The 1,039,848-nt window shown below is 38.8% G+C and overlaps 7 protein-coding genes, 4 long non-coding RNA genes and 6 pseudogenes across 32 annotated transcripts; 7 read left to right on the forward strand and 10 right to left on the reverse strand.

The window, feature by feature from the left end:
* Positions 1-891: 891 nt before the first annotated feature.
* On the reverse strand, positions 892-75,560 carry LOC143655868 (uncharacterized). Its single transcript, XR_013162320.1, has 6 exons — positions 75,419-75,560; positions 74,099-74,207; positions 12,965-13,161; positions 10,585-10,830; positions 1,959-2,132; positions 892-1,002 (listed from the first exon to the last, which is right to left on the reverse strand). It is a non-coding gene; the product is annotated as an uncharacterized LOC143655868 (long non-coding RNA).
* LOC143655866 (transmembrane and coiled-coil domain-containing protein 5B-like) lies at positions 8,708-18,730 on the forward strand. 5 transcript variants are annotated; one of them, XM_077127377.1, is made up of 12 exons: positions 8,708-8,757; positions 9,707-9,748; positions 10,401-10,550; positions 10,830-10,947; positions 11,257-11,307; positions 11,980-12,048; positions 13,136-13,192; positions 13,670-13,729; positions 14,359-14,423; positions 16,715-16,790; positions 17,083-17,126; positions 18,261-18,730. In XM_077127377.1, the coding sequence occupies exons 2-12, from the start codon at positions 9,717-9,719 to the stop codon at positions 18,457-18,459; spliced, it is 921 nt and encodes a 306-aa protein (XP_076983492.1). In that variant the 5' UTR covers positions 8,708-8,757; positions 9,707-9,716; the 3' UTR covers positions 18,460-18,730. The 5 variants fall into 5 exon arrangements, with proteins under 5 accessions (XP_076983492.1, XP_076983489.1, XP_076983493.1 ...); XM_077127374.1 differs by having other exon boundaries at positions 8,713-8,889; positions 18,261-18,727; XM_077127376.1 differs by having other exon boundaries at positions 8,714-8,834.
* Positions 51,168-53,259, reverse strand: LOC143656490 (eukaryotic translation initiation factor 3 subunit F pseudogene; annotated as a pseudogene).
* On the forward strand, positions 74,808-514,045 carry FMN1 (formin 1). 15 transcript variants are annotated; one of them, XM_077127364.1, is made up of 21 exons: positions 74,808-74,926; positions 105,070-107,073; positions 152,065-152,164; positions 166,185-166,255; positions 169,417-169,595; positions 186,253-186,370; positions 261,556-261,617; positions 310,403-311,193; positions 315,482-315,632; positions 338,968-339,055; positions 354,092-354,153; positions 356,032-356,120; positions 364,099-364,228; positions 365,314-365,460; positions 366,594-366,653; positions 371,915-372,035; positions 403,884-403,976; positions 478,901-478,952; positions 490,578-490,727; positions 511,271-511,355; positions 513,786-514,045. In XM_077127364.1, exons 2-21 carry the CDS (start codon positions 105,201-105,203, stop codon positions 513,828-513,830), a joined length of 4,467 nt encoding a protein of 1,488 aa, XP_076983479.1. In that variant the 5' UTR covers positions 74,808-74,926; positions 105,070-105,200; the 3' UTR covers positions 513,831-514,045. The 15 variants fall into 15 exon arrangements, 12 of the variants coding, with proteins under 12 accessions (XP_076983479.1, XP_076983478.1, XP_076983477.1 ...); XM_077127363.1 differs by lacking the exon at positions 74,808-74,926 and adding an exon at positions 75,677-75,790; XM_077127362.1 differs by lacking the exon at positions 74,808-74,926 and adding an exon at positions 75,677-75,785.
* LOC143655090 (PRELI domain containing protein 3B pseudogene) lies at positions 253,436-254,858 on the forward strand (annotated as a pseudogene).
* Positions 514,046-531,494: 17,449 nt separating the features above from the next.
* On the forward strand, positions 531,495-532,822 carry LOC143655091 (palmitoyltransferase ZDHHC6-like; annotated as a pseudogene).
* Positions 532,823-584,463: 51,641 nt separating this feature from the next.
* Positions 584,464-592,498, reverse strand: GREM1 (gremlin 1, DAN family BMP antagonist). The gene is made up of 2 exons (XM_077127379.1): positions 592,312-592,498; positions 584,464-585,710 (listed from the first exon to the last, which is right to left on the reverse strand). The coding sequence occupies exons 1-2, from the start codon at positions 592,476-592,478 to the stop codon at positions 585,155-585,157; spliced, it is 723 nt and encodes a 240-aa protein (XP_076983494.1). The 5' UTR covers positions 592,479-592,498; the 3' UTR covers positions 584,464-585,154.
* Positions 592,499-615,625: 23,127 nt separating this feature from the next.
* Positions 615,626-685,107, reverse strand: SCG5 (secretogranin V). 2 transcript variants are annotated; one of them, XM_077127384.1, is made up of 6 exons: positions 685,005-685,107; positions 683,174-683,406; positions 643,032-643,181; positions 639,048-639,157; positions 620,027-620,080; positions 615,626-616,201 (listed from the first exon to the last, which is right to left on the reverse strand). In XM_077127384.1, the coding sequence occupies exons 2-6, from the start codon at positions 683,397-683,399 to the stop codon at positions 616,106-616,108; spliced, it is 636 nt and encodes a 211-aa protein (XP_076983499.1). In that variant the 5' UTR covers positions 683,400-683,406; positions 685,005-685,107; the 3' UTR covers positions 615,626-616,105. The 2 variants fall into 2 exon arrangements, with proteins under 2 accessions (XP_076983499.1, XP_076983498.1); XM_077127383.1 differs by having other exon boundaries at positions 639,048-639,160.
* Positions 685,108-687,455: 2,348 nt separating this feature from the next.
* Positions 687,456-710,170, reverse strand: ARHGAP11A (Rho GTPase activating protein 11A). 3 transcript variants are annotated; one of them, XM_077127382.1, is made up of 12 exons: positions 710,064-710,170; positions 705,462-705,532; positions 703,289-703,385; positions 702,579-702,832; positions 701,646-701,809; positions 701,327-701,473; positions 698,233-698,307; positions 696,323-696,490; positions 692,831-692,960; positions 692,221-692,326; positions 690,325-690,460; positions 687,456-689,953 (listed from the first exon to the last, which is right to left on the reverse strand). In XM_077127382.1, the coding sequence occupies exons 1-12, from the start codon at positions 710,079-710,081 to the stop codon at positions 688,371-688,373; spliced, it is 2,949 nt and encodes a 982-aa protein (XP_076983497.1). In that variant the 5' UTR covers positions 710,082-710,170; the 3' UTR covers positions 687,456-688,370. The 3 variants fall into 3 exon arrangements, with proteins under 3 accessions (XP_076983497.1, XP_076983496.1, XP_076983495.1); XM_077127381.1 differs by lacking the exon at positions 710,064-710,170 and adding an exon at positions 708,973-709,851 and having other exon boundaries at positions 692,831-692,906; XM_077127380.1 differs by lacking the exon at positions 710,064-710,170 and adding an exon at positions 708,973-709,851.
* Positions 710,171-761,671: 51,501 nt separating this feature from the next.
* LOC143655093 (uncharacterized) lies at positions 761,672-836,501 on the reverse strand. The gene is made up of 3 exons (XR_013162040.1): positions 836,079-836,501; positions 763,228-763,411; positions 761,672-761,911 (listed from the first exon to the last, which is right to left on the reverse strand). It is a non-coding gene; the product is annotated as an uncharacterized LOC143655093 (long non-coding RNA).
* On the forward strand, positions 836,447-842,594 carry LOC143655092 (uncharacterized). Its single transcript, XR_013162039.1, has 4 exons — positions 836,447-836,674; positions 837,168-837,249; positions 839,678-839,829; positions 842,360-842,594. It is a non-coding gene; the product is annotated as an uncharacterized LOC143655092 (long non-coding RNA).
* Positions 842,595-892,140: 49,546 nt separating this feature from the next.
* On the forward strand, positions 892,141-893,339 carry LOC143655445 (peroxisome proliferator-activated receptor gamma pseudogene; annotated as a pseudogene).
* Positions 893,340-912,095: 18,756 nt separating this feature from the next.
* Positions 912,096-914,025, reverse strand: GJD2 (gap junction protein delta 2). Its single transcript, XM_077126629.1, has 2 exons — positions 913,955-914,025; positions 912,096-912,990 (listed from the first exon to the last, which is right to left on the reverse strand). Exons 1-2 carry the CDS (start codon positions 914,023-914,025, stop codon positions 912,096-912,098), a joined length of 966 nt encoding a protein of 321 aa, XP_076982744.1.
* A 13,600-nt stretch (positions 914,026-927,625) lies between these two features.
* Positions 927,626-944,947, reverse strand: LOC143655095 (uncharacterized). The gene is made up of 3 exons (XR_013162041.1): positions 944,877-944,947; positions 936,234-936,315; positions 927,626-928,003 (listed from the first exon to the last, which is right to left on the reverse strand). It is a non-coding gene; the product is annotated as an uncharacterized LOC143655095 (long non-coding RNA).
* A 4,335-nt stretch (positions 944,948-949,282) lies between these two features.
* On the reverse strand, positions 949,283-954,581 carry ACTC1 (actin alpha cardiac muscle 1). Its single transcript, XM_077127385.1, has 7 exons — positions 954,535-954,581; positions 953,734-953,884; positions 952,252-952,576; positions 951,385-951,546; positions 951,055-951,246; positions 950,163-950,344; positions 949,283-949,630 (listed from the first exon to the last, which is right to left on the reverse strand). Exons 2-7 carry the CDS (start codon positions 953,860-953,862, stop codon positions 949,487-949,489), a joined length of 1,134 nt encoding a protein of 377 aa, XP_076983500.1. The 5' UTR covers positions 953,863-953,884; positions 954,535-954,581; the 3' UTR covers positions 949,283-949,486.
* An 11,509-nt stretch (positions 954,582-966,090) lies between these two features.
* Positions 966,091-997,132, reverse strand: LOC143655446 (zinc finger CW-type PWWP domain protein 2 pseudogene; annotated as a pseudogene).
* Positions 997,133-1,026,969: 29,837 nt separating this feature from the next.
* On the forward strand, positions 1,026,970-1,027,987 carry LOC143655096 (large ribosomal subunit protein uL18 pseudogene; annotated as a pseudogene).
* The last annotated feature ends 11,861 nt before the right edge of the window (positions 1,027,988-1,039,848 follow it).

Consider the following 1,039,848-nt stretch of genomic DNA (forward strand, 5'->3'; position numbering starts at 1 on the left):
ACCTGACCAATTGATACCTTTTTTAACAATTTAGAGAATTTATTTGTAAAGTAGGAAACAGAAAGCATGGTTTTAACATTCATTGAGAATATGAACAAAACTAGAAAAAAAATGAACAACAGAAGAGAAGGCAGAGTACTGAAGTGGCCATATTATACACACAAGCAAAGACAATCCAAATGTATGACTAATTGATTTTTGACAAAAGTGCGGAGCAATTTAAAAGAAGAATGATAGTCTTTTTAATAAATGATGCTGGAGAAATTGGGCATTCATGGGTAAAAGGGAACCTCACATCTTAAGACAAAAATTAACACAAAATGGATCAGAGAATCAAATGTAAAATGTAAACTATAAAGCCTATAGAGGAAGATACAAGATAAAATCTTCCAGACCTAAGTGCTTGGTGAATTGTCATAGATATGACATCAAAAACATGATACATAAAAGGAAAAAAAAAACCTACAGATTGAACATAAATATCTAAAGATTTTATGCATGAAAACTCTTTAAGAAGGTGAAGAGACAAGCTACAGACTGAGAGAAAATATTTGCAAACCACATATCTGATGAAGGATTCGTATCTAGAATGTATAAAGAACCTCAAAATCAAAAATAGTAAAAGAACAAACAATTCAATTAGAAAATAGGCAATCAACATGAAGAGATGCTTCACGAAGAAGATAAATGGATGGCACATGAAAAAATGTTTAACATCATTAGACATTAAGGAAATGAAAATTAAAACCACTAGAAACTTACCATTATAGCTAAAATAAAAATCTTGGTGACTGTGCCAAAAACTGTCCAGGATGTGGGAAAGTTGCATCTTTCATATATTGCTGGTGGGATTTTAAGATGGTACAGCCCCTCTGGCAAATAGTCTGGTATTTTCCTAAGAATTAAACACATATTTATGATATGATACAGCAGTTGCACTCCTGGGCATTTATTCCAGAGACACGGAAATGTTCATAGCAGGTTCATTTGTAATAGACAAACCTGGAAACCATCAAAATGGCCCTCAATTGGTGAATGGTTAAACAAACTGTGGTACACCTAATACCATGGACTACTATTCAGTAACAAAGAGAAATAAACTATTGCAACAACTTGAATGGATCTCAATAATTAAAAAGTGGGAAAAACAGCTAATCTTAAAAAGTTGCATGCTGTATGATTCCCTTATATAACATTCTCAAAGGGACAAAATTATAGAGTAGAGTTTGCCAGGGGTTAGAGATGGTAGAGGTGAGTGAAGGGAGTGTGACTATAAAGGGGTGGCCTGAGGGAGATCTTTGTGGTGATCTGTGTCAGTTCTGTGTCTCGACTGTGGTTACACAAATCTACACATGTGACAAAATGGCAGATCTGCAGGCCTGTTTTGTCAATTTCCTGGTTTTAATTTGGTTTTGTAAGACGTTTGGGGGAAACTGGGCGAAGGATATATGGGCCCTCTTGGTTTCATTTTTGCAACTTACTGGTTGCAAAATAGATAAAAAATAGATTTTAGTGAATCTATAATTATTTCTAAGGAAAACAGTTAAAAGAAAAAAAGACTATGATCTTCAAGCAACCTGCCAGATGATGGTAAATAACGAAGAAATTTGAGAAACCCCAGTGTGTGGAAGGGGACCTTTGAGTGCAGCCTGCCATCTTTCCCCACTTTTCTCTATGACCCATAAATAAACCCCGTACTCAGGACTAGTTGGATTTGCCTGGCTCCTAGAATGGGATGGCAAATGTGAGATAACTTCCTTCTTGAGAATGTCTTGACCCAACCCAATTAAGTTGTCTGCACCTTAACTAAAAATAACAATTAAAAAAGGCTCTATTTATAATGGGTTCATGCTTATAGGAATGGAATTAAGATTAAGAACATGTTTTGTTTTCTGGGGTACATAATGCAGTCTGCTACGGTGAGTAAATGTTCCATCCAGTACCTGTGTGAGTCCTACCTTTGTTGGTGAACCATGGAGTGGGTGAGGATCCTCAGACTCCTGTTCCTGGTGGGGGGCATTGCTATACCTTCCCCTCCATGCAGTGAGACTCCTTCCTTGCAGGTGGCAGCAGGTGTCTCTCTGTTGACTGACAGCTGGGCATGGCGATCAGGGTGCCAACATAGACCCTTACTGGATCAAATTGAAAACCTCTGGTCAATGAACAATGGCACATATTTCAACCCACTCAGAATATATGAATTCGTTCTTCCCTATCCAGAGTGCAAATTTTCAACCCTTCATTAGCGGAACACACCTAAATCCCTGTTTATAGCAACAAAACTCTCCATCTATTCCCATTCACTCAACTGCTTAGTGAGTCTTTTTATTGGTATGTGTCCCATTCTGTAGAAAATAAATCAACTCAGAGTTCACTGTGTTGGCCACTGTAGTGATTCTTACATTTCCTTAATCACCGCAAAAGATTTGAAGCACCGGACAGCCCCAATGCCCTGTCTAAACAAGGGCAAGCTTGTAGCCTCAGGTGGTAAACTGAGCAGAGGACTGGAGGACAATGGTTTATGGATAGCAAAGAGGGGAACCAAGAAGACCCAAGGATGCTGTCCAGGAGAAAAGCCAGGATACCCATGGCCAACTAGGCTGTAGCATCAAAAAAGTGCAGCCAAGAGAACTGGACAGAGAAGAAAATACCAAAGAAAACGTGGCAAAGGAAGGAAACTGCAGCTGTTAGAAGAGTTTAAGGCTTAGACTGATTGGTGCAGACAGAGCCTGAAGGAATTTGCTGAGGTGATGGATGCAGAGAGAATAATTAATGATGCTGAGCCAGGTGAGGTGCTTGTAATAATGATAATAATCATAGTTACCATTAATATCTGTTTTGTGTCAGGCATTGTGATATTTTCTTTTTTTAATCTCAGTAATTTTATACGGAAATACGCATCATCCACATTTGATAAATTAGAAAATTGAAGCACAAAAGGCTTGAATAATTTCTCCAAGGTTTCACGGCTGAAAAATGGTGGCAGACATAAGTTTGGTTTGATTCCAAAGCCTATGTTCTTACTCTGAACTCTAATCCCCTATTCCCTTTCATACCTAGAGCTAGATCTAATGCAAAACAGTGGGAAAATAAATTAAAAATTGGGGACAGGTAAAATATATTAAATGAAACAGGGGAAATATGTTAAATGAAAGATACAGAGGTCATAATGCCCAGTACAGCCATAAAAATTTGGGACTTCAAATTAGGCTTTGGACTTCCTGGTGTCAAAGCAAAAAGGGAAACATGGTCAGTTTCAAAGTTCACATTGTCTGTCAGGGGCAATAAGCTAAGAATTGTTCATTTTGGAAGGTTTCACGGAGAGGATGATTTTATGTAGTGATCTGAATCAAAAGAATGATGCAGTTTGGTGGAGAGAATATGTTCTTCAGTGATTATCAACCAGAGGTGCCTATTGCACTGGGACAGCCAGAAGCATCTGTCAGAGGCTTTCAAATTATATCCCCTTGGTTTTGAATAAGCCTCTTGGAGGATTTATCCCTCTGTTGGGGATTCTTCCATAGCGCACTCTGTCGCTAATGAGTCTACTAATGAGAGGGTACTGGTGAGAGTCTCTCAGGTGTGTTGGAAGCAGAAAGGGTGGAGAATACCTGTTCTGTAAAAGGGCATAGAATGAGTCCTTTATTCAATCATTTATTCTAGAAACATTTGGCATATGTCAGGTTCTGACCTCATTCTGAGGCAATATGAGATGGTATTATACGTGTATTGTGTTTGGAAGAAAAGATGAGAATTCAGCACCACTGCATGCCAGGGATTGTGTTAGGAATTTTACATATATTACTTCATCTATTCTCCACAAGAACTTTGTGAAGTAGGTGTGAAGCCCGTCTCACAGGTCAAGAGCTCAGAGACATTAAGTAAAATTGCCCAAAGTAATCAATTACCAAGTGCCAAGATAGGCTAAAACTCAGGCCTTTTCTATATTTATCTCAGTCTACTCTCCATTTCCAAGGCCACCTCTTTTAAACAACTCCAGGGAGCACCATTCCCATTGCATTTTATGTGAATGCACCCCTGGAGCACAACTCGGGGGTGGAGGAGGGAACCATAATTAAAACGCATTTTCTCAAAGGGTGTATGTTTAGTTGTGGAATGAAGACCACTGTACACATATTCCTAAAAACAATATAAGTTTCCAGAGGAGGAGAACAGAGGTTGGAAAGGTTAGTTCTGCTGGGATTAGGAATTTGGTATCCGGGAAGGGGTAGAAGAGGCAGCATTTGAGCTGAGCTGAGTAGGATGGATAAGCTTATCACAGATACTACTGCACGGGAGAGACATTCCAGGGGCAGTGGTTTGTTCTACAATGTCTTTTCAAGGACTTCAGAGTAGTGTAATTTAGCAGGTTATGGTCAGACTTAGATTATAGATGAGTGAATTGAGTATAGGGGACATAAACAGACAGATTTACAAATCCAAGCACACACCTTTATTGACATCTCTCCAATTCTGAACTGTCTTATCTTATTAGTCAACAGAGAGGAATCCAAGGCTGCTTAATAAAGCACATTGACATGCAAAAATTCCATCTTAAATGTTCCATTAAAGACCTCTAAAACTGGGGGTGCAAGAGTAGTTCAATGGTAGAATTCTCACTTACCATGCAGAAGACCAGATTTCTATTCATGAACTCCCCCCAAACAAATAAGCAAAAACAAAACAAAAACCAAAGAAACAAAAAATTCAACAAGTAGTGCCCCAATAACAGGATACTCACATGGAAAAATATAATGAAATGTGACCCCATCATATAGCTTACAAAGAAAAAAAACTCTAAAAGTGAAGGAGGAATTCTGAAGGGCTGAGCAGGACTGGGTCTCTGGGCCTAACCCTCCTTTTTTCTTTCTCCTGCTCCACCTCCATATACCTCTTCCATCTTCAAAATATCAATACTATCTGATTGTAGGGACAATGAACAAAGCTGAGTGTGAATATGATTGAAAGAGGAAGGCTAGGGGCATGTTTGACACTGGAAGGAAAGAAAGAGGATAAAAACTGGGGCTCTGTAACTTAGCAAAACCTAGAATGGACCATGGTAATGATTAAATGTACAAATACGAGAAAGTTTTTACATGAGGGAGAACAAATGAATGTCACCATTACAAGGTATTGAAAATGGGATGGTAATTGGAAAAAATACAATCAGTGCAAACTAAGGTCAATAGTTAACAGTAACACTGCAATATTCTCTCATTAATTGTACAAAGGCAGTGTACTAAGGCTAAACGTCAATAAGAGGGGGATATAAAGGAATAGGATCCGTGTTGTTGTTTTACCTTTTTATTTATTTGTTCTTTTTTCTTTTTAAATTATTTATAATTTTTTTCTATTTTTAATTTTTTCCTCTTCTTTCTTTGCAGAAGAAATGGAAATGTAGATTGTGGTGGTGAATGCATTAACTGTGTGATTATACTGGGAGCCATTGATTGTTCACTTCTGATAGATTATACGGTGTATGAATAAAACCGTTTACAAAATAAAGATACAAGTGCTGGAGAAGATGTGGAAAGAGAGACAAAGCTCTTCACTTTTGGTAGGGAAGTAGAATGGTATAATCCCTCTGGAGGGCAGTGTGGTGGTTTCACAGGAGGTTACATATAGGGTTGCCATAAGATCCTGTAACCCCATTATTAAACATCTGTTTGGAAGAATTGAAAACAGGGACATGACTAGACATTTGCACACTGGAATTTATGGCAGCATTATTAAAGATTTGCAATGGATGGAGGTGGCCTAAGCATACATCAACTGATGAATGGAATGACAAACGATGTATACATACAATAGAATATTGAGTGGCTACAAGAAGGAATGAAGTTGTAAGGCATGCAACTAGGTGAATGGAACTTGAGGACAGGATGTTGAATGAAATAAGCCAGAAACAAAAGGACAAATATTGTAAGTCCTCACTAATATAAACTAACAATAATGAGCAAACACTGAGAATTGAATTCAAGAGCATAGATTATCAGGGTATAGAATGTGGGCAGAGATTGGGCAATAAATGACCACAGAATTCAAAATGTTCAATAAGGCTTATTGTAATCGTTCCTAGATTGCAAGCTCTTATAGTAGATACATCTATTCCTGAGTTTTAACTGTTATTTATCAATTCTGAGATACTATTCTCTTTATGCATTACCGTAGTTCCCTGGAACTGTGGGTATCTGTAGTACATCTGAGACACAGAATTAGAGTTCTACAGCTCTGAAAATCAGCATTACTTCATATAATAACTGTTAAAGAAGCTTAAAATGAAATCAGACTTAAATCAGAGTTATGAATAAAAGGGACTTGGTTAGGTTTGAGGTAAATCAGAATACAGGATAATGGATGACATTGACTGTAGTTTCAAACTTCAACTTCTGTGTAAGACCAAAGAAAGAGGTGTGTTTATTTGGTATGAAATTTGTATTTTCTGTAGTACACTATCTACTTTAACCTGTGTGGTGTTGGTTTGGAGTCTTTAAGGAATCCATGCAGGACAGCAAGTCAAAGCTTAACAGATTTATTTAAGGGAGAAAGCAGGCAGGAGCCAATGAGAAGAAAGAAAATGCTCTGGCCCTCTTTCTGAGAGCTGCATTTTTTAAAAGAAAACCATGCCAGGAGGGGGAGGGTACCCACTTGGTGGTGTTCTGTCCCTTGATTGGATAGGGGCTTGTTGACTTATTATCTGATTGGTTCCTGGGGCTCTGACACTCTGCTCTCCTTTGATGTGCAGCTGCATGCACCATCAAGGGTTATCAAGCAGAAACAGGCCTTGACTGCATGCCTGTGGTTGTTTATCTTATAGGCATATCTGGTCTTGCTTCATTTGCCTTCTGGTGGCTGAGCACCAGCATTATCTGGGGCGACTGTTTATCGTGCTGCCACATCTGGTTCTGCCAAAGAAACTGAGGGGCCCTTGGGTCAAAGAGGTTCCTTTTGTATATAAAGTTCTTTTTTTCTGAGACCTGACATATGTCAGTGTATCTTAACAACATAATTACATGGACCCTAGAAGAGGGAATGAGATCTTGTTATTCTGTACAGGTTAATGCAATACCCTAATACATCCCAGAGTTTTTTCATCAGAAAATTAAAAATTATTTGCAAAATCCCCTTGAGGGACTGGGTAAAATGTAGAAATATTAAACTTCCCTACCTGGGGAATTCCTGTTATTTCTCAAGCATTAGGGACTCCCAATTTAATAAGTCAAGCCCTTGATCTTGGGCCTGCCCTTATGAAACTTATTCTTGCAAAGAAAAAATTAAGCCTTCTCATAATTATGCCTAAGAGAACCTCTATTGTTGCTCAGATGTGGTATTTCTCTCTCTCTCTAAGCCAACTTTGCTGATAAAATCACTACTCCTAGGTGGGCCATGGTAGCTCAGCAGGCAAAGTTCTCGCCTGCCATGCTGGAGACCTGGGTTCAATTCCTGGTGCCTGCCCCTGTAAAAAAAAAATATCACTACCCTTCCCCCTCCCTTGAGACAAGACTCCCTGGCAACATGGGACCTGACTCTCAAGGGTAAGCCTGGACCTGGTATCACGCAATTAAGAATGATTTCTTGATCAAAAGGGGGAAAAGGAATGAACCAAAGTAAAGTTTCAGGGGCCAAGAGATTTCAAATAGAGCCAAGAGGTCATTCTAGAGGTTATTCTTATTCATTACATAGCTATTCTTTTTTAGTTTCTTGTGTGTTAGAATAGCTAGAAGGAGATATTTGAAACTGTTAACTGTAATCCAGTAACTGGATTTTTGATGATGATTGTATAACTATATAGCTTTTATCATGTGACTACATGATTGTGAAAACCTGGTGATGATACTCCCTTTATCCAGCGTATGGACTGATGAGTAGTAAAGACAAAGTGAATAATAAATAATATGGATGATAAGGGGAATGGAATGTTTTGCGTGTTCTTTCCTATTTTAATTTTTTTCCTCAGTGTAATGAAAGTTCTAAAATTGATTGTGGTGATGAATGAACAACTATGTGATGATACTGTGAGCCATTGATTTATACTTGGATGTATCATGTGGTGTGTGAATATATCGATAATAACAGAACAAATAATGCAATAAAATCACATTAAAAAAATAGCAGCAGGCGGGCCACAGTGTCTCAGCAGGTAGAATTTTTACCTGTCATGCCGGAGACCAGGGTTTGATTCCCAATGCCTGCCCAAGCAAAAAAAAATATATATATATATATATACACATATTTATTTATTAAATATATATTTATATATATATAGCAGTGTCAACTCTGAGAAGATAAAGGAATTTGTTTGCAGCTCTAAGACTCCAGCTTGGCAAGAATGATGGCTTACTTGGCTCATGGATAAAACATTCATCATGGCCTAGTCTCAAACATTCATACCAATACCTCTTAGAAAGATTCACGATTTGGATTTGAGTACGACAGCTTGCACACATGCCACACAGAGATCATAGAAGAGAAATTAAAGTGACTTCAACTACCATGAGGCCTGGAGTCTTGGAAAAATCAAGAAATATGCTCCATAGAGCCGACTGCTGTTTTAGAAGAGAATTAAATTGTCTTCAGAAATTTGCTCCACAGGTCTTATTTCTGATTAAAAAGTTATCTAGACTGGCCTTAAGTTCTGAACTCTGTTTACTGGAATGACAGTGAGTTGTTGCAGCCCCACCCACCCCTATCCACTGTGACATGCCACCACACCCAGACAGAGATGACAGATCTACCTGTCTAGGGAGGACTCAATCAGTAAGGAGATGACTTTTCTGCAAGTTCTGATGTTCAGTTGGAAATTGTGATTGGAAGTGGAACCAGAGAAGAAAAGGGTGAACTCAGAGGGCCTCAACCTAGCTAGGCTGGGGCGACTTGTGTGTAAAGAGAGTAGGTGGAAAGGGAAAACGGAAGAAGGAGGTGGGGGAAGGACTTGAGAAGGGAATAAAAAAAGTTTTGAAAGGATAAAGAAGAGGAGGTAAAATGTAAAGGAGGAGTTTGGGGATTCTGTTTTTCTTAGATTGGATTTGTTCCTAGAACTTTAATTTTACTTTTGGCCAAGTTGTTAGGAGAGGCCATTCTTGAGGAACACTTGTTGCTTCCTTCCAGGATTGTACCCCACTGTCCATGCTGCTTATTTCTGCTGCTACTTTAGCATTAATTCAGTCTGTAATATCTAGAGTATGTTAGGAAGTAGGATGGCAGCAGATGAATAGACATCAAGGAGCCAATATTTTGTGTGTGTCTTTTCGTTTTTTTTAAGTTCCCCTAGGGGTTTGGGCTAGTATTGAACTTTGAATATATGTGCCAATAGAAATACACTTGAGTACTCTTAGCACTTTACTGTAATCAGGCAAATGCAGGAAAGGAAGGGGGAAGGTAGTAACAGCATGAAAACATTTTGAAAATGAAAAAATTGGGGGAAAATAATTCCTATCAAAAAAGATTCCTTATTCTTCATAAAAGAGTTCAGTATTCCAGTGAGCTGCATTTAATTGCTTTTAAATTAAAATATGATTTGGCTTACTGAACTTTAGTTTATGCAAAATATTACAGTTGATCTTGAAAAGTGAGAAAGTATAGGAGTAGGAGGCTTGGGTTTTTCTTGGTTTTGCCTTGCCTTAACAGAAAGTCCAACTTTGCTTGCTCCTTCCTTGGCCATTAGGGGGTCTCATTTCCATTACAGATGTTTGTATTAACATTTTAGGAAATCCACAATGGAAGTTGAACCGGACCTGTTGGATGATGTGTAAGTAATGGGAATGTTAACAGAGTTCAGTAGAGGAACTACCATGGGAACACTCTATAGCCAGTCCAGTAAGGAAGAAGGTAGTAATTTTGTAGGACATCACAACCTTAAAGCCAAGAAGGATTCTTGGGGAGAAAAGTCGTTAGTTTCAGTTCTTTGTGCTTCATCAGACTAATGGTGGGGACTTCAGATGGCTAAAGTCTTAAACAGCAGAACAATCTTATCAAGGGAAAAAGCCCCACCTAACCGCCCCATGCATCTGCCTGGCTGTGTTAGAAGATATTAAAGCAGGTATCAAAGGGAAGCTGAAGAAGAAATTTTTCTCATACGTGTGGCTTGGATTAGCACACACGCCATATACAAATTTTTTTAAATGAGTAAATTAGAGTATAATTATTAACATGAAAAATATTTCTTTTGCTTCATAAAAGTTTCAGTGTTTTAGTGGTATCCTCTTATAATATTTTTAATTAAAATATGATTTGGGTCCAGAAATTTACTTTATGCAAAACACTGTTGAAATCACTGTGTCACAGAACATGAGAAAGTACAAGCTTGTTAGACGTAGAAGCCGCAGAAGATGGGAGCACGAATAGGATTGCAGTGGAAAATCTTCTTAGGTCTCCTATGTTTTGATCTGATTTTCCTCTAGGTATGATAGGAAGGAGATATCAAAATTAGAAGTCACTAAAAAAAACCTTGAGTGCTTGAACTCAGACCTTGAAAAGGACCTACAGAGACTTGATGAAGCAAACCAGGTTCTTCTTAGAAAAATTGAAGAGAAAGAAGGAACTATTCAAAGGTCAGACTTTGGAGTTGGTGAGGGAAGGGCTTACCATCACCTGAAGGTTCCTCGGGGTGGAGAGAAGGTGGAAGATGGTTCTCGTTGGTGCATCTTGGTGTATTACTTAAAGCCTGAAACATAGAACCGTAGTGCTCTTTATAGATGTTTGCATTAACTTTCCACACTAGGTCACTACTTTCTTGCCTTTCTCACTGAGACCTTGGTAGTAGCATCTCAAGCTAGGGCGCGGGTACTTCTTTACAGTTGATCCACACCTGGAGACTTTATATTTTTCAGCCTGGAAAGAGAGATCATCCTGTCACTAGGACTAGTGAAGGAGAAGGAGGAGTTGAACTACACCACATCTGAGAAGGAAGAAGCCCTGAAGGACTTGCAATTAGAGTCAGCAAGGCTCGTAAGGATGTGGCTAGAAAGGGACCATCTGATGCATTTTGCCCACATCCTGTCACTCTTTTTTCCCCAGGGACTTATCACATATTCATCGCTTTTGTGTCTGTAGAAATTACAGCTGTCTAAAAGAGTCCTCTGGGAATGAAGTGCTCGGCATGGGGGCCCCAAGGCCTGGGCTCTGTTCCCAGATCTGCTGTGAGGGGCTGGAATGTACTTTTCCCATTATACATTTATACCCAGACATAATTTCCATTGTCCACTGAGGGGAGGGTGTAAGATCCAAGCAGGTGTGTCCTCTTCCTTCTTTCTGCAGGAGAAAAATAATAAGATTCTAAGCAGGAATGTGATGGAGCTTCAGGAAAAGGTGAGATGGGCCTTGGGATTTTAAGGTTCTTAGGATCCCCAGAACATTGCTTTCACAAGAGAAGGGCTGGTGAGGTGGGCTGGGAGCATGAGAGAGAAACACTGGTCATATTCCGAATGAAGAAATATACATAACATTTACAGAAGGGCTGTTTTCCACACCACAAGGTCTATTTGTGAAACAAGGCTCATTTTCTAGGAACCTCAACAGACTCAGTGTCTTCTTGAGCTCTCCATTCAGAAAGACTGGAGAGGAAGCAATCAGCAACGTTTGCCTGCTTCTTCTACCCCTCTGCCTACAGAATCTCTTGGTACAGACTCTGTCTAATAACCACCATTTGTTCTCTGGGAACGACAGATTTGTGATGAGAGAGTTAAGGAACTATAGAAGGAGAATCAATTTGTCCCTCCCATTCCCAGCCACTCTGCCCTATTCTCTCTTCCCTTTTCTGTCATTCTTCTCTCCTCATTGAGCTGTGGCTTCTACAGGCTATGGGAACAAAAAGGTCTGTCCAGCTATCATGGAGTCAGGCAGTTTATATGGAGGAAGGACACACTTTTCTACCAAGCTTCCACCCAGGACCTGAGTAAAGTAGCCCCAATTCTGCCATTATCTTAGGTTTTCATGTCTATGCCTGTTACTAAATTCACGACTTTTGGAATGGAATTTCAGATTTCAAGGAGATTGAAGACTGTTGGCCTTGATAAAGGAACCCTAAAGCAGATGTTGGCAGAATCAAAGGTGAGTAGAAAAGAAGACCTAGAGATTTTTTGGGGAGAGGGTGTTTCAAGTTTAGGTTCTCCCCCAAGGAATATCTAGATATGTTTACATGCTTGCCAGAGGTAGGCTAATATCTTTTATTCCTTCCGCTTGATCCCTTGGACTGTGGGACATTCAAATTGTTACTAGTCTCACGTGTGACATCAAAGTGGCATCAAAGTAGAGGGGAACTGCTCTAAAAACTGATAATAATTCAGGCAATAAAGGATGTGTTCTGAGAGACCAAAGGAACTTGCCCTAAGAAGTTCATGATCTAAGTGAGAACATACAAATACAGATAAGCAAGCACAATATAAACTTCCGCAATTATATGAGGATATGTCCATAATTTTGTTTGACTTTTGACCCCATGGCTCACAGGTCAAAGAAATTTTCTTTTTATTTATTATCTTTATCTTCCACTAGAAGGTAAATCCAGTAAAGGCAGAATTTTTGTCAGTGTTGCTCATTGCTATTTCCCCAGTGCCTAGCACTTTGTAGATGCCCAATAAATATTTATTGGATTAGTTAATGGATCCCGAATCAGGGACCAACACCCTTTTGGAAAGTCCTCCGCAGATGTATGTGAATAATATGACAGTTTGGCTGAACCTGGCATGCAAGAGCCCCACCACCCTATTTCTTTGCTTTGGAAAAGAGGAACAAGGTTTTTCTTTTGCTCGCTATGGTCAAAAGGGCAGACCAATGGACCCTACGGAATATAAATGGAAGGGGCTGGTGAGCTTCAGTCAGTATGACTGGAGAAAGGAAGGTGGTTAGGCCCGGAGACTTGGGGGTCAGGTTTAATCTGAGCTCTGCCACGTTGTGATTTTAAGCAAATAACTTGTCCATGCCTTTACTTGCTCTTCTGTGAACTGGGGCTAATTATGATGCCCACCTGATAAGGTTGTTGTAAAGATAAAATTAGATTGCTATTTTCATAGTTCTCCATATATGACAGCCATCATTATCATGCTCCCTGCTGGTCTGAAGAGAGGGTGGCAACTGCCCATTTATCTTCCACAAAAGAATGCTACTAATTTGCCAGTTGTCATCACGTCTTCCATAGGTGAGGCTGCAAAAGGCGGCAGAATCCTGTGAAAAGCAAGAGGAAGAACTGGTCAAGGTAGAGGCAATGTTTCATCCACTGAAGATCTTCTTAGGGTATACATGGGAGGGGAAGGAGCAAGAATATGTGGCAAACAAATCTCTGATTTACGCGCAGGTGAAGGGAAAGAAAGCCTATCGTAAAAGTGCTGGCCTCATCATTTCATAAACACGCATGTCCCTCAAACACTATTGTTGAATCCCAAACCCAGGTGGCCTGAAACCTCCCCTGGTGTTTCACCTGAGAGCTATACAACAACCTGGCCAAACAATGTCCTTTACCTCACATTAGACATGCGTGGGAACACTCGAGCATGAGATGAGGGCTTTGTGATGTAGCTGCCTTCGCTTCAAGTTAGGAGTTGCTGGGTAACCAGCCAAATACCCCATGAGTCAGATGGGGACCCAAAGCGATCGGTCTAGACTTGGGTGGAGGCAAATATGTTCATGGTTCTGATTTAACTTGCAGGATTTGTTAACTTTCTATTCTTTCTAGATAGAGAGTGACTACCAATCTGTTTATCAGCTCTGTGAGGACCAGGCCCACTACATAAAGGTACAAAGTCAGAGTAGAGGGAGAATTTCTCCAAGGCCATGGATTGGGCAAGGGGTTCCATGGTTTCCACTTAAGCTGGAATCTGCTACTGGGATGGGGGGGGGAACATACCTTTTACACAACAGCAGTAACAATAGAATGGATGTCAGTTAAGGATTTACTTTGTTCCAGGCACTGTGCTAAGCACTTTACATATAGTATTTTTGCTCAGTCAATTTGCCCAATAACTCTATGAGGATGATACTATGATAATTATATAATTATAAGCCAATATCACTGGAAAATGAGCCTCCAAGAAGTTGGGTAACATGATATGGGGAAGGTAACGTGATGTGGGGAACAGAACTAGTAAGTGGCAAAGCTGGGATTTCAATACAGGCAGGGTCCAGAGTGACACTTTTTTTCCCATATAAATCCACTCTGGTTGCTAATATCTCCTAATTTTTAGTTGGAACACCTCCCTACCTGTGTGTGTACATTCACCCTTTTATACATGTACACATACATACCATTTGAAATATTAGTGGTTAGTTTAGAAAAGAAATTTGTTACACATTTTTATCAATGTCATTGTAATGAAACAGATGGACATTCCTGATTATGACTTTTTTTTTTAATTCCATGAGAAGAAATACCAGGAAATTCTGAGGCAGATGGAAAAGGAAAAGGAGACTCTGCTTCTTGAAAAAGAAGTGTAAGTTTTCAAAAAATGGGCTCCTTATTAGGCTGAAGCGACAGTCTTAAGATAGTCTATGAAGGGCAGAGTGCTTGTGGAAACAGTTTCGGTCACTGTGTAAATGGCTTCTGACCCTGTCAGCCTCCTCTCCATGGCAAGGCCTGAAAAATCAATGACATTCAGACCTCTCTCTTGCCTTTCTCAGCAGGCAGTGTTTAAAAGATGACTTTTTAGGGTCTTTTCTTGTGTCCTCAGCTGAGTATCATTCCGGAAAATTAACTTGGGTTATGTTCAGAGACATAACATCCTAGTAAAAAGAGGCCTAGGGGCCCAGAGACCCAGAGACCCCGAAAGATTTCTCCATATATGGGTGCTGACCCATTCCCAGGACGTGGTGGACCGTCCAGAGTGAATAGGAGCCCTGGGTACTCTTTCATGCTCTGTATCCATAGACTTGTGTGTCTCAGAACTTGATACACTTTTCCTTGTTTTTTATACTTTTTAAATGTATTATGAATTGTATTATGTGATATATAGAGAATGCAAGAATAATAAGGGTATAGCTTGATGAATTTTTATACATGTCAACACTAAGCAGATCGAGATATAGGACATTTTGAGCATCCCAGAAAGCTCCCTTATGCCCCTCTTCAGTTAATATCCCATACAAAGGTAACCATTATTCTGATATCTGTCATTTTTCATTAGTTTTGTTTATTCTCAAAATATTACATAAATAAAATTATCCAGTATAGTCTCTTTGTGTCTGGCTTCTTTTGCTGTGAGATTCATCCATGTTGCATGCAGCTATAGTTTGTTCTTTTTCATGGCCGTATAGTATTTGATTATGTGAATATGGCATAACATCTTCCCTACCATTGATGAATTTACAGTTCAGGGTTATGAAGAATAAATCCTCTATGAACATTCTCGTTTGTTTCTTTTGGTGGATATGTGTCTTGTGTCTCGGGAATACCTAGTTTTGGAGTTTCTGGACATACCTATCTTTACTTTACTAGATAGAGCTAGTTTTCCAAAGTGACTTTACCAGTGTTTCTCCCCATGAGCAATTTTTGAGAGTTCTAGTTACTCAATGTTCTCACCAACACTTGGTATTTTTAGTCTTTTTTAATTTTAGCCATTCTGGCAGGGATGTAGTGATATCTAATTTTGGCTTTAATAATGCATTTCACTGACTACTAATGATGCTATATCTTTTCAAATGCTTGTTTGGAATTTGGATGTATTCTTTTGTGACGTGTCTTTTGCTATATTTGAGAGGTTGCAGACTTCCTCATTAATTTGTGGGTGTTCCTTACATTTTCTTGATAGGGTCCTTTATCAGTTCTATGTTTTGCAATCTATTCTATGACTTGCCTTATTTACTCTCTTTATGGCATGTTTTAATAAACAATAGTTCTTAATTTTAAGGAAATACAATTCATCAAATGCATCAATCTTTTCCTTTTTTGTTAGTGGCTTCTTTAAGTTGCAAAACTATTCTCCTGTTTTCTTATGATTTCTTTAAAATTATTTTACTCTTTACACTTATGTAAAACATTCTCTTTATTTGATGATTACAAAATAAGATTTCAAGGAAAAGGCTGAAGAAGATTTTATTGCCTGACCCTCTGGCAGAAAACCAAAAGGAAACGTGGACAACAAAACAAAATAAATGAATAAACATCAATCAGAAGGCACTGGAGAGTGAATAAAAACAGGTAGATTATAGATGGGGAGGTCAAACCTGGAAGCAGGGAACAGCAAGGAGTGGTTAATTTCCCATTTTTATTACTTTTAGACTGAGGGCAGGCCAAACTTGTTACTGTGAGAATTGGCTAAGACACTGATAGAAACATCTGCAGTATTTCTGGGCTGAAAAACAAAGGAGTCTAGGTCAACCAAAGCTGCTAGAAAGAAGAGAGAGAGCCAGAGATGGAGATCCTAAATTCTGTATCTATACCCTGCCCGAGACTCTGAGCAAGCCCTGACCCTGGGACCACGCATGCTCAGGACATTCTGCAAGCAGCCCAGTTGAGGAAGTAAGCCAGGAACTGAGATTTGAACTACCACCAAGAGACAGACTATGCAATCTGAATCCTGGGTTGGTCTCCATTGAGTGTCTTTTCTCTTGAGTACGGGTCACATTTTCCTGGTTCTTTTTAATGTTGAACAATTCTGAATTTTGAATGTTGAGTGCTGTAGCTATAACCAAAATCTAGAAAATAAATCCATGACTTAGGAAAACACCTTTTATCAGCCCCTCCAATTATGTTACACAATTCTTGACTCTGACCTTTTTCATGCAGATCTAAAGCCCAGAATGACTCGTCCCAAAAAGTGAAGCCTGGGTCAATTCTGGCGGAGGCCATCCAGAGCAACATGGTAAGTCTCCCCTGTCCCAGTTAGGGTCTTTCTCTACGCCTCCCCTCCCCTGGGTTACCTCTCTCTGTCTCAGTCTCAGTGTCTCTCGCTCTCTCTGAATCCTTGTAGTAATCCACAAGGAGGGGAACAGTGAGGCTCAGTAACTTGCTCCATACTCCAGCAGCTAGGAAGTGGCAGAGCCAAGATTTAAACCCAGACACCAACTCTAGGGTCGATATTCTTAGCCACCCAGCTACACTGCCTCTCTGTGAGCACACAGGCAGTATATTGTGGCTTTTATTGCCTCCCGCAGGAGAAGACCATCATTAAGAAACAGAGGAGAATCTTTTGGTACAGGTAGGTGGTGTAACCTTGTTATTTACCTAGTCGAGTCCACGTCCTCTCTGTAGAAGCGGGGGCCTGATGTAGAAGGTCACAAGGAGTAATAATAATAAACATACCCACCAACCGGAAAACAGCAGGCAGGCCCAGATTTCCCTCGACCCTCCCTTCCTTTCTCAATACCAGTTACGCAGGACTTGGTGGCTGGAGGGAGGGGTGGCTATTTCTGAGAAGTTGTGGATGAAGGTTCTAGGTTGCATTTCACTTTTAATTCCCATTCTGAGGACTCTTTGGGGGTCTCTTTTCTATTTTTCAGAGTTGAAACCCAATAGCCTCTGCTCTGCCCTTTGTCTGGAGGAGAGTTCAGGGGTACATTGATTTTCTTAGTTCTTCTGCTACAGGCTCAGAAATTTTAGAAAAATCACTTGAACTCTCTGCACATTTTTGTTTTCAATTTTTGGAACAAGGCGATTAGCAATGACCCTGAAGTGCTCCATGTGGCACTTGAATGAGAAGCTTCAATTTACAGCATCTTTCATAAACTGAAGGCCTTAGGCTAGAAAAATGCCATGGGGGGATTTTTCTTGAATGCACACAAGGAAACACGCTGGAGCACCCCTCACCCACTCACCCGTACATACCTGCCCACCCCAAGCATCTTTCATCGCACGGGTTGGTCTCTTTCGCCCCTGATGTTTAGAAAAAGTCAATCCTAGTCATTTTCCTGGATCTTTATATTAGAGATGGTTCCATCTTGTTTCAAGTTCTATGACTGCTTGCTATGAAGGATCTAAAGACAACCACTGGTTGCAAGGCTCACAAATATGATGATCCTAGATATTTTCTAATAATCTTGCCAAGCCCTGAACAATATGTAGTACTCAGAAAGTACTCTCCTTTTGCATCGCCAAGCTTTTCTGTTTGGTGGCTGTTCTGTTGTATGACTTAAACAACCATAGAGCTATGCTCAAGTTCTGATCACTCCTTGTTTTCCTTCCTGTCCTCTCCCCTTACCCTCTGTGCCCCCAATCCCTGCTTCCCCATCAGTTTTGTCTGAAGAGAGCTGGAGACCACAACAATTCACCAGCCATCTATGAGTGTGACCCTGGGGTGCCTCTCAGCCCCATGCTAATGAGCGTCTCTTTGCAGGCATTTCCGGTGTCTTGTCTTCGTGGTCACGATGTTCGTTAGGCTGCTGGGTTATGTGCTTTTCCATTTGCAGTACATAAACCCGGACCTTCTCGTGGACGCCCTGCCCATGGTAATGAGCAGGGGCACCTTGAAGAGGCTGAGGGAATTCCTTTCCCCCTTCCTCACTCTGGAGGTAGAGGAAGTACTGCCACACTAGTTCGGGGTGACCTGGAGGTAGAGGAAGTACTGCCACACTAGTCCGGGGTGACCCGGGGATCTGCTCACCCTGCCCACGTTTGACTCAGAGCTGATCCTCTGGCGTCTGTCTTCTTCGTTTCATTCTTTTTCCTTGCTTTCACTCTGGAATAAAGAATACTTGACAGGAACACACTGTTTTGGTTTGAGAGTCCTGGGGACCCAGCCAAAGGGGCTCGGGGACTTAGCACTCAGGTGAGAAATCTACACTTAAGACAAGAGACTAAAAACTCCCTAGGATTTCCATCCTCGGCTCCATACTAAAATAATTCGTATTTTAGGGTGGTGCAATGGTGGCTAGGTGGCAGAATTCTTGCCTGCCATGCCACAGACCCAGGTTTGATTCTTGGTGCCTGCCCAGGCGAAAACATATATGTGTGTGTGTGTGTGTATTTTAATAATAAAAATGTATTCATTTGATGGATACTCCAGTGACTTTATGGGGCACAAAGAGCATTTAATTGAGGAATCACTAGGGTAGATATAAAGCTTGTTCGCTTCTACTAGTTTCATGACACATTATCCATCCTTCAGCTCTTTTCATTTACATTATGCTATGTTTCATAGGAGTGGGAAGTCCTGAAGGGCTGACATTTTTCATGTACCTAGGTGGTTACTCATTCTCCATGGTGAAAAAACTCAATTACCTTAAAATTAAGTGCTGTGGAAAAGGCAATGTATGAAATCTGAAACTGCATTAGATCCAGCCAAGCACAATTCCATATCCTACCCATCGTTCAAATCCCAAATCAAATATCATCTCTTCTGATCCCTCCTGAGTGGAAACAGCCTCTCTCACCTTCACCTACTACCCTCTCTGGGTTTCCTTTACTATCTGTCCATTTCTGCCTTGCAATGTCATCACTGCGTATTTTGATTAAGGGGCCTAGGACCCCCTTATTTCTGTCATCCATTTGGACCCCCAGCACAAGGTTTTTCCAAAATAGGTACTTAATAAAAGAGGGAATGATTCCTTAGATAGTTTGTATTTCCTTTCCAGAGTATTTAGAGGGTGACAAAGTGGCTTGAAGACAGAGCAATGACTCTTATTGCGAGATCCCACACTTTTGCAGGTACAGCCAAAGTAGACATTGATGGTACTGAAGAAAAGAGGGTACAGTGGTGCGACACGAAACACAAAGGTCATCTGGCCAGCAGGCAGCATCTCCAGACAGTTACCAGAGCTGGGTGGTGGCGGTCACTTTCTTTGGTGGCTTCTTCTTCCTACACTCTCCCCAGGCTCTTGCTTTCTGGTGGCATGTTCTCCCTGTTCTTGGTACTGGGTTTAGCTGAGTTTTACCCAGTCAACAATGTCGGGCGAAGAGACACACTGTATGTTTACCTTGGCCTCAGACACAGTTCTGCCCCACATTTTCTTTTTGGGGAGTTGGTGGGGAGGGAGTGAAAGGTTCAGAACATGGCTTTGAAAAAATGAAAAACTGATCAACACCACCCTCTTGTGGCCAAAGGAAAGCTTTTTTGTTTCAACCGGCGTCACCCAAAATGCAGAAGTTGGTCAGCAAACTTAAGCAGGGAGAACAGATCAGTTATCAATCCCATACAGTTTTCCTTGTGAGATTTAATAAGTCCAATTGGTCTTAACTCATTCAACAAATACGTACTGAGCACCTTCCCTGGGTCAGGCAGTGTTCTACCTGCTGGAATCACAGCAACGAATGAAACACAAAAAATCTCTGCCCATATCCTAGGGGGTTGAGGCAGACAATAAATAATCAAAATATACAAATATCAGATGATGCTACATGATATAAAATAAGGCAGGGTATAAGGAAGGGAATGCTGAGAAGTGTTACAAGGTTCACTGAGAAGTCACAATGAAGACCTGATGAGATGAAGGACCAAGGACGGAGAGCTGGGAGAGTAAGCCAAAGGTCTTGAGGTTGGCATGCGCCTGGTGTGTTTGAGTCTCCTTTGCTGATTTCTGGCTCACACCTCTATATCAACTGCTTCATCAGAGTCTCTTCATATAGGTCATCTGGGTTGAATTCTATTACCTGCCAAAACATGGGCCAGATACTTTTCTTAGGCTAAAGGGTTTTGGGATTGGGGTGCCTCTAAGATAGCAGGTGTATGTGAAGAAAATAGCTGCCATTGGCCAAGAAATGTAGACAGAATCTTTCTTGATCCATTCCCCAATCTCCTGTTACCGAATCCGACTTCTCAGTGAACCTTGTAACACTCACAACCCCGTGGACCTCCTAGGCTCTCCACCACCAGCAGCCCTGCCCATAGATACATCTATAGGCAAATGAGAACCATCCCAACATTCAAGCCTGGGTGAGAAACATCAGTTTGGTAAAGAAGGAACAGTTAGTCCCTCAAAAGTCAGGGATCCCGCGGGGAGGAAGAACCTTGAAGGTGTTTTGGAAATCAAGGTTGCAGAACCACAGTGGGCTTGGCTGCTACCTAGACAGCCTGTTTCTTACCCAGAAGGGCCTGGATCACATTCAAGACTTGGAGGCAAAGGAGGGATTGCTGCTGTTTTAAATGAGCAGTGCTGAGCTGCACATGTGACTTCCAGTAACTGGGAGCACACAATCCCCCCAAATTCTGTCAAATTTGGAAAGGTTTCAGTAAAGTAATGTAAAGTACCTGGCACAATAAGGAGCCCATGGTGGGCATCTGTATTAGCCAGGGTTCTCTAGGAACACCGAACAGACAGGAGATACATATGTATTGTGTAAATATTATGAGATCTTTTTAAGAATTATTTCATGCAACTGTGGGGGTTGGCAAGCCCAAATTCCACAGGGCAGGCCAGAAGCCAGGAATTCCAATGAAGGTTTTCAATGAATTCCTCGGTTGAAGGTAGCCGGCTGAAATAAAGATGGAAATTCTCTCATCTGACTATTGACATCATCAAGTCTCCTTTTAAAGCCTTCAAATGATTGGATTGGATTTCACTGTTGTTGCAGGCAATCTCTTCTGTTGAGTGTAGATGTAATCAGCGATAGAAGCTGTGCTGGTTTGAATCTGTTGTGTACCCCAGAAAAGTCAAGTTCTTTAATCTTCCTTCAGTATTGCTAGGTGGGATCTTTTTAATTGTTTTCATGGAGATGTGAGCCACCTAATTGTGGGTGGTAACTTTTGATTAGATAGTTTCCACGGAGATGTGACTCCACCCATTCAAGGTGAAATTGCTTACAGGAGCCCTTTAAGAGGGAACCATTTGGGAAAAAGTTTTAGACCCACCAGAACCAACAGAGCCCATGCAACCAGAGACCTTTGGAGGTGAAGGATGAAAATGCCCCCGGGGAGCTTCATGAAACAAGAAGTTGCTGTCATGTGCTTTCCCAGCTGCGAGTGAAACCCTGCACTTCATCTGCTTTTCTTGAGTGAAGGTAATCTCTTGTTGGTGCCTTTTTAATCTGGATATTTTCATAGCCTTACAACTGTAAACTTGCAACTTAATTCCCCTTTTTAAGAGCCACTCTGCTTCTGGAATATTGCATTCCAGCAGCTTGCAAACTAGAACAGATGCCATCAATGGACTGATGATTTAAATTCATAAAATGTCCTTACAGTAAAAATCAGGCCAGTGCTTGCTTGACCAAATGACTGGACATCATAATCTGGCCAAATTGACACATGAACTTAACTATCACAGTACTGAACCCATACTAGTTTCCTCATTCCTTCTTCTACTAATTAACCTTAGTTCTGTGTACTAAAGTGAAGCAGAAAAATGAATGCCTCTTTCATATTTTACTCAATAATATTGAACAGACTTCTATTCTCCAAGATGAGCACTCCCAAGTCCTTTACCAGCTCTCACATGACACGGATTCTAGATCTTGTGTTATCTTGGCTGCCCTTCCCTGGGCACCTACTGAGCTGAACACAACACTACAGATGAGGTCTGACTGGCAAAGTACAGTAGGTTTCTTTTATTCTAAACACTATGCCTTTATTAATGCTGCTAAGATTGCATTAGCAGTTTTGGCAGGCATACCACACAAATTACTTTACTTAGATTCAACCAAGATTCCCAATCCTTTAGAACATGAATTACTTTTAAGCTACATGTGCTCTTTTTTGCATTTATACAGATATTTTAAAATACTAAATGCAGAACTTTTCACTCTGTCAAATTTGTTTTTGTTGGTTTTCGTTTCTTCATTAGAGTCTGCTGCAATTTTTCAAAATCTGATTCTGTTAAGCAGCCTCCTCTGTGACCAGAGACACCCGGTAGAGTGGAAACTGCTGAGCATTGGATGCAGAGAGGCTTGGGCATGAAATCTCCTTTGAGGTAGTAATAATTCTGCCAGTTAACCATTCCTTTAACATGATTAATACTACTATCCCCTAGGGAGATTTTTACAACAGCTGTAGGTTCTTTCAGTATTCTGAAGTGGAACTCCCTTGAGTCTGCAGACTTAAATTCAATTAAATGGGTTAGTCACCTTCTATCATCTCACCTATTTTAAAACTTAATTACCTGCTAACTATTTTGGACTATCTTTTTTTATCCTGCTAAAGATCAGTTTCCTTGATAGAGAAGGCTGCTGTAAAATTGGACTTAGCTATTAACATTATGGTCTAAGGAGTAGCCTATCCCTTTCATTTCTCCTTGCTACCAACACAGAATTATAAGTGCTCTTTTTTTTTTTTTAACATTTTTTATTGTGAAATACAGCATATATACAAAAAAGCAATAAATTTCAAAGTACATTGTAACAAGTAGTTATAGAACAGATTTCAGAGTTTGGTATGGGTTACAGTTCCACAATTTTAGGTTTTTCCTTCTAGCTGCTCCAAGATACTGGAGACTGAAAGAAATATTCATAGAATGATTCAGCAGTCATACTCATTTGTTCAATCCTATCTTCTCTGTTATAACTCCTCCTTCTCCTTTGATCCTTCTCCCAATCTTTAGGGGTATTGGGCTATGCCTATTCTAACTTTTTCATGATGGAAAGGGCTCTCAATAATGGGATATGGAGATGAAACCAGTTGACGTTCTTGGAGAGGCTGGCCCCTCTGGGTTTCAGGACTTATCTGGCCTAGGAACCCAGCTAGAGGGTGTAGGATTCTGGAAAGGAATCTTAGTGTGTGAAACTTTTGTAAAATCTCAGATAGAGCCCTTGTATTCTTTAGGGTTGACAGGAATGGCTTTGTTTGGGGTTTGGCAAACCATGGTAATTAGCAGTATCTAGCTGAAGCTAGCCTAAGAATAGCCTCCAGAAAAGCCTCTTGATTCTGTTTTTACTCTCTAAGCCACTGATACAGTATTTTGTTACATTTCTTCCCCCCACCCCCCGCCCCCTTTGGTCAGTAAGGCGTTGTTGATTCCACCAGGCCAGAGACAGGTCCAGGCCTATCTTGTCCCACTTGGCAGGGAGACATTCTCCCTGGATGTCATGTCCTATGTAGCAGGGAGGGTAATGATTTTACTTGCAGGGTGGAGCTGAGTGAGAGGCCACATCTGAGAAACAGAAAAGGTTTTCTGGAAGTAACTCTTAGGCATAACAATAGGTGAGCTTTGCTTCTCTGCTACAGAAATAAGCTTAACAAGAGTAAGCCTCAAGATCAATGGCTTGGCCTACTGGCTTGGGATTTCCAAGTGCCTAATGTTTGAGACAGTATCAGGGATTTCCCCAGGGGTAAAGCTTAATAGTTCCATATTTATTTCTCCCGTCCCTCAAGGGACTTTGCAAATACTTTTTAATTATCTTGCTCAACATACTCTGGGTTGTAGCTGGGTATACATTAAGCTACACAGAATTACAACCCTCATTCCAATTCTGGGCTCCCTGTGTTTGGGTTGTTTAAATAAGCTATCCAGATAGGTTGAGTTAGATTATGTGTTATAGAAAATTGAGGTTTTGTACAAAATAAACCTTCCTTTCTTTGGTCTCATACAGTAGGTGAAGTTCTAAAATACAGATAATGTTCACTTTACCCGTGTGCCAGTTTGAAAGTATTATGTACCCCTAAAAGCCATGTTTTAATCCCAATTCAATCTTGCGGGGGGTAGCTGTTCCTTTAAATCCTAATTCAATATTGCAAAGTTGGAACTTTTGATTAGATTATTTCCACAGAGATATGACACACCTAATTGTGGGTATGACCTTTTGATTAGATGATATGATTCTGCCCATTCTAGATGGTCTTGATTAGTTTACTGGAGTCCTTTAAAAGAGGAAACATTTTGGAGAGAGCCCAGCACCGACAGAGAGAGAGCCAACAGAAACTTCAGAGCTAAGCTGAAACAGATATCAAAACTTAGAAAACAGAGACATGGATGTTTGGAGATACCTGTAGCTAGCAGACATTGCCATGAGATGTTAAGCAAGCCAGAACCTAGAAAGAACCAAGGGAACAAGGAATGAAAGCCATTCCTGGAGAAGTAAAGTAAGGAACAGAGGCTGAAAACAATGGAGTCCAGGAGTAACGGACCAGCAAATGCCCAGCTACTTGACTTCCCAGATGACAGAGGTGTTTCAGATACATTGGCATTCCTTGAATTCAGGTATCTTTTCTTGGATGCCTTAATTTGGACATTTTTATAGATTTAGAACTGTAAACTCACAACTTATTAAATCCCCCTTTAAAAAGCCATTCCATTGCTGGTATATTGCATTCTGGTAGCATTTAAGAAATGAATACACTCTTATTTTAGTCTGACCCAATCAGCTTTGTTCTTATCTCTGACTGAAGCTTGATCTCTATTTTCAATCTCTGTAATAGTTATTGTATGGAGCATGCTGCGTTTCAGAGCTGTAGAACTCCAACTCTGAGTCTTAGATGTCACAAAGGTACCTAAAGTTATGAGGTTTTTTAAAAATTGCATATACCGTTCTGCAAGTCCCAATGTTGTCTTGAAAAGAGCACTGAGATTGGGGTAGAAAACAGTGGCTTAGGAAGGCGTGGTATTTAGTTCATGCACTAGGGTAGCTAGTAAATAGCCAGGAACTGTCTGGAACAGCTGTTTGGGGGACTTCCATGGCCAGACACATATTACACCAGCCTGAAATGAGTGGAAGGGCCAAGATCACAGTGCAATACTGTAAGTAAATTCTTCCACATTGTGGAGACTGAATTTAGACCCCAATGGCATGGCAGGCTGACTTGGAGAGTCTCCCAGATGGGAAACAGAAACCCTTTCTACTAAGAGCAAGGGAAGGAGAGCTCAACCAAGCTCCAATTGCAGAACTGATTAACAAATTTGGATTGCTGAATACCAGTGCCAGGAAGAGATGTATCGGCAATGCAAACAAGAAAGAAACATGGAGATTATTATAGCAGCCCCACCCACAGTAGGGAGGAGGCAGGACTGATGAAGGAAAAATTTAACAGAGGTTTCTGATGTTCACTGAGCCCAGAATACTGGAAAAGGACTGTGCTTTGAGAAAAGGGGCACATAGAGCTGGGTACCTACTCTGGCTCTTGATTGGTGAACCCAGGGGGCTGGGGACCAGCTCTGAAGATTTCTTTTTCTTTACTCCCTTTTTTTTTTTTAGCAGCCCATTAAAGAAAGCAACAGGCATTCTCAGTTTTCAGCCCTGCCCCACAACAAGGGTGGAATTAAGGAATGACTGAAATACTAAGTAACCAATTAAGTGGAGGAGATAGTTCTTTAAAGAGCAAATGTCCCCCCAAGAAAAGGGGATTGGGTGGGGCCCAGCACAAGTGATGCCTCTCATTCAGTGAATTTAGACACCAGGGGCTAGGATATCAGCAGCAGTTTCAACCTACTCAAAGCAGAGCTCAGCCTGTCTCAAACATGTTCCTTGAAGGGGGAAAAGAGGGATGGTTGAGAGAACTGTAAAGTTTCTAGACTGCAGGGAACAGAGGGCTGAAGAGTTTTTCCTACCCCCACCCCCACCTCCCTGCAAGAAAGAGTCGGGGGCAAGGCCAAGCACAGGCAGTGACTGTTATTTAGAGAATTCAGACCCTAGGCTCTGGAAAAACAGAAATGGTTTAAGCCCACCTTCAGCCTCAGCCTCTGTCTCTACCACGATCATGGCAGAGGCAGGGACTGCTGAGAATTAATGGCATAGTACCACTTTACATCAGTGGGGACCAGAGGGCTGACAGGCACCATTTTCTGGGCAGAAAGGAAAAGCACAGAATAAAGAGGCATGACGGGAAAGATTGGCATCCTGCTGGGTTTCATCCCCAGGGAACCTTAATACTGATTACAACCCTTTCATGAGCCCTGGACCTGTCTTGTCTGGGAAAATCTGATGAGGGTTGATCCTACCTGGGGAAACGCTCCTCCAAGAGCCAGACCTCAAGGGTAAAGTTGCTAAGGTTAATGAAAGGAGTGTTTGAAAGCTGTTGAGGTGAAAAACCAAACCAAAACAAACAGAAGATCAGCATTCCCTGAGAAGGAAGATAGAAGAGTGACCTTTTGCCTGGGAATGAAACAACTGCACACACAAAAAAGGTTAATCTCAAAACTTCCATTTAGGAAGGGTAAGAATCAGAAAAATAAGAGCTGTATAGCTGTTATCAGTTAAACAGAAGCCATGCTGGAGGTCTAGAATAAGTTGAAATGAATGACAAAGAACAGTTAGAGAATAAGTCCCACCAACAAGAAAACCCTAGGCAAAAGAGGAAATAACAACCTCCAGAATAAGAATAAACTAATCAAGAAAATCAAATGCCTAGATACCAACAAAAAAACTTAAGCCATACCAGGAAGCATGAAGATATGGGCCAGCCAAAGGAAAAAAACTAACACTTCAAATGAGATACAGGTGTTGAAACAACTAATTAAAGATGTTCAAACAAATCTTCTGAATCAATTTTAATTGAAGGAAAATCTAGGAAAAGAGATGAAGAGTATAAAGAAGACACTGGGTTACAATGGAGACATATAACAGCAGATCTGCAGGGGCAGAAGAAAGGATTAGTGAAGTAGAGGACAGGGTATCTGAAATCCTACACACAAAGGAACAGACAGGAAAAAGAATGGAAAAATATATGAGTAGGGTCTCAGAGAGCTGAATGACAACATGAAGCATACAAATATACATGTTATGGGTGTCCCAGAAAGAGAGAAGGGAAAAGGGGCAGAAAGAATAATGGAGAAAATAATCACTGAAAATTTCCCAACTCTTATGAAAGAAATAAAATTACAGGTCTAAGAAGCATAGTATACCCCAAATAGACCTACAAGACACTTATTAATCAGATTGGCAAATGCAAAAATAGAAAGAATTCTGAAAGCAGCAAGAGAAAAGTGATCCATCACATAAAGGAAGGCTCAATAAGACTGTGTGGATTTCTCAGCAGAAACCATGGAAGTGAGAATGCAGTGGTATGATATATTTAAGATATGGAAAGAAAAAAACTGCCAACCAAGAATTCTCTATCTGGCAAACTGTTCTTCTGAAATGAGGGAGAGTTTAAGATATTTACAGATAAACAATCACTGAGAGAGTTCATGAACAAGTGACCTGCTCTACAAAAATACTAAAGGGAGTTCTACAGGCAGATAGGAAAAGACAGGAGAGAGAGATTTGGTAAAATTAAGATTATCAGTAAAATTAAATAAAAGGATAAAAAGAGAAAAATAAGACATAACTTATAAAATCCAAAGGACAAAAGGGTGGAAGAAAGTACTGCATTTACAGTAATAACATTAAATATTAAAGGATTAAACTCTGCAAACAAAAGATAGAGACTGGCAGAATGGATTAGAAGATGGGTTCCATCAAAATGCTATCTAAAAGAGACTATTTTAGACCCAAGAAAAAAGTAGGTTGAAAGTGAAAGATTGGAAAAAGATATTTCACACAAATATCAACAAGAAAAGAGTGGGGGTAGTTATACTAATAACAGACAAATTAGACTTTAAATGTAAAAGAGACAAATAAGGACACTATGTATTAATAAAAAGGACAATTATCATAAATAACAATCATAAATATTTACGCACCGAAACAGAGTGCCTCAAAATACATGAAACAAACACAACATTGAAGGGAGAAGTAGACACATCTACAGTAATAGTTGGAGACTTCAATACACCACTCTCATCAATGGATAGATCATCTAGATAGAGGATCAATAAGGAAACAAGGATCTTGAATAATATGATAAATGAACTAGACTTAATAGACATTTACAGAATATTGCACCCCACCACAGCAGGATATACATTTTTCTCAAGTGCTCATGGATCATTCTCCAAGGGAGACTACATGTTGGGTCACAAAGCAGGTCTCAATTAATTTTAAATACTGAAACTATACAAAATACTTTCTCAGATCATAATGGAATGAAGTTGGAAATCAATAACAGGTGGAAGGTTGGAAAATTCACAAATATGAATTATGGAGGCAAAACACACACTCTTAACCAATCATTGGGTCAAGGAAGAAATTATAAGAAAAATCAGTAAATATCTTGAGTCTAATTAAAATGAGAACACAACATGTCAAAACTTATGGGATGTAGTAAAAGCAGTACTGAGAGGAAAATTTATTGCCCTAAATGCCTATATTAAAAAAGAAAGAGCAAAAATCAAGGATATAACTGATAGCCTAGAGGAACTAGAGAAAGAACAGCAAACTAACAGAAGGAAAGAAATAACAAAGATTAGGGTAGAAATAAATGAAATTGAGAACATGAAAACAATATAGAGAATCAACAAAACCAGAAGTGGTTCTTTGAGAAAATCAATAAAATTGATAGCTAGGCTGATAAAGGAAAAAAGAGAGAGGATGCAAATAAATAAAATCAGAAATGGGATGGGAGACTGTGCAGGATTGAAAGTATTATGTACCCTAGAAGAGCCATGTTATAATCCTGTCCCAATCTTGTGGATCCCTATTCAGCACTATAGGGTGGAAACTTGATTAGATTATCTCCACAGAGAAGTGGCTTACCCAATTGTGGATATTAACTTTGATTAGATGGAGATGTGACTCCACCCATTTCATGTAAGTCTTAATTAGTTTACTGGAACCCTTTAAAAGAGGAAGCATTTTGGAAAAAACTTGAGAATGATGAGAGAGCCAGAGCCACAGAGCCCACACAGCAGAGACCTTTGGAGATGAAGAAGGAATGTGTCCCTGGGGGGTGCTTCAAAAAGCAAGAAGCCTGAAGACAAAACTAGCAGACATCGCCATGTTCACCATGTGCCTTTCCAGTTGAGAGAGAAGCCTTGAACTTCGTCAGTCTTGAGTAAAGGTAACCTCTTGTTGGTGTCTTAATTTGGATATTTTTATAGACTTGCTTTAATTGGGACATTCTCATGGCCTTAGAACTGTAAATTAGCAACTTAATAAATTCCCCCTTTTAAAAGCCGTTCCATTTCTGGTATATCACATTCCGGCAACTAGCAAACTAGAGCAGGGACATAACTACTGACCTTGCAAAAATAATAGTGAGAAGATACTATGAACAACTATAGGCTAATAAACTACACAACTTAGATGAAATGGACAACCCCCTAGAAAGGCATGAACAATGAACACTGACTTGAGAAGAAAAAAGAAGACCTCAACAAACCATCCACAATTAAAGAGACTGAATTAATCATCACAAAGCACCCAAAAAAGTAAAATCCAGAACCATATGACTTCACATGGGAATTCTATGAAGCATTCAAGAAAGAATTAATATCAATCTTGATCAAATTCTTCAAAAAAATTGAAGAGGATCAAAAGCTACTAAACTCACTCTGTGAAGCCAACAACACCCTAATACCAAAGACAGAGAAAGGTACTACAAGAAAAGAAAATTACAGACCAATCTATTTAATGAATGTAGATACAAAAATCCTCAACAAAGTACTTACAAATCAAATTTAGCAGCACATTAAAAGAATTATACATCGTGGCCAAGTGGGTTTTATTCCAGGTATGCAAGGGTGGCTCAACACAAGAAAATCAGCTCATGTAACATACCACATTAATAAATCAAAGGGAAAAAACCACATGATCATCATGACTGATGTTACAATTTGACAAATTTGGCATCTCTTCTTGATGAAAACACTTCAAAGGATAGGAATGGAAGGAAATTTCCTCAACGTGATAAAGGGAATATATGAAAAACCCACAGCTAACATCGTACTCAATGGGGGGAAACTGAAAGCTTTTCCCCTAAGATCAGAAAGAAGACAAGGATGCCCACTGTCACTATTGTTATTCAACATTGTGTTGGAGGTCCTATCTGGAGCAATTAGGCAAGAAAAAGAAAAGACATCCAAATTGGAAAGGAAGAAGTAAAATTTGCTTATTTGCATATGACATGATCCTATACTTAGAGAATCCAAAAAAATCTACAGCAAAGCTATATAAGCTAATAAATGAGTGTAGCAAAGTGGCAGGATACAAGATTAACATGCAAAAATCAATAGTGTTTCTATATACAAGTAATGAGCAATCTGAGGATGAAATCAAGAATAATATTCCATTTACAATAGCAACCAAAAGAATCAAATATTTATTAATAAATTTAACTAAGGACATAAAAGACCTATACACAGAACACTACAAAACCTTTCTTAAAGAAATCAAGGGAGACCTAAATAAATGGAAGGACATACTGTGTTCATAGTTTAGAAGAATAAATAAAGTTAAGATGTCAATTCTACCTAAATGGATGTATAGATTCAATGCAATACCAATTACAATCCTAATACTTACTTTGCAGAAATAGTAAAACCTATAATCAAATTTATTTGGAAAGGTAAGTTGCCCCAAATAGCCACAAATATCTTGAGAAAGAAAAATGAAGTGGGATGTCTTATACTACCGGACTTTAAAGCATATTACAAAACCATGTCAAAACAACATGGTTTTGGCATAAAGACATATATACTGACCAATGAAAGAGAAATAAGTGTTCAGAAATAGACCCTCTAATCTATGGACAATTGGGTTTTTTGTTTGTTTGTTTGTTTGTTTTTTGGCATCAGCAGGCTCCGGGAATTGAACCCAAGGATCCATCATGTCAGATGAGAATTCTACCACTGAGCTACCCTTGCACTGCCCTGGACAATTGATCTTTGATAAGACAGTCAAGTCTACTCAACTGGAGCAGAGCAGCCCATTTAACAAATGGTGCTTAGAGAACTGGATATCCATGTCCAAAAGAATGAAAGAGGGCCCCTATCTCACACCTTAAACAAAAATTAACTCATAATGGGTCAAAGACCTAAACATTAGCACTAAGACCATAAAACTTTTACAAGAAAATGTAGGGAAATATCTTAAAGATCTTGTGGTAGGAGGTGGTTTCCTAGATCTTATGAAAGCACAGCAATGAAAGAAGAAAGCACAGCAATGAAAGAAGAAATAGATACAAGGGGCCTTTTCAAACATGAATATTTTTGTGGTTCAAAGGACTGTTAGGAAAATAAAAAAGCTGCCTGCTCAATGGAAGACAATATTTAGAACCCACATATCCGATAAGGGTTTAATATCCAGAATATATAAAGAGATCCTACAACTCAACAACAAGAAGACAAATAATCCAATTATAAAAATGGGAAAAAGGCATGGATAGAAACTTTTCTAAAGAGGAAATACAGATGGCTCAAAAGCATATAAAAAGATGCTCAAATTCCCTAGCTATTAGGGAAATGCAAATCAAACCCACAATGAGATATCTCATACCTACTAGAATGGCCATTATATATATATGTATATATAAACAAAACAAAAAGCAGAAAACCACAAGTGCTGGAGAGGATGTGGAAAAATAGGTACACTTATTCACTGTTGTTGGGAATGTTGAATGGTGCAGCTGCTCTAGAAGGCAGTTTGGAGGTTCCTCAGGAAGCTAAGCATACAATTGTCATATGATCCTGCAATCTCATTAATAGATATATATTCAGAAGAAGTGAAGGCAGGAACATGAGCAGAATTAGCTTATCAATGTTTATAGCTGCTTTACTCATGATTGCCAATAGATGGAAACAGTTCAAATGTCCATCAACAGAGGAGTGGATAAACAAACTGTAGTATTTACATATAATAAAATATTACACACCTGTAAAATGGGATAAAGTCATGATGCATGCAACAACGTGGATGAAGCTTAAGGACATTATGTGGGGTGAAATAAACCAGAAATAAAAGGACAAATACTGAATGGTCTCACAGATATGAACTAACTATAACTCAGAGTTAAAGTTGTAAACTCTGAGAGTTAAAGTTGAGAATGTATCAGGAGATAGAAAGAGGGTAGAGAATGGGCATTTGATGCTGAAGGAGTATAGAATATTTAATAGGATTGGTTGTAAAGATTCAGAAATGAATAGCACAATACTGTGTGATGGTAGCACAATATTGTAAGCATAAAGCTGATTGAGTATGGTTGAAAAAGGAAGGCTAAGGGCGTGTATGACACCAGAAGGAAAGATAGAGGATAAAAAGTAGGACTGTTTAGCTTAGAGAACCCTAGAGTGAACAATGATGGTGATTAAATGTACAAATGTAATGAAGTTTTTACATGAGGGGGAACAATGAATATCACCATTGCAAGGTGTTAAAAATGGGATGGTATATGGAAAAAATATAATTAATGCAAACTAAGGTCTATAGTTAATAGCACATTGTAATATTCTTTCATTAATTGTAGCAAAGGCAATATACCAAAGCTAAATGTCTGTAGGAGGGGGAAATAAAGGAGGAGTATGGGATTTTTGTTGTAGTTGTTTCTCCTCTTTTGTTCTTTTTTCTCTCTTATTCTTTCTTTGGATTGTGGTGGTAAATGCATAACTATGTGATCATACCAGGAGCCACTAATTGTACACTTAGGATGGACTGTATGGTGTGTGTGAACAAAACTGTTTAAAAAATAAACAAAAAGATACAAGTGCTAGTGAGGATGTGGAGGAGATATGCCTCTTCATTTTTGGTAGTGAAGTAGAAAGGTGCGGCCCCTCTAGAGGGCAGTGTGGTGGTCCACAAGCAATAATATAGGGTTGCCATACGATCCTGCAACCTCATTATTAAGTATATACATGAAAGAACTGAACGCAAGGAATAAACATTGGAACAATGGTGTTTATGGCAGCATTATTCATGATTGCCAATAGATGGGGGTAGCCTAAGGGTATGTAGATTGATGAGTGAGAGGGCGAACTGTGAAGTATACATACAAAGGAATATTGAGTGGCTGCAGAGGGAATGAAATCTTGAGGCCTGAGTACTACTTTAATAATCTTTCATCAATTATAACAAGTGTAAGTACTGTTAATAAGAGTAGAATTACAAAACAAGTTTTATAATCAATTTTAACAAATTTCCACACCAATGCACAGTGTTGGTGGTGGGGTGGTATATGGAAATCCTGCATATTATGCATGATTGTTCTGTAAATCCACGAATAGGAGAAAATTTTAATTAAAAAAGAAGAGCACTGAACAAGGAGTCATAATCCTTGGATCATGGTCCCAGCTTTTTTGTTATTTATCTGATTTTATGCAAGCTACACACCCTTTCTGGGCCTGAGGTTGATTTCTGGGTGATTTCTAAGACTATTTGTGTTGTCATTCTTTGATTCTGTGAACCAGTCCATTCCGATTCTCCATGAGTGAAAGCAGCCCTCTTCCTAACATTCTCCCAGCCCACCAGGCTTCAGCCTTCCCAGAGATCTGAGCCTTGCCCTGACTTTCTTTTTTCCCCAGAGGATCACTCTGGGAGAACTGGAAGTGCTGCCACCGCTTCTTGTCGAAGGTCTCAACAGGCAATGCACCTATAGTTCTTCTCTCCTTGAGAAGACATAGCATTTGAACTGGTTAAGCAGATCAGTTTAAGAGCTTAGCTCTACAGACATTTAGTGAGTTTCTGCTATCTGCCAGGCACAGTATCATGAGTGTACAGGGGAAATACAGTTCAAGGAATAAGAAATTAGTCCTGCTTACAAGTACTTTCAATTTTGTGGTGGATTCCAGCTCTCAACTTTAAGGTTAGAGGCTTCTCTGAAGTATAAATAAATGCTGGCCTAATGGGGACTCAGAGCCATCAATAGCCGCATATGTACTGATCATGTACTGTATCCCAGACATTGTTTAGATACTTTCATATGTCATCTTTTTGGACCCCAGAACATTGGGTATTTCGGTCTCCATTTTATATTAAGGTGAACAGCCTGAGAATACCCAGCTAGTAAAGCCAGGCTTCACTGTCCCACCTCTGGACTCCCCAGGACACATGTTTCTGGAGTCATCTTCAAAGCCAATATCACTCTACAAGTTACTAGAAACAATTGACTTAGTAATTTTACTTAGTTAATTTACTATCACTTATTTCCCTCTCTATAATTTATGTTTAAAATGATTATGCATATCCAAAATCAGTCTATTCACTGTTTAAAATTTTCCTTTGGAGATTAAGTATTCCTCTAGTTTAATCATTTCCTTTAAAATAAAAAATGCCTTAGACAAATGCTTTATTAAGGCCTTAAGGGCATTTATACCTTAGAATGAATAAAAGGTATGACTGCTGAGTTTTATAGTGGGGACCTGAAGGATATTTTAAAGTCATTGTCACATGAAGGTCAGTGATGGATGTTGAAACCAAGGGTGATAAAGAAGGTGAAGTAATCATTAAAATAATGAAACCACCAAGAGCAGTTTTACTTGAGCTGGCCCTGGGGTGAGAGGAGAATGTTAATGCTTTAGTTTTCACATATAATAACCATGAAACTATCATGTACTAGGTTCTAATATAATAAAAAATAGAATTGGAGGGATCTCAACCCATTCCAGGGCTGATATTATCCCTTCCAGGTTGCTCCATTTCAAGGCCTGGCTGAAATATTCATGGTGGGTCTTTCTTTCACATTCCAAATATGCTTACCAATTAGGTTTTTATCAGCTCCTCTGAAATTCTTGCCTAGGTCATCATTCTTGTATTGGTACCAGGTTGAAAGAGCAACATGAGTTGCTCCCTTTGAGGGTTCAGTTTGAAACTTGAAGGGTTCTGTGGTCCTGCTAGCTCAAAAGTCACTAGCTCTGTGGCAGAGACCATGAACGGGCAGTCATTGCTTCCTCCATTTGCTTGGGCTTGTAGAAAGCTTCTGGGATGCCATCCTCATGGCTTCAGCTGGCAGAGCTGCTGCATGTGGGGTCATCTACCCTTTGCCAGCCAAAAAGGGATGATTTGCCAGAAGCCCGAGGAAGACTGACCCCCTACTTGGAGCTCAGGTTTGTCATCAGGAGGATTGTTGGCAAGTTGGTGTAGCCTGTATCCAACCTGAGGTTATTCAGATGCTTGATTTCTCATCCCCACTGAGATAAGTCACAGAAGAGTGAAGAAACTATGGGAGTGGCTTTCAGCAGTTCTTAGGAGAAAGTGCATGGAATGTGGTGGGGTGAGAGCTAGGGCTGCATAGGTGATGGGGAAGTCCAAGAGGGTCTAATGTGAAAGGGAACGGGTTCCCTGTGTATGCATCCTCCTTCGTCCTTTTGTTAGAACTTCCCTGCTGTAAATGTGGGTGGTTAAGAGATTCCCTAATTTCCAGAATACCTAAGTCTGGACCTCTATTTGCAGTCAATTTTAAATGAAACCACATGATACTTTAAGCCCTCTACAATCCATCTTCAGTTCTGCAGTCTGAAAGAAGAGAGAAATCTGAGATTAGATGCTGAGAGATCTGGTCTGAGTATCTCTGGTCTAGGAAATTGATGAGACAACAACAGGCTTTGTCTGCCATCAACTTCCTATGTAATGGGTAACCCATCCTTCCCCCAAGGTTTAGTTCTACTGAGAAGGTCACCATTGACTAGTCTTAGAGGGAAAAAAATGCCAGTTCAATGACATTTCATTTCTCACCTACTTGAAAATTACTGAGCTAGGAAAATGAGGGGCAAGAGAATTGTATATTTTATGATATAATTCCTACCTTGAAAGAAATTATAAACTACTAGCAAGTAACAAGGAAAATATAATAACTGTGATACAAAAAAAGGTGAGGGAATTACCATTAAGAGAATACAGAGTGCCAAGGAGGCTCAAAGGAAAAAAGATTACATCTAGGAAATATCTAACAGAGGAGGCATCATTTGATACGGGCATTGAAAGAGAGATAGGATTTCAACCAATGGAGATGGATGAGGAAGGGACTTCTAAGGGAAGGTTGAGGGTTGGAGATACAAATACTTCCCCAGGCTTTTAAATAAACTAAATTGCCTTGGGAGAGGTCAGAGCTAACATTAATCCTTTGGATATTGAAAAGAAATTCTCCCAGCAAAGGAAATTGGGAGAAACCCTTTTAACAGCTTACTTGATTAGTAAATGTTCAAAAGGCTTTATTAATTATTCACTTACATTTGGTATGCAAGAAAGATTTCAAATGGAATCAATAAACTTTTTCTCCAATGGATTAGGTATTGCCATGACTGACTGGAAAGAGAATGTACCAGATAACTCTGAGGGTCCTTCCAGGTTGAACTTTTTTCAAATTTTTAAACTTCCATGGCTAATGATTCCCAGAGATACTGAGACCAAAGGCATCCTTATTTGGTGAAGAAAAGAAATGAAAAGAGAAGGAAAGGAAAGGGGGAAAGAGCAGTCAGGAGCCATAACCTTCCTTATACCAGAGATTCTCAACACAACACTAGCCACACATTAGAATCACCCAAGGATATTTTAAGCCATTGGTGCCAGGTCCCCAAGCCCAGACATTTTTATTTCATTAGGGGAAATTGGTATTTTTAGGAAGCAACCGACTTCCATTGCTGGAAAGGGACCCTTCCATGGGTCCATTTCCAGTCTGTGGGGAGAGGTAGAAAACATGGTAAAGCAATGACTTACCCCTTTTCAGATGTGGTAGGCTGAATACTGGCCCCCAAAGGTTCTTGTCCTAATCCCTGGAACCTGTGAATATGTTACCTTACCTGGCAAAAGGGGCTTTGTAGATGGATTAAATAAAGGATTTTGAGAGGGGGAGATAATCCTGGGTTATTTGTGATGGCCCAATATAATCCCAATAGTCCTTACAGAGGAAAAAGGAAGGCAGAAGAGTCAGAGATGTGATCACAGATGCAGAGGTCAGAGTAAGGCAAGTGCGAACTTTGAAGATGGGAGGGGGCCACAAGCCAAGGAATGCAGGCAGCCTCTGGAAGATGGAAAAGGCAAGGAGATGGAGTCTACCTTAGAGCTTCCAGAAGGAATGCAACTCTCAGCAACTCATTTTAAGCTTCTGACTCCCAGAACTGAAGATAATAAGTTTGTCTTGTTTTAAGCTACTAAGTTGTGGTAATTTGTTACAGGAGAAGTAGAAAACTAACACACCAAAGGTTAGAGGTACTCTCTGAATGAATAAAAACATAGTGCTTTATTTTAATTTTTCTACTTAAAAAATTTCTCAGTGTTTGGAGCCCTTAAAGCTGTGCTGTCCAGTATAGCTATAAGCCACATGTGGCTAGTCCAAAATGAGATGGGTGAAAACACATCAAATTTTAAAGACTTAATGGGATAAGAATGTTAATTATCTCATTAATAATAATATTTATTACAGGCTGAGGTGGTATTTTGGATATATTGGATTAAAGTATATAATTGAAATTCATTTCTCCTATTTCTTTTTACTTTTTAATTTTTTTAAAACTTTTTATTTATTTATTTTTTTACATGGGCAGGCCCCGGGAATTGAACCCAGGTCTCCGGCATGGCAGGAGAGAAGTTTGCCTGCTGAGCCACCATGGCCTGCTCTCTCTTATTTCTTTTTACTTTTTAAGCATGGCTTCTAGAAAATTTATAATTATATATGTGGCTTTAATTATATTTCTGTTAGCACTACCTGAAAGCATGTAGCAATCTGACTATTGGGTAAAAAAGTATAATTCTGGAGTTATAAAACTACTTGTCCCTTTTTTTCAGAGGAAAAAAGAATGATTCTCTCAAAATCTACAGAATTCAGGGTGAGATATCTATGGGTGGGGGCATACAGTGGATGTAGGGATATTGTTGAAAGTAGAAGGGATCACCTGGCAAGATGTCCATTTAGGTATTCATTTTAGAATCGGTCACTTTGCACTTATTATGTTGCTTTGTTTATCTCCTATTCTGTTGCAGTGTCTACTGGAAAGCTTATTGCTTAAAAGCTTCCTATAAATTCCTTTGTAATGAATTGTTCTCAGAACTATTTACAATCATGCCATTTTAAAAGAGTCAGGAGCACAAACTCTCTGCCCCATTATCAGTAAATTCTGACAATTTAGAAAAACTTTGTTAATATATTTGGTAACAAATCACACATACAAGACAGTCCTATTGAGTTGTTGGATTCTTTATGCTATAATTTCAGGCTAGGAAACCATCATTATTTCACTGTAATATTTCTCCAGTGCCATCCTATCTACAGCCATTGGATAGGTAGACATTTTATAAGTTTACTTGGTTCTAGTGAAGCTTTGAGACAGAAAGCTGCTTAAATTTTTCAAAGAGTTAGTTTGAGACTGTCTGTTTCCTATGTTTGGCTCAGCTTTCTTTAAAAACAAATCATTACTAATATTATGATATATGCCAGTTTGAATCTGTTGTGGACCCCAGAAAAGCCAAGTTCTTTAATCCTTATTCATATTGATGGTTGGAACTCTTTGATTGTTTCCATGGAGATGTGACCCACCAATCATTGGTGGTGACTTTTGATTAGATGGTTTCCATGGAGATATGTTTCCACCCATTCAAGATGGGGTTGCTTACTGGAGCCTTTAAGAGGGAACAAGTTTGGAAAAAGCTTTAGAGCTACCAGAACTGACAGAGGCAACAGAACAGACAGAGTCCTCGGGAAGCCGTTGAAGATTGCTGCAGAGAAAGCTAGCAGATGTTGCTATGTGCCTTTCTAGCTGAGAGAAAAACCTTAAACATCATCAGCCTCCTTGAACCAAGATATCTTTCCATGGATGCCTTAATTTGAGCATTTTCATAGCCTTACCTTAATTTGGACATTTTCACAGCCTTAGAACTGTAAATTTGCAACTTAATAAATTCCCCTGTTTAAAAGCTGCTCTATTTCTTGTATATCACTTTCTGGCAGCTTGCAAACTAGAACACCATATTGAAGGTGAACATGAATCAAAGGGGTTGTATAGACTCACCTGTCCCACCAGTTAACACTACAAATATACGTAAGTTATTGTATGAACCTTGTACAAAGAGTGTATAATTGTGGGGTATAAGGAGAAAAATGCTATTGCATGCTATGGGCTATGTTTACCAGGAAAACATCAACAGTACTGCAGCAATACCAGGGGTACATAATGGAGGAATGGACAAGAGTTATGGGGAGGTTTGGATTTTATATTTGGTGAAGGTGTGTTTATTGGTTATCTTTTTCTTTGGAACAATGAGATTATCTAAAATTGAGAATGTTAATGGACTATTGACTTTGGACATTATACATGAGACCCAGCAGACAGAGGTGGCTGAAAGATGCACTGACTGAGAAGTAGATTGGCGAACAATGGTGTATACATATGACTGAACACTGTGCTGCTACAAAAAGGAACAAAGTTGTGTAGTGTGCAACAATGTGAATGAACCTATGGGATATTTGGTGAAGCAAAATAAGTCAGAAACAAAAGAGCAAATATTGTATAATCTTATTTAGAAAATATTTATAGGAAAACTGGGGCCTAGGTTGTAAGCTCTTAAAGCAGTCACGTTCAGCCTGGAGTGGTAATTGGTATTTCTGGATTTTGAGAGGCTATTTTATACATGTATAACCTGTAAGAATGAAGCTGACCTGGTCCGGATTAAGGTAATTCAGAATTCAGGGGTAAGGAAGACATTGTCTGTAGTTTAGAACTTCACCTACTCTTTGAGACCAAAGGAAGAAAGGCTCATTTTGTCCAGAACCTAAATTTTCTGTAGCACAAAATCTAACTTAACCTGTCTGGATAGATCATTTAAACAATCCAAACACAGGGAGCCCAGAATAAGAATGAGGGCCTTTAATTCTGTATAACTTTAATTCTAGAAACATCCTAGAATATATTAAGCAGATAATAAAAAAGTATTGGCAAAATCCCTTGAGGGATGGGAGAAAAAATGGAATGATTAAACTTTACCATCAGGGAATCCCCTGATACTGTGTCAAACATTATGGACACCCAAATCAATAGGTGAAACCTTGGATCTTGAGGCTTGCTCTTGTGAAGCTTATGTATGTAGTGGAGAAGCTTAGCCTACCTATAAGTATACCTAAGAGTTACTCCTGGAGGACCTCTTTTATTGCTCCCATGTTGCCTCTCTCTCTCTCTAAGCCCAACTCTGCAAGTGAAACCATTACTCCCCCTGCTACATGGGACATGACATCCAGGGGTGAAAGTCTCCCTTGTGGCGTTGGAGATGACTCCCAGGGATGAGCCTCACCTAGGCACCTTGGGATGAGTAATGTCATCCTGACCAAAAAGGGGAAAGACGTGTAACAAATAAGGTGTCAGTAGCTGAGAGAGTTCAAACAGAGTCGAGGGCCTACTCTGGAGGTCACTCTTACACAAGCTTTGGTTAGACATGGCTACCTACCATAACCTGCCAAACCCCAACCAAAACCATTCCTGCCAATCCTGAGGAACACTTAGGGCAATATATAAGATTCCACAAAGGTTCTATGCACTAGGGTAACTTTCCAGAAACCAACAACCTCCGGATGGGTTCCTGGACCAGATAAATCCTGAAATGCAGAGGGCCCAGCCTCTCCAGAATATAACTAGTTCCATTCCCCTATCCCTTATTATCAACAGACCTTTCCAACATGAAAATGTTAGAATGGGCATAGCCCTAATACCCCTAAAGAGTGGGAGAAGGATCAAAGATGATGGTGGAGTTATACAGAGAAAGTTGGGTTTAACAAATGTGTACGAATGCTGAATAATTATATTGATATTTCTTTTAGTCTGGTACCTTAGAGCACCTAGAAGTAAAAACCTAAAATTGTGGAATTATAACCCATACCAAACTCTGATATCTGCTCTACAACTAATAGTTGTGATATAACAATTAGTTTAAACAGGAGTCTTTAAAAGAAGTCAGAGAAATGTGCTGTGTTGCTCAAAGAAGAAGCAAACTACGACACTGTGAAGTGCCCAAGGGGGCCATGTGCCAGGAATTGTGGGCAATCTCAGCAGCTGAGAAGGGTCCATGCTGATATTTAGCTGGAAGACAGGGACCTTGGTTTTACAACTACAAGGAACTGGATTCTGCCAGCAACCTAAATGAACTTGGCAGAGACCCCCAAGCCTCAGATGAGAACTGTAGTGCTACACACACCTTGATTTCAGCCCTGAGATACTTTGAGCAGAGGACCCAGCTCACCTGCGTGCAGACTTCTGATGCACAGAAATGCTGAGATAATTTGTGTTGGTTTAAATCACTAAATATATGGTAATTTGTTACACAGCGAAAGAAAATTAATATACTAGATAGATTCTTATTATTCCAATCTCTTGTGAGAGTAAAAATTTCTTTATATTAAATTTTACTTTTCAAACCACTGTGTGGTTTCTCTCTTCTGTTTGGACTCACACTGATACTTTGCCCAGTCACTCCACATGGCATAGTGGAAAAAGCACCAGGCTCATCATTTGGCAACCACCACTGAAATATTGTTTCAGGCAAGAATCATCAGTAGATGCCAAAACTAGTGAATACAAGTTTGATGAGAAACAGAATATTATAGTCTCAAAATCATACTCACACATCATGCTCATTAATTACAAAGGAAAAAGTAATAAGTTCACATTAAGGAAACCTGAAAGAAAACACCTTAAAGTTAACATCAGCAGCAATGGGATGAATAGACGTTAAGTGCCTCCTGCTATGATGCACCGAGAAGGATACAGAATTGCTTCTGTGACATTCCTATCCAAAATTCATAACTTGAAGATAATTAAGAAGAAACATCAGACAAGTCCAAATTAAGGGATATTCTTCTACACAATAACTAGCCTGTAATCTTCAAAAGTTTCAAGGTTATGAAAGTCAGAAAGTCTGAGGAACTGCCCCAGATTAAGGGAGATTTAAGGACTAACAACTAAGTGCAACATGATCCTTTATTGGATCTGGACAAGAATTTCTTGTTTCCTTTTTCCTTTTGAAGTAAAGGTCATTAGTGGAAGAATTGATGGATTTTGAATAAGGGTTGTAGGTTACATAAAAATTTTACCATTTGTTAATACCCTGAAATATTTGGGAGCAAAATGGCTTCATGTCTGCAACTTATCCTCAGATGGTTAGAAAGAATTCATATATATATATATGAATGATAAAATTAATATAGTGAAATAGCATTTCAGGGATTTAGAGGAGGGATATTCAGTTTTTTTATTTTGGTACCTTTCTATGTCTGAAATTTTTAAATTTTTTATGAAAAATAACATATATACAAAAATCAATAAATTTCAAATCTTCCTTTTGGTTAACTCAAAGACAACTGATTAGTTACCTAATCATGGGAGTGATAGCCCATCATATTCAAAGGTTCCATCCAAATTCAAGGGAAGTCTTGAGGGCCACCTGAGAATCCTGCCTAACATAGCTAGTAAAAGGGGAATTCTAAAGTACAAATAATATGATAATAAGTATATAAAAAGACTTACCTAACTTTTTCTGTAAAGAACTAGATAGTAAATATGTTAGCCTTTGCAGACTAACATGCCACATACTCTGCCATTGTGGCAGATAACATGTAATGAATGAGCTAAGTAGTGTTTATGGGAGGTAAAAACAGGCAAGGGCTGGATTTGGCCCTTGGGCCACAGTTTGCTGATCTCTGCTATATAATATATAATAGCCAGTCCTTCTAGGACTCAGATGGTCTCCCAAGGAAAAGGCCCCTAGGGCTGAGATCCAGACCTTGTTGGAGAGAGCATGGCTGTGGCTCACCAGGTAGCAGAGAAGTGATGCAGTGCTAGTAGAATGTCCTGGATGACTGCCCTCTGGAATTTGCCAGAAAACTGCCCTCTAGGGTGCCAAGGGAGATTGTTCATGGGGAGGTGTCCGACTGGAGGCATTCTGAACTGCCTGAGGCAGGTTCTGGGGTGAGTTGCTGGCTGCTGGGTGCTATAGGAACCTGTCAAGCTAGGACACCTGACCAGAAAGCAAAACCTTTCTTTCTGCAATGTCCCCCCAGTGCCCTCTACTGACAAAGCTTAACACCATGCTAGCCTGAAAAAGAAAACTGTTTAAAGGGCCAAGATCCATTTTTCAGGTGGGCCACGGTGGCTTAGCAGGCAAGAATACTTGCCTGCTATGTCAGAGGACCCGGGTTTGATTCCTGGTGCCTGCCCATGTTAAAAAAAGACCCATTTTTCCCAGAGCAGGCAAAAAAGGTTGGATTTGGAGCTCAAAGGCAATAAATCTGTACCTGGCACAACAACTTACATGAATAGTGTGGGAAAAACCTGTACAAACTACAGAGTGACAGGCTGAGCCATTCTGTTCTCACAGAGCTTGTTGGGAGTGAAGGATAAAAGATCTAGTGACAGAATATTTGTGTGAAGGAATATATATATTTTTAAGGCCCTGTTTTAGTTTGCTAGCTGCCAGAATGCAATATACCAGAAACGGAATGGCTTTTAAAGAGGGGAATTTAATAAGTTGCTCATTTACAGTTCTAAGGCCAAGAAAATGTCCCAGTTACAACAAGCCTATAGAAATGCCCAATCAATAGCATCCAGGGAAAGATACCTTGGTTCAAGAAGGCCAGTGAAGTTCAGGGTTTCTCTCTCAAGTAAGAAGGCACATGGCAAACATAGTCAGGGCTTTTCCCTCAGCTGGAAGGGCACATAACAAACACGGCATCATCTGCTAGCTTTCTCTCCTGGCTTCCTGTTTTATGAAGCTCCCTGGGAGGCATTTTCCTTCTTCATCTCCAAAGGTCACTGACTGATGGACTCTCTGCTTCACGGTGATGCAGCATTCTCAGTTCTCTCTGAATCTCTTCTTTTCTTCAAAATGTTTCCTCTTTTTATAGGATTCCAATAAACTAATCAAGACCCATCCAAATGGGTGGAGACATGTCGTCACCCAATCCAGCTTGACAACCACTCTTGATTAAATCACATCTCCAGGGAGATGGTCCAATTATAGTTTCAAACATAGTACTGAACAGGGACTATTCTGCCTTTATGAAATGGGATTTAGATTAAAACATGGCTTTTCTAGGGGACATACATCCTTTCAAACCAGCACAGTCCCCAAAGATGACTTTGTGACCTGGAAGGAATAAACAGGAAAACCCTGGCTGCTGTAAGCAGAAGAGGGTTTAATAGTGTTTCATAAGGATCATAGAGCCCATTTCTCCTGCCCAATTGATGGGACCCTGTATGCTCTTTCAGCAAATTTGTAATGAGATTACTAAGTACAAGTACTATTCCAGTTACCCAGTGATGGTAGTAAACCAGGTAGGCGTGGTGCCTGGCCTCTGGGCCCTCAAAATAAACTAGATAATAAACATGAAATGAAACAACAAAATATGTACAGATTGTAGAAGGTGATATGCAGGATACAATCTGGAAGTAACCGAGGGGAAGGGGGCAACCAAATCAGACAGGGTTAACTAGAAAGGTTGCTCTGAGATGACATTTAAGTTGAGAACAAAAGGATGAGTGAGAGTTAGGCAAGTGAGGATTCAGGGGAAAAGTGCTCCAAGAAGAGGGACCAGCAAAGACCAAGGCCTTGATTCAGGGAAAAACTGGCTGGATGGAAGGAGCAGTGAGGGGACCTAAAGGAGTGGGAGGTGACGTTGAGAGGAGGGGGAGGCAGTTCTTGTCAAGAGGAGGAGTGTGTAAAGCCCAACTCACATCTCTGCAGTGGACAGGAGTGCCGAAAGAAAGAATAAAGAGCTCTGGGATCCCTTCAAGAGGAAGAGAAATAATCTCATTATAAGGTCTGTAAATTTCCTTGATATTTTTCAGGAGAGACCATGTGATAGTGTGTGTCTATTAGATTAGGCTAAACTACCACTCAGCTTCAGATGGCATGCTAATCTTGAATGCAGCTGGCTAAAATGGTTGATTAGCATCCAAATCAGGAGGCCCATGGTTTAAAGGCAAATACTCCATGCATTTCTCTTACCCATCATACAATCAATACTTTTGCTAATAAAATTAATTTTTTAAATGAGTTTTATCCATGAAACTAATGGCTAGTAATTGTACTTGAAATTTGACTCTTACTGATGAAAGTACAGGTACACAATTTTATGGATTGACCAAAACATTTTAAATTCGCTCCCCACTCATGCATGCACAGAGGGTATAAGAATCAATGAGGCATATAGCTCGTATGTTATGGATGGAATCCAAGGTTTGATTCCAAATTGGCCCTGTTTTCGGGAACCAAGGATTGCTCTTTTTCCAATGCTGGTCTTGAGGGTAATAGAACCCTGCTTCTGGAATATTGTCACTCAAGCTGTGGTCGAAGCACCTATAAAACCTAGACCTGGGACTTCATAAAATTTACAGAACAAGTTGTTTGAACTGATTTTTACTTGCTTGCAAATAAATGTTTGTGGCAGAATTCTGAGACTTGCTTTCTTTAAAATCTGGTAGCAAAGTAAGGGGAGATGTTAATCTATGGTCATCTCAAATGATTTAGTGGCTACCATTTTTTTTATTAAAAAGCACCTAAGAGAGTTTTCTTGACCAAACTGGCATATATGTGTTTGCAACACATTCCCAGATTGACAAAAATCTGGCAGCACGCATTTAAAAGGGAGATTTGGAGGAAAGTAAAATATGGTTGATGAGAACTCTAGATTTAAAATATGAACCGTGAGTAACTGCATCAGAGGATGTACGTTTTCTGCAATTGGCAATAAGGTCTTTAATATAAGGTAAAGCCCATCCCAAAACAGGAGGATTGTGGAACAAGAACGGTCAAGATCTAGATAGGAGAACTAATACCCTTTAGACAGGGTTTCCTACATGAGGCTAATTAACAATTGGAAGGGCTGGGCATTCCAGAAGTGTATACATGGGAAGGGGCTTCACCGTGCCTCCAGTGACTTGGAGCTGTGAGCAGAGACCAGGTCAGGCTCAGTTCTCAAGACATGCAGGTAAATATTATCATAATACTCTACTCGGGGTTAACCTACTAAATAATTGAGAATATATCTATAGCAGTTTCTGTGGCCTAACAGTTTCTTATAAGTTTTTCTACAAGATGCTTTCCAATTATGTATAATCATAATTTATTTTAAGATAGGCCAATGAGGAAGTCAACATTATGTGTGGAGAAAATTAACTCCAGAAAGATTAAGTGCAAATTACAGAATTCAAATCCAGAGGCTTCTTTTAGTTAATTACCTTTAGGAGAAGTAAAATAATTCAGTAAAATAATGGGACCTAGGAAAAGACTGAGATATTGAAAATCTTAGATATTCAAGATATTGAGAAGGGGTTCCTTTGTGACAGTATTGAGAATGCACCTGAGAGACCCTAATTAAGGGAACTTGATTGACTAAGGCTCCCGGTGCTCTGAATTTCATTGCCAAGTTTACTCCAAGGCCTTGCTCTACCCCCTCCTCCACTCACTGAATGCAGCAGGGATAATAAGCCAGGCCCATTCTTGGAGATGGAGCTATTCAATAGCCACCTTTAGCTCGAGGGCCCTGATGGCTCCCTGAACCTTCCTTGGATTGTCTGGCAATCTAGGGTGCTTTGACCCAATCTTCCATTTTTCTCTTCTTTGGTTGTCTTCAAACTGGCATTCCAATGTGACGGCTCTAGGCTGTCCCAACCTTTTCTGGCTCCCTCCCTGTACCAGTATGAGAGGATTATGTACCTAAAAAAGCCATGTTTTAATCCTAATCCATTTTGTGGAGGCAGCCCTTTCTTTTAATCCCTGTAGGTTGGAAACTTGATTAGATTATCTCCATAGAGATGTGACTCGCTCAGTTGTGGGTATTGACCTTTCATTAGAGGGAGATGTGATTCCATCCATTCAAGGTGGGTCTTGATTAGTTTACTGGAAACCTTTAAAAGAAGAACCATATTTTGGAAAAGCTTAAGAGCCATGAGAACCACGAGAGCCCACTTAGCCAAAGACCTTTGGGGATGAAGAAGGAAAATGCCCCTGGGGTTGCTTCATGAAACAAGAAGCTTGGAGAGAAAGCTAGCAGAAGTTGCCATGTTCACCATGTGTTTTTCCAGTTCAGAGAGAAACCTTGAACTTCACTGGCCTTCTTGAACCAAGGTATCTTTCCCTGGATGCCTTAGATTGTACATTCCCATAGCCTTCCCTTCATTTGGACATTTTTGGCCTTAAAACTAAACTGGCAACTTAATGAATTTCCTTTTTAAAAGTCATCCTGTTTCTTCTATATCACATTCTGGCAGCTAGCAAACTAGAATACCCCCTGTTTTCTATCATGGGCATTTCACCCAATTAAATCTTTGCACATTTACTCACATCCAGGCATTTGTTTCTTGAAGGACCTGGACACATAATTCTTTCTACCATTTTTACCAAATACTTCAAATGAGAAAATAGTCATGATTACTTTGTACTCAATCCCTTCTCTCTTAATCCTATGGATCACTAAAATCTTCAGATGAAAAATTAATTTTGAATATAGACATATAGTAGCTTTGGCAATTCTGAGCTGAAGTTATTAAAGCCTGTCATTAAGTGTCCCTCTTTAAGGGGACATTTAGGTCATAAGTTGTGATTCTTAGAAATGTTCTTGAAAATACATAGGGAGATTTTTAAATGCCTTTTTGCAGATACAGGACAGCCACGTCATTTTTTTAATAAAACAAATTCCCAGAGCAGTAACTCAGGTTTTAGATTATGCATTTGTACAAAATTAGATATAAATGAGAATTTAGAAATCTTTGTCCCAACCCCTCCCCCACTTTTTTTGACCGAAGGAGAAATTTAGGCTCAGATGGGTAAGAGAGCCTACCCTAGGCACACATGGCGTTGGCTTCAGAGATGTGGTATAACACCCATGTCCAAATGCTCAGTACTGCGTGGCAAGCACCGCTTCAAGCTGCTTCCAGCTGAAGAAGCTTCTGGGCTATGGAAAAGCATTTAAAGGAGGACTTGCTCATCATTTTGAACTGCCCTTTGCAAATTCAAAGGAAATAGAAAGAGCATCAGACTTTACATGCTATGGGAATCTGACCTATTGTCATGTCTCTCCTATTGTCTGTCTGGCCTTGGGCAATTCCAATGTGATCCCTGGACTTTAGCTTGGTCTGTTAAATTAGGTTAACATGAACGTCCTTTCCACTCTCACAGCTTTTATCTGTCCCAGGAATGTAAAGGGAGGGGGGGGCTGTCAAATAGTTAAATACAGAGTAGGGCAGAGCAAAGGGAAGTCACAAAGTCAAGAAGTATCTGACTTTTCCATTGTAAGATAAATATTTAAGTTTCTAAGACTATTAAACGGCAGTGACGAGTGTTACAATACAGGTTTAGAAAAAAATCTAACTGGGATTAGTTCAGCTTTGTACAGTTTATCTGGTCACTGAAGGGAGAACAAACGGAGTTGAAGATGCTGGCAAGAGAACTGACAATGGGGTCCAGACACCAATAAAGAAAAGTACGATCAGAAGAGTGTTAACAACTTCAGAAAAGTGGAAGATAAGGGTCTCATGGAGTTTTTCTTGAGGATTAAATTGATAATCAATGTATAAAACTTTGCCAGGAACTGTGCATGGTCTGTGATTTTACCCTACTTACAAGCTAACAAGTTGGCCCCCACAGGATGCCATAGAAGACACAAAACTCCTGGGTCAGAAAAAAAAAAAAGAATTTTATTACTCACAGCAAGTGTAGTAGCCTAGGATTTCATACTCATTTGTGAGGTTTCTCTGCGTCTGCCAAGACTCATACCGGCCTGAGTTAAATGATTGTATGCATGGTGGGTTACTGTATAGAAGAGGAACACTAAGCTTGGAGGGTCACCATTTTTAAGTAAATGGAAGCAAACCTGCTCTTTGTCCAGAATGAGACATTTCCTCATCCCTCAAGATGTCTTGTTGCAACCACAAACCTGAAAAATGGTTTGGGTAAAGATTGGTCAGGGCCTCACATTCTTGGCATATCCAACAAGAACATTCAGAGACTCTCAGAAAAATCATGACAGATTTTTTTCTTCCTAAGACTTAGCAGTGCCCAGCAGACAGTAGGCTTTCCATAAATATTAGCTACATTGATGGTTGTGCAGATATTAATGATTAAGTTGAATTCTAGCAAAAATTCAGAGGAAATCAAGATTTATAGTAAGAGGTATATATGTTACTAGTGATAAGAATCTTGATATTAAAACTCCAGCAATATGAAAATTCTGGGGTGTTAAACTTATTTGGAGATGAACTATAAAGAGAATAAGAACTAGAAGTCTTTGAACAAATTTGTAACAGAAAATTACCTTTGTAACTACTGTGTATGTAGGAAACAAGGAACCAGAACACATGATGAAATATCTACAGCAAGTCATAATGTAATCATATTTTTTTTGCAAACACAATAGAAAAATGAGAGGTGCATAAAAAGAAACACAACTGTGGCTGAGAAGGCTCATTTTACATCATACACCATTTAAAAGGGGAACATCTGGATATGCAAAACTGGAAAAGAAATTTCTCAGAATGATTCCCAAAGCAAGGGAATGAACTAAATTACCACCCCAGACTCCTAAGTAAGATCCATTATGATCTAATTTGAAGGTTATGTAAAAACACAAACCACACTATTGAACCCAACCTCCAGCCCCTTTCCTTTGGATTTTTTCTCCAGTGTCACAAAGATGATAGGGCTCCTCTATGCTTTCTCTTATGAGCTTGTCCAGTCTTTACTTCTTGTCCCTTACTCTCTAATCTCAAAATCTTTATGAGAATGAAAAGGCATTCCCAACTAGAGACGAGGAGTGTGGCTTATAATTGAATACTCAATAAAACTATTTTATTTTATGTGCTCTGATATTAATCTTAATTGAGAGGCTATTTTCTCAGGCTCTCTGGATGAGAACACTGGTTCCAAAGAGTACTAGGAAATGTTTCTATTAATGTCATAAGATTATTCCCCTCTCCTCCCAAACGAATATTCACTGCTCAAACCCTAGCGCAAGCTGTAATTACTGATCTGATCTTATTCAAGGTTTTTCTTTCTAGCTAAGATTGAAACACCATTATTTTTTTAAAAACAAAGCCAAGCACAAAACCAAAACAGAATTGAGCCTAACTGCACCCAGATGAATTGGATTGTGGCACAACTGTACTCTTAGATTCATCATCTGGTTTTTGTCCAAGTGACTTTATTTCAGATTAGCTAATTGGGGCCACCTTTAGAATCTTGTTTGTGTAGGATTTGGGACAACTGACTTAAATTTCAACTGGATTTGACAGCTCAGCTGTAGCACTGATTATTGGTGTGGTTAAATCTCCTAGATTTTAGGGCCCAGGTTGCAGTTTCACCAGGTTTATCTCCAGGCAGATCCCAGGTTCCTGAGAGCTCAAAGAGCAGATGCAGCATCTTCTCTTATACATTATTCAGAAGATGAAGGCAAAAGAAAAGGGTGTGCTACCAACTTTATAAAAATAAAATTGGCCTAGTGTAAAATTAAATGGTGGGACTTTTTTCTTTCAAATGTGTATTAGTGTAAAATTAAATGGTGGGACTTTTTTCTTTCAAATGTGTATTAATTTTTAAAAAAGGCTTATTTTTAAGAAGTCTCAGATAACCATTAACTTTATGTAGATGTAATTTGTTTGTTTTACAAAAAGTTGGCTATGTTTATTTATTCACAATCAGTTGACTGACTCAATGTGCTTCAAGACCACAAAGAAACCATTTCTCCTTTACTCCGTCACGAGTCCTAGGGCTGGACCCAGATTGCCAGGAGTGCTGCTTGGGGCCCATTCACAGGTCTACAAGTTTCCCATTGGGGGTAAGCTGTGACTGCGTGAGATTAGCCAGGCAGGTCACTGATGTTGCTGTTGAGCCTGGTCTTAAAGTCACCAGGAACTACTTTGGGTATTTGGTTAATGAGACTCATCCAGAAGCAGCCCACAGTATTGCAGGTGACACCTTTCCAGAGAGTCCATCCTCTGCATACATGCACCCTGGCTTAGGGCAGCCTGGATGCAAGCTGATGCTCCTCCTACTTGCTGTAAGTCCCTTGAGAGTCCAATGACTGAGGTGGGGCTCAAACAGGTCTTCACCATCAGGTCATCTCCAACGCGTTGGGTGCCATAATATGCACATATCACGGTCGGACGGGTGAACGTCACCCCCCGGTCCTCCCAGGAGCACCCGCTGAAGTGCTGGCATGGGCCTGGACACTTAGGCGGCGTCCTGGAGGCTCTGTCCGCAGTGAAGTCAATGGGGTCGGGGGCCTCCTGGCTGTAGTACTCTTGAATCAGCACGGGGTGTTCTGTGATGCCATGGCCTTTGGCCTACCAGCCCAGGTTGAGTTCTTTTGGAGCGATTTTCTTGGGCAATTCATACATGTTCTTCACAAACTCCATGCCAACAGCCACTTCATTTTCAGACTCTTGTGACACTGAAAGGCAATCGGTGACTTCCACTGAATGTTTTGTCGACAGTTCCCAGCAGGGTCCCCATAACTCGGGCCGCGCCCTCGTTGCTTCGCTCACAGCTGTTACTGTAGCGCGAAAACCAGGAACGAGGCCACAGGCCTCCAGGAATGTTTCCCGAAGTTAGAACAGGCTGAGACTAGGCTGAGACTAAGGATCCGTAGTAGTTTCGGGAAGCAGGTTTCATTTGCTATGGCCATAGGGCTCAGTGAGTAACCTCTGCAAGTCTGAGCCCCGAACAAAAGGCAACCTTAGCTTTTATAGACTCTTTGACATGTTAAAGACAAGGTACACAACTGGCTGATTTAAGTTGAGAATGGCCCAGAGCTGAACCGTTGAGAGACCCCCACCCCAGGAATGTCTTCTTTGGCCTGCATGCATCTTCACCAGTTCCTGAAGGCTGGGGGAGGGGGTTTCTATACCAGGAAATGTGCCTTATCTCGCTTGCCTGCAAGGAGAGGGGGTTTGGGGATTTTTCACAGAAAGCACAGCTAAACCAGAAAGACTGAAAGGCCTGCCTGCTACATTACGATGGAAGCCAAAATGACCGGGTGCAGCCTGACCACGTGGCGGCCAGGGAAAGGCTGCAGGAGAACGGACCAGGCAACCGCAGCGCAGCAGCGTGGGAATCTGTGCCGGGGCTTGCGTTGATGCCCGGGTCTGCCCCAAGCCGCTGTCGTAGCTGCTGCCGCCTCAGGGTCGGAAGATGAGGCCGGGACCCATGCTGGAGCCGGAGCCGGAGCCCGGGTTGGGGTTGGGGCTTGGGTGGTAGTGTAGCAGGCAGGCCTCCCCCTCTTTCTGATTTAGCTGTGCTCTCTGTGGAAAATCCCGAAACCCCCTCCCCTAGTCTTCAGGAACTGGTGAAAATGCACATAGGCAAGATAAGATATTCCTGGGGTGGGAGCCCCTCAACAGTCTATCGGCCCTGGGCCATTAAGCCCTGGGTCATTCTCAGCTTAAATCCGCCAATTGTTTACCTTGTCTTTAACATATTGTACAGTCTATAAAAGCTAAGGTCGACTTTTGTTCGGGGCTCAGACTTTCGAGGTGACTCGGCTGGGCCCCGTGCGCTCGAGCTAATAAATCACTTGCTTCCTGAAACTGCGGTCTCTTAGTCTCAGCCTGCTCTAGTTTCGCAGAACGTTCCTGGAGGCCTGCGGCCTCAATCCTGGTTTTCCCGCTACAGTAGCCGGTGCGGGAGCTGGAGTGGCGGGAGGCGAACGTGCTGGTGCCATCTCGTTGAGTGAGAAGCCGAGTGTTTGCTTGAGACATCAGCTCAACTTAGTCCTAGCTCTACTCCAGGTGTGAACCTACTTTTTTTTTTTAATCCTTTGAGAGTGATCCTTTGAGAGTTGATGATACACAATGAATTGCATTTTTGTTAATGATCACATTTAGTAAAACAGCTGGTCTTTTAATACTGCAAGAGCAAACACTCTTTTCACTGTCATAGAAAGCTATGCCACCTGCTGGCTTACAGGTAGCAGCACCCTGTAATGAGTATGGCTAGAAGAAAAGATCAGATCCCATTTAGGTGTGCCTTGCTCTTGCTCCTGTTTTCCCTTATCCTTGGGGCATCATAAATTCCAGCTCAGTAGTTAGCATTGTCTTCTTCCTGGCAAGGAACATCCTCATATCTCATATAACTCTAGGATACAGGCTTTAGACACTCCTGTGTTAAATGAGAAAAAAACAAAACTAAACAGCTTGTCCTGAAGAAGATACGCTGTGAAAGTCATCCAAAAATCCATTAACATATCTGTTGGTGAGTGAAACTAAATTATGAAAACAGTAAATGCAATCAAGAAGGGAGCGCCCTGGAAGGACTTTAATGAGGGTCAGTTGCCTTAAAAAGCAGAATTAGCACTGCAGAGAAAAATCTGAAAGATAGTGCATCCAACAGCCTTTTTTAAAAAGTAGTTTCACTGCGATAATAAACTCACACGCCATGCAATCTACCCAAGTGTACAATCAATGACGTTTAGTCTACTCACAGAGTTGTGTATTCATCACCAAATTCAATTTTAGAACATTTTCCTTACTCCAAAAAGAAAAACCACATACCTCTTGATGGTCATCTTTCCAAACTGAACAATCATTGGATTTTATTGTAATCACAGAGTTGAGCATTCATTCCTATGATTAATTTTAGAAAATTTTCATTACTCTGAAAAAAAAACCCATATCCTTTAACAAACACCTCTCAATTTCCCCCATCCCTACATAACCACTAATCTATTTCTATCTACATAGATTTATTTATGTTTATATTTTATTTTATACAAATGAAATCATACAATATGTGTACTTGGTGTCTGGTTTATTTCACTTAGCATAATGTTGTGTTTTTAAAAAATTATTATTATTATTATTATTGTTTTGGGGGTACATAGTCTGGGAATCGAACCCAGGTCTCCCGCATGGAAGGCCAGCATTCTGCCACTGAAAAAATATATATTTTTTAAATTGGAGAAGTTGTAGGTTTACAAAAAAATCATATAAAAACTTTAATGTTCCCATATACCCACCTATTGTTGATCCTTTGCATTAGTGTGGTACTTTTGTTATAATTGATGAAAGAATATTAAAATAGTATTATTAACCACAGTCCCTAGTTTACATTAGGTGCATTTTTCCCATATACCATGCTACTATTAACGCTTTGTATTAGTATTATATATTTGTTGTAATTCACGAAAGAACATTCTTAAACATGTACTATTAACACCAGTTCATCACACACAACAGAGTTCACTGTGATATACAATCTCGGGTTTAATATTCTAACTTTCATTTTCATAACATATACTGCCTAAACCTTTTCAACTATTTTCACAACCATAATTCAGCACTGTTAATTACTCACAATAAAGTACTACTGTCACCACCATCCATTCCAAACCTTTACAATCAACCTACATAGAAATTCTGTACAAATTAATCATCAGTTCCACATTCTCTACCCCAATATATTCCTTGGTAACTTATATTCTAGATGATATCCCTGTGATCTTTTTATTATAACTAGTTCATATCAGTGAGATCACACAATATTTGTCCTTTTGTGCCTGGCTTATTTCACTCAGCATAATGTCCTCAAGGTTCATCCATGTTGTTGCACGCCTCAGGGCTTCATTTTTAAGTTGAATAGTATTCCAGGGTGTGTGTGTCTGTGTGTGTGTGTGTTCTGTGTTTACCTAGTCATTGACTGATGGACACTTCGGTTGCTTCCATCTTTAGGCAATTATGAATAAAGCTGCTATGAACACCACTGTGAAAATACCTGTTTGAGTCCCTGCTTTAAATTATTCTAGACACATAACTACTAGCATGACTGCTGGGTCATATGGTGATTCTATATATAGTTTCCTGAGGCACTGCTAAACTGTCTTCCATAGCAGCTGCACCATTTTATATTCTCACCAGCAATGAATGAGTGTTCCTATTTTTCCACATCCTCTCCAACTCTAGTAACTACCTGTTTTTTTAATAGTAGCCATTCTAGTGCGTGTAAAAATGGTATCTCATAGTATTGATTTGCATTTCCCAAACAACAAGTGTTGTTGAGCATCCTTCCATGCACTTTTTAGCCATTTGCATGTCCTCTTTGGAGAAGAGTCTTTTACACATTTTAAAATTGAGTTATCTTTTTATTGTTGAACTGTAGAATCTCTATATATTCTGGATATTAAGCCCTTATTGAATATGTGGTTTCCTAATTTTTCTCCCAATTGAATAGGTTGTCTTTTCACTTCCATGACAAAGTCCTTTGAGCTGCAAAAGTTTTTCATTTTGAGGAAGTCCCATGTAACTACTTTTTCTTTTGTTGCTTGCGCTTTGGATTTAAAGTTTAAGGAACCACACCCTAACACAAGATCCTAAAGCAAATCCTGAAGATACTTCCCTACATTTTTTTTCTAGGACTTTTTTAATGCTGGCTTTTATATTTAGGTCTTTGACCCATTTTGAGTTAATTTTTGTATATGTTGTAAGATAAGGGTCCTCTTTCATATTTTGCATATGGATATCCAGCTCTCCTAGCACGATTTGAGACTATTCTTTCCCAATTGAGTGGATTTAACAGCCTTGCCAAAAAAGCAATTGGCCACGGATGTAAGGGTCTATTTTTTTTTTTTTTGTAGTTTGTCAAATATTTTTATTTCTAAAAGTAGTTTCATTAACCAAAAAACAAAGAAAGCAAAGTATGTGACAGTCAACCAAACTATAGTAAAGCCAAAGCCCTAACCCCAGGGACTTTAGCTCAAAAAGGCAGAACTAATTGTCCACACCTGAGCTCTAGAACTAAGAAAAGGGAAAAGGGTATGCCTTCTTAGTCCTGCATGCTCATGCAGCAGTGTAGAAAGAGCAAGGCTTTCTCCCAATTAAATACCACCAAGAAATAATCCCTTAAATGCCATGCTTTTGCCAAAAAAATAGCAGTAATTCACCGCTCTGGTCATCAAAAAATAATGCTAACATTTCTTGAGGAAATAACCAGTCCAACACAGCAGCCAAGCTGCAGCCCAAACAATCAAGACCCTTCTAAACCTCATTCCTGCACCCCTTAACTTGCCACATGCACAGCCTTACTCACCAGTTAAGCAGGAACAAACTGCCCAGCTAAAATCCACTCTTGGAACCGAAGGATGGTCATTTCCTTGAGGGTCTATTTTTGACTCAATTCAATTCCATTAGTTAATATAGTTAACCTTATGCCAGTACTATGCTGTTTTGACCACTGTAGCTTTGTAACATGCTTTAAAGTCAGGAAGTGTGAATCCTCCAATTTTGTTCTTTTTCAAGATGCTTTTGGCTATTGGTGGCCTCTTACCCTTCCAAGTAAATTTGATAATTGGTTTTCCATTTCTGCAAAACAGGCTGTTGGAATTTTGATTGGGACAGAGTTGAATGTGTAAATCATTCTGGGTAGAATTGACATCTTAATGATATTGAGTTTTCCAATCCATGAACACAGCATGTCCTTCCATTTGTATTAGTGTTTTAAAATTTCTTTTAGAATGTTTTGTAGTGTTCTGTGTTCAAGTTCTTTACATCCTTGGTTAAATTTATTCTTAGATATTTGATTCTTTTAGTTGCTATTGTAAATGGACATTTTTTCTTGATTTCCTCTTTTGCATGCTCATTACTAATGTATAGAAACACTATTGATTTTTTTGTAATCGTTTTGCTGAAATTATTAGCTCTAATAGGTTTGTTGTAGATTTGGGGGGACTTTCTATATATAGGATCATGCCATCTGCAAATTTTGAAAGTTTTACTTCTTCCTATCCAATCTGAATACCTTTTATTTCTTTTTCTTGCCTAAGGTTTTTCTCTGGTTAGAACTTCCATTACAATGTTGTGGAACACTGGTGACCATAGGAATCCTTTTCTTGTTCCAGATCTTAGAGGGGAAGCTTTCAGTCTTTCAGCATTGAGTATGATGTTGGCTGTGGACTTTTCATATATGCTTTCCCTCTTGTTGTGAAGTTTGCCTCTATTCCTATTTTTCTAAGTAATTTTATCAAGAAGGGATGCTGATTTTGTCAAATGCCTTTTCTGTGTCAATGGAGATGATCATGAGTTTTCCCCACTTTTTTGTTGATGTGATATATTACATTAATTGATTTTCTTATGTTGCCCTACCCTTGCATAACTGGGATAAAACCTACTTGCGTGGTGTATAATTCTTTTAATGTGCTGTTGGAATCAATTTGCAAGTATTTTGGATTTTTGCAACTATATTCATATGAGAAATTGGTCTGTAATTTTATTTTCCTTCAGTATCTGTATCAGGCTTTAGTGTTAGTTGGCCTCATAGAATGAATTAGGGAGTGTTCCCTCCTCTTCAGTTTTCTGGGAGAGTTTGAGCAGTATGGGTATTAATTATTCTTGGAGTGATTGGTAAATTCACCTGTGAAGTTATCTGGTCCTAGGCTTTTCTATGTTGGGAGGTTTTGATGACTGAGACAATATCTTTGCTTGTAATTGGTCTGTTGAGGTCTCCTATTTCTTGTAGATTCAGTGTAGGTTGTTCATGTGTTTCTAGGAATTTGTTAGTTTCATCTAGGCTGTCTAATTTTTTGCATATACCTTTCATAGTATCCCTCTTATGATCCTTTTTATTTCTGTGTGTTCGGCAGTGCAGTCCTCACCGTCATTTCTGATTTTATTTATTTGCAACTTCTCTTTTTTCTTTGTCTCTCTAGCTAAGGGTTTATTAATTTTATTGATCTTTTTGAAGAACCAACTTTTGCTTTTGTTAATTCTTTCTATTGTTCTTTTATTCTCAATTTTATATATTTCTTCTGTAATCTTAGTTCTTTCCTCCTGACTGCCATGGGATTAGTTTGCTGTTCCTTTACTAGTTCTTCCAGCTGTGCAGTTGGGTTTTTTATTTGAGCTTTTTCATCTTTTTCAATGTAAGCATTTAAATTTACCTCTCATGACTGCCTTTGCTGCATCCTGTAAGTGCTAATATGTTGTGTTCTTGTTTTCATTCATCTCATGATATTTACTGATATCCCTTAAAGTTTCTTCTTTGATCCACTGATTATTTATGTGTTATTTAACTTCCACATATTTGTGGATTTCCATCTGTTATTTTTTTCCAGCTACATTCCATCATTTTCAGTGAAGGTGCTTTGTATGATTTCAATCTATAATTTATTGGAACTTGTTTTGTGGCCCAACATATGGTCTATCCTGGAGAATGACCTATGTGTACTTCAGAAGAATGCATATTCTGCTGTTTTGGGGTGCAATGTTCTGTGTCTGCCTGTTAGGTCTACTTCATTTGTCTTATTATTCAAGTTCTCTGTTTCCTTATTGAACTTCTATCTAGATGGTCTATCTATTGATGAGAGTAACGTTTTGAAATCTCCACCCATTATTGCAGATGTGTGTATTTCTCCCTTCAGTTTTGCCAGTTTGCCTCATGTATTTTGGGGGCACTGGGGTTTAGTGAATATTTATTATTATTATTGTTGCTTCTTGATGAGTTGCCCCTTTTATTAATATATAGTATCCTTCCTTGTCTCTTATAACACCTTTTGACTTCAAGTCTGGATTGTCCAATATTGGTATAGCTACCCCAGCTCTTTCTTGGTTATTTTTTTGCATAGATATCTTTTTCCATCCTTTCACTTTTAATTATTTGTGTCTTTGAGTCCAATATATGTCTCTTCTAAACAACATATAGTTAGATCATGCTTTCTTATCCATTGTGCCAACCTGTGTCTTTTGATTGGGGAGTTTACTTCATTAATCTTCAGTGTTATTACTGTGAGGGCAGTATTTACTTTAGTCATTTTGTGCTTTGGTTTTTATATGACATATCATTTTTTGGCCTCTTTTTTCCTACTACAATCACCTGTTCTGTGTATTTGCTTTTTGTGCTATTTCTGACTGATCCCTTTCTTATTTATGTTTCTATACATATTTTAAAAATACTTTCTTTCTGGTTACCCTGGGGTTTAGATTACCCAATCTACATCTATAACCTAATAATTTGATGAGATACCAGTTTGACTTTAGTAGCATACATGTTCTCTGCTGCCGTATCCCTCTTTCCCCTCTTTATGTTTTTGACCCACTTTTATCACTTTATATTTTGCATGTCTGTTATCAGGAAATATGTTTTTTTCTTATCCAATTGTATCCTGATTCTTATATGAATTAAAGAGAAGAGTTGTATATTGAGGATACAGTACTATTGGGTTTTATTTTAATCCTTTTAGTTACCCTCACTGATAATCTTCATGTCTTCACACGACTCAAGGCCACTTTCTCATGTCTTTTCCTTTCAACCTGCAGAACTCCCTTTAGTAATTCTTGTAGGACATATCTCTTTCTGATAAACTCGCTCAGTTTCTCTTTATCTGTGAATGTTTTAAACTTTGCTTCATTTTTGAAGGACAATTTTGCATAACGAACTTTTGGCTGGAAGCTTTTCTCTCAATACCTTAAATATATCATGCCACTGTCTTCTCACTGCCATGGTTTTTGATGATTAATCAGCACTGAATTCTACTGAGGATCCCTTGTGTATAATGAATTGCTGCTTTCAAAATCCTCTTTATCATTGGCATTTGACATTCTGTTTAGAAGTTTTTCTGTTTCTTTGATTCAGTGTTTGTGGAGTCCTTCTCCAGTCTGTACCATCCTCCAGAGTTCAAAGAAGTGGGAATTTGTGCTTTTAGTCACTAAATCTCTAAGGAGGCTTTTTCAGGGAATGTCTTATATTCCCATGTCGATGACGTCACCCCACCCCCAACAGCCTTTTAGTACACTTTGGGGCATTTGTGGTGTGGTATGCTGGTCTTAGAAATGGCAGACCTCGGCTCTAGTCCAAGTTCTATGGCCCCATGTCAAATGTTCTCTCCTAGGTTTTAAGAGTTGTGGTAAGAAGTGTCAATGGCTGAGAGATTCCAAACAGAGTCAAGAGGTTATCCTGGAGTTTATTCTTATGCATCAAGTAGGTATCATCTTGTTATTCAAGATGTAATGGAGAGGCTGGAGGGAACTGCATGAAAATGTAGAGCTGTGTTCCAGTGGCTATGTTTCTTGAGGATGATTGAATAATGATATAGCTTTCACTAATGTGACTGTGTGATTGTGAAAACCTTGTGTCTGATGCTCCTTTTATCTACCTTGTCAACAAAGGAGTAGAGCATATGGAATAAAAATAAATAATAGGGGGAATAAATGCTAAAATAAATTTAGTTTGAAATGCTAGTGATAAATGAAAGCGAGGGGTAAGGGATATGGTAGGTGTAATCTTTTTTTTTTCTTTCTTTCTTTCCTGTGTTCATTTTATTTCTTTTTTCTATTGTCTTTTTATTTCTTTTTCTGAATTAATGCAAATGTTCTAAGAAATGATGAATATGCAACTAAGTGATGATATTGTGAATTACTGATTATGTATGTTGTTTTATTTTCTTTATTTTTTAATTAATAAATTTTAAAAAAAGAGTTGTTGTAAGATTAAATGATGTAATTAATGTTAAAATACTCATGATTTGTAGGGATGTGACCATGTCTGTAGATATTTTTCATTTTCACAATTGGAAGGTATGTGGGGGGGTGCTATATCTGGTGGATATAGATGTCAGAGATGTTGCTAAGCATACTACTATGCACAGATCAGCCACCCAAAACAAAGACTTATCTGGCCTCAAATGTCAATAGTTCCAAGGTTGAAAAAATGCCATCTAGGTTCCTTTCTGATTTTGCTTGATTCTGATAGGGACATGAGACATGAGAGCCTTTACTAAGAGGGAGTTTTCTGGGTAAGTAAGTAGGGGGTGGGAAGGGAGTTTAGGGAGTATGAGTCAAGTGATGATTTGGACCCTTCGTGATTATATATCAGTCTGATTGTCAGTTTTTACTGACTTCAGCTCCCAAGCTGATAGATGATTAGGATGGGATGGCATTTCTGTATAATATACTGTAGTTGGCACCTATTTCAAAAGGCTGTGTGAAGTGTCTGGGTTATTACCGTTAACTTTTAGTGGCATAATAAATTGGAATCATGTCTATTGAATTTACAGACTCTTCAAGGTCATTTAAATAAGGAAAAATCATATTTTAAAATTTTAAATTTAGCGCATTTGTCTTGTCTTAGTTCTGTAACTAAGATAATAACAACAACAAAAAACAACCAATTGCCTTGAACTCATCACCTACCATGACTCCAGACTCTCTTTTATGGATGTGCTTAGGTAAAATGAGGCTAGAAGCAGCATCCAGATGGAATTAATTCAGAGGATTCCCAGGGCCAGAATTGGAGAATTTAATATGACAAGGAAATCAGAAATGGAGAGACAGCAAATATTAACAGTGAATTGCGGGGTACCTCAAGGCTTAGAAAACTGTTTATAAGAGCTCTATGAGCAACTGTGTCACATAGCGCATTCTGAAAGATCTCTCTAGATTCCTGTTTCTGCCCTCCATCCAGGCACCTCTACCATCCACTCTCCTTGTGTTTCTTAATCATTTCTCCCTTTCCTCACATGACCTTTGGTTGATGTCCTTACTAGACTTTGGTTCAGATGCTTGATTTATTCCTGGATGTGTCCTTTGTCTGTGCTTTGCTTCTGTCACATACACACACCTATCAAGCTCAGACTCCAAAGAACTCAGATCTTAGCTGTATGGGTAGCTATGAAGATTGTTCATGGGATCAAGTTCAGAGTGACCAACCCCTGTGAGGAAAGGGATTAGGAAGGACCACAAATAGCAAAGCTATAGGGCGGTGCAACAGTGGCTCAGTGGCAGAATTCTCACCTGCCACGCCAGAGACCTAGGTTCAATTCCTGGAGCCTGCTCATGACAAAAAAATAAAAATAAAAATAAAACCTACAAGACTAAGAAAATTAAAGTTTTGCTAATCCATATAAGAACTCTTAGCAAGAAGTTATATTTCTAACATTATGGTCTCTTACGAACTTTTTTTGCAGCTTCTATAAACAAGGCAATAGAATTCAAAGAAAACATTCCTTGAATATAGGGACTGAATTTCATTTGCTCTAGTCTCCAGAGACTAGCACATTGCATGAAACATGGTAGTCCCACAATTCATGTTTACTGAATGAAATTCATTTCTAAGTTGTGGTTTTGTTCACTCAAAATTAAGGAAAGATCAGGCTTATGGAAGAATCTTTTTGGGTATAAAAAAGGAAAGGCTAACTACGTTTAACAACTATTCCTCACATTATTGAAATGAGGGAGAGATGAGTGAGCAATCAATGAATTTGAAGAATAAAATATTACTATCTGTACAAATCCCAAGAACACTTGGTTTTGAAGGGGAAGCAAGATACTATTGGTCATTCTTAGAACTTGAAGTGGAGAGGCAGATAGTTCGTTCTGAAACTGTAACCATCGAAGATATGATTCACCAAAATACTTTGTTCTGTTGGAGTGGTATACCCATAATACACGGAGCAACCTGGAGATTACGTGTGCACATGAAGTAGATTTCTAACACTGAGATTACAGAGGGTGTTTGGGGACCACACATATGCTGGCCCTTCACCTTCAGTAAATCTCTTCTTATCTTCCAGACACACACACCACACTCACTCACACTCATACACACTGAGTGATAAGGCACATGGGTTCCGAGGTAAGAGTGTGGGAACGAACTTAACGATGGGCTTGATGGCATATGTGTAAATGGCATTTCGAGATTTGAATCATTTAAAACATACTAGTATAGTGTAGCTCCTTAACTTATGTCAGTTCTTAGTTATTCTGATTCACAAATATTTTTGAGAATCTAATAAAGATATGGACTTTCTAGAGAAATGACATAAGGACACAGGCATAATATTTATATATCGTTTCAGAAAATTTATAGATACTTCTGAGAACCTTAATGATTCCATACTGAAAACCTTTGTCAACACACGATTGTGCAAACCTTGTGACTGACACTCCCTTTATATAGTGTATGGACAGAGGAGTGAGAAAATAAAGACAAAAATAAATAATGGAGGAGTATGGAGTATGGGTATTTTGTTTTGGGTGTTTCTTTTTATTTTTTATTTTCTGGAGTAATGAAAATGTTCTAAAATTGACTGCGGTGATGAATGCATGACTATACGATTATACTGTGAGCTGCTGATTGTATATTTTGGATGATTATATGGTGTGTGAATAAATTTCAATAAAATCGGATAAAAATATAGTATCTTAAAAATGTAAAATAAAAACAAAAACAAAAAACCTCTGTCATGGAAACTGTGGGGTGATTAACTTTATGAGGTGAGTAATCATTTCACAATCAATCCACTGACACATATATATTTATGACAGGGCTTGCAATTCAAATGTCTAGGAGGGTGTTCTAGTTTGAAAGCTGTCAGAATGCAATATACCAGAAACAGAATGGCTTTTAAAAGGTGGAATTTATTAAGTTGCAGACTTACAGTTTGAAGGCCATGAAAATGTTCAAATTAAGGCAAGGCTATGAAAATGTCCAAATTCAGGCACCTACAAGAAATGACCTTCACTCAAGAAAGGCCATTGAAGTTCAGGTTTCTCTCTCAGCTAGTAGGGCACATGGCAACATCTGCTAGCTTTCTCTCCCAGCCTCTTGTTTCATAAAGCTCCCCCAGGGGAATTTTCCTTCTTCATCTACAAAGGTCTCTAGCCCACATAGCCCACATAGCTAGAGACCTTTGTAGGTTCTGGTTGCTCTTTCCAAAATGGTTCCCTCTTAAAGCACTCCAGTAAGCAACCCCACCTTGAATGGGTGGAGACACATCTCCACAGAAACCATCTAATCAAAAGTTACCACCCACAATTAGGTGGGTCACATCTCCATGGGAGCAATCAAAATGCTCCTACCCAGCAATACTGAATGAACATTAAAGGACATGGTTTTTCTGGGGTACACAACAGATTCAAACTGGCACAGAGGGTCAGGCAGGAAACCTAACTTAGTGACTTAGGGAGGACATGGAAGTGTGAGGATTGTGGAGACCTGGTGAGCTCGCACTCCTCTCAAAGGCAGCTACTACTCAGGTCCAGCCACCTGCTGGCATGTGGGTTCAGTACTCTCAGAATTAGATTTTTATAGAAGACAAAATTTTGGATTTTATTAAATTTCCTGATTTTTGGCAAACTATACAAGCAAATAAAAAACAATTGACTACTCTTTTCCCCTCAACATTTTATTATAAAAATTATCAAGAATACAGAAAAGACAGAAGAATTATATAATGAATACCCAGATATTCACCACCTACATGCTACAGGAAACATTTTGCTATATTTGTTTTATCACATATATATCCATCTATTCATCCCTCTAGCCTTCCATCTATCTATTTTAGTTTTTATGTATTTCATACATTAGTGCTAAAATCAATACACTTCCTCTGAAACATTTCTAGCTGTCCATTTTTGGTCTCTATATTGATACCTATTTTTATTTAACTGTGTGTGTGAGCATGTATGTGTGTTTTAAGTGTGGCTTTTAGGTCCTAAGCTTACACACTTGGGGGGTTGAAATGGTTAACCAATAGTTGCCCTGCACTACTGCAGGTAGGACTGATGCTTGATGGTTTTACACTAGAATTTCCCTGAGACGGGTGAGGGTACAAATAATTTGGGATTTCAGAATCCATTTTTAACCCAGATTCAAATCAGAGAGCTATTCATTTTTTCTAAAGTCACAGAATAAAAACAAGCCCCTCTCCCTATGGCTACAAAGAAAACAAAGAAAGAAGGGAGGAATACAATGAGTACTTATTGCAAGAACTGAACAGCTGATGACCAGATAAAGCTGTGTAGGTCAAGGAAATGTAGCGCTTAGGTTCAGGTGTCAACTTGGCCAGGTGATTGTGCCTGCTTGTTCTGTTGCTGTGGACATAAATCATCAGCATGTGAAATTCATCTATGGCTGATCACATCTGTGGTTGGCTAAGGGGCATGCCTTCCACAATGTGTGAGGCTTAAAAGGAGAGATCAGAAGAAAGAAAACTAGCTCAGCACAACCAAGCAGATCAACAGAATGCAGTTCAGGGCTCAGAGGAGCTCAGGCTCAGACATTTGAAGATGCAGAAAGGAATCACATCACCCTGGCCGTTTGAACCCAGCAGCCTGGAGGGAAGGTCAGCATACGTCGACCTGTGTGGTGTGTCTTCCCAAATTAGTAAATTTGTAACTAAATAAATCCCCTTTATAAAATCCATTCCATTTCTGGTATTGCATTCTGGTAGCCTTAGCAAACTAAAACAGAGACAGGGAGATGGGGATCTAAAGGGCCACACAGATAATCAGACAAGCTTCTACCAAGGTTATCAGTGGCAAATATTTTTGCTGATCATGTTGGAAGAAGCAAAGTTTTCTTTAAATAGCAACATCAATAAACACAATAAAAATAAAATGTGTATACCATATTGATGGTATCTTTCATGTATGTACCATGAAAAGCACAATTTTAATAAGAAAGGAAAGAAAGGGAGGAAAAGAAAGGAGGGAAGGAAAGAAAGGAGGGTAAGGAAGGAAAGGAGGGAAGGAAGAAAGAAAGGAAAGGAAGAAAGAATATTCAGCTATGAGGTAGACACTGTTACCAATTATTTCACAGACAAGGAAACTAAGGTTTAGAGAAGTCTTTCTCACACAGATAGGAAGTGGTAGGAATAAGATGTGAACCTGGTCTGTCTTGTACCAAACTCATTATCTTTACCTTGCAATTAGCTGTGAATCCTCTCAAGCTTTTCAATGTTGGAAACAATTAGCTTTGGTAATAAGATACGACTTGAACCAGCTACATAATTTGTCAGGCCCAATGTGAAATGAAAATGTGTGACCCGTTATGTAAACATTATTAAGAACTTCTAGATGGTGACAGCAGAGCTTTAAACCAAGGTGGAGCCTTGTACATAGGGGCCTGGCATGACTGGACAGGTAACACTCATAAATTTGCCTTGAATATAACATTATAACATGGAACTGAGACCTACAGAAATCATCTACAGAGCATAAGCCAGATGCAAGAGGAGGAATCCAATTCAGACTAGAAGAGAGAACATATTAGCCCCTCCAGCCTCTTTAATGTGTCAAAACTGGAAATTTGTATAGGAAACACACCTCGTCATATTTGGAGTTTGCGACATTTAGGTTATATAGTCAAATGCATGTAGGATTCCATGTGTAGAGACCTCCCTCGGTGTTGCTGTAGGAAAGTCTCTGGACTGAGTTTCTCCTGGCCATTGCTGTCAAGATTCTGGTACTCTAGTGGGTGAAAATAGGTAAGCCCCCACCCCATTCTCATCTCTCCCCAATCCTCCCTACAGATTGAGGCTTTTGCCTGCCTTATTGCCTTTCTGTCCCAGGGGATGTCTGATATGCCAGACATGATTGACTCACAAGCCTCTGAAGCCCCCACATACCCTCCATCACACTCTTGATTTTTTGAGATCGGAATCTACTTGTGAGAAGGACTTAAGGATAGACAGGAGGCTGAAAGTCTTTCACGTGATGCATGCTTGATGCATGCAAAGGAACACAGGACTCCCTCGGCAGAATGGAGAAGCTGTCAAACTTGTGTACAAACCACTTCTCTCTGCTAACCCATCTTCCCATTAGCTATCCTTGCTCCTTGGTATAAATCCTTCTCATGGTGTTCCTAGTTGGGGTCCCCTTATTCCCTACCTCATTCAGATGGGCCCATTTACCACCCAGCCCAGAGCTGACCTTTTCTCTCTTCTTTGACGTTAGAATGGTAAATAGCTTTACTAATCATCTTGATTTGTTTTACCCAGGAAACTAAAAAGAAGAAACAGAGGACAACTGAGGCATGCTGACATGCCCAAGATCTCTTGTGGTGCTGATAGAAATCTCGAGTCCCTGCTAGAAAAGAGGGATGGTAATAAAACAAGTCAAACTAACTTGTTTCAAACAAGTCTGCTAATCTTCACCAGATAGACCCTTTTGCTAGTGTAGGTTGCTGATTAACGGACCATGACCCAAAGGCATCCTGCTCCAGACAACTCATGTCCCCCTCGCAGCTCACCCTTCCCTGGCAACTCACCTCTTCCTGGCCCCTCACCATTTCCCCCCACATCCTCGCTTTGTCCCAAACAGCCATATAAATTGACGCCCCAAAGCCAGCCCTTTTGAACAGCAATTTCCTTTTGAACAGCAATTTCCTTTTGGTGCTGCCCCAGCATGCATGCTACTTTAGGTCAAAAAAACTTCTTCTATACTTTAGCTTTCAGAGTCTGTTCATTGTGTTTTCAGCGTAACACTTCTCAACAAGACTTAGTGGTTTTTTTTTTTTTTTTTTTGTCCCTTAGGGCTATCCTATGTGATTGGCCAGGAGAAAATTAATCTCATGCATTAATTTGAGCTAAGATTAATGGCTAACACTAATTTGATGGATGGTTCTCAAATTTTAATGTCTTCACTCAAGGAGGGGTAATGAAGCAATATTAGGCACTTAAGCTGAGCCTTGCAAGATATAGCGCCAGCAGAGAGGCTAGTCCAGCTGCCTTTTAACTCACATTAACAATATAATACTTATTTCACTGAAAGTCCTGTTTCTGTGAAGTAAATGAAGAAACAGTGGGCAATAAATGTATGTTCACTGTTAAATAAATCTTAAATTATATATTTTGCTTATTAATTATTTAAGTTAAAAGATAATGCATTGTGGAGGAGTAAGAACGAGGCACCTTCACCTGGCCAAGTTGACACCTGAACCTAACTACCACACCTCCTCAGGAGCTTTCTCAGACTACCACCCTTCTCCCTCTCCTCATCCCCAAGTTTGGCTTGGTTCATTTGTATCCTACTTTCCTTTCCCTGTTCTACTTAGAGAACTGCATTCCTTTCCCTGTGCTACTTAGCCTACTGCGCTGGTTTGAAAGGATGTATGGACCCTAGAAAAGCCATGTTTTAATCAAAATCCCATTTCCTAATGGAAGAATAATCCCGATCAATGCTGTATGTTTGAATCTGTAATTAGATAATCTCCCTGGAGATGTGATTTAATCAAGAGTGGTTGTTAAACTGGATTAGGTGATGACATGTCTCCACCCATTTGGGTGGGTCTTGATTAGTTTCTGGAGTCCTATAAAAGAGGAAACTTTTAGGAGAAAGAAGGAGATTCAGAGAGAGCAAAGAATGCTGCAGCACCATGAAGCAGAGAGTCCATCAGCCAGAGCTTTGGAGATGAAGAAGGAAAATGCCTCCTGGGGAGCTTCATGAAACAGGAAGCCAGGAGAAAAAGCTAGCAGATGACACTGTGTTCGCCATGTGCCTTCTCACCTGAGAGAGAAACCCTGAACTTCACTGGCCTTCTTGAACCAAGGTATCTTTTCCTGGATGCCTTTGATTGGACATTTCTATAGACTTGCTTTAATTGGGACATTTTCTTGGCCTTAGAACTGTAAACTAGCAACTTATTAAATTCCCCTTTTTAAAAGCCATTCTGTTTCTAGTATATTGCATTCTGGCAGCTAGCAACTAGAACACCTACTTAGAAATGATATTACCCTTTGTGTGATTATAGTGTAACCGTGAAGTTAGGAATAAATGATTATGATTATTAAATCAGTATATAGATATATATATTTCCTTTTATTTTCTAAGTGTTTTAAAATAGACAGAGGAAAATACCTGAAATATCTGAACTGAAATCCAGTTATCTTGATCTCTGATGATTGTATAGCCTTTATCTTGTGTCCCTGTGATTGTAAAAACTTTGTGACTAACCTTCATTTGTACCCATTCATCCGGTTTTTCAACTTGAGGGTCTTATAATCACTAAAGACAGCCCCTAATGTTTATTAATGAAGGGTCTTGGGTCAGTCCGGAATGAACCCACCCTAAATTCAAAGTTATCTTGAAAACCTAGACTGGATCTGAACCAAAATGGTCTACCTGACATGCGCAGTAGTTTAGACTTTAACCTACAAATCATCTATATCTCATTATAATACTAAAAATCATGCCCATCATATTAAGACTGCCATTTTCTTAAATATGTTCTGTGACTAAGCATATAATCAATCTGTGCATGCTCAATAATTAGATCATCTATAATTACATCATCTGGGGCCATTGTGCTCATTATCCTAAAACCTGCCCATCTTTTGATTCTATAAAACCATTAGAATTACTGCAGTTCAGGGAGACAAATTTTGGGTTGCTAGGGTATCTGATCTGCTACACACCTAGCAATAAACTTTTTCTCTCTTTGAAACCCTGGTGTTTCAGGAATTGGTCATTTGGGCACAGAAAGAATCCACCATCTTTGTCCAGTAGCAATATTGCATCTGTCTCCCTGGGTGTACTGTAAGCTCCAGGAGAGCAGATATGTGTTCACCTCTGCATCTCCAGTACCTAGTAAAGGGCCTGGTGTTTAGAAGGGGTTTAAGAAATATTTGCTGAGTAAAATAAAGGACTAGCATGATTATATTAGAATTTTTATTTTCTCCTTTGTGTTTCTTTGTATTTTTCAAATTACAGTGATTATATAACTTTTCATAATCAGGAAAAAATCATTAAATAAGGTTTTCCTTTCCATCTGAGGCTGCAGCTGTTCTCTGCAGAGCCTGCTTGCCTTTGGCACCAATTCCTCTGCTACTGTCCTAGGCAACTTTTCGCCATAGAGTGTGATTATGCTGCATTGTCTGAAATTCTGCCCCAGTTGGGGATATTCTTCCCTGTCTATCACCTTTGGGTTTTGTTTGCCACAAACAGGTGCCTCAGAATCCTACTGTTATCTTCTGCCCTTAGGGATATAGTCAAATGGCTTTCATGACTCTGCAAATAACCTGTTGATAGCACACCATGGCTGTCTTGCCAGCTAGTGATGAGTTGGTGAGATTTCACTGAGTGGAAGTTGTCCTGCAGTGTCTTGAGGATATATCTGTTAGCATGAAACTCTCACACTTCACTCCCCTCCACTCCCTTACATCCAAGAGAACTATAATCACTGTGACTTTTTCTGTTGAGTCAAACTTAAGCTTTTTCAGAGAATTAAGGGAGTGGTTTCATGTTTCAATTTGAGGCTCAAGTTATGGCTTTCTTCTTACAAAATGACAGGATAAATGCTATTATGGTTGTAGCAAAGTAAGAGTAATTTCTCTATATGGTGCTTCAGGTGGCATTTAAAATATTTTTAATACCTCTGAAGGCAAGATAAAATACCTTGTTAGTCTGTAAACATTTTACCAGCCTCCACAATGTTCACCTACACATTGCGATGTTACAAGGATAGTTTGTTACTTCAAATCCTTTTCGGAACAAGTTGGGGAATAAATAAATATAGATGATGCATCAGATGACAGTGAGCCCTTTCAGTCAGAAGAGGTATCATTCTGTTGGTCTGAGTAAGTATTTTTAATTGTTAAATTCTGATTTTTCCATACCCTGATTTCTCTCATCTCAAGCTGCAAACCCACATTAAGTGAAAAAGCTGCAGCACATAGCCTTGTTTTCACGTCTTAGGTCTGTGTATACGTTGCAGGGGTTGACATTTTGATGCCGTTAAGTATTTTCATAGAATTTGGGGGTGACAACTAGCTGTTAATTGATAGAATAACACCTATATTAGAGCAAATAAGACAGACAGTAGGCAAGTCGCATTTATCTGGCATTGAGATGAAAAGCCGATTATGCAGCCAAGACAAATGAGATGAAAACAATTTGGAGATTAGGTTTGTGCCCAGTGTCCTACATTTCGGAAGGATGCAAACATTGGCTTCATGTTTAATATTTCCTATGAATGGCCTCCCTCACTCCCAAGATTATTTGTCTTAGGGTTGAGATAAATGCAAAATCTATCTCAGAGGAGGCTGCATGTATAGCTGGGAACAAAGAAGAACATGACATCAGTGGTCCTGTGCAGGGGTTCTGGGACAATTCTGACATCCCCAATAATGACAGATGAAGTGCAGAGAGGTTACGGTGATTTGGGCTGGGCCACATAAATGGTGGGATGAAACGATGTACCATTGCTGGAGTTATTTGTTATACTGTCATATCCTATTAAAGCTTGTCCCGTCTCTGTGGAGGGCAAAGTCCATTTCCCTGGGAGTGTTCACCAGGATGCCCATCCTTTCTGTGTTCCCTTTACACCTCCCAGCATGCACCTCAAGTGTCCAGTCCGTATTTTCATTTTAGCTGCTCTCCTTCTGGCTCTATCCACTGCTTATACAGATCCCCCTTCCTTGACTTCAGCTCTTGGATAAAAGGAACTCCTTGATCTTGACTAATCACCTAATAGGAAGGGGAACTCTGAGGCCAGAGATGACATCACCTGCCACTTTCCATCTCTAGTCCCTTCTCCTGTTTTGGATTCCTTTCAAATACAACCACCAAAATGCTTGTATTCTTGTATCTGTGTCCGGTTTCTCTGCTGGTTTTTAACCTCTTCCAACTTTCTGGGTCACACACAAAAGTAATCCATCTCAGGGAAGGGCAGAGATTCAATTCAAGAAAGTAGATCACTTATTATATGCAAGATATTACGGGGGATAAAAGGTAACCACAGACAATCTCTTCTTTCAAGTTCAAGTCATTTTGAATTCAGGAGACAATTAAACCCGCAGCCCTTTTGGGAGGTAAAATGTAATAACAACTGTGAGTAATGCTACAGAAGCACAGAACTGGAGAACTGACAGGAGAACTGAGGGAAGTCTTTAGAGAGGAAGTGCCATTTCAGCTGGAGCTTGAAGGTAGAAGGACCCATTTCTTTCTTTGGAAGGGAGTATGTAGTGATTGAATGATAACATCTGAGTTTTCACTGACTTTAGGAAAAAACTTCAGGCAAGAGAGTGGGGAGAATGCTAGAAGAAGGGAACAACTCCAGAGTTTCAGCTATTTTATAACTGAGTCCAAAGTCTGGCTTAAGTTTCTGTCTCTCCCCCGTACTTATAGGAAAGGGATGATATTTTGAGGGATGCAGAGGGTTAGTGATCTATGAGCTTGATGTTCCATACTGTTGGAGATAAGGGTAGAGCCAAAGTGAGTATTTGCATTGCAGATCTTTGTCCCCCCTCCTCACCCCTACCCCCTCTCTGCCTGGTCTGGGGTCAAGAATATGCTTATTTGAGTAGCAAGCTGCTGGTGTTATTAATTAAATTTCATACAGGCTAAACAGTGCTTCTCAAATTTTAGAGCACAGGAGTCACCCAGGGACCTTATTAAAATGCAGATGCTGATTCAATAGGTGAGCCTGAGATTCTGCATTTCTAACAAGGTTTCAGGTGAGAGCAATCCTTCTGCTCTTCTGACCACACATCTCAGAGTACATCACTATCCACTTTACTAGAAGAGAGCTAAGAGGCAAAGAGGACGATTTGGGAATGGATGGGGAATTGTATGAAATCCTTCTACCTACTTCTAGGGTGCTTAAAAAGAGAACATGCAAATAGTACATTAAGCCCCAGGTAGGCAGGAATTATCATTTATATTTTCTTGGTTCCATTAAGAGGTAAATAGCAGGGTACGTTTTTTTTTTAATTTTCTACTCAAAAACATTAATTGCTTTTTTTTAAATTTTTTACTCAAAAAACATTAATTGTCTGCATGTGGCCAAGGTCTGGAGTAAACATGAAAAATGAAACCAGCTTTATTTTGGGGTTTGGCTATTGTCATTATAATGCTATTGCACAATAAATAAAACACCTTGAAAAAAATTTATTAATTTTAAATTGTTGTCCAGGATATGCTGAATCATTATGTCCTGGGAAGAGGCAGACTGATGGAGTCATCACTATCAGGACGGATTAAGTCCTCTGCCTACACATCTTGGCCCCTTTCTCACCCATATAATATCTACCTTCAATGCTGCCCCTCTGGGCTGCCTACCCGGACTTCACCACTGGCTCAGCGTCATCTCCAGACCCCTCAGACTCTGGAATAGCAGGATACTTTGGTAAACAAATTGACCAAATTCAGTATTTAAAAATTCATAGGGACTGCATCATATATGTCAGGAGAGGGTAGATTTTTGAGGAGGTTATTAAGAGAGTTTCTTCCCTTAAGAAGGCAGTGTGGTATATTGTGAAAATGTGGCCCCAGGGTCAGAAGAATTTGTAATTATGACCTATTCCTAACTGTACAACTTCAGTGACACTTAGTCTCAGTTTCCTCATCTGTGAAATGGGGATAGTATCTATCCTGCTAGGTGGTAGGAAGGACTAGTAATTATGTTTACAAAGCCTCAAGTCTGATAGAGATTATGTATTCTCAACTAGGTTAGGCGTCATCAAGACAGGAAATGAGTTTTATTGAACTGTATTTTTCGAGTCTAGTACAGCAACTAACATATATTAAATCACTTCCTTACCCACTCCTGTCTCCCAAGTTGAGAGCAGGTACATATTTCTGGGTTTGTTTAAAATATCAGAATGGGACTTATGAATCCCTTCAAAAAGCTGCTAAAACAATGCTGCAATAAGACTGGGTTATCCCTCTTTTCCTTTCTAGGACTAAACTCTCATTGTCATATTATTTTCTGTTGGTTTACTTTAAAAGATTTCTATTTCAGTCAGAATCTAGTTAGATTCAAGCCCTGGAAAAAATCATTTTCTTTCTATCCACATCAAATCACAGCTCCCTTCTAAGAGCAAAGGTGACTTACAATCGCTCCCACACATTTCAGAGGTGATGCTTTGCTCTTGGAAGTACTTCTGTTGCTGCAGTTTCAAAAAGCCAGTAGTGTGGGATCTGGGTCCTTCTAAGACAGGTTTCTAGATTAAAAGACAAGAAAAAAAAAAAAAACCTTGAGAGAAATACGAGTTGTATTAATGCTTTTTGTTCTTCTTTTAATTTATGATGATGAGTTTTGGTCAGAAGTATGGACCTGGTGTTGACTCTCCTCCTAGCTAACTATGTGACCCTGGGGCAATTACTTGTCCTTACTGAACCTCAGGTTCTTTATCCCTATAAATGAAATTCACACGGGTATTTTGTGGGGATTGTAGGAGATAACTTATATACTTTGCCCATCAGTGTTTAGCCAACATTGTGAGAAAGGCTAAATTATAGTTTTCATAAACTTTTATATCCAGAAAAAAATTTTGAGGGTAAAAAAAAACACTTAAAAATACTTTCCCCAATTTTCACATTTATTTATTACTTGAAAACAGAATCTGTTCACGATGGAATTCTATTTTAACGTACCAGATGGATGATGAAATCTGCATTTACCAGGGAGTGGATTAAAGGCAAGGCCCTTTTTTGCCTCCTTACTTGAAACAGCTCTAAATACCACCCAAACCACAGACCCTATTACATCATTAAGGCCTCAAAAGCGTCTTATGAAAGGCTGAAGGGAGTTCATTTCAGTTATGGTTAAACACTGATTGGGGAGCATAATGGTTTACCTTGGCATCAAGTTCTATACTGATTGACTAGCAAGGAAACAGTGGAAACAAGATCTCGAATTCTGTGGTTTTCCATCAAGCAGGTAACCTCCTTGGAGAGGTCCCGGCCCCTTGATCTTGATGTCTTCCTTTCAGGATCACCAAGGCCCCTGCTCATTTCCCAATATGTGGCTTTTAATTCCCAGTAATCACAGTAATTTATCTGCCAGCAGCTCTGGTTCTACAGTTATTGGAAGCAGGGGTGTGGGGTGGGGAGACTAACATAAGGGTTTGGGTGAAGGTGTGGATTCTTTCTTGAGCTTTTCTCCCTTGCTCCATTTAGCACTTTGATAGGGAATGGCCACGCGGCAGGGGCAGGGGTTGTGACCAGAGGCCTGGAGCGGCGCAGCCCTGAAGGGTCTCCAGGGCGTGGGAACCTCGGGAACCATGGTAGTCTCGGACCGCTCTCTTCCCCCATCGCTGCGAACAGCCCAGTGCGTGAGCTCTAGGAGGCGCTCGGGAGCAGGCAAGCTGTCTCTAGACCGCGCAAGGAGCAGGGGACTTGCAATTGCCCTGGCTGGCCATCGTGGACCTACCTCAGCGGCCACCGACTAGCACCTGGGAGCCTGGACCTCGCGCCGCCCACTAACTGCTTCGAGCCAAGGCTAGGCCCAGCAGTTCGGCCGCTGACTGGACAACGCTGCCCTCCAGCCCCGCCTTCTCATCCGCCCGCCCCAGGCGCCGCCGCACGGTTCCATTGGTTATTAGCCCTGCCGCTCAGTACACTGCTCGCCTCCCCCAAACAGCCCGGCCGGCCAGCGCGTGCTAGGGAGGCGGGGCTTCGGGACGGGGGGCGTGGTGGGGGCGGGGCCGCCGTGGAAGCCGGAGCAGCGGCCGCTTCAGGCTCAGGGTCTGGACTGAAGCGCAGCATCTTCGCTGCAGCCGCTACGGCTGCTGCACCTGGTAAGGTAAAGAGAACCTCGTGTGTCCTACTGGCCGTCTACCTCACCTCTTATCCCTCCCAACCAAACGCTACCTGCGCCACCTCTCTGGGCGTTAGGACTCTTAGAATGGGGCATCCAATCTATCTTGCCCCGCTACCTTATTTTCCTCCCTTCCTGCGTCCATTCCTCCATCTCTTCGACCAAGCTGCTCCGAAGTGCGTCCGTTGGTAGGACCTCTCGGGTCACCACAACGCAACTCACGAAGGAACTGTCGTTAACTCTCGGGCCCCGCAGCCCATTGACCCGCCAGTGCAGTCTCATCCCTCTTTGGCAGAGGAAGGGTGGAAGGGCGGGCGGGGGAGGGGAATCCAGCGCTTTATTTTGAAGCTCGCTGTTTAGCTCAGAGGGGAAGCACCGCAGTGGGATTTGACTGGAAATGGAAGGTGCTTACTGATTATGATTGGTAATGACTAGAAAGCTGTCTGTTGTTGCTTTGTGCCTAAATGTATAGGTGACATTCACCATCACCATTTTCTTCTATTTCATCATCCTCATCATCATTACCAGGACCACCACCACCACCAGCATCTCTCTTCCTCCATCAGAGCTCTTCAATTTCTTTAAAGGCACACTCTGTTCAGGCATTTAAGTGCTGACCCCCCAAAGAACAAGCAGTGTCCTTGCCTCCTGAGGCTAGAATCAAGCGCTTATTTAACTCAAGGACAGGTAGCTGGGGGCAGGATTGGGGGAGGTAAGGGAGGTTCCTCATGCCCATTTGCAGTTGAGGTTGCCAAAGAAAACCCTTTGGTTTCATCATCCACACTGCTTCTTACTGACTCCAGCAGAGTTTGATGATGAGGCTCACACACTTCTGATGTCCTGAATGCACATTCCAGGTCATTCTTTTACAGTATATGTGCTTCTTTCATGGAGAGGTGAACAGACCAAGCCTTCGGAGGAGGTCAGGTAGCAGAGCATTTGGCTTTCTTCCACAGTGGCACCAGCTGTGCTCAGACATGTCCCATCTTTGCCTATGGGGTATGTGTCATCATGTGCTATGCCGCCTTGAGGGCTCTAAGTTCCTGGGAGGGAGAACTGTGCTGTGTAGCCTACAGCAGGTAGCACCTTGTGGGCACACTGTTGGGATTTAATAGCCAGCACTCAGCTCTTCCTATGACTTTCTGTTGTTTGGATCTCAGTCTTATTAACCCTTTTTTTGGGAGGTAAAACAGTAAAGCTGAGAGTTGCATATCAGATTAAATCAAATTATGGAAGATGTTGCTTTAGAAGAGTTATGAAAGTCCAGGTCTTCTTGATCAGAGATATTTAACTAGTAATCTCCTTTGTCTCAACTATATTTATAGTCCTGTAGTAGGTCCAATGAATAAAATGCCTTTAGATTTACTGTAGGAACTCAGAAACAGTGGCCTCAGTGGAAAGGAACAGTGGATAAGGGTCAAGAGGCAATATATCATAATGGTTAGGCTTATGAATCTGCCAGACATGGGTTTAAATTCTGGTACAGTCACTTATTGAGTGTTTTGCAAAGTCACTAACCATCTCAAACTTTAGTTTCTCATCTATAAAATGTTGATAATATTACCTACCTCACAGGGAATTTGGGACAATTAAATGAGTGATAGAGGTAAAATGCTTAATAGTTCCTGGCACATAGTGAGTGGTAAATGAATAGAAACTGCTGTTAATAATACCAGCCAATGAGAATAATAAAGCCCAGTGTTCTATCCTAAAACATGTTCATTCTTTACCCATTCACACTTAGGTCTTAGAGCTGATGCTAATGGGGGATGGCAGTCTTCAAGCTTTCTCATAGGACTACATCTTAAAGAGGTGGGACAGAGTGAAGTCACCTGTGTTTAGATAGACATTTATTTTTTTCCTCACCAGCCTGCACAAGTGCTTAGTAAGCTCTCAGTTATAATGCATTAAAGATGCAGCTTTGGAGAGGTTTCTGGGCTTCTGGGCCTGTCCTAGGCTGCTCCTTTCTCTCCGGATATTCAATCAACTGACTCGGTCTATTGTACTTTTTGCAGAATCACTAGTGAATGCATTGGCTTCTGCCCAAAAGAAGCCAAACTGCTTTTCTTCAAATGTGTCTGGGAATTGAAGAAGAAATTATCACTTGCCAGTATAGAAGAACTTATGTTGTGCAGAACTTTCCTTCTATAAGAAAAATATATTTCTCACTGTCCACATAGAAAACAGCGAGCAATTATTGCATATCTGCATGCTTCAGTCTTTCTCATATAGAAAGCAAACTTAACAGTCCTATCTGCTCTGTGGGGATACTTTTAAGATTCAGAGAATATTGTCAATTTTATTAGTTAGGATATTTTGTGTTATATGGATGAAAGCCCAACAGAAAGAATCTAAGGAAAAATGAACATTTTTGGCTTACATAATGGAGCCACAGATAGGTTCTAATGTCTTGGTGAAGAGTCTGGCCTGTGTCTAGCTGGGTCCTGTGATTCAGCTGCTTTTGAGGTTAACCTGTTTTCATCTATCTCTTCTGGTTCTATCTTTTGCTTCTGCTCCTCTTTCTCTGTGTTGGCCTTAATCTTTCCTTATCATAGACGCTGACTTCTTGGTGCCTTCATAAGCTCCAGATTCATATCCTCACAGCTCTGTAGACCACGGGTAGCTCCCTTCTCCTCCAGCTCCAAAGTGGAAAATTCCAGTGAAGAAGTGTAATTCATCAGGCCTCAGTCACAGGCTTCCCTTGCCTAGGCTAGATGCTATGGTAAAGGGTAGGATCCTCTGAGTGCTGTGATTTTCTGGGGGTGGCTCTTACATCTTGGCCTTCTTCCTGCTCCCCACATGAAATGGATAGACTTATCCTCAACGGAAGGAGAGTGGGAAAGGACTGGAGCCTGATGTAATGATGGCAGACATCCTTGATAGAGGATTCAGAAACACTTCTATCCTCCTCATACACGATGACTCAAAGTTTAGTTTTATGTTAAATCTTTGGATTTGTGTATATCCTGGTGTGCTTTTGAGTAACTAGCCTTTGGTAGTTTTCTTATTAAAATTTTATTTGTACAGTTGCGAAAATTCATCGGAGACGTTTAATAATATGTGGTGATTCCTCCTTTGATAGTCTGATCAAGTTTGGGGTGGGGGGTTACTGGCGATCTATTGTTGAGATCCAGGTTGAATAGGAACCATTATTTTTAGCTGCACATAGGCTCTGTCTTAAAAAGCAGCTTTATTCTTAGCAGGTCACAGCTGGTGTGTTGACAACGTTGCAGCCATTAATCCAATTTGCTTGATCTTGCAGAGATGCTAAACCATGGGACTGCATCCTCGTGGATCAGATCTGAGCTTGCACCAACAGGCTGTCCTTGTGAGGGAATTTAGACATCCCTCTGTTTAGCGTCTGTGCTAAAAAAGTGCTGACAAAGCAGTCATCTGTGTGCCCTGTAACATCATAATTACCAAGGGAAGTTAGAAAGAAGCTTACAAACCTCCTTACCTTGTCAACATAGAAAAACTGGAGTCTGGGCAATGGCCCATTCCTTCTCACTTAGGTTTCTCTGGCTAAAAGAAAAAAAAATGTGGTAGAGTAATTTAGATTTTTGTATTTCCTTAGGCTTTGGATATAAAATGTCATAGTATATGTAGGGGGATGACAGACCAGTAAGAGGGCTGGATCTTCCTTTTTGGCCTCCTTACTTCACCACTTTCCTGAAATGATCAAAACATCTATAATTCACTTCTGGAGGAAGCAGGTTACTAGCTAAGTTTATCATTATTATTTTTTAGCCATGCACCTATACCCTTATCTCAACAACCTGACCTGTTTTATGTTCCATCTTATCAGGGTTATGCCTTTTCTCTGCTTTCTAAAGTATTGTAGATCATTGTTAAAGACCAACACCTTTCAGCTAAAATTTCTTTTTTTTTTAAACTTGGCCTTATGAGTGACCGGCTGTTGGGAGAAGTATTTTGGAGGTAGGCAGGACTGTTTAACCTTCATGTTGGCCTTCAGGGTCTGGGTATTCATTGAGAAGTAGTAGATGCAGTCTGAAGGGAAAGCTAGACAAGACTGTAGAAGAAGGGCAGAAAGCACCATTATATTGTTCTTGTCAGGGTGCTAGTGCTTCAACCCTACTGTGGGTTTCTGTTACACTGTAGGAGGGCTCTAGTGAATTTTTTTTTTTTTTATGAAAGAAGTACAGAGAACATGATATCATCTGCAGAACAATTTTAAAAAATGTATCAGCCAGATCTCTTTTAGGCATGGTTGCCCCATTTTACCCTCCTGAGAATCTACCTTCATTTGCCCAAGCCCAGATACTTTCTCCAGTTCTTCCCTCTGTGAAACATGGAAGGGAAAATATGCATATTTCAAAGAGAAGGAGAATTTGTTTGCTTATTAGGAGAAGCCCACCTGGAAATTCATTCATGTGGTAATTTGGGGGAATTATAAATTTCTTTACCCAGATTATTCTCTAGGTAGGTGACAAGATGTTTTCCTAGTTGGGCAGCAGAATAAATGAAATTCAAATGAAGTTGATTGAATGAATAGCATCATCTGTTGGTGAAAACTTGTAGGTGGTCACCATACCTGCCTTGTGCCTCCTAAGAGCTCTTTTTATAGTTCTAGGTACTCTTTATAATATCTCAGTTGCTCTAAGTATTAAAGGAGCAGCTCATCTTCTCTTTGAGGATGTAAGGATTTCCATGGATAGGATGGAGAAACTATCTTGGAGTGAAAATTGCTGCCATAGTGTTTAATGATCTTTCTCCTCTGTGACAGTCATAGTTGAGCAAATATTCTTATACTAAATGCAGTCCCCAGGAGGCAGTAAATAAAGTCTCCATTTCTGAAGGCTGCCTTGCAACTTTGAATTTATCCCTGACTGAAAGCACATCCCCAGAAGAACCCAAGGTCTTGGTCCTGTGAGTACTAATAAAACTGGCTTCTCACTATTATACCACAGACTCTTTGTAACTTGAATGTTGATATTCCATTCTGAGCAAAATGTCCTCATCATCTGTTCCAAGGGCAGGCAGTGACCTTGAATTGTGTGTTCCCACTGCGTGCATTCCTGGGCCACCTAAACTCCTTCCTTGGTGACCTAACCAGCCTGTACCTCCGTGTGGTAGGTACCTGATCCTGCACCTCAGGACTCAGAAAGGTTACTGTGCTTGCTTAAGGGCATGGCTTTAAATGGAATCTAGGTAGTATTTACTCTACCTGCTGGGTTTACCCTCCACCTTCTCTCTGTGTCCTAGTAAGCCACAAAAGGACATATGTGGCTTTAAAAATTTTTAAACTTTCAAAGCTTGATAACCCATACATGTAGTGTAATATTTGGGTCTGGATCTAGTGAAAAACAAGAGTTGCTTTTTATAGGCATTAAAATGATTGTCCTTTCTCATCGAGGATGAAAACAGCCACTTTGGAAAATTTTCTAAGCCTAGCTCATATTTGGAAAGCCTTTCAAATAATATTTTAAAAGCTCACAGGTCTGCAGAAAACAGAATTCTTCTGCAGAATTGGCGTCATTACTGTCCCTATTTGCCAATGTACCTTTTTGTCTCTTTTTGATTGTAGCATCATCTACCTTCTACTTACAGTCTAGCTGGGCTTTTGAATCTCTTCCCTCTTGCCTATCCAACCCCCATATAAATATGAACAGAACATTTTGCTCGTAATATGAGGTATGGTCCATGTGCTGAGATCACTTTCTGATTTGTCTAAGCTGGTCCTGACTTCTTTTAGGCTCTGAAAACCAGACTGATTCTAATTTTCATGATTTTGTGAAAAGTTGAAACTCCATGAAACACCCCAAATTTATAAGGGAAATTGTGTCAGGTTGAAAAAAATAAGCTTATGTTTTTTCTAGCAGCTTGCTCTTATTTATGACCTTATAATCCCTGCACCCAGATTATTCTCTAGGTAGGTGACAAGATGTTTTCCTAGTTGAGCAGCAGAGAAAACCAAGATAGGTAGATAAAAAGTGACTTGTCCAAGGTTACTCAGGGTCAGTGGCACAGCCAAGAATAAATCCAGGTCACCCGACTCCCTGAGGCTTGTCCATTACATCATCCAACCTCTCTTCAGGAAACAGCAAACTCAAAGTGAGGAGGACAGTCAACTCTCAGACTCAGTTTTTGAGGCTTGGCATCTTTTTTTTTTTCATCTTTGATTAGAATGGATCAATAGCTGCCAAAATGTAGCACTGTCAGCTAAATCAAGGATCTTAACAAGCATAGATTTAGTTAATAAAAAACAAAATTCTGATATCATAGTCACAACTTGCACAAATGACAAAGCACAATAAGAGGTAGTTGAAGATTCCAGTGTGGTTGCTTAGAGAGCTTATGACCAAACCACATCTAAGAAGGAAAAAGGACAGAAGATGGGAGTAGATATATATAGTCTAAAACTAGATGAAAAGAAATATGACATATGACATGGACACAGGAGAAAAGGATCAGGGGAACTAAAGTCATGAATAAGAAGAGGATTAGAAAAATTATTAAAGCAGATTATAAAAATGGGGGCTTTTAACATTAAAATCAGTATGTGACCTTCAATCCTGCATCTTGCCAAAGATGGGGTCAACAGAGGGAGAGAAAGCAAAACTACTCAACTTTCGTTTGCTCCTGTCTTTTCCATTCAAATGTAGTAAATAAACATCTCCACCTACAAGTATCTCATTTTAAAATTTTTTACAAACTGTGTTCATTTATGTTTCAAGGCTATAAAACCTGAAAAACTTAGCCTCAGTCCTTCTCAGGGTCATATCACTCCCCAGGGTTGTCCAAGGTTCCAGGGCTGACTCAGTGTCACAACATTAGGAGAGGTGACCCTCTAGTAATTGAAGCATCTGTCCACACAGGTTAGTACTGTAGTGCCCAGAGTTTCTCACATGGCTCCCTCAGTTTCAGTCATTCTTGGTTGCCTCAGGTCTTGCTTGGTAAACACAAAGATTTCTTGGTGACTTTGCCTACGGTTCCCTCTGCCTAGATGTACTAAACACAGCAGTGGAGTCTTGTGATCTCTATGGAGGCACTTCCAGGAAGCAGGGCCTGGTTCCTATACTCCAGGGTCTGCAAACCATACTCCCTCCTCTCCCAACAATCTTAGATAAATCGCTTACCCCTCTTGTTTTTTCATAGCTCTTTATGTCCATAAATCATACTCCTTTTTATATCCATGTTCTTCTAAAAGTTTAAGATTTTGGAAAACAAAATCCAGAAATATCTACAGGCCATTTCTTTTTTTTTTCCTAGTCACACGTAACTCCTGATATGGTGAACACTGAATCTGATACCTACTTTATGGGAATCAAGCAAAAAGGGATAATACAAGATGACATAAGAAAAATAGATTAATATCTCTCATAATTACTTTCCTTCAGAAGTATAGTAATTTTGGATGTCTGTTTTGTTCACATCCATTTTCCTTTCTCTGGGGGTATCCCTCATACGTAGGCATGGGCTCCATATATAATTCCTCGCTCCTGGCCAGAGCTAGTTGAATGGTTGAAACAGGGCTAGAAATCAGATCTCAGCTGGGCCAATTGGATTCTCTTTCCTAAGTATTGGAGTTTTGGACTGAAGAAATGCAGTCACTAGGTGTTACTGGAGTTAAGTCAGAATAACAGAAGTGCTCCAGGAAGATGGTCAATGAGCCCAGCTGTGGAGGCCACTGGAAGTTTCTGCCTCACTCTCTTCCTGTTCTTGGCTTTTCAGCTCTTACTTTGATTTCATGAAATTTCTCCGAATCCTTCTAAAATAGTTCTCTTTTTGCATGAGGTAGCCAGGATAGTTTTAGTTGCTTGTAACCAAAAATAGTTTAAGAATGGCCTTCAAAATTGCAAAGGCAGAAAAAACATAGCTAAGATGAACTGAAACTCAAAATAGGTGAAGAGATAGCTATTTAAGATGTTTTCTTTTAATGATTTAGAGTGACCATTGCTATTTAAGATGTTTTTTAATGATTTAGAGTGACCATTGCAAGAATTGTATTTCTGATTCTGGAGCAATTTTTGGCATTTTTTGAGAAACTATATTTAACTGTGGTACTGTTTTGCAGTATGGCCCTTAACACACTAGAGAATGGTCAGATGATATGCAGGATTTGGGGGAGATGAATGCTGTTCTATTTGAGAGCTTGCTGAAGAGACCAGGATGAGAAGATGTCTTCGGAAGCAGGACTTGTTCTCTAGGTATTTTAAAGATTGTTGTATGGTAGAAGAGTTAGATTTATTCATTGCTGCTCTGAAAGTAAGAACCAGCATCAATAGGAAGAAATTAATGGAAGTAGATTTAGCCTCAGAATAATGGAAAATATTTTTAGAGCTGTCTGAAATGCCATGAGGTTTCCTTGTGCGGTAAAGAACTGTTTGTAATGGAAGAGTCCCATGAGACTGGGTGGCCATTCATAAACAAAAGAGCATAACCACTCCTGAGAAGGAGACAGGATTGAGTAGAGACTAAGTTTTCTTTAAATTTAAAATTCTATCTTTTCCCATAGAATAGAAATGCCAATCCATATTTTGATATAATGTAATAGGAAATTACAAATACAGTTTTATGAAACTTTTCCTCCTTCCTTTATTAAAAACCATGAGCTACATACTTTCATTGATGCAAGATATTTCAGATAGTTAAGTGAAGCAAAAATGTATTTTATTTTCTCAAAATTGGAATTAACAATGTATAAAGGTTTCACAATTATGTGGGTCACTGAAATGAAATGCATTCTCTGAGATTAATGGACTAATACAAGCCCCAGGAAAACCAAATTCTCTTTTCCCTGAATTTCCAGACCTGAAAATAAATGGATTCCTTGAGTTATTTTAAAGCTCTCTCAGTATCCCAATTTCTCTCCCACACCTTTCCCAAATAAATGAAAAGAAAATTCTTCTCACGGTCCCTTTTGCCAAAGCTAAACATATAGGTCAGATATTTCATCCACCACCCCCCAAAATGTCATGCATGAGGAGTCCCTTTAACACGATGTGGTCATTGTGTAGTTTACATTATTATTCTCAACCAGGGAGGAAAAACTGGATTACTCCAGTTTATCACTTACCACAACCAGCAGATGTTCTCATTCAATTGTCATATCTTAATCAAGGACAAGGAAAGATGCTTAGTTTGAAAAATCCTCATTTTAAAGATTCTCTTAAACATAGTCTGACGTTATGGAACTTTTCATAATCTCTTTCATAAACTCTTACTCTTCATGTAAAAACTTTAAGGAATATAAGCATGCATATTGCCGTTCATTAGCTCTGCTCTCTTTATTTAAGTGGATTGCGTTTATAAAGAGTATTCAAAAGAATCCAGTCTTTCTTGCTTTACAAATTAGATTCTCAACTAATTTTAAAGACACCGTTTACCACAAAAATCACAAACATGCTTTCTATCTTTTTTAGAGTCTAAATTAAAAGGAAAGAAGCGTAATCATGAATGTGGAGTATGATATAAAATCCTTTAAAAAATCATTGTTGAAAGTGTGAAAAATACCAAAAAGGTGCAAAGAAAACAGCAACAATGAGCTATCTTCCCACCAGTAAGAACTGACTACATCTTGGCACAATCATTCTCTCCCTCTATTTTTAGGAGACACATTTTAAAAATTACATATGTGGATTATCAAGAATTCAAATCAGGAAGAAAGTTACAGAGATAAGAATCTCAGATATTATTTATAATAAAAATAATAAATTATTTTTTATTTCAATCAATAAAAAGAAAACTAAAAGACGGTTAAACTTCAAATAGGTTTACCTCATCTCAAGTTATATTATTTCTCTAAGAATTTCCTTTGTGGTTAAAAATAGTATCACAAAAATCATTAAGAAGTTGGATTCATTATATTGCTCTTTTTTTATGAGCTGTCTTCTCAAGGCAGTATTAATTGACTCCAGTTTTTAAAATATTAATACTTTGAAACTTCCTCCCTTTATCCTTCTCCCTACCTCCTGATGATTGTTAGATATATTATTGTTTTTACATGCTCAGCTTATAACATTCCATTTTGTTTTGTAAATGTAATTTTGAGAGTTGTTTAGTAATAGGTTTATACTTAAACTGATTTAATGCATACAACCTCTAGGTGTGATAATTTTGTGCTTTACTTTCCGTTGTTTTACCTACTGTCTGATAAATGTCAACCCACTACGTTGACATAAACATGCATAATCCCCAATATTTAGGATCCCTAAAATTGTATAAAGCATTATCATTCATTTGTCAAAAAGTTGTCTTGGGTGTGAGGCGTTACTGAACTCTAGAAATTCGATGTTGAATAAGACACATTACTTGGACTCCAGAAGTGAGAACAACCCAACATATATTGAATCCCTCTCCATGAGAGTTATTTCATTATTTCTTTATACCCAGTACCCAATCATGGGGCCTGGTATCCTATCGGCCCTCAGCTAGTACTTGTCTAATTGAATGGGCCTTTATATGACAGAAACTGGTCAGTACATTCAAAGTGAACAAGCAATCGAAGTTACTCATTATTTTTACAAAGTACTCTGGATGCCCACAGGAGGGGATGATCCCCACCCCTACCTCTACCCCAGCTTTCCAGGGGAGGAGAGATTTCTGCTGGCAGCTCAGGAATTCGTCAGGTGATTGGGAAATGGAATCTTGACAAAAAGAGCAGCATGAAATATAAGCACTAGAGGTCCTGTTGAGCTATACAATATTTGTATTACCCCTTGTAACTCCTGAAAATTCCTTCCTTCACTTGCACGTGTTATGCCTCGAGAGTGTCCAAACAGGAGTAACTGCGTTTAAAGAGGCTGGCTTGCAAATGGACTACCTTATCTTACTAGACCATCTTCCCATTGAGAAGTCAGTGTTTGTACAGCTCCAAGGAAATGTGAGGTGACAGGGCGGTTTTGGGGCTGGATCCAAGAGGCCAGGGATCATGATAGGCCAGCTTAAGAGAAATGGATAGCCCTAAGAAGCTTACATCCTGTTAGATATTCTTAACATTTTTTTTCCTCATTGCCCCCTTTGCAGACAATTTTTCCCTAATTGCTTCCCTCTCATGAAGTTTTGATACTACAAACACACTTGGTTCATTCAAGAACCAAGTTGAATGAAACAGACTTCAGAGGGCTTTCTCAGGTAAGCTGCTGTTTTGGTGCTGACCTAAAACTCCAGCTGCTATGCTATAAAGAGCCACTTTTTATTATAATTTCAGTTTTATTTCTACAATGCTTCCTTCTAGAAAAATAATCTGAGCTACTGCACTAAACTTCCAGCTTATTTCTCTCTGCTTCCGCACCTGCCCTTCCACAGTCTATTTTCCATACAGGAACCCAAATGACCTTTTAGAAATGTAATTAGATCCCGTCTCTCCCCAGCTTAAACTCCTTGAATAGCTTCCTATTGGACTTAGAATTCAGTCTGGACTCCTTATCATGCCTTCCAAAGTTTTCTTGGTCTGGCTCCTGCCTACTGTCCCAATCTCATCTGAGAAGGGCCTGTGTGTGAATAAGGGTGATCACTGGACAGAAAAAAATGCCAACAGGCAGAAAGATCACAGGTGTTTGCAGTGAGTAGCTTTCAGTGTGCAGAGGTGCCTGCCGAGAGGATATGGGTGTACAGCGACAGCACTGCCGACAACACCGAAGGGGCAGAGAAGAGGGATTTGGGTGCTTGGAGAAGACAGAAAAGCCTTCTCTGGTAAAGTGAAGGAGCTATGATTCACAGTATGTTTAGAAGTTAATTATATGAAAGAGGGTTGGGAATCATTTTACATGCAGCAGGAGCAGAGCAGAGTCTGTAAGCCAGGAGAGAGTGGTGTATATGTGACACTGAAAGGTAACTGTAACTGGAAAGTGGTACAAAATGAAGCTGGAAAAAGAAATAGAGGCCAGACTACATAGGGCCTTTCAGGCTATGCTAAAGGCTGAAGGCTTTATCTTAAAAGCCACAAAGTCAGTGGAGGGTTTTGATTGTGTGTGATTAGCTGAGAAGGTGAGACGGTCACATTTTTGTTCTGAAGAGATTACTTTGGTTGCATGGTTAACAATAGGTGGGTGAGAGTAGACCAGTTTTGAGTCACTGCAGTGTAAGGTGACCAACTGGGTCTGGTTTTCTTGAGACTTTTCCAGTTTTAGCACCGAAAGCTCTGCATCCTGTGAAACCTGTCAATGCCCGGCAGATCAGGACAGCTGGTCACTCTATATAGTGGTTCAATTGAGAGGTTCTGATTGCCTTATGGAAGATCCACAGACTGCAGAGGGGTCAGGAAAAGGGTCAGCATTGTGATTTCCTATTTCTGAAAGCACCCTTGGAATTGGCCTCCCTATATACACAGGTAACACACACATGTAGACACACCCCTATTGTGCAAACTACTTCAGGTAAGTCTTGAATATTTTTTCTATACAGGCCTGGTGGTATTTTTTTTTGTATGCTGTATCGAGGGATCACATTTCACTATTTTTCCATGTGATTATCCCATTATTGCAGCACCATTTGTTGAATTTGTGTTTGTTTGTTTTGCTTGTTTGGTTTTTTTTTTTTTTTGGGAAGTACACGGACCAGGAATCGAACCCAGGTCTCCCACATGGCAGGCAAGAATTCTACCACTGAACTACCCATGCATCCTTGGCATTGTGTTTTTAACATCCCAAAGCCTGGAGCCTGCCCAGTCAAAGCCCTGTCTAGGTGAGAAGGTGGACTAAATCATTGCCACACCTTGTACTTGTTCTCATTATCAAGCTGTACTCTGGCCACTCTGCACTCACCCCTAGCTTTCTGGATCCAGTCTTGCTTCCCCTCCCATCTGCACCATGTGTCCCTGTGTTCCACTAAAGCTTGCTTTTTACCATACTATACTACAGAGCACTTTAGTAGCTCCCAACAGCTCAAAAGGAATTGAGGAAGAAATACCTCAGGGCTCACTATATGCCAAGCACTATTTTAAACACTTTACATATATTCTTATGAATACTATTTCTATTGATAAATGAGTCATTCATTTGATATATTTTTATTGAGCATTCACTGTTTTCTTGTTAAGCTCCCAAGCGCAGGACATAGCAGTAACCAAAGTTCCTTCTTTCATTCTGCTGTGTGTGTGTGTGTAGAAACAGAAAGTAACCAATAGATATATTATATGGCAGGTGGCAAGTAGAGACACAGGCATCAGAGTAAGGAATTAGGGAGTGATGGATTGTGACCACTATTTCATATCTGCTGACCAAGGAAGTATTTCTGATGGAGTGTCATTTGAAGAGACACCTGAAGGTAGCCAGAGATTGAGCTGTGAAGATTCTGGAGGGAAAGTAATTCAGGCAAAGGGAACAGTCAAAATATATTTTTCCATTTATTTTGGAATCCTGAAATCACATCTTTCATTTTTCTCTCAGGGATTGGTCAAAGTTCCATAAATCCTCTCCCCAACCCCCCACCCCAATTCAGTATCTGGAAGCATTTTTTTTAAAAAAAACTTCTCTTCTTCACTTTTCACATTTTCTGCCATGATTTTAATCTTATCTTTAATGGAAATTCTGGTTTCCATATAGTCCTTTATTCTCTAATGTGAGTTTTCATATTTTTCATGTTTCGTTCCTTGATATATGTTCTGATAATGATTTGTGTCTACTTTAATTGTTTGAAATTCTCGAGACTTCATTAATCATTAATGTTGGCTATAAAATAATAAATGCTTGAATTTGCAAGCAGAAATACATGTTGGATATATATTTTCAGATAATGACATTCAGTAACTATTTACTGAATAGCTACCACCTTTAAGACGTGCAGTATAGGGTATACAAAGATGTATTGTATACATCTCAAATATATCATGGGAGGTTAATAGGCAGTAGGAGACAGAGTATGTTGGGATCATATTCCTGTATAACAGGGTCTGGAGCAAATAGTAATAATAGCAATTACTTAGATAGCTCCTATTATGAACAAACACTGTGTTCTAAATGCCAGTGGATCTTTTGGGTGTCATTATTACTTATATTTTATGGATGAGAAATTGAGGCACAAAGAGGTTACATAGCTATCTAAGTTTACTATGATAAGAGAAAGAGGTAGGACTTGAACCCAGTTAGCATGGGTCCTAAAGCCATGCTAAAGGAGTAGGAGAAAAGGGGCTCTGACCCTCAAGGCTATAAGGCATGGAGCACAGAGACATCTGAAAGTTTGAGTTCAGAGGCACAATAAGGATTGAGCCAAACCTTCTGACCCAGAACAAGTGCTGGAGACATCATAAGCTGGTTTAGACTGGCAGATAAGAACCTCAGAAGTCTAGAGTTGAAGATTTTTGCATTTGTACATGGGTCAGGAGGAAGCTATTAAAGGCATCTCTTCAAATGGTACATGTTCAGTGCCAAATAAAAAGTCTGAACTAAATAAAGTGGGAAAAAAGTCATAGAAGCACCAAGGTAGAGAGATCATTGTGTCCTGGGTTTCTCTTAAGTTAACAAAGAATTATCTTGCACAGTAGAGGTGGAAATAATATACCTTAATTGATTCATTTATTTTTCAGCCATGTTAACTTTACATTCAGTGTTGTTATTAATTTCAACACTGTGCTTGCTTTTCTTCTAGTTCTTGTGCTACTGATGAAGCTTAAGCTATCCGCCCCTCCGCCCTACTTCTAAATCTCTTGTACTATTTCTTATACTTTTCCTGCTTTTACCATTTTGTCCTGTGGTGTCTTTTTTGGCCCCAGAAGACTGGGTTCTGATCCCATGTGTGCCCTGAATTTTCCATCTACCTAGAAAAAAAAATTTGGTCAGTGGGCTCCATTTCTCCATGGGGGATTATGAAATTGCACTGTAGACAGGGAGAATAGAAGACTATTATAACAGAAAGTGGCCTCATTAATGGACAATTCCAGCGCCCTCACTTTCCAGATGGGAACAATGAGATGCAGACAAGTTAAGTGACATGGAGAAGATGACTCTGTTAGTAATTGGCAGAGCTAGATTTCAGCCCATGCCTTCTATTCCAAATTCAGTGACTACTAACAAATATAGTCAAAAGCTAAATGATTTATGTCTAGTCTATTTGAGAGCAAATTTTTATAGGGACAGAAGAGAGAAAGTACTACAAGTAAGGGGAAGGGAGGTACAAAGAAGCTTGTTAAAGATACTAAAGACAAATTATCCATCTAGAATAGGGGTGAGAAAATGTCTAACATATAGTCAGTGCTCAAGGAATGATTTTTAAATGCAAAATATAGCATTTGCTTTGGTGGCCCTGCAACCAGGTATTCCTCTCAAATCTGGCTCAGCTAAGTTAGCTTATGTCTCACATTTTTACATGTTGATCTTGTCTTCTAAAATATTCAGATAAATCAGTTATTTAAATGAGATTATGCATGCGAGCTTCCTTTAAAAAGTATGAGGCATTGTGAAGTATTGAAATCTAAATGCAATTCTGACAATAATAAATTAATATTCCAGCTGGGGCAAAACCCTTCATTTGAGGGGAATAGTATATGGATGAGAATAACTTGGATGCCTTTGACATCCATATGCAAATGCTGCTAAATTAGGGAAGGGCGGTTGTATTAGCTAGGGTTTTCTAGAGAAAAAGAAAAAGCAGGAGATATCTGTAAACATAAAATTTGTTAAAGTATCCCTCATAACCATGGCAATGTAGAGTCCAAGGTCTGTAGGGCAGGCCACAAGCCAGCAGCTCCAATAAGGGTCCTCAACAAACTCTCAGGAGAGGCTGGCTGGCTGAAGCAGGAACAGTGATTATCTCTTCTGAGTCCTTCTTAAAAGCCTTACCGTGATTAGATAAAGCATCACTCATTGCAGAAGACACGCCTCTTAGCTGATTGCAAATGCAGTCAGCTGTGGATGCTTCCAACATGGTCATGATTTTAAGTCTATGAAACATCCTCTTAGCAACAGACAGGCCAGCGCTTGCCCAACCAGACAGCTGGGTACCACCGCTTAGCCAAGTTGATATATGAACCTGACCATGACAGTGGTCATGGGGGGAGTTTCAGGGTGTCTCTATTTTGATGTATATCAAATTTTGACTTACTGGGGTCATACTAGCTTTTGGTTCCCAGTTCCTAAGCCAACAGATATACAGCTAGCCCTGTGGGAAGTGTTTTAAGCTTTATGGACTCACTTCTTTATTTAAACACAAGGAAAGGGGAAGAGGTGTGGATATATGGAGGCTCCTACTGTCTTGAATTTCTTATAGAAGAAAGGTAGTGGAAGGAAAAAATGGACTTGGACGATTGAGAAAGTTTTATTCCTGAATGTCAATTCCCTTTTCAGAAATAACCTAGGTCTCATGACTGAGATACCACTCTTAAAGAATAGTTCCTTCCTTTGGAAGAAATTTAGTTTTACTCATTAAAGTGAATATTTAGTATGGAAAATTTTCTCTATATGAGAGGTTTCTGGAAGCCTCATTTAGCCCCATGGGGTCAGCACATGGATTTTTTTTTTTGCATGGGCAGGCACTGGGAATTGAACCTGGGTTGCTGGCATGGCAGGTGAGAACTCTGCCACTGCACCACCACTGCCCATCCAGCACATGGATTTTGAAACACAAATACTGACTTAAGCAAACTATTACACTTTGTTTTTGGAAACACGAGTGTGGGATGTGAAATGTTCTGCTTGCCCAAACTCACCTAGAAGTCCAAATAAAGGTTAGTCCTAATCATATGCAAGGAATATGAAAAACTCATTTAGAAGTATCCTATGCTTTCAAGGATCTAATGGGCTAAATATACTTGAATAATCCCTTAAACACTAGTAGATCAAATTCTGGGTGTTATGGGATGAACTGGTCTAACTAATCAACAATTTATTTATGGTCTAGTTAATCAACAATTAGTCAACAGCATGTTAATTATTATTGGAGGCTATTCTTTTATTTGAAATGAAAATTCTATGATGTAGAATATTATGGAACAGCATAAAAGAGCAAAGTTTCTTTGCTCTTCCAAGGATAGTACATACTAGCTTAGGAAGGAAGTAGATGACTTTGATTTTCTCCTCTTTGAGACTGGAGCCATATTACAACACTTCTAAAGTGTTGATTTTCTCTTTTGTATCATTTTGTTCTGTCACTTGCTTCTTCATCCTTCCGTGACCTTAATAACCCAGGCATCGCTTCTTCATGGGTCTTAGTGAATTTACATTAATATCACCCTATTTTGTGGAATTTTAGTCTCAAAACCCATCTCAATATTTCATATATGCTCAGCTGTCAGTCTAGTCATGCTCTCCTCTGACATCCTTCTTGTGGTACTTTGTCCCAGCCACTCCTGCTGGTGTACTCCACTAAAACAAAGCCCAACTGGTTACAGCAGGCTTCTATAATGGCCCTTTTGAGTTCTTAGTGTACGGAAGAATGTGCTGTATGAGAAAAACTGCTTCTTCTCCAATCCTGTCCATGCTTTCTCATCTGGGCCCTGGAGTAGCACTGCTCAATGTCATGGTCTCACAAAGTCTTTTATGAACACAAAGAAATTTCCTACCTTCTTTTCTCTGTCTGTGTCATACTGCCCCTTTTCCTCTATTATCTTCATCTCTTTCTCTTCTTACCCCTCCCCTACAATGTCCCCTCTCTCTCCAGATCCCTCTTACCAAATATCTCCTCTTTCCCCACCTTCTTGACCTTCCATTCCCCCAAACGTCATCCTGTATTTCTTCTCATATAATGAACTCATGAAGAATTCCTAGTCCACCAGTTTCACAGAGAGGTGGATATCCCAGGCTGGGGTCAGGTAGGTCACCCTTCTACATAGGAACTTCAGTTGCTCAATATCTTGTGGAATATATGATGCTGCTCTTTTATCAGAAAATCTCTAGGGAGATCATCCTCATACTTGGATTATTCCAGTGAAATGACTCTTCCTCCTTTTATTCCCTTCCTCCTCAGAGTCACATTCTTTAATTTTCCACCTTATATATTTTCTTCAATATTGTAGAAATCATGTGCTTTCTGTTTTCCTTTTTCCCATTTTCTCAACCTGCTGATAAGCTAGAGAATTGAGAGTCAGTCTGCAAGTCCTTTAGTGTACTGTACAGAAGGGACTATTGACTTTGGGGCTAGACTGTTTGGAAGCCCAACTCTGTCATTTCCTTTTTGTGATCTTCATTTTTGTGACATATAAAATGAAGATAATAACCTTGTAAGGTAGAAAATAATTGCTGAAGTTAAGTAAGGTCACAAGTTAGTTTCCAATTCAGCATCAAACCACATAACCAGTGTCATTCTCCTCCTCTTCTTTCCTTTTCTGTTCTGTCCCTTGGTGACCAAGTTGCACTTAGCATATGCCTGCCTGTGGCTTATCACTTCCTGCATGAAGTTGCACATAATACTCTCATGGAATGTGCTGTGCCTTTTCTCATCTTACCGTTCTTCTTCCAGGTAACTGAGTATAACAGTGTCCTCTACCTTGAGTTTATCATGGTACCTCAAGTTATTATGTGGTTGATCACTTAGTCATAAATCCACATATTCCACCTCTTTATACCTTATTAATAGTGCCAAGTTTTCATTAGTATTGTAAGATCTATGACTACCTCAAATGTAAAATGCATTTCTCTCATTTGAATTTAATGCTTTTTTTTTTTTTTTTTGCATGAGCAGGCACCAGGAAATGAACCTGTGAATCACTGTGTTTTAAATGCCATGCATGGTCATACATTATGATGGCAGCTAGTGATATTAATGCACAGTTGTATGAATGATCATATTTCTAACTGCATTTGTGAATAATGCATTCATTTTATACATTTTATTTAAAATATTAGACTTGACAAAGAGCTGACTATTGTCATATTTGTATTAGTGACATTTTGGATGTGGAAGACAATTGAGACTAAGGAGAAAGGATAGGAACATGTTGTATCCTGCCTCCCAACAATAGGATTTAAGAAAACCCCTATAGTTCATTTTCCTTTGACTAATAATTAAATTCTGATATCTATTGGTGAAATAAAATTCACAGGTCTGAGGTTACTGATATTGAAAGTGTTGGTGTTTATTGAAACATTTAATATTCCAAAATATGCATTTTGGAGTGACTTGAATTTGGTAAATTTATTTGATTCAAGTAGATTCCTAATAAAGCCAAATAGATGTTCATGCTGATGGCATCAGACTCTTTGAGAAAGATTTTCTTGGTAAATCTTGATCTTTTAATCTATGCAGATCTTCCCAACTGGAAAATTGATTTGTCATACAAGTAACATGCCCACTTTAGAGAACCCTATTAATTTAGAGAAACTTATCTTGATGACGAAAGAGAACTTAGTATTGTGTCCCTTAGTGGACTCATCTGATTCATAGATTTACTTTGCAATTTGCCAGACAGAAATTGGTGCAATTTTTTATAAAACCTGTACATGTTATTACTGTTATCTCCTTTTTTAAACCATCAGCCTTCCTTCTCTCTCTTTGCAACATAGTTTGGTATTTCACTGCTCAACTAAAATTATGCTTTAAAACTCTGTCCATAATCTTCTCTTCCAATTTTTTTCTTCTTCAACCTTTTTGCAGAATTTTATGTTGTTCCCAGCTCATCATTCTTGACTTCTTATCTGATCTCTTTCTAACTGGGCTTTTTTGATACTGCTACAAAGTTAATCTTGAAGTTTCGTGTTGATCATGTTATTTCCCTATCAAAACCTGTTAATGTCTTCCCATTTGCCTTTCGAAGCTAGTGTTGATTTCTCACCAACCTAGATTCGGAACTTTCTACAATGTGGTGTCACTCTATATTTCTTGACTTATCTCTCCTGGCATGTTCCTAAAAACTAGGCAGAGAGAATAATTTTCCCGTTTGTATACATTAGCTGATTTCCCATTATACATTTCTTTGTATAATGTTCCCTTTATACATTTCCTTGTATAATGTTCCCTCCTCTTGGAATTCCCGTTCCTTAATCTCTGCCTGTTAAGATCTTATCTTTCAGGAAAGGGTTGTTTCAGAGGGTTTCTTCTCTCTGAAGGATTTTCTGTTCCTATGAGGATGATGTGGTCACTTCTTTCTTTGAACTCCTACAATTTATTCTTTGATCTGTTTTATACAATGGATTTCTTTCTGTTTTATATTGCAGTAATTTTGTTATTATTCCTATAGTTTGTAGAGTCTTTCACGGCAAAGAACAATCCCTTTAAGGCAAGGAGAACCAGAAAAGTGACCTTTCTTTTCATATCTTCTGTTTGAAGAATAGTAACCCTGCTCTCCATCCCAGGGTGGAAGTGAGATAAGCAGGTACTAACTTGTCCAAATTCACACGTAAGAGGCAGAATTAAAAACTACATAAGCCTGAATGAGCAAGGGGGGCGAGTAGCAACTGTTATCCAGAGAAAATAGCTGTAGCTGAAGGAGGATGTACTGTAAGGCTCTTTAACTAGATAGGCAGGTGTGGTAAGGATGAGTGATGCCAGAGATGTATGAAAGAAAAGTTTATTAGTACTTATATGTCCTAAATAGAGAGGAGTGGCAGGCCTCACAGGGTTACATGGAGAACCATATCAGGAGTATAGGCTCAACCAACCAGCTGGAGAGCAAAGGGTTAGAGTGGTCCTGGGGACTATACCTTTATAATGTTATAGGGGTAGAGCTGAGGTAGTTAGTCAACCAAGGGAGAGGATTGGGAAGTTTATAATTTACTTTTATAGGGGGCATGAACCCAGGGAAGATGTGGAGAGGAGAAGGAGAAGCTGTTTATCTTGTAAAAGCGTGGCTGGATAGTCACTGAAGGACCTAATGATAGAGTCTATGACAATGCATAAAACCTCTTTTGTTACTACTAATCTTGGAGATGCTGAGGCAGTAGTCAAGTATGAAAATTTCATTCATACCTTCATAAAGTATGAAAATTCCCATTTTATTTTAACTCATTGAAGAGCGCTATCTAAGAGGAGCTATGTTCTTCATCAGAGGATGTGCCTACTGCAAAAGCATAGCCCAGGAGGGAGGGAGCCAGGGGAATACATATTCAGACCTCTTTTCTATCCTTCCCTTTTATGTTTCCCTATGGCTAAATCCAGTGGAAGCCAGAGTGGCAGGGAGTTCATTTATTAAGTCCGTAAAGATCAGTCTCCTGTGGCTTAGAATGGTGTGGAGAAGGGTGCAGTATGAATATGAACAGACACATGGAAAATTTCCACATCCGCAGTGAAAGCTACAGCTAATCTGTCTTAGCAGTACTGGGATCAGATGGAGTCACAAAGCTTGACTCTGCCAATGTCTGAGGAAAGAAGGCTTTATATTGATCTCTTAGTGCCAGAATCAACTGGAAAATCTACAGTCAGCGGACATAATGAGTGCGACTAATTCTTAGACCTCATTTTAGGCATTAGTGAAATATAAGTGTTGGATAGCATCTACTAAAAGGCAATAATTTCCCATTTTGATGAGGCACAATAAATAATTCCATTTTGGATAGAGTGAAATAATCTACTTGCTTGTTTGAAGAAAGAAGCAAAAAAAAAAAGAAATCACCACAGCAGTGTTGTCATGGAGAGACTGTCTGCCTGGAGCTTGCCAGAGGAAATGGAAGGCACGAAGACCCCGTGAGAAGCAAAGTCCTTTACATTGAACATAACCAGAGAAGGTCCCTTTGTAGACCAGATTTAAGATGTATAATTTAGTGTGAGTCTCCTGCAGAGCTGCCGAGTTTTAGTCAAAGTAGAGTGAGGTAATACTACTTGAAATAATCCTGTGAACTCAGCATGAAATTGGTGGGATATTTAATCCCAGTCCATATTGCTTTCCTTATTGTCTTCCCTTTTTTTCCTCCTAAGGCTTACAATTTTTTTTTTCCTCTGGTTTCTTGGATGGAAAACATGTGTAATGATTCAGCTCTGCCCTCTGACTTTCTAATGGATTGTCTTAAGAACATTTGCCCTGCTCTGAAGGCTTCATTTGACATGGTGTACAGCCAACAGGTTGAGGTTGAAGTTCATTTGCTTTGGGCAAACATTTTTCTACTTCAGTGTGGAGGACTTTTATAATTTCTTGGTCATCTAATAGATGTCACTGAATAATATTTGAGTAAGTAGATTGGAAACTTAGAGATTGGACTTTACTTCTCCCGGGGTCTTTTTGTTTCATTACACAAAGGACTTGAAACCCAAAGGAAGAAATTGTGTGTGGTACGTTTATCTGGATACAGACACTGGCAGAGATATTAGGGGTGCTAGACTGATGACTGAATCCTGACAGTCTTCTTTGGTTGAGAGAGTGGACTTGAGGGACAACTATGAACAGTTACTCCATGCTCCCAGAGGCTTCTCTATAAATACTCACTCACACAGTGGAGGATGTGAACGACTATTCAGATAATAACAGTTTCAGACGATGAAAGGGGAAAAAGAAGAGTGTTTGTAGAACGTTTTTGTTCCTTTGCAATAATCCATCTTAAGTTGTCTGGACTCTGTGTGTACAAAATTGTTAACAAAGCTAATTCTAAAGCCCCCAGAACCAGGAAACTTAAAATAGTCTTCTTATCCCATGAATTTCCTTTAAGAAATTGCTAAATTTAGGCAAGTTGGATATGTCAGTGTGCCACTGATGTACCAGTACATGTGCTCTTATGCATTCAGAGGAGAAACTTGTTTTTGTCCAGTAACTCAACCTTGTAATTAAAATAACTCATTCCCCTTCCTACTTCCTATCTTTCAGTGCAGATAAATGTCTTTTGTTTGAGAATATTTGTTAAATGATAAGACATAGAGAGAAAGAGATTGTATGTATTACTACACGCATCTTCCCTATTGGTTTACATGACCATTCAAAACTCAAAATTTGTGAGTTCATAGCATGAGGAAGCCCATTTGAAATTAGGTTAGGATCCCCAAAATTGATGAAAAGATATTTCATATTGAAGAACAGTGCAACTCTTGAAATGATTTCTTTCAATTTCAGAATTCTGAGAATAGGACATTTTTCTTTCACAATTCATGGGAACTCATTTTTCTTGCCACAAAATGACATGATTAGTATTGAGATCTACAAGCCAAAAGTCATTCATTTCATCTTTGACCATCTTATACCTAGTAGAAATGGCCCTTATTATCTGTAGGAATACCACCATTTCACTATTTTTTACATTATCCCCCTGCAAAAGAAAATATAGCAAAGGAAATCACAGGAGGAAGATTTAACAGCTTTCTAAAAAGGAGTTCTGGAAGAGGCTGAAGCTAAGAACTTAGGAATATACCTGGTTTTGTGACTCCTGTTACTGCCAGGGAGGGGAGGAAGAAAGGCTTGCTTGTTATGGAGGTTCTTTGTTTAATGGAATATTGGCTTTGGAGACATGACTAGATTCATTTTGGCTGCATGTTGGTTGAAAGATTTTGTGATTATGGTTTAGAGATTCATAATAAGAAATTCATAATAAGGAGCACTGAGCCTTAGTTTCCTTGGCTACAATAAATAGGAAATAATTATCTTCCTGCCCATTTCTTTCTCAGTCTCCTTTAAAGTCTTTTTCCTCCATCCATACCCTCTGTTCCCATGACTATATTCTACAAGTTTTCATTTTCTCATTCTGCATATTTTTGAGTAAATTTCATCCAAGTTGTTGACTTTAACTACATGCTGTATGCATCTTAACAATTACTGTCTTTATATTAGTGTTTTTAGACCATTTACATTTACATTTAATGTAATGATAGTATTATTGATATATTTGATTATTGGTATGTTTGGACTTAAGTTGACCATTTTAGTTTTTATTTCTCTTTGTTTCCTCTGATTTTTGTTTCTCAGTTTCTTCTTTCTTGTCTGGTTTTGGGTTATTACGACATTTTTATTATTATATTTGAATTTGTGTGTTGTTTTTTATAATATCTCTTTATATATGTATGTGTATGTTTGTGTACATATATACACATATATACATTTTAGTGGTTGCTATAGGAATTACAGTACTCTTCACCTCTTTATGGTATGCTTAAAATACTATTTTACCTAATTATCATATAAGTCCCTTTACCCATCTCTTTCCCTATGGTTGTTTTATGTATTACTTGCAATTTATGTAGAAACCTTACCAGATAATATTATGATTTTTGCTTTCAACTGTCAAACATAGTTCAAAGAACTCCAGAGGAAAAGAATAATCTATTCTATTTACCATATCTGTTGCTTTCCTTCATTCTTGATGTTACAGGTTTCTTTCAGTTTTAATTTCCTTTCTGTCTGAAAGAACTATCTTTTAGAGCAGGTCTTCTAGCAAATAATTTCCTTCATATGAGAATGTCTTTATTTCATCTTCATTCCTAAAGGATATTTTCACTGGATATAGAATTCTAGGTTAACAGGGCTTTTCTTTCAGCACCTTAAAATTCTTATTTCATTTTCTTCTTGCTTCTATATCTTCTGATGGGAAATTTGCATTTTGGAGTCATCCCCCCTATAGCTACTGCATTATTTTACCCTAGGTGCTGTCAAGATGCTTTCTTTTTCTTTAGTTTTCAGCAATTTGCTTAGGTTGTATCTAGACATAGATTTATTGGGTTTATTGATTGGATATATCTTATTTGGTGATCATTGAGCTTCTTGAATTATGGACTTCATTAATTTGTCTTTAACCAAATTTTGAAAGTTTTCAGACTTTATTTCTTCAAATATTTTTTTCAGCACTGGACTCCTTTCCTCTCCCTCTGAGACTCTGATGATACAAATTTATTCCTTTTGTTTTTGTTCCATAGTTCCTTTATGGTCTGTGTTTTTTTTTTTTCAATCTTTTTGCCTTTGTTGTTCAAATTGCATGACTATGTTTGTCAGTCTTCAATTTCACTGATATTTGTTTTCTTCTCCATCTCCATTCTGCTATTGAGCCAAATATTGAGTGTCTTGGTTTTTAAAAAATTTTCCTTCCTGTATTTTGAGGTCTAAAATTTCCATTTTCTGTTTCTTGTTGAGGCTTTCTACTTATTTACAGTGTTCATTCTACTTATTGAAGAATTTTTATTATAGATGCTTTCAGTTTTTTAAAATAATTCCAAAATTTGTGTCATTTCAAGTTTTCATCTGTTGATTTTCTCTTCCCAAGAGAGTTGTAAGTTTCATGATTCTTTATATTCTAAGAAATTTTGGTTTGTATCTTAGATTTGAATATTATACTATGAGACTCTGGGTTTAGTTTAAAATCCAGTGGAGGATGTTGATTTTAATTTTTATTAGGCAGTTGACCTGGTTTTGTTCAGGCTACAAGTTTTAGTGAGCCTTCTAATGGTTGTGGTCTAGATGTTAGTTTTGTCATGAAATCTAATGTCATAATTTCCTAAACTTTGATTTTAATTTTCAACTATGAATAATATACAGAGTACTAATCTTGACATTTTCTCAATTTATATAACTAAAAACTAAAGATACCTGGGGAAAAATGTGCTTAACCCTGTAATAGAACATCACAGATTTGGCATAATCATCTTTGACAAATGATATAGCCTTCACATGAATCCCCCCTTTTAATTTCTGAATTATGTTCTTTTTGGGGTTCCACTTAACAGTTATAGGCAATTTTCAATTTTGGATGCAGTGAAGTTCTGGTGCCCTTGCTTGAGGTTGCATTGTCTAAGTGACAACCTTATGGGGCTGCACTTTTTCTGATCAAATATGCTAAAACTATCTGATGAGTGGAAAATTAGCAAGATGTGAGGCATTGTTGAAAAAATTATGTAACACAAAATTAGCAAAATAAAGGCACCCTTCTCAAATTTCTTGAATGCCAATTCATCAGTAGAAGAGAGTAGGAGAAACATCTCTCAAGAAGCAGTGGAGTGAGACAGACCTGGGTGAAACGTGCTTCTTCTGAACCATCTGACCTTAGACAGGTTCCTTAAATTCTCTGAATTTTAATTTCCTCATCTGTAAAAGAAGATGTGCTTATTAAATGAAATAAAATGAAAGCACATGCACATATGTGCTCAATAAAAAAATAATTCCCTCTCAGAGAATTAGGCTTTTAGAATAAGCAATTGTGTTCCTGTTTGAAATCATGGCATGAACTTTGTGCTGCTACCTTCAACAGATTGTGAAAATTTTTGTCTTCCCTCCATCCACATCACATACTTCTAATCCAGGGAAACTAAGGAGGCAGGAGGAGCTAGAGGAGAATGACGCTTGAACACCGAAGTGGCATCTCCCATGTTCCCATACCTCAGAATAACACTTCTGCTGCTCCCCTTCAGCTTCGCCAAGCATTTCTATCAAACTCCTAAGGCCTAATGTCAGCGTAATGCAGAATGGATATTGGCAATCTGCAAATGCTTTCCTAACTGATTGTTATAAATCACGCAATAAAAGATCATCTCCCAAGTGAGATCTGTGCTGGCTTCCCATCTGTTCTTGTGTGCTCCTTCTCTTCATGCTTTTATAATTCTGACCATAGTTACTCTTGAGTTCTCCTGGCACTTTTGGGTTGACCAGATGTCTCTATTTTTACCTTCATTTTCTCACTCTGCTTCCTCTATTTCCGCACAGTGTCTACTACAAAAATCTCCCTTTTCTTTCTTCCTCCACTCAAAATTTACTTTTTGTGGCCTTTTCCTGTTTAAAACCAGTTAGAAAATATCTAAGGAAAATAATTCACTAATGATAACTATGGTTAATAAATAGTTATTGTGTTATCCTTCCCAGAGGAATTTATTTTAAGGAAGAATATACTGAAGACTATACTCTGTCTAAAAAATAAAGCTTTATATCATTATTAGACTAATTTCCTTGTTAATATTTATGCCAACCTTATCATCCTTTGTTTCAGAAAGGAAGTCTTCTCACTCATAAAGGAAACTGTGATAAAAGAATTGTTTTTAACATATTACATTTAAAAAGTGTTTAAGAAGTATTACAATAATTAAAAGACATTTTCTATCCTTCTGTTAGCTAAATTTACATGGGTAAAATGTTATTCATATTTAGAAATTATTTAAAATTCCTAACACCTTAACAGTGTCCTATCCTAATACTAATCTGTATAATGTTAAAAGATACAAACATAGAACAACCAAATTTATTTGCCAGTTATACCACTTTAAGTTTCTCTAAAAGTATAGGTGGTCAGCTATAAGTCAGAACTTCATCTTCAACAAAAAGAGCTTTAAAAGAGAAACAAGGCAAGTATACGAACTGTGTTCTACCTGTTAAATAATCTAACCCTTTAAAGTGTGTAAAGTAAAACAGAACAAAATTTCTGTGGTTATTTGTCAGATATTTTATTTCTAAAAGTAGCTTCATTAACCAAAAAACAAAAAGAGCAAAGTATGCAATAGTCAGCCAAGCTAAAGTAAAGCCAAAACCCTGCCTTCAGAGACTATAACTCAAAAAGCAGAAGTGATTGCCCTAACCTGAGCCCTAAAACAGAGGAAAAGAAAAAAGGCTAAATTTCTATACCAATACCAAAGAGGCTTTCCTTGTCCTGTGTAAAAAGAGTGAATCTTTTTCACAAAAGACAGAACCCTGATTAAACACTGCCAAAAAATAATCTCTTAGATGTGTTCGTACCAACAGAAAAGTGGTGGTAATTCATTGCCCTGGCCACCAAAGAAATAATATTAACATCTCTTGAGAAAATAACCGGGTCAACGAGGCAGTCAAAGCCTGATCAATTAGGCCCCATCTAAGCCTTATTCCTGGACCCTTAACTTGCCACATGCTCCTTTTATTCCCCCACTTAAGCAGGAATGAGCTGCTCAGCTAGAATTCACTCTTAGACCTAAAAGATGATCATTTCCTTCCCTCTTCCCCAGTCTCTCTTGGCTAATGCATCTCCTAGGCCTGCTCACTTCTGCCTACCTCTTGCTATTGATCGGCTCTTGCATTTTTCAACGTCTCACCAAGTTCATATCTTCCAGATCAGAAGCCTTTCACACCAAACCAATGCTGAAGCAAAATTTTTCAGCCATTCTTCTAACTTCCCCTCTGGACTCCTATGCTCTCAACTTAAATGAGATAGCCAGAAAGTTCTGTGCCCCATCCCTACACCCTATGACAAGCAGGAAACAGCTACAGAAAACAGACCCCTGTCCCTCAGCAACCCTTAAGATGAAAATTCAAGAAGTTTCTGAATGGCAGTGAAGCAGACTAGAACGGGGAGAGAGGGGAGAGGGAAAAAAAAACACTCTAAAAGAGCCCTTGAGCAAGGAGAGTTAATCAAGATCAGGAGGGCTTGTGTCCTGGACAACCTGCCAGGGGCTACCCCCACCTGAGTGAGTCATCTATGGAGAAGAGTGGAGACAACCAACCCACCCAAATGCACTGTCTACCTCCAAGTACTGCCCTGGAGAGAAGGGAGGGTGGAAGGAAGTAAATCTAATCTATAAAAGGCAAGGGCCCCACATTGCCTATTACCTCTCCCCTTTCATCTTTCTTTTCTTGAGAGAGTGCCTGCATGTCTTTTCACATGTGTAGTTCATAAATTTTCTGCCTGCTTAAAAAAGAAAGAGAGAATGTGTTGAAGACTAGGTAATATTTTAATTGAAAAAAAAAAAGTGGCATGCTATAGAATGCCAAGTCCCAAGCTTGGGTTGGGTGATGCTAATATTTAAGACCATGGAGATATTCTGTGGAGCATTCAAATTACACAACAGAGTAATCAGCTTTGCTCTTATTTGTCATTTCAGCCACTTCTGTGGTAAAATGATTGAAAATCCACACAGGGCCAACAGTGGCTTATAGATATTTGTTTTTCCTGTGCCATTGAATTTGGCACCACAGAAGCAAGAAGCAGGAAAAAACTTCAGTATAACTCCCAATGAGTGAATTATTTGGGCCTTTTAGTTTTAACTTTTAGCTCTTTGGGGAAAATATGAGTTGTGTTCAGAAGCAACACCACATTTTGTTTTTTCCATCACACTGAGCTGTAAGTTAAAGATACTCCTTTGGATGGAAGAAAGACTTGACTTACATTTGCATAATAATATTCCCCATGTGAGTTATTAAATGGCTAAAGATCTAAAAAGCCCCCCCCCTCAGGATTTATGGGAAGGTAGCTCTGTTTTATAGAAGAATATAAATAAGCTGAAACCTGGAGAAGATGAGAGACATGTTCTTGGCTTTACATGTGGGGAAGGGGAACTTTTATCCTGGGGTTAAAATTAGAGCATTCCCCCATCTCTCAGCTGTAGAAAAATTCTCCTGGTCAAGGGTGGGGTAGGAGTGTGGAATAGATTGAAATCAGCCTCTTGGGTGATTTCTTTAGTTGGTTGAAGTCAGCCAAAGAGGAAGGATAAGTCATGGTTTTGCTTTGATCTATTTGGGTGCATGATAAACGCACTCTGTTTGACAAGTTGCTTTCTTCCCCCCTTACTCTTAACAGGCAGATTCATTGCTGGAAAGGACTGTCAGCTGCTTTCCTTGCATTCCCACCATCACATGCCCCACCACCAGAGCCTGGGAAGCCTGACCACAGACCCACGTCTCCGAGGCATGAATAATTAGGTAGGCATAATGGAAGGCACTCACTGCACCCTCCAATTGCGTAAACCCATTACTGAACTCTGCTACATCAGCTTCTATCTTCCAAGAGGGGAAGTCAGAGGATTTTCATACAAGGGCACTGTAACTCTAGACAAATCCAATAAAGGTTTTCAAATCTGCTACCAAGTCAGGGAGGGTTCAGACATCATCAGCCTCAGCCAGCAGCCGAATGAGCATCCAGGAGACATATTTTTCAAGCAAACCCCCACAAAAGACATTCTAACTGAGCTGTACAAACTCACAGCAGAAAGGGAGAGACTGCTGGCCAATTTGCTGAGCTCAGACAACATCCTGGGGATTACGATGGGGAACCAGGAGGGGAACCTGCGGGAGCTGTCCATGAGCCTGGCTGTGGAGGGGGACTATTTCCAGAGTGCGGATGGCTGCCAGGCGAAGCCCCCGGTGGGCTCTCTCAATAAGAGGAGTGCCCACAGGAGCAGAAAGCCCCAGAGGTTTGGCAGGAGGAGGGGAAGCTGTGAGGCACTCCTGCAGAAGAGGACAAGAAGAAAAGAGCGTGGGGACCAGGAATCAGCTCTTCAGGTGGGGAAGGACCAGATCTCTTCCAGCAAGTCCCTTCCTCCTTCCCAAGCAAGGCCTAATCTTCGGTTCCTAGAGGAAAGAGGGAACTTGCCACCAAATGGGGCACTTAGGACATCTCTACAGAGGAGAGAGAGTTGCCCCCTAGAGATTCCTAGGAGCCTGGATGCAGACCCTGGCTTTGGGAGATTTGGGACGGCTTCTGAGGGTACTGGGCTGGGAAGAGGAGTGTTGCCTCCTGGTTGCAGCTCCACAGAGGCAGGAAATGATGGTGTGCAGGGGCCACAGAGGAGGGCTCAGAGGCTGGAGCATCAGCAGGCACATTTGTCTGGAAGTCACGTGGACCCTGAGAAGCAAACCTCCAAGAGGGGCCAGAGGGAGAAGCCCTTTGAGCAGACTTGCAGGAAGAAACCTGTTTCCAACGTGGTGGCCGAAGTCCAGGATCTGTCCACTCAGGTGCAAAGAGCAGTTAAAGCCCATCCTCAAGGTGAGGAAAGGATGGCCATTTGCCCAGAAGACCCAGCTGAATTTATTCCCAAAGCAGACTTGCCCACTATCCTGGGAGCCGAGGCGGAGGCTCAGTGTTCCAGCTGTCAGGACAAGGCCCAGCAGGGGGATAGGTCATTGCAATCATTGGCCAGAGAAAGAGCCTCTATTTCTAGTGTGCCTGCCAGTGCTGAGGGGGCTGTAAATAAGATCCTCCTGAAGGTGATAGAGAGCGAGAAGGTAGATGAAGCCACTGAAGGGAAAAGACTGGGCTTCCCCCTCAGCAGGAAAGCTCCCCACACTCTCCCAGAAAGGAGAAGCAGTAGGAAAGCTGGGTTGCCTCTGAGTGGCCACAAAACCTTGTTTCTGGATCTGCCCCACAGCGCAGGCCTCGACTCATCACAACCCAGAGGTGATGAAAAGAGGCTGTATCCCCCAGAGCTGGCAGCTGTTGACGTGATATTTAATAATTCATCCTCTCAGTCCGACTCATACAAACGGATGTCACCTGTACCCCCTCCTCTGTCTCTGCGGCTCCCCAGCCCTCAGCAGCATCACAGGATCCTCCGGGTCCCTCCACTGCCTGGTGAGAGGGAAGCTGCTCTTAATGACTGCCCTGGTAGAGAGAGTGGTACTTTTTCTGGGTCCCCCTCTGCTGACATATTGGAGCCACCATCCTCTGCAAAGGTCACGGAGACCAAAGGAACCGGTTCGGCCTCCCTCAGAGCAGGCCAACCTTGGCTTGTGCCTAGAGAAGCTTTGGAGAAGAGCCTGGGGGCAGAAAAGACCACAGCTTGGTCCCAGCACCAGTCACCTCCAGGTTAGTCCAGTTTTTTAATATGCTTTAAATCTGTTCTTGGGTGATTCAGACACTGTCAATCTGCATATGCTATTCAAAGCCCAGCTAATTAGCAATGAACCAAAATTCCTACGGCCGTTAGTTGACCTTGTAGCAAGAAAATCTGGACGTGGAAGAAAACTGGGAGTGTAGAGATGATGAAGATGGTGTTGAATTGGGAGATAAGAGTTGCAGTTGCTTCCAGAAGCAATACTTTGTAAATGTCTTTTATTTTTGCATACTTTAAAGCTGCATCCATGGTTGTTGAACATATCACTCCCCAGGAAAACAGGAACAGGCAGAAAGAAGTAGTAACTTGTTGCTGCCTTTGGTGTTGAGTATTTGGCCCATATTCTTCTGCTACTCACACTGCCGGCGCAGTTCTTGAGTTTGCTGGGATTCTCTGAGTAGAAGAGCAAAAACGTACTGTATCTTTGCTTGTCTGTCAGTGGTTGGAGGGTTTCTTTTTGTTTTGTGTTTTATTTTGTTTTAGACTTTATGTTTTAATAATCACTTTATAAGCTTCATTATCATATGACAAAACCTTTTTTCTTTAGCAGAATAGAGATGAATTCAGTCTTATTTGAAGAAGGTTGGTTCAAATTTTTTAACTCTTGTTTTTAATTCTCAAAATAAGCATGATGTTCCTGTTTATTCCTAAATTAAGTTTTATTTATGAGTTACTGCTTTACTGGTAAAACAGTTTCTTACTCAAAAGGTACTACCGAGCTAATCTGGATTGTGTGCTTAATGTGATTTAAAATTTTATATGAAAATAAGTTGGGGGGTTCAATAAGTAGCCTAAGGACCAAGAAGATAGCGTGTAAGATGCGTCACTGTATTTCATTATATTTTCCTGGCCAATGTGGCAAAAACGACAGTGTTTTGTATGCCATTGTGTAGGTAATCTGCTCTTTCCCAGTGATCCTTTAACAGCATGTGGTCAATGCATTGTTTTGGGAATAGCTCTTAATATGATATATGGTCTCTTAAAAGCTGAGAAAACATCATGAGAAGTTGTTAAGATAAAAATATCTATCTAAGAAAGACGAATTTTAAAAACTTGCTGTTAGTTTAGAGCTCTTGACATTTCATGCATTTCTTAAAATCATTGATCCAGGGGGTGATTCTTTAGAAATGTAGATGCTTTTAATCTTATTTTTGTTATAAGACTTGCTACTTTCAAAATTTGCTTTACCAGTGTAATTATAGATTTTATATCATGTATCATAAAACCTAGTGATGAAAAGTCTCTGTCCATATGGATGTTGGAACTTTGGAAATACTTGGAAAGTTAGCTCTCTGGAATTCGTGAGAGACTTCTAGCAGCATGGATGTGGACTGGGTGACCTTAACACCCAAGGGGTCTTTTTAGAAATCATCAAATTCTAGAATTTTATGCCCTTCATCCTGAAACTGTCTTAAATATATTGATCTTTGGTTAATATTTTTTCCCGATTTAAGAGTAAATTATTATTTTGTTCTCATGTTTCTGTACAAAAAATAATTACACACACTCCATCATATTTGGGTCAAGGCATCCACACAGAGGACATTCAGTTTCTCTTGGTGGCTGACCATAGGCCAGTTCAATGACTCATCACACTTTGCCTTGGCTTCTCCTTACTTTGTCCTCACCCTTTCATGGGGATCATCAGTAGCACTTTCATGGGAGGGTCATAAGAATCAAAGGGATTCCTTGCCGGGGAGACCTCCCGTGCTTCTAACCATGTGAAAGGGGGCTTGAGAAGGGGAAGCAGAGCAGGAGTGTAGGAGGGGGAGACACTTTTCTTTCTGGAGTGGTTAACTTCTCTTATGTGGAGACCCACCCCTAGGACAACCAAGAATGATTTCTTAGTGTCCTGAAAAGGCTTTAATGAAGGAGTTCTCCAAATATCTGTATCCTGTGTTTTCTTGCCCCCTTTTCCCCTTCTAATTCCCCTTTTCTGCAACCATGAGTCTCCTTCATTTTCTGGATCCTTCAGAGACTTCCTATAACTGGTGGGGCCCTACAGAGAGAATTTTCCTGCTTTCAACTGCCTTTGTCTTTGTTTCATTCCTCCTCATACCCAAACCCAGCAGAAATGCCAGCCAGGCTCAACAGCCCAGAGAGAGAGGGCTACAGTTCATTTACCAGCACCGCACACTGGCCCTTTATCTGGATACAATGTCTACCATCTCCCGTGTTAGCTATTAACCAGGTCGAGTTTATGGTCTGTGCATTTTTATTTCCTGTGGAAACAACATCTAGATATTTTATTGATGTGATATGATTAGGATTATCAAAAGCTCTCATTAACTGTTCAAGTAAGAGATTAAGTCTGGCAAAAATAATTAGATCCCTTTCCAGTTGGAAGACTCTTTAGTGTTACAGGCAAGTGGTAATACCTAGGAAAGCGTGAAATCCATTTCTCCTTCTCCTGGGACCAGGCAGTTAAAGCTGACATTACCATCCACACAGGAAATAGGATAAAGGTATCACAGAGGCCTTTGGTCTACTTACAGTTGGCTTTGTAATGTGCCTGATTCTTCTTTCAAAGGGTCGTGCACAGGAATGCCTTGTCTGCTGGTGATAGGATCAAACAGTATATACGAACAATGAATGACAGTTAAATTTGTTGTCTAAGGGGGTGATTTTTTCCCCCTAACCTTGGAATTGGTTTTATAGTATTTTACTATGGTGATGGGCCTGGTGTAGAATGTTCTCAAGCCGTTGTGGAGTGTGGTATTTTCTCAGACCTTAGAGTGACTGTAAGAGTTGTGCTAATCTGCATAGCGGTGGGTGTCCTTGCTGCTTGGTACTGGGATTACTTTCCGTTTTGCTGGCTTTCATTTACCTTTTATCTGAATAGACCTTTCTAATGCCAAAAGAATCACATGGATCTTGGCTCACTATATTCAGGAAAATGCTCAGTGCTTTTATGTGCTCCTGAGTAACCTCGTGATTTTTTCCCTTTGTCATCCACTGAGGGGATGACAGAAGCATTTGCCCCAGGCAGAGTTCATGATACTGTAAATCATTTGTTCAGTTCCTATTCCCATCAAAGGATGTAGTGAATGTCATCTGATGAAGGGATGAGAAAGCGTACTTGTAATAGATTTTATTATATCTAATGCTACTTTCAAAACATTGATTTCTCTCTGGGCACACATCAAGAGAGTAGAAATACATCCTTGGTTTGATGTAATTCCAATAAAAATTTTAAGAAGCTTCACAACATTAATGGATCTATATAGTCATTTAAAATTATTATAGAAAATAATCTGTAATTAACGTTAGGAGAGAAAATGGGATTCAAAAATTATATATATCATATTATACCCATATAAAACAGTTATAGTAATTACATTGACAAGATACACTTTGCTGTAAACTTTTTATCTTTTTTTAATTAGAAAAGTTGTAGGTGTACAGAAAAGTCATAAAGAAAATAGAGTTCCCGTATCCCCTTCCTCACACACACAGTTTTCCCTATTATTAACACTTTGCATTTGCAACAAACACGCTGTACTAATTGTGATGTGCTTTGAAATTTATTGCTTATATATATATATGTTATTTTTCAAAAAAAAGAAAGAAAAAGAACCAAAGGAAAAAAAAAGAAGAAGAAGAAGAAGAAAAATTGTGTTTTGTAGACTGTGGGCTTGAAGACTGATTTCAAGATCTTTTTTGGTAATTTAAATTTGTAAAGTGTGCAGGAGGTGTTTTTGTTAAGGAAAAATGGAGTAATTCTTCCCCTGAAGTAAAATAACTGCTGCAGAATGAGAATCAGGAAAGTGTAGGACAAAATGGATGGATATGGAAAGTTGTAGAAATCTTGTTGAAAGGGAATTTTATGGGTTGTGTTTAAGGTTGGCTAAGATTTTATAGTTTTATAGGATTTTTAGTAGCTTTCTTATTAGATATATCTTCATGCAAAACAAGAATTTGGTTTTCACTCTTTTAATATGACAAAGTTTTCTTGGATCATTTGTTTGCTCTCAGTGAGAAGCTACAAAAGGTTTTCAACCATCTGAGTACTCTGCCTAAATGACAAAGATTCTATGTCTTATCAGACCTATATACTTATTGATATTTTTTTTTTAAATTGCCCTTTTAACCACATTCAAATATATAATTTAGTGGTGTTGATTACTTTCATCATGTTGTGCTACCATCACTACCATTCATTACCATAACTTTTTAACCACCCCTAACAAATTATGTACCAGTTAGGCCTTAAGTCCCCATTTGCTGCCCCAACCACAGCCCATGGTAATCTGTATTCTAATTTCTTACTCTGTGATTGGCTTATTTTAATTAGTTCCTATCAGTAAGTTCATACAAATTTGTCCTTTTCAGTTTGCCGTATTTCACTTAATATGATGTCTTCAGGGTTCATCCATGTTGTTGTGTATATCAGAACATCATTCCTTTTTACAGCTGAGTAATATTCCATTGTATCCATACATGTACATCCACATTTTGTTTAATCATTCCTCTGTCCTTGGATAGTTGGATTGCTTGCATCTTTTGGCACTTGTGAATAATGCCACTATGAACATCAGTGTGCAAATATCTGTTTGCGCACTTCTTTCAGTTCTTTTGGTTATATGTCTATAAGTGGGGTTGCCAGCCATATGATAATTCTATACTTAATTTTCTGAGGAAATGCCAAAATATTTTCCAAAGTGGCTGCACTGTTTTACATTTTCACCAACAGTGAATGAGTATTCCTATTTCTCCACATCCTCTACAACACTTGTTATTTTCTGTTTTTTTTAATAGTAGCCATTCTAATGGGTGTGAAATTGTATCTCATTATGGTTTTGATTTGCATTTCCTTGAAGGCTAATGATGTTGAGCATCCTTTCATGTGCTTTTAGCCATTTGTATATCTTCTGCGGAGAAACGTCTATTCAAGACTTGTCCATTTTTAAATTGAGTTGTTTGTCTTTTTGTAATTGAGGTGTATATATATTTATAATATATATTTATATATTCTGGATATTTAACCCATATTGGATATGTGGGTTAAAAATTCCAAATATTTTCTTGGAATATTTTCTGTAGATTGCCATTTTACTTTCATGATGAAATCCTTTGATGCACAGAAGTTTTTAATTTTGATGAGGTCCCATTTATCTATTTTTCTTTTGTTGCTCATGCTTTTTGGTGTAGAATCTAAGAAACCATTATCTAGCACAACATTCTGAGGATGCTTCCCTAAGTTTTCTTCTAAGGGCATCGTAGCTTTGGTTCTTATACTTAAATTTTTGAACATTTTGAATTAATTTTTGTGCATGCTGTGAGTTGGGGGTCCATCTTTATTCTTTTGTATATAGATATCCTATTTTCCCAGCACCATTTGTTGAAGATATTGTTCTTTTCCAATTTATTGGAGTTGGCACCCTAGTCAAAAACTCAACTAACCATAGGAATGAGGATTTTTTTCTCAATGTTCAATTCAGTTCCATTGGTCTTTATGTCTGTACTTGTGCTTGTATATTGTTTTGATTACTGAGCTTTTAATACATTTTTAAATTGAGAAGTGTGAGTTATCCAACTTTGTCTTTTCAAGATGATTTTGGCTCTTTGGAGTCCTTATCCTCCCATATGAATTTGATGATTTACTTTTACATTTCTGCGAAGAAGATGTAGAATTTTTATAGGGGTTGTGTTTAATCTGTAAACTTCTTTGGCTAAGAATTGACATCCTAACAATATTTAGTCTTCTAATCCAAGAACATGGACTTTCCTTCAATTTATTAAGGTTTCCTTTGGTTTCTTTTAGCAACACTTTACAGTTTTACATGCATAAGCCTTTTGCATCCTTGGTTAATTTACTCCTTGGATTTGATTTTTCTAGTTGCCATTATAAATGGAATTCTTTCTTGACTTCCTTTTCAGCTTACTCATTTCTAGTATATAGAAACACTAGTAATTTAGGCTGATCTTGTACTCTGCCACTTTAAAGAATTTATTTGTTCCAGTAGATTGTTATGGATTTTTCAAGATTTTCTATATGTAAGATCATGCCATTTGAAATCTGGAAAGTTTTACTTCTTCCTTTGGACAGCCTTAGGTGTCTTTTATTTCTTTTTCTTGCCTAATTGCTCTAATTAGGACTTCCAGTACAATGTTAAATAACAGTGCTGATAGTACGCATCTTGGTCTTTTTCTTCATCATAAAGGTAAATCTTTCAGTTTTTCACCATTGACCAAGATGTGAACTATGAGTTTTTCATAAATGACCTTTATCATGTTGAAGAAGTTTCCTTCTATTCCTAGCTTTCTAAGTATTTTTATCAAGAAGGAACACTGGATTTTGTGAGATGCCTTTTCTTTGTCAATTGAGATTATCTTGTATATTTTTCTTCCTTTGTTCTATTAATGTGATATATTACTTTAGTTGATTTCCTTGTGTTAAACTCCCCTTGCATATATGGGATAAATCCCATTTGATCATGGTATATGATTCTTTATATGTGCTGCTGCATTCAATTTGCTTTTATTTTGTTTAGAATATTTTAATCTATATTCACAATGGATACTGGCCTGAAATTTTTTTTTCTTGTGTCACCTTTATCTGGCTTTGGTGTTAGAATGATTTTGGCCTCATAGAATACTTAAGGAGTGTTCCCTCCTCTTCAGTTTTTTTTGAAGAATCTGTGCAGGATTGGTGTTAATTCTTCTCATGATTTTTGGCAAAATTTGTCAGTGAAGCCATATAGTTCTGTGTTTTTCTTTGTTTCGAGGTTTTAAATTATTGATTCAATCTCTTTACTTGATATTGGTCTGCCAAGAACTTCCATTTCAACTTGACTCAGTGTAGATGGTTTGTGTATTTCTTCCATTTCATCTAGATTAACTAATTCGTTAGTGTGCAGTTGTTCCTAATACCCTCTTGTAATCCATTTTATTTTGTGGGGTTGGTAGCAATATGCCCCCCTTTCATTACCATTTTAGCTCTTTTTATCCTGTTTTTTTCTGTTTCAATCTAGCTAAAGGTTTGTAGATTTTATTCATCTTCTCAACGAAACTATTTTTTGGTATTTTTAAATTCTACTACTTTTTTTCTATTTTTAAATTTATCTCCATGCTAGTCACTGTTAGTTCCTTCCTTCTACTCACTTTGGGCCTGGTTTACTCTTTTTTTCAAGAGCTTCCAGTTGTGAGGTTGGATATCTGACTTGAGGTCTTTTCTCTTGTTTAATATTAGCACTTAGAGCTATACATTTCCCTCTAGTACTGCCTTTGTTGCGTTCTGTAAGTTTGGGTATGTTGTGTTTTCATTCTCATTTGCCTGAAGATATTTCCTAATTTCCCTTGTGATTTCTTCATTGAGCCATAGGTTGTCTAAGAGTGTGTTGTTTAATTTCCACATATTTGTGAATTTTCCATTTCTTGCATTATTGACTTCTAGCTTCATTCCATTGTGGTCAGAGGATGCATATTGTATGATTTCATTATTTTTTAATTTATTGAGAATTGTTTTATGTCTCAATATGTGGTCTATCCTGGAGTAGTGATCCATATATACTTGAGAAGAATGAGCATTCTTTTGCTGTTTGGTGAAGTGTACTTTCTACATATGTCTGTTAGGTCTAGTTGGTTTATAGTATTATTCAAGTCTTCTATTTTCTTAGGGATCTACTGTCTTGATGTAATTGCCATTATTTAAATGGTGTGTTGAAGTTGCCTACTACTAGTGTAGCACCATCTGTTCCTTCGTTCAAATCAGTCAATATTTGATTCATATATTTTGAGGCTCTGCCATTAGGTGCATATTTCCTTTTATAATTGTTATTTCTTCATATTGAATTGTCCCCTTTGTCATTATACAGTGACCTTCTTTGTCCCTCAATACAAGTTTGGACTAAAAGTCTACCTTATCTGATATTAGTATAGTGACCCCAACTCTCTTTTAGTTACTATTTCATGGTGTATTTTTTCCATCCTTTCACTTTCAACCTACTCATGTCTTTGAATGTATGGTAAATCTCTTATAAATAGCATATTGCCTAGTCATGCTTTTATATCCCTTCTTCCCATCCCTGCCTTTTAACTAGACAGTTTAATCTATTTATATTTAAAGTAACTACTGATTATGCAGGACTTTCTTCTACCATTTTGCTGTTTGATCTTTGTAAGTCTTATAACTATTTTGTCCTTCAATTCTTTCATTAATCTCTACTTTTGTATTTGTTTGATTTTTTTGTACTGTACCATTCCGAGTCCATTCTCAATTTTTTCTGAATTTATTTTTTAGATGTTTTGTTTGTGATTAACATAGGCCTTAATTTAATATCCTACATCTGTAACAGTCATGTTTGATTTGATACCAACTTAACTTTAATAGCACTTTTTCTGTACCCCTCTTTTCTGGTTTGCTAGCGGCTGGAATGCAATATACCATATGTGGAATGGCTTTTTTAAAAGCAGAATTTAATAAATTGCAAGTTTACAGTTTTAAAGCATGAAAGCATCCCAATTAAAGCAAGTCCATAGAAATATTCAATCTAAGGCATCCAGGGAAAGATACCTTGATTCAAGAAGGCTGATGAAGTTCAGGTTTTCTCTCTCAGTTGGAGAGGTACATGATGAACATGGTCAGGGTTTCTCTCTCATCTGGAAAGGTACATGGTGAACATGGTGTCATCTGCTAGCTTCCTCTCCAGCTCCCTGGGAGGTGTTTTCCTTCTTCATCTCCCAAAGTCACTGGCTGGTAGACTCTTTGCTTCCTGGTTCTGCAGCATTCTAAAGCTTTCTCCAAAATACTTCTTTTTTTATAGGATTCCAGTAAAGTAATCAAGACCCATGTAGAATGGGTGGAGACAAATCTCCATCTAATCAAGTTTAATACCCACAATTGATTGAGTCACATCTGTGTGGAGATAATCTAATCATGTTTCCACCTTAGCGCCAGATAGGGATTAGAAGAAATGGTTGCTCCCACAAGATTGATTAGGATTAAAATATGGTTTTGCTAGGGTACATAAATCCTTTCAAACTGGCACACCCTCCAAGTCCCCACCTTTTTGATGTTTTTGTTACAAAGTATATCTATACTATCTCCAGAACCATAGATTTATCATTAGATTTTATGCATCAAGAACTAAAAAGTTACATACCAAATAATATAATACAATAGTACTGACATTCATAATTACCCATGTGGTTACCTTTATTCAAGGTCTTTATTCTTTTGTGCTACTTTAATCTGCTACCTCTAGCTTTGTTTGTAGGGAAGATCTAGTGGTGACATACTACCTTAGCTTCTGTTGTCTTAATCTCTCACTCATTTCTGAAAGACAGTCTTTTTATATAAAAAGTTCTTTTTTTTTTTTTTTTTTTTTAAAGGAAAGACAGAGAGAAGGAAGGAAGGATAGAAGGAAGGAAGAGAGGAAGAAAGGGAAACATCTTTTAAACATTTTCTTGTTTTTATTGTATTTTGTTTCTCCGTTTTCGTTACATGGGCTGGGGCCGGGAATCGAACCGAGGTCCTCCGGCATAGCAGGCAAGCACCTTGCCCGCTGAGCCACCGCGGCCCGCCTATATAAAAAGTTCTTGGTTGACAGTTATTTTCTTTCAGAATGCTAAAAATTTCATTCCACTGTCTTGCTTCCATGGAATGTACTGAGAAATCAGAACCTATTCTTATTGGGACTCCCTTGCACATAACATGTTGCTTTTCTCTTGCAGCTTTAGAATGTTTTTCTTGTCCTTGGCATTCAATAGTTTGACTATTATGTGTCTGGATATGATTCTTTTCAAGCTTATCCTGTTTGGGTTTCACTGGGCATCTTGAGTGTGCATATTCATGTTTCATTAAGTTTGGGAAGTTTTCTGCCATTATTTCTTTCAATATTCTTTCTGCTCCTTCCTCTCTTTCTGTTCCTTCTGAGTCTCCTATAATGCATATATTGGTATTCTTGATGGTATCCCACAGGTCTCTTAGTCTCTGTTTGTTTTTTTTAATTCTTTTTTTCCCCCATTCCTCAGTGTGAATCATTTCAATTGTCTTATCTTTGAGTTCACTGATTCTTTCTTCTCCCAGTTCCGATCTGCTATTGAAACTCTCTAAGGAATTTTTCATTAGTTTTTGTGTCTTTACCAGGATTTCTGTTTGTTTCCTCTTTAATATTTCTATCTCTTTATTGAGATTCTCATATTATTCATACATTGTTTTCGTATCTTTTATTATTTTTCTTAGCTTCCATTTTTCTTCCTAAGCATATTGAGGATCCTTTTATTAAAAGTCCTTTTCTGGTATGTCCAAAGTTTGGTGTTCTTCATTTATGGTTTCTGAATTTTTATCTTGTTCCTTTGGATGGGCCATCATTTCCTGTTTCTTATTTATCTTGTATTATTTTGTTGCACACTACATTTTAATATTTTATAGTGTTAACACTTGGATCAGATCCTTAACTGTTTCTTAAGTTTGTATCCAGCTAGTGATATGACAGGTTTCCTTGAATGCTAGGAGTTAACAAAAACAAACAAGCCAAAGCAAAACACCTTTCAAAGCTTTTGCAAATTGACTTTGAATTTGCTGGTGCTCTCCTTCAGAAGTTAGCCCTCTTATCAGGAAAATCATCCCAAGATGAATGTGAAGAGGAAGGTCTACTATGTCTTTTCTGAGTCTATGTCTTATCCTGGACTGTGCTTCCCTGTTTACAGGAATTTGAATGTCCCCTTTTACTCCCTATGAAATAGACTTTATCTCCTTACTCCATGGTCTATTGTATGACTTAAAGCAGATAATACTATACCCCAGTCTTCTTTGACTTACTTGTTTCCTACAATGCTGCAGTGAACACTCTGATGCATATTTAGCTGTCTGCAAGTTGCTTCTGCCTACAGGGCAAGTTCTGGGAGGGTGAACCAGAGAGGTGTTTCCTGGTTCAGTCTTTGAGGCTGTCACATAATAGATTAGGCATCCCTAGGATGTGCATAGGAGTTACTCTGCTCCTTCCCAAACAGAACCAAGGACCCAAAATGGGAGCTCAGGCTGGCTCCTCACCATGCCAGGAGGGAATGGGGCAGAGGCCATTGAGGATGCCTTGAGCTTCTCCTAACCTTTCTAAAGTTGTGTTTTCTTAATTTGGTACTCACCTGGTTAAAACAACCGTTAATTGTTTTTTTGGCATTTTTAGGAAGATGGCTCTGTCAGTATTTGCTAGTTGTCCATAGATTCCTGGGGGAATGACACCCTGGAGTATCTTATGTTGCCACCTTGGTCAACAAGAAGCTGCTTATAGTTTTGAAAAAGTAATGAAATCATAAATGAAAATATACTTATCCTTGATCTACAATCTCTCTTTTAGGAATCTACTTTCTATAAATACATGCACCACATATGCCTCAAAGTATTTGCTGCAGGAGTGTAGTGGCAAAAACAGCTGGAAACAATTTGAGTGTTCCTCAATAGAGAAATGGTTACATAAACATATGTAAATTTATATTCTGTAATGTTATAAGGCTGTTCAAAGTATTGAACTAGATTTGCAAAGTAATATATAAAATGCTCTCAGATTTTGTAAAGACAAGTATTCCCCTTCCCTATATTTGTGTGTATGTAAATATATGTGTATGTGTTTCGAGTATGTTTGGTATGGGTTTGAATATTATGAGAATAGATATGGAAAAATACTAGCCAGACTGTTATCATTATTTATCCAGGGGCAAAGGGATGGGGAGTGAGGTGATGGCAAAGAACATCAAAGAATTTGGGAGGAGCATTAACTTTTTCCTTTATATATTTTTGCATTGTTTCACTGATTGTGGTGAATACATCAGTTATAATTTTTAAAGAATGATTTAACTACTTTTACTTTTTAAGTAAAAAATAAATGCACCACCTAGAGTATGGTGTGTGTATATGTATTATGATGACAGATGACAGCCAAACTGTACTTTTCTGTGTTGTATTTTCCCCATGTCCTTTAATAAAGCAAAGAAGCTCTGCACTGAGATTATAGCATTGCTACAGAAAGAAAGGTAGGTTGTTAGAGAGCTGTAAAAGAAATGGACAAGAAGAAGTAATAAGGGAGGTAGGATTAGATGAGGATAGAGCAGAATCCAGAAACCAAAGGAAGAAAGCAATGCTGAAGTCTTGAAATAGACAGAGTCCTGACTGGGAACGGAAATCTCTAGGCCTGAGAGAGCGAGGGGAGGAGGTGGAACCCAGAGAGGGTAGCTTGATGGACAGGATCCCTGGCAGGAGAGTAAGCTTCTGGTAGAAGCACGTAGCAGGGAGGAAGTCATGAACTCTTCTTGTATCTTCTGCCTGTGACCATGCCTGTGAACCAACCAGAAGGCAGTATGTAAGGGAGCAGGCGGGTGTGGTCCTCACACAGGTTCCCAGGGTCAAGAGCAGGGTGGAGAAGGGTGAAAAGTGGACCTCGACAGGCAAATGGGAGTATAAGAGGATGCACATAAATTGAAGGTCATGAAGGCTAAGAAAAGACTGTTGCTTTTATCCCTCTTTGAAGGAACTGTTTGTCAGAATGGTCAGTCTAGAAACAGATTATAAGAGTACATGATGAGGAAGTAGAAGTAGTAACTATAACTTTTTTCCAATTTATTGGTGAATGGATGTAAAGATAGAATGGTAGTTTATGTGGTGTGTCTTGTTCTAGAACAGTGATTATTTTGATAATAAATGATTACTTTGTTTTATTTCTTTGTATTCTGATCTTCCTACTTCTGTATTTAATGAGAATGTCCCTTTTACTGCTGAAATTTCAAACTATTTGTGAAATAAAAGCATGAAAAGATCTTATAATATAGTGTTAATTCCATGGATTCAGAAAATAAGATCTGGCTTTCTAAAACAGAGTTCTTATATTTAAGGATGATTGATATCACATTGTGTCTTGTGACTTTTTTTGGAAAACACAAAACAATTTAAACATACCTACACCTATTACCTCACATTAAGAAGAACTAATAGCATATGAAATGAGTTTTCTGCTAATAAATACTTTATATTTTGAGGTTGGTGTCCATATAAAATCAATGATTTGTGTGCACGGGTGGTTCAGTGGTAGAATGTTTGCCTTCCATGCAGGGGACCTGGGTTCAATTCCTGGACCATGCACCTAAAATAAATAATGGTTTTATATTTGTGAGTATTCTCAAACTCAAATTTTGGTTTTCAAAAAGGATGATGTTTCAATGACTAGGACTGTGGCCAAGATCTGATATTTTAATTTCCCCAGCCAGCTTCACAATGTGAATTTTCTCCCAGATTAATGTTGAATTGTGCTTTGAGGAGAACACCTTCTGTCTGTTTTTCACTTATCTCTTTTCTGTTCTTGGATTCAGCTGCACACGATTTGAAGCAAGGGTAGCTAGTTTGTGGTTCCAGGCCAAACAAGCCATCTAAAGTAATTCCAAAGAGATATAGAAATGGCAGAATTAACATTGCAATTAAAATAAATGGCATTGTAAAATCTAAAGTAGAGAACCATTTTTAAAATAAATGGATTACATTTTGAAGAAAGATCTACTGAATATATTTGCTCACATAACTTGGCCATTCTACCTCATAGCATTATTGGTTGGGGCATAAAAACCTTAAATTTTAAGGTGTCATTGGATCACATACGTGTTATCAAATTGATAAAGCAAAGTTGTGAATAATGAAGGTATGTGTCTTGGTAATTCCACACAGCTTCTTCTGGAGATGGGATGTTGGGGGGGTGGGTAGGAGGGATTTGTAGAGTTAGTAGACCCTACCCAGGGCTTGCCCTCTATTGATAGCTGCTATCAGGTAATGACTCTGCATTGCTCATCTCCCTTCATCCACTTTCGATCACTTATAAGGATAATAACTTCTGAGGGATGATTCTTAAACAGGGATTGAACCATATTTAATACACATTTGTGGCCCCTGGACTGTGGTTTTAGGCCATACCATCTCCCTAGCATCCTTTGTGCCCTGGCAGCTCAGCCTCCTGCCATAACATGCTCTGGAGGTTTATTGTTTTCATTTTCATAGAAGGTTCTAGGAGGTTTCTTCAGTCATAGATTGTTCTGGTGTGATCTGTTCTGCTACAGATGCTTTCCATGGATCTCAGAACCTTATTGAAAAGAAATTGGAACTAGGTCAGATTGGGATTCAAACTTGTATGGGATGCAGAGGGATTCTTGGGGGTCCTTGAAGGATATTGTACAGTAGGGGGAAATGATGAAGGAAAAGTACCATGAGAGAACAAGTCTGTGCCAAAATGTTTCTGCACAAACATCTCCCTATCTTCCTAGGAGTGCTCCTACTTTAGGGATAAGGGGCTTGGGCATGAAAGGAAAGAAGAACTTTATCGTTAGAAGCCCAGAATTTTGCAGTGTGGAAGCGTTGTTCAAAAGAAGCAAAAACTCTCCTGCTGGCTAGAGAGAGCGAAAAAGCCCAGCTTCAGTAGCCTGGAAGAGGTTGGTGGCAACCTGGGGGCAGCAAAGTGACAAGGACAACAGAGTAGGACAATGGCTAGAATAACAGACCCCCAAGCACAGAAACCCTGTGAGGAGCCCCCCACGTGCTCCTGGGCCCTCTGGGGCCCATAGTTGGGGAGGCAGATCCTGGGAAAAGACTGGAATCCTGCCACGCAAGTGAGCGAAGGCCTCCGACATTGAGACCCAGATTTTTGTAAATCATGTAATATAGTTTAACTCATAATAAAGCAGTTAAGTTGGATTTTTTTCTAAAATATTATTTAGGTTTATTTTTTTTTAAACCCAAGTTAAAGTTTTGGGGTTGAGTTTGGAGTTTGAAGGGAGAATCCAGAAACAATCATGTCAACGAATAAAACTGTTGGTTTCCAGATTATAGATGGGCAAGTTAGCCAGGGGGAGTTATGGAGGGAGTAAATAGTATGTACAACTTGAGCCCAAGCTCTGTTCTCCCTAGAATTCAGCCATGTCTAGGCATGTCTGGATAATTAGATGGTTGGGCCTGTCAGGAGTCTTTTACTTCAGAGCTCAGAGGATTACCACAGGAAAGAGCTCATCCTGAGGAAAGCAGGACTTGAGGCGCATTCGAGTCTGCAGCCTCAGAGGGGAGGGGCAGCTCTGAAAATAGCATTATGTGTGTACTCCAGATTTTTCCACTCATCCAGCCCCCACAGACTCATGCTTGGATCCTAGGGAGAGAGGATGCAATACAAAAGCAGAGTGAAAATTTGAAAAGTAATTTTACTAAAATTTCTTTAAGACATTGAAGGCAAGGTCCATATAACAAATTATAGCAAGCATGTGGATAGTGAGGCTCTCCCCTACTCCAGGTGCCCTTGAAGTTCAGTGTGACAGGGAATATCGTGGAATAAACCTGGAGGGACTGAACCGTATTTTGTATCATCCTAAGGAGAAGTGAGAGATGTGGGCACAAGCATTAAGAGGTACCTTCAGCAGCTAGAAAAAGAGAAGATAGTGGTGATGGCGGGAAGAATCTATTCTTTAAGAACACATGATCACTAAAATGGTTCAAAACAAATCGATATGTTGAGGGGAGAGACGGATCAAAATTGGTAAAGCCAGAGAAATACTGATTTTGTACCTTATTATTACTCTCTGACTACCATTGCTGAAGGGAATAATATCAAATGCAGAGGTTTCTTTAAGAATCACATGCAATAATGTAATGAAAATACTTCATAAAACACTAGAGAATATTAGTTTTATTACAATTACAGTTTACTATTATTCCACAGCTCCAGAAAGGATTCAATAATCCACTCTTTTTGGTGTTTTCCAGTGATGAAATGATGCTACAAATAATAGTTTACAACTGGTTATTCTGTGTGAATTTCTTGATTAAAGCTGCTATATTTGCTTACTTGTCTAACATCTTTATTGGTATCATTGTTTTGGTTAGATTAATTTTGTATTTTTTACCCAATTTTTTAAAACTTGAAAGCATATACTAGACCTTTGATGTACTCCAACAGAGTTTAGCTTAAAACTCAGTAGCTTTTGCATTTAATCAGGGTATTTTTATTCTAAAATTAATTAACAAAGAAATCACTATTTCATTTTGATTATAGATGTAATTCCAATATGAAATCAGATTGAAAGATGAAATAGCAAAATTTTAAAAACCTAACATCCATTTTTCCTCCCAAGTCTTTTTGAACCTCTTTAAGCCACATCTTCTCTTTATAAAACTTTCTCAATTTCTGCAACTAAAGGTAATCTTGTCCCTCCTGATTCCCATAGCATTTATTGTTAAGACAATAGGTTTTGAACCTCGATTGTCTGCATTTTATCATATACATCTGTATTTCTCTATATATATTTAAATAATTTCTCTCATTGTTTCATTTCTTAATTCTGATTACTCAACAAGCTTTTGAATGTAGGACCCTACACCTTATACTTTGGATGGACCACTTGCAGTTCCTTCCATAGTATATTACACAATGGTCAATATATGTTGATTTAATTAAATTATTATGGTTGTGACTTTAATTAAAAACAGCTTCAGCATGCACAGGTGGTTCAGTGGTAGAATACTTGCCTTCCATACCGAAGACCCGAGTTCAATTCTTAGATCATGAACCCAAAAAAGAAATAAACAAAACAAAACAATAAATCGAAACAGTCTCCTAATTTACAGAGACAAGGCAGTGACTGTGAGTGGCAGATTGCTTTAGGGTTAGTCAAAAGGATGCTTGGAAATTCCTTGAGCTGATGTGTCACAGCAGAATGAAGTGGATCTGTCCCTGCCATACTCTTGGTATCCCGTCTTCATTTGAAACCTGTTTCTGGTGGTGATAGAACACATCAGAATTGAAACTGGTTGATTAATTTATTTTCACTTTTGGAAAAAACAGCGTCAAAGCCATTATTCATCATTATATATCTAGATTCAGATTCAGTAATTGGAAAATGACATGTACTCAACAAAAGTTTTATTGAATGAATAGATGGATGGGTGAATGATGAGGAAACTTGGTCTGCAAATGGGCAGGAGTGGCAAATTTTTCCCATTTGTACTATGTTAAACAATATGAAACTGGGTTCATGCCATATTGTGTGATTACTATCGATATAGTTATTGTCAGTGCTAGATAATGCTTTATTTTTAATTAAATTAAAAACTTTTCATCTGTGCATGAGTTTAGGAATCTGAATGTACTCATAGGACTGGAATGAATTTAAATGAAACTTTGGTCCTCTAAGTTAAGAGTTTTTGTGAACAAAGAAACTGCTTTTTAATTGCGATAACTTTGCAATCTGACCACCTTTACCAGAACTCAACTTTTTTATCTTAAAATGAGACTTCACTTTAATATCAAAGCCAGTCACTGAGGGGTAGCCAAGTGATCAAAATTGAAATGGAAACCAGAGGCAGCTTACGGTTTCATGTATTTTGCTGGTCACAGATTAACCGTGTTGCATTATGCATGATCAAAGGCTCTCACAGCCTCCGAGGTACACTTTATGACCAATACATCTGTGGACTAGAGAGCTGGGATGGTACCTGTAATCCTTCCAGGATGTGATTCAGGGGTCCAGCAAGGCCTATCAGTTGGGTGCCTGATGCCCACCATAGAAGTTTGCCTTCCATATGAAAACACTGTTCCTGGAAAGCTTGTGTACGATGTAAATTTAAGTTGAGTCCATGAGATTGATTTCTAAAAGTTATGCATAAAACTCTTTCTATTAATTTATCCATCAAGTCCCTGTTATTACCTACCAGTGCAGGCTCCTTAGGGAATGGATTGTAGGGCAGACTTCCAAGAGTGGAAGTAGAAGTCAAGAAAAGGAAAGAAACCTGCAGACCTAGATAATGGCATGAGAATTTGAGGCCCTGAGATAGTGGAGCAATATGAGAATTCGTGGGACCTTAATTACATCTGCAAAATTCATTCACCTTCACCATATAATGTAACCTAATTAAGGAGTGATGTGTTACGTATTCACACATTCTACCAACACTCAAGGGGAAGGGATTGTATAGGGCATGTAAATATCAGAGGGAGGGAATCTTGGGGACCATCTACGAAATGTGTTTGCCTGTATGAGTCAGGGTTCTCCAGAGAAACAGAAACAATAGGATACACACACACACACACACACACACACACACAGGCAGGCAGGCAGGCTGGCAACTTGGACAGGATTTTTTCCTCCTCTCCAGGAAACCTGTCTCTGCTCTTAGAGCTTTCAATGGACTGGATGAGGCCTACCACATTAAAGAGGCTAATTTTTTTTTTACTAAGGTCCACCGTAGATGTTAACCACATCTACAAAATACCTTCACAGCCACACCTTGATAGTGCTTGATTAAATAACTGGGCACTATGCCCGAGCCAAGTTGACACATAATAGTGGCCATTACACCCCCACAGTGTCATAGCCTTCCATTATCTAGGGCTGCCCCTTCCTTTCCTGGTCTGCCTTCTGCTTCTGTGATCAGAACCCCATCCCCACAACTTTCCCTGGTGTAAATTAATCTGAATCCCCAAGAGTCTCTTCTCCATTTCTGGATCGTACAGATCATAGTGTACTGGTTAAGCGTGTGTGTGCTTTCTGGTGTCAAATGGAAGCTCTGCTACCTACCAGAAAATTGGCAACTGCCTCAATTTTCCCACCTATAAAGGGGAGTGACAGTAGTGTCAATGAAGTAGATATTATTGTAACTACTTTTGGGTTGTTGTAAGGATTGAGTGATCTAATACATTTAAGATGTTTGGCACAGTGCCTGGCACAGAAAACCCCCAAAAGTTTATATATTAATTTTACCATTCCATGTCTCAATAGTGTTATACATGTATCATCTGTCTTCATGGGATACCCTGATAAATTCCAACACATCCTTCATACCACCCTAACTGTGGTACTGCAAGATGTTAACATTAGGAAGAGGTGGGCGAAGTATATATGGAAACTTTCTGTGTTATTTTCCAACTTTTCTGTAAGTCTAAAATTATTTCAAAATTTAAAACAATTCTTAATATACCTTCTTTATAAAACCTTCTGATGTCCCTCACTGGAATGAATCACGTCTTCCTCCATACACTCATGAAACTTTATACATGATGTTTATTGCATTATTTTATTAATTAATTACTCATTTACCTGTCCGTCTAAAATATGAACTCCATGGAAGCAGGAACTAGCTGTATTCATCTTTTGTTTTTAGTATATAGCACCACATCTAATATAGCTTGCAGTATACATTACATAAATTCTGGCTTAATAGATAATTGTTGAATGAATTTTTGTTTATTTTGCAAAAGGGATTCATTATTGGCAAAATGGGATGTATTTGCAAGAAATCTAACCTGTGGGAGAGTCAGCATTGTGTAGAACTGTGCTTATCAAAGTGTGGTTCCTGATAAGCAGCATTAGCTTTACCAGGAAACGTGTGAGAAATGCAATTTCTTGGGCTCTACTCCCCAAACCTAGTGAATCAGAAATTCTGGAGGTGAGTCAAGCATCTTTATTTGACTGCATTAGTGGAAACCAAGATAAAAACATAAATTATTATATTGAAGGATAGCTATGTGAAATAAATTTGAAATCCTTTAAACACAGATATTTTTATTATAGGGACGTGATATAGAAATATCCTTGAGACATCACTTAATTCCCACTTAGCAATTTTTTAATGATTGAGAATAATTATTATAGACCTTATGCAATTGTAAACATAACTAAGTTTCTTAATTTTTCATTAGCCTACTGACAAGCCAATTCTTTTTCATTTCTTTGATATAGGAAGGTAGAATGCTGTTTTTGAATATTTCCCTCTCTGACATGTGTTGCTGTCTGTGATCACAACTTTTTTTACGGTAAATCATAATATTAACCATTCTGGCATCAATACAGATGTCCTCAAATAGCTACTGATGCCTGCCAACTGCCAGCTGCTGTCATGTGGTTTAAGATGCTGTTCCTCCACATTGTATTTAAGAATGCATTAGTCCTTCCATATATAGATTTTATAACTGGTTTCATGTTATCAGCAAATATTGGTTGGTTATAGGATTTCATCCAAAAAGTAATTAAGATATAACAATGGCACATTTGCAACTTTATTCTAAAGAACAGAGCTACTACTATTTTTATATGTTAACATTTTTTCTTTTTTTAATTTTATGATCCAGTTTTTTTAGCTGTGCATTTGTCATCACAATTGACTTTTTTTTTCTTCTTTGTGAAATATAACATATATACAAAAAAGCAATGACTGTCAAAGCATGTCACAATAATTAGTTGTAGAACAAATTTCAGAGTTTGGTATGGGTTACAATTTCACAATGTTAGGTTTTTACTAGCTGCTTTAAGATTCTGGAGACTAAAGGAGATATCCATATGATGATTCAGCAGTCATACCAATTTGTTAAAACCCTGCCTTCTCTGTATAACTCCACCATCACCTTTGATCTTTCCTCCCACTCTTTAGGGGTATCTGGGTGATGCCCATTCTAACTTTTTCATGTTGAAAGGGGTTGTCGATAGTGTGGGGGGTAGGGGAATGGAACTAGCTGATGTTCTGGAGAAGCTGGCCCCTCTGCATCTCAGGCCTTATCTGGTCCAGGGACCCACCTAGAGGGTGTAGGTTTCTGAAGAGTTATCCTGGCGATAGAACCTTTGTAAAATCTTATATAACACCCTAGGTGTTCTTAAGAATAGAGCTACTATTTTGTTTCCATCTTTCTAATTCCTCTAAGAGCAAATATCTTAGAAAATCATATGATAATGTATGACAAATGTCACAAAGAGCTCAAATCAAGAAACTTTTCTCCAGCCTCTTTGCTGCAGAAGCTCTTAAATCTTGGCTTCTGTGGCAATAAAGCAAAAATCATTTCCCTATGTCTGTTGGACAACATTTTTCTTCCAGAGATTTTCAAGCTGCCTTCTCAGAACTCACCTGCCTTTTGATGTTTTTTTTTTCCTTTTCATGATAAACAGACCATAATTCACACAACTGTTCAGTTGAGTGGGTCTGGGAGAGAAGCCCCTGCCTTGAAATCAGCAAACCCAAGTTCAAATGCTGCCTCTGTCAATTATTAATTATGTGATTTGAGCAAGACATGACCTCTCCAACTCTAAGCTTTCTCATGTGTAACCCAGAGTTAATGATATCACCCAGAGTTGTTGTGAGAATCAAATGAGAGTCAACATGAGAGTGCTTTACAAACATAAGAAATTATTTTCTTTACCTTTACAAATGGCAGCCACAAAAAGAGCAATCACCTTTCAAATATACTTAGAGAGTCCAGTAGCATCTATATTAAAGAAGCTCAGAGTTCTCTGCATACAACATCCTATGACATTGCCTCTATTTTCTCATCCTCCAGGGACATTATTTACTGCCATCTTTTCCAGTTAGGGAACCAGTAAAGGGTAATATACTTTTATAATTTTTGTATTCTAAGCCAAATAGTCCTGGCAATCATGAGAACATGATAAATTGACAGGGCTAATATTTTAAAAAAGGTTTCTTAATGGTCTTGATGTTAGAGGTAGTAAGGGATGGTTCCAAAACTTGGTGGACTTAAAACTAAATTGATTGGCTCTGCACTGAGGAGGAAGCAGAGTAAAGGATGACTCTAATGTTCCTTCCTTGAGTGTCTGGGAAGACAGTTGGTATATTAAAATATGACAGATCTGTAGCCTATTGAGCAGTCATACTTGGACTGTTGATTAGTGGACCTGTGTCAAAATGTAGAAAGGTACCACTTTCATGTCATAAGACCCATCACTGCCAGCTTGGTGTCCTATTCAGGTCTTTTCTTTTCAATATCTTGTTGGCATTTGTAATCGAATTAGGTAAAAATTGAAATGGAGAGGGGTATTAGGTGATAGACTCAAACCTTGTTAAATTCTTCCTAAGCTAAATGGAACAAGATTGAAGTCAAGAGGATAATGGAAACATGCTGCATTTAGATAAAAATATCCATTTACAAGTAAAGGATATAGGATGTCTCGGTTTCAGGTTTAGTTGACAACATATTGATTTTGAGCCAGTTGTGTAATGTGGCTGTTGAAAATAAATGGCCAGGCTATATTAGTAATAGAGATGCATGTAAGGGGGAAATGTACTAAGGTATTCTATATAGTCTGATGAATCTGGAGTTTTGGATTTAGTTATAGGTACATATTTGACAATTTGGATTACATGCAAAGCAGGGAACCAGGTTAGAGACATATCTGGAAATTATTTCCTAGGAAAAAGAGTTGAATAGAATAGTGAGCCAAAAGACTGGGAAGTTAATAAATGACAAAGGCATTATAGTGGATGCCATCCAGATGTGTGCCATCCAGACCCCCCCACCACCACCATTTAAGACCAAGGCATTCATTCCCGCTGCTGCTGACAGTACTGATGGCTGATGGTTCACAGCTGAGTCTTTCACCAGGAATTGCCCACTGCTGAAGGAAACTACCTTGCCCAAGTTTACAACCCATCCTCAGGAGCAGCTCTATCCAATGACTGGTCTATGTTTGAGGGAACAATGGCTCCGGTCCGTTTCCTGTACTAAGTGATCAGCTGAGGCCTCTGTGACAATTGCATCTCTCTTTGCCCTCACTCTCATAGTAGTTACTCCTAACAGCGTTCTGCAGTCTTCTTTCTGCATGGAAATCTCTTCCTCAGGGTCTGTTTCCTGGGGAATCCTACCTGGAACAGTTGACATTACAAATACTGAAAAAGGATAATGTTCAGTGAACAATGCTGGGACAGGTGGCTCTCAATATGGAAAAAGAAAATTGGATCCACCTTACATCATGCACAAAGCTCCATTTTGGGTGGATTTAGAACTGAAACGTAAAAAGCGTAACTTTATAGTTTTAGAAGAAAATATGGACTTATTATAGAAGCTTTTCTTAAAAATACAAAGCCATAAAGAAAAATATTGGTAAATCTGCCTATATTAAAATAAAATTAAAATCATTTGATCATGATAAATGATTTAAAATAATAAAAAGTCATAGATTGGGAGGAGATATTTGCCAGATTTATAACTGACAATGAGTTAGCATTCAAAATATATAAAGAATTCATATAAATTAATAAAGAAATGGCAAACTACCCATGAGAAAAATAAGCAAAGAAAATAGTTCACTTAAGAGAAAATCTAAATGATGAATGAGTATATTATTATAGAACACATGAAAATATGCTCAGCTTCAAGAACAATTAGGGCAGTTGAGCAAGTAGAGAAATTAAATGATGATCCTATTTCGAACACATTAGATTGAAAAACATTTGTATTTTGTAATGCCTCCCCCCCTTTTCCTTTCCTTCCTTCCTTCCTTTGCCTCTGTGCCTTTGCACATGCTTTTTCCGTGGTGGATGTCTACTCATCTTTAAAGACCTAGCATAAATACCATCTTTCCCATGAAGCTCTTCTAAATTCCCTGGTCATATACCATCAAGACATTTGAAAAAAATTCTGATTTCCTTTTTAAAAGTCAGTGGCAGTTCTACAAACTCCACATAGTAGTAAATGATTTAGTTGGGATTTGTTTCTTCTTATGGTGTTATAAAATATTAAAGCTGGGAAGATCCTTTGATCCAGTGCCTTCACATTACAGATAATGAAAATGAGGTTCCATCCAGAGTGTCCTAACTGCTTAGTTATAGAATAGTCCAGATTTTCCAACTCCAGTTTTGGTTCTTTTCTCCTTATTCTCTCCACACCAATTTGAAAATAATAGAAATTTATGTAGTGCTTTAGTAACTTTGATTTAAAGTTACAGTACCTAGGTAGGTATTTATTATGGAGCTCTTGTAACTCCCCAACAGGCAATTGCCTGGTGACCTTTGTACCCTTAGCAATGAACTTTCGCTAGCACCTAAACTTGAGGTGAAACTCTATCCAAAGCTCTATAATAATTTAGACTCATGGTCAATATTAAGTAAGTTATGAAGATTTTAAAAATAAATTAAGAACTTACTTATGCATTAATTAAGCAAGTAAAGATTCTGTTAAGTAATTGTTTATATAATAACTGAAATATGTTAGTTATATCCCTGGACTTCCATTTGCTCATTGGTAAAATGAGAAATTTAGAATAAATCTCTGGGGAAGAAAAATCTTTGAGAATCTTTTGGCTCTAAATATTCTGCATCTGTGATTCTAATAACAGAGCATCCACTTGGACTTTGCTTGTCTTGCAAAGTTAACCTGTGTCTGATGTATTGCTTAGCAAACAAAAAAAAGTTTTCTTTACTCTGTAATAGATGTTTTATCATTTTTTTAAAAAAAGAAATATGACTAAAATGTTGTCTTCTCTTTCTGAAAGGTTCCTATGAATCTCACCCACTAATCCCTCTCTATAGATAAATTTTATGTTCTTCATTCATCTGGTAAGACACTTGATTTATTAAAACTAAATAAATTATGTTTTTTCAAACCACGTGGTTCCTTTATACTTGGTTGGATGGATGTAAGGTTTTGAAGGGGGCATCAGTGAAGAATGTGGAGAGTTAAATCTGTATTTGAATCTAAACTCTGCTGCTATGATCTAATACAGGTTAGACAACCTCTCCTATTCTCAGTTTTCTCTTCTCTACAATGGGAATAACAAAATGCACCCCATAGGGTTGTTATGAAGAGTAAATAAGATAGTCCATTTAAAGTGTCGTTAGAGTATGCTAAATGAAACTGCAACTGCTAATAATGTTTCTTTTTTCAGCGCTGATACTGTATTTGTCCTATCGATCTTAGTGAACCTGTAAGTGCTTTGCTGCTCTTGTCCTAGGGTATGTGTTTTCAAAGGATGTAACTTGTGATTGTTCAAACTATCGGACACAAATTTGATGTACCATTGAAGACAGAAGCGTATGCTTCTGATTTCCATGACAAATGCCTCTGCTTTTTTCCCACCATTCTTCTCCATAGAAACTGCAGAGATAAAGGATTTCTGGGTTTCAGTACAAGTGTTCAGGTAAGACCTGTGGGCAGATTTTCTAGAAGCTGGAATGAGTAGCTTGTAAATTTCTTCAGTATAGGTTTCTATAGTATAGGAATAGTTGTTGCATTCCCAGCATCTAACTGGTATAAATAAATCAGGTGCTGGGCATTTGGTAAAGATATAGGAGGAACAAACCTCCTTCCAAATTCTGGTAACAAAGATTTAGTACTTAAAAGAAACTTGAATCAATTTCAAAGAAGAAACTGATACTTTTCTGTTCCTATTCATAATGTTTCTAATACAAAGGAACAACTAAAACCAGTGCAGACTGGCATGAGACCACAGCAAGGGATGGGCACAGTACTTGAGCAACGGATGAAGAAGTAGATTCCATACTGGATTTGGCTTCAACTTAAACTGTTCCTACAGACACGTTGGTGATGGATTTCAAAATGGTTTTTCATAAAGAGGATTTAGAACTTTCCATTCAAATCCATCATATATCATTTATATTTTGCTGCATATATTTATGCTGAGCTTAATTTGCCCTGAGTTATATGTAATTCTTAATCGTCAATTAATTTTCTTGTTTTCATCTTGTCATACCTTAAAGAATAGCTCCTGCCCTGCGTATTATTATAAATGATCTAGGGGTCTTACCTAATTATTGTAAACAACATTTGATGCTCAGAATGAGTGAAACCAGATGAGCAATAGCTCTTATTGCATTCTTTAAAGAATGATTCTTTTAAAAAGATTATTTCTAACCAAGTATGTTATGTATTACACCAGTGCCAAAGTGAGCAATGGATTTTAAAATGCTCTGATGACAAAATAATTTTTCTCCATTGGTATTGTTTGCTTACATACTGGTTCAACAAATATTACTTTGCATTGCTGAAGCATTTTATTACAGCCCATGAAAATTCGTATCTAAAATTAGGTTTTGATCAATGCCCCACTGCTGCTTAGAATTGACTATTACAAGTTATTTTTTTTAATGACTGCAAAGATTTCCCCCAGTGTACACAATATATATTGTTATCTCTGTCTCCATTTGCCAGTGTATTGCCTCATCCTTTCCTGTTCCTCCTTTTCACCAGGAGAAGAGATTAGAATAACCTACTCATCATTAATTAATTGACTGCCAGGTCCCAGAACTTCTTTTCTCCCTTCCTCAACATAGAATTGTAGAAAATCAACAATAAGATTCATAAAATAGAATGAATGAGACATAAAGAATAGACATTTATTACACTGTCCCCCTCTGTGTTAGGCTAATTAAATGGATTTCCTTTAGCCCTTAAAAGTCTGAGTTTCCTACTCTCTCATGCTGTCCTTGTGTGTGTGTGTGTGTGTGTGTGTGTGTGTGTGTGTGTGTGTGTGTGAGTGTAGGAAAAGAAATGAGAGCATCTGTAAGAAGATTCTTTTGCAATATAATTTTAGGCTGTTGCATTTTTATCCTTTGAAGTTTTTAAAAAAACACTCAATTAGGTAAATGTTCTTTTGTAACTGAGAAGATAATTTTGACATTATAAACCATTTTAAAAAACATCTCCTCTGAAAATGACTTAAAATGCCATCCGTGCTTTTTGGATTTTAGGAATTAGAATTTATTCTCAAGAAGAGTTCTACTTGCTGGTTCATTCTTGTCACTTGTATCCTCTAGGGACCATTTCATTCCCAAACAGCTTGTTCTGCCTCAGCTTGTTAGGTCCTGCCTGGACATCACCCGTCTACTCGGGGAATTGTGCTCATTGAGAGGCTGTCTCCTCCTATGCAGTGTGTGCTAGAGGATATTCCTGCTGGGTTCTGACTAGGTGAGAGATGGGTTTCAAAAAAGCAATAGCTGCAAATAGCAGCCTTGGTGGTTTAGAAACCAAATCATTTCCTTTTCAGATGGCATTTGCCTGGAAAGAAATTATTTCTCATTGTTCTCTTCAAGGCCAGATCTCTTCAGGGGCAGATCTGAGGTAAGAAGAAGGGATGATCCCTTGGTTAGATTTCATGGAATAAATGTTAACTTGCACATGGTTTTATTACACTTGGGTTGAATGTGTAAACTGAGCAGTGTGATCAAGAACACACGTGTGCTTTAGATGTGTGGCTTGCTGGAGGAATGTGGGAAATTGGTTGTTTCTTTGGGGGAGAAAAGGGATCCATAAAGATTCAAGTGAGGAAAGTGTGCATTAGTGTAAAAGGCACAAATCATTTGAAAACAGTTTTAAAATAGGTAGTGTTTTAAAAATGAACGTGTCAAACATTTCCCTTTTAGTCAAGATTTAAATTTTGATTTTGCCACACACAGCCCCGTCTATGGAGTCTTCTTGCTGAAAACACTGAATCTATATGTAATCAGGCATCTAGGACTAATTTCCAATTTACAGGAAACATGGAAAATAGAGGAATACATTAAGAAATGCCAGGAGCAGGCAAACAGATAAGTCTGTTATGTGGGACTTGTCTGTTTTCTTCAACAATTCATAAGCCTTTCAAAAAAGACACTGGGCGGATGAGGAGACAGATTGGTCTGCAAATATGTAAAAGAAACTTGGGGGGCAAAATGACCAGGTGTAATGTGTGGGCTGTGTTTGAAATATCCTGAAACAAGCCAAACCTACTGAATAAGGAACTCCAGGGGTGAGGCCCAGCAAGGGTGTGAAAGTCAACTGAGAGCAGAAAGTACCCATATTAAAGAGATGCATATGTATGTAGGGGTGAAATAATGTGAGTTCTGGGAATGGTTAAAAATACTGAGGTTAAAAATAAAGGAAAATGGGTGGTGCGACAGTGGCTCAGTGTCAGAATTCTTGCCTGCCATGTCGGAGGCCTGGGTTCATTTCCTGGTGCCTGCCCATGCAAAAAAGTAATAATAATATGAAGGAAAGGGTCTGATGAAACAAGTGCTGTAAAATCTTCACAATTGTGTTGTGTAACAGGTATGTGGGACGTCATTGTTGGCCCTATTTTTTTGTGTAGGTTTGAAACTATTCATTGGAAAAAAATTTTGAAAGCTTACTGTACCTAAGGGAAAAAAAGAGGAAGCATCTCCGGAAAAGACAAACAAACACTTGATTTTAAATTTTATAAATGTTTCCAGTTTCCCTCAGCTCTCTAAGACCTGGGTTTAGACATGGCTCTGTCACTAACCGGCTGGGTGATCATGATAAGACAGTTTCCCAGGAACTCATCACTCTTATCATTCTTATCAAATGAGGATGGTTCAATGAGCAATCTGTTGGGGAAGTCCTTTCAAGCCTGAACTGCTTTGATTCACTGAGCATTCAGGTGAGTGGTCAAGCACTTCTGCAACATTTCTCAGGTCTGGACCTGGATGTGTGTGTGAGCTCTGCCTGGCTTTGTTATCTGTTTCCCATCTCAGAGGATAAGCAGTACTTTCTTCAACAGCTGAAGCCCAACACATTCATTGTACTCTGACAGAGGAGATGTGGGATGAAATTTCCTGAACATCTCCAGGGACATGAACTATGAGGTGCCTTTCAGGGTAGGTCAGGGATGGCAAAGGCCCAGAGTGGACTTTGGAATAGGTTGCTCCCAGCATCTGTCCTGAGCCTTTTCTCTTGCCTTTACTACTGCTATAGCCACCATCTCCTCTTGCCTCTGCTACTGCCATGGCCACCATCTCCTCCCACAGGGAGGAACATGAGCTCACGATATAAACAGAAATCTGAGGGGTTTTTGAGCCCAAATTCATAGCTCTCACACTTAGAGAATCCTATTGATTTGAATAATCTCAAAGCGGTATGTCAAAGCTGTGTACACTATGAAATCAAGACAAACAGGGATGGTAGTGCTAAGAGGAGATAGCTTTGAAAACGTAGGATTGCGAAGCTATTTTAAGCTATTTAACCCCTCTGCTGAGGGGTTAGGGAAGAAGAAAGCAGTATCCCCCTGGAAAAGGCTTTGGGGAGGGAGCGCCAGGCTGTTCTTGAGGAGGGGACGACACAGGAAGAAATGATGGGAAAATAAGGTCACTCTCATAGGCTGTGCACTGTATTGGCAAGAGGAAAGAAAAATGAAGCAGGAGGAAGCGAGTAGGAATAAAGAACAACAGCTGCACAGTTCAGTGGCCAAGAGTTGGTGATACATCTTCAACCTACTCATCTTTAGGTTACCTGATCGAAATCTAATTCCCACAAGTGTAAGCAATCAATGATAATGTTCCTCCGGACAGCATTTCTTGGAGGTCTGTTCCCAGTGTTCTTTTCTCATCTCATATTCCTTTATTTTCCTCTACTGACTTTGGTCCTGCCAATGGCATAGCAAACAAGCTGTGCCTCCGGGCATTGTCTAACAACTAACAATAACAGCCACAAATCATTTTTTGAGTACCTATGATATACCAGGCACTGAACTGGACATCTCATTAATATTATTTTTTAATTCAAACCGTAATCTACCAATAGATATCATTATCTCCATTTTACAGATGAGCAAATGGAAGGTCAGAAAATTGCAGTAAATTGCCCAGGTCACTCCACTCATAAGTGTCAGAACCTGGAGTCAAACCCAGGTCTCACTGACTGCCAAGGCAGACTTCATCTCTCTACCTCATTACTGTGACTTAGTTCATTGGTGACAGGGAATGGAGTGAAACCCTGGAACTAGGACAGTAGGGCAGTCTCTTGAGCAAACCACATGGTAGAGGTTTCTTTAAGAGCTGTATGTAGTACCTCAGGTTCTCCTAGTTTCTCTATATAAAGAAATGTACAAACATTTCACATAGTAGGTTGAAAGGACACACATTGTCTGTTTTTGGTAGGAAGAGTAATATCTTGAAGGGGATTTGAACTGAAATCAGAATCCTCCCTTGGAAAGATATGTGGATGCCAGGACACTTCTTGGTGATGTCATTAAACATTGTAGCTCAGGCTCATTGATCGGGGGCTTTACAGATCTGTCATGTCATATCCATTCCTGGGAGACAACATTAGTTTGGAATCATGGAGGTTTCTTTTTTCTTCTTAGAAATGAGTCCCAGCCCTTCTCATTCAATGTAGGTAGAGGGAAAGAAGGTGGTATTCTAGAATGCTTCTAAAACTCCTGCCTCTACTATTTCTCTGCTCTTCTTCTAGAAGAGACAAATATGGAAGATACAGCTACCAGAGTGGTGACAGTCGCAAAGGGAAATGGGGGGCAGCTGTGGTGACATTGGCTGAAAGATAGCTGCGGATAAGAACCACCAACTATGATGGTATCTCTGTGTATGTAATGTTATTGCTTTCATAGAACTTTTACATTTATTATCATCAAATTCTTTAGAAAACAACCCTGTGAGATGGGTGGATAGACTTTTGTCTCCTTTATTATTTATTTTGCTTGTTTATGTCCTGCCTTGTCCCAGAAACCATTTAAGGGCCTTACATTCAATATATCAGATAAGATACATTTAAAATAGGTGACTAGAATGAGTGAGAAAATATTCTTTTAAGGTTATATTAACCAATGCAAAGTTATATTTGATTGATGATCTATTTTGGAGCCAAAAATTTACAGAACCTCTAATAACATTATCCTTACTTCTGATTTCAGGAGCAAATAACCATAACATTGTTCATCAAGGAAAGCACTTGCTTTGACGTTTCCATCTTGAAATCCCATGTTATAAAACTAGGAAGCACTACTTTAAGAACTATTGCACAGACATAGGAAGTGAGTACTTACTTCCTATTCCTATTTAAAGCTGTCTCTTGTGTATGTACTTAGGTTTCTGTCCCTGTATATCAGTATACAATATAGGGGCAAAAAATAAGTAATTTTCATTTTCTCCCCAAGGGATTTAAAATCTCTTCAAGAACAAGTCTTTCCTGGGCAATTCCTAATAGTTCTATCTCTGAAGCAGACAGATATTGTCATCCCAATTTGAATGAAAATGCAACTAAGAATCAGCCGGGGTAGCTTGTTAAGTCAATAGCAGAGGAAAAACTTTAACTTAGGGACTTTGATGTTAGAGGAACCTGTCCTCCCTTTTATACCACGCTACAAAAAGTCACCAGTGGTCATGAACAAACTTCTCTGCACCTCGTTGGTGAACACAGTTCTGCTATTATCATTATATGTGTTTGTGTCTGCGAGTCATTGAAGTCATTCATTCATTCAACAAATACTAATAAAATACCTATCAAGTATTAGTCACTGTTCTAGGTGCAGTGGGCATAGTAGACAAAAAAAATCAGCCTCTGACCTCATGGTGCTTACTTTCATTCGACAGGAGCAAATTTCAAAAAATAAAGTAATTCAGCAAGTTCTAAGGTGTTAGCGGAGCCTAAGTGTGGTGGGGAAAACCACACAGAACAGGAAATATCCAAATCTATTGCATGGTTTTGTGGTTCGTGAGTAGGAAGCTTAGCACTGGTGTATAATGCACAATGAAAATTCTATCCAGTTTTAAATAATCTATTTTAAAATCATTGTATAACCCTAGGGAGTAACCTAAATGATAGGTTACAATGGAGAGAATCACTTCTTGACCACAGGCCTTGCCAGCTAAGCTTTTGGTCTCTCATGCCTCAGTCACCCCTGCCAAGAGGCCTCCTTGTTCCCGAGGAACTGCTTTTCTCATATTTCAGAAGGACAGGGCATGCCTCTGTCAGGTGTGAAAGAGATCTTTCGCACTTGATGCCAATGAGAAGCGGCACTGGGAAAGGCAGACTGGCAGAGCAGGCATTCTCCTTTTTAACTGGGTTATGTTGTGCTATAGCTTAACTGATCTTTAGATCATCAAGGTTTGCAGTTTGTGCCAATATTTAAAATAAAATTTTTCATCCTTTCAGGAACACATCACTGTAAAAAAGAACTTAAGAGAGGGACCAGGATTCCAAAGCCTCTCAGATCTTTACACTGGCCTTTTTGGGAAAAACAAACAAACAAACAAAAACTATGTAGAGAAATTTCTGGGACACATCTTCGAATTGAACATTAAAAGTGCTTATTGATCTTGGTGTATGCAGGTCAAACAGTACTTAATATGATTTTTTCCCTTTGAACTTTTTATTTTGACATGATTTCAAACTTATAGGACTTCATTTGAATTTTAACACTTTTTAAATTCCATGTTGGAACAAAAGTATGGGGGAACTGGAAAAAATTGGATGAGGAAAACCTAGTAAACAAGATATTGCAAATGTATAGATCATCTTTATTTTAGCTGCAAGACATTGTGACTCAAAATGTATTTTCAAAATGTATTCCTTTAAATTCTTAAAGGAAGGGGAACTGAATGCCAGGGAGGTTAAAAGGGTCTTAGTTTTCTTTTTCCTTTGGGTTCAGTGCTCTTTCCACTTGACCTTGCTGTCCAACAATCATTTATGAAGCTATCCTAATCCATTGCTGTTTCCCCTTTTGACCACAGTGGCTTCAGAACTCCCGAATAGCAAAAACCTGGTGGAGGGTGGTATGGTGATGCAGCTAAAGAAATTGTCTTGAAACTGCATTTGCGTGGCAAGCATTCTTTTTGTTCAGGTTGTTTATTGGGTAGTTTGGAACTGTTAGCTCAGCACCCCTCACCCCCACTGCCTCCTTTCCATCCTTGGCCTCTGCTATTGGTCTGGCTCTTTTAAACTTTATGTCAATTCCTACGGACTTATTTAAGCCTAGTGATATTAATTCTCACATTTGGGGACTTTTTATTCCAATTATCACCATATAAAGCAGTGATTTCCTGGCTGTTTCATGGCCTACAAAGCTTTCTGGTTTGATGGTAATGCACTGAACTAAAAGTCTCATGCATGGCATAGGTTGAAAGTAAATCGGCTTACTTGTACTCATCTGAGCTCTGAGCAAATACTTTAAGTTATCTACTCTCATTTGTACTTATTACAGACAAGTAGAAAGGTCAATGCCTCCTACTTTGCTCCATAAGTGTATGAATTTGCCCCTGTAAAGAAATTCATATTCAATTATCATTAGTCATAATTATATTCAGTTATCATTAGTCATGATTATAGAATCTTAGGGATTGAGAAGGGATCATCTTTCTACCTAGACCATTGTCCGGCCGTATCACTCTTCCCAAGATGAGTTTCAGAAAGATGAAATGACTTTCCTAAGGTCATATAGCTAGTTGCTAACAGGGCCAGGATTAGAACACAGGTCTCCAGTATGCCTGTTAACACTCATTCTAATTTATATTTATTATTTATTTATATTTATATTCTAATTTATATTTGTATTTAGCCCACTCATTTACATAGACTCATAGACCTTGTGGGTTTATATTGTGAGAGGTCCCCTTAGAGATCATCTGTTCTCTTTTACTTCATGGATGATAAATGGAAGTCCAGAGAAGTTATGTGTTTTGCCCAGAGTCACACAGGTTGTAGATACTGGGATGGACACCTAGCTCAGTGCTCTTTCAAACACAATACCCAGCTTCTTTGCAGATGGCTGGAACTTGGACAGCATTTTAACTCATAACCTAAAGACTCCCATAAGTGCAGACACAGAGCCCTCTCTTCTTTCTGAGTTGAACTGTTGAAGATGTTCAACTATTGACAGTTCCATGTGATGGTGATGCTTAACATGGGAGGTCGAAAGATACATGTTCCCATCTCCAATTCTCTTTGTGATTCTGTTGATTCATTGCGCTTCTGTGGGCCTCAGTTTTCTCATCTACTCAGTGATGAGAGTGAATACTGTCGTCCTTTCCCAGATGTATACTTTCCTGTGTGCTTTGCCCAGTAGAGGGGGCTGTGCACTCACAGACTAACAGTACCTCTGGACTTCTCCAGGTTGGGTTAAGGTACAGAGACACGTGGAGGGTGTAGTTGAAGAGATACAAGTCCAGGCTGTGATACCATATGGGAGTTGCTGGAAACAGTGGTGGAAGAATTCAAGTGGCTGTGCTGATTGGAATTAGCAAAGCAAATTAGAGGTTTTCCTAGGAAACAGATCACCAGGGCTTCAGCAATTTCTTTTGGTTAATGCAATGGCAAGAAGAATGACAGGCTGGAGAAATGCAGGTTTGGATGCTGCTTTTGCAACTTTTTCTCTCTGCTCTTAAGTTTGATGAGTATCCTGGTATGGTTTATGCATAAAATATTAATATGGCAGATGACCTGGCATTTATCTGTGACTTACTAAGCTCTGCCACATACCATCATGCCTGTCCTTTTCCAAATGTCATAAGGTGACTACATTAGGAGGATATTCCTCCTTTGGGCACCTAGTTGCATACAGAGAATTTCTTCACATCTGAGCTCTGGAAGCTTTCACTTTCAACTAAGGTGATAAACCACAGTGGATCAAGACAAAGTCCCAGAAAGAAGGAAAAGAGAAGAGAAGGAAGGAAGAGAGGAAAAAAGAAAGAAACGAAAGGAAAAGGAAAAAAGAAGAGAAAGATCCAGTTCTGCTGCCCAGGGTATTAAAGAGAGCTGGAAGAAGGACTGTTATAGTCCTAGTGGGACAAGCCAAATCCTAGAATATTTCGGGAGATGTACTGTTTCACTGAAAATATTCAGTGCTCACATTTTGGTCTATCAGAGTTTCAAAATTAAAACAAGCATTTACTGCCAGGAAAAAGGGAATGGGTGTGGCAAAAGAAAAAGGGATAAGGAGGGAAGGAGTTTAAAAGTTAGAGAGTTAGTTATGGGGATAAAGAAGCAAGGATATAGAACAGAAAATGCTTGACTTTCTTCCTCTGGTCCAGCTGTGGAAAATATTATTTCACATCCTTTGCCTAACTGGTCTGAAAAATTGCCCTGGATCAGGGAGAAGGCACAGGTCATTTCAAGCCATGTCCTAGGACCCGGGAGTCCCTATCTCTGTTCTACCCTCCTTGTAGAAAGGATCAAAGCAGGCATGGAGAAATAATGATAATATGCTATATCTATCAGTATCTTTCCTCCAGGATCTTAGAGAAGCTTTTCTCGGATCTATTTATTTAAATTACATTTAATAGCACGTTAGAGATTCGTCTGTCCCTTGAGGCTGGACTACCTGCAGTGGGCACTTACCTAATTAATATTAATTACATCTTCCACACTTTTCCAGCACTGTGACCTGCCAGCCCCATAGCTTTCCTGATGTCTTGCCCTCATGGTAGGTCACTCTGAGGAAGTGGCCTACATGATGGAATCGTCTGTCTTTATAAAACTCACAGGGGCATGTTTCTGTCTGTGAAGGATATTTCCTGAGCTATGGACTTGGCATTTCACATTACATTCACAATCTAGGAGAAATCACATGGAATATTCAGGTGATATATGGAACCAAAATAGATCTAGATTTTTTCCATACAATAATAAGTTTTGAAAATTGTAACATCTTATTAATTTATGATAGAGCTAAAGTGGGTAATTTAGCTGTAAAAACTAGAAGAACTACAAGGGGTTCGAAAGCATGAGATAATATCCCGAGCCTTTTGGGAAAAAAAAATTTCCTTCATTTAAAAAAAGTATATTACATATGTATTGTAGAAAGCATTGGCAACACAAATTATTTTAAGAATTAGTAAATAAAAACTGCCCCAAACCCTACAAATATGAAATAATTACTTAGTAATCTGGAAAAATGCATTTCCATATTAACAAAATTATAATTGCTTTATATTGTATCACAGCACTTTCCTAAGTCATTAAAATTTCTTAAAACCAATTTTAATGTTTGCGTATATTCCCTTGTATAAATTCACGCTAATTTTTTAAACTGCTTCTTTCTTGCTACATTCTTAGGTTGTGCTAATCTTTGCTATCTTAACTTCAGTGCAGCCTACAGCTTTTCATCTAAATCTTTGCTTGCAATTCTGAATCCTTCATGCATCTGATTTCCTAGATTTAAGCATCTAAAAAGGTGTATATATGTTTAGTTTTTGAAGTATGTGTATTCATGTACATAAATGTGTGGCAGTATATGGGGTTCCAAAAAGTTTTCTAAACATAGAATTTTTTCTTAATGTTATAAATAGATAAAATAAGTTATGGAAATAGAAACAAAACCTAGTAGTGCGATTTTAGCTGACTGGCACAAAAGGAAGGTTTTCTGAAGTCAGGGGAATTTGAATTAAGAACACAAAGATAGGGCGGGCCGCGGTGGCTCAGCGGGCAAGAGTGCTTGCCTGCTATGCCGGAGGACCTCGGTTCGATTCCCGGCCCCAGCCCATGTAAAAAAAAAAAAAACAAACAAAATATAATAAAAACAAGAAAATGTTTAAAGATGTTTCCCTTTCTTCCTCCCTTCCTTCCTTCTCTGTCTTTCCTTCCCTTCCTCCCTCTCTAAAAAAAAAAAAAAAAAAAAACACAAAGATAGTTAGTACATGGAAATTAGAAGCACTTTTAAATGTCTAAGAGAAATCCCTTTAGATTCCAGCTCAAATTTTACTTCTTTAAAGTTTTCCCAGAGACTCTCGCTTGCATATTTACCAAATACTGGGTTATATGTTCTCCCACATGCCCCACAGCACCCTACACTTACCCTTTTGTAGCATGGACCACGCCATATTCTAATTGCCTGTTTGCTTCCAAGTGATTCGTACAAGATTGTCAGCTCTGGAGAAAAAGGAGCATGTCTTATTTACAGTAAAATTCCTAGCACTCAGCCTAGTGCATGGCACATCACAGGGACTCCACACATATTTTTGTTGTGAAACACTTGGCATGGATGAATAAGAAGATAATATTTACATTCCAGCATCCCAGCTTCTGGATGCTAGTCAACTCCTTTCTGGCCAGAGCTCTGAACCATGGAGGAGGTGTGGTATCGTCGAAAGTGAGCCAGACTTGGAGTCAGGACCCGGCTCTATGTCCTGGCTCTGCCATTTACAGCAGTGGGACCTTAACCACCCCTGCTTCAGTCTCATCTGTAAAATTGGGATGACGACACCGCAGTACACAGCTGTGAGACTCAATGAGCTCATGTGTATGGGGTGCCCAGCATAGCGCGTGCCATAAAGTAAACATCAGAAAATGCCAGTTTAACCTGTTAGTTGAAAGATATGTTAGAAATAAGTATTTCACTTTACTGATGAGGGAGAGGACAGGACTGACAAAGCTCTAAAAGAGACCCAGTTTTAAATAGCATTGTCTGTAATCTCTTCATGGTTATTTCTACATCCTGCTATTCCAGCATCAGATTTTTTACAGCTCAGCTAAGTTCGGTGGCTTTTCTCAACTGAAAACAAACAAACAAAAAGAATGATATGCCAAAGTATTTATATTAAAGCACTCATTTATAACCTATAGTTTCTAGGCTTCACTGAATGATTTCAATTTGTGCCCCCAAATTCTACTAGCTGACCCCATGGTGGTGCCTAATTGGCATTTCCACTAAGAGCTGAATTACTTTAAAATGCCCAAACATAAGAGACTGTGATGTCCATCCTCAGGATAATGACCACGATAACTTTCTTGATGCTTTCTATAATTGGACCTTACAATGTCATAGGAAAACAACTCCTTTTCGGAGGAGGAAAGAAAAATGTCAGGCAGTGGACGCATGGGTGGAAACTGGTGAATCTTTAGGATCCTTCAGTGATCAGTGTCACAGAATCAGAGCTCTCGGGGCTTCTGTGCTTGTCTAAGCAACAGCCGTGACCAAATTTTCAACTGAGCAGCTTCTCATGGTCCCTCTCTGAGACTGTTGGAAATTATGGGTTTTGGTTGTTCACAAAACTGTTTTTTTGCTTTCCTTTTCTAGAATAAGTTGCTTAGGTCTCCTGCTTCTCCATCCTTTTTTTTTCTTTTCTTTTCTTTCTTTTTCTGGGTGGGGTGGTGCATGGTCCGGGAATGGAACCTGGGTTTCCTGCATGAAAGGTGGGCATTCTAACCACTGAACTACCCATGCACCCCTTCATCCTTTTTTTGTTATGCTTCGTTCTTGGTCCTATTCCCATGTTCTCTCCTCTTCCTTCTACCTCTCCTTTATTCTTGGCTTCTGTTCCAACCTGCCTGCAGCCTACATCTCTCCTTTACTGCTCCTTCTTCCTGTTTCCTGACCTGCCTCTGAGTCTCCAAGTCTGGGCATACTGCCATGATTTCTCTCTCTCCCTCTTTCTCTCCTGCCCTGTTGCTGCCTCCCTCCTCCCCTTCTCTATCTGTATCCTCCCTTGGAAAGAACAAATGCGTGAGATCCCATGGAGGCACAGCCATGGTCTCTTCCTTATTACCCTCTCTTTTGACAACAGAGCTCTTCAGGGAGATCTAAGGATAGGATCTTGGTTGTGTTTTGTCTCATTCTCCACAGACACTGTGAGTGGATGTGGTATCAGTGTTCTCATAAGCATCATTACCATAAAACCTGCCTGTACTTATCTCCCAGGCTCAGCACTGCCTATAAGAGGGGGGAGTTTCAGAGTCCTAAGACGAGGCTAGATAAAATAAATGAGAAGAGAGCATAGGTTGGAGTGGAGCTGGGTTTGATTTGAAATACTTTTATTTCAAGTTTTATCCTGGCTAAATAGCTATAGGACACTTTCAGATTTGGTCTATATATATATATATATATATATATATATTCCCCCCCCCCCCCCCCATGGGCAGGCACCTAGAATTGAATCCAGGTGTCTGGCATGGCAGGTGAGAATTCTGCCACTGAGTCACTATTGCACCATCCAGCTTCTATTTTTAAATTTCACCATTGTTTAGAAAACCTCACTTCCGATTTCAGTTTAGTAAAGCAGTTGTGAAAAAAATAGTGATCTATTTTTACTGTCTTGTTTGCAATTAGTTCTGGGTTTACTTATCAACCGAATTTATTGACCTGGCCTGTTCCTTGAGAGAGATTAATAGGTGGTCAGTGTGTAGATAGAATTAAGTTGGTAATAGGACTTTAGGGTCCAGGTTGAACCCAGAGGGGCATTCACCAAGGCATTTCTTAAATTTGAGTGATGTTTTGTTCTGAAAAGTAATGGGAAAAGGTATCTATGGGTGGGTTAGGATGATCCAGTCAGCATCTGGTTCATTTTGACACCACTGTCCCAATAGGAAACAGGTCCAGGTTGACCTCCTCTCTGTTTGAAGGAATTTAAGATGCGAAATCTCTTTGCTCTTCATCAATAGGACCCTGCCTCCTCCATCTGGAAATGAGCAGAAGCTGAACATGTCATTTTGGCATGTTTTCCCACATGTAACCACGACGGCATCTTGTAAACCTCTCTGCAGCAGTAAGCCAGGCACAAGGTCAATTCTTTCTTCGTCGGGAGCCACCTTGCCTTTGATCAAGATTCATTTATCCCACTTTGCAGTTACAGGGCCACAATTATGTATGGGTATCAGTTTTCCTTTCCAGAGTTTCAGAGCCAGAGGACTAACTCAGAAGAGTTCAAGTTTACGGCCTTGCAAATGGACTATTAGAATGATTTGTCTTCCCCCTTATCCCTAATTTCTGTTCCAACTTTCCTGCAGCCTGCATCTCTCCTCTGCTGCCTTCTCTTCCTGTCTGCTCTGCCGCCTCCTTTCTGAGCATGCTGCAGGATTTGTAACTCTCTTTCCAGCCTCTTCCCTTTCTCTCTCTAGCCTACTGCAGAAGGAGGGGGAAGCGTAAGTAAGAATCCTCGGCTTTTCTGTGGAAACGTCACGAGTTTTGGAGGTTGATATATGATAATGTTGAATATTAGTAATATAAATACTCAGCAAATAAAAAAAGATGTAAATTGGCCTGTCTTGAAAAAATCTGAATATGATATAGGCTAGAGTTTCTTTTTCCTTTTTTTTTTTTTGTAATGGCTGTCCACCATCTGTACCCATCTTCCTTCTGAGCTGTATCTACTGCTCTGCTTCCCTCCGCAAACTCTGTGCCTCAAGACCCCGCAGTGTCTGTGAATACTCCTTGCTGCTCTGTGGGCTCACCTGCCCATGGTGCCCGCTGCTTCCTCTCCACTCAACTCCTGCCTGTCCATGAAGCCTTGCTTGACATCGTGCCCTGTACAGTGTGGTTCCGAAGTTAGTCCGCCCATTTCTTCCTCCTCTGAAGTCTGGGAGCACCCTCTGTATCTCTTTGCATGGTTTTTAATCACACACCATCTCTCTAATGGATGTAGCCTCCTCGTGACCATAAACTCCTTTTAGTCAACAGCAATTGTAACACAGCTGACAAATCGTAACACAGAGTCCATTCATGTATGTCATCTTATCAGATCTCCACAACTGTACTGTGAAGTTGGTTTTATTATCTTGTATATAGATTTTTTGAAGCCACAGTTCCAGCTTAGTGATTTATGTAAAGAAGAGCCTTTAACCATGAATTATTTAAAAACAGATTTTTTTTTAAAGAAAAAAATTTGCCATTTTTTTCAATGGACTATAAATAGCTGAATCAATTATATTTAGTATGTTAAACCTTTAGGGATGTAATTTTAATAAAATACTTCCTTGATAAACTCAAATGTTGATAAGAAGGCCTCAGTCACCAAAACTGTTGGGGCTTTCGCAAAATTTCACCATACAGAGTTAGCCATTTAATGAACTTTATTCTTAAGTTTTTTTTTTAAACTTTTTTTATTGTACGATATAACATATACAAAGCAAAGAAATAAAAAAGCAATAGTTTTCAAAGCACTCTTCAAAAAGTCATTACAGGATAAAGCCCAGAGTTTGTCATGTGATGCCATACAATCCTTTCATATTTTTCCTTCTAGCTGCCCCAGAATATAGGAGGCTAGAGGGCTTAAATACGTTTTTCCTTCTTTTTTTGTGAACAATAACATATATACAAAAAAGCTATAAATTTCAAAGCACAGCACCCCAATTACTTGTAGAACATATTTCAGACTTTGACATGGGTTACAATTTCACAATTTTAGATTTTTACTTCTAGTGTTTTAAAATACTGGAGACTAAAAGAGATACCAATTTAATGATTCAGCATTCATATTAATTTGTTAAATCCTATCCTCTCTGTATAATTCCACCATCACCTTTGACCTTTCTGTACTCTCTTTGGGGTTGTTTGGGCTATGGCAATTCTAAATTTTTAATGTTGGAAGGGTCTGTCACTAATATGGGGCAGGGAGATGGAACTATCTAATGTTCTGGAGAGGCTGGCTAGGTTTCAGGACTTTATCTGAACCAGGGAATTTTTTTTTTTAAAAAACATAATTTAGATATCCAAAATTGGAGAGGCTTTTGTTCAAACACCAATATGATTAATAATCATATTATTAATTTAATAATATGATATTTGCTTTCCTATTTAAAGGCACACTTGAACTTAGAGAATGCAACAGTATTTTAAGAACAGATAGAAATAAATGGAATCAGACTACAACAAGAAAAAATATTTATTCATATTTTTGGTGAAGGGAGGCCAATATTTTCAGATTCTTCATATGACTAAGAACATTGCATTTCCTTCTGGCAACAAGACAGTTTTGTTTGTTTGTTTCTCTGTAATAGAACACCAAACATTACTAATTTGTAAACCCCATTAGATATTTACATTTAGTAATTGTTCGCATGTACTGTGCTAGTGCCTTGGTACTTATAATCCAGGAAGAGTCCACATTTCTTCAATTAGAATTAACCTTCCAGACTGGATTTTAAAATCAAAAAGTATTTTCCCAATAACATTTATTGACAGCTTGCTATGTGTCTCATGCTCTCCATGCATTATTTCTAAGACTTACAACAATCTTTGAGAGAAATTATTTATTGCCTCCATTTTATATATGATAAAAATTAGGTACAGAGAGGTTAACCTGCTTTAAACTGAGTATCCATAGCTAGCAAGTGTTGGATCAGGGCTTAAATATGCATTAAAACATGTGCCATCCCTGGATATAATCTCATTGTAGGGCATCATGCTGTTTTAGAGAGAGGTATGAAAAGGAGATACACAGTCTCTTTAAATCATTATTTCAGAATTCCATGGTAGGGTAGGAGTAGGCTTGAAGAGAGGTTTGGTATATTCCAAGGATTTAACCTAATTAGATTGAAACCTATGAATTCAAAGGAGTCAGCGCCTCCGTAGATGATAGTGCACATCACACCTTTAAACTTTATCCTTGTGGCGAGCAAGAGATCACAATTTGCTCTCCGCCATGTTTCGGAGAGTGATACCTCAGTCTTCTGCTGGAAGAGTCGGGGCATGTCTTAGTGATTATGTTACTTACTACTTAGAGTACAATTCTGAAGCTGTGGTGACCATCCTGAAACCACAAGAGAAAAGCAGAATCAGGAGAAGCACAGAGATTCCCTTTTGATTTCATTTGAGCACCTGGATCCAGCCATGCCGATAACCCTAGAATTCTTTAGTATATAAGTTAATAAGTTGTTTCTTGCTTAAGCGAGATTAAATGGATTTCCGTCACTTGCAACATAAAGAGTTTAACTGAGTAGTTCCCTCCTCAGTGGGCCCAAAAGGCCAGATAGAGGGAACAGTGTGTTATATTGGGGTAAAGAGTCATAGAAGGGACATACTTCTCTTAGAAATCTAAATCTCTGACCAACAACCCTCAGTGTATCACCTGCCCCTGTATATCAGGTTTAATTTAATAATATGATATTTGCTTTCCTATTTAAAGGCACACTTGAACTTAGAGAATGCAACAGTATTTTAAGAACAGATAGAAATAAATGGAATCAGACTACAACAAGAAAAAATATTTATTCATATTTTTGGTGAAGGGAGGCCAATATTTTCAGATTCTTCATATGACTAAGAACATTGCATTTCCTTCTGGCAACAAGACAATTTTGTTTGTTTGTTTCTCTGTAATAGTTAGCTATAAAGTTCCCAGAAACCCTTTCCTGATTTCTTAAATGTATCCTTTGATCTTTTATTTGCCTGTTTCTTTATTGTACTAATTGGACTGTGAACTTCTTGAAAAAAATGGCAAGGGCTTATTCACACTGTCTGCTTGCAGTAACGTATTAGGTGAATAAATAAATTAATGGGAAAAACAATGATGAAGTCCTAGTTATCATTGTTCTTGTTGTGGCTGAATTACTTTCTTGTTCCCTCCAGTTCTTAAAATAGGAAAGTGATCCTTGTCATCTATGTACTTTATTGGGATAGTGAGATAATAGACACAGGGTTATCATGTGGAAATAAATGTGATACTAGAGGATATCTCACTCAAAATAAAGAAATACTTTCCTCTCTTTGGACTCCCAATTTATGAATAGCCCAGAGTGTCATAAGTGACATTGTCATTTTGAATATGACACCAACTCTCCCAATTGGTCCAGTCGCCTGATCTTTAACCTTGGAACTTGTGGTTGAAAATGAGAGAGCAGAGGTATAAAATAAGGATTCCTAAGCTACTTTTTGTCTAAAAGGTGGGACTCACCACCTTGATTATTGGAGAGGATTCAAAATTTTTGTTGAACTTATGCCTTTGGAGAAAGTGGGCTATAAATGTTAGATGGGCAGTTGCATTGTTCTTATATCATCTAGCCATCCTTCCATCTGTCCTATGTGGAATGTTCACATGTTTGGGTTATATAAAAGAAGACTGGGTAATATCCTTCAGATTAAGTCAAAACCTCTTCTGATTAATGATATGAAGAAGTGAGCTGGTTTTCCAACTAAGACTGTAGGCTTATCTGTAGTACTATAAGCAACTTGGTGTATAGGGCAATGCAAAGCAATAAGAGGCATGAGTCTTGAATCACTTAAAGAAAAATGAAAAGCAGATATAAAAGAAATACTTTAAAAACACATAAAGTTAAACATAGAACGTTTTTTGCAGTTCATAGGAGATATAATGTCTTGTAAAAGGAAATAAATTTCCATATATTCTCTCCCCCTTTGTATATATATATATATATATATATATATATATATATATCCATAAAATGGACATGTAATCACTTAAAAGATATATGTACTGAAAAAAGGCAATGTCCAAGGGATATTGGAAAATGAAAAGACAACCAAAACAAGCTGCAGAATAGCATGTCTGGTATCACTATGTTTATGTGTTCACATATTTCCACATAGAAGAGTGGTGACCTGTGGAGGTGCAACGTATGGTTCTTTCACTTTCACATTTTACAGTTGCATAATGTTTGAATGTTTCTCAGTGAACATGCACAGAATGTCTAACTTAGAAAAATCAGATTCAGAAGGCCTGACTCCTACCCTCGAGATGTGTGGAAAAAGGTACATTGGCTGACCACACTTTTCATAGATAATGTGAGCATGATCGGTGGCCTCTGGAAAGATCCATTGATGGAGATGATGGAGGTTGCCTCTGGAAAGCGATAAGAATGAAGTAGAGACTGGAAGGTAGCACACCTGCTATTGTTAGCATGTGTGCCATAATTTGCAAACAGAATAATTGTATTCGCTTTGTTTTTATATTATTTAAAGACTTGGAGTGAAAGAACAAACTCTGTCTGAGAAGTGAAGCATAATTCTCATTTCAACATGTGGCTCTTTATTGGTCAGTTGGGTATGCTCCTGGAAAGAGACCAGGGTCCTGAATCAAACTGTGCTTTCAGCTAGTATTGTGACCTTAAATTATGTCATTTGATAACTAATCTCTCGGTTTCCCCACCTGTTAAAATTACTAATAATCATCTATCATCTCATTCCTTAGTGGGGTGTTGTGAAGCTTAATAAAGTCATGTTTGCAAAATGCCTTGAGCTCTTTAGATAAAAGACGCAATATAAACACAAAGTCTTATTAAGATAATTATACAGCTATTTTTCACAGTTCAAGTTTACATCCAAGGCTAGCTAGTGATGGAGGTCATTTTATAAGGGCAGTGGAGGGGATTGACTTTCAAAATCCAAAAATAAAATCCCTAATACATTTTGAAGATGGGTACAGTAGAATGATTAGTTTTTAGAATAGCACTTGGTTTTGAGAGATGAATCAAAGAACAAAAAGTTAAGAAAAAAGTTATGTTTCTGTGTTTAAATGAAAACATCTTTTGTAAAGGAAAAAAGTTATTACTTCTATCCCCTAAAAAAGGAAAGAAAATAAAATGAAACTTTTCAATAATATTGTAGGCTTTTTAGAAAAGTTTTACCATTCATATGTTTGTAATGTGGTGAAACCTGTCTCACCCTGTGCGTACGGAAGGTTGACTCATTAATGTTTGGCAGACTTTTCCCAGGCGGCATTGTACCAGTCGCTCCTATGATGGAGCAGGGGAAATATGTCCATCCTCTAAACCTTATTCTCAGATAGTCCTGAGAATCCATCATGTTTGCTGCAGGTTCCCCACCCTTTGGCACCATGGGTGGATGCTACTACTATAATCCAAGACTTGGACGGTCAATTTCAGTTCCCAAGATTTGGAAGTGCCGACACAGGAGGTCAGTAACCCCAGAGGAAGGTAAGCTTGCAAACTGATCCCTTGCTCTTGGTTGCAGGTGAGGAAAGAATAATTTTTATTTAAAGCAGGGATAAATCTATTTAGATGATCAGAATTGAAATTCCTCTTTATTTAACAAGTATTGTTGATTTGCTAGCTCTTATAGACTGAACTATGAAAGAAGAATTCTTGGTGAAAGGTGATTGTTTGGCAAATGACAAGTTGGTTCAGGTATCTTTCAGCTGAAATTTGCAGAGTTCTGGTTCTCAGTCTTTAAAAAGAATGTCACCTGAATATTACTATATTCAATCCACTACGTGAAACCTCTGTGGCAATACTAAAGATTAATTTGTTTAATTGTTTTATGAAGGTAGACTTTGGAATGATTTTCTTCTAGAGAGGTTACTTCCATCATAAGAACTTTGGAATGTGAACGTAACTAGTTTTATTTTTGAAATGCACAGATTTTATATGGTTCTTTAAAGACAAGTTGGTGTTATAACATGTGGTATCAATATCAAGAAATATTTTATCTTGATTAATTAAAATATGTGAAACACTTTGTGTCTAATACTTAATATGGACATTGTTTAAATAATGTTTAATAATATTAGATATTATTAGATATCTAATATGGACATTACAAGGATGTAAAAAGAAGTGATGTTTCTGATTTATTCTTCCCTACAAGAGCTGTCCTTCCCTATCAAACAAGTTTTTATGGTATTGAAGTAGATATTTTCTAACTTCATACTGAAATTAGAGGAGTTATCTAGGAAAATAAATTGATTATGTAAAATAAATTAATTTCAGCCTTATGGAAGAAACTTACATTTTTTTACTCTTTTTTCTTCTTAGTTGTTGGTGCTTATTTGAAGCCATTACCTGTATTTTTCAGGTTTGTTCTCATCTATTAGAGTGACTTCTTAGTATGCTCATGAGAATCTTTGTGTTTGGAGAAGGGACCATAAACCGTTCCAAATGGAGTGGCTATTAAATTACAAAGAAAGTTATCAGTGAAGCCAATGAGAAATACCTTTAAGTTATAATTGCTTAGTGTGAGATAGTAATTAAAACAGAAAAAACTCAAGTTTCCCTTGGAGGATTTTAGGCAATGAGCCAAATAATTTTAAGTTTGCAAGCTACATTTGTGAGCTGTATGAATTTCTTAAAGAGGCATATACACATCTGCTCATATTCATGATTTCATTTCATGAAAAAATCAGAATTAGTTTTAGAAAAAAACTATCCAAATTCACAATATATTATATCATTATTTTGATTTGGGAAAACAAAGATATTCTTTTTAGGAATATGAAGGAGGCTATTATTCCTCTTTCCTACTATTACCCCATCACCAATAACCTGAAATAGACATAGACTAAGCATTTCATGCATGGTAAGTCGGGGTCTTATTCTGAGCTCAAATGTCATTTTGCTGTGTGACCCTGAGTAGGTTTTATAAACATTGTTTGCTTTAGTGGTTCTTTCTGTAAGGAGGTATTGATCTTTGTGTCCTCTCTATCTTATCAAGATGGTAAAAAAAATTGTTATTTGCAGGATGATGACTACCTCTGGTAGATGCGGATAGAGCACATACCAGGAATTAGTGTTGTTTACTTACTGGAATCACTGGAGAAATTTTATTATTAATTGTAATTTCTTATTGCATGGATCTATAACTTTTTATCTCTGAAGTAGACACAAGTTTTCTGAAGCTCAAGGAGAAAACATTTCTCAGTCCATGGGAAAGCATTCAGTTGAAATTTTTCCAAAAGAAATTGTCATGGTTAAATAATTTGTTTGGGAGGAAAGATGTTCAACAATGCATCCTGCTTAAGAATGTGCCAAGATATGAATGCCACCTTGTAAATCTCACAGCCCCTGTATTTCTCAGAATGGCAGTAATCGAGATGTAGCTATGGTTTCTATACCCTCCAGATTTCAAATTCCTGTTAAGTAGATGCAGGATTTGTGCATTGTCTTCTTTATGGCAGGAAATTACAAATGCTTTTGTTGTTATTGCCAAAATCTGAGGGCGGATAGCTCCCAGCAGTGGCACCTGCTTCTGTTTTCTTTCTCTTTTACCGTGGGGGTTGCGGAGCTTGAGAGCTAGTGGAGGGAAGTAACTTCTTTGCCAACACAGTATAGTTAAAACATTTTCCCAATATTAATCATCCGGAAACTATACAAGTAAAACCTGACCCTTTGACTACTGGAATAGACAGAAAACTAGATCTTTTATTTTCTCCTTACACTGTTTTTACCCTTGTCGATATAAAAGCGATGTCCTTGGTTCCGAGACTAACTTGGGTTTCAAATAGGATATTTCTAAGTCCCTCCAGGGTCATCCATTAGCTCCTCCTAACCTTGGGCCATCGATCTCAATGCCATAATTGCTGGTTGTGGTAGTAATAAAAATGGTGGTAGTTCCTGTAGTGGTAGTAATAGGCAAGGTCCTAACAGCAGAATAGAAATAACAACCACTTATTGAGTGCTTTATAGGACACTTTAAGTATTTCATCTTGGTTAATCCTGCAATACTCTTGGAGATCAGTATTTTCTCCATTTCCTAGATGAAGAAGCTATCCTAAATTAAATGCTTGGTAAAATTTCTGAACCCAAGGTCTATTCTTTTTATAATATTCTATATTTTTCATGAGAAAAAAAATTCATATATGTTATTTTTTTGTCTTTAAAGCTTATATTCATGTTTGGGCTTTACTATGAATTCCTCCTCTACAGCTGCTCTATTACAGTCTGAGTTAGTGCAGCAGACTCAATTCTAACGCTGAGTGCCTAATCGTGAGCAGAAGTGATTCCCTCCTGGGAGGATGAATACACACCTAGACTTTTCCAAGTTATGCCCTTTGGTGAAGCAGGAATTAGTGTGAGCCAAAAATACTTCAAAATAGCTAGAAAGTTTTCCCAACCAGATGTAAAGGAAAGTAGAGAATTAGGCTTTCTAGTCCATAGGTTAACTCCAGTAAGAAATGTAATCTGGGCCTTTACTTTTTTCCATTTATAAAATGGGGGTTCAAGTAATTACTAATAAGGTTAAAGAAAATCATAGCATTAACCAAACGTCAGGGACGTACCTAAAATTTCCCATAGACTTATGCTTAGAGCTCTAGTTTTCCTGTATGCCTTTATTGAGGTGAGAAACTATGGTCCCCATCCCACCTCAAGGGAACTTGTTAACTCTCGATATGGCTCAGAGCTCCCTTAGACACTTATTATTATTGTTGTTATTATTATTGCAAGCAGGTCTGTCTGAGAATTTTGCTGAATAGTGATTCAAAGGGGTCTGCTAGTAGAGGGCCACAGTTTAGGGTGGTGGGGAATGCCTGTAATCTGAAGTTGCTAAAGTCATAAAATCACCTGACCACAAAGAGTTAATAGTCAGATAGTAAGGCAAAAGAGAATTCCTAAGCAGTAACTAAAAACTTGGCCTGAAGCAGCAGTATGGGAACTGAAAATAAATTTAGGGATTTGAGAGTCAAGGAAGCGTGAGGAAGATCCACAGGTCTAGAAGAAACAGGTAAGCAATTCCACACAATTACCTGACGCAGGTGTTGTCCACAGCTGGATGTCAGGAGCTCAGTGGAGAAGTATCTGCATTTAAAAAGGGGGGAGAGGAACGAGGACTGGCAAGACATCAAGTCTCTCCCTAATCAAGATGTTTTTTATGACTTGAGGATGAAATCCCATTTCCTTTAGAAGGGCTGTACATGGGGGCCCTGACAACCTGGCTCTTGCCTGCCTCTTCTATAAGCACCCCAAGTTCCAAACTTATTCAAACCTATGCCATCAACTGAACTCGCACATTCATTTATGTGTACGTGTTTCTTCTAATTTGCCAAGTTAAACCTGATTGGTTCTGCAAGCATTACCTGTCCACTCCCCTCTAGTACTCTTAGGTAGCCTTCTTTGTACTTAACTTCCTTAGTACTCTCCTTGTAGCACATTGTAAGAATTTATTTACGTCTTCAGTTTCTCCGTGGGACTCTGGGCTCCTGAAGACAGGGACTTGTCTTACTTATCTTTGTATTGCATAATTCAGTGCCTGGCATAGTAGGTGGTTAATCCATATTTTGACTAAGTGGATAAATGAAGCTCTGATGACCATGTAAATATTGCTTGTCAAATTTATACATGGATTATACATCAATTTAATAGATGAGGATAGGTCACAGTTTATCTTCTAAGGTCTTATTCAGCAACCAGACCCCTAAAACTTTCAGTAGCTATGGAGACATTTACATTTTTTTTAGTCAAACCCAGATGTGCAAAATAAGGAACTAAAAAGATAATTTCTGAAAGTCAAAGGTCTTGTTATGTTTATCAGCTAATGTGGGATCATTGTCAATGTTCTAATGATAGTACTTTATGGGCATCGGCGTGGACATTCATAAGGTGAAGAGAAATACAGATTATAGCTCCTGTGAGACATTGCGGGCAGCCATTACTCTTTGTTTACTGACTCTCTCCAAGAAAGGAGCATTGCTGGCCATTAGGCAGAAGAAGGAAATCCTAAATGCTTTTGTCATGAGATGAGGAGAGACTCACATTTGCGTGGGGCTCTTGTGGTGCACGCAAACAAGCAGCTGGATGATTCAAATGATTACGCCAACAATGACTTGTTCCAGAAAAGGAACAGAGGTAACAGAGATAGGATCTGGGAATCTGGTAACCACACATTGCATGTTCAAGCCTCTCTTGGAAAATATTCACATTTTCATGACTTCTGTATATTTATGTTTAAGTCTAAATGTTCAGAAAGGGGTCACTTATTTCTTCTGTGTCTTTGTCCTGAAGCTAGCCTCTTAGGATGCTTTGCTTAGAGCCCTGGGTTACTCGAGTCTTCCTTGTTGGACACACAGGTGGCAGGAGGGAGCCCTTTTAGATCTGGACTGGGTAGAAGCAGCAGTGCCTCCTGTCCACAGTTGTAGAGCGTGGAGACGAAGGACAGGCACGGCAGTAGCCTCCCATCGGTCAGAGCAGGTTCAGAGTTGGTTCAGGTTGGCATTCTGAACAGAGCTGAGCAAAGAGAAGACATGAGGTAGGAAGCCATATGAGGAGACCATGGAGAGCTGAGAGGAGAGAAGGTTTGACTTGAAACTTAGAGAGCTGAGCCTGGGGCAATTCCTGAGCTAAGGAGGAGGTAGGTGGCTGTTTATCTGGTTTCCCACACTTGTGGGTAAAAGCATAATGAGAATAATTAAAGAGGCAGTGGAAGCAGTTCTTAGTCCAAGTTTTATTATTAAATAAGGCTCTGCTTTGAAGTATGGTGGTAACTCAGGGACCTGAACTATTAGGACATGTGCTGGGATGAATCAGGGCTGGAGGAACTGACCTGGCCTGGCCATGGTGCTGGCTTCCGAGGTGGAATGCTAAAAATCCAGTACCTAATGTGCACAGTGATGTGGTAAATACGGGTTTGACTGTGGCTGGGATTATTATCCAAGGGGGAGTAGTAATAATAGAAGGTAGGCAGTGGTATAATTTAAACTCGGTGTGGGGTAAGCTGTGGGGGAAGGTGCCTTAGTGTATTGATTCTGGGTGATTTATCTGTTTTCTGCAGGGACTCAGGTATTGGCTGAAGGTAGGGAAGCAGGATTCTGCTTCTTGGAGGAGCAAACTGTCACTGGAGAAAGAAGACCGCATAATTGTATATACCTTAATGTTCGCAGCTGTGTTACATAATGATATAATACAGGACCAACAACTAAAATTGTGCATTGAAAGAAAGACTGGGGTGAAATCCGCTGAAGTATTTTAAAAGTTATTCCTGAATATTGAGGGTATGGCCGACTTTTTTTTCTTCTACTCATACACATTTTCAAGTAATGAGGAAATTCTACTTTTATACTGAAGAATAAAATAATAAATTTTTAAAAGAGTAGATAGGAGCCTCTTAAAACCAATTTTACTGGCTTTATAGTTTTACCTCATTTTCATCAACTATACTAATTAATAGAATAAGAGGCCTGGTAGTTCAAAAACCATAGATAGTATGGTTTGGAATATGCCTAGTCATAGTCAAATACACGGAAAGTCTCACTGTCTTTAATCCCTACCTGAAGGGAATTCATGTCAAAGACCCAGTAGCCCTTTGGGGAAGAATATTTCAGGAAGTTTATAAACCATTAAAACAATGCAGAAGTCAAGGTTTGAGAGTGAGGCATTCAAGCAACAGCAGACGTTTGAAACGTAACATATATAGAAATAGATGACTTGACATGTTAAACCTGTTGATTGTACTTTACCTATAAATATTTGGTTCCCTCATACCCTCCACATTCTTTGAAGAAAATAGGGAAGATATGTGCTCTATTTCCACTGTGCCTAATAGCAAAGGTTCTTTTTCATCCCTCTGCCTTCAGCTCATGCCTTGCACCCCAGCATTGCTGAGGCCATCTGTGACCCAGCAGCTAAACCTTTCTGACAGTATAAACACAGTAGCTGTAGGTCTCATGATTTGCATGACTCTGCGCGTATGCCCTTCACTTCTTGCCCTCTCCACTCATCCCTCCACACATCACTCCGCAAACCATGTTTGCGGTAACTGTACACACAAACCTGATGCTATTACTTAATTGTGAGCTATTGGAGAACAGGGACAACATCTTAAACTTCTGTTAACTGAGCAGCAATGATTGTTACCAGACACTTGATAAATTCTGGTAAAAAATGACTAGATTTATAAGGAGAAGATGTGCCAGTCACTCAATGTGCTGGAGTTTTTGTAACTCCTTCATTGCCTCTAAAATCACCAGAGTGCTTTTTGTGATCGAGTTTAAGTTAAATGCTGATGGCTGAAATTCTTCCCCACATGAACCCAATGATCTTTCATTAGGCGTCTCCAAGGAACCTTTTAATTTTATTGGATTCCTGTGCTTACTGCTGGTTTAATGGCACAATAACAATTTAGATATTTTTTTAATTAAAGGGATTATATAAGAAAACTACTGCAGAAAACAAAAAGACAGCAATAAAAATCTTCCATAATCTGAATCTCCTCATGTCTTTTCGTAAACATATGTGTTGTCAAGTTGCTCAGGTTAGTCAATTTTATATTCTGTTTACTGCCCTAAAATTATTTCAGACTTTTTCTGTTTCTACACAAACTTCTTATAGTTTTAAAATGTTATAGGTAATAATATTTTATCATGCAGATAAACCTGTGTATGTAGATCAAGCTATTCTTTGGACATTTAAATTTTTTTCAAGTTGAGACTAATAGAAAATGCTCTTTATTCACATAGCTTTTTCTTTTTCCATTAAATCATTTCTTTAAAGTAAATTTTTAGAAATACAAGTGGCTAAAAAGATATGAATATCTTGTTAGAACCACAGTTTTATTCAAAATTTTACACTAATATGTAATACCACCAATTGGTATAATAAAGGAACTCATAGGGTCTTTTTTAAAAAAAACAGTTTTGTTGAGATATAATACATCTATCATGAAATTCACCCTTTTGATATTCAAAGAATTTTTCAGGATATTCAAAGAGTGTACAGCCTCACTACAATTGATTTTAGAGCCTTTTCATCACCTCCACAATAAACTCTGTAACCATTAGCAATGCTCCCCATTTTGACCCAGTACCCCACTGCCCTAGGTACCCTCTAATCTACTTTCGGTCTCTATAGACACGTCTGTCTTGGATATTTTATACAATGGAGTCATTCAATATGTAGCCTTCTGTGACTAGCTTTCTTTCATTTAACAAAATTTTTCTAAATTCCGTCCAAGTTGTGGCTCTGTTTTATTTCCAGATAATATATAGCACATTTTATTTATCCATTCATAAGTTGATGGACATTTGGGCTGTTTCCATTTTTTTGGGTATTGTGAATAATGCTGCTATGAACATTAGTGTGTAAAGTTTTTATGGACATTTGTTTTTATTTCTTACAAGTACCTACCTAGGTGCTGGGCGGTGTGTTAATTCTATGTTTAATCTTCCGAGGAACTACCAGATTGTATGTCACAGCACCTGAACCATTTACTGCCCCACCAGTAGTGTCTGTGGCTTCTGATTTTGCCACGTTGTTGGCGAGCATGGATTATCCTCCCCACTGTTGGTATTGTCTGCCTTGTTGTTTATAGCCATCCCAGTTGGTGTGAAGTGATATATCATTGTGATTTTGACCTTCACTTCAAAGGGCCCTTTACATTTTTTTTTTCATATTTTAAATGATCTGTGTAGGATTGAAAGCCTTTACAACATTATATTAAAAAACAAGGTCAATATAGTATGTAGAGGATATATGCAAAGCACTATGGGAAACAGAAAACATGAAACAGCTCGTAGACTGTGAGAGAAATGTGCCATCAGAAACAAACATCAAGTCAAAAATGTAGTGCCATAAAAAAGTAAAACTAGCATTTGAATAGCACTTTATAATTATACAGCACTTACTCAAAAGTATTACCTCATTTACTCAGAATAATTATCATTTTAGGTACCATACAAAAAGACAACTTTAAAATATATAAAGGTCTTGTTTCTAGACCTTCATTAAGGTCAATAAAAATATACTGCCTGCCACAGCATTAAAAAATATCTTAATGTAGGAAAGTATGTTACCGAAAATATCAACAAATTGTCCCTATTTTCACTAATAGCCCAGAGAAAATAGCCAAAAGAGTGGAAGGATTTTAATTGAGATTTAATAAATTTTGTTATTAAAGACGTGCTAATTTAGACTTGTTCATCATCAAAATGCCTTTTTGATGTGCACTTAAACAGAAAATTCCTACACCGAATTTAAGTTACCTTTTTACTATGCTTGAAAAAAAAACTACCTTTGTTTGATATATAAAGTTCTTTTGGCTTACCTTTTTTAAGCATTTTTTCATGATATCAAACTTTCCTGAATATTATTTTAATTATTGTGAACTATTCTGCACAGAGAATGGGCCATCATGTGCCATTGTTTACCTAATTTTTGACAATTGACTTGTTATAATTTTTCAGTGTTTTAATAATGTGGTAAACATCTTTGCACAGGATATTTGCATTTTTAGAGAATTTCTTCATGGTAGATTCCTTGGAGAACAATTGCATTGTCAAAAGTATGGCCATTATCTGGCTTTTAATATATATTATCATCTTGTTTCTCCAAAGTTTATTCAGTATATTCCTAGCAGTAGAGTGTTCATGCACTTATTATTTATTTATTCAAGAAATATTTAATGGAAACTTCCTATGTTCCAGGCACTGTGTGAAGTACTGGGACTAAGTTAATAAATGTTATGGACACTGTCCTTCTTTCAAAGAGCAGAGTGCCTATTTTACTGCTGTGTTACCAACATTGCATATTTTCATGGTTTTATTCTTTCTGATTTGATGGAGGAATCTTATATTTTATTGCTATTTTAGCTTGCATTTCTTTCAATATTAATGATACTGAACATTTCTCCACACTCATTGGTCACTTAAATCTTATTTACTCTATGACAATTTATCTGTTAAGGTCTTAGCAAAAATATAGAAACTATCATGGATTTGTACATGGTCCTTGCACAAGAACTTCATAAATCTTTTTTACATGTTAAAGACATTTGTTAATTTAATAAAGTATCAATATTATTTTCTACTAAGCTGAGTACTCATGTTCTCCTTGAATGGAGTCAATGTACACTCTAGATGGAGTTTGGATTATTCCCTCTTTGACTTTGAGGGGAAGAAACGAATTGTAAATGGTGAAGTTATGACAAGCTTGCTACATTGTTTGATTTCTTCTTTGGCTAATCATGGGTCTCAGGAAAATTTCAGTATTAGACTGAATGATTCTTTCTCTGTCCTAGAAACTGATTGACCATTTGAAGAATTCATATTGAGAGGCAGAGTGATCATCAATTTTGTAGGCTGAGGTCACTGACAGAGGCCAAAGACAATAATGTGTGAGATGTAGGATGGATTGCTTTTTGGATTTTGTCTGGATTTACTGAGACAGGGGGGTTGTTTGGGCAAATGCTGTCTCTGTGGGATCACTTTGAAGTGACCATCTAATGAATCAATGAAAGGGCAGTTAAATCCTTCTCGGTGAGAACATCAAAAGAGGAATGGGATATAGTTACATTTCAGGAGTCAAGGGCTATCAGTTGACCTTTCTTAAGAGTGTGGAGAGGACTTTAGCTGATTGGGAGGTTTTTGTTTTAAGGTGGCCATTTCAAAATCCTTTCACTTTTTTCCCTTTCTCTCTCTATCTTCAGTTTTTCTAGGCCTGTACTTGCCTAATAATTCAACAACAGATTTAGGGAATCAGAAAATAAAAGTAATGCCTTACCAAAGACAAAGACTCTTCAATCATCTTCTACATCTTATTCTCATAATCTCATAATTTAAACTTTTTGTTGAAGAATATTACAAACAGATTGTTAAATTTATTTTCTTCTCTCTTATATGCCATTATCTCCTCTCTCTCTGTCTGTCTTCATGGGGATAAGAAATATATAGATAATTCATACCCAAGGATTATTTCAGCATATCCTTTAGCCTTAAGTGTTTTTTTTCCTCTATGAAAACTTTTTAACAAAGCAATAATTATTTAGTCAGGTTGTTTGACTGAATGTCATATCTCTGGTTTTCTTGTTAAACCTACGAAGATAACAGTGAGTCAGAACTGCCAAAGAGTGAGCAGGCAAAAATTAAAGAGAGGGGCTTAGTCAAAGGGTAGCAGAATCAGGGCACACACACCATCTCTTTTCCTCCTTGTGCCCGAGAAGATATTGCTAAGAGACAAGACACTTTCCCACTGAACTTGAACATAGCCTCAGAATTCTTTTCAAGATTGTGTCCTAGTCATTCATAATCAATAGCATGGCATCCAAGATGAAACTTGTATTCTTTTCTTGGCAGAATATCTACAAACATACCTTTGGGGCATTAGGAGTTGACTATAACTGAAAAGTGGTCTACATGAAATAGCTGAAATATACTAGCATTTCCCTTTTCCTTCTCTTGAAAGATATTGTATGATCTATTTTCTATAATCTTGTTAGTTCTTCTTTAATATTTTTTGTTAATAAGCAAGTATATTGCTTATTGCCAAACATAGCAAAAATGTTTTATAGCTTAGACATTTGAAGTGTCAACATCGGATTTCCTTAGTTTTTTATTATCTGAGAATGAGCAAAGGCCCATTCTGTTTACTGTTACAGTGAACCCTATAACCTATGAAAATTGATCCTTTCCGATCTTTTGTGCACCAAAACTTACCTGGATCCACCTGCTCCTACCTTCCATCCGTTCTGAAGCATCATTTTTGCTACTTTAAATATATGCCCTTATTATTCGAATGTTAAAATATTCAGTGTAACTGTAGACAAAATGACTTTCCTGTTGAGTAATTTTTGAGTAATATTTGAGTAATTTAATCTTCATCTGTGTTCTTCACAGAAGAAGACCTGGAAGGAGATCAATGAGGAAAATAATAGAATTTACTATAATAGTAATAACAGTATTTATTTACATATTGTAAAAATGCTATTTCATTGAAAATGATGCCTATGAATAATTGCATTCATGGCTCTAGCCTCATCTTTAGAGAAGACGTGTCATAGAGTACCTATGAAGGACTCTGAGGAGTTGCCGTTTTCAGGGATGATCAGTCACTTCTTGGAGCTATTGCATCTGATGATGTGAAATCTATTTTTAGGGCTTGACAGATTTGGGATTTGCTGCATTGGAGAGCTATGGTGAATCCTTATGAACTTAAATATTTTTTGCTTTATCTTCTTTGACTAAAAACAATGCTTAATATGAATGAGTATGTGATGGTAATATGCCCTCATTGTATACAAGTTTCTTAAATAAGGGCTTGCTTTCATCCCCATCAATCCATACACCCCTAACCCAGGAAAAGTTTTCTGGAAGAAAACAGTTTTGAGCAGGGTTCAGTGTCAGGCATAGTCTTCATTTTTATTGACAAGAAAATAAAGACTCAAGGAGATTTGACAACTCCACCAAAGTTGAAAAATTGTTAATGCCACAGCCAGGACTTGAGTCCACTGACAACCCCCTATGCCCAGGCTCTGAACCATTCAACTCCCTGACCTCAATATTCTATGGATTAGCAATAATGTCCTATCTGAAATAGGTAAAAGCTTTCCCTAGAACCTTGGTTTTAGTTTTGCCTTTGTCACTAGCTGTGTATCTTGAAAAGATCACAATCTTCCAGAATTTCAGTTTTGTCAGCTATAAAACAAGCAGGTTGGTGGGGCATATGCAAAATCCCTTCCAACTCAAATTTTTCTTTTCTTTTATTTAAACTTGAACATAATTTTAGAAATTCCAACCATATTGCACTTGTTTGATGGATATGGATACTTTTGTCATAAGATTTCCAAACTGACATAGCTTACTCCTAAATCCTTCCTACTTCCTGATCCACTAACAGCCTTTCTCCATCTCTCCACACCTCCCATCTGTCTGTCCTTGCCTATGAGTTCTCTCCCCATATATTTCTAGAAGGGAAAGTTAGAGGACGTGGTGGATAGATGAGATATTTCCTCTGAATTGTACCTATAAAGCTGGTTTAGTGACACAGTATAATTGAGCATCACTGGTAATGGAAATGGGAGCAGTGGCATCAGCAAGTGTTGATCTTTAATTGACATTTAACAGTCATCAGACTATACTTTTGCAAAGCTCTGTCTTCCCAGATATAGACATGAATAATTATACATACAGGCACATATATCCTTTCTGCAAATACCGAACGGTGTCACCTTCCATTAGCTACACATCTAGATTGCTGTCTCCCTTGGTTGTAAGTACATGTTTGAATAACATAACTGAAGACAGCCTGTCTCCCTTAACATATCAGTTCTGATATTCACGGTTGAGAAAATTTCACCTCTTTGGATTTATTTTAAGTCAAACTTGATGGATGGCCTTGGGAACTACAGCATAGGAGCTAAAACTCTTGAGAATTTCAGGCTGAGGATTTTTTTTTTTCCTCCTTCTCTCATCTCTTTTTAAAGGCATAACCACTTCATCATTGCTGTCAAGTGAGCTTGGTATGATGAGAAAATTAGAGGAGAAGGGCTGAAAGGCACTGTAATTTTGTTCTTCAGGGACATTTGTCCAGATCTGATTATATAGTATATTTACAAATGTCTCCTTGGAAAAGGATTTTTTAGACACTATATATTCTATAAGATGATTAAAGGCAATGCCTGGCAAATAAGATTATTTTTAATAAAATATGTGTGGATTTTGGCATGAATAAGGAAAAGGGTATGCCATTAGTTCTTGATGATTTTTCGAAAGTTTCTACATTGAATAATTGTTTTCAATACAAATTACAGAAGGAAAATGCTGTGTTCTTTAAGCTCTCTCAGCTGAAGATATTTAAAGCATTTCATAGTTATAGTGCTTCTGCTGAGGGCAGATAATAGAGAGTATATTAGACTGTTACTGTGACAAATAAACCCAAAATCTCAATGGCTTACAACAAATATTTATTGTTCTCCTTCAATGATCTGTGGGTTGGCTGAGATTCACTTGATCTTATCTGGGTTCATCTCAGCTTGGCTCCAGGCTGCAGGATTGTGTTTGGGTCTGTTCCATGTGACTAATTCCAGGCAACCTAGGACATGCTTTTCTCATGGTGATTTGATGGCAGAAGCACAAACTGAGGGGTGAAAACACACAACACCTCTTAAACCTTGATTCAGCCGTGACACACTGTCACGTTGCCCACATTCAGTTGGTCAAGGCAAGCCACATGGCAGGGCCCAACATCCATGGGGCATGGGAAATAGACAAGTAGAAGGAGCTACAAAGGCAAATGGAAAGACTTTGGGTGCAAAATCATTATGCGAAAAAGTGAAGAAGTGTGAACAGTAATCCAGTGCACCAAAGGGACAGAGACAGATTCCATTTTGGAAAGCTGAGCTTTAGAGACAACCTCCAGTTTTAAATGGCATATTATCTTTCCTTTCTGTCTGCTTCCATTATTTTGATAATTGACAGCAAAACCCCAGTCTGATGTTATAGGTTAGCATCAGGAAGTACAGCGCATCAGTTGAATGGTTGGGAAAAGCACAGACTTTCAAAGTGGTCCCAAGGTAAGTCACCCTACCTCTCCTGTGACTGTGCTGTATGTTGCATTAACAAAGTCAGCTGCATAATTAACCTGTGTATGTATGTGGTCAAGCTGTTGAAATGTCTTTGAGAAACAAAGGAACCAATAAATAAAAAATGATTTTATTTTTAATCTGCACATGAAAGGGATAGACATGTGATTACCTTTATAATTTTTTAAGTTCTTCATAAAATTACTCAATGAAAATGTAACACACCCAAATCTGTCTGTATCACAAAATTAAATATCAGACTGTTTTGACAGAATATACTTATTACCTAATTTCAGCTAAGTGTGTTTTCTTCTCTATTAAATTTATTCAGCTGAAGAATACCTACAAATGCAGACACATGCTTTACATACGACAGTTCAAAAAATGTGTTCTTGTTTTATTAAAACTTTCAAAAATTTACTATGTATTTATTCTGTAAGCTTATGTTCTGTTCTTTCACATGGTGAATATATCCTATGTCCTATGTCCTACGTCCTAATCTGCTTTGTCAGACTTTTGAGGATAACAGCTTTATGTTACTTATTTCTGCCCTAGTTCCTTTCCTGTCATAATGAGTCTTGCCAAAATTATTATACGTCAAGATTTTACCTTGTGTGTTTCTATCACAGGTATATTGTCTGGTTAGACGTGAGGTCTTAAAAATTGGCTCTTCAAAATTAAAACCATTTCCAAAGTGAAGTTACTTTTCATTGTTTCTACTTAAAATTTACATGGACTTTCCTTGGGATAAAGAATGAATTGGATTATGTGGCGTGCCTCATTAATGCAGCATTAGATAGCCACTGCAGGGTGCATGAGTGGTGTACACGCACCCACATATGTACATGCAAATGCATACTTGTGTGTTTTTATATCTAAGGACCATACATACTTGTGGTGGGAATTTATTACTCTCTTATACCTAAATGATGGAGTTTTGCTCACCAGACAATGTGCCTTTGATGATTTGATGTTTTACATGAAGTATTTTGTTGTACATTGTGCTCTTTGTGATGTATTTATTATGTGCTAAATTGTTTTATTAGTCTGTGTAAATATAAATGAAAAGGGGACAGACTTAAACTGAGGGATCTGGTTATAAATTAATACATTTCTAAAGAGGAGATAGCATAATGAGAGTATTATATATATATATATGGGTTTATTTCTTCTTGTCAAATATGATCAGAAATATTCTAGGAGGGGGTGGGCGAGCCATATAAAAAAAAGTTAAAAGGTACAAACTTTAATTTCTTTATCTATTAAAGCTTGGTCCACACTACCTTCCTCTCATGGTCACCATGAGATAAAGTGGAGTTGTTTAGTAGAACCAATGGTTCTTTTAGGCATGAGCCCTCTTCTGTGTCTTCTGAGCAGGGGAGAAAATACTCAGCAGAACATGGAGCCCTAAACAAAAGCCCAGTAGGTGTTCGGTCTGGAGGTAGTAGGTAGCAAGGGGCATATGTCAACAGGGACTCAACTGAAATGGAAAGTCATTCTGATACATTTGGCCTCCAGGCCTTTACCTGGTTATAACCTCTTGGACACTGTATGTCTTCAGGGGCAAAAGTAGACAGATGTGGACATGGAACCTCATTTTCTCAGTGGCTGCACAGAGGTGTTTTTGGACAGCTTGCCAGAAGGCAACTAGAGAGACAATATGACTTGCATTGCCTTTCACTTCAAAGTGGGATTAGAAACCAACCAACCGAATAAGCAAACAAAAAGGAAAACCTTGGCTCTTTTCAAATTTTCTGTCTTCTAAAATGCTACACTAATATAAAGGAAAAGCATGTTGTCCCACTGTCCCTTTGTTAGCTGACTTATTTTCAGCTCAAGTTACTTGTAAGTCAGATATTCAGCATAGTGGAAATAGTTGGCCGACTCTGGGCCAACTCTGGGCCACTGCCAAAGAAATGCTATTACAGGGATTATGTGTAATAAACACCCTGTCATATATCCAACAGTGATCTCTATTGCAAACGCACACTGAGCCTAAACTCTTAACTTCTTCCTAGTTGCTTAATATTTTGCCAAGTTTGCTTACTAGGAATTAAAAGAGGACTAGGAATTTGAGAGCTATATGGAACTTTAGAGATGATGTAATCTAATGTTCTCCAAATTATGTTCCAGTGGAATATTTGTGACCTGCAGCATGTTAATAAGTGTCCCTTGAAAAGTGGCTTCTGTGGTCAAATAAGTTTGAAAAACACTATTATATGGAGGTAGGTTTCTTCACAAAAGGACGTCTCAAAGTCTTTAATAGTGACATGGATTGTGGTTCTTAACCATGCAGCTTTTCTCACACTTATTTGACCATGAAGTCCTTTAGTTGCCATCTCGAGGCATGCCAGCCTGTGTGATGTAGTCATGAAAAGCCTGGCCTCTGGGGCCTCCTGCCTAGGTCAGATCCCAGCTTCACTATTTATTGACTTTATGATCCCGAGCAAAATGCTTAACCTCTTTGCACTTCAGTTCCCCCATGTAAAATGGGACCGCTAATGATACCTACTCTGGGGGGTTATTTAAAAAATTGAAAACTAGAGCTAAGACAAGTGTTTGGCACAAAGTCAGTTATTATCATCCTAAGACTGTTTAGGTTAGAATGAGCTAGCTCTTTATCTTCAATCTGGAGATTAGAAAATTTTGTGTCCCAAATAGTTTACTCACAGTGCTCACTCATTCAGCTGACCAAGGGCCTAATGTCTTCTGTACACGAAGATTCTGTCCCCAGAAATCAAGATGCACAAAGCACAGGTCCTGCCCTTGAAGAATGCACACATTGGTGACTTGGCTGCCATGATCTCATTTGCTAGTAAAGCCAAAAACCCAGGCCTACTGACTTCCGACCCCAGCTCCTACCAGGAGTCTTAATGAGAATGGTCTGTGCAGCCTGGCTTGGTAAACCAGAATAGGAAGCATGGAGTATAGCTAATAGACCTGTCTGCTAAAACTGGGAATGAGGACATATGTTTTAATTCTTCACTAATGTGATCCAGAAAGAATGATTGAGAGAAGTACTTTGGGAGAAAAGCAAAGTCTAAAAATATAACTTAGAAAGGGAAGTAAGAGTTAGTATGAAGAGGTCCGTGTAGGGCCTTGGTATTTTTCCAGATATTGTGTCACTGATGGCCCTCTGTGTGTTTGTTTAGGCTTCTCGTCTGAGGGCTTTCCCCGGGACTGCCACAGTGAGCAAACAGCAACTAAAGACCTTCCCAGTAGGGATGGAGGTGTATGGGTCCTGGGCTATAGAGCAGGACCGTCCTGTCCATTTCTGCTCCACGAGGAGAGAGAGAAGCCAAACAGAAGTGAACTATTCCTGGATCTCCCTGTAAGTAGCAATCTTTGCTTTTTTGTTGTGATTCTTTGCAGTCAGCAGAGGCTCATTTAATGTAAATCTGTATATGTAAAGCTGCTAAAGCTGCATTTTGTGTGTGGGTCATTGTTTTAAAAAGGAATAATTTGCAGAAGACAGATGTTGCTTAATCGTTTGAAATTTGTGTACTAGAAAGTGATTTTGTTTGTATTTTATCTGGGTGTTTTCTGAGTACTCCACTCACATCAACTCTGCTGCCTAAACCTCATCGTCCGAGTTACCCATTGCTGCTCGTTACCTCTTCATATCATTTTAGTAAAAATTTGTGAAGATGTGTCAGCTGATTGATGTGCTTTGGATTCTCAAGTGAAATCTAAATAGCCTGTCTTCTTTACGCATTCAGAAGACTTTCTTTTTGGCTGCTTAAGTAACAAGTGAACATATCTGTAGGAAATCTGCTGAATTTAGGATGGCGTTTTAAAAACACAGCCTTCTTTCTCCTTCAGTAATGTGTTTACTGCCCCAGAAGCATTGACTACCCTACATAAAGATGGGTTTTAGCTACTTTCACATGTAGATGCCCTAATGGGATTAAGCAGACTCTCAATTTTCACCACTTGTCTTTATATTCACTTTTCTGTCAGAAATGGGGTGGGGGTGGGGGTGTGCGAATTGAGCATAAGAGTCCAAGAAGCACACATGTCCCTGATTTCTTTTAATGCCTTCCAATTAATTACTTTCCAGCCTATGTGTTTGGCAATGTGAGTTAGGTCTGTGATGTTCCTAGGGATGACAGTTTCCTCAAGTCACCCAAAGCAGGAGAACCTTAACTTTTCATAAGCACAAAAACATAGTCACTGTATATCATTTTTAGAGAAGTGTTTGATATCCTAGATATTATAAAAGGAAGCTTAGAACGAATCTGAACAATGGCAAATCTACAATCCTTCAGGGAAGAGATGATATGGATATTTGCAAAATTTTAGTTTTCATTCTCCTGACCTAAAAAAAAAAAAGTGCACCTTGAGAGATGTGCTCAAAGAAGTGTAACAGTGACATCTACTGGTCAAATTACTTTAATTTGAACTTGCTGCAAACAGGCCTAGAGAAGTGGAACTGCTGAAAAGGATTTTGAAAGACTTTCTTTTTCTTCTGTGTTTCGTGTTTTTTTATTCCCTGTTTCTGTGTTTCTGGACGTTGGACATATGCTAAACAATGTATTTCTGGTTTTCTTTCTCCCCTGTGAATAAACTTTTTCTTAATTTTTACTTTATTATAAAAATCATACATAATCACTATAGAAAATTTGGAATATATAGTTAAATTGAAAAAAAAAACAACCAATAAATCAGAGTCTCCAGCAGCCAAGGATAACTATTAACAGTTGGTAGATTTTTTTTCCACAGGTATGATTACTTTTCCTTGAGGGATTTTATTTAAACATAGGTAGTAAGCATGCTAGGTTTTATATCCTTTTATTTTTTTCTCTTCTTTTTTTCTTTGACTTTTACCAATTATTCTTACATTCTTTATCCATGCTCTTACAAATACTTTATAGATATATTTGAAGTGATTGTAAATATTCCATTAAATGATATGACAAAATTTATTTGGTCATTTCTATATCATAGGATGTTGAAGTCATGTCTAATTTATCACCATCTTAAATGGTGCTGCCACATATATATATATATATATGTATATATTTGGCATTGGCAGGCTCTGGGAATTGAACCTGGGTCTCTGGCATGGCAGGCAAGAATTCTGCCATTGAGCCACTGTTGCACTGCCCCATATATATAATTTTGTCTATACCCTTTTTTGTTGCAATATTTAGGATTATTTCCTCAATATGTCTAGAAGCAGGATTATCTATAAATAATTCTAGACTTTTAATACAAATCACCCACATTAAAGTCCTACTTCATGATTTGTGTACTAGAAATAACTTTTAATAGCTGGGTTAATATATGTGTTTATATACATGCATATATATAATTTATCTATACTTTTATGTTTCTTAATTTTCTATTTATGGTAATTTTTAAAAAAGTGGGATAATTTCTTTGGATTATTTTCTAGGTCAGCAAATTTTGGGCCCTAAGTCTCCTCATCATTTCTAAGCCCTTCTCCCCTCTTCAGACAGCAATGATTTTGCCCTTTTGTGTCTTATATATTGATGTTCTAAGTAAAATTTTGTTTGGAAAGAGTTCTGCTATTTTACAAAAAGTTTGCAATCTGATAATGGGCTCTGCACCCACTAGCAAGGACATCCTCTCTCTGGGGTCTTCAACCACTAAGGTCAGGGGAGGAGAATAATGCTGTGCAGTTTTTGATCAGCCTAAAATGTTGGACCAGGCCTGCTCTGTTTCCAGTTTTAATCCTACAATTTGCACTGTAATTGTCATGATGTCACTCTCCTGAGCCTTTTCCTGTGGGCACGTTGCCTCTCACTAGTGTGCAGGAGTGATATCTAAAAGCATTAATAATTGGTGGGAGTCGGACACCAATGAATCAGAATGGACATTGACATTAAAATCGGAACTGTAAATAAGGTACATTGTTTACCCAGGCATTCCTCTTTTAGTTGTTTAATTGTGAGAAGATCCAGGGGTTCTTTGGAGGAATGGCAGGGGGTGGGATGAGTATAGGGTAAATGCAAGGCAGTGCCTATTTACCAACCAGAATGCATTTCAATATTTAAGCATCTAAAATTGCTGTTTTGGTGCCATCTAGCTGAGTGTTGGCCAGACCGAGGGTATAGAGGTTGTGTCTGGTTAATTATCCTTTATCCCCCAAGCAGATTCTGGGAGATGCACTTAAGAGACTAAACCGAGTGCTCTGCCATCTCCACTTTTAGTACATGAGATTGTCAAATATTGCAAGGAATATACTTATACTAAAAAAATATTTAGGGTTTATCTGAAATTCAAAATTACCTGGGCATCCTGTATTTTATATATTTGCTAAATCTGGCAACCCTTCGTATCACTTTTGGAGCAACATCCAAATGCAGTAAATAGGTGAATTACCCTGGTAGTGTCTACATGTTATTAACCTGAGTCACCCCAGAGTTCCCATTTAGAGCATGAACATTAAGAAGCTGGCCTTAAAGTGCAGCTTCTTATGTTCCACCAAATTAGAAGCCACCATTGGCCATACTTCTCAGTTTTCAGTGCACTTTAAACCAGATTTCTCAAAGGCAGCTGAATAACATCAGAGAATAGAGAGCAATTGGCGCCCAATTCCTCATAACAAGTGCAGTTTCCATGGGATTCCACTTGAGGAAATTAAATACTGCTGGTCATAGAAGGTGGTATGTAGAATATCTGTAAAGAGGCATGGGTGGGAGACAAAAGACACTAAAAGAGATGTGGCCTGAGATTGAAAAAAGTTGTGGAAAAGCAGAAAAGGTAATTAGTCATTAGGATTATATTTTGGCTGGATGAATCTCTGGAAGTTAGATTTTTCATGCCAGCTTTTAAAACACAAAGTTTGGTCTTTTCTTGGTGATTCTGGTTTCCAAGGATAACACATATGAAGCCCTGAATGCTCCTTACTGAGGTGGCTTAATTAGCTGGGGTGGTCACAGTTTCAGGTTCCAGGTAATTGCATCTCATGAACAGAAGGCTGTAACTACCGAGTCCACACCCAACAATAAATGTCAAAACCAGTAACAAGAGCTTCCATATATTGATTGCTTCCTAGGTCCCAGCCACCATCCTTTGAGGCGTTATCATTCCTATTGCTTCAGCTTCCACTCAGTTACCCTGAGTCTTTAAAATTAATGATGAGGGGGTGCAAGGGTAGTTCACCTCTTACCTGCCATGCGGGAGACCTGGGTTTGATTCCCGGCCCATGCACTACCGGAAAACAAACAATCAAAGAAAGGAAGGAAACAAACAAAAAAAACTCAACAAATGGTGCTGCAATAACAGGATATTCAGATGGAAAATGGATGAAATGTGACCCCGGGGAGTTAGCATATTAAAAAAAAAAAAATTAATGATGAGGCATTGATGGGAACATGAACACATTTTAGTCCTTCTACCTTCCTTCACTCCTAAACAGCAAACTCCACAGAGTAAATTAGATTCAACACCAATGAGTGCACAGATTGTTCTCCGATAGAGCCACATCCTTGCCTTATTTTCATGGACGCCAAAGAGAACCTACTACTTAAAGCTAAAGCCCAAAGGATTGATTTATCCAAATCGTTAGAATATTCATGACAGTGGGGCTTGTACTTGAAGCAAATTCAGGAATATTAAGGTAGCATATTGCAAAGTAACTTCAAAAATTTGTGCTACCAACTACAATACAATTCTGACTCTTTACCTAGAGTTAGGCCTGACTCCACAGTTAAGGGCTATGAATTCAGTTTCCCCCTAATTCCTTAGGATCACGAGAATGACTCAGAACCCAGGAAAGGAAACTTATGATTAAAGTGCTATTATAGTACAAAAGGATACAAATCAGAAGAAAACAAAATAAGAGATAAAAAACAAGATCTGGGAAGGCCTCAAACACAAAGCTTCTGTGCTCTCTGCACATGGAGTCAGAGCACGTCACCCTCCTGGCACTTCATGACAGTGGGGCTTGTACTTGAAAATGAAGCAAATTCAGGAATATTAAGGTAGCATATTGCAAAGTAATTTCAAAAATTTGTGCTACCAACTACAATTCTGACTCTTTACCTAGAGTTAGGCCTGACTCCTATCGATCATGGAAGCTCTTTGGAGCATCAGTGCCCAAGAGTTTTTCTTAAGGTTTCATTATGCAGGCATGCCCATGTCGTTGAACTCAACCTCTTGTCCACCTTCCCTTCCCAAGGGTGGGCTGAGACTTGGCTCAAATCTCCACAATCACGTTTGGTCTTTCTTGCGTGGTCTGCCCCCCACCCCACCCTAAGACTCTGGTGTGGCTGGTGTGACTGGTCCTGTCATCTCATTAGCATAAGCTATTCAATGCTCGGCCCACCGTGGGTGAAAAAAAGATACTCCTTCCATGGGAAATTCCAAAGATTTGGAGGACATCTCCCAGGAACTCAGTACAACAAACAGCCAAGTTCTTCATTGTACACGTTTTCTAAAGGAGTGTGTTTATTTGTGGGTGTGTATGTGTGTGTGAGCATACTTTGAGGGAGACAGAAAAAGAGATAAATCACATGCCTTTTGGCTGTATGAGAAGTGGTCCAGAAATGAACAAGGTGAAAAGAACAATTAAAACTGAAGAATTATTGATTTAGAAACTCAACCTTCCCTTTTTTCCCCCCAAACTCCTCACTTTATATTGTGATAAAGCAGTTAAAAAAGAAGCCTGGGGTGGTGCAATGGTGGCTCAGTGGCAGAATTCTCACCTCCATGCTGAAGACCTGGGTTCGATTCCCAGAGCCTGCCCAAGCCAAAAAAAAAATCTGATTTTATTCCCATATTCTATGAAATTTGACTTGTTTCCCAGAAATTAGTTCCAGTTTTGGAATTGGTGTGAAAGGTCATCACATGTAAATATAAATACTCTTTTACACCATTCACAAAATTTAGTCCTGATGCCATTTCACACACTTACCTTGACATCCACTTGTCTTCCTTGCAAAATAATGACAAATTTCTCAGATTTCTTTATAAAACAAAAAGATTAATAATGTTGGCTTAACCACTGAACCACGTTATTAGAACTGTGAAATTCAATTTTTCTTCTTTTTCATAACACCCATTGTCTACTTCATCTTTGTATATTCTGACATGAAATATAGTAGGTGTTCATGTAACATTTGGAGTGTTGAGTATGTACTCATGTAATACTTTTAAAACTAGGGAGAACATAGTGTATAGAACTGAGTTTTATAAAATGGAGGAAAATTTGTCTAGGAATTTGTACATTAAAATATTGCAGCTGCAATATTTTATTCAAATTCTCTAAAATCCAAATGGTTGTTTTTTGACCCTTGGAATGAGTTCCATTTTTAAGCCTCCCTTTTCTATCTCAGACATTGCAGTTGTGTGTGCATTCACCAAGGAAGTGCTACAAACTTCTGCGGTCACTTTAAACCCTGGCCTCTTTCTAAGTGCATCCTTTGTGTTTCATGTATATATTTCAGAAAGGCATTTTCTTTCTTCTCTCTCCAGGATAAAAATGGAAATTTGTGGTTAAAATTACAATCCCATATGATCACTTAGAACTCAAAAGGCAGTAATTTTTGCATAGAGGATGTTTGAGAACACTTTTGTTTTATGGCCTAGTTATTTTTCTGTTGCCTTTTGATATTTGCAGACTTTTAATTAAGCAATCCTGATTTATTAGTGCCATTATTTCTAAATTGCATTAAGGACTGTTGTTACTACATAAATGCCCTATATATGAACATCATAAATTTCCCTCTCCAGCTATAGAAGGTAAGTGACCTCGATTCTAGGAACTGTTATAACATTTTAGAGTGTTTCAGGATGCTTTTTAAAGTATTGAAAATGATAATCATGTTACAGGTAATTGTTTTGTTAAAATCTCAAATTAATGTTGTACACCAAATGGAGGCAATAATGAATACATTTCAAAGCAGTGGAAATCTGATTCCTCCTCACCATCTGTCAATTCCTGCCACCATTCATGTTTCATAATAATGGGGGCCACCATTTATGAGTGTCTGCAGTGAATCAGTGAGCACTGGGTTGGAAATATTAGCATATTTAATTCTAAGAACAATCCTATGGGTTAAGTATATTATTTTTCCCATTTTTCACACATAGATAGTGCTACAACGAAGTTAGGGGACTTGTCTGAAGTGACACATTTAGTGTGTGACTAGTAAGTAATATCTTATAGTGAACCCCAAAACATCCCATTTCAAAGCCATAGCTTTGCACCATCCTTTACTTACTCTCTGCTCCCTCTTTGACTGTGTTCAAGAATAGGATCATAACTGAGGCAGCGGCTTACTTTTTCCTTTGTATAATATGAGAACATATTTGTTCTCATATTTTTCTCTCAAAAATACTAAATTTATCATGTGGGTGTTAAGTTCAAGGAATCATTGTTGAGCACACCAGAGCCCATAATATTTGTATCCTTTCTGCAAGTTTCTCCTAATTCAGTAGCCACTTAGTTCTGGTAACCAGGTGATCCATTTGGCTTTCCTCCCTCTGTTTCAATATGAAAGAGAACTATCATAAAATACTATAGCTCTTTGACTTATTGTAATAAAAAATAATACACACGCATTTAGAATCAGATTGCTCTGGGTTCAAATCCTGACTTTGCCACTCATTGGTTGTGTAATCTTGGAATTTATGTAATTTCTTTGAGCCTCTACAGCAGTGTCCAATACAGTAGCCACTGGCCACATATGACTATTTAAATTTAAGTTAATTAAAATTAAATAACTGAGGGTGAACAGGTAATTCAGTAGTAGAATGCTTACCTGCCTTGTGGGACACCTGGTTTGATTCACGATGCACTCCAAAAAAATACAAAAGTAATAAATTAAATAGCTGAGATGCTAAGGTGGCAGAAAAGCTAAACAGACAGAATTAAAAGTTTAGTTCCTCTGCCACATTAGCCACATTTTAGGTGCTCAGAGTTCACATGTGGCTAATATCTACTGATTGTATAGGAGGGACGTAGAGCATTTCCATTATTGCAGAAAGTTCCACTGCACAGCACTAATCTATAAAATGGGGTTAATGATACCTGCCACATAGAGTTATGGGGAAGGTTAAGGTGCCTATTTGGGACAACAGTGGCACGCTAAAAATTGCTAGCTCTCTTCCTCCTCTCCCTTCATGCATGCTCTTCTCCTCAACCTTCATTTTGTTTTAGATAAATCCTGCCTTTCCTACTGCCCTTTTAAATTTAAAAACGTTTGAAAATGATACCTGGATCTTTGGAGATTGAATTGTTACTTTCAAGATCACTCTTATGTCAGAGAACAACAAAAAAATGATACTACTTGGGAAGAGAATATAGTCAGGAAGGAGGCATATGGTTTATTAGATTCCTAACCTTCATCTAAAACTTTTATCAGGTTAACTTGAGCTACAATGGAATTCTTTCTCCATGGTCTCTGTGCCTTCTATGGTCATTATCTGTGTAGGACGTCACTACTGTTCTCTTCATTTTGGGAAAGCTCAAAACCCTTCAGAAAGGTATCCCAGGAAAATCTGTACCTTACAGACTTCCTCTTCCTTCCCTCTCACTTCAGCTTCCCAAGTTAAGTCACAGCCTCTCCTTTTCCCTTTTTCATTATTTTAATTTGTCATCTACATTGAATCCATTTCCAAGGAGCCTTTGATACTGCTTGGTGGAACCCAGTCTTAGAAATATTTGACAGTAGGACTATAACCAGTAAAGCAATAAACTATCTCAGCCTTGATTTTTGTATTTGTAAGAATAATGAAATAGCACCTTTGAAATCAGTGAAATAGCACCTTTGAAATCTAATATGTTGGTCTGAGAACAAAAGAAATGAAAAAGAAAGAGAAAATGGTTTTTGCTGTGTTAAGAACTTGGGCTTTTTTCCAGGCCCAGCAATGCCTAGGAACAGTCTTCCCCAAATGCTGAGGGATATGCTTGCAATATCCTACTACCAAGCTTCTGATAGACTCTTGAGAAAAGGATGGAAAGAAACCCAAAATTCATAGTTTTTGTTTTGTTTTTTTACTAAAATGATTGAGTAGGTTTAAAAATCATCTTGGATCCCAGAGAAAATAATAATGAACTAGGTTAACTTTGTCACCTTCTACAGTGGCCACTTGAGGAAACTTTAAGCTAATTACTCTTAGGTGACGCAGATGGAAAAAAACAACCAAGGAAGCCCTGAAAAACTAAAGGATCCCTTGAAGAGTTTTCTTTGGAGCTTAATTCACTCCTGGCATGGATATGGCTGAGGGAAGCATTATATTTAGTGGTCTCTCTATAACGAGAAATCCTGGAATTCAGAGCAGAATTCCCCTCTGCCCAAGAGTAGATGAGACAGGGAATTGGGAGGGGCCGACTCTCTGCTTGGGCATTCAGCTAGAGAGTATTTGTTTCATATTGACAAGATTTTAAAAAAGATGCTATTAGATGCTGACTGATGTTCCTAAGAAAGTTCTTTTCCTATGGAAATATATCCCAACAATATAGTTCTTACCATATACCAGGTAGTAGTTGATAATGTCAAACACGTATTAGTTTATTTAATCCTCATAACAACCTGTGAGGTCGGTAAGACTCCTGTTCTGGATTAAGTGGAGGCAGAGGAAGCTCCTATAACTTGCCCAATGTCAAGCTTCTAGTAGGGGCAGAGCTGACTGTGAGCTCAGGCCTCACAGGTGTGCCCCAGCCCCTCCTCTTCCCTTTTAGAATCTTCTAGTTTGTTACTGACATTCAACCCATTTCCATGGAAGTTTCCATATGGCTCTTTGGAACCAGCCTTAGAAATTATTTATGCTAAGACCGTTCAATAGAAAATAGCCTTAATCATGGGACCAGGCCTTGTGATGGGCAGGTGCAGCCTGTTTTCTCATCCTTTTTAACCAATTAGTGAAAACAGTTGGTGGCTCTATCCAGAGGGGATGTTATAAGTGTTGCCATTGTTGGTGGGGAGACATCACATCATGAAGGCAGGGAAAGTGCTAATTCCATTGGAGGAAGCCTAAGGAAGTTTCTGGCTTTTTCTTTCAATTGGCTTCATAATATCCCTGTGAGCTGGGTGGAAGCAAGGTGGTGTCTCCATTTTGAAGATGTGGGCGATGAATATAAGGAAGATGCTGACCAGGAGGAGGGTAAGATCACCAGCCATGGCAGGAGGTGATGTGATGTGGCGTGAGCAGGAGCTGAAGCGGCTCTTTTCCCATCTTAATGGTCCTTAAGCAGTGTGTCCCGAGAGCAGTTATTTAGCGACTCTAAAAAAAAATTCCTCATCTTTAAAACAAGATTAAACTAGATGACTTCTTATATTTCTAAGGTCACGTGGAGGCTCCAAACACCTTGATTTCTAATCACATTCTTTCGTAATTCTAAGGTCTTTTCATATATGATGCCTCACTCATTAAAAAATGTTTTTTGAGTACTTGTCATGTCATAATTTCCCCAGATAGCCTCTTCTGCAGCTGACTTCATCTGGTAAATTGAAGCATATTCTCTGGGCCTAAAAAGCCCATCTCTGCCCATTACCCATCCATATTATCCATAGTTTACTTACCGTTCATCTCTCTAAATGTTTTTTCTTCCACAGAAATGGTTTTCACACTCTAACTTTTACTAATTTTAACTCCAGTTTCTACTTGTCTTGAGCCAAGTTCACATGAACCTAATTGAACTACTTTGGAAAGCTGGAAGAAATCAGTCATTAAATTCAGGCCCAGAACTAGAAATAAATTGGATAAGGAGAAATATGAGAATTAAGTAGTCTAATAAAATGAAATTTAATCTCGGTTGATTTTCATTTTCCCTTGTCTTGGAGGACAAGGGGCATGTGAGAATATAGGAGGGAATTTATCTAATAAGGTAATAAGGGTGGCTTTATGAAGTCTCTATTTTTAAGCAGTGGCCAATTTCTGCAAACTTATTTAAAAAATAGGTTTTTTAATGCTGACATCGCTAAAATTGAATCAAGAAACTAGGCTGTGCTGCCCCCAGGAGGTGATGTTTTTTTGTTGCAGTGTCCCTTTTAGGTTTTTTATCTGCTTGTTGGACTCATGCTCTTATTACCATGAGGTACAATTGAGTCCAGCTTCAATCTAGAGGCAGTTGAGAAAATGAAAAAGTGGGAGAAACATGGAGAGTTGACGGGTAGTGAATTCTCAACACTAATACTATGTTCAGATTATTCTTAACAGTTAGAAAACTTGATGTGGGTCAAATGCTTCTTAATTATGTATCAGGTTTATTTTAACTTAGCTTTGAAGATAAATCATTTTATCTGGTCTTTTGCACAAGTGTGAATATTAAAGAGTTGTGTCTTGAAGTTAGAACAAAAGGGAATCAGCTGAAATTGTTTCAGGATATAAAGGATGAAAGTCTTGCTTGTCACTGGTTTGTGTAGTAGGTGCATTTCAAACTCAGTTGTGTATGGAGTCTTATTATGGCAGGAAATACATATGCTCTGGATTTTAGATGAGAAGTTAAAAGTGTGGATTTATGGAGCCTGGCTATATAGATTCAAATTCTTTGCCACCACTCACTGGCTCTGTGAACTGGGATAAGCTACTTAATTTTTCTGTGCCTCAGTTTCCTAATAGGAAAATGAAATTAATACTGGCCTCATAATTGTTATGAGGATCAAATCACTGAATATGGGTAAAGCACTTAGAGTAGTGCTTGACACATAATGAACAGCTAAATAAAAACGTTTGATTTTATTATTCCCCATTTACTAACTGTACAGCTTTGGTCAGTAACCTTCTTTCAGCCATGGTTGCTTAATTTTTTGACTTACTTAGAACTAGGGGGCTGCCACTAAATAATTTCCTGGAATCAAAAACTTGCCCCATATTCTATGTGTTGGTATCTGTGGGTCTGAGAGGAGGCCAGAGCCTTTATAAATGTATACATGTTAAAGTATAGAGGGGCCAAGAATCCCTTCTATCTCTGTCCCATTTTCTCCAAATCTGTTGTGGGTACCTAGAAACTTATTCTAGAAATTGGAAATTAGTTACACCTGAGAAAATGGAGGTTTCTCAGTTAAAAACAGAACAACATTAAGAGGTTGCCATGTCTTCCTCTTTCATTCCCATATTTAATTGTCTGTGTAAATCTTAAGACTGATCTTCTTTAGTTTGATGATTCCTTCTTTCCTCTGTCTTGAAAAAGCAGAAGTTGTCTGATTTCATCAATGGGCATTTCCTCTAGATGGGAAGCTTGTTCTGAAACTTAAATTATACCACTGAATCTTTTTTTTTTTTTCAGTATACTAGTAACCTTTTGATTAAGTATGCCTCAGTAAATAATCCCAAAATGTGCTAGGAATAGACATGAACAAGGAAGTATCCAATTAGATACAAGGTCAAATCAAGGATTAGAAAGTGCTCCTCCTGTTAACTTTCCCATAGAGGGTGGTGGGATATAATAATGTGCCCTGTTGATTTATGTGAAGGTTACTTTGGAACATCTTGCTAGAAATATGTAAGTGCCATCAGAGTTCGTGAGCATTAATATTTACAATACTTGTTTTTAGTGCTGGGGAACATAGTTCAAGTTATCAGTGTGTGACCCAGGGCCATTTTTCACTACAGATAAAGCAAGACTGTCATTTTGCTTGTATCTATAGCTTCTATTTTGCAGAATAAATTACTGTTTGTGCTTAACACTTGGCCATAATCTTCTTGACACTTTGCTTAAAGAGAGCTGGTGATAACTCTTAAACAAGTTCGATTCCCCTCCCAGCACAGTGCCTTGTCCATCCCAGGTGCTTACTAAATGCCTGATGACTGGATTGAGTTAAAAAAAAAAAAAGCAAAACAGGGACATCTTCAGGTGTGACAGGAAATTGTCCCAAGAGGCAGCTATGCAGCTAGGAAACAGCTGCAATTTTTTCCATGTTTTTAGTTGCTAGGTTCCCAGTATATGATCAGAGTGGTGGAAACTACACTGAGGTGATGTTTGGTTGTGGTTTTGTCTGTTCAGTTTTTTGATTTTAGCAAATTTGGTCTTTGATAGAGAACTGACTGATGGAGACATTTCAGATGTTTTCCCTTTGGGAGAATGTGGTTCCTTGGGGACCTTTGAATTGCTTTGCCTAACAAGGCAGATGGTGTGTTACTTGGGTCCTACCAGGTTTCTTTTAACTGGTTGGGATGCTGAAGAAAAAGTTACCCTTTTGCTGCCAGGATTTCTAAAGAACCCGGGAAGTTACAGCTTCTCAGCAGAGCCTGAGGTTGCCCAGGGAGTGTGGCGGGTAGTCATTGCAGCGGGGCTGAGGCTGTTTACTCTGCCACCCCTGTGGCTGGTGGACACTGGGCGTGGTGGGTCTGCTTTGCCTAAGTACCTGTTTGTGAACACTGAGACACCCAGGGCAGAGCTAAAACAGCAGTAATCTGAAACCAGTCATGTTGGTTTTCCGTCTCTGGCCCTGGCAGCTGAAATCTGCATTACAAATGAAACCTGCAGGGAAGGGGAAGAAAGCAGTTAAAAAAAAAAAAAAAGCTCCAAGGGCAGTAAATGAATGGCTTTGAGAGCTCTGGACCTTTTGAGATGATCTTTTTCTTTTTCCTTGCTTTGGGCTTCGTAAGTGGCCATTCATCTAGTGTATGCTGCTGGATTTTTGGACTGGACAGCTCCGGACCCTGATCAAATTCCAGAAGGGAAAGAAGGCCCATGAGGGTTTGAGTAATTTTCTGCTGATTCACTTTTGAATCTCTTGGGCTGCTGGTGGCGGAAGGGGAGAGACACGGGCCGTCAGGATCAGCTTGCCGGCTCAGCACTTTCGGGAGCCTCAACTTGCTCACCAATGAGGAAGTTGAAAGCAACCAGGAGAACGGCAGGCACTGGGGCGGAGCTTGTGGTGAAGTTCTCGGCTGGGATTACCAGGGGCAGGCTGACTTTCCCTATGACAAAAAGCCGTTTGTCCATGGGAATAAATACGGAAGTTCCAGGAGAGCAGCCTCCCCAATCTGTGTGTAGTAAGGTGCACAGCCTCGGTTACTTCTGACCATAAAACTCCCCAGACTTCTTGAAGTTGCCCCGGGCGCCCCATCACCAGGCCAACCGGAAGGAGGGGCGCTGATCTGGAAGAGAACCAGAGTATTCTCCGAGCAGCCGAGGAGTCTGGCTCCCGGGTCCTGTTGCTCTCCGTCCTGTAAGTTAAGAGCTGATGGAGTGGATAAACTGAAGCCAGCAGGGAAAGGTAACAGAAGTCAGAACTGCCATCACGGACTTTGCTGAGACATGGAGGACGCTGGTAATTCTTTGAATGGCAGCGATGTCCTGGAACCAGAAAAACCTGAAGCTGGAATTGAAATGGCTCAGTCCATCCTGAGCAAGTTCTCTATGAAATCCCTGTTTGGATTTACCAGTAAACTGGAATCTGTGAAGCCTGAAGAGGAAGATGCTGTGCTGAAAGCGTTCCGCAGTTTAGACCTGGATGCCACACCTCAGCAGGACAATCCCAGCGAGGCCTCGGATGTGCATGAGGTGGAGGCTCAGGTTCCACCTGACCTTGGAGATGATGAGAAGACTGCCAGGGTGGAGAAAGAGTCAGAGGGAAATCAGAGAGAACCAGAAGCAGGGGCTTCTGTCCCTCGGGAAGAGCTGCTTCCTCTTGCTACTTTGAGTGTGAGCAGAGACAATGTCATTTTGGTTCATGGGACCCTTGTCCACACCACAAGTGATTCTGACTCTGATGATGGTGGCCGGGAGCCAGAAGAGGGAAGTAATGCCAGTGTTCCAAAGCCCACCAGTGTTATTTCACCTGAGCCATCTCAAGAGCCCAAAGACAAGTCAGGAGATTCTAGAGAAACTATTACCACTGGGGAAATGAATGATGCTGAGTTCTGTGCAGGTCCTCAGAGCACTCCACCTGAGATCATTGGTAGCTCAGAACTTGGCGATGGAGGCCTTCAGACAGAGCACATCCCCATCAAGGACCTAGCTGGAGAAGAAGGGCCCCAAGTCCCTCCTGTGGCAGCAGAACCCAGCTCCATTGTTGATGTCACTGAGGGTGTTTCTTTCAAAAAAGAAGTCCCTGGAGAGAAGTCTTTCCAGCTCCCAGCTTTCTTTAGTGGTCTTCGTGTGCTGAAAAAGGGGGCTACATCTGAGGGAGGGGAGACGATTACTGAAATTAAATCAAAGGATGGGGACCTGGCTTTGCTCAAATTGACTCAGCCCGTCCAGAAGTCCCTAGCACAGACTGGGCCGCTTATTGTGAAAAATGGGGAGAAAACAAGTGATGCGAAGGCCACTCCCACGCTCCTGGAGCAACTCTCTCTACTGCTCAGCATTGACTTGCCCAAAACCGAACTGAAGACAGAAGACCCTGAGATGACCAGGGAAGAAGAGATGGGCTGCACTGCTGACCAGGAGAAGCAGAGTGGTCCCAGAGAAGCCCAAACCCAGGGTGGAGAAGTCAAGCCAAAGCCACCCGAGACTGCCCTGGAGGCCTTCAAAGCCTTGTTCATCCGTCCCCCTAAAAAGGGGACCACGGCCGACACCTCTGAGCTGGAAGCTCTCAAACGCAAGATGAGACACGAGAAGGAGTCACTCAGAGCTGTGTTTGAACGGTCCAAGTCCAGGCCAGCGGATGGCTCCTCTGATCCCAAAAGCGTATGTAGAATTGAGTTTTTGTGTTTTGTCGTAAAATGTCATGCTGCTGTATTTCTTTTCCGGTTTTCTATGAAAACCAATCCCACATACTACTGTTAGTGATTCTCTTTTAGATGAAAGATGGTTTTGATAAAATTAAGTTGTAATTGTAAGGAATATGGAGTTGGACAGAAAGGCCTTTTTTTTCCTTCGTATTTCTCTGCATTATAATAACGGGGTATATAAAAAGAAGTACAGGTGGGAAAGGGGAAATGTCCCTCTGGGCTTTTAACTTTGATAGTAAATGTTCTTATTAACACTGAGTAGCCTGCGGAAGCAAGGCGAAATGGAAGTGCAGCCGACTCTGAATGGAATTTCCTCACCACTTACTTATACCTTTGTGAAAGCTATTTTTCCTTTAAAAGTCTGCCACTTGACAAGATACATGTTTGTGATATTTCATAATGGGGATAAGGAATCTTGATGAGCACTGGATTTAGAATGGGACCTGCAATTTAATCCTAAATTTGTCATTTCCTGGCTGATGACCTCAACGAAATTCAGCAGTTGCAAAATGAGGAAAATGACAATTTACATGGTTGTTGCGAGGATTAAATGAAGTTAAAACATAGTAAGCGCCTAACAAGTGGAAACAGTTATTAATATCGTTCAAAGAAAATTGATTCAGGTAATTTATAAAGACTTGCAAGCATCTGTTCAATAGACTGTAAAAGATCATAAGAGCAGTGAATAGAATTTCTTACTTAATATCAACTCAGTATAAGATTGCCACTCTCTTTGGTATATTTAAGTTAATATTGAGTTAAATTGTTCAATTTTCCAAAGACTTTTTAATTTATCTTGGGCTGTAGTTTAAGCGAAATGTAATATAACACTCTCCCTGGTTTAAAAAGCAACTCCTATATAAAAAATAAGTTGAACATGAAGGTTTTTTCATTCATTCATTTTTTTTTTTTTCATATAGGAAAGAAAGAGAATTGAAATTAGTTTTGTGAAGTGCTTAGAAAAGTGTAGCTTGGCCTGTAGCTAATCTTTATGGAAAATGTAAAATTAGTCTTAAACTGAAAATCCTGGAATTTTGGGGCATACGTTTGTAACATTCCTATAAATGTATCAGAATGTAGTGTATTTGTATCTGTATCTTCAGTTCAAAGTGTGTATGTTAGGATATTTAATAGGATAAAATCATCTGTTAAGCATTGGGTAATACTTAGCCTTGAGTTAATTTTTGATTCTCACCTGCCACCGATCAGTTTGCATTTCTGGAAAACAATGGTTCTGTCCTAAGACATTGTCTCAATTACAGTGAATGAAAGTGATATGCACCTGAGCCCCGAACTTAATTTTTGAATTAAAGTTCTGTGTTTGTTTTCAGGAATTAATTGGTATCGGCACCTTTCGTTTCACTTCTTTCCTTTGCTCTCTTTTTTAACAGCCTGACCAGAGCCCCACTGAGCAGGATGATCGGACTCCTGGCAGACTCCAAGCTGTCTGGCCACCCCCAAAGACAAAAGACACAGAAGAAAAAGTGGGATTGAAGTACACCGAAGCAGGTAAAGTGAAAAGAAGCCAGGGACCCAGGAATGGCTCTCTTATCACCATGGCTTTTAGTTCTAGCTCATTAGAATCTCAGAATTTGGATTTGTGTTTCATTATAAAATGTGAGATTGAAGGCTTTTCTTTTTGGCTTTGCTGTTAAAGTGAGTCTCTGCTCTCTTATCGTTAACAAATCTCAGGGAAAGGAAAGGTGAATGCCCTGGAGTGAATGAAGGGGCCACATGTGTAAGGTAGGAGAACCTTTGGGGAGTTAAGGGAGAGGGTAGATTACAGATCCCTTAGGAAGCAGGTGGTTCACTGTCTCATATCTGGCAGTGCTTCTGGAAGAGGAAAAGTATTTTTCAGAGCTGTAATCTGACTGGTTGTTTGTCTCTGAGTAATGCTTTCGTGCTAAAGGAACCTTGTACAGAGTGAATGTACAGATACCGTATCAGTTACTGTTTCACTTTTGTTAGACAAAGCTTTATTTAATGCGTGGCCAATTTTAAAGCAATCTAACTCTCTGGAAACCTCCCAGGAACTTTACTCGAATCTATTTAAATGAAATGGTTCCCCAAATGAATGATTCACATGAAATTTAAAAAAAAAAAAAAAAAAAAAAAAAAGAACAAAAGAATGGGGTGTATCTTAATTGCACATGTGTATATATACACATCTCTTAAACCTCTTTGCTTTCTTCCTGGTCTTTGAAGATTATCGATACATGCCTTATAGTTTGTTGGTTATCTTAGGTATGTGTATATATGAAGCTCAATCTATCTGGTTTTAGAAAGATACTTTTTTCACTTTCTATTCTCTGTTAGACATAACTGGATCAAAATTTGGAAGATTCAGTAATATAATTTTCTGCAATATCATTATTTCAGTGATGGTGAACATGTTGGCACTTGAATCTTAAGGTCTAAAACCTAATCATTTTCAGAGTCCAATTATACTATTGGCAACTTATGACTTCCCCAAGACATGAACTGTTTCATAGCATTGTTTTTTCTTCAGTGCCTTAATTATGGAATGAAAACTATCATTAGAGGAAAGACATCTTGCTGCATGTCCTCTTTGTCCACTCTGAATTTTTTCTAAAATTGGAATGCTTGTGATTGCAATATGGAATTACTTCTGTCGAGTTATTCTCTTGATCTGGCATAGTTTGATTAAAAGTACTGCAGTTTGTTTTAATTAAAAAACTGAGTTCTTATATCCCTAGTATATATGTTGGTGATCTTAGTCTTGTCTCTACCATTATAGTGTAGCAATTTTCCTTGTATTGATGGACATTTGATGATTAGAGAAGGAAATACATGTCATCAAATGGTTGTTGAATCCATATTAAATAATATCAGGGAGTTTATATCTCTATTGATATTCCTTAGTCTTGGCTTCTGTCCTCTTCCATTTCCAGAGGCTCAGAGGAACACTGAAATTTATCTTGGGGCAGTGGCTTTTACTGTCTTTCTTTGAAAAAATATGTTAAATGTCTTCTCAGAGCTATTAAGATCTTAGATGAGAAAGGGCAGTAAAAAGTTCTTCTGGGTGGACTCTGACAGCACCTTTGCCAGGTGAGACAGAGAGGGCTGGCCATTGTCGGGACAGCATCCAGTTCCCCAGCCACACAGCACTCACAGTGGCCCTGGGTCTGGTGTCTAGCTCCTCAAAGGCTAGGTGACTTTACAGGAGACCTGAATAGCCAAAACAATCTTGAAAAAAGAAGAGCAGGGTTGGAGGGCTTGCACTTCCCAATTTCAAATTGTATTACAGAGCAACAGAAATCAAAACAGTGTAGTACTGGCATGAAGATAAACAAAGAGATCAGTGGAACATGATTGAAAGCCCAGAAATTGACCCATACATCTATTGTAAATGGATTTTTTTAAAACATTTTTTTATTGTAACATATGACATATATACAAAGTGTCCTAGTTTATGAGCTGCTAGAATGCAAAATACCAGAAATGAAATGGCTTTTTTTTTAGTTTTTATTTATTTATTTATTTCTAACTTTTTTTTATTGTATAGTATAACATATATACAAAGCAAAGAAATAAAAAAGCAGTAGTTTTCAAAGCATCCTTCAACAGGTGACTATAGGACAGATCCCAGAGTTTGTCATGGGCTGCCATACGATCCTCTCATATTTTTCCTTCTGGCTGCTCCAGAATATAGGAGGCTAGAGGGCTTAAATACATTTTTATCATCATGAAATGGCTTTTTAAAAGGAGAATTTATTAAGTTGCAAGTTTACAATTCTAAGGCTGTGAAATGTCAAAATTCAGGCAAGGCTATGACAGTGTCCAAATTAGGGCATCCAGGGAAAGACACCTTGATTCAAGAAGGCTGATGATGTTCATGGTTTCTCTCTCAGGTAGAAAATCATATGGCGACGTCTGCTAGCTTTCTTTCCAGGCTTCTTCAATGGCTTCCCTGGGACTCTGTCCCTTCTGTTGACTCTGTCGGTTCTGGTGACCCTAGTTGCTCTGTTGGCTCTGAGCTTTTTCCAAAATGGTTCCCACTTAAGGGCTCCAGCAAGCAACCCCAACTTGGATGGGTAGAGACCCACCTCCATGGAAACCATCTAATCAAAAGTTACCACTCACAGTTGGGTAAGTCACATCTCCATGGAAATAATCAAAAAGCTCCCACCCAGCAATATTGAATGAGGATTAAAGAATGTGGCTTTTCTGAAAGATTCAGCACATTCAGATTCAAACCAGCACACAGAGCAAAGAAAGAAAAAAGCAATAATTTTTAAAGCACACTTCAACAAGCAGTTACAAGACAGATCTCAGAGTTTATCATGGGCTGCCATTCCACCAACTCAAATTTCTTATTTTCTCTGTTATACATCCTCCTTTCTCTTTTAATCCTTCTCCCAATCGATGGGGATCTTTGGGCAATGCCTGTTCTGACTTTTTCATGTTGAGAAGGGGTGTCCACACTAAAGGATAGGGGGATGAAATTAATTGACAGAATTAATTGGAGAATCTGGTTCCTCTGAGTGTCAAGATTTATCTGACCTAGGAACCCTCTGGGAATTACAGGTTCCAGGGAGGCAAACCTAGTGCATGAAACCTTTATAGAGTCTCAGTTCAAGCCCTAGTTGTTTTTAAGAGTCAACAAGACTTCTTGACCAAAAGAGGGCAGAGGGATATGAGACAACATAGTGTCAATGGCTGAGAGATTTCAAACAGAGTTGAGAGGTTATCCTGGAGGATATTCTTATGTATTGTATAGATATCCCTTTTCAGTTTATGGTACATTGAAGTGGCTAGAGGGAAGTATCTGAAAGTGTTGAACTGTATTCTAGTAGCTTTGATTCTTGAAGACAACTGTATAAAAAAATATATATATATATATATATATATATATAGCTTTTTTGTGTGTGTGCTGTATGGTGGGTGTCACATTTCATTCTTTTTCCATGTGACTATCCTGTTTTTGTTGATTTTTTTTGCGGGGTGAGGGGGAAGTGCACACAACCAGGGATCGAACCTGGGTCTCCTGCATGGCAGGTGAGAATTTTACCACACTGAGCTAGCCTTGCACCCCCTAACTATATAGCTTTTACAGTATGACCATGTGATTGTGAAAACCTTGTGTCTGATGCTTTTTATCCAGGGTATGCACAGATGAGTAAAAAAACAAGGACAATAAATAAATAAATATTAGGGGTGCTACGGCTTAAAAAAATTGGGTAGATTTAGATACTAGTGGTCAGTGAGACAGAGGGGTAATGGGTATGGGATGTATGAGTTTTTTCTTTTAATTTCTTTTCTGGAGTGATGCAAATGTTCTAAAAATAATGATCATGGTGATGAATACGCAACTACTATGTGATGATATTGTGAACCATTGATTGTATACTATGGATGGACTGTGTGTGTGAAGAGTTCTCCATAAAAATATATTTAAAAAAAAAAAAGAGCCTTCCAGATGCTTGTTATTCTTCCAATATACTTTGTGGAGTGCCAATGGAGACTAGGACCCCCAGGCTTCCAGGTATTTTTGTTATTAATTTTTACCTGTTACTCAATAGCAACTCAATTGTTACCTTGTCATTTATTGCTAAATTTGAGAAAGCAAACATATTCCCTGTGATGTTCTTAAACTCAGTTGCTCAGAAAAATGGAGTCTAGAAGCATTTGGTTCATAATGTAACACATTGTAGTATTTCCATTGATTTCCCAGTGGTGTTTAGGGAAACACCTAAAATTTGCTATTTTGTAGGAAACAGAGTCAGAGAAATTAGAATTAAAAATTACCTCGTTTAAATTTTTGTGCTTTCATATTTATTTTTCCTTGCATGTGTTAGTCATTAAACTAATGTACTATTCATTAAACGAAGTGGGAAGTTAGGATTCGAGCAGTCATATGTCAGGTACATTGTTGGCTTGCTGTGTAGCTGACACCCAAGTCCAGGCCTTGGCAGTGCTGGGGAAAAGGTGGTGCTTTTCGCCATGAGCCTCACCATCCTGTTCTGTCCTCGGCCACGTTGGTCTGCTGCTATTCCAGTTTACCTCTATGGAAAAACTACCATTCACTACTCCTCCCTCCGCCCCCACCCCGTGAGTTTAAGAGATCATTTAATACTGTAAATTCACTTTTGTTCAAGTTCTTTTTTTTTTTTAAAGCTGATGTGTGGTATGCTGTCCCTTTCAGCTGTAGCTTCTGAAGTCCTCTTAACCATCTGAAGGGAGCTCACCCCTATGGTTGGTGCTTCCTTCCATTCCCAGAGCCATCAGCTTCACCTGCAGTTACTTATGCTGCAATCACAGCTCTTGGCAATTAAAAGCTTTGGGCGCCACTAGAGCCTCTGATACCATTCTGATGCCACTGTACCCACCATAAGGGAACGCCAACTGCCAATCTCTTGAGCTCTTGGAGCTTTAGTGCTACACTTGTTTGCAGACATCTGTACCCCCCAGAGCTGCCATATGTGCTGGCATTGACCTCTCCTGCTCAGGAGGTGATACCATGTTAAATCTCTGCTGTGCCTAAATTGCTTTGCTCAAATAAGAAAGAGGATTGCTTTTTGCATCTCCTGTGTTGTGTTTTTTCAATATTCTGTCTTTAGAGTGCCTCACAGCAATTTTTTGAGTGGAAAACTTGTGTTTACACTGGGAACAAGCTGAGTGAAAGTATCCGTGTTCTTCTCAGAATTGTCTCCCTGCCCCCCCAATACATGTCTTTATTTTTGAAACAAGCTTTTGTGATGGTCTTGCTTTTATAGGAGGGATTTTTTTTTTTTATTTTTAGTGGGATCCTAAGAACCTTAAATGGTTAAAATTTAAGGTGAGTCCATCCTTTGTTTCCTGTACAGTATACCAGACAAATCTCAATCCAGGAAATTTGGTTAGTAAGTGAAGCTTGGGATTAAAGCAGAACCCATCCACAAATAAAATGAAAAGGTATTTTCTGATAAAATACAGAGAATCTAAGAGAAGTCTTTACCTTTGGGGCAAAAGCGATTTGTCTCAAGATAGATAATTAGGATTTGTTCATGTTATGATTAGCAGTGTTCTCTTATATTTCTCTTCTAAATATACTCTTCTGTATGTGATGTACTTAGGCTAATAACTTGCCCAAATTAAAAAAAAAAAAAAAGGCTGGAAAGCATAACCATGTTCTGGGTGACTGAATCATAAAGTTAACATAGGGTAAACTGCCCCCCCCCCCCTGCCCAAACATAAATGGAAAAATCTTCCTATACTTTCTGTACTACATCAACTTTTTTTTATCTCCCTTTTCCTTTAATAAGTACGGTATATATAGCCTTATTTCTTCTCTCTTGGATAGTTACATGTGTTAAATCAGCCAGGGTCCTGCCAGGAATCAGGTGGCACACTTAAATTGGGTGACAGGAAAAGAGTTTTTTAGAGACTACGGACAGGCTTTAGAAATAGCAATAAGAGAAGAAGCAATATTCTGGAACTAATAACAGAGAGAGACGCTCTACCACCTCTAGACTTGAAGTTCCAGTGGGAGGAAGAATCCGGGAACCTCAGAACTTTAGAGGGAGGCTGGGCAGTGTGGAGAGGGCTGCCTGCCAGTGTGGAGGGAAGCAGCCAGTTCAAGGCTACACCCCGGGGATGGGGGAGCTTCAGGAATATATTACCCTGACTCTTCTCCTGCTGTCAGGTTTCCCGTCTGTGCTCCCATGGGCCAAACTCAAAGAGAAGCCGGAGAACTGGGGAGCCACTTGATGCTGTCCATTCAGGCCAGCGAGCCGGAGCGAGGGCAGGTCCAGAAGGGGGAGTGTGCATGGGGGGAGGCAGATGGAAGATGCCCAGCACAATTACACCACCAGGAGGGAGCAGCCGAGCAGAACTTTAGGCTAAAGAAGGTTCTGAAGCCCCTCAGCTTGCGTGGGCCGTTACCGTGTGTCTGCATGGAGAAGACACTGCACACACTTAGCCTTGTCATGCCTCGTGACACGGGATTCTAAGACAACAGCAGAGAGAAGAGCTCCCGTTTTTATCATCCTGTGGGATTTTATCATCCATCTCTACTGTCAGTTCATAAGCCTTGTTCTGTGGGTACTTACTTTACCCTAAAGTAGAAGATTTTTTTACTGACTCAGAAAATCTATAAGTTTTTAAATGTTTACCTCTGTTTCTAAAAAAAATAAAAGTTTGGAAATATCTAGAAAATCATAAAGCAAAATACATTTTCTATAATTCTGTTTCACGGAGAAACCATTATCAACATTTTGAAATATGAACTGCTTATGTGAGATTTAATATTTAAAAAATAGAGCGGTGCAATGGTGGCTCAGCAGGCAGAGTTCTTGCCTGCCATGCCAGGGACCTGGGTTCGATTCCCAGTGCCTGCCCATGCAAAAAAAGAAAAATTTGATCATGCTGCAAAGACTGCTTTTCTCACTTGAAAACTTCATCTTTATATGATTTTTACTATGTTTTAACAATGATATTTATGGAAATTTAGTTTTCCCCAGTTATTAGAAATAATATAAATAGTAATGCTGTAAATACACTAGTTCATAAATATATTTTATCTTTAATATTGTATTATGATAGATTCCTAGTGATAAAATTGCTGTATAAGAGCGTATGCCTTTTTAAGGCTTTTGGTGCCCACTACCAAATTGCCATGATGTGTTTTTTCTTTATGAATGTCTTTAGAAATAAGACTAATACTTCTGAAAATATTTCCCTTTTTTATCAACTCCTTTTTATTTTACTAACATTTTCTGTGTAGAAGTTTTAAGTATTTATGTAATCGAATCTATACTCCTTTTATTGAGTAATGCATTTTCCTTTTGGCTTACGGATGGCCTCTAGGGGTAGCTTTTTTCTATTTTACTTTGAGTATCAGTTTTTAATATTTTAAGTCCCCTTAAAGTCTAATAGAAAGCTATGGGAGAAAACACTGCAGATAATTTTGCATGTATTCCCAGCCCTCCTCTCTCACCCCATGTCCATCCGCGGATCCCCAGGTTCACATTATTAATGTTTGTTCCAGTTACTCAGCCCAGAGCATGAGCTTCCTTTTCCTGTTCACCTGCTATTTCATATTCTGAAGGACGGCCTTGAAGTTTCTGATTCTTTACTGAGAAATTTAATAGCACTCGAAATTGGCCTGGGAGTGGGTGTATACTGCGTGTAGATTGCCTGGTGAATTAAAAAAGACTTAGCACAAGGCACTTGAGTGAACAAACTGTCAATACATGTGGCATTTCCTGGGGCTTTTATCACCTATAAGTTTGAGTACTTCAAAAAATTCCCATTTAGAATATTTTGAGTTAAATGGAGAAATAACCCATCCGTTAATTTAGTAAAGATCTGCCTACTTTCTGGTTTGTTTCTAAACTGAGTTTCCTTCATTGTAAAGCGATAGAGCTGCTCATCACCTTTCCTGGTGAGTCAGACATCCTTGTTTCAAACAGACAAGGAGAGCTATAAACATCACTGAATGGTTTATTGATCTATTGTACTTTGAGTTTTAATTTCTCCATTCATAGCTAAGAGGCTGCAGTAGGCATGTATGGATTTTCTTTGGAAGTCACGCATCTAAACAAAGTATCCAAAGTGTCTTCTTTTGTAGTCTAGGAAATGAGTTTATTCATTGTCTATTTTAGGGGCCTTGGGAACCGACTACCTTCATTTGCATGGAAATGGTGATGATAGGTCAGGAATTGGAAGCTGTACTGGCTAAAAACCAGGGAAGCCCAGCTTTTTGTGGGTGCAGAGAGAAGTTGGAGGTAAAGTGAATGTGCTAAGCCTCAGCTTGCTAGCTAGCTGGGAGCGGTGGAGAGAAGTTGCTAAAACTTGATGAGGAATCCCAAAGTATGGTTTAGTGATCCAGAAATCTGGAGGCCACTCTATTGGATGTGCAGGGTTTCTCGACCAAGAACACGATGTGAGTGAGTCATCAGGACTTGCCGTTTATCACGTTTGTGTTCAAGGAAGTGTTGATAAAAGTCTGACTCAGGATGTTAGAAATAGATAAAAATACAGAATCAGAATTTTTAGAATCTTCATTTAGAGCCACAAGCATCCTAGCCATCATTTAGTTCAGCCTGATCATTTTACAGATCAATCCAAAGAAGTTCGGATATGCTGAAAGATGCATACATAATTAATAAATGAGCCGAAATTACAATTTGGAGAGAATGGCAGCCCCAAGTGGGTGGGGTGAGGATTGAGGAAGGGGTCAAATATGTTGCTTTTATTTCCTCATGAGTATACCAGGAGCATTTATGAATTACATTGGTTAAAAAAAAAATGGGGCCTGAGTGAGTCAATCTGAATAATAAAGAGCCTATAAGGTTCATAGCAGCTCACCAGACATAGCTGCTGAAATTGGCTTTGTATTTCATGCTGTTTTTTTTGACCCTTATAGGAAAAATTAAAGACAGGAGTTTTAATATTTCTAATGCTATGGAAGTTCACTTAAGGAATTTCAAAATGCAAGTAAAAACCCTGTTGTTCTGAAGATTCTTGCAAGGTTCAGATGGAACTCATTAACTGAAAGTTTGTTGCGCGACATCGTATGCTAAAATGCATGTTGTACATGCACCTGATTTTAGGAGGTACAGAAACAAACACTTTTATTTTAATAGTTGTATATTCTCAGTAGCTTTGTCCTATAGACAATTAGATCAGTCTACTTACAGTCCTGTTTTGGGGAGATGAGAATGAGATTTGATGTGCCATATCCTACTTTTAATATTTTTGTTCTTATTCAAAATTTGCTATCCAACTAGCCCTAATTTTCTTCTCTCTCCCAGATCTTCATCTCTTACCAGCTGCTGAACATTCCTTCTGTGGCTCTTCCCCTAGGCAGCTTCTCTAGCTTTCTAGATTCAGCATTACCCCCTACCCATTCTCTCCTACTATGGTGTTCATTTGCACACCAGTTTAATTATTCCTCTTTGATCCGTTTTGTGTGCTTCCCAGCCATCAACTATTTCAGCAAACCAAGGGCACTCCTTGGAATTCCCTCTCCTTAAAAGGCAGCAAGGAATTTGTAAATAACATTTTTTTCTTTTTCTATTTTTAAGAAATATCCCAGACCCCGAGTTTCAGTATTGTTCTAGTTTGCTAGCTGCCAGAATGCAATATACCAGAAACAGAATGGCTTTTAAAAGAGGGAATTTGATAAGTTGCTAGTTGACAGTTCTAAGGCTGAGAAAATGTCCCAATTAGAACAAGTCAATAATAGAAATGTCCAATCAAAGGTATTCATCCAGGGAAAGATACCTTGGTTCAAGAAGGCCAGTGAAGTTCAGGGTTTCTCTCTCAAGTGAGAAGACACATGGTGAGCAGAGTTAGGGCTTCTCTCTCGGCTGGGAAAGCACATGGTAAACACAGTGTCATCTGCTAGCTTTCTCTCCTGGCTTCCTGTTTCATGAAGCTCCCCGGGAGGTGTTTTCCTTCTTCATCTCCAAAGGTCACTGACTTGAGGGCTCTCTACTTCTCATGGCTATGTCGTTCTTCTCTGCTCTCTCTAAATCTCTCTAATTTTCCAAAGTGTTTCCTCTTTTATAGGACTCCAGAAACTTATCAAGACCCACCCAAATGGGTGGAGACATGTCATCACCTAATCCAGTTTAACAACCACTCTTGATTCTTGATTAAATCACATATCCAGGGAGATGATCTAATTACAGATTCAAACATACAGTATTGAATAGGGATTATTCTGCTTTTACAAAATGAAATTTTGATTACAACATGGCTTTTCTAGGGTCTGTACATCCTTTCAAACCAGTACAAGTATCTAAATTCTTGAGTATTTTCTTCTCAAGTTAGAGGGTGGTAGTGAACGAAGGAGTGAGAACATGAGGTGAGAAAGGTAGAAAACTATCTCAGAAGGAAAGGAAAAGAAAATAGCACCATGAAAATCCCTAGAACATGATTAAGTTTAGTATTACTTCTATGGTAGGTGTCATGGGCTAGAGACTTGAATTTGAAGCTTGGCTCATTGCTAAGTGTATACCTGGAAGAACTGAGTGGGGACACGAATAGACATTTGCACACTGGTGTTTATGATGGCAGTGTCTGTGATTTGCAATGAATGGAGGTGGTCTAAGGGTAACAACTGAGGAATGGAAGGGGGAACTGTGGTGTTCACATACAACAGACTGAGTAGCTGCAAGAAGGAATGAAGTTGTGAGGCATGCAACTAGGTGCACAAACCTTAAGGACAGTGTGCTGAATAACATGTCAGAAACTAAGAGACAAATATTATCATGCCTCACTCTTACGGATTAACTATAGTAAACAAACTCAGAGAATTGAAGTCGAGAGCATATCAGGTTGGGGCTTATTGTAAAGGTTCCTAGATTGTAAACTCTTACAGCAGTCACATATATTTAGGAGTTATAATTATATATTCTAAATTCTGAGATTCTGGGCTGTTTGTATATAACCTAATTGTTCCCTGAAACCTTGGGTATTTATGTGACACCTGAGACTCAGAGTTAGAGCGCTATAACTATGAAAGTCAGCATTACCCCATTCAGCAACTGTTTAAAAAGTGATTAGACTTCGTCTAGAGATATAAAAGAAGTTGATCTGGATAGGAATAAGGTAAATCAGAATACCATATCGTCTGAGTGAAGGATGATAAGGCCCAATTTTCTAACTTCAACCTCTGTGTGAAACCTAAGGGAGAGATGTTTATTTGGTACGAAATTTATATTTTGTGTAACGCATTACCTAATTTAACTTGTGTGGGCAGTTCAGTTGTACCCCATAAGTACATGGAATATTGAATAGGGCGTGAGAGCTTGTTGGTTTGTACAGGTTAGTGTGATGCTGTAATATATCCCAGAGCAATCTGGACAAAGAATAAAAAAGTATTTGAAAAAGAAGGGAGGAACTATTCAACTTTCCCATCTGGGGAATTGCTGATATTCTTTCCAACAGTGGGGACAACCACTTAAATTGGCTGAGCCCTCAATCTTGGGGTTCGCCCCTATGAAGCTTATTCCTACAAAACAAAAGCGAAGCCTAATGATAATTATGCCTAAGAATTACCCCCAGAGAACCTCTTTGTTGCTCAGATATGGCCACTCCCTCAAAGCCAACTCAGCAGATGAACTCACTGCCCTTCTTCTTACGTGGGACATGACTCCCAAGATTGAGCTAGGACCTGACAACATGGGATTGAGAAAGACTTGACCAAAAGGGATAAGAGAGAAATGAGACAAAAAGTCCCAGTGGCTGAGAAATTTAAAACAGATTGAGAGGTTATCCTAGAGTTAGTCTTATGCATTATATAGATATCCCTTTTTAGTTTATGGTGTATTGGAGTGGCTAGAGGAAAGTACCTGCAACTGTTGAACTGTGTTCAGTAGCCTTGATTCTTGAAGAAGGCGATTGTATAACTATATAGCTTTTACAATGTGAATGTGTGATTGTGAAAACCTTGTATCTGATGCTCCTTTTATCCAGAGTATGGAGAGATGAGTTAAAAAAAAAAAGAAAAGAAAACAAAAAAAATAAATAATAGAGGAAGACAAAGGGTAAAAATTGGGTAGATTGAAATACTGTGGGTCAATGAGAGGGAGGGATAAGGGGTATAGGATGTATGAGTTTTTAAATTACTTTTTTCTGGCATGATGCAAATGTTCTAAAAATGATCATGGTGAAGAATATACAACTGTATGATACTGTGAGCCTTGATTCTGTAATATGATTGGGCGTAATGCGTGTGGCTAATTCTCAATAAAAATACGTTTTAAAAAATACCTGCATATTCTACAGTTTTCTTGTTTGATTTTTTAATTATTCTGAGCATTTGGTTAAATAATGCTCCTTAAAGATTGTACAATGGCTGGCACATAGTGAAATCAAAATAATATACACTGCTATTAATAGTTTTGTTTTTCCCAAACTGATAACCAGTTATAGTGATACCAGTTAATAATTTGTTTATCCTTTTATTTTTTCCTTGATTAATGGTTTATTTTTAGCAAACTTTGGCTTAGGAAAATACCTATACATCAAAGCAGATAACCTTACATGTTTGTCAGAGATGTATTTCTTTTTTTTTAAATTAATTTATTTTTTATTTATGATACATAACCACATACAAACAAACATTCCTAACACATGATCATTCTGCTCTTGTTATATAATCAATAACTCACACTATGATCACATAGTTGTATATTCATCATTATGCTCATTTCTTAGAACATCTGCATCAATTTAGAAAAAGCAATAAAAACAAAAAAATTCATACATACCATACCCCTTTCCCCTCCCCTTCACCAATCACCAGCATTTCAGTCTACTAAATTTATTTTAACATTTGTTCCTCCTATTATTTATTTATTTTTAATCCATATGTTTTACTTGTCTGCCAATAAGGAAGACAAAAGGCGCATCAGACACAAGGCTCTCACAACCACACAGCCACGCTGCAACAGCCATATCATCATACGATTATCTTCCGGAAACATGGCCACCGGAGCACAGCTCCACATTTTCAAGCAGTTCCCTCCAGCCTCTCCATTACACCTTAATTAAACAGGTGATATCTATTTAATGGGTAAGAATAACTTCTAGGATAACCTCTCGACTCTGTTTGGAATCTCTCAGCCATTGATAACTTTATTTTGTCTCATTTCTCTCCTTCTCCCTTTTGGTTGAGAAGATTTTCTCAATCCCTTGATGCTGAGTCCCAGCTTTTTCTAGGATTTCCGTCCCACATTGCCAGGAAGGTCCATTGCCAGGAGAGAGAGAGAGAGAGAGAGAGAGAGAGACCACATCTGAGCCAAAAGAAGAGGTTCTCTTAGGGGTGACTTGTAGTCCTAATTTTAAGTAGGCTTAGCCTATCCTTTGCGGAATTAAGTTTCATATGAACAAACCCCAAGACTGGAGACTCGGGCTATTGCTTTGGCTGTCCCCACTGCCTGTGAGAATATTAAGAATTCTCCACTTGGGGAAGTTGAATTTTCCCCCTTTCTCACCATTCCCCCAGGGGACTCTGAAAATACTTCTCTATTCACTGTTCAAATTGCTCTGGGATCTATCTGGGCATCACTCCTGACAAACCTACAAAATCTCATGCCCTTTGCAAGGTTCCAAGTACTATGGTGTTCGATTGAGTTGCCCACATAAGTTATATTGGGAAATGCACTAGTCAAAATATAAATTTTGTACCAAATAAACATTTTTTGCTTGGAAAATTTTAAAATATTAATAACCACCTATTTTCAACACCCTGCATTATTAACATTCCTTTGTTCTTCCTCATGCAGAAACATTTTTAAATTTTCACATTTAGTCACTATCATTATATACTCTAGGCATTCCTAGATTATACCATCTCAGTCTTTATTGCCTGTCTTTCCTTCTGATTTCATTTGTGCCCCCAGGCCTCCTTCCTCTATGATTCACACATTCAGCCTCATTCAGTGTTCTAACATTATTGTATTACACTTAGGTAGTATTGTGCTATCCATTTCTGAATTTTTACAATCAGTCCTGTTGCACAATCTGTATCCCTTCAGCTCCAATTACCCAGTACCTACCCTATTTCTATCTCCTGATGGTCTCTGTTACCAACTGAAATTCTCCAAGTTCATTCGCTAATGTCAATTCATATCACTGAGACCATACAGTTTTTGTCCTTTTGTTTCTGGCTAATCTCACTCAGCATAATGTCCTTAAGGTCCATCCATGTTATATGCTTCATGACTTTATTTTGTTTTACAGCTGCATAATATTCCATTATATGTATATACCACAGCTTGCTTAGCCACTCTTCTGTTGATGGACATTTTGGCTGTTTCCATTTCTTGGCAATTGTAAATAATGCTATTGTAAACATTGGCGTGCAAATATCTATTTGTGTTCTTGCCCTCATGTCCTCTGAGTAGATATCTAGCAATAGTATTGCCGGATCATATGGCAATTCTATACTTAGCTTCCTGAGGAACCACCAAACTGCCTTCCACAGCAGTTGTACCATTTGACATTCCCACAAACAGTGGATAAGTGTGCCTCTTTCTCCACATCCTCTGCAGCACTTGTCGTTTTCTGTTTTATTGATAATGGTCATTAAGGTGGGTGTGAGATGATATCTCACTGTGGTTTTTATTTGCATTTCCCTAATAGCTAGGGAAGTTGATCATCTTTTCATGTGCGTTTTGGCCATTTGTGTTTTCTCTTCTGAGAAGTGTCTGTTCAGGTCTTTTGCCCATTTTGTAATTGGGTTTTCTGTCTTTTTGTTGTTGAGTTGAACAATCTCTTTATATATTCTGGATTCTAGACCTTTATCTGATATATGATTTTCAAATATTGTCTCCCATTGTGTAGGCTGTCCTTTTACTTTCTTGATGAATATCTTTGATGCATGAAAATGTTCAATTTTGAGGAGTTCCCATTTCTTTCTTTCTTCAGTGCTCATGCTTTGGGTGTAAGGTGTAGGAAACCGCCTCCTATTACAAGGTTGATAAGATATTTACCTGCATTTTCTTCTGAAAGTTTTATGGTCTCAGATCTAATGTTTAGGTTTTGATCCATTTTGAGTTTTTTTTGTATAGGGTGTGAAATGTGGATCCTCTTTCACTCTTTTGCATGTGGATATCCAGTTCTTTAGTCACCATTTATGGAAGAGACTGTTCTGTCCCAGGTGAGTTGGCTTGACTGCCTTAACAAAGATCAATTGTCCATAGATGAGAGGGTCTATATCTGAACACTCTATTCTATTCCATTGGTCAGTGTATCTATCTTTATGCCAGTTTCATGTGATTTTGACCACTGTAGCTTCATAATACACCTTAAAGTTGGGTAGCGTGAGGCCTCCAACTTCATTTTTTCTTTCTCAAGATATTTTTAGCTATTCAGGGCATCCTGCCTCTCCAGATAAATTTGGTTATTGGTTTTTCTATTTCTGAAAAATAAGTTTTTGGCATTTTAATTGATATTATATTGAATCTGTAAATTGATTTAGGTAGAACTGACATCTTGACTATATTTGGTCTTCCAATCCATGAACACGGTATGCCCTTCCATATATTAAGGTCTTCTGTGATCTCTTTTGACAGTTTCTTGTAGTTTTCTTTGTATAGGTCTTTTGTCTCTTTAGTTAAATTTATTCCTAAGTATTTTATTCTTTTGGTTGCACTTGTAAATGGAATTTTTTTCTGGATTTCCCCCTCAGATTGTGCATTACTAGTGTATAGAAACACTAAGATTTTTGAGTGTTGACTTTGTAACCTGCCACTTTGCTGTGCTCATTTGTTAGCTCTATTAATTTTGCTGTGAATTTTTCAGGGTTTTCAACATATAGTATCATATCATCTGCAAACAGTGAGAGTTTACTTCTTCCTTTCCAGTTTTGATGCCTTGTGTTTCTTTTTCTTCTCTAATTGCTCTGGCTAGAACTTCCAACACAATGTTGAATAACAATGATGATAGTGGACATCCTTGTCTTGTTCCTGATCTTAGGAGGAAAGTTTTCAGTTTTCCCCCATTGAAGATGATGTTCGCTGTGGGTTTTTCATATATTCCCTTTATTATGTTGAGGAAGTTCCCTTCTATTCTTACCCTTTGAAGTGTTTTCAACAAGAAAGGGTATTGAATTTTGTCAAATGCCTTTTCTGCATCAATGGAGATGGTCATGTGGTTTTTCTGCTTTGATTTATTGATATGGTGTGTTACATTAATTGATTTTCTTATGTTGAATTATCCTTGCATACCTGGGATGAATCCTACTTGGTCATGGTGTATACTTTTATTAATGTACTGCTGGATTCTATTTGCAAGAATTTTGTTGAGGATTTTTGCATTTATTATATTCATTAGAGAGATTGGTCTGTAGTTTTCTTTTCTTGTAATATCTTTGTCTGGCTTTGGTATGAGGATGATGTTGGCTTTGTAGAATGAGTTAGGTAGCTTTCCCTCCTCTTCAATTTTTTTTGAAGAGTTTGAGCAGGATTGGTACTAATTCTTTCATGAATGTTTGGTAGAATTCACATGTGAAGCCATCTGGTCCTGGACTTTTCTTTTTGGGGAGCTTCTTAATGACTGATCCAGTTTCTTTACTTGTGATTGGTTTATTGAGGTCGTCTGTTTCTTTTCAAGTCAATGTTGGCTGTTAATGCCTTTTAAGAAGTTGTCCATTTCATCTGCATTGTCTAGTTTATTAACATAAAGTTGTTCATAGTATCCTCTCATTACCTCCTTTATTTCTGTGAGGTCAGTGGTTATGCCACTTCTTCCATTTCTGATTTTATTTATTTGCATCCTCTCTCTTCTTCTTTTTGTCAACCTCACTAAGGGTCCATCAATCTTACTGATTTTCTCATAGAACCAGCTTCTGGTTTTGTTGATTTTCTCAATTGTTTTCATGTTCTCAATTTCATTTATTTCTGCTCTACTCTTCATTATTTCTTTCCTTTTGCTTGCTTTGGGGTTAATTTGCTGTTCTTTCTCTAGTTCTTCCAAGTGGACAGTTAATTCCTAGATTTTTACTCTTCTTTTTTTGATATAGGTATTTAGGACAATAAATTTCCCTCTTAGCACTGCCGTTGCTGCATCCCATAAATTTTGGTATGTTGTGTTTTCATTTTCATTTGCCTCGAGATGTTTACTGATTTCTCTTGTAATTTCTTCCTTAACTCACTGGTTGTTTAAGAGTGTGTTGTTGAGCCTACATATATTTGTGAATTTTCTGGCACTCTGCCTATTATTGATTTCCAGCTTCATTTCTTTATGATCTAGAAAGTGTTTTGTATGGTTTCAATCTTTTTAAATTTATTGAGACTTGCTTTGTGACCCGGCATATGGTCTATCCTTGAGAATGATCCATGAGCACTTGAGAAAAAGGTGTATTCTGCTGTTGTGTGGGTGTAATGTTCTATATATGTTTGTTAAGTCTAGCTCATTTATTGTATTATTCAAATTCTGTTTCTTTATTGATCCTCTGTCTAGATGTTCTGTCCATTGATGAGAGTGGGAAATTGAAGTCTCCAACTATTATGGTAGATGTGTCTATTTCTCTTTTCAGTGTTTGCCTAATGTATTTTGGAGCATTCTGGCTCAGTGCATAAATATGATTATGTCTTCTTGTTGAAATGTTCCTTTTATTAATACATAGTGTCCTTCTTTGTCCCTTTTAACTGTTTTACATTTGAAGTCTAATTTGTTGGATATTAGTATAGCTACTCCTGCTCTTTTCTGATTGTTATTTGCATGGAATATCTTTTACCAACCTTTCACTTTCAACCTATGTTTATCCTTGGGTTCTAAGATGCATTTCCTGTAGACAGAGTATAGATGGGTCCTGTTTTTAAATCCATTCTTCCAGTCTATGTCTTTTGATTGGGGAGTTTAATCCATTAACATTTAGTATTATTTCTGTAATGGCAGTACTTTTTTATACCATTTTGCCTTTTGGATTTTATAAGTCATATCTACTTTTTCTTCTTTTTACCTTTACTGATAGTCTTCAATTCTGTACTCTTCTCTACACCTCTCTCTCCTGTCTTTTCTTATCTGTCTCTAGTTCTCCCTTTAATATTTCTTGTAGAGCCAGTCTATTGGTCACAAATTCTCTCAGTGAATTTTTGTCTGCGAATGTTTTAATTTCCCTGCCATTTTCGAAGGATAGTTTTGCTGTATATAGAATTCTTGGTTGGCAGTTTTTCTCTTTTAGTATCTTAAATATCTCATCCCCCTGTCGTCTCACCTCCATGGTTTCTGCTGAGAAATCTACACATACAAAGGCTTCCCTTGTATATGATGGATTGTTTTTCTCTTGCTGCTTTCAAGATTCTCTCTTTCTCTTTGACATCTAACATTCTGATTAGTAAGTGTCTCGGAGTACATCTATTTGAATCTATTCTGTTTGGGGTACGCTGCACTTCTTGGTTCTGTAATTTTAAGTCTTTCGTAAGAGTTGGGAAATTTTCAGTGATAATTTCCTCCATTAATTTTTCTCCTCCTTTTCCCTCCTCTTCTCCTTCTGGGACACCCACAACATGTATATTCATGTGCTTCCTGTTGTCATTCAATTCCCTGAGTCCCTGCTCATATTTTTCCATTCTTTTCCCTATATTTTGTTTTGCTTGTCGGATTTCTGATGTCCTGTCCTCCAGTTCACTAATCCCATCTTCTGCCTCTTGAAATCTGACATTGTAGGTTTCCGTTGTTTTTTTCATCTCTTTTACTGTGCCTTTCATTACCGTAAATTCTGTAATTTGTTTTTTCAGACTTTCATCTCTTCTTTTTGTTCATTCCTTGCCTTCTTTATATCCTCCCTGAATTCATTGATTTGATTTTTGATGAGGATGAGGTGTTCCATATCTGGTCGAACACTCTGAATTAATTGCTTCAACTCCTGTATCTCATTTGAATTGTTGGTTTGTTCCTTTGACTGGGCCATTTCTTCAATTTTCCTAGTATGATTTGTTATTTTTTGCTAGCATCTAGGCATTTAATTACCTTAATTAGTTTATTCAGGAGATTGTTTTTACTTTTTTTTTTCCCTAGGATTTTCTTGCTGGATGACTTTGTTGTCTATCTGTTCTTTGACATTCAGTTCAGCTTATTGTATTCCCCTAGCTTAGGTTTTATTTAATAGATCAGAATTTTTCAGTTCTTGTTTTTTTTTCTTGCCCTGCCTGTATAGTGCCTTTCCCCCACCCTTTAGGAGGGTCTACTTAGGTTTTATAGACCCCAGTCAGATTTTCCCAGACCAAATTGGTCTCCCCTAGGGAAGAAAGAGTCACTTGCGTTAGTTTTCCCTCACGTGAGACCCAGCAGATTAAAAGGCTTTCCTGTGAAGTCTCTAGACTCTCTGTTTTTCCTATCCTGCCCAGTATGTGGCACTTGTCTGCATGCAGGCCCCACCAGCATAAGGTGATGTGGTACCTTTAACTTCAGCAGACTGTACCTGCTGGGGGCGTGGTGGAGACTGAGGAGAGGCTGTAGGCTGGTTGTAGGGTCTGGAAAATCGCTTCAATTTTCCAGACCCTAAATTCCTTGAGGGAGGGATTCCACCTGAGCTGGGCCCTACCTCCTCTCCTGGGGAAGGCATGGGTTCCAGACAAGCTCTCAAACAAGTTCAATTCTGCCTATGCATGGGGCAGTGGAGCCTGAGAAGCCTTGCAGCTGTATCCAAAGAGTAATCAATCCATAGAAACATAGCCAGGAAAGAGAAAAAGAAAAATCATTTTCAGAGCAGAAATTCATTCCTAGCGTTTGTCAATGAACAGCTTAAGTTGGTACATTGCTCTGTGTATCTCCAGGTCCTATGTGCCTCTTTCTTTCCTGCAGAGCCCAGACCTTTTCAGATCCAAAAAAACCTCTGTTTTTTAAAATTTTTTCCTTTTCTGTCAGTTCCGCTCCCTCTGTGCCCGGGCAAAAACCAGCCACCTTTACTTTTACTGGAGGTTCAGCTGAGCTGGGGACCTGTTTTTAGTGGTCAGAATTTTTTAATTAATTCCACAATTGGAGTTTGGTTGCATTCAGCTCCTGCTGCTGGTAAAGCCTCTTTCCTTTCCCCATTGGGAAGCAGCCTGTGGGGGAGGGGCACCGGGCGCCAAGGCTTGGGGGACTCACAGTTCAGGGGGGACTTGCAGCTGGTCCAGCTGGTCCAGACTAGGGTACACTGTGTGTCTGGTCATTGACATGTCCCCAGCAGTTGTTCTGTACTGTTCCTGGCTATTTACTAGCTGCTCTGGAGGATGAACTAAATCCCACACCTTGCTAAGCCACCATCTTGGCTCTCCCCAAAATGATTTGTTTATTCTTGCTGTGCAAGTATGGAGTGCCAACTCTTTCATATAAATTCCTTTCTATATGTTATTCTGTTTCTATGTCCTTTATTATTTTCTGTTGATATGTTTATCTAGAACTTGTGTCAAATCTATGTCTTTGCAATTAGTGTAGTTTTAAAGTTGTTTAAATATCTGGTGATTCAAATCCCCTCAATTATCTTGTCCTCTGAATTTTGTTTAAATGGCTGTGCTTATACACGTGTATATGTACTTTAAAGTCAACATAATTAGCCATTAGAGAAATACAGATGAAAACCACAATTAGATATCATCTCACACCCACTAGAATGGTTAATTTTTTTTAAATTAATTTTTAAATTTTTTTAAAAATACCAAAAAACACCAAACACAAACATTCTTAACTTTTGGTCATTCTGTTCTACATATATAATCAGTAATTCACAATATCATCACATAGTTGCATATGGAATGGTCACTTTAAAAAAAAACAGAAAATTGCAGATGTTGGAAAGGATGTGGAGAAATAGGGACACTTGTTCACTGTTGGTGGGAATGTAAAATGGTGCTGCAGCTGTTTTCTGCAGAAGGTTAACTACAGAATTGCCTTATGATCCGACAATCACACTCTTAAGTTATACCTCAAAGAATTGAAAACAGAGACTCAAATATTTTTGCACAGATATTCATAGTAACATTATTTACAATTACCAAAAGATGGAAGCAGCCCATGGTCCATTAACAGATATATAGATAAACAAAATGTGGTGTATTCATACAATGAAATATTGTCAGTGGAAAGGAATGAATTTCTGATAATGTGCTGAAACCATGAATGAATCTTGAAGACATCATGGGAATAAAGCTAGACATCAAAGCTTCATTTTATCTCACTGATAAATTGAATTATCTCACTGATACAAAATAATTAGAATAAGCAAATTCGTAGTCAGAAACTAGAACATAGATTACCAGGGGTGGAGAGGTGCTTAAATTGTACAGAGGTTCTATTTGGGTTGACAGAAAAGTTTTGGTAATGATTGATAATGGTGGAAGCACAACATTGTGAGCATAATTAATGCACTGAATTATATATTCAGATGTGGTTAAAAAGGGAAATGTTAGGTTGTATGTATGTTACTAGAATAAAAATGAAAAATAAAGGATTTTTGCAACACAGTGAATCCTAAGGTAAACCATGGACTATAGTTAATAGTACAATTATAAAAATGTGCTTTCATCAATTGTAACAAATGTTCCACACAGTGCAAGATGTTAATGATGGGGGGTAGGGTGGGGATCAGTATATGAGAATTCTGTATTTTTCTGCATGATTTTTTTGTAAACTTACAACTTCCTAATAAAAAAAAATCAGTTTCTTAAATATATAAAATAATCCCATTAAAGTTTTGATTGAATTATATTAGATTTATGGATTTTTGACATAATTTGATCTACAGGAAGAGAGATTTATTTGTCTCTCCATTTACTCAGCTTTTCTTTTATCTTCAGTAAAGTTATATAGTTTTCTTCTTAGTTTTTGCACATTTAAATTTATTTCTGGATATTTGATAGCTATTATAGATGGGGTTTTCCCTATTTTCTCTAATTTGTATATGAAGGCTTACGTTAATTTTCTCACTATTAATCTGACTTTATATTCTTATTCTTCTAGTTTTTCACTTAGGAGTTTTGAATTTTTTTTTTTTGTAGGTAGACAATTCATGACAGTTTGTGTTTTACTTTCTAATATTATTACCTAATTATTTCTAGACAATTTATGTTGGTTAAGACCTCTAAAACAGAGTTGAAGAATAGTAAATAGTAGACATCCTGGCTATATCTGATTTTATAGGCTTCCTTCTGTTGGTTTCCACTTGTGTTCTTTGTTGTAGATTTTTGTTCAGTAACCTGTATCAAGTTAAGGAAGATTGTTTATCACAAAACGTAGTTTGAGTTTAATGCTTTAGGGGTGTATTTACTGAAATTACCCTTATTATTCAATGTGATTATCTGGTGATATTTTAGATTTATTAATGTACAACCATCGCTACATTCTTGAGAAGCCCTATTTAGTCATGATGGTTTTTCTGGTTATTTTAAAGAAGGAAAAGTCTTAGCAAAAATAATCAACTTTGAATTCAAGATGAGGAAAATTAAAGGAAGTGATGATATATGTATATTTTTTGTTTAAATAGCAGAGGGTGCAAGATGCTTGGTAGGGAAGCAATAGATTTGTGAAAACAGAAATAACAACCAAATGGTTTTCAGATCACCCTCTTTAATATTCTGGTGTTATTTTTTCCCTTAATGTTAAGACTCCTTCAATGTACCATCATTCAAGATAAGCAGAAGTGAATTTTGATAAAAAGCTGCTATTGTGTGTTGTGCTGTAAGACACAGCTAGGATAATTCCTAGGGGACTTCCTGTGACTTAGTTACAATACAAATCCTATCTTGTATTGTAATCTTAGAAGTTACAGGTGACAAAAGCTGTGACTCCAGAATTATTGATGTTCCCAGATGGTATCTAACTCTTATTTAGTAACACCTAGCACAATATTAGTGTCTAATTCATTGATGCTGTTATTAATTCTGCTATTACAAATAATAATGTATTCATTTGTTCATTTAGAATATATTTACTGAGCATCTATTATGTTCAGTGTAAGTAGGATAGATGCTTAGAATACAAAGTAAGACAAGATACTTGTACTCAAGCAGTTCAGAGTTCAATTTTCTTTTGGGGGGGGTTAGGTGGCAGAAAAGTACAGTGGGGGGAGATGAAATGTATGCAGATAAGTGTAATAAAAAATTGCTCTTATAGAAGAATGCATAGTACATAGTGGTGCATAAAACAGGGTTGTCATCTGTATAGCCTGCAATGGTTAGGGTGGGTCTCCTGAGCAAACTTGGAAGACAGTAGTCTGGGTAAGTTGGGTACAGGCAAGGTAGAGCAAAGGATGTAGAGGGAGGAAAGAGCAGAGCTTGTTTGAAGGGCTGCAAGTCGTTTATTATGATTGACAGCTCAAGATAAATGGGTAGTTATGCCTGGAGACTTGGATGTAGCCAGGTCTTGGTGAAGGAGGAGAGTTGTTACATGCCATGTTGAGGACCATGAGCTGTCGATCATGGGGCTTATGGGGGATGAAAAGTTTTAGGCAGGGAAATAACTGGATCAAATGTAAGTTTTGTAAGATTGCTCTAGAGGTATTAAGTATAAATATAGGTCAAGGAGTCTGAGTGGCTGCGGTGGGGAAGTGGGAAGACCAGTGTGGAAACCCTTACAGCGGTTGAGAGGATAGATGACAAGGGGTGTTGTGACATCTGTTTTCTTGAAAACAGATTCATTCAAAATCTTTATTATTCATGATACTAGGTGATAGTAGAATCAGAAGTAATAGAAATCACTAGATATTCTTGGTTTCATTTTAGTCAATGGGGCATATCTCTCTTCTTGCTAAACCTGTTGCCAGGGCTAATAGAAGAAATACAATGAAATAGTTTGAATTTAAACTTTTACTTATTTGCCCAGCCTGGGATGAATGTGTGACTTAATAGTGATATATATCAGTTTTTCTTAGCTTCATGGGTTATCTAATTCTTGTTCAGCTCTTGGCTGATTTGCCTGAAACTCACTCTCATAAAACCAGTTGTTTAAAAGCACTTTACTTAAAACATTTCTTCAACCTACTTCTATTTTTTTTTTCTTCCTACCTTTATTCTTTATTTTTTTTAATTTTTTTTTTATTAACGGAAAAAAAGAAATTAACCCAACATTTAGAAATCATACCATTCTACATATGCAATCAGTAATTCTTAACATCATCACATAGATGCATGATCATCGTTTCTTAGTACATTTGCATCGGTTTAGAAGAACTAGCAACACAACAGAAAAAGATATAGAATGTTAATATAGAGAAAAAAATAAAAGTAATAATAATAGTAAAAAAAAAACTATAGCTCAAATGCAGCTTCATTCAGTGTTTTAACATGATTACTTTACAATTAGGTTTTATTGTGCTGTCCATTTTTGAGTTTTTGTATCTAGTCCTGTTGCACAGTCTGTATCCCTTCAGCTCCAATTACCCATTATCTTACCCTTTTCTAACTCCTGCTGGTCTCTGTTACCAATGACATATTCCAAGTTTATTCTTGAATGTTGGTTCACATCAGTGGGACCATACAGTATTTGTCCTTTAGTTTTTGGCTAGACTCACTCAGCATAATGTTCTCTAGGTCCATCCATGTTATTACATGCTTCATAAGTTTATCCTGTCTTAAAGCTGCATAATATTCCATCGTATGTATATACCACAGTTTGTTTAGCCACTCGTCTGTTGATGGACATTTTGGCTGTTTCCATCTCTTTGCAATTGTAAATAACGCTGCTATAAACATTGGTGTGCAAATGTCCGTTTGTGTCTTTGCCCTTAAGTCCTTTGAGTAGATACCTAGCAATGGTATTGCTGGGTCGTATGGCAATTCTATATTCAGCTTTTTGAGGAACCACCAAACTGCCTTCCACAGTGGTTGCACCATTTGACATTCCCACCAACAGTGGATAAGTGTGCCTCTTTCTCCGCATCCTCTCCAACACTTGTCATTTTCTGTTTTGTTGATAATGGCCATTCTGGTGGGTGTGAGATGATATCTCATTGTGGTTCTGATTTGCATTTCTCTAATGGCCAGGGACATTGAGCATCTCTTCATGTGCCTTTGGCTATTTGTATTTCCTCTTCTGATAGGTGTCTGTTCAAGTCTTTTTCCCATTTTGTAATTGGGTTGGCTGTCTTTTTGTTGTTGAGTTGAACAATCTCTTTATAAATTCTGGATACTAGACCTTTATCTGATATGTCGTTTCCAAATATTGTCTCCCATTGTGTAAGCTGTCTTTCTACTTTCTTGATGAAGTTCTTTGATGCACAAAAGTGTTTAATTTTGAGGACCTACTTCTATTTTTAACAGTAAGTATTTATCATACTTGTGATGCATAGGCTTTATTGCTTTCAGACAGAACAACCCACTCCCATTCCACCAAGTTCTTTCCATGATGATCCACACACCTTCAGAGGGCATCAGCTGTCCTATCGCAGCCAATAAAGTCAATCATATATTCATGTTTGGCAAACTGTTAGGCTCCACCTCTTTATTGCCGAACATTCTGCCCATCTTTTCTAGCAGTTTTTCTTTTATAAAATCCTTGACTATCCCCCAATACAGTGAGGGGAATAAAACAGTGTCAGAGGGGTCTGTTTCATCTAGGTATTTGGGATGGGACCCTTGCACTGCAGTTTTAACAAGATGCCGAGGCATTTTGGGTACAGTTGGTTCTAGATCAGCAGTCTTCAAACTGGGGGATACAGAAAGACCATCAAGGGGAACATTGGAGGCATAGATAATCTTGAGCAAATGAATTTTCAGATCCTCTGCTTCTTTTAGTAATCTTAATTAAAATGTGTCTTTCACCAAGTTTACAAAGGAAAAGTCTGTCTCACCTATCCCAAATATTGCTAGGATACCTTGCTCAGGTGTTTAAAAAAATAAAACAAAATAAAATAAAAACCCAGGCTGCCAAGGAAAGGACAGTTCCAAATAATGGCATCTAGGAAAACTTGTTTTAGGACACCAAAACCTGTCCTATCCATTCCTATAAAAGCAATATTTCCAATAAAATCTTAATTTTATCTAGTGACTATCAAATTTTAATGTGTTATTTTCATAGGTTAGGCACTAATAAAAATTTATAACTCAGTCCCGAAGTGAACTTTGTAAAACTTTTGTGATCATAGGATTTTTAGTCAAATTATTTTGATATTTGTACTGTGTAGAAATTAAAAGGGTGATTAATAAAAGACACTAAAACATAAGACTATATTACTTTAGGAAAAAGCTTTGAGAAAATGAAATAAAAATGTTTTAAGAGACAAAGTGCCCATGTAAGATTTCTGAATGTAAATAGAGTTTGTTTACATATGTTAAAATGGATGCTGCCTGGTGTCAGTTCAGTGTTGCTTGATCCCATTAGCTACATCTTCAGAGTGATGTAAAATTAAAAAATATCCATGTTAAAAAAATTTCCCTGAATTTTTCCTTTGCAACTATTTGAACTTTTTTTTCTTAAATATTTTTATTGATAAAACAACATATAAACGTTCTTAACATACACGCGTTCCATCCATGGTATACAATCTCTGACTCACAGTATGATCACATAGTTGCGTACTCATCACCATGATCATTTTCTTTGAACATTTTATTTGAACTTTTATAATGGAAAATTGTAGGTGTCGGTTTTAAAATGTATGAGGGTATTTTTTTTTTAAGAAAAATTGGTGTATGTGCAAAAGAGTTTCTAGTTCATCTTTGAGAAATACTACATCAGGATCACCTGTGAACAAGTTAGAACTGTAGATTACGGGGTCTCATCCAACAACAATAGTGTGTATGATACCTGACACTTTTGGAGCTATTTCTTTTGCCAAAGCAAATGGAAATGGCTGGTTTATTTCTACAAAAGTGTCAGTTCTGTCCGTACACATCCCCAGGGCATGGCAAAGCTCCTTTCACTCTGTGGCTTACGGTCTGGTTTTCATTGGTTATAACCAGCGCCTAAGGTTATAAAGGACAGCGCTGATGTCCTCAAGTATGAGCATGCTTAGAGGACTCACTCTGTCCCCCCCACCCCTGTGGAGTCAGCCCCAGCTTTTACTGGCTCTCAGAAGAAACTTCCGGATTGCCTCTCCCACCCTCATATCTCCTTTCCCGTCCTTGCCCAAGTTCAGAGTCATCTGAAGGGCGTTTGTAAGGATGAGGCTGTGCAAGAAAGCAGGAACGCGGATGCCTCTACCGGGCCGTTGTGCTACACCCGGACTGCCCTCCGGCTTCTGTGTCCCGGGTATGAGCTGATTTTCTAGAACTGTGAGGCTGATCGTTGGGAGGTCAGTGAGAAATGAATGTGGTTTCTGTCTTGTTTATTTTATTGGTAAATTTTCAGTAAGGACCAGAAATTAAAGAAAACAGCGAGTGCAGTTCAAGATCACTTTTAAAATCATGTGTTGATGATTACAATCCTGATAAAGATGTATAGGGCAGAGAAGAGAAAGAAATATAGCAAAATGTTAAATTTTCCTTTAGTTTCCTAAATTCTATAGAGCATGCTTATATTGCTTTCACAGCTTAAAAGTCTTTTCTAAATTAAGTTATCCTTTCTGGTAGAAGGGATGCTAGGCAATCAAATGATTAAAAAATCTGCTAGTTGAACTACAAGATGGTATTTCTGTATCTTTTTTATAACAATAGCAGCGATAATGAATATTGTATTTACATCTGCCAAGCCTATGAAAATGAGCTAAATGTGGTACAAGAATTAACTAGTTTAATTTTAATCCTCATTATAATACGGTGAGTTAGATAATTGTTCATACTTTACTAATGAGGATATTGAGACTTAGAAGTTGTATGATTTTTCTGGCCTGTAAAGCTAGTAGGTAGAGGAGCCAATGTTTGAACCCTGGTAGTTGCCTCCAAAGCTGTTTTTCACCTTTAACTAGACTTAGATTAACAGATGTGTCAGTTCACACCAGGGGCCATGCTACCAGCTTTCAAAGTAAAAATAGTGACATTTCTGAGAATTAAAAGAGAGATTCACTTTGGAATAAATTGGAAAGAGATAAGTTTTCAGTTAAATAGTGATGATAAATGGATAGAATCTCCTAACACTGTTTTCTTACGTGAAATGGTGGATGTGGAGGAAGCATTTGATTTAATAGTTAATAAATATGTGGAATATGTACCCTTATGTAAGAACTTATTGTCGAGTGCATCATATGTGACAGACTGCTCTAGAATTTGAACTACATGAATGGACCAAACAGAAAAAGTCCCTGACCTTGAGGAGATTGCTCTGGATGGTAGGGGTGGAGGTAAGAGTGGAGTGGGAGGGTATATACAGACAAGAACATAGTACATGCATTGTTTAGTATGTTAGGTGGTGATGAAAGCTATAGGAAAAAGAAATCAATCAGGACAAAGGAGGTTAGGGGTGGGGTGGTATGAGAGGCCTCATTAGTAGGTGATATTTGAGCCAACTGAAGAAATGAGGGAATTCAGGAAAGGGAACAGTTGGTGCAGTGGCCGTAGATACCCTATAGGTAGGTAACGGTGTGATCTGGGTGCCTACAGCAGTGAAACAGTAAGGGAGAAAGTTCTAAGAGATGAGATTCAAGAAGTAATCTGAGCTAGGGAGGTCTACAGACCTCCAAGGGGCCCGTGGACAGAATCAAGGCATCTGTTCATTTGGAAGGGGAGGATTCATTTTTATTTTTAATGGCTAACTGAAGTTTAACATTCTTTCACTTATGAAGGTAGGCAATGAACCTCATCAATGTAGCAGAACCTGTGACCCTGTCACCAGTAGGAATCGCAGATACATCACATTACAGTTGTTGTAGAAATCTTAAAATATCATTTATGTTCATCACCATTTCAAAATTACACAAGGCCATCCACTGACTGGATAAGGCTCATCTACATGTTCAAGGGTTATCTCCTTTAAGTCAACCACTAGGCCTGCCACTAGATCTTGTTATGAAATGTGCTAATAAAGAAGTACATATGAAGACAAAATGATGTGCGAAGCACAAGACAAGATGGATGAGCCTTGAGGACATAATGCTGAGTGACATAAGCCAGGCTCAAAAGGATAGATACTGTGTAATTCCACTTTTATGACCATCATAAAGATATAATCAGAGGCTTATAATACAGAATGTAAGGAACTTAGAGATGCATAGATGTTAGAAATGGGTGAATGGTTAGCTAATGAGGTAGAACTCCATTGCAAGGGAATAGATAGGAGTGAAGATGCTTCTCTGCTGGGTCTATATAATAGTACTTATTGAATATTCATATTGAAGATGAACAGATTGAAAGGGGTTGTATAGACATATGTGTCCCACTGATTAACACTAGAAATATAAATTAGTTCTTACAAGAATTACTTGAAAGATATGATTCTTGTACAAAGAGTGTTTCAGTACAGGGTACAAGGGGAAAACTGCTATTGCATGCTATGGGCTGTGTTCAAAAGGAAACCATCAGCACTACCACAGCAACAGCAAAAGTAAATAATGGGGGATGGGACAGGAGTTAAGAGAGGATTTAGATTTCCTGTTTGGTGAAGGTGTGTTTACTTGTTTTCTTTCTCTTGGGAATATTGAAATTATCTAAAATTGACTGCGTTGATGGACTGTGGACTTTGGGCATTATACGTGATGCCTGATGAAGGCAGGTGGCTGAAGGATGCACTGACTGAGTAGACTGGTGAACGATGGTGTATACTTATGAAGCTTGTGCTACTGCAAAAAGAAGCAAAACTGTGAGGGATACAACAATGCGAATGAATGTGTGGGACATTTGGTAAAGCAGAATGAGCCAGAAACAAAAGAACAACAATGGTATGGTCTTTAGAAAATGGTTATGAGAAAACAGTGGCCTAGATTGTAAGCTTTTATAGCAAACACATTAAGTCCAGAGTAATAATTATTTCTGGATTTCAAGAGGCTGTTTTATATAAAAGCTGATATTTAGAGATAAGAATGAAGCCGATAAGGTTGGGGTTAAAGTAATTGAAAACACAGGGGTAAGGAGGACAGCGTCTATATTTTAGAACCATGCATATTCTTTGAGACCAAAGGCAGAAAGGTTTATTTGGTCTGGGACTGAAATTTTCTATAGCACATAATCTAATTCAACCTATCTGTGCTTCTTTGAATAACTGAAACACAGGGAGCCCAGAATAAGAAAGAGGGCCTTTAATCCTTTATAGATTATTGTAATGACTGGATACATCCTAGAGTATATTAAGCAGATAATCAAAAAGTATTGGCAAAGTCCCCTTAGGGATGGGAGAAAGAATATGGAATTATTAAACCTTACCATCAGGGAGTCCCCTGATACTGTGTCAAACCTTAGAGACACCCACATCAATAGGCCATGCCCTCGATCATGAGGCTTACTCTTTTGGAGCTTATGTAGGTAGTAGAGAAGCTTAGACTACTTATAAGTATGCCTAAGAGTTACTTCTGGAGGACTTCTTGTTAGTCAGATGTGGCCTCACTCCCTCTAAGCTGAACTCAGAAGGTGAAATTATTTTCTACCCTCCAGGGGTGAACATCTCCTGGTGATGAGGGAGATGACTCCCAGGGATGAATCTGGCCCTAGCAGCATGGGATCAACACTTCCATCCTGGCCAAAAGGAGGGGAAAGAAAAGTAACCAATAAAGTATCAGTGGCAGACAGAGTTCAAATAGCATCGAGAGGCTATTCTGGGGATTGCTCTTACACAAGCTTCAGGTAGACCTTGCTACCTATCATGACCTGCCAGCCCCAAACCAGGATCATTCCAGCCAATCCTAAAGAACACCTAGGGCAAAATATAAGATTCCACAAGGGTTCCATGACCTAGAGTAACTTTTCAGAAACCTACAACCTCCAGATGGGCCCTGGACCAGATAAGTCTTGGAACCTAGGGACCCAGCCTCTAAATATCAGATAGTTCCATCTCTCTACCCCATATTAGTGGCAGGCCCTTCTAATATGAAAAAGTTAGAATGGCCATAGCCTAAACACCCCTAAAGAGAGGGATGGAAAGATTGAAAGTGATGGTGGAGTTATACAGAGAAGATAGAATTTAACAAATGAATATAAATGCTGAATCATTAAATTGATATCTCTTTTAGTCTCCAGTAATTTAGAGCAACTGGAAATAAAAACCTAAAATTGTGGAACTGTAACCCATGTCAAACTCTGAAGTATATTCTATGACTAATTGTGGTGCTGCACTTTAAAAATTTATTGCTTTTTTGTATATATCTCACTTTTTTACTAAAAAGGAAAAAAAAGGTTGATTGTAATGATGAAAAAATATTTAATCCTTCTAGCTTCCTGTATTCTGGAGCAGCTAGAAGGAGAAATCTGACAGGATCTTATGGTAGCCTATGACAAACTCTGGGATCTGTCTTGTAACTACTTGTTGGAGTGCTTTGAAAACTGTTGCTTTTTTATTTCTTTGCTTTGTATATAACAAATATACAGATAGAAAATTTTTTTTAAAAAAGTACATATACTACTAGATTGCAATTTAAAGATATTTGACAGCTGAATTTGTAAAATAATTTATTTTGTTCATAATTCATTGTATTTTTCTTTGCGACTTTAAAAACGTTATTCTGAAGAGGAGTTAGTAGACTTTGCTAGCTACCAAAGGGCTCCATGGCACCAGGAATAAGGAACCACTGTCATGGAGCTTTGTAAGCCAATTAGAATGTTGGCTTTTGTGCTGTGTGAGCTGGGGAGCAATTAGAGAATTTTGAGCGGATGTATGGTATGATCGTCCCTGTGTTTTTGAAAGGCCCACTCTGGCTACTGTGTTGAAATATAGACTAGAGGATGGACAGGTAGGCCCAGTGTTATCAGGGAAATCTGGTGTTAGATTATTGTGATTCAGGTAAGAGATACTCGCTTGAACCAATAGGGGCAGTAAAAAGTAACTGAATTGTGGATTTATTCTGGAGGTAGAGCCATTGGGATTTCCTGGCAGTTTTGATATGAGGAAGAAGAGTCAGGGATAACTGGAAGGTTTCTGACCTGAGCAGTGGAAGAAGGATGGAATTGTCATCAGCTGGAGAAGTCAACAGTGGGTGGGTGAATTTATAGGTCAAAGATCAGACATTGTTTCTAATATGTTAAACTTGAGATGTTAATTTGATATGCAAGAGGAAATATTCAGTGTGGAGTTTGGGAAGTGTGCTTCTGAATCATTTTACATGAGTTGGTATTTAAGTTTTGTGTTGGATGATATGATGAGTGTAGGTGGAGACTGGGAATAAGGAATGACCCTGGGGAGAAGGGATGGGGCATAAAGGAGGAATCTTCAAAGTAAACTGAGAGGGTCCAGTGTGGTAGGAGGAAAACCAAGATATTGTAAAGTCCTGGATTCCAAGTAAAGAAAGTGTATGCAGAAGAGATGGAGAGATAGAGCAAGTGCAGCAGGAACTGAGAATGGATGATTGAATTGAGAAGCATGGGGATATTGGTGATCTTCATACTGTAGAGTATTGGTGGAGTGGTGGAAGTAAAAGTCTGATTTGGAGTAATCTTGAGAGAGAATGAGAATGGGAAACTGTAATGGTTAGTCTTCTGTGTCAATTTGGCCAGGCTATGGTACACAGTTGTTTAATCAAACACTAATATAGGTGTTGCTATGAAGTATTTTGCATATGTGGTTAACATCTGCAGTCAACTTAAAATAAAGGAGATTATCTTCACTAAACTAACGTAGGTGGGCGTCATCCAATTGGTGGAAGGTCCTTACGAGCAAAAATTGAGGTTTCTCAGAAAAGGACCATTTCTGACTCAAGACTTTAGCATAAAATCCTGAGTTTTTCACCTGCTGCCCTGTCCTATGAGTTTTCTGATTTGCAAGCTGTGCCAGTTTGAGAGTATTTTTATGTACCCCAGAAAAGCCGTGTTTTAATCCTGATCCAATCTTGTGGGAGCAGCTGCTACTTTTAATCTCTATTTAACACTGTAGGTTGAAAACTTGATTAGATTATCTCCACAGAGATGCAATGTGCCCAATTGTGGGTCTGGCCTTTGATTAGATGGAGATGTAATTCCACCCATTCCAGGTAGGTCTTGATTTCTTTACTGAAATCCTTTAAAAGAGGAAATATTTTGAAGAGCATCACAGCGGACAGAGGGAGCAAATGTAGATGCTTGGAGAACAATTGCTTCAGAGAATAGACCACAGATGTCTGGAGATGCTTGGAGCCCAGCAGAAGTCACTATGAGATGTTGAGCAAGCCAGAACCAACAGGGTCCACATAGCCAGAGACCTTTGGAAATGAAGAAGGAAAACACCCCTCGGGGACCTTCATGAAACAAGCTGGGAGAGAAAGCTAGCAGATATCACCATGTGTCCTCCTAGCTGAGAGAGAAAAACCCCAAACTTCCTTGAATGAAGGTAACCTCTCGTTAGTGCCTTCATTTAGACCTTTTCACACCCTTAGAATTGTAGACTTGCAACTTACTAAATTCCCCTTTTTAAAAGCCTTTCCAGTTCGGGTATATTGCATTCTGGCTGCTTGCAAACTAACATGCTAGTCCTTACAACCATATGAGCCAATTCCTTAAAGTAAATCTCGTGTGTGTGTGTGTGTGTGTGTGTGTGTGCCTATGCATGTACATAAATTCGTACAATCACATGCATCCTATTGGTTTTGTTTCTTGGGGGACCCCTGACTGATGCAGAAATAGTATGTAACTGTTTCTAGGAGACCCTTTGCTATAAGAAGGAACAGAAAAATAAGATGCTTGATGGTGAGGTAAGTGGGGATCAAAAAGATTTTATTTTGCTATAATGAGATGGGAAAAATAACTGCATTTTTTTTTGTATGCCAGAGAACAATCCAGTAAAGAGTGGAAATTTGACAAATTAGGAAGAGGAAAGTCTTCCTGGAGTAAAACCTTTAAGAAGGTGAGAAGCTTCCAGCTCTTGTATGCTAGAAGAGAAGCTGGCTTTATAGCAGCCATAAATAATTCCAAGGGCAGAATATGTGGGTAGCACTGCTGCGTAGGTGGGAGTCTGGGGGAATTCTGCTGACTGCTTCAGTTTTGTCAGTGAAGTAGGAAGCAAAGGGTTCAGTTAAAAGTGAGAGTTAAACAGCAATAATAGTGAATAACAGCAGCTAATAATAATATGACAGTTATATTCCTCTGTGCCAGGAACTGCTGTAAACCTTATACAAATATGAACTCTTTAATTTTCATAACAACCTTGTAGGTATCATCATCATCTTCATTTGCAGAAGCAGAAACAGGCACAAAGGTGAAATCACTCAACTTAGATCTCCTGTTAGTAAGCAGCAGAGTTGAGATTTGAACCCAGCCTTTTCGGGTCTGGGGTCTGCTCAGTCATGATGCTACAGGACCTCAGCTCTGTGGCTCTGTCAACAGGGGCAATGACTTGTTCATCCAACGAAATCACTCGTAATTGGCCCCAGAGCTCCATTCATAAACCTGGAGCACTTTTTATAAGCTATTTCAATTATACAAATCCTGCAAGTATGTGATAGAAACATTAGAAAATATGTACATGCAAACAGAAAAATGGGAAACCATTTATCAACCATTTTAATGACTGCATCATATTATATTATCAATGAATGATATTGAAGTTCCTCATTTTTGAAACTTTAAGTGGTTAAGATTTATTTTTGCCATTATAACATTGTGATGGATACCCTTACACCTAAATCCGTGCATATAGCTTAGGGTTTTTTTCCTTGAGGGGGGGAAATTGTTAAAAAAAAAGAGGAATTGTTAAAAATCACCGCATTGCCTTTGATGCTCATTCCTAAATTGACTTCCCTAAAGGTAGTATCCATTCTTTTTCTTAATCAATGACCCTCAGTTTCCTACAAAATGAGATAGTCCTCTATGGGTTAGAGATAGTAAGTTAGGTAAAATGCTTAGCAGAATGCCTGGTTCATCAGAATACAGTTGACGGAGGTTAATAGTAGCAGTAGTTCTAGCAGCAGAAATTATTAGTTTTATTGTTGATGATGATGCTAATACTTCATGATAATATTTATTGCTTCCTAGACAACATGGGGTATCATGATATAAAAATGTTTTCCAGTGGGGAGACAAAAGTATCATACCGTGTTAGCTGCTATTTCTTTGGTTACCAGTGAGGTTGGACATTTGTTCATGTGTTTATTGGGCACTCATATTTCTTTTACACAGAAAATTATGGAAATGATGACTGTGACTTTGTATTTCTAGGACATCTGTTACCACAGTAACCAAGGCAATGAGCTGTAAAAGGAATGCATGAATTTCATCAGCCTGGCCTCCAGTTTACTGATTATGAGAGCTGAGGAGGATGGAGCAGCCTGAGGCTGTGTAATCTGATGGCTGGATGCATCTGGGTGCTTATTTAGCTGTGACTTTTCTATTATGGGCAGCTGTGAATGTGGCTTCAGGAGTAGCCTTCATGAAATGAAGCAGATGACAACTAGAAGAAGTGGCGGGGGGGGGGGGCAGTAAATACTGCTAGAAATGTAATGGATACATTAATGGCCAAGTGGAAAAAGCCTGTGGACATGTGGGGATGAGTTGGTTCTGACTAGATGGTGCCATGGACGCTGTGTTTCAGGAAACCACTAAAGGGGTGGAAAGGACCAAGTCTGAGTCATAGTTGTCCTGTGAAATGCAAGTCTGTTTCCTCGGGCTGCATTGGCAGTTGTTCTAGTTTGCTAGCTGCTGGAATGCAATATATCAGAAACGGAATGGCTTTTAAAAAAGGGGAATTTAATAAGTTGGTAGTTTACAGTTCTAAGGCTGAGAAAATATCCCAATTAGAGCAAGTCTATAGAAATGCCCAATCTAAGGCATCCAGGGAAAGATACCTTGGTTCAAGAAGGCTGATGAAATTCAGGGTTTCTCTTTCCAGTGAGAAGGCACATGGCGAACACAGGGTTCCTTCTCTCATCTGGAAAGGCACATGGTGAACACAGGGTTCCTCTCTCATGTGGAAGGGCACATGGTGGACACGGCATCATCTGCTAGGTTCTCCCCCTGGCTCCCGGTTTCATGAAGCTCCCCAGGAGGCATTTTCCTTCTTCATCTTTGAAGATCTCTGGCTCGTGGACTCTGCTTCATGGTGCTGCAGCATTCTCTGCTCTCTCCGAATCTCCTTCATTCTCCAAAATGTTTCCTCTTCTATAGGACTTCAGAAACTAATCAAGACCCACCCGAATGGGTGGAGACATGTCATCACATAATCCAGTTTAACAACCACTCTTGATTACAATGCTGAGTAGGGATTGGAAGAAACAGCTGCCTTTACAAAATGGGATTAGGATTAAAACATGGCTTTTCTAGGGTACATGCATCATTTCAAACCAGCACAGCAGTGGACATTCTCCACGACGTGGTAATGATGGTAGAAAGTTTTGGTTCATGTATCATGATATTTTTTTCTCCTCAATGAATATTTATTGAGCTGGGGTAGTATGGTATGAACACTGAAACCATAGGTTCTAGAGCTAGGCTTTCTGAGGGCAAATCTTGGCTCTCTCCCATATTACCTGTGTGAGCTTTGGCAAGTTACTTAGCCATTCTGCATCTCATCTTGGTTCTTTACTTATAATAGGGGGTTAATAGTCCTATCTCACACATAAGATTTTTATGAAGATTAAATGAGTTAATAAATATATATAATCTAAGGTAGGATACACATTTTGCACTTATCTGAAATTGTGTTTTACAGTTGATGATATTTTATAATTACAACTGGCAGCATTTCCTCTTTCTCAGTGGTACCTAAATACTGATATGTTTTGGAAACAGTGATGTCTTACATTTGAGGGATGATGGTGTTAGTAAATCATTAAAACATGGCTTGGCAATAGAGAGTGCTACATAAGTGTTGGCAATAATTTGTTTGCTTTTATCATCACAACCATATCATCTTGACTGTACCAAATAGAGAGGAATCTACTGGAAGCTCTTGATCCTTGTATTGTGAAAGGTCTGAAAAGCAAAACAAATACCCAATGAGTCAGAACATCCAGCCATAAGGAGTCACGTTATCTTTTTGCTCCTTCTCCGCCTCACGGATGCATTGTATAACTTTCAAGGTTACCTTTTTTGTTAACTCTTATCTCTTGACGTCCCAAATTCCAGATCACAATCTCTACTTGCTGTCAGTGACCACATGGATAAGCTACTCCAAAGCGCGGCCTCTCCTCACTGCCAGTAGTATTCCTTCCCATTTCAGTTGGCTAATACTATCTGAGCTTATACCCTGGAGCTTATATTTATTTACTCAAGGGCTCCATTTTGAAATGACAAACCACAACATTCCAGTTCTGCCCACCACCTTGCATCATTCCAGCTTCCCCCTCAGTTCTCCAGAATCACAGATCCCCTGTCCTCCTCAGAGGCTTGACTCCAACTTTCTCCGCGACTATCAGCCCCTCCTGGCTTCACTTCCTGCTCTGTGGCATTTAGATTCTATGCTGTATCTCTCTCTTCAGTCACATTCTTGGTAATGTCCTTGATTTCTTTACCCTGTTCCTTTCTGTAGCAGCCATCTGGCAGACCCCGGCCCTGGAGGGTTTTTCCCCCCTTTTCCTCACTTTATCTGTGAAAGTTCTGCCACTGGGAACGGACAGTCTCAGTTTATAAGTAGGTTTCAATGCCACCTGTCCACTCGAATTTGCATTCCTAGTCTGAGCTGAACTAGTATCTGCTAGTTCAGATATTTTCCAACCCTCCCCCCCTTAAAAATTCTCTCCTTTTCTCTCTACTCTGATAGAGGCTTCAAAGTATGGTAGAAAAGATTGGACGGGTAGTCAGGATACCTAGCCACTCACTACTGAACAACCGTGGTGCTTTTTCTTTTCCTGCATGGTCGTAAAATGTTTCCACCCACATATAGAGCTCAGCATCTCCATACTTTGAACAAATGAATCAGTTTATTCGGGTATCGTTTTCTTTATGTGTACTTTGAGAGAGTGCTGGCCTACCTGAGCTCTAAGATTCTGTAAGATTCTCTGATTTCTTTAAAGTTTTGTATGTTTCTTCAAACTAGCTTTCATTTGCAAATAGAGACTACTTCTGATGGTCTCATTAGGTAAAAAGATAATTTTCACTTATCTTGAAAAGGCAGTATTACCTTCTGTGATGGCACATATATCCTTTTTCTTTAGTTATGTTTTAACTAGTTAAAATGACTTCTTATGGTTTGGCTTCTAAAGGGAAGAAGAAAGCACTGATGAAACTTAAGGAATATCTTGTTTCTGTAATAAAGCTAATCAAGACTTGGCCTTGAACCCCAGACTGGGGGTTCTGGGAAAGAAGGATGTGTTTCCTGACCAGGTTGAAGTGTGAAGAGCAGATAAGGTTTGTAGGCCAGCAGCAGCTGGAGCTTGCTGGTCAGATTTAAGTAAGTGTTTCTGTGAAATGAGCCTCTGTCTTTTGCATGTTGCCCAGATGATGCATTTTCAAAAAGATAATCTGGCAGGTTAAATTGGAATTTGCCAGTAAAGTAGAATTGCCCACAAAAGTTTATTTACATTTTTCCATTTTTCCCTCTCTGTAGATGTTGCTAAATAATCCCAGCAATTGAGCATTATATTTGGGTGCTAGAATCTCAGCTGAACTGCATTTAAGAAAGAACCCAGTACTTTTATATTAGCTCTTGGCTCAATGCCAAGTTAGCTTTCATGGCTTCACCAGTTTGAAGAGAGGAGAGCTTAGAGATAGCAATGAATGGAGGATCACATTTCTTACCATGTAGATGTATGTGCCTCACTAGACATCTTTGTCTGAAAATGAAGACTAACCAATAACATTGGCTCTCAACCTTGGAAGCACATTGGAATCACCTGGAAACCTTAAACTCCTGTTGCCCAATGTGCATCTCATACCAATTAATCTCTGGAGCAGGTCCCAGTCATAAGTATTTTTTAAACTCCCCAGTTGATTCTAATATATAGCCAAGGTTGCAAATCACTGAAATAAAGGCTTTATATGAGGGAATTAAATTGTTGGATGGTGATGTTTTGGCACCCACAAAATAAATGGTCTTATCTCCAGTTTCATTCCTCATTTTGACTTTAGTGACAATGTAGCAGGATCAAAGGTGGTGAGATGTGCATACCTGATTTTCAGTTGTGCAACTTTGATTATTTTGCCTCTAATGAATTAGTGTGTGCTTCTCTTCATATGCTTTTGTCCATGGTATTCCTAACTGTCTCTACCAGAAGGGAATCAATGCAAGTTAAAATTTCACACACAACACAGAGGTAGGCAGTAAGAGCAATGGCAGGCACCATATGCTGTATTTTGGAGAACTTTTCCACTGTGTGGGAGACTCAAGTTTTCTGCCTCCCTCAGAAATCTGGGCAGGTGGCCTAACCTCCTGGGTACTTGTCTGGCCGGGTTTGTGGAGAAAATTCCACTCTCATTCAAGTTAAAGCTGGCTGACTTTCACCTGCCTCTCCAGAGACTGACCTTCACGTCTCTCTCCTGAGGTTCATTTTGTTGGCTTTAAATAAAGGGTTCTGTCAGTTGAGTCAAGACACAGGCTAAAGAGCAGGAAACTTGTAAAGTTTTCAGTGAAGTCATGCTTATACATGCCACATGAAGAATTTTGTTTTTTTTTTTTTTTTTTACTAGTATCTTGCATAGTCCTTCAGTTAGAGGTAGGACGTTTTTATCTCACTGACTATAAAGCTAAGTCCAGTCCCAAGTTTTTAAAAAAGTGTATATATGTAGGAAATGTGGGATATATCCACTGTTATTTATAAAAGAAAATCCTGAATAATTTCAAATTAATAGAAAAATAAAATGAGCACTTGTGTATTAATAATCTGTAAATATTTGCCCTATTTTCTTGGCATTATTAAGCCACTGTTGAGGCCTGTTTGTAATCTTCCTTACTCCAACTGCTCTGCCTCCCCATTCCCCGGATGTTTGTGTAGGAGCTGCCGTCATGCAGAACTCCAGGAAGCTCGACTCACTGTCAGCCTGTACATGTGTTCCCAGACAAGGCATAGCATGGCTTTCCTGAACTCTGCACAAATGCTCTTGCAGTATAAATTTTGGTAATGCAAATAATACCAGTTTTGTCTTTTCCAATTCTGAAATCTCATTTGTCTTCTTTTGCTGCATTGGCTAAAAACTTCTAGAATAATGTAGAAAGATAGGCGTGACAGTGGATGTTATTCTTGTCTTCCGATGTTTCACCATTAAGTTTGAAGTTTGTAGAAAGTTCTCGGTACCCTTAATCTGATTGAGGATGTTCCCTTCTATTCGAATTAGCTAAAATTTTTCCTTTCCTTATCAAAAGCAACAAGTGTTGAGCTTTATCAAGATATTTTTCTACGTCTATTGAAATAAGATGTTTTTTCTTCTTGAGTATATTAATGGGATAGCTTTCACTGTTTGATTTTCTCATAATTCTTGCATTCTCGGGATAAACCCTACATATTAAGTAGTTCATTTGTTTGTTTGTTTTCCGAGATTGCTGAATTAGATTTGCTGATTTTAGTTCTTTAGTTGTCTTTTGTTGTTTGTAGTCTACCCTTTAATTTTTATTTTTTAATTTATTTGCATTGTAGGAAGAGAACATAGTCTGTATGATAGTATTACTTTGAAATATTTTTGGAAATTTTCTGTCAGAATCAACAACTTTTGTCAATATATCATATTGCCCAGGAAGGATACATATTGTGAATTTGTTGGGTTCAGGGATATATATGTATGTATTCAAAGTTGTTAATTGTCTGTTACTGTATTTTATTTGCTTTTTTATCTATTTCTGACAGAGGTATTTTTCTATCATTTTATTAATTGTATATTATATTTCTGTCACTTTTTGGTTTATGTATTTTAAGGCACTGGAGTTCATAATTATGCCCAACACCTAATTTAAGAAATAAAACGTTACAAATACAGCCGAGGCCTTTTTTATGCCCTTCACCTTCCTCTTAGGTGAAATTGTTTATTAATCCCATGTAGTTTCTTATAATTATATCATTATATATAAAACTCCAAAACTTTATATAGTCTTGGAGTCCTTTTTTGTCTTAAGAATCTGTAAAACAGAATCACACTGTGTGTATTTTTTTCTGAAAGTTCTCTTCTCAGTTATACTTGTGAGATCCATCTAAGTTGGTATGTATAGCTCTACTTCATTCATTTTAATGTCTGTATGGTATGACTTTGAGTGAACATATCATAATTTATCTATTTTCCTACTTATGGAAAAGTAGGATTATTCCTGTTGTCCACTGTTGAACACTTATGGAAGCATTGTTTCTTTTTTTTCATATTTGTGTTACTGTGTAAAAGTTTCACTAGGGTTCAACTTCAGAGTAGAATTTCTGGCTTTATTTGTGTAGACCTTCAAACTTAATAGGTATTGTCAAAATGCTCTCTAGGGCAGTGCAAGGATAGCTCAGTGGTAGAATTCTCACCTACCATGTGGGAGACCTGGGTTCGATTCCTGGACATTCCAAAAAAGGAAAAAATAAAAAAAACTTTCTAAAAAAAATGGCATCTAAAGTGATTAACAGTTAACACTCCCATCAACAATGTGTCAGACACACACTCTTATTTATTCTCACCAGAAGTTATATTAGCAAGCTTTTTAATATTTCCAAATCTAATGGATATGAAATGGTATTCTACTGTAGTTTTAAATTCAACTGTCCTGAGGACAAGTGTAATCAGATGGTCATTTTGTATGTTTGTTAACCATTTGGAATTCCTCTTCTGTGAATCTGATGTTCCTATCTTTTGCCCATTTTTTTTATTGGGCTGTTTTTCTTATTTATTTCTAGGACTTTGTTTATGTATTTTGGGTGTTCATCTTTTATTCGTTATATGCTTTGCAAATGTCTTCTCCATTGTGTGTAATTTATCTTGTCACTTTCTAATGATATCTTTTAACATTCATAATTTTGGAAATTTTAATATAGCTGAATTTGTTTTCCTTTAGGTTTTTGTCTTAATTAAGAAACCTTTCCCTCACCCATTGTCATAAAGATACTCTTAATGTTCTTTTAAAAGTTTTACTGTTATTCTTCTCACATTTAAGTTTTTAAATCCACTGGAATTGATTTTTGGGTCTGATTTCAAGTATGAATATATTTCTTAAATTTGAATTAAAAAAAAAAGCCCATCCTTTCTCTACAAATTTCAGTGTAACCTCAGATCATACATTAACTTTCTATACATGCAGTAGTCTCTCTACAGTTTCTCTATTCTATTTCATTGGTTTATTAGGATTCATACTATGTTTTTGTTTTGTGCTGCATTTTTGTTAATTAGTCAGTATTATCTTTTGTTCATGATACATTTTTTTTGGGGGGGGGGCATGGGCAGGCACCAGGAATCAAACCCGGGTCTCTGGCATGGCAGGCGAAAATTCTGCTGCTGAGCCACTGTCACACCATCCTCACAATACATTTTTTACATTTCCAATATCAATATTTCTATTTTTCTATCTACTTATAATTTTCTTTTGTTATTTTTCCCGTAATGTATCTTTACTGTCACTGTTGTTTTAATGGTTATTTTCTTTTATTTATCTTTGTGAGGATTTTAAACATTACTGAAGTATTATAAATATGTTTAATATTTGTGCGGGTTTGAAAGGATATATGTACCCTAGAAAAGCCATGTTTTAATCCTAGTCCCATTTGTAAAGGCAGCCACTTCTTCTAATTCCTACTTAGTACTGTATATAGGAAACTTTAATTAGATCTTCTCCCAGGAGATGTAACTCAATCAAGAGTGATTGTTAAACTAAATTAGGTGGAGAGTGTCTCTGCCCATTCTAGGTGGGTCTTGATTAGTTTACTGGAATCCTATAAAAGAGGAAACATTTTGGAGAAAGTGGGAGATTCAGCGAGGGCAGAGAGAAGGACAAGAGAGAAAGCCACGAGATTCTGAGAGAGTAGAATGCCACAGAAACATGAGGCAGAGTCCTCCAACCAGTGACTTTTTTGGAGATGAAGAAGGAAAATGAGTCTCAGGGAGCTGGAGAGGAAACTAGCAGATGGCGCTGTGTTCACCACATGCCTTTCCAGATGCGAGAGAAACCCTGACTGTGTTCACTATGGGCCTTTGCACTTGAGAGAGGAACTCTGACTGGGTTTGCCACGTGCCCTTCCACTTGAGAGAGAAACCCTTACTGTCACTGACCTTCTTGAACCAAGGTATCTTTCCCTGGATGCCTTAGATTGGGCATTTCTGTAGACTTGCTTTAATTGGGACGTTTTCTAGGCCTTAGAACAGTAAACTAGCAACTTATTAAATTCCCCTTTTTAAAAGCCATTTCGTTTCTGGTATATTGTACTCCGGCTGCTAGCAAACTAGAACAATATTTTAAAATGTATTGGGTGATTTCATGTTTCAATTATTGATTTTTGCTACCTGTTTCCTCATTTCAGTTTTTTTCATGTTTTTTGGAAGTTGAGTTTGAAGGTTTATGATTTATATGATCATTTCCTTTCACCATCTCAGTCCCTTGTATTTTGTTTTTGTTCTTTGTTTTTCGCATGGGCAGGCACCAGGAATCGAACCCGGGTCTCCAGCGTGGCAGGCGAGAACTCTGCCACTGAGCCACCGTCGCACCACCCAGTCCCTTGTTTGAAGGAGCAAGCTTGGTCCTGGTTTCCTGTCCCGTGGGGACACTTTCAGCCCTTGTTGATCTGCAGTAATCTAACTCTGGGCCACCCTGCTTGCTTGCCCCTAAAACTAGGGCATAGCAGGCTCAGAGTTTGCTGCCCAAAGTGCCAGTTGGCTGTTTCGTTCTATTTCTGTTCCTCTGAGATGTTACTGTGTTTGGCACTTGCCTATGACTAGCTTTCTTGCTTTGTATTTTGCATTGCTGTGTGTATGAGAGTGGCCTAAGGAGGGTGAACCTATAGCAACTGAAAACCTATTGAGTCACTTTTAGCTTTTTTGGGAAATATTTCCCAGATAACATATCCTCACTAGTAAACCTTTCATATCAAAGGAAAGTCACAATTTCACAGCTTCAGCCCACCCTCATCACTCTCTACCCTCCCACTTCCTAACACACACTTCGGTTGCTGGATTGTCACTGAGTGTTTATTGAGTTTGGAATTTCCATGTGAAGTGTTGCGATTGCCACCTAGTGGCAGGAATCAGGTAGTTTCAGTAGTAGCTAAATTTTGCTTTCAAAAGTGTGTGCCTGTCCAGGAGACCCATTTTTTTGTTCCTTATTTAATTGTTGATGTTGATTATGACTTGTAAAATTACACACGTAGAAATTGCAACAGACAATTAGGTGTCCTGAGTTCCTGGAATCCTAAACTGGGACTAACTTCAGTTCTAACAAAACAGGAAGTAAGGGTAAAAGAAGAAGACAAAGTGAAAAAGTAAGTTAACTAAGCATGGGCAGCTATTACTTGTTTTAAAGACTGTTTTCTCCATGGTAATTCATTTATCAAATGGCCTCTGGCCCTGAATCCAAATACAAGTTCAAGAGACATAAGCCCTGAATTTCTTGAGCTTTCTAACCCATTTAACACTATCACTCCAGGACATAAAGACTCAGTTGTTGTCTTAAGCTCATTTTTTGAGCATCAGAGATATTAATATTTCATTTTTCCCTTTATCTGCTTCCTTTAGACTCCCTTCTCTCTATATTGCTCAATAAGATTTCATCCCAAATATGTAATGTCTTCAAAATGTTATGAGCTTCTAAATAGTAAATGTGGCTGGACACTTACTACAAGCATACATCAGCTATTACTGCAATGATGCTGTGCAGCAAACCATGCCAAAATTCAGTAGATTTCAATGGCAGGCGTTTATTTGCATAGGCCTTTAGGCCAACTGTGGGTCAAATGATCTAGGTTGGGCTCTTTGAGGCTGTAAATAAGCTGGGCTTGGCTGTCACCTGCAGGTAGGGTTTAGGTCTGTTGCACATGTCTCTCTCAGCCCAGGCTGAGAAAATAGTGGCTATCCAAGTTATATTCTTATGTCCAGTTGTCAGAGTGCAGGAGCACTGACAGACAGCAAGTAAACTTAAATCCTCTTCCTACATCTCATCTGCTCACATTCCACCAGCTGACATAAGTCTCATGGCCAAACCAAAAGTTATAGAAAGTTATTTTCCATACAAAGAGGAAAGGAGAGATGAAAGTAGTTAAATATTTGCTGAAATATGTTGTGGTCGTTCACACTTACAGGTAAAATGATTGGAAGAATCCAAATAGTCTTTGAAGAAAACAATGGCTTAATGAATTAATACTGAAGCATAAGTGTTGTAAAGTTTTTGGCCTTTCAAAGCTGTATACTCTGGGAAACTTTTGAAGGCTGGATTTGTGAGCTGTTCATTTGAAATACTTAATGTTTATCTCATGGCACATGAATGAAAGAGGCTACCAAGTGTAGTGACAAAGTAGCCAGCTTGGAGTTGAGAGTATAGATTTTTTTTGTCCCATCACTTAGTATTGGCATTTTTATATTTCTTCCTGAGAAAATTCTCGATGCTCTTGAATAAGAAGAAATGAGAGTTATAAGTGTCAAACACATGGTATGGGAATTAGTACTTTTTTTTCCAAACATATATAGAACAATGCAATAGGCAACCTCATTTAATTATTCACTCAATTTCTACATGTCCTCATCCTGTTTTTGTTGTGACCATCCTGAAGTAACGAGATTGACCCCCGATAAAATTTGATTGAGCTGTCAAGACTGATGATGCCACAGCTACACTAAGAGGGTATGAAAAGCCTCACATGATGATTCTGGGGTGAGACCTCCCAAGCTGATGCAAAAATGACCTTGAGAGTACAAGGTTAGGAATCTGGCTTAGAATTTCCAGGTGATGCTGACGCTGTGGTCCAAGGATCAAACTTGGATCGTCATTATCTTAAAGCAATAATATCCATGAAATCATGGATTTTACATGTTGAATTTTTGTTCTCCAAAACATGTTAGAATAAAGTCCAGGTGTCTGTCTCTAAAAAATGACCTCACACTCCCTCGCTGATATGTGTACTAAGCTTTGTAAGTGCTGATGAGTATTCTCCAAATCGAATTCAGAGCACCTATACTTTTTCTTTAAGCTGATGGTGGGCAGTTAAATATGTTTGTAACAATGTGAAATAATGTAAATAAAGCCTAAGGAAAGCACAGGAAATTCAGATCAGAATCCACAGGTGGGAATAAAGTCATGGTTCTCATTCAGTTAGGAAATCAAATTTTCTTTTAGTTTCCCAGCTGTGTGCATAATCCAGTTTTTTTCAGTATTATGGGAGTGCGTCCATATTAAGGGGTGGTGGTATCTGTGTGTAAGAGAGAATATCAGTGAAAATCTAATTTAACCGCAGGAACTGGTGACTGTAGACCTAAATGTCCATGTAGTGAGAACAGATGAATCATAATCATCAAACAGATGAATCATAAGAGTGATGGCATATCACTCTTAACTCTGGCTGACCAGACCTCCTTGTGATTAAAATTGGGCTTTCTGTAAAGATTTGCCTACAGGGAGACAATACAACGACTGTTGGATAAAACATCTCATCATCTTAATATTATATTTCTTTTCCTAAATTACTAACTTGGTGTTCTGTTTTGTTTTTCTACTTAAATGTACTTGACATATATAGAGCTTTAGAATAAAGAATCTTAGGTTTAGCTGCAATCTTGCACATCAGTTCATTCAATAATTACTCATACCTCAAAGTTAGGTGCCTTGCCAAACCCTCATGGCCTGGAATGTCTTGGCTTCATTATATGACATTATAGTCTTTTCTTTGTAGCTGACTTGCCTGACAAATTATGACAATACTAAATTACTGTAGCAAATAGACCCCAAAACAGTAGATTCAATCATGATAGAAGTTTACCTTTTTTTTTTGTGGATCAGTTTTCAGTGAGCAGGTTGCAGGGTGATAGTGTTATTGAATATTAAATTCCTCTGAAATTTAGGAAAGGTAAAGTCCTAAGAGGGCAATGGAAAAGATATGGTGCTCTCAAAAAGGAACATTTTTTTTATGTCTTTCCATGTAATGTATTATATTCTTGCATATTTTTTAGGCTTTTTTCTTGTGGGCTAAATTATTTGAGTTCATTATTTTCCGTTGAGGTTCATATGACATCAAAGGCTTATGCTCTTTACAAGTCCTGATTTTCAAAATCTATTCCTACTTTTCACATATATAAAGGGTTCCCAAACCATTAAATGCCAAGGACCAAACTGCTCTTTCAACGACACAAACATCATTCATCTTGAACTAATATCTCTTCCCTATTAGTTTTGAACCACTCTAAGGCCTTTGCAACCCTAAAAAAAGTGGAGAAGGGGATCTTCACAAAACACGTTTGGGAATCACTGAAGTAACTTTGATTCCTGGGCATTATTCTTTTAGGAATTCTCAAAGTGAGCACTCCATTTGTTGAGGGCATTCACTTCTTCCTTCTACATGCTATTTGGAGATTCTATTTTGTCATCCTTGTCAGGGATTGCCACGTGTTTTCCTGCTACCTGTCAATCATGGACTGATGGTCAAACTATTTGTTTAAGGAGGAGATGAATCATCCTTTTCTGGGTGTTAGTTTAGCAACAATTACAATCAGTTTGCTAATGAATTAGTCATAACTGTATCTTTCACATTCTTATCGGTATGGTTTACACAGAATCACTTAAAGATAGAGTCTATGTAATTTCTGCTAAGAATGTAGATGCTATTCTACATTAATTTAATGGAAAAGTTGGATTAGCTACCAAGAAGTCAAAGGATTAAGCCTTACTTTGACTACTTTGTAAAGGAATGGAATTGATTAAGGTTTAGATATTCATCATCACATGAGTTATGCCTCAGCATTTATGCAAGATTCAAACTTTCTAAATTGTTTTATGCTTTTGCTTTTATGAATCCAGATACACTCTTATGCCCATAATTTTCTTTATTTAAAATAGGAGAGAACTAATATAATCAGGGAAATCTTTTTTCTTATTTTATGATGTTGGTTATACAGAAAGAAAGCAGTATAAAACATACAGATTAGAGAATTTCGTTGAGCACCCATGCAATAATACCTTTTTAACCACAGCCATACCTTTTCTCCTGGAGGTCACCATTCTTCTTGACTTTTATTGTCATCATTTGCTTTCCTTTATAACTTTACTGTTTATGTACACACCGGATTAGAAATACTAGGTAGGGGTATGTGAGCTATCTTCAACTTTCTTGGGAAAATACCAAATGGTTTTCCACAATATTTGTATTAATGTACACTCTTACCATCAGTACATGATTTCTAATTGATCCATACCTTTACCAGCACTTCTTACTTTAGAATATTTCTAATTACTAAAGAAAATGAACACCATTGAATAGATGTAGCCATTATTTGTTTGTCCTACTTGTGGAGTGCCTTTGATATTATCTGTCCACTTTTCACTTGGGCTTTCTTTTCTTTTTTTTTTTTTTCTTTTACTCTTTTTTTTTATTAATCAAAAAAAAGAAAAGAAATTAACACAACATTTAGAAATCATTCCATTCTACACATGCACTCAGTAATTCTTAGTATCATCACATAGACGCATGATCATCACCTCTTAGTACATTTGCATCGATCTAGGAAAAGAACCAGCAAAACAGCAGAAAAAGATACAGAACGTTAACATAGAAAAGAGAATCAAAATAATAATACTAATAAAAAATATATATATATATAAAAAGGAAAAAGAAAAAAACAAAAGATACAAACAAACAAACAAACAAAAAACCATATTTCAGGTTGTGCTGGTTTGAAAGGATATATGCCCCCTAAGAAAAGCCATGTTTTAATATAAATCCCATTTCATAAAGGTAGAATAATCCCTATTCAATACTGTATATTTGAAACTGTAATGAGATCATCTCCCTGGTTGATGTGATTTAGTCAAGAATGGTTGTTTAACTGGATTAGGGGATGACATGTCTCCACCCATTTGAGTGGGTCTTGATTGGTTTATTGGAGTCCTATAAAAGAGGAAACATTTTAGAGAGAGAGTGACACTACGAAGCAGAGAGTCCTTCAGCCAGAGATCTTTGGAGATGAAGAAGGAAGATGCCTCCCGGGGAGCTTCATGAAACAGGAAGCCAGGAGAGAAATCTAGCAGATGATGCCGTGTTCGCCATGTGCCCTTCCAGCTGAGAGCGAAGCCCTGACTGTGTTCGCCATGTGCCTTCTCACTTGAGAGAGAAACTCTGAACTTCATCGGCCTTCTTGAACCAAGGTATCTTTCCCTGGATGGCTTTGATCGGACATTTCTTTAGACTTGTTTTAATCGGGACATTTTCTAGGCCTTAGAACTGTAAACTTGTAACTTATTAAATTCCCCTTGTTAAAAGCCATTCCGTTTCTGGTATATTGCATTCCAGCAGCTAGCAAACTAGAACACAGGTGCAGCTTCATTCAGTGCTCCAACATAGTCACATTACAGTTAGGTATTATTGTGCTGTCCATTCCCGAGTCCCTGCATCCAGTCCTGCTGCACAGCCTGCATCCCTTCAGCTCCAATTACCCATTATCTTACCCTGTTTCCAACTCCCGCTGGTCTCTGCCACCAATGATACATTCCAAGCTGATTCTCGAATGTCGGTTCACATCAGTGGGACCACACAGTATTTGTCCTTTAGTTTTTGGCTAGACTCACTCAGCATAATGTTCTCCAGGTCCATCCATGTTATTACATGCTTCATAAGCTTAGTCTGTCTTAAAGCTGCATAATATTCCATCGTAGGCATACGCCACAGTTTGTTTAGCCACTCGTCTGTTGATGGACATTTTGGCTGTCTCCATCTCTTTGCAACTGTAGAAAATGCTGCCATAAACACTGGTGTGCAAATGTCCATCTGTGTCCCTGCCCTTAAGTCCCTTGAGTAGATACCTAGCAGTGGTATTGCTGGGTCGTAATCCATTCTGCCATTCTATGTCTTTTGATTGGGAAATTCAGTCCATTAACTTTTAGTGTTATTACTGTTTGGATAATATTTTCCTCTACCATTTTGCCTTTTGTATTATATATATCATATCTGATTTTCCTTCTTTCTACACTTTACTCCATACCTCTCTCTTCTGTCTTTTCGTATCTGACTCTAGTGCTCCCTTTAGTATTTCTTGCAGAGCTGGTCTCTTCGTCACAAATTCTCTCAGTGACTTTTTGTCTATAAATGTTTTAATTTCTCCCTCATTTTTGAAGGACAATTTTGTTGGATATAGAAGTCTTGGTTGGCAGTTTTTCTCTTTTAGTAATTTAAATATATCATCCCACTGTCTTCTAGCTTCCATGGTTTCTGCTGAGAAATCTACACATAGTCTTATTGGGTTTCCCTTGTATGTGATGGATTGTTTTTCTCTTGCTGCTTTCAAGATCCTCTCTTTCTCTTTGACCTCTGACATTCTAACTAGTAAGTGTCTTGGAGAACGCCTATTTGGGTCTATTCTCTTTGGGGTGCGCTGTACTTCTTGAATCTGTAAATTTAGGTCTTTCATAAAAGTTGGGAAATTTTCAGTGATAATTTCTTCCATTAGTTTTTCTCCTCCTTTTCCCTTCTCTTCTCCTTCTGGGACACCCACAGCACGTATATTTGTGCGCTTCATATTGTCATTCAGTTCCCTGATCCCCTGCTCAAGTTTTTCCATTCTTTTCCCTATAGTTTCTGTTTCTTTTTGGAATTCAGATGTTCCATCCTCCAGTTCACTAATTGTAGCTTCTGTCTCTTTAGATCTACCATTGTAGGTATCCATTGTTTTTTCCATTTTTTCTTCTTTGTCCTTCACTCTGATAAGTTCTGTGATTTGTTTTTTCAGTTTTTCTATTTCTTCTTTTTGTTCAGCCCATGTCTTCTTCATGTCCTCCCTCAATTTATTGATTTAGTTTTTGAAGAGTTTTTCCATTTCTGTTCATATATTCAGCATTCGTTGTCTCAGCTCCTGTATCTCATTTGAACTATTGGTTTGTTCCTTTGACTGGGCCATATCTTCAATTTTCCGAGCGTCATCCATTATTTTCTGCTGGTGTCTGGGCATTTGATCAGATTTCCCTGGGTGTGGGACCCGGCTGGTTGAAAGGTTTTTTCTGTGAAATCTCTGGGCTCTGTTTTTCTTTCCCTGCCCAGGAGGTGGCGCTCGTGGCGCTCGTCTGTCTGCGGGTCCCACCAGTAAAAGATGCTGTGGCTCCTTTAACTTGCCAATCTGAATCTCGCAGTCAGCCCGGGAAACCGCGCATGGAGAGGGGGGCCGCTGGCCGCCATGGCTTGGGGGAGTGCCGGTCCAAATTACCCAGCTGGCCCGAGATGCCAAGCGTGGCGGGAGGGCCCTGCTATCCAACGTTCCCAGTCAGACCGGGGAGCCACGTGCGTGGAGGGGACCCCAGTCGCCAGCCGCCCCGGCCGGGAAAACGCACGCCCCTCGGGTATCTCACCGCAGCGGATTCTCCCTGCCCGTTCAGCCGTTCCAGAATGGGGTACGCTGTCTTTTTGGTCTCTGTTGTGGCTCCGGGAGCTGTTTCGTATTGTTTCTGTTTCTTTAGTTGCTTTTCTGGAGGAGGAACTAAGACCCGCGCGTCTTACTAAGCTGCCATCTTCTCCGGAAGTCCTTGGGCTTTATTTTCTATAGATTTGTAGAAATTTATTTGTATCTTTATATTTTTTCAATTAATTGTTTCAAGTATGTTTTAGTTTGAAGCTGCTCAAATGCGATATACCAGAAATGGAATGGCTTTTATAAAGGGAATTTAATGTTACAAGTTTACAATTCCAAGCCTATAAAATACCCAAACTAAGGCATCCAGGGAAAGATACCTTATATTTGGGGAAGGCCAATGGGTCAGGAGCACTTTTCTCAGCTGTGTAGTCACGTAGATGGCTCATCCCTTGCTCCTGGGCTCTGCTGCTTTCAGCCTCTGTTTCTGTGTGGGTTCCTCACTTTGCTTCTCCAAGGCTGACTTTCATCTCTTGGCTTCCCTTGGATCTCTCCAGGTTCCGGCTTGCTTAACATCTCCTGGCGATGTCTGCTGGGCTCTAAACACCTACAAACATACATGTCTCTTTCTCCAAGTGTCAGCATCTGTATTAGTTCTAGACTCTGAAGTGTCTTTCAGCTCTGCTCTCTGTCAGCTCGTCTTTTCTGAGGTTTTTCCAAAGTATTTCACCTTTTAAAGACTCTAGTAAACTCTCTACTAAACTAATCAAGACCTACTTGGAATGGGTGGTATCGTATATCCATCTAATCAAATGGTCATACCCACATCTCTGTGGAGATAAGCTAATCAAAAGTTTCTGCCTTACAGTATTGAATCAGCATTAAAAGAAATGGTTGTTCCCACAATATTTGGATCAGGATTAATACATGGCTTTTCTGGAGTATGGAATAGATTCAAATCGGCACAAAGTGTATTCTATTACTCTGTGACATCTTTTCCTTTTCTTGTATATTTTGAGGAAACGAATTTCTTAATTTTAGTGTAGCCAAATTTGTTAGTTTTTTCCTTATATATAGTGTTTTAGAAATCTTATTTAAGAAATCTTTTTCTATCTCTAGGTTACAAAAATATGCTATAGTATCTTTTAAAAATATTTTTACTATGAAACCTTAATAAACATATGAACATTCTATACACAGTGTACAATTGTGGCTTACATTGTCATTACATAGTTGTGTATTCATCATCATGATCATTTTTTGAACATTTGCATCACTCCAGAAAAAGAAAAAGAAAAAGAAAAAAAGGGAAAAACCCATACATCCCATACCCGTTACCCTTACCCCTCCCTCTCATTGACCACTAATATTTCAATCTACTCCATTTATTTTAACCTTTGTTATCCCTATTATTTGTTTCTTATCCATATTTTTTACTCTTCTGTCCATACCCTAGATAAAAGGAGCATTAGACGTAAGGTTTTCACAATCACCCAGTCACATTGTAAAAGCTATGTTGTTATACAGTCATCTTCAAGAAACATGGCTACTAGAACACAGCTCTACAGTTTCGGGTTCTTCCCTCTAGCCACTCAAATACACCATAAGCTAATAAGGGAGTATCTAAATAATGTGTAAGAATAACCTCCAAGATAACCTCTTGGCTCTGTTTGAAATCTCTCAGCCACTGACACTTTATTTTGCCTCACTTCTCTCTTCCCCCTTTTGGTCGAGAAGGTTTTCTCAGTCCCTTGATGCTAGGTCCTGGCTCATCCCAGGATTTCTGTCCCATGTTGCTAGGGAGGTTTTACACCCCTGGGAGTGAGGGAAGGGCAGTCAGTTCACTTGTTTTGTTGGCTTAGAGAGAGGCCACATGAGAGCAACAAAAAAGGTTCTCTTGGGGTGAGTCTTAGGCCTAATTTTAAGTAGGCTTAGCCTACCCTTTGCAGGGATAAGTTTCTTAGGGGAGAACCCCAAGATTGAGGGTTTGGCTTATTGATTTGGTTGTCCCTACTGCTTGTGAGAATATCAGAAATTCTCCAGATGGGGAAGTTGTATATTTCCCCCTTTCTCCCCATTCCCCCAAGGGAGCTTTGCAAATACTTCTTTTTTCACTGTCCAAATCACCCTGGGATTTCTTGGGGCATCACACTAACCTGGAAAAACCAACAGAATCTCATGCCCTGTTCAAGATTCCATGTACTTACGGTACTCAACTAACCTGACCATACAAGTTAAATTAGTAAATGTACTAGCCAAAATATAAATTTTGCATGAAATAAACATCTCTCCCTTTAGTCTCACACAGAAGTTGAAGTTTTAAAATATGGATATCATCCTTTACCCAGTCTTCTGATATACCTTGGTCCTATCCAGATCAGCTTCATTAACATCTCTACTCAAAGTCTAATCACTTTTTCAACCTTTTTAACCGGTTCCTATATGGGGTACTGCTGACTCTTATAGCTTCAGAGCACTAACTCTGAATCTTAGGTGTCACATAAATACCCAAAGTTTCTGGGAAAACCATGTTATATGCAAGCATCTCAGTATCTGAGAATTGAGAATTAACAGTTACACCCACTTAATATATATGACTGCTGTAAGAGCTTACAATCTAGGATCTTTTACAATATGCTCTAACCTGATATCATGCTCTCAACTTTAGTTCACCAAAATTTTACCTTTAGTCCATATGATTGAAGCATGATAATATTTGTCTTTTCATTCCTGACATTTCATTGAACATACAGCTCTTAAGATTCATTTGTCTAGTTGCATGCCTCATAACTTCCCTCCTTCTTGTTGCCACTCAGTAGTCCATTGTAAATACACCGTAGTTCCCCCTTCCAGTCCTCATTCATTGTACCCTTAGGCCACTTCCATCCATTATGAATCACAAACATTGTCACCAGAGACACCAGTGTGGAAATGTCCATTCGTGTCTCCATACTCAGCTCCTCCAGGTATATACTGGGCAGCAGGGTCTCAGGATCATATGACAACCCCACCCCTTACCTCCTGTGGAACCACCACACTGCCTTCCAAGGGGCTGCACCTCTCATTTCCCTGCCAATAGTGAATGGGTACATTTCTTTCTCCACATTTTCTCTAGCACTTGCTTCTCTCTGTTCATTTTTAATTGTTTTATTCACATATCATACAACCCATCCTAAGTATATAGACATGCCTTCACCACCGTACCGTATTTGAAGACATTTCCTACTCCTCCACAAAGAATCTATACCCCTCACCCATACTCCTGCTTGTTTACATTTAGTTTTAGCATAATACTTTCATTACATTCAGTGGAAGCATATTACATATTGACTATGGACTCTAGCTTGCATTGATATTACTTTTTCCCACATACCATCTATTTTCAACACCCTGCAATACTGACATTCCTTTGTTCTTCCTCATACAAAAACATTCTTTAATTTGTACATTTAATCATCGTACACTCTAGGCATTCCTAAATTATACCATCTCAGTCTTTATTGTGTATCTTTCCTTCTAGTTTCGTATGTGCCCCTCCCCTTCTTCCTCAATCATACTCACATTCAGCTTCGCTCAGTGTACTTACATTATTGTGCTACAATCAGCCAATATTGTGTTATCCATTTTTGAATCTTTACAGTCATTCCTGTTGTTCAGTCTATATTCATTCAGCATCAATAACCCACTCTCCACCTTTCTTAATTGAAATTCTCCAGGTTCACTTATTAATGTTAGCTCATATCAGTGAGACCATATGGTATTTGTCCTTTTGTTTCTGGCTAATTTCACTTAGCATAATGTCTTCAAGATCCATCCATGGTGTTACATGCTTCATGACTTTATTCTGTCTTATGCTGCATAATATTCCATTGTATGTATGTACCACAACTTGTTTAGCCACTCATCCCTTGATGGGCTGTTTCATCTCTTGGTAATTGTAATAATTCTGCTATAAATATTGTTGTGCAAATGTCTTTTGTGTAGTTGCCCTCATATCCTCTGAATAGATACTTAACAATGGGATTGCTGGATCATATGGCAATTCTAAACTTAACTTAGGAACTGCCAAACTGCTTTTCTCGGTGGTTGCACCATTTTACATTTCCACCAATGGTGGATAAGTGTGCCTCTTTTTCCACATCCTCTCTAGCACTGTTCATGTCTTTTGCCTGTTTTTTAAATTGGATTGTTTGTCTTTTTATTGTTGAGCTGAAGAATCTCTTTATATATTCTGGATCCTAAGCCCTTATCTGATATGTGGGTTCGAAATATTATCTCTCATTACTTAGGCTGCCTTTTTACTTTCTCGACAAAGTTCTTTAATGCACAAAAGTGTTTAATTTTGAGGAGTTCCCATTTATTTATTTCTTCAGTGCTCATGCTTTGGGTGTAAGATCTAGGAAACCATCTCCTATTACAAGTTTTATATATTTCCCTACATTTTATTCTAAAAGTTTTGTGGACTTAGCTCTAACGTTTAGGTCTTTAATCCATTTTGAGTTAATTTTTGTATGAAGTGTGAAATATGGATCCTCTTTCATTCTCATGCAAATGGATATCCAGTTCTCCAAACACCGTTTATTGAAGAGGCTGCTCTGATCAGTTGTCCATAGATCAGAGGGTCTATAGTGAACACACTATTCAATCCCATTGGTCAGTGTATCTATCTTTATGCCAGTGCCATGCTCTTTTGACCACTGTAGATTTGTAATATGCTTTAAAGTCAGGTAGCATGAGAACTCTGACTTCATTTTTCTTTCTCAAGATATTTTTAGCTATTCAGGTCACCCTGTCCTTCCAAATAAATTTGGTTATTGGGTTTTCTATTTCTGCAAAGTAAGTTTTTGGATTTTAATTTAGCATGCAGTTCCTTATAATATCCTCTCATTACCTCCTTTATTTTTGCAGGGTCAGTGGCTATGTCTCCTCTTCCATATCTGATTTTATTTATTTGTCTCCTCTCTCTTTTTCTTTTTGTCAACCTCGCTAAGGGTCCATTAATTTTATTGATTTTCCCAAAGAACCAATTTCGGGTTTTGTTGATTTTTCTTGATTGTTTTCATGCTCTCAATTTCATTATTTCTGCTCTAATCTTCAATATTTCTTTTCTTTTGCTTGCTTTGGGGTCAGTTTGCTGTTCTCTGTTTAGTTCTTCTAAATGAATAATTAATTCCTAGATTTTTGCCCTTCTTTTTTGATATAGGCATTTAGGATAATAAATTTCCCTCTTAGCACTGCCTTTGCTGCATCCCATAAATTTTGATATGTTGTGTTTGCATTTTCATTTGCCTCAAGATATTTACTGATTTCTCTTGTAATTTCTTCCCTGACCTACTGGTTGTTGAAAGTGTGTTGTTTAGCCTCCATATATTTGTGGATGTTCTGCCCCTCTGCCTGTTGATTGCCAACTTCATTCCTTTATGAGCCGAGAAAATGTTTTGTATTATTTCAATCTTTTTAAATTTATTGAAACCTGCCTTGGATTCAGCATATGATCTATCCTTGAAAATGATCCACGAGCACTTGAGGAAAAGGTGTATCCTGCTCTTGTGGAGTGTAAAGTTTTGTAAATGTCTGTTAAGTCTAGTTCATTTACTGTATTATTCAAATTCTCTGTTTCTTTACTGACCGTCTGTCTAGATGCTCTGTCCATCTATGAGAGCAGGGAATTGAAGTTCTCCAATTGTTATTATTACTATTATTATTATTTTGTATGCTTTATGGTGGAGATCACATTTCATTCTTTTTCCATGTGACTATCCCATTATTGCAGCACCATTTTTTGATTGTTATTTTTTCTTTTTGGGAAGTGCACAGCTGGGAATCAAACCCAGGTCTCCCAGATGGCAGGTGAACATTCAACCAGTGAACTACCTGTGTACCCCCTGAAGTCTCCAACTATTATGTTAAAGGTGTCTATTTCTCCCATCAGTGTTTGCCTCATATATTTTGGAGTACTCTGGCTCAGTGCATAAATATTTATGATTGTTATGTCTTCTTGTTGAATTGTTCCTTTTATTAATACATAGTGTCCTTCTTTGTCTCTTTTAATTGTTTTACATTCAAAGTCTAATTTGTCATATATTAGTATAGCTACTCCTGTTCTTTTCTTATTGTTGTTTGCATGAAATGTTTTTTCCCAACTTTTCACTTTCAACCTATTTTTGTCCTTGGGTCTAGAATGAGTCTCCTGTAGACAGAATATAAATGGGTCCTTTTTTTTAAAATCCATTCTGCCAGTCTGTCTTTTGTTTGGGGAGTTTAACCCATTAACATTTAGTGTTATTACTGTAATGGCAGTACTTTCTTCTACCATTTTGCCTTTTGGATTTTATAAGTCATATCTTTGGGTGTAAGATCTAGGAAACCATCTCCTATTACAAGTTTTATATGATATTTCCCTACATTTTATTCTAAAAGTTTTGTGGACTTAGCTCTAACGTTTAGGTCTTTAATCCATTTTGAGTTAATTTTTGTATGAGGTGTGAAATATGGATCTTTTTACCTTTACTGATAGTCTTCATTTCTACATTTTTCTTCACAATTCTCTCTCCTGCCTTTTCCTATCTGCCTGTAGTGCTCCCTTCAGCATTTCTTGCAGAGCTGGTCTCTTGGTCACAAATTCTCTTGGTGATTGTCTGAAAATGTTTTAATTTCCAAAGGACAATTTTGCTGGATTCTTGGTTGACAGTTTTTCTCTTTTAGAATCTTAAATATATCATACCACTGCCTTCTGGCCTCCATGGTTTCTGCTGAGAAATCTACACATTATCTTATCTTCATTCTATGTGATGGATTGCTTTTCTCTTGCTGTTTTCAAAATTTTCTCTTTCTCTTTGACATATGACCATCTGATTAATAAATGTCTTGGAGTGCATCTGTTTGGATCTATTCTATTTGGGGTATGCTGCACTTCTTGGATCTGTAATTTTAAGTCTTTCATAAGAGTTGGGAAATTTGGATCTATTCTGTTTCCAGTACAAGGTACTTCCTGGATCTGTAATTATATGTCTTTCATAAGAGATGGGAGATTTTCAGTGATAATTTCCTCCCTTAATCTTTTTCCTCCATTTCCCCTCTCTTCTCCTTCTGGGATGCCCACCACACATATATTCATGCACTTCATGTTGTCATTCAATTTCCTGAGTGAGACCCTTCTCATATTTTTTCCATTCTTTTCCCTATATTTTCTTTTGTGTGCCAGATTTTAGATGTCCAGTCCTCCAGTTCACTAATCCTTTCTTTTGCTTCTTCAAATAGATCATTGTACATTTCCATTGTTTTTTGTTTCCATCTCTTCTACTGTGCTTTTCATTCCCATAAATTCTGATTTGTTTTTTCAAACTTTCAATTTCTTCTTTTTGTTCCCCCAGTGCCTTCTTTATATCCTCCCTTAAGTGGATTTGATTTTTTATGAGATTTTCCATGTCTGTTTGCACATCCTGAATTAGTTGTTTCGCCTCCTATATCTCAATTGAGTTGTTGGTTTGTTCCTTTGACTGGGCCATAGCTTTGATTTTCCTAGTATAACTTGTTACTTTTTTGCTGGTGTCTAGGCATTTGACTTCCTTTTTTAGTTGATTCTGTTGGATGGCTTTGTTCTCTATCTGTTCTTTGACATTCAGTTCAGCTTATTCTAGATGTCTAGCATAGGTTCTGTTTAAGTGATCAGAATTTTTCAGTTCTCGTTTCTCTGTTTCTTGCCCTGCCTATGTGGAACTTTTTTTTTTTTTTTCTTTTGAGGAGGGTCTACTCAGATATTATAAAGAACAGTCAGATTTTCCCAGACTAAACTTGCCTTCTCTGAGGAGGAAAGAGTTGCCTTCATCAGTTTTCCCTGAGGGTGAGACCCAGCAGATTGACAGACTTTCCTATGAAGCCTCTAGACTCTGTGCTTTTCCTATCCTGCCCAGTACGTGGTGCATGTCTGCCTGTGGCTTCCCACCAGCATAAAGTGATGCCATGCCTTTGACTTTAGCAGACTCTCCCTGCTGAGGGAGTGGTTGACATGGAGGTGAGGTAAGCATTAATTATTTTAGTTTTCTGGGCACTTGGGACCTGAACTGCTTGATTCCATCTGAGCTGAACTCCACCCCTCTTCCTGGGGAAGGCACAGCCTCCTGGGAATTAACTCCATTCACCTGATGAGCTACTGTGTCTCAGACAAGCTTAATTCCACCTTTGCCTAGGGCAGTTGGAGCTTGAGAAGCCTTGAAGTTCTATCAAATGATCTGTTAAGTAATAGAAACACAGCAAAAAAAAAAAATCCTTTTTAGAGCAGGACCCCCATTCCTCAGGCTTGCTCTATGTATTTCCAGGCTCTGTGTGTCCCCTTTATGTAGCGTCCAGCCCTTTTTAAGTATTTTGTGCTGGTTGATTAAAAAAACCTCTGTGTCATCATCTGCCTTCCCCTCTCTCTGCAAGGGCAAGCACTCCTAGTACTTTTACTTCTTATTCCAAATTTATCTGAGCTGGGAGCCATTTTCAGTAGTCAGAATTTGTTGATTAATTCTGCACTTGGAGCTTGGTTGAACTAAGCTCTTGGTGCTAGTAAAGTCTGTTTCCTTTCCCCTTGGGGAACTCAGCTGTGTTGCCCATGGGGGAGGGGTGCTGGTCTGTGTGGCTTGGGGAAATTACAGTTCTGTGTAGGGTCTCAGTCGGTCCAGCTTGTCCAGCCTGGTGTACGATGTGTCTCACTGAAGTGGCCCTAGCAGTTGTTGTATACTGTTCCTGGCTATTTACTAGCTGCTCTGGAGGATGAATTAGATTCCATACCTCACTAAGCTGCCATCTTGCCCCTATATTATCTTCTAAAATACATAGTTTTTGTTTTTTAAAACTTAATTTATTCCAGATCAATTAAGAACTATTATATTGTATAAAGTTGGAATTTAATTTCATGTTTTTCCTTATGAATATCCAGTTTTTCCACTCATAGTCTCTGAAAAAACTTTGTTTAGATGTCTTAAGTGCTACTTCTATCATATCAGATGCTGATAAAATCATGGTATGCTTCTAGGCTCTGTGCTGTATCCTATTAGTCCTTTTTGCTATTCCTCTGTCAGTACCACCTGCTTCAATTATGTTGTAATAATTAAAATATAATTTTTGTAATATAGTAAGGTAAGTTGTCTTATGCTAATCTATAGTTTGAAGAATTTCTTGGCTCTTATTGGCTCTTTGCTCCTCCATGCTTCAATTTGTGAAGAATGGTCTTCTTAGATTAAAAATAAAAATCCTAAAGAAAATTTGAATAAGATTACATTGAATCCACAGGTCACAATGGAAAGAATTAAAATCTTTACAATACTGATCTTATAAATAAAAACCATGGCATGCTCTGAATAACCAAAATCATCTTGAAAAAGCAGAACAAACTTGGAGGACTCACACTTCCTGACTTTAAAGCATATTACAAAGCTACCTTGGTCAAAACAGCATGATTCTGATGTAAGGATAGATATATAGACCAATGGAATTAATTGAAAGTTCAAATATAGACCCTCAAATCTTTGGCCAATTTATTATTATTATTATTATTATTATTATTATTATTTTGTATGCTGTATGGTGGGGTCAGATTTCATTGATTTTCCATGTGTATATCCTGTTATTGCAGCGCCATCTTTTGACTTTTTTGTTTGTTTTTCTTGCTTTTTTTTTTTTTGGGTGGGGGGGCCAAGTTCATGACTAGGAATTGAACTCAGGTTTCCTGCATGGAAGGTGTGAATTCTACCCCTGAATGACCTTGCAGCCCCCTGTGGCCAACTGATTTTTGACAAGGTTCCTGAGTCCACTCAAATGGGACATGGATTATTGTTGAATTTTATGAAATGCTTCTTCTGTAACAATTGATAATGAACATGTGACTTTAGTCTACTATAATGGTGGATTCTGTTGATTGCTTTTGAATGTTGAACTGACCTACAATTCCTGGGAAAAATGCCATGTGACCATGCTAATGCTTCTTTGTATATGTTGCAATTTGTTTGAACTTGTTAATATTATTTAGAACTATTTTGCCTGTGTTTATGAGAGCTATTTACTTTTTGTCTGTTTTTGTCTTTGTTTATGTGGGCTATTTACTTTTTGCCTGGGCCTCATAAAATAAGTTGAAGTATTCCCTTTTCTTGTATTCTTTTCTGTAGGAGATTGTGTAGAATTGGCATTTTTTTTTTTTCTTGAAGTGTCTGATGGAATTCATCAATGCAACCATTTGGGCCTTGAGGTTTCTTTTTTGGGAGACTCTCTAACCATGAGTTCACTTCTTTACTAGATACAGGATACAGGACTACTTGGGTTATTTATTTCTTCTTCAGTGAGTTTTGGTAGTTTGAGCCTTTTAGAGGCTTGGTCCCTTTCACCTAAGTTGTTGAATTTGTGTCAAGAGTTGTTATAGTATTCCTTATGTTCTTCTTAATGTCTGTGAGGTGTTTGGCAATATTTCCTCCTCAGTTCCTGACACTGATGATTTATGTCCTTTTTCTTTTTGTCTTAACACTAGAAGTTTATCAATTGGATTAGTATTTCCAAAGAAATAAATTTGGTTTTATTGATTTTTTCTCTATTTCCTATTTTAAATTTTACTTATTTTTGCTCTTTATGTCTTTCTTCAGTTTGCTTTAAGTTTATTTTGCCGTTTCAAGTAGAATATAATAAGATCCTTTACTCTTCCACTTTATGTTGTGTGATGTTTTATCACCTTGGCCAGGTCATGGTGCCTGGTTATTTGGTCAAGCAAGCACTGGCCTAACAATTACTGTAAGGACATTTCATGGCTGTTTAATAAAACCATCAGTACATTGATTGCATCCATGGCACACCTGCCGCATTAACTTCTTTCCCAGCCCAAGAGCTATCACCTTTTGTGGAGATCCTTACAATCAGTTAACTGAGGAAGAGAAAATTCAGCCTGGTTCACAGATAGTTCTGCACCATATGCAGTGACCACCTGGAAGTGGACAGCTTCAGTGCTATACCACCATTCTGAGATGTCCTTAAAGGACAGTGGTGAGGGGAAATTCTCCCAGTGGGTGGAACTTCAATCAGTACACCTGCTTGTTCATTTTGCTTGGAAGGAGAACTGGCCAGAGGTGTATTTTGTATACTGACTCATGGGTTGTTGCTGATGGTTTGGCTGGATGGTCAAGGACATAGAAGGAAAATAGTTGGAAATTTGGTGACAAATAGATCTGGGGAAGAGGTATGTGGCTAGGCCTTTCTGAATGGGCAAAAATCATGAAGATATTTGTATCCCATGTGAATGTTCACTAGAGGGTGTCTTCAGCAGAGGAAGATTTTAATAATCACGTGGATAAGATGACCTGTTCTGTGGATACAGTCAGTCTCTTTCCCCAGCCACTCCTGTCATGGGCTTATGAACAAATTGATCATGGTGGTAAGGATGGAGGTTATGCATGGGTTCAGCAACATGGACTTCTACTCATCAAGCTGACCTGGCTACAACCACTCTGAGTGCCCAATCTGCCAGCAGCAGAGACCCACACTCAGTCCACAATATGGCACTGTTCCCTGAGGTGATCAGCCTGCTACCTGGTGGCAGGCTGATAACATTGGACCACTTCCATCACAGAAGGGGCAGTGATTTGTTCTAATTGGAATAGACACGTGGTCTGGATATGGATTTGCCTTCTCTGCATGCGGTGCTTCTGCCAAAACTACCATTCGTGAACTTATGGAATGCTTTATCCACTGTCATGGTATTCCACACAGCATTGCTTCTGATCAAGGAACCCACTTCACGGCAAATAAAGCGCAGGAATGGACATATGCTCGTGGAAGCAGTTGTGTTGATAGAATGGTAGAATGACCTTTTGAAGACCCAATTATGGTACCAGCCAAGTTGACAAGGGGTGGATTGTGATAATTGCGTTCATATGTCAACTTGGCCAGGTGATGGTATCCCCTTCTCTGGTCCATCAAACACTGGCCTAACCATTACTGCAAGGATATGTGGCTGCTTAATGAACCAGAAGTCTGTTTTTTTTAAATCATCAGTCAGTTGATTGCATCTGTGGCTGATTACATCCACCATCAGCTAAAGGATTGTTTTTCCCACAAGGAGGGAATCCAATCAGTTTAATTTACTATAATCACTTGAAGACTTTTAAGGGAGAAGACAGCACTTTCACTTCTTTTAGCCAGCCAGTCTCTCCTGGAGAGTTAACTGATGACCTTTGGAATTGCCAGCTAGTGGTCTGCCCTTTGGAATTTGTACTCGTGCATTCCCTCAGTTGCGTGAGACACTTTTATAAAATCACATATTTACGTATCTCTGCTGTTGGTTCCATTTCTCCAGAGAACTCTAATACATGTTGTAATTAAAATATGTATTATATTTACAGACATTGAAAATCCCACAAGACAGTGTTTGCTTTCAACTGCCATGCATATTTTAAATAACTTAAGAAAGAAAAATTAGTTTACTAGATTTATACAGCTATTCATGTTTTTTGTTACATTCCCTTCATTTCAAGTTTCTCTGACTCATTTGCTTTTTGACTGAAGATCTTTCTTTAGCATTTTTAAAGAGGTCTACTGATAATTTTCAACTGAGTACCTTTCCTTCATTCCTGAAGGATTTTTTTTTTTTGCCAAACGCAGAATATACTTTTTACCCTGCCCTCTCCCAGCTCTCTCAAAAACTATTTCCTTGCCTTTTGGTATAATATCTGATAAGAAGTTCACAGTAATTTGAATAATCATTCCCTTATATTTAAAATGTTTCTTTTGGGGGGGGCTACTTTCAAGATTTTTAATTTATCTTTGTTTTTCACATTTGATTATGATGAATATGGATTTCTTTTAGTTTATTTTATTATGGCTTTGCTGAACCTTTTGAATCTGGAAGTTTTTCTCTTCTACCAAATGTGGAAATTATTTTTTCTATATCACATTTTCTCCCCTCTTTCTTGGGCTTTAATGACATGAATATTGGTTAGACTTTTTGATCTCCCATAGGTTTCTGAAATTCTGTTAAATTTTTTTTTGACAATTTGATGACTCATCTTTCATCTTCAACTACCTCTTTCCTTTCTTCTCTCCACTGAGCCCATCCAGTGATTTTTATTTAACTTCAGTTATATTTTTCAGTTCTAAATTTTCCCTTTTATTCTTTTTGTATAGTGTTCAATCTTACTTCTTGGTTCATGGTTATAATAGCAGTTTTAAAGTTCTTTTCTGATAATTAGAATATCTGAGTCATCTTGGCATTGGTGTCTGTTGATTGTTTTTTCCTCTGAGAATTTGTTACACTTTGCTGATTTCTTATATGATGAATAATTCTGATGTGTTTCCTGAATATTTGAATATTATGTCATGAACCTCTAGGTTTTGTTTAACTCTTATGGAAAATGTTTTGTTATATCAGGCAACTGACACAATTTATTTCATTCCCCAAGTTCCAGTCCTCTTCATGTAGGCTATGGTTTTAGTGTCAACTTGAGTTTTAAAGACTTCGTAATGCTTTTCAGATCTGTCTCATGTGAACATCTAGGGACAAATTGGAGATGTTGCCAGTGGTCTACCCTATAGTTCCATTCTTAAAGCTTTGGTTCCATCCACATGTGTGTACCTCAGAGGGGCCCAGAATTTCATGAACAGTTCTGTGGGATCCTTTTTATAAAACCCCTTCCTCTTCCTTATCTCCACCACGTTCTGATGTCTGCCAGCTCTCTCCTTCCTGGTCTTCTGGTTAGAAAACTGGTACTTTTGTTTCCCTACTCGGCCACATACTTCCTGCAGTTGCATTACTCTTTGGGGGAAGCATGGAGATTCTTCCCATGCTTTTGAGACCATGATTCCTTAGGTCAAAGAGAAGGATTCCTTTTTCTCAGGATTTCAGGTTCCTGACCAATCTCTGCCAACACTGAGTTGCACTTTTGAAAAAGGACTTGCCTGGGGGCAGGTTTAGGAGAGAAAAGACCCAGGGATTTTTCTTACTTAATGCCACAGGATCTCTCTTCCTACTGTTGGGATCAGAAAGAGAGGGCTCCTTTAGGAATATTTTCTGTCTGTTTCCAGTTCAGAGTTCTGCTATTCACTCTGCCTTTAAATCTGTGCCAGAAAATACAGGAGGAAATGGCAATAAAACTAAGCAGTAAACCATTGATAGTTTGAACTTTGAGTTCTGGTTTCCTTCTCTGTCCCTACCTGCTGCCATTTTCTTTGCAGAGGTCTCAGGTAATTGCATCATGCATGCTGTCTAGGAATTCTAGTTGCATTCAGTGGGATGACATACTCCATCTTAACTGGAACTACAAGCCCTACAGATGTACTTTGAAATGATACCACACTTATTGGGACTTTTGTAGATTGTGAAGAACTCAGTACATACAACTCAAGGTGATATTTCCTCAGCAGAGACCAGCACTGCTGCAAATAAAGGCTGCCACTGTAATAAGCACATGTCTTTGGCATGTAAGGTATATCTGATCATTCAAAAACTAGAAATGGAGAACAAACCCTATTATCAAAGGCTGAGGGGTCTATACAGGGGTGTCCAGATGGTATTGTAAGTCTCATGGGCTGCACCGTGGATGGTAATGCAGCAGGAACCCAGTTGCTTCCCACCTCTAGTAGGAAAACTTGTGCAGGTTTTGTTTTTCTTTAGTAACTGAGATTTGACTGATTTTATTGAAGATCAACGCACAGAAACTAGGAAATATTTGCACATAATTCTTTACGTACATACCGAAAATCTAAAAAGCCATGTAGTTGTAATTCTTTACTAAAATTATTCCAGTCACCTTCCAACTTAAAATTTGGAGGCAAATTTCCCTTAAGAGGAATATCAAGTGTTGATATTCAAATTGCTGTTACATCATCAGTCCCGGTAATTCATAATTGATATCCTATCCACTGCATACTCAAATTTCCAGTCTTTCTGAGCACATAACAAAGTTATATAGGAAAATTGGACTACTATAACCAAAGATGTTACTGTATGTACTCAATTCTGACAGAAAAAGAATTGAGCCAAGATAAGGGAGTGGTTTTCTTTAAAAAACAATTCCAAGAAACAACGTAGGAACAGAAGTAACTTAAAATGTTTGACATATTAAGCTCGTAAAGTGTGACTCCAAATTGCCATTTAGTATGTCTTGTATTATGGCCACTAAATACTGTGCCCCCACCCAACACCCTATAGAATGTTAAATTGATTTCTAAGGCAGTCAAAGTCTCCTTAATTCAATATCCCACAATCTTCTGGTTGTACCAAAAATAACCAACTACCAAATGATTTCATTTCTTTTTAAGAAAAAAAAATTTCCTTTTTTTTTAAAAGAGTATGTGTGGTTCTAAAATACAGACATTGTCTTCCTTACCCTTGTATTCTGAATTACTTTAAGCCCAATCTGGTCAGCTTTGTTCTTATTTGTAAAGATCAGGATATCTTTATATATTTAAAACATCTTCTTGAAATCCAGAAATAATAATTACTACCCAGACTAAATGTGTCTGCTTTTAAAGCTTACAATTTAGGCCCCTGTTTTCTTGTAAGCATTTTCTAAAGGAGACCATATCATTGTTGTTCTTTTGTTCATGGCTTATTTTGCCTCACCAAACATCCCACACATTCATTCACATCGTTGCATGCCTCACAATGTCATTCCTTTTTTTTTTTTTTTTCTTACATGGGCAGACACCAGGAATCGAACCCGGGTCCTCTGGCATGGCAGGCAAGCATCCTTGCCTGCTGAGCCGCCGTGGCCCGCCCTGTCATTCCTTTCTTGTAGCAGTATAACATTCGTTCGTAAGGGGGTGGTTGTGGGGGGTGGGGGGTGGAGTAGGAGGCAGGTGCTGCCTCTTACCTCACTATCCCCTAGTGCCACCCAGGCACTGCTCATGTTACTGGCACCATGAAACTATGGACTTCAGGGCACGTCTTTGACCCCCCATGAGAAACTGTTAAAATGGCTGCAATGCAGAATACCCAAATTCTATGAACCCAAGTGTGGTTGGAGTTGATGTATAGGACAGACATTCAGGTCCCTCTGGAAAGTTGTGGGGAATCTCTTATTGGGGCAGCAAGAACCAAAACATGTGTAGGAACATTTGGTAGTTGGTCCCGCAGCGAGAACAACGGAACTTAAATCTATCAATATTTCATTTACAAATATGATTTCAGTCGATGAGAGAGAGACTTGTATACAAACCACATTCTTAAGGCCCAGAAAACTATTTTGATTCAAGAAACATTAATCACTGAGAAGGGAGTCAGCCTCACTAATCACATGGCAGGACTGATGGCAAGTACAATTTCTTCAAATGCTATGAGGGCCGAGAGGTGATGGAATGGGTAATACGTAAATTAAATTCAGAGACTGAAGAATTGACGGCTTCAGCAAGAGGAAGCATGAGGACAAAAGTGGCAGAGGCAGCATTTGTAGATATGATAATTAAAATTGGTGTGCAACATTGGATCCCCCAGGTCTTTTCAAGCTGGCAACATAGTTATTATTTAAAAAAAAAACAACAACTGTATTTTAGGTAGACCTTTTTTTGTAATAAGCTGTAGAAAGTGTATGTGACTTGATGAAAACAGAAAAGATGCAATAAAAGAGACCATCTGATATTTGTGTTATTTGGATGATCATCAAATTTTAAGGGTTCTAACGTTTGTGTAAAAACTTTACAATTTTTGAAAAAGTACTTTGAAATTGGTATTAGCATATTGATTCTCCTTAAGGTAGAATTTTAAAGCTTTTCGTGCATTGGACCAACCCCAGAACAAAGCAGAACTGCCTTTTGATATACACATGATTGCCCTACTGCATTAAACTTTAATAGCTTACTGAGGGAACTTATTTTTAAAAGGAGAAATAGTAATTTTTAAAAGCATGCTAATTTGTATGAACTTGCTCTGCTCTAAAGCACCATTAAAAATCGTAGTGTTTAGAATTGGTACTTAAATGATATTTTTGGAGTAAAAATTATTGCTAGAGCAATATGACTCCAACAAAAAGATTTTATTGTCTTAAAAGAGTACCGCATTGATTGTTTTGCCAAAGTTCTGTAACTTAGTAAAGGTATTACCTTCCTTGGATTTGTACTTCTGAAAGTCTTTATGATTTAGTATGCTGTACCATGGGCTGGTTATGTAAAACTGAAAAAATATTCATTACCTGAATTTTGCAGCAGTCTAAACTTACAGTGCAAAACAGCTGTTCACATCTTTTAGCATTTCACATTTACCTAAACTATAAATTGCCATGTGTTAACATCATGGTTCTGTAATTGCTAAAGCGTGATATGTCAGGTTATAGGAATATAATTATTTTTGAAGTAATTGTGACCACAAAACATCTGTTTTACATAAAGAGCTGTATATCATTGGAAATTACTCAAATGATGTCTTGATCTGAAGCATTAATCCCAGGTACTTAATGCTTTTAATAATATGGTGCCAATGCAGGTTATGGGGGATGGTGGGAAAGAAAAAAGAATGTATTGGCTTAAACTAATCACCAAGTTAATTACACTGGAGAGTTTGTTTATGGGAAATGCCAGGGGACAGCTGCAATTGAAAAATAATCTAGTAAATGTATTTTGTTTTTGTTTTTTTTTTTTTTTTTAAAGAAAGACAGAGAGAAGGAAGGACGGATAGAAGGAAGGAAGGGAGGAAGAAAGGGAAACATCTTTAAACATTTTCTTATTTTATTATATTTTGTTTGTTTGTTTGTTTTTTACATGGGCTGGGGCCGGGAATCGAACCGGGGTCCTCCGGCATGGCAGGCAAGCACTCTTGCCCGCTGAGCCACCGCGGCCCGCCCTGTATTTTGTTTTGTGTTTTGCAGCAGGTGATTATCAACCCCTAAATATCTTTCATACTTTGTTGCATATGAAGTATTTTTGTTAAAAGGTGATTAACTCTTGCCTTTATTGTATAGTGCTTTATGTACAAGTGATAAATATCCATTCAGGTTTCCTATAAAAGAGATCAGTTAGTGCATAAACTACATAAATAGTATATCAAATTATTTAAAAATTAGTCTTTTTTTCCTACTTAAAATATTTCTTATAATTGTGGATTTATTTGAACTTACCTACCGTATTTTTTGCTTTCTATTTGTCTTTTCTAAGTATCTTGATTAGCTCATATTTTGCCTTTTTAATTACTTTAGTTCCTTTATACTATTTCTGTTTTCTTTTCATCTGTTAAACACTATCTTCTCTGTTATACGCCTCTTTCTGTTTAACTAACATATATACATAAATACAGTAAATTTCAAAGTACATCGCAACACTTAGTTGTAGAAGAGATTTCAGAGTTTGGTTGGGTTACAATTCTGCAATTTTAGGTTTTTATTTCCAGCTGCTGTAAGGTACTGGAACTAAAAAGAAGTGTCAGTATAGTGACTGAGTACTCATACTCTATTTGTTAAACCTGACTTTCTCTGTATGATTCCATCATCACATTCTTTACGGGTATTTGGGCTATGCCCATCCTAGCTTTTTCATGTTGGAAGGGGCTGTCGATAATATGGGATAAGGAGATAGAATTAGTTTATATTCTGGGGAGGCTGGGCTAGGTTTCAGGACTTATCTGGTCCAGGGACCCATATGGAGGTTGTAGGTGTCTGGAAAGTTACCCTAGTACATGGAACCTTTGTAGACTCTTATATAATACCCTAGGTGTTCTTTAGGATTGGCAGAAATGGTTTTGGTTTTCATTTGGCAAGTTATGATAGGTAGCAATGTCAAACAGCAGCTTGCAAAAGAGTGACCTCCAGTATAGCCTCTCGACTCTATTTGAACTCTCTCAGCCTTATTTAATATACTTCTTTTCCCTCTCTTTGTCAGGATGACATTGTTGATCCCACGGTACCAGGGCCAGGCGGGAGTCATCTCCCATGCCACCAAGGAGACTTTCATCCCTTCAAATCATGTCCCATATTGGGGAGGGCAGTGGTTTCACTTGTAGAATTAGGCTTAGAGAGAGAGAGACGCCACATCTGAGCAACAAAAGAGGTCTTCTGGAGGTGATTCTTAGGCATACCTGTAAGTAGGCTTACCTTCTCTGCTACATATGCAAGAAAAAGCCTCAATATCAAGGGCTTGGCCTGCTGATTTAGGTATCCCTAATATTTGGCACAGTATCCAGGGTTTTCCCGATGGTAAAGTTTAATAGTTCCATGTTTTTTTCTCCTATCCCTCAAGGGACTTTACCGATATTTTTTATCTGCTTAATGTGCTCTGAAATGTATCCAGGCAGTACATGAAGCTATATTCAAGGCTCTTATTCTTATTCTGGGTTCCCTGTGTTTGGATTGTTTAAACTATCTCTCCATACAAGTTGAGTTAGATTATGTGCTACAGAAAACTTAGGCTCTGGAAATAAAACTTCCATTATTCTCAAAGAGTAAGTGAAGTCCCAAAATATAGTCAATGTCTTCCATACCCCTGTATTTTGAATTATCTTAATCCCAACCCAATCAGCTTCATTTTTATCTCTAAATACTGGGTTACACATATATAAAACAGTCCTTCAAAATTCAGAAATAACAATAACAACTCTGTACTAAGTGTGACTGCTCTAAGACCTTACAATCTAAGCCCCAGTTTTCTTCTAAGTATTTTTTAAATGAGACCATACAATATTTGCTCTTTTGTTTCTGGCTTATTTTGCCTCACCAAATGACCCATAGGCTCCTTCACATTATTGCATGTCTCACAACTTCATTCCTTTTTGTAGCAGCACCATGTTCGATCATATATTTACACCATCATTCGCCAATCTATGTTTCAATCAGTGTATCTTTCATCCACTTCTATCTACTGGACATGTATAATGTATAATGTCCAAAGTCAACAGTTCATCCACACTCTCAATTTTATATAATTTCATTGTTCCAAAGAGAAAGATAGCCAACAAACACACCTCACCAAACAGAAAGTCCAAACCTACCCCTAATTCTTGTCCCTCCCCTCATTATGTATCCCTGGTATTGCTGTGGTACTGTTGATGTTTGCCTGTTAAACATAGCCCAGAGAATGCAAAAACATTTTCCCCCCATACCCCGAAATTATACACAGTTTGTAGACCATTCATACCTTTTCAGTAGTTCATGTAAGAACTTATTTATAGGGCGGGCCACGGTGGCTCAGCAGGCAGAGTTCTTGCCTACCATGCCAGAGATCTGGGTTCGATTCCCAGTGCCTGCCCATGCAGAAAAAAAAAAAAGAACTTATTTATATTTGTAGTGTTAATCAGTGGGACACATAAATCTCTACAACCCTTTTCAATCATGTTCACCTTCAAATGGTAACATGACTTACAGACCCACTAGTGAACTGCCTTCACTTCTATCTCTTCCCTTACAATTATGTCCAACCTCATTACCAAACTCTTAACCCATATCAAACTTCTCACTCAGTTTTGAAGGACAGTGTGGCTGGGTACAGAATTCTTGGCTGGAAGTCTTTTTTTTTCTTCAGGATGTTAAATATACCATTCAACTGTCTTCTTGCCTCCATGATGCCAGTTGGGTAGTCTAAACTCAGTCTTTTATGGTTTCCCTTGTATGTAATAGATTGTTTTTCACTTTCAGAATTTTGTGCTGCTTTTCGACATTTGACAGACTGATTAATGTGTCTTGGGTTAGGCCCATTTTGATTTATTCTATTTGAAGTTCATTGGGATTCTTTGATTTGCATTATTTATGTCTTTTGTAAAGGTTGGGAAGTTTTCCCCCATTATATCCCCCACTAATCTTCCTAGGCCTTTGTTCTTTTCCATCTTTTTTGTACTTTGTTTTGTCTATCATTTCCCTTAGATCCAATTCACATTTTTCCATCTTTTTCATCATTTGCTCTTTTATATGTTCAAAATCAGTTGTTCTGCCCTCTAGTTCACATATTCTTTCTTCTGCCTCTTCGTATTTGCTGTTGTGTGTCTCTAATATATTTTTTATTTGGTCTATAGCATCTTTAATCTCTGTGATATCTGTAATTTTTGCATTTATTCTTTCAAATTCCTCTCTATGCTCTTCTAGTGTCTTCTTGATCTCCTTTATATCATTAGCCATCCCACTGATTTTATTTAGTAAAGTTTTAGGAACGTCTTTGATTAGTTGTTCCGAAGTCTCTGTCTCCTCCCATGTTTTAATTTGGTCATTAGACTGGGCTGTAATTGTCTATATCTTCATATGATTAGTGATCGTCTTTTTTCTTTGTAGCATGTAAATATTTCCTGTCCATGTTCTACTGACCGCTCCGGGCCTCTGTCTGGAAAGGAATTCCTAGGTTGTTTGCACTAGTTGAACGGTCTCCGGTTCTGTATGTCTCAGTTCTGCTTTTTCAACCAGGGCCTCCGTATGTGGTATATGAGACGCTCTCATGTCACTTACACCCTGAAATCACTCTCCTGGTCTTTTTTCTGTCCTTCTCTAGCTGTTCTTTGTAGCAGGGGTGAATTTGACCAATCCTGTTCCGCCATCTTCCTGGAAGTCCCCTATACGGTTTCTGTTTTAATTGGATAACATTTTATCCTCAATCCAGAAAATATAAGGATGTTAGAACACTTTAACTGTGTTGTCTCCTCATTTAGGTGCTAGTATTGTCACATGCATGAATTCAATTTCCATTTTTAAATGCCACAAAGTGTTGTTATTTGGTGACCCAGTAAATGTTTTTCTAGGTCACATATTTATTACTTACTTTGCTTTTTAATTTTTTTGATAATTAGGGCCTCCATCTGGGGTCTCTTTCCTTTTATCTCATTCCTTAAGAAATACCTTAAAGGAGGGTATTCAGCTTTTTAAAAAAAAATCCTCTGGGGGATGGGTGGAACAGGTTTATTTCTGATTCAGGCTTTCTTTGAAGGAATAGCCCCTTTGGGTCCCAGCAGTAGGATTAAAGACCTTTTTGTGGGCTCATAAGTTATGCAAGGATTGGACTTTGCCTCTTGCCCCTCTCATTCTGCAGATCCATAAAAACCAAAATTCATGTTCACAGCCACAGCACATGTCCTCATGGCAAAAGCAGCTTCAGTCTTCTAATTATTCTCTAGGGTCCCACTTATCCTTGGATTTTGGCTTCGTGATTCCCTAATATTTTATGAACCCATAGTTCTTTTAAGAAGATATTTTGAAATACATATTTTATCTAATTTTTAGTTATTTTCAGGGGACGTAATCCAACCTGCTATATTCATAGTAACAGACATCTCTGAGAAATCTTGAAGGAGACACAGGCCTTGTACAGATAAGTATATAATTCTTTACTCTTCCTCCTACTTCTACTCTCATTATGCATATTTTCCAGATCTGCAACTTATTTTGCCTCCTTGGTCAAATTACTTAATCTTTCTATGCATCAATTCTTAATGGAGATAATCATAGTAACTACATAATAGGAATATTGTGATGAAATGAGTTAATACATATGAAGTACTTAGGAGAATGCCTGGTATATAGTAATGCTGAACAAATATAATCCATTATCGTCTCTGATGATAGCAAAGACTTTGTAGAAAAGAACTTGATAAGTTCAAGGAATGGCAAGAAAGCCAGTGTGTGCAATGTAATAAGCAAGGGGAAAGAGTGGTATAAGGCAACAGAAGTGTACAAGGACCCAGGTCATGACAGGCCTTCTGGGAATTTTGGTTTCACTTTACATGCAGTGGAAAGTCAGAAATAAGACACGATCGAGGTCATGAGTTTAACAGATCACCCAGGCTTCTGAATAGATTATACTGGTGGTAAGAGGAAAAGCGAGCAACCACATAGGAGGTTACTGAAGTGGGCCAGGGGAAAGATGGTGGTGGCTGATGGTGAGCAGTGGTTTGATTCAAAGTCCTGTTTGGACATAGACACCACAGAACTTGCTGATGGATTCACAACTCTTGAAGCGTGTTCCCCACAGGAGTAGGTGTGAAAGCTAGTCATATTTAGCAACAGCAACACTCCCTTTTTTGTTGTGGCTTTACCAAAGATTTTCCTCATTTTCACTGTTGAATTGGAACCTAAACTTTCACGCCTGGTTTCTGAAATCCACTTGTAGAAATAGGCTGTCTTTTCACACATTTTTAAAAGTGGTCTAACAGCTTTCTTACTTATACTCACCACCCCGAACACATTTGTAAAAAAAAAATGGCTTATCCCACAAAACTTACTGATAGATGTTGCTTTGTGGTTCTCTGCAGCTTATATAGTTTTGACACCCCCCTCAATCCCCATGCTTAGCTGTCCTGCTGGAAATAAAGTTGTCTTGGCTGCTTCATGCTTGGCTAGCGGAATGGTAGTTTTAGTGGTTGGCCGAGTTCCTATGTACACTTGGGACTTATTGTTGGAATAAACATTGTTAGAGACAGGCTAAAATTGGACCATTAATTTATTTTTGTTGTCCGTTCAGCCTCAACTAATCCTAGAATCACATCAAAATGACAAATGGTCTTAACTTTCTGAGGTGATCCTCAAGATTAAAATCAGTTCTGGTGCTTGTTTAGCCTTGAATTCAAATGGAAATTTTTTTTTTTTGAAGTGAGTTAAAAATAGAGCTCTCTGATCTCCCATAGAAAGTTTTCTTTTATTTCCTGTGTGTGTCTTCTTGTAACACGTCTGTATTTGTTCTCTGCAGAGATCTCAGCTTCCATCTTCTCCTTGAAGACCTGACCTGGTCTTTTCTGGAACAGACTGTTTTTTTTTTTAAACACTATCCTATCTGCTTAATTTGGTACTTCTTATTATTCAGGATTTGCTAAAAGGAAGGAAAGCTCCCTTCTTTTCTATGCTACTTGTCATATCTTGCCCCAATTTACAACATCTCTTGTCATGTTAATGGCATTTATTTACTCAGTTTACTTGTAGGAGGGCCTTTGAAACCTGCAGAAGCTCACTTGAATTTTGTGCATAATTTTGTGCTTCTTTGTAATTGGCTTCTCTTATGATCTTACAGAATACCAAGCTGCTATTTTACACTTGAAGAGGGAACACAAAGAAGAAGTTGAGAACCTGCAGGTATATCTCTTTGCTTCTATTCGACTGGTTATGTAAGATTGACATTTTGTCTTCTCTTGTGCTGAAATAAATATTCCCCTTTTGTTGAAGTATTTGTCTAGACAGCGTCTGCAGCTTGCACCTGCCAGTGGGTCAGTAACTTGATTAAATGATTATTTTAGTTTCAAAGCAGGAATGAGATGAAAGAAATAGAGTAGTTAGACTTGACCATTTGTTTAAAGTATTTTTAAAGATACATTTCCTATGAACAGGGTCAACTATTTTGTTCAGCTTAACTCTTCATGCTGTATGTCTGTTAGCAAGCCCCTGCAATATGAGTACATGAGATTAAAGCCCTTAAAGAAGGGGCCCTGGTAAAAGAAGGAGTTGTGTTTAGCCATTCAGTATCCCCAGGGAGTACTCGGAAATTACCTACTTGACCCTCCTTTGTGAAACCTGGAAAGACTTGAGCTATCATTTCCCTCTTTCTGCCTTCCAAAGTGTCATTTCTTCGTGTTTGGTGTTTCCTTGCAGTGCCTGTGACAAGAACTTGAGTCTTGAATTCAAATATTGAAATAGGCATGAATTCTAGATTACTGATGGCAAGGTAAACCCATACCTCGGGAGTGAGCAACAGCAAAACTTATCATCAATTTAGCACCAGCTCATTACTTGCTAATTTAATGAAATTTATATCAAATATTTTACTTTTTGAGTAGTGACAATATGCTTTTATTTTTTTTTTCAAACTGAGACAGCATGTTTGATTATACATGAAGCCATTGCAAGTGGCGAAAGATTATTAGATAAGTGGTATTTTGTATGTTTTCAAGGCACAGCCATCCAGCTGGGGTTAAGTGCTTAGGAAGAGGGAATGAGTCCATCTCCAAAAGAAACAAAAAAGTGTTTTTGCTGTTGAATTTCCTAGGGAAAAAAGAGAGGGGGGAGACAGGCCCTTATCTCCTTTGTTCCAATGTTCCAAAATGCCCTACAGAGACCTCTCTTTCTTTGTTATGGTGTGCAAAGATGCTCAGTTGTCTCAGAGGAACTAAGATTAATGGGGAATAATTTAAGAAGCAGATGGGTAACGAGGGTGGTTATAGAAGTGATTCCGTAAGCAGAAGTTTTATGTAACACTAAATAGCTTTCCCCAAGTTGTAGACAAGCCCTGTGAAGACTTTGACAGCAAAATAATATTCACAGAAGCAGTAGCTACTAGCAAATTCTGAGTTCTTAGAACATACTTGTATTATTCTAGGCATATTACATATATTGTCTCGTGCCATCTCCACGAAAGCACTATGATCTTACATCTTGAACTGAGAAAGTGAAGACTGAATGAAAGGGAGAAAAAGTGTATTGTAATCATGGTATAAATTTAAAATACAGATTATACTAAGTTATTCTTGACAGTAGTAAAGGTTGAGAATATTTCTAATTATGTCTTAGATTTTTTTTTTTTAACTTTATCTCTAAAATAACTATCTGCTTTTTTGGTGCTGGCAGTAAACTTTAAAAATGTTTTTTGGTATCGTCCTATATTTATGACTTACTCCTAATTGCTGAAACCCTGTGACCATGGGACACAACTGCCACCTGGGGAGGTGGGAGTCATACCCAATGTGTTCAGTTAACTCTATGTTGGAACCATTCCAGAGGTCACAAGACTAATAATCCTTGATGGAAAACTGGCAACTCTTATCCCTGATTTGACCTAGAGAACTGTTTTGTTTGGCAACAGGATTTTAAAAATTTAATTACGAATAAATATTTTTAAATATGGAGATTTTTACATAAAAGTCTGAATTTCTAACTAATTAAAAAAATGAAAAATCTGCCATAGTGGGCATATTTTTCTGGATGACTCTGACCTGCTGGGATTGCAGGTGTCTATTTCAATCAGTTTGCCATTGTCCCCATTCTGGGCCATTTTACCATTTGGGCCCTTTTATACTTTAATTAAACGTCTGTTCTCCACGTGGTATTAAAACCAACAACTAGGGTAGAAACACCAACCAGTGAGAATACAGGCAGTTCATGAAATAAAACCCCCAGCACGGCTGTGCCCATCATTATTCTCTGAATGTGATCCGAGCCTGTTTTCTGCCATAAAGTAACAAAGTTGCGTTTATTATCACAGGATTAATGGAAGACAGTGGGCAGGAGAGCTGTTTTAATTCTCATTTGTTTGTATGTTATATCCATTGGCAGCTTTCATCACCTGTTAGATTTTCTTCTCCATCTGCAGGTTATAGAGAAGTCAGATGTGTTTGAGGATTTTTCAACATGCCTTTCTAGAATAAGGATTTCACTTTTGAAACAAACGCTCATGAAAAGTGACTTTCCATCACTAGATATAAGAATATGTATTGCATTTAGTCTTATTGAAATGATTTTGTAGAGTTTAAAGAAGCAACTTGATATAGTAAACAGAGAACCTAAAATCAACCTTCTAATTCTCTTTTTGACCATAGATTTTTAGGGAAGTCAATTAATTGTTCAGCTTTTCCATCTACAAAATAGAAAGGTTACCACCTAAAATAAATTTAGTAGGATATTGTCTTTTTAACCACAAGTCCCAAGTTTAATAAGTGGGAAAGCCTGGAGTTTTAAATCTTATGCATCTTCTACAGCCACATTTGTTGAGTACTGCTCTATGAAAAGGGCCTGGGGCTTAGCCTTGAAACTGGGTCTTCAAAATACGTTGCAACTTCCATACATTTTCCCTTTATAATGCAGAGCAAAGATTTATTGATGACTTGAATGAATCAATTCTTCATGCCTTATATTTATACACTGTATACACAACCTCAAAGCACTTGTCTGACTTTTCTATTTAACTCTCCATGAGGAAAGTGGTGACAGGTCAAACATTTTCCATGACTTCAGTATTTTATGTCATTTATAATGTAACTACAGCAAAATTCTTTCCATTAATTTTACCCAAGTGTGCCCTACATTTAGCAAACTCTGCCACATTTCTCTTGAGCCTTGTGATCAGTTCATGAAACCCAACATCATTTTGTTCATTTTTCAGCATTGGATAATTCTGTTACTAACTTCAGTTTTGAAAGGATAACACCTTAATTTTATGTTCTCACTTGTCTGAGGAATCTTTTGTGTGTGATAGCCATTGCACAGCAGGTTCATGACCGTTGGGTAGAAATGTACTTCAGACCTGCCATACAGAGCCATTTGGTAAGACTAATTCTTCCGTGGTGCGAAAAGTGCTTCTGCTTTGTTACTTAGGATCAAGGCTTTGAAAATCACTATTACACTGTTTTACAAAAACTTTTCTCTTTAATATGAGTTTTTCCTCGTTGTGGTTGGAGGTGGCAGCATGATGACAATGTGAAAAAAGTTTGGGATTTGGAGCTAGGGGTGAATTCAAATCCTTGAATCAGTGACCTTACACTGTAACCTTGGGAATTAATCAACTTCTCTGGGACTTAGTTTTTTTGTTTGTTTTCATTCAATGTAACAACATACAAACACAAACATTCTTGCCATATGATCATTCCATTCTTGATAACTTACAATATCATCACATAGTTGTATATTTATCATCATGATCATTTCTTAGAATATTTGCGTCAATTCAGAAAAAGAAATAAAAAGAAAACAGAAAAATATTCATACATACCATACCTCTTACTCCTCCCTTTCATTGATCACTAGCATTTCAATCTAATAAATTTAACATTTGTTCCCCCTATTATTTATTTTTTTTTATTTTATTTTATTTATTTTATTTTTTTTATTTGTACAATGTATTTATTCTTCAATATTTACAGTAAAATATTACAATCTAAACAAAAATGTGTGATTCCAACTTATACACCTACCCAACAATATAATTCACTTTGGGAATTGATGTATTCTAAATCATAATATCATAATTTATATTGTTGGTGTTGACAAAAAGGAATTAGATAAGATAATTTGCTATCCAAAATTACCATAAAAGTGATATCATTATTAAGCTTCAAAGTATATGTTGTAATATATCCAAAACTTTGCAAAATATTTTTACACATTAGACTCTGATTAATACGGTATTGAATAGACTATACGAGTAAAATATCTTATTAACAAAAAACATATACTTTTTTTAAAGCAAATATATCATCCCCCTTCCAGAAAAAAATAGTAATTAAAAATTATTTTCTGTGTGGACATATGTTTTATTCATCTGTCGATAAGGTAGATAAAAGGAGCATCAGACACAAGGTTTTCACAATCACACAGTCACATTGGAAAAGCTATATCATTATACAATTATCTTTGAGAAATGGCTACTGGAATACAGCTCTACATTTTCAGGCAGTTCCCTCCAGCCTCTTCATTACACCTTAACTAAAAAGGTGATATCTATATAATGCGTAAGCATAAACTCCAGGATATCAACTCTGTTTGGAATCTCTCGGCCAATGACACTTTATTTTGTCTCATTTCACTCTTCCTCCTTTTGTTCAAGAAGATTTTCTCAATCCCTTGATGCTGATTCCCAGCTCATTCTAGGATATCTGTCCCACATTGTCAGAAAGGTCCACACCCCTGGGAGTCATGTTCCATGGAGAGAAGGGGAGGGCAGTAAGTTTGCTTGTCTTGTTGGCTAAAAGAGAGAGGCCACATCTGAGCAACAAAAGAGATTCTTAAGAGATGACTTTTAAGCCTAATTTTAAGTAGGCTTCACCTATCCTTTGTGGGGTTAAGTTTCATATGAACAAACCCCAGATTAAGTGCTCTGCCTATTGCTTTGGTTGTCCCCACTGCTTGTGAGAATATCAAGAATTCTCCACTAGGGGAAGTTGAGTTTTCCCCCCTTTCTTGCCATTCCCCCAAGGGGGCTTTGTAAATACTTTTTTATTCACTGTTCAAATCACTCTGGGATTTATCGGGGCATCAGTCTGGACAAACCTACAAAATCTTATGCCCTATTCAAGGTTCCATGTACTCGTGATGTTCAATTAAGCTGTCCACTTTAGTTATATTAGGAAATGCATTAGTTAAAATATAAATTTTGTACCAAATAAACATTTTTTGCTTTAGTCTCACACATAAGTTAAAGTTTTAAAATATTAATTACCATCTATTTTCAATACCCTGCAGTATTGATATTCCTTTGTTCTTCCTCATGCAAAAACATTTTTAAGTTTGTACATTTAGTCACTATCATTATACACTCTAGGCATTCTCTAGGACTTAGTTTTGTCACTTGAAGTAACCATACAATAATAATGATCATGTTGATATCTCCTTTCAAGGGGTGGTGAATATGTTATATACCCATGTTATATACCCAATGGCATCAGTTATATTATACATGCTCAATAAATGTTTTTTCTTACTCCTTTTTTTTTTTTTCCCTGCATGAGTATCTCTTTATAATTAGGCAACTTGAGTTTAGAGTGGTCCTCAGATTTTTTTGGTTGAGGAATTTTTTTTTTTTTTTTTTGGACATTTGGCTTGTTATTTGAAAGTAATGATTCTGTTGATCTCCCAGCCGTTCTTTTGCCTCTCTGCTCTTTTATCAGAGTGCTCTTAAGCATTCCATTGAGCAGTGATCCTTTGAAATGCTCTTGGACGGAAAGCGCTCATGGTCAAATATGTTTGAGAAATATCTTGTAGTCCCCTCCTAGATATTTAAAGTATATAGAGAAGAGCTGTAATAGAGTGAACTTTACATTTTCTTCAATTTGTCCACCTATTTTTTATTCCTTAAGAAACCTGTTTTTTTTAATATGGTTTTCTTTATTGACTCATAATCTTATCTCAATATATAATCCAATTTCTGAGTTCAAGTTAAATTCTTGACTGGTTTCATTAGCCTTTTAAGTTACCAAGGTTATGCTTATTAATCTGCTTATTTACTCTATCAGTTTAAAGGTACCTTACAGAAAGAGATGGCTCTCTTGGGCTCCATGTCTTTAAGGTACCTAGCAAATTTCTTGGTACCTAAATTATTCCCAAATATTCTTTTGTGTAACAGCCTATGATTTAAAAATAAAAGTATATAACTTTTATCACATCCCTACTATATGCCATCCTCTGTTGTAAGTATTCAGCATTATGTTTATAAAAAGTAAATGTAACAACATAAGAAAAATAATTTTTCCCCCATTTTATATAATATAAAAAGTGAGGCTTTCAGAGACTAAGACTTGTCAGATGTCTAGACTAGTAAGTAAGGGAACCTGAATTTAAATCCACCTAGGTCCATCTGACTTCAAAGCCCATGCTTTTTCCATTAACAGTGCAGCATTCATGGAAAGAACATTAGATTTATGACCAGAAGGATTCAGGTCTCAAGTTTGGCATTATGCACTTGAGACAATGCTCTGGAGTCAGTTTCTTAATTTCTTAAATGAAGGACCAGACCATATAATCTCTAATGGCACCTCTCAAATTTATGACTGGCATCATCAACTACAAAAAAATTGATCTCCACATTGTGCTTTAAGCTTTAAGCTTATCAAACACAGAATTTCAAATTCCATATTATTCCTCCCTTCACACCCCTTTTCAACTTTTTATTTACTTCCGTAGCTTTTCCTTTCTAATCAGGGAGATACCATCTTGACTCTGCTTCCCTTTGTGGGATCATGTGTTCAGGTTCTCAGTTATACTCTGACTAAACCACTCTAACTCTCTAGTGCCCACTGCATGAAAGGATGCAGTTCTTAAAATGATAGATGGAGCTTGTGATGGTTAGGTTCTGGTGTCAACTTGGCCAATTGATTAAGCCCAGTTGTCTGGTCAGGCCAGCAGTAGACTGACCATTGCTGCAAGGATATTTTGTGGCTGGCTGATAAACTGTAAGGCTGGTGTATTAGGTCATCAGTCAGTTGATTTCATCTGTGGCTGATTACATCTGCAGTCAACTAAATCATGTCTCCCACAATGAGATGATCCAATCAGTTGAACGCTTTTAAGAGAGAAGAGAGATTATTTCACTCCTCTCTTGTGGAGTTCATCCAGACCTATCATTGGCTTCATGTAGCTTCACAACCTACAGATTTTGGACTCTTCTATTCTCATCATTGGAGCTGCCAGCTTCACAGCCTATAGATGTTAGACTCTTCTATTCTCACAGTGGCATAAGACACCTTTATAAATCTCGTATTTACAGATCTCTCCAGTTGCTTCTGTTTCTCTAGAGAATCATGACTAACAGAGTTTCTGTAGGAGAAAATCCATATAGACAGGAAGAAAGCCATCAGTGTGGGATCCATAGGACTTCTTTGGCTTTCTACCTCCTCTTCTGAAAGATACCACTTGTCTCCTTTTCTGGTTTGTGAGGAGCTGGCTAAGTTTAAAATATTTTTTAAGCCAGTACTTTGAGCAGTTTGGAAATAGGTGCCATGGAAATGGTAAATAGTTTTGTTTTTAACTAATGTTCTTTGGATTGTGAAATAGAGTAGAAGAAAACAGTCATTTCCTTTATAGGAACCATTTTTTACTTACCCTGTTTAGCACATGAACAGCCGTTAACTGAGTAGAAGTTTTACTGAATGTTGCCCTCTGGCAGGCCTCTGCTCATTGTGCAATTCAGTCATATTTCTAATACGGTAACTCCCACTGTGAAATGAGCCAGAAATGAATGCCAAACTGAAAATTAATTTGTTGTACCTTGTTATCCCCAAGAGAACAGCCTCTGTTAAGAGAAGCTTGTAGATTTCATTACTGTTCTATCTCCAGCTTACCCCACTTGGTCTGCTTCTAATAGATTATAAATTGCTGATTAAACAAAATTAAATGCAAGCTAGACTTGAACTGATACGGCTAAATTTATAAAGATACATTAATCCCAAGAGCTGGCCATTTGTTATGTTCTTTGTTATCAACAAAGTACATTTAAACCTATTAATTCCTGGAGAGTGCTGCAAGGGGTAATGGAGTAATTTGTGGACCAATAAACAAAACTTTCACAAAAATGAATTATGATTTCATAAAACCCCCATGGTATTCCCCTTAAGTGCTGATATTTGTTTAATTCATAACTAGGATGCCAAAAAGAAAAAAAAAGTTGAGAAATATTTTAACTCATTGTTTCATTGTGGATATATAATAAAGTATTATGAGTTCAGTAGATTTGCTGTTGTAGAATAAAGAATACATGTTCGCTACTTATTTGTATCATGGAGGCAGATGCTGATTTTATGTCTCGTTTATGCAACATCAGTTCCTAGCATCCTTGCTGAATTTTAATTCTGAACATATTAGCATATATGGGCAACAGGAGAGTTTTTATTCAATAGTTTCTGTCTTAGGCAACAGGTTGATATTGGAACAGGTGACCTTTTGTATGTTGTCCTTTGGTTCTTTGACTCTTTATGAAATAGGAAAAAAATTGGTAGAGCAGAATTACTTGTCCTGCCTTTCTCAGTAATTCTGTGCGTTTCGGGCAATCATGTCTCATAGCTAATTATGAGGTTCTTCACCTATGAAGTAAGAGTATAGGACTAGGTTGTCTAAGTAACTAGCCTTCAAGTTCTGTTTCTGACCTGGGGAGAAAGTGGGGCCGTGTGTCTGTTTCAGTTCAATCCAAAGTCTGGGGTTCCTCCGTCACTTGAAGCAGTGCTAGGTCACTAGTTGAAATATAATGAATAGTTGTTGATCAGTCTGACTGGATGTTGCTGAAAACTGTTTAATTACTCAGTATTTAGATAGATTGTTATTTTAGGGGTAGCATAAGGAGAGCCACAGAGTCCTTAAATTGGTGGCTACCAATTAAAGACAGCCTGAAAAAGTTAGTCTGGCCTGGAGAGCAAAATCTAAACAGTTGCCTCTGAATAGCTTAAATTGAGCAGGTATTATCTAGTTTGCTACAGTAGTTTTTATTGTCTTACAGCTGGGCTCCTTTATATTACTTGCCTGCCTCTGTAGCATGTGAGCTTATAACTTCTGGTGTAGAGTAGAGGTGCTCTCATGAGTACCAAGCAGAAGATCCATGGATTTTTAGAACATTATGGACTTTAAAAAAAAATTTATTTATTAATTAAAAAAATAAAGAAACAAAATAAAACAACATACAGATCAATGTGACTGTGTGATTGTGAAAACCTTGTGTCTGATGCTCCTTTTATCTACCTTGTCAACAAAGGAGTAGAACATATGGAATAAAAAATAAATAATAGGGGGAACAAATGCTAAAATAAATTTAGTTTTAAATGCTAGTGATCAATAAAAGCGAGGGGTAAAGGGTATGGTAGGTATAATCTTTTTTTTTTTCTTTCCTGTGTTTGTTTTATTTCTTTTTCTGTTGTCTTTTTATTTCTTTTTTCTGAATTAATGCAAATGTTCTAAGAAATGATGAATATGCAACTAAGTGATGATATTGTGAAGCATTATGGACTTTTGCATCATTCCTTTCCTTTTTTTCCCCCTTCTTTCCTTCTGGCCCTTCTCTGAAAGGGCTATTGATGGAATAGAGAGGGCAGCAGTGTTTGAAGAATGAATGAAAGATGATCTTAGTGGAAAAAATTGAGTGTGGTCTGTGTTCTCAGATGTACTTAAGAGTATTGAAAGGAATTTTGTTGATTTTAAAGTTTAAATACTGACTCCTTTTGGTTTCTGTCTTCATGGGAGATACTTACAATCATAGTTACTGAATATGAAAAAGCAATTCTGTGCCAGGCACTGTACTAGGTCCTTCATATAGATCATCTCTAATTAACTGAGACTCAAAGTTATGTGTGTTCCTGGCACTACACAGCTGGTGAGTGGAATGTCTAGATTTTCTAACCACCTGTGTCTCATTTCTAAATCTCCTTTTTCCATTGTCAACTCATTTGGTTCACCATTTTGGGTATATTGGTTTATAACTTTCACTCTCTCCCTCACCTTGTGGCACAAACCTCTGCAGACCATCCCCTACACAAGCTGTGCATACGGTTAAAAAAAAAAATGTTTGGTAACATTTTGGTTGTCTTAGGAAAGAGAGAAATAGTATCAGAGACCTTTCTGTTTCACTGATTTCAGAAATGACAAGATGCTCTTCTTACCTAGGTAAGGACAAAAGGTGCAGGCAGAAGATAGAAGAATAATGAACAGAGGGAGTGAGTAGTGTCTGAGCTTTCTCTCTTCAACTTTATTTCTCATAGCTTGTCTTAAGCATAGTTAGAAGAAGGTGTCTCTAGAACTTATCGTAATTTTGATATTTATCTGTATCATTTTGAGATTCATAATTTCAGATCATCTAATGTGCAAGACCATAAGTTGAATAAGAAAATATCGGGCACAACTTCTGTGTTCTTTGCCACTTACTTAGCTCTTCATTATAATGTCTGCTGTTTGAACGTAGAAGCTCCTAAGCTGTTCTCTAATCTTATCTTACCTAAGGTAGCTGTGAAGACCCAGCACTGCTGATTTCTTAACAAGATCGGGATGATGTTGCTTGTTCCCTATGTTGCCACCTGTTTGTAAGATATACTAACATGTGGTAAAGGCTACCTGTTGCCTCTTCTAACAAGTCTAACCTTACATGAGCTTTGAATCCATAGTATGAATTTGTGGGTATGTGTGTTTTCTGTGTGCTTTGACCATCTCATTGAAATTTATTCTAGCTTGTTCTGTGTCCTGTTGGAGGAATAACAGATACTGTTATTTGTGGAGCATTTACATAGTATCAGGTTTTATCTATGAGGATTAAATGAGTAATTATATCAACCTTACAAGCTAACACTCTTAACCTTTAAAATAAACTCCCTCTGAAAGGTTCTTAAACTTTGAAGGCCCTTGCTTTGGGAGTGTTCTAGATATAACCTTCTTTCTAGAGTGTTCCTTGCCTTTTAAGGACTAGTTTTCTATCTTTGGGTAAAATACCAGTCCTTAAAAGTGGTCCTTGGGAGTAGAATGTGCTGAAGAATGAACTCATAATAGGTCAACTCGCTATTCATTGGATGAAATGCAACGTGAACTGTAGGCAGGAGAGCTGAATGAAGGACAGATGTAGGATCTTCCCTGCGTTTGAATCCTGGTTCCATTACCTCCTAGATGTGTGTTCTTGAACTGATTATTTAAAACCTTTCTATGCTTCCATTTCTTTGTCTGAATATAGGGCATGATAATACTCTGGGTAGCTCACTTTGTTATATGAATTATAACTATTATTGGGGTGGTTAAATATGGGTCTGGAAGAACACTGGTGTGCAGTGAATAAGTGATAACTATCGTTCTGAAGAGCTAATTGGTTCACTATAATTAGTTTGCATTTGGTTTAGTGTAGGTGAGTGGCTGTCAAATTGCATTTTTATTGGTAAATTAATTTGGTATAAACCATATATGTATATTAAAGAAAGGTTTTTAATGTTACCTCTAATGCTCCAAAGAGCGTAGCTTTTGTTACTTTTGTGTGTTTTAGTTTTGGGAGGGTTTTTCTTTTACATGGTTAACTCAACACTGTTTAAACTACAGATTTTGCATTTTCTTATTTGGCTCCCTCTTAGAGCACATGAATTGGTGATTTTTTTAGAGCTGTTTTAAAACCAAGATACTATACAGTATATCCTCACTAGTTAGATGCAGCCAAATTCCCTAAGGACCCCATGCTGTCTGCGTGTTACCATGTGCTATTGAAATTCTGAAAGTAGTTATCCCTTCATGGTTTCTGCTTCAGTTATGCCTTCGAATGGACAAACAGACTTCACTAATTTTATCTCCCCAAGATTGTTCTATAGATACATGGGACACAAGAGTCATAAGACTCCAACAGTTCTGATTTGAAAAGAGAGCTGAAATTGAGTCCACGTCTCTCAATCCTGTGGACAATGCCTTCTATTTTCAGCTGCAGCTTCTCAACCACAGCTTATGGCCCCAGTGAACATCTCAGAGTATGGCCTATCCAAAGGAATACAATCTCATCACCCTTCCACCTCCTTGCCTGATGGTGTGAATTTATTAGATTGAGCCATATGAAATTGTCATTTTATAAGCCAAAATAGGTCAAATGCCAGCAGTTTCATATGGCTCAAATTATAAACTCCATACAAATTTAGAAAACCATTATTAAGATTTTTGAAACACCTGAATATGTAAATGTGCTTCAAAAGTTATAGCACAGATTTGGGGGGCCCTTTCAGTAGGATGTAACGTTTCAAAAATTGTTTTTGCTATAAAGACACATCCTAGAGTACCACTTCATATACATAACCCTGCTTCCTATAGTTCATCTATTTTACAACCAATAAACACTTATAGAACCCCAATCAAATAAAGGAGATATGCTGGAGATAAAAACTCAAATAATAATGATGGTGGTGACAATGATAAAAATACTAGCAGTTAATGATAAAAATTAGTAGCTAACATTTATTGAGTATTACTAAATACAGGTTACTGCACTTGCACTTAGCATATTCCATGGATTTTTAGTTTAACTCCTACATAGATTCTTCTCCCAGAGAATTTAATGTTTAGTTGAGAAAATGGTGTACACAATAGAAGACAAATAACAATAAGTGGCTTAAACTGCCTAATGTTACCAAGGGATGAATGAAGAGAGAGATTACATGAGTTTTTGGTGCCTTTAAATTCTCTACGTTTTATGGAGTTTGTTAATTTCAGATCGTAGATTTTCGCTGAGAGATTTATCAAGTCTCTGATGTTGCTATTGCATCGCTATATGTATCTTTGTGACAGGTAATCTGGGTATCTTACTTATTTTATAAGGCATTCCCCTCTCTCACCACTGGAGGTCAGCTTAATCTTTTTTTCTCTTAGAGCTACAAATTGACTTTCTTTGGATAGAAGCAGCATTCCAATTTTATGCTAAGAAAAGGGCTTTGTTTTAAAGACATGAAAAAAAACCACCCGGGAGTTTATTTCACAGAAGCACATACATGCATATTGCATATAGGTCTGTACTCATAGCCATAATGCTTTAATGTGCTTACAGAAGAAATACCTTATGCATAAAAAATACACATATACATATACGTGAACATTCTACATGACAAAATACAGTAGCACCAACAAATGTGCTTTATGAAATTGGTCATTCGTGTTTAATCCAAGAATGTTCTTACCAAAGGAAGTAAGAGGCTTTGCTATCATTCATTCATTCATCCATTCATTCATTCATTGTATATTAAGTGCCTACTAAGTACTAGTCGCTGTGCTAAATGGTCCCTACTCTCTTGGAGCTTATAGTGCAGTTCGAGAGACGGATATTAATAAAATAATCATTCAGTAAATTAAGGTGAATGACAAATAGAAGAAAGGCTGAGGGTGAAGCTCTGGGGTAATGTTTTCTAAGCTTTTTACCCTGACAGCCAGGGTAAGAAATACATTTTCCATTGAAACCCAAATTACATGTTGTGTGTATTTATGTGTGAGAAACAAGAGTTTTACTAAAACAGAACTTAGTATATGTGATATACACTATGTTTGGTTTTCTATTTAAAAAAAATACTGGCAATCAAGCATAAATTGATTTATTGTCTCATTAGTGGATCATGACCTAAAGCTTGAAAATGCTGTTGTGGAGGAGGGCAAGAGGCCAGATTCTGAAAGGCCTTAAAAGGCATTTTTTAAGTTTTCCCAATTTCATTCTAAGAACAATGAGAATCTACTAACTAGTTCTGAGCAGAGGAAGGTGTAACATGTACAGATTTGCAACTTCGAAAGACTCCTCTGGCTGCTGTTGTATAGAACGGATTGTAGTGGGGTGGGATGGAGTGTAGTGGTGAAGTAGGAAGGACAGCTGGAAGCTACTGCAGAGTCCAGGTAGGTGATGGCAGCTTGCACCGAGGTAGTTGTATACGAGAGAGGATTCACAGTCTAGGACACTGCCTGTCACACAGTAAGTACTCAGTAGGGAGGGACAAAGTGCTGGCAATATACTGCCCTCTTGAGCATGAAATGAGAAAGCTCTTTCTTGCTGCCTGCATACCTGTCTCTCATCTTAACTAAATATAGGCACAACACAGGACAATATTTCCTTCTACTAGGTGGTAGTTTCTTCTACCGTCTCTGAAAGCACCTGGAAGTGTCTGTGTAATACAGTCTTTTTTTATTTCATTTTAATACTATATGTGGTATGACCCCTATCTGTTGCAAATAAATATAATAAAAATAATTTATTTATTGAGAGAAAGTAAAATAATGGTTTTCTAAATTTGTATGGAGTTTATAATTTGAGCCATATGAAACTGCTGGCATTTGACCTATTTTGGCTTATACAATTTCATATGGCTCAATCTAATAAATTCGCACCATCAGGCAAGGAGGTGGAAGGGTGATGAGATTGTATTCCTCTGGATAGGCCATACTCTGAGATGTTCACTGGGGCCATAAGCTGTGGTTGAGAAGCTGCAGCTGAAAATAGAAGGCATTGTCCACAGGATTGAGAGACGTGGACTCAATTTCAGCTCTCTTTTCAAATCAGAACTGTTGGAGTCTTATGACTCTTGTGTTCCATGTATCTATAGAATAATCTTGGGGAGATAAAATTAGTGAAGTCTGTTTGTCCAACTTAAATTAGTATTGTCTAGTCTAGTAAACAGGCTAAATATATCATTCTTTCTGTGTTCAAGCTGATGTTTCACGCCATAAAAATGAATAATGAGCCCATTATTAACTGTTTTAGTGATACAAGTCTTCATAAAATTAACTGCATTATTGTTCCCTGATAGACTATTTATAGTGCAAATTTCATACAGGAATATGGTATTATAGTACAAATACATGCACAGAAAAAATTATTAGACTATTAGGAAAGGAACTAAATTAAATGCCTAAATTATATTTATTGTACTTTTTTTGGTAAATAAATCTCTTGTTGAATATTTCCTTTATTTTTCTGATAGATATCTTTTTTCGAAATGAAGTTTGAAAACTGAGATATGGTCTGACACTCATTAATAATGAATCTGGGAGTCTTTTGATTTTTAATTTCTATCAGTCCTACTGGAAATGTATAAACTCTGAACCTAGCCATCTTTTTTCCAACTTCATACTTATTATTATTCTTAGCCACATCACCTTCTAACAACCTTGAACAGTAAAAACTCATTAAAAAAAGTGGAAAGGGGATTTTCTTTCTGATATTTCAGCACATAAAATAACATTGATTCCAGTGTTGATGAATATAATACAGTATCATTAATTTTCTGTGGCATTCCAGCATTCTGTATGAGTGGCTTAATCTTGAAGATTGATTGTCAAAAAAAAAAAAAAAAGATTGAAACACTTTTCCTTCTGCTTTAGAACAATGGTGGATGGACCCAAAAATGAGGAGGGGAGAAAACAAGATTGCATTACAAATCTGGCAACATCAGCCACACTAGTAAAATCAAAACCAATGTTGTTTTATGGCCCTGAATTTATGTGAGTGCCTGAGATCAAAGGGCTGAAATCCCACTGGACTACAAAGTCCATAGTTCATGGCAAAAACTCATCAAAAAGGACATTTTAGCCATTTAAGCTTTTCATTTTAATCAGCCACAGTAATAAAAGGGCCTTTAGGTGTCCAAAAACATTTTGTGAGATCAAGAGGTTGTTCTCTCACTCCTAGAAGCAGCTTTCTTATTGGATCCATATAATGCTTGTGGCCTTAGAGTGTCAAAAGGCCATCGCCTCCACATTGCTTGCCCTTTTGGGATGGTTTCCTTTGGTTCTTCTGTGTATTATATAATAATAAATTATGGAGTCTGACGGAAGGACCATAAAATGTTCACACCATTTATCAAACTATTTCAGCCATTTCAAATTTGGTCTCCGACAGCCACCCAGATACTTTATAATGTTTAGACAGAAACTGTCTACTGCTTGTATAATGACAAGCATCTAGGGAAAGCTCTGCATAGTAGAGAGAACATGGGACTGGAGAGTCAGAAGAGATGATCTTAAGCCATTGCCCTGACACTTCCAAGGATTATGGTTTTGGGTAATCCATAAAATGAAGGGCCTGCCTTCACCTGGTGTTGTTCGGATTAAACAGAGTAATATGTGTGAAGACATTGTCCATAGGTAAGACTAGATATACACTCGACCCGAATGTTGGATAAAACCAGCCCGAGCAACCTGAAGTTTTCAACAGGAGACCTGAATAGGTAGAGGGTGACAGCCAGCTAGGAAGGAGTAAATGGATGAGAAAACATTTCTTGAGGATGTAGAAGAGGGTAAAATCAGATAACCAACCAGGAGATTAAATTAGCCCTGAGAAGAAAAAGGAGGTATTTCTTTTGAGACAAAAAGAAAATAAATAAGAATGGATACCTTTGTCTATGAACTATTAACATCTTCATTTTTTTCCCCTTAGTTTTTAGCTTTGGCTCCATTGCATAGGAAAAGAAAGTAAGACACTTCGTATTTTTCTATTTTGTTTCCTTGATATCATCCTCTACTACCTTTTCTGTGCTTTTTCTCATTCATTGTTCCCTTTTCTGGCAGATGCCTTTCTCCATTTCTAATAAAACTTCAGCTTCCATGAACTTCCATCCTTTTTCTCTGTCTTCTCTCTGGCAAAGTTCCCAAACATTAGTTACATGCATCTGATTTTTCTATTATTTGCCTTCTATTACCATCCTACAGAAACAGTTCACAAGACCATATATAAATGAATTTTCAAGTGGATTTTGTTGGCTTTGATTCTAGAGCTAGTGCCAGTGTTGAAATTTTCAGTTTCCTCCCTTGATATCTGGGGCACTGAATTTTCCTGTTTCTTTTACTAATCCTCCAAGTATGCATCTCCATCTTCCTTGCTGCCCCCCCTCAATCGTGCGTCCACAGCACCCCCAAGTGTTGGGGGCCCACCAAAAGGTAGCTTTTAGTCATCTGCCTTTGTTTCTGATATAAGATTTCATGTTCTCTTATATCTTTATTGTTACATAAAGGCTTTTTAGATCTATTTATTTGGATTCTAATGCTTTCCTAAGTTTCAGTTCCACATTTCTAAATTTTTGCTGGAAAACTACACTGGGGTGTGTTTTCAAGATCTCAAACTTAAAATGTACAAAGCCAAGTTCATCAGAAAAATCCTATAATCCCAGGATTGAAAGGACTTCGATTTTGTTGCCTTCATCTGACCCTCTCCCTACCCAACATAAACACAATATAAAACATGTCTTTTCTTATTTGCCCTGCATATTTAAGGTCCCACTGTTCTTCTAAAAGTCCAGGCCAAGTCCTCAAATGTATCTCTGACAACTCCTATACCCTTGGTTTTTGGACCTAGCTTATTGACAAATTACGTTAATTTTAACTCCATGATTCCTTGCGTGCATTTGTTCCTAGGCACCCTGCTGCCATCATCCTAATTTAATCTATAATTGTATTTTGTCTATATTGAAGCCATGTTACAAATTAGTTACAGATTATTGCTCTTCTCTCTTGAACTCCTTTAGCAATTCACCATTGCTTATCACATTAAGCCTGGTTATTATGACCCTCTAAAATCAGATTCCAAATTATCTTCCTAGTTTTCTTTTCCACTGTCCCCCCATACATTCCCATCGATGTGACTTTTTTTTTCCTTTCTTTCATTTGCATTGCTCACAATCTGCAATTCTACGGGTACCACTCCTTTGTGGCCCAGCTAGGATGCCACATCATCCATGAAACCATCCCTGATTTCCTACACTCTCTCCTCTGAAATCTCAGACTTCTTACGCCCACTTTAAGCACTCAGAAGACTCTTTCGCATGTTATAATCATGAGAGCATTGGTACCGTCCCCCTCTCTTCTACCCTCAGTGCTGAGTACCTGATGCACAACAACTTTCAGTTGCAAACAGTTGAATCTGTCATCACAGTAATACACATGTTAATGTATAAATTAACCACTGGTTGGTTTTCCTTTTTATTTTTTTCCCTTAATGGCAACGTTTAAACCAAGTGATTTTAAAGGTGCTAATATTTTTCAAATGCAGAAACGTAGGAGAACTTTCTTGGGAAATCCGTGTGCTTGGAAGATTTATAAAAAGATATTTTGGCTAGAACTAAAGGACAAATACTGTATGGTCCCACTGATGTGAACCGACATTAAACCAAGAATAAACTTGGAATATGTCATTGGTAACAGAGTCCAGCAGGAGTTAGAAACAGGGTAAGATAGTGGGTAATTGGAGCTGAAGGGATACAGACTGTGCAACAGGACTAGATACAAAAACTCAAAAATGGACAGCACAATAATACCTAATTGTAAAGGAATCATGTTAAAACACTGAATGAAGCTGCATCTGAGCTATAGTTTTTTTGTGTGTGTTTGTTTGTTTGTGTATTTTTTATTATTATTTTTATTTTTTTCTCTATATTAACATTCTATATCTTTTTCTGTTGTTTTGCTAGTTCTTTTCCTAAATCGATGCAAATGTACTAAGAAATGATGATCATACATCTATGTGATGATGTTAAGAATTACTGATTGCATATGTAGAATGGAATGATTTCTAAATGTTGTGTTAATTTCTTTTTTTTCTTTAATTAATAAAAAAAAGAAAAGATATTTTGACAGACTGTATTTGTTTTTTATTGTCTTAGATGCACGTTTATCAGATGTTGCATGCTCAGACAGCTTATGTTGATCATTTGTGATAGCTTAAGTGAAAGCAACATGAGCTCATAAGCATTTGAAATAATTTGTAAACGCTTTCATTTTATAGGTGAGGAGCTGAAGGCTGATAAGAGCTGGTCTTAGAATCTAGCTTAATGATTCTCCATTTTTTCTTTCTCAGTACACCTAAGAGAGGCACAGGCTCCTAATAGAAACTCCTCATTGTAGGCACGGATGATCGATTTGGGGGAAATGATGACCACTCTGGGTAGCTAGCAGACCACCCACTGAAAGTGACTTTCTGTTTACCCCTCTTTAGCAATAATAGAGCCCAAGACCTTGGGGCCAGCTGATGGATGTGCCAGGTCTTATCCCATTGCAGTGCCCCATCACTTACAGTATATGGAGATTGCCCTGCCAAAGATTGAGAAAGCGTTAACTCTGTGATTTCAGTCGTGGGCAGCAAAAATATCATGCAGTCCATAATGCTGGATAGTGCTGAGAATATGCTCTTTGGGGTTTAAAGTAGTATGTTTTTAATAAAAATCTTCAGTCAAGTGTACAAAATTAAACCTTTTTCTGTTATGCTTTTTTACAAACAATAGGGAGGAGAATGGAGGTTTCCTTTTCAAGTATTTAATTTAGTTTCAACTTTGTTGCTTCTTAAGGCAGAAGTTGTCTAAAACCTTATTCTTTTCTTTTCTTTACTCTCCGTTTCTTCAAGTTAAGAATTTCATCCAAGGTTTATAAGGAGGACCTTGGGAGATGATTTTATAGTTCTCAGACCAGATGCCTAGATTTGTGAGATACGCACTAGTGTGTAGATTGATTCTGTTCTGTTGTGACCCAGACTCAAACCTTGGACTCCAACAACATCACTCACCCCTTGCTCGTTAGCAAACTACCTTAAAAAGTTACAAAAGAAAGTAGAGGCTGCTAACTGCCAGGAATACCTCTTGGCACAATCTCACCTTTTCCCCCCCAATCCTGCAACCAAGCACCACACATAACAAAGGATTTTTTAAAACACTGCTACTGAGACGCCACAAATGGTACTAGAAGATTTTTGCTTAGCAAACCAGAAATGAGTTATTAAAACCAATTATACCCTGAGATGCTGAAAGACAAATATTTCTTCCTTTATGAACTCTAACTTTTAGTGCTGAACTGTTCAGTGTTTTCCTGACTGATACATCGTGTTTAAATTTAATTCCACCCTTTTATTCTGATCTGTATTATGTTAATATGAAAAATCTGAGAAACTCCAAAAGGAAAATAAGAAAAAGCGATTCAGAGGAAAGTAGGCATTTGCTTTTATGTTTGGAAATTGTAATTGAGAAAGGGAGGTGTGCTTGAACAAAACAAATTTGGACCAAGAAAAATCATCATGCCATTCTTTATAAATATCAAAATTTCTTTCTTTCAAACACCTTAACTAGTCTAATCAGTTTCACATGTTATGTTAATATTATGTCCAAGGACATGCAATTGGGAAGCCACCTACTGCTCTCATGCACAGGAGGGGAAAGGTGATGGTCCAGCACTGAGATTCTTAGTAATTCAACTATGTAGAGTGTAAGTAGTCAGTAATTATTTTGAATAGACGCCTGGGGATGAAGGATGCATGGCATAACACTGGCACATAATAATCTCCCATATCTGACAAACGCTTTCCATAAAGCAGCAGCATGCAGATGGTATGAAAACAAGCAGCTGTGTAGTTAGATATTGACATTATACTGCTGACCCTGGACTGTCATTAACTGATATATTTAGTTATTGCCATTGACTTTGAAAATCTTACGAAAGAAATCATGTATTAGTTTCCAGGAAGTACTGCCCCTCATTTTCACATTGTTAATATGTGTAGTGTTAATAGAAAAACTGCTGGAGAGAAAAAATTGTAGCCATCTACAGCCCTCTGCCACACTAAATTTGAAATAACATTTAGACTTTGCATAGAATATTTCAACACTTATTTTGAAAATATTTCAGCGATTATATTTCATATTTGGCCAGTTAGAAAATAAGAATACTGATTTAAATTCATATCTCCCAATTTTGAAAGAAACTGAAATCATTCCAGTAACAATTATCCTTTCAAAAAGCACAAATTACGGAGATGACTATCAATCAAAAGTAGTATGGTTTATTCTGAAGGGAGGGGATGTGGGAATAAAATAAGAATGTGGGTTATCTGTATTCTAAGAGAAAAGAATCAAGTCAAAATAAGATCTGATCCTTTCTGAAGTTATTATTTGTACATCATACTAGAATGTAATTTCACTCAACTTGATGTTCCACTATCATAACTTCTAATCAGAACAAATGTTCTGCCAGATTCCATTTATCTTAACTGTTTAAGGCATTGAGCACTGAAAACTTATAAATATATAATTAAAACTCCTATGAAAAAAACCTAGATGGAGGATTTACATTTTTCTTAATCCATGTTTACACTAAGAAGAGATGTTTTTAATATATTACATCATATTTTTGTGAGCTCAAATAAATCAATGTGATGGCTTTGCCAAATTTATTTCTAAAATTGATGGTATCAAGCGCAGTGGTCAGGGAACCCATTGTGAAGTTTAGAATTCTCCTGTTACTTTATGCCAATGTCCCGTCATTTTTCAAGGGATGGATTTAGGTGGTGTGGAACACTTTATCACTTGTACTCTGAGAGCCCAATGCAATACTCAAATGCAAGTATTCCAAAATACTCCCCAAAAAATTCCCTACTCTTCCTAGATGGATCCATATCTAGAGATGTTCAATAAACTTGGTTTCTTATGTACAGAAAATAAAAAGAACCAAGCCACCACAGAAACCTACATTATCATTGTTCAAGGCTCTTTTTGTTGTTCCCGCTATTGCCAGGATTCCTCTTTCAATCACTGTGGATCTATCCCAATGAGGGAGGTATGAACATTAACTCTTGGGTACACATGGAATAAAACACCTTCATGGGTCCCTTTATGATATCAAAACCGATATATAATTAGAAAACAAAAATGCTCACCAGGAACAACGTGGCCTGTATTCACAAATTTGACATGATTCATGTCTTTGGTGTAGGGTGTTCTAGTTTGCTAGCTACTGGAAAGCAACACACCAGAAGACAGATTGGCTTTCAATAAAATTTAATTTAGTGACATATAAGTTCTTCAGAGGAAAGGCAGTTAACTTTCAACTGAGGTTCTTTCTTACACGGGAAGGCGCAGGGTGATCTCTGCTGGCCTTCTCTCCAGGCCTCTGGGTTCCAACAACTTTCCCCGGGGTGATTCTTTTCTGCCTCTCCAAAGGTCTGAGCTGAGCTGCAACTGCTGAGATGAGATATGCTGAGCTGCTTGGGCTGTGCTACGTTGAGTTTCATTTAAGCACCAACCAATTAAATCAAACATCATTCATTGCAGCAGGCATGCCTCCTAGCCGACTGCAGATGTAATCAACAACAGATGAGGTTCACATGCCATTGACTCCGCAGCTATAGAACTAGGCACCTTCACCTAGCCAAGTTGACACCTGAATCTAACTACCACAGATGTGTATTTTTCACTCATTTGGGGTCAATCCATTTGTCAGCTCTCACCAAGCTCTTGTGTCTATTTGTAAGTTAACTCAGTCTGGAGGACCAATGAACAAAACAGTGGCAGCTGGTCAGAGCTCTGAACTTATGAGGGTTAGGATTTCATGAAATTGTGAAGAATGTGGTGTCACTCAGCTATGCACTCATCAGCTGTCACTACCCTGAGCCTGATTTTCCCCTCTATAAAGTAGGGATGATAGCAGTAATCATACGAGTCAGAGGGTTTTTATCATGTATGTGAGAGGCTTAATATGGCAGCTGCTCAATAATTTCTTTCCCCCATCTTCCTTTTCCTAACTGAATCCACAGGCAGAATAGCTTCTGAGACTTCTAAGAGGTCCGTGAGGGACCCTGGAAGATCCATTCACTCATTCACTTAATATCTGAGTGCCTGCTATAGACTGGGGACTGTGCATGATTCTAGGGGTATAGCAGTAGAAGAGACAAAAACGTGAGTCTTCAAAAAGTTGACACATTCATCAGATGGAAGGGCGAAGGGAAGGAAGATAACGTGGTAGGAAGAATCCTGGGAAAGGTAGAAAGAGAACAAGTGTGCACAGTCTTGAGAAGCCAAGAGCAGCCGTTTTAGGCTGAACTGCAGAGTTCCATAGGGGAATGAGGAGAAAGCCACTGAGCTGAGTAATTTAGGAACCCATCAGTGATTCTTGTGAACATTTTTCCTAGGATGATAGGGATCTAAATCAGGTTTTTGAGAAATTACACAGAGGAGATGATAAAGATGCAAAAATAATAGGTAATTGCAAATATTTTGGGACAATGTCTGTGAGCACAATGGTAAATATTACCCTGAGGAAGTGGCAAAATTAAGGTGATGTTCTGTTTTTTTGTGGACAGATATGAGATAAATGGAGGACCCGGGTATTTTTTAGGTAGGGTAGAAAAGCAAGAAAAGTACCTGTCAATAAATACGTGGAAAATTGCTTGAGAAGAATCTCAACATAGACATCGTTAGGTCTTGTATATATGTGATGCCCTAACTTCTTTCGTGATACAGTGATAGTTTATTTTAATGTGCATTCTCATGATATGTGGTTCTTAATGCAGTTTATTTAGAAGAAAGATTGAATTTTATGATGTGTTCAGTCCTCATGGCTAGCATCTAAGGATACACCTAAACCTATGCATAGGGCACATATGTGTTGTACTTGTAAATTCTGATCGACAAGGCATTGTGAACCCAAGTAGTTGCTGGTGGGTGATATTCAATATTACATAAACTTTTGTGTATTTCAGTCACTGTATTTTTTAATTTGTTCTGAAGATGTTATTTCAGAGTTTGTTTCATTTCTATGAAGAAATATACTAGAAAGAAAGACATATGAACCTAGGGAGAATTTTCAGTTTATGATACTAATGGGATAATACTCATTACCCATCCTGGATACCTATATACATTGTTACCTATAGCTTAGGCACTCAGATATTAAATGAATGAGTGAATGGGTCTTATTGCATGTTCTTACTGCACTGTGGAACTGACAGTTTTGATGGGTGGTATTCTTTGTAATTAAAAACAGCAACAACTATGAGCCTACTGCCTAAAAGAAAACCAAAACCCAAGGTAGTCCTTTAACCACCTACCCTGACCATTAAACACTAATAAAGAAAACTCTTTAAGTTGGCCTAGGAATAGAAGAAGACAAGAATGTTAGAATCTTTTTTGCGTTAAGCCTTTATTAATCAACTACTATAAGAAAGTCAGACTCATCAAAAGTAATGTGATGGAAAATCTCGAGAAAGTAGATTAACACATCATGGTGTTAAATGCAGTGTAACATTCTGACTAACACAGTGAGCTTTTTATAGTCATCACTCTTTCCCCTGACCATTTTTCCATGTAGCTGCAATGTCAAGTTAATGCTGAAATTGGCAGTACCATCTTAGATGATATGACTCACTCCATCCCAGCATTAATCTAGAAAGCAGGGGCTCTGGAACGCAGGGCAGAGACGTGAAAATGCTGTAATTAGTAAAAGGTAAATGTTTTAACTTGGAGAATTTAGGTATTTGTATCTAAGACATAGGTACTTTTCAACAGGGAAAGATTTTGTGGCAAGCAAAATCTTGCTTGGATGCCCAACGAGTAAGTGGTATTTTATTAGCATGAATTTATTTTAGTTTTAAATTTGTACCTATTATTATTATGACATGAGTCCACAAGCTTTTTAAAAGTGAGATATAATTTTGCATTGCATAAAGGTCACCCTTTTAATGTGCTATTCTACAAGTTCTAATAAATACATGTACCCAGTTACACAACCATAGTACAATCAAGACATAGAACAATTCCATCACCAAAAAACATTTCCCTGTGTCCCTTTGATGTTAACTCCTCCCCTGACCTCTGGCCAATGGCCATCAGTGATGTATTTTCTGTCCCTAAAATTTTGACTTTTCCGGAATGTCATATAAATACAGTCATGTGGTATGTAGCCTTTTGAGTCTGCCTGCTTACTTAGCATCATGCATTTGAGATTGATCTGAGCTGTTGTCTACCAGTACCTTTTTAGTTCTGAATAGAATTCTGCTTTGTGCATGCACCACAGTTTGTCTTTTCCTCAGTTGAAAAACGTTTGGTGTTTCAGTTTTGGATGTTTCTTAGTAAAACTGCTGTAAACTTTTGCATACAAGTTTTACTGTTGACATAATTTAACATAATGTTTAACATAATGTTAACATAATAATACCAAGAGTGGAATTGCTGGGTCATATAGAAAGTATATATTTAACTTCATGACAAGTGGCCAGATGGTTTCGCAAAGTTCCTATACTATTTTAGATTTCCATCAGCAATGTGTGAGAGTTGCGGTTGCTCCTTATCCTCTCAGCAGTTGATATTAAGTTGGCCAGTTAGTCTTTTTCTCCCTTTTCCCTTCCCTCGTCCTTCCTCTATTCTAATACTTGTGTAGTCAGTATTTCCCCAATGACTGAATGATGCTGAGCTTCTTTTTATACGCATATATACTATCCATTTATCTTCTTTGATGAATTACCTGTTCAAATATTTTACTTGTTTTGGAGGAGCTGTTTTCTTATCATTGTGACAATAGAACTCAAATTCTTACTGTAGACAAATTCTTTGTCACATCCATACTTTGCAAATATTTTCTCTGATCTGTTATTTGTCATTTCATTGTTTTAACAGTTTGTTGTAAAAAGTAGAAACATTTAATTGTAATAAGGCCCAATTTATCAATTTTCAAAATGAACCATGCTTGTGATGGTATATAAGAACTGTTTGCTTAGTTTAAAGTCACAAAGATATTCTCCTATATTTTTATAAAGATGGTTTTGATGGTCACAGATATGAAGTTAGAGGTTTTACCAGTTGGATTTCAAATTAATCAGAACATCTAATTCATTTCTATATTATATTTTAGTAACAGAAAATATCTAAATCACATTTTTAAAAAATAGGTAGTTACATTAAAAAAGCATAATATCCCTTCTAATCTCAGGGTTCTATTCAATTAAAATAATTCCTAAATTAGAAACATAAATTTCAGGAAATCTTCGCATTTCAATAAGTAAAAAATTAACAACTGCTTGTTTATTTAAAGTCATAAACATTACTCCAGCAAAAAGTACCCAGTATAAAATCAAACACTAAAATAATCGGCTACTCTACATATTGACTGAAAGGCAAACTCACCAAAGATGAGGCAAAGAAGCTCAGGCAAAGTTTTATTTCAGTGAGAAATGGAGCTGCCCAGGCAGTGTTTTAAGAGAGAGAAACGGCTGCCCAGAGGTGGTAGGTGATAGGGTTTTTATGGCTTGGGGGTAGGGGTTAGGCGGGTTTTCACTGGTGTGTTTTCAGGAGTTGGCAGCCTTCCATTGGTGAAGTTTAAAACTTAAACGCTGCCTTGGTTATGCAGGATTGTAACTCTCCAAGGTGGAGGTTGAGTAAGGGGAGAATATCTCAAGAGGGCAACTGCTGGAGGGTGAAGGAGATGTGGGCTGGGGTGGGTTGGAGTGAGAGAGGCTTCTTGAAATATTTGCCAGGGTTAGGTCACATCATGGAAGAAGGGGTCCTGTCTTCCAGGCCTAATATTGACATGTTTATTTTTTGTTGTGCAACTGACATTTTTGGCCATAATTGGGACAAGCACAGAGCAAATGAGCTTGAGCCTTAGGTGGCTGCTTCACTGACTCTCGTACACGTGTGTTGTAAGTAGAATACTCTTATATGGATACGCACAAGTCTGAAAGAAAGGAAGAAACAAAGGAAAATAGACCAGTGCAGAGTTAATGTTTTCCAAATAAGTGAAACAGCTTGTTTCAAGACATTCAAATAGATCCAGAGAGAGGGCAGGGGAATATGTTATTCCAGAAAAGCAAGTTACCCTAGGAGTAGACGTGCTCGTGGTATCCAAATGTGTAGAATTTTTGGTGTAGTGATTAAGAATTAATTTCTTAAATTCACAGTTTTTAGAGTTAAAATAAGTTAAAGTCGTATTTGGAGAACTGCTTAAGTACTTCCATGAATCTCTGGAGTCACTGCTCATAAAGCGACTGATCTTTTCCTGATATATTTGTTTTACAGATTAAAAAAAAAAATGAGACCAGAGATATGAAGCACATTCAAGGTCATACAGCCTCCTTAGGCTGAACTAAATTCCAGGCACTCTGACCATTATGTTAGTGTTTTTCATTACTTGACCTTACATTTCAAATTTTAGCAGAAGTGTTTCTCCTTTGCTTCATTATCTAGGGAATTAAGACTCAGTTTTGTGAGACTTTTTCTGTTCTCTGAATATATGTCTTGTACAATAAGTGTGCCTTTTGGCTGAGGTGAGCAATTTTTGGAAATTTAAGACTTCTCCCTACTTAGCTTACCCTAGAGGAGGTGTCCTAGGCCAGAGCCCAGATCTTAATGAAAAACATGTAAGCCCTCTTGTTTGTATCCCCTGTTGATTAGCCTACAATCTTAAACTCTTTCAATGGCAGATTTACCAAGTGACTTATCCCTGGGAAGTCTTGAAATGGCAAGGAAAGGGTGGTTGTTGCTTAGGCACACATCATTGGTCATTTGTTCATATAATGATGATAGCAAGCTGAATATCTCCTTGCTGATTCATGAAAACACACTCAGTGAGATTGGTTATTAGTGTTTGAATCTGGAGTGGCTTCTTACTAGTGTAAGGAAAGCAACTTGGTTGACCAGAAATGCTTTGCTGAACAAATCAACCTTTATGGTCTCTGGTTGTCTTCAGCTGTTACAGAAAAAATGATGTCTAAATGATAATTTTTAAAAATTAGCTAATAAAATAATAATAGACAGTAAAATCTATACTAGTTCAGCCATCCTGAAAAACAGCAATAACTCACAAATATATTGCTTTTCTCAGAACATGGGCTTCTCAGAAAAATGGATTGTTTCTTATTTCTCTGATATTTTTCAAAAGAGCTAGTATATTCTAGATGCTTAGTAAATGATTGTTTGAACATTAGAAGGTAGAGAGGCTATAGTCTCATCTTGCTTTGGTGTAACGAAGACTTCTTCACAGTTGACATGCTTTGTACAACACCTATGCAGCGTATGCCGATAAGTATGGAATTTATCACAAGCACTTCCCTGAGCCTCTCCTTCCTGCCCAGAGAGCTATATCATTTGTGAAAATAAAGAAACTTTTCTAGTCATTAATCCTAGAGTTTTATTGCATAAGTTTAATCTTAACTTTTTACCAGAAAGAGCTCAACAGCTGGTCCCTGCTCACTTGTTTGCTGTATAGATGATCTGTCATTTTTTTTTATTACCTACCCTTTTCCAATTAAAAAAAAAAAAGAGGAAGGAAAAAAAAACAGTTTTGGGAGATAAGTGGGACAGACATAATTGAGGAGTCCACATCATACTTTTCAAAATAATACGTTGGAGATTTGGGCATTGGCCATTGGATGATGGGCCTTCATAGACAAGTATGTGGGTAATTGTGCAAGAAATACTAAAATAATTGCTGTAAATACTAGGGGAATCCCAGTTTGTCACAACATTAAGGATCAAGGTTTAACATCTGTTGCTTCTAAACTCATACATACTCTGGAAAGGGTCCCAGCTTGTTGGACTAGTTGTTGTTTCAGTAGTGATAATAATAATACAACATAAAATTCCAAATTCTCTCTCCTATGAGAGAAGGAATTAATCTGTTGGCCCATCACCTTAACCTGTAGGTTTGCTTATGAGATTTAAAATTTCTTTTTGGAGAAATGAAGCCAGAAAATTATATCCATGGTCATTCCAAGGTATATTCCCTCTATATAGTCAGGTTATAATGATTACACTATATTTGGTGATATTGATAGCTTAGAAGTGCTACCGAGGTTCCCTGTGAGTTTGTTTTTTGTTTTTCTTTTATTTCACAAAATGAACCCTGGCCACCATCATCTAACTCCTAACTTGTTTCTTGTTTTATTTCCTAAGTAAGAACTTCAATACAGATTTCAAAGGTTTTTCTGTTTCACTTTTCCACAACTTCCTTGGGTGATTGTCCATAATTTTATTTGCTTGGCTATTTAAAATTTTTCATTAAAAAATATTTCTGAAAATTGAAATAATTACCACATTTTAGAAATGTACAGTTTTATCTGCCTTACATATTCAACTACTGGTATGTTTTCAGAGTACCTTATTAAGTCTGTCCGTGTGTGAACATTTCATTTATAATGATAGTTGGGACTCTTTCTTTATATGGCTTAGGTAATACTGGGCTTAGGAAACTTTCATGGGGAGGTTTTGAGAGAGCAAAATATGATAAAGACTTCAGAGCAGAAATCATTGTTGTTCTAGTTTGCTAGCTACCGGAATGCAATATACCAGAAACAGAATGGCTTTCAAAAAGGGGAATTTAATCAGATGCTAGTTTATAGTTCCAAAGCTGAGAAAATGTCCCAATTAAAACAAGGCTATAGAAATGTCCAATCAAGGCATCCAGGGAAAGATACCTTGGTTCAAGAAGGCCGATGAAGTTTAGGGTTTCTCTCTCAAGTGAGAAGGCACATGGCAAATACAGTCACGGTTTCTCCCTCGGCTGGAAGGGCACATGGCAAGCACAGTGTCATCTGCTAGCTTTCTCTCCTGGCATTCTGTTTCATGAAACTCCCCAGGATGCATTTTCCTTCTTCATCTCCAAAGGCCACTGACTGGTAGATTCTCTGCTTTTTGTGGCTATGACGTTATGCTCTCTCAGAATCTCTTATTCACCAAAATGTTTCCTATTTTGTAGAACTCCAGCAACTTATCAAGACCCACCCAAATGGGTGGATACATGTCGTCACCTAATCCAGTTTAACAACCACTCTTGATTAAATCACATCTCCAGGGAGATGATCTGATTACAGTTTCAAACATACAGTATTGAATAGGGATTATTATGCCTTTATGAAATGGGATTTAGATTAAAACATGGCTTTTCTGGGGGATATTCATCCTTTTAAACCAGCACAATTATCATTTTAGAACTAAAGGAAATCTTACTCGTTATCTATTTTAAACCTCTTGTTTTCAACCATAATAAAATGAGGCTCAGAGGAAGTTAGTAATTTAGGGCAAGTAAAACAGCACACGGCTAATGACTGGGATAACTGGAAATAGAATCCAAGCCTGAAGCTTTTCCCATAGATTACACGGGGACTAAAAACCTCCAGTTCTATTATTTACTGATTGACTCTATTCTTTTCCAGAGGGCAAGAGGGCACATTTTAAAGAAAGCATCTTTCAGAAAGTGTATTTTTTTTTTATTAATTAAAAAAATTAACTAACACAACAATAGAAATCAATCCATTCTACATATGCAATCAATAATTCTTAATATCATCACATAGGTGTATGGTCATCATTTCTCAGTACATATGCATCGATTTAGAGAAAGAAATAGCACTACAACAGAAAAAGAAATAAAGTGATAACACAGAGAGAAAACACAAATAAAAATAAAAAGTACAAAAATATATAAGAGAAAACAAACAAACAAAAAAAAAACTATAGATCAGATGCAGCTTCATTCAGCGTTCCAAGATAATTACATTACAATTAGGCAGTATTGTGCTGACCATTTTTTTTTTTTTTAGACGTCATACCATTCTACATATGCAATCAGTAATTCTTATCATCACATAGATGCATGATCATCGTTTCTTAGTACATTTGCATTGGTTTAGAAGAACTAGCATTATAACAGAAAAAGATAGAATGTTAATATAGAGAAAAAAAAATAAAAGTAATAATAATAAGAACAAAACAAACAAAACAAAACAAAACAAAAACCTATAGCTCGGATGCAGCTTCGTTCAGTATTTTAACATGATTACTTTACAATTAGGTATTATTGTACTGTCCATTTTTGAGTTTTTGTATCTAGTCCTATTGCACCGTCTGTATTCCATCAGCTCCGATTACCCATTATCTTACCCTGTTTCTAACTCCTGCTGAACTCTGTTACCAATGACATATTCCAAGTTTATTCTCGAGTGTCGATTCACATCATTGGGACCATACAGTATTTGTCTTTTAGCTTTTGGCTAGACTCACTCAGCATAATGTTTTCTAGGTCCATCCATGTTATTACATGCTTCATAAGTTTATCCTGTCTTAACGCTGCATAATATTCCATCGTACGTATATACCACAGTTTGTTTAGCCACTCGTCTGTTGATGGACATTTTGGCTGTTTCCATCTCTTTGCAATTGTAAATAACGCTGCTATAAACATTGGTGTGCAAATGTCTGTTTGAGTTTTTGCCCTTAATTCCTTTGAGTAGATTCCCAGCAATGGTATTGCTGGATCATATGGCAATTCTATATTCAGCTTTTTGAGGAACCGCCAAACTGCTTTCCACAGTGGTTGCACCATTTGACATTCCCACCAACAGTGGATAAGTGTGCCTCTTTCTCCGCATCCTCTCCAGCACTTGTCATTTTCTGTTTTGTTGATAATGGCCATTCTGATGGGTGTGAGATGATATCTCATTGTGGTTTTGATTTGCATTTCTCTAATGGCCAGGGACATTGAGCATCTCTTCATGTGTCTTTTGGCCATTTGTATTTCCTCCTCTGAGAGGTGTCTATTCAAGTCTTTTTCCCATTTTGTAATTGGGTTGGCTATCTTTTTGTTGTTGAGTTGAACAATCTCATTATAAATTCTGGATACTAGACCTTTATCTGATATGTCGTTTCCAAATATTGATTCCCATTGTGTAGGCTGTCTTTCTACTTTCTTGATGAAGTTCTTTGATACACAAAAGTGTTTAATTTTGAGGAGTTCCCATTTATTTATTTCCTTCTTCAGTGCTCTTGCTTTAGGTGTAAGGTCCATAAAACCGCCTCCAATTGTAAGATTCATAAGATATCTCCCTACATTTTCCTCTAACTGTTCTATGGTCTTAGAACTAATGTTTAGATCTTTGATCCATTTTGAGTTAACTTTTGTATAGGGTGTGAGATATGGATCTTCTTTCATTCTTTTGCATATGGATATCCAGTTCTCTAGGCACCATTTATTGAAGAGACTGTTCTGTCCCAGGTGAGTTGGCTTGACTGCCTTATCAAAGATCAAATGACCATAGATGAGAGGGTCTATATCTGAGCACTCTATTCGATTCCATTGGTCGATATATCTATCTTTATGCCAATACCATGCTGTTTTGACCACTGTGGCTTCATAATATGCCTTAAAGTCTGGCAGCGCAAGACCTCCAGCTTCGTTTTTTTTCCTCAAGAGGTTTTTAGCAATTCGGGGCACCCTGCCCTTCCAGATAAATTTGCTTATTGGTTTTTCTATTTCTGAAAAATAAGTTGTTGGGATTTTGATTGGTATTGCATTGAATCTGTAAATCAATTTAGGTAGGATTGACATCTTAACTATTTAGTCTTCCAATCCATGAACACGGTATGCCCTTCCATCTGTTTAGGTCTTCTGTGATTTCTTTTAGCAGTTTTTTGTAGTTTTCTTTGTATAGGTCTTTTGTCTCTTTAGTTAAATTTATTCCTAGGTATTTTATTCTTTTAGTTGCAATTGTAAATGGGATTCGTTTCTTGATTTCCCCCTCCGCTTGTTCATTGCTGGTGTATAGAAATGCTACAGATTTTTGAATGTTGATCTTGTAACCTGCTACTTTGCTGTACTCATTTATTAGCTCTAGTAGTTTTGTTGTGGATTTTTCCGGGTTTTCGACGTATAGTATCATATCGTCTGCAAACAGTGATAGTTTTACTTCTTCCTTTCCAATTTTGATGCCTTGTATTTCTTTTTCTTGTCTAATTGCTCTGGCTAGAACCTCCAACACAATGTTGAATAATAGTGGTGATAGTGGACATCCTTGTCTTTTCCTGATCTTAGGGGGAACGTTTTCAATTTTTCCCCATTAAGGATGATATTAGCTGTGGGTTTTTCATATATTCCCTCTATCATTTTAAGGAAGTTCCCTTGTATTCCTATCTTTTGAAGTGTTTTCAACAGGAAAGGATGTTGAATCTTGTCATATGCCTTCTCTGCATCAATTGAGATGATCATGTGATTTTTCTGCTTTAATTTGTTGATATGGTGTATTACATTAATTGATTTTCTTATGTTGAACCATCCTTGCATACCTGGGATGAATCCTACTTGGTCATGATGAATAATTCTTTTAATGTGTTGTTGGATACGATTTGCTAGAATTTTATTGAGGATTTTTGCATCAATATTCATTAGAGAGATCGGCCTGTAGTTTTCTTTTCTTGTAATATCTTTGCCTGGTTTTGGTATGAGGGTAATGTTGGCTTCATAGAATGAGTTAGGTAGTTTTCCCTCCACTTCGATTTTTTTGAAGAGTTTGAGGAGAGTTGGTACTAATTCTTTCTGGAATGTTTGATAGAATTCACATGTGAAGCCGTCTGGTCCTGGACTTTTCTTTTTAGGAAGCTTTTGAATGACTGCTTCGATTTCTTTACTTGTGATTGGTTTGTTGAGATCACCTATCTCTTCTTGAGTCAAAGTTGGTTGTTCATGTCTTTCCAGGAACCCGTCCATTTCCTCTAAATTGTTGTATTTATTAGCGTAAAGTTGTTCATAGTATCCTGTTATTACCTCCTTTATTTCTGTGAGGTCAGTAGTTATGTCTCCTCTTCCATTTCTGATCTTATTTATTTGCATCCTCTCTCTTCTTCTTTTTGTCAATCTTGCTAAGGGCCCATCAATCTTATTGATTTTCTCATAGAACCAACTTCTGGCCTTATTGATTTTCTCTATTGTTTTCATGTTTTCAATTTCATTTATTTGTGCTCTAATCTTTGTTATTTCTTTCCTTTTGCTTGCTTTGGGGTTAGCTTGCTGTTCTTTCTCCAGTTCTTCCAAATGGATAGTTAATTCCTGAATTTTTGCCTTTTCTTCTTTTCTGATATAGGCATTTAGAGCAATAAATTTCCCTCTTAGCACTGCCTTTGCTGCGTCCCATAAGTTTTGATATGTGTTTTCATTTTCATTCGCCTCGAGGTATTTGCTAATTTCTCTAGCAATTTCTTCTTTGACCCACTCGTTGTTTAGGAGTGTGTTGTTGAGCCTCCACATATTTGTGAATTTTCTGGCACTCTGCCTATTATTGATTCCTTTATGGTCCGAGAAAAATCCCAGCAAGGACATGGGCTGAACATAAAGAAGAAATAGAAAAACTGAAAAAACAAATCGCAGAACTTATGGAAGTGAAGGATAAAGTAGCAAACATAGAAAAAATAATGGATAGTTACAATGATAGATTTAAAGAGACAGAACATCATTCCTTTATGGTCCGAGAAAGTGTTGTGTAAGATTTCAATCTTTTTAAATTTGTTAAGACTTGCTTTGTGACCCAGCATATGGTCTATTTTTGAGAATGATCCATGAGCACTTGAGAAAAAGGTGTATCCTGCTGTTGTGGGATGTAATGTCCTATAAATGTCTATTAAGTCTAGTTCATTTATAGTAATATTCAGATTCTCTATTTCTTTGTTGATCTTCTGTCTAGATGTTCTGTCCCTTGATGAGAGTGGTGAGTTGAAGTCTCCAACTATTATAGTATATGAGTCTATTTCCCTTTTCAGTGTTTGCAGTGTATTCCTCACGTATTTTGGGGCATTCTGGTTGGGTGCGTAAATATTTATGATTGTTATGTCTTCTTGTTTAATTGTTCCTTTTATTAGTATATAGTGTCCTTCTTTGTCTCTTTTAACTGCTTTACATTTGAAGTCTAATTTGTTGGATATTAGTATAGCCACTCCTGCTCTTTTCTGGTTGTTATTTGCATGAAATATCTTTTCCCAACCTTTCACTTTCAACCTATGTTTATCTTTGGGTCTAAGATGTGTTTCCTGTAGACAGCATATAGAAGGATCCTGTTTTTTAATCCATTCTGCCAATCTATGTCTTTTGATTGGGGAATTCAGTCCATTGACATTTAGTGTTATTACTGTTTGGATAATATTTTCCTCTAACATTTTGCCTTTTGTATTATATATATCATATCTGATTTTCCTTCTTTCTACACTCTTTTTCATATCTCTCTCTTCTGTCTTTTTGTATCTGACTCTAATGCTCCCTTTAGTATTTCTTGCAGAGCTGGTCTCTTGGTCACGAATTCTTTCAGTGACTTTTTGTCTGAGAATGTTTTAATTTCTCCCTCATTTTTGAAGGATAATTTTGCTGGATATAGGAGTCTTGGTTGGCAGTTTTTCTCTTTTAGTATGTTAAATATATCATCCCACTGTCTTCTAGCTTCCATGGTTTCTGCTGAGAAATCTACACATAGTCTTATTGGGTTTCCCTTGTATGTGATGGATTGTTTTTCTCTTGCTGCTTTCAAGATCCTCTCTTTCTCATTGACCTCTGACATTCTAACTAGTAAGTGTCTTGGAGAACGCCTATTTGGGTCTAATCTCTTTGGGGTGCACTGCACTTCTTGGATCTGTAATTTTAGGTCTTTCATAAGAGTTGGGAAATTTTCAGTGAAAATTTCTTCCATTAGTTTTTCTCCTCCTTTTCCCTTCTCTTCTCCTTCTGGGACACCCACAACATGTATATTTGTGCGGTTCATATTGTCCTTGAGTTCCCTGATACCCTGTTCAAATTTTTCCATTCTTTTCCCTATAGTTTCTGTTTCTTTTTGGAATTCAGATGTTCCATCCTCCAAATCACTAATTCTATCTTCTGTCTCTTTAAATCTATCATTGTAACTATCCATTATTTTTCTATGTTTGCTACTTTATCCTTCACTTCCATAAGTTCTGCGATTTGTTTTTTCAGTTTTTCTATTTCTTCTTTGTTCAGCCCATGTCCTCTTCATGTCCTCCCTCAATTTATCGATTTCATTTTTGAAGAGGTTTTCCATTTCTGTTCGTATATTCAGGATTAGTTGTCTCAGCTCTTGTGTCTCATTTGAGCTATTGGTTTGTTCCTTTGACTGGGCCATATTCTCAATCTTTTGAGCGTGGACAGTTATCTTCTGCTGCTGGCGTCTGGGCATTTATTCAGATTTCTCTGGGTGTTGGACCCAGCAAGGTTGTAAGATTTTTCTGTGAAATCTCTGGGATCTGTTTTTCTTATCTTGCCCAGTACGTGGCGCACGTGGCACACGTTTGTCTCAAGTGTTTGGAATGGGTCTCCCCCAGTCACCGATCTCCGTGGCCTGGGGCGTTCGGATCCAAATCTCTCCGTTGGTTCAGGGGCCGCGCGTGGTGGGGGCGTCAGCTGCTGCAGCTTGAGGGGACCCTGTGGCTGGTTGCGGGCCGCAGCGGGCCTGGGGGATTCCCCACTGGACCAGGAAGCCTCCCGTGGGGGGGGGCTTCCGCGGCTTGGATAGCCCTCCTATCTGAGACTCGTATCCGCGGACTCGAAGCAGAGACTCGAAGCCGCCCGCAAAAGAGGGGTACCACCTGCCTCGGCTTGGGAAACTTGCTTCTCCAATATTCTCAGCCGGCCCGGAAAGGGGGGAGGGAGTAGCTCGGACCACCGCAGCTGCCGCTGATCGGGAGATCGCACGCCGCTCAGGGGTCTCACTGCAGCCGAGTCTCGCAGTCAGTCTAGCCAGCCCAGACTTTGGATAGCCCTCTGATCCGGGACTCGTAGCCGCGGACTTAAAGCCGAGACTCGAAGCCGCCCGCAAAAGAAGGGCGCCGCCTGCCTCGGCTTGGGGAACTTACTTCTCCGATACTCTCAGCCTGCCCGGGAAGAAGGGAGGGATTAGCTCGGACCGCCGCAGCTGCGGCCGCTCGGGGGTCTCGCCGCAGCCAAGTCTCGCAATCAGACTTGCCAGCCCAGACTTTGGATAGCCCTCTGATCCGAGACTTGTAGTCGCGGACTCGAAGCCGCCCGCAAAAGTGTGGCGCCGGCCGCCTTGGCTGGGAAGCTTGTCTCTCCGAGTCTCTCAGCCAGCCCCGGAAGGAGGGAGGGATTAGCTCGGACCGCCGCAGCTGCGGCCGCTCGGGGTTCTCGCCGCAGCCAAGACTCGGAATCAGACTTGCCAGCCCAGACTTTGTATAGCCCTCTGATCCGAGACTTGTAGTCGCGGACTCGAAGCCGCCCGCAAAAGTGTGGCGCCGGCCGCCTTGGCTGGGAAGCTTGTCTCTCCGAGTCTCTCAGCCAGCCCCGGAAGGAGGGAGGGATTAGCTCGGACCGCCGCAGCTGCGGCCGCTCGGGGGTCTCGCCGCAGCCAAGACTCGGAATCAGACTTGCCAGCCCAGACTTTGGATAGCCCTCTGATCCGAGACTTGTAGTCGTGGACTCGAAGCCGCCCGCAAAAGTGTGGCGCCGTCCGCCTTGGCTGGGAAGCTTGTCTCTCCGAGTCTCTCAGTCAGTCCCAGAAGGAGGGAGGGATTAGCTCGGACCCCTGCAGCTGCGGCTGCTCGGGAAATCGCCCGCCGCTCGGGGATCTCACTCACCGCAGCTGAGTTTCGCAGTCAGACTAGCCAGCCCAGACTTGGTTACGCTGTGTGTCCATTCCCTGCTGTAGCCCTGGGAGCTGTTCTGTACTGTTTCTGTTCACCTATTAGTTGATTTGGAGTCGGAGGAACTAAGACGCATGTACCTTACTAAGACGCCATCTTGGATCCAGAAAGTGTATTTATTTTTGAGTGATATTCTGATTTCCTAAAAAGTATAAAATGGGAAGATTATTAATTACTTTAATTACTGAGGATCTGTGACAAGGTGAATGAAAGAGCACTAGACTTGGAGTAAGGACGTCAAAATTTGATTCTTGGACTTCCGGAGAAGATGGCGGCTTAGTAAGACGCACGGGTTTTAGTTCCTCCTCCAGAAAAGCAACTAAAGAAACAGAAACAATATGAAACAGCTCCTGGAGTCACGACAGAGACAAAAAAGACAGCGTACCCCATTCTGGAACAGCTGAACAGGCAGGGAGAATCCGCTGCGGTGAGATACCCGAGGGGCGCGTGTTTTCCCTGCCGGGGCGGCTGGCGACTGGGGTCCCCTCCACGCACGTGGCTCCCCGGTCTGACTGGGAACGTTGGATAGTGGGACCCTCCCGTCACGCTTGGCGTCTCGGGCCAGCTGGGCAATTTGGACCGGCACTCCCCCAAGCCGCGGCGGCCGGCGACCCCCCCCTCCACGCGCGGTTTCCCGGGCCGACTGCACTGCAGACAGATGAGCGCCACGAGCACCACCTACTGGACAGGAAAAGAAAAACAGAGCCCAGAGATTTCACAGAAAAACCTTTCAACCAGCTGGGTCCCACACCCAGGGAAATCTGATCAAATGCCCAGACACCAGCAGAAAATAATGGATGACGCTCGGAAAATTGAAGATATGGCCCAGTCAAAGGAACAAACCAATAGTTCAAATGAGATACAGGAGCTGAGACAACTAATGCTGAATATACGAACAGAAATGGAAAAACTCTTCAAAAACCAAATCAATAAATTGAGGGAGGACATGAAGAAGACATGGGCTGAACAAAAAGAAGAAATAGAAAAACTGAAAAAACAAATCACAGAGGTTATGGAAGTGAAGGATAAAATAGAAAGGATGGAAAAAACAATAGATACCTACAATGATAGATTTAAAGAGACAGAAGATAGAATTAGTGATTTGGAGAATGGAATATCTGAATTCCAAAAAGAAACAGAAACTATCGGGAAAAGAATGGAAAAATTTGAACAGGGTATCGGAACTCAAGGACAATATGAACCACACAAATATACGTGTTGTGGGTGTCCCAGAAGGGAAAAGGAGGAGAAAAACTAATGGAAGAAATTATCACTGAAAATTTCCCAACTCTTATGAAAGACCTAAATTTACAGATCCAAGAAGTGCAGTGCACCCCAAAGAGAATAGACCCAAATAGGCGTTCTCCAAGACATTTACTAGTTAGAATGTCAGAGGTCAAAGAGAAAGAGAGGATCTTGAAAGCAGCAAGAGAAAAACAATCTGTCACATACAAGGGAAACCCAATAAGACTATGTGTAGATTTCTCAGCAGAAACCATGGAAGCTAGAAGACAGTGGGATGATATATTTAAATTACTAAAAGAGAAAAACTGCCAACCAAGACTCCTATATCCAGCAAAATTGTCCTTCAAAAATGAAGGAGAAATTAAAACATTTATAGACAAAAATCACTGAGAGAATTTGTGACGAAGAGACCAGCTCTGCAAGAAATACTAAAGGGAGCACTAGAGTCAGATACGAAAAGACAGAAGAGAGAGGTATGGAGTAAAGTGTAGAAAGTAGGAAAATCAGATATGATATATATAATACAAAAGGCAAAATGTTAGAGGAAAATATTATCCAAACAGTAATAACACTAAAAGTTAATGGACTGAATTTTCCCAATCAAAAGACATAGAATGGCAGAATGGATTACGACCCAGCAATACCACTGCTAGGTATCTACTCAAAGGACTAAAGGGCAAAGACACAGACGGACATTTGCACACCAATGTTTATAGCAGCATTATCTACAATTGCAAAGAGATGGAAACAGCCAAAATGTCCATCAACAGATGAGTGGCTAAACAAACTCTGGCGTATACCTACGATGGAATATTATGCAGCTATAAGACAGACTAAACCTTGAAGCATGTAATAACATGGATGGACCTAGAGAACATTATGCTGAGTGAGTCTAGCCCAACTGATGTGAACCGACATTCGAGAATCAGCTTGGAATATATCATTGGTAACAGAGACCAGCAGGAGTTAGAAACAGGGTAAGATAATGGGTAATTGGAGCTGAAGGGATACAGACTGTGCAACAGGACTAGATACAAAAACTCAAAAATGGACAGCACAATAATACCTAAGTGTAATCTAACTAGGTTGGAACACTGAATGAAGCTGCACCTGAAATATGGTTTTTTGTTTGTGTGTTTGTATCTTTTGTTTTTGTTTTTTTCTTTTTCCTTTTTATATATATATATATTTTTTATTAGTATTATTATTTTCTCTTCTCTGTATTAACATTCTATATCTTTTTCTGCTGTTTTGCTAGTTCTTTTCCTAAATCGATGCAAATGTACCAAGAAATGATGATCATACATCTATGTGATAATACTACGAATTACTGAGTGCATGTGTAGAATGGAATGATTTCTAAATGTTGTGTTAATTTCTTTTCTTTTTTTGATTAATAAAAAAAATTTAAAAAAAAATAAATAAATAATAGGGGGAACAAATGTTAAAATAGATTTAGTTTGAAATGTTAGTGATCAATGAAAGGGTCAGTAAGGGGTATGGCATGTAAAATTTTTTTTCTTTGTTTGTTATATTTTTCTGTTGTCTTTTTATTTCTTTTTCTGAATTCATGCTAATGTTCTAAGAAATGATCATGATGATGAATATGCAACTGTGTGATGATATTGTGAATTGCTGAGTGTATGTGTTGGGAATGTTTGTGTTTCTTGTAATTTTTTTAATTAATAAAAAATTTAAAATGATAAAAAAAATTTTTGATTCTTTCTGTTTCTTATAGGTAATTCTCTTAATTTCTTTGTAATTCTTACCTCATTAGGAAGACTGCTACAATACCAGAAATCTTACAGGTTGTTGTAATAATGATATGCATTGTGATGCAAATGCATTGCATGCATTAAGCAGCATACAATTTTATTAGTCATTAATTATTATAATTATGACTTAATAGGATTTGTTTAGCCACTATCAAGTTAGGGCGTCATTTGATATCAATTAAAAATGTTAAAGTGAAAAAAGGAGTAAATTTTAATATCAAAGCAACCAGGATTCCAATTCTCTTGTCATCATTTTCCAACTGTAGAATCTTTTAGTTGATCCCCCAGAATATCTACTTTACAGTGTTGCAAGGATTAAATGAAGGTACTTAGCACAGTGCCTGGTATACTCATTCCATGATGGATCCATTTCTTATCTTCGAGCATCAGCCTAGCAGATGATTACTGAAGAGAGCGCCATTTGTTATATGGTTGAAATTTTTTTTTTTTTTTTTTTTTTTTACATGGGCAGGCACCGGGAAGCAAACCCGGGTCCTCTGGCATGGCAGGCGAGCATTCTTGCCTGCTGAGCCACTCTGGCCCGCCCATAATTTTTTTTTTTTTTGACTCTAGCTTTTTTCATGCATTAGGTTTTGTTCCATCAGCAATTTATATGCTAATCTATCATTTTGATTGCTCTTTACCCCTTCTTTTCCTGCTGTGTTTTTCTATTTCTTTCTCCCTTATTGTAATGATGTTAAGTGTGCCTCATGTTTCTCAGTGTCCTTGAGATGACCTTTTAGTTGTAACATGATGTGCTTTTACTGCTGATAAGAGCAAAAAATATATTGGTAATAGTTAAAACTGGATATTGTTGATTTACGAAGTTTTCTTCAAGCCCGCTGTCATTCTTTTCATAGATATGGAGGGCTTTGTTTTGATTTTATAGTAGCAAATGTGAGCTAGTTAAATAGGGAGTCATTGAAAACTTTTGCACAGCCTTCAAAAATAAAACAGTAAAACCTAAGTGCCCACGTCCAAAGTCACAGAACTACCATATTCTTGCTTGAAGTAGACCCTCTGTGAGAGCTGAATTCTGTCCCTCCTAGGTGTTTTGGGTTCTCCAGCCCCATCTCCCTTTCCTTCTGGTCATATTGCCCTTTTCTGAAGTGGTGCTTCTGCATAGCCCTAAGAACTGTCTGGCTTTGCTGACCTATGGATGTAGAATTTGAAGGAGTCCTTGGAAAAGGTCAGCTTGCTTAAATTGTACAGCAGATAACCTGAATTTTTACTGGACTTGGCAGCACCACTGGAAGAGAATGTTCATAATGGCAAAATGCTAATGGCTAGTTTCCCCCCTGTGCTTGGCACCAACATAATGTCTTTCATCAGCAGACACTTTTCCACCTTCTTCTTGACAGACATGTTTGTGGGGCCAGACAAGCAAAAGTCTCTCTCTGTTGCTTGGGTTTCATTACATTGCGTTCCTTCGATGATATCTCTGAGCAGTGGTAATGTGGAAGATAGTTAAAAATAAAGAGGATTTGGTAGGGAAAGGGAGGAGTAACCCCAAGGAAGCTGGGGAGGCCTAAAGCCTTATTCTTAATCTGATTAGAAGCATAAATGTGGTTCCGTTCTACTGGATTGTTTATTGCATTTGTGGGAACAATTTTTGAGCTTTTTGTAGAGAGAGCACTTATCTACATTAAATATTTTGAATTGTTAAAAATCATACAGGATCAAAATAAACTTTTTTTAGAAATATTCAAATTGAAAAAAAAACCCTGCATATTTTATCTGAATTTTGTAGATAATCACAATTACGAAGCCCTCTAGTTTAGACAGTATATAGGAATATTAAAAATGAAGTAGAACACATTTCTTGTTTGCTTATTCATTTCCTTTGAAGCTTAAAGTAGAGTTGAGTGGGTAAAGATAAAAAGAAAATCAATTCAATTCAATAAGTGTTCTAGTTTGCTAGCTGTCGGAATGCAATATACCAGAAACAGAATGGCTTTTAAAAAGGGGAATTTAATGAGATCCTAGTTTACAGTTCTAAGACCGAGAAAATGTCCCAATTAAAGTAAGTCTATAGAAATGTCCCATCAAAGGCATCCAGGGAAAGATACCTTGGTTCAAGAAGACTGATGAACAGTACAGGATTTCTCTCCCAAGTGAGAAGGCACATTGTGAATACAGTCACAGTCTCTCTCTCATCTGGAAAGGCACATGGTGAACACGGTCAGGGTTCCTCTCTCATCTGGAAGGGCACATGACAGACACGACATCATCTGCTAGCTTCTTCTCCTGGCTTCCTGTTTCATGAAGCTCCCTAGGAGGCATTTTCCTTCTTCATCTCCAAAGGTCACTGGCTCATGGACTCTCTGCTTCATGGTGCTGCAGCGTTTTCTGGTCTCTCTGAATCACTCATTCTCCAAAATGTTTCCTCTTTTATACGACTCCAGAAACTTATCAAGACCCACCCAAATGGGTGGAGACATGTCACCTAATCCAGTTTAACAACCACTCTTGATTGGATCATGTCTCCAGGGAGATGATCTGATTATAGTTCCAAACATACAGTATAGAATAGGGATTATTCTGCTTTTATGAAATGGGATTCAGATTAAAACATGGCTTTTCTAGGGGACATACCTCCTTTCAAATGAGCACAATAAGCATTTGTGGATCACTGATTAGCCAAGCAGTGTGCAGTGTTCTGGAAGTTCAAATATGAATATGGCATGGTTCCCAACCTCCTAGAGCTTTGAGACTTGCAAAGAAAATAAACAATAAACATAAGAGAACTGGAAAGTTCTTGGTCGATAAAGACAAGGGAACTCTTTTAAGAGAAGTGTCAAAAAAAGTTTAAGTCAGAAGATAATGACTGTAAACTTGAGGGAATTTTCCTTCAAGGCTTTCACTAGGTGAAAATGGACAGAAAGGGTGTTGTAGTACAGGAAACAGCATGTACAAAAGTATAAAGATGTAGTAGTTGGTTATATGCTTAATGTCCATAGTGACATAGCAAATTCATTCAAAGAATTGAGGATTATCTTTTGTGTAGAATCATTGTTCTGAATATGAGTGATGAATGAGCACCCACCCACCCCCACTCCCCCATCTCATTTGGCCATGTAAGAATTGGGAAGGAACTTTTTCAAATATCACATGTTCCCTTGAAGGATCATTGTAAGAGTCATTGCCAAAAGAATACGCTGCTGTGTTGGAGCAGAATAAAGATTAAGAGTACTTGCTGTGGTTTTAGCTCTGGCTGCCCATTGGAATCCCTTATAAGGAGCTTTAAGGACCTCTGCAAGAGCACCATCTGAGACCTATTAAATCAGGATTTCTGGGTCTGGGCCTGAACCTCAGTATTTTTTTTTTTACAAAGTTCTCCAAATGATTCTGTTGGGAATCCTGGAGCCAGGATTAAGAACCATTACATTAGACAGATAAATGTAAAGCCAGTGAAGGTAAAGAATGTTTGAAATAGAATGAATTTAATTGGAATAACTCTCTTAAAGATCATGAGTTTGAACCTTGCTTTAAAGGAAACCAATACAGATTAACAGAGTATTGCAGGTGGGAAGAAGGAATGATTAAGAATGGATGTGAAAGAAGCAAACAAGTTAGGAGTGAAAGAAAGTAGGTAAAACCTTCCTAAGAGGGAAAGACTAGGAAAGATGTCAAAACCTTGGTATGTATCTCCTTTCAAGTGTGTTGAGGGTGAATGCAGGAAAGCAGCAAATTTCAGTGAGGAGGGAGGAGAGAGGGAAACTCTTTAGGCTCCATATCTCCTAAAGAACATTTGTCCAAAAAAAGGAACAAGGGTTTATACTTGTTTAATCTACCAGTTTATAAGAACCATGTTCAACGTGAAAGTAAAAAAGAGTGAAAAGTGTCAACAGGGTTGAAAACACGTTCCCCTGATCCAGCCTTGTTGCAGATTTTATTGCCAAGAATTGGGCTTGCCATTTCATAAAGACTTTCAGGACCCTGGGCAAAGATTTTCTGGGCATACGTGATTAACATACAGAAAGTTCCAGTTCTCTCTGTATGTGACTCAAGTCTTTCCAGTTATGGATTCAGATGAAGAAGGGAAAACGGTACAGGGTTTCCATTTTCAGAGTAGAAGGTGGCAGATAATAGGACAAAGAATGAAAAGTTGGGTTGAAAACTAGCTTTCCCAAAGGCTTACTTTATGCTGTGCATAGATTTGGGATGCTTCATTTGTTAACAGAGTCAGGCACAATTTGAAATAATTTATAGGATATAGACAGAAAATGAATGAGGTGCTTATTACCTTAATTACTTTGAGCTACTCTGTCATGCTGAGCTAATGAGCATAACTGAGACAAAATTGGAATGATCAAAAGGAATTGTGAAACAGGGAAGATCAAATTTAAGTTTTTATATTTGGGCTATTTAATTTTCAATGGTTAGAGGGTTTCTTACTATAATCTCAGCATATTGGTGTGGAGTGGACAGAAATTCGTTATTTTCCTTCTTACTTGGTAGTTGTCCCTAATAGTGAATCCAGTTTGTGAGGAAGCCATTAATGGAGTCTATGCTTGCTAATCTGTCCTCTTTCCTTGAGTCTTTGTAGCAAAGAAGGGTATTGAGAGAGAGCAACATTTGCAAAGGCCCAAATGCATGTAAGAACATGATTCCGGGGATGCCAGAAGTTATGTAAGAATGGAATCCAGGTTATATTGGGTGAAAAAGTAAGAGTCAAAAGGATTCAGAAAGTAGGGAGAAAACAGATCAAAAGAGGTTTCAATGTGTTTTTAAGGAATAAAAATCTACAGTACTTCTAAAAAGTTTCTGTGGAACCAGTGAGGCTAAGTTGGGGTCAGAGAAGTTAAGTGGTTCTTGCTGAGGTCCTGGAGAAGTCCTTTTCCTCGGCAGAAGGTTTAGACAGTGGGGATGGGAAGTAATGGATGGATCAGAGAGGTTTTTTGAACTCATTGACAAGTAATATGTTGACAAGGAGAGAGCATGTGAGGAATCCAGTATGTGACATCCAGATTTGTGGAAAGGGGATGATGCTGTTAAAACTTCAAGGAGAAATTTCAGAAATGGAGCAAATTGAGGTTTGCCAGCAATGATGAGTTCAGTTTCAAATGTGTTGAGTCTCAGGTGGCTATTAAACATGCAGGTGGATCAGTTCAGAAGAGGGTTGGAGTTTTAGTCTAAAGGAACCAATTTGGAAGTCACTAGCATATAGCAAATAGTCATATAGTCATATAGCAATCTATATGGGGTCACTCAAAGAGATTGTGTAGTTTGAGAAGGGAAAAAATGGAGAGGAAGATGCCTGGGAACGTTGGAGATAAGTGGGGGGAAAGCAGTCTACAGATTGACTGGAAAGAGCCAAGAGATAGGAGGAAAATGGGAGAAGTATTTCAGAACCTCATGGAGGCAGAGAAAATTTCAAGGCCTGGGCAATAGTCACCTTTATGCGTCTGAGAAGGCAATCACTGAAAAGTGCTTGTCAAATGTAACCATCAACTCCTGGAGTTTCAATAGGACAATGAAGGTGGAAGCCAATTACACGTGATTGGAAAGTTGTTGAGAAACTAGGTAAAGCTTTATCTAAAAGCTCTGCTGTGAAGGAAAAGAGGAAGGGTAATAGCGGTAAGGGGTTAAAGGAGGCTTTTGATATCTTTGTTTCGCTTTAAATGGATACAGCAGTGTGCCTAGAGCATGGTCCTGGAAAGCCTGCAGAGTTCAAAGTAAATCGATGTGGTCACTGACCTCTGTGATCTGTCAGGCTGCAAAGAGGCAATAATAATGGTAACAAAGTTATAGAACATTTCTTCCGTGTTGTTTTATTTATGTTAATGTCTCTGCTTCTTATGACAGCCCTGAGAAGGGGATTCCATATTCCCATCCGACTTAGGTGAAAACTGAGGTACAGAGAGATAAATAACCTTCCCATTTGTGCTCTCCCCACTACACTTAAATACACTAAATCAGAGCCACCAAAAGGATGCATGAGTATACGCTTCAGCTTCAACAGCCTAAGCAAATCGGTGGCGAGAGGTGGAAATGAGGCTAGGTGGAGACCAAGACCTTTATTGTAGATACAGGTCAGGTGTCTGAGAAAGAGAAAAGTTTCTCTGTGTACTATGTCTTTGCGAATTTTTCATATCATTTAGTGGTCAAAGAGGATTGGGAAAAATTATGAGCCTGTTAAAATTATTTGAATATTAACATTCTTGTAAGTTTTAGTTAGGAACAATAGCGGTTTGTTTCTTGTGGAAGAACTGAACTGATTATTAAAATGAATTAAAATTTTTTTTTTCAGATCCATGCACTTCCCAAAAAAACAAACAAGTAAAACAAACAAAAATTCAACACATAGTTCTGCAATAAAGGGATACTCACATGGAAAAATAATAAAATGCTATCCTGCCATACAGCGTACAAAAAAAAAAAGAATTTAAATTCTCTGCCAGTAATTTAGGGTGGAAATCAGGGGTAGGTTGATGGGGTAAAGGATGGAAGGGGGTTGGGGATAGGGGAAGCTAAAGAGGGAGAGGTCGCTAAAATAAAAATTACTTTGACTACATAATTAAGTTTGAAATTACTTTCAATTGGTATAGAATTATGAAAGGCTGGGTAAACTCTTGGGTTTATAGTACATGGATTATTTTGATTGCTTAACCTTTTCCTAGTCTTCTTACACCTATCACTTAACATAAGTGGTCTTACTTGAAAACTTATAATTAGAAATTTGTTGCTAATATCATTAATAACAGTAACAATAAGGTTTATTCAGAACTTACTATGTTCCAGGCATAATAGCTACTGTATTACATGAGGGATCTCATTGACCCTGTAAAAAAAACGCAGAGGAGGTTCACGATTATCCTCAGTTTACGTTTGAAAAAGCTCAGGCTTGGAGAGAACAAGTTTCCTGTCCAAAGTCATGAATCTTGCAAGTGACTAAGGCAGGTTGTGAACTGGGTATGTGAATCCAGAACCCAGGCACTTAACTCTGTGTACGACAGAAGAAACAGACAATTCCCTGAACTCTCCAGCTCTTTTCAGGGTTGACTTAGAGCTGCTAAGTCCCCATCTGATAAGCTCAGACTCAGGAAAGCCTTGTCTCCAAGTTCTCATGACCACAGGTGATTTGTGAGAATAAATATTGAGGGAAAGGCGAACCTAGATTTTAGGTTATATGTATATTTACTAGAATAAGAATTAAAAACAAAACAAAACGTAGGATTGTACAGCACAATGAATGCTGCTGTAAACCATGGACTATAGTTGATGACATAATCATAATAGCATTCTTTTATCAATTGAAACAAATGTACTGCACTAATAATGCAAGTTGTTAATAATGGGGGTGGGGGTAGGTATCTGGGAACTCCTGTATTTTCTGCATAATTCTTCTGCAAACCTGCAACTTCTCTAATAAAAAATAAAATTTACATGAATGGAGGTTTCCTATGAGAAGAAGTTTCCTATGTCTTTACCTTGCCTGACTAAGCTATCGAAAACGTTTCTTTACTTTTTCATTGCAGAAGGAGTCTGTACTTGTTTATACTTGTGTTCTAGGTACTTGTGAGCTTTAAGTGTACCAGAAGCAAGTCTTGGTTGGCCATAGAAAGGCTCTTAGGACAATGCCGATGTGAATGTAACTAGTGCAGTAGTTTTTATCCGGCCGTCTATTCAGTGCTACGTGCTTGCTATGTTAGCTGGTGGGCTAGAGCAGTGCAGTCCTATACTATTGTTTTCATGGAGAGTTAATAATCTGATATAGAAGGCAGAAATTGAATTCACAGAAACATAAGTTGAACTTTTGAAATTCTCATAAAATTTCAAATGTGATTCCCAGCTAACTGTGGGAATCTTTTGAAATTAAGTTAACTTTTGAAATTCTCATAAAATTTTAAATGTGATTCCCAGCTAACTGTGATAGACTAAATAGCTTTGACTTCTGGGAATTAGATAGTTAACTACTGTGGATGTTATTAGCTCGTGCTAATAAACGTAAAACCGTAGAATCAAGCCATTAAAATAAACAGGAAATAAGTGTCAAAAAGACTAGTTTGTCTTATAAAATACAGTTTAAAATGAGAGATGTGTAGAAGAGAGAAATAGCAGATTTTAAGGTCCCCATATTTTCTATGCGTTTACTTTGCTTATTACTATGTTATGAAAGATTATGAAAAGGCACAACTTCTGCTTATGGGGAGCTTTGTTACAGAAACTTTTTGTAAAATGCATGTGTATCGTCGTTTCTCCTCTGCAGCTTTGTTTCTGCTGTATTGGCCTGAAAACTCCATAAAGGCAACATTTCAAGGATGGCTATGGAAACAGCAGCATTAGGCCAGAAGAATCTCCAAACCTAATTTTTTTCTTATAGTTTTCTTTTTCCAAACTAAAGCCATATTTTTTATACTATATTATATATATATGTGTGTGTGTGTATATATATTCAAACATGGCCAAACCTTTATTAAAAGTTTTGTTCTGCATTTGATATTAAATCTGGGTAAAAGTTCTTAGGTGACAGTTTTATTTTAAACCTTAATCCGTGGTAATTATTCCTCATGAGCTCAGATTGGATGAAATTACACTTTTACTTCATTGTTTAAATCCCTGGAAAATTCATAAAGTGAAATTCACACCCGTTTGAATCCTCAAAAGAATGTCTCTGTGTATTTCTGCATTGAGGTGGGCACAGGACTGGTATTGCATTTTTTTTTAGTTCTGATGTTTGTTTGTTTTTTTAAATAGACTCTTAGTTTTCTTTCCCATTGGTTTCCTACAGGCCCACTTTGAACTTAAAGCCTTCCATATCCGGGGTGAGCATGCAGAAATAATAGCGCAATTAGAAGAGACCGTTGAAAATCTCAAACATGAGTTAGAACACCGCTGGCGAGGAGGATGTGAAGAGATGAGAGATGCATGCATCTCCACCGATGATGACCGCCCTCCAAAGACTTACCGAAATGTATGCATCCAGACAGACAGAGAGACCTTCCTTAAACCAGGTGAAGGTGAAAGCAAAACAATCAGAAGTAACCAAATGGTACCCAAAAAGCTGAATATTTCCTCTTTAAGCCAGCTTTCTCCCTTAAATGACAGCAAAGACATTCATGCATCACCTCAGTCTGTGGAAAGCATCTCATCTAACCAACAGAAGGCATCACCTCCCACTTTTCCCCCTCCTGCACCTCCCCTTCCAACTTCTATCCCTCCGCCTCCTCCCCTCCCTTCTGGACTTGGACCTTTGTCACCAGTGCCTCTGACACCATCTGCGAGTGCTGGGCCTCCACCACCACCACCACCTCCTCCTCCTCCTCCTCCTCCTCCTCTGCCTCCAAGTGCTGGACCGCCCCCGCCGCCTCCTCCACCACCACTTCCCAACTTCTCTGCCCTGCCCAACAGCGGTGGGCCACCTCCTGCTCCAACACCCCCAGGACTCGTGCCTCCCCCTCCACCAGGACCCTTCTTTGGAGGTGGCTTTTCTTCCAATCAGTGTCCTCGAAAGCCAGCCATTGAGCCCAGTTGTCCTATGAAGCCCTTGTACTGGACTAGAATACAAATAAGTGATAAAAGGTAAGCTAACTCTTTTGGCCCTTTCTCAGCTTGTGAATTCCCAGGATTTTTCCCAAGCAACATTTTGTTCTTCACCAGTTCAATATGTGTATAGCATAGCTCTCATTCTCAAATATGGTGTAGTAAATACTTGGATAAACAAAGAGGGGATGTTTACAGGAGAATGTCTGTCTCCATCAAATCTTCTTTGTATTTCCTGTGGATTGACAATGGGAAAAACCATGTGCTCAGTCTCAGAATTCTGTAAGGTAAATGTTCCATGTTACAGACTAGAGAAAAGTCCAAGTCTAAGCTAGGGTCTTCTCCAACATCCCTGAAGTGTGAATCATAGAGAAATCAACCCAGAATCTGTACTACAGGTTCACTCAGTCTTTTTAGAATGTCTTTTATGAATCATTGTCTTGTATGTTGACAGCATCATCAACCCTATGATCTGGATATTTAACAGATATGTGCAGTTTTCATTTTTTATTAAAAGAACTAGACACAGCTGAATCATTACTCTTCAGGTCAGAGGGAATATTAAAATATAAACTCTTTCTGCTTGAACTCTAGTTCCTTTAACTGCTAAATGTCCTCAAGTCTGTATCCTTTGTCTCTGTGTCCTGTATCTCTCCTCTTCAGAGAAACTGCCAGTGTGTGGCCAGCTAACAAGCATCTTCCATTCATAGTGATTGTCAAGCTTGGTCCGGAAGGCAGTAAAATGTGGTTGCTTGAAAACTTCCACCCAAACAGAATTCAATCTAATTTCTTCTGCCTCATTTCTGAACTTGTCCGTAAAACAATAAAGAGAGATATTCAATTGCTCCTTGACCACTCTCTAGTTTTGAGGTTCGTTTGCAATGAACAGCAAATACAGTACACATTTTCTAACTTAAATTTTTGAGCTTATTCCCTAAACCAAGGTGTGGTGATGAATTTTTCATTTCATATAGCATTTTGCTTGGGGAAGGGGAGCCATTATTGAACAAAATAACATGCAATTCATACTTACAAAGCCGCCGGAAATTATTATAGGAGTGGGGAATACTTTAAAACTAAGCACATGGTCGACTTAGTTAATTATGTGCTTCATATCATCCCCTTTCCTCTCACCAACAAAGAAGGGCCAAGAGTTTATGTGGGAAAAATCCTGATACTTTTCACTTTCCCAAATGAGCTGTTAGATAAACATGAGATGATCCTGAAATAGCTTCTACCATTAGCTAAAGTATTAGTATTTCCCTTTGCCTATTCAAAACTCAGATGACATTTCCTAAGAAAGAATTTCCCAGAATATTTATTTTGAGTCAATTTTCCCTTATTAGAGTTCTCAAATTAGTGTGCAATAATTCCATGGTGATGCATCCCACCTGTGAGCCCTGGCGTAGCCAACTCCTACACCTGCGTCTAGCTAGTCTGCCTCCGCTTCATTCCTGCAAGACTTTATGAGCAAGGAAGCCCACATTCCCTAGCAGCGCTGTAACAGTACCACTGGGAGGTAGTGGTCCCTTCTCACACCGTGTTGGATAGAGGCAAGCTGGAGATAATCGCTGTCTGCATTTTTTCCTTCTTCCGGTAGTTTGCCATTTGGAGAAGGAAAACGATTGAGTACTCAAGCTCTGAGTTTCACTGTGTATTTAGGACTTCGGTTTTAGCAAACTGAAAAGTAGATGAAAGTTCTTAAACTTTCCCAACCTGGGGCATCAGATTGGAACCTGCTTGTTGAACATGTCAGCTTTGAGCTTGAATCTGGGACCTAGGATAAGGAATTGGCTTCTGTGATGTGTGAGGACGTCAACATGGCTGCTTCCCGCTATCACTACACAGCTGGCTTCTGATGTATTATGGGGCCCTTACGTTTTATTTTATTATTATTTTTTTTTACCTTCAAGCACTTTATCTTTTAGCTTCAAGCCATATCTTTTAAGCTGAAATGGTATAAAAATTCTGTGTAGTATTACTTATGGACAAAAGTAAAGGTATTTTGAATATGTTCTTGTGAAGGAAGTGAAATGGCGTTCAATATTTCATGCAACCAAAGGGGTAAGCAGTTTGTATAAGGTACATATGGTGACGTCTGATCTTCTGGGGACCTGGAATAAAATATGAGTTCTTTCCATTCTTTATATTCTATATACACTGCCTCTCAACCACCTAGACAGCTTCTCAAAACAAGCATGAATTACTATTTTTCTTTTGCCATTTTGCTACCTTTGGTGTCTGTTATCTGGTTTTTACAATAGGAAAAAAATACATTGTCGAGGAAAAAGGTATCGTTGAACTACCATTTTGACTTTCTAATAAGTATTTTCCTCCTCTTCTTTTCTTTTGAGCTGGAATAGTATGTTCAGTGATCAGAAACAATTGACCAGAATGACAAATGGTTCACTGCAAGTGGGTCCCACCAAATGCCAACTGCCCCCAGCCCCCCGAGAGGTGATATTCCAAAGCATTGGAAATACCTCCCCCACAGAAAAATAAATGTTGTAAATGGTGATGAAGTGCTCAGCCTGACTCCCAAGACCAATTTACTCTAGAATATGAGTGAATTGTAACACTAGTCATACTGGCCTGAGTTCAGAGCCCATGGAGCTGGGGCCAGGCGGTTGAGGTGCAGGAGCCCAGGGTGGGTCTGAGCAGCTGCCTTACATATTGCAGCAGCCTGCCTTACATATTGCAGCAGCCTGCCTTGCGTATTGCAGCAGCCTGCCTTACGTATTGCAGCAGCCTGCCTTACGTATTGCAGCAGCCTGTCTTACGTATTACAGAGCCTGCCTTACTTATTGCAGCACCCTCTCCTTATTGGCCAAGGGCCTTTGTGAGGCCCAGATGAGCAGCCCTGAAATGCTGCATGCTCCAAAACTACCTGACTCTCTTTCCCAATCTTCCTTAGTGCAGCTGAGAAAAGCACTTAACACTTATAATGTAATGTGTTTAAAAATGAAGTTGAATGAGTGGGATTGTGATCTGGCTGAGGAAGAAGCATATAGATGTTCTTCATTGAAAACATTCTAGCCCTTGGGTTGGGTGATGGCTTCACAAATGTTCAGTGTGTTATATTTTATAACCTACAGATACACTTAAATGTTTCAAATATTGTATTAGAAAAATGATTTTTTTTTTTAAAGTGGAGGGGAGAATGAATGTGGCCAGAACCAAAATGTTATGTTTCATGGGCAAGAAAGATCTATAGCAAATGTGAACACACAGATCTGAAAGCCAGTGTTGCCAGCTGTTTTGATTGTGAAAATCACTGTTTTATATAAAAAAAAAAAACAACTTTGTGAGCTGCCCCATATAAGAAGTTGTCATTTTAGTTTTCATTGACTGAAAAAATGCATGTGAAACCAAAGCTGAATACATTTAGATGTTATAGATATTATCTTATACATGTTTGAAAAACAATATATACATGAGACATTCTTTTTTTCTTTGGCCACTAAAAATGTTTTTTTTTTAAAAGGTAAATTAAGAGATAAAAAAAAAACAGGTATTTGGAAGAAGATGCTTTCCAATAAAAGGGAGCCCGGGAAGCACCACATTTGAGCCTGCCCTGAGAGTCAGTTTTTTTGTACCTAATTTTCTACATCTCCCCTTTCTCCATTTCAAAACTAGGGTAACTCTGTTTCTGGAAGACAAAACAAAACACAGTCTCCCCATGTCTTCTTTAGTCGCAGTCCCTGTGGGGCTGGTGCTGTGGAGGAGTCTTTTGGTTCCTTTTGTTGTGTTGGTTTTGGAGGGTAGATAATTATAAATCAAGTATTTTTAAATGGGCATAACCTGGTCATATATTTAGGGTCCTGTGCTAAGTTTACCTGACATAATCCTGAAAACTGTATTTAGAACTAGGAGAAACAAATCCAGAGTGGGTCAGATCTTCACCTTAGCACTTCATCTTCAGTCTAATTAAGACTATCCCATCTGCATCTCAAAATTGGTTATCCTTTTGCTGTTCATATGATTCTCATCTTTGGCAAGCATGGAAATACTGCAGCACTGAGGGAGGAGCAGCTTGTACGGCCTCAATACTGTAAATCCCGGGAGGTCTTGTCCCACAGGTTTCTCTGGGTCTGTGTCTTTGACTGAATCATATATTAGGGAAACGTGTGCGCTTTCATGCTGTGCAGTATATTTTGAATTAACAAAAAATTGTGATATGAAATGAAACTTTTCTCCAAGCTTTATTAGGCTTTTATGTGTTTTTAATAATTAATTTGAAAAGAACGTGAGTTACAGAGAAAATTCTTTATGTTGTATTCTCTTCTCTTCTGGTTCTTAGATTTAATTTGTCATTTTCTCTTTTAAGCCAAAATGCTGCACCAACCTTATGGGACTCCCTAGAAGAACCCGATATTCAGGATACTAGTGAGTTTGAATATTTATTCTCCAAAGACTCAACTCAGCAGAAAAAAAAACCCCTGTCGGAGACCTATGAGAAAAAAAACAAGGTTAAAAAGGTATGCAGTGATTATAGTAATAGTTATAATTATGTATTTTTGTCATACATGGGAATTCATTATGTGCAAAAGGAGCCACTCAGTGCTTGCTCTTGTGGTCACAGCATTGTATTTTCAAACTATTTTCTTGATTAAAAAAAAGTTATTGTAGTAACATGTAACAAGTATCATTTTAACCATTTTCAGATTCTAATTTAATTGTAATCTGGCCTTTTTTCTAAGTATTAGTTCTGTTGAAAATTTTTGCAAATTTATATTTAGTAAAAGTAGTCCACAGGATATATGAAAAATAGATCTTCTTTGTTTATTTACCTGTTCATTGGTTTAACAATTATTTATCGGGGGGCTGTTTGTCACAGGCGTTGTTCTAACAGTGCACGCTATTCCATGTGATAACCACTAGCTGCATGTGACAATTTTAAGCTTAAGTACGATTTTTAATTGAAATTACATTAAATTTAAACTTCAGTCAATCAGTTGCACTAGCTAGATTTCAAAGTTTTATTTTTGTGGCTAGTGGCTACCATATTGGATAGCACAGATAAAAAAAATCACCATCACATAAAGTTCTGTTGGACTGCACTATCAAAGCATTTGAGGTATGCTCATTAAAAAGAACACACACACAACAAAAGAACAACCACCACCAGTAAGTATCGCTGCCCTGTGGAGCTTTCATTGACAATGAGCATTAAGAACAAAAGTCATCCATGTAGTGGAGAATGTTGGGGAGGACCGGCCTTGGTGAGGTGGGCATGAGGATATAGTCTGAAATTGAGTGTTCAGGGTAGGCCTCTGCAGAAAGTGACTTTTGAACAAAGACACATGATGACTTGAAATCCGAGAGCTGCCGGTTATCTGTCAGAGAAGGGATTCAAGGTTCTCCTGAAAGTAGCTTTGTCAGACGTGCCTTTGGAATCATACTGAGGATGAGTCATGACTCTGCCACCTCGATCACTTCCAAGTCAACTTCCTTGCTCTCTGTATGCTTCAGTCAACTAACCGTAACATGAGCTCATGTCTACTCATGTTTTTCTAAATGATTGTTAACTGAAGTAGTATATATATCATGCTTGGTATAGTGTCTGGTACACCGTAAGTCCTCAAGAAATGACAGCTGCTGTGTTGTTGTTTTTTGCTCTTTTTGCTGCCACTGCTGCTGTCTCTCTATGCTAGTGTTTTGGTAATGGCATAGATGGTGGTGTGGAATAAAATACTGGACTTGGTTCTGCTATTCACTTGTTAAGTGGACGTGGGCTTGTTGTCTTCATTTTTTGGCCACATTTTTCTCCTTTAATTAAACAGGATTAACAGTATCTAAATCTGTATAACCCATCAGCATGTTAAATAATTTAAACCTAGAAGGTTTTGAGGAAGTATTTTGAAAAATGTGTCCAATCTAATGAAATTATTCTCTTAAGTTAAACAGCAAGGTTCATATCTCAAGTAATGTTATGGTTATGAAAGCAGCTGTACCTGAAAGTTGGGGAAAAATGCAAAAATCTGAACATAATTTTCTGTTAAATCACCTCTTTCCACTGACTTGAATTATGATTGGGAATTATGAAAACCTTGACAAAGTTTTTTACCTTCTAGGTACATTGGAATCAGGTTTTCATGAACCCCTCATAATAATATTAGAGCAAGTCTTTGAAGATCACGTTTTGTGGAACGATTTGAATTTTTGTAAGAAAGCAATAATTCCCAATCAAGAAGTCAACTGGTATACTGTAAAATGTATTCCTCCTAGTTAGATTCATATGGGATGAAGAGAAGTGTGCCTTATAGCATATAGGCTGGCTCCTTAAATGCCAAATATAGAAAAGAAGACCATCGTTCCTCTATAGAAGGCAAAGAGAGAATGTCTGTATTCCAAAGACAACCTCACTTTGCCTCTTCCAGGAAGGTATCTCCAACTAATCAGAAATTACATTGAGTACTTTCTTATGCAGTATCGTATTTGACTTGCTTTGTTCTCTATTTCTCCTTAGATTGCTATTATTCCTTTTGTTTTTCTCTGGGCACTGGGTAACATGTTGTTTAATCATAAAACTAATTATTTCCATTTGGGAGAATGAGTTTTGTTTTAAAACATCAAAGAATTTGTTTTTAAAACATCAAGGCATTTGAACATTTATTCTTATTTCTTATCTTATAATTACCTATTCGAGAAAGAATTTTGATCACAGTCGTTAGTACTTGATGTGTTTATTTTGCGTCTGTGTCTGGGGGGGAAGAAATACCCTCCTTTAGTGCACCTTAATCTTTCTGAGTAGTGAGGTCTGTAGTAGCATCTTCCCATAGAATTATGCACACGTGCAGACCTCATTTTCTTTCTCTACTAGTGGAAACAAAAATACTGATCTGCTGAGCTTCATAGCCATGAGGTTGCTTGGAGATTCCAGTGAGCTTTGTGGCCTCGAGGTATTAAGTTTTAAAGAAAATGATGAGCCAGATAACTCAAAACCTGTCTCCTCTGAATCTTCCCTACAAACCTGTGGCCAGATTTCCAACATCAAGATGGATCCCTTGGTCAACTCCAAGAGTCAGATATTTGTTTTCTTTTCTCCTGAAATGAAAATGAGAGTGAATTTTAGAGGTTGTGAGCAACTGAGGAGTTTTAGCGTTAGAGGCTGATTCCTTCAGCTTAATCACAGAATGGTCCCCAAACTAGTTGTCCAGGAAAAGACTGGCCAAGTAAGGCTTTTTCATAATGGTTGAAGTGGAGAAAAAACTATGTATGCTGGAGATTTTAAAAATCCAGCCTTCTGAATCATGGATATAGGGACTCAGCCAGCATGGAGACAACATAGGCGAATGTCTCCTATATGGAGCTGATCTTCATCCCTCTGTACACCCCACACTCCTATCTCAGAAATATCTCATAGTTGTCACTGGTGGCCTCAGAGTTCGTCTGAAGTCAAACACTGATTTGAGCTCCTAGAATAGTATCTAAAGTGCTGATCACTGACACTGGTTTAGAGCAATTCTATATATCGAACAGGGCAGTGATCCTGTTCTAAAATATCATGTAATCGAAGAATTAGGAGGGACTTTACCAACCATCTGATCACTTGCCTCATTTTGCACACTGAGATCTGGAAAGATCAGGTGACTCACAGGGTTCACAAACTTTTAACGGGGAAGACATTGATAATAGCTGACATTTGAAAGGTTTGTACAAGAGGCTCAGCACACATGTGCATCTCTCCTTTATGAAAACAATAATTTCCCTACAGATGGTAGCACATTTTATTAGGCTGATTGATTAGAAGTTTATGAATGAGAATAGCCATTATTAAAGTTGTCAGTAAAATACTGTTACACTTGTGTGAATCCAAAATATTTTCCACATTGAAGAATTATTCAATGCTTTCTTCAGTGTCTTCTAAAAGGCAGGCAAATCTTTAAATAAAAAGATGCTTCAGGTATAACTCCAACCGAGAGTCATTTTTGGAACTATTATTTTCCTTTTTGACTCTATCAACTCTATTTTAAATATTAGCTATAATAAATTAAATACTAGTGATGATAATGTTATATTGCACATTTAGGCAGGTGCCATTTTCATATGTAAGTGATGCCAGACTGCTCTGATACAACAAACGTCACAGTTACCAAATTGAGAATTAGAATTCAGGATGTCCCCTCTCGGTGGTACCACCAAAACTTGGTACTGTGTCCAGTTTTTCGTCTTGTATAACCATCAGAGCAAGTCATTTAACCTCCCCATGCCAGTTTCTTTTCTGTAAGATCAGGAATTACAATTTCTTACAGGGGTGTTATTAAGATAAAAAAAATATGTATATGTATATATATGGTCATGAAAATAACTTTTATTTTTGTAACTTTGTAGTGATCTCCTAGTTCATGAGCTCATTTGAAAGCTTTGGGAATAATTTCGTGCACATCATTGATTCCTAAGGTTGCCAGGGTTCTTAAGACATGTTTGTCCACTCATGAAACTCTTCACAAATGGCGATCTCTAGACCATTCCAGTTTCTCACTATTTATAGGGGAAGAATGCCGCAGTTTCCCTTAATGACATAATTGGATATCTAATAGTTTATCTCACTTAAGTTTATATAATCTCCTTGCACTACAAAATCAAGGTTTCTACTGTCAAGATGCCCATATTTATGCAGTCACTAAGTTATTTATTCCTGGGAAAGGTAGGTCAGCATCTTGACAAGGAGCCAGAAATCTGCCTTCGTTGTCTGAGATTCTTTTTCCTGGTGCCTGTCAAGAAAGTAGCTACTCTGATAAACTTTCCAATTACATTGTAAACTTGCCCAACAATTTTCTGAAAATCAGCATGACCTGCCAATATTTGCCCTCTCTTGAGAGAACACGATCTCACTTTGAATTATAAATCATCTCTATGCTTGCTTCCTCCTCTTTAAAATATAGAAAAGAATTTCTCTCCCTCTGCCTTTTAAGTAGATATTTCTTAAGAATTAATGAGATAATGGCTATTCCCTGAGCACTTTAAAGGGAGGGGGTTTGTGATGGTTCAGCAGACACAAGTCTGCTGAAACTTCCTGGAGCCAAAAGCCTTCATCATTGATTGTAATTTGGCCACTTTGGCCAGGATCATAGCTGCAGTTCTCAAATCCCAGACTTCATGTCTCACTTTATTGGGGAGGGGAAAAGAGTGGAAGAAAACATTGTTTGGAAGCCTGGCCAAAAATTTATAGGGGTTTCATAACCTGTTGCCTTCCAAGTTTATATGATTTCAGCTTTTGTGTACAAAGATAATTCTTCTGGGATGTTTTGTTAAGGTATGTGCTTTGCATTGATTTTTTTCCCCCAGGGATGAGGATAAGTCTGTCAACGCTTTCCCACTTTCACGTGTTTGAAGATGAGAGGTGGGGTTAGGGGATAACGTCTATAGAAGTGAGGGAGACAGCTAGCCCATGTGTTGATTGCACCAATACATGACCTTGGGGCCGTTAGTGCTGTGCCCAGATTCCTTGAGTGACATCTGGAATGATAAGGGCTTACCTTTCTTCGGCTTTAAGACCTTTAACTGACTGAATTTATCAAAAAGAAACAGGAACTTTGATTTTGTAAACAGGCCCAGTTTACAAAAAAATCTACCTTGTAAACTTTATTTGGAAAAAAGACAGCCGAAGCAAGTTAAGTTGTACTTTCGCTTTATTTGCTTATTTTTAAGAAAAATGACGGTTAGAAATTGTCAAGTATGGAAATCAATGATTCTTTCAGAATGTTGAATTCTGAGTATTATTCTTGGAGTTTCAATTATGTTTCTCTTCTTGGCTGTTTAAACAGGAACTTAATCTGGATTTGTACCTTAAACCAGCTGCAATGCCATTAGGGTACTCATTACCTACCCCAAACCACAAGAGGGCGCCTTAGAATGCTAAGACACAGAGTAAATTCACTTGTGTCTTAGAGCACTGAGAAAGGGAACCTAGAAAAGAGAAACTGTCCCTCAGCACCCTCTTCAGTCTCATTTAAACCCTTTATGTGGCCAAAGTTCACAGCAAATTATCCATGTAGCATATTGGGAGCCAAGTAGATATCAGAAAGTTTTGGGACTAAGTATAAATAGAAATCATTTAGTAGACATAGTACCATTGCTTAGAATGAATGACTGCAGTGTAAAAATGTATGCAATATTAGATCTAGTCCCTTTGGGTCTGATTCTAGAATCCTCCCCTCCTCTAACACACATACACACATTTATTAAACTTTCCACATCTAAAGAGAGTGAAAACATATTTAAATATAGATTATAAGATATGCATGAGAATCATTCTAAATATTGTATTTAAAAAAAGGTTTTTATCCTTTCCCCTTACTTGGGGAAAGTTTTGAAGTCTTGCCTATATTTTCCTTAACAGCAGGCCCTTTGCTAGACGTGGGCTGGAGCTGTGACCACGGAAGGAGGAGGGGCTCTTATTACCAGCTGGTGGCAGTGACTCCTCTAGTTCTAATCCAGAAGTGTGTGGGGATATAACTAAAGCCAGCGTAGCATCTGATGCATGTGCTCATATAGCCAAAAGTTCCCTTCCACTCCACCAAACCCAGGCTACATGGGTGCTCTCGCATAAATGCTTTACAAAGTGCACATATCTACACTATATGGAAAAGTCAAATCACCCTTCACTTATGCATCTTGTACGTCTAACCATACCCTGTTTTCCAGTTAGGTAAAAAGCTAGCATGAATGTTTTTAGGATCCTTTCCAGACGTAAACCATCACCTTGAATCTGCATGTGGACACCTTGGCATGTGCATTGTAAAATTGAACGTGTGGAGGTGTGTGAATTTGAACCTTGCTTAGTCAGTGCTTCAGGTGGCATATCCTGCAAACCAGCCTTACCATGACAATGCCTTTTCCTTTGGAGAGCCAATATTTTCCTCCTTACAGGTATCCTCCCCTGAGAAAAATACATTTGGCAGCAGTAGTCATTGGTCAGACTGTCCCCACTGAGTTGATGTGACCCAGCACACCCTTCTCTCCATCCCTCTGTAGAGATTCCGGTGTCCAGGGGCCAAACGCAGAGTTCAGGTTGCACCAGACAGAGCTGTCCACTTGCTTCCTAGGCTGGTCTGGCTTGACCCCTCGACTATAGCCACACTTTCATTTTTGATAAGATACCTTTTGGCCCAGAGCTTGATTTCATGTGGGCCTGACCTGATTGCTCTCCAGCTGAGGCTAATTTGCATGGCTGTAAACACAGGCCTTACAAAGCTCACCAACTGTGATAAAAGCAAAGGAAAGTGGAGACCAGTGGAAACTAAAAAACCCATGTTCGGTGTCCAAGCCTGGCTCTGAGTCATGCCTCAGCCCAGGAATCTGCCAGCATGCAGAAGCTAAAGAAATATTATTCTGATTGATCTGATTAGGGCAGCAAGGTTAGGCATGGTCAATTTACAAAGACAGTATAAGAAGAAATCATGTGTGTAGCCATGTTATGGGTCACTGAGGCCCCTACCAAAAGTTATGAAAATCCAGAACTCTGCCAGGACCATTATCAGATCTCCTCAGTGGGATACAAATGGGATTGGAGGGTTAGGGGCCCCTCCAGTGGAATGAATGACAAAAGGGATTGTGCTGTGAAGAATTAGTGAATCATGCTTGCTTCCAGCTGGATTCCTGAGCTGCCAAGCCCCTTACATGTGAGTGGGAGAGCCTGGGAGTTCCCCCAACTAGGGTAAGGATTGCCCTTAGTTCCTTACTGGAATGGAAAGAAGAGGGTGAAAAGGCTAATTTGACTTGGGACTTTGAGGCTCTAGACTGACCCACAGAAGCAACCAGATGGAAACTTTTGGGCATTTTGATCCCTTCCTTCACCACAAAGTGGTCTAATTGAGTTCTGGCTCCAGGCCCTGGTTACTAAATAACCTGAATTTTAGTGTTTTCATTTTCATTAATTAACTTTTATGCCAGGTACCCTGTTAGGCACATTAGGCATTTTGCATGTATAAAATAACCTAGGAGGTGAGAAGAGGGTCTTTAAAGAGAGTGTAGAGCTGGAAGTGCCAGGGGGTTCATTCGTGGCCTAATTATCACATCATTTTTACCCTCCTTGTACAACTAATAGTTTAAAACAAGTACAAAAGCAAGCTTTTTATAAATTTTGCTTTCAAATGGTGATTGCATTCATATCTATTCTGAAGATTTTGGATCTTCCACTCTGGGTGTTGCTGTCATCCTCCCTGTCTAATTCATTACTTGCAATACTGGGAAAGGTATGTTAATTAATGAAGACGTATTTATTTAAAATGAGGTCAACTGAAAGTGCCATTGCTTGAGCTAGGGCTCATTATAAATAGATTACTCTGTACTGTAATCATTTTGCTAATGGTAAAAGTGAGACATATTGAGATGGTGGCTTAGAGAAGATGTGGTTCACAAAGGCAGCAGGACAATCCCTAATGCGTACTGTGCCTTAGAATGCTTTAGTAAGTCACTGGGGAAACTGGGCCACATGACTACTTGTAGCTGTTATGTACATGTGTACTCACTGGGTGTGGAGAGGTCATAAATAGGTATCTGAGAAATCCAGCCCTACAGGATATGGTCATTCAGTTGCCACCAAAGGAAGGAATGAGCCTATGAGGCTGAAGGTACACAGAGAGGGAGGAAGATAAGATTCATAGAACAGTTTAGGGTGTTCACACTTGGTGTTTACTTCAGAGCCACTCAGAAGCCAGTGACGAGGTATTGCCGAGTATTAAACGCCAGGTTTCCAATCAGCTGCCTCCTATTTTTATTTGGCTTCCACGGTAACCTGTGTTTGTCGTACAATGTTAAGTATGCCTACTGATTGTAGGAAATATATGGGTGTCTCCTTAAATTCTTTTACAACATGATTGGCTGTAAATAAATATAAACATGTATACAGTGGATTACTTAGGTGATGGTGAGGCTCTTAAAGTATATTAATTTAGGTTGGGTTCTATATTAATGATGAAATAGCCTAACCTATTATGCTTTTTTTTAGAAATTTTATTGATAGTAAAATTTGAATTTTAAAAGCCATGATGTATTAAACAATGTAGGGAACATTCTGAAAATCTCAACAAATTTCAAGGAATCTTTCATATAAACCACATACTCTGGGCAAAATGAAATTAAGTTAGAAATCATAGATCAATAGCAAAAAGATAACTTGTTTGCCAATAACAAAAACTTACATTTTAAAATTTAGTCACAGCTGTAAGTAAGTCATAGATCAAGGAAGAAATCATGATGAATTTTAGAAAACACATAGAATTCAAAAAATAATTAAGACTCAGGGTGTAGCTAAAAATGTATAGTCATGAATGCTTATACTCAAAAAGAAAGAGGTCAAAAGTAAGCTTGCAAAATGAATAGCTAGAATAATAAAAACAGAATAAACCAAACACATTAGAAGGAAATTTTGGATAGAACCATGAAAAAGCCATTTTTGCAGGCCAAATATGGTCACATGTTAGCAATTTCATATAGTTTAATCTCTGGTGCATTTAAAAAGATGAGAATATAAATTAATAATTTTTAAAAAATTTGGTTCAGTGGATCACAAAACTAAAAGTTTGCTCTTTAGAGACAGTAAAATTAAAAAACAAGCATAAATAGAGTTTACAGACACAAGTAAAAATATTTGGAAAGTAAAAGTCACCATAGTAGATGCACTAGAAATGCAAAAGTTAAAAGAATGCCATGAACAAACTTTTGTCAATAAATGAAAAACATTTATCTATAATAAATGAAAACATTTATTGACAATGAAATAAATAAATACCTAGAGAAATGTAAATTACTAAAAGAGATTCAAGAAGAAATAGCGTACCAGAATGGTCCTATAAACATTTAGGAAATTGAATCAGTAGTTTACAATCTTCACACAAAGAAGGTACCAGTCCCACGCGGTTTTATTACACCAAACATTCAAGGAACAGGTTATTCACAGTCTTATACAAAATAATTTCGAGAATAGAAAGTGGTGTTAAACTCAAAGCAATTATGTAATCTTGATAACACTACTGAACAAGGATAGAAAGTAAAAGAAAAATTACAGGCCCGGTTTCTCTCATAGATTTAGATGTGAAGATCCTAAACCAGATATTAGGAAACTGAATCCAGCAATATATGAAAATAATACAACAAATAAAATTTATCACAGATAGGCAAATTTTGTTCAGAATCAAGATCCATTAATAAATTAATAGACTGTAAATAGATTAAGAGAGGAAAACTATATGAATATCTCAAAGGATGATAGAAAAGCATTTGATTAAATCTGATAATGATTCATAATGAAATTTTATAACTAAGTGGGATATAAGGGAACATCTCTCAGCCCCATAGAGAATGTCAGCAGCAACAACAACAAAAAACATAGCAAAGGTCTTCTCTGGTGAAAAGATGAAAACTTTCTCTTGGAATTTGGGACCAGACAGGAAAATCCACTTCTACCTCTTCTATTTAATTTTTTTTAGACTTTTTTTTAATTGCATAATCTAACATATATACAAAACAAAGAAAGTAAAAAGGAATAGTTTTCACAGCTCTCTTCAGCAAAGGAGTTACAGGCCAGATCCCAGAGTTCTATTTAATTTTATGGTAGATTCCCAGCCAGTGTGATAAGGATTTTTCTGTTTCAGAATTACATTTTAATTTACAAAAGTTTGTTTTCCTTTTTTTTTTTTATTTTCTTTTGCTTCCTGATTTGCTTCTGTTTCTTCCAAGTTCCTTTTTTATGTTGGTTTTGATCTCTTAAATGTTAGAAGAGCTCCTTAAATATTTGGTGGTCCTTGGCTGCTATTTCACATATAAAATCGAGGTCCTATAAAGCCGGTTGGAAGCCCACGATGGGTCTCATCATGGGGGAAGTAGTTGTAGATCCCAAATGACAGGATCTGCTTGTCTTTGCTCTTAGATTTATCATTTTTCCCAGATGGGATTTCTCCAGTAATTTGAGTGGGAGCTGGAGAGTGGACTGTTCTCCATTCTAGCATTCTGAGAGAGAAGCCAAGAAAGAGTGCAAGTTTAATTAATTATCCCATTCCATTCCAAGACCTCAACCACAGCCTCTTCTGTGCTGATGTCCTGGAGTCCAGTGAATGTCTGGTTTAATTTCTCTGGAAACTATTCTTCCTGATCATATGATAGGTGGGATGATGCATCAAGTACCTAAAGGCTCCAGATATAAACTTTTAAATAGCCTCCTTATTTTTTAGCTCATTACCTCAACCTTGCCTTTTCCCCAGCACGTAATGCCTCCAATTCATGCATGTCCAAGTTCTGCCTTCCTCTGCAGACAATTAGGTTTCTCCTTCTACCACTCTGCCACGGAATTTACCACTCCTTTAGCTGCTATTGCCTTGGTACTTTCTGTCTTGAGACTAAAGGTGTCTCTTAGTTTCACTGAATTTTGTGTTTCTGATTCTCAGTCTTATCCTTTTGGGTTGATATTATAGGAGAAAAGAAAGTTGAAGGGGTTTTTTATTCTGCCATCCTAAAATGCATAGTATTTTTGATTTTCATAGTTTGGGGGCTATTTTGTTGTTGCAACATGACTAATAAGGAATGTAATTTCTTGCTGCCGTGAGATGCAGTTTAGGGGCAAGGACACAGGACTAGAAGTAAGTTATCCTGTGTGATTGTGGGCAAATCTCTCACCATGTATTTGTTGCACTTTTATCAGAAGGTGACTTGTTCATAAGAGAGAAGCTCAGGGAACATATTATTCATAATTCTAGACAGAATGAATGCAGGTGCTCCCACTCCATGGATGGTGGTAAGCGTTTTGGATCGTTATATAGTACTCCAATCACATGGAACTCTGAGAGTAGAGCATAATATGCTCACTTCTCATGTAGAAGTGCTATGAAACTAAGGAGGATGAAAAAGACTAATCATGAGTAAATGCACTGCAATGTACACCCTGGACATTGCCAGAATATATATATACCTCTGGTCTTTCTTTCCTTACTAACATATCCTGGAATCTTTGTGTTGATGGAAGGAGCTCAATGAGCCTACTAGAAGTGTGGGACTTAGTTCAACTGTTGTTATCCAGAAAGTCACAGGATGCAATGACCTGGGTTGTTAACACTATACAGTTTATAAGCCAAATAAGTCTTATATGGTAATAGCTGCATGTTAAGACTATGTGAGAAAGTATATCCATGAAAGGAGAATGTAAAGTAGACTTAGTTTTCTTTAAAGAAGGACGTGGTTCCCTCTGAGTTCTGTCACAAGGTTTTGTTGCCCAGCATCTCGAGACCCTGACGCCAGGTGTGCTTAACATTGCTTGCTAGCTCTTCACCTTCCAAGCAGGAATGGGAAAGAGTTAGGTCATTTGCATCATGGGTACACTCTAAATCAAAGGCCATCCATCATTTCTGATATCTTGAATGCAATGATTATCATATCAAAGACATACAATGACATTGAAGATAATAACTTTTCCGTTGCCCATTATCTCTAACCAGCTTGGAGTAATTATTAGCATGTGTTCTTCTCAAAAGCCTAACACACTCTAAATTTTGGAAAGAAAATCCCTGTTTGAACTGCCAAGGATATATTTGAACCTTCGTTCAAGGTCTTATATTAAATGAGAAATTATATAGACAAGACAGGAAGTGCAAAGGTCATGTAAACTTTGTTATTTATAGGTTTTTTTGGGGGGGGCAATTAGGCTATTTAGGTACTGGAGATTGGCCTAATAAGGGAAAGTTATCCTCTTTTACTGAGTGTGGTAGTTCTAGGCAAGGACTCCATGAAGGTCGATAGAGAAAGGATCACATACCCAGCCAGTTAGCATGAAAAGCTGTGAGAATCAGTGATTAAATAATATGTACATACCTATCTTTAGGTGCTGTGCTAAGTGCCAGTGATAGCAAAATAAATGCTCACTTGCTGTCGCCTTGCTACTCAAAGAGTTGTCCATGAACTGGCAGCATAAGCCTCCTGGGAGAATCTCTAGCCTGACTTCATACCTTCTGAATCAGAATCTGTATTTTTATTAAGGTCCCTACTAATTCACATACATGTAAAGCTTTCAAAGAATTTGCAACAAGTGCTTAATTGCCTTGTACTATGGACAAATTCCTAGTACTTCCACCAAGTTGCCTTAAGGGCTTTGCCTTCGGTATATATGGGTATGTAGGAGGGTATGTTGCCTATGCAAGTTGTGAATAATCGAGAAAGAGCTTTGTTTTTCCCCCATTGATAATCCAGTAGGATGAGAAGGGAGGAGAAGGAATATTACTTCTACTGGTCTTTGATAGCCATGGAACTTGGTGGTTGGAACAGAAATTTAAGGTGACTCTGTAGTATAGAAATTTAAAACAAAAAATTTACAGCATGGCTCAAAGATCATGTGACATCTTTTCCCAGGTATATCCTCAGTGGTAAGCAACCGTATTCTCATCCTAAAATGGAGAATAAATAAATCCTTCTACCTGCTGTTAATTAATGTATGTGAAAGAAGTTCCTGGACTGGGAGATTTTAGCTGTGGTGGTTGGAGGCTACCTGAAATTAAGGAACAAACTTTTCTAGGATATCCTGAACATCTGTCCCAAAGAAAGTCCCTGTTTCCTTTCACTTTCTGACTACCTTGGCTTAGCAATCACACCCTCATTTTAAAAGGCAGAGCCTTGGACAGTTGACCCATGATTTTTTTATTGGTTATTTTTGTTTTGTTTTGTTTTGTTTTTCCTGGAAGTTGGATCTTTTCATACCACATAAGTCTTATGTTCTCTTTTTCATGTTTTTCCTGCCAGATAGCCCTCTATCTACCTGGTTCTCAACAGGTGAGTTGTCAGTGGTTTAAGACCTTTTAGAATCATATCCTGTTCATTACAAGCAAGATGCTCTTCAAGGGGCTTTGAACTCTAAGAAATAATAGATTGAAGTTTATCATCTATACCTTTGTACCTTGGTCCTGTCTGAAGACAGTACAATGAGTGCACTGGTATCTGCTAGTCATTTCTGCCTCCAAAGACTTTTTGATCATATGGGAGAATGTGTGTGACTTCTGGGTTTGTTTTTTTTACATGACAGTAAATTCCCAAACCATGGATGTCTCCTATCCATCTTCCCCACCTTCCTACCCCTGAAACCCTTCCCCAATCCCAGCCACAGCCTTCACCTGCTGTGGCCTCCTCTACATTTGTTTTCTGAACTGAATTCATTAGCCTGAAAACCAATAAAAGAGTTTTCTGTGTCATCAGTAAAGGAACAGGATGCCAAGCATGTTCTCAGACTCAGGACAGGATGACAATTTGCCTTTTCACATTTCTTGGGAAAGGGCCTAAATCCTTAAAGTAAATTTCATCTGAGCAATTTTGTGTGTCCCCAAAAATAAGGCCATGGAAGAGATTCAGACCTAGCAGTATGACAGAACAGTGAAGCATAGTTTCCCTTGAAACATTTAATGGGGTAGATTATCAGGCTACATGTGGAAAGCTTATTTTAATGGCATTATCAGGCCAGTTGACAGAGAACTCTGCCCAGAAGTGTACCAGGCCATGCTGGCCATAAGCAGCGAGGGCTTGTTTGTACCAAATCGGGTGACATTGCATAATATGGCACCATGGAGCCATCCAACCAGCTCCTCTGGGTGTGATGCCAAAGAGTGACAGGGGGTGGAGCATCAGAGAAGCAGGGGATCAAGAAACCTGAGTTAGCATTTATTTTCCTGAGCACTCACCAAGAAATAGTTGCAGATTTCCAAGGGCAGCGTTCATTTACCCTGAGGAGAAAAAGCAAGATGGCTGCCAGCTCTGGCTCTGCTGTTTCCCTCCAGCTGGCACTTGCTCTTGGCATTGGCCAGGAGTAGTCATTGCTTACCTGTCCCATCTCCAGTCACTGCAACACTAGAAATGGCCCGGAGAGTACAAGAATAACCACAGCTATAAAGTGTGAATGGTGAATGTGTCAGTTGCTTCCTCCCATATATTTCTGTGGAAGGCCTGAGTCCATGGTTACCATTCCTCATTGCCTTGCATTGCCTGATATGACTTCTTGTAATTTCCATTGGAAAATTCACACTCTGTTCTCAAATTAGTTTTCTATTACTTATAAAATAAGGATTTTCAATGCGAGTTGGTAGGTCTGTGACAGTTAATTGAGAATAAAAATTAAATGTAAGGGTCCCCTGCTATTCCATAACCCATTCCCAGAAGATAGTGTTCTCTAATCCAGCCAACGTTTGGAACACAATGCTAACTCATATGTATGATTTGGAGGTGTCTAGAGTTAATTATCAGCTCATTCTCAGAGCTTGTAGCATTTTTGGATATGTGCATTAATTTCTACATTTCTAATGCAGAATTTGCCTGCTTTCCAGCACAGTCTATAAGTCACCTTAAACTTAAATGCAACAGTCAATTTGAAGGCACCTTGATCCCTTTGGAAGCCAGTGACTGAGAAATCTAAAGGGTTGCTTTTAATAAGAAAAGCTGACTTGTCATCAGTGGCATATATGCATTTACACCAACTTCTTAATGTCTGTAGTTTTGCCAGCTATCAGAATTCAGTGAGTGTTGATATAAAGCATGAGCAAAAGAATAACCTGTTTGAAAGTCACAAAAATCGAAGATGTGGTTTTTAGAATTTTGCTATGGAGAATCACATTGTATACCTTCTGAGTGTTTCCTAGAATTTGCTGAATCTCCCTGAGAGAGGCAAGCTATTTGTCCTGTAAACTTGCAAATGTACTGAACATGGATATTTGATATATATCATTCTCATTAAACTAAACTTCTACCCACAAGAGGCGTTCTTCATTTATGTGTTTGTTTTTGATGGAGAGTGGGTGATTTGGCCAGAAAAGGCTGCAATTTTCATATGCATTTATTTGCCCAAAGAGATCAGAATGTGTTTATTGGTGATAAGCAGTGTGGCTATGTTTAAATGAAAACGATACCTATTCTCCATGCTTTTATGATAAAACAGATTCCACTAAAGATGGAAATCCTATAACTGAAACAGAAATTTCAAATGCAAAGACTAAGCCAAAGAACAAAATAACCAGTTGATCTGATACAGGTTAGAATGCGTTTGGCTGCTAGGAAAGGTGTAGGTGTAGAAATTAATCATTCTCATTTTCAAACAGGGAAGTCTCTGCACGAAGTCGGCTTCTCCTATGTTTTTCTTAATTCCGTAGCTGTGTTGAACTCACTCAGCTATGTATGCGTCCAGGATTCATGGTCTATTCAGAGTCATTTTTATTTTTCCTTCTGGCCATTTCTGCCAAGCTCAGCCAGAAAGTCAAAGATATATATGGATTTTCTGTACATGTGAAAATCTCACTGGAGCTGGCAGGAATTATTTCCTCTGTCTGTCTGGCAAGACTTATAGCCAAGTGGCCAGGGTATTGGTTTTTCCAAGTGTAGCAAGTTTGTCTCACCATTTCTGTCTTAATTCCTCTTCAAAGAGGCAGGTTTTTTTTTTTTAATCCCCATATTTGAGAAATAATAATTTGAATTCACTGGCTCAAGGTACAGGTTTAGACATTGTAGGGTGTGAGCTTTCCCTTCCTTTCCCTGGAAGGGACTGCACACGTCCCTTAGGCGATGTAAGAGTACGCATGTGTGAGGTGCACTAATCCTGGCGTGGGGCGGGGGGTGGTGGGGTGGTGGTGGGGAGAGTCTGGAAAGGCTTTGCCTTAAACTAGGCATGTCTAATAGGGTTTAACACAACCTGTGAATTTGCTCCTGCACAAGGTCAGCTTGTAGGTCAGTGGAATGCTGTGCAAATTGCACTCTCCTCCAGCTTGTAATTATACCTAGGAGAAGTCCATGTGTTGCCAAGTTCAGCTGACTCCAGATAGGACTAAGATAATCTGAGAGCTTGCTAACATTGCTCAAAAACTGACTTTTTAAGGATTTTATGTAAAGCATCATTTTTTAAACAAATAATTGACTAGAGGTTTATGAAGGGGCTTTGTGTAGAGGATAGTGACCAGCTGCTAATCTGCCTTATTGAGAACAGAAAAGATTGTTTGAAATGGAAGCATGTGGAATTTGAGTCAGATATCAAGTAAAACATTTCAGTGCCAAAAACTACTTAATACTGGAGAATGGTTTTAAGGTTTATGATGATTCAGGTAATATGCATATGAGGACAAAGGAAAATGTAAAGTAGATATCAGGAGGGGTTGTAGACCAGGATTAGGGTGAAAAATTTAGTTTGTAATAAAATGAGATAGGACTATGTTTTATTTTTGTTTGATAGAGAATGGTTATAAATATGTGTGCATTATGTGAATGTAGCCCTAATAATTTCTCAGCAAGTATGAGCTTTCTTCTAAAGGTAAGGTCCATCTTTAAATATCTTGGCTTCTGGGTCAGTTCACAGGCTAGGGATAAATTAGGCAGCCTCTGCAGGTATCTTCAATGCCAAGAATTATAACGATCCCAAGTCTGATTCAACCAGAGTACACACCAGATTAGCAAAAATTTACAGTCATACTATCCAGTAAATGTTCTCTGAAATACCTTCCCTGAACGGCTTGGTGTAGGGATTGTTGTGTATCAACCCATGTAGAGTGAAGAGGGATTGGGAGCTTCAGGCGTACGTTATACCCACCGGTCCACAGAAACGTGGAAAATCATTAATTTGGCATTTGTATTATAAAATTGTAGACTAATAAAGTCAAGAATCCCACACATCTCCACAATAAGATATGGAGGATTAACCTCTGCTGTATGAAAACCCCAGCTGCTGGCTGGTCCGGATGTCTGTATGGACCTTCACCCTGGTGGCTGTGCAGAATGGAGAGTGTCCTTTCTGGATAGGGATTTCCAGAGCATGGGTTATAGTTGGTTTGGGATTCATGGTCTCTAGAGAGCTTTTTGATTGTGTGCTCTCCTAGCTCTCTGCCATGGAGAGGTTTAGTGAAGGTCACGCTGGATTTTTACTCTACGAAGAAGGCACTGATGAATATACCATTCTTTGGGTGATACTTGCAGGTTGCCAGAAGAAGACTGTACCAGGTACAGCCATGTCATTCAACGTGCTCACTTTCAGTAGGAGTCTTAGCATTTTCAGTGGTTATCTCTGAGGAACAATTGGAAACTCCTTATGTTGAGGATTCCTGTAAATAGCTCCTTTGTATCAGAGTCATTTATGTATGTTTTTCCTTTTAACTAGTCTTTGAATTTCCATTGAACAGGGACATGTCTTCATTTTTTTTTAGACCTTTACATTCCTCACTGTATGCTAATACAAGCATTGATGTGTCATAAGTGCTATTGCGTTAAATTGGCTGTGTTTCAGCATGGGTGCAATGATGAGTTAGGGGTAGGTTTAGAGATAGAGAGCTGAACTCCTGCTTTCCCCATTATGACTTGCCCACCAGAGCACAAAGTCGATCACTTTTCAAAGCCCAAGGGGCCGTGTCAGCTCAGGCTGCTAAAGTTAAAAGCTGGAGGGAAGGACTGTTATATTTATGGATATAGTTTCATGTGTACTTCTACTTTGACTATTATCTTAAGAACCTTTAGCTATCCACCATACTACTAAAAAAAATTGTTATAATAGCACAGCATAGAAACAATGAGAAGTCTTTAAGAATACCTTGGTATCGGTTAGTTGAATTTGAGTTACAAACTTTTTTAATGTTTTAGTAAAATTCTTTATTAAAAGCAGCATATTAAATTTTAGAAACTATCAGCGAACTCAGGATTCTAAAGATTTTCCCAGTAATCATTTATGTTTTCCAGGCCAGAATATTTAGTTTCTCAATATGCAAATATGAAAGGTGTAAGGGATTGAGTTTGGTTTCTTTCAAGCCCAAGATGTATTAAAGAAGCAAAGTGGATTCGGGAGAGTAAATACCTGATATTGTCTTCCTGACATACGCGGTGCTTTGTTTTCAGAGAGGAATTCTTTAAATTTGCCTTATTTATTTAGTAGTTACCTTACCAAGAATGCATATAATGCAATAAAAGAAAAACCAGTGGACTTTTCACTTAATTGAAAGATCTGTGTAAATTGGGTTCTGATTGTTTGAAACTTTACAGTAAGCCTAAAAAATATTTTTAAGATAACTAATTTAGCATCTTTAAAAATATTTTTGTCGCATTCCAAACCTTTGCTTTCTCTCCTTTCCCTTGTTCTCTCCATCAATTTCCTTCACTCTTGTTTTTTTCCCTCCCTAATGTTTGCTTCCTACCTACTCTGCTTAAAGATAAATGCCTCGGATAATAGGTATATATCTAGATAAGGTAGCTTTAATATTTGATCACTAAGATCAAAATTGAGAATGGAGTGAGCAGAATAAAGTGTTCTTGCAGTCTGTGCAGCAGGCCCGTCCCGTGGCCCCTTGCACTGATGCTCTAGCAGTGAGAGGGCCAACACTCCCTCACAGGGCTCTGGACAATGGGGCATTGTTCTCACCCTGGAAGTCCACAGGAGGCCACTAAAAGAATAAAAGTTTACAATATTGTGGTACTCACTGTCCCCAATTCACAGCTTTTCACTTGGATTGTCTGGTACGAAAAGGAGCATAATACCTTGTACTCAGTAGGAATGTAGTGAAAGAGGGTCCTCTTCCCCTCACTTCCCTTAAACTGCCTCTTATCCACTACAGTCTTTTTGTAAATCTTTCTCCTTCCTCTTCGCCTATGTCCTTATTTAAATCTCTTTGCACTGTGCCAGCCTAGTAGATTTAGAAGTGTAAAATGTTAAAAAAAAAAAAAAAAAAGATATATGGATATATTGGACATGTGAAGATGTGACCAATAAACTATACGTTAACCTTACTAATAAATAATTTACAAAGCAGAATAAAATAGTGAAAAAAATTTACCTATCACCACTGGCCAATATTTTTTTAATTGATAATATCCAGAGCGATGAACAGGAAAAACGATTCACTCTCAAATACTTGGCAGGAATGTAAATTGATACCACCCATTAGAAACAATTTAGCAATACAAGTATATAAGACTTTAAAATGGGCAGGACGTTTGACCCACTTCTAGAAATTGATCCTGTAGAAATACAAGCTCAGATGTATTTGCATGGATGTTCATTGCAGCAATGGTAATAATTGACAAAATTTATAGAAATCCTATTTAAATAAATTATGTGATGTGCTTAGAAGTGGCTCTGCTTGTACTGACATCTGTAATATTTTCCTGAATAAGAAAGATAAGTTACAGGAGAATAATGTTTAGCTTCTCATTTTTATAAAGAAAAGGCCCTGTGTACATATGCGCTTACACATGTGCTTAGGTCAGAAGGAGACAAACCCCATTTCTAGTGATGCTAACTGGGGAGTGGGATTGGGGGAGCAGGGAGTACTTTTACTTTTTACTCTTTTTGCATTCTATATAGTTTGAATTTTTATTACAATACCCGCTTATTGATTTCGTAATTTAAAATAAATTCACAAAGGAGAAAAGAAAAAATAGCAGAAATAATACTTCCATAAATTTGACAACTCTCCAGAGGTAGAATTTTATGTATCTTCATTCCCTAGGTCACTACCTGGCTAATGGGAGTCATTTGGCAAGTAAGTATGTGTTGGATGTTGCGCATTCCAATCTTGCCCCCATGGCCAGGTTGTGAATTGGGCAGAAGCTAATAAAATATGACCTGAGATACCATAGAGCATCTCTCTTCTTATTTCTCCCTCTCAGCCCTCAAATTTCCTTTTTTCCTTCTACTCCCCATCCTCTGTACTTCGTTTCTGCATGCTGCAGGGCCCAATCTCTGGCCAATTTCAGAAAGATCTGACTATATCAAGTGTTGAGTGAAAATCCCTTTTAGCAGATAGAACCCCTGATTACTTATTAGTCTGTATTGTTTTTCTCCATGTGTTTTCTTTTAGTCGTTTTGCATAGCTGGACTTGATTAGGGTGTTTTAAAGTAAATTATTTATTCCTTCTTTCTTTTTTATTCCCCATTCACTCCTAATTTTTTTTTCTCTTGTAATTTATTTGTTAATATCCTCCAGTTAGGAGAGAGAAGCCAGCTGTCTTGCAGGAGACTGACTCATCCCAGATTGGTCTCCTCTTGCTCTGGCGCCTCCTGTAGCCACACAAGCCAACGCACTGGGGACTGAGAGCATGTTAGGAGGGACCCAGAACCTTTTGGCCTCACTTTCCCTCTGATGACATAGCATCTGCCTCTCAGAACCTAAGAAGCGTTAGAACATAAATCCCTTCAGTGTCCACTGTGTTCTACCAATTTATCTGATTTAGGAAAACCTATTATTAGCCCATAATAAATGAGAGGGCACATGGATACATGGAAGGATATTTTTAAACATTGGATAGTATATTAATCTAGTGAGAGGGAGGCAGAGAATTTGGTGTAGATAAGGGAAGAGATCATGTGTTCTAATGTCTCCACTGCCTATCCCTTTCTTAGGAGGCAGTGCATTGTTTCAGAGAAAACTATTAAGTTTTTAGTTCAGCTCAAGGCACCACTCTTTCCAAACACTTCTGTGTCAAGTTCAAACAAAATTCGAGGGATGGCTGACTGCGGTAACATTCTTTCCAAACCATTAAAATAAGGAGGTATAGGCAAGTTAGCTTTGTTAGTCAACAGTTCATCCCAGCACAACACTGAAGTTTTGTTGTGCTTTGGGTGTGTTTTGTTTTGTTTTCACTCAAGGAGAGAAGAATCTCAGTCTCTCTCTCTCTGGTCTCTTGGAATTGCTCTCTCACTCATTCGCCTTCTTTTAATTAGCCGTGAGAACAACTTGCATTTGAGCGGTGTCTTTCCTGTAGGCAGAATATGTTACTTTGGACTTTCAGAGCCCTAACTGGATTGCTTTGGTACCTGTTCGCTTGAAAAACCTTGCGACCCTGTTGTGGTCTTGTGAATTTGACTTCTGTGCCCATCTCCTTGGCATCTATGTGTATGCAGGAGCCGAGCTCGTGTCAGTCACTATAAGGAACAGTAAGAATAAATCCAGAAAATTCCCAGTACCCTTTCTAATTCGCCTGTCAGATAATTCAGGTCATGATTTTATTTGCCTTTCTGACTTTTTACAGCATTTTTACCAAAGTGGTTCTTTAAATCACTAAGCCACAAATTTCTTGAGGGCAAGAGCTTGATCTGTCTTAATCACCTCTGTGTTCTCAGAGACTAGAAAGGTACCAGGCATGGAACAAATGCAAAGCAAATGTTTGAATGAATGAATACATGGGTGAAAATTTTTTTTGAAACTTATGTGGGTTTCCTTAATTTTGTGTTGGACCTTTTAAAATAATTTGTCTTTAAATTTGGTTTCTCTACTAAAAACTGAGAAACTGTATTTTTAAAGAAAATATTTGATTACACTTAATCTCTTTCTCCATTGCATTTGCTTTCTCCTAAAAACTAAAAAAAAAAAAAAAAAAAGGTTACCTAGCACCTTCTTTGTTTCTTTTTAAAACTACTATAATTCTGATTCTCAAAGAATATTTTTTAAGGCTAATGTTGAAATGTCTAAACACATTAGACTGAGAAATCAAATTTTCCTTTCATCTGGGTTAAAGTTAGTATTCACTATATTTTGTGTCTAACAGTTGTATGAAAGTATCCATTCTGAGCAAGGGAAGGTAAGATAAAGGATTGGTAGTAATCAATTCAGGACTGATAGATAGGTAATTAGACAATAGATAGGTAATTAGATATCGTGTTTGGAACAAATGCAAGTTATCCTTTTATTGTCTAACCAGCAAACCACTTAGATGGTCTGGTACTGGTACAAATATAGATGTTTATTGCTGTTTAGTTTTATCTTCCCTATATTTTGTTAAGTCTGAAAGTACCCAAATGGGAGGTGCTTAAACATGACTGTTAAATTCAGTTTGCACTTTATCCTGTGGAGTGCATTAAAAACGTAAAAATTGACAATATTTTGTATACAATCCTATTTATGTTTATAGCCCTGCCACACAAGAGAAAAATTTTTTTCTTTAGTTGACTTTTATATGACGCATTATTACAAGTTGATTCAGTTCAAAGAGAAACAAAGCTGTAAAGTTCTACATGGACTATGTATGAAGATTGAATTAATAGGCAATGAAGTTACTGAAATTTCTAAAAAAATTGTTAAAGATTTGGCACATATATATTTGTATTATAAAAGAACACATATGAACAATTTAAAACTAACCCTCTATGCACAAAAGATTTTAATTTTATATTAATAATAGCATAAATAGGAAGCAACCCTGTTCCCCAAACAGGGAAATTTTATTTAAATAAGTCTATGTCAGAAGCTGTAATAAGTGCTTTACATAGATGGTCTTTTAAATTCCTAGAATAAATATGTAAACTGAGGACAATTGGTTCTATTTTATGATGAAGAAGTTGATCTGCTAGAGGTTAGATCACTTTTCCAAGGCCATATGGCGGGTAAATGACGGAGTTAACATCATGACGGTCTTTCCATTCAGTGGAAGATTGGAGACCGTGAAATGACTCAAGGAGTAGCAGTATGGGGCAGGCGATGGTGGCACAGTGGCAGAGTTCTCACTTGCCATGCTGGAGACCCAAGTTCGATTCCCGGTGCCTGCCCATGTTTAAAAAAAAAAATAGCAGCATAAAAATCTGCTTATGATGTGAAAACATTGGCTATAAAAACTGAATATGTGTTGCAGTTAAAACTTAGTTAAGATGCATTTGATCAGAGAAATACATTATAAAGTTTCTAGTGCTTGTTTTAGGCATTTTGCTCTTTATTTTCCAAAATGTCTATATTGTGGATAAGTTACTTTCAAATTAAAGTATTATTTATAATAGACTGTAGCATCAGTTTAGCTCATCAATCAGGATATCTAAAAATCTTAATATTTTTAGTTTGCTTTCTGAAAATTTGGATGGCTATTTGAGTGAATATACTTTTTGTTTATTTCTAGATCATCAAGTTATTAGATGGCAAACGATCTCAGACCGTGGGAATTTTGATATCTAGTTTGCATTTAGAAATGAAGGATATCCAGCAAGGTAAGTTTGCTCCATCATTTCTTCCAATTTTTTAATGTTTTCACATTTTTAATGAAAAATTATGAACATATGCTAAATTAAGGAAATGTAATAAATCCCATATACCCAATACCCAGCCACAAAGCCATTAATTCTTGTTTCATCTAGAGCACCCACCACTCCATCAAATTATTATGAAGTGATTCCTAGTCATTTTATGGTTTAAAATCTGTTGAAAATATTAATCCTATATCTAAAAGATAAGGACATTTTTTCATATATAACTTAAATGCTGCCTACTCTCATATGTTTAACAACAATTTCTCAATGTCATCAAATAGATACTTCCAATTTCCCTGATTGTCTGTGCAATCATAATTCATCTCTTCATTTATAGTTAGTTTGAATGGGAACCCAAACAAATTTCACTAATAGCTTTTGATTGATGGATCTCTCAAGTTTCTTTTCACCTAGAGGTTTCCATCCTCCATCTATTTTTCTCTGTAATTTTTTTGCTGAAGAAACCACATCACTTTTTCTATAGAATTTCCCACATTTTGGATTTTGCTGATTACATCTTCATGCTGTTATTTCTGATGTTCCTGTCCTCTCCATTTTCTGTAAACTGTTAGTTTGGCCTAGACACTTAATCTGATTTCTGTTTTATTTCAGAAGCAAGATTACCTCATAGGTACTTTTGTATATTCTATCAGGAGACATATATTATCCAGTTGTCTCCTTTTGTGACTTTAGCGGATGATGTGATGCTCTTTGCCCAGATCTGTTATTTCATTAGAAGTTTGCAAAAGAGTGATGTACTAATCTTATCACCTCTTCTTCATTACCTGGACTACTTCTGTGGAGAGACACTTTTCCTTCATCAACCATTTGGTTGTTATTGTCTCTTAATCTATTTGTTTTTTCAAATGAGACTTTCCTTGGTTACAGTTGGCTTGATTTTTATAACCATTTAAAAAGAGGAAATTTTATTTGTGTATATTTTTCTCAGTTTCCAGAAAAAAAGGGACCATAAACTGTCTTCCCTTTTTGAAATTTCTGTCTTACATGAAAATATTTTCACCTTTCTCAGTAATCAATTAAATGTAAGTTTGTGTCTTTTTTTAACTGTCATTTGTATTATGTTCTGAGTTGTAATACAGTCTCTCTTAGATGGTTTCTGAGGAATTTAACATGGGTTTAACAGTGGTGAAACCCTGAAAGCACACTGCCCTTTAGGTTTCAGTCTGTGTTGCCTCCAAGTTATTTTACTGTGGTACGCAGCTGAAAACTCCCATAGGGCCAGAACTAAAAGACATTGAAGATACTTTAACACACTACTTTTCCTCACAGAGGATTTTGTGGGGGCTTAAAACTTGGCTGTATTACAACATTGCAAATTCCACACCAACTAAAAATATCCTAAATTAGATGGTAATTGCAAAGTATTCAAATAAACTGGTCTATTTTCATATTGAAGCTCAATAATAGAACTGAGTGTTCTTAGAAGTTGATCTGGTAGTTGATCTATGTTTGGTAAAAAGGTTGACCCAATTGAATCTTCCATTGTTAGACCTTCCATAGAAGAATTGAGTTTCTGGTAAATTCAAACTAGGTGAATGTGGTGCCAGGACAAATAAAAAATTCTAAAAAAAAGTCCATACTAAAAATAATCTAGGCAGTCTAGGCAGGGGAGGAGATAGCTTTCTTGATGCAATCATTGAAATTAGAAAAAGGATCCTTGGAGTATAGTGGCAGATTTTTGTCCTAAACTGTTTTCATCATCATGACATGTAACACCATGGATATGAGTTTTCATGATGGTAGCATCACTTTTAGAGCTTGTTCACTTCTATTTAGGCATGTCCTGCTATAATATGGTAGGTTGCCACGTGGAGAAGAGTAATCCCAGCTGTGTGATGTTACAGTCAACCAATCAGGACCGTACACCATATCCCCATGACATTCCAGCCTTGTTGGATTGAATGTTCTTTGTGAGTTGAATAAAAAATTAGTTCAGTCAGACCTTTTCCAGTATTCTTCTCTGGCCAAGACTGTGCTTGTATGTCAACATTGACAATGTTGATTTGTAGCATCATAAATTTCTAGGACTGTGGGCACCATTTTAGTTCTTTTTCTTGCCTCAGGCACCTCCGTTCTCCACCATAGAAAGTCTCCTAAGTTCTAAAAATCATCTCCATTCCATTTCTTCATTTAGTAATGCATTCCAGATGCATATGACAATGCAACCAGAGCTTAATCTTCCTCTGGAATCGTTTGACTGGCATTGGCATCTGAAGGTCACTTAGGAGCCCCGAGCTGTGTCAGTTATATTTCATCCTGAATCTGTGTCTGGTCGTGAATGGAATGCACTTGGCCTTGTGTTGCCATTGAGATGAAAGGACTCCCTGTGCTGACGTTGGCTTAAGACATTTACATTAATGTGAAGAAGTTCTGCAGAGAGACCCGACTGGGGGAGGCCAACAGGCAGCCCACGCCAGTTCTCTCACAGCATACCAACCCTGGTGAAATCACCAGAGTTCACAGGCTGTTCTTCAGCTTCCTGGTTATATGTCCATCTTTGTCAGTACACAAAGACAAAAGCACAAACTTATGCTTTCTAAACTCAAAAGACAAGCCAGTGTATAAGCCAGAAAGCTAGTACATTTATAGAGAAGAGTATTTCTTTCATGTGACTAAAATATTTATCAGATGTGTTTGTTTTTTTTTAATATCACTTATGTCTACTTGACATTATGTATCTATTTGTTTATCCCATTCTCTCCCACTAAAATGTCAGTTCCATCACTGTATCCCAGCAGTATGCTAGCTATGCAGTAGACACTCAATAAATATTTTTAAAGGAATGAATGAACAAATGAAGAGATGACATGCATGCAAAGAAACAGGCATAATGAGGATAGAAACAGAACACCCGATTCTTGGGAATCATACTAGTCAGTTGGTTAGAAGTGTCTGGTGCAGAAGCATCCTGGAGCACGTCCAGCATTCCAGTGTTCTAAATTACAGTGACATTTCAGTCCTGGCTTGCTGAGGTTATAGTTTGGTTTCCTGATAGCAGGTTTTGGGATTTCAGTCCACAGTTAGGTCCCACAAATATATAATCTTGCCTTTAGGGATTTAACTCTTAAATAGCAACCTCATTTTCGTCATATATAAGGTGGGCACTTCTCTATTGCCCCACTATATATACTGCTACAGTGTACATTCAGGAAGTAGAATTCTGGGGCTCTGTAACTCAAGGTTTCACAGATGAATGGCAGAGCCAGTATTGGTTCTTTTATGTCATGTATCATTTCTTTGCTATAGATTTTCTCTGCTATTGATAATTAAGCACTGTTTACAACTAATTGGGTTAATATGTCAGATTTAAAAGTCACTTAATAAATATTTGTTGAATGTAATTTGATTTAAAAGGAGGCCAAACTTTAGAAAGAATTAGAAAAGTCATGTATTCCATTCCAATACACTTGGGTAAAACTACCTTCGTTAATTTTATTCATTCAGTAAACGTGTAACAGTGCCCACTCTGTATCAGGCACCATGACCACGAAAACACATAAGATCCAGACTCTCATCTTCTCAAGAACTCACATGTTGGTGGGAGAGATGTCCAAGTAGCCCGAAATTACACCAGAGTTGGTTGTGGAGTCACAGAGTCTTGACTTTTCCTGTAGGTTCAGGGAAGAGAGGCAATAAAATGTAAGATAAGATCCATCTTTTAGAGGATGAGACAGTGGTCATCATACAGAGAAGGACCTTTTCCAATTAAGGGAGGAGAATGAAAGAAGGAACATGAAAAATGGGTACAGTTAGAGTATGTGGTTTGCATAAGAATGTGGGTGGTTTCAGGGGACAAAGCTAGAAATGAAAGCAGTATTCAGACCAGGAAAAGCCCTGGATATCATGGCAAAAAATTTGGACATTATCCTGTGAGTAACAGGGAGAAGACATGTGCTAGGGGAAGTGCTGTGATCTGATTCTGACTACAGAAATATCTCTCAGGTTCTAGTGTGGAGCACCAATTGGACCTCCATGATCTTGCGTGGTCTGTCCAGAGCCTGTATCTCCTGTTTCACTCTGCCCTACTTGCTTCCCCTCTCACTACACTCCAGCTTCAGCGGTCCTCTTTGAGTCCTTAAAAAGGCCAAGCTCTTTGCTTCTTCCATGTCTTTGGATGTTCTGTTTCCTCCTGTCTGAAATGCCTTTCTACCCTGCTCTTTAATAGCTAGCTCCTTTTCTTGCTCTAGGTTTCAACTCAAAGAGATCCTCCTCCTTAATTTATATTACCCTGAGTCAATTCTCATTTTTTTTTTCCATAGCATTTACTGTTTGTTCACCTACATTATTACCACTATCTCCAGAATATAAGTACTTGTACTTGTGCCTACCACATAGATGATACTCAACAAGTATTCGTGGAATGATAAATGAAAATAGGACTCAAGGAAGATGAATCTACCATAAAGCTATTGTAATAATTTACATAATGAATGATGAAGGCCAGAACTAAGGCCACATGTATAGAAACAGAGGAGGAGACCCATGCAAGGGATACTTGGAAAGAGAATTGCTTGAATTAGTCACATCAGTGTGACGAGGGATGGAGACATCTTGGCTGTACCTTGAGTTTGTGGCTGTAGAATGATGCCAAGAACTGAAACAGGCAGTACAGGCAGAGAAGCAGAGGTGAGAGTGGACAGATGAGGTCTGTTTTGGATGATTTGATTCCAACTCACTGGGCACATTTAAACTTGTGTTTAATAGACTGAAACTTTTAGCCTGGTGCTAAATGGATAAGGCTAGGCTTGAAATATTAGATCTCTGCAAAAGTAACTCCTTTTCCCTCTATCCAAGATGCTTTTAATATCTTGTGGGAGAGAGCTGAATCCCTACCTTGACAGGAGTTTAAAACGCTGCATGACTAAAGGGAAGATCTTGGTTGTAAAGGAAGAATGGTTTCAGGAGGCTGACCATAATATCCATAGCTCTTTCCTTTGGTTCAGGAGAGACTCTGAATAAGTAATTTACTTACTGCTGGTTTTCCATTTGCTAAAATGGGATGGCTTATTTTTAAAGGCCTCTTGACATCCTGCAGAACTGCTAACATGATTGCAAATTAAGGTTATCATTCCACGTTAGTGATTTCCTCTTATTCTTACCCCAGGAGAAGTAGAAAATCGCTGTTGACTATATTTGATAAAACTTCTATATGAATTGCAGCAGACTAGATGCCAAAAACTTCATGGCACTCATTTGGAATTTCCCACATACTCAGAATTCATATTTATATTATTTAACCTGAGATCAAAATGAAATATTTTTCAGTTTGGCTCCAACTGATTCAGAATCTGTTTGGGAATTTAGTTGCATCAAAGATTCCTTTCTACTGAAGAATCTTAATTCAAAATATGAGAAAGGGATGACAGTTAATTACATCCCTAGAGTCTTAAACCCAGTTTCCCAGATCTGAGACTGGCCTCTGGACCTTGTTACCTTTTGCCTTCCAGAAATCTCTGTCAAGGTTTATGCTAGTTGTCTAAAACATAATGAATTTGACCAGACATCTGAAATTCACCACAAATTGTCTAGGACTTTCCTGAGGAACAATCTCACTGTAACCTAAAAGAATCTTTACCCTCAAATTTTTTTGGTTGTGTACTTCTACCAGCAAAATAGTTTTAGAGCATGTATCTCAATGTGTATTTTCCAAAACATATGAATTATGTAAACGTACTACAGAACTTACATGTACATTATAAAACATGCAAAAAACAAAATTAGTGATAATTTTAAATGTCTTACTAGTTTTGATGGTTTGGGATTCTTATTTGCTAATATTTCAAGGCTTAATACACAGATAGCAAAAGGCTCATTCTTAACAATAATGGATGTATACCCACATTTCAAACAAGTCTTCTTGATAAATTCTATTATCTTTATGGGGGCCAACTTCTCGGAAAATCTGATTACACTAAATTTGTTTTACCTCATTCCATAACTGATGGAGAGCCTGGACGAGAAATGAAAGTGTTATGTGTGCCAATTTCTTATTTTTCACCTATTATCTTCAGCTGAGGTTCCTCTGCAAGAATCCTCTGAAGCCAATCTGTTTGATTTGTGAAGTTTAGTTAAAATCAGGTTTTAGAATCAGAAAAAAAATCACTTAACTAGGCAGAAAAAAAGAAAAAAAAAAAAACCCTGCAATACATTAAAAGCAAACAAATGAGGATGCCAAGTGTGAAGGAGCTTACCCACCAAAGGTGGCATGTGTTTCTGACCTGCTGGCATATGACTGAATGAAGGCCAGTGCCAATGTTAAGTTATTGTCAGAGCACAGCTCTTTTCGTTTTTAGATAAAATAAATATAAATAGCAATTTTACTACTTACCTTTCCTTTTCTGCCCTCCTTTCCTCCCACTGAGTCTAAAACACCTGAACAGCAGGAATCCTACCCATCTCTTTCTAAACCACCACGACACATTCCTTCACTCTCAGAGCTAAGTCCAGAAAGCAGAGGGTGGCTTTTCTTTGTATTTTACCTTCAGGCAACTGACTGAGACCATCCAATCTGCCTGGAATGTAATTTCGGCTTAAAAGAGCCAGAACTAATGGAAGAACAGAAGCAGCTTAGCCCAAACTGTTTCTCATTCCACTGCCCTATACAGAGACTAGAGGGGATGTAGGAGGGGCAGCTTTGTGAATTCTATGCTGTATGACCTTCTTTGAGGTTTGAACCATGGACAATTTTAATTGTACCTATAAAATGGTACCTTGGGTGCCTTCAGGCATAGTACATACCTGGACTTATGCAAGAGTTGGGGTTTTTGCTTTATGAGATTGATTTTGGGTTTTTGGAATAGATTTGACAAGTGTCCCTTTTGTGATTGTCAATTCTCCTGCCTCCCAGCCGGTGCCTGCTTAATGTGTCATTTACACTCGCTTCCTATTCCATCAGAGCCCAAATTAAGGTCTTTACTATAGATTTTCTTTTCTTTTTACTCAAGATAAAGCCTTTTCAACTTCCAGGTCCTTTTTTTAGAAATTCTTTTTGCTGTGACTTTAGCTGTAATACTCATTATTTTGGATAACTGCAAATGATTAGCAAAGAGTGACATTTGATTATTTTATTACATGCATTGGAATAACATACTAGAAATGAACTAAGCATTAGCAATAATTAGATAATGGAGTTATGGATGTGTACAATACTCAAGTTTTTTTTCAATTTATTTAGGTCTTTTTTTTATTGTATAGTATAACATAAATACAGAGTAAATAAATAAAAAAGCAATAGTTTTCAAAGTACTCTTCAACAAGTGGTTATAGGACAGATCCCGGAGTTTGTCATGGGCTGCCATATGATCCTCTCAGATTTTTCCTTCTAGCTGCTCTAGCATATAGGAGGCTAGAGGGCTTAAATATTTTTTTATCATCACAGTCAACTTTTTTTTTGTGAAAAATAGCATATATACAAAAAAGCTACAAGTTTCAAAGCACAGCACCACCATTAGTTGAAGAACATATTTCAGAATTTGACATGGGTACAATTTCACAATTTTAGGTTTTTACTTCTAGCTGCTCTGAAATGCTGGAGACTAAAAGAGATATCAGTTTAATGATTCAGCATTCATAGCCATTTTTAAATCCTATCTTCTCTGTATAGCTCCACCATCACCTTTGATCTTTCCATACCTCTCTTTAGGGGTGTTTGGGCATATGGCAATTCTAAATTTTTAATATTGGAAGGGTCTGTCACTAATATGGCATAGGGAGATGGAACTATCTGATGTTCTGGACAGGCTGGGCTAGGTTTCAGGACTTATCTGGATCAGGGACCCATCTGGAGGTTGTAGGTTTCTGGCAAGTTACTCTAATTCATGGAACCCTCATAGAGTCTTATGAGTTATATATGACTCCCATTCAGAAACTGCTGATTAATTGATTAAACCCTATTAAATTCTGCCTGCTGTCCTCACCCTATGAGGGAATGGTCAGAAATTTCTTTAAGCTACTTCAAAATTGGTACCCTTTAGCATTTCCTTCAGACACCTGCATAGAGCGATAGCCTGTGCATCTCTGTTTGTACATAGGTGTGCCCAGCGCTGACTGATGGTGGAGCATGGTACCCAGTAGAACATTAGTGAGGTACTGAGGAAGAATAATAGGTGAACTATGACCATTGTGAAAGGACTTGGATACAGAACTCTTCCTAGGGCCAGGTGAGGGGCAGGTTCCTTGCAGCCCCCTGACCTGGCCTCTGAGTGGCTCTTCTCTCAGCCTCCGCACTACTCCCTGCCTGCCCCTTTCTTTTCCCATCTCCCAGCTCAGATCTTAGACTTAATCTTCTCTCTAAGAGATGGCCTCATCGTTGGCAGGTGAAACTGTGGAAAGATATTCCGGCTCTCTCTTTCTTCAACTCTCAGCTTCTTTCACTACCTCCTCTCATCCCCCTTCACCCAGCACCCCAACCCCACATCCTTTCCTTTTCTTGATAAAGGTCAGATGATTGGTTGATGGGAGTTTCGTGGGGTTAGATTATTTGGGAGTTTTTTTTTTTTTTTTTAAACCAAGCAACTTCTATGTTGCTTTCTCTATTCCATTCTCTTTGTTCTAAATAGAGTTTTTAGCAAGTCTTAAAAAATATCAATAATTTGGTCAATGCATTGAATTAAAATATTTGGGTATTTGGAAATTAACATTATTTACAAAATTATTTCTACCAATGGAAAAATGATCTGTTAACCTTTACTTTCCTGAACTGGGAATAAATCCAATCAGTTGGAAAATAATCATTAGATCCCCACTTTGTGCGGAAGTGTCGTGTCAGCTATTTAAGGAAATTCAACAGGCTACGTGGGTGGGTGGTGGTGGGGATTATTCTTAAAAGCAACATTCATCAAAGCCTTGTGAGTCCCCCCAACTCGGTGACATTTTCCACACCTCATGTGACCAGTTTATTTTGACTACTCGAATAGGCTAGGGAGTGTGCCTTACCTAGCCCTATCTCCCATGCGTTTCTTACCCAAAGGTGCTCCCTCAATCAAAAAGAGCAGCTCTCTTAAATAATTCTTCATGTTTTATGCTAATGAGAAGTTCTTCAAACAGCAAACTCAGTCATTCTTTGTTTATTTGGATGTGAGGTAGTTGGGCATAGAAAATGTTAAGGGTTTAAAAAAGAAAAATGGCTGGAGGGCTGAGTAAATTCCTGCATATTATTTCTACTTACTCTGGTCTTATGCTGGAGAAGGAACTTACCTATTGTGTAAGACCCTGACCCTGGGCAAACAGACACATAGTTTTTATGTGCGCCTGTTATTTTGAATTTGTGATACTGATCTGCTTTTTGTCCCTGCTGACGGTTATTATATCTTAATGGGTGAAACACTGCTCTAATGTCCCTTGTTGTATAATTCTTGAAGTACAGAGCAGGCACCAGAGGACCACATAAAAATGTTTGCCTCAATTTCCCTGCAAAAAAGGAGCCCAGAAACCAGACTTGACCAAGTAACAGATTTTTAAAGGTAAGGGAACCCAATAAAATTACCAGCTTTTCACAGCGTGTGTCTACTTCCTTTAGACATATTGTGAGGTGTAGGTGAAATATTCTAACTGAACTGACAGTGTGAGCGGGGACAACTAAGGAGAGAGGGAGATAAAAGTAAAAACCACCAGCAATGATTGATATTGCAGTAGCAATGAGTTGTTGGGGTCTCCCCTTTGTGGATTTGACACTTCACCTTTCTGACACCATCTGCAGGAGTGTTCGTATAATGAGCCCTCTACAGATGGGAATGAAAGCTGGAATTACTTGAAATTACTGTATCAGGGCTTTTTTTTGAGGCTTGCTGTAGAATTGTGTAGGCCAGTTTTTGTTTATTCAACTTATAAAAGTGGTGTGTGTGTGTGTGTGTGTGCGTGTGTGTGTGTTTAAAAGCATAAAATGGATGTGGCTCTCTGATCTTAGGAAATACTAAAAATATTTTAAACAAGAACGATTTCTTTTTATATTGTGATCATTAGTTAATGAGGCGGATTTTTGATAGCTTATATGTTTACTACTGTCAAGAATGATTTAATTAGAGATCATTTATTGATTCTCTAATATCAGTATTTAGGAAATAAAAAGAATTATCAAATATGGTGCTCTAACTCCTTAGGAACTTAGCCTATGTTTGATGAATAGGAGGCAGAATTATGTACATGCAGCACAACTTTCCTAGGAGTCCTGGGACTTACGATTTTTTTTTACCTTTCAGAACTTTGATCCAAAACCAAACCTTCCTTGGCCACTCTGTAGAGTGGAAATAATAGAAATAATTTAATTTCCTTAAGTAGTTGTTGGGCTCAATCAGATGATCTCTTGATATTCACTTCTTCTGTCTCTGAATTTTATTTTACTTTTTTTGTTTTTAATATCCTTATATAGAAGAGGATAAATCTCAATGGAATACTTGGCATTGGCCCTAAATTAATTTTTTTGCTTTTTCCTTTACCACATTCCTTTACCCTATGCCTTGGGGGCCCTTAAGCCTCATTGCCTGTTTCTCTGATGGCACTACCTCTTTTCCCAGATCTAGGCTTGAAGCCTCACTGCAGTTTCCTCAGTCCCCATAGTTACTTAGTGATATCACTATATAATACTTTATAGCATCTTCTCCTCTGTCCTATTTTTTCAGTCCACCCTATTCAGGTTTCTGCTACTTGTTATCCATTGCAATAGGTTCCAAACCGGGTCTTTCCAAATTTTGTCTTTGCATATGTAAAATAACTCTTTTCTCTACTCAAAACTTCTTAATGGTTCTCTACCATAAGTCACATGCATTTTAAGTTCTTCATCATGGTATTCAAAATTCCGTTAGATCTTGCCCTAAACTATGTTTAGAGCCTTTTCTTCCTAATTCCCTCAATTTTCTCTTCAAGCCATATCTGAACTACCTTCCTTGCCTGAAGTTTCCATGAGCCTTTTGCATCAGCATCTTCATCCTGAAATGTCTCACATCCTCCCAGCCATTGCTCACTGGCACTCAGTGTAAACCAACAGATTGTCATTGCTTGAAATGAGTTTGTCATAATTAATGGAGATTAATAAATAGATATTTCAGGTATCTGCCTTTTACTCTTAACTTTTTTCTCCTAAGGTAATGCTGCTATTTTGAAGATAAGAATGTAGGGAAAGATAGTTTCCTTTTTCATTCCTTAAAACAAGAGAATTCATTTATTACACTTTATTTTTTGATGCAGACTACCTAGGCAAGCTGGGCTATATTGAGTGTGGGGGCGGAGGTGCAACTATTCAACGTTGCTGATGAAAACCTTGATAATTTTTTTCAACAAGGTAAAGCTAGGCGAGAGGGGAAATACATTAATTCAGATGTGCCCTCCCTAATGTGTTTTCATCTGTCAAAATACTACCCCCCCCCTTTAAAGTCCCCATATTCTCTTCTTCCAATGTCATGTTCTCGTTTTTAAAGAAACTTTTCCTGGAGGACTTGCTCTTCAGGACTCCTATGGCATCTGTCCTATCCACAAACGTTTACTTTATACCTATTTACATACCAGGTACTATACTAGGTGCTGGAGTTAGTCAAGCTGCATAAGAAACAGTCCCTGACTACAAGGCTGTCACAATCTAGTTGGGGAGAGGGATTGTTATGCAGCATACTATAATACAGGTTCTTAAAATATTCTATCCTCATCACATGCAAAATACGAGTGAGGTGCTGCGGCAGAGGAAAAGAGTGAGGACTTGGTGATCTCCAGGTCAAGGGGTGTCCTATAAGGAAACCTGTGACCTGGGTCTTGGAGGATGATATGCGGGAAGAGAGGAAGCCATGGCATTTTTCAAGAATGGGGAGTTGCCCACTGTGGCCCAAGCACAGTATGTGTCCGGGAAGTGGGAGGAGATGAGACTGGAATTGTAGTTTGGGACCAGAAGTGGGAGGAGATGAGACTGGAATTGTAGTTTGGGACCAGGCGAGGAATGGACTTAAAAACCAGGCCAAGGTTAAAAAAGGGCAAGTTTTGTTCTGTATATTTTGTTACCTTTTACAGAATAATAAAAGAATTACATATTTAAAAAAAACACGCTGAGCGATTTAGACCTCGTTAAGTCTTTAAAGGATAGATATCCAAGATGTTTTAAAAAGCAAAGTAAAACTTTGAGACCCACCTTCAAAGCAAAAATAACTTTGGTGGTACAATGAAAGATGAATTGGTGGGAAAGACTGAAATCAGATGTAAAAGTTAAGTTACTTTCTCAGTGGACCCAGAAATATGTTACATTTCCCTTAGGACATTTGATATATTCTTCCTTTCTAAGTAGAGTTATTTGTGTACATATCTTTCCTATCAATAATACTTCTTGAAGGTGGGCCTAGAGCAGGGGTCAAAGGATGAAAAGGATTCAGCACCACTGCTCCTATGTGAAACATTCAAGAATTCTATACAGTTTAATTGTTAGCACAAACTACTAAGTAGTTGTAGTGGTCTTTCTCTCTTTCCACATGTTAAAGGAGATAAGGCATTAACAAGCATTAAGTATATGAACGATGTGTTTTTAAATCATAGTAGTCATGGTGCATATGTACTCTTGAGTTCATGCCATATTCCACATGCTATGCTAAGCACTTTGTACTTATTGTCTCACTAAGTTCTTTGAGTAAGTGGTATTAGCCCCATTTTACAGATAGGTTGAGGCTTGGGCAGTTTAACCTGCCAGGATCAAATATCGAGTAAATACAGGATTTGGCATTCTGCTGAGGACTTCCTTACACTCCCTTCCTCTTTGCTCTCTCTGTAAGAGCCATCTTGGCCTTTTTCTTTGGCCTTTTCTTGACCTTGAACACACCAAGCTTATTCCTTCATCAGAAAAAGACCCTCTTGCAGTTACTTCTCTCTGCCTGGAATATTCTTCTCCTAGATATTCACCAAGCTGATCTTTTTATTTCTCCGCTTAAATATCACCCCTTCCAAGATCATTCTATCTGATGTTGTACAATTCTCTATTATATACTCTCCATAATGTGTGAAATGTATTTGTTTATTTTCTGTCTTCCAAGCCTGAATATAAATTCCTTGAGATCAAGTACTTTGACCATCTTCTATACTCCTGTATCCACAGTTTCTGGAACTTAGTACCCACTCAACAAACATCTATTCAAGGGCTGGATGTGTAACTGAATGAATAAATGTCTCCAAAACCCATACTTGTTCTCTAGTCCCATCCCCTCTGAGCATTTTCTTTTTGCTGCCTAGCACACTGAAAGGCAGAGGGCTGACCTGTCAGGCTATGTATCTGAGACCCAGGATAATTAGCTTTTTAAAGCCAAATATTTATTTAGTGGGAAACTAATTCAACTGATCATTCTCCTTTGCATTAGTTAAGATTACTTGATAATATCATAAGTTTGTGTAGTACCTAGGATGCGTGGTTAGTTCAAATGTGAATATTTCTGATAAATTAGTTTCAGAATTGTACTTTTTTTTATTGCATTCATGTTGGCTAATTTCTGTAGGAAAATATTGTTATTTTCATAAAGCAGAAATTGCTCCTGGCTATTTTGTTTTGATTTTGATTTTTAAAGAGCTAGAAGTTTAAAAATACATGGTCTATCTGATAAATTAGTGAGCTCATATTATCTACACACATAAAATAACAGTCCTGGGAGGGTAAATTCTTTCATTCTTTCTTTAAACTGTTTTGTAGTGTTTATGTAGTGGTTTCAGATTGGCCTTCTTGGAAGTATAGTTTTCCTTTAGTCTTGATGGAATCTGAGACAAGGTACTTTGTCATTAACATATTAACCTCTTCCTGTCTCAACAACCATGCATATAGAGGAATAGCTTGCTGACTAACTGTAATTAGAGAAAGTAGTCTGTGAAGGAATTTTAAGTACATTTCTCAGTGTGTGATCATGAAAAGCATGATCTTAACTCAGTTAATTAACTTGGTTAAAATTACGCGAAGGGGTTCATATGATCCTAAAATATAGAAGAAACAGAATGATTAAAAAACAACCTGCCTTAATCTGTACCTTCTCTAAAAACCGTGGCGTGATGCCAATGAACAGGGTAATGGTTGACGAGCAAAATTTTAAGGCGTTCTAAGTATCACTGGTTGATTTAATAAAATTAATTAGCCTGCCATGGAGAAAATTTACTAGCATGCTGGTTAATTTCACAATGTAAAGTCAGGGAAAGGGAGGGAGGGTTGAAGGAACAAACCTTATTAGTTTTGAATAATTATTTAAAGATGTGGAGCTTGCCCATTTCAAACATCTTTGATAGCCAAATCCATTAAGGCTTTAAAATCTCACTGTTTGTTCCCCAGTATAGATCAGAAGTAATCTTCCTCAATGAAATCATAAGCATATTAACTAACAGCTAAATGGCTTATTTAAGATGCAGAACAAGGGGATTCCTAATAAAACCATGGAATGAGCAGTTGCCTTAAGACTGGTTCATGGCAATTTCTATAATATTGATTTGCCATTGATGCAATTGCTTTTTCTTGTCTATTTAATCCAAACAAGATGTTTCTGCAGTGGCCATGGAAAGGTGCCTGAAATCACATGCCTGAATTCATTTAATTTGCTAACACTGTCTTTTTTCCCTCTCTCTCTCTTCTTGGTAATGGGCAAGAGTCAGTTCTGGTGCATTAGGCACTAAATCTCTTCAATTACCAGCCGGGAAGAAAGATTTAGAATTGTGTTTCAAACCCACAAACTGATTTAGTTTTAAAGCACAAGCACTTCGCCTGTGGAGCCTAAATTAAACTGCAGAAAGGACACAGAGTTTGAGGAATTAAACAAGGCAGGGCCGAGACTCAGGCCAGCCATAGGAACCATTTTGGTTCCATTTGGGCCCCCCCAGTGAGAAAAAGGAAGGCAAGCAGGGACATGCTGAAAGGCACAACTTGTGGAACAAAATGTGATATTATATTGCCTGGAAGCTCGACATACAGTAAGGGTTGGTGCAGATGGGGTTTAATCAAGTCCCTTATCCTTTTCTTTCTTTTTCTTTTCGGATGCTTGGCAGCCATTTTCAATGTAGATGACTCTGTGGTCGATCTGGAGACTCTGGCGGCCTTATATGAAAACGTGAGTGTCGGAGACATGCTGAGTAGAAGTTTCCACATTTTCATATCTTTACTTGCTAAATAATGTTAAGGTCTTAAAAATCACTGAGCCATTCATATTCTCTGGTGCTATGGGTTTTGACATTGGAAAGAAGAGATTCAGGCACAGAAACCCAAGCTTGAATGAGCAAGCATGAGGAAAGCACTAGGTTCCTAACTCCTGTGGTGGTATCTGGGTTGGTAAATCTTACTGCATTCCTGCAGGGGAGGGTAGTTCACTTTTATGCCATGGAAACCAATGAGCCCAATCCTGTCTCTTGCTATCAGAGTGAAGTTAAGCTACCTGCTTAATGTCAGTAAATACCAGTATCTTCCTGCCTCTGAGGAACAGGAGTGCTAAGTAGCTCAGATGATTGCTCTAAATCCAAACAAATTTCAATGGAGTTGAAGATGGGAAGCAATATGGGAGAGTGGGTGTGTGTTTGAGATTTAGAGGGAGATAGTCTTAGGTTTGAGGTCCAGAGCTACCACTGAATGACCTTGGGTCAGTTACTTAAACTCCCTAAACCTGTTTGATGATCGCTGCACTGGGAGTTATACGGGACTCTGCCTTATATATATATTTTTTTATTAAATGGGACTTAAATATATAAAGGAGTATCAGTAGAACTGTGTTTTGAAAAGTAAATGGCACTGCATGCAAATAAGGTCTTTTGATTTTGGTTGTGTGTAGAAATAACTAGCAGAATCAGCAGCTTCTCTTGAGAAGATGACACAGGAGAGTCAGAATTCCCACAATTGCTAGATGTTCTGGTGAACTGACTCTGTTAGGGTAGGAAAACATGGATTAAAAATGGATCCTCTTCTACTTAAGTAAGCTTATTAGCCAGGAATTGCCTGGTGGGTTATAATATGTTATGGTCACCAGGCTCAGAAAAGAATTCATTTCAATACTTATAGTCTCCTGGGACCTTAAATCTCTTTCTTATATAAAATTTCCATAATCTAAAAATCCAGAACTGGCATAATTGCTAATTCCCTAGTCTTTTTCACATCCTTTCTATATATCAGGAGCTATTTAGTTTGTCTAGATGGGAACTTCTCATGTTTCCATCAGTTAGATTTCTGTTATTGGATAAGAAGGCACGGAAATATCAGGTCATTGGGGGCTAATTGTATGTTTGTTGAGTACCTAAAGAACAGCATTGTGTGTGGTAGGAGAAAGGTATTTACTAATTATGTTGTCCAAGCCCCAGTGAACTTATCTCTAACATGGCAATGTGTCAATAGATGTAAAAGTTAAAGTACCATCTGGACATTTTTTGTCTTTACCGTGAGCTCAGCATCATGCACGTGATTAGTAGATGTTGGCTCACAGTGGAGGTAAGCTGTAAACCACTGAAGTAGTTGGAAAAATTGAGAAAGTGATTAAATGAAAAAGTAGTACAATGAATGATTGAGAAATCCAGAGAAGATGGTGACTAGAAATAAGAGTCAGAGGTCTACATAAGTGAGGAGGGTTGTTCTGAGGGTAAGGAAGCAAATGCTAAAAACAACTTGTTCCGTGTCTGAGAGCAGGGGTATTCGAAGATAGCATCCAGTCCCCTGGCTTCTGTGTCCAGCTCAGGTCACTTTTTGTGTGCATTTGCACTATACCAGTGATTCTCAAACTTTAGCAGGCATTGGGATCACCTGGAGAGCTTGCCACGCTCCACTCTTGAAGTTTCTTATGTCTGGAGAGGGGCCGGTAATTGGCGCTTCTAGTAAAGTATTGCTGAGGTTTTCATAACAAATGACAGGTGATGCTAGTGCTGCTAGTCCAGAGACCAGTTTGAAATCCATTGCTTTAGAAAGATTGTCATTGCTCTTTTTTTTTTTTTTTCTCTCTATCTCAACACAGAGAGCCCAAGAGGATGAATTGGTTAAAATAAGAAAGTATTATGAGACATCCAAAGAAGAAGAATTAAAGCTGCTGGATAAACCTGAACAGTAAGGATACTTAATCACCTTTAAAAAAAATTTTTTTTTTAAGAACAAAAGGAGAATTGCAGTCCCTGCCTCCCCGCTCTGAATAATGAAACTTAAATTGTTCAGTGAATTAAGGCACAACACCGCTATTGCAGTGACCTATTGCACACAGCCGAGTGACCCTGCTGCCGGGAAGAGCAGTCCTGAAATTTGTGCTGCTGGATATAGTATCTCATCCCCTTCCTCCAAGCCCTCATGACTCCTCTTTCTTGTTCTAACAACTTGTTAATTCCTCCTAGACTAAACATTTTGGCCAAAAGGGTAAAAATAAGGAAGGAAGAAGCATTGCTCTGTTAAAGGTTCTGCTGATGCAGTTAAAAAGATGACATCAGAGAAACAGAATTCAAACTGATTTTCCTAAATGTCATATCCAGTAAGTGTAGCCTGAAGTGCCAGCTTTCCCCCAAATTTTTCCACCTGCTTTGCTCCACTTAGCTGAGAATTTTTCACTCTTGCTTTCCTTTTCTTTCCATTCATTATCTAGTATTGTATTCTCTGTGGTTTGGGGTGTCATTGCATATCCTTCAGAAATCCAGAAATCCTTGTGCCTGAGTGATTCTTGTCCTTAGCTAGTCTTCCTGGGATCTTCAAGCCACAGATAAACTTCTGAAGTTCTGAAGCCCTGGGGCCCCACACAGCTTTTAGGGACCCAAGACTCTGTGAGAACATGGGATGGGTCTGGAGTAGACAGAAAGCTCTTTTGCCTATTGCTACCTTGTAAGCATCAGGTCTGATTCATGCTGCCTGTCTCTGCTTGGAGATAAGGCAAAGGGTTGAAAACAAAGAAGAAATTGAATGATCAGGTTCTGGGTAATGACTCAATTGTTTAGACAACTGAGGTTATATGGATTGTGCTGAAACCTTCATACCTTGTCCTAGGAGCCTCTAAAACTGACCTACTCCCAGTGGATAGCTGGGCATTCAGGCCCAGAAAAGCATCTCTAAGTTACTGGGGGAAGGGAGGGTCTGGGTGTATTCAATTATTCACAAACCTTCATGGTTTGAGAGCTTTAGATGCATTGTTCTAGCATGGAACATGGTCCAGGAGCCCCAAAGTTATTTCATGAAGCCTAGGAATATTGTGAATCAATACAGATGGGGTTCCATTGCCCTCTAGGTCAGTCCACTTGACTCTTCTTTCTTTACCAACTCTTACCCCTAACCAATCTCGTGTTCCATTCCCAAGTCATGTTTCCGAATATAATAAATTAATTCCTGCTAATGGTTATAAAGTGATGAATAATTGGATGCTTGGACTCTAACAATGCCCTGGGAAGAGGGTATTTGGGGAAATTAGAGCCTGTCATGCATTTGAGGTAGTGCTAGCCGGGTCCAGTTGATCAATGATACTCTAAGTCAGAAGTTGGCAAACTTTCCTATAGGGGGCCACATAGTATACATTCTAGGTTTTGCAGGCCTAGTTGCAAGTGCCTAACTTTGCTGTTGTAATACATAAGCAACCATAGACAATATATAAGCAAATGAGCCTGGCTATGTTCCAATAAAACATAACTTATGGACACTGAAATTTGAACTTCGTATCATTTTCATATGTCATGAAACATTATCCTCCTTTTGATATTTTTCAACCATTAAGAAATAAAAATACCATTCTTATTTCACAGGCCATACAGAAACAAACAGTAGGCTGGATTTGGCCCATAGGCTGTAGTTTGCCAGTCCCCTCTCTAATCCATGGGTGTGGTAAAATCGAGTGATATGAAGAGTGGAGGAGAGATGTGTTTCTGATATTGACAGCATTTCCCTTTTGTTTCCTTTCTAGCATTGTTTTTCAAGGTTAATTTCCAGGATGAAAATAGTGGTGGCAAGTAGTTAAGAGACAGCTCATTATTCCTGTTTTCTCTACTGAGGATCTCTCAGTGGCTGTTGGGATAGCTTCCTGAACACACAAAGCCACTGACAGATAGAAAACTCATGTGCTGATGAGGCCATGTGCTGGGGCTCAGTGGCTGGAGGTTAAGGCACAATGGGGAGGGTCTTCATTCACCTTTGCTCCTGACCCTCCGGCTCAGTGCTGCGCTTGTGCGATTTATGTCAGAGTCTGATTCCCTGCAAGCTTATTTGCCATTAACTCCAAGGGAGTGAACTATAAGCATGTTTTACGTACTGGAAAATATGAAATCATTTATAGTTTGAGCATTGCAATTTCCGAAGAATCCTGTGGTGCCCAGTCCTATAAATCATAGCTGGAGAGGCTGGCTTCCTCACTCACCTCATCAGCTCCTGTACACCCCAGTGCCAGATTTAGAAAACCATTTCCCACAATGGTTCATCTATTTGGGACCAGGATGTTTGAGAGCTATTCTGTCCTGCGATGGCCGTAGACTTTCTTTGCAGCATGCCTTGTGTTGGTGAGGAGGTGTTTGGTTAGGCCTGACATGTGCTTACTGTGGCCTGGAGTGAGGACATCTTATATAACCCATTGGGATGTTCCTTCAAGGCCCACAGCTGCCTTGGGCCTCCCAAAGACGACACTTTGACTTGCTAAAACAAAGGTCTATCAGTGTATTCCTCCATGGAAAGACTCAGGCTACAGCGTGAGGTTATGCTGCTTGCACAGTCTCCACTAAAAAGACACACTGGCGATAATACCATTCAGGGTTTTAGGGGATGATAAAACCTATGTCAGTCCGTTGAAAATGGTGGGTTACCTTGTATCATTCCCCTTGCCAGCCAAGTAAACTGCTGCAGATGTGTAACTCAGATAACATAAGGCACAGAACTTCTCTCATATATACAGTTGCAGTCTTTTATGGAGAAAATAGGCCTACATTGGAGAAAAGTAAAGATACCTGGTTTGCACCATCTTTGAGGATATTTGGTCATCTCTATCACTGACCCTAGAGTTAGACCAGCCCAAAAGGAAATCACTTATGAATATTTGTAAGTACCAGCTATCAATGTCCAAGGGCCTGTGCTTGGGAATACGTAAAAGAATTATTATACCCCGACCTTCAAGGTAGGTTTAAAATGCAGTTGAAGAAATAAGCTGTTTATCCAACACTTGCTTTATAGCCGTTGACGTAAACTATACTTCTAGTACTTTCCCCGGTGAATGGGGAAAGAGCTATTATTTCCTTCCCCAAGTCTTTGTGTGGCTATTTTTGGACAAAAGATGACATAAGCACATAGTTTTCCCTATTTACTCCTACCATATTTCATGTTTTCACATCCTACGAGCTGTCCAAGTCAGAAACCCACAAGCCCTTCTAGACGCTCCTCAGCAGCCCCTGTAATGGGTCAGTTACTCTGGGTCTTGCCGCCTTGTTAGCTTTCTCGTCCATTTGCTCCTCTCTGCTCATACTGCAGGCCCTTTTACCTTCCCTCTTGGACTATTGCAACAGCAAATAGGCTTCCAAACCTCAAAGCTGCTGCCAACTCCAATCGGCCAAGCCACTGCCATGGTGATCTTCTAAAATAAAAATCTAGAAGTATCACTTTTCTGTATAATATCCATCATTTGTTCATGAAAGCTTAAACTCCTTGTTTTAGAGCTCCAATCCCCTTTAGTATCTGATTTCTACGCACCTCTCCCATAAATATCATTCAACCTGCCTGGGCTCTACTGGTTAATTTCTCATACCTGTCATCCCTAAGGAAGCCTTGACTGACATCCTCCCAACAGAGCTCTGACTTCAGTGACCTTTATGTGGCTTCCATAGCTCCCATTATAGACTCCATCACTGAAGCCACTTATCATGCATCTCAGTAAACATATGTTTATTTCTTGGGTTATCAAGAGAGGATTGTCTGTCAGTTAAAATTCTGTCCCCAGGCCTTAGGGTGGCAATTGACACATAATTGTAAAGGATTGACTGAACTTTGGGGCTGATGCTCTAGCATTAGTTTTCAGTGGCACATTCTCTCCATACCTTCTCCAGGCAGGAGACATGAGATCTAAGATCCCCTGAGAGCCTTCCCAGTGCAGGCCCTAAATCTCAGTTACACTTTCATCTTAGAGAGCCTTGTAATTCTGTCTAATTTGACTTTTTCTGTGGTAATGTGGCTTGAAGAATAGGAATTCCTGGCTCATAGTTTTGAAGCTGGGAGAAGTTTAGAATCGAGACATCAGCAAGCCAATGTCTCCTCCTCAAGGGCTGTGGCCTTCTCGGACTGGCAGCTGGTCATCCTTGGTCCTTGGCTTTTCTCTCACATGACAGTACACACGGTAGTGTCATCTTCTTTCTCTTCTGGGTTCCACTGACGTCCAGTTTCTGGCTGCTCCTTGTGGCTTCTCTTTCTGTGTCCAATTTCTTTTTCTATAAGGACTTCAGCCCTATTGCATTAAGACCCCTCCACCCCCACATTTAGTTTTGGGTATACCTTAGCTAGTAACATCTTCAAAGGTGCTATTTACAAATAGCTGATACAGGGTCAGTATTTGGGACCTGTAAAAAGCCTTTTATGGGAGCTATGATTCAATCCCCAACACTCTACCATCTGAACCCCAAAAGATATGTTCTTCCTATATGCAGAATATATCCATTCTGTCACAATATCCCAAAAGCCTTAAGTCATTTCAGTAACCACGCTAACTACTGTCATCAGAATTGATTATGGGTGTAGTTCATCCTCTGCCTGATGGACTTATAAAACTTAGAAAACAAGTTCTCTGTTTACACTATACAATAGTGTGACAGGCATAGGATAAACGTTCCCAATCCAGAAAGGAAAAATTGAAAGGAAAATGGATCAGGGTCCTGAACAATTCTGAAACCCAACAGAGCAAACCCCATTAGATCTAAAGGTCTGAGAGCTATTTGTGGCTTGACTGTTTGTCTCTGGGCCTGACAGAGTGGCAGTACCATCCTTTCCAAGAACCTGCTTGCACAGTGGCCATACCCTTCCCAAACATTGGGATATAGGCCCTATCCTCTCTGAGCATTGGGGTGGCAGCACTCTCCCCAGAAAATTGCAGTGTAAGGCCCACCCCTCCTCCAGGCTCTGGGGCAGATGATCTGCCTCCTCCCACTGCAGGGGCAGACCTGCCCTTTCTGCACATGTGGTGGGCCTGCTCTCTGGGCCTAAGATTTCTTTGGTCCAGACCTCAGCATCTATGGTTCTGCCCTTGAAGTCATTCTTCCTTCAGTTTGCCCCTTTTCTATTCCCTCCAGGAATTGCTTCTGTTTATATAAATTTCATAAAAACCTTGTTGATTTCATGTGCAGTTCCAGGGGGTCCAAGCAATCAGACAATAGAACTTTTTGAAGATCCTTCCTGGATAACTACATTTCCAATCTCAACTTCTACTGAAGTGGCTGACTGGATCTATGTTCAGCCATACCTTCTTGAGCAAAGGATTGGTCAATCAAGACTTCGTGTGGAACTTGAAGCTAAGGAAGGTCCCTGATAGAGCCACTTCTAACCTGAGTCTCAAAATCATCAATTGCTAGTTCCTCTGTGCTTAAACATTTATTTCTCAACTGATCTCTTTCCTCTTGTGCTTTACTGTTTGCTGCAAGGAGAAACCAGGCTGCACCTTCTACGCTTGGCTTGGAAATTTCCTTAGCTAAATATCTGTGCTCATTGCTTTCAAGTTCTACTTTCTATCTGATATTTGAATACAACTTTGCCAAGTTCTCTGCCACTTTACAGCAAGGTTCAACTCTTTTCCAATTTCCAATAACACATTCCTCATTTCCTTCTAAGGCCTCATTGGAAGTACCTTTAAAATCTGTTTTTCTCCCAACAGTCTCTTCAAAGCAATCTAGGCATTTTCTATCAAGCACCTCACAAATCTTCCAGCCTCAACCTATTATCCAGTTCCAAAGCCATTTCCACATTTTTAGATATTTGTCGTAGTAGCACTTCACTTTCTGCTACCAAAAATTGGTTTCATTTCCCAACTGCTAAAATAAATACCACACAAAGGTATTAAGGCTTAAGTGATGAAAATTTATTGGCTTCATTGTTTTGTGGCTAGGAAAGGTCCAAAATTGAAGTGTCAACAAGGTGATGCTTTCTCCCTGAACACTGTGGCATTCTTGGTCTGGCTGCTGGCAATCCTTGGTCCTTGGCTTTTCTGTCAAATGGCAATGCACATGGTGGCATCTTGTTTCTCTTCTGGGTTCCATTGACTTCCAGCTTCTGGTTGCTCTCTGTGGTTTCTCTATGACCAGTTTCCTTTGCTTATAAAGGGTTAACTGTATTGGATTAAGGCCTACTCTCACTCGTCTTCAAAGGCCCTATTTACAAATGGGTTCACACCCATAGAATCAGGGCTTGGGACCTGAGCATGCCTCTTAAGGGGGACTTAATTCAACCTACAAATCACATATTGTAGAGCTTATGGTGTGTCTCCTCATCTTAGTCCTAAACCTCTCTTTTTGAGACTAGTTATGAGTAATCTTTCTTCCTTTTCACCTTTGTCCTTGTTGGTAAGCTGAAGGATTGATCTGTTTATTTGCTGACATGGTTTGCTTCACTCACCCTTTTCGTTTTAACTAGGAAGCAAGCATATACTTTGGGGATCTGGGTCCTCCTTGCTGAATGGTATCTCATGGTCACATTTAGATGAGGGAAAATGTAGGGTGCTACATTAGAGGTAGTCCTCAATAGCAGCTGAATAAATAAATCTTTCCAGGAGTCACTGTAGGACCAAATGCTACCAGCTCCATGAGCTTTGTATTTCTCAAAAATACGTGAAAACTGGTGATTAACCCTGATTTCAGTCAGTAAAAAGGAATCAGCTGATACTATTTTTGCAAGGAAAATACATAACTTTTTCATATTGTCCAAATCCCAAATTCCTTGGTTTCCACTTTTATATTCCACCACATGATCTTCATAATAATCCATTATAGAGCTTTAAGACAAAGATCTATGTCCTTACTTCATCCTCAATACTGAGTAAAATACTGGAGTGGTGGGGGGTGCCTTATGACCTTGGGATAGGTAGAAAACAGCTGATAATTAGGAATTAATTAAAATCTAAGTCTTCCTAAAAGTGAAAGAGACACAGAATCTGAGCCAAGGAAATTTCTATGGGTACAGAAAGGAGGCTTCCAACCTTGCTTCTCTATAAAAGCATTCTTGGTGAGATTGCACAATGTCAGGATAATGGTATTATGAGTTGACCAAGACTTTCAGAATACCAATCAGTCATTTCAAATCCAAAATAAAATTAATGGCTTGTTAGTGAATTCTCCTCTTTGCGGAATTCACATCCAACAATTTCCACCCATTTTAGTTTATACCTCTTTCTCTGATGGTTGGCGTCAAGAGTATGTAGCTAATCCAATTTATTCTGTAAAGGGCACCAGTGCCCAACTATTCAGACAGTAAGCCACTGTGTGCAGGTCAGTTCCTACCTTTAGCTTTTAAGATCTGTCCTGCCATAATTTTTTTTCTGCCGTAATTTTTTGATAAACTTTAGATTGTGTTCACTTACTGAGTGCCTGATTTGTTCCAAACACTGATCTAGAAATTGCATCTATATAGTTGAGTTGAAGTGGAGAAATGAGTAAATTATAGGCTTATATATAATTTATTGCACTATCATCATCATCATACTCCAGTAAAAGATTAATCATTTAGCTGTAGACACTTTGCCTTGAGTCTTTTCTTAGCCTATATATAAATATACCCTTCAAGAATGCAATGTTATTAAGATTTTGTGTAGTTTTCTATATGCAATTACTCTTTGGGTAGCAAGAAGTAACTTGACGTGGTTCAGTATGCACACGTTAACTTCCTGTTCCTAAGTTAATGTATAACACCATACGCTTATTCACTATCATGGAAATACTTGAAAAAGTGACTTTGTTGTCAACCGAAGAGCACATACTCTCAGTCTGCTTAATGACTTTTATAATTGTCATAAATAAGGAATGCTGCAGTAGTGTGGCTTTTTTCAGCTGTTCTTTTATCGTCCTTGTAAGTGTGCAGGAAACTAGCCGATTCATCCTTATTTTTACAGATTTCTACACGAGTTAGCCCAGATTCCCAATTTTGCTGAACGTACCCAGTGCATAATCTTCAGATCTGTTTTTTCTGAAGGTATCACCTCCTTGCACCGAAAGGTAGAGATCATCACACGTGCTTCTAAGGTATGTTGGTTGTCTAATTTAAAGGACAACCTTACCTTTACTGAAGGTAAAGGAGTAAGTTGGCAGGGGGGGGAAGCAGACTTGAGTCCCCTTGGAGAAAACCTTGTGGACCTAAGAGTGTGTGTTTTTAAGTGCAATTGTGATAGTTATCCAGTCTCAGTGTATAAGTGTGCATGTGTGAGTATGAGTGAGTGAGAGAGAGAGAGAGAGGAGACAGATTGAGAAAGAGAAAGAGAAGGAAAAAAAAGGAAAAATGAAAGCACAAATATTACCAACGTACAATAAACACTCTCTCATAACACCCAGAAAGGGAGGGACAGCAGTCTACCTAGAGCTGAATTTTGTTTTCTTTCTGTACCCTGGAATAGAGGAGAATAAAATAAACCAAGACCATAGCAAAGAGAGGGAGGGAGTTCTGGTTTGAAAATTTACACTTGGAACAAAAGAGAAAGAGAGAGAGGAAAAGCAAACGAGATGGGGAACTAAAGTAAGCCCTAAGCAGCTTGAAATTGTAAAAGTTAATAGACATATCAGCAAACACTTAATAAACATAGCCTGTGGCCTAAAATGTGTTATTGTAGTTCTCCTCTGAGGATTATGCCCATGAAGTAGGGAAGACATACCTGCTATTATACCTACCCTACATTTAATTGGACTGTTCATATACATAATCCCAAAACAGATTCTTAAATGACATCAAACTCATTTCTACTTTAGAAGTCATCAGAGCATAAGCCTAAGTATAACCATTCCCTTTTATCATTTTACAAATAGTTTAAGATGACTATTTGAAAAATAAAAGCAGGCTCAAATGGAACTATGATGAACAATATTTAATCCTCAATATTAAAGTATGTGTTGTTTATAATTAATTCATTGAATGGGAAGGAATGATAGCTGTTAATGTACTTTTTGAGATGCTCGTGGTTTAGGGAAGTGCATTTTTCATTTCACCAACCGTTGATCCTGTTGGTAACGAATCTGAACTGTGTAAAGGCCATTCAATAAGTATTTGTTGTTGAATGAACATAGGTACATTGTCATGTAGAGTTCAAGGCCATAATGATTAGTATTTACCATCACAGGGTTTGCTGCACATGAAGAGTGTGAAGGATATTTTAGCTCTCATTCTGGCTTTTGGAAATTATATGAATGGAGGCAATAGGACTCGAGGACAAGCAGATGGTTATAGCTTAGAAATCCTGCCCAAACTCAAGGACGTCAAAAGTCGGGTTAAGTATTTATTTATTTTTCACAATGAATGTTTATGATTTGTCTTATTTTCTGTCCATACTTTTAACCTAAAAAAATAAAGTCTTCCAAATTATTCCATTCATTTCTATCCCCTCCCAAACAGTCAAATATTGTTGTACACATCTTTTTCTTTGCTTGATTTTGGCTTCTGAATAAAGATAGGTTTTTCATTTTAGATCTTATTTTTGATGACAAAATCCCACTCTTTGTTTGCTCTAAAATACACAATAAGGTATTGAATAGCTATTGCAACGAGTGCATAAAACAGAGATAGCCTGCAATATTAGGCTTGGTTTAGAGCTTGAGTCTGTTTGAATTTAATGTTGACCCCTTGTAATTTACTCTTTCCTGAGTGGCAGAGCAATGCTGAATCACCAGTTGAGCTGAGCATTTGAGTTATTCTTTTGCCCACCACAACAATGGGCTGGGAGTCTACTGTCAAACTCTCTGAAGCTGATTATCATTTGGCTCCACACCCCTGCAGAGCTGCTTCTTTAGAAACAACCAGCCCATAGCTTGGCGTCCCATGGGGGGCAGGGAAGTGGAGGGAGGGGAAACACACTGGCAAATTAGAATTAGACCCTTGTGAACAAGACACAAAGGCTGCCTTGTGGGAGGGCCCGCTCCCCCTGGACTCGCAGGGTCATAAAGTGGCATGGCGTTCCTTTTAAGCTGCCCTGATTGTTTTTCACGCCATTAAGAACACACATTTCTTGAAAGGTGGGAAGGGAGGGATGGGTTTTCATTTCTAGTCCCTGGTTCACTTTAGCCCTCCCTGCCTTGGCTTTATGCCAGAAAATACTAGAAGACAATTTTTTATCACTGTTCATTTTAGGCATTACCTCAAAGGTCTTATGGATTATCTTGTTTGATTTTTTGTTTTGTTTTTGCACAAAAAAGTAGTGTAGTGTCTTTTCTTTGCATAGATGACATTAAAAAAAATGGATGGAACAAGAAGGAAGGAGGAAAATCTTGTCAGTCTAAAACAATATTAGGACCAGGTATCAGAAATTGAAAGTATTGGTATCATAAACTGAGATTTCAGCTCTCCATATACAACATGGAGCCTTCTCATGGGAATGATTTTCATTTGTTTCTCTTTTAAACCTAGGATAACGGGATTAATCTAGTGGACTATGTCGTGAAGTATTACCTGCGTTACTATGATCAGGTAAGAAATGGCATTTTGTGGAAAACTACACTCGTGGGAGTTCAGCTCTTACACGTTGTTGGTATTCAGAACTTGGATGATAGAGAGATGGATGGATGACTTTCAAGTCCAACGTAGAATATAAGAGTTTTCTAGCCTCCTGGGTTTACAAACGAGAACACTGAACCCAAGAGAATTTAGTAGATTCTAAAAGGGATAATGCTTTTAAAAGGGAAGCATTATTTGTTAGTACAAGTCTACTAACTATCGACACACTATATAGCACTGCTTTAGGGCAGCCCCACATTATCTCAGTGCCTTACGACCTAGTTGCAAGAGATTTTTGTGATGTTTAAATCCACTCAGTAATTGGTTAAAGTTGAAACTGGATTCTGGGATGCAGACCAAAATTTAGGAAATTAAGGTGCAATGATGCCCCATATTTTTATCAGTAATGTTCATCTGTGAACAAATTGAAGACATGGAATTTGAAATCCATCCTCTCTGTTTAGATTACATTTGCAATTAAAAATTACTGTGAAAATCCACCTAAGCAAAATCTTCCGTGTTTTAGTCCTTTTCATTAAATTGAGAACAAGGAATCTGCATTTGGTGAAGAAAAATGTAGTGTTGTAAATTGTTGAGAAATATAGCAATCGATATAAATGGAAAAAATCTCATATGAAAATTTTGTCAGGACTCCTTAAGTGGTCATGTCAACAGTTTTTCCCAGGTCCTGGGAGAAGAAAAGGGAAGATGTCATGGCCTCATTTGCAGAAGGCCTGCCTACAGTTTCATCGAGAAGACAAGCTAAGAGCTAAGCACTTATAAAAAATAATTTCTCCTACCCTCTTGGTGAGCATCTCTAACTACTCTCACTATGTCTGCAGACAGCCTCATCGTTCCTGTCCTCACCCCAACCTTCTCTTTTCTCTTAAAGATGACATAATTTTTGGTTAGTCAAAAGTGAATCCCCTTTGACTCCCCTCTGTCCTGCAGCTAAATTGTTTTTGATGTCCTTCCCTCTTTCTTTCATCCCTGCTGACCCCATGTTGTTCAAGCTTGAAGATAGCTCACTGGAGAGTTGTCTTCTGACCTCTAGTTCCTCTCCACTCTGGTCCCTCCCTCACCCTGTGTGCCCATTGCTCTTGTCATGTGTAGTCCTAATCATATCCCTTTTTTACTCAAAAGCAGGAATGAATACTCATTTCCACATGAACTAAGACTTTGCCCAATTTAATTACAATCTTGTACAACCTTGCTTGTATTACTTTCCTTCTGTATGTGGTCTATGATCCAAATCAAGACTTGATATTTTTTAAACAAACCCTGTAGTTTCATATGAATGTGTTTTTATTTCGGATGTTCTCCATACCGAGAACTATCCTTGTGTCTAGCCTTTTAATAAAACCTCTCTTATTAATCCTCCCAATAAATAATAAGTTAAAAGATATATAAGAGGAAGGCTCCCAGTGACATCAGCAATAAATACACTTATGTATTATAGACCTAATCAGAAAAGTGCAGACTGATATGGAGAGATAGGCATAATTTTACTGACAGGCAGTAAAAAAAAAAAAGCTATTAAATATCATATTCATACTTATAAAGAATCACTTACTCCTAAATAATATGTTTTAATACTACCCTATTCAAAATTCTGCAAGATTCTAAAAACCAATAAAATGATTCTAACTATTTTATGATAAACTTGATTAGGACTTGAAAAAATTATAATGAAGAGAAACTTGTGTTCATATATTTACGTGCGTTATAAGACTATAATAATTTTAAATGGCGGAATAACAGAAGAACAGAAAAAACAGCTCGAGGAAACTAAATGGAAATGTTAGAAATAGATCTAATTAAGTATGTGTGTGTGAAGTATGAGATAAAGGAGGAATTTCAAGTCATTGAGAAGAGGAAGGAATTAAATTAGCATCTCACTTCATACCAGAAAGCAGTATAAATTTCTGAAGGACAAAGAAGTTAAATGTAAAAACAAATAACCAGAAAATGAAATCATAAAGCGATGGAAGAAAATGAGGTAAATATTTTCCTTAAGGTAGCAGAGTCATTCCAGAGCATGTAAACTAAGACAGAAACTATAAAAGGCAAGATTGATAACTTTACATGAAAGTAAAAACAAAACAAAACTTTACTATTTGGTTCAATGTTTTTAAAAACTTCAGTATCTCAGAAATGACTTAAAATTACATACTGGGAAAATATTTGCTACATAGTCAAGAGCTGTTCAGAATCAACCAGAAAAGGACGACCTGAACCTTATCATGAAGATAAAAATGGCAATAGAGATCACAGGCAATTTTAAAAAGCCAAGGAGAAGCAATAAACCACTGATTAGATTACCTAGTGAGATCAAGCATGAAAATAAAATGAGATGCCATTTTCTTACTCATCAAATTGGAAAGTTTTATTGTTGTTTAATGATAAAACCCCTGTCCTGGCAAAGATATACAGAATTGGGAATGTAAATTGCTCAAAATTTTCTCAGGGCTGTCGTGCACAATTGATCAGGTTATTCTGTATTGAAGTCTCTAGATTAAGTATGCCTCATACCTGTCTCGTGCTTGATTTACCATACTGGGTATTCTGTAAAGGGTGCCTTTACAAAATTCATGCAGTGGTGCCATCTGCTTATCCAGCTGGAACTGTGCCTACTTACAGGGATCACCTTTTTCCTAATTCATATAAAGGGCACTATATGGGTTTGCACTAGAAGCTCGAGGAATTTTTAGCTTAGAGAAATAAGCAAGGCTTTATTTCACTACTTTATGATAGCAAAATATTGGAAATAAGCTAAATGTCCAAGTATAAAGGCTAAGAGCAAATAAATTGTGATGGACCATTACTTGGATAATATACTGCCATGAAAAGTGTGTAGGAGAAAAGTTAGTGGCACTAGAAAGTACTCTTCATCTGCTTTTAAATAACAAATGTGTGTTTCAAAAATATATATATAGTAAATCTCAAATGTATACTATTTATAAATATAACTATGTACAAATAGAAAAATCTGCAAAGAATATTAAAATGTTTGATTATTTTCAGGTAGTAGGATTCTAAGAGATTTTGTTTTCTTCTTTCTTCAGTTACTAAATATAATGTGTCACAATTACAAAAGGGAAAAAAATGCAAATAAAAAACAATTTAGCTAGACTTCAAGTCTAATCCCATATGGTGCAGTCTTTCCATGAGATCTTTGCTCATTTCCTTATCTTTGACTCATTTGAAATCTGGGTATACTTTATTTAGTCCTTTCTCATGATACGTCTTATTCTGCCTTGTGTATGGTTATTTATGAGTGGTTATCTATTATGCTGCCATTGCTGCTTGAGGTCCAGAACTCGTTATTTAGTGTCTATAGAACTCATTTTTTAAGTGTTTGTAATATACTGCAAATATTCACAAGTGTGTAATAAATGGTATCCATAAAAAACTAGGTAAGAGGAGGTAAGGGCTGTTTTCTGGTAGAGCAGGGGAAGGGTTGCTGAGCTTCAGGCATCAAGATGCTTAGGTCATTGTGTACACACCCTAAGTTCTAACAGGAGGTACCAGTGTGGCAGAAGAATTATCGTGAAAAATTTCAGGAGGTGAAGTTTCTAAACTTAGGTTTAGAAACTAAACCATAGGGACTGGTATGGCTGAAATTTTCCTGTAAAATATGACTGTCATTAAAGAAAGCTGAACCCAAAGAAATCTACTTCACAGAGGAAAATCTTACAATGAGAATATGCTCAAACATGGGGTGGCTCCATCTAGGAAAATAAAAATTCCACATTTCTGTGGTGCTCTCCTGGCTTTCACTGTGCAAAAATATATTTCACTCAACAAGAGTGTAGAATTATGTGATTTATTAAACCATCCCTTCCCTCTAGCAATATAAGTGATGATTTTTGTGGTTGGTGGTGATGAACAATTAACTGAAGAAAAATGATTCCTGCTCCAAGCTTCCTTCCACCCATGCCTGATATTTGCTCCAAGTCTAGCTCTGTAGCATTGCATGAAACCTGTCTGAGCCGTGCCTTTTGAACTCTAATTGAGCAGCTTTCACAAGAGCTGCTACCAGACTGATTTGCTCAGCCAAATTTTCTTTTTCTAACCCCCCCCCCAAAAAAAACTGAAACCAAGACTGAGTCTGATAAAAAGTTCTGGAAGATAGAAAGTGATATTGTGCCTGAATTCTTCCAGTATGGATTACTGTGGCACTTTGTGGTGAGGCTCTTAGATGTTTTTCCATTTTGGCATTCAGACTAGGGTACTACTTCCATTGTAATAAAATAACTATAGGAGGGGGGAAAAGTAGATTGCTCATGTAAAATGCTGTATTCTGATGGATGAAAAATACCACCTTCTTGCAGTGAAGTTGAAGAAGTTCACTACTTCTTGTAGTGAAGTGGTTTATAGGAAATGTGGACCACAAGGGGAAGCTGGTATTGCTTTCTCTGGAGAGAGAAAAGAGTAGCTGAGATGTCCAAGATGCAAAGCTTATTATTAAATAACTCAGGGAGAAAGCAAGCTAGGCTGAAAGAGATATTTGTGGCTTGGCTTATCTTTCACAGTCTTATCTTGAAGGATTGTCCCTCAAAATGTTTGTTGGCTAACATCCTCAATTAGATATAACTGTGGAGCTTGTCAAACTATATATATGCATATATAACTAACCTTGTCCTCAGTAAATATGTCCTATGATAACCTGAACAGCATTTAGAAAAGTTTTACAAATATGTGAAAAATTGGATCATACACATTCAATGAGAAAGCTTTAAGCTCTAGAGAAAGGTGGTGAAGACAGAAGGGAGAGTGATGGTTTCCTTCATTGCAGTGCCTTCTCACCTAGCGCTTTCCAATTCATGCCCACTGGCATACCCCAAAGATAACTTACCTAATGGCTAGCATGTGAAACTCAAACACGGACTTTAAATTTAAGTACTTTCTTGTGTTCCTTGTATGCCTTTTTCCAAGGAATAGAGTGTTCAAGATCAGGATATGTTTGACAATTATACCTTTGGTTCATGAGGCACACAGAGCCTAGTCCATGCCATCACCAACCTAAGTGCCGTTAAGATCAAAGTGATATTGGGAGAGAAATGAAAGCACTTCAAGGCAACCACTCCAAATTTAGGAGTAGCAGAGGAGTATTACTACAATTCTTATTTGAGCATCCAATGAAGATTTTCTTTTCTGAGTAATGCTTTTGAATTTCAACTGAAAGTGATGATTGGGTAGTATAACGTTCTTTTGTTTACCGTATCTTTTAGGAAGCTGGAACAGAGAAGAGTGTTTTTCCCCTGCCCGAACCTCAAGATTTCTTTCTGGCCTCCCAAGTCAAGTTTGAAGACCTCATAAAAGATTTGAGAAAACTGAGGAGGCAACTAGAAGGTAATAGGAACTGTTTTGTTATGATGATAGCAGATGATTTTTTCTTTGAAAAAAAATGGTTTGAGGATTATTTGCAGCTGGCTCATGGAATGGAATTGGTGCAGATTTCAGTCATGATGCTGTCCTGTCCTCAGGAAACTTTCTATCTCTATGGCCTGTTTGAGACACTGTTATATATCCCTCTCTTATTAGTACTGATCACTTACTAATTATGTTTAACTACATTTTCTCTCATCTGATGGTAATAATTATAATAATAATAGCAGTAACCATTTATTGAAAACTTATTGTGCTTCTGGCATTGTCCCATAATTCTTATAAGAACCCACTCTACAGTATATAGGAACCGTGTTAATCCCATCTAACAGACAATTGAGAAAAATGAGGCTTCCAAAGAAACAGGCAAGCTAGGAATTGAACCCATCTCTAATCAGGGCTATCTGATTAGAACGTCTGCATTGTCTTAGCTTTTTACTATGCTGCCTCGTATGTTTCAGAGACATACACACACACACACACCTGTATATTATGCTTATGCATCTAAGTCCAATGATGCTAAGACCACAATAAAGCATTCTTTTTTTGGTTCAATTTCTATTTCTAATTATTTAAAATACAAGACTGAAAGTCCCCTTTTGGCATTTGTAAAAGGTGAAAATATGTCCTGCTTGGGCAGGAATTTTCCCTTGGCATTTCTAGAGTCTTGTGTTTTCACTGTGGAGACATCTCCTTGTCCAAGAATATAAATACTTGCCTTGGAGCTTGTATAACTCCAATTGAAGAGCTCTACAGAGGATTTAGGGAGTGTGTTAATGTGGAAAGGGAGCCTGGAGTGCCAAAGCAGAGCTTGAGGAAATAAAGAGCTTCAACCAGGAATATTTTTACTCTAAGACATAAACATTTTAAAAATGTTTATTGGGAAAGAGTGCTCAGAAACCTGAGTCTTGGACCAGGAACAGCTTGGAAATGGAAGAGTGGGAGAACTCTGCCCCCAGTGGCAGGGAGAGCCAATTATATTTACTTCAGGTACAGAACTTGCTCAAATAAGGATGGTGCTTACAAGTGAATATTTTTGCCTTGTAAATTAATTTTAAACGGACATGTGTTTTGTTTTCTCCTATTGATGCGGTTGAGAGTGGATTCGACCAAATGGATGCTCTGTTTAGAAACATACCATGTGAACATGTGGCCATCCTTCCCCTCTCCTGAAGAACTGAGAGTTTTATCTTTGTTTAAGATGAAGCGTTCAACTCCTATTGTAATAAAGCAGAGTTAGCCAGCGCGTAGCAGTCTTTGTCTTCCCCTCCCCAATGGCAGAATTAGGGTCCAGGGTAGTTCTCAGGGCAGCTGTGGGGTCAGCAGTGGCAGAAGAAGACCAGTGCTTTGTTTAGTGTACCGGTCATCCCTGAATGTCCATTCCCTCTCATCTCTTGGCCCTTGTAGAACCCTTGGACTGTCCTCTTGCCTACTCTTTTCATCAGAAACTTGATATCTGTTTGATCTTTCCTCTTCTCCAGCCCTCCTTTCAGAGGATGCCTCTTTTAGGAACCCTGGCTTGGCTGCTTCCCCCTTGATATCCCTGTGAGTTTGATGATAAGTAGCAAGGGGATCAGAAGAGTGAACTGGGCAGAAAGTGGGGAGGCAGGGGTACCCTTGAATCTCCCCACTTTGGCATACCTGATTTTCTCCAGGGAGGCTTTTAGGTGTCATGTGGTGTTTCTCAGTACTCAATTGGCACTGTCCTCGGTCAATTTTAAGGAAACACTGACACTTAACTAAAGCTGGTTAAGCTGCCCTGACTTAGGAAGAAGGCTGAACATCGTCTCAGTTATTTTTCTTCTTTGTACCAGACTTCATCCAAAGATTTCAAGTACCACAAAAGTGAATGAACAAACTACAGCTCTCCTCCCACACACATTGAATATTTAAACAAAAATGCCCTGCTAATCTTTAGAGATGCCAATGTTTTTAGCACATGAAAGGTACCCAGTAAATATTTACAGAAAATACAGACCGTTGGTTCTCTAATGAATTTCTTTTTCTTCTAAATACCATCTGGCAAGATGGTCAGAGTGGTGGCGGCCTGTTTCATCTAACGTTCTCATTCAGGTTTATTCTCCTTTTCCATAAGGCCTTGGTTTGAGCTTAGATTGCATGTTTAATTGAAGAGGACATAATTTTCACACATACAGCAAAGATTTGATGAGGCTCTGAGGTTTATTGTAGCCATTAAAATGTCGTGGCTGCTGGCAAAACCGCAGAAAATGTCTAAAGCTAAACCAGATGTGATTAGCAAATGTCAAGAAGTATCGGGCCCCAGTTCTCCAAACAGGCATGACCCCTTAAAAGAATATTATTTTGAGTAGCATCACGTACAACTTATCAATAGGATGTAAATTAAACTACGATTTTGGCTGTACAGAGGTCACTGATATGAGTAGAGGTTGTCAAGAAGCATCTTTAAGTCAGACAAGGACTTTGAATAGTATTTTCAATGCAAGTAAACATAGCAAGAAGCTGATGATAAATAACATCAACTTCAACTTATTGGTTGATTACTATCTATTAGGGGCTTCACAAATGTCTTCTCCTTTAATACTTACAATGACCCTTCGAAGCAGGTATTATTGATCTTGCGCAAGATGAGGAAACTGAAGTTCATGGTGTTCAGATAATTTGCCAAGGTATTACTGTTAGTGACCTAGCCATGTTTCAAAACTAGACATGGCTGTAAAGTCAATGAGTCATAGGGCATGTCAGTACTATGACGCATCCTCCCTCTGGCCTACAAGTCCAATTGCAGATCTGATAGAACATCAGAATAGAAAGATATATATTCAGTGCATAAAGCCTCATGAATATATGTGACAGAAACAGAGTTCATGCACGCATGTGTATACACACACACATGCACACACATATACTTTTATGCCCTTACTCCCAGAACCACATATGAAAAACCTCAGAAGGAGACACAGGAAAGGATTTAACAATAGAGTAGGAAAAGGAGGACAGGGTAGATTGGCTTTCACAGTGAATAGACACAGTATGCATAGGGTTGAGAACTCAGGTTTTAGAAGCAGGTATGCCCTTTTTATTGATTTGATGAAAGTAAGATCTTAAACAAGTAACTTAACCATGAAACTACCCATTTTCTCATTTGTAAAATGTGGCAATATGATATTTACCTCATAGGACATAATGAATACACGATCCCTCAGTAAGAGAAGCTTCAATATGGCTGATTACGGGTATATACCTTTCACAGAAGAATGCACAATTTATAAAATCGGGCCCATGCTGTTGAGGGGAAAGCTGGCGGTATTTGTAGAGGAGCTAATTCCCAGAGCATTTGTGCTGCTTTTGTATTTTGTGAAGCCAGAACCAAGTTCTTGGTGCCTGGGAACATGTTTCATATTTTCTTCATTGTTCTCCATCTCTAAATAATACAATAATTTTGATTTCCCTGATACAGTGTTATTATAAGGAATAGTTGGGAATAGTTTCTTTCTTTCTTGCTCCTTGACCTTGCCATCTATGAAAGTGTCCTGTAGTCAACTTAACCTAGAAATGCTGTGTACTAAAACCATATCCTAGAGATTCATGTGCACATGAACTTGTTCTAGTCTCAGAGATATCCCGAAATAAAGATATCTGGTTAGCCCAGGTGAAAGCAAAGCAGCATTTCCTAACTGGAAAAATGGCTTTCCTTTTTTTTTTAATCCTTTCACAGAATACTTTGTAATTGGTCACAGAACATGCATTCAATGAAATATATGAAGAAGGGATTTTTTTTTTTAAAGAAGAAGGGATTTTTGATATTACTATCAAAATTTTAAAATAAGATTCTTTAAAGATCACAGTTGTTGGTTAAATGATCATTACTGGGTGACCCTGCTAGGAGGAGCTGAGATGCACAGTTAAAGCCTTTGACCCTTGATATTGCTCTTAATACTTCCTTGGCTTCACTGTCCTCTCTGGGTTTGTTATCCATGTAAACAAACCAAAGGGGTCCAATCCTCTCTGATGTCTTGATGCCTGAAAGCCAAAATAAACAACACTCATGTTATCCAAAATTTTTCTAGTGTCACCACCCCCATATTCACATTTGTTTGACATGATCCTGTGATACTATTTTCTCTTGAAAACCTCATTCTAGTTATGAAAGTAGGAAAGCTAAATGAATTTTTTTTATTGGGAAATAAGGCAGGAACTCTTTCGATCACATTGAGAAGTCAGCATACTCAGTAAAGTTTGTCCAAGAAGAAAAACAAATTGCCTTTATTAGTTAACAATAGTTGCTTAGAATTCCCTATCATTAAGATTAGACCATTTGTAGTCAACTGTTCACTACGTCTTGCCTTGGACATGATGTATTAGTTCTTTTTTACTTACATAAACCAGGAAAATGTACTTAGCGGTTAACCCCCAGAATGTTGGCTGAGATACATGATTATGAGTGTGTGTGTGATGGGTGGGTAATGGGGCCTTAAATTTCAGATGATTCCAATGAAGTCTTTTTCTCTAAAAATTTAAGATGATATATTTGAACGCATCCTTTCTTATGTAACATATAGAAATATTTGGGACTAAGTCAGTTTTGTGAAAGTAGAAGTATCTAATCTTTCTGTTACCTGTTGTTGCTTATATACTTTTTAATTCTTTTAAGTTGAGATGCAGTGTGAAATGAATACTCCGGGCACTCAAGAAAAATAAAGTTCTGCATTGTAAGTTTGAAGAGTAGCAATATCGCTAGACTACTTTCATGTTGAAGAACATCTGTCACTTATTTTGGACATTTTTGATCCCTCTGTCCTTGTTTTAAAGGAGTGACTGGATTAGCTCAGAAGCATCTGGATGAACCTCTATTCTGTACAAGTGTTCTATCTCAAGATATGCATAGCAAGAGAATATAAATTCATCCGCACACGGAGCTATATAGTTCGAGAAGTTTCTTTCTTGTAGATTTTATGGGTTATAGTTAACGTGTCCTTCATATGAAGACAGCAGATCGAATTCATTCATTTAACTCCATTCTGTCTCAAAGACCCACCAAAAAAAACAACAACAGCAACATGTGATTGAGAGTCATACAGACGATATAAATATGATCAACTAAAAGAGGGACAAGTTAGGGAAGGAGTAAGGGAGGACATGGGGCTCCTTTTTAAAAAAAAAAAAAGACATTAAAGAATATTAGACATTTTAAATTATATGTGTATATAAGCTTTGATAAAAATGTTAAAAACTGAAATAAACAAAATTCTTCTTACACATATAAAAACAGAAAACGAGAACGTTTTTAAATGGTAGTTTATCGTAGGCCTGGTGTAATAGAAATAGTTTATTTGAATATGCATATGAAATTTTGACAAAACAAGGTTGAAACACATAAATTACAGTCTACTCTCAATTATAAGACGGTAGATAAATGAGGTTGAGGATTAGCCATGGCTTTAAAGAAGTTAATGATACATTATTTTGCGCATTAATTACTACAAGTCTGCTAGACTCTATCTATTGGAAAACCTGTTTGAAACCGCATGGTAAGCAATAGACTCCCTATTGTTTCTCCTGCATGGTGGAAACAATTATCTCCTTTACTATTTAGCTCATTTACCTTAATGAACAAATTAAGTGTCTGGGCAAATAAGTTGGTGAGCTAATATTAGTGAAGTGCTCAAGGCTGAGGTGTGTGGGGCGGGGTTTGAGATTGAACGCTGATGACAAGAGGAAGCTGCCTGCAGAATTGGTCTCATCAGGGATAGTGAGGGCAGAGGGGCTGGTTAGCAGAAACAAGACCGCACATCATCTTGCCCTTTACTAATTTTTTTGTTTGAATTTTGATTTGGAGTTTTCTGTGGCATCCTAACTTCCCTGGTTAATCAGGGGTTGGCTGTGAAGGGTATGGAGGTGAGCAAATAACTGCTAAAACTAATCTACCAACTGATAATCAAATTTGTATCATTGGGGGAAGGAGACCATCACTGCTCCCCTGCCAGCCCTTTAATTAATGCAGGTTTGCCTCATCACTCTTCTCTGTGACTCTGGTTTCCTTACCTCGAGTCAGGAATCGAGGCTCCTCCCCGGTGGGAAGAAACTACCCAGTCTGTCATTCCTCTTCTGTGAAGAATCGATGTGTGTGTCCACTGCTGGAACGCAGCGTGGCCTTTGGCAGACTAAGTCAGTGAGGACTGCAGAGCCCAAGAGAAAATGTAAGAAAAGGCATTCCTAACTGTTGATAGTATCCTAGGAAGTAAAACAGACAAAAAGTTTCAAGAAGTTCTGTAATGAATGTACCTTTGAATTTACACTAGATACAGTCAGGGGCAGAGCGCTGCAAAGGAGCTGTCTGCCACCCCCACCCCCCCACCCCCACCTGTCAGGCAATGTTGGGGTGCCTTTAGGGTTGCCAGATTTAGCAAATAAAAATACAGGAGGCCCAGTTAAATTTAATTTTAAATAAGCAAGGATTTCTTTCTTTTTTTCTTTTAGTATAAGTATGTCTCAACTGTTATATGGTACAAACACTGAATAATTACTTTTCGCTTATCTCAAGTTCAAATTCAACTTCATGTTGGGTCTTTCATCTGGAGTATTGAAGAGAGTAATAAAGCCAACTAAAAAGTTCGTTTGCTTTTTATCATTATGCACTGGCAATTCTAAACTATGTCAGTGTTAAAATACTCTTCCCTGCCTGGGTGAGCGATGGACACCGGGTCTGCTGATATGTTCAGCTCTGTGTGTGCACATCCACTTCTACCCCTAATGACAACAGTTACCGTTTAATGAGTGCTTACAAAGGCACCAGCAAATTTGCTTACATTTTTTCTATTTTTTAAAACCACTTCAAAGTAGATATTCCCACCTACCTTTTAACGGGAAGGTCATTCAAGAGACTTTGCTACTAATGACAAGGTTGAGATTTGAACCAGATTTATCTGATCAGAAAGCTTGTTCTCTTTCTGGTGTGCCATACTTAAGCTTTTACTGTCTAAGGGAGCATTCCTCAAACACTAACAATATGATCTAGAATGATAAAGCTTAGTTCTCTAGTTCATCTTCTAAAGGGGCTACAGATAATGACTAGATGGAATTTAGGCTTTTTCTTGTCTCTACTTATAACCACTCAACCAATCTGCCTGTTGTGATGTCTGTCTTCCTACTTCCTGCTTGCCAATTTCTTTGTCTCTGCTTCTGTGACTCGTGTCTCTCTCCCTCTCCCTCTGACACTTACCTAGCCTATGTTTTATCCCTTCATTACCCAAAATATAAGTGAACAGATCTGCCATGATTACCCAGAGAAATAACAGAGTACTAAAGGGCCTAGACAACCTACCAGGTTTCAACACCTTCATTCTCTTTTCTATTTGTGGAAATTTTCTGTAATGGGTTCTGACACAGATGAGAAAGGTAAGGAGGCCGCTCAGGACTTATCAAGTCACACTGCTAAACAGGTCATCCCTTTGTGCTCAGGACCAGCTCTGACACTGTGCAGGGGATTCAAGAACATTTCCCAAAATTATGGATGAGTTGCCAATTTTAAAAGGCCCACAGAGAACCTCACACAATGGAGTATGAAACACATAAATATCATTTTTGTGGCATTTCAGAAGACTCAGGACATCCCAAAAATGTCTTGCGCACTTCTAGAAGAAGGTATGGGTATGTGGGAATAGGTCACACCGAGAATCATGAAGCAGGATGACTTCAGACTTGTCCATAGCAATACAGCAATCTGGAAATGATCAGTATTTCAGGATTCTGAAGGGAAATTATTCCAAATCCAGAATCCTATTTTCAAGCAAACTCTCAATCAAATATGCGAGTAGAATAAAAGTATTTTCAGTTCTAAAAAATTCTCTCTCACACAACCATCCTCAGGATACTACCAGAGAATGTGCTTTACCAAGAAAAAGGAAGACATGGGTTACAGACAATTTTAAGAAGCCATGGGGAGGGAATGTGAAGGGAATCTCTAGGATTGAGACACCAGTTTGACAGGCAGGTATGGAGAACAAACTTCCCAGATGTGATTAGGTCAAAAGAATCCTGGAGAAGATTTCTTAAGGATTATACAATTAATGCATCTGATATAGATGAATGTTTTGGCAAAAGGTTTACACAGCTAGCAATGAGTTTGGGGTTCATTTAGAGAAAAGTATAATGAAAACAAAAAATTAGAAAAAATAATTCTGGGGGGGTGGATGGCTGTGGAAGATTTGGAAAGTGATTGTGAAGGAAAGGAAAAGTAGTTAAACTAACCACATATAACAGCTGGAGACTGAGAGTTGTTTTTGTATAATCATAGCAATGTCAACCGTGAATACTGATTTCCTCAAGTCATAGTAGTGCTGTATCGGGAGAACGGGAAGGGTGCATATGTGTGGTGGGCTTGGGGGTGGGGTGGGAAGAGAGCTCTATCCTTTATAGTACATAAACAAACAAATAAAAGAAAGTGGATAGAAGTTTGTTAGAGACATGCAATGAAAGCTACAGAATAATCAAGTAAAAGTGGTTGACTCTCGGCACAAGGTATTGGAGGAAATGGGTAGAATGGAAATAGGAACTGCTGTTCTCATAAAGTGCATTTACTCTTTAAGCACGTGTAACTTTGACAAACATACAGATAAAAACAACCATAAACCAAAGCGTTTGTAAATAGTTACTTAAAGTTCATCAAAACTGGTATGTTCAAGTAGTGCTGAACTGAGATTCAGAAGATGCAGTGTTGTCTTTAGCTTAGTTCAGCCACTTACTAATCACCTATAAACCATGTAACTTTAATAGATTGCTTAACCTCTGCAATAAAATAATGATGATGATTTCTGGAATGTTGAAAGGAATATTTCAAGGGTTGACTGAGGTAATATATAAGGAAGTGCTTTGGAAGGTACTGGAGGTATTACTTACACTCATTCAGAAGCCGCACAGTCTGTAGTTTGCTGGATGCACATTGGACTATTTTAAAGAGGGAAATGAGGACTGATCCATTAAGATAGGTTTGGCTCATTTATCACCTTTTAGGAAGCTCCAGAAGACATGACTTGAATGATTATTGACCATGCCTAATTTATTAGCTCTTTTTTCCTTCACAGTCCATTTGTCCATGGCAGTAGTTCATGGAGTCTGAACTCTGTTGCGAGACTGGGTACATTAGCCAGAGTCCTGATCATGTTGCCATGGTGTTAAAAATATTTAGTTTTGCAAGCAAAGTTTTAAAAATAATAATGAAACTTTGATATGATTTATTTTTTGTAAAATTTTATTTCAATAAAACAGACCTGAGGAACTGGGTTAAATATTTCAGAAAGGCAGTGGGTTTAAAATAATGTTCAACATGGTGACTTTTGATCAGAGTATTCAATTAGGTGCAGCATCGTGGGTAAAGGTCACACAATTCCCAAATGGAATGCCTTCAAAGACGAATTGTAAAGAGAAGAGAGAAGTTACAGAAACTGGAGCCTGATTCATCTGCTTAATCAATTGGAGTAGTTTGTGTTTTCCTTTGAAGTCATGATTGTGACATCTCTAGGTGGGAAGGATGAGTTACGTTGTCCTGTCTTCCTCCTCTTGATATGCACACTCTCTTTCTACACTCTATTTATTAATCAGTCTAGTTAATAGAGTTTTGTGGGGGCTTTTCCCCCCTTTGACAAGAGACATAAAATATTGAAATAAAAGCTACTGTCATGAAATATACTGGCATATTTTTATGTCAGAAGTCCTGAATTCAAATTCTTGCTTCACAAGCAAGTCATTTGGTCTCTCCACATCTCAGTATCCTCAATACAAAAAGAAAAGTATTACTGCCTGCCTCACTGATTATTTGAGAGGATGCAGTAGGATCATATGAAGAAAAACCCTTTGTGGAATTTAAACCAAAGATGTAATGCTAATCCTTGGTTCCCTTTGTGCCTTCATACTCGACATCCAGTCCGTCAGCAAGTCCTGTAGTCTCTGCCTTCAAAACGTATTCCAAGTTAATCCATCACTCTCCATTCCCAGTCCAAACCACTGCCTTCTTTCACTGGGCCAGGACAATGGACTCCTAATAGGTTTCTCTGCTCCACACCTGCCCTACCTTCAACCCAGTCTCCACCCGTCAGACAGGACATGCCACTTTGTTGCTTCATATTCATTGCTTTTGGAATAAAATCCAAGTTCATAACTATGACCCTCAAGTTTCTACACGATTTGACCATGTCTACCTTTCTAGTACCATCCCATGCCACACATCCCTCTCTTCCTGCCCCCCACACTCCAGCTACTTAGGCCTTCTTTGTCTTCCAATGTGACAAGCTAGTTTCTGCTTTAGGGCCTTTGCAGAAGCTATTCCCTCTCCCAAGAATGCATACCTTTCAGTTATTCCCATGCCTTGGCTCTTCCCTGACTACCCAATCTACTGCAATCACCTAGTCTCTCTCTACTACAGTCCTCTATTTTGATAATGCTGTTCTGTTTATTTTTTTATATGCTTTTTTTCTCTTTCTACACCAGAATGTAAGCCTGGTTCAGGGGGCAGGGATCTAATATGTTTTTGTTTTACTAGTTTTTACATCTACTGTCTCAGCCAGCACCTATCAAAGAAGAGAGGGTTTAACCAATATTTGCTAAATGAATGAAAAGATGAATGAACAAATGAGTAAATGATAGAAAAGACTCAACTTCAAATAATTGCTGACATGGCTTTTAGAAATTAGATTGCTTCCTTGTGGCCAAAGATGTCAAATGAGTATCAGTGGGTAAAAGCTTTAGAGAGATGGGTTTTGTACCTGTCCAAAGGGAAAATTGATGGCCTTGGGTATTAGATTCTTCACCATTGATTTATTCAAGCTCCTGATGGGAAACTATATTATTGTTGATGAGTAGGGTAAATATCCAAGCCAGCATTTCTAAGATTATTACAACTGGGCTATTTTGGTGCATTCTGTAGTTCTACTTATTCAGTAAGTATATTGGGCTCTTCCACAGACTTAATTAGGACAAAATAAAGATCACTGGAATTTTAGACATTTACAGGACATAAAAGTTAACTGTAAAATTATGTCAGGCATGACTCTCAGGAGTTCTCTTTATTCAGTGACTCACAAGAATCTGCTCTTGGATTAACTATACCTCAAAAATTTTAGGATTGATAATACTTAAAAGTAATCTCTGTGGAGTAGAAGCTCTTATCCAGTGTTGTCAGTTGCTGGAAAAAAGTTAGCCGAAATCAGGAATAATAGAAAATTATATTTGCATCTTTTAGTCTTTTGCTTCAAAACAAGTTAAATTTAGCCTTATTTATCAATGTTTTGATGAAGGGCTGAGACCTTTTCTCAAATTATGGATCTGTTGAATGGAATTCTGAAGGTCTTCGTTACATACTCCACATCTATAATGGATCATCTCTGGCCTTTTGTTGTTTTTTTTAAAGTGGAGTGACAGCACTTGCAAAAATCACCAAGGCATCTTTTTATAAGTTATAATTGTTCTCAATCTTTAATAACTGTCTTGTCCAAACCTAACTTTTATATTATCATTTTATTTTGGAATAATTTTTAATTTAGAGAGAAGTTACAAATGCAGTTCAGAGAGTTCTCATATACCCTTTCCCCAATTTCCTCCCTTGTTAACATCTTACATTACCATGATATATTTGTCAAAACGGAGAAACTGACACTGACACATTACTACCAATTAAATAACGGATTCTGTTTGGATTTCACCAGTTTCTCCACCAGTGTCCTCTTTGTGTTGCAGGATCCAATCCTGGCTGCCAAACTGCATTTAGTTGCCCATGTCTTCTAGTCTCCACTGGTCTTCCACATCTGTTTTATTTATTTATTTATTTTGGCATGGGCAGGCACTGGAAATCAAACCCGGGTCTCCGGCATGGCAGGCAAGAATTCTGCCACTGAGCCATCATTGCACCACCCTCCACATCTGATTTTGACAACCATGTTTTAACTTCTTCCATGTAAATTTATAGGAACAGTGATTTTCACAATCATTCTCTGTAGTTTACCATCAATTAATTAAATCATGCAATTGCAATAAAAAGTACTGGCATAGACAGGTTTAGAAATAGCAGAATCACTCTTGATGAGAATTCTGCTTAATGGTGAGAAGAAGTGCTCAGGGAAAACTGAGAATAGCCATCCAGCTGCTAACTTTCAGTGTGCCTCAGCGTCAGGGGGAACAGAAGGTAGCCTTCATTTGGCAAGTCTATTAAAAGAAGTGTTTTTTAATATTTTCCATTCAAAAGTGTAAACTCTCTCATAAAGAAAAAGGTATCAGTGTGGTTATGACGGTGACATTTTACCTGTGGGTTATTGTGCTTCACCTTTTGAAGTGGATAGGGTAGGCATATATAGAGGAGAAAACTGAGTTTCTGAGGTAGGAAATACCTATAGGAAGGGGAGGAAGATAGGAAGCATCCAAGATAGGCTCACACCACCAGGTACAGTGCTCCTTGTGTTTTTTTTGATTGCCATGCGAGTGCTCAAGCTACATTACCATAAACTTGTGTCAGGCCAGAATGTTTTCTTCACAGAAATAGACTTGTGGGTGCTTTTGTGAATATGAAAAATATTTTTCTGCCCATGTAAATTGTGTATCTTGGACTCCATAGAAGATTCACAATCCGCAATCACAACTTTTCATGTCAGACAACCAAATAAGTGAGGTTAGAAGAAAAACCTCTTGAGCCCCAGAAAAGGGGGAGGATTAGAGTTTTTGCCAATGTCCTTATCTAATTCTCTCCGAGATTGTATTTAATGCTTCAGTCTGGTTGTTAGGTGAACTGTGACTTTTTTATTTTTTTTTTGAGTCCCATAGAAAGATCATTCCCACCTGGGAATCTGCAGCTCTTCCTTGGGTAAAACTTGTGCCATTTAATCACCCAACTTCCCATGGCCTTCTGTTTCCCCATTTTAAATGAAGGGGTCTAGAATGTGTCTTCTAGAGCCTCTTCCAATACTGGTACTCAGTGATATTTAGCTTATATTTACCTAGTCCCTTATAGTTTGCAATGCTCTTTCACAGATAATCCACATCTTTTCTAGAACTTTCTTGGAGATGGAAGGGTAGAAGACAGGCTAACACAAGGCAAGGGGTCTGACATGGGTTCAGACCCTGATGAGCCATTTACTCATCCTTACCTAAAAAATAAACCAGGCTTATATAGGGTTCTTGTGAGCAGCAAACCCATATAACACCTGTAAAGCAGACTGGGGTCTAAGATACTTATAGCCATAGAGGACCAATTATTTTTTTATCATACAGGTTAAGAACTTAAGAACATGGGAATAATTCAAGGAATTATTGGATACAGACATAAAACTCAATATGTGCAGACAAACATAAGGAGAAAAAGCCCAAAGGAAACATATTAACTCTAAATATACTGAGACTGCTAGTGTGACTGTATTTTTAAGCTAATTTTCGTCACCCTTTGATGCCCTTTAAACCTCCATCAAATCTCCAGCTATCCAAAACCAAAAATAAAAACTGCAAAATACGAGGAGGGGCCTTGTTTGACCTTTTCAATCAAGTCATTTGTTCAGCAAATATTTATTCAGAGCACCGAGTTAGATGCTAATTTTTAAATAAACTCACTGAAATTCAAGTCGTTTATAAACACATTTTAAGGGAAAGTGTTACCCCATTTTCTAGGGGAGAAATTTACTCATACTTACTCTTCTGATTTCCATTCTGCCGAAAACAAGAATCTGACTGTTCCTAAGAACAAGGATTAAACTTGCCCATCTGTCTGATAAAGGTGGGAAGGTGGAAAGGCTCACATTTTGCCTTTCAGCTGTTCTGCAGATTCACAAAAACATTTGTAAAGCCCTTTTCTGACTGTGATACTTCAAGGAGAATCAGGAAATATTTGGTACCTCCTGTTTCTGAGACAATATACCTTGGACTTATAAATATCTAATTTTTTTTCCTCCCAATCCAGGACACCCTCCCCTAAGCCCTCACCCCACCTCTAAACTGAGTGTTGTAAATTCAGACTGAGTTTTAAAACTTGATGTGTACGTGTAGCATATTTTATTTGTCTTCTTTAAAGCTATTATAAAATTAATTGTGAATAATAATCAGTGGATATTGAAGTCAATGAAATGGGGTAAAAATTAAAAGGTAGCTACTCTAATAAGCATGATTAAGCGATTGAGCAGTTTGCCAGTCATATCGCAAGTACATGGCTCATTTAAAGACTAAGGCTGGTTCCGGGGGCTCCTGGTCCAACAGGAGATAGCTTGGTTGGCCCTCCCTTACTTTCAAATGTTATTGCTTAAGCCCCTTAATGTCAAGACTGAGGATGTGGAGGGAGTTTGAGACATTTCAGAATCTGTTCAACTCAGCCCTTCCCAGGAGATACTTGTTGTCACCATTTGAGCTGTTTCATTCCTCAGAGTGAGCCCTGCCCAGCATTTCCCCTCCCCTCTAACAGTATTCCCCATCCTTCCTAACACACACTCACATCCCATGTCACCAAATGGCAGCCCCCTGTTGCAGACTTCACCTAGGTTCTGGAATGTTGGCTCCCAGGGGCTGCTGGACCAGGAACTTTCTCTGGGTCATAACTCAAGAGAGAGGTAGAATCATTGACAGGTTTACGGGAGAGCACGGCTTTAAATAGCTCAGGTCAGTGTCTGCAGGCTTCCCGGTAATACCACTAGCAGAGTCCAGCAAGCAAGACTATTGGCCACATTGTTAGGCTCTCTAAACTATTTCTGATTTTTACTTTTATTTTCAGACACGTCCTAAGAACTCCTGACTCCCAGCAAATTGACAAGGCAGTCCTCTTTATAAGAAGCCTTGTTTATAGAACACAGTTCTCCGGACAGATTTACAAGTGTCTGCGGAGTTTTTAAGATGATTGCCTAACAGGCATTAAGTGAGGCGCATAGAACTTTGTAAATATTTTAACTGGAATAGGGATTTTTTTTTTCTTAACTCCTGAGCCAAATATTGCATTAAATCTGAAGACAGTGGCAAACTGATTAGTAGTGGTTGCCAGCTCCACGCTTTGCCAGTGATTCCCATGGCCAAAACTAGATACCAGAATCCATCGACTCGTTTAGGTTATGTGTTTTAAAATAGCTTAGCATTCTTTTCATTGCCCTCTTTTCCTCCTGCCTTTCCATCTTTCCTCCTTTACTATTCTCGTGGTTCATTTAGACATAAACACTTTCCAAAGTAGAAATTACGGTTAATGTGACTAACTAGTAGGGCCGATATGGGAACATGGACCTGGGGCCAGAGAAGCGTTGGAAGGCTTGCAGCTGTCCTGGTTGAGCAATGTGGAAACAGGTTCCGTTTTTTGCTAATGGGCTTGTGTATCTTAATCTCTGGCTTCTGTAACCAGCTGTTGCATTGCTGGAAGGGAAATAGTCCTAAAGTCAGCGTTGCTGCCTCTTCCACTTGCTCATTTTCTTGAATCGTAAAGAGATAGGACCAGTGTTTTCAAGATTTGTATATGAGAACAAGTCCAGCATGTAATTCTAGTTAAAAAAAAAAAAAGGAAAAGAGAAAAGAACTGCAATGATACAATCATTTTGGTTCCAAAGAAAATATTTTTTATTTGAGCATTCCTATAGGAAAACCATTTTCCTGAGTTGAGCAATGAATGAGATGTATTGCTTTATCTTGAGTATAATTTATGTGGGAGTGGAACAGAGCTTTTGCTTTGTCTTTGCTTACTCTGTTCAGCAAACTTTTAATTTGTACCCACTGATTTTCACTCAAGCTATGCTTGTATTTTTTCTTTAAGTAGGACTAACTTGGTTATCCAAGAATGTAGGCCACTATCTTTTCAACACAAATGGCTGGAAGTCTAACCAGAGGTCTAGATGTTCTTAATCAGCAGGTCTGAGCATCTTAAAGTTGTGTGTGTTTGTAACTACATATGTATGTTTAAAAAAAAAACAATCTAAGTGTTTAAGTAAATTTGCCTATAGTCCTTCCCTCACCCCAAATTCAGATGGCTATGCTGATATCGTCAGTAATATAATTTACATTCAAATTAAATGTGATACTTTAGAGCTTTTAACAAAAGCTTCTTTCATGTACAAGCCTCAAACCTAGTCTTCTCTGATTAATCCCAATTTTTATATATCGTTATCTTCTCAGAGGAGTAAAACCTATCATTGCATAATGATCATCTCACAATTTTCTGTTCTAGGACATAAGAACGTCAAACTCAAGGGCCATACCCCTAGGTTACAGTGATAGGTATAGTTTTAGCTTGTATGGAGCCAACCACCACTGTATAGAAGTACAGAAGGCCACATGATTTCGTTTTCAAAACCTCTCCCATTTTGGTACAACCCAATAGAAAAGTAGTTTGGCCACTAAGCATGAAGAGCTCTAAAAATGTTTTTCTTTTACCCATTAATTTAATTTCTCACATCTATTCAAAAGAAATAACCTTAAATTCAGGTTAAGTTTGTATGTATATCAATGTGACTAAAAGCCTGATTCATTTTGGGACTAAGATAGTAAGAACTTTATAGTCCTCCCACAGCAGAAGTGTTCATTGAACTACTTGATGAAATTTTATATGGTTATTAAACACAGTACTTATAGGTTTTTTGAACTAATAAGGGAGAGTGCTTATGATATGTTTAACAGAAAGAATCAAGGTACAAAAGTATCTTTATCAAATTTAAGTAGATAAAAAAAAAGAATTAAAGACAACCCCTATAAAATTGTGGTGGGAGGAGAGGCAGTGATACCATGATGGAGTCATTGAAAGGAGATGTACCAAAGTATTAAATGGTAGCTATGTTCTGGTCATGGTGTCATGAATTATTTTTTCTAGTTTTTTATATATATATACATTTTAAAATTTCATTATGTATATATGCTAACATCATTTTCTTTTTAGAAGCTATTGGTGCTCTCCTCCCCAAGTTGAGTCCCTTCCCCTTCAGATGCCCAGTAGCTTCATGTATGGGGCTGCCTCCCTAAGGCCGTCTGTTGTGTGGTCCACCTGGAGAGCAGAACCTTGCTGAATGTGCCTTTCGCTTCCATTCTAACACAGCTGTCTTGTGTATGGCCTGAAATCCTTGACCTTTGCAAACCAGTCTGATGAAGAACTTTGTGTTAATGTGTTAACGAATTCTTCTTTAACCATGTTTCCCTTTTTACCTAACCTATATGCGTTTATTAAAGAAATCTTCCGGAGTTAACATCTTAGTTCAACGGAAAGCTTCTCATTGTGGCGATTTCCCTGGGATCAGTGGAAGGGATGTTTTTGAATAAATGGATGAACATTTTAACACCCTATAAATCAAATCATGCCCAATCCATCTATGTTTAGACCTAGTCATGGGTAGGTGATTAATGAATATTTCTCATGTTAATTTCTCACAGACCAAACTGCATCCATAACCGCATAATCATCACAGTGGAAATTCTGACTCAGCTGTGATGTTTGATAGGAGGAACTTGTGAATAGTGCTTTAGACAATTCCATGCAAACTGTAGTCGTGGCCCTGCTTCACAAGTCTTTCCAAAAGTCTTAAAGCATATTGGCATGTCCTCACTTGGCCCTGTCACTTCTGCTTAAATTTTTTCATGGAGACTACTCATGATCATGGGACATGAAGGTGATGTTGGTCTTGGGAAGCCTCCCTCTGTGGAGTGAATCAGCATCATGGGATTCTCCTGGGCTCAAGCTTCCTGGTGGGTTTATTTTTACACAATATTCCTCTGGGGAAAGGGGGAATCCACACTCTGAAGGACTGTTTGTCTTCTATACCTGATCGTAGAGTTAGCCTAGAGAACTTCTTGTAGAGGATGATTTTCATGAGATAAGGCCTTGATGAGTTTTCCTGAAGGATTAAAGGAAGAGTGTTTCTAAGGAGGCTTACTGCCATCAAAGGAAACTGCATTTAAAACCTCCCAAACAGATAGAACTGATCCTATATTAAAGACACTAAGAAAACAACTATTTCATGGCCTCCATTGACCTTTAGTTCTTGGCAGGGGAAACTGGAGCTAACTTTTAGGCCTACCTCCAACTCCTTCTCCATTCTGCTGCCCTTTCTCTAGAATAACTGCTTAAACAAGTAGTTATAATATCTGTCTCCAATGACCTCAGCCCTTGCCAATCAAGCATCTCTCCACTCACTCGCTCTCCCTTATGCTCCGCTGGAACTTTGCTGTCAAACCCTCCAGTGTCCTCCATGTTGTTAGATTTTGGTGGCCACTTTTCTGTCTTCACCTTACTTGACCTTAAAACAATACTGCACAGAGTTGACTGCTCTCTCTTTCTTGCAATACTGTTTTTCCTCTCAGGTAGTATGATAACACACTTCTGCTTTTCTGCTTATGTTTATCCTCCATACAGGACAAACAGGAGGTGAGGCAGCCAAAGTGCTTACAACCCCTTCTTTTCTCCAGCTGCCTTCTCTCTGTAGCAATCCATCTACTTCCATGGCTTTAAATAATAATTTCATGCCAATGACTTTCCAACATGTATTCCTATCCCCACCATGCATTCTGGACTGCAGGCTTTTATATATAATTTGAGTGGCTGATTGCGGTCTCAAACTTAACATGTCCCAAATAGCACTCTTGATTTTTCCCCTCAAACTTGCTCCTTCTCCAATCTTCCTTATCTTTTTAATAGTAACGCCATCCATCCAGTTACTCAAATTGAAGCCTGTGTAAAATCCTCCAGCGGATTTCTCCTGGTCTCAGAATTAAATCCAAATTCCCCACCCCGTCCTGCAAGACCCACAGTTGTTACCCTGCTTACCTATTTGCCCTATTCCAGTCTCCCCACCTCCTCCCCCTTGGCCTTGGGTCTGCTGCCACCCTGGGCTGCACCAACATTCTCTCTCACCTTTCCTCCCTCTTCTACCCTTGCCCCCATTCAGTTTCTTCCCAGTACTACAGCCAAGGTGATGTTGTTACAACAGGTTGTGTCTGTCTTCTGCTCAAAACAGCCTACAAGTGCCCATCTTATTCAGAGGAAGAGTAAAATTCCTAAAAAGGGCCAAAAACCCCTATCAGGTCTGGCCCCCTGCCTCCTCCTCTTAGCACCATCCCCCAGCACTTTCCTTGTGCTTTTCCACTTTATTCACATCGTCTCCTTGCTGGGTCTTGGAGCTCATGTGCTTTCTTTTCTCTCTGCCTAGGTCAGTCTTCCCCAGATGTCTGCGCAGCTCTCTCCCTTGTTCTGGCTAAGTCTGTAGTCAGCTTCACAGTCAGGCTTTTCTGGACAACTCAGTTTAAAATTGTACGCCCCCTACTTCTGTGGTACTTCCTAGCCTCCTCACCCTGCTTTATTTTTCTTCATAGCACTTCTTACCATCTGACATACTATATAACTGTATATTAGAGAGACGTGGAAAAATACCAGTGAAACTGAAGGCACCTGTGTTAAACTTTATGTCACTCCTGAATTTTCAGGAGTCTTTTTCTACCTTGTCTGTCCCAAGGTCTCAATATTTCTCCAGAACTCACCAACATGGTTGGAAGAAAAATGCTAATCAAGTACCTTCTTACTACTCCCCTCAGTCTGTAACCTGGGAGACATTTGGGGTTAGGTTTTTGCCCTTACGGAAGCCCTTTTTATCAAAATTTCGGCAATAAGATTCTGGAGACCTGGGAATGAGAAATGATCTGTGACTGAGCTCCAGACCTAAGTTACCCCAAATGGCCTATACATTTGCATAATGCTTTACTCTTGCTCATGATATTTCCTTTTCCTGAAACAGCTTTCCTCACTCTCCTTGGCTGACTGCCTCACTCCTCCTTGGCCTTGGTGATTCAGCTCATAAGTTTTCCCCTCTGGTGGGCTTTGGCTGGCCACCACCCAACCCCAATCTGAATTAAAAGCCCCTACCCAATGTCCCATGACCCCACGCTGTATTATAACTTGTTGAGTTCCTGTCTCACACTGTTTCTAGACTGTTTGAAAGGAGAGATAACCAGTAGATCTTGTTAAATTTTGTGACCCCAGCATTTAGAGCAGTAGCATTTAGCAGTACTGGGTAACTGTTTTGACTGTCTGAGGATCTGCACAACTTACACTCACACTCATAGTAGGACTAGTAACCACTCTGTCTCCTGTATTCTAAGAGAAATTTACTCCAGTATCCCACCTCTGTTTTAAAAAAAAAAGCCATCCTTAAGAGTTGAAAGAAGGGATTGGAGGAATGCAGAATGCACGGGCAGGGAGGGGGTGCCTCTTCTTCCTTGTAAGGTATATTTATTCTACACAAGGTACGAACCCAGCACAAAATTCATCCCTGCTTTAGTGTGCACAACCCACACTGACTCACAGTCAATTGTGAGAGCAGAACACTGTAGTGAATCTGTGGGGAGACGCAAGAGGTCAGCCTACTCCAATCTCTCCTGTTTCCCTTTCTTCCTACTGTTTTCTAGCTGTATCCATCTCTCCTTCTTAAAGAGATCCAAACTCTCTCTCTGTCATGAAAAACAGCACCTCCATTCCCCTGAAGCCGGGTTACTAGCCAACACTCATCCAGACCCATGTCTGAGGATTGAAGGGTGCACAATGCTAAGTATTTATCAAGATTTTTCCTTCCAATAATGGTGATTTCCTTCCTAAGAATTTTGAATCTAGCTGTCTGAGATGTTTTAAAAATATGTCTTATACCTCGAGTGAATGAATGTGAATGAAAATGGCATGATATTCAGTCTACTTGCATTTTCTTTATCCATCTACATGTGTTGTGCACATACACATAAAAAGACACATTTATGGATGTATATGTGTGCATGTGTGTACACCCACTTACATCTATACACAAGGACCAAATTAAGGCACTAATGTCTGTGCTGCATTTGTAAAAGTTTTAAACCTATTGGTCTAACAAATACCCACTGGGTATCCTAATGGGCTAGGCTTTGATGTAGTTGCTAGAGCTGTAACTCTGAGCAAAATATCCTTTTTCTATCTAATGGGGGAGACAAATAATTGTGAAAATACTTGAGAGTCACTGTCTTAGAGATGATTCCTGAGATGTTTGCCTTGATGAAATTGTCAACGGAGAGAATATAATGTGATAAGAGAAGAAACACTTAAGGTGTCAAGCCTTAAAGGACTCAAACATTTAACGGCCAAATAGATGAGGCTGCAATGGGACAGGGCTGTAAAGGAGAAGAAGCAGTCAGTGAGGCAGGAATGGGAAACACAGAAGTTGAAGGAGAAAGTATTCCAAGAAATGGGAAGTGGTCAGCAGAGTGGAATCCCGCAGTGAAGTCAAGTAAGATGACAGGAAAAAAAAAAGGAAAAGACAGCAAGAGGGGTTCATTACCTTAAAAAGCTTCCTTAGGGTTATAATGGAGGTATAGTAACTTTTACAGGGTCTGGGAGTGAGTGAGAAGTGAGAAATAGAGAAAGTGAATATGGGCAAGTTTTTCAAGATGATTTGGCTGTGAAAGGCATTAACCTGTTTCTAACAATGAGTTGTTCACTAAATACCTAAATATTAGGAGTATCAACAAATTCAAATAATTTGTGGAGTTATGGTTGTGATTACTTAGTTATTCTTAGAAACTAAAAGATAAACCTATCTGCAATATATTATCTAGCCAGGCTTAGCACAGTTTGTGTGTTTTTTAAAGGATAAAGAAAATTGTTGGAGGGCATTTGACTGTTCAGTATACAAAGTGGTTGTTTGTGTTTATTTCTTTTAATTTTCATGGGATTTTATATATCAAGAAACTAAAAATCAGCGTTCAAGTGTTATGGAAAGCTAAAAATAAATAAATACATCTTTAGATTGAAGAGATCAAGGAGGAAATTTTTCCTAATGTATTAATTGGTGATATGTATGTGTAAATATATATCTGCACATATAGTTACACTTATAAATACAGCTATATTCTGCAATTAAGAATATATCAAAGCTCTTGTTTTAATGTTTAAAAAGTTTTTGCAAATTATTCAATTTGATTGTCTTGCTTGTATTTTTTGTCAAGTCCAAGTATTTGTTTAATAGATCTTTTATTTTATAACATTTATTGATACCCTTTGAAGATACACTAATGTGTTTGATTTTTCAAGTATATGTGCATTTCAAACTCATTTTCCACTTCACCTCCATGGTTTAGTAATTATTATAAGTGTTGTAATAAAAGCGTAGTTTTACTAAGAGTTGAAAAATCACTTTATAAAAGGAGCACAAATGAGACATTCTTTATCTCCTCATAGATCCAGTGTAAGGTTTAGATTTTCTAATTAGCATTTTAAGAGCTCTACTGAGATATAGTTACATACCATATAATTTAAATGAAAATTTAAATTGCACATTTAAAGTGTACAATTCCGTGGCTTTTGGTATATTCACAGAGTTTTGCATACATGACCACCATCAATCTTAAAACATTTTTGTTACCTCAAGAGAAACCCTGCACCCCTTAGCTATCATCCCCAATCCTCCATCCCACCCTAACCCCCCAGATGTAGGCAATTACTAATCTACTTTCTGTCTCTATCCAGACATTTTATATTGAATGCAGTCTTATAAATATGTGGTCTTTTGTAACTGGCTTCTTTCACTTGCATAATGCAACAATTATCTTTTGACTCTGTGTTATTGTTTTTGACACTGTGTATGTTCAGACACACCATTGTAATTCACACACCATACCAAAGAGGCACTTGCGTGTGCCAATCCATCGAAAGCTCTTCATTATTCTGAGGTAACATTATTCTGAGGTAACCCAGGTCCTGCACTTCTAGGCCTGTGTTTTAACTCCTTATGACCAGTTGCCATTCAAGTTTTTCAACCACTGTAGGTAAAGATTCTTGCCTCTTGGATTAAGAGTCACTCACTAGGAGGAATAAACATGTTTTGAGATATTATTTCAGCTGAATCCCCAAGCAAGGTTAAAGAAATAAGACACCTATGACTACACATAGGTAACCCACACATGGATCATTAATGCACAGTTTTCTAATTTGAGCTGAGTAATTGGGGCTTTAAGGGGCTACGTAGCAGAAAACGGGTCTAGCAATCTCCTTCAAGATCTACTCTATATAAATCTCTCCCAGAGTGGATTTCATGTTTGCTTCCTTCTGCCCCCACCCCCACCCCTTTTCCTCTAATATTACTCACTTTATTCCTTCCCATGCCAAGCTTTAAAATGCTTCTGATATTTAGGACCAGAGCTCAGCAACATGAAACATGTGCATTTTGTTTGAAATTTCTGCCAGTTGTTTTTGACTTAAGTCAACTTTAAAACCTCCTTTATGTATTCTTTTCTAGCTGCCTTTTAAAAAATGAAGTATATGTAGAAAATAGCCACAGAATCCTAGCTTTGTTTGTACCAACCTTTTTTTTGGGGGGGGGGGGGAGGTGCATTATCTGGGGATTAAACCCGGGTCTCCCACGTGAAAGGCGAGCATTCCACCACTGAACCACCCGTGCTCCCTGTACCAACCTTTAATAAGAAAGTGAAAGAAACTCTAATATTTTACTATTTTGTAAATTATTTCCTTCCTCTGTAGAAGTTCCTGAATTGTTGTTGGCCATCATAAAATATTGCAGTTTTGATTTTATTCTTTTAATACATTGGATTTAATATAATTCTCTAGCCATTCAGTCCATAGCCAAATACCGTGAAAAAAGAATTGTGTACCTCTGTGTGCTAATAGTGAGATTGCGATTTCTGAGGGCTTTGTTGTTGTTGTTTTATTATTAAAATGTATTTGGGGATAGAAAGCTAAAAATATCTTTGTGGGTATGTATATCTGTCCCTCTCTCTCTGCCAAAAGCACTAGTGAAGATACTTTACTCTCCTGCTATTACTAAAAAAAGAGAGATTGAAAGAAAGTATGTGCAATAAAAGAAGAGAGTCACCATTGTCACCTGTATGCATGCAGTTCAAACTACTGGAAGCAACAATTACTACATGACCAGTTTTTTTAATGGCACCCCATTCACTATGGTATCTGAGCCATGAAGACAAGGATTTTAGTCTGTTTTTTTTTCCACTAGTGTAACTTCGTTGTCTAGCACAATGCTGGCACATGTAATAGGCACTTAAAAGATCTTTATTGAATTGATGAATTTATTGAATGGATTTCTTCAGGATGAACTCTTTTATCGAGCATTCTGGGTGCTATAATTTGACTCCTATTTGTATCTCTCACCTAAACCTACTGACAATCCTACAAAAACTGAGTTTAGTCAAATAGCTCTATGCGTTGCTGCAGCAGTCCTTAATGGTGGTCTGTGGGTTTGGGGAGCTCATTAGAAAGAGGTAGAACTGGCACTGACCATGAAAATGGAGGTTGGGATTTAGGTAAGCCTAGAGGAGAGAAGGAAGAATTCCAGATTAGAAAAGCAGAGAGCCAAGATAAATCTCTTCTTTCTCCTAAAAATGCCCATAGGTCCTTCAATTCACAGGGAAAGAGACCCCTCCATATTTTCCTAAAAATTGCCCATCTACATTTGATCTAGTAAAGCTATTAAATATGTATTCGATTTTGGTTAATCTGGCCCTTGCCTCTACAGTCTTCTAACTTCCCAACACTTTTTAAGCACCTCAATAAATTTTATTCTTGTGTTCTTAGTCATTCAGAAACAACCAACCACCTATGTTCTTAACTGTCTGATATCTGAGATCTTAGGTCAGTCAAAGCCATGTCTTTTGTGTTCACTAAAATGTTACCCAAATGCTTAACCTATAAATGAGTATGTTCCCAATTAAGTCCCTGACATTTCATTATGTGCTTGTTTTTAATACTTGATCTCTCTCTCTCTACATCTATTGCAATGATCACTCATTATTAGCTAATTTCAGGAATTTGTAAATATTTAATGCCATCAAAAAATGTGTAGAGAGAAAAGAAAACTTGTGGTTCAGCCTGTGTCTGAAGCAATCTTGAGGATCTAGCAATATTGTATTTGAGTCTACTGGTTGGTCAATAAACTACATTTATGGATTTATCTATGACCTCTTTCCTTTCTGTACCACCGGTCTCTGGCATCATCCTAAATTAGTCTTCAGTTCTCCCATTTGTCTGCTAGAAAGCATCTCAGGATCATTCTAGCTAATAAGTCAGAATAGGGTGAGCTGCCTGGCCACTGGAGCACGCAGCTATGATAAAGTAGCTGGAGTTGGCGCACTCTTTTGATTGCATGAAGTTTGATGCTAACAGGCCACATAAGAGTCCTGGTCTCAGAGAGGACCACCAAGCACAGAAGTGGAGCTTGCTCATATTTGTACTAGTTTTAGTTTCTAATTTTGGAACTGTGAGGCTCGCAGACCTGGGAGACTTACGTCACATTTTGGTTCACCTTTCAACAGGAGTTCCCCTACGTTCTTCAGTGAATTCTCTCATAGGGTGGTGAAACGTCAACAAGGGTATGAAACCATCATTTCTATGTTCTGAACAGATTTGTAGTGAGGCATATTTCCATAAACATCATGCACATCATCTATGGCAAATAATCCCCAGTTGTGGCTCTCTTGCCATTCTGGCTATGATGTGTTTTTCTCACCAAGTTATTAATCCATGAAAGTAACAAATTATATTTATGAACATGCTAGTTAGTGCCCAGGCATTCAGCAAAGCACTCACTGCACTCTCCTGTCATGCCTACAAGGCACCCACCAGCCACAGGCCAAGGTCACAACCACCTGAGAAGAAGCAGTCACAACCTGAGCCCAGGCACAAGCTCCTCGCCACCCCACTATATGGCCTTGTAAAATTGGAGGAGCTTTAATGAGCACCCCAAAGACTTGATCACCTCAGCCTGCTCTGATCCACCCTTTCTCTGATCTACCCTTTAAATTCAAGCCAAAGTGGAAGATTTGCTTTTGTTACTGGGAAAATAAACTCTGCCTTAGACTTGGCTTTGGCTAGGAAGAAGGAATCTGGGGGAATTTATTGTTCATGGTTTCAGTTATATCCCTGTTACCTAGGTGCACACATGCCTCACCTTATTTTATTTGTGTTCACAAAAAATAGTTCTTTATAAATGAAATTGTTGATGTTTGGATTTAGTTGAGATATAGTTAAAGAATATAAAGGATTCTCCCATCTTGTGAGAAATTCCAGCTTTTGTCTAACTATGGCTTACATATATTCTCAGTATCCTAGCTGTATATCATCAAATAAGTTTATGTGGCTATGAAATTTCATTAAGAATTACTGATTCTTCAACAAAGACATCTTCCAGAGTGTTTTTGACTGAACGCCTGCTTCCAGAATGACACAATCAGGATGATCATCCTTGCTGCATTGCTTATACCTCACAGGATGAAGTGGTGGACGTTTCCATGGATCCTCAATACATCAAGCCCTTTCAGATCAGCTTGGAACTAATCACAATATTTGCAGAGTGAAGAGGATGATCTTAGCACCTCTTAGCACCTCTCTGCAGGAAAGGGAGGAAAGAGAAGACGTGAGGAGTACATACTGTCCTTGGAAAGCCCACTCTGACTCTGGATTAGTGGTATTAATTTTATCTCCACATTTCGCACATTAGAATTTAGTTAAGATGAGGAAATTTGATACTTTGGCCAGATGCGTATCACTCTCTGGAGAAGTTTGGGGACAAGTAAACGAAATCTGATGATGACATCTCAGTCCACATACTGATTCCCTTGACTTTGCTTTCTCCTAAGATAAATTACCTCTTCATGATTGGCTAAGCACCATGTGTGTCATTTAACTATCATTGCCTGACCTTTTCTTTGCTACTAGGCAGAGTTCTCCACTCAGTGGTCCATTCAACTCCATGGCGGAAACAGAATCTCATAAAAATGATGCAGTGAAATTGTTGGTGAAGATGCAGTGTGTTTGAGGAATACTTAATTTTTAATTTAAATTGAATTGTATTGCCAGTAGAACGCATATATAATTTACACAAAGGATAGCTAAATGAACAAAATTCTGTTATGAAGAGCAGAGTTTAGGTGTATAATGCCTAAAGACTTGAAACTTGCAACCAGAAAGTAAAAATAGAAATATTAGGGCTGTGAAGCTGATCAGATTGGGATTAAGGTCCTCCAGAATACAGGGGTAAGGAAGACATTGTCTGTATTTTAGAACTTCACCTACTCCATGAGACCAAAGGAAGAAGGCTTTGTTTTGTGCAGAACCTAAATTTTCGGTAGCACATAATCTAATACAACTTGTCTCGTTAGATCATTTGAATAACCCAAAACACAGCGAACCCAGAATAAGAATGAGAGCCTTTAATCCCGTATAGCTTAATGTAATGCCTGGATACACCCCAAAGCATATTAAGCAGATAATCAAAAAGTATTGGCAAAATCCCTTGAAGGGTGGGAGAAAAGACAGCAAACTATTTAACTTTACCACTGGGGAAACTCCTGATACTGTGTCAGACATTAGGAACATCCAAATCAATAGGCGAAGCCATTGATTTTGAGACTTGCTCTTGTGAAGTTTAGGTAGGTAGCAGAGATACTTAACCTAACCTATAGTTATGCCTAAGAGTTACTTCTGGAGGATCTCTTTTGCTGCTCAAATATGGCCTCTCTCTCTCTAAGTCCAACTCTGCAAGTGAAATCATTACCCTCCTCCCTACATGGAACATGATATCCAGGGATGAATGTCTCCCTGGCAACATGGGATGCAACTCCCAGGGATGAGCCTGGCCCTGGCACCATGGGATTGACAATGCCATCCTGACCAAAAAGGGGAAAAGAAGTGTAAGAAACAAGGTATCAGTGGCTGAGAGAGTTCAAATAGAGTTGTGAGGCTACTCTGGAGGTCATTCTTTTACATGCTTTAGTTAGACATTGCTACCCATCATAGTTAGCTAAACCTGACCAAAGCCATTCCTGCCAACCTAAAGAACACTTAGGGCATTATATGAGAATCTACAAAGTTCTACGCACTAGGGTTACTTTCCAACTTGCCGATGGTCTATCTTAGACCAGATAAGACCTGAAATGCAGAGGCGTCAGCCTCTTGAGAACAGCAACTAGTTCCATCCCACATTCTATGTTATCAACAGCCCCTTCCAACATGCAAAGTTATAATGGCCATAGCCTAAATACCCCTAAAGAATGGGATAGAAAGATCAAAGGTGCTGGTGGAGTTACACAGAGAAAGTAAGTTTTAACTAATGAGTATGATTGCTGAATCAGGGATATTTCTTTTAGTCTGTAGTGTCTTAGAGCAGCTAGAAGTAAAAACCTAAGATTGTGAAATTTTAACCCATGTCAAACTCTGAAATCTGTTCTACAACTAATTGTGGTGCTATGCTTTGAAATTTATTGCTTTTTTGTACATATGTTATTTTTCACATGCAAAAAAAGTCGATTTTGATGATAAATGCACAGCTATACGATGACACTGTAAACCATAGGTTATACACTTTGGATGATTGCATGGTATATGAATATATAAATATATCAATAAAATTGCATTAAAATTGAAAAAATATGAGGGCTGGTAACAAAATTTAGTAACAAATACAAGATAACAATATAAAATAAATAGCTCTTCTTTTTACTAAAAATAGCCAGTTAGAAAATAGAAATAAAGGGAAAATGCAAATGGAAAAAATAGTTGACAAAATTATAAATTATCTAAGAGAAACTGCATAAGATAAAAACCTTTTTGATAAATCTATAAAATTGTATTGAAAAACATAAAACAAGGACTAGAAAAACCAAGACGTATGTCACATTCCTGGATGTAAATATTTAGTATTATTCAAATACCTGTCATTTTGAAATTTATAGACATGATGTAAGAAAAGGCAATCTATTTTTCCTAAAATACCTCTAAATTCTTTAATTTGTTTTAATAAGTAGATGTTAATTTTGTAATTAGAAGAAAAATTTTTAAATGTATCAGCCAGTGTGTTTTTTCATTTTATTGTGACAGTCATTGGTTACTAATGTCATTGAACACACATTTATTGGTTACCCATGTACATGATGTTGAAATAGAATCAGAGATTATTAAGACCCATTCCACACCCTTGAAGAATTTATGGTTTAGTAAAAATTTAATATGAATATGCAAATAAATGGAATTAAAGACAAAACACTATACGGAAGATACTAGAGAGAGGTTTGAAGGATGAAAAAAACTTGGGTTGGAGAAGGCTTTATGGTGACGATGAACCTCAGAGAAATTTTTCAGGATGAACAGGACTTATCAGATACAGTGGAAAATGTTTATGGGGTGAGAACAGAATGAGCAGAGAAACCACGTGAATAAAGATATAGAACTGTGAAAGCTGGTTGAGATAATTAGGAAACATTGAATGGCCAGGTTCGGTTGCTTAAATGTATATGGGAAATAAAGCTGAAAGGTAGCATGGTACCGAAGTGGAAAGGGCCTTAAATCCCAGACCTCTAGAGTTGAATTTAATTAAATTAGCAATAATGACCCATTAATGGATTTTTCTTCTTTTATATCCCCTCCCCTTCATTCTCAGTAGATGATCTTGCCTCATAATTCATAAAGAATAAAGTTAACATCACACAGGATTACTAGCACCTTTCTACCACAGCCCATCTTCTTTAAATATGGTCTTCTCTTGCATTTTCTGTCGCATATGGTGTGTATCGTCTTTTACTCAAGCTCTGAAACTCTTTATCTCAGTCCTGAGCTCAATTCAGCACTCAACATTACTCTTTTCTAAAGGGACCACATCCTCTTCCATGCCTTTATACACCACCTAGATAAAGATAACTCCCAAATATGTCTCTCCCACCCAATTCTCTCCTGAGCTCCTGACCCATGTGTCCAACCTAATCCCTCTCCGTGAGTTCCTCAAGACCATTTCAAACTTAACAGGCCTCAAAGTTAACTCTTGATCTCCTTCCCTTAAAACAAAAACAAAAAACAGAACAATTAAAAAAAAATACTTTCCCATTATTCATCATCTGAGTAAATGACACTTCAAGAACCCATTGCTCAACCTTTAATTTTCCCTCTCATGGAACCCTATGTGTGCTCTATCAGCAAACCTTGAGGGTTCGACCTTTAAAATATCTATCACCTCTATTTCTCTCTTCCTTCTTCTCGTCCTCTTCTCTCTCCTCTGCTACCTACCACTCTAATCTAAAACACCGCTATTTTGAAAAGTGCTTCCAATTTGACCACAGTTCTGTCTATAAGGGAAGAGGTGAAGGGAAGTCTGAAAATAGTAGGAAACTTATAAAGTCATTGTTGTAAAGAAGATAAATAAGCTTATGAAAGAAAGGTAAGCATTTGGATAAAGGAATATTTGGAAATGACTGTTTGACTAGTTTTGAGGATTTTTTTTTCCTATTTTTTCTAAAATGACATTTATATTTCTTCAGAAAGGAAGGTCAGTTAAACAAACAAACAAAAAACTGTCTTAACATCCCAATGTACAGGGGTCTCAGATAACACTGGAATGATTGTCAAGACAGCTAATAAAAGATATTCCAGAATATTCTGTATTTAAGATCTCTAGAAGGTAACAATGCCAAAAGAGAAAACCCGAATTTAGGTATCCTCTCCTATGATTTAACATCCCTGTCTCCTGAAAAAAAATCCCTATAGTTACCTCTGAAAGTATAGGTTATTCTGAACTTGACTCAGAAAACAGTAAAGAGTTCCCTCAAGTCATACGTTCATCTTCAGCACAGTTTTATAGTCTCTTAGAATTGTCTAGAATTTGAGCAATCTAGTTGGCAATTTTTCAAAAGAGAGATAGCAAGTGACTAATTTCGGCGGACTTTTGGGTGGCCTCTTGATTTGTCTATGCTTTGGGGTTGATATGTTTGCTGCTTTGTTTCTAGTAATCGTTCTGAGATGATACTTTTGAAAAGGCCAAATTATTGGATTGAAATTCCCCAAAATAAATAAAGTCCTTCTTTTTTAACCTTCTTCTTCCTAAATGCCTTCCTTGCCTTTTTGCTTCTGAATATTCCTCCAAGATCTGGAGTTTGTGATTCTCTCTTTTTTGAGGCAAGTTCATGATTTCTTTATGGGGAAATTGCAGTGCTTTAATATATTTTCTTGGACAAGGACATGTCAGTAATTTCTGGCCATGGTCAACAGACAAAAGTGACTGTTATTCAGCTCTAGCTCTAGAGAAATGAAACCTTTCTTTCCTGAGTGTATTTCATCACCTGGCACACACATTGAGAAACCTTGGTGAATATGCCTCTTACCTGGGTTAATTGTCCTTTGCAATGATGAATTATGGATAATTGTGTCTTCTATGTGGACAAATCAGGACTAATCAATTTGAGGTGGCTTGATTATTAAATGAGCAATTTTGTTATAAACTCTAGATATTCTGTCTCAAAGTGCATATAAAAAGATTTCAAGTGTGTTGATAGAATACAAATAGGAAGGGTAGGAGAACAGGAAGCATGAAGAGCAGATACAGTCCTCCCTCATTTGGCCTTAAGTTTCATGCTGGGCTATGTGTATGTGTGTCACTTGAGGAGCTGCCAGTTTGGCCATGCAAGACGATTTCTGCAGAAATTATTTCAAGCTTTACTTTTGGGGCATGAATCTGAAGGGGGTCAAGACATTTAATTCCCTGGGACTAGTCCTTAAGAAGTTTTGCCTCTCTTTATTTTGAGGAGATTACAAGCAGAATACTTTGTCCCAAGTTAGAGGCTTTCTCTGTCTCTTTAAAAGAAAAGTTGAATATAATTCATTTCCTTTCCCTGTTCCCGAAGAGAGATGTACAATAAACTCATTAATTTTGCTTGTTTATTTTAGGGTGTTGTTATTTCTATTTTTGCATTTTTCCCCCTAGAATGTAGATAAAAAGTGATTAATAAGAATTCTTGTTGATACCCAAGTGCTTAGCACAGTGCCTGGTGCATAGCAGGAGCTCAGCAGATACATGCTCTTGTCTAATTCTGAGCTTCTCTTCACAGCAAGTGAGAAGCAGATGATGGTGGTGTGCAAGGAGTCTCCAAGGGAGTATCTCCAGCCTTTCAAGGACAGACTAGAGGAGTTCTTCCAGAAAGGTAGGAAGCTTTGTCAACTGCAGATGCACAGTACCCTGAAATATCCTCCATTCCATGGATCTTTCTGTGAGGACTACTGCTCATACTCTGGGTAGATGGAGTTGTCTCATAACTTTTCTGTCACCTTTTAAATCCTTCTATGTCATGCCTGTTTTATTGTAAACATTTTTGAGGGAAGACTCAAGGAGACCCAAGACTTCATGGAGCTCCAGGGGTCCTCTGTACATGTTAACTGACAAATGGAGTACATGCAAGGCTTGTGCACTCATGCTTTTCAGATTTATGGGCAGCCTGGGACAGGTGGTCAGTGATTACCTTCCTGGCTTTATGAACATAGCAACTTGGAAACTTGTGCTGTATTTTCCATTCCTTTTCAAGAAGGAAAATTGGGACCAGGTGAATGTCACACATTCAATCACTTGGCACACATGGGTCCTCTCGAGTTAGGAGATGGAACTGATACACATGAGAGCCAATACATTATTTAGACATTTTACCAGGATTTTTTCCTTCCTCCATGATTTTGGCAGGAGTGAGGCACTTTTGTTAATCACTGTTACTGAAAATGGAAGTTTAATGCTTTGCAGTAATTCCTACTCTGATTTCTCAAGTTCAGCTTACGATGTAAAACAAAAATAAGTGCAGAATAGTTGGAGTGAGCATTTATCTTTGCTGGAGAGCCAGAGGAAATACATGTAAGAACATTTGGAGGTATATAAGCATGCTGTTTCTGTTATTGAATAAGGCTACAATGTACCACACCAACCACAGAAGACTGTTAATTAGGGTGAATCCATAAAATATGGGCAAGCCACCTTGAGATTTGACAAAGACATGATCAATCCATGAGTCATTCATGCCAGTTGCTCACCCCCCACCCACTCCCCACCCCCAGTGTGGACATAATTGTTCCCTCCCCAGTGATGAGGGGTTTTTAGTGTCAAAGCAGGACATCTCAAGAATTCTCTCTTGGCCGCTGCTGAGCCTAATATATGATCAAAGTAGTACTATCAGGCAAACTGCCATCTTGAGAACAAGCACTTAATTATTATGTAATGTAATAGGATTGGTTTTATATGTGTCTTATGAAAGTAAACTCATTGCTTTATAATTATATTGTATAAATGAAACTTAAATGGCCTGAATTAAAGTATAAAATATTTCTCTTTGTCCACTCCAATTAATAATTTCTGCTTTGCAAAAAAAATGTTTATTGGTACAAAATTTATCATTTGACTAGTGCATTTCCTAATATAACTTATATGGACAGTTTAACTGAATACCATAAGTACCTGAAACTTTGAGTAGGGCATGAGAGTTTGTAGGTTTGTCCAGAGTGATACCCCAGTAAATCTCAGAGTGATCCGAACAGTGAATAAAAAAGTATTTGCCAAGTCCCCTTGGGGGAATGGTGAGAAAGGGGGAAAATTCAACTTCCCCATGTGGAGAATTCCTGATATTCTCACAAGCAGTGGGGACAACCAAATCAATAAGCCGAGCCCTCAATCTTGGGGTTTGTTCATATGAAAATTATCCCCGCAAAAGATAGGCTAAACCTACTTGAAATTAGGCCTAAAAGTCGCCCCCAAAGAACCAATTTTTTTGCTCAGATGTGGACCCTCTCTCTCAGCCAACATGACAAGCAAACTCACTGCTCACCCCCTCTCTATATGAGACATGACTCCCGGGGGTATAAACCTTCCTGGCAACATGGGGCAGAAATCCTAGAATAAACTGGGATGCAGCATCAAAGGATTGAGAAAACCTTCTAGACCAAAAGGGGGAAGAGAGAAATGAGACAAAATAAAATTTTCGTGGCTGAGAGATTTCAAACAGAGTTGAGAGGTTATCCTGGAAGTTATGCTTATGTATTATATAGATATCACCTTTTTAGTTGGGATATATTGGAGAGGCTAGAGGGAGGTACCTGAAAATGTAGAGCTGTGTTCCAGTAGCCATGTTTCTTGAAGATGATTGTATAATGATATAGCTTTCGCAGCGTGACTGTGTGATTGTGAAAACCTTGTGTCTTATGCTCCTTTTGTCTACGGTATGGACAGATGAGTAAAACAGATTAAAAATAAATAAATAATAGGGGCACAAATATTAAAATAACTTTAGTAAATTGAAATGCTAGTGATCAATGAAAGGGAGTGATAAGGAGAATAGAAAAAAATAGGAGAAACAAAGGCTAAAATATATTGGGTAGATGGAAATACTAGCAGTCATTCAGAGGGAGGGGTAAGGGGTATGGTATGTATGAGTTTTTTTTCTTTTTTCTTTTAATTTCTTTTTCTCAATTGATGTATATGTTCTAAGAAATTATCATGGTGATGAATATACAACTATGTAATGATATTGTGAGTTATTGATGATATACCGAGAATGGAATGATCACATGGTAAGAATGTTCGTGCTTGTGTGTTGTTATATTTTAAAAAAATAGAAAAAAAGCACCATACCTCGTCCTCACTAGTTAATAAGTGACATATTTTGTATGAACATGTCAAATGAAGAAGCTGAGACCATGAAAATTGAGCAAGTAAATCAAGGATACTAAGTTAGCTAATCACATTGCCTTGATCTACTCCTTCTATGTTTAACTTTTATCATTGTATTAAAGCATACATGGAAACTTTTGTAGTGTTGTAGCATTGTTATAATTTTAATGGAAGAAATAAATTTTCAATCAATCATAGAATGTTTATAGACTGCAAGACACATATTAAATTTTATTTGAGATAAGGACCACCATATATTACTTTCCTTTTTTTTTGGGCATGAGCAGGCACCGGGAATCAAACCTGGGTCTCCAGCCTGACAGGTGAGAATTCTGCCACTTCACCACCACCATATACTACATTTTAATTTCAGTAGTAAGAGAATACAGATGTTCATGAAAGGTGACTAAGAATGCAGAACTGAAAAATACAATCAAATCATATTGACAAACGTCTACTAAATAAATAACACTAAAACACTATTGTCATTAGAAAATATTTTATTTGTGCTGCGTTTTTTAAATTAGATCACCAGTGATGTGACAGATTTTCCCAGTAATTTTCCAAAGTTTACAACTAATAGAGATACGGAGGACACATGAACTCATGTAATATAGTTGGGTAATGGATGTTGGCTATGACAGCACAATATTGTTAATGTAATTAATGCCATTGAATTGTACATTTGAAATGGATTAAATTGGCACATTTTGAATTGTATTTATGTTTTTACAGCAAAACTTTAAAAAAAATCTATTTTGGACTCTTAAGGTTGATGGTTAGCATGCATGGGATGATTTAGGAATCATCTGACTGAAAATGCTACCTGGCTGAAAATGCTACCTGACTGAAAATGCTTTTAGGAAAATGTCAGTAACACAGCCTTCAGCTATAGTTTTAAATTCTTTAAAAGCTATATATTCTGGGGACAGAATCATTTTTTTTCTGTCAGTATCTCAGGATTATCAAAATGGCAGTGAGCATTTTTCCAAAGCAAAAATATATTTTCTTAAAAGACTGTGTGTGAGATCCTCTGGAGTCATATGTAACATGGAAATATATATTCTTAAATTTAAACCGCTCCTGTGGGTGTGAGCCCATTGTGAATAGGACATTTTCATGAAATTACATTAGTTAGGTGTGGCCCGCCATACTCAGGTTGGGTTTTTATCCTATTACTGGAGTCCACTATAAGAGAAATGAAACTCGGACTGACAAAGAAAGCCAAAGAGGGAGCAGCCAGAATCTGAACATCAAAGGAACCTGGAAGAGAAGTGAGAACTGGAATGGCAATCTGCCTTGACATGTGACAAGCTAAGACAAGGATCGCTGGTAGCCAACTCCAGAATGTTAGTCTCTGGGGAGAAAGCATTGCCTTGCTGATGCCTGATTTGGAAATCCTTTTCCATTTAAAACCATAAGCTAATAAATTTGAATTGTTTAAGCTGAAAAAAAAAAATTCTGCTTCGGCCATCCATGAAATTAATTTGAAATGAAGCTCATGTGTAATTAATTCCATTTTTTAAAACTATTATTTTATAGGTAGGAAGTTCTGATATGTACATATCTGGGTCTTCTCTGACTGTGACTTTTACATTCTCTTTCAAATATTTTTAATATTTTAAGTCTTTTAACGTCACTCCTGTTTTATTGTAAACTTTTGGATAAGGCTCTTGCGGCCTTATCCTTTCTTTTCAAACCGGCTAGCATCTTAAAACATTCATGTTGATAATCTTATTCTTTTTATTGAAAAAAGAAAAAAAAAAGATAAATATGGATAGATTCAGAACCTTGAAAACCTCTGGTACCTTAAGAAAGGAATCAAATCTCAGGTTAGGGTCATGACTCGAGGACAAGTGACTTATCTGTCAGGAAGCAAGGGTCAGGTCACAGCAGGCTCCTCTAAGAAAGCCCTGGAGCAGTTGTTCTTAATCTGCTACAAGCTAGAAAAAGCAATAAATATAAAATATTAAAATTATTAAAAATAAATAATAAAAATAAGAAAGGAAAGGACATATTTGCAAAGCTATTAGGAGTTACAGAACTGAGTAACCTATGGGAAGCACAAAATAAAGGAAACAAAGGAAAGAAGGACCTCCCAGTTTTCTTGTTTAGAAAACTGGCTGGGTACTAATAAGACAGACCAAATTTGAGACGGAAGACAACGAAGTAAACTTTGGACGTGTTGACTTGGCTATTCATATTGGACATAAAGGCAGAGATGAGAAAGCTCATGAGAAAGGCCTGGGGGAGACTTTAGAGGCAACAGTTTAAGTAATAGGAATGAATGAGCCCTAGCCCAAAGGTGATGTGGAATGAGATTCTTGAAGTATCAGAGTATCTGAGCTCAGAGTGTGATAGAAAAACCATTATTAATAGAAGCTATTCCTGTCTTTTCATAGCACATCTTACACAGGATATTTGGCAGGAAAACTAGCTTTCTTATTAGGGGCCCTACAAACACTCACGAAGTCATAAGTGGTTGTATTTTTTTATGTCTGAGAAGTCACCTGCATTATGATTCAATTGACTCGTGGTCAGAGGCTTATTTTTTTACATAAGCCACAATTCAGTTTTTCTAACAGTCGTGGCACTCTAATTTTTCTTTTGTAAATCATATCCTCTATCCACATTCAAGTGATGATGATGTATTTTGTCCTTACATCTTTGTTCATCCTTCCTTTCTCAAAATTCCCTCAAATGGTGTTATTTGACAGAATTGTGGTCCTTATTCTTCACTAATTTCACTTCTTCAGCAGAATTAAAGGCAATTTTAATGGCAACACTTTTCAGAGTTGTAGCCTCCATGGTACCTAAGCTGTTTTCCTTTTCCACATTAGTCTCTTGTTGATTCCGATTTACAGCTCAATTCAGAGAAACTCTGTGCAGGCATTATTTGAGCCCATGTTTTCCCACCCTCACATCAAACATAGGCATAATGATATGGCCTTCAAAAATGTGATGCTCACATTAAAAGTCCCCATAAACATGGCAGGGCTCCTATAATTGAAAGAAGGCGCAGGGCGACTGATTAGATCCCAGGTATAGATCTTGTAGGTGGTCTTTTCATGCTGTTAAATTGGTCATTTGTATTTATAGCTTCGGCAGGGAAAGCTGGAACCTGAACTGGCTCTCATACCAGCACTCTCCCACACTTGGCTTTATCTCATTCTCCATTAATTTTATCTGGCATCCATGATTGGAAACAAATTCAAAATGAGTCTGAGTGTTCCATGCTAGTCCTAGTTTATCAAACCAACATCTAAAGGTCTTTGACCAGCTGAGCTTAGAGATATTCTTAATATCAAGAAGCACTTTTTTAGTCAAAAAATATACATTTTCCAAGCTGAAAAAAAAAAACTCTGATTTCCCATATTGAATGCTCAGAGAATCATATAAAACAGCTGAATATTCCATAACAGTAGGATGGTGTGCCATGCTGTATTCACTTTCTCATCCCAGCATAATAGAGGCTCAGCCTGGCCCATGATAGCTACTAATGATTATTTTTTGAATTAATAAGCAAACAGCCTGAATCTTGTAAAATACCTAAGGGCTCCCCCCTCCCCCACTGTGGGTTTTCTGTTCAAATCATTTCAGAATTGGTAAATTATGCCAGAGTTGGATGATAAGCATTTTTTTGTCTATCATGTACATCTTATGGTCAACCCTCTTGAATATCAAAGCATCTTTCTTTCTATTTTGGGCATATGCATATGATCCATTCTTTATAAATATTTAGGTCATGTTAGATTGAAAAGGACCACAAAAAGAGAGGGTTATTAGGCAATCTTTTCCACTCATCCTCCAGGAATACAGAAACAAAACTATTTGAGTCATTATATTCAACCACTAAGGTTATAGACATCAGACAAGGTCAATAATTTGGACAGTGTGACCTGCGAAAGGAAATCATTCTTAATTTTTTACGGAGAACGTGGAAGGAAAAACTAGAGTTGGAGGTGCATGTGTTCTGCAGGGGCCAAAATGAGTCTCTGTACATCACATTACTTTTCAAAGTAGTACTAGCAAGTGTATTCTAGACATCATCAAATGGCCAAGATTGAGATAATCTGTTGTGATCTCTGGATTACTGATGTTCCAGAGCAGTAATCCTGGGAAGGTAGAGAAAGTTAATTTATCAGCAATTTATTAGAGAGACTCTTTTCTGAAAGGGTTAGTTTGAATTTCTTTCAGAAATTTCTGCAAAAACTCACATTTTCCCCTTGAAATCAATTGATCTCTCTCTGGCTCTTTCTGATACACACTTACTTGTGTGCTTTCTCTCTCTCTCTCTCTCTCTCTCTCTCTCTCTCTAACACACACACATACACACACACACCCCTCTCCTTCTGCCTTCCCATCTCTTCCCTCTCATATCTTTCATTTCCTCAATTTTTCTTTCTTATCAGGCATCCAATAGGTTATTTCTTCAATTACTCTCCTTTTCTTTTTCCTTTCTCACTAATTAAAAAAATATATATGCAAGAAGAAAAATTTTTAAATTGGTTTTTATGTATGAAAGAATACTCATTTTTTAAACCTGAAAAAGATTGCAAAAAAGAATTACAAATCAATTTCTCTTTAAAGTTTTTAAATCATAAGTAAAATATAATACATTTCATGACCAAATGAGGCTTATACCCAGAATGTAAAGATGGCATTGATATTAGGAAATCTGTTGATATCTATTCACTATTAATAGCTCTAGGGAGAAAATTCAAATATTCTCTTTAGATGCTAAAGAGATGTTCTTAACAAAATTCAACATCAATTTTTCATTCACAAAGCTCAATAAAAGATTAAGTAATGTATGCTCCCTTAGTATAATAAAAGTAAACATCAAAGCTCCACACTTGCAACCCATATCACAGACAAAACACTAATCTACCTAATATGTAAGAACTCCTAGATATTTTAAGAAAATTACCAACAATCCAATAGAAAGTTGGGCAAGAATTTAGACTGTGACAGACAAGGAAGTACCAGTTGCTGTTAAGCATATGAAAAATACCTATCTTGCTGAAAATGGGAGAAATGCAAAATAGAATTATATTGAGATGCTAGTTTTGGTCTTTCAGATTGGCAAAACTACAAAAGTTTGATAAATTGTTTGGGCAATGCAGTGAGGAAAGGGTCTCTCTTCTATGTTTGCACGTGAAAGTGTAAATTGTTACAATCCCTATGGAAGACAATTTAACAGTATCTATTAATATTACAAATACATGTGCCTTTTCTAGTCTTCTACTCTTAGTCTAAGTTCTAAAGTTTTATTCATGATTTTGAACCATGTTCTCATAACTTAACACTCCTGTCAGGACCGCATGTACACTTTTTGGCTAAAAAATATTTTAAGTATTCTGCATATGGCAGTAACAGCTCTATGCTTGCAGTCAGAAGATCTAGCTTGGACCCCTAATTTCACTGCCTAGGGTCTCTATGTGACCTTGGGCAGGTTTTTAGATTTTTATGAGTCTTTGTTTCCTTGTCTATAAAACGGGAATAGTAATGCCTATTTTACAGTGTTGAAATGAACATTAAGTGAGATGACATGCATGTGAAAGCACCGTATAAACTAGAAAGCAATATTGCATAAAATGCTGTTATTATTAACCAACCACCATCCTCTCTGAGAAACGCTGGATTGTTCAAAACTTTGCTGTGAAATTTTCATTCAGATGTGGGGTGGGAGAGGCTTCTGGAATTGAGCAGTCGAAGCCCAGTGCTTTATTTCGTCTAGATACAATCCTCTGAGGCTGGCTTTGTCATTCCTAATTCCAGATAAGGAACGCGAGTCTGAGGATTTCAGTAACAATCTCAAGGTCCGTGGCTCTCAATGCAATATTGTTACTGTGCTAAAATTTCCTCTGTCCGACTAAGTGAGAAAAACACAAGAAGAGCATACTTGCCCACCATCACTTAACCTCAGGGACACTTAATCCTGCTAAGGGTCCCTCCTGTCTTCCCCACAAAAGCAGCCACAGCGGTTTCAATTTTACATTGTAAAGAATTTTGGTGGCAATTATGTTATGGAATCAGTATTGAACTCTACATTCTTGCATAATAGTTGTTTCTGTGATAAATTGCTTTATGTAATTTTTGGCCCAGCTACCACTTCCTCCTTGGATTCTTTACACTGTCGGTGACGTTTTAATCAGTGATTGATTGCTGTTGCTGTCACGTGACTTCTCTTTGACTTGCTCAGTTATTGTCTTCTTCCTGTTGGAAGAACGTAACACCTGTATTGCCTTCTGGGAGTTATTTTGCCAAATACATAGTTTTGCAGATAATGTACAATTCTGGAAAGACGTCTTCATTCTTTAAAACAATAGCCTGTGACTTCTGAGTTCATTTTGCTTTAGAGGAATCGTGACAACACTAGTAGGAACTCAGGACTAAATGAGGTAGTGGAGGTGGAACTCTTAGCACCGAGCTCGGCTCTGTATGTGTCAGCTGCTACCACTACATTCTCAGCCATTTTATCACAATTTTAACAGATGGTTCAGAGTGGGTTTTCAGAAAGCCAGTCACAAAAGTTTTATGTTTCCAATGGTACGAATAGTAGCAGTTCATGTTGAAATGGCAAATAATTATTAATTGCAAAGAAAGGTTGTAAATACTAGGAATGTTATGCTGACTTGCTCATCTCCTCTAAAAGCAAGTCAAAAACAATGAGTATCAGCCAGATTGCTCTGAGACATGAAGCTTCCTTTTGGTTATAATTACAATTTTTTAGATCACAGGCATGTAATAGAGTAAAAATCAGTTACGTTGAGTTAACCTAAGTTAAAAGGTACCAGAAATGCATGGAACTTTTTTACAGGACTGTATTCTTTTGCCATCACAATATTTTATTTTGAAATATAGTTGTAATTTCTACAGTTATATCTCAATGATATAAGGGAGTTAAAAAATTCATTCAAGATGGTATGTCCTTATTTTAAAACTTCAACTTCTGTGTCAGACTGAAGGGAGAGATGTTTATTTGGTGGAAAATTTATATTTTGGCTAGTACATTTCCTAATTTAACTTGTATGCTCAGTTTAGTTGAACACTGTAAGTACATGGAATCTTGTTTATTGGTTTGTGCAGGTTAATGTGATGCCCCAATAAATCCCAGATTGATTTGGACAGTCAGTAAAAAAGTATTTGCAAGGTACCCTTGGAGGATGGGGAGAAAGTGGTAAATAGTCAACTTCCCCATGTGAAGAATTTCTGATATTCCAGCAAGCAGTTGTGACAACCAAGTCAATAGGCAAAGCCCTCAAACTTGGGGTTTGCCTCTATGAAACTTATTCCTGCAAAGGATAGGCTATGCCTACTTAAAATTAGGCCTAAGATTCATCCCCAAAGAACCTCTTTTGTTGCTCAGATGTGGCCAATCTTTCTAAGCCAACACAGCAAGTGAGCTCATTGCCTACGAAGGACATGACTCCCTGGGGCATAAATCTCCCTAGCAACATGGGACAGAAATCCTGGGTTGAGATGGGACCCAGCCTCAAGGGATGGAGAAAACCTTCTTGACCAAAAGGGAGAAGAAAGAAATGAGACAAAATAAAGTGTCAGTGGCTGAGAGACAGAGGTTATCCTGGAGGTTGTTCTTACGCATTATAGAGATATCCCCTTTTTAGTTTATGGTATATTAGAGTGGCTAGAGAGAAGTATCTGAAACTGTAGAGTTTTTTTTGTTGTTGTTCCAGTAGCCTTGTTTCTTGAAGATGATTGTATAATGACATAGCTTTTACAATATGACTGTGTGATTGGGAAAACCTTGTGTCTGGTGCTCCTTTTATCTAGGATATGGATGAGTAAAAAGAATGAATAAAAAATAAACAAGTAATAGAAGGAACTAAGGTTAAAATAAATTGGGTAGATTGAAATACTAGTGTTCAATGGTGGGGGTAAGGGGTATGGTATAATGAGTTTTTTTCTTTTTTCTTTTTTATTTCTTTTGCTGGAGTGATGTAAATGTTCAAAAAATGATCATGGTGATGAACACACAACTTACCATGTGTGGCATGTTTGTATGTTGTTTTATCAATTAAAATAAAGAGCCATTGCCACCCCCACCCCCCCCCAAAAAAAACGATGGTATGTCTTTATGGCTCATAAGTCATGATTACCAAAACCAGCAGTGTACCATCTAGTGGCAACTAAGTTGAACTGCAAACACATGATCCTTGGGATCCACCGAATCTGAACCTTGTTCCAGTGGCCAAAAACGATGGGAAAATGACAGTAAACACCTCTAGAATAAATAACTTCAAATATCCTTGATAATTGTTAATTACCATAATACTTAGACTCTGCTTTCTATCGGATGGGAGAATGAGGCTTTTCCAGTTGTAAAAAACAGCTTGCGCTTTAAAGTCTGTAAGCTAGGCTAGCTAGAGAATGGGATCATTTAACTAGTTAATCATTCTGTTAATCTTTTAAATAGAGAAGTGTATCTACCTTTTTCTACCTGTTTTGAAAATACAGGTTTTGCTTTATGCATGCCATTTGTCTACTGAAAATTAAAACTGCGTACCTGAGTACGTAAGCTGTTTAAAACAGGGATAAACAGTGGTTTGTGATTTCCTCACTGTAGGAAATATGCAAAGTCATATAGTGTGCTTTCCTAAATTTAGCAAAGACTAAGTGCTTCGTTTCTTGAGTCCGTGGTCCTTGAGAGCATATCCCTATCCCATCTCATAGTCAGGCTCTAGGGCCTCTGTTATTTACCACTTCCTCTGTCCCCTAGCATCTACCAACTTGTTGACATTTAAATGATTCATTGAAATGAGCAAACCATCTGCCTAATGAGCTCATTGCACCATCTCAGTTCCTTGGTAAAATGAGAAATGAAATGTGGAATAATCAGAATATAATGATTCTAGGGGAGTGTTATGTATTCAAGTAGATAGAACACCTATGTGAAATTGCGATTCTTCCCAGGACAACACTGTTCTTCCCTTAATTTCTTCCTCTGGTTTAATGATTCTATGATTAGGCCTAATTGCTAACATAATATATGTGCGTGATCATCTGCTTTCTTAAACTTAAGCTTCCTCTGGCAATGGTTCCCAGGATGTAGTCATGGCTGTGGCATTATTTGTAATTGGTGTGCACTTCGTGTGGTGAAATGGATTCCAACATGTTGACAGCAATTAACGACGCTAGATCGTCCTGGTTAGGATTCAAAGGGTGGATTTTATATCTCTTTCACATTGTTTTCTCATTGTTTCTGCTGTCATCTCCTGGGAGATGATAGTGAAAAGAGGGCTGACTTGAGAAATACACAAACCTGGGTTCAAATCCCTTCCTTCGCTGTCTAATCTTGGGAAACCTACTTCATCAAGTGAGACTGAGTTCGCTTATCTCAAAGACAGAGACAATTCCAACGTCATAAGGTTATTGTGACAATGAAATCAGCTGATACATGTCAACTACCTAGAGTGATATGTAACTTAATCATATGAGTGAATATTTGTACTGACCTCTCTTTACTCTCTCCTTGGGTTCCCATGGGCTTTCCTGTGACTATTTCTTAAAGTCAGAACTTTATTAACACAGATACAGTTGTTCAAACTGTTCTTTAAGTATTCATTAATGTCTTCCTATCATTGAGGTACTATGCTACTTGCTAGTGATATAATGGTAAGCAAGAGGAGCATAATCTTTGCCTCTGCAATTTGTAGTTGCAAGTGGAGATGACAGCCTGGTAGCTATAGCTAACCATGTTTTAGAAATCCAGAGTGTATGTGCTGGTTATCTGTGACTGCATAACCAACAATCTCAAAACTCAAGGGCTTAAAACAGTGAGTTATCATGATCTCTCACAGTGCTGTGCGTTGACTTGATTCAAAGGGGTGGTTCTTTCTCCATGTCTCCCATAAGGTTGGCATCAGACACTGGCTGCAGTTGGAATCATCTGGTTCTTCATACACATCTGGATCCTGCACAGGGATGGAGGGGACAGGTGGGGTGGTAGCAGTGGCTGGACGTCTCTGAGTTTATGCAGTTTCTTCACCTGGCATGGGTTTCCTTACAGCATGGTAGTCTCAGCCTTACATAGTGGCTGGGTTTTTTAAATTTTGTTTTGTTTGTTTGTTTGTTTCCCAGAGCAAACATTCCAAAAGAATGAAAGCAGAAACTACCAGTCTTCTTAGAGGCTAGGGGTAGGGCATAGTCACTTTTGGTCAAAGAATCACAAACCCAGAGTGAAGGGAGTAGAGAAATAGACACCACCTGTCAGTGGGAGGACAACACATATAAGAAGGGAAGGAAAGAATCAATGGTGGTGGTCTTAGAAATAAACTACCGTAGTGTATTATTGATAGTGAACCATCAATAATTATTCCTCAGTTTCTTGTCTCTTCATATCTGAACTCTTAACTAGAAGGTTCTGGCTTTTACTTGACTTAGTCCATTCAGATTTACAGAGCTGCCACTAGTGTGCTCGCCCTAGGAAGAGGGATCAATGTTGTCTTTAGGGAATTAGATAAAGAGCGAAATGCAAATGTGTTTTGTTCTGATCCTTCTTCAAGACAGATGGTGTTTCCAGGGAATGAGATTTCATCATTTTCCTCAATCACTTTCTAAAAAAAACTTTTTTTAAAGACACGAAGCAAAATACGTTTATTACTTTTAGCATGTTTTTAAAAACAATGACATAAAAAACTATACAGGGTACACAGTGGTAGAATGCTTGCCTTCCATGCAGAAGACCCCGGTGTGATTCCTAGGCCGTGTACTCAAAAAAAAAAAACATACAGATTAAAAAATGTCATAGATGACATAAGAAAATAGTGTGTGTGTATGTGTGTGTGTATGTATATATATACTGCAGATATGTATATATAAATCTACAGTATTTGCCACTGTTACATTTTTTTGGAGCAGCTCAGGTGCTGTTATAAATTGTGCAGCTTCATGTATTATAAATCACAGAATCATAGTTTAGAAATTGGGCATTGGAGTTAATATCCGAGGCCACAGTTTGATATACTGATATTTCTAGGCTTCCACATGATCAAAACCAAGAGCCCAGTGAGCTTGGTCCCCGTGTTTGAGCTTCCTTGTAGTGTTTAGCCACTAATACACTGCATTTGTTTTGCCATTTAATAACATCATTACCAAGTTGATTAAAATTGCATAAGGGGGGAGAAGATGGCGGCTTAGTAAGACGCGCGGGTCTTAGTTCCTCCTCCAGAAAAGCAACTAAAGAAACAGAAACAATACAAAACCGCTCCCGGAGTCACGACAGAGACCAAAAAAGACAGCGTACCCCATTCTGGAACGGCTGAACGGGTAGGGAGAATCCACTGCTGTGAGATACCCGAGGGGTGCACGTTTTCCCGGCTGGGGTGGCTGGCGTCTGGGGTCCCCTCCACGCACGTGGCTCCCCGGTCTGACTGGGAACATTGGATAGCGGGGCCCTCCCCTCACGCTTGGCGTCTCGGGCCAGCTGGGCAATTTGGACCGGCACTCCCCCAAGCCACGGCCAGCGACCCCCGCCTCCACGCGCGGTTTCCCGGGCCGACTGCCCCGCAGACAAACGACCGCCACGAGCGCCACCTACTGGGCAGGAAAAGAAAAACAGAGCCCAGAGATTCCACAGAAAAACCTTTCAACCAGCTGGGTCCCACACCCAGGGAGATCTGATCAAATGCCCAGACACCAGCAGAAAATAATGGATGACGCTCGGAAAATTGAAGATATGGCCCAATCAAAGGAACAAACCAATAGTTCAAATGAGATACAGGAGCTGAGACAACTAATGCAGAATATACGAACAGAAATGGAAAAACTCTTCAAAAACCAAATCAATAAATTGAGGGAGGACATGAAGAAGATATGGGCTGAACAAAAAGAAGAAATAGAAAATCTGAAAAAACAAATCACAGAACTTGTGGGAGTGAAGGACAAAGAAGAAAAAATGGAAAAAACAGTGGATACCTACAATGGTAGATCTAAAGAGACAGAAGCTACAATTAGTGAACTGGAGGATGGAACAACTGAATTCCAAAAAGAAACAGAAACTATAGGGAAAAGAATGGAAAAACTTGAGCAGGGAATCAGGGAACTGAATGACAATATGAAGTGCACAAATATACGTGTTGTGGGTGTCCCAGAAGGAGAAGAGAAGGGAAAAGGAGGAGAAAAACTAATGGGAGAAATTATCACTGAAAATTTCCCAACTCTTATGAAAGACCTAAAATTACAGATCCAAGAAGTGCAGCGCACCCCAAAGAGAATAGACCCAAATAGGCGTTCTCCAAGACATTTACTAGTTAGAATGTCAGAGGTCAAAGAGAAAGAGAGGATCTTGAAAGCAGCAAGAGAAAAACAATCTGTCACATACAAGGGAAACCCAATAAGACTATGTGTAGATTTCTCAGCAGAAACCATGGAAGCTAGAAGACAGTGGGATGATATATTTAAATCACTAAAAGAGAAAAACTGCCAACCAAGACTCCTATATCCAGCAAAATTGTCCTTCAAAAATGAAGGAGAAATTAAAACATTTATAGACAAAAAGTCACTGAGAGAATTTGTGACCAAGAGACCAGCTCTGCAAGAAATACTAAAGGGAGCACTAGAGTCAGATACGAAAAGACAGAAGAGAGAGGTATGGAGTAAAGTGTAGAAAGAAGGAAAATCAGATATGATATATATAATACAAAAGCCAAAATGGTAGAGGAAAATATTATCCAAACAGTAATAACACTAAAAGTTAATGGACTGAATTTCCCAATCAAAAGACATAGAATGGCAGAATGGATTCAGCTTTAAGACAAGATAAACTTATGAACCATGTAATAACATGGATGGACCTAGAGAATATTATGCTGAGTGAATCCAGCCAAAAACTAAAGGACAAATACTGTATGGTCCCACTGATGTGAACGGACATTCGAGAATAAACTTGAAATATGTCGTTGGTAACGGAGTTCAGCAGGAGTTAGAAACAGGGTAAGACAATGGGTAATTGAAGCTGAAGGGATACAGACTGTGCAACAGGACTAGATACAAAAACTCAAAAATGGACAGCACAATAATACCTAATTGTAAAGTAATCATGTTAAAACACTGAATGAAGCTGCATCTGAGCTATAGGTTTTTGTTTTGTTTTGTTTTGTTTTGTTTTGATTTTACTATTATTACTTTTATTTTTTTCTCTATATTAACATTCTATATCTTTTTCGGTTATGTTGCTAGTTCTTCTAAACCAATGCAAATGTACTAAGAAATGATGATCATGCATCTATGTGATGATGTTAAGAATTAATGATTGCATGTGTAGAATGGTATGATCTCTAAATGTTGGGTTAATTTCTTTTTTTCCGTTAATTAAAAAAAAAAAAAAAAGAGAAGGGATAATTGGAGATGAAGGGATACAGACTGTACAACGGGACTGGATATAAAAACTCAGAAATGGACAGCACAATACTACCCAATTGTAATGCAATTATATTAAAACACTGAATGAAGCTGCATGTGAGGTATAGGTTTTTTGTTTCTGTTTTTTTTTGTTTTTTTTTCTTTCTATTATTGTTTTAATTCTTATTCTGTTGTCTTTTTATTTCTTTTTCTAAATTGATGCAAATGTACTAAGAAATGATGAATATGCAACTATGTGATGTTATTAAGAATTACTGATTGTACATGTAGATTGGAATGATTTCTAATTGTTTTGTTAATTCTTTTTTTAATTAATAAAAAAAAACAGTATGTATGCAAAAAAAAATTGCATAAGGGTCATTATATACATAAAATTATGTATTTTATATGTAAAAATATGTATCTCTGTGTTACTGTATGGGAGGAAATAAAAAGCTACATAAATAAGTGTCTTTGCTACCCTGACCCTACAGAATGATCTAATTTAGAATTTGAGAACCGTCACCATCAACCAGAATATATGTCCTAAAGCCTCATATAATGCCCCGTTTGCTTCAGTTTCCGCCTTCCTCTTTCTCTGATATTCTCTTTGGAATTGGAGCACTAACAAAGAATCCCCTTGGAATTCACCCTCTATGCACTTGACTAGATGAAAACTTTCTTCTCCCTGCTATACCCAGGAACAAATGGCCTTTTAACCTGCTCTCCTAAGTACTTTCCTACAAACATATGATCTTATTTTAAGTATGGTTCAGTGAATTAAAAGGCGGACACAAAATTAACTTTCCCATAGTAGGGAGAGAGAGAGAGAGAAAAGAGAAAGTTTAAGCTACCACACTGTTCTTGTTAATATAAATTCTCAATTTAAGGTCTGGATTTAACTATTTTTATACCTTTTAAAGAAATATATTATCAGAAAAATGAAAAGATGTTGGCCCAGATATTGCCTAAATGTGGAAAACAACATTGGGAACACAGATGTTTCCTTCCCTGTACTCTTGCCTTCAATAAAAGTGCCCATTCAAAAGCCAGCGATGAGTTCTACATTCCTTTCCGCTGGATCCTGATTTGCTCTCTGGCTCCAGAATGGCCATATTAATGGTGCCCACTCTGACAGCACCAATGCTCAATGGAGCTCCACTCCTGTAAAGGAGAATCTGCTGCTGGCATGTATTAATCTAATGTAAATCCACAGAACCGATTTTTTTATCTCCTAGAGGATATAGAGGGCTTAAAGACAGATTCACAAAGGCTCTTCTTAGCTTCAGCAGGCAATTATGGTCCTGTGGGATCAGAATATGTCCTGAGTTCTTCTGAACAGTCAGGGTTGTTAGAGATGACAGTCTTAACTGTGAACTAGAGAACAGAGAAAATAAGCCTACGAACTGCATTATGCATACACATGCTTAAAAAATGATTTCTGATTGAGATGTGGGCAATGGAGGGGTCCAAACCACATCGAAAAAAGTTTTTTAATTACTGATTTATTTCTGTTACTGTTAATGTAGATAAGAAACCGCAATCTGGGATCTATATTAAATATCATGAGTTTTGATAACACGTTCCAGGTGGATCCATTTGAAACTCCACCTGTCTTAATTTAAAATAATGAAATCATTCCCTTGGATTTATGTGACCCTTCAGGGACTCACTATATATAATCTGGGATTATAATACCATATATGTGTGATTATAATATATATATATATATTTATAACTCAAAAATATTAAATGGACAACGTCCAAGAGGCCTCTAAGCAAGAACAAGCTAGAAAAGTAGCCCATATTGTTTCCCACACTGAGATGATCCAAACCCAAGATCAATGAGCTGTCAGGAGAAAGGGGGTGGGAGGAGGAACCAGCATGCAAAAATATCTCAAGTAATAGCCAACAGGATAAAGAAAACCACGGCCGGATAAACTGTGATAAATGTTGGTGGTTTGTTTGTTTTTAAATTTTGTTCCTATGTGTAAGTCCCTCTTTGAGCAACAGTTTCTATCTAATATAAATCTTTTGTGCTGTGTGACGCTCCTGTCTGTGTGTATCTTCCAAAAACTGGAGAGGATGGGGGTGAGGAGAATCATCTTTTCTTCTTGAAGAGACTATTTCCCACACTGCTTACACTTAACCAGTTGTGTACACATAGTCTTTCCTGCTCTCCAGTTCTCCAGAATTACAGTCCACTTGTTGCTCTGTCCGAACGTGTATCCAGTGCTGCAGCTTTCTCTCTGGTCTTTGTACCGTTCTGTTACATCCCACCTCCCTCTTGGATAGCTGCCCCAGGTCTCCCAAGGATTGCTCTACTGCCCACACTGCCGCTTCTCCCCCACAAGCAGCCATCTTTTGCTCTGAAATCAAGGAAATACTATTTGGTGCTTAAGGAAATAACCAAGCCCCAGGAATCCCTGAGACTTGCCTGTGTGTGGCTTCCCACGTGCTTCAAATTGCCTTTTACACAGCTGCTGTACATTTGAAGCAAAGTCATTTTAGTCCTTTGTACCAATTATCTGCAAAGATTAGAGGCGGCAATTCATGTTAGCTCCTAGGCAGCATCTTTAAGGTGGTGATACGTCCCCGCACACCTCCCACACCACTTTCCAACCAGTGATGGGGGGGGTGGGGGGGTGAGGCTACTGTCAATTAGATGTTCAACCAGTACCGTGGTTCCTCCTGAGCATGTGATAATCCTGGAGGCGACCCAGTCCGCAGCCCCCTCCTGTAAGGAGATACCTCTTCTAGCTTTTTCCTGCCCTCTCACTGCCTTTGCTGCTCCAGTAGTGAAGACTGAGCAGCACAGATGTTCACCAAGAACTGACTCATCAGTGACCAGCAGGAGGCAGGCTTGAGTTGATTAGTGAGGGGTGCACTGTGGTCGGACTGCCAAGTTTTACCCACAGATCTCAGGCCATGACTCACTCCAGTCTGTTTTGGGTTCCAGAACAGTCCTCTTCCACAGAGGACTGGTCCCTTCTCAGAAACCCTCAGCATTCATTTATTAAGTTTCTATTATGTGATTCTCTAAACACTCAGAGAACAAACTCTGAAATTTGCTTTGACTTACCAATGTAGATCTTTCCTTTAAATATACAGTTTTCAGTGCACCCATAGTTAACTCTCGATAGAAACAAATTATCAAGTGCATTTTGCTGTTGTTGCTTCCTACTTCATGGCTGTATTTCTGCACATTTGCATAACATCTATGGGCTGGACATTACAGAGACAAATTTTATTTTTTTAAGCCCAGTTTCATTTTGAGGAGAAGTAGGTTCCTGAGAGAATCCTCTCTGTTCTATTTCCAGGGCTCTGATATGCACCAGCCATTATTTATTTCCATACTCTACTAAGGGCTTAACTGAAAATTCTTGATCTCTTGTCTTAAGAAGCCAACCTCCTAAAATGAGCAGCAACAACAACAAAAATACGTAAACTGAGTTAGGAGTTGTTAATCATCATTTCAGGCTAATGACTCATCACAGGTATAATGTCATGCTACATTAGGTGACTTTGTCTATTAGTAGCTTATAGTCTCGTTTAGGCAACAAAAAGAATAGTGAAATGGTACACAGTGTAAATGACATATGCCAAGAGTCCAGTGAAGGCTGAAATGGCTGAAAAATTCACTTGAATAAATCATCTTAGTTGCGGAAGTCTAGAAATGAGCTTGTGATAACACTCATCCCCTCCAGTTGCTTCTTGCCCTATGAGTATCTTGGTTCCCTGACATCAGGAAGTTGGGGAGTCCGGCTCTGTGCAGTTGGTGGTCGGGAGTGGGAAGAGAGAAAGCATGGCATGCAGAGAGTGGTGTACTTATAGAGAGCCAGCTGCTTGGACCAGTCTTTTCTCAGCTCCCTCGTCCCTTGCTTTGATCTGGAGGTGATTTTCCATGAAAGTTCATCCCGTTCTTCCTCTGTCACATAGATAGGCTGCCCCCATTTTGGTCCAATTTCAAAGGAAATGAGCTGTTTGTCCAGTCACCATCTCTGGGCTGTGTAAACAAGCAGATGGGCAATTAGTGCTCTGTCAGGGTCTTGGACAGCTGCTCTGCTTGCACAAATAAGAGTCATCACTCATCTTTTGGACTATTAGTCGTGCAAGCATGAGATAATGAGGACTGCTCGGCTTTCAAGATTTCTCCACGCGTTGAGGTTCAGTCTTTGTGTCAACATCCTATTGTTCAAACATTTTGGCAACAGCAACCACTGCTACTCGATTCATTTGGGGGAAAAAAATTAGATTCCGTTGCCTCGATTTGTCATTAAATCATTTTTTAACGAGCAGGAAGTAGGACTGAAACAGAACTGTAGGTAATATCTTTCCTTGATTAGCCAAGTGCTGGCAAGAGGTCATCCAGTTTTGAATGCAGTGTTTCCCCTTCCCCGCTAAGCCGCGTGCAGGCTGGAGGCCCGGAGAGGAGGGAGAGTCGTGACTAGAGCCTGCTGGGCTGCTCAGCCACCCGTGGCCTTTAGAACAGGCATTCGGGTCACTTATAGCCCCCGGGCTGCCGTCGTCCGTGTTTACTTGAGCTTTTCACCCTTGCCAGCATGTTTCTTCTTGGATTCAAAATGCCCAGAGGCTTTGTGGAATCCTCTCCCCCACTTTACCATTAGTCTTTTCTTATAGCGTACAGAAATCAGATCCCAGCCCCTCAGCCCCGGCCGTTCTCAGCAGAAGCTGAGTGGCATTCTGTTTTCTCTGCTCTTTCTCCAGACATCATCAGCGTCATCTCCTCAGGCTTTTTCTTTCTTTTCTTCTGCTTTTCATTCTTTCCCCCTCTTACCTCAGTTTTCTCCATCTTCTTTCATGGCTTTCTGTTTTCTCTCCAGCCCTTATGTTTTGGTTTCTTGTGACTTGTCTCCAGATTCTTTCTTACTCTGGAATGAGTAAGAAATTCTTTGCTAAGCATTATTCCAGACAGAATGGTTTGTTTTTCTTTTTCCTCATTGCTTTCCCTCTGTACTCCTTTCTCCCTCAGTCCTCTACTTCAACTTCCTAGCCCCTATGTGTTCCCTCAGACTGGGAATGTCTCTGGGACATCTGCATAGATGAGGGAAGAGTGGTTGATGATCCTTTCTCCAGAGCCATGGAAATGGTTATCTTTTTCCCATTTTGCCCCGGACAAAATGTTGATGGGCAAGGAAGCAATAGAGAGAACATTCTGTCCTCTGTGGCTGATGGCAGCTATTCTTTTTCAGTCTTTCAGCATTTAGAGATGATTTACTATGTGTGAGGCTCTGATATAAAAAGGCAAATCAGATACAAGTTCTAGCTGCAAGTACCCCATAGCTCTGACACAAAATCTTTCTCTTGGCTTTAGGCCATCACTCTCTTTTGTCTTCCCCTACCCGTGGCTGCTCTTTAGTCTCCAGTGTTGGTTCCTCCTTATGTTCCCAGTATCTAAATATCTAAATATATGAATCTAGGACTCAGTCCTTGGATTCCTTCTCTCTAGTTCTGCTCACTTACCAGGTGATCTAATTAATTAAGTCTTTAAATACCATCGTTATTCTGAGGGCTCCCATATTTGTGTCTGAATCCCATATCTCTACTCAGAACTCCAGATTTGTACATCCAACTGCCTATTCAGCATCTTCACATGAATGTCAAAAATGCATATGAAATATTGTGTCTAAAACTGATCTGTGATTTCCCCACTCCACCCCATTGACCTTATGCGGTCTGCTTTCCTCCAGTAAACGGAACTGTCATTATTCAGATGCTCAGACCAAAAGTCTTGGACTCTCATTCCGTCTCTTCTTTCTTATTCCAAAGCCAGTCCATCAGAAACTCCTGTCATCTCTTCCTTCTCAGTATATCCAGAATCTGATAGCTCCTCTCCAGTTCTCCTGCCACTGTCTTGGTCTAATGCACCATCATTTCTCACCTGAACTATCGTATTAGCTTCTAACTGGTCTTCCTGTTTCTTGCCTTACCCCTCAGATCCTTTTAAATTCTGATTGTCATACCTCGTCTTAAAACCCTCCAGAGGCTTCTCAATTCAGTCTTCTTACTAAGTTGTGAACTGATCCCCCACTCCCTCACTGTCCTCGATTTTCATCACTCCCTACATGGTTCTCTATGATCCACCACCCTTAGTCTTCCTGCCTTTCTTTATTCCTGCCCAGCATCCTTCTGCTGTAGGGCTGTATCCTGGCTCTTTCCTCTGACAAATAGGCACTTCCCTCACATATCCACATGGCTTTCTTCCTCACTCCGTTGGGCTCCCCTCAAAAATCCTCTTGTCAAAGAAATCACCCTCTATAATACAACGTCTCTTCTGCACCTGTTGTTCTGTCTCCTCCTTTCTCTGTTTTATGTAACTTCATATTACTTATCACTGTCTGAAATATAGTTTTGTTTGATTGTTTTCTCTCTGCCCCCACAAACTATGTGTTTCTTGAGGATAGCAAGTTTTTACTCATTGCTGACAGTACCTGGCACATAGAAAGAATGCCATAAATATTTTTTAACTAATTAAGGAATAAATGAGGTGCCTGCAAAGGAGTATATATAAGGTACCATGTAACTCAGAGATGAGGGAAGTCGAGAAAGGAGGAGGTTTATGGTCTAAGCATTGATGGAGGAAATGGGAAAACTATTACAGTGGGATTGACTGCATGAATCAAATAAAATGTGTGTGAATACATTCATTGCGGCTGGAGCATTATGTACCCAAAGTCCCAGTTGTCCAGGAGGGTACACCAAAAGGCCAGGCAATTTCAGTCGTGCTCCTAAACACTCTGATTTGGGTCCACTTGATTTGCATAGATCGAATTTCTGATTAGTTGATGCTAGATCCAGAGGACGAAAACAAGATGGGAAATCCCTCACAAAACCATGAACCAAGAACCAGGTTCTTGGCACAACCACCTGCAGAGTCCATTTGGTGTGTGAGAAAGAGAAAGTAAAAGTAAGGAGGCAGTGAAGAGTGAATTAATTGGTACAGATGGTTTGTAGCCATCTAGAGATACTTATAAAAACTGAAAATTTCAGAATGATATTCCACATGTGGATCAATTGGGAGCCTTCAGTCTACCTAAGTTCTACCCATCTTCAAATCCATCGCACCACCCCACCCCCAAGTGCTCCCTTCTACACTGGTATTTCTTTCCATCTAACCCTTTAGGCACTTTACTTCTCTGGGCCTCTTTTTCCTTATTTACAAAATGAAGGTATTGGGCATAGAGTTCCCGAAGGTTGTTCTAGCTTCAACATTCTTTATATCTCTATGAGGGGGAAGAAATAAAGCTGGAAAAATCTGGAAAGTAGTAGGAGATTAAAAAATGTGTCTAGTGTATGAAAAGCCTAGGACTCTAGGCTAGAAGATCTGGACTTTATTCTGTATGTAATATGAAGTGATTGAAGATCTGAGCAGGATGGTGACAGAAGAGTGATGGAATACAAAGATGATAGTGACCTCAGTGTATGCAGTCTACCGGAAGCAGGAGGCACATTGACTAGAACTGCGGCCATCACTTAAGAGGTCATAACAAAAATATAAGGGAAGTAGGATAAGGATCTGCACTGCAGTCCCTTTTATGGGAAAGAACACGAGCAGTTGAATGTGGGTGGCATTACAGAGGCCAGATCTCCAGGGTTCAGGCAGCTGATTGAATGTAAGCTCCACAAAGGCAGAGGCAATCTCAGTTTTGTCTGCTGTGACTCCTCAGTGCCTGGGACATAATGTGTGCATACAATTGATCTATTCAGCTAATAAATTAATTGAATATTAATCTATTCAACTAATAGGTTAATGAAATTTTAATCTGTTCGACTAATAAGTTAATTGAATATTAATCTATTCAGTATTTGTTGAATAGAGAAATAAGAGTGATTGAATGAGGGAGAGTGGGAGTTTAAGATGCCAATGAAACTTAGAGCCTGAGTGAGTGGACACATAAAGTACCATTAAAAATAAGTGAGCATGGGAAGATGGGTATTATGTGCAGAGTTTATGAAACGTACACAGCTTAAGTATAAAGACATGAAGGTTTGGGGGAGAGAAAATCTGGGCATTTTTAATGTTGAGGCCAAAGATGAGGGGGGGAAACGAGTTATTGAAGGGCAGCTAAGTTAGAAGAGAAATTATTGTTACTGTAAATTACAATAAAAGGACAAGTGAAATAGAAAAGTGAACCTCGTAAAAAGAGCACCTCGAAGACCTTTCTTTTTTCATTGCTTTGAGTCTACAAGCTTCACTTTCTTCCTGCTTTGCCCCAGACATTCAACACTGTAAAGCCTCCTTGTTTGTGTCCCAGAGGTATCTGAGCACTTGAGAAAGAAAGATTACACTTGAGAAAGAAATATTATCATTTCATGGGGATTGAAATAGAATTCCCGTGGAACTACCATAACATCTATTTGAAAACAATACCCTTGCAAGCCATCACATCATGGAGATGTCAGTTCATGATGAGAAAACTGCAGTGTTTTAAGATTACGACTGAGACCACACATGCAAAAAAAAAAGTGTCTACACTTCCAAATGCCTTTGGTTTGGAAATTACAATAATAGCGCATTTGCTCAGGCTTCCTTGCAGGCTATCCAGTGCTTTCCCTACTTCCGGTGGCAGAGAGAGACCTGGCTCATGGTGTGAGCCAGGAAGGAAAGTGATATTTCAGGTCTGGAACAGGAAAATGATTCCAAGTTTAAATGATTTAAGATATGTATATAATAACCTAAAAAAAGGGATGCTTTCTACTTTAAACCAGTCAGTATTCATTTTATCTGAATGATTTACTATCCCTTATGCATGAGTCTCTGTGATGACATGGTCGGGTACTGACCTGACATGCACACATTCATGCCACCCTCCCCTCCAGCCCTTCCTGGTGGGTTTTCTAGCAACTGTCTGCTTTTAGGAAGAAAAGGACTGGATTTCATGATGCCTCTCTGCATCCAAACATACCCTACCTAAGGCAAACCCACAAGTTGTCATGAAGACGATGTCTTTCCCCTGAAAGTGTCCAAAAGCCACATGACCGACTTTGTGGGAGTTTTGTTCATGGAAACACTTTGAAAGTTTTTGGTATCATGCTGTTAGCGTTTTGAAGAGTTTAAATAAATGAAAGCAGGGCCTGGTAAATAACTGTCGCAAAATTGACAAAGGTGATCAGTGGTGATTAGGGTCTCTTGTGAACAGTTATTCTATTTTCAGAATCAGGAGAAATAAGAAAAAGATGGAGTATTTTTTTCAGAGAAAAGCATTTCCTAGGTTACCTTTATTTGCTCACTTCTGCCTTTACATGGAGGGAAAAAAAAGGCTACAAATAGTAATGGTAAAGTGGGAGTGGGAAAAGACCAGGAGGTGTGTGACTTTCAGCCACATTTTGGGAACAGGAAGAAACTAGGTGAGCAGAGCTTGGCAAATGAAAATGGGGTTTCTTGGTTTGGGAGAAACTATTAATTATTAGTCTTGATTTAGAGTTTTGGCTTTTGTTTGATTTTAATGTTTCTTCTCCCCACCCCACCCCCCACCCCCACTTTTTAAGGCAGTTTAAAAAGAAATTGTGGAGGAGAGAGCTGACATAGGGTGGGAGACATATCTGTTTCTTCTTCAATTTGCTTCCCAAATTTTTTACTTACTAAAACCTAGAAGGGTCCAATTTTTCTATTCCAGAAGCCATGTGGGAGGATATTTATTAAGATGAGTTAGGCAGTTTCATAAGCTTGTTTGTTGAGGCACAGAGAATCTTGAACTAGACTCACGATTATGGTTGTTATGGCATAAATATAATTTTTATAATTTCCCCAGAAAATTAGATGCTTCAGAAGAGGGAATCATCATCCAAAGGCTTAATTTGTTTTTCAATAGAGTATGGCAAAACCGGCACCCTGGGATCAGGGCCAAACTAACCAGAGTTAACTGAGAGCATGCAGAACTAGATTAGAAGTAAATACCAGGGAGCACTAAGAACCCGAAAAAAACTGGAAGGGTCAGGGTGGGAATTATAAAGGGCAGTCTGGCCTGATTAAGGAGGCTGAGAAAGTGAAGGTAGAGTAAGAAAATTCATAATTAATTAAATGAAGATGCCAACCTTCTTTTTTCCTATGGATTCCAGAGATTCAATTTGGGTTAAGCCTTTAATGTTTTCAAAACCTAAGATTGTCCACTGAGAATTAGGGAAAAAAAAAAAAAAAAAAAAGGAAGTTGGTTCATCACAGTACAAACGAAATATGAAAATACCACTTTACACTCACTTCTGTGTAAAAAGCTTTTAAAGATCTTTGGAAAAGAGAGGCTCAAACATCTCATCAGATTTCAGAGAGATATTCACATTTGTTAACCCCTTTAACTCAACTGCAATTATAAAGCAGTCCATTATACTTTCAGGTCAGGTACGTGGTAGGTAGCAAGCTATTCCCTGGGACATGGTTTCATCTCCTCTGTGGGTTAATCTTGGAGCATATTGGATGACCTGAGTCAGAGGCACTTCCTGTGTCCCTGGCTTTCAAGACTGTTTGATGCTAGTTGGTTTTTTTGGGGAGTCTTCCCTCTCATCAATAGGGGATACATCCCAGTTCTCCAGATGAGACTCTTCAAAAACAAGCCCTTTCCTTTCTATCAATTAGACTAAGTGAAGACCAAAACTGTGCTTTTTCTCATTATGTCTTTCCTATTTTCATCTTCTGAGAGGAGAGTTATAGACTAGGGTTGCTGTAGAAGTGTTTGGCAGCCATTAGAGGGACCACGTTTTAAAATGTGACCATTATAGACAAAAAAGAAATTAGAAAGCCAGCATATGGCGGAAGGAGCAGGGGTCAAGTGGGGAAGAGGAAGATAGTGTTTTGAAAGGACAGAATTTGGGTGAAAAAAAAAAAAGCCTTTCCCTATACCCAAATCAATAGGCCACACCCTTGATCTTGAGGCTTGGTCTTTTGAAGCTTATGTAGGTAGTGTAGAAGCTTAGCCTCTTTATAGGTATGCCTGAGAGTTACTTCTGGAGGACCTCTTTTGTTGCCCAGATGTGGCATCTCTCTCTCTCTAAGCCCAACTCTGCAAGTGAAATCATTGTCCTCCCCGCTACATGGGACATGACATCCAGGGGTGAAAGTTTCCCTGGCAGTATGAGAGATGACTCCCAGGCAGGAGCCTGGCCCTGGCACTGTGGGATCAACAATGCCATCCTGAAGTGTAATCTTGACGCGTGAAAAGAAGTATGACAAATTAGGTATTAGTGGCTGAGAGAGTCGAAAGGCTACTCTGGAGGTTACTCTTTCGCAAGCTTTAGTTAGACGTTGCTACCTACCATAACTTGCCAAACCCCAACAAAACCATTCCTGCCAATGCTAAAGAACACCTAGGGCATTTTATAAGATTCTACAAAGGTTCTGTGCACTAGGGTAACTTTCCAGAAACCCACAACCTCCAGATGGGTCCCTGGACCAGATAAGTCCTGAAATGCAGAGGGGTCAGCCTCTCCAGAACATCAGCTAGTTCCATCCCCCATCCCATATTATTGACAGCCCCTCCCAACATGAGAAAGGGAGAATGGGCATAGCCTAAATACCCCTAAAGAGTGGGAGACAGATAAAGATGATGGTGGAATTATATACGGAGAAGGTAGGGTTTAACAAACGAGTGTAATTGCTAGATCATTATATTGATATTTCTTTTAGTCACCAGTATCTTAGAGCACCTAGAAGTTAAAACTTAAAATTGTGTAATTGTAACCCATACCAAACTCTGAAATCTTTTCTACAACTCATTGTGATTTGCTTTGACATTTATTGCAATTTTTATATGTTATTTTTCACAAAAGTTTAAAAATTATAATACATTTTTTGCAATACAATATTAGAAAATATAGCTGAGTATAATTAAGAAAACCAAAAAAGAAGTCCTTCCCTTGCTTTTTTCTCATTGACAAATTTAAGAGTAGTGATTTTCCTGATCCCCCATCTTTCAAAAAATAAATCAGAAGGCGTACCATATTCAGGTAACACTGGGACAGAGCTGAGAACTGAAGGAACAGAAGGTACAGCAAATGGCTTGCACATCATCAAACCTTGAGTTGTTGGCCATTTCAAACACTACTAAAGTCATCCTCTCTTGAGCTCTTCTCTTTGGTTTGGAATATTTAAAGTATCATCTTAATGTCCATTGTATTGAAATCCCTCTCCCCACTGAAGCCAGTTAGTTGTCTGTCTATAAGAAAAGTTAAGGGAGCCATTGAGAAACTTTTGCAGAGTTCTTTTGCAGAGTGCTGCTACAGTAGACTAAAAGCTGAAGCAGGCATATAGTATTTTATTTTACATACCACAAACAGACAGATAACCCCCAGATTTGGAATCTAGAGTTAACAAAAACATTGAATCCATGAGGCTTTGAGAAATAGCAGTGCTTTTTCATATTTCTTCTCTGCTACCATTATTTACATAACAAATCGCTGCAAAACGCAATCCTGTCAGATGTTGGAAACAAAGTCTTTGGGGTATTGCTATTTTTAAACAACCCATGGTTGTAGGATGACTTTTAAAAACATGCAAAGTCTGGGTTTGTGTTTTAAGTCATAAGTGATCTCAGAAACTCTGTATTATCAGGCTAGTGTTGACCTATGGGATAGAAACTCAGTAGAGTCTGAAATTTCTCCTGAATGATGATGTTTTAAAGAGTTTCAAAATTTCAAATTGGCCATCTATCAAAACCCAAGGTATTTTTAGGCGGATACACCGAAATCCCTGATGCTAGTTTTTATTCTGCTTTGGAGAACATTGATCTTTTCCTGCAAATAAAGTCACAATACTTACCCCCCCCCCCATATTTTATTTCCTGACACTAGGAACAAACACCACTTGCCAACCCAGCCCCCCCTTATTCAGTCCTGGACATCAGAAATTAGTAGAAAAGAATGTTGCATTCGTACATTCTTTGCGATTATTTGCATGAGTGGGTTATTTGCGTCACTCTCTGAGACGAGATATTCATGGTCTGTATTCTTTCAAGCTTACTGCTCCTACAAGAGACTTTTTCCTCCATCATGGTGAGTCTCATTGTTCTCCACACATACATATACACTCCTCACCTCTCACCCTTCCCCTCGAGCCTTGTCCCTTATCACATGATTCCTTGAGCCTGGAGCAGCCACTGTACCTACCTTTTTCTAGCCAAGGTGCACATACCTTCAAAACTGCCCTCAAGCCAAACTCTCCTATCAAAACTTCCCAAGCACCTATGATACTTGTGATTTATTATTAAGAATGATAAAAATGGTATCAGCTGACACGTATTTAATACCATCAGCTAGGTTTGATTCTGAAGTATTATCTCATTTAACTCTCCTTTAAAACCCTTTGAGAAATGCACTACTATTATCCCCATTTTACAAATGAGGAAATTGAACTCAGACAGGTAGATCTGTTTAATTTTGAAAGCGGACCACAAGGAGAGCAATTGAAGAATGCAGTGTGGAATTTTGAAAGCTTGGACTAGAATGGTGGTCAGGCAAGTAGAGAGAGGTAGTTAGAGATGAGAGGTATTTAGATGGTACAACCCAGGAGACTTGGTGGTAGAATGGATCTTACCTTCCGATTCCCAAAGGTTCCACCTCAGCTCTTCATATGTGGTTGTCACAACCAGGAACACTCTCTCAGGCCCCATGGCTACCACCCAAATTGATGGCCATCTTCCTCCATACTTCAGTTCAGATAAGACATCCTCAGAGAGACAGGGCTTTCCTTACGCAACTCCCCACCCCACCACCACCACCACCACCACTTGGCCAGGTGCATTTAAAAATAAAAAAAAATATTATCCTTAGCATAGAGTCTCTACATAAGTACAGAATTTGGATTCAATACCTCCTAACTTTGTCGCATGGAAGATAGTTGTCCCCTTCTCTCCTATAGGGGTATTTGTTAAAATCTCTTCTTTCTTTCTATCACTGACATCTCAGACCATAGCGAGTTGAATCTAGATGTAGAAACATGGTTTTATATGCCAGTAACAGAATTGCTTTAATCTTTCAAACTGTTTGTGACAGTCTTAACTATTTTCATCACTCAGGGACCCTAGCTTTTAAACAGATGAAAGGGTGATTTACATGGATTGGCAGGGGTCTGAGAATCCTTATTGCTTTCATAAGCTGAGACAATAGCCCCAGTCCATACCGACACCAAATAAGGTGTCTTGGAATGTGATTGCATCCATATGCTTTCAGCTCAAGCCATGGAGGCACAGAGAACTAATCCCAGGAAACTGGCCTCAAAGGAGGGCATGAGCTGCTAACTTGATTTCCACCATTCTACTCTAGCAGCCATGTATGGAGTCCTTAATATTAAAGTGAAAGCCAGTGAAACGTTTTTATTCTTAGAAAACTGTTCCTTACCCCAACGATACTGGGGCCTATGTTATTTACCAGCTGAAAGGAGAAGATGGCTTGCCTGGCCCTCCTGGTTTTTCACTTCCAAAGAGCCATAAGCTTTAAAGAACTTTTGCCTGGCTGCCCGTTTTTAACTCAGTGGGAAGTACAGTCACAATTCAGTCTCACAGTTGCTCTGCAGTCTTAGACTAGGTATTGCATAACAAATCTTTGTTCTTGGATATTTAGCTAATTATATTAAGTTAGAGTAGACCTGGAAAAAAAACATAAAAGGGAGTTTTCTTCCATTCGACTGGATTTTCTGTCCTTTTCTTGTGTTCTTGAAAACCATGTTTTCAGTTTACAACCAAATGGTCAGCTGGTATGATAAGAAAGCAAATATTAGCATGTTTGTCATTTACCAGGGCCTTTCTTCCAAGGGATGATAAAAGTTTTTGATGTGTAGCACATGTACAAAGGGTGCCAGCAGATAAGATAAGATAGGTTTCCTTAAGTCATTTACCAAGAAGTGCTATGTTTTGTCTATCTGCTTGTTACCAGAAATGGCACAAGGTAGCGTATAGAGAAATTCTGAAATCATTAAATAAAATATAGCAAAACTCATGAAGCTTTCCTTTATTGTGTCATTATTCCTAGTAGTTGAAAAGCATGCTTTCTCTCTCCAGTAATTTTATTAGGTTACTGAAAAATTGTGGTTTTGTTCGAAGAGAGCATGAGCCAAGTGGTAGACCTAAATTTCTTTTATCTGGGAATCTTGACAGTATTTCAACCACAAATATTTATCTTTCATTCTCAGAGGAGATGGGATAGCCTCTTTGAATCATCCTCTACTGAATACAGTAGGTGCTATGCAGAGCTATAATCCAAATTGATAGATCTTGTAACCAGGCTAAATTCCATTCACTTAAGAAAATTCAATGAAGAAAGAAAATTCTAAATGATAAAAAGTTAAGGAATAACTTTTTTTAGCTCCATTAATTTAGTATTTCTTTGGATGGTTTTCAGTGTTGAAATCTACCAAATTAAGAACAAGAACTCCTGTCTTTCTTCAGGAAAGCAATGAAAGTACAATAGAAAGAATGAATCATATTGGTCTTACTCTGTATCCTAATTTTTCACTTAGAATTTTTTTTGTCTGTATTGCTGTATATGGATCTAATTACTTTTGACTGCTTTAGATTATGTCATTGTGAGAATAAACCATGTTTTTCTTTATCCATACTCTTTTCTCTTCTTAAGTTATTCACATTGGTCTGGAACTCCATTAGGAAGGAGAACTAGTAATTTGTGTGCCTTTTCTTCTTCACTGACATATTGAAAAGATAAGACAGTATGACTAAAACTGACCATAAATGACCATGGCTCAGGCTGGCCACGGTGGCTCAGCAGGTAGAGTTCCCGCCTGCCATGCTGGAGATCCCAGGTTCAATTCCCGGTTCCTGCCCATGCAAAAAAAAAAAAAAAAATGACCATAGCTCTCGTTATGAAGTGGTACAAGCATCAAAACTTATTCTACTTTCTTATACTTCATGCTTTTCGTCTAGATGAACAAGATTCCGCAAGCGTTCTTTTTATTATTCAAATCATGCCATGGTGATGATGATTGTGTGAAAGCGATGGGAATGTAAAATTAGGTAAATACGATTAGCTGGGCCTTGATGCCATAAACGCAGTCTAAAAAGACGCTGCTGGTCCTAAAGACAATCATTTTCTTGCTCATAAAAGGTAATGCGAGCCACTGAGTGGATGAGCTGCAGGTTCTCCTACTTCCCTAGATGAGCAGGAATGGTGCTTGGACAGTTATTTTCCATCTTTCTTCTTGGAAAAATTGACTAGCGGCCACTCAGTAAAATGAACATTGGAAATAAGACTCCTGTCCCACACCATCTATTCACTAAAGAGAGCTGCTAAAATAAACACACACCCAGAACATAATGGAGACATGGCAGCAGGCCTGAGGAAAATGCCTTCCCTTCAGTCTCTCTTTGAATTCCCTTTTAGTTTTATTTAGTTTCAGAACAGGGTGAATATATTAGTTGTAGGCAGAAGTTTGCATTTTCTGAAATTGTTTATCCACCAAGTAGCTGAAGAAGATAAGATTGAGTAACTTTGGGAAAAGGCAGCACTAAGAAAATCTATAAAGGGTGTGCAAAATAGTATTTCCACAGCTTCATTACCGTCTGGGATTGGCATGGGACATTTTAATGAAACAATTCCATGTTGTATCACCTCGTGCTCTAATATGAGCTGGGTCTCTCTTGATTCCTGCACAGAAATTCCAAAGCGAACTCATAGGTGGACATGACTGAAAAATGGAGCAAAGAATTAGAGTTAAGTGTCGAGGAAGTCTTGCCTCATTAGTGGGTTAGGAAGGGCCATCAGAGACCTTACCGTTGTTTCTGTGACTGTTCCCTGGTCTTTCTTTGAATTGATTTGTCTGGTCTCCGATAGAATCGTTTGAATCTGCTGTTGCTCTCTAACTCTTCCTTTGGTTTCATCTTTAGCATTAACTCTGTCAGTTTTGAGCTTATTCTTAGGCCCATTTGCAGTTTTTTAATCTCAAGGAAATATTTTCCCCTCCCTGGAAATTCAACTTCAATTTTTTCCAGCATATTCTCTATTGGTATATAATGTCTCAGGCTGCTTGGGGGGGTAGAGGGGGGAAGGGGTGCAGAGAATCTCCCATTCTCCTCAGAGAGCTTTTTCTCCAGTAGGCCTAGAGAGTGCTTGACGTTATACCACCTCATTTATCCTTGTGAAAGAAGCAGTCATTAGTCCCTGTTGACTCAGGAGAGATGCTCCTTCCCCAGTCAGTACACTGTGACGTCAGTGATAGATTTAGATTTTCATAGGAAGTGCCAGCTACTTTGAATCTCTCTTTGAGTTATTTCTGATTATTTCATACTTGTTTGCCTCTTTCAAGTTTTATTAACAGACAGACCTATGCACAATTCCTTTGGACCCTCTGATTACCTGCGATTTGGCTTTTTTACCTGCCAAGACTACTTAGTCTAAATATCATCTTCCAAACTGATTTTGTATGTCAGGTTGAATATAATTCAAAAAATGTGACTGAGCCCCTAAGCTTAGCCATTTATTCCTTATGCATAAGCCCACAGTGTGTTCGATATTATGCCAAGAGAAGGGAAGAGACTGTTCTCTTACTCAAAGGTATCACACACTAGCAGAGAAAGCTACTCCTAATGTGGAGAATCTAATTTGGCCTTAAAGATAGGGATTTTGAGATTCAACAGTAGAAAAATTATAGCTGTGTGTATAATAAGTTTATGAAGAAATATAAAGATAAAAGAGCAGAGAGTCAAGAGAGGGTCTTGAGGACTGGCCATGTCTCCAAGATAAGAGGAAGAAGAGCCAGTGAAAGGACAGAAGAAGTGATCGGAATGATTGAAATATGTACACAAATTGACTAAGAACCTGTCTGACTTGCACTGTTAAATATTTTGTCTGTCATAATGATTTTAAAAATACTCTTTCTGAAAAGTGTTTAACCACAAAGCATTACCTATATGTAATTCATCACAAGAGAGACTTGATTTTATAGTGAGGGATTCTTACAAATGAGCCATATTTTTTCCTTTTTTTATTTTTATTACTTCAAATGAGAACTTTCCAAAGTAGATTTTGTCTTTCAACTACTTTAAAAAAAAAATTCTTCTTGTATAACCTGTCAAATTAGTGTGGCGTTTTAGCCACCATATGTATGGTATGATGGGACTAAGGAAACAGCACAAAACTATGAGCTTCTACAAATCACTCCTGGGCCCTACACTCTGCCCTCGTAGACTTGCATTTCATGGAGTGAAGGAAATGGGACATGTCCCTTTTTAATGATGCTCATGTATATTTGACCATACAATTAATAATAGTGGCCAGAGGAGTTTTAAACTCCTTCCTTAGCCACCTCTTCTCTCACTCTAACCACCAATCCCCCCAGTGACCACAGAGTGGTATCTCTTGGTAATGGCATGAGCTGATGTCTCCAATCCCTCATTCAAGTTGCATGTGGCATGCAGCACTTAAACAAGCACATGGTTTTTGGCAGGGGCACATAGCTCCTATGTAGCTTTCCACTATTTTTGCAGTTGGATGTTACAGCTCCAGGTCCTATGTCTTCTCCCTTGTAAGTTCTAAGAAACTCATCTGTGAAGAATACTTTTTTAAATGGGAAAGGTACTTATGAAGCATTCTCTACTATCTCTATATCCAGGTGGCTCCTTTAAATTAGATTTTAATTTTAAAATGATTAATTATGATTATTTTACACCACCACATCATTATTTGTGTGACAATAGTGAAATTACTAGCATGGCTTCCCCCCCTACACACACTTTACATCCTAAGAAAATCTGAAAGTATACCTGATCTGTCTTACCATCACAGGATCCATAGGGGAGAAAATGTGAAACTTTAAGCAGTTGCTTGACATTATAACCCCTGGGAGAGTTTTCTCATTCTGCAGAGGCAGATTTTCTGCATTTTGTGAGGTAGAGTGAAATGAATTTCCGGTCTAGATAAAACCCTTTCAGAACAGTCTTGGAGCTGTCCTTGATCGCTGTTCCTGAGCTATCCTTACCCCACCCTCAGCATTAGCAATAACAGCAAAAGACACCTGGGCAGCTAGTTGCCCAAGGGCAGGGGTACCGGAAGTCCTGACCAATTATTTTTAGAAGTTTGTTATAACCTGAGCAAGTTAAATTATTGTTGTCTTTTAGAGAAAGAAAGAAGGAAAAAAATCCCTATTCAAAATGAGTTGTTGCAGCATACAAGATCAATATATTTTAAAAACTGAACATCTTTAAACAGTGACAATGGGAAACTGAAATATTTTAAACATTCTTTATTATAGCATCAAAAAAAATTAAAAAATTGGTAAATTTAACAAAATATGTACAAAGCTTGTATGCTGAAAACTAGAAAACAATTCTGAGAGAACTAAAAGACTTAAAGCAACGAGGAGACATGTCATATGTGTGGATCAGATGACTAAACGTTGGTGAGATGTCCGTTCTCCCCAGTTTGATCTGTAGATTCAGTGTGATCCCAGTCAAAATTTTAGTAGGCTTCTTTGTGAGAATTGACAAAGTCATTTGAAAATTTATGTAAAAATACAAAGGGCCGGGTGCACGGGTGGTTCAGTGGTGGAATGCTCACCTTTCATGCGGGAGACCTGGGTTCGATTCCCAGACCGTGCATCCCCCCCAAAAAATCTTAAAAAATACAAAAGACCCTCCCCTGGCTGAGGAGCAGAAGTTTTCTAATCTTTAGCAGCAAAGTGGGTTGGGCAGGATGAATACAGGGCTTCTGTAAGGGGACCTCAGAAGAGGCACTCTGCCTTTGGGTTGGAATTGCCCTGAAATCCCAAGGTGGGGACTTAAAATTGAGTAGCTCTGATCTTCCCTAATAGTGTATTTTTCCGATTAACATACCTCGCACTCCAAACTTCATCAGTACTTGTCCTCTGCTCTCCTTCCCTCTACTTTAAAATCTCCACCAAGTCTTCCTATCATAACCCCATCTCCATATTCTAGGTGACCTCCCTAGGTAGGAGTAGAGAGTGAACTCCCAGAGGACCTGGGGGATTCAGTGAGATGAGTAAGTTCTGGGTACCTTTAAAACTTTTGCATCCAAAACAATCTCCTTCTCCTGGGCAAGGTCAAAGAAGAACTTATTGATAATGCTTCTTCTGCCAACCTGTATGGGATACAAGATAGAGTCTGATCACTGGCTGGGACAGAGGCAAGCAGGATGGAGGTGTACATGGATCCAGCTGCCTACCTAACATGCATGCCAGGCCTTTGCCCAGACTTAACCTTTCACAGTACATTGGAGTCAGAAGACCTCTGCAACCCTGATAGCACCCCAAGCTGGGGGTGCTAGTCTTATGGTCACTGAAGTCATGTCACTGCATAACAATGTTGTGGATACTCACAAGACACCCCAGTGCCTTGAAGAAATTGGGAAAGGCAAGTGAAGACTGGCCCAAGCAACGAGCCTATATGCCAGCTACCCTTGGGTATAAACAGGCCTCCTGAGCTACTCAGTGGCACAGTAAATGAGGCCAACTGGGCTCAAACCACAAGATTCCAAAAAGGACAGACATTCCCCAATTTCAGAGCTCTTTCCTCATTCCTGTTCCTTGGCAAGGAGGAGATGTATTTACCTGAGGTTGTCCCACCCCACACCTTCACCTGGATTCGGCACTGAGGGCAGGTCTGACTTGGTGCTGTCTTGAACCACTGAATCAGGCTGGAATGAGAAGGAGAGAAACAGACTGGTGAGCCCTGGCTTTGCTGGAAACACAGAATCCAGGAAGCTTCCCTGTTCTCAAAGATATCTGTCCTGCTCCTTCATAACCTGAAGCCTGCTTGCACAGGAGGGCAGTACCATGAGTGGAGGGTGATAGCAAACTCCCAAAAAGGCTAACTGGTACACAGCACTCAGAACAACTGGGCCCTTTTTTAGCCTGCTGGCTTTTTCCTCCAATTCCTGAGCTGCTCTTTGGGCAATCTTCTGGGTTTTTACTAAGACATAGTAACAGTTGAAGCTCAGGGTCCTTCAGAGATAGGGATTCTGATAACACTCCCACCCCCACCCTTGCCTTAAGCTGGGACCCCAAAGAGCTCCACCTTCATGTTAAGGGCAAATTAGAATTAAAAGCACATAGCACCCCATCCCCACCCCATGTAGGACATGACATCCAGGGGTGAATGTCTCCCGGCATGGGAGATGACCCCCAGGGATGAGTCTCATGAGGAATCAACAATGCCATCCAGAACATAAGGGGGAAAAGAAGTGTAACAAATAAGATATCAGTGACTCAGAGAGTTCAAATGGAGTCAAGGGGCTGCTCTGGAGGTCACTCTTATAAGCTTCAGTTAGACAATGCTACCTATCATAACCTGCCAAACCCCAACCAAAACCATTCCCGCCAATCCTAAAGAATACTTAGGGTAATATACAAGATTCCACAAGGGTTCCATGCACTAGGGTAACTTTCCAGAAACCTACAACCTCCAGATGGATCCCTGGGCCAAGTAAGTCCTGAAACCTGGAGGGGCCACCCTCTCCAGAACAGTAGCTAGTTCCATCTCCTTACCCCATATTAGTGACAGCCCCTTCCAACACGAAAAAGTTGGAATGGGCATAGCCCAAATACCCTTGAAGAGTGGGATAGAAAGATCAAAAGTGATGGTGGAATTATACAGAGAAGGTAGGATTTAACAAGCGAGTATGATTGCTAAATCATTAAATTGATATTTCTTATAGTCTCTAGTGTCATAGAGCAGCTAGAAGTAAAGACCTGAAATTGTGAAATTGTAAACCATTACCAAACTCTGAGACCTGTTCTACGACTAATTTGAAATTTATTGCTTTTTTGTATGTATGTTATTTTTCAAAAAAAGAAGAAAAAAGGGTGACTGTGATGATAAAAAAAAAATCTATTCCTTCTAGCCTCCAATGTTCTGGAGCAGCTAGAAGGAAAAATCTGAGATGATGGTATGGTAGCCAGTGGGTAAATTCTGGGATCTATCCTGTAACTACTTGTTGAAGAGTACTTGAAAATTACTGCTTTTTTTCTTTCTTTGCTTTGTATATATGTACTATTATACAATAAAAATAGTTTAAAAAAATAAAGAGAGAAGCAGGACAAGTATATCAATTATATTTTATCTATTAATTAATATAATTGGTAAACATGTAAAAGTAAATCAGAACAAAACCTCTGCTATGGTTAATTAATATAAACCAATTATCTAATGTTTTATTTCTGAAAGCATTTAGAAATGCTTATAAAAATTAGAGCTTACAGATGTGGCCTCTCTCTCTCAGCCAACATTATAAGCAAACTCACTGCCTTCCCCCTCTCTATGTGGGACATGATCCCAGGGGAGTAAACCTTCCTGGAAACATGGGACAGAAATCCTAGGATGAGCTGGGACTCAGCATCAAGGAAATAAGAAAACCTTCTAGACCAAAAGGGGGAAGAGAAAAATGAGACAAAATAAAGTGTCAATGGCTGAGAGATTTCAAACAGTTGAAAGGTTATCCTGGAGCTTATTCTTAATGCATTATATAGATATCACCTTTTTAGTTAAGGTATAGAGAGACTGGAGGGAAGTGCCTGACAATGTAGAGTTGTGTTCCAGTAGCCATGTTTCTTGAAGATGATTGTATAATGATATAGCTTCACAATGTGACTGTGTGATTATGAAAGCCTTGCGTCTGAGAGGCTCCTTTTATCTATTGCTCTATCTGTATGGACAGATGAGTAAAACATATGGATTAAAAATAAATAAGTAATAAGGGGAACAAATGTTAAAATAAATTTAGTAGACTAAAATGCTAGTGATCAATGAAAGGAAGTGATAAGGGGTATAGAAAAAAATAGGGGAAACAAGGCTAAAATATATTGGGTAGATGGAAATACTAGCAATCAATGAGAGGGAGGAGTAAGAGATACGGTATATATGAGTTTTTTCTTTTATTTCTTTTTCTGAATTGATGCAAATGTTCTAAGAAATGATCATGATGATGAATATACAACTATGTGATGCTACTGTGAGTTATTGATTATATATACAAGGATGGAATGATCATATGGTAAGAATGTTCGTGCTTGTACGTTATGTTTAAAAATAAAAATTAGAGCTTAGAGTGTAAGCTTTAACCATTAAAAAAATACAAAGAACCTACAAAAGACTAAGTTTATTATTTTTTTATTAATAACAAAATTAGACCTTTCATATTCTCTGGTTTCAATGCTTAATATAAAGCAGGTTTCTCCACCTTGACACTGTTGGCATTTTAGACTAGGTAAGTCTTAGTTTTGGCATGTTTTCTGTGCCTTTCAGGATATTTAGCAGCCTTCCTGGCCTGAGCCCTTTAGATGCTGGTAGAACAACCTCACCTTACCCCCACCAACTCTCAATAATCAAAAATGTCTCCAGACCTTGTTAAAAGCCCTAGTTGGGGGCTAATATAACCATATAGTTATGAAGGCAGTGTGGTATCCTAGGATAGTAATACTGATCAGTGGGAGAGAGACCAGAAATGGGCACACACATATGGTTAATTGGTTCTTGCCAAAGGTGCCAGGGTAATAGAATGCAGAAGAGAAAGTCTGTATAACAAAGGTGCCCAAATAACTGAATATAGAAATGTGAGAGAATAAACACCAACCCTTACCTCAACTATACACAAAATTAATTTGAAACAGATTACAAAACTGAATTTAGAACTAAAGCTATAAAACTTCTAGAAATAATCATAGGAGAAATTATGGTTTGAGTTAGCAAAGAATTTTTAGATATGATACCAAAAGTGTGATAAAAGAAGCAATTGATAAATTGGACTTTATCAAAACTTAAAACTTTTGCTTTTCTAGAAACACTGCTAAGAAAAAGAAAAGGTAAGCCACAGACTTGGAGGAAATATTTGTAGAGCATGTATCTGATAAAGAACTCATATCCAGGATAAAAGAACTATTACAATTCAATAATTAAACTAAACAGCCTAATTAAAAAGTATGCTAGAAACAGATACATCACCAAAGAAAATTTTAAAATGCACATAAGCATATGAAGATGTTCTTAACATCAGGGAAATTCAAATCAAGATCTAATGAGAATCTGGAAGAAATGGGGAAGACCAGCAGATGCCACCATGTACCTTGCTATGTGCAGAGGAGTCTAGGATCGTCATCAACTAGTCTTCAGGAACAAGGCATCTTCTTAATGCCTTGGTTTGGACATTTTCATGGCCTCAAACCCACTTCTAAAATATCTGCCTTTGAGTTACTTCATAAAAATCTGTTTCAGTAGCTACCATGGGTTGGAAGAGAACATAGATGTTGTATGGTTCAAGATAGAAGAGAATTTCCAGGGAAGATGGCAGAATAGGGAGTACCAGGATTCATTCCTCCTCCAGAAACAGTTAGTGGACAGGCAGAGACTGAAACAACTGTTCTGGGGCTGCAGAACACACTAGCATACAGGGAAGACCAGACAAAGACTCTCAGAAGCTGAGATAAACAACCGTGAGTAACTCATTCCATGGCAACTGCCAGTGCCCATCTCTCATTATTGAGGTGAGCCCCCTTGAGCCCGCTGTCTAGTTGGCTGCTGTTGACAAAGAGGGACACAGAAGCCCTCTTCCTCAAGAATGGAGGTGGGCATGGCTGAGTACTGCTGACAGCTTTGATTAGTGAGTTTAAATCACTAGTCCTGACACTGTAGTGCTGTTTTAGTCTGCCACAGATAGGAACCACCATGGCCATTGTTTCAACCCTGCCCCTGAAAGTGGCAAAAGCAGGACAGGAAAGAACAGCTTCAGGCAGCAGTCCAAAAGGCTTTTTGTTGTCTTTCCTGACCCTCTCTCCAGGGCTCTTTGAAACTAGTCTGTGGTTCCTCCATTGGTCTTTGGCCCTGTTTTGGCTGGGAAATATTGACTTGGGAAAATCCTCTCTGAGGTGACTTCCTTCCAGAATTTTTCTTCCAGACAAAACAGAAATGAACAGATCCTGATTCCCAGAGAAGAAAAAAGAAAGCTTTGTCCTGGAGTGAAACAGTTGCACAAATAATGCAATCTTAAAAACTATTCTGCATACCCAGGGCAATAATCAGATGAAGAAGAGCTGAAAAAATCTGATCAGTTAAACACAGGTAATTCTAAAGGTCTAGAACAAATTGAACCAAGTGTCAAAAATGGGCCTTAACACAAAACCAATCAACAGTAAAATCCAAGACAACATAGAAAGAAACTGGCCTTCAGAGTTAACTCATCAAGATAATCAGATGCCTACACTTCAGCAAAAATTACAAGCCATACCAAGAAGCAGAAAGATATGTCCTAGCCAAAGGAGTGATCTCAGAGGAGACACAGAATTTGGAACAACTAATCAAAGTTGTTCAAGTACATCTTCTGAATCAATGTAAGGAGATGAAAGAAAATATGACTAAAGAAATAAAGGATATTAAGAAGACACTGGGTGAGCATAAAAAATAACTTGAACTTATGAAAAGAAACATAAATTATGGGAATGGAAGGTACAATAAAAGAGATTAAAAATAAACTGGAGGCATACAACAGTACATTTGAATAGGCAAAGAAATCAGTGAACTAGAAGACAAGATAATCAAAATCTTACAGACAGAAAAACAAATAGAGAAAAGTGGAAAAAATGGAGCAGGGTCTCAGGGAATTGAATGACAGCACAAAGCACACAAACATATGCATCTTGGGTGTCCCAAAATGAGAAGAGAAGGGAAAAGGGGCAAAAAGACTATATGAGGAAATAATGGTCAAAAATTTCCCAACTCTTAGGAAAGACATAACTATCCATGTCAAGAATTGCAACATACTTAAAACAGAATAAATCCTAATAGACCTGTTCTAAAAGGCATACTAATCACAATGTCAAATTCCAGAAATAGAGAATCCTGAAAGCAGCAGGAGGAAAGCAATTCATCACATATGAGGGAACCACTATAAGATTACGTGCCAGTTTCCCATCAGAAACCATGGAGGTGAAAAGGCAGTGGTATGACATATGTAAGATATTGAAAAAGAAAAACTGCCAGCCAAGAATTCTTTATCTAGTAAAACTGTCTTTTAAAAATGAGAGAACATTTAAAATATTCACAGTTAAACAGAAACTGAGCAAGTTCATCAACCAGAAATCTCCCTACAAGATATGCCAAAGGGAGTTTTTCAGGCTGAAAGGAAAAGATAAGGGAGAGAGGTTGGAGGACAGTATAGAAATGAAGCTTAGTAAGGGTAGCTAAAAGGGTAAAAAGAGAGACAAAAATAAGATACAACATATAAAAACCAAAGGATAAAATGGTTGAAGTAAGCACTGCCTTTACAGTTATAATATTAAATGTTAATATTGGGATTCAACTCCCCAATCAAAAGGCACAGATTGGCAGAATAGATGAATAACTATGGTCCATCCTATGTGCTATCTATAAGAGACTCACCTTAGACTCAAGGACACAAACCCATGGAAAATGAAAGGTTGTAAAAAATATTCAACTCAAACAGTAACCAAAAATGATCTGAGGTAGTGACACTAATATTGACCAAAATGGACTTCAAATACAAAGCTGTCATAAGAGATGAAAAAGGTCACTCTGTTAATAAGAATGGCACTCCACCAAGAAGAAATAGCAATCATAAATATTTATACATTTGACAAGTGTGCCCCAAAATAAATGAGACAAACACTAGCAAAACTGAAGGGAGAAATAGATGTCTCTATAATAATGGTTTGAAGCTTCAGTATGCCACTCTGATCAATGGCTTGAGCATCTAGACAGAAGATCAACAAGGAAACAGAAAGCTGGAATAATATGATAAATATAAAGGTATACAGAACGTTGCACCTTAAAACAGCAGGATATACATTCTTCTAAAGGGCCCATAGGTTGTTCTCCAGGATAGCCTATGTGTGGGTCACAAAACAACGTTCAATAAATTTTAAAGGATGGAAATTATACAAAGCATTTTCTCTGACAATAATGAATGAGGTGGAAATCAATAACAGGTAGAGATCTGGAAAATTCACAGATATATGGCTATTAAACATACTCTTAATCAGTGGGTCAAAGAAAAATTGCAAGAGAAATCAATAAATATCTAAGGTGAATGAAAAGAAAACATATCAAAACTTATGGGATGCAGCAAAAGCAGTGCTGAGAGGTGAATTTATAGGCCTAAATGCCTACCTTAAAAATAAGAAAGAACTAAAATCAATGACCTAACTGCACACATGGAGGAACAAGAAAAAGAATGGCAAACTAATCCCAAAGCAAGCAGAAGTAAAAAAATAACAAAGATTAAAGCAGAAATAAATGGACTTGATAATAAAAAAATAAAATTAACAAAGCCAAAAGTTGGTTCATTGAAAGGATCAATAAAATTGACAAACACTTAAGTAAACTGACAAAGAGGGAAGGGGCAAATAAATAAAATCAGAAATGTGATGGGGTGGGGCTACTGACTCCACAGAAATAAAAAACTTATTATGAACAACTGTACACCAACAAAATAGAAAACTTAGATGAAATGAACAAATTCCTAGATACACATGGCAACCCTACATTGACTGGAGAAGAAATAGAAGATCTCAACAAACCAATTACACATAGAGATTGAATCAGTCATCAAAGCCTCCCAATAAAGAAAAACTCAGAACTAGATGGCTTTGCAGATGAATTCTACCTATCATTCCAAGAAGAATTAATGCCAATTCTGCTCAAACTCTTCTAAAAAGTTGAAGAGGCAGGAATGCTCTCTTACTCAATCTGAAGCCAATGTCACTCTATTACCAAAGCCAAACACTAAAAGAAAAGATACTAAAAGAAAAAAAAAAATTACAGACCAATCCCTTTAATGAATATGGAGCAAAATCCTCAACAAAATACTTGCCAGTCAAGTCCAACAGCATATTAAAAGGGTTATACACCATGATCAAATGTGTTTTATCCCAGGTATGCAAGGGTGGTTCAACACAAGAAAACCAGTTAATATAATACACCATATTAACAAATCAAAGGGAAAAACCCACATGATCATCTTGATTGATGTAGAAATGACATTTGACAAAATCCAGCATCGTTTCCTGATTAAAACTCTTCAAAAGACGGGAATAGGAGACTTCCTCAACATGATAAAGGACATGCATTAAAAATCCACAGCTAACATCGTACAACAGTAGTGAAAGACTGAAACTTTCCCTCTAAGATCTGGAACAAGACAAGGCTCTTCATTGTCACCATTTTATTTAACATTATGCTAGAAGTTCTAGTTAGAACAGTTAGATAAGGAAAAGAAATAAAAAGCATCCAAACTGGAAAGGAAGAAGTAAAATTTTCATTATTTGCAGATGGCAAGATCCTGCATAGAGGAAGTCCTGAAAAATCTACCTCAAAGCTACTAGAACTAGTAAGTTCAGTAGAGTGGCAGGATTTAAGATCAACTTGCAAAAACCAGTAGCATTTCTTTACCCCAGTAATGAACAATCTGAGGTTGAAATCAAGAAAAAATTCCATTTATAACAGCCACCAAAAGAGTCAAGTATCTAGGAATAAATCTAACCAAAGATGTAAAGGACCTATATATACACAGAAAACTACAAAGCATTGCTAAGAAAAATTAAAGAGGGTCTAAAAACAAACAAACAAGAACAAAGAGGGTCTAAATAAATGGAAGAATATTCTGCATTAATGGATTAGAAGACTAAATATAGTTAAGGTACTAATTCTACCTTATTGATTTACAGATTCAGTATAATTCCAATCAACATTCATACTAACCTACTTTGCAGAAATGTAAAAGCCAATTTTGAAATTTATTTGAAGAGTAGGGGGTCCTGAATAGCCAAAAACATCTTGAGACAGAACAATGTTGGAGGACTCACACTTGCTGACTTTAAAGCATATTACAAAGCTATAGTGGTCAAAACAGCATAGTTTTGGCATAAAGATAGATATGTTGAACAGTAAAATCAAATTGAGAGTTCAAAAGTAGACCCTCACATCTATGGCCAATTAATATATGACAAGGCTGCCAAGTCCACTCAGCTGGGTCAGAACAGTCTACAAAAAATGATGGAGGGAGAATTGGATATCCATATACAAAAGAATGAAAGAGGAACCCTATCTCACACCATATAAAACAATGAACTCAAAATGGATAAAGACCTAAGTATTTAGGTCGAGAAGATGTAGGGAAGCTTCTTCAAGATCTTGTAGTAGGCAGTAGTTTCTTAGACTTGTACCTAATGCCCTGGAAGGAGAAATAGATAAATGGGACCTTTTTCGCTTCAAAAAATTTTGTCAAGAAAGTGAAAAGTCGACCTACTCAATGGGAGAAAATATTTGGAATACCACATATCTGATAAGGGTTTAATATCCAGTAAATATAATGAAATCCTACAACTCTACAATAAAAAGACAACAATCCAATTTAAAAATGGGCAAAAGACTTGAATAGAGATATTTTCAGAGAAGAAATACAAATGGCCAAAAAAATATGTGAAAAGATCACCATCACTAGCTATTAGGAAATTAGGACAAAACCACAAGATATCATCATACACCTACTAGAACACCTCTAGTGAAAAAAACAAAAAAGCAGAAAACTGCAAGTGTTGGAGAGAATGTGGAGAAATAGGACTATTCATTTACTGCTGCTGGGAATGTGAAATGGTCCAGTTCCCGTGGAAGACATTTTAGCAGTTCATCAGGAAGCAAAGTATTGAATTGCCACATCATTCAGCATCTCACTATTGGTTATAAACCAAGAGAAACTGAAAGCACTTCTTGAACAGACATGAGCACATGAACGGTCATAGAGGCATTATTCACAGTTGCCAAAAGATGGAAGCAACCCAAGCCCCCATCAGCTGATTAATGGATAAACAAAGTGTAGTATATACAGACAATAGAATATAACCCAGCAGTAAGAAGGAACTAAGCCTTGATACATGGGACAACATAGATGAACCTTTGTGACATTATATTAAGTAAAATAAGACAGACACAATAGGGGAAATATTGTGTGATCTCACTAATATGAACTAATTACATTAAGCAAACTCATTAGAGTTAAAATCTAAAATATAGGTTACCAGGAGATATAATGTAGGTAGAGAATGGGGGGGGGGGGGGGGCGGATGCTTAGTGTGTATAGAATTTCTAATTAGGTTGTTTGTAAATGTTTGAAAATGGACAGTGGTGATGGTAGCACATTATTGTCAGTGTGATTAACAGTGCTGAATTATGTATGTGAATATGGTTCAGAGAGGAAGTTTTAAGTCCTGTATGTTACCAGAAGGAAAGTTAGAGGATTAAACAGGGGACTTATGATACAATGAACTCTTATGTGGGTGATGACTGTGGTTAATAGTACAAGTTCAAGTTTTTTTCGTGAATTATAACAAATGTATGTCACTACAACAAGGTGTTAATAACAGGGTGGTTTACGAGAAAAAGTATACCTAATGCAAACTGCACACTATAGCTAACAGTAATATTTTAATATTCTTTCATCAATTGCAACAAAGGTAGAACACCAATGCAAAGTGAAAGCAATAGGGAGTATTTAAGAATGTTGTCACTTTTACGTGACTTTCATGTTAACCTACAACTTCTCTATTTAAAAAAATAATAATTAAAAAAAAATCATTATTAGGGCAGGTCATGGTCACTCAGTGACAGAGTTCTCACCTGCCATGCCTAGAGACCTGTCTTCGATTCCCAGTGCCTGCCCATGTAAGGAAAACATTATGTAGTGAAAGAAACCAGTATAGTAGTATAAAATGCAAATACAGTTAAATCAGTCCAGGCGATTGGTGGTTGTGGAGGGCTGAGAAAGAATAGAGGGATTGAGAGGTAACTGCTGAGAGTGTATAATTTTTCCTTTAGGAGTAATGAAAATGTTCTAAAGTTGGTTATAGTAATGAATGCACAACTCAGTGATTATACTAAAAGGCATGGGTATACACTTTGGATGGACTGTATGTGTGTGAATATATCTCGTTGAAATTGCTTCTTAAAAAATAATCAGGGAGGGGCCAAGATGGCATCTTAGCAATGTGTGTGTTTTAGTTTGTCCTCCAGAACAACTACTAAATAACCAGAAACAGTACCGAACAGCTCCCGGAGCCACGTCAGTGACCAGACACACAGTGTACCCCAGTCGGGACCAGCTGGACCATTCCCCAAGCCATGGTGCCCGGCACCCTTCCCCCACAGGCGGCTTCCCAGAGGGAAAGGAAAGAGACTCTAAATCTGATCAAGGCAGAGGTCGCTCACTGGGCTCATGGAAAAAGAGGAAAGGGGAGGAAATGGAGGCTTTAGTGGCTGTGTCTCTACAGAGACTTGGCAGCCTCTGGATTCAGCGGCGGGACTTCTCAGGCTGCAACTGCTCCAGGCATAGGCAGAAACGGGCTGCTTTCAGGGCTGTCTCCCACCTGTGCCTTCCCCAGGAGAGGGGTGAAGCCCAGCTCAGGTGGAATCCCTCCATCAAGAAACTCAGACCCCAGGGCTTGGCAATTTGAAGCCATTAAAAACAGCCTACAACCTCTCCTCCATCTCCACCACGCCCCCAGCAGGGAGAGTCTTCCAAAGTGAAAAGAGCTGCAACATCTTTTGCTGGTGTGACCCGCAGGCAGACGCGCCACATACTGGGCAGGATAAGAAAAACAGAGCCCAGAGACGTCACAGGAAAGTCTTTTTTTTTTTTCTTAACATGGGAAGGCACCGGGAATCAAACCCGGGTCCTCGGGCATGGCAGGCAAGCACTCTTACCTGCTGAGCCACTGTGGCCCGCCCCACAGGAAAGTCTTTTAACCTGCTGGGTCTCACCCTCAGAGAAAACTGATGCAGGTGACTCCTTGCCCTGATAGGAGGCCAGTTTAGTCCGGGAAAACCCGGCTCGAGTCTATAATACCTACGTAGACCCTCCTAAGGGTGGGGAGGGAAAAGACACCATACAAGCAGGGCAAGAAACAAGAAAACAAGAACTGAAAAATTATCCTCTGTTAAACAAAACCTAAGCTAGAGGTCCAGAAAAAGCTGAACTGAAGGTCAAAGAACAGATAGACCACAAATTCATCTAGCAAGAAAACCCTAGGTAAGAGAAGTGAAATTAATCTCCAGAATAAACTAATTAAGGTAATTAAATGCCTAGACGCCAGCAAAAAAATAACAAATCACACCAGGAAAATTGAAGATATGGCCCAGTCAAAGGAACAAACCAATAGTTCAAACAAGATAGAAGAGCTGAAACAACTAATTCAGAATATATGAACAGACATGGAAAACCTCATCAAAAACCAAATCAATGAATTGAGGGAGGATATGAAGAAGGCAAGAAATGAACAAAAAGAAGAAATGGAAAGTCTGAAAAAACAAATCACGGAACTTATGGGGATGAAAGATACAGTAGAAAAGATGAAAAAACAATGGAAACCTACAATGGTAGATTTCAAGAGACAGAGGTTAGGATTAGTGAACTGGAGGACAGAACCTCTGAAATCTGACAAGATACAGAAACTATAGGGAAAAAAATGGAAAAATATAAGCAGGGACTCAGGGAACTGAATGATAATATGAAGTGCACAAATATATGTGTTGTGGGGGTCCTGGAAGGAAAAGAGAAGGGAAAAGGAGGAGAAAAACTAATGGGAGAAATTATCACTGAAAATTTCCCAACTCTTATGAAAGACCTAAAATTACAGATCCAAGAAGTGCAGCGTACCCCAAAGAGAATAGATCCAAATAGACGTTCTCCAAGACACGTACTAGTCAGAATGTCAGAGGTCAAAGAGAAAGAGAGGATCTTGAAAGCAGCAAGAGAAAAGGAATCCATCACATATAAGGGAAACCCAATAAGTCTATATGGAGATTTCTCAGCAGAAATCATGGAGGCGAGAAGACAGTGGGATGATATATTTAAATTCTAAAAGAGAAAAACTGCCAACCAGGAATCCTATACCCAGCAAAACTGTCCTTCAAAAATGAGGGAGAAATTAAAACATTTTCAGACAAAAAATCACTGAGAGAATTTGTGACCAAGAGACCAGCTCTGCAAGAAATACTAAAGGGAGCACTAGAGACAGATATGAAAAGACAGGAGAGAGAGGTGTGGAGAAGAGTGTAGAAAGAAGGAAAATTAGATATGACATACAAAATACCAAAGGCAAAATGGTAGAGGAAAGTACTACCCAAACAGTAATAACACTAAATGTTAATGGATTGAACTCCCCACTCAAAAGACATAGACTGGCAGAATGGATTAAAAAACAGGATCCTTCTATATGCTGTCTACAGGAAACACATCTTAGGCCCAAAGATAAACATAGGTTGAAAGTGAAAGGTTGGGAAAAGATATTTCATGCAAATAACAGCCAGAAAAGAGCTGGAGTAGCTATACTAATATCCAACAAATTAGACTTCAAATGTAAAACAGTTAAGAGAGACAAAGAAGGATACTATGTACTAATAAAAGGAACAATTCAACATGAAGACATAACAATCATAAATATTTATGCACCGAACCAGAATGCCCCAAAATATATGAGGCAAACACTGCAAATACTGAAAAGGGAAATAGACACATCTACCATAATAGTTGAAGACTTCAATTCCCCGCTCTCATCAATGGACAGAACATCTAGACAGAGGATCAATAAAGAAACAGAGAATTTGAATATTACAATAAATGAGCTAGACTTAACAGACATTTATATGACAGTACACCCCACAACAGCAGGATACACCTTTTTCTCAAGTGCTCATAGATCATTCTCAAAGATAGACCATATGTTGGGTCACAAAGCAAGTCTCAACAAATTTAAAAAGACTGAAATCATACAAAACACTTTCTCAGATCATAAGGGAATGAAGTTGAAAATCAATAATAGGCAAAGCGCCAGAAAATTCACAAATATGTGGAGGTTCAGCAACACACTCTTAAACAACCAGTGGGTCAAGGAAGAAATTACAAGAGAAATCAGTAAATATCTCGAGGCAAATGAAAATGAAAATACAACATACCAAAACTTATGGGACACAGCAAAGGCAGTGCTAAGAGGGAAATTTATTGCCCTAAATACCTATATCAATAAAGAAGAAAGGGCAAAAATTTGGGAATTAACTATCCACTTGGAAGAACTGGAGAAAGAACAGTAAACTAACCCCAAAGCAAGCAAAAGGAAAGAAATAACAAGGATTAGAGCAGAAATAAATGAAATTGAGAACAAGAAAACAATTGAGAAAATCAATAAAACCAGAAGTTGGTTCTGAGAAAATCAATAAGATGATGGGCCCTTAGCAAGATTGACAAAAAAGAAGAAGAAAGAGGATGCAAATAAATAAGATCAGAAATGGAAGAGGAGACATAACCACTGACCCCACAGAAATAAAGGAGGTAATAACAGGATACTATAAACAACTTTATGCAAATAAATACAACAATGCAGATGAAATGGACAACTTCCTAGAAAGGCATGAACAACGAACTTTGACTCGAGAAGAAATAGATGATCTCAACAAACCAATCACAAATAAAGAAATTGAATCAGTCATCAAAAAGCTTCCCAAAAAGAGAAGTCCAGGACCAGACGGCTTCACATGTGAATTCTACCAAACATTCCAGAAAGAATTAGTACCAATCCTGCTCAAACTCTTCAAAAAATTGAAGTAGAGGGAAAGCTACCTAATTCATTTTATGAAGCCAACATCACCCTCATACCAAAGCCAAGCAAAGATATTACTAAAAAAGAGAACTACAGACCAATCTCTCTAATGAATATAGATGCAAAAATCCTCAACAAAATTCTAGCAAATCGAATCCAGCAACACATTAAAAGAATTATACATCATGACCAAGTAGGATTCATCCCAGGTATGCAAGGACGATTCAACATAAGAAAATCAATTAATGTAATACACCATATCAACAAATCAAAGCAGAAAAATCACATGATCATCTCAATTGATGCAGAGAAGGCATTTGGCAAAATTCAACATCCTTTCCTATTGAAAACACTTCAAAGGATAGGCATACAAGGGAATTTCCTTAAAATGATAAAGGGAATATATGAAAAACGCACAGCTAGTATCGTCCTCAATGGGAAAAACTGAAAACTTTCCCCCTAAGATCAGGAACAAGACAAGGATGTCCACTATCACCACTGTTATTCAACATTGTGTTGGAAGTTCTAGCCAGAGCAATTAGACAAGAAAAAGAAATACAAGGCATCAAAATTGGAAAGGAAGAAGTAAAACTGTCACTGTTTGCAGATGATGTAATACTATATGTCGAAAACTCTGAAAAATCCACAGCAAAACTACTAGAGCTAATAAACAAGTACAGCAAAGTGGCAGGTTACAAGATCAACATTCAAAAATCTGTAGTGTTTCTATACACTAGTAATAAACAATCTGAGGGGGAAATCAAGAAACAAATTCCATTTACAATTACAACTAAAAGAATAAAATACTTAGGAATAAATTTAACTAAAGAGACAAAAGACCTATACAAGGAAAACTACTAAGAACTGTTAAAAGAAATCACAGAAGACCTAAATAGATGGAAGGGCATACCGTGTTCATGGATTGGAAGACTAAATGTAGTTAAGATGTCAATTCTACCTAAATTGATTTACAGATTCAACGCAATACCAATCAAAGTCCCAACAACTTACTTTTCAGAAATAGAAAAACCAATAAGCAAATTTATCTAGAAGTGCAGGGTGCCCTGAATTGCTAAAAGTATCTTGAGGAAAAAAAGCAAAGCTGAAGGTCTCATGCTGCCTGACTTTAAGGCATATTAGGAAGCCACAGTGGTCAAAACAGCATGGTACTGGCATAAAGATAGATGTATTGACCAAAGGAATCGAATAGAGTGTTCAGATATAGACCCTCTCATCTATGGACATTCGATCTTTGATAAGGCAGTCAAGCCAATTCACCTGGGACAGAACAGTCTTTTCAATAAATGGTGCCTAGAGAACTGGATATCCATATGCAAAAGAATGAAAGAGGACCCGTATCTCACACCCTATACAAAAGTTAACTCAAAATAGATCAAAGGTCTAAACATCACATCTAAGACCATAAAACAGTTAGAGGAAAATGTAGGGAAATATCTTATAAATCTTATAATTGGAGGCGGTTTTATAGACCTTACACCTAAAGCAAGAGCACTGAAGAAAGAAAGAAAGAAATAGGAGCTCCTCAAAATTAAACACTTTTATGCATCAAAGAACTTCATCAAGAAAGTAAAAAGACAGCCTACACAATGGGAGACAATATTTGGAAATGACATAACAGATAAAGGTCTAGTATCCAGAATTTATAAAGAGATTGTTCAACTCAACAAATTACAAAATGGGAAAAAGACTTGAACAGACACTTCTCAGAAGAGGAAATACAAGTGGCCAAAAGGCACATGAAGAGATGCTCAACATCCCTGGCCATCAGAGAAATGCAAATCAAAACCACAATGAGATATCATCTCACACCAACCAGAATGGCCATTATCAACAAAACAGAAAATGACAAATGCTGGAGAGGATGTGGAGAAAGAGGCACACTTATTCACTGTTGGTGGGAATGTGAAATGGTGCAACCACTGTGGAAGGCAGTTTGGCGGTTCCTCAAAAAGCTGAATATAGAATTGCCATATGACCCAGCAATATCATTGCTAGGTATCTACTCTGAGGACATAAGGGCAAAGACACAAACAGACATTTGCACACCAATGTTTATAGCAGCATTATTTACAATTGCAAGGAGATGGAAACAGCCAAAATGTCCATCAACAGACGAGTGACTAAACAAACTATGGTACATACATACGATGGAATATTATGCAGCTTTAAGACAGAATAAACTTATGAAGTATGTAACAACATGGATGGACCTTGAGGACATTATGCTGAGTGAGACTAGCCAAAAAATAAAGGACAAATACTGTATGGTCTCATTGATATGAACTGACATTAGTGAATAAACTTGGAATATTTTGTTCATAACAGAGACCATCAGGAAATAGAAATAGGGTAAGAAATTGGGTACTTGGAGCTGAAGGGATACAGACTGTGCAACAGGACTGGATACAAAAACTCAGAAATGGGCAGCACAATACTACCTAACTGTAATATAATTATGTTAAAACATTGAATGAAGCTGCATGTGAGAATGATAGAGGGAGGAGGGCTGGGGACATAAATGAAATCAGAAAGAAAGATAGATGTTAAAGATTGAGATGGTATAATCTAGGAATGCCTAGAGTGTATAATAACAGTGAAATGTACAAGGTACAATTTAAAAAATATTTTTGCATGAGGAAGAACAAAGGATTGTCATTATTGCAGGGTACTGAAAGTACTGAAAATAGATGATAATATTTTAAAATGTCACCTTCTGTGTGAGACTAAAGCAAAAAAATGTTTATCTGTTACAAAATTAATATTTTGACTAGTGCATTTCCTAATATAACTTATGTAGATAGTTTGATTGAACGCCATAAGTACTTGGAATCTCAGGTAGGACATGAGATTTTGTTGGTTTGTCCAGAGTGATGCCCCAATGAATCCCAGAGTGATTCGATCAGTGAGGGAAAAGTATCTGCAAAGCCCCCTTCGGGGAGTGGTGAGAACGGGGAGAAATTCAACTTCCCCAAGTTGAATTCTTGATATTCTCACAAGCAGTGTGGACAACCAAAGCTATAGGCAGAGCCCCCAGTCTTGGGGTTTGTTCATATGAAACTTAATCCCGCAAAGGATAGGTCAAGTCTACTTAAAATTTAGGCCTAAGAGTCGCCCCCAAGAGAGCCCCCTTTGTTGCCCAGATGTGGCCCCTCTCTCCAGCCAACACAACGAGCAGTCTCACCACCCTACCCCTCTCTACGTGGGACATGACTCCCAGGGGTGTGGACCTTCCTGGCAACGTGGGACAGAGATCTTGGAATGAGCGGAGACTCAGCATCAAGGGATTGAGAAAAAACCTAGAATGAGCTGAGACTTAGCATCAAGGGATTGAAAAAACCTTCTCGACCAAAAGGGGGAAGAGGGAAATGAGACAAAGTGTCAATGGCTGAGAGATTCCAAACAGAGTCAAGAGGAGGTTATCCTGGAGGTTATTCTTATGCATTAAGTAGGTATCACCTTGTTATCCAAGATGTAATGGAGAGGCTGGAGGGAACTGCCTGAAAATGTAGAGCTGTGTTCCAGTAGCCATGTTTCTTGATGATGATTGCATAATGATATAGCTTTCACAATGTGACTGTGAAAACCTTGTGTCTGATGCTCCTTTTATCTATCTTGTCAACAGATGAGTAGAATATATGGAATAAAAATAAATAATAGGAAGAACAAATGTTAAAATAAATTTAGTTTGAAATGCTAGTTGTCAATGAAAGCGAGGGGTAAGGGGTATGGTATGTAAAAATTTTTTCCCCCGTTTTTGTTTTGTTTTTCTGTTGTCTTTTTATGTCTTTTTCTGAATTGATGCAAATGTGTGGGAAATGATCATGATGATGAATATGCAGCTATGTGATGATATTGTGAATTGCTGAGTGTATGTGTTGGGAATGTTTGTGCTTCTTGTAATTTTCTTTTTTTTTTTAATTAATAAAAATTTTTTAATCAGCTTTTTAAAATTGCTATTTAAAAAATCATAGTCTCTCATGAGTATCCCATGCTAAATTTAATTTAAAATGATCGATAACCATTGTTTATCGATCATTTTAGTGTGAAGGTGTGGAGCAACTGGTATTTTCCTACAATGTAGATGGGAATGCCTAATGGTACAGATAGTTTGATAAATCTACCTTTGAGTCAACATCTGTTAGACATTTACTCAAACATAAACACTTGTGTGCAAATGTCCATTGCAACTTTATTCATAATAGGCAAAAATGAAGACAACGCAGATGATCATCAGTTGATGAATGAATAAACCAATGTTTGGATATCCATATAGGGAAATATTCCTCAGCAATAAAAAGGAAGATGTACTAATACGTCATATGATGAATCTCAAAAGCATGATACTAAGTGAAAGAAGCCAGATACACAAGGCTATGTGGTGTATGATCTAATTTATATGAAATTCTAGTAAAAGCAAAGTAATAGTGACAGAAAACATATCAGGGACCAGGTACAAAGTTAGGGTATTGAACGCAGGAGACGCAGGGACTTTTGAGGGTAAAGGAAGTATTCTGTACCTTGACTGTGGTTGTGGTTGCATTACTCTATAGCTGTCAAACTCATCTAATTGTACACTTAAAATGGGTGAATTTTATTGTATATAAATTGTAATTCAATAAGCTAATTTAAAAAACAAAATTTCAATCATGGTAGTTACCTTGAAGCCAAGGGTTGTTCTGTGTGTAATCCGTATTAATAACCTCCATATGATTATTGGCTTTTAGCCTAGAAGTTAGTTGTCAGTCTTAATCTGCTGTCCCCATTGTACTTGCCTTACTTTTGAGTCCTAGGGACTAGAAACAGCCCCATCCATCACTGGTGAGTAGAACACCTAGCAAGTTATTTTGACCATCCAGAGTTCAGAACTGTAGTTAATCCAGAAGGAGAGAGAGCAGATATGATCCGTAGGGCTCACCTACATTGCCAAGAGCTACAAATACAACCTGTCTGTGGCTTTAGCAGGCACATACAAGAATATCTTGCCAGGGAACATAAGGGTAATCATGAGGTTCTAGAAGATGACTCCAAAACAACAAAAAAGCATGTATCATTATGCTACTCATTTCCTGGCTTTTGGAAGAAGATGGTTGGAGAGTTAATTATCATGTCATTATAGTATACAGTTCCTCATATATGCTTGCTATCATTTTCTGTCTTGTTAGAAAATGCCTTTAATTATATAGAGATGTTATCAAAAATTTCAGAAGTTGACCTCTGTTTCAAGATGACAGACAGAGCACATGCAACAGCTTTCCCCTCCTGCTCTAAATCCTTAAGAATGATAAAAAAGGTTTTTTCAGTCCATAAATGCCCTGGAAATTAAGAAAGGGAGTCCTTTATGGACCAGAAACTGTAAGGAATCCATGCAATACGTAAGGTAAACAATATCAGCATGAAGACAGAAACCACACACAAGATGCTTTTAGTGAGTATACTGTCGAAAAAGGTAGAGCTTACTCTAAGATTGATCCCTGCCTGAAGGAAAGAGGTCCTGGAAGCAGGAGGGGTCCCAGGTGATTTGTGATGCATCTTGGCAGGAGCAACCTGATGAATTGCCCCTGCACTGCCTACCTCTTGGGTGGGGAGAGAGAGCAATGCTTTGGGTAGCTGATCATATATCAGGATATGAAGGATAGTACCCTGCCCAGTGAGTCATTCTGCCCCAACCTCTACTTGCCCCCAAACAGCTAGAATACTACAAGCTGTAGTATAACCTCCCAACTCCTACACCCAATGAAGATACTCAAATACAAAGATTTGTTCACATTTAAGGAATGCCTACAAACTCAACCAATAGATCTTACACCAGAGGAATGCAAGAATCTAGTAGAGATCATAGAAATGAAAATTTGCGTTGTTGAAATGAAAAATACCTTTTAATAGGATGAATAGTAAAATATAAACATCACTGAAAAGCAAACTCAGGGGCAAAAAGTTCGATCAAGTTAAGGAACTCTTCCAGAACAAAGTGTAAATGGAGAAAAAAAAATATGAAGAAATGAAGTGATGTAGAAAATAGATTGAGGAATTTCAACATCTATTTAATACAATTAAAGAAATAATACAATATTTTTTCCTAGAAATGAAGAATGACAATTCATCTTTTATTGAAAAAGCCTTTGAGTGTAATGCAAGATAAAAGCATACGTGTATACACTCTTTAATCGTTATGATGAACTTGAAGAAATCAAGGATTTAGAAAAATTATGAGAGCTAGAGGAGAGATTTCTCAGCTGCAATACTAGGAATAAGACAATGGAATGCTAATTTTAAAATTCTGAGGGAAAAAAATTTTGAACTTAGAGTTCTATATTTAACCAAACTGTCATTAAAATAAAAGAACCTTGAGTTCCTTTCAAGGTTGTATTCCTCCAATAAGAAAATGACTCAAGGAAGTAGAATGGCAAAAGGTGTAACAAGCAAAGAGATTAATAAAATAATGGCTAAATCTATGTGTGAAATTATGTATAAATCTACATAGTTGAAAAATTTTTTGATAATCTGAAACAATAATTAAAATTACAGAGGATATCAGCATGGGATGTGGCAAGGGGGATAAAGGAAAAACAGTCCATCTTATATTTTTCAGGGTTAGGGTGTAGATATGTAATTAACTTTAGATACTCAAGAATTATGGATGTTTGTGTTATGGGTGATGAAATTTGAAAGTATTCACTAGTCAGAAAGATAGAATTTATAAAAAACCAGTGAAGGCTTGGGGTACAAGGGTATTTCTGTGGTAGAATGCTCACCTTCCATGTGGAGACCTGGGTTCAATTCCCAGACCATGCACCCAAATAAAACCAAAAACCAAAACAGCAACCTGTGGAAGCTTAATCTAACTCAAACTGTCTGGTAGATCATTTAGACAACCCAAACATAGGGAGCCTAGAATAAGAATGAGACCCTTTAATCCTGTATAGCTTAATAGTAATGCCTGGATACATCCCAGAGTGTATTAAGCAGATAATCAAAAAGAATTGGCAAAGTCCCTTGAGTGATGGAAGAAAAATTATGGAACTATTAAACTTTACCACTGGGGAAACCCTGGATACTGTGTCAAACATTAGAGATACCCAACTCAGTAGGCCAAGCCCTTGATCTTGAAGCTTGCTATTGTGAAGCTTCTATAGGTAGCAGAGAAGTTTAGCCTACCTATAGGTATGCCTAAGAGTCACCTCCAGAGGACCTCTTTTGCTGCTCAGATGTGGCCTTTCTCTCTAAAGCCAACTCTGCATGTGAAACCACTGCCCTCCCCACTATGTAAGACATCACATCCAGAGATGAAAGTCTCCCTGGTGGCATGGGAGATGACTCCAAGGCATGAGCCTGGCCTGGCACCATGGGTCAACAATGCCATCCTGATCAGAAAAGGGGGAAAAGAAGTGTAACAAATAAGATATCCATGACTGATAGAGATCAAATAGAGTCGAGAGGCTACATTGAAGGTCAGTCTTACGCAAGCTTCAATTAGACGTTGCTACCTATCATAACTTGGCAAACCCCAACCAAAATCATTCCTGCCAATCCTAAAGAATACCTAGGGCATTATATAAGATTCTACAAAGGTTCCATGCACTAGGGTAACTTCCAAAATCTACGCCCTCCATATGAGTCCCTGGACCAGGTAAGTCCTGAAATACAGAGGGGCCAGCCCCTCCAGAACATCAACTAGTTCCATCCTCCTATCCCATATTATTGACAGTCCCTTCCAACACGAAAAAGTTAGAATGGGCGTAGCCCAATTACCCCTAAAGAGTGGGAGAAAGTTCAGAGGTCACATGATGGAGTTATATAGAGAAGGTCAGGTTTAACAAATGAGTATGAGTGCTGAATCATTATACTGATATTTCTTTTAGGCTCCAGTACCTTAGAGCAGCTAGAAATAAAAACATTAAATTGTAGAATTGTAACCCATACCAAAGTCTGAAATCTGTTCTACAACTAATTGTTGTGATGTACTTTGAAATTTATTGCTTTTATGCATATATGTTACTTAAAGAGCAGGAGGAGATGTTATTTAAAGATAACGGAGAACATAGGATTCAACAAATGTTTGCTGAATCATTATATTGATATTTCTGTTGGTCTCCAGTGACTTGGAGCAGCTAGAAGAAAAACAAAAAAATCATGAAACTGTAACCCATACCAACCTTTAAAATCTGTTCTATACTATTTGTTAAAGGTACTTAGAAATTTATTGCTTTTTTGTATGTACGTTATATCTCACAGTAAAAAAAAAAAAAAAACAGTGAAGGAAAAATGAAATAGAAAAAAAATTGATGAATCTAACAAGAGACAGGAAAATGGGGAAAGAGGGAATGTCTAAAAGCCTGGTAAATAAAAGTACAAAATAAATATAGCGGGGTAAGTTCAAATACCTCTATAACCACAATAAAGTGGTCAGCTTTACCCAGCCAGCTGAATGTCCTAACCAGGGCATCGTGAAGGAGAGACAAATGACGCATTTAATATGAGAGGACAAGACAAAATGTCATCATTCATTATATGCATACTTTGATTATCTGTTTAAGAAATCCAGTGATGTTTGACCAGTGCTTATCCACTTCTAAAATAAGAATCCTCCTTTCACCATTCCAAGTGATTAATGATCTAAATGTAAAAAGACAAATTAAAAGCCAAGACAAAAATATAAACAGTATTACAAGAAAATGTAGGACATCCTTATGACCTTGGAGGTAATGAAGACCTTCTCTAAAACGACTCAAAAAAAAAGACCCTGAAGAAAAGTATTTATTAATTTGACACTTCAAAATTAAGCTTATAAATGAAAGACATTGTAAACAAAGTTAAAAAAACAAGCAAAAGTATGAGAAAAGATATTTGCAGATGTGTATGGCCAACGATTCGCATCAGCCATGAATATGTATATATATATATATATTTATATATATATACACATACACACACTTTTTTTAAAGAATACAATCCATGTGATGTGCAAAAATATGAAAATGTGGTAATGTCAAGTAGTGGCTATTAGGAGTATAAATGGTGCTGCCACTGTGAGGTCTACTTAATAGTCTCAACTAAAATTACGGAGGTGTCCCAGATGGGCAAGCAGGTCTAATGCTCTGTGTCTGTCTACCTTGCACATTTGCACAGGGGCCTCCACTGATGAAGTTCTGGTAGGACACATTCAACATTTAAATAGTAACTGCAGTTGAGTTTTGGGAAAGGAGTTTTGGGGAAGCATGCGTATGTGGGGAGAGGGCGGGGGAGGAGGAGAGGACTATCAGAGGGAGACTTAATCTTGTTGGAAGTGAATTTATTGGTTGTGGTTAAGGTTGGCTAAGATTTTATAGTTTTATAAGATTTTTAATAGTTTTCTTATCAGTTGTAGCTTCATGCAAAACAAGAATTTGCTTTTCACTCTGTTAAAATGACAATGTTTTCTTGGATTATTTGTTTGTTCTTAGTGAGAAAAGGTTTTTAACCATCTGAGTAAGAAAGAAAAAAAAAGACGGATTAAACTACATCTGTGTTCTTGCAGTGTGGATGCAGACAGTTGATTAGAAACTGCCCCATTGTAGGGGCTTTCAGTATATAAAATTGCTTACCCATGTTCACCTGAAATCAATATTATATTCTGGTGGTGCAGATTGTTTCATTAATTTTTTATTGCAATTGCCCACCTTAAAAGCCTGCCTGTCCTAAATAATGTTTCTTCCTTTCCTCTTTTGAGAGAAGTGATTAGAACATTAAGTGGAGCAAATTGACCTGTGCCTCAGAGATAAATAAAAGCAGAAATTACCTTGCAAAAAAAAAGGTGGGGGGCAGGGGGGACTTTATCGGTCATGCTTAATATTTTCGTAAGGAGAATACATTTCTATATTTCCTAAAGTAATTTAAAGATGAATTTTTCAAATTCTCTGAAAGTGGACATTTTATTATTAATTGTAGGATGTCCAGAATTAGCGGGCCTCTCTTAGCAGTTAAAAGAAAAAGTAGCCCGGGTGTTAATACTAAGGTTCCATCTTGAATCCAGTGTTTATGTGATGGTGAATCTCTGTTATGGTGTTCACTTGCCGCAATAGGAAGAGTTTTTAGATGAGAATAAAGTTTATAAATGCCCTTCAGATCGCGTTGATGGATTTTGGTTGGAAGTTGTCTGCGTTTATCTTAGCCATATCAATTTAAAATGTTTAAAGGTCTGTAATTTTTTTGTTTAACACTGATGTGGTTGGACTGATTATTTAGTCCACAATTGCGGATGGCAGAGTATTAAAAAGTACATCAAAGGCAGATTATTCTCTCCAGTCCTGTTTCAAATATGAGGAAAATGGTAGGTTATGCACTTAAATTTTTGACATCATTATTTAAATGGCATTAAACCAACCATAAAATAATTGCCAATAATAACAGCATTGTTATGCTAAGCTTTTGTACATGACTATGAGTCATTTTTCTCCACTCAAATTGAGACACTTTTTTTTTTCCCCCAAGTTAAGTCCCAAATACCTAACTTTTGGCTATATTTTCCTCCTGCTTGGCCTTTTTTTTTTTTCCATCAGTCATTATATTTCTTTAGGAACCTTTTTAAAAATCTGTTTAGGCAAGGAACAAAGCTAGCAAAGAAACAGATGTATCCCATATAAAATATGCAATAAATCTTGTCCCACAAATTCTTTGCTCTGAACTTTCTGACAGAAACTGTCAAATATCCACTTTAATTCAGGTATAAAATGTTCACTCCGTGTCACGGCGCCAAACACCATATGCCAGAATGAAGTTAGTGACCAGCAATAAAAACAGCAGCATAAGCACCTTTGAAACAGTACAAGTCATCGTGGGTGAGAACGACCCATATAAATCCATGGGAATTAATCTCAGCTTTGCTACCATCCTGCTGTGTATTTACAATGAGCCTCTACTCCCACCCAGCAGAAGTAGTGATGCCTTTAAAAAAGAGAGAGAAAATAAGAGAGCCGTGTGTCCACATAATGAGCTTGCTGGTACATAGGTGGGGGGAGGTGGGTTGCGTGGATCAGAAAGCAATAGCTTTTCCTCCCCCTCCTCAGAGTTCTGGAATCCCCTTGAAGAGGGCCGATCCCAGCCTCAGCTGAAACTGTGGGTTGTTCTTCGGCTCGCGTTGTCTGGCTTCACAGATCATGTGAAATCAATCTCCCCGAAACGCAATCATAAGAAATGACTTCAGCTTCATAAATCATTGTTATCATCCCACAGGAGGAGGTAATGCTATGGTTTTTCTCCAGCAAAACATTTCAAGCCTCTGGTTTCATGTGCTTTCTTTTTAACTTTGCTTTCTGAAATCAGCTTCATGCCATTTGCACAATTAATTTCAAGCCCTTGCCTAAAGGAGACGGGTGGCACTTCTCTAATCTGCCTAATATTTGAACATTTCCTCCTCTTTCAGGTTTCGAGGGAGACCCACCTCCTACTTAGATGTTTGTGTTTGTGTGCGTCTTGTCATACTCAGATGCCTCACACTTGGGTCCAGGAATATACTGACCCTCGATATTTTTTCCTATTGAGGATACTGTATCTTATATTTATTTTCCAAACGTAGTACAGGTATATTGGGTTTAAGCATATTGGAAAGGAATTTTAAGTTATTTGGCAGTACTGCACACTATTTTAAGACTTTTACCCATCTAAAACATTTCCCTACTAAGCCATGGAAGAGAAACACTAAAGGATAAAGCGATGGGATTTTTCAAGTTAAGTTAAAAGAAGATAATTTGCTTTTTTTATATTTGATAACAATCTAATAGTCCTTTATAATTAAACATTTTTTCCTACAAGATCTCATTTAAGAAATACTGCAAGAAAGTTATTTTGAAATGTTATCTTTGGTTTCTAGAAAATTATTTTGTTTTAGTTGAAGCTTTATACCCACTTTGAAATAAAGGCTTTATTTCTTGAAAGTTATTTTCAATTGATTATAATACTATATTATAGGAAACTAAAGTACCCATCTTTCTTTGTCTTAAAAAAAATAACAGAAAATCTTTTCCATAATTTCATTCCTTTAATGACCTTGACAGAACAGTTTTCTATGTGAAACTGCATTTTGACACTAAAGTGTATAGAAGCACAGCATGTATATTACTTGATTTTCTCCTTATAAAATTATTCATTTCAAAGTTGACTTCTGCCTTGATATGTAAAATGAAAAAGCAAGAAGCTGAATTATATATTCAGCATGATTTCAACCATGCAAAAAGAAATGCACAATTGTGTATATGACTATCAATATGCCTAACACTTAAGAAAATAAAAAAATAATAGAAGCTATCAGAGAAAGCCTTATGCAAAAAAAATTTTTCTCAAGTATCCGAATGTTTTACAATAAGAATTTATTGCATGTAAAATCCAGGTAAAAATAAAGTTTCATTTTAAAAGGGGGCGAGGGGAAAGGTGAGCCATTATCATTTTCATTCTAATTGCATCGATTTTTGACTTGTTACCACTGCAGGATGTTTATTCAATGTTTGTACGAATTTCTCTTCAACGAAAGGTTTTTCTAGAAGAAGGTGCCGGTTGGTGCTGAAAGGTGACCTGAAATTCAGTTAACTCCCCATCAGCCCTTCAGCCCCACAAACTTCCAAGCAGTGTGGTCACTTTTGAAACCGTCTCCTTTCTTGGTTTCTTTTTACTGGCTGTGACGGTGATCACCGTGCACACAGTCCTCCTGAGTGTGTTCTACTGGCAGAGCAGATGAGATGTGCTTTCATGTGGACAATGACTTCAGCATCTTCTTGAGGAAGCTGAGGTGTCCTGATATTCTTCCTCTCTTGGAAGCATCTCTCAAGAAAGATTGTTCGCTGGCTTCACTGTGCGCAGACACACTTAACAACATCATAACTACTAAAGTTATGGCAGTTCTTCTGTAGCATTTATAGTGGTCCTGCTGAAACCCCCAGCTATGGCGAATCCTTGGCCATATGAAAGAAAAGTAGATATGAAAGTATTTCGGTGTTCAAATCAATAGCATGTACCAGGGAAGGTGGACTTTTTTCACTTACTATCCCCTGTAAGTCCAGTGTCCTGAGTATACTTCTTCACCATTGCTCATGTTCTAAAAGACAATTGAGGGCGGGCAACGGTGGCCCAGTGACAGAGTTCTCGCCTGCTGTGCTGGAAATCCAGGTTCGATTCCTGCTGCCTGCTCATGTAAAAAAAAGAAAGAAGACAATTGGTTCAAGGATAGCAGTGGGTGTTCCAGGATTATTTACAGGAACTTCTAGTAGTCCATTCATTCATATGACTGAACATCTGAACACTCATTTTTCCAGAGAGAAAGCTTCAATTACTTAACAAATGCATTAAGTTGCAAAAATGTCAAAGGTTTAGTGTAGACAAAGCTAAATGAAGAATTATCTTGTGTTAAAGTATGGGTGCCATGTTATATTTTACCTGATATTTGAATATGCCTTTTTTACTTTTTTCATTTTTGACGAGCTAAGATCGATCTTAAACTATTAAAATCTCTGACTACGCAAAATGACTTTTAACCTGAGCTGTATTCTTTATAATATGATTAAAACTATTCTTCATATAAGATTTTTTCTGGGCAATTCATAAAAATATGTGAAATGGTTGTTTTGTAGAGGTCGTAGTATTTAACATTAGCATGTGTGTGTGTTATAAATGGAGAACTTTAAGATGGATGGCTGTCCATTTAAATTTAGCCTTATTCTTATCAATTCCTATTTTTCATTTATGAATTTTCATTTTTCTATTGCTCCACTCTGTAATAATATGACAGTTTTATAGTCATTGAAAACTAGACTGAAGTCAGGGGACTTTTTTTTGCCCACAACAGATTATGTGATCTTAAGCAAGTCGCTCACTTTCTGTGTTTCTGCTCTTGCTTGCAAACAGCATCTATTATTTGTTGGTCTGATTATAATGAATGATGCTAGTTCTTTAAAAAGCAAAAACATATTTTTTAAAAAATATCAACTGGAGAGGAAGAAATAGCAACTGTAATATTTTGATATGTGACCTTATATTTTTATAGATATAGTATTTATTTCTATGATATTCATTTTAATATAATTTAAGCCATATCCATGGCTTTGTATCCCAATTTTTTTTTCACTTGTGCCCTAGCATTTTCTCATGATATTCTTTGAAAGCATGATTTGGAGCATATGGATCTACTAAGTTTTCTTCAAATCTTGAGGAATTTATTATGTTACAAGAGGAAAACAGAATGCTCAATTATTCAGATTAAGTCTGACAGGAACCCAGGAAAAGTTGAGAAACCTACTGTGATTGGACAACTAAGAATTCTTGCAGTAGTGGTGATAGTAGTGATTTTAAGAACTAACATTTACCCACCTAATGTGCCAGGTACAGTGGCTGAGCACCTTACAAATGTCTCTTTTAATTAATACAACCACAGTCTAATGTAGGTCCTATTATTACCTCTTTTACAGATTTAAAAATGAAATCTTAGCCAAGGTAAACAATGTGCCCTAGGCCAATAGTTAGAAAGTGGTGGAGCAGCTTGAAACATTGGCTCAACTTTTGTCCACGGTGTAGAACCCACGTTGCAGGGGCCTTGAAAAGACTAAATAATCTTTGTAAATCACTCAGCATTGGAACCTCACACATAGGGAGCTCTCAGGGAATGATGATGATCATCATGGCTAGGTAATTTTAAAATTTTTTTCTTAGCTCCAAAGTTCTCACGTGTAGGGCTTAATTTTATCCATTGTGCACAAGGACGAGTTGAGGTATGAAAAATCAACCAATGTCCCTAATTAACATGGGTAATCATTGGAGGCACCAGTATGGGAAACCCAAAGAAGCCAGTTGGAGAGTCTTTTTCAGTTTGGTAAAGTTTGTTTAGATTCATTGAATACCATGTACTAAAATGCTATGAGTTTTTTTTTTTTTAGAAATACCCTACTTTTGAAAGCACTACCATTAAATCAAAGAGAAAAGTGAATATACAGCCTGTTACCTCTTTGCTCTTGAACCTGTGGCAAATTCAAACAAACAGATGCTTTTCCCCAGTTAATGGAACCACAAATACTGACTGTTATAAACAGTAAGTTTATAGTCTCAAATATTAAGCGTTTTGAAAACAACAAACAAACAGCAATTCAGTTCATGACTTCCTGAAATTATGCAACTTCAGGCTAATGCTAATACTAAGATAGGATGGAGATTTTGGGGGAAAGAAAACCGTCTTCCAATATTGGTATACCTGTATTTACCTCCAACTGGTTATATAGAGCCCCACAACTCTAAATCCCATTGCCTTTGGAACTGCACCAAGATAAATGTTGAAAGAAAATGGAGACAGTCCTCTTTTTAAAATCTAGCTGCTTTGTAATTCTTCATATTTCCTAAATTATTATTCATCTAGTACATCTGCTCCCAGAATAGTGAGACTACAGAGTTCACTACCCCTACATGACCCCTGAAAAAATTCTAAAACCTTATAGAAGGTTACCGTTTCCCTCACCGTGGGAAATGAGATGCCTAGGAGACAGGGTGGATGTTATAGGGAACATGGATTATGTATAATTATTTTCTATGTGCAAATCATATTTTTATAAATATGCTAGTTTAGAAATATCTGTGAAAACTAACTATGAAAAAAATATTTTTTTACAAAAGACACGTCACTTCTATTAATGCTGATACATTAAAGGTATGGGTCTAGAAGATGGCCTAACATGGAAAATTTCAGGCCCTGTTTAGAAATGCAGCCACCTGACTCCCATTAATGTTAATGAGCTTCTCACCAGATCATTCTAAAATTTTACCCCCATGATCTGTTTTAAAGCATCAAGAGTCAGGAAATTTAGAGTGAAAGCTGAAATTCCATCTTGAACTTTCTCTCTGATGTATATATCCCTGTGGAAAATGTGCAGCCCATTGCAGCTCTGAGGCATCAGCTCAGTGTTTGAAACTCTGGATAAAAACACAGTTCCCTGGGAAGAAGTGGGTGCTTTGGAAAGTATATCATTTATAAATAAAGAGGCCTGGATTCTGCTACTAACTCTAGTGTTATCCAAGAAAGTAAGTTCATAAACTCATGTCCATTTTTCTGTCTACAAAATTAAATGGCTGGACTAGCTTATAGTTAAGAGACTTCCTGTCTTATCAACTTTCTCAAGTAATTGCATCTGTATCACCTAGAAGACAAGTTAAATAGCTGTGTACAGATAGTAGTACCACGTGGAGGGACTTCACTGGACTTCGCAGAAACAGACAAAAAAAAAAAAGGTAATAGAATGTAAGCAGCTAATAAAATAGTTGTCTTTGAGAAGAATGAACAGAGTCAGAATGTTGTGCCAGTATTGTGAATGGTTGAAAATTTATGGGGATAAAAGTCTCATCTGATTTGAAGATATATTAAATAAAATGGTCATAAAGCCTTTACCCTGGGTTGACTGGAGAAGCAGACATAAATCTACTTAATTTAGATCCCAATTATTATTATCACAGTCTCATGACTCTTAGAATTGTGACTTGACAAAACATTTACAATAGTTAGTGCTAGTTGTATAAGCTGATGAATATGTAAGACTATTGTGAATGCTTCAGCTATACTCACACAAATAATTACTAGCATCATCATAGACTATAAAACAATAGCATATGTTATATATCCAGTAAAACTTCTTATAATATTTCCTAATTCAAATTTTTATACCAAGAAAGTATTTTATAAGGTATTTGAATATAATCGTGCACGGATTTAAAAATATCGAAATGCAAATCATTTGTGTGTTTGATTACATGAGAATTGGTCTTTCTCAACTGCTTCTGTGAGATGCGGAAGCTCTAATGCCCTAAGGCTATCGTATGTGAAGAGATGATTTATCTTCTATGCATCTTGAATAGTACTAATTATGAGCATTGTTGGGGCGACTGAGAAAATAGCTGTGCACATCATTTTCTGCAGTTCAGATGAAAAATCCTGGTTGGGAAAGTTCCAGGTGCCCAAGTTAGGCAATTCTGATATTTTTATATTTTTTGATAACCACACAAATATTGAAATTCAGTTATTTTACTAAAAACCAGCAGATAAAAATGATGAAAAAGAAGAAATCTGGAAAATCTGATTGAAAAGAAGAGGACCCTTGATGAAACTTCCGCCTGGGGATTAGACTAGATGACTTTTTTTTTTCTTTTTTTTTTTTTTTATGAGCAGGCACCGGGAAACAAACCCACTGTGAGCCACTGTGGCCCGCCCTAGACTAGATGACTTTTAAGACTCCTTTTGTTGAGGGTTCTCTAATTTTATGATTCTAAAGATCCCTTCAAAGCCTCTCGATACAGTGTCTCTCACTTGGTACTATCAGCAAAAGCCTGAGTTTCCTAGTCCACTATACCCTTAGGAAAATAATGTGTACCCATATTATGGGAAATTTGATGTCGTGCCCTTAATTGGCCTCACAACCAATTTAAGCAGAAGATTCCACAAAAGCCCTTATTCTCTTCTGTGCTGCCATCCGGCTAGACACTTATGAATGTAAACTATGGGACAGACAAGCAATGATAATTCTCCAATTTATCCACAACCAAGAAAATTAATGAGATGGGAGGATATAGCCTCCATTGGCAAGTGTACCAAGAGGAAAAAAATGTCAGGTTAGCAGTTCTCCATAACTGGGTGGTTCCACGTATTTGTATTTTTCTCCTCGCAAGTAAATTTCTGGGTCAGTGCTGTTGCCTCTGTTGGTGAGCAACATACTTTTCTCCCAGAAAGTGCATGACGGGGCGATTTTCTATGAAATCAAAAATGACTGCCATGCTTGCATCAGATGGCTACCACATGAATTGGAGCAGAGTCCCTTTCTTTCCTCATTGGCGTCACCCAGCTCCTCCATTTGCAGAGCTGTAATAAAAACAGCTTCTTTACTGTGTGTCCTTTTGGTTTATACCAACCATGTCGGGTCCATAAACCATGGTATATTAAAGCTAATAGACTGTGTAAAGAACGCTAGGAAGATATTCCAACCGCTATCCCTTCCCCTCATTTCACAATATGTCTGCCTCCAGGAAGGGCATCTACAAATACAACTTAATTAGATTTGGCATAAAAACCTCACTTTCTTTAAAGAGTGACCTCCTCTTTCAGCCACTCCTATTGCAGGAACGCTACCCTTCTGAGGATAAAATTCGGGATATTTTTATGTGTTTAGATGATGACTAGTGTTTGCCTGAATATTTCCTGGATGTATAATTTTACTTAACAGAACATCACCTTTCTCTGTGGTAACTTTGGAAAGTAATTACTAAATTTTCAAACTCGGTGTGGTACAGATACAACTCAAGGGTTAATGTCATTTGTACCTTCCTTATTAGATGAAATTTACCATTCTTCCTAGGAAAATATATCAGTCGTAAACAAGATAAAAACCAGTTGGAAAATAGTACTCTCTTGCCTTTTGATTCTATTTGGCTCTTTCTCTTTGGTTGGAAAGCAAAAATGGAAGATTAAATATTGCTGTGCCAATAAGTGGGTGCTGGTCCTCCAGTGGGGAGATAATGGGTCAGGACTGTGTTACGTGGGTGCCTCTGCTGTCAGTTCATCCATCTGTCAAGTAAGTAAGTGAAGTGCTTACTAGGCATTAGTTGAGAGAAATACTATGAAATAGATTTTGGTTGCAGCCCCCAGAGGCACACGATCTGTCAGGAAAAGCAGACCACAAGCAAATGACCTCAGTAGAGCATCACAGTGCCCTCCTAGGAAGTAGGCAGACAGACTGCTATTAAAATGACGCAGAAAGCTGGGCTCACCAGTTCTTGGGGAGAAGCATGGAGGGCATTATAGAGGAGGTCATTTTGCAGCTTGAATTTTGAAGAAAAATTAAATTTATGATGAGGGAATGAGAGAAGAGAAAGAGGCAGTGAGGAGAACGCATTCAAAGCAGAAGAAGCTGCATGCCTGAAAACAGAGGCAGGAAAGCGCAGATTGAGTCCAAGAAACTGCGAGAACGTGAGGGGTGTAACAGGAAATAGCAGGAGGGGAGGCTGGCAAATTAAGCACTGGCCAGTCATGAAGGGCTGATTTCGCGATGAGAATGTACTTCATCTTCTATAGAGTCAGAGCTAGTGAAAACATAAGGCAAGGGAGAGGCATAATTCCATTTTCTTTTTGAATTGGCAGTTTTGGTGGCAAAGCAGGAAACTTGTTATAGGTCGCTGTAGAGAGCTGAGAGCGAAAAGAAGGGATCTTTGCTCTCAGAAAGCTTCCCATTTTAAAACAGACCCCTGCATCATTATATTTCATTACGTAATACCAAATTGGGTAATTTCATTGGTATTGGGGAAGTGATTCAGCTAATCAGATCATAGATTTCATAACTAATTGAGGATAATCATAAATACCTCATACCTTCCTTTGACTCCTAGTTTTTTATAAAATGGCAATCCAGCCTCTCTATTTCTCTCCTAAGGATGTAATAAAATGGATTGAAACTACGAATAAGAAGAGAAATTGGACATAGGATACTCTTCTGGTAGAAAAGCCTTATAGGCTATGGTAAAGACATGCCTTTGTGAGGGAAACTGAAAGACACTGGGAGGTTTTGAGCATAGGACACATGATCTGACTTGAATATCACACAGGTAAAATTCTAATCTACTGAGAGTGGCTGTGAACATTCTAAAGAAAGAAAACATTTACTCTGAAACATTTTAATGTCCAACCCAAAGTCATATGGAATAGTGACTTCTAGCAAAACCGTAATAAATGACTGCTCTTTTTGAGTGTCTGTATTGATCTCTTTATGTACAATGTGTCTCAGAGTCACAATAACCTTGCACGGTAGATCTTATTATAGCCATTTTATGGATAAGGCTCGGTGGGGTTAAATGACTTACCCAGGGTCACCCAGTTAATAAGTGGCAGAGCAGAAATTTGACCTGGGGTCTGCTTGGAGCAAAGCTTAAACTCTTTCCACTGTGGTCTACTGAATTCAGCTTCATCAAAGCAGTAGGCCCACTGGAAGCTTGAACCCCAAGGAGCCTCAACATGACATCAAACCATCAAGAATAAGACTGCAAAGATGTATAAAACCTTCACAACTCTCATGGAAGGTAGGTATCATTATCTCTATTGACATAGAAGGAAACTGAAACACATAGCACACATGACGTGTCCACGACACTTAAAAGTGACAGAGCTGGGCTTACAACTAGGCATTTAAACAGCTGGAGCTCTGATTTGCATATCTTGAGCCCATAGCCATTGAACAGAAAGTGCCATTTCTGCTTCACTTGTGAGACCACAGTACTTATGAATTTTAAAATGGTTATTGTGGGGTTCTTTTATGATAACAAACAAGGCAGGCCATCAGTTGAACCAGGAAACAAAATCCCAAGGCATTACAGATTTGCACAAAAGCAAATAGTCTTTATTCAGTAAAAACTGCATTAAATAAAAGCCACATAATTATCTCTTGAATGAAAAACACCCTCTAACGGAGCCATATTGCTTTCTCTGTCACATAGAATTATGAAAAAGAAATATTGTTCATTAAAGGAGAAAATTAAAGTTTGTAAAAACATTACGGTGCTACTAGTGATGGAAAAATGATAGTATGTTATAGGTAGGTCGCCACACAAATGTAACATTCAGCTTTCTTCGAGCACTTCCAGAGATTTCCCCATCATCACAGTGTATTTACAGCCTTGAAGAAGTTTGGGAGACTGAGCATTCATGTTCATTGCAGTACTCTGACTTGTGCTCCTTGTTATTATATCTTGAAAATGTGAGGCATCATTCTAAGCAGTTTGGTTTATTAACTGGCTTGGGAAAGAATTATATTTAATTTGCTGCAAATGACAAAACAGCTTCTTATGAAAGAGAGAAAAGATGAGTAGGGCCAGGGATGCATGTAATTCCCTTATTTCCCTGGTGCTGTGTCAGTATCTGACAGGCCCTCCAAACATACTTTTGTAGGGAACAATCAACCCCTCATACACACATACACATGCGCTACTAGTGGCACAATTTATACTGCAAAAAGAAGCATCTATGTGACTTTGTAGATGAGAAGATTAAGTATGTCCCTCGTACAGATTCTACGCCACTAGCAGTCAAAGCTGTAGAGTAAAGACAATTTTCATCTAAGGTTTATCCTCTTCAACTTAAAGACCATCTCTTTTTTATGCTTAGTATCTCTGTGATATGTCCTGGCTGTCCAGACACCCCCAACTCAACAATCCATGTTTGAGTCTCCCTCTGTAAGCAACAATCTGTACTATGGAAATTCTTTTTTTTGCTCCTTATCAAAAGCTACTTACACTGAATCTTATTCTCTCAGGCTTGTCTGTCTTCACCAACTAGAATGGAGGTTCCTCAGTGACCTTTGTCTGCTTTCTTCAGTGGTGGATCGCAAGCAACCTGAATAGGGACTGGCATATGGAGTAAAAGAATAAAGCAAGCTATAATTTATGTCAGTAGCTACCACAGGCTTAAATCAGAGGTTGTAGAGCCAGACATGGCCAGCAGGGGTGTTCTCCTTGTCCTAAAAAGTGTTGGCAAATGTTTTTTAAAAGTTGGGATCATTCACATAAAAATTCCTTTTTAGCTTCCTTTGAAAAAATGGAAAATCTGGTAACAATGGCAAGTGATTTCCCTCCCTGAGATTCAGCATGACCTTCCTGTTTCCTTACACTTCCTACTGGCTTCCCACACTGAAACTATGTCTGACCTAGTACTGAGAAATTGGGAACCTTATGATTCTTACATTTGGTTCACAATGACCTTGCTTGTTGGTGACTTTAGATATTTAAGTTTGACTCCAGTCTCAAACATTTCTTTTTCCTCATGTGACATGTGTGCATTTGGTGAGAGCATTTTAAAGACATAAAATGTATAATCACATGGTTGGAAGTTTCATACACTGTGTCAGAAGAAATATTTTAGGCTGACAGAGCATCCAGATCACACCATGGTGGTGGCTGCCTTGCCTGACCTTCTATAGGACTTTTTGTTTAAAAAAAAAAAGTGAGACCTCTGGGTTCTTGTCGTCCTGAAGGTTCTTTTCTTCTTACTCACAGGGGTTCTACAGGGTGTAATACCTCTTAATACCTTCTTTACTTTCAGATGCTGTTTTTTCCAAATCATCATATTCACAGGGGTATTGCAAAATTGTATTGAATGCACCATTCAATTTGAATTGGGTACTTCTCATCACTAACTTCATAGTCTATAGTTTGAATTGGATACTTCTCCTCACTAACTTCATAGTCTATAATTTGAGTTGGGTACTTCTCATCACTAGCTTCATCGTCTACACAGCTCAGCCTAGCAATAGCCAATTAGGAACCACCTGGTGTCAGAGACCAGCAGAGGTTCTCCAAGAAGTTCACTCAGGCCCCATGGAATTTTTTCTTCCTGTTTGACTCAGCCCATAATTTAAAAATCACTGGATAAGAACAAACCACCAATTTTCTTTCACACTTTCTAAGTGTGTCCTTTGAAAGAACTTGTTGGCCTGTTGAGGGACTCAGGTCACTTCTCTGTATCTGATTGGCTAAGTACCAGATTAATTCATAGAGTTTGCTACTAGGAGGATGGGGGAAGAAAACACACATCAAAAGATGATCATAACTATGACTTAATTAACTACCTAGAACAACATACTTATCGAAGCCAAATAGTTTTAATATAAAACAAAATATTTTTTATTAGTTGAAAATATACTGCATTTAGAGATCATAGTGTACAACTTTAGCCTCATAAACTCCTTTAGCTTTGTGTTCACATTTTAAATGTGAAATTCTATGTTTAGGAAAGCTAGTTTCTCTCCTTGTAAGCAACCTGTATGCAGCATGTGCATTTTTTAGACAAAAATAATTTACCTCATATAAAGATACTTTCCCACATTTGAGACTACAGCAGAGAGCATGCCAGGTGAAATTGCTGTTCTCCTGCAGGTTATATTCAACTGTTGAATAGTAAACAAATGAATAAACAAATAGCTCATCAAGTAGAAGGATGCCATGAAGCAAAAAATTAAGGAGATAGCAGTTGAGGTATGCATGGCAGGGAGTGATCTTTTATTTCGAGAGGTCAGGGAAGGTGATATTTGAGCAGAGACCCAAGTGAAGTGAGTGAACCAGTCATGCAAAAACTGGGCAGCGTATTCCAAGGAGGAGATCGGCAAGTACAAAGATGATCCTATGAACGTGCGTTTAGTGTGCTCAAGCAAGAGCAAAATGGCCAGCGAGGCTGGAAAGGAATGAATGAAGGAAAGAAGAGTTGACATCAAAGAGGCCCGATGGGACTAGATTTTAGGTCAAGGGTGAGGGTAAACTGTTTGAAGATTTTGAACAGGAAAGTAACTTGGTGAAATTTACATTTTAAAATTGATGATGATGGTGATAATGATAAGATACTAATAATAGCTATCACTTAGTGAGTATATGTTGTGTACTAAGCGCTGTACCTGCATTATTTAATTCACTCTTTATAATAGTTGCATGGGAGCAGTCACTGTGGCTATTCTTAGTCTTGCCTAGTCTCAGGTGAGGCAATCACTAAGCATTTTGTGATGAGTAACTTACTCACAAGCAACAGCTGATAAGTGGCAGAGCCAGGCTTGATAAAGTGGTGATGTTTTAAGAACCTTTAATACTTCTCATGGAGTCTTACAACATAGGCCCTAGATATGGTCAATTTCTTTTTCATTCATTTTATATCACTGTAGACTTAAACTAAAAGAATCTTAAATTCATATAGATTATGTAATTATGTGCTTTTTCTGGGTCATTTTTAGGATATAAGAATAGTATTATCATACATGCCAATATTATCTTTTGATTACAGAGAATAATATGTAAAAGAGTCACCTGAAAATGAAATCTCCTAATGAAACAATCCCTACAGAACATGAGTCTTAATCTGTCTATTCAGAATTGTATCTCAGTATCACTGATTTTCTTAATCACCTTACGTGTTTTTTCTAATCCATTTAAAAGCCTTATTGGAAGGAGGAGTCCATTGGCTTCCCTGGACTGACAGAAAGGCCTTTGGGGGCAGGACGGTGTGCACAAGGATTCTCATGAATTTGTTTGCTTCTGAGCACAACTGTTACAAATGCTACTGGGGTTATATTGTTTTGAGATGAGGAGGAAAGTGCCAGGACAGGCCAAATCTCCCCAAGAAGCTGGTTGGAGCTGAGGTGACTATATATCTATCTCAGTTTGTTCAGAACTGTTCCAGGCTGTGTTTTGTCCAGGTATAATTATTATTATCACTCTCAAAAGTGCTCCAGTTAGAACAATAAATTATGTTATTGCCTTTAGCTGTAGCGGTTATCAAGGAACCAGTGGTGGTAGAGGCAGCAAAATGAGTCTATCTCTGGGATGTGTGTTAGGGGTTGCCAGTGCCATAATAAAAGAGACATAATGCCATAATAAGAAGTTGTAATCAAAGCTATAAGATTAAGCAAAGACTGAAGGAGGAAAATACTGTTTTAATCATGATTATTTCTCTTTTACAGCCAAAAAGGAGCATAAAATGGAAGAAGGTCACTTGGAAAATGCTCAGAAAAGGTAAGTAGCTTCCAGTATTTTCTTTAATTAGCCATTCTTTTACCACCATTAAAGTCTGTGCATCCACAAGCAATGAAATTATCTGGGGAGCTGGAATGGAAGCATTATAACGGGAGCTGGAAATATTTTTCCTCAGGCGGAAGGGAATAATCCAGAAGTGACTGGCCCACCTCACACACATTTCCTGACATTGTTTCCATCTGTTTGCTTTCTCATCCATTGCTCTTCATGGAAGTTATGAACATTTGGTTCTTTTCATCACTCTAACTAGATGAAGCCATCCATTAGAAACAACTAAGGAACTTATGGTATCTTTTCTCAGACCTAGAGTATACTGTAAACAGACCAGGGTGGAGGCAAAAGACAGGGGCAGGTGGGGAGAAGGGACTAATCTCTATATATGAGAGACACTCCCAGAAGTTGGAAGTTATCCCAGAGGTCCTGTAGCATCTCTCACCCTCATCAGGCCTCTTCCTCGCTCTTCCTTTTCTCAGTAGACATCAGAGTAGAACCAGCCATCCTCCAGCAGAGCCTAATAATCATCCTTTAGGGACTTTTCTTTTTATCAGCTGACCAGGTAAGTCAACTTGGCAATATCCTTCCCTCTTAGAAGAGTGGGTAGGCAGATACTGAGGCAGTCCTAATCAGGACACAAAATTGGGACAAATTTTGCTGGTGCCAATTCCAAAAGAATTAGAAAATTAAACACGATGGGGCAGGAAAATTGCATTATAAGGGAGAAGATGCTATACAAATGGGTAAGGAGAGGAACTTCCCAGTTACAATTTTAAATGTAAATGAAAAACTCTTAAAATGTACCATTTTCCTCCTGACGTCACAAGAGTGTATCTAGCCATAATTTCTGAGAGTTCTTAAAACCTATAGAGAGTGCTGCCTGTCCCACTTTGACAGAAACCAACGTATTTCCCTGTTCCCATGTAATTACCAATAAAATTAAAATGCTCAATGAAAGCAGGGTGAGGCCAACATGATCTTAAATTGTGGTTATCATCCTGTCATAATAATCACTGAAAACCAAGACATTACATAGTTATAGTGTTTAGATTTCTGTGCTCCTTAATTGGCCTTATCCCTACCTTAAACTTTCCTTCCTCCAGTGTGTAAAACTAGTACATCTGAGTTACGGAAATATTCTGCCTATAAAGAAGAAGCCAATTACAAGGCCATGTTGGTATCAGGTCAAGCAAAAATGCTGCTTCTCGGGTAGATGTCAAATATCTACATACATTTTCAAGATTCTTGGATAAGGAAAAGGGGCCACCTTTAAGGGGCTGAGGCTGCTGCTGTGCATTAGCTATGCTGAGGGGGGTCATAAATTTTGGTTGTCAGCATTTTCCGTGGCTTTGTGGTGAAGGTAGTCGAGCTTTCATGTCATACATGAAATATGTTAGATCCCATCTTTAATGTAGAAACCACAGTTGTTTGGTTACACTCTTTAAGGAGGTCGGTGGTCAGTGTTGCAATATTCGGGTGAGATTCAGTAAATTCTTATGTTTTAGTCTCAAGAGAAACAATTTACTCTGAGGCTAAAGAATATTTACTTTTCCTAAGCAGTTTCTGAAGGCATGCATGTAAAACAATAAGTGGATGTGTTCTACATTGGCATCTCAATACTGTAAAATAAAACAGTTCACTTTGCTATGGGCACTTTGATACTATCGCTGTCTGTACTTTAAAAATGTTTGACTGAATTAAAAAGATACAAATCAAACAAGGAATTACAACATAGGGAAAAGAAGTCGGGGAATAGTTCTGAGTGAAGTAAAAAAGTCATATAAAACAAAACATACAATTAGGAATCAATCCTTTAAAAGTATTTTAGAGTTTTCTGTTGACAAATAGAAAATTTTTAAAAGCATGCTTAGCATGCCTCTTTCTTTCCTGTCTATTGGGAAATCCACCTGGTCATTAAATATCAAGTTTTAGGACATTTTTTATTTTCGGTCTTCTGTGAATCAAAACTGAATTTTGAGAGGGAAAGAATTTTATTTGGGCAGTACAATAATCTAGATGGTTGTAGAACCTTCTCAGTTGGTTGTAGGTTCGTATTGTAGCTTTTCGTTTGTTTTGTTTTGCTTTTTCTTGAACAAATGGCATCACTGAAATCAGATAAAGGGCAACACTGGAATCAAACAGGGCACATCCTCAGAGCAGCTTTATCTTTGTCAAAGCTGCAGAGTGCCAAAGCCAGGCCTTCCTCTGGAAATCTGTTTACATTGTTCCATTTGAGAGATTCACTTGCTTTCCTAGTTTCTAAAACACAGAGAAAAAAATGCTGAAATTTGGTACTCCCTTTAGTTTTCACTCTTTTTGAGGGTTAGCTGACAGGGTCTCACAGACCCCTCAATTTAGAGCTGAGAAAAGTAAGACCCCCAAGATGATGACATGGTTTTCTCAGCTCTGGGATAACCACCAACCACAATGCCATCATTCACTGAAACTCCACCAGTATTTGCAATATCCTAGTATCACATTGAAGCACAATAACTAGATTTTCTGCGCTCTTTACTATATCCTGCTAGAGAATAAGAAGATAATTTGTCCTTCTGAATGGAAAAAGGGAATGATTTTTTTCTCTGTTAATGAAATATATATGTATCTCTGTACTGAAGGTGAACATAAAGAATAGAGAAATAATATGATGTGTTCTAGTGTTATGTATAATACAGAGGACAATTGTGTCTAAAGTAGAAGCAGAAAAAAAAATGACTATTTCTTAAATGCCTGAGCTAATGACAATGAGCAACAGAAGGATAGAGTAGAAACAGCATTTCACTGGGAATTAAAGGGCCCAAGTTCTAGGCCCAGGTCATTCATCCTTTCCAAAGCTCTGTTTTTTTTAATCTGTAAAATGATAAAATTGGACAAAATGACCAGTAAGTCCCTTTCAGTTATAAAATCCTTTTGCTCTGTAAGAAGTATATAGCATGTTCCTGTAGACTACAGAACTCTCTACTTTTATATTTCCATGCTATAGCAATGTAATTTTCATATTGAAAGAAAATTCATTCTATATGCTATAGAATATACATTTTGTTTTATCGGTATTTTGATTGCCACAGAATTAGTCATGTTTGGGGCATAAATGGGCATTGCTTCTCTCTTCCATTACTGGTTTTGCTCCAACAATCAACGGTATGTGTTTGGAGTTATGAGTCCCTTAAAAGGTGGATTGTGGGAAGATGGCAGAGTAAATAGCTTTAGGAATCAATCCTTCCACCAGAACAACTGTTGCAACAGGCAGAAAATGTATGAATCAAAAATTTCAAAACTCCAAAGTACAGTAGAATACTCTATAGCATCCAAGGAAGAACAGGAGAAAGAGGCTGGTAAACTATCATAAATACCAGTAAATTGCTTTCTCCGTGGTGCTTACCATTGCCCATTCCCCACTCTCGAGGTAGGAAGCAGTGGAGTCTAGCCCCTGATGGAGATTGCTGGTGCCAGATAGGGACATAAAAATCCAGTTCCCCAAGATCCAGGCAGGGGAGAAGAGAAGTGTGGGAGAGATGGCAAGGGCACTGAATGATGGCTGATCACAACTTTTGATTAGCAACTTTGGATCCCTGGGGGCCCAGCTCTGTGGTAGCCCTTATTCCAAACTGCCCCAGACAAAGCAATGGAGAAGACTCAAAGACATACTCTTCTTCAAATCTGTGGAGGATAATTAAAGGGCTGCATTTGTTAGACAAGGGCCAAGTCTAGAAAATCCAAACTTGGGAAGCAATGGAAGAAGCTCCTAGAGCCCTTCATTATCTCTCTCCCTCAGCCCTCCCCAGGGCAGTGTGGAGCCAGCTGGTGCTCCTATTGTGGATTTCTGGATTTGTTCTAGCTGGGAAAGACTGACTTGAGAAACTCCTCTCTAACAAACCTTCCTCTCAGAATTTGCCCTCCAGGCAAAAGCAGTCAAGGAAAGCAGTGTAGAAACAATTAAGGCAGGTAGCCTGGGGCAAAGTCTTATCTGCTTTAAGACCTGCAGGGCACCCAGAAAGGGAGATCTGAAAGTAGAAGGGACATCCCCACTACTGTAAATTGAGAACCTCTAAGGCCACTAGCCAGCACAAATCCACAAAAAGAAACAGAATAGACAGAGAGGACCTGGCATTTCATATTCACCTTGGGCTGACCTTCTCGATAGGAGGTCTGAACTCTGAGGGTACCAGCCAATGCAAAGCCAATTTACAAAGACAGTGAAAGATTTGCTAGGTTTTGGTAGCTCCTGATGCGCAAGGAAATCTCTGTCATATCATCAGCTGGTTAAAAACAGAAGAAAAAGACATCTCAGGGAATTAATCCCAGAGTTAACATTTTTAAATATGAAAATATATAGTATGCAAGTGAGAAGGCACACAAAGGAAAAGGCCCATTCAAAGAAGGAAGAGGGTAAAAGTCCAGAAAATGCCAACAGAGGAAAAAAGACTGTGAATACTGGACAAAATCTTTTTCAAAAACGATCCATAATATGGTCAAGGAGAGAGTCGAAAATATAGAGAAAGAAGTAAAGAATATCAGGAAAACAGTCAGTATGCTCAAGGAAATAAAGGGAAATACAGAGAAAGAACTACAGAACATCAGGAATGAGCAATACAATAATCTCAAAGAGGTTAAAATTTTGAAAGGGAACCAAAAAGAACTATTGGAATTGAAGACCACAATAACAGAAATGAAGAATTTCCAGGAAGATTTCAGCAGCATATTGGAACTGGCAGTAGAATCAGCAAACACGAAGAGAAGACAATTGAAATGAGTCTGGCCGAGGAACTGAAAGAAAAAAGAATTATAAAATGTGAAAATAGAGTAAGAGACCTTTGGGCCACCATCACGCATACCAATATATGCATTCTAGGGGTCACAGAAGGAGAAGAAAGGCAGAAAAGGGCAGAAGGAATACTCAAAGAAATAATGACGGAGAAGTTCCCAAACTTAGCATGAGAGAAGAATAAGCCCATCCATAAGCTCAGGGAACACCAAATAGGATGAACCTGAAAAATATACCCCATCATATATTGACCAAAATGTTAAATGCAAAAACCTAGGAATGATTTCTAAGAGCTGCAAGACAAAAGTAGTATGTCCTCTACAAGAGAGTTCCAATTTCTCATCAGAAACCATAGAGACAGAAGAAGGTTGCTCAAAATACTTAAAGTACTGAAGGAAAACAATTGCCAACAAAAAAATTTATATGCAGAAAGACTTTCAAAAATGAGAGAGAGATCAGGACATTCCCAGATAAACAATCTGTGGGAGTTCATCACCACTAGACCTACTCTACAAGCAATGCTAAAGGGAATTCTTCAAACTGCAAGGAGAGGATGTTAGAGAGTGGTTTAAAGTGGCATAAAGAAATACCTCTGGTAAAGGTAACCATTGGGGTAATTATAAATGCCAATACTATCATATTATACTGTTGGGTATTTAACTCCATTTCTTACTTACTACAGATGCTAAAATGTAAATGCATAAAAACTAATGACAAATCTATGGTTATGGACATGTGTTGCACAAATATATCATTTATTACAAGTACAAAAAAGATGAGAGAACAGAGAGGTATGCAAACGTTTCATCTGTATACTATTGAAGACAAATTGGTGTGTCAGATAAAAAATGTTATATACTCAGGACGTTAAATTTTAACCATGCTAACCAAAAGGAAAACATATGAAAAATATATCCAGATAGAAATGAGAAGAGACTCAATATGGTACAATTAAAAAAAAAAAATCAAATGCTATGAAACTAAGTATTAGTGGAAGGATTGAGAGAAAAAAAAGATATAAAACTTACAAAAACTAAATAGAAAAATGGCAAAGGAAAGACCTGCATTATCAATAGTGACTTTAAATATAAATGGATTATACTGTCTACTTAAAAGGCAGGGGATTGGTAGAATGGATTAAAAGGCATGGCTCAGCTCTTTGCTGTTTACAGAGACTCATCTTAAGTCCAAAGATATCAGTAAGTTGAAAGTAAAAGGATGGAAACATATCCCATGCAAGTAGTAACTGAAAGAGAGCAGAGGTATCTATACAAATATCAGATAAAATAAATGTTGTTGGAAACTATCACTAGGGACAAAAAAAAAAAAAGTCATTATATAGTGATAAAGGGGCCAATTCAACAAAAAGACTAAAAATCGTGAATATGTATGCACCTACCAGCTGAGCCCCAAAATATATGAACAAAATACATATTTGAAGGTAGAAATTGACAGTTCTACATTATTAGTAGCAGACTTCAAAATAGAACATCTATACAGAAGATTAGAAGGAAATAGAAGCCTTGAAGGATTACTTTAAACCAACCAGATGTAACGAGCATATATAGAGCACTTCACCCAATAACAACAGAATATGCATTCTTCTCAAGGGCACATGGGTCATTCTCCAGAAGAGGCATATCTTAGGTCATAAAACAAGTCTCCATAAATTAAAAAATGTTGAAATGATACAACGAATTTTCTCCAAATGCAATGGGATGAAACTAGAAATCAACAACAGGGAGAAATGGAAAATTCACATGTATATGGAAAATAACCTACAGTGGGTTGAAGAAGAAGTCACAAGGGAAATGAAGAAATATTCTGAGGTAAATGTAAATGAAAATACAACATACCAAAATCTATGGTATGCAGCAAAGGCAGTGCTGAGAGGGAAATTTATAGCTCTAAGTGCTTATAGTAAAAAAAGAAGAAAGATTTCAAATCAGAACCTAACCTCAAAACTGGAGGAACTAGAAAAAAAGAAGAGTAAAATAAACCCAAAGCAAGCAAATGGAGGAAAACAAAGATTAGGGTGGAGGTAAATGAAATAAAGAATGAAAAACAATAGAAGAAACCAACAAAACCAAGAGTTAGTTATTTGAAAAGATCAATAAAATTGACAAACCTTTAGTTAGACTGATAAAGAAAAAGAAAGGACATAAATAACTAAAACCAGAAATGAAAAGTAGCAAAATGAACATTACTACCAAACGCAAAGAAATAAAAAGGACTAGAAGAGGATACTATGAAAAACTGTATACCAACAAATTAGATAACCTAAATGAAATGAAAAAATTCCTAGAAACACACACTACCAACCATGACTCAAGAAGAAATGGAAGATCTCAGTAAACTAATAACTAGTAAACCAATAACTAGTAAAGAGAGAGAATGACTAATTAAGAGCTCCTAACAAAGAAAAATCCAGGATCAGAGGGCTTCACAGGGAAATTTTACCAAACACTTCAAGAAGAATTAATCATTCCTTCCAAATTTTTGAAGAAGGAACACTCTTCTAAAAATTTGAAGAAGAAGGAACACTTACTAATTCATTCTATGAGGGAACCATCACCCTCATACCCAAACCAGATAAAGATGCCACAAGAAAAGAAAGTTAGACCTCTTATAAATAGCAATGCAAAAATCTTCAACAAAATACTAGCATGTTGACTCCAGCAGCATATTTTAAAAAATGGAAAACCATCATCAAGTGGGATTTATTCAGTTATGTAAGAGTGGTTCAACACAAGAAAGTCAATTAATGGCTGTACACTGCATTAACATAATGACGGGGAAAAAAGTCCATGATCATCTCAATTGACCCAAAAATAGCATTTAACAAAGTCTAGCATCCCTTCTTGATACAAACACTTAGAAAACAAGGATTAGGAAGAAACTTCCTCAAAAGAATAAAGGGCATATATGAAAAACCCATAGCTAGCATGCTTAATGGTAAAAGCCTAAAAACTTTCCCTCTAAGATCAGGAACAAACAAGGATACCCGCTGTAGCACTGTTATTCATCTTCACACTGAATGTTCTAACCAGCGCAATTAGGCAAGAAAAAGAGAAATAAAATGTGTCCAAATTGGAAAGAAAGAAGCAAAACTTTCCCTATTTGTAGATGACAAGATCTTATATTCAGAAAATTCTGAAAATCCCTCAGCAGAGCTCCAAAAGCTAATAAAAGAATTCATCAAAGTGGCAGGGCACAAGATCAACATGAAAAATCAGTAGTGCTTCTATAGACTTGCAGTGAGTGACTGGAAGAAGAAATCAAGAAAAATTTTCATTCACAATAGCAACTATGAGAGTCAAACATCTGGGAATAAATCTAACCAAGGATGTAAATAAAGGATTTGTACACAGAAAACTGCAAAACACTGCTAAAAGAAAGTATAGACTTAAATAAATGGAAGGACATTCCATGATCATGGATTGGAAGACGAAATATTGTTTAAGTATCAGTTCAACCCAAAGTGATTCCCAGATTCATCACAATCCCAATCAAAACTCCCAACAAACTTCTCTGCAGAAATGTAAAAGCCAGTCATCAAATGTATACGGAAGGGTATGGGGCACCAAATATCCAAAGCCATCTTGAAAAAATGAGAAAGAGGATTCATACTTCCCAACCTTAAAACCTGTTACAATGCCACTGTAATCATGCCACTAATCAATGTTACAATGCCACTAATCAAATCAGCACGGTACTGACACCAGGACAGACATATAGAGCAATTGTATTGAATTGAGAACCCAGAAATCAACCCTTGCATTTATGGTCAACTGATATTTGACAAAGGGGCAAAGACCACTCAGTTGGGAAAGAAAAATCTTTTCAACAAATGGAACTGGGATAACAGGATGTCCATTTGCAAAAGAATGAAGGTGGATCCCTAACTCACCATATGCAAAAGCTAACTCAAAATGGGTCAAAGACCTAGATTATAAGAACCAGAACTATAAAGCTCCTAGAATAAAATGTAGGGAAGCATCTTCAGGGTGTTTTGTTAGGCATTGGTTTCTTAGATTTTTATACTCAAAGCCTGAGCACTGAAAGAAAAAAAAAAATAGATAATTGGGACCCTATCAAAATTGAGAAGGTTCATACCTCAAGAGACGTTATCATGAAAGTAAAATGACAACCTACTCAACTGAAAAAAATATTTGGAAACCACATATCCAGTAAAAGTTTAATATCCAAAAAATATAAAGAAATCCTTCAACTCAGCAAAAAGACAACCCAATTTATAAGTGGGCAAAAGACTTGAATAGACATTTCTCCAAAGAAGATATACAAATGAGTATTAAGCACATGAAAAGATGCCTGACATCATTACCAGTAAGGAAATGCAGATCAAAACCACAATGAGATACCATTTCACATCCACTAGAGTGGTTACTATTTTTTCAAAAATGGAAAATTATAATTTTGTTTGCTTGTTTGTTTGTTTGTTTTTCCTCAGTAGTCTTTATTCAGTTCTCCTGGGCCAGAAATGCCTCTTTCCTGGTGCTCCTGCCCCTCCCAGCCCAGGGCTCCATAGGGCTTAGGGACTGTGTTGGGGACAGTCCTGGTGCCCAGAGGAGGGCAAGCAAGGCTGTTGGTCCTTTCAGGGATGTAGAGAAAGAGGAATACTCATTCATTGCTGGCAACAATGTAAAATGATGCAGCCACCGTGGAAGACAAAATAATCGAAAGCAGGACTCAAACAGATATTTGCACACTGATGTTCATAGCAGCATTATTCACAATTGCCAAAAGATGGAAGCAACCCAAAAGTATCCAACCAATGAATGGATAATCAAAATGTGTCATATATATATACACACACAAACACACACACCAAAAAATGGATGTTATTCAGCCTTTAAAAGGAATGAAGTTCTAATACATGCAACAACATGGATGAACCTTGAAGATGATGTGTTGCATGAAATAAACCAGAGACAACAGGACAAATATTGTATGATCTTACCATTATGAAATCATCAGAATAGGCAAACTCATAGAATCAGAGTCTAGACTATACTAGGTTCCCAGGGGAAGGGATGGGGGTAGGAAATAGGGAGGTAAGGTTTAAAACATACAGAATCTCTATTAATTTTTATCATAAAGTTTGGTAATGGATGGTTGTGATGGTAGCACAAAAGTGTGAACATAATTAATAGCACTGAATTATAGATTTGAATGTGATTAAAGGGGGAAATATTAGATTGTGTATATGTTACTAGCATAAAATTTTTTTTTTAATCTATAGAACTATAAAACACAGTGAACCCTAAGTTAAACCATGGACTATAGTTAGTAGTACAGTTATAAAAATGTGCCTTCATTAATTGTAACAAATGTAACATATCAATGCAAGGTGTTAAAAATAGGGTAGTATATTATGGGATCCCTGTATTTGATGCATGATTTTTCTGTAAGCCTACAACTTCTCTAATAAAGAAAAAAAGCAAATTACTGCAGTTATTGCATTTCACCCCTTGTGCACTTCCACTCTTTTAATAACTGGAAGCCAAAATTCCCTAACCAGTAGTTTTAATTTGCATTAAAAACAGATTTATTATTTACAGAAGCACAAAGAATTTATGGGGCTGAGAGCTGCAGCTCCAGCTTGGATCTCACCTAATCATAGCCATGGAATCAATTAACAGTTCATCTGTGAAACGTGGTAAAATCTTATGAGATACATATTGCCCAATAACTGAGAATGAGATGAAAGTATGCTCCGTAATAGTAATGGGGCTTCAGAGTTTTACAATCGCCATGGAATAGAGTTCCATTAGAAACTCTGTATTCAGGATGGCCACAAAAAATGCTGTATCTGAACATATGATAGAGCGTAGAGTAATAAACATGGCCAGCCATTCTTGCTTTGATTAGTTTCAACACCTTAGAAAAGGGGCCAGTTATTTAAGTGTTCTTGCTCATGGCAAATGAGCTTGTGAGGCTAGGGAAGGGGGGTTTGAGGGTGGTGGTGCTGAGTTCAGTGCTATAAATTGCTGCAAGGCTACTGCCTCCAAGAAGGGCTGCTTGGGAGGCCTGGGCAGTCTGGTACAGTGAGCCTGCATGAAGTAAGTTAGGAGGTTCTTAGTGATATCTGGGAATCCACATTGGAAAACTTGGGTTCTTTTCTGGGCAGATTGGAGATCATTTTTCAATATTAGAGATGGTCTTTGCTCAAACCTTTTATGCCCACAATTAAGCCTGTTATTGTATGTTTGTGGGTTTATATTCTTGCATTATATCGAGCTCTAAAATATTAGTCCTCTTAAACATCATATAGTGTCAGTTTCTTATGCTTGAGAAAATTGAGAATCACTGACACTGAGTGAGTGACCCAAGGTTACAAAGCAAGCGTTTGCCAGAATAAGGATAGAATAGTCTCCCAATTTTCCATAAATATTTTACAGATGGAGTAGAGGGATGTTTCTAAGTGACCATCGTTCACACTACAGAACCAATATGTCGTCAGTCTTATATTTAATCATTACACACAAAGCGAAAAGCAGGTAAATGTCTTGGCCTGGAGATGAAGACCAAACTCAAAAAGTTTAACCTATATGCTCCCACTGGAATTATACATGCTAGTGTTTATATAGCTAAAATGTGCCCAGAAAAAAAGAAAATCAGCAAAGCTGCAATTCTTGGCCAATAGGCTTGGACAAGTAGGTTTTCTGAGGCTTAGGATAAGCTGCAGTAACTACAAGCCTGGGCTCCTGTGTTAGAGAGTAGATGCATGGGAAACTGCCCCTGCTGTCCCTTCTCGTCACCCTAATGTGGACAGTTTCTCACTCTCTACCTCACTCCCTTTTTTCCCTCCCTATCCTTTACAGTTTTGAAACAACAGTAGGATATTTTGGGATGAAGCCAAAGTCTGGTGAGAAGGAGATTACACCCAGCTATGTGTTTATGGTGTGGTACGAGTTCTGCAGTGACTTCAAGACAATTTGGAAGCGCGAGAGTAAAAACATATCCAAAGAAAGGTAAGGTTCTAATAAAGGCATTGATACCCTCTTCAGGAGTCTAGGAAACTGCCTTCTCAAACCTAACAAAGTAGGCGTCTGTATTTCACAGGTTTCAGTGCTTTCTTTCAGATCAAGTGGACATGAAGGAAAGATTATTGCCTCCAGGCTCATAGGGAAATTTGGGGAAGGCTTGCTGTCCACACAAGTAGATCCATTCCCATGATCTGATAAGTTACACTTTCTTAACCCCTTCCAATTACTAGCTAGTAAATGAAAGGGGAGTTGTGCTAATTTGCAACAGATTGCTTCTCTGTGTATTTTCATGTTGGCCCGATCTAAATGAGGCAGTCTTGCTGTCGCAGACAGTACAGACAAATAAAAGTGAATGCTTTTCCCATTAATATACTGAACTTGCATCAAAGGGAAATCCCTGAGACTCGGGCCACACTTAGCGCGGTGTTGAAGCCCCCACACTGGATTTACAGCGCCACTTCTGACTGCCCGTATCCTGCTGAGGACATCAAACTGCATGCCGCTTGGCCTCATTGCGGCCTCCTGATTTTATTAGTTGGGGGTAGAAGAAAATCCTTGGCTCTAAACATGGGATGTGGGCATGGGTGCGTGTGAGTTCTAATAGAGAGACTGAATTTGGCTCTGTTGATCAGAAAGAAAGCATTCTTCCTTGATCACTGCTTTGATCAGTTTGCTGTTGTTCTCAATAGAGTGTCATGGATTTCAACTTCAAACAGGTCTTCCTACTATTCCTACAGGATAGATGTATAGGACTGTCCTTCCAAGTGGAGTGCAAGGAGACAGAAAATTGTACAAAGTAAGGGAAAATGGTTTATTTAATTAGAGTGTCTATATTTCACTAAGCATTGAGACCTGAAATTCCATAATTTCAATATTTTTGTTCTTCAGTTTGTCAACAGAGAGAAGGTTGACACATACCTTATTCATGCACACAGACACAAAATATACTAATATATTTTACCTGAAGAAGTTGTTTTTAAGGAGATAAAAATTTAGAGATTTGGACCTATTGTTTACTATGCCTCTAAGGTTTTTCTCAGGGAATTAAAAAAAAAATTTTTCTTTCTTTCCAAGGAAGTCAAAGAGTTTTTATACTCTTTATAGCAACACATTTTCCCACCATCATCTCCTGGGAACGTAGCAATTATACCATGTTGTATAGATAAACTGAAGCAGAGAAAAGTTGTGATCTTAAACAATAGAAATTTTTCATATGGAGAACATGAAAAAATCCTAAAGATCTTTAATCCTCCTCATTTCTCTTGCTCTGCAATTACTTATTTAGACACTTGGAGTAAGTGAAAATAAGCTACTTTAGAATAAATTTTGTATTTCGTGAGCCTCATATGCAAGTGGTCAAGCCAAGCCTGTCTTCCTCTAACAAGATAGCAGCTGGCCAATAAGCCATCCACGTGCATCTCTGAAGCTGGAAAACCAACAATGGGCCCTAAATGTGCAGCCTTCGCTTACAAATTTAAACCTCACATTTTAAGCATAGTCTTTATTGAATTTGTCCCTGAAGTTAGAGCTCTAAAAAATGGTCCTCCCCAACACCCCCCCCCCCAAAAGAAAAGCAGGGACGGTAATTAATTTCATTTAATAATATTCTGTTGAAATACTGAACCTTATTCAGAAATAAGGAATTTTTGCCTCTCAGAGAAGTTGGACCAAACTAATTTGGGTCTGCGTGGCAGTAGTATCCAACTGTCCTTCCAAATGACATTTTCTCTGTTTCCAGCCACAGGCATTTGCGGCATTGCTTCCTGGGTGCAGCTGGCAAATTGCCTACTTCACACTCTGTAAACCAGCACCTTTAAAAGGGTCATGACTTCACAGGGTCCTTTTCAGGTCTTCTTTAGCAATTTCAGGGGTCTCTCCATGCTAGCCATGCTTTGTGAGATGGCTCACCAGAGTTTCCAGATTAGAACATCTCTGAAAGCTAATGATGACTAATAAACTATTTTTGGAAACAGCTTGTATGGAAAAGTCTATTTAAGAAATGTTAGCACATTGTGTATATTGTTGCTGATCCAGTTAAACAAACTGATTAATGCCCAGGGTTTTCTTGTGAAGTGAGGATTTTTTAAATTGTGCTCTATCTGCTTTAGGGGTTTAGCTCTTAAACTATTAGAAGCACATATTGTAGTAAAATAGGTAGATTAACTCAAATTCTTCTATTATATTTAAATGACAGGCAAGATGATTGCTTTGTTTTGATACCTATTTAATGATGTTTGATATTGGAATTTTAAGTAATACTTTTCACAGGAATCCAATAAATCCCAGCAATACTAAATGTCAGGAAAATTAACCTAACATCATTAAGATGAGTATACAAAGGCATCCTAAAAAAATAAAATCCAGAACCAAATGAAATTATGATAGCTTATAATTATTAGAAAATAAAATTATAGTTTTGGATCCCATCAGAAGAAATTTAATCCCCTTGATTTTTTTTTTTTTTTTTTGGCATGGGTAGGCTTCAGGAATCGAACCTGGGTCTCCAGCATGGCAGGTTAGAATTCTGCCAGTGAGCCACCATTGCACCACACTCTCCTTGATTTTTTAAATGTATTTGAAGGTCAATTAAAAATGTCAAAAAAATCATTTTTTTGAAAGGATCAATATTATTTCAAAAGGGATGGATTCCATATTAAATGTTTCTTTTTTCTTTTAAATTCCACTTCCAAATAAAATAGAAATGTTGAAAACTAATCTAGGTCACTTAAGGCTAATTTTAGGTAGTAGAGTATATTTACCTCTTTTTCTGCTTAGCATCGTTTCCATGAATACACATTAGTTTGATGCAGAGTTGAGATGGAGGCTTCCCCATAACAAGGTAGCAGTTACCCGTCATGAAACTCTAGAACATTCTGTAAACACACATATGGTATATAAATAGCCTGCAATGTTCTTGTGCCATGTGAGTGAAATGATAAACTCTGTCATTAAGCTGGTGTTGGACACAGTTCTGCTAGCATTTCACTAGGCATGTGATTTACCTGCAGATTAACTATATAGCTAATCTTAGGCAGAACAACAAACTTCCGTAACCAGGCTCCACGCTGCCCCTAGTACAGGGACACATCCCCAGTAAAAGGTACAGTCCCTTCTCTTACCCCTTCTGAGTATGACAGTGCTCAGTAGAGTAAAAACGACCTCTAGGCAAAGTGTTAAAAAATCAGCATTTTTGCGGTCCTCATTCCACCATTAATTTGCAATATCAAGCAAACCACTTATTGCCTGGGGGAACCAATTGTCTTTACTGCGATGAAGCAAGAACTACATGAAAGCTGTGATCTCTTCATAGCTCTAACTCTCTCTCAGTCTAGAAACTACTGTTCTAATATCTTGAGGAATTGTGCGTTTCATTTCTGAGACGAAGCCCCTCACCTTTACGCCAGCACTCCTTGGGGGTGGGTCTAGAGGACCTTCCCATCCAAATACGCAGTGAGTTTTGGTTCCACACGTTTCTTCCTCAGAAGTCAACAGATTGTCAAAGCATATGCATAATTGCAAGGAGTAACTTTATTTTTGCTACTGTATTTCTTGACTACTTTTTATTTTTTACTCATTTTCTGCCTTTTTTTTTTTTTCCTTATTGCTGGTTAATTATTCTGGGATAGAGGACCCTTCCTTATAAAATATTCTACCATTCAGGATATCTTTTGACTGCTCCCCACATATGCCCACACATGCATAATTATAGGCCACAAATTATAACCACTGCCGCCCACAAAATGGGCTGTGAAATTTGCAAAAGGTAAAGAAGTCCCAGGGGAGTCATGACTCCAGGAATAAAGTTTTGGTAAATGATTCACCCAGAGCCAAGGCAAACTTTAAAAGTGCCACTTAAAGAACCCATAATGGAAAAATAATGAGTGAATAAGGAGTTTGGTGAATTTTATGTGAAATACGAATAAGAAATTTCATTATATGCATAACTATAATTATATGATGGAGAAATGGATAGATAAATAGTTGCTTTGTTTTTGTTTGTGGCTTTTTGTGTGTGGTTTTTTTTTTGTCCAACTAAATAGCACCAGGATTTTTTTTAAGTATATTACTTGCAACTATTGTGGTTAATTATGCAACTGCCATACCCGTGACAGCAATAGTTGTTATGGGGTTATCCCAAAGACTGTCCCCAGAGCTCCCAACTGCTCAAGTCACTTTAGGACTAGGAGTTGGGGACTTAGGCCGTCACTCAACTCACAAAGGAGCCATTCATTGCAGTGTAGACATTGCAGGAATTCATCTCCTTATATGATAAAGTTATTCCTGGAAAAAGTTCCATAGACTAAATTTTTATTTATTGAATCCTACTTTTCTGCTGGCATACATACATGATACTTACAGTAACTTCTAATAAGTTCATTTTCTTTTCCCTAGCCCTTGCTATAGAATTAAAAGGTTTGTATCCACTTCTCAGAAGCTTAATATTTTTTAAAGGATCCCTTTAATAGGACAGATAATCACCCTCTAGGTAGTCAAGCAGAACTTTGAATTTTCCTAAGTCGCATTTAAAGGCAGTTATGTACAAATATACAAATAATAAGTGTCCTGATGACCTAATTATAAACAGAACCATCATAATTAGTAAGAATAAAACCTGCTTATTTCCCAAGCAATAAATTTAAAACTGCATAAGCAAAATGAAAGATATCCCATAAATAAGGAGGGGAGATAGTAAATTTAAAAATGGCAGGAATTTTAAGACCATTGATTTTAAAGACAAAAAAAGGAAAAAGTCTCCTTACTCCTTTTCTTGTAAATTATCAACCCATCTCTTTCCCTCCTAACTTCTTGAAAGAAGAGTTTATATTCATTTTCTCACTTCCTTTTTGTTTGTTTTTTAACCTCATACTCACTTCTTCATGTATCACTGAAGATAAAAGCTCAGCTATTATGACAATGACCCAAAAAACTGTTGCTTAAAAAAGAAAATTTTATTTCAGGAATGCAGGTTCCTTCTCTTTTATGGCTGCCATCCTTTCCTGAAGGTGTGGTTGTTATTCACAAGTTTGAAGGTGGCTCACGTCACATCTACCACCACCCTTCCTTCTGAGTTCCTGCCAGTGGGAAGGGGAGGACATACTCTTTCATTTTTGAGGACGTGACCTGGAAAGTACTCATATTACTTCCACTTTTAGCCCATTGGGCAGGATTTAGCGTCGTGTCCATACACAAAGACAGCTGGGAAATATAGACTTAACTAGGATCCAGGTGCCCAGCTACAGACAAATGAGTTCCATTACTAAAGGAAGCAGGAGGAATGGATGTTGAGACTATTAGCAGACTTTGCCACATTTCCTAATTATGAAGTCAAATGGCTTCTCTGACTCCTTGCCTCTGCTAGTTGTTGACACTGATGATAGCCTCTCCGTCTTGAAATACCTCTTTGCTCTGACTGTATTCTGGGTTTCTTTCTTTGTAAGGGTCCATTCACTCTCCAGCTCCTTCACCAACTCCTCTCTCTCCTTTTCCTTGAATGTGGACATTCTCCCAGGGTTCAGATCTCAGTGTTCTTCTCTTCTTGTTCTTTGCTCTCTCCCTAGCCATTCCCAACCATTTTCCCAAGTCTTCCTACCCAGAATGGGCCTCTTTTCTAAGTCTTAGACCCAAATCTTCTGTACACTAAACATTCCCACAGGATGCCTAGTCTTCATCTCCAATTCAGCATGTCCCAGATGGAATTTTTTATAGTCAACTAAGTCTATTCCTGTTAGGTACCCAACTCTCAATTGTACCACTACCCTCTTAGCAGCTAGAAAGCTGGGCTGGAAACCTGAGTGATCTTTAATGTCTCAAAATTCATTTTCCATCTTTTGCAACTCCTCTCTGTTTTGCTCCTCAGTGGTTTTTCTTCTATACCCTTATTCACAATAGCACTGCCCTAATTCATGACTCATCCTCTCTTGCCTGGATTATTAAGCATCCTTTTAACTGTTCTCTCCACCAGTAGATTTTCTGTTTCCTCTTTAATGACCCTTAACATCACATCTAGTTATCTTTCTAAACAGAATTTGGGTCATATCTCTGTCTTTCAAAATATTTCATGGTTTTCCATTGCTCACAAAATAAAGGGAAGCAAATTAGCCATGGTATGTATTTATATTCTTTAGCTCACTGAATCCTCACAATAACCCTGAAAAAAGGTTTATTACTATTTCGCAGATAAGCACAGAAGAGAATAAATGAATTACCAGTGTCCCTAGTAAGCAACAGAGCAGGAATAAGAACTTAGATTTTGTTGGCTTATTTAAAGTTTCGACTCTTTCAAGTATTCCTTATTCTCTCCCAAATTACTACATGACCCAGGAAAATGCTGCCTTAACTCACCTTTCCAGCCCTATTTCCTACTGCCTCCTCTTTCCAAGCATGCACTGTAACCACCACTCATAACACACAGTTTCTTGCCTTGTGTTCTCATTGAATAATTTATTTATAATACAATGGCCCTGGTTATTTCTGGCTAATGAAAATATAGTCATCCTTCAAGGATCACTTACAAAACCAGCTAAAATCTTCTGAAATCCCCCTGGGTAGAACTACCTTTTCCTCTGATGTCTGTTAGCATGTTTTTCTTACCATCCTTTAGCACTTAATTCATTCCAACTTGTTATTTAAGCTGTTTTTCCATCTTTAGGACATAAACTTTTTCCTTGATACCTTCTTGAACACAATACCCAATACATGTTTGGACATTGAACAGACTTCACAATGTAGTACAAAATTATTATTAAATGAGCATTGAAGGTCCTGAGTCGTGTAAGAATTTGGGGGAGGAAATGACCACAAGGAAATGTGGAGGCTAGAGAGGGCTCTGGGAAGATATTTGGCAAGAAACTAGATCATCCCTTGGCAGGAAGTTCAGAAGCCAGTGGAAAAGGAGAAGTGGCTCTGAATCTTGGAAGATCTTCCAAATCACCAGGAGAGCTTTATGAAAATTCAACACATCTAATGAATCAGAATCCCGGGTAGTGAGGCCTAAAAGCTGGGTCTTAGAAAGCTCCCCACATTGATGGCAGAACAGGAAAATATGTTGTTAGATTGCCTCAATAAATGCTTTGGGTTCCCATCCCTTGCTTGCATATATCAAGTAAACTTTGGAGGAAGGAGGGAGGAGGTCTCCTCCTGGCTATTATGTTCAACCAAGTTTAGGATCCTCTAGACTTACGGGGTCTTGATGGTCTCCTCAACCCTGACTTCCTGTGATCTTAGGTAGGAAACAAGCTGGGCACTGACCAGAAGATGAATTTGGTTACTTAGAGAAGAAAGAAATAAGGGCATTCTGAGAGGCAACACAAGGCAAATTTGTGGACTTGAGGAATTCAGTGTACATCTTGGAGGAATAACATTGTGTGACTCCTGGGGACAAACTAACTTCCAGCTCCTCTGTGTGTCCTTCTCACTTCTTTGCATTCTAATGATAGAAATCTGCAACCCTTAATCAGCTTTATTTAAATAAATACTTTCAGTTGCCTATTATGTATCAAGTACTGCGCAGGTTCTGGAACTCTAGAAGAGTCCCATAAATTCTGGAAGAATTTAATCTACTGATCACATCCTACCTCCTTCATGAAGTTTTCCCCAATCCCTATGCGCTCTCTTTCCTCCAGTATTCTGAGGGATTACTGTCACTTCTATTTTGGCATTTACTGATTTGTTTTTCATTCACTTGGTTGAGCTAGTTTTCTCCCAAGGTCTCAAGTAATGTCTTATGTGTCTCTGTTTACTCTCTAGCAACTGGTATTTATATATAGTAGATGTTTAATTAATATTTGTCAAAAAATAAAAGAGCACTGTGTTTTCTTTTATCATGTTGAAATTGATTACAGAATTGGCTGCTTGCTGCTGATAGACACCTTATTTGTTTGAATTTTGGTGGTAGCATTTCCCATATATATATATCCCATATGGGTTGTGTTTGCCCAAACATCTAAAACGTCAAAGCTTCATTGAAGACAATGGGCATGTACATAAGAAAAAAGATTAGTTAATAGGTAAAACAATCACCTGTTCTGTTCTTGACTGCATTAGTTTCAATTTGTCTAAAAAGACAAAAACTGGAGATCCTTGGGATTTATGTCTGTGCCAAGCCTCAAACCTGTTTGGGGCTCTAATAAGAACCTTAGCATCTGTCCACACTTCCCTAGCTTGGCAGAGAGCAATGGAAACCCAAAGTAAGTCTCCTTCATTCAGCTCAAGTAAATAATTTTTCTGTGAGACTTCTGAAAACTCCCACCTTGGCCATAGATAGAATAAGGGGGGCGCTGCCTGGGTAGTGTGATTTCAGGGGCGCCAGAAAGGCTCCCAGCCTTAGACAGTCTCCTCTATTTCCTTGCCCCTTATTTTAGTCACCTGTGCAAACAGGCTCTCATCCGTTCTGGGTTTTGGTGAGACTCAGTAGGTGGTACCGGTTTCAAAATGAAAAAGTGGGGGAGTTGGCATCTGCAGACACATACATGTCTTCATTATCAGGATTGGAAACATCTTCCAAAGTCTAGCTGTGCGTTTCAAGTAAATTTATAGATTTATGACCCAGGGCCGACTTCAGTTTCTAAGCTCTCTCGCAGATGCCTCTCCCTGAACAAGAAAATGGAATGCTGTTGCCTCTCACTCTGCACCTACATCGCCAGGTCGGCTGGGAGTGTTATGTATACCAAGTGCAGAGTGATTGGCTTTAACTGATCATGCATTCCAGGGTGAGTCCAGAGACCCCTCCCCACTCCCATTCCCCTGTGACCTGAGGGAGAAGCTCTGCAAACGGAAGCAATCTTTGTTCTGCAGTTAATCACTGGAAGTCAGTGTGTGTTTAGGTAATACAAGTGATAGCCCACAAAAGCTATGAAGTGGCTGATTTTGTAGCCGGTAGAATTTGTTCTCTAAGAAGACCTTCTTAATTGTACATGGAAAAATCTCTTGTTTAGGAAGGGGGTAAGGAAAATTGTCAAATTTAGGATGTAGGAGTGATAGACAAATACATCGGGGATAACTTTTAGAAACCAAATGCTGATGTGTAAGGAGCTAGGACCTGGTGCTACTTCACTGCTAGTCTATCCTAACATGGGCTGTCAGTGACATTGACTTGGGGGTCTGGGGTGGAAGGGTAGGCAAAGTCAGGGGTCAGACTCTGAAAAGAAAGTGACAGAGCATTTTGGCCTGCCTTAGATACATGATTTGGGGGTTACCCATTGTTTCATAGTATCTATAAGTCTTTCTGCTGGGTTTTATTTTTTTACGCTTTGGAAACTTTCCACATAGTCTAGTCAGTGATGTCTTCGCTGGCTGCTGCAATGAGGAAGAAATTTCCCTTGCCATTGAGGAGTTAGAGTTTGGTCTTTTCATTGCCTGTTTTTGACTGACAGTGAAAAGTGACTTCCTTTATGTCATTGACTTTTAAAAATCTTAACCATGGGTAATAATTGTATCAAGAATTCAAAAATAGCTAGTGAGGGAATGTTGTCAAGATGTCTAGAAATAGGAGGGGTCCCCACAGCCCAGGCAGGCCTCCATAATCACACTCATTTAGAACCAAAGCTGAACATCAGCCCCTTTTCCCCTGGCCCTGGAGAAACAAAATGACTCAATGGATTAGGGACAGTGACTGTGTTCAGAAGACCTGAATGAGCTCCACAGAGTGGACAGAGCCTTACATTCATGTGACTAGAGGGATAACCAGACGTGATAATTTCCTTCTAAAAGCACAAAACTAAAAACAACCTTCTATTCTTAAGGTAATCCTAATGAGGAAAATATCAAGTTGTTGCCCTAAATTGCTCTAAAATGCCATAAATAAGGTGGCATTGAGTTTTCTCGTACAAGAAAGCCCCAAACCTTCCCAAAGTCTCTTTGTGTGGCATTTCTTGTGCCTTGGTCCAATGCTACTTAGTTCAAAGCAGCAAAGGTATCAGGAAAAGAGGAGTAGTTAGCCAATTGGTATGTGTTCTTCTTATACGCATTCACTGACATTTCTCTCCTAAAGGGAAATCATAGAAGTATCATTATTTGCTGTTAGGAAAAGCTGTCCTTAATAATTATCGGTAAAGCCAGCCCACATTGGGTAGTCAGACCAGCAGAAGGATTAAAGACTCTGGCAAGTCATTTATTTTTACAAGTGTGATTGATCTATAGTAGGTGTCAATACGTCTTCCATCCCACAAAATCCTTAACCACCATTCAAAGGGTCCTATACCGGGCGGGCCGCGGTGGCTCAGCGGGCAAAGTGCTTGCCTGCTATGCCGGAGGACCTCGGTTCGATTCCCGGCCCCAGCCCATGTAACAAAAACGGAGAAACAGAATACAAGAAAATGTTTAAAAATGTTTCCCTTTCTTCCTTCCTTCCTTCCTTCTATCCTTCCTTCCTTCTCGGAAAAAAAAAAAAAAAAAAAAAAAAAGGGTCCTATACCAGAATTGACTGGGCCAATGACAAAGCCATGTTTTTCTCATGTCCTTTTCTTGATTAATATGTTTACTGCATGTATTTCAGAAGAGTCACCAGAATTAAGAGTTCTTGTATTTATTAGAAAAATTCTGGTTCATGTCTTTAAATTGTAGGTAGTGTGGTGATTTGGACCTTGAGCTTTTATCATCCTGCTTTTTAGAGAACTAGAGTATTCCCTGTAGCCTGCTGACTTAGAGGCACATTGCTATACATATTGGCACACACAGCCTGCCTTGTCCCTTTTTCTAAACTACTTTGACCTCCTCTCTTTAGTGATGAGTGATATTAAGTCTTCTTTTAAACAGATTCACATTACAGCTGGTCAGATTTCATGCTTTTACCAACATGCATTCCATGAGCCATATTCCCTGCAATGCCTTTCGTTCCTCTATCCACCAGTGTTTCCAAATCCATTTACTTTGAATGTCTTGGATGAAGATGTATACATGATCTCGGTCACACAGTGATTAATGTTTTTAGCTCACGCTGTTTAGGGGGCTGATACTGAGTCCTCTTTGAAGCAAGTATCACTATAGGCCAACACATTACTTCTGTGCTCCAGAAGCCATTTCCTTGGTCCTATTTTCTATATTGCAAAAGCAAAGTGATTTGTTAACAACTATGCCCTGGTAACATTGCCTGATTGTAATTTCCTACTTGCTGAAATGAATTGTTAATTATCAATTATGAAAACTGGCAAATGGCAAATATCACCAATAAGTATATAAAACAGAATGATGTTTTGTGGGCTCCATTTCCCCTTTTTTAAATACTAAAACTAACCCTACTGTGAAATTGACCCCAATGTGAACCATGATTTGAAACGAGTTGTGCCAGACACCAACCAATTATCTAGATGATTTTTTTAAATAAAAAATATAACCTGGCTTCATATTTGAGCTATTCAAAAGTTGATAGGTTGACAGTTTTATTACAATTATGACAAATACTCAGAGTGGGGATAAAAGAAAGAAAGGAGAGCATATGATAAAAATGTGAATTTCTGTCACAATTAAATTGGAAAGAACCTTAAGCAGGGTGCAGTCAAACAGATCCATTTCATTTTCATTATGTGGCTGTTAAAAGCAAAGGCAACAAATAGAAATTGGAAAGTAGAATAGGACAGAAGTTGGAAAAATCAAGTAAAATTTCATGAAAAGACCATAAATAAAATGATCATAATGCGATTTGAGGTTCTTCATGACTTTATGAGAGGGTATCCTGTTGCTACTTGATTTTTATCACATTTTGGCTCTTTCCTTCTCTGAGTATTTACCAGAGATTGATGATCTTCTTGGCTTAGAACATATCTGGTAAAGGTGGCTATGTTTTGACTTTTGAGATTTGATATTTTATTAGAGCCCAAAAGCCAGAATCCGGCGGCTAGAACAGTCAGAAGAATCATTCTTTTAAGACGCCAAATCTTGTAACCAATTGTTTGTCTCCAAGATATCCTTGGACAGTTCTTTTAGGAAGAGACCTTCTGTTGACTTTCTTTCTCCTGAAGAAAAGTTATTTGTGTTTTTCTCTTTTCCCCAAGCCTTCGATGGATTTTGTTAAATTCCATATAGAGTGGTTTTCCAACTTAAAAAAAAAAGGAATCTTTTTGCTCGAATGAAAACATATATGAAACTCTGAAATATAAAACAGGTATAGTAAAGCTTTTCTGGCTGAGCAGGGGCTTGTAGATGTTGGGGATCCCCTAACTCTGTCTTCTCTCCCTGAGGCGCCTCTGAACACTGGACACACTGCTTTTAACTATTGGTTTTCCCAGTCATGACATGGAGTGTTAAAGAGTTTAAATTCCCTATCTGCCTTACTTCCTTAATATCTCACTTATCTCTTTATTTGGCCATTGTGCTTAATTCCAGTGGTCAAAAATGAAGTTATTTCTGTTCTTGTAAACCCCATGATGATTTCAGTATCTTTTGCCCTATAAACTATAAGCCAATGAAATACTGTATGTCAAAAGAATAAAGATCTTGTAGTTTTTCAGTTTTACAGATAGCCGGTTTCCAAACTGGTTTGATTGAGCTGCTGGTATATAAATCTAGCCAACAGGAAGCTCAGAGTATACCTTCTTTTAAGGTTTTTCAGAAAAGGAGGTGGTAAGGGTGGGGACCCACAGCCTCTAACAGGAAAAGCATGTCACTTTGGAGCAGAGTCCACCTGGTTGCCTTGTGACCCCAGTTCTCTGATATGTGAAAGGAAAAGTATGATTTTATACCTATCCAGCATTTTTCATTCTGTGTTTTCTTGCAACTTTCTATATTTTAAGCAGAAGTAGAACTTCTTCCCCAAGTGGTTATAATATAAAAAATAAAAAGATTGTGAACCACGTCTATAGAGTAAAAAAATGAACATCAGCAAACATGCTTGACAGTCCCAACTCATTTAAATGCATGTCCTTCCTCAGGAGACTTTGGCAGCATTTGCAATTTCCTGGGGCCCCCCAAAACTCCTTAGGGAGTGAATGCATCATGGTGAGAAAGGAGAAAAGACAAAGTCAAATTTATTGAGGCATTCATAAATTGGGAATATTTTCTTTATCTAATATGTTGAAGCTATATTTGTCATTTGTTTTAGCTTAGTTTTTGTTTTATTTTAAGAGGGGGTACCACAAAACCTTTGAGATCAAGCCTAGCTACTTTTCTATGAGTACTTGTGAGCAAATATGTATAGTATTCTAGAGCCACATATTTAGACAAGAAATAAAAATAGGACCAACATTCTATTCCATTCTTTTCTAAACTGCTCCATAAATGATAGAGCCAAAGGACGAAGTTGAGCATAATGTGGCTAGACATTGCCTAACCAGTGGGTTCTCTGCCACTAACTGCAGAAAAGTTCTAACCTCCTATGTGAGAGGGTCAAATTCCAGACTTGGGACAAGTTATATAACCTCTCTGAGCCTCAGTATCTTTGTAGGAATCCTGGAATGTATACAAAAATAATTTGACTTGTATAAATATTTCACACATTTGGGTGGTCTCAAGCAATCTTTCTCTTTCCTTATTTAGGACTCACTCAACTAATCAATAACTGAAAACAGATTTTTTTCTTATGTTTCTACGGTATTTTTCCAAGGATAAGCACAAAAGATAATCACCTTAGGGTTCTGCGCATATACTAAACATGTAGATAGGTTTAAGGTAGAGAAGTTATCGGTGTAAGTCATTCCTTCGTCACTTAGATATTTGCTAAAAACTGACTGGTGCCTAGTACAATGCTGGATGTAAGAGAAGGGAGGGGACCCAGAAATGCATAAGGCATGATCACTGTTCTCAAGTAGTTCAGTGGTTTAAGGAAATAAGACACCTAGGCCCTCCTAAGATGAAAAGTGCTAAGTGCTTTAAGAGAGGCACAAAATGCCCTTTCACTGCAGAGAAGAGCAATTACTCCTCGCTAAGAGAGATGAAGGAAGCTTTCAGGACTTGGCACTTAAGTCGGGAATAAAAGGATGGGAAGAATTTGAACACATGGAACTGAGTAAGAAAGTCACTGAGGAAACAACCTTAAGAACAAAATGCAAAAGTTTGAAAAGCCTTGTAAGTAAAAATGGTGAATAAATTGACTGATATATGAAGCGCATAAAGGGATATCAAAGAAAGAAAACTTAAATTATCACAAATAACATCTTTAATTTTCATAGCAACTGTGTTAGGTGGTATTATTCCCACTTCAAACAGATTGGGAAATTAGGACTCAGAGGTTAAATAATTCATCTTTGGACACAGTTAATTCAACTGATACCTAGATCTGGGTCTGAAAAAGTAAGATAAGTAACCTGAGTTTAAAACGGGAGGAACTTTGAGTGCCAGGCTGGCAAATTTAAATCCAATACAGTAATTTAGCGGTCAGAAAACTACAGCCTGCAGGCCAAAATCTGGTTCACTGCTTGTTTTTGTAAATAAAGTTTATTAGAACACAGCTACGCCCATTCATTCATGTATTTGTCTATGGCTGTTTTCACAGCACAAAGGCAGAGTTAAATAGTTACTAGAGAAGCCACATGGCTAAAGACTCCTAAGATATTTGCTCTCTGGCCCTTTACAGAGAAAGTTTGCCAATCCCTGCTGTAGTTGATTGGGAGTCATTGTAAGTTTGGGGGAAGGAATTGACATACTCAGGACTATGCATTATTAACTGAGAACATCCTAAACAGTGAGAAGGATTGGCAGGAACGCGGTCATTTAGAATACTATTTCTCTCACTCCTTCCCTCCTGGACTATCATAGTAGCCATCCAACAAGTCCTAGCTTCCACAGGAAACTTCCAAAACTTCAAAGCTTGCAGAGTCCACCAGGAACCACAAATGAGTGAAATGCACTGGGGATAAGAAAGTCAACTAAACAAGTCGGCTGATGGATGGCACAGCCTGGCAGCCTCAGGGTTTTGGTTATGGTAGGAAATGGTGGGAAGTTTTTCCTCCATTTGAGGAAGCCTCTACCCCATCTGATTGTTGCTGCCCAGTATTGCCACGTCTTCCAATTTTATACAAGTGAGAAATTTAAAATCTTACACAAAATCACAATATTTACAAAAGTTAGCAACTGAATTCAAATCTGCTTCAACCTTTTGTAGTCAGTCAAAACTGAATTTAATTAAACTCTCTATGGTTGATTAAATTACAGCCCTCCCATTTGCAAGATCTGATCTAGGCTTTCCCACATAAATGCAAAGACACTGATTCTGAGTGATTTTCATGCAATCAACTATAGCAGCCACCCTTCTTCAGCAGACATATGACATCTTGCCCACTGTTTTTAAGAACATTTTCAAGACAAACAGATAAATGGATAGATATATAGATATGTAGATACATACAGAGATACATAGAGAGATAGATTAGACACACACACACACAGTTAGAAACACAAATACATAGGTAGGTACATAGATACATAGATACCCAGCAATCTCTTGACAAGTCAAAGCAGTTTTTAAGACCTACGGTATGCTCTGTCATACCAGTACACATGGCTTAACTAGACTGTCAGAGATATTTAAATATCTGTTTTTGTGTGCCACAAAGCCTGCTGAAAACCAACTTTGCTCTCTAAAACTGATGTTAAGGACAGAAAATCTAGTGAGAATTTGCCAGTTTCTGTTTTACAGGGTAAGTCTTGAGAATTAATTGGTGATGTTATATTCAGGCGATATTTAAAGGATTTGATGAAAACCCGTAATTTATGCGTGGTGTGTGCCTGAATTTTTACAGTTAATATATTACTAATTTATAGTTATTTATGTATTTGTTTATGTATTCATTTATTCAGTATTTACCAGTTACTTCTTACATGCCAGGTTCTGTGCGAGATGCTGTGAAGTCCTGTCCCTTCCCTTTGATAGGTTCCAATGTAGAGTGAAAGGCAGGAACATAAAAACCATAGGGACAAAGTGAGATAAGTACAATTTTCCAAGACAGGGCAAGGAAAAAAGGAAGGAGCTATCAATTCTATCCAACCAAATTTACCTTCTTTTATGAAATAAAAATGGCCTGAAAAAAAAAGGTTGAAAAATGCCAGAAACAAAATGGCTTGAAATGTGCTTGGAAAGTCTCAGGCAGGACCAGCTACATACATAATTTGTGGGTCCCTTGTTTAAAAATTAAGCATTTCAAGGCAGTGACAACAGAGCTTTAAAGCACTTGGGGAGCCACTGTCAGCACAGAGCCAAGTGACATACACAAGCCGCTGATTGAATAAATCTTTATGGCATGCATTTATATGCCACCTCCTATGTCCAGAGCTGGGCATACAGCAGGAAAAATGATGGTCATCATCTCTGCTGTCATGGAGCTGACCATCTAGCAGAGAGATTTGCATGTGACAATTTTCATTATCTAGTCCACTTATGTCCTGACTACATTCTGAGAAAAATATTAGAATGACCAGTGATTCTTACTTTTCCTTTATATTTTTAAGTGTATGATTTAAACTGAAATTATAATTTTTAGCTTTATAATTTTTTTTAAATTTCTGTAAGGGACACCGGTTATTTGATTATCAGAAAAACAGAATCAGTATGAAAAAATTAACTTAGAAGCTCTACATATTTGGAATTCTGATTTTATTTATATCATTTATCTATAGGAAACTTAAAAATATAGAGAGATATGAAGAAGTAGAAAACTTCTGAAGTTTAAATAGATAGTGCCTCTTATTTTATTTAGTTAAGAAATTCTGGGCATATTTTCACCAAAGTTTAGCTTCTGGAGCTGACCGTTATAATCTGTGATCAGTTCAGAGAGAGTGAGGTGAGTTCTGTTTAAATCTCAGGATAATGGTAGTAGTTTCTTGGTTTGCTTGCAGGACACATCTAAATGATTTTGCTGAAAAGATAATACTTAGCTAATAGTTCCACTTGTCTAGTTTGAGGTTAAGAATTACTGGCATGCATTCTTAAAGAGTGCCTTTATCTCTGCAATGAAAGATTCAGTAATAATGATTACCCTTTACTGACTGCGTGAAATACGTCAGGTATGCCACACGTTTTACATACATAAATTCATTCAATCCTCACACGATGCAAGATTGACATTAACCTCCTTTTTTTTTCTTTTTTTTTTTTTTCACATGGGCAGGCCCCGGAAATCGAACCCGGGTCCTTGGGCTTGGCAGGCAAGCATTCTTACCTGCTGAGCCACCAAGGCCCACCCATTAACCTCCATTTTATAGGTAGAGAAACTAAGGTTTAGAGATGCTGTTAAGCTTGCACCAAGCTCCCATACTGGTAGAATTTGAATCAAGTCTGACTGATGCTGAACTTCCTTGCTGCAAGCTGTGCCTTCTCCCAGTCCTTTAAGATTTTCAAGAGTGCCCTGTGAAATGGAGACATAATATTCAAGTGAGAACATTTGAAAAAAAATTCGAAGTGAGAACATTTGAAGAAGAATCTCCTGCAGTGTTCTGTAGGAGAGCTCAGTGAGCTGCCTTGTGTGCGCACGTTCTGAGACAGCAAGTCCCTCAGGCCACCCCCGGATGGACAGGGTCAGACAAGCTCCCAATGTGTGCAGGACGGTTACTCTGCCCCCCCTGGCATGGGACCAGGGGTCCACACTGGGAGCACAGACGGATTCCAGGTTGAGCTGGTGGAGGTGGGGCAGGAGCCAGCCAGGGCACCATGAGATCCGACGGCTTAAAAGTAGCCTTTTTCTTGATGCAGTGCTTGCCCTATTACTGCAGTTTTGTTTTGTTTTTTTTTTCTGGAATTTTGAGAAAGATGTTTCTGCCAGATCTTGCTGGTTTTTCCAAGCTTTTGTTGGTTGATGGAGCCCTCAATTTTCTCATTGCACCACCTTGATCAAGGCAGAGCTTCAGCTTATAAGCAGAGAAATAGCAAAGCACGTGAAATCCATGTGTTTTCATTAGACCAGAGAGAAGTTTAGACATTATTCTTTGATTTTTTAAAATAATAAAGATGAAACATTGTAGATAAAAATGAAATTAGTCTGCCACACCATACTTTCCCCCAAGTCCCATTCTCTTCCCTCACTTTCCAGTAATGATCCCTATCATAAAATTAGTATTTTTCTAGTTGGTTTTTAATAATTTTGTGTGTGTGTGTCTACGTAGATATATGTGTATATGTGTGTTCATTGACAAATGCATAAAACTGTGAGCAATGCTGCTTTGTAGATGCTATTTTAAAACAACACACACACTGTAGCATATTACTTATACAGTAGCAATAGTAGCTAACGTTTATTGAGTGGTTACTCTGTGCTAGGAGTTGTCCTATTGCAATTCCTTCAATGATTGTGTAATAGAGACTATTATTATCGCCCTTTTCAGGAAACCAAAGCACACAGAGAGGTCACTTGCCCAAGGTCACACAGCTAATAAGCGGCAGAGCTTGGAATTAATTCCCATCATTGGGTTCTAGAGCCTGAGCTCTTGCCCCTTATGGCTAGATTGCCTCTTCATTCTATTATTCTGCAAAATTCTTCACCCTCTTAATGTCATGCAATTCAACAATTCATGTAATTGTTGAATTTGTAGATGTAGTTCTTTCACTGTCAGAACATATTCCACTGAGTGAATAAAGTACATAAACAGCATTGCACAGTGGTTAAGACCTGTGAAGTAGGAATAAAAGCTTCTATCTCATAGAGTTATTATAAGAATTGGGTGTTCTGCTTCAAATAAAGCAGGTAGAACAGTATTTAGCACAGAGTAAACACTCAGTAAATGTTGGCTATTATTATTTGAGATAATAATTTATCCATTACCTTATTAGTGACCTTTAGGTTGCTTCCAGTCTTTCACTATTGTAGATATTGTCACAATGAAAACCTGGTGCCTATGTGCAAAGTTTCTTTTGGGTATCTCCCCAAAAGAGGAAATGAGAGTTCATAAGGTGTATATGTTTTCCGCTTTACTTGATTTTTCCAAAGCAGCTGCACCATTTTATACCCCTAACTGCACTGCGTAGCAGTTCCCACTTTCCTCATCCACACTCACAGTTGCTGTTGTATGACTTTTAGATTTGCCAGTCTGATGGGTAAGAAATAATGTCTTATTGAACTGGTGATTTTTCTTTTAATAACAGCTTTATTGAAACATAAATCATATAAAATAAAATTGATCCTTTGAAAACGTACAATTCAGTGGTTTTTGTATATTTAATGCTGTGCAACCATCACCATCATCTAATTTTAGAATATTTCATCACACCAAAAAGAAACCCCATACCATTACAGTCATTCCATGTTCTCTCCTTCCCCCAGAACATGGCAATTGCTAATCTACTTTCTGTCTCTTTGGATTTGTTTATTCTGGACATTTCCTATCTATGGAATCGCATAATATTTATTTTCTGTGACTGAATTCTTTCACTTAGCATCATGTCTTTGAGGTTCATGTTGCAGTATGTATCAGTATTTCATTATTTTTGATGTCCTGATAATATACTAATATATGAATTTACCACATTTTGTTCAACATCATTCATTAGTTGATGGGCATTTAGACTGTTTATATTTTTTGGCTATAACTGTTGCTATGAACATTCACAGTAAAATTTCTGTATGGACATATGTTTTCAGTTTTCTTGGGAAGATATGCACTTCACAGTGGAATTGCTATCCCATATGGTAATTATATGTTTAATAGTTTGAGAAACTGCCAAACTGTTTTCTAAGTCCCACCAGCAATGTATAAAGGTACCATTTTCTCCACATCCTCATCCGCACTTGTTGTTGTCTGTATTTTTTATTTGAGCCATCCTAGTGGGTGTGAAGTAGAATTACATTGTGATTTTGATTTGCATTTCCCTAGTGACTAATGATGTTAAGCATGTTTAGTACTTATTTTCCATTTACATATCTTCCTTAGAGAAATGTGCCTTCAAATCCCTGGCCCATTTTTAAATTGGCTTATTAGCTTTTGTACTGTTGAATTGTAAAAGTTCTTTATTTGTTCTGGATCCAAGTCCCTTTTCGAATATATGGTTTGCAAATATTTCCCCCCATCCTGTGGGTTGTGTTTTCACTTTCTTGATGTAAATTGGTGAATTTAAATATTTGTAGTTTTAGTATTTTTCCTCAAAACTTCAGCTTTCAGACTTGCCTTGGTATACCTGCTGAGTGGATCACAAGCTAGATACCTGTGAAATGTACACTGAGAGTAAAGTGGATGCATCTAGTAGTCCATTCGTCAGACGCGATTACAGTGTTCACAAAAACAGACTTCCTGGGGTCATCTGGGTGGACCTCTCACCCAGCGAAGAAAATTTAGTTTTGATAAAGCACAGGAGAAGCTGCCATACATAATTAGAGTTTGGATGTATTATTATTATTATTATTATATTATTATTATTATTATTATTATTATTATTTAACATGGGTAGGCACTAGGAAACAAACCCAGGTCTCCGGCATGGCAGGCGAGAACTCTGCCACTGAGCTACAGTGGCCAGCCCTGAATTTAATAATGAAAAACCATTTCTACATTTTCAAACTACTGATTCGTTAATTCAAAAGCAATTGGATTTCTATTTAACGTGACTTCATTTTTCTTTCTTCCTCTTCCCTTTTCCTTTCCTTGTCTCCCCTCCCTGCTTCCTGTTTCTATTTCAGATTAAAAATGGCTCAAGAATCCGTCAGCAAGTTGACATCAGAGAAGAAAGTGGAAACAAAGAAAATCAACCCCACAGCTAGTCTGGTGAGATGCATTTTTCAATATAACCTCAAAATCTTTCATTTTTATTGGAATAATATAACCATTCAAGAGTATGTCTGAATTTAAAAGATAAAACTCAAAGGAATGGCAGGTAGTATCCAGACTCTCAGTTCCCATCCCAGAGTAGCATACTGTATAAAGGTATATGTGAGAAAACAGAAAATAACAAAACCTACCTTCATGCTCTCTCTCTGCAGGCTAAACAGATGTCACCTCTGGCCAAATTTAGTTCCCTGGCATTTTACACAGCATTCCACACCCCAGCCCAACCCATGATACCGCCTGTCTCAAAGTGCCTTACTCATGAAATGGTTCAAGTATTTCCACACTCCCCATTTCCTTTTCCCCATTAAATAAAGGGTCAAGGATTACTCTGATAGTTTGTACAATTGAGATACAGAAAGATACAGCCCCCCTAGGGACATTGGTCAAATGGCTGATAAAAGCCAGTGCCGGAATCCAAATCTGCTGACATCTGTCCCTGGGCTGGACCTTCCAGTCTAGTTGGCCTTCTGAGCTCTAAGGGACAGTTTTCCTCCAAAGTCTAATTTTCAGTAAGGATCACGATGCTTCTGCACCATCAATTATAGAAAATAGAATAGCTGAATGGTTAGGACCCAATGATGTTGGGATCCAGGCTGCCTGGGTTTAAATCTCAACTCTGCCACTTACTAGTTTGTAAAACTTGGGCCTCAATCTCTCTCTTCAGTGAAAAGAAGGAAATAAAATTGCCTTTGCTTTAGGGTTATGTTGATGCTTAGCTGAGAAAAGACATGTAAAGTGCCTAGCACATAATAAGAGCTCAGTAAAATATTTCTCTCGTTATGACTAATTCCAGTATCTTTGGCTGACGCTGCAATTGGAAACAGCAGTGAGTGTTAAGTGGGTGGGGGCACCACTCTTCCTTTTGATTTTCAAACCCCACTTTCCCTGTACCCTGACGTCCTATAGTAGTTACTGTATCCTTTTGTATCACAAGTACTTGTTGCAAACTGCTTTAAATCCTCTCAAGTTGTAAAGTGTGATTATTTCTGTGGATTGACCGTGATGTCTCTCAAAACAACGGTACCCATCAGCAGCTAAATGCAGGTTCCTTGAGGCAGATGAATGAGAAATAAACCATGGAGAAGCCAGGGCCAAAAAGCTTAGGCAGAGCTGAGGTTACTGCATGTCGCCCGCCTGCATGAACAAATCCTCTATGTCCATGACATGCATTTGTATGATTTTCCATGGCAGTGAGTTCAACCCTGACTTTCATCTTCCCCCTTCATTATTCTGTACCTTTCCCTGGGCCACGTATGTGGACCTTTAGCTTTAACTTTGTTCCCCAAGGCACAGAGAGTAGGGTCAGCCCTGTAGATAAGGCCTGGGTTTACTGTGGCACGCTTGCATGTTGACCCCACTGGGAGCAAGCTCCCAGTTGAGAACCTCTGCTTATGGCTAGTGTTTGTTTGGTTTGATTTGTTTGTTTTGAAGGAAAATTAGGGCAGAGCTTTCAAACTGATCCCTAATTCAAGATTGCAAACCAAAGATGGGTGTTTAAAACATATCTTAAATCAACAACTAGGCAAATTTAGTAATCCACTGCAGCATCTTATCTCATAGATCACCAGCTGTTTAGGATCCAATTCTCAAAGGGCTTTTCTCTGTCCCTGTTCTTTCCAAAGGCATGTGCTTTTCTCTTTTCCCTTTTAGCCTTCTGTTTGCTCTAAGAGCAGGACACACACATCCAAACTACGCTTAATCTGCATACTTCTCTAGAGTCACAGTGACATTGAGTCTTTGTTTTCATCTTGTTTATTCTCATTTGTTTTCACATCTTCCCAGCAAACCTCCAACCCTGCCCCTTCAGAAAAAGGGTTTTTTGTTTTTTTTTTTGTCCCTGGAAAAGCAGCTCAGGAAGAGCAGAGCAGAATATACATGACAAAATGAGACCTTCTGCCCCACTGCATAGACTAAATCTGGGCATTTTCTATTTTGCATGGTTTATCATATGCAGATATGTTCATATTTAGACTTCCTAGAAACTATTTCTTGAGCATTCCTTAATTCTACCTGAGGAAGAGGGAATGTCTTTAAATAACACTACCCAGTTAGGATGTTTGTCACAAAAGAACACAGCAGTCCACCATCTACCGATCCTGGCATGTCAGGCGTCGGTGTTCTGGGTAGATGCAGTTAGGGGATTGGAAGATTGTTTATTTTGTCGTTCATTTGTTTGGGGAGTAAGGATGGTAGGTTGGGAGGGACAGGTAAGTAACGGAGAGTTTAGGAAAAGAAGGATGGAAATAGTCTCATCTCTAAGGTCTTTGATATAACATTATTTAGCTTTCTAACCACATATGCCTATCAAAATTTAAGAAAGATGAAAAATTAGAAAAAGAAATAACTCTTTTTTTTCTTAAACAACAGAAAGAAAGACTGCGTCAGAAGGAAGCCAGCGTGAGCACCAACTAGAATGGAGACCCATGAAAATGATGACAATGGGATGTGTCTTGCATGATCCTTGGCTATACCAGTGCTGCAGGAAGTTCTTGAAAGATATGTTACTACACGTTTCATTTGCTTATCTCTTTGTGAGGTCATCTGCAGAGAGTACCCCATGCCTTCTTAAAGAAATCCCTTACTACGCCCCGGGAACAATGAAAAGCTATTTAAGGGAAACTTGAGAAGTATTTGATGATTGTTTCTTGTAGAAGTCCAGTGTCTTCTCTGCTGTAAGATCAGAGGACGTACCAAGATTTTCCAGAATTTTAAAAAAGCTGAAGTTTCAGGCCTTCTGACCCAAGCTCAATGTTTGTAAACTTGTCACAGAAAAAGTAAAGGACCTTTTGTCTTAGAAGAGTTCTAGCTTTGGTCTTTACACACTGCAATTTTGGTTACTGGTCTTCATTTTGATCCTGTTGCAGCAAGACCCTGAAGCATCTTTGCTGCCAAAAAATGTTGAAACATACCAAAAACTGTTCTAAGAGGTCCAAGTCTATGAAATGATTTTTTTTTTATTGTTATTCTTCTAATGGAAAGGAGAGAAAATGGAATTGCCTGTGAGGAGAGGGGGAGAAGTAGCCATGAACTTCATCCTGGAGAATGAGTTACGATACAGGCAGTTAACATCAGCCATTGAAGTGAGGCTCTTCTTTTCTTTTTATGACAGTTCAGTGTGGTTTCTTGAACAAGCAGGGATTCTGCACCCCAACTCCCAGGAAAACAGTGATAACTGAACATGGACAGCCATGGGGTCAGAACAACCGCTTGGACAGGGAACCCAGTGACAGAGCACTGGTTACATTTCAGATTGTTTGTGAATGAGTCATGCTGCATTGATGTGTGGTGTTCTGTGACTTTGCATTTATTTGGCCGTCTCCCTCTGCTCCAGGAGGTAGTTTCCAGACAGGAGAGCAGATGCTGTTCTCAGCCCTTTATGATAACCTTGTCTGACTTACGCATGGAGTGGTATGAAGCAGGGGTCTTTGATGTCAAAAAAAATTTTAATGCAGGAATGAAATGAAAAGAAGGGGATTAGTATTCAGCTTTGAGTAGGATATCACACATAGGCAGCTTTTTCTGACCCTGGAAACCTGTAAAACCAATTCCCCTTGAGTCCCAAAGGGAAACCACCTCAGACCTCTCTCCTGACATGTTTTCACCAAGCCGTAGTAGTCTTGAATCTATTTTGGGAGTGGAGAAAGGGTTGGGAGTGAATTGAGGATCAAAATCTGTCATTTCTAGGCTTTGAAGGGCAAGAAATCCAAGCTTTCTCCTCTGGTAGAGGACTGTTTAGACGGGAGCAAGAACCCTGAATCCTTCCTGATCCAAACGCCACAGGAGGCCTGCCCCTTGCCCCAGCTCCCTTCCAAGACCTTTTAACTTGGTGGGTGTCTGACTGTCTCCCCAGGATACACCTGCCAGTCATCAGCCCCCTCAGGGACCCTTACACTAGGTTCAGCTAATCCAAGCAGCCGATCCTACTATAATGCTGATCTCGGGAATCAAGAACACACAATCAGAATCAACTCAAGCCACAGAAGCCGTATTCATGCAGATGCTGACCACCTACCGCAGCAGTCCAAAAGAAAGAATATGCTAACATCATTTGGTTTTCCTTTTATTCAAAATAAAGAGATGAAGCCATCAAGACAGAAAACCTGAAATGGAACTTACTAAAAGTTCCATTCCGAGGCTAAAAAAAGACCTGAAGTTGCCTACAAGATTTTCATACTGCTTTCTTATGTGGTTTTTTTTTTTTTTATTATTATTCATTTTCCCTTAACTGCAAAGAAATTCAAGGAATTTATCATTTTAAAACATTCCATCCTGTGCTTCTGACATTCCTTTTAGTGTTATCCTGCGAAAGAAAAGTGCCTGTTCTGCCGTTGCTGTGGAAGTTAACTCTGAATTCAGTGAGACCAGCTTGCGTCTAGACCATTATGGATCTTGGCAGACTTGATGGGAGAGAGCAGCAGCAGGTTTTCAAGGTGTCCCTGTAGCCCACTTTGGGTCTCTAAGTAGGACGCCTATAAGAAAACCATTGAAGATAAGCAGGTCTGTCACTTTGACCATGTCAATCTGCAAGGCCATGCTCTCAGGGAACCAATGCTGAAGAACCAGTGCTAATCTGAGTCAGACAAATGCAACCCAAGTTGGATTTCATCTTAATTGGCAGACTAGAAATTGGCAGTAAAATACCTATTTCCAAAGGTGTGAGGTTTGCCTGCCTCCACAGGGGACATCAGTGGCTCCACGATACCTGTCAAATGTAGCAAAGTATATTGGAACTTTAAGATACCACAACAGAGATCCTATGATTCTCACCCAGTTTGAACCACGCATTAGAATCCTGGGACGCCCCCTCTCAACTCCACAGAGGTACCACGTTATGGACACAGTCTCTGTTTCAAACATAAATTGATGTCAGAAGGGTATGTTCAAGGTGAACCATCTAAAACAATCTGTAGGCCTCAGAGGTGATCCTCTAAAATGCAATTGAGAGTGTTAGATGACATAGGTATATCTGAGCTTTCCATAGGGAGGAAGTGGTTGAGAAACTTTTAGGAGCTTGAGAACTTGAAGAGATCAGGGAGCAGTGGCTGCTTCTGGGCACAGCCCTTCTGACCAAGAAAGAATAGTGGCTAGGATTGCTGGCCTGTATTTAACTAGATACACCTGACTTAGAAAGACTCTGCTAAACCTTAAGTTATCAGCACCTTCATCTCTTCATAGCCATTGTACTCAAGTGCAGAATTCATTATATTCAAGTGCAGAATTTGATAACAGCTCAAATTCTCGTAGGAGCAATTGGCAATAATAAAAGACATGAATATGTTATACATTAGTACTAAACAATTAAAATATTCAAAAATGTTGGGTAAAAAGCATCAGTCCTATAAGATATCAAAAATTAGTTAGACGAAGGTGTGCCTTTTAACCCAAGAGGCAGCAGTTTACGAAGAAAAAGGGAAGTTTGGCTAGGCAGAAATGGACACATGATGACGATGGTGGTAGATGGTCCAGGAGTTACAAGTAATGACCCTGCTGCCCAAGAGATGTCTTGTATTCACATCTGTGATATCTCAGCAAATGCTTACTGCAACTACCTAGGAAATATGGAAAATTTCTGAAATCTTGGAAGTAGAATAAGGAAACTCAGTGGTGCTGTTAGGTCTTTAAATGTTTTCACTGACACAAATTGTCACCGTGTATTGAGTGATCTCCCCCTGCCCCCTCCCCACTCCCACCCTCTCCTCATAAGAAAAACACAAGCTGAAGATCTGCTGAGCCCCCTTTGAGCACTTGCCTTTTCCATAACCTCCATTTCATAAATGAAAATCTCATATGCTACTGGTGGGGAAACTGGAGAAACTGAAGGAAGGAATAAAACACACCGGTGGTACTGGGCACCTCCAGCATAATAGAGTAGGAGTCGGTAGAAGTCCTCCAAGGACCAAAATTAGATATAGCAGAGGAGTTTAAAAAAGGGTATTTTTTTGATAATGATGATTTTCCTGTTGGCCTGTGATTGCACATCTTTCTATAGTCAATGCTTCCTGCAATTGGGGAATTTCCATTAAAATTTTATTTTTGCTTTCTTGAGAGTTACATTTTCTCATTTCTCTTTCTACTTCTTCCTTGCCTAGCATCATTGCATTCAGCAATGCAGACCTACAGCCTCAGTTTCCCAGTAACTGTAACATTGATCAGAGAACATCTTCACTCTCTAATGTCCTATATTGGTCTGTTGTGTAGCACTGCCTTCCAAACAAAGATAAAACCAGTTCAAAGCTTTCTGTGGCAAGGGCTGTGGGGTGAGGGGTAAAGAGCAGGAAGGGAATGCCAAAAAATATAGCCATTTTTTCCTAAATATCTGATTTTTTAAAGTGGGTTAAATTGTCTTTACCAATCGCTAGCAAGAACTGTCAGATTTGAGCTTCATTTTTCTTTGATTCCACCTGTTCTAATAGGAAAAACAATAAGTAGCCAAAAGGTGAATAAGAAAAGAAAGCATCAACAGATTTGGGTAGTCCATAAAATAGTTTATTCCAGAATCACAAAAAAAAATGGACAAGCTGTGAAACCCGAAACTATAAAAGTCCCAAGCACTTAAAAATTTGAACAGCTGTGACAAATTATAGTCATGGACAAGATAGAGCCATCTTCTGCCCACTTGAAACTTTAGCCTAAACAAGGCAACTTTTGGAGTGTGGCTTTGAAAGAGCCAAAGATTGTCTAAAATGGTTTGATTTTGAAAAAGCCATGTACAAGAAGTGGTATGACATAGCGGGAGAGTGCTGGACTTTTAAAATGTTCTAACTCTAGATTCTCTTAGGAGCAGTTTGTTCATGTTTGGAACCATCAGAAGACCTTGAAGACCATATTTCATATAACCTATTTTATCTTAAGGGATTCTGCAGCTGAGATAGTAGATTAATGAAGAAATGACTTTCATTCATGTCTGCTACTTTGACATCATAAAAAGAAATCTACACCAAAGCTGAAGCACATCTATGTGACCAAAGTGATAAGATTAGAAAACAATGGATAATTTTTAGCCTTTGTAAAATGCAAATAACTTGTTGGATATGTTTCCATTTTCAAGTTATAGAGAGAAATAATCCAGCTGTTTGGAAACCTCTTACCAGTGCAGAAGTGCGCTCAAGAAAAACACCTTCAAAAATTGGCCTCAGTAGATCTTTCTCCTTTAGACTTACATGACAATATTTATGACTCTATTAGCAATTGAGTCTGGACATAACCAGCTTCAGTTACCCAGCTGTATAACTCAGTTACACAGCTGAGAGGCCCATTTTGTGTCATTTCAACTGCTGACTCTTTGTTAGTAGCACTGAATTTTAGCTTCACAAATTCTTCCCTTCCCTTCCCAAAGAGTGGGCAATCTATCAAACTGTCTTAGATCATCACTTTGCTAGAAAATTGTGGATTTAACAGAATGTTAGCATGTCAAACTTGAAGCCAGTATAGTAGCCTTATTTGTTCCAAGACTCTTAATCAACAGTGTGATATAAACTTAGCATTTGATAAATTTGTGTAGTTAGCACCTTACTTGGAAATATGACGATATTAAAATGGCAGCTAGCTAACACAGTTTCTTAAACCAACATGCAGTTATCCACCAATGAAGAGATTAGAGAGGCAGATCAAGCCCCAGTCAATAGCTCATCTGTCCTCAAATGGAACTTATTGGGACTCATTTCTCCTCTGACCCTAGTCCCTCTCCCAACTAACTACCCTTGTGACAAATGATGGCAAAGAGGACATTTTCCTCCTTATGCTTCCCTTATCTGACAAGGGGGCTCAAGTGAGCTCAGACTTTATTGCATATTATGTCTTTGAAGTACTTGTTAATGAATATCTTCTCTGTGGAAATTCTTCTGGGGAATTTCTTTACATGGAAGTAGCAGATAAAGTCAATAATTTATTCTTCTGCATTCTATCTACACTCACACAACTTTCTGTTTTAAAATCTTCTCATACTTAGAATCTCTAGGCTGTCTTCTCTGTATGCTGATCCTACTTCTGGGGACTTTGTTGCTGTTGTTACTTGGTGTGAAACTTGATACCACCATGCCTACAAAAGCAAAAGAGTCCCTAGTTTTTAGCAAAGATATCCCCTCCAAAGAATTTGACATCCTTCTCCATGGAGTAAACAGTCTTCTTCCATACTTAGGTTGTCAACTGGGCTGTGCATTCTCCTAGAGTCTAACTGTGCAGAATGTAGTGTGAGTGTTATCTTACGTTTATCAAGTAAGGAATCCGACGTTTTCAGGAATGTGTTAGCAGTGGTTTGTCAATGTCCTTGGCAAAGTTATACTTACTTTCCATCACTGGTCTTTTCCGGGGCTACCTTCCACTCCCATCTCATAAGCACAAATGTATTTTTAACTTTTCAGCTGGATCGGCTTTCCAGTCTACCTTTCCAAAATGAAAGGCTAGTCTCACAGACCACTGAGTATACAGGCAAATTACTCCCGACCTCTCCAGGACACAGTTGATAGATGTGTTCAGGAATGAAGAACTCTCTGGGAACTCTCAGATAGATTTTGAATTACAGGGTTCTTTTTATCAGATATATAGAAAGAGGTATGTAGCATACAAAAGTTGCTAATCATGGGATAAGGGAGATAAACAGGAGGTGAAAAAGTTATTTTGAACAAGGCCAATGCTACGTTCCGCTGATGTAATGCATTGTTGGGGAGCCAGTGATTTTTGCCATAGCTGTATCGTGGGCAGATTTTTAAATCTGACTCTTCCCAATAAGTGTCTAGAAGTGGATTCAAAAATCTTTACATTTTAGATATGTTTGAGTAAACTATAGCTCTTTTTTTTTCCTTTCTCCTTGGAAACTTGTGCCTTCCTATAATCCTCTTCGAATTTGACCACCAAGGTATAAAGAAGGTGGTCTCAACCCCACTGAGATTGTGTTCTAGATATTCAAAAGATCCATTTCCTTTGAGATCAAATCCTTGAGTGAGCAAGAAAGTCTACTAACACTCCTGTCTGCCCAGGGTGACACAGATAGGATTTTTTGATCTACCAAAGAGATTGGTCTATTCCAAATCATTAATTTTATAATTCTGCAAATCTATAATTTCCCCAGACATAAGTAATATGATTCTACTGTCAGCTTGGATGTGTAATCTTTGAACAGTATAGACATGAAGAACAAAAGGACTTCTCTTTAAAGAAACAATTTAAGATACTCCTAAAAAGGCAGAAACTTTTGAAATTAGAAATTGAGTAGTTTTAAAAAATCTTTATAGAAAACAGCTCATGGTTTCATCATAGTCTTTTCCTTTCATTGAGTTTTAATTTAGAGTAGCATGGGAGTCTGGATGCCCCTGAACTTTGATTCAGGGGATCGTGCTTTGGCCTGGAAAATGAGCACTGGCCTGGCTGTCCAGGAACTAAGTGAAATCAGTCAGCATCCTAATATGAATCAGGCCTAACAAAAATGTAATTACCTCAAGTCCTTTAGAGTTTAAATTTTCTCTGCAACCCTGGACACTGAGACCTAAGTGCATTTGATGCATGCAGTTATTTGTCCTCATTAGGCCTTTGTGAGACTGCTAATCGCAGGATAAGGAGGATAAACAGGAGGTGGGAGAAGGAAGCTTCGAACAAAGTCAATGCTGTGTTTTGCTGATGCAATGCATTGTTGGGAAGCTGGTGATTTTTGCCATAGCTGTATCATGGGCAGATTTTTAATGGGAACTCAAGGAATCCATAATAGGCAAGTCAAAGTGTGCTGAAAAAAACAGGTACCCCCATGAAAATAGCCTGTGCTTGGTTTAATGACTCCATTAAACTTCAGATTCTTTTCCATGGCTTTGATTGTCCGTGGACCCACCTTTTATTCTTTGCTCTTTCAAAAGTCATTTTGGCATCTAGCTCCATTTCACTTCTTTCAGTACTTCTGCTTCAGCCTCCTTTTCCTTCAATCCCATAGCTATTTTCTCCCCCTTCTTCTTTACAGTTTCTCAGGGCCCAACATTTTTCACCTCTCTCCATCATAGATAACCAAACCTCTCCCTCAGCCCTTACTCCATCCTGTCACACACTGTATCCCATTCTTCAGCCCTTTGCACAGGGAGCTGCTGTCACCAAAGCGCCCATGTGAGTACACGCTATGACTGCCTCTTGTTAATGTCAGCATCACCTCATCACTTAGGCAAAGAGGGAAAAATCCATAAAAAGAAATGGAAATGCATTTCTTTTTCATTTTAGTCTTTATTTTAAGAAGTTTGAGGGGAGGGTTATTTTAGGCCTTCTCAATATGTCAGAGATTTTACTTTAAAACCATCTAGTTAGGGGCCACTCTAGTGATAAGTTAAAAATGTCCAGGTCATCTATGATGCATAAGGCTAAATTTTTTTCATTTCAAACGAATTGCTATGTTGCTGGACAAATTATCTGAATTCTATGCAAACTTCAGAAACATAAATGTGGCATTTTATTACTGCTCCATTTTTACTAGTATTCTGATTCAAACATACACTCCAAATCTGCATCAGGATGTTGAAATTCTGTGGTTATTTTCATATTAACAATAACTGTTACACTCTTAAAAACACTTGAAAAAACAGTGTAAGCATGTCCTAAGTAGCCAACCATTTGACCTGGTGAAAGGTAGGCTTTTATAAATTATAATAATCTATAATTTGAATGTTATTGTCAAGGATTTTAAGCAATAATGCAAACCTTTTGAGAAAGGAGAAGGCACTTTAAAGACATGAAACCTTACATGGACCTGCTCTTGGGTATTTTTTAATGTAATAAGCTAATGGATTCAGGTATTTTTCCCTTTAAATTTTTAAAAATATGTATTTCTAATTTGTTTGCATATTTAATTTTGTCAAAGCTTAGAAATTTTCATGAGTTGAATTTTTAAATGTCACCTGCAACCAAATGAAGTATTTATTTTTAAAAAGAAGGTATAAAGGAACCAATATTGATTTGTACATAATGAAAATGCACGTGTATATATGGTATGGATTTTTCCCCTCGACACTACTGGTCACATCAAGTGTATTTTTGTACATAATATATATATTGGTTAGATAATGTAGATTGTCTATTCAAAGAATTCTATCTCTGTGATAGATTATATTTATTCTAATCTGTTGATACCTCTTTTAATTTAAGAGATAGAGCTATATTTTTTGGAATTTGCAGAGAATTGCATTCATGCCTTCCAATTGTAAATGTGCTAAGAGTATTTTAATAAATCTTGGTTTCATGTCTATCTGGTATGCAATGTGGATTTGTTTTTTCAGAAAGCATTTCTTTGCACCTTTCGGTATCAAACTAACGTGGAGATTACCTGTCACTTCTAATGTGCATACCACTGAGCTACGGGAGTTGGGTCTGAAAAGTCCAATATTTGTATTTCTCTTCCTTCTTTCTCCTTTGTCCACCCACTAACACTGGGCCATCTGGCTAACCACTCAAGGCAAACCACAGACAAATTCAGCCGGGCATTGTCTCAGCCAGGCTAAACCAAAAGCAACCACTGCCTGAACATAAGTGCCCAAGTAAAACCACAGGTTACTTGAAGTTATGGGTTGGAAAAACATATAATAGGAAAACAGAACAGAAATCTAATTGTATGTATTCCGATCCTAAGCACAAGGTACAAATACTCTTCAAGCAATGATCTGAAGTATGCAGGTATTTTTATGGTCAAAAAACTCGAACACTTTAAGCAAAACACTTTGGCTTAAATAGAACAAAAAATTGTTTTTAATTGTTTCCCTTGCTCAGCATTCCTGACTGCCAGGCACTATGGAGTTCTGAAATGTTTGCCAAAGTATGACCCAATGTATATAGAAATATCTAGTGACCAGTTATTACCTGGTGAAACTATCACTGGGAAATCTAAAGCATAGACTCATGAGTTACAAAAATCTTTAGACATCAGAGAAAAGTTATTTCACAGAATAAAAACAACTGAAGTTCAGGGGATAAAAGGACTTGCTGAAAGTCACGCTCAGTGTATATGAGCGCATCAAGACTAGAAGCCAAATCTTTCCATTCCAAAGCCCTTCCGCTGCTCAACCCATTCATCACGTTAAACTGCTCTTCAAAATACTCCACTAGGGAGAAATGTTCTAAGACTGCTCTTCGAAAAGAAGAATCTGACTGGGTCAAACAGTTTGCAAGGAACGTTAAGTTCTGTTCTGAATTGGAGCACCTAGGAGGTGGAGGCTTGTGCATCAGAAGGGTCTAGGAAATTTCAGTCCACCTGGGAAGGATCTCCTGTCTGATTTAACCAAGGTTTACTGCCACTTGTTGGGCAGGGTGATGCCTGTTCAGTTTATAAGTATTCAGTTATGCCTATGCTTTAAATAATCTGTGGAAGATCATGGTTCCCACCAACAAGCCATAAATTTTTGAGACAATACATACCACTTCAGGGTGGTGTGATGGTGGCTCAGTGGCAGAATTCTCACCACTGAGACCCGGGTTCAAATCCCAGTGTCTGCCCATCCAAAAAAAAAAAAAATTTATATATATATATATATATATATATGCATGCCACTTCTATTTCTAGCTGCCTACTTTTACCTTGCTGTGATGTTATGCATGGAAATAAAAAACTTTAAAGTTGGCCTTTCCTCCCTGCCTACATTGCTTCATTTTGGATGCCTCTGGGTCTTAAGTCTTCTCAAAGTAAGATTTGCCTCATACCCATCATTGTATGATGGTGAATGTAAAGAAAAGGTAATTATATTGGTTATTAATTGCTTCAAAACAAATCACCCCCAAAATTAGTGGCCTAAAACAACACAAATCACTTCTCATTTCTTAGGGTTTCTATTGACGAGCAATCTGGGAAGTGCTTGACTGGGCAGTTCTCACTTATAGCCTCTCAAAAGGTTGTAGTCATGTCAGTTGGATCTGCAGACATCAGGAAACTGCAGGGCTTGATTGGGCTGAAAAGCATACTCCTGAGGTGGCTGATGCGCTTGACTGGCAAGTTGGTTCTTGCTGTAGGATGAGGGTCTCAATTCCTCACTGCACGGGCCTTTCCACGTGACTACTTGAGGGATCCAAAGTAAAAGGTGTAATGCTTTCTTGACCTAGACTCAGAAATCACACCTAGTCACTCTCATCATACTTTTTTGTTGAGGCATTTGCAACAGCCTGCCCAGTTTCAGGGGGCAGAAACATCAACTCCCCCTCTCAATAGAGGAATGCAATATCACATTTTAAGAAGAACATGTGGGATGGGATGTATGTTAGTGCAACCATCTTTGGAAAACACAATCTGTCACTCTAGCGTACCCTGTTCTTTCCTCCTGGTCTCCTTCCTTTTTCCTGTCATCTTTTTTTTTTTCCTCTTTCAAAAATCATCTTTATTTGTAAATTTCAAAAAAATTTAATCATAATTTGTGGTCTTCTGAGACTGGCTCCTTTCACTTAGCATAATGCTTTTAAGACTTTTCTGTGATATTGAGTATATCAGTAGGGTCACTGATTTTTATTGCAGAATAGTATTCCATTGTATGGATATACCACAATTTTTTTATCCAGTCTCCAGTTAATGGGTATTTAGGTTGTTTCCCATCTGAGGCTGATATGAAGAAAGTTGTGATGAAAATTCAAGTTCAAATCTTTGTGTGGACATATGTTTACTTTTCTCTAGGGTAAATACGAAGGAATGGAATTGCTGGACTATTTGGTAAGTATATGTTTAACTTAAAAGGAAACTGTTTTCCAAAGTATTTTCCATTCCCACCAAATTCATTGGAAATTCCAGTTGCTGCACTTCTCACCAAACCTTGGTGTCAATCTTTTATAGTCATTCTAATTGTTGTGTAGTGGTATCCCATTGTGGTTTTAATTAGTATTTCCTTGGTTACTAATGATATTGAGAATATTTTCAAGCAGTTATTGGCCATTTGTATCTTCCTCTGTTAAGTATCTGCTAAAACACTTTTCTTATTTTTGCTGGGTTGTTTGTCTTATTTTTGAGTTGTAAGACCCTTTTATATATTCTGGATATGAGTCCTTTTTCAGGCGTATGTATTGCAAATATTTTCCTCAGTGTATAGCTTGCCTTTCCATCTGCTTAACAGTATCTTTTAAAAGGTAGAAATTTTTTAATTTAGTTAAATATAAATTTTTTTTCTTTTGTGATTCACATTTTTTGTATTCTAAGAATTTTTTCTGCCTAGGTAGCAAAACTTTTATTCCTATGTTTTCTTCTGAAAGTTTTATACTTTGAGCTGCCACAAGCTCAATAATCCATTCCCAGTTCATTTTTATGTAAGTTGTGAGATAGGGGTTGATTCATCATTTTCTATATGGATAGTCAGTTAATCCATCATCATTTGTTGAAAGTCTACTCTTTCCCTCAGTGAGTTACATTGGCACCTGTTTCAAAAATCAATTCATATGAGTGGGTTCATTTATTCACCAATTATGGTTGACCTCTATGTCTTTCCTTATGCCAGTACTATGTTTTATTTATTAATGTGTTTGATAGTAGGTGTTGAAACCAAGTAGCATAAGTCCAACATCATTTTTCTTTTTCAAAATTGTGTATATTACTAGGTTTTGTATTTCCTCATAAAATTGTACATCACCTTGTAAAATTCTAAATAATAAAATGGTTGTGGGCTTTTCTTTCCTAGCACTTGCAGTTTTCTGTTTATTTTTTTTTAACAGTTTCTTTCACACACCATACAATCCATCCTAAGTGTCCAATTCTCAGTAATATCATAGGTATGTATTTAACTGGGACTGTGTTGAAGCTAAAGACTAATTTGGGGAGATTGAAATCTTAATACTACAGAGTCTTCTGATACATTAGTATGATATATCTCTCCATTTACTGTCTTTTTAATATAAAGTGTTTGTAGTTTTCAGTATACTGGTGTTGCATATATTTTGTTAAGTATTTTGTGGTTTTGATGCTATTATAAATGATAGTTTTTGAGTTTCAAATTCCAATTGTTCATTGATAATATAATAGAAAGTATCATTTAATTTTTTGTGTATTAGCCTTGTAGCCTATGATATTGCTAAATTTAATTTTTAGTTCTAGGAACATTTTTATAGATTCCTTGGAACAATCTATGTACTCTATTATGTTGCCTAAAAATAAAATACTTTTTCTTTCTTTTGATATATTCACCTATTATATTTTTTCTTGCCTTATTGCATTGCCTAAGTCTTCAAATACAGTGTTAACAAGAAATGGTTAGCATTAACAATCCTACCTTGTTCTTGGGCTTATATTCATTCTTTCACCATTAAATATGAGGCTAGCTGTAGGTTGTTTTGTAAATGCCCTTTATCAGATCGAGAAAGCTCCCTTCTATTTCTAGTCTGCTGTGAGTTTTTAATCATAAATGCACACTGATTTTTCTCAAATGCTTTTTCTGTATCCATTGAGATGATCCTTTGTTTTTCTTCCACTCTATAAATATGATAAATTTTGTTGCAAGATTTTAATAGATAAAAAGGCATTCTGAGATAAATCATTTGGCCTGGCTCTATTATCCTTTTTATGTATTACTCAATTAGATGTACTAATATTGTGTTAAAGATTTCTTTGTCTTTGTTTGTGAGGAATATTGGTCTGTTTGCTATTGTTGCTATTTTTTAACTCAAGGTAACGCTGGCCTTGTGGAATTATTTTTGAAGTGTATTAGTTTGCCGCTGCATAAAAATTTACCTCAAAACTTAGCAGCTTAAAGCAACAAATATTTATTAATTCACAGTTTCTGTTTGTTCCTTCCTCTTACTTTTATCCTAAAATTAAATTTCAAATTTCTTTCAAAATTCCACCTCCTTTCCCCAAACTTTTCTTCCCTCTGCCTGCAAAACAGAGCAAAAATATGTTTTCTTTGCTCTTCTGAATAGAGACACTCTTTATCTTGAAGAGAGTAAGGTGTATCCTATCTGGGAATCTATAAACACTGGTAGAAAAAAGGACTTGAGGTAATTCTAGGATTTTACTCCAAAAACATAAACTTGCACTTCTTATTATATGAGTAATAGAGAGACTGATTGTCACTAAAGCTGGATATTAACCAGTAAGTAAATTAAATCAGATCTGCTCAAAGTCTTAGACTAGAGCATTGTCTGACTATTTGAATAATAGTAGGTATGTATTAAAGGCTTAATATATGCAAAGTACTATTGTAAGCATTAAATATGCATTACTTAATTTAATCATCATAATAACACTATTAGAGGAAGATTACTACTATCCCAATTTAACAAATAAGAAAATTGAGGCTTGATATACTGGCACCCTTTTCATGTAATTGTCAAGTGTTGAAACTAGGATTCTAATGCTCCAAAGAAACACACTCAGGCACTATTCTATCTCTAAAGTCACAGAATTGGAAATTTCTGATCCAGGAGAAAATGATACATAGAAAAAGATAACAAGGTCTCAACACAAGTGGTCTTATTTCATTTTTGAGATATGCTGAAAATATAACTAGGTACTTCTTTTTCATGTTACTACCCTTTCAAACATTAGTGTATCTTTTGTTAACAAGTCAGATATCCCTTGCCCAAGAGTTTTGGAGACACCAGCATGTCTGTAAAAGCCAAATGATCAGTATAGAGTTGTTTAAATATATCCTTCAAGGATTTTCTTCCTTCTGTAAGTGAGAGGAATTGGGCAAAAAAGTGAGTAGGAGTTGGTGAGAGCCATGTGGGGGGTACTGTGAGACTAAGAGAAATCACCAACATCTAACTTTGAGTTATCCTGAAGTAACCTTCTCGTAAATCAGTCTGGAAATATATCTGACAAGGTAGAACAATAATGCTCTTTCCACAGAAAAGAATATTTAACCAAAACTAGATGATGTACTGCTCAATATCCCAGAGCCATCTCATGTTGCCATGTCTATTACTTGATTTGAAGACAAATGAGAGCCAGTTGGACCTCATTCAGGGTCATTTGGAAGGTATTTGCTGCCAAAATTAGATCCTTCTGTGGGAAAACATTTTATTAGTTAGTGAACAGAAAGAAAAGCCATGAATAAACAGATAAACATACTCAGTTTTCTATGCCGGCCAGAACCAGAAATAGAAGACAAGAAAATTCCTTCAGGAAATGAAATGCCTTCTCTCATATTAAAGTTCTAGAACACATCAAAAGTCACCAAAATATCCAGTCACCTTGCCTGAGCTTCCAGGGCTTGCAGCCTAGTTCCAAAGACCAAAGTGATTTGGCCACCTCTGAGACACCATTACATTTAAGAAAATTTGTTCCAGAAAAGAAAAACATGGGCCTAAGCAATGGGGAAAGTGATAGGAAGTGCTAATCCAGAGCTCCAAGCCACCTCTAATCTTCAGCTTCCACTTCTGGGATTGTGTGACACAAAAGGACATGACAGTCCCCAACCAAGGGCTCTGTCCCAGTGGCCATCTTACAGCCTCTCCAGACAGGCCCTTTTTGACATAAAGGGAGCTCCTTTTCCCACTGGATGCCTACCTAAGCCTCCATGGTAACACAGAAAAAGACAGTTTCCTAAATACACACTTTTATTTACATGTCCTCAAATGAGAAATCATGACCCTAAGAGAACTATGGAGGAAGAAAAGGAGAAGAAAAAGCACGGAATAATTAAGCAAATTTATAGAGTCAAAAACTAGAAAATAGGTTACCAGGGGACTGGGTGGGGGTAAGGAATGGGGAATTAATGCTTAATTGGTACAGAATTTCTGTTTGTAATGATGGGAAGGTTTTAGTAATCAGTGGTGGTGATGGTAGCGCTACGATGTGAATGAGACTAACACCCGTGAATTGTATATTTACACGTGGTTAATAGAGGAAATTTTAGATTGCATACATGTTACTAGATAAAATTTTTTCATTACCATAGAACTGTACAACCCAATAAATCCTAATGTAAATGGTGGACTATAAGAGTATGATTATAATAATATTCTTTCATCAAATGTAACAAAGTACCACACTAATGTAAAGTGTTAATAATGGGGGAGGAGATGTATATGAGAACTTTATTATTTACACAATTTTTATGTAAAGCTACGATTTCTCTAATAGAAAAATATTTACTTTGTGGTCAGGCCAAAGCTTTATCTTCCAGCTCTGACACTTACTAACCTGATAACTTAAGACTGGCAACAACTTTCTAGGCCTCAATTCCTCATATAAAAATAGGGATAACATACCTCAATTAAATTGCAAAAGGCTGTCAAGGGTATAAAAAGAAATATTGCAAAAATTCCTGGCACAAAATGATAAAAATTAATTCCCTCTCTCATAAGAACAGTCAATTTTGCTTTTCCTATGACCACCCCATCTTGAACTCCACAAGGGGAGAGGATTGCCCTATCTCCTCAGCCAAACCTTGTCACCTTTTACCCATTTGCTCATGAGTTGACTCATTCTGCCCTTTCTCTTTCCTTTAGGGTGACATATTCTTCCAGCTGTCGTTATCTCTTAACAGAATATTATTTAGTTGTACTTTCTGCTCTCCTAATTTCCACATATGTTTAGACTAAATGGTCTTTAAAGATCCTGCTTTCTCTGTGAATAGCTATCACAGAAATCACCCTAAAAGCCACTGGGTAGCATGGATCCAAGCTGTGTTCCATTGTGGGTCCCTGGCCCTGTTCCAGAAAGAGTGGATGAGCTCTATGGTATACTGGGGTTACTATATGTCAGTGTCAGTCTATTAGGTGGCAGCATAAAAGACTGAACCAGGAAATTCATCTTTGGCTTGCCCTCCCAGAACGTGCTCTGCAGGCAGAAACAGCTTTAAAGACAACTAAAGCAATGTAAGAAACAATAAAGTCTAAGTGACCTGTGTAAAGGATTACCTTCTCTGAAGGAGGAGAAGGTCTATTTAATAGATTTTAGAGGTGACATTCAGAATCCTGAAATTCCTGGGGGGATTTCTAAGTCCATGAATGAACACAAGCTCAGGTAAAGATACAGGGTTAAAAAAGATGGAAAGGATGCTGCACTTTACATTCACCTGGGGCTGATTACTTGATAGGAGGGTTGAACTTTGAAGGAGACCATCAGCCAAAGCACAACCAATTGCAAACACTGTGAAAGGTGATTTTTGAATTGGTTTATTTTCATTAGCTGCTGGCAGTCAAGGAAATCTTTGTTACATAACTAATTGTATACAAGCTTAAGGAACAGACAGTTTAGGGATGAAATCCCAGAGTTTAAACATTAAAATATTGAAAAGTACAAAGTGGAACAAAAAATTACCGAGCAAACAAAGAAACAGGAAATGATGGCCCATCCAAAGGAACAAGGTAAAAATTCAGAAACCATCAGATAAGAAGACCAGATGTTGGGCATAACAGACACAGATTTTTTAAAATGATCTTCAGTATGCTAAAGGAGATAAAGGAAATGCAGAGAAAAGCTCAAGAGATATCAGGAAAACAAGGAACAACATGAGAAATTTAATAAAGAGAAACTTTAAAAAGAAACCAAACTGGGAGAATAGCTGGCAGAGCACTGGAAAAGGGATGAACCAGACATAGCAGATACTTCTTCCTAGCCTCTAGCAACCAGGGTTTATTTTCTTCTTTTCCTAGACTGAGGGACCCACAATGGAGTTATCCAAGGAGGGGAAAATCTGTTCTGGCTGAGACTAAATTGCCCCAGGAACGTGATGGCTGAGGAGCAGGCATCATGGACCAGACTGAGGTTGGGTTTTAAACCAAGATGCTGAATTCTCCTGGTTAGAATGCAGAGCTTTGGGCACTTAGCAGTGAAATGTCATGATCTGCATTAACACCCCACAACTTGAAGGTATGACAATGAAGAGAGATACATGGACTTGTGGAACATAGAAATGTATGCACAGACAAAAGAAAATCTAATTCTTGAAAAATAGGAAGGAATTCTTCTTCATGAAAAATGGGTACATACTGCTCTGTTACCAAGTTTGAAAATCTCCAAGAGTGAAAGAGACTGTGTCACTGAGGTCCCATCCCAGCCCTTGGTATTATCACAATATGTTCTGCGATGGCCATGATTGACTCTGTGTTGTGATATTGGCCTTTACATACAACTGGAGGAAGCATGGATTTCATCATGTTGATAAATTGGACGGCCAGTAATTACATGAGTCTGTAATTACTTCAATGCCATGTTTGTGAGTCCTGGCTTTATCCCTCTGGGGTGGAAACCAGAAAATTCTCAGGATAGCGTGCATCTCCAGTACTGCAAAGTTTGCCAAGCATACAAGGCACCGCATTCATATTACTGCAGAAAATGTACCAGGTGCTGTGATGGAGATAGACGTCACTGTCCTTGGATCAACAATTGTTGTGGTTACCAAAACCATGCCTCTTTCTCACATTTCTCCTTTTGGCATCCCTTGGCTGTACTCATGCTACTTTCATTTTTGTTGTGACTATGTACACACAGCTTTATAATCGGCTTTCTTTTGGGTGTAACACAGTAAAGATGGACATGAGCGCAGCCTAGAGAGATCCTCTTCTGATTGTTCCACTTGGATTAGCAGCATTTGCTACCACTTTGTTTGCCTTGGAATTAGCTCTAGGAACAACCATAGCTGTTGGGATATTCTTTTTTATCCAGATAAAAATAATCCTCAGAAACAAAACTTCCATTGGATTATGGATCGAAAAGAAGGTTAAATATCAAATTTAATATTATCAACTAGATGAAGTCTTTTTTTTTGTCCTTATGAGATGGAAGAACTTTAAACAGGCATTTACATGGTCCTGGGTTCCTGAAGGAGATGGATTGGATCAGTCAATAAGAGAAGGCTGCCACCAGTACAGCTTAGCAATAGAATAGAAACAAAAAGCAGATTAGAGAGTCAGAAGTATTTGCTATAAAGTAATAGAAGATTATAGCGGTGCCTGCTGTCCTTTGAATAAAGGAATCAAAACCTTCTTTACAAGCCCCTGCACTGAAAAGCCTCAAATAAGGCTGCAGAAAGGGAAGTTCAATTTAGCCACAAGAGGTTTACGATACTGGTTGTATGGAGACAAAATTCTTGATGATTCCTTTATAGATGGTGTTTCAAGAATAAGAGGATGGTTCCCTAGGAACTGCAGGGAAAAGTGTTCCTGTGATGCTGAAATAGATCAAGTCCCAGAGGATGAGAAGAAAAATAGATAGCCACAGTTAAAGTTATTCTTTAAGTCCACTCCATTACTTGAAAAGTGTACATATTACTAAAGAATTATGCAATGAACCTACTCTGATTAAGGTGTTCTTTTTCTCAGAGGTGCCCTAGTGCCATGATTTGAATCTTTTTATTACCATTTTGAAATGGAGAAGACATTATACATATACCTTTGAATTCCTGCCCCTCGTTACCCCCATTTTCTTCCCCCCAAAGGAAAAACACTTCACCCAAATAAGTTAACTGCATTTTCTCTAGGATTTTTTTTTACATGGGCAGGCACCGGGAACCGAACCCAGGTCCTCTGGCGTGGCAGGCAAGCATCCTTGCCTGCTGAGCCACCGTGGCCCACCCTCTAGGATTTTTTTTTATGTGCGGAACACTATGGATCTCACCTGCAGATATAGTTCCCCCCCCTTGCAGGAGCAATTGCATGTGATGCTTTTATTCTTTTTCTCCCCTCAATTGATAGTTCCTATGTAATATTCTAAATAGTATAGAACTTAATCTGTCATTCAATATAAGCTCAGATTTTATTACCTGTCTTTTAATAATACAGATTTTATCACATCAAAAAATGATCAATATTTTTCTGTATTAAAAAAAAGAAACCAAACTGAACTACTGGAGTTGATAGCCACAATAATTGAAATGTAGAATTCCCCAGAGGGTTTCAATAGTAAATGGAGTTGGCAGAAGAATCAGTGATCTCAAAGATAAGACAATTTAAATGATGCAAGCTAAAAAGAAGAAAGAAAAAGAATGAAAAAAATTGAACAGAGCCTAAGATACTTGTGGGATACCATCAAGAACACCAGTATACCCATTATGGGAATCCTAGAAAGAGAAGAAAGAAAGGGGCCAAAGGAATATTCAAGAAATAATGGCAGGACTTCCGGGTCAAGATGGCGGCTTAATAACGTGTGCATTTTAGTTCATCCTCCAGAACAACTACTAAATAACCAGAAACAGTACAGAACAGCTCCTGGGTCCACATCAGTGACTAGACACACAGCATACCCCAGTCTGGACCAGTTGGACCAGTTGCAAGCACCCCCCAGAACCATGAGTTCCCAAAGCTGCGGGGGCCAGTGCCCCTCCCCCACAGGCCGCTTCTCAGAGGGGAAAGGAAAGGACTTTACCAGCAGCAGGGACTGGGCACAATCAAACGCCAACTGTGGAACTAATTAACAAATTCTGACTACTAAAAATAGGCCCCCAGCTTAGGTGAACCTGATCAAAGCAGAGGTTGCTCATTTTTGCCCCAGCACCAAGGAGGAAGGACTGACAGAAAAAGGGGGGAAAAAAAAGAAGGAAACAGAAGTTTTTGTGGCTGTGTATCTACAAAGGCTTGACTGCCTCTGGATACAGTGGCAGGACTTTTCAGGCTGCAACTGCCCCAGGCATAGGCAGAAATGAGCTCTTTTGGGGGCTTATCTGGAGCCTGTGCCTTCCCCAGGGGAATCCCTCCATCAAGGAATTCAGACACCAGGGTTTGGCAATTTGAAGCCATTAAAACCAGCCTACAAACTCTCCTCTGTCTCTACCACACCCCCAGCATGGAGAATCTGCCAAAGTTAAAGGTACCACATCATCTTATGCTGGTGAGGCCTGCAGTCAAACAAGCACCACATACTGGGCAGAATAAGAAAAACAGAGTCCAGAGCCTTCACAGGAAAGTCTTTCAACCTGCTGGGTGTCACCCTCAGGGAAAACCGATGCAGGTGACTCTTTCCTCCTGATATGAGGCCAATTTGGTCTGGGAAAATTTGGCTAGTTTCTATAATATCTAAGTAGACCCTCTTAAGTGTGGGGGGTGGAAAGGCACCACACAAGCAGGGCAAGAAACAAGAAAACAACAACTGAAAAATTCTCCTCTGTTAAACAAAACTTAAGCTAAAGGTCCAGATAAAGCTGAACAGAATGTCAGAGAACAGATAGACAACAAATTCATCCAGCAAGAAAACCCTAGATAAAAGAAGTGAAAGCAATCTCCAGAATAAACTAATTAAGGTAATTAAATGCCTAGATGCCAGCAAAAAATAACAAATCACACTAGGAAAATTGAAGATATGGCCCAGTCAAGGGAACAAACCAACAACTCAAATGACATACAGGAGCTGAAACAATTAATTCAGAATGTACAAACAGACATGGAAAACATCAAAAACCAAATCAATGAATTGAGGGAGAATATAAAGAAGGCAAGGAAAGAACAAAAAGAAGAAACTGAAAGTCTGAAAAAACAAATCACAGAACTTATGGGAATGAAAGACAGTAGAAGAGATGAAAAAAACAATGGAAACCTACAATGGTAGATTTCAAGAGACAGAACATAGGATTTCTGAACTGGAGGACGGAACATCTGAAATCTGACAAGAAACAGAAACTATAGGGAAAAAAATGGAAAAATATGAGCAGGGACTCAGGGAATTGAAAGACAATATGAAGCACATGAATATATGTGTTGTGGGTGTCCCAGAAGGAGAAGAGAAGGGAGAAGGAAGATAAAAACTAATGGAGGAAATTATCACTGAAAATTTCCCAACTCTTATGAAAGACTTAAAATTACAGATCCAAGAAGTACAACGTACCCCAAAGAGAATAGATCCAAATAGACATACTCCAAGACATTTAATATTCAGAATATCAAAGGTCAAAGAGAAAGAGAGGATCTTGAAAGCAGCAAGAGAAAAGCAGTCCATCACATACAAGGGAAGCCCAATAAGACTATGCGCAGATCTCTCAGCAGAAACCATGGAGGCGAGAAGACAGTGGGATAATATATTTAAATTATTAAAAGAGAAAAACTGCCAACCAAGAATTCTATATCCAGCAAAACTGTCCTTCAAAAATGAGGGAGAAATTAAAATATTTTCAGACATAAAATCATTGAGAGAATTTGTGACCAAGAGACCAGCTCTGCAAGAAATACCAAAGGGAACACTAGAGACAGATACAAAGACAGAAGAGAGAGGTGTGAAGAAGGGTGTAGAAAGGAAGACTATGAGTAAAAGGTAAAAAGAAGGAAAATTAGATATGACATATAAAATCCAGAAGGCAAAATAGTAGAAGAAAGTACTACCCATGCAGTAATAACACTGAATGTTAATGAATGAAACTCTCCAATCAAAAGACATAGTCTGGCAGAATGGATTAAAAAACAGGACCCATCTATATGCTGTCTCTACCCAAAGGAAATGAGGGCAAGGACACAAATGGACATTTGCACACCAATGTTTATAGCAGCATTATTAACAATTACCAAGAGATGGAAACAGCCAAAATGTCCATCAACAGACAGTTGGCTAAACAAACTGTGACATTTACATAAGATGGAATATTATGCAGCTGTAAGACAGAATAAAGTTATGAAGTATGTAACAACATGAATGGACCTTAAGGACATTATGCTGAGTGTGATTAGCCAGAAACAAAAGGACAAATACTGTATGGTCTCACTGATATGAACTGACATTAGTGAATAAACTTGGAATATTTCCTTGGTAACAGAGACCATCAGGAGATAGAAATAGGGTAAGATATTGGGTAATTGGAGCTGAAGGGATACAGATTGTGCAACAAGACTGAATATAAAAACTCAGAAATGGATAGCACAGTATTACCTAACTGTAATACAATTATGTTAAAACACTGAATAAAGCTGCATATGGGAATGATAGAGGGAGAAGGGCTGGGGCATAAATGAAATCACAAAGAAAGAAAGATGATAAAGATTGAGATGGTGTATTCTAGGAATGCCTAGAGGGTATACTGATAGTGACTAAATGTACAAATTTAAAAAATGTTTTTGCATGAGGAAGAACAAAAGAATGTCATTACTGCAGTGTGCTGAAAATAGATGGTACTTAATATTTTAAAATTTCAACTAATGTGTGAGATTAAAGCAAAAAATGTTTATTTGGTAAAAATCTATACTTTGACTAGTGCATCTCCTAATATAACTTATGTAGATAGTTGACTGAACACCTTAAGTACATGGAACTTTGTATAGGACATGAAATTTTGTTGGTTTATCCAGGTGATGCCCTGATGAATCCCAGAGTGATTTGATCAGTGAGTGGAAAAGTATTTGCAAAGTCCCCTTCAGGGAATGGTGAGAACGGGGAAAAACTCAACTTCACCAAGTTGAATTCTTGATATTCTCACAAGCAGTGTGGACAACCAAAGCTATAGGCTGAGTCCCCAGTCTTGGGATATGTTCATATGAAACTTAACCCCACAGGGGATAGGTCAAGCCTACTTAAAATTAAGCCTAAAGGTCACCCCCAAGAGAACCTCTTTTATTGCTCAGATGTGGCCTCCCTCTCCAGCCAACACAACAAGCAGACTCACCACCCTCCCCCTATCTACGTGGGACATGACTACCAGGGGTGTGGATCTTCCTGGCAGCATGGGACAGAAATCCCAGAATGAGCTGAGATTCAGCATCAATGGATTGAGAAAAGCTCTAGAATGAGCTGAGACCCAGCATCAAGGGATTGAGAAAACCTTCTTGACCAAAAGGGGGAAGAGTGAAATGAGACAAAGTGTCAATGGCTGAGAGATTCCAAACAGAGTTGAGAGGTTATCCTGGAGGTTATTCTTATGCATTAAGTAGATATCACCTTGTTATCCAATATGTAATGGAGAGGCTGGAGGGAACTGCCTGAAAGTGTAGAGCTGTGTTCCAGTAGCCATGTTTCTTGATGATGATTGTATAATGATATAGCTTTCACAATGTGACTGTGTGATTGTGAAAACCTTGTGTCTGATGTTCCTTTATCTACCTTGTCAACAGATGAGAGGAACATATGGAATAAAAATAAATAATAGGGGGAACAAATGTTAAAATAGATTTAGTTTGAAATGCTAGTGATCGATGAAAGGGATCAGTAAGGGGTATGGCATGTAAAATTTTTTTTGTTCTGTTTGTTATATTTTTCTGTTGTCTTTTTATTTCTTTTTCTGAATTGATGCTAATGTTCTGAACTATGCATATGAATGAATATGCAACTATGTGATGATATTGTGAATTGCTGAGTGTATGTGTTGGGAATGTTTGTGTTTCTTGTAATTTTTTTAATTAATAAAAAATTAAAAAAAAAAGAAATAATGGCAGAAAATTACCAAAATTTAGCAAAGACATGAATGTACACATTCAAGACGTCCAATGAACCCCAAAGACAATAAATTCAAAGCAATCACCTCCAGACACATAGTCAAGTTGTTGAATGCCAAGGACAAGGAGAGAGTTTCAGAAACTAGAAAAGAAAAACAAGATATCATGTACAAGGGAGCCCCAGTAAGATTGGTTGCTTATTTTTCATCAGAAACTGTGGAAGCAAGAAGGCATTGGACAAAATATTTGAAGTGCTGAGAGAAAAAACTGCCTACCAAGAATATCATATCAGGCAAAACTGTCTTTCAAAAAGGAGGGAGAGATTGAGACATTCTCAGATAAAAAAACATTTGAAGGAGTTCATCACCTTAGACCTGCCCTACAAGTAATGCTGAAGGGAATTCTTCAGACTGAAAAGAAAGGATACTAGGCAGTGAATTGAAATAACATAAATAAATAAAGACTTCCAATAAAGGTAGCCATACTTGTGATGAGAAATGCCAGTACTACTGAATTGTATTTTTGCTACTTTCAGGTTATAAAATGTGAACGCATAAAAGTAGTGATTTATCTATAGTTTTGAGCATACAATGTATAATGATATAATATGTAACAGTACAACAAAAAAAAACATGGGGATGTAAAGGGATATAGGAATAGTGATTGTGTATGCTAAGTTGGTATCAAAACAAATGCAATTTTTATAGATTTAGAACGTTAAAATAAAACCCCATGTTAACTCAAAGAAAACAATCTGAAAAATATATACAGAAGGGAATGAGAAGGTACTCAAAATGGAACACCACAAAAAAATCCAATAAATTTGAAAGTAGGTATTAATGGAGAAATTGAAAGACAAAAAAAAGGTATGAGACATACAAAGACCAAATAACAAAATGGCAGAAGAAAGTCTTGCCTTATGAAGAGTTACTTTCATTGTAAATGGATTAAAAGTTTCTAGTTAAGAAACGATGATAGGGCAGTGTGATGGTGGCTCAGTGGCAGAATTCTCGCCTGTCATGCTGGAGACCCAAGTTTGATTCTCAGTGTCTGCCCATGGAAAAAAAAAAAAAAAGAAAGAAAGAAAAGAAAAAATGGTATATATGCAGAGATAGGCAGAATGGATTAAAAAGTATGACCAGATGAAAATAAAATCTTAAAAGAGTTCAGGGGAAAAAACATTAAAATCAAAGGATTCTCATAGTAGGCTGGTAGTTTTAAACCCATTTATATCAATAATTACATTAAAAGTAAATGGAGCACACCAAAAAATGTAAATGGATTATATACTCCAAAAAAAAAAAAAATGACAAACTCTGTCAGACTGGATTTCTTGAGGAGAAAAATAAAACCAATAGCTTTTCACAAAATATCTATAAAATATAAGGATTCAGAAAAGGTGAAAATGAAAGGATGGAAAAATATACCACTTAAAAATATTTACCACTTAAAAGTGCAAAATTTGATTGATAGCTGATTTTTCAATAGAAAGAATGTGTGCCAGTTTGAAAGGATTTATGTACCCTAGAAAAGCCATGTTTTAATCCTAATCAATCTTGTGGGAGAAACCATTTCATTTCATCCCTATTCGATAATGTAGATGGAAACTTGATGAGGTTATCTCCATGGAGATATGACTCACTCAATTGTGGGTATCAACCTTGGATTAGAGGGAGATGGGACTCTACCCATTCCAGGTGGATCTTGATTAGTTTATTGGAATCCTTTAAAAGAGGAAGCTTTGGGAAAAGCTTGAGAATGACGAGATCCATGGCAGAATGATGAAAGCCAGAGCCCATGCAACCAGAGATCTTTGTAGATGAAGAAGGAAAACACCCCTGGGGGAGGTTTATGACACAAGAAGACTGGAGAAAAAGCTACCAGATATTACCATGTGCCTTTCCAGTTGAGAGAGAAACCTTGAACTTCATTGGCCTACTTGAACCAAGGTATCTGTCCTTGGATGCCTTAGACTGGACATTTCTATAGACTTGCTCTTATTGGGACATTTTCTCAGCCTTAGAACTGTAAACTAGCAATTTATTAAATTCCCCTTTTTAAAAGCCATTCCGTTTCTGGTATATTGCATTTTGGTGGGTAGCAAACTAGAACACAATGAAATACAGCAGATAAGGAAATGACTTTTTGAGTGTTCAAACAAGACACAAATAAAATGAGAGAATTTGTCACCAGAAGCCCTGCCTTAATATCACTGTAGATTTATTTGTGTCAATTAAAGGATACATTATGGCAGAAAGCATTACTGTAGATTAAAAGGGACACTACACAATGATAAAAGGTGTTCCAGTTTAAAGCTATTATGTACCCCAGAAAATCCACTTTCTTTAATCCTCATTCAATATTGCTGGGTGGAATCTTTTTTTATTGTTTCCATGGAGATATGACCCACACAATTGTGGGTGGTAACTTTTAAATAGATGGTTTCCATGGAGATATATCTCCCCCCATCCAAGGTGGGGTTACTTACTTACAAAATATCTCCACAGCAACACCTAAGTCAGTGTTTGACCAAACAGTTGGAGCTCATAGCCTAGTTAAGGTGACATAGAAAATTAACCACCACAGAGGAGAAAGACAAATAACCAAAGTTAGGAATCCAGAATGAAAGAATGAACATCACTACAGAATCTATAAAAGTTAAAAAAGTTATTTTTAACTTTATACAAATGTATTATGAATTTAGTTTGTTGACATTGACAAATTAGTTTTTATCCAACTAACATATGAAGAAATAAAATATCTGAATATTCCTAAAATTAATTCAGAAATTGAACCATAATTAAAGCTCAAAACCCAAAATATTCACTAGCAAGATCAACCACTTAACAAAAGAGGGAAACAATCCAAGTGTCCATCAACCAATGAATGGATGAACAAAATGTGGTATATACATATGATGGACTATTACCCAGCAGTAAGAAGGAATGAAGTCCTGAAGCATGCAACGACATCCCCACCTTGGATGGGGGGAGGACATAATGCTGAGTAGAAATATCAGACACAAAAGGACAAATATTGCATGATTTCACTGATATGAACTAATTAGAATATGTAAACTCATAGTCATAAAATCTAGAATATGTTACCAAGAGATAAAATGAGAATGAGAATGAGGAGCAATTGCCTGATAAGTACAGGGCTTTTAGCTCGGTTGAACTTAACCATTTAGAAATAGGGAGAGGTGACAGTACTATGTATCCCAGAAAAGCCATATTTTAATGCTAATTCCATCTTGCGGAGGCAGCCATTTCTTTTAATCCCTATTCAGTACTGTTAGATTAGATTATCTCCACAAAGATGTGATGTGCCTAAATGTGGGTGTAACTTTTGATTAGCTGGAAATTTGACCCCACCCATTCCAGGTGGGTCTTGATTAGCTTACTGGAATCCTTTAAAAGTGGAAACATTTTGGAGAAACCTCAGAAACGACAGAGCCTAGAGAAACAACAGAAACTTCAAAGTCAATAGAAACTTCACAGCAGAGCTGACAGAGATGTGAGCACATGGAGAACAGAGACACGGATGTTTGCAGAGGCTTGGACCCCAGCAGATGTTGCTATGAGATTTTAAGCAAGCCAGAATCTGGAGAGAGCCAAGGAAAGCCGAGGGATGAAAGCCAATCCTGGAGAAGTAGAGTGAGGAATCTCCATGGGAGCAGAGGCTGAAAGCGATGGAGCCCAGGAGCCAGGGACCAGCAGATGCCAGCCACGTGACTTCCCAGGTGACAGAAGTGCTCCTGACCCATTGGCCTTTCTTGAGTGAAGGTAACCTCTTGTTGGTACCTTAATTTTGACACTTTCACTTCCTTAGAACTGTAAACTGGTAACTTACTAAATTCCCCTTTTGAAAAGCCCTTCCAGTTCTGGTATATTACATCCCAGCAGCTAGCAAACTAACACAGTATGTTATTGGGAATATAAGTAACATTGCTGAATTGTCTGGGAATGTGGTTGAAAAGGGTTTTCTAGGTCATATATGTAGCCAGAAGGAATGCTAGAGGTTAAAATACAGGAATGTGTGACACAGTGAACCCATGGTGGGCAATGTCTGTGATTAACACTACAAATATAAATAAGTCCTTTCAAAAACCAGAAGAAACGTATGACAGTTTTGCAAAGAATTAATGATAGAGTGGTGGGAAAAGAGTACTGAAGACAAGCTACAGATTATAGTTAACAGTGATAACTGAATATTAACTTTTTCATCCACAGTAAAAAATGTGTCACACCAATACTAAGGGTCAACAATAGAGGGATAAAGGATTGGGTGTGATTTGTTTTTTTCTTTTTATGTCTATTTTTTTATTTTTCTTTTTGGAATAAAGAAAAAGTTCTAAAATTTATCATAGGGATTACTGCACAACTCTATGATGATACTGTAAGCTGTTGATTGTGTACTTTAGATGACTTTATCATATGTAAATATATCTCAATAAAATTTGCATTAGAAAAAAAATCTATCAGTTACATAAGGAAGAAATAACACCAATCTTTCAAACTGTTCCAAGTAGTAAACAAAGAAGCACTTCCAAAACCAAAATAACATTCTGCTAATATTTGATAAATATGCCCCTTACAAAAACAAGTTGAAATCTTACCCCCGTCCTGTGGAAGTGGACTCATTTGTAAAGAGGATCTTCAGATATCCTGTTTAGGTGAGAAGAAATTAAATTAAGATGGGCTTTAACCTGGTTTGACTGGAGTTCTTATAAGAAAAGGAAATTTTGACAATCGTATAAGCCCCAGGAGACAGAAAGAGACATATCTCCAGTGGTGAAAGATTGCTGGTAAGCCACACCTGAACACTACAGCTGTCAGAGAAGGCATAGTCTGCTAATACCCTGGATTTTGGACCTCGAGCCTCCCAAAGTATGAGCCAATAAACTCCTGCTGTTCAAGCCAACCAGTCTGTATATTTTGTTATATTCACCCTGGCAAGCTAAGGCAGCATATAACAAAGGAAAATTACAGGTGACACTCAGTCACAATCTTCAATCCAAAAATCCTAAACAAAATATTAGCAACCTGGAACCTGTTAATATATAAAAAGATAATACAGCATTATCTTTTCTGATTTATCATTCAGGAATACCATAGTTGTTTAATAGTGGAAAATAAAACAATTTAATATAACACAATAACAGAATAAAGGAAAAATAATCTCAAAATTGATGCCCCCCAAAAAGCATTTGAGGAAACACACGTGAATAATGAAAAACATCATCTTACTAAGGCAGAAGAGAACATCCTAAATCTTATAAAGATGTATCTATTAAAGGAAACCTAAGCAAACACACTTAATGGTGAAATATTGAAAGCTTCCCCTTTGAGACTGAGAACAAGAAAAGGATACTACTGTCATCATTTTAAATCACCTTTGTACTGAATAAAGACCCTAATCCATGCAGTAATGTAAAAAATAATAAAGTTTATAGAAATTAAAAAAAAAACTTCTTAGTCACAGATAATATGATTACATACATAATAAATGCAAAATAATATGTAGACAACTTAGAATTAAAAAGAACATAAAAGAGTTATTGGACACAAGTTCAAAATGAAAAAATCATACATGCAAACACACACACACATATATATATATACACACACACACACTTATACACATGTGTGTGTAAATAGTGTATTTTAGGGTATCAATTCACCTCCACCTGATAAACAGATTCAATGCAATGCCACTCAAAATCACAGCAGATATCATTGTGGAACCTGATAAGCTAATTCTAATATTTTCATGTAATTGCAAAGTGTCAAAACTAGCCAACGCACCCTTGGAAAAGAGAACAAGGTAAAAGAACATTTGCTACATATAGCAAGATTTTATTTTAAACTACAGTAAACTATAATAGTGTGGTATCAGTGCAAGAATAGAAAAGCAGAGAAAAGAGAACAGAACAGAGAGCCCAGAAATAGACCCATATGTGCACATATGATCTATGATATAGGTGGCACTCGAGAGCAGTAGAAAAAGGATATATTTGCAATAAATGTACTGGGATAATGGTACATTTATATAGGGGGGAAAAAGGCTGACCTCTAGCTAATATTATACACTGGTATCATCAGTGCCAGGTATTTTTTTTGTTTTGTATGCTATATGGTGGTGTCACATTTCACTATTTTTCCATATGAGTATCCCGTTATTGTAGCACCATTTGTTGAATTTTTGTTTGGTTTGCTGTTTTTTCTTTGCTTTGTTTGTTTGCTGTTTTTTGGGAAGTGCATGGACTGGGAATCAAACCCAAGTCTCCCTCATGGCAGGTGATGATTATACCATTGAACTACCCTTGCACCCCCCTGCGCCAGGTATTTAATAGATCTAAATGCCGAATACAAAGGAATAAAGGTTTTAGAAGACTATCTCCACTATTGGGGGGGAAGGAAAGGATTTTATAAACATGACACTAAAAAGCACTAACCATAAATACTGACAAATTTTTCTGCATTAAAATTAAGAAATTCTCTTCATCAAATGATGTCTTTAAGGCACTGACTGGATATATATATGTGTATATATATATATATCAGATATATATATCTGATAAAGGACTCCCATCCAGAACATATAAGAATGCCTACAAATTAATATTTTAAAAAAACCAATAAATGAATCAGCAAGAAACTACATACACTACATTTGGGATATCCCAAATGGCCAATAATTTTTTAAAAAGGTGCTCAACTTCATTATTTCTCAGGGAAAAACAAATTTAAATCATAGCAAGATGTCACTATACATCCATCATAACAGCTAAAATTAAAAAGACAGCCAATATCCTGTGTTGGTTAAGGATGTGGAGCAAGGAAACTCTCTTATGTTGTTGCAGGGAATGTAAATTGAGACAACCACTCTGGAAAACAATTTGGCATTATCTACTAAAGCTAAGCAAACACATACCTTATGATCTAGCAATTCCACTCTTCAGTAATGCCCAACAGAAGTGCAAGCACTTTTGTATAAAAATATACACAGAAGAATGGTTTGTATCAACCTTGTAATAGTCAAAAATTGGGAACAACTCAAATTTCCATCAGAAGTTGAATGAATAGAAATAAATTGTGACATTTTCATGTGTTGGAATATTATACAGCAATGAAACTGAATGAATGAGAGCTACAAATAACAGCGTGGATGAATCCCACAAGTAAGATTGAGTGAAAGATGCCATATACCCAAGATAATATACCATATGATTCCATTTGTACAAAATTCAAAACCAGGTTAAATGAAGTATAATGTTTAAGATGCCCACTGAGGTAATATAATTATAAGAAGACTAAGGAAGGGGTTATCAAGAAAATTAGGATAGTGCCTATTCTGGGTGGAAGGGAAGGCATGTGACTGAGTAGGAACATGACCAGCTAAATTCATTTTGCGGGGCCCAGTGCAAAATGAAAATATGGGCTCCTTATAAATTGTTAAGAATTTCTTAGATGTAACCAAGTTAGAGTGTTGTGCCCTCTAAGCGCAAGGCCCTGCCCTGCTACACACCACATGCCCAGAAAGCTGGCTGGGTTAGGCACGGAGAGGGCCTCCATGCTGCTAGTCATGTTACAGAGGTCTTTGTTTTAGAAAAATTCAATAACATTGACTTTGTTTTGTGTGTGTACATGATGAATCATGCTAAAGGAAGTAAATTTTTAAAAGGAACAAAACAAGACACAGGAGCCACAATTTCATTCCAACCCAGGGAGCCTGGGAAGCTAAAGTAGCTCAAACTACCTGGTAAAGCACCAAGTTTGGTACGGGAGGTCATTGTCCTGGACCAGCTCTGATCTACGACTTTCTTCAGGAAAGTTCCTGGACCGCTTAGAACACTGGCTCCTCATCTGCCAAAGAACCATTCACTTTCCTACTTCACAAAGGTGTGAGAATCAAATAATAGCGGATAGTAGCAGAAAGAACAAGTTGCTACACAACTGTAAGGTGGTATTACTGGAATTCTCTCTATACTTCATATCGAATAGGCAAACATCCCTAAGCTATGGACCCCAGATCATTTCCATTCTTGAAGGTGTCTCCTGCTGCCTTCTTCATAGCTAGGTGAAGAGATGGCCATGAAATTGTCAAGTTCCTTGACAATCACATCTACGTTTGAATTCCAGGATTGGAAAGGCCATATCCAAATATAAATCTGTTACTAGCAGCGATGTCTCCCGCATGCAGGATTCAAGAGGTAACGCTCCGCTTCTCTGCCCACGGCGTGCGGCCACCCGCTGTGGCTGACTGGGCCTCACGGCTGACAGCGCCCAATTCTGGGAGTCAGAGGGAGAGTCTGCATGTCTCAACAGGGAACTGATGCCTGTTCTCAGGAATTGAGGACAAAGAGGAGTGCGGGCCTTTTTAATAAAATCCCATAGTCCCTGTGTGGTCTTGTGTTTTTTAAGCTTGTTGAAGAAATTTGATCCTGTCGTGAGAAACTTTTGATACTCATTCATTGAACACATCGGAAGCCATCTTCATTCAGATAACTTGAAATTTAAGGTTTTAGGAAACAAGGGAGAGTGTCAAGAAGAGGCAGTGTGGCCACCCTATGAGAGCTCTAGTCAAAACACGAGCGAAGCCAGCAGACACATCAGCAGTTTCATTACTCCTTATATCTACATATACCTGTTTGTAGATAATCTTGCAGTCACTGACTTCACAAATCTTCTAAAAAATGTCTTTGCCACCTTTTCGGTTGTAACATTCTTGGATGCACAGACCAGATCTTCTATTTTCTTCAAAACAACCAGTAGCGTGCTCTGTGCCTGCTGAGGAAGTACAGGAGGGCGGCCTGACTGCATGGTGACCAGGGAGCTTTTCCTCCCAGTCTCACGCCCCCTCCTGATTGCCCTTTCGGTTTCTGAAGAGCCTCTCTTGGGAGCTATCATGATCAGACTTAAAAGCTTCAGCTGTGACCGCAGTTCATATTTCAGAACCATAAACTAGAAAGAAGTGTTTTATGGCCTAATACCTGATATCCAAGGGACTGATTGAAGACTTACTGGAAAATCTGATAGGCGCTGTAGGCATAAAGGGGCACCCCGAATCCTGCTCGGAGACTCTGCTCCCCGTTCGGGGTGAGCCGCACGGGGAACACAGGCCAAAATCCGTTTGCTGTTTGGGTACCTCATTCCACTTAGGACTTGGACGGTTTGTGCTTTCGTCTGGGAGAAGCTCATCGGGGACTCTTGGGGAGAAGAATCAGAAGTTTACTGTAACTGCTGTGACCTTGTGCGAAGACCTCTTGCAGACAAAACCTCTTGCAGACAAAACCTCTTGGCTCCTAGGTACCCAAGGGGTGTGGCAGAGAGGCAAGGCGAGGACTAAGTGGACAGAGCCCTGGATGAGGTGTCAGGAGATCTGGGTTCCAGTCTCACTTTTGTCTCAGATGAGCAGCGAGGCTTCACGCAACTCCCTCGGTCCCTTTAGCTCTGCTTCTTCATCCTAAAATAGGGAGGAGAGCGGTGCCCTGGCTGCTGTACAGAGTAGCTACCGGGCTCAAGCAAGGTTTGGTCTGTAAAAGTGCCTTTTAATCTAATAAAATGCTAGGTTGTCGGGAATTTACTTCATTTTCCGGGTGAGAGAACTGAGATGAAGAGACATGGTGACGTTGTTTAAGGTCGCAGAGCTGCTATGTAAACATATTGAGACTTAGACCCCTTTTCCTGATTTCTGAACTGGTGTTCTCCTCAAGACAGCCTGGCTTCGTGGTGCTTTTGTCTGGGTTTGAGCCACTTGAGGGCAGGAAGTCTGCCAAATGTTATTACTACACAATTGAGTGCCTTGTAAATATTTGATCACTTAATATTTACTGAAAGAGATCCCCAAACGTCATTTCACTCCTCTCAGCACAGTGGGCCTGGGTTCCGACATTGGCTGCTCCGCCATCAACACAACCAGTGAGTGAAAATCAAGTTCTAGTCCTCAGCTGCTTGCCTGACTCCAGCTGCCTCATCAGGAAGGACAGGAATAAAATCTTAGCTGGGGTGAAGGTATTGGAGGGCTTAGAGAATGAAGATATTCTGATATAGGCTCCTTCACTTAAATTGGATTCTTCTGTTTTAGCGCTTTGGAGAGAGAGTTGTTCTGTAAGGAACGTTTTCACAGGCCTGGCTGGGACCAGGAGCGGGAAACTTCATTTTGGAGAAAACAACTGAAAAAGAAAAAGTCCTGCCTCCGTGTAATTTAGCTTTATTTCCTTACAGAGAAATGTGCATGGGACTCTGCCCAGCACTTCTCATAAGTGACTGCTTTTTTTCTTTTTGGCCTCCGTTGAACCACTGTTGCCTATATATAGCCCTGTCTTGTGTAAAGAATTTAAAAAGCATTAGAATGCAGAAATCAAAGAGACAATAAATTTAAAACCAATCTTATTGTCTGCAGCCTAAAGTGTTATTCAGATCAAAGGGGAGGGGACATCTGGCTTCTGGCTTGCTACAAAAGTCAGATCACGTTACCTTGTCAATAGCTGGGTTCATCCACTCTCATTTTCGGGGTCTAGAGAATGTGGCTTTTCCAGCTCCCAGTGAAGCATACTGGGTGAATCAGCGGAAACTTCTGAGACTTTTGAAAAGAAACCAGCTCCGGGGATCATACAAAAACGTACGCTCGAGTTCACCCCCCTGCCTCTCTGAGAATCCTTGAGGCCTGCCAGAGCCCAAAGCCACCACCACGCTGTGGTCGTATGGCCCGGTCCAGTGCCCACTCCTCCCTAACCCACCCCCAAAGCTACAGCGTTTGGGTTTGTAAAGCCAACTTCATCCTTGGGGGCGCAAGCTGGCGTTCGATGATTTGAATCTGTTCTTGCCTGAATCACAATTTGGAACTGAGTCACCAAATGTTGAGCTGAAAGTTCCTGCGCTGCTTTTCCTCCATTTTGGTTATAAAACCCTAGGTTTGTCTTCCCACACATTGTCCGTAACAACAGGTTTGAGAGAAGGGCAGCTGTGCTCTTGGCCCGGAAATTTATTTAGTGCCTGTGCACATTCTACGTGTGATTCAGATCTATATTCCATGAATAAGGTCTCCCTTTTATAGCAAAGGTGGGGGGATTATCACAATTTAAAAGCCTTTAATATCCAAAAGTAGAAACTTCTCTGTCACTGCGTGGCTCTGACTTCATTTGTTTTCATGAGCAAATAGCTCAAAAGCAGGATACAATTTTCTTCTCAGTATGTTTCAGAGGGAAACAATAAAAAAAAGTAAAAAAATAAAATGTAACCCAAAGTAACATTTCCAACTCAGTGCCTCAATACAACCATTTCTGCTCTCACTAATTCCCCACCCCCCAAAAGTCTAGCAAGGAGTACAATCAACTGCAATATGGATTCCATATTTGGGACATGAGATAATGCTGTCAGTGGCATGCCTCAACCACTAACCCGGCTCACACACTCTCCTATACCAAAGGGTCCCCACAAATTGCTTGATACTTCTCAGCCCCGCTTGCATATTTCCCTTTCACTACAATTTCCATCCATTGATTTTGGTTCTCTCCCTGCATAAAAGCCCTTCTGGAAACTTACAAGGCAAACCAAAATTTTCTGTCTTCATTTATCACCCCGACTTTCTCTTCCCCTCATCTACCCCAGTCTTTCAGGTGGAAGGTTTCTGGCAACCAAAAGTTTAAAAAAAGAAAATCATAAGGAAGTTTGGCACGATCCAAGCCTGATAATCTTCTCTGAGAGATGTGATTCTCTTCCACAGTCTTGCCACCTTTTTCCACTAAGTCTGCACATTTTGCTGATGAGGAAAAAGAATGTGATTCATGAATATGAAGAATCTTGGTTGAGAGGTTAGGACGAGTGGGGGAATTTTAATTTGTTTGCATAATGAAATCTCAGAGTAAAAAGATATTTGAAGGCCTTCAGTTTCTGGAGGGAGTTGGAAACAAGGTTTTTCCATGTCGTATTTCATTAACATTAATGGCTCTTGATTCTATTTGAGATTAGTGTTCAGTTCCCTTTGAATTGTGCGTTAGCAGTCAGAGAGGGAATTTGGTATAGGTCCTAGTGTGTCAGGAAAGGAGAAAGAGTTGAAATGTTTAATAAAATATGGAAGAAAAGACCAGCAGAAAAGCAAACTACCTTTTCCAGCCTTGCTTTCTACAACTGGAATGGCAGATTTTCACTGTGTAGTAGCAAGGCAAGAAACCCAAATATACTTGTCTTCTGTAACACTCACATCTATGCTTTTTCCTTTTTGTCTGTATAAATAGCCTCACTTTGGGGCTCAGGGACACATCCTATAATCTCTTTTCTGGGTGTCTTCCTCCTAAAATAGAGATCATTTAAATATCTCTTCTGTCTTTCAATCAAAATCAGTAAAGACCAAATAAAATGATGTATGTGAAAGAGCATTTTTTTTTTAATTTTAAAAACTCTACAAAATTAAGTTGCTATCAATAAAAGCCAAAATTTGGGATTATGGATACATTAACTACTAGCTACTAAAAGAAAAACCTAATGCATCCCTTAATTAAGGTGTTGATAAAAGACCTAGGAATGCCTCCAGATCAACTTTTTTCATTATGATATGTCTATTCATTTATGGCAAATACAATAACAATATTGCATCTTCCCCCATTGGGGAGCCTATGTTTTGTTTTCATTGACATATAGTTTCTCTCAGATTTCTAAAAAGTAGAACTTTTTCTACCACTGCCCTCTTCCATCCCTCCTGAAAGCACAAGGAACAAAGCCAAATTTTGGCAGAGGAGAAAAAAATCAAGAGCAGAAATGAATATCTAATAATTGAAAGCATCATGGACTCCATTATGGTTTATGACCTTGTTCTAAGGATCGGATGAGCATGCTGTAAAGAATGTGGCACCGAATTTATTAGCACGGTTATCATCTTTCAGACAAGACTTAAAGCTGAGGGGACCCACTTCTTCCACCACCTGCCATCACTATAGATCCCATGGCACCTTCTACAAGAAGACTTGAGTTATCCTGGCCCAGATCCAGAACCAACTATCTGCCAACTTATAATTCCTTTGTAATATATCTGGGAGGCATTATGTGTTCTTCTTCTTTGAAACTCTGTCACTACCATAAGCACAGCCAAAATGGGATCCTGCAAAGGGCTCTGGGAAAGATTTCTCACATCCCAGCATGTGGAGCAAGTGAACAGAATGAGCAGTGGGGTCTGAGGTAGGAGAGATGAGCTAGTTCATCCAGGTCTTCCTGTCTCATCACTAAATAGACCTCTCATCCACCTCATCATTTATATCAAAGATCCCGGAATGTGGAGGTGCCATTCCAGTGCTGTACGAATTCTAGTTTTTCTGAACTCCATACACTGCATACCCCTCCCCAAAGAAAGGGAAACATGTCTGTTATGTTTTTTTTTTTGACTTGCCCTTGTCATCTTTACACTTAAGTCCAGAACATTTTCCTAGAGGATCTAAAAAATGCAAATTATTTCTACAACATTGCACATAGCATTTTATGTTTCTGATTTCAGCTTGTTCACCTCTAAAATGGGGATCATTTAAATATCTCTTCTGCCTGTCTCTCAGAATTTTTTTTTCATTTTTAAAAACCCTACAAAATTAGGTTGCTATCAAGTAACAATCGGTCTAAATTTTATTAGACTCTTGGATAAATGTAACACATGCATTTATCTGCTTTTTCATGAAATAACACTGAAATGAAAGTAAAGAATTATAAAGATGTAAGCCTACAAGGACAAAGAATAAGTAAAAGAAAAGAAAACAGCAATTGAGTGGTTTCAGTAAATTTTTCAGGTGCTAGAACGCAGATGGGGGAATGGACATTTACAACAAATAGAGGAAGTTACAAACTGAATTTAAAACCCTAAGAGAATCAGGACTCATAAGCAAGGTACACCAAAAGATGAATGTCACAGTGGCAGCAGGGCTGAATACAAGGAGACTGGGTAAAGATTTGTATAGAGCGGTTAAACCCCCATTTCCCTTCTTACCAGTGAAGCCAGGGGTGGTAGCTTAAAGATGGCTATGTTATTTGACACTTCTCTGTCAACAGGTGGGGATATCCTCTCACTTGAATCTGGGCATGTCTGTAACTGCTTTGACCAAATGAAAATGGTGACATGACACCATATAAGTTTTCAGCCCAACCTTAGGAAGCTGGCAGCATTTGCCTCCTTTTTCTTGGAGCATTTGTTCATGGAACCCAGCCACCATGCTCGCAGAAGCCCAAGACATGAGGAGGCCACTAACAGCGAGTATTAACTGTCAGTGTGTGAGCGAGACATCTTGAGTACCTACTCCATTCAAGCCTTCAGATGATTCCTGCCCCAAGCACTACCTGACTGCAGCAGGTTGAGACATCCCCTCCTCAAGTAAGAGCCTCTCAGCTGAGCTCAATTAACCCACAGAACTATGAGAAATGATAACAAAATGTCTTATTTAAAGACTCTTAATTTTGGAATGGTTTGTTATGCAACAATAGATGACTGGAATACCCAATTACCCCGGGGAACTATTCCCTTACCTGACCCTCCACAACCTCAAGGAGGGTTACTCTTTTCAGAAATTAAATTGAGGAACTTCTAAATTCAGGAGTGACAAGCCCAACTAAAGACAAGGATGAGGCATGGAGCAGAAAAGAGGAGAATTAATTAAAAGTCTTCATACTGAAGTACGCTCACCCAGACTTTTACTCCTACCCTATTCACAGAATACTAATAGTTTCCAAGAATGACCCCAGAGAAAAGTCACCAAATACCGACATTTGGGAGTTCCCCCAATGAAAAATCTGCCTCACCACCAGATTGCCTTGCGGTGAAGGGCACCAGTTTATTAACCTTTCCATACACAGATCTTCTAATTGGCCTTTTAGAGTGCCACTCTTAAATATGACATACCACTAAGGATCGCCAACATCTTATGAAAGCAAGACTTAAACACATACAAACCAAAAACAGCCAAAGGAAACAGACAGTAGATGCAGAGAACAAAAAACAATCATGAAAGCTATGACAACTATGAAACAAGAAAAGAATATTATTTTAAAAGGTAGAGGAATGGAGAACAAGCAAAAAATAAATGAACACATAAATAAGAGGAGAGCCTTTAGAAACAGTAATAAGCTGATAGCCCAAATGTAATATTCACAGGAAGTTGCATTAGTTTTCTATAGTGCATAATAAAAAAATTACCACAAACTTAGCATCTTAAAACAACACATATTTATTATCTCAGTTTCTGCAGCTTAGGAGTCTGGGCACAGCTTGGCTGGATCCTGTGCTTAGAGTCTCACAAGCAATGATCAAAGTGTCAGCTAGCCTGGGTTCTCATCAGAGGCTTGATGGGGGAAGGATCTGCTTCTAAGCCCCCTCAAATAGTCTGCAGAATCCATGGCTTTGTAAGTTTCATGGCAGCTTGTTTCTTCACAGCCAACAGCGGAGAAAGAGAGATTCTATAAAGATGGGAGCTAAACTCCTGTAATCACATTTGCATGTTGATCATATGCATCCTATCACTTTTGCCCCATTCCGGTGATTAAAAGCAAGTCCAGGTTCCACCCACACGGAAGGAGAAGCTGTCACACAAAGGCGTGAGCATCAGGAAGTGGGGAGCATGGGAACCACTTAAAAAATGGCCCAGAAGGGTTGTATTATTATGTTCAGGAGGACCTAAAAAGGCAAAGCTATGGAAATAGAAGGGAAAATACAGAAACTATCATGATTGGAGGTCTACTATCTGACTAAAAGGATTTCTAGAAAGATAAACCAGGAGAAAAAAGGTGGAGACGAAATTTAAAAATAAATAATACAAGATGTCCCAGAACTAAAGGACGTGATTCCATGGATTAGAAAATGCATCAAGTGCCTAACACAATTAAGAACCCCAATATTAAAGCATGTCATTGCAAATTTCTATAACAAAAGGAATGAATACTCTAATGCCTTTCAGAGAGGAAAAGTAGAATTCCATTCAACTTCTTCGCATCATAGTAGAACATAGAACACAACAGACAAATGCCTTCAACATCCTGAGAGTCTTGTAAGTCCATGCTCATCTACTCTTTAAACTAAGTGAAGAGAATATTTTCTGATGGGCAGCGGCACATTATAGGAGTTCATATTGAAATAGGCAAGTGGAGAGCCCTTAAAGAGAAGTTTTCAAGGAACAAAATGGAATTGACATATTCTCTGGAATATTTGAACACCTAAAATTAATATCATAGGCATATGATAAATCTGATGGAGTATACAGAAAAAATAAGGATAGGTATATAAAAAAACCTAAGTGATTGAAAAAGATCAAATAATAACTCCAGGATCACAATTGAACAAGAAAAGAAGCATAATCTAGCAGTAACAGTTATAGCAATGCAAAGTCTGGTTATTCGTAAAGAAAAATTAGTGACAATTACATTGGTAGAAGGGAGGAAACAAAGCAGAGAATGAGTGAGCTAAATCTTTATTTACCGTAATGCTATGATGACATGTGTAAAATTAAGAAGAAGAAAAGAAAAACGGAGGCAATGACAGAAGAAACAGACAAAAACAATAGAAAATTTTTGCCACAGAGTGAGACTGAAGGGAGTAAAGTGGAAGGGACTGATATTTTTCATTACACACCTTTTAATACTGCTTTACTCCACACACCACCACACATGTTCATGAATTACTTTGATGTGGCATCTTGCTGACTCAACCTCTATCCCTGTCCCCTTCTACCTTTGCCACTTGTACTGTGGAGCATAGAAAGGCAACAAACTGTATGTCCCAGACTCCCTTGAATTACTATTTCTCAGGTGAGCTAGATTCTAATGAGCATTTATACTATGCTAGACTTGTAAGCAGAAATAAGCAAACTGAAACAGTGAACAGGCAGGAATTCATGACTTCTGCCAAGCATGGAAGAGGAATCACTGGGCTCTTCTTTTTTTTTTTTTAATTTTAACATTTGTTCCCCCTATTATTTATTTTTATTGCATAGGTTTTACTCATCTGTTGATAAGTAGACAAAAGAAGCTTCAGAAACAAGATTTTCACAATCACACAGTCACATTGTGAAAACTGTATCATTATACAATCATCATCAAGAAACATGACTACTGGAACACAAGTCTACATTCGCTGGGCTCTTCTTAATAGTCTATGTTAAGGTCCTGCCTTCTGTAGGACACAATTTGGGTGCTTCTAATCATAAAGATGTAGGAAGCGAGAATAACATTGTGTTTTAATTTGCTAAAGCGGATGAAACGCAATATTCCAGAAATGGGTTGGCTTTTAACAATGGGGATTTATTAGCCTGCAACTTAAAATTCTGAGGACATGAAAATGCCCAAATCAAGGAATCATTAAGACAATGCCTCATTCTGAAGAAAGGCTGCTGGCAATCCAGGAATTCTCTGTCGCATGACAATACACAAGCAGTGTCTGCTGGTCTCTCCCTTCTCTTCTGGTTTCATTGCTTCCAGCTTCTGTTTTCAGTGGCTTCCTCTCTGTTTCTTGACTTTCTGTCTCTCTTTTATCTCCAAATTTCATGCTCTTACAAAGGACTCCACAGGGGGCATTCCTCAACTGAAATACCCTAACCAAAGGTCCCACCCACAATAAGGTTAAACCCACAGGACTGGATTAGCTTTAAGAATACTATCTTTTCTGGGATCCGTAGACCTTCCAAACCATCACACTCCATCCTCTGGACCCCAACAAAGACATGTTCTTTCCATATGCAAAATACATTCATTCCATCACAATATCCCAAAAAGCTTAAATAATTGCAGCAATAATAATAATAGTTCAAATTCACATCAAAATCAGTTACAGGTGTGGACTGTCCTGGGACAAAATTCCCCTCCAGCTGTGGACCTGTAAAACGTAGAACAAGCTATCTGCTTCTCATATGCAAAGAAGGAATAGTCACTGGATAAACATTCCCATTGCCATAGGGAGCAATTGGAAGGAAAGCAGGAATCAAAGGTCCCAAAGGGTTCTGAAAACCTGCAGGGCATACCCCATTAGATTTCAAGGTCTGAGAGTCATCTATAGAAGGATGTTTTGTCCTTGGGGCTTGAGAGTCACCATACTCTTGTGAAACACTGGGGTGAAGAATCCAACATCTCCAAGCCTTAGGGTGATGGCTAGACTGAAGGCCTCACCCTCCTCAAGCATCAGGGTGGCACTGAACTCTCTGCAGTCTCTGGGGCACAGGCTTAACCCTCTTAGAACAGTGGCATGGTGGCCAGACTCTGCATTCCCCAGAAGGAGCTCCACCCTCTCTGAAGCCTGGGGTGGCAGCACTGTTCCTGAACTATGGGGTAGCCAAGCTCTCCACAATCCTCCAGACATCTGAGGACCCCTGATGGTAACAGTCTTTCTGAACAAGGGGTCAGAAAGCCCATCCTCTGCAAGGTTCAGGGCATACTCACCCTTTCCACACATATGGTAGGTCCACTACCTCTGGCCCTAAGTGTCTTATCTCCAGACCTCAGGTTCCCTCGTTCTGCCTTTGAAGTCATTTTTCCTTCAATCTATCCCTTCTGGTCCAGGCTTGTAATGGTTGTATTCATACAGATCTTGCAAAAAACTTGATGTCAGTTTCAACATGCAGTAGACAGGAGTTCCAACCATCAGACAATAGGACTTTCCACAGATCCTTCCTGGATAAGTACAACTCCAATCCTGACTTGTACTGAAATTGCTGACTGGTTCCATGTTCATTTAACTCTCACATGGAGCACTATCTTCTGGGTATTCACTTTCAGGAAGCTCACAATTTTCCAAACTATCACTTTCTGGTTTCTTTGTACCCAGGAGTACAGTTCTCAGCTTATCACTTTCTTCTTTCATTTTTTAGTAACTTTGTTTTATTGTGAAATATAACATATATACAAAAGAGCAATAAATGTCCAAGTATATTTTAACAAGTAGTTATAGAACAGATTTTAAAGTTTCATATGGTTTACAGTTTCGCAATTTTTCATTTTTTCTTCTAGCTGCTCCAAGACACTGGAGACCAACAGAAATATCAATAGAATGATTCAGCAGTCATACTCATTTGTTAAATCCTATCTTCTCTGTTATATTTCTCCCCCTTTTTTAATTTTTTGTAAAAAATAACATATATACAAAAGAACAATATATTTCAGAGCACATCACAACAATTAGTTGTAGAACAGATTTCAGAGTTTTGTATGGGTTACAATTCAACAATTTTAAATTTTATTTCCAGCTGCTCCAAGGGACTGAAGGCTAAAAGAAATATCAGTATAATGATTCAGCATTCATACTCATTTGTTAAACCTGATCGTCTCTGCATAACTCCACCATCAGCTTGGATCTTTCTCCAATCTTTAGGGATATTTGAGCAATGCCCGTTCTTACTTTTTCGTGTTGAAAGGGGCTGCCAATAAAATGGAATAGGGGGATAGAGATAGTTGATGTTCTGGAAGGGTTGGCCCCTGCATTGCAGGACTTATCTGGTCCAGGTACTTATCTGGTCCAGGGACTTATCTGGAGATTGTAGGTTTCTGAAAAGTTACCCTAATGTATGGAACCTTTGTAGAATCTTATATAATGCCCTAGGTATTCTTTAGGATTGGCAGGAATGGTTTTAGTTGGAGGTTGGCAAGTTATAATGGGTAACAATGTCTAACTGAAGCATGCTTAAGAGTGACCACCAGTGTAGCCTCTTGACTCTATTTGAACTCTCTCAGCCACTGATAACTTATTTTTTATGCTTCTTTCCCCCGTTATTGTTAGGATGGCATTGTTGATCTCATGGTGTCAGGGCCAGGCTCATCCCTGGGAGTCATCTCCCACGCCACCAGGGACACTTTCATCCCTGATGTTGTGACCCGTGTAAGGAGGCAGGGAATGGTTTCACTTGCAGAGTTGGGTTTAGAGAGAGTGAGGCCCATATCTGAGCAACAAAAGAGGTCCTTCAGAGGTGACTCTTGGGCATACCTATAGGTAGGCGAAGCTTCTCTGTTATATACATAAGCTTCACAAGAGCAAACCTCAAGATCACAGGCTTGATTTGGGTGTCCTTAATGTTTGGCACGGAATCCAGGGTTTCCCTGGTGGTCCTCTTTCGTTTTATTATAAGCTGGAAGAAGAAGCCAGCCATACTTTTCATATTAACTTAGAAATCTCCTCAGCTAAATATCCAAGTTCATCAATCTCAAAATCTGCCTTCCATCTGACATCAGAACCCAATTTTACCAAGTTCTCTGCCACTTTAAAACAAAAATAGCCTTTCTTCCAGTTGGCAATGATACATTCACCATTTCTGCCTAAGGTCTTCACAGAAGTACCTTTACATCCATATTTCTACCAGCAGTCTCTTCAAAGTAATCTAGGCTTTTTCTATTAAGCATCTCACAATCTTCTAGAATCTTCCCCTTATCCATTTATAAAGCTGTTCCAACACTTTTGGTATTTGCAATCTTAGCACCCCACTCTTCTGGTAACAAAATCTGTTTTATAGATTACTAAAACTGATAAAATGCAATATACCAGAAATGGATAGGCTTTTATAAAGGGGATTTATTAGGTTGCAAACTTATAGTTCTAAGGCCATGCAAATGTCCAAATTAAGGCATCAACAAAAGGATACCTTCACTCAAGAACAGCCGATCAAGTCCAGGGTTTCTCTATCATATGGGAAGGCATATGGTAACATCTGCTGGCCTTTCTCTCCTGGGTTGGTTTCAAAATGGCTCTTTCATCTCCTGTGGATCCTTCCTTAGTATCTCCTGGGGTGTTCTGTCCCCATCTTCCAACATCTGTGTCCTCTGTCTTCTCCAAAATGTCCCTCTCTTAAAGGACTCCACCAGCAGATTAAGGCTGTCTTGAATAGGCAGGGTCACATCTCTCCATGGAAACAACCTAACCAAAAGATTCCACCCATAATGAGTCTACACCCACAAGGTTGGATTAAAAGTTTCAAACCAGCACAAGGATTTATTAGCTTACAAACTAATAGTTCTTAGGCCATGAAAATGTCCAAAATCAAAGCATCATCAAGACAATATCTTCTTTCTGAAGAAAGCTTGCTGGAGATCCAGGACTCCTCTACCACATGGTAATAATGTATATGGAATTGTCTGCTGGTCTCACCCTTCTCCTCCAGGTTTTGTGGTTTCCAGCTTCTAATTTCAGTGGCTTCCTCTCTGTTTCTGTGGTTTTCTCTCTCTCTCTTCTGTCTCTGAATTTCATCCTCTTATAAAGGGCTCCAATAAGAGGATGAAACCATACCAGGGGCATGCCTCAACTGAAATAATCTAATTAAAAGGTTCTATCCATAATAAGGTTATCCTTACAGGAATGGATTAACTTTAAGAACATGATCTTTTCTGGGGTCCATAAAACCTCCAAACCATCACGCAATGCTTTACCAATACTAGATCATAAGAATAATTTGCTAGAGTAAAAGCAATAAATAATAATATATAAAAACTTTCTCAGTGTTTCAGAAACAGGTATTTATCAGGACTCTTTGTATAGAAGCACAATACAAGCTAAGCCAAAAATGGAATTCATTGATTCATATAACCAAGAGGGTGGTAGTTTTAAAATATGCCCATGAATTCTTTAATAATTCTCCCTTCAAGAGGTGAAACCTAATGCCCATCCTCTTGAATGTGAGTAGACTTAGTGACTTGCTCCTGACAAACAGAATAAAGCATGAGTAAAAGTGTACAGTTTTTGAGTCTAGATCATAAAAGGCATTTTGGCTCCCTCTCACTCTCTTTTGGGTTACCCATTCTGGAGGAAGCCAGTCACCGTGTTGTGAAAAGAGGTCTGTATTGTGAGCCACTGAGGCATGTGAGGGAGACATCTTGGAAATGAATTCCGCACCCCAGTCAAGCCTCCAGCTGGCTGCAGCCTCTGAAAACACCTTGACTGCAAACTCATGAGCTCCTGAGCCAAAACCACCCACATCCCAGTCATTCTCAGATTGCTGAGTATGAGAAAAAGTGAGGTAATATTTGTTATTTTAAGCTACTAAATTTTGACATAATTTGTTACACAGCAATATATAACTAATACAAGATGTCTCAGAGTTTGTCCTGACTTCAATTACAGAAAGATCTTGGGGAAAATTTATTTTATTAAGACCTTTCTGAGGCAGATTTGGGGCTGATAGGCCATCTACTCTCCTACTACGTGCCCAGTAATGAACTCTTTCTCTCTTTGCAAACTTGGTGTCTCAGGAATTCATTATTGAGCTTGTTGGGCAAAAGAATCCTCTGCCTTTGTCCTATAACAGTTTGGTGGCCTCCAGGAGGGCTGAAGGCCCAAGGCTCTGGAGCCCCAGCAGAGCAGGTGAGCCAGGTAACCAAGCCTTTTGTGGCTGCTGGACTGAATTTAGTCTAGAGGGTTGGCAGCCAGGTTTCTCTGTTCTGCTGGTACTCCAGAGACTGTTGATACCTTAAAACACTTCAAAGAGAGAAACTGTTTCCAGTTCCAAGTCTGGACATCTGACTAGGTGAATGGGTCATCAGGGTAAAATCCGTGAGTAAATATGCTGGCTCGGGTCCCCTTGACCTAGCTTGGGTGATGCTTCGAGAGATCCTTTTTGCTCAGTCCTCTATACCACCTGTTTTCTGGTTACCATGCTGTGTGGTGTTTGAAGCCCTGACCTAAATTTGTCTGTTGAGTACACTCCTAATAAAAAACATGAGTAACAACAATTAATTAGTATTTAATGAAATTAAGTAGGGCTATTTAAGTGCTAGCTGGTATATTACCTGGGTTTAGTAAGAATGTAATGCTTGTTTAATTGTTAATCAGTGTGTTAAGCATTTAACTCCTGTTTAATTATTAGTTGGTATGTTTGGTCTAATTATTAATTGGTGTGTTTTTTAAATATAAAAAGTATTAAATGTGCTTACATTTGTTAATTGGTATGTTCCAGCTTTTTATCTGTCAAATGTTTCTAATTGGTTACTGATTATGGTCATTTTTTAAAAAGGGAAATGGGGTTGATTGAACATTGAAAAGAATTTGGCTGAGTCCATTTAAAAAAAGGGGTTTATTTCTGTAACATAATCTAGCCTCAATATGATTTAAAATGAACATACTACCATTACAGGTAAAGTTAAAAATATTACAGTTAAAATTGTTTTGTAAAAAGGGTAGAAATAAGAGGAGATAATATACTCAATCTTTTATTTGTCCTCAAAATACTCAAAGGTATTTCTGTGTTTCTCTTCCTTGTGTAACTGACTTTCTATTTGTGTCTGCCTGTCAAAAACCTTAGTTTTGTAATTACTGTAAACAAATTTGGACATTAGAAAGAAACTGCCCCTGGAATTTCCCTAAGGCAGCAAATAGCTGCCAAAATGCTGCCTCTGGAAAAAGCAGAGACCTTTTTAATTGTCTTGGTCATAGCTTTTGGTTAAATAGATCTAATAATTAAAAACAGTTAAAGGAGAACATAGGAACTTTCAAAATTCCACAACCTCACCTAAAACTTTAAATTAGCCAGATTTTCTTCTTCCCCAAGGTTTAACCACCTAAAGCAGTATGGGGAAAGGCTAGGCACAAAAGATATGGCAAGGTATGATTCTTTTTTACTGGGCCTAGACATTAGAAATGGTAAACATGAAAATGCTACAGAATAGGATATGTTTGTTAATATTTTTTTCAATAATTTCTCCAACTGAGAAATCAGATCATTATTCAAGTATAAATAGCCTTGGGATAGGAGTAACTAAATAAAACCTAATTACCAAATTTCAGTAAGATGAAGGATCTTTGACAGATATGAAAAAGTTTTCCTGGATTTAGGCTTAGAACAAATTAAACAATTGCAGTATATTTTCCAGAACATGACAGTCAATGTACTTTTTTAAATTGTTTGTAATTTTAAGATATTATGAAAACAAAGAAATTTTTTCAACCTCTGATAAAAAAACATTTTATGATGGATTTTGTATCAAACAAACACAATTTTATTCTGCTTGGGTGTGTTATCCCTAAATTTATACAAGCTTACTGATAAAATAAGCTAACAAATAAATTCAGTTACATAAACTGAGCAATGTACCTGGTAATAATACTTACATAAAGTATAATAAAATAAAAAAAATGATGCTGCTTCAAATATAAACCTATTAAAGAAATCAGTTAAGTTTAACCAGAAATATAAATGGATTTTTTAATAACCTTGATTACCTGGATTTCTAAGAATCTGGCCTAAGAATACTTGGCCCTTTGTTACCTCAGTATGTGGGAGAATTTGAATTTGTAATGGCTTTGTTAATGCCAATCAGTATATTTCAGTTAATAAATGCTGTCCTAAAGAGGGAAAACCTAATTCTTATTTCAAAAAGTTTATATTCTAGTTGGAATATATATGTACTAAGGCATAGTATACAACAGTGGTAATAAAGGAATAAAAGTGCTGGACGAATTTAAGAAGCAGATAGATAAGGAATGATCTAAGAAAACCTCTTAGAAGAGATGACACATGTAAGACCTTTAAATAAGAAAGTGGCATGTAAATAAACAGACCTCTGTATTAGTTTTTCTAGAAGTCATAAATGATTTTGTGAACTAACATATTGCTGGTATCATTTAACATTTGGGAATAATAGAAAAATTTTAAAGTTTTTTTCTGGATGTAAATCCCTTAAATGTTGAAAAGCTGATTTTATGTCAAAGTTGGGGTTTTTCTGACCTTTGTAGGGAGTGCTGAATTGGACTGAGAGATTTTAGGCATACTGTAAATTAATCATCTGTGTGTTCTGAGTATAAAGTATACAGATGCCTGGCTTTGTCTTAAACCCGAGCATAAATTTCTCCCTTCTTCCATTATTTTGCAGTATTTCTGTCTCTTCTCCCCTTCATAAATCCTATTATTGGAAGGAAGTTTTCAGGTTCAAAAGCTTTGTCAATTTATTATCAAATTTATTTCTGATTATGGGCAGTCTGTATAAATAAATTCTGTAGGTGGAATGGATATGGAAGATGATAGAAAGTTTAAGGAAATGGATTTTTTTGTTATAGTCATTGCTGACTGGAAGCCCTGAGGGGATACAGAAAGTAGGAGAGTTGGACGAGGTGAATTTTGCATGTTATAGTCATGGTTGACTATAAGCTCTGAACGAATGCAGAAAGCTGTAAAAAGCTGTAAAAATTGAATAAGTCTGTTTATCATACATTTCAAAAAAGAAAACTTTTGTGTCAAGCTAAGTGTTCATACCAAACTACAGTTTAGTTTTCTCCCTCTTAAAATAACATTGATTGTTAGTCTGCTCTTAATGTAAAGTTTTTTTTTTAAGTTTTCTTAATCATTTGAGTACCTGTCTAGAAAACAAAGATTTAACATCAGAATAATATCCTTGTTAATGGTTATGTTGGCGTTATCATGCTTCATTTCAGAAAACAAGTCTTCTCACTGTTAAGGGAAAAACTTGCAAATAATTTGTTTTCACCTTGTTGAAGTAAGGTGTTAAAGCAGTTTAACCTATTGCATAGGTGTTTGGGAAGTATTAGAGTGGTTGAAAGAGATTTTCTATCCTGTTGCTGGGTTAAATTTGTATAGGTAAAATGATATTATTCATATATTTTGAAATTGCATAAAATTCCTAAAAATCTGGCAATGTTCTCACTATCCATGTTATATCCTTATACTAATCGGTATGATGTCAAACAGTGGTATGGTGTTGTTAATCATGGTTTTAGTTATTCTTAAAAAGCTATAGATCATATATTGCTCAGATGTGGCCTCACTCTTTCTAAGCCCAACTTTGCAAGTGAAATCATTGCCCTCCCCCCATCTACGTGGGACATGATATCCAGGGGTGAAAGTCTCCTTGGAGATGTGGGAGATGACTCTCAGGAATGAATCTGGCCCTGGTACCATGGGATCAACAATTCCATCCTAACCAAAAGGTGGAAAAGAAGTGTAACTAATAAAGTATCAGTGGCTGAGAGAGTTCAAATAGAGTTGAGAGGCTACTCTGGAGGTTGCTCTTACACAAGCTTCAGTTAGACATTGCTAATAACCTGCCAGACCCCAACCAGGACCATTCCAGCCAATCCTAAAAAATGCCTAGGACAATTTACAAGATTCCACAAGGGTTCCATGCACTAGGATAACTTTCCAGAAACCTACAACCTCCAGATGGGTCCCTGGACCAGATAAGTTCTGAGACCTAGAGAGCCCAGCCTCTCCAGAGCATCAGATAGTTCCATCTCCCTACCCCATATTAGTGACAGACCCTTCCAACATGAAAAATTTAAGAATGGCCATAGCCCAAACACCCATAAAGAATGGGATAGAAATATCAAAGGTGATGATGGTGGAGTTATACAATGAAGATAGGATTTAACAAATGAACATGAATGCTGAATCATTAAATTGATATCTTTAGTCTCCAGTATCTTAGAGCAGCTAGAAGTAAAAACCTAAAATTGTGGAACTGTAACCCACGTCAAACTCTAAAATAGGTTCTACAACTAATTGTGGTGCTGTACTTTGAAATGTGTTCCTTTTTTGTATATATGTTATTTTTCACAAAAAAGGAAAGAAAAAAGTCAAAAGTGATGGTAAAAAAAATATTTAAGCCCTCTGGCCTCCTATATTCTGGAGCAGCTAGAAGGAAAAATATGAGAGGATCATATGGTAGCCCATGACAGACTCTGGGATCTGTCCTGTAACTACTTGTTGAAGAGTGCTTTGAAAATTATTGCCTTTTTGTTTCTTTGCTTTGTATACATGTTATACTATACAATAAAAAAAAAAAGCTATAGATCATAGAAACAGTCAAGTTATCAGTTGCACTGCTTTGCTTTAATACTTCCCTAAAAGTATAAGCTATCAGCTATACATCAGAGCTCCATCTATAATAAGGAAAAACTTTTAAAAAGATAGGACAAATATGTAGTTTATATTTTATCTGTTAATTAACATAACTGGTAAATGTGTAAAAGTGAAACAGAACAAAACCTCTGCTATGCTTTATTAATATAAAACAATGTCTAATGTTCTTATTTCTGGAAGTAGCTTTATCTAAAAATGCTTATAAAAATTACATCTTAAATTATAAGCTTTAAATGCTACCTATGAATTCTAAAAGGCTTTGCTTTTCTCATAACCTAGTAGTTCCCTGAAACTTTAAATATCTGTGGCACCTGAGACTCAGATTTTGTTCTCCAGCTCTAAAAGTCAACATAACTCCTCCATACGGCAACTGTTAAAAAAAAAAAAAACTGAAAAGGATCAAACTCTGATTAAAGATGTGATGAAACTGATCTAGTTAAACCTAAGATAAATCAATATTCAAGGTAAATAATAATAATGTCTGTATTTTAAAGCTTTAACTTTTGTGTGAGACAAAAAGAAAAATGTTTACTTTTCCCAAAGTTTAAATTTTCTGTGGCACACTAACTAGTCTGTCTGGTCAGTTAATGTAAACACCCTTGTGCTGATTTGAAAGGATTTATGTACCCTAGAAAAGCCATGTTTTAGTTCTAATCCAACCTTGTATGAGCAGCCATTTCTCTTAAACCCTATTCAGCACTGTATGTTGGAACCTTGATTAGATTATCTCCATGGAGATGTGACTTGCCCAATTGTGGATATTAACTTTTGAATAGAGGGAGATGTGATCCCACCCATTCCACATGGGTCTTGATTGCTTTACTGTGATCTTTTAAAAGACGAAGCATTTTGGAAAAGCCTTGAGAATCTGAGAGCAGAGAATGATGACATAGCCATGAGATGAGAGATCCATGAAGGAGAGAGCCCATGCCACCAGAGACCTTTGGAGATGAAGAAAGGAAACATCCCTGGGGGAGCTTCATGAAACAAGAAGCTGGAAGAGAAAGCTAGCAGACCACCATGTGCCCTTCTAGTAGAGAGAGAGAAACCCTGAACATCATCAGCATTCTTGAACCAAGGTATATTTTCCTGGATGCCTTAGACTGGACATTTTTATAGACTTTCTTTAATTAGCCTTAGAACTGTAAACTTGCCACTTAATAAATTCCCCCTTTTAAAAGCAGTTCCATTTCTGGTATATGGCATTCCAGCAGCTAGCAAACTAGAACAACCCTAATTCAGCTTTATTTGACCTAGAACCTAGAATAAGGAATAAATCTTAATATTCTGTACAGATTAATGTTATACCTTGATGCATTTCAGAGTACTGGGTAGAAAATGGAAAAGTATTTACAAAGTCCCTTGAAGGACTGGGAAAGATAGAACTATTAAACTTCCCCGCCTGGGGAATTTCTGACATTTTTCTTAAGCAAGAGGGGCTCACAATTCAATAAGCTAAGGCCTCAATGTTTAGGCTTGCCCTTATAAAATTTATTTCTGTAATAGCAAATTGAACCTACTTATAATTAGTGCCAAAGAGTCATCTCCAGAAAATCTCTGCTTGTTACTCAAATGTGGTCTCTCTCTAAGCCAAACTCTGACCTTACCCTCTATGTGGGACATAATTTCCAGGAGTGTAAGCCTCACTCTGACATTGTGGAACATAACTGGCCCTGACATCATGCGACATAACTGGCCTAGGCAACTTGAGGCATAAGGATGAGCCTGGCCCTGGCATTGTGGGTTAGCTGACTAAAAGGGGAAAAGGAGAGTTTCAATGGCTAAGAGATTTTAAATCAAGTTGAGAGGTCATCCTGGAGGTTACTTTTATGCAACTTTCAGCCAGATATTGCAAACTGCCACAGTATGGCAAACCTCAACCTACAGTATTCCTGGAAACCCTGAAAGATATCCTGGGCTCTATAAAATTTTACTTATTAAGCTTGTTTTTCAGAGACTTAAAACCTCCAGATTGTTCCAGTACCAGAGAAGCTCTGAAACCCAGAAATACCAGACTCTCCAAGAATAACAACCAGTTTCCATCATTTCATCCCTTTGCCCCTGATTGACAATGCCTCTTTTCAGCCTTGAAGCAGTTAGAAGAGTCATTGCCCCAATATCCCTCAAGATTGACAGATAATTATCAAATGAGAAGGAGGAAGTGTGACTGCAAAATCAGGATTAAAAGGATGATTTTGCTTACTTACTTTTTGCTTCCTGGTATATTGGAGTACACAGAGGGAAATACCTGCAATCTCAAAATTGTGATCCAGCTGCCTTGATCTCTGATAATAAGTGTGTAGCCTTTATCTTCTGTCCCTGTGATTGTAAAAAACCTTGTGACTAACCTTCATTTGTGCCCAGTTATCCAGTTTTTCAACTTTAAAGTCTTGTAACTACTAAAGAAGTCCCCTAATGTCAATTAATGAAGGGCCTTGGGTCAACCCACAACTAACCCACCCCAAGTCCAAAGTTATCTTGATAACCAAGACTAGATGTAACCAAAATGGGCTCACCTGACATGTGCAATAGCTTCGACTTTAACCTACAAATCACCTATAACTCATTCCACCATTTTCTTACATACATCCTATGACTAAGCATGTATTCAGTCTATGTATGCTCAATAATTAGATCCCCTTTAATTACATCTTCTGGGGCCACTGTGCTCATTATCCTAATCCCCACCCACCTTTTTTTCTAATAGAAGAATTACTGCAGTTCAGAGAGACAGATTTTGGGCCAATAGGCCATCTTTTCTCCTACTACATGCCTAGTAATAAACTCTTTCTCTCTTTGAAAAAAATAAAACAGCAAAAACATTGCCTCTCTTTTTTCATCTGTCAACTCTGCTTCCTTGGGTGTGGAGGCTTTGTTCTTAAGAAAGTTTCATCAATATCCTGGAAAGGATGGTTGTTAGCAGATATTAGTCTTTAGTCTTTTCATAGCTTGTTATTCTAGAGAAGGAGAGATTCACATATTCTGGAAGATTCTTTTGAGTTTAGCTTGAGTTTAAAGTCCATTTCAAAAGCCAATCATGTGACCTAACAGAATGGGTGTTCTGATTTGCCACCGTCATCTCATGTCCCACTGTGCCCCAAGAGGGAACAGATGGTCTTTCTTCTAGTGAACCAAGGCAGTGACAGAAGATGTTCCAGGGTGTCAGTCCCCCACAGAATCTTTGAACTAGCAAAAACTGACGAAACCATTTTCCTCAAAACTCCAGAAAATAAAGGGTTGCAGTAATCGGGCAAAGACAGAATCAAGAAAACACAACTATAAAAATGAGAGAAGCTCCTGGCCCCCTTTCTAGCCCCTCACCAACCCCTTCAAAACATGACCTGCAGATGGCCTATCTTCCAATTGTGTGTCCCTGGCCCTGATCCAGAGGAGCAGATGTCCAAGAACACACTGGATGACTGTATATCAGTGCCAATTTATCAGGTGGCATCCTGAAAGGCTGAACCACAAAACTCATCTCTGGGTCACCCTCCAAGAATATGACAAGTAGGCAGAATAAGCTTAAAAACAACTAAAGCAGTATGAGAAACAAATGAGTCAAAGTGGCCAGGAGCAAAGGATTACCATCCTTAAGTCATACAACAGAGCATATTGGGTAGGGGAAGTCTACTTCATAGATTACAGAGAAGACATCTGGATTCTTATAAATGAGGGAATACCTGAGGTCATGAGCAAGCCCAAGCCCAGGACAAAACACAGATTCAGAAAAGACAGAGAGAACCCTGCTCTTCTCATTCGCCTCAAGCTGATCCTCTTGGCAGGAGGGCTAAACGCTGAAGGAGAGGACCAGAAAAAGCAAGGCCAGTTTACAAAGAATGTGAAAAATACCTTTGACCTTGGTTTGCGTTTGTTGGCTCTTGGAACTCAAGGAAATCTCTATCACATCACTACCTGGATACACACTTAAGAACAGGCAGCTCAGGGACTAAATCCCAGAGTTAACAAATTAAAATATTGAAATGTACAGAGTGTAGCAAAAGATCACAAGACAAAGAAACAGGAAATGATGGAAACAAGATGTGCTGGTTTGAAAGGCTGTATGTCCCCACGTTTAATCTGAATCCCATTTTGTAAAGACAGAATAATTCTTATTACTATATGTTTGAAACTGCAATTAGATCATCTCCCTGGAGATGTGACTCAATCAAGAGTGGTTGTTAAACTGAATAAGGTGATGACATATCTCCACCCATTCGGGTGGGTCTTGATTGGTTTACCGGAGTTCTATAACAGAAGAAACAATTTGGAGAATGGAGGGGATTCAGAGAGAGCAGAGGAGAAAGACATAGCCACGAGAAGCAGAGTCCACCAGTCAGTGACCTTTGGAGATGAAGAAGGGAAACGCCTCCTGGGGAGCTTCATGAAACCAGAAGCCAGGAGAGAAAGCTAGCAGATGATACTGTGTTCACCATGTGCCCTTCCAGCTGAGACAGAAGTCCTGACTGTGTTCACCATGTGCCTTCTTACATGAGAGAGAAACCCCGAACTTCATCAGCCTTCTTGAACCAAGGTATCTTTCACTGGATGGACATTTCTATAGATTTGTTTTAACTGAGACATTTTCTCGGCCTTGGAACTGCAAACTAGCAGCTTATTAAATTCCCTTTTTCAAAAGAGATTTTGTTTCTGGTATATTGCATTCCAGCAGCTAGCAAACTAAAACAGAAGGGAAAAATTCAGAAACCATCACAAAAAAGACCAGACTATGGACGTAGCAAGCAAATACTTTTTTAAAAAATGATTTTCAATATGCTCAGGGATATAAAGTAAAAAACAAAGAAAGAAATAAAGAATATGAGGAAATCAATAAATAAAAAAAATAAGAATCTCCATAAAATGATATAAATTGTAAAAAGGGACCAAACAAATCCTGGAGTTGAAAACCAGAATAAGTACAATGAAAAATTCACTAAAGTGATTCAATAGCAGATTCGAGCTGGACGAACAGAGAATCAGTGTACTAGAAGACAGGACAATCAAAATGATTCAGGCTGAGGAGTAAAAGAAAAAGTCAACAGAGCCTAAGAGACCTGTAGGACAGCATCAAGCATACCAATACATGCATGATGGGAACCCCAGAAGGAGAAAAAAGAAAGAGTCAGAAGGAATATTCAAAGAAATAATGGTAGAAAACTTTCCAAATTTCATGAAAGACATGAATATACACATTCAAGAATCTCAACAAACCCCAAACAGGATAAACTTGAGGAGAACCATATCCAGACAAAATGTCGAATGCAAACAACAAAGAGAACATTCAGAAAGCTGTAAGAGAAGAGCAACATATGATATATGTACTAGGGTTCTCTAGGGAAACAGAACCAATAGGAGATATCTGTAAATAGAATGAGATTTTATTAAGTGCCTCACATAACTGTGGGGATACACGAGTCCAAATTCCATTGGACAGGCTACAAACTGGCACTCTGATAAAGATCTTTGATGATTTCCTAGGAGAGGCTGGCTGGCTGATGTGCAGACTAAGCTTCTCTCTTCTGGTTATTGAAGCTATCACCTCTCCCTCAAAAGCCTTCAACTGATTAGATCAAGTGTCTCATTGCAGAAGCTACTCCCCTTAGTCCACTGCAGATGTAATCCGCCGTAGAGGCAATCAATTTACTGATGATTTCAGTCCATGAAATGCCCTCATAGCAACAGAAGGCCAGTGCTATGTCCTCATAACAAAAGATGGGCCAGGTAGCTCCAATAAGATTAAGTGCCAATTTCTCATGAGAAAACATGAAGGCAAGAAGACAGTAAGAAAATACATTTAAAGTGCTGAAAGCGAACAATTGCCAACCAAGAATTTTATATCCAGTAAGACTGTCTTTCAAAAAGAAAGACTAAGACATTCCCAGATGAACAAAAGTTTAGGAAATTCATTACCACTAGACCTGCGCTAGAGCAATTGTATAGGGAGTCTTCAGCTGAAAAGAAAGGACATTAAACAATGGATCAAAGTGACAAGAAGACATGAAGAACTCCGGTAAAGGGAACCATGTGGTTTTTATAAATGCCAGTACTTTGTGCTGTATTTTTGGGTATGAAACTCTATTTTTTACTTTTTATGTGTTCTAAAATGCAATTAGACATACAATGTATAATGATATAATTTATAACAAGTGCAAGAAAAAAGTTGCAGGAACCAGAGGGGCATAGGAATGGTGTTTTTGCATATCATTGAAGGTTAAGCTGGTATAAAATCAAATGTGATTTTTATAGACTTAGAATGTTAAAGTCCATCTTATTCACAAAGAAAAAAATCTGATACATATACGCAGAAGAAAATGAGAAAAGACTCCAAATGGTACCCTAAAATAATAAAATAAATATGAAGATAGGCTTTAATGGAAAATTTGAGGGATGAAAAGGTATAAGACTGACAAAAAACAAATAGCAAATGTCAGAAGAAAGACTTGCCTTTTGAATAGTTAATTTCAATGTAAATGGATTAAACTCTCCAGTCAAAAGACAGAAACAGGCTAAGAAAAGCATGACCCCACTACGTAATGTTTACAACAGACTCATTTTCACTCAAAGACACAAATAGACTGAAAGTGAAAGGATAGAAAAAATATATTATGCAAATAATGACAAAGGAGAACGAGGTATCTAACTAATATCAGTGACAGTATTCACAGTTACCAAAAGATGGAAAGCAACTCAAGTACCCATTAACAGAGGAATGGATAAACAAAATGTGATGTATTTATCACACTTATATAAGCATATAGAATATTGTTCAGCCATTAAGAGGAATGAAGTTCTGATACATATGTCAACATGAATGAACCTTGAAGACATCACATTGAGTGAAACAAGCCAGACACAAAGGGACAAATATTGTGTGATCTCACTGATATGAAATAATTAGAATAAGCAAATTCATAGAGTCAGAAACTAGAATACAAGTGACTAAGCGGGGATGAGGTTAGAGAACGGGACATCAACGCTTAATTTGTATAAAAGTTTCTGTTTGGGGGTTTGGTAATGGAAAAGTTTTGGTAATGGATGGTGATGGTAGAATAACATTGTGGATGTGACTAACACCCCTGAATTATATATTTGAAAATGGTTTAAAGGGGGAAATTTTTGTTCATTTTTGTATTACCAGAATAAAATTTTACCAAGAAAACCTCAGCAACATAGGATGGTACAACACAAACCATGGACCCTAATGTAAACTATGAACTATAGTTAATAGGAAATTATAATATTATTTCAACAATTGAACAAAGTTATCATATTAATGCAAAGTACTACTAATAAGGAAAACTGTATTGTAAGGCAAGGGGGACATAGGAACTCTGTATTTTCTGTGTGAATTTTCTAAAAACCTACAACTTCTCTAATAAAAAAAATTAGGAGGTAGCAGGGTATGAAAGTCCCTGTAATAAGAGGCCTCTGGAACCACATAGAGTAAGTGGTGGTGGTTGTAAAAAACAAATAAAATGAAAGAGTAGAGATGGCAGGAATCATAAAACAATAGCTGTCTACTTCATAGCCTCTGCCATCATTACTTTCTGCTCTCATTGAGGTATAGTCATGAAGTCCTACATTCAGGGGGTAAGTTTTGACAGTTGTGGAATGGAGACTCTGGAAGTTAGTGACGTTCATTTCCACTGGACTTATGCTACAGTACTTAATGATAAATAAAGGGAACAGGACAGAGAAAAAGGATAGTTTCAGCCATGAATATAGAGGATAGTAGAAACTTTTTATAAGCATAAGTCTCATTTTTATCCTGTTGGGGAACAGTGACAGAACAATTTTTAAATATGCCTTAAAATATCCAATTATTTTAACCTCCTGCCTAGTAAACTTATTGATGCAACAAGAGGAAATGGATCCTGGTAATCCAACACCTGGTAATCACCATCAGGATTATAAGGAGGGGTTAGGGTTGCCTTAATTCAGGCCTTGACCTTTTCTCACTTAAACTGTTTGCAGTGAGACTCAAGTGTAGAGTTTAGGAATGCACACTTTGGAGATTAAACTATAATGATACGCAAGGAAGTAACCACTATAAAAGTTAAGAGAGTGTTCTTTTATGGTGAAAGAGGGTTAAGATAGGGACAGTGCACAAAGAGAGCTTCTAGGGAGGCTGAAGAAATTTTGTTTCTTAACTTAATAATACAATGGATTTGAATATACTAATTCATTTAGCTATATATTTTTTCATGTGGCTTTCTCTATTTGCATTTTATTTACAATGAAAAAGTAAGGGATTCCAGGGTGCATGGGTGGCTCAGTGGAAGAATGCTCGCTTTCATGTGGAAGACCTGTGTTCGATTCCCGGACCATGCAGCACCCCCCTCCAAAAAACAGAAAAATGTAAGGAGTTCCAGAAACCTACAACCTCCAGATGGTTTTCTAGGTCAGATAAGTCCCAAAATGCAGAGGGGCCAGCCTCTTCGGAACATCAACTCTTTCCATTCCCCTACCCCATGTGATCGACAGCCCTTTCCAACATGAGAAAAGTTAGAATGAGCATAACCCAAATAATGCTCAAGATTGGGAGAAAGATCAAACGAGAAGGTGGAGTAATAACAGATAAGATAGGACTTAATAAATTAGTGTGACTGCTGAATCATTATATTGATATTTATTTTGGTCTCCAGTGTCTTGGAGCAGCTAGAAGGAAAAGCCTAAAATTGGGGAATTGCAACCCATACCAAACTATGAGATCTGTTCTACAGCTAATTATTACAGTGTGCTTTGACATTTATCATTTTTTTTATATATGTTATTTTTCACAGCTAAAAAAAACGGTGAATAAACTTTTTGCGACAGTCCCTGGCTTCCTCTTTTCTCCCTCAGTCCATCTCACTCAGTCATCCTGTCATGACAATTATTCCAAAACACAGATCCGATTGCCAATTACTGTATGTTTCTCCAAAGGCTTCTTCACTGTTTAATAATAGGATAGTAGCAGTAATAATAGTTAACCTTCATTGAGCACTTACTACCTCCCAGATATTCTAGTAACTGCTCCCCATTGATTATCTCATTTAAGCCTCACAACCAAAGCAAATATTCGCCCCAGTTTCAGAAGAGGATACTCAAGGACACAAACACACAAGCTTCAGAATCACTTGCCTAAAGTCATAGAGCTAGGAAATGGCAGAGCCTGGATGTCAACCAATGCAGTCTTACTCCAAAGGTTCAATCGTTAAAATTCCTCCCAACGTATTCAGACAGTCTTGATTAGGTCTGACCCTGGTCTTCCTAGGTTTATTTTTCTCATTCTACTATTCTATTCTGTTGTTTTGTTGAGATAATCACTTTTCTCTGAAAACAGCCTGTTCTTTTCAGACTCCATGCTCTCACACATAGTCTTTTATTTACCACCCTTTTGAAGGGTTCTTATGTATATTCATAAAAATATGCAGCTATTAATCTAATTCCATAACATTTTCATTAAGCAAAAAATAAACCCCATACCCATTTGCAGACATTCCACATTCACTCCACTCCCCAGCTCCTGGAAACTACTAAAGTACTATCTTTTTCTGTGGATTTGCCTACATTAGACAGTTCATGCAAATGGAATCATACTGTATGTGACTTTTACATCTGGCTTCTTTCACCTAGCCTGTGTTCAAGGTTTATCCATGTTCTAGCATGTATCAGGACTTCATTCTTTTTATTGTTAAATACTCTTCCATTGTACAGATATGCCATATTTTTTTCATTCATTCATCAATTGATGCACATTTGGATTATTTCCACCTCTTGCTAATATGAGTAATATTTCTATGAACACTTATGTACATGAATGTACAAGTTTTTGAACAAAATATGTTTCCAATTCTTTTGGAAAGGAATGGCTGGGCTACAATAACTATAAATTTAACTTTTTGAGAAATGTGGTGATTTGAAGCTGTATGTATGCATGTTTAACTTGACTCATTTCATGGTGTTCGCTGGAGCAGCCTGGGAAACTAAAGCAGACTTTAGTACCAGGACAGTGGGGTGCTGATATTGCAAATACCAAAAATGTGGAAACAGCTTTGGAATTGGGTAATGTGTAGAAGCTGGAAGAATTGTTAGGCACTTGATTAAAAAAAAAATAGCCTGGATTGCTTTGAAGCAACTGTTGGTAGAAATATGGATGCTAAAGATACTTCCGATGAGGGCTTAAAAGAAAATGATGAATGTGTTTTTGAAAACTGAAGGAAAGGAAATCCTTCTTTTAAAGTGGCAGAGAACTTGGCAAAATTGATGTCAGATGGAAGAAAGAACTTGAGTTATGAATTAGGATATTAGCTGAGGAGATTTCCAAACTACATGTGGAAAGTTCAGCCTGGTTTCTCCTTGCAACTTATAGTAAAACGCAAGAGGAAAGGGATAAGCTGAAACTGGACTCCTGGGCAAAAAGAAATCAGAAATTGATATTTTGGAAAATTTTGAGCTTCCAGAAAGAGAGTCCCCAGAGGATACTGTTCTGTGTGAGGGTTTAACTGCACATGGAGCCAGTCAGCAACTTCCATGCAAGTCAGGATTGGAAGTGCAGTCATCCAGGAAGGGTCTGTGGAAACCCCTATTGTCTGACAGTTTGGACCCTTGTGAACTATGTGCAAAACGGGCAGGTTTCTTGCATAACTTGTATGAACAAAACTGTGTTAGTTTGTTAACTGCCAGAATGTGAGATCTCAGAACTGGAACAACTTTTACAAAACGGGGATTTAAAAAGTTACAAGTTTACAGTTCTAAGCCTATGAAAAATATCCAAATTAAAGCACCAGCAAGAGGTTACCTTCACTCAAGAAAGGCCAATGAGTCTGGAACAGCTCTGTCAGCTGGGACATGTGGCTGGCATCTGCTGGTCCCTTGTTCCTGGGCTCCATCGCTTTCAGCTTCTGTTTCTGTGGGAGTTCCTCAATTTGCTTTTCTGGGACTGGCTTTCATCTCTTCACTTCCCTTGGCTCTCTCCAGGTTCTGGCTTGCTTCACATCTCATTGCAATGTCTGCTGGACTTCAAGTATCTCCAACATCTGTGCCTCTGTTCTCTGAAGCAATAGTTCTCCAGGCATCTACATCTGCTCCCTCTGTTGGCTCTGAGGCTTCTGTCGTTTTTCTAAAATGTAATACTTCCACAAAAAGTACCATACGTGGAGTTACAAAATGCTGTATCCACTATTATGGTATTCCACACAGCATTGCTTTCGATCAAGGAACCCACTTCACAGCAAATTAAGTATGGGAAAGGGCACATGGTCAGGGAATTCTCCGGTTTTACCACATTCCCATCATCCTGGGTTGATAGGCAGCTGGGTTGATAGAATGGTGGAATGGCCATTTGAAGACCCAATTATGATGCCAACTAGGTGGCAATACCTTGCAGGGCTGGGGCAATGTCCTCCAGGATGGCTGTCTATGCTCCAAATCAGAATCTACTCCATGTGCTATTTCTCCCATAGCCAGGATTCATGGGTGCAGGAATCAAGGGGTGGAAATGGGAATGGCACCACTCAGTATCACCCCTAAAGATCAGATCCACTAGGAAAATTTTTGCTTCCTGTCCCTGAAACCTTAAGCTCTGCTGGTCTACAGGTCTTAGTTCCAAAAGGAGGAGTGCTCCTATCGGGAGACACAGCAATGATTCCATTGAACTGAAAATTAAGACTGCCACCTGGCCACTTTGGGCTTCTCAAGCCACTGAATCAACAGGCATGAAAGGGGGTTGCTGTTTTGTGGGGGGTGATTGGTTCTGACTATCAAGGGGAGATAGGACTGCAGTTACACAATGGAAGGTAAAGAAGACTTTTCCTGGAATATATGAGATCCCCTAGGGTATCTCTGAATACCACCATGCCCTGTGATTAAAGTCAATGGAAAACTGCAACCACTGAATCCAGGCAGGACTACCAATGGCCCAGAAACTTCAGGAATGAAGGTTTGGATCATCCCACAAGGCAAAGAACCATGGCCAGATGAAGTGCTTGCTGAAGGTAAAGGGAACATGGAATGGTAGTAGAAGAAGGTAGTGATAAATATGAACTATGACTACATGACCAGTTACAGAAATGAAGACTGTGGTTGTATGAATATTTCCTCCCTGTTTTGTTATGAGTATGTTTGCATCTGTACATAAGCAAATATCTTGTTTTCCTCTTATCCTATGATATAAGTTGTATAGTATATGTTATAGTATTTAAATCATAGGGTAATATGAAGTTTAACGGTGAATGTTATCTAAGGACTTGCACCCTATTCTGGAGAGAGGTAGCGCTTTTCCAGTTATAGGCAGGACAGTTGAGTATTGTTAGGCAAAACATATGCCTGTTATTGTTTCTATTTGGAAATTAAGCATGTTTCAATGATGTGTATAGTTGCCAAGTTTCAAAGGGTAGTCTGTGATGGTTAGGTTCTGGTGTCAACTTGGCCAAGTGATGATATTCACATGTCTGGTCAGGCAAGCACTAGTCTGACCATTGCTGCAGGGATATTGCATGGCTGGTTGATAAACTGGAAGGTTGGTGTATTAAATGATCAGTTAGTTGATTGCCTCTGTGGCTGATTACATCTCCAGTCAACTAAGGTACACCTCCCACAATGAGACAGATAATCCAATCAGTTGAAGGATTTTAAGTAAGAAGAGAGACATTTTCACTGCTTCTTCAGCCAATGAGTTGCTCCTGTGGAGTTCATCCAGATCCTTCATTGAAGCTGCCAGCATCACAGCCTGCCCTGCGGATTTTGAACTCTTCCATTCTGATGGTTGTGTGGGACTCGTTTTTAAATCTCATATTTACAGAGCTCTCCTATCAGTTCTGTTTCTCTAGAGAACCCTGACTTATAGATTACTTTCTTAATTTGCATTTTATCAGATGTAAGAAGTAAATAGTGGTGTTACATACCAAAAAATTAATACATTAGTACTGGCATGTATACTTATCTGTAAGTATATTTATTATTCTTTATTTCTTTATGCTACTTTGATCTACTGTCTGTTGTCCTTTCTCTTGAGTTTGTAACACTCTCTTTAGCATTGTTCGTTGGACCTGTCTAGTAGTAATGAACTCCCAGGGTTTTTTTGGTATGGGAATATCTTAATCCTTCCATTACTTTTGAAAGAAAGTCTCACAGTTATAAAATTCTTGGTTGGCAATCATTTTCTCTCCACCCTTTAAGTATGTCATCACATTGTCTTCATGCCTCCATATTCCAAATGAGAAATTGGCACTTAATCTAATTGTGACACCTTTGTATATAATATATTGCTTTTCTCTTGCAGCTTTCAGAACTCCCCTCTTGTCTTTGCATTCAACAATTTACCTATTATTGTCTGGGCATGCTTCTATTCATGTTTATCCTGTTTGGTGTTCGTTGGACTACTTAGATGTGCATATTCATGTTGTATGCTAAATTTGGATGTTTTCTGTCATTATTTCTTTGAATATTCCTTTTGCCCCTTTCTCACTTTCTTCTCCTTTGGGACTCCCATAATGCATATATTGGTACACTAAGATGGTGTCCCACAGGTCGCTTAGGCTATGCTCACTTTTTCTAATTCTTTTTTCTTTTTGCTCCTCATCCTGATTCATTTCAACTGTCTTTTCCTTTAAGATCACTGATTCTTTCTTCTGCCAGCTCCAATCTGCCATTCAAACTCTCCAAGGAATTTTCAGTTCAGTTATTGTGCTCTTCAAGTCCAGTATTTCAATTTGGTTCCTTTTTTAAAATTTCTATCCCTTTATTAAGATTCTCATATTGGTCATTCGTTGTTTACTTGATCTCTTTTAGTTCTTTCTCTGTATTTTCCTTCATCTCCTTGAGCATAATGAGGATCATTTTCTAAAAGTCTTTATCTTGTGTTTCCAGTCTGGTCTCCTTTGCTGATATTTTTCTAAATATTTATCCTATTCCTTTGGCTTGACCATCATTTCCTGTTTCTTTACTTGTCTTGTGATCTTTTGTTGAACACTGTACATTTTAATATTTTAGGGTGTTAACTCTGGGATTTAGTCATTAACATTTCTGCTTTTGAATCTGTCCTGCTAATGTTATGACAGAGGTTTGCTTGAGTACGAGGAGCTAAGAAAACCAAACAAACCAATGCAAAATCATCTTTCACAGTTTTTAAAACTTGACTTTGTGTTTTTGTGTTGGCTGTTCCTCTCCTTCAATTCCTTCAATGTTCTGCCCTCCTATCAAGAAATTCATACCAAGGAAAATGCAAAGTTCAGGGTCTTCTCTCTCTCTCTCTCTCTCTCTCTCTCTCTCTCTCTCTAGTATGTGCTCTATTGTAGATCTTAAAGAAGGTAATCCTTTGCTCCAGGCCATTTGCCTTGGTGTTTCTTATACTGCTTTAGCTGTCTCAGATTGCTTTTGCCTAGAGGGAAAATTTCAAGATGGGGTAAACCAGGGAGGAATTTCCTGGGTTAGTCTTTCCTTGTAAAACAAAGCCAGGCACCCAAAATGGTAGCACTGGCTGGCTCCACACTGCCCAAGGAAGGGATTGAAGGAGAAGCCAGCAAAGATACCAGGAATTTCTCCCATGGCTTTTAGAATCTACATTTTCTTTATTTGGTACTTGCCCAGTAAATGCAGCCATTTAACTGTCTTCCTTATTTTTGAAGAAGGGTGTTGTCTTCAAGACTCTTCTGCTGCTTTGGCCCAAGGTGCTTTGGAACAATGGCCACATTTGTAGCTGGGCACCCATTGATCTGAAGTAGTTGGCCAAGAGCAGTAATCAGTGATCAAACCAGACACCTCTGGATCTTAGGGAACTAGGTCTTTCTAGCACACCCTTTCTAGCACCAGCAAGCTGTACTGCGAATGGTGGTTGAGGACTCTACTGCCGCCTAATACAAGGCTGGAAATGGGGTATTATGGCTCTGCTGCACAGAGAATGAAATTCACCGCCTCTTCCTTCTGCTCTTCCCTAGGTGCTGTACAGTGTCCTACTAGATTCCAGACTTTCAAAAGAGTTGATTCAGACAATTCTTGCCAGTTCAATAGTTGTTCTGGGCAGGGACTGGATTCCTGGAATTTCCTACTTTGTCATTTTCCCACAATCCTTTCTTCCCTTTTGTTCTGGAACTTATTTTAAATGGCTGATTTAAAGCTTTTGTCTGGTAAATCCAGTGCCAGGACTTGCTCAGGGACTGTTTCTATACATTGCCTTTTTTCCCTGTGGTATGGGCCATAATTTCTTGTTTTTTTGACATAATCATAATTTGGGGTTGAAATTATATAATATGTCAACTCTGGAGAACAGTTTCTCTCCTCTTCCCAGACTTTGTTGCTGTTGCTGTTTGTTGCTTACTTAGCGACTTTTCTAAACTAATTCTGTGCAAGTCTTTATTATTTGTTGTGCATGGCCACCAAGGTTCCTGCTTAGTTACTTAGTGGCTAGCTGATGATTGAACAGAGATTTCCTTAAACATCTGGAACTAATAATTCTAGTAGTCTTTTGCTGAGGAGCTCTGTGTACATTTTGGGGCATGCCTTCAATACTCAGCCAGGCAGTTGACAGGTCTGCCTTACATATACTTCCTGCTTGTGCTGAGCCTCAAGGTCAGTTCAAAGTGGGATCTGAGGGTCTTCTCTGGTCTTTCTCAAGACAACCTGGGGCATGCACATAGCCCTATGCATATGTTTTGCCTTTTAGATCTCCATTAATATGTTGGGGCTTTTCAAAACCCCCAAAACCTTATAACATCTAATTCTCCACCTTTTCCTTTTAAGTTTTTTGGTTAGCCTATTGTTTTCCCCAACAATTGTTCCCTGCCTTGGACAACCTTAAAGATAATCCAGTGCCTCTGGTTGTTTTTTGATAAGACTTTTACACTGGGTGAGCTCAGTGGATCAAATAGAAACAGCTTTACAAGTGGGGTCTTCCAGGGAACCAACAGACAAGTTGAAAATCACAATTCTCTGGGAATAAGGTTTTGAAGTTGGCTGCCAGACTTTTGACTTTCACCATGATTGCAGGCTGTTGGTTTTCAAGGCCACCACAGACCAGGCTGTAGGTTGGGAATAAGGCAAATTGCAATGCCACAAAGTTCGTTCTTACTGAGAGTCAGCCATTTTTCTTTCATAAATGCTCCCTAGATATTTGAAAGCCTTTGGCTAGTTTTCAAAAGTTTAATTCTGAGTATTTTTACCACTTTTCTTGGTGCTTTTATGGAGAACAGTTTTTGGAGGTTCTTACTCTACCATATTCACGGCTGTCCTCCCACATGGCATTCTTTTTATCTGGAATGTCTTTCTGTATCATGTCCCACTGACCTGTCAACTTTGCATGTTACCTCCTGGATGTAGCTTTTCTGCAGTTACCTTCTTACCTGCTGCAGTTTTTCTCCTCCACACCAGAGGAGGCCATAAAAAAAGAGAGGTAGCAAGGAAGTCTTGACTGAATGATTCAGTTTGGGCTCCTGATGTTACCAACTACAACCTCAGGTGCCAACCAAAGTTGGATATATTTTTAGAGTGCTATGTTTTGCTCTTAAAAGAATGAAGCAATAGCAAAGTGGAAACACCGTTTTGTTAAATTCTTTCTTTACAGGAAGACTTTCTGAGTTTCCTGTTTTCTTGTAGTGGTAATAATGGTACTTACCTTATAGCAGTAAGGTTTAAGCAAGGAACATTCAAATAAAATCCTTAACACAGTGTCTGGCATAAGCATTCCATACCTAGTAGCTGGGATTTTTATTATCGTCAGAGCATTACTACCTAAGAGAAATCCTGTATCACATTGCAAGGAGGAAGGGACCTCAGAAGACTACTGGTTCAATTGCACACCCAGGACAATAACTCATCTACGTCACATGCTATTAAATGGCATCTAGCATGTGCTTAAATATTTCCAAGGACAGGGGGTTCACCATCTCAAGGGCAGCTCACTGCATTGCTAAACCACAGTCATCATCAGAAAGCTCATCCTTCTACTGAGCTCAAAATCTTTCTTTCATTTTCCCTCTGTAACAATCCAAAATAAGGCTTTTATTATTTATTTGTGACAACACTTCTAATATCTGAATGCCTCTGTCATAACCTCTCACTAATTGCTAGCTATGCTTTGTTTAAGAGGCTGGTACTTTTGATTGCAGATTAGCTTTCTAGTGTCTAAGTGGCAAAGCCTGAGATTTCCTATGGAAATCAAAGGGGACTGAATGACCTAAGCGGAAGTAACAAATTTGCTTTGTAAAATATATAGAATCCATAAGAGATCTCATTATCTTTTTTACCTTCCTTGCCATAATAATGAATTCTTGTCCTATCCTAACCTGTGAACAAGACCAGTTTTAAAAATACGTACACAAAAACAAAGAGAAGAAGTTTAGTTTATTGGCTGCTCTTTGGGAAAGGTTATATAGAACATTACTGGAGTGAAAATTAAATCCTAGTTACAGAATCGAAAAACTTTACTTTAAGCCAAATTAGCTTTTATGAGACTACCAAATCCCCTCTCATCATCATAAACAGCAAGGTACCTCAGTCATAGTCTATATAATCCTTTGTTGTTTTAAAATGATTAAAGCAGACATAATACATAATGCAGTTGATATTAAATATCTTGGAGAATGACAAATCAATACAACTACTTTCACTCTTAAGCAGTAAGTGGTCATTTATAAATGTTCTGTACAGATGCTTTTCTCTTTGGATTTTTTTCCTTAAAAGGACTTTACCTGTGAACTATTCATCATTATCTGCTATTTGTTTGTATACACACATCATAAGTCTCCCAAAATATACTTAAAGTCTTTCTTAATATTGCTTCAGAAATATTAACCTTAAAGGAACATTTGATTAAAAAAATAAAAACTCAGGTCTTGACTCTGTAATATGTTCATACGTGTCAAGATTTATTGTTTCCCTCTGGCCTGAAACCTCAGTTTAAAAACCTCCAACAACATACAAGGTGCCAGCGTCTTCTTCGCCCAACTCAGAGGAAGTCAGATAAAGGAATAAAAAAATGCTTGAAATCACAGTGACCAAAAGATTTGCATTAATAATTACATTAAATAACCATAACTTCTTGTTTAACTATTCACATTCCACACAGTGGAAATTATCCTTTCCTCCAGATTCATCGCTTACATTTTTTTTTAACTTTGAAGAACTACAAAAAAATAAAAAACAAAAAACCAGGATGTGTGTTTTTCTCTTTTCATTCCAAGCACAAATTGTACATCATAAAATTCATATTTAGTGCTTGGCGTTATTTTAGTAGGAAAGATTGAGATCACAAATGTCTTGCCATAAAAAAGTCTACTATAGTAATGAAAAAAATAAATCATTACATCATCGGTGACACCAATACAATATGCAACAGATATGACATTTTCAGTAATTGTTGGAAGACACATCATACTTGTGCTAATCTTAATATAGGCACAATAAGAAAAACAGACGTTTCCCTCTTTGGCTAGTGCTGTGCTTTAGGATAGTTATGCTGCTGATTATCCCAGTGAAGTTAATTTTGAGGAGATTCTCTTTACTTGAGCCAAATCTGACTTACATGCAAGACTGTGGTACAAGCTACTAAAAAAGAAGATTACTGCTGCCAACTTAAGTCATCTCTTTGTAACAAAATTGCATGCTTGTGGCAGAGTTAAAGCAACAAGAGAAATTCAGTGTTTGCTGGTTCTGAATGTCATTTTTCCTCTCTGGTGTGGTTTTACATTTTCATCTCCTTCCCCTTTTCTTTTCCTTTCCCCCACTCTCAAAATTCTGGCTTAGCATTTGTGTGCTTAATTAAATCCATTCTGTGCTTTACTGCTGGAGGATGTGGATGATACTAAGATGTAGGGCAGGGATATGTAGGGGCGTACAGTGTAGGCAAAATGCACAGACTATGTGTTGCACAAATTTGCTTAGTGTAGAAATCATCAGTAGTGAGTTTTAAAGACTCAAAATTACACCCATCGTTTTATGTGTTGGATATAACTTCTGCCTCATAGGATGGGTCCTGTTTAGGTCTTAGATGGGAGAGCACTGGACCAAATAAAAACAGCTTCTTTAGTTTCAGTGGTACTTTAAATTCCAGAACCTCGATGGGCATGTGAATCCCAAGTCTGGGGTGTTTGTTTACCAAATAATAAATGACTTGGATAGTGAGGCCGAGAATATACAAGGCAAAAATAATTTTGGCGAGTTTACATATAAAACCTCAGACCTGAAGAGTTAGAGAAATCCAAAGCGCAGTAAGGTTCACCCACCCTTCATTTTGGCCAGCAGATAGATCCTAAGTGGCACTGAAAGTAACCCATGTTCAGAGGACAGCACCTACCAGTAGGCACTGAATGGATCCCACTAACAGATGGACAGCAAAGGCACAGGATGCTCTGCTTTTGTAACAAGCATTTCCCCTTAGACCCTCAAAAAGCAGATGAAGGGGGCATCTTAGCCCCTAAATCTCCTCCCAGTATTAAGAGTTAGCCACTGCTTAGCCAGAGGCAACCCCCCTCTATTTCTTTACTCTCCTTTTCTTCTCTGTGGCTCAATCTCCTAAGAATGGCTAAAGCAAAAGATCCAAAATAGATCTCTAGCTAAAACGGAGCAGGGCCTAAACTCTTTTATCTGAGACTGGTTCATTAACTGTCAGGTACTCTCAGCAGAAGCAAAACCTTTATAATAAAGGGTTGTGGCTCTCAGAAGCTGTATGCAGAAATAATAGACAGGTAAAGAGGCACTTACAATCAAGAAAAAGGAAAGCTATTAGAACCTCTGCCTTAGAGGTTTTTCTATTCATCCCTATCCCTGCATATGCATAAGGATTCTGAAATATATTTATGCTCTCCCAAGGGACAAAGCAGGTGGGACTATTTTGGTTTGGCTCGTTTACTTAATTCTGAAAACAGGAGTAGTCAATATTTATGTCTTAATTTTGGTGTTGGGTTACAACTAACTTGACAGATCACAGGGACAGCCAAAGTAATGACTTTTGTGTGTGTGTGTGTGTGGTTTCATTACTCCTATTCACTTGGAATCTGCTAAATACTAGGAAAAAAACTTTTGCTGAAGCGCATGTCTCCCTGCATTTGTGCCTGCCAAGCCTCTGCCCATCTCCCTGATGCATTTTTATGGGTCCAAATAGTCCTCGTCCTCAATCCCTCCCTCTTATTCCTCTATCCCTCTTGTACCCAGTCACACCGGCTGCCTTCAGTCTCAAGGGTCTTTGCAAAATGGAAAACATTTATGTCCAGGGTCAAGTGAAGTAATTTAGAAACCTTGGCAGATACGGGATTACACTGAATTAACCACTAAGAACCTCAAAAGGGATGGACTGTGGAAAGATGAGAAAGAAAGGAAGCAAGAACACATCGAAATAGCTTTTCCAAGTCTAAGGCAGCACTAAACACGTCTCTCCCCTTCTGTGTAGCCTTTTCTATTAAGGCCCATTCAGAATTGAGATTCTCCGGTCCCTGGGAGGACAAAGGTAGAATCAGACCACAGCCCTGCCACTTTGGACGTGCCTTAGGGGGCTGCTCGGCTTTCTGTGCCATCATCCCCGGTTGCAGCGGAAACATTTACATAATAGGAAGTGCCCTCTAGCAGAGACAGTGATCCCCCGCGTCCCTCAAGGCCCACAGGCACCCAGGCACACTCGTGCACACAAACGCCTGGAGGCACCTGGTGGTTCTTTCTTGCCTCTAGGTTTAAGCCAAGTAGGAATCAGGTTGCTTTAGGTCTGGTCTACTGGGGCTGCTTCCCTAGGGCAGGCTGGGTGTGCCGCGGCTTAATCCAAATCGATGGATATGCACCGGCATTGCTTCACGCGGGTGACTCTCTTCTTCTTGGTGGGCGGCTGCAGGTCAGGGCAGTTGAGTGTGACCATCATGGTGGTGAATTTCTTAGGCTTGCAGAAGGAACAGGACTGAAAAGAGCCTTCCTCCTTCCGGATGTGCCGGGGGATGTAGAAGGAGTTGCACTGGCCGTAGCAGAAGCGGTTGATGATGGTGCGGCTGTTGCAGCCCTCCTCGTGGACAGTCTGCTTCAGCGGCTGGGTTTTGCACCAGTCTCGCTTCAGGTATTTGCGCTCGGTCACGTGCAGGGCCTCCTGGCTGGACTCCAGCACCTCCTCCCCGGGCAAGGCAGCGCCCCGCCCTTGGCCCCGCCCCCGGTTCCTGGAGCCCGGCTGCTGGGGCGACTGAGTCTGCTCCGAGTCATTGTGCTGGGCCTTGTCTGGCGGGGGGATGGCGCCTTGGGACCCTTTCTTTTTCCCTTCAGCAGTCGGCAGCAGGGTCCCCAGGAGGAGAAGCAGAGCTCCTACAGTATAGGCGGTGCGGCTCATACTAAAGAAGGGAAGCAAAGGGAGGGGAAGACGGGAAAAATGGAAGAGGGCGTTAATTTCAAAATTAACAGGAGCAGCTAATACTGGTTAAACGTTTATGTAAAATAGTTCATCCACTTCTCACGATATCTCTGTGAATTGAGTACTATTATTCCCATTACCAGGCGGTGCGACGCCTGCCATGCGGAGACCCGGTTCGATTCCCGGTGCCTGCCCATGCAAAAAAAAAAAAAAAAAAAAAAATTATTAGTGCCATTACCGTTCTCATGCCGTGGCCCTATGGGCCATCAGGCCATGACGTCACTTGCCCAGGGTCACACAGCTAATGTATGAGCTCAGCCAGGGCCCTTCTCTAACTCACTTGCACTCCTACAGAGATTTCCCGGCTTTGAGTTTGCATTATGGCCCTGTGGCTGTATTCTTCTTCTATTCAGCAATATTTAGTAGACCACTGCTATGTCAATGGCAGATGACTTTCACACCTCTTTGGTGAAACATTTTCTACCTTCTCTGAGGGACAGCCCCTGGCAAGTAAAGACCGTTCAACCATAAGAATTAAGGTTCCATAATGTGGAATTAAGAAAATCAACTATTGAATCGAAAATCAACTATTGAATCTAATATATCCTTAAATGGCACTGTCTTACCAACATGAACCTAATACTTTGGGGCAAGTTCAAGTTTGGCCCTGATGATGTGACATTCAGCTCCTGCTCTGACACTAGGCTCCCTGGCTTTTGTCAGTTTATGTTATGACATCTCTGTTCTTTAAACAGAGCCTTTTTGCCTCCAAAACAACAGCAAAATTAATTTCCTTGTTTTGCCTTTTAAAAAATCAATTATTTAAAAGGCCTGTTATAAAACAGTGCTGATTTTCTCCAGAGACCAGGATAACTTGAGCCACGCTCATTCTGTCTCCCGGGGTAGATTGTGAATTTGAGTAGCTTTCCCAAGTTTCTGTTATTTATTCAATCTGGTACCAAGACAGAAAATAAAATAAAAGGAACACACACAAGAAGGTTCCAGGTCTACACATACCACAGTTTTTTCCCATCCCTACTAAAAATGGCCTCCAGGCCAATTCAATACTTTGCAAAATGACCCTTCCCGCCCCTTATCTCAGAGGCCAACCGGAGACTGGCTGAGAATGTGTATTTCACTGGCATCTGACAGGTTCACATCACTAGACAATCCTCTCCCTCAAACATTTGTCCCAAAATGCCGTTTTCTTTCTCCAAACCAGCTTTGGACCCTCTTTATACTTAACTTTTTGTTACTGCATTTTCAAATATGTAACTAATAAATATCTAGGCAGGTATTCACGAGGGCTTATTTGTCAGCATGTTCTCGATATCTGGCACAGAGAAGGTGCTCATTAAAATCTGTTATATGAATGCCTTTTATGGCCCACCCTGATTTACAGGGGTTCCACTTTTTGCCTTTTAAAATGGTTTCACATGTAAAAATGAGCAGCAGACCCAATCACAATCCATTTGGTTTCTGACCCTCAGAATGGCAAACTTCTTCTAGCCTAGGGATCTTCCTAATATTTTTCTTGCTTCTTCTAGGAAAACTCCAAATGTCCACTACTTTTTTGACCTGGTCCCATGCCAAATGCTGTGGGCTTTACTCATGGGTTATGGCAGAAACCCAACAATAAAGTGCCAAATTCAAACTCAGTGAACTGTGGTTTTCACTTTTAATTTAGACAGGCTTCCTATTCCTATGGGAGTGATATGTACATCATAAGCCAAGGGGCTCTAGAATGACAGGCTGGTCTTTTTTTTTTTAAGAAAATTAAAATTTTCTCAAAATAAGATTATTGGGTCTGTAAAATATATGAAATGATTTTTTTTGTTTAAAAAAAAAGCCTACTCTTTAAGGCTCTCAATTGCTTATTGCAAGGCTTTTGAGTTTCTTAGGCATTATAAATAGTTATTCAGAGAGACGTAACAGCCAACTTCAGAAAACAGCAGTGCTCCAAGGGGCACTAGATATTCTATCCGAATAAGAGTGATGGGGATGAGAACTATAATCAGAATTGACTAGGGATCTGTGAATTCAGTGTATCCAAGTCACCCTGCCCCACGGTGCCTGCCAACTGGTCTTGATTACTCAGTGATGGAAACAGGAATCGTTTTGCCTTGGAAATCCCAGTTGTGTCAAATCATTTGCATATTGTAGATATCACAGCCTAGAGGAAATCAAGAAGATGTAAATTCCTTGAGAATAAAGGCTATGTCTTACAATTCTTTGCTACATCAATACCTAGTAGGGTGCCCCATATTCAGAAATAATTCCAAATGCTAATACACATTTAGGTTCCTATGATTTATCACCCAGGTCCGACCACCAGCTACAAATATTTTATGGTAATTTCCATTCATCATGAGGTGACCCATTCACATCAAGTTACTGATGTATCTCATGGACCCAGAGCACATCCTGATGCCCCACAAAGGTGTCCCTTGATTCTTCTTTGTAGAAGGTTTTATTCTTCTCTTCAAACCCTGCTGCAACTCACTTTCTCTCTCTCTTTTTTGGGGGGTGGTGGGTGGGGGTTGCATGGGCCAGGGAATGAACCCATGCATGGCAAGCAAGAATTCTACCACTGAACTACCTGTGCACCCCCTCAACTTCCTCTTCATGCATTTCTGCTACTCCAAGAAATGTGATATTTTCATGGGGAGGTTTCTCTGTAACTGCTCTCTACCAAAAAGCCTCATCCACCCCAACCTATTTTTCTTTACCACCATCCTCCTGTACAATCTACTTGCCTCAGAGGACAAAAATACTCTCAGAGTAGGTATTCTTTTCCCAAAATTTTCCTTCCAGTCTCCTTTAATGATCAAGAGTAAACATCTGCAGGCAAAACAAGCCATATTAACCACCTCTGGCCTTTGCAAGTCAGGGTGATTTATTTCAATCCTCACAAGGTCTTGAAGAAAATGATCTTCTAATTCTGGGGAACCCAGACATAAAAATGGGATGTGTGAACTGTTTCCAATGTTCTTGACTCCACAGAAAGGAATCTGGCAAAGTTTAGGCCAGCTCTTTTCTGCACCAGTCTTACCATATTTCTCATTTTAGCTAACCAACCTGTTCATAATCAATTAAATGGAGTTTTGAGTAGGAATTATAGTGAAGAGACAATGGTCAGAAGCCAGATGTCTGTGCCTGAACTTCTGGTTAATTCCTCCTAATGAATCAAGTTTTAGAAAGGCATTAAACAGTCATGACATCAAATTATTCTCCCAGCATAAAAAATAATGGCAGTGATAGCAAATGCTTAAAGTGTAGGCCATGTTTTGGAATAATCTGTTCTTTTGCCCAGGACTAAATCTTTTATTGATCCTTTGCATTCTAAAAGCTAAATAATCAATGTTTAGAAATTAAGTGGAGAATTTCTTTACAATAGTCTGTCATGTCCACCTCCCACTCCCAGACAAGTCATACTAAGGAAATAAAAAAAGATTGGACACTTAAGGAGGATAAAGTCTCATTCCTATATATCAAAAGTACCCTAAATAAAGCCTCCCTATTCTGAAGACCATTCAGGCTAAATAAGGCTGGGACCCAACATCACATAGCATAGGGAGGAGACCAGCTGGTGGCTAAATTTCTCAGGAGATTTAAGTTCATCCGAAGGTTTTTAGTGAAATCAATGATTGTGTACTATTTTTGAGGCCAATAGGAAATGAGTTAGAAGGTAGTAGATATTAAATGTCCACTGTACACTGCTATGACAGGCAGCCAATTTATAGATCTGTATTATAGTGTAAGATGTGTTACTCACTGTGAGTGAGATTTAGAATTTAATTTCAGAATGAATGTAAGATATACCAAGGTGCCGTATAGTGCTCCTCCTACCAACACTACCGCTAACAGCAGAACTAACCTTTAGCTTTGAGCCCTTACTATGTCAGGCATTTTACTAAATTCTGGTGGAATAGTCTCATTTATTTTTCATAATAACCTCTGAGGTAGATAATGTTGTTTTCCTTTTACCACTCGGGTAATCCAAATTCAGGGAAGTTAGGAATCTGTCCTAGGTCACAGCTCAAAAATGGGAGAGCCATCATTTGAACCCAGTTCTGTCATAATCCCAAAGCACGTGTCCTTAATAACTGCTATGTTGACACCCGGTTTTTTACAAGGGACAAATGCAGCAGGGTTTGAAAAATATTGGAAAGCAAATAATTATCTGCATTGTATCTTCATTTTCACATGTGAAAAAGACTTCGCCCCAGAATTCCTTTTGTACTTTGAATTTCTAAGAGCACATGTTAAAACTAAGGAAAATTCCTTGCAGATATAAGACATGGACTGGCAACACTTGTCTGATTTGTGCCTTTCAATTAGATACTACAGTCACCTCCCCTGCTGCCCTTTTACCCCATTTCCTTTACATAGAAGGTTCAGGTTTTCCTGCCTGTCTTTTACTGCCTGTTCTAGTTTTCCTGTCAACAAGCCTTTTTGGGGAAAGGGGTCTGTGGCATAAATTTCTTCGCATTTGATCACTTTTCATACTTGAACATTAAAGCATCATCATCAACTGCTTCAGTTTAGAAGACAGTCAGGCGGGTCTCGTTCAGAGATGGAGGGGGCATAAAAGATTTCTAGTCTTTCCTGTAAAACCACTCATATAGAGACTTCATTAGCTAACCTGGATTTCCTACAGATGGTGGGTTACCAAAACATTTCACTCAGAATGAACTTTTAAGAAAAGGAAACCTGTGAAATTACAAAGTTTACAAAAGACTCTAATTACTATAATGACCTGGAGGTTCAACACACACACACACACACACACACAGCAACTACAGTTCTAAATCACCCGTAAATAATCGGTTAATACTAACAATTCTACGGTGCAATTTATTATTGACAGTAATCAAGTCACCTACTGTTGTCGAACTGAGGAGGGTACTAAGGGGAGATGAGAATCTGTTGTTTTCTTAAGATCTTTCCTCCGTTACTTTGAAGAAACCATCCCTTCAAGTTCCCCATCCTCCAGCCTCCTCCAAAAAAAGAGAAGGGAAGAAGGGGGGGGAAATGCCCTAGGGGTGAAAGAAGACTCCTCACCCTGGGATCGGGGTTATCTTAACCTCTTCTCCGCTATTTATTTAACTTGTGTGTACAGCCAGAAGGAAGCCACTACTCTGGGGTCCCTGGGACAGCTTAAAACCCTGGTGACCCGCTTAAACACAATAGATTGCTTTAATCAACTCATGTCCTGGCACCATCTCTGAGGGGAACATAAACAGACGCGCACACCGCTCGGATTTGCTCTTTCCAGCAGGAGATCCAATTACTACTGATGGTCGCCTCTCTGCCCCTGGCCATTTAAGAAGCGACTTTAATCCCTAATTCGAAGTAAGAGTTCTGTCTAAAAGAACCCAGATTCCGAGCCGGCGGGTGCAGAGAAGGCGACAGCCGAGATCGGCTAGGGAGCGCGTCGCAGCCGGCACAGAGGTAGGACTTCGGGCCGAAACCGATACCTTCAGTCCGTCCGCCGCCTGTGCTGGCGACCGTCACCAGACCCCGGCGCGGAGAAACGGCCCCGGGCGCCCCAAAGGCGGAGATGGGGTCCGAGGACAGCCGCCCGCAAGATGAGCGGCGCATCTATTCCTCCCAGGCTTGCAGTCTACTAATAACTCGGGCTGCCGAGGTGACAGCTCCGACGGCCCCCGGCCTGGCGACGAGATGCAGAGGGGTCAGCGGGGGGCGGGGGACGGGGCCGAGGCGACAGGCGAGAAGCAGGACCACCCGAGCGTTCGAGCCGGGAACGGCCTCCCGCCCCAGTCCCGCGTTGTTCGCCACTGGCGAGGCGGGGGACATTCAGGGCAGATTTAAGGTGCTGGAATAGGCGGACTTGGGGGTCGTCGCCTCGCGGCGCCGGAACGCGGTTTTCCCGACGTGGTTCCGCAGAGGAGCGCGCGGGGCGCGGACAGTGAGGACGAGGTAGCCGAGCGCCCGGGCGTCGCCGCCAGCACGTGGGTGCGTGCGGAGTGCGCGACGCTGACTCGCGGGGTCGCGGGACACTGCGTGCAGGTGGCGTACCTTTACCCTGCTGTGGCGTTACCGGACCTTGGCTGCCGCCGCCGCCGCCGCTGCCAGAGCACTTTCTCTCTTTCTCGCACGCCCTCGCCTGCGTCCCCACCTCACCTCGGGTCTATCCCGAATTCTCCAGATCCTCCAGCCTGCAGCAGGATCAGGTGGACCTGAGACACCCCCAGACTCCCGGCAGCACCTCAAACCCTTGGGATCCTCTCCGCTCAACTTGCGCCGCCGTCTGCGACCAAGCCTCAGGTCGCAGCTCCTCCCGCTCACTGTTTCGCTCGTGCTAATGGGGCTGCGGGAGGTGGAAATGGGATGCGGGGTCATCCTGCCTCTTCTTGACACCTCCTCCCTGCTTTTCCCTGCAGACCGAGCTGCGGCCAGGTCACTGCAGCCGCGACCTCGGCTGGCTGGAGGCAGCGATGCCGCCCGCAAGGCCTCGGCTTGCAGGCACTGACAGGGGCGCGAGCGTCTTTTGCACAATCCCCTCCAACCCCAACCCCCTGCACACACCAGCCGCCGCCCGGCGCCTCCTCTCTCACCTGTCAGCGCAGCGAGTCTTCGGGGCCTGCGCTCTCAACGCTTGGCGCTGCGTGCGGCCGCGGTCCAAGCCTCCCGGACTCGGCGCGGGGTCAGCCGGACGGCACACGACGCTCCCGCCTCGCGCTGGGTCGCCGGGTCCGCGAAGGGCGCACCGAGTGCCGGGCATCGCGCCGTCTCCCGTTTAAATGCTGGCGGCCGAGTGCGGCGCCTGGAGCCGCGCCTCTCCATTGGCCAGGCGCCGCCGCCGCCGCGGGACCCGCTAGCCTCCCCCTTTCCCGGTACTGCCCCCGCCCTCCGCACCCCTCCTGCCTCCCGGCGGGGTCCCCTCTCCGCCCGCCTCGCCTCTTTTGTCTGCTCCCCCCGCGCGGGCCGGCGGGGAGAGGTCACCCCAGGGAACCGCGCCTGGAATGCACAGCAAATCACATTTTCCGCTCCCGTTGGAGGGGGAAGCGCAGGAGGAAATCCCCCCGGCTCCCGGCCCCTCATTCCTTCTCCGCCTCGGGCCCGGGCTTTTCCTCTCGCCCGCTGCGCTTCGCCCGCGTCGGCCCCACGACGCGCTCTGTCGCGGAGACTGCGCTGGGAAGAGTAAGATCCCCGAGGGATCGCGACAAAGTAGGCGATTCTTTCTGCCCTGGAGAGAGCGGGGCCGCGGGACCCTGTGGTCTGGCGGTTGCTGCGGCTCCGGCGCGGCTCAGCCCAAGGCCCCCAACTTGGAGGGCGCTGACCCCGGCGCCCGCGTTAACCCCGGCGGGCTCGCCCGCCGCCTGCAGGAGTCCTGTCGCCAACATGACACCCTCCTCTCCTCGCCCGCCGCGGGTTTTTTTCAGCTCAGATGCCGGCGGCCTCGGCTGTGAGTGTACAGAGGGGAGTAAGGGGGGTAGAGGGAGAACAGACCTAAAAGGGACCCTCGAAAGTCAAGGTTTCCATTCCTAAACAATCTTTAAAAGGGAGAGGACAGTCGCTGGACGAGAAGGGGTTTTCTGTAGCATGTTAAAGATAAGTAAACCACGAAAATAAAACGTCAAGCGAGGAAATAGCTCTAGAGCAATTTAAGACAAAAACCTAAGGACGTGAAAAACCGATGTCACATTCTGTGTTCATTACTAAGAATCGCATGAATAGTGGCGAGCATACCAAGCGTCTAAATATTTTTCAAAAGATGAGTGAACGCTTGCATTTGTTCTCCTCGCTTGAAACTTGGTTCCTCAAAGAGGCCATAAGCTTTATGTCGCAATTATCATCCATGATCAACCCGCCTGCAAGGTCTGCACACTGGTTCCACGAATCCGGTCAAACGCTGACTTTGAAAAAGATTTGTCATAGGAGGATATTTGAAGGTGTCTGGACTGACTAAAGCAAAATAAGTGAAACTCATCGAAAAGTACTTGTAAAGCATGTATGATTTGAGTACTTCTCTAAGAAAACTTAAAAATGAAAATTTTTAAAGGAGAATTTTTTTCTCTTTAAGGAGGTGTCAGGGGAGGGAGCCAGGAATATATATTAAATACCTAGGAGGAAGTAGTAGGAATTTGAAAACCTATGTATATATATATATATATGAAGCACAAAGGATGCCTGCATTAAGTTAATATCTAGAGAATCTTAGTCATATGGATATTTTGTTTGTGCAAACAGCCGTTTCTAACAGATGAGCTCAGGGTTGCACTTTTCATATTTCTTAGAATATTTTCATTAGATTATCCTGTGAGCCATAGTTTGGAGATGCCTGGGCATGTGATCATTCCACGTGACTTGAAGACCTACTGTGGTCAAAGTGGGCTCCCAGAAAGAGAGGTTGTCAGAAATATGCAAAATACTTAGGTGACAAACATTGCCTAAGTAAAGGCTCACCACCAAGCTTTACTGAGCCAGCTAACTTCTTAGTGTGTAAACTATTCCCCCAAGAAAGGGAGCATGTTTTACAAATTTATTAACTCCTTCATACGGTATCTATGCTTTAGTCAAATTATTGAGAGTCTAAATTCAATGTTTTAATCAAGTTATTTTTCAAGGCTCATATAAATTGGCAGAAATAAAAACACAAAGAGGTAGTGCCTCCATCCTGAATTGGAAATGATTGTTTTGAAGCCATGGCAGCGTGGTTTTATATATACCTTACCCTATCTCTATCTCTACCTGTAAATGCTGTTGGGAACTACTGTGACCCATCCTCAGAAAGCATCTCAGACCACACTACCTACAGTAGAAACCCCCCCCCATACACACCTCTATCTCATTTCATTGCATCATTTTTCTCCATTGTCGTTTCTCTTTCCCTGGCACTAAAATGTAAGCTTTTTGAGGGTAGGGAATTTGATCACTTGGTCACCTTGATTATATCAAGCACATAGAGTACAGAGTACCTAGGACTCCACAGTCTTAGGATGAACCAAAGGATGAGGCTATGAATCTCGTGAATAGTATAAACACAGGTCCTGACTTCACAGAGCTTACTGTCTAGCACGTCTGTAAGTATTTTTATAGATATCCAAGTTGTCATATTGGTGTTTCCACAACTCTCAGCCAGTCAGGGTAAACTAGTATACCGTCAGGATAAAGGCATAGCAGTAAAAACTTCTCCAGCAACTTTCAGCATAATTATATACTTGAAGCTTGTTCTTAGTGAGAGGGGAAAGGGGTCAAAGTTGACATTTTAAATCTGAGATGTATAAACAACGACCATTTTATTTCAATTAATGAACCCACTTTCATTCCACTTTGGGTCTGTTGTGAGAAATACAGAACACCCTCTGCCATTGGTGCATCCATTTCTCTTATTTTGCCAACCTTTTTATAGAATATACTTGTTTCTCACTCCCAAGATGCTGAAAGGAGGCTGTTTTCCAGGTTTGAGAAAGAACTTTGAAGGACTTGGTAGAAAAGTTTTTACTAAGATTTGCAGAAGCTGTTTATGGCTGTCTGCCCAACTGCATAGACTATTATGCCACTTGCACTGAATGAAAAAAAGAATAAAGCTCTCTGTTTGGAACTGACTTTTTATTCTTTTTCTAAAGAAAAAAAATAACTTGATATAGTTAAATAAGATATTTGCAACAGTCAAGTTAACAGTTAAAAGATTCATATACAGGATGGATTCTTCTTACAAGTTAATCAGAAAAAAAAAATCACAAATAACCCAATCAGAAAAAAAATGGCATGGTATATTTTGCAAAAGAAGAAACCTGTACGGTCAATAAACATTTGAAAAGATCCTGTCTCCTACCAGTAATTTGGGGAAATGCAAATCGAAAGAATAAAATACCCTTGCTCATGTATAAATCGGTGAAAATTTAAAAGCCTGACCATACATAGTGTTAAAAAAAGGTATAGAAAAAAAAAGGGATAGAGAGCAGGTCACTGTGGCTCAGCAGGCAGAGTTATCGCCTGCCGTGCTGGAGACCCGGGTTCAATTCCTGGTGCCTGCCCATGCAGTGCACTGCTGCTGAGAGTGTAAATTGGTGCAACCATTTCAGAAACTAGTTTGTCAATATACAATACATTTAAGCATGTACTTAGTATACACTTAGGTATTTCACTTCTGGATAAATAATTTAGAGGATCACGAGCACACGTAAGAGGACTAGAGACTGGTGTGAGCACTTCTATTGCAGTATTGTTTCCGGCAATCTTGATGTCCATTGACAGGAGGAGAAGTAGACACAAGAAATTATTTTATTCATAGGACAAAATACTATGCAGTTATTAAAGGGAATAAGCTAGATTTTTATATTTCAATTTCATGCTCAGAAACATAGTGATGTGTAAAAAGAAAGCACAAGTGTAACTGTAAGAGTGATACAAACCGTATGATTCCAGTATGTATATTTTGCAATAAACAAATAAAACGATAGTGTAAATTGTTTATGAAAACATATGTGTTCACATAAATGTATAAATAGTGGATTGGAACCAGACTTTTGGTAGTGTTCACCAGCAGGGAGCTGGGGAGGGGGAGAGGGTTGGGGTGGGGGACCAGGGAAATTTCAACTTTCTAATGTTTTTTTAAGTTATTTTTTTTAATCATGAAACAAATATGTCAAAATGTTGGCAATTTTCATTTCTGGGTGATGGGAAAGTGGATGCTAGATTGATCTCTGCATATCTTGTCTTCAAAAAAATTTTTTTTAATTTAAAAAATTTCTCAAAGTGAAAAAAAAAGGATCTAATCTTTCCATCATGATTTCAAGAGTGATTTTGATCCTCATTTGCCCTGAGGATTTTTCCTTCCTTTGTGTCTTGTGTAACCAGCTTCAATCAGGGTAGGCATGTTTTCAGAATATGTCCAAACCTTCATTGATGTTTCTATGTCTGTTGAGACCAGCTCCTATTTACTCTATACATACATACTCCATACATACAGTAAAGTGTTTACTAGGTTTTTGTATATGAAAAATGAACGTGCATGTTGAAAATTTTGAATGATACTTTCAAGTCCAAGTATATGAAAGGATGACATCAACCAGACCATTTGACACATAATTCTATACAAGTATTTTTTGTTCGTGCTGCATGTGCAATGTAGTACACAAAAGGTGAAAGCATGAAAGTGTGGTCACTATCTTTAACAGCCAATAGTAGGCACAGTTGATAAAGCATTAAATTTGGAGTCAGAAATATCAGAATAAAGTCCTGACTCCTCCTCTTAGCAACTTAGTACTCCTGGATTAGGTGTTTAACTCCTCTCACCCTAAATTCAATCATGTATGTTACAGGAATGGTAATAATACCTATATCTAGGTGAATGATGGAATTAAGTATAATAAATTTGGTGAAGGTGGGACACCTAATAAAATCTGTGTCTGTGTGGATACTAAGTCCTATTGGGAATAAACTCAAAGCTTTGGAAGTATGATACAGGCATGGAGCATGTCTTAAATATCTTTATATTTTCAGAGCATAATGCACTGGATGGCACACAGTGGTTGCTCAGTAAAGCTACAATATGAGCATTTGGAAGGAGGGAGGGAGGGAGGGGGGCAAGGAAGGAGGGAGGAGGAGGGAAGAGGAAAGGGGGAAAGGAAGGAGGGAAAGGGGGAAGGGGAAAAGGGGGGAAGAAAGGGAAGGAAATGAGTGATACCATTCCAGTAAATGGCACAGCAACTTCTCTTATTTTTGGTAAAATGGGTGTAACTACCATACAGAGGGGTTTGTAGACAGAACAGCAAACCCTTCTGGTTGTCTTTTGCCTCCACCCTAAGAATCACTTTAACCACAAAGTTAGAGCTTTGGGGATGTTTCTGCTGTAATGACAGAACCTGGGAAAAAGAGACCAGAGGACGTCTGGACATGTAGCACAAAAGGCTGAAACTCCCATATTGAGGCCTGCAGACAAAGACGTGGAGAGTGAAACAAGACAGAAAGGCAGAAATGGAAATGTTTTACTTCTCAGCAAAATCCACTTACCAGTGCTCACATATGATGGAACCTACTTGAAACCAGGTTCTCATTCTTGTCTGCAGACTGCGTGACTCTTAGGTCTGAACATTTTCTATTTGTTTTCAGCATTTTTGAGACGGCCTCACGCTTGGAAAACAATTGGAAGGGACTTTAATCAGTTATTGAGTTCCTGCATTTCCTAAGTGCTTGAAGGGCTGCGGTTCTTCATTTTCTAAATCTTTTTTTAGGTTCACGTTCCAAGAATAGTTCATTGTACTTCAGTTTTGAAGCCTTGGAGAAGATCTGCTGAAAGCACTTATTAAACTGAAGTTCTCTGGAGGTTTTCCCCATTGCCTTTCACCATCCTCCTCCTTATATTTTTAAATTTTGGCTCAACTCATTTCTAGTCATCGTCTCCTTTGAGGCCTCTGCCGTTTACTAGGAGCCATGCTTTAGGACTTACCTTCTTGCTCTCTTTGTCCTTTTTTAGGCGTGGAAGCATGCATGTAATTTTGCTCTTGCTGTAACTGTCCAAGTGAGTCAATTGTACTCGTTCAATAAACATTTTTTAAAATTTTACAACATGATAAAAATTCATACAAAAATATTACAAATTCATCATAGAAAACATGTATGCTTTTTGTAGTTTATATTTCCTTTATAGAAAATCAAAATTTCCTATACTCCATATCCCCGAAATAACCAGTTCATATGACATACCTACTTATGAATAGATAGATGGGTAGATAGATAGATTTCCTTTCTGTTATTGAAGTGTGTGAATGTGTGTGTGTGAGAAGATCACGCTGTAAATAATGCAAAATTTTTATTTAATTTTTGCATTTAGTCCAATATGGTAATTATTAACATTATTAATATTCTTCAAAAATAACATTAATAGCTGTATAATATTCTCTTGTATGAATGGACTATAAGATTTTTAACCATTTCCCTTTTGGAGTATTAAGGTACTCCAAAGATTATATTATATCTATTGATAAACATGTACATATGTATATTATACACATATATGTATAAAGATAGTTGTTTAAGTTAGCTTTTACTAACTACTTAATATATTTCAAATATTAGCCATGACATACATTTTTCAATTTAATCCTCTTGGCAATCCTATGAGGTGGCTATTGTTAATTTGCTCTTTTTAAAGATGAGAAAACTGATGTCTAGGGAGGTTGAGTAACTGCCTCAAGGTCAGACAGCTTCTATGAGGCAGAGCAGGGATTCACAGCCAGGCTGACCCCCGTAGCCCTTACACCTACCTTCTGCACTGTACACTGTTGTTTTAGTCTGCTAGAGCTGCCACAACACGACAGACCAGAGATGGACTGGCTTTTAATAAAAAGGGATTTTTTTTAATTAAAAACTTGTAGTTCTTCAGAGGAAAGGCATACAAATGCAAGCATTCTTAACATGCATGGTATACAATCAGTGACTCACAATATCATCACATAGTTGTGTATTCATCACCACGAAAATTTCTCAGAACATTTGCATCACTCCAGAAAAGGAAATAAAAAGAAAAAAGAAAAAACTCATACATACCATACCCCTTACCCCTCCCTCTCATTGACCAATAGTATTTCCTTCTATCCTATTTAACATTTGTTCCCCCTATTATTTATTTATAATCCATATTTTTTACTCATCTGTCCATACTGTAGATAAAAGGAGCATCAGACACAAGGTTTTCATGATCACACCATCACATTGTGAAAGCTATATCATTATACAGTCATCTTCAAGAAACATGGCTACTGGAACACAGCTCTACAGTTTCAGACACATCCCTCTAGCCTCTCTATTACACCTTAAACTAAAAAGGGGATGTCTATATAATGTGTAAGAATAACTGCCAAGATAAGTTCTCTACTTTGTTTGAAATCTCTTAGCCACTGACCCTTTATCTTGTCTCACTTCTCTTTTCTCCCTTTCGGTCGAGAAGTTTTTCTCAATCCCTTGATGCTCAGTCCCAGCTCATTCTAGGATTTCTGTCCCACGTTGCCAGAAAGTTTACACCCCTGGGGGTCATGTCCCACTTAGAGAGAGGGAGGGCAGTGAGTTTATTTGTTGTATTGGCTGAGAGAGAGACCACATCTGAGCAACAAAAGAGGTTTTCTGGGGGTGACTCTTAAGGCCTAATTTTAGGTAGGCTTAGCCTATCCTTTGTGGGGATAAGTTTCATATGAAAAGGAAAGGCTCTTATAAGCTGTAAAGTGTGATTTGGGTCCCTGGACATAGCCAAAGGAGAAAAACTTCCTAAAACCAAACAATACTGATTCTTGCACCAGGCACTCTACTAGACACAGCAATCCAGGAATGTCCATGGACTGATTAGAATGTACTTCCCCTAGAGAAACCTCTGAAGCCACCTCTCAGTCCTAGCAATCTCAAGAAGGCTTCCTAGGCAAAAGCTCAAGGCACTAACCTGGGCTCCCCTTGGTATGTTTCCAATTTTCTGAGAGAGAGAGAAAGGGAAAGAGGGAGAAAAGGGGAAGGGGAAGGGAGAGGAGGAAGAAAAGAAAAGAAAAAGCATTGTTGTCATCATTTTATAGCATAGTCTTCAAGGTTGAGCCTACAGATTTTTATTTTAATTTCCTCAGTACTTTGTCATTGAGTTATAGAGCCGCTAGGCAGATATTGACGTCTTGTTGCCTTGTGGGTTGAATATCTGGGCACCAATAAACATGATTAACTAAAAAGTATACATTGGTCTTTCCTCAAATAATTTTTATCTATAAAAAATAGAACTCTTACTAGTGTAGCCATTGACAGTTCTTTCATTTCTACTATCCCATATTTAAAACAAAAACAAATTTGTCCCTTGGACTCCTTCCTGCCTCACTACCCTGGCTCCAGCAGGGCACATGCACATGAATATACATATGTGCATGCATACATGTACACGCATGCACACATGTTACTGGGGTGAATTCAGAACCTAAGACAAAAGATGTGAAAGAAGTAGGTGGCTGAGTGTGCTGGTTTGAAAGGATACATGTACCCTAGAAAAGCCATGTTTTAATCAAAATCCCATTTCGTAGAGGCAGAATAATCCCTTTTCAGTACTGTATGTAATTAGATCATCTCCCTGGAGATGTAACTTAATCAAGAGTGGTTGTTAAACTGGATTAGGGGAGACATGTCTCCACCCATTTGGGTGGGTCTTGATTTGTTTCTGAAGTCCTATTAAAGAGGAAACATTTTGGAGAATGAGAGATTCGGAGAGAGCAGAGAATGCTGCAGCACCACGAAACAGAGAATCCATGAGCCAGTGACCTTTGGAGATGAAGAAGGAAAATGCCTCCCAGGGAGGTTCATGAAACAGGAAACCAGGAGAGAAAGCTAGCAGATGACGCTGTGTTTGCCATGTGCCCTTCCAGATGAGAGAGAAGCCCTGACTGTGTTCGCCATGTGCCTTCTCACTTGAGAGAGAAACCCTGAACTTCATTGGCTTTCTTGAACCAAGTTATCTTTCTCTGGATGGATGCCTTTAGTTGGACATTTCTACAGACTTCTTTTAATTGGGACATTTTCTCAACCTTAGAACTGTAAACTAGCAACTCATTAAATTCCCCTTTTTAAAAGCCATTCTGTTTCTGGTTATTGTGCAGCTAGCAAACAAGAACACTGAGCATAAGTGCCAGCTCCTAAGACTCATGCTCAGTGCTTGCCGGATGGTCTTGATCTAACTTTCTGTCTGCAAATTCAGTACTTGAACCAAACAGGATCACTTAATGCTCCCTCAGCAGTGCCAGAGATTCTCACTTCCATGCCTTTGCTCCTGCTATTCCCTCCACTTAGACTCTTCCGTCCTCATCTCTTCCTGTTGTATTCCAACCCTTATTTCAAGCCTCCTTCTCAGACCCTTCAGCATCTTCTATGGTTTTTATAATTTCAATTTATTGAAGTTATTTCTTTAATGAAACATAGATTCCTTGAGTGCATGAGCTGTGTGGGTCTAGCACAGTGCCCCGTATAAAGATGCTCACTGAATAGGTGTTTGTTAAGCCCAAAGAAAGTAGGTAGCTTAAAACAAAGGAGACCGTTGAATCATAACAAATGTGTTCCAAGTCCCATTATTTTTGCTCCAATCATTTATTTTATTCCATCAGCTTTGGGACCTGTGTCAACAGTTGATTGCCAATGGCAGTTCAGGTATGCAGCTCAAATCCATCCCATCTCTTCTCCACTGCCACCACCACCACCATTTCCCACCTGGACTACTACAATTGCCTCTTGACTGCTTTCCACATTCCCAATGTCGCTAACACACAGCAGTTGGAATAAACTTCTTAAATCATGTATCAGATCATGTCCCTCCGTTGCCTAAAACTCTTTCTTCTTAGCTTTTATCAAACTTTGAAATTATTCAGTTTTTGTTCATTTTTGTATAGTGGGTTGAATAGCAACCACCGAGAGCCTCAGCACGTGACCTTTGTTGGAAACAGGTTGCAAATCCTTGGTTAGCTAACATTTCAAGATAAAGTTATTCTGGATGTAGGATGGGGTCTATATCCAATGACTGGTGTGTTTATAACAAGAGAGGACACACAGAGACGCAGAGAAAGGAAGGCCTTTCTCCATCATGTGAAGATGGAGGCAGAGATTGGAGTTCTGCTGCCCAGGCCAGGGACCACCTGGACCCACCAGAAGTTGGAGAAGCAAGAAAGGATTTTCCCCTAGAGCTTTCAGAGGGAACATGGCTCTCCAACACCTTGATTTTGGACTTCAATTTTCCAGAACTGTGAGAGAATAAATCCCTCATGTTTTAAGCCACCAAGTTTGTGGTTATTTGTTATGGTAGCCCCGGGAAGCTAATACGATTTCCTTATTTTTCATCCACATTCTCCACTCCCCTAGAAGCTCCGTGAGGGCAGGAATCATCTCTGCCTGGCTCACTGTCACCCTGGCCTCTAAAATGGTGCTTGGAATGCAGCAGATGCTCAGAAGCATTTGTTGAGTGAATAAAGAAAAAGTGCAGAGTCGTCATCCATCTCCTCCATGTTATCAGCCTTGCTCTACAACCCATTTTTTCTACTTCTGGCTTCTACACTTTAACCAGAGTTCACTAGAGAAATGAGCTTAGAGGGTCACCTGGATCCTAGGGCAGCCATGGAGCCTCTGCCCTTGGCTTTGTTGTGGAATTAGAGGGCCCATCTCTGCAGGCCCCATGTCCCCCATCCACTGAGTTACCAACTCCTGTCTTAAATTTGACTCACAACACCCATCATGAGACAACATTCCTAAGACCCAAAAGAAGTGAGTGAGTATCGGGAAAGGCCTGTGGGAGGAGTATATTTTCATGGCCTGCCAGGTAGCGTGGGATCCACTCCACTAAAAATAACACAGTAAAGTTCAGTGAGAAATTAATAATGCACTATTCCCTTGTGTTTCTAAAAACCTTAAAGTTTTGTTTTGGGAAGCTATAGTTCGTTTTCTTTGCCTGGCACAAAAGAGTAAGGTGACGTTGAATAAGAGAAAGAACTGTTTGGATCTGTGGCCAGGAATAATGCACATTTTGCAACTAATTGTATTTGGTTTTTACTCTTTTTGAGACATTGTCAAGAAACTAGCCAAGGACATTGAAAGAATACCCATGGTTGCAAATGCTTCTTCCTCTACTATTTATTGATGAACACCTGAGTATCTCATACTAATATATCTTAAAGGAACAGGGCAGGGCTTCTGACAGCACAATTCCCAACCACAGGAGTATCTGGTGACCACCTGGGAGGAGTTGGGCTGGCTTAAAGATTCAGGGTCATATAAATAAATTCAGGTGAAGCCAAAACAGATTTTTCATATCTGGTAGAATTTTGCGTGACTAATTACTCAGGGAAACTACTGGCTGGGTATATTTTAGCAGGCTCCTCATTAATTTAGTAACCAGATGGATTATAAAGCAGTAGGGCGCCTATATTCTACCCCTGCTCTCACATACTATCTTTCCCCATTCTCCTCCACTTCTGGTTATGACTGTGTACGATGTTTCCCTGAGTGGACTGTGTATCAGAGTCACTGGAGAAACTTTTAAATAATTGGATTCCCAGAGCTTGCTCTAGACTACTGAATCAGAATTTCCTGGGCTCTCCAGATGATTCTGATTAGGAGCCAGGTTTGAGAATACTGGGATAGTGGAAAGAATTCTGTTTGCTCCTAAGCTCAATCACAACTCAATTCTGTTATCGGGAAAATGATACCTACATCACAGGGTTGTTGAAGAATTAAAGGAAGTTACATATGTTATCTACTGCAATGTGTTTAAAAGGCTGTGTTCATTAATACTCTGCCGATACACTAGAAACTTCCCATAGTGTTTTTCTGAAATAGGATTTAGCCTACTCTTCTGTGTTTAATTCCTTATGAAACTTCATTTCTCCCTTCATCAGTCACCAAGGATAAGGCCATATGTAGATGAAGCACAAGGCTCTATGCCATGTGTTCGAGGAGCCTTCCAAGTTCCTTGCTGTAAGAAGGGCTCAACATTTAATGCATATTGTTTCTCGATATCTCTTTCCAAATTGCTAGTACAGTTTCCATCTCTGGGAAAATACATAGACATGTCTGGATCCAATTCTTTTATCTTTGCATTTCCAACAGCTCTGTTTTCATTCTTTCTTCCCATCAAATTCTCATATTTTGACAGTTTTAAGACCAGCTCTTCCTTGATCTTTTCCTTCCTATAATATACTGAATTGAAATGAGCCCATTCTCCTTGGTGTGCCTTCTCTCCAAACACAGATACTCTGATGTTCAGATTCCCTTTCTGTGATGGGTTAACATCACAAAAAGTCTGTGGTTTCATCCATCATAAACAAGAGTGTTTTAAATGAACTCTGCTTCTTTTCTTCCGAGCATCACAAATGCTTGGGACAAAACGAAATGAACTTTCAGCAAGACAAGTTGCGTATTAAAAATAGGGGTGATAAAAATATGCAAATTGATTCAGTAAGAAGAATTTGTAAATTGCTTTAGCTTAAAAGGAAATTCTCTCACTGGCATCTACAATGAATCAGGGGGGAAGCACTCTGGCTTCTTGAGAAAAGCTGTTTACTTTGTTCAGTGTTCACAAAATGTATCCAAAAAGCCCTTTCTCTTATGATGTGAGGGAAGATGTAAAACTGCATCAGAGAGCATCTGATCATACTTCATTCAGGAATGTTACAGTTTTGGTTGCATGCCCGGTTGTTCTGAGAATATTAACAAACGCAGCATTAGCTGCTGACAGTGTTTTGTACAGAACACAACCATTTGTAAAAATAGAAGAAATACGATATTCACATTTTCAATCCTCCTCTTTATTCAAAAAAAAAAAAGCTGCAATGTGGTTTGAGTTGTGAATTTATTGAAGACATCTTTGATTAATCAACAGTCAAGGCATATGTAAAAAGGGATTTGGAAAATTTTGCACTGTGGTGACTAGAATGTCAGGGCAGCCCTCCATTCTCTTTCATTGGCCCCTGTCACTCCCTAAATTCATCTGCTCTTATAATGAAAATAACTCCTTATTTCCTAGGCCAACCTTTCTCAGATCCTTCGGGGGCCTGATTGACTAACTGCAAAGTAATCTGACCTTCTTGGATGACATGTAATCTAAATATGATGCACTAGTCCCCTGTCGGACACTTTAAAATGGCATCATCCAGGCTAAAAGCTTCCAAATCTGTGGAGGATAAATAAGCTAACAGTCCAATTCAAAAATCAACAAAAAGGTCAAAGCATAGTGAAAAATTATAAAGAAAAGCCTTCCATCTTCACCTTTTTTCATTCATGCCACTATACATCTAGAGGGAAAATAGAACCTAGGTGAGGCAATAATGATACAGCTTGGGTTTGATTGGCATCTTTGTTGCTTGTGGAGTGCATGACTTTGGGCAATTACTCACCTTCCATAGAACACACTTTCTCATTTTATCAAACAAAATGGTTGGAAGAAATAGTCCCTAAAATTCTACAATCCACCATTTGGCCACACGTGATAAATTGTTGGCTAAACTGAGAATTAGCTTCTGGACCTTAGTTAAACTTTTGACAGAGCATTCAACTTATCTGTGCTTTGGCTAACCCTATATGGAAAATATAGATAATAATATTTCCTGATTCTATATTTGACAGAAAAGATGGAAAAAAATATTATATGGGCTGCCTTTACTTCTAAGAAGAATAGTATGTGAATGCCTTCTTAAATCTGTAATATCTATTAATAATAAAAGGTATTATTTATGACACTAGCATAGGCTAACATTGTGATGAGTGCTTTAAATACTGGTTATGGTCAATTGGTGCTCAGCCTCAATTCCCATCACTTTCCAGGCACCATGTTACATTACAGAGGACAGAAAGCTAGTAATTATTTTTACCTGAATCTCTCTGACAGCCACAATTCTGGAAGCAAACCAGAACACCAAATGAATGCACTTTCACGAATTTTGAAGATGGAAGAGATAGAAAGAGAGATTATTTTTCTGCTGCTATTTCTGCTATGAGAGGCAGTTGCTGTAGGCAAACACAACATTCCCGCACTGAGACACGGGCTTTAGTGGTGTCACACAGAAACTGCAGTGGGGTGACAGCAACATCACCTACCGCCCCCTTACCTCTGGGTTCTTAAACTGGTGAAGCCCCAGCTGTGGACACCTGGCACCTGCTCCACCTCTTCGGATGATTTTTGTTAGCTCTAATCCCTTGTACTAAATCTGTTTCATCTGAAAATACCCAGAGTAAATGTGTTTCTTGCACTGAAATCTAACTAATTCTGAATTTGACACCCAAATGGAAATTTAACAGAGGTGCTATCATGCAGGGAATTCATCCTCACCAATGGTATGAGGTTTGGATTATTTCTTCCATTTGGCAAATGAGAGAACTGAAGTCCAATGAGATTAAATACACTTGTTCAGGGCCGCGGAACTTGTAAGTGACAGATTCCAGGGTCAAACGCAAATTTAGTCACAAAGTTTTTGTGCCTATTTACCCTGTTACTTTGTGATGTTATAGGATCAGGTACCCGATGAAAGTGCATTCTTGCTCAAGATTTATTTGATAAAGCACCCCATTAACTGCATTCTATATCTTTGTATAAAACTATAACTATACATCTCATATAAATCTCTCAAACCTTGAAGCATAGCTCAGTTTTGGGCCCCTACAATTGTTGAGCAACTTGGGCCGTTGCTTCTGCCACATTAAATTCATCAAATAATAGAACATGTAGTCTATTAAGATGTGTTTTCTCACATCCTAGAAAGGCAGCTCTTTTCTAAAAGATTCTTTCTTTATAACGTAAGTTATGACGCTTCTAAAACCAAATTCAAGGACATATTTCTGCTAGAATCTTCGCAAACACCCTGCTTTTGCTTACGAACTTCAGAAGCCAAGGTGTGGCATTTGTAAATCTCTTGCCAATTTTTTCCCATGGTTTCCTTCTGAGCCCATTAGCAATCAAGCTTTCTTTCACTGAATAGTTAGATTAATTTTTAGTAGCCCCTGCCTTCTCTTGGGGCTTTCTGGCCACCAAATCTGCTACATTCAACACATTTTCTTTTAATTGCCAAACCCAAATGTATTTTAGGAGGAAATTTGATCCAGATGTTTCTGATTCATCTACAATTAAGTCACCAAACTGTTTTGAGAGAGCTGTTTGACAGCCAAAAAGTCTTGGTAAAGTCTCTTTTTTTCCTTTAGAAGTAGGAAGTCAGGTATGTGAGGAGCAAGCACCCCCACCCGGCTGTCCCCAGCCCCCAGCCCCCAAATCCTGCTCGGCTCAGGCCATTGGTAAAAAGCCAGGCTTCAGGAGGCTGTCAGGGAATGTTTCTTTTCAAGATACACTCATTTTTTGGTGGGTCTGGCTTTGCAATAGATCTTGTGAATAATGTCCTAGAAGCTGCTTTTGAGAGGTGATGAAACTGACCCACTCCCCAGGCTTGCCTTGGGACTCACCTCTAGCCTCAAAGCAAGCTCCTCATTGATTGGCCAGTTTTCCAAGGACTCTGGGCCGTAATTGCCAAGCCTGTTGCCATAGCACTTGATACTAGCTACTGGCTGTCACATGCCCTGTGTGCTGCCCACATGGAATATTCCCATGGTCAGAGAAGCATCATCAACGTATAGCATAACCCAAGCCGAAGGCTACCCGTGGATCTGCCCTCACGGTGAGCAGATCTGTCACATTGATCTGGTCTCTTTTCTAATAAAGAAGCATGCACAGCTGCCCTTGGTGTGCAGCCAGTTTAGGTATTTGGTAAAAACTCTGTGCTTTGAGACTTCCTGGACTGCCGATACTTGGGCCTGACACAAGGAAGAAGAGGATGGTTCTACTGGCAGATCCTAAAAAGGACCTGAGAATCATAACAAAATGTAGAGTCAACTTTTTTCAACCCCACCAAAGTAAGAGGTAATACCACCCTTCTTTCTTTACACATACTCTAAGATGATCAACCTTTTGTGACTCCTTTAAAACATTCCATAATGTTCAGTGCCTTTATCAGGCCCTATGGGAGGTACCAGGCTATGAAGAAAAGTGAGGCACAATTCTTGGCCTCAAGGAGCTTATAATCCGGTAAAGTGGGGCAGACATATAAGCAAATAAGTCTCCAGCAGCAGTCGGGTACAGGGGAAGGAAAATCTACTACAGAGTTTAGGAAACCTAAATCCAAATTCCAAGTCTGTTCTGGTTAAGTCATGCAACCTCTTAGTCTCAACTGCCTCATCTATAAAATGCAGAGAGGATTAAATAAACCGTGTATATAGAACCTACTCTGCATTATTTTTAAATATTTCCTTTATTATTTTTCCTTCTTTATTATTCCTTCTTATAGGGACTGCATGGAAGAACACGTGGAGTTCCACAAGAACACAAGAGAGGGTGATAAGAGAGCAGTCAGGGGGTTTGGGGTAAATGATAGCCTCACCTGACTTTATTTCTAGGTGAAAGTTCCTTGGAGGAAGATCTACCCAATACTTTTGAGTCTGTATTCTCCTAGAAATGACAAATATTCTGAAATATTGAGATGGAGTATGCAAACCCAGCATTAAATCAACCCAGCTTTACAAATAGCTTCCAGGGCTCATGAGACCTGGAAATTCTATGTGCTTTGACATTTCAATATTGCTATTTCTCTTGCCCCTTCCTCCTATTCTTTCTGTTATAGATTATAAACTTCAACAGTCATTGACCTGGCCTGTGCACTGTTGCCAGTGACCTTTCTAACATGTAAACTTGTTAATACCTCTCCCCTTAATGAAATCCTTTTGCGACTTCCATCTCCTTTAGGATAAAATCCACACTATTAGCCTCTTAGTGACAATCTCTGCTGCCCTTAACAGACTCATCTCCTTCTCTCCCTTATGTGTCGCCCCTTACACTAGAACCAGACTGAACTCCCAAATGTGCTATTGTCTCTCTCTCTCTCCTCTACACCTTTGCTCATCCATGCCTTTTCCTGAAAGAGTCTGCCTTCCCTTCTCTCTCCTTCAAAGATTCCTTCAAGACTGAGCTCAAGTATGACCTTCTGGCTTCCTTTCCTGGAAGCCTGAACTAGATTCATCTGCTCTGAACTAGAGATGCCGCTTCTTTGCCCTCATTACACCTGCACACATTTTGCCATGTATTGTATCACCTATCTGCCTGCCTCTTGAAATTTTGAGGTCCTTGGGCTCATATATCAATTTTGTCTCCCTGCCCGGCACAATCTTGACTCATGAAATATCTGTGAATGAATTACAGTACCTTAAAAAGATTCTCAGCTACTCTCCTACTCAATGTAGGAATCCCTCTACAACTTTCCTGATGATAGCTCACCACGCAACTCCCTCTGTATCAAATTGGGGATCAAGGTAGAGACTAAACTGGGTGCCCATGGAAAGGGCTGCTTCAAATGCCAGCCTCTTCTGTGTTTAAGGGGACACTGTACAGACCACCTAGAACAGGCAAAAAAGGATTCAGTGGGAGAAGGACCACTTGCCTCTCTTGGTTATGTTAGATCCAATTGTCCTGGGAAAAGGGTGAAACTAGACCTGGTCTGTTTTTTAATAACTTTTAAAAAGCCACCACATTGATTCTCATAGGGAGGGAAGGGGAAGAAGCTAGTGAGGTGGCACATGTTGGAACAGCTCCTTATACCCTTGGAGCTGGCTTATCCTCTGGAAAGCAGCTGTGACTATAAGTGAAGAGTCAAGTTGAGGACTTCGCCTTGTATCCCACCCGGTGTGTGTCAGCAGCATTATGCAAGATCAAGCATCACATGCTGCGTGGTATCAAGAAATTCTAGCAGTGGCTAACCATACTCCAGTGATTCTCCCCTGTTTGGACTGATGAAGAACACTAGGGTTCATAGACAATTGTTTGGGGGAAACTGAGGAAGGAGATTTTGGACGACTTGTCAATAAGCTTGATGTTTGCCTGAATGACTATTGAAAAAATATATAGGAGCTGTGACTATATTTTGCAGCCTGAATTATGGAGTAGTTCATGTTGATTGCAAAGTGATGAGGGACCCCGTGACTCACTCAGTGCTGCCCTTTGGTTTGGATGCTCTGAGGGTGAGTCTTTCCTCCCTTACACAGTGTGTCCACTGACTACCACTGTTAACCCTACAAAAGGGGTCCAGGTGAGTTTGTGGCTGTAAAAGCAGAAGCAGTATTTATTTTGTTTTGTTATACTTTAGTTTTGTGGTAACAGTGAGATCACCAGACTGTGGAAGTGGGGACTTCCGCAGATGCAGGACTAACCAGGCTCTGAACAGTCAGTCCTGCTCCATCATAACGCAGCTCAGCAGTCCGAGGCTCCATCTTCTTTATTTCCCATTCCATCTGACTCTGCAACGACACCCCCTTCCAAAACGTGGGCATTGGCTCATTGGAGCTACTCATGGGCCTTTCCACACTGCATCTGCTTTATTGGTTTGGTCTCACTGCTGCATCCTTCTAGTAGCAGCATCTCTTAGTGGCCACCTCATCACACATACATTATACCGAGATCAGTATTCTCCATGAGTTATTTAAAGAAGAGCCTCCAGAAACAGTGCTATTCAATCGTTTTCACCCCACACCCCCTACTGTTCCTTCTCCCGTTCTCTTCTGTACATCCCACCAGCCAAGTAGTATATCTAATGATTAACCATACCCTTTCTCCAGAAGATGCTTCTACCTGCCCCCACAATCCTCCCAATAGAGACCAGCTTTCTGACTTCCGCTAGCTGACAATCTGGGTGACATCTGCTACTTTAAATTCTTGTTCCTGTTTTTCAGGATCCCCTTTTCCCCTGGGCCAAAGCAGTAGCACTTGGGTGACCACCATGTGATTCTGTGGCAGATAAGGGACCTGGATACTTCTGCTCCCTTGCCTAAGCCTGTGGCTATGGCTGCTTCCTATGACATTTCTGAGAGAAGCCTAATGTCTCTGAAAGATTTCAAAAGGGAAGAGGAAGAGAAAAGGATGGTTCTGCTGCCTTTGTGCCTGGCTGGGTAAATAGGAAAGGTCCTTTGCAGTCTCATCAAAAGAACAGAATTCTATTCCAGAAGGCTTGGGAGGTGTGGACTGGGTAGTCATGCTGCTTCTTGTTGTGTGGCTGGGAGCATGAGATTGTAGATCAAGCAGAGGGCTCCAGTTTTCCAATAACATATCACCTCCAGGAAACCGAACCCAGACAAATCCCAACTCCCTGGCAAAAATTATTCAAGTGCAGAATTGGTCCTCTCAGCAATCCCAGGTGAGTCCTGGAACATTCTAAATTGTTGGAGGCAAATGCATCGTAATTTAAGAGCCATCCTAAGGAGGCCAATACCATTGGAGGTGGAAGAGAGGGCAACTGCCTTTTGACACACTGACACATGCTGTGGGAAACAGCTGTGGAAAACACTCAACAAACTTTGTTTCCTTCTTTCTGTTCTCCAGCAGCAAGGACAGAATCTAAAATGGCCCCATTGGAAACCCTTCCAAAGTTGTGTGTCCTATTCCTGATTCAGGATCAATGTCTCATAGCGTCAGCACCATATGCCTTCCTCTGGTTACTGTGAAGAGCATTCTTTTCTTTTGTTCTCCACATGTCCTGGAGATAGTTACAACCACCTTCCCAGTTTTGAAGATTCTTGGCCTAGAACATTGAGGAAAGATTGTTAGACCCCAAGACAAGAGGTTAGAACTCTTTCTTTACCGTCAGCAGAAAATCAGTGTTTCTGCTGTAGATGCCGGTCCAGCCTCCATGCAAAAGAAAGGGCCTTTTTAAGTCTCTCAGGCTGGGAGAATCCCCCTTCTCTACTGCCTTCAGGACTCCACTTTGACTCCTCACCATCCAGCTGACTCTCTTTCACTCTCACCAGATTTTCTCTTCTATGGACTTCTCTGCCACTGTCTTCCATGGAGCCCTGGGGAAACAGTGTTTGTTAACCTGCCTGTTTGCCTCCTCACATTTACCACTGCCCTATCCAGGAAGGCTTTACACCTTGCCCTGCATTGCTATTTCCAAGACAAAGCGCACCACAATCCAGTCTTTCTTTTAAACCTTTAAATATGGTTTAAGATAGAAAATGTCTACTATGCTACGTAGCTGAATCTAGAGGTTCAGGTTAGGTTGATTCAGCATGAATATTTAATTGAGGTTTCTTCATAGTGATCACATTAAGAGGCACGTCATCTCTGCTTATCTCTTCTTCCCATGATGTTAAGTTTAATCTGTGTGTTCAGGTGCTGCTAGCCTGATCTATCCATTAGGTATCAACCCCTTGTTCTTTCACACGATGATTTTAGCAGCCATTGATGAATACTGCCTATTACAATCTACAATTTCCTTTTGAAGTCTACATAAAAGATGTTATTCTGCCATCTTGTTTCTTTCTCAAAAGTCCCTCATGACAATTTTTTTTTATTTTTTTATTTTTTTACATGGGCAGGCACCGGGAAACGAACCCGGGTCCTCTGGCATGGCAGGCAAGCATTCTTGCCTGCTGAGCCAGCGTAGCCCCCTCATGACAAATTTTTATATTCTTTAGTGTTCTAGTTTGCTAGCTGCTGGAATGCAATATACCAGAAACAGAATGGCTTTTAAAAAGGGGAATTTAATGAGTTGCTAGTTTACAGTTCTAAGGCTGAGAAAATGTCCCAACTAAAACAAGTCTATGGAAATGTCCAATCAAAGGCATCCAGGGAAAGATACCTTGGTTCAAGAAGGCCGATGAAGTTCAGGGTTTCTCTCTCAAGTGAGAAGGCACATGGTGAATACAGTCAGGGCTTCTCTCTCAGCTGGAAGGGCACATGGAGAATACGGCATCATCTGCTAGCTTCCTCTCCTGGCTTCTGGTTGCATGAAGCTCCCCGGGAGGTGTTTTCCTTCTTCATCTCCAAAGATTGCTGGTTCATGGACTCTCTGCTTCATGGTGCTGCAGCATCCTCTGCTCTCTCTGAATCTCTTATTCTCCAAAACGTTTCCTCTTTTATAGGACTCCAATAAACCAATCAAGACCCACCCAAATGGGTGGAGACATGTCATCACCTAATCCCGTTTAACAACCACTCTTGACTAAATCACATCATCCAGGGAGACGATCTGATTACAGTTTCAAACATACAGTATTGAATAGAGATTATTCTACCTTCATGAAATGGGATTCATATTAAAACATGGCTTTTCTTAGGGGGCATGCTTCCTTTCAAACCAGCACACTTAGCAACTGCCAACATAGCTTCACACTGTGCCTTTCAGGAATGATTTCTAACTTTTTGGATGTCATAGGTTCTCTTGAGAATCTGGAACTTTTTCATAGGAAAAAAAAAAATGTGCATAGGCACACAAATTTCCAGCTAGTGGCAGATGTTCTTGGCCCTCACGCTAACCCCACACTCTGCAGGCTCGCTGGGCAGCTTTGCCTTTGCACAGAACCTTGCCTCCCTGGACCTGCCCTGCGAACTTGCAAACTTCACCTTCCACTTTCATGGTTCTTTGTTTCCTGACCTCAAGGATTTTCTGTTTCCTGAAGTTCAATGCTCTTTACCTCCACTCAACTCTGCCTACTGACTGTAGTGGTTACAGCTTAAAAATCATTTATTTCCACTTGAAATATTCCCTGTGCCAAGATTCCAAGTTCATCTTCCCTGTGACCATGAAGTCCTTGAATTTTCCTTCACCTTTGTCCTTTACATCTGTTAAAGCTTATTTTTGTTCGTATCGTTTTTCTTCATTCTTTTGACCTCACTCAGATCTCCAATCAACCCATGACAAAGCCTATCCTCTATAATGCGGCATATCAGCATTTCTTTCTCTAGTGTTTTGGAATCCTTGTCCCCTTGATGTCCCACTGTGTGTCAAATCCAAGGGGTTCACTCTCACAGTCTTCCTTGTCTGCTCTTTGCCCCAAGGTGCTTACAGGGACCAAATAAAGTTATAAAAAATGCTGACAATCCTGACAAATTCAGACTAGGTTAAACTGGAATCTCAGTGCAATCCAACCACTTGCATTAATCTTTTCTTACTTCCCTATCTCCTTGGTATCCAAAGTGTGGTTCCTGGACCAGTAGCAGCAATATCACTTAGGAACTTCTAAGAAGTGCAGAATCTCAGGGCCCACTCTGAATCAGTTTGTGCATTTTAACAACATCCCAGGAGAACCATAGTCACAGGGAAGCTCAAGAAGCATTGTCCTGTGTATTCCCAACAACAGTTCTAAACATCTCACACAACACTTAATTCTCGATTCCCCCCTGTGGGTCTAAACAGAAAATACTATAAAGATGTCAAACCAAAGGAATTTAATAGAGGAAAGTGCTCACACAGGTGATGGAAGAGCCAGGAGGCCAGACAGGAGCTGGCGAAATGACCTCAGGGTCAACAGCAGCAGATGCCATGATGGCCTCAGGCTGCAGTGACCAGGGAAGGAGGCAACAGGAGCTGCAGCCTCAAAGAGGATGTAGCTACTGAGAGAGCAAAAAGGAGAATTGCCTTGTTTCTCCCATCCTCTCACCTTCTACTCTCCTATGAAACCCAGCTGGAAGCCAGATGACAAGGGAGCCCTGGGAAGCCCAGCCCTCCATTCAGAGAACAGCGGGGGAGGGGAGAGAATGCATCTGAGCATAAACAAACCAGACTCAGTGACCTTGTCTTCACTTGCAAGCACCTTTGAGAATGACTTCTTTCCTCCTCCCTCTTCAAGATCTCAAAATATCAGTCTTCAGCCATTTCTCTTTCTTCTGCCCAATTTCAGAAAAAAAGGGACATCATTTGTTTTTTCAAAAGAGCAACAGGTAAATGTCATTAAAATGGCTACCAAACACAGAATTGGTAGACTAGACTCTCCCAGCTCTAGATGTCTCAAGAATGTGAGGGAGTTATCCTCTGGAATTAGGTGAAATGGTGCTTCATGCTATGTGATGATGAGGAACTTCTACAGGCACTCTAGGAAAATGTATTTCCTGCTGTGAAAAAGGTGCCAATGTTTTTCTTGATTTTTATAAGTAATGATGACAGACTCACATATTAACTGAATATGGCCAGCTATTTCTAATTGAGAAATCATTTATATTTAGATTTAATGTGCACTTATGAAAACTAAAATCAAGAATGATCTTTTACCCTGAGTGCTTTCTCACTACCACCTCCCTTTTAAAGACACCTCAGCAGTGCACCTCAACAGCTCAGCCGTGTGCCTGGCTCAGGGTAGAAATCCAGTATTTGCAGAAGAAATAAAATAAATCAAAGTTAGAAAATCTTAGTCACCTTTTACTGAGTGTGGCATTTGTAGCTTTTCATGAAAGCTGAGTCTCAGGTCCACCATCTGTAAAATGGGGATGATAATACCAACCTTTCCTCATCCACTTACAGCATTATCATTAAGACTGGATAAGCTTATGTGTCTGAAGATGCTTTATTAAACAAAGAAACTGCTTTTATAATGCTTTAAATAAAAACCGTCACACGCTAGTACTTGCATACATGTTTATTAAGATAACAGCTAAGTGAAATGTGGCAGCTCCTGCCCGTGAGTACTTTCTTATTTATTGGTGTGTACAATGTCCACGGGCTGGATGAACTACATAATCAAAATCAAATGCCAGCTTTTTACAGACTCTGCCAGAATAGTACAGGCCTGTAACACCCATCGTAAGTTGCAACAGATCTGAGGCCATTACATGCATAGTGGTGATTTTATTGTTGTTGACATATACATTTTAATTTTAATGCTCATTGCAGGCGCACACACACACGCACACAAAAGCTCTTATCCTAATTTAGCAGGAAGCAGAACCATCAGTGTCACTGACAATGCAATATCAAAAATACAGTGGCTTTTCATTCATAATTACCTACATAAGAAACATGCTGCCATTGAGGGGGACTCTAATAGCTCATGCATGAAAGCAGTATTGAGGACTAACAGCCGTGCAAATTTCCAACCAGCTCCTTCACTTCACTCTGGGTCCTTATCCTCATCTGAAAAATGGGGGACTGACTTCTTTGCAACAACGTTGTCCAGTCTTTGTCCTTGCAGGTACGGATTTACACTCTGAAAAATATATTTGCCATGGTATGACACATGAATATGAGAAACAGACAGCTCATAAAAGAAGTAAAAGGGACTTGTTTCTGGCCTACTGGATTAACTAGTTAACAGGTATGTACTCCTTATCAAATGATGACTTCAGTGCACTAATCAATTTCTCAGTGGTCCATGAACCATCCTCTGATTGATAGATGTGTCTAATTGTGTCTGCCACAATTATAGAGTTCTTTCTTAATCAAATGCAATGCAGTCCCCTTCTTTTGGTACAAAAGTTCAAGATTTGAGGCAAGCCTGCTACTAAGCTCTCACTATTCACTTAGATGCCAAGAACCATATGAAGGATAATTCTTCTTCTATGCTCTGTTTAAGTAGGAGATGGGATCTGAAATTGACTAAATTATTTTGCAAGAATGCTCTAAAGTTGACGCTAGGGCAGGACCAAGTGGGAATTAGCATCTGAAGACTGGTCACAGGATCGTCCTGCTGCTGCGACTGATCATCCATGCCCGCAGTGCAGCGAGGTGCACTCATGAGGACTACAGCATTTATATCATCTGCCCTTCCAGTCAAAGTCAAAAGCTGAAGGAAAAATAGAAGTGATCTAGTAGGCTCCTTTATTTTTGACTCAAGACTCCATATTCTGAAATTTCTTTCATGTGTCGGTATTCTGGATAAGTCAAGATTTTCCCACTCTCCTCTAATACATATCTAGTTGTCAAGGTTTGGATTTGAACTAGTAATTGGACTTGCATAACATGGTCTTTAGCAAGCAGAAAAAAATTTTTCAGTTCATTTGGAAAACATTTGTTTATTGAAGATGTCTTCTAATAACAAGAAAAATGCAAAAAAGAAGTGGTAGTTACAAATGATCAAACATCCCCAACATGTCAAGTCCCCATAAATGTATGGGTGCAGTTCACAGCTGGGGCTTCTGCTGGCCAGGGGTCATGGACTGCTGTAACTTTTCTGAAGGATGAGCAGACATTCTCCAGAAGAGAAGGAATAGAAAATGAGCTTAGTTTTTACAATGTGACTGTGTGATTGTGAAAACCTTGTCTCGGATGCTCCTTTTATCTAGGTTATGGACAGATGAGTAAAGAATATGGATAAAAAATAAACAAATAATAGTGGGAACAAAGGTTCAAATAAACCAAGTAGGTTCAAATACTATTATCAATGAGAGTGAGGGGTGAGGGGTATGGTATGTATGAGTTTTTCTTTTTTCTTTCTTCTGCTGGAGAGATGCAAGTGTTCAAAAAAATGATCATAGTGATGAATACATAACTATGTGATGATATTGTGAGCCATTGATTATACATCACATATAGAATGCTTGTATATGAAGAATGTTTTTACATCTCTTTGTTAAGGTTTGACAATAAAAAAAAACAAATAAAAATTTTAAAAAATCTTTTAAATGTGCTTAGTATCTGTAAATGAACTTTCACATTCTGACAGGAAAATCTGTGAAACATGAAAGCTCCACTTCGCTCTGCACAAACTAAACTGCATCACAAACAAGTTGAGAATTAATTGCAACATGTGCAACATCCTCACATAACTGAAAGGTGGCATGTCACAAAAAGACCGTACCTTGCTGGGAAGTCAGCTTTAAAAGACTTAGAATGATGAATGTACTCTCTATGTCTAAACCGCCAACTCGACCTGCCAGGTCTACCCCGAGGGAATCATATCCGAATATTTGGGTAAGCAAAGCAAGTGTGGACTGAGAAAGCATATTCAATATTATAAACAGTTTATTGTTTTTTAGTAATAATATTTACTTAGAAATTTCTAATATAATAAAAGATGATATGAGATTTTCATGTTTGTCAAACATGGAATTAAATTATATGTATATCTTCTTCCTTGGGTGAAAGACTGGTTAGGTTACACAGAAAGCATTATTCCTATTTCACAACTGAAGAGATGAAAATATAGAGGGCTATCACACTATTTATCGACAGTAGAGCCAAGCACAGCCCCCAGATACAATGCAAAAGGCCATGAATTTTCATCTGGAAGGATCGTTGGAATTGAATCCTTACTTTTGGGGTCTTCTGGAAACCCCTAGCAGATGCTGAGCTTCACTGAAGGAAGAATTGATTTTTTATTTTAAAGCAAGTCTGTAACCTATTTTGATTCATGCACTTGAGTCTGGATGGGAATGCCTTCTGAAGCCTGATGGCGCGGACGCAGCTTGGATTTCCCCATCTGGCCCGAGAGTCCCACAGTTTATGGCATGAACATGGGTCTTTGTAGATGCCTCAAAATGACCCTTATTTTTATTTCATTCTAAGTCATTCCTATGTGGAAGAAGGAGAGACTAAAGTAAAATCCTTTATAATATGTATTTTAGCCAGAGTGCTGGACTTTGGTAATCACTGGTCTCATGGAAAATGAACTGAACTGCGATTCACAGTGATCAGAGTCAGGTCAGGGGGAATGGCAAGCCAAGAAGCGGAGGCAATCAGAGCTTCATGCTACATTATTCATTTCAGATCAGACACTGGTCGTTTTGGAAATGTCCTTGTGGTGCTGTGGGGAGATACTCACGCCAACTGACTGATAAATTATGTCTGTTCTGTGCTCCTAGAATAGAAATTCTTGATTTTTTCTCAAGACCACATCATACCCCTCAGGCCTTTCCTGCCACCATCTGCCATTAAACACTGTAACCACCCAAGAAAAAGGCCTAACGACCCTGTTAGCGCTCCCTAAGAAGATTTGTTTCCAGACGTCAAAATCTTTTGCTTCTTGGCTATGGGTCATCTGGGTTTTGGGGGGGCAGCAAAGGGGCTTGGAACCCTCTGTTTGGGGGGCTGAGGATTAATACTGAGGTCAGAAAATCCACACCTCTCAAAACACTTTCTGCCTGGATTGAGTAGCAAAAACTACTCAAACTGGCCACAATTACCACCATCCAGATTCCCAAATGCTGCCAAGATCTGGGCACTTGCTATTCTGAATAAACATTCAGATGCCTTAGATATTTGGTTTTCTGTTTGGTTTATATATTTTTACCTAATATAGTTACAATCCATTAACACTTGACTAGGTAAGAACAGGGCTGAGGTTTTTTCCTGCCATATGATCAGAAAAAAATGGTAGGTGGTCAGGTGCTTCTGTCAAGTAAGGTACCAGTGGATGAGCAGAGTGGACACCGATCACTTGTTAAGTCTCAGTGCCATGAAACGCACTAGGAATCCAAAGCAAATTCAATATTCAGCTGTACATGAGACAATACCATAGCAGCTAACTGCATGCCACGAGACTGAGCTCCGGCCTTGGGCAGCTCTAGGAGGGTTAACAACTACGCCTGCAGAAAATCCAACGGTCCGCATATAAATAGAATAGATCTAGTACATTTTACATTCATCTGCCTAGGCCAAGACTAAAGATATGTAGGAGAAATAAGACTTTGTACACCCCATTCTTTGCCTCCAAGTTCCTTCAAAATTATTGCTTAGCTAATGCAGTTTTCACTACCTTGTTCTTGCCTGAATTTCTATAAATTGGTGCAAACGTGAGCAGTTTCCCTCCTTGGGTCTGCATATCCTTCAAAGAAAGGTAAAACCTCATGCACTCCCCACATTACCCACGGTAATGAGTGGAATGGAAGTAATAGAACCACAGGACTTGGGGTCCCACTCAGATTCATGTGCTAAGGATTCAGGGAGCCATCACAGAAAGCAAGGGTGGGTTTTCTGGGTGTGGCCTCCACAAAACCGTTTTTCTGGTGCTAACAATTTAGGGTTACAGCTTGTCAACTGCCCCCCTCAGAAAGCTCCAGGGACCCCAACAACAACCCTTCTAGATGTCTCTTACCCTCCGCTTTCGTCTCTGTCCTCCCTTCATCTTCTCATAAAGGAGTTTCTTATTCTAAAGAGGAGAGAATAGAAAAAACAAATGCAGAAGTATGGATCAAATTTGGTGCATGCTTATTTTAAAAGCAATAATTGTTGGGTCCCCTGGTTATTTGCATACACATATTTTGGAAACAAAATTAGACGAAAAGAATGCCGTGTCAGAAAGACAGACCACAAGAGAAAAGCTGGTGGTTGTGCAGCTTTTAATAAAGTCCGCTGCAATGCCCTGGGGCACACAGTGTCATCAACAATCATAAAAACAGTACTACATGACATTCTAAAACACAAGCGGCACAGGAAACCCATTTCTCATTTTGAACAGCTTTTGTTTAGAACAAACAATTTTCCCTCATTTTATTTTTGTATCAAACTCCCTTTTTTACAAACTGTACACATTAAGTGTTCTCTAGAGGAGTGTCTGGCTATTAACAGCAATCCTCTATGTAAATAAAATGAGACATTCTGACTTCTGCAACCTCATTCCTTCTGTGGCTTAAGTCAGTGCCCCCAGTCAAGCAAATTGGAAAACCATTTGGTCTATAACATTTTTAATAGAGTGAACCTTTTAAAAACTGCCAAAAACAATCTTGGCAGAAAGGAAAGTTATGTTGGGGAGAAAAAAGGCTCTGTTACCACAGTTTGTAGAAGTGTTTCCACATAACATGAATTTCAAACACATAGTGGACTTAAATGAGCTCTACTAGAATATCAGACACATGCTCAACAGATTTCCCTTCTGACTGTAAAAGACACAATCCTTAACCTGAAGGCAGAAAAACAGAAGGGAAAATGGAGGGGGTTTACTTATCGTTTTACTTTTTTTAATCAAAAGGAAAATAATATATAAAAGAAGCGATGTGACTCATCATACTATAAATAAAATACCCTGATAATGATCTAAAAAAAAAAAAAAGAAAAAAAAGGAGACAACAGAGTTCTAGGAAGAAACAAGTTTATGCAACACTTTTTATCCTCTGAGCTGCCTGGTTATAAAGTTGTTTTGTTAATGATAGATTTGGAGATGAAAATGACAAACGCCAACAATGAGTTTCATAATTTTCATGTTCATTAAAACCTGCCCCACCCACAATTCACAATGTGAATTATCTTGCCCAACCTCAAGTATGCAGCGAGGCTGTGCCAGGGAGGGAAAGAGCCTCCAATGCCAAAAACTTCGGCACTGGCCACAGCCTCTATCTCCTGCTCACTTGGGGATCTGTTCAATTTAATATTAAAGGGAAGAAAAGGCAGATGTGCAGATCATTTGCTTGAGGTATGAGGATATCACTGTGGGATTCATTCCCTTCAGTCTGTAGTTGTCTTTCTGTGGCTGTAACATTTACTGGTGGATGGAGAATGTCCTGGGAGTTAGTTCCAGAGCAGGGGATGGAGAGGTGCAGAGAGGACAGAGGCTTCTTCATTTGCACCATGTTGTCAGCTGCCAGAGCTGGAGGGAGTGAGTGGGGAGGGGCCTAAGAGCTGGCACCATGGGGTGGGACTGCCAGTCAGCCCTGGCAGAGTCCCACTGTGCCACCAGCAGGGCAGAGGCAGCACTGTTTTCATTTTTGTTCATCTCTTTTAGAAGGTCTTCTTGGAGTAAATGATACATATAATAGTCTTCACTCGAAAAGAAATACCGAACATCTGACAGTCCTCTCAAGGACTGTCCAGTGTTTCCTTAAGAGCTAGAATTAAGATTCGCAGGATATTGCTTCCTCACCCCTACCTGAAAGGTGCTGAGGCATTCTCAACTGGCTGTGCTATTGTCTGGTTTTAAAGGCAGGAATTGGCAGGTATAGTGTGAGTGACAAAAGTAAATTAAATGATTGGGAAGAAACCAATTCATGTTGATAGGAAGAAGAAGAAGGGAACCCTAGACTCTCCAGAACATCAAATAGTTTCATCTCCCTACCCCGTATTAGTGACAGATCCTGCCAATATCAAAAGTTTAGAATTGCCATAGCCCAGACAACCCTAAAGAGATGTATGGAAAGATCAAAGGTGATGGCGGAGTTATACATAGAAGATAAGATTTCACAAATGAATATAAATGCTGAATCAGTAAATCGATATCTCTTTTAGTCTCCAGTATTTTAGAGCAGCTAGGAGTAAAAACCTAAAATTGTGGAACTGTAAGCCATGTCAAAGTCTGAAATATGTTCTACAACTAATTGTGGTGCTGTGCTTTGAAATGTATAGCTTTTTTGTATATATGTTGTTGTTCACAAAAAAAGAAGGAAAAAAAGTCAATTTTGATGATAAAAAAATGTTTAACCCCTCTAGCTTATATTCTGGAGCAGCTAGAAGGAAAAATATGAGAGGATCGTATGGTAGCCCATGACAAACTCTGAGATCTGTCCTGTAACCACTTGATGAAGAGTGCTTTGAAAACCATTGCTTTTTTATTTGTTTGCTTTGTTTATATGTTATACCACAGAATAAAATAAAAGTAGGGAACAGTGAGCCTGTTTTCCCTCTGAATAGCAGGTTCCAGGTCATAAAAAGGTCTTTCTGTTGTGCCATCAAGATTTTGGACAATTGCCCAGATCTCAGTTTCAAATACCATTCCTAAACGGAACCAAAGAACTTCTTGCAGAAATGTCTGATTCCAGGGCTAGGGCAGGGAAAATACAAGATGAACCTGAAATATCTAATTGTGCTAGAAATTTAAAAAGTGCTCAAAAATGATGGGAACATCTCATAAGGACAGAGAAGTCACCTTGAAAAAGCTCCCACTGGCCAAATATAGGGTAGTTTATACACCAAAACAAATAATGACAAGAATCTGTCGGTCCATACTGACACAAAATGAGCAATTAAACAATATAAACTTCCAGTAAACCAGGACAGTGGTATAAGATGCTCCAGGGTGCAATTCCTGCATAGAATCTTTGAACAGCTAACAAAAACTGGAAGAGCAATTTTCCTCAAATCTGCAAAATAGTTAATGGGTTGCAGTAACTAAACTAGTGCAAATCAAGAAAATGCAGCTTAACAATGGTAGGAAAAATGCCAGGTGCCCTGATGGCCCATCCCCCCTCCAATCAACAGTACAGTGCAAAGCCAGCCTATTCTCCCATTATGGGTCCCTGGTCCTATTCCAGAGGGAGCAGAGTATCCCCTATGTGCATGCCGGAGTGCCTGTTTGTTGGTGCCAGTCTATTAGTAGCAGACTGAAAGATGGAACCAGGAAATTCATCTCCAGCTCACCCACCAGAATTTGCTCTTCAGGAACAAGCATCTTGAAGATAGCTAACAATATAAGACAATGAAGTCAAAGCAGACCACGGCAAAGTATTATTGGCTTTAAGATACACAGTAGATCTCCCAGGAGGCAGCAAGAGTCAATTTCATAGGAAAAAAAGAGAACTTTGGGTTCCTATTAACAGAAGGAATTCCTAAGGCTACCAGCAAGCAAAAGCTCAGGACAAGACATGAACTTGGAAAAGGTGGAGAGGACCCTGGACTTCATTTTTGTCTCATGCCGATCTTGATAGGAGAGCTAAACTCTGAAGGAAAGCACCAGCCAACACAGAGTCAACATGCAAAGACTGAATAGTGTTTCTGACCTTGTTTTCTTTGTTTCTGTTAGCTCCTGGTACTCAAGGAGATCTCTGTCCTATCACTAGCTAAACACACATTTAAGGAACACACAACCCAGGGACTAAATCACCGTGTTAAAACTTTCAAATGTTAAAATATACATTGTGCAATAAAAGATTATAAGACATACTGATTGCATATGTAGAATGGAATGATTTCTAAATGTTGTGTTAATTTCTTTTTTTTAATTATAAAAAAAAGTAGAAGATACAAATTATAAAAAAAAAAAAAAGAGTAGGGTGGAGAAGCCTGGAAATTGGATATGGCAGAGCAAATGGACAATATCTGGCACAGAAAACAATTTTGTGTGTATCAATGAGCAAAATTAAAAAATGCAGCAGTATTTCCTAATATAACTTATGTGGACAGCTTAACTGAACACTATAAGTACGTGGAAACTTAAGTAGGGCATGAGATTTCGTAGGTTTGTCTAGAGTGATGCCTCGATAAATCTGGAAGGATTTGAACAGTGAATTAAAAAGTATTTGCAAAGTCCCCCTCAGAGAATGGTGAGAAAAGGGGGAAAATTCAACTTCCCCAAGTTGAATTCTTGATATTCTCACAAGCAGTGCGGACAACCAAAGCTATAGGCCGAGCCCCCAGTCTTGGGGTTTGTTCATATGAAACTTAACCCCACAAAGGATAGGTCAAGTCTACTTAAAATTTAGGTCTAAGAGTCACCCCCAAGAGAGCCTCTTTTGTTGCTCAGATGTGGCCTCTCTCTCCAGCCAATATGATGAGCAGTCTCACCACTCTCCCCCTCTCTGCATGGGACATGACTCCCAGGGGTGTGGACCTTCCTGGCAATGTGGGACAGAGATCCTGGAATGAGCTGAGACTCAGCATCAAGGGAATGAGAAAAACCCTAGAATGAGCTGAGAATTAACATCAAGGGATTGAGAACCTTCTCGACCAAAAGGGGGAAGAGTGAAATGAGACAAAGTGTCAATGGCTGAGAGATTCCAAACAGAGTCGAAAGGTTATCCTGGAAGTTATTCTTACACATCAAGTAGATATCACCTTGTTGTTCAAGATGTAGTGGAGAGGCTGGAGGGAATTGCCTGAAAATGTAGAGCTGTGTTCCAGTAGTCATGTTTCTTGATGATGATTGAACAATGATATAGCCTTCACAATGAGACTGTGATTTTGAAAATCTTGTGTCTGATGCTCCTTTTATCTACCATATCAACAGAAGAGTAGAACATATGGAATAAAAATAAATAATAGGGGGAACAAATGTTAAAATAAATTTAGTTTGAAATGCTAGTGATAAATGAAAGCGAGGGGTAAGGGGTATGGTATGTATAATCTTTTTTTTCTCTGTTATCATTTTATTTCTTTTTCTGTTGTCTTTTTATTTCTTTTTCTAAATCGATGCAAATGTTCTAAGAAATGATGACTATGCAACTGTGTGATGATATTAAGAATTACTGATTATATATGTAGAATGGAATGATATCTTAATGTTTTGTTTGTTGTTAATTTTTTTAATTAATAAATAAAAAAATAAAAAATAAAAAATAAATTAGGCCTAAGGGTCACCCCCAAGAGAACCTCTTTTGTTGCTCAGATGTGGCCTCTCTCTCCAGCCAACACAACAAGCAAACTCACCACCTTCCCCCTGTCTACGTGTGACATGACTCCCAGGGGTGTGGACCTTCCTGGGAACATGGGAAAGAAATCCTAGAATGAGCTGGGATTCAGCACCAAGGGATTGAGAAAACCTTCTCTACCAAAAGGGGGAAGAGTAAAATGAGACAAAATAAAGTGTCAATGGCTAAGAGATTCCAAACAGAGTCGAGAGGTTATTCTTACGCATTAAATAGATATCATCTTTTTAGTTAAGATGTAGTGGAGAGGCTGAAGGGAACTGCCTGAAAATGTAGAGCTATGTTCCAGTAGCCATGCTTCTCGAAGATGATTGTATTATGATATAGCTTTCACAATGGGGCTGTGTAATTGTGAAAACCTTTTGTCTGATGCTTCTTTTATCTACTTTATGGACAGATGAGTAAAACATATGGATTAAAAATAAATAAATAATAGGGGGAACAGATGTTAAAATAAATTTAGTAGATTGAAATGCTAGTGATCAATGAAAGGGAGGGTTAAGGGGTATGGTATGTATGAATTTTTTCTGTTGTCTTTTTATTTCTTTTTCTGAATTGATGCAAATGTTCTAAGAAATAATCATGATGATGAATATACAGCTATGTGAAAAAAGAATGTTCATATTGTACGTTTATTGGTTTTATTAATAAAAACTTTAAAAAAAAAGATTATAAGACAAAGAAAAAAAGAAAAAGGATCTGATGGCCCATCCAAAGGAACAAGAGGAAAGTCTAGAAATCAACAATGAACAGCACCAGACTCTTACTGGACATATCGGACAAACACTTTTAAAAATGATTTTCAGGGCGGGCCACGGTGGCTCAGCGGCAAGAATGCTTGCCTGCCATGCCAGAGGACCCGGGTTCGATTCCAGGTGCCTGCCCATGTTAAAAAAAAAAAAAGATTTTCAATATGCTCAAGGAGATAAAGGAAAACATGGAGAAAGAACTCAAGAATATGAGGAAACAATGAATGAACAATATGAGAATCTCAATAAAGTGACAGTAAATTTAAAAAGGAACTTAACAGTATTACTGGAGTTGAAGACCATGATAACTGAGATGGAAAATTCCCTAGAGCATTTCAACAGTAAATTGGAGCTGGCAGAAGAAAGAAGCAGTGATCTCAAAGGCAAGACAATTGAATGATTCAGGCTGAGGAGCAGAATTAAAAAAGAACTTTAAAAAAGTGAACAGAGCCTAAGAGACTTGTGGGGCACCATCAAGTATACCAATATATGCATTACGGGAGTCCCAGAGGAGAAGAAAAAGAGAAAGGGGCAGAAGGAATATCCAGAGAAATAAGGGCAGAGAAATGCCCACATTTAACAAAAGAAGTGAATATGTACATTCAAGAAGCCCAACAAACTCTAACCAGGATAAACTAGGAAACAACCATGCCCGGTCACATTGTAGTCAACCCACCAAAAGTTAATGGACAGGGTAGGCAATGATGGATCTGTGGCAGAGCTCTCGCCTGCCATGCAGGCGACCCAGGTTTGATTCCTGGTGCCTGCCCACGTCTAATAAAAAAAAAAAAAAAAAAAAAAAAAGAGTCAAGGCAAGGAGACTATTCTAAAACCTGCAAGAGAAAAACATGTCATGTACAAGGAAGTCCTAGTAAGATGAAATGACAATTTCTCATCAGAAACCTTGGAAGCAAGCAGGCAGTGGTACAAAATATTTAAAGTACTGAAAGAAAACAATTTCCAGAAAAGAATTTTATATTAAGAGAAAATATCATTTAAAATTAAGGGAGAAAAGACACTCTCAGATAAACAAAAGCTGAGGGAGTTCATCATCACTAGACCTAGCCTATAAGAAATGCTAACATGAGTTCTTCAGACTGAAAGGAAAGGACACTAAACAGTGGAATAAGGCAGCATAAAGAAATAAAGACTTCCAATAAAGGTAACCATAAGGGTAATTATGGATGTCAGTACTATCGTATTGTAATTTTTGGTAAATAACTTCAGTTTTTATTTCTTACAGGGTCTAGAATGTAAATACAAAAAAGTAATGATAAATCTATAGTTTTGGACAGAGAATGTATAATGATGTAATGTGTAATGGGTACAACAAAACCAAGGAGGGGACAGAGGTGTATTGGAACAGTGTTTGTGGTTGCTATTAAAGTTAAGTTGGTACCAGATCAAATGTAATTATTACAGATTTAGGATATTAAATTTCAGCCCCATTTAAAAATTTAAAAATCTGCAAAAGATACATGGAAGAAAATAAGAAGAGAATCAAAATGGTCCACTTCAAAAAATAAAATAAATTTGAAAGTATGCATTAACATATGTTCAAATTCACATACTAATACTAACACGTTAATGTTAATTAACATAGACAAATTGAAGGACAAAAAAAGTTGAAAACCTACAAAGACCAAGTAGCAAAATAGCAAAAGAAAGTCCTGCATTATCAGTAGTTACTTCAAATATATGTAGATTAAACTATCCAGTCAAAAACCAGCAATTGGTAGAATGGATAAAAAAAACAGACCCAACTATATGCTGTTTACAAGAGACTAACCTTAAATTCAAAGACACCAGTAGGCTAAAAATAACAGAATAGAAAAAATATAAACCAGGCAAATAGTGTTCAAAAGAGAGCTGGGGTAGCTCTCTCTTTGTTTTGAGAGACAAAGAACGTCACTACATATTGATAAAAGGGTCAATTCAACAAGAAGACGTAACAAATATAAATATACATGCACCTAATGGCAGAGATTCAAAATATGTGACGCAAACATTGACATATGCACCTAATGGCAGAGATTCAAAATATATGAAGCAAACATTGACAGATTTGAAGGGAAAAATAGATGGTTTTACATTAATAGCAGGAGACTTCAATATAGCACTTTGAATAATGGCTAGAACATCTAGACAGAATCAATAAGGAAATAGAAGACTGGAATAATACTCTAAATTAACTAGACCTAACAAATATATATAGACACTTCACCCAGCAGCAGATTACATATTTTTCTCTAGTGCAGATGGGTCATTCCCCAGGATAGTCCATATGTTAAGTCACAAAACAAGTCTCAATAAATTAAAAAATATTGAAATGATAAATGTTAAGTCACAAAACAAGTCTCAATAAATTAAAAAATATTGAAATGATATATTGAATGATATATCTTCTCTGACCACAATGGAACGAAGCTATAAATCAATAACAGAGGGATAAACTGGAAAATTCACAAATAGGTGGGAATTGAACAACACACTGTTAAATAACTGATGAATCAAAGGAGAAATCACAAGAGGAATTAGGAAATAAGAGGTGAGTGAAAATGAAAACACAGTACAGCAAAACATGGGGGGCAGGCCACGGTGGCTCAGCAGGTAAGAATACTTGCCTGCCATGCCCGAGGACCCGGGTTCGATTCCCGGTGCTTGCCCATGTGAAAAAAAAAAAAACTTATGGGATGCTGTAAAGGCAATGCTCAGAGGGAAACAGTGCTAAATGCTTTCATTAAAAAAGAAGAAAATCTCAAATCAGAGACCTAACCTCACAACTGGAAAATATAGAAAAAGAAGAGCAAACTAAAACTACAGCAAGCAGAAGGAAGGAAATTACAAAGATTAGAGTAGAGATCAATGAAATAGAAAATTTAAAATAATAAAATCAATAAAACCAATATTGATTTTTAAGAAGATTAATAAAGGCAACAAAATTTTAACTAGACTGACAAAGAAAAAGGAGAGATGATGCAAATAACTAAAATCAGAAATTAAAGGGGAGCATTAGTACTGATCCCACAGAAATAAATAGAAGTATAAAAGGATATTATGAACAACTATATGTCCACTAATTAGATAACCTAGATGAAATGGACAAATTCTTAGAAACACATGAACTCCCTATGCTGACTCAGGAAGAAACAGAATGTCTCAACACACCCATAACAAGAAAGAGATTGAATCAGTTATCAAAAACTTCTCAAAAGAAAAAAAAAGCCAGGAACAACTGGCTTCACTGGTCACTTTTACCAAATATTTCAAGAAGAATCAACACCAATTCTGTCCAAAAGCTTCCAAAACATTGAAGAGGAGAGAATATGTTCTAATTCATTCTATAAAACTACTATTACCCTAATATCAAAGCCTGATAAAGATACCACAAGAAAAGAAAATTGCAGATCAATACCCCTTATGATCATACATGCAAAAATCCTCAGCAAAATACCATAACAAATACTCAGATGTAGTCCCTCTTTTTAAGTCATCTCGGCAGGTGAACCCACTGCTCTCCCCCACTACATAGGATGTGACTCCCAGGGGTGTAAATCTTCCTGACAACATGGAAGAGAACTTCCAGGATGAGCCGGAACCCACATCATGGGATTGAGAAAGGCTTCTTGACCAAAGTGGGGAAGAGAGATATGAGACAAAATAAAGTTTCAGTGGCTGAAAGATTTCAAACAGAGTCAAGAGGTTATCCTGGAGGTTATTCTTATGTATTACATAGATATCCCTTTTCAGTTTATGGTGTATTGATTTGGCTGGAGGGAAATACCTGAAACTGTTGAGCTGTGTTCCAGTAGCCTTGATTCTTGAAGATGATTGTATAATGACATAGCTTTTACAATGTCACTGTAATTGTGAAAACCTGTGTTTGATGCTCCTTTTATCCAGGGTATAGACAGATGAGTAAAAAAATAAGGATAAAAATATATAAATAATGGGGGGATAAAGGGTAAAAAAATTGGGTAGATTGAAAAACTGGTGCTCAATGAGAGGGAGGGGTAAGTGGTATGGGAAATACGAATTTTTTCTTTTATCTTTTTATTTCTTTTTTTGGAGTGATATAAAGTTTCGAAAAATGATCATGGTGATGAATACACAACTATGTGATGATATTGTGAGTCACTGATTGTACACCATGTACGGACTGTATGTGTGTGAAGATTTCACAATAAAAATACTTTTTAAAAAGGCTAATACAAAAAGAATCCAAAGTACTTCAAAAGAATTGTACACAATGATCAAATGCAACTTATCCCAGGTATGCAAGTGTGGTTCAACAGAAGAAAATCAATCGATGCAATACACCACATTAGTAGAAAGAAGGAAAAAACACAATCATCTCAAGTGACATAGAAAAGGCATTTGAAAAAAAAACTCAGCACCCCTTCTTGACAAAAACATTAAGAAAAAAGTAGGAATAGAAGGAAGTTTCTTCAACATGAACTAACCCATAACTAACATCTCACTCAGTGACGAAAGACCAAAGTCTTTCCCTCTAAATCAGGAGCAAGAGAAGGATGCCTACTATTACCACTGTTATTCAACATTGTATTGAAAGTCGTGCCCAGAGTAATTAGACAAGAAAAAGAAATAAAAGTCATCTAAAGTGGAAAAAAAGAAATAAGGCTTTCCATCTTTTCAGATGACATGATTCTATCTATAGAAAATCCTGAAAAATCCACAAGAAAGCTTTTAAAGTTAATAAATGATTCAGCAAGATACAAGATCAACACACAAAAGTCAGTAATGTTTCTAGCGAACAATCTGAAAAGGAACTCAAGAAAAAATTCCATTTACAACAGCAACTAATCAAATAATGAGAAATAAATTTAACCAAGAATGGAATAGACTTATTCATGGAAATTACAAAACAGTGCTGAAAGAAATCAAAGACCTAAGTAAATGAAGGGACATTCCATATTCATTGTTTGGAAGACTAAATATTTGTTAAGAAAACAATTCTACTCAAAGCGAAATACAGATTCAACACAATCCCAATCAAAATTCCAAGAGCCGTTTTCACAGAAATGAAAGAGTCAATCATCAAATTTATATGGAAGAGTAAGAGCCCTGAAAAAACAAATTCTCTTGTAAAACAATAACATAGTTGAAGGACTCACACATCCAATTTAAAAACAAATTACAAAGCTATAGTAATCAAAACAGCATAATATTGGGCCTTTAATCCTGTATAGTTTAAAGTAATGCCTGGATACATCTTAGAATATAGTAAGCAGATAATCAAAAAGTATTGGCAAAGTCCCTTGAGGGATGGGAGAAAAAAATATGGAACTATTAAATTTTACCATCAGGGAATCCCCTGATACTGTGTCAAACATTAGGGACACCCAAATCAATAGGTCAAGCCCTTGCTTGATCTTGAGGCTTACTCTTGTGATGCTTATGTAGGTAGCAGAGAAGCTTAGCCTACTTATAGGTATGTCTAAGAATTACTTCTGGAGGACCTCTTTTGTTACTCAGATGTGGCCTCACCCTCTCTAAGCCCAACTCTGTAAGTGAAATCACTGCCCTCTCCCCTACATGGGACATGATATCCAGGGGTGAAAGTTTCCCTGGCAGCATGGGAGATGAGCCTGGCCCTGGACCTGTGGGATCAACAATTCCATCCTGACCAAAAGGAGGAAAAGAAGTGTAACTAATAAAGTATCAGTGGCTGAGAGAGTTCAAATAGAGTCGAGAGGATACTCTGGAGGTGACTTTTAAAGAAGCTTCAGCTAGACATCGTTACCTACCATAACTTGCCAATCCCCAACCAAAACCATTCCAGCAAATCCTAAAGAACACTTAAGGCAATATATAAGATCCTACAAGGGTTCCATGTACTAGGGTAGCTTTCCAGAAACCTACAACCTCCAGATGGGTCCCTGAAACCTAGAGGGCCCAGCCTCTCCAGAACATCAACTAATTCCATCTCCCTACTCCATATTATAGACAGCCCTTTCCAACATGAAAAAGTTAGATAAAATGGCCATAGCCCAAATACCCCTAAAGAATGGGATAGAAAGATCAAAGGTGATGGTGGAGTTATACAGAGAAGGCAGGGCTTAATAAATGAATATGATTGCTGAATCATTAAATGGATATTTCTTTAGTCTGCAGTATGTTACAGTAGCTAGAAGTAAAAACCCAAAACTGTGGAATAGTAGCCCATTCCAAACTCTAAAATCTGTTCTACAACTAAATATTGTGCTGTGCTTTGAAATTGACTACTTTTTTGTATATATGTTATTTTTCACAAAAAAAGAAAAAAAAGTCAATTGTGATGATAAAAAAAATATTTATTCCTTCTAGCCTCCTATATTCTGGAGCAGCTAGACGGAAAAATCTAAGAGGATGGTATGGAGTCCATGGCTCTAATTTATTTATTAGAAACAAACCCTTGCAGCCATGGTCAATTGATTTTTGATAAGGGCACCAAGTCCACTCAATGTGGAAAGAATAATCTCTCCAACAAATGGAATGGAAGAAACTAGACATCTATAGGCAAAAATTAACTCATGATGGATCAAAGACCTAAACATAAGAATCAAAACTATATAAAAATATAGGGAAACATCTCCAGGACCTTGTGTTAGGTAATGCTTTACACCAAAAGCATGAGCAACAAAAAGAAAAAAAAAAGATAAATGGACTTCATCAAAATTTAAAATTTTTATGCCTCAAAGGACTTCATCACAAAAGTCAAAAGACAACAGACAGGGTGGCCAATGGTGGCTCAGAGGCAGAGTTCTCGCCTGCCGTGCCAGAGACACAGGTTCAATTCCCAGAACCTGCCCACACCAAAAAAAAAAAAAAAAAAAAAAAAAGACAACGGACAGAATGAGAGAAAATCTTTGAAAAGCAAATATCTGATAAGGGTTTAATATTCAGAATATATAAAGAAATCCTACAACTCAGCAACAAAAAGGCAAACAGCCCAATTAAAAGAGAACAGAAGATTGGAACAGATATTTCTCCAAAGAATGTATACAAATGGCCTATCAGCACATTAGCCATTAGGGAAATGCAAATGAAGAACACTAGGAGATACCATTTCACACTGACTAGAATGTCTACTATTTAAAAATTGCGAAAAAGGAAGTTAAATGTTGGAGAGGATGTGGAGAAATAGGAACACTAATTCATTGTTGGTGGAAATGTAAAATGGTTCAGCCTTTATGGAAAACAGGTTGGCAATTCCTCAGAAAGTTAACTACAGACTTACCATATGGCCTGGTAATCCCACTTCTAGGTTTCTACCCAAAAGAATTGAAAGCAGGGACTTGTACAGATATTTGCACACCAATGTTCATAGCAGCATTATTCACACTTGCTGAAAGATGGAAGTAACCCAAGTGCCCATCAACTGATGAAAGGATAAACATAATACAGTATATACATACAATAGAATATTATTCAGCTGTAAAAAGGAATGACCTTCAAATACATGTGTCAACATAGATGAAATTCAAAGACATCAAATTGAGTGAAATAAGCCAGACACAAAAGGATAAATATAGTACTATCTCACTAATATAAAATAATTAGAATAGGCAAATACGTAGAGTCAGAAACTAGAATACAGGTTTCCAGGGGCCAGGATAGGGGTAACAAATGGAGAATTAATGCCTAATTAGTAGAGTTCTATTTGGAATGATGTAAAAATTTTGGTAATGAATGGTGGTGATAGTAGTCCAATATTATGAGTGTAATTAACACCACCGAATTCTATATTTGAATGTGGTTAAAAGGGGAAATTTTGAGTGTATATATGTTGCTAGGATAAAATTTGAAAAAAAAAAACCTTTGAACTGTACAACACAGTAAGCTCTGATGTAAATTATGGGCTGTATTTATTAGTATAATGACAATAATATTGTTTCATCAGTTGTAGCAAAGGTATCACACTAATGCAAAGTGTTAATAATAGAGAAAGCTGCATGTGCAATGGGGGTTATGTGGAAACCGAAATTTTGTCATGATTTTTCTGTAAATGAAAATTCCTCTAATAGAAAATAAATAATGCAAAGTGTTAATAATAGAGAAAGCTGCATGTGCAATGGGGGTTATACGGAAATTGAATTTTTCCTGTTTCAAATAAAGTTTGTAAAAAATGGGGACATCTGATTTTCTAGACAGAAGGTCAGCAAGTCCAGTGGCTAAAGTGTCCTACAAGAAGGACCAGAATTCTTCCCTGTATACTAAATAATACGTTGAATTTGCAGTTTTGCAGCAGAATGTCTTGCTTAAGTAGAAAAAAAATGTTATCAACTAGATAGCAAATGAGATGGCTAACAATGAAATGGTTCAGTCCTAGGAAAAAAACCCTTCTAGGCCTTATCTTCAGAGCTATAAGTAGGGAGAAGGTAAGGGTAGACAGAGCCCTGTCTGGGCAGTGGCCATTAAAATGATCAAAACAGGCCTGTAATAACATTGCTTACAGTACTGAAATAAAAGTGGAATAAAAATCATGCCTGTGCAAGTGGGACAACAATGTGAAACTAAAGTGTGTATAGACAAGGGCCACAATGGAAAAGGTAAACACGTGATGGGCTGGGGCAGGGTAACAGTGGGAGAATATCTTCACTCTGAATTCCATTAATGTCTTTCTGCCATTTATGCAATACACGGTCTTCAAACTAAATAGGGAAGGCTGGGTTGTAATGTAAATGCGACTGCAGGAGTTTAGACTCGGGTGCTCAGAGCGCTGTCCTGTACAGTTTGGGATATTGGGGCCCAGCCTCCCTTCCCACCTGCATTTGTAACAGCAGCAACATTTCTGGATATCATTCTTGCAGCACTGGAAAAGGATCTTTGTTTCATTTCATCTACGGTTGGGGTGTTAGCTGTGTTCAACTGTTTTGTTTTAAGAACGAGCCTCTAAACACCTAAGCTGCTGATAAAAAGATGTGAAAAGCACTTGGAACAACAACAACAAAAATTTGCTTTTCAAGACATATTTTTTCCCAAGTGAGTCACACTCCACAATTGACACGTCTACAGCAAGCTGTCTTTGATTTTGGCCACTCAATGCCATGGGTCCATGCATTGTCCCAAAGGCAGCCAGCCATAGATAGGACTGCCACACAGGTCAAATGGTTATGTTGGGCATGTGAGGGAAGAGCCATAAAAGGATAGGGATTTCAGTCTTTAAAGAGCTGTGGAGCCAGGCTATCTGGTCCAAATCCCAATTCTGTCCAGCATCAAGTGTGTGGTGTTGGGCAGACTACTCACCCTCCCTAAGCCCACATTTTCTCATCTGAAAATGGGAGTGATAGGGATAGGTGGTGTTCTAGTTTGCTAGCTGCTGGAATGCAATACACCAGAGACAGATTGGCTTTTAATAAAAGGGGATTTATTTCGCTAGTTCTTCAGAGGAAAGGCAGCTAACTTTCAACTGAGGTTCTTTCTTACGCGGGAAGGCGCAGGGTGATCTCTGCTGGCCTTCTCTCCAGGCCTCTGGGTTCCAACAACTTTCCCCAGGGTGATTTCTTTCTGCATCTCCAAAGGCCTGGGCTGAGCTGTGAGTGCTGAGATGAGGTATGCTGAGCTGCTTGGGCTGTGCTACATTAAGTCTCTCATATAAGCACTACCTAATTAAATCAAACATCATTCATTGCAGCAGGCATGCCTCCTAGCCGACTGCAGATGTAATAAGAAACAGATGAGGTTCACATGCCATTGGCTCATGTACACAGCAATAGAACTTGGCACCTTCACCTGGCCAAGTTGACACCCGAATCTAACTACCACAGGGGATTAAATGAGAGAGTTCATATAAAATATTTAGCATAGTATCTGACATGAGCACTATGGGCTCAATAAATGTTAATGATTACTAGTATCCATTTTTCTAACCCTGGCACCCAGCACAGGGCACAGCAGGCACACACGCACATTCTATAAAGGAGTCTTAATGCATTCACAAAGAGAAAAAAAAATGCAAGAAACAAGACAGACACTGATATTTATAATACCTGCATCATTGCTTCAGAGCCAGCTCTGAGTTACTGTCAAAAACAGAAGCATTATTCACAAATAAGGAATCAGGGTATTATGTGTCATTCTATGGGGAAAGATAATTTCTCTGTTGACTAAAAGGATAGCTGGAGACAAGTTTGGACTTTTCATTCTATATAAACACTGAGGAAAGCTTGTGGACCCCAGCTTAGAAAAGCAAGGCATACAATTCACACTTCCATGTGAAGATAAAGCAAGTCATGTTTTACTGCTAGGTGGTAATGAGAAAATAAACTAAGGAAACTTAAGTGTAGGCAAACACGTAATTACAGAGGATAAAAGGTGTGTAAACACTGTTCCTGGTCATTGATCTCTAATAGAACTTCCCTTTTACTTGTAGTCCTAAATTCTAGTCTTTAGCTCCAATGTAGACAAATAATGGAAATGACTGAAAGAAACACAAATCAGTATTTAGAGAAGGCAAAGAGAATGAAGAATGGTGGTTAGGGGCTTACTGAAGTGATCGGTGAGAGAAATCTGTGAAGGCTTTTAAGAAGAAGTGAGGAAAGTTAGAGACAGAGAAGTTTCCACCTTTCCTGCTTTCCTTCCTCAGCCTCTCTCTTGCTCCCTTTCACTCATTCCCAGTCTACCAGTCATGCAGGATATCTTCCACCTTGAACTTCTGTGCTGCCCTCTTGGGCCCCTTCAACTTCTTCAATAGCTACTGTATCAATAAGTCGCACCAGAACTCATTCCTGGATCTTCCTCTAACCCTCCATTTTCCCCATTAATTGCACCTGGGGCTCATAGTATGGCTAGAACATAAAGTTGGGTTCATTTTATTTTCACACAATTCATTTCAACAAGACTGCAATCTCTTTGAAGATCAGTACCATGTCTGGCTGATTACTCTACGCCAGTTTTTTTAAAACAAAGCAGGCTCAGTATCTTCTATTTGTTCATTGTTGAACCTGGCCCTTGCTTCTGTTTGGGCAGATTTTTGCCCATCTTTTGTGGATTCCTTCCCAGTGCTGCTCTGTGATCTTCTACTCTTTTCCTCCTTCTCTCTGCTTCCTTCCTTCTCTCCGTCTCCCTCTCCCTTTCTCTTTTGCTTTCAATAAAAATTCCCCCCAGAGGAAAAGTTCATACTTATGTTTCATATAAACCTGCCATATCTCTTCTTTTCTTCTCATGTTGTATTTATGCCATATGCCAATTCTGGTTAGAGACACCCTCCCACCCCCCTTGAAATGTCTTGGATTCTCACCCCTATTCACTATATTCTCAGCCTTCATAACCTGAATTACTTCCTGGATTTTCTCCTTGTCTTTTTTCTTTATTTCACCTTTTGATATACTACCAAGATAACTTCTTTGATATAGAATTTTCATGATTCAACCTCTTATTCGAGAAACCATAAATGTTTGCCTCTCTAATTCAACATGTATAAATTCTACTAGTAGGCTTTAAAAAAAGCTTCACAAACCAATTTTCCCTAATAGAACTGCTTATGAAAAGAAGCGAAGTAGAATGACACATCTCGGAGGCAGCAAAATCAATTTAAGGAAGTGTCATTGCTTTTGTTGTTTTAAGATGAGACGCTGGTGCATGTTGAAGGCAGGGGAAATTGACTCAGAGAAATGTGGATGCAAGATGCTGGGAAAACGGAATTGGTCATTAATAAGGAGGGCCCTCTTTCTCTAAAATATCATAATAGGAATGGAGACAGTTTAGGCTTGAGATTTCAATAGTCCCAGTAAAAAATAGGAAGCAACGTCACCAACCAGTAATGAGCTGAGAAGGGCTCGAGGGCTTCAGAAGGACTTAGGTAGTATGGAATATCTGCTTACTCATTCATTCACCCAATCCACAGATGTATCAACCAGTTAATGTGAATTAATTCTCCTAAGTATTTTACCACTTGATCCCATGGCTGCCTGTGCTTCAGCATTTAATTACACAGGCCCAGCCACAGGAACACAGACATATCACAAGTCAATTGTGACTTTGTCTGGCTCATTGTTCCAACCTGTTGGGATCTTCTTGAATCCCAACTCTCTGTTCTCCAGTGCTAGCCCTTCCAACTTTGTGTCATCCTCTGATAATCTGATAAGCATGTTTTATATTTTATTACAAACATTGATAAAAATGTTGAATGGGGTAGTGCTAAGACATGCAGAACACCATGTGACATCCCCCTCCCCATCGATGCTGACTCCTTAACAAGCTCCCTTTCTGTCATGTTCTATTGCCTAAGCTGTATCTCTCTACCTCTTCCAACAGAAGATCATGAAAGATCTTGTCAAATACTTTGCTGAATCCAAATGCACCACATCCATTTCATTTCCCTCATCATGCTGGCAAGTACATGAATACTGTTGGCAAATAAAGTATACAATTAGATTGACAAGACTTGTTGTTAGCAAACCTATGCCAATGGTCATGACTTCTCTGCCCAAATGATTATAAACAAACTCTATAATGACAGCTATAGTCTTGCTAGAACAGACAGCAAGGTCACTACTACATATTTTGGAAATTTTCTTCTCTTTGCCATACATTTTGGAAATTTCTTCTCCTTTTCTAAAGCAAAATTATACATGTCTAAGCTTTTGGCATCTCAATTCCTTGATTCTGCAGATATTATCTCTCTCAATCTAGAGATAAAATGTGCAAAATTTTAAAATTAATACTTCAAAATAAAATCCTATAAGAGATACATGAAATATTGATGAGACTTTAGGATCTGTTATAATGCAAGCAATGGAGTAGACCAAGAGTAGAAGCTTCTGGAGACCATAGCTGCTGAGGTTCATACAGGTTGCTATCTTTTTTAATGGGTTTGGTACATTGTTGCCTAGACACAGGAGAGTAGTTGGGAATGGTAATCATTTAAGTCCCTATCAGCAAGAGATTTCTGGGAAAAAAATCAGCTTTAAACAATTTTTATTCTCTCTCACCTCAACTCATATTACTCTTCTCTGCCATCACTATCTTTAAAGTACAAGAGTGCAAAATCTTCTAGTAATTAAAAAGGACTTACCCACTTGCCCAAGCCTGGATAGTCATGTTCTGGATCAAAAAGGTGCTGGTGCAACTGGAATTCTCGACTGAACTCTGCTGTGTCAGGGGTGTTTTCTAGACATCCATCATCTACTGTGAACAGCCAAAGGTTTTTGAGGAACAGCAAAAGCATTTATCTTTATTCTAAGAGTTAATTTATTAAAAACAACTAGCATTCAAAGGAATCTATTCACATTAGCCTCTAGGATTCAGTCCCCCTGTTGGATGGCACTGCTCATTCCAAACTCCCACTCCTCCTCCTACTTGTGGCAGAAACTTTTTGGCTATTCCCCAAACTTATTTCCCTTTCCTTCCCAGCACACAGCTAGACTAACTTCCCAGCCTTGCTTTGCAATCAGGTGGAGTCATGTGCCTGAGCTTGGGCCAATATAATGTGGTCAGAAGTGATGTACTTCACCCCCAGTCCTGGCCTATAAACATCTCCCAAGTGACCCTCTACTGATCTGCTCCCACTCCTCTTCCATCTGCTGGTTTGCTCGCAAAGCAACTGTGGAAGCCAAGCATGAAGAAGGAGCCTGGGTTTCTGAAAGAACTGAATCCTACAACCCCACTACACCCATCTCAGGCAGGATTTCACACAAGTAAGAAACATATGTCTACTGTGTTGTGACTAATTTTTTTATGCTATCACAGTATTTCCTTAACTAATATACTTTTGTTCCAAACAGCTTGCTCCGTTTTCTCTCGACTGTCATGAACTCTCCAGAAACAACGTCACTTTCTTAGAGAAAGTATATTATACCACACAAACAACAGTCACTAGACAGTACATGAAGTTGTGTGTTGCAAGTGGCAATGGAGCAAGCTTTGGAGTCAAGCAGACCATGGCTCAGGGTTCCAATCCCAGCTCATAAGTGATATGTAGACTTAGTTCCTTGGGAAAATTAATTTAGCCTCTCCAACTCCACTTATTCATCTATGAAATGGGAATCATAAAACACTTTTCTGGCTGGTTTATGGTGAGGATTAGAGATGATAATATGTACAGCACCTGGTGCATAGAAGGTTGGAAATATGTTTTAATTCCCTTCCCACTATCTCCCTTTAAATGGCAACTTATACCACAATTGTTCTTTGAAATAAAGCCTGTCTTCCAGTCAGACCCAAGAAAACAGGTTATCCCTCTTGATTGCTGCTTTTTCCTAAGCCCTACAAGGCATAATGCTGTAAAGATGAGTTATTTTCTCCATCTCTAATGCCTTAAAGATGCCTTAGACATGCCTTAGACAACAGCTAAAAAAAATAAAATAAAACTAGAGAGTATGAATTTTGTGCAGGGCTAAGAGGGGGAAACAGGGTTCTTTTTCAAAGAATAAGGAGGCATTGAAATAAATGCTGGAAAGGGGTCTATTTATAATTTACCAGGTAGTCTGGTCTCTTGAGACAGTTCCCAAGGCTCCCAGCAGCAGCTTTAAGCATCCACTGTCCCTCATTTCAGAAGCTAGTGTGGAAGTCATTAGCATTCTGAATGAATCCTTAATGTGGTTCTAATTTGTCTCCCCACTTTTCACTGAGTTTTTTTTATCTAACTTCTTTATCTACAGCAATTAACAACTAGGAAAGGAAAGGAATCCAGAGAGCTCAAGAGAGTTACAACCTTGGCAAACTTACTTCTCAAGTACTTCTGAGTGGACCCAGACTGAAATATGGAGATAAACCCTGCTCTGGTAACTTAAGGTATGACGGGCCTGAATGTTCGCCCTGGAATTTATGTCCTATTCCTGAGGCCAACAGTTAGAGTCTTTGAGCTCTGCTATATTTCCAGGGTGTATGTGCCATGATTCAGCGGTGAGCCTGTCACGGGAAGTAGAGGTCAAAGTTTTATACTTGAATCACTCAACTGTGGCGTGTCACGATTACCTGTGAAGCATGTCTCAAGTAGTTTCTTACAAATTATGGCTAAATTTAGCAAGTGATTTCCTTTTCAGAAAGCAAACTGTGGTAGAACAAAGATTGAGAAATATATTAGTTTACTGGCAGAGAATTTGTGACAAGACAAGATCTGGTGGTTAAGTAGTTTTCCAACCACATCAGCTCACATTGAGTGCTCTCTCTCAGAGATCCCAAGAGCACAATATGGGGTGTTTGATCTGTATTGTTTGTTTTATAATTTTTCAGGGTAACCTAGAACTATAGATTATAGTTTAAAGTATTGACTATGCCTTCATTTTACAGATGAAGAGACTGAGGCCCAAGGAAATGAAGGTAAAACTAGAACTCTATTCTCTTGCTTCAAATGCATTCTTTCCACTCTACAATATGAGTGTTCTGAAACTTTGGTGTGCATCAGAACAAGGTAGAAGGATGGATAAAACACAGATTGCTGGGCACCACCCCCAGAGTTTCTGATCATTGATCTAGAGCGAGATCTGAGAATGTGCATTTCTAACAAATTCCTAGGTGATGCTTATGATACTGGTCCTGAGAGCACAATTCAAGAACCAGTGCACCACACTATGTCTAATCAATTTAAGCAGATCCCCATGGAGATTGTTACTCTTTAAACTCTGAGCAGGTCTTTCCTCCTACCCATCCAAAAGCCTACAAGCAAGTAAAATGTGGCTGAAGTGATTAGAGCCATGCAGTGATTCAGGTTTTCCTGCAGTCCTGTTCCAGCAGCCCCACATTAGCTTGCCCACATCCAACTACTTTGGTTGTTCTGTCCTAAGATGGAGGTTCTGTACAAAAACAGAGGTCTCACAGTCAACGAAAGGGAGAGCATCCTTTTTCAGAGAGCCTCTTTCACAGAAAGACTGCATTGTGTTTAAGAAAAGCAGAAGGGCCAATACTCAACGCTCAGAGCAAGGCAATACGTCATGGTGGTTGAGCACATGGTTCTAAATCACGTAATGCAGAGTTTGACTCTTGGCTCAGCTACTTGCTACATGGATGAAGTTTGGCAAGTAGATCTCTAGGCTTCGGTTTTCTTATATATGTAAAATAGGGGTAATAAATACTGACTAATTAGTATTATTATTAGGCTTGGGCATAAAGCCTACTCTGGTGTGAGAAGCTAGCGCAAACCCAAGGGAAAAGGTGCATTATTTACTAATGGCAAAACAACTTTAGCTAATAACAATGAGAGTGGCATTTAATGAGTCCTTATCATTAAATGGCTAGATATGGGCTAAGGGCTTTACATGGAAATTTTTATTTAATTCCCCCAACTCCCATTTTGCAAATGAGGAAACCAAGATACCAAGTGGTTCATTAATTTGTTCAAGGTTAACTTGCGTTCAAACCCAGGTAGCTGATTCTAGAGCCACTACACCTAACTACCAAAGTAAGCTGCTCTAAGCCCAACATAAGCATAGCCCACCCACCCATTCTCTCTGGTAATAGCAGACAGAAGGGAGACGTGGGAGGCATACATGAGTAGCACGAAAAGTTTCAACTTTCTTCCTTAACCAACCTCTCACCTTCCTGGACATCCTCTATTTCATGTCACCCTCTTCTCAAATAAGCATTTCAGGATAGATGCTAACTTAGTGTGACCTAGTTGAAATGCTGTTTGTCAAGAGAAATAAGGAAAACAAATGAGCATGAATAATCCATAAACTAAATAACCACTTCCAAAGACACTAAAAATGGGCACTAGTTACATAATAGACGAAGAAAAACAAAACACCAACCACAAAAACCTACAACAAACCCTTTCTCCCTCATTAAAAAAGTAGCTAGTGCAAAAGGAGCATCAATTCCAAAGGAGGGAGAGAGACAGAAGGTAAAGTTTTGGCAAGGGAATGTTACATGGGCGTATCTGAGCACCAGAACTCACACAAGAGATCTTGAATAAATTTCTCTGTCCCATCCACTTACAAATACATAGGAGCTCAGCAGTATAGAAATGCTACTTCTGAGAATATTTGTAGCTGATGTTAGAATTTCTAATTCATTCCCAAAGCCTCCACCTTCCAGGAGAACCCAAGGGCAGGCCCATTACCTGTTTTTCCAATGGGACAGGGATTTGGAGGGTCTGGGTAGCCCTGGTCTTCACTGAAGTCTTTGGGAATGTTGTCACCAGTCAACTCTGCCACGATGTTGGGAATGTTGCCGTAAGGACCCAAATGCTGCAGACCTTCATGGGCTCCACCTGCCAGGGAACCAGAAGTAGCTCTTTCAGTGCAATTAAAGTCATCTCACTAATCTTTGTTCAGGCATATCATCCACTGTATGATGTTCAGGCTCTGTACTATGGGGAGAGGAACATGAATCACACTTCCTGTCCACTAGAAACTGAGCTGTGGAAACAGACAAATACCGAATGTATAGCATTTCCACACAAGGCAAACTGTATCTGTCTGCTCTCCTAGACATGTCAGTACAGAATTATGGGAGCATAGGAAAGGGAGAGTTTAATTTGACTGGTGGGATAGAAAGGACTTCCCATGCCGTGGGAACTTGAGATGCACAGTAACAATGGGTAGGGCTTGGGAAGCCGGACATGGCATTTGGAGATGGGGGCAAGAAAGAGAACCAATTGCCCAGGAATGAGAAAAGGCTGAATGACCACACATTACCGAAAGTGGTAGATTAAATCACCCCTATCCTGCCATCCTAGCTCAATCACTTAAATTTTGGTGTATTCTTTGGTTTTCCCTCTTCCCTATATTTTTTAATACATAAATGTATATTCTTTTATCATTTAACATTAAAGCACAAGGTTCTTTCTATGTTGCTGTCTGGTCGTCATTCTCAGAATTACAGATGGCTGTGGATTTTTTTATCCAGTGGTTGTACCATGACATGTCAGCCATTCCCCTATTGTGGGGCACTTAGTGCTTGCTAATTTACTCTTAGGCGTTTAATTTTTTCCATATTTTGGATTAATTTTCCTCAGGATAAATTCCCAGAAGTCCAATTACTGAGTCAAAGCCTATTAACATTTTTATGGCTCTTAATATTATACTGCCAAACTGATTTCCCAAAAGGTTTTACCAATTTATAAAATATCACCAAACAAAATGTGAGAATGCCATTTTTGCAACATCATCACCCACATGGGGTTTGGTAAAAAAAAAAAGAAAAATTATATTGTCTTTGCTAATTTTAAAGGCTTTTTAAAAGTTACCACTTTGAATACGTTTTGATTACTAGTTTATTTACTTATTTTAATTCCTTTTTATGAGTTGTCTGTTTATGCTTTTAGAATTTTAGTGCTTCTCTTATCAATTTGTATGAATATTTTATACAATAAAGATATTAGGCCTTTGGCTGTTGCTTTTTCTACAAACATTTTCCCATGTTGTCTCACTTTGAATTCTGGTTACTATTATTATATTTTGCTAACATGAGTTTTTAATATTTGTGTACTCAAGTTTGTTTTTGTTATCCTCCTTTGTGATTTCTTCTCATCCTTCTAAGCTTACAAAATTGCTGACCCTTCTGAAGTACAATCACCATTTGGATATTTTCTCTCTTTTTCAAATTAACTCTTTAATTCATATCCTATTTGTTTTAGGGTATGTAAAACAGGTAACCAATTATTCCACCAACATTTGTTAAATAATTGTGTCCTTCCCTGCTCATTTCATTCTGTCCCCAAATATTCAGATGCCTTGTGCAAATCAAAAAGTGCTCTGAGCACCAAGACATGGCAGCGAATAAGACAATTTATACTGTATAACATTCTTTATTTATATCTACAGATGCACGACAATTTCTGGATTTTTTTCTTTTATCATAGACATGTCATCTGTATCAAGTTCAGGAACCCTATTTTTCCAGCACGAAACTGGACCATTTCTTAGTAAAGATTCACATTCATCAACTCTGTTGGGATACAGGAACCCCACACTCACATCAGCACATCATGATGCACAGCCACTCTGCAAATACACCTATACATAGAAGGCCAAATCAAAATCAAAAGGTCCCAGGTGGGGCAATAGTGGCTCAGTGGCAGAGTTCTCGCCTGCCATGCCGGAGACCCGAGTTCAATTTCTGGAGCCTGCCCGTGCCAAAAAAATTAAAATTAAAATTAACCAAAAGCTCCGTTGCTGTGAAATGAGAACCAAATCAGGCTAAAAACCACCATGCTTTCACCTCCACTAGACAAATGGCCTTGACAACAGGGCCATATTATTTGGGTCCAACTGGATGAGGCACCCTTCTCCCCAGAATGGACACTGCCAATATGTAACCCTGAGACTTGTTTTTCCTTTGCCTTTTTGGCTGAACCAGCTCTTCCTGGGAAAGACACTTTTCCCCCTTTGGCAATGTCAGTATAGTCAGTAGGATTGTGACTAGGTCTTAGTGTCCTGAGAATCATATTGTCTTTCTGAAGTGACATTACATCGCTTTGTTTTACCATGCTATGTTTAATTGAAGCTTAACCTTGAAAGGACACTCTTACTTGCTTTGATTCTAACTTCTCTTAGCCCCCATACAGACCCCACCAAGTGACTGGGTTCTTTGTTTTGTTTACATTTTTATTATATTTAATTGCTTTGTGATGAGAGCATTTAGCCTCTAAAATTTCTGCATTAAAAGAAATGGTATTGGGAGGGCAAGGGTAGTTTAGTGGTAGAATTCTTGCCTGCCATATGGGAGACCCGGGTTCAATTCCAAGCCCATTCACTTCTCCCAAAACAAACAAACAGCAACAACAACAAAATAATAAAAATTCAACAAATGGTCCTGCAATAATGGGATACTCACATGGAAAAATAATGAAATGTGACCCTGCCATACAACATACAAAAAAAGAAAAAGAAAAAGAAGAAAAGAAATGGTATTTCCTTTGCAGATGATCCTATGATTATTTTGGTAAATTTTCCATGTGAATATTTAAAATGAGATGTATTTTACATACTTCATAAACTTCTAAATATTAACCAATTATTCTACATTAATTACATTCCTTTTTGTTCTTTTTCATATTTTATCTGCTTAAACTATCATAATCTGATACTTAAAATATGTTAAAATCTACCACTACCAGTGTCTATCAGTCTCTCCTTTTATTTCTTAGTATGTTTGTTTTATCATTTTTATGCTATGCTATCTGGCACATGCAAGGTTCTAAATTTATTTTGTGTTATTAATTGACTGTTAAGTAAATAATGAATTGATAGATCATATTTTGATTCCTATTTCTTCTATTAAAATTGCTCATTTTGTTCATGAGTGTTCATTTGTTCATTTGTGTTCAGTGTGGTGCTTTGAATTGGGTACCCCAGTTTGGACATGTTCTTGATCTTGGTTTGCATCCTGGTGGGTGCAGATCCATTGTAAGTAAGATCTCTTCAAGACGTCACTTCAGCTAAGGTGTGGTCCTACTGAGTCAGGTTGGATTTTAATCTGAAATGCTGGAGTCCTTGATAAGCAGAGGGAAAGTGAGACAGAGAGACAAGCCAGGAGATGCTGCCATGTGCACTGCCAGGTGACAGAAAAGCCAAGGACCCAGGTCCCAGGCAGCCAGCCCCAGAACACCTCCTTTTGCTGATGTCTCAAATAGTGAACTTCTCCTAGCCTCAGAACTGTGAGCCAATAAGCTCCCACTATTGAAGCAAACCTGTTGTAAGGTAAATCTTAGATCACCTGTTTATTTTAACCTTTCTATATCTTTCTGATGGCTTGTCCAGTTCACACTGTGGTGTCTGCTGTCAGACACATTCTGGGGATTCTTATTATTCTACCTTAACACATTCAATGAAAAACCTGATGTTTTTCTTGAAATCTCTCTCTCCACTTTTTACCAGATGGTCCATTAGTCTTTTTTCCACTGCTCTTGCCCTGAAAACTCAACCAATCCCCTGCTTTCCTTGGAGTTGAGTTCTAAATCTCTCTCCTACTCGTAGCTATGAAGAAAGCCATTCATGCTTGTTTAGCACTATACTGTCCCATGCAGTTTTTTCTTGGACAAACCCAGGATCTGCAAAAGGTTAAACAGGAATATCAATACCTTCTGTATTGATAAAAAGTCTTGTACAATCTTGGCACTCTAGCCACCACTGTGCTTGCTACAGGGCATGCTCTCTGGTGTGTCAATACATGTCTCAACTTTTGAAAGTACCTTAGCTTTAAATGCCAGGAATTATCCAACTTGGCTCAAGGGGGAATACATGCTTAAATGCTCCATTAGTAATTAACGAAGGAAGCAAACACAGTTTTTCTTATGAAAGCCCTTCCAAGGCTCTATTTACCTCTGTGCACTAGAGTCATTACACTGAATGCAGCATTTGTTAGGAAGCAACAGATGTTTAGCACCGACAGGTACGTTATAACACTAGCTCTTTTAAAACCACTTTTAATGACATCAAATCAAGAAACCTCGCTGAGCTAGGAACTGTGGAAAATATGTAGAAGTAAAGAATGCTATCCTTTGCTCTCCAGTAGTCTGAATTTTATAGACAAGGAAAATAACCACACACAGAAAATCATTTGAAAATCATGTGGCCCAGTATACAATCAAATGCTAGTTATCTGGTTTGTTATGTTTAGCTTGTGCTAATCTATTACACATGAAATCAAGTCAACCAAAAGGTCATGGAGCTATGGATACTATTTGGTCCATTCACCCCAGACTCCTTAACTATATTGCATGGACTGCACTATCAATCAAAAAATATTTTAAATCATCAATTATCCAGTCCATTAAAAAATAAAAATTGAGCACATGCTACATATCAAGACTTGGAAGAGGTGTTGGAGTGTCAGTGATGAACCAGAGAAATGTGTGCCCTGCTCTCAGAGTTTACAGTCTATGCAGGGGAGGTGGGATGCAGGAAGTAAGCACTTATAATGCAGGCAGTTGTAGTGTACTTATAATGTAACTGGGATACAGCAGGATGTCAGCGATGTGTAGGAGAGAAACATCTAACCCGGGTCTTGGTCACGGAAGGCTTCCTGCAGTAAGCAACATACTGATGACTACGATCGGTGCTACAGAAGATGCGACGTGAAACTCACAGTACCTGCTTTTTCAGAGTGATTCATTCTAGTTGGTAATGCAAGACTAACAAGATAAACCAGTAGTAAGTAACAAGATAGAGTCCTCAATATAATTCACTGTGGTATAGACTATAGGTAAGGTAGGACTTCAGGCAATAGGGAACCTGCCAAGGAAACTTTCGGGGAGGAGGTGGCACTTGAGTGGAATATGGCAGACAGGATCCATCTGTAGAGGTTGTAAGCTATCACAAGTGAGAGCACAGAGGTAGCTGTGAGCATGGTATGTCTGAGCATCCATGATGGACATTGTTGGGGAACGGAGGGGCCAATGGGGGAGCCGGGAGAAGGCTAACATGAAGCAGGAGTATGAATCCATATGGCAACAAATAGCTACCAAAGCTTTCTGGGCAGGAGAGCAATTTGATGGTTGGGTTTCGTGTAGAATGTAAATTTAGCAACAGTTTAAATCCCTTGTTCCCACCTAGGGATACACATCAGAATCACATGTGGAGTTAAGTTCAGATGCTCCCCACTCCAGATCCACTGTATCCAAGTATCATCCTGAAGACCAATATACAAAGGAAGATTGGAGGGAAATTAAGAAGTCCTGATATAACGCTACTGCTGGAATTCAGGGGTGAAATGACATGGATTGGGATTAGGGTAGGTGCAACACAAATAGAAATAAGAGAGATTTCAAATGGTATATAGGGAGAGATGAGCCAAAATTCCATGAGGTTTTGAAAGTCTAGAGGCATGCTGATTTGAGGAACTAATGTCACTGGTAAAGAAAGGATCTTTCACTTACAGCTTTAAAGTTATTTCAGGCAATTAATTAGTTCTATCCTGTGATTATGTTTTATTTATCTGTAGCCCTCAAAAAATGTCTCTAGAATAAATGGAAAATATTTAATTCTTGCCAAATAAGTTTTAAGCTCAGTTTTGTTTATATAAACTTTATATAATAAAATTGGTAGCATACAGCTGTTTATTTCCAAACTCGGGATATCAAATCATTGATAGATTTTCTTTGTAGCCTCAGGCAATAAAGTGCCAGTCAGTTGTAATTCTCAGCAGCGACGGGGGGTGGGGAATGAGGGAGAAGGATGAAGGCAGATCTGAGTTGGTCTGATCTGGGCCAAGACCCTTAAATCTCCTCCTTGGTCTGGGTGGGAACCGTCCATAAAAATCTGCAGAGGCTCTTTTTCACTACTTGATGGATTTCTCCAACAGCTGTTGGTTCCCCCACCCCCACCCCAGGCTCTCTTCTGGCTCTGCAGTCTCACTCCTCAGCTCTGTGCTTGGATTCTCCCTCAGTACATCTCGTTTTGGTTGGCAACTCAGCTGGGCAGCTGACCATGTTGGTTTCAGTCTCTGCCTAACCTCAGCTCTCTGAGGCTTGTCTGGCCTCAACACATCTGCCAGCAAGATGCCTGGGATCTCCAGCCTGAGTCCACCACCCTCAGAGCTCATTTACCCAGAACAGGGACACTAACTTTTTAATTAAATACCCCTTTCAGTTTCAAATTCAGTTTCCTACCTTAGTGATTTTGAAAGTCAATTGTCAGTTTTTAGTAAATGAAAATATGACAAGTGAATACCTACTGACTCTCAAAATTTTACCTGGCTCTCAATAGTAGTGGGCTTTTTGTTGTGTTGGTGGGACTTAATAATGATTTAGTTTTAATACTGAATCTCTGGTACACGTTACCTTGATGTCATTTGACTCTTCTTCCTAAATGTAGTCCATAAAAAAAATAAAATCCAAGTTAAGGGAGATTTCCAATATCTCATTTATCTATGTATTGGGGAATATAGTTTCCCACACAAGTATCCAGCTCACTGAAGCATCTCCTTTGAGATAAAAATTAATTAATTTAACTGTTTTAAATGAAAATTTTCACCATAAATTTTAGCCAAACACTCTAAACAAAGGCTTTGGGATATGACTTCGCCTCTTCTTGATAAGGTAGAACTATTTTGGGGACTATCAATGACCATATATTGTTATAATCTCATGTTCTCAGAGTATTAAAGGGTTTACACCTAATAGCTATATGAAACAGTTCCCGTTGCTATGGTTTTTAAAGTTCTTTGCCTCTTCCTTATTCATCCTTTTATTAATTACAGTCACCCCAAATTATTTTCATAATGAAGTACATTACATAAATTGAAAATAAGCCTAGGCGCTGGAAGTCCCCTCTTCAACCTGCATTCCAAATGCATGAACCAGGCAGGTGCTTGTTAGATGCAGACGCTGCCTCAATAGGCGAGAGTGGGCCCCAGATTCCATGTTTCTAACAAGTTTCCCTGTGGCGCTGATGTTGCTGGTCTACAAACCATGCTCTGAGTAGTCAGGGACTGGAAACTGAGAGAGCCAGGCTTATTAGAATTGTGCATAATTTAAGATTAAATTAGCTCTCAGAGTACCTTGGGGCCATGATCTTGGTTCACGGAGTCTGTGGCGCCCAATGTGCCTGCTGAAAGGCTCTTTAAAGCTTCTCGAGATTTCGGATAAGGTAGCCTCTAGTAGAAGAGGCACTGGCTCACATTACGTAAGGAAAGAATCCTGGTACATACCTCCCTTGAAGGTGTGCTATCTTTCTAAATGCACAAGTGATGTCTTATATAGAGCCCGATGCCCTCACCATGATGGAAAAGCCCCTCCTGGCTGTGGCTGGTGGCGGGCAGTTTTGACAGAGGGTCAACCTTGGTCAGAAATGACGAAAATAAACTGGAGCCTACCTACCATCTCACTCTTATGGTTAACATAATGTTATATTTTCAAAGGACTTCAACATCCTTATTTAAAACTTTCTAGAGAGGTAAATAGGACAAGAATTATTACTCATAATCATAAGAGAAAATCGGTCTTGGGAGAACGTTACTTGCCCAAAGCTACCGGGCAAAGTTGGTACTACTTTGGAGACTGGCTTCTCAGTATTGTTTCCATTACACAGGAGAGCCCTCCTGAGGCCTCGTGGCTCAGCCATACCATTTTACAATGGGTTTCCATCTTCCAAAGATTATCCCTAGCTCCAGAGCCATCCTTGGTAGAATAACCTGTCGGGATAATGGAGGTCTAATTATTCAAGCAAACTCACAAACCTCTCATTTTGTAGCCCTCTCTGAGGATCCAAAGGGTCATTGACAACGGAGGACAAATTCCTCCCATCACCCAGCGCCAGCAGAGTGACTCTGAGCTGGGAAACCAGCCCCTGTTCTCGCTACTGCGGTTCCTTCGTGTCTCAGGCCGTTTTCTCGAGACCGATTAGAGCATACGGACACAGCCCCGGCCCTGGAGACCCGGTCTCACAATTGGGTAACTCCCTGACAAGCTCGCAGCCAGCAAAGTTTCATCCACAGCACCCTCCCCACACATGCCCACGGCCCCACCCAGCCCCATGCTGGGCCCTGGTACCGGGCAATAAGGAAGAACTGAGGCAGGGCAGTCTGGTGCCAAGGAGCCAGTCACCCACCTCATAAAAAAGGAGCTCCATGAGGGAAGCTGGCAGGGAGTGGGCACGCTCTCCTGAATACCAGCCATTCAGCTGAAGGGGAAAAGATCCAGCAGTTTTCACTTATGCTACCCAAAGCAGCAGACGCTAAAAATACACTGCAGACTCGTCCTTCGCTCCTCCAGCAAGTCTCAATACATCATTTACAAAATAATGACCAGCTTTTCTATTGTTAACAGCCTGGGAGACTGAAGCAGATGGGTTATTCAAACTAGTGGCTGACCTCCTTTGGTTCTTTTCTCAGACTCTTGACAGGAAGCTGACAGTGCAAGAAGAGAGAACACCTGCAGAAATAAAGAACAAAAGTAGAGAAACGGAAAAGCCTCCCCAGGCTAGACTGCAGAAGAGGGGAAAGAAAAGTGCGCAGTGAGGCATCTGCCATCTCATTTCAGAGGCCACAGGGCAGGTATGGAGGTGAAGGGACAGGGCTTGGCCAATGTGGAGCACTCAGTGGACACTAGGGGACGAGGCGGTGCCCCATGTCCCAGGAGAGCATGAGGGCCTGACTGAGGAAAGTCTGGCTTGCCCCACAACTCTGGTTTTTTCCACAACCGATGGCAAGCACAGACACTTTTACAAAAAGTGCAATCATTTCTCAGAGATGGGTGGTGTAACCAATCACCTTCTGTACAACCCATGCCTTGGACTTCTCAGTACAGCATTTGGGCAGCTTCCTTATGCATTACTGTCTTCGCTGGAGCAGAGAAGACAGAGGGAAGGAAAAAGGGTTGGAGAAAAACAACCAAATTAGCCCTTACTAATGGGAACACCTGAAAGAAATGGTCGGCTTAAGGGTAGATTTTCACATTTTTTGTGACCAATGTCCCTGACTCTGCTTCCTTCAACTCAAGTAATTTCAGCGAAAGAAATGGAAAGAATCGAGAGTCCATCCTCAAAATCAACTTTATATATTAAGATTTTCTTTTTGCTTTAACTCCTGGTGAGACATGAAAGTTCCCTAAAATTCAAATATATTTATGAAAAGCAACTAATTTCCATTTCTCCTGGGGGCTCCAGAGCCAGGAGAGTGCCTTTTATGGAAAGAACCTTGCAGAGCTCCTTATGGTTTGGACCCTGGGTTCAATTCCACCTTCTGCCACACAACCATGTGCTTCCAATAAAGTCCCAATCTCTTTGGACCTCAATTTCCTCCTTTGTAACGGGGGATAAGACGCTTGCTAGAGTGGCCAATAAGGTACTGTTTGCAAGATGCTTAGTTCCCTGCTTGGCATGTAGTAAGCACGCAATAAATGTCAGCTGCTTTTATCATTCAATCACAATTTCCTAACAACACAGTTAACACAGCCCAAATTCCTGACCCTACATATATATATATATATATATTTTTTTTTTTATTCTGCTGATAACAGTCCTATATTTGGGGCAGTGAGCAACAGGGGCTCAAAACAATTGAGTGTTTTACTAAGGTCAGCACTTTGTTATCAATTTAAAACTAAATAATTTAATTATTACTTGTGCTCATCCACCCACATCCAGGCAGCATAAGCCCTTCTCTCAAGGGGTTCACCATCCAGTTATCAGGCACAAAACATGTCCACACAAACACATATCTAAGTGCCAGTTTAGTGGAAGAGTCCATGAGCACTACAGGAGAAGAGAGACATGTATCCAAGGATGAAAAAACGACAGCGTGATCAGTGCTGGTCAGGGCTGATGGTGCAATATCCACTTTCTCTAAACCCATGACAAGTGACTCCAAAATGCCCAGCACTTAGTAATTCAGAAAAACAAAGGAGTGATTCTATCTATGCTGAACTGGCTTATTCATTGATTGGCCTCAAGGGAGGGAACTGGTCTGGGCAATTTGCTAAAGTTCTCCTAATGTTTTAAGTGTGAGCCTGTCCCCTCACAAGGACATTCCCACAGAGCCTGTCGGCAAAGGAAAAAAAAAAAAACAAAAAAAAAAACCCACCCAGCTGGACTGGCATCATCCAATATGTGCCAGGAAAGCTTTGAATTGAGTTCAGCCTGTTGGCAGATGAGCAAAATGTAATTCATTATTGGGATATTTCGTCCTGAAAGGCATTTGTTTTCATTCCTTCTGCTTTTCTTCCCCACACCAGGATCTAAAAATCTCAGGCTCCTTCGGGACCACGGGCAGTATTAGCATCACCTACTCCCAGGCACGCAAACAGAAGGCACAGACCTGGAACATAAGGGGACTGCATTTGTAGCATTCACATCTTCATATGGTCCCAATTTAGGATCACAAGCAGAGTTGTTTATTTTTTAAAAGCTTTTTAGTTCACTTTTGAGGTATTTTGCTTCGGCACTGACTGCTTTTCAAAAAAGAGAAAATGTGTATTTTTTTTTCCAAGGGGGTGTTTGTTTTGGCTGTGTACACGTTTACAAAAGTTCAAATTTTATTCTGTGAATTTAGCTAATTTTCCTGCAGCACCCACCAGGCCTGCCCTTCCCCAACACACGTACCCCCCCACACACACAAACACCGACATTAAAATAAAATTCAAAAGTTTGAAAAAATTAAAAATGTTTAGAGCAGCTGTGAATTTTGGAGGTCTTTTCAAAAAGTCATTTGGAATAGGAAATTCGCAGTAGCCATTTCAGCCCTTCACGTAACTTTATTTGTCACCTGAAATTAGGTGTCGATTCAGCAATATATATAGGAGGCCAAGCATGTTTTTGTGCTGAGATTAAAGCCCATATCTGGTCCTTTAAAGACTTTATTCTATGATTCTTCCTGAAATTGTATGATTTAGCTGGAGGTCAGTGTGGAGCTTAAGTTGAGAAATCAATTACTATTGAAAGAATAATGAACATATAAACAAAACAGTGGTAATGGTTCAGATTAGGTGGTAAATACGGAAAAAATGGTAGAATACTCTAAACATGAACTCCATCCCCCTAGCACCAGGTCCCACCAAGAGTCCTTCTGCTCCCAACTCTTCAAAGTCTCTATCTGCCTCATCCTTTCTGAATCCTCACACACCGTTGGCATCCTTTGTCCAGAGCCTGGACCCCATATCTCTGCTCTCAAGGACATGAACCCAGGTATCGCTCCTCTGGGTAAAGTTCTCCACTAACATGATAATGGGTATTACTGACCATGTGTTACTCTGCTCCTAACATATTTGTATCTCAGAGAACTTCTAGAGAAAACCATTTTAAGCTAAATTCTCAACCTCATTAGCAGGAATTCCAGACTCCCTAGTGTAGCTAAAGAGACAAGCAGGCCATGTCAGGTCCTCAGGTAAGGAGAAAGGGCCATGGCAGTGACAACCCTCATACGCAGGCAGAAGTCAGGGTACGTGGGACATTAGAAGGCAAACCCCAGCCAGGGAAAGACATAAGAAGTTCAAAATAAGTGATCAAGAGTCCAAGGAGAGAATGCCCAACACAAAAGAAAAGACTAAAGATGTACAGAAGCTTCGAAAACAGGGAAAGCAATGAAGGGTGGACAGAAGACGCCATCAACATCAAGGCACCACGATCACGGAGGTGATCTTCTGCTCCAGGCCCAAAGCTCTTCGTTGGCTTCTGTTGAGGCTGCACTGTCCCACCAGCCTGCGCTCTCCAGGGAAGCAGGACACTGGGAACCCCCAGCTGAGCAGAGGGTTTGAATAAAGAGGAGCAGAGACTATTATGGGCCTATTCTGGGTGGGGCAGAGGTGTACAGTGACAGGGCCTGGAGTCCTGTGCCTTCCCGAAGTCTGTTGCTATCAGCTCACCTGGTGCTTAAAGTCTTCTTTAGGAGGTTCTGTGCTGGCCAGACATACATGGCTCAGGGAGATTATTAGGCTATTGCAGTTCCTTCCATTAGTCTGTGGACTAGGATGGGTGACTTGATTTGGATCAGGGAGGGCCTTCTGAACCATGAAAAAGAACATTCTTACTTGGCCCTACAAATTGGCTATCTGCGTTAGTCACCAATCCCCTACTTCTCTTCTCCACCCAGAGCTGCCATAAATCAGTTTGCATCCTTTAATAAATAGCTGGCACAAATATTTGTTTTGGACAAACAAACAATGATCTCCTTGTAGGACTTCTTTTCTGTTTCTGTGTTTCTAGCTGTTATTCCCCATTTTTAAAAATTCCAGCCTTGGGAAGGGAAGGCAGGAGGTATGTGTGGGGATGGGTGGGAAATGCTCAGACCGAATTCTATGGAAACCCTTGGTTATGTTTTTCTAGCCTGTAATTTTCCCATCTCACACTAATATTCCCAACTTCTTCCTTACACATCCATGCAATCCCTGCTTGGCAACAGTTATTAAGAGTAAAATAATAACAACAGCAAACACTTAGCTACTTACTGAATGCTGACTAAGAGCTCAGCACCATGCACGGAGCTGGGGCCTGATGGCATTGGAGGAAAAGACACAAACGTGGGTCCAAAGCTGTTTGGAAAGTGGTAAGTAAGTCACACCATGGGAGTCTAGGAGGGGACGCCTGGTAATATATTCCAGACAGGTAAAGCACTCCACATGAACACTGAAAATATAACTTAAATGGCAATCACACTTAACCACACATGGTAACAGGCACAAGGAAAACATAATTAATTCAAATTCATCAATAATTCCAGACCTGCATGTTAAAAATGGCCTCAACTCCCCCCACCCCTAACCCCGACCAGATTTTTAATTAGCACCACGGACAAGAAAACACTTTGGCCGGAGAAAATTTCATAGTCTTTCTTCACTTGGAATAGTATATAGCAGTGCTGTCCAACAGGAATATAATCGAGCCACATACATAACTTTAAACTGCCCAGTAGCCTCATTTTAAAAAGTAAAAAGAAACAGGTGACCTCAATTTTAATAATTTATTTTATTTAACCTAATATATCCAAAATAACTTCATATATCCAAAATATTATCACTTCAACATGTAATCAATACAAAAATTATGGATGAGATACTTTGCACTCTTTTTTTCATACTAAGTCTTCAACATCCGGTGTGTAGTTTACACTTACAGCACATTGCAATCGGAACCAGTCATACTACAAGAGCTCAGGGGTCATGGATGGCCGGCGGCCAGCATACCGGACAGCACAGATATATAGGGTAGGTGACCAAAAGTGGGCAAAATGCAGGCTCTGCCATCCAACTGCTTGAATTTGAATCTTGATGCCATCACACTGTGTCGTTAAGCGCAACTTACTTAATCTTCTTGAATCTCCTTGTCTGAAAAATGAGAATATTAACAATACCAACCTTCAGGAGTTGGTATGAGGATTAAATAAAATCACCTATGTAAGGCTTTTTAAGTGGATCCTGACCAATAGTAAGTGTCCAATAAATGTTAGCTGTGGTTGTCAGTCGATAATGCACAGGCTCTACACTTAATAGCTTGTGTGACCCGAGATATGTTAATTTACCTCTTTGAGTATGTTTCCTTCTCTGTAAACCAAGGGTGGTAATAATGCTTCATTGAGAGAATTAAACTGGTACAAACAAAACACTTAATAAACGTGCATTTCTTTCCCCTTGGATTCAGATACCAGTGGAGTGGGGAGAGAGGTCAATGGGTTGGCTACTGCATGCTGGACGGTCAGGAGGGAGCCACGCAGTGGGGAACCATTCAGAGTTCCAGCCTCCTTGGACAGGTTGAGAGAGGGCACAAGCTGTGCTTCTTCTGCAGTCCCTTTACTACAGCTATATGAGAGCAACAGGTTCCCTATTTTACAGGCTGATAAACAGAGTGGGTATACGTGTCCCATACGATAGACCCCTATGTTTGCCTAATTCGGTGGACGGTCACATTTAGTATTTTAAAACTATAACCATGACTCCCTTAGTGTTTGCTGGTAAGAAGAAAAACTTGGGAAAACGAAGATCAATTTATTTATCACAGGATTCAAAATTACCAACCGTAATAGCCTTGACTGCTTTCCTACTCAAAGGTTTGTTTTTTTCCATATTTAATAGCTCATACAAGATTTTGAAGAGGAAGTCTTAAAAATTTTTAATTAAAACCATATCCTAAATATCCCTCCTCTCCCCTGCACATTTGTTTATTTTGTCTTAGGATTGATTTGTTAAGAGTTTTGGAATCGCTGGGGAAGAGCTTTCTGAGGATGTTTGAAATCCATGATCCAAGACAGGGCGGGACACAGGAGTGAAGGGATTGGTTATGGCACCAGAAGCGGCCAGCCGCCCTGCAAACCACTGGCTTGGAACCTTCCACCCTGCACTGCAAGGGACGTCGTCGTGGTAAACCCTGCAAAGGTTTTAATGTCCTGTGGTGCTTAATCCTTTCAGAGAGCTCATTTCTGAATGACAATAAAACTGGCATGAAAAACATAATTGTGGGATGATAGGAAGTCTCAGTCATTTCTCCCACCAATCGGGAAGGAAATTTTGAATACAGACAAACAGTACTTGAATCTACCCATAGAGACTTATGATCACATAGTCTTGACCCCTCTTTTTTGCCACAGGAATTCAAAAAACTAAATGTAACATTAGAAAAAAAACTAAACTAGTCCTTCTCCTTATGCTAGATTTATCTCTATCTCGTTGCATCTTATAAAAAGCGGCAGAAACCAGGCTTTTAAAATATATCTGGGGGCGGGGCACTGCGATGGTGGCTCAGTGGCAGAATTCTCACCTGCCTTGCGGGAGACCCGGGCTCGATACCCAGCTCGTCCACTTCCCAAACAAACAAACAAAAAATCAACCAACCAACAAAACAAAAAAAATTCAACAAATGGTGCTGCAATAAGGGGATACTCGCATGGAAAATGAAATGTGACCTCACCATACAGCATACAAAAAAAAGAGATCATAAATAGATAAATAGAATACATAGGACCTAATTCTGATGTGCTCTTACCAAAATGGAAATAAAATCAACTTCTTGAGACTATGCATAGATTATTCAGTTTATCCATGTTATTCTTATTTTTTCAGTGTAACTAGGTACATTTTAGGGGAAAAGTGGCCCTAGTGAACAGAGTCACTTTAAACTTAAAAAAAACTTGTAACATATATACAACTCAAAATTTCCTATTTTAACCACATTCAAGGGTACAATTCAGTGGTATTAATTATTCACAATATTGTGTACTATCTATCACTATCCATCGCCCCAACTTTTTCATCACCTGGAACAGAAACTCTGCATCCATTATGCAATAACCCCCCTTTCCCAGCCCCTCGTAATCTATACTCTGCTATGAACTTTTAAGGCACTGTACATTTATTTCAAGGCAGTAATTTGAGATTTAAGGCAATGAGGGGGGGTAGTGGGGTTGAGGGGTACAATCACAAAAATGGTGTGTAGATGTTGAAAAGTTTTTCATCCCGAAATCACGAAGGGTTTTATTCATGTCAACACCCACCTCCCCATTTTATAGAGGAAAGAAAAAACTGCCTATGAAAGAAGGAAGATTCTCTGAGACCCAAATTAGAGACACAAATAGAAGCAGGACTCTGTTATCCGTCCCTGGTCCAGAACCCAGTTGGGAAGTAAAGCTCATATCACATCATCTACCTTTATGCATTTGTGTCTCATCTCCCGAGTTAGACTGTAGCTTCCTTCCCTCCCTCTGACCTCTTCAGTATTCCTTGCACATAGCAAAAGCTTAATATATGCTTGTCGATGGAATGGCCTCTGTTCTGACAGCAGAGGTGACTAAATGGTTCTCAGCAGGACATGTGTTATGTGAGTAAATGAATGCAGCAGAACACACATTCTGGATCTAAGGATCTAGTTATTATTGTACCTACAGGCAGATTTACAGTGAGGTGAATGAAGCTGAAGCTTCAGGGCTCCTCATCTGCACACAGGCTGCTTCCAAGGCCCTCCACCCATTTTGTATTTGTAATATGGTATTATTTTTTAAAAAAAGGGTTTCCAACTTGTATATGCGTCAGGCCTGACAAAACCTGGATGTGTTCCTTGTTGTTCTTAAAAGCCATCTATGAATGCCATCTTGAGTTATTCATCTGCCATTTATGCTAACACCCACTCACCCAAAGCAAATACAAATCAACTAGCTCTGTAATCATGGACAAATCTCTTAACCTTTGTAGGCCCGAGTTTCCTCACACAGGAAAATGAAAGGCAATTGGATAGGATCCCTCAGATCCCAAAGACAGAGGAGAAGGAAGGCATGGAGGGAAAAGGGGAGGCAAAGGATCAGACCTACAGGCCTTGGTCCTGACTGCGCTACTAACAGCTGGAGTACTTCACCACTTAGGGTCTTGATTTTCTTTGCTACGAAATAAGATGGGAGCAAGATGCTCTCTAACATCCCTCCTTGTCCTGTCATTCCAACACCCTGATTTGCGTGGTGTGTCCCATCTCACACCTACTCTCACTGGATGCTCGTAACAGCCCTAGAGAATATTCAGTGGGATATTCTGGTAAACTTTGGGCTTCAAATTCAATGTTCTTTCTACTCTACCGCACTACAGATATTTGCCAGATGAATATGAAATAACTGGGCTCACCAGTTTGATGGTTTTCAGACAGACATGCACCGCTGTCCTGCCCAGTCAAAGGAGACACTCCAACATGAGTCGGCGTCACGGCATATCGATGTGGTGAAGGACAAGGGGGCAGTTCCTTTCCCACGAGAAGCACTGGATTTGAAGCAGCAGCTGGTAAAGCCAGTCTACAGGGGCAGGCTGTTTTCTTCTCCTGCCTCCATTCAAAGCCAGGTTTCCTTTTCGCCATTGTTCTTTGACTACCGTTAGGATCCAGAGGTGCTGAAAGCAATCTTAAGTGTCCCTACTCCCACAATTACCAAATTTGAATGCTGGAGAAATTGGGGGCCAGAAATCTTTAGTCTTAGAAGCTCCCCAGATGATTCTGATGCTCTATTAAGTCAGAAAATCACTGCTCGGTAGTGTGCTTTGTCCTACAGCCCTGGAAATGCTTCGTCACTTAAAATAATCAGTCTATCTAGCTACCCTGAAGCCTCCACAAAGTCAAACTGGTATAATTAATGTTGGCTGAGACAAATAATAACAGTCAGATAACAGCCTTATTACAAAAGACCACAATTGTTTTGTTTGGTTCCATTTATAGGAAATGCCCTGAATAGGCAAATCCAGAGACAGAAAATAGACTAGTGATTTGGGGGCTGGCCAGGGTGGAGGGAGGGAAGTTGTTGGGTAGGGTAGTGGGGGCAGAAAATGGTGGGATTAAGGGGTGATGGCTAAGGGGAACAGAGTTCGTTTTGGGCGTGATGAAACTGTTCTAAAATTGCGGTGATGTGAATATACTAAAAAGCATTAAATTGTACACTTTAAATGGGTGAATTATATTCAATAAAGCTGTATATATATATATATGTATATATAATATACATATATATATATATTTTTTAAGTCTTAACCCCTTTCCCCCCTTTACAGACACATACACACACACACAGATGCACCACACCAACTCTGATTATTGGAAGCTTAATTACAAATGCTCGGCTTGCGACTATCCTGTGTGTGTGAAACGGCACCGAGTCCCCTTATCATCTCACCCTCACGCGCAGTTGTTACTACCTCCTCCAGCCCTTCAGTACTACATCAAGCACTTTGTTCCGGCCTGATGGCACCACCTGGTGGACAGCACAGGAAATTTTTTTACCAGGTACCTCTTCTGAATCACGTTCTCTCTTGTTCATGGAACGCGTGAATAAGCCGTTCTCCCCTCTTTTCTTTTTCTGACTTCAGAGCTAACTTAATTCTAGTTTGGCAATCTCCAGTTTATATAAAAGCATCCCCTTCCATTCCTTCCTCTCCCTGTTCTTGCCCCAAATCTTCCTCTAGTGTTGCTAAATAGCTTACAGACTTGACTTATAAGCTTGCATTGTAAAAAAGGGAAGTAGCAAATCTTAAAGTGGTTAGATACAATTAGATCTAATAAAGAAAGCATCTCATTAATGAATATTTCAGGGAAGAAAAGAAAATAGCTAAATGATAGATGAGAGGATGTTCAGTTTCGTTGGTAATCAAATAAATACAATTAAAACAATGAGATGTCATTTTTGCCTGTTATATTAAAATATTTAAGAAGACTACTCATTCTTAGCAAGTAAGTCAAGAGTCTCACGAACAGAAAGAGAAAGAGAATGGCCATACTGGTCCAACATTTACAGAAAGCAATCTGATGGCTGGTAGAAATGGGACCTCAAATATATGCACACAGCTAAGCCAGATTATTTTTTACATAGAAATATAAGCTCTAGAGTATTTATCAGGAGTCTACATGAAGATTTACATGCAAATATCTTCACTGAAGCAATATTTATCATGGGGTTAAATTGGAGGATGCTTAAAAACTGGTACGGACACAATAGAACAGAATACAGTTCCTAAAAATGATGATTGCACTGATTTTTGACAATACAAGGAAAAATCTCTGGATATATTAAGTATAAAAGCCAGATAAAAATATTTACAGTATGATATCAAAGATGTAACTAATCACATATATACGCATAGAAAAAAAACTGGAAGGCAACACATCCAAATGTTGAAAGTGGGTATCTCTAGGTTGATAAGATATATGAGCAATGTATTTTATTTATTTTCCAAATTATCCATGATGGCCTTTATTACTTTTATACAGCGAAAATATCTACAAATAAATAATCTATACCACCTATAACTAGAGTCTTTAAAAATACCCCCAAATTTCCTTCTGAAAGTGCAATGGCGGGAAAGAAAAATAAAACCTTTAGAGCAGTGTTTAACAGGGGACAATTTTGACCCAGCAGGGGATATCTGACAATATCTGGAGAAATTATGGGTTGTCAAAACTTAGAAATTTTGCAGGTATGTGGTGGATAGAGGCCAGGAATGCTGCTGCATCCTACAATGCAGTGCAGCCCTGACAATCGAGAATTACCTGACTCAAAATGTCAATACGGCAGAAAACCTGGAAAACCCTGCTCTAGAGTCAAACACACTGGGATTTGAACCCAGATCCCTTACCTCTTTCATCTTCGTCAAGTTGTTCACTGCTCTAAATCTCAACTTTACCTTGTAAAAGGAAATCATCTGTATAGGATTTCTGAAGAGAAAATAACAATATATAAAGTACATGGCACACGGCAGATGCAAAATAAATCTAGTCCTCTTCCCCTATAGTCACAATTAAAGAAACTATTATTCAGTTTTGTGTTCCCTTTTTTAGATATTACAAAAATAGTGCTTTCCAGGCTTTTACTTGCATCTCAGTTCTGAGTTTGGACATAATTTTAGAGATAGTAAGCTTTGAGGGGCTCTCCCCAGACTGGAAAGCTCTAATATCTGGTTCTGAGGATGCAAAAATGTAACCTTGGTTCTACAATATCAGTTACCAATGAACTGTTGGAGGCAGATGTTCTAAGTACTGGAATGAATATGAATGTGGGTCTGGGGTTCACTCCTGCCCCACACCGCCCAGTTGAGTCTGCCCTACAGTCAGACGAACCTGGAGAGAGCCCAGGAGCGTGCAGGGCACAGCACGACCTGAGCCCAGGTGTCCTGGGCTCATTTACATGTGAACAATGTGGGGCTCAGCCCCCCATTTGGGTTACTTACACTCCTCCCTTTCAGTGAATCTGCTCATAGATAATAAAAATGGTTCAGAGACAGTAGAGCTCTAAACCCAAGATACTCTAATTTCTACTGTTTCTACCTTAAAACAGTGCTGATACTACCTTATAAAGCCATGGGACATTTTGCCAATTGTCTCTCAGCCTCTTTGTCTAGATTGGAAAGAGGCTGACAGGTCGTTAAGACACCATCCTCAGTGGTAACCGAGGATGAGGGAGATGAACTGGTTTGCCCTGGAGCAAGGGCTCTGAAGCAAGGTCAGGGGGCCTGGGACGCGGGTGGGGTGTGGGTGAGGGGAGCTGCGCAGATACTGATAACTTAATCTCATCCTAGCTGTTGTTCTGGGGAGCTGGGAGCAGGCTGACGCTCCCTGCCTGCAGACACAGCATCGCACAGCACAGCACGTCTTGCCAGATTTGGTGCTGTGAGAAGTCAGCGTCTCAACCTCCAAGTTAACGATCACTTGGAAAGGTGGAGCTGTTCGGGGAAAGAGCCAGTTTACTGATTATCTAGTCCAGACCCCCAGGCACCAAAATTCTGCCTGTAAAAAAAAAAAAAACCCAGAGGCCTTACCGGCCCTCAGTGTGCTGTATACAGAACTAGTTCAATGAGAGTCAACAGCCAAAATTTTCTATACTGACGACAAATGCAAACACACACACGCGCGCGCGTGCACAAACTTTCAATATTAGGATAATGCATCATTTATTGTCAGGATAAGTGCTCTTTTTCCTCATCCCCTCGAGAACATTTTCAGACAACAGCACCTGCATCGTTGCCATGTTTTTGCACACTTCAGTGACAAAGACTATTCACAGAGTCTGGAAAAACTCAGCAAATGGTCCCTCCCATCATCTGCTGAAGGATTTTTAAAAAGATAGGAAAGAAAGCAAGAGAAAGAAGAAACTCACTAGTTCAATTCAGGAGACAGGCGTCTTTAGTACTTTGCAGCAAAGGAATTCTTCCCAGCAGACCCATTCATTCCTGCTGCTTGGAGGAAACGTTAGTCACTCAGATCTGGTTCTAAACCACAGAGCTTACTGACACGGGCCTGCTGAGCTTCGTACCAGAAAGACGGCATCACAAGGTCCCCCGGCGTCTGCAGGGCAGGGCAGTTGCCTGGACTGGCTTTCCCCTCCACCGCAATCTCTGTCACATCAAAGGAAAACTAACAGGCTACTGGGGAAAATGACCAGCTCTGCCACAAGCTCACCATGGATCCCTCCTAGAGGGCCCATCACCATGATCACTTCAGGTCCTGAGTGTCACTGTGTTGGTAAGACAGTCCACAGGCCAGTGGTCGCGTTCCCTCCATGTGCTGAACCACCACCTACCGGGCATGGAGTATGCTACTGACTTGGTGCTGTGAGAAGCCAGTGTCTGATCCTCCAAGTTAACGCCACTTGGAAAGGTGGAGCTACTATGGAAAGATCTAATTTACTGATTATTCAGTATTTGCTTTATTATCTCTCTGAGCTCCATAAATGCTGAGTGACTGAAGACATACTTATTTCCATCCTCTGAGATCTCAATGGTGCTGATTCCTGTCTGTGCATGTATGTGACCAAGGCCAAGATAAATACCTACCATGCCCTTTACCCCAACATCATGACAACCACTGCCATTGCCATAGAGAATATCTCCATAGCTGGGGCAGCCTTTTTACCGGTAAGGACAAAGATGTCCACATGAGCATGCTTCACTCTTGACTTGGCAGCTGACTAAATAGACTTCTTGACTTTAAAAATGCTTCTACAACCTATTTCGTGACAGAGAACAATATTTATACAAGAAGATACGGAAAGAGCAAGGTTGAGTATGGAAAAGGTGCCATTTATCAGAGTTTTCAGAAAGCATCCATCCTCACTCTAGTTAGAAGTTCCTAAGTCCTAAGGTCAACGTTGATAGGAAGCTGGGCACTTAATCAGATCAGATAGGAAAATGATTCCTCTAAGGTTTAACATGTAACTATTAGGGGGCAGTTTTTTCCAGTCAAGCTTAGGAGAAGAATATCATACAGGGGATATAGGCTGGAAAGACAGACCATCTTCTATCTCTGGAAATATATGTGGTAGGATAAAAGAAGCAATGGCTATGAGAATGATGCTTTGTATCTGCATAGCATTTTATATTTTCCAAACACATATATCATATTTAATTTGATTTGTCATATCAACCCTGTGAGATATGGGCAACTTATGCCCATGTTTAGATTGATAAACTGAACCCCACAGAGTGTAGTAGGTCTGAGGCAAGCCTAGAATCCTCAGGCTTCCTGCCTCAGTGATCTTCCAGCTACCTGACACAGTGACCGCACCCACCCCATCCCCGGCCACGCACACTCCCTCGCCCCTACTGAAATCACATGGCACACCATGGTCAAAAGCATATGTTCAGTTTCAATTGTGGTGCCAAGCTTGTGGTCTGCTAAACCCTTCCAGCTTGCTTCAATAGCTTTCTTTATGAAATGTAATCCAAGGTATTTGCACCAATTTGTTCCAAGAGGGCAGTTTGTCAGAAAATTTGCTTCCTGAAGCTGTATGTCCCTGAAACACCATCCACCCAAATCTGCATGTGGTTTACCATGACTTCCAGCACCATTACAGTTTCTCAGCTAACTATCACAGGATTATACAATTCTATGAGGAGAGAAGACAGCTGGCAGCTGGTTAGAGAGATTACAGTCAAGCCTAACACAGCTGGCTTGCCAACTAACTCAAAGCTCAAGCTAGGCGACTAAGGGCAACTTTAAACCTTTTTAACTTTTATAATGTTTATATCAAATGAGATGGCATACAGGAGAGTTTTTTTGCAAACAGGAAAATATTATCTAAAATTTAGTTACCATTGTTCTATTTCCTACATGCGCATGATCCACTTTGTCGATGATCTGTGGAAAATTGCTCACCATGGCTTCCTTAGTGACTTAGCATGCTTCTTGTCGCCTCCCCTTGCTTCCAGCTGGCATGTCTCAGGTGATGTGAAACAGGGATCCCAGTATACCTACTCTGGGCTTCGCACAGGACTGGCATGTTTGGGAGGACACCTGCCAGAAGCCTGTTTGTATGAGTAACTGAGAAACCTCCTGGGAAAAGCTCACTCCAAAGGAAAAAGGAGTCAGGCTTTCTGACCTTGAGCCAAGGGTAAATAGTGCCTTATTGGTCAACAAGGAGGGAGGGATTTTTAACCCTCATGGCACTCAATGCTCAGATCTGTCTCCTTGCTCGACTCTCATATTAATCCTGGAAAGTATGGGGGATAGGCAGGGGTGGGGGGCGATGGGGGCAATGAGAAAAAATGGAAAGCTCTGTCTTCCTAAAAATTCTCTAAGATTATAGGTGCACAAGGTACATTGAGGGGATCACTCTCTGCCCTTCCCACCCACTACTTACTATAGAAAACGCCCCTGAAGGTGCAATAGCTCAGTGGCTGGAGGAGACAGTAGTAGATGGAAGACACAGTCATGCCCATCTGAAGGGGACAAGGGAAGGAAAATGGGTAATTGCCGCTATGGTAGCTGACCATGTAGTACACACAGGATCACACACAGTGTACTCTGAAACCTCCAGAAATCTTTAGGGCATATTGTAGGGAGCTCAGGTTCTAACTGAGCAGGTGTGAGCAAAAAAATAAATTTGGGGTTATTACCGTTAGCATGACTCAAATATACTCACAGGTTGTAAGAGTTGGATGATTTGGCTCGGTATGACCAGTCTCATTTGAGGGCTTCTGAGAGGTTAATGTTATAAGGCAGCAAATATGGAGAGGTTATTTCAACAAATATTTAGCAAGTATATTATTTGCCTGGCCCTGTCTAGGCACTGTGGATACAAAAGGCAAGGCAGACATGATATTTGCTCTCACAGATCTTATGGTCTAGTGAGGAAGACAGCAATTCCTCATCATTAATTCTGATTCACATAGATTCCAAACACAGCAAACTCAAAGAAGCATCAATAGTCAGCCCAGGAGCAAGGATCATCCTTAAAGACAAACCTACTTTGTAATTTGTTCTAAAATCAACTCTGTCTACATCTATACCTGTAATCAACTAGCAGAGAAGCAGTATGATGCGCTGGATGGAATAAAAGAAGAGAACCAAAGGGTCTAGATTGGGCTCTGTAGTGGTTTGAAACTGTATGTACCCCAGAAAAGTTTGTTCTTAAAGTTAATCCACTCCTGTGGGTGTGAACCCATTATAAGTAGGATCTTTTGATGAGGCTACTTCAGGTAAGATGTGACCCACTCATTCAGGATGGGTCTTAACCTTCTTACTGTAGTCCTTTATAAATGGGATGAATACAGAGGGAGAGAAGAAATATGCCACAAAAGCAACGAAACCCAGAAGAGATGGGAGAGACCAGCAGGTGTCGCCATGTGCCTGGCCATGTGACAGAGAAGCCCAGGATTGCCTGCAGCCAGTCTTCAGGAAGGAAGTATCATCTTGATCATTTCTTGGTCTGGACTTTTTCACAGCCTCAGAACTGTAAATTCCCATTGTTAATCCAACCTATTTCACGGAAATTGCTTTCAGTAATCTAGGAAATGAAAACAGGCTTCAAATCTTAAAAGACACGTTGTAGCCTTAGATAGGTCACTTCTCTGAGCTTCTCATTCCACGCTATAAAATGTGGCTAGAAATGCTTGCCCTCCTTGCCTTTCTCAAGATGGTGATTGTGAAGAGCAAGCATGACCCTGGGCGTGAAGATATTTTGGGGCCCATGATCAACACAGAAGTATCAAGTGCACAATAGTATCTTTATGTGGATTAAGGTCATTTGCCTTAAAAAACAGGGGCAAAATTAAAACCAGCCTTGTCTGGAATTTTAAAATATCAAGAAGCATATTGGTGAGATGTATAAAATATATATAAGATGTATATGAGATGTACAAATTGGCTAAGGATAGAGATTTGGGAAATGTGGCAGTTAGGTTCAGGTGTCAACTTGGCCAGGTGAAGGCACCTAGTTCTGTTGCTGTGGACATGAGCCAATGGTACGTGAACCTCATCTGTTGCTGATTATATTTGCAGTTGGTTAGGAGGTGTGTCTGCTGTAATGAATGATGTTTGATTTAATTGGCTGGTGCTTAAATGAGAGGGCTCAATGTAGCACAACCCAAGCAGCTCAGCATACCTCATCTCAGCACTCACAGCTCAGCCCAGTGTCTTTGGAGATGCAGAAAGAAATCACACAGGGGAAAGCTATTGGAACCCAGAGGCCTGGAAAGAAGGCCAACAGAGATCACCCTGTGCCTTCCCACGTAAGAAAGAATCTCAGTTGAAAGTTAGCTGCCTTTCCTCTGAAGAACTAAAGAAATAAATCCCCTTTTATTAAAAGCCAATCCATCTCTGGTGTGTTGCATTCCGGCAGCTAGCAAACTAGAACAGGAAACTAACTACATTTCTTGCTTGCATTCTTATTTTTAAATTAATTCTAAGAAGGTGGCTTGGAGTAGTACATAGTGTCTGAAAATACCTGAGGCCAAAACCCTCCACACCTCTCTGCATCCTGACTCTTCCTTTTTTTTTTTTCCAATGGAGGAACCATCTATGCTGTAGTTCTCATCCCCTCCCACCTCCACAGGAACTTTTATCACTTAGTTTCCTTCTCTTCATCCCACATCTTCAACTCTTCTTCTCCACTGGTTCTTGCCTATTAGCATTTAAAGAAGTTAAAATCTCTCCCATCTATCATCTAGAAATGCCTATAGTGTAAAATCATATTGACTAAATGTACAAATTAAAAAGATTTTTACCTAAGGAAGAACAAAGGAATGTCAATATTGCAGGGTGCTGAAAATAGATGGTCACTCATATTTTAAAACTTCAACTTCTGTGTGAGTCTAAAGCAAGAAATGTTTATTTGGTGCAAAAATTATATTTCGACTAGTGCATTTCCTAATTTAACTTGTATGGACAGTTTAATTGAACACCATAAGTACATAGAATCTTGAATAGGTTTTTGTTGGTTGGTACAGGTTAGTGTGATGCCCCCAAAAATCCCAGAGTGATTTGAACAGTCAATAAAGAGGTATTTGCAGGGTCCCCTTGGGGGAATGGGGAGAAAGGGGGAAAAATTAACTTCCCTATTTGGAGAATTCCTGACATTCTCGCAAGAAGTGGGGACAACCAAATCAATAGGCCAAGCCCTCAAGCTTGGAGTTTACCTGTATGAAACTTATCCCACCAAAGGATAAGCTAGCTAAATCTACTTAAAATTAGGCCTAAGAATCACCCCCAGAGAACCTCTTTTGTTGCTCAGATGTGGCCTGCCTATCTCTCAGCTGACAGAGCAAGCGAGCTCACTGGCCTCCCCACTCTATGTGGGACATGACTTCCAGGGATGTAAACCTCCCTGGCAATGTGGAACAGAAATCCTAGAATGAGCTGGGACTCAGCATCAAGGGATTGAGAAAACCTTCTTGACCAAAAGGGGGAAGAGAAAAATGAGACAAAATTAAATGTCAGTGGCTGAGAAATTTCAGAGTTGAGAGGTTATCCTGGAGGTTATTCTTATGCATTAAATAGATAACCCCTTTTTAGTTTATGGTGTATTAGAGAGGCACGAGGGAACTACCTGAAACTGTAGAGCTATGTTTCAGTAGCCATGTTTCTTGAATGATTGTATAATGATCTAGCTTTCGCAGTGTGACTGTGTGATTGTGAAAACCTTGTGTCTGATGACCCTTTTATTTATTTATGGACAGATGGGTAAAAAATATGGAAGAAATAAACAAATAATAGGGGGAACAAAGGTTAAAACAAACAGAGTAGATTGAAATATTACTGGTTAATGAGAGGGAGGGGTATGGCATGTATGAGTGTTTTCCTTTTTCTTTCTTTTGCTGAGAGATGCAAATGTTCCAAAAATGATCATGGTGATGAACACACAACTTTGTGACGATATTGTGAGCCACTGATTGTAACCATGTCAAGAATGTCTGTATGCTGTTCATAAAAAAAAAATCTCTCCCATCCTCAAACTATAATCTAAACAAAAACTTTACTGAGCTCTACATCACTCATCCTCCATCCTGCCACAACTATTACTCACTCATCTTCCCCTTACCTAACATTTGGGGAACAGATTTTTTAATTGTATCTTCTTCCTTGTTTCCCATTAACACCTCAGCCCCCTTAGTATGGTTTCTGCACCTCCTACTCCACAGAACTAGTTCTGACCGAAGATCCCAGTAACTTCTGTGTCGTTAATGAATACTCAATGAACACCTTATACCCAATCATTATTTCACATAACCTCCTTCCTGATTTTGACAGTGGTGACCACTGTTCCTTCTTGAAATTATTTCCTTGTCTCCCTTACATTTCCTTTTCTGGTTCTCCTTCTTCCCAGCCAGTCTTTCTCAGTTTCCTTTGGAGATTCTTCTTCTTTTAGTTGGCCGTCATATGTTGAGTCCTCTGGGAGTTTGTCTTTGTGTTTTCTTCTTTCTTAATACTTGCCCAGGGTAACTTCATCCATTCCTAGAGTTCCAGCCACCATTAACATGGGGATGACTGAAATCTCTTTCTTCACCCAGACATTTCTCCTGTGGTACATATATCTAAGCGCTTCCCTGACACCTGCACCTGGATGTCCCAGGGCATCTTAATACTACATAATAATGCCATCATATTCATCCTCCTTAGCCCCCCCCCAAGAAGAGAAAAAACACCCCGCTATTCCTTTTGAACTTCTTATTATCTATGCAATCTCCCAAAACAGAAAACTAGAAATAGTTACCCAGGGATATTTTTTTTAAAGAATTTGAGTTCAGGGTAGACTCAAGATGATCCCAAAGGTCATGAGCCAAATTGAAGGTCTCTTGTCCATGCAAAGGCAGCCCTCAAACCCACAACTCCAATTGCTTCCCCAGGATGGGGATAACCTAGAAATAGGGTTTAGATAAGATACAAGGGTCAAGAGTCAGCTCTACTCTCCTCCAACTGCAGAGAGAAGCTAGCCTAACTAAGCAACGCTCAGGTATTTCAGCATTCATTTCTGCCTTGCCGCCAACCTTCAAATGGGATGCAGCTGTTGCTACTCTATGGTGAAATGGGGCTGCAGCTCCTTTATTTAGATCAAAGGTTGGCTAGTAGAGGCTTCTTAGTACCCACCTCTTCAAACAGGCTTTATCTTACAAAGGACTCTCTCCACTTGATATGGATTAAGAAAATGATCTTCCTTCTCTTTATTTTGAAAAGAAAAATTTGGAATCCAAAAGTCAGTGCTATAAAAAAAATTCTGGTATTTTTATGTTTGGCAATATAGATTTAAAATTATTCAAAACTATCAAACACTAATATTTAATGACTTTCTATCTCAATGGTTACTATTGTGCAAGATATCTGTGGCCTAGAAGTGTGGGCTGGCACTGAGGATGTTAACATTCTGAAAACTGAAGTGCAAACATTTTTCCAGGTGGACTCATCCAAAACCAATATCTGGCTCCCAAGAGCCTCTATCCTACAGCAAATGGCTCTCTGAGTTAGTTCCTTGGACAGCTAGTAGCTTTACTTGTTTCTGGGTTAATGTAACAGCAGTAGCCATTTAGCAACGTTATAGGGACCAAGGAGCAATTTTTGGTGCAACCTTAGGTTTGGGAGAAGACTGGCACTGCTGAATAGAAAACATGAACTTAATTGCTAATTGAATAGGTAATCAGGGGAAATCGTTAAAAATTTAAAGCATGCTATCAAAAATCAACACATTGATAGGAGGCAGGCCTGAAATTCAGTAGTAACAGCATCCACTTATTGCATACCCCCATATGACACATGAGAAAACTAAAGCTCAACAAAAGTTTCCAAAATCACACATGGTTAGGAAATGAGTCAAGCTAGCAAGTCTCAACCCTAGTTTCCCTTGCCACTAAAACACATGCTCTTTTTTCTACATAACACCAATTAGTTCTCTATTTAATTGTCTTTCCTTTGTGTTTTTGTTTTGCTTTGGGCTAAGAATGTATACAATCGAAAGCTGCTCCTTACCAAGCTGCATTTAAGGTTCCCAGAGAGAAGTAAAAAATAATACACAATCCTCTGATATTTTTGACAAATGCTTCCTTCCCAGTGACCACTTAAATCTACTAACACTGAAAAAGCTGCCAGTAACAAAAATCTCTATCCTATTTGGCCCCCTGCTGGTTTAGGTCCAGAACTGCAAAAGTCTTTCCTGTTTCTAGGTAGGCAGCTGTACAAAAGGCACAAATCTTGTACCATGATAACCACAGTTATAAATCAGTCTAGTAAACAGACAGTTTTGCTGAGTACATCTCACTGAGCTCATGGTAAGAAATTCTAGGTGGCGTTTTAAAAACAGAATAAAAATGGAAAATTTTCCTTGAATTGAAATGAAAGAGTCTCAATAGATCCAGATAGCAGACAGTATTAATTTACATACTATTGCTGCAATACATTTATTTTTTACTACTACATGTCTGGGTATAAAGCAGTGAATAAAACAGACACACCCTCATAGAACTTATACTCCAGTGAGGGAGATAGATAATAAACAAGTAAACAAACATTAATTATAAATTACAACAAATGTTATGGAGTTTTTTTTAAAAAATAAAAGGATGTTGATTTGTGCCTTAAAGAACATTATTGACAAAGTGAAAAGACAACCTACAGTATAGGAGAAATTATTTGGAAATCATTTGTTTGAAAAAAGTTTAATATCAAGAATATATAAAGAGTTCCTTTAGGTCAACAACAAAAGTCAAACCCATTTTAAAAATGGGCATGGCATAATGGGATTGAGAAAGCCTTCTTGACCAAAAGAAAGAAGAGAGAAATGAGACAATTTAATAAAGTTTCAGTGCCTGAGAAATTTCAAACAGAGTCGAGAGGTTATTTTGGAGGTTTTTCTTATGCATTATATAGATATCCCTTTTCAGTTTATGGTATATTGGAGAGGTTGGAGGGAAGTACCTGAAACTATTGAGCTGTGTTCCAGTAGCTTTGATTTTTGAAGATGACTGTATGAAGATATAAGTTTTACAGTGTGACTGCATGATTGTGAAGACATCGTGTCTGATGCTCCTTTTATCCAGGGTATGGACAGATGAGTAAAAAAAAATTGATAAAAATAAATAAACAATAGGGAATAAAGGGTAAAATAGATTGGGTAGATAGAAATACTAGCAGTCAATGAGAGGGAAGGGTGAGGGGTATGGGACATATGAGCTTTTTCTTTTTACTTTTTATTTCTTTTTCTAGAGTAATGCAAATGTTCCAAAAAATGATCATGGTGATGAATACAGAGCTAGGTGATGAAACTGCAAGCCACTGATTATATACCATGTATAGACTGTATGTGTGTGAAAATATGTCAATAAAAATATTTAAGGGAGGGCCACAATGGCTCAGCAGGCAAGAATGCTTGCCTGCCATGTCAGAGGACCTGGGTTCGATTCCTGGTGCCTGCTCATGTAAAAAAAAAAAAAATTTTAAATAAAATAAAATGGGCCATGGGCTTAAATAGACATTCCTCCAAAGATGATACACAAAAGATATTCAACATTATTAGCCATTAGAGAAATGAAAATTAAAACCACAATGGGATACCACTTCACATATACTAGGATGGCTATTACTAAAAAGCAGTAAAAAATGTGTTGATAAGGATGTGCAGAAATTGGAACTCTTGTTCCCTGCTGGTGGGAATATAAAATGGTACAGGCAATGGTTCTTCAAAGAACTATACATAGAATTAAAATAATGCCATTCTTAGGAATATACCCTAAAGAACTGAAAGCAGGAGGTCAAACAGATACTCCTATACCAATGTTCATAATAGCATTATTCATAACAGCCAAAAGGTAGAAACTACCTGTGTCAATTTGAAAGGATTATGTACCCTAGAAAAGCCATGTTTTAATCCTGATCCATCTTGTGAAGGCAGACATTTCCTTTAATCCCTACTCAACACTATAAGTTGGAACCTTGATTAGATTATTTCTGTGGAGACATCGCATGCCCAATTGTGGGCATTAACCTTTGATTAGAGAGAGATGTGACTCCACCCATTCCAGAAGGGTCTTGATTAGTTTACTGGAATCCTTTAAAAGAGGAAACATTTTGGAGAAAGTTCCAGAACCACGACCACAAGAGAGCCCACACAGCCAGAGACCTTTGGAGATGAAGAAGGAAAATGCCCCTGGAGGAGCTTCATGAAACAAGAAGCCTGGAGTGAAAGCTAGCAGATGTCGCCATGTTCACCATGTGCCCTTCCAGTTGAGAGAGAAACTCTGAAAGTCATTGGCCTTCTTGAACCAAGGTATCTTTCCTTGGATACCTCAGATTGGACACTTCTACTAGCCTTGTTTTAATTTGGACATTTTCACACCTTAAAACTGTAAACTTGCAACTTATTAAATTCCCCTTTTTAAAAAGCCATTCTATTCCTGGTATATCACATTCTGGCAGCTTGGAAACTAGAACACCACCCAAGTATCCACCACAAGATGAACAGATAAAAACAAAAACAGTATATCCATGGAATATTATTCAGCCGGAAAAAGGAGTGACGTTCTCATTTACACAACCATATGGGTGGACCTTGAAAATATTATGCTAAGTGAAATAAGCCAGATATGAAAGGACAAATACCATATGATTCCACTTAGATGAAATATCTAGAATAAGCAAATCCATAGAGACAGAAAGGTGATAGAGGTTATCAGGAGCTGGAGAGGGGTGAAGGGAGGAATGAGGAGTTATTGTTTAATGGGTACAGAGTTTCTGTTTGGGGTGATAAAAATGTTTTGGTAATGATGGATAGTAGTGATGGTAGCACAACATTGTAAAGATAATTAATCCACTGAATTGCATACTTAAAAATGTTAAAATGGAAAAGTTATGTTATGTATGTATATATTACGACAATAAAAAAATTTTAAGTACAGTAATTAGGGTGGGGAACCATGGTGACAGAGAATGGGGACTACTCAGAGCAGTCAGGGCAAGCTTCTCTAAGCAGGTGGCTTTGAAATGGAAACCTAAATATTAGAAGGATATAGGTAGGCAAAGAGTGGAAGGAACAATCTGTGAAAGCCTTGAGGTGGGAAGACACTGGCATGACCGAGGAACCAAAGGGAGGCCAGGGTGACTGGAGCAAAGTGAGAGAGGGGAAGCACAACAGGAAACGCAACACCAGCTCATGTGGATCCTTGAAGGTCATGACAAGAAGTGTTATTTTTATCCAAGGTGCAGTGGACAGCCACTGATTGGATTTTAAGTGGGGAGCAGGGAAGGAGTGACATGATCTGATTTAAAACTATTATTTTTACAAGTTTAACTCTGGCTTTCCTCTGGAGAACAATCTGGAAAGGACCAAGAGTAGAAAAAGGAAGACCAAATAAATGGAAATTTCAGAAAGCCACACCAGACACAATGGTTATCTTGGACTAAGGTGTTTGGAGCAGAGCTAGAGAAGACAGGAAAATTACAGATACACTATGGGACTGGAAATAAAATAAACTGCTTATAATTTGTGTATGACATGTGATGACTAAAATCAAGGATAACTCCTAGGTTTTGGGCTTGCATATATGGCCAAGTGATGGTATTAATCATTGGGGCAAAAAGAATGATATAGAGACTATTCTGGAGGTGCTCTTATACAAGCTTCAGTTAGATCTTGCTACCTATCAGAACCTGCCAACCCCCAATCAGGACCATTCCAGCCAATCCCAAAGAACACCTAGGACAATATATAAGATTCCACAAGGGTTCCATGCACTAGAGTAACTTTCCAGAAACCTACAACCTCCAGATGGGTCCCTAGTCCAGATAAGTCCTGAAACCTAGCCCAACCTCTCCAGGTGTGCGGGTTTGAAAGGATGTATGTACCCTAGAAAAGCCATGTTTTAATCCCAATCCCATTCTGTAAAGGCAGCCTTTTCTTCTAATCCCTATTCAGCACTGTATGTTCGAAACTGTAATTAGATCATCTCCCTGGAGGTATGATTTAATCAAGAGTGGTTGTTAAACTGGATTAGCTGGAGGCGTGTCTCCATCCATTTGGGTGGGTCTTGATTAGTTTCTGGAGTTCTATAAAAGAGGAAACATTTTGGAGAATGAGAGAGATTCTTAGAGAGCAGAACGACATAGCCACAAGAAGCAGAGAGCCCACCAGCCAGCAACCTTCGGAAATAAATAAAGAAAATGTTGCCTCGGGAGATTCATGAAACAGGAAGCCAGGAGAAGAAGCTAGCAGATGATGCCGTGTTCACCATGTGCCTTTCCAGATGAGAGAGAAACTCTGACTGTGCTCGCCATGTGCCCTTCCACTTGAGAGAGAAACCCTGAACTTCATTGGCCTTCTTGAACCAAAGTATCTTTCCCTGGAAGACTTAGATTGGACATTTCTATAGACTTGCTCTAATTGGGACATTTTCTCAGCCTTAGAACTGTAAACTAGCAACTTATTAAATTCCCCTCTTTAAAAGCTGTTCTGTTTCTGGTATATTTCATTCCAGCAGCCAGCAAACTAGAATACCAGAACATCAGACAGTTCCATCTCCCTACCACATATTAGTGACAGACCCTTCTGATATGAAAAATTTAGAATTACCATAGCCCAAACACCCCTAAAGAGAGGGATGGAAAGATCAAAGATGATGGTGGAGTTAGGAAGATAGGATTTAACAAATGAATATGAATGCTGAAACATTAAGTTGAGATCTCTTTTAGTCTCCAGTATCTTAGAGCAGCTAGAAGTAAAAACCTAAAATTGTGAAATTGTAACCCATGTCAAACTCTGAAATATGTTCTACAACTAACTGTGGTGCTGTGCTTTGAAATTTATAGCTTTTTTGTATATATGTTATTTCTCAAAAAAAAGAAGGAAAAAAGTCAATTTTGATGATAAAAAAATATTTAAGTCCTCTAGCCTCCTATACTATGGAGCAGTGGAGCAGCTAGAAGGAAAAATATGAAAGGCTCATATGGTAGCTCATGACAAACTCTGGGCTCTGTCCTGTAACTACTAGTCGAAGAGTGCTTTGAAAATTATTGCTTTTTTATTTCTTTGCTTTATATATATGTTATACTATATAATAGAAGTTAAAAAAACAAAAAAGAAAGAATGATATAAACAGGTGGGGGAAGGTGGTGGAAGGAGAAATCAGAATTGAGACATGATTCTTTGGAGATTCATGCCAACCAATGGTTATCCAAGAAAGAAGTTTGGCCTGAAAATATAAATATTGGAGTCATCAGCAAAGAAATGGTATTTGGAATCAAGAGAATGAATATGTTCATCAAGGTAGAAAATTTAGAAGAATAAGAAAAGAGGATTCAGTACTGGGCCCTGGAGAACTCATCAGTGTAAACTGCATTAGAAGAGACGTAGAGACTGCAAATAAAACTTTGAAGAAATAGTTAAAGGGAAAGGGGAAAAGAGGAAAGCAAGAGTGTGCCATCTTGGTATATACTGATATATTGACACCAAGACCAAGAAAGAAAAGAGTTTTAAGAAGAGATGGTAAAGTGTGTGGGGTACTCCCAAGAAGTTGAGGAGGTTGAAGGAAGAGGGTGTAGGTGAATTTGGCATGGAGGTTGTTGGGCTTGACAACAATCTAAAGGCATCTCAAAATTAATGTGCAGAATTGAACTTCTCATCTTCCCCTGAATATTTGTTTACTTCGCCATCTCCCTAAGCTCCAGAAAAGGCAATTACATTCTACCAGTTCCTCAGACCAAATATCTTGTTGTTACCCTTGACTCCTCTCTTTCTGTGAACCCCTACGTCTAACCCATCAGTAAATCCTGTTGGCTCCAACTTCAAAATATATCCACAATCTGATTATTGCTCATCACTTCCATAGCAATCATGCTGGTACAGCTCTCACTTAGATTGCAACAACAGTACCCTAACTAATAATCTCCCTGATTCCATCTCTCCTGCCCTACAGGATATTTTCAACACAGCAGTTACATCATTTCAAAATGTAGACCAACCACATCTTTCTATCAAAACCCTCTAACGGCATCACATATCACTCAGAGGATAAGCCAAACACCTGACAGGTCTATAAGACCTATATTATCTGTCCCCACACCCCCAACCTCTCACCTCCAACCTCCCCTTCTTTGTGTTATCCCAATCTCATCTCCTATTACTTTTGAGTCTTTTGGCTTCAGCCACACTAGCCTTCTTGCTATTCCTCAATCAGCTCCCATATTATGGTTTTTGCACTTGCTGTTCCCTCTTCCTGGAATGCTCTTCCTCCATATATCACACAACTTATTCTAACAACTCTTTCAGGCTTTTTCTCACATTTCGAGTATGGAGTCTCCAACCCGTATTTTAAGTTGTTTTTTCAGCTCTCTTCCTGTTTCATTTTATTTATATCATTTATAACCACCTGATCTGTATGTTTTACTTTTCGTTTAAGGATTATATTCCTCTGTCTTGCTACTCTTTGAGGTTCATGTTTATTTCCTCTGTATCTTTACTAGTGTCTGGTACTCACTAAATACCTGTTGAAGTGAGGCATGAGTGGTGGAGACAGTTGACTACAATTGACTTGGAGAGAATGAGAGGTGAAAAAGAACAATCAGCATGTGTCAAATGGGTGCTGTGGAGGGGAGCAGAAAAATGGTAGAGTAACTAAAGTGATATAGGATCAAAGGAGGGAAGTCTTTTTTAATGGGACTTATGACCTCAGTAATCTAATGGCAATTCATACTGATGCTATTTCAAATACTAAAAGGCTAGTTTATAATCCTATTTTTGAGTGCTAACATATATTCAATGGTATTAATAAAATCTATGGCTCAAACAATTAATTGAATAAGAACAGACAAAATTAGAAAGATAATTTATTATTGCCTTCTATGGGCCACATATTAGATCTGGGATTACAGTAATGAATAGCCCTGTCCTCAGTAATTCTCACTTGAGGTGATGACAATGATTCATTTAGAAATGATTTCACTGTAGTGAAATGATTTCACTATAGTCATGCATGCTTAAAGTTTATTTTTGCTTCTCTAGACTGGAATATTACCTAATTGTGGGTGAATAAATTTAAATCCTACCTCCAAAGTGAATGGAAACTTAGAGAAGTTAAATAATTTCCTCAAGATCACACCACTAATAAACAATGGAGCTGGCATTCAAATCCTGGCATCTTTGAGAATAAAGTCTGTGTTTATAACTGCTAGGCTAAATTTGTATTAAAGTTTACACCAGAATACATAAACTATGTGTCTCCTTTCCATAAAAATTAGAAGATAACTTTCTAACTTGAACCTTCATTAAAAAAAGTCCTAAAACAAATACTGGAAGGAATATGGACTGTATTTCATATATCCATCAGAAGGGCTTTATTTACATAAATGTCTAGGAATTAGCATGGGTGAATATCTGAGATAGACATTACAAATGAATGAATAAATTGAAACCACATTATACTCACATGACTAATGATCAGACTCCCCAGCAAGCTAAGTGTTGAGATCCTGAACAGGGAAAACTGCAGGCTTCTTATTCTTCTCCCCAGTGTACTTAGACTATTTTCTCTCTTTTAGCTTGCATCCGAGATGTAGTAGGCAAAATTCTAAGATGACCCCTGAGATTCCTACCTGGTAGGGTGTACACCATCCATAATCCTTTCCTTTTGAATATGGTTGGGGTCTGTGTGTGTGTGTGTTTATAAAGGGATTTCACTCCGTTGTTATACTTCAAAAATGATAGGATGGTCACTCCCATGATTATATAGTTATATGAGGCTCCATCTTAGCAAACTGAAGGAATATTCTCCCTCTGACTTTGAAGAAGTAAGCTTCCATGGCTGACAGCCAACAAGAAAAAGAGCTTCGAAGACGCTCCCCTGCTCCAGCTGAGATTTCAGCCTGAGCAGAGAACCCAGCTAACCTGTGCTGGGACTCCTGACCCATGAAAACTGTGAGAAAATAAAAGGGTATGATTTTAAAATGCTATGTATGTCAACTCAACAACAAAAAGACAGCCAACCCAATTACAAAATGGGAAAAAGACTTGAACAGACACCTACCAGAAGAGGAAATACGAATGGCCAAGAGGCACATGAAGAGATGCTCAATGTCCCTGGCCATTAGAGAAATGCAAATCAAAACCACAATGAGATATCATCTCACACCCACCAGAATGGCCATTATCAACAAAACAGAAAATGACAAGTGCTGGAGAGGATGTGGAGAAAGAGGCACACTTGTCCACTGTTGGTGGGAATGTCAAATGGTGCAACCACTGTGGAAGGCAGTTTGGCGGTTCCTCAAAAAGCTGAATATAGAATCGCCATACGACCTAGCAATACCATTGCTAGGTATCTACTCAAAGGACTTAAGGGCAAAGACACAAACGGACATTTGCACACCAATGTTTATAGCAGCATTATTTACAATTGCAAAGAGATGGAAACAGCCAAAATCTCCATCAACAGAAGAATGGTTAAACAAACTGTGGTATATACATACGATGGAATATTATGCAGCTTTAAGACAAGATAAACTTATGAACCATGTAATAACATGGATGGACCTAGAGAATATTATGCTGAGTGAGATTAGCCAAAAACTAAAGGACAAATACTGTATGGTCCCACTGATGTGAACGGACATTCGAGAATAAACTTGAAATATGTCATTGGTAACAGAGTCCAGCAGGAGTTAGAAACAGGGTAAGATAATGGGTAATTGAAGCTGAAGGGATACAGACTGTGCAACAGGACTAGATACAAAAACTCAAAAATGGACAGCACAATAATACCTAATTGTAAAGTAATCATGTTAAAACACTGAATGAAGCTGCATCTGAGCTATAGGGTTTTTTTTTTTTTTACTATTATTGCTACTTTTATTTCTTTTCTCTATATTAACATTTTATATCTTTTTCTGTTGTGTTGCTAGTTCCTCTAAACCGATGCAAATGTACTAAGAAACGATGATCATGCATGTATGTGATGATGTTAAGAAATACTGAGTGCATATGTAGAATGGTATGATTTCTAAATGTTGTGTTAATTTCTTTTTTTTTGTTAATAAAAAAAAATGCTATGTGTGTGATGATTTGTTACACAGTAGTAGAAAACTAGAACCCAAGGCACTGTTTGTCCCTTACACAAAGGAGACCTATGATTGTTCTGACCTCACATTACTCCAAGGATATTAAGAGAAACAGTTTTTAACCTGAATTGTCCTAATCGTTGTCCTTTCATACTTCCATGCCTGGCACTTACTGTTCCTTAGAACGCTTGGCTGTCCCCGATGAATATCTATTCAATCTTCAAAACCTAGGTGAAATTCTTCAAAGCAGCATTTCCTTACAGCAACTCTCTCCACCCTGCAACCAGAATAAGTTACTCCTACCCATTGCTTCCTTCACAGCAGTTTGTTTGTAATCTATCAGAACACTTGCCATGATCCCTTGTAATAATTTTTTATATGTTTACCCCACCCAGACTGCGAATCTTTCAAGGCAGAACTGCCCTGGTTTTCTCCCAATGCCTGGCATACACTGGGTGCTAAACAGTTCCATACTCAGTGAATCAAATGAATCTCTTAATAAACATAGGCTTTTGATATCCAGTAAGTCACTGTTTCTTTTCTAGCACAGATGATGTCTCCAGGTATTAAGGGAAACTCGAAAAGCCTTCTCCATGACAACAGCTAGGTGACTAACCAAGCACTCACTGTGTTAAAAGGGCAGGTGTTTACTGTACCAAGGGCGCTGGCCTGAGACGGATGGGTGTGCTTGGACCAACAGGTGGCAGAGGGTGGGAAGGATTAGGTTCTCTGCCAGAAGGGGTTGCAGCCAAGCCCTGCCTGATGCGATGATCAAGCCCTACGCTAAGTTTGTATGCTTGCTGATTCAAATCATCTGTTTTAATCTACTTCTGAAATTAAATGTCAACCTGAATACACAACAATCCTCGGAGTTAATTTTATTCAGTGGCTCAAAAGTCTGGGCAACAAAATAGAAATGTGAAACATATATCAACAATACCCATGGCATTCACAAGGCCCCAGGACAGGGAACAATTTTAAGAGATCAGGGACTCCAGCAAAATTATGCAAAATTATACCAGGAATGGCATTTAGCTGGGTGTGTGTTTCGAGAAAACTCAGGTAGAGAATTCACATTTTTCCTTAGGACCCACCCCCATGGGCGAACATGTGAACCGTAAGGGAATGAATGCTTCCTTGTTTGAACCTATATTAATCGTGCTACTTCTTTAGGGCTTCACCTCAGTGGAGAAGGAGATCATTCTGAATCAGAGAGGATACAAAGCAAGGCATAGAAATAAGGTTTATAAGAGCTAGATTCAGGTTCTCTTTATAGATAAATTATTAAACAACAAACAAAACACTGCTTTCGAATAAAACTATTATAACTACATTGTCAGAAACGTAGAAAATTAGGGAGGAAAATTGTCTTGCCACCATAAAACTATTTAATTTACATATTAATACTTATTACATTTTTAAATATGTTTAAAATATTAGACATAGTTTAAAAACTTAATGTCAGTACCTCCTCTTCTTGCTACCCTTGAGTGTACCTGGGGTCATTACTAAGAACCAGATCAGATTCTGTAGGTCTTTTACAAGTATGGGCTGGCAGTGCGGTCTGGGTTTGTATCTTTCTTTAGGGACAGTACTAATTGCTCCATCGTTCACTCAACAAATATCAACTGAATACCAATTATGTACTAGACTTTGTGCTAGGTGCTGGGCTACAACTGTGAATTAGATAAATAAGGTCCCTGCCCTCAAAGAACTTATATTCTCATGTGGGTGTATGTATATACACTGCATAGAAAAATAGGAAAAGGGAAACAGAGAGAGAAGAGGATATAGTGTGTATTAACTATTTTAGAGGACTAGAATGGTTAGGTATCTAGCTGGGGCTGGGGATTGAAAGTTATTACTTAAGGGCTACAGAATTTCTGTTTGGGATGATGAAACGTTCTGAAGTATAATAGAAAGTTACACAACTTTGTGAATGTACTTAATGTCACTGAATCATACACTTTAAAATGATTTTATGTATATTTTGCCACACACAAAAAAAGGAGTGTAAAATAATGTATTAACCATTTCAAATGATATTGGAAACTTCAAACTGACAGAACTCGGTAAATACCTTCGATGCTCTGTGGGCCCACAAGATTCATGGCCTGGTGAGCTGGATATTCTACTCGGGGCCTGGCAATGCCCAACTGCTCCATAACCCCATGGAGCAGCCTCTGGATGTCTGTTTCCGAGACCCGGTCAGGGCTCCGAGGGCTGTAAGCAGAGGTTGAAGTCCACCCACACACCAGCCAGAACACTAGGCCAGAAAGCATGGCAGAGACCACCCCAGAGGCCATTTTTAACCTGCAGAAAAAAGAACAAATACATCCTCTGGCCACAACTGGCAACTGTGATGATGCAATTATGCCACCACTGCACAGAGTACAGTGGACTTCCCCAAAAGGGACTGCGAGGAAGAAATCCTTAGATGTCTGCTTTTATTTTAAAGGTCTACCCTAGGCAGGCCACCTGCTGTGGGAAGGTATTAGAAAAACAAAACAGTCCAAAGTATTCAATTCCCTCCATACCTGCATTCTTGAGAAGGGTAAGCTGAATGGCAGTTCTCTTTTTTATCTTCCTTGCATCTTCCTAAAAGTCCTGCATTACCTCTATTCCTAGCCATAGCAATCTCTCCCTCTCTTCCTAATAAAAAAGCAAGCATCACATGTTGCTTCAATTTTGAGAAAGGAAGAGTGATAGTGATATTTTGAGTTTTCCCAGTCTCAGGGGAGGAAATAATATAAATGAATTTTATAACCATTCTTTACCATTTAAAAGACACAAATGGTAAAGAAGCACAGAAAGGTTAGGGGGTGGCAGAAGGGAACATTTTAACTTATCACACATTTGTTAAATGTTTAAGAGCCTGAGAGGAGTGTAAATGCACACAGCAAAGGCCGTGCCCTGCCATCTGGCAGGGGAGATGAAGTGTGCTTGCTCTGCCACCTACTAGCTGAATGATCTTGGGTAAGTACCTCGATATCATCTTCTGAAAAAAAAAAAAGATAAAAGCATCTAACTTGTCGTTAAGATAAATGTGCAAATACATATAAGGGCTTTGAGCAACATCAGGCACTGAGTGAGCTCCCTATTATGGTTGATATTATTATGTTGGCAATATTGCCTCAGGTTGACCTGTTTATCCTTAAAGTCCTGGAGGTTAGTTAGACTTTTTGAAAAGGGTGATGACAGAGGGAAGGCAGAGCAGGTGAGAGAGAAGAAAACAAGTCTATGGAGTTAATATGCCCTAAATTTTGGCTTCTGTGGCTATGTCTGCAGAACAAGGGAACAAATGTTCGCATAGCTTTTCCCTGCAGCTACCTAACTTGTTTGGGATGGATGCTTCAGGCAGCGGTCCTGCAGTCCCTCCCGTTGATCCCCCTTCTTCGGGGGGGGGGGGGGGGCGGGGTTGAAGAGGAAAACCGTCTATTTTCTTCCTTAAAACCGAAATTGTATCCGCAATTTCTTCTTCTGTATAAGGAAACCTTTATCTAGCTACCCGTAGATCTAAAACCTTATTCCCCTAAGAGCTGACAGCAGCTCTTTGTTGGAAAAGCAAAACCTGCAATTCTGGTGGAAAAGACCAGAGACAGACATCAGCCTCTCCACCCATCTCCATCTTTCCCTTGCCCTCTCTGAATGCAGGAAGTCAGTCTGTTCATTTCCACCTCGCGCCTACACCATTCTGATGTGATAATCTACCCAATCTCCTCGATTTGGTACTGTGCGCCTTTCCCCTATTTATAGCCGATTTCCTAATCCCCCATCCATCTCTTGTCTGACTCCAGCCTCCAACTCGAGCATTTCTGCAGAACGCCTTCCCCCATCCGCGATTCCCAAAAGGACTAGCATTGTTTGGATGTGGAGGTAAAAGGCCAAGCGGGCATCAGCGCAGTACTCACCTACTAGCAGCCTGGGGTACCTGCTATGGTCTCGGCCTCCGACAGAGTCCGATCCCGAGTCGGGCGGCTCCCGCGTCACCTCCCTCCGCATCTTAGCTCCGCCCCAGCCCCTCCTCCAGCAGGTGGAAACCGCCTCCTGGAGACTCCACCCAGTGCATCCCCGGATGGATGGGCCTCTCGGTAAGCCACTCTCCGATGCACCCCACGCATTCTGTACACAAACCTCGTGACTGTCGACACCTCTTAAGAGACCCTCTTCCTCCATAGGTCCCCATGGAAATAAGTCAACTCCTTTCTTAAACAGTTATCTAAACGAAAACTATGCCGGATCTCTAGGTCTGTCCTCCGACGACACACCTTTAATTTTGTCATCCTCTAAATCAGCTTAAGTAAGTCTTTTAGCTTGAACAGGGAAGAGAAAATGGCAGGGGTTACAGACAAAAGATGAAGCGGTCTTAAGAACTTCCAGTGGTGACAATGATAGATTGCTTTCAGGACCCCTTTCATTGAGCAGGAACACTATAGGGATATTTAATAGAGGATGCTAGAAATTTCTGTAAAAGTGATATACTAGGGGAAACACTTTAAAACCTCTATGCATATTAATCCTGAGTGTTATATAGCTAAACCACCTAAGTCAAATTCTAACTTTGGCCATGCCAATGGAGCCCATTAGTACCAACACATTGCAAAAATATATTCAGGTAGACTCAGGATTTTGTTAAATTCACACAGGTTTATAGAGTGCCTACTTTGTGCAATTTTGAACATTTGAAATTTGTTCAAATAGTAAGTGAATTGTAAAGACATACAATATAATATAGTAAATAAGAGTACTGTGAATTTCTTTAATCAAGGATGGGGGTGAGTAAAGTACCGTGGATCATGAGGATAACAAAAAAACTTATGGTTAGAACTCAGATCGCATTACCTTAGCTTTCTATTACCAGCAACATTTATTCATGAGACATACAGGCTTTTGGTTTGAAACCAAGTCTCTCTCCTTTCTTCTATGGATACTCTTCTGTTTACTTTTTTTTCCCCCAATGCCCGCTAACTATCAGGACTAATACAAGCTGAGGGTTAATATTTACTATTCACACGTATTGAGATTTTTTTCAATTCTGAGCTTTACTTTAGCATTATCTTTTATTTTGTATTTAGAAAAATGGAGTTGTTACAGTTTACTGCCTTTGTGTTGATTTCAAATTTGATTTAAATATGCCAAAATGTCTGTGTACTATGAAATAGGATATTTTAAAAATGAAACATCTATCAAATATATCCTTGGTTTGATGGTCACCATAAGCCTATGTTAAGCTCTGAATGATTACAGAATATTGCCAGGCAGCCTACCACTTTCAGTTCTATGTGATCGTACTGTTTGCCAAGATACTAAATTAATATTAGACCTTAATTTATACTTAAAGCATAATTCTTAAAATTATTGCACACACTTTTTAACTATGTAAAATACATTTGATCCAATCTGTGAGGTTAGTAATCTAAGTATTAATTTTCCTCCTTTTTGTATAATGAAAAATTAAGAGATTAAATCAAGTCTAAAATTCAACTTTCCAGACTCACCAATCACACCTCTAAGCAAATATTGTATATTGCAGTTTTCAGTTAACAAAAGTGGTAATGGCATATGGGTAGTTTCTTTTTTAAAAAACAAACATCTTTTGCCATTGATTCATCCCTCAGAAAAGCCACTAATTCAGGTGATTTATTGAGTTAACCTCATATGCTTTCTTATGGAATTGGTCTTCTAATTCAATATATCATACCCCCACCCCACCCCAATGAACATTAGAAGTATATTAATCATTTTAAAAAATTGAAAGTGAGGCTAAAATATTACTTTGTATTAGACAACATACACCTCAGAGTTTACAGATATTTTCTCTTACTACTTTTTTGGAAGAAAATACCACAAACATCTGACTTGTAAGCCCATTCTATACTACAAAGTGTGTCTTGATGTCAGGTAAGTATGTTTATAACTACAGATTTTTACAGTCTTTTATTATGTCATATACCTATTGGTCCTAAATTAGGGTCAGTTCCCTGGTAATAATAGAGTAACAGGAAACCATTTTGAAATAAGACACATGCACTATCATGAAGTAGAACTTAGTAAACATCTGATGAGTTAAAACTCCTTGTGTGTACACATATTATGAGTCTGGCTTGCTTGGGGTAGGTGTTCTCCATCATCGGAACAGGGCATTCTAACAGCTGACCACTATTGTCAGGGGCCAATCTGCCTGTATATTCCTTCCTCTAACACCTAGAGAATATGCTGAATTGCTCATTATAATCTTTTCCTTAAGATTTTGTATTTTTGAGATTTAATAATTCAGGATGTTAAATTTTAAAAATTTGCTTGACAATTTAGGTCAAATTCTAAATGGAACTTTGAATTTCATCAGAATCTCAGGCAAGTCATTTTCTAGAAAGGCATCTTTAATATCTATGCTAAATAAATAAAATTATACAAAAGACAACACCACTATAGGCTTTTAACCTAGTTTAAGGTATGGAAGTGCATCAACTATTCCAAGTTCTAAAGCCAAGCATCTACATATAAGAAATCACCTTGATTAAAGTTTTTCAAGTTTAATTATTCCTCCTTAAATAACCTTAAATTCTACATTGAACAGATACAAATGTATTTATGCAAATTAATTTAAAACACATAGTATGGCTTAAAATTCACCAATTACTTCTGCATTATCACAATATGTGAACACTCTTTAGACATTATTCTGCTTTAGTCAGTATTCTTAGTTCAAATGAACACACTGTACACATCTACAGACAATATAAACCAAATTACTCTGCCTTAAATAGGAATAAAGTATTAGGATGCTAATGAAACAAATTAATTTCTAGAAATTTTGGTAAAGACAATAAATATTAATATAATTCAGGACATAAGTTTTGGAGGGCTTATCTCTTCCCTTTACATGTCAGAAATTTCTTGTAGAAAGCTTATCTGACTTAGGAGGAATAATAGGGAATAGGCATAGCTGTTCATTCATCCTATCACACATAAAAATAAAATTTATGCAATTTTCAAAACTTAATTTCTTATAAATCCACTCAACTTCTTTAAAATGGTGGAGTATAATCCCTTTAAAAGATCACAATAAATTTAAAATAGTTTAAATACTGCCACAATTAAGAAAAACAAAGTAGTCATTTATACAAGTATAAGAATTTAAGCTGCTTATGCAGTGAAATTAAATGTTTCAGAGAAATCCATCACTTAATCATCCAGAGCTACAAACACAGATTATCCTGCAAGTCACATCAATTGCTAATTTTATTTACATTAAAGACAAGAATAACATTTACCAATTACAAATCTACAGGTTTACTTGTTGGTAGTAGTTGAGCTTTTCCAATAGGATATTTTGGAGAACCTTGATACCAAATCCTTTCTCTTTCTGAATGTTTCCTAAGGACCCTGTTGTTTACCCCAGGTGAAAAGCCCATATTATTTACAACAGATTTCATTATATCATGATTAGTCAGGTCATCCAAGGGAGACTTAATTTGGCCATCAGATACCATATCTTGTTTACAATTTCTAAGCCTGAGAGAAGCATGCACTGAGTCTGGGTATCTCTTCATCGTTGAAAAAGATTTAGAAGCCAAATTCATGCTTGATTTTGGAACTGAATCAACATTTGACTGTTGACATGATGTAGCCTTTTGTTCTTCAGGACCTGATTTGGTACATGAAATAGAGGAATCCTTTGACGAACTTTCTGTACAAGAGGAAAGGGCACTATCACAGCTCACTGATTTAACTAAAGGAGAAGCAGTGTCACCAAGACTCGCCAACCTTGTAGGTTGTCTGTTATACTCCAATAAAGAATTAATTCTTCTGACAGACTGGCGAACAGGAGTACGCTGAAACTTAAGAGGTGACTTAATTTTTGCTCTATTTGGTTCATTTAAAGAAAGCTTGTTAAACCACTGTATGTGGTCTGAAACCGTTCCATGTTCTGTCATTTGTAAACTTTCTGAAACTGTATTATCACATGTTTCCACCAGAGACTGCTGTTTAATAATTCTCATAGCCTTTTTAGGTTTTGACAGATTTGTTATATTACATGTAATCAGCTCTGAAGAGGATTTAGACATGTCTTCCCCAGAAGCTGTGCATTTCAGTAAATTTTCTTCAATCACATTCTCATTCTCCTTTAATTTATTATTTACTTTATCCCTCGGGGATTCCTGTTTCTTTATTTGTTCATCACTAGGGAACTCCTGCATGCTAATGTAATCTTTTGATATATTTGCATAAATGCTTTTTTCATGTTCCACCTTCATCTGAGTTGAATAACATTTTATAGTTGCTTCTCTGTCTAATTCTTGAGTTTGATATTGTGAGAAGTCTCTTTCTGAAAAACTATTTTCATATTTACTAGTTTCCTGTTCATACTTTTTCTTCGAGTCTATCACAGTCAAATCATTAGTTTCAAATAGATTTTCCTTTGATTTATATTCTACATATGATGTCTCATTTAACTTAACTTTCTCCATGTTAGTTATTGAAGACTGTCCATGATTTATCAATGCATGAAGATTACTTCTAGATTCAGAAAATGCTTTCTGAATTTTCACCAAAGTCTCTGTGACCAGGTTATTTTCATCCCCATTAAGAGAGTTGCCAGTTAGGTTGCTATTGTGCTTCTTGTGTTCAACGAAAGGGGTAAGCTCAGATGAAATAACAGGTGACTTTTCAACCAAAAGATCAGGATTCAAAGAAGAGTTTTCCACCTCAAGATTTCCAACTATTGGAGATGTTTCATTTGCATCTATTTCTTGAAAACTTGAATTACTAGGTCCTGGCCAAGACATTCGGTAATTTGTTCCATCCAGGTGTTCTGGAGTTAATAAGTCTTCCTCGGACTGACTGATCTTTTTCGAACCTAAAATAAAAGCAGTTCAGTACTTTTAATCCTTTATATTTAACCTGAAATACTAGCCAAATGCATGGCAAATAAAAGTACTAAGCATGTAATTACTAGCCAAACAAATGGCAAATAAAAGTTCTAAGCATTTAATTCCAATAAATTAAAGATTTGAGCTAAAAGAAATACTTTGTAATTTAAGAATATCAAGCATTTTCATATTTACATTTACCAGTATCCTCTAATTGTTGACAGAATACATTGCCATTACAAATATTCTCAGTATTCAAACATGAACTTCTAATTTCTAGAATAGCAGTATTTTACTTTAAAAAAGCAACTAGAGCAGATTTCTTGAGTAAATCTCTAACAAGATCATGTAACTGTACCTTTCTTTGTTAATCTTTCAATATCTGGGCTAAAAAGCAAACCTGTTTTTACAGATTCAATCCTATTTTTAAAATTTTGTTGACTTGCAAGTCGCCGACCTACATTTTCATATCTATTCACACCAGAACATCCATTCTGTATTTAAAAAAAGAAAAAAGAAAAAAGTTTGTTAAGAAATAAAATCTAGTTAATTCAAAATAGTAAGACAGTACTTTTTTTGTAGTTATCAAAATCTACAGTTGATTAAAAGAGACATATTTGGGAACAACCTTATAACAAACAAATATATTTGTATGTTATTAAACATTTGACTTGGCTAATAGTTGATACCTTATTTTATGACCTGAAATGAAAGCAGCCTCAGAGATTCATTAAGTTCATAAAATATATATATTTGTGTGCTTAAACTGTTCACAGTAGTTAAAAACAAAAAACCCTATCTTCCTGGAGTTTGTGTTCTCGATGGGGAGAATTAGACAAAACAAGATAAACAGTAAATTATACTGTATAACATTCAATATATGAGGTGAAAAGTGATGCAGAGAAAAGTAAATCAGGGTAAAAATATGGTATGGTGAGGGGTCGGGGTGTAATTTAACAGGAAGATCATGATTTTTGAGAAAAGAAAGATGAGGATGAGAGCTATAAAGGGGGTATTCCAGGGAGAGGAAAGTAGAGTCTCTGAGGGTAAAGCAAGATCTGGCATATTCAACAAATGGCAAGAAGGCCAGAATGGTTGAAGCAGAGTGAGCAATGGGGAATGGTCGGAAGAGAGCTCAGCGAGGTAGGCAGGAATCGATCATGCAGAGCTTTGCAGGTCTATGTAAGAACTTTGACTTTTATTCAGAGTAAAACGAGGATTCTTTGAAGAGTTCTGAATAAAGGAATGACATGATTGAACTTGGGTCTTAAAAGGATAATTTTGGATACAGTACAGCACAGAGCAAGGGTAGAAGTATACAGACCTGTTGTTAGGAGCTTACTGCAGTAATCTAAGTGAGAAATGACAGAATTTAGAGAAGATGGAAGGAGTACTGGTGAAGATGGGTCAGTCTAGATATACTTTGAAAACAGTAGTTAGAGCAGACAAGATTCCCTAATGGATTAGCTATGGTATATGAGAGAAAGTGAGGACTCAAGAATGCCTCCATAACTTTTAGACTAAGTGAGTGCAAGAATGGAATTGTCATAATTGAGACTGCAGGTTGAAGTGTGGTTGAGAAGAGGGGAATGGTGGCAGCAAAGAAGTGCACCTCAGGAGCTCTGTTTGGAACAGGCTATACTTGAGATGTCTATTGAACAGCCCAGTAGGGAAGTTATGTAGTCAGATGTTAAGAAAGCAGTCAAACTGCTCAGGAGAGCAATCTGGGCTGGGAATATAAACTTGGAAGTCTTAAGTAAATTAAAGCTACAAGATTAGCTGATCACCTTGAGTGAGTACAGATAAAAAGAAGTCCAAGAACCAGGCTCTGGGTACTTCCAGTGCAAAGGAATTTGAGAAGCAAGCAGTGAAGAAGAGAGGAAATCATGAGAGTTAGTGTCCTAGAAGCAAGGAAAGAAATTACATCAGAGGAGCAAGTGATCACAAGTGATCAGCTGTGCCAAATGCTACTGGTAGGTTAAGTCAAATAAGGACTGATATTTGACCACTGGTTTGATCAACACTGAATTAATTGGTGACTTTGATAAGAACAGTTTCAGTGGAATGTTGGAGATGAAAGCCTCACTGGAACAGGTTTAAGAAGAGTGGAAAAAGAGGAACTGAGATATCAACTTAAGTATAGGGGTTTTGTTATATTGGGAAATAGAGAATGGGACAGTAGCTGGAAGAGAGACAAAGTCAAAAGTATCAAGCATTTTGCTAAAATAAACAGATGAATGCAATGGAAACTTACATCTCTGCTACTTTTCCCCAGACTAAATTTCAAACGAAGAGATCTTCGAACCTTTTCTTTACGACTGATTTTAGGAGAGAAGCAGCCTGCTTTTCCTGATTCTACCCTAAAAAGAATGGAATTTAAAATGTTAGTTTATTCTTACAGCGTACACACGAGAGAAATTCTTGCACAATGAAATTTAAGAGAAAATCCTCAGCAAATCATCTTGCTAATAATTGAATAGAGTAATAATTTTCTAAAATCAATTAAATTTTAATATAGCATGTATAACACACTGTATTTGCATATAAAAATGATCTTTCCTGTTTATTGTAAAGGTTATTTAGTCACTTCTAAGCTAGGATCATTAGACTAGTTTTTTAAACTAATAGAACATTTTTAAATTACAACCACCAATGCAAAATAAGATTTTAAGTAAGCAAAGTAAATTCAGATTGAGAATCTTTCTCTTGTAGGTATATAAAGGGTATTTGATTAGTAACAGTATAGATGCAGAGAAAAACTTTTTTGTTGCGATTCAAATATTCTCTGTAGAGAGATAAAGTATGTTTAAACTACATATACCAAATATTTACCCAACGAAGGTGAACAGTCCTGGATAAAATACCTGCAAACTTTTTTGTCTGCAATCCTTTTACTTTGCCTTTGCACACTTGCACTGATCAGATGGTTTCCACCGATGGCTACAGGAGAGAGTGAACTCTGAGAAGACCCTTCTGGGCTTGTATCAACATGAACTATAAAATAAACACATGAAATAATAATTTTCTTTTCAAAGTATAAAATGTTGGGTGGGCCATGGTGGCTCAGCAGGCAAAGCTCTTGCCTGCCATGCTGGAGACCCGGGTTTGATTCCCGGTGCCTGCCCATGGAAAATTTAAAAAGCTAAAATGTTATTAGCAGCAATTAAAAGGATTTAAAGTCTTAATTTTTCCTCTCAAGCAACAACCAAATCACATAATTTCTGGTTAGAAGGTTTGGTTCCAAATAGCTCAACTCAAAAAATAATAACAAATAAAGCACCAATTTCCCACATTTTAGGTGTAAAAGGCCAGATCAAGCATACTTTAATATAAAAGTAAGCTTTGGAGCCAGACACATTCTAGCTAGATTTGCACTACCACTTACTAATGGCTTTAGGATCTGAAAATAGGCATGCATGGTGAATGTAAGTATTATTGCAACATATAGAAAATGTCAGTATGGTATCTGGTAATTGTTATATCAGTTCACACTATTAATAAAAAGAAACCACTGAGGATGGTGGTGATGGTAGCACAACATTGTGATTGTAATTAACAACACTGAATTATATATTTGAATGTGGTTAAAAAGGGAAACTTTAGGTTGAATATGTATTACTGGAATGAAAATTAAAAAAAAAAATCCATGGGACTGTACAATACAAACACTGACCCCTAAGGTAAACCATACAATTATAAAAATGTGCTTTCATTAATTATAACAAATGAACCGCACTAATGAAAGGTGTTACTAATAGAGTGGTATATGGTAACCCTGTATTTTATGCATGATTTTTCTGTAAAGCTACTTCTCTAATAAAAAAGATAGATATGGGAAGATACCAGGAAAAAGAAAAATCCCCTGAAATAAATTTTAAATGAAGCTTTTATACATAAAGAAATTCTCTGCACATTTTAAAATCTCCCAATTATCGGTTTGAGTTGTATTCTTAAATTATTATTGCCATCTGCAAGCAAATATGTACTTGGTATTGAGTAGTAGTCTTTTTTAAAAAGAAGATTCTATCAATAAACACCTACATATGAATAAAAATAAATAAATAAACCATTGGCAAACAAGTTGGAGCCTAAAAACCCAGTATGCACCTATTAGCCAACTGCTGTCCACCTGACTCAGGAGTGCAGTTATTTTTAGCAAATGAACAAAAACTAATTACCTATAACACACATGCCTAACCATACTACTGCCATACTCCATGCTAACAATTAGTGGATTCTACAGAAATGCAATCTTATATAATGATAAGTTAGCATCATTACATTGTGAAACTGACTATAATAAAAATTATGAATAAAAATAAATGTTATGAACAAAGGCTTATGTTTGAATCATGCCCAGTATACATTCAACACTCTCAACTCATTTTCACTATTGATAAAGAATTACACAGCAACCCAGACAGAGGTACTCATGTTTATTCAGTAATGAAAATGGAAGAAATAAAATCATTACACGGGCTTTTTGGTGCACTTCGTCAAAAAAGAATCTGGAGACCAATATAATGCATCCAATGTGATAGTTAACTTTTTACTAGAGTTGCAGTCTAGTCATCATGAAAAAGTGTCAGTGATCACAAAGAGGCACAGCCAGAATAAATAGAGTAGAACAATGCAAAATTACCAAAGAAAAAAATCGTAAATAGGTACTTAAAAAAAAAAGCATTATATTTATTATAATCCAAACGCAGAAACCAACCTATTTTTAATTTGGCAGAATTTTTGAATTGTGATTTAGAAAGTAGAGTCAATGAAAAATGGTGACCTAAAATAATAGATTACACTGAACTTTTTAATTTGTAAAGAAAATTCACTAATTAAATGGGCTCATAATAATGTTATAATATTAAGAATTTTTAACCTATTTGGGAGGAGCTTGGAAAAGAAGGAATCAATAGGTTCACTGCTTAGGGAAGATGATATCATGCTAATAAGCAAACAATAAAGAACTACAGTTCCCATTTATCATTTGGAAAAAGTCCTCCAAACAGGAAAGACTTAAATATTTAAAAATTCACAAAACAATGAGAGGATCGTATGGTAGCCTATGACACACTCTGGGATATGTCCTGTAACCAGTTGTTGAAGAGTGTTTTGAAAACTATTGCTTTTTATTTCTTTGCTATGTACATGTTATACTATACATAAAAGAAGTTGGAAAAAAACCTACACTGAAAAAAAAATTTGCAAAAGAATATTTAAAAATTTAAAAAATATTAAACTACTTTAAAGAGTAACTCTCCTAGTCTTAAGTAATGAAAGTCTCAAGTCTTCTACCATACTTTGATGAATGATAGCCTGTGAAGCCTTTTTTTTTTTTTTCTGCTGTTCTGTTACACACTCTAACTGAAACTAACAAGGAAAATATAAACTCTCTGGATAATAGGACAAAGAGGGACTTTAGGAAGAAGGACTCACAATTCAGCTGATGAATTAAAAATAAAACTCTTACCATTGTCTGGAACCTACAAAATTTTAAAGGATTCATACAAGATCCATATTTTGACTAAATGTGAGACAAATATGAGATAAGGACCCTGGGCTTAACTGGTTTCATTTCATTTTTGGTTGAGTGTAAGGTTAATATGAGCCGATTATACTCTATTTCTATCTACTAAAAGATCCATCACAAGCTAAGACCACACTAACAAAAACCTAGTATTCAAATCAGCATGGTTATATTATTCACTGGAGGCTCTGGCTGGCCACATTAGAAACATGTGATCTATTCTTATCATCACGTTTTAAGAAAAATATCAACAAACTGTAGTTCATTTGGAAGAAAATGGCTGGACTGGTAAGGGATCTGGAAATCATGCCATAAGGAATATTTTTAAAGTTCTATAAAAGATACTCAAGTAGAAAACTTAAAAATTACCCCTCCCTTATACCCCAACCCACAATCGTTAGAACAACAGTAATTTTAACCACCACTCTGGATTTAAGGATCAAACTTCTGGCGATCTCAATTCAACAGAAGACAGGAATAGAGCCATATAGCTACAGATTTAGAAATAGCTAAAGTAGGATTCAGGATGTCCAGTCACACTAAACCCAAGTACAATTGCTAGCCAATGAAGGCCACACTCCCACTCTTAAACATAACTTTCAATAGGATCCATAATACACACACACACACACACACACACACACACACACTGGTTATTTTGAACCAGTGTTTAACAGGCAGAAGACCTTAAAAACATTCAGAGATTTAATAAAGCTCAGATTAAAGTTCTGACTACTAAAGGGTGGTATTAAATATGAAATAGCACTTTGCCCAGAGTAGCACTCATGTCAATGTTTGTAACACAATTATATAAAATTCTGTTTGATACCTGATACAGGTGTAGAACTGCTACTGAAGAGATTACTTGGCAACAGCTCAAAGTTAAAATTGTGCTTGATGAACTTCCTTTTCTTACTCGAGAAGCCATGTGAAGAATCTGTTGGCAATTTACGCTTAGCGTTTGGTGTAAGAATCATTGGTGATACAGATAGCTGAGCTAAAATTAAAAAAAATTTAAAAAAAACAAAACAATTTGTTGTTGCTCCCAAAGTTTATAAAATAGAAAAGATTTACATAGTTTCTTCTTATAAACCTGTTACTTAGAGCTAACCAAAACAGGAAGAAGTAATACATTTACAATATTGAATATATATTAAGTAACTAAATCAGCACTGTGCAATTACTTAAAATGAGAATATGTAAATCACAGAGAGCCAAAATTAAGAAACAGCAGTAACTTAAACAAGATAGACTAAAAGGTGTATATAATACACAATAAATGTAAGAAAGAAAATTATAATAAAGGAGTTGCAACAAAAACTGATCTAAGGCTGAGTCCCCAATCTTGGGGTTTGTTCATATGAAACAACCCCACAAAGGATAGGTCAAGCCTACTTAAAATTAGGCCTAAGAGCCACCCCCAAGAGAACCTCTTTTGTTGCTCAGATGTGGCCTCTCTCTCAGCCAACACAACATCAAACTCACCACCCTCCCCGTCTACATGGGACATGACTCCCAGGGGTGTGGACCTTCCTGGCAACGTGGGACAGAAATCTTGGAATGAGCTGAGATTCAGCATCAAGGGATTGAGAAAACCCCTAGCATGAACTGAGACTCAGCATCAGGGGATTGAGAAAACCTTCTCCAACAAAAAGGAGGAAAAGCGAAATGAGACAAAATAAAGTGTCAATGGCTAAGAGTTTCCAAACAGAGTCAACAGGTTATCCTGGAGGTTATTCTTACGAATTAAATAGATTTCATCTTGTTAGTCAAGATGTAGTGGAGAGGCTGGAGGGAACTGCCTGAAAATGTGGAGCTGTGTTCCAGTAGCCATGTTTCTTGAAGATGACTGTATAATGATATAGCTTTCACAATGTAACTGTGTGATTGTGAAAACCTTGTGTCTGATGCTCCTTTTATCTACCTTATCAACAGATGAGTAAAACATATGGAACAAAGATGAATAATAGGGGGAACAAATGTTAAAATAAATTGAGTGAAATGCTGGTGATCAGTTAGGGGGAGGGGTGGGGGGTATGGTATGTATGAATTTTTTTCTGTTTTCTTTTTATTTCTTTTTCTGAATAGATGCAAATGTTCCAAGAAATGATCATGATGATGAATATGCAACTATGTGATGATACTGTGAATTACTGATTATATATGTAGAATGGAATGATCAAAGGTTAGAATGCTTGCATTTGTTTGGTGTTTTTTTTTGGTATTTAAAAAAAAATTTTTTAATTAAAAAAAAAACTGATCTAAGTATTACTTTTGCTTCTCATTATAACTGAGTATTAATTCTGAAAGACAAAACAAAAGATCATATTTTCTGTTAACCTGTCCAGGCTAAACAATTTCAACTATAAGCAAACTTAGATAAAAAATTGGAACATACACAATTTACCTCTGATTTGAAAGCAAAAATGGGATTGTGTGTATGTTTAAATGCATAAGCTTTATTTGTAGCAGAGCATATAAATCCACTTTAGCTAATTTCACATGTTCAACAGCATCTAGTAGAAAAAGCATACTGAAGAAGATTAAAGATATAACTAAAAAATTCTCACCTAGAATTTCTGGCCCATTATATCCAATATAAGTTATGTCACAGTATAGTCTAGTACAATATCCTCATTGAAAATAATATTTTAATTCAACTAAACCAAAATAAATTAGGTAATTATTTTTGTAGAATACTACAAACATTTTCTTTAAATAAATACATATATTACCTACCATTTTTTTCTTGCTGAGGTGTAATAGAGGGTGTTCTGTTGTATTTAAGTTTATTTAATGCTCCACTAACAAAATCTGAAATGTAAGACATACATAATCATATAATCAATTATAACTTAACATTTACTTTTCACAATAATTCATATTGATATTTGAAGTCTTCTTTTAACATCTAATTTTATATCAGCTTATATATTTAAAAGTCATTTAATGTCATTTAAAAGAAACTTTCAGAATAGGAAAAACTGAAGGATATATTTTTATTCTATCTATTGCTTATATTGTCATTATCTCTCAAGAAAAAGAAAAAACAATACAGAATTAAATGTAAAGCAAGGATATATATTGTACAAAAAGGGTTATAAACGAGGGAATCATTACTTAATTAAGAATAAGAAAGAAAGCTTTGCAGAAATGAAACTTAAGACAGTGTTTTGAAGGATTAGTAAGAGTCAATTAGTTAAAATGGAGTATTCTGGGTAAAGTGAAAAGCATACGTAAAGGCATATTAGTAAAAGTATGAAACCTTGAGTAGGGCATAGGATTTTGTTGGTTTGTCCAAAGTGATGCCCTGATAAATCCCAGAGTGATTTGAACAGTGAATAAAAAAGTATCTGTGAAGTCCCCTTCGGGGAATGGTGAGAAAGGGGGAAAATTCAACTTCCCCCAGTTGAATTCTTGATATTCTCACAAGCAGTGTAGATAACCAAAGTTATAGGCTAAGCCCCCAATCTTGGGGCTTATTCATATGAAACTTAACCCCACAAGGGATAGGTCAAGTCTACTTAAAATTAGGCCTAAGAGTCACCCCCAAGAGAACCTCTTTTGTTGCTCAGATATGGCCTCTCTCTCCCGCCAACACAAAAAGCAAACATACCACTCTCCCCCTGTCTATGTGGGACATGACTCCCAGGGGTGTATGTAGACCTTCCTGGCAATGTGGGACAGAAATCCTAGAATAAGCTGAGACTCAGCATCAAGGGATTGAGAAAACCTTCTCGACCAAAAGGGGGAAGAGTGAAATGAGACAAAATAAAGTGTCAATGGCTGAGAGATTCCAAACAGAGTTCAGAGGTCATCCTGGAGGTTACTCTTACACATTTAATAGATATCACCTTGTTAGTCAAGATGCAATGGAGAGGCTGGAGGGAACTGCCTGAAAATGTAGAGCTGAGTTCCAGTAGCCATGTTTCTTGAAGATGATTGTATAATGATATAGCTTTTGTAATGTGACTCTGTGATTGTGAAAATCTTGTGTCTGATGCTCCTTTTATCTACTTTATGGACAGATGAGTAAAACATATGAATTAAAAAGAAATAAATAATAGGAGGCACAAATGTTAAAATAAATTAGTAGATTGAAATGCTAGTGATCAATGAAAAGGAGCAGCAAGAGGTATAGAAAAAAACGGGAAACAAAGGCTAAAATACATGGGGTAGATCGAAATATTAGCAGTCAATGAGAGGAGGGGCAAGGGGTATGTTATGTATGAATGTTTTTCTTTTTATTTCTTTTTCTAAATTGATGCAAATGTTCTAAGAAATGATCATGGTAATGAATACACAACTATGTGATGATATTGCAAGTTATTGATTATATACCAAGAATGGAATGATCATATGGTAAGAATGTTCGTCTTTGTATGTTGTTTTTTTAAAAAAAACGAAGTCAGCATAACAGCAATAAGTAGGGTGGACTCAAGAAGATGGCTGGCACAAAGATCAAGGAGATTCTTACAATAAAGATGCAGTAAACACTGCAGAGATAGAATCTTACAGAAACTGAGTGCTGAGTGAATATAGGTGATAAAGTAAGAGTTAGGAATCCATAATTTAAACCTGAGTGTCTAGGGAATGGTGGTGCCATGATAGAATGTGGAATTCAAACAGAACTGGTTTAGAAAATGAAGATGATCATTTCCAAATGCTGAGTCTAAAGCACCAAGGAGAAACAACTGTGAAGATGTCCAGTTGGGTAGGCCATTGGCAAAGAGGAATTATGGCTAGTGATAGAGATGTGATGTTCATTTATTTAGATGTGATACATGAAATTATAGGAGTGAATAATATCACAAAGAGAAAGGGAGTAATATAGATGATCTGTATCTGAGAAATATCTACATTTAGGGTAGGAAGTCATAAGGAGAGTCTATAAAAGGAGCAAAGAAGAAACGTGAGAATGAAATACTATGTGAGCCAAAAGATTCAAAAAGAAATGGGATAGTTAACAATTGGTTCTAATACTCAAAAGTTAAGAAATTTCATAAAGCACTTGGAGAAGGAATGACCTCAGTCTTCTTGATCAAACAAGGGGAGATAAGTCATATTATTGACTTGCCATAATAGGTATTTTGGTATTTTTTATTCTTCCTTGTTAATGTTTCCCTCATTATTTAGTTCATGCTTTTTTCTAATTCATGTCACTAACTAGTTCAAACCCTGATCTCACACCTGGATTACTGCCACATATTTCTGACTATTCGCCCAATCTCCAAGTTTCAATTCTTTAAATCAGATAATTTCCTAGATTATTTTAATCATGCAAGGCCTCTAAGTCACAAATCTTCAATGGTTCACCGATATCCAGCTTAATGTTCTAAATCTTTAGCCTGGCACAGAACTCACCATAATGCAGTCCAAATTCTCATAATGAACCCTTCACTCACATCAGGGTGCTCTAGATTCAGATACATGCCTTTGTGTAATCTTTATTACTTCTTCCGTACAGACATCTTTCTTCATAGCATCCTTCCTGTCTAGAACTGTGATACAAGCATTCTGACCCCTTCCGCAATTCCCCAAGATTCTACCCATTCTTCAAGAAAGCTGAAGTTCAACTTCTATTTGAAGACTTGCTATTTACTACAAACCAGGAACTTTTTCCTTTGAATACATTTTATATTTGTACTAATGATTTAGCACTTAATTTTAATTTTTTTGTTATTTTTAATTTTTACATGCATATGTCATATCTTTCCAGCTATGCAGCAAGAAAAACATAGCTTCTACTTCCTGTATAAACACATCTTAGAAAAACTTGATCTTAGATATAAGTAAATTGCTGAACTTCCACAAAACGGGACTGCCAACTTACCTCCAACGCTCTGTCTTCTTTTTCTCCTATATTCACCAGGAGATTCATATTCACCCTCTTCAAAACCTTCTAGTGATGGAGTAGCACAGAGACCATCAATACCCAACATAGCTGGTATCTTTTCCAGGATAAAATCTGGCACACGCCCTAAATGAAAATGTTTGTAAGAAAATTATTACTTTCCTCTATTACCACCCCCCAAACTGTTTACAGTATATAGCAAGTTTTCTACCAATTGTCTTCATAGTTCACTTGAAAGAAGCTGGCATCTTCTTCACATACAGAAATCCTGTCACTTAATAGTACAACTATATCTTACCAATATCTGATGCATAATCAATAAGAGTTTGTACTACTGCAGCTTGTAATCGCAGCTTTTTTTCCATGTTAGCAGACATCTTTTCATGCCCTTCATAAGTGTGAAGAAGGTTTGGCGCAAATATTACTGCAAGATTGCTGCTATCCATCTTATTCTCACTGGACCTTAAAAGAAACAGGTTTTATTAGATGGAGTCAAAGATGAAAACACCAAGAGTTAAAATAATGTTTTGAGCACAACCTTATCAATCACATACAAGTCAAAATATAATAATCCCTCACTACTCATTCACATAATTAACTGGAACATAAGATGGAACCAGAAATATGTAACTTCTGTATGTGTATGTGCATATACACACACGTGTATATATATATATATACACACACGTGTATATATATATATATACACACAAGTGTATGTATATATATATAAGCACACATAAAAACTGTGCTAATCATAGAGTGTGCTCCTGGGTCCACACTTCGCTCTTCCACACAAGTTGAACGTTTGTCTGGTACTGAAACCCACACACAGCAGATTTCAGGCATTAGAAGGCACAAGTATGACTGGAACGATAAGGCAAACTGACAAAGGAGAAGAAAGGCTAATGGTAAGGAAAGGAGTGTTTAGGGAAAGACAGTTAAAAAGCAAAATATAAATATTTTAAAAACATACTATAATCTGAAGCCATTCAATAGTAGAGAATTCTATAAATTACCAACAAGCCATTAAGTCATTCATAATGATGACCCTAAATAGCAAGGAAATAGTAAACCATTTGGTATACAGCGTCCTACATAAGCAGAGAATACCTTTTATTGAAAGGAAAAATTTCTTTTTGAAAAATTTCCATTCCAAATGAATTTTTTTACCTGGTAGGATAAATCCTTAGCTAGTTGAGAAATTAAACCATCATTTTCCAAAACTCACCTAAGAGAGACAGTCCTAAGAAAGTTAAAAAAGTATCGTAATGTATCAATTGTGTGGTCAGCCATAAGACAAGAAAGCAACAACGTAGCTTTATTCTTCTCCTCTGTCCCTAACTGTTGAGCTTTGAAAAGTGCTTCATGCAAATCAGCTGGGAGAATCGGTTCCGGTAATTCCCTAAAAAACTGCTTAAGAAGTCCTGCAATATCACAAGGAGGTGCAGAAGACAGGCAACTTTCACCATGATCCAGTTTATTCTGAAATAAATAATTTGCGCATAGGAGTGGGGTTAGGGAGGTAGACCTTAATAGCTTATTGCAAATAAAATCCTTTCTTATAATCTAAGTTAAAAAGCTTACTTTAAGAAATTTCTCTTAATTCTTGTTTTAATATATATATATATATATATATATATATATATATATATATATATATATATATCACTCCTTTCCAGGACAAAAATAATAAAATTCCAACAAACATTTCATTTAATACTTTATAGATAAGCAATGAGGAACATGAATTTCAAAGTACTCTGTAAACTTGAAACATAAACGGTGTACAATTTCTTTTTAAAAGAGGTTTTTCTGCCATGAAAAAAAGCTATTTACAAAGTTAATTTCTGTCAATTATTCATGTAATAGTTCTAGATATTTCAATTACAAAAACCAAATCAGAGAACGGTACAATGACAAACTGAAGAACATACTTACCTTTAGTGCTTTTAGACGAATAACAGATCCTGATTTCCTAAAAAGTCCTTCTGTATGAACATGCTCTTCTAAAGAAGTGCAAGCATCAACAAGAAAGCTGAAAGAGAGTAACCTTTTCAGCTGACCAAACATATTTCTTATCAAATCCTACTCTCCTGCCAAAGTATATAAGCAGACCGAGCACTACACCCCTTCCAGAAGCCCTTGATGCCCAAAATGCTTTTATTCTTTGTGCTAAAAGGTTACTTTTGGTTGTCATTTTGCTTCCTAAATTCTTCTCTGGGGACTTTTTTGTCCAGCCCAACTTCAATGAAACCCCTCAATACTACATCCCTCTCAAGCTACTATTCCATTTCTCTGCTTCCCCCATAGAGAGCAAGATTTATCTTTTTCACTGCCTCCACTTCTGCATACCCCAATTTCTAATTAACCAACCCCATGCAGACTCTCACTCCCATATTCCAACGAAACAGCTCTTGTCTAGGTCACCAATTCTATGGTCAATCCACTGTTCTCATCTTGCTTGATCTATCAATATTTGACAACCTTAGCCATTTTGACAGTACTCTTTCTTTTACTACTCTTTTGGTTTTCCTTGCTATCTTACTGACTGCTCCTTCTCAAACCCCTTTACCTGCTTGAATGATCAGAGCTCTGGCCACATTGTTCTTCTTTTCTTTATTGCCTCTCCATGAATAACCTTGAATATTGCTTTAAATGTCATCTACATTTTTCCAAAGCTAAGGCAATGCTTTTTCCCTAAATCAACACTACCCCACAGATAAGGTCATATTCCAGTCCTTAAAATTATTTTCGTATTAAGGGATATGCACTCAATTTCTTTATTTTGAACAATAAGCTCAACCATTGTTGGCTTTAGGATGCTTAGATATTTGACAACAGGTACCAAGAATGCATATCAACTGCAAATATGATACAGTAGTACGGGTACACAATAACTGCATATTAGCTATTTACAGAGGATAAGTGACAGAATAGGGTTTTTTTAAAAGTAGGTAAACACATTACAACAAAAATTTAATTATTTTTCTTGAGGACATGACTTCATAATTCCAAATGTTAAAGATCATTAAAAACTATCCTTTTATAAACATTTAAGCAAAATAGTAAATACCTTACGAAGATCATGATTTTTTACCTATATGATGAATGGGGAAATATATTCTTAGCAAACATGATACAGTAGTATGGGTACACAATAACTGCATATTAGCTATTTACAGAGGATAAGTGACAGAATAGGTTTTTTTTTAAAGTAGGTAAACACATTACAACAAAAATTTAATTATTTTTCTTGAGGATATGACTTCTTAATTCCAAATGTTAAAGATCATTAAAAACTATCCTTTTATAAACATTTAAGCAAAATAGTAAATACCTTACAAAGATCATGATTTTTTACCTATATGATGAATGGGGAAATATATTCTTAAGGCAGCAAAGTGTTCAATAAATGTTTTAGACAATGCAATAATTAAAACTTAGGTTATTGTACTAGAGTTGTCAGATTGAACCCTACTTTAGAGAAGAGCAATGAACCAGGTATGATCTCAGGTAATTTCTTTATACGTTCTAAAATCATTTTATTAAGTTATAAACTTCCCCAGTAATTTCTGATGCTGTTAATCCAAAAAGTTATTTGTAATAGTAGAGTGCTGAATAATTTGTATTCACAAATACTTTAGTGTCTTAACTTAAATATTCTTTAACCAACAAAAAGTATCAAACAAAAAGTATCAAAATTATTACTGTTCGATAGATCTGAATTGTGGCAAAAGATTTAGAATAAAAATGAAAACTCTGACTTAATAGAACAAAAGTAATTTGCTTTCTTAACATTTATTCGTTTCTGAACTTTAAAATTCAATCCTGGGAATGAGTATGAATCACAAAGTTAAAATATATAAAAGTATTTTTAAAATTACATTAGCTAATGTTGAGAGATAAAATCATTGCTAGTTTGAAACAATTGAAACCCAATGATTTATTGCTTATTTATTAAAATTGATTATTTTTTATTGAAGAAATTATAGGTTTATAAAAAAATCATACATGAAATATAGAGTTCCCATATACCACTCAACTATTTACTTTTAAATCCTCTAAAACCATTTTGAAATATTTCCTTTGTTCTTTTTAAAACTTTGCTTACCTTGGAATGTGTCCATATTCTGGTACAATAGAATGGGGCAACACATTGAAGGGTACTCCAAATACTTTACCCTAAAATGACAAATGCTGTTACTCTAACCCAAATATTGAGCACACTGTGAAGTTTTCTTAAATATTAGGCAAAGTAAAATCTTTGGAAGTAAGAGGGCAGAAACTACCAGCCGAGACAATTAGAATAATCATTTCAGGTGTATCTGATAACAAATAGCTACTATGGTAGATATTATTCCAGGTGCTGGAGCGTAATGACCAAGATAAAGACACTGCGCTCAGGCAACATAGTCTCCGATCCAATAACGGAAACTCAGTCCTGGTAGTGGCGAGTCAGGAAAGAAACAGAATTTGGTCCAAAACACTAATATTTCCTGTGATCTTCAGTGACCTTAATAAAATACTGACTTTATACTTTCCCCCAGTGACCTTATAAACACTAACCTGAACAACTGGCTAAATCAATTGACAAGCTAAAACAGTAATTCATGTCACTCATTCATACTTCCTAAAAATTAATCAGAAGTGGGTTATTATTTTTTCCACACTCTATAGGGGAGTGCTTTGCAAATTATGTTCTGAGGTATACAAGGCAAGTATTCTGTGCATATTAAATTAAAATTTCGTTTTTTTAATTACTTAGAAAACCATTTTTAAAACTTCATATTCAAAATGTATTTCTCTTAATACAATGAAGATCCCAAAAGCAAATTTGTTTTTTGGTTAAAGGAGTGTTTTTGTACTCCTTTGAAAAATGAATCTGTTACTATCTTTGTGTGTGTCTTTGAACTTTTTTTTTTTTTTTTTTTTTTTAGGGAGGAAAGGAAGGAAAGACAGAGAAGGAAGGAAGGATGGAAGGAAGGGAAACATTTTTAAACATTTTCTTGTTTTATTATATTTTGTTTGTTTATTTGTTTTTTACATGGGCTGGGGCCGGGAATCGAACCGGGGTCCTCCGGCACGGCAGGCAAGCACTCTTGCCCGCTGAGCCACCGCGGCCCGCCCACTTTGAACTTTTTAAAGTGTCACTGATTAAGAAGGTGATGGCTCTGCACTGAGCTTAAAAATAAAGTCAAGGGCAGGCAATGGTGGAGCAGTGGCAGAGTTCTTGTCTGCCATGCCAGAGATCCGAGTTCATTTCCCAGGGCCTTGGCCCATGAAGAAAAATAAATAAATAAAATCAAGCCTGTATGTCTGCATACATAAAATTAATTTGGTACACCTAATCTCATACACATGTTAATTTAGCTTCGATGTATCTGCTTTCCATAAATGCTCTTGAAGCACTTAATAGCACCTTATTTAACTTCACATTTACAGTAAGTAATCATTCAACATTGTTAACGATTCAACATAGAAACAAAATTTTATTAGTCCTCTTTCAAGCATGTAGTTCTTTTAATTGATGAATATATCAAGCTTAAAAAATGTAAAATAGAATGCTTAAGAGAGTAGGCTTCTTGAATTAAGACTGCCAGGTTTTAAATTCTGGCTTATCCAGTTATTAGCCAAGTAACCCTGATCAAACTAACATTCTCTGTGCCTCAGTATCCTCACATAGATCCCATGTCACAGAGTTGAAGAGAGAATTAAAACAAATTAAAAAATGCAAGATAGTTATATCAGTGTCTGACACAGAGTAAGCACTCAAAGAATATTTGTTGTTATTATTTCAAACTGAACTTTAAAAAAATAGTACAGACAACCCGTTGGTAAATAAGAATTTTTGTGCTACTGTGCAACCAAAACAAAACCAAATCAGATGCACATTATATGTCATATATAACTAGAATTCAGATTTTTTTCCTTAAAAGTCTTATTGTTCTCAATAATTGGCTTCACAAGTAATTGCTATAATTTAAGCTCATGAAATAAAACGAATAACATGCTTTTTAAATTTTATGTATTGGAACATCACTTACAATATCATTTTTATTAAGATATCCACTACTTTTCTTAAAAAGTTCAAAAACTATTAGCTAACAAAGAGCTAAAGAGTTTTCAAACTCTTTCAAAGTTTCTATCTTATCAGATCTTATTCTTATAACACAAGAGTCTTCTATTTTTCTTTATTAAAATAATTTATTATGGTTCTTATTTAAATTTATATAGCATGACTATCAATTAGGATGTTGATCATTATCATAATTACTGTCATTAGTTGAATAAGTGGTAAGTGACAGGCACTGTGCTAGCCCTAACTGCAGATGTTATCATTTTTTAAATCCCCTAAACAACCCAAGGAGAGATACTATTATCCACATTTAAGAGAATGACAGGAAATTAAGACTTAAAAGAAATTAAAAACTAGCCTAAGATCACACAGCTAGTAGGTAGGGAGAGGATTCAAACTCAGGGCTGATTCTGAGGTATGTTTTTCCTGTTAAAGGGTGAAAAAAAAAAAAGATCAGTGTACAAATTTTTCATATACTTTAAAATACATATATATTTGAGATCTTGGAAAGTAAGTTTTAGAATCAGAAAAAACATTAAATGTTTTTTAATGTAAAAAACATGTTGCCACTAACAAAAACAATTTTTCCAGATTAATAGCTTCTTAATAGCTTCTATAAGCTATCAAGAGGTATACAAATTATTTTTATTAGTTTTCTTCTCCAAGCACTTGTTTTTTCAGAATTTATAAACTACTCAGGGCTATACAAATTAATTAGTTTTGTCTCCAAGTACCTGAAAAGTACAATTTAATTAGGCATTTAGCTAATTTAAAATAAACTGCTTTATAGTCATTTTATGAAAAATGAATTATATTTAAAAATGAAATTCTTGATTCTGCAGTGGAGATAATAAAACATTCAAAATTCCCTCATCTCAACCACCAAAACATCAACAGCTTTTCAATCATTCCACTCTGGCTTCTCATTTACTCATTTTTAGAAATAACTTTGTCTCAAAAGACAGGGCCAAGGAGTAAACTTATTTTTCCAATTTGGAAAATATAGAGATGTCATCTGAAGCCTATTTATAATCCTCCACACACCTCCTAATCTACTGATTCTTGGTTCCCAATATTACTCTAAGTCAGGGGTTCTAGGGGAAGTCGCGCTTGACTCCTCCCCATGTGCTACTTGTTCAAACTTTAACAAATTGGCAACGTCTGAAAACATTTTTGATTGTCACAACTAGGGAACGCTACTGGTATCTAAGTAGGGAGAGGCCAAGGACGTAGCTAAAGATCTACCATGCACAGGACAGCCCTTAGAATTATTCAATTTAAAATATTAATATGCTGAGGTTGAGAAAATCTCCTCTAAACCCTGCAAGCTTCCCTCGATGACGAAAATCCCTGAAAATAATTAAAAATGTCTTTCTTTAAATGTTAGCAACTGACCATATGGTTTGAATTAGATACACTTACGGAGACTTAAACATATTCTCATTTTGATCCACACGAAGAGCGAATGTTTTTAGCAAGACCTGATAATAAGTGATATTACAGGGCGTGCCCCTTTCTTTATTTAAATCCCCTTCGCAGTACTTACCCCTACTTCCGCGGCTGCCGTTTCGTGTTTTCTGCGATCGTATTGCCCACGGCCGCCCTTGACCTTAATGCCATAAACAGCCCGAAGCTGCTGCAGCAAAGCCAACCTCACCAGCCTCTGATCCCACATCCCCGGCTCCTGGACCACTCTCCGGGGCAGGATCCCGGTCCTGACCCTCGTACGCCACCAAGTCTTCCAACTTCCAAACACCCTCAGGTTTGCGCTCCGCTCCACTGTCTTCCGACGTTGTCGGGCACTTCTTCTGCCCCTGGCCACTTCCAGAGCTCTTTCTTTGATTCCTTATCTACATACACTGATCCTCTTCTCTCGGCCCTTTGACTCAGCCACACCTCACCCTTCCTTCACCTACACCTACCTTCTTTCTGGTCTCCCGATCCTTTCAGTTACTTACTAGACTTCCCTTCTTTCTTTCTTATACAAACGTCCGTTGCCAGCTTCTCACCACTTCCAATAACTTCCTTTATTCCTGAAACTTCACATTGCTCTCCCCTTCTCCTGATCTCTCCGAACTGTAAAGACGACGTTTTCCGCACCCCCTGGCCCCGCAGGCTCAGCTGGGCCTTCTTCTCGGTCCCCGTGCCCCCACACTAGCCCAGCCTCCGGACCAGCCGGCTGCTCAGGCGCCTCTTCCAGTCCCGGTCCCCGCCCGGGCTGGTCGCCGCCGTCACCCCGTCTCACAGGTGGCTGCCTCCCATCCCCGTCGGCCTGCCTGCGTTCCTCGGCCTGTACATCCTGGTGAGCTCACTGAGTCCAAGTAACTATCCTCATGCCTCCACCCCCACCGCCTCTGTAGACACCCGGAGTGCTGGTGACCGTCGCACCCACCGTTCCAGCCCAGGCTCAAATGCCAGCGCCAAGCTGCGCTTCGCTCCGATTGGTCCGTTCCTCTTTTCAAAATCAGGCCCCCAGAGGGTGGCCAGAACTTGCCTGTCTAGGGAAGTTTGAGGGGCAAGAGCAGACAATAAATGGGCAAATCTAAGAAACACGGCAAGAAATGAGTTTCACTTGCTCCTACTTAGCCATCATTTTTTATGAAAAAATTAGTTTAAAGCGTTCCTGAGTATACTGACCTTCGCCTTACACATCATATTTGGGGAAATGAAACAGACACCTCATCTCATTTTCCTGAACTTCGCTGAGCTGAAGGCCCCCATGCCGAAAGCCTTCTACGGAAACTGCGATGAGACATATTAAGATTTACAAGCACGGATTCAGTAACACTAACCCAGGGGTTTTGATGGGAAGTTTGACCATAGTAACTGGTCTGTATGGGGGACTGGCGGTGACGCCCAAATCTTATAACATAGGTAGTTATGTGTAACAAAGATTAATTGTCGTGAGAGAGGAGGGTGAGGGAGGAATGCGAGGTCTGAGGGAGGCGGCAGCTATAAATGATTCATCCAGTGGTACTGGGAGTTAGGGGACCTTCCTTATCCTGTTGACCACTAGGACCGCACCCGCCCTGTCTTCCTGTCTCCGGGCTGCTTTTCCTTTCACAAAAACACAAGCAATCTTATTTAGGGTATTTTCTGGGATGTAATTTATTTAGGGTAGGAGGTTTGAACTTCCATTTAAATACAAACAGTATATTATACGTTTACTACTACCCCATCCCACTGCCATGTAAACTTTGTAAGAGCAGTGACAGAACTTTTATCTGCCTTGTCCACTCTTGTGTCCCCATCGCTTAGCGGAACCAGGGGATAAATGAGTGTTCGGCAAATGACTGCATTTTAGTAGGGAACGTTTTTTTTTTTAGAATCTTGTTGCCCGTTTTGGAGTTTAGGTCGTTAGGTGTTCTTCCGAATCTAAAGCCAATTCTTTGACTGCAAAGATGGGAATAAAATGGAAGTTCAGCATTTTGCTTTATTTAATAGTTGTTTATTAAGTGCCTACTATATAGTAAGGTACTCAATGATAAGCAAAACCAGACAAGATTCCCGCTCTCGTAGGTAAAGGAAGGCAGTTGCTGACCAAGTAATTACATTTACGGAAGCATAATCATCAACTGAGAAAAGATCACTTAAGGAAATAAGATGTTTTTGTGATAGGGTATAAGAAAAGAACCTTGATTGCAGTGGGGAGCAGTGTTCCACTGATTAAGTAATATGAAGAATCAGTAGAAATTTACTTGGTAAAAAAGTTGGCTTGGGATGGCAGAGTGGGACTAACATTCTGGAGGGAACAGCACCTAGAAAAATCCATCAATTTTTATCTGAAACCATGCATCAGAGAGGAAGCTGAATCTGTTCTCATTTTTTTTTCTTGATTCAGATGTAACTTCAAAGTGTTTACTTATGTTGTTTTTAACTCCCCTCCTGCACCCTCCCCCTTCACATCATTGTGGGTTTTAAATGTCCCAGGTTTCCTTTTCTTAAAGACCCTCTTGAATATTTAGTGCCTTGTTATGTTCTAATCCTGTTTTAAACTTGACCTCTTTGAGATAAATTCTTGGTGCTGCCATTTTAGTCTCTGCACGGTTTTGTGTGTGCTTATATTTTACTTCCTGGCTTTGCAAACTTTAGCTGATACAGTAACTTTTATGTTTTGCGTCATTTCCATTTCATCAACCAAATTATTCCTATGTTGTGTAGAATATTTTTAGACTTAATTTAACCTCCAAATACCAACTTCTTAAGGAAATAAAATTAAGTTATTTAAATTGATAAGCATCCAACATTCATATTTAAAATAATTTCCATTTCTTGGATGGTTTATTTAGGCTTAACTCTTAGAAACAAAATTATCTAGGCTCTATTCCAGTGATCTGTGCATCTGGTATTGATAAAACAACCCACCTTTTTCACAAGTCCCAATTTATGAAACTGCATAACACCCAGATGAAACCACTGGAAAAATGTCCTGTGACTTAAAGTGAGTAAAATCTGCTATTAGGAAGAAAGCAAAGGTTAATTAATTGATTTTAAATTAATTGATTTAATTAACTTTTACAATATTAGGATTGTTGTTTTACTAAAATAAATGATGATTGAGGTGACTAAATTCTCCAAACTCCCACCTTCTGGCAAGAACCTAGATGTCCCTAGCCTGAAAAGGAAGAAGCAAGGAAATGACTTTGATTATACTAACTTGACCCACAAAAGTGTCTGCTACAAGGCAGTTCTCCCTTTTACAAGGGAAGAAAGCAGCACCGAAAACTACTTATGAAAAAGATGAGAATCTTTTTGTATAGGACAGGATAAGTGAATTTGCTTCATATTGTTACTGAATTGATACCTGAACGTGATATTTGAATTGTTGACAATTTGATATATTTGCAGCCTTTTTCCTAAAGCAATGTGCTGTATGGAAAAAAAAAGTTTGGTTAATTTTTTTTTAGCAATGTAATTAAGGGTTTCCAGTAACCTGTAGTTAAGGAACACCCTTTTCCCTAGGTAATTAGATAAATAAATTCATTCAAAAGTAAGTTTGTATGTTACTGTTTTATGTTAAGCATTATATACTATACTCAAAGGGGAATGCATAAGGCAACTCAAGATTCTATCCCTAGATCTCAAATAAATGCTCCAGAAAAATAAGTGTTTGCAAATTCAAAGGAAGGTGAGATTACTTAGAACAGAAAAGGATCACTGTGGAAGGTATGAAAGAAGAACAGTAAAATGTGGAGAACATCTGAATCTCATGCTTTTACTATTTTCCAGTTTTTATTCTTCTGGAAGATTCTAACACTAGCAAGAGAAAATTCAACTGCTATAGTACTGTATGCTCTAACCAAAACCTCACTTTTATAATCTGATTTATTTTTGTCCTTATAGATAATTAAAAATTATCCTTAAAATTTGTTCTATTAAGAGGACCCTTACATTATACCCTATACAAAAATGAACTCAAAGTAGATCAAACACCTAAATACAAGAACTAGCGCCATAAAGCTTCTAGAAGAAAATGTAGGTAAACACCTTCAAGACCTAGTAATAAGAGGTAGCTTCCTAAACTTTACACCCAAAGCACAGGCAACGAAAGAAAAAATAGATAAATGGGAACTCCTCAAAATCAAATGTTTCTGCACTCAAAAGACTGTCAAAAAGGTGAAGAGGCAGCCAACTCAATGGGAGAAAATATTTGGAAATCATACATCAAATGTTTGCTATCCTGTGTATATAAAGAAATTATACAGCTCAACAACAAATGAACAAACAACCCAATTATAAAATAGGCTATAGATATGAATAAGCATTTTTCTGAAGAGCAAATACAGATGGCTCAAAAGCACATGAAGACATCCTCATTTCCATTAGCTATAAGGGAAATGCAGATCAATACTACAAGATACCACCTGAAATGTGTAAGAATGGCTTCTATTAAACCAACAGGAAACTATAAATATTGGAAAGGATGTAAAGAAATTGGGACACTTATGCACTGCTGGTGGGAATGTATAATGTGCAGCTGCTATGGAAGACAGTTTAGCAGTTCCTTAGGAAACTAAATATTGAGCTGCTCTATGACCCAGCAATAGCACTACTTTGTATGTACCCAGAAGAGCTGAAAGCAGTGACACAAACAGACATTTGCACACTGATGTTCATGGCAGAATTATTCACAATTGCCAAAAGAGGGAAATTATCCAAATGCCAGTAAACAGATGAGTGGATTAACAAAATGCGGTATATGCATAGTATGGATGTTATGCAGAAGTAAGGCAAAATGACGTCCTGAAGCACATGACAAGATGGATGAGCCTTGAGGACATAATGCTGAGTGAAATAAGCCAGACACAAAATGACAGATACTGTATGACTCCTCTTTTATGACCATGGTAAAGGTGGCTGAAGGATGCATTGACTGAGATGTAGATTGGTGAACGATGGCCGAAACATATGATTGAATATAGGCTACAAAGATGAACAAAGTTGGAAGGCATTCAATGATGTGCAAGAACCTTTGGGACATTTGGAGAGGTAAAATAATCCAGAAATGAAAGAAAAATTATTGTATGGTCTTCTTTAGAAAATGCTTATAAGAAAACAGGGGCCTAGATTGTAAGAGCTTATAGCAGAAAATAAATAAATAAATAAATAAATAAATAAATAAATAGTTCTATTAAAGACAAGCTGAATGTTCTGCCATGATTAGGGTTGGTTCATATTTTCCTGTTAAAATTTGAATTTTCATCCAGATTCCAGCAATTTCTATTTATTTGGAGTTCTCAGAAATAATGTCTGGTGACAATTTAGAATATGAAGTCAAATATCTATGAGGCATGGAGAAAATGGATTATGATCTCGGTATTTGTTCCTTTCCATGTTCTACCAAGAGTTCCTGCCTTATGAAACATTACCATATGTTCAATACATGTGATAGTAAATGGCTCTGAGAAAGATGAAGAACTTCCAAACTCATTCGGTCTCAATGCACAATATCCCTGTGATGAGACACATTTTTAAAAAAGACATGTGTGATAGTTAGCTTCTGGTGTCAACTTGGCCAGGTGATGGTGCCCAGTTGTCTGGTCACAAAGTACTGGCCTAACCATTACTGCAAGGTATTTCATGGCTGGTTGATAAACCAGAGGCTGGTTTATGAAATCATCAGTCAGTTGATTGCATATGAAGCTGATTACATCTGCGATCATCTAAGGGAGTATCTCCTGCCCTCCTGCTTCTCCTATAGAGTTCATCAAGACCCTTCATCAGAGTTGCCAGCCTTGCAGCCTGCCCTACGGATTTTGGACTCTTGCATTCCCATGGTTACATGAGACACTTTCATAAATCTTGTATTTACAGATTTCTCCTGTTGGTTTTGTTTCTCTAGAGAACACCGACTAATACTGCTTGGTACCAGGAGTGGTTCTTAAGAAACAGAATCTTGAGAACCAATTGTAAAAATGGTTATCTATTCTGATTAAACTCAAAGGCACTTATGACTCTGTTTCCAGTAATCAAGATGGCACTGACAGTTCATGGCATGAGTTGGCAATGGAGATACACAAATTATCACTATTTGATTCTGCTAGTTGTACATGCTTATGAGGCAAGTCTCTGGGTGAGAGTATTTTTAACACCTTAACAAAGTTTTGTGAAATTAAGAGATATAATGATGTTGGCTGGTTTTTCTTAGATATACTGGATACAGTTATGAGGTAAAGGGATAATTGAAGTTTCCAGATTTGCAACTTAAATGCTACGTGAAAGATGTAAAAGTTTCTATGTGTGCCCTGAAAGAAAGACTTATTTCCTTGATTGCAGATTCGAGATCTCTGAAAACCAGACCCAGAGACTTACTGTGAGAGCAGCAGATTTACAACTTAAATTAAATTCTCCTCCTTACAGGGTATCTGTTATCAAACTAAGGGCTTTTGCTGGGAAAGAACGGGCTCCCAAAACTTGGGATGGGGACATTTGGATTGACAATGATGGCAACATAAGAGGACATGGAAACCCTGGGTTCTGCTGAGTCCTTGCTAGGTAGACCAGTAATGGTCTGTCCCGAGGAAACAGCCACCCCATCTTCAGTCTGCTCACAGAAACAGCTACTCAACCTCCAGCCCACTTGAGAAAACAGCTTCCTCTCCTCTAGTCCACCCTGCCATCCAACCTCCACCTAAAGAGAGTAGCCCTTCAGAGGCTGCTAAACCTGTAACCACCTACCCTGGGGAAACACTTCTCACTCCTCTGTCTGGAGCAATAAATCCTGTTTCACCTGATGTAACTGCAATGGCATGCCTTGAGGTAATTGGCTTGAAAGACACTTTTAAATTTTTCCTGACTCACCCACCCAACCACTCCTCTTTTCTTCAAGACCTATAACAGAGTCCCGACAGGCTCCCAAAGATGAGGAGCAAAATGTGACCCATGAGGAGGCATGCAATACTCAAAAGAACTGCATGAGTGTTCAAATTTATATGGACAGAAATCAAGGAAATACATATGGGAGTGAATATTAAGACTGTGGGATAATGGTGGAAGGAATATAAAGTTGGATCAAACTGAATTTATTGATATGGACCCACAAAGCAGAGATTCTGCATTCAATGTTTTAGCTCCAGGGGTTAGAAAAGCATTAACAATTTGTTTGGGTGGTTGGCTGAAATATGGATCAAAAGGTAGCCGACATTACCTGAGGTCGAAATGCCAGAACTGCCCTGGTGTAATAGATGAGGGCATCCAAAGGCTTAAAGGAACTGGAATGTTAGAGTGGGTTTATCATGGAAGACCTATTCACACACCCCAGGAATGTCCTGAGGGCACGCCAGGACTTTGAGGAATAAATTTGTAAGACTAGTTCCATCATCCCTGAAGTGCTCAGTAGTCGCCCTTCTCAGGAGGTCAGATATCGCTGTGGGAACTACTGTCACTGAGCTGGAATCCTTAAACACAGTGGAAATGACCAGATCCCAAGTTGGCAGAAGCCATGTGGCAATAGTTAATCACCATAGACAAAGAGGGCATAACCATGATAATGGACAGCCGACTCAAAGCAGCAGTCAAAATATTGACTCTCAATGATTTACGGTGTGGATTCCAGGGTACCTAGAAGGAAAATAGATGGGGAGTCTTCTAAATTCTTATTTGAGCTGTCTGAGCAGAAGAGTTATAGGTCAAGTGAACAGAAGACTTGAATGACAAAAACAGAGAGTCATAGCCCCTTAATCCATTCCCACGTTTGAGACCGTTTACAGACCCAGAACCCTTGAAAGGGGAAGACTAGGTACCCTTGGGTCCCTGTTACATTGCCCAAAATTTACAGTTAACTTTCCTCCCATCCTTCCCCAAAGTTCTCCTCTAGGGCGTTTTACCAGCGTAACTGCATTAGAGAAAAGGAAATGATCAGTTACTAGACACTGACTCAGAAGTGACACTAATTCCAGGAGACCCAAAATATTCTGGTCTACCAATCAGAGTAGTGACTTATGGAGGTCAGGTGACTGACGGAGTTATAGTTCAGATCCGTCTCACAGTGAGTCCAGTGGGTCCCCAGATCCATTCTATGGTTATTTTCCGAGTTCTGGAATGCATAATTGGAATTGACATACTTCACAACTGGCAGAATCCCCACATCCTTCATTCATGGAGTGAGGGCTATTATAGTAAGAAAGGCCAAATGGAAGCCCCTACCTAGCAAAATAGTAGATCAGAAGCAATACTGGATTCTTGGAGGGATTGCAGAGATTAATGCCATTCTTAAGGACTTGAAGGATGCAGGGGTGGTGATTCCCACCACATCCCCATTCAACTGTCCTATTTGGCCTGTGCAGAAAACAGATGGGTCTTGGAGGATGACAGTGGATTATCGTAAACTTAACCAGGTGGTGACTCCAATTGCAGTTAATAGTCCAGATGTGGTATCATTGCTTGAGCAAATTATCACATCCCCTCATACCTGGTATGCAGCTATTGATCGAGAAAATACTTTTTCTCTCAATAGCTATTAGTAAGGATCACTAGAAACAGTTTGTGTTCAGCTGGCAAGGCCAGTTGCATACCTTCACTCTTCTACCTCAGGGGTAGATCAACTCTCCAGCCCTATGTCACAGTCTTGTCCAAACAGGCCTAGATCATTTCTCCTTACCACAAGATATCACACTGGTCCATTATATTGATGACATCATGTTGACTGGACCTGGCGAGCAAGCAGTAGCAATGACTCTAGACTTATTGGTAAGGCATTTGCATGTCAGGGAATGGGAAAGAAAGCCAACAAAAATATATGGGCCTCCCACCTCAATGAAATTTCTAGGTGTCCAGCGCTGTGGGGTATGTTGAGGTATCCCTTCAAAAGTGAATGATAAGCTGTCGCATCTGGCCCCTCCTACAACCAAAAAGGAGGCACAATGCCTAGTTGGCCTCCTTGGATTTTGGAGACAACATATTCCTCATTTGGTGTGTTACTACTGTCCATTTATCGAATGACCAGAAAAGCTGCTAGTTTTGAGTGGGACCAGAGCAAGAAGAGGCTCTGCGACAGGTCCAGGCTGCTGTGCAATCTGTTCTGCCACTTGGGTCATATGATCCAGCAGATCCAATGGTGCTGGAAGTATCAGTATCAAATAGAGATGCTGCCTGGAGCCTTTGGCAGACCCTTGTAGGAAAATCACAGTGTGGGTCCTTATGATTTTGGATGAAGCCTCACCATCCTCTGCAGATAACTACCCTCCTTTTGAGAAATAGCTTTTGGCCTACTACTGGGCCTTAGTAGAGACTGAATGCTTAACCATGGGCCACCAAGTTATCATGAGACCTGAGTTGCCTATCATAAGCTGGGTGTTGTCTGAACTGCCAAACCATAAGGTTGGGCATGCACAACAGCATTCCATCATAAAATGGAAATGATATATTAGAAGGACTGGTGAAATGGAAAGAGATGGGGTGAGTGGGGCATGGGTAAGACCTTTAAGAAGGATTTCTTGGAGTCAGAATAGAAGGTGTCCATGTTACTATGATGTAAACTTACCACCACCTCCATCTCCTGCAAACCTTCAACTGGTTTAGCCTTTTTTGAGCAGGTCCTGAAGGCACAAGTAAGTTACAGGAGAAAATAGCCCAAGTGCCCATAGTCCGCATTTCTGCCACATTATCTTCTTTCTCCCAACTCAGAGGTCTAGCCTCTTAGACAGTTCCTTAAAGTCAGTTGACTGAGGAAAAGAAAACTTGGGCCTGGTTTACAGATGGTTCTGCACAATATGCAGGTATCACCCAGAAGTGTACAGCTGCAGCACTACAGCCCCTTTCTGGAATGTCCTTGAAGGACAGCAGTGAAGGGAAATCCTCCCAGTGGACAGAATTTCAAGCTGTGCACATGGTTGTTCATTTTTCTTGGAAGAAAAACTGGACAGAGGTGCATTTGTATACTGACTCATGGGCTGCTGCTAATGGTTTGGCTGGATGGTCAAGGACTTGGAAGGATCATAATTGAAACACTGGTGACAAAGATGTCTCGGTAAGAGGTATGTGGATAGACCTTTCTGAGTGGGCAAAAAACATAAAGATATTTGTGTCCCATGTGAATGCTCACCAAAGGGTGACTTCAGCAGAAGTTTCTAATAATCAAGTGGATAAGATGACCTGTTCTTTAGATACAAGTCATCTTCTTTCCCTGGTCATCCTTGGCACTGCCCAATGGGCTCATGAACAAGGTGGGCATGGTGGCAGGGATGGTGGTTATGCATAGGCTCAGCAACATGGGCTTCCACTTACCAAGGCTCACATGGTTACAACCACTCCTGAGTGCCCTATCTGCTAGCAGCAGAGACCCACACTCGGTCCTTAATATGGCACCATTCCCCGAAAGTGATCAGCCTGCTACCTGGTGGCAGATAATTACATTAGACCACTTCCATCATGGAAGAAGCAGCAATTTGTTCTAACAGGAATAGACACATACTCTGCATGTGAGTTGCTTTCCCTACACATAATGCTTCTGCCAAAACAACTATTCACGGACTTATGGAATGCCTTACCACCATCATAGAATTCCACACAGAATTGCTTCTGATTAAGGAAAACACTTCACAGCAAATGAAGTGCTGTAATGGGCACATGGTCATGTAATTTTCTGGTCTTACCATGCTCCCCATCATCCAGAGGCAGCTGGGTTGAATGAATTGTGGAATGGCCTTTTGAAGGCCTAATTATGATGCCATCTAAGTTGCAATATCTTTCAGGGCAGGTGCACTGTTCTCCAGGAGGCTGCGTATGCTCTGAATTAGCGTTGGGGAAAGCCTTCTGGGGTGGTTAAGGATGGAGTATCCCATGTTTCTCTAGGTGCAGCCTGCCTGTCAATCTCTCTCCCGTGCTCTTAAAGAAGAATAGAGACAAACCCCAACAATCTGTACAAACAACACAATTTCCAAAGTAGTAAGGAGTTCTGAGTTTTGCATGGTTTTATTTATTTATTTAATTTATTCATTTATTTATTTTAACTTAAGAGCCTTGACTTGTGGATTATGTCAAAACAATTTTAAAAATGTTTTTTGGGGATGTTTTTACATTAGTCAAAGAAAGAAAATGGTAGAAACTTGAAAAACACAGAATCCAATCTAAACACTGATGTGGAAATAGCTTTTATCAGCTGGATTTTTGTTTTCAGAACCATAACTAATACTTTACAAAAAAATAAAGCTTTAACATGGATACATCACTTTCATATAAATTATATCACTTAATTCTCAAAAAGTCTTGTGGAGTAAGCAGGACAAGGATTATTATTTACTCTTCCTTCCTTACCCCCTTTCTCCCTGCAAGAAATAGGGATCACTAACAAAAGGCATACCTATTCCCCCTCCTGGCATGTCTTTCCGCTCCACCCCCCAACCTTTTTACCTAGTTCAAGAGCGTCTCAGAAAGATTTCCCTAACCTCCAGAAGAACAATTTCTGCCTTTGTAAACTTTTCTTCATCATAGCACTTATTCCTGTTTATAATAATAAATTTATTTTAATGAACATTATCTGACTCTCCTACTAGACTAAGCCTCCCCTAGGGCAGGGATGTGTCTGTTTTGCTCACCACTGTATCCGCTGTGACAAGCATCTTGCTGGGCATATAGTAACAGCTCAACAACATTAAATAAAACCAAGACACTTAAGTCAGAGGACCTGGGTTTAAATTCCAGTTTCAAAATGTACTAACTTTATGACCTTGGGCGAGATAGTTGACTTCTGCAGTATGGTGGATTTTTAGAATTATGTGCCCCAATGTTCTTAATCTTGATCTGGGCTCCCCTGAGTGTGAACACATTGTCAGTGGGATCTCTTGATCTTATTCTAGGTAAAGTGTGACCCAAATGAATGAGGGTGGGTCTCAATCCAGATTACTGGAGTCTTTTATATGCAGAAGAAATTCAGACACAGAGGGAGAAAGCCAGAGAGGAGCGGTAACCCAAGTCAACAGATCAGGAAGGAAAAAGAGGAGGACATTACCTCGTGACCAAAAGCCAAGGAACCCAAGAATTGCTGGCAAGCCAGAATGCTTCCAAGCAAGTAGCAAAGTAGTAGCAAGGTGGAAGCAAGCCTTCTAGCCTCTGAAACCATGAGCCAGTACACTCCAATTGTTTGAGCCAAAACTAGTTTATGGTTTTGGTAATTGCAGTTTAGCAAAACTAAGACATGTTAGCCTTGGTTTCATCATCTGTGAAACAGAGATACTAATATTTGCTTTATAGAGTTGTTATGACGCAGGATAGCCTATAAGCCCAGTTAAAAAAAAAATGGGACCATGAATTTTAATAATGTCTTTAAGCACGTGGGTAGGTTACCTAGTTGCAAATCCCCATAGCATTTTATTAAGGAAAATTTCAAACATACACAAAACGGAGAGATCAGTATCATAAAGCCCATGTGTCCATCCCCCTGTATCAGCAATTACCAACATTCTGTTATTACCTCATTTGTTCTCACCCCCACGTACACACGCTTTTTCTTCTGGGCCTTTTAAATCAAGACATTTTATCATTTTGCCCATAAGTACTTAGGATGTTCTTTGACCATTGGGAGCCCCTTCAAGTTAACAACTGTTTTCTTTGACAGAACTTCCTTACTTTATGGCACAACATGTCCTAGGCTCAACTTACATATATTCTGTTCCCTACCTGGAATCAGCCATTTACTAAAGGAGCCCTGTTCTTTATAGCGGGAAATAATATTTAGAGACTATGGTATGGGGGCTAGAACCATTCATTGCTACTGAGTTATCATTACTTTTTGACCTTGCCAGTGACAAAGATAAGAAATGTGTGTTTCTTCTAAAAAAAAAAAAAAATCAGGATTTCATGCTGCTTTTTCCCATTCAAATGAAAGATCACAGGATTTTTCTTCTATTTTGTTTTTTTCACCTCTCTCAAGCTAAAAATGTTGGCTTCTAGTGATACTGAAATAATTATCTATTTTCTTTATCCATATATACAAACACACACATGCAACACAATGACAATATTGCCAAGTAAGACTTGCTGAATAAAGTTTGTTTGCATGTGCATACAAATGTGCTTGTTTGGGTATGCAGCTTTTAAAAGTCATTTTATATTTCGTTAGGGATGTACAGTCAAAAGACTGTTTTAAAGGTACTTAACATACTTGTTCTCTGTGGATTATACATGGATGCACCGTAGTTCATTCAGCCAGATCCCTGTTGATAGATATTCAGGCCATTAATAGTTTTTAGTTGTTATGGATAGTTCCTTGTGGATGTATCATATGTTTTTTGCCAATGTATCTTCGGCATAGATTTTTACAAGTGGGACTGCTGGGCAAAGGGTAAAAGAACATATTATTTTGCTTGATATTGCCAAATTCCCCTTCATGGGGGTTGTGCAATTTGTATTCTCATCAGCAATATATGGAAGTTCCTGTTTCCTCATACACAGCCTCTCCAACAGGGTGGATTGTCAAACTCATGGATTTCTTACTAATTTGATAGGTGGGAAATGGTATCTCAGGATAGTTTTTATGAATGGGGTGTAGCATCTTTTTGAATGGCACATGTATATAATGAAACACTATGAAGCTGTTTAGGAATGTGGCTTAAGATATATGGTTCTGGGATAGAAGGATATGAGGCTATGAAGCAATTTCCAGGATCTTTTTTTTTTTTTTAGTATTTAGATTTCTGATCCAGTTGGAATTTATTCTAGTGCAAGAGTGTAAGGAATGGATCCAATTTTATATATGACTTTTTCTATATGACTATCTGAAAAAACTACACATTTTTATTTTATTTCACTCCAGGGAAATCCCACACCTACTTGTAACAGCAGCAAAGCACTACTACTGAAAGAGTACCTTGACCAGGAAAAGGAAATCAAGTTTGTCATTTTAGGTTGGTGCCACTAGATGGCACGCATCCTTTTCTCCAGCTGTTAGCTAGCTCACTGCCCTGAGAAATCAATCACTAAAACCTTTTCCTAAGACCCTCCCTGAACATTTTCCCCCACATCCCTGCTTGGAATAAAATGACCTGTGCAGCTTCTCAGATTAGATCTAGAGCTTTTCTCTGTAAAGTCAAAATGCCCCCAGGGAACACTGCCTCCACGGCCTAGCGCATCCCACAGACCTGTGAGTGCATTGCTAATGATGGAAACATCTGGAGAAATGTCTACTGAATTCTACTCTAACGTTGGATTTGGCTAAGAAAGGAAACAAGGCAAGAAATTCATCAAGTCACTGGGGCTATGACCAGAGTAGCGGACACAATTGAAGTTCACCTAGACCCCCTCCAGGGCTGAGATTCTCATTTCCACTGCCGGAGCCTTGGTTACTGATGGTTCACAATTGAGTCCTACTCTGAGAACTGCCCTCATCAAAGGCAGCTGCCTCCTCTAAGGTGATGCCACTTCCACAGGGCAGTCTGCATGCCAGGACTGGTCGATGTGGGGGTAAAGAGGCCTGGCCCCCTTACCTCCTTTCAGGACAACCTACGGACTTTGCACCTTGAGGGCCTCTCACCTCCAGGGCTCCTGAGATTAGCAGAGATTTACATAATAGGTGTATCATAGTTCAACCTCTCCCACTTCCTGATCCTCTTTGCTTCCCTTCTTTCCAGTGTTGTTCCAAGGGCCCTCCCCAACAAGCCTCCTAGATGCAAATCTCCCTCTCACTGTTTTTCTGGCAACCAATTTCAAATACAATGTCAGTGTTTTTTCTTAAGTAGTTCTCTAGCAGGGCCTTGCTACGCAACCTGTGCTCCACAGACTAGTAGCATTAGCATAACCTGGAAACCAGTTAGAAAAGAGGTAACTCAAATCCCACCCCAGACATAATGACTTAGACATTGCATTTTTATAAGATCCTCAAGTAATTCCACTGTACCTCAAAGCTTAAGAACCTCTGGTCTAGGCTCAAAAGAGCCTGGGCAGCTAGAAAGAAATATCTAAAATTGTGGAACTACAGTCCTTATCAAACTCTGAAATCTGTTTTATAACTAATTGTTGGGGTATGCTTTACAATTTATTGCTTTGTTTGTATATATGTTATTTTTCACAATTGAAAAAAAAAAAAAAGACAGGGCGGGCCATGGTGGCTCAGCAGGTAGACTTCTTGCCTGCCGTGCCAGAGACCCGGGTTCGATTCCCAGTGCCTGCCCATACGGGAAAAAAAAAAAAGACAAAGTTCTAGGCTCAAAAACATTTCTTACTCTGATTGTTAGGTGGGGAAAGCAAAGAAAATGTTTAGTTGTGCTTTATATAATACAAATTAAGCAAGCAAACAAAAAATAATAGAGCACAATAGAAAGGAGAAACTTGATCATCTCACTAGATGGTTTTAAATATCCCAGCCTCTCAGATCACATGCTCTTCTCTTGCCCTCGAGGGCACTCTCCGGGTTCTGATATCTGAAAGAATAGGCCAGGACTCATGCCAATACTGAAAGGGCTGACAAAAAGTATCAAACATGGGCTAATCGCCTGAGTTCTGTGGATGAAGGAGACCAATGTATATTTCCCTTTAATACATCATTTCTGTTCTGGAACAAGAAATTCAAGCTGCTAGTTTTTTTAACAATGAGAGAAAATGCTGAAATCATTAAAACTGTGTTCAACATTTTTCTAAAACACATTTCTTTCAGTTTTGGTATATCAAACATTATTTTGCCTTCGTTTTTGTTTCTAGTGACCAGACTTACTTCAGCCCACCCCTATTTTGAAGCAGGGTCAAGGGAATGGGGCCAGGTAGGACAAGAAAAGCATTCTCATATAATGTTTCATTTCTTTTGACAATACTATGGGAAAGGTACCCACATTCCAAATCTAGAATTTATTTTTCCTAAAAAGCAAAAGAGACCACTGAAAAATTTTTGAAATACTCATGCATTTGGCACCTCCAACTGTCTCCCTTTTACTTCTTTTCCTCTGTACGTTTCCCTCTCTCTTCCCCAGGTGACCTAATGCTATCTCCAGCTCCCTTTAGAAAATAAAACATCTGCAACACGTATTCACAATAAACATTTTCTCTCTAAGGATTATTTGCATTTTAAAAGAGAGTGAGAAGTGGCCAAAGCAGCCAGCCCCTAACATGAAATGACTGGGATTAGCGAGGGAAACATGTTAAAATAGAAGAATGTTAGTTGCCCCTCAAATCAAAAATGATGCTTAGGAACAAAGGCTTCTCTGAAGTTCACTGATACCCTCGGCAGGAAGATGTGGTAATCAGTGCTGTGATGTGAACACACATTTACACACTGAGCGTGAATTTTGGCAATAGGCAGATCCAGATTGGAATCTCAGCTTTGTAATTTAATGCCTTTGGATCTTGTATAATTTTCTTAACCTCACTACCTCAGCTTTCTCATCTATAAAATGGGGATAATAACTACTTCATAGTTTTGCTGCAAGATCCATGCCTGGTTTATTGGACACAATAAATGGTAGCTCACGTTGCCTCCTCCCTTGATGGAGCCCCTCAAACTGCAGAGTCATATAACTTTCGCAAAAGTTTAGACAGTAACTTCACTAATAATTTCAGATATGATGTTGTGCAGTTGTACCAGCTCTTTCCTAGGTAATTTTCCCTACAGAATATTTCCTAGAAATGTTTCCAAATCAGGCTTCTACCTTCCTTCAGCTCCTGGAATTCCTATAGATATAAAAGGCTCTATTCTAGCTGCAAGATGTCCCCACTTCTCTCTGCCTGCTCTCTTCCTGGGCTGCAAAGTCATTATCTTTAGTTAACGACCAGTTCTGCTTGGTGGTGGTACAGAGGAGCCAAAAGCTGTGCAGAATTGTCTCAGCTGCGCAGTCAGTGGAAGCACAGGTCATGCATTTGAGGCAGTCAACATCATAGACCCAGCGGCCAGGTGCCAAATATCTTTCCGAAACCATCAGCACTACCTTAACCATCAGCCCAGTCTTAAACATGTGAAGATGTCTCCCAGCTGGTTCTATTACCCCGTTTCTTGTCCCTCCTTCAGTCTCCAGGGAAGGTTCCAAAGCAAAAACATCTCTCCCTCCCATTTATTAAGACAGAATTCCTTGAACACAGAAGGGAATTCAATTAAGACTACTGGCAAGGGTTAACTGAATCCATCTCTGCTTTAAATTTGGCTATAAAAATGCACTGAGGTAGTTCATTCTTCTTGCATCCTATAAATTCTGATCAAAAGTCAAGGCATTAGGATTTTAATGCCTCATATAGTTTATGGATTATAACAATGTACTTTACTGCAATGACCTTTTAAATACTATATAATTTACTTGACTGGTTCTGGAGCTCTCCTCTGTTTACAGCCTTATTGACCTCTGCAGGAAGCACTTAGTATAAACAGATAAGCATATAAATTCTGCAAGGAAACTTGCAAACGGGGGTGACCACACCTGCCAGGCAAATGGGAAATGGACCTCTATTCCTTCCTCTTATTTTAAGCATTCCAAAGTGGCAATCAAAGAGACAGTCTTTGCCATTCTGAGAAGCAGAGAAAAAGGGTAACGTGAACTATCCTGGAAAAGAGTTCTACTCACACTGCATGACACAAATGGTAAAGGCTTTCTCCCTCTTTTTAGCATTTCATCTAGCTGTCAAAATTCCCTAAGGGCTGAGGCTCAGACTTTGTACCAGCTATAAGTTCCTGTAATAAAAATAGTTAATATTTATTGAGGTCTTAGCAAAATGTTAAGAATTTTACATTAGCATGTTATTTTGGCAACAAATGTTGGTGGTAGATACTTTAATAATTTCCATTTTACGGAGGAGGAGTTTGAGGTTCAGAGACATTAGATCATTTCCCAATAGTTAAATGTAGAGCTGTAGATCAAATCCAGGTCACCTGGCTTCATTACCCGTGGAAGCTATAAAAATGCACCATTAGAAAAAAAAAAAGCACCACTCAGATTTCTTGCTATAAGGAGTGCAGATTTGACCAATAGTCCTAGCTGCCCCCACTCTAGATTCACCAACACATTGCACGGTGGGCTACTCCCCGTCAATGCCTGAGGGTTACTAGGTGATGGTCTATTCCTGTGGGATGCAAAACTCCTCTAACAGGTGGGGATGAGGAACACCACAACAGCCTGGCCAAAGCTTTTAAGTTCCTCCTGCCCAATCCTCTTTCCTTTCCCATCTTTTTTCACAGGTTCAGAACTGCCTCTCAGTCGGAAGGCTCCCTCTGTCTACACAGACATACTCTCATTCATTCTTCATTAAACATTTCCCCCAATAAATCTCATTAACATCGAAAACCATTTGGACTTCTGCTTCCTGGAGAAGCTAAACAACACTACCCCTGCCTTATTCTGGAAAAATGGCATAAAACTGCCTTTCCTTGCCTGCTTGTTGCAAGGAAGGAAGCCGGAATTGGCAGCGACACTTTGGGTTGGTAGAATGTCTGTCTTTGGAAAGCTTTTGATGGTTTCAAACTATTATTTCCTTCTCTACCTATTCTATCTTATTCTTTATGTCCAAGTTTTTAAGATTTGAGAGACTACAACAACCTCTTTGGCTGAAGCTTGAAGACAAAATGTGAGTGCAGAGATAGGCACGCCCACTGGGCATTAGAAGAACAGCCCTGAAGGGGCTCCATGGAATTATATGACCACAATGCACACCAATCTCAAAGTGCTTTGCAATAAATACATTAAAAATAGTTCAGTACCTAGAAGAAGAAAGCTTCACGGGGACAGATGGGAGGTTACAGATTACCAGGGGGAGAGGAGGGGCAGGAAGAGAAAGTTGTAGCTTAATGGGTGAGTAGCTTCTGTTTGAAGTAAAAAGGAGGGATAATGGATATGGGTGACAGTAGCACAATATTGTGAATATAATAAATACTACTAAATTGACCACTTGAATGTGACTGAAATGGAAAATTTTGTGCTTTATACTGATTACAATAATAAAAAGTTTAAAAAAAAAATCAGCAGTCAAATACTAGGAAGCAGAGCCTAATTTATTCCTCTTATTGGAAAGTTCAAATTACCAAAGTATGTTAAAGTCCCCTAGAAATCCTATGACAAAGAATCTGAATTAAATCCTCATATTTATTTGACAAAGTATCTGCTTTTTAACGTCCCACAGAACTCCCTAAGGATTTATAGGCTGTGCAAAATAACGTTTAATATACCCAAACTGAAAGAAATGCATTTTGGAAAAATGTTGAACACATTTTTCATGATTTCAACATTTTCTGGCATAATTAAAAAAAAATAGATGTCTCAATTCGGCCTTCTTAAAAAAATTAAGAGCTATATTAGAATTTTCCAGCAGAGGGGAGTCAAGGAACACAAAACTTTTTTTAGTGTAGGTTAATTTGTAAATAAATAGGGCATCAAAGTCCTCAAATCCTTTGTCTTTTATTAGCCAATGGATTAATGTTTTTAAATTTTATTTACAGCTCAGCCTGTAATGAAGGGAAACAAATAGATTTGTAAGACACGAAGTCATAGGCATTTTCCAAGTTTCTCGAAATTATAGTAAAATCAGTTTTGCTATAGTAAACTCAATTTCTTAATTTTGCATGCCTATTCTTAAATATTTACTTAGACTGAAAATCCAATGAAATGTATTATTTCATTGTTGCTTAATGTCGTTGTGAATAAAAATTTGACTTTCACAAATTGTATCTCAGACCTGTACCATCTTCATCTGGATGAAGAGGGAATGGGAAAACACTGATATCTGTTCAGAACAGACCAGAAATACACACACACACACACACACACACACACCTTGGAAGCTAGTTATTTACTGCTAGATAGATGCTGGTGTATACTCCAAAGTCTTTTCCCCTCAGTCTTGAGGAAAGGTAACTTTACACATTAGAATACATGAACCCTAAATTAAAAGCATGAGATAGTGGCAATCACTGCCAATAACCTTAAAAATATATTGATAATATAGACAGCTTAATTGAATACCATAAGGACATGGAACCTGGAGTAGGGCATGAGATTTTGTTGGTTTGTCCAAGGTGATGCCCCAGTAAATCCCAGAGTGATTGAACAGTGAATAAAAAAGTATTTGTGAAGTCCCCTTCGGGAAATGGTGAGAAAGGGGGACAATTCAAATTCCCCAAGTTGAATTCTTGCTATTCTCACAAGCAGTGTGGATAACCAAAGCAATAGGGTGAGCCCCCAGTCTTGGGGTTTGTTCACATGAAACTTAACCCCACAAAGGATAGGTCAAGCCTACTTAAAATTAGGCCTAAGAGTCACCCCCAAGAGAACCTCTTTTGTTGCTCAGATGTGGCCTCTCTCTCCAGCCAACACAACAAGCAAACTCACCACCCTACCCCTGTCTATGTGGGACATGATTCCCAGGGGTGTGGACCTTCCTGGCAACATGGGACAGAAATCCTAGAATGAGCTGAGACTCAGGATCAGGAGATTGAGAAAACCTTCTTGACCGAAAAGGGGAAGAGTGAAATGAGACAAAGTGTCTTTTGCTGAAAGATTCCAAACAGAGTCGAGAGGTTATCCTGGAGGTTATTCTTACGCATTAAGTAGATATCACCTTGTTATTCAAGATGTAATGGAGAGGCTGGAGGGAACTGCCTGAAAATGTAAAGCTGTGTTCCAGTAGCCATGTTTATTGAAGATGATTGTATAATGATATAGCTTTCACAATGTGACTGTGTGATTGTGAAAACCTTGTGTCTGATGCTCCTTTTATCTACCTTATCAACAGATGAGTAAAGCATATGGAATAAAAATAAGTAATAGGGGGAACAAATGTTAAAATAAATTTAGATTGAAATGCTAATGATAAATGAAAGGGAGGGGTAAGGGGCATGGTATGGATGAAATTTTCTCTGTTGTCTTTTTATTTCTTTTTCTGAATTGATGCAAATGTTCTAAGAAATGATCATGATGATGAATATGCAACTATGTGATGATATTGTGAATTACTGATTATATATGTAGAATGGAATGATCAAAAGTTAAGAATGTTTGCATTTGTTGTTATATATTTTTTAAATAAAAAAATTAAGAAAAAAAAATATATATTGAGTGGTTCCTCAGAGAAGCTTAGCCTACCTATTGGTATGCCTAAGAGTTACTTCTGGAGGACGTCTTTTGTTGCTCCAATGTGGCCTCACTGTCTCTAAGTCCAACTCTGTAAGTGAAATCACTGCCCTTCCCCCTATATGGGACATGACATCAAGGAGTGAAAGTCTCCCAGGCGGCATGGGAAATGACTCCCAGGGATGAGTCTGGCCCTGGCACTATAGGATCAACAAAGTCATCCTGACCAAAAGGGGGAAAAGAAGTGTAACTGAGAGTATCAATGGCTGAGAGAGTTCAAATAGAGTCGAGAGGATACTCTGGAGGTCACTCTTATGCAAACTTCAGTTAGACATTGCTACCTATCAAAACTTGCCAACCCCCAACCAAAACCATTCCAGACAATCCTAGAAAAGACCTAGGGCAATATATGAGATTCTACAAAGGTTCCAAGCACTAGGGTAACTTTCCGGAAACCTTCAACCTCCAGATGGGTCCCTGGATCAGATAAGTCCTAAAACCTGCAGGGCCCAGCCTTTCAAGAATATCAGCAAGATCCATCTCCCTCACCATTGTCAGCCCCTTCCAATATGAGACAGAATGGCCATAGCCCAAATACCCCTAAAGAGTAGGATAGAAAGATCAAAGGTAACGGTGGAATTATACAGAGAGGGTAGGGTTTATTAACAAACAAATATGACTGCTGAATCATTAAATTGATAATTCTTTTGGTCTCCGGTATCTTAGAGCAGCTGGAATTCAAAACCTAAAGTTCTGGAATTGTAACCTACACCAAACTCTGAAATCTCTTCTCCAACTAACTGTTGTGCTGTGGTTTGAAATTTATTGCTTTTTTGACATACGTTTCATTTCAGAAAAAAAGTCGATTATGAAAATAAAAAAAATATTTATTCCTTCTAGTCTCCTATATTCTGGAGCAGCTAGAAGGAAAAATCTGAGATGATAGTATGGTAGCCCATAACAAACTCTGGGATCTGTCCTGTAACTACTTGTTGAAGAGTGCTTTGAAAACCATTGCTTTTTTCTTTCTTTGTTCTGTATATATGTTATATCATACAATAAAAAAGTTTTTAAATAAATATATTTATTAAGTGGTTCTTATGCTAGGCATCAGAGACACTAAGTTATAGAAGAATAGACCATTGCTTTGAGATGAATGATATTATTTTGTACGATATATCATGAGGTAGCGATATATCTCATGTAGGGAAGATGAAGACAAATCACCAATAGATCAGAATTCCAATACCTAACCAAATTATTATCCACAAAGTTTCTCCCTCATATTCATTAAATCCATAGTTTTCAAAGAGTGGTAACCAGAGATTAGTGCTCTTACCGAGAATTCTACCCTAGAAAGGTAAGAGAAGGAAAATGTGAGCTATAGATTTCTTTTCAACGAAATGTCTACCATCAATTTCATCTTCAAGGGCTTATTATGCAAGACCTGGGACCTCTGCTATTCTATCCTCTTTGCTTTTTTGAATATAAGGTATACAGCATTATTTACCTTGCTTGGGAGCTTTGAAGATCTTCTATTCATTATGTTTTACAAGCCCCAAACATCAAGTCTTGCTAAAAGGGCTTGGTAGCTTATCTACTGACATCCCATGATTCCAGAATGTCTCATCAGTTGATAAAACAGTTTTGGTTTGTTACTGCTCTTTCTTAGCAATTATGACCTGACCAATTTCACTGCGAAGGAAATAAATATCCTTTGTATTTCATGGCAAATATTCCTTTGTCAGGCCATTTGGGTTGATAAGTTTGCTTAGCAAATCAGCAATCAATGAGCTCAGGATTCTTGACTTGCTGGGAAATCCTAAAGAATAAAGCCTAAGATAGCTGTATGTTTTATCCAACCATTCAAACTAAAGGTAATTTCTACACAAGATTAAATTTGAATTCAAATGACTAATAGAGGAGTAGAAATATACAAACATGTATTTCTGATGTTGTTTTAGTAATGAAGATGTTAATCCACTTTCCATTTTGACTGAAAAATAAGAGACTTGGTATAAAGTACAAGAAGGAATTATTCTACCTACGTAAGAGAGGTGTTTGTGCCTTAGAACATCTGTTCTCACTTCTCACCTTTGAGGAAGAAGGGCCTATGCTTTTGAGCCCAACCAGTTTTCCACTTCAGGATATTGTTTTATCAATGCCCCCCCTTCTCCATTTCCCAGTTCTCCATCTCCTCTGGTTCCTTTCTTTCAGCCTAAAAATATACTCACCTCAGGAAAAAAATAGAACGACTTTCTTTCAGTTCTGCATCTCCTTCAGCTATCCCTCCTACCTTCTCATCCTCTTTTTTGGGGCGGGGGTGGTGGTGGTGCATGGTCTGGGAATCGAACCTGGTTCTCCCACATGAAGGTGAGCATTCTGCCTCTCTTTTTAAAACTAACCTTGAAAGCATATTCTATACTCATGGTTTTCGGTTCCTCATCTCCAACAAGTCACTGCAATCTGAGTTCTCAGACCATCAATTTGCTGAAATGATCTTGCCAAATTCACTGAACAATTTTCAGTCCTTATCTCACTTCTGTGGCCAACTAGAGAACTCTTTTGTTCTGACTCTCCTCTGACCTCTTCCTGCGTCTCCTACCCCATAAATGCCAGGCTTCCCCAAGGTTTTGACCTCAATTCTCCTCCTATTCTGTGTGGTCCGCCTAAGTGATATCTTCCACTCCCATGACTTTACCTGTCTGTGAGACTTCCAAAGCCATGTTACTCTGGTTCAATCCTCGTTTGGGGGCTCTAGGCTCATTTTCCCAACCACTTCCCTAAACGTCTCTTTTTGTATGGTATATCTTCTAGGGACTTTTTCAACCTCCTCTCCCTCCTTGTCATCCTTCCAATATCCCCACTCCAACTGGCACCGCTAGCCTGCTTGTTCTTCTTTCTATTTCCTCATTTCAGTTAATGTCATCGCCATACACCTTGTTTTTCAAATCAGAAATCTGAGAGTCACCCTGGATTCCTCACCTTCTATTATGTGCCACATCAGATGATTCATCAGAGCCCATATATTCCACTCCTAAGTATCTTTTGAATCTGGTTCTTGGATTTTTTGAATTAACATCCCAATTTAATTCAATCCTTATAAGGACAATTGAAATTTCTGAATTATTCTCTTTATCTTCAGTCTTGTCCTCCTCACTCTCCCCCGCACCATTACATTTTCCATCCATGTCACATCCCTAATAGTGAAAGTGACAACCTCTTCTAGAGTGTACCACTCGAGATCCTTCATATCTGGCTGTTACCTACGTTTTAGAATGATTTCTGACATTCACCATCCTTTATGTCACACTCCACCACATATCCTTAGGAAACAACTAAACTTGAAAGCTCTTCTATCCCTTTGTACCTTTGCACATGTAAACACTTTGGGTCTTTCCTTTCCCCTTTCTGCTTCAGGATGCTTATACTTCAAGAATTAGCTCAGTAACATTGATTGTACGCCATGTATGAAATGTTTGTATGTTAAGAATGTTTGTGTTTGTATATTGTTTTATCAATAATAAAATATATATATAAAGAATTAGCTCAGTGGTTACTTGGGGACAGGGTGGGGATAGAGAATGGGGAATTATGACTTAAAATGTGCAGGGTTCCTCTTTGGAATGATGGAAATGTTTTGGTAATGGATGGTGGTGATTGTAGTTCAATGTTGTGATTGCAATTTATAGCAGCAAAATATATATCTGACTATGATCAAAAGAGAAAATATTAGATTGTATATATGGTAACAATAAAATTTAAAAATAAATCCATGGAGCTATAGTACACAAACAATGGATCCTAAGTTAAACCATGGACTCTAATTAATAGTACAATTATATAAGTGTGGTATCAATTATAACAAATGTTCCACACCAGTGCAAGGTGTTTTTGGTGAGATGGTTTATGAGAATCCTGTATTTTATGTATCATTGTTCTGTAAACCCACAACTTCTTTAATAAAGAAAAATACACACACACATACACATATAAAAAAAAAAAGAATCAGCTCAGCCGTTTCCTTGGGGGTTCTCCTTCCCTGGCATTTAGGCACTCTCTCTTTAGTATTGCCACATTGAGCTGTACGTGAGTATATTTTGACACTCATCACATCACTATTTATGATTATGTATTTATATGTCTGTTCCTGACAAGACTGTCAGCTCCTTGACAGTTGCAAGATGTCTTTTTTTTTTTTAAGTCTTTAGATCCTCTTCTTTCTAGGACAGAGTAGGTACTAAACAAAGGGTTAGAGAATGAATGAACAAACATAAAATAAAATACATCAATAGCGAGAATTATAGGACACTGAAACGGAATCAAATAGAAATTGTAGATCCCACTAGTCAAAAATCAGTGGACTACAATAGTCAATGGATTTGACATGGAATAAATGCTGTCTGAAGGCCAAGGGCTAAAAGAGAATAAATGAACATAACTTCTCCAATTACAGTGTAGGCCATGTCAGGTTGAATATGATCTACCACAAATGCTTTCCTTTGTAAAGTAAAATAAGATTACAATGTAAATAACAAAAATTTCCATTTCCCTTTTCAAGAAAAGTTCTTTATATTTCACCATCTCCATTATGCTTATGCTTTAACTACTGCATAATAGATTTCAAAAGTAATGATCAGGCAGTATCCCTCTTGTAGCTTACAAACCAAAGAATAGGACCCCAATGCAGACAATCATCTAGAAAAACCTATAACAGAACTGTCCAAAGGGCACAGAGACATACGTACACACACACAGAAGCTCATGAAACTTTCATGGGTCAGGTTTCTGAACAACCAAATAATATTGAAAAATAAATAATTCCATAAAAGGCAAATGTTAAAAATATTTCTGAAGAAGAAAACCAAGCTGAAACTTTAAACTGTCTCTACCAATCTTCACTGACTTAAAAAGGTTGACATCAAACCTCCAAATAATAATCACCAGTCACTAAAACAAAGGACCTCATTTTGAGCTTATTTTTTGGTTTTTCACAGTCCTTAAACAGCAGAAAACATCTCAAACTTTCCCAGTAGGATTTCTGAAATTTCCTTTTTCTGAATCCACACACTTTTATGGCTCCCATGGAAAATATAAACGCCAGGGGTGAAATGGAATTCAGGATTCTTAAATGATTCCCTACTCTAATTTGGCTCATTTTTCCAACATCGAACCTCTGGGATTACCTCAATATAAAGCCCTTTTAGCTACTGAAATTGAGCAGTTGATTCAAAGTGGTGAAACTGACAAGATAAGGACCTGTGCAAATTGCCATGTGCAAAAGGTAAAATCAGAAAATCTCTACTACAACACGACTTTATTTGCAGCTCAGGTAGTCAGTACAGTCCCAAGGCCTGGCCCCTCATTACTTTTAAATCTGCAGGAAGTGCATCTCTGCTCATCTGAGCCCTGTTATTTATGAGTTTCCTTGGAGCTATAGGAAAACATCATTAACTCAATCTCTATTACCTTGAAATGCCAAAAGTAAAAATAGCATCCAGGAGGCCACATCCCTCGACTCCTGTTATTTCATATAAAGATTTTCTTTTTCCTCCAGTTACTGTTGCTTGTTAGCCATCTTCTTCATTACAGCTGTTCTTTACAAGTTTTATTTTGCAACCAGTTCTGACGTCAGCAGATTTGTTTGGGAGAAGGGAAAGTATCCTTCTCTTCTCTGTGCAAAGGCAGAGAAATGTATGGGCGCAGGTGCATTCACACTGTGGGATCCTCTCCATAGGTTTACATATGTTTATGCACATGGAACCAAGTAAAAGTGAACTTAAAAAAAAAAGCAAGCTTAATGGGAGAAATCGCAAGGTAAAAACCTTTGAAAAGACATAGGGGAAGATGAGCAGGCTTAGGGGCAATCCCATGCACTTAGACTGAGGAATGGTGGAGACTGGTACAAATGCCTAAAATAATGTGCTGGTTTGAAAGGATGTATGCCTCCTAGAAAAGCCATGTTTTGATCAAAATCCCATTTCATAAAGGTGGAGTAGTCCCTATTCAATACTGTATGTTTGAATCTGTAATCAGATCATCTCCCTGGATGATGTGATTTAGTCAAGTGGCTGTTAAACTGGATTAGGTGACGATATTGCTCCACCCATTTGAGTGGGACTTCATAAATTTCTGGAGTCCTATAAAAGAGGAAACATTTTGGAGAATGGGAGATTCAGAGAGAGCAGAACGATGTAGCCATGAGATGCAGAGTCCACCAGCCAGCGACCTTTGGAGATGAAGAAGGAAACTGCCTCCCGGGGAGCTTCATGAAACAGGAGATCAGGAGAAGAAGCTAGCAGATGATGCATGTTCACCATGTGTCCTTCCAGATGAGAGAGGAACCCTGTGTTCCCCATGTGCCCTTCCACTTGAGAAAGAAACCCTGAACTTCATTGGCTTTCTTGAACCAAGGTATCTTTCCGTGGATGCCTCAGATTGGACATTTCTATAGACTTGCTTTAATTGGGACATTTTCTCAGCCTTAGAACTGTGAACTAGCAATTCATTAAATTCCCCCCTTTTAAAAGCCATTCTGATTCTGGTATATTGCATTCCGGCAGCTAGCAAACTAGAACAAACAACAAATGTTCTAAATCTTGCTTCTTATCTGTTTGTTTGCTTCTTTGTCTTATAGCATCTACTGTTACAGAGGCACTGGCAGTTGTCTCCTTTTCCCCCTCAGGAAATCTTCCTGAGAACTTGTTGCTAGATTTTCTGATCCCAGCTTAAAGAGACTTCTTATACAGAGGCATACATCCCAACTTACCTACAACGGCTGACCAGATAATTTATCATATAAACCAGAATACATTTTAGAGTCAAGGTGGGCACTAAAAATAATTCATAGACATTAATTTATCTACAACAGTGAAAAGTGGGACTTATGGTCAGTAGTTGACCACTAGGCACCTGGGAGTGTTGGCAATGCAGATACAGAATCTGTCCAATTCTGGGTAGTTTCCCAGAGGGCTCACAGGGGATACACTTCCTTCCCAAATAGCTCAGAAACAAAAGTGAAACTGTAAGATAATCAAGACATTCTATGTGATAGTCAAGTTCATGTGTCAACATGGCCAGGTGATGGTGCCCATTTGTCTGGTCAAGGAAGCACTGGCCTATCTGCTGCTATGAGGACATGTCGGCGGATTTAAATCATCACATGTTGATTGCATCTGTGGCTGATTACATCTGCAGTGGGCTAAGGGAAGTGTCTTCTGCAATGAGAGACATTTAATCTAATCAGCTGAAGGCTTTTAAGGAAGAGGTGCTAGTTTAGCAGTCAGAAGAGAGAACTTTCATCTCTACTTCAGCCAGCCAGCCTCTCCTGGGGAACTCATTGAAGATCATCATTGGAGTGCCAGATTGCAGTTTGTCCTATGGAATTTGGACTCATGTATCCCCACATTTATGTGATACACTTTTATAAAATCTCAAACTATTTACAGATATCTCCTGTTGGTTCTGTTTCCCTAGAGAATCCTGAGTAATACATTCTATTTCTGCTCATATTAGCTTCAAAAATAAGCCTTGTATTGTGTTCTTTCAAATATCTGGCTTATTAGCAATTGTCTATACAGTCTCATCTCAGTCTAGCCTCCATTTAAGCACCTTACTGTATCTTTGCCATTTCACATCTCTCCAAACAACCCCGTTGGCCCGTCAGTACTCCTTCAGAACCCTAACTTATCATGGCTGGTCTTGAGCGCTGGGACGGTGCAAGGAGTGAGTCATACATAAGTCTAAGTCCTGTACAGTCTAGATGGCAAGATCAAGGTTGCATACATGGAAAAACTAAAGGACAATTTAACTGTTGTCCAAGGGGGTGATGGACCATGAGTTAGAATATGAGAAACATGAGACTCGTCTCAGCTAGAGTGGTCAGGAAGGTTCAGTGGGGAGAGTGAAATGTGTATTATATCTTGAGGGAGGCGTCTCAGAGGGCCTTCCTGGTCAGGGAAGCCAAGAAACAAATGATGCAGAAGTAGAAAGAATGATGCATGGGAGACAGTGAGTTGCCTTCTGCCATGAAAAACAATACCAAAGGTAAAATTTGATTGGAAGAGTAGAGTTAAGCTTTAAAAGAGAAAGTGTCTCTGAACAGACCTGCCATAGGCAGTGCCAGCCTTTGAACAGGAGCGTGATCAAGGAATGTAGTGCTGTGGGAAAAATAAATCTGCAGAGCTGTGCTGACAGTTGGAAGTGGAAAATCTGAAGTGAAGCTACTGGTGGGGAGTCTGTTACAAGAACCTAGCTGGAACAAGAAAAGCAATTTCATTGTAGTTTTAATACTGTGTCTCTGTTTTCATCCAGTTGCAAACACATCAGATGTCACTTTCAGATATATTTCTTTGAATATTACATCACCTGTACAGGTGATATCTTCTCTTTATTCACCATTGTATTCCCCAAAGGGACATATAATTTACCCTCACACTTACTAGACCCCCCAAAACCCTGAATATTTCATTGATTGTGTGCTCAGTGCCTTTCAAGAGACTTGCCTCTTTCTTCAATTTCTTTCCATTTATTCTTGAAAGTAAAGGGTGAAATCTGTTTGTTCGTTTAATATAACACATGCTCCCTTTGGCTGTAGATCTATTGTTTCCCTTTAATTGAAAACTTGGTCACCCTACTTATGTATGTCATCTTGCATATTTGACATCTGAGTAAAAAGGTGAAATTAATAATGCTTTAAAAACATTTTTCACACAGAATATTCCATGAAGTAATAATATTTATGAAATATTGGTAGCACAAATATGTATTTATATAAGCTATTATAACACAGGACTTTACAAAAAATTTTTTTATTACTCAACTAGATATTGAGCCAACAGCATGATGCTGCTCCCCAAAACTTAACAAAACCTTAGTCATTTTATTCTATGGGCATTTCCAAATCATAGGACATAATAACCCCAATCTATTCTGTACTTATCAAGTAATATCTGGAAGCTTTTTAACTATTGTGAACTCCATATTTTGGGAGAGGTATATTGACACTCACTTAAGAAAGAACAGAGTGCTACTAGGATGTTGATGGGTCTGTGCAATGACTTCTGACACTAAATGCCTAGAACTTATCCAAACTTCATAAGTTAAAGGTAATCTTCCACAGGATTGTCATCATTTCAGACATTAGCTCAAGTTTAGAGGTTCCCAGAGTCACCCTTACTTCTGACCACTTGGCCACAAATATGGGGTTCCCAATACATTCTTAGGTTCAGTAATTCAGTAGAGTGACACAGAACTCAAGAAAGTGTTGTATTTATGACTACAGTTTAAGAAAAAGGGTACACATATGAACTAGCCAAAAGAGGAAACATACAGCACAAGGTCTGGGAGGGTCCCAAATGTAAAGCTTCTCTTGTCCTCTTCCCCTGGAGTCAGGATGTATCACCACCCTCCTGGCCTAAATATAGGACAATACTCAAAGAATCTTGCCATCTAGGGAAGCTCTCTGTTCTAGTTTGCTAGCTGCCAGAATGCAACACACCAGAGACGGATTAAAAGGTTTTAATAAAAGGGTATTTATTTCATTAGTTCTTCAGAGGAAAGGCAGCTTTCAACTGAGGTTCTTACTTATGTGGGAAGGCACAGGGTGATCTCTGCTGGCCTTCTCTCCAGGCCTCTGGTTTCCAGCAACTTTCCCCGGGGTGATTTCTTTCTCCATCTCCAAGAGCCTGGGCTGAGCTGTGAGTGCTGAGATGAGTTATGATGAGTTGCTTGGGCTGTGCTACGTTGAGCACTTTCTCATTTAAGCACCAGCCAATTAAACCAAACATCACTCATTACAGCAGGCATGACTCCTAGCTGATGCAGATGTAATCAGCAACAGATGAGGTTCACATGCCATTGGTTCACGTCCACAGCAACAGAACTAGGTATCTTTACCTGGCCAAGTTGACAACTGAATCTAACTATCACACTCTCCAAAACTTTTGGGTCAAGAGCTTTTACTGAGACTTCATTAAGAAGGCATGTTTATATCCCTTCAGCTCCAATTACCCATTATCTTACCCTGTTTCTACCTCCTGCTGGACTCTGTTACCAATGACATATTCCAAGTTTATTCTCGAATGTCCGTTCACATCAGTGGGACCATACAGTATTTGTCCTTTAGTTTTTGGCTAGACTCACTCAGCATAATGTTCTCTAGGTCCATCCATGTTATTACATGCTTCATAAGTTTATCCTGTCTTAAAGCTGCATAATATTCCATCGTATGTATATACCACAGTTTGTTTAGCCACTCTTATGTTGATGGACATTTTGGCTGTTTCCATCTCTTGGCAATTGTAAATAACGCTGCTATAAACATTGGTGTGCAAATGTCCATTTGTGTCTTTGCCCTTAAGTCCTTTGAGTAGATACCCAGCAATGGTATTGCTGGGTCGTATGGCAATTCTATATTCAGCTTTTTGAGGAACCGCCAAACTGCCTTCCACAGTGCTATGTGATGATGTTAAGAATTACTGATTGCATATGTAGAATGGTATGATTTCTAAATGTTGGGTTAATTTCTTTTTTTCCGTTAATTAATAAAAAAAAAAAAGTCAAGGTAGACTTTTTTCATTTGATGGGTATTGACCCTCTTGCAGCAGCAGGGTGCCACCAGGAAACAGATGGTACAAATTAGGAATTTTTTAAAAAATATTTTTATTGACACATCTTTACACACATACAGTCCATACATGGTGTACAATCAATGACTCACAATATCATCACATAGTTGTATATTCGTCACCATGATCATTTTTTAGAACATTTATATCACTCCAGAAAAAGAAATAAAAAGAAAAAACGTATACATCCCATACTCCTTACCCCTTCCTCTCAGTGACCACTAGTATTTCCATAATAATAATATAGACTACGTGGTCAAATCGCTGAGTGTTGGGATAAGGAATGCATTGTTTCCTCCTTTTGCTTATTTGTATTTTCTAATTTTTCTATAAAAATAGATATTACCCCAAGTTTTAAAAGCCTGTGTTCTTTTGTAAGTAGTTGGGTGATGTCTGGAAATATGAGACAAGCACTGAAGTAGAGGTACTTTTGATAAATTAAAGAATGCAGAAGAGGGAATAAAGTTAGTGAATTGAATTTGAGGTATCTTAAGTGCGAGTTTCCTGTTGGATATTAAAAAAGAGATGTTCGGTGAATAAAGGGTAGTTTATATAATAATAATAAAAAAAAAGAAGGCATGTTTAATTGAATCATTAGCCAGATGGTTGAATGGTTGAAGTCAATCTGCAGTTCCCCCTTCTCAATCAGAGGTTGGATGACCCTCTAATCACATGGTTGGTCTTTCTGGCATGACCAGCCCCCACCTTGAGTCATCTTGTTTGAATAAACTGTCTAAGTGCCCACCAAGAATCACCTCCTTAACATATACTATATGGTGCAGCCAAGGGATCTATCATGAGTCACAAAGACACTCCAATAACTTGGGACATTCCAATGGTTTGGACAAAGACCAGCCAAAGTCTTTATTTTACAACCCAGAAAACTTTTTTTACTCTTGCATATAGAGGCCTGAAGACTAGAAGGGGAGACATAGAGTATTTCAAGCCTTTGATCTAGAAAGGGTTGGCTTATTCTGTGCCGAGTTAAAGGATATACTCAAAGGAGGCAGATTTCATCTCGAAATAGTGAAGACATTTCGAACACCTAAAGCCATTCAATAAGAGAAAGAACTAAGTTAGTGAAATCTAGAGGCTTGATCCAATTCAGGTTCATTTCTAAAAGAATTCAAATAGAGGTATGGATTGTTTCTAAAGATGGTTACAACAGTATTTCCCATCCTGCATGCCTTTTGGCCACGTGGCTTTGCCAGTCCTTCCATAAAGAGGTGCATACTTCTTGAATCTGACCTTATGACTTTGACTAATAAAATGCAGTAGAAACAATGATGTATGGCTTCCATGGATAGGTTTTAAGAGGTTGTGTACTTTCATTCCCTCTCAGTCTAGCTGAAAGGAGGATAAATAGAGAAGCCCCAGTTAACAGTCAGCACCAATGCCAGATATGCTAGTGAGGATATCTTGGATGTTCCACATTCATCTAACATTCCTGTTCAATGCAGCCTCCTGAGAAACCCCAGTCAAGACAAGCAGAGGTCTTGAACCATCATCCATTTGGGCCTAGCCAACCCACAGTATTGTAAGGGGTTCAATGCTAAACACTCAGAGAGACCAGACAAGTAGTAGAAATGAGTCAAGTGGATCAGCGGAGTCTGTGAAAACTAGAAAAACTTAAAGGTGGGCAACTATCACTCAATTCAATCTAACTGTTCTCAAAATGAAGGACAAACTCTGTGTTAACCATCATCATTAGTAAAATAGGAGAAACCCTAAATCCATGTGCTGTGGAATGAATCGTATTCCCCATAAAAGGCACGTTCAGGTCCTAAGCCCTGGTCCCGTGGGTGTGAACCCATTTACAAATAGGACCTTTGAAGGTGTTATTAGTTAAGGTGTATCCAAACTGAATGAGAGTGGGCTTTAATCCTATATGGCTGAAGTCCTTATAAGCAAAGGAAACTAAACACAGAAAGGGAAGCCATGGAAGAGAAGAAACTGGAAGTCAATGCAACATGGAGTAGAAAGGAGAAGACAGCACTATGTGTTGTGGCAGAAAAGCATCACCAACGGTCAGCCCCAGAATGCCACAGTCTTCAGGGAGAAAGCATCACCTTGCTGACGTGTAAATTTTGGACTTCCCCTAGCCACAAAACCATGAGCCAATAAATTCCTGCTGTTTAAGCCAACAAATGGTATTTGTTTTAGCAGTGTGAAAACTAAAACAGCAACTACATACATTTTATTTTTACTACTTTGAGAACTATTCAGATGTGCAGACTGCAAGTTGAATTTAACTCAAGAGCTATGTTCTATGACTTTTGTCTGCTGGGTGTAAATAATTACATTATATTGTGATAAAAGCTCGAAGAGTGAGTACTAGCCAGATGTTTAAGAATATACTGTTTGCTTAGTCCTTCTCTTTACGGCAAACCTAAATTACCGAATTAAATTTGAATTTCAAGAACTCTGCATTCATTATATATGTTGTTTCAAACAGCAATAACTATTTATTCTATGGTCAGGAATTCAAGAGCCCCTTAGCTGGATTGAGGACTCCAGCATCAGCTTCTCAGCCACATTCTTATCCTTCCCTAACTTTCAGTGGCTCCCCTTAACCTATCGTCTCTGAACTTTGGGTCTCCTTCTATTAATAGATGTGTTCCATTTGATGTTGTGGAAAAGTTTCTCTGTGGGGTCCAACTTATACTTAACCTTTTAGCTATCTGCCATGCTCTTTAACAATTTACAGAGATGAATTATATAGGTAGATAGATAGATAGATAGATAGATAGATAGATAGATAGATAGATAGAAAAATAGATAGATGATAGATAGTAGCAAAGATATATAAAGAGACTGAACTGAAAATGGAGTCATTATTACAATATGTTGCAGGTAAAGCACCTCTATCCCACGTCTACCTAGCTCTAAACAGATGAGTTGTCTTGTGCAAACAACCCAGGAAAGAGAAACCACTTCAAATCCACCATGTCGGAAGCCTGATCATTTCGCCCACTGTAGGTACATGGATTTTTCTGGGAAAATCCAAACAGGATGCCATGGTACAGTGCCACACATCCAGTGATTGTGGTGCTGATGCCATCAAAACTGATCCAGGAGCTGAAATATAATAAAAGGTGAACTAGAAGACAAAAATAATCTCACAATACAATAGTCAAGGTTCTAAGATGTGCAATGCTGACTGAAGTAACCAATTCTGTCTGTTTTCATAACAGCCCAGAATGAGGAAGCCCCAGAGCAAAAATTCTAGGCTAACGGTGCCTCCTTGGGGATGTCAGTATATCAGCACTCATTATCCTCAGAGAGTGGCAGCAGGAGAGCTCCTAGTGACAATTCATACTTTCTATGAAAGAGGAGGCTAACATGCTTTTCTCTGACACAGGAAAGTGCTCTACAAGGATTAGAAACTTGAAAAGAAATAATTGGAAAAATACTGTTTGGCTTTCATTGTTAGTAGCATTTATTGGTTACAGATTGTGCTGGTTTGAAAGGATGTATGTCCCCTAGAAAAGCTATGTTTCAATTGAAGTCCCATGTCATAAAGGCAGAATAATCCCTATTGAATACTGTATGTTTGAAACTGCAATCAGATCATCTCCCTGGAGATGTGATTTAATCAAAAGTGGTTGTTAAACTGGATTAGGTGACAACATGTCTCCACCCATTTGGGTGGGTCTTGTAAGTTTCTGGAGTCCTATAAAAGAGGAAACATTTTGGAGAATGAAGGGGATTCAGAGAGAGCAGAGAATGCTGCGGTACCACGAAGCAGAGTCCATCAGCCACAGCTTTGGAGATGAAGAAGGAAAATGCCTCCCGGGGAGCTTCATGAAACAGGAAGCCAGGAGAGAAAGGTAGCAGATGATGCCGTGTTTGCCATGTGCCCTTCCACTTGAGAGAGAAACCTTGAACTTCATTGGCCTTCTTGAACCAAAGTACCTTTCCCTGGATGCCTTTGATTGGACATTTTTATAGACTTGTTTTAATCGGGACATTTTCTCAGCCTTAGAACTATAAACTAGCAACTTATTAAATTCCCCTTTTTAAAAACCATTCCATTTCTGGTATATTGCATTCCAGCATCTAGAAAACTAGAACACAGATAATTAAATCTAGTGATACAAAACCATTTGTGGAGGAACTTTGATAAGATCCAAATTTATCTCTTTCTTCAAAAAGATTGTACCTACACTATGACTGACAAAGGAGTCAGACTTTTTGGCCCAAACTGCCAAATGTGATAAATTGTTGGGTGAGGGCATCATTTTTCATTCAAGTATGCTTTCTAAAAAAAAAAAATCTTACTTTAAATAGGAAGCAGAGACATTTGAAATTTGGGTCATAGGTTGAAAAAACTGTTCAGAATAAACATTTAGGTTGGAGAGATGTATGAAAGATACAGAAGTGAAATTTGCACAAAAGGAATGATCTGGAAATCAGCTATTTTAAGCAGGGATCCAGATGTGGCTTCAGCTGAAAAGAAGCAGATTCAGAGTCAGCAAGACTCTGGAGCCTAAAGTGTCTGCCAAAGCGGGAGGGAACAGGCAGACCAAATAAGTAAATAGACCCCAGTTTGAATCCAGTGAGTTTAAACAAATTGGCTAAGGATAGCCATCTGAGAATCAGGGGAACGAAGGAGATGGGTAGGGAGTAGATAGGTCCAGGGATAATTTCCTAAGACAGCACAGATGTACAAGCTCCACACCACCAGTTTAATAGTTGTCTAATCATTGATCAAAGACCAAATTAGCTGCCTTTTTTTTCGAATCTCATATATTTTGCAGCAGTATAGACACACAAGACCATTTGCAGCTTGGCCTCCTTCTGCTCATCCAGCACATCTCCCAGCTTGCATGCTAAGCTTCAGCAGGGCCTAGCATCTGTTTCCCATCTCTTTACTACTGAAGAGCTATTTGTTGTACCTGAAGATGCTAGCAGTTTGTATCTACCTGGAAGTCAGGAGCTACATTCTCAGTGAAGCCTTCACATGCTCACTGTTCTAGTTTGCAAGCTGCCAGAATGCAATATACCAGAAACGGAGTGGCTTTTAAAAAGGGGAATTTAATAAGTTGCTAGTTTACAGTTCTAAGGCTGAGAAAATGTCCCAATTATAACAAGTCTATAGAAATATCCAATCTAAGGCATCCAGGGAAAGATATCTTGGTTCAAGAAGGCCGATGAAGTTCAGGGTTTCTCTCTCAAGTGGAAGGGCACATGGTAAACACAGTCAGTTTCTCTCTCATCTGGAAAGGCACATGGTGAACACGCTCAGGGTTCCTCTCTCATCTGGAAGGGCACATGGCGAACATGGCATCATCTGCTAGCTTCTTCTCCTGGCTTCCTGTTTCATGAAGATTCCTGGGAGGCATTTTCCTTCTTCATCTCCAAAGGTCGCTGGCTGGTGGTCTCTGCTTCTCGTGGCTATGTCATTCTGCTCTGCTCTCTCTGAATCCCCTTCATTCTCCAAAATGTTTCCTCTTTCATAGGACTCCAGAAACTTGGGAAGTCCCACCCAAATGGGTGGAGACATGTCATCACCTAATCCTACTTAACAACCACTCTTGATTAAATCACATCTCCAGGGAGATGATCTGATTACAGATTCAAATACACAGTATTGAATAGGGATTATTCTGCCTTTACGAAATGGGATTTAGATTAAAACATGGCTTTTCTAGGGGACATACATCCTTTCTAACCAGCACACTCACACACCCTCACACATACACATTCACACATAATCACACTCTGCCACACACTCTCACATCACAGAGTTAAGGACCACTTCCTCAGTGCTAGCAATGCAAGACCATTTCAAGTGGTGTGAATTCTAAAGTGGTTTGCAACCACTGCTTTATCCAACCCTGTTCCCCGCACTCACCTCAGATCTGCTATACTCCTAGGACTGCCAGCCAGTATCAGTTCAAAATCTGTTGTAGTTGGATAGAAGGAAGCCACTGATTACTGCCAACTTCTGATTTAATCAGAAAAATTTGCTTTCCATCCCTTTGTTTCAAGTAAAAAAAGAATGAGCTCAGGCACTTATAGAATCATATCTTCAGGAAATTTCATGATTTATTTTTCATGTTAGAGAAGAGGTGCCAGGCCTCTGACTTGCTTCTCTTTATGTTAGCTCTTTACCCCCTGAAGCTTTGTTATTTCCTGCATGATACCAAATATCTCCTTAGCAACTACCTCAGAGGATGAGATTTACCTCTTCTCTGGGGAAGATGACTTATCTTTCTTTAAAAAAAGAAGAAAGTGTTGCTTTTATAATTACCAAGCCCTAAGCCTGATTTTTTAAAGTAAACATAAGACATATAATGTAATTTTATAACAGAAGGTCTTCTAAGCTAAGGCCTAATTATACTATATAGGGTATAACTATCCTATGGGTGAAGTCAGCTATGAAATGGCCAAAAAGTAGACTATGAGGAGAGATTGACAAGGAAAGAAAAACAAAAAAAAACCTTGGTAATTCATCCTTGAATTATCTAAAAAGCTGAATCTTGTCATTAATGTGGAATTTCAGTGTTTGTGCTGGAAGGAAAATGCAGCTATTACATCCTCTTATTCCATTTAGGACTGCCCTGAATGCAAGCTCTTTCTAAGGTCTGATGTTTCACACCTTGAAGGAAAGAACAAAGCTTTACATTTGTGGGATTGGAGAAGGGCTGAGTAGTCCATCTTCCGATTCATTACCACATATTATCTCTGGCTTTCGGGTAATTGAGCAAATAATGTCTGGACAACCATTCCCCGTCTCCAACTCCAAGGCAAGGTAATTAATTAAGGTCAGAAGGGGATTGTTAATGGCTGTTAATAAACCTCACTTGAGGAAATTACTTAGGTGAGCACTCTTAGAGCCTCTATAAAAGTGCCTGAACAAATTCAGCTTGGACAGCTAGTGTTCCCTGGCCTTCCCTTCACTGCTCAGTCACTGAAGGCTGTGTAAAGCCTGAAGCATCTATGGAGTTTCCATGACATATTCCCATCTGAATATGCTTGTGTAACATTGAACGACAATTTATTTTCAAACCCCATGATAATTTCTAGAGAAACTTTTCTAGCACACATACCTCATGTATAGCACATACCTAAACGCGATGGTCCTGTCAATTAACTAAACAACATTCACTTAACTTTATGTTATGTAGATAGTGTGTCCCATACAGAGGACATGAGGTACTCCCTGCCCCAAAGAAGTTATAATCTCAGTGGAGCCACATGATGGACACAAGGACCAAGTGGAACCCAGTGTGACCTGATAGTATATAATTATTAAGTGCCGAATTGGTACAGACCATAAGTGCTAAAGATTAGAGAAGTGAGAGACAGCTGTGTGGGCTGGGTGAGTAGCACAGGTTTGAGAGGAGGTGGAATATACTCTGGGCCCTGAAGGGATTGGAAAAGGCAGAAAGGAGCAGGGAGACACACAAGTAAAGGCAAGAATGAGTATAGCAAGAGTCCTGCCTCCCTAAAAGATAATTTCACGCTAGAGTCTACAGAATTATCCTTTCTTCTTCTTCTTCCTTTTCCCATTTTCTTATTCCTCCTTTTCCTCCTCCTCTTCCTCCTTCTTCTGAAATTTAAGGAGACATTAGAGATCATTGAATCCAAGTGCATACCCCTCATACCCCCAACACACACACAAACACGCTTAGAGATCAGGAGATGGGTCAAATGGCTCACACAGCTCTTTGCTGACAGAATATGGAGCCTTGACTCAGAACAATAAATTAGATTACATAATTCTGAGTCTGGTGTGCAATACTTTTCTTATTTGAGGTAAACTGGGTAGTACTGGGACAGGTTATAAAAGGTCTAAGTATTAGACAGAGGAGTTCAGGAAGATGATGCAATAGACAAGGAGTCTCTGGAAGAAAGTATAATCCCTGAAGAAGTGTTTGTTAATGACAATTTTAATAATACCTAAGATTTATTTACAGATTATTATGTCTCAGGCTCATCTCACATGTATATTCTCATTTAATGCTTGCAACAGTGATCTAAGGTGGTAATAAAATTTATTCCCATTTTCTAAATTGTGGTGGTTTAAAGCTGTATGTCCCTAGAAAAACAAGTTCTTAAAGCTAACCCATTCCTGTGGTTGTGAACCCATTGTAAATAGGGCGTTTTGATGAGCTTACTTGAGTCAAGGTGTGACCCACCTCCTTCAGGAAGGTTCTTAATCCGACAACTGGAGTCCTATACAAGCAGAATGAAATTCAGGCAGAGGCTGAGAAAGCCACAGGAAGCAAGAAGCCGAAATGGAACCCTGAAAAGAAAGGAGAGACCAGGAGGCACCGCCGTGTGCCTGGCCATGTGAGAGAGAGCCGAGGCTTACAGGCCACCAGCCCCAGAATGCCAGTCTTCAGGAAGAAAGCATCACCTTGAAGACATCTTGCTTTGAACTTTTTCCCATCCTCAAACTGTGAATGAATAAATTCCCATTTTTTAACCTGACCCATTTCAAGGTATTTATTTGAAGAGTCTAGCACACTAAAATAGAGATGAAGATCAGGCTTGGAGAAATTACCTTGTCCAAGGCAAGTAAGAGTAAGACCAGAAGTTTTAAAACCTGAGTTCGTAAGAGTTGTGCTTTATTGCCTCCCATAGAAGTCTGGCTTGCAGTCTTTATATCGGTTTTTACAAACATCTCCTGAAACAGATTTTTCAACCAGAGGCAATTTTACCTCCAGAGACATTTGGTATTGTTTAGAGATACCTTCAGTGTCATAAATGGGGGTGGGGGGGAGACAGGGTAGGATCCTGCTGGCATCTAGTTCACAGAGGCCAGAAATGCTGCTAACCATCCTACAATGCACAGGGCAGCCCCTACAACACATTATTAACTGGCCCAAATTGTCAGTAGTGCCATAGTTGAGAATTCCCGCTCTAAAAGAATTTTGAAAACTGTGATCCCTTCACACATCTTTAGGTTGACATGTAAATGTTTCATATAAGTTTAAACAATTGCAAAGGATGCAATTTCTAGTTTTTCACAAATACTGGTATTTTAAAATAAATGCATTAAAACAAATAAAACAGTTACATTGGTCTTCTAAAAGTATACAGTGATTTTTCATCTCCATAGCAAGTTGATATCTCTCATCATCCTTTTAAAAAGATACATGAACAGGGCCACGGTGGCTCAGCAGGCAAGAATGCGTGTCTGCCATTCCAGAAGACCCGGGTTCAATTCCTGGTGCCTGCCCATGTTAAAAAAAAAAAAATACATGAACAAGGTATATTTCCATTCCACTTTCCCTGTGTAATATTTTTCCAATGTAACCTATCTAATGCTTGTACATTTTGTTAATTACACATTCTTCTCTCTCTTTCTCTTTCTTTCTCTCTCTATGTGGTTGAAATTATTAAAGGCATTTCTTGTGGACCTAAGGCTCTACGTGAACTCATGGGGCAGGAATACAGTAAGAATACTTTAAATTTTCAAAGGAAATGCAGTGTGAACTACTAGTTCAAGGCAGTTCACAGTTTCAATGTTAGTTTGCACTACATTCCTTTGATGATGTCATATTTTTGCAAAGCTAGATTTAGGACAGTTGCTATCATGAAAAGCAAGTACTGCACAAAAACTGGTGTGGAAAAGAAATGAGGGTGGTTGTGCCCAAATTGACTGCAATGCTTGAGAAATTGTGCAATGTACAATAGGCATACACTGTCTCATTAGTAAGTAATCACGATTATTTAAGAATGAAATAAAAATGTTTCATTTTCTTTCATTTTCTGTGTTTTATTGTTTCCAAATGGCTACTACATTTTTAGGATATGCATATTTATTAAATTGTTTGGACTTTGTGAATTTAATTCATAGAATCTATAGGAATTTGTTTTGGCTTGAGGACACTGAAAATATTACTGATTCACTAAGGGCACTGTGAAACAAAGTCTGGGAACCTCCACTCTCCCTTGCAATCTTCTGGATTGAGTTATCATAATAATGACTTTCACTCCCAATTTTTATAATTATTTTTATTTTGGCTTTTTTTCTTTTTTGTGAAAAATAACATTTATACAAAAAAGCAACAAATTTCAAAGCACACTGCAACAATTAGTTGTAGAACAGATTTCAGAGTTTGGCATGGGTTACAATTCCACAATTTTATGGTTTTTACTCTTAACTGCTCTAAGATACTGGAGACTAAAAGAAATATAAATATAATGATTCAGCATTCATACTCATTTGTTAAAGCCTACCTTCTCTGTATAACTCCACCATCACCTTTGATCTTTCTCCCACCCAATTTTTATAATTATTAAAGTTAAAAAAAACACAACATTTACTGCAATGTTTCTCCAATGGATGGGATTTTTCATCAATTCATCATATGTCTATGGATGGATATTATTATACATCCATGGCTGAATATTAACAAATGAGCAAAAACTCATATTCCTATTTACATTTTTTATATATATATAAGCAGCGAGCAATCTTGTTCACTTGCATTTCTGAGAAATGTTGTTAGCTCAGTGTCATTCAGTTCCTGAACTCTTGAATTATACCCCAAAAGTCCTGTATCTAACATCAAAGTTTATTTTTAATGATCCATCAGGTCTATTAGGTACTGTTTCAATTTTGTTGAAAGCAAAGGAAACTTTCGATTTCCAAAAGAATGTTACTAGTCACTAGAGTTGTTCACTTTCTCAGCTCCAAATTTCACATTGTCCCTTCATTTGTACCCCAGAAGTTTACAGCCTTATCACTGTTTGGGAAGGGTGAAAAGTGAGCTTTTCTTTCATAAATCAGAAGGGAGGTGGGGAGAAAGGGCCTGCACATAGATTGTTGGTAGGTTCTCAAGAAGAACCAATGGAAATTGATGACATGGAAATGGATATCCTTAAAACTATCTGTGCCCACACAACCCTTGGAAAGCCTCTGCATCAGCCAAGAAGGACAGTCTGTCATATCACCTTTGCCTGACTGCAGGGAGAAGCTTTCTATAGTCCAGGCTGTGGACCTAATGGCCCCCTCTAGGCCACCCGACTGGTCTGTGCAGCACAGCTTGTCCCAAGAAGCTTTTTACCCCCTCTTTTCTTTCCTGGATCACAGCTCAATATGACTTCTGAAGTCAGACTCCAGGGCCTCCCACTAATCAGTGTTGTAGATTTGCAGAAGTTATTTAATTTTTGTGTTTCAGTTTACTAATGTATAAAATGTGAATGACAATGGTGTGTATTTTATAAATTGTATGTGAAAGCTACTTGAATCCAGGCACATAAAACTCTCAGAAAAGTGCTGGTGTATGACAAGTTTTCAATTACTTAAACTATTATGGAAGTTCAACTTTGTGTCCCTGTGGGGATGAGCCCTGCTCTCCATCCTGGGTAGGCCTAGCAGAACCGTGGTGAGGTCAAAGAGAAAGAGAGCCTTTATGGCTGAGTTCTTAAAGAGAAGGGCTCTCTTTTGGCCTTGGTTTCTACAGCTGTGGTCAATAGAATAGGAAGATTGTTTGGCAACCCAAGATAGACCCAGAGGAAAAAGAGTCAAGGAATCAGCCGCTTGAGATTCCTCTATTCTAGGCAAAGGGAGCCTCCAGGAGTTTCCAGGCATTTGCAAATGAATTTCTAATCTATTATAAACAGTGAGCATTCACTTGTGTGGGGCATGGCTTCAAATAGAATTGGAGGGTCTACATCGGGCTCAGCAATTAAGCTGACAAGACTGGAGCCAGAGTTGCAGGTTAATGTTTCTTCCCTTTTGTTCTCCAGCAGTAGGCACATTTATATCTCTCTATCATCCTGCATTTCCTGATTTATTAGCAAAGCAGCCTGTTCTGTTTGTTTTTTTTTAATCCATAGGATAGTTTGCTTTTGGCTTCTGCCTAACTAATGGACAGCATTTATGCATGTTTGCATTTGTCTGATCTATTAAAGGTGGTCTTTAGGAGGACCCAAGAGATAGCCTTGGTGCCAGAAGGTAAGGTAACCTGGAGAATCCTTGTGATTATGTCACAAGATGCTAAGGTTTCTGAAGGAGAAGGATTTCTAAAGACAAACATCTCCCAATGGGAAGCAAAGTTGTGTTGACAGGCTGACTCTCCTAATCTCATTTTCTATTTCCCCTGCTGTTTCTTCTGCTAAGTAGATGGTTAGGGTGATGGAAAGGAGTTGAAACTGGCAAGGAACTAGGAAATTTTGCAATCAGAGAAGGGTTTTAGTGATTTACATAAACCTTACTCATAATGCCCCTTTTAAGAAAAGAAAGAGACATTCGTATTTTGCTCCCATAACATCAGGAAAATTTAAGATTTGGAAACTTAATCTGCTTTTATCTTCTTTACGTTACCCTAGGTCCTCAAGAGGCCATGATAATCAAGAGCGTGAGAGGGAAAAATCTCCAACAAGTTGCAGTTTGGAGGCCTTAGTATATCTCCTTGTAAAGTGACAATAATGGTATGTCCCCCTTTATCTTAACATTAACAGATAATTTCATGAGAAAGAGTCACAAATTACTGCAAATCCAGAAAAGGGGTTTTAGAAGAAACAGTCTGGCAGATGTATATAGGGTGACTTAAAGAAAAAATAGCTATAGAAAAGCTAGATCGTGGAAGTTGGCACCTGGATGAGACTGGTGTTGCTGTAAATGTGAATATGATCAGTTTGAAATCCACCGGGTGGTGACATAGTCCTATTGAAACTGCCTCGAAATTTAAAGCAAAATATACCACTGACCAGGTTTGGTGCTCATTTTCTAGTCAAAGGATTGTCAATACCCTCTAACCAAAGACCACCAGGAAAACACCTGAAGTTGGACAAGCCAGGTTTGTTACTTGTTGCAGCAAGAAATAACACATAGCATGGGAATCCTGGGGTATCTCCAAAAGAGGGTATTAGAAAGTCCTTATCGACCTTAAGATTTAAAGTCACAAAGCATCAACACAGGTGCTCTTCCTGTCACAATACTGCCTATGATAGATTTGCAAAGATCTTTACTAGGTTAAATGAAAATTTCCTACCACTAATTTTAATGCATGGATCCTTGTGTCCTTTGGAGCCACACGTTGGCTGTGTCTCCTGTGTGTCAGCCCTCTGAACATTGAAAGATAGTTAGCTATCCCACCCCTGGATAGGGTAGTGTCTCCACACAGGCCCTAAGCAAGTACGTGAATTGTTTCCTGGGGATGAGTCAGGCCTTTTGGAGACCCACTGTAGCGGTTTGAATGTGTTATTCACCCCAGAAAAGCCAAGTTCTTTCATCCTCATTCAATATTGCTGGGTGGGATCTTTTTGATTGTTGCTATGGAGATGTATCTCCACCCATTCAAGGTGGGGTCACTTACTAGAGCCTTTTAAGAGGGAACCATTTTGAAAAAAGCTACAAGATCAACAGAGCCCATACAGTCAGAGACTTTTAGAGATGAAAGAAAATGCCCACGGGGAAGCCTTATGAAATGAAAAGAGAAAGCTATATGCCTTTCCAGCTGACAGAGATGTTCTAGACCCATTGGCTATTCTTGAATCAAGGTATCTTTCCATGTACACCTTAGTTTGGAAGTTTTCATGGCCTTAGAACTCTACACTTGCAATTTAATAACCCCCCCTTTTAAAAAAGCCATTCCATTTCTGGTATACTGCATTCTAGCAGCTTTTACAAAGTAAAACACCACCAACCTCCTTGTGGTGAAGTTCTCTGGTCAATAGAGAAACTGGTCCTTTGAGACAGGGATGGAGGTCCTGTTAACTCCATTCATCATTCAGCTTGCTTTTTTTTTTTAATTGTTTTTCTTTATTAGAGTAGTTGTTCAGCTTGCTTTTTGCTGGAAGATATTTCTAATTCTTTTTAAAAATCAACTTCTGCTCTGCAGCTTTCTACTGAAAAATGGAATACTTCCTCTTTTCCTCCATTCACTAGACCTCAAACCATTTCAGTGGATGCCAGATGGAAACACAGATTTAGTGTTAGCTTTGGTGCAAACTGTAGCTGTGCAGGGCAGGCAAAGATGGAATCCAGAGAGGGCCTGTGCTGCATTACTGCTTTGTTCTGGGGCTCCTTGCTCTGAGCCTGGAATTATAGCTGCTTCAGGAAAGTGCCTAATGCGCTGCACTCCAAGAAAAGGGGATTGGATCGTAGTATGTATCTGAGCCCCTCAACCTGATGTTAGCTCTATCAGTAGCTTCACAGGGACATTGTTCACTTAGATTCTAGTCCTAGAAGCCTACTTACAACAGAGTTCTCCATTAAACAAGGTAATTCCTCAAAGTCATTTTATGGGTAACTCCTAAGGATTTTGTTTTCTGTGTGCATTAATAATTTATTGAATGTTTTCTAGTGGTCTGTATTGTGCTAAATATATCTTTAATTCAAGGAACAGCCCCATGGAATAAGTCCTATTATGATACTCATTTGGAAGCTTAGTGTACTTAAGAAAGTTGTCCAGTAAATTGCAGACCTAGAGGGACTGCTATACTATGATATTAAGACTCCTAAAGTCAATTCTATACATTGGTTCTGCTTTTACTACATAGCGACTGGAAAGTGAAAGGGTAGGGGCCACTGTAAAGTTTCTCCAGTCATAAGATAGAACTTGATAGGGATGGATTGGGATTTTTGAAATGAAGTTTGCAAAGGGGTATAATTATTGCAACAAGTTCTTTGACATTAGAAAAAAATATACTCAGGCTTACCGTTCAATTCCTTTCAGGATGATCTCTTGAAATATGAATTTTGGATGCCAGGTAGGCATAGCCAAGGAAGTTCTCTATGACTTTTTTTAAATTTAGAAGTAGAATTATTGCAAGTGAATGGTTTTGCTTTAGCAATTGGGAAAAAAGTGGAAAGAAAAGGAAAGGGTGAAAGAAAGAAAAAGAAGGGCAAAAGACAGTAGAAATGGAGAAAGAGTGAGAGCATCCTGGACTTATCTGTATCTCTCAAAAGTGGGAGAGAAAAATTAAAATCATTTGCTCCATCACAAAAAATTCCCCAAAGTCTTAAGTGCTTTGGTCGTAGACTACACCTAGCACTACCTCCAAAACCCAGCTCCATTTGACAGGCTTATGTGATACGGTACTATGCAGACTATGTTCTTTAAAATCACCTCTTAGATATTGACTTAAAGTTGATGTCAAATAATGGAAAACCACAGGCTTAGAAACCAGAGCACCTAAGTTCAAATTGTACCTCTGCCTCTTTTTAGCTTCATGACATTGTACAAGTGATTTAATTCTTATGAGCCTTGCTTTCCTCATCTATTAAAGCAGGAAAATAAGGTGCTTTTAAATAATGTAGTTAAAACACCTAGCACGGGACTGGTTCATCATTTACTCCTTCTCTCCCATTAAGCTTATCACATTAATGATCACATTATCTAACATGTATCAGTAAGATCTAAGCTCTACAAAGCCCACAGACAAAAAACAACAAAAGAGGGCCTGTATTTTAAGACTTTACGCTTCTAGAAGTATGTATATGTGTTGTCTGTGTATGCATATGTGTGTGCATGTGTATATGTAGATTTGCATGGTATGTAGGTATATGTATGTGTCCAGTTAGTTTTGAATATTTGATCTTAAGATCCAGAAGACAGGAACTAGAATTATGAAATGATAATTTTGCAGAACTTATTAGGAAAGCTAAAGTTGATTTACTTAATCAAAGAAAGACAAGGCTAAAAGGGGAATTCAGTAGAGACAAGCATAGTGTCACCATATCAGAAGGGGGTGTGGTAAGGTGTAAAGAACACAAGCTCCGGAAGTCAGGTTGGGTTTGAAATTCCACCTCTGCCACAAAGCACATGAAATTGGGTGAGTTAACTAAACCCTTTGAACTTCAGTTTTCTGACTAGTGAAATGGATAGAAACAACACTTACCTTTCAGGTTTGTGAGAGGATTAAGTGAGGCAATGTATATAGGGCTGAGCATAGCAGCCAGCCCATGCTAAGCTCTTGGTAAATGTGGTGGTAAGATAATGATTGGTATTATATCCCATGAGGAAAGCAGACTGGTGTTCTTAGCTAGGTAATTTTGGATCAGTCACTTCACCTCCCTGTATCTCAATATCCAACAGAAACTGTTCTTGGAGATGCCTGCCCTGTTTATTTCAGAGTTATTATAAAGTCACAGAAAATAACAGTGAATAAATCTTTTTGAAACATGTAAGGTGAGTCACAAATGCAAGAAACTAATGTGAAATTATGGCCTAGTGTACAGATCAAGGCACATAGTCTGAATATTTTAGGGTTTCATCTTCAAATGGGTAAGCATGAAAATAATGTAGCACTCCTTTCTCCACAAACTCCCTCTCTCTCCACAGTTAGAACAGAACCACCTATGGTTTCCATCGGTGATATATCCAGATCATAGAGAAGAGATGCTTAGGATTTTCATCTAAGGCATTCCAAAATCTGACCTCCCCAGTCTTTCCTTCAATCCAGATTCACATTTCTTGTTTTTCCTCCATTACTGTCAGAGGTGCTGCCATTTTTTATGGTGGCTGGGCTCCTGGCCTTGGGATTTTTTCTTTTTTATTGTGCCTCCAAACTCTAATCCTATTAGGAATACACAATCTTCCTTCAACACACTTTATAGATTTGACTTTTCTCTCTTCATGCACATCCATTACTCATTTCTAGGCTTCTAGCCACTGGCACCCAAATTACTACAACATCCCTTCAGGGGACAGATCTTGAGTTCTCTTTGTCCTGAGCCATGCTGCAAATCCATTCCTTAGATAATATCCTTTGAATAGCATGTTGACCTCCTATTCACCCATGTAGGAACTCTTAATGGCACTACATCAGAAATGCCTTAGCCTGACACTCAAAGTTCTTCATCAGGTAAGCAAAACATACCCCCCAACCTCATCTCTACCTACTGTGCAACCACCTCCTTTGAATGAAGCCAGTCACTGAATTATCCTTGCCCACCACCTGGTTGCCTCCATCTGGGCCTTTGCTTCTGAAGTTCACCCAACTAGGAATATTTCTCCTTTTATTCCCTACCAAGGAATCTATATCTTGCGTTTTTTTTTTCCAAAGCACAATTTAAGAGTCAGTTCTTCAAGCAACCTTCTCTGATTTATCCTACCCAAGATCGCTTTCTTTCATTTTGCACTTCTTTAGCATTTAGACATACAGTGCAATCATGCAATAGCATTTGGAGCATTGTACTATTCTCTAATTTGCTGGCAGCGCAACATACAGTTAATGAACATTTGTTGCCTTCATAGCTTGCCTCTTTTATTCAACTGTAATTTCTTTTAAGGTGATGCTTGTGTCTTGCATTGCTTCTGATATGCCCCTGGAGACTGCCAGCAGTAGGAATTTAACATTTAAAATGAAAGAATGAATGATAAGAGGAAATAGCTGGCCCTGAGGTCCTAGAGTCTCCATTTCTGGAACTTCTCTAGACCCATCTGACGCACGAGTTTCGCTCCTGTTCTGATGGGAAGCTGGATGATAGATTGAAACTGGTGAAAATTAAAGGTTGTGTAAAATGAATTGACTGACAAGCAAGTATGGAGTTCTCAATAGTAAACCAGGGAAGTGCCAAGCTATCAATGGGTCATTCTTCTAGGCATTGGCGGCAGCAGTCAAGACTGTTCCTATTCTTGATGAGAGAAATGCAAAGAAGCCCCACTCTGCCTTAAGCCACAACTGATATTTCTGCCTATTCCTGGAGACATGGCTCCTTGATCTCTTGCTGCTTCCCCAGCCCTCCACAACATTTTCCAAACCAACATCACTAAACAGGAAAGTGAAGTTGATAGAATCTATGCATCCTCTAGTTGGTGATCAAATCCCATTGATTTTAATTAAAGAAATATCTGTGAATTCAATCTCTTCTCTTCGCCAGTGCAACCACTGCCTAAGCCCAAGCTCTCCTTACCTCATTTGTAATATTGCAACAAGTGTGACTCTAACTCTTCAGCTACCAATCTCTCTCCACTCCTGTTCACTGTTCACATTTCCAATATCTTTGTCCTTCTGAGGAATAAAAACAACATGCAATCATTGGCAGTTACAACCTCTGCTGACTCTTACTGCCTACAAGAGAAAGTCCAAATTAATGGTTATACAAATTAAAGGTCATAGAAGTCTTATAAACTTTGGCCCCTTACCTTTCCAACTCTCCCACCACATTTCTTCATAACCCTGGGATCTAAGTGCAATTACTCAATATCCCAGAGTAAGCCACCTCCTTTGTAGGGAATGCCTTTTTTTTTTTTTCCTGCTCAGCTATGGACCCCTTCCTGTTTTTTGTTTTGTTTTGTTTTGTTTTGTGGTGGGGGCAATGGGGTTTCCAGGTGTATGTGAGTTTGGGTGGGAGTCCAAGGATGCAGCTGTTCCATGTTCCCAGCAGTGAGATCTTGGACACCTGGTCTGGCTTAACCACTTGAGTACTCTGGCCCAGGGCTTAGGAAGAAGTAGAAGCCACTGATGATCCATTCTGCTGGTGGATGTGGCAGCAGCACATAGTGAGGAGGAGAGTAGGGTTTGGGGGGTTGGTGAAAATCCATGTCCAGTGACATGAAGTCCTGACAGGCTATCCCTAGAGTGTGGCCTTGACTTGGGTTCTAGCCTTTTGGCTTCCCTTAACTCCTGCCAGCTTTCCACTCTTGGTTCTGCAGTTACCGGCTATCCATCTCATGAATTCTTTTCTTGAAGTTGTCCAGAATTAGTGTTAACTGTTTCTAACCAATAATTCAGTGGTTTTCTTTTTCTATGACATCATACCTTTCTACAATCTTCCTTTCCCCTTTGCCTTGCTCACAAAGAATGCCTTTTCCTCCATTCTCTAAAAAGCAAAATCCCACTGAGCAAAATCCCACTGATCTTTCAAGACTCATTTCAAATGGTATTTCCTCAGGAATTTCCTTATTCCCAGAGAGTCAGTCACTCCTTCCAGTAGTATCCAATGGCTCCTTCAAAAATATCTGTATAAACCACTGTTATAATTAACATCAAAGTTTAATTATTCATCTTCATGTCTGTCTCTCCCATCAGATTGTCAATTCCTTGAAGACCATGATTGTGTCTTATCCTTGTAATGAAGCACACAGTGTTTCACATAGGTGAGGAAGGAGCATCAGCCATCTGAGAGACTGTCTATCATATCACTCCCATTGTGTAATTGGGAGAATTATCCACTTAATGAGTCTAAATGCAAGAAAGATCACACCTCCCAAGCAGGAAACATCATGGTTTTACATCCCCAGCTATGGGATAGTCATGTAACCTGGCCTTGACATGTCAGATGAACATGCCTCAGGGCACATTTAATGGAAGATGAAGGGACAGCACAATAGAGAATTCACTAGGGATAGTTTCCAGGGCAGCAGAAGACAGTGAGAGGTACATTAAGCAATGGTTCCCAGGCTTCAGCAGAGGGAACAGCAGTATCCTTCTGAGCTGGTTTTATAGTATGACTTTTCCTGTGGTCTTGAATGCATACTATTCTTCCTTTCTCTTTCCTGTTTCTGACCCTATTCTCTACCTTTCTTGATGATTCTGTGAGCAATCCAATATTCCTTCAATTAACTCTGCTTTTATTTGAATCTGCTTGGCTTGATGTGTTTCTCACAACCAAGAATCGTCATTTTTATATGGTACCCAATAAATAGTTAAGAGTGTGCGGATATGCAGGATAGTCCAAGATAGAACTGTAAAGGGCGATATTGGGATCCTTGTATTTTTCTTCCTTCTTTTATTCATCCTATCACCCATCTAAGAGTGTCCCAACTCATCCCCCTACCCCCCATTCCACTGGCCTCAAAACAGCCCTGACTGCCTACTTTAGAAAGGATATGATAATACCAATTTCACATGAAGGTGTTAATATCTGGTGGTAGTAAAATCTCACCTTTAGAAGGAATATTCGTTTTGACAATTCTGTGGTTTGAATTAATGACTCCTTAATAGTGGAATTTTGGGTCTATGTCCCAAGTTAGTGGAGGGATATTTTGCAGTAGTGAAATCTGGCTGGCACTCCTATGCTACAAAATATGGTAACTATGTCACTGTCTATTTGCAAGACTGATTCTGATTCTGTGTGTATGTAGTGCTTATTTGCATGATAGTTTGTTGGAGATTTTCAATGTGTGTTTGATGTATGGAAGGAGAGATGATCTTTATAGAATTGGTGTGGCAAAGAAGTGGTAGGTAAAAATGAGAAACTGGTAACAAATGGAATTACAACAGAAAAAATATCTTCAGTCCTTACCTTTCAAGAAATACACATTTCTGTAAATCAAATGTCTCTTACTTCCATGCATATACCCTTTTGATGCATCTATTGATGGGGGCAAGAGGGAAGAAAATGATCAGAAGGCAATTATTTTCTGCATAGCTAACTCAGCTGTCCATTCTCCAGCTTCCACTCAGCTGCGTAGGATGTATTCCTGTTTGGGTTATTAGGCATACAGAGAGTATAAAACAAGAACCAATATTTGTAAAGTTATAAAGCATCATTGCATATACTATCTCACGCAATAAATGACTTCTCAAGCTAGGAGAGGGCAATGTTATGGGAGCCACCCTCAGCGCACATGCTCAATTTTGCACTATTAAATTTAGGGAATTTACCAAATGGCTAAGGAGAAAGGGGAGAAGACTTCAAATCAGATTTAATAATGAACTAAGAGATCTCTCAAGCATCTCACAGGGCCAGCGAGAGTGGCAGCATTTCTACCGTTTTTTGAATTTCCCATGTAGTTTTGCATGCTTTTGCAACTAGTTGACCAAAGGAGATCCATTTAAAAGTTCCACCAACATTTGTGAGCCCACCTCACACAGTCAGGCTTTATTTTTAGCATTGAGAATGCAATGCCTATTCAATTGCCTATAGTTCTGATATGAAAGTTAGCATTTATCTGCCAGCTCATTCTGATGAGATTGCTCTGGAAGTCACTCCAAAGTCACCATGGCTAAATGGGATGCAGCCATTAAGATAGAAATGTTATTGAGTTACTACTTCAATAGCATTGGAGCTAAGCCAGTGCCAGCCCTAATTCCTAAAGGAAAACAAATCTGCGATAATCCATTTTCTAATTCTGTTCAGATTGGTACAACACCAGACCATATTGGTTGTAGGTCCTCTTTTCTTCATACCTAAACTCAGACCACACACACCCCTCCCCAGGCATGCACTGATTTTGAAGTGAGTAAGTAGCACACATAGATATGTGTGGCCCAGGACAAAACCCTTGGCTTCCCCAATTTATCTCAAATAAGAGAATTTATTTTGATAAAAGAAACAGTGCCCCTCATAGCTCATTTTTTTTCACTAAAAAATCCACTTGACTTCAACAACAACCAAAGCAATCTCTATTTTGCAGGTTGCAGGCAGGAGTGTTCCCAGGCAAAGATTTGTTGAGTTGAATTTGGCTTCTCTTATTTCCTTTATGGTGTCCTGAATCTTCATTTTCTCCCCAGCCTCCGAGGAAAGGTCCTAATAAATATTCAATCGCACTAAACTGTAAATGAGTGGTGAGAAAATGCATTGCTTCCTAGAAATATTCATATTTGAATATCACAATTTGATCTGACCAAAAGGAATGGATGTGGAGAGAAAAAGATAAGGTGAAGGAGGAAAGTATTGGGTTAGGGTAGGGTTAGCAAATTAGAGCTCATGGGCCAAATCTGGCCTACTACCTGTTTTAAGGATTTTTGCATTTTTAAATGGTTGGGGGAAAAAAAGCAAAAGAAGAATAATATTTTAGGACAATGTGAAATTCAAATTTCAGTGTTCAGAAATAAAATTTTTACTGGAACACAGCCATGTTCATTCCTTTACACATTATCTGCATCTGCTTTCACACCGCAAAGGCTAAGTTGAGTAGTTGTGACAGAGGTTATGCAGCACCCAAAGCCTGATATATTTACTATCTGGCCTTGTACAGGAAATGAGTGCCACTCCCTGGTTTAGGGTAAACTGTTATACAACAAGCAAGTACCTCCCAAGAAGAAAACATTTCATAAGTCGAAAGACTTATTTTTTTAACAACAAATGTGAGTATGGGAACAAAGATTTCACATCAGTCAGCATCTCCCTTGCTAGCATTAAACAGTAGGCTAATCTCAGGAATAGGAGGTCATGGGTTTCCCAGGGCAGTGAACATCTTCTCTCTAAAACCCTTGCTAAGTCCTGATGCACATGACCTCAGCTACGGCCAGGTGAATCTCAATGGCATTCTGGTGCCCAGGTACTGCCACAACCTTGAATTAAAGGATGAGCCCATAGTTTTAGTTAGCTATATCTATATCCTCCAGGAAAAAAACTCCAAATTATCTTTTGCCTTAAAATAGCTTTTTCCTTTAATTTATTCATCTATTGGATCCTTTGTTTAACAAATGTTTCTTGAACACTTACTATATAGCAGAGGTACAAGGAAGATTGTAATATGGGCCCTGTTTTTGAGGGCTCACAGTCTAGTGGTGGAGAAACAGAAACTCACAGTTTCAACATCGGACGTAAGTTTTATAACAAAAATACAAGTAAGGAGCCTGTGAGAGCTCGGAGAACATACAGAACTTCTGGTGGAAATGGTGGGAACTAATGTTTCACTATATTCTAAGTAAATGTACTGGTGAATCACTTGATTGCATCCAGAATTTTAGAGAAAAATAGGATTGTCTGAAATAACTGGACTCTCAATACTCTATTTGGTTTTCCGAAAGTTCCAACTTCTCTCTCCCCATGGCATTTGTAAACTGCTCTTCCCCTCACTGCCTCCACTCTGCACCTTGCACCTCCCTCTCTCTTACCCTTCTGGTGTTCCCTTAGTCCCGAAGCTTTCCTCCCAGAAGCTGCAGCTGCCACCTCCCTACCCCACTTAGCGTGTTCCTTGGGGCATTTCTCACACAGCACTTTAAGTCTGGAAAATTCAGCCATGGCCAAACGACTCTCTTCTTGTCTCCTTTGCCTCCGCCTGCCTTTCTTCTGTCTCCTCTGAGGAGAACAAAAATAATTCAGTTCAGTCTTTATTAGAATGATCAAAGGAAAGCTATGTGAAAGGATATTTTTTTAAAAGGTAAAATCATGATTCTGACATAAATATAAAATGAAGGTGTCATAAGATTCCACAAGGGTTCCATGCACCAGAATAACTTTCCAGAAACCTACAACCTCCAGATGGGTCCCTGGTCCAGATAAACCCTGAAACCTAGAGGGCCCAGCCTCTCCAGAACATCAGATAGTTCCATCTCCACACCCCATATTAGTGACAGACCCTTCCAATATGAAAAATTCAGAATTGCCATAGCCCAAACAACCCTAAAGAGAGGGATGGAAAGATCAAATGTGACGATGGAGTTATACAGAGAAGATAGGATTTAGCAAATGAATATGAATGCTGAATCATTAAATTGATATCTTTTTTAGTCTCCGGTATTTTAGAGCAGCTAGAATTAAAAACCTAAAATTGTGAAATTGTAACCCACGTCAAACTCTGAAATAGGGTCAACAATTAATGGTGGTTCTGTGTTTTGAAATTTATAGCTTTTTTGTATATATATTATTTTTCACAAGAAAGAAAAAAAAGTCGATTGTGACGATAAAAAAATATTTAAGCCTTCTAGCCTCCTATATTCCAGGGCAGCTAGAAGGAAACATATAAAAGGATCACATGGTAGCCCATGACAGATTCTGGACTCTGTCCTGTAACTGCTTGTTGAAGAGCACTTTGAAAACTATTGCTTTTTTATTTCTTTGCTTTGTATATATGTTATACTATACAATAAAAAAGTTGAAAAACATTGAACGTGTCAAAAATTTTACTTAACATATTAATGAATAAGGAAGCAAGTTAGATGTTACAAGTAGTTCAAGGGAGACTCCAAAGGTCAGACAAATACAGAAGCCATCAGGAATACTCAAGTTAATTGGCTTAATAGGTGTTGGACTGGCAAAACTGATGAACATCCACAGGACAATTGTTGTTGTATTCTGCCACGTCCAAATGACACTTTTTTTGACAAGAATCATTTGCCTTGCTGTCAACTTTGACCTTCCTAGTAACTTTCTAGTAAATGTGAATGGATAAAACTGGCAGTAAAATAACTAAAATGACAAAATAAAGTTAAATGACAAAAAAAAAAAAGATGCCAGCAAGACTGTAGGAAACGGCCTCTTTCAAACTTTGTTGGAGTAATATAAATTGTCTCAAACTTTTTGCCTTGAAGTTAGCGTGATAGCCCTGGAGCTAAAGATTTTTCTGTCTTTGACCTATTAATTTTATTTTTTGACCCTAGAGAAAGAGAGTTGTCGGTTAAAACTGAAAGGTTCCCCACTCCCCTGTAAACAGAAATTCTTTAAGTCACCAAAGCACAAAGCCACTATACTTTGGTATCCTGTTAATAGGCTGTTACGGGGTGGGGGGGGGGGGGGCGGGGGGGCATCCTCTTCACTTTACTGCTTTGAAATCTCAATGGCCCAGGACATCAAGGACAGTGTCCAGCAAAAGTGGTAACCATGTCTGGAGGACTGGTTGCTACGGAGCTACCCGGGAGAAGAGAAAGAAGCTGCAAACAGCACATGATACCTGATCAGATATCTTCAAGAGTGTCTTTGAGCCTGAGAACCCTCCAAAGTATTTGGTTAGAAGGATTTTTTAGGGAGCTGAGATCATGCAGTAAAACAGAGGTTACAGATCTCAGATAAAGGGATTACGGACATTCCTCTTGAAATCATGTCATATTAAAATTAAGGTTTATGTTCTCCTGTTCTTAAAGTTATTTTTAGATTTCTTTTCTTCCTCCTCTTTATTACTGAATGAGTATTCAGCACATAGAGAAAAGACATCTCTCCCCCTCCCTCCAGGTGTCCCTAGAAATAATGGGAAGGAAATGATGGCCTGTGTATGTGCATGTGGTGTGTGTTTCAACAGAACTTTATTTGTGGACACTGAAATTTGAATTCCACATAATTTTCATATATCATCAAACATTATTCTTTTGCTGTTAAAAAATGTAAAACTCCTTAATTTATAAGCTATACAAGAACAGATGCCTGGACAGATACAGATGTTCACTATATGGTAAAGGTATTAACCCACTGTATTTTTTTTTTAACATTTTTAATAATCATTATAGAGATCTCTACAGTTCATGTGTTTCCTCTGAAAATAATGTTTGGTTCTAAGTATGGAACTGCATAACTAAGATGACTGCAAATTCCTTTGAACGATTTCGTTATTTGTATAGTAACGTCACCCCTGCACTGAAACCATTCTCAGTGTTGGACATAAGCTAAGACACTAACTAGATGTAGAATGGGGAAGCCGGCTTCCATCTCCATAACTAGCTAGTCCTGAATCCCTGGGCCTTTATTTATCTTTTTGTAAAATTTTGAAATGATGGCTTTTGTCTTCTGATCGAGGCAGGGGAAGTTTGGTATAATTTGTCTTTCCGTCCTCTCAGCAGAGTGGAAAATATAAGTCTAAGTTGGCTCAGCCCAACTCCAGGCACAGATCCGGTTTAAATCTGAGGTTTCAAACTGCCTAGTTTCACAGGCAATCTTTTACTCTTGTATTTCTCCAATTACCAATGTGTTAATCCTTATTAAAGGGAAAAAAAGTATTCACAGAATTCGAACATTAACTTAAACTTTTCAATGTCAACTAAGTATAAACATAAATATGCTTATGATTCTTTGGTAAACAGAAAACAGAAAAAATGTATACAATTTGTACAAGTATAAAAATATTTGACTGATGAGATTCAAATTTAAAATACCAATTACGTATGATAATGATTTCCAGAAGCAACATAGCTGATTTAGTGTTTAATGCTAGAAAGAAGTAACCTCTGGCTCAATTCTAAATTTAGTATATTTCTATATTTCAAGAAATTAAAAACATTAAAGCAGAGAATGCCTGTTTTCATAAGTAGATTTTTTAAAATAGTGTTAGTATCAATAGCAAAACATTTTTTATTGAATCAGGAATGAAAGAATGCTTTTCTATCTGCAACTCCACTTGTTGTCTCAAAGTGGTTTGTACATAATTGGGATGCAGGCATCATATCCATTCACAGAGTGAATATTATAAGACCACTGTGCTATGTGACATATGATGACCAAGTTCTCCCATCTTTCTCAGTAATCAGTCTATTACAAAACCTTCTGGACAGGACTCTGTAACTGCATTTACCCTTCAAGGGGTTTAAATATAAACCCAAGTACAACTTCAGACACTGATAGCAAGTGGCAACTTAATTATAGGGTAGTTATTCAGATGGTCACAGTAGTGTTAACTGTACTGTTTAGAATGAAATGACAGCACAATATTTAAAATATATATATATTTTAAAATACAACTCTTAGTCCCTGAAGATGATATTTGTGGACCTGGACTCCATATTTTAAAAAATGCTGTTTTAATTCATAGCAGGTCATCAAGGGAAAGAGAGACCTGTTTTCCTAAATATGTGGGGTCCTCCAAGGAGGCACTGGGCAAGACTTTCAGGTAGCAATAAATGTCTCCATCTCTGCAATGTTGAGTGCTGAATCTTCCCTTTCTTGAAAGCCCAGTCTTATCATGTTTATACCTAACTCTCCAGGAAATAAGGAGTAAATTATCTGCTAAAAAAGTTCATTTCCTATGTTATCAAAATCAGTTCTTTCTTACTGGCTTCTTCCAGTCTTCCCTTAGTTTGGGAAGTCTTTTGACCATGGCTTGGAATATTTAAAATGTTAGCCGTATGAAGCACCAGCTGTTTGTTGGGGGACAGACCATATGGTTCATTAGAGTATTGCAATGGAAAAGCTCTGTCCTCTAGTTGTTCCATCAGAATTCACATCTGTTAACCTCCCGGGCATCACACCAAAAACCATCTGCTTGACCAGTATTTTCTGGGTGGATTGGGAGTAGGGTTGAAAGGGACAGAGAGAATGTAGGAAAACCTTCCTTTGGCCTTTCAGAATGCTGAGAGGCATTCAGGTTCAATTGGGCATGAAATCTACAACATAAGCATTCCTGTCCTCTTCAGACTCAAATAAAGGTGAAAATCAATCATGGGGAATTGGAGCAAGACTATATAATTCTCTTGTCCTTGTAATTTTGTGAAAAAGATTAAGAAAACCCTTGAAAATGTGCAGATACATAAAATTTTGGGCGTGCATGATTTAGTCACAAAAAGGAAAATATCCTGGATGATCAAGTCAAATGAGTGAAAAGTCTCAAATAGTCCTTGACTCAAATAGTCAAAATGACCTTGGGAGGTGGGGAAAATGATTCTGTATTGATAGAGGCATCACTACCACCCCTCCCACAACTGAGTTCTCTCGTTGGGTATGTGGTTAGTACAGGAAATAACCCTTCTATTTCTTTAGATCAGTGGTCCTCAACTCAGCCGGACACTACAGTCATTTGGGTAAATTTTAAAGTATACTGTGATCACATCCCAACCCTAGAGATTCTGATTTAATTGGTTCAAGGGTTGAGCAGACACTGACGCAGTTTGAAAGTTTCCCAGGTGATTCTTGCCTGGAAACAGAAACCACTAATTTGAAGAAAAGCATGGCTTTTTTCTTCAGCTATTGGTTATTTCTAATCTCAGAGGCTAGTCATTTAAAAGAACTCCTTATGTCAGCCGAAGAAGTATTAGGAAGAAGAAGAATCAAAAGCTGTGATTCAATGAAGAAATCTGGTCTCATATCTAGGCCAACTTTAGTTAGCACTACTGACATTCTGGATCAGATGTTTATTTGTTGTGAGATGTTTCGCGCCATCCCTCACCTCTATCCACTAGATACTAGTAACACTCTCCCACCCCAGTTGTGACGAAGGAAAATGTCTCCAGACATTTCCAAATGGACCCTGGGGGTGATATCCTCTCCCCTTAAGAACCACTATTATAGACAATTAGAGTGTGGGTTTTTTCCTTCATCTTTATCTAAATCTACTATGTCTTCCCCTAAATTAACAAGTCTAATGAGTTCTTAAAACCCATCTGGAATTGGCAGAAAAGCTAGCAGCTTTGCTGAAAGGCAGGAAGGTTCTGGTTAATGATTGAAACATAGGCATCTTCATGAATGCTTTGGAATTAGGTTTGTATCCAAAATAAAGCTTTTGTTTTTCAATTAAAAAAAAAAAAAAAAGAGAAGTCATGCATCTTACTGTTGCCATGGTTTTCTAAATCACAACCAACATCATTCCTGTTAACCCTAAAGAACATCTAGGGCTTTATCTGAGATTCTATAAAAGTTTCATGCATTAAGTTTACTTTTCAGAAAGCTATAGCCTTCAGCTGGTTCCTAGGCCAGATAAATCCTGAAACCCAGAGATGCCAGTCTCTCCAAGAACATCAACCAGTTCCACCTCCATCCCATATTACTGACTCCCCTTTCCAACATGAAAAAGTTAGAATGGGCATAGCCCAAATACCCTAAAGATTGAGAGAAGGATCAAAGAAGAAGGAGGTGCTATAACAGAGAAGTTAGGATTTAATTAATCAGTATGACTGCTGAATCATTATCTTGATATTTCTTTTTTAGTCCCCAGTGTCTTAGAGCAGCTAGCAGGAAAAATCTGAAATTTTGGAACTGTAATCCATACCCAACTCTGTAGTCTGTTCTATACTTGTTAAAATGTACTTCAAAATTTATTGCTTTTTGTAGATGTATTATATCTCACAATAAAGATGTTTCTAAAAAAATGAGGAGTCATGCATCTTAGTATGAATTTATCTTTTGGAGAGAGAGGACCTTGCATCCAAAGGTAATTTTAAGAAAACACAAACCACCCTAAAACCATACTATAGCCAAGCTATATGAGCTTTTAAGAAACATAGGAATGCTTCAGATACACCAGAGGATAATTGTGATGCAACTTACCTTAAATATACTTCTTAAAATATCACTAGATTTGCTAAAACTCATTTTTTTAACAAACAGAATAAGCAATCTGTGTGAATTAATTTAAAAAGGAACACCCTACAGAAGACTGGCCCTGAAATCATTCAATGGTACTATGATGAACCTTGGTTGACTCATTAATTTCCTGATTTCAGAAGACTCAGTTGACACCAAATATTACAGCAGGCACCATGGCAACAGCACTTGGTTTGAGAAGATGAGGTCTTAAAAATGAATTTGATTTAAAATAAATTGAGTAGATGCAAATACTAGCAGTTAATGAGAGGGAGGGGTAAGAAGTATGGTATGTATGAGTTTTTCTTTTTATTTCTTTTTCTGTAGTGATGCAAATGTTCTAAGAAATGAATATGGTGATGAATACACAACAATGTGGTGATATTGTGAGTCACTGATTATACAACATGTATGGAATGTTTATACATTAAGAATGCTTGTGTTTGTATGTTGTTTATCAATAAAAATATTTTAAAAAATGAATTTGAAGCTGAGGTAGTTAGGGTAGTTAGGACTAAACACTACCTCTCTGAGGATATCTATATTCTGTGGATTTTTAATAGCCAGTGTTAATTATGCATTGACTGTATACCAAGCCCTTTACTCACATTATCTCATTTAATCTTGACAACAAGCCCCAAAGTACTTACTCTTATTATCCATATTTCATAGTTGAAGAAACAGGCTGAACCCAGAGTGTTAACTTTCCCAAGGTTGCAGTGTTGTGTAAGTTGCGTTGTGTCCATATCAGAAGTTCCCAATTCTTTTGGTTCATGTTGCTTGCCCTGGGTCGCTGAGCAATTGTTTTTTGCACAGTGCACAAAGACCAAAAGAAATACCCAACAGTTGCATCTGTTAAGTAATTAGGTCCAAACAACTTGGCACTTATTTCTGTTCTAACAGCACAGTAGCTGTTTGAAAAAAATACATATAAATTGAAGGAAAAAACAACATTCTTATTCCATTTTGAAATACCCACATTGCCTCTTTAGCACAACTACCAAAAACCTAGCTCTTGCAAAGATATGGCATTATCTAAAGGAATGTAGTGAGAGCTAACTTTGAAGCTGTGAACTACCTTGAGTTAGTATTTGCACAGTGTCCAACAGATGTCAAATATTGCTGTGTTTTCCTAAAAAACTTTAAAAGTGCACACACCTTGAGAACTGCAGGACAGTGTGATTCCCTACACTAGGTGGTGAGCCCTTTGGCAGGCAGCCAGTTTCTCTTATTCATCCTTGTATCCTCACTCCTAGTATAGTGCCTGCACATAGAGCAGAGTTAGTAGAGGTCTGAATTGTTCCCAATTCTTGGTTTCACCTCTCACTCTTTATAAAGATGATCTAGACTGTTGTGAGTCTCCCAGGAGTGACTCTTTTTTTTTTCCCAACATTGTTGATTCCAAATTTCTTCTCCTAAGGATGAGCTCAAATTGGCTTCCAAGGGCCAGGGAAACCTAGGGTCACATCTCAAAGGCTCGTTTGGGCTAGCAAAGTCAAAAGCCTGTCCCTGCAAAGTCAAATCTTCTAGCAACCCCAGGGATCTCCACAGCTGTCCCTGAAAGCAGCAACTCTGACAGTCACACATGTTTGCCTCCAAGGCTCTGCTGTAGCTCTTTGGGGAATGAGAGCAGGGAGAGAGGTGAGGAGCAGTCTGCAATTAGGTCAAAGAGTGACTTTAACAAGAGTGTACGCTCTTGCATTTGATTTCCACAATCCTGATACATCAGTAGGTTTATTTTGAATGGAGATAAGTACTTTCCATGAATCGGCTTCCCATTGTTCCACCCTAGGGATATGGCTCTCAGCAATCACCATTCATTCTCCTTTGAGATAGTATTTATTCATCTTCCAGTAGCACAAAGTTCTCAACTGATTCTTGTTGGTCTGTCTTCTGCCTTCAGCCTTCTTTAACATCAATAATGATGGAACCAGATTTAAAAATACATCCATAAAAAGCATATGAAATTTTTTGCCCAGAAATTCCCAAACCTAGGTGCTCACACAGCTATATTCTTATAAGTGAGAAAGACACATTATCTTTGGCAGCAGTCTTTGTAATAACAGAAGCTTAGAAATAACCTCCATATCTTTTAACAGGGGACTATTAAAGTAAATTATGGAATATGCATACATGATTATTAGGCAGTCATTTAAAGCAGGGATTGGAAAAAGGGCTAGATAGTAAACTTTTTTAGGTTTTGCAGGCCATACAGTCTTTGTCACAATTACTCGACTCTGCCATTGTAGCACAAAAGCAACCACAGACAATAGATAAAGGAATAAGCGTGTCTGTGTGCTAATAAAACTTTATTTATAAAAATGAGTCAAGATGAGATTTGACCTGTAGATTAGTTTTCCCATCCCTGATTTAAAGGAATGATATATAATATATATATATATATATATAATGATACATCTATCATAATATATATATATATATATTATATATATAGATAATAGTAAAGTACACCAAAAAGAACTAAATTACAAGGATGTACATAAATGCATAGCATTCTCTGGGCAGTTATACATGTTATGCATCTAGGGATGGGAACTAGAAGGCTGGGAGAAGGGGAGGTAGAATGGTTTTTCACTGAATAACATTTAATTCTCTGGCACTGTACTGTGTGCATGCATTACTTATTCAAAAGACCCAGCCTTTTAAAAAGTAGATTCATATTACCAGAATGGTAATTCATTTTATCACGGCTGACCATTTGTAGATGCCTTCCATAGCCAACGCTGTTCCATCTGACTTCCCTTTATTATTGAAGCACATTTTGATTTCCCGTGTAAATTGCAATCTCTTTTGAAGGATTGTATTTATACGCACATCCTTTCCTGCTTCCTGCCACAACCTACAATCCATCACAATTTTTTGCACATAGCAGACCTTCTTTATGTACTTATGGCATAAAAACTGTAAAAATAAATAGTAAGATGTAAAAGTAGTGGTGAAAGGTAATCCTTCTCCCTACTTCCCAAATAAAACCCTATTACTTTTGCATAAATAGAAGCAAATTAAAACAAATGTCAAGGACTAAAGGAAACAATATGAAGAAATAGTTGGCATAGGGTAGGTGCTCATTAAATGTTGACTCGTCACTTAACTAAAGGGCACATATGGCAGTTACTGCTCTGTGTTAAACACATCACTTCTAAATACACTGGGCACACACGCAGACATCGCCCAGGATCCCATTTCTCCAGTGTTCAAGCTGTCTCTAGGACTACAGGGAATACATCTACAAGCCCAGGGGGCCCCCTGCTTTCTGGGTGCCTCACACTAGGCATGACCCAGATCAAGAATGGTAATAGCCCTTCCTCCCTCAAAGGAGGATTTGGTCCAGTGATGAATGGCCCAGCCATAAGGTATTTCGCACGTGTGGCGGTGGTGTGGGTGGGGAGTGAAGAATAGGAGACATTCTCTCTGACCGTATTCACTGCTCACCCCTCATTCTCCTGGAACAATCAATCACTCAGCCCACTGCTGGAGAACCAGAGAACGTGGTAATTACCAAATGATATTGTAATGCTGGTGTGAGTTGCCATGGCAATTTCAGTGTATTAGATTCAGATTCTGTGCATCTTCTTATGTTTTTAGTTGGGGACAAAGCTTGTGATATCCTGATGGACTCTTCTGGTGAGAGGTTTTAGTCCCTGGTGGCACTGATATCTGTGCTCTAATAGCACTAATAGCTCTAATGTGCTCACAATGGCCTATGGTTAACATAGGAGCAGGGTCCTGGGAGCTGAACTGAAGTACTTAATTTTCGGTGTAGATTCAGGCATTTGGTTATACCCTGAGCTGGGGAAGGAACAGGAAAGAAGGCTCACCCTGTGCATAAATTCACCTGATCAGGAGTTGACCACAAAGTCTTAGATTTGGAAAGGATCGTATGGACCACCTGGTTCATGCTCCTCATTTTGCAGATGGAGAGTGGACTCAGAAAGAGGAAGTGCCTTGCCCAAGGTCACAGAGCTACCTTGCAACAGACCTTGAATTAGAACTTGGTCTCCATTTCTGGTTCATTGCCTTTTCTACAATACCATATCGACCCTAAAAAAGAGATGGCATTTAATAGGAACACCAGTTCCTAAAGTAGAATGTCTCAGAAACCCGAAAAGAGCCTGCATCCCTCCAATTCATTTGGAGCTGGCAGCTAAAGATCAGCTACATTGCTAGAAATACGAATGAGTTCTTTCTTCCATATACTGTGCTATAAGTGCCTGTAGCAATAATTCAAGGGAATTGATTTACGAATGATCACTTTACCCAAAGTCTCCAAAATGGCAGTTGTAAAAGAGCAGGACAAATAAAAAGACAATTTGTTTGTTTTAATATAAAAAGAAGAAGATTTTGTCCCAAATTTGTCAAATGTAATAAGAATTTGCCAACTGTCTAATGCAACTGTAATCTACTGGGTCTTAAGAACCGGATGGGTGGCACCGACACACGTGTTGACGATGGTGGTGGTGGTATGATGGTGAGATGATCATAAAGGAAACATTTCTTGAGCACTTAATATGTGCTAATCACCATGCTAAATGTTTTATATTTATTCTCTCATTTAATCTTCTCAACAACCCAAAGAGGTAGATATTATTATAATTATTTTTTGCAGATGCATAAAGTGAGGCTTAGAGATCTCTCATGGCTACAAAGAGGAGAAGCAATATTTACATTCATATCGGCATTAGAGAATGTCTATACATTCTTTTGCACATGAATTAGAATCACTGAATTTTAGGGCTAAAAGTAATGATCTCATCTACCACCTTCCTTTAATAGATGAAGCTGGCCCCAAGAAAAGTGGTTTGCTCAAAGTTACATAACTAGAAACAGTTCACAGGTTTTCATGCCTCAGAAAAAAGTCCTGTACTAAATCACTGAGAAAAGTTTAAACTTTTTTACCTTGACAGTGCATTTTGTCAGCAACTTACTAGATCTTTAAAAAGAATCATTTGGCTATGGAAAAATACAGATGAGTACACACAAAAAAGGCAGTTTTGTGTAATGGTTAAGAATCTTGGCTCCATCATCATCAGCTGTGATCTTGGACTATTTATTTAACCTCTCTCTGCCTCTCTTTTCTCATTTGTAAAGTGGGAGAGCAACTTAATAGAGGTGATGTGAGTACAGTACTTGTCATAAAAAGTTCTGCCTAAGTATAAACTATCTTTCATTATGACCATTATAAATATGGGGGCAAGTGGAGTTGGAGGTGAGGGAAGAGGGGTGGTCCCCAATACTGTACAAGTAGTCTCTGACTAGACATTGAAGCTGGGTGGCCACCCAGCCCTTTTTTCTTATGCCATTGGAACTATATCCACAGAACCCTCTCTCCAGCCAGCTCTCCACTGCCTGAGCCATCATCAACGTCCATCAAAGCCACCATTTTCCCCTGCCACACAACCACCCTGTTCCCTACCCCCCACTCCATCCTTCTTGAGAGCCTTGGGTTGAGCAACTTCCTTCACTGCTCTGGACCTTGGTTTACTCAGCAGTTAAATTAGGGGCAACTGGAGAGAGTAAAATGTTATGATTTATATTTAATTGTATGTCAGATAGACTTAAATGGGTGGGTCTAATAATCTGTTAGCCATTATTTTTCTAGGAAAGTAGCTTTGAGTTCCAGAAAACTACTGAGCGAAGATATTTTCGAAATATAGTCCTCTATAACTTGGGAATATCCTCTGTAATGACTGTGCAGTTTTAAAAAGAGGGAGATTTTCAAAGAGTTGGGGGGATGAGTGATTTGACTCACACATTGTCTTTTGGATTGGAGTAGTTGGAAGATGGACCCATATGGGAGGGGCTGAGCATTCTGTTGCCTTCCTGTGCAGATAAGTACTCTGATGACCTACAGTGAATCCACAGTTACAGCCAACATGAGGATGTGGGCCCAGAGAAGCCCTGATGCTGCTGTAGCATCAACATTAGGTAACAGATAAACTGTGATGTGGAGGAGGAGGGTATGAGGAAAATGTGAAGGAGGAAGCTCTCAGAGCCAAAGGTCACTCTTTTAGTTTGCTAAAGCTACCGAAATGCAGTACACCAGAAATGCACCGGCTTTTAACAACGAAAATTTATTATCTTACAAGCCTACATTTCTGAGACGGTGAAAAAGTCCAAATCAAGGCATCATCAGACAATACCTGGACTTCTGTCAGATGACAAGGCACATAGTGTCTACTGGTCTCTCCCCTCTCTTCTGGGTTTCCTTGCTTCCAGCTTCTGGCTTTAGCGACTTCCTCTCTGTTTCTGTGGCTTTCTCTCTCAGCTTCTGTGTGTGTCCTTCTCCTTCAGCTTCTGTGTCTTTTCCTGAACTTCATCCTTTTTAAAGGACTCCAGTAAGAGGATTAAGACTCGCGCTAAATGAGGTGGGCCCCATCTTAAATTAAGATCCTACTAGCCAAAAGATCCTACTTATAATGGGCCCACAACCACGGGAATGGATTAAATTTAAGAACATGATTTTCTGGGTCACATAACAGCTTCAAACAATCACAGTTACCGAACTTTTGTGCCCTTTTAGTGACTCCCCCATATCTCTGCTCCTTCTGCCTCAGCTCCAGATCTGTTTTTCCTCTTCCCTTGGTTCTTCAACCTGAATAACAAAAGCACCTAGGGATCCAGCATCTGTACTGCTAAATGTTCTCTTAGGTCAGTGGCTACTTAGTTTTGGAAATCACTGGTTGAAATCACTGACCTGAACTGGAGAGTTCTGGAAGTACACAGAGAAGTGTGAGGTTGCAGTATGAATGCAGAGATTGCCGGTTGGGCCATCAAATAAAGGGTAGGGGACTTTACCTGCTGCTGCTTTGACTGTGCCATCGGGTCTTCCAGATTCATATGATGCTGTTTAAAAATCTATTAATTGTGCACATAGTACATATTTTTCATTTTTTCACTTTCAACTTATTTATGTCCTTAAAGTCTCTTTTGTTTTCTGAAACAATATCTAGGTAGGTCTTGACTTTTTTTTATCCAATCTGACATTATTAGCCCTCTAGTTGAAATGTTTAGTCCATTTACATTTAATGAGAGTATTGAAATAGTTGGGTTTAATTTTATGATTCTACTTTTTGTTTTCTTTTTGTACCTTCTGTTTTTGTTCCTTTTTTGCATTGATTTAACATTTTTGTATTAAATTTTATTTCCTATGTTGAAATATTTAAAAAAAAAAATTCTATTAAGCAGGTCAGGCAATTGGTGGCTCAGTGGCAGAGTTCTTGTCTGTCATGCCGGAGACCTTAATTTGGTCCCTGGTGCTTGCCCATGTAAAAAAAAAATAAAGAAAATCTATTAAGCAATCAAACAGGTAAGTAAATGTGGTGAACCAGGTTCTGCACTAGGCAAAAGGGATATTTGGTTGAAAAAGGCCTTGCCATCCTTTTTAGATATTTGCTTGTCTAGTTTATCATCTCTCTGCTGTTAAGTCCAACTCTACTCCTTTTCAGTGAATCTGATCTTCCCATGACCTCCGCCAGTGGCCCTCTCTTCATTACATTAGAACTTTTGTCCAAATTGTTCATATTCATGGAACAACTTTTCTCCTCTTGCTGCCTCCCTTCTCTATCTTACTTCAGCACTGTCTTAGTTTTCCAGGCTGCTACAACAAATACCACACAATGGGATTGCTTAAACAATGGGATTTTATTGACTCATGGTTTTGAGGCTAGAGAGGTCAAAAACCAAGGCATCAGTGAGGTCATGTGATGCAAGGTGATGCTTTCTCCCCAGCCTGTAACATTCTGATGCTGGTTGCTGCTGATTCTATCCTTGGGATTCCTTGGTTTGTACCCCTGTCTCACATCACATGGCAGTGTCCTCCCCTTTCTCTTCCAGGTCCATTGACTTCCAGTGGGGCCACATCTTATCTAAAAGTAAAGGCTTTAAGAGATCCTATTTATAATGGAGTCCATTTTGATTTGCTAAAACTGCCAGAATGTAACGTTACCAGAAATGGAACGGCTTTTAAAAACGAAATTCATTAAATTGCAAGTTTACAGTTCTAAGGCCAATAAAATGTCCAAACTGAGGCATCCAGATAAAGAGGCTTGACTCAAGAAGGACCAGTGGGTCTGCAGCACTTCTTTCAGCTGGAACGGCACATGGCAACATCTGCTATCTTTCTTTCCCAGCTTCTCCTTCCAAGAGGCTTCCCCAAGGGCATTTCCCTTGTGCATCTCCAAAGATCTTTTCTTTATCAGCTCTGAAGATTTTCCCAAAATGGTTCCCTCTTAAAGGACTCTAGTAAATGACCCACCTTGAATGGGTAGAAAACACATCTCCATGGAAACCACCTAATCAAAAGGTCCTACCCACAACTGGGTGAGTCACATCTCCATGAAAACAATTTAATCAAAAATATCCCACTCAACAGTTTTGAATCAAGATTAAAGAACATGGCTTTTCTGGGGTATACAACAGTTTCAAACAGGCATAGGGTCATACCCACAGGAATGTGGATTAAGATTAAGAACATGTCTAAATGAGGACACTTAATCCAATTACCACACCCACACATATGCCAAGAACTTTCCTTCATGGAGTTCAGTCATCTCCCAGCCCTCTAACACAATTCCTCACCCATCCGTCCTCTTCAGAGTACATTATTATCAGTTTCATTATTACTGTTATTATAATTTATCCTTTATGATTGCTCTAGTCATAGTGCTATGGTAGGAAGGAAAGATATTATTTACATACCTTTCCATTCCCATTTCTCAATCTTCTAAGAAAGTAGGTTCTAAGAAAATATGCTTTCTTTCGCAGAACAGGATAAATTGTGCAGGTAGGGTCCCTGCCGGTGGAAAAAAGGAGATGGGGAGAGGGAGGTAGATGGGGCTGAATTCCACCTTTACTCTGGGAATCAGACCATGAAATCTGGCAGCTCACAGAAAGGGTCACTTTTTTCTAATTGGTCTGAAGGTTGCCTTCGACATGACTAATTGACATGTCCAGTAGGGGCACCTTTATGCAATCTGTCTGCCTAAATTCACCAAACTGAACTAATTGACAGTGTTGAACTATTGCTAAGTGCTAGCAGTAGAATTGTACTCACTTTTTCTTCATGGTGTCTGTTCTAGTTTGCTAGCTGCCAGAATGCAATATATCAGAAACGGAATGGCTTTTAAAAAGGGGAATTTAATAAGTTGCTAGTTTACAGTTCTAAGGCCAAGAAAAATGTCCCAATTACAACAAGTCTATAGAAATGTCCAATCAAAGGCATCCAGGGAAAGATACCTTGGTTCAAGCAGGCCGATGAAGTTCAGGGTTTCTCTCTGAAGTGGAAGGGCACATGGTGAACACAGTCCGAGTTTCTCTCTCATCTTGAAAGGCACATGTTGAACACGACCAGGGTTCCTCTCTCATCTGGAAGGGCACATGGTGAACACAGCATCATCTGCTAGCTTCTTCTCCTGGCTTCTTGTTTCATGAAGTTCCCCGGGAATCATTTTCCTTCTTCATCTCCAAAGGTTGCTGGCTGGTGGACTCTGCTTCTCGTGGCTTGGTCGTTCTGCTCTGCTCTCTCTGAATCTCTCATTTTCCAAAACATTTCCTCTTTTATAGGACTCCAGAAACTTCTCAAAACCCACCCAAATGGGTGGGAACATGTCATCACCTAATCCAGCTTAACAACCACTCTTGATAAAATCACATCTCCAGGGAGATGATCTGATTACAGTTTTCAAACATACGGTATTGAATAGGGACTATTCTGCCTTTATGAAATGGGATTTAGATTAAAGCATGGCTTTTCTATGGGACATACATCTTTTCAAACCAGCACAGCCTCTTTCACTGAAAACAAATGCAAAAGGATTTAATGGAAAGATGTTAAATTGACATTTTTTAATAAAACTTGCTTTGATCCATCTATGTAGGAATAAAAAAGCCACTTTTACCAGAAAAAAAAAATTCCTTTCAAACTTATCATGTATAATACATGAAGACTAAAATAGAATCAACAACCCACCAGGCCAAGAAGTTCAGATTATTCGAATTTTCCTGTTTTGAGGGTTTGAAAGGGCTGAAGGGCTATGTTTTAGTTTGTAAAAGCTGCCGGAATGTAGCGCCAGAAATGGAATAGCTTTTAAAAAGGGGAATTTATTAAGTTGCAAGTTTACACTTCTAAGGCTATGAAAATGTCCAAATAAAGAGAAGTCTATAAAAATGTCCAAACTAAGGCATTTGGTTCAAGAAGATCGATGACCTTGGGGGTTTCTCTCTTAGCTGGAAAGGCACGTGGCGATGTCTAGTGGCTTTCTCTTCAGGCTTCCCCAAGGGCATTTTCTTTATGCATCTCCAAAAGTCTCTGGCTGTGTGGGGTCTGTTGGTTCTTTCCAAAATGGTTCCCTCTTAAAGGGCTCCAGTAAGCAACCCCACCTTGAGTGGGTGGGGACACATCTCCATGGAAATCACCTAATCAAAAGTTACCACCCACAGTTGGTTGGATTGCATCTCCATGGGAACAACCAAAAAGATCCCACCCAGCAATATTGAATGAGGATTAAAGAACTTGGCTTTTTTGGGGGTACACAACAGATTCAAACTGGCTATGAAAGTTTAAGCTGATATTTCTGCACTTAGTTTGCACCCTTTTTTTTTTTTTTTTTGCATGGGCAGGTACCGGGAATTGAACCTGGGTCTCTGGCATGGCAGGCAAGAACTCTGCTCTGGCACTGAGCCACCAAGCCACTAAGCCACCACCCTAACAGAAACCGGTCTTTGATTTTTTTATTTTATTTTTGCATGGGCAGGCACTGAGAATTGAACCCGGGTCTCCGGCATGGCAGGCAAGAATTCTGCCACTGAGCCACCATTGCACCGCTCTTCTGGGCTTAGTTTGACAAATACCTATTAAAGATCTCTCTACCCAGTGAGGACAGACACCTAATAGAACTCTTGTGAACCACAGGTTCAACCCCATTGCCTGATTTGAAAGCTGAGGGCTTTGCTGCAACTGCTGATTCAACTTGTTTCTGAGTTTCCATGGGGAGATAATTAGATCAGAATCAAAAGGTGCCCCAGAGAGCACCATGAATTAAACACCTTAAGATCCTAAATATCTGGAGCTACTTCCATTTATCATCTACTTTACTTTTTTATTATTTAATTTGGGTTGAAGAGTTCTGAGATGTTGTCGTCATTTCAATGGTACTTTCAAATTTTAGATACTCTTAGAAGTCACTGGCATTCTCTTCCATATATATATATATTAACATCTTTTGGTATTTTCATGGCTCATCAAATTAAATACCTCAGTTCCAACGTTTGCCTTCACTTTCAAAATCCACACCTACACTGGATATTATATTTTCAAAGTATTTCACATTTTTTTTTCAGTTAATTTTCAAAGAATTCCATAATCTGGTATGCTGGTTTTAAATTGTTATGTACCTCAGAAAATCCATGTTTTTCCTAATCCAAACTTGTGGGACCAGATATATTGTTTAGGGTGGAAACCTTTGATTATATTGTTTCCATGGAGATTGACCTATTCAATTGTGGGTGTGCCCTTTTGATTAGATTATTCCATGGAGATGTGACACACCCAATTGTGGGTGTGGCCTTTTGATAAGATGGAGATGTGACTTTTCCCATTCAAGGTGGGTCTTGATTAATTTACTGGAGTCCTTTAAAAAAAGGAGAGACATTTTGGAGAAAACACATTTGCTTAGGAGCCAACAGAGACACAGACATTTGGAGATGCTTGGAGTGCTGACAGAAAGAGCAGATACCTACACAGGGATGTTTGGAGATGCAGAGCCCAAAGACATCACCATGTGCCTCCCCATGAGATGCTAAGCAAGCCAGAACCCAGAGTTGTGTCCTGGAGGAGCTAAGTGAAGGCCCAAAGATGCTTACAGAGGAAACCACTGGTATCAGAAGCTGGAAGCAATGGAATCAGGAACAAGGATCACCAGATATCAGCCACATGCCTTACCATATGACAGATATCAGCCTTTCTTGAGTCAAGGTATCTTTCTCTGGATGCCTTAGTTTGGACATTTTTATGGCCTTAGAACTGTAAATGTATAACTTAATAAATTCACTTTTTAAAAGCCATTCCATTTCTGATATATTTCATTCTGGCAGCAATTAACAAACCAAAACATCTGGGTTGATCTGATATTTCCCCCCCTATTTCAAATGTGGAGTAGCATCTTAACGAACTTACTCACCTAAAATCACATAGCTAGATAATGACAGTGTAGCACCAGCTTTCATGTTTCCTGATTCAGTTCTTTTGCCACCACATCTAACAAGTAAAGTAGTGAGTACAAAATGTTTTGGGCTTAGAGATTTTAGACCTTGAAAATCACAACTTCCTTGTTGCTCCAAATCATAAAAACTACAGTTAGGGGTAGGATACAAAGTTTCTTATATCCCAGTGAGCTCATTTGATTTTCAGTTGTGACTCAGCTGTGTGCCCTTGTGCATGGTAGTATCAAAAGCCTCCATTTCTTATCTGTAATACCTTCTTTTACTAAATTGCTTAAGGGACATAAAATAAGCTTATAAAGGGACTGGCACATTTTCTGGCATATAGTAAGTGCTCACCACATGCCAGTTATTAATATTAACATTATCCCAATATTCTCCAGTTTCTTTTCAGGTGTGCAACATCTTCTCATAGGCTTATATTGGAAAAAGAAAAGGTTAATGGATTACTGCTGTCTCTGGTTGTCTTTGACCACACTTAATTTATAGTTCTAGAGAGGAAGAAGTTAAGTTATAGAAAACCTATAGCAATGCAAATTTTCGCTGCTAATAGTTGTGTAATTACTCCTGTACATAGCAATTCAAATAGATTTTGTCTAGTAGAAAATATAAATTTCTGTAAATTAAGTCCTCATTTGAACCAGTTTTAGACATCTACTAGTTCCTTCATTAGTTAGTGAGTTACATAAAATCTTTGACTGATGTTCGTTTTATATCTGTGTGAGAGTCATGATTATATTCTCTTTAAAAAAATCATCTTTTAATACTTATGGATGCCCACCTCCTACTTTCTTATCTGCCGTGGCTGCTGTTGGCTGTGCCATCCCAGTCTCCATACACATCTGCTGGCACCATCCTTACAGCTGCTATTCATTCTGTGGGGCTTAATAAAGTAGATACACTGCAGAAAAAAAAAAAACTGATTACCAAGTACTTAGACATAATGGATCCTAAAATCCTAAGATCCATTCATTCTGAATGAAGTTGTGTTTGAATACTTGAAAAGCTTAATTGCTCTGCCCTTGTACTTGAAAGATCATATGGGAGGTTCATGAACTTACAGGGGGTCAGGCAGGGAGAAGTACTCACTACTCCATAGTCTACAATTGGCTAACTGTATTTTAGGCTCCTTTCTCCCTTCCCAGGAACACTGCTCTAGGCAAGAGAACAGATTTAATAGAACAAGAAAATGATTCTAAGGCAGAAAATCTCATGGGTATGGTAGCCTGTGAAATAGGCATAAATAAATGTCCTAACTTTCCTCCTTGTTTTCTAAGTCATCTATTTCTATTTTATCAAGAGAGAAGAGGGAACACTTAAGGAGCTGCATGGAAATGGCAAAGAGGATATCCCTATAGTTGTACTTTAGATAAGAATAAAGTACAGAAATTAAGCCTCAAAAAGTCAAGGGTTTGTTAATATATCTTGGGAAAGAGTGCTAAAAGAATTTCATTTTTATGAAACTACAGCAACATATGGAAAACAGAAGTCTTTGGAATCAGATAGTACTTTCTCTTTTTTTACTACTATAGTAATGTAGCAACTAGTTTCACATATGGTTTTCCCAAGTCTGCTTTTTGTACATTGAGTAATTCATTCATCCACCCAATTTAAGCAAGCATTTATAGAATATCTGTTTTGTACCAGTCACCATTCTAGACACCAGAAATAAAGATATAAAAATCACATTACCTGCTCTTAAGGAACACACAGTCTTTCAGGATGGACAAATAAGTCAACCTAAAATTACAATTTAGTGTAAGGGTATTGTGCTATGCATAAAAACAAAGTACTATGAAAGTGTAAAGGGCAGGTACCTAACCTGGACTAAAGAAGGCTATGGGTGATGACTGCGTATGGAAAGACACTGTGTGGTTTTGGAGACACAAAGGGCATTTGAACTAAGCTGTGGAGATAAAAAGAGATGGATAAATTTAACATCCTGTAGAGGTAGACAGGATCAGAAGGACTGTTGAAATGGATGCATGGTTGAGGAAGAGATGGTGTAAGATGATTCCTGGGATTCTGCCTTGATCATCTGGATGGGTTGGTGGTGTCAGCTACAAAGATGTGGAAGAATGAGAGAGGACAGATTCGTAAGGGGAGGACGATAGAAATCAGGGGCTCAGTTTTGAATGTGCTGAGTTTGAGTTACCAATGAGACAGAGAGGCAAAGGAAGAGAATAGGCAGTTTGGAAATGAAAATATCAGTTCAATAGTTGAGGCCTTAGTGGGAAATGAAAAGCTGAGTGTCATTCGTCTCTGAGGGATCAGGTGAGACCACCCAGATATAGAGTGAAGAGAGAGGAGTTAAAAGAGTGAAAATTGACTAAGTCCTGGAACTTCAGAATCGTAATTTGAAGTCAGCACAGGAGGAGGAAGCATCAACAGAGTAGACTAAGTTGGAGTGGCCTGTGAGGTAAGTGGAAATCCAAGAAAGTATATTGTCATGGAACCTAAGATAAGGAATTTTTTTTCAAGAAAGAAGGTGCTAAGGGATTAGGTAAAATGGGAGGCAGAGAATTAATAATTGGTTTGGACAACATGAAGTTTACCCGTGAGGTGAACCTAGGATCTTTCTGGTGATGGTGAAGGCAGAAGCCAGGTTGAAGTAGGTTGAAGAGTTAAAGGAAGTGAGGAGACAGACTTGTTCTCAAAGTTGACTGAATTAGAAAAACGTGGGAAAATTTTAAACTCCCAGTGGCTCAGCTACGTACCATTATCAATTAAATCAGAGTCCCCTGAGTTGTGTTCCAGACATGAATAATTTTTAAATTCCAATATGTCAAGTTCATGCCCCACTAATATAAATCAGTGTTTCTCACACTTGAGAGTACATATAAATTATTTGAGGATCTGTTAAAGTGCAGATTCTGATTCAGTGGGTCTGGGGTGGGGCCCAAGATCTTACATTTCTAACAGGCTCCTAGAGTCCCAGTAATGCCCCTGCAGCTGGTCCATGGACCACACTGAACAGTGAGGGTATAAATAAAACTTCAACAAGTTTGGCTATGAAGGGAACAGTGATATAGGGCAATAATAGCTAGGGAAAGAAAGTAAGTTTAATGTAAGAGATGAGGAAAAATGAAAGAACAAACTTCTTGAGGGTCAAGAGGGATGGGATCCTGAGTACAAGTAGTGTTATTAGTGTCATAAATGACAAGGAACCAGGTGGGTGTAAAGAAAGGAGGAGAAAGAAGCATGTGCACAGGCTGGGAGGAAGAAGCACAGTAGGGCATTGCCTGGCAAGGCACTGCAAAAGATTCTATAAATTAGAGCATAGGGAGGATTTAGGGACTGAAGTAGAAGAGAATGGGGAGGAAGGGAGAGACCAGATCTTAGACAGCCCTAGGGTCATGCGAGAAGTTAGGCTTTTTGCTCAGAGAATGAGGAGCCACTGCATGGACTTTAAGTTTAGATTTGCATTTAATTGAAACATCAGGCTGGTGGTAGGGAATGGAGGAGGTACTAGGGGAAGGAGGTATGCTAGTGGGGGCAATGGGATTCTTTAGGCTATTGTTATAATAATTTGAGAAATGGTTTGAGTTTCAATAAAGCAGAAGCAGTGGAGATGGAGTGAAGGGGGCTGATAGGTGAAGAATTAAAAGTTTGAATGAGGGATTCAGTGGGGAACATGGATAAGCAGTATAAGATAACTCCCACTTCTGTCTTGAGAGACCAGGTAGAGACCAGTAATGGAAATAAGAAATACGCAAGTGAAAACAGAAGAGTATGTATCAGTTTGTGACATTTACAGTTTGAGGGCTTTGCAGTCAGAAAAAGGTACAAAGTTAAAAGTCCCTTATCAAAACCATTTGACTTGGTTGCATGGGTGGTTCAGTGGTAGAATGCTCACCTTTCATGCAGGTAGACCTGGGTTCGATTCCCGGACCACGCTCCCAAAAAAGAAAAGCAAGAGAAAGCAGCAAAAATCCATTCGATGACTCTGGAAACCCGTTTTGACCCATTCCAGAATCTTATCCACACACACCCCGCTCCCCCATACTCAAAAGCATGGTGGCTAAGATGAATGATAAAAAATTTATAGACTAATGTTTTTAAGAGCAATTAATATGAATGGGGTGAAGAAAATAGTAGGCAAAGAGGCAACTGGAGAAGAAGCAATGATGGTAGGGGAAAAAAAGACAGGAAAAGTACTGGAAGAGAATGCTGAAATGATGAAGTAAGGAGCATGGGACAAGAAAGAAAATGACCCAGGGAGGTGAAGGACTAAAGGGAAGTCAGGAACCTCCCTCCATTCAGCCACCTCTCACAGGCAAAAGAATGAACCTCAAACTAACTTCACATATTATATAAAAATTAACTAAAAAATGGATCAACAATTTAAATGAAAATATAAAACTTTAAAACGTTTAGAAAAAACATAAGAAAAATCTTTGGGATCTAGGGGTAGGCAAGAGTTCTTAGACTTGATACCAAAAGCACTATCCATAAAATAAAAACTTGATAAATTGGACCTCATCAAAATTAACTTTTACTCCGTGAAAGCCTGTGCAAAGAGGATGAAAAGACAAATTACTAACTGGGAGAAATTATTTGTGATCCACGTGTTTCAGTTTGGTAAAGCTGCCAGAATGCAGCAGCAAAAAAAAAAAAAAAAAAAAAAAACTCAGCACAAAAAGGAGGGAACTACCAATACATGCAACAACATGGATGAATCTCAACATATTATGCCAAGTGAAAGAAGCCAATCAAAAAGTGCATGCTGTATAATTCCATTTACATAAAACTTTAGAAAATGCCAATTATTGTGTAGTGACAGAAAGCAGATCAGTGATTGCTGGGGAAGGGGAAGGCCATGGCCCAAGGGGAATGGGATGAAAAGATTACAAAGGAACATGTGGAAACTTTTGGGACATGGGGTGCTGTTTGAATCTGTTATGTACCCCAAAAAAGACTATGTTCTTTTAATCCATTCCGTGAGAGCAGACCCGTCGCAGGTGGGACCTTCGGATTAGTTTGTTTCCCCAGAGATGTGAACCACCAAATTCAAGGTGGATCTTTTCCTCTATGCAAAGAATAAAGACAGAAAAGCCAGAGAGACAGATGCAAAGAACAGAGCAATGAAAGCAAGTGAAGGATGCAGAGAGAGAGAGATCCCTAGAAGCTAAGTGAAGACCTGCAGGACACAGAGAGTTCAGCGGTGTGTCCCCGGAGAAGCAAGCAAGGACACATGGAACCTAACAGCAATGGAGCCCAGGGAGTGAAAGACTAACAGATGCCTTCCCATGTGACAGAGGAACCCTGAATGCCATTGGCCTTTCTTCAGTGGAGGTATCTATTCTTTTGTGGATGCCTTAATTTGGACATATCCATGGCCTTGGATTTGTAACTTGTAACTTAATAAATCCCCATTGTTGAAAGCCAACCCATTTCTGGTATATATTGCATTCTGGCAGCTTTAGCAAAGTGAAACAGGTAGATATATTCATTATCTTGATTGTGGTGATGGTTTCATAGGCATATACATGTATGAAAACATCAAATTGTACAACTTAAATACATGCAGTATATTGAGTGTCAATTTTCCCTTAGGAGGGCTCTTTTTGAAGAGGAAATTTTTTAAAAGGGAGCTAGCTGGATGCTTTGGAATGACCTAGTAAAAATAAATTTGTATTTTATTATTTTAAAGATGTTATCAATTTAGGTACAAGAGAAACACATCTTAAATATTGGGCACTGTGCCTGTATGTGTGCATGCATGCATGTGTGTGGTGATAGTCGGAGGAATGTGAAATTTGTACAAATCCAGAAGAAAGAAGTCTTTAAGTTATTTTTCAAATAACAATTGTAACTTTTAAAAAATGCATTATAGGTATAGTTTATGTAGGAAAGAAAATACAGAACTATAATCAGTAAACCTACCTCAAAATAATGGCTTTGACTGTACATCAAATTATTTGTAAATGAATATATATATTTATGTGACCTAAAATGAAATGCTTGTCAGGCATCATTTTATGATTTCTCAGTTTAATAAATTTTCAGTTTTGGTAGCAGTCTCGATAGTGTCAGATAAGAAAGCTCTTCAATGTAATGATACAAAGATTTTTGTGATTCTAAGCCCCACATTTCCAATTATCCCATTACAAGAGATAAGGAAGTTCCATCAGAGTCCTCATGTTTATTTCTACTCTCTGAAGCCTGCTCCTCACTTTTAGCACCTTCAATCTTCCTCCACCACTTCAGAATTTTCAGACTATAGAAAGACTCAGCCTCAAAGATCCAGATCTCTGCAAATATATGAAAACAGTTTTTCGCAGCTGTAGAGAAAAACCTGAAACCTGTCACACTTTGTTAATGTCACTCTACCAGGAGCCACAGACAGAAAGAAGGGAGGCAAAAAACAAACATCTGTTGCTTTATTTAGAAACCAAGCACATGCCAGAAAAACAAGTCCCTGGCTTTCAGGCACGTGAAGATTTCAAACACCTTATCCCAAAAGACTCGAGTGTGAGGAGTACAGTGTTCAGCCCTGGGTCGTGTCTGCAGTACTCGGCACTAACTAGAGCAGAAGAAAACACAAAGAGAGAGCTTCTTTCTCTGCCTCTGTCAACACCTACTATCCAGAGCATGACAAGTCTGCATTTCAGACTCAGGCCCTTTACTCAAGGACGTAGCGGAGGCAAAGCTGTTCCCATCCGCTGCCCACTCATTGTAGCAATCAGCCCATGTCTCAACACAGCCGTTCCTGAAAACCCAAGAGCATCCAGCAAGCGGGTGTTCTGCACATCTCTGAGAGCCAGGGATGGCACAGAGGCAGCTTCTCAAGTTAGGTGATTTGAAGGATGCCTCAAACTTTCCTATCCAAACATCACTCTGCTCTGGATTCTGGATTCTCCTGCCATAAGGCCTGAAATGCAACCCCCCCCCCCCCCCCCAATTAGAGTGACAACTCTCCAGCTGGAGCAACCCTGTGTCAGTCATAGGTTATCTTGAAAGTGTGTGCCTGGTCACAATCACCCCAGTGCAGTCAGGGGACAAGGAGGAACGATGGGAGTATAGCGTAGTTTGCACCCAAGTGGTAGAGAGAGGGTGCTATGCCCCCTCTTGGCAGCAAGGAAGCAGGATGAGAAAGGCAACCACAGAGCGGGGACTATGCCAAAGGCTCCCCAGCAAGGCAGCTTTACCCTAAGGCCAGCCCTGCTGGAGACTCAAAGGCCTAGACTGGCTTCAGAATCTAAAGCCTAGGGTGATCTTGGAATTGGCTTCTCTGAGAGGAGTGTATATTTTATTCCTTCATTCACTCACCGTTTATTGAGAGTCTACCATGGGCCAAGCATTGTTCTAGGCACCAGGGATACAGCAATTAACAAAACAGACCAAAAAAATCTGCCTTGATGGAGTTTACACCTTCGTGAGAGGAAGACAAACAATAAACAGAATAAGTAGGGAAAATCAATGGGATATTAAAAGGTGTTAAGTGCTAAGGAGGAAAACAAAGCAGAGACGGGAGATAAAGCATGGCATAGGTTACTATGTTAAATAGGAGAGTGGTGAAAGCTGTCAGGTTTAGGTACTTCTTATTGTTCAATCTTCTCATTGCACTGCTGTTTCAGTATGCTCTAGTGGGCAAACAGACCTGGGAAGGCCTGGACACACAGTAGAGACTGGACCTACAATTAGTGGTATAATGTAAATTAGTACTCTTTAAACAATTTTGATTTTGAGCCCAATAAATAAAAATTTTGAGCACCTACTCCCAAAGTATGCTTCTTTGCTTTAAAATACATTCGCAAGCTTTCCTTTACTAATATAATCCATTCATTCTTAATCAAACACAAAAAGAAATGAGTTAAAGATGAAAGAATATCTAATTTGCCATGATGACTTTATACCACCTTTAGCAAATACCTCAAGGAACATTAAACACTTAGGGCAGGGTTCATCATGAAAAATAGTGAATATAAGTATCCTAACTAGAGTTTATAAAATGTAAGATTTGGGGGAGCAACAGCTTTTGGCTTTAATTAGAGTTTTATTGTTTTTGCTTTTTTTTTTACTTTTAAGTGAGACTGATGGAAAGATTCTACTAGAAGTAAAAGAATTAGTTTCCCAAATTTCTCATTGTTCATATGTGATACTTGCAATTTCTTTGCAGGAATTTCTGAAAAGCCTTTCTTTGGCCCCCTCCCTCATGTGGGAGGTCGTTCTGGAGCATCTCACACACCACTCTTTATCTTTCTCTCCGCTTTGACTTCTTCAGATATTCCCTGTTTTTCATCCAGCTCCTTATACTGTCAATCTCCTTAACCTCTCTGCTAAATTCTACCCCTATTCCCCAGCCTCTTGCGGAGGTTTCCCTCTGTAAATATTCCCCATTTTAGGAAAACAAAGCTGGCAGATTCTCTTTTATCTAATCCTAGCAGGAGAAGGAAGGAATGGAAAAGCTGGGGACATACACATATTGGTAAATCTATCCCCTCCTCAACCCATTAATATAGAGTTGCAATGTTAATGAGAATGGAACATCTCTACTTAAAATCCTCAAAGGAAATTTGAAAGAGAAACAATTTCAAGTTCTTATAGTTTGAAAGCCTGATCCTACTTAGGTCAAGAAGGTGGTTTTAGAATATGATCTTAATTAAAACCAGGGCAAAAGTGAAAAGACTAAAAGTAACAAAGCAATCCATGAAGCAAATATTTTGAATCAGAATGTAAAGCAACCGAATTAAAGGTGGCTTATTTATTGTAGCTTGGTCATTTGTACTTTACATTAAAAAGGGAGTGAACCCATTGAATTGATAACAAGATGTGATTTTATGCAAGAAAGATTAAAGTCAAATGTAAAGTGAAAGAGAGAGGCCAAGAATAGCTGAAGTTAATCCTGTCAGAAGACTGCAGAGAATAAGCACATTCCTTCCAAAACAGGGAGAAAATAAAAGATATCCAAAGGGTGAGTATGTGATATATAGAAAGAGAGTAGAGTAAAAGGATTTACAAACCACAATAGACATTCCCGACCGGGAGAAATTTTTATTAGAATGCACTAATGGAAAACAAACAAACTGGTAAAACAGAAAGAAAACAGGAACAATGCCAAACATCAAGGTTATTAGAAAAGAATGAGAAATGCAAGTAAGAATGAAATGAAACATCCTGTAAAAAATTTTATTAAAAAGGAAAGAAAAAAGAGTGGTAGAGGGCCTAAAGAGAGAGAAAAAAAGATCAAAGTTAAAATGCTGCTAAAAGAGAAAATCCTGGTGTTGAAGAATTTTTTATAGAGTTTCCAGAGTATAAAGAAGCGGTGGGAAAATGTTTCCCTCATTTGAGTTTCCTTCTAAATGTCTCATTAACCCAAACAGTCACATGCTCACTCCTAAACCATCATTGGCAAGGGAAATGGCACTACCTTGTTTGGTGATGATTATCAAGTTCAAAGGGGGCTGCCTCACCTGAAGAGTATGGATGCATAGGAACTAAAGAAAATCGAGGTTCTGTTGAAAAAATAAAGAAAGTTGAGGTAACTGTTGAGTAGCGAACCCATAGAATCTGCTGCAACAGTGCCTAATGATTTGGTGAAAGTTGGATTAGGCTTGAAGAATGGGTCAGATTTGGACAGGAAAAAATAGTGAAAAGGGCTTTCCTTTTGGTGGGAATACCCTGAATAAAGGAAGGAGACAGAAAAGTGCTGATTGCTTTCTGTTTGACTGTATTAAAGGGTTGTGTGTATATGGGGAAGTTGTGTTATAGCACATGCAAGAATATATTGGTTTCAAATTATAAAAGCCCTCCCCAGAAAAACATGTTCTTAAATTTGATCAACTCCTGTGGGTGTTTACTCATTGTAAGTAGGACCTTTACATGAGGTTACTTCAGTTAAGAAGATGTGGCCCACCTCAGTCAGAATGGGTCTGAATCCTATTACTGGAGTTCTTTATAAGTGGAGTGAAATTCAAACAGATGCAGAGAAAGCCACAGGAGACAAGAGGCTGGAACTGGAAGAGAAGGGGGAGACCAGGAGACACTGCTATGTGCCTTGCCACGTTACAAGCTAAAGACCCCAGGATCACCAGCAGCCAACTGGAGAATGCCACATCTTTGGGGAGAAAGGATCACTTTGCTGGGGTCTTGATTCTCACTTTCTTTTAATCTCAAAACTGTAAGCAAATAAATTACCATTGTTTAAGCCAAAAACAAACAAACAAACAAACAAAAATTATAAAAGCCCTGAATGCCAGGCCATAAAATCTGGACTTTATTTGGGAAACTAAGTTTAAATCTACATTTGACTGTATTCTCAAACGTTTTGATTCTCACCTTCTTTATCCTCTGAGGTTGTGGTTTCAGGGCATTAGATACAGTATTCCTTGCATCTCCTCCTTGAGTTTAGAAACAACAGAGATGTAAGATGTAGGAATTAGGCAGGAAATAAAAATGTCAACTTTATCTGCTAAATAGTTGGTAGGACTTGGAGGACATGGTTTATGTGTGCACCAAGCATGGATTTTCTAATGCATCTCCCCAAATTAGTCTTAGGGTACCACTCAGTCACGACAGCACCAGGTACCAAAGAGTAACATAGTGGAACCCACACTCTCTATGGGCAAGCAGATCCCCAAAGAAGCAGGGGAAGCTGAAGCAGTTACCTTCATCGTCTCCCAAGCTCATCAATCACACAAGCTACTCTCTTCTCTTCTGGTACAGCAAGAAGCTATAGTTGCCTTCACTTGAAACATGAAACCAGATGGAAGAAACCTCCCTGCACCCACAACACCTGCTTTTTAATAAGACTCAATAAACCCTTTCCTCATAACCATGGTATATCCACTATTTTCCCGATAACCCTGGCCCAGAATCATTTAATATGTGTCTCTCCAATTGTTGCTATAGCTCTTCCAGATCTCTCTCTTGGGCAGACATTGTGTTGCTTCCTCCAGAACGTGATACTGTTTTTAGCCTGCAACATATTTTGTTTTATAACTATAAATGTTATTTGATATAGCTTTGAAATTATACCTTCCTGATTAAATGATTTGACATGTGAAAGCACTCAGCACAGCAGCTACATGTTCCATAGTTTGCTGCCTCCCAGCCCCCCAGCTTCCCATGCCTGCTTTTCCTTTTTAGGTTCTTGACCTTTGCATGCCTCTCTGCAACTCTTTTCTTACATTGTTTTGTAGACTGAGCTGTTCTGTTTTTGAAAACTTTCCTCTTCAACATAGCACTCTCTTTTTCACCATCCTTTCAGCACTTGCAGGTGAAATCTGAACTGGGTTCAATTTTACTAGCTCCTGCCTTAAAACTTGGAACTCCAAAGTATTACACTACAAAACTTCTCCAGGGGCTACTTTGTGAGAGGGCCTCTGACCATTTTTGCCCCGTTATTCCATTACATTGTGGTTATTCCATCATAAATGAGAATCCATCAGTGCACCACAACTCTGCTGCTATCGGTAGACTAGAGATCGTTCTCTTGGTCAGATTTCCTTGTTTTCTTTTGTTTGCCCCTACAAATACTTTCTTCTACCGTCCCTTTATTTTCAATCCTCAATTTTTTTTTCATTTTATTTTCCTCCAAAGTGTATGTCAAGGATTCATTCAATATGTTTAATAATAATAGGGGCTGCCATTTGCACAAGGGCTATAGGGTTTCCTGAATGTTTTTGCAATTCAGAAACGAGCCACCTTACAACAGAATTCTCAAATTCTGCTTGCTTTTTTTCATGGAATCAGAGTCAGAGATAGATCTCACCTAGCTCAGATGCCTCTAAATAAAACCTGAAGTGTTTTGATCACTCAGTTGTGAAGATAACAGCAGGATTTTTAAAAATCGGCTGATCGCACACTCTGAGCTTTTCTCTGGTCAGAGGCTCCATATGATAGTACCACATGATGCACTATCTCTGTGTCTTGGGCCCCCAGGCCATCTGCAGCAGGGTGTGTCTTGTATTGGGATGGCCCTTACTTCTAAGTGATCAGACCTCGCTGCTGGCTCACAAGCAGCTTCAAGGACAATTCTCACAGAAATGTTGCCTCCCCGCTGTGTGCTCAGCCCAACACCAGTTGCCTACTTGCTCACAGAAGATTTATCTCTTTCAACCTAAGTGTTCTGTGTTTGTGTTCACTTTGCCACTTTCCATTCTTACGTGAGAATGGACTCAAGGAACGTTGGAAATGGTTTTCAGCAGAAAGTGTCACTTTCTTCTTGGAGAAGAAGAAGATGTTTTCCTAGTGACATCATTTAAGATGTTTCCTCTTCAACCTTTCTTGATGAGACCCCAGATGAGAGCCTCTTATTATTAGTACAGTTCTCCCCTCCTGATCTTGACTTTTTCCATCATGACTTTCCCCATCACGGTTTCACCTATATCACCATAGGCATAAGAAATTAAATGGGAATTTTGGGAGAGTTTTGTGAAAGGCACAAAGCAGCTGCTGTGGTTGGTCACCACCATCGCATTAAGGAGTTGACGGTAAGGCATGCCCAGAAAAAAAAGAAGGAAATCCGCCAAGCTGTTGCTGCAGCGATACCCACAAGTGCAAAGCATTTGCATAAAACAGAAGATGCGCATCTCTCTCACTAGAAAGTGCAACATTTTTGGGGTGCAAGATTGTTATAAAAAAGGCATGCCAGTGGACTCTACGAGAAAAGGCTAAGTCCTTATGTGATTTCCTAAAGGAAAATGGAGGTGAAGAAGGATCTACCCCTGTGGATTTTCAGGTGAACAAAGGCTAGTTTGAATTTTTTAAAAAAAGGTTTGGCCTATGCAATGTAAAAGGAATGGAAAGGCAGTGTCTGCCAAACAAGAGACAGCTATGGAGGTGCCTGAAACTCTGAAGAAACTGACTGAATACTTCTTCTCCAGTACGAAGGAAGGGCCAAAAGTTCCACATCAATTTTCCAGAGCACAGGGGCACCAAACCCCTAATCCTCACAGTGTGGAAGGGATAGACACGCTCTTCTAATGGTCCTTATAGCATGTGCTGAATCTGTATCCAACACCTGGAATTGTGATGGCAAACTTGGGGCTTAGGAGGTCAATTTAATATATTGAGGAATGTAAAGCTTAAAGATAGGGAAAAACCTACCTTCTATATAATGATATTGAGCCACTGAATTAACCTACAGTGAAATTGTTCTACCTGAGGAACTTTGTTAAGGGTTTCGATAGATATATTTAGCTGCTTTGTTACTTACAGCTAACATCTTAACTGACCATTTTCCCTGAACACCAATAATAAAAACTCTCTACCTACTTTGAATTTCTATAACATTTGATCTATTTATTTATCTATTTCCATTATGGCAAGTTTCAACCTTATGCTACCTTGATTCACATAATTGTAATATCTTTCTTAACGATCTGTACTTCTGATCTCAGTTATTAACACTACTCTCCACTAAATGCACTCCAAATAACATGAGATACTCCATAAAGACAGGTTCTGTGGCCATTTAAGTTTGGGAAACTCCGTATGCTATATCATTCTCTTGCAGATATACTATATATATTAGCATAAGGAAATTATATAGTGTGTGATGGTTTGGAGCTGCATGTATCCCAGAAAACCATGTTCTTAAACTTAACCCATTCTTGTGGGTGTGAACCCGTTCTACGTAGGACCTTTTGATGAGGTTACTTCAGTTAAGGAGTGTCCCATCTCAATCAGGATGGGTTTTAAGCCTATTACTGAAGTCCTTTATAAGCAGAATGGAATTCAGAGAGGGAGAAAGCCATAGGAAGAGCCAGAAGCTGAAATTCAAGGGGACCTGGAAGAGAAGGAAGGGAAGGGAGAGACCAAGAGTGGCAACATGTGCAGTGCCATGTGACAGAGGAGCCCAGGAGCGAGGATCGTGGGGAGCCAGCCCCAAAACACCAGTCTGCAGGAAGAAAGCATCATCTTGATGATACCTTGATTTGGACTTTCTTTTAGCCTCAAAATGGTGAGTTAATAAATTCCCATTGTTTAAGCTGAACTACTGCATTTGTTCGAGCAGCTCAGGAAACTAAAACATAATGCAATCGCTAAGGGTGAGATTCTACCCCTTACTAAGTCTGTGCCTTTGGTTAACTATTTCATCTTTATAAGCCCCAGTTTCCCTGCATGTAAAATAGCCACAAAATATTGCCTGAGATAATGTATATCTACTATTTAGCCTTGTACCTACCCATGTCCCACAATACCTTTGGCTCCTATCACTTGCACTAAGAGCATCTTGCTTTGTAACCATATTACTATTTTATTTGTTTATGTTTGGGTACATGCTCACAGATCACTTCCAGCTTCCAGAACAGTTTTTTCCAGGGTCTTTGCTTCCATTTGATATATGCAAAAAGCACATAAGTAGAATTCATGTAGGTGCTTAATAATGAGAGTTATTATTGTTAGCATATTAAAGGCTACGAGAAGTCCTGCAGTAGAAATATTTGGCTTAGTTTTGTTTAAGCTTGTATTTCTCAAACTTATCTGAGGATGGAAACACTTTTCACACAATACCTTCTAACATCTACTAGAGCTGATGGTCACAAAGCATATACTGTGAGAAATGCAGTTCTAGCCATATCAACCAGAAAAGAAATCTGGTGTTCACCCTAGTTTCCTCCCTCTCCCTTACTTCCCACCCTCCACATTTTGCTGACCAAGATGGCCTTAACTCCCCTTTAGCTCAACTCAAGTTTAGACAGGATTCTTCCTGACCCCAAGCTCCTGACCTCCCTTTTATGCTACCCAAGTGCTTGAGAGGCTGCTAGCTAGGTGGTTCCTTACCTGCCTCTTCCTGCCCCTCCTCCCCTCCAGCTCTTAACAGACTATAGGTGGCCTAATGACAACAAAGAAAAAGATTCTGAACCAAGCTTTAATTGCAACTCATTTAATCACTCACCCATCCCAGTCATCAATCTGCTCTACTATCTTCTAGCGCTTTTCCACCAAACCACCCCCAGTCCTTAAAAATCTTGCTGTCTGTTGTTTCAATGGAGTTGAGTTCTACTCTCTTTTCCCTACCATTGTCATCCTTGCCTATCTCACATCGCCCAGTGCAGGTTTTTCTTTGACAAGTACATTATCAAGTTATCCTAGTTCTAATCTTGCCTCCTAAATATTCTCAGACTTGCTCACTCCTTCCTATCCCTACCTGCTTCCCCTCACCATCCCTCGCTCATATCTTTGCACAAGACTCTTAATGGATCTGCTTGTCCTTGGTCCCACCCTCCCCACGCAATACAGCAACTGTCTATTCAAACTGATCATGTAACTTAACTTGCCTCCAATCCTTCAGTGGGTCCCACACCCCTGCAGAGTAAACTCCAGATGCCTTACATGGCACTCAGGTTCCTCCCTGAACTACTAACTGCTTACCTCTCTTGCTGTGTCTCTCCCATGCTTCAGAAGGGATTTTCTTTCTACACCAAATTGCCTGGGATTCACCAACTGTGCCATGCTGTTTCTGCTTTGTGTAGTTCCCTCTGCCTGGAACTATCTAACTTGCTTTATCTAGCTCTTCCTCTTCCTTCAATACACAGCTCAAGCAACAGCTCCTTTTCGCCAAGATCTCACCTCTGGACTCCCAAAGCAACCTGTGTGTATCTTTATATTATCATTTATCCTGCTTCATTGAAAGTATTTATTTCCGTACAAGTTCATACGCACAAATGCATATGAGTTTCTTATTCCCTTTGGGCGGCTTAAGTCACTGCTAAATTTTGGCACAGATGCTCATTAAACATATGTTGAACCAAACCATCTTGGAGTGCCAGATTTATACTGGCTTTATCCCCCAGCTGAAAATATCTAAAGGTTCAACTCAAAACAAATATCTGGTTGCTCTTTGTGTAGCCAGCCCTGACCTTCATTTTCTGCCATGGCCACACCCAGCTGGCCTGGGTAACTCCGAACTGCCTTTCTCTGAGCCAGAAGTCGACATGGCTGCCTGCAGCCCTGCGCAGCCACAGCTGGGTTGTGCTGAATGAGGAAAGTGTTGTCGGACCACTTCCTGCTGTGCTGCAACTTCAGGGTGGCTTGGGATGAATGGACTGAACAAGTCAACCGGGCAGCAGCTATTCCTAAATTGCAAGAAATGGGGGAGGCAGAGAGGGAGAAGAGGGCCTTGGGAACCCGAAGCTAGCGCTACCTTGGGGTTCTATGGTGCCTGGGAGCAGGCCTCTTGCAGAGATATCATCCTTTTGCTACTATTCAGCATCATCAAAAACATTATTATATTTAATAGTAATAAAAAAATTAATTAAAATGCATGCAACTGGATGGCTACTCAGTAAAAGCTACAGAGCCAGCTTGTATTCTAAATCAGAACTGGTGGCAGACCAGCTCCAACAAGACTTCTAGGCAGGGGATAGAAGGCAGCAGCAGCCTTATGAATTCTGATTCAATTAGTTTTTCCAGTCCATTTTATGCACTCTGGTCACAGGGTAAAGCACTCTATCTTGCTGCACTGCTCCTTTCCTGTTGATTTAAAAATAGTGACCTTATTTCCCTGTCAAATGGTCCCTGGATTTACCTAATGGTGCTTAAGAGGAAAACCCCAGAGATCTGCTATCCTCACATGCTGGGTCTCTTGTTACACAGAAAACTGACCTGTCATTTTCCTTCACCCCATTTATCCTCAAGCAGAGCCCCTGAGAGTCCTTGAGCCACAAGAAAGGATGTTTCAGAATGGTATTTTTCTGGCCTTCTTTTTAGACTCACTTAGGAGTTTAGTTCACATGTCTAGCCACTAAGAATCAAGGAATTTTTATGAGCTATAAAGGACCTTAGAGATGATCAAACTGAGCCACTTAATTTCACAGATAGAGGAAACTGAGGACCAGAGATAGAGACAGCCTTTGACCTGCCCAAGCATTCAGCAGGTTGGGGTCCTGATGGGAAGGATGTAGAAGAGACGTGAATGGCTTCAAGGAAGAGTTATTCCAGCAGACTTGAAGCCGAAAACCAAAAAAAGATGATTTATCCTGTGAATTCTTCACTTAAAATTAAAAAAAAAAGATTTACCGTTAAGAATTATTCAATTTCTAGATTCTTCACTTAAAAAGTATGACGCAGCTTACCAACACGAAGTTTAAAAGTTTTTTTGTTTTGTTTTGTTTTGTTTTTAAGAACAGCTCTTTCCAATGAAGACAATGTCCTCTTCTCCCCATTCCCGTCACAGCTGCATTTCCCTGGCTCGTTCCCAGCCCTGGACCCTCACTGCTGGCCTCAGGAACGCCTCTGAGGTGAGGCTTCTGTTCAGCTGTTCCGATTTCCTTTCACCAGGCTCAGCATTGGTCCCACCTTCTAGATGCCCATTGGATCCTACTCTAGCTCGTACTCATCCTTTTCTGTTCACGGCGCTCTCACATGGTACTGTTATACCCTGATTCCTCCTGTTTTCTGATGAATATCAGTTTTCCTAAATCAGATGGGAAAGTTCCGGTGGGCAGGGAATATGACTTATTGTATTATGGTGGCTTCACTATACTTTATGTAATGTTTGGTGCATAATAGATGCTAGGGGTGTGCCGGTGAACTGGCTTTCCAAAGGGAAACGAACAAATAAAAAAAAACCCGATTTGCGGCATTTGCTGAGTTTCGTGGTATAAATATTCCCTCCGTGGCTACCAACGTGAAGTCACTGAGCAGGAAATTGGGAAGACATGCCCAGAATTGAATCTCATAGCTTGTGCTAGCCCACTCCAATACATCCCTGCCAGACACCAATAAACAGGTGTTTGACCCATTGTGCATACACATTGTATAAAGTGAATTTATCAGCAAGCTTTGTCTACTATTTATAACACTATCCTCAGGGGACTTGCAATTGAATGGGGAAGTAGTTATCAAATAAGTAAGCAAAAGAACACAGAGGTCATTATTTAGTCATAAATTGTAGTATGCATTGTGAATGAACTTAATTTAGATTGATGAGGTGGGAGTTATAATTCAGGGGAGGTTTCTCTAATGAATTAACATTTCACCCACCATCTAAAGGATAGATGAACAGAAATTATCCAGGTGAAGTGGGGTAGGGGGACATTCCAGCAGTGAGTGCAGCAGGTACAAAGAGCTGAGGCAGGAAAGCTGTTGATACTATAAGAAATTAAAGGAAGGGTACTATGGCAGGAGAGGAGTTAGTGTGTCTGGAGAGGTGAGCAGGGGTCAAGTCACACGGGACCTAATAAACCATGTTCATAAGTTTAGGTTCTGTTTTTAATCTCAATGGGAAATGATTGATCATTTTTAAATAATGAAGAGATAATTTGATTTATGTTTTTTTATTAATTAAAAAAAATTAACTAACACAACATTTAGAAATCATTCCATTCTACATATGCAATCAGTAATTCTTAATATCATCACATAGATGTATGATCATCATTTCTTAGTACATTTTCATCGATTTAGAAAAAGAAATAGCAAGACAACAGAAAAAGAAATAAAATGATAATATAGAGAAAAAATAAAAATAAAAAATACAAAAAATATACATAAAAAAACAAAACAAACAAACAAAACTATAGCTCAGATGCAGCTTCATTCAGTGTTTACATAATTACATTGCAATTAGGTAGTATTGTGCTGTCCATTTTTGACTTTTTGTATCTAGTCCTGCTGCACAGTCTGTATCCCTTCAGCTCCAATTACCAATTATCTTACCCTATTTCTAACTCCTGATGGTCTCTGTTACCAATGGCATATTCCAAGTTTATTCTCTAATGTCGGTTCACATCAGTGGGACCATATAGCATTTGTCCTTTAGTTTTTGGCTAGTCTCACTCAGCATAATGTTCTCTAGGTCCATCCATGTTATTACATGCTTCATAAGTTTATCCTGTCTTAAAGCTGCATAGTATTCCATCGTATGTATATGCCACAGTTTGTTTAGCCACTCTTCTGTTGATGGAGATTTCGGCTGTTTCCATCTCTTTGCAATTGTAAATAACGCTGCTATAAACATTGGTGTGCAAATGTCTGTTTGTGTCTTTGCCCTTAAGTCCTTTGAGTAGATTCCCAGCAATGGTATTGCTGGGTCGTATGGCAATTCTATATTCAGCTTTTTGAGGAACCGCCAAACTGCCTTCCACAGTGGTTGCACCATTTGACATTCCCACCAACAGTGGATAAGTGTGCCTCTTTCTCCGCATCCTCTCCAGCACTTGTCATTTTCTGTTTTGTTGATAATGGCCATTCTGGTGGGTGTGAGATGATATCTCATTGTGGTTTTGATTTGCATTTCTCTAATGGCCAGGGACATTGAGCATCTCTTCATGTGCCTTTTGGCCATTTGTATTTCCTCTTCTGATAGGTGTCTGTTCAAGTCTTTTTCCCATTTTGTAATTGGGTTGGCTGTCTTTTTGTTGTTGAGATGAACAATCTCTTTATAAATTCTGGATACTAGACCTTTATCTGATATATCATTTCCAAATATTGTCTCCCATTGTGTAGGCTGTCTTTCTACTTTCTTGATGAAGTTCTTTGATGCACAAAAGTGTTTAATTTTGAGGAGCTCCCATTTATTTATTTCCTTCTTCAGTGTTCTTGCTTTAGGTTTAAGGTCCATAAAACTGCCTCCAGTTGTAAGATCCATAAGATATCTCCCAACATTTTCCTCTAACTGTTTTATGGTCTTAGACCTAATGTTTTGACCTTTGATCCATTTTGAGTTAACTTTTGTATAGGGTGTGAGAGATGGGTCTTCTTTCATTCTTTTGCATAAGGATATCCAGTTCTCTAGGCACCATTTATTGAAGAGACTGTTCTGTCCCAGGTGAGTTGGCTTGACTGCCTTATCAAAGATCAAATGTCCATAGATGAGAGGGTCTATATCTGAGCACTCTATTCGATTCCATTGGTCGATATATCTATCTTTATGCCAATACCATGCTGTTTTGACCACTGTGGCTTCATAATATGCCTTAAAGTCCGGCATCGCTAGACCTCCAGCTTCATTTTTTTTCCTCAAGATGTTTTTAGCAATTCGGGGCACCCTGCCCTTCCAGATAAATTTGCTTATTGGTTTTTCTATTTCTGAAAAATAAGTTGTTGGGATTTTGATTGGTATTGCATTGAATCTGTAAATCAATTTAGGTAGGATTGACATCTTAACTATATTTAGTCTTCCAATCCATGAACACAGTATGCCCTTCCATCTATTTAGGTCTTCTGTGATTTCTTTTAACAGTTTTTTGTAGTTTTCTTTATATAGGTTTTTTGTCTCTTTAGTTAAATTTATTCCTAGGTATTTTATTCTTTTAGTTGCAATTGTAAATGGGATTCGTTTCTTGATTTCCCCCTCAGCTTGTTCATTGCTAGTGTATAGAAATGCTACAGATTTTTGAATGTTGATCTTGTAACCTGCTACTTTGCTGTACTCATTTATTAGCTCTAGTAGTTTTATTGTGGATTTTTCCGGGTTTTCGACGTATAGTATCATATCGTCTGCAAACAGTGATAGTTTTACTTCTTCCTTTCCAATTTTGATGCCTTGTATTTCTTTTTCTTGTCTAATTGCTCTGGCTAGAACCTCCAACACAATGTTGAATAATAGTGGTGATAGTGGACATCCTTGTCTTGTTCCTGATCTTAGGGGGAAAGTTTTCAATTTTTCCCCATTGAGGATGATATTAGCTGTGGGTTTTTCATATATTCCCTCTATCATTTTAAGGAAGTTCCCTTGTATTCCTATCTTTTGAAGTGTTTTCAACAGGAAAGGATGTTGAATCTTGTCAAATGCCTTCTCTGCATCAATTGAGATGATCATGTGATTTTTCTGCTTTGATTTGTTGATATGGTGTATTACATTAATTGATTTTCTTATGTTGAACCATCCTTGCATACCTGGGATGAATCCTACTTAGTCATGATGTATAATTCTTTTAATGTGTTGTTGGATACGATTTGCTAGAATTTTATTGAGGATTTTTGCATCTATATTCATTAGAGAGATTGGTCTGTAGTTTTCTTTTTTTGTAATATCTTTGCTTGGTTTTGGTATGAGGGTAATGTTGGCTTCATAGAATGAATTAGGTAGTTTTCCCTTCACTTCGATTTTTTTGAAGAGTTTGAGGAGAATTGGTACTAATTCTTTCTGGAACGTTTGGTAGAATTCACATGTGAAGCCATCTGGTCCTGGACTTTTCTTTTTAGGAAGCTTTTGAATGACTAATTCAATTTCTTTACTTGTGATTGGTTTGTTGAGGTCATCTATGTCTTCTTGAGTCAAAGTTGGTTGTTCATGTCTTTCCAGGAACCCGTCCATTTCATCTAAATTGTTGTATTTATTAGCGTAAAGTTGTTCATAGTATCCTGTTATTACCTCCTTTATTTCTGTGAGGTCAGTAGTTATGTCTCCTCTTCCATTTCTGATCTTATTTATTTGCATCCTCTCTCTTCTTCTATTTGTCAATCTTGATAAGGGCCCATCAATCTTATTGATTTTCTCATAGAACCAACTTCTGGTCTTATTGATTTTCTCTATTGTTTTCATGTTTTCAATTTCATTTATTTCTGCTCTGGTCTTTGTTATTTCTTTCCTTTTGCTTGCTTTGGGATTAGTTTGCTGTTCTTTCTCCAGTTCTTCCAAGTGAACAGTTAATTCCTGCATTTTTGCCTTTTCTTCTTTTCTGATATAGGCATTTAGGGCAATAAATTTCCCTCTTAGCACTGCCTTTGCTGCATCCCATAAGTTTTGATATGTTGTGTTTTCATTTTCATTCGCCTCGAGGTATTTGCTAATTTCTCTTGCAATTTCTTCTTTGACCTACTCGTTGTTTAAGAGTGTGTTGTTGAGCCTCCATGTATGTGAATTTTCTGGCATTCCGCCTATTATTGATTTCCAACTTCATTCCTTTATGATCCGAGAAAGTGTTGTGTATGATTTGAATCTTTTTAAATTTGTTAAGACTTGCTTTGTGACCCAGCATATGGTCTATCTTTGAGAATGATCCATGAGCACTTGAGAAAAAGGTGTATCCTGCTGTTGTGGGATTTAATGTCCTATAAATGTCTGTTAAGTCTAGCTCCTTTATAGTAATATTCAGATTCTCTATTTCTTTATTGATCCTCTGTCTAGATGTTCTGTCCATTGATGAGAGTGGGGAATTGAAGTCTCCAACTATTATGGTATTTGTGTCTATTTCCTTTTTCAGTGTTTGCAGTGTATTCCTCACGTATTTTGGGGCATTCTGGTTCAGTGCGTAAATATTTATGATTGTTATGTCTTCTTGTTTAATTGTTCCTTTTATTAGTATGTAGTGTCCTTCTTTGTCTCTTTTAACTGTTTTACATTTGAAGTCTAACTTGTTGGATATTAGTATAGCCACTCCTGCTATTTTCTGGTTGTTATTTGCATGAAATATCTTTTCCCAACCTTTCACTTTCAACCTATGTTTATCTTTGGGTCTAAGATGTGTTTCCTGTAGACAGCATATAGAAGGATCCTGTTTTTTCATCCATTCTGCCAGTCTATGTCTTTTGATTGGGGAATTCAGTCCATTAACATTTAGTGTTATTACTGTTTGCACAATATTTTCCTCTACCATTTTGCCTTTTGTATTATATATATCATATCTGATTTTCCTTCTTTCTACACTCTTCTCCATACCTCTCTCTTCTGTCTTTTCGGTTCTGACTCTAGTGCTCCCTTTAGTATTTCTTGCAGATCTGGTCTCTTGGTCACAAATTCTCTCAGTGACTTTTTGTCTGAGAATGTTTTAATTTCTCCCTCATTTTTGAAGGACAATTTTGCTGGACATAGAAGTCTTGGTTGGCAGTTTTTCTCTTTTAGTAATTTAAATATATCATCCCACTGTCTTCTTGCCTCCATGGTTTCTGCTGAGAAATCTACACATAGTCTTATTGGGTTTCCCTTGTATGTGATGGATTGTTTTTCTCTTGCTGCTTTCAAGATCCTCTCTTTCTCTTTGACCTCTGACATTCTAACTAGTAAGTGTCTTGGAGAATGCCTATTTGGATCTATTCTCTTTGGGGTGCGCTGCACTTCTTGGATCTGTAATTTTAAGTCTTTCATAAGAGTTGGGAAATTTTCAGTGAAAATTTCTTCCATTAGTTATTCTCCTCCTTTTCCCTTCTCTTCTCTTTCTGGGACACCCACAACACGTATATTTGTGCGCTTCATATTGTCATTCAATTCCCTGAGCCCCTGCTCAAATTTTTCCATTTTTTTCCCTATAGTTTCTGTTTCTTTTTGGATTTCAGATGTTCCATCCTCCAGTTCACTAACTCTAACCTCTGTCTCTTTAAATCTACCATTGTAGGTTTCCATTGCTTTTTTCATCTCTTCTACTGTGTCTTTCATTCCCATAAGTTCTGTGATTTGTTTTTTCAGAATTTCCATTTCTTCTTTTTGTTGATCCCATGCCTTCTTCATGTCCTCCCTCAATTTATTGATTTGGTTTTTGAAGAGGTTTTCCATTTCTGCTTGTATATTCAGAATTAGTTGTTTCAGCTCTTCTATCTTGTTTGAGCTATTCGTTTGTTCCTTTGATTGGGCCATATCTTCAATTTTCCTGGTGTGATTTGTTATTTTTTGCTGCTGTCTGGGCATTTAATCAGATTTCCCTGAGTGTGGGACCCAGCAGGTTGAAAGACTTTCCTGTGAAGTCTCTGGGCTCTGTTTTTCTTATCCTGCCCTGTGTGTGGCGCTTGTCTGTCTGCGGGTCCCACCAGCAAAAAATGTTGTGGCTCCTTTAACTTTGGAAGACTCTCGCTGCTGGGTGTGTGGTGGAGACAGAGGAAAGGTTGTAGGTTGGTTTTAATGGCTTCAAATTGTGAAGTCCTGGGATCTGAATTCCTTGAGAGAGGGATTCCACCTGAGTTGCATTTCACCCCTCCCGCGGGGAAGGTTCAGCTGGTAGAGAGCCCTGAAAGCTGCCTGTTTCTGTGTTCGGGGCAGTTGCAACCTGTGTAATCCTAGCGCTGAGCCCAGAGGCAACCAAGCCTCGGTAGAAACAGCCGCAGAAGGCTCTGTTTCACCCCCTTTCCTCTTTTTCAGTTAGCCCAATCAGTGAGTTCCGCCTTGATCAGTTTCGCCTGAGCTGAGGGCCTATTTTTAGTAGTCAGAAGTTGTTCATTAATGCCACTATTGGTGTTAGGTTGGGCTCAGTCTCTACTACTGTTGGAGACTCTTTCCTTTCCCTCCGGGAAGTTGCCTGTGGGGGAGAGGCGCTGGCCGCTGCGGCTTGGGGGACCACTGAACCAAGGTTCCCAGCTGGCCCGGGAAGCTGCGTGTGTGGAAGTGGTTCCAGTCGCCGGCCGCCGTGGCTTGGGGAACCACTGTTCCGAGGCTCCCAGCTGGCCCAGGAAGCCGCGCGTGGGGGGAGGGGCTCTGGTCGCCGGCCGCCATGGCTTGGGGAACTGCCGATCCAAGGCTCCCAGCTGGCCCAGAAAACCGTGTGTAGGAGGGCCACCGCAGCTTGGGGAACCGCCAATCTGAGGCTACCAGCCGGCCCGGGAAGCCGCGTGTGTGGAAGGGGCTCCAGTCGCTGGCCACTGCAGCTTGGGGAACCGCCGATCCAAGGCTCCCAGCTGGCCCGAGAAGCTGCGCGTGGGGGAGGGGCGCTAGCCGCCGCGGATTGGGGAACCGCCAATCTGAAGCTCCCAGCCGGCCTGGGAAGGAGGGAGGGAGGGGCTCCAGCCACCAACCGCCGTGGCCCAGGGAAGCGCGCGCCTCTTGGGGACCTCACCGCAGCGGAGTCTCTTAGCCAGTCCAGCTGGTCCAGAATGGGGTACACTGTGTGTCTGGTCTCTGTCATGGCTCCAGGAGCTGTTCTGTACTGTTTCTAGTTCTTTATTAGTTGTTCTGGAGGAGGAACTAAGACCCGCGCGCCTTACTAAGCCACCATCTTCTCTGGAAGTCCCTGATTTATGTTTTAGGAACATAAATGGTTTCTCTATGAGAAATAGATTGGTGGGCCCGAGGTGGGGTGGGGGAGCAAAAATGGAAATGAGGAGGCCAATAAAGAAACTATTGCAGGCTACAAAGTATGATGGCAGCTTGGCCTAGAGTCATGGGCAATGAAGACAGAGTAATGTGAACAGATTTGAGATTTATTTTAGAGAAGAATCAAGAAGATTTGTTTAGGGAGTGACTGTATGAATGAAGTTGCCATTTACTTGGGTGGGGAATACTAAGGGAGTGTCTTTATTTTTTTTTTTTTTTGATGGAAAGGGGAGAGCTCCCAAGAGATTAAGATTAGTTACAGGTAGTCAAACCAGTAAAGAAGATGGAGAAGAGATGGCCAAAAGATATGAGGAAAAGCCAGGAGAGGAGGGAAGTTATCAAAGAAGCAGAGAGAGTCTTTTAAGGAGAAGGGAATGAACTGTGTCTAAACTACTAAAATGTAGGAAAAGGTATAGAAGGTAGCATATCTGAATGCCTGGAAATGATCTAGAAGGAAGAAGATGTGAGAAGACACAGAAGAGAGGCGGTAATCCAGCAGAACAAGTACCTAAAAACTCAATTAGGACAGAAATCAGAGAAAAAGAAATAGAAAAATTAGCATTTGATAATTTTTACCAACCAATGTAACATAGAGGGGATTTCCAAAGGAGTGGTTAAAATGTTTCTGCCACCTAAAGAGACATGGGATCTCAGGAGTTCTATGTTGTTTTCTTCTGAAATGCAGATTTAAAGTGCAATTAGAATAAGGCTATTTAGCAGTCAAAAAAAGGCTACTTTGTTAAATGTTGCTTGTCTATCTTTTCCCATTGTTCAACACAGGAATATAATCTAGACTTTGTGCACTGACTTTAAGGGAGGGTAGACCTCCACTGCTGGGACAATGGAGGCTCCTTTATTCTTCATGTCAACATGTAGGGCACTCCTTAAGAGAAGAGGCAGAGGGCACTGCTGGCAGACTGGTAGATTTGATATTAGAAGGATGAAGGAATTCCCTTCTGATGGCTTCTGCTTTGTCTATGAAGTGTAAGGCAAGATTATTAACTTAAAATGAGGAGCCCAGATGAAGAAACTGATGATTTGAGAAGAAAGCAGAGGGTCTGACATAGACATTATGAGAGTAAGAGAAAGAGTATACTTTTTCATGATAAGGGAAACCAATTCCATTCTTTGCAATAAGATCTTCATACTTTCTCTCATCCTCCCCTCTATATGCAGGAATTGTATTTCTGTTGTTGAGCTGTTCTTCTGAAAGAGACTTCCTCCTTAAATTGAATGCAATCCCTGGAAAAGTGTCTACACTTTCTCCAGAGGAGGCATTTCTGCCCCTTGATCACAGTGACCTGTACTCATGGGTGTTCTGAGTGTCACTCATCCATTTACTCTTCCTTCCCTTTCCCCTTGCACAAACTCTGTACTCTCTTGCTCCATGAGTTTATTTCATCTTTCCCGTATCATGTTTAACATGTCCTGATTCTCAGAGGGTGGTCTGAGGATGGTGCCTACCTCAAACTCTTTGTTACCCATTGTGACAGAAGGAACTTGCACCAGAACATAAATCAACTGTGCGGCTAAGTGTGCTATTTAGCTGACTCATTTGCATAACATGACTGTCTTGGTGAAGAGAGCAGTTCATTGATTTACACTGATACAAGCTATTTTTTCTGTTGTGGACTACAATAACCAGTTCCTTCAGCAGTTACTTTGAGTAGCACCGCTATAGTGCAGTGTTTTTCAAACTTAGGTCACGACTCGTTTGTTTTCAAACTCAGGTCACAACGTTTGTTGGTTGTGAAATCAATTGAGTGCAATCAGATTTAAATGAAATAGGATAGAGAGTATCAGGGTGCATTAAATATAATAATTGTGTATGTAATCATGATAAATGTTTCATAAACTTTTGTTTCAAACAATTAATTAAGGATGTATGTATTTGGTCATGTGCTGGTTAGGAAATATCATGTGCCCCAGAAAAGCCATATTTTAATGCTGACTTAGTCTTTATGAAGCAGCTGTTTTAATCCTAATTCAATCCTATAGGGCAGTAGCTTTTGATTACGTTATCTCCACATTGATGTGATATGCCCAATTGGTGTAATCTTTTGGTTAGATGGAGATGTGACTCCACCCATTCTAGGTGGGTTGATTAGATTACCAGAGTCTTTAAAAAGGGAACCATTTTGGAGAAATGACAGAAGCCTCAGAGCTAACAGAGAGCAGATATAGAAGCTTGGAGAACAGCTACTTCACAGAACAGAGACACGGATGTTTGGAGATGCTTGGGCCTAGTAGAGATCACTATGAGATGTTAAGCAAGCTGGAATGTGAAGAGCGCCAAGGGAACCCAAGAGTTGAAAGCTAGCCCCAGAGAAGCAAAGTGAGGAACCCCCCACAGAAACAGAGGCTGAAAGCAGTGGAACCCAGGAACAAGGGACAAGTGTGCCTTCCCAAATGACAGAGGTGTTCCAGATACATTGGCCTTTCCTGAATTAAGATATCTTTCTCTGGGTACCTTAGTTTGGACATTTTCATAGGTTTAGAACTGTAAACTTGTAAATTATTAAATTCCCCTTCTTAAAAGCCATTTTTCAACAGAGATGGGAAATTGTTTTGATCTGTGTTTCCATGGCAAAAATGTATCAAAAAATAAGGCTGTATTAGATCAGTCAGTATACAGCTTTCTAGGTCTCAAATTATAGTCTTGGAAAAATGTAAATATGAAGTCAGAAGACATTTTTATCTAGTTCTGGATCAGCAAAGCTTACTTTGTCATTTATTGTCCAATCAGGGGAGAATCCAAGTTTTGGGGATATAGGGCTGCCAGATAAAACAGACTTTAGTTAATATGACACCAGTTAAATTTGAATTTCAGATAAACAATAATTTTCTTTCAATATAAGTACATTCCATGCAATATTTGAACTAGAAGTCTTTTCCTGAATGTTTGTTTTTTAGTATAAATATGTTCCATGCAATATTTGGAATAAAAAAAATATTCTTTGTTTATCTGAAATTCAAACTTAACTGGGCATCCTACATTTTTTTTATTTATCTTTTTTTGGCATGGGCAAGCACCAGGAATAGAATCCAGGTCTCCGGCATCGCAGGTGAGAATTCTGCCCCTGAGCCACTGTCACCACCCTGGGCATCTTACATTTTTGTTTGCTAAATCTGACAACCCTAGTCAAGGTGGAAGCTTACATGATTCTGGAGGTCCTCTTTAAGAAAGTCACTACCGAAACTCCTTTCTTCTGAAAATTCTACAAAAGTATATTCCATTGCAAATCATACCAGGGACTCTCCCAAGACCTTGGAAGAGGCCGTGAAATGAGGTGCTCTGATATCAGGTTTATGAGCTTCATGGTAAATTCACCTCTATATTATGTCTCAATGTAGAAGGAAATATGTATGTCAGCCCTAAGCTCTGGCGAAGAAGGAGGTTGCTCCACCCCCCTGTGTTGGTACCCTATAAAAGGCCATGCTCTCTTAATCCATCCCTGTGGGGGTCAGACCTATTGTTTGACAGGATCTTTTGATTAGGTTGGAGATGTAACCCAGCCCCTTCAAGTTGGGTCTAAATCCCCTTGCTGGAATCCTTTATGAGAAGACAAAAAACAGATGAAACTTATAGAGCTCAGAGAAGCTGACCAGAAATGTCCAGAGACATTTGGAGACAGCTGTTAAAACCAGAATCAAGAAAAAAAGACCAGCATACATTGTTATGTATCTTCCCATGTGACAGAGGAACCCCGGATGCCAGCAACCTTTCCTCAGAGAAGGTTTCTTCTTCTTGATGCCTTAATTTGGACATTTCTATGGCTTTAAGAACTGTAAATTTGTTACCTAATAAGTCACCATTGAAAAAGTCAACCCATTTCTGGTATATTGCATTCTTGTAGCTTTAGCAAACTGAAACAACCCCCTTTTTTAGGGGGGTGAATTTTTTTTTATTAATTAAAAAAAATTAACAACAAACAAAACATTAAGATATCATTCCGTTCTACATATACAATCAGTAATTCTTAATATCATCACATAGTTGCATATTCATCATTTCTTAGTCCATTTGCATCGATTTAGAAAAAGAAATAAAAAGACAACAGAAAAAGAAATAAAATGATAATAGAGAAAAAAAAAGATTATACATACCATACCCCTTACCCCTCGCTTTCATTTACCACTAGCATTTCAAACTGAATTTATTTTAACATTTGTTCCCCCTATTATTTATTTTTATTCCATATGTTCTACTCTTGTGTTGATATAGTAGATAAAAGGAGCATCAGACACAAGGTTTTCACATTCACAGAGTCTCATTGTGAAAGCTATATCATTGTTCAATCATCATCAAGAAACATGGCTACAGGAACACAGTTCTACATTTTCAGGCAGTTCCCTCCAGCCTCTCCACTACATCTTTAACAATAAGGTGATATCTACTTAATGGGTAAGAATAACCTCCAGGATAACCTCTCGATTCTGTTTGGAATCTCTCAGCCATTGACACTTACTCTCATTTCACTCTTCCCCCTTTGGTCGAGAAGGTTCTCTCAATCCCTTGATGTTAATTCTCAGCTCATTCTAGGGTTTTTCTCAGTCCCTTGATGCTGAGTCTCAGCTCATTCCAGGATCTCTGTCCCACGTTGCCAGGAAGGTCCACACCCCTGTAGGGGGGTGGATTTTAATGACTATAAGAGCATCAGATGGTGGAGGAGAAACAGGGGCCTCCTGCCCTCATCAGTTGAAGGAGGAAGGATGAAAGGAAGGAAAGAGGAAAGGAAAGATGGGAGGACATCTTCTTTCCCTTCTTCAAAGGAAGGCAGGTGGGCAAGGACAAGGAAAGGGAAGGGGAAGGGAAAGGAAAGGAGGGAAAGACCCAGAAACTCATAACCTTGCAATCTTAGCAACAACATATTATTTGTTTCCATACACATGGCTTGTAACAGTGGTTTCAAGCTGTTTTTGCATGCCTGTACATTTGGAATAATGAAGACATTTCAACCTGTACATGGTATGAAAGCCCTAAGAAAATAATTTTTCGGACTCTCAACGTCCATACGAAGTCTTTCCTAAAATGATCTGCCTGAGAACTGTTGTAGCAGGTTCTCCTTTTCCACCTCCCCTTTCACAACAGAACTTCTCTCACTTACATAAAAGGGCACATCCCTTGCTACCCTGAATCTTACCAAGCTACATTGACCCGGGGTGTAAAAACAACAATAACAAGAAACTAAACTAAACAAAAAAGGTCAAATCAAGAATAAATCACTCCAGATGGACAGTCTGCTGAAAGAAAGACAAGAAAAGCTAGATGAGAAATTGAAGAGGACAGTGGCTTTATATCTTTCAGGTGACACTCTGTTCTCTATCTTTCTCTTTCTCACAATTAGGGTTCAGAAGTGAGAAAGGTGTCAAGGGGATGCATATTAACTAATTTATTTGATTTTTTTAAATTACTATTTTACCGACACAGACAATTCCTGAAGCCTTCTATTCTAGTTTACTAGCTGCTGAAATGCAACATACCAGAAATAGAACAGCTTTTATAAAGGGGAATTTAATAAGTTGTTAGCTTATGGTTCTGAAGCCTTGGAAATGTCCAAATTAAAGCAAGTCTGTAGAAATGTCCAATCTAAGGCATCCAGGGAAAGGTACCTTGGTTCAAGAAGGCCAATGAAGTTCAGGGTTTCTCTCTCCCCTGGAAAGGCATGTGGCAAACATAGTGACATCTGCTAGCTCTCTCTGCGTCTCTTGCTTCATGATCTCCTTCTTCATCTCCAAAGATCGCCAGCTGATAGACTCTCTGCTTCTCATCACTATGTTGTTCTCATCATTCTCTGCTCTCTCAGAATCTCCAGACTTTTCCAAAAAATCCTTCCTCTTTTAAAAGATTCCAGTAAAGTAATCAAGACCCACCTGGAATGAGTGGAGACATGTCTCCATCTAATCAGGTTTAATACCCACAATTGATTGAGTCACATCTCCATGGAGATAACCCAATCAAGTTTCCAACCTATAATACTAAATAGGGATTAGAAGGAACAGTTGTCTTTACAAAATGAGATTAAAATTAAAACATGGTTTTTCTAGGGTACATAAATCCTTTCAAACCAGTACACCTTCTTTGTTTGACAATGGAGACTGGCTTTGCCAATTAGATTATATGGTGGATATTTTCTTTTCTTTTTTTTTTTTAATTTTTTTATTAATTAAAAAAAAATTACAAGAAAGAAGCACAAACATTCCCAACACATACACTCAGCAAGTCACAATATCATCACATAGTTGCATATTCATCATGATCATTTCCCAGAACATTTGCATCAATTCAGAAAAAGAAATAAAAAGACAACAGAATATGTTGGATATTTCCAATAACTTGTACTACTAAATATGTAGGTACAATTTACAGGGTTTTATTGAAAAGATCTTGAAAACACATTTAAGATACACTATGTCAGAAAATACAACCTTTGCAACTGTAAAAAATTATGGTCAACTTTTTCATTTAAAATGTAAGGGGCATACCAGTATCTTAGATTAGCTAGAAGCAAAAACCTAAAATTGTGAAATTGTAACCCATACCAAACTCTGAAATCTGTTCTACAACTAATTGTTGTGATGCGCTTTGAAATGTACTGTTTTTTTGTATATGCGTTATTTTTTGCAAAAAGAAAAAAATTCAATTGTGATGATAAATGCACAGCTATATGATGATATTGTGAACCATTGATTGTACACTTTGAATGATTATATGGTGTGCCAGTTTGAATCTGTTGTGGACCCCAGAAAAGTCAAATTCTTTAATCCTCATTTAGTACTGCTGGGTAAGATCTTTTTTATTGTTTTCATAGAGATGTGACCCACCCAATTGTAGGTGGTAGCTTTTGATTAGGTGGTTTCCATGGAGATATGTCTCTACCCATTCAAGGTAGGGTTGCTTACTGAAGCCCTTTACGAAAGAACCATTTTAGAAAAAGCTTTAGAGCCACAAGATCCCACACAGCCAGAGACCTTTGGAAATGAAGAAAAATGCCCCTGGGGATGCTTCATGAAACAAGAAGCCTGAAGAGAAAGCTCACAGATGTCATGTGCCCTTCCAGCTGAGATAGAAATCCTGAACTTCATAGGCCTTTCTTGAGTGAAGATAACCCTTTGTTGGTGCCTTAATTTGGACATTTTCATAGCCTTGTCTTAATTTGAACATTTTCACAGCCTTAAAACTGTAAACTTGCAACTTAATAAATTCCCCTTTTTAAAAGCCATTCTGTTTTCTGGCATATTGCATTCAAGCAGCTTGCAAATTAGAACACAATGTATTTGAATGTACAATATATATCATAAAAAATAAATAACTAAGAAAAAGATCTAAGGAGAAGGTGGAGTTATAAAAGAGAAGATAGGATTTAACAAATGAGTGTGACTCCTAATCAGTATATTGATATTTCTCTTAGTCTCCAGCATCTTGTAGCAACCAGAAGGAAAAACTTAAAATTGTGCAACTGTAACCCATACCAAACTCTGAAATCTGTTCTATAACTAATTGTTGTGGTATGCTTTGAAATGTACTGCTTTTTTTATATGTGTTATTTCTCACAATAAAAAAAGGAAAAAATATAAAGGTCATATAGTTTTTCATAATTCTTTTTGTAGGTACATGAGGAAAACATTTGAATACAGCTGTCATCAGTTTTGTTGCCCTTTGACAACACTTCCTTTCTTTCGAGGTTGCCCCTATTGCTCATTTCAACAGTCAAATGAGAGTGAACCAAGTGGCATCTCTGCGAACTGTGTTAAAGCTGATAAACTTGGGCGAGCTATCCAGACTTGTAATGATATGGAACGTCTCAATTGTGAATACATACACCGTCATCTGTCTTCAGTGCTGATATTTAGAAGCAACTCTTGAAGTAAAAGGATGTCAGTGGTAAACTTTCTCTCTTGATTTACTGCCCTTCAGTTGTATGTTCCAGGAGTTGCTATGATTCTATGCTTATGCATTGTGGCTTTTAATTCATCTGATGGCATCATGGGAGATTTAGAATAAATATGTTTTGTAACAGCATAAGGAAATTTTTATTGAAGGACTGCTTGCTTTTTGCCTGCTTTGCCTTACACCCAGTGCATCGCTTTTCTAACTCTAATCAGATCTTGCATTCCACCAGGATCACTTCAGGCATGACACATTTCAGTTCAGTGCTTCTGGACCTCTACCGCATGCCGCCTACACAATAAAACATGTAAAAATCTATGTGGTGCATTTGAAGGATTTGAAGTCAGCCTACTTCCCCCCCTTTATTAGAGAAATTGTGGGTTTATAGAACAATCATGCATAGAATATAGAAATTCCATATACCATCCCTGGACTATTTGTTACAGTTGATGATAGCACATTTTAATAATTGTAAAATTCATGGTTTAACTTAGGGTTCACTATTTGTGTAGTGTAATTCCATTTTTAGAATGTTTATTCTGTCACCATATATACAATCTAAACTTTATCCTTTTAATCATATTCAGATAAATATTTCAGTGCTGTTAATTGTGTTCATAATGTTGTGCTACCATCACCACCATCCATTGCCAAAACATTTCCACCATTCCAAATAGGAATCTTGTACATTTTAGCCTTAATTCCCCATTCCCTATCCCTATACCATTTCCTGGTAACCTATACTCTAGATTTTGACTCTATGAGTATGCTTATTCTAATTGTTTTAAATCAGTGAGATTATTTGTCCTTTTTTTTTTGTCTCACTTATGTCTCTCAACATGATGTCTTCAGGATTCATTGATGTTGTCACATATATCAGGACTTTATTATTTTTCATGGTTGAATAATATACCATTGCACGTATATACCACTTTTTTTTTTTTTTTTTTTGTCTGATCATTGCAAGGAGCCCGGGAGGAAAAGAGGGCTTGTGGAGAGATTGTTGAGACTGGCGTGGGAGGCCCTGACTTGGGAATGGTAGGAGAGGAGAATAAAGTGGCCACATTTTATTTATCCATTCATCATTGATGAACACTTAGACTGCTCCAGTCTTTTGGCAGTTAGTAATGCCACTGTGCTAGTTTGAAACTGTTATGTACCCCCAGAAAAGCCATGTTCTTTTAATTCTAATCCTTTTGAGGGGTAGACCTTCTGTAGGGTGGGATCTTTTGATTAGGTTGCCTCTATGGAGATGTGATCCACCCAATTGTGGGTGTGACCTTTTGATTAGATGGACATGTGACCCTGCCCGTTCAGAATGGGTTTTAATTAGTTTACTGGAGTCCTTAAAAGAGCAACATAAAGAGTTCAGATGCTTGGAAAGCCAACACAGACATTTGGAGATGCTAAGCTAAATGAAATTCAGAGTTTGCCCCAAGAAGCTAAGAAAGGGCACAAAGACTCTTAGAGAGAGGAGGCCACTGGAACCAGGAGCTGGAAACAATGAAACCTAGGAGCAAAGGGCCAGTAGATGTCACCATGTACCTTCCCCTATAACTCAGGAACCCATATGCTGCCTTTCCTCCCAGAAGATTTCCTCTTGTTGGTGCCTTAATTTGACATTTTCATGGCCTTAGAATTATAACTTGTACCTTAATAAATTCCCTTTATAAAAGTCAATCCATTTCTGGTATATTGCATTCTGGCAGTTTTAACAAATGGAAACAGCTGCTATGATCATCAGTGTGCAAATATCTGTTCAAACACCTGATTTCAATTCTTTTAGGTATATATATTTTCAGTAGTGGGACTGGCAGCTCTTATAGTAGTTTTATATTTAGCTTTCTGAGGAAATGCTAAATGTCTTCCACAATGGCTGCACCATTTTACATCGCCATCAGCAATGAATGAGTGTTCCTGTTCCTCAGCATTTTCTCCAATACTTGTTCTTTTCTTTTTTTTTTTTTTAATAGCAGCCATTCTAAGGGTGTGAAATGGTATCTCACTGCGGTTTTGATTTGCATTTCTCTGATGGCTAATGATGTTGAACATCTTTTCATGTCCTTCCTGGGCATTTATTTATCCTCTTTGGAGAGATATCTGTTCAAGTCTTTTGCCCTCTTTTAGTTGAGTTGTTTGTCTTTTTATCATAAGTTGAAAGATTTCTTTATATCCATTGGATAAGATATGTGATTTTTTAATATTTTCTTTCATTGTGTAGGTTGTCATTTTACTTTCATGAGCAGGTCCTTTGAAGAACAAAAGTTTTTTATTTTGAGGGAGTCCCATTTACCTATTTTTTTCTTTTGTTGCTTGTGCTTTGAGTGTAAAGTCTAAGAAACTATTGCCTAATGCAAGGTACTGAGGATGTTTCCCCATATTTTATTCTAGAAGTTTGATAGTTCTAGCTATAATATTTATGACTTTGACCCATTTTGAGTTGATTTTTGTATATGCTGTGAAGTTTGGTTTTGTTTTGCAAATGGAAGTCCAGTTTTCCCATTACCATTTGTTGAAGCAACTGGTCTTTCCCAGTTGAGTAGTCCTTGCTGCCTTATCAAAAATTAGTTGGTCACAAATGTGGGGGTTGATTTCTGAGCTCTCAGTTTGATTCCATTTGTTTATATGTTTGTCCTTATGCCAGTACCATGCTGTGTTGATTACTGAGGTTTTATGTAATAAATTTTAAGATGGGAAGTGTGAGTCCTCTAACTTATTTCTTTGTCAAGATGACTTTGGATGTTCAGTGCCCCTTGCCCTTCCATATGAATTTGATGATTTGCTTCTTCATTTCTGCAGGAAAAAGCTGCTGGAATTTTCATTAGGATTACATTGAATCCATAAATTGCTTTGGGTAGTATTGACATCTTAATAATATTAAATATCTAATCCATGAACATGGGATTTTTTTTTTCATTTATTTAAGTCTTCTTTAATTTCTTTCAGCAATGTTTTGTAGTTCCCAGTGTGTAAATCTTTTACATCCTTGGTTAAATGTATTTCTGGATATTTTATTCTTTTAGATGGTATTGAAAATGGAATATTTTTCCTTGATTTTGTTTTTTAATTAATCACTGCTGCTGTATAGAAGCACAACTAATTTGGGGTATTGACATTATACCCCAAATTTGCTGAGTTTGTTTATTAGCTCCAGTAGCTTTTTTAGGGATTCAATCCAGGTAGAAAAATTTGTCTTCAAAAGACTCCATGCAAAAATTAGTCCAAAACCTACCACTTATCTTCAAAAAATCCAGATTTTCTTCCCTCCCTTCCTCCATATTTCATCCCTCTTTCCCCTCCATCCAGGCACACAGAACTCAATTAGTTATAATTCTTGGTTCAGGAAATGCTGTCATTATTAGCAGAGTCACCACATATGGATTGCAGAGCTGAGAAGGCTGCTCACTGACAACATTAATAAGGCAGCCTTGTGCCTATACTTGTGCAAAACTGCAGCCTTGATTCCATACATGACTCTCTTCCATTTTATTAATCAATTTTAAAATTATTATTTTTTAGTGAAATTTATGAACCCATCTCTCAGCACAAAAAGTACACTACCCAAAATTTATATTTCCTATATGTTTCTTTCTTGTTCCACCCTACTGTCTCCCCCAAACTTCCATAGTAATGACTACTCTGTGTTTATTACTGCTTTTTTATTTTTATTTTTTGGCATGGGCAGGCCCCGGGAATTGAACCAGGGTCTCCGGCATGGCAGACGAGAATTCTGTCACTGAGCCACCATGGCACCACCCTGTTACTGCTTTTTAAAATCTGGCTTCAGAATTTATAAGCAAATACATGTATTCACAAACCACATATTGTTTGATTTTCAAAATATTTTTATTTCAATTTTCATAGAAAAAATTGATCAGGGATTCCCTAAATTTTTGATAAGTAAACCACGAAATTTGGACTGTTAATACTTTTTTCCCTCCCACTCATGAATTATCAGTTCCTTATTCTTCCCACCACTTTCCCCAGGCCCATTCAATTATGAAGGACATAACTTCTCACAAAAAAATAAATGGACACCCCATGATTTAATATTAGCTCTATTCTACAGCCTTTCATACATTGCAGGAAAAAATTTTTTTTCCCTTGCAAGTGGATTGGCATTAGGCACACAAAGCATTTTTTACCTTGTCTTGATTTGTTTCTAATGTGCTTAACTCCATATTTTGCTGCTGAGCCTACACTTCTACAGTTATGGGCATTAGAGAGAGAATAATAAGCATCTTGAAAGGAGCACAGTATTTTTGTTGGACCTATCTAAGCATCTGTTAATTTAATCTCTAAGTTATTGAGCACAGGTATGTTTAGCAGGTTTTCCAACATCACATAGTTTGACAAAAAAGAGTAAAACAGAAATGACCATTAACTGAGATAATCTTGCTTCCTTCCTATATACCAAGGAATGTACATGAGATTGATTGTCATTTTTTCCCACCTTATATAGTAATGTGTTTATCACAAAATGAGAAAAACTGAGTAGAAGCTTCAATAATAATTACAAAGGAATCTGAAATTACATTCACATCTCTACACTCTGGCTCAGCAGGAAGTCAAATATAACTTTTTTTAATTCTCTAGGCAATGGCTATAAATAACCAAATGCAGAAGATTGCCTTGACACCAGAGGACTTTCTTTAAAAAAAAAAAAAACAGCTTTATTGAGGTATAATTGGCCATAATATACTGCATGTATTTAAATTGTGCAATTGGATAAGTTTTGATACCCAATGAACCATCACCACAACAAAAAATAATGAATATATTAAACACCTTACAAAGTTTCTTTCTGCTTCTTTGTATTTCTTTCTTTCTGACCTGTCTCACCACTCCTTCTGTCGGCAAACTTCTGTCTCTAGGCAACCACCAATCTCCTTTATGTCATATACATTAATTTGCATATCCTAGAACTTTATATAAATGGAATTATAAATATCTATTCTTTTCTCTGACTTCTTTCACTATGCATAATTATTTTGAGATTCATTCATGTTTTGTATTATTCATCCTTTTTAATTATTGAATATATGAACACATCACCATTTGTTTTTTCATTTACCTGTTGATAGACATTTGAATTGTTTCCAATTATAAATATAGCATTTATAAATAAGGCTGCTATGAACAATCATATACAAATTTATGGATTTATTCCCTTTTTAAAATGGGTTGTTTGCTTTTTATTATGGAACTTTGAGAGTTCTTTATATGTCCTTGATATAAGTCCTTTCTTAGATACACGATTTGAAAATATTTTATTTCAGTCTGCAGTTTGTCTTATTCTCTTTAAAGTGTCTTTTAAAGAACAGACTTTTTTTTCATTTTGAAGGCCAATTTACCTAATTTTTCTATGGATTGCGCTTTTGGTATTGATGCAAGAAATCTTTGCCTATCCCAAAATCGTAAAGATTTTTCTCCTATGTTTTCTTCTACAAGTTTTATAGTTTTTTATTTTATATTTAAGTCCATGATCCATTTTGAGTTAGTTTTGCATGTGGTTGTGAGGTATGGTTCAAAGTTGTTGTTCTTTGTTTTTTTGCAAATGAACATCTCATTCTTAATGTCTATTATTGAAAGACTCTCTTTTATGCACTGAATTGCCTTTGTACCTTTGTCAAATTTTAGTTTTCTATTTATGTATGGATCAATGCCTGGACTCTTTTTTCATTCCATTGCTCTGTTTAGCTATCTTTAAGCCAATAACATACTGACTTAATTACTGTAGCTTTATAATATGTCTTGAAATCAGGAAATGTTACTCTTTTCAACTTTTTCAAAGTTGTTTGGCTATTTTAGGTCCTTTAAAATTCCATAAGAATTTAAAAATCAATTTGATAACTTCTACATAAAATCTCACAGGGATTTTAACTGGGACTGTGTTCAGTCTATGGATCAATTTCGAGATAAAAGACATTTTAACAACATTTAGACTTCCGACCCATTAATAGAGTATAATTCTCCATTTAATTAGGTCTACTTTGAGTTCTCTCAGAAATGTTTTGTAGTTTTTATTTGCAGGTCATCACATATTCCTTCATCTTTATCTGGAAGTAGGTCATCATTTTGATCCTACTGCAAATGGTAATGATTTTTTATTTCATTTCCAATTGTTCATTGATAGTATTAGAAAATGCAATTGATTTTTGTATATTGATCTTGTATCTTAACAACCTCACAAAACTCACCCATATGCTCTGTTCTAGTCTGCTAGCTGCCAGAATGCAGTATACCAGAAACGGAATGGCTTTTAAAAGGGGAATATAATAAGTTGCTAGTTTATAGTTCTAAGGCCGAGAAAACATCCCAGTTAAACAAGTCTATAGAAATGTCCAATCTAAGGCATCCAGGGAAAGACACCTTGGTTCAAGAAGGCCAATGAAGTTCAGGGTTTCTCTCTCAAGTGAGAAGGCACATGGCAAATGCAGCCAGGGTTTCTCTCAGCTGGAAGGGCACATGGCAAACACTGTGTCATCTGCTAGCTTTCTCTCCTTGCTTCCTATTTCATGAAGCTCCCTGGGAGGTATTTTCCTTCTTCATCTCCAAAGGTTGCTGGCTAGTGAACTCTGCTTCTCGTGGCTAGGTCTTTCTACTCTGCTCTCTCTAAATCACTCTCATTCTCCAAAATGTTTCCTTTTTTATAGGACTCCAGAAACTAATCAAGACCTACCCATGTGGGTGGAGACTTGTCTTCCCTAATCCAGTTTAACAATCACTCTTGATTAAATCACATCTCCAGGGAGATGATCTGATTACAGTTTCAAATGTACAATACTGAATAGAGATTAGAAGAAACGGCTGCCTTTACAAAATGGGATTAGGTTTAAAACATGGCTTTTCTAGGGTACATTCATAATTTGAAACTAGCACATTCTCTTATAGGTTTTTGAAGATTGCATTGTATTTTCTACTTAGATAATTACATAAGCATAGGTTTATTTCTTTCTTTCCAGTTTGAATGCCTTCTGTTTCTTCTTGCCTCGTCGTACTGGCTAAAACTTGCAATACAATGTTGATTAGAAGCAGTAACTGTGAACATCCTGTCTTGTTCCTGATCATCATCAGGGGAAAGCATTTAATTTTTAAACATTAATTATGTTTACTGTAGGTGCTTCATAGATGCTCATTGTCAAGTTCAGGAAATTTCCTTCTTTTCCTAGTTGTGGAGAATTTTTATCAGGAATGTATGTTAAAATTTTTCAAATGATTTTTCTGTGTCTGTTAAGATACCATGGAGTTTTTTTGTTTGTTTGTTTGTTAAGGTGGCTTATTACATTGTTTTTTTTTTTGAAGTTAAAGCAACCTTGCATTTCTGGAATAAACTCTGCTTAGTCATGACCACATATATATTTGATTCAATTCACTAAAATTTGTTTAGAATTTTTGGATCTTTGCTCATGAGGAATATTGGCCTGTAGTTTTCTTTTCTTTTAATGGCTTTGTCTGGTTTTGGCATCAGGGTAATACCTACCTCAAGAAGTAAGTTGAGAAATAGTTTTGTCTTTTTTATGTTCCAGAAGAGTTTGTGTTGGTATTATTTCTTTCTGAAAGGTTTGGTATAATTCACTGATGAAACCATCGAAGCTCAGCATTTTCTTTTTGGGGAAGTTCTTAAATACAAATTCAAACTTTTCAGCAAATAAAGGACCATTCAGACTATTTTTTAATATTGAAAGTTTATGCCTTTCAATAATTTATACATTTTCATCTAGGTTGTGAAAATTATTAGCATAAAGTTGTTCACAAATATTCTTATTGTCATTTTAATATCTGCAGACTATGTACTGATGTCACCTCTATCATTTCTAAGTAATTTATTTCTTCTCTTTTTGTCCTGATGATCTGGTTAGAGGTTTATTGAATCTATTGATATACTCAAAGAATCAACTTTTGGTTTTGTTGATAGTCTCTAATGACTTTTTTGTTTTCTGTTTCATTAATTTCAGCTCTGATTTGTATTATATCATTCTTCAAGCTTCTTTGGGTATAAAATATACTTCTGTTTTCCAGTTTCTTCAAGTGGAAACTGAGGCCATTGATTTGAGATCTTTTTATTTTCAAAGTTTTATTTTCTCCTGAGTTTCATTTTAGGGACATCTTACATCTTTGTCTTTATTTTAATTCAATTCAGAGCACTTTTATATTTGTCTCTGGTAGTATTTTTTGATCTGAAGTCTACCTTGTCTGATATTAATATAGCTACTCCAGCTTTTAAAAAAAAATAGTGATAGCATTATGTATTCATTTTACTTCCCTTTACTTTTAGCCTATTTTTATCTTCTTATTTAAAATAGCTTTCTTATAGGGGTCTATAATTGAGTCCTGTTTTTTAATCAAATCTGCCAGTTTCTGCCTTTTTATCAGGATGCTTAGAACATTTACATTTAATGGGATTAAATGTAAATGTTAAAATCCTATGATTAGGTTTAAGTCTACCATCTTGCCATTTGTTTTCTGTTTTTACCATCTGTTATTTGGTTCCTGTTTGTTTCCTTCTCTGCCTAACTTTGGAATAATTGAGCATTTTTATGATGCTATTTTATATATCTTGCTGACTTATTAGCTATAACTTTTTTTTAGGTTGCATTAGGGTTTATAGTATATATGTTATTATAGACCACTTTCAAGTGATTTTATACCACTTTCTGTATAATGTAAGACCCTTTCAATAGTATAATTCTCCTTTTTGTCTTCCAGACCATTGTGCTATTATTGTCATACATTTTATTTCTATATACTATACAAACTCCATATTACATGGTTATTACTTTTGTTTAAACAGTTAATTATCTTTTTAAAAAATCAAAATAAGAAAAAGATGCTATGTACCTACACATATAGTTACCTTTTCAGTGCTCTTCATTCTTTTGTATATATGTGTATATATATATATATATTATATATATAAATTATATATATATATAATATATATATATATAATATATATATATACGTATCTCCATCTGTTCTAGTTTGCAAGCTGCCAGAATGCAATATACCAGAACACAAAATGGCTTCTAAAATGGGGAATTTATTAACTTGCAAGTTCACAGTTCTAAGGCCATTAAAATGTCCCAATTAAAGCAAGTCTATTAAAATGTGCAAGTTAAGGCACCAACAAGAGGTTACCTTGCTCAAGAAAGGTGGATGAAGTTCAGGATTTCTCTCTCAACTGGAAAGGCACTAGGTGAGCATGGTGGCCTCTGCTAGCTTTCTCTTCAAGTTTCTTGCTTCATGAAGCAACTTCACAAGCATTATCCTTCTTCATCTCCAATGGTCTCTGGCTGCGTGGGCTCTCAGGGTTCTGTGACTCTTTTGTAAATGTTTCCTCTTTTAAACGATTCCAGTAAACCAACAAAGACCCACCTGGAATGGATGGAGACACATCTCCTTCTAATCAAAGGTTAATACCCCCAATTTGGGCGTGCCACATCTCTGTGGAGATAATCTAATCAAGCTTCCAATTTACAGTGCTGAATAGGGATTAAAAGTAATGGCTGCCTCCAAGTGATGGATCAAGATTAAAACATGGCTTTTCTAAGAAACATAATCTTTTCAAACTGGCACAAAATCTTTTAAATTTTTTACAGTGAGGGCTGATGATGATGAATTTTCTCAGCTTTTTATATGTCTGAAAGGTGCTCTGCTTTTATCTTATTTTTACTTGCTTATCTTTATTTTCATGCAATTTTATTGGTATGCATTATATATTCACATACTATGCAGTCATGGAAAGTATACAATCAGTGGTTCACAGTATCATCATATAACTGTGATTCCATCACCATGATCATTGATTTCCTTCCTCATTTGAGGTCATATTTTTTTGCTCTTTTGTATAGCTGGTAGTTTTAAATTGGATGTTAGACATTGTTAATTTTACCTTTCTGGATTTTGGATGTTCTTATATTTCTATCAATATCTCTGAGGGTTTTTTTTTTTTTCTAGTACACAGTTAAGTTACTTGCAGTTTGATTCTTCCAGGTATTCTTTTTTAAAGATTTATTAGATGGGATTAGAGCAACATTTCGTCTATGGCCAATTATTCCCCAATTTCATGGCAAGACCACTCTGAGTATTCTACCCAATGCTCTCTGAATTAAAAACTTTGCTGGTGGGAAAAGACATTATTTCCAACCCCAGGTGAATTTGGATTACTGTTTCCTGCAGTCCTTTGGGTGGTTCTTTCCCTGGCCTCAGGCAATTTTCTTACCTGCTCTCTGCTGAATGCTGAACAGGGCCTTCTGAAGATCCCTGGAGTTCTCTCTCTCTTGCTCTCTCTGTGTGTATGTGTGTGTTTGTGTGTAGCTCTTTCTTCTGGAACTCTTCCCTGTGAACTCTAGCCATCTTGGTCTTTCCAGTCTCAACTCTGTTTTCTCAACTCAGGAAATCTGTCAGGTTTTCCTGGTTTACTTCTCTCTGAACCATAAGTAAAAGCTACTTAAGATAGTCAACTGAAGCAATTATAGGACTCACCTTATTTGTTTCTTGTATCTACCTTCACTCAAGAAATTCTGATGCTGTTCAGAACACCTCTGTCAACTAGGGAGCCATATAGCTGACATCTGCTGGCCCTTGTTCCTGGTTCCATTTGCCAGTGGTTTCCTCTGTTATCATCTGTGGGTCTTCCCTTAGTTCCTCCGGGACACAACTCTGGATTCTGGCTTTCTTAGTGTCTCATAGGAAGGCACACAGTGTTGTCCAATGGGATTTGCCTGCGTCTGAGCATCTGATTCCTCTGTCAGTATTCCAAGCATCTCCAAACATGCCTGTCTCTGTCAGCTCTGAAGCAACTGTTCTCCAAGGGTCTGCATCTGAGATTTCTCCAAAATGTTTTCCCTTTTAAAGGATGCCTTAGTCACATCTCCAGCTAATTAAAAGATCATACCCCAGCTGGTAGTGTCACATCTCTGTGGAGTCATCTAATCAAAATGATTTCCACCCTACAACATTGAATCAGGATTAAAAGATATGACTTTCCTGGGAGTACACAACACTTTTAAACTAACACACAACCCATTATGGGTATTTTTTATTGGTATAAACACAGAATTTTTATAGTCTTCTGGAAGTTTGAAGGGTAAAGCATTACAGGTGTGTCCAATTCCACTCTCATCTCTTTTATTTCTTTCTCTTTCCTCATCTTCTTGGCTCTTCAAATATGCCCTGAGCCTTTCAGTGTTCACTCAGCTGGAATAATGGGATGTCTTTAGAAACAGATCTACTCTTTCATTTCTAATTGGCAACTATGTGCACTTTTCTTTAGAAGGGTCCATAGATTTCCTTGGTGTAGGATTTATGACTTTCTACTCTAACCAGCTGAGAATCCCTCCCCACTTTTTACAAAATCCCAACTGCTGATATGCATGACCACTTTTTCTCCTGCCCAGTCCTCAACTGTTCCCTTTCATTTATAGAATGACTGTTTGCATATTAGAGGCTTCCAGCAAATCCTTCAAGTGTATATATGACCTAAGTGGAATACAGTTGGGTTGCTTTTATCTCATTCAGATACGGTGATGGACACTTAGCAACAACCAGCAGGAGGAATTGACTTGTTGGAAGCTTTGACAGATCTAGAAGGAACAAATGACAGAGCACTGACAGGAACACAGTTCTCATTGTATCATTCCATGCCTAATGAAAGGTATGTATTCTTGGATGCCAGCTAGTGCTTTGCTCAGGATCATAAGCAAATGAATGTGAAGACAGAGGACTCAGAGGGAGAAGATAAAGGTAGACCACAAAAAGCAGAAACCATACAACCCATCAGAAACAGCATAGATATTTATCACAGTTATCACAGTTTCTTCTTGATTTTCTACATAGAAAGAGCCAACTTTACTAAAAACTCCAACATACAAGCAACAGTCTCATAAATTAGCTTGAATTAGTATCAGCTTTTCTTTTGGCTTTGCTGCTCTTCAGTTGAGAACAGGGTATCCTCCTACAGTCTAAAGTGTAGTTGGCATTCTCACAGCTACCCAGCTAAGGAAAACACAAAGATTTTTCAGGAGCAATTGTTATCCACAATTGTAATGAAGAGTTTGTGGGTCTCAGGAAGAAAATACCTACCCTTTAAAAAGTGACTTAGGTTAATAATTAGTGAAATAACCTAGCAGGTTTGAAATACAGATCCTTCTGGTTTGTATAGGATAGGAAAGCACCCAAGAATGAGAGGAGATAGAAGCATTGGGAGGTGGGGGGTTTAGGTAGAGGGAGATGTTGCAAGAGCAGACAATGGGGAATGTTCTGTCTGGGGAGCAAGGAAGGGAATCGCTATAGGAAACTGCCTGAGTTTGAATCCCAATACTGTGCTTACCAACTGAGTTATCTAAGGCAAATTAATATCCTCTCCATACACTGGTTTTCTTATTTCTATTTATAAAATGGGGATAATAATAGTACCTACTGCAGAGACTTGGTATCAGGCTTAAATAAGTCAATGTTCTTAAAGTTCCGGTATAGAGCAAAAATTGTGTAAATGTTAACAAGCAAACAAAACAGAACTCTTATTTGCACACAACAAATACCAACACTTGTTTAAGCAGAATTTAAGCAGACTGCATTTGCTAAAAGGATCCTGGCTAGCAAATAGAATTTCTAGGAGGAATAAGCAGGCCACTTTGCTGGTCCCAGGAAGACATCACAGGCACAAAGGGCACAGACATTGCCCCTTGCACTGCCAATGCCATGAGGCTGGACTCAAGACACTGCCACAGGAAACTGGAGGCAGCTGCCTTCACTCTCCACAGAAGGCATTCTGCAGCATCCCTGCTTCCTTAAATTCCCAGACTCCAATTTCGTGTCTGGGATGAATGGAGGCTCATATCTGCTGTAGGTGAGCCCTGCCTCATAAATTGGAGGATTTCCTAATCTTAGAAATGAGATTCAGACACCTGAGAGTCAAAAAGAATGCTAAAATGGGCAGAAGCCATCAAGAAAGAAGGATTGTAAGAATATTAATGAAAGAACCATCAAATCCACACACAAGGTGAAACAAATTGTATGCTGTTTACAACACTTATTGATCAAATCTGGGTGAGAAGTCGTTATAGGCGAGGAAGGGATGGATAAAAGAAAAAATCATCCAGAATTCCTCTAAGAGCTCAGGGACAGTGAAGGGGAGATATAGTTGTGCCAGTTTGAAGGGATTTATGTACCCTAGGAAAGCTGTTTTAATCCTAATCCCATTTTGTAAAGGCAGCTGTTTCTTCTAATCCCAGTTCAGTACTGTATGCTGGAAACTTTAATTAGATTATCTCCATGGAGATGTGACTCAATCAAGTGTGGGTATTAAACTTGATTAGATGGAGACATGTCTCCACCCATTCCAGATGGGTCTTGATTAGTTTACTGGAATCCTTCGAAAGAGGAAGCATTTTGGAGAAAGTTTCAGAATGCTGCAGAACCATGAAACAGAGTCCACCAACCAGCAACCTTTGGAGATGAAGAAGGAAAATGTCTCCCTGGGAGCTTCATGAATCAAGAGGCCTGGAGAGAAAGCCAGAAGATGCTGCCGTGTTTGCCATGTGCCCTTCCAGCTGAAAGAAAAAGTGCTGAAAGTCCTTATCCTTCTTGAACCAGGATATCTTTCCCTGGATGCCTTAGATTGGACATTTCTTTAGACTTACTCTAATTTGGACATTTCCATGGCCTTAGAACCATAAACTAGCAACTTATTAAATTCCCCTTTTTAAAAGCTGTTCCATTTTTGGTATATTGCATTCTGGCAGCTAGCAAACTAGAACAATAGGCAAGTTTGCCATTGTCAATTTCTCCCTCCTTTCTCAGGATCCTCATTCTTACATCCCAGATCCTTCATCACCTGTAACCCTCCTTCTCTATCCCTAAGCCAGCACTAATCTGCATCCCATTTTTGCCCTCAATCAATTATCAATTTATTTTCTTGCAAGGGCTCTCAGCCATAATTGAGGTACAACTGATAAACCAGTCATGTGTAAACACCCCCAGGAATCATTTGCATTTTGAAATAAAAACAGTGTTCAAGCTCTGGAAGAATGACAAGAGACAGGGATGACATTTTGTGGCAGACAGCTCTTCCCAGCACTTTGTAAAATCACTCTAGCTTAGGCACCTGCCTACGATGTTAACCCAACTCTGGAAAAGGCCCTTCCTCATGGCTGGGTGCAAATGAGGTGGGCTAGGCTGCAGACCCAAGGTTTCTGAGCATTGCAATCCCTTCACAGGGTGCACGCTCTCCCTTTCCTTTCAGTCATAGCATTCTTGAAAACCAAATTCACCCTGTTCTTTCTTTTCCCAAAGGTTAAAAATAGCATTATCTTCAATGACCTCAATAATTTAGAACCCATGAATAAGTCATTGGCCCAGGAGGCTACACTGAAGCTTCTATTTTTACTTCTAGTCTCTCACCAAGCAAGGTGACCTCTTCAAGGAGCTGACGTTGACATCCATTGATCTTCTGGTTTCTCAGGGAACAGCTCAGGTAGAACTTGCAAGTCAGACTTCTCAAGGGCAAAGATGAACCACTAAGTGTCAGTGACTTCAGAATATGAGTAACCAAATGTGTACTTAGCATACATGCCTTGCTCAGAACTTCTTGAGTTGCCTACAGCATGTCCCTGGAGGAACACTGTCTATTTAATAGGACAGACAAATTCCTCCAATATCGGGCTCTGAGGTCAGTTCTTCCCTAAGATACCATTTACTAAATTTCAAAACTCAACAAAAGAACAAGACCATATCAGGGTACCCAAATCTTTGGGTTGCCCTGGCTTTCCAACTTTAAGCTTTTTCACATTCCTTCATCTTACATCCCCTTGCATCAGCTCCTCTATGTACTATTTTCAGTAAGGTTTAAAATATTTGCTCTGGGCCAGTCCAATGTTTTTGTTGTTGTTGTTGTTTGTTTGTTTGTTTAACTTTTTTTATTGTGAGATATATAAAAAAAACCAAGAATTTCAATGTACATTTTAACAAGTGCTTATAGAACAGATTTCACAATTTGGTACGGGTTACAATTCCACAATTTCAGGTTCTTCCTTCTAGCACCTCCAACACACTTGGAGACCGACAGAAATGTCAATACACTGATTCAGCAGTCATACTCATTTGTTAAATCCTATCTTCTCTGTTATACTCCTTCTCTTTAAATAACATATATTCTTAAAAGTAGTACATTTCAAAATATATCACAACAAATAGTTGTAGAACAGATTTCAGTTTGGTATGACAATTCCACAATATTAGGTTTTTATTTCTAGCTGCTCAAAGGTACTGGAGGCTAGAAGAAATATCAGTAAAATGATTCAGCACTCATTTGTTGAAGCCAAATTTCTCTGTATATCTCCACCATCACCTCTGATCTTTCTCACCCTCTATAGGGGTATTTGGGCTATGTCCATTCTAATTTTTTTTTTAACTTTTTTTTAGTGTATAGTATAACATATATGCAAAACAAAGAAATAAAAAAGCAATAGTTCTCAAAGCACTCTTCAAAAAGTGGTTACATGATAGCTCCCAGAGTTTGTCATGGGCTGCCATATGATCCTTTCATATTTTTCTTTCGAGCTGCTCCAGAATATAGGAGGCTAGAGGGCTTAAATACTTTTTTTATCATCACAATCGACTTTTTTTTTCCTTATTTTTTGTGAACAATAACATATAAACAGGAAAAAGGAATAAATTTCAAAGCACAGCACCACAATTAGTTGTAGAACATATTTCAGAGTTTGACATGGATTGCAATTTCACACTTCGGTTTTTACTTCCAGCTGCTCTAAAATACTGGAGACTAAAAGAGATATTAATGTAATGATTCAGCATTCATATTCATTTGTTAAGTCCTATCTTTGTATAATTCCACCATCACCTTTGATCTTTCCATACCTCTCTTTGGGGTTGTTTGGGCTATAGCATTTCTAAATTTTTGATATTAGAAGAGTCTGTCACTAGTATGGGTAGGGAAGTCCAATGTTTTGAGTTTTTTTTTAAATTTTTTTTATTGTACAGTATAAGATATATACGAAGCAAAGAAATAAAAAAATAAAAAAGCAATAGGTTTTTTCTTTTTTATAATTTTTTATTAATTAAAAAAAGAAAGAAACGCAAATGTCCTTAATACATGCTCATTCCGTTCTACGTATATAATCAGCAATTCACAATATCATCACATAGTTGCATATTCATCATCATGATCATTTCTTAGAACATTTGCCTCAATTCAGAAAAAGAAATGAAAAGACAACAGAAAAATAAAACAAAAACAGAAAAAGAAAAAAAATTTTACACACCATACCCCTTAACCCCCCTTTCATTGATCACTAGCATTTCAAACTGAATTTATTTTAGCATTTGTTTCCCCTATTATTTATTTTTATTCCATATGTTCTACTCATCTGTTGACAAGGTAGATAAAAGGAGCATCAGACACAAGGTTTTCACAGTCACACAGTCACATTGTGACAGCTGTATCATTATTCAATCATCCTCAAGAAACATGGCTACTGGAACACAGCTCTACATTTTCAGGCAGTTCCCTCCAACCTCTCCATTACATCTTGAATAACAAGATGATATCTATTTGATGCATAAGAATAACCTCCAGGATAACCTCTGGACTCTGTTTGGAATCTCTCAGCCATTGACACTTTGTCTCATTTCACTCTTCCCCCTTTTGGTCGAGAAGGTTTTCTCAATCCCTTGATGCTGGGTCTCAGCTCACTCTAGGATTTCTGTCCCACATTGCCAGGAAGGTCCGCACCCCTGGGAGTCATGTCCCACGTAGACAGGGGGAGTGTGGTGAGTTTGCTTGTTGTGTTGGCTGGAGACAGAGGCCACATCTGAGCAACAAAAGAGGCTCTCTTGGGGGTGACTCTTAGGCCTAATTTTAAGTAGACTTGACCTATCCTTTGTGGGGTTAAGTTTCATGTGAACAAACCCCAAGACTGGGGGCTCTGCCTATAGCTTTGGTTGTCCACACTGCTTGTGAGAATATCAATAATTCAACTTGGGGAGGTTGAATTTTCCCCTGTTCTCACCATTCCCTGAAGGGGACTTAAAGAGCAATAGTTTTCAAAGCACTCTTCAAAAAGTGTTTACAGCATAGATCCCAGGGTTTGTCATGGGCTAACATAGGTCCACTGTTTTTTGAAAGTGTTCTGTCTCTTGGCCACTGGTCTATAAAAATAAGTTTAGTATTTTTTCTTCTTATTTCTTCAATTATCATAGCTCTCCTTTCCTCAGGCTTCCCATAGGATTCTCAACCCCAGTGTTCTGCTACCTTTCCAGCTCCAGCTTAAGAGATGTTTTAATGTCCCTACACCCTTAAGCCTCCATACTACTTGTACAAAACTGAGCTCCCTCAATGTGAAGCCATGCCAAGCCATTTCACATAATCTTATCATGTCTTATCATTCTCAATATCATCAGTTCATTCTCATGTTCCACTCTGGAAATATATTCTTTCCTCTTCCTGAGCTACTCCCTGCCCCTGCCAAAGGGAAGAGGTGTATATATTTCAGAAAGTAAGAAATGTATACCTCCTACTTATTCTCCTTTAACTCCCACAAAACAAAATGATGGCTTTTAGTACACCAAAAAAAAAATTTAATATACCATATAAGTTTTTGTCTCACATTTAATGAAAAGTTACTACCGGGAAGGCTTTAGTAGAGCAACTCGCCTTTTCTTTAAAAAAATCCTCCAAGATACTTTTATTTTCCTCATTTCACATAGGAGAAAGTGAAGGCACAGTAACTTGCTCATGGTCATAGTGGCAGAAGCAAGATATGAATCCAGGAATTCTCACTGCAAAATTGTTAATTAATAAGCTCTAAAGGGCACAAGCTTATACTCTCTTGATCCACTTAGTTCATGAAAACCCTGCAAGTAAGCATCTAGCATTTTCCCTAACTCTGGTACATCCACTTGTTCCTCCCCAAGTAACAGCAAGGCTTCCATTCATTATTCCTTGTCCTCTCTTTCTGACAATTTAAGAGGATGGATTCGCAGGAATGAATGCTCTGTAAGGAGAAATCTCTGTTCTAAAATTCTTAAATTATAGAGGTAGGATTCATTGAACCAGGACACTCTTCATAGTCCATTCTAAACATTTGAAGCCATTGTGTATGCTCATAATTACAGTGAATTATGATAATCAGCACCAGCTATCAAATTGCCTTTTCCATATCTTTGAAAAGTGCAAATGAAGTTTTTCAGGGTGAGTGTTCTGGAGAATATATTTAGTCTCTAGTTCTGATAAATGAATATGTTGTGAATAGATATGATTAATAAGAGAATCCCAGCTGGAGTTTCTAAAAGAAGTGTAGCTCATTAATTCATTCACAAATATTTATAAAGTGCCTGCTCTGAGCTAGATGCTAGATTCGGCAACCTTAAAGAGCCCTTCCAATTTTGAAAATCTGTAATTCCAGGAGAAAATTGAAGTGGACCCAAGAGAATTAATTGGACTTTATAGAGGAGACAGGAAGGGAGAGCTTTCCATATCCTGTAAGCAAAGGATAGAAGTAAGAACGAAAGTGGCTTATGTCAGGCTGGGGGAGTAGCTCTCTCTGGCAAAGTAAAGAAAACCCTCCAGAAAATCGTGAGAAATGTGGATTTCTTGGATGGACAGGTAGGACCAGGTTATTAGATGCATTGCAAATCAACTTATTGAGGCAGAGTTCCAACGTGGCACCTTGGGCAAGAGAAAGTCATTCTCGTGATCCCCAGCTGGGAACGCTATGAAGAATCGTGTCTTTACGGTAAGAAATCAGTGGTCATCTCCAATGAAAGTGAATCTTCCCCCCCATTATATAAACAATTTGGTGAAAATGAACATTTCTGATTAGAGAAGAAAAGTGGCATCCATGTGGCCTAGATGTGCAGCACAGAAACGGGAAAGTAAGGCGTTTCTCTCCCCTTTCACAGTTCTCATTTTCTCTGCAACCTTCATCTCTCAGATTTGTGATGATGTGGTTTGCTAGATGTTCCAAAGGCTGCTAATGAGATTCAGCTATAATCTATTCATTTCATAGCCATCGCTAGGAACCAGACTACCCTCCTCCTCCTCACCTGCTACATTTCCAGGCTGTCTGCAGGGGCTGGAGCAGAGCAGTCTGATTCTGTATGGGGAGAGGGCAGTCTGTGCAAGTGGCTCTCCCTTCTCATTGGACCTTCAGGGAATGGAATGGACATGGGCCTCCCACTGACACCCCAGCAGAGCAAGGATAAACCATGCAGGAAATGGGAGAGGAATGCTTGACTACAGAAATAGTTTGGGAACAAAGAAGAGAAAACTGAGGAGAGACCTCATTACATGAAGGGCACCTGACCAAAGGAAGCAGTAGCATTTCTGTTCAATGTCACAGAGGACAGAACAAGAAATAAACACGCTTAGAGGGTGGCAGAGCTGTAATGTTATCTTCACAGTCAAGCTCGCTTCTTATCAAGGGCTGTTAACAGGCCAGGTTACCTAAGGAGGCTGTGAACCCTTCCCCCTTTAAGTCTTTAAAAATAGCTTCAATTTGTATTTGCCTGGGAGCAGACTAAGAAAATGGCCTATCAGAAAGCAGAGGTCATTAGCCTTTTGAGGTCCTTCCTAATCAAGTGATTATGTCTTTTTCTTTTTAGTTGAATTCATTTGGTCACATTTATGGAGAATGGTTAGGGTGTGGGGTGGTTTTTGTGTATGATCTTGGCTTGTGTTTTCAGTTTTCTGTTCCCTATGTTTGAGGTTCTTCCAGGCCCATCTGCCTCCCCCCACAGATCTATACTTGACCCTCCCAGGTTTCCACGAATCTGCCTTTCTACATTGCTGCAATGCATATAATCTTTTTTTTTTAAATACATACAATCTTTACCAAAGATTTAAGCAGTTGAACGTAAGCTGTTTTGTATACTTTATCATTGGCCAAGTGTTGGCTTTTAATCCCTACCCTTATTGAGTGTCGCCAACGCAATAAGGGTAGGGGCCATATCAATATTTTGTCATTTTCTCCTAGATTTCTATACAGGATGTCATGATCTAATAAATTTTTATTGCTTGAGAGCAAAGAAATATCCTATAATATGTATATGTATAATATGTATATATGTAATTCTGTATTTATTAAGCATCTACCTTGTGGAAGGCATTTGAAAACCTTTGTTCAGCAATACACTTGAATATTAGGGTTTTTTAAAGCAGCCTGTAATGTAAATGCAAGTTAAGTTGCTAGTTACATAGAACAAGGTCATGTGCAAACTATTAGTAAAACCTAATTTTACATACTAGATTCCTGGATGTGGGAAGGAAGTATTGAAGAAGAAACTTTATTTGAAAATTGAGCAGCAGAAATCTTGATTAAAAGAAGGGTAACATCAGAGAATATTGCAATGGAACATACTAACATGGCAGCCTATTAAGTAAATACTATGAAGACTGGTAAAACCCAAAAGAATGACGGACATGTTGGTTTAAGGTCAACAGTCGAATGTGCAGTGGTTGTTGTTTTCTCATCTAGGAAAACCAAACTTGGTTTGGTTTGTGAATTTGGTGCCATGGTGGTCTAGAGCACTAGAAACCTATGGACAAATTCCTTAGAATGATTTGTGTTTAAAGTGAAGAAAAGAAACATTTGGCTGTGGTCTAGAGACAATGGCAGGCTTAAATTTAGCCCTTATTGATAGAAGTTAAGGATCAGTGAACAAGCAAACATTTCTATTTCTCTAGATCTTTCTCCTTAGCTATCATCCTTTGAAAATACAGCATCTTTAAATTTGCCATGCTCAATTTTCATTGACATTGCAGCAACAACAACAAAAAAATTGACAAAACAACAATTTAAAATTTTAAAGTTAACAAAGCACAAAATTATGAAATCTGGTTGATAAGGTTACAACTTCACAACCAAGGTACAATTCCTATTTAATTATTAACAATCTGGTAGCTTACCTTAGTTGCAATCAAAGTATCTCAGAAGAAGCAATCATCTTCTCAAGGGCTAAGCTTACAGTGATAAAACTATAAAATATTCTAATGTGACATCAGGGACTAAAATTGCATGATGAACTTGACTACAATGAAATGCCCAATAGCAAAAGGAAATGCTTTAGTCTCCAATGATTCAGAGGCCTTTTTAATCCTTTAGAACCCCAGGTTTATGCTTAAGAATCCTTGCTTTGAATCATTTACAACGAAAACCTGACCATTTGAACTTTCTGGTTACTTGAACATAATTACAGTCTTATCATAAATCACAAAATAAATATCACCAAGGATGACTGTGAAAAGGTAGAACCTACATTTATCTGTCATGTTTTTTCTATTTTCCAGGAAATGAGAAGAATTTAGCTACCCTTGACATTCTTTCTGCTTTTACATTGTTGTTATTAATGATAACTGCAATAGTACTTGAGTCTTTTCCAACTATATTGTTAGTGTTTCCCAAGCTCTTTTACATCCTGTTACACTCTGGGAAAACAGAGCAGGGACCTGGGACTCTGGCCTCCTGGGATCTTTCCTGCTCGCCCTAAGAGGGAGGAGGGTGATGTTTCTGTTCACCTAGATCTGTGCCTGGTAGGGATGCTCTGAGAGATGGCCAGTTTTTGCAACTTCACCCATGGCCTTCTAATTATCATGAAAACACATTCTTCCCACATCCTGTCCCTCATCTTCAGTGAAGGAGGGGCTCGCTGAGCAACCTCACAAAAAGGAAGAACTGACTTGCCTTCTCAGTGGAGTGAACAGAAACACTCGTTTGTAGGCAGCGACAGCTGTTGTCCTCAGGGAATTTTGCTGACAGTATGAGAGTGGGGCATGATGTCACAGGAACTCTGGCTTGGCCAGCACAGCATGGTGTCCATGGCAGCTGATCTGTTCATCCAGATTGAAAAGATTTCTTCTCCTGCTGCTCTCCCACCCTCCCCTTCTCCCTGTCAGTCTGAGTGATAATTGTAAAGCCATGCAATTCGTTTCAGAAGTAGGCCATGGGAGCCAGGCATGGGTGTTTTCATTGCTGGCATGTTGCAATTATCACCAAGGATGGCTCTGATGACAGCATAATACATGTGGTGTTTTGTGCTAAAAAAGTCAATACCAGGGCTTTAAAGAGCAAAACTTCCCAGTGATCATAGCACAGTTTCAACATCACATATGATCAGTGTAGACCCCAGTTCAGTAGCCACTTTTCTTCACTCCCAGATGATTCCTACAAAAGAAGACCAAAGAAGCTATTACTTTCTATGTAATCCCTGGGAAGCCATGACAAATTAGAGTGCACTGTTTTCTACTCAAGAATCTTAAACTCTTAACACAATGGCAAGGGTATGCGTTCCAAGGCCCAAAATTTAAATTGACATGATTTTCAGAGGAAAAACTCAGCCTCACAATAGAACTTAAAGAAAATGGACTGGGTCTGAGTCCTAAGTCTATTTAGTAGCTTTGGGAATTTTAATTAACTTCTCTGACCCTCATCTCTAACATGAGTAAAATAATACCTATTTCACAGACTTGTTAGAATTACCTGAGTGAATGTAAGTAAAATACTTAGCACACATAGCCTGCTGCAACATAAGTATTACATAAAAGGTTGTAGTTGCTATTGTTATTTTTGCTATGATAATATATACCACTAACATATTAAAGAAGAAAGCTTTGTATAAGAAAGGTAGTATGTATGCTTGCTACTTTCTTTTTAGTACTGACTAAATCACATGACTATCATATAAATGAGTAGAATCATGATACTGATTACAAATCTCCAAAAACCTTAATACATCATGTTGGTGATAAGATTAAACAAATTATCTCATACCAGGAGGGGACAATTTGAAGCTTACTATACCATGCCAGAGTGATCTATGAACTCAAATATTTCTTCAGGATACCAAGAAGTTCAAGTTAAGTATTCTTTTGCTGGACAAGTTTAAGAAAATGAAAACAACATATATTTAATGTTGACATTTTTATACCAAAGGCTATAGTTTAACCTTGTATATTATTGAACCATCTAAAATAAGTTAACTTTTCACATCATGACTATTTTTATTCATCTAACCATGAACTGTCAACCTGAAAACGCTTTGTCTTATTTATTATTCAACATTTAGTAACTGTTTTTCACTTTGATGCCAGTTATTAATTTATAAACTGCTTTTACCTTAAATCATCTGGTGACAAAGCGTAGTTCCAGAAGTAGATTTGCAGATAAGCAGCTTAAAGCAGGAGAATTTTTAAGGTGGTTTGATGCATACTCAATAATTCATTAAAAGGAAACAATGAAAAAGAAGTTGTTGTTAGGCAGGAAAATATTTTCTTCACGGTCATATTCAATTATTAAGTTTTCATTAAGTAGTGTGTTTTATACAGTTGCATTAAGAAATGCTTTGCAACTAAACTGACAATGAGTTAAGACCTTGATGTGTTCTCTATTATGAAGGGCAGACTCAAATTCACTTAGAATTCATTAGACAGACTCAAATCACAAGGAACAATTTTCCTGTAATACATTCAGAGAGCATTCATGCAAGATAGGAACGCATGAAACCAAAGACCAGGTCCACGCTATCCCTCCAAATTAGTATTTTATTATAAAATAGGGTTTTCAAAGATTTCCATTCCATTATTTAGTTCTTTTTTTTTTTTTTTTAAATACAGGACACTGAGGCAATAAAGGACCTTAGTGATCGTCTTGTCCATTCCCATAATTTTATAGGTAAAGAGCAGTAAAGCATAAAAGTTAAGAGTGGAACTTTAGTAGTCAGCCTGCCTGAGTTCAAGCCCTGACTCAGCCACTCACCAACAGTGTGACATTGAACATGCGGTTTCCTTTTCTGTATTTTTGTTTTCTAAATTGTAAAATCAAAGTTGCAGCCTAAGAAGAGTATTAATAACATTGGATTAATTATGAGAAGTAAATGAGGCAATACACAAATGTTAGGTATTATTACATATGGGAGAACAGAGGCTGTGAGGAGGTAAGGGATTCATGTAGATGCCTCAGCTAACTGGCAGTGGATTCTAAGTCTCCTCACTCCAGTCCAAGACACCAAGTTCTACAAGTGACCAGCACGGTAGTAAACATGCATTGTTTCTGCCTGAGGAGCATCTATTCTTTCTTCTTCAGTTAACAGTAACTTTTTTTTTTTCCTTTGGAGAGTGTTTTGGTTTGTTAAAGCTGCTAGAATGCAATATACAAGAAATGGAATGGCTTTTATAAAGGGAATTTATCAAGTTACAAGTTTACAGTTCTAAGGCCATAAAAATGTCCAAACTAAGACATCCAGGGAAAGATGCCTTGACTCAAGAAAGGCTGATGGGTCCAGAACACCTTGTCAGCTAGGAAAGCATGTACCTGGGGTCTGCTGGTCCTTTGGATTCTGCTTTCAACAGCTTCCCCAGGGGCATTTTCTTTCTGCATCTCTAAACATCTGGGTCTTATCTTGGTTCTGAAGTTTTTTCCAAAATATTTCCCCTTTTAAAGGACTTTAATCAAGACTCACCTTGAACGAAGGTGGAATCACATATCCATCTAATTGAAAGGTCATGCCTACAATGGGGTACATCACATCTCCTTGGCAGTAATCTAATCAAAAGCCCCACACCCACAAATGAGCAGGCCAATCTCATGGAAATAATCTAATCAAAGGTTTCCACCCTAAACAATGAGTCTGGCCCTACAAGACTGAATCAGTATTAAAACATGGCTTTTCTGGAATTTAAAATACTTTTAAGCAGGCACAGAGAGCTACGTAACACCCACTCTCAGTCCAGGTGCTTTTTGGGGATTGGGGGATTGTCACTTGAACAAAACCTGCCAATCAAAGCATTATATTACTTTGACCACAATGTTTGGTTCAGGGAGGGGCATGTGACCCCCAGACCAATGAGATACCTTCCCAGGACTTTTGCTGGAACAATTTGCTGGACCATCCTTTAGGTATGTCAACTATTAAGATGCAAGCCTAGAGTCCTTGGTGGCCATATTGCCATTGAGAAGGTAAAGCCTGAGTGAAAAAGAAACCAACAAAGTAATAAACAGTTCATAAATATAGGGAGACATATTCCTGATGGCATCACTTGAGCACCTAAGAGCCAGCCACACCTGAGATTACGGTATTTCTATCCTTGGGCATTGATAGCTGAATAGTTGGGAAAATGCTCAATATAATTCTTTAACTGTAAAATGCTTAGTAGAGTCTTTAGTAGCTAGAAAGTCTTATTATAATGATTTCACTCAAGCAGCTCTGATTCATTTCAGACCTAAAAATCTTTGCTTGCATAATTGCTGCAATTAATATTAACAGTTTACTTTCTGTTCCTGGTTAGATTAATGAGATCTTCCAGCTCTGCTTGTAGGAATAAGATAACACCTACAGCAGGATGGAAACTATGTGGACTAATATCAGCACTACCAACCCCCCCTTTGAAGGTTGAGATCAAACACCTGAATGATCAACAAAGAAAGAAGGGACAACCAGGTAAGAGGATATGCTGATCAAACAAAAAGAAGCGAGTGATGGCTCCTCAATTTTAATGAATCCAGTGACTTTCATTTAGTTTTTAATTTTTTTTCTGCTTTCTTCTGGAACTTTGTCATTACTTAGTCTGCTTGGACTAGAAAAGTTCAAGTTACCTTTTTCACTTCGAATTCACCTTAAAAATATTGTTTTCCTCTGTTTCTTGTTGATGCATCTTCAATAAACTCACCTTCTCACCAAAGCAAAGAGACTTGTTTCTCTGTTTAATGCAAGAGCAGATGGGCCTAACTATATAGGACCATGTTTTATGAAGGGAACAGCATTTCAGTTAGTTCAGACACAAGTTCTGTTCAGACAGAAGTGGCTTCTGTCATTTGCATTGAAGAAGTTCTGACTTATACAGGCATGTTTAAAATATACCATTTACTTCTAGCCTTGGAAACCAGCTCAAATATTTCCTTGTACAAAAGAGTCTGAATTAAAAATCTTCCTTTGACAGGTAGGGATAATTTTGACAGTCTTTCCTACTTCATGATATATATATTTTTTATTATTAATTAAAAAATTAACAAACAAAACATTTAGATATCATTCCATTCTACATATACAATCAGTAATTCTTAATATCATCACATAGTTGCATATTCATCATTTCTTAGTACATTTGCATCGATTTAGAAAAAGAAATAAAGACAACAGAAAAAGAAATAAAATGATAATAGAGAAAAAAAAACTATACGTACCATACACCTTCCCCTTCGCTTTCATTTACCACTATTTCAAACTGAATTTATTTTAACATTTGTTCCCCCTATTATTTATTTTTATTCCATACTTCATGATATTTTGATATTGTTTTGGTTAGGCAAGCAATATTGGATGGGTTCTGGAATCAGATCTGACTTTGACTCTTAGCCTTTCCACTAATTTGCTCTCTCTAAGCCTTAGTTTCCTTATCTGAATAGAATTAATGCAGGGATTCAGTGAGATACTGCATACAAAGTAGTAACAAATTAGCATAGTAATGATAATAATAAAAAAGACTAACATTTATTGATGCTTACTGGGTATTAGGATCTGTTGAGCACTTTATGGATGTTATCTCATTTATTCCTCATAGTAACCCTATATAAAAGAAGCTCTATTTCTCATTTTGCAGTTGAGGAAACTGAGAGACAGAGAGGTTAATAATTTTCACAAATTCATCCAGCTATTAAGTGGTGGAGGCAGAACTCTTATTTCAGAAGCCATGCTCCCTACTATTCTGCTAAATTGCCTCTCATCTTGTTCAATAAATATTACTGCTGAGGTTGGTGCTCCTGACATAAGTTCATAAGTTGCCATAAATTCTGAAGTAGTTATTTTGAAGCAGTTAGGTCCAAAGGCTAAAGGATAAATAGGACAGGCCCTACTCTAGGAGAGTTTATAATATAGCCAGGAGTGGAATTGGGTGAAAAATCTATGGTAACTTTTCTAAATCTTGGTTTCCATGTGTATAAGGTAGGTTTACCTATGTCCCAGATTTTTGTAAGGATTAAAAGAGATGATTATGAAAAATACTTGAAAATCACATTGCCTGTGAATCACCATCATCATTACCAATACAATTATCAAGAATGCTTGGAAAAATAGGCACAATATGGTCCAAAGTTTACAAATGCTCACAGACTGCGGTTTTCCTTAATGATCTTTTTTTGGTGAATAACTTTTTTTTCACATTTAAACTCACCAACCAACAAAAAGAATAGAAAAGGAAATGAAAGTCACTGCAACCTGAGATTCAGTTTATTAGATACTTCCTAACAGCAAGCAAAATCACCTAGAAAAGACTTCAAGAGCAAAGACTAAGAATTGCACATGAGTGTCTGTCCCTTCCTCAGTAAAGTACATCTTTAAAGAGGCCAAGTAACACATGGGTTTAAGGGGAAAGGGGTAACGTTTGAGCACAGAGGAACTATTCAGCAGTGCAAGACCAACTCTGCTCTCTGGTAGGCAAAGAGCTTGCTGAGCCTTGCTCCCCTCTCCAAAGTGGCCTAAGTGGTCATTTTTAAGTTTGGGTTCTTGCTTCTATTTCAGTGAGATGGTCTCTATGGGGTTCAGCTATGCTCATCTCCCCACCTCCTGCCACTGTGGTCACTCTCTACATCACAATCACACCCACTCACCCTCTTCCAAGTGGGATATTCACACACAGACTTCCACCCCTCCCAGTGGGATTGGCTTCCTCTCCCGCTCTCATCCTTACCACCACCACTCATCAGCAGAAAAGCAAAGGGAAGTACCTTGATGTTCTACTTGCGATCGGTGGACGCCGCTTGGTGATTGCTTCTCAGGGACTAAAGCTCTGCTTGGCAGTCAGGATGTGACTAAAACATGCCCTTGGTCCAGTTGGTTGGAACAAAAAGGATGAATATAGGAACCATTTTATCTAGTGTGCAGGGTCTGGCCAAAAGATTGGTAGAAAAGGGGGAACGGAGTCTCCTTGTTTCCAGCAGATGACATTTTTCTATATCCTCTTCTCTCCTCCAAGGATTCATTTTTGGCTTCTGGTCACCTGCCCCCTACTCTATCTGGATCAAAACTCCCACGAAGACAGAATACCAAAAGTAGAGTGTGGATAGTCTTGAAATTGATGCTGTGCTTACTTCTTCCATTCATCTATCATGTGAAGAAAAAATCTGTGGCCTGCCCTGCTAGCCTGGGTGAAATATTTTCAAAATTAACAAGCACTATATTGGCAAGAATAAATAATTGTCTTTCCAGGAAGTCATGTGTCTTAGAGTAAAACTTAACTGTTTTCATATCTATTATCTCTGATTCTTTCCATCTTCTTGATAATATAAGGACAGGAATGAAATTTTTAAGATGCTTTATTGCTTATTGTTTTTGTTGTAAAGTTGGATGTACTCATTGCTAAAAATAAATCAGATAATACAAAAGATATAAGGAGTAAATAGATTACAAAAGTAATCCTACCATCTACAGATCATGAATATACATTTCAATATACACTTTGATATATACTGTAAAAAAAGAGATCACATTGTCTTGTACCAAATTTTTAACAATATACTCATAGCATTCATAATGTTAGAACAAATAGATGTATTTTAAATGCTTCATGTTATTTCATATATGGGGATACCTTAACTAATTTCTTATTGATGGAAGTTTTGTTTTGCAAATGTTCACAATAAATTTTTACAATGAATCTATACATATTTGACCACCTGTCTGATTATTTTCTTAGGATATATTTCTAAACTCTTTGGATCAAAGGGTTTTTACACTTTTTAAATGATGCCAAATTAACTTCCAGAAAGATTTTAAAGGAATAGAAATTATCACTTTCTGTGCACAAAAAGGGAAAGGCATACAGAAATACAAATAAGATCAATGGCTTGCCAAAGGTTATTCAATTATTCACTCCAGATGCTTGCAGACACATCTGTTAAACAACCTTAAATGAGATATGTCAGAGCTAGAAAAACCCAGAGAAAACATTCAATTCAAGTCTCTAGTTTTTGTGGATGAAAAAATTGAAGAAGGCTTGTCATTATTGAATCCAAGGGTCTCTCTCTGTCTGGTCTTTCCATGAGTTGAAGGATGGTGTCTGTAACTTGACATGGAGCCATCTTGCCAGTTGAGTATTTATAAGTTCTAAATTTTTCTCAAATGATTCTAAATTTTTTCTGGTAATCAGTCCTTTCTGCATCAAATTTACCTAGCTCTACTATCTAGATCAGCAGTTAGGTTGCAGGGAGATCTTGGACATGGTATCTTAAATTTTTTAAAGCTGGAAGCAGTTCTCTTTAAGTGGCTTCCAGGCACAGGATTCAGCAACGCTCTTTAGACATTTACCTCCATGAAATAATGTATGGTTAGTACCGTGGCCCTCCCTGGTGGCCACTAGGCGTCAGACTTATCCATCCCTCCTCCAACTCTGCTGCTTGCTTTGTAATTAACTCATTTGCTCAGAGCCATTAGGTCTTATCTAAGAGGACTGCTTTATCATCATATGAACATACAAGATGCGGAATCCTAGCAAATTTCAACAGGGCTGATTAAGTCTGGCTGTTTCCTAGTTATTAGTTTTCCAACAGAGTTCTTCACACATAGCCTAAAGCTTAACTGAGGGAAGGTGGAAGAAAGATTGACTGATAGCCATACCTTGCACTACCAACAAGCACCAAATACAGTGCCTTGCAGAGAGCAGCTACTTAATAAATAGCAGAAGACTGATGAATGAAACCAGAAAGCTTTATTTCGTGAACTAGTTTTCAGGACTTACCTACAATGCCTTGGAGAAGGGACGCCCTCATCCTGGAGATATCTTCTTGCCTTCCTTTCACAGAAAAAAAGAATAACATTCCTAGACAGGTATTGATTTATCTGGGCAAATGCTTCAACTGTGAATTCTAAAAGTGTATGTCAAAACTTTGCAAACTTACTCAGACCAAAGCAACAGCCCTATCCCTATGAAGTGGTGTTTATCTTTCATTTATTTTTTATTTTGATTAACACTGCCAAGATTTCAAAAAATAACATGTCTATAAAATAAAACTATAAAACAATGAAACAAACTTTCTAAGACCCACAAGAAAGTAAATTTATTGATCTGAGATACATTACTCTTTACGTTCCCATTTCACAGATGAAGATGCACAACATGATATTGCTCTCCCCACCTTATCTTTACCATCACCACACACAAGGTATTAATGTGGCACAAGTTTGTGCATGGAGGCAGTCCAGATTGTAAAGGGCATTCAGAGAAACCAAGACTGGATTTCTCTACTTATTTACATGACACACTATGTCTCTCTTCAGTCCTTTCTCAAAAGAAGGATGGTCCATAACTTGACATGGAGCTTACCTGCATTTATATTGTCTTGTCTAGCATCTTGAAGGGACCTCACACTTAAGGAAATCTGGGTTACTTTGGCATGTCTCTCTTGGGGTCCAATGAAGAAGAATAATTAATCCAAGAGAAGAAAGGAACTATGCTACTTACCTAGTCCATTAATTTTTCATTAGCATTAGACACCACAAATTTACATATCTGAAGAGATATGTTAATGTTAAACATGGAAAGCAGTTACACCCATAGTAATGGCATAAAAATATGATCTACAACTAAGAAGAACTACAGATGAACTAGATCTTGAAAACCTGAAAGCAACTCTGCTCTTTGTCAAAGCCTTTTCATAACTCCAGTTAAATTACATAATGGTTTGAAGCTTGTCACACATGAGCAGTCTTTTTTTCTGATTGGTTGTAATAAATCCTGTTTTGAGTAAAAACAGTAGTAATGTGAAATTTATTAAAAAGAAACAGGGAATCCTAGATCTATAGGTGAAAATAATTTTCTATTAGTGATAAATGCATTCTTCCTCTTTTCCATAAATGTACACTTTTTCTAAATAAATAAAAGTTACTCTTTTTTAATTTTGGATTTCTTTTAAAGTATTATCTCCCAAACCAGCAAACAACAATAAACTCACCTATCAGAGTCTTCATGGTTCATAAATCTCAGGCCTTCCTTTACAATTAGCACTGCCAGGGACCAAATCACTCCATTCTAGATTATTCCCCTACTTCCTAAGAACTACTTAGAGTGGCTCTAGTAGTTGCATTTTTTTTCTTTTTCCACAACTCACATATGTGACAGCATTGAGTCATTTATCCAAACAAATGTTGAGCAGGGCCTCACCTAACAGCCTGGCACCTGAGCTACTGCTGTTTCAGATCAGTCCAGCTCTTACCATATGTGAAAAAACTGAACTGGGCAACTCATCTCTTGAATTGACATTTCACTTCTATGAAGATATGTTCTGTATAAGTACCCAGCAACCATACTGACTTCAGTTGAAAAACAAGATCTGGGCATCTCTTTTAGAGTTAAGCTAAAGAATTGGCTTCTGATCCACAAGAATATGGAAGCCCCAAGACCAGGTACTTTAAAAAAGATGAATATTGAAATATCCAGAATTTTAGTTTCTCAGCAAAAAGCCACATATTGCACTGGGAATTGTGGAAGGTCTAGAGATGGAAAACCTGCATTCTGATTTTGGGAAACTTAGATCTGGACTGGAAATAGTCAGACACAAGCACATCTCTGGATCTTCCCCATTTGAGTTAAGAAACTAACAAATTCTTAGTTTGTTGGCCTGCAACCATGGAATTCTTTGCAGAGAAGGGGCAAAGACTCAACCTTAAAGTATGGGAAGAGTTCCAGAAAATAGAAATAGGAAATGGGGAATTAGATGGATGTGGACAGGGAAAGGATAATCTGTATTTGGAAATTTTGAGTATCTCTGTTTGGTGGGAGTATGGGGTTTAAGATGGCAACAAATGGATTAAGCCTAGAAATGAATGCTGGTAATTTATTGGAAAAACAAACACCAGGATTTGGAGTTTGGATTTGGGCAGGTAGTTACTGGGGAATCATTGAAAGTTCTTTGATAGAAGAGCATATGATTAAAGCAGTGCAGAAGGGAAGCTAATATAGAAGGGGATTCAAGTTGGCTTAGGAGACAGGGAGACAGATGAAGAATCTCTTCTAACATCTAATTCCGAGTTCATAAAGGCTAGAACTCATCAGGCATAAGGGAATGGAAAGGAAGGAGAACACGATGCTATATACCAGTAAAGGACTCATTTCAACCTGAAGTCACTTTAAAGGAATGAAAAGGTGATCATTATCTCAACCTATGATGTATACGAGTAATAATGAGATTGATTTTCAGATGTAGGTTATGGAATTACCATCTTTATTATATAAGTCCATTAAAAAGTGGATATAATTTGATTACTGATGGGCCATTATGTATGAAGGCAAGCACAGGAGTTGGAGAGCCAGGCTAGTCTGCAGGGCCCAGAGGAGAAAGGGTACTTGGCTCTCTGTTCTCATTAGGTCACAGCACAACATTTTTCAACCTGGGGGAAGGTCACTTTCCCTTCAGATGATTGAAGTGTTCTAAATGCCGTGCAGTGCCCCGAGCACATTTAGCAGATGGAGCAAAGGGGGCTGGGAGAGACTTTTGAAAAACTCACCATTATTTCAGTAATTTGATATTAATTGCTCCTTATGAAGCATTTACAAGCTAGACTTTACACCCATCCACAATTCAGAGATGCGAGCAACCTGTGTTCACTTCATTAGAAAAAAAGCACAACCCCCTTAAAAGGCTTATGAAGTATATATTTCAATGGGATGGTGGTTAAAACTAAAATTCTTAGGTTTCTCAAAAATCCTCACATTCAGGCGCACATCACTTTATGTGAATCCAGCCTTAATTTCCCATTGCCCGATGTCATAATTTCAGTGCTGTTTTTTCCCTTTATTTGAAAATGAGGACCTTAAACTTGGAATCTTTTCTGTTCATCCCAATCCCTACATCTCTGATCAATTATTACTTGCCTTCATAGAAACAGAAGAAGGTGAGTTTATGGGAAATCAAAATAATTACCCCTTTAATGCTAATTTCTGTACATTGAATTTTGGTCAAATGGACATTGGCTATAACATGGATACAACATGGCTGTGGTAGCAACCACACATAGACTTGAGATAGTCTGTGTAAATGGACTTCCTTGGTATGATATCAGTTATGACAACTAGTGATGAGAGAGGACCAAAAGGTCTATGAATGGGACATAGACCTTTGCCCTCTGCCCCATGTAGGTGCTCTGGGAATCTGGAGCTAGAGAAGAAATGCAAATGCAATGTAAATTTTGAAATAAATGTAAATGCAGGTCAAGATTTTCTGGAATAAATACTGACGAGTAGGACCTCAGTGAGGGTGTTGGGCTGGTGTTGTATCTATGGTTGTGTCTGGCTGTTTTGTTCAATGGTAAGTTGGAATAATGGATCTGTGTGTTCTTTGGACTCCTGTGAACAACAGCAGCCTCCTGGATCTTTTGGGTTTCCCAAATGAAGCTACAGTACTTTACACCGCACTGCATAAATAGATATATGAGCCTGCATTGCTAATAAGATCTGTGGCAGTGGCTCTGAGTATCATCCTCATTCATCTTAAGGACAATGCAATGCCAAAGTCGTTGATGGCAGGTTCCAAATTCTGAACACTAGCTAGGTTGAAATATAACAGCACATCATCAGTGAATCATTTCTTTTTTTTTAAATACAGTTTTATTGAGATACACTCACACACCATACAGAAGTATACAATCACTGGCTCACAGTTTCATCACGTAGTTGTGCATACATCCCCATGATCAATTTTAGGACATTTTCATTACTCCAGAAAGGAAATAAAAATAAAAAATCAAACCCAAATCCTCCCATACCCCTTATCCCCCGCACTACCCATTGACCAATAGTAGTGGTGTGGTACGTTTGTTAACTGCAAATGAAAGAATATTAAAATACTACTGTTAACCATAGTCCCTAGTTTGCAATAGGTACATTTCCCCCCATATATCCAGCTATTATTTTTTCTTAACATTTGTTCCCCTTTTTATTTGTTCATTTTTAATACATATGTTTTACACATCTGTCCATACCATAGATAAAAGGAGCATCAGACACAAGATTTTCACAATCACACAGTCACATTACAAAAGCTTTATCATTATATCATCATCTTCAAGAAACATGGCTCCTGGAACACAACTCTATGGTTTCAGGCATTTCACTCTAGGCTCTCTAATACACCTTCGACTAAAATGGGGAACTCTACATAATGTGTTAGAATAACCTCCAGGATAACTTCCTGACTCTGTTTGAAATCTCTCAGCCACTGACCCTTTATTTTGTCTCATTTCCCTCTTGCCCCTTTCGGTCGAGAAGGTTTTCTCAATCCCTTGATGCTGAGTCCCAGCTCATTCTAGGATTCCTGTCCCACGTTGCCAGGGAGATTTACACCCCTGGGAGTCATGTCCCATGTAGAGACGGGAGGGCAGTGAGTTCACCTGCTGTGTCGGCTGAGAGAGAGAGAAGCCATATCTGAGCAACAGTAGAGGTTCTCTGGGGGCTCTTCTTAGGCCTAATTTTAATTAGGCTTAGCCTATCCTTTGTGGGGATAAGTTTCATATGAACAAATCCCAAGATTGGGGGCTCAGCCTATTGATTTTGTTGTCCCCACTGCTTATGAGAATATCAAGAATTCTCCCAATTGGGGAAGTTGAATTTTCCCCCTCTCTCGCCATTTCCCCAAGGGGACTTTGCAAATACTTCTTTACAGTGAATCATTTCTTGAGTGTCTGCTGCTTGCAGGGCACTGCACCTGAAGTCCAGAAAAGTATTTCATTCATTCAGTCCGTCAATATACAACAAGTAATTATTGAATACCTCTGCTCTGCCAGGCATTAGGGACCGAACAACGTGGGGTATACCCAGTAGTATAATTTATGTAACCATAAGACCACTTTTGCACACGATTCCTGACTGTTGCTTGATTCCTCCTACTTTAGAAGAGGCTGTAGAAGTAGGAATGAAGCCATGGTGCGTCTTTCAGCCAAACTAACTTCCCTCTGACAACCTTTGTCACCTTCTTGGAGGATCTTAGTATCACAAACTCAGCATTTCTCTCCTTCCTCCTCTCCCTACCTTCCAACATCTCTAAGAGAGGGAGACAAATATCATTCTCCTTTCAGACATGGAGAATTGAGACACAGAAAAGTAGAAGAGGTTTCCTCAACTCACATAGAAGAGCAAAAGCAGAACCAGAATTCTTGGGTCCAGGAACTTGATCAAATAGGATCCCATGAAAATGGTTTTCAACCAAGACAGATAATAACAGCAATAAATGGCCCTTAAGATTTGCTGCCTTGATGACATTAGAGAAATATCAATTATATGGGAAGAAAAGTAAAGGATGAAGAGGATAACCAGACAAAGAGTTAATCCATTAGAAATAATCCATAGGAGCTTTGTTGAGCTAAACCAACAGAGGACTCAAGAGTAAAGAATTTTGAGTTAAACTGCAGAGAAGACGGAAAAGGCTTCATCTACCTGCATACTTTCAATGAGAGCCTGAGGACTTGGTCACTTGTTGTTTGTTTTTTTCCAGGCCAATGGGGCAAAAACATATTCAGCAATATGAATTAAGTACTACTTCAAACTTTGTCATCCAGCACTTTATTACCCTGGATTGGCTAAGTATGAAAACCAGCTCCAAACTTGGAAAATCCACATCCACATGAACAGCAATCATCTCTGAGGACTGTGCCTTTTGTAAATGGGTGAGGGAAACTACTTGGTAAACCGACACGTTTCCTCCTGGCCAAGCTATTTCTACAGCTCAAGATACTCAGAGCCGGTGAACAGATGTTCCCTTGCTGCCCTGAGCCACCTCTGCCCTCTCCAGAGATTGGATAGTACCTGGCATTTTTTTACCTTGGGCCCTCCTTGGTGACCATGCTGTCCCTCCTCTTTCAGAACAAGACCCTGCTGCTCCTGAGGCAGGAACCTCACAGTCCCAGGAATGTTTGAAGTTCTCAGGTGAAGATCACCATGCATCCCAGGCTGACTTACATTGCTCATGTAACTTGGCGTGGTTAACTTTTAATCCAGATGCTTTTATTTGATAGAAGGGACTAGAATATTTTGATCTCATTCTTCCTTATTAAGAGTGGATTTTCTACCCTAGGAAGTGCCCTGGGCTTTATCTAAGCCTCTATAAAAATTTTACTTGTAAGTTATTTTCTCAGAAAATAAAGGCTTCCAGATTGACCTGTGCCAGAGGTACCAGTATCTCCAAAAACATCAACCAGTTTTTATTCCTCTACCGCATAAGGTCAATACCCCTTTCCAGCATGAAGAAGTCAAAATGGTCATTGTCCAGATATCCCTGAAGATTGATAGAAAGGTCAAATGAGAGGGAGGAAGTATGACTGAGAAATTAGGATTTAACAAATGATTGTGACTTCTTACTCATCATCTAGACATCTCTCCTTAGTATCTAGTGTTTTAGAATAGTCAGAAGAAAATACTTGAAGTTGTTGAATTGTAATCCAGTAGCCCTGATCTTTGATAACGATTATATAACCACATTGCAAAAAATAGTCAGTTGCCTGTGTTTGTTTGGATCTACTCCTGGATGCTTGTTCTGTTCCTCTAATCTACATATCTGTCTCTGACAATACTACATTAGGTAGTCTTACTTAATCTACCTCTGTTGTAAGTCTTAGAATTGGGTAACATGCAGTACTAGTGGCCAATAAGAGGGCAAGGGAAGGAGTATGGGATGTTCAGTGTTTTCTTTTTTCTTTTTATTCCTTTTTCTATAGTAACGCAAATGTTCTAGAGATGATCATGGTGATGAATGTACAACTATGTGATGATACTGTGAACCCCTGATTGTGTACTTTGGATGGATTGTATGGTGTGTGAACATAAGTCAATAAAATTACATCAAAAAAGAATGGGTTTTCCCGGAGGAAGAGTATTATGGCATATTGAATCATGTACCCCAAACAGATAAGTTCAAATCTTAACTCCCAGTCCTGTGAATGTGAACTCATTTGTTAATAGGACCCCTGAAGAGCCCATGTGGATGAGGCCAAATTGAATTAGGGTAGGCTTTAATCTGGTAAGACTGAAATCCTTGTAAACAGAGGAAACTCAGATGCAATCAGTTAGTAGAAGCAAAATGTAAAGGAGAAAGAACATCATATGATGGAGGCAGAGGTGCATCTGCAAGTGCAGGAACCCCAAGGATTATCTGCAAGCCAGCACCAGACTGCTACAGACCCAGGAGAAGGCACAGCTTCACAATACCTTGATGTTAGATTTCCAGCCTCCAAACGATGTGTCAGTAAGTTCCTTTGGTTTAAGCTAACAGTGTGTGGTACTTGCCATAGCAGCCCTGACAAACAGAGATAAGATTTGCATTAACAAAAAATTAAACATCAGTGGAGAAATGACATAGCACAAAGCAAATGTTCCAGAAATTCTGAAAAGGTTTACTGGACACCTTATTGCTAAAATAAACATGTTATTAGAGTTATGAGTAGTTTCTTAGTTGCTTGAAGAAGAACCACAAGCAACACTGAACTGAATCTAGTCTTCTAAAACACCACAATTGCATTTCATTTGAATGGCCACACAGTGGATTTACCAGTGAGGTGGATAGAAAATTACATATACTCTGTTTTTAAAGACACCTAAAATACACCCCCTCCTACAAAGCAATCACACTTCTCTTCCCCCACCCTTCCTTCCCAGACCCCTACTATTTCATCATTAGAGATATAATCCTTATTCTTTTTACCTTTTCTAGGCTTCTCCTTTAAAATGTAAATATTCTTAAAAGAGATCCCACATTAACCCCTAATATCTTATGAAGTCATGAAACTTTCACTTTGCTTTCTTCTCTGTTAGGTGGGCCCCAGTTTTACAGGAGAGCTCCTGGTATTGGGAAGGGAAAGTGGATAGGAAAATGTTGGAGGAAAGGGTGAGGGAAAGGGGACAAAGAGACCCAGAAAGGGAAATGAGGAAGATTAAAGAAACAATCTTCCCTGCTCTGCCCAAGGGAGCCCCATGTTAAGCTAGGAATGAATCCACCAAAGTGATTAGAGAAAATTCTCCTTCCTAAGCACAAAGCCTTGTTTCCATACCAAATCCTCTGGTATTTGATTCTGACAACACCTCTAAATTTCTCTAAATCATTATTGAAGGGTAAAATAAACCTGAACTGGTGTTTAGATGATGTCTGTGTCCTGTGCATGTGTGTGTGCTTGCACGCCCAGCTGCTACCGTGCTCCCTCTCCTAGAGGTGAGGTTGACTTTCCTGCAGCCTCTGCAATACACGAGGACCAAGCTTTGCAATAGTTAATTTACTATAAATAAATACTCTAAGCAATGCTAGTGACTTACCAGGCTCTTCACCATAAATGTCCTATGTGAAAACTGACCCCTGTTTGACACCTCAGCTATTTTAAAGCTACATGTAAAAATTCCTCAGCTCTGCTAATCTGTAAGGGCTAAATTGTGCTTCTGCACTCTGTGGGGCTCTCCTGACAAGAAAGCCGGTGTCTGAGAATAATTAGGTTCTATTTGGGAGAGGGAGGTAAATGTCAAGAGCTTATTATTTCTGGTTACCTTGTTAGACATTTATATTGAAATGCTGCAGAAAATAACACAGACATACAGAATCTTCAAGTCAACAAGGATACCTGCACTGGCTAAAGAGAAATTAATTCATTTATTTCAAAGCATCTAACTATTAAGCTTTAGAGCATAGATCTTATGTAAATCAGAAATATACCAGATCAGCTCTCTCTGTAGAGGACTGTGTGGGTTTGAAGCTGCTATGTATCCCAGAAAACCACGTCCTTTTCCCTGATCTAATCTTCTGGAGGCAGCCATGATTCTTTTAATCCTGATTCAATAATGTGGGATGGAAAGTTTGACTGGATTGTTTCCATAGAGCTGTGACACACCGAATTGTGGCTGTGATCTTTTTTTATTTATTTATTTATTATTTATTTTTTTTTTACATGGGCAGGCACCGGGAATCGAACCCGGGTCCTCGGGCTTGGTAGGCAAGCATTCTTACCTGCTGAGCCACCGTGGCCCGCCCGGGTGTGATCTTTTGATTAGATGAAAATGCTACTCCACCCATTGGGTGGGGCTTGATTAGTCTCCTGGAGTCCTTTACGGGGGGAGACATTTTGGAGGAAACTCTAATGCTTTGAGAACAGTTGCTTCAGACCTGACAGAGATGTGAACATTTGAAGATGCTTGGCATCACAACAAGGAGAGCAGACATCTAGACACTGACGTTTGGAGATGCAGTGCCCAGCAGATGTCACCATGTGTCTTCCCATGAGATGCTAAGCAAGCCAGAACCCAGAGTTGTGTCCCAGAGGAACTAAGTGAAGGGCCACAGATGTTTAGAGAGGGAAACACTGGCATCAGAAGCTGCCAGAAGTCAAAGGACCAGCAGATGCCAGCCACATGCCTCCCCAGCTGACAGAGGTGTTTGGATGCCATTGTTCTTTCTTGAGTCAAGATATCTTTCTTTGGATATCTTATCCTGGACATTTTTATGGCCTTAAAGCTATAAACTTGTAACTTAATAAATTCCCTCTTTAAAAACTCTTCCACTTCTGGCAATTTGTAATTCCAGCAGCATTTAGCAAACCAAAACAAGCACTGAACAAATTGGGTGTTATCTGGCATAGGTGAAAATTTTACATGGGTGATACTCTCCCTGTTGATAGAATATTATAGATCTTATGCATATCATTCAGCCTATCTCTTTCACTCTACTCCCACAAAAGTTCAAACATGTAAGCCATTAAGAGGAACATCATAGCAAAACTATTAGAATAGTTGAAATCTGATTTTTAATTCACAATCCTCTGAATAGAATTTGAAGCACAGGAGAAATCATTATTCTGCCCCTGACAAGTGCAGAGAATTAAATACTTTCAGATCCAAATCACAAAGTGATTAGCCTTTAGAGAAATTGCACATGGATTAATGAAAAGGTGAAATGTTAATTTTTATATGAAAACTACAGTCGTGGAACTGTAAGGAGAGCAAACTTTCTAAGAAGAGTGAGCCAAACACGAAACCCAAAGCATAGATTTCTATGAACAATAGCCCAGAACTCTTACTCATGTGGTATAACACATTAAAGACTTGCCCAGGCTGTTGGCAAGTTAGGGTCTCCTAGCACCAAGCTGGGGTACTGAAGTTGTGTGCTCTTTCTCTATGCCATTACAAACAGGATAAGCAGTTTGGAGGGGTGCTCAGTGTTGAGATTGGCCATATTTCAGCTTGAGTGAGTAAGAGCTCTTACCTGAAGGTATGAGGTAGAGACAGTAAGTTGCAATGTGGAAATTCAGAGCTCTCCGGAAGGCTTTATAGCATTCCTTTGACATTTTGTATTCATATATAGTCAAAGGACTTTACTAACATCTTTTTAAATCTTTTTTCCTCCAATTATCGTTCATGTAACTAATTAGCTGGTCAGAACTATAATTTTTCATTTACACTTAGAGAAATCATGAAACAAAGAGTTTAAATAATTTGTTCAAGGTCAGCAACAGAAAAGTTGGATTTTGAAATGTCTGCTTCTTAATTCTCTGGGCACTGAGCTAGTCTGCCTCTCCTCATTTTGACCTGAATGTCAAATATCCTTATTATTGAGATATATCACATACCACACAAGACATCCAAGGTGTACAATCAGCGGTTTTTAGTATAATCACAGAGTTGTACATTCATCACCATAATCAATTTTAGAGCATTTTCATTATTCTAGGAAGAAAAACCCCAAACCCCTCAGCAGTCACCACTCAATCCTTCTATCTTTCCGCAGCCCTATATAATCACTAAGTCTGTCTCTGTAGAGGTATTCATCTTTAAAGAATACTAAAATGCTACTGGTGACTATAGTCCATAGTTTGCATTAGGTGTATTTTTCCCCCTATACCACCCCATTATCAATGGCATATAAAAGTGGCATCCATTTGTTATAGTTCATGAAAGAACATTCTTATATTTGTACCATTAACCACCTCCATCATCCACAACAATTCATCACTATGTTATACAGTCTCATGCTTTATCCTCAAGTTTTCCTTCTAGTAACATACATGACCTAAAACTACCCCTTCCGTCCACATTCACACACATAATTCAGTGCTGTTAATTATACTCACAGTAATATGTTACCATCACCTCTATCCATTTCCAAACATTTGCAATCAACCTAAATAGAAAGTCTGCACAAATTAAGTATCAGCTCCCCATTCTCTACCTACATTCTATTTCTCTTTACCTATATTCTAGATATTAACTTTGTGAGTTTGCTTATTATATTTAGTTCATATTCGTGAGGTCATACAATGCATGTCCTTTTGTTCATGGCTTATTTCACTCAACAGAATGTCTTCCACTTTCATCCATGTTGTCGCATGCATCAGAACTTCATTCCTTTTTACTGTTGAATAATATTCCATTGTAAGTATATACCCCATTTTACATATCCATTCATTAGTTAATGGACATGGGTTGCTTCCATCTTTTGGCAGTTGTGAATAATGCTGCTATAAACATTGGTGTGCAAATGTCTGTTCACTCCCTGCTTTCAGTTCTTTTGGGAATATACCTAATAACAGGATTGCTGGATCACATGGCAATTCTAAACTTAGCTTCCTGAAGAATGGCCAAGCTGTCTCCCACAGCGGCTGCAACATTTTACATTTCCACCAGCAGTTAATGAGTGTTCCTTTTCCTTCAATCCTTACCAACACTTGTAGCTTTCTGCTTTGTTTTGTTTAATAGTGGGCAATCTAGTCCACTATTAAAATCTCCTTGTGGTCTTGATTTGCATTTTCCTAAGAACTGGGGATGTTGAGCATCTTTTCATTTACTTTTTTTTTTTTTAACCATTTGCATTTCCTCTTTGGGAAAATGTCTATATAAGTCTTTTGCCCATTTTTAAATTGGGTTGTTTTTATTTTTATTGTTGAGTTGTAAGATTTCTTTATATATTCTGAATATTAAATCCTTATCTGATGTGCGGGTTCCAAATATTTTGTCCCATTGTGTAGGTTGCTTTTTCACTTTCTTGACAAAGTCCTTTAAAGTACAGAAGCTTTTTATTTCTAGGAAGTCCCATTTATCTGTGTTTTCTTTTGTTGCTTGTGCTTTGGGTGTAAAATCTAAAAAATCACTGCATACCGCAAGATCTTGAATATGTTTCCTTACATTTTCTTCCAGGAGTTTTATGGTCCTAATTCTTATATTTAGGTCTTTAATCCATTTGGAGTTAATTTGTATATAAGGTGTGAGATAGGGGTTCTCTTTCATTCTTTTAGATATGGATATCCAGTTCACCCAGCACCATTTATTGAAGAGACTGTTCTGTCCTGGTTGTATGGACTTGTGAAATATCAATTGGCCATAGATGTGAAGGTCTATTTCTGAACTTGCAATTTGATTCCATTGGTCAGTATAGCTGTCCTCATGCCAATGCCATGCTGTTTTGGCAGCTGAATCTTTGTAACATGTTTTAAAGTCCAGCAGTGTAAGCCCACCAATTTTGTTCTTCTTTTTCAAGATGTTTTTGGTTACTCAGGTCTCCTTGCCCTTCAAATAAATTTGATAATTAGCTATTCCAATATTGCAAAGTAGGTTGTTGGAATTTTGATTGAAGTTGTGTTGAATCTATAAATCGATTTGGGTAGAATTGACAACTTATTGATATTTAGTCTTCTGCTCCATGAACATGGACTGTCCTTCCAATTATTTAGGTCATCTTTGATTTCTTTAAGCAATATTTTGTAGATTTCTATGTACAGGTCCTTTACATCTTTGGTAAAATTTATTCTTAGGTAGTTGATTCTTTCAGTAGCTATTGTAAATGGATTTTTTCCTTTATTTCTTCCTCAGATTGTCCATTACTAGTGTCTAGAAACACTACTGATTTTTGCATGTTAATGTTGTATCCCACCATGTTGCTGAACTAATTTATTAGCTCTAGTAGCTTAGTTGTAGATTTTGGGGGATTTTCTAAATATAGGATCATATCATCTGCAAATATGGAAAGTTTTACTTCTTCCTTTCAAATTTGGATGCTTTTTATTTCTTTTTTAGATGCCTAATTTCTCTTGCTAGAACGTCTAGAACAATGCTGAATAACAATGACAGTGGGCATCCTTGTCTTGCTCCAGATCTTAGAGGAAAGCATTCAGTGTTTCATCACTGAGAATGATGTTAGTTGTGGGTTTTTTTATATATGTCCTTAATCATGTTGAAGAAGCTTCCTTCTACTCCTAATTTTTACAGTGTCTTTATCAATAAAGGATGCTGGATTTTGTCAAATGCCTTTTCTGCATCAATTGAGATGATCATCTGGCTTTTCTCCTTCAATTTGTTATTGTCCTGTATTACATTACTTGATTTTCTTGTGTTGAACAATCCTTGGATGCCAGTGATAAAACCCACTTGATCACAATGTATAATTCTTTTGATGTTTTGTTGGATTCAATTTGAAAGTGTTTTATTGAGGATTTTTACTATATTCATTAGAGAAATTGCTCTGTAATTTTCTTTTCTTGTAGTATCTTTATCTGCCTTCAGTATTAGTGTGATATTAGTTTCATAAAAGGAGTTATGTTGTGTTTCCTCCTTTACAATCTTTTGGAAGAGTTTGAGCAGAATTGGTATTAATACTTCTTGAAATGATTTGTAGAATTCCCCTGTGAGGACGTCCAGTCCTGGTCTTTTCTTTTTTAGGAGGTTTTTGATGACTAATTCAGTCTCTTTACTTGAAATGGTCTGTTGAGATCTCCTATTTCTTCTAGAGTCAGTGTAGATTGTTCATATGTTTCCAGGAAGTTGTCAATTTCATCTAAGTTTTTCTAATTTTTTATAATGTTGATGGTATCCTTTTATGATTTTTTTCTATTTCTGTGGGGTCCGTAGTAATGTCCCCCTCTTATTTCTAATTTTATTCATTTGCATCTGCTCTCTTTTCTTCTTTGTCAGTGTAGTCAAGGGTTTGTCAATTTTATTTGTCTTCTCAAAAAACCAGTTTTTTGTTTTGCTTATTCTTTCTACTGTTTTTGTATTTTCAAGTTCATTTATTTCTGCTCTAATATTTGTTATTTCTTTCCCTCTGCTTGCTTTGGAATTAGTTCGTTGTTCTTTTCTAGGTCTTCTAAGGGTGCAGTTAGCTTTTTATTTCAGCTTTTTCTTCTTTTTTTTCATGCAGGTGTTTAGGCCTCTAAACTTCCCTTTCGCACTGCCTTTGCTGCATCCCATAAATTTTGATATGTTGTGTTCTCATTTTCATTTGTCTTGAGATATTTACCGATTTCTTTGCAATTTCTTCTTTGACCCACTAATTGTTTAAGAGTGTGTTGTTTAACCACCATATTTTTGTGAATTTTCCAGTTCTCCACCTGTTACTGATTTCCAGCTTCATTACGTTATGATCAGAGAAAATCTGTAAGTCCTTTGAATAATTGCAGTCATTTAAAATTTATTGAGACCTATTTTGTGGCCCAACATGTGGTCCATCCTGGAGAATGATCCACGAGCACTTTAGAAGAATATATATCCTTCTGTTTTTGGGGTGCAATGTTATGTATATGTCTGCTAGGTCAAGATCATTTGTCATATTATTCAAGTTCTCTGTTTCTTTATTGATCCTCTGCCTAGATGTTCTATATATTGGTGAGAGGGGTATATTGAAGTCTCCAACTATTATTATAGTGATGCCCATTTGTCCCTTCAGTTTGCCAGTGTTTGCCTCATGTATTTCGGGGTAACTTTGTTAGGTGCATAAATATTTGTGATATTTATATAAATATTTCTTCTTGGTAGATTGCTTAATATATAGTATCCATCATTGTCTCTTGTAACAGTTTTGTATTTAAAGTCTATTTTGTCTGATTTTGGTATAGCTGCCCCAGCTTTGTTTGTTTGTTTTTGTTTTTGTTACTATTCACATGGAATATCTTTTTCCAATGATTCACTTTCAGCCTATTTGTGTCTTTGGGATTAAGGTGAGTCTCTTCATAGAAATGGATCATATTTTTTAACCCAATCTGTCAATCTGTGTCTTTTGATGAGGGGTTAATCCATTAACATTCAATGTTATTACTGTAAAGACAGTATTTATTTAAATCATTTTATAATTTTGCTTTTATATATCATATCTTAGTTTTGTCTCTCTTTTTACCCTACTAGTTACTCTTACTGATAATCTTCATTTCTACACTCTCCTCCAAGCCTCTCTCTCTCTTGTCTTTTCCTCTCAGCCTGCAGAATTACTTATAGTATTTCTTATAGGGCATGTCTTTTGTTGATGAACTCTATCATTTGCTATTTATCTGTAAATATTTTAAACTCTCTTTTATTTTTGAAGAAGAGTTTTGCCAGATAAGGAATCCCTGGCAGGAAATTTTTCTCTTTCAGTATCTTAAATATATCACACCATTGCCTTCTCGCCTCCATGGTTTCTCATGAGAAATTGGCACTTATTATTATTGAGGATCCCTTGCATGTAATGATTCACTTTTTTCTTCCTGCTTTCAGAATTCTCTTTTTATCTTTGGCATTTGACATTCTGATTAGTATGTATCTATTAGGATGTATTCTGTTTGAAGTATGTTGAATTTCTTGGACATGTATATTTAAGTCCTTCATAAGAGTTGGAAATTTTTTAGCCATTATTTCCTCAAATAGACTTTCTGCCCACTTTCCCTTCTCCTTCCAGGACAGTCATGATGTGTGGGTGCACTGTGTGCTTTCCTTCAATTCCTTGAGACCCTGCTCAATTTTTCCATTTTTATCTGTATCTGTTCTTTTGTCTGTCTGATTTCAGCTGTCCTATCTTCTCTCTGTTCAAATCTACTGTTGTATGCTGCTAGTGTATTTTTTTTTTGACTTTTAATAAAAGGGGATTTATTTCATTAGTTCTTCAGAGGAAAGTCAGCTAACTTTCAACTGAGGTTCTTTCTTACGTGGGAAGGCACAGGGTGATCTCTGCTGGCCTTCTCTCCAGGCCTCTGGGTTCCAACAACTTTCCCCAGGGTGATTCCTTTCTGCATCTCCAAAGGCCCGGGCTGAGCTGTGAGGGCTGAGATGAGGTATGCTGAGCTGCTTGGGCTGTGCTACGTTGAGTCTCTCATTTAAGCACCAGCCAATTAAGTCAAGCATCATTTATTGCAGCAGGCCCGCCTCCTAGCCAACTGCAGATGTCATCAGCAGCAGATGAGGTTCACATGCCATTGGCTCATGTCCACAGCAGTAGAACTAGGTACCTTCACCTGGCCAAGTTAACAACTGAATCTAACTACCACAGTGTGGCACATGTTGCAATTGATGAAAAAAACATCAATTACTTTAGGGTTTGCTGTTTGTATTGTAGTCCTATGGATTAAAAAAAATATTCTAGTAACATATGTATGAAACCTAAAATATCCCTTTTTAACCATATTCAAATATATATTTCAGTGCTGTTAATTACACTCACAATGTTATGCTACCATCACTACCATCAGTTACTAAAACTGCTCCATCATCCCAAATAGAAACTCTGTACAATTTAAGCATTAACTTCTCATTCCCTATCCGTACCCCAGCCCCAGGTAACCTGTATTCTAGTTTCTGACCATGAATTTGTTTATTCTAATTATTTCATGTAAGTGAGATCATACAATATTTATCCTTTTGTGTCTAGCTTATTCAATCAACATGATGTCTTCAAGTTTCACCCATGTCGTAGCATATATCAGAACTTCATTCCTTTTTAGGGCTGAATAATATTCCGTTATATGTATAAATCATGTTTGTTTAATCATTCATAGATTGATAGACATTTGAGTTGCTTCTGCCTTTTGGCAATTGTGAATAATGTGGATATATATGAACCTCGATGTGCAAATATGTTTTCAAGCCCCTGCTTTCAATTCTTTTGTGTATATACCTAGAAATGGAATTGCTGGGTCATATGATGATTCTATATTTAACTTTCTGAAGAGCTACCAAACTGTCTTCTATGGTGGCTGCCCCATTTTACATTCCTTACAATGTAAATAATGTTGAATGTGTTCCTATTTCTCCTCATCCTCTCCGACACTTGTAATTTTTCATTTTTTAAAATAGTAACCATTCTAGTGCGTGTGAAATGGTATCTCATTGTGGGTTTGATTTGCATTTCCCTAATGGTGAATGATGTTGAGCATCATTTCATGTGCTTTTGGCCATTGGTATATATCTTCTCTGGAGAAATGTTTATTCAAGTCTTTTGCCCATTTTAAAAGTGTGTAGTTTGTCTTTTTGTTGTTGAGTTATAGGAGTTCTTTATACATATTAAATCCTTATGGAATGTGTGATTTCCACATATTTTCTCCTATTGCATCGGTTGTCATTTTACTTTTATGATAAAGTCCTTCGATACCCAAAAGTTTTTAATTTTGATGAGGTCCCATTTATCTGTCTTTTGTTGCTACGGTAGTGTATTTTTAATCTCTTTGATTGTAACTTTCATTCCCACAAGTTCTGTTATTTTTCTTTGCCTGCTTTAAAATCATTCTTTATGGTCACCCAGTGTCTTCTTAATATCCTTAACTCTTTAGCCATATTTTCCTTCATCTCCTTGAACTGATTTAGGAGATTTGTTTGAACATCTTTGATTAGTTGGTCCATACTTTAATTTGTTCCTTTGACTGGGGCCATATCATCCTGTTACTTAGTATTGCTTGTAATTTTTTGCTAATGTCCAGGCATCTGATTATCTTGATGAGTTTACTCTGATGGTCAGTTTCACTCTTTTTCCTAAGGTTTTTATTGTTGATTGGCTTTGAGTTAAGGCTTTTCTTTGACACTTTGTTCAACTTATTCTAGACCTTGAGAATTGCCCATATGTAACTGAGGAAAACAGGGCCAGAGGTTGCAGATTAGTTCCAAAGGACCCTGGGAAGAGTAGGGAAAGATGTCAAAAAGCCTTTTTTGTCAGCTCCCAGAAGCTGTGCCTTCCTAGCCTACCCAGTGGACAGCATTCTTCAGCAAATTATTCCCCACAGTCCTAAAAAGATGAGTGTGCTTCCTCAGCTTCCATAGGCTCCACACCTGGAATGGGTGGTATTGAAACAGTGTTCTCAGGTGACCTTGTCTCAGTCAGGCTAGAACTGTTATTCAGAGCCCTGTCTCAGTTCCACATTTTCTGATCAGAAGCTATGCTCAGCCCTTGGCCATGCCCTACTCTGTTGTTCTCAAGGAAGAAGTCTTCCCTATCCTCCATCTGCAACAGCCAGCCATTGCCCATACTGAGGCTGCTTGCCTTGAGGGTGGGGGGTGGGTGCCAGCCACTGCCGCAGCATAATTCACTCAATTTCTTTGCCGCAGTTTCTCAATTTCCCTGTGCCACTTTCCTGGATGCTGTACTGTGCTCGCCTGGCTTCTAGAGCCCCAGAACCATTGTTTCAGACAGTTTCTGCCTGCCACTAGCTACTTTCAGAGGAGTGTGTCCTGTGGCTCCTAATTCTGCCATCTTCCCCAGAAGTCCTGAATTAATTTTTATTTCAGGTTTCTGACTGCATGCCTAGTGTACACGTACTATATATCTCAGCCCTATTGCTGAAAGCAGCAGCTTGCTATTTCTAGCAAGCAATTCTATCCTTCTGTGGAACAAGGTCTCCACTGGGCTCCGGACTTGATTCTGAAGCTGATCCCAGGTGTTACAGGTCTGTATGTGTTTGTGTATGTGTGTGTGTGGTGTATGTTTGTGCATAAAGCTAATCTTAAGAAGGTTTAGGACACCAGTGAGATTAGCAGCTTTACATCTAATTCTACACAGGGAGCAATAGTCACAGCAATTCAAATCAGATTCACTTTCCCAAGTCTTTATATGCTGCCCTGCCCTTGACTCTGCAGAGTCCCCACGGGGAGCTTGCAAAGGGGGCCCTTGGTATCAACTTGTCACCCACTGCAATTAAGTCTACTCAGCAGAATGTGCCTTCTCAAGATGGCACAAAGGGTGCAACCCTTTATTCACAATGACATCTGTACTCTATAGCTAACTTGGAATTTACACAAAACCCACTTTAGAATTGTGAAATTGGAATAGAAACTAATCAGTTCAGTGGGAGGGGCAAGGCCAGAACCTAAACATATATTTTATTCCTCTGGCAGCACTAACGGCATTGAATGCTCTCTCATAATCTTCAAGCCTTTGGCTCATCCTTTCTTGCTGTCCTTTTCAGGCATCATTTTAATCATCTGCCTTGTGGCTTTTCATTTCTCCTGTCCAGGGTCACTGAAATCCTTCTCTTTCCCAGACTCCTGAGCCAGGAGTGAGCGTTGTTTAAGGTTCCAGAAATGAACTTTAGTCTTCCACAAGGTGAGTTCTTGCTTTCTGATGAAGCCTCACACCCCCAATAAGCTTGTGAATATATTCCACACAAAAATAGCCTAATGCCTATTGTGTGAGACTCAAGAGTTTTCATGCACTCAACCCAGAACTGCTCCCTCTGTTTTTTCTCCTTGCTTATAAGATGCAGTCAATAATTTCTGGATCTTTCCAAACAACTATTTCAGGGAGATTCATAAGGTCTTTTTACAATGTTTTATAAGACTCACAACAGCTGGATCTGGAAAATTTACTGCCAACTACATATATGCTCTCTCCTTGTTACTTACTTTGGATGGAGTAATAAAAGATGGTAAGGAAAGAGGAGGGAGTGTGCCCTGCTGAAAGGATGAACTTTATAGTAAATGGTAGCAAGTACTACCCGAGCATCTTCCTCCAAAAACTGGGTTACTCAAGGGCCAGTCCTTGGAGACTGATATCACTACCTCAAGTTCATGATTAGGGTGGACCCGAACCTTTGTGGTACCTGCCATTCTGACTCAGTCTCCAAACCAAGACCCACAGGACGACACTGATGTGGGTCCCCAGCTTTCTCAGGTTGATATCGGTCACTCCTGAGCTTCAGAACCAACACACCGAGAAGAAAATTATGGTCAGTATTAGCCACCACTCTGCTGTAGCCCTTGCAAGTGACTTATCTGGGCCACCTTCACTGTCTCCTTTATAAGTCAGTGGGCAAAAGGGAATAGAATTTTCTTTGGAATATTCTACTTTCTGGCACGATGCATACTGATTCATTCGTTTGTTCATTCTGCATGGGTAAATCGAAGATGTCCATGAATAGAGAGCTACCATAAGTGAGGTGACAGAAACATTGATGTATGAGTTAGAGACTTTTTGGAAATTATATATGTATACAAATATTTATAGTATGAAGTGAGACATGATACATATCGTATGGAAATAGCAACAATAAATAATAGACAATATTTACATAAATCCTATTATATACCTGGCACAATTTTACATACTTTATATATAAACTCATTTAATCATCATAATGGCCCTATGAGATAAGTAAAATTATTATCCCCATTTTACAGATGAGGAAATTGAGAGCTCAAGTGAGAAGTAGAAATTAAATGCTCAGAGAATTCAGAGAAAGGAAAGAGTTCCCCTAATTTGGTTTTCTGCTCTGCAAGAGCATCTGAGCCACTTGAAAGGCAGCAAACAGTCCTACCATTGGAGGCCCACCCAGTGCAGCTGCCAGGCCCGTCTCTGTTTCCACATCAGGGATAAGCAACTGGACAGAGCACTTGTGCAAGAGAGACAGGGAATGTGCTGAATGAGTTAAATGTCCCTTGTCCCCCCTCACTCCCACCCCGAGCAGGCTGTGCAGGCTGAGCTGGTGACCCAGGCAGGATCGGAGCCAGAGGATTAATCCATCACAATGAGACATTCTATTTTGGGCAGGCGGCGAAAGCAGATGCCTGGAGCCTGATCACTCGTGGAAACAGCACGCACAGGGCACCCGCACAGAACAGCTTTCACCCCCTATTCCACACTGCTGCCTAATGAGAAAAAAAAAATGAGCTAAACAGAAGCAGGCAGTTCTGGTTGATTCCTTAGTAGTATAAAAACCAGACTTGCTTGCGCGGATGGAATTTCTTAGGTGGGTCCTTCTGAGAAACCCAATTTTCTTACATAGGATTTGTTTAGAATCTGAAACAGCCATCTCAGCTACATCATTTTGAGTACAAATCTAACCCATGCTTTACCCCACACATCACCTTTCTACCCTCCTCCCACCCTCCCACCAACCCCTACATCTCAGCAGATGTATCTCCTAAATCTCCAACAGGCGCCTGTGTGAGACTAGACTCCAGAATGTAAATCGTGGACTGGTTATAAATCATCATCTCAACCTCTAAATTAAGAAAAGGAAACCAACTCGCTGCTATTGTTCCAAAGAATGTCGCCTTCTCAGGGATTCTCAGTGATTAGGGGACCTAGTATTTTTAAATGTGAAGCAGCACCTTTGTGCTCCTTACAGAGCTATGCTTTTGCCCCACTGCCCCCCTCTTATAACCTTTTGACCATTTGATCTCCTGTTTACATTGAACTGGGAAGAGCAGCCCAGCGACTCAGTCAGTGATTACACTCTCAGGATATTTCAGTGTTGAGAGGAGGAAGAAAGCACAGTAATTTAGCTCATACTTTGGGTTAGAAAGCCCAGTGTTAAAATGAAATTGCTTTTTAAAATCAGTCTCAATGATTTGAGACCTCTTTTGGAGGTATCAGTCCCTTCCAGACAGAGAGAAGCATATTGTAAATCAATGGAGAAGAGCATCTTGAAGACTGGACCAGAGACTCTGTGAAAGAGTGTTGGAAATCTTAAGCTCTAAGCTAAGACAACGTTTGAAAGGGAAGGGGTTGTCTGGTTTTATGGGGAAGGGGGTGAGAGATGGGGTTGACTTGATTTGAAAAAGTGGTTAGGATGATATCTCCCTACATTTTCTTACTAATCCTGTCAGCATATCTGCCTCATCTGACTTCTAGTGAATGTTTTTCATTTCTATCGAGACCATTCCTTTCTCTAAGACTTGATCATTCTAAAGATTAGTTAATAAGGATCCTTGATTGGTCGAAGGTCAGACATTTCTTAGAGATCCCAGGTTAGGGAGTAAGCACTAAAAGCTTCTAAAATACTCTCAAGCACAACTTTGTAGATGCAAATGAGAGATGCTTCAGAAGACCCAGAGCTACTTGGATTTCTGTGAATAGAAACTTGGAATTATCCTGCTGCCTTCTGCCCTTTGCCAACCTTTCGGACTTTGTCTTAGTTTGTCAAGGCTGCTATAACAATACCAGAAACCAGTTGGCTAAAACAACAGGCATTTATTGGCTAAAACAACAGGCATTTATTGTCTTACAGATTTGAAGGTGTTTTGGTTTGCTGAAGCTGATAGACTGCAATATAACAGAAATTGTTGGCTTTTACAAAGGGGATTTATTAGTTAACAAATTTACAGTTCAAATTAAGGCATCAAGAGGAAGATTTCTTCTCTGAAGAAAGGCTACTGGCATCTGGGGTTCTGCTGTCACATGGGAAAGCACATGGCCATCTGCTGGTCCTTTGCTCGAGGTTTCCATTGCTTTTTGGCTTCTGATTCCAGTGGCTTTCTCTTTGAGCATCTGTGAGCCCTCTGGTATTACCTCTGGGGCATTTCTCTCCCTCTGTATGTTCTCTTTGGATATTTCTCTCTTTTATCCCCTCACAAAGGCCTCCAGTAAAAGATTAAGACCCACCTTGAATGGGCTGGGTCAACTCACAATTGAAATAAACTAACCAAAAGGTCTCACCCACAATAGGTCTACGCCCACAAGAATGGATTAAAAGAACATGGCTACAAGAGTTAAGGGGAGGTTTGGATTTCTTATTTGGTGAGGGTGTGATTATTGGTTATTTCTCTCTTGGGAGCAATGACAATTTTCTAAAATTGGGAGTGCTGATGATTATACTACTAAATGAGGATAATGTGAGACATGGATTGTGTTGACTTTGGAAATTATGCATGATGCCCAATGGATGGCAGTGGCTGAAGGATGCACTAACTTGAGAATTAGAATAGCAAACTGTGGTGTATACATATGATCAAATATTGTGCTGCTACAGAAAGGAAGGAAGTCATGAGGCATGCAACATTGTGAATGAATCTGTGGGACATTATGTGATACAAAATAAACCAGAAACAAAAGAGCAAATATTATGTAATCTCTATAGCAGTTACATTTAGTCCAGAGCTGTAATTATTATTTCTAGATTCTGGGAGGCTGTGCTTTACATGTATAAGCTGCATTTTTTCCCTGCAACTTTGGGTACCTGTGTAACACTTTAGACTCAGAGTAGGAGTTCTGCAGTTCTGAAGATCAGCATTGTCACATACAATAACTGTTGAAGAAATTGAAAAAAGAGATCAGATTTCAATTAGAGATAAGAATGAAGCCGAACCAGTTAGGACTAAGATAAATCAGAATACAGGGGTAAGGAGGACGTTGCCTATATTTTAGAATGTCACCTACTCTATGAGACTACAGGAAGAGAGGTTTATTTCTCACAAAACTTAAATTTTCTGTAGCACATAATCTAACTCAACCTGTCTGGATAGATCATTTAAATAACCCAAATCCAGGGAGCCCAGAATGGGAATAAAGGCTTGTAATTCTGTATAGTTTAATGTAATGCCAGAGTATGTTGAGGAGATAATTAAAAATTATTGGCAAATAATTTCTCGCATCCTTAAGGAATGGAAGAAAAAAAAAAGAACTATTAAACTTTACCACCCACGTCAATAAGCTAAGCCCTTGATTTTGAGGCTTGCTGTTGTGAAGCTTATTTATGTAACTGAGAAGCTAAGGCTACATATAGTTATGCCTAAGATTTATTTCCAGAAGACCTCTTTTGCTGTTCAATGTGGTCTCTCTGAGCCCAACTCTGCAAGTAAAAGCATTACCCTTCCCCCAACGTGGGACATGATATACAGGTGAAAGTCTCCCTGGCAATGCAGGACATGACTCCCAGAGGTGAGTCTGACCCTGGTACCTTGGGATCAACAATGACTTCCTCACCAAAAGGGGAAGAGATTTGTAACAAATAAAGTATCAGTGGCTGAGAGAGTTCAGATAGAGTTGAAAGCCTACTCTGGAAGTTACTCTTATGCAAGCTTCATCTAGATATTGCTGTTTATCATGGTTTCCAAACCCCAACCAAAATCATTCTTGCCTACCCTAAAGAACACCTAGGGCTTTATCTGAGATTCTACAAAGGTTCCATGCTCTTAATTAATTTCCAGAAATCTGCAATCTCCACAGGGTCCCTAGGCCAGTTAAGTCCTGAAACCCAGAGGGGTCAGCCTCTCCAAAATATCAACTAATTCCATCCCTCTATTCCATATGTCTTAGTTTATAAACCACTGGAATGTAATGGCTTTTTAAAAGGAAATTTAGTAAGTTACAAGTGTATAATTTTAAGCCTATGAAAATGTACAAACTAAGGCATCCTGGAAAAGATACTTTAATTCAAGGAAGGCTGATGGGTCTGGAACACCTCGGTCAGCTGCGAAGTCAGATGGGGGCATCTGCTGGTCCCTTGCTCCTCGGCTCCATTGCTTTCAGCCTCTGTTCCTGTGGGGGTTCCTCACTTTGCTTCTTTGGGACTGGCTTGCATCTCTTGGTTTCCCTTGGTTCTTTCCAGGTTCTGGCTTGTGTCATGGTAATGTCTACTGGGCTCCAAGCATCTCCAAATATCCATGCCTCTGTTCTCCAGGTGTCGGCATCTGTGTCAACTTTTCTCTGTCCAAAATGTTTCCTCTTTTAGCGGACTTCAATAAGCTAATCAAGACCCACCTGGAATGAGTGGAATCATATCTCCATGTAATCAACAGATCCCATACAATTGTGCATGCCACATCTCCATGGAGATAATCTAATTAAAAGTTTCCACCCGACAATATTGAATCAGAATTAAAAGAAATGGCCGCCCTTACAAGATTGGATCAGGGTTAAAACACGGCTTTTCTGAGGTACATAATATTTGCAAATCAGCACATCACATTATTGACAGCCCTTAAAAAAGTTGGACTAGGCATTGTGCAAATATCCCTAAAGATTGGGAGAAAGATCCAAGGAGAATGCAGATTTATAACAGAGAATATAGGATTTAACAAATGAGTAGGACTGCTGAATCTTATATTGATGTTTCTTTTAGTCTCTAGTGTCTTGGAGCAGCTAGAAGGAAGCACCTATAATTGTGGAACTGTTAACCCATACCAAACTCTGAAATCTGTTCTATAACTAATTGTGTTGGTGTGTTTTGAAATTTGTTGCTTTTTGTATATATGTTAATTTTCACAATTAAAAGAGAACACGGCCTTTTATGAAACATGTAACACCTCTAAACCGTTACAGGAGGGTATAAGTGCAAAGTCAAGGTGCTGGAAGAGTCAAGCTTTCCCCAATGTCTATAGCCTTCTGGCAGTAGCTTGCTGGTGATCCATCACTGTTTCTGCCTCTGCCTTATGGCCATTTGTTTCCTTCTGTCTCCTACTCCTCACACTGACACTGCCTCCAAATTTCTCCTATTTATAAGGACTCCAGTCATATTGGATTCATGCCCACTCTGATTCAGTTTGGTGTCATCGTAATAGGATCATTGATGATCTTATTAACAAATGAGTTCATATCCACAAGACTGGGCATTAGGACTAGGGCTTAATGCTTGAACATGTCTTTGTGGAAGACATGATTCAATCCATAAGAGGCCGACCTTTTGTCAGCCTACAGGGAAAATGCATCACAGAGGATGAATGTCTTGCCATTCTGGACACTGGAAGCATATTTGGAGCAGAGAAGGTGCATGAACAATTCCAGGCAATGAATGATATAGTCAAACACTGCCTCAAGTGAGCGAATGGAACTTAATTCATGACTGAGAACACAGAAGCAGTCCCAGATGCCTTGTTTGCTCCCAAAGGGCCTCTCAAGCTCAATCACTGATACTCACCCTTTCTCTCAGTCTTCTGCTTTTTCTCTACTTCAATCCCAGGCTCTCTCTGAGACTTTGCTTCTCTTACAGACTCTATCCCATCCACTCCCATCACCCTTAATCCCTTCTTATCCACCCAAAGCCACATTTAGTTTATTGGTATAATGGAAAACAGAAATTGACTTTGCCTTAGAGATCATTTAGACAGTGATCTTTAAACAGTGTTCAAAGGAGCCTTGGGATTTCTTGAAAACAAGTAACAGAGGCCACTGAATGAATACACGTAGAGGGGGAGGATAGCATAGAAGTGCCAGAAAAATAGTGAGGCCATATATACATATGCATATGTTTCAACCAAAGCAAACCCACTGTTACATGTTTTTTATATTGGGGTACTTCATTACTTGATAAAAGAGTTCTTTTATTTAAAGAAAATAGTTTGCAAAAGACAGTGATCACATTCTACCCCATCATTACCTACAGGAGGACCCAGTTCCAGGATGTGCCCAAGTGAGATGCCCATGCCTGCATTATTCCATACAGAAGAGATATCTCCTGCTTTGAGCCAGAATAAAGAGGACAGAGCCTTATGACTCTATCTGAGCCAAAGTGGGTAATTGCCAAGAATAACCTGGCTTCAGATTATTCAAACTCTTTGCTTTCAAGCTCTGGCATTCCAGCAAGGGCTGAGTTGGAGCTGTCAGAGTGAAACTCAGCAGGCTAGGGACAGTAAATGCATTCTAGCACTTGACTGGAACTAGAGCATGGCTCAAAAGTTATTGTAATGAATAAGCTTCTTTTAAACAAATACATACACAATGCTAAATCCCTTTGACTGAGGACTTTAATTTTTGTTGCTGTGTACACTTTGATTCTTAAGAATCACTAACTGCTCCAGCTTGCACTTTTTCTGCAGAAAGAATATTTCCCCAGGACCCTAGGTTCCTGCATACAAGTAAGCATATTGAATGTTTTTAATAGGAGGCTGCCTATGTTCTTCACATTTAAATTACCCCAAAGCAGCTTGCACAGAACACTGTGTACACTTAAGTGAGATTAAATTATAGTCCCTAATGGAATCCTAGACATAACTCATCCTAGTTCTTTGGTGGTTGCTAATATGTATAATACAGATTATAGTAATAGTAATGATACTACTTATAGAGCACTTCTATGCAGCAGATGCAATGAATGTTATGCACTGTGTATATATATATATATATATATATATATGTTTTAAACATGGGCAGGCACCCAGAATAGAACAGGGGTCTCCAGCATGGCAGGTGAGAATTCTGCCACTAAGCCACTGTCACACTGCCCTGTACTGTATATTTAATCTTAATAAAAACCTATAACTATCCTCATTCTACAAAAGACAACATTGAAGTTAAAGTTAAAGAAAGAAAACATCCAGAGTCAAAGCTTAGATGTGGGAGAAGTGGGATTCAAGAAAATCTTTTCTGACTCCTAAACCCATATACTTAATATCCATGTTATACATTGCTATGTAGCCTCCACTGACACTATGGAGCACAGGCCTCACTAAATGGTGGAGAACAAGGTAAGAGAGTATGTGAGGAGAGTAAGTTCATCTTGACTTAAATGTCTCTGGACTTCTACTCCCAAAGCCAAAAGACTCCTTACTCAACTGATAGTGAGGAGATGAAAAGTAGTGTGTGCTCAGAGGATTTATTTTGGATCAATCAATCTATTGGCACGTCCCCTTGAAATCATCAAATACCTAAGGCATTGCTCAGACATAGCTGCCAGTGCCTGCCCCATAGTGACTAAGCCACAAAGGAAGGAGATCCACCTAATGTGAGCTGAGAGAAACCCAAGCCAAGGTAAGTAGAAAACAAGAGCTTTAAGAAATGTGGATGGCATCTGAATAGCTCATTGCATTCAGCTGTTGCGCATTGAGTACATAGCGGAATGTCGAGTTTTGGCATTCATTCCAGTGCAACTCCTTCTTCTCCCCTACACTCATCTCTCTTCATCAGGCAGTTGTCTGGCCAATTACAGGGACAACTGGCTGGTCCCTTTCTCTCTCTCTCTTAAACACACACCCTATATCCATGTATACACATTGTTGGGGAAATATAATTTTAAACAAAACTCCCGCCAATCCAGAAAACCTCTTGACAAAAGTAGAAGAGAAACAGAGTTATTATTCAGTAACCTTGTTAAATAAGTGAGGCACATCATAAACAATCCACTAAAGGGATTGCAAAGAAAGAGATCTTGCCCTTTTATATAGCCAAACAGATAAAATCTATTACATGCGTGTTTTCAAGATAAATGGTAGCTTGTCCTCAAGGAAGAGGACTTAACGGCACCATTTGTCACACATAGTTCATTGGGGTGGTCTTTGTATATGCTAATCATCTTTATCCAAAGGAATAACAGACCTTCTCCTGTCCTATATAACAGGGTGGGTTGTTACCATTTGGAGCCATGCCTCTAAGTTAAACTCCCATGCACATGGGGTGATTGGGATGCTATCTTCCTTGCTGTTTACATTTCAGAGAGATGGCTCTCAGAGAGTTGAGAAAGATATTCTTGAGTTATACAACTGGCAAAAGGCTTATTTAGCTTTTAAAAAGATTCACTTTTATCTCAAAGAGAGAGAGAGAAAGAATTTATATTGACAAGTTTTCTGAAGAAAATGTTCTAAGAAAATGGAGGTAAGGAGAGAGTCTCTCTTTTTGCCCCAGGAAAATTAATTTTTGCTTTTTTTAAATTTATATCTGTCTTCTATCTATTAATCTATGCACATATATATGTAATACATTTGAATTTGAGTTCATTTTGTAGATTGTTTCGCTTAACAACTGACGTGGGAGAGTAGACGTTAGAGAATCAATGACCTCATTTCTTAGATATAGAAATGAGATATCTAAGAGATAACAGAGTATACCGTCCCCACTGCACGATAAGTATCTTACTGTCATGGTATTTATCTCAGGCGGTTCCATTTACAGATGGGTCTAGAGCAGTGGTTCACATTTTTTTTCTTTAATATGGCTTCTATTTTTCTTTATTGTGGTAATATACATACAGCGTAAAAATTCCCATGTTAACCACTTCCATGCATACAATTCAGTGGCATTAATTACATTCAATGTTGCACTATCTTTACCAACTACCATCTATTACCAACATTTTTCCATCACCCCAAATGAAAACTTTGCACACTTAAATCATTGCCTCTCCATCCTCCCCTTCCCTGGTAATCTGTAATCTACTTCTTGTCTCTATGGATTTGCATATTCTAGTTATTTCATATGAGTGAATTCATACAATAGCTATCCTTTTGTGTCTGGTTTATTTCACTCAACACTATGTCTTCAAGATTCATCCATGCTATAGCACATATCAGAACTTCATTCCTTTTAATGACTGAATAATATTCCACTGTATATACATATATTTTGCTTATCCATTCATCTGTTGATGGGTTCTTGGGTTGATTCCACCTTTTGGGTATCATGAATAATGATGTGATGAACATTGGTATGCAAATAACTGTTCATGTCCCTGCTTTTAATTCTTTCATGTATATACAAAGAAGTAGGATACCAGGTCATATGGTAATTGTTTAACTTTTTGAGGAATTCCCAAACTGTTTTCCACAGTAGTAGGTGCACCATTGTACCAGTGTTACTAAATCTTTCCACTAATAGCCATCTTAGTGAAAGTGAGCTGGCCTCTCTTTGTGGTTTTGATTTGCATTACCTTAGAGGATAGGATGGTGAACATTTTTTCAAGTGCTTATTGGACATTTGTATATTCTCTTTGGAGAAATTTTTATTCATGTCTTTTGCCCATTTTTGAATTGGGTTGTTTGTCTTTTGTTGTTGACTTGCAGAAGTTCTTTATATTCTGGATATTAAATCCTTATCAGTGTACAGTTTTCAAATATTTTCTCCCATTCTGTAAATTGTCCTTTTCACTTTCTTGATCATATCCTTTGTTGCACAAAAGTTTCTAATTTTGATGAAGTCCAATTTATCTGTTTTCTGTTGCTCGTGCTTTTAGTGTAAAGTCTCAGAATCCATTGCCTAATATGAGGCTCTGAAGGTAATACCCTATGCTTTTTTTTTAGGAGTCTTACAGTTTTGGATCTCATATTTAGGTCATTGATCCATTTTCAGTTAATTTTGTTTGTATGTTATGAGATAGGGGTCCATGTTCTTGTTTTTTTCATATGTAAGTCCAGTTTTCCCAGCACTGTTTGTGGAGGAGATTTCTTTCCCTATTGAGTAGATTTGGCACCTTGTTGAAAATCAATTTGCCATAGATTTGTGGGTTAGTTTCTGAACTCTCAATCCTATTTTATTGGTCTATATACCTGTGCGTGTGTCAGTACCCCACTGTTTGTTTAATGTATCTTTGTAATAACTTTTGAAATCAGGAAGTGTTAGTAGCCCAACTTTGTTCTTTTTCAAGATGGTTTTAGCTATTCAGGGTTCTTTACCTTTCCTATGAATTAGATGATTGGCTTTTCCATTTCTGCAAAGAAGGCTGTTGAAATTTTGATTGGGATTGCACTGAATCGATAAATGGTTTTGGGTAGTATTAACATCTTAATGATTGTGAATCTTACAATCCAGTAACACAGATAGTCTCTCCATTTATGTAGGTCTTCTTTAAGTTCTATCAGGAATGACTTATGATATTCCATGTACAAATTTTTTACATTCTTGGCTAAATTTATCCCTAGATATTTTATTCTTTCAGTTGCTGTTTTAAATGGAGCTATCTTCTTTATTTCCTTTTCAAATTAGTCATTGCTGGTGTTTAGAAACACCACTGATTTTTGGTTCATAAATTTTAATGTGCATGAAAATCAACTGGGGACTCATTAAAATGCAGAATCTGACTCAAGTGTGGCTTTGCATTCTGCATTTCTAGCAAGCATCCAGATGATGCCACTCCTCATAGTCTGAGAGCCATATTTTGAATAGCAAATATTTAGAGTAGGGAAGAGATAGGGATCAGAATTGAGAGATGAGAGGAGAGAAGCCCCTAAAAGGGTACTTCAGAGTTACTACGAATCAGAAAAAATAGGAGATGCAAGAATGTGGGCAAAACTGCATACAAGAAATTTTTGCAGGAATCAAATTATTCTCAGAATGTATGGAATAATCCAGGACATCTTGGTCTGATACAGGCTATTGTTATAGGATAGGTCTGGATGAGTGATTTTCACCTTTGGTTGTATTTTGGAATAACAAGAGTATTAAAAATATGCTCAAGATAGAGCTCTAGCCAAGGAATTAAATCATAATATCTGGAAGTAGCGCCCTAGCTGCAAGTTTGTTTGTTCATTTGTTTTAATCTCCAGGTTAAACCCCTTGGCCTAACTGTTCCATGTGGCAAAGAGTGTTCTGCACAGAACAGCCTAGATTACAGATGCCTATGGTTGAGCCCTACTCTGGCTGAGACAAGGCTAGTCTGATTCAGCGGAAAAAAAAAATTGCCCTACTTAAAAAGAACTCAAGATTGGTCATCTTGCTATTTTAGTATCTCTGGATTCTGCTTGAAGATGATTTTCAAAGTAATACTAGGTAGACTCATTCCTAACCCAAGTCTGGTCGCAAATCTTCCTTGCCCGTCTTGGGTATTCTATTTCTCCCTTTTCTGTTTTATCTATTACTAAAGCCACGCTGTTTGGCTATAATTGCTCCTAGAATTCTGGGAGACCGCTTAGGACATAGAACGGCCACACAGACCTGATTCTTGCCCTCTGTGTCTTCTTGTTGACCCCTGTTCTAATTTGCTAGCTGCCGAAATGCAATAGACCAGAAACAGAATATTTTTTAAGAGGGGGAATTTATTAAGTTGTAAGTTTACAGTTCTAAGTCCCAGTTAAAGCAAGCATATAGACACGTCCAATCTAAGCCATCCAGGGAAAGATAATTTGGTTCAAGAAGGCCGATGATGCTCAGGCTTTTCCCCTCAACTGGAAAGGCACATGGAGAGCATGATGATGTCAGCTATCTTTCTCTGCAGGCTTCTTGTTTCATTAAGCTCCCCTGGGGGCATTTTCCTTTTTCATCTCCAAAGGTCTCTGGCTGCCTGGGCCCTTGTGGCTTTTTTTTTTTTTTTTTTTTTAACTTTTTTTATTAATTAAAAAAATTAACAAACAAAGCATTTAGAAATCATTCCATTCTACATATATAATCAGTAATTCTTAATATCATCACATAGTTGCATATTCATCATCTCTTAGTACATTTGCATCTATTTAGAAAAAGAAATAAAAAGACAATGGAAAAAGAAACAAAATGATAACAGAGAAAAAAAAAACATACTTACCATACCCCCTACCCCTCGCCTTCATTTACCACTATTTCAAACTGAATTTATTTTAACATTTGTTCCCTCCACTATTTATTTTCATTCCATATGTTCCACTCCTCTGTTGATATAGTAGCTAAAAGGAGCATCAGACACAAGGTTTTCACATTCACAGAGTCACATTGTGAAAGCTGTATCATTGTTCAATCATCATCAAGAAACATGGCTAGGGCAGGCCGCGGTGGCTCAGCGGGCAAGAGTGCTTGCCTGCAATGCCGGAGGACCCCAGTTCGATTCCCGGCCCCAGCCCATGTAAAAAAAAAACAAACAAAAAAAATAATAAAATAAACAAAATACTAAAAAAAAAAAAAAAAAGAAACATGGCTACTGGAACACAGCACTACATTTTCAGGCAATTCCCTCCAGCCTCTCCACTACATCTTGACCAACAAGGTGATACCTACTTAATGCGTAAGAATAACCTCCAGGATAACCTCTCAACTCTGTTTGGAATCTCTCAGTCATTGACACTTAATCTCATTTTATTCTTCCCCCTTTGGTCGAGAAGGTTCTCTCAGTCCCTTGATGTTAATTCTCAGCTCATTCTAGGGTTTTTCTCAGTCCTTTGATGCTGAGTCTCAGCTCATTCCAGGATCTTTGTCCCACATTGCCAGGATCGTCCACACCCCTGGAAGTCATGTCCCATTCAGAGAGGGGTTGGGTGGTGAGACTGCTCGTCATGTTGGCTGGAGGGAGAGGCCACATCTGAGCAACAAAAGAAGCTCTCTTGGGGGTGACTCTTAGGCCTAAATTTTAAGTAGACTTAACCTATCTTTTGTGGGGTTAAGTTTCATGTGAACAAACCCCAAGACTGGGGGGCTCAGCCTATAGCTTTGGTTGTCCACACTGCTTGTGAGAATATCAAGAATTCAACTTGGGGACCCTTGTGACTTTTGTGGCTTTCTCCCTCATGGCTCTCTCCTGGCTCTGCTGCTCTTTCAAAAAAATGTTTTAAAGGATTCCAGTAAACTAATCAAGCCTCACCTGCAATGGATAGAGTCACAACTCCGTGGAAGCCATCTACTCAAAAGTTACCACCGATAATGGGGTGGGTCACATCTCCATGGGAACAATCAAAAAGCTTCCACCCAGCAATATTGAATGAGGATTAAAGGACATGGCTTTTCTGGGGTTCACCACAGATTCAAACCACCACAATCCAAATTTATAAAAATCTTTCCAGTTTCAGACTAGACTCAAAGATTGAGAGGCAGAAGCGCCTACTCTCTGCTCTTAATTCATACTTTAGGAGTGCAGGAAGAGGAAGTTTGGAGACAGTTTAATTTCCTGATTCGTTGATCATGATCAACCTACAGAAGCCAGTGGGTCTCATGGAGCTCCACTATTTAATATCCCCTGAGAGAGGCTCCCAGAAATAACTGTCCAACTGGACTGAAATGTAAACTTAGATATCACAAGCATGGGATCTTTACTCTCCAAATGGCAATTTTATAAAAAATATAAACATATATTTCCTAATTTGGTCCAGTTCTAGAATGTCATCATAGAACACAAGCCCTCTGTTATAACCAGAATCTCTGGCTGTTTGTACATGTACTGTTTATTCCTTCATCTACTTCTACCCAATTCCCCATCTAAATTCTACTGATTCTCGAAGACCTGCTTGTATTTCGCCTGCTTCATGAAGCACATTCTAATACCAGCTCACTGTAATATGTTTCTTCTGGCTTCATAGCCCTTATTATTGCTTTCTTGGCACTTTGTCACATACTATCTGATCTTTCTTGTACTGAGGCAGTACGTTAGAACAGTTGAAAGTGTGGGCATTGGAGTCACTTATACTTAAGTTCAAGTCTGAATTTTGCCACTAATCAGCTATATGACCCTGAACAGGTCTTAAACTTCTCTGACTTTCAAGCTTCTCATTAGCAAAATAAGGATTACGATGCCTTACCTTGAAGAGAAGTAGTAAAGTTTAAATTCATAAAATAATGAGAATATAACCTTTTTATGTCTTTGATTCACATAGCTCTGTCTCAGAGTAGTGTTACAATTTTTTTTTAAAAAGCCCAAAAAGAAAATGTTCACCTCTAAACAATTCAAGATTTTTACTCACATTTCTCTGTGCTGTAAGAAATATATAGTCTACAACAAACCATTTACAATCCCTTTACTTTCTTTTTTCATTTTTATTAATAAAACCAATCACATACAATATGAACATTTTTTATCACATAGTTGTACATTCATCATCATGATCATTTCTTAGAACATTTGCATCAATTCAAAAAAAGAAATAAAAAGAAAACAGAAAAAAAATTCATACATACCATACCCCTTACCCCTTCCTTTCATTGATCACTAGCATTTTAATCTACTAAATTTATTTTAACATTTGTTCCTCCTGTTATCTATTTATTTTTAATCCATATGTTTTACTTATCTGCCCATAAGGTAGATAAAAGAAGCCTCAGACACAAAGTTTTCACAATCACACAGTCACATTGCAAAAGCTATATCATTATGCAATCATCTTCAAGAAACATGGCTACTGGAACACAATTCTACAGTTCTCTCCAGCCTCTCTGCCATGCCTTAACTAAAAAGGTGATATCTATTTAATGCATAAGAATAACTTCCAGGATAACCTCTTGACTCTGGAATCTCTCAGCCATTGACACTTTATTTTTGTCTCATTTCTCTCTTCCCTCTTTTGGTCAAGAAGGTTTTCTCAATCCCTTCGTGCTGAGTCTCAACTCATTCTAGGGTTTCTATCCCATGTTGCCAGGAAGGGCCACACCCCTGGGAGTCATGTCCCACTTAGATAGGGGGAGGGCAGTGAGTTTGCTTGTTGTGTTGGCTGAGAGAGAGAGGCCACATCTGAGCAACAAAAGAGGTTCACTTGGGGTGACTCTTAGGCCTAATTTTCAGTAAGCTATCCTTCCCATACTCTTCCCTTACAATCTATTGCTCAGAACCTCTTTTGTTTTCTTTTTAGGTGCATGGTACAGGAATTGAACCCAGGTCTCCTGCATGGAAGGCAAACATTCTACACTGAACCACCAGAACCTTTCTTTTTATGACTTCCAACAAATTCCTCTCCCAACCTTAGACCACCTGAATCTCACCTTCTTTCTCATGCCCTTTTCCTCTCCCCTCTCCAGCTCTGTATCTGTCTCCCATTCTTGTAAATCTGTATAACAATACAGATCTGGCAATTTTAGTTAATTTTAATTAATTTACAATAAAAAAATCAAATGTGGCTAGTGGCTACCATATTGCAGAGAACACACAATGCCTAGCACAATACCTTGCACAAAGTAAAGACTCTAACACTTATAAAAAACGTGTAATATGCATGATTTATTTAATGGTGGGTTCTCATTATGACATTTCCCTTCAGGAATGAAAGAGAAAGGGATAAGTTACTGTCAGTGCAGCCACAAGCAAACTCAACCATCTTTCTCAACATTGGAGAAATGTCAAAAAAGATTAATCATGTGTTAAAGATGCCTGGACATGTTACCCTTATCATGTATTTAAGGGCTGAATTGTGTTTAATTAATTTTAAAGCATTAGTAGATAGTTGAGGGCTTGGCAACCTTGAAATAATGCTTATATCAGAATCTCTATGACATCAGTTAGCTCAACACAAAGATAGAAAGAAATGTTTCATTGATACTTCATTTAAATGAAAGTTATTCTTAAGAATATTTTAAAAATTATCTCATGTTGTTGAATTTATTTCTTCATCATTTTATATTTTTAAGACATCATGTTTGAACAAGGTCTGATCTTCTTCGTATTTATTCTTCTTAGTGTGACATTTAAGAAACCAAGATAAAATCAAATCATAAGGAGGTTTCCAAGAACATGGGGAAGAGAAAACTTGCATTCAACTGGACAGAAGGAGTTCAGGGTTATAAGAATTGGGTAACCCACTAGGCCTCATATAAATTTTTTTTAAAAAGCTCTATTTGGAAGAGGCCAACGGCTAAGTTTAACCCCAATGCTTAGTTCAGCAAACTCATATTGTAAATATCTAACTTCAAGACTTTGATTTTTACAAATAACAGCCTATGGAAAATCAGGTGGTCCTCCTAACAACTGCAAAGAAATAATAACCACTGGCATTAGATAGGAGGCAGAGAAAGAACATAATAGAATTTGGAAAGGCTGTTGGAAGACATCCTTTACCTTTTGGTGATATACATAAGTATATTCTCTCACAAACATCTCTTGGGACCACTAGTAGAAAAAAAATTATGGACTGGAACCAGCAAGCCAAATTAATGTGACCTTTTTTTTTCTTTTTAAACTTTTTTTTTTATTGTATAGTATAACATATATACAAAGCAAAGAAATAAAAAAGCAATAGTTTTCAAAGCACTCTTCAACAAGTAGTTATGGGACAGATCCCAGAGTTTGTCATGGGCTACCATATGATCCTCTCATATTTTTCCTTCTAGCTGCTCCACAATATACAAGGGCTTAAATATTTTTTTGTCATCACAACCGACTTTTTTCCCTTCTCTTTTTGTGAAAAATAACACATATACAAAATAAATTTCAAAGCACAGAACCACAATTAGTTGTAGAACATATTTCAGAGTTTAACATGTTTTTACAACTTCAAATTTTAGGTTTTTACTTCTAACTGCTCTAAAATTTTGGAGACTGAAAGAGATACAAATTTAATGATTCAGCATTCATATTCATTTATTAAATCCTATCTTCTGTGGATAACTCCCCATCACCTTTGTTATTTCCATACCTCTCTTTAGGGATGTTTGGGCTATGGCAATTCTAAGTTTTTGATAATGGAAGGGTCTGTCACTAATGCAGGGTAAGAAGATGGAACTATCTGATGTGCTGGAGAGGCTGGGCCAGGATTCAGGACTTATCTGGACTGGGGACCCATCTGGAGGTTGTAGGTTTCTGGAAAGTTACTCTAGTGCCAGGAACCCTTGTGGAATCTTATATATTGCCCTAGGTGTTCCTTAGGATTAGCTGGAATGGTCCTGGTTGGGGTGGGCAGGTTATGATAGGTAGCAATGCCTAATTGAAGCTTGCATAAGAGAAACCTCCAGAGTAACCTCTCAACTCTATTTGAACTCTCTCTGCAACTGATGCTTTATTAATTACACTTCTTTTCCCCCTTTTGGTCAGGATGGAGTTGTTGATTCCACAGTGCCAGGTCTGGATTCATCCCTGGAAGTCATCTCCCACGTCGCCAGGGAGACTTTCACCCTTGGATGTTATGTTCCATGTAGCAGGGAGGGCAATGATTTCATTTGCAGAGTTGGACTTAGAGAGACTGAGGCCTCATCTGAGAAACAAAAGAGGTCTTCCAGAAGCAACTCTTAGGCACACTTATACATAGTCTAAGCTTCTCTGCTACCTACATCAGCTTCACAAGAGTAAGCCTCATGATCAAGGGCATGGTCTATTGATTTAGGTGTCCCTAAAGGTTGACACAGTGTCAGGGGATTCCTTGATGGTAAAGTTTAATACTTCCATATTTTTCTCCCATCCCTCAGGGGACTTTGCCAATAGTTTTTTATTATCTGCTTAATATACTCTAGGATTTTTCCAGGCCTTACAATAATCTATATAGGATTAAAGGTGTTTCAATTGTTCAAGTGAGCTATATAGATAGGTTGAATTAGATCATGCACTACAGAAAATTTCAGTTCCAGACCAAATAAACCTTTCTTCCATTGGTCTCAAAGAGTATGTGTGGTTTTAAAATATAGACACTTTCTATATTTTAAAATAGAAATTTTATTTTAAAATTTAAAATAAATTTTTCCTTATTTATTCCTTTCCCTTATGTTCTGAATTACTTTAACCCCGACCTGTTCTGTTCCGTTCTTATCTCTAAATATCAGGTTATATATATAAAACAGCCTCTCAAAATCCAGAAATAATAATCACCACTCTAGACTTGATGTGTCTGCTCTAAAAGATGTGTCTGCTCTAAAAGCTTACAATCTAGGCCCCTGTTTTCTTATAAGCTTTTTCTAAAGGAGACCATACTATTCTCGTTCTTTTGCTTCTGGCTTAATTTGTTTCACCAAATGTCCCACATGTTCATTCACATCGTTGCATGCCTCACAATTTTGTTTCTTTTTGTAGCAGAACAACTTTTGCTCATAAGTGTACACCATCGTTTGCCAGTCTACTTCTCCCTCAGTGCATCCTTCAGCCACCTTCATTCATCGGGCATCATATAGAGGGCCCAAAGCCCACCGTCCATCAACATTCTCAATTTTAGATAATTTCATTGTTCCCAAGAGAAAGAAAACCAGTAAACATACCCTCGCCATATATGAAATCTAAACCTCCTCGACTCTTGTCCCTCCCTCATTATTTACCTCTGTCGTTCTGTGGGAGTGCAGAGCTGTGAGCTCTGCTCTGGCTTTCCTTTTGGACATAGCTCATAGCATGCAATAGCAGTTAATGTGACCTTGTTTGAGTCTTGAACGACTGTGGCATGAATGAGAAGACAAATTCCAAGTATTGGGTCAACATGCCAAAGTATACATATATGAGAAAAACATGGAAAAGATGTATATTTCCCCTGCCCTACATCCTCCCATTTCTCAACATTACCAATATTTTTGTGTCTGTTGTTACATTTTGTCACATAAGTTTAAAGATAGTTGCAAATTGCCTGGTAGAAATGAGTCTTCTTTCACTGAGACATCACCTATTCCAAACTACAGAAAGAAGTACTATATTCTGAATATCAGAATCAGTTATTAAAAGGGGGAATATTGTTACTAATCTAGATCAGTTAAGAGGCTTAGTCCCCTCCTCCCCATCCCTGGACCACCTGCTACTGGAGGGTTGGATTTGTTGTGTTTCTCCTTTGTAATTCATTTCCTCTGTCAAAATTACATCTCCTTTTTCCATTATGCCCAGCTGTTTCATGACAGGTGCTTAACTTCTAGCCTTCCTTACCCTTTAACCCACATATTCTTTCCTGAATTTAGTTGTCCAAGGCACAGAAGCCAATTGCATTTTGTATAAGAACCTATTCTTGGCTATGCAAATCCTGACCTCAAGAGAAGAGCTCATTATATGGGCTTTGGGTTGGTATTGATTTCCTGGAAACAGAAAAAGACTTTTCTCTTACATGAGCTCTGTCTCTCCCTTTTCATTGTCTCCTGGTTAATTATTAGCTAATGTCCTTGTTTAAAATACTCAGTAGTAATCATTGCAAAAAGGACTGTGGCTACAATCACATTACCCTCTCCTATTGTACTGCATAGGCCATCTCTTGATTAATATGCAAAATTAAGAGTGCTGAAAAATGTATTACCATTTGGGAAAGTGGCTAGTTGATTCTTTTTTTTTTACAGGAAATCTTGACCTTGCCTTTTCTTCCTTCAGTGGCCCATCTGTGTGCAAAAGGACATTCACCTTCCATGACTCTCACAGCTTTCCTGCCAGGACTGGGTGCCTATCTTGGTTACTCAATGAAGAACAGCTCCCCCTAGAAGTGAAGGTCCTACTTGCATTTTTATCTAGCTGGACCTCCAGTTGGCGACCTGGTCTATGGTTTCCTGTTATTCTTACAGTATGAGAAACAGCCTTACAATAGTTGTCTCCTATTAGTAAGTATTTCCTTAAGGATCACTAAAGAATGGATGAGACTGATGATTTGGCCGGGAGGTATTAGCACGTAATACCACAGCTCTCCTTCCATTCCTGAAGTAGAAAAGGACTGCAGATTAGGGAGAAGGTCATTGGCTTTCTTTATCTCATACTATCCTTCCTTTCTCTCCTAATACTGGCCTTTTTGCTGTTCCCTTTAACTCAAGGCTCTGGCTGCCACCTGCTATTCCCTTTGTCTGGAATGCTGTTCTCTCAAGGAGCCACATGATTCACATCCCACCTCCTTCAAGTTGTGGCTCAATGTCACTTTCTTATTGGCTAGCCTATTTAAAAATGACAACCTCCAGCAATTCTATCTCACTTTCCTACTTGATTTTTGTCCACGGCAGTCGTCACCTTTTTATGCATTTTAGTTATTTTTAAATTTTATTACCCCACTATAAGTTTCATGAGAGCAGGGATTTTTGTCTTCTTTGTCTGCTGCTGTATTTTCTTCATCAGCAGTAGGCACTCTGGGATGAAGGAATGAAGTAATAGTTATTACGGCAGCTTTCTTCCCCTTCCTGCTAGATGGGTTAATCTAATACTTTGCCCTGGAGTCATAAAAAAGTGTCAGTTTAAAGGAGAGGAATCTAATAGTTATCCAGCAACTACTGTGTTTAAGCATTTTGTGTTTTGGAGTGAACTCTTATTTTTTCTGTCCAACACTACCACCATCCCATCCCCCAACTATTTTTTGGTGACCTACTCTCTTTTCTTCTGAAAACTTCTCCCTGTCACCTCCATCCATACATCCATCACTGGAGCTCCATGTTCACACAGTGTGACTCCAGCTCCAAGCCTTCATTGCTGAGTACAGGGTAGAAAAAGACCCTTGCAGAAAGCTGGAAAAAGACCTGTGCAGAAAACTTAGAATCCAGACCAGGAAATCAAACCTCAGACTGTTTGCCCTATTGAATTGAGGAAACACAAACCTGAGAGATGCTGTTGGCAGCCAAGTTTTCATTAGTGTGAACTGGCAAATAGAGGAAACTGGTATGCATTAAAGAGAAGAGTAAAACTTGCAGAGAGTATAAAGTACCTCAGACTAGTTGGCTTATAAGAAAGGAATTTATTGTCTCAGGGTTTTGGAGGCTAGAAGTCCAAAATCAAGGTGTCGGGAGGGCCATGCTTTCTCTGAATTCGGCAGTGTTCTGGTGGTGGCTTACCAGCAATTCATAGCCCAATCTCTGCTTCCATCACGTGGCATCTCTCTCCCTTCCTCTCTCCTACTGCATGTCCAAATTTCCTCTGCTGATAAGGATTCCACTCATATTGGATTAAGTCCACCTTGATTCAATTTGACCTCGTCTTAACTAAAAATATCTTCAAAGAACCTATTTACTAATGAGTTCATGCCCGCAGGACTGAGATTAGGACTTGAACCTAGATTTGCAGGAGACACAATTCAATCCATAACATATATATATGTATCTCCCCTTTTTGATAAATTCATATTTCTTTATTAAACTAATTAAAGTTTGTTTTATACACTTAATATGAAAACTTTATTATCCCATCTATGGTTGATAGAAAACCAGTGAGGTAGATGTCTTTCTCTGATTTGACAAATGAAGACGTGAAGTCTCAGAAAGGTTAAGTGGCTTACCCAGTTACAGAAAGTGGCAGAGCTAAGATTTGGTTTCAGGCAAGTCTGATTCCAGTGCTTGTATTGAACCTTCCATCCTGTGATTAGGTCAAGACCAATCATCTTGATGCTTTGGTTTTATGAACCCCCAAACCAACAGGGTGGCAGCCAGATTCTCCCCAGTCCCCAAAGAATGTGCTCCACCCTCTCCAAGGCCTGAGGTGGCACCACTCTTCCACTGCAACTCTTCCACTGCAATGAGGTGGAAGGCCCACCCTCTGCCTTTGGGGCAAATTCACCCTCTCCAGTGCTTGGGTGTGTCCCCTCTTCTGGCCCATGGTTTCTTGACTTCAGACCTTAGCTTCCATAGTTTTGCCTCTGAAGTTATTTTTTCTCTAATGTGTCTCTTTTCTGCCCCTCTTAGTTCAGACTGGTAGTTGTTCCATCTATACAGATCCCACAACAATCTTGTTGGTTTCCTATGCGATAGGCTGGGACCATGCCCATCAGACAAAAGGACTTTCCACAGATCCTTCCTGGATAACTCCATCTCCAATTCTGGCTTTTTCTGAAATGGCTGACTAGTTCTGTATTTGGTTAAATCCTCACATGGGGCACTATTCTCCCTTTCTGGAAGCCCAGTATTTTCCAGACCATCAATTTCTGGTTTCTTTATACCCAAGTTCAGTTCTCAGCTTACCTCTTTTCTGTCACATTTCCCTATGCGCTACAAGGAGAAACTAGGCTGCACTTTCCATAGTTAATTTGCAAATCTCTTCTGCTAAATATCCAAGTTCGTGGCTTTTAAAATCTGCCTTCCAGCCACAACCACTAGTCAATTTTGCCAGATTATCTGCCATTTTAAAACAAGAATCATCTTCCTTCTGGTTTGCAATAAGCCTTATTTCTAAGGCCTCATCTGACTTATCCTTAGAGTCCACAATTCAACCAATAGTCTCTTCAAAAAATTCTAGGCTTTCTCTATCACGTTCCACACAACTCTTGCAGAATCCTCCCCTTATCCCTTTAAAAAGTTATGTCAACAGGTTTGGAATTTGCAAACTACAGCAGCACCCCACTTCTCTGGTACCAAAATCTGTTTTAGTTTGCAAGCTGCTGGAATGCAACATACCTGAAATGGAATGAATTTTAGGGGGAATTTGTTAAGTTGCAAGTTTACAGTTCTAAGGCCATGAAAATGTCCAAATTAAGGCAAGGCTATAAAAATGTTGAATCTAAGGCATTTAGTGAAAGATACCTTGGCTCAAGAAGGTTGATGATGTTAGGGATTTCTCTCTCAGCTGGAATGGCACATGGTGATGTCTGCTAGCTTTCTCTCCAGACTTCTTCAATGGCTTCCCCAGGGCTCTGTCCATTCTGTTGGCTCTGTAAGTTCTGGTGGCTCTAAAGCCTTTTCCAAAATGGTTCCCTCTTAAAAAGTTCCAGTGAGCAACCCCACCTTGAATGGGTGGAGCCACATATCCTTGGAAACCACCTAATCAAAAGTTGCTACCTACAATTAGGTGGGTCACATCTCCATGGAAACAATCAAAAAGTTCCCACCCATCAATATTGAATGAGGATTAAATAACTTGGCTTTTCTGGAGTATACAACAGATTCAAACTAGCGCACTCATGCAAAACACTCAGTATTGCTGGGTAAGCTCAAGAGTTTCAGGTACTTTTCTCCAGCCATTCCAGTATACCATAAACTAAAACTTCTTATGCATTTTATATATATAATGCATAAGAATAACCTCCAGGGTAACCTCTTAACTCTTTGAAATCTCTCAGCCACTGAAACTTTATTTTGTCTCATTTCTCTCTTCCCCCTTTTGGTCAAGAAGGCTTTCTCAATCCCTTGATGCCAAGTCCTGGGAGGGAAGTGAGTTCACCTGTCAAATTGGCTTAGAGAGACTCCATCTGAACAACAAAAGGGGTTCTTTGAGGATGACTCCTAGGCATAATTTTAAAGTAGACTTAGCCTATTCTTTGCAGGAATAGGTTTTATAAGAGCTAACCCCAAGACTGAGGGCTTAGCCTGTTGATTTGGCTGTCTCCACTGCTTGCAAGAATATCAAAAATTCTCCAAATGGAAAAGTTGAACATTTCCTTCTTTCTTCCCAGTCCCCCAAGGGGACTTTGCAAATACTTTTTTTATTGTCTGCCCAAATTACTCTGGGATATAGCAAGGCATCAAACTAACCTGGACAAACCAACAAGATCTCATGCCCTATTCAAGAGTCCATGTGCTTATAGTGTTCAACTTTAAACTGACCATACAAGTTAGATTAAGTAATGCACTCCCCAAAATATAAATTTTGTGCCAACTAGACATCTCTTCACTTGGTCTCACACAGAAGTTGAAGTTTCAAAATATAGATATCATCCTTTACCCTATATTCTGAAGTTGCTCCTCAGACCTCCACCTGGTAGACTGGAACTGACATACATGCACCCCAGTATGCACACAGGGGCCACTCCATTCACTTTGGAACAGGACCAGGGACCTACAATGGGAGCACAAGCTTGCTCCACCCAATGCTGTGGAGGGTATGGGCAAGGGGCCAGCAAGGGCACCAGGAGCTTCTTCAATGGCTTTTAAACCTGCATTTTCTTGATTCAGCATTAGCCCAGTTAATGCAGCCCTTTCATTGCTTTCCATAGTTTTGAGGAAAATTAGGGCCCCTCTGCCACCTGTGCAGGAGTGAGGTTGGAATAATGGCCACTCTCAGAGCCAGTCCTTAGCAACCTTAACTAGCTAAACAAAAGCGGTGATCAACAATCAGACCACATACCCTGGAGTTTGTAAGACTAGCACCAGGAAGCTGTGCCGGGGGCCTGAGCTGTAGTCCCCATTCCTGCCTACCACGAGGCTGGTAGATGGGAGATCATAGCCACTTCAGGGAGGGTGGAATTCACTGATATTAACTGCAGTTTACTAGTGTCTTCTTCCAGCTCCTCCCTGATTGCTGCACAATATTCCACTAGATTCCAGAGTTTCAAAATAGTTGACTCAGACTGTTCCTGCCAGGTCAATAGCTGCTCTGGTAGAAGGACTGATTCCTGGAGCTCCCTACCCCATCCTTTTTCATTTTATTAGCTTTTTATGATGGAAATTTTCAAACACACACAAAGTAGAGACAATAGTGTAACGAACCCCCATGTACCTCTCAACCAGCTTCAACCATCATCCCCATTCACTATTCTGGTTTCTTGATGGCCTTTTAAGCAGTGGATCTTCAGAAACAAAAGAAAACTCTAGGATTTGAGGCCTTGTAGTGGGGTCTATGGTATCAATGTGTGTTTATCTCCCATGGTGAAATGCAGAAAAAGAAGAAATGCTGAGCTTGAGAGGCTCAGATAAAAGACTGTGGTCCACGGTGCAGTCAGAGGCAGGAGGGCAGAACAGATTACCAGGGGAGAGAGGGGATTTTTCCAGCCTTGGTGGGAAAATGCTGAAGATTGGAAGATTCTTTAAAAGAAACACAGAAGGCTGCCCCTGCCCCCCCCCAACCAAATATATTGCTTGTTTACAATAACATGTAAGATTAACACTTAGATCTTCCCATTTGAGGTATGGTCTTGAGAGGCCTCTGTATCAGGATTCATTTGTTTTCAACTCTCTGTCTCTCCTCCTGGTTAATGATTTATGAGTGCTACCTTAGTGACAGCTAAGGGACCCTCTCTCTGTGTTCTCTTTAAGGGCAGGAAGCCATCTCGAGCCTGAGGACAAGTCCATCACCCCTGACTAGAGCTGTACCCAGGGTACTGTCGGGAACTGACCAGTTACTGTCGGGAACTGCTCACTGAGATGGCAGGTCCCCAGCCTGACACTCTGCTGACAGCTGCTATTTCCCTCCTCTCTCTCTGTCCCTCATTCCAGAAGGACATTTATGTAAGCGTGACTGACTCTGTGCTGAGTGAGTCAAGACAAGAAACTAAATGGCTGGATTACAGCAGGGTGGTTCATGTATTTTCTCCACACTGAAGATGCACAGCCCCAGAACTGGCAGCATAAGTTAGTCATTCTCAGGAGATCTCCGTCCCGGGGGTTCTCTTCCCATTGTGTCTCTTCAGTGCCCACGCCTTTATTCCTGGGACAGAGGCAACTGTCAGTGCCAATGTCTATCTCACGGGGGGTTGTGAGGATCAGATGAGATTGTGAACAAGGAAGTGTTCTGAGAACTGCAGAGTGCCATGAAATCGTAAGCCTGTCATCTCCACTACTCTTCTACGTGATACCTAGGAGCCTGCCTCCCACCCCCAGTCCTACCTCCTTTTAGCCTGAAATCGAGGTCTTTTTCCTGAGGAAGGGAGCTTCATTCAGAATCTATTTCTGAATGATGGCTGCCTCTGGAAAGAACCCACCAATATTTATAATTCACATGCTGAAATGTGCCAAACATATTTAGCAAGCTCTCCGTGAATTCCTTGTACCTAGCAACTAAAACAGAAAAAGCAACATATGGAATTTGTAATTATTTGCTACAGATTTGATCTGAATGAACAAACAAATTTACCCGTTTTTCCAAATGTGAACCTGGTACAATTATTATTGCCTGTTTGTGTGAGTAAATAATGCTCTTGCTATTTGAGTTTTATTAAGGTATTTATATTCTTTCAAAATGAAATATTTATTCCTGGCAAAGAAAGAAAACAAATTTAGTATATATGTCCTCTAACACTCCAGCACGTTTTTCTATGTCCTCCCTTTTTCAATTCAAAGGAATCGGACTCCTTCTTCTCTGTGGAGTACATTGTATCCGGCAGCCCAGCAGTAATAACAATTTGCTCCAGAGAAAAGCCTGTGGCCATGAATTCCTTCTCAGGCAGTGAACCCTGTCCATTATTCTGAATAGAAAGAAACCAAAGAGGAAAATCTACTGATTTGAAAGGTGTCTTAGCCACAAGGTGATAGATTTCAGCTCAACATAAGGAAGAGCTTTCAAGCAATGCTAGGTGCTGGAAGATAGAGTAGACTCAAGAAAAGCCATCATCAGCAATTTATTCCTTTGAGTCAAGCATTGCTCTTTCCTACAGCTTTTTTTTTTTAAGGGAGTAATAATAACAACAACAACAAAAAGCATCATCCTTAGAATGAAAGAGCTTACAGAGAGCTTTTTTTATTTTCCTCTCTGGATAGAGAGTAGATGTAAACACTAAAAATCATTGACTGGAAATGAAAAAAAAAAAAAAAAAGGAAGGAAAGAAATGCCTCTGAGAAATTGGCCCATACTACAATTATTTGGGACCAAAACTGACAAGTGCTAATACGTCTTTGGAATTCTTTGGAATTTCTCAAATATATGTGGGATGTGTCTTACGACTATTTCCTCCCCAACACTCAATCATCTCGCACTCTTACCTGACCAATCTCAGTGTAAATTCTACCTTTACAGCTATCCACTGCTTCCTAGGTCTGCACCTCACACTTACAGCAACCACACACACGAAGACATGGAACTTCTGGGATTGTTGCTGGAAGGGAAAATTCAACTAAGAGTCTTCCTTGTCTTTAACTGCAGGTGACTTAGTTCTTACCTCTGTCCTTCCACCTCCTCCTTCTCCCTTAAGCCTATTTTAAGGCTCTGGGGACAACAAAGTTGGTGAGAGGTTTTGCCACTAGATAGGCATGACTCTCTTCTTGCAGCCTTGGGCAAGTCAGCCACTTAGCTTCCTTCTTCCACCTGCAGACTGGACCTGAAAGTGCCTTCCTCCTAAAAATGATGTGTCAGCAATAACAAAAACAAATTTTGCCTAGCACAGAGCATGGGCATATGGTACGATGACTCAGGGCCCAGAATGGAAATGATGTTATGCTTGATCTCGGTGTTTGACAAGACTTTCATGAATGAATGGTTTTCAAAGCTGTGGGCTGGGTTATGTCACCCAGGCTGAACCAGTGTTAAACCCCATACTCTCCTCTAAATGCAATAAGCATAAATTCTTGTAAGAATTTTAATTAAATATATCATAATTATACTTTATATAATTAATTATATCATATTTAAATGTTATAAGTTAAATATATTTAATTATATAAAATGCCTATTAAAATTAAGTGAGGCGGGACCACGGTGGCTCAGCAGGCAAGAATGCTCGCCTGCCATGCCAGAAGACCCGGGTTTGATTCCTGGTGCCTGCCCACGTAAAAGAAAAAAAAAAAAAATTAAGTGAGGTGGGACTCCACAGTATCAGAAGTCAGAGCCCAAATGGGAGCCAGAGCCTCTGCCTGGGGCATTCCTCAAGGCCACTCAGACACCAGGCACCACTGCCACTGCAGATTTAAAAGAAGCCAACTCTAAACTACTGATCAATCAAGAAAATCATTTTCTCAAGCAAGGGTCATCCTTTAAGGGAATCACCATGATTTACTAGAGATGCCATTTTGGCCCACCAATTTTGGAACTAGCTCCGTAGATCTTTCTGTGATGGATGACCACTCCTACTCCTTCGATATAAAGCCCTTCATCACTATTGATTTCCCCAGCATTTCTACGCCACACTATAAAGACATTCCTTTCACAAGAGCTGATTATAAGTATGACCTGAAGCTCCAAGAGAAACAAAGTGCAATTAAAGTGGAGACTGCATCCCTACCTTATAATGAAAAGACTTAGCCCTACAGTAAGCCTCATGAAGAGCCTTTGCCTCCCTCTGGACAACTGAATGCCAGTCTGGAAGTTAAAGCTTCCAGGTTTCATTACAGAGCTCGTGCTTGTGGAGGATGCAAGGATTTCTTCCAGAGAATTATCAGATTGAAGCTTATTTAGGATAGATGTGATCTTAACTGTCAAACACATGCAAAAAAGGTAGAAATAAATGTCAGTACTGTTGGTACAAGAAATACCTTGCTATGGGATATCTTCTAATGCCACCAGGTTTGGGCAAATGCCAGAAACTGAGAAGGAGGAGCTGTTGGCACAGATCTCCAGTGATACTGACCAGCTGAACCCAGAGTCTGCTGATCTCCTGGCCCTGGCAAAATATTTGTGTGACATGAAGTCCTTCCTGCTGACCAAAACAAAAGTGGGGGCAATCTTGACAGGAAAGACAAAAGAAAAATCACCATTTGTAATCTGTGATATGAATTCTTTAATGATGAGAGAAAATACAATCAAGTTCAAATATATCAAATTCTTGCAGGAGAACACAACAAAGAGGTGGCTACCCGGTACTTTCAGGGGTATCAGTTTCATTTGGTGGAAGCTGTGTGAGACATCACTGAGTATGCCAAAAGAACTCATGGCTTTGTGGACTTAAATGACCAATCATTCTTCTAAAATATGGTGTCCATGAGATCATATACACTGCACTTGTCTCCTTGATGAATAAAGATGGAGTGCTTGTATCAGAAGACCAAGGATTCAAGACAAGGGAGTTTCTAAAGAGCCTTAGGAAGCCCTTGGGTGATTTTATGGAGCACATGTATGAGTTTGCTGTGAAGTTCAGTGCACTGGAATTAGATGACAATGACTTGGCAATATTTAGAGCTGTCATCATTTCTCAGTGGAAGCAGAGTCAGTTCTGGAATGTTTTTGAGAAATCCTTATTAGTAGCCAGAAGCGGAGAAGGCTAATTAAAGGAATTAAAGGACTAGCAGCCAGGAAATTCCAGTGTGCTAAAAAGACAAAGGCAGTCCACCTACAAATTGCTAAGTAAGTGCTCTGCTTTGCCTCTGTCTGGCTACTCAGCCCCCACCCAAATGCTTTTACTTTCTTTGCCTGATTTTCCACCTACTCTTTGTTTAACCTGAGGGATCAGTGAAGACAACATTGAAGTAGAGGTTAATGCATCAACTCAGGTCCCCAATAACAATTTGCAGACCCTCAAGGACTGCAACTGTCTCTTCCTCATCTTGTGTCCACTGCAGGTTCCCTTGGCAGAGTGTGGGGTTCAGAGTGTGGAGAGGTAAATACAGCAGGTAAGTATAAATTAAAATATTAGACACCATTATATCTCTATCAGAACAGCTAAAACTAACAAGATTGACCAGAGCAAGTGTTGGTGAGGATATGGAGCAACTAGAATTCTCTTACCCAGCTAATGGAAATGCAAAATGGTACAGCCTCTTTTGAAAACACTTTGACCGTTTATTTTAAAGTTAAACATATACTCTACCATATGACCCAGCCATCCACTTTTAGGTACATTTACAAGTGAAATGAAAACATATGTTCACACAAAGATTAGTGCATGAATGTTCTAGCAGACATATTCACAGTAGTCCAAAAGTGGAAACACCTTAAATATCCATCACCAGATGAATGGATAAATAAAATGTGGTTATATGTGCAATGGAATATTATTCAGCCATAAAAGGGAATGAAGTCCTGATACATGCTACAACATGGGTGAACTTTGAAAACATTAAGCCAAGAGAAAGAAGCCAGATACAAAAGGCCACTTTTTGTGGGATTCCGTTTATATAAAATGTCCAGAATAAGCAGATCGATACAGACAGAAAGTAGATTTGTGGTTGCCAGGTGTTGGGAAGAGGGAGAAAGGGAGAGTGGCTGCTTAATAGGTATGGGGTTTCTTTTGAGGATGATGGAAATACTCTAAAATTGTGGTGATGGTTGCACAACTGTGAATGTACTAAAAAACATTGAATTATACACTTTAAAGGGCTGAATTGAATGCTATGTGAATTATATCTCAATAAAGCTGTTACAAATATAAATAAATAAACAAACAAATAAATAAAATTTAAATTTTCCCAAATGTTACCATTCAGATAGGTATCCTTCTCCCAGATTTTTCCACATGCAAATACGTGCAGGCAAAATAAGTTCATGCCATAGTTAGTACTTTGTATTCTATCTGGGCCTCAGTTATCTATTCTCTAAAAGGGACATCATGGGTTAGAGTGGTTATTAAATGTATTATTTTATTATTTTTAATACAATTTTATTGAGATAAAGCCATACACCATACAAACCATCTGAAGTATATAATCACTGGCTCACAGTATTATCACATAGTTGTGCATACATCCCAAGATCAATTTTAGAATATTTTCATTACTACAAAAACAGAAATAAAATTTAAAAAAACCAAAATCCTCCCCTATCCCTGTACCCCTCTATTACTGACCCATAGTACTGGTGTGGTACATTTGTTAATGTTGAGGAAAGAAGGTGAAAGCATTATCCTTAATTAAGGCCCATTGCTTGTAATAGGTATTTTTTTTCTCATATACCCCTCTATTATTATTATCTCCTCATAATAGCGTCACACATTTATTCTAGCTCATGTTAGAACTTTTTTATATTTGTATAGTTAATCATGAACATTGTGCACTGCAAGTTTCGCTGTGTTCTACGTTCCATGTTTTAACCTCCAGCCTTCCTTCTGGTGGCAGGCATGACTAAATTTCCCCTTCCTACCACATGCACACACCATTCAGCACTGTTCATTATGCCCACACTGCCATCACCTCTGTCCATTTCCAAATGTTTAAGTTCAACCTAGTTAAACATTCTGCACATATTAAGCAACCACTCCCCATTCTTTAGCCTCGTTCCACATCCTGGTAACCCTTATTGCATTTTTTCATGTCCATGAGTTCACATATTATATTTAGTTCATATCAGTGAAATCACATAATATTTGTCCTTTTGTGTCTGCTTTATTTCACTTAACATAACGTTCTCAAAGTTCATCCATGTTGTCATGTTTTTTACTGTTCAATAATATTCCATAACATGTATATACCACATTTTATTTATTGATTCATCCATTGATAGACACAGGCTATTTCCATCTTTTGACAATTGTGAAAAATGCCACTATGAACATCGGTGTCCGAATCTCTGTTCTCGTCCCTACTTTCAGTACTTCTGCATATACCCCAAGTACCAAATGCATTATTTCATGTAAAACTCTTAATAAGCACTCAATAAACATAAGCTATTTGGTTTTCATTCAATAATACATGACAGGGACTCTCCTGATACTATGTCAAACTTTCGGGACACCCAAATCAATAGGCCATGCCCTCAATCATGAGGCTTACTCTTGTGAAGCTTATGTAGATAGCAGAGAAGTTTAGACTACCTATAGGGATGCCTAAGAGTTAGTTCTGGAGGACCTCTGTTGTTGCTCAGATGAGGCCTCACTCTCTCTAAGCCCAACTCTGCAAGAGCAATCATCGCCCTCCCCCCTATGTGGGACATGACATTCACGGATGAAAGTCTTCCTGGTGATGTGGGAGATAACTCCCAAGGATAAACAATGGGATCAACAATTCCATCCTGACCAAAAGGAGGAAAAGAAGTGTAATTAATAAAGTATCAGTGGCAGAGAGCAATCAAATAGAGCTGAGGAGGCTTCTTTGTGGGTTGCTCTTGCATAAGCTTCAGTTAGACTTTGCTACCTATCATAACCTGCCAACCTCCAACCAGGACCATTCCAGCCAATCCCAAAGAACACCTAGGGCAATATATAAGATTCCACAAGGATTCCGTGCACAAGAGTAATTTTCCAGAAACCTACAACCTCCAGATGGGTCCTTGGTCCAGATAAGTCCTGAAACCTAGCCCAGCCTCTCCAGAACATCAGATAGTTCCATTTCCCTACCCTATATTAGTGACAGACCTTTCCAATATCAAAAATTTAGAATTGCCATAGCCCAAACACCCCCAAAGAGAGGTATGGAAAGATCAAAGGTGATGGTGGGGTTATCCATAGAAGATAGGATTTAACAAATGAATATGAATGCTGAATCATTAAATTGATATCTCTTTTAGTCTCCAGTATTTTAGAGCAGCTAGAAGTAAAAACCTAAAATTGTGAAATTGTAACCCTTGTCAAAGTCCGAAATATGTTCTACAACTAATTGTGGGACTGTGCTTTGAACTTTATAGCTTTCTTGTATATATGTTATTTTTCACAAAAAGAGAAGGAGAAAAAGTTGATTGTGATGATAAAAAAAATATTTAAGCCCTCTAGGCTCATATATTCTGGAGCAGCTAAAAGGAAAAATATGAGAGGATCTTACAGTAGCCTGTGACAAACTCTGGGATCTGTCCTGTAACTACTTGTTGAAGAGTGCTTTGAAAACTATTGCTTTTTTATTTCTTTGCTTTGTATATATGTTATACTGTACAATAAAAAAAGTTAAAAAATAATACATGAATCACTGAGGAAATACTATGCACCAGACAGCCTTATGTCCATAAAAGCCTCACATCTATTATGAAAGCAAATATGTCCATTAGCAGTGCCCAGGAAGTCCGTGAATAAAATAAAACTACTCTCAGCTTCTCCTTATCCTCACCAAAAGCCAAGATCAGAGGCATTGGTAATAGCAACAATATTTTCAAATTTCTCTTTGCCTTTATAATTTGTCCTACGTGCTTTGCAATTTCTAAAAAAAAAAAAAAAAATTGGTTTCTTTAATCACATTTTTGTCAGGCCAAGGTTGAAATGAATATGCTTCTGTCCATAGAATCCTCTGAACAGCATAACCTGAAATAGCTTTGTGAACTAAAAAAAGTCTTATATTAGGAGTAGCAGAACATTCTAGAAACTATAGATTTGGGTTTGGAGCAGGCCTTCGTTTCAACCGTGATTCTGACATTGAAGTTTGACATTGAAGAATAAGTTTCTCTAAACCTCATTTTCTCATCTGTACTACAGGACTGTTTTCTACCGTCTCCATCTCAGAAGGTTTCTACAAGAGGACCATTTGCGAATGATTGCATCTTGTGAGACACTGTAAAGGGATACACAAATGGAGGTAGTTTATTTAGTTCCTGCAATAGAGCCAGACTTTAGGGGAGTAAAAGATGATTTTCAAGCTCTTTCAAATCTCTTCTTAACTACGTCTCCTTCAGTAAGGAGCTCAGCGTGCTCGCTGGCCAGCCCACCCTCTTTGCAGTCAGTACTGGGTGATATCACGTGCTCCCTGCTCATCACCTACTCCCATTATCAATTGCCCCGGGGCACTGGTGTGAGTTCCACAGTTAAATGCGGAATGGGAAAAAGCTGATTTCTCTGCCCCAGAACCCTCCTTCTAAGTTCTTTTCTCCTTTATCAGTTCCCCCTTGTAGAACCAGTTGTGATTGACTTGATATGCCAATGGCCTTATCGAATCACTAAGAGTCTCATTAATAGTAATACTCACTATTATAATAAATCAATAACATTTTTGAGCACTTACCATTTATCAGTCACTGTGAAAAGCTTTTTACAAACATAACCAAATAAAAAATTTATAACAACACAACGGATGGTTCTTTAAAAATTATCCCCATTTTGCAGTTCCAGAAACAGGTTTAGCAAGGTTAAGTGACTGCCCAGATTACACAGTTATCAAGTCACTTGAAGCACAACTCAGTGCCTGACCCTACAGTAAATATTTGTAAATGAGAAAATCAAAATTTAATCAGAAAGAGCTGATCATGTGACAGTACAATTATTATAGGTTAGTCTGACTCTCAAATCTGTGTTTGTAACTTCTCAAGCTACCTGTCATTTCTGTTTTTCCTTATTTCAATGCCTTCAACTCCAAAGAACCCTCAAGCATATGCTAGATGGCCCTTAAGTATGCAGAGAAGTGAAATTATAGTTTGCCTTCCACTTTTCTTAAAACATGGGTTTTTTTTGCTACCCACCACTCATATCCCTTCTCCCCTAGCTCCTTAAAATAGCAATCATGACATCATTGTATTTTCTCACCTGGGAAAGTCTTTTTAAGTACCAGCCACCCTCATTTCAACACCCTGGGACCCTAGGAGTGCCAGAGAGAGGTGTGGTAAGGAAAGCAAATATATCAAAGTGAGGAATAAATGCCTGCCATGCTCATTAGCACCCAGGCACAAAGAAGGAAGCTGCTATTTTTATCAAATGCATCTTTGCTTAAATAAATTTCAGAGCAACTTGATAAAAAAGGGTTGCTTTGGAAATTTTTGTTTCTTCTAATAAGGTCTAGCTGTCATATGTTGCCTTTCTACCCTGGTTTTATTCCCCAGATACGTAATACATGGTGTTGGAAAGGCACTTGTACAAGTTTATTGTTGTTGTTGTTTGGTTGGTTGGTTGGTTTTTTGGGGGTTTTTTTTCGCATGGGCAGGCACCGGGAAATGAACCCGGGTCCCTGGCATGGCAGGCGAGAACTCTGCCTGCTGAGCCACCATGGCCCGCCCTGAACAAATTTTTATCTCTGTTTCTTTATGAAGTCTCCATCTCAGCCACTTGCCTTTTGAATCTAGCCCTAGGTATGGGCCTGACAGGAAGCATATGAAAGCTTTATGGCTCAGGTAGAGTGCCACCTTAGCAATCAGCAGTTAGGGCTTCACCTCTTCTCTGTACTTTGCCATCTGTTTTGACCACTCAGCGTGGTTCTTCTGGTGTGATTCCTTAGCTGAGTTCATGACCCCATACGTGAGCAGGACTCCAGAATTTAACTGTGCCTATTTTTTTTCTCACTCACAACTTTATGGGTACTCTAGGGTCCTGCCATTACCCTGGTTGTATTTCATGATCATTTTCAACCCTTGGGCCAAGATTTTTGTCTATCACTCATGAGCCAAAGCTCCAGAGTCTCTGTGTGGGCACCTTGCACTTGGGGAGGCAGCTCCCATTGCACACAAGCATGTGCACACACCCACACACGCACACTGAGTGCCTTCAGGGAGAGACAGAGTGGGCCTAGGAAAATACTTCCCCCTCTGCCTTTCTCCAAAAAAGCAAATTTGAGGAGATTTGTCTGAGCCTTTCTGTCTTATAAATTACTTACATCAGAATCTCAGAGATTATATGCTTCTGGAACATTCTCATTAACTACTAAAATTCTCATATTGACTTTTTTTTTGGTTTTTTTTGCTCTTTCTTGATTTTTAATTGTCAATTCACTATTACAGCGACACTGAATCAAAAGTAGAGAAGGAAATAATGTACTCAATCCCACAAATCAATTGTGAATGTCCTTACTATACTGTTGTTGTCAACTGTAGGCACACATTTGAAAAGATTTTAGTTATCCAAGTAAGAAGAGTACTTCTAGGGAATGAAATGCTAGAGACAGTTGAAAATGGAAAGCAGTTATCTTTTCTCCCAACCTATCTTACAGTTGTATATCTCTGGTCAACCACATTTTTTTTTCCACATGGGCAGGCACCGGGAATCAAACCCGTGTCTCCAACAAGGCAGGCGAGAAATCTTCCTACTGAGCCACCGTAGCCCGCCCTCTCATCAACCACTTTTAATAATTTCTCTTCCAGTTCCTCTTGAGGCTAGCTCTGTATCTCTGATCTTTGACCATATTTAGACATTACAGAATTTCTCCTCCTACAGATGAGGATTTGACTCACATCGTTACTTTTCCTTTCAATTCCAATTTTTTGTCATTATTGTTTTTAGATCCAATTTTGGTCTCCAAAGTAACCAAACATATTACATTTAAAAGTCTACTTCCTAAAATGAGGATATAGACATCCTCCTCCTCCTCTCTTTCCCTTTCCACTTTCCAACATTCTCAGGATGTCCCATTTCTAATAGTGACAGGACTGAGAATGCCAGAGCTCTGCTCCACAGCCATTATGAATTCCCCATGTCATGGCTACATGTTTCTTCCTAAAAATTTAAAAAAAAAAAAAGACTTATTGCTTATATTTTATCTATTCATATTGACTTTTTAAAGAGTGATTGAGCAAAATGTATCAAAAAGTTTTAAGAAGGGCCTACTCAGTACCTATTTCGCCCTAAGGAAGCAATCTGGCAAGTGTGCAAAGATGTGCACTCCGCTATAGTGAAAACTGGAAACAACCAAAATATCCAAAAATAGGAAATTGCTCAAATATATTCTGGTACTGCTATGTCATAGAACATAAAATCAAAATTTTATGGTCCAAAAATCAAAAATATGTTGTAAAGGTATTTGTTGACATGGGAAATATTAATCCTCTATTTCTAAGTGAGCAGAAGGCTCTAAAACATTATATATACTGTGATGCTCTCTCTGGAAAACCCACATCTATGGGTCTATGTGTATCCATCCATCATCTCTATCTATCTATCTGTCTGCCTATCTATCTATCTATCTATCTATCTATCTATCTATCTATCTATCTATCTATGTATCTACCTATCTATCATTTAACAGAAGTCCTATGTTGGTATACACCAAAGGAAAGACACAATATGCTAACAGTTCTCTTTGGGTGACAGAATTTTTTTCATTGTGCTTTTATCTGCACTGAATATGTATTACCTTTGCAACTAGGATAAAAATATAAATTTTATTTTTTAGAAGAAAAAGTGCTGCTCTTTATTTCCTTTCTCATCTGTTGGAATCATGGAAGTTAACTAAGAAAAGGATCACACATCAGTTCTGGCTGACTCTCCAGGATGTTTATTTCAGCTTCCACTTGGTTTACAGTCCAGGTAAAAACACTCTGTTCTAACTGCGCTGAAAAAAAAGTGCAGCTTCCAAGAAACAAATACCAAAATCCTTCCCTAAAGACTGGAGTTTTCAAGACATTTTCCTATAACCTCTTTAGAAACCACTTTTTGAGAATGTGTGCACTTCCCTCTTAATGTTTTTAGGCTTCTCTCTTGACAATCTAATGCTTAACATTTGATGAGTTCAGAAGCCATGTAGAGTTGAAAGTACATTGGACTATAAGTCACAGAACTAGATCCAGTCCCAGCTATGTCAAAATTAACTGTAGCTTTGGTCAATTCACCAAAATTGAGGTTCTGAGCTTCTCCTCCTCTAAGAAAAAGTACCGTCTATTCTGTCTACTCTGTCCAGTTTGTAGACAGAAGTTGCAAAGACCAAATAAGATAATACATGGGGCAGAAGTGAGGAAAAGCATCTATTGAAATGTTTACTATCACTGTCATGGTTGTCACTAATACTTGCATTACATAAGAAACTAGTAGATGCTGCTGCAGTTTGAATTTAGTTCATGGAAAAGAAGAAAGAATATGCCTGAAATCCAGGTCACCAAGTTATCCTTAACCTACAGCATCAATTGAGGTTCCATTCTTGTATGTTTTTTGCAAAGAAAAGATTTGCCTTTATAATGTCAGCTGCATATCATCAGCTTGCTTCTCTGAAGGAATACTCTAGAGCTCTATTGTTCATGCTCTTTTCCGTATACTATTGACTGTCCCTTACCTATGCCTCTTTTCCCTGTAAAGAAGGACCAGTCCCAAGCTGCTTCCTTTGGTTTGCTCTTACACATCTTCTGTACTCTCTTAGTGCCTCACTCATGTTCAAGTTCTATATTCACTATATATGTGCTGAAAGAAAGAGTAAATTTGCTGATGATTTTCTTTTAGGTAAAGCACAGGGTTGGGGAAAAAAAATGGAGGAGAAACATTTCTAAACTGCACTGGGAAATGCTGACTACTGAGCATGCAGCCAGGGCATCCGTACACTCCTGTTAGAGAGAGAAAAGAGCTTCCCACCAGGTTGCCAAGGGTTCTAGAAGAAGCAGCCAAGAATATGGCTGTCAGGGCAGGAGGGGTTGGTATGAGATGCCCAATGTGCTCCCAGGGGTAGACATATACCCACATGCATGCATACTACTTAGGGCTGCAACCATAGGTCTATGCCCATGAATTAATTCTCTGGTCTGGGCTAAGCCCAGGAACACTAGGCATCAGAGTTGGGTGATCCGTGTACCTAACCAAAACGAGGTCTCCTCATCTTGCACACTACGCCAACTCATGATTCTCACTGCCCGTGCTTAGAAAGGTCTGACTAGGAGTCAGAGGATTTTGACCTTGCCGGTCACTGCTAATAGGCTTTTTCCAGCCCAGACCAAGCCATCCTTTCCTGACGACTTGAGAAGCCCATTCTCTTAAACCCACCTGACCTCAACTTCCATCTGACCTAGAACTCTTTATTCTCACTCTCAGGATCTCAGTTTTCTTATCTATAAAATGAAGGAATGAATGGAATAACCTTTTCCGTTTACCTCAAGGTTCAGTGTCTCTATATTTTCAATTACTTATTTAATCAATAAATATTTGTAAAGCCTCACTATGTGCCAGGAATGACAAAGTTGATTACATGATACCTCCTGCAAGAAACTCATGGTGGTGCTATAAAGAGACATACAAGAAAAGGACTTTTGGGGGGTGGTCAGGAAGTAGGACAAATGTTCCAGTGAAGGAGCATTTGAGAGTTACGAAGCAGACTGATATGCCAGGTTTGCTGAAACCTCATCTAGCAGAGCTTTTTTGAAAGCAATGTCATGAAGTGGTTAAAACCTGACTTCAACATCACACTGCCTGGCTTCAGATCTAGATGCCGCTGAACACTAACCGTATGTCCTATGCAAATTGATTTAACATCTACACATTTTGATTTCCTCATCTGGAAAGTGGGCGTGATAATAATTAACTTCCTCCTCACAGGACTGTTGTGAGGGCTGGATGAGGTAATGCATATAAAACAAGGGGCATGCAACACAGTAAATGCATGACACGTGTTTGCTATTATTGAGGTCATAAGATCATGAAGGAAATCTTTAAATCATTCAAATTTCTGATAAAAAGCTTAAGGGACTTTTTTCTTTTGTTGTCATTGGGAAAAGAAAAGTATGGAGGGAGAACAATAAAACCTGTGCAAAAAAGACAGTTCTTTAGAGAAAACAGTCTTTTGCTAAAAGCTTGGCCCTGACTTGGAGACAGGTATAACAGATGAAACTCCCCAGATCAAATGTCTCTGAGGTATCACAATTCACCAATTCTATATTTAGGTACCCATATGTTCCTGCTGGCCATGATTTCCCGCAAATACAGACATTTCAGTAGACGCAGCATCAATTCTCAGAAAAAAAATTATCTTTTAGGGGAGGGAGATGCTAGGAAGCTTAATCGGTTCTAAGTGATTCTGAAATATTGTCTCAATTTACAGCAAAAAAGGTCATCATGGTGAATAAACATGAGGATTGTGCTCAGTGTCTAGGATTTAGCAGACTAACTCCCACTAATGTTAATGGGGCCATGCTGCCAAATCTCCAACCAGCACCCTGGATATTTGCTCCAATCCCTTACTGTTCAGATTGAAATGTGTTTTTTCAAATCAAAGCTGATCCTGAGATGGGCTTAGGAGCCTCTGCATGGACAGAAAGGGAACATGAGGCTGAAGTCTTGAGACCTGGAAGTGATTGAAACAGTACAATAGTGGGCTTTTTGAAAGGCTCTCTCCTCATGGTTTACCACATCACATTTAGGGCCACTTTTTTTGCTTGATGCAGGTCAAAACCCTGGCTCACTTTCCAAACTTACCTCCCACTAATTCTATGAACTTCAGGCAAAATTGAATTCCCCAGAGTCTCCAAATATGCCCCAAGCTTTTCCTCCAGAGGTGAGTGTTTAGTTTGGTCCCTACCTCCCTCCTTTTCTTCCAAGAGACCCACTTCAACAGTTCGTTGTTGTTGAGATTTTTTTGTACCGCCCCTCCTCTAACTCCACGGGCACACAGCAGATAAAATATTTCCCTTCTCAGAACTAGAATGCTTTGAGCCTTGACTATGGTGAAGCTCGCATCCTGCCTTACATGTCTTACCACTTGTAGGCCCTACGAGGTAGGTGCTACATCATACTTGTCTTTCTTTTCCCTGTAACATCTAGTCCAGGTTCTTACACGCCATTGTTGCTCAAATTCAACCACGGAATTGAACGGCATGGCTTTCTACTGCTTGGTATATTTGGAGATTGAGCCTTTCAAGAAGAGGTGTTTGGAGTTGGGATATATTTATAGATGACAGATTCTTTGTGTCAAGTTAAATAGACATGTTTTAGGAAACATCTCTAATCTTTTGAGATGGGAGTCAGGGAGAAGGTCTGTTCCCTACAACTCCGCTTGCTGCAGCTGTCAGAGACAGACACTGGCTGGGTGGACCATAGATCTAATTTAGAATGTGAGTCACATGTTGATATTCAGCACCGGAATGCTTGCAGAGGCCTCTATATTGATTCTCTTGTCCTTGCCTTCAGCCCTTAAGACCCAAAGACATCAAAATCCACTGGGTACATTTTAGCCACAACTACTCATGTAGGCCTGACTCAGTTGGTTTTGCTTTAGCTAATATACTATTAGCTAAAGTAATAGTAACATACTATTAACAATACTAATAATAGTAACATACTATTCAGTGGGTAACAGCCTTTACGTGAACATAACCTTTGGGTAATTGCAAAGCTAGATCACCATACCTGAAGTGAGATTAATAGTTTATCCTTTGCTTACTCTGATTTTAATTTGCGTCCCTCCAGATTTTGGAAGGCTTGGAGATGTCCAGTGCAAAGGATAGTCTGTGCTCATTGTTTCTACTTTCTCCCTTGCCACTCACTTGCTAAATCTGGTGAAAGCCCTTGAATTTTTTTTCTAGCTATTCTGTGACATTTGAAATTAATAACAGACCTTCCTCCTTGAGGATTCACCATCTGTAACTTTATGACACCACTTTCCAACTTTTCTTTCCCAGAGCCTCCATAACAAAGTACCACAAACTAAGTGGCTTAACAGCAGAAGTTTATTGTCTCACAGTTCTAGAGGCTAGAAGTCTGAAATCGAGGTGATCGAAGGGCCATGCTTCCTCTGAAGCCGGTAGGAGAGAATACTTCCTTGTTTCTTCTAGCATCTAGTGCTTGCCAGTAATCTTTGGCATTCGTTGGCTTGTAGAGACATAATTCCAATCATGCCTTTTTCACATGGCTTTCTCTTCCCTGTGTCTCCCTTCCTTTTCTTATAAGCACACCATTGTTACAGGAGTAGGACCCACCCTACGCGAGTGTGAACTCATCTTAACTTGAATAATCTGAAAGGACCCTATTTCCAAATAAGGTGACATTCACAGGTACTGGGGATTAGGACCTTAGCATGTCTTTTTTGGGACAGACAATTTGACCCATAACAACTAGCTACCTATTCAGTCTTCTTCCTGGGCTCCTTCTCCTCTGTCCATTCTATTGGTTCTATCCTTGGTCAGCTTCTCTCACCCCTCTGGAATTTGCAGCAATGGTCACTGAATCCTCCTACAGCCCTGAAAATTGTGTTAGTTTTCCATTTGTAGAGTCTTATCACTAACTTGCTGTGCAATGTAAACATGGACAGTTCTGGTGTAAGAACCTCACATTTACCTTTTCCTCCTTTCCTTCAAATATCTGATTCTCATCATTTTATACCAATGTAGTTCTCAACCTTGACTACACATCAGAATCTCCTAGGAATGGGAAAATAAAAATATAGATGCCTGTGATACAACATCAGATATTCCGATTTAAGTGGCCTGGGATATTAGTATTTTTTTTTAAGTCTTTCTTTTTGACATGGGCAGGCTCCGGAATCGAACCTGAATCTCCAGCACAGCAGGTGAGAATTCTGCCACTGGGCCACTGGTGCACCTCCCTATTAGTTATTTTTTTAATGCTAGCTGATGACATCTGCAGTCATAGCTGAGAACAACTATAATTGGAGAATGCATCTGATGATCACCAAATACTATGAGTCACTGGTTCTCAAGCTTTGCTCTATGGAAACATCACCAGGGAACTTGTTAAAATGCAGGTCCCTGAAGTCCACACCCAGAGTTTCAGGTTCATAAGTTCCAGGTCATCTAAGCAGATGACCCTCTGCCATATCTCTTCTCTCTCTAGCCAGAACCGCTGAGCAAGGTGTTCCCTGTACAGCTCCATAACCTTCCCTGTCTCCTACTTCCCACCATTGAAAGATCATCTAAATCTAACCAGTGCAGGATGGCTTGGCTTATTGGCCTGGCTTTTGGGCTCACCTGGCATTTAAAGCACAGTTGTAGATGAAGCGCTTTCACACACATCATCCATGGTCTCTTCTCTTCCGTTTACCCCATGCATTTGGTAGGGCCTGATGTTCTTTTTGCCATTCCTCTAGAAATAATTTGTCTCTCTTTAACAACGCTTCTACTGGTCAAGTGTAGACTTGGAAAAGGGGGAATGGAAAAGAACTGGATGAAATGTTGTAGGAAGTCACCACTGTCCAGGCTCTCATGGGTGCAACTGCACTGTAAACCTCAACCTTACTGTCTCTCACACCCTCCTAACTAGTTTCCCAACACTGTCAATTCTTCATGAAAAAAATCACAAGTCTGGCCTGGCTTTAGCTAAGAAACTATTATCTGTGATTATCAGTAATTACTTCTGAGAAACTGAAGACTTGGTAGATAAAGAAGAGGATCTTTACTTTGATCACGTACTTTTTTTGTACTATTTGATTTTTTAAAAAAAGCTATAAGTATGCATTATTTTTAACATTAAAAATTATTTCATTTTAAAATGTCTTCTCCTCTCCATTGCAATCTCACCCTAAAAATGCCTTAATCTGAGCTGTTGTTTCTTTTTTTTATTGTTTCTTTAACTGTTAAAACAGCCTCCTAACTAGGCTTCCTACCTGCCCCATTCCTGACTGCCTTCTACGTAACACCCAGAGCTATTCCCTTAAAAAAAAAAAAGCTGATTGTATAGTTCTATAACTTAAAAGCCGCTGTGCCTCCCTCTCCCTCATTCGTAAGATACACTCCATCTTCCTGACCTTGAGTATATATACATCCTTTACAATCTGCACCTGCCCACCTTCCAGCTCTCTCTCTCCTCTCTCTTCTGGGGGTCCCACTCTCCAGGCAGGTTAAATTTCTCACGGCCAGATTCAATGGCTTCTTTCATGACCCATGTTTTTGAACGTGCAGCTCCCTTTCTGGAATGTCCTATTGCATTCTTCATGTCATAAATCTTACTTCAGGAAAATGCCTATTTCATCCTTTCAGGGAAGCCTTCCTTGAACGTCTACCTTCTCAGCTCCCAGAGCTTTGAGAAGGCAAGAAAGGCGACCCAACCAGAAATCAGAGCAGCTCTTTGTGGTCAATGTGTCTCCAAGTGAAGCAATTAGCATCCCTGATACAATGCTCTAGCAAATTTCCAAAATACTTCAATGAACTTAAAAACCCCTCCTTTAAAATGCCCCCAGCTGTCATCCTTGTGTAAAGCGTAACCACCTTTAATCATTCTCACAGGAACTTTAACAATCTTGAAGTAGACATTGTTTCCTGTATCCAGTCTAACAATGATTATCTTTGAATTGCCATGCTCAGGTGCTTCTTCCCTTGAAATAAGCTTGAAAAATTAAATTGAATTTACTTATTATGGTAATTTAAATACATAGACAAAAATAAAGAGACTAGTAAATGGATTCCTATATATCCAACACTTAGCTTTAACAATTATCAATATTTTCCATCTTTTTTTTATGTATTCTTATCTACATAAATTTTGACGCATTTGTCTTAGAAGCTGCTATGATAGCCATTCTCAAGAGCTAAGACTTAGGTATTATTATCCTTGTATCCCCAAAGTGCCAGGATCAGTAGCAAGAGTTCAATTGCTGTTTATTATCTTATGTAAAGTGTCCACACCATTTGGTTTGCTCAGAACAAACCCGGTTTGCACCCATCGCCTGGCATTCTATTCAGTTAGCTCCCTCCCCATCTTTCATACTCAGATGTATCCCAATTTGTATGATATAAGGGTACATGAGTATATAAAAATACTTAAGAAAATATAATGAAAATAAAGCTAATCGAATTGTTTCCTAAACATCCCAACCTTCCATATTAAAAAAAAAAATCCACTCTCTTGACTGTAGATGTTTCATTTCCTTATCTGTATAATAAAGGACTTGCATTCACAATGTCACAGGACGTTTTTCGCTTTCACACACTCTGAGTCTGTAAGACTGCTTCCAGACAGAAGACAGAAGCACGCATCTCTCTGACAGCAAATGCAATGGAGGCAGTAAATGTCAAGTATGGTTTTAAAGGGAAAGTCATAGTTCCTGCCCTCAAGGAGCCACACACTGATCTAAACACATCTCATCTCCATGCATCAAGTGACGGGCAGAGTAACAGGAAGTTCTTATGAAGGTCCAGATCAGGGGCACAAAGCCAGCCTGGAGGACAGCTGAGTAAAAGCTCCTCGAAAAGAGGATAACTAAGCTGATTTATAACGGGTGAAGAGGAAAAAACCCTTTGAAAGAAGGTGATGGGGTGGGGAGCAGTGTTCCTGCGGAAGAAACATCATAGAAAAAGCAGTGGTGAAGGAGAAAGCATGGTCTTTCTTGTACTTTCCTAACCACCCCACTCCCCTATTTTAAGTCTCGTCCTTTTCCTCTGTCCTCAGTGGTCGGTGGGTACATATTTTTTTAACCTTCCAAATATTTGAAGACTATTACAAATCCTGCGCTTTCGGATCTTCTTTTCCAGGATAAATGACCTGTGTTCCTCCGGCCTTTCCTCAAGCTTTTAAAAGCAATTCATTCACGGTCTTCCACTATTCCACCAGCACACACCCACATACACACCCACACACACACCCACATACACACCCACATACACACACACACACGTGGACACTAAAGGGCTGCAGTTCACCAAAGTGCTCTTAAATTTAAGAGAACCTACCAGTGCTGTCGTCTCACAAAGTGCAGATTATGGTCACATCCATTATATGTTTATGTGAACCATCAAATCATTAATATATTTCTTTTATTAAATAGAAAACCAAAGAAGCAATATCTGACATTGCATCAGTCATCTGAGGGACGATTCTCTACGCCAAGAGGAAGGTGTGTTCCCTTCTCCGTTACTGACAAGTATATTAAGGATCCTGCCATTTGTGGGTGTTTGGAAACATTAAAGAACTGAAACAGGATGCATTTCTACCAGCAATCACTACCATGTTTCTAATCCTACAAATACAACAGCCCTTGTTTTCCATGCACACTCCTATTTCTTTCACACCCAAGCATATGCTGAGAGCTCTCAAGCAACACTCTTTTTCCATCTCCGGGATGTGTCTTAAAACATTTTTAGCTTACCAAACACAAAACAGAGGAGGATCTGTTTCTTTACTCAAGGATTATCATGTTCCACTGCCTATTTATACTACAAATTGAAGCCTGTAGATTGAAATAAACATATTCTCATTCTAAAATTGGCATCTGCTCTGCCATAGTTAAAAGATGCAACAATTGTGTTTGAAAAATAATCATCCAAGAAATTCCATGGTTGTTTCACAAAGTTCAGACCAATGCTCACAGAACTAGAAAATGAGTAAAATGAAACAGCAGAGGAAAAACATGAGCCTATTGAACTGGGACCACATGTAGGCAGAAAATGCGAAAAATGATATAAAACATTGTGGCTAAAAAATAATGTTTTATGACATATAAGCAAAGGGTCAGTCCTCTTTAAAAGAACCCAGTTAGAAATGATTGAGTTAAAGTCTAGAACTGTGCTGTACAAGAGCAACTAATCACACATGGCTATTTAAATTAAAATTAAATAGAATTAGAAATTCAGCTTCTCAGATGTACTAGTCACATTTTAAGAGTTCAATAGGCATATGTGGCTAGTCACTTAACAAACTGAGTGGCTCAGAGAGTAGAACATTTCCATCATCATAGAAACTTCTGTTAGGCAGTGCTCACCTGGAAGGGTCTGTTTGACTATTGGATTAGCATTATTTGAAATATCAGACCTTAAAGAGATCATAGAGACCATAGCATTCCCCCATGACATGTGACAATCTATGACAGGAAAAGTGTGATGGAAAGGGAAAGAATTCTGTTCCTGGAATGAGGCAATGTGATATGTCCTTGACATTTGTACTACAAAAAACATCCTGAGATCAGCAGAGAAAATTTGTACTAAAATGGGAACAAGCAGCAAATACTATTACTTGAATATATCACCACCCTCTCCTAAACATTCATAAAATACACCAGCCTCACCTCATCTGTTAGCGGCTGATTAGATTTTATTGATCATCCTTCAAATACTATTCATCCATTGCTCACTTCCTGCCCCAAATGTTCTGATGATTGCAATATTTTTGAACATGTATTTAAATAAACAGAGCTCAACTCAAAATAGAGAAATGCAGACTCTTACCATTTTTACAAAAAAAAGGCATGAACTTTATTTTAAATAAATCCTGTTACACCATGTCCAGCTCTAAATAAAAAATCATAATGATAAAGCAAAGGAAACAGAGGGCTTCATAAAAACACACTATCCAAATTTTACTCTTGACCAATGTTTTAACTAAATACGCAGTGGATGTGAAAAAGTACAGTATGGCACTTAAATTAATAAGAACAGGGAGAAGGAAACATATTCACAGTTCAAAGCAAAAGGCTTTTGAACCTTTGGTATGTATCTCAAATAAGCATCTATAAACACGTTAGCCAATAGTGCTTAGTGCCAGGTTTTTTAAGCCAGCAATTGTGTGTTTCAAAAATAACTGATGAAATAATAAATCAGGATTGACATGGACTGATTAAGGTCTCTGGTGTGAGCACACAGGTAAATTCAAACCATGGCAAAATGAAGTGCAGGTGTGTTGCACAATGAAACTAGGCAAGAAAATGAGTGAAATACACCAGTTGGAAACTGTGGCTCAAATAGACACCCTAAATATAGTTTTAAAAAATCATTTTAATGCTATCCATAGTCCACAAGCTGGAAGGCAGAAATATCCTGAAGCTTATAACCACATGCCTAACGGTGCAACAACCATCATACAGAAGTTGTGCCAGTTGCATATTGCAATTCCCTCCCTCCCACCCATCCCCCACCCCTAATAAACAGCACCAGTGCAGTCTGAGTTAGAAAATTGGAAATATTGAGACATTCCTATGATTTAATAAACTAAGGGCCAGTCAGATGGGGCTCTAATGCAAACCTGTCATGGTCAAACTCCAAAAACACCCCAAGTAATTCCCTCTAGCTTGCAGATGAACCATATTAGGTCCACTGTAAGGCCAGATTCAGAAAAAAAAAAAAGCTGATATGCTATCCTGGGTCGAGGAGGAGGGGCATGCTGATAGGGACAATACATAAAGGATGCCTCAAGGATGTTTGTCCTGCAGCCCAGGATGAAGGATGCATTGAGATAGTTCACAAATTTTGTATTAAAAAAGTATTTGGTTCACACCATTTACCAGTATTCAGAGCTCGGCAGGGTTAAGTCCTACTTGGTAGCTGCACAAACCCATTACTATCAGGATCACGCTGGGCCATAAAAGAAGAGAGCCCCCAAAACGTCCAAATCGTCCATCTTATCACTCTAACCAATTGTCTCTGTAGGGCCAATGGTGTGACGTATGTTAATGGTTCTACTTTCTCTCCTCTCCCACTGATGCAAGAGATCTGAACCAGCCTTATCCTACATCTGAACAGTGAGAGTCACATAAATGAGGGCAGATACAGCCATCCTTGAGCAGTTAGCTGCCTGGGGGATGCTTATCATCCCCCAGTCGTTCTCAAAATCCACACCTTCACACATAAGCAGAGTCACTGGACTGAGTCCTGCCAAAATTGGGAACACTGACCCTGGGCAGGTCCTTGTTACGGATCTCATAGACTGACTTTCTCTTGGCCTGGGCCCCTCGCACGGCCAACTTGATCTTGCGCCATCCCAGGTGGTTGAGTTCAGCCAGGTTGAGCACAACACAGATGCCACTGACAGCAAACATGAACACTAGAAAGACTGTCTTCTCAGTAGGCCGGGATACATAGCATTCCACCTCCTTGATGCAGGGGTAGCGGTCACACTCATACAACCCTGGGACACTGAAGCCATAGAGAAAGTACTGGCCTACCAGAAACCCAATCTCCAGGGCATTTCGGAACACCACTTGGATAATATAGAAGCGGGAGATGCCCTCCTGCCGTCGGAGCTTGGATCGCGCTGCAGTGCGCATTCCTGACGGGTGTGGCGCCAGCTCCTTGACCTCTAGACAATCTGGCTCTGTCTCCTTGCTGGTGTTCTCTGTGTTCTGCAGCACCCCATTAACGATGGCATTTTGCAACTTCTTGTCTTCTCGTTTGCCCCCGCCACTGGCCCCACTCCCAGTTCCTCCAGGACCCCCCATGGACTCAGGGGGGTCTCTATCCAGGGCTAGAAAGACAGTAGAGTAGCGGCGTTCTCGTTGCTTGGCAGACTGGTGCACAGAGTAGGTGATGAAGCAGAGACTGGGGGTACACACCATAATAATCTGGAAGACCCAGTAACGTATGTGGGAGATAGGAAAGGCGCGATCATAGCAGGCCTGGTTACAGCCCGGCTGCAGGGTGTTGCACACAAACATGGTCTGCTCATCATCGTACACCGTCTCCCCCACAATGGCCACAATGAGGATCCGGAAAATCACCACCACGGTCAACAGGATCCTGAGCAGGGGAAGAGGGAGGGAGAGAAATTCTCATGGGCTGAATCACTGGTTTAGGAAAGCCCTGCTCCTCCCTTCTCTGCTCTGGTGCTCACTGGGTTCCTTGACTGGGGAGCTGTCCGCCCATGAGTGGTACTGAAATAGAAATCTGGCTAACTGGTCTGTCTCTCTCCTTTCTGGTACACTGGGAATACTTCATAGTACTACATAGGGATCCCAAGTATAAACAGCTCCACATATTGGACACGGTGTTTACAACAGACAGAGTTCATCTATATATCTGGAATGTACACAGAGGCACAAAACACATCTTTACCTTAGATATGGCAAATGCACATGGAGCACCTGTACAGAGAATGCATGTTTCAAGATTTACACAGTGTGTGTATATAACTATTCCACGTGTTTACTTTATTCTCAATATGAATATTGAACCTAATGCTCTATAAAAACAGATATCTATGATTATATATACATAGGTAATTGGGTGTGTGGATTCTTGACACCGAAATTTTCATGGCCAAATAAGTATAGCATAATAAACATTTGTTGGGAAAAGATACAGCTGCTCCAAAGAGCAAATTCATCTCCCCATTTGCCCTTCTCTGCCAAATACAACCTACCTTTCTGGGAGATTCCATTTAGGGAAACATATGGAGATTGGCTCTGACTCTGGAGAGTGGGGGACCAAGACTGAGCCAGCAAATCCCTTTCTGATGGGGAAAGAGGGAGTCCCTGGCGGTGCTCCATACGGAAAGGATGAGGAGATGGTGTAGAGTAGCCAGAGGAGGGTCATCCCTGCGCGTGGGACGATCCCTCAATGCCGAAGACACATGCGCACGAAGAGAGGACTAGAGGGCAGAGGACGGGCTGGGGGCTATGGGGCTCGATCAGGGACGTGAGGAGGGACTCCACCCCCTGGGCCGCCCGACAGGGCCCGCTGACAGCCGGCTCAGCGCCCTTACCTCCCGATCATAGTGGAGTGCTGCTGCACGGCGGCTTCCAGCAGCCTCTCCAAGATGGTCCATTCCCCCATCGCTGTGCATCCGGAGGCAGCAGACAAAGACTGGGCAGCACCGGGCACGTTCCCGCTTCTGGCCCCTCCCCGGGCCGCACCTCCCGACTGGGAGCGAATTGCCCCCCAATTAAAGAAGTAAACAAAATTTTAAAAAATTTAACCAGCAATCCCCTCTCCCTTTTATTGTACTTAGAGGAGGAAAACGGGGAAAGAAATCCAAGCGCGTCCCGACTGCTGGGGCAGCTGGCGCGGTCCCGAGAGCCGGCACCAACCTTCGGCGCCGTCCGGGGGCAGGTCTGGAGCCCGAGGGTGCCCCGGGGAGGGGCGGGGCGGGGTTGGCAGCGCGCGGGGTCCGCGACCTCTCACCCGCCGGAGAGAGGTTTCTAGGCGCCGCCGTCCCCCGGGGGCTAAAGGCCGGCGGGGAGGATGCGGGCACTAGCCCCCCACGCCTGCCACTTTAGTGGGCACCTGGAGCTCCCGCGCTGGCTTCTGCGAAGCCGGGGCGGAGCGCGCGGAGCCGGCCGCCGGGCTCGGGAATCCGCGGCCGCCGCCTCTAATCCGCCCTTAAGTAGTCTCCGCCTGCGTCACGCCAGGTCGGCGGAGGGGAGCGGAGCGCCGCGTGCGGCTGGAGCTGCGTCGGGGCCCGAGGGGCAGGGGACGCGCGCGGGGGCAGAGGAGGCGAGAGTCCTGGGGGCCCGGCGGGGAGTGGGACGGCTTCGAGAGCAAGTACCACAGAGCCCCTTGGGGCTTGTCGGGGCGCCCAGGTAGCCTCACCTGACCGCCAGCCCCCGGCAGGAGGAGGGGGAGCCAGAAGCAGACGCGCGGGTGAGTGGGGAGGGGCGCGAGGACGTAGGGTGTCTGCTCCCGCACATTCTGGAATTCCCTCGCTAAATGGAGATGCCTGCTCGAGGCAGGGAGAGCAGGGGTGACAAACAGGGCGCTCTTAAAGCTCGCTTGGAGAGGACTGCATGACTGAGAGCGGGGCGGCGGCTCCCTGCCTGTGTGGATCCGATGCTGGGGCGAGGAAGGCTCGATGGGCGTCCACTCAGGCTAAAGCATGGATGTAGGTGTGACGCTGCCTCTAAGGTGGGTCTAGGTGTAAGGGTGACCCTAAACAGGTGCCTACGGTGAGCAAGCGGGATGGTGGTGGCGAAAGGTCTCCCTTCCCAAGGCGTATCAAGACGCTCCGGTATTTTTTTGTTCCTTTCTTTCGACTGATGGGGTGGAAGAGCTGTCTAATCTGAATTTAAGAAGGCCCAGTACTGTGCTGGCAGAAATAGAACGGCTCACCAATCTCACCCCACCCGCCTTTCCTTATCGGGTCTTTGCTTTCTCTCCTCAATCGGCAGTTCCTGGTTTGAGTTTTTAAATTTACACGTTGTTGTCAGTTCTGTCTAGAACAGCTGCTTAATTGGTCGGCTGGAAAACTGAAATAATCACACCAGGCTGCTAATTAGCTTAGGGGTCAGTATTAGGAGACACAATTCTTGGGAGAGTTTCATTTAAATGTACCAAAAACACAGGGAATAAGTAGTTGTCACCCCTTAAAATACGTAACTGTGAAAGCTTTGATAATTGATCGTAAGGGCAGCTTGAATTACCCACCAAGATCATAGGGCATATGTGTATTACCTAAGCCACCCCAGGAGGAGCATCCGGTTCCGGAGCAAGGAAGGTGATTGAGGAGCTGGGGGCCCAAGGATTGAGAAGGGTGCAGGGGATGGGTGTGACTCCATTCACAGTGCATTTCTGCAAAAAATGAAGTTTAATGATGTCCCCAGTTTCGGATGTGAGAGGGGTCAGTGAGAACCTTTCCTAGGGCCCACTGACACTTTTATCCCAACAAAGCAGTTTTTCACTGCAAAGGGGTGAAAGAGTCGACTAAGAATGGGGGAAGTTACAGGGTGTAAGTGAACATTAAGGATAAGGCAGGCTTTTCTTAATCTCCTGTTGGGCAGGGAGGGTGGGGATGGATGGACAACTTATTATCCTTTTGGCTTCCAGATGGAAGTGTGATCCTCAAACTCAGACTTGCTATGATTCCCCAGGCTTCTCTCCTGTTCCCTTAAGCCCTGGACCCCTGTTTTCCCACCATCTCTGGCAGACGCTCTTGGAGCAAAGGATCTCAGACATAGAGTAAATGAGTAAGGCCTGAAGGAAATCTGTTTCATATCTTTAAGTGTCCCCAAATGGGCTGCACAACTCAAAATCATTATGGTCTACATATTTGACTTTCCTGAACCCCTAAAGGTGGTAATCATGAGGACACAGATTGTAGAAAATACAAATTAAATGTTCTCACAATGCAATCTCTGACACTAGGGTATGACTGAATTGATGATCAATAGTTTCTCATTATTTTGAAATGTGCTTCATAGATTCAATATATGAGCACACGTGTGCACAATGTGAGCATATAAATGCACATCTATAGATAGAACCTATCTTTGAAAGACTTGTCTACTGTATGAAGACAGTACTTCATACTTGTCTACTGTATCGTTATTCTCACCAGCACAATAGTTTATTGAAAATAATTCTTTTTAAACATAATTCATAAATTGCTTTACACATATTAGGTTGTACCTCCTTTTTTGTGTGTGTCCGATCACTTCACCTTCAATTAAAAATCTGCCCTGGTAGTGTTACATTAAATATGAAAAGGTTCTGTGTAGAGCCGAGCATCTCTGAGTTTCCTCAGGGTGAAATCTCACCCAGCTAGGTTTTGACAGTCTCAGTTACCTTCTAATTGAAGATTCCCACCGAGGTCAACTTGGAAATTCTTTCCATTTACCTCTAATTTAAAACGTATTCTATTTACTGAAGTAATGGTTTGGGATTAAAAACAATGGAACTCTCATAGAATACATGTAGAAGAAGCTTTGGTGTACCTAAAACCATCTGAAGAAAGTGTTTTCAATGAGTCCTAGAAAAGAGGCCAAAATAATTTGAAAGGATGGGACATGCACTCTATGGGGATGGAAAAGGGAATTAAAGTGGTTTGGAGATGTCAACGGTAAGAATCCAAAGGAAAATAATACCTGGATTGTTGATCTTGCAAATCCATATCTTACCAAACATTAATTTCCATTAATGGAGCAGGGCAATATTCTCTACCTGTAGTGGGGAAAGCTGTAAAGACACACAGCAAAGGGCCTGGTTGAATATTCTAATGCAGGGAAAGAATGTAGAGTTACTAAAAATGTTCCAATTTATTATTTGGATGTATCTGGATTTGCCTTTATCTTCATACGTTTTTAGAACTTAACTCTCTTCTCAACTATAGATTCCAAGATGAAACTGCCAGCTTTGCAGCTTCAAATATTTGGTAAATAAAACCTCACAGGAACTTTGAACAGGGTATAAGAATATAAATTCATGTACTGAGCTCTCCTCCATGGAGCATAAATTCTTGGGGAGCAGAGAGCACTTACTTATCATAGTGTTTTCCATAGTATCTTTGGCATTAGTAGAAACCCAGATCTTTGTTGAAGGAGGAGAATAGCTACTCTGGCTCTCTATTCCCCTTTACTTGGGAAAACTGAGTCGAGGTGTGTCCCAGTTATCCTCCCCCACCATAGGTAAAGTTCTGAGAGGAGAAAGGGGTCTCCTTGGCTGAGTGTCCCTTCACTCTTGGGACAGCCTGGACCCCTCAGTAAAAAGCCTTCTTGCTAACTTAGTAGTTAGTCTCCTGCTCACACTTGCCCGCTGCTCTCAGTGTGGACCCAGCAGCCAGAACCCGGGAATGCTGCAGGACTTGGGCTGCGACATCAGAGAGGGACGCTGATCACAGCCCTGGAGACCTCTGCCTTGGAAAGCACCAGCATCTGTAGCCCCACAGGATTTGTGAGGTTCAGAGGGACTGCATCCACTTTGGGACTGGTCTTTGTGTTAAAGTCCTTTACATTTCGTTCATGATCAACTGTGATTAACTGAGCTTTTTCTCCTCTAGTGGCCTATATACTCTTTGTTTCCTAATGAAACCACTGCATTTCCTTCTGAAGGGGCAAACCCAACTTCTATTGTGAGATTTAAAAGAGTGTAAGTAGTAAATGAAACATGCTCCTGTTTGCTGCAAAGAAGTGATTTCTCTTTTTTTTTCTGTTGTTTTTCCTTACTTATCTTGAAGCTCCAGCTCAAAGGTTTAGGGAGACATTTTGTTTTTGTTGTTTAGACAAAATTTACAAAGTATTATATTTTAAAGGGCAAAGCTGTCCAATCCACTCACCATAGTAAGTAACCCTAGTCCTTCCCAGAGCATGCCACCCTTCAAAACTGTTCTACAATCTTATGGGCCCAAATGCCAATATCTTAGCCCCAAAAGACTGCAACCAAATGTTAGAAAAATCTAACAACTTCTGCCTGCTAGTTCTTTGAGTAAAAGGGTATGTGTCCCTTTAAAAAAATCACATGTACGAGTTCCCAATTCCCCACCTATCCTGTATATAGCGAAGATATCTATGTGTAGTAATATCTCAGGGATTAACGTAATATGACATTGTGGCCAAAGTATGTGTGTGAAATCACAGCAAATAAATTAACACTCCATTAAGAATCAAATCAGCCCTGCTGACACATAATCTTTCACTTTTATGTCAAGTCGTGATTCCCATTCACATGGGGAGCTTCCCAGGGGGGCTCATTAAACCTGCACAAAGAGATTTCTTTTATATCAACTCTATTCAAAAGTCATTCAGCTACAGTGAGGAAGAAAGCTTTGCCTGGGGTCTGACACCCCACTCTCATTGTCACGCACCCTCATTGTCCCTCTTCAGCCAAAGTTTCAGCCGCGTCTTTTGGCTGTACAGGATATAGGTGGGCTTCCTGCTGTGTGCATTTCCAGTCTGCATGAAAAGAAATGAGGAAATGGCAGGGGAAATGCATGTGGGTAGGATCTGACCTTGATGGAATTGTTAAGGGGGAGAGTATGTGTTATTTCCCCCCTTGGGCTCTTCCTGCGCTAATTCCACGTCAGCGAGTATGCTGCAAAAAGTTGGAGCATCTTCCAATTTCATCCCAGTGCTTCACATCTAAAGCCAAAATAGTTATGGGAGTTGATGTTTGTCCCAAAAGAGTCTTCTCAAAGATCTGGTCCTCCCTGACTTTCCTAATTGTGTATGGCTTCTCCCTGTTTCCTGGTTTTTTGACATCCTAATGTTCAGCTAATTCCTGTTTTTGTTAGGAATTAGCTGAATTTTAGGGGCTCAGATATTACTCGGTCTAGAGAATTTTGTGCTTTTCCAGTTCTCGTCAACCTGTCTGTCTTCCTTTCACTCTTGGGTACCAATGTTGAAGTCTGGAGCTAGGCTGAGGCTGCAGAGGCTTCCTCTCATCACTCACCACGTGTTCAGCTCCCTTGCTGCAGTATTTTGAAAGGCAGCCAAGGGTTTGTCAAGAGCACAGACTCCATCTTGCCCATTTGGTCTGGTTCACAGTTTTCTCTGACTTTCAAACTGTCATACCAAATTTCTCTTTTTGGTATCAAACTCATCATTCTATCTTGACTGAAGACTGTCCCTGATGAAATTCCCCATAGCTCAAATTCACTTTGAATCCATATCCCATTCACCTTTGAGCCTCCCGTCTTCTCCCACTTCCTGCCCCTTACTCCACCACCAAAAAGGAAAGTAATCTGCTAAACAAATGCATACCAGGGTGATAATATGTGATAACCATTTAATGTATTATTCCTCTCAGAGGAATTATCCTCATTTAAGTTACAAAGCCTTCGTTCAAAGAAATGAAATTTTCTAGGTAATTTTCCCAGTATTGCAGATGAGAGAATAGCTATTGGGGGTAAAGGATCTGAGCCCTCCCAAATCATACCATACAGTCACCTGCTTCTTTTATTGATTTATAAAATGGTTGTACTTGTGGAAATATAGGAATTACATTAAAGTGATGGTTCTTAAATTTTTACTGCACTTTAGAATCACCTGGGGAGCTTTGAATACTCCCAGTGCCTAGGCTGGACCCCAAATCAATTAAATCACCATCTCTGGGAGTGAGACCTGCATATTGGAATATTTTTAAAACTCTCCAGGTAACTCCAACATGCAGTTAAATTTGAGCACTAGTGTGTTAATATATGCCAATGAATACTTAAGCACAACAGCCCTGCAGGGCCCCAGTAAAGCAGAACTGGGAATGGTGCTTCTGGTGACATAAAGCCAGAATTTCATTCTGAAAATGTGTTCATGTGGTTCTGTAAGTACTTAGTATAATCCGTACAGGTTAATACTTGGTTGCTAAACTGCAAACGCCCATCTCATTTCATCTCAGCCCCCTTCTGGCCATCTGGTCCTCTGTATTCCCATTACCGGGCCATGTGTATATTAATGAAATGATTGCATCCGATTACATCTTTTATTCAGAGCACAAGAACAGTCCATGTATTTTGTTCTCCATCACTGTTTCTGTCACTGTTTCTGTCACTGTTTCACGCAGCAGTTGGATGTCTTTCCATCAAAGTAAGAATATAAACTAAACATGCTATTGATTACAATAACATTTCAATTATGTTGCCTTGTATCTACAATCTAGATATTAAAGTCAAAAGCATAGAATTTCCCATGTCAGATACTTCTTAGTGGCCTCCATTTTAAAATGTTTTTCAGATCATATTAATAAGCAAGTTGTGACAATTGGTATTCAGGAGGGATAACCAACGAGTTAAGCTAGTCACCTTTTTCTTTAATTTCTCTAAGATTCAGCTCTGCAATCAGTCATATGGTCAGAAAGCCACATGCCTACACTAAATTCCTCTGCCATTGCTTGGTGGAGTAAGGGAGGGGAATTGGGAAGGGGACTCACCACTTTTAAACCAAATACCACAGCCTTTTGTGGTGTTGCTCTTGCAACCAAGTTAGTCCTCTTCCTAAGGGAAGTTCTAGTGCCAACTTGCTCCAATAAAAAAGAAATTTCTCCATCTTGTGACATCTGAGTGCAAAAAAAAAAAGAATGACTGAATGGTAGGATGAAAGAATGAATAACATGGTATTCATTCTTCATAAACTAATCATATTCCTTCCTGCCCTTTGCTAGAGACATTGACAAATCTGTAGATGTGCGTGTATATCTAAGTGTGTATACATGTAATGCCACAGCCAAATTGGACAAACCCATTAATACTTAATATTTGTACATCTAGATTCTTGGCCCTCTCATTCATTCACTCAGTCGTTCATTTGTTCAAGGAAGATTTCATCATTTACCAAGGGGATGCAGTGAAATACAACACAGTCCCTGACCTCATGGCATTTAAAATCTAGTAGGAGACATATTAATTAATCAAATACTCTCAAATATTTATGTGTAAATTAAAAATTGTGATTAGTACGACTAAGGATAGCTCTGCGGTATGCAGCCCTGAGAATATAATGAGGTAGGGGGAGGCTGACCTAGTTTGTAGGGTAGGGTTAGGAGGGTCATAGGCCTTCCTTAGCTGAGATCTAGAGGAAGAATAATACTGAACAAGGTGAAAAAGGCAGAAGAGGAGTATTCCAAGCAGGGGGAACAGCAGTGAACAGACCCTGGCATGGGAAAGAGTTCAAAGAACTACAGAGTCTCTATGGCCAGTTCACAGAACACGGAGGGAGAGGTTTCAGACATGACTACAGAGGCAGGCAGGCCTGGGTCACGCAGCGCCTTATAGACCAGGCTAGAGACTTCACCATTTTTCCTAAGAATAAAGTGCACCTTTTGAAAGTGGTAAGAGGGGAGCGACAGGATTAGGTTTGTTTTTTAATGCTCAATCTATTTGCATTATGGAGAGAATAGATTGGAGGGGATGGGCAAGAATGGAGGGCATAAACTAGTAAGGATGCCAACACTGCTAAAGGGTTACACTCAAGTAACACGCCTATGCTTTACCTCCCGCTAAAAACTTTATCCAGACCGAGGAAATACCTATAGTATGGCCCCTGCCTGCTGCCAGGGAAATGAGGTAAATGACGTCTCAGGAACCACCTCAGACTCATAATACTATTTAATTATGTAGGAAACAAATAGGCCTTGGTTATAATGGTCAACATAAATACCTCCATGATTAGTTGAATTTTAAATGGCATTCACTAATTGTGATGACTCTTTCAAACATGTTGCTCTCTGGATCTAGTAAACACATTGTGGAAGGCAGCCACCTGAACCTAGTAATTTTTTTTAAAATGGGAAGAGTGGGTTTCTCAAATAAGGAAGACGTGGCTCCTGTGCATTCTTTTGTGTTTGTTTGTTTTAGAAACCCAGGTTTTGCCTGAGTTCTACAGCTCAGCAGAAGCCAGAATAAAATCCAGGTGAAGGGTGGGGGTTCTTTGCATGAGGAGGAGCATGTTACAACATTATTGTTTGGAATTTGTTGAGACTTTGACTAATCATTTTGAACAGCATTATTTAAAAGTGGCACAACTGTCATATGGAAATCAACAATGCTATTGATAAACAAATCCTGGTAAGAACAGAAACGAAAGTCCTCTCTTTAGGAGTACATAAATGTACTCCAAAGATTGTGCCATAACACAAACTGCTTCCAAGAAAACTGTTATCAATTTCCAGAACTGCTATAACAAATACCACCTAATGGGTTAGCTTAAAGAACAATTTTGTCTCTCAGTTTTAGTGGTTAGGAGACAGGCCATGCTTTCTTCCAAAATCTGGTGCTGGCATGCCACAATCCTGGATTCCTTGGCTTCCATTTCTGCCTCCATCACAGGGCGATCTTTCTCCTTGGTTTCTTCTTGTGGTTTTCTCTGACTGACTGTATCAGAATTTCCTCTGCCTTATAAGAACCCTAGTCATATGGATTACAGCCCACCCTGATTCAGTTTGGCCTCATGTGAATAGGGTCTTTGAAGACTTATTCATGAGTCACAAATGAGTTCACACCTAAACTTATAACAACATCTTCAAAGACCTTATTTATAACTGGGTTGTTCTAGTTTGCTAACTGTTGGAATGCAATATACCAGAAACAGAATGGCTTTTAAAAAAGGGAATTTAATAAGTTGCTCGTTTACAGTTCAAAGGCCAAAAAAATGTCCCAGTTAAAGCAAGTCTATAGAAATGTCCCATCAAAGGCATCCAGGAAACGATACCTTGGTTTGCTTCAAGAAGGCTGATGAAGTTCAGGGTCTCTCTCTAGTGAGAGGCACATGGTGAACACGGTCAGAGTTTCTCCCTCATTGGGAAAGGCACATGGTGAACACTGTCAGGGTTCCTCTCTCAGCTGAGGGCACATGGCGAGCACATCATCTGCTAGCTTCTTCTCCTGGCTTCCTGTTTCATGAAGCTCCCCGGGAGGCATTTTTCTTCTTCTTCTCCAAAGGTTGCTGGCTGGTGGACTCTGCTTCTCGTGGCTATGTCATTCTGCTCTGTTCTCTCTGAATCTCCCATTCTCCAAAATGTTTCCTCTTTTATAGGACTCCAATAAACCAGTCGAGACCCACCCAAATGGGTAGAGACATCATCACCCAATCCAGCTTAACAACCACCCTTGACTAAATCACATCATCCAGGGAGATGATCTGATTACAGTTTCAAACATACAATATTGAATAGGGATTGTTCTACCTTCATGAAATGGATTTTGATTAAAACATGGCTTTTCTAGGGGGCACACTTCTTTTCAAACCAGCACATGGGTCTTCACCCACCGACATGCAGATTGAGGCTTGAACATGACTTTATAGAGTACACGATTCAATCAGCATTAGATCTTCCTTTGGTTTCAAATTAGCCATGTAAGAAAATCCTCATTACTTGGAAATCACTCCTTATTTTTTACTACAAGTTGTATGAGCCGGCCTGATTACCCAATTTATTCTTGTTAGTGGATTCTGAATGACTTTTGGTTATTTACAAAATCACATTCCCCCTCAAAGAATGATTTTTTCATCACCAAAGATATTCATAAGCATGTCTACCAATTCCAGAGCAAATCACAAGTCATGAGTGAGTTCCCAAAATGTTCTATTCAGTGGCAGCACATCATAATGTGTATATGTGTGATCTTTCAAGTAAGCCACTTTAAAATATGTTGTTAATCACACTATCAAGTGTGTGTGTGTTGATAGGATATGGGTGATAGACCCATATCTTTTTTCTTTCATTTTCTTCTAATTTTTATTGGCAACATATATTACAAATTTTGCCATTTTAACCATTTTAGGTGTACATTCAGTGCATTAATTACACTTACAATGTTGTGCTACCATTAACACCATCCATTAATAAAATTTTTTCATCACTCATGACAGAAGCACTGTACCCATTAAGAAATAACTCTTCATCCTCCCTACCCCATCTACAGCTTCTGGTAAACACAAATATATTTTCTATCTCTCTGAATTTACCTGCTTTAGTTATTTCATATGAGTGAAATCATACGCTATTTGTCCTTTTGTGTCTGGCTTATTTTACTTAGCATAATATTTTCAAGGGTTACCCTTGTTGTAAAATGTTTCAAAACTTCTGTCCTTTTTATGACTAATATTCCATTGTGAGTGGATATACCACCATTTGTTTATCCATTCGTCTGTTGATAGACACTTGGGTTGTTTCCACCTTTTGGGTTTTGTGAATTATACTCCTGTGAACATTGGTGTGCAAGTATGTGTTTGGGTCCTTTCAGTTCTTTTGGGTATATAACTAGGAGTGGAATCGTCAGATCATAAGGTAATCCTATGTTTAACTCTCTGAAGAACAGGCTGTGGTTTGCCACAGAGACCTCAACCTTTTCAATTCTCACAATAATGTATGTGTTCTAATTTCTCAATATCTTTGCCAACACTTGTCATTATCTGACTTTTTTTTGATTCTCACCATCTATTTGGTTTGACTTGGTATCGCATTGTGGTTTTGATTTATATTTCCCTAATGACTAATGCTATTGAGCATTTTTTCACATGCCTATTGATCATTTGTATATCTCTTCTTTTTTTGAGAAACATCTACTCAATTCCTTTTCAATTTTTAATTGGGTTGTTGCTCTCTTTGATGTCCCACATAGCTTTTTTGATGAATAAATAGGTCATTACTCATAGTTTCCCATTTTTTTAAACTTTTTATTTTGAAATACTTTCAAACTTAAAGGACAGTTACAAAATAATGCAAAACCCAAACAGAAAACTCCAACATGCCACAACCTTCCCTCAGATACCCAGATCCACAATTTTTAACATTTTGCTGTATTTTTCACCTCATTCTATCTATCTCTATTTATCTATTTACCCATTAATTTTCTGAATACTTGGGGTAGGTTGTGTATATCATGCTCCTTAAATGCTTAATATTGCCATGTACATTTCCTAAGAACAGTGATTTGCTTGTGTAACCGCTTTCAGGGTATTTATCAAGAAACCTAACATTGATAGAAAGTTGTAGTCTATATTCCAGTTTTTCATATGTCCCAATAGTGGCCTTTTGAGGTTTTTCTCCTCCCTTATTAGATACCACCCAGGACCATTTATTATATTTAATGGTCATTTTCTTTCTATTGCTCTTTCTTTTTCTTTTTCAACTCTGAGAACATATATACAATATAAACTTTCCCATCTCAATTACTCCATTCAATGTGGTTAATCTCATTCACAATATTACAATACCCTGACCATCTTCCGTTACTAAAACCTTCCTATCTCCCCAAAGAGAAACCTTATACCCATTATGCATTATCTCCCAGTTATCTCTGCCCGTCTCCCCTGGCATCCCATACCCTAATTTCTGCCTTCAGGAGCTTGTGTGTTCTCTGATATTTTCTTTGTAGTTACCATGGTGCTTACATTTGTTTATCCTGATACCAACTTAACTTCAGTAGTATCGGTCCGAAAGAGATACACCTGAAGAGATGTCAACCCACTCCAATCCAGATGTCAGAGTCACCAGCAAAGCATGGCTCACGTACGCTCTGGTGGAAAGACGTTTTACTCACAAAGAGAAGAAACAGAGCAAAGTCAACTTCCCCCGTGGGCATCAGTTCCCCGTATCCAGCAGGTTTCGATCTTGGCTGATATAGGGAGGTGTTCTACTCACATTACCCCTCTCTTATGTACAAAGTGCTGCTTCAGAGGAAGAAGCCCACTCTCTACCTACCAGGGACAGTTACACCACCAGGATGTGAGTTGGATGTCATAAAACATGCCCACCAGAGTCAGACTGTCTTTAGTGACTATTTACAATAAGGAAAGGAATGCACTGACAGTCCTTTTATCTACTGGGGGATTGTGTTTTGCTCCTTCAGGCTGACATGGGATGTATTTTGGACCCCAGGGAAAGGCAGTTTGGCTGTACTAGGACTGTCCCTTACCACAGTTCACCCCTCTACTTTTCCTGGGACTCTAATAGACAAACTAAATATCTTGCTAAGCCCATCACCCTTTTCACACACCGAGCCGCATGTCCTAGGCATGGTACACAGCTCAGATATCTGTCATTTATGTGCACCATTTTTCTAAACTCTTGAGGCAACACTTGAGGAAGGCAACTAATAGGATAACCTCCAGCAGAGTTATCAGGCTGTATTAGTTAGGGCTCTCTAGAGAAACAAAATCAACAGGAAACACTCGCAAATATAAAATTTATACAAGTGTCTCATGTAACCATGGGAATGCAGAGTCCAGAATCTGCAGGGCTGGCTGTGAAGCCAACGATTCCGATGGAGGGTCTGGATGAACTCCACAGAAGAGGCTCGCCGGCTGAAGCAGGAAGAGAGCCTGTCTCTTAAGGAGGATTAAGAGAATCCTCCTTGATAGAAATAGGGTAAGATAATGGGTAATTGGAGCTGAAGGGATACAGACTGTGCAACAAGACTGGATACAAAAACTCAGAAATGGACAGCACAATACTACCTAATTGTAATGTAATTATGTTAAAACACTGAATGAAGCTGCATCTGAGGTATAGTTTTTTTTTAATTTTTTTCTCTCTATTATCGTTTTATTTCTTTCTGTTGTCTTTCTATTTCTTTTTCTAAATCGATGCAAATGTACTAAGAAACGATGAATATGCATCTATGTGATGATATTAAGAATTACTGATTGTATATGTAGAATGGAATGATTTCTAAATGTTGTGTTAATTTTTTTAATTAATAAAAAAAATCTATATATATATAAAAAAAAAGAGAATCCTCCTTAAAAGACTTCCAGTGATTAGATTAAGCACCCCTTGTTGCAGAAGACACACCCCTTGGCTGATTACAAATGGAATCAGCTGTAAATGCAGCTGATGTGATCATGATTTAATTCTATGAAATGTCCTCATTGCAACAGACAGGCCAGCACTTGCCCAACCAGACGAACAGGTACCACCACTTGGCCAAGTTGACACATGAACCTGACCACAACACAGGCCTATCTGGTTGAGGAATTGCAACCAACTACCCCACCCATTGCCTCACCGAAACCAGATGAATAGCTGTGGGGCTGCATTTCTCCAGTCTTCTGGAGGACTTGTACTGACTGCATTTGTTATGTCCTGTATAACTCACAACATGTCCAGAGTCATTTTTATAAAACTCAACATTTCTCTCCTAGCATAGTGCATGCATACTGCTCTTTCAGAATGTTCAGCACTTGTCATTTTGAAAGACAATGACTGCCACATTGTCTACCTCGCCTTGGGGTAGTCCAAATGAATCAAACCACACTGTTTGGTTACAGTAGTTGTTAGGAATCTCTCCCGGGTAGAGCCTGGTACTGTTCATGTTTGCAGTGCAGGGAGAGATGCTCTCCTCAAAGGTTGTGGCAGTCCCTACAGGGAGCCCCTGGGCTTTGAACAATGTCTCTCATGTCCAGTAGAGTTGATCATAATTGTCTCTAGAGTGGTTTCCACATGACATTGGATTATACATCCGATAGACTGGTGTGGCCCACTATGTTGACAGGTTGGCTGGAATGATGTGGAGAACTGACCCATTATCTCAATTCAAATGCTGACAGAACCAGCAAAAGCCTTTGTCCTCGGGGCCCATGGGTGATGGGGTTGTCCATCACTGTGATATAGTCTGGAGGAGAGAGAGAAACAACATTAGTACAGTACAACCTTTCACCTCCTAAGGTAAAGATGCTCTTGCCTAACAACTTGAGGTAAGGATTGCCCAGATATGACCACCCAAGCTGTCTCCAAGCCCTGAGGTCACAACTTTTACAGGGACTCCTTGCCCCTGTCATTTAACCCAGATCTTTTGGCCCTGATCATTCAGTACAGGGAGGAAAGTCATATCCTGAACAAATTTGGCATGGCCTATAATGTTACCCACCTGTATTGAAGGATTGGGGGTCCCAAGTATAACCAGAGTAACCCTACTCCCCATTCCTGAAGAGTCCCGCAAGAGCGAGGCACCTGAGGGTAGCATCACCTCTAGATTGGAACTGGGGGTCCTTGAAGTAATACATTATAGTCCAAAGTGCAAACCACCGCCAGGGAGTGCTCTCCAGGGGGTGAAAAGAAAAGCATACTCTTCTTTTGGTTATACTGAGATTGGGATTACTGAGGCATGGCCTGATCAGGCAACTGTTTCTGGTCCTCCAACCCTCCAACCTCAGAATTACCCAACATATGCTGCAGTGCTATGTTTTCCTTCTACTGGAGTTCAATGTTTAATGTCCAAATAACTTTAGTTACATTAGAGTACCACTGATAAGTTGTCTTTCCTGATGGCCTTTGTATAGTTGTTGTTTGTCTTCCATTCCAACTTTATTTTTCCATTTGCATGAGGATAGATAAGAAGCATAAAAGGTCCATCTTTTACCATGGGATTGTGCCCATTGCTGGGTTCTTTACACTGTAAATGAGGTACTTTGATCTGATTGGAGTCCAGTTGGGTATCTGAACTCATGGCACAGATGTCTCTCCAAGGTCATGATGGTCCTGGTATCTACACAGTGCACAAGAACTGCTGTCCCATATCCAGAGTATGTGTCCATGTCAGTAAGACACCATCAGGACCCTAGGAAGCAGTGGTCCTATGTGGTTGAGCTGCCACACCTCTGTGAGACCTAAGCCCTAGCTGATGTGACCCACTTCACCATGTTGTATGGTGTAGGCTCATTGCAGGAGTCATGTGACTGTGCATGTCTTTGGCTTCCTCTTCCTCTAGGGTGAGTGGGATTTGACCCACTCTTGTATCTGATATTAGCTTCTGTGTCCTGTTCAGTGTTGGATCCAGTGGGTAATCGTGGTAGCCTATTAAGTGCATGCTTGGTCAGCATGGGAATTCCATTCTTGTTCTGTTTCAGACGCCCTTTTCCATGGGTGTCCACAGAGGTAGGAAATAGTTCTCCTTCTCAGCTTACAAGCTGTTTCCACAGCACCTATCCCTTTATGGGGGAGCCACTAAAATCCAAATATTGATTTGCCAGTCACTGAACCATATGGCTAGCTCATTTGCAATGGTCCGTAAGTCCATAAATATGTAGCAGGAAGTTGTGATTGGAGTGGCCTGCACAGCCATCACCACTGCACAGAGTTCAGCCCATTGGTCAGAATGTCCCCAGTTTTAGTCAGTAATTGACTGCGGCAGCCCATTGGCTTCATAAGCCTTGACTTTTGCAAAGCCATCTGTGATCCAAGCCATACCATCAGCTGGAACATCTTTGAACCAGAGGCCCCAGTTAGCCAAGGGAGGTGCAGGGGCAGACTGTGTGGGTTGTTCATGGTGTCAGTTGATTCTTTGAGGCCCCAGGAGGGCTTGGGCTTGGATATAGCATTTCCATTTAATGATGGAGCTTTGCTGAACCTTTCCTACTTTATTAGTAGGATTAGTGAGTACCCACGTGAGGATGGGCAGCTCTGGTCTTAGAGTCACATAGAGCATAGCAGTGGAACAGCATACCAGTCCCTATGTGGGCTGTCACTGACTGCAGGGGCCAAGGGCGGCACCTCACCATTTAATCTTCAGTAATCTATTGTCAGCTTTCAGGCTCCTGAGGCTTTTTCCACTGGCTAGACTGGGTTATTAAACTGTGACTGTGGTTTTTAACACTCCTGCCTATAGCTAGTCCTGAACCAACTAAGTAAATCATTTTTCCTTGCTTGGGAAGCAGTTCAGCTTTTATTAAACAATCCTGAAGGGCTCCCACCACAGGTGATGGCTCTGATTTCTTGTCTGTTGAGGGGGCACACCCCCTCTGCCTGATGCTCTATGCCACAGGCAGCCAAATGCTAACATCTGTTATGCACTCAGCAGCGGAAACCAATATCACTAGTGCCTGAACTGGCCCGAAGGACCCCAGCCACAAGCACCTGTACATTTGCCTGTGTGGGTTATGTGTCTGCCCCAAAGCCTCCCAATACTTCCAGTTTGTCCTTGCTCCTGTGCGGGCCCAGGGTTACTCTCACTTGGGCACCTGCATCTAAGAACCTCCTTAAGGTCTGGATCGCCCTCCTTTCCCTTTCCACCAAACAGAAAGCACAAGATCACTGATCCCTGGCAGGGACCTGGAGAACTTGGCTTCATGTCTAATCACTCTTCTTAAAGGGAATAAGATAGGGGCAGAGGCAAGGGGTATTATTCTCCCTATCTGATGCATTGGGCTCATAATCTGAATTCTCTTCCTCACTGTCTTGTTTGGGGCACAAAGAAGCCTTATCAACTGTTGCTTTCTTCGGTTCCTCTATGGCTTGTACCAGGGCATTAACCCCTAACTTAGAGGGTCCCCCTTCCACCAGACAGCATTGGTGGAGTTTTTCTGTAAGGAGTCTCATCAGTTTCTGCTCTATCTGTTCCTTGCTTTAGTAGCCAAAGTTACATCACCTGGTGGGTGGGCCCTGACCCCTTTTGTTTTTCCCTGGCTGCTCTTTGTGTTCTTATGACTCTTTAGTGGGGTGGCTTTTGCTCCTGTTACTCCAGGCCTGCCCCAGTGAAGAGGGCTGACATTTCCCCATTTCCACCTCAGAGTGGGATGCCACTGCACAGTGGAGCATCTTCACTGTCATCCCCATCACCATCCCGGAGGGCAGCAGAAAGGTCTGAGGGAAGGGGTGTCTTCCACGGGGAAGGCCCCTGTTTCATGAAAATGCCCAATGCCATCTGAGACAGGACCTTCTCCTCTACATGCTGCCCTGGAGCAGGATCACAGCCAAGTGTCTATCGCCTTCACTCTCAGGGTGGTTATAGGCTCATGAACAGTTTTCCTTGGGGTTTTAGTTTTGAGGGAAGTCTTCCACAATTGGGAACACCACTCTTATGCTCCTAGCACTCCACACTAAAAGCAGCATGGGTTGGTCTATACATCCTCTCAGTTGTCTGGTTTCATGTGCACAAAAATACGTTGTAGCAGAGGGTCAGTAATTAAGTTTCCCAGATGGCATCACACAGCTCTAGACATCTGAGTCTGCAATGCCCCTCATTGAACATACGCACCAGCCAAGCCTCATGACCATCCCCTGGCTTCTGCCCATATCTATCTTTTAACTTCCAAATTTCACATGCAGAAAAAGACCTCATTTGAACAGTTTGATTTTTAACAATGCCATTGGTAGTCCTGCATTGAATGAAAATAGGTCTAACCTGGGGCCTGTAAATAGCCCCACCTAGGCAGAGCTCCCTGCACCCAGGGCCTCAGACTTTCTCCTTTAGAATCATCTGTGACCCTTGAGACTCTGTGGGGGTCAGTGAGTGACAGACCAGCACACCCAGGAGCTGGGTTTAGTTTCCCTACTCTTCCTGGAACCTACCTCCTTCTTCTCTGCCCTTATCCACTGCATCAATTCATCCCTGTTAACAGGGAGACAGCTTATATCCCACTTGTCCCCAAATGGCCAGAGGGAGGCCAGAATCTCAGTCAGCCCATCAGCCCCTGGAGAGCGGACGCCACCTTGGGTGACTGAACTGACTATCCCTTATGCCTCCACCATGCCATGGGGTGCTTCTTTGGTGATCCTGCCAAGAACACCAAGCTGTTGGTCTGAAGGAGATACCAGTGTTGGGGTGGCCAGCATAAGCGTGATTCACACAGGCTCTGCTGTAAAGATGTTTTACTCAGACAGAGAAAAGACAAATCAAGGTCAGCTTCGCTAGTGGGCATTGGTTCCCCCAAATCCAGTGGTTCTCAATCTCTGGCTCATGCAGGGAAGTGTTCTATGCACAGGACCCTTCTCTTGTAAGGTGCTCTCTGCCTGGAAAGCTCTTTCTACAGCCTTCTTCTGCCTCCTACTTGTTGCTCCAGATTTCAGCCAACTGTGCCCTCTAAGAAAATATCCCTGGTCCTCACCCTACTTCACCCCCTGTACATTTGTGTTAGGTGCCCCTCCTTGCGTGTAATTTTCCAGGCTGTGTTTATTTATCTGTCTTCACCAATGGACTATAGCTTATTCAGAGCAGGAATTTGTTTTGTTTCGTTTTTTCTCTTTATACTTTTCAGTCCCTTACCTGGTCCCTGACATGTAATATGCACACAAATCTTTGGTAAGTGAAGCCTCCTAAGCAGAACAGCCACAGGTTCCTGGGCCAGAAGTGAGAGATCCAGTAACCAGGCTTTTTCTGTGTCGGCAGAAACAACCCTCCTGTCTGTACCACCTTTTCCAGGGATCCTTTCTGACCCTAACTTCTTCCTAATCCTGTCTAGGCATGTCTTAAGGGATTTGTATTTTGGAAGAGATAACAATATGGCAGCATGAACAATGTGGGACTAAATCTCGCTCTATACGCAATTTCTAGCTCTACAACTCAGGTTCGTTACTTAATCTTTCTGAGCACTGGTTTCCTCCGCTGTAAAATGCTGATAGTATCAATGGATTGCTGGGAAGATTATATTAGATATCACCTGGCACACAGTAAGTACTAAATAAATGATAGTCTCCCTTTCTCCTTGGGCTTCCTAACACCCTGTACATACCACATCAGTGTCCTTGTCTGCCTCCCTGGACTTGAAGTTAAGAGTTGTATCTTTCATCTCCACGTATACAGGAGCCGTGGTAAGTGCTCAGTAATTGCTTGTTGATGGGATAACATTCTCCCTTTTGCTAGTTATCAGACTGAGAGTTTGAGAGATTAAGTGACTTGCTCAAATTATACAGCTAGGAAGTGGCTGAGACAAGACCTGTGTCTTAATTTGCCAGGCTGCGATGATAGACGCCATGCAATGGGTTGTCTTAACAACAGCGATTGACTGTCTCATGTTTCAGAGCCTGGAAGTCCAAAATAAAGATGACACCAAGGCTGTGCTTTGCCCCGGGAGTCTGTGACTTTCTGATGCTGGTTTGTCACAATCCTTGGGATTCCTTGGCTTCCCTCACGTGAAACTCTTCCTTTCTGGGTCTGCTCTTCCAGTTTCTGCTGACTTCCACCTTCTCCCTGAGACATTCTCGGACTTCTGGTTCCCCATTTCTTCTCTACATGAGGCCTCTGGTAATACGGATTAAAACCCACCCTAAATCAGTTGGCCACTCCTTAACTAAAAATAACATCTTTGAAAGGTCCTATTTATATATAAAACCATCTGCACAGGAACACAAATCAAGATTAAGAATATGTCTCTGGAGGGGGCATAAACCACAACACAAATCTAATGCTTAAGCCAATACTTGTTTGGTCAACTGCATAAGACCATCAGCTCAATACACACACACACACACACACACACACATATACCTATGAAATAGGATCGGTGCACACAGGCATGGTCCCAAAAGGAGTGAGCATGTATTAGGCACAATCTAACTTCTGGTATGAAAGATTTTTTGTTTGTTTCTTTGCTTGACTTTCCATTGATTATCACTACCACAACACCAAATTACCCAATTGTCTCAGTCACCTCTCAAGATATTTGAATATATCAAATCCTACCAATTACATTTTTCTTGGAGAAATATTTTCTACAACATTCTGATTTCTCCATTTTGGGCTGGGTGGTTTCTCAGCCTGGTGAACAATGGATATCCTGGGATGTACCTTTACCATCATACTAGGAATTCCCTTTTCCTTTCTCATATGTGGAATCACTTGTCTCATCTTCTTCTTTTGGGTATTCTCCCTTGTTTTGGAAAAGTGCTTCTAGTAATATTCTGAGAAATAGTTTCTGAGAGAAACATTTTAAAGACCTCTTACATCTGAAATTGACTTCAATCTACCATTGCCTAATCATCTAGTTACAAATTTCGAAGGCATTCTTTAATTATCTTCTGCTTTCAGTGTTACATCTGAGAAGCACAAAGGCATTCTGATTCATGATATATTGTATGCCACTTCTTTCCTTAGAGACATTTCAGATCTTCCCTTTGACCCTGGTATTCTAAACATTCACAATAGCGTGCCTTGGTGTGGATCTAGTTTCTTCTGTGCTAGATACTCAGAGGGGCCCTTTCATTCTACAAATTCATGCCCCTTAGTTCTGGAAAAATTTACTGAATAATTTATTGATGATTTCCTTCTGACCTCACTCCCATTTGCTCTTGTTGAAATTTATCACTTGACTCTTGGGCTTCCTGGACTCAACTTCTAATTTTTATCTGTTCTCCCCAATTTTCTGTCTCTTTGCTCTGCCTTCTGGGAGATGTCTTCAACTCTTTCTTGCATTCCTTTCGTTGCTTTTTTTTTTTTTTTTTTTTTACTTCTAGAGATACATTGATTTTCAAGAGTTCTTTTATATTGTTTTTCTCTATTTCAGGATAATAATTATAATTTTTGAGGTAACCTTCTCCCTGCATAGTCTGTCTTGCATTTCCTCTGAAGTTTTTCTTGCTTGAAGTTTATTCTGATCTAGGTATTTCACACTAGAGGCTTCCCTCAGGTGTCTGCTAATCACTGGTTGTCAGCTCATGTTGAAGAGAGAAGCATTAAGGAACTGATTAGAAACTCTGAATGCATGAATAGGACTTGTTGACTAGTGGGCTTCTTCAGTACAGCAGTGATTCTCAGTAAGGGTGAGACCTTGCTGATTGTCACGACCGTGGGGAGTGCTACTGACTTAGAGGCCAGGATGCTGCTACACAGTCTACCAGGTACAGGAAAATCCCCACCATAAAGAATTATCTGGTCCAAATTGTCAGTAATGTTGAGGTTAAGACCCTTGTGTAGAGTATCTCACTGGGCCATTTAGTTAAGGAATCCCTGATGTTAGTATGTTTTATTTCTGCTTGGCCGATAAGATTCTGCAGGAAGTAATCCACCAATCTCCTGCTTGGAGGGTGCAGTGTGGCTGCCAATGTTCTTGGAGCCAGTGGGTGAGAAGGAAACTTATGGTCTCAACTGTCAGTATGTAAATGTCACTCAATCACTCTGTTGACAATATTTTCTTTCCACCCTCAATGGTGCCTGATATTTTCCCAGTTCCCCAGAGGCATTCCTCAGAGACTAAACGTCTTGTTTTCTAGGGTTAGGGGAAGGGCAGTTACTTGGCTGTTTGTGGTGGGAAGGGGGATAGAAAACTTTAATTTCTTTTTTAACAGACTTCCAAACAATCCTTAGCTAAAACCTTACCCCATCTTCAAAGCCAGTTCTGGACTCTTTGGGGGATTTTGCTGTATATAACAGATTGTTTCTCAGCTGTTTCTACATCTGACTGCTAATTCATCGTCCATATAATTAGCAAGATTTGGTGTGATAGGAGCAGGGAAAAAAATTTTTTAACCCCAACCTAAGAGAAAACAAGAAACCAGACACAATCTGCTAAAAATAAAATAGCAGTGTGGACTAATTGACTAACTGAAGTTCTGTATGAACAGAATTCAGATGTCTTCAACTGATCAGCAACCTCACCAACTGGAAAATGACTTTAGATCAAGGTCACTGGCTGTGAGGTCTCTCTAGAAATCCGGTTTCAACTATTGTCCTTTGAAAACCACACCCACCTCTGGTGGAGACCTGGATTGTGCCCTAGATTTCCATTCCATGCACAGAGAGTAATACCACAATGCTCCCAGCATCGACTTAGAGCATCATTCACGTTGAACAATCTCCTTGGAAAGCTGAGAAGGGCTGTAGCGACACCTCTCAGGTACAGTGAGCCTGGCTATGATCCATTCACACTCCAGCTTCAAGTCTTACATGAAGGCAGACCTTGCATTCCATCACTATGAAGAAGAATGTCCAATGTCAAGTAGACATCAGGATTAAAGGCACGTTGCGCTGAAGTTGTGCAAATAAATGCAGCCCAGAGTAGCTGAAACCTGAGCCTAGAAGGATGTGACTACTCCATTTTCATCTAAGGGGATGGCTTATATGGTGCCATGACAACAGTATCACCTTCAATAATTCTCTTCAAGGAAATCTCACAGAAACATGACTGGAATACCTGAGGACTTGGCATTGATTTGAAGAGCGTCGGATCAAAACATTTCATTTCTTGACATGTAAAGAAATTGCATGAATAATATCTACAATAGAAGAATTAGATTATGCAGGTGAGTAAAGAAATCTACCAGTTATTGCTCCACTTAGATGCAAACACTGCCTTGCAGTTATTTTCTTATGCCTATATCCCCAACTATATTCAAGAGGGAGGGCAAAATAAAGATTGAAACAAAAATTTCCTTCTCGTAGATCCTCACTGAAAGACTTAAAAAGAACTAAATTGGGAAAGAAATTAAACCCAGAGTGGAATGAGAAAAAAAATGATAAAATATTGTTTTGTTTCTAAAATGAATCTTTACAAACTACCACTCTGTGTACATGGTCTATTTGCCCAACCTTTTTTTTTTTTTTTTTTTTAACACAGGTTTATTTGCTTTCTAGAAACTGTTCTGCCAAGCAGAGGTCATGGCCTGACCTGCTTCTGAGCAATTTTTCTTCCCTATCTACTTCTCCTGTTTTGGCCCCTCTGAATTCATTTTTCCTGCCCTCAGGAATTTCTCCAACTTGCCCTAGTTATGAATTTATATGCTGTCCTACCGCTATCCTTCACCATCCCTCTAAATGGTGACTGTCTTCCCAATTCAGTGTCATCAACAAAAGCAACATTAACCAAGGAGGAGGGCTAAGGGCATGGTAGAGAGTTGCTCAGCACTTAAATCCCATTAAATATCAGACCAGGTGAGCAGGGTCCAGAGAGACTGACGTCTAGAAAAGAGGAGGTGAAGGGTATGCTTTACTTAAGAACTTAAGAATGAAATGTCTGCCGTTCAGCCCTTCAAACATAGCAGTTGAGTACCTGCAAAGGAGGAAGGTGAGATTTTCAGGACCAGGTCAAAGGACATCAAGAAAATACAGATGGACCGAACCTTGGTCTATCATGAAATAACCCCAAATGTAATTTGAAAATTTGAAAATGAAATTTTGAAATGCTTTATAAAGGGGTTCACAAATTCAGAGGATGTGAAATTTTCACTAGGTGGAAATAAATGTTTGCATTGGAGGAACAACCCCCTAAAAAGCCCATTTCTTTAGCTCTTGAATATATTGCTGTTCATGCTGAATGGAAGGACACTTCTACTTCTCCTACCACAAAAGCTGAATTTCTTTCAAAATTAAGGTTAATGAGGGCTGTGGCCCTGTAATCTACATGAGTAGGTTAATTCTCATATGTCCTAGATATTTGAGAGAGAAAGAGATAGAACTTTAGCTGAAAGGGGTGCACTGGAAATGACTACATGAAAGGGGAACTAGGAAGGGTCTCTGTACCTCAGTTTCTCCACCTGCAAAGCAGAGCTGCTGAACATGACCCTTTCCTTCTCTTTGCATGAATGAGAGTTACTATTCATGGGCTTTAATTACTTTTGGAGAAGAGCAATTATGTGATTTAAGGTTTGATTACATCGTATTAAGTCACATATTTGTCAAAACTCAACAGAGCTGCTCTGATGTTGTGAGAACATGTATCTTGAGTGTATTTTCAGAAGTGGGAATATGATTTGTGCTGCTCTCATGTCCTTTATCAAGGGCATGATCTTGTAAGATGTCATAAGAAGTGTCTTCAGCTACAAAACAATTTTCTATGCACATGTCATTCTCATGCATTAATTTCCCAAATGCAACGAAGTCGAAAGTTTCAAAACATTACAATAGAATGATTTCTACCTGTTTAACATTTTAATGATGACACATTTTGCCCAAATGCGAGGGGATGTGACCCCTATCGTGCTTTCTCCTCCATTCAAGGCCACCTCTGACACTGTTGTGATGTAAAAGGTAGGGCCAAGAAAGGTGAGGAGAGCAAAATAGATGAAAAAGAGACTCCTGTTTTTTTACCATCACAATAAAGTCTTCACTGTTATTTCCAATATTTAAATGCATCGATTTTTAAAATCAAAGCTGATAAATAGAATGATGTGGGATTCATCCATTCTGGTACTGGGGAAACCATGATTTTTTAAAAGTCTAGTAGTAGAGACAGAAAGGAAATAAATAAATTATGATTAGTATGAAATTCCAGAGCAGAAAAAACTAATCTATAATGACAGAAAGCAGTTCAATGGCTGCTTGGGCTCCAGGTGGAAAGGATTGAATTTGGAGGAGCACAAGTGAATTGAGAATTGATGGAATGTGCTATATTTGATTGAGGTTGTATGAATATAATCCAATATTTGCATTTGTCAAAACTCAGTGAAGTATATACTTAAAATGGGTAGGTACATTTTATTGTATATAAATTACACTTCAATAAAGTTAATTTAAAACAAAAAATAACATAATGCATGTTATCACAAACCAAAATAACTGGGAGTGAAGGAGAGGCGGGACCCCACTTACATGAGGTGGCTTGAGGAAGCCTCTCTCCACAAACAGCATTTTCTGCTATAAGAAGGAAAGAGTCCCACACAGAAGGAATAATGGAAAGAAAGGTGCTTATTGTTTTCCATATTTTTCCCTGCAGCAAAGAACTTGATGAAAATGAAAGTCATTATTTTACTTTTCCCTGGAAAGTAGATATATACAGTCAGATCATCCCACCAAAGTCTTCCTAGATTCTAAAGTAGCATAATAATAAAAATAATAATAATAATTTTATTAAACCTGAGTTAACTCTGAATAGGTCAAATTATGTCAGAGTTATATTGTCCTTTAGTATGCTCAATACTATGTTGTAGTATATTTATACTCCCCTCCCTAGAGAACCATTGAAAAAAAGAAGGTCCAATGTTTACACCCAAAGAATGAACCTCCTCCAGCGGAATTTCAAATACTCAAATGTCCACAGAACTGTTTGAGGGTGCAGAACCCCACAAATCATACCACACAAATGTCCTTGTTATAAAAACCTCTTTTCTTCTCTTTAGTTAAATGAGGCTCAAATTTGTGGCAAAGATTCCTTATTGCTTTAAAGGAGTATAATTACAAGTTCCACTCCAAACATGGCAATGTGAGATGCTCTGTGGACCCAGCAAAACTACTGAAAATTATTAAATAAAAAATAAAAGAAAAACATTTAAAGTCTCTGGAATAGTACTAAGGGCATGCAGCAAATGTGGAAACATTGATTTAAGAAAATCTACTAAAATTCGGTAAGAACAGCAAAGGACTGATGTATCTGAACCAAGACCCATGCCCTTCCTCCTACCTCTCAGCTCAATGAAACAGAAACTCCACTCCAGACTGATGCAACCTACAACCCAGGGCTCCTCTTCCCCCAGCTCGCAGTCAGAGTGCTGTCTTCCCAGGAGGGGCAGGATGTCAGCATTTCTCATTCTGTCCCCAGCTACCTGTTGCTGAGGTAGAGTTCTGGGTGATGGTGGCTGAGTGGTGGGAGCTCCCTTTTTCTCGGCCTCCACGTGTGGGATGGAGGGTTGCCTGTGAAGTGGCACAGCTGGGAATACTAGGCTATAATCACCCTTGCTTCAGCTCATAAGGCAAAGGTCACACTGTGAGACAGGCAAGCCAAGAAGGCCTGAGGCTACTTTTGCCTCCTCCACCAAGTGCTCAGCTCCTAAAGAAGGGGTATCACTCAGAAAAAATGCTTTACCATTATCCAGGTCTGAAATGGCTTTAAAGAGCAAGGAAAGAAGACTGGCTTCATTTTTATTGTGGTTAGTGGGTGGGATGGGAGTGTTCACATGTGAGCAAGTGCTGGCATGGTTTGAATTTCCTGCTGGTGCCAAAGGAGGGAGCACCAAAGTCTTATTAACTTGTCCAGATGTGGGGCACATGAGGGAAAAAAAAAAGAGTGAGGCTTAAAACCTGTCAGCAAATGAAAAGAAAAATGGAATCAGATTCCATATCACACTATGGCTCAGAGATTTCACCTGAGGAAGGAAGGACTTGGGAAAGAAACAGGCCTTTAAACGGAGAGCCCTCCATCTCTTCCAAAGGAATTAATTTATTTGCAACAGATGGAGAGAAGTTCAGACCTTTGGGCACTTTCAAAAGCAGTAAAGAGTATAGCGAAAGGCAACTGGGAAGAAATTGGTAGATTCACTAGAGATAATAAACTGAGTTATAAACCAGCCACTTTGCTGAGAGTAGCCCTCCTGGGGTCCGAACAAATTCCAAACACTGACCTCAGAAACTATCCTTTCAAAGGAGCCTGAATTTTATTCAATCCATCTGTGGAGCAATTTATGCCCAGGTCATTGTTGAAAATGATAGAGCCATCAGCTGGTGGTTAGTAGAATTTGAGCTGGGAATGCTCGGGAAAAGAGACACACAAAGAGAGCCTTGCCAAAACCACTGTCATCCAGGCTGAAAGTAGATATGCCCAGGGCCAGGTCCTCTGAGAAGCGACATCACAGGCTTCACACTCGAGGTGGGGCAGGTGGGCATAGACTTCACTAAATAATCCAACCAGTCACTAAGCAGTTAAACAAGAAAATAGCAATACTTAACCCTAGAAGGAAGGGTCATACCCAGAGTTGCTATAAATATTATCTAAAATGTTCATTTTCCCACAAAAAAATGGTGAGATATGCAAAGAAACAAGAAAATATGATACATACACTGGCAAATAAGGAAGCAACAGAAACTGCCCATGAGAATGACCAGATGTTGAATTTAACAGAAAAAGACTTCAAAGTAGCCATCAGTCGGTTTCAGTCAGACACAGCTGGTGGAATTAAAGGAAACCATGATTAAAGAAGTAAAGGAAGGTATGCTGGCAATGTCATGTCAAATAAAGAGACATATAGACGATGTCATGTCAGTAAAGAGATAGGAATTTTAAAGAATCAATGGAAATTCTGGAGTTGAAAATTACAGCAACTGAAATGAAAAATTCCTTACAAGGGACACAGCAGTAGATTTGAACTGGCAGAAGGAAGAACTAGTGAACTTGAAGATAATTCTCTAGTGGTTATGCAATCTAAAGAACAGAAAAAAGAATGAAGAAAAATGAACAGAGTTTCAGAGAAATATGGGACACCATAAAGTGTGCCAACTTATGCATAATGGGAGTAACAGAGGGGAAGCGGGAGACAACAGATTGGAAAATGATTTTGAAGAAATAATTGCAGAAAACTTCCCAAATTTATTGAGAAACAATATTCTACACATCCAGTAAGTTCAACGAACTTTGTGTAGAATTACAACAAAGAGATCTACTAACAGACACATCATAATAGAAATGGTGAAAGCCAAAAGACAAAGAAACAAAGGAAGCCAGAAGGCAGTGGGATACTTAGTCAAAGTGCAAATCATATATCTGTACGAGGTTTTATCTAGAATATAGAAAGAACTTTTAAATTCAACAACAAAAAGACAAAAAAAAACCCACACAAACCAATTAAAAAGTAGGCAAAGGAATTGAGTTGATATTTCTCCAGATGACGTATGGCTAATAAGCACATAAAATGATACTCAACATCATTAATGCTTTGGGAAATGCAAATCAAAACCACAATGAGCTATCACTTCACACCCATTAAGATGGTTCTGACAAAAAAAATCAGAAAATAGCAAGTGTTGACAAGGATGAGGAGAAATTGGAACACTCAAACACAGCTGGTAGGAATATAAAATGGTGTAGATACATTGGAAACACTCTGGCAGTACCTCAATAGATTAAAAATAGAGTTACCATATGACGCAACAATTCCACCCTTAGGCATATGCCCAAGGGAAATAAAAGCATATTTTATACTAAAACTTGTACATGAGTATTTACAACATTGTTATTTGTAATAGCCAAAAGATGAAAGCAATCTAAATGTCCTTCAACTAATGGAAGATAAACAAAGTGTGATATATCCATACAATGCAATATTATTTGGTCATAAAAAGGAATGCATTAGTGATACATGCTACAATGTGGATGAACCTTAAAAGCACTATGCTGAGTGAAAGTAGCCAGTCACAAAAGACTACATATTTTTTTATTCCATTTATATGAAATGTCCAGAATAGGTAAATCTACAGAGAAACAATTAGTGGTTGCTTAAGCCTGGAGGGGTGATAGTGGGTTAAGGGGTAATAGCTAAAGTATATGGGAATTTCTTTTTGTGATGATGAAAATATTTTAAAATTATGGGATGGTTGCATGTAGCTGTGAAGGTACTAAAAACCACTAGATTGTACACTCTAAATGGGTGAATTATATAGCATGTGAATTATGTGTCAGCAGAGCTGCTTAATAAAAAGTTAATAAAGTTCCAAAATGAGCCAGTTTAGGGTGCAAACTTTGGCTATGTAATAAAGCAAGCTAAACTGGATGAAACCCTTCATTTTTAATTTCTTAACTTCATGGACACGTGTTGAGTCAACCAAATGCACAAAGTTTCTGGAGTAACTTGAGATAAATTTTCTGTTTTATTCGTATGTCAAAGGAAAACAGCCCCTCCATCAAATGAATAAAATTAACCAATAACAGGTTTCCATTTCTGACAGCATGGGACTTTGTATGCGCTGAACAACTCTCCTGACTGAAATAAGAAAAATTCTGGATAAAATTTATTATTTTAAGCATATTTATTTAGCTGGAATGAAATCACCATAAAGCCCCCAAACAGTGTGAAATCCTGGAGAAGTGAATGTTCAAAGCTGACGACGACAGTCAGAATAGGCTGGCTTGTGTAGTGGTTAACATAGCAGTTTATTTATCATCCATGCTACATGTTTGCACGGACCTCTAGCCATTCTGGTCGTGTGGGAACCTAGGCTGATGGAAGCTCCAACTCAACCCGTGAGTATTGCAGTAGATTTTTGTTGCCTTGTACCATGCTTCTTTCTCTTAGAGTTGGGATATATATTTTATCTTTTATGTCCTCCCTATTAAGATTTATATTTGGAGTAAACATTCATCAAGTTCTTTCTGCTGAATCCCTCATCCTTACCAACCTACGGTTTTCTTTTTAAAAACTGGAATCCTTATACTATATTTCAGTGACAGAAACTCCCTTTTATGTGTTAAAATCAAACCAGTTATTATAACACAATGGAATTGACACTTCATGGTCATGGATATAAAAGGGAACATGGCTTCCCCTTACTGTAAGATTTAAACAGTTTTAAAATAAGTTCCTTCAACTTGAAAGGAGGCTCAAATTCAGAAATTCAATTTAGATAAAAACGCCCTGTAATGTAAGGCTGTGGTAATTATGAGTCAAACTCTTTAAACCCTGTATCATAAAGTCATACTTTTTCTTACTTTATGAAGCTATTTAGGTCAGTCTGCCTTTGATAGGACAAACTGGCTCTACTTTTTTGGCCTTTGGAGTAGATACTCCCTAAATTCTCTTATTTTTCTCAGATTATTACATGGTTTAGTAATGTTTGTTTAGCAAACATTCTGGACAGAGTTGCCTAGAATTCATCTTCCCTAAAGATCATTTCAGTTGTCCACTCCTCTTCTCAGAACATTAGCAAAAAACATATGTTCTCTCATATCAACTCAAAATTCCCAGGCCTGTCTTTCAAATTCTCCCACAATCTGCCCTAGTTGGCCCAAAATAAGGATGATTACAGAGCATTAATTAGGATTGTACTGTGTGCCAAGCCCTGAGCACAGTATCAGCTTTTTCCCATGCAATCCTCACTACAACCTTGAAGGGCAGGTACTGTCATCATTCATGTTTTATGGGCAAGAACACAGTCCACCTTTGTCTCCAAAACCTTTGCTCTTGTTCTCATCCTATCCAGTCCCAATCAACCTGATTTCTGTACTCCGCCTGCCCTAAGCCTCTGTACCATCAATAGGAGTCAAGCTAACTTCTTTTTCTACCTATGAAAACTGCTTGCCATCTCTAGAAGCTCAAAGCCACTTCCAGCTTTGCAAGTCATCCAGCTTCTTTGCTAAACTTCCTAGCAAAATTTTTGCTGTCCTGAATAAAATGCTGTAATCTGCAAACTTGACTCTGATTTATCTTTTGACACGAGAATGTAGATTAGGTAACAGATACCTTAATTAGCATAGTCTGTTCTCCAGAGAAAGTAAATAGAGGACAGGTAAGTATCAATTTGGTGGACGTGGTAGAAAGACTGCCCAGGTAACCAGCATTAGGTGAAGACAGTGGAAAAAAAGCTTAGTACGTAGGCTCTGAAGTTCAAAATACTTGACCACATTTCATTATTTTTGCCTAAGGCAGGTTTACTTTTGCATGTTATGCGTAATGTCTGTTCTATCACTATCTTACTCTTTATGATCCCTACCCTGTCACTATCCAGCAGTATTTGATAAGTTTCTCAAGTTCCCCTTACATTTGATGCAGGTCCACTTCTCCTCTCCTGTTAGTGTCACATTTCAGTTCACCTTTACTAAAACCTTCCCTCGGATCTGGTTTCTTTATGTCTTCCCTCCCAAGCCTAATTTCCCTAGAAGATGTAGCAAATCAATGCAGAGAAAGAAACAATGACGCTGAGGGGCAGGGGAGACATCTCTCCTTAACTCTCACCTGGCTTAGCTCTGTTTCCCCTCTGGCTTCCATCAGGGAGGGGAGAAGCCCTAGGACCACAAAGACGTAAGACAGTTTATAGGTTGAACTGAAGCTCTTTGTCCTTTTAAACAACCTTACTTGCCTCTATTGTGCTCAGGGCTAATGAGTGAACTGCAAGGAGCATCTTCCAGCGGCAGGCTCACCTGTGGCAGAGGCATACTTCTGCGGCCTCCCCAGAACTTTCTTCAATGAGCATCTTCCCAGTGGAGATTGGTTGCCATGGCAACAGTCAAGCTTTGTTTGAGGGAGAGAGTCCTTGTATAATGTGTTTAGAAGACCTTAAGATTAATGTAGATAACTTCGGTGTTTTAGGCTTAAAGGACTCAACATTTTGTTCCTCTCTATCATCTAGTAGGAAACATTTATGCCATTTATGTCATGTCAACTGTGAAGTGAATGTGACATTATTATTTCCTTTTAAAAAGTTGGCTAATCTGAGGAACTCAGAGTCTTGTACATCAATGTTCATAGCAGCATTATTTACAATAGTAAAGCGTGGAAACAACACAAATGTCCATCAACAGATAAACGGATAAACAAAATATGGTATATCCATACAATGGAATCTTATTCAGCCATAACGTGAAATGATTCTGATACATGCTACAACATGGATAAACCTTGAAAACATTATGCTAAGTGAAATAAGCTAGACACAAAGGAAAAGTATTGTATGATTCCATGTATGTGAAATATCTAGAATAAGTGAATTCTTAAATAAAGTAGATTAGACATTGACAGAGAGTGGAGGGAGGGGATATGGAGAGCTATTACTTAATGGGTAAAGAGCTTCTGGTTTGGGTTATGAAAAGTTTTGGTAATGGAAAATGGTGATGTTAGCACAACATTATAAAAGTAATTAATGCCACTGACTTGTACACTTAGAAATGGTTACAATGGCAAATATATATACATATTACTACAAAAAAAGCTGGCTAATCTGGTTTCATAGAGTTCTTTGGGATCCTAGGTGACTGGGTCCCACTGAGGTCTGTTAAAACTTCTGCTCAGTCACACATATCACCATCTAAAGATTGTCAGTTTTGCCTCTCAATTTTGTTAGACTGCATCACTACCCGTTTCAGGCCCTTCTCAGGGTCTGTCAAATCAAATAAATTCCTGAACATGGATATTGGAGGCCTCCAACAATTGGATCCTTCCTGTAAACTACCATAATTTTTTCTTGCTCTAGTCCATTGAGTATGGTATGTTTGCACCATTTTATTCACTTCCTTTGCAGGAATCACCCCTCCCCAACTCAGTGATACCGAACAGTCCCTGTAGTGGGGATGGTATGACTCAGTACCCAAGCCTGGCCAAAGCCTCTGGATGTTTGCCAGAACTATATGGGAAAACTCTCTTTTGCCCTTGAGGTTGTTAAACTGGTAGACCAACTTAGGCCATGATGTCTGACATGTGGAAAGATCCCATCCAAGAAATGGAAAGAAAGGTGGAGCCCCAGTGACATTTTCTGAGGCCCTGGATCCAGTACACCAGACCTATTACTCCAAATAGTCCATTTTCTTCAGTATTTTCCTTTTGTCTCTCACTCTACACTCTTGACTCTCTAAACATATCTACGTAATGAACATTGCTTGTTTAGAAAAAATGTAGAAATAGTGTTTTGGGGAATTAGGAATCACTGAAAACACCCTTTTGATTTAAATGGAGAAGTAATATTATGAACTACATTGGTTACTGTACATTGCATTTAAACCAAAACATATTCAATGCAGACAGTTCAATTACTTTATACATGTTAGATGGCCTTAAGAAAAAACATTATTTAATGCCTTCTTTAAGCACAATTCATAGACAATTCATTTGTTCTGTTACCTTACACCATATGATGGTTAGGTTCTGGTGTCAACTCAGCCAGAAGATGGTGCCCTGTTGTCTGGTCAGGCAAGCACTGACCTGTTACTGTAAGGATATTTTGTGGCTGGTTGGTAAACCAAAAAACTGGTTTATTAAATCATCAGTCAGTTGATTGCCTCTATGGTGATTATATCTACAATCAAGTAAGGGCACATTTCCCACAAACAATATAACCCAGTCAATTGAGTTTGAACCAAGCCATTGAAGACTTTTAAAGGAGAAGAGAGAATTTTCGCTGCTTCTTCAGCCAGAGAGCCTCTCCTGGGAAGTTCATTGAGACTCTTAATCAGAGTCGCCAGCCTTGTGGCCTGCCGTATGGATTTTGAACTCTTGCATTCCCACAGTTGTGAGACACTTTTATAAATCTTATATTTACAGATATCTCCTGTTGGTTCTGTTTCTCTAGGGAACCCTAATACACATCATAACATCAGAAAGAGATATATGATAAAACTTCAGAATTTGGCAAGAACTTATGTACTTGCATTGCTTGACATAGAATCATCTTTCAGAATCAGCTTCTTGAATCAGCTGATTCTGAAAGCTTCTCCTTTTCAGTGGAAATAATATCCATTCTATTTCTATTCGTAAATGGGAAGAACCACAAATGATACTCCAGCCAGTTGTCTACACTTCAAGCATTAATACCTTAGATGATAAACTTCGTAATAACTATGTACTCAGTTTGAGAGAGGAGAAGAAAACAGTAGAAATTGGTTGCATCATACCTCTCTATGTATACCCCAAATCCATCTCCTTGGCTGATACTAGCTTTTAAACCAATCCATCTGTGCTGCAGTATACTAGTGAAAAAAGGAAAACCTTCAATGTTTATACTTCTGTAATTAAGATATTTCCCAATATATCATTTATTATTTAACCCTTATTGCAAAGGGCTTCATTCAGCTCTGATAAAAATGGAACTCTAAAGCACAGAAAATGTGTTCTCATTCATCTCTTTGTCCTCTGCATCTACTACTGTGTCTGGCCCAGCAATGCTTTTTGAATGAATGAACATAAAGACACAATCACAACCTTGAACTATAACGACAGTGGCAACTTATTAAAAATGTTTGATAATCCCAAAATACTCCAAATTTTGAATCCAACCTCCCCAAATTTGGTGTGTTATAAAATTGGGTTACTCTTTTTTTTTTTTCCATTTACTCAATTAATTTTAACCTTTGTCCCTCCTATTATTTTAAAAAATATTTTTATTGATAAAACTACATATAAACAAACATTCTTAATGTACAAACTTTCCACACATGGCGTACAATCAGTGGCTCACGATATCATCACATAGTGGTATATTCACACCATGATCATGCTTTGAACATTTGCATCACTCCAGAAAAAGAAATAAAAAAGAAAAAGCTCATACATACCATATCCCTCACAAAAATGAAGTTACTCTTGATAGACTATGATTAATGCCAGAAAAGATGGTTTTGGAAGCACTATCAGACCACTGTCAGAATATCTGGGTTCCTGTCCTGGCTAGTCCACAAACTGTACAACATTGTGAGTTGTCTAATCTGTGTCTTGATTCAATTCCTTCATTAGTAGTTGAATTGGGCCCAGTGAAATGCCCTTGTGAGCTCTAACAGTTCATGAACAATTAATCTGAGAATGAAAATTTTAAGGAATTCTGCAATTGGGTCAAAGTCTACCTTTCTGAACTGGTTTCTTAAAATTCATCAGCAGAAAACATTCCTGTTTTCATGAGCCTGTCCTGTGCTTTGTATCCTGGTCTCTGCTCCATCTCCTCCTGCAAAGATTTCCTTCCTGCTCTTCCCACTTCTCTAAGTGTTAACCATTCTTTAAGATCCAGGACCATGACTATCTCCTTAAAGCCTTCCAGACCACCCCTAGCTCCCAAGTTGGGGCAGTGTTAACACATCGATGGTTTAGGTATTGCATACAGGAACCCCTCAATGACAAGGTATGTCTGATTCTTCTTGGTGCGGACCCAGCACTTCCCCCACCATATTTTGCAGAGAGCCCCAGAAAGGAGTAAAGCGAGCATTGTGGCTTTCCCGTTCCCTTGCTCTCTTAGAACTGCAAAGCCTTCATTTCACCCAACCCATGATCCCAAGATTTCACAATCTGAAGATTTCAAAGAAATGAAGAGGCTGAAGACCTCTATCCCACAAGTGGTGACCAATTAGACAAAAGCATCAGGCTTGTACTCCTCTCACCCTTACGCTGAACATGCATATGGTCTTGATTTGTTCAGGGGACATTTGGAATGGGAAGTGCTGTCAGCCGGCACCTGTGTTTCACCATTAACACACATAACCCTCCGGAAAACAGCTGAGGAGTCCAAAGAATTGAGAATTGAAGCTAATTCATTTAAAATAATCTTTCGATGTTCTTGTTACCAAAATGGGTTTTTTCTACAAAGTTAGAAAATAGGCTGATACACCAATTTCAGAGTCATCCATAAGCAATTAATCCTACAGAATTGTTTTATCCAATTTCATTTCTTGCTTATATGGACCTAAACCTAATCTACTTTTTTCAGATATGAAATATTACCAAAGTATAAAATCACAATATGAAGAACTTTATGGCACTGTAACATTACAGTGCTAATGGAGTCAGTGTTGTCGATATGCAAACTGACAGACTGAGTCAACAAACATCTGCCCCACACTATGCATACCCCAAAAATAAATAAGAGAGGCTTTCGGAGGTTGCAAGTCCTGGCCTGATTTATTTATAAAGCAATAAATATTAGAAGCACAAATAAACTGCATGTGTGTAAACAAACTGTACAATGATGGATGAGAGATGAAGGAGGGTGGTTCAGAAGACCCCATAAAGCATAATACTGTATCCTGGATGTAAGGCAGACAAGAGGGGAGGCTCCTTAGAAGCATTTGCGGTGCACGATGGATGGGCCTGCTTCATCATACTCTTGCTTGCTAATCCACATCTGCTGGAAGGTGGACAGGGAAGCCAGGATGGAGCCCCCAATCCAGACAGAGTATTTACGCTCAGGAGGAGCAATAATCTGCAGGAAAAAAAAAAGGAAAAACAAAACTTTTAATGACCTTTGTGGCCCCAAGCAATGGGGCAAAAAGCATGTTGGGGACAGTCACAGAAGATGACTATGTATTAATTTGGTGTCATGAGAATTTTTCATCCTATAAAATAATACAGCCAAATCAAGTTTGGACTTTTCTCTTTTGCAACATTTCCACTATCAAAGTCGTTATGACACCAGAATTCCCCCACTTCTCTGAACTAAAGTAAAAGGTAGCAATAAGCTACATGTACGGTGTAGGCTAGTCCAATAGCTGGAACTTCCAAAATGTGTCCAAAGATTTGGAATTTTTTCTTTCTTCAAAGATTTATTTTTTATACACTATTTTTTAAGTTTCCTATCTTGAGAAAGGCACTAGAAAAATCAGATGCTAGAAAACTAAAAGGTAAAAGTGTATAGGAGACAGGATGCAAAGTGTGGGGGGAAAGGAGCTAGGAATCTCGTTCCGTTTGGAATAGCAAGACCTGCCATGGCTCTCCCACCTTTAGTAGCTCTTTACCTTAATCTTCATGGTGCTAGGAGCCAGGGCAGTGATCTCCTTTTGCATGCGATCAGCAATACCAGGGTACATGGTGGTGCCTCCAGATAAGACGTTGTTGGCGTACAGGTCCTTGCGGATATCAATGTCACACTTCATGATGCTATTGTAAGTAGTTTCATGGATGCCAGCAGATTCCATACCTAAGAACAAGTCAAAAAATCCACAGTGTACTCAGGCTGGGGTGGAGGGAAGAGAACAGGACACCTCTGTGTCACAAGCTATCACCATTTGCTTCTGAAACACATGTTCCCCTAGAAGATACACACCAGGACATCTGTGGCACAGGTGGCTTCTTTTTTTTAAGTGCTGACAGTTAATCCACAACAGACTGCCAAGAAATGAACAACTGAGTTTAGCACCCTGTTTGCCAAGAACAGTTTCTATAACTATCAGATGTATAGGAGATGTTTACAAAAGGACAGGACGCACATTTAAGTTAAATCAATGTAATCTTAATCCTGAGACGCTTTTTCTAGAAAATCATTCCTTATGAAAAGATGTTGGTGACAGCCGCACACCCGATTATTTGAGTAATATTTAATGATGAGTAATTTAAAAGGAGCGTGGGGATACTTGATAGTGGGAACTTACTGGAAGACGTCAGCTCCCTTGACTAACCATCCCTCTCCTGGGGCTATGTGGTATTCAGCTATTATTCTGTCTCATCTTTTATTTTAAGAAGAAGACAGCATTTCATCCTTTTTCATATCACTGGAGCAAAACACAGACTTTCCTTGCAATGAGATGTCTGGATTTCAAACCGAGCTGAGACTTCTCCTAACTCAAGGAGATATTTACTCTGAGAGATCCCAGGGAAGAGCTGTGCTTTCGTGCCAGACCCTAAACTCACCAATGAAGGAGGGCTGAAAGAGTGTCTCAGGGCAGCGGAAGCGCTCATTGCCAATGGTGATGACTTGGCCATCGGGCAGTTCATAGCTCTTCTCCAGAGAGGAGGAAGAAGCAGCTGTGGCCATCTCATTCTCAAAATCCAGGGCGACGTAGCACAGCTTCTCTTTAATGTCACGGACAATTTCACGTTCAGCTGCAGAAATAAAGGGTGTCACAGATAAGCTCTGAAGAATGAAGTCAGTTATGGGGAAGTAGGTGGATTTGCTAGGGGAGAAAGCAAGCAGACACATAAGTGACAGCGCATACCCAGAAGGCAGTAAGACTCACTCACCAGTGGTGACGAAAGAATAACCACGCTCAGTGAGGATCTTCATGAGGTAGTCAGTGAGGTCCCGCCCAGCTAGATCCAGGCGCATGATGGCATGGGGCAAGGCGTAGCCCTCGTAGATGGGCACGTTGTGAGTGACGCCGTCCCCAGAGTCCAGAACAATGCCTGTCAGAGCAAACAGGCAAGAGTAAGGTAAATCCCAGAGATAACACCGCTGCTTTAGTCCTGGCAAAGCCTGCTTCCAATCTTGGCTAGGAGATAGTAGCACTGGGCATTGATCCAGTTAGGATTAGATCCCATACACATAAAGAATAAATTCTTATTATTTATTCAGTGGATACTAAATCTGAAGTCCACAGTAGCTCATCCTTTTAAATACTGTAGTAGAAAAATGGACACTTTCAAATGACCATCCCTCCTATCGCCATTAACATACTATGTAAACATCCAAGTGTATGTGCGTGTGTGCGTGCGCGCGCATGCATGCATTTTACCTCCAATCTAACCTATACGTGTTACTCTCTTTTTTGACTCAGACCCTGTAGGGGATACAGTGGTAGGGGATAAGCACATACCACTGACCCCTGCAATCCAGGCTGCTACACTGTGCAGAGCCTCTACATATGACATTGTATCTCTTAGATAAGGAAAGAATTTACCCCAATACTCCACAGTGTGCTTTCCGCTCTTAGATGTGTGGGGCCCTGAAACTAATCTGGGGTACTACTGCTAACCTCTCTCTCTCTCAGCACAGATAAAAGTGCTGCCAGGGTATGTGAGGGACAGATCATTCCTTTTGCAGCTGAGGAAACTGACAGCAAGGTTCACGACCTTGGGAACGTGTTCGCTCAGTGACTGTCCCAAGCTTACCTGTGGTACGGCCAGAAGCATACAGGGACAGCACGGCCTGGATGGCCACATACATGGCAGGGACATTGAAGGTTTCAAACATGATCTGGGTCATCTTCTCACGATTGGCCTTGGGGTTCAGAGGGGCCTCAGTGAGCAGGGTGGGGTGCTCCTCGGGGGCCACGCGGAGCTCGTTGTAGAAGGTGTGGTGCCAGATCTTCTCCATGTCGTCCCAGTTGGTGATGATGCCGTGCTCGATGGGGTATTTGAGAGTCAGGATGCCTCGCTTGCTCTGGGCCTCATCACCTACGTAGGAATCCTTCTGACCCATACCCACCATGACGCCCTATGCGAAGAAAAAGAATGGGAAAATCAAGCTTCCTCTAAATCAGGAACATAATCAACGCATTATCAACTTATTTCCAACTTCCCAAGTCAAAGAACAACTTCGAAGCATCAGTGATGACAATAAACAACTGTAGGATTTTGTCCCACTTTAGAAAAATCATTTAAAATCCATTTTGTACATTCTGTCAGCCGACCCAGACCTTGTCCTCCAAAAGAGGGAGAATTCTGTTGCTTAGACTATAACTGGGGGAGGGGAGGAAATGAAGCTGTTTCACTGAAGAAGCAGAGCCTCATCTCATCTTAAAATACCCTGATGCTTTTCAAATTAGTAAGCACATCACCCATGTCAACCTGAGTAGATAGATGACTACGTTTTGGAATGACTGAATTAGAGACACATTGTATTTCTCCTAAGAATAGATTTTGACGTTCATTAAGTGTACATAAAAAGATAGACCGGTTTGTCATTGTCCTTGACGGTGAAACTCAGCCTGCCCAGCGCTGACCTGGAGCGCCCATCCATCTTGAACCATGAGGAATGTTGCACCTCTGCCCTAGCAGCCAGTCTGGCCAGGCATGCTGCAAACCCAGGGAGCATGGCCCTTCTTTTAATAAACAAGGTGCTATGTCACTATCACCATGGCACTTACTGTCTCTGTCACGCTTGGAAAATGCAACAGCCAGGAAGGAGACAGATTACATCTTTAGGGAGCCCCGTAAGTTGACTGTGACCAAGAGGGAGGAAACCAAGAGGGTTGGTTGAGAGCAGTTACATTATCAAAACTTTGAAGGAGACTGAAAGGGGAGGACAAGGAAGAAAGTGAAGCTTGCAAAGAGTAGAGAAGACACTGAGGTCTAAAACTCCAGAAAGTTGGGACTGGAGGAGAGAGAGGCTAGTGGGCTTTGAGAGGCGTGCGATTGAAGTGATCTGGGAGAAAGTGTACACGTCTTGGAATGTTGGGAGTTGGTGTGGATTTTGCTTCTCTTGGATAGGATTTTTGGAGCTAATCCAACTTTTCCTTATCTGACCTAAATAGTTCATGGAAAAAGAGAGTAAGGTGAGACATTTCCTAGCCACTGGGCAGAGGAAATGGAGGGTAGGTGGAGGGAGTAGGGCTGGGGGCTGCTCCGCGCCAGACGAGGCGACAAGTTTACCTGGTGGCGCGGGCGACCCACGATGGAGGGAAAGACAGCGCGGGGCGCGTCATCCCCGGCGAAGCCGGCCTTCACCAGCCCGGAGCCGTTGTCGCACACCAGGGCGGTGGTCTCCTCGTCGTCGCACATCTCGGCACGGCTTCAGCGAGGTCTGCAATTTGAGGAGAACAGGCGGCCCGCGCTCAGCGCCTGGGAAGCTGGTGTCTGAGGCCCCGAGGAGGAGGCAGAGAGGAGGAGGATTCCTGAGAAACCCCCCTCCCATCTTCCTTCCCCTCGGGGCAGAAAAAGAAGGGTGGGGAGACCCCTAGAGGGGAGCAAGGCGGGGAGGGGAGGTAGTGTAGAGAAGGGGAGAGGTGCACACCCGGGTTCTCCGAGCGGGAGTCTCACCCTTGGCCCCAGATGCGAGGAGGGACCGTCCTAGAGACGCAGGAGACCCATGTCCTTAGCAGGTCCCCCCCATCCCTTTAACTTTTCGTCGTTTCACACACTGGGATCCCCCATCACCCCCACCCACCCACCCACGCCTGCGCGCAAGCGGGAGGGAAGAGCGCACGGAACGCAGGGCGCACGGAACGCTCGGCGGGAGGTGTGCAGACCCCCTTTCGCGCGCCCTTTGCTGCTAGGACGGGGACCCAGGACACAAGAAGTTACAACCAAACTGGAAACTTTGAGCTTAACAAAAAAAAAAGAGAGAGAAAAGTGACAGAGCGGCAGAAGCGTGTGGCCTTAGTACCCCGGGTGACGGGCCGGGCGCGGGCGGCCGAGGGGCGCAGGGAGCGCGCAGGGGCGGAGCTGACTCACCGCGTCGGCGGGTCGGGCTCGGCTCGGCTCGGCTCGGACGGCGGCAGGCGCTGGGTGCGGGCCGCCGCGGGCGCCGCTTTATAGCGCTCTGATGGACGGGGTCAGTTGGAACAGCCGGGGCAGGGGTGGGGGGCCTGGTCGGCCACCTTGCCTTATTTGGTCGCCTTCGCGCCGTCGAGGAGCGCCGAAGCCATTCAAGGAGCCAAGGGCAGGGGAGACGATCAGCCGGGGTCCCCAGACCATGTAAGGAAGGGGAGGGGGCAGCCCGGGGAATGGCCAAATAGGGAGTTAGGGAGGGGCAGACGGTGAAGGGTAGGGGGGCAGGGGAAGCCAAAGTGACAGCCAACATCCCCTCTCCTGTCCTCGGGGTGGGGGTGCTCCCTGGATGAGCTGTGGGTTTGTTCCTCCCCAGCTCCGCCAGCCCAAGGGGACAATAAGCCACATGCCAGTGGGAAGGCTTGATTCCCTGCCCTCTTCTGACAGCTGGGCCAGCGCAGCGGGGGAGAGACAGCAGCTTCTCATCTTGCAGGACTGGGCGCCGGAGGAGGAGAGTCCTGGCAGTCCGCATGGTCACCACAGCTGCACATTCAGGTGACCAGGAATGGGGCGCCTGGGACAGGACACCTTTCTGGTATAGTCCCCACCCACCTGGATGGCTTTACCCCGGGAGCTGGGGGTGTGCTCCTGAGGGTCAGAAACCCAGTTAGCAAGCACCACCTTGGTCCCCAAGCTCATGCACAGCTCAGGGTCTGGCCAGAGAAGAGGCTACAAAGGGCTGCCAAAACCTTGGGCAGGTCTTGTTGGAGAAAGACTCAGGGTACCCCAACAGGATATCGGGTATCCTCCTCTGTGCTTTTGGGGTCTTGCTCAAACTCAGAGTCAGGTCTTTTGGCCAGGAAAGGATGCCGGCTACCAAAGTGAATGAAGGAGCAGATTCTAAAAGAAGCTTGCTCATCCACTTTTGGCTAGTTGAACATCTTTAAACTGGAAACAAAGGTCTTCATTCCAGGCACACAAGAATGAAAAAGCAAATGCTTTTCTTGGGAGGATAAAGGCAACTTAAACTATACGAACATATAAACCCTTGCTACTCAGAGTGCAATCTGTAGACAAGCACTATTGGCAGAAGGTGGGAATAAGTTAGCAATGCAGACTCTCAGGCCCTACCCCAGAAATTGCTGAGTCAGAATCTGCATTTTTAGCAAGATCTCCATTTGATTCTTATGTACATTAAAGTGTAAAAAGCACTGGTGTAAATGACTGATATCAGCTCCTGCCTGGCAAGCAGAATTGAAGGATCCTGGGACTTTTGATGAGGGAAAGGAAAGATTGCATGAAGTAAGTGGAAGGGAAAGGAATTGGGAGACTTAAAAGAAGGACACATGTCACTGGTGTGCTGTGGTGTGCCCTGTATTCTCAGCTCTTGACTGGTGCTTTGATTTTTAATGCTTGTGTTTTTCCTCCAGTTCACACCAGTTAAAAATAGAAAACTGGGCACAGGCATCCCTCTTTAGAGTGGTCTTGGATTGATATGCTCAGGAGGCCTGCTGATTAGAGATACTTGTCCGGACTGGGAATGCTGGGCCTTCCCTCCTGAGCTACCCAACCATGTTTGGGTTGGTCTGGAGAAAAAAACTGGAGGCAGCTGTGCAGTGGAGCCAGGTGAGAGGCAGGCTGAGCTTATGCTCTGCAACACAATAGACATTTCAGGACGGGGTGCAAAGGGTAGAGATGCCTTGGCCTAGACAGCTGCCAGAGAACCTAGGCTAAGAGGAAAGGGTACTAGTGTCAGAGCCAGACAGCTAGGGATTCAAATCTTGTCTCTATTGCTTACTGTCTGTCTGGCCTTGGGCAAGTCCCTTAACCTTCCCGAGCTTCAGATTCTCCCTCTGAAAAGGGATGAAGGGACTCTTTTCTTGCAGTTTATTGCAATTGGAGACCACCAACCTAAGGCACATAGAAGAAACAAAACAAATTGTAGCTATTACAAATACACAACAATGATTTCTTGGAAGCAGCAGTAGGCTCACTTTGGAAGAATCAGGTCGATTTCATTCATTCACTGATTCAGCAACTATTTATGGACCAAGAACTGTGTTGGTCTTGGGATACAGTGATAGACAAAACACAGCAGGACTCACCTCTCCATGGCAATCATGGAAGAGTCAGAGAGTTCTGGTAAGTGCCTGGAAGGAAAAGGAGCGAGAATGATGACAGGCAGGCAAAGGGAGTACAAAGTAGGGCTCCAAGAAAGCCTTTCTGAGAAGTGTCATTTTTTTAAGGTAGAATACTGAAGTTCATGAACATTTGTGTGAAAATTTCTACTTGGGAGTGGCTGACAGGAGATCCCCACCATATGTGTAAAGGCTCCGGGGAAGTCCAGCCTATCCCTGGCCACTATGGTTGGCCTGAATCGTTTGCACTATTTCAAGGGCTCAGGTGCCACTTCCAGCCCACCCATTCTAGGACCAGCCTGCCCTCCTGGGGGGTGGGGAGGCTGGTGGAGGACTGACACCAAAGTTTATGAAACAATGTTTACCCTAAAGACGGTTTCAAAATCTGTTTTCCAGTCTCCAGTATTTTAGAGCAGCTAGAAGTAAAAACCTAAAATTGTGAAATTGTAACCCATGTCAAAGTCTGAAATATGTTCTACAATTAATTGTGGTGCTGTGCTTGGAAATCTATAGCTTTTTTGTTTATCTGTTATTGTTCACAAAAAAAGAAGGGGAAAAAAAGTCGATTGTGATGATAAAAAAGTATTTAAGCCCTTTAGCCTCCTATATTCTGGAGCAGCCAGAAGGAAAAATGTAAGAGGATGGTATGGTAGCCTATGACAAACTCTGGGATCTATCCTGTAACCACTTTTTGAAGAGTGCTTTGAAAACTATTGCTTTTTTATTTCTTTGCTGTGTATATATATTATACAATTTTAAACGTTTAAAAAAGTATGTGATCCTTTAATGCAAGATAAATTAAAAATTACAATAAAAATTAAATGGCCCTTTGTTACCATGGTGAAAATACCTGTGTATGTAAATGAAAGACTGCTTTTTAGAAGGCCCTTATATACCTCTGGAAACTTTCCAGGCCTGTTTATACAGGTGGCTTTTAATTAAACTTGTGTTATACATTTATTCTTCAAATATTTTTATAATTGCACTTTTTCCAGAGGTGTAAACATTCAAAAACATTTTTGGGTCTTCTCATTTGGAACCCCAGTCCATATCAAGTTTATAATCCATATAATGAAAAGCAAAATTATTTTAGAGATAGTCTAGTAAAAGAACTACCAACTCAGAGTGAGGAAATATCAAGTAATTTTTTTTATGCTGCAATTACTTTTTAATGTTTGCACCAGTCATTCTGTATTTTCTATAAACTAGTTATAAATTTACATGATTTAATAAAATAAAATCTGTTCAGAAAATTTTTTTTTAAATATGTTTTCTTTTCCGTGCTTTTTCATTTTTAAATGCTAATTGTGCCCGGTTAAATTGATTTTTAAACCCAGGAATGGGTCCTGTGATTTGTTTAAGATGGGTTTATATCCTATGAGGCAGGCAACCGATGTGTCTGTTTCACCCAACATCACGCGGATGAGCAACTGTAGAGCAGGGATGCAAACCCAGTCAACCCCACCTTAAGCCTGTTTAGAAACAGACTGACACAACCACCCAAAATCCTCACTAGTTTCCCTGGACCTGCTATTTCTCAGAACGTGTTGCGAGAGCCACTTGCAGCCCAATTTCCTGAGCTGCTTGACAGCAATTTGAATTCCACCTTCTGCTCAGGAAAATGGAAGCTAAATTTTAAAGAAGCCACTGTCCCTCTTCCTCCGTGACTCACTGAGCAAGAAACTTAGCTGGCCCATGCCATCCCAGCTGCCAGCGCTCGCAGACGTCCTGCTTGGTTGACCTTGTACAAGCAGGGGATCAGCAAAGCCAGGGCGTGTCCCCAGGGCTCCTGAAGACTAGGGAGGCCCTCCTTGGCAAGGCCAGGACAAGAGGGAGACGTGCAGGGCAGGCTGAAGGAACAGAAGGTGGGACAGTTCCCACTGCCCTTGCCTCGGGGGAAAGCCTGTTTCAGCCACCATCTGCTGGGATCTGGAAGGGAGCGACCCAGCCCTCCTCCCCAGCGCTGAGGGATTAACAGTCACTTATCTCAGCTGTTCCTCCCTTCAAGAGGTGTCACAGTATTTACAGAAAAGTCAGAAACAGACTCCGCCGCGTTTATTTCTTCCCTGTGAGCCCCGCCCCATCCCTTCCTGCCTTCCAAGGAGGGAGAGGCTCTTTCCAGACCAGCCCAGGGTGGGGGAGCCAGGCTTCCTAAAATCTCTATTTATTTTCCCTACACATTTGTTCACACCCACTGTCTTCTGGCTGGAGCTGGGTTTCAGTTTTCATTAAAAGAAGAAAGTGACGTGACTGAGGGATGAAGGTCCCCACACATCCTGGTGCTCGGAATTCAATACCAAGCCGTGGCTAATCTCTGCGGCAGGTTTTCTCATGTTATACGCGTAACCGCCAAAGAGATTAACCCAGGGCAGGGTAGTTCAGCCCCCAGATGAATTCTGTTCTGGAAAGATTGCAGTGGCCACTGTCTTTTTTTTACATGGGCAGGCCCCGGGAAATGAACCTGGGTCCTCTGGCATGGCAGGCAAGCATTCTTACCTGCTGAGCCACCCTGGCCAGGGCGGGCCACTGTCTTTTGAGGGGACATGACCAGCTATGGCAAACCAGTTAATGAGATTCAGAGAAAAGAGAAGGGAAAGGAGGAAATGGAGAAGGGGGATTCTTCTGGATGCTAGAGTCACATGGGTTTACCTACCTACAGACCGCGTTTTCATTTTCCTCTGACCTGGTGTAAGTCAGGGAAATTGCAAAGTATTTCTAGGTAGACTTTTTAATTCCTTAAAAGGAATTTGTCCTTCAAGAATGAATGCTCAAGCTTACAGATTTCTTCTTGGAAGGTTTTCCTCTTAGCTCAGATTTGGCTAGTTCCCTGCTCTGGCAGTAACTTTGTTTATTGGAGTTACGTTTTTTTCAAGTGTTACCTGGAGCAAGCCTGCCTTCCCTGGAGAGCCCAAACGTGGCATTCTCCAACCTAAGCCTGACCATGTTTCTAGCTAGCAGAAGTGCTGGAGGGGACGCAGAGAGAGCTCAGAGATGCTTTGACAGCCACTTTGTGTCACCTGCATGAACTGGAGTCCATCTCTCCCCATCAAAGATCAGGCACTCATCTGTCAAGCAATAATAGTAACACCACAAATAACCACTGACACTTACTGAGCACTTATTAGGCGCCGGGCACTATTCGGAGACTTTATATACATATACATATGGTCAACAAGGTCAACTTCTAGTTGAAACTGACCGCCAACTACAGAATCCATTTTAACTGAACTGCTCTCTGCTGTGATGTCACCAGGCTATATTGAGGAACAGTGTAAGACATATAGGTCCTGCCCTCTATTGTAAGAAGGTTGTGATGGATGTTTGCCCTAGTGTACGATGCCTTCTTTTGTGAGTCTTCTGGAAGAATTTCCTGTCTGGCCTTAGTACCAAGAACAGTACCACGTCTGCTGAGCAGCTGGTTTGTTTCAGGGTCCTGGTGACCGATCAGCCTTCCCTTTTGGTGGTGACTAAGAAGAATCATTGAAAAACCACACGTGGCCCATTTGATAACGTGACTGCGGGCCGTGATGATCTGTCTTACAGATCCATCCCTAGTTTTCATTTTTTCACTTTCATTTTTCTGTCTTTGTGAGCTCCCATAAATATTTTGTGGGACAAAACAAAGTATAGATAGATGCCAGATGAGAGAGATAACAGGTTAGATAGATGGTCGGGGGGTAAGTAGGTAGGTAGGTCGACAGAAAGGTAGGACGGAACAGGCTTATGGGAACAATGGGACAGAATATTTGAAATTGGATTGATCACCGTATAGAAAGTCAGAGGCTCAAGATGATTTTCATATGCCTGTATGTTACTTCCATCCCGATTAAAGCATATCTTGCTTATAGAAAACATTTGTTTCATAAAAAGTAGCTTATTTTGATTTTCCTCTTAGCATCATGGTAAATACAACTGGTGATCTAAAGTAACATGTCCCCCATTATAAAAATAATACGCATCTATTGTGGCAAACTAGGAAACACATACCAGAACAAGACAAAGAAAAGTATATGTGTGGGTAAGTTTTAATGCCCTATATTGTAACTTCCCTTGCATTAAGGTAAATGTGATAGAAAATTCATGGGGTCTTAGCTTCCATATCTACTTAAAGCTCAGAGACACGGGCAGAGAAAAGACAAACAGCCTCCTATTCTGGTAGTTTGCAGGAATGTCCATTTGTTCTTCAAAGAGAGACATGCAATGCAAGGAATTTGCATTAAAAGCATTGCTTGGTCTTGCTATGAAAATCTAAATTACTCCTAGTCAGCAGCTGGAACCAAAGAATGCTAAACTTGGGAGCATACCCAGCCCTAGGGATTATACTATCCATATCTCATTTTTACATTTCAGAGGGTGGGTTCTAGTTTCCAACTCAGCTGTTGAACTCTTTCAAAATTAGACTCTAAAAAAGTGATCTGCTCACAAATATGAAGCTAAACCATGTAAATATATTGCTGAAAGCTTTGTCCTTACGTGCAGAGTCTGAAAGCAGTTGTTTTAGGGAAAATCTTTATAACTATTTTATGCACATTATTTCCAAACACTTTCTTGTTTTGAACTATAAATAACCAATTCATTTTGCCTTCACAGCCTTTAATTTAATCTCATAAATAACAAATATATACATTATAATAAAAGCTTTGCCCACAGTCAGTGACCTGTATTAACCAGGGGAACGAAACAGAGATTGTGCCTCCAAAATAAAAACAACCGAAAAGCCTTCTTAAGTCAATTGCTTGAGTGCAAATGCTGGCATTCATACAATAAGTAGACCTAGGGTTTATGGCATTTCAGAGAGAAGAACCAGTCTTTGGGGTCTGGGAAGGGAAAATAATGAGCCATTAATCTTCGATATGACATTTGGAAAATGTTCAGAACAAACTTGAGCATGACTTAAAAGATATATTCAAGAATTACATCAAAGAATTATCGGCAATGATTGGAGAGACCTAAAGTGAGAATATATTTTAGGGATAAACAAGAAAGGTGCTCTCTGTTCACTTCACCCTTTTGCAAACTCTATTTGAATATACACTATTCGAGGGTGAGATTCTAGTTGCTGTTTCATATTCCACAATATTTATAACTACCAAAAAGATTCATACTGAGCTCATCTCTCCACAAGTAGGTACAGCCATTTACTTTCTGTGTCCTCTGTCCGATGATGGGAGAATCCAGAACCCTGCTCCTGAGGGCGCAGAGAGAGAGATAGAGCCCTGAAGCCTTGCACCCTAAGCCAAGCTGATCTCTTTGGCCAGCATAACCGGTAACTTCTGGTGTGCACCTAAAGATCACATCGCTGAGCTCTGGCTCAGGGCAGTGGGTGGGGTGAGGGGTGGGGGTAGAGAGATAGTGATGGGGGAATGACCCATTACTCCTTCCACCCTCTCCACCCTTTTCCTATCTGAATAGAAAAAAGAAAATGCTAAATTGGAAGCACAGATAGAGGCTAGCACAGAGGCTAAGGCTTAGCTTTCACATTAGGCAGTGGAAAGCTTAGGTAAACTGTTCATTTGGGCCAACTCAGGTATACGGGTCCAAAAAGAGTAAGAGGAAGGGGAGAATTGGCCTCATTAGGCAGGAAGCCTTTTGAAGTAGAAGAGCACCAGTGTTCTGGTTCTCACTGGAAGTGTCCGCACGTCAGCCCTAAATATCAAGCCCTAAAATATTGTTGCATACTCTATATCATTGTTAGGGAGATTTTTCCTTCAACTGTTCTGGAAACTAACCCTTATTTTGACTAAATATGATAAGTTAAATATTAAATTTATCAACTTTCTCACCTGAAATGTGTTTGTGTGAACTTGAGGGAATCAGCCCTAAGTGAGGTTTATCACTTCTATTTCCTATATTTCGGAGAGCTATCGCACAGAGAGATCGAGCACATCTTTCCAAAACATCTGACTTAGTCATAATCATGTGGAGATGGTTTTAAAAACCTAAGGATTTATTGTGCAGTCTCTTTTAGAGACTACTTATAAGAAAATTCGGGCCTAGATTGTAAGCTCTTATAGCAGTAACATTTATTCCTGGGCTTTAAATGTTATTTCTAGATTCTGAGATACTGTACTATAAATGAATAACTTGGTATTTTCCTGGAAATTTGGGGGGTATCTGTGTGACACCGAAGCCTGAGAGTTGGAGTTCTGCAGCTCTGAAAGTCAGCATTGCTATGTACAACTGCTAAAGAAACAACAGGAAAAAAAGAGATCAGGCTTCAGTTAGAGATAAGAATGAAACCAGTCTAACTGGGACAAAGGTAAACCAGAATACAGGGTAGTAGATGACAGTATCTTTATTTTACTGCTTCACCTACTGTATGAGATCAAAAGAAGAGAGTTTTATATTATCCAAAATCTAAATTTTCTGTAGCACACACTCTAACTCAACCTGTCTGGATAGTTCATTTAAACGACCCAAACATACAAAACCCAGAATGGGAGTGAGGGCTTGTAATTCTGTATAGCTTAATGCAATACCCAGATACATCCCAGAGCATGTAGGGCAGATAATTTAAAAGTATTAGCAAAGTCACTTGAAGGATTGGAGAAAAAAATATAGAACTATTAAACTTTCCCATCTGGGAAACCCTGGATACTCTCTCAAACACTAGGGACTCCCAAGTCGATAGGCCAAGCCCCTGATCTTGAGGCTTGCTCTTAGGAAACTTATTTCTGTAGCACAGAAGATAAGCCTACCTATAATTATGCCTAAGAGTTACTTCCAAAGAACCTCCTTTCTTGCTCAGATACGGCTTCTCTCTTCTAAACCCAACTCTGCAAGTAAAATCATTACCCTCCCCTCTACATGGGACATGATGTTGAGTGTTGTGAGTCTCCTGGCAACACTGGACATGACTCCCAGGGCTGAGCCTGGCCTTGGCACCATGGGGTCAACGATGCCTTCCTGACTGAAAAGGGGAAAAGAAATCCAACAAAATAAGGTATCAGTGGCTGTGAGAGTTCAAGTAAAGTTGAGAGGCTAATCTGAAGGCTACTCTTATGTAAGCTGCAGCTAAATTTTGCTAATTGCCCCAACCAACATCATTCATTTTAACCCTAAAGAACAACCAGGGCTCTCTCTGAGATCCTATAAAAGTTTCACACATTAAGTTTACTTTTCAGAAACTGAAACCTTCAGTTGGTTCCTAGGTCAGAAAAGTCCTGAAACCCACAGGTGCCAGTCTCTCCAAGAACATCAACTAGTTCCATCCCCCATCCCATATTGTCAACAGCCCTTTTCAACATGGAAAAAGTTAGAATGGGCATAACCCAAATATCCCTAAAGGTTTGGAGAAGGATCAAAGGAGAAGGAGGAGTTAGAACTGAGAAGTTAGGATTCAACAAATGAGGATGACTACCGAATTGTTATATTGATATTTCTTTTTAGTCTCCAGTATCTAGGAGAAGCTCAAAGGAAACACCTGAAATTGTGGAATTGTAACCCATACAAACTTTGAAATCTGTATCATAACTAATTGTTAAAATGTACTTTGAAATTTATTGCTTTTTTGTATGCATATTTTACAATTTAAAAATACTGTTTAAAAAACCCTAAAGATTGATGTTGGGCAGCAGCTAAGAATGAACACTGTTCTTTGTTTTCTCAGATATCTTTGAGTGTTCAAGATCTAGATAATATTTCATAATATCACCACTCTTGAGAGTGTGATATGAGTGTACCTTCTACGAAGAGATGTGGCATACTAGAAAATATAGTACACTATTGTCAGAGCATGTGCCATTTCCAATAAAGTATCTTTTACCCATCTTCATCTTGCTGAACATTATTTAAGTTCTCAGCATCAACCAAGAAAACATCCAGTTCTCAGTGACTGGATTTGAACAAAGGACTTCAGGTAATTTCTCTGGCGAGTCAAGGTTTGCTTTCGCCCATGTTGAAGCTTAAACGTGTTCCCAGGAAAACCTTGTGTCTTCCTGGGAAGACACTAAGGTAAGGACAGATGAGTAAAAAATATGGATAAAAAAATAATAGGGGGAACAAAGGTTAAAATAAATTGGGTAGATGGAAATATTAGTGGTCAACAAGAGGGAAGGGTGAGCGGTATGGATATATAAGTTTTTTCTTTTTTCTTTTTCTGGAGTGATGCAAACATTCAAAAAAAATGATCATGGTGATAAATACACAATTATGTGATGATATTGTGAGGCAGTGACTGCAAACCGTGTATGGAATGTTTGTTAAGAACGTTTGTTTATTTTTATGTTGTTTTATTAATAAAAATATTTAAAAAAAGAAATATGTTCCCAGTCTCTCATTTTACAAATAACTTAGCAAAATACTTCAGGTGAATAAACTCTTTGATTTGAAAAGCATTATTTCTAACTAAATAGAATCAAAATAGCAATACTTTTTTATTGTGCAAATGTAGATATAAATAAGAGGAAAAATCCAGTTTTGTGGCTAAGGTTCTCTTGAAATGAAGATGTGGTTTATTAAATCTCTTCTTTCAATCAGTATTTATTGAATGCCTTCTCTGGGCAAGTCATTCTACCAGGTATAGTGGGAAATATTAGAATGAAGGAGATATTGCTTGCACACCAAGAAAATGTTTACACTAGGTTAGAAAGTACAATCGTCACCACAAAGCAACATAAGCAACATAAGGGCGGTATGAAACAAAGACTGGAAGCTAGTGGAGAAGGACAGAGGCCCTCATTAGGGCACTTGGGCAGGGCTTCAGTCTGTGGATTTTGAGTTGAGCCTATAAGGGCTAGTTGACTAATAGGTTCCCTCTTAGGCGCAGCTCCCACTAATTCATTGTAATTTTACAAATGGGTTATAGAAGAGGACAAGGCTGCTGAAGGTGGCAGAGGTTTCGAAGATGAGGAAACACAGAGGTGGGGCAAGGAATAGATATTAAGTGTTAGTATATTGTGCTATACTGTGACTTTTTAATTATATGACCATTTTTATTATTTTCTTTCATTTTGTAATAGTATAATTCCACTACAAGTACATACTTTAAATACATTAGATTTGAATTATCTCTAAGAATTATAATAACTTTGGCAAACATTTTGCCAGTTAGACCTATTTGAATAAAGTATCTAAATAATCATTGCAAAGCCTGTGTTTGTGCCGTAAAGTTTCATAGACTGTTTTAAAATTAAGGCAAACAAGAAAAAAATCTTCAGATACAAAGATCAGGGTTTCTTAAATTCTAAATATTTAGCACTAATTTAAATACCATTTGTTTGGCTGTCAGAACTATGCACATTCTCAAAATACCAAAGAGAAAGTTATTACAAATTGCTATAGTGTTCACCTATGTTACTTAACATTTTCAAGTTTTTTATTTCAGGAAAGTATAAAGACGCAAATGTTTTTACTATTAACTTTTAAAAATCCGTATAATACTCTAAAATTCAGACAGCAAAGCATCTATTTCTATAAACGTATTAGTTATATTCTCAATATATTCTCCAGCTTTTAGTTTTATTCCATCAATCACAAGATAGTTCTCTTCATAGTGGTCATCAAATGGATTGCCTGCAGGTGCTTCAGAGTTGCATCCAGACAACTTTTCCCCTGTATTTGTTTCCTCTCCACATTCTTCTTCAGATTCATGTGGTGTTGTCGTGGGGTATAAAGCTCACTGTAGCATTTGTTCTAGTTCTTTTAGTAAAACTTTTGTCTCAGAGACAACCATGTTTTCCTTTGCTAAGCCATCAACTGAACAAACATTCTCAGAAGAGCATTTTAAAAGAGCTTTCCTTTTCCCTTTTCTAAATTTGGGCTTTTTCTTTTCTATATTACTTTTGGAACTTCTGGAACTTGCATCCTTTTCTCACAGAGCAACTTTGGCACCTGCTTTGGTTTATCCTGGTTTGATAGGCAGCACATTTCCAGTCTTTGCTCACGAGAATTTCTGTAGAGTAGGTGTGCTTCTTGCAGTGCGCTTTTGTACCACATCTTTTATTCTTACATTTTCCTGGCTTTAATGTAATACTATCCATGATCTTGAATGGGGATCACCCAGGAGTTCTGTATGATACTGTTCAACGTTTTCATCCAAGTCATAGGTCATGTATTTCGCTTTAAAAGGATCAAGGCAAAGTATTCCTGGCCAACTTAGCCAATTTCTTAATTTTATCAAAACCAGGCTTCCAAGGCAGAGCTGTGAGGAGACGATCTGAAATCCACTTTGATGAAGCTGAGACTCTTCGGGAAAGTCTTCTTCAGAAATACAGCATCTGTTACATCTCGTATCAGTGCTCATAAAGCAGTGCCATGGTTCATTGTGATCAACTTTGGTTGCATCCTCACTTAACAACAGTCTCTTTCAAACAACTTTCATTCTCACATTGAACCTATACATTGGTTATGTACATGTTTTCCACTAAGGCATAAACCCATTGCAGTGTTACAATAGTCTACAATTATTTCACCCTCCAAATTTTCTTTTTCCTCAAATGCACTTAATTTAATTTTCCTCAGTTTCTCCTGTATTTCTGAGGAGCATCTGGAATAGGCTGAATATTCTCATGGTATTAGGATTGTTTATTTACTGAAGTCCTCTACTAGGGCAAGTTTCACAACAATATGGTTAACCACTGAATCCAAAGCACCAGCTCTGGCTGTGCCTCCACCTGTGACATTACTTTTTAGCCTTCTCATTTTTTTTTAATGAAGAAAATAAAAATAATTATGTTGCTCCCTATTGAAATAATTATAGTGCATGCAACAGATAACTCATTAAATGCCTACTATGTGCACATGCTGTCCTTGTGAGAAGAGGACTTTGCAGTTCCATGTAAAGAGTGTGAAATGTATGTGTGGGTGGGTGTGGGTGTGTTTTAAAGAGAAGCTACATCTTAATCTTCATGAATCAAAAACTGGAATGGGCCTGGGAGAGCTCTCTTCCCTTACTTACCCCTAGTTATCTCCTATGACTGGTTTTGGAAATCTCCGGGAAGTGAGAGGTTTCAAATCCACCTGCACAAGGAAACCTTTGATTGCTGCAGGCTATTAACAAAATCTAATCAACACACCAAAATGTTCACAGTGAGTAGGGTATTGAAGGGCAAGGAGGGAACGGATTGTTATATCTTCTATTTTATACTTACGTATAGCCTGACTGCTTTTCCAGAAATGTGCATTAATTTTATAATCTAAAGAAAGGAAGAAAACAATGCAATTTAACACTCTTGCTGAAAGTCAAACACTCTTTGTCTTGTTTATCCAGTGGAGATTTTTACATAGTAACTTACACATAAGAAAGATATTATATCCCAGAGGGTTGTTTAGAATCTTTTTCTCCAGCAGTGCTATTTTTAAAACTCTCTTTATATTTGTCTTTACTTTAACTCTGCTCCAAATTTTCTATATGCAGGAAAATTTTTTAGACAAACTGGTTAGGGATTGGGTTTCTGGCTAAATTAAAAACTATCATTATCAGAGAATTAAAGCCATCTAAATACACCCACACAAAACTACAGAGAAGATAATTTAATTTTTCTTTGATGTTTCATAAGTTATTTATAGAATGTTCTCATTTTAAAAAATAATTCTTGTCACACAGTATGGTAATATATATACTACAAAAATATTACCTCCTTGAAAAGTTGCCCATAAAAATTAATTGTTGCGATCAACAAATCTGTCACCCACTGATTTCTCATAAAAATCAAATAAAGATCAGACTTCCATTCTGGCCAAGATGGGGGGCCCCAGTCCTACCAGGCCCTCCCTCCTACAAGTACAAAATCATGGACATAACGTAACAAACAAGCATGGGAAGACTCAAAGGCATGAAGAAGGCAGCTGCCTAGGGATCTTGGCACTTGAGAAACACAACATGATAGTGAGTTTCCTTATTGCTTCCCATGTATCCCAGACAGGGCACTGCTAAAGCTCCAAACTGAAACTATCGACAAGTATGGACAAAAAAGTTTCAAGAAAGCCTTTTTCCCCATCCTGGGCACTGGGAAAATGGTGGTGGCCTCATAACAGAAAACTTGTTGGTAATCTCCACCCTTCTCCAACAGAACAACAATGGAAAAACTGCATTTCTCCTCCTCATGATTTCAGTTGGCCAGAGAGGAGCTGGTCTTCCTCCTCAGCCCTGTCCCTGAGGAAGCAGGTGGTGAAGCTCCACCTAGCAGGGGTGTTGATAGGACAGAACTGGAAGCTGGTCTTCTGTTTCCTGATCTGCAGAAGGAGGCAGTGCTCCAATTCCCTCAGCACGGTAATGCCAGCAGGGTTCAGTGCAAACTGAGAGCCTCCACCCTATCAATGACACTGAAGAAGGTGGCACAAGTAGGGGCTAATCCACATCCTATTTCCCCCATCCTTGGTGTTAGCCAGGCCGACTTGGGAGCTGAACCTCTACACTTGCTCAGCAGCAACTAGACTGAAGGAGGTGGTACCAAACAATGTCAGTCAGCACTCTGGTTGCACCTTCCACCCAGTGTCAGGCGGGCCTTGTTGGGAGGTGACCCTCCATGCTCATCCAGCATCAACCAGGCAGAATGAGGGGTTGGAAGCAGGACTATTTGGCTCTTTACTCCAACAGATCTACTTGCCTGGTTTCAGTAGGGTCCAGTGGGGAGCTGAGCTACTGGTTATACCTTACAGTAACAAAGTGGCATGTCAACTGTATTCCCCTCCTGGTGGCAGTGGATCTAGCAGACAGCTGAGCATATACCACATTCAGAAGCAATGAGATAGTACTAAGAAGCTTGTCTGCTTCTTCTGGAAAGCTGTCAGCTGAGCCAAGGAGGGAGCTGAACTTTCTTCCCACCTACCCTTTACCGACAAGGCAGTGTGTGTCAGCACTGCAGATTTTGTTGGGTCATATCAGCAGGAGCCAGCAGGAAGCTAACCGTATACACCCGCTCAGCCTTCAATACCTCAACAGGAGACTGCCTGCTTAAAAAAAAACAAAAAGACTAAGTATAATCCAGAGTCTCATAATATAATATACAAAATGTCCAGGGTACAGTTGAAAATCTCAACATGAATGAGAACAATTAACAAATGCCAACACTGAGATGAATAGATGGTAGAATTATTTGAATAGGATTTTAAAGCAAGCCTCATAAAAATATTTTGAATTATCTTGAAACAAATGCAAAAATAGAAAATCTCAGCAAAGAAACAAATTATAAAAATGGAAATTATAGAACTGGAAAATACAACTGAAATGAGAAATTGACTGGATGGACTCAATCGGAGACTGGAGATGGCAGAGAATAGAATCAGTGAACTTGAAGACAAATCAACAGAGCTAAAATAGGCTGAAAGAAAAATGAAGAGTCTCCGGAAACTGAGGAACAATAACAAAAGGCTAGTATTCATATCATTGGAATCCCAGAATAAGAGGATGAAAAGAGAGAGAGAGAGAGTGAGGGAGAGGGAGAGAGAATGAAAAATATTTGAAGAAATAATTGCTGAAAACTTTCCACATTGGTGAGAGACATAAACCTACAGATTCAAGAAGCTGAGGGAACTCCAAATCTGATAAACCCAATGAAATCTATTCCAAGAAACATCATCATTAAACCCCTGAATATTAAAGACAAAGAAAAAATCTTGAAAGTGGCCAGAGAGAAATGATAGTTTACTTACAGGGGAACACTAATTAGAATGAGAGCAGGTTTCTCATCTGAAACCATGGAGATTAGAAAGAAGTGGCACATTTTCAAGTACTAAAGGAACAGAACTGTTAACTGCAAATTCTATAGCTGGCAAAAATGTCCTTTAGGAATGAAGGGGAAATGAACATATTCTCAGATGAAGGAAAACGAAGATAAATTGTTACTAGTAAACTGTCCTAAAAGAATGGCTAAAGAAAGTGCTCTAAAGAGAAAGAAAATGAAAATGCTGAAAGGCTTAGAACTCCAGAAAGGAAAGAATATTCACCATAGGGTTAAATATAATAGACTAGCCTTCTTCCTGTGAGTTTCTTAAATTATATTTGATGGTTGATGCAAAAATTATAACAGCATTCCTCAATGTAGGCAGAGGAAATACTTAAAACAATCATATTTAAGAAGTGGAGAGGGCAAAGAGATCTAAGAGGAAGTAAGGTTTTTACTTTACTCCAAGTGGTAGAACACTTTGCCAATAGACCATGGTAAGGCTATATGCATGTATTGTAAAAATCTGAGCAATCACTAAGAAAACTATGCAGAGTGACATGCTGCATGATTCCATTTATATAACATTCTAGAAAGGACAAAATTATAGAAATGGAGATTAGTGATTGCCAGGGGTTGGGGGAGAAAGGAAAGTTCTCGGTGGCTATAAAAGGATAGCGCAGGTCAGTGCAACAGTGGCTCAGAGGCAGAATTCCCGCCTGCCATGCTGGAGACCTGGGTTTGATTCCCGGAGCCTGCCCATGCCAAAAAAGAAAAAAAAAGAAGATAGCACAAAGGATCCTTATGCTGGTGTATGATGTTCTATATTTTGATTGTGATGATGGTCACATGAATCTACACATGTAATAAAATTGTTTAGCGCCAAATACACACAAAGAAGTGCATGGAAAACTGGTGGAATCTGAATAAGGTTGATGGGTTGTATCAATGTCACTTTCCTAATTGTGATACTGGACTATAATTAGGCAAGATGTTACCCTTGGGGGAAACTAGGTAATGGGTATACATGATCTCTCTGTTTTATTTCTTACAACTAAAGGTGAATCTATAATATTCTCAGAATAAAAAGGTTTAGGAATCAAGCATAAAGTGTATTAAAAATTCAGTTATTTCAATTTTTAAAATCAGTTTGACTTTTAATTCATTGCTTCCTATGTTCAGATTACCATAGTATATGAAATTTAAGTAGCTGCACTAAATATATCCCATTGCCTATATTTATAATAGCCCATTATTGGTTGGCCCAGTAATATGTCTGGTATGTGGAGTTAGGCACCATCGAGGCTGAGGACGTTCCAAAGTACATGTGTATGTCTAATGAATCAGGTGCTGATGACAGTAGGCAAACTGCAGGGTGATGGAAGAGCCCAGAAGGAGAATTTAGACCTGCTTAATGTGGAATGTGCACAATGAACAGACTCAGCAACAGGTCTTGAAGACTGGAAAGGAGTGATGCATCTGATTAGTAGCATGGCAACTATTTAAAACTTCCCGATTGAGCTACTCCAGGAGCGAGTGAACACCTTAAAACAGAAAGGCCTATTTTTTTTTTTTAAGAAAGAGAGCTTATCCACTAAACTCTCAGGGCCTGCAGCCCTGTGCTGGGGGCACCCAGTGAAAGAGCAGAACTTGAAGGAAGGGGCAAGGATTTCCCACTTTGGTCCAAATCAACAGCTGAGCAAGGAATGGTGCTTAACCTGAGATGTAGCACCAGGGAAGGCGACTATGAGGCCTGGATGCTGGCAGCCAGGAGCAAGGAGCAAAGACTATGCAGATATGTCCAGAAGGGGCTGGATGTGGCAGTGGAGGCAGGAGCAGCAGTCCACACACTTTCCGCTGAGCATTTGTGTGACACCCCTTAGGGTCTCCTAGAGACATAGACGAGGTGGGAAACTAAAAAAAATGAGAGTGTGTAGGGGATAAGCAGGAAACCAATGAGCCTCAGCCTCATAGGTAGGGATTATCAAGTAATGAAAAGATCTGGGCCAGGAGCTCTCAACCTTGTTTGCACATTGGAACCACCTAGAGAGCTGATTCCTGGCTCTTGCCTCCGTAAATTCTGATTGAATTGCTCAGTGCAGCCTGGGCACTGGGATGCTTATAAAAACTCCTCAGGTGATTCTAATGTTCAGCCAGAGTTGAGAACCACTGAGCTAAGCCTGTAATGCTCAAGCTTAAATTTATAGCAGGGCTTGGTAGAACACAGATTGCTGTCCACACCCCACCCCCATCTCAACCCCACCCCTCAATTTCTGAATCTGTGGGTCTGAGATGGGCCTAAGAATTTGTATTTCTACAGGCCCCATGTCCTACAGTCCTGGAGGCTAAAGGACTGAAAATCAAGGTGTTCGCAGGATCCCTCAGAAACCTATAGGGGAAACTCTTTCCTTGCCTCTTCCTGGCTTCTCGTGGTTTCCTGGAAATTCTTGGCATTTCTTGGTTTGCAGATGAATCTGCCTCCATCTTCACTTGGCCTTCTCTCATAAGAACCCAGGTCATACTGGCTTAGATTGCACCCTAATCTAGTTTGCCTTATTTTAACTAATCACCTCTTTAGACCTATTTCCAAATAGGGTCACATTATGGAGACAGGGGTTAGGACTTTTGGGGAACACAATTCAACACACACCATTACCAACTGATGCTGATGTTGGAGGTCCATGGAGTACATTGAGCAACACTGACATGGGTAAATGTTTATTGAGATAACATCTGTACTCACAGGTGATGTGTTCTGGGGACGTTAGGACAGTGGGAGGTAGCCTAGAGTAAGAGCCATAAATAGGTTCATAAAGACCCAAGGCTCACTGCTGACTCCTATACTAACTACATGATCTTGAATAATTTACCCAAACTTTGTAGACTTGATTTCCCCATCAGTAAAGCAAGAGAAATTAGGGCATCTACCCATAAGGTTGTTTCAAAAATTAGTATTTAATGAGTACTTTCATCACTAATAAACACTTTGTATACATTATGATAAATTAATCCCCAAATAACCCTGTAAAGTATTATTTCTCCTTTCCCACAGATGAGGAAGCTCGAGTTCAGAGAACTTAAGTTACTTGCCCAATATCACACAATTTGTCAGGATGGGCTTAGAATTAGAACGTGAGTTATCTAACTCTGAAACCCATATACTGAACTATTACACTATACTTCATGTAAAGCATTCAACACAGAGTATGGAACAGTGTATGTGTGCAATAAATATTAGCTATTTTGGGTAGTGATCAAATCAAGAATTAAATGTAAATGTAATTCTAAAAACTTCAAATCAGTTTCTGGTTTTCATGAAACACAAATATAATACAGTTGAGTAACAGCATAGAGTATTGCTAGGATTAAATTAAATGTCAGTCTACAAACCAATGTTTCTCATAGTATATCTTATATTATCTGCAGAAGAATCATCTGGAAATTCCTGAGCCCCACCTCAAATCTATGGAATCTTAATCTTTTGGAGGCAGGGCTACAGAATCTGAAATCTTAAACAAGCTCTCAAGTGAAGCTCATTTCTGGCTGTAGTCCGAGTCCTATTTCTATAAACTGAACATATTTTAGAATTACTTTTCCCCTATGCCTTATACTATCTTATTTAGGGTTCCTCTAAATATTATTTTTTAAATTTCTGACATATTTATGAATTCATAATACATTATTTTGAGCAGCTCAAGTAGAACGGTCTACGCTCTGAAAAAAGCATAAAATCTACATTTAAGTTTTCATAAGTATGCAAATCAAATATCTGAGATATCTGGCCTAAAACATAAACTTTCACAATATATAGTGGCTCAAAACCCGATTTGACATATAAGTAAAGCTTTTCATCTTAGAGGAAACTTTTTTAAATGTATGGCTAGAACTCTGACCTCCCTGTTGTTCCTCCTCAATTTAAACAGCTGAGTAACTAGAGTTTTTAATATGCATTATTAAAACAGTGAAGTTTCATAATAAATTTCTCCTACACAAGGCATTCTTCTGAGTCAGTGTTGTTAATGAGCACTTCAGGGTGAATGACAAACTTTTATGGACTAGCTTGTTCTGACCCAAACTAACTAGAAAAGCCGGATAAAGTATTTTTAAAACTTCTTTAAAGGCACTGAAGAGCTGTCAAGACAGAGAGGGTTCTAGGGATCAAGATTTTAGAGAGAAGGAAGCAAAGAGTTGAGCCCAATCCACGTTGCATTTTTTCCCCTTTAGGCATGTGATGCTTAATACTGTGTCAATTTGGTTAGGTCATGGCATCTAGTTATTTGGTCAAACACTGGCTTAGTTGTTGCTATGGAGCTATTTCATGGATGGGATTAATATCTACAATCAGTTGATTCTAAGTAAAGGAGAATTCCCTTAGTAATGTGGGTGGACTTCACACAATCTGTTGGAGGTTTTAAGAGATAGAACTAACGGTTCCAGGGAGCAGAAGGAATTCTACCTCAAGACAGCACCCTTCACTCCTTCCTCAATTTTCAGCTTAAGGAAGTGGGACTCTAAGCCTCAACATCGCTTTTACTGGAATTTCCAGCCTCTGCCCTGCCTTACAGAATTCAGATTTGCTATTGCATGAGCCAATTACTTATAATAAATCTCTCTAAATATCCTGTGGGTTCTGTTCCTTTGGAGATCTTCTACTGATACAAGGAATGAGACCATTTGTAGGGAAAGAAAGACAAAGAGACAGAGAGAGATACCGACCTAGAGCAGAAACTGAGAAGAAAGTGGCAGTTAAGGCGTTGAGAAGTAGAGCAGATTCAGGCAATCTCATGGGGCTGGGGTTGGGGGGAGACAGGGTGGAGTATTGGCCTTGCCATGGAAGAATGGCCCCAGTAAACAGCCAAGACCTTAAACTGAAACCAACAATTGTTCACACCTTAGGAGTAAGGACTGACAGAAATAGACAACTTAGAATCAGCTCAATACCAAACTAGTTTAAAGTGATTAGCCCTCCCCTACCTGTCAAAACCAAAAGAAAATACCCTTTGGAGAAAATAACATCCTATGAAGCTTTAAATCATCTCCACAACTTTTCACACATAACGTCTAGCATTCAGTTTAAAAAAATACTTGGTAAGACCGGATGATTGAAAAACTTGAAGAAAAAATAGATGATGGAAACAGACCATCCGCGGATTTAGATATTGAAGTTATCTAATATATATTTTTTAAACTAAATAGTATGTTCAAGAAAATCTGTGGCAAAGTAAATAATTTCATCAAATAATTGTAATCTATTAAGAATCATATGGAAATTCTGAATTTAAAAATGCATAACAGAAATTAATGACTCATGAATTTAAAAGCAGATTGACGGAGATGAAAAGAAAGATAATAAGCTGTAAAGTAGGTCACTGGAATATATCTAGACTAAAGCATAGAGAACAAAATGATGGGAAATACAGTAAAGAGCAAGTAAGAGAAATGGGCCATGTTGTAACTGTTGAGCATGCATGTAAAGAAAGGAGAAAGAAAATGTGATAAAAGCAACTTTTTAAACATTTATTATTGTGAAATGTAACATACATACAAAAAGCAATCAATTTCAAAGTACATTTTAATGATTACTTATAGAACAGATTTCAAATTTTCTACGGTTTTACAGTTCCATAATTTCAGGTTTTTACTTCTAACTGCTCCTAGACACTGAGACGAAAAAGAAATATCAATATAATGACTCAATAGTCATACTCATTTGTTAAGTCCTAACTTCTCTGTTATAACTCCTTTTTTGATCCTTCTCCCAACCTTTAGGTATATTTCAGTTATGCCGATTCTAACTTTCTTCAAGTTGAAAAGGGGTGTTGACAATATTGGTTGATGTTCTTGGAGAGATTGGCACCTATGGGGTTCATAACTTCTGAAAAGTAAACTTAGTGCTTGAAACTTTTGAAGCATCTCAGAGAGAGCTCTGAGTGTTCTTTAGGGTTAACAGAAATGATGTTGGTTGGGGTTTGGCAAACCTTAGCAATCAGCAAAATCTAGCTGAAGCTTATATAAGAGTAGTCTTCAGAATAGCCCTTCAACTCTACTTGAGTGCTCTTAGCCACTGATACCTTATTTTGTTACATTTCTTTTCCCCCTTTCAGTCAGGAAGGCATTATTGATCCCATGGTGCCAGGCCAGGCTCAGCCCTGTGAGTCATGTCCAATGTGGCCAGGGAGACTCACACCGCTCAACATTATGTCCCAGGTAGGGGGTAGGGTAATAACTGTAGTGGCGGACTTGAGCTTAGAGAAAGAGCAATCACATCTGAGCAACAAAAGAGGTTCTCTGGAAGTAACTCTCTGGCATAATTATAGATAGGCTTATCTTCTTTGCTACAGAAATAAGTTTCCTCAGAGCAAGCCTCAAGTTCAGGGGGTTGGCCTACTGACTTAGGAGTCCCTACTGTTTGAGAGAGTATCCAGGGTTTCCCAGGTGGGAAAGTTCAGTAGTTCTATATATTTTTCCAGTCCCTTGAGGGACTTTGCCAATACTTCTAAATTATCTTTCCAACATACTCTGGGATGTGTCTGGATATTACATTAAACTATACAGAATTACAAGCCCTCATCCCCATTCTGGGCTCCCTGTGTTTGAGTTGTTTAAATGAGCTATCCAGACAGATTGGGTTAAATTGTGTGCTATAGAAAATGTAGGGTTTGGACAAAATGAAGTTCTTTTCCTTTGGTCTCATAGAGAAGGTGATGTTCTAAAATACAGATAATGTCATTCTTTTCCCTGTATTCTTATTTACCGTAGTCCCAACCAGATCCTGCAAAAGCTACTTTTGAATGGAAAATGGTCAAGAAGTCTCCAAAAGTGAAGACAGACATTAACTCACATGTCCAAACTTCTATAAACCTCAAAATGAAGAAATGCAAAGAAAACCAGACTAGACATAGTATATAAAAATTGCTGAAAATGAAAGAAAAATAGATGATCTTACAAGAACCCAAAGAAAAAGATATAGTACCATCAAAGAGGTAGTAATAAGAACGAGAGCTACTTCTCAACAGACAAAATAGAAGCTGAAGGACACACAATGAATGCATGGTATTCAATAATCTAGCATGATATCTAGCTTAAGAGTCTGGGAGAGTGGTGAGAAGAGTTAAAATGTTCTAAGGGATGTGCCTTGTTTGGGAAGTGGTAAAAGGACCAATTTATATTAGTTAGTCAGGAATAAAACTTGTATTATCTATGTAACCATTAAAAGATTAGTAAAATAAACTTATAACAAACTCATAGGAGGGAAAATGAAGTAATAAGTAATTTCTAAAAGTAATCAAAAAAAGAAAGAAAAAGTAATTTAAAACAGGTTGAACAAATACAATACAAATGATAAGATGGTAGAGTTAACCCAGTATAACAGTAATTACATTATTATAAATGAACTAAGTATCCAATTAAAAGACAAAGATTGTCAGACTGGATTTTTAAAGCTCAATTATAAAATACTTTCTAAATACACACCAAAAATATAAAGATATAAAAAGTTGAAAGGATAAGTAATAAAAAGAGGTATATCATGAAAATATGAACAAGAGAACAGTCCTAAGGCTATATTAATATCAGATAAACTTTTAAACAAGAAGCCATACCAAAATTTGAAAAAGAATATATCATAATGATAAAAGTATTGATATAACAGGAAGCTATAATGGTACTACATTTGTATACATTGAATAATGTGACCTCAAAAATGTCAAGAGGGTGGGTCACAGTAACTCAGCAGGTAGAATTCTTGCCTGCCATGCTGGAGACCCAGGTTCAATTCCTGGTGCCTGCCTATGCAAAAAAATAAAATAAAATGTCAAGAAAATTTCACAGAAATTAAAGGAGAAATATACAAATTTACAAACAAAACAAGCAGATTTTAAAACCCACTGAAAATATAGATGATTTGAATCATGAGTTAAACGACACACAGACTATGTGTCCAACAGAATATACGTTTATTTCAAATGCCAATGGAATATTAACAAAACTTGACCATATAATAGGCCATAAACCAACTGTTAACAAATTTCAGAGAATTGAAATTATGTTAAATATTTTCTCTAGCAATAACAAAAACATGATTTGAAAACTCCTAGGTGTTTGGAATATAATCCATAACACATGGAAAAAATCACACTGAAAAACAGAAAATATTTCAAACAATGATTAACAAAAATGAAAAACAAATGTCAAAATTTATGGGATTCAACTAAAGCTTTATATGCATATCTTCTAAAATAATTAAATTCACAAATTAATCATCTACAGTATCCTTCTAAAGAACATATGAAGAGCACAGCAAATTAAGGGCAAAGAGAGTCAAAGGAAGAAAACAAAGATGAGAGCAAAAATTAGCGAAATTTTAAAAAAGTAAAAAGGTACTTCTGACTCCCTTCCCCCTTCCCGGGCCGGCTGGGAGAATTGGAGAGGTGGTCCCCTGAAACAAAGACGGCTGGCGCCCACACCACGCGCAGCCCCCGGACCAACTGAGAGAATTGGATCGGAAACCCCCAGGCCGCGGAGAACGGTGACGGGTGGGGGAGGCCCCTTCCAAACCCGTGACTCCCGGGGAACGTGCACTCTCTCGGGCAGGCCGCTGCCGCTGGCGCCCTCCCGCCACGCTTGTTGCCCAGGGCCGACTAGGAAATTCGGACGGGCTCTTTCCCTGGCTGTGGCGACCAGCAACCCTCCCTGCGTTCGGACCCCGGGCCGGCTCAAGTCGTTTCGGCTAGCGAATCCCCAGGACGGCGAGAGTTTTCCAAAGTTTAAGGTCCCACAGCACCTTTTACTGGTGGGACCCGCAGACAAACGTGTGCCACGAGCGCCACCTACTGGGCAGGATAAGAAAAACAGAACCCAGAGATTTCACAGAAAAATATTACAACCTTGCTGGGTCCAACACCAAGAGAAATCTGAATAAATGCCCAGACGCCAGCAGCAGAAGATAACTGTCCACGCTCAAAAGATTGAGAATATGGCTCAGTCAAAGGAACAAACCAATAGCTCAAATGAGACACAAGAGCTGAGACAACTAATGCTGAATATACGAACAGAAATGGAAAACCTCTTCAAAAATGAAATCGATAAATTGAGGGAGGACATGAAGAGGACATGGGCTGAACATAAAGAAGAAATAGAAAAACTGAAAAAACAAATCGCAGAACTTATGGAAGTGAAGGATAAAGTAGCAAACATAGAAAAAATAATGGATAGCTACAATGATAGATTTAAAGAGAAAGAAGATAGAATTAGTGATTTGGAGGATGGAACATCTGAATTCCAAAAAGAAACAGAAACTATAGGGAAAAGAATGGAAAAATTTGAACAGGGTATCAGGGAACTCAAGGACAATATGAACCGCACAAATATATGTGTTGTGGGTGTCCCAGAAGGAGAAGAGAAGGGAAAAGGAGGAGAAAAACTAATGGAAGAAATTATCACTGAAAATTTCCCAACTCTTATGAAAGACCTAAAATTACAGATCCAAGAAGTGCAGCGCACCCCAAAGAGATTAGACCCAAATAGGCGTTCTCCAAGACACTTACTAGTTAGAATGTCAGAGGTCAAAGAGAAAGAGAAGATCTTGAAAGCAGCAAGAGAAAAACAATCCATTACATACAAGGGAAACCCAATAAGATTTTGTGTAGATTTCTCAGCAGAAACCATGGAAGCTAGAAGACAGTGGGATGATATATTTAAAATACTAAAAGAGAAAACCTGCCAACCAAGACTCCTATATCCAGCAAAATTATCCTTCAAAAATGAGGGAGAAATTAAAACATTCTCAGACAAAAAGTCACTGAAAGAATTTGTGACCAAGAGACCAGCTCTGCAAGAAATACTAAAGGGAGCACTAGAGTCAGATATGAAAAGACAGAAGAGAGAGATATGGAAAAGAGTGTAGAAAGAAGGAAAATCAGATATGATATATATAATACAAAAGGCAAAATGTTAGAGGAAAATATTATCCAAACAGTAATAACACTAAATGTCAATGGACTGAATTCCCCAATCAAAAGACATAGATTGGCAGAATGGATTAAAAAACAGGATCCTTCTATATGCTGTCTACAGGAAACACATCTTAGACCCAAAGATAAACATAGGTTGAAAGTGAAAGGTTGGGAAAAGATATTTCATGCAAATAACAACCAGAAAAGAGCAGGAGTGGCTATACTAATATCCAACAAATTAGACTTCAAATGTAAAACAGTTAAAAGAGACAAAGAAGGACACTATATACTAATAAAAGGAACAATTAAACAAGAAGACATAACAATCATAAATATTTACGCACCGAATCAGAATGCCCCAAAATACGTGAGGAATATACTGCAAACATTGAAAAGGGAAATAGACACATCTACCATAATAGTTGGAGACTTCAACTCACCACTCTCATCAAGGGACAGAACATCTAGACAGAGGATCAACAAAGAAATAGAGAATCTGAATATTACTATAAATGAACTAGACTTAATAGACATTTATAGGACATTACATCCCACAACAGCAGGATACACCTTTTTCTCAAGTGCTCATGGATCATTCTCAAAGATAGACCATATGCTGGGTCACAAAGCAAGTCTTAACAAATTTAAAAAGATTGAAATCTTACACAACACTTTCTCGGATCATAAAGGAATGATGTTGGAAATCAATAATAGGCAGAGTGCCAGAAAATTCACAAATACGTGGAGGCTCAACAACACACTCCTAAACAACGACTGGGTCAAAGAAGAAATTGCAAGGGAAATTAGCAAATACCTCGAGGCGAATGAAAATGAAAACACAACATATCAAAACTTATGGGACGCAGCAAAGGCAGTGCTAAGAGGGAAATTTATTGCTCTAAATGCCTATATCAGAAAAGAAGAAAAGGCAAAAATTCAGGAATTAACTATCCATTTGGAAGAACTGGAGAAAGAACAGCAAGCTAACCCCAAAGCAAGCAAAAGGAAAGAAATAACAAAGATTAGAGCACAAATAAATGAAATTGAAAACATGAAAACAATAGAGAAAATCAATAAGGCCAGAAGTTGGTTCTATGAGAAAATCAATAAGATTGATGGGCCCTTAGCAAGATTGACAAAAAGAAGAAGAGAGAGGATGCAAATAAATAAGATCAGAAATGGAAGAGGAGACATAACTACTGACCTCACAGAAATAAAGGAGGTAATAACAGGATACTATGAACAACTTTACGCTAATAAATACAACAATTTAGAGGAAATGGACGGGTTCCTGGAAAGACATGAACAACCAACTTTGACTCAAGAAGACATAGATGACCTCAACAAACCAATCACAAGTAAAGAAATTGAATTAGTCATTCAAAAGCTTCCTAAAAAGAAAAGTCCAGGACCAGATGGCTTCACATGTGAATTCTACCAAACATTCCAGAAAGAATTAGTACCAATTCTCTTCAAACTCTTCCAAAAAATCGAAGTGGAGGGAAAACTACCTAATTCATTCTATGAAGCCAACATCACCCTCATACCAAAACCAGGCAAAGATATTACAAAAAAAGAAAACTACAGACCAATCTCTCTAATGAATACAGATGCAAAAATCCTCAATAAAATTCTAGCAAATCGTATCCAACAGCACATTAAAAGAATTATACATCATGACCAAGTAGGATTCATCCCAGGTATGCAAGGATGGTTCAACATAAGAAAATCAATTAATGTAATACACCATATCAACAAATCAAAGCAGAAAAATCACATGATCATCTCAATTGATGCAGAGAAGGCATTCGACAAGATTCAACATCCTTTCCTGTTGAAAACACTTCAAAAGATAGGAATACAAGGGAACTTCCTTAAAATGATAGAGGGAATATATGAAAAACCCACAGCTAATATCATCCTCAATGGGGAAAAATTGAAAACTTTCCCCCTAAGATCAGGAACAAGACAAGGATGTCCACTATCACCACTATTATTCAACATTGTGTTGGAGGTTCTAGCCAGAGCAATTAGACAAGAAAAAGAAATACAAGGCATCAAAATTGGAAAGGAAGAAGTAAAACTATCACTGTTTGCAGACGATATGATACTATACGTCGAAAACCAGGAAAAATCCACAACAAAACTACTAGAGCTAATAAATGAGTACAGCAAAGTAGCAGGTTACAAGATCAACATTCAAAAATCTGTAGCATTTCTATACACTAGTAATGAACAAGCTGAGGGGGAAATCAAGAAACGAATCCCATTTACAATTGCAACTAAAAGAATAAAATACCTAGGAATAAATTTAACTAAAGAGACAAAAAACCTATATAAAGAAAACTACAAAAAACTGCTAAAAGAAATCACAGAAGACCTAAATAGATGGAAGGGCATACCGTGTTCATGGATTGGAAGACTAAATATAGTTAAGATGTCAATCCTACCTAAATTGATTTACAGATTCAATGCAATACCAATCAAAATCCCAACAACTTATTTTTCAGAAATAGAAAAACCAATAAGCAAATTTATCTGGAAGGGCAGGGTGCCCCGAATTGCTAAAAACATCTTGAGGAGAAAAAACGAAGCTGGAGGTCTCGCGCTGCCTGACTTTAAGGCATATTATGAAGCCACAGTGGTCAAAACAGCATGGTATTGGCATAAAGATAGATATATCGACCAATGGAATCGAATAGAGTGCTCAGATATAGACCCTCTCATCTATGGACATTTGATCTTTGATAAGGCAGTCAAGCCAACTCACCTGGGACAGAGCAGTCTCTTCAATAAATGGTGCCTAGAGAACTGGATATCCATATGCAAAAGAATGAAAGAAGACCCATCTCTCACACCCTATACAAAAGTTAACTCAAAATGGATCAAAGATCTAAACATTAGGTCTAAGACCATAAAACAGTTAGAGGAAAATGTTGGGAGATATCTTATGGATCTTACAACTGGAGGCGGTTTTATGGACCTTAAACCTAAAGCAAGAGCACTGAAGAAGGAAATAAATAAATGGGAACTCCTCAAAATTAAACACTTTTGTGCATCAAAGAACTTCATCAAGAAAGTAGAAAGACAGCCTTCACAATGGGAGACAATATTTGGAAATGATATATCAGATAAAGGTCTAGTATCCAGAATTTATAAAGAGATTGTTCATCTCAACAACAAAAAGACAGCCAACCCAATTACAAAATGGGAAAAAGACTTGAACAGACACCTCTCAGAAGAGGAAATACGGATGGCCAAGAGGCACATGAAGAGATGCTCAATGTCCCTGGCCATTAGAGAAATGCAAATCAAAACCACAATGAGATATCATCTCACACCCACCAGAATGGCCATTATCAACAAAACAGAAAATGACAAGTGCTGGAGAGGATGCGGAGAAAGAGGCACACTTATCCACTGTTGGTGGGAATGTCAAAGGGTGCAACCACTGTGGAAGGCAGTTTGGCGGTTCCTCAAAAAGCTGAATATAGAACTGCCATACGACCCAGCAATACCATTGCTAGGTATCTACTCAAAGGACTTAAGGGCAAAGACACAAACGGACATTTGCACACCAATGTTTATAGCAGCATTATTTACAATTGCAAAGAGATGGAAACAGCCAAAATCTCCATCAACAGAAGAGTGGCTAAACAAACTGTGGTATATACATACGATGGAATATTATGCAGCTTTAAGACAAGATAAACTTATGAACCATGTAATAACATGGATGGACCTAGAGAATATTATGCTGAGTGAATCCAGCCAAAAACTAAAGGACAAATACTGTATGGTCCCACTGATGTGAACGGACATTCGAGAATAAACTTGAAATATGTCATTGGTAACAGAGTTCAGCAGGAGTTAGAAACAGGGTAAGACAATGGGTAATTGAAGCTGAAGGGATACAGACTGTGCAACAGGACTAGATACAAAAACTCAAAAATGGACAGCACAATAATACCTAATTGTAAAGTAATCATGTTAAAACACTGAATGAAGCTGCATCTGAGCTATAGGTTTTTGTTTTGTTTTGTGTTGTTTTGTTTTGATTTTACTATTATTACTTTTATTTTTTTCTCTATATTAACATTCTATATCTTTTTCGGTTATGTTGCTAGTTCTTCTAAACCAATGCAAATGTACTAAGAAATGATGATCATGCATCTATGTGATGATGTTAAGAATTAATGATTGCATGTGTAGAATGGTATGATCTCTAAATGTTGGGTTAATTTCTTTTTTTCCGTTAATTAAAAAAAAAAAAAAAGAGAAGGGATAATTGGAGATGAAGGGATACAGACTGTACAACGGGACTGGATATAAAAACTCAGAAATGGACAGCACAATACTACCCAATTGTAATGCAATTATGTTAAAACACTGAATGAAGCTGCATGTGAGGTATAGGTTTTTTGTTTTTGTTTTTTTTGTTTTTTTTCTTTCTATTATTGTTTTAATTCTTATTCTGTTGTCTTTTTATTTCTTTTTCTAAATCGATGCAAATGTACTAAGAAATGATGAATATGCAACTATGTGATGTTATTAAGAATTACTGATTGTACATGTAGATTGGAATGATTTCTAATTGTTTTGTTAATTCTTTTTTTAATTAATAAAAAAAATGTGAAGCAGCAAAAAAAAAAAGGTACTTCTTATAAAAGATAATAAAACTGATAAACCAATAGTAAGATTGATCAAGAAAAAGAAGACATCACATATTACAGCTCTTTAACTCATAGTAGCAACTAGTATAGATAGCATGACTTTCAACGCCTGTAAAAATGTAGATAAAACGGGAACATTATTTACTAAAGCTGACAAATCAGGAAATAAAAAGCCTGTATAATTCTGCATCTTTTAAATAAATTGAATATATAAAACAAAAATTTTTCGCAGAACCAGGAGAGACCCATGTCTTCAGTCACTCATTGACCTTTGGTCTTTCCCATTCTTTATCTGCTCTGAACTCTGAAATCTATTTCATTAACGGAATGTAAAGCTTACGAAACTCTGCAGCTTGTATCATTTTTAGAACAAAGGGTCATCAGGAATCAAGTCTCCTCTCTTTCTCTTCTCATTTTTAAAAAGTAATTGCCTCATGCAAAAATGTTTCTCCTGCGTCTATAGAAATTTAACTTTTTATAGCTATTGAGAAATACAGAGTCTGTTAATGTCCTATCTATTTTTTAAATTTGGTTTTAGATTTAGCAATCAATAAATAAAACAATTTTGTGCTAAAAAAAAAGCTGTATGTTGAATGAAGTGTCAGGAACAAATAGACAAATATTATCGTGCCTCAATCTTATGGATTCACTATAATATAAAAATTCAGCGAACTATAGTTGAGAGCGGGGGTTATCGGGTTGGGGCTTATTGTAAGGGGTCCGAGATTGTAAGCTCTTACAGCAGTTACATATATTTGGGAGGTGTAACTATTAATTCTAAATTCTGAGATACTGAGCTGTTTTTATATAACATAGTCTTTCCCAGAAACATTGGGTATTTATGTAACAGCTGAGACTCAGTTAGAGATTCTCCTTTCCTCTCTTTGTGTTTCTTTCTTTGCTTCTCTTTCTCTATTTCTCTTTTTCTTCCCTCCTTCTTTCCCTAAAAATTAAAAATTACAAACCTTAAGCTAATAAATTCCCATTGTTAAGCCAACCCATTTCATGTTATCTGCTTTCAGCAACCTAGGAAACTAAAACAGGATTCTTTAAGGTTCACTACAAAAGTGGGCAAAGGACTTGAAGAGATGTTTCTCCAAAGAAGATACATAAATGGACAATAAACACATAAAAAGATGTTCAGTATCATTAGCCATTATAGAATTGCAAATCAAAACCACAATGAGATATCAGCTCATGTCTACTAGAATGGCTGTTATTTTAAAATCATCAGACAGATATTTGTACACCAATGTTCATTGCAGCATTATTCACAATAGCCAAAAGGTGTAACCATGTGTCCATCAATAGATGACACAATAGATAATTATCAATAGATAAACACATAGTGTTACATCCATACAATGGAATATTGTTCAGCCATAAAAAGAAATGAAGTACTGGTACATGTTACAATATGGATAAACCTTGAAGATATCATGTTAAGTGAAAAACTAGACAGAAAAGACAAATATTAAATTAATTCTTCTAAGTATAAAAAATACTTTTTTATATTCTAAGTATAAAAAATACTTAGAATAAGCAAATTCATAGAGGCAGAAACTGGAATAGTGTTTACTGGTAGGGGGAGTGGCGGTGCATAGGAGAGGAGAATGGCAAGTTATTGCTAAATGAGTATGAGCTTTGGTTTGTGTGGTAGCTTGGAGCTGTGTACCCCAGAAAAACATGTTCTTAAACTTAATCTATTCCTGTGGATGTGAGCTCTTGTAAATAGGACCGTTTGATGAGGTTACTTCAGTTAAGGTGTGGGTCAGGTGAATTAGGATGGATCTTAATCCTAGTACTTAAGGCCTTACAGAGAAGGACAGAGAGAGAGAGTCAGAGCTCATCCAAAGCTAGCAACTGAACTTCAATGGAACCGAGAAGTCAGGAGAGGCTGCCATCTCCACTGTCATGTAACAGAAAAGCCAACAACCAAATATCTCCAGCAGCCAGTCCCAGAATGCCACAGTCTTCTGGGAGAAGATAATTGCCTTGATGACTCCTTGATTTTAGACTTCTCCTAGCCTCAAAGCCATGAGCCAATAAATTCCTGTCATTTAAGCCAACCCATTGAATAGTATTTGTTTCAGTAGCCAGAAAACTAAAATAATTTGGGGTGTTGAAAATAGTAGATAGTGGTGAAAGTTGCACAGTACTTTCAGTATACTTAATGTCAAAGAATTGTCTACTTAAAAATGGTTAAAAAGATTTTTTTGTTGTGCAAATTTTACCACAATTGAAACAAAGAAACAAACATAAAGTAACAAAGGGCTGGCAAGGATGCTGTTCTAGTTTGCTAGCTGCTGGAATGCAATATACCAGAAACGGAACAGCTTTTAAAAAGGGGAATTTAATGAGTTGCTAGTTTACAGTTCTAATGCCAAGAAAATGTCCCAATTACAGCAAGTTTATAGAAATGCCCAGTCATAGGCATTCAGGGAAAGATACCTTGATTCAAAAAGGCCGATGAAGTTCAGGGTCTCTCTCTCAAGTGAGAAGGCATGTGGCAAACACAGTCAGGGCTTCTCTCCCAGCTGGAAGGGCACATGGAGAATATGACGTAGTCATCTGCTAGCTTCTTCTCCTGGCCCCCCGCTCCATGAAGCTCCCCGGGAGGCGTCTTCCTTCCTCATCTCCAAAGGTCGCTGGCTGATGGGCTCTCTGCTTTGTAGTGTTGCTCTCTCTGAATCTCCCTGAATCTCTCATTCTCCAAAATGTTTCCTCTTTTATAGGACTTCAGAAACTAATCAAGATCCACTCAAATGGGTGGAGACATGTCATCCCTAATCCAGTTTAACAACCATTCTTAACTAAATCACATCAACCAGGGAAATGATCTCATTACAGTTTCAAATATACAGTATTGAATAGGGATTATTCTACCTTTAAGAAATGGGATTTATATTAAAACATGGCTTTTCTTAGGGGGCATACTTCCTTTCAAACCAGCACAGATGCCAAATGGGAAATCTTAGGACTCTGTCAGTGGAAATATAAAATGGTGCAGTGATGTAGAAAACAGTTTGGCAGTTCCTCAAAAAGTTAAGTATAGAGCTACCATACGTCCCAGCAATTCTACCCAAAAGAATTGAAAGCAGGGACTCAGAAAGATATTTATACACCAACATTCATAGCAGCATTACTTACAGTAGCTGAAAGGTAGAACCCAAAGGTCTATCAGCAGATGAATGGATGAACAAAATGTGATATTTATATAAGTATATATTATTTTGTCCTCAAAAGGAATAAAGCTCTATGCTTGCTACATCATGGATGAAACTTGAGGACATCTTGTTGAGTGAAATAAGGCAGACACAAAGGGATGGATATTGTATGATTCCACTTACATGAAATACCTAGAATATAGAAATTCATAGAGACAAAAAGGCAGCATACAGGTTACTGGGGTTGGGAAAGATGATGAAGGGGGAGATAATGCATAATAGGTATAGGGCTTCTATTTAGATTGATGGGAAAGTTCTGGTCATGGTGGGGGTGAAGGTAGCAGAACACTGTGAGTGTGATTAATCCCACTTAATGGTATGCTTGGAAGTGGCTGAATTGGGAAAGTTTGTGTCATATATATGTTTTCACAATTTTTAAAAATGGTGACAGAGATTAAGCAGACAATAACAACTAAAGGCAATACATGACCCTGGACTGGATTGAATAATGGAGGGAAAAATGCCCACAAAGACATTTGAAAAAGCTAGGATACAGACTGCAAACTTTATATCAATATTGAATTTCTTGAACTTAACTGTAATTAAGATGATTACATAAGTGGATATTCTTGTTCTTGGGAAATGCCACACGGAAGTATGAACTATTCAAGGAGCACTATGTGTACTGCTTACTCTCACATGTTTCAAAAATAGATAAAAAAGATAGAAAGATGATAAATTAGGTAGCAAGATGAGAAAAAGAAAGAAGGAAGGAAGGAAGAAAGAGAGAGAGAGAGAGAGAGAGAGAGAGAGAGAGAAAGAAAGAAAGAGAAAGAGGGAGAGAGGGAGGGAGAGAGACGGGGAAGAAAGGAAGGAAGGAAGGAGGGTAAATAGGTATGCCAATTTGAACTGTTGTGTACCCCAGAAAAGTCATGTTCTTTAATCCTCATTCAATATTGCTGGGTAGCATCTTTTTTATTGTTTCCATGGAGATGTGACCCACCCAATTGTGGGTGGTACTTTTTGATTAGGTGTTTCCCATGGAGATGTGTCTCCACCTCTTCAAGGTGAGGTTGCTTATTGGAGCCCTTTAAGAGGGAACCATTTTGGAAAAAGCTTCAATGTTGACAGAGCCCACACAGCTAGGACCTTTGGAGATGAAAGAAAATGCCCAGGGGAAGCCATTAAAAAAGCTAGCAGACAACACCAGGTGCCTTCCCAGCTGACAGAGGTGGTCTGGATGGCATCAGCCTTTCTTGAGAGAAGGTAACCTCTTATTGGTGCCTTAATTTGGACACTTTCATGGCCTTAGAACTGTAAAGTTGCAACTTAGTAAATTCCCTTTATAAAAGCCATTCCATTTCTGGTATATTGCATTTCTGCAGCTTTAGCAAATGAAAAAGAAGGGTAAATGGGCAAAATATTAATGGTGCATCCGAATATCTGAGTAGGGGGTATGTCGGAGTTCTCTGTATGAATTTTGTACTATTTTTACAACTATCCAATAAGTCTGAAACTATTGTAAAATAAAAGTTTAAAAAGCTAATCTTTCTTGAAAAGATATGTAGAAATCCTAAACAAAATATTAATGAATTTAATACCATAATATACAAAGAGGATAATATAACATAACTTGGGTTCATTTTAGGAATGTAAGGCTGATTTAACATTTTGAAAAAAATCAATTCATGAAAGAAGACTAATCATATGATCCTTTAAATATCTGCAGTAAATAAATTTGATAAAAGTTACACCCATCCATAATAAAAACTCTTAGCAAACCAGGGATAGAAAGAAAAATCCTTAATCTAATAAATAATATCTATAATAAACCTACAGCAGTCATATTTAATATTGTGTTCCCTGAGATTGGGAATAAAACAGCATGCCTACTACATCACTTATATTCAACATTATGCTAGTGGTGCTAAGCAGTATAATAAAGCAAGAAATATTCATGAAAGTCCTAAGAATTAGAGAGGAAGAAATAAAGCTGTCACAATTATATATGTAGAAAATACAAAATGATTTACTGACTAATTTAATAAGTGGATATAGCAAGATCAGTGAATGAAGGGTTGGTTTAATTTCCTTGCTACTCAAATACATACCATAAAATAGATATGCTTAAAAATAGGGCTTTATTGGTGCATAGTTTCAGAGGCTAGGAGACTTGCTTCCTCCAATTGTTGATATCTTCTAGTTGGCAGGCAATCTTTGAGGTTTCTTGACTTTTCCATCACATGGCAATGCACATGGCAGTGTCTTTTCTCTTCTCTTCTGGGGTCTGTTGACTCACAGCTTCTGGCTACTCTCCCAGTCTTCTCTCTACCTTTGACTTTCATGCTGTTTATAAAGGACTCCAGTAATCCAGATGAAAGCCCAACATGATTCAGTTAGACTTACACCTTAACTGAAGTAACATCTGGAAGAGATCTTGTTTACAATGGGTCCACACCACCAGAATATGGACCAACACCAAGGACATATGCAAACTGGGAAACACAATGCAATCTGCCACAAGTTTCAATACACAAAGATCAACTCTATCTCTACATGCCAGCAATGAGCAAAATAGGAAAAAACACATTTGATATATACTACTTAAAATGACGAATGAAACAGCAATATAGAGGATTGAATCCAATGAAGGAAGTATAAGATCACTACACATGAAATTACAAAACAGTAGTGAGATAAATTTAAAAAGACCTAAATAAATGGAGAAATATGTCATATTAGTAAGTTAGAAGATTTAACATTATAAAGATGTCAATTTGCCCCAAATTGATTTATAGATTCAGTGAAATCCCATCAAATAGATTCAATACAAATCCATAAAATTGCTAGCAGGTGTATGTGTACCTGCATGAGTGTGTGTGAATGTGATAAGATAATCTCATAGCTAAAAAAACTAAAAGACTTACATTATTGGATATCAAGATATATACTAGCTTTGTAATAATTAAGAGAGTGGTATTAGTGCAAGGTTAGACAAGTAGAGAGTCCAGAAACTGATCCATACATATCGGTATACTTGATTTTGATCAAACAATATTGAAGATTTCATGGCCTTTTAAATAAATGTTGATGGATCAATTATGGAAAAAATGAATCTTGACCCCTTCTCACACCACTTACATAAGTCAGCAAAATCATAGTTATAAATGGGGAAGTTTAAAAAACTAAGTTCCTAGAAGACAACATAGAACAATGAACAGATTATCTTGGGATAGGCAAAGATTTCTTAAACAGAAAATGCTCACTAACCATAAAGGAAAATAGTGATAAATTGGGCAACAACAACTTCTCGTCAACAAAGATTACAGTAAAAGATGAAAAGATAAACCACGTTGTGGAAGAAAATATTTGCAATACATGTATCCAACAAATAGCTTACATACAAAATATATAATAAATTTCTTTGAATCAGTAAGAAAGACAAAACAGCCCAACATAAATACAGGCAAAGGCAGGACACAAAAGAAGATATCCAAGTAATCAATCAACCAACATATGAAAAGCCACCCAATCTCAAGAGTAATAAGGGAAGCACAAGTTAAAATTACAATGAGCTATTATTATAGATCCTTTCTATTGACATCAGGATTTTTCCTCTTTAGCCAGATGACCCTACCAATCTAAACTCAAAGGCTCCCTCCACCCTCTTTCTCTCTCTGAAAGCCACTCATATGGTTGGATATCTGTCCCAGAATATCATCTCGAATCTTTCCTGCCAAATCATGTCTCTCTTTTCTTCTAATCTCTGTAGGCATTCCCTTACAAGAAACCTTTCCAGCCCAATGCCAACCTGACTCACAACATAAGATAAAGCCTCCTCCAGTGCCGTCACCCACTAGCCAGTTGCTCCCCTCCCCAATCCCATCATCTAAAAATATCCAGATTACTTAGTATGAATACACTGGAGATCATAAACACTTAAGCTTCATTCCAGCATCTTTAATATCTTCTTTGTGCTTATCTTCTCCACTCTTTTGAAGTTTAGGCTTCCAAAAGCCAGGAACCATAATGTATATCTCCTTTGCTATCTACAAGTTGACTTTTAATTTTAATTGAGTGAAGCTGAGAAAAATAAAATGTTTTTTAAGAAGAATGTTTTTGTCTGTTTTTTTAACTTTTCATCTTTTAATAGTTTCAAATTTACAGACATACAAAAATAATGCAAATCCCATACATAGAACGCCAACATACTCCTACTCACCCCAGATACCTAGATCCACTAACTTTAACATTTGCCCACATTTGCCCTACCATTCAATTTAGCTAGCTATCAATCCATTTTATGAACATCTGTATGTAGTTTGTCTATATCATGCTCCTTGAACCTTTATTACTGCCATGTACAATTCCTGAGTACAAGGATATTCAGTTACGTAACTACCTGAAGTATAGTTATTGAGCTCAAGAAATTTAACATTGATTTAGAGCTTGCAGTCATATTCTAATTTTTCATATGTCCCAACAATGTCTCTTTGGGCCTTTTCTCCTCACTTATTAGATCCCATCCAAAACCATGTCTTACATTTACTTGCTCTTTTTTTCTTTTTCATTAACTGTAGGAACATATGTATGACATAAAGTTTCCCATCTTAACCACTCTCAAGCACACCATTCAATGGGATCAATCACATTCACAGTATTGCAGCACTTTCACCACTTTCTATTACTGAAGATTTCCCATCACCTAAAGAGCAGTCTTACACCCATTATTCATTAACTCCCCTTTTCCCCTGCCCTCCAACCCTGACCGTCTATATCTAATTTTTGTCTCTGTGAGCTTGCATATTCTATGATATTTTCTTTGTAGTGACCATAATACTCAACTTTAACATCCTAAATCTATAATAATCTTGTTTGTTTTGGTGCCAGCTTAGCCTCAATAGTATATAAAACTATGTTCCTGTGCCCCTCCACCCCCTACCTTCATGTAGTTATTACCAATGACATGTTTATACATCATGAATGCAGCAACACTGATTAATCATTACATTTTACACATATGCCTTTGAGATCCTAGAGGAAGTAAAAAGCAGAGTAACAAACAAAAGTATAGAGTACTAGCATTTATATTTGTTACCTTTACTGGAGATCTTTATTTCTTCATGTGGCTTTGATTTATTGTCTATCACCCTTTCCATTCAACCTGAGGAACTCTCTTTAGCATTTCTTATAACACCTCAGCTTTTGTTTATCTAGAGATGTCTTAAACTGTCCCCCCCACCCCTTCTTTTGTACACTGTATGTCAGGGTCATATTTCATTCTGCTCTCATATGGTTATCCTGTTATTGCAGCACCGTTTGTTGAGTTTTTGTTTGTTTTTTCTTTCTTTGTTTACTTGTTTGTTTGTTTTTTGGGGAGTGCATGGGCCAGGAATCAAACCTGGGTATTCCATATGGCAGGAGAGAATTCTACCACTGAACTACCCTTGCAACCCCCATCCCTTATTTTTGGAGACAGCTTTGCTGGATATAAAATTCTTGTTTGATAATATTTTGTTTTCAGCACTTTAAATATGTTATCCCACTGCCTTCTTGCCTCCATGATTTCTGATGGAAGTTGGAACTTAATCTTACTGAAACTCCCTTGTATGTGACATGTTATTTTTCTTGTGGATTTCAGAATTCTCTCTTTATCTTTGATATTTTACAGTTTGATTATAATATGGTGTGGTATTAATCTATTTGGGTTTATCCGGTTTGGAGTTTGTTGAGCATCCTGGAGAAATATATATATATATTCATGTCTTTCATTATAATTGGGAAGTTAGCCATTATTTCATTGAATATTCTCTCTGCCCCTTTCTCTCTTCTCCTTCTGGGATTCCTACAACGTATTTACCAGTATGCTTGATGCTATACCACAAGTTCCTCAGGCTTTGTTTACTTTTCTTCACTCTTTCTTCTTTCTGCTTTTCAGACCATGATTTAAATTGTTTTATCATCAAGTTCTCTGATTGTATCTTCTGCCAATTCCAATCTGCTGCTGAAAATCTCTAGGAAATTTTAAAATTTCTGTTCCTGTATTCATCAGCTCTACTTGCTCCCTTCTCATAGTTTCCAGCTCTCTATTGTATTCATCTATCATTCTCCTGATTTCTTTTAGTTATTTGCCCAAAGTTTTCCTTTAGTTCTTTGAGTATATTTAGGACGATTTTTTCAAATTATTTGTCCGGCATGTCCCAGGTCTGACCTTCTCACTGATGGTTTCTAAAACTTTCGTCTTCTCCTTTGCCTGGCCATCACTTTCTGCTTCATTGTATGTTTTTTAATCTCTTCTGTAAGCTTGCATCAAGCTAGTGTTATGACAGACCTTTCCTTAAATTACAGGGGCTAAAAAATAAAAGAAGGAAAATAAGAAAACACCTATCCTAGTCTTTGCAGACTGACTTCTGCAAGTACTCTCCTTCAGAATTTATCCATCCTGTGAGTTGAGAGAATAGCTCCAGGCCAAGCATGGAGCCCTCTTTGGTACTTTCTGTGCATGTATTTTGTCCTAGTCATGTATTTCCATGAATCTCCCATTTGCATGGATACAAGTGTCCTTTCTTGTCATTGCCTGAGTGGGCTCGTTGCCTGATATGCACAGAAACTTCAGGCATATCGGGAATCTGAGAAAAGAAAGAGATTATTGTGAGGCAGCTCAGCAAGAAGACAGGATACAAACTTAAATGAATCTCCCCAAGTTAAAGAGGCTTGGGATTTTTATAGGATTTGGAGGGAGTTGGCCTAGGGAAATGGGATAAGATGCTGTGAGATGAAGATGAAAACAGGAATTTATCTCTAAGTGAAGCATCTCTCATTAATAAACATAAGATGAGGTAAGTCCCTTATGAACAGACATAAGGAGGTGAATTTCCTAAGTAAGTGGAAGTGGAAGCTTTTCCATGCAGGCAAGGGTGGGGTCCTAGGAAAGTGGGCTAGCTGGTGGAGATTTCACTCTTTCCTCCGAAACAATTTCCTTGTTCCCAGGCACTGTACTTTATAATCTATAGCCAGCAATCCCTTGCCTAGGCAGCACAATTGACTGCTCTCCCACAGACACAGAGTTTTTGTAGGAGAGCTCTATGTGCCACTTTCTACGTACTAGGCAATTTCTGGGATGATGAATATCTCAAGCCATCACCAGACATATTTGGCCAGGCATACAAGTACCCAGTATGTTCATGAGAGTTACTCTGTTCTCTTGGGTGCCAGTGAGGTAGTTCATAAGAAGGACCCCAGAATTATTGCTGTTTTTCCTTACTAAAATGGTTTTATGAATTTGTGCACTTTTAAGAATGTGTAAAAACATGCATTCTGAAAGAGGTAGTAAAACAAAATGTCTGCTGCATCTGCCTGGCATGCCCAGGTCTGCCTGCATTCCAGACAAAAGAAATCAGCTACAAGCCAGAGCTTATAGCACCATCCCTTTTTGTTCCCATAGTAACTCCTGCCCTGCTTACTCTCCTATATAATGTGGAAACAAAGGATATTTGGTGCTCAGACTTTGGACAGAAGTCCTCTGAGCCTGCTGCGAATAGTAAGCTTGCCCACTTCTCAGAGGCTCCGGTGCTTTCTTGTGTGGTGTTCAGAATTTTTCCCTACTTCATTTCTGGTGCATTGGCTGGGAGGCTCCACACCCCAAGGAAGAAACATCTTGGTATCCCCTCCCCGACTCTGGGGAGGCCCGAGCCTTGGACCAATCTTGATCATCCCTGGTTGTCACTGGAAACTTTTCTTCCAGTTGGGGATCATCTGACTGAAATGGGACACCAGCTTCCCTGGACTCAGAAGGCACCTCAGCAGCCCTGAGAACTGACCTGGAGCCCCACCCATCGGACTGGTAAGAACAGCCATTCAATCAGGTATAGGGACTGCCAGGTCCTGTCTCTGAGGCAGAAGAGGAGACTGATCACCCCCTAAACTGGGCCAAGTACCCTTCAGACAAAGGAGAGGTCCAAGGAGAAACCCCTGGTAGTTAGATACACTCTGGTTTGGGATGCAACATAACATCCTGTTGTTGAGTGCCTGCTGTGTGAATGGGATGTGGCTCTGTCCTGGGACTTCAGCGCTGTGTCACCCATGAAGTGAATTGTGTGACCCAATCTACAGTTCTGTGGGTCCTCATACAGTTCATAAGGCGGTCCTCTCAATCGAAAGAAAGAGAGTCCAGGCTGGGGGTTTATACCAACCGCCTCATGCCAAAGAGGACCCTAAGTTCTTGTTAGGGAAGCAATCGGAGACAGAGGAAGTGATTGTTGTTTTGTTTATTCTACTCTTTTGCTCTTTTGTCATCTGGTGTCCTGGGAGGATCATTGTGGGTGGTACTGAAAACAAAACCCCGTTATCCTCCCTTCTTAAAAATTTTTAAAAAAGGGTTTTCTGGAGTCTCTGATGTGAAGCTTAAGTCCCAAGAGTTGCACAAATTTTGCCAATTGGACTGGCCCACTTTTAGAGTTGGATGGCCATCCGAGGGGCCGTTCAATCCCCAACCAATCTCACCCATCTGGCAAGTTGTCACGGGACAGCCTGACCACCCTGGCCAGTTCCCATACATTGACTCCTGGCCCCAATTCATTTGAAATTCACCACCATGGCTAAAAGTTTTTATTGAAAGCTATGTGAAAGTCCTAGTAGCCCATGCCAACCTGGGCATTCCACTCCGCAGAGCAGTTGCTGCAAAGCAATTAGACCAAGCTGACACTAAACTTCTGACTTGGGAGAATTCCCCACCACTGACAAAGAAAAACCTTGACTGCCAAGACAAAGGGGCAGAGGGGCCACCTTCCCCACCACCAGCAGAGAGTCTTTACCCTGCCTTCCTAAATCCCTGGCCCCAGAAAAACCTCCAATCCTCTCTGCTGCCTACAAAGACCTATTACCCCCACCTTAGTCACCTCTGGCTTCCCAACCCCTGCCTGAAGCACCAGCTATGGTTCCAGAAGCACTGTCAGCATCCCTGATGCCCTCTACTGAAAACTCCACCTCATTAGGGACTCTAGCCAGCTTTCCGCTATCGCTTCCCATCTCTCCTGGTCCCAGTCCACCTGAACCCCTCCAGAAATCCTGCAAACTTGGAATCTCTGATCCAAAGTTGGCAAAAACTGTGGCACCTCAGGAGCTCTGCAACTTCCCCTGCAAAAAACTCTAGGACCAGTTTACTACGATCCAGATGGGCAGTTGCAAGGAAATCAGCCACTATTCGCCCACCAGGATTTTTCAACCACTGACCTTAAAAACTGGAAAAAACACACTCCCTTTTACACTGAGACGCCTCAGGCTATAATTGACTTACTCCAGTCAATTATACAGATCCATTGGCCAGTGTGGCAAGATTGCTGCCAGCTCTGTGTTGCTCTCTTCAACTCGGAAAAATAGAGATGGATTTCATAAGCTGCCCTGAAGTGGTTGGAAAAAAATGCTCCTGTAGGGATGGTAAACGCATCCTAATATGCTCAAAACTCCCTCTTAGATATTGACCTGCAGTGGGACCCAAACACTGAAACTGGCAAAAATAATTTAAACCTCTACCAAACTGTGCTCATTCAAGGCATGAAAAGGGGGGTCAAAAAGGCAATTGATACATCAAAAATCGCTGAAGTCCTGCAAAAGGCAGATGAAGCCCCTAGCCTGTTCCACGAACACCTCTGTGAAGCCTTTAAACTTTACACTCCTTTTGACCCCGAGGCACCAGAAAACCAAAAACTTGTTAACTCTGCATTTGTTGGGCAAGCCCAACCTGACATCTGGAGAAAGCTGCAAAACATTAGGAGGGTTTTCTGGAATGAATACATCCCAGCTGCTTGAGGTGGCTACCAAAGTCTACGTGAACCTAGACCAGGAGGTATGGAGAGAAGCAGACTGCCAACTAAAGAAAAAAGCAGACCTGTTTGCTGTGGCACTCACCCAGGGCACCAGGAGGCCCTCATTCTGAAAACCTGGAACCTTCAAGTGACCATGGCCAAGAAATAAAACACCTGCTTATTGGGAGCTGCCTGGAGAAGGTAAGAGAGCAGCTCCATCGGGAAGAAACCAGTATGCCTACTGTAAAGAGGAGGGACACTGGAAAGCAGAATGCCCCAACAAAAGATGAAAAAGGGGTGACAAACTCCCCACTAGCTGCAGAGAACCCAGAGCCACTGATTTCATAGGTCTGGTAGTCCTTGAATACAACTGAGAATGAGACAGACTGGGCCCCTTCACACTCGGCCCCAAGGAGCCCATGGTCATGATGATGGTAGGGAGCCAAAAAAACCTGAACTTTATGGTAAACACAGGCACAGAGCATTCTGTTGTCTCACAACAAACTGGGCCGAAAGCTAAGAGGCAAACCACCATTATTGGAGCCACAGGTATCTAGGCTCAACATCCCTTCTTAATAGTCTGTAAGTGTCTGCTGGGATCCTGTGACATCTCCCATCAATTTCTTTACCTTCCTGAGTGTCCAGTACCCCTACTGAGCCAAGATGTCCTGACAAAGCTCCAGGCTCAAATAAACTTCAGTATAGAAGGGGAATGTCTCCTGATGCTAAAAGATCCAGAAAAAAGGATCACAGTGACCCTGACAGCACCCCACCCCACCCCCCCCACCCCCCCGCCGATGGAATGGTGGCACCTTTTCTTGCCAAAGAAGACTGAAACCAATCCAACAGTCCACAGGTGCCAGGAGTTGACCCATCTGTTTGGGCAGAAAACAGTCCACCAGGGCTAGCAACGAACGCCACTCCAGTCCTCTTGGAACTCCACCCAGGAGTTGCCCCAGTAAGTCTCAAACAGTCTCCCGAGAAGCCCAGATAGGAATTCAGGCAAGCATCAACTGTTTACTTGTTCCTGGTATGCTGCAGGAATGTCAGTCTCCATGGAACACTCCTCTGCTACCAGTACGAAAACCCAGCACCAATGATTACTCCCCATTCAAGACTTGTGGGCCATCAACAAAATGACTGTTACCTTACATCCCATAATGCCAAACCCATATACACTCTTAAGCTTAATTCCTGCAACAGCATCAGTTTTCTCCTGCCTTGACCTGAAAGACACTTTCTTCTGTGTTCATCTGGCACCAGTGAGCCAACCCATTTTTGTCTTTGAATGGGAACATCCATGCACTGGAAGAAAACCACAATTCACCTGGACGTGCCTGTCTCAAGGGTTCAAAAATTCTCCCACTATATTTAGCCAAACTCCAGGGAAGGACTGTCAAAAAATTCACAACAAAAAGTTTCATAGCCTTTTGCTCCAATATTGGATGATCTACTTTTAGCCAGCACAACCTCACAAGACTGTATAGAAGGTATGAGGCACTCCTGGCCCACCTAAATTGAAGAGGCTAAGGTCTCTAGAAAAAAGGCCCAAATTTGCAGGGAAAAAAAAGAGTAAAATTCCTCGGATTTCACATCACCCAAGGCACCTGGCACATGGGAGTTAAAAGAAAACAAGCTGTTTGTCAAATACCTACACCCACATCTCAGCAACAAATCCATAAATTCCTAGGGGCTGCAGGATTTTGCCCCTTCTGGATCCTGAACTTCACCACAGTTGCTAAGCCCATAAATGAGGCTACATGAGGAGCCGAAAATCACCCCTGCTCTGGGAAGCTGAACAACAGAAAGTCTTTGAAGCTCTAAGGAAGGTGGCAGCTTCCTATCAAGTGGATAATGGAAATTCAAAAATGGTCAATTAACAATCCCAGAAGCAGTTGGCCCAGCAGTGTCTCTCAAGCTCATAAAAATAATCACTAAGGTAAAAGAGCCCTGGAGCAGTTTCTTCAACCGTACTTACTTTTATAGTTGCATCAACTCACCTGAGAACTTTGTACTAAATGTGTAACTTGTGTTCAAAACAACCCCCAACAGGGGCAGAAACCTCTCCCCCATTCCTGCTTCCAGGAATTCAACTCATGGGACAAATGCCATCCGGCAACATCCAGGTAGACTTCACAGAGCTTCAGAGGACACCATGACTTACTGGTAAAATCTGTATCTTCTCAGGATGGGTGGGAAGCCATTCCAACCTGCTCAGGAAAGGCCCAGGAAGTAGTTCACTTCTTGAGCAAAGAAATCATCCCATGGTATGGCCTGTCAAGCTCCGTGGGCTCTGACAATGGACCGGCATTTGTGGCCCAAATTATACAAAATCTCAGCAAAACCCTCCACATAAAGTGGGGTCTCCACCCAGCATATAGGTTGCAGAGTTCAGGAAATGTGGAGCGAATGAACCACACCCTGAAATCACATCTGAAGAAACTCTGTCAGGAAGCCAGTCTAAAATGGATTGATGTTTTCCCTATAGTCTTGTTACGAGTAAGATGCAGTCCCACAAAACACACTGGATTTTCCCTTTTTAAAGTTTTGTTTGGACGGCCTCCATCATTGATAAATGAACTCCGAGGGAAAATTACACAATTTGGAGAACTAATTTAAAGAAAGCAACTCCAGGGCCCAAGCTTCACTCTGTCTCAACTGCACAGCTGGATAAATGCAAGATCCCAACTGCAATTAACAACCCCTGTGCACTCCTTTACCCCAGGATCATCAGTCTGGGTAAAAGATTGGAAAGATCAGGCATTAACACCCACCTGGTTAGAGCACTATACGGTCCTCCTTTCTACCCCTACAGCTGTTAAGTTGCCAAGATTGTCCCCTGGAGCCACCATTCCTGGTTGAAACCTGAAATGACTCTGGAACCCCATCTTGGAAGTGCCAGATTAACCCAGAAAACCCACTGCATCTGACCCTGTGCAAAAGCCCACCTGCCCTGCCCCCGCAACTCTGGAGCTGGCTGGCTTATGCACAGCTGAAGCTTGAGGAAATTGTCTGACTCTGAGTCCTGCTTCAGTCACTCTGGGGCTGACTGGTCCAAGTACAGCTGAAGATTGAGGAATCGCTGCATGGATGTCCTGGCCTGCCGGATCCATGGCCTGACTTTCCTTATCCTTATCTCTGTGTTTGTTTTTTATTTGGCTGTATTAGCTCTCCTAGGAGTAGGCCACCTACAATTCTTTCTGGAAACTAATTTTATTTTAATTTGGTGGCATCATCCATATCCAGATAACTTCTCCTTTCCTATATAAGTTGCAGGATGCTGTTTTTGTCCCTAACTTACATGTGAAATTGCATTATTCGGTTCCAGGCAGTAGTCAAACTAATCACAAATGAAACTGCCCATGCTATAAATTTGTCGGCACAGCAACAAACCAAATTTAAAACAGCCATCTATCAGAACCCACTGGCTCTTGACTACCTGTTAGCAAAGGAAGATGGATTATGTGGAAAGTTCAACCTTTCCAACAATTGCCTGCAGCTAAATAACCAAGGAAAGGTAATAAAGGAAATCACCAATTGGGTGAGAACCCTAGCCCATGTCCCAGTTCAAACCTGGAATGGCTGGGACCCCAAGAACCTGTTCAAGGAATGGTTCTCAACCTTTGAAGTGTTGAAAACTCTGATTAAAAGAGTTTTAGTGCTGCTTCATGTATGTCTTATCCTCCCCTGCCTCCTCCCTTGTTTACTAAAAGTGTAAGTCAAACTATAGAAGCCTTAGTAGACAAAAAACGGCCTCCCACCTACTTCATCCCAGTAGTCTGCTCCCCTTGAAACATCATAAATATGAATTAATCCCAACAAGCAAAAACGGTGCTACATCTATGGAATAAAATGTGATGAATAATATCATCAGAAGAGGGGAATGAGGTAGTTCATAAGAGGGACCCCAGTATTATTGTTGTATTTCCTTACTAAAATGGCTTTATGAATTTGTGCACACTCAAGAATGTGTTTTTACATGCTTTCTGAAAGAGGTGGTAAAACAAAACATCTGCTGCATCTGCCAGGCATGCCTAGGCATGCCCAGACTCACCTACATTCCAGACAAAAGAAATCAGCTACAAGCCAGATTTGCACCATCCCTATCTGTTCCCATAGTAAATCCCGCCCTGCTTGCTTTCCTATATAATATGGAGACAGAGGATATTTGGTGCTCAGACTTTGAGCAGGAGTCCTCAGAGCCTGCCATCAATGAAAAGCTTGTCCATGTCTCGCCTCCAGTGTTTTCTTATGCGGTGTTTGGAGTTTTTCCCTACTTCACCAAGATCATGCATCTGCCCACTGGGGCCATGGCCAGACCCATTCCTCAGGGTTGAGGAGTGTGGCAGGGGCCAGCCAAAGAACCACAAAATCCTACTGCTTTTAAGCTGCCTTTCTCTTATTTCAGTGCTTGCCCTCTTACTGCAGTCTTCACATGTTTTCTGGATCTTTGAGAATGTTTCTGCTAGTTCTTCCTGGTTGTTCAAAGCTTCTATGAAGGGACGAAGCCCTGAAACTTCTCAGTCTGCCATCTGCATCAGAGCAGGCATTATTTGTTTGAAAAGGAAGGTTTAATCTATTTATTCTATTTTGATTACTAGGAGTGCTTTGGGATGAAAAAAAAAGGCTGTTAAAGAATTTGGTTGTGTTTGCTATTACTTATTTTCAGCTTAATGCTCTGACAGTTTTAAAGAACAAGCAAAGGATTATAAATCTTCTGAGCAATGAACTGAAAAGGAATTCTTATCCTCTGACAAACATCTGATTCTGTTAAATTACCCTGGAAAAAAAAAACAAAAAAATCAAAGCGTGTATGTCCAGGCAAGGAAAGGGAAAATTATATAGCTTCTGCTTGAAGTTTTAGGTGAAACATTGTATCAATCTTTTTTTTTTTTTTTTTTTTAAGGTGCATGGTCCAGGAATTGAACCTGGGTCTGCCGCATGGAACATGTATCAATTTTAGCAATTGATACAATACAATGGCAATCAATTTAACATTGGCCTGAGAGAATTACAGAACAATGCTGGACTTGCCACTCTACTGTGCCTTCATTGTCAGGGCCAGAACCCTAGCTATGCTAATTTACGGATTTTCTCTAGAGGAAAGTAGGATGTGAATCTCACCCTCAAAGTGAGTTTAAAATATTTGATTTAGAGTTTACTTGGAAACAAAATAAAAAGCAATTAACTCACAATGAAAGTTCTCTCATTAAAGTGTCATTAAGCCTTCAAATTGTCTCCTATTTCATTGAAATGAAAAAAAAAACCCCCAGATGACATGAGGCCATGCAAATTAACACCATGCTATAATTAGAAGCTCTCTCAGAGATCTAGTCACGTCTATGTGTGATACGATACAATTTGAGCACTTCATGAGGAACCTGGAGGCAAAAAATTCTCCCTTTAAGAAACAAATCCCCTTTCCCTCATCACAGGGAAGAAAAATGTCCACGTGTTCTGGCCATGCTCCTACCCTCCTGTGCTGCCCTGTGTATCCCAGAGTGGCAGGAGAATACCCTGCTCCCTTCTCCCCAGCTCTCAGAACTCCTTTTCCTTATTGTTGGGATTATGGAGATTTTTAGTTTTTTCCCTTTACCCCGATAGGAGTAAGCCTATTGTATTGTATATACACGTTATTCTTTCTTGATTACTTAAATTAGGTTTTATGCAATTTTAGAATGCAAAAGGAAATGAGATTTTCTTTAGGACCAAAGACAGTTGATGTTTTTTTGCCAGCTTGAGCTGGCTAGCATGATCAAATGAGGACATGGGTGTCATCGGTATTTCACATGGGCCAACACTGATGTCTTGTTTTAGAACAAAGGAGGCATACTTGGTAGTCTACTAGGACCCTTAATATGGTGAGAAAATTCGTGAAGAGGAAAAAAAATGGTTTTATGGGTTGAATTGTGGCGCCCCCCCCCCACAATATTGAAGTACTAACCCCCAGTAACTCAGAATGTGACATTATTTGGAAATAGGGTCATTGCTGATGGAATCTGGTTAAGGTGAGGTCATACTGGAGTAGGTCGGACCCCTAATCCAATCTGACTGGAGTCTTTTAAAAAGGGGAGAAAACACACAGAGACAGAAGCACACAGGGAGAAGATGACCATGTGACGATGGGAGCAGAGACTGAAGTTATGATGCCATGAATACCTGGGGCCACCAGAAGCTAGAAAAGGCAAGAACCCTCTCCTAGAGCCTTGGGAGAGAGCATGGCCTTGCCAACACTTTGATTTTGGATTTCTAACCCCCAGAACGGTGAAAGAATGCATTCCTACTGCTTTAAGCCCTTCGGTTTTTAGTAATCTGTTATGTCAGGACAAGGACACTATAACGTGGTGTATTATTTTTATCAAGTACCCTTCTGTGGGACTCTGTCAACTGATTAAGTCTCCATAGCTAAAACAATGGATAGAACACAACTTCTCTCTCCTTAACAAAATCCTTAGTATTTGGGGTATAGTTCTCTCTATAATTATATTGTGGACAAGAGGTAAAATCTCTTATCCATTTCCCTCCCCATCCCAGATCAGTGCTTGACAAAGTTTAATATTTATACAATTATCTAGAAACCTTGTTAAAACGTAGATTCTATTTCAGGTGATGGTGGTGGTGGTGTAAGGGCTGAGTCTGCATTTCCCAGGCTATGTGTGCTCCTGGGCTGAGTAATAACAGACTAGATGACCTCTAAGGTCCTATCCACCTCTGGCTGGAGAATATGGCTGCTGACCCCCATGCAGAACCTTCATTGTTTGCCTGTTGTATAGAGTCTTTTATCACTTCCCAACAGTTCTGAGAACCCCAGTGACGCCTGCTGGCCCTTAACCTCCATGACCCGTATGCCTTCATCTTTTGCCATATCTAGACTCAAATTCTTTATTGCATCCCTTTCTGGCAAAGCCAACTGGCACCCTCTACTCCTTACTCAGTCATCTTCAAAGCATTTCTCTGCCCTCCCCTTCCTTCCCACCAACCCAACCCACCTCCATTTCCAGTTCATAGTCACTTCCCAGGCTAAAGCTGTCTGGCTCCAGGTCCCCAATCCACTTTTAGCAGTGCCCTTCGCACATGCACATTTTTAATTGGGTCTATTTATATGGTGTCATTTTTCCATTTGTGTTCTCATACACGTATCTATTTACATCCCTTGATTCTTGAAGGATAGAAGTCGTGACTTTTCTCCCTTTCTCCCTCTGCTTGGAGCCAAATATGAAGTACATGGTTGGCCTCAGGAAAACACATCCATAAATGTCAACCAATGTCTTCTGGTGTCACATCTTCCCTGCTTCTTCCTAGATTCTTCCTTGACTGACTCTCCTTTTCATATCCTGCATATTGCCCCATTTTCCTCTGAAATGTGGTGTCATGAAAAAAGACAGTATCTTTGGTGCCATATGATGCAAGTCTATCCCAGCTTCACCAAGTGGGTCAGTATTAAGTCAAGAGTCCAGAATTAGAGGTGAGAAGATCCTGGTTTAAATCCCAATTTCACCTCTTATTAGGTATGTATCTTCAGGTAGGTTATTTTACTGCTCTAAAATTGTTCTGTAAAAAAAAAAAGATGGGAGGGGATTAGCATCAAACTTTAGCAGTTGTTATAAGGATTTGATAAAATGATTCATTGAAAGCACTTAATACAGTGTCTACCACAAAGTAAAATTGTAACCATAATAAAGTTATGTAAATTCTCTGAGCCATGGTTTCCCTTCTGAGCAAAGTAAGTACCCATTTTACAGCCTGTATGGAGTATCTCAACACAGCCTACAGATGCCTCCCACCTGGGAGATGCGGGAACACTCCTTATGTAGGGCTTTCTCTTTACATTTTTTTTCTGCCACCATCTACCCCCTTATTCTCTCAGGCTTCCTTCTTTTTCTCCCTCCCTTTTACAAATATCCATGGACTCAAATGATAATGAGAGGGGAAGAATGGGATAAAATCATTAGTTTCTCTTAATCTTCTGCTACTTAAAGGGATGTGATGGGGAAAGACCATGAGCTTAGAGGTAAAATGGGGATCAAAATACAAAATAGTGGCCAATTTTACATCAATTCTTCACTCAGTTATTGAAAACCAGGCACTGTAGGGAATATCCACTTAAATAAAACATAGTTTTTCTCTCTAGATGCGTACAGCTCCACAAATATGAACATAAAAACAAACAACTTAGTTTAAGTAAGAATTCATTTTGAAGAATTCAACCTCAAATAGAAATTGTGCAACCTAAAAGTCAATAGTTCCAAACTTAAAATAGGATTAAAAAAAAAAAATCCTAGCTGACTAAAATCAACCTTGACCACTGCCTTTGTCTATAGTTTTATTTTTTGTTTTGATGGCTGCTTAAAAGAAACTAGTGATTTTTTTCCTCCTTTTTCTCATATTACCACAGACCCCAGAGGATATTTTTAAAAAAAAATGGGGAGAAAGGAATGAGTACATAGAAATATGTCAGCCTCCTGGAAGAGGAGGGAATCCTAAGAAACAAGTCTTTTGAGAAAGGGATATGAGAGATGTAATTTACAATTGTCTAGGAAAATTTTCCTAGACACCCTTTTAGTTCAACTGTTGTCAACTTCTGGTCCAGTTGTTCTCAGCCCTAGTTGAGAAAGTTAAATTACTAACATGGAGGGCTCAGACCAATTAAATCAGAATTTCTGCAATTGAGGCAGGGGCTAGAATTTTTACAACCTCTCTAGGTGATTCGAAAAAGCGTTCCGGGTGGAGAAGCACTGTTTTAGTAGAGCAACTACCACCACCAGGAGTTAACTGGATTGGTAAAAGAAGAAAATTTCCAAAGTCTCCTGGCAGTGGGGAGAATCAAAGATGAGCAGCCTCAAATAATGAAGACCTCTGGGGGACTTTCTTGTGACCTGAGATGGATAAAAGAACAGAGAAAGGAGCAAGAAATATATGACAAAAAATAATAACTATTCTTATCTCTTCTTGTATTAGATGGACTAATGAGAACTGGAAGAATTTCTCACTGTATCACAGCTGTGAAGGCACATCTGAAAGGAGGTGTAAGGTCATTACCAAGTGAAGGGAAAGTTACTCCAAGAAGGCAAAGAAGGGGTGGGGGTGAGGTGGGGATTCTCAGAGATGCTAATAAAAATAATTATGTATTAACTATGACTACAAATGGAAGATTTTATTTGGAGTTTCATCTACTTTTGTGGTTGCTTTAAGGAAGAAAAGGGCAAATCCAAATAAGAAGGGAAAACGCAGAGAAAGTGAAGTAAAATCCCTTTTTCCCCCCTGCATGGGTAGGCAGGCACCAGGAATCCAACCTGCATTTCCAGCATGGAAGGCGAGAACTCTGCCTGCTGAGCCACCATGGCCCAGTGGTTCTCAAATTTCAGTGTGCATCAGAATCATGTGGAGACCTGGCTGGTTCATACAAAGTGCTGGCTGGGCCTTACCTCCAGAGTCTCTGATACAGTAGGTCAGGAGTTCGAGCTGGAGAATTTGCACTTCTAACGAGTTTCTAAGTGATGCTGACACAGTTGGTTTGAGGACCACACTTGAGAACTCCTGCTGTATCAGGGAATAGAAGTAAAACAATTAATTATGCAATTCGTTATTTGCTTGCCATTGTGATAGGAGCTGAAGAGAAGCATGGGTGCTACAGCCTAGGTTAGCAAAATGATTTCCTTGAGGAATCATTGAGCTGAGCCTTGAGAATGAATTAGAATTGGATGGCTGAAAAAGGAGGGGGGGCAGGTCATTCATTCTAGGTAGTGGGCAGGGTGAGAGGGTTTGAAGCATTTTGGGAATTGAAAGAAGACTTCGGCTATAGGACAGAGTGAGGGCGTAAAGATGATGCTGTTGGCAAGGGCCAGCTCACTTAGGGCCCTATGAGTCCCTTTTAAGGATGTTGGTGTTTACCTTAGGAGAAATTGGAAGGTGTCAAAGGATTTAAACAGCAGTATGACAGGTTTAGAGGAAGGAATAAGGACACTATGACTAAAAGGCTTATAATGCAAAACAGGAGGTTTGTTACAAGAGGAAGAGACAGCACTAGTGACAAGGAGAAAAGGAGGACTTTGTGGGAATGTGGGAAGGAGTGGTTGGGAAGTGTACCTTTGGAAGACACCAGGTGAAGCTAAAGTCCCAGGGGAAATGGAGGGAGGGGGCATTTGAAGAAGAGTTTTGAGGGAACAAGGGACTGGGAGGGGGGTGCCTCTGGAGACACAGGAAGAGTCTGGAAAGGAGTAGGAAGCTCAGGGAGGAAGAGCACCTTGAACAACTGAATCCCAATGGTATCCTGAGGAAGGTGGGAAGCTAGGCCCAATGGCAGACTTAGCAGCTTGTGATGTAGTGTGCCAGGCAGCTGCAATCTCAGATAAAGCGGTTTGGGGCCCACTTAATTTCTAATCATGAGGAATTTAGAGTAGCTCAGCAGAAAGAGGGATTTTATAGCCTTGTTCTATTAATAGTGCCTGTATTCTGGCCTTGATCCTTGGAAACTTATACCACAATCCAATACTGATTCTTGTCCTCTTAAGTTGCTGGATAGGGTTTTGCTTTCTTCTTTTCAGTTCTTCCATTTATTCATTTATTAGGTAGTACTCTAGGAACTGGGGTTTAATTTCTATTCCTCATGCTTTGCATCCCCTTTAGGCAGTCAGATTTCTTTGACAACAACTATTCTCACAGAAACTTGAGAATGTCAGACTTGAAGGAGGTCTTTAGGGTCATTCTATCTACTCTCTTACCCATGCCATTTTTTCCAATATCTATCGTGTAGCATTGGGCTGCTAGACATTAAGATGCTACCCCAGCTGTCTTCATATTTCTTATGCCTATGCCAGGTCTCACTAAATTCACGTACTTGCCAACTATTCTTTGGTCTGGTCCTAACAGCTTCTTTGTCAAGATTCTGATGCTTGAGAGACTGAGTATATATACAGATGGGCAATAACCAGACCATATAAGACAATGGAAGTCTAATCCACAACTTCTGCAGCGATTGGTCCTCTACATTCCTGAAAGCCAAACCACCACTTCTGCAGCACTGGGTTCATAACAATCAGGACCTGGTCAGTAATTGCTAGTTTCCTTCTTTTTCTGCCATCTCTACCCATGTCCCCCTTTCAACTCTGAAACAAGAGAAAGCCAAATACAATCTACAAACCTAGCATCAAAAATAATCTGCTTCTAGTAACTTGCCTCCAGTTTTCCCATGCCAAGAACCAGCAGCCAAAGCATACCTGAAACCTCCCTCCACCTTTTTTTTTTTTTAACTATAAAGCTCTTCTGCACCCATGTTTGTCTTTGAGTCTCTGCCAAACACAAAAGACAGTAGTTGACTCCCTTGCTATAGCAAGTTTTGAGTGAATTGATGCTTTTTTCTAATTTGGCTGCTCTTTGTTTATTTCCACAGTGGACAACAAATTAAACTTGTTTGGAATGATCTCCTAGGTATCAAAGACTTGGTGGAATGGAAATCATAACTAGAACATGTTGAAAGTAATCTGAGAAGAATAGAACTCCATTCTTAAGGCAATTTTATTGAAATATAGTCACATACTATACGAACCAACTGAAGTATACAATCACTGGTTCATAGTATCATCACATAGCTGTGCATACAGCCCCATGATCAAATATAGAACATTTTCATTGCTCTAGGAAAGAAATAAAAATAAAAAAGAAAATCCTAATCTTCCCACACTCCGTATCCCCCTATATCATTGAGCTATAGTATTGGTGTGGTACATTTGTTACTGTTGATAAAAGAGTATTAAAATATTACTGTTATAGTCCATAGTTTGTAACATGTACATTTTCCCCCATATACCCCTCTATTATGAACTCCTTATACTAGTGTCATACATCAGCTCTAGTTCATGAAAAAACTTTTTAATATTTAGACAGTTGATCATGGATATTGTCCACTACAAGATTCACTGTTATACATTCCCATGTTTTAACCTCTAATTTTCCTTCTGTTGGCAAACATGACTCTAAACTTCCCCTTTCCACCATTATACTCACACACCATTCAGCACTGTTAATTATTCTCTCAGTAATGTGCTACTATTACCACTTTCAATTTCAAAATGTTTAAGTACCCTCAAGTTAAATATTCTGCACATATTATGCAATTGCTCCCCATTCTTAACCTCATTCTGTATCCTGGTAACTTGTATTCTATATTTTATGTCTATAAATTTACATATTATAATTAGTTCATATCAATGAGATCATTTGTGTCTGACTTATTTCACTTAACAAAATGTCCTCCAGTTTCATCCATGTTGTTGCACACTTCAGGACTTCATTCCTTCTTACTGCTGAGTAATATTCCATCATATGTATACATCACATTTTGTTTATCCATTCATCTGCTGAAGGACATGGGTTGCTTCCATCTTCTGGCAATTGTGAATAATGCCGTTATGAACACGGGTGTGCAAATGTCTGTTCACATTCCTGTTTTCACATCTTCGGGGTATATCCCGAGTAGTGGAATTGCTGGGTCCTAAGCCAACTCTATTCTTAGCTTCTTGAGAAACTGCCAGTCTGTCCTCCACAGTGGCTATACCATTTTATGCTCCCACCAGCAATGAATAAGTGTTTTTATTTCTCCACATCCTTTCCAACATTTGTAGTTGCCTGTTTGTTTAATAGTGGCCATTTTTGTAGGTGTGAGATGAAATCTCAATGTGGTTTTGATTTACATTTCCCTAATACCTAGTGAAGCTGAGCATCTTTTCATGTGCCTCGTAGTCATCCGTATTTCCTCTTTCGAGAAATGTCTATTCATGTCCTTTGCCCATTTTTTAATTGGGTTTTTTGTCTTTTAACTGTTGAGTTGTAGGTCTTCTTTATATATACTGGATATCAAGCCCTTATCAGATATGAAGTTTCCAAATATTTTCTCCCATTGAGTCAGTTGCCTTTTCACCCTTTTGACAAAGTCCTTGAAGCACTGAAGTATTCAATTTTGAAGAGTTCCAATTTATCTATTTCTTTCTTTCATTGCTCGTGCTTTGGGTATAAAGTCTAAGAAACTACTGCCTATCACTGGATCTTGAAGATGTTTCCCTAAATTTTCTTCTAGGCATTTAATGGTACTGATTCTTATATTTAAGTCCTTGATCCATTTTGAGTTAAGTTTTGAATAGGGTGTGAGATAGGGCTCCTCTTTCATCCTTTTGGTTATGGGTATCCAATAGAATTGTATTTTTAAAAGTTCTTTTACTTGTGTGGAAATGGTATGATCATTAGAATAGCCATTCAGCAAAGAACATTTGGTTAGAGATGGAAGAGAAGTCTGTTTCTGTGGAATGTGCGGCGGACTGTTAAACCAGATTAAAGATAAGGATAATATTTTTATAATATTGGATTATGAAAACTGGTAAAAAGACAAGTTTTAGTAAAAGATGGGACCATGAACTCTCTGCTAGAAATTTAATTCTTCCTAAACAGAGAATCTGATACATTTCTGATTTACCTTAACATTTGCCAAAACGTAAGCATTTACCCAAATCAAAAAGATTATGGGGGATGCGGAAAGAATCAAAGTTCATAGTTATCTCCATATCAGCAATGTTTTGGAAACCTGGGAGGAACTGAAGTAATTGAACTGAATTGCATTGAATCGAATAGATCTGAAGAATGCACAACTTTGCGCACAACAGACTGGGAAAGAAGGTCTGATCCAGGCAGAGTTTTCTGTGGCCTTGTAACAATCAGTTGGCTCACTGTTGGAAAGTTAACATCTCCTTTTTTTGTTGTAATTGAGCATTACGCTAGAAAAGTTTCCATGTTTACATATAAAGCAATGAGGTCTGAGGTTACGACCTTTTTTTACACACAGCTTTTTTTCTGATATGCTAATTTTGGTAGATATTTTGGGCACTTAGTGCTAAAATAATGAAATAAGAAAAGCCACCATCTACAGTCTATGATAGTTATATTTCTCACTTATAATTAGGGTTTTCAAATTGCCTAAACATCACTTTAATCAACTTTCATTTTCTATTTTCCTACTATCATTTTGCTGAATCAACTCATAAAACTGATATTAAAAAACATGGCTAATGATTTCAGCAGCTAAGCAATCTAACCTTTCTAATGTGAAGGGGGGAAGCCTAGCTCGAGATAAGGGACCAAGTCTTAGGACTTTCAAATGCATCTCTCAGTTTGCATGAATTCCAGAATGTTCAGGTGAATCTGCACTTTAAAGCTGATACCAGTCAATCATATCAAGAGAAGATATAAGAAAAGCATCTTTGGTCACATTTGCACCACACAAATTACCAGTTTTACAATTGAATAAAATCCACTGTTTTATTTTTTTCATTGAAAGACTGAATTACCTATCCAAAAAATTATGGCTCTCTAAAAAGTTTTCATAATCATTAAATAAATAGTTGCATAACAACTATGTGTAAGACATTACACATTCTACTATAAAGCAGGCTGAACAAAAGATGGAAGATTTATTATCCAAACTTCCCAGGTTTTAAAATGTATTTACTTTGTTTATCCCTATCAATGTTGCTCTTAGAGACATCCAGTCCATGCATCTTTTAGAATGCTATAAAATAATTACTTTTTGTTCCATTTAGCACAATTTCTTTGAAAATTTGGCCAACCAATTCACCTGTATTTGAGGGGTTTTTGTTTTTTAATTAAAATAAATATTTTTCAAATTAGCTTTTTCTGTGCTTGGGTTATCTGAAAGTATGTTTGAAGTAGTACCCAGAAAACACAACCTGACAAACAGAGAATGTACGTTTTGTGAATAATTCCCCACTTGTTTATGTTTGCTAGGATGCCATGCCTCCATCCCCCAAAAGTCCTAATTCTCTATGTGTGCACACAGCACTTTCATGATTGAGAGGCTATCGATTGTGAGACACACTGATCTGATTCAGATATTTGGGACCAAAGAAGACACTCTAAAATATATACATAGTTATAAACGTTAAAATAGAGAGAAAGGTACATTTCAGAATTCAGGAAATAGAATTTTCTCATATATACGTATAATATAGTTCCTCATAGATCGAGTGGTCTATTTCTCTATCTTTAATGTCACACACACACACACACACACACACACATCTATCTATGTGGGAAAACCTCCAACATCACAGTAAGCATATTTCAATCTCACATCCTGATTAACACATGCCATCAGTAGACGCACACTTCTCACATAACTGATGCAATTATCACAGTTTGGGTGCAATTTTCCCTTCCTTAAATATTTCAGCACAAATGAGAATTTCAGTGCAAAAATATCATGGGAAGTTTAAACTTAACACAGTCAGGAAATTCCCAAACCAGATGATGAACTTCTAATATCACATGTGCACAAGATGGATGAGTTTAAATAGATGTAGTGATTCCAACTTTACTTTTCATTGTACTTAGAGGCATTTAAATCATAGCACAAATGAAACTTGATTCTTTTTATACTGACTTATATAATTTTATTTATTTAGGACCAATAACTTTCTAAAACTCAAAAAAGTGAACAGTTTAGATTGTACATTTGAGAGAAAATTAAACACAGCTCCTAACCATAGGAGAAAAATGTAAAGCAAAAGACAGAGATGACATAGGCATCTGTCAGCCTCCCAAAGGATATGTTGATTCTCATGCCAGTATTTTCTGTTTTTTTTTTTTTTTTCAATGTTTTCTTGGATGACACGCTATCAGATTCAGGTATAGGATTGAAAGAGTTACTACTGATAACAGTTAACTGCTTTTAGGTACCCCTTACATATAACTTGCCTTGTCCACTAAAGGATTTTGAACAATGGATTTAAAGCATAGGTTCCAATGCAAGACAGGATTCTTAAAGATATTGAAGAAAAGATTTACATATGTATATCAAAACGCAAAGCAAAAGTTACCACAGACAAAGTTATGAAGAAGGTAAAGAATTCTGGTTCTAGCAGCTATTACACCAGGATAATGTTAAACCATCCCATGACGAACAACTAGAAATGCCAGATTAAATACAAAAGTATTTCCTATAACTGTGCAGCTTTCTCTGATAAGAAAGGGACATTTCCAGAAGCTAGAAATAAAGAGGGACTGAACACCTGAGAGATAAGCCTGTGTTCTGATGCAGAAGCTATTCTAGACAATAGTTACCCATTCCAGTAAACAAGGGCTTGGGTAAAATTTCCCTTTTCGTGTTGACTTAAAATTCTGAAAATTTTGCCTTAGAATTACAAATCTAAAATGCATGGATTTTAAAAGTGTGATTTGATGAGGTTTGAAAAACGTATATACCCATGTAAACAATACTTCTGCATTAGTCAGGGTTTTCCAGAGAAACAGAACTGACAGAAGATGTGTGTGTGTGTGTGTGTGTGTGTAAATAGTGAGAGATCTATTGTGGGAATTGGCAATGGTGACTGTGGGCACGGGCACGCCTGAACTCTGTAGGGCAGGCCACAAGCTGGGAACTCCAGTGAAGGTGATGATGAATTCCCCAGAAGCTGGCTCATTGAAGTAGAGATAGCAATTCTTTTTTCTGTTGCTGAAATCACCAGTTCTTGCTTCAAGGGCTCCAACTGGATGAGAGATTACTTTCATTGCTGAAGGTTTCCTTTGTGGATTATAGCTGTAATCCACCATAGATGCAATCTACTGTCTAATGATTTAAATCCATGAAATAGCCTCAATGTAAAAATTAGGCCAGGGCTTGTTTAACCAAAAACTGGACACCATAACCTGGCTAAGATGGCACATGAAATTAACCAGCACAATCTCCTATTAAGAAAAAGAATTTCTCCTTCACTCCAGAAAGTTCCTTTAAGTCCCCTTCTAGTCAATCTCCATTCCCACATGCAATCACTGTTCTGAGTCCTATCATTGTACACTAGTTTTGCCTATTTCTGAATTTCACATATATGGAATCATAATGTATACATTATTTTGTGCATGGCTACTTTCACTCAAAATAATATTTTGGAAATTCATCTATGTTGTTAGCGTGTATCAGTAGTTCATTCTTATTTATTGTTGAGTAATATATCATTGTATAAATGGAATGTTTGCTCGTTGAACCGACATTTGGGTTGTTTCCAGTTTTTGGCTATTATGAGCAAAGACATTATAAACACTCTTGCAAAAGTCTTTGTTTTCATTTCTCTTGGTTAAATACCTAATAGTGGATATAGGGTATATCCTAATACTGGATATAGGGTAGGTATATGTTTAACTTCATAAGAAATTACTAAAATGTTTTCCAGAGTGACTGGCACATTCTACAATTTCACCAGCAATCGTATGATAATTCTTTTTAATTTTAGCTATTCTAGTGAATGTAAAGTGGTCTCATTTTTTAAATTGCATTTCCTTGATGATTAATGATGTTGAGAAACTTTTCCTATGTTCACTGACTCTTGTGTATTTTCCTTGTGAAGCGTTTATTCAAGTTTTCTGCCCATCTTCAAAAATAGTGGGAGGTTTTTGTCTTCATTTTTGTTCTGTGGGAATGATTTATACATTTCACATACAAGCTGTTTGGTATATATATATATATATATATATATATATATATATATATCAATCAAACATTTTTTATCTTGGCTTGCTTTTACATTCTCTTAAAATTGTCATTTAGTAAGCAGAGGCTTTTAATTTTGATTAGGGGCAATTTGCCATTTTTTTCTTCTATATTTCATACTTTTTGTGCCTTGCTTAAGAAAACTTTGTTTACCCCAAAGTCATGAAAACATTCTCCTTTATTTTCTTCTAAAAGATTTATAGTTTTAGCTTTTGTCTTTTTGTCTATAATCCATCTCAAATAAATTTTTGTAAGATGTGAGTTGGAGGCTTGCAGTTCATTTTTTTCATATATTTATCCAGTTTTTCCATTTGCTGAAAAGATTTTTTCTTTCTCTATTGAATTGTCTTGGTTCAACTGTCAAAAATCAATTGGACATATGTGTGTGAGTCTATTCTGGACTCTACTCGGTTCCATTAATATATTTTTCTATTATTTGTCAACATTACAGTGTCTTGATTACTGTAACTTTATAGGAAGTTTTGAAATCAAGTAATATAACTAAGTCACCTAACTTTCTTTGTTCATTTCAAAATTATTTTGGCTATTCTAGATTCTTTAAATCACCATATACATGTTAGCATCAGTTTGTCAGAAGGTGGAGGAATAGGATAGGTTGAGTTCACCCCTGCTCCATGAAACAGAGAAGTGATAGAAAAATGACCAGGACCACCATTCTAGGGTACGAATGACCTGAAAGGGTCTTCTACACTACAGGGAGAGGCCCTGGATGAAAAAGCTGAGGAAGTGAGACACAAGAACGTGATGAGTGGGCTCTATCAGGACTTTACTGGGCACAAGAGGCCATGCCCAGGAAAGTGCCTGTCATTTCAGCTAGCTTGGGATATCAGCCCCATCAGCCCCATAGCTTGGAGCTCCCTTGGGAAACCCAGAAGCCAATAAATGAACTTTCCCTGCTCATATAAACCATTCAACAAGTGCACTGAGCCTACCGCATCCCTTTCAAATGAAAGCCAAGAGCCCTCAGGAGTCCACAGACAGGGAAGGGGGAAGAGAAAACAAGCCACAACGTGCCCCTTGACTGTTCCATGCCCATAAGCCCATGTGCATTGCACGCTGCATCCTGCACACCAGTTCCCATCCCCCTATACCCTGTCTCTCTATGGCCCACCTCCAACCCCTGCACCCCGCCCCAGGACACATGTGTACTTGAGTCCCATCCTCCCATGCCCAGCCCTCTGTGCCCCAACTTCCTGGCCCATGTGCCCTGCTCCTTGTGCACCCATGTTCCCTCACTCACCCTCCCATGCCCTGTACTGCCTCACCCACCCTTCCATGCCCCATGCACCCACACAGGCCCTGTGATACACCTCCCTCCATGTCCTGCCTCTTTGTCCCCTACACTACACCTAGCTCCTTACTCAAGGCCTGCCCACACCACATCCCACCCTGAGGCTCCCAGGGCACCTCTTGTGACCTTGCATCGCTCACTCCATGCCTCTGGCCACCACTGTAGTGCCCTTGCCCTATGCCCAGCCTTGTGCTGTGCCCCACAACTGTGCTGTTGCACCCTGCCCTACATCCTGCACCCCATCCCATGCCCATCCCAAAAATATAAAACCTTAGACAACTGAGGAAAATTAACTTCCAAAGTAAGCCTATCAAGATAATGAAATGCCATGAAGTCAACAGAAAATCATAAAGCATATGAAGATGCAGACAGATATAGCCCAGCTTAATGACCATATTAAAACACTGGAGGAGAAACAGACTCTGGAACAACTAATCAAAGATGTTCATACAACTCTACTAGTTAAATTCAATGGGTTGGCTAATGACATAAAGGATATCAAGAAGAAACTAGGAGAGTATAAAGAAGAATTTGAAAGAATAAGTAGAAAAGCATCAGATATCACAGAGATTAAAGATATTGTAGACAAAATTAAAAAATATAATAGAAACACACAACAGAAGATTTGAAAAGGCAGAAGAAAGAATAAGTGAACTGGAGGACAAGACTATTGAATTCAAACACACAAGAGAATAAATGGCAAAAAAAGATGGAAAAGTTTGAATTGGATCTCAAGGAAATGATGGACAACACAAAGCACACAAATATCAAATTATTGGTGTCCCAGAAAGGGAAGAGAAGAGTAAAGGGCTAGGAAGACTAGTTGAGGAGATAATGGAGAAAAACATCCCAAACCTTATAAAAGACATAAATAAGCAAACCAAAGAATCTTAACAAACCCCAAATAGAACAAATCCAAATAGGTCTACTCCAAGACACATACTAATCAATATGTCAAATGTTGAAGAGAAGCAGAAAATCCTGAAAGTTGCAAGAGAAAAGTGACTCATCACATACAGGGGAAATAACATAAAACTGAGTACAGACTACTCAATAGGCACCATGGAGGGAAGAAGGCAGTAGCATGATATATTTAAGATCCTGAAAGAGAAAGACTTCCAGCCAAGAATTCTGTGTCTAACAAAATAGTCCTTCAAAAGTAAGGGGAGGATTTCATGCAGGAGACCTGGGTTCAATTCTCGGACCATGCATCCCCCCCTCAAAAAAAGTTAGGGGGGATTAAAATTTTCACAGATGAACAAATGCTGAGAGAACTTGTCAACAAGAGATCAGCCCTACAACTAACAGTAAAGGGAGTTTTGCTGGCTGTAAAAAAAAAAAAGAGAGGGAGATCGTGAGGAGGGCACAGAATTAAAGAATACCAATAAGGGTAACTTAAAGGATAAAAAGAGAAAGAGGGAAGGAATATATAGACCTAACAAATAAAAACAAAAGGATAAGGGTGGGCCACGGTGGCTAGTGGCAGAGTTCTCGCCTGCCATGCCAGAGACTTGGGTTTGAATCCCAGTGCCTGCCCATGCAAACAAACAAACAAACAAACAAAAAAACACAAAAGGATAAGATAGTAGATTCAAGAAATGCCTTTACAGAAATGTCTTCATATAAATTATGGTGGTGAAGGCATGGCTGTTTACTTAGGTTGGATTGTGTGATGTGTAACTAAAACAGTTTAAAAATGAACAGAGAGAAACATGTGCTATAGAAAATGTAGAGAAAGAAATGTACCAATCACTGTTGGTAAGGAAGTTGAGAGGTGCAGTTCCTCCAGAGGGCAGTGTGGTGGTTCCACAGGAGGCTAGAGAGGGGTTGCCATATGATCCTACAACACCATTACTAGGCATATATCCAAAGGAACTGAAAGTGGGGACATGAATGGACATTTGAACACTGGTGTTTATGGTGGCAGTGTTCATAATTCGCACTGGATGGAAGTGGTCTAAGGGTACTACAATGGAGGGAAGAAAGGAGGAACTGTGGTGTGCATATACAACAGACTACTCAGTGGCTGCAAGAAGGAAGGAAATTTTGAAGCATGCAAACTAGGTGAATGAACCTTAAGGACAATATGCTGAATGAAACATCAAAAACAGAAAGACAAATGTAGGGAAATAACTTATAAATGTTGTAATAGGAGGTGGGTTCCTAGATCTTACACCCAGAGCACCAGTATTCAAAAAAGAGACAGATAAATGGGAACTCTTCAAAATTAAACACTTTTTTGCATCAAAGAACTTTGTCAAGAAAGTAAAAAAGGCAGCCTATGCAATGGGAGACAATATTTGGAAACCACATATCAGATAAGGGTTTAGTATCCAGAATATATAAAGAGATTCTTCAACTCAACAACAAAAAGACAAACAGGGCCATGGTGGCTCAGCAAGCAAGAATGCTTGCCTGCCATACCAGAGGACCCAGGTTTACTTCCCGGTGCCCACCCATGGGAAAAAAAAAAGACAAACAACCCAATTTAAAAAATGGGCAAAAGACATGAACGGACACTTCTCAGAAGAGGAAATACAAATGGCTAAAAGGTACATGAAAAGATGCTCAATTTTGCTGGTTATTAGGGAAATGAAAATCAAAACCACAATGAGATACCATCTGTCACCCACTGGAATGACCATTATCAAAAACAAAACAAACACACACACACACACAAACAGAAAATGGAGGCTTCTGGAAAGATGTCAGACTGGAGTGGCATGAGTTCACTCCTGCTCCATGAAACAAGATAGAAGACAGAGAGAAAATCTCCAGAATTGCAGGTCTCAGGGTACTAGGAGTTCAGGTTCAGTCTCCTGTGTTGTAGTCAGTCATTCTGCCACTGGAGTACCCATATACTCTGGCCTACCTTATAATAGACCCTTAAGTTGAACTGTATCCCCTACATGAGATCTATACCTTGATTTGGCAGAGAATAACTGACAAACAAAGTGTAACATGAAATATTCAGCAAAAACTAGGGAAATACAAAACTTCAGAAGAGTGAAGGAAACCAACTTGCATGATAATCATATCAAGATAAATAAATGCCCAGAACACAACAGAAAATCATGAAGCACATGAAGATCCAAGCAGAAATGGCTCAGCCAAATGACCAAATCAAAATTCCAGAGAGGACACAGATATGGAACAACTACATAAAGATATTTATAAAGAAATAAATGATATCAGGAAGACACTAGAAAGGCATAAAGAAGAATTCAGGAGGTTAAATAGAAAAATGGCAAATCTCACAGAAATAAAAGATACAGTAGACCAAATAAAAAAATACTGGAGACACATGATAGCAGATTCAAAGAAGTAGAAGGAAGAACAAGTGAGCTAGAAGATAGAACAGTAGAAATACAGTGCACCAAAAAGAACATATGGCAAGAAACATGGAAAAAATGCAACTGGATCTTAGGGAAATGATGGACAACAAGAGGTGCAAAAATATAAGAATTAATGGTGTTCCAGAAGGAGGAGAGAAGAGCAAAGGGTTGGGAAAATTAGCTGAAGGTGTAATTGGAGAAAACTTCCCAACCTTTATAAAAGACATGAATATGCACATCAGAGAGGCCCAGCGAACTCCAAATAGAATAATCCGATCAAGCCCATTCCAAGACACATACTAATCAGATGGTCAGGTATTGAAGAGAAACAGAAAGTCCTGAAAGCAACATGAGAAAAGCAATGTAATACATAACAAGGGAAAACACATAAGATTGACTTCAGACTACTCAATAGGCACCATGGAAGGTGGAAGGCAGTGGTATGATATTTTTAAGATCCTGAATGAGAAAGGCTTTCAACCAAGTCTTTATCCAGCCAAATTATCTTTCAAAATTGAGGGAGAGATTAAAATCTTCAAAGATAAAGAAAGATTAAGAGAACTAGTCAACAAGAGACCAGGCCTATAAGAAATACTAAAGGGAGCCCTGTAAGCTGATAATAAAGAGAGGAGAGGGAGGTCTGGAGGAGAGCACAGAATTGAAGAATATGAGTAAAGGTAATGTAAAGGAAAAGAGAGAGAGAAGGAAAATAATATACAGATCTGACAAATAAAAACTAAAAAACAGGAGTTCTGGGTCAAGATGGCAGCTTAACAATGTGTGCATTTTAGTTCATCCTCCAGAACAACTACTAAATAACCAGAAACAGAACAGAACAGCTCCTGGGAACACATCAGTGATCAGACACACAGTGTTCCCCAGTCTGGACCAGCTGGACCTGCTGTGAGCACCCTCAGAACTGTGATTCCCAAAGCTGCAGCGGCCAGCACCCCTCCCCCACAGACTGCTTCCCAGAGGGGAAAGGAAAGGACTTTACCAGCAGCAGGGACTGGGCACAATTAAATGCCAATTGTGGAATTAATTAACAAATTCTGACTACTAAAAATAGGCTCCCAGCTTAGATGCACCTGGTTAAAGCAGGGGTTGCTCATTTTTGCCCCAGCGCCAAGGGGGTAGGGCTGATGGAAAAAGGGGGGGGGGAGAAGGAAACAGAGGTTTGTGGCTGTGTATCTACAAAGGCTTGACTGCCTTTGGATATAGCGGCAGGACTTCTCAGGCTGCAACTGCCCCAGGCATAGGTAGAAGTGAGCTCTTTTGGGGGCTTATCTGGAGCCTATGCCTTCCCCAGGGGAGGGGTGAAGCCCAACTCAGGTGGAATCCCTCCCTCAAGGAATTCAGACACCAGGGCTTGGTAATTTGAAGCCATGAAAACCAGCTACACCCTCTCCTCTGTCTCCACCACGCCCCCAGCAGGGAAAGTCTGCCAAAGTTAAAGGTACCACATCATCTTATGCTGGTGGGACCTGCAGTCAGACAAGCGCTACATACTGGGCAGGATAAGAAAAACAGAGTTCAGAGACTTCACAGGAAAGTCTTTCAACCTACTGGGTCTCACCCTCAAGGAAAACTGACACAGGTGACTCCTTCCCCCTGACAGGAGTCTAGTTTAGTCTGGGAAAAATTGGCTGGAGTCTATATTACCTATGTAGACCCTCCTAAGGGTGGGGAGGGAAAAGGCACCTTACAAGCAGGGCAAGAAATAAGAAAACAAGAACTGTTAAACAAAACCTAAGCTAGAGGTCCAGAAAAAGCTGAACTGAATGTCAAAGTACAGAGAGACAACAAATTCATCCAGCAAGAAAACCCTAGGTAAAAGAAGTGAACGCAATCTCCAGAATAAACTAATTAAGGTAATTAAATGCCTAGACACCAGCAAAAAATAACAAATCACACTAGGAAAATTGAAGATATGTCCCAGTCAAAGGAATAAACCAACAATTCAAATAACATACAGGAGCTGAAACAATTAATTCAGAATGCATGAACAGACATGGAAAACCACATCAAAAACCAAATCAGTGAATTGAGGGAGGATATAAAGAAGGCAAGGAATGAACAAAAAGAAGAAATTGAAAGTCTGAAAAAACAAATCACAGAACTTATGGGAATGAAAGGCAAGGTAGAAGAGATGAAAAAAACAATGGAAACCTACAATAGTAGATTTTGAGAGACAGAACATAGGATTAGTGAACTGGAGGATGGAACATCTGAAATCTGGCAAGAAAAAGAAAATATAGGGAAAAAAATGGAAAAATATGAGCAGGGACTCAGGGAATTGAAAGACAGTATGAAACGCACGAATATACGTGTTGTGAGTGTCCCAGAAGGAGAAGAGAAGGGAAAAGGAGGGGAAAAACTAATGGAGGAAATTATCACTGAAAATTTCCCAACTCTTATGAAGACTTAAAATTACAGATCCAAGAAGTGTGGCATACCCCAAAGAGAACAGATCCAAATAGACATACTCCAAGACATTTAATAATCAGAATGTCAGAGGTCAAAGAGAAAGAGAGAATCTTGAAAGCAGCAAGAGAAAAGCAATCCATCACATACAAAGGAAGCCCAGTAAGACTATGCACAGATCTCTCAGCAAAAACCATGGAGGCGAGAAGACAGTGGGATGATACATTTAAATTATTAAAAGAGAAAAACTGCCAACCAAGAATTCTATATCCAGCAAAATTGTCCTTCAAAAATGAGGGAGAAATGAAAACATTTTCAGACAAAAAATCACTGAGAGAATTTGTGACCAAGAGACCAGCTCTGCAAGAAATACTAAAGGGAGCACTAGAGACAGATACAAAGACAGAAGAGAGAGGTGTGGAGAAGAGTGTAGAAAGGAAGACTATGAGTAAAGGTAAAAAGAAGGAAAATTAGATATGACATATAAAATCCAGAAGGCAAAATAGTAGAAGAAAGTACAGCCCATGCAGTAATAACAATGAATGTTAATGGATTAAACTCTCCAATCAAAAGACATAGTCTGGCAGAATGGATTAAAAAACAGGACCCATCTATATGCTGTCTCTTCTCAAAGGACATGAGGGCAAGGACACAAATGGACATTTACACACCAATGTTTATAGCAGCATTATTTACAATTACCAAGAGATGGAACCAGCCAAAATGTCCATCAATAGACGGTTGGCTAAAAAAACTATGGCATTTACATAACATGGAATATTATGCAGCTGTAAGACAGAATAGTTATGAAGTATGTAACAACATGAATGGACCTTGAGGACATTATGCTGAGTGTGATTAGCCAGAAACAAAAGGACAAATACTGTATGGTCTCACTGATATGAACTGACATTAGTGAATAAACTTGGAATATTTCCTTGGTAACAGAGACCATCAGGAGATAGAAATAGGGTAAGATATTGGGTAATTGGAGCTGAAGGGATACAGATTGTGCAACAGGGCTGAATATAAAAATTCAGCAATGGCAGCACAGTATTACCTAACTGTAATACAATTATGTTAAAACACTGAATGAAGTTGCATATGAGAATGATAGAGGAGGGAGGGCTGGGGCATAAATGAAATCACAAGGAAAGATAGACAATAAAGATTGAGATGGTATAATCTAAGAATGCCTAGAGTATATAATGATAGTGACTAAATGTACAAATTTAAAAAATGTTTTTGCATGAGGAAGAACAAAAGAATGTCATTACTGCAGGGTGCTGAAAATAGGTGGTAATTAATATTTAAAAATTTCAACTTATGTGTGAGACTAAAGCAAAAAATGCTTATTTGGTACAAATTTATACTTTGACTAGTGCATCTCCTAATATAACTTATGTAGATAGTTGATTGAACACCTTAAGTACATGGAACTTTGTATAGGACATGAGATTTTCTTGGTTTGTCCAGGTGATGCCCTGATGAATCCCAGAGTGATGTGATCAGTGAGTGGAAAAGTATTTGCAAAGTCCCCTTTGGGGAATGGTGAGAATGGGGGAAAACTCAACTTCCCCAAGTTGAATTCTTGATATTCTCACAAGCAGTGTGGGCAACCAAAGCTATAGGCTGAGCCCCCAGTCTTGGGGTTTGTTCATATGAAACTTAACTCCACAGGGGATAGGTCAAGCCTACTCAAAATTAGGTCTAAGAGTTACCCCCAAGAGAGCCTCTTTTGTTGCTCAGATGTGGCCTCTTTCTCCAGACAACACAACAAGCAAACTCACCACCCTCCCTCTGTCTACATGGGACATGACTCCCAGGGATGTGGACCTTCCTGGAAACATGGGACAGAAATCCCAGAATGAGCTGAGCTTCAGCATCAAGTGATTGAGAAAAACTCTAGAATGAGCTGAGACCCAGCATCAAGGGATTGAGAAAACCTTCTTGACCAAAAGGGGGAAGAGTGAAATGAGACAAAGTGTCAATGTCTGAGAGATTCCAAACAGAGTCGAGAGGTTATCCTGGAGGTTATTCTTACACATTAAGTAGATATCACCTTGTTAACCAAGATGTAATGGAGAGGCTGGAGGGAACTGCCTGAAAATGTAGAGCTGTGTTCCAGTAGCCATGTTTCTTGTGGTGATTGTATAATGATAGAGCTTTCACAATGTGACTGTGTGATTGTGAAAACCTTGTGTCTGATGCTTCTTTTATCTACCTTGTCAACAGATGAGTAGAATGTATGGAATAAAAATAAATAATAGGGGGAACAAATGTTAAAATAAATTTAGTTTGAAATGCTAGTGATCAAAGAAAGGGAGGGGTAAGGGGTATGGTATGTAAAAATTTTTTTTTTCTGTTCATTTTATTTTTCTGTTGTCTCTTTGTTTCTTTTTCTGAATTGATACTAATGTTCTGGGAAATGATCATTATATGAATATGCAGCTATATGATAATATTGTGAATTGCTGAGTGTATGTGTTGGGAATGTTTGTGTTTCTTGTAATTTTTTTTAATTAATAAAAAATTTAAAAAACTAAAGAACAAGATGATAGAATCAAGAACTGCTCTTACAGTAATTACTATGAATGTTAATGGACTAAACTCACTAATTAAAAGATACAGACTGACATAATGCATCAAAAAACATAATCCATCTATCTGCTGTGTATAAGAGAAACATCTTAGACTCATGGACACAGTTAGATTGAAAATGAAAGGATAGGAAAAGATGTTCTATGCAAGCTGTAACTAAAAGAAAGCAGGAGTACCTATACCAATATCAGACAAAAATAGACTTTAAATGTAAAAACATCATAAGAGATAAAGAAGGATACTACATATTAACTAAAGGGACAATTCACCAGGAAGAAATAACAATCATAAATGTGTATGCTCCCTATTAAGGAGCTCCAAAGTACATGAGAAACATATCGGAAAAACTGAAGGGAGGTATAAACATATCAACGTAATAGTGGAAGATTTCAATACACCACTCTCTGCTATAGATAGAACAACCACACAGAGGATCAACAAGGAAAGAGAGAACCTCACTCAATAAGACAAATGAATTAGATCTAATAGACATATATGGACTATTACATCCCCAAACACCAGGATACACATTCTTCTCTAGTGCACATGGAATGTTCTCCAGGATAGATCATATACTGGGACATAAACTGAGTCTCTATAAATTTAATAAGATTGAAATTATCCAAAGCACTGTCTCAGATCACAATGGAATGAAGTTGGCAATTAATAATCACCAAAGAACCAGAGGTTTCACAAATATATGGAGATTAAATAACACTCTCAAATAATCAGTGGGTCAAGGAAGAAATTGCTAGAGAAATCAGTAAATATTTGGAGATGAATTTGATAATGAGTATACAACATATCAAAACTCATGGGGTGTAGGAAAGGCAGGGCTGAGGGGGAAATTTATGCCCTAAATGCCTATATTAAAAAACAAGAATGAGCAAAATTTAAGGATTTAACTGCTCACCTGGAGAATTTAGAGAAAGAACAGCAAACCCCAAAGCAATTAAAAGGAGAGAAATAATAAAGACTAAAGCAGAAATAAACAAACTGGAGAACAATAAAGCAATATAGAGACCCAACAAAACTAAAAGTTGGTTCTTTGAGAAAAATTACCCAAATGGGTGGAGACATGTTGTCACCTAATCCAGTTTAACAATCACTCTTGATTTGGTTACATCTCTAGGGAGATGATCTAATTACATACACTATTGACTAGGGTTATTCTGCCTTTACAAAATGGGATTTTGATTAAACATGATTTTTCTAGGATACATACATCATTTCAAACAAGCACAGACACGAATTACCTATACTGACTCAAGAAGAAATAGAAGATCTCAACAAATCAATTATAGGTAAAAAGATACAGACGATCATCACAAATCTTCTCACACAAAAAAGGCCAAGGATCTGATAGCCTCACAGGAGAATTTTATCAAACTTTTCAAAAAGAACTGACACAAATCTTGCTCAAACTATTCCAAAAAACTGAAGAAAATGGAATGCTACCTAACTCATTTTATGAAGCTAACATCACTTTAGTACCAAAACCAGATAAAGACAATATAAGAAAAGAAAACTACAGGCCAATCTCCCTAATGAACATAGATGTGAAAATTCTTAACAAAATACTAGCAAATTGTATCCAATGCCACATTAAAAGACTTATACATCATGATCAAATGGGACTCATACTAGGAATGAAAGTGTGCAGCATAAGAAAATCAATCAATGCAAAGCACATTAACAAATCAAAAAGGAAAAATCACATGATCATATTGATTGATGCTGAAAAAGCATTTGACAAAATCCAGCATCCTTTCTTGATTAAAAAAAAACTTCAAAAGTTAGGCATTGAACTCCCCCCCCCCCCCACCCCGCCCCATAGTGCTCCTGGGCCTGTAGGTCTTTGGCGAGCCGCGGACACCGGTCTTTGTTCCGCAGGATGGGGTTTGTTAAAGTTGTCAAGAATAAGGCCTATTTCAAGAGATACCAAGGGAAATTTAGAAGGAGACGAGAGGGTAAAACTGATTACTATGCTCAGAAACGCTTGGTAATCCAGGATAAAAATAAGTACAACAAACCCAAATACAGGATGATAGTTCGTGTAACTAACAGGGATATCATTTGTCAGATTGCTTATGCCTGTATAGAAGGGGATATGATAATCTGCGCAGTTTATGCTCACGAACTCCCAAACTATGGTGTGAAGGTTGGCCTGACAAATTATGCTGCAGCATATTGTACAGGGCTGCTGCTGGCCCGCAGGCTTCTCAATAGGTTTGGCTTGGATAAGATCTATGAAGGCCAAGTGGAGGTGACAGGAGATGAATACAATGTGGAAAGTATTGATGGTCAACCTGGTGCCTTTACCTCCTATATGGATGCAGAGCTTGCCAGAACTACCACTGGAAATAAAGTTTTTGGGGCTCTGAAGGGAGTGTGGATGGAGGCTTGTCTATTCCTCACAGTACCAAACGATTCCCTGGTTATGATTCAGAAAGCAAGGAATTCAGTGCAGAAGTACATTGGAAGCACATCATGGGTCAGAATGTTGCAGATTATATACGTTACCTAATGGAGGAAGATGAAGATGCTTACAAGAAACAATTCTTTCAATACATAAAGAACAACGTAACTCCAGACATGATGGAGGAGATGTATAAGAAAGCCCATGCTGCTATTCGAGAGAATCCTGTCTATGAGAAAAAGCCTAAGAAAGAAGTTAAAAAGAAGAGGTGGAACCATCCCAAAATGTCTCTTGCCCAAAAGAAAGATCAGGTAGCTCAGAAGAAGGCAAGTTTCCTCAGAGCTCAGGAGCGGGCTGCTGAGAGCTAAAACAAACTGCAATTTTCTAAGAAGATTTTTCAGATAAAGACAACAAATTTACCAACCTTCAAAAAAAAAAAAGTTAGGCATTGAAGGAAATTTTCTCAATATCATAAAGGGCATATATGAAAAACCCACAGTCAGCATCATACTTAATGGTGAGAAATTGAAAGCATTTCCCTTGAGAATGGGGACAAGACAAGGATGCTCTCTGTAACTACTATTTTTCAACATTGTATTAGAAGTACCAACTGGAGCAATTAGACAGGCGAAAGAAGTAAGAGGCATCCAAATAGGAAGGGAAGAAGTAAAACTTTCATTATTTGCACATAACATGATCCTATACTTAGAAAACCCTGAGAAATCTACAATAAAGCTACTTGAGCTAATAAATTCAGCAAAGTGGCAGGATACAAGTTTAATGTACAAAAATCAGTAATATTTATATATACAAGAAATGACCTATCTGAGGTGACAACTAAGGAAAAAATTTCATTTGGAATAACAACCAAAAAAATTAGGTATATAGGAATAAGCCTAACAAGGGATGTCAAGGACTTACACACAGAAAATTACAAAAAAAATTGCTAAAAGAAATAAAAATGATCTAAATAGTTGGAAAGATATTCCATGTTCATGGGTAGGAAGGTTGAATATCATCAAGATGTCAATTCTACCCAAACTGATCTACAGATTCAATGCAATATCAATAAAAAAACCCAACAACCTACTTTGAAGACTTGGAAAAATTGATTACAAATTTATATGGAAGGGAAAAAGACCTCAAATAGCTAAAGATATCCTAAAAAAGAAGAGTGAACTTGGGAGGTTCTTGACTTTAAAGCTTACTATAAAGCCACAGTGGTCAAACGGCATGGTACTGGAACAAGGATAGAAGAACTGACCAGTGGAATAGAATCAAGAGTGCAGAGATTGACCCCCAAATTTATGGACACTTGATCTTTTTTTTTTTTTCTTTTAAATTTTTTTATTAATCAAAAAAAAGAAAAGAAATTAACACAACATTTAGAAATCATTCCGTTCTACAAATGCACTCAGTAATTCTTAGTATCATCACATACATGTATGATCATCATTTCTTAGTACATTTGCATCGATTTAGGAAAAGAACTAGCAAAACAGCAGAAAAAGATATAATGTTAATATAGAGAAGAGAATTAAAATAATAATACTAATAATATATATATATATAAAAAGGAAAAAGAAAAAAACAAAAACAAAAGATACAAACACACAAACAAACAAACAAAAAACCATATTTCAGGTGCAGCTTCATTCAGTGTTCCAACACAGTTACATTACACTTAGGTATTATTGTGCTGTCCATTTTTGAGTTTTTGTATCTAGTCCTGTTGCACAGTCTGTATCCCTTCAGCTCCAATTACCCATTATCTTACCCTGTTTCTAACTCCTGCTGGTCTCTGTTACCAATGATATATTCCAAGCTGATTCTCGAATGTCGGTTCACATCAGTGGGACCATACAGTATTTGTCCTTTAGTTTTGGGCTAGACTCACTCAGCATAATGTTCTCTAGGTCCATCCATGTTATTACATGCTTCATAAGTTTAGTCTGTCTTAAAGCTGCATAATATTCCATCGTAGGTATACGCCACAGTTTGTTTAGCCACTCGTCTGTTGATGAACATTTTGGCTGTTTCCATCTCTTTGCAATTGTAGATAATGCTGCTATAAACACTGGTGTGCAAATGTCCATCTGTGTCTTTGCCCTTAAGTCCCTTGAGTAGATACCTAGCAGTGGTATTGCTGGGTCATATTCCATTCTGCCATTCTATGTCTTTTGATTGGGAAATTCAGTCCATTAACTTTTAGTATTATTACTGTTTGGATAATATTTTCCTCTACCATTTTGGCTTTTGTATTATATATATCATATCTGATTTTCCTTCTTTCTACACTTTACTCCATACCTCTCTCTTCTGTCTTTTCGTATCTGACTCTAGTGCTCCCTTTAGTATTTCTTGCAGAGCTGGTCTCTTGGTCACAAATTCTCTCAGTGACTTTTTGTCTATAAATGTTTTAATTTCGCCTTCACTTTTGAAGGACAATTTTGCTGGATATAGGAGTCTTGGTTGGCAGTTTTTCTCTTTTAGTAATTTAAATATATCATCCCACTGTCTTCTAGCTTCCATGGTTTCTGCTGAGAAATCTACACATAGTCTTATTGGGTTTCCCTTGTATGTGACAGATTGTTTTTCTCTTGCTGCTTTCAAGATCCTCTCTTTGTCTTTGACCTCTGACATTCTAACTAGTAAGTGTCTTGGAGAACACCTATTTGGGTCTATTCTCTTTGGGGTGCGCTGCACTTCTTGGATCTGCAAATTTAGGTCTTTCATAAGAGTTGGGAAATTTTCAGTGATAATTTCTTCCATTAGTTTTTCTCCTCCTTTTCCCTTCTCTTCTCCTTCTGGGACACCCACAACACGTATATTTGTGCGCTTCATATTGTCATTCAGTTCCCTGATCCCCTGCTCAAGTTTTTCCATTCTTTTCCCTATAGTTTCTGTTTCTTTTTGGAATTCAGATGTTCCATCCTCCAGTTCACTAATTGTAGCTTCTGTCTCTTTAGATCTACCATTGTAGGTATCCATTGTTTTTTCCATTTTTTCTTCTTTGTCCTTCACTCCCATAAGTTCTGTGATTTGTTTTTTCAGATTTTCTATTTCTTCTTTTTGTTCAGCCCATGTCTTCTTCATGTCCTCCCTCAATTTATTGATTTGGTTTTTGAAGAGTTTTTCCATTTCTGTTCGTATATTCAGCATTAGTTGTCTCAGCTCCTGTATCTCATTTGAACTATTGGTTTGTTCCTTTGACTGGGCCATATCTTCAATTTTCCGAGCGTCATCCATTATTTTCTGCTGGTGTCTGGGCATTTGATCAGATTTCCCTGGGTGTGGGACCCAGCTGGTTGAAAGGTTTTTCTGTGAAATCTCTGGGCTCTGTTTTTCTTTTCCTGCCCAGTAGGTGGCGCTCGTGGTGCTCGTCTGTCTGCACGGCAGTCGGCCCGGGAAACCGCGCGTGGAGGCGGGGGTCGCTGGCCGCCGTGGCTTGGGAGAGTGCCAGTCCTAATTGCCCAGCTGGCCCGAAACGCCAAGCGTGACGGGAGGGCCCCGCTATCCAACGTTCCCAGTCAGACCAGGGAGCCACGTGCGTGGAGGGGACCCCAGTCGCCAGCTGCCCCGGCCGGGAAAACGCGCGCCCCTCGGGTATCTCACCGCAGCAGATTCTCCCTGCCCGTTCAGCTGTTCCAGAATGGGGTACGCTGTCTTTTTGGTCTCTGTCGTGACTCCGGGAGCTGTTTCGTATTGTTTCTGTTTCTTTAGTTGCTTTTCTGGAGGAGGAACTAAGACCCGCGCGTCTTACTAAGCCGCCATCTTCTCCGGAAGTCCGACACTTGATCTTTGATAAGGCCCCGAAATCCACCAAATTGGAACAGAATAGTCTTTTCAATAAATGGGCATAGGAGAACTGGATTTTGATAGTTGAAAGAATGAAAGAGCACCCCTCTTACACCCTATATGAAAATTAATTCAAAATGGACCAAAGACCTAAAGGTAAGAGCCAGTACAGTAAAACTTCTTGAAAAAAAAGTAGGGAAATATCTTCAAGATATAGTAATAGGAGGTAGCTTCTTTAACTTTATACCTAAAGTACAAGATATAAAAGAAAAAGTAGAAAAATGGGAACTCCTTAAGATCAAGAGCTTTTGTGCCTTGAAGGACTTTGTTAGAAAAGTGAAGAGGCAGCCAACTCAATGGGAGAAAATATTTGGGAACCACATATCAGACCAAGGTTTGATATCCTATGTACATAAAGAAATTATACAGCTCACCAACAAAAGAACTAACAACCCAATTATAAAATGGGCAGAGGAAATGAATAGACACTTTTCTGAAGAGCAAATATAGATGGCTAAAAAGCATTTGAAGAGCTGCTCATCTTCACTGGCTATAAGAGAGATGCGAATTAAGACAATGAGATATCACTGCACACTTGTAAGAACGGCTGCTATTAAACAAACAGGAAACTATAAATGTTGGAGAGGCTGCAGAGAAATTGGAATACTTATTCATTGTTGGTGGGAATATAAAATGGTTCAGCTGCCATAGAAATCAGCTTGGCAATTCTCCAGAAAACTAAATATTGAGTTGCCCCATGACCAGGCAATACGAATACTTGGTATATATCCAGAAGAGTTGAAGGCAGTGACACAAGCAGACATTTGCACACCGATGTTCATAGCAGCACTATTCACAAATGCCAAGAGATGGAAACAATACAGGTGCCCATCAACAGATAAGTGGATAAACAAAATGTGGTATATACATACAAAGGAATATTATGCAGCATTTAGACAAAATGATGTCCTGAAGCACATGACAACATGATGAACCTTGAAGATATAATGCTGAGTGAAATAAGTAAGACACAAAAGGACAGATACTGTATGATTCCATTATTATGACTCTGATAAAGCCACCAGTGTTTTGGAGCAGCTAGAAGGAAAAATCTGAGTTGAGGGTACGGTAGTCTATGACAAACTCTAGGAACTGTTCTGTAGCTGCTTGTTGAAGTGTGCTTTAAAAATTATTGAATTTTTCTTTCTTTTCTTTGTATATATATATGTGTGTGTGTGTGTTATATTTTACAACTAAAAAAAGGTTAAAACTAGAATTTTTAAATTACTAGGCAGTTATAGTAATATTAGATAAAATAAATTCCTGAAATCAAAAATTTGAAATATTTAGTAACAGATCACTACTATAGCAAAGTTGATATTTGTAATAATTTTTACTTGATATTTTGAGAACACACAGCTTTAATAGTTAATAAAATGGTATTTAAAATACTGTTTAATTGTTAGAATTCAAGTAACTCTGATATCTGTATTTATACATTTTTTTCTTCCTTGCTTTAATTTTAAATTGGTTTATGAAACATATTGTACAAACAGGCTTTACAATGATTACTTAGTTTTTTTTAAAATAGGCCTATGGATAAGCTAACTAAGATATCCATTTTGCGTGGTTAAAATTTCCATATGTTAATTGTAAAAAATATTTGTATCTTCATGTTTTCCTGAAATAATGAAAATATTTAGTAACATAGGTCATTACTATAGCAATGCAGATATTTGTAAGAACTTTCTACTTGATACTTTGAGAACATTCACAGTTTTGACAGCTGATCAAATGGTATCTAAGTTAGTTTTTAATACTTAGAATTTAAGAACTTTGCTATCTGAATATGTAGGCTTTTTTCCTTGTTGCTTTAATTTTAAATTGGTTTATGAAACTAACTGTACAAACACAGGTTTTATAATGATTATATGGATATTTCATTTAAATATGCCTATGGTTAAGCTAACTAAGATATCCATTGTTGGTGGTTCTAAGTATATGTTTGTTTTCTTAAATAAAAAATATGTTAAAATTAAAACAACAGAAAATGACAAGTGCTGGAGAGGATGTAGAGAAAGAGGCACACTTATCTGCTGTTGGTGGGAATGTTAAATGGTGTAACCAGTCTGGAAGGCAGTTTGGCAGTTCTTCAGGAAGTACAGAATTTCCATATGATCCAGCAATCCCATTAGTAGGTATATATTTAGAGGACCTGAGGGCAAGGACACAAATGGACATTTGCATGCCAATGTTTATAGCAGCATTATTTATAATTGCCAAAAGTTGGAAACGGTCTGTGATACTTTGAAAGGATTTATGTACCTAGAAAAGCCATGTGTTAATCCTAGTTAATCTTGTGGGGGGCAACTGTTTCTTTTTATTTTTTTAATTTTTATTTTTACATGGGCAGGCACCGGGAATCGAACCCGGGTCCTGGGGTTTGGCAGGCAAGCATTCTTACCTGAGCCACCGTGGCCCATCCCAACTGTTTCTTTTTTTTTTTTTTTTTTATATTTCAGGTGCAGCTTCATTCAGTGTTCCAACACAGTTACATTACACTTAGGTATTATTGTGCTGTCCATTTTTGAGTTTTTGTATCTAGTCCTGTTGCACAGTCTGTATCCCTTCAGCTCCAATTACCCATTATCTTACCCTGTTTCTAACTCCTGCTGGTCTCTGTTACCAATGATATATTCCAAGCTGATTCTCGAATGTCGGTTCACATCAGTGGGACCATACAGTATTTGTCCTTTAGTTTTGGGCTAGACTCACTCAGCATAATGTTCTCTAGGTCCATCCATGTTATTACATGCTTCATAAGTTTAGTCTGTCTTAAAGCTGCATAATATTCCATCGTAGGTATACGCCACAGTTTGTTTAGCCGCTCGTCTATTGATGGAAATTTTGGCTGTTTCCATCTCTTTGCAATTGTAGATAATGCTGCTATAAACATTGGTGTGCAAATGTCCGTCTGTGTCTTTGCCCTTAAGTCCTTTGAGTAGATACCTAGCAGTGGTATTGCTGGGTCATATTCCATTCTGCCAGTCCATGTCTTTTGATTGGGAAATTCAGTCCATTAACTTTTAGTGTTATTACTGTTTGGATAATATTTTCCTCTACCATTTTGGCTTTTGTATTATATATATCATATCTGATTTTCCTTCTTTCTACACTTTACTCCATACCTCTCTCTTCTGTCTTTTCGTATCTGACTCTAGTGCTCCCTTTAGTATTTCTTGCAGAGCTGGTCTCTTGGTCACAAATTCTCTCAGTGACTTTTTGTCTATAAATGTTTTAATTTCGCCTTCACTTTTGAAGGACAATTTTGCTGGATATAGGAGTCTTGGTTGGCAGTTTTTCTCTTTTAGTAATTTAAATATATCATCCCACTGTCTTCTAGCTTCCATGGTTTCTGCTGAGAAATCTACACATAGTCTTATTGGGTTTCCCTTGTATGTGACAGATTGTTTTTCTCTTGCTGCTTTCAAGATCCTCTCTTTCTCTTTGACCTCTGACATTCTAACTAGTAAGTGTCTTGGAGAACGCCTATTTGGGTCTATTCTCTTTGGGGTGCGCTGCACTTCTTGGATCTGTAAATTTAGGTCTTTCATAAGAGTTGGGAAATTTTCAGTGATAATTTCTTCCATTAGTTTTTCTCCTCCTTTTCCCTTCTCTTCTCCTTCTGGGACACCCACAACACGTATATTTGTGCGCTTCATATTGTCATTCAGTTCCCTGATCCCCTGCTCAAGTTTTTCCATTCTTTTCCCTATAGTTTCTGTTTCTTTTTGGAATTCAGATGTTCCATCCTCCAGTTCACTAATTGTAGCTTCTGTCTCTTTAGATCTACCATTGTAGGTATCCATTGTTTTTTCCATTTTTTCTTCTTTGTCCTTCACTCCCATAAGTTCTGTGATTTGTTTTTTCAGATTTTCTATTTCTTCTTTTTGTTCAGCCCATGTCTTCTTCATGTCCTCCCTCAATTTATTGATTTGGTTTTTGAAGAGTTTTTCCATTTCTGTTCGTATATTCAGCATTAGTTGTCTCAGCTCCTGTATCTCATTTGAACTATTGGTTTGTTCCTTTGACTGGGCCATATCTTCAATTTTCTGAGCATCATCCATTATTTTCTGCTGGTGTCTGGGCACTTGATCAGATTTCCCTGGGTGTGGGACCCGGCTGGTTGAAAGGTTTTTCTGTGAAATCTCTGGGCTCTGTTTTTCTTTTCCTGCCCAGTAGGTGGCGCTCGTGGTGCTCGTCTGTCTGCGGGTCCCACCAGTAAAAGATGCTGTGGCTCCTTTAACTTGCCAATCCAAATCTCGCAGTCGGCCCGGGAAACCGCGCGTGGAGGGGGGGATCGCCGGCCGCCGCGGCTTGGGGGAGTGCCGGTCCAAATTGCCCAGCTGGCCCGAGATGCCAAGCGTGGTGGGAGGGCCCCGCTATCCAACATTCCCAGTCAGACCGGGGAGCCACGTGAGTGGAGGGGACCCCAGTCGCCAGCCGCCCCGGCCGGGAAAACCCGCACCCCTCGGGTATCTCACCGCAGCGGATTCTCCCTGCCCGTTCAGCCGTTCCAGAATGGGGTACGCTGTCTCTTTGGTCTCTGTCGTGGCTCTGGGAGCTGTTTCGTATTGTTTCTGTTTCTTTAGTTGCTTTTCTGGAGGAGGAACTAAGACCCGCGCGTCTTACTAAGCCGCCATCTTCTCCCAACTGTTTCTTTTAATCCCTATTCAACATTGTAGGTTGGAAACTTGATTAGGTTATCTCCACGGAGATGTGACTCGCTCACTTGTGGGCACTAATCTTTCATTAGAAGGAGATGTGACTCCACCCATTCCAGGTGGCTCTTGATTAGTTTACTAGAATCCTTTAAAAAAGGAAGCATTTTGGAGAAAGCTGAAGGATGAGAGCAGCAGAGATATGAGAACTACAGAGTCCATCAGCCAGCAACCTTTGGAGATGAAGGAGAACACCCCTGGGGAAGCTTCATGAAGCAAGAGGCCTGGAGAAGAAGCTAGAAGATGTCGTCATGTTCACCATGTGCCTTTCCAATTGAGAGAGAAACCCTGAACTTCATCAGCCTTTCTTGAGTGAAGGTAACCTCTTGTTGGTGCCTTAATTTGGACATTTTTATAGACTTGCTTTAATTTGGACATTTCCATGGCCTTAGAACTGTAAAACAGCAACTTGTTAAAATCCCCTTTTTAAAAGCCACTCCATTTCTGGGGTTTTGCATTCTGGCACCTAGCAAACTGGAACACAACCCAAATTTCCATCAAGGGATAAGTGGCTAAACAAGTTGTGGTATATACATACGATGAAATATGACACAGCTGTAAGGCAGAACGCAGTCATGAAGCATGTAACAATGTGGTTGAAACTTAAGGACACTATGCTGAGTGAATTTAGTCAGAAACAAAAGGACAAATATAGTATGGTCTCACTAATATGAACTAACATTAATGAATGGACTTTGAAAGTTGAAGTTAAGAACACAGGTTATCAGGAGATAGAAATAGGGTGGAGACTGGGCATTTGGTGCTGAAGGAATATAAAGTGTGCAACCGGACTGATAGTAAAAATTCAGAAATGGGATAGGGTAATACTACCTGATTGTAGCACAATAATATAAGTATACTGAATGAAACTAAATTTGAGTATGATTGAGGGAGAAGGGCTGAAGGCATGTATGAAACCAGAAGGAAAGATAGAAGGTAAAGACTGGGAAAGTATAATTTAGGGATGCCTAGAATGGACAATAGAGATTAAATGAACAAATAAAAATGATTTTGCATGAGGGAGAACAAATGAATGTCAACATTGCAAGGTATTGAAATGGATGGTGTATGGGAAAAAGTATAATCAATGCAAGCCAGGGTCTATAGTCAAGAGTAACATTGTAATACGCTTCCACTAAATGTAACAAAGGCATTATGCCAAAACTAAATGTCACCGAGTGGGTGTGGATGGGGGAGAGGTATGGATTCTTTGTGTAAGAAAAGGAAATGTCTTCATAGAGATTATGGTGGTGAAGGCATGTCTATATACTTAGGTTGGATTGTGTAATGTGTGAATAAAACTGCTTTAAAAGGAACAGAGAGAAATAAGTGCTAAAGAAAATGTGGAGAAAGAGATGTATCTTCACTATGGGTAGGGAAACTGAGAGGTGTAGCCCCTTGGAGGGCAGTTGTGGTAGTTTCATAGGAAGCTAGGGGTGGAAAAAAAAAACACGATAATAGAGGAAAGAGAAAGAGGGAGACAAAGTTACTGATTTTCTCATCTGTGGTAGCTGTGAGTTAAAATTGATAAATCAGTTTGTGTTTGATTTTTTTTTTTTGCATTTAAAAAAATAAAATAAAAATAAAAAATAAAATGGATAAATCATAGAATTCTAAGCATGTTTATCATTACAACAACTGCAAAAGAAATTATAATTGATGGAAATTCAGAGTTGAGGGAGAGGAGGAAAGAGAAAGAAGGAATATACTAATCATTCTCCTAGCAGATGTTTCTATTTGCTGATGCTGCTGGAATGCAATATACCAGAAATGGATTTGGCTTTTATAAAGGGGATTTATTAAGGTACAAGTTACAATTCTAAGGCTGTGAAATGTCCAAATTAAGGCACCAAAAAGAGGATACCTTGTTAGAGGAAAGGTAGTATCTGGGTTCCTCTTTCTTATGGGAAGGTACATAGTGATGTCTTGGTTTCAAAATGGCTCTCTCAGCTCCTGTGGGTCCTTCTAACTTCTGCCAGGGGGCTTTCCTTCTATACCTCCAAACATCTGTGTCTAGGCATCTGCTCTCTGTATTGGCTCTGACCTCTTTTTCTGTCCCTGAGCTCCTTTAAGGACTTCAGTAAACTGATTAAGAGCTACCTTGAATGTGCGGGGCCACATCTCAATGGAAATAATCTATCAAAAGTCCCACCATTCAATGGGTTTGCCCACATAAGATTGCATTTAGGATTAAAAGAACATAGGCTTTTCCAGGGTACATAATAATTTCAAACCAGTGCAGTAAACAAACAGTAGAATACTAAATGTATTCTATAAAGTTATGACTATAAAGACAACTGATATGGCAGGAATGTAGAATGGTACAGGCGCTCTGGAAGGCAGTTTGGCGGTTCCTCAGGAAGCTAAGTATAGAACTGCCATATGAGCTAGGAATTTCATTACTAGGTATTTACATGGAAGAATTAAAAGCAGGGACACAAAAAGACATTTTCACCCTGATATTTATAGTGGCATTATTTATGATTGTCAATAGACGGAAACAGCCCAAGTGTTCATTAGCTGATGAGTGGATGAACAAACTGTGGTATATACAAACAATGAAATATTAAGCAGCTGTAAGACAGAAAAAGTCATGATGCATACAACATGGATGAACCCTGAGGACATTATGTTGAGTGAAATAAGCCAGAAATAAAAGGACAAATAATGTATGGCCTTGCTAATATGAACTAAGTTTAATGAGCAAACTGCTGAGAGTTAAATTGGAGAGCACAGATTATCAGGAGACAGAAAGAGGGCAGAGATTGGGCAATCAATGCTTAAGAAGTACAGAATGTTCAACAAAGTTGACTGTAAAGGGTTGGAAATGAATAGTACAATGCTGTGTGATGGTAACACAATACTGAGTGTAATTAATAAAACAGTGTGAATATAGTTGAAAAAGAAAGGCTAGAGTCGTGTATGCCACAAGAAGGAAAGCTAGAGGATAAAAACTGGGACTGTATAATTTAGCAAAACCTAGAGGGGACAATGATGGTGGTTAATTGTACAAATATAAGAAAATTCTTACATGAACTAGAACAAATGTTATGCTGCTATTAGAAGGTGTTAATAATGTGTTGTATGGGAAAAATAAAATTAATGTAAACTAAAGTCTAGTTAACAGTAACATTAATTTTCTTTCAGTAATTGTACAAAAGGCAGCATACCAAAACTAAATATCAATAATGATGATTTAAGAGGTTTGGGATTTTTTTTCTTCAAAAGAATTGAGAATGTTCTCATATTGACTGCAGTAATGAATGCATTACTATGTGATTATTCCAAGAACCAAAGATTGTATACTTAAAATTATATGATGTGTAAGACTGCTTAAAAAAGATAACTATTAGAAAAAAATTACGTCTGATACAAAGTATTTTTGGGTTCTCTTTTTTGGGGGGGTGTCCTCTTTACTAAACATTCTTATGAAAGGAAGGTTTCATTTTTATGTGTCTCAATTTTTTTCTATTATTTTTGGCCCAATCCTGTTGGTTACACTAAATAATTTCCTTTTTTTGGAATTTAAATATTTTAAGGAAATAAAATTTAAAGAACTGAGACAACGAGATGCACCAGAAATACAAACTGTTCTTTCACTGCATGAAGAAAAAAGAAAAGCTTGGTGTGAAAGGCCAGATGGAGCTTAAAATTAAAATGTAAACAGAAAATGCTCAATGAGCTCTTCTTAGGGGAGACATATGAAGAAATCATTGTACACT

Source organism: Tamandua tetradactyla, chromosome 14, assembly GCF_023851605.1.
Source record: "Tamandua tetradactyla isolate mTamTet1 chromosome 14, mTamTet1.pri, whole genome shotgun sequence".
Taxonomy (NCBI): Eukaryota; Metazoa; Chordata; class Mammalia; order Pilosa; family Myrmecophagidae; genus Tamandua; species Tamandua tetradactyla.

Bases quoted from the DNA above. Each gene is read 5' to 3' on its own strand.
- FMN1 (XM_077127364.1), top strand. From the start codon at position 105,201: ATGGAAGGCACTCACTGCACCCTCCAATTGCGTAAACCCATTACTGAA. The intron at 315,633-338,967 runs GTATGCAGTGAT...GTTTATTTCTAG, and splicing joins AAAAAAACAAGGTTAAAAAG to ATCATCAAGTTATTAGATGG. The intron at 366,654-371,914 runs GTAAGAAATGGC...CGTATCTTTTAG, and splicing joins ACCTGCGTTACTATGATCAG to GAAGCTGGAACAGAGAAGAG.
- LOC143655866 (XM_077127377.1), top strand. From the start codon at position 9,717: ATGGAAGTTGAACCGGACCTGTTGGATGATGT. The intron at 9,749-10,400 runs GTAAGTAATGGG...ATTTTCCTCTAG, and splicing joins CCGGACCTGTTGGATGATGT to GTATGATAGGAAGGAGATAT. The intron at 11,308-11,979 runs GTGAGATGGGCC...ATGGAATTTCAG, and splicing joins TGATGGAGCTTCAGGAAAAG to ATTTCAAGGAGATTGAAGAC.
- SCG5 (XM_077127383.1), bottom strand. From the start codon at position 683,399: ATGGCCTCTGGGGTGGTCTCTGCCATGCTTTCTGGCCTAGTGTTCTGG. The intron at 643,182-683,173 runs GTATTTACCGAG...GTTCCCTGGCAG, and splicing joins GGGCCCACAGAGCATCGAAG to GTGGAGCCCATGAAGGTCTG. The intron at 616,202-620,026 runs GTAAGAGACATC...TATATTTTTCAG, and splicing joins GACAGAGACGAAAGCGGAGG to AGTGTAAATCCGTACCTGCA.
- GREM1 (XM_077127379.1), bottom strand. From the start codon at position 592,478: ATGCCCGGCACTCGGTGCGCCCTTCGCGGACCCGGCGACCCAGCGCGA. The intron at 585,711-592,311 runs GTGAGAGAGGAG...TCCCTTCTTTAG, and splicing joins AAGACTCGCTGCGCTGACAG to TATGAGCCGCACCGCCTATA.
- ACTC1 (XM_077127385.1), bottom strand. From the start codon at position 953,862: ATGTGCGACGACGAGGAGACCACCGCCCTGGTGTGCGACAACGGCTCC. The intron at 951,547-952,251 runs GTAAGCTTGGGA...TTGCTCTGACAG, and splicing joins TGCTTCTGGCCGTACCACAG to GCATTGTTCTGGACTCTGGG. The intron at 950,345-951,054 runs GTGAGTTTAGGG...ACTTGTTCTTAG, and splicing joins CTTTCAGCCCTCCTTCATTG to GTATGGAATCTGCTGGCATC.
- GJD2 (XM_077126629.1), bottom strand. From the start codon at position 914,025: ATGGGGGAATGGACCATCTTGGAGAGGCTGCTGGAAGCCGCCGTGCAG. The intron at 912,991-913,954 runs GTAAGGGCGCTG...TCCCCTGCTCAG, and splicing joins CACTCCACTATGATCGGGAG to GATCCTGTTGACCGTGGTGG.
- ARHGAP11A (XM_077127380.1), bottom strand. From the start codon at position 709,101: ATGTGGGATCAGAGGCTGGTGAGGTTGGCTTTGCTGCAGCAGCTTCGG. The intron at 702,833-703,288 runs GTAAGTATGTTC...TATTTATTTCAG, and splicing joins TTCGTCTAAAAGCACTAAAG to AATAAACTGGATCATGGTGA. The intron at 701,474-701,645 runs GTAAGATATAGT...ATTTTCATTTAG, and splicing joins TGATTATGCATCAGATATTG to GGCGTGTGCCAGATTTTATC.